This window comes from Thamnophis elegans, chromosome 2, assembly GCF_009769535.1.
Source record: "Thamnophis elegans isolate rThaEle1 chromosome 2, rThaEle1.pri, whole genome shotgun sequence".
NCBI lineage: Eukaryota > Metazoa > Chordata > Lepidosauria > Squamata > Colubridae > Thamnophis > Thamnophis elegans.
In genome coordinates, this window is record NC_045542.1 from 138,462,785 (window position 1) to 139,616,217 (window position 1,153,433).

Here is a 1,153,433-nt window from a genome sequence, read left to right on the forward strand (position 1 = left end):
GATTTTTTTTCAGATTGCAATTATTACAATTTTTAATTAACTACCTAATCGATTGGCCTTATATTGAGCTTCTTCTGTCTCACTCCATTTTAATTCAAGTTCTTGTACTGCAGAAAATGTAGGTCGGTTAATCACGCCTGCCAAAAAACTAGAAGATACAATTCGCTTGGCGGAATTGGTGATTGAAGTTCTGCAGCAAAATGAAGAACATCACGCAGAGGTGAGCAGCAGTATGCTAAAATTTTCCAAACAAGAATTATTAGAGCAAGTGCATACCTGTGTAAATTGCAGACATAATGCTTATGTCCTAGGTAAATCTTAAGTAAGACAATCCATTCTCCTCCTGAAATATCTCTGCATTTCAATAAATACAACCTTGCAAGGAAATATATTTGAAAGATATATTCAAGTAAATAGCACAATGCAACTCACTCTCTGATTGCGATTTTATCAAGAAAATTTATCTTGTGTGGGACCCTTCAGGACTTGTGTTCCAGAGCACAGCTTCAATATTAGCTTTCACAGAAGATCGCTAATGAAGACATTCATGTAAAAATGTTGCACTATAATACAATGTCTTCTTGGTTTTACACAAAAGTATCATCATCTTATTCTATGAAGAAGTGTGTCTTCTTGCATAATCACCGTTTCTAGATTTAGCTTTCCACGATAGTTGTATGCACTTATCCATGACTGATAATGATGCAGATTTTGGCCATAGGCTTTTAACAGCTGAATAATTACGATATAAAAGGTACCAAACCTCCAGATAACTTTTTATCCTGAAAATGCTAAGCAGAATTAGAAATCCCAGCTAGATTGGGAAGGTGAAAAAGAAAGACAGCAATGGCAATATATGTCCATGTTACTGCCAAATCACTAGGAACAAGCTTGATATTTTTCTTTCAATTTCAGGGCGGATATTGCAGTAGATTATAAAGCCATATATTAAGAAGTTGACATATGAAAAGGGAAGTTATAGCCCTCCCAAAGAAATAAGGGAGCAAAGCACCAGAGAGTTGCTACTTCAAGGTGTCCCAAAGCTGCTTTTCGAAAAGGCAACTGAATTTTCTGGATGCCTTTTTTCCCTTGAAAATGTTTCACTTCTCATCTGAAATGAAGAAGCTTCTTGGATGAGAAGCAAAATATTCTCAAGGAAAAAACTGTCAGACTTTGTTGCAGAAATCAAACCCAGAAAGCATACAAAGGTAACTGATTTACCAGGATTCATTAATTTCTCTTTATATACATAATAACACATGAAGTAATATAGACAATACCAAGAGTGATTCCTCAGTTTCAGATTAGAGCAGCAGTCCAGTTTAGTTTCGTTTTAGTTCTCAGAGGTTAGCAAAGCTAAGCCACGCCCAGGCTTCTTACTATCTCAGCACACATTGGCTGACCTTGTTACTAAGCCTTATTCATTGGCTGACCTTGTTATCATGTCTCTGCCAGCCATGAATTCTCTGACAAAAAACAAGAAATTCCAGTTGCCTTTTGGAAAAGCACCTTTGGGACAACCATGATCTGAATGATTGAGAATCTCCATAGACTACTTCAAAGTCACCTTGAATCACACCTTTTCACACTTCTCTCCCTTCTCTAAGGAGTGCATCACTAAAAGGCTTAGAGTACAATGAAAGCTTCAAGAAGGCCAATATCGCTCCAGCATCATGAAATAGTTGTTTCACAGATAAGGTGTAACTCTGAATTAACCTGAGTTTCAGAAACAGATAAGATTGTCACTTGAGGCCTCATGAGATAGGTGGAGAGCTCTGCCTCCACCATGGCTTCTACTTTTGCCTAGGAGCCCCCATATATACCATAACAAGCTAAAATTGAAAACCAATATAATAGTTTTAATTAATGTTGAACGCAGTTCTTTCTCCATCACCTCCTAATCTGACCAAGATTAGGAAGGTATATTCATGGAAGGAAAGAGGCTGTTAAGAATTTGGCCCATGAGAAATACTACTTCCATTGCAAGATGGCTTCCATGAACAATTGCCAGCAACACAATTTCCATATGCTTTAAAAACACAAATGTGAATCTCCCTAAGAAGATAAAAGATAATGAAATTGTGTCATTAACACCCATTACTCAGAGGAAGATATCTGTGGCACCCATAAATATAAAGCCATGGACATTATTGAAATTAATTTGAAAACAATACTATAACTCCTTTTTCTCTCCCATATCATCTTTGACTGCTGGTTTTCTGGAAATCCAACTTTTTGAGACCCTTTAGGAAGTTAAATATTTTTATGCTTTGTGAAATGAAGCATATTTCATGAGGCATTCAGTACATGAATTCAGCTTTGGTGGTTAGTTAGGGTACTAGAAATCTTGAACGGAATAAATTTTAGCTGTAAGCCATTCAGGAAAGAGATGGTTCTCTTACTATTATAAAATACAAGTATTAAGGTTTCTCATCACCTCAAATCACAGTTTCAGGTGCCAGCTTCTTCACACTGTTTTATCTGTAGTGATTGCAGGAACAACCTACCTAACCCTTAGGATAGTCTCTTCTAGACTCTTCTATGCCAGGACTGGTATCATACTCCTACAATTCATTTTCATATCAGCTGTAGAGCCTAGAAACATGCCAGGCAAATCCTCCATGGCCACTCTTAGAGGTAAACAGTGTGAAAACAACTTAGACAGGCTGGGATAAAGTTTGTGGTTGCCATCTTTCATATGACAGACACTGAATCACTTCCAAGTTGTACTTTGCATCTAAAGGTGTATCATGCCCTTCCCAAACATGATGCCCTTTAAACATACTATTCCTATGTCTCCCAAAATTTATTGGTAATGTTGGTCATCAATTCTGAAAATTCTAGACCTCATACATCTGGATGACACAAGTGGATGGCACAAGTTGATGAAGGGTTGTCTGTATGATTACATAAAGTAGCAGACCCTTTTTCTTCATGGTAATTGTAGCTTAGGAACAATCCTGTTTCATCTTACACAAATTCATATATAATATTCTGACCGCTTTTTGATCAGAATGAATTTGCTATTATCATATTTTTTGGAGTATAAATGCACCTTTTTACCCCAAAAAAGAGGGTGAAAATCTGGGTGTATCTTATACACGGAATACAGCATTTTTGGCCTCCTGAAACTCTGCCCCTTTCACCAAAATGGCCAAGCATAGCCTTTAGGAGCCTTCCAGAATGCTCCTGGGGGCTGGGGAGGGGGCAGAAATGAGCCATTTTTTGCTCAATTTTGCCCCCCCCAGCCCCCGAGGAGCACTCTACAAGCCTCCTAAAGGCTATGCATGCCCCTTTTTTGACAAAAAACTGGCCATTTTTTGCGAAAATGGGCCATTTTTGGGAGGTCTGCAGAGTGCAAAAACTTTTTTTAAAATTTGCCTCTTCAAAATCTTGGTGCATCTTATACTCTGGTACATTTTATACTCCGAAAAATACAGTATATGGCACCCATGTAACCCACAGTGTATGCTGCATATACTGCGGGTATAGGATGACTTAATTCTATATAAATTAATTCCAGTGAAATTGCAGTGATTTGATATAACTTTTATAAATCATCCTTTTAAAACTCCAATAAAAGAAACCTTTGTTTATACCTTTTAACCCTGTAATGTCAACTCCCTCTTTTCTGCTTTCCTTGTCACTGACCATTTTTTATCTTGCATTAAAAAAATCCTTCAAAATAATTTCACATTTAAAATAAAACCTAAAATAGCTCTCTAATTAAAAAAACAATGTAAAATTAATTTATTTCTAGCACGTGGCACGCCACCAGTCCCAACTTATGCCTGATTGCCTATTTAAATTTCCTCCCTGTTTTTCTACTGTTTATTCAATCTTGGATGATCCTGGCAGGGGAAAGAGGTATGTCACTCAACTGAATGAATTGAGTCACCTCCTATCATATTTTGTGCATGCCCTCTCAGTGCCATGTTTCCTAATGGGATCTTCCCTGGGTAATCCTTGCTTTGTAACTTTGGATTCAAGGAATGTAACAGCAACTTCAGTTTCAATTGCTTGTGGAACTGTAGCCCTACATCGCAGGCCAACGTCGGGAAGGTTCTTCAGCCCTGCATGTAGCAATGGGTATACTTTTACAAGCACTGCGGTTACATCCCAACACCTGTCTTACCTGCCTGGGCTCTTTCCTCAGCCTGTTGTTTTTCCCTTGTTGCTCAGCACACACACCTGATTTATAATTCACCCTGCTGCTAATATCTATTGAATGAGAAAGAAGTAGCTAGGAGTATAGCACTTTGCCCTCTGGTTTTTTTTCATTGTGTGTATTGTTTTAGTATATACAATATGTATATATGGAGAGAGATTATATAGGATCGAGGAGAGGAAAGGTTCAAGCTATTTTCCAAGGCATCTGAAGCCAGACAAGGAATAATGGATGGAAACTGATCAAGGAGAGATTTAACCTGGAAATAAGGAGGAATTTTCTAACAGTGAGAATAATCAACCAAAGGAACAGCTTGCCTTCGGAAGTTGCGGGAGCTTCATCACTGGAGGCTTTCAAGAAGTGACTGGACTGCCAACTGTCAGAAATGGCATAGGGTCTTCTGCTTGGGCAGAGGTTGAACTAGATGACCTACAAGGTCCCTTCCAATTCTGTTAATCTAATCTAATCTGCTCTCAGATGGCTGAGGGTGTAACTCAGAAAGGGCATTTTTCTGGGAATGGAAATGAGGTGTTCAAGGGAAGTTTAGATTAAGGGAAACCATGTTGTTTCCAACCGCACCCTCCCTTTGGTACAAATCGTCTTGTGTAAGGTAAGAAAGGTTTTAGTCTATCATTAGTCTGCTGGAAAGAAAGCAGAAGGCAATTGGTGATGGCTTCAAAGCATGCATTCCATGGCTAATGGCCACGAGACCTAAAATGCAGATTCCAAACTGCTGCAAGAAAGAATTTTAACAAAGGAAATTCCTGCCATCTCCAATACATTTACACTACCTCATTTGCAGTAACATTATCTGAAAAGCTTAGGAGAGACCTCCAGGGTCAGTAATCTTCTGATAGGAAACAATAACACTTGAGAAATAAACCCCAGTTCATTTTATGTTTCAAGATGGATGGGTAAAATAGCCAAACATTGGGAGGGGGGGTTCACTCATTTGGTACCCTTCAAGACAACTCAGTGTGTTTATTTATCAGTCATTCTCAGACCTTAAAAGACCTTTCCCAAAATAATTTGCCATTTGAAAGGCTGAGATTATTATTATTGAGAATATACAGGCAGCAGGCACATTATCTAAAATTGCCTTAGAGCATTTGGAACAGCATTCAAAGAGAAGTAAACAGGTGTAGAAAGTTAGCATTCACCCCTCTCCTAGAAGAATGAAATGTTTTGGGAAATATTAAAAAGGCAGAATATTATATTTCCCTGGATGAAACATCATTTTGGAGGGAGAGGGCATTCCCCACCTTTCTTAATAGCTCTCAGTAGATGTCAGCACTTAAGAGATAAAGAGATAAGTAGCTCTATTCATAAGCAAATACCCTCACCCAAGATCCAACAAAGGTAGGATTAGCCCTCAGCCCACACTAGGAATTTCCCAAAGCTCCTTCATTGCATCATCTCAATTGCATCACCCACAGCAGTTCAAACTTCAACCAAACATAGCTCAGACAAACTCCTAGGATTTGTATATGGCAACAGCCAATAGAATGCATGTTCTTGAACAGGAACAGGAAGTTCAAGTGCAAAGCCCAAAAGAAGGTATAAATACCCCCCCCCCTCAACTCCATGTGGTCAGCTGCATCAGAATCACACATGCTTGGTGGTTCTGCTTCAGCAATAAATGGACCCTCTTTCCAATCAGCCTCCAGCCTCCATTTTGTCTCCAGTGCCTTTCTCCCGGCTTGGAACTGGACCTGGATATTTCTTCCAACATGGGGAAGGGACCACACAAAAACATTACCAGAAAAAAAGTTATCTTAAGCTAGTTTAAAGTTAGTTTGTTAAAAATAACAAGCATTACCAAGGAAAAATTAAGAAGCTGCTTAGTATGCATGTCTGTGGCAAACAAAGATGCATGAAATTAATTGCAAAAAAGTCTGAGTCATTAAAAAAAAACTTTGTAAAAATCTGCTGTTTAAAACAAATCCCAAATGAGTCTGCAAGACATGCTACAATCTAAGCAGTTTCCAATAATATAGTTGATATCCCTTTAGCTCTATACCATTTATCTTCTCTTTTTTTTTTCCAAAATGGGAAGGGGGATGTATTTTGCAAATTACATGCAGGGACCCTTAAAGCTTTTATTTACTGCAGACCTTTGAAATTATCATTCTCTCTCCATATGTATATATGTATGAATATGTATATATGTATTTATCTCTTGAAAACTTGCATATATACATGAATTTTCATGGGTATGGTCAAATAACTCATAGATTTTGTGATGTAGGATTTGCATTTCCTTTCTATGTTTATTATAAAGAAGGTAAGTAAAGGGAAAGTACATTTTATTATTGGGGAATGGTATTCTTAAATAGCAATATTATTTTTCTCGTTTTCAGAAAGAGATTTCAGGATGATAGCTTGGACCTGAAAAGGCAGATTTATTATTATATGCAAATTCAGTGCCCACTACAAAAAAAATCATTTTTACAGAAATTACCATGTTTCTTTCTTTGAATTTCAAAAGCACTGGCTCTTTTTCCTACTTATGAAAACAGGATGTAATGGTTGAATTCTAGATTAAATTATCTCAAAAAACATTTTGAGTTATAAGTATAAAGTTATTACACTGTGAGGTGTTGTGATCTAGAATTTACAACTAATGTTAAAAGGATATAAAAAGTTAATCTTTAGATGCCACAAGATTTTTGTTCTCTCGTTTTGATATAACAGTTCACATTACAGAGGATTCCAATAAAAGTGGTTCATGTTGTCTCAAAATACCAATATAATTACATTGCTCTTCCACTAGACTGGATTTATACAATGCATAAAGGCAGGATTATTAATAATCTTTGTTTGAAACATTCGTTGGAGAAAATGCAGAATTGTTTTGATTGAATCTCTAGAAGTCTCGTGAAAGTCTAATACTAGCTATTATAGAAACAAGATTCCTAGACAAAATAAAACTGTCCAATAACAATTTCCCCCTCATTTCTTATGGAATTTATATAGCTTTCAATAGTACAGAAAAAAAATTTCTAGACCATATAGGAATCATTCATTGGAATGTACAGATGACATTTTAAAAAGCAGGAAAATAATTCTATTGACATTGGTGACATTGGCATAGTTCCTAAAAGTTAATTTTAATATCATAAAAATGTATATCACATTAGTGATTAGTAATTTTTATCACATTAGTATCAACCTTTAGGAGCTATATCAATGTTACCAATGCCGGTAGAATTACTTTCCTACTTTTAGGAAATTTTAACACTAGCTGTACCAGAATTCTGGAGAGAATCTATGCAACTGGATGGCATTTAATCGATTATACTAGAATTGTTCATATTTTTTATCAATATCTACAGCATTTGCTAGTGAAAACAGAAGGACCAAAAGCAGTATTTAAATGAAGATGTACGATATAGGATGTATCAGTTTATTGCTTCAAATACTTCATTGCCTCTGTTTCTCAAAATATGATGTTGGTAATGAAGATCATCCATATTATAATTACTTCTTGAATAAAGTTCTTAAGTTACATAAATATTAATGGTTTAATAGAAGAAAGTTACTGGACAAGGAATTGTTCTGTAAAAGAGAGTTGATATATTTATGATGTCAGTCTCTTAACTGACATTTCAGAATTAATATCCATGGCTAGATTTCACTTAAGAATAGTTTAGAAACAATGCCTATTCATTCCCTACTGTGGAATCTTCCTCTATTTTTCCTCACTGTCCTGTTTCTTGATATTAAATATAAACAACTAATAATTCAATTTCAGTTTAAATGCTCTTATTATGTTCCAAATATCTTAAGTATTTCAAACAAACAAACCCCAAAATGTTCACAAGCATCAAATTCCAATGTCATGCTGGCAGAATGGAATTCTGGAAAGCTAACTTCTTCAAGGATTTCTTCACCTGACAAGCTCCAGAAAGGTCCCAAAAGAGAAGAATGGTCTCTAGAATGGAGAATTAAGGAGACTTCCTAATATTAGATAGTGCCATCTGGTGCATATGGGAGTTCTACTGAATAATCTCCCTTCCCCTTCTACAAGTAAGTCCTCTAGTCCTCTGTCTACCATGTTCAAGGGAAAGCTGTCTTATTTACTAGGGGAAATGAAAGACAAAAATGTATCTTCTTTGAAATATATTCTGCCAACACAACATTAGCAAGATTCAGAGAAAGATATATACCACAGTCTCCCTGAGATCAGAAGAATTTATGTTCGCTTGTCCTTTTCATTTCAGAGGATGGATATGTAAAGTTTATTCACATGTGCTATTCTTGGAAACTAATACAATTTTTAATATATATACCGTGTTTTCCCGAAAATAAGACGGGGTCTTATTTTCTTTTGCCCCTCGAAATAAGCACTTGGCCTTATTTTGGGGGAGTTCTTATTATTTTTGAGGTGCAGGAGGCGGCATGCATGGTCACCTCATGGCTGCTACTGTGGTACAATATTTTTGGCTTATTTTGGGGGGAAGGCTTATTTTAGTGCATGCACTCAAAAGCCTGATTGGGCTTATTTTCCGGGGAGGTCTTATTTTCAGGGAAACGGGGTATATATGGATAATCATTTCCAGCTAAGTTTACAGGGCCTGGAAAAATTAAGGAGTCTTCATCTGCCTCTGAAAAGAGGCTACAAATGGCTAATGCATATATGTTTTCAGGAGAGCATTTTATATAATTCAGAGGCAATCACTAGAAAGATTACCTATAAGAATATGGATTATGGAGCAGGATTTCAGTGACATATATCTAATCAGATAATCTCAGCCCTTGACTCACTTGCCAAAATACTCTTAATGCTTTAGAAAATGACAATTACTACCTAAGCATTGAACTCTTGAGTAATTTTTTTTATTGCTTAGTCATTATTGCACAAGGTCCTATTGATAACACCACTCATGTTGCATGTTCCTAAGCCAGAAGTGATTTTAAACACGCGTGCATGTGTTCCTAGCACATTCACATCTGAGACATGTATGATGTGAATGTCATTTCAGAGAAGCTGTACAATGACTTCCTGAGGACTCGTGCGCATGGCCCATGAGTTACTTCACTGATATTTCTTGGTTTTCAACGTTCTTTACTTCTTAGTAGTTTTATCATAGCTTGACTGCAGTAGCTCTTCTGATGTCATGTGGGGGGGGTTTCCATTGTGATCGCTAGTTTATGTTAAAAACTCACCCGCTAGCTGAGTTTGAATGCAAATGTGGGGTGTTTCATGGCCATTAAATCCCCAGTTTTCATACTTGATAAAGTAATGTCTGAGGGTTCCCTGGGAAAGAGGAGCAGAAAACCTACAAAGACAGTGAAGAAACTCCCAAATGTGATATATTTTACACAAGGAACTCTTAAGAAATAGCATGATCCACAAGTGATTTATTGTAAACGGAACAGGTTCACGTCCATTGTGAAGATGTGGAAGATTATACCTCTGAGTCTTTACTCTTTGAGAAGTTACTCCTTGAGAAGTTTACTCCTCGAGAAGCAGACACTCTGTTGCGCCCTAGTTGCCTTATGATTACAACGTGCTAGCAATTGCACTACGGTTTGCCTTACCATAAAGCTAGATTTATCCAAGGTATTCACTTGGTTTACTATTTAGGGCCTCCCGAACGTGAGATTTAGTTTAATAACACTTCTGTTTATTTTTTTTAATTCTGTTTTGTTTTGCAACTTTTCAAGGCCTTTGCTTGGTGGTCAGACTTAATGGTCGAACACGCGGAGACCTTCCTCTCATTGTTTGCAGTAGACATGGATGCTGCGCTGGAAGTCCAGCCCCCAGACACCTGGGACAGCTTTCCACTCTTTCAGCTTCTAAATGACTCCCTTCGAAGTGACTGTATGTATTGTACTTTGGCCATTTAATTTATTCTCCAGGGAGATGAAAGTGTTGGGCTAATATTAATTTTGACTGATTTCCGGTTCTTCCTCACTTAACCCTTTAGTTAAGTCACTTAATGAAATGTCTGCAAGAAAACAATCAAGCTTAGAGAGCACCAAGGAACCTTCATTTTGCGAATGTTTATGAAAGAAAACTGTTATTGTATATTCAGAAACACACACCTACACAAAAACAGCCCACAACCAAGCCTCAGAGCATACTCATACTCCTGCAAAAAGAAGATATCCAGTCCTTGTTATTCAATTTATAAAAAAGCAATACCAATCAGCTTTCTAATTTCTCCTTGAATCAGCTGGTAGGTCTTGCATTGCAAATCTATTTGGGGAGACTGCAGAAATGGATGCAGAAAAAAATCTATCTCCTTCCGTCACAACACAAAATCACATGAGCCAGGGGACCAAGGAAGAGACTGTGCCAGCAGCTTCTGGTACTTACTTGTGGCACACAAAACTTTTTTCATCTGGGTGCAAATGGGGAGGTTTGCATTAGGAATAAGGGGTTTTTTTTCCAAGCTACTATTCACAATAAAAAAAGTTTTTGTCTTTCAAAGCTTAATCAAAAGGTAGTCAAGAGCCCTAATATCTTGGGACACACACAGATCAGAAAGACATATTTTTCTCTACTGACACCTCTACATAAAAATATTTATGTTTAAGTGAAGCAAGGCTTTCTTTCTTGTTTAAGAAGAGATTTCAAACACATGTAGAAAGATGGAATAAAAAAATATTCTAAAAACCCTAGTGTCTGACATATCCTAAACAATAAAAAATAAATAAAAGCTACGAAAAAGTCATAGATATCTTTTAAAAAGTAGTATAAAAGAATAATAAAAACAGCATTTTGTCACTTTTGTAAGTTTTATGAGAACCAAAAAAAAGTAAAACATTTCTGAAAAAGTGCAATCAAGATAATCCTTGCCCAAAACCAAATGACATGGATTTGTTAATAAAGGTCCCCTTAAGTGCTCTTAATGTGTTGGATTCACACAATCACTTTAGTTTTCTTTATTTACCACCAACTCCTTACAGAAATATATTACAGTGCACCTTTCAAGGCAATGTTTTCACTGCAGACATGAAGTATTCTTGACAACTTAATGTGAGGACCAGATTTTACTGAAAAAAATGGCTTTTTCATATATATATATAGCAATAGCAATAGCACTTAGACTTATATACCACTTCAAAGTGCTCTACAGCCCTCTCTAAGTGGTTTACAGTCAGCCTGCTGCCCCCAATGATTTGGGTCCTCGTTTTACTGACCTCAAAAGGTTGGAAGGTTGAGTCAACCTTGAGCCTGGTGAGATTTGAACTGCCAAATTGCAGGCCGCTGGCAGTCAGCAGAAGTAGCTTGCAGTACTGCACTCTAACCATTACACCACCATGGCTCATATCACTGAGTTGGATTATTAATTTTATTCATTATGGCTTCTTTCATTTTTCTCATGGTTTTGGAAGCAAAGGGTATTGAACACAGTGTGACAAATAGATTTCTGAGAAAATTGAGGAATTCACCTTACACAAATGTCAGTCTGCCTAAAAATACTTGGTTCATTTCCTAAGCCCATCTCTCGGGATTCTGGGTGGATTGGCAGTAATAATTTAAATTACTTTAAATCTTTGGTAATAGATCCATTTGCTAGAAATTAAGTCCTATTGAATATCCTGGGATTACTTCCAAATAAACTTGCAGTTATCCAATCATTCCTGTTAAGATTCAGAATCTTTCTGAAAAATTGGGGATTTCTTGTTTAGTTTTCCGTATTGATATAAAAGGTCCATCAAAAATAATTTTCCAAGAGATCTTAGAATTCTAAATGAAATCAGTTTATACTTGTAATGGAGGAGCTTCTTGGACCTAAATACATACATTTATGTTCACATTTATTGTTAACAGGAAAAATTAAAATGTTAAAAATGTCTTAATATTTTTGATTGAGTGGTCAAACATTTACTTAAGTGATTCTTAAGTATTTCTCAAAAACAATCAGTGCCATGGTTCTATTATTTCCTTGTTTATATTAAAATATTTCTAGAATAAAGAAATTGACAGCAGATTCATTTATTGATTGGGCTTTGGATTTGGTTATGATAAAAATTACACTGCGTAATTGTGGAATGCTGCTAAAAGTGTCTTATTGTGCTTTTATTTGTTTGTTCTAGATAATTTGTGCAATGGAAAATACCACAAACATCTCCAAGATCTCTTTGCTCCACTTGTGGTTAGATATGTCGATCTCATGGAGTCCTCTATTGCCCAGTCAATTCACAGGGGCTTTGAGCGGGAATCATGGGAGCCAGTAAAGTAAGAAAATCTCCTTTGATACAATTGGAGTCTTTGGGTACAAGTACAATCATGCACAGATGAGTTAGGAGAATATTAGGTATACTGTTCCTCTGCTAAACTAAGTCAAGTTTTAATCTATGGCTGTAATTGTTGACTTTCATAAGGTTACCACCATATACCATTTTCTGATCTTAGGAGTCTGTTCATCTTCTATCCAGATGATATAGAGGTACCTAGAACTCAATAGATGGCACATTTTCCACTTGCTAGCATGATAGAAATGAACAAGTCACTCAAATGCCTATGGAGATTCTCAATCATTAAGGTCATGGCTGTCCAAAAAGTGTTTTTCTAAAAGGCAACTGGTCTTTCTTGTTTTTTGTGTTCAAGAGCCAAGAAAGTCTAATTGCCTTTGGGAAAAGCACCTTTGGTACAAAGTCATTCAAATATGACATTTTATCTCCAGAAGGATCATCTTGTTAGTTCAGAGGTAGTTCCAAAGGCATTTCTTTTTATTATTTTGCCTTTCAGCTCAGGTTTCAAAAATTGTATTACTCAGTCATGTAAGAGAGAGAGAGAGAGAGAGAGAGAGAGAGAGAGAGAGCCACTGGAAGCAGGTTCCATATTACTGACAAATATTTTTGCTTCTCTGGTCTTAGGCCCAACCTATATTACTGGAGAATAGCAAATTTCCTTTGTTTCTCGTTCTTTTTAACCTTTTCTTTTTGGTTCATCCCATTTTTTCAACATTTCAGTTATCAAACTGGTTAGGAGCACAAAAAAGGCTGCATACAATTCTGCAGGATTTTGTCATCTACTTATTGGTAAACATTTGCTTACGATAGTTTCCTGTCCTTTAAAGAGTGGGCATGAGTGCATATTTTTCCCTAAACATACATACATTGTTATACCCTCTTTTAAAATGGCAAAATGGCAGTTTTCTGCGTACCCTTTTGGTTTATATTTGGGTTCAGAAAGTGTTAATAGAATAAATTGTTACTCTTCATGAGAATGCTAGATTTGTTTATCTCAACACTATCATCCCAAGATCCAATCCAAATCTGAAATTCAACCAGTTTTTTCAAAAAGGGAATTAAAATCTTGTAGCTATTATTCAGTTGATTCTTGTGCCTGAATGGTAACTACTAGCTGATGTGGTTGCTAATTAACAATAATATCAATGAGATGTGACATTGTAATTCTGCAATTTCAGTGAAAGGAGTTCCACAAGCCATCTTGCTTTTAGTATTCATGGAATTTAATAATAACCTTCATTTCAGAAGGAAATTTTACAAATTCTACATAAGGAAAAAAAATAAACATTTGAACAAAGAGATTTAGAAATATTTTCCAAAAGAGAATATTTTGGGCTATTATTTTCCAGATTATGAAATAAAATCTCAGCAGTCACTTCCAGTGGCGAATTTATTTCAAAAGGATAGTATTAGACCTGGAAAAGGGTGGCATTCTTTTCCCTTCCTATCGTTCACCCTTTTGCTGCCATTTTTCCACATTGGTTTTCTTTTGAGGGATCTAAATACATATAAACAAAGGTTAGAAAGATCTGAAGCTAAAAGTAGGAGAGGAAAAGATAAAATGGCATTTATTTGATATATTAGTACTTAAGGCACCAGGATAGAAACTAGGAGACTGTGAGTTCTAGTCCTGCCATAGGCATGAAAGCCAACTGGGTGACTTTGGCCCAGCCACTCTCTCTCTCAGCCAGGCTCATTCAACAAGATGTCCAGTTAATTCCTGTGGCAACTAATGGATTAACACTTGTTTGATCAGAAAAAAGCAAACCCTGCATTTGCGGGGAAAATGCTAGGGGAAAAAATCTAAAAGGTGTTATCTTGTTTTATATTATATTGTGGCTAACTGCAATACTAAATGTATATTTAATTGATTCTGTGTACACTTACTGATTTTAAATTAATTAAGAGTTTGTGAATTTGGTGTCATGCTAGTTTATATAATGTGTATATTCCAAAGTAGTCCTACTCTCTTCATAGGATTGAAAGTCATGGCTTGCCATAGCTTTTTTTCTTCTTTACAAGAACTCAGGCCAATACTGATTTATGGCTCTTGAATAGCGATTTCTGCTTCTAAGCCATTTTAGGTGACTTTTGGTAAATCTCATATGCTGAATGTATGTATAAACAACCATATTTTATCTGCATAGTAAGATTGGAAATTGAAGACTGAAGTTCACAAGTTCTTCCTGTATTTCAAGGAAGGACAATCAAGGCAGAATTGGCATTTAAGAACTCTATCCATCTCAGATAAGTTTCTGATATCTACCTACAGTATAACTTTTTGTCATCATGCTACCCTATAACAGTTTCACCAAAAAACCCTCAATTCTTACTCGTTTTTGGAAAATTTACTATTCAATACTGGCTTGAACATATAACTAGCATAAAACTCACATCCATTTGCTTGACATCACAATATTCTTCGTGGCCTACCAGCAGTTATTCAACATCCAATAGTTATGCCATCAGATCCTCTTCAATTTGTATAATTTCATGAGAACTTTGAATAATGTAATACTCAAGTATAGAATGCAGTCACTTAAGCCTTAGGATGGCTGTGGGGTCAGGAAACTGATTGTGAGAATTATATACTATCTTCACCCCTCCTGGCAGATACTTTGGAAACCTGGCAGTTTCTGTTGCAAACCTCCTATGGAAGTTTGGATGGGAAACAAGAAATTGGCTAGATAAAATTTTAGTCTGATTCAGACATGCTTTCCTTCCTATACTTTTATTAGGTCTGTGCAGCATATTGGATTCAAAGGGATGTTTCCAAAAGCATGTTCTCAATCTGCTTTAAGGAATTGCCCATAGGAGAGGTACTACGCCAGAGCCAGTTTGGTCTAGTGCTTAAGAGGTTTTGACTAGGAGCAGAGAAACCTGAATTCCAGTCCCGTCTTAGGCATGGAAGCCAACTGGTTGAGTTTGAGTCAATTGTTTTTATTTAGTTAGTTAGTTAGTGTGATTGTCAAACATGTATAAGATAACAGGTATAAGTATAAACATGGACATGAACACAGGGTAAAAATAAATGGGGACAATAAGACAGGGACGGTAGGCACACTGATGTGTTTATGCACACCCCCTCTTAGGAAAGGGGTGAGCTGCTTGTACAGGGTGCTCTCTCCCTGTATGAGGAAGAAAAAGACAAGGGCAAACCACTTCTAAAATCTTGTCTCAAAAATTATATGGATTTCTCCTACAGTCACTCAAAGGCAAAAAAATAAATCAATACCTCAAATATGCACCATAGCATTTTTCCCCTTCACATTCGCAGCACTGCAAGCCTTAGTTATTATCCTTCAACACAGTAACACAGAGAGCAGTTTTGTCTCTGTTGCAGTTTTCACTGTTCTTCCCACTTATTATGCAGCCAAAAGCTCAGGATTCCACCGGAAGATACAGCAGGGCGCTCTATTCTGTTGGAGGAGCTTCCCTGATACCAAAATCTGTTGATTTATTGTTTCAGTAAGCCACATATTTATTAACATGATCTCTGCACAGGGTAAAAACAAGGAAGACATCCCCTTTTTTATTTTGATTTCGGAGGTGGTGACTCTTTCAGCGTTGTCTTTCTTCAACCACCTGGAGGTAGCAGGCAGAAAATGGGAGGAACCTGTCTGACTGATCTTTCTGCTATCTCACTTTGAATCATCTAGTCAAGCCAAGTGGATGAAGGTGCATTATCTTGGGTACACAGGATGTTCTGTCACAACATACAAGCTTGAAAACAGACCTTCCACGATGCCTGCCTTGAAAAATCAAGGTTGAAATAGAAGGTCCTTTTCTTAACTACCAGATGGCTGTCTACAAGAACATACTTTTCTTTTTTTGAAAAAAGATGTCTTTTCTTATGCTGAGCAGCACCTAAGGAATAACGTGAGACGCACGAGCAGATAAACACTGCAAGCCTTGAAGATTTTCACAAATGCCGAACAAATATGTTCTCCTTTTTGTTTTGTTTTATTATTTTTTTCACTCGCTCGGCAAGAGCTGCGAGGCTCACCCAAATGAGTTAACTTGCTCTTCGAAAGGTTACACAGCTGGTAAGTGTGGGCAAAACTGTGCAGGGAAAACGAATCAAAGCAAGACAGCAGCCCTAACACAGTTCTCCAAAAACACTGAATATGCAAGTTAAATCTGTTCCCAGGCTGATTGAATATACACAGGCACATGAAAGGAGAGATCCTGCCAGCATCGCCTTTGCATTCCGTGCTCCATTGATTCTACGCCATCGAGATCGCGACACGCTAAAGAACGCCGGTGGCAGAATGCAGCTCATCTTGAGCGGGAGTGTCAGATCCACAGAAAATGTCACAAGACTATAAAACAGGGGACCCTCAAACGACGAGGAAGACAAGAGAGTTCAATTGCGCTGTTATCCGGTTTTGCATCCAGGTCCTGGATTCAGTCCCTGGCATCTCCGAGTAGAAACATTTCTGCCTCAAACCCACAGGATTTAGGGTTGAAATCAGCTTTGACAAGGCATAACTAGATTGGGCGAACAGCCTGCAAGACACTTGCAGGCCAGAAACTGCCGAAGTTGCACTTGTCGAAATTTCTTGGCAACCTATCCATTTTCAGTAGGCTGATGAGTGATTTTAAATAAAAAAATCCACATATCTAGTGGTTTGTAGGCATAGTTCTTTCTTTCTTTCTTTTTAAACCATTTCAGCTGTAAGTTATATTTTTTCTGTTTTCAAAATATATAGGAATTAACCATTCCTAACATTTTAACCCCACCTAATTCCAAAGATGTTAACTCTTATAGCAATAGCAATAGCAGTTAGACTTATATACCGCTTCATAGGGCTTTCAGCCCTCTCTAAGCGGTTTACAGAGTCAGCATATTGCCCCCAACAACAATCCGGGTCCTCATTTTACCCACCACAGAAGGATGGAAGGCTGAGTCAACCCTGAGCCGGTGAGATTTGAACAGCCAAACTGCAGAACTGCAGTCAGCTGAAGTAACCTGCAGTGCTGCATTTAACTACTGCGCCACCTCGGCTCTTCTCGGGCAATACCTTCCACATTCCTTGGAGAACATTTAAAACAATGAATAAAATGCCATACTTTCCCCCACGTCCTCAAAAATAAATGTGTTTCATCCCTGAGCTAAAGAGAGCAACACTCTTAAGTGTTTCTGGGTTTCTTTTGTACCCCTTTGTGGGAATCACTGGGGGGGGGGGAGAATCCAATTTAGATTTGCAAAACACTTAGATCACTTACCTTTGCTACTGGTTCACAAATGTGAGCGTGCCACTTCCGTGCATGCACAGGACCTTGTGCGCATGAGCAGAGCATAAAAAATGGGACATGATGATGTCCGGGTGGGTGGGTGGAACCTCCCGCTGCCGCTGCTACCGGTTCTCCCAAACCAGATAACACCGGCTGAATAGCACCACTGACTTAGATGTGATTTAATATGGTTTTTCCAAGTGTTTTTCTTATGTTTGACAGTCAGATTTTTGTGTATGTTGCTTCTAAACACATTTTATTCCTGCTTTTTTGACTCCTGGGGCTGAGAGAGGGTGACTGGCTTTGTGTCTCAGGCAGGGCCGCTATAGTACTCACAGTCTCACAGTTTCTAGCCTGCTGCCTTAGTCACTACACCAAACTAACTCTTACTTTGTGTAACATATGTATTTTAACATATTTTTTCTCCAGAGCAATGCATAAATACTTCTCAATTATAAATATTTTAACCATCTTTTGAACAAATAACTGCAATTCCAAATTACATTGAAGTTCAACGGCAAAAAGTCATTGCTTCCTTTCACACAGAACTTAGAAAAGTTATCATTCAGCAACTTCACATTCAAATAGTAATAGCACTTAGACTTATATACCGCTTCACAATGCTTTATAGCAGTGATGGTGAACCTTTTTTGGCTCGTGTGTCAAAAGCAGGGGGAGCACAGGAGGGTCGTGCACAGGTGTGCCACACCCATAATGCTATGTGCACAACCCCAGTGCGCATGCATGCACGACCAATGCTTCCCCCCATTTTTGGCGTGCTTTTTTTGCCCTCCCCAAGCTCCAGAGGCTTTATAGGAGCATGGGGAGGATGAAAACAGCCTCCCTGCCACCCCCCGAGACCCTCCGGAAGTTTCAGAAGCTTCCCTGAAACCTCTGGAGCACAAAAAACATGGCCCTATGGGCAAACCAAAAGTACTATAGGTTTGCTCCTATGGCAAGTTTTAGCCCTCCAGAGCCTTCAGGAGGCTTACCTGAAGGCTCCGGAGGGCAAAAAATAACCCTACGAGCAAACCGGAAGTACGTTCCTGAAATCACGGTTTGCCCATAGGGCCATTTTTTTGCAGAGGGTCAGACTGAAGTCAGCTGGCCAGCACCACAGGTGCACTGACCAGGTGACAGGCAACCTCTCGCATGCCCTGACAAATGGCTCCACATGCCACCTGTGGCACACATGCCATAGGTTCGCCATCACGGCTTTATAGCCTTCTCTAAGTGGTTTATAGAATCAGCATATTGCTCCTAACAATCTAAGGTCCACCTTAGAAATATGGAAAGCAAAGCTATCAAGCATTCAGAGTTTTCTGGATCCAAGAATGAGAAAAAGAAAGGAAAAAGGGAAGAAAGTTTAAACATACAATAAGGCAAAATACAAATGAGCTGAGATCTTTGTTTCCAGCTGGTTTACTGGTCAGGCTTCTAAAGATACAATTGCAGCAAATTCAAGTAATCCTCAACTTACAATAGTTTATTTAGTGACCGTTGAAAGTTGCAACAGCTGTGGAAAAGAGTTCATTCTGAAGAAGGCTATCTGGGCTTTTCATTCAGCTCTAGATCATTTGGTAGTCTCTATAATTAGTTTTCTTGGAAGAATAAGGCTTTCAAATTATTGGAACAGGCCTTTGAAAAGATAGATCTTGAAATAAGTCTACCTATAAAGTTGTATATATTTAATAGAGCACCAACATGACTTCAAGATATATAGCATGGAATATGCATAGGAAAAACTCAGCTAAGACTAATATTCCACTTTACTTCAGCATAGGTAGTTATATAACCAATCCCTCCTACCCACTTTAATCATGATGGCAAACCTATGGCACATGTGCTGGAGGTGGCATGCAGAGCCATCTCCTGTTGCTCCTCCGGGTTCTGGCATGCACATGCGTGCTGGCCAGCTGGTCTTTGTGCATGTGGGAATGCTGAAAACCAGAAGAGCTGTACCCCAGCACACATGTGTGCACTGGAAAGCTGAGCTTCCGGTTCCGGCATGCACATGCACGCTGGCCAATTGGTCTTCACATGTGCATGCGTGCCAGAAACCAGAAGACCAGTTGACTGGTCCGCCTCATGTGCATGTCAGATACTGGAAGCTCAGCAGGCATGCACACTGGGGAACTGCTCTTCTGGTTTCCGGTGCTCCCCCTGCGCACACGCGGTCCCGTTTCAGCACTCAGTGCCGAAAAGGTTCTTCAACACTGCCCTATAATAATTATGAATAGCTAAACTGCAATGTGACAGGGGTTCCTAATACCAACAGAAAATAATATTTGTAGCTCAAAGATGAATTGTGAATTTATTAGTTGTTTCTGAGATGATTTTGAGTGAAGCAATCAAACAGTAAATAACAGCATAATCAAGGAACCAAGAAGAGAAGAACCCTCCCGCCAATGCTTACAGGGTGATGCCCTATTTATCACCATTAGCGGGAGTAAACCTCACTTCCTTCTAGCACTGAAAATGGCATCCTAGTTGGGTAATTAAACATCTGCAAGAAAACAACCAAGCTCAGAGAGCATCAAGGGGTCCTCAATTTCCTAATAATTGAGTTAAAAAGCAGCCAATTAATATTATACACCAAGCACAGATAACGTCCTGGGCCAATGCCTGAGGGAAAAGACAGGTCTTCAAGAGAAGACCAGTAAGATCGGAGCCATTTGTATCTTTAAAAACAGTAGAGAATGAATGATGTTCTATAAGATAGATGGCCAATAATTTCATGTAGGTAATAAATAGGAGTAGGGAGGGATGAATTACACCACACAAGGTCTAGAGATTAAAAAATATAAATTCGCCACTTGTTTCCTTCTGTCTTCAATTTTATTTTAACTCTGAGTCTTTGGGGTTTTCTCTTCTCTAATAATAAAGATTTTTCTCACCTGTGCTGCTTCCGTTTCAGGGGCTTGTCCCAACCTTCTGCAGCCATATTGGCTTCTTCTCTTGTAGCTGGCAAAAAGAGCTTTTTCTTGGATCAATCAGGAGCTTTGGGATGCCCCTGAGATCAGCAGGACATGCCCTTCATTATCACCATTCCTTCAGAATGGTTTAGATCCAAAAGGATCATCCAGCAACAGAGATATCGACAGCAATCCTGGAGTCCCCAGATTGCATGTTGTGTCATTGCGACGTCAAGTACTGCCTTCAACACAACCTGGTTTTTAAGACCTTGTGAAAAGCCAGTGGGTGTGGATGAGTTTCAGGTGATATTCAGAGGATAGGCAGCGCAACAGAAAAGTGTCTCATCCTGAGTCCCTCTGGATGGCACTTCCTTATTGATATGAACTAGAGAATCCTCTCCTAAGAAGGAGGACAGAAAACACTGTGTGAAGGGTTTTATAGGTAAATTGAATTGATTGAATGGAATTGATTGAGATATCTGCCAGCCCCTTGAACTGTACCTTGAAGCATACAAACAACCAATATAATTCATAGAGCAGTGGGTCATATGTGCCAAGCCACAGGCACTCTTAACTGCTCACACCAGTGAATCTTAGAAGGGTTGAAGCTTCTCGATATTCTTTGAGGGCAGCCCCATAAGCTGGTGCTAAACATGCCTACTCAAAAATAGAACTTGCTGCTATTTCTAAATTACGACTGCATTTCATGTAAAGAAAGTTTAATTGAACACAGTAGTAGCTTCTTCAAATAAACATTTAGGATCACTTTGTTAATACAATTTTAATGTCTCATTTCATTCCTTTCATAAAGCAATGATGAAAATAATTCAAAACATGCTTCTGGATTTGAACATGTTACTGTGAGACTCACTTTGGCATAGACGTTAAGTCATCAGATTGGGAGTTCTAGATCTGCCTTAGGCACCAACCCAACTGGGTGACCTTGGGTCAGTCACTTTCGCTCAGCTCTAGGAAGGAGGCAAGGCAGGGCAAACCACTTCTGAAACATCTTGCCAAAAAACCTGCAGGAATGGAAGAAGAAAAATAATAATAATATTATACATTTATGCCAATTAAAAAAAGTCACAAAGGCTATATGAGCTTGTCCAGATAGTTACCAGTACTCAAGAGTGACTGGAAAGCACCCTCCAAAAAAATTATTGACTAAGAATTATTAAACTCTTTTTTATTATTAGATAGTTTTTATTAGTTTATAATATAAAATACAAAGAGAATACAAAAGCAAATATCAGTGAAATTAGGAAAGGAAAAAGGGAAGTGAATAGTGGGGGGAAAGAAGGGAAAAAGGGAAAAAAAGGTAATGACTTCCGAATCCTTTGGTGCAGTAAAATAAGGCATTAAGATTTACCCTCAACTTTTTACTTTTTCATAATAATAGAAACTACCCATTTCTGTAACAACAAATCTATCTAATTGGTAAAGCCCAAGGTCAAAGTTTCATGTTTTCCCACCTCAAGCCCAAAGTCCAGAAGAGGTTTCCAAGTCGAAGTAAAGGTGTTTCTGTTTTTTTCTTTAATCAGAGCAATCAATTTAGCCATCTCTGCTAACACCCTCAGTTTTTGCAGCCATTCATCCATTGTGGGGGGGGGTCAAGATGACCTTCCATTTCTGTGCATAGAGTAGTCTTGCTTCCATCAGCATATATAACATCAGAATTCTTGAACTCTTTTTAAACAATTGTACCAGTCATTTCCACTAATGTAGGCATACAAATCACAGAGATAAGCATAATACATTCATTTTAGGATTTCCAAATGCTAGCATTGTTACTCTATTACAGTGATGACTAAACGCTAATTATAGCATTTTTCATCAATTTATCATTTAATAAGCCAAAACACTTTTTTTATGATTCATTGTAGAGGAATAGGCTTAAACTCCATTTCTAAAAACTAAGCCCTATAAATCAGCTTATTTACTTACGAGTGAATCTGAGTAAGAATCATTCTACATAGTTATTTAACAAATGTTTTCCACATCTTGAATGCCATCACTTTTAAAGATCATAAACATTGTGAATGTATGGGGTAGGAGTTGTAACTTATAAAACTTTTATACTCTATGTTCAAGGACCACCTCCTGGGAAAATACAAGAAGTAACAGAGAAGTTATGAAAAGGAAAGGAACATATTGAACATCTTAAAATTGCAAAGTACAGCAATTAAAAGGGGAACACACTGTGTAACAAATTTTCAGGGCCTGTGAAACTTCATTGTCTGGGCCAATGACAGTGAGATACAAATTAATTGCCCTTATTCCTTATACGAGCAAAGTTTACTTAATATCTACCAATGAAGACTAGAACCATTTAGAAAAATGGGCACAAGAAAAAGGAGCTAATATAGGATGAATAGGGACAGCAAATAAAAAGCAAATCCATCGTCCCTTCATTGGTTGTACCAGCTCTTTATGAAGAAATTGCCAGCGTAGGGTATGTATTAAGTTGTATTGGGTATATCAGAAGTCTTAATTAATTTTCTAAGGGATGCTAATAATAAACAGGAATCTGCCATAAAAATTGAACTTGGAGGAACAGAGATGTTCATGTTAGGGAGTGAAATGAAACAAAGATGCATGCGGTCCCCATATCTATTTAACTTAACCAGTGACTAGAGTATAAGAAAATGCAGGATTGGAAAAGGTCACCATGTGAATAAACATCAGAGGCTGAAATATGAACAATTTGAGAAAATCGGGCTGCACCACTATGTAGCAGTGAAGATTTAAAGTAAGAACATGACAAGTTAAAAAACGGGATTGATGTAGATTTTGAAATTAAGGAGAAACTTCCTAATGGTGAAGATAACTAACCAGCGGAACAATTTGCCTTCAGAAGTTGTAGGTGTTTCATCACTGGAGGTTTTTAATAAAAGACTGGACAGCCACCTGTCTGGAATGGTATAGGGTCTCCTGCCCAAGCAGGACGTTGGACTAGAAAACCTCCAAGGTCCCTTCCAGTTCTATTCTGATTGATTGAAGTAGACAAAGGCAACATCAGTCTGCACTCTTCATTGATGGCCAAAAGTGAAGATTATATATAATCATGCTTTAATGCTCTCATAGATAAAGAGTCATTGATATGTAATTCTACAGAGGACAGCAGGACAATGAAGGATAACAATATATAAAAATAGGGCTTTTTCTAGTGATAGTGATCGTAGTAGGTCATGAAAGTTGGATTCTTATAAAGAGGAAGAGAAAGAAGATAGAGCTTATAGATTTGGAACCAAAGTTGGATTCTTAGAAAGAGGAAGAGAAAGAAGATAGAGCTTATAGATTTGGAACCAATTATCAAGAGTACCACGGATTCTAAAAGGATGTAATCAGTCATGGATGAAATAAAGATTAGTTCCTTGATGTGATCATCAGCGAGGAGTAACCCACATACTTGGGGAATGTGTGATGAGCAGGTAATGGACTAAAAAATATTATACTTAACAAAATGAAGTGAAAAGTAAACTAGGTCAGTGTTTCCCAACCTGAGTAACTTTAAGATGGGTGGACTTCAACTCCCAGAATTCCCTAGCTGGCAAGCTGACTGGGGAGTTGAAGTCCACCTATCTTAAAGTTGCTTAGATTACAAAATGCTGAACTAGCTAGAACAAGCTAAAAGATTTTTGGAAATGTTGATGCTGCAGACTATTGAGAAAGGCCTGCATTTTCTCATTTACTGTTATTATCAGCCATCAGGCTCACGTTTAAGGCCTTTAACTGTGATTACAGCTGGAGAAAGAGATTTCCACTTGATGGCCATTTTGTATTACCTATAGAATAACTTTAAAAAACCCAGTCCAAAATTGGTATAACCAATGTGTATAACACAAAACGTTGAAAGCATTAAAGACAACATTTCTAGGACAAACTTGATTTGAAGCAGCCTTTTTAAAAGGTTCACTATAGAAAATTCTGGTGCCAATCAAATTTATTTGTTTCCATGCAATAGTTGGGATCCCCGAAAATCAGTGGGGAAAATAGTATGTTCAGCCAGATTTGTTTTGTTTTTAATTTCAATGTAGAATTTGTTTCTTTTTTTGCACATGGGAATTGTTTCTTTGCATCACCATTTATTGTTGGTCCTTCCCTCCCATGTGCCGTTTCAAGCAAAATGCAGAATTTATAATGTCTCTCCAGTGTCAGTTACTAATTTTTTTTTTAACATAGGGACAGGAAAACTGATGCAATTAAAGAAGAAAAGAAACCAAGCTTGCAAAGTGGTGACTACTCTGGAATAATTATAAAGTGCATAAACTCAGATTAATAATTTGGTATATGATTCTATCTAGACTGGCTTTTGGAATGAAGTTGAAGCTAATTTCTTAATGCCGTAGTATGACAGATAATATATAAATATAGCAAGATAGATAGGAGTTTCGCTTCTCTTAAACTGGGCAGATGGTACTTAAATCATTTTGTTTCATATGAGATGGATAATATGTGAATATTTTTTTACTGTCTTTGCTGGAATATGTCTGCTATAACCAGCTGTCCTCAGTGAGCACTGTTTATGTCTTCAAATGTTTGTTTCCTGTTAGCATAGTAACAATGCTTAGGGAAAGTATTTCTAGATATCAATACCACGTGAAAATTTCATTTTACTAGGTTATTGTTTTGTGGCTATGTCTGTGGCATCTTCTGAAGTAGTGAGACTGGCCTAAAATGTGTAGGTGTAACCTAATGTCACCTTAATTAAATCACAATATATCCAAAGGGAAAAATCAATCAAATCTTAATTGCAGAAAAATAAGAACTGCATCAGTTGAAACTAAAGATGAGCATTCACATTTATTTGCAATTTTTTATAGGAATAGGCAATCTTTTTCTCCTGAAGTTCCACTCTTTGAGTTGGGGAATCCTTTGGTAAAATTTGCTGGTATGGGAGAAAAGTGAGAATATAATCAGAATTATCCCAGCAAAATCAGTCAGCATAATACGAATTACCCGATATACTCTTACACTTTCTTTCACATTCATACAATTTGTTTTATTTTTATTTCTTTGTCTTCCTTTTCCTTCCTTCTTTTTCTTTCTTTCTCCCTAGTCTTCCCAACTGACTGCCCTCCTTTACTCATTCACTGTATACCACAATGGTATAAAGAGAGAAAGAGAATTCCCATGTATATGTATGAATTTTCCCTCTAAGCTTAACTGCTGTGTTGGGCAAAACTAAGGAATGACACCTTCTTTGCAAGTTGTATCCAACTTGTGAGCTAGGCTATATACCTACAAGTGAAGACTTGATGTTCAAGAGAAGCAAGGAGTTAGTTCATTAGTGTTAGATATGTCCAGAAGATGATCTCGGCAGACTATTCATCCCAGCATTTAGATTATTATGTGCAAAGATTTTTCAATTTATTTTATTTTGCATAAAGATATCTTTGCGGGATGTGCGTATACTGTACACCAGTGTTTGTCAACTTTAGGATGGGTGGATTTCAACTCTCAGAATTATCCAGGCAGCAAATAGCCTGAGGAATTCTGGGAGTTGAAGTCCAAACATCTTAAATTGGTACGCTTGAAAAGCACTGTTGTACTCTGTAAAGTCATCCTGATTGAAGTGCCATACATGTTCAATATCTGTTCACTTAATCAAAGTGATTTCCTATATGATTATTAGATGCATTTACCAAGTTTTTGCCAACAACTACAGAGAAATAATGTTTGCATAGTCTTCTAAAGATCAGAATAGAGCCTTGGGGGGAAGCAGAAGCAAAGAAATAAATATTTTCTTCTGTTGTTATCAGGACTTGTTTAGATTTTAGATTTCATGGGAATATCATTTTTTGCTATACATTTAAAATTAAGTATTTTGTACATGTATTTATGAACAGTAGATACTCCTTTGATCTGAATAAACACATATGATATTCTCTGTGCAGCTATTCTCCTTTCAACTTACTTGATGCAACTCAAAGCAAAAATACTTCTGAGTCAATATGCGCAAGATTAGACTGCATGCTTCCATCTGCAAATTATGGAAGCTCTTCAAATTCCTCATGTACTTCATCCAACTTGGATTTTGAAGCTGCAATTCTGTTATAAAAGTTGCATACTCCTCTAAGTTCTGCAAATTGTTCAATCTCTCCAATACAGCCAAGAAGTTTCTGTACAGTACTACATGATGAGGCCCATAATATCTAGAAAGGTTCGATTTATTGATTTGTGTATGTGCCCCTTTTGCCTTTCCACTGCTTTTAGCAGACTCCTATAGCATTGCCAATAATTTATTCAAATACAGAGTATATTCTCTGTTAGTTTGAATGGAAAAGAGAGCCATAAACTGAAAAACAGGGAATCCCATTTTTCACTGGGAAGACCTTCCCCACATGGATATGGGATATGTCATACGCAGGCCCCTATTCCATATGTTTCCACTCAAAGGGAATATTATTTGTTTGGTTTATTTAATAGATTTTATGTGGCCACCCAACTCATATGGATGCCGTATAAAATTTATGGTAACGCCACGTGTTAGGAATAAAATGCCTACGCAGAGAAAACTCCTGGTTATATATTCAGTTGCAGAACCTCTTTTATAACAAACACAGACACACAAATCTACAAAATAGTTCTATTAGACTTTTTTTTTTTTAGGATAGCTGTGCCGTTTTGTCCTTCAAGTCTACATGCCGATCATTAAAATCATTTGAGTGTGTCCCTCATCTTTTACCTCAAACCTAATTCAAGTTTACAGTTTTTAAAATGTGGTAGCAGTATAAGTTCCGTCCTTCTGTATCGATGTTTTAAGTTGCTCTTTTATAAATGTTCCTTCGTTTGTTTTTGTCCTTGCTCTCTCTCTCTCTCTCTCTCTCTTTTTGTTTTAGCAACTTGTGATCGCAGAGTGCTGAAATAAGTCTTCAATCCCACACTTAAGCCTTTCCATACTCATGCTTCTCTCTGAAATGTTTTTGGTTTGGGTTTTTTGATTGTTGTCTTGCTGTGAACTTTGCAGATTTCTTTCTGAGTGCCACTGTGCTTCTGCTGCATCAGCATTGTCACCGTGATGGTATTTTTTTTCTTTCTGTCTGTTTTCTTCCCACAGGAGCTTAACAAGTAATCTTCCCAATGTGAATCTACCAAATGTGAATCTCCCTAAAGTTCCAAACCTACCAGTTAACATCCCACTAGGCATTCCTCAAATGCCTGCCTTTTCTGCACCGTCATGGATGGCTGCTATCTATGATGCCGAGTGTGTATTCAGTTCAATAGATCTCATTTCAAGCAAAAGTTTTTTAAAAAACCGCAATCTTGGCATGAATATGAATTGTGTGTTTCGAGTCAACAGATCTGAAAAGGGAACCATTGCAGAAGATGTCTATCCCATACTACCCAAGAGGCGGGCAGCAGGCATTGATATTGGGCATTTTGTTTCATTCATTTATTTATTATTATTTGACAAAATTGAACACATTGAAGATTTTTTTTTAATTTCATTTCACACCGAAATCGATGGTCTTCTGGTTAAAATTGGTCTTTCCATGATCCCAAGGTTGCATATACTTCTAAATCTCTTAGCCAAGAGTTATTTATCAGGGTTTTTTTTGTTTTGCTTTTTAAATATGCATTCAAAAACAGGGAGATTGTTCTCATTAACTACTTTGGGATCTAAAATCCAATCTGTTTTGTTTGTTTAGTTCCTAATTTTCTGAATGATTGTCCAGAATAATAAAAACAATCCTCTCGTTTTTGGAAGGGAGGCATCTAAATATATATATATTACCCCAACTATTCTTGTTTGGTTAATTTTCCCAAGTAATCTTGGATAACAATCAGTCATATCAGTCTTATAGCTATATGGGAAACAAAATGATCACAGCCTTCCCTGTGTTGAACCTTGACTGCCAAAGTTCATTATGGCTTGGAATTGTGGGAGTTGAAGTCCTATACATCTGGAGAGCAAACTGATTGCCTATGTTGAATCTCCATGGGGTAGCTAATGATTTCAGTAATACAGCTAACTTGCCTAGATTATCTCAATATGGAGAATATATATATTGAGATTAAAACCACCACTCTCCAGTCCTGCTGCCTCTATTATTGCTAAAATCTTCTATGCAAGTTTTTTTTTTAAAAAAAAGATGGAATCCAAAAAAAAGTGCATTAAAAGTCACAGCTGTTTACTGGCCCATGGACCAGAGGTGGGTTCCTACCAGTTCGAACCAGTTTGGCCAAACTGGTAGTAAATTGGTGGCCTGGGTCACTGGAACCAGAAGCAACCCATGCCTGCCATGCCGCCAAACTGGTTCTTCTACTGGGATGCCATCTTGTTTTTTCAGTTCCGCAAATGCACAGAACAATTTTCAGTGGATTTCTTTTAAAAAAAATAAGGCTTTGCCCATGCACAGACCTTTTTATTTGCAAATTGGCACATGTGTGTAGAAAAGCAAGCACACACATGCAAAATTTTGATGCACCAAAGTGGCAGCAGTGCCAGCAGCAACCCACCCCTGCCATGGACCCTTAGATTATAACATAGTCCATCTACATAGTCTCCTCTGGACATTTCCCAGGAGATCTCTGTATCTGCTACTAAAAAGAGTTCTGAATTTCTGTGATTACAATCATCAGTTTTGTTTAAGAATAGAGCCAATTATTTCTGGACAAATATTTGATATCATTCTTTTGGGTTGTTTTTTTTTAAATGTTGCCACAATTCATTTCCTCATTTGCAGGAAATCTTTGTTCTTCCAAAGAAATATGCTTGACTCATTTGCAACTCTAGGAAATGCTTAGATTTTTTTGTCTTGTCTTTCCTTTCTTTCTTTTCCTTCCTTCCTTCCTTCCTTCCTTCCTTCCTTTCTTTCTTTCTTTCTTCTTTCTTTCTTTCTCCTCCCTTCCTTCCTTGCTTCCTTCCTTCTTTCCTCTCCTCCTCTCTGTCTCTGTCCTCTGTGTTTCTGTGTGTGTGGTGTTTCTCTCTCTCTCTTTCCTCTCTCTCTCTCTCTCTGTTTTTCTCTGTGTGTGTGTGTGTTCTCTGTGTGTGGTGTGGTGTTTCTCTCTCTCTCCTCATCCGTCTCTCATCATCTCTCTCTCTCTCTCTCTCTTTCTTTTGCTGGACAAATGCACACAACAGGGAAATAGGGAAACACAAGACAACAATATTTGTAAACAATTTATTTTATTCTTACATGCATGGTAATGAAATGTCATCTTCTGAATCTCTTATTGTCATGCATCATTTCATACAGATGTATCTGGCACATTTAAAGTTGCTTTTGGTGGCATATTTCGTGTCAGTGTGTTTGTTCATTTGAAAGAACCAGCAGAAATATAGAGCTGGGAATTAGCATCTTCCAGTACAGAAACAACGTTAATAACAGATGTAGGTTAATATTATTATTTTATTATTATTGTTTTCACCTATAATGTACCCATCATGTACCCGTATTCTCTGGCAGGCGTGATTGTGATATCCCGACTGGACATTTCGTATTGCTCAGAGGAATGTATCTTTTCAACTGACATGATTCAAACTCAATCTAGTCAATCACCCTCACTCTATCTTTGTTAACTTTTTTTTAAACGTACACCATGTTCTGATCATAATAAAATTTCCCTGTGCGACAACAAATGATAATAAAGGTCAAATTAGAATAAGAATGTTAGTTTGAACAAGTTCTTCTTTTTTGAACAATCATTCAGGAACAGGAATCCATTTTTAAATTTCTAACTTGAGATTCCCCCCCCACCCCCTCCCAAACCACAATGGTTTTAAATTGCAAATGAAATGAATAAATGTTTGCAATTCATATTCATGTTAAGCTGATTTATGAAAGGTTAGATTAGATTAGGCAGTCTATGTAAAAAAAACCTACTTTGCTCTGTGCATGCTATGTAATATTGTTCCATTTTACTTTATTTTTGAAAAGATAAGAATCAAGGCCTTAATCTTACACATGGTTCCTCAGAGTAAGTCTCGTTCAAAATGACACATACTCATGAGTGCAGATATTTAAGATCAATGCCCCCCAGATGTTTGCAATGGAGCAGTCATGTGAAGCTGAACACTGCGAATTTGCCACTAAACTTCCCCAGGTGGAAAATCTTTTTAAAAATCCAAGGAGCTCTCGAAAAGGAAAAGGGAAAAAAAAAAAAACCAAACCTAGCGTTCTTTTTTTATTTGAAATTTCTAGAAGCAGATGGGTGTCATCATGTTGTAATAATTAACAGTTATTGAATTCCTGGCTACCTAATTGCTTAAAATAAAAGCGCTCTGTTGCAAAACACTCTTTTTTCCAAAGCAGGATTGGACTGGGTTTGAAAAAGAAAAAAAGGTAAACATTTTCAAATGTATATCTGAACCAGAAGAAACTGGAACTAGGCTGAGCCAATCAAGTTTCTGAATCCATGTACAGGTAGTCCACGACTTACAACGATTCGTTTAGCGACCTTTAAAAGTTATAACAACACTGGGGGGAAAGCAACTTAGGACCATTGACCACACCCGTGACAGTTGCAACATCCCCATGATCACATGATTTGCATTTGGATGCTTGACCGCCAACTCACATTTATGATGGTTGCAGGGGTCATGTGATCTCCTTTTGCGGTCTTCTGACAAGCTAAGTCCATGGGGGAATTAGATTCACTTAACCACCGTGTCCCTAATTTTAAGAACTGCAGTGATGCACTTCACAAACGTGGCAAGAAAAATCGTACAATGGGGCAAAGCTCAATTCCTAAGAAATTTCTCACTTAGCAACGTAAATTTTGGGCTCACTTGTGGTCATAAGTCGAGGGCTACCTGTATGCTATAGTATTTCTTTGATGGTCTGTTCTTCAAGAAAATGCCTGATTCTCTATCTTTTCATTGATTCCAGTTCCCTTCTACCCATTTAGGAACATGCTTCAGTGTTTTCACCCCCTTATCTGGATATGTCTGTTTTCTACAACTAAGTCAGTGCATTGTTTGAATAATTACCTTTGTTGGCCTAGGATTCCAAGAGCCCCTTGGCATGTTGGGAATATGGTTTCCACGTCTGCGTTTAGCTTTATCTTCCCTACTGTAGCATTAATTCAATGCAGCTGGCATCGGTTTCAATAGAAACATTCTTCCTCATTTGTTTCTATAGACGATATCAGCGTGACATGACAATGCATGGTATGTCAAATATCAATCACTGTGTTAGCATTAGTGGTATGCGAGGATGGGAATAATATCTTGAAGCTTCCTTGATGATAATCATTATGGGGGGAAAATAAGAAAAGGAAAAGGGTAGTAAATAGATATATAAATTTCTCAGTGCAAAACATAATGTAAAATTGACCTTATGAGTGGAGGCATTAGGCATAATTTTAGTTGAACAGAAGTCTAATCGGCAGCGAGACAGGATACCTCCAAATATATGAGAAAAATCTGAACACAAAAACAAACAGAGCAAAACAAAAACCTTAAAGAACCTGGTTAAGCATATTGATCCCTCCTCCAAAATAATTTTGTTTCAAAATAAAAATGGTCAAATGGTTAGTAAACTCAACCCTTCCCGAGCTAAGTTTTTCTTTTAAAATGTCTGTTGTGAATAATTTAATTGCCTTATCCTGATTTATTTCCAGCTGTTCAAAAAATCAGGTCCTCGCTCACCACTTGTTAGCACTGTTTTTTTTCCCCTCTCAAAACCCTTGCGATAAAGGAAGTGGGGAGAAAAGAAAGAGAACAAATCTGGTAATCTGTGAAAATAAAATGCATGAAACCTAAAAATAACCACATGCACTTGTGTAGTGCGGTTATTATCAAGTAGAGATGTCCCTTTACTTTGTAGAGCTCCAATTCAACAACTACAGAAGGAAATGTGGTTATTGAAAAGGGTGGAGTTCTTTTTCCCATACGCGGTGTTTCCAGATGATGTCCATTTCTTACATGACTTGTCTTCTCCGTCTGATCTGGAAAGACTTGTAAGAGATAGGTAGACTAGAAAACCCAGCAAGCCTGATGATGGAGATTCCCCCATGGCGTTGTTCTGTGTCTTCGGTCACTGTTACACCCCGTTCCGTGTGTAAGAACAATCTCCACATCAGGATTCTAAAATCAGCAAGCCGGCTGTAACTTGGTTCTTTCTTATTTTTCGTTTTATCCTGGCAGCAATGGATCAGGGACATCAGAAGATCTGTTTTGGAAACTAGATGCCTTACAGACCTTCATCAGGGATCTGCACTGGCCTGAGGAAGAATTTGGGAAACACTTAGAACAACGACTAAAACTTATGGCTAGTGATATGATTGAATCCTGTGTAAGAGGTGGGTTGAATATGAAAATTGCTAAATGGAAATGATTCTGGTTGCTAGAACTTACCATTTTCTTGGCCACCTTTTTAAGACTTGAACAGGCCTGACTCTGAATTAAATACCAGCCCTTACTACATTTTGGATTAGGGGGACACAGAGTTTTGGGGAATTAGTTTGCTCTAATGGTTGCTCTAAAGCCTCACACTAGGCTTTTAGAAACCAAAGGCTGTGAATACTAATCTCGCCTTAGGCATGAAAGCTGGTTGGGGACCTTGGACCAGTCACTCTCTCTCTCATCACAATTCCCTTTTGTTGTGGAAAAATAAGAGGAGAAAGGAGTATGAGGACCCAGATTGTTGGGGGCAATATGCTGACTCTCTGTAAACCGCTTAGAGAGGGCTGAAAGCCCTATGAAGCGGTATATAAGTCTACTGCTATTGCTATTGCTATTGCTGCTATTATGTGCATCCCCTTGAGTTATTTATAAATATAATAAAGGTGGGATTTAAAAACAACTTTTATTGTGAAAAAAATCAGTAATGGTGGCTATCTTCTCTATCAGACAGCCTTTCCAAATCGTAACTCTACTTCCAAACAGAACTATATGAAAGGGGAAATAGGGGTTTACTCACTGCCCAAATAAGCGCTTTTTCTCATTTTCACCTTTCATCATGTTATCTGATGCACTTAATCAACTTGCCAGGCATTGGGTTTACCTTACTTCACTGAGTCTCTTGGGTTACTTGCTAGACAAGATGGGAATACAAGGAAGAGCCGAAGCATAAAGAGGAAGCTCCTAATTATGCAAGCTCTCTCTTCCCCGTAAAATTTTGTCATGTCTGAAAAATGAAATTTAAACTGAGCAACTTTATAAGGGTTCTGGAGCTCTGTATCATTTTTATATGTTTTGTCATGGAGCTGGTGCATGTAGGAGTGTGCAAAATCTAACTCACAGCTGGTTATGTGACAATTATGAAGAGAACAGGCAAGCAGCAAACATTGTGAAAAAAATTAAATATAAGTCACTGTGCAGTCGAACAATTAACAGGTTTGTGTAAGTTGTGCTTAAAACAGAACATTCCTCAGCTTCCTTTCATTCTGCGCAATCTCCTTTTTTGGTCAGACAAATTAGGTATCACCATATTTTAGGATGAATGCATTTTTATCGCTTGCCGTGATAATATCATCACATTGTTTAATTAATATGGGAAGGTACTTACTAATGTTCTTGTCTCTTGATATAAAAATAGAAACAGTCTGAAGAGTATGACTAAATATGTGCCAAAAATTATTTGCCAAATTTATTCAAAAGAGATAGAAGCCAATTACCATGTCCATCTTACCAATTTTCTTGATACCACCATACACAAAGTGTTGGTTATTATCTGAGGAGCCATCTTGCCCCAGTTGGATTGGCCTGTCTCACTCGCACTGGTGCTACAGAATCCATCTGTCAATGAATGTCGGCTGACGGAGTCAAGGAGAAAGGCCTTTGCCACAGTGGCCCCCATCCATTGGAACATTTTGCCACAGCAAGAAACATCTGTCCCCACCCTTCTGGTGCTCCAGAAAGGCCTAAAATTCTGATTTTGCTGGCTATCTTGGAAACACTACTTTGAGTGGTTCACAGGATGGGAGAAAAGACTTCACCTACATACTGTCCCTCTCTTTGTTTTTAGTTCTTATTTAAATCTTATTAACGTTAAGGTTTTATATTTACCTTTTTGCTATTTTGCAAGCTGCCCAGAGTCACTTTATCAGTGAAATTGGTGCAGTGGTGAAATTCAATTTTTTTGCTACTGGTTCTGTGGGCGTGGCTTGATGGGTGTTGTGTGGCTTGGTGGGTGTGGCTTGGTGGCCATGGCAGGGGAAGGATACTGCAAAATCTCCATTCCCACCCCACTCTGGGGCCAACCAGAGGTGGCATTTGCCGGTTCTCCAAACTACTCAAAATTTTCACTACCAGTTCTCTGAACTACTCAAATTTTCTGCTACCAGACCTGCAGAAGCTGTCAAAACTTGCTGGATTTTACCCCTGGATTGGTGACATATAAATTTAATCAATCAATCAATAAACGTATGTTTAAGAAACATTATGAAGGACACTTGGGACACTTATAATTCCGCCATACCCATGGATATCCTCAAACTAACTGTGAGAGGGAGCTGCCAAAAAAGCCAACACAGTTCTAGGCTGCATAAACAGAGAGATAGAATCAAGATTACGTGAAGTGTTAATACCACTTTATAATGCCTTGGTAAGGCCACACTTGGAATACTGCCTTCAGTTTTGGTCGCCACGATGTAGAAAAGATGTGGAGACTCTGGAAAGAGTGCAGAGAAGAGCAACAAAGATAATTAGGGCACTGGAGGCTAAAACATAAGAAGAACGGTTGCAGGAACTGGGTATGTCTAAAGTTTAATGAAAAGAAGGACTAGGGGAGACATGATAGCAGTGTTCCAATATTTCAGGGGTTGCCACAAAGAAGAGGGAGCCAAACTATTTCCAAGGCACCTGAGGGTAGAACAAGAAGTAATGGGTGGAAACTAATCAAGGAGAGAAGCAACTTAGAACTGAGGGGAAATTTCCTGAAAGTTAGAACAATTAATCAGTGGAACAGCTTGCCTCCAGAAGTTGTGAATGCCCCAACACTGGAAGTCTTTAAGAAGATGTTGGATAGCCGTTTGTCTGAAACAATATAGAGTTTCCTGCCTTGGCAGGGGGTTGGACTAGAAGACCTCCAAGGTCCCTTCCAACTCTGCTATTGTATTGTAACTGTGGTCCAAAAAGTTAAAATAGCAGTCACAATGATTGCATTGAAGCTCCACCTTTTTTATGTGTGAAAACATTGAAGGTTTGGTCACACCACCATGGCTGCCATCATCTTAACTTTTTTTTAATCATACTCTATGGACAGCCATGCCAACATAGCTGACTTGATCTCTTTTTTCGTCTTCCCATCAGCCTGCAGTGTCCTTTGCTCTGAGCCCTTCGGCTTGTATTGCATTGATCACAAGGATTATTTGATGCAGTGTATTTATACCTCAGCCAAACATCTTTCTTTTTTTTTTCTTTTTGAATCATGCTTCATAGAACCCGGATTGCATTCGAAGTAAAGCTACAGAAAACCAGCCGATCAACAGATTTCCGAGTCCCTCAGTCAATATGCACCATGTTTAATGTTATGGTTGATGCCAAAGCTCAATCAACAAAACTTTGCAGTATGGAAATGGGCCAAGAGGTAAAATGCATTATGGAAAAAAATGTAATTTTTGAGAGAGGAAAAGTCTGCAAATTTTGCTAGATTCAGAAATGTTCTAACAGTTGTGGATTTAGTTTTATAGAGACTACGCAGATGAAAACCCTGGATCACTCAATCAAATCAGTCTACACAGTGCAGATAATCAGATCCATGCTCACTTAGTGGTGACCTTTGGCAAAGACTGATGTGCACAACATACCTACAACAGAGCCTATTTATGCTCGATAGTATGCAATATTGAGTCATTAACTCAACCTTGGGATTTTTCTGTCAAAATGTTGACATGTCCAAGTTGAAAAGAAGACATTATTTCGACTACCATAAAAAACATAAATATTTAAACGTATGTTTTTCTTTATAGGGAAATAAATTGTCCAACTAATCTGTTGCTTTGAAAAAGGCATGTTATGTTTTAACATACTTCAAGGTCCTTAATGACTCAGCTGCTTCAAACTGGTCCAGTTTTATCATCTGCTGATTTAAATTTGTTTTCCTTTTCAAGATTATATAACCTAATGCTTATAACCTGAGGTTTTCTAATTCTAATGTAGTATGATGAAGTAGAAAGACATGCTGAATTGAGCTTGATGAAATGTTTCATCCGAATCAGTTTTGCTCAGAAGATGTCAACATTTTTCATCTCCATTTAAGACCAATCCAGGGCTTGGATTTTTTCATATTTTCAGTAATGCAAGCTATTCAATGTTTCATGTGCAGAATCGACTTCCTATGTGTTCCAATTCAGTTTTTTTGTTTTGTTGAATGTATACCTAATCTGGATACTTTAAAGATCCAGAAAGAGGGACTGGATTCAGTGTGAGATTGGGCTCACTACACAACCGGTCAGTTCCTTTTTGGTTCGCATTTCTTTTTCTTGCTTTAATCTATCATTTCTTTATGTTTGTTTTGTTTTAGCTATCTTTTGTGATTTATTCCAAGATGCAAATTGACTGTTATGGATGCTAAAACATTTCCCTCACCAAAATCCAAATTTAATTCGTAACCAACCCCTTATGCTTTTTGGTCCATACATAGCTTCAATACCAAGAATCTCAAGCTTTCTCTTACGTCATTTCAAATTGTGCAGCTTTTCATTCTGCTTTTGCAGATAATACCTCATGAAACAGTATTAGAAGAGGCTCCTCCCATTCTAAGATCCATTGCAGCTCTGCCTTTAATATCCATATGTATGAAAGGAAGAGAGAAGGATAAGAACTAATAACAAACTTTCAGTGATTTTCCTTAAGTTGAGAAGAGGGCAGAGTTAAAGACGTGAGCACTAAAAAAAAACACTTTTAAAGATTTGGCATGATAAGGTTCCAATCACTATAGTAAGAAAATCATTATTTGTGAAATCTTTCGCCAAACAGATGCTAGACGTTTGCATAATTTACTGCAAGCTAATTAGGAAATTGGGCAACCCAGAGAAGATTCTGAGCCGAAAAACTCAGAGAACAGGAAGCCTACATATACACACATTTTACACACACACAAACACATGTATGTTGATATATATATATTCAATTATGGCAGGTAACAAATAAATAAATACACCATTCACATCACACATGCACCACATTCTCATAGGTGTTCATATATACCATTCACACAACTCACACCAACCCTCATGCTACAAATCACTATCACAAACTCTCATCCAACATGCACGTGCCATCTTCACTCCATCCACTGTAAGTTGGGAGGAACATGAAAATGTTTCCTTGATATTTAGAGCCAAAAACCACCACTTTCCTTCCATCTCCTTTTCAATGTTGCGTCTCGTCTTCTTATAGCCAAGGTGGCGCAGTGGTTAAATGCAGCACTGCAGGCTACTGCTAGATCAGCAGGTCAGCGGTTCAAATCCCACCGGCTCAGGGTTGACTCAGCCTTCCATCCTTCCGAGGTGGGTAAAATGAGGACCCAGATTGTTGGGGGCAATATGCTGACTCTCTGTAAACCGCTTAGAGAGGCCTGAAAGGCCTATGAAGCGGTATATAAGTCTACTGCTATTGCTATTGCTATTGCTATTATATCTGCTATTATTACTGCAGTAGTTAAATTAGAGCTTCAAAAAGTACTAAAGCAGGTTTAAAAAAGATCAGCAAAAAAAAACCCCTATGGAGATTCTCAGTCATCCCGGTCATGGTTGTCCCAAAAGTGCTTTTTCAAAAGGCAACAGGACCTTTTTTTTTATTGAAGATGTTTTGCTTCTCATTCAAGAAGCTTCTTCAGCTTGTATGAGAAGCAAAACAAACATCTTCAGGAAAAAATAAAGTCCAATTGCCTTTTCAATAGCACTTTTGACTTAGCAAAAAGGGTTACACAGGTGTGAAAAGCTACAAAACAAGCTTTTGGAGAATATGATTCCCCAGAAAAAGAGAAGAGTTTTGGTTCTCCATAACCATTTGATTTTTTGTTAATGAAGTGTATTTTTAAAATGTTTTCTCTTTAAACATTCGGTACCTGTTTTTCAGTACTCCTGGTCTGTATCTCATAATTCCCATCAGTAAGAAAACCTATTAACTAATGCTCAGTATTATACGTATAGCGTCATTCTTATACCACAACTACAAATTTTATACTGTAGTCTTTAATTAAACTAGCTGTCAGATTTATATCTCATTAGGTACAACATAGGCAAAAGCCACATCAGCTTACTTTGCCCTACCCAAATATCCAATATAATTTGTTACTCATATTATATTTTCAGAGCTACAAGCAGTGGTAGGTTTCAAAAATTGTTCGAACCTACTCTGTGGGTGTGGCCTCTTTTGTGGGAGTGGCTTGACACCCATGTGACCGGATATGAAGATGCCGACGACACTTGTCAGAACCACCTTAAATTACCTCACACACAGCACTGGCATGCATAAGTATGATGTAAACTTGTTTTTTAAAAGGCATCTTTGGTTTGTGTTAAAACAACTTCACACACACAATGTTCTGATTGTACCACAAACACAGTAGTCATCCTTACCTTTCACAGAGGCACTGAGTTTTATAAATATTGAGCATGATAGTGTAGAATAATCATATCCAAGGACCAGTGGTGGGTTTCAAAAAAATTTGGAACCTCTTCTGTAGGTGTGGCCTGGTTTCCGGGTCCACTGGTGGAACCTCTTCTAACCGGTTCGGTAGATTTGACGAACCGGTTCTACCGAATAGGTGCAAACTGGTAGGAACCCACCTCTGGCTACAACCATCATGGCAATAAATTGATAACAATCAATTGAGTTGTGCAAAGAATCAGCCTTTGTATCAGCATCCATCTCTGCTTCTTAGAGAACATATGCAGAGATCCCACCGTGATTGTATAAAGTAGTAAAATTTTAAACAAATAGCAAAATCTAATAGAGCCATGGATCAGATGTGAATTATCAGCGCATATGTTACTGTCTCATATATGTTTCCATTTTTTTACTCTCTCTTTGTGTTTGCTCTTTTATTCATTTCAGTTACTCATTCCCTTTTTCTCTTTAATTTTTTTCCTCCCCTGTTCCTCTTAATGATGAAAAATTCACACTTGAATGAACGGTTGTGTGTAACTCCTGACCAGATTTTCTTCCTATCTCCTTCCTCAAAATAATAAGAGCAATAACTGGGTTTTAGCTATCATACAAGGTCCATGTGTGTCTTTAATTCAAGAGAAAGAAATACACTCAGTTTTATTGCATTTTAAACCTGCTGCCACCATATTTGGTGCAGTGGGGATGTTGTGTTTGTTCCCGATCTAAGGATTGGCGCTATCACTCCCAGGCTCACCTGATACTCCACCTTCTTTTCAGTGGGAATCCTCAGTGGTTCTCACATTTTTCATTTCTTCTTTTTAATAAATATCTTCCCTCTTTACTCATGATAGAGCCGATGCAAATTTTTACCCTACATGGCAACAATCAATTTGCAATAGTTCCTCTTCTCAGCAGGTAATGGAATTGTCTGCTCAAACAAAGAAATTTGATTAATGAGATTAAACAAAATTTCCCTACTTCTACACTAGTCCCAGAACAATTTCAGGGCGGAAGAGTTCATTTTTATATGCTTGCTTCGTTTCTGAAATATTCACAGTTTCTTTGAGTTGAGAAAATACAAGTACCACACTGTAAGGCTTTTCCACCATAATGATCCCATAAACTTTGTTGCATTTTTTGTATGATCAGAATAGAATAATTTAATACATTTTAGGGAAAATATTATGCCTGAACACATATGCCCATATTCTCCTGTGTCTTATATTTAAAGGCAGCTGTTCAGACATTTGGCAGACATAATTTACCCCTTAAATATTTTTCCTCTGAATTTTTAATGTATAGACAGGCAAAAATGTATGTATAAAACATGTTGAGTTTGATCTGGTATGCTCTGTTTCATTTCCAAGGTCAGCTCTGGTCACTGATGAAATGCAGCATATACACAATCTGTTAGCAGTTCTATAGTGCTATAGATGGAATCTGCTTAGGAAACTTCATCTACAAGAAATAAGGCTAAAGTTTCCAATAGTTTGGGATAATTTGAAATAGCAAGCCACTCCTGCAAAACACTTATCTTTAGCTAATGCAAGCGCCTCTCATGGTACAGTGTAACTTCTGAGTCCATTATCCATATTTATTTGTTGTTTGTTTTGTTGTACTACACCCTAAAGTAAAGAAAATGTCAAGATGAAAACAAGGTTACCAAAACATTAGAAGGAGTTAGTATAGAAGCAGGGGGGTGAGGGTGGAATAGAATTCACAGAGAGAAATGTGAATGAATGAAGAAACAAATCTGTAAGGCAACTGAAGGTGGAAGGAATCTTTTGAATGTCAGAAAGTATTCCAAAAAAATAATATTATTGAGGGTTCAGTATGGTTAATACATGGCTGTTTGATGTTGCCTGGACAATGGGAAAGTGAGAAGAAGCATCAGCATACAAGGCCACCAATTCTGAAGCAGACGGCAGCATCAATAAAGGAGAATACTTGTAGCTTCAAGGTTGAAATGAGGGGTCCTTGGCAGTCTCTAAGCTTGGTTGTTTTCTTGCAGACATTTCATTACCCAAACTAGGTAACATCATCAATGCTAGTCAGTGCTAGTCAGCACTGATGATGTTATCTACTTGGAGTAATGAATATCTGCAAGAAAACAATATAAACTCAGAGAGTACCAAGGACCCCAAGATGACAATGCAAGATGCAGCTATTATAAAACAGAGCGAACTCATAATTCACTTCCAAATATCTGGAGTAGAATAGCAATTTAGGAATGGGAGGGTAATGGGCTACCTATGGCTGTGCTTGTTGACTTCCTTCCATCTTATGCTGCTTGTTTGGATGCTCTTAGGCTGAACACAGTAGAAGGTAGCATTAGCTTTTACCAATTCTCTACACAAATCTTAGGCTCCCCACCGTCCTGAACTACTTGTTCCATATTTTCACTGGAGACTTTGATTCCACAGAGACAAGCATGTTATATAACTCTCTGCTGCAGGGTTGCCATTAATGTATCTTTGAAAATCACTCATGGAAAAGGATGTTCTTACTCTAATTAAAATACTGTCATCCAGACTTAGGAAGCTTAGAGCTTATCTATAGCTTAAGGGTGGAGCAGATGCTTGCCATTCAGAGATCCCAAATTCAATCCCTGTTCCATCTAGAGACAGAGATCAGATAACATATGATGGAAAGATTCTGAAGGAGATATTTTAAGGCCAGAGTAACCTTCCCTAAATCCCCAGTTCCTAGATGTGTTGGGACTTGGACAGTTTGGAAGTTGTCACAATACATCTGGAGGATGCCAAAGTTGGGAGCGACAGATAGACCACATGGGACTGGACAAATCATCTAAGAGTCAAAATAGATATGGCTTTAAATGATTGTCCTTTTCATGGCGGAGTCTTCTAAAATAGCAGGCTTTCAGATTAAGACAAGGAAGGAATCCAGATTTAACTCCTTGTCTTTGGTCAAACGAGATAGTTTCTTATTTCCTCCTTCGCTGTTTTCAATAAAAAGTGCACAAGAGCCAGTCATGGCCTTAACATGTCTGAATTCCTCACTCTGAATTCCAACCAATCTATGGATTTGTTGACAACCAAGTTAGTTTAGTATATGCAAGTTAGAGTCCATCTGCCTTGTCACAGCTTTCTCCTTTTCCTTGTGACATTTCCAGTAGTGGGTTCCTACCGGTTCGGACCGGTCGGCTGACCCAGGCTTGCCACATCCCCAAACCAGTCTTCCTACTGCACCACCATCTTGATTTTTGGATCTGCACATGCGTTAGACAATTTTAGTGCACATTTTTTAACATTTTGCACATGCATATGTGCAAATGCACACGTGCGTGGAACACTTTTTATTTTTTATTTTTGCACAAACCAAACCGGCAGTAATGCCAGCAGCAACCCACCCCTGCACATTTCCCAGTTCCTATCAAAGCCCAGGCAGAATAGTCACAATATATAGGAATGACAGTTTTGCAGGCCACCCTTTCCAACCCATGTGAGTTGAGGCAAAAGTTTGACATCCATAGATGTGGAATGGGAACCAGGAAGCAACCATCAGGCATTCACCATTTCAATGTCTGCCAACAGCAAAATCTTCCGTTATTAATCCACATCCACACCATACATCAATCCCTATCATCCCATAGAACTGTGATGAACTAGAGAGGGAATAAGATGTCAAAGTTCTTTAAGATCTCTTGTGCTGTAAGATGAGCCCCAATCCCAATATCTTTATGCAGCAATCCCATGAACCAAAAGGGCACCGCACTGATATTTAGAAGTGAGTGTAAAGAAGCATATGGAAGATAATAATCCTAACTATAACACGATACAATCTGATTGGCAAAGGTTACACCTGGAGTAAGACGTAAGTTCACTGAACATGGACTTGTTGGCTCATCTTCTCAAAGAATTCAGAAGAAATATTTGGGGAAAAGGTGTAGTGCTTGCTGTGCTTCCGAAGGTCAGAGCTATTTCTCTCTCTCAAGATTTAATCTTCCTGGTCAACTCCACCAGCATAAGTTCTGTTTCTATCAATAGTACTTGCCATGGTGAGGAACTTTGAGGATCAAATCTTCAATCTTTCTGGCTCCATTCTAGTGCTGCTGTGCCTGCTGCCATTCTTATTTGCGTTGTAAACAAGTTTTAATTGAAAATATATTTGTCAATACATTTCACACTGTATTATTTTGCACACACCTAGCCATTGTTTAGTTAAAACTCATAATTTATCCAACGAAAATGAACACTAGCACAAGATTGTCACCCTTCCTCATCTCCAACAAACAAAAGTTCTTGATTAAACAATATGATAATGTGGCAAATTAAGCATGTCTTTGGACTTATATGCAAAAACCCGATGGGGAGGGGGGGTTAGAAACCAGTTGAGAGAATATTTTCTTTTAATTCCATGCTTTGCCACCATTTCTCATGGACTGCATTTTCAAAAAGCATTGGTGCATTTTTGGAAAACGTCCAACTTGCACGTTCTTTGATGTCTTTCTGCTCAGCTTACCATGCATGTAAAAATGGAGCCCATTTACATGCATGCATTGGGGGGCAGACTGTGCCAGATTTGGATGCATACAGTATTGTAACACCCCCTCCAAAAAAAAGGGTAGTTTTGCTTTTGTTGCTTTCTAAATGGTGATCTGACCAACGTAGCTCCCCTGGTGTGCATGGTGTCCAGTTGCAAGCTTCATTCTGTGCTTAGTGGGCAACATGTCTCAGTCTCCCAAAGGGTTCCGTTCAGCAGAACGCATCAATGGCTTTGTGGTTCTCAACATTGTTCCATGGAGCATGTTCTTCGTGATACGGCATGTGACTTCTCAGCAGCACTGCCTGCATCCCACCTTCCAGAGGAAATATCTGCAAAAAGGGCTGTGGCTGCTGGAGAAAAAGGGGAGGGCAGGGTTTGCACGTGAAATAACCAGTATAGAAGGTGGGGTCCAGAGAGGATGTACATGAGCTTCTGTTCCTTTGGAAAGTGCCTTTCTGGAAAGGCTGCTTCCTGACTGTCCTCACGCTCCTGTGCCACTCCTGCGCCAAAGGAGGTCCATCGATGGATCCCAGCTAATTTGGACCAACCCTAGCAGCTTTCTTCAAAGAACAGATGGGGACAATCCCCAAGTCTCTGTCTTTAGGCCCCTGATATGGAGGCATAAGCAAGCACTAGGTGGGATTTCGAAATGCTGCTGCTTTTCCTCGCATCCTTTGTTGATCTCCCCGACCTTGCTGCAAGTTGCAAGCACTGTGTCTTTCCTAACCTCTCCAACACTTCTGTGCCATTATCGGTGCATGCTTGCCCATGCACACTTGAAATGATGCTGAATTGCTTCTCCCTGCCCATTTCTACACACACTTCCATACCCTTATGCAGCCCTCCACAATGTAGTCCGAATGTACGCAGCAACTGAATGGGGTGGTAGAGTCCTGCAATGGTAGAATGAGCTCTACCGCTTCAACCTGTAAACAAAAGTGATCTTCGCTTCACCCGATTGGGAGAAAAGATAGATAGGAAGGTGCCTTATATCAGTCATGTTGTTTTTCATGGCATTTGCCATTTTGTTTGGTGGCAGCTGAGAGGAATTCAGGCACGGAGCATTTCTTTCTGCTCGTTTCCTTTTGGCAGGGATCTTCCCAGTGTTTCTGGTTTTCCTTTAACTGGAAATTCGAAGGATAAAACCTGGGAGCTTTTGCAGAAAATGTCTGTGCCTGTCGTTGAGCAATGGCTCTTGGTCAACTCAATTGATCTGCTACCTCAAGATTTTTGTCTTATTTCATTAGGCAGACTTGTAAAAACCTTTTATAGAGTAAGGTGGTATTGTCTGCTCTACTACTTTGGATCTCTACCATCTGATTCCATTGAATGTGTCGATAAGAATGTACAACCTTGGCAAATTTAAGGCCTGTGGACTTCCAACTCCCAGAATTCCACAGCTAGCCAATTCCTAGAATTCTGGGAATTGAAGTCCACAAGTCTTAATGTTGCCAGATTGGACAGCCCCACTATAGATACAGCCCAAAAGGTAGGCTTAGATATTTGACACATCTGCCCTCTTTTTCATCCACAATTGTGTGGTTCTACAAAGCTTGAAGGGGCCATCAGTGAAAGGATGGCATTGGGTGTTCCGCATCCCATTTGAACAGAAAGTTTATCTTTCCTTTAGCCATATCTCAGATCTGGAGATTATGTGTCAGATAAGCTACCAAATCCTTTAAAACAACTAAACCATTAATCTAACGATCGAGTGAATTCAATTGGTGTAAGATGACATTATGATGGTGACTTAAATGTTAATTACAGCTGGTAACTAGAACAGCCAAGAACCAATTTGATTCTGAAGTACAAAGTCAGTCAGGAAATCTCCTTTCATTTTGGGAGCATCTCTTTCCAAGAGTCATTATCATAAAATCCAGTGAGCAAGAGATAAGTCTGCCCACTGAAAATGCAAAAAAAAAAAAAAAAAAAACAGCTGCCACACCACTGAATTGTTCATATGGTCTTTTTATTTTTTGGTCTTGTTTTCAACTGTAACAAATGATATTTCTCTGTCTCACTAGGATGTTCTATGTATGTGTCCTGTTCCCTTTTCAAACCCCTTTTTGAATTTCTGTGCGATTCTCTCCAGTAGCAATCTGTCTGGTATTTCAGGAAAAAAGGGAATTTATTCATAATTTCATTTCCTGTTGCTTATTGTTTCTGTGCATGCTGCTGCATTTTCATAGCCCCTCCCCCCCCCCGTTTATACGGTCCCATTCTTTTGAAGGTTTTGTTTTTATTATTGTTTACCTTCATATGTTCTTTTTCCTGTCTTCTGCACCTTCCTCTTTATTTCTGTCCCAATCATCTGAAAGTTTGCTAAAGAGTGGGTAAGTGTGTCCTTACGTTTTGTTTTCTTTTCTTCCAAGTTCCTGTTGTAGAATGTGACTGTTCCATTGAGGAAAAAAAATTAAGCAAACACTGAGCAGCTCAAACTAGCAAAGGAACTTTAGTCAATGCTAAGGGACCAAGGTCTGACACATCTAATTGCCCCTCACACTCCTTTGTTCCCTAAGGCACAATTCAGTATTTACCCTCAGATCTGTCTATTCCAATGCTTTTTTGTTTGATTTGATTTCTTTTCTTTTCTTTTTTCTTTTTGTATTTTAGATTTCTTTTTGCTTGTATATTAACATTTTAAAATAACATTAGCACAAACAGTGGCAATAAATACAGTGACTAAGATCAGCACTTTCAATGTTTATTTAATGTGGGGGAGAGGCGATGTGGGGAAAAAGATAATCGTATATTAAATATTTTGTCTGTTCTTGGCAAAAACAAAAGAATAGTGTTTGTTTAGTCACCCAAAGACCTTTATTTATTTAAAAAAAAAATTCGAAGAAAAAGGAAGTGTGTTTATTACAAATTAGCTGAAAGTGTTCTTATCTTCCTTGAAAACACTCAGAATAAAGTAAGTTTGATCTGGTCAGTATTTGGGTGGAGGAACCGAGTTGGGGGGAGGAACTCTGTGTAGAAAGTGACGTGGATGTTTGTTGGTGTCAATCTTTCTATGAGTTGGCATTGACCGAAGGCCCCAGCATGACCTAACTGGAGGGGTCCCAGTAGTGCACTTGCCATCTTTTGCATGACTCAGAACACCCATGTTTCAATCATTGAAATCATAAAGGCCCCAATTCGCTTGAGTGCTTAACCAGCACATGAATTGGAACGCTGCATACTTATCTAATTTCTTTTCCTAAGGTGGATTCTAAAACTGAAATTCTGCTTCCGGTCGTTCATACTCAATGGCTCCACATAACTGAAGCTTCTCTGCTTCAATGTCACTCATCTATAGGTTTCCTCTGACTGACTGACAACAGCTTTGCTCTGCGCCCCAAAACAGCTGCCGTTGTGCGAGCCAGTGTTGAGCTCTATTTCAAGTTGTCATTTCAGACTTAAAGAACGAGCATCTTAACCGTAAACTGTAACAACAGATGTAATGTGCTCTTTTACCGCTGGCGCTCTCTTATTTTCATGATTTACGTACAGCAAAGAGATGCTAGACGTTTATCCTGCATGCATTTGATTCTCCTTAATGTTGGCTCAGCTGCATGCACGGAGTCAAAATTAGGATTTGACCAACATTCACAAATTCCTGTCAGAGGCTCCTTAGTCAAAGGCATTGTGTATATGTTAATTCATTACTGGCCACTACATTAGAACACATGTTAATCAACATTCAAGTATCATAGTCAATATCTACAGTAAAAGTAAATATCTGTGTGTATTACAATTGATTTACACTAATAATATTTTACTTCCATTCTTCTTCCATCCATAGCACCAGTACCATTCAAAAATAGATGAACTAATTGAAGAAACTGTCAAAGAAATGATCACACTCCTTGTAGCCAAGGTAACGTTCAACCTCAGATGGATTCATGGTTAATATTATCCTTTAAAGAGAATACACACATTGCCATACAAATGTGACACATTAAGACAATTAGGTGATTTGTTGTTTGTCATGAAATAAATCTAACGCCACTTAGTCTTGGTAGATTGGATATCTCATGATTGTAGACATTTTACAATTCTGGAAGAAGTTTTATTTGAGATTTTTTTCCCCCCCAAATACTCTAGTTCTTGAGACAGTGTTGCTGACTTTATTCACATTTATTTTCAGTATTTTTATACTTGCATTCTATAGTCGTGAAATCTGTTTTTAAAAAACTCTTTTTTAGGAAAAGTATTTGCTTAGTTTTTGCTTAGGGGAAAATCCCTTCCTATAAGAAGACATTTGTTAATCATAACTGATTTGACCCGAATGATGAATGTTGTTTCTATTTTTAATTATGTACTGTTTTTATATGTCACTGTCTGTATTCCCTTCCCCACAAGTTGTAAGCCGCCCTGAGTCCCTCAGGGAAAAGGGCGGCCTATAAATAAACTTACAATTACAATTTTAGACTGATTCAATCATCCAGAAAAATCAATAGAAATTGTGAGCCATAGAGAGTCATATATTTGAAAAGGGGAGATACACAGATTGAAATAATAAATAAATAAATGTGACAAGTTATAGATCTCACTTCTTTGGGCATCTCATCCATGTTCTCAACATCAACTACTAGTGGCTTTCAAATATTATTATGATTTTTAAGATTTAGTGTATATTTTATTGAATTGATTTAGAATATATAGTCTAGTGTATGTTAGCGTACATATATTTTTTTGGCTTGGACCATTTTGTGATATCTGTATAATTTTGTTCCTCTTACTTATTCACCTCCAAATACTTGGTAATTCCATCAGGAAATTTCATCCTGTCACAAGAGGAAATGGGCCTCGGGTAAATGCTAAGATATTCTAAAACAAAGCATTCTTTATACTCCTTTTGAATCTTTAATATATTTATTAAAGTCATCAAAGAGGAATGCTTGATGAACATCTCCCTAATTCAGACCTAGACATTTGCTATATCTGCCACATTAATACAAGTTTATAAATTTTGCCATCACATAATGGGGCTGCACTTAATGGAAGACATTTGGGAGAAAAAGTTAAAAATGTTCCAAGAAATCAATATATATAAGGCTACTATGACTGTCTGTAGAGCAGAAGACAGGTGTTATATCAATAATGATATATTAATTCTACCAATAAAAAAGAATATTTGTAGCTCCATGGTGAACTGCAGGGTCCTTGATTCTCTCTGAGTTTGGTTGTTTGCATGCAGACATTTCATTATCCAAACTAGATTAGTACTAATGGTGTTACCTAATTTGGATAATGAAATGTTTGCAAGGAAACAACCAAGCTCAGAGAGCACCAAGGACCCCTCATATGTTGTTTTGTTAATTGAAAAGTCATGTCTGACCCATCACTGCCCCATGGACAGTGTTCCTCCAGGCCTTGCTGTCCTCTACCATCCTCCAGAGTCCATTTAAGCTCATACCGACTACTTCCATGACTCCATCCAGCCATCTCATTCTCTGCCATCCCCTTCTTCTTTTGCTCTCATCTTTCCCAGCATTGGGCTCTTCTCCAGTGAGTCATTCCTTCTCATTAGGTGGCCAAAGTATTTGCGTTTCATCTTCAGGATATGGCCTTCTAAACAGCAGTCAGGATTGATCTCCTCTAGGACTGACCAGTTTGATTGCCTTGCAGTCCAAGGGACTCGACGGAGTCTTCTCCAGCACCATAGTTCAAAGGCCTCAATTCTTTGGTGCTCAACCTTCCTTATGGTCCAACCTTCACAGCCATACATTGCAACTGGGAAAACCACAGCCTTGACTATACACCCTTTTGTTGGCAGGGTGATGTCTCTGCTTTTTAGTATGCTGTCTAGATTTGCCCGTCATATACTAATTTTAATTCCAATCAGAAATTGATACTGGTGAAAACCATTGCTTGCAAACTTCTCATACTTGCAGATATAATAATTGGTCATGACAAGCCTATTTATTATATCAATGTTTTGCTTTAAAGTTTTAAAAAAGTTTATATACTTTGTTTATAAGTATAAATCTCATAAACTAATACGTATTACAAATTCCCCACGTTGTCTTCTTCAAAGTCTGATTGTAGTAATAGTTGATCTATGTGCGCTTGGACTGATGCCAAAAAAACCAGGGTTGACTGTCCTTTGTTCATTTTATGAAGTCATTCCATGATATGAAACTATTATTGAAGGTCAATTAAATAATCTTAACTAATAACAGCATTAAATGCCAGAATGCCAGAATAATGAATAAGTTCCTTTAATAAGGACATCTTGGCTTCTCTTTTGAAATTGATTACTCTGTTAATTAGAGAATGAAGTTTTTTTTAAATCTAAGAGTATCAGTTAACATACATTTGAGCAATTGTCCTATTTAGAAGACTGAGGATAGAGTTATAAAATCCCATTTACACCAATAAGTCTGCTGGCTTCCTCAGCTGTCATGATTTGATGAAAAAGAGCTTCTTGTCATGTGTCTGTGCACGTGCAGGCACATGCAACATGCGACATGCGACATGCGACAGAACACTTCTTCTTTGGGATTTATTTCTGTTCTCTCTGCTTGAAATTTCTCTCTTTTTTTTCCAGTTTGTTACCATCCTGGAAGGTGTGCTGGCCAAGCTATCCAGATATGATGAAGGGACCTTGTTTTCTTCTTTCCTCTCATTTACTGTAAGTTGGTTTGCTGACACTTAAAGAGTCGGAATAACGTGGAGTGTTCTGGCAATCTTTCCTTGTTATTCCCTGCTTGTCTGGGAATATGTAGGGACCTAAATGCAGATAGTCCTCAACTTACCGACACAATGGAGCCCAAAATTTCTTACTGATGAACGAGACAATTTTAAATGAGTTTTGCCCCATTTTACGACCTTCTTGCCCCAGTTGTTAAGTAACCACTGCAGTTGTTAAGCCAGTGACACAGTTGTTAAGTGACTCTGACTTCCCTGTTGACTTTGCTTGACAGAAGGTCGCAAAAGGTGACTCTGGGACACTGAAAGTGTCATAAATATGAACCAGTTGCCAAGTGTCCAAATTTTGATCACATGGCCTTGGGGATGCTACAACGGTCGTAAGTGTGAAGAACAGCCATACATCCTTTTTTCAATGCCATTGTAACTTTGAACAAACTAAATGAACTGTTAGCAATAGCAATAGCAGTTAGACTTATATACCGCTTCATAGGGCTTTCAGCCCTCTCTAAGCGGTTTACAGAGTCAGCATATTGCCCCCAACAATCCGGGTTCTCATTTTACCCACCTCGGAAGGATGGAAGGCTGAGTCAACCCTGAGCCGGTGAGATTTGAACAGCCGAACTGCAGAACTGCAGTCAGCTGAAGTAGCCTGCAGTGCTGCATTTAACCACTGCGCCACCTCGGTTTTGTTGTAAGTTGAGGACTATCTGTAGTACCCAGAAAATAAGAATTGGAAATTGTTGGAGGCCAGCATTTGCTTTCAGCTACTTCTGATTACGTGGTTAAAAAGGAAAAGAGGGAGCAAGACAGGATGGATCTATCATCGATGTCTAGCTCATGATATTTTTGTGCCTGAATCAAAAGTCTATGTGGCATTCCTTCCCTATTGTGACTAGAATAATAGCTGATGTAAGAGCATCTTCCATTTTTGAGATGTTTTCCTGGCTCAAGGAAAAATCACATGGCATACCGGTAGTTTTTGATTACTCATCACCAGAATTGAGCCCAAAATTTCTGTTGCTAAGCAAGATGGTTCTGAAGTGAGTTTTGCCCCATTTGACAATCTTTCTAGCTCCAGTTGTTAAGTGAATCTCACTGCAGTTGTTAAGTTGGTAACACGGTTGTTAAGGGAATCTCGCTTCCCCATCGACTCTGCCTGTCATCAGATCACAAGAGGGGATCACAAGGGACATTGTAACATAAATATGAACCAGTTGCCCTATGTCCAAATTTTGATCATGGGAATGCTACAACAGTCGTAAGTTTGAAAAATGGTCATAAATCACTTTTTTTCAGTACCGTTGCAACTTTGAACAGTCACTAAATGAATGGTTGTATGTTGAGGTCTGCCTTTATGCTACAGAGGAGAACACTTAGGCGCTTAGGTGAAGTTGAGAGGTAGTCATTGTTGATCTCTATTTCGCTACTACTTGAAGTGGGTGCCTCATAATAAAGTCTGCCCTAATTATTAATGCTGCCTGATAAAGAGGAGGGGGTTATAGTTGGCCGAATGAAAATATTTGGAGGGCATATAGCAATAGCAATAGCACTTAGACTTATATACCGCTTCACAGTGCTTTATAGCCTTCTCTAAGTGGTTTACAGAGTCAGCCTATTGCCCCCAACAATCTGGCTCCTCCTTTTATCGACCTCAGAAGGATGGAAGGCTGAGTCAACCTTGAGCCACTTAGGATCAAATGGCTGGTAATCAACAAAATTAGCCTGCAATACTGCATTCTAACCACTGCGCCACCATAGCTCTTATGTGACTTGGGGAAGTTAGAAAACTGGATAGAGGGGGATCCAGGATAAAAAAGAAAATAGAAAGCAAGAAGAACTGTTTAAAGTCATGAGGGAAAGATACAAATATCCAAGAATTCAAGAGCTATGAATGGGGTTTTAGATGGTGCATTGGATATAGTTGGATGGTGTAAAAGTACTCCATAGCTTACCACCTCAACTGAGCCCAAAATTTCCATTGCTAAGTAAGGCAGTTGTGAGTTGCATCTCATTTTACAATCTTTTCCCCACATTTGTTAAACAAATGGCTGCACCTATTAAGGGACTCATGCAGTCATTAAGTGAACCTGGCTTCCCCCATTGTTGGCAGCCAATTAGGTTACAAATGGTGATCACATGACCCCAGGACACTGCAACCATCATAAATACATGCCAGTTGCCAGGTGCCCAAATTCTGAATTCTGTGACCATGGGATGCTGCATTGATCATAAGTGTGAAAAGTCATAGTCACTTTTCTCAGTGCTGAGGTAACTTTGAACAGTCACTAAGCAAATGATTGCAAATCAAGGGTATTGTGGCTCTACATGTCTCCAGAAGGGAGGGAGGGAGGGAGGGAGGGATAAAGATTAAAAGAGTTGATGCAGCACAACTAAAAGCCACTAAGTTGGGAAAGATGTAACAGAGCCTTTATTTTACCTTACATTACATAGCAATTAATTTGGAGTTTTTATTAACTGTCTTTCAAGATACATTTTAAGCTGCTTTAAAGTATATCTAAAAGAAGCAATCAAGATGAAAAATAAAACTCCAATAAATCTGGCAAAACCAACATTTCTTCATTGCTGCAGTGCATACTATCATGGAGAATTTTGCAAAGAAAAAAATAGAGCCACATAAGCTCATTCAAACTTATTTCAAATTAATCCAGCCATTATCTTTGAACTTCTGCCCCCACCAAGGGAAAATTGCAACTTAATTTTTGAAACTAATCCAAGTGGTCTTAGGAAGAGCATCTGCTGCTATTTCCCTCTCTGCGTGCCAGCTATGTTGATTAAGAAAATAAAATGGCTATAGAATATTTTCTTTCTCAAGTCCAAGGGGAAAAAATGGGTCTAATTTTTAAGCTCAAGAGGTACAGCTTGCATGCCCATTCTCAGCTTCTGGCTCCTCTGTTCTGTTCTTTTGCACAAAGAAATAAAAATAGAATGTCTATGAAGATTCTCAGTCATCCACAGTCATAGTTTCTTATTTTCTCTGAAGATGTTTCACTTCTCATCCAAGAAGCTTCTTCAACTCAGAGCTGAAGTTCAGTTGCCTCTTGAAAAAGCACCTTTGGGATCTAGATCAGAACAAGAACAGATATTCTGCTACTGTCACTGGAAGCTCCTATTGGTGCATTTCACATAATCATAAAACTACAATTACAGATTAACAGAATTGGAAGGGACCTTGTAGGTAATCTAGTCTAATTCCACCCCCCACCAAGCAAACTCTACACAATTTCTGACACATGTCAGTCCAGTTGTCAGGGTTCCAAATAACATCCAAAATTAAATCAGAGTCCAAGGCAAAGTATTGCTCAAAGTTCTAATTTATTAAGAGAGCCATGTTGGCACATCTGGGAAAACCCGAATCTGAGCTTCCTGGTTTTCCCTACCCAGTTGAGATTCATGGTTTTGCCCCCCCCACCCACAAGTCCATCACATGGTCCAATCTTCCACTACCATGCTGGCAGTTCCACCCATCCAGTTCCGATCAGGTGCAGAGGTGTAGAGACGAAGGATGACCTTGGATTCTAGAAAGGAATTTTATTTTGGCAACATCACATTCTACTCCTTACTATTCCTCCTCCCAATTCCCCACTAATGAAATAGCATAGTAGAATAGAATATTTGTGTGGCAAGCCAAAGATCCCCAAAAGAACCAGCTGCAGACCTGACACCAGTCTCTTCTTGAAAGCCTCCAGAGCTGAAGCTCCCACAACTTCTGAAGGCAACTTCTGTTCCATTGGTTGATCATTCTCACTGTCAGGAAATTTCTCCTTATTTCTAGTTGGATCGCTCCTTGATCAGTTTCCATCCATTATTCCTTGTATAGTCTTCGGGTGCTTTGGGAAATAGCTTGACCTCTTTGCTCCTGTGGCAACCCCTCAAATATGTATAATAGAATTTAGTAGACAGCTAAAACCAATAAAGAATGCAGTGGAAGGAAAAGATATTACCTCTTAAAATTAGAGACATTACCTATTGAGATGAAAATACCTTTATATGTTAAAGAAACACCAAGAGAAAACCTAATGAGCATCATGTAGCAATTTCATTTCTCTAATTTCAACGTCCAATTTCAATCAGATTAGAAAATAATGTATTGGTTGGTTAAGCTTGCTTTTTCTTTGAGACAACTAAGCACAGAATGTAGAAGTGCTCCTTTTGAAGTTTTGTAATTAACAACATCATCTCTACTAAACTATTTTCTCTGGATCCAGTTTCTTCCTCCTGGGTATCACACAGTATTTTCTGAACGGTGACAAATGAATGACCCGGAGTGCTGCAGATGGATCAATGGAATTTGGGAAACATCAAACTAGTTCTTAATTCAGGGAGATAATCTAAAAACCTAGGATGCTTTGGCCTTTGCTGATCGACACAGCAAACGCCAATTAGTGTGAGTTGCACAGAATGATCTTAAATTTCTACATCCAGTCATTATGAAGGATTTCCTTTAAGCCCACATGTAATGCCAAACCAGGAACTTAAAACACTGTTGGCAGACATGCCTTTAGTAGTTGGGAGCTGTCAGATGCAAGTCCTTGATACCCAATCATTGAAAATCACTGTAATTTTAGAGGCAGTTCTATCCTATGTCTTTAGAATAAAAATGACATCATTGACCAACATTTTAAGAGTTTTTTATTTAAACAATTTTATTAGTTTATAACATACAAAAAAATACAAAAGCAAATAATAGGGAAAATAGGGAAGGGAAAAGGGAAGGGAAAAGTATGGAACAGAGGGGAAGAAGAAAGAAAAGACATTGCCTTGCAAGTCCCTTTGGTGCAGTTGAATAGGGTAGTAACATCAAACCACAACTTTTTACTTTTACATATTAGTTTAAACACGTATTTATATAACAACAAAACTATCTAATTGGTAAAACCCAAAATCAAGTTTCATTTTTTTTCTACCTCAAGCACAACGTTCCGAAGTGGTTTCCACATAGAAACAAAAGTAATTTCCTGGATCAACGCAGTCAATTTTGAAATGACTCTTACAAGAACAAACCTCATATTTCCACCATGATACAGCATATAATGCTAATGAATAGCAATGGCCATAGAACACATACTGGGATTACTGAATGACTGCTGTGATCCAGCATTCTTAGATTGGATAGATGTTGTAACTCTTGTAGACCCAGTAAAGTTCATTTTTCTGGAGGATCCCATAAAGCAAGCAGCAGAACATGCACTTCTCCTGAGTGAGATGTGTTTCATACAAACTTTGTAGGACCATGTAACCTTTCTTCATTGTGGGTTCATATTCAGAATAGCTAAAGATATTTCTAATGACTTTAACAACACCCACACTTATTATAGATCCATTGCAATGTATGCCTGTCAGAACAGCTTCCCCCGAACAATTGGTGACAATATAATTTATACAATAATGTGTAGCTGAAGTGTTCACACATTTCCAGAAAGGAATGAAATCCAACATATCACATAGCAGTGTATCAACCAGCTATAAACAGACTGACCAAAACATGGTCCAGATTTTCAAGACTGCTTTGCAGCAAAAGTTGGGAGAAGCCACGGTGGCACAATGCTTAAGGTGCAGTACTGCAGGCTACTTCTGCTGACTGCTGGTTGCCTGCAATTTGGCAGTTCAAATCTCACCAGGCTCAAGTCTTCCATCTTTCCAAAGTGGGTAAACTGAGGATTCAAATTGTTGGGAGCAATATGCTAATTCTGTAAACCGTTTAAAGATGGCTGTAAAGCACTGTAAAGCGGTATATAAGCCTAAGTGCTATTGATATTGCTATCATGGTAGGCACATCTGTTCCTCAAAAAAAATGTTGCAATGAACGTTCTAATTTTTTCTTTTAACTTTCAAGCTGGGTGTTTCAGCTCTTTTAGAAAGCATTTTAGCAGAAGCAAAATATGTGTGCTGAACCATGTGAGTAGAGTTTTTGTTTTAATGCATGACATGTGGAGCTTCTCTCCAGATGTCTTGCGACACTTGAACACTAAAACACTAATTTTGGCAGATTTCATTGCAAACAAGGAGACCATATCCTACAACATGAAGACACTTGTGAAAACAGCCATTCCAGTTTAGTTACTTCATTAATAGAAGTGTTGCCTCTACTGCAAACACATTTTATACATCAAAATGTAAATGCTAATAAACAGAGTTCTTGAACCAGAATTGAACACTGAATGAGATATTGCTTAATATATTTACATTAGACCTTTTACCTTGTTGAGTTGGAATGGATTGCTTGTTTTAATTTATCCAGAAAATAAGAACAAAAAGAAAAAGAAAGAAAGGAGATTGAGGATGAGGCACAAGGTCTTACAACACCTACTAAACTATGGTTTAACAAACTAAGAATTGAACAATTGAATGGAGCCCCGAAATAAGAAATTATTGAGAATCTTCTCATATGCTTATGATATTGTTCATAAAGAAAGCTTAATATGCTAGAATCATTCTCATAGTTATCTTGGCAAATAATCAGAAATTATGCTACTACTATCTATTCAGTCTTCTACTGTAAAGTAAATATATAATTCCATAAAGGGAAAAAATGTAACTAGAGCGTTAAAAAAAATCAAAACAAGCAGCTTTCTCCCAACTTCTTTCATCAAACATTGTTCAGTTTCTTAGAAAATGACATGTCACCAGGGCTCTTATGACAAGTCGTTTTATCACCTAGTAGGATACCTTCATTTTCAATCCTTGCTGTGAAATCTATCTTAAAATTAATACATCAGTTTTCCTAATAGCATTCGCACTAACCACATCATTATAAAGTACTTGGTGGTTTCTTTCTTTCTTTCTGTATGAGACAATGAGACATCGCTCCATATTTGCTTGGATAGCTGAAGTAGGATGCTTCCTACAGTCATTGATGTTCCTTGGATCAAGCAGCCCAGTTATTTAAATAGGTATCTTTGCCTACGAAGGGATTTGCACCGAGCTGTAATGACATCTGCCAAGGATCCATTTAATATGAAGAGCTTTTTCCTCTTTGAAGAGGGAAAAAAATGATTTGCTACATTAATTAAACCAGAGAATGTATTTTACCCTTGGGAGAGGTTACAAGCAGTCTTATTTTTGTTCTGCACAAATTGTTGCCATAAACTGAGAAATTTCATGGGAAAGAAATCACATCGTTCCCAAAGCACTGCAGCCCAGCCAAAAAAATTTAAAAAATGAAAATCACACAACACCCGGCATGTGGAAACTGCCATCCATCTAGCCAAAGTTTGCACTGAAGAAAAACAAGCAGTTGTGGTCGATTGGTTGTTGTTAATATTGTTGTCGTTTTAAAGTTTGTAGAGGCAATTGAGATGGGAATAGGCAGCACGTACTGAATTATTGCTGTATTTTAGCTTTTATCCATATTTATCATGACAAATATTTATTTCATTTTGCTGTGATTTCAATGCCAGGGTTATTATTAAGCAATTTATAGTATGTCCTGACTTTATTTTAACCAAGGAGTAAGCAGTGTGTTCTTATGACCCCTGCAATACAACATGCATTGATGACATAACTTAGCTAATTCTATTACTAGGATATCTAATACGTATTTAGGATCAAGTAACTTTTGCCAAGTTCAGCAGCTTCATCTCCTTGGCTCTGTCTCCTCTTCTTAGCCCTCTTTTCAATTTTGTTTGATGATTTTTGCTGAAGAATTGGGTGGCGCGGAAAGGGCAAAATGTTAACTAGCTAATTAATGAAAAACAGCTGAATGGTGTGAATGGAAATCCTGACTGCAGGATCTTTTAGGAAGTGGGAATGATCTTATGCACTTGTTAAGTCAATCATGAGGTGTTTAGCAAATCCAACTTACTTAGAGAATTACAAATATCTAGAGTGGCTTATGGGCTTTCCGATGTTAAAGGGCAGATTATGACAGACAACAACCTGCCTTAGAGCTTTTGGGAAAACGCCTTTTATAAGACAACAGGGTTATCAGCATTTTCCTTCCTGCCGTCGCTCACTCAAGTTTTGCTATGGGTCTGTGCTTTTTCCCAAATGGACTTGCACTGGTAAGCTTAATCTCAATAGCATGCATAGTTCTGTGTAAATTTTTGCTCACAAAACTGTGTCCATTTGCTCACACTTGGGCTGAAGCCTTTATGCTTTCAACTTGAATGGAAAATGTAATCCTCACACAAAGTGGTTGATCTGTGAGCGGATCCAGGTATCTGTGTTGTCTTCAGAATGATTTTACCCAGAGTTTTAGAAATATTTAGGAACAGGTGAGCATTTTAAAACCCAAACAAGGGTGGTGTTCGGTGATGTATTCTAATTAAATGCATATTTGTTTCAGAAATTCACAGCCTTGCAGATGGGATGCATTCTGGTACCCTCATCAAAGGGTCTCTCTATCCATCTGGAAGCTGTTCAGTTAGTTAGCTGTGTTCACTCAGAATTGCATGGAAAATTACATAACACAACACACACACACACACACACACACACACACACATAGACACACCCCTTCGGGTGCCAGCTGCAGAAATAGCCAAGTTGTGTATAGGGAAAGGGAAAGGAGCAGAAAAGGCTTTTGGCATTGTCAGACCTCCTCTCCTCCCCAATGGACAAGTTAGCACAGTTTTGCTCCTTTCTTTCAGAAAGGTGCATTGGATGGGGAGGAGGGGATACCATATACCTCAGGGCTCCTGGGATATTGGGAACATTTAAATGCCAAATTCTCACATACAATCAGATGCTCCCCTACTCCAGATTTTCATGGCATGCAATCGCACGGAAGAATCAGATGTGCAAAAGCCCAGTAAAGCATCACTCGCTACACAGATGCTTTTGCTGCTGCTATTTTCACAATCACAGCTGCCCTTTTTGAAGCCACCCGGCATGCAGAAATCCCAGTGTGGTATTGACAAGTAGGATTTCTTTCACAACTGTTTTTCACATACTGTTGCTCAGTGCAATTTTGTGGGTGATAAGGAGGTAAATAAAAGCTTCCAGTTCTCAGGTATGAATCCCAGCTCAGAGAGTGAGATGCTGCTTGTGTGGCGTTGCGTTGATTTGGATAAGTGATGAACTCAAAACAACAGTCCTGCATTTAGGAAACAGTGATGATGTTCTTTCCAAATGAAATAGGCAACATCATCCACTATAAATTTGTATACAATCTGGAATGTTTCATAGGGGTTCCACATCTTTGCAGCCTAGTTGGAATATTGTAGAGTCTGATATATATCTCTATCTCTATCTCTATCTCTATCTCTATCTCTATCTCTATCTATATCTATATCTATATCTATATCTATATCTATATCTATATCTAATCTATACACTGTGTGTGTGTGTGTGTAATATAGATAGATAGATAGATAGATAGATAGATAGATAGATAGATAGATAGATAGATAGAGAGATAGAGAGATAGAGAGATAGAGAGATAGAGAGATAGAGAGATAGAGATAGAGATAGATATAGATATTCAGGAGTTCTAATTCCAATTGTAACAAATAACAGGGAAGTTATTCATCTAACATTGCAAAGGCCCTATAATAAATTGATGTGCTTTCATTTACTAACCTATTCATATCCTATGATTGTTTTAAAGGTACATGTACTATTTAATAGTTTTTTCCTTGACTGATTTTATTTTCTTTAATTAACATTTCTCAATCCATCCTGAGCATGTGTCAAGTCTGCAGATGCCTTCAGATAGATGGGATGAGGACAATAGTTGATTGTCCATAATTGGTCTTGAGGTAGTCTTGAGATTATAGATGCTATTTTGCATTGAACAGAATGAACTTGCATGGATTAAAAGTGGCTTTGGTTGCACTGGTAACACACTGGCCAAAATGTGCCCAATCTGATCAATGTAGTCCTTCCCAAAGGTAAAAATGCATAGCTCTGCATGTAGCAGAGCTAGAACTCAAGCTAATAATTTAGGATAGCCCTTTACATCTTCATAAAAAGCATGAAACAAAATTCTTGATGGACTAAAGTTATGAGAGATGGCAGAGGTGAATATATGTGGGTCCCCTCTCATGGTGGCCATGGGGTGATGATCATAACTTTGGGATCCATCTGGCGATGACCATGGAATGTAGAAGATTCTAATTTGCTGTGCAATGAAGGTTGTCTAAGCACGTGGTTCAGCTGAGAAATACATACAGGGAAGTGAAGATATTAGTTTGATTATGAACAAAAAGCCTAAAACATTTTGCTGAAAGTATGAACTGGTGTTATCTAACTTGTTGTGGATATGTAGGACAGTAGGAATCCATCAATAGATGCAAGCAGCATTTTGGTGAATGGAAGAACCACATATGAATTTTAGGGAGAAATGTACAATTTTTCTGAATGAATGGGATTCAGAAATCATTCTCATATGTAACCTGATTGAATGGGTGGGAACAAAACAAGACAATGCACAAAAAAAATGATTGGACCATTTACAGACTCTAGAGAACAATGAAAGATATATATCTGCTTAGAAAAAAACTTTGTTTTGAACATGAGAATTAAGCATAGATCAGTTCAAGTGAGGTTATGAATATATATCTAAAAGCACAATTAAGCTGATGGAAGATTGAATTAAGGAAGGAAAAGGGATGTTGATAGATTCTGACAGGCCATACTTTGGCTATTAATCTATTGGAAAATAGATTAATCTCCCAACAGAATAAATGGAAAATGACTGCAAGGTAAAGTAGGAGTTGCTTGGAACAAAATAAAAGCAAAAAGAATCCCAGAGAAAGTTCAGTTACATGAATTGGAAATTTGAAAAATGACACGTGTTGGAAAGGTAAAGTAAAAGGATGGCAGGATCACAAAAAAAAATGCATTAAAGAGAATGATTGCTGCAAAAATTAGTATTAGAAAAAGATACTGTATAATATGTTTAGAGAGAAAAAGATAGATGCAAAGAATGTCATCAAAGCTACCTAGAATTAATGAGGATTGAATTATGGAACAAATATGTAAAAGTAGAGTGAACAGGAAGAGAGAGGAAAAGGAAGACTGGGGAAATGGTGGTTGGATATAATGCAACCAATAGCAGATAAAAATAACAGAAACAAGAATGGTTAGCAAGAATAAAAAGCATGGATCTGCAGGGAGGTTGGGCAAAAAGGATAAATGAAAAAAAGTGTAGCATTATGTCAATTTTTGAACTTGCATCAAAATGTCATATACAGGCACATGAGGGCTGGAGCTTTTGTTATGATGTCACAATGTATATTTCATCATCTCAATAAAATCTCAACACTGCAGGCACCCATGGCGGCACTGGAAAAAAAAGACTTATAACCATTTTTCACACTTACGACCATTGCAACATCCCCATGGTCATGTGATTTACATTCGGATGCTTGATGACTCACTCACATTTGTGGCAGTTGCAGTGTCCCAGGGTCAGGTGATCACTTTTTGCGACCTTCTGACAAGCAACCAGATTTACTTAACAACCACGTTCCAAATTTAACAACTGCAGGAGTCTGTAGAGATTCTCAGTCATCCAGGTCATGGTTGTCCCAAAGGTGCTTTTTCAGGAGGCAACTGGACTTCCTTGTTTTTTTCTTTTGAACATGTTTCACTCCCTGATCCAAGAAGCTTCTTCAGCTTTCCCCACTATCCTGTCAGAGCTGAAGAAGCTTCTTGGATAAGAAGCAAAACATCTTCAAAAAAAAAAAAGTCCAGTTGCCTGCAGTGATTCACTTAACAAATGTATTGAAAAGTCCTAAAATGGGGCAAAAGTCACTTAACAAACGTTTTGCTGCTAACAACATAAGTTTTGGGCTCAGTTGTGGTTGTAACCCGAGGACTACTTGTATCTGGAGTGGTATAGTGAATGTTGTTGGTGTAAACCAGATACAATTTTATTTCCCTTTCCTCTCTAATGCCTTTACTCCTTCAGTTCATAATTTCTTTCTGCACTTTGCACAAGGTAGCTTACTTCAGAAGGGGAATTGCACGTTGGATATATATGTGTGTGTGTATGTGCCTGCCATATAAATTTAACTTGTCACTCGTTATTTTCTAACAATGCTGCAAATACCATAATTTGTTTTCCTATATTATTTTATTAGTGTAAAAGTAACAAATTTAATGTCTGCTGTGTTTCTATTTTAGGTGAAAGCAGCTTCCAAATACGTGGATGTGCCTGTAAGCTTTATTTAAATATAGCACTCTCTTTTTTATTTTTTCCCTCCCACCCTTTTTGTAAGGGAAGTGATGCCTTTTTACAATGATACAGTGATTGGCTCTTCTCTGAATCAAGAATGATAATGAGATTTTTCATCCAAAGTTTATGAGAGCTGATCCTTTTTTGGATCTTTCTCAGTGATCATTGGGAAGTCTGGTCCAATAAAACATATGTTAAAAGTAAATGTTTTGAGGTGAAAAATATGGAACAAAGATGATGAAAATTTGCAATGTCTTTCATTATAACCATGCAGCCACAGTTGCTTTGTAAATTATCTGTCCCAGATCACAAAACATGATCACACCTCTTTGAGATGTGGAAGAACTTTTAAGGATTGGTATGAATTGGCTGACCTGACCTTTTTTTTTTTTTTTTTTTTGCAAAGAGAGACCTCAAGAAGGAGATGAGAGTAAGCAGAGTTTATAATGCAGTTTCAGAGACTCTAGGACCGTGATGGGAAACCTATGGCAAGTGTGCCCAAAGTGGCATGTGAAGCCATGTTGCCCGGCACACGCAGGCTTGCCTGTTTGACTTTCAGGTTTCTGCCACACATGTGCATGCGATGATGATCAGCTGTCATTTGTGCACATGGCAGTGCCGAAAACCGGTGTGCACCTGCACACCAATCAGCTGATCACCGGGCACACATGCGCACCAGAATTCGGAGGTTTGGCTTTTCCTGAGCGTGATACCTTTCTCCGCGCAGCATTGTCAAAAACTGGCCTGAGCATGCACGCCACCCAGCTGATTGTCTGGCGCGCATGCATGCTAAAACCCAGAAGTTCGGCTTTTCCAGATCGTGGCTCCGAAAAGGTTCACCATCACTTCTCTAGGAAGTTCCTGTTGGATCACATTGTCATTTTCAACATCTTAAAGTGAGCGAAGGTTTCCAAGGGTGACATGGAAGCAGGCTAAATATGGGATCAGCCTGGAGGAAAAGGCATGTGAGGTCAAAGAAGGAAACAGGGAGGTAATTCTTCATTTTGGATGGAAGAACGTTACTCTGTAAAAATCAAGGCAGAGTGTTAAGAATGCCAATGTGGAAGCCCTTGAGCTCCTAACAAGGAACAGCAACTCAAATCAGTCTTTCAAAATCAGAGAACTGGCACTAGATTGATTCTCACTGTTATTACAGGGTACAAATCTGATGGGCCTCTTTCTTTACCAGGAGGCTTCCTTGGGTTTTGTGCTCTTTCTTCCAGGAATGACCCAGTAATTGGAGAAGGCCTGAAATACAGTAAAGCCCGACATAACATTGTTTGAAATGAATAAAAGTTCTACATCAGGATCCAGAGTTAGCAGGTGCTCAGATGTTTAAAGTGGTAGACAAACAAAGCTAGAATGAGTGGGCTGAAACTGAATTATGTTTGTTTTACCTTCCGTGGCAAACAGTTCTAGTAGCTTGTTTTACTGTGTAATAAGTAACAATGTAATAAGAAATGATTACTGTTATTATGAGTTTATTTTTCATTTATTTTATATATTTATTTATCAATCACATTGCTATCCCATCACTTTTTTGGGGGGAAACCCCTTAGCAGTTTGCATAGAATATAAAACCAAATAAAACAACCATGCTATAAGCTTCCATATAGGGGAGGAGGAGGAGGAGGAGGAAGAATTTCTGAACTGTTGCAAAGTCTTGGTACAGATCAAAAGGAAATTATAGTAATTTCATCCAATAAAATTAATGCACAACTTAATCGTCAGTCCAATAAATTAAATATTTACAACTAAGACAAGAGAAACAGAACTTCCATATGTATTGGAAGCCTATAAGTATTGTCACTCTATAATACTGCAGAGTCTATATTCAATCCAATGCCAATATAGCCTAAAAGCTACCTACCTTCATAAAAGTTGATTAAAATAACCTTTTTAAAGGCCATCCAATTTTCCCAGAGGCAAAGCAGAAGAAGGAGCTGATTCCAAAGGTGCTGGGCCATCTCCAAAGGTTTGGGGAATGGGAAAAGACAGACAATGGCACCTAGAGAAATTTGAGGACCAAGCATGTTGTAGGATGATTTCATTGGATGAAAGTGAATAAGGGGAGACTGTAAGAAAGTCCTTGGGAGTCTGGGCAAAGAGACACTGCCAAGGGAACAGCCCAAAAAGAGATAGCAGAGCCCACAGTTGGATAGTGGATAGGGCAATAAGCTCAGAAGGGACCATCCCTTGTTTCTCAGGCTGTAAATAAATGTGTGTGTGTGTGTGTGTGTGTGTGTGTGTGTGTGTGTGTGTGAGAGAGAGAGAGAGAGAGAGAGAGAGAGAGAGAGAGAGAGAGAGAGAGAGAGAGAGAGAGAGAGAGAGAGAGGGAGAGAGAGAGAGAGATATTGTACTTTAATGCTTACAAGATTGATGTCGACCACACAGGGGAACCAGATAGGAATCACAACCACACGAGCTAATTCTACTTTATTGTAAATCTATGTTGACAATCATGCAAGTATGAGAGTGCACATTTCTCTCTCTCTCCTTTACAGCCCAATCTTGAATGTATTAACCCTAAACAGCCTTTTAACTTTAAGGCAGAAATAATTTTTGAGGGGAAGATGGTGAACGGTAGATAAGCAATACATATATATTAAAGACCAGGCTGAAGACTTTTCTGCAAAATAACTTTATTAATCCTTTAAAAAAAAAAGTAAATGGTGCTGCAGCCCATTATTTAGAGCTTAGATTAGATTGCAAAGAGTCCTCAAAGATCTCAGGCAAAGCACTCTGCATATCTGAAATTAACATTTAAATTAAGTTAAAGTGCAAGTTAAATTAAGTTTAAGTTGGAGTAAGGGATTATGATTGTTAAAGCGGGAGACAATTGCAGGTGTTTGATTTTGAGGATTTACAGATAAGAGCCCCTGTTCTAAATTTTCATTTCCAAATTGTGTGTACATGTATCCATATTTATTAAGATGTGCACAGAAAGTAACAATAAATTATATAGACTGTGGCTGAGTGAGAAATTTCCTTCAATATATCTTTATGGGGAAAAGGCAGAGAAAAGTTAAATATATTTTATATGCCTTTCGTTTTGTAATTTGTCCTAAATGTGGATTTTTATTATATAATGTTACATATCTATTCACCCAAAATATGTCCTGCTCATTCATAAAGCCCAGTGGGATACTCCTGATATCCTATTTTAGCTTCACAACCCACTCTTTAAAGTAGAGTGAGATGGAAGATAAAAACCTCCAGCCCCTCCACTGAACATTGGGGTAAAAGTAAAGGTTTCCCTCGCACACATGTGCTAGTCATTCTTACTCTAGGGGACAGTGCTTATCTCGATTTCAAAGCCGAAGAGCCAGCGCTGTTCAAAGATGTCTCCGTGGTCATGTGGCTGGCATGACTAAATGCTGAAGGCGCATGGAACGCTGTTACCTTCCCACCAAAGGTGGTTCCGATTTTTCTACTTCATTTTACATGCTTTCGAACTGCTAGGTTGACAGAAGCTGGGACAAGTAACGAGAGCTCACTCTTTTACGCAGTGCTAGGGACTCAAACTGCTGACCTTTCCGATCAACAAGCTCAGAGTCTTAGCCACTGAACCACCATGTTCCTTTACTGAATATTACAATACACATGTAACATTATATATCCCCACTGAACATTACAAGGAAGCAAAGTTTGGCAGACATTTTCCTCTAGTTCAAACTCAATTTTTTTTTCCTATCTGGGCAGGATAATCTTGCAGAAAAAGCCATCTTAACAATTAACTCAGTATTAATAATGGCTTTGCATACAAGGAAGGAAAGTTAAATCAGAACACCATGGCTTAGGCATGTTGAAATCACATTCCCAATATTGTCATTTTTCTAGCTCAGCAGATTTTTCGAAAATGACAATAAGAACTTCGCTTCCTGTAATATTGGAAATCCTCTCCTCCTGTATGCGTGCGCAGATGCAGAAATGTCATCCTTAAAGAGGAAAACAAGAAGAAAGTAGTAGAGAATTGGATTTATTTATTTATTTATTTATTTATTTATTTATTTATTTATTTATTTATTAAATTTTTATACCACCCTACAAGATGATGGGATACTTATCATTACTGCCTTGGATTTACAGCATCTTTAGGTTAGCTGTGCCATTCCGTGTGCTAATGATTGATATGGGTTGCTGTCAGCATCCTAGGTATCAACCAAGTATCTTCTTTAAATATATGTTTGTTTATCATTATTATTATGTGGTTAATTTTTGGTGAGATTCACAGCCTTTGGGGCTGGTTGGTAGCTCAAGAGCTCGAGTCCTAACCAAGGACCTAGGAACTGTTAAGGTAACGTCGGAGGATATAAGTTGTTCCAAGTAGGGTGGTTTTTTGTAGAGTCAGAATGTTCAAGTCCGATAAATTTAGAATTTCCAAATAGCAAGGTAGCCCTTTAGGTATTGCTCCAAGGGCTCCGATTAAAATCGGGACAACACTCAATTTATTGTTGTTGTTGTTGTTGTTGTTGTTGTTGTCATTATTATTATTATTATTATTATTATTATTATTATTATTATTATTATTATTTGCAGCCTTAGTGCAATTCAGTTGCTGGAAATTGCCTTGAAAAAATATCACCATCATATTTTACTGTATATTGTTCTCATTGTTGGTTGTTTTTTTTTTTAAATTAATACCTTGTCATTGTTTCAGTAGGTGTTAAAAATGTTACTGGCATCTTAGAGCCAATCATTGCCCGTTGCTTGATAATTGTATTTCTATGTTTATATACACAAATGCGCGCGCACACACACATGTGCATAAATGTGCATGTGCGTGCACGCACACGCGCGCACACACACACACACTACGTTACGCGCACACCGTCCTACTGCTTCTCAAACTTCCTAATTTTCACCCAGAAAATGGGTGTTAACTAACTTCAATTTACAGTGGATGACAATCACATCTCATTGAGAAATGATACTTTGTGATCTGCAGTAAAACACAGTAATAAAAGTAATGACACCCGTTATTATGAAACTTCCCACGTGCCACCAACATTTAAGAATTGTGTGGCAGTGTTTATAATGACTCTTATTTTAGCATTTTAATGGGTTTCCTTTGAGATGAGTTTGATTCCATTATATCAAAGCATGTAACTTACTTAGTGATTGTTTCCCCCCTCCCCCAATTTTCCCCCTTATTAGATTCTGGTGAGTGTAATACAGACTGTCACAATCATCACATATCTTGCAAACTTTATACATTCAGATTTAAGGGAAATTGGTGTGTTGCAGCTTCACGGGAATGGCAGGAGATGAATGGAGCAGTTTTATACTTGCTTACTCAGAAGGCAGTCTTGCTGTTTATAATTCCCACACGGAAAGTTGCAAATGCATTGGAAATAATGTTTACGATAAAAATCTAACCCAAATTAGCTAGAATTAAGGGTCTGTTACCTTCATTGGGCTGAAGTAAGGTATCTCATTTCCATCAGCAACTATACACTGGAAACCTATATCTATCACATGAATGTTTTTGGTGTTTGTGTTTTTGACAGGTAGGTAATAGATTTGGTAGCTCAACAGCTCAAGGGGGGGGGGATTTAGCAATTACTCAAAATGATATTTTATTTTTAAACACATGTGTTTGGGTATTCAAAACTGAATATAAAATGTATTTCAAGAATCTTTGGCCCAAGGTGAAATTCAGCAGGTTCTGGAGAACTGGTAGCAGAAATTTTGAATAGTTCAGAGAACCGGCAAATACTGCCTATGGCTGGCCCCAGAGTGGGGTGGGAAAGGAGATTTTGCAATATCCTTCCTCCAGGAGTGGGGAGGGAATGGGGATTTTGCAATATCCTTCCTCTGCCATACCCACCAAGCCACGCCCACAGAACCGGTATTTTTCTTTAAAAAATTGAATTTCACCACTGATTTGGTCCACTAGATTTGAATAGGTCTGAGGGTTCCTTTTTTCGTATTAGAGTAGAGAGGATTTTCTTGGAGGATTCTAAAGAGGTGATGGTGAAGCCGCATGGATGGTTGTTGTGTTAATTCAGTGTTTCTCAATCTTGGGAAGATTAAGATGTGTAGACTTCAACTCCCAGAATTCCCCAGCTAGCTATGCTGGCTGAGCCAGCTATATGGCTGAGGAATTATGGGAGTTGAAGTCCATGAATCTTAAGGTTACTAACTTTGAGAAACACTGTGCTAATTAAGTCAAGAAGAGAAGAAAGGACTGAGAGAGAGAGACAGAAAGAGATATTTGAGCTATGCAAACCAATACTTAGGTGCTTTAGTTACCTGCTACACACAGTTGAAAGGTTTTGCTGATTTCCAAATAAGTCTAAGTGTGTCAACTAGAATAGGTCCCTCAGCTGTAATGTGAAGAGAAATAGAAGAAAGAGAATATAGTGGAAGATGCTCACCACTGAATAAACAGATTGTCTTGAAGATATGCCATGTTTATGCTTCTCCCCTCCTTGTTCCTTTTTAATTTTCTCTCCTTCTCACTCTTTTTCTCTGTACAGAAACCAGGGATGGACGTTGCTGATGCCTACGTGACCTTCGTTCGCCATTCTCAGGACATTCTGCGTGATAAGGTCAATGAGGAGATGTATATAGAAAGGTTATTTGATGTAAGTAAATGCCCCCTCCTCCTTGGAGATCCAAGAGGGGGAGCTACAAAATGTGACAAAATGAGACAGGAGGATAAGTCACATTTTGAGAGAAATGATCAATGATAGTAGTCTCTTTTTTTTCCTTTTTTTGTTGTTGTTTTCTCTTTTATTTTTGAAGGAAATTTCTGTTCCCTCCCCTCTTTTTTTCTGAATGATACTCAACTTATCTGCTACTTGTCTGCTCTAATGCCTTACGCCAAGCTACTTTGACTCACTTTCCCTCTGTTTAGATTTTAGGATAAGAGCACCTTAAATCAATACTTATCACTTTGACGTAAGAATGTATCAGCCATATTTTCTTAGCCTTAAAGTCTTGTTCCCCAACTGGGAGAGAAGATGAACCCTCAGGGAAAAGTGCATGTGTGATCCGATGGCAAGTAAAACTTTTTACTGAAGGACCAGCAACTTTAACCCTGATTTGGCCCATTTTTTCAAAAATTAAAAAAAATAGTTTGAAAATATTGGAAGGTTTCTGTATCCATTTTCCAATCTGAATAAATAAGGTTAATTCTGAGATTGGATGTGATTCCAACTATGAAAGAGGATATAGCACCCAATTGTTTTAAAGAATTAACTACGATTTTATTTGAATGTCATACATTTCACAGTTCCTTCACCTTTCTGATGCTTTTTTTTAACTTCTAGAATACTTTTTTTTTTGTCCTGACAGTAATTGTATAGCCTAGCATTCCAACTTACAGCAGGTGCTTAATATTCTTGCTCTGGTCACTTGTTAGGAATGCATGTTTCTTTGTGTATGTGTTTATGTAATTGTACAACAGCTGCCTTTGTCTTTGCTATCCGTGCTCTAAGTTCTCTGCCCTCCCCTGTGTTCTGGTATCCCAATTCAGATTCTCTGCAGGTTTGTTTTACCTGTTTTCTTGCTTACATTGGATTGAAAAGCTGTTTGTCTGCCGTGTCCGCCTTCCCCAGATTTTCCCAATTCCTCTTATGATTGATTCTCGTCTTTATTCCCATTTTCCTTCCCACTGAAGCCTCTTCCAACTGCATAATTCTCTTTGTTCAGTCCTCCTTTCCCCCCCCCCCCGCAAGATTAAAATGGAACTTATCTCCCATGTCAAATGTTTTATCACATTATATCAAGTGGCATGAATTGGAGTCAAATAATCTTCCTGTGTATATCTACTAGCATGACCCATATCCCCCGAGAATGCCTCACTCGTGCATAAAGCTCCCCAGAGATTCCTTTCCTCTTAAGAGAGTTTAAATGTGAGACGCAAATCACCTTTCCACTTGAGGCAGTCCTTTTCTCTCAGTCACAGACTTGCTATCTCTCTCCCTGTCTCCCCGTAAAAATTCTCCAGTTAGCAAAACATTTCCAGGGATTGTTCTTTTCAAGGGTAGCCTTTGCACTGAACATTTTCCAGTTTGTATCTCAGCCAAATTGCCCTGAACTTCTCAAATGGAATAAGTATCTGAAATATTTCGGTTCCATCACATCACAGCCGTATCACAATTGATATGAATAAGTGCCTTGGGTACCGTTTATATAGAGAGGAAAAGAAAGGCTGTTTAATAAATAAATGCATTTTTGTCTAGACGCCTCTTGGCAGAACAGGAACGATATTATAAAAGGTAATTGACTTGAGGCACCTCTACAAACCATACAGACCCCATAGGAAGATACAGGTATACGGTGCACAACACCTGGGTTAGAGCCACGGTTTGTGTCCCTTTTGAGGAACATTTCCCCTCCAAAAGTGGTAAAGCATAGAAAAGGAACCTGTGGCTCTTCAAATGTTTTTAGGGGTGTCTGCACGGAGGGAGTCAAAGTCAAAATGGAAGCCACAACCATACAATCAAAGCCCCAAGCTTTTTTTCATACATTGTAAAAAAAAAAAAAAAGGAAGGTGTTTTGATCACATGGTTGGGATGACCATCTTGATGTTTTTGTTCCCATCCTGTGGACATCTCTGAATGTTGTTTGAATGAAGAGTCCCAACTGCCCCATAATGGCAATGGTGGAGGGTCACTGAGAGTTTTATTTGAAGCTCCATTGTATGGGCTTGATTGTACTACTAAGAACCTTGCCTATAATATTATTGATGTTCCCTTTTGGGAATAAATACCTTACTCATTCAGGTCCTTGCTTTTTGTAAAATCCAAAAACATCCACTATATACACAAGACTTCACTAGAGAGGACCACTTTCCTGCAAAAACAATAAGGTCTTTTTGCCCCAAACCCTTAGTTTTTAGTTCACACACACACACTGTGGTGATGTCTTTTCTGAAGAAATATAGTAAATATAATAATTCCCAGTGTTCCATCATTTCCCAGTCACCATCTTGTTTGAGAAAGCACAACTAATCATTACATTCTTTTTATCATGGTAAACTGGTTTCATATGGATTTTGGTTGTTGCTATTTGAGATGATATAAGCATTTTCACCTTCAGCTTTCACAGGATACAAGAATTCATCCTTCTCTTGATAGCCTAAAACAGACTTTGTCCAACCTAGCCCTGTCCAGGTATTTGGCTTACAATTTCCACTAGTGCAATGATAGCAAACCTTTTTAGCACCGAGTGCTGAAACGGGAGTGCATGCACGTGCTTATCTGGACCGCAACCCAGAAGAGGAGCTGCTCAAGGCGCATGTGCCCGCCCTAAAGTGAACATCCAGTTTCTGGCGCACATATGCATGCCAGCCAGCTAGTCTTCCAGTTACTGCCATGCACGCGCACACAACAATCAGCTGGCCACCATGCATACTCACACAGGAAAATGGAAGACTAGCTCTTCCAGTTTTCGGCACTGCCGCATGCAAGAAAGCCAGCTGATCATCGTGTGCCCATGCACGCCAGAAATCCAGAAGAGGAATGGGCAATGCCGTGCATGCCAGGCAACATGGCTTCACATGCCACTTTGGGCATGGGTGCCATAGGTTCTCCATCACTGCACTAGTGCCTTCTGAGTGACAAACGATCAAAGATCTGGAGGGTATCAAGTTGGATGAAGCAATTTTAATGCCTATGAACCTGGCCAATTGACAAATTAGCTTGGCTTATTTCAGAATCAGAAATGCCAAAACAACAAAAAATGTTTTTTCTCCCTTCTCTTTCCATTTGATTCTTTACCTTCCCTGCCTGGAATATTTTTTTAAATGACATTTTATTAATTTTGTTGTTAATACATTTACTGAACTCTTAATATTACTTTGTTTTTTCTTTTATTCCTAAAATCGTCTACTTTGTACTGCATAATACTCATTTCCTTTATAAAGCCTTGTTCCTGTGGGTTAGGATAGCAGGATTATCCTCCTTGATGAATATTAGCATTTGCAGGAAAGTATTTAAATATTACTGTGCAGTCCACCATTGAATCACATTTGCTCTGTAACTTAAATTTATCATGGAAAAAAGCCATCAAAATTTTGATTCAGAGTATCAGAAGACATTGTGATGTCCTACAATCAGCATCTAATAAGGGTCATTTTATTTTCCAAGAACTGCTTATTGAAATACAACAATTTTTTTCTTATCCATTAAAATTCTAGCCACAGAGGAGTAATGAGAAAGAAAGGATCATTTATAATATACATATTTATATGTTATGCCTTGAGGATGTATTTTCACTGTATACACTGATTATTTAAGTTCTGTAAGGTAGTTTAATATCTTCCATTACCTAGAGAAAATTCTGATCCCATATGGTAGATAATGAATCCCACTATATTATCAAGGCCTCATCTTAAATCAGGTCCATAAATGGGTTAAAAATCAGAATGTGGTAGAGATGCAGTTTCTTTGTGGTCCATTAGGAATCTTGGCATCTACTAATAAAACCTGAGGTTGGGGAAAAAAATATAACCATGTCAAAGGTGAGTTCCTACTGGTTCAACCCAGTTTGGCCAAACTGGTAGTGGTATGGTGGCCTGGGTCACTGGAACCGGTAGCAGTCCAGGCCTGCCATGCCCCCGAATCAGTTCCCTGGCACCGTCGTGGCTGCTGCCATTTTGTTTTTGAGTTCTGCGCATGTGCAGAACAATTTTAATTGCATTGCACATGTGCTCACAACGCGCATCCAGCCTGTGCATGCACGCACAAGCGAACCAGCAGTAGAGCAGGCCAGAACCCACCCTTGTACCATGTTATCTGTCTTTGGTGTCAGGTTCCGAAGGGTTAATGAAAACAGCCAAACCCAGAAACGGTTTGAAATACAGTTTGTATTCTTCCTTCGGCAGGAACTGACCAACAAATCACTAAGGCAATGAATAAATTGTCAGAGCTGCCACCCAGTGCTCCCCACCACCTTTTATAGTGACTTAGTAATTAGATAACCTGCATCCCACGCGTGCACACAACCATCCCGTCGTAACTGAGAACAAAAACCACCCGGCAATTAATCATGGATTGTTGTCAGTCAGTTATCACTAGCTTTGTAGATTTACTCAGCTGTTTGTAGAGGAGTGAAGTCTGGTGAGTCTTGGCAGCTGGCCCAGGTTTCTCCCCTGAATGGCTGCTCCAGGCCTCTGGGCTGGCCGGAGCTGACATGCGGCCATGGAGACAGCATTTGGGGAGCTACAAATTACAGTCACATAGGACTAACATTGGTTTTCCCCCTCCCCATTTCCTATCCTTCTTCCTATCAACATGGGAGATTCAGTATAGAACTTTTTTTGCAAAAACCCTAGAAAATTGTCTACAACAGAGGACTACAGTCCCTGGGCCGTGGCCCACTACCTGGTCACAACCTGTTTGGAACTGGACCACACAGGTGGCAGGCAAGCATGTGCGGCAATCCCTTGCACAAGCAGCAACGACTTGCCCTAGCTCCCCTTGTGCAAATGATGGCTGTCTTGCGCTCCTGGGCAAAGCTTCCATTGACACAAATGGAACTGCCCACGTTCACGCACACCTACCTACCTATCACAAGGAACTATCCTCTCCTTCCCCACCCCCCCAGGCTTCCAAGCTAGAATGGTTGGGGACCGCTGGTCTACAATCCTACTTTGGAAGTGAAATTGAATTCTGTTTGGCAATCCTGATTGATAAAGCCTGATCGCAGTGGTGGGTTTCAAAATTTGTTAGAACCTCTTCTGTAGATATGGCCTGCTTTGTGGGAGTGGCTTGCCAACCATGTGATTGGGTGGGAGTGGCTTGCCAGCCATGTGACCAAGTAGGAGTGGCTTGGCAGTCATGTGACTGGGTGGGTGTGGCCAACTTGTAAAATGTGATGAAACTCACTTAACAACGCTCTTGCTTAGCAACCAAAATGTTGGCTCAGAAACTCTGGCATTTGAAGCACGCAAGTCTTAAAGCTGTCAAGTTACAAGTCCCTTGCACACCTAACCTTTTAGGGGAAAAAACCCCAGGGGTGTTTAAACTTGACAGCTTTAAGACTTTAAGGTTTAGATAGGACTCTTAGAGGTAGGAAGGGCGATTGGGGAGCCAGCCAATCAGTGAGCAGCGGGCAGGGCAAGCGTGGTGCTGACAGGTGGGTGGAGGAAGCTGGAACCGGTTCTAAACGGCACAGTAGATTTGTGGAATCTCTTCTATAGAAGAGGTTAGAACTGGCAGGAACCCACCCCTGCCTGATTGGCTTTAAACCACAAACTCCTGTCCCAGTAATTATGTAGGTTGTGTTTCAACAAACCAGGGAGACTCTTTTCAAACAAGCTCTAAACCACAAAGTGGGTAAGAGGGAGGAGCTGCTCAGCTTGGTCTCTTATTCGCATATCAATAAATCAGTGTGGACTGTTTATATGTTCATAAATAAATCATAATTTTATTAAATTTTTATAAGTCACAAATAAGGTGACACTGGGCAGCTTGGAGATCATAAAAAGAGAAAGAGAAAAGCTATTAGAACTATGCAAATTAAAATTTTAAAACTATGCAAAAAAGCAGACCCAAGGAGATGGACAGCACGGGGATGAGGTCTTCTTACCCCATCAACCACTTCCAGCAGTGAACAACCTCTTTCAAGGCCCCAAGTCAACAGGCAAAATCAAGTTTTAACAACCTTCTGGAAGGCCAAAAGTCTGGGAGCAGTTGTCACCTCCAGTGATAGGGAGTTCCACAGGATCAGGACCACAGCAGAAAGGGCTCTTCTCCTTGACCCCACCTTCTGGGATTCCTTAGCAGGCAGGTCCATTGGGATGAGATGACTCTGGACTCATGCCATATATTTAATTGCAAACTATATTATAGCCAAGTTTGTGTGCGTGGTTAAGGCATCAGGCTAGAAACTGCCCTGGGCACAAAGCCAGCTGAATGACCTTGGGCCAGTCCCTCTCTCTCAGCTCCAGGAAGAAGGCAATGGCAAACCTTTTTCCAAAATCTTGCCAAGAAAACTGCAGGGACCAGTCCAAGCATCTGCCAAGAGTCAACTCTGACTCAAAGGCACTAAAGAAAAATTATCTTCTTAAAAAAAAAAAAACCCAGATTGCATCTCCCTATGTTTATATAGAGGCAACAAAAAGAATGTATCTTTGCAGATGCTACTGCATGCTAACAATGGTGCAGATATATACACATACACTGTGCATTTACCTATACCTATATATGTTTATCGTTACATTATGCCTCAATGCATAATGTAGAGCAGGATCACTAGAAGAATCCAAGAGTAGATGAACAGCACAGTGAGGCTAGAGCACCAAGGGAAGTTCATTTCCCATTGCAAATAGTAGTTACAAGGCTTCCTTTCTGAACATTGAGCATTGCAATTCAGAGTTTCCTTCATTCAGTTTGCTCTCTCAGTCCTCTTTCTTCCAGGAAAGAAAAATTAGCAGCTAAAGATCAACCACACAATAACTGTCACGTCTAGTTCACCTTGGCATCACCCTTGACTCTGAAAAATCTCAATCACTCTAATCCTGTCATAAAAACCACTGTATTCATTAACAGCAGGGCAAATCCTTTCACTATGTGGGACCATATGCAAAGCAGCTACCTTTGAATCATTAAAGCAGCCACATCTTTGGCCGGGTTCACAAACCTGATTCAAAGCTGCTCCTGGCCATCTCCCCAAGAGAAGTAGGTGGAGAAATATGGAGAAATCCAAGAGACCTTCTGAGGTAGCCATGGGATTTTAGAAAGACACATCTTTAACCGTTCCCAAAATAAAGCTTGATCTGCACTTTCGCAGATCCTAAAGCACCTATTTCAAACAATTTGCAGTGTTCTAATATCAGTACTGCAGTGGCTCAGGGGCTAAGATGCTGAGCTTGTCGATCAGAAGATCGGCAGTTCAGCATTTCAAATCCCTAACGCTGCATAAAGGAGTGAGCTCCTGTTACTTGTCCCAGCTTCTTCCAACCTAGCAGTTAAAAAGAACGTAAAAAATGTAAGTAGAAAAATAAGGACCACCTCTGGTGGGAAGGTAACAGTGTTCCATGTGCCTTTGGTGTTTAATCATGTGTGTGGTCACATGACCACAGAGACGTCTTCAGACAGCGCTTTCAAATAGAGATGAGCACCACCGCCTAGAGTCGGGAACGACTAGCACATATGTGCAAGGGGAACCTTTATCTTTATCTTAATATCAGTACTGCAGATATATAGTATTATGAATGTGGAAAACAGGCCACAAAGTACAGGGAAATAAGTCATGAAGCCGAGCCTCTAGATTTCATAGGATATTGATTACAGAATCCACAAATGGTGCAGATGGCCTTTCTAACTCCTCAGTCCAGACGATTAATTCCTTAGCCTCTCCCTTGCTCAAACATACTTCTTAAAAGAAAAAGAGCATGTTTTCTGATATGAGAAATCAAATCATCCACTGAAGCTCCTAAGAATGCAAAGATCTAAACAAAAATTAATTTATTTTTCTCCCCCCCCCCTTCTTATATTCCTTGAAGACACAAGCCTGTCCAAGCAGAAGATCAGGATTAAGGCAGATGTGCTTACCAGCTAGCTCATCTGCTTAAGTCTGGCAGGCTCCGAGATCAGTGATTAAAAAACCATCTCGAACTTTGATGAGATCCACAGTCCCAGTAATATGCACTCCCTGATTGCTTTCTTTGATACTCCCCCCCTCCCATTCAACCACCCAGACCGTCAGCCTAAACCGGAAGTAGGAAGCATTTGACTGGAGATGATAGGCAGATTATATGGGTCAATTATACCCTTAATCTGCCTTCTCTGCAGAGATTAAATGTTCATAGATTGACTCTGTGTATTTGGCTTGCTCTGAGTAGTTACCAGATCAGGAAGGTTGCCCTTACTGAAAAGTCCGGTAAGAACTTAATCATGCAATGATAGGCTGCTGATATGAGGGAACCAACTGCTCTGTGCTTCTAGAGACAGATTTATTTACCATTTCACTGCTGCTTCCTAGAATCAGTTGTATAACATGGGCCTAGATATGCTAACAAAACAACAGAGTTGGAAGGGACCTTGGAGATCTTCTAGCCAACCCCCTTGTTCATACAGGAAACCCTATACCATTTCAGACAAATGGTTGTCCTGATCTCTTCTTAAAAACCTCCAATGTTGAAGCACCCACAACTTCTGGAGGCAGGTTGTTCCATTGATTAATTGTTCTAATTCAGTGTTTCTCAACCTTGGCAATTTGAAGATGTCTGGACTTCAACTCCCAGAATTCCCCAGCCAGCATTCGCTGGCTGGGGAATTCTGGGACTTGAAGTCCAGACATCTTCAAGTTGCCAAGGTTGAGAAACACTGTTCTAACTATTAAGAAATTTCTCCTTAGTTCTAGGTTGGTTCTCTCCTTGATTAGTTTCCATCCTTTGCTTCTTGCCCTGTCTTCAGGGTGCTTTGGAGAATAGGTTGACCCTCCTTTTCTTTGTGGCAGCCCCTTAGATATTGGAACACTGCTATCATGTCACCCCTGGTCCTTCTAGACATACCTGTGGTATATTTCCATTAAGGGATGTGTGGGTGTGTGGGTGTGCGCGCACTCATACATTCTCTTTATGAAAGAGCCACTTAGAAAATGCTTTACCAAGCAAAATCAGGATAAGGAAAAGAAGGAGAGAGCTGTAACCAATCCAATAGAGAGGATGTCCTGGTTCAAAAGCCTTTCTAGATGATAACGCTGTTTCCTGTGTTTAAGGAACGTATAATTTAGTGTGACAGTGATGTCTTGTTATATTGTATAAGCACTTTATTTCAGAAATGATTTTTTTCTGACTGCACAAAACGGGGCTGCTTTGTCGATTAGTAAAGGGAAATCACACTGCATCCAGTAGCAGGCCGGTGCCGGTTCAGACCGGTTCGGGCAAACGGATAGTTCTGATGATCAGTTGGCGCCACCCTCCTGACCCTGCCCTATCCTGTCCTATATTTCCTTTTTTCTGGCTCAGCTGATTGATGCAGCACAGCTGATTTCTCTGCCTCCGCTGTTCTACTTACCAGAATTGCCTTAGAAGGTAAGCAGCTGAGCTTCAAATTGCTGTATTTTGAATGCTGCGCGCGATCACCGAACCGGTTGTTAAACCAGTTGCAGCCCCACCCCACCCCAGCTGCATCTCGATGAATTGAACTGTCGAGGTGGCCTGCTTCTCTTTGCCCAGCTACTTCCCTTTCACAAAAATGAACGCATGCTCAGAAGCCCTTCAGATAGTGGGGAAGGATCCTGCAGTGTGTAGAAACAGTGCGTTGGTAGAGCTGTGTAGAAACAATTTGACTGAAGTGAAGTATTCCTTTTGGGTTCACATCAGGGATGAAATCCTCCCGGTTTGGCCTGGTTTGGCTGAACCAGTAGGGACGATTGGCCATGGTTCTGCGAACCGGTAGTAAAAAAAAAAGCTTCCAGGGATTGCCAGCTCAGTAGTGAGCCGCACAATTGTTGGAAGCTTTTTTCCTGCTTTTTATAGCATTTTTTCTCTGTCGGTTTGCTCAAACTGGCAGGGGAAAAAAATGCTTTAAAAAGCTTTTTTAAAAGCTGAAAGTGAAAAAAAAAGTTGGCTACGCTCACCCAGTCACATGACCCCACCACCACCAACCCTGCCCACAGAACCGGGGTGGGGGTTAGATTTCACCACTGGTTCATATTTGTTTGAACCGAAACCTCGGAAGATACTTATTGCTAAGAGATTAGACCTGATCCGAATTCAAGTCTATTCTCATCCGTAGCTGTTGAAAATCCTCCATTTAAAGGAGAATATGGTGCTCTCTGAGCTTGCTTGTTTTCTTGCAGACGTTTCATTACCCAAACTAGGTAACATCATCAATGTTTGTTGAAAGCCAGCTGGGAAGAATACAAATGCTGAGCACGTGACCCCAGGACAGTGGAACTATCATAAATAAATGCCAGTTGCCAAGAACCTAAATTTTGATCACATGATCAGGGGGATGCTGCAAGGGTCATAAGTGTGAAAATCGGTCATAAGCCAGTTTTTTTTTCAGTGCCATTGTAACTTTGAATAATTATTAAACAAGCCAAGGACCACCTGTAATTCCAGGTGCAGCAGAAAAGTAAATATACTTGTGACCCAAAGAATGACACTGTTTAAACATGAGGCCCAATGTATACCTAGTGTATATCTGCGGTGGCACAGTGGTTAGAATTCAGTACTGCAGGCTACTTCTGCTGACTGCTGGTTGCCTGCAATTTGGCAATTCAAATATCACCAGGCTCAAGGTTGACTCAGCTGCCCATCCTTCCAAGATCAGTCAACTGAGGACCCAGGTTGTTGGGGGCAATATGCTGACTCTGTAAGCCGCTTAGAGAGGGCTGTAAAGCACTGTGAAGCTGTATGTAAGTCTAAGTGCTATTGCTATTGCTATTTTGCTTAATCATATTGGATGGGCAGAAATAATTGGAGATGGGTCTACCCTTAAAATAACCAGGAAAAGGTGATAGTGAATACCTTGAGCACCTTGAATTGCAACCAGTAACCTGTAACCATTGCAACTCAAGCAGCAACAAGGCCATATGAGCATAATGACAATGCCCCCATCCTTGCCCATGTCACTGCCTTCTGAACTAGCTGTAGCCACCAATGGAACTAAGCTAGCTAGGAAGGAAAAGCCTAGAGTTTAAACTGCGGGACACGACCCTATAAAAAGGCCTTGATTTCTTCGTTCTGCAGAGAAGAAATAAACATATACTGTATGACTTCATTCTTAGCTGTAAGAAAGAGCCTAATGACTTCGTATTGGCCAAAGCTTACTTCTACTGAGTAAGCTTTTTCATAAATGCGGCTTTAAATACCTGGACAGTGAAAACAGTTATGTGCTTTAATCAATGTTTTGTCATCATTGTCATCTACCATCTAAATTTCAGCCATGCCATAGGTTCACCATCACAAAACTAGAGTTTCACTAGACTCACCAGCACTTCATATGGAAATTCGTGAAATTCTTTGGATTTCATAGTTCTTGGGAACAAGCCATCCTAGTGGTTCTCCCACACTTACAGGCAGCTTAAAATGGTCAAGTCTCACTAGAAAGTGGGCAGGTTGTGACAAGTCCTTTCAGTCTCTGATCGCTTTCTTCATCGTCTTGGCAGAAAGAGATTAAACATGGTTTGCTGGACCCATAAAACAGCCTAATGGTTACCACATTTATAGTCCACAAATTGGGGAGAGACTAGGTGTGAAATCCAGCAGGTTCTGACGATTCTGGAGAACCAGTAGGGGAAATTTTGAGTAGTTCGGAGAACTGGCAAATGCCACCTCTGGCTGGCCCCAGACTGGGGAGGGAATGGAGATTTTGCAGTATCCTTCCTCTGCCACGCAAAACCAAGCCACACCACGCCCACCAAGCCACACCCACAGAACGGGTAGTAAAAAAATTGAATTTCACTACTGGGACAGACTTATTATTTCTGTTGATTATGATTTCTCTGGCATTGACTGGTTGACAAGATGGGACATACCACATTTTTGGGTGAATTTATAGATGTATGCACAACTTCCCTGCAGGAAAATAATTGCGTACTAGGTGAGCATGTAAACCTTAGGTATTGTGTAAGAAATGTAAAATAAGGCTTAATCTTGTACTCTATTTACTTTCTTCTTAAATACTAGCTTGGTAGATGAAGTATATCTTTGCCATATATTCTGTTTGTTCTGGAGGTTTTTAGTTTGTACCATTTTTCTCTATAGATTAATATATTATCATTTAATGCACTCTTGGAGCCAGGCGTATGCAAATTGTTCTTGGTCTGAAATGTTAGTCCTGTATTCCACATTCAGAATAAAATATGCTTCTCCTGAAAGTTTTTGGTGAGGTCATGGAAATACATGATTATTATTATTTTTGCCCATACTTGGAAGAAATTCAGGAATGGTAGGCATGGTTTTGAGAATTTCAGATTATGCCAAGGACGGCCATTAGAATTTTGCTTTATGGCTGGTGATGCGTTTATTTTGGCTTTAAAAAATGGTCACTTAGGTAGTAGAATCGCAGGCCTGATCATATTATTGCTGCTACTGACTTAGGATGGGTGATATGTGAAGTGCTAGAGCAGAACAACAGATATTAAATTTTTGGCTCAGGGTTAAAAAGCCATATTGGGCTGTTCTGTGCTGCTTTTTTCATGCAGAGAAGATTGCTTTCACCTGTATTCCCGTCTATCTACCAGTAGTAGGTAAGTTAGATTCTTTTTTATTCTTTACTGTGTAGAATTTGGAGCTTATGTGGGGAAATTGCATGTGTGTTTTTGTATTCTACTTTTTGTCTGCAGGAAATGTAACCAATTGTTTCCTTAAAGGATGTTTAAAATATTCAGGTAATCTTCTTAGTCGATTTTTCTGTAAATTGAGTGGCAAGTAGTAGTCAATAAAGATTGCCTCTCCTTTATTCTGGTGATTCCTGGAATCCCTGAAAAACAAAGGGCAAGAGACCTATTTTAAGTTGTCATTGTTTTTCATGACTAGAACATTCAAAGCATTTCAAATGTTATACTACTAGAATACAAAACCTTAGAATCGTCTTAAGTTTAGTTTTGTCAGAACCCAGCCAACGTAAATTGTTCCAAAAGAACATACCAAGTGAGACTGTTTTGTTCCAAGCTTAAAATATTCTTGTTTTGTGCATAAAAGGACATTGTCCTGCCAGAGATACTATTCAAACCTTCTGCCCTTCTGTTATTTGCTCAGGCAGATTAATGTTTCCCTTCCTTTATATCACTACACATTAGCAAAACAAAAAGAGATGTAGAAGGAAAAGGAGATTAACAACATGCCAAGGGGATCAAATGAAAACTGTATTTGTAAAGTCAACAAGCTGAATGCAATTTTTAGAACAATGTTCTTCAACTTATTGCTGTCAATATGTTTTGCATTACAACTCAATGATCTCCAAACAATGCAAAAAGAGATTGTAGCCTTGAACATATAGTTTATTAACAGAATAATATGGTTGGAAGGGACATTGGAGGTCTTCTGGTCCAACCCTCTGCTCAAGCAGGAGACTCTATACCATTCCAGACAAATGGTTGGCCAATCTCTTCTTTAAAAATCCAAGGTTGGAGAATGTACAACTTCAGAGGCAAATTGTTCCATTGATTAATTGTACTGTGTGGAAACTTTTCCTTAATTCTAAGTTGGTTCTCTCCTTGATTAGTTTCTATCCATTGCTTTTTGTCCTGCCTTCAGATGCTTTGGAGAATAGGTTGGCCCTCTCTTCTTTGTGGCAATCCCTTAGATAGTAGAACAGTGCTATCATGTCACTCCTAGTCTTTCTTTTCATTAAACTAAAGATTTCACTGTCCAGTTCTGTCCTATTCTAGGATGTGGTGCTCATCTTGTTTCTGGGCTGAGAGAACCAATATTGTCGAAGACATTTTCCATGGTCATGTCATCAGCATGGCTATACGCCAAAGGTGCATGGAATGTTGTTACCTTTCCATCCAAGTGGTACCTATTAATCTACTCTCATTTGCATGTTCATTTGCAGAGCAAGAGAGTTACCAACTGACTTTAATGATTTTCCTTGTCTATAATTTGTGCAGTTCAGTTTTGAATAAAAAGTTTTATTAACTCTAGTGCTTGAGTTATTCATCTACAAAACTATGCATTAGAGAACCACTTTGGTCTAGTGGTTAAGGCACCAGTTTAGAATCTGGGAGACTGTGAGTACTAGTCCTATTTTAGGAATGAAATCCATGATCTCAGGCAAGTCATTCTCTCTCAGCCCATCTCATCTCATAGGGTTGCTATTGTGGGGAAAATAGGAGGACAAATGTGGATATGTTATTTGTAAATATAAGAAATGTGGGATACTAATTAATTAATTAATTAATTGACTCTAGTTAATGTTCCAAAGTAAAGGTATTTTGGATTATTAGATTTTACCGTACAATTTATTTCTACACTATCCATTTATTGGGCAATGACTTGGTATTTAGTTTTAGGCTTACCTGGCAACTAATTTTATGATTCTATTTTTAATCTAATCTTAACTTCTGATTTTTAGTCTTAGTGTTAATAGCGTGCTCCTTATTTATTTACACCTAAATATGTTATGCTTCCATGGCTGGATTTGTTATATTTTCTTTTTAATTTGATCATGATCAAAAAATAGGCTTGTGAATTTTCCTCAACTGGGTAACTGGCTCTACTATTAATTCCCCAGGAATGCTGTATGTTGTAGTACAATGCAATTAAAGGCTGCCAGGATAGAGAAGACTAAATTTTCAGGTCCACAGTTTCTCTCCATTTTACAATGGGCACGTGAGTGAGTGAGTGAGTGAATGAGTGAGTGAGTGAGTGCTTTAATCCTAAGAGAAACCAGGCAGTTTACAAATACCAAACAGAATAAACTGCATATGTATAACAAGGAATAGAAAACAGTTTGATCATTCTTGGACTAATGATTCCACATTATCAATCTCCAAAGCCTTCTGAAAGAACCAAGTTTTTGCTAGCCTTCGGAAGATGTAACAGCAAATATAAGCAATTTAATTCATGGAAGGCTCAGCCAGGCAATCAGACCCTGCCATAAAAAAGGGGCTTGAGACCCTCTTAAGTAACGTAACTGACTAACATTCCATAGATGAAGTAAGAGTTGTAAAGAAACCCTGCTTTGCTGTCATTAGCTCCTCGAAGTAGGCTTGGATTTAGCTCGCACATATTAAAAAAAAAATGTTTACCTACTCCAGTGTGACTCCAATTATCTCTTCACTCCATCTTTCCAAGGTCCACAGAGGACCAAAAAATATATTTACTATTTACACTTACAACGGAAATTAAAATTGTACCCAGATATCCAGATTTAAAGACTCTGAGCTTGTCAGCTAGAAAGCTGATAGCCCAGATTCGAGGCAAGAGTCCTGTGCAATAGGGTGAGCTCCTCTTCTTGCCCCTGCTCCTGTCAACCTAGCAGTTTGACAGCATGCAAATGCAAGTAGATAAATAGGTACCACTTTGGTGGGTAGCTCTTTGCTGGCCACATAACCATGGAAATGTCTTTGGACAACACTGGCTTCCTTGGCTAAGAAATGAAGATGAGCACCATTCCCTAGACATGACTGGACAGGGAAACCTTTATCTTTACCCAGATTTTACTCCTATGTTTACGTAGGGATAAATGTCTTTTGAAATGGAGTGTATCTGGAAACACTAATAGGCAAATATAGGGAGGCAAAGTGAGCCCCATTTAAGTAAAATGCTACAAAACCTTAATGATTGGACTTATGGGTCAGGTGTGTTTGTGCTTCATTAAGGATTCCTGAAATCCAACACTATAAATTATCATTTTGGTCATACAGAATGTTGGGAGAGAAAGAAGAGTCGTGTGGAATTAAGGAGAACATCGGAATCTAGTGCAACTCACAGGGCATTTTTCTAAGCTTATACTTAAAAGCATTTCTAGTATCAAGAAAAGGGCAAAATAAGATCTGATTAACGCTGGAAATGTTTTCCTCATTTGTGTGGAAGAATCGCATGTATGTAAGGAATTGCCATCTATAATTTGTCAGGAGGTTTATTCCCTCATGAAGTATTAATTTAAGCAGGATTTACTCTAATTTATTTTAGATCGACCCTTAATAAAATAAGTCCTAGATTTATCACTTGGCTTTACTTGTTCCTAAAGATCTTTATTGGAACAGCTTTTCATGTTTCAGCAGACATTTGGTGAAGGCAGTTAATTGGTTTTCTTTCCAGAGAAGATTGTTCCACTAATCATTCTACCTTGATACAGACTCTCATATGTCAGTGGGACCACATCAGTGTAAACAGCGCTGTAATTGAACTGCATCCTAAGAAATCTGACAGATTACTGTTACTCGGTGTCCTGCTGACATGTTTTCTGTTTTCTACATGGAATAATTGGGTTGTTTTTAATGGAAAACTGACAGTATCAGGCATTCCGGAGGGTCTTCCCCCATGGAAGGAGGGTTGACAGAAAAATGGAACGCAAAAGTTGAAGGGCCCTTGAAGATCATCTAGTGGGATTCCGTGCTCTGTGCAGGAACCAACAATTATGGAATCCCCATCATATCCACTCTTTGCTTAAGCACTTCCAGCAAAGGGGAATTTATCATCTCCTAAAATAATATATTCCCATGCTGAATAGCTTTTACCATTGTGAATCATTCCCTGATGCCTAACCAAAATCTACTTCCATTATTAGAGACCACTATTTCTTATCCTGTCCCAACTCGGAATAATTCTGCTCTAACTTTTACATGAGATAAAATAAAGGGATGCGGTGGCTCAGTGGCTAAGACGCTGAGCTTGTCGATCAGAAGGTTGACAGTTCAGCGGTTCGAATCCCTAGCGCTGCATAACGGGATGAGCGCCTATTACTTATCCCAGCTTCTGCCAGCCTAGCAGTTCGAAAGCACGTAAAAATGCAAGTAGAAAAATAGGGACCACTTTGATGGGAAAGTAACAGTGCTCCATGCGCCTTGGGCATTTAGTCAGGCCGGCCACATAACCATGGAGACGTCTTCAGATAGCGCTGGCTCTTCAGCTTTGAAGTGGAGATAAGCACCGCCCCCTAGAATCGGGAACAACTAGCACATACAGTATGTGCAAGGGAAACCTTTATCTTTAACTTAACTTTTACATAATGTCCCCTTAAGATAGCAGTCATGTCTCCCTGCACAATTCTCTACTCCAAATTAACCATATTCAATGTCCCTAACAGATGCTCGTAAGTTTCTTTCCAACTAAGTATCAACTTAGAGCCAGACATGTTTCAATTTGCCAATCGTAGTACCCAAAACTGAACATTGTATTCTAGGTATGGTCTGAGCAATGCATAATAGAAAGGAACAATAACTTCTCTTTATCTTGGCACTGGATGTTTGTTGATGTGACCTCAAATTGCATTCACTTTTGTTTTTGCATCACCCTGTTGGTTCATGTTCAGCTTGTAAGTCACCAAGACATCCAAATCCTTTTCACATCTGCTGCTACCTAATATGGAATATGATCTCGTTGTCCCTATGCTCATGCTTTTGATTGTTTCCAATCTAAATAAATGCCTTTGCTCCTGCTGAAATCCATAATTGCTGATTTCAGCCCATCCTACTATATCTTGATAACATCCTCTAAGTTCTTTGCTGTTGTTGTTAGTTACGAAGTTGTGTCCAATCCATCGCAATCCCATGGACAACGTTCCTCCAGGCCTTCCTGTCCTCTACCATCCCCCGGAGTCCATTTAAGCTCACACTGACTGTTTCAGTGACTCCATCCAGCCACCTGATTCTCTGTCACCCTGTTCTTCTTTTGCTCTCAATCTTTCCCAGCATTAGGCTCTTCTCCACTGAGTCCTTTCTTCTCATTAGGTGGCCAAAGTATTTGAGTTTCATCTTCAAGATCTGGCCTTTTAAAGAGCAGTCAGGGTTGATGTCCTCTAGGACTGACCAGTTTGATCACCTTGCAGTCCAAGGAACTCGTAGGAGTCTTCTCCAGCTTCTTTGCTATCTCTCAATCTTTGAGACATCTTCAAATTTAATAACTGTATTAAAAACCATATTTTCTTACCTCTCATGCAAGTCATTTATAAATATGTCGAACAGCACAGATCTCAAACTCTCAACACTTCCTTCTGATAAGAAATGGAATCAGGTGCGGGTAAATATTTATTCGATACAGTTATTTAATCAATTTTATGTTGATGAAATGGTAGTGTACTCTGCCTGCTTACTCAATCTCCTACATATGCTATCACACAAGCGCATTTGATCTTTGCTGACCAATGGCTGCTTTAATCAAATATCATGTGATATCAATCTTAAACAGTAGCTAAAATATGCCTAATAAAGTCAAGGTAGGGAATATGAAACTGAAGGGAACCAGGTACTCCTGGAAGATATTGCAGCTAGGCTTCTATTAGAGGAGTGAAGGGAAAAGCAAGAAGAATTATTGGGCGGGGGGGGGAATGACTCAGTTCCTGTCTGAGTGACAAGTTGCTTATCTTGAGACATCTGGCCAGAATTAAATTCTGTATAGAAGCAGATGACATTCTATTGGTTCCTGTGGTAGGTCCTGCTGCTAGAAAGTACAATGGTAATAATAGCCATTGGCATCTTGTTTCCACTGTCAGAAATCCCCAGCCTATGACCTCAAGTGACTTAGTTATGTCCACAATGGGGTTAATACATCCTTCCGTAAAATGGTCTGTTAAAACATACAGAACTATTAAATTACAAGAATATCAGTTATCCCACATATCTTTCTTACACTCTTTTTTTAAACTTCTCCCCTCAGGCTGAGAAGACTCTTTTTCAGCATTGTTCCTAGAGTCTGCTAGATATAACTCTTCCCTTGGGGAAATATAAAAAAAAATCTTTTCCACCATTATTACCATTAGTGCATACACGTTTCAAGGGCAATAACATGATGAATACTTGATATTGTGCACTATAAAAAAAACTTGGCCCATTAAATTATCAAGAATGCTCAAGAATCTTTTGTTTATGTTTATGTTTGACAATCATACTAGTAAAAGTTGCTACATGGATTTTGCAGTCTTCTTAAAATTTTATCTCTTATTGAAAATAGTTTCATATGCAACTATCAACAGCTTGGGTTTGGAAACCATTGGATCCCCGTCATGATTTAAAGAGTTACATTAACATTTTTATTTTGTTTGGCTGACTCTAGGGACTCCTTAGAAGGGACGTGGTAGCTCAGTGGCTAAGATTCTGAGCTTGACAATCAGAAGGTTGGCAGTTCAGTGGTTCGAATCCCTAGCATTGTGTAATGGAGTGAGCTCCCGTTACTTGTCCCAGCTTCTGCCAACCAACAGTTCGAAAGCATGTAAAAATGCTTTACATTTTACAGAGATGTCTTCGGACAGCGCTGGTTCTTTGGCTTGGAAACGGAGATGAGCACTGCCCCCTAAAGTCGGGAACGACTAGCACATATGTGCAAGGGGAACCTTTATCTTTTACCTTTACTTTAGGGCTCCTTAGAGGAAAGCCTTCTAACTTTTCCTGTCTCTTGATACATTGCACAATTCTTGCAAGTGCCTTTCTGTGGCACTTCATCTATTTACCTCCTGCACTGTCCGCCTCCTCTTCTCCTTCCACTCACCTTGCCCAACATTTCCATCGATGCTGCAATAATCATGATGTGTCCAAGTTTCATTTGATGATTATTGCTTTCAGTGCATGTTCTGGCTTGATTGCCTTAAAGTACCAAAGGGTTGATTATCTTGGCTGTCCAAGAAATGCAAAGAAAAGCCTTCTTCAATGTTATGGCTCAGAGGTGTCCACATCTTTCTCTTGCTGATGCACAGAGTCCATCCTTCCCCTCCATATATTTTAACAAGGAATGCCAATTAACCATTCTAACGTTTGCTTTGATTGAAACATCTCTCTTTCCCTTATCTAGACCCCCTCAATACCTTTTGAGGAACTTCAAAATAGATTGGGAAAGAAGGAAGGCGCCATCATTGATGAGGACCAAACATCTTTTCCTTCCAAAGTATGGGTAGACTGGGATTCTTCCATACAATTCTGGCCATGAGAAAACATATTTTTAACAAACAGTATAATTCTGCCATCGTCGCAAATCAATATGTTTTCTTCAAGGCAGCCATATGAACATCAAGGGAAGTTTCTATTAATGGTGTTTCCCTTGAAATGGAAAAGAGATCCTTTTTTTGTCCACAACATAGCATGAAATTAAATGTAGCATGCTATTTATGGAATTAAAAAGTGCACATTAACTGTATTCATTAATGTCACATCCAACTTGTGTTACAGAGACAACTAAATCAGAGCACTAGAAACCTAAGTAAATAGTAATGCTATAACATAAATCTATTTATTCCAGCAGTGCCCCATGGGTTCAGACTGACATCAGAATCACAGCATTGCAACGCAAACCCCATCTCTTTTCTGTGTGCATTGCGATGTTGCATGCACTAAAAGAGAGAGCATTTGCAGTGCAACTTCATGTCCCTTCTTTCATCATTTTGATGAAAGCAGTGGATTCCTGTGAGCATTACTGACTTTCTCACAACCTGGTGAGAGGAGAAGCTATGGCTGCATAACCTATGACCACAATTGAGCCTTACATTTCCATTGCTAAGTAAGGCAGTCATTAAGTGAGTTTTGCCCCATTATATGACGTTTCTTGCCACCATTGATAAGTTGCTAAGTTAGTAACACAGTTGTTAAGTAAATCTAGCTTCCTCATTGACTCTGCCTGTCAGAAGCAGGGGTGAAATTCAGCAGATTCTGACAGGTTCTGGAGAACCGGTAGCAGAAATTTTGAGTAGTTCAGAGAACCGGCAAATACCAATAGGGTGGGAATGGGGATTTTGCAATATCCTCCCCCCAGAATTGGGGAGGAAATGGGGATTTTGCAATATCCTTCCCCCAGGAGTGGGGAGAGAATGGGGATTTTGCAGTATCCTTCCCCCAGGAGTGGGGAGGGAATGGAGATTTTGCAGTATCCTTCTCCTGGAGTGGGGAAGGAATGGGGATTTTGCAGTATCTTTCCCCTGCCACACTCATCAAGCCACGCCCACAGAATCGGTAGTAAAAAAATTGAATTTCACCACTGGTCAGAAGGTCACAAAAGGTGATCATATGACCCCAGGACAACTATCATAAATAAATGCCAGTTGCCAAGCATCTGAATTTTAATCAGCTGACTATGGGGATGCCGCAAATGTTGTCAGTGTGAAAAGGGGTCATAAGTCACTTTTTGTTGTAATGTCAAACGGTCACTGAACAAATGATTATAAGTCCAATACTATCGGTACTTCTTAAAATGCTTAAACACACAGAAACACACACAGAGCTACACATAAATATACAAACAAGTACATAGGTTTGCTTTAAGCAGAAGGTTTGTGGTGAATTCTCCCAGCACCAGACTAAGGAGGTCTGCAGATTTTAGCCAATAACTGCAAAGGTTATGATTCAGATTTCTATATTCTTTTCGGTGCTAGGCAATGTCTGTCTCTCTGTCTACTTGCTGTCCAGTTGCAGAGCAACATCAAAAAAACTAGTGGAGCCTATTAGGTGAAGAATTATATGCCACTTCTTCCTTTCGAACTGTAACACGATTCTTTAACCCTCAAAAACCTCTTTTCCACTTATGATATCAGCCTACAAAAATGCTTCCAAATTGCCAGGGGATCCATTTGCAACCCGATGTAAAGCATTGGAGGGCCTTATTCAACTATTCACTAGACATCCCGTTCCAACTGAATACGTAGGCTGCTCTGAAACGCTCATTTTACAATGTGAAAGCTACCCAAAAGGACTCAATTAAGGTTACTGAGTCCAGTTTGTGACGTCTTTTGATTCCACTTTTAGTCTTGGAGCATAAATACCCATACAATTAAAGTATTGTATGACTGGCGTTATTCTTTTGCAATGTGCAAAATAACATTACGTCCCAATTATACCGGTGCTGAATTGCAATCCATTGACTAGGAAAGGGCATGGCCCTTTACGAAATTGCTATGTAGGTAGTCTGTTTAGTTAAGGCCCTTTATAGGGGCGAAAAATGAGTGTAAAATATCAACATTCCTTTTTTTTAAGTGAACAAACAAGAATACTGTATTCAAAATGAGGCCTTAAAATAGGAGGGATATACATTTCCTTTGAGACCTTCTATAGTTCACTGTTTCAGGTGTCTTTTTTAAAAGGCTTAAATGATGTGGAGTTTATGCAGGGTTACAAAAACTAGATTATATCCTGGAGTCTTGATAGCTACATGCCTATTATTCCATTCCTGGCTTTCACAAAGATCCATCCGTCTCCTGCACTTCCTCTCCCAGCACTGTATGATCATAGCTGTCAATCCCAGCAGCCCATATTCATTGTGATAAGGAAGGGGTGTGAGCACTTCAGATCAGTGTTATTCTTGAGTGGCAATCCTCGTACCTTAAAGGATGGTGGTTTTTTGCAGTGACAATGGGTATCAGCTTCCTTGTTCTCAAGAGTTAATGCCCTTTGCAAGAAAATTTAATTTGCTTTTTAAATAGTCCAGTTTTTTAAACAGCACCATCCATTAAGAAGCAGCCAGCTATCCAACATTCAAAGGTGACCATATCTTACATACAAATAGATTTATTTATACTCTACATCAATGTTTCCTAAACATTTTTCTTCAATATCCAAAACTGGATATTGGGATTCATTTTGTGATTCTTATGAAGGGAAAAAATGGAAAATCCTATTTCACGCCTGTAGGTACTTGGAAACAGCATTAATTGCAGCAATTTATGCATCCCCAGTTACCACAGGATATTCATCCCAAATTGTTAAGCAGAAAGGGGTCTTTTTCTTCAAATAACATCTTGCCCCAATTGCTTGACTTTAGCTCAATCATTCGCGCTGCAAAACCATGAATGGATCCATGTTGGATTACTTGAAGAAGAACTACTTCTTCCCAATTTTGGGGGCTTTCCCCAGGTTTAGGAAGCACAGCTCTATGTAGATGTGGGTGAGTGGGTGGGCGGGCGGGTGGGCAGGCGGATGGATGGATGCATGGATGGACAGATGAACAAATAAATCTCAACCCACATACTGATAATAATGTGCGCTAGCTCTTCTACAGTGAGAATGTTTTAAATGAATTGGTAGGCAAGGATCTTGTGCTTGCTGGTTAAAACATTTACAGGCAAATTTTGTTAGTTAAATTGTATTGTTTAGAAGAGATTCATGAATGTATGATATCAGGGTGATAAGACAAGTAAAATACTTTTTCAAATTGTAATGGTTCGTAGCATCATGAAGTTTGAGAACCCCGTATTCCTTCTGATTCCCTCTGTTTCTAAAACTGTAAAGTTCTACAGAATGTTTAAGATTAATTACTTTGGTATTTCTTCTTCTGAAAGGCTAGCATGATGAATGATTGTTGAAAATGGTGTTTGCTTAATTTAAATAATAACCTGGATGTGTCCTGCAGTGTTTCAGTGACAGCCCCCCTGGGATCACTGAATAGAATATTGTTGCCACGAGCCCATCTTCAATTCATTTTGTTAAGTTATTCTTAGGGGTTCCTTGCTGAGAAATTAGGAATGAAACATTAAAATAATGAACAACCTGTCATCCTATATAAAAAAAAATCTTCAACCTGTCATGCCCTCTCATATGCCCTCCATTATGTCTTATCAGTCACACAATTCTTTTCAACAGTTTTATTTCTTCTTTTAAGAATTCTAATTTACACTAAACCTTTGAGTGGGTAATCTGTAGCCATTCATAAATTGCTTGATTATGGAGTAATCAGAATCTTAGCCTTTGAAAGAGTTTTCCCATTCATGCACCAAGTTCTGTAGATTTTCTTTTTTTCCATGTGCTCTTCTTAAAATGCAGTTGCCTCACTGTTACCTTTCCTAACTGGGTGGGCTACAACTCCCATGTTTAAAGGTAAAGTTTCTCCTCGCGCATATGTGCTAGTTGTTCCCTACTCTAGGGGGCAGTGCACATCCCCATTTCAAAGCCGAAGAGCCAGCGCTATCCAAAGACGTCTCTGTGGTCATGTGGCCGGCATAACTAAATGCCAAAAGCACAGGGAATGCTGTTACCTTCCCACCAAAAGTGGTCCCTATTTTTCTATTTGCATTTTTACATGCTAGGTTGGCAGAAGCTGGGACAAGTAACGGGAGCTTACTCTGTTACATGGCGCTAGGGATTCGAACCACTCAACTGCCAACCTTTCTGATCAACAAGCTCAGCATCTTAGCCACTAAGCCACCACGTCCCTCTAATTAGACATAGGCAATAACTAAAATGGTGTGTGTGTGTGTGTGTGTGTGTGTGTGTGTGTGTGTGTGTGGAGAGAGAGAGAGAGAGAGAGAGAGAGAGAGAGAGAGAGAGAGAGAGAGAGAGAGAATGTATGTTTGTATATATGTATAAATTCTTGTTTGATGATCAATGCTCTTAAACTTGATAAAGTCCAGATTTATTTGTTTGTTTATCAAATGTCTATATCGTCCATCACATTTGGGTGACCCTGGGCAGTTTACAAACAAAACAATAAAATAATAAAAAGCCACAGTTTAAAACAAAGTTGTAAACAAAATTAAAGCAGAGTTAAAAAGAATAACAGCAAAGTAAAATGGCAGAGGCAGCACCTGCAACACACCAACCACCCCACAAGGTTGCATGACACTCTTAGATTCCCCCAGACCAGTTGACGCTCTTTCAAAAGGTCAGGAACTCGGGAATCAGCCTTTCTTTAACTGATGGGGTCTGTAACATGCCCTTCTTGTGCTTAGATGACAACTTCCAGCAGCTTTAATCAAAAGAACCCTAATGTAGCTTTTCTCAGCTACCTGGCTGGGGTTGACTAAAGTTTCTGCCCATCAGATTTGGAGGGTATCAAATTGGAGAAGGCTGAAGCTTGGATTGAATGCTCCAGATCTGAACAAGCTCTCTATGATATATTGGTATGACAGGGAGATACACCGAAGGAAATGAAAGTTAATACATTCTGAATCAAACTGAGCTCCAAGTCAAAAACCAGATACAAAGGAAAAACTAACTAAAATGTGTGTGTGTTTTTTAATCATTAACAGGTAGATGCGGGGACTTCAGCAACCAAATGCACTAGATTTATTAGTATCTAATAATTTATTGCAAGCGTGTTTTTGCTTTGCTGTCTGTGACTTCACTGAGAAGGTTTAGTTGATCTTACTTTCACTTTCCTGAAGGCATGTAGTAAAAAATTATGTATTTGTTTTTCTTCACATAATGCTGCTCTCTTCTTGGAGCAAATAATTAATTCCTGCTTATTTATCAGCCGCTAGAGGGAGCATTATACATATTAGTAACACTCTCAAAGATCTACCTTGTTGGTATAAAGACTTTTCACGTTAATGAGATTTTCTCTTCAAATAAAACCGACAACAAATCTGCTATTTGCAGTAGCTTCTGATTCAAAGAAAATAATAATAGCATTAGTTTACATTATATTTAAGGTATTAAAGAAAACCTTAAAGCACTAAACGCTTTTTATATGAATGTGAGATGGAGGAGATTGGAAATAAGAGACCATAGTAAAAAATAGCCTTTTTTATTTTAGAATAAGGAAATTCAGGTTAGTGTTAGTAGAGTAGAATAACAGAGTTGCAAGAGATCTTGGAGGTCTTCTAGTCCAACCCCCTGTTTAGGCAGAAAACCCCGTAGCATTTCCGACAAATGGTTATCCAATCTCTTCTTTAAAACTTCCAATGTTGGAGCATTTACAACTTCTGATTTCCAGAGCTTGGGATATGAACTTAGTAGTATAGATTGTAGCTTATCTTTTCAGAGGTTTTACCAGTATATAAGGAACAAAAAGGGAAGGGCCAGCGTGTAGCAGAGTTTAATGTGTGGCTAAAGGAATGGTGTAAAAGGGAAGGCTTTGGTTTTATTAGTCATGATGTCTGCAGCTGGTCCAATGAAAAACTGTACAAAAGAGATGGTTTTCACCATTCAAGAAAGGGACTGAGTTACTTGGCATTAAATACACAGATTTTCTGGATAAACATTTAAACTGAACAGCGGGGACAGAGAATTAATTGATACAGAACATTTCTGTCCCCACGATCTAAAATTCATAGGGTTATCAGTGCAGGTAACATAGATGTTTGTGCGAGTAAGATTATCACTCCTGCTGTCAAGCAAAAGCAAGCATTTAATAGTGAGTGCATGAATCATACAAGTGGCAAGAAAATAGGGGCATTCAGGCATAACAAAAGTTATGTAGACAGTAAACGCAGGGTCAATCAAAATGTCTATACACCAATGCACAGAGAATGAGGAATAAATAGGGTGAATTAGAAATTCAAGTAAATGAGAGCAGATATGATATTGTTGCCATTACAGAAATTTGGTGGAATGAAACCCACAAATGGAACATACAACTAGAAGGATTTAAATTATTTAAAAGAAATAAACCAAATAAAAGAGGAGGTGAAATTGCACTATATATAAGAAATAACTACAGCTCTATAGAAACAGAGCACAACAATGATGAGAACTATCTTGAATGCATTTGGGTCAATATTAAAGGTTGGGGAGGGTGACATTGTCATAGGTCTATACTACAGGCCACCCAACCAAGCAGAGAAAGTAGATGAACTTTTTGCTAGTCAGCTAACTAAGGTATGTAAGAAGCACACCACAATAGTAATGGGAGATTTTAACTACCCTGACATCAACTGGGAAATAAACTCCGCACCAAGTGGAAGATCCAACAGGTTCCTAACAAACCTAGCGGACAACTTTGTTTCCCAAAAAGTAGAGAAGGGAACAAGGGGATCCGCCATATTGGACTTAATTCTCACTAACAGAGAGGAAATGATAGAAGGTGTTGAAGCCACAGGAACCCTGGGGGCAAGTGCCCATGCAATATTGGAATTCAACATTATACAAACACAAATAGTAGAACAAAGTCAAACTAGAGTCTTGGATTTTAAGAGAGCTAATTTCAATAAACTTAGAGAGAGCTTGGGAAGAATTCCATGGATGAGAATCCTCAAGGGGAAAAAAAACTCAAGAAGCTTGGGAAATTTTGAAAAATGAGATTACAAAAGCTCAGTCTACACAATACCAATGAAGATGAAAAACAACAAAAGAAACCAGCATGGCTGCATAAAGAACTCTCTGACAAATTGAAAGACAAAAATGATAAATATAAAAAGTGGAAGGAGGGGGACATAACTAAGGCAGAATATCAGCAAATAGCCCGAGCCTGTAAAGATGAAGTGAGGAAAGCTAAGGCTCACAATGAAGAAAGGCTTGCCACGAAAGTAAATAATAATAATAATAATAAAGCTTCTTCCAACATGTTAAAAACAAGAAAAAAGTTAAGGAAACAATTGGTCTATTGCTGGGAGAAAGTGGCAAGAAGGTGACAAGCAGCAGGGAGAAAGCAGAACTATTTAACTCATTTTTTGCATCTGTCTTTACACAAAGGGAAAAAAACAGTCCTACCTATCAAAAACATCACCACAAAAATCAGATTAGGAACACAAGTTGAAATAGAGAAGAAAATGGTAAGTGATCACCTGTGTACCCTAGACAAGTTCAAATCACCAGGACCAGATGGATTAGACCCCAGGGTTCTGAAGGAACTGGCAGATGAGATCTCAGAACCACTGAACTATATCTTTCAGAGATCCTGGAGCACCAGGGAACTACCAGAAAAGAGCTGATGTGGTTCCCATCTTCAAAAAAGGGAAAAAAAATAGATCCAGGAAACTACAGACCTATCAGCCTGACCTCAATACCAGGAAAGATTCTGGAAAAGATAATCAAGCAACGAATTAGTGAACACCTATAAGTAAACAAAGTAATAGCAAAAAGCCAACATGGGTTTGTCAAAAACAGATCATGCCAGACTAATCTTATTGCATTCTTTGACAAAGTGACAGAATTAATGGACCAGAGGAATGCCGTCGATATAGTTTACTTGGACTTCAATAAGGCATTTGATAAAGTAGACGATAACCTACTACTAGATAAAGTAGAAGAATGTGGGTTAGATAGCATCACCACCAAATGGATTTGTAACTGGCTGACCAACCGCACTCAACGTGTAGTCCTCAATGGAACTGCATCTACATGGAGGGAAGTATGCAGTGGAGTACCCCAAGGCTCTGTTTTAGGCCCAGTACTCTTCAACATCTTCATCAATGATTTGGATGGGGGAATAAATGGGGAACTCATCAAATTTGCAGATGACACCAAGCTGACAGGAATAGTCAACACTCCAGAAGACAGGCTTAAGATACCGAAAGATCTTGACAAACTTGAACATTGGGCACTATCTAATAAAATGAAATTCAATGGTGAAAAGAGTATGGTTCTACATTTAGGCAAGAAAAATGATTTTTTCTTGCCTAATGTACAGGTACAGTATAGGTGGTACCTTGCTCCATAGTAGTAACTGTGAGAGGGATCTTGGAATCCTAGTGGACAACAATTTAAATATGAGCCAGCAGTGTGCAGCAGCTGCCAAAAAAGCCAACACAGTTCTAGGCTACATAAACAGAGGGATAGAATCAAGATCACGTGAAGTGTTAATACACTTTATAATGCCTTGGTAAGGCCACACTTAGAATACTGCATTCAGTTTTGGTCGCCACGATGTAAAAAAAAATCTGGAGACTCTAGAAAGAGTACAGAGAAGAGCAATAAAGATGATTAGGGGACTGGAGACCAAAACATGAAGAACAGTTGCAGGAACTGGGTATATCTAGTTTAATACAAAGAAGGACTAGGAATGGCATGATAGCAGTGTTCCAATATCTCAGGGGGTGCGACAAAGAAGAGGGAGTCAAACTATTATCCAAGGTACCTGCGGGTAGAACAAGAAGCAATGGATGGAAACTAATCAAGGATAGAAGCAACTTAGAACTGAGGAGAAATTTCCTGACAGTCAGAACAATTAATCAGTGGAACAGCTTGCCTCCAGAAGTTGTGAATGCCCCAACACTGGAAATCTTTAAGAAGATGTTGGATATCCATTTGTCTGAAACAGTATAGGGTTTCTTGCCTAGGCAGGGGGTTGGACTAGAAGACCTCCAAGGTCCCTTCCAACTCTGCTATTGTATTGTAACTGTAACCAAACAAGCTCCTTCGCTCGTCAAGATCCTGATCATAGAAGGAGGAATTCTGATTATAAACACTAATCAAAACTAAGCATGGTCAGTTCTTTTTACACTTGGGTGGGAGATTGCCAGGAAACAACAGATATGTCATCTAGACCAGTGTTTTACAAATCGGGCAACTTTAAGATGTGTGGACTTCAATTCCCAGATTTCCCCAACCAGTTTCAAAGTCCACATATCTTAAACACAGTTTGAAACACGTTGCTTGAGACTAAGAAGTTACAAAGTTATTCTGGAAGAAGTCAGTGGCTATGCGACTGCCAAGAAACTCATGCAAAAGTTGGCATTGGCCTTATTTAAAATTGATTGTGAACTTGTGATTTTAATTTATACTCCGCTGGTAAACGGCTAAAGAGCCATATCAAATTTTAGAAGACCCAGATTAATGTTTCCATTCAACCATTCATTCCATTAGTGATCTTGAAACAACAATTCCTCTTTCCAATCCATTTCTGTCTTGGTGAAAGTGGCTGCATCTGTAGAATAAAGCAAAAAGCCCTTTTGTATTAGTCAAGGGCTCTGGAAAAAGTATCTTTTTCTATCTATTAGTTAAATGGCAGCTTTTCAAGCACCTGGATCCACTTAGTCTTTTAATTTCCCCAAATGCCTAAGAACAATGTATTAGATATTGTGATAAATTAAATGACGAAAATATGATATAATGCCTTGGTAAGACCACACTTGGAATATTGCATCCAGGTTTAGTCACTGGTATAAAAAAAAAGATATTGAGACTCTAGAAAGGGCGCAGAGAAGAGCAACAAAGATGATTAGGGGGCTGGAGGCTAAAACATATGAAGAACAGCTGCAGGAATTAAGTATATCTAGTTTAGTGAAAAGGAAGACTGGGGTGACATGATAGCAGTCTTCCAATATTTGAGGGGTTTCCGCAAGGAAGAGGATGTCAATCTATTCTCCAAAACACCTGAAGGCAGGATGGAAACTAATCAAGGGGAGAAGCAACTTAAAACTATGGAGAAATTTCCTGACAGTGAGAATAATTAACCAGTGGAATGACTTGCCTTCAGAAATGATGGATGCCCCATTATTTGAGATTTTTAAGAAGAGATTTGACATCCATTTGTCTGAAATGGTATCATGGTCTTGCTTGAGCAGTGGGTTGGACTCTGTCATTCAGTTATGAACTGCCATGTTACTACTCAGGATGGCAAATCAAGAAAGACAATGAGGATGGAAGCAACTAGCAGTAGATTCCTGCCAGAGACTTGGCCTGTAGCAGTTCCCAAGGATGCTTAGGGTTCATATACAGTGATAAAGTCATGAGATATTGAACCTGGCACACAGATGCTGCTTCTTGCTGTCTGCCATGCCAAACTCTATACTAGTTCTTAGCTACTTATGATGGCACTTTCTTTATATATTAGCCCTATTTTCACTAAATTAGAATCCTTATTGAGATATGTACTGTATACTTATGAGATTTAAGAGCAGCTATTCACCTCTCTTATATTCCAATGTGCTCCATTGCTTTATACAATTTCCTACCGTGCCTCTACAATTCTCATCTGTGTCAATCTTTGTTTGGAAAACTAAAGAGAACTGTAGAACTCCAGAATATAATTCCCATCTAATCGTAGGGAATTTGGAGGCTGTAATGCAACGTATCTATTGATGGAGACTGGCACCAAGGGGATGATAAAGGATGAAAAAGGGGGAAATAGTTGCATGTCCCTCATTTCTCATGTGGAAAGTAGACCCTTGTGTCTGCATTTTATATAAAAGAGCAGCCCTGTAACTAAAATACAATTTGGGGAACTCAAATTGCTCGATAGTAGTAACTGTGAGAGGGATCTTGGAGTCCTAGTGGACAACCATTTAAATATGAGCCAGCAGTGTGCTGCAGCTGCCAGAAAAAAGCTGATCTATTAAATTCACAATAAATTTAGAAGAGAGAGAGAGACTAAAACTCCACAGAAAATAAAATACAAAGAAATTACCCCAAACTCTTTTTTTTTCTTCAAATCAATGTTCAGTGGATAATTTAGAAAATATCTCAGATTTATTGCTTGCTTATTGCTGTTTGTTTCTTCAAAGAAACGGCTAAAGTAAATGAGCTATAAATATTCCATTCTGCTGCTTTCTTTCCTAATTTTAGTTTCTTTGCTTTGTAAATAAGTCTGGATTGGGACCACTTGGTGTGGGAAAAAGGGAGAACCAAATCTTTCTTTTTACCTCTTTGTAAGAAAACACACAAACACACACACACACTTGATAAGTTTTGTTTTTTAATGTTACCCGGGGAAATGTTTCAAAACTATCCAGTTGTAGTGCTTGAGTTTTTTCTTTGAAAAATGGGAGCTGGAGAACTTGCTTCTGTTCTCTTGCTATAGACAGCAAACTCTTTCTGAGCCAAACCATCATCTATTTACTCCAGAGAAAATAAAGCAGGAGTAAGGCAACACAATATCCAAATTGTGTATTGTTTAGTTTGGCTCCACAAAAAAACCCTTCTTTGAATAATTATTTGCCAAACTCCGAAAAGAGTCCATTTTCAGAAAACAATGATTTAGTCAAATCAAATGTTTCTTTTTGGACTCAAAATACCGCATAGAAATCACTGCTTTCTACTGAGTATCCAAGGGCAGACTGTAGGCATTGCTCTCTCAATAACCTCTTGTTACACACACATCCCAGATAAAATTGAGCTGTGCCAAAATTCTGCTTACTCTTTATGTTTTCCCAGTTCTGCTGTAGCTCTTACGTTGAATGCTGTTGCTCAGAAAGCTCATTGCTGTTCAGTCGTATGCAAACCTTCGGAATCGGGGTGGGAGTTTCTGCTAGCAAGACGCCAAAAAGTCACGTTTTTCATGTTCATATGGCCAGAAATTATTCCATAATTCTAATTTTCCAGACTCTATGTAGGTAGCAGGAGTTTCTTCTAAACATTTAGAACAAAAAAAGATTAGAAAATACATTATAAAAGCAATTACTGGTAAAATAGATAATGTATAGAACAGACAAGTGTGGACGACAGATTTTTGCACGTGAGTTAATAAACGTTCATTCCCCAGTTAAAACCTTAGGAGCTAAAAATAATATCTCTATAAATTCAGCACTGAAAATTTATACTCAAGGAGTCCGGTCTGTTAAAACCCGTGGGACTTCATTCAGCCCATAACTTTCATTAGCAGTGAAGGGAACACCATGCAATACAACTGCTTCAAGTCAAAGTTAATCCCAATTAAGGATGAAACTCCATCCTTAACTCACTCTATCACAGAAGTCCCTAAACAGTGGGTGATCTTATAGACCATATGTACTGCAAAAAAAAGAGAGAGAGAGAGAGCTTGCATTACGCGGGCACAGAACTGTGTTTGCAAATCTGAGCTTCCTTCTTAGTCTGCTTCCTTGTTTTGTCTAGATCAAAAGCTTTTCCACAATCCCAACAATGTTTTGGTGGTTTATTTTAGCCACTGAAAAAAAAAGGGAGAGATGATGTAATTCAATGACTGGAGAGATTATTAGTTAAGGATGGCAGCTTAGCTTTATTACATAACACCAATATGGCAGTCTTATTAAATAACAGTGCAAAAGATTTTAATATTAAAGCTCGCTGTTTATTTAACCTATCTGCAATGGTGCACTTTCAGGGTGATTTAAGATTTCACTGGTAATGAATTTTTACACATCGTACGTGTATGAATTCTTAGTGCAGAATGGACGCATAAAAGATTATTGTCAAGGTAACAGAATCATTGCTTAAAGAAAACTACTTAAATATATGTGGGCACTCTAATAGGGTGAAATGCTATTCTAATGGGTTTATGGGTTTTTTATTTAGAACTACAACATAGATGTTAAATATTAAAGTGGATTTTAATGTCATCACCAATTACTATTATCTGTCATTTGATCCTATAAGATAATTTGAAGAAAAACTTTTTAATGCACTGAATTAATGTAGAATGTGTGTTTCAATAAAAATAAATGTCGGTATTTCTAACTTTTTTTAAAGATAGAAATATTTCATCATTGGAGCAATTTGCTAAATGGCTCCTTAATGTTTTATGCAATTCCCAACCCCTTAATATTTCTGATTTATTTGGAATCTCAACCAAATCAAACTTCTATGATACATGAAGTCAAACCCTGAAAGATTAATTAATGGCTGTTATCTTTTCATGGAACCAGTGCAATCACCTTACGGACTTTTTGCATGAAACATAAACAAAAAATGAAGTTAGGATTTATGGATTTGATGATTAAACAGGATAACTTATAGAAAGAAGAGAAATAATTTTTAACCATAAATAATAAGCACATTTATAATTGTACTTAGAATTGCTGTACAGAAGATTGGAAGCCACTTCTTCTTTTTTTAAACTTTCTTTTCTATTTTTATTTCCCTTTCTTGCAATTTTAACTTTTTTTTCCATTTTCTTTTTTGTTCCTTTATGTTAGTTTATATTAGTTTTTATCTTCAGTTAAAAAAATATTGATATGTATATACACACACATATATATGATGCAGTGTGTGAGGTATTAAGAGCATAAGAGGAACTGTGATGCTTTAATTGGAGACAATTATTTATTACATTTTTTTTATGGCCTTCTTCTTGACTTAGGGTACCTTTTAGCAAGGTAACCTAAATCACAACTTCTACTATTTCTGAACTATTCTGAACTATTTTTTTATGTACTGTGTAAGAAAGGAGTGCTTCCAATGGCAGAACGGACTGTGGTGTTAGCAGATTGTCTCTGGCCAAGATCTTTCAAAGAAAGTCAGTCAGTCTCTTGAGGGAGTTAGCTCTTATTTGATTGAGGTTGGAATCAATGTGCTGATTTTGGTAGTGTGATTCTGTTGCAACAACAAAATATTTTCTTACTAGTCCTCGATAGCCGTAGAAGGATATTATCTGTACCACAGCTTCCCCTTGATCAATTTGATTCCACATATTGGAAATTTAGAAATTTCGTCTTCAACAGACAAATGTGTGTTTAGTCACACAAGTTGAGTTTCTCAAAAATCAGGTTTAAGTAGTCCCGGATTTACAACCACTATTGAGATTCAGATTGTAATCATAAATTGTTGTAGTCATAAGCCAAGTCACCATGTGAGCAAAATTGATTTTATGATGGTTTTGAGAACGGTTGTTAAACCAGTTACCACGGTTGTTAAGTGAAGCAGGCGGCTGTAAATGTGAATCCATTTTATCCAGTGGGTGTTTTGTTTTGTTTTGTTTGGTCAGAAAGCAGCACAAATCCTCACGGTATGCGATCATGTGACCTTGGGCATTGCAACCAGTCATACATGCAAGCTGGTTGCCAAACAGCCAAAGGGTGATCATGTGATTGGGAGGGAGGGGTTTGGTGTGGCAGTCATAACTTTTTTTTCCCCATGTTTTAAAAAGTTTTATTACATATAAAAAAAATCCATTTCTTGGTAAACCATGTGTTGTCTGCATACAAATAATTTTGAGAAATAATAATCATAATATTTACAATAATATTCATCACAATGATATTGGACTCATAATAGTAGTAGTAGTAGTAGTAGTAGTAGTAGTAGTAGTAATATTTGCTTATCTATTTTAATAAACCTTCCTTATAAAATTGATCCTTCTCTTATGTTCTTATATTTCTAACTTCTCTTTTTATTGGCTAGCCATTGATCAAATGATTCCCATGTGGCCGTCATAACTTTGAGGACAGATTGTGAGTCACTTTTTTTTGAGCCTGTCATAACTTTGAACGGTCATCAAGCAACCAGTCATAAAATCGAGGACTACCTGTGGAATTAGAAGTGGTAATTCCACTACAGTGGAAATCATAGAAAGCAAGATCTTCTCCCTTGTGTTGTGCAGAAGCTAACTTCTGCTGCTCTTACCTTGAACGCAGCTGACAATCCATACCTTTTAATCAGAAAAATTAACACAGTGGAAGTCCACTGTTCTACAAAGGGTACTTTGTAAATGTTATAAAACCTTTCTAAACAGAAAGAGACCTTCCAAGCAGAAAACATTTTTTTTAACTTGGAGGACTTTAAATGCCCACAAACTACTTCTTCTCTTTCATTAGAAAGGTACCTTCTATTTTTAATTATTCCTGCGGATGCTTAGTTATTTTTTCCCCTCTTTTTCCCCCGCAAGCAGATTTTTTCCTCCTTTTCCCTTTATGGGTCATTGTGATTTCTTTTTTGATATTTTGATGAGGTTCTACAAACTTGGTTTTTTTTAATCCTCACCCTCATTGGTAACCAAAACAGGCTTTGAGATACTGAGATCTTTTTTTTAAAGGAAAAAAAGACAGAGAAAAACTTAAAAGTTACATGGCAGGAAAAGAAGTCTTTGGTTGGAAAAGAAATAAAGGGGGGGGGAATCAGGCTAATCAAAGTTAAAATAAAGTCTTCCCCCCCCCTTTCTCTCCAGATACTCCTGTCTATAACATGTTGTTCCTTATAGAAAGTGGGATATGGTGGCATTTGCTGATTAACTTGCTCGACAAAAGTGACAGCTGCTGAGGGTGTATGTAGATAAGCCGCACAGCGCAGTTCCGCCTTTGTACATCTGTCAGCAAAAAAGGAATACTAAAGAGTGAAAAGAGGCAAATTGGTCCCAAAAGGCAACCTATTCAACATAGGTTTGCTCTATTCAAGCACTCGCTGTGAAACTCAAGTACTCGCTAGCTTATTCAATTTCATTCACTCTTTAGAACGAGCCCACAAGTGTTTAATTTCTTATGCCTGTGAATAAAAGGTTGAAGGGAGCTTGGATTTTTTTTTAAACACACACACACACACACACACACACACACACACCAAAACTATATTATTGTTGCCGCCGCCGCTGCTATTATTATTACTATTTAGCCTTTGCATTAATTGTTCAGATTTGCTGATCGGTATCCACAGCATTAGCTCATTCGCTAGTTTTTCCGTACATCCTGGTGCAATTAAATTGGAAGACTCTGCAGCAGGAATCAGCTTCTCAGTGACTTGTTTAGGACTTGTTTTCCACTCTGAAGGTAGAAATTTCTCTTCTCTGGGCATCATGGAAAGAGAGGGGTTTCAAAAAGACCTGCTGCGATTTAATAAGGCCCTAGATGTGATGTTGGGTTGTTATTGAATTTTAAGATTCCCACCCTCAAGACAAGGATTCCCGAGGTTACATGTCATTTAATTCCCTCTCTTAAGGCGGGGGGAAGGGGGGAGTCCACATATTTTTGGAGCCAGATTTATTTTTGAGGAATTGTGTCCAGGATCCTCAGACAAATGTGGGTGTCTTCATTAAATATAGAATGTGTCTATATTCCATTTATTCCATGGATAGAGAATACTGTGTTTTAAAGCTATAGTTCTTAATAATCTCTTGTACCATTCTGTTTCCCCTTCAACTGACACGAGCAAGTTTTGATACCCATTATGAAGCACAAGCGCAATGAAAGGAGCCTTGTAGTATATGGTAGGGACTGCTAGAGTAGATGATAGTAACAATAATTATAATAATATACACATTTTAAAGGGAGCCATTGACATGATAAAAGAGGTGAAGTAAACAAGTGGCATCCAAGGTTATGAACACTCTGAGGTTACACTACCTGGGATACAATTGACCCAAAATTGTGTAGAAAACAGAAATTGTCAAGTTGCTATGTCAGAATGCCAATGTGCTTTCAATGTATTGGGATGTTGAATTGAATATTCAATTGAATTGAATTCAGTGGCATTGCTGGAGGAAAAAACCCACTCCCCCTATCCTTATATCCTTATCCTGACTTTAATTCCTGTTAAAGATAACAAATTCCAGATCCCAGACATTTTCTTACACATGATTATGAAATATATATAGCACAGACCTATTCAGATTCTGTCAGTTATTATCCTGTATGATATTTATAGAATATATGTATATACAGAATATGTATATTCTGATATCTATTTGTTCCTCCTGATATAACTGATGCCAACAGTATCCAAAAGCTGTCATTTACTGACAGCAACTTGAATGCAGTAAGTTGAGATAATGAACACAGTAAGGACTTGGTTTTTTTTAAATAAAAAAAAGATGAAGATATTCACAAAAATGTACACTTTCTAATAATGAAGGAATCCAGAAGAACAGGGAAAGGCTTTCCCTTAAAATTGAAAATGCAAAAAGTGACCCACAATTATTTGTTGACAATCTTGAATTATTCCAAATTTACATTCAGCTTTACAGTCAGAAAAATACCATTCAGCAACAAGGAACTTTATTAGTCCCAGAGCTCTGGAAAAATTTCAGATGGAGATACATTTTAGCTTTTTCAAATAAATGAAATTTGGAGGAGTTATCATCACCTGTGATGATGCTCTAACACACCTTCTTCCTACATGTGAAGGTTTTGTGATAATAATGGGGGGGGGGAGATGAATTAGATAAGAACATGGGTATCATGCAATTCTATTAAATTTGTTTCCTTCTTTCCATCTTGGGCATTCTTGTTGCTTAGATGCCACAGAATAAGAAGCAGAAAACAAGTGACTTAAGTAATTTGTGCTCAGTATATTCTTTGATATGCTAGGATAAGAAACCAGAGTTAAACAATGTTTTCTGCAAAAGTGAGTCACAGGTCTCTAGACCAGTGTTTTTCAACCGTTTTTGTGCAAAGGCACACTTTTTTCATGAAAAAAATCACGAGGCACACCACCATTAGAAAATGTTAAAAAATTTAACTCTGTCCCTGTATTGACTATATATAAAGTAATTTTCCCATGGCACACCTTACACTATGTCACGGCACACTAGTGTGCCGCAGCACAGTGGTTGAAAAACACTGCTCTAGACCACATTTCAGGAAAAAAAGGAAAAGGCAATAGACTCCATCTTGATTTGATTACAAGGCTTTGCTGAGAGAATTCAAACATGTGTGAGTCTCTCCAAAGATTAAAGAGTGTCTTGGACACCAATGCCAACTTTTGAAATGCAATCATTATGCATTATTACTTAAAAATTCACATTTTGTAGTTTTGGGGCCAAAGGTAGAAAGCAAAGGGTGCAAAATGCACAGAGATGTTAATGTTAGCAAAGTTGGCATTTCTTTAGTAACAATGCAAATCTGTTAAGACAGATTTGAAATCAATTGGTAGGATTCTCTTGATTGTCAATATAAGTGAACTTCTCTCCCTGTCATCAGTACTGAGAAAAGTGCAAAAGTGCGGAGAACCTGAGGATACCATGGTAGAAAAAGGAAGAGACTCCAAAGGGCTGTCATTTTTGTTCAGATATTGATTTTATGAAATCATTGACCTAGTAGTCTTATCTGCTGGAAGTAAACTTGGATAATGCCCAGAAACTGATTGTTAATCTCTTTCTTTGATCTTGAACGGAACTGCCAGTTATGATATAGCATCCAAGATAGTTGCATAAAGAAATGCCATAAATATTAATAAATTAATTAAGATAAATTAATGCCCAGAAACTGCCATTTTGATATCCTTTGGCCTAATTATAAATACTTAGCCCTAAAGAAAATAGGTCACCAGGACTGACAGTTGCAGGAAATCAAACTGAGCTCAGAGTTGGAGCTGTTTTTTTTTTTTACTAGAATTAAGAAAATAATTTGTCTTTGTTCTTTCTCTTTGTTGTGATCAGTATTGCTCCATGATTCTGAAATTCCTTTACTTCCAAACTCAGCTGAATTCCAATAAGGAACTTTGCTATGATAACCACTACATTTCCAACAAGAAAAAGTTCATAATTCATTAATGGGATAAATACATTTAGGATGTGAAGAGGCTGGGTGCTTATTAGAATAAATGAGACTAATCTTTCCAGAATCAATATGAGATTTAGGCTGCTGTCCAGCTGTACGTACCAGACAGGACACTTTCTTTAAAGCATTGATAAATTGCTCAAAAGTGTATTTTAAAAATATATTTGCTAGGCTTTCATAATTTATGGTGAGCTTATCCGGTTAAAGAAATCTTAATATATAACTACTAATATTTTAATATATAACTACTGAATATGGTTAAAAAAAACATGGGAAGAAAGGAAGGAAGGAAAGAAGGAAGGAAAGAAGGAAGGAAAGAAGGGAGGGAGGGAGGGAGGGAGGAAGGGAGGAAGGAGCAAGTGATGCATGTATGTCATTATCATGCAAATAGCATGATTAAGTAACATGCATCATTCATGAGACATAAATGTAGCTTCTAACAGATACCAATAGTGGAAACGGATGTTGCTTTACAAGGGATAGTATGGTGGAAGAGGACTTTGCTTTTCCTATTCCAATATTTGGAGAATATATCCTCTAAGACATAGTTTGTTTTCTGCTATTTTTATTCATGCCAGCATTGAAAATATTGCTTTCATGTCCCCAATCAATTAATCTGATCTATGTAATACATAGGATACTTTATTAGCTTATGCAAGGCTAGGTATCCTTTGAGAACCTGATTGGCCATAAAATATTCCTGAGCTTCTAAGGGTTCCAGGAACCCATCTAGGGATGCAAAATAATTCAGTAGAGTTTTAGAAGATGGAGTGGTTAAGGAAGTGGGAGTGATTTCTGTCCTGGACATAGATTGATGATGAACATGATCATGACGGTAGGTAGGTAGGTAGGTAGGTAGGTAGGTAGGTAGGTAGGTAGGTAGGTAGGGAGGGAGGGAGAGAGGGGGGGAGAGGGAGAGAGAGAGAGGGAGAGAGAGAGGGAGAGAGAGAGAGAGATTAAGAATGCTAACTTTCATCCCCATTATGGACAACCTTTAAAATTACTTGCTGTTGAGGCTTTAATAAGTGGAGGTTTAAGAATGGTATGGAGATGGAGCAAAAGAGAGAAAAAGATCCTTCAGCTCTCAGGTCCATTCATTGTAGCCTTTTTTGAGCATCTATGCCCAAGAATCTCAGCAGTAGATATAGATCAGATCAGCAGATCTCAAGATCTTAATATGAACTCCTGATGGATTTCTGCCATTTTCATATTTATACCCGCAACAGCTGAAAACGTAGTCCATGAATTTAGGGGGAAACACACATGTCATGCATGTGCTTGAGATTTATATTTCCCCGATCTGTCAAAACTGGGAGACAGAGCTATTTTTTCACATCCCAGAAAGCCCACCATTCATGAAGAAGTGTCCCCTCAGTTCCTTTCCTTTTAGACTCAGCAGGATCCCAGGTTCCTTTATTCCACTGAATGCATTACCTTCCAAACACCTTGAATTCAAAAGTCGGACACCAGAGTCCCTCTTTCAGCCTTTCAAAAGAGATTCTGCAGCCTGGACCAGAAAGAAAAGGTCATCTTATCCCTGTGATTTCCCGGGACAGAGAATCTGCCACGGTGACGCTTAATAGGTTTGAGCCAGGGTGGGTTCCGGCTGCTGCTACTACTGGTTGGCTCAGGGACATGCCACGTGCACGCATGTGCAGTACTAAAAAAAATGCTTCTGTGCATGCGCAGAAGCAAAAAACAAGATGGTGCTACCATAGGCGCCGTCAAGGGAACCGGTTCGGGGGCATGGCAGGCCAAGTTACTAACTACTTGGCCGAAGCGGTTCAAACCGGCAAGAACCCACCTCTGGTTTGAGCAGCCTGGATTCATTCTGGTTGGAAAGGCCAGAACTGAACTCGAGGGCCGTGGTGGTGTGAGTTATGGTTATGGAGCACCATCACTCAGAGTTTAGCTCTCATGGGCATTAGAGCACATCACAATGGGCAAATGGCAGTGGTTAAAGTAAGCAGGTAGGAGGATTATGTTCTTTTCTCAGAAATCTCTCATGTCTTCTCGTCTGTTTTAAAGGCTCCTCGGTTGCCCCAAATCCACCCAAGCAGCCGCCTGCTGAGTAATTTCGTATGTTTAATCTCTCACCCTTCCCTACAAGCTTTTGGCTAATTGAGGCATCCATGGCCTAGAAAAACTCCATTGCGAGGCAGGGAGAAGAGAAAGAAAAATGTTCTTTCAGCCGACTTTTCTAAGACCTTTGTGAATGGCAGAAAAAATGCCTGACTGAACTGCATCGGGCCTTTGGCTTAATGGTTTGTGAGCAAGAAGGACTCTCACTCTCTCTCTCACTCTCTCCCTCCCCCCCCCTTACACACACGCGCACGCACACACACACACACATTTACTTTAACTTCCCCCCATAAAACTTGTCACTTCAGATTGCCATCAGCCACCACAACAATAATCATTTCGTGCTTATTGCTAATTGCAAGCACAGCTGAGGCCCAGCGGGGGACTCCTTGCACAGTCCCAGGCCTTTATACCAGCCTCAATCTGTTGTATGGCACTTGTTCACACACACACACACAAAAGCTACCAGCAAAGGCAGAAAGAGGCAGAGTCACAGGTTTCTTGTAATCCTTCTGCTACCCTGCTGACAATTCAGCCCCATAAGCATTCCTGGTTTTGTCCGCTTCTTTTACAAAAGCTGGAGTGACCTTAAGCTTCTCCTGTGTGAGCAGGCCGCTTCGGTCCACCCCCCCACCCACCCACCCACCCCCCGTCACCACCAACCTCCCAGCAGCAGCGCCCGAGGAAGAATAGGGCGGGAGCTCCTTCAGGTGCGTTAAGAAGCCGGGCTGCATCTGGCTTCTGAGATTCTGTTTGCAGAACCCCTGGAGGGAGCTATGGCTTCCTGTAACATGTAAAATGTGAGTGTGAACTCAGGGTTCATGGCAAGGAACAGGAGGTCAGGCTTCCATTCAAATCTATGAAAAGGAAACCAGAGTTTGCAGATGTTCTGGTGGATGTGTAATGACACCACCTCCCTCGGAGTACAGGAACCCAGCACAGCTTTTCAGAAAATGTGCAGCCCTGCCATCGCCGGGTGTTACTTTTGCAGATTTATTCATGCCATTTTTTTTTTCCCTTGTAAATTCGGAGGCACATTTAGGACTTCAATAATACCGCAGACCAAGAGAGAGTGATGTTCCAAAACTCAAATCTCTGTAACAGAGGCTGGGATGATCAAGCATTATTGGGTGTAGTTTTTAAAAAACCTTTCTGGGTTATTTAAAATCGTTTCATTGTGATTTTTTTCCCCAGGATTACAAAGCTTGCCGTTCCATTTAGAGAGGTGGAATGACTGTTAATTCTGAGGATTGTGAGAGGGAAGCAACTTGCTTCTTATTTAATGTATTATTTTTGTACTTTGATTACCCAGAGAGCTGCTTATGAGATTTTCTGCCTCATACACCAAACTACCTTATATAATATGCCATTCGGTTAAGGACTAGATTACTGCAGCTTTAACTCTGGCAGTAAAATGTCTCCACATGGCTCTAGCTATTCTCTGCAATTGTCTTTGCCTACATACAAATAGACTAGTATTAGCTTCTTTCACACCAGATAGATCTAAAGCAATCTCACAGTGATTGGGTTGAGGGGGGGGATAAGTTTTCAAACATTCTCTGTAGCTGTGGCTTTATTAATTGATTTGTGGGTTCATTTCTGCTTTATCAACCCAGTCAACCTGGGATTTGAAACCTTTATTACCTAGTGCAGGATATGAGAGATATTCTGTTTAATTAGGAGTGTAATGCATCTTAAGCTAATCTTCAAATCTGGATGGATGGATGGGAAGGAAGAAGGAAGGAAGGAAGGAAGGAAGGAAGGAAGGAAGGAAGGAAGGAAGGAAGGAAGGAAGGAAGGACTCTCAATTGACAGAGACAATTCTGCATGCTTGAGTTACTTGGATGGTTAGTTGGGATTCTTTTTAACTATTAAACTGCTCTATCTTTTCAACAGGTCTTAAATTTATCAATTGATATGCAGGGTTGTCCCAACGACATTTTTCAAAGCATGACAGCAACTACCATCATAGCTAGGACTTTAGACATTGAAAAAGCCACTTTTACCCATAGAAGAAAGGCAATTGCACTTCGATGTCACCGGGACTCCATAACGTAGAGAAGTGGGAAGCAGACAGGCAGCTGCAAATGCCAGGACCCAGCAAAGGTGTAGAAAGTTTTATTCCTTTGAACCTTCAGTTTAGAAACAATTCAATTGTATCATTATGTCCAGTGAAAAGTGATAAGATATCATGGCAGAAGTAGTTTACAGGTAGTCCTCAACTTATGACCACAACCGAGCCCCAAATTTCCAGTTGTTAAGTGAATTTTGCCCCATTTTACAACCTCTCTTGCCACGGTTATTAACTGAATCATTAGCAATAGCAATAGCCTTGGACTTATATACCATTTCACAGTGCTATTACAGCCCTCTCTAAATATGCAGAGTCAGCATATTGCCCCCAATAATCTGGGTCCTCAGTTTACCAACCTCGGAAGGATGAGTCAATCTTAAGGTGGTCAGGATCGAACTCCTGGAGTGAGCAGTGAGTTAACCTGCTATACTGCATCCTAATCACTGTGCCACTACGGTTCAGTTATTAGTCATTGCAGTCAAGTTAGTAGCATGGGTGTTAAGTGAATCTGGCCTCCCCATTAACTTTTCTTGTCAGAAGGCCTCAAAAGGTGATCACATGATTTTGGGACACTGCAACCATCATAAAGACAAGTCAGTTACCAAGTTTCCAAATTTTGATCACATGACCATGGGAATGCTGCAATGGTTGTAAGTGTGAAAAACGATCCTAAGTCACTTTTTTTTGTGCCATGGTAATTTTGAACAGTCACTAAAGAATAGAATAGAATTATTTATTGGCCAAGTGTGATTGGACACACAAGGAATTTGTCTTTGGTACATATGCTCTCAGTGTACATAAAGAAAAATGAAATAGAATACATTCATCAAGAATCATAAGGTACAACAACGCTTAGTGATAGTCATAGGTTTTTAATGAGCAATCAAATTATACTAGGAAACAAATAAAACAATGTAAGTTGTAAAGACAGATACCAGCAATATGGTTATAGTCACAAGTGGGAAGAGATAGTTACTAGGAAGGAAAGAACTGTTGTAAGTCGAGGACTACCTGAATAGCCTTTTCTTGCTCTAACAGGTATGCCTGGAAATTTAATCAGTCCTTTCCCTTTATGGAAACCTGCTCCTTTGCTTCCCATCTGGCCATCCTGATTGAAGGACCAATTCAATTCTCCACCAGGGAAAGGAGCTGTTTCAAGAGTTTGGATGTTCTACCAGCCAGAGTTAAGAAAGTCCCAGAACAGTTCCTTTGGCCTTTTCGCACATTCCCAACTATCATCTTGAGTTCGCTTTGTCCTTCCTCTCCTTCCCTTCTCAGCAGCCCTCTTCTCTCGGCCTTTTAACTCTTCGGGCATTAAGTTGGAGGGGGGGATCCATTCCCTGATGATGTAACTTACTCTCAAGGATGAGGAGGTGTTCCCTTCACCTCCTCACTGAATAATAAAAAGGTGTCTAAGAAGGCAGGCAGACCTTCATCTCAGAGCACAATCACATTGTGCTAAATGTGCTGAATTTGCTGGCTGAATGTAGATGAAACAGTAAAGTCTCTTTCCTCTTGTCTACACTTCATAGGAAGTTCTGATTGATTGATTTTCTGGGTAAGCAAAGAGAGAGAGAGACAACAGGAGTTTGCCAGAAGAATTCAACAGGAGGATGAGAGGGCAATGATCAGAGAAGCTATGTGTTCTGAAAGAGTGTATGCTAAGCTGTGATGGATATGGACAAACCATATATTGAATGGCTGCTGACTGCAAGATCTCTATCCTGCTGTGTGCTTGGTGCTGGTTATTGAGTGACTGTTTGCTTTAGAGTAACCAGGATGTGAAAGGGGAATATAAGACAGCAAGTTACAGCAAATGAATCTCACTAAGCAACTGAATTAAAAGCAGTAACCAAAATGTGCTACCTTGTTTCCCTGAAAATAAGACCTCCCTGGATAATAAGCCCAATCAGGCTTTTGAGCGCATGCGCTAAAGTAAGCGCTCCCCCGAAAATAAGGCCTCCCCGAAAATATTGCAACACAGCAGCAGCCATGGGGTGATCACGCTCTCCACCTCCTGCACCTCAAAAATAATAAGACCTCCCCGAAAATAAGGCCAAGCACTTATTTCAGGGGTTAAAAGTAAATAAGACCCTGTCCTATTTTTGGAGAAATCCGTTAATAATTTTTCAGTTACGGGTTTGTATTTGGTGACCACAAGAATTTGAGGAGGGAACAAGAAGAAATGGGAGTCTAAATTTGTGTCCTCTAGTGCTTGTGACATGTTTGTCTTCCTATCTGAAAATAATCTAGGGCAGAGGTCTCCAACCTTGGCAACTTTAAGACAAGTCCACAAGTTGCCAAGGTTGGAAACCCCTGATCTAGGGTACTTTGCAGCAGATTAAAGTTCACAGCAGTCCTTGAAGAAGATGTGAAAGCATTGGGCTAATGTCTGGCCATATTTTGGCCAATGACAAAAGAAAGGAATAAGCAGTTCAAAGAAAAGCTGTGCAACTGAAATGATATGAGCAATTCTTTATAAGGAAGACAGAAAAGAGGAAACCAGTGGATGAAAATAACAAGAAGAAAGAGACATAGAAGATACTCTGCTGTATTAAAACTTGGCAGTTGAAAGCCAGCTATAAGCATTCAAAAGAGGAATGGGAGACAAGCTGACCTCTGTTCATGTCGGAAGCACCTAAGGTGCTTCTTGATTGAAAGGATTAGCTGGTGACATCATCTTTCCTCGGTTGATGACCTGTTGGGAACTTCTTTCATGTGCCCTTTAATGTGCTCATCAAATGGTACCTATCTATCTACTTACGACTACATACTTTCAAACTTCTAGGTTGGCAGGAGCTAGAGCGAATAATGGGGGTCCCCCCATCCTGCAGCAGCACTCATGTCTCGAACATGGACTTTCTGATCATCAACCCAGCATCCTAATCACATGAGCTGCCATGCTTCAGGAGACAAACTTATATATCCTTAAAAGGCAGAAAAAAATACAACTCTGCCCTTTAAATAAGGCGAAAGGAAGAGTCACAATTTTCGGTAACCTACTACTTATAAAGAATGAACATAACAATGTTTTAGACAGCATCTGAGTTGAAATACCCTATTGACCAAATGTCCTATGCAATCGAATTAGCAAGCCAATTAAGTGTAGGATGAACAGAATGACATTTAAGTGCATCTCTCTTTCCCTTTCCCTCTCCCTCTCCCTCCCTCTTAAAAGAAGGATCACAATTTCTCTGCTTGCTCTGGAATGACCTGCCCTCAGCCCTAACTCTACCCACCATTAAAAAAAATAGCAATAGCAGTTAGACTTATATACCGCTTCATAGGGCTTTCAGCCCTCTCTAAGTGGTTTACAAAGTCAGCATATTGCCCCCAACAACAATCCGGGTCCTCATTTTACCCACCTCGGAAGGATGGAAGGCTGAGTCAATCCTGAGCCGGTGAGATTTGAACAGCCGAACTGCAGAACTGCAATCAGCTGAAGTAGCCTGCAGTGCTGCATTTAATCACTGCGCCACCTCGCTTCTAGTAAGAGTTTGCTTCTTCCCCTGGCATTTGGTCCATTTGTTGTCTTTTGATTGTTTTCTTATTGTATTTGGTCACTAGGCTATATTTTATATTGAGTATGTTTTTAATGATTCTTTTGTTATGGTTCTTTTGAGGAGGTCTTGGGGGGAATTTAATATTGTGAGGGGTCTTTGAGGATAATGTAGTGGTTCCTTAGTGATTTGTTGGTTTATTTTTAGCTGACTGTCTAAACAGAGTCACACTTTTTAATTGGGTAGCCCCATAAATCCAATAGCTAAATGTGTTGAATAAGACTTTCCTTTTTTCTATGTAGAGTATAGGATTTCGATTATTCCAAAAATTACTTTATGGCTCTGGTGGAATGACACAGACATAATTTCAGTTTTTGCACTCTTCAGTCAGTTGATTGGTGGGGGCACAGATTGGTTCATGATATTTTTTTCTACCTTCTCTTAGCATTCCACGTTTGGCAGAAGTGAAGGCAATTATTATATTGCCAGCTTCAAACCACTTTGAAGGGATCAGGTAGTACCAACAATGTGCAAAATCTAAAAGGTCTGTCACTATATTTAAAGCTTCAGTGCTGCTGTTGATAAAAATAACTCCCATCGCTAAGAAAAAGGAATGAGTTCAGATAAAGTAGAAGCTCTTTTTCATATTATCACAAGGGTAGGCAGAAGGGCTTTTAAAAATGAAAACAACAAAAGTTACGAGTTTTGAAAGTTACTCAGAATTTCATTCGTGAGATAAATTGACAAAGCCATATACCTTTGGGTATTATGTATTACTGGAAGAAAAGTGTGTGAAATTCTTCTGTTCATGTTGGTTGAGAATTACATGAGCTGAAATCCAATGGGAAGGTCTCTGATGAGGAAAAAGCTGTTCTAAACAAACTAATCATTTGTGGTAAATCTAGACTATTTTCTATACAATTATAGTAGGGATCCATGAGCAACCATAACGGCATTGTTAATTATTTAGAAAAGGTAAACAAGGGAATTATTCTGAGAACTGGGAAAATGACATTTTTGAAAACTTATGGTCTAGTAAAGAAATGTATCTATTCATTTATTGTTATCCATTCTTTATTATTTTTATACATAACTCAAAGTGGTGAACATACCATAACTCTGTGAGATAGGTTGATTCAGCTGGCCCAAAGTCACCCAGCTGGCTTCCTACCTAAGGCTGAACTAGAACTCACAATTTCCCAGTTTCTTACCTGGTGTCTTAACATCCAACCAAAATTATCAGTCTTATCAAACTTAGCACTGTCATAATATATGGGCATATGGAAAGAAGGCATCTCTAAAATGGTTACAAAAGCATAACATTTACTTTCAGTTTTGGATCTCTTCATTCTAACAATTCTCCCAAATAAATAGCATAAGAACTCAGTGACTCAGATTGCTTAGAGCAGGGGTGTCAAATTCAAGGCCCGGGGGCCGCCCTCGACCTGCAGGATGCTTAGGTCTGGCCCACGGGGCCTCTGCCAGCAAAAACGGAATTCAGGAGGGCTGCGTGTGCCCCCCCCCCGGCTCCATTTTCGCTGGTAGAGGACTAGCAAAACAAACTAAAAACAAAACAAAAGGAGAAATGTTTTCCTTTTTGCATTTGAGCATGCATGAAGGGGTGGGAAAGGAGAAAGAGGGGGAAAGAGGAAAGACAAAGGAATGGAAAGGAAGATGGGGAAAGAGCAAGGATGGAAAAAGAATGGAAAAGGGGAAGGAAGAAGAAAGGAGAATGAAGAGGGAGGGAGGGAGGGAGGGAGGGAGGGAGGGAGGGAGGGAAGGAAGGAAGGAAGGAAGGAAGGAAGGAAGGAAGGAAGGAAGGAAGGAGATTATAATGAGAATGAGGGAGGGTCTTAAAAAAAGCCTTAGCACTTTGCCACCACAAGTGCCCCCAACACGAGTGATGTTGAGCTGGCCATGCCCACCCTGGCCAGGCCTACCCCCGGCCCACCCCACCCCCATGAGATCAAACACAACCCTGATGAGGCCCTCAATGAAGTCCTTGGGAGAAGGGCGGCATATAAATCTAATAAACCTAATAAACCTAAATCAAGTTTGACATCCCTGGCTTAGAACCATTCCTATTTGAGAAGCAAGGTGATAGAACAGCTAAGAAATGGAACCAGGCCTGGAAAAATCCAATATTTATAATCCATTTTTAAAAAATCACTGAAGAACTTTAGGCCAAGTATTCTTTCTTAACCCCATCTTCAAAATTGGATTTCAGAATGTATGTAAAATGTAGGGAGATTCCTCATATAAATTGCCCTGAGCTCTTGGAGAAAGGCATGTAGCATGCAGGAGTTCTCAGGACCCTGACTATGGAGGTAATCTGTCCACGTTGTCCTTGAACCAAACCAAATATCAGCATAGGTGTGTTATTAGCTCTGTGCAATAAAAGGTGAAAAGTGTTACTTTGGAGCCAGGTTGAGTTCTAATTAATGTGACTGGAGCATGGAAGGAAAAATGTGGTAAAAATAATATTGGCCTTCAGTGCCACTTCTTTCTAGCAACATAGGGCAGCAGATCTACAGTATCTTAACTGCTGTGTTGCTGTGTTTCTTCCCAGACAAAAGCTGATGGACAATACTATCTCTTTTAAGCAAGATATTATTTTTCATACATTTATATAATTGTCTATGATGTAAACAGTCTTTTATCCTTTTTATGTATTACACTGATGTTGTGCTGGGCCATTTGAAATGTGCATTCTGGGGGGGCAAAGGCTCTGAATCAGTGGTGGGATTCAAACATTTTTACTACCAGTTCTGTGGGCGTGGTGTGGCGTGGCATGACGTGGTTTGGTGTGTGTGGCAGGGGAAGGATACTGTAAAATCTCCATTCCTTCCTCACTCCAGGGGAAGGATACTGTAACATCTCCATTCCTTCCTCACTCCAGGGGAAGGTTACTGCAAAAACCCCACTCCAGGGTAAGGATACTGTAAAATCTCCATTCCTTCCCCACTTCAGGAAAAGGATACTGTAAAATCTCCATTCCTTCCTCACCACAGAGGAAAGATACTGTGAAATCCCCATTCCCTCCCCACTCCAGGGGAAGGTTACTGCAAAATCCCCACTCCAGGGTAAGGATACTGTAAAATCTCCATTCCTTCCTCACTCCAGGGGACGGTTACTACAAAATCTCCACTCCAGGGTAAGGATACTGTAAAATCTCCATTCCTTCCTCACTCTAGGGGAAGGTTACTGCAAAATACCCATTTCCTCCCGATCAGCTGGGGCTCGGGAGGCAGAGAGTAGGTGGGGTGGGGCCAGTCTTAGGTGGAATTTACCGGGTTTCCGAACTACTCAAAATCTCCACTACCAGTTCTCCAGAACTGGTCAGAACCTGCTGAATACCACCTCTGCTCTGAATTTATTTTCTTTAGGTTTAAAATGCCCCTTACCCTTACCTTTGATTGACAGTTTCTTGAGGATGACTATTTAAAATCTGTTCAAATTTTATTAAAGGATAATTTTCTATCTTGACAGAAATATGATGCCACTATCAGTCATAATCAGTCATGTGACTTCTTTAAAATTAAGAGCAGGCAAGGTATCCAAAGTGAAGCTGTCCTGTGGTTGGGTGTATTTTGTTAATGAAGATAATCCACCCTAAATCAATAGTCTTTGCAAACAAATGCTAAGCACGTGCATGAAGATATTTTCCTGAATCCAGTGAGAGCTAGTCTCTATTTAAAGATGGTGACCTTGATAATTGACATTAATAGCACTCAGAAAGTAGCTTTTCTACTGTTAACTGGAGTATAATAGTGCATTCGCATTCAACTTTTTATAATTAAGGCTACAATACTCTATGCATTTCACTCAGATCCATGCAATATAACTTATTTCCATATTAAAAAAAAACAACCAGGCTTGCATTGCCATTTTAATTCAACATATTTTCAGAGCAACTTATTTCTTTTTAGCACTATTCTGAAGTCCCACTGTGACCATTGGAGCCAAGTTAAATCTGTGTAGGATTGCAGCCTTAATTGCTTTATTTCATGAATACATTAATTTTGACAGAGAACAATTGTTTTCACAAAAATGTGTCAGGTAGTGGGAGTAAGCCAAATACTACTAATATTGTTGTTTAAGAGAGAAACATATTTTTAAAAGAAAAAAAAAGAGTAGCACATTAATCTGAACTTGTTTAAAATAAATGCTAAGGAAGAGCAAACAGAGGCGTCACCAAATTTCTGAACAACTTTATGTCCAATCCTAAATTGTAAGCCATGAGCTGTCACTGGGATTGAAAAAGTGATGGGGTTACATGGGTGGAAGAGAACAAGTAGCGTGTATTAAACAAGCGATCCCTCATTACCTTGGGATGCAAAGCCGAAGTGATAAATATTTATGAGGTAGCCCCTGCCCAAAAGCCTGAAGATATAATAGGAGTGTTTTCTTGGTGATGGTTAAAAAAAAAAAGGCAGAGCTGAGTAATTTAGAGTATGTTACAGAGTGAAAAACTTACCCTCTTGAATTGGTGTGCAGGACAAAGAAGAAATGTGGGGGAACTGCCTCACAACATAAGCTGTCACACCGCTCCTCATCTGCCCCAGGGATCTCGTGGAGAATTTGGCACCCCTCCATCGACAAAGAAAACTCTAACTCCCCTTCCCCACCCTGCCTCAACATTCATCCATGCCAGGGAAGACATTTCCATTCACAGCTCCATTAATACTGAGAACTACTTCAAGCTCATTATTCAGTATTGGTTTAAGGTTGCTTTCTTATCTTCAATAGATGACCCACTAGATGAACTATGGGGGGCGAAGCTTTTCCCCAGGATGCACATGCCAGAAAATATGCTGGGTACCTTGATAAAAAGTGACTTGAGTAGAGATGGCTACTATGTATAGGTAGTTTTCAACTTACGACCACAATTGAGCCCTGAATTTATGTTGAGAAATTTGTTAAGCGAGTTTTGCCCCATTTTACGACTTTTCTTGCCACATTTGCTAACTGAATCAGTGCAGTTGTCAAATTAGTCACACGGTTGTTAAGTGAATCTGATTCCCCCATTTTGCTTGTCAGAAAGTCACAAAGGGGGAATCACGTTGCCCCGAGACACTGTAACCATCATAATTGTGAGTCAGGTGTCAAATGTAAACCACGTGACCGTGGGGGAATGCTGCAATGGTCATAAGTATGAAAAATGCTCATACGTCACTTTTTTCAGTGCCGTTGTAACTTTGAACAGTCACTAAGTGAACTGTTGTAAGTCAAGGACTACCTGTAGTACCCTGGCTTCTTTTAAATCTGTAGCCTTAGTAATGCCATGCTCACAAGTGCCGAAGATTTGGAGTTGGGAATAATAATATAAAAGGGAAGGATAAAGCAGTAGATAGAGAAGTTAAGGTCTTCCCTTCCATGCTCTTTTTGTGCCGGCTTTTCTCACGCCCATCTGGCATGCTTAACTAGAGATGAACACCAAAGAGGAAGTGTTGAGTGGTACAAGATCTTTCCTACCATTGCCTACAGCTGCAAGTTATGTCACTAAAGACTTAGTTCCTTCGTCCAGAAATGCCATCAAGAGTCTGATTTGATTCCAGGCTGGGAAAGAAAAAGTAACATTAGCAGACATAGAGAACGCATGAATTCCGAACCCACGGTCGTTCTTTGACTGAGGTTTATGAGAGCCGTGATTTTCATCACATCTTGAGTTTCGTTGCCATTTTAAAAGGTTAGGGCAGAATGGACTTGGAGAGCTGAAATAGTTTCTGTGGTTCCTCTTCCTTTTCTGATCAACATTTGAATATTGTTGCTTCCACCTCTTCAAGTGTTATTTATGGCTGCATGAATCTCAGGAGCATCATCTGGACATAACATTCTGGCTGGAAAACTTGGCATGAGCAATTTGAAATGTGAATTTGTGTTTCCACTAGTGGCTTTCTGCCCTGCCCACCTGGCTATCTCAGCGGTGGCACAATTGCAAGGGAGACTGATAGATCAAAATCAGCTTAGTGTGTGTGTGTGTGTGTGTGTGTGTGTGTGTGTGTGTATGTATGTATGTATATATATATATATATATATATATATATATATATATATATATATATATATATATATATATATATATATATTATGCTGATAAATAAATAAAGGGAGACTAGTATAGATCTATTTCAAGCTATTTAGCTCTCATCAGCTAGCCACACCCTATGTTGGGAATCGAACCTGTGCTCTATTGCCTCTCAGGCAGATGTGTTAACCATTGAGCTACAAGGCTCGACTCCTTATCAGCCAGCCAGGGTGAGAGGTATATATTTAAAGTCACAACCCCTGGTATGCCCAAATATGGGAGGAAGGTCACACTTCCACTTTCTGTCTTCGGCTCGTCACAAGAGACCATACAGACAGAAACCCAATATTTTTTACTGTTGCCTTTTTGTTACATTTGTTATATTTATGCTGATAAATAAATAAAGGGAGACTAGTATAGATCTATTTCAAGCTATTTAGCTCTCATCAGCTGGCCATACCCTATGTTGGGAATCGAACCTGTGCTCTATTGCCTCTCAGGCAGATGTGTTAACCATTGAGCTACAAGGCTCGACTCCTTGTGACCTTCCTCCCATATTTGGGCATACCAGGGGTTGTGACTTTAAATATATACCTCTCACCATGGCTGGCTGATAAGGAGTCGAGCCTTGTAGCTCAATGGTTAACACATCTGCCTGAGAGGCAATAGAGCACAGGTTCGATTCCCAACATAGGGTATGGCTAGCTGATGAGAGCTAAATAGCTTGAAATAGATCTATACTAGTCTCCCTTTATTTATTTATCAGCATAAATATAACAAATGTAACAAAAAGGCAACAGTAAAAAATATTGGGTTTCTGTCTGTATGGTCTCTTGTGACGAGCCGAAGACAGAGAGTGGAAGTGTGACCTTCCTCCCATATTTGGGCATACCAGGGGTTGTGACTTTAAATATATACCTCTCACCCTGGCTGGCTGATAAGGAGTCGAGCCTTGTAGCTCAATGGTTAACACATCTGCCTGAGAGGCAATAGAGCACAGGTTCGATTCCCAACATAGGGTATGGCTAGCTGATGAGAGCTAAATAGCTTGAAATAGATCTATACTAGTCTCCCTTTATTTATTTATCAGCATAAATATAATAAATAAATATATATATATATATATATATATATATATATATATATATATATATATATATATATATATATATATATATATATATCCCACTTTTATTCTTTAAATATTTGGGAAGCGAAAAGCCCACAATAGATGCAAATGCAGTCTAAAGAAGGTGTTAAACATCCATTCTTCTCCATTCATCTGAAGCATGTCAATCTTAAATAGTAAAGTTATTTTAAATGGTATTATGTAAAGGCAAAGGCACAAACAATATTTGGGGATGTGTTTGAAGGAGGGGGGGGAATCCAATCTGAATTCCAGATTGGGTGGATACTGAAACACAGTGGGCCATATGCTAAGAATTCTTAAATATCAGTGGTCAAAATGTTTTTTCTGTCTTTAAGCGTGCAATTCTGATTTTGAATGTTTACACTGAAAAGATCAAAGCTAGTAAGACATGATCGTGTTCAAAATGTATTATGTGCTGTATATGATTCATATTGTTTGACATGTCCTTGGAGAGCTCTTGCTTATTTTGCAGCAATGGTACACCAGCTCCATGAACATCGTTTGCACTTGGCTAACAGACCGCATGGACCTTCAGCTTCACATCTATCAACTAAAAACCCTTATTAGAATAGTAAAGGTAAGCTTGCTTAATGTATTTATGTAACTTGCAAATAGATTCTGCTCTCAGTCAGAAAGGAAATGAACTGTGCTAATTAAGTCAAAGCTTAAGGTCCCATTTGCACATATGGACCTTAGTCTACATCTGCCACATTGAACAAACTCAACATGATATTGACAAAATATTCATCCAAGAGAGTGAAGATGGAAGAAATAGGGCAGGCAATTGTAGCAATTTGTCCACGCATCAACATCAGAAGTGGGTTGCTGCCGGTTCGGCCCAGATCAGCCAAACCAGTAGTAGCAGCAGCGGGAGGCTCCATCCACCCGTCCAGACACTTCTGTACATGCGCAGAAGCATTGCACGCACAGGAGAATGCCCAAACTGGTAGGGAAAAAAAATTAGCAACCCACCTCTGGTCAACATCTCATTTATTCTTCATCTTCACTACAACTCTAAAGTTAGTCACATTGGGATATTTCCGATACTAGGTTTGGGACCTTGAAAGTCTTCTAGTCCAACCCCCTGTCCAAGGCAGGAATCCTGATTACCCAGAAGTGTAATAGCTTTCACACTAGCATTATTCTAGTTCATTGATGGCAAACCTATTGAGTCTGTCAAGTCAAAAATTTGTAAAATGCCTAACTTGACTCTGCTGGCATCTCTCTTTCCCTCCCTCCCTCTCTTCTTTCTCCCTCCCCCCCCCTCTCTCTCTCACACACACACACACAGACAGACAGACAAACAAAACAATTCTCTATCCCCGCTCTCCTCCCACTCTCCTTCTGATCAGTGGCATTTGGTAGCAGCGCTGAGGCTCTATCTGAAGTAGAGGTCAAGGCCTTGACTTCAATCCTTGAACTCCACACTGCCACTTAAAAAGACTGGTGGTGCCATTCCCCAAGCCACACGAGTCATTGTGGGCCATTTTGGCACATGTTTTACAGGTTCGCCATCACTGTTCCAGGACATTCCATTTGGTTGAATGAAACACAGCCAACCTAGACAGGATCTTATTTTCTTTTGATCCCCAAAACATGGCCTTGGCCTTATTATTGGGGGGGGGTTATAGTTTTGGGGTTGTTGGGTGGCTGCTCTCTCCCGAAGAGCCTGCGGGACAGGAGGATGTGGGCACAGCCTCAGGGGCAAACAGCTGTGTTGCACTGTTGCAACACAGCAGCCATTTGGTGACCACACTCACGAGCAGCCACCCAGCAATCCCCCTCTCCAGCCAGGCAGAGTGCCACTCACTGACCTAGTGGTATCCCGAAGGTGCCAAGCCACATGAGTGCCTGTCCACCCTGTGCCCCCCCCAGCTCCCGCGGCTTGGTGCCTTCGGGATACCACTAGGTCAGTGAGTGGCACTCTGCCTGGCCGGAGGGGGGGTTATCAAAGGGGATTGTTTTGGGGGGAGGGTTTATATTTTTGCCCACCCAAAAAAATCTGGCATGTCTTTATTTTCAGGACATGTCATATTTTCGGAAAAACACGGTACTACTGAAGGGTAGAGAACCATATGAGAATGGACAACTGCCCTGAGTCTCTGCACTAAGTGCTGGATAATCTTTTGTAGCAGAGCAAGAAGTATTTCTTAGGCAGCCCCCTTCTATATGTAGAAAGAGAAGAAAAGATACTACCCAAAATTGTTGTGTAGCAATCTTCACTACTGACTTCACATTCAGTGACTTGAAAGATCCTTAAAAACACATGTCATATCAGTATCGCACACATAATTAAAATAATTTCTCTTACAATAGATGTTGACAACATTTAAAAAGGGTTACACACAAAACAAGAAGCTCTCCCTAATGTAGCTGTGGTGTATGTGTGTGCGAGTGCCGGTATGTGTTGGATGGATGGATGGATGATAATTATTTCAGTGTGAAATCTCAGTGGCTTACATAAAATAATAAGATCTCAGGAGGAGGTAAATACATATTTGATCATTTTTGGTTCCATGTGATATATTTTGCAGATGAGGAGAATTATATACTTTAGAAAAGAAAGTCATGAATAAATTACTAAAATGGTTTTTAATTTTCAAAATAAAAGCAATAGGTATTAGCACATTATTATTATGTGTTAGCTTGGGAACACTGAAAAACACGGGAAGTGTCTTTTGTACTATTAGACTATGTAATAGCCTCTTTTAAAAAAAAATAATAATAACAGTTTCTCTAGGCATAAGAGAGATGCAAAACACATTGTTAAACCATTCATGAATTTAACTAATACTTGTATTTTTATGATGTCATGGAATTCTGGAAAACCAACAAAACCAAAAAACTTCGGAAAACTAGACAATTTTTTTAAAACGAATGGCTTTCTAAGGCACTTCACAGCTCCATTTAGTCTCATAATACTCAAGGAAGGTCTATTAAATGGAAAGATGAGGTTGTTGCTCCTCCACATAACTTAGCCACAACTTTATCAGAGTCATGAAATATACAACACAACAACATCATGAAGCACGTTTTGCTCCTTACCTACTTAATATTGAGACAGTATAAAAGGGGCACAGTTGTTTCATGATTTCATAGCACACCTTCCTCTGCCCTTTGCCCTTATCTACAGTCAACTCTGCCATATCTATGATATTTTTATACAAATGTTTGCCACTCTAGACTTCCATTAGTTTGGTTCACTTCCAGTTTTGGAGTGTGAAATGGGAAGATCCCTCCCTATTTCCATAATTTTTATTCCATAATTATCATTGTGAAGATTTCTGGGCTATGTCATAAAATACTATCTTCCCAAAAAACATTGTTCAGTCTTCCAGTTATTTTTCCCTCTTTATGGAAACTATTTTTGGAAAATCCTAAGAAATAAGAAGTCAGAATAACTGCTATAAAGTTTAAGATACTGTCAGAGGTCTTACTCTTCAGAAGGAAGATTGGTAAGTCTGTAGAATACAAACTCCAGATAACTGTCAAAATCAAAGATGCATGAAAAGCATCCTTTCTTTAAGATTTCCCTCATGAAAGGAAGTTAGACGTATTTAACAATGGCACCCAAATGAACTCCTATTTCATCAATCAAAATGGTTTCCAACCTCATCCAGTTAAGAGTATGAGAACAGACTTCTGCATGTTAACCTTAAGTCCAAATAATTTTCCTCATAAATGGGTACAGATATAATCAATTTGTGATCTCTAACAGATGCACAGATGTGACAGTAATATATTGTACAGTATACATCAATTTAAAATTAAGGAACCAAACCTCTCTCTTGATCGCAATGATTTGATTCAGCACTATCAAATCATTTTACTTTAATTTCTCTATTTCTGCAGAAATGGGTTGAATGGGGAATAAATACTATAGGATAGCATCTATTCCTACTAAAAGCAAAAGTGCTTGAAACATATTTGACAGCTTGAAACCCAATTGCTTCTATTTCTAGGTTGGTTTGGTTTGGTTTGGTTTGGTTTAGGTGTTTGGTCATATTTTTCACAACACAAACTTCTTGATCCTAGAAAACATACAGAGATTTCCGATTGCAAGGAGTTCTGGATTCTACTTTGAATAGTAAAACCTATGACACAGTCCGAAACCGGCTGACTGTAGAAGAAGCCACAGCCTCAGTAAGTGAAGGTGGAGGACTGCAAGGGATCACCATGAAAGACAGCGATGAAGAAGATGAAGAGGATGATTAGATCTCCAGATTTAGAGTCCCCCAACCTGGATGTAGCCTGGAAACCAGTGCATGTAATCTAGTCGGTTATTCAATTAGCCACATTAGGAAATTTTCTGTCTGCTCTAAACGCCCATGGAAAATCTACCAATACAACTCCCATTTTAGCTGTGTGGTTCTTAAGACTTAGCACCTCTGTTTCGATTCATTGAGTTTCCTGATTTCATATCTCTATGTTTATAAGCAATATGGAGCACCATTGTTTAAAACAGTTAATTGAAAATAAATCTGCATAGAAAACATACTAGGTGTGTCCCTATAATAATAACTAAAGTATAAATGACGCTTCATTAATGTACGTATATACATTGATGGTAAATTGTTGTGAAGACAAGTGAAACAAGTACTTTCATATGTTTGTTTCTCTTCTATGGATGCCAACTGCTTCGAAACAGAGTAAGGCTACTACTACTACGAGACACCTACCGGTATTTTGTACATTTGGGGGAGGAGGAACATACACCAGAAGTTGGGATTATTCCTGTTTATTGTACCCAAGCACTTTTCTTCCAAAGTATACAGCTACCTTTGTAGAAGTGACTGACCATTGGAATCTTAGTCATCCATCTACACTGATCTTGGGCTGATCTTGATCACATTGTCCACCTAATGATTCTGAGCAGTTGCTTTATGTCAGTGTCTTGCCCCACTCAATGTTACATTTTGTTCAGAGTTCCAATAACTGTGTTTGTAAAAAGGACAACTTTAATTACAACCTTAGACTATACAGGTGTGTTTATAATAACGAGGATGATATAATAACAATAATGATAACGAACGACAATTTCTTTTCATAGACTGTATCCATAATTTAAATCTCCTTTTGTTTTCATAATGGTTTTTATATCTTGTCATGTACATTGTATTTGGATCAGTAACATGCATGTCCTTGCGTTCCCCCCTCCCCACTATCCAGGAGCTTTTTTTTTGTGTGTGTGTAATAAAGTGGATTCATCTTGCTTTTTTGCCTTATACAAGCCGACAGTTGTAAAAGTGTGGGGACTGTGGCTTTTCAATAAATAACTGTTCAGATGTCCTACTCATAAAACACTGGAGTCTTTTTATGTCTGCCTTAGGAAGAAGAAGAAGAAGAAAACAAACAAAAAAACCCACAAAAAGATTAGTCAATTTAACAAGAATCCATGTAAGAGTTCCTGTCTTCTAGAATAAAGGAATTTTCTTTTCACCTGGGTGGTTTTTTTAAAAATAATTTGTGAACTGAGGGGCTACTTTTCCAATATGCTCTTTAAGGCAGATGCAAACTTCAAGGCGTTCCAAAGAAGCACCACCGAACTCAGGGAACTAGGCTGGGGAGGATGTTCCCAGACAGATGTTTCTCCAAGGCTACCAATCAGAAGGCCCTGTTCAATATCTCTTCATGGATTCACTATTTTTAAAAAAAAAAAAAAAAAAAAAGCTGGAAGCCATGAAGGAAAAACCTGGAAAATTTACCAATGGGAGGCAACCTATGCTGTGAATGAGGCAGAACAGTGATCCAGGAAGGCCTTTCACGCAGTGAAGCAGGTTAGGAGAAAAGTCAAAAGGCTGCGCGCAATTGTGCAGTGCAATTAAAATTGTTCTGCGCATGCGCAGAACTGAAAAACAAGATGGTTTGGGGGCACGGCAGGCCTGGATCGCTGCCGGTTCCAGTGACCCGGACCACCAAATCACTACTGGTTCAGCTGAACCAGTCCGAACTGGTAGGCCATTGTGCCAAACCATCCAAATTTTGAACCTGTGACCATGGGGATGCTGCGATGGACGTTAAATGTGAAAAACGGTCATAAATCACTCTTTTCAATGCCATTGTAACTTTGAACGGTCACTAAACAAGTGGTTGTAAGTTGAGGACTATCTCTATTTCACAGGGTTTTTTTAATGGAAATTCAGGCAGATATGTTGTGTTTTAATTTACAGAGAATATCCATAGGTATGTTTATATTTCAGGGACATTTACAAGGCCATCTAAAACATAAAAGATGATTGATGGTGATGATGATGATGATGATATAACTACAACATAGTAGGTGAATGCTCAGTCAAATAGCTAGATGAAAAGCTGTGAAAATTTTCTGTAAGGTTTATATGATTGCCTACCTTGTAGCAGACACCTCTGGGCAGCTCACAACAATAGTAAAACCAACAATAGTACGAACAAGAAAAACAGAAACAGCAAGAGCGTTCCATGCAACAATACACAAAAGTACATGCACTTTCATACGAAGCTCAGTTCCTTGGACTTCCTAAATATGTTCAAATGATTTTCTTGGCAACAAAATGGAACTGGTTTGCCAGTGCCTCACTAGAGGTTTTTTAAAAAGAGACTGGACAGTCACTTGTCTGAAATGATATTGGATCTCCTGCTTGAGCAAGGGGCTGGTCTAGAAAACCTCCAAGGTCCCTTCCAGCTCTATTTTGATTTGATTTGTATTTGCATGGTTGCAGTATTTTCTTGTTTTAGTTCCCAGTCCACCCAAAATAGCCTGATAATCTCCCATCCAAGCACTAACAATGTCTGTCCCTGCTTAGCTTTCTGAGACATCTTTGGTGGTGTCATTCAGCTGGGCAAGCATAAGGATGTACTCAAACTGAGCTCAGCGCTTGATAGCAACATGGACGCCTCATGTGATATAGAAGCGATTTGCCATTGCCTCAGTCTGGAAATAATTATCAACATCGTCATCTTTTTGATCTTGCCTAGAGCCCTAGACATCCACAGTGCTCTTCCAACCAAACAGTAGAAGGCAAGAACTACCTGGGCATACATGGGGGCTGCAGAAAGGGAGTGAGATGGTGCCACAATTGGGTGCTAGGGCAGGAGTGTCAAACTCCAGGGGCCAGATTCAGCCTGTGGGGTGCTTAGATCGACGGTGCTCCCATGGGGTGAAGGACTGGCCTTCGATGCCTCTGCTAGTGAACCCGTTTTCTGTGGCAGAGCGCTTGGGCCACCTAAGGTGCCCCCGACATGAGTGACAGCAAGTTGACCATGTCTACCCTGGCCATGCCCACTCCATCGCCCCCCCAAGGTCAAACCCAACATTGATGTGGCCCTCAATGAAATCGAGCTCTGTTTTTGCTAGCAGAGGGTTGAGGAGGCCATTGCAGCTGAAAACGGAGCTCGGGAACCCGATTTCTGTGGCAGAGACCTTGGATCTCCACAGGTGCCCCCAACACAAGGGACAGCAAGCTGACCATGCCCACCCTGGCCACTCCCACTCCACCCCCCCAAGTCAAACAGAACCTTGATGTGGCCCTCAATGAAATCGAGTTTGACATCCCTGCTCTAGGGAGTGTAGGTGAATCAGGAGGATGCTGCAGGAGGGCAGGCATTATGGTATAGACTGCAGTATACGGAAAGTAAACAGCTCCTCAGGAGAAAAAGCTGTGGAAATGACTTATGAGACTAACCTACAACCTTCCCTGCTGGCTTCCCCATTGACTTTGCTCATGGGTAGCCAACGAGGAAAGTTGCCATAGCTATCAAAATCTCATGTCACTGTGGAAACACTGCAACAGCCAGAACTCTGAGGGTTGGTTGTAAGTCCTTTTTTTTTTCAGTGCTGTAGTAAGTTTCTGTTGATGTAAGCTAATGTACCTGTAATTGTCATGCAATCCAACCCACGTTTAACTAACGTATTAATAAACACATCATCTACTTCACTTTTGCATAATTGATTCAGTGCAGTGGTCCTACAATCTATTAGGGAAATTTTCCAATCCAAAAATTAGGTAAGGTAAATTTAGCAATTCCATACTGACTTCTAGTCATTATTACATTGCCTTCAAAATCATACCAATCCATTTTTTTTAATGATTTCCTCTAGAATTGTCCCAAGTACCAATGTCAGATTTATATTCTTCAATTTACTGTATCTTCTGCCTTCCTCTTTACAAGATAGAGACATGTCCTCTCTTCTCATCATAAGGCACTTCATCTCCAGAATTTTTCAAAGTTAATACATAGGATTCAGCCAGACTTTGGTGTCTTGAGATGCCATTTCTTTGGCTCTGGAGACTTAAGCTCAACATCTTGTGGATGAAGCTAAATCGAAACTCTTGGGAAAGCCCCGTAGGAGTTGGGGATAGTTCTCATTGAGAGCTGGTCAAGGTTTCGACCAATGGTGAAATTCAAAACAAATTTTTACTACCGGTTCTGTGGGCATGGCTTGGTGGGTGTGGCAGAGGAAGGATACTTCAAAATCTCCATTCCCACCCCACTCCTAGGGCCATCCAGAGGTGGTATTTGCCGGTTCTCTGAACTACTCAAAGTTTCTGCTACCGGTTCTCCAGAACCTGTCAGAACTGGCCAAATACCATCTCTGATTCTGTGCTTCTGAATTTCACCCCTGGGTCCAATTAATGAACCCAATCCATTCAGCACTCTGAGACTTTCAGCTTTCTCAAAGAACTGTTTTATTGAGTACATAATTTCAGATTTAGGTTTAGGTTTTAGGTCTACTGGACTTATATGCCACCCTTCTCCCAAAGGACTCAGGGCGGCGTACAACATAAAAACACATATTACAAAAGTTAAAAGAAAGATTAAATAGAATATCCAAAAAAACCAATAGACATTTACAATGAGACTTAGAAATTAAATTAAAATTAACAATTAAAATTAATAATTTATTTTATTCAGGCCAGGCCGTCTTGCTGGAAAAGCCAACTTTTTAGGGCGTGCCGGAAGGACCGGAGGTCGGGAATTATGCGAAGCTCTGGGGGCAGCTCATTCTAAAGGGAAGGCGCTCCCACAGAGAAGGCTCTCCCTCTGGGGGTCGCCAGCTGACACTGCCTGGCCGACGGCACCCTGAGGAGGCAAACTCTGTGGGATCATACTGAACGGTGAGAGGCTACTGGTAGCAATAGGTGGTCTCGCAAGTACCCTGGGCCTAAGCCATGGAGCGCTTTAAAGATCATAATTAACACCTTGAATCGCACCCAGAAAACAACCGGCAACCAGTGCAGGCCGCCTAAAAGGGGTGTAACATGGGAGCACCTAGGTACCTCCATGACAACCCACACGGCTGCATTCTGGACAAGCTGAAGCCTCCAGGTGCTCTTCAAGGGCAGCCCCATGTAGAGAGTGTTACAGTAGTCCAGGCGAGAAAGGATGAGGGCATGAGTGACTGTGCACAGGGCATCCCGATCCAGGAAGGGGCGCAACTGGCATACCAGGCAAACCTGGTAAAAGGCTGGTTTCAGCATGAATGAAAACAAAAGCAGCTCTAAATATTTCCTGTGGTTTCTATATAATTAAAGAATAGATAATGCCCTCCCTCATAGTCACAGGTCACATCGTCCAATTACCGTATGCACCTTTTTCCCTCATTAAAGAGGGTGAAAATCTGGGTGCATCTTATACACTGAATACAGCATTTTTTGCCTCCCCAAACCCCGCCCCCTTCACCAAAATGGCCATGCATAGAAGGCTTTCAGAGAACTCCTGGGGGCTGGGGAGAGCAGAAATGAGCAAAAAATGGGCTGGTTTTTTGCTCCGTTTTGAGGGCCCCCAGCCCCCAGAGCACTCTACAAGCCTCCTAAAGGCTATGCATGCCCCCCCATCTTTTTTTGAAAAAAAACGGGCCTGTTTTTCCAAAAAAACAGGCTCTTTTGGGGGGGTTTGCAGGTTGGAAAAACATTTTTTTTTAATTTGCCTCTTCAAAACCTTGGTGTGTCTTATACTCTGTTACGTCTTATACTCCAAAAAATATGGTAGGTGTTCTGGCGTCTCTTTAGCAACTCCCTTTAGTCTCTGGCCAGCACCTTTGCATTGACTTTGGTTCCCATGGGATGGTCTGTTGTTACTGTCTGGTCTGACATTTCAGAGCTCCCTCTTCCCCCCAATGTGTGGCAAGCTAAAAAAAATGGGGAAATGGCTGTGACCGGCCTGATCCAAAGTTTCAAAAGTTGGCATTTAGTTTTGGAGAACACACATGATCATTTGCAACTTCTCTGAGCACACCTGGTTATATATTCCCTACAACAGGGCTGTCAAACTCAAGGCCCAGGGGCCAGATCCGGCCCAGGGGGTGCTTAGATCTGGCCCATGGGGCTGCCCTGGAAACAGTGAAGGACCAGACCAGCTGCCTCTGCCAGTGAAAACGGAGATCAGGATGGCTGCAGTCGGAGGGTTGTAGGAAACTGTTGCAACCTAAAACAGAGCTTGGGAGAGCCATAGGTAGCCCTCCTGTGCTCCGTTTCTGCTGGCAGATGGTTGCAGGAGACCATCACAGGTGAAAATGAAGCTGGGAGTTCATTTTCTCTGGCAGAGCACTTGGGCCACCACAGGTGCCCACGATAAAAGTGACCGCATACACTGGCCCTCCGAGGTCTAACACAACCCTGATGGGGCCCTCAATGAAATCAAGTTTGACATCCCTGCCCTACAAGGTTCTGCGAACTGCCCCCTGCAAATATTCCAGATGCCCTCAATCGTTTTCATAGTCAAAACTCTAGTTGATCAATTGATTGGTTCCATTTTTTTATCTACTACAGTCAACAGACTCATAGTAAGGTACAATTATAACACTTCTAGAACTGTGGTGCACAATCATGCATCCAAATAATCACAAAAAAGATGCCAACCTATTAAAACAAAAACCATTTTAAAAGCCCAAAACGTAACCAATAAAAAAATAAAACAGGCTAAGAAACAAAGGCCCTCTTAAATAGTTCAATTTTTCATAATTTCCTTAAGCCTGTTAAGGAAAGGGCAGCGTTAATTAGTTTGCATTCACTGGCGTGGGTTAATGGGCTGATTGGATGCTAAGAGACTAGGAGTCAACTAAACATTAATAGACATTATATACCAGTGATTTTTCTTAAGCGTAGCTGGCATTTAGTAAATTTCATGCCCAGTGCTGAATTGGAAATCAGTCATCAAATGTAATGGTTATATTTAGTTATTTTTCAGACTCTTAAGCCAGGGGTGTCAAACTCAATTTCATTAAGGGTTGCATAATGGTTGTGTTTTACCTTGGAGGACCTGGGGGTCTGGCCATGACCAAGGGGTGTGTGGCCAATGTGGGTGTGGCCATAATAGGCATGACCCAAGACCGCACCTCCGTACACATGGTTTTATACACATATAAAAATAGAGAGGCGTACATTTCTGTGATTTTGTTTTTTAATTCTTACTTGATCTACTTGCTCACCTTATGAGAGAGAGACCAGATCAAGAAACTGACATATAATAGCAGAATCCTGCAAGCTTGAAAGGTAAAATATTTTACCTTTATAACCTTCTGAGTAAAAGGATGGCTTCTTGCAGAACTCCGGAGGCCCCATTCTGGGCCTGGAAGCTGAGGTGGGCTTCAAAAATTTCAGCAATGAGTTATCTGCCCGGCTGTTGGGTGAGCGTGGCCATAATGGGTGACACATACTTGGCCTCCTGTACCATGGCAGGGGGATGTTTTCGCCTTCCCCAGGCTCTGGAGGCTTTCCTCAAGCATCAGGGAGGGTGAAAACTGTTCCCCCAGGCTCCGGAGGCCCTACAGTGGCTAGAAAAAGGCCCGTTTCTGGCTTTCCGCAACTTCTAGGAGGCCCATTCCCCCCCCCCCCCATCCCTGAGCCTCCACACAGGCCTTGCATTTACCTCACATCCAAAATGGCCCGTGTGGAGACTCTGTGGAGGGGAGGGTGGGATGGGTGAAGCATAGTGGGCATGGCCAGCCACAGGTGGGATTTGGAAGTTCTCCGAACCAGCCATAACATTAGCTATGGGTTCTCCTGAACCCGGGCGAACCCGTAACAGCCCATCCCTGCCTGGAAGACCTCCTGCAGCACTCTGGTGGCCAAAACCAGTTGCCACTCATTGTTGCAAGCAGAGGTGCTGCAGTCTGGTCCTTTGCTATTACCAGGCTGGCTCCATGGGCCAGTTGTAAACACTTTGCAGATTGAATCCAGCCCGCAGGCTTTTAGTTTAACACACCTGCCTTAAACCATTGCTGGTTTTAAAATAGTGATATAATATTTCAGCATGACAATAGGCTACAGAGAAACTCAGAAAACTGAAAGAGGTCTCAGATGCAGCACCCACAAATCAGGGACGGGACAGGAGTGTCCACAGGGTATGCTTTAACAAAAGTCAAGATGGGAGCCATAATAGTCTGATCAAAGCTCCATTTTTTTTTAATATGTGTCACACTTGGAAGTGTGAAGGGCTACTTGAAGCCAGTACAAATATATGTCCACTTGCCCATCTAACATTGTTATGACTGCCCATAGCTCTTGAGAGTGACTGTGGGAAGAAAGCAGAGGAGGTGTAAAGAAGCAGCCCAGCAGAGACATAAGAATAATATCAAAGATGCCTTAATTAATTCACTATCAGTCTGGATGGGAATTTACTCTTTAGAAGTTTCAAGTTTGTGTTTTAACATTAAACTAGCATTAAACAGACTTTTCTGAAATCTGTGTGGTGCTGGCTTCTTTACTAGCTATGTGGGGTTTAATCTTCTCCATCAATTTCTATCTGCCCTTTTCATCAGGAGACACCCGACAACCAGGGGGGGGGGGGGTTGCTGCTGGTGTTACTGCCAATTTGCAACCTGCGTGCCAGACGTACAATGTGCGCACATGCACTGTTCAATGTAAATTGTTCTTCGTGCATGCGCAGAACAATTTATAATGAACTGTGCATGCGCAGTCACTAAAATCCAAAATAGCAGCGGCCAAGCGGCAGCGAGGGAACCAGTTCGGTAGCATGGCAGGCCTGGGTCACTGCCGGTTCTGCGACCCAGGCCTGAATTCCACTACTGGTTCAGCCAAATTGGGCCAAACAAGCAGCAACCCACCTCTGCCGACAACAGTCAGCCCTATCATTAGGCTGAACCCCTAGGTTGAGCCTAATAGCAATAGCACTCACACTTATATACCGCTTCACAGTGCTTTACAGCTCTCTCTAAGCGGTTTACAGAATCAGCACAATGCCCCCAACAATCTGGGTCCTCGTTTTATCCACCTCGGAAGGATGGAAGGCTGAGTCAACCTTGAGCCTGGTAGGATTTGAAATGCCAAACTGCTGGCAGCCGGTGATCAGCAGACGTAGCCTGCAGTACTGCACAGTAACCACTGCTCCAACAAGGCTCATGATGCAACCCATACCTGATCACAAGACCCCGTCACAAAACCCTCACCTGACATGACTTTCCCATCACAAGACCTACTAACCACACCAAGCCCTTATAAACAGAGGGACACTGACACTGACATTCCCTAAACTCCACTGAAGATGTTACCTAGCCTGGTAATGGAACATCTGGAAACCAACCCACAAGCTCACTTCCATCCTCATCTTACACCTGAGCTACAGATATTTGCCACCATCGCAAACCAGCCCTATGATTAGGCTCAACCCTTAGGCAGAAATAAGAACTGAAGGTGCCACCTCTTTGATCTCACAATGGTCATTCCTCAAAATGAATTAGGAAACCTAGAAAGAGCATTCACCATGGAGCATGAGTTCTTGTGCATTCAACATAAGTACAATTCTTCTTCATCACCATTTTAGCCATTGTCTATCCCCGTGATGGCGAACCTATGGCACGCATGCCACAGGTGGCACATAGAGCCATTTGTCAGGGCATGCGAGGCATTGCCCTGTCAGCTGGACAGAGTGCTGGCCAGCTGTGTTCGGCCTTCTTTTGAGGCCATTTCCCCCCCTTCCCTGAAGCCTCCAAAGCGCGAAAAACCAGCCCTATTGGCAAACCGGAAGTTCAGGAATGGACTTCTGGTTTGCTCGTAGGACCATTTTTTTGCCCTCCAGAGCCTTCAGGGAAGCCCCTGAGACCTCCGGAGGGTGTCTGGGGAGACGGGGGGGTTGTTTTCACCCTCCCCAGGCTCCTAGAAAGCCTCTGGAGCCTGAGGAAGGTGGAAAAAACAGAGCGAAAGTGGGGGGTGGCTGGTTGCACGCATGCACGCACACTGGGGGGGGGGGTCATGCGCATAGCATTATGGGTGTGGCATGCTGACACATGACTCCCCTGTGCTCCCCCCGCTTTTGCCACAGCAGCCAAAAATGGTTTGCCATCACTGGTCTACCCACTGCAGGATGAAGGCCACTTCCACATATTTCCAACCAATATGGTCCTGAGCCTTTTTTTGTCAATTGGGCCTGCAACACTTGCTGATGTCATCAATCTTGTTGACATCAAGACACCTCTTGTTTTAGGTCTCTTTCGTGGATGCTTTTTATCAAGTTGGATCCATTCTATGACTTCCTTGGTCCACCTGTCATCGGTTCTTCTTGCTATAGCAATAACAGTTAGACTTATATACCGCTTCATAGGGTTTTCAGCCCTCTCTAAGCAGTTTACAGAGTCAGCATATTGCCCCCAACAACAATCTGGGTCCTCATTTTACCCACCTCGGAAGGATGGAAGGCTGAGTCAACCTTGAGCCGGTGAGATTTGAACAGCTGAACTGCAGAACTGCAGTCAGCTGAAGTAGCCTGCAGTGCTGCATTTAACCACTGCGCCACCTCGGCTCTTGTGTGACCAGCCATTTCCATTTCAATCCCTTTACTCTCTTGAGCATATTGTATACTTTTGTTTGTTCTCTAAGCCAACTGCATGTCTTTCTATCTTGTCTTGTAATGCTGAGCATCTATCTTTCCATGGCTCTTTGTGCCACCTGTAGCTTTTGTATCAATTGTGAAGTTAGTGTCCATGTCTTACTGGCATATGTTAGAGCAATACAATTATCTGGTTCCAATTCCTTTCTTACAAGCTGACCACACTCTGTCTCTCCTAGAATCTCTTCAAAGGCTGCCAATTAGTTACAGCTGTAAACTGGCAAATGAAAAGCGAATCAGATTTAATTAATTGGATTTGGTTGGACAGACCCTTCATTTAAAATTATTCTACTATTCTATTTTTTAATTTCCAGTGTAGAATGTGGCTGCTGCCCAGGGGTGGGTTTCAAAATTTTTAGAACCTATTCTGTAGGTGTGGCCTGTTTTGTGGGAGTGGCTCGGTGGTCATGTGACTGGGTGGGTATGGCTTGGTGGGCGTGTGACTGGGTGGGCGTGGCCAACTTGGAAAATGTAGTGAAACTCACTTAACAATGCTCTTGCTTAGCAACCAAAATTTTGGGCTCAATTGGGGTCATAAGTTCTCTTTCTTTTTCTCTCTCTGTCTCTCTCTCTCTTGCTCACTCACTCTTTTTTCTTTCCTTTTGTCTCTCTCCACCTCTTTCTTTCTTTCTTCTCTCTCTCCCACTTCCTTTCTCTTTCTTTTTTCTTTCTCTTTCTATCTTTGTCTCTCTCTTTTTTTCTCTCAATCTCCCTCCATTCCTTCCTTCCTTTCTTGTGAGAGAGCCAAGGTGGCGCAGTGGTTAAATGCAGCACTGCAGGCTACTTCAGCAGGGTTGACTCAGCCTTCCATCCTTTCCGAGGTGGGTAAAATGAGGACCCGGATTGTTGTTGGGGGCAATATGCTGACTCTGTAAACCGCTTAGAGAGGGCTGAAAGCCCTATGAAGTGGTATATAAGTCTAACTGCTATTGCTATTGTGTGTATCTCTTCCTTTCCTGTGTGTATCTCTTCCTTTCCTGTGTGTATCTCTCTTCCTTCCTTCCTTCCTTCCTTCCTTCCTTCCTTCCTTTTGGAACAGGTTCCAAAAAGTACACTAAATTTCACGAACCGGTTCTGGCGTACTGGTGCAACTGGGAGAAACACACCCCTGCTGCAGCTCTCAGTTATGTATTTGCTTGCTTGCTTGCTTGCTTGTTTATTAAATTTGTATACCACCCATTTCACTGTCGAGTGACTGTGGACTCCTTACATTGTAAAAATGGAAATATAAAATATTCAAACCCGGAGCATTAAAAGTTAACAAACAGAAGTTTGAGTTTGCTTCCAAATTGCCTGACTGATTTCTCTTCCTCCCCCAGATCCTTACTAAAAATATTCCAGAGAACGCGGAAGTTTTGACTACCCTTGGATAAATTAAGGAAATCACACTCGTTAGCTCAGTACGCTTGGAATGAAGATATTGTCCCTTTTGATGCAACATATTTACTTTTTTTAGGTTGTCAGAACCTGGAGGGTAGAAAAATTGGATTATCTTTTTTTTAAAAAACCACCTCTGGTTTTCTCTTCCACTGCTGGTACTGGAGGACTTCCACTTTTGAGATCCTGCTGAGCCACACACAAATGGCACTAGTGCCATGCCTGACTCTGTCAAAATCTCTTTCATCTTCTGAAAGTTGCGCTAAGCTTTCTTTCTTCTACGGTCTTAATTCATGAGGCCTGGAGATTGGAAATGCAAGCAAATTGACACATGTCACCATTTATTAATCCAATTTGTTTCAAAAGTCCAGCAGCAGCCCTGCTCTCTGCTGCACAAACTGTGTGGTGCTTGGCCTAAAGGATCTGGGTAGTGTAATACAGTAGTATTGTCACCTTAGTGACACACATACACACTTAATTTCTCCCCCACTGCCATTTAAAACTAGAATTTTATGCTCCTTATTTTCAATAGTGAAGCCCCACCCTCAGATCCCATTTTTGCGAAAAACTGATGAAAAATGGCCATTTTTTGCAAAAATGGAGGCGTTTTTGCCTTCCCTCATCCCCCAGCAGCACTCTGCAGGCTTCTGCAGGGCTAGAGGAAGGCAAAAATGTCTCTGTTTTTGCAATAAACAAACCATTTTTCGCAAAACAGAAGCGTTTTTGCCTTTCCTTCAGCTCTGCTGAAGCCTGCAGAGTGCTCCTGGCTGCCGGGGAGGACAAAAACTTTTATTCCTTACTTACCTCTTCAAAACCTTACTACGTCTTATACACTGGTGCGTCTTATAGTCAGAAAAATACAGTAAGTGTGTCAAGGAATGAAACAGCATTATTGGTCAAACACAGGGGTGTCAAGCTGTCATGTGATGTAGCAGGATTTTTTTCCTCTTCACTAAACCAGGTATGGGTGTGGTCAGCATGTGATGTATCCGGGCCGCAGGCCGCGAATTTAACAGTCCAGGTCAAACACAAATATTAGATTATAACAATGTTTCTCAATCTTGAGAACTTTAAGATATGTGAACTACCACTCCCAAAATTCCCTTGGCACCATGCAATCTGGCAAATTTCTGGGAGTTGTAGTCCACATATCTTAAAGTTGCCACAGTTGAGAAACACTGATTTAGAACATTTGAGTCAATTAACTTCATTTGGAAATATACACGTACTTCGAAGAAGCTGTTCATCCAACCTGTAATTTTGCAAAGGGGCAAGGTCAGAGGTGGTATTCAGCGGGTTCTGACCCGTTCTGGAGAACCGGTAGCAGAAATTTTGAGTAATTTGGAGAACCGGCAAATACCACTTCTGATTGGGCCCGTCCCCATCTATTCTCTGCCTCCCAAATTCCAGGTGATAGGGAGGGAATGGAGATTTTACAGTAACCTTCCCTTGCCACGCCCACCAAGCCACACCCACAGAACCAGTAGTAAACATTTTTGAATCCCATCACTGGGCAAGGTGTCCAATAGTCTCTCTGTGGGAAGAAATCCATGAATGCTCGGAATATGTTTGTGGGGCTTTCACGATTTGTAATAGAACCATTTATTATTAGGTCATTTCAACATCACAAAAGGTTGTGCCAAATTTGAGATTTTCAATATTTCTTTATCCATCAAGAGAAATACACATTTTTCAACAGCAATGCTGAAAAAATGACTTACAACCTTGCATTTAAGACCTGCTGCAACATCCCCGTGGTTGCATCATCAAAATTTGGGCAGTTGGCAATTGGCATGTATTTACAATGGTTGCTGTGTCCAGGGTAACATGATTCTCCTTTGCCTTTCCCAGTGGGCTTCCAACAAGAAAAGTCAATGGGGAAGCCAGATTCGCTTACTGACTGTAGCAAAAACGGTTGTAAAATAAGGTGCTGATCACTTCATGACTACTTAGTCATGACTACTCCCTATCCCAATTGTTGTCATAACTGGAGAACGGCCTGTAAAGAACGGACAGAGGGGAAAGTCTGAGCTTTATAATCATCTTTTAATCACAATAGAGCTGGAAGGGACCCTGGAGGTCTTCTAGTCCAACCCTGTGCTCAAGCAGGAGACGCTACACAATTTCAGATAGGTGCTGTCCAGTCTTTTCTTTAAAATCTCCAATAATGGAGGCACCTACAACTTCTGGAGGCAAGGTGTTTCATTAGTTAATTGTCCTCACTGTTAGGAAGTTTCTCCTTAATTCCAGGTTGATTAGTTTCCATCCATTGTTTCTTGTCTTGCTTTTTGGTGCTTTGGAAAGTAAGTTGACCCCCTCTTCTTTATCGCAGCCCCTCAAATACGACATGTGATGCCTAGTCCTTCTTTTCTCTAGACTGGCCATACCCTATTCTTGCAACCCTTCTTCATATATTTTTGTCTCCAGGCCCTTGATCATCTTAGTTGCCCTTCTTTGCACTTTTTCCAAAATCCCAATGTCATTTTTGTAATGTGATCAAAACTGGATGCAATATTCCAGGTGGGGTCTTACGAAGGATTTGTAAGGCAGTATTAATACTTCGTGTGATTCTGATTCTTATACATATAACCAAAGACCGTATTAGCTTTTTTGGCTGCTGTCACACACTGCAAGCTCATGTTTAAGTGATCGTCCACTAGGACTCCAAGGCCCCTCTCACAGTTACTGTTTTTGAGTCAGGTTTCACCTAATCTGTACTTGTATTGTTGGTTTTTCCTACCTAGGTGCAAAACTTAGGTTTTCTCCACATTGAATTTCATGTTGTTGGATACGGTTCATTGTTCAAGTCTGTGTCAAGATCTTTTTGGATCCTGAGCTTATCTTTTGGGGTGTTGGCTATTCCTGCCAGCTTAGTGTCATCTGCAAAATTGATGAGTTCCCCTTCTGCCTGTTACTTCCTTGCCATCTTCTCTCTATAGTGGACCAACTGTTCCCTTGACTTTTTTTCTTGTTATTTATATGTTGAAAGAAACTTATTATTATTATACAATTGTATCACAGTGGCCAGTTGTTTCGCCGGATTTGGCATTGGTTACTAGTTGGGCCTCACCCAGGGGCCTAGGACATCGTAACGTATTTTTGTAATATGCGTGCAGATCCAAGCAGTGCGGCTTTTTGCATTTGACTGATGGTGATTTTGTCAATTTTTAACTGTTTTAAATGTAATTCCAGTGCTTTTGGAATAGCACCCAGTGTGCCAATTACCACTGGAATTACCACTGCTGGTTTGTGCCATAGTCGTTGAATTTCGATTTTTAAGTCCTGGTATTTTGCGATTTTTTAATGTTCCTTCTCAGTGACCCTGCTATCACCTGGTATTGCGATGTCTATGATTGTGACCTTATTTTTCTCAACCAGTGTGATGTCTGGTGTATTATGCGCCAGTATTTTGTCGGTTTGTATACGGAAATCCCACAAGATCTTGACCATCTGATTTTTGGTGACTTTTTCAGGCTGATGTTCCCACCAGTTTGTTGCTGTTTTAATATTATAATTTTTGCACAAATTCCAATGGATCATTTGTGCTACTGAATTGTGCCGCAATTTATAATCAGTCTGCGCGATATTTTACAGCAGCTGAGTATGTGATCAACAGTTTCATCAGCTTCTTTGCAAAGTCTGCATTTGGTATCATCAGAGGATTTTTCGATTTTGGCCTTAATGGCATTTGTGTGGATAGCTTGTTCTTGCACAGCCAGGATTAGTGACTCTGTTTCTTTCTTTAATGTACCTGTTGTTAACCATAACCAAGTTTGTTCACTGTCCACTTTATCTTTTATTTTTTCCAGAAATTGGCCATGCAGTGCTTTGTTCTGCCAACTCTCCATTCTTGATTTTATCACATCTTTTCTGTATTCTTGTTTCATCTGTTGGACCTTCAGTAGATTTTTGTTCTTTACTTCGATTAATAGATGTTCTTGACTTTCTTTTAAATAATCAGCCAGTGCATGTTTTTCTTCTTCAACTGTTTGCTTCACTTGTAATAATCCTCTGCCACCTGATTTTCGGGGCAGGTACAGTCTATTAGTATCACCACGTGGATGTAAACTGTAGTGCATTGTCATTAGTTTCCTGGTTTTTCGGTCCAAAAGGTCCAAATCAGCTTGTGTCCAGTTAACTATACCAGCTGTGTATCTTATAACTGGTATTGCCCAGGTATTTATGGCCTTGATTGTATTTCCACCATTCAATTTAGATTTCGAAATTTTCCTAACTCTGTTGGTGTACTCTCGCCTGACAATAGTTTTTACTTCTCCATGCTTGATGTTATCCAACTGCAGAATGCCTAAGTATTTGTAGGCTTCATTTTCTTTGCATTTAATTAATTGGCCATTGGGCATTTCAATTCCCTCACATGCAGTGATTTTGCCCCTTTTTATGGATACAGTGGCGCATTTTTCCATGCCAAACTGCATTGAAATATCGGTGCTGAATACTCGGACTGTGTTTGTCAATGATTGGATTTCTATTTCTGACTTTCCATAGAGTTTCAAATCATCCATATATAGTAAATGCGAAATTTTTTCAGCTTCTTTGGCTGTTTGGTATCCTAATTTCATTTTTTTTAAGATTACTGATAGTGGGATCATTGCGATGATGAAGAGAAGAGGTGAAAGTGAATCACCCTGGAAAATTCCTCGCTTGATATTAACCATTCCGTAGATCTCATTCCCTACTGCCAACTCAGTTCTCCATTGTTTCATCGCCTTTTCAGTAAAGGATGTAATATTTTTGCTAATGCCAGTTGTTTCTAAGCATTTTATGATCCAACTATGTGGCAGTGAGTCAAATGCCTTTTTGTAATCAATCCAGACCATATTCAAGTTCGTTTTTATGTTCTTACAATTTTCTAATATCATTTTATCAATTAGAAGCTGATCTTTTGTGCCCCTGCTCCTTCTTTTGTTGCCTTTTTGCTCTACTGGCAAGATGTTGTTTGTTTCCAAATAATCCATCATGTTATCTGCAATAATGCCTGTGAGTAATTTGAAGGTTGTTGGCAAGCATGTTATTGGTCTGTAGTTTTCAGGTGTTGTTCCTTTAGTTGCATCTTTCTGAATCAAGTATGTTTTTCCAGTTGTCAACCATTCATCAATTTGGCCCTTTTGTAAAATTTCATTCAGTTGCCTGGCCAATATTGCATGTAAACTTGTCAGATATTTGAGCCAGAAACCATGTAATTGGTCCTTTCCAGGTGATGTCCAATTCTTTACCTTTTTAACTCAATTTTTGACCATCTCAGTTGTTATTTCTAATACTTGCATTTGTTTGTTGCCAATGCTTTTCTCAAAGTCATGTATCCACTTTGCTTCCTTGTTGTAGTCCTTTGCATTTTCCCACAATTCTTTCCAGAATTCAACTGTGGCCTGTTTTTCTGGTTTTTCACTTTTGGTGTCACCATTCACATTAAGACTTTGATAAAAACGCCGTTGGTCTGATCGAAATTGCTGGTTTTGTTTATATTGGATGATTCGTGCCTCATATCTTTCAATTTTTCTAGCTGTTGCTGTTATCTGCTGTTTTACAATCTCTACAGCTTCATTGATGTTTCTTGTATCCAATCTATATCTTCTGATTAGCCGATCTATGATTTTGTTGTTTTTAAACCGTTGCTCATGTATGTTCTTTAAGTTACTAGCATCTGCCCTTAATTTTTTGATTTTTTGTTCTAAACGGATTTTCCACTTTGGCTTTGATGCTTTTTCTGTTGTGTGACTAGGTACTTTAATTTTAATGCCTAGTTCATTAGTGACTATTACAGCTGCGCTGTACATTAACTGGTTTGTTTCCAAGATGGATTCCGGTTCAATTGTTGAAAACACTGCATTAACCATTTTCATGATAGGGGCCAAAATTTTCTTAGGCACAGTTTTTAGTGATGGCAAACGTTGCCTTTCCTCATTAAGCAGAAAATGCTCCATGATCTTATCCTTCAATTCTTTTTGTTTTTGAGTTAGTTCATCAGTTGGTTCAGTGATAACTGGTTCTAGTGGTGGTGATGTTATTTCCTCCCCGAGAGCTTCTTCTGGGAGTTCTACTATAATGTCTTTAGTTGTGTCTTGAATATCAGTTATTTCCACTTGTGATATTGTTTTTTGGGTTTTGCAATTTGCCTGAATTTCCTCATGTTCAACTTCACTAAACACTTTATTCTGTATAATAAATCGCCTTTGATCTGCTAGTCGTTGTTCACTAACATTTGAATCTGGATATTGTTGTTTCCATAATTCATACATTCGCTTTAAATAGCCTCTTTTTTCTGGCTCTGAGTTGTAGTAACAGGCCATTATGGCACGGTTTTCATCTGCACTATATTTTTGTCGTTTTGTTGGCTGGTCCACTTGTAGCCCACTTGTCGACGGATGTCCAGGGACACCAACATCCGCCGCGGCCCTTGTTAACCCGCACAACGACCGATGCGGTATGGAATTCTTATTTGTTTTTTTCACCATATTGTATGGGTTGGCGGGTTTTTTTTTACGGGACCAGATGCCAACCTGACCCCAACCCTCCTCCTTTCTCATCCGGGCTTATTATTATTATTATTATTATTATTATTATTATTATTATTATTATTATTATTATTATTATTACAATTACTATTATTATTTATTATTATTATTATTATTATTATTATTATTATTATTATTATTATTATGCAATTGTATCACAGCAGCCAGTTGTTTCGCCGGATTTGGCATTGGTTACTAGTCGGGCCTCACCCAGGGGCCTAGGACATCGTAACGTATTTTCGTAATATGCGTGCAGATCCAAGCAGTGCGGCTTTTTGCATTTGACTGATGGTGATTTTGTCAATTTTTAACTGTTTTAAATGTAATTCCAGTGCTTTTGGAATAGCATCCAGTGTGCCGATTACCACTGGAATTACCACTGCTGGTTTGTGCCATAATCGTTGAATTTCGATTTTTAAGTCCTGGTATTTCACGATTTTTTCATATTCCTTCTCAGCGACCCTGCTATCACCTGGTATTGCAATGTCTATGATTGTAACCTTGTTTTTCTCAACCAGTGTGATGTCTGGTGTATTATGTGCCAGTATTTTGTCCGTTTGTATGTGAAAATCCCACAAGATCTTGACCATCTGATTTTCGGTGACTTTTTCAGGCTGATATTCCCACCAATTTGTTACTGTTTTAATATTATAATTTTTGCACAAATTCCAATGGATCATTTGTGCTACTGAATTGTGCCGCAATTTATAATCAGTCTGCACAATTTTTTTACAGCAGCTGAGTATGTGATTAACAGTTTCATCAGCTTCTTTGCAAAGTCTGCATTTGGCATCATCAGAGGATTTTTTTGATTTTTGTTGTTTTGTTGGCTGGTCCACTTGTAGCCCACTTGTCGACAGATGCCCAGGGACCTCAACATCCGCCACGGCCCTTGTTAACCCGCATAACGACCAATGCGGTATAGAATTTTTATTTGTTTCTTTCGCCATGTTATATGGGTTGGTGGGCTTTTTTTATGGGGTCAGGTTGCCAACCTGATCCCAACCCTCCTCCTTTTTCATCCAGGCTTGGAACTGGCAACGGCAGAGTTGTTGTTGTTGTTGTTGTTGTTGCTGCTGCTGCTGCTGCTGTTGTTGTTGTTATCCTTGACTTTTGTTGCCAGTCTTTGTTCATTCTGTGCCTTTGCATTCCTGACTTTATCTTTACAGATTCAGACTATCTGATATATCTGCTGATATTTTGCCTTAGTTACGTGTCCCTCTTTCCTTTTTTTGTACTTATCCTTTTTGTCTTTCAGTTCATCAGAGAGATCTTTGGGCAACCATGCTTGTTTCTTCTTGGATTTTTTATTTTTTTAGTGGTATTGTGTTGGACTAGGCTTTTATGATCAATATTTTTCAGTATTTCCCACTCTCCTTGTTTTCCCCTTTTCTCTCTGAGTTTGTTAAAATTGAACCTGACTAAGTGGCTCATAGCTAAGATACTGAGCTTGTCGATCAGAAAGGTCAGCGCTTCAAATCCCTAGTACAGGTCTCCTGCATGAGCAGGGGGTTGGACTAGATGGCCTCCAAGGTCCCTTCCAACTCTGTTACTGTTACTGACCCCTCTAAAGTTTAAGATACTGGTTGGATCTTTAGTTACTCTGTTAGAATCTACAGAATAAAGTGAATGCTAACATTATTCATTCATCCCTGTGAGTGCTGACAATGTATAAGACACGGAGGAAGTTATTTTTCTGACATTCCCTTATTGTTAATACTGTGCTCTGAAATTATTTTTAAGTATAGTGCTTTATCCCAGAAAATGACAATGGCACACCATCTCTCTATCATGCCAAAAAATCCACAAGCTATCCTCCCTGAGGTTAAGAGAAGAGAGGAGACAACTCTTGCTATGAATAAAAAAAAATGCCAAAAAAAAGACAGCTCTGTGCATGCATCCTTTCCTGCAGAGAGAGATAATAGGAAAACAATGCCATAATTTATTATAGCTTTAATTGTCTTTTCAACCTGCATCTACTTTTTCCCATTACAGGAGGAATGAAAAAAATTGATGTTACTATACCTGTGCCTCCTAACAAACTAAAATTTAAACAAAAATATGTATTTTTCCAAAGATTCCAATATTGATGTGATTTCAAGTCTTGGCCCTGCCAGTAAAACTGAGAAGAATCTTTGAAGTAGTTAATCCAAAGCTCTGATCAAAAAGATACACCGTTCACAAATTATACTCCTAATAAGTTAAAATAGTGTCATGGAATGTGAGCACATGAAACACAATTTATTGCTCAAGGACTACCATCTAGAACAGTGTTTTTCAACTTTGCCAACTTAAGATAGGTGGACTTCAACTCCCAGACTCCCCTGGTTGAGGAATTCTGAGAGTTGAAGTCCCACATATCTTAAAGTTGCCAAGGTTGAGAAACACTGATATAGGATGCCTGTATCAATGAACTGCATTCAGAAAATAAATACTTACCTCCAAGAAAGCTATAAGAGCCGAGGTGGCGCAGTGGTTAAGGTGCAGTACTGCAGGCCACTTCAGCTGACTGTTATCTGCAGTTCAGCGGTTCTAATCTCACTGGCTCAAGGTTGACTCAGCCTTCCATCCTTCCGAGGTGGGTGAAATGAGGACCCAGACTGTGGGGTCGATATGCTGACTCTGTTAACCGCTTAGCGAGGGCTGAAAGCCCTATGAAGCGGTATATAACACTAACTGCTATTGCTATTGCTATTGCTAAGAAGCAGATAGTCCAGCCAAAATGAAATTTTGCAAAGGAGCAATGTGTCCAGCAGCATCTTCATGGTAAGAAATCCAATGTAACATGCGATACTGAAAACATGCATTCTGTCTGCATTGCACAAGAACCTGCTCTTTGGTATTAACACAAATCAAATTACCTAGAATATCTCTCTCTGATGTCTTCCTGCTGGTTGGAATGAATTGATTGCCTTTGCTATTTAAATTCTGGAAATAAATTGTTACTGCTTTAGCAACAAACTGATATGCAGCTTTAATGAAGTATTTGAAGGGAAATTGTGGGAGAAGAGCGAGCTGAGCAGGAGGGTGGGGTTAAATGTGTCATCAGTTTGGAATCTTTACACTCCCATAAGAGGCCCACCCCCACCCCAGAGAATTCCAGTTTACCCTTATCAATTCCCAAGGTAGCTTTGACCCTTAGTTGACCAAAGTCTTGTGTAGAGGTAGTAATAATAAACTCTTCTGAGCTTTGAACTCAATGAATGCTGTTGATTATTTGACAGAATATAGAATATCTGATAGAAGTATATAGAAAGGGACATAATGGCATCCCCCCCAATTGTTGTTTTTTTTTCGTTGATGGATTGGATTTGAGATCCCAAGATTCCTAGCATGCCCACAATAAATAGTAAAAGATTCTGATTTCTGTTGAGAGCAAAAATAAGAAAATTATTTAAGACAAGTCTACATGGTCAAAATGCTGATGAATTTATGAACTGAAGTTTTCAGTTCTTTGTGTCATGAGTAAACTCTCATAATCAAATATAAATGCCTATATTGTCAGGCACTGGGGCAGAAGTGGGCTTCAAAAATGTCAGCAAGGGTTTCTCTGCCCAGTTACTGGGTGGGTATGGCTATGGTGGGTGTGGCCTATTCAGCCTCCTTCACCATGGTGGGGAGCATTTTTGCCCTCCCCGGGCTCCAGAGGCTTTTCTCGAGCCTCTGGGAGGGAGAAAATGGCCTCCCCAGGCTCCAGAGGCCCTCAGGAGGCCAAAACAGGCCCATTTCTGGCTTCCCCAAATTTCCAGTAGGCCCATTTTTTGCCCTCCCTGAGCCTCTGCACATGCCCTGAATTTACCTGCATCCGAAACAGGCCACGTGGTGACTCCTGGGAGGGGAGGGGCTGGGTGGGTGAAGCCAGCCAGGAGTGGGATTTGAGGGTTTTTCGAACTGCACAGAATCTTAGCTGGAGGTTCTCCTGAACCCCTGTGAACCCCCAGCATTCCATCCCTGCACTGGGGAAATCAGGAGATTCAGGCAGTTCAAATGAGCATAAAGATTTATTTCAAGCTTAAGTTCTCTACAAGAATCTGACCAACTAACAGTCAAGGGAAATGTGCAGGAGATAAGAGAGGCATTCAAGATGGGTGGACTTAGATCTCTTGCAGATGCACAGGGATTTGTGACTTACGATGTGTTTGATCCCTCCCTCAGACTCAGTCTGGTCATCTCCCATACCTGTTTATCTATATAAATATTTGTCCCCCAGTCTTAATTTCATAATTGAAGTGTTATATTTTTTATTCATTTTCATTTTGATTCATTTTTTAATTCATCTTCCAAATAAGCAGTACTGAGTAGTGAGTCTCATCCTCCATCCTTACCCTTTTATAATGATTTGAGCCTCTAAATCTGCATTTGGTGTAATAACAAGAAATTTTGCGGGAAATGAAATGCAGAGATTACATGCAATTTTGCAGAAGCCCTCTGCCAGGATGAAAGTGGCTTTTTGGGTCAAAACAAAGAAAAACACTGAGCAACAAATTAGACAGAGGCAGCAGGCTAATATGTAGATCAAACTGATTAAATACACACAACAGTGGGATGAGAAAACTCTAATCTGAACATGTCAGAAGATTAAGTCAACAACAGGTGCCAGAAGTACAAAAATAAGATTGTGGTTGTATGAGAAGACGCTGAAAGCTGAGAGATGGGCAAGCACTGCAAAAGGCAAGATTATTTTGCTGTGCCCATCATAGACACATTGGCTCATTTGCGATGCAAGAGAGACAGTCACTGAAATAAACAAACATGTTATGACTTATTTTTTTTCTGACTGGAAGAGAAGCCAGGTGGTTGGATGGAATCAGATTGACAAGAAGGTTGCTTTTTATAACACATAAAGTTTATTGCTGAATTTGCAGTACATTCATAATAGGAGGGAGTCTTCAAAATAATTACTTCCTCTAGGATCCTGCATAGACCACGACATGCTAATAATGATGGTTACCATGCCAGTCTACACTTATAGAATAGATTAGAAGAATTAAACAGTGGAACAACTTGCCTCCAGAAGTTGTGAATGCTCCAACATTGGAAGTTTTTAAGAAATTATTGGACAACCATTTGTCTGAAATGGTATAGCGTTTCCTGCCTAAGCAGGGGGTTGGAGTAGAAGACCTCCAAGGTCCCTTCCAACTCTGCTATTCTATTCTAAATACTTGATAAGATATCGGACAGAAAAAGGCCAAGATGGATTCTTTTTTGTGATAGGGAGCAGGACAGGAATAAAATATTTTAGTTGCCAAAAAACAAATCGTAGTTTGAGTATTCAAAACTGTCCTAACAGTAAGAGCAATTCAGTAATTCTCCAGAAGAGATGGTTGGCTTTTCTCTGAATGTGTTCAAATGGATCCTTAGACAGTCCATCTTTTGGGGGGTATTTTAATCTTGATTCCTGCCTTGAATAGGGGGTTGAGTCTGATGGCCTAAATTGCAATTTCTCACTTTATTATTCTATTTTTTTGGAGGTCTCTGTGAACTTGCCTATGGTTTCTAGCAGTCATATACTCACAGCCCTGGAACGTCATGTTTTATAGACTTGCTGGAAGGAAATGGGTGCCATTGTTAGCTTTGACATTTTTTTCTTGAAAATGGAGGTTAATGGCAGTGCCTGAGCTAACATTTTATTATTATTATTATTATTATTATTATTATTATTATTATTATTATTATTATTATTATTATTATTATTTCCGTTTGGGTTTTCTTTTGAAATCTAGTTGATCTTCTGTTTGAAGAAACTTTCAGTGCTTCTTGCAGAAAAGGCAAACAACATATAAACTGGATTTTTGGGAGAGAATTAATGCTTTCCCTCATCACATCAAGCTTTTAGGTGATCTGCTTGGTTACAATATATTGAGCTCTGTGAAGCCAAGCACTTCGACTTGTAAGCCAGGAATTATGATTCCTGTGACATGTAAACAGGGATTTATGATTTGGTGTGTTGTTCGAATAGGTTCATAGTTGCCCTAAACCATGGTTTGTTTAATCAACTGATTGAGTTGATGAGTAAACCATGATTTAGGGCAATTATGAATCTATTCACTAAACGGATAGCAAGTTCTTTTGCAAAGTCAAGATATATTTCCCTTCCAGACCTTGGATGTGTCAGAAATTCTTTGTTTCTTAAACAAATGTATGTAACATTTAGGGATCTAACACCAACTGATCCATAAAGTTTCAACCCTTTGCCCTGTTCTCAAACTGGAGCCTTGCCATTGCCTTAGATGAGCTGGTTTTTGTTTTTGTTTTTTTGGGTTTTGTTTTTTTTTTGGCTGACTGCTGCAGTATGAATTGAAAAATATCCCTTTTGGAACAGGATCCTAGTGGAGAAGCTTACAAAGCCAATTTTCGCTACACAAAATGAAATTGATTCTGACCTGAAATGTATAGGTTTAAGGAAAAACATAAGAGAGCCAGTTGACTTTGCTCTATCCCATACATTCTGCAGTGAGGTTTCTTCCTTTGTATTCTCTTTCAAGAAAAAGCCCCGTTCTCTTTCCATAAATTGTTTAAATTCCCTTTCTTTCAATATTGTTTGATTCATTGTCCATCTTAACTTCTTTGTTTGTTCCTTCCATACAACTTTTACTGGGTTGTGGTCTGTCCAAATACTCATTTCAATATTAATTTCTTGTATATTGTGCATCAACTCAGTTGACATCCACATCATATCAATTTTAGACCAGGACATGTGTTTATTTGAGTAGAACATGAATTGGTCTTTCTTAGGGTAGATTCCTCACCAAAAGCATCTCAAATACCTAATTCTTCCACTATTTAAAAAAAGGTTTTTATTTTTTTATTTTTTGCTAGATTTATAGTCCAAGTCTACATCCACTATTGCATTAGAATCTCCTACAATACATATATGTTCATGCTATATTATTTCTTGTGAAGTCTACCATAGTTCCACCTTAGGCCAGAAAACAGCTGGGTGATCTTGGGCCAGTCCCACTCCCTCAGCCCTAAGAAGGAGGCAATGACAAATCACTTCCAGAAAAAAACTTTGGCCAAAAAAGCTGCAGGAATTAGATTTGGCTACAGAAATACTGAAGCTTTTTAAATATAAACTTATTTACATGTGATATATCATTATCTTTTAGATGAAAAGTAATAGAACATTTAATAAATGCTGGTTTTAGTGTGCAGATTATAAAGATATTATAATTTAAGATATTAAATTATATCTTTAAGATATTATATAGATGGTGTCATTTCTTCAAACTTAGACCGATGTGTTTTATTTACTTATTTGTTTTTAAAATTGATTGGCAGTCCATCTTACCTCAGGGTAATTTCTGGATGGCTTACAATCATAAAAAATACAGCTGTACAGCTAAATAAAATATAAAAGAGGTTGTTTTATTGTATATTTTGTCATTCCCTTTCCCTTTTATGTTAGTTTGTATTTTAATGCAGGGTGTCAAAAGTTAATAAAGATATGTAGGAGTGTGTGTGAGAGAGAGAGAGAGAGAGACAGAGAGACAGACAGAGAGAGACAGAGACTGACTGACTGACTAATTGACTGACTGACTGACTGTGGGAGTAAACATATTCCATAGAAAGCAGACTCTAAAAGTTTATATTATGTAAAACGGGATTCTATAGGAGAGGGTTGGAAATGGCTGTTTATGCCCATTCTTGAAACCCTGCATTAAGATCACCTTGATGGCCCAAGAGTGAGCAGAGGAAGTGACAGAGAGATGACTTGCAAGTCAACCTAAGAGGAGTTTTGCTAACCAGATTCTCGACAGTTCTGTGGGGCTGCATCCCATCCTCATCCAGCTGGAACTGCCATACTCATTTGGGTGAAATTCATAGATGAAGATTCTCAGTCATCCAGATCAAAGTTGAGTCATGGCCAACTGGACCAAAACAAAAAGAATTCCAGTTGCCAGAACAACTTCTGTCTAGATAATATGGGTGAATCAAAAGATAACCTAGCACATCCTGATGACCACCGGTGGGGAAAGATGTCCCACTTTCCTCCCTTCTTTCTCAAGCCCTTTCCTACCACCTGTAAGAAAACAGACTCTTTCTCCCTGGGCGTTTCATTGAAGTGATCACTGAGCTCTCCTCCTCCTCCCGGCTGAGCCAAGGGGCTTTCTAGGTCTGAGTTAAAAGGGCCATAAAAGAACAACTTCAGAACATGACTGGTTTATCCCAAGAGCGTTGCAAGTGCGTGGGGGGGGGGGGGAGCTTAGATCAGAGGTCTCCAACCATAGCAACTTTAAGACTTATGGACTTCAACTCCCAGAATTGCTGGCTAAGGAATTCCAGGAGTTGAAGCCCACAAGTCTTAAAGTTGTGAAGGTTGGAGACCCCTGGCTGCGATCAGTCTGCCAGTCCCCACCCAGGCAGACCGTGGGGGGAAGTGCCCCACGCTGGGTGGGGAAGCAGGCAGGAGGATCAGGGGCCAAAATGCCTCGGATCTTGCGCCTTAGCTCCTGCTCTCCGTGCAATCTTTCCTTCTCAGTGGGCATCTGGAGATGACAGATAAAGGAGCAGATCTGACCAGATCCTTTTTTGTAGCGGAAGGTTGCAGGTCTTTCTAGGTCTAGGAGAGTAGACTGAAGTCCCTTTGAACTCAACTCACATCCTGGTGGGCACTTCTTTACCCTCCTACCATCGGGAAGGAGATATAGAAGCATAGCCAGCCGCACAAACCGGCTGAAGAACAGTTTTTTTCCGTGGGCTGTCAGACTCCGGAATGCGAAATAACATCATTACTAAGTAGTACGATGGACTTGCAGGGCTAGCGCAACGCGTAACCTGTTCTCACTGGTGCAATAGGACCGAGTGTCTGGTAATATGATTTATTGGTTTAGGGATTTTCTGTCTTCACTGTGAGTTGTATTGCGTTGCGGGGAGGGCGCCCAACCAATCCCATTGTATGTATGTTGTGTACTGACAAATAAATTATGATTTTTATTAATTTTGGCCTGAGCTTACCTGAGTTCCGGTGGGGGAAAGGCTAGCCTTGTCTCTCCCTCCCCCCTCCTCGTTTGGGCCTCCACTCGCTGGATTCCTCGCAAGTTATCCTATTAGAACGCGAAGCGGGAGCGTGCGGGGACCCAAAGCACTTTTGGTGGAGGAGAGACAATCGTTTCAGAATGGGCGGTTTAAGAAGGCTGGGGGGGGGGGGACGGTGAGGCCAAAGACAAACAATGGGAAGAGATGAGGAAGAGGCGGATTCTCCTCTCTGCCTTGCTGGGCTCCTCTGCTGGATGGTGGCAACGAAGAGGTCCTCCTTCCCCACCTTCTCCATCAGAGGAGGGTTGGAGGAGGAGAAGGGAAGGCAACCCGACAAAGGGGAGGCACACATACACACACTCTGCCCGATTCAGATTGGATTTTGGTCAATCAAGAATAGCGCGGAGAGAATGGCAAGCTGGTCCAAAGGCAGCTAGGATAGCTGCTGAATGCCCTGCTGTTGTTAGTTGTGAAGTTATGTCCAACCTATCACGACCCTATGGACAACATTCCTCCAGGCCTTCCCGTCCTTTACCATCCTCTGGAGTCTATTTAAGCTAACACCTATTGCTTCAGTGACTCCATCCAGCCACCTCATTCTCTGTTGTTCCCTTCTTCTTTTGCCCTCAATCTTTCCCAGCATTGGGCTCTTCTCCAGTGAGTCTTTCCTTCTCATTAGGTGGCCAAAATATTTTCAGGATCTGGCCTTCTAAAGAGCAGTCAGGGTTGATCTCCTCTACGACTGACCGGTTTGATCGCCTTGCAGTCCAAGGGACTCGCAGGAGTCTCCTCCAGCACCATAGTTCAAAGGCCTTCATTCTTTGGCTCTCGGCCTTCCTTATGGTCCAACTTTCACAGCCACCCATTGCAAATGGGAAATCCATAGCCTTGACTATGCACCCTTTTGTTGGCAGGGTGATGTCTCTGCTTTTTAGTGTGCAGTCTAGATTGGCCATACGTTAAGTCTGCTTAACCCTGTCCAAATAAATTCCCCTCCTCCACTTTTACGATCCCCTTCTCTTCCTTTTAGCATCCCCTTGTTTCCTTTTCGGGCGTCCTCCTTCTCCTGGCGTTCATTTTACTTTATAGGCCAACCATCCCTGCTGCGTTCAGTGGCATTTTTGCATCTCCCGCCTGAAGGAAGCGGACTTTGCTTAATTCCTCCCTACTTTCTTTCCATTCGGCTATTGCGCCGCCCCACCCCACCCCACCTCTGTTTTTCCCCCCTTCCAGTGACAAAACGGCAACCTCCGAAAGTCCTTTCTGCCCCCCCCCTTCCACAAACACACACGAGAGAGAGGGGGGGGTTGTAAATATTCTTTGCGGATAGGAATCTTTCAGAAGACGTCGCTCTTTTCACCCAAAATGCCCTTACCCAAAAGGAGTGGGTGAGGGACCGGCGTCTCTTTTTGCACAGCGAAGGATGGTAGAACTCAACCACCACTACCCCACCAACCCATTGAAAGAACGAAAATGAATTTCGCAAAAAAAGAGACGGAGATTACCTCCAAGTCGAAATAAATTGACGCAAATTTAATGACGTTTCTCCCCGCCCCCCAGTCCGAGGATGGTTTGTTCTAATCCCCCACATCGAGCCCTTTAGGATACTTAAGAGGCTTCCCACGCTCGACATCCCGAAATCGAGCTTTTTCCACCAGGATCTCGTCCTCTGGGCTTCCTCCCCGCGATTGAGCCTATAGAATGCCAGCACTTCAAACGTCCCATACTAGAGCTAGGGTTCACACGGTGCACTTGTCCCTCTTTGCTCTCCCAAGCGTTGCGCTTCGATCCATCCGTACGATTAACTCGGGTGTAGTAGTTGTTTCCCAACGCTTCCCAAACTCTTCGGTAGCGTTCCGACTCGGTTGTATGAAATGACTTTCTCGGGAGCTCACCAGATCTCTGAGCGCGTGGGGAGGGGGGGATCCTTTGCCAGGGAGCGGTCGGTGGGTCAGGATAAAGTGAAATCTAATACAGGCGCCCTGGAGGGAGGGGGCTTTCGGGTGGGTGTCCCAACGCTGGAGATAATACCGTTTGCAGGATCTTTGGTGCTTTCTGAGGTTGGTTGTTGTTGTTTTTTTTGAGGGGGGCAGATGTTTCGTTGCCCAAACTAGATATTATCATCAGAGCTAAGGTACGATTTTTCCCGGGCAGGCAGCATCAGCCGGCGAGACGAGGGATTGATTGGGTGTTGTTTGCTGTTAGATCGGGAGATCTCCGGGAGAGAGACTTAGGAATCAGTCAAGGGATCAGGCAGCGGGAAGAGACCAAGGAGACCCTCTAGTCTCGACCGGAATCCGGTTAAAGCATCTTTGATGGCTGTAAATTGAATTATTGGTGCTAGGACCAAACTTTAAGGTAGACAACCAGGAAGGGGAATCTGGACCTTGGTCTGGGTTGAACTCGTCCCTTTTTCATCCCTTCCCTTCCTTGAAGAGGGAAAGGCTGAGCCCGTCGTCAGGAGGATCTAAGGAACGCGAAGGGTGAAAGGGGTACAGAGTGGCCGCTGGTGGAAGCCAAACCGGGCCTCCTCCCCCCCCCCAAAAAAAGCCACAGGGAGGTTTCAGGGCCCCGCGGGGACTCAGCGCCCATGGAACGGGCGCGTCAGCCTCGCTCGCGCGTTCCTCTCGCCTCGCTTCCCCCTTCGTTTACAGCAAAATATTTGTTTGCACCCTTCGCTGGGCCTGAAGTTAATGACTCAAACGTGATAGCGTGGAGTAATCGGGAGAAAAGTCCCCGCGCCGTGTTTATTGTGTGGGTTGAGCTGTTGGAGCGGCGCTCGGCGAAGCTGCAATTAGGGTTAGATGGAGATTAATTAACGTGCGAGCGGCGAGGTGTAAAAGGGGTCTCAACCCTCCACTCGGGATAAGCGGCGGCGAAGGCGGGGGAAGAAGAAGAAGAAGAGAGAGAGAGCTGCGGCGGCTAATTAAACGCTTCGCCCGACGCTCCCAGACTTCGCCGAAGCCCAAAGCCACTGCCGCCGCAGCCTCTTCCCTCGCCCCGCAGGTTCCCGAAGGAGTTCGGTGGCCTCCTGCAGAAGGGCTGAACCGGACAGCGGGGAGAAGGCGGAGAAAGAGGCTCCTGGAAGGTGCCGACCCCGTTGAGATCCGCCTAGCTAGAGTCTGGGTCTCGGACCTGGAGCAAGCAGGGGGGGGGGGTGCAGTGGTGAAATTCAATTTTTTCTACTACCGGTTCTGTGGGCGTGGCTTGGTGGGGGGTTGGCAGGGGAAGAATACTACAAAATCCCCATTCCCTCCACACTCCTGGGGGAAGGATACTGCAAAATCTCCATTCCCGCCCCACTTTGGGGCCAGCCAGAGGTGGCATTTGCCGGTTCTCCAAACTACTCAAAATTTCTGTTACTGGTTCTCCTGAACCGGTCAGGACCTCCTGAATTTCACTTCAGGGGTCTGACTTTTCTTCAGGTCCCGGAGGGGCGTAGGCCTGTTTGTCCTGCCTCCTTGACACCGTCCCAATTTGGGTTTCGGGCGTCCTGCCTGCAGTGCCTAGAGCAGGGGTTCCCAACCGGTTTTTTTTCCTCCAGGCCCCACCTAAGCATCTCTAAAATCCTGATGCCTCCCCCCCCTTGTAACATATAATTCTTACTTTGTTCAAAAAGTGAATTCTACTCGCGGAGGAAGCCTAAAAGGCCGTTAACTTGGTTTAAACAAGGTTCAAATTGCCCCTATTAAAAATCAAATTGCCGTCTCCCCAGGCGTGGGCCCCACTGGCCTAGAGAGAGAGACTCCCCCACTGAACAAGCCTTTTTCCAAAGGCCAACTATGGGCATTGGCTGCGATTGGTGTCCCCCCCCCCCACCCGCTCTTCGTTGTAGCCCCCAATTCTGCTCTCCGAGATTCGGTTGGGGCCGTTCGCACCTTTTCGCGGTCCACATTGAAAACACACGCTGCCCTCCACTTTAATGGGTATTGCTTGGGAAGGGCATTCAATGGGAGGCCACCTTTTCCCCTTGGGTTGCTCGGAGCCCCGGCGCCTCCCGGAGTCCCGGTTCCAAATCTTAACTCTCCCGGCAGCTCGAGGGAAGCCTCCCGAAGAAGAAGCCAGTCGATCTCTCCCACCCTATGGACGGTCTTTTTTTTTTTTTTCCCCCGACCACAACGAAAAATGCCCTGCCCGGAGTTTGAGCTCACAGGCGTATCTCGGAAGAATTCTTCGTCTCTGAAGGTCTTTTTCAGGCCCTCGACTGAATTAACTCCCCGACGTTCAGGTCCCCGCTCAGATCCCAGCGAGCAAGAAACATTTGTAGTATGTAGCGCACTCCTTATGCTGGGGGGAGAATCCGGCATCGATCATCTCCCCTGCACGCTGGATCTCAGGCTCCTTCCAGACCTCTTAAGGAAATGGACTGTAATAGCAGGCAGCCAATTCGTTTGAGCGTGGCTGGGGGTTTGGGGAATTGTGGTCTGCGTTAACTAGCGAATGGCGAAGGCCATCTCAAGCCTCAGCACCGCTCCGAGAATCGTTCTCTCTAAGAGAGAGAGAAAGAGAGAGAGAGAGAGTTTTCAGAAAGCAACGGAGATCTATGGCCAAGTAGCCGAAGGCCTTTTTGGAAGGTTATGGTGTTTCTTTGCCCATCCCAGATCTTTGGGTCAAGAGGACTTCTAAAAGTCACATCTTTAAGGGGCAGAGTCCTGGGATCTTTCACTTTTAGGAACTGGGGGACCCATCGACCGCCCTGTTAGAGGCCAGGCCCATTTCAAAAACCCTCCGGAGGCATTGTTCTTCAGCTGCAGCTCCAAGCCATTCCTCCGGAAGGTTTCCTCGTGCGAGTAAGCCGAATTGCCTGCACACTAAAACTAGCCTAACCCGAGACCCTCGAGACGGTGCGAGCGCTAACCCGAGACAAGCGGCCGTCGCTCAGCTGCTTTAAGGGCAAGGGTGGACGGCTTCTTTCAAAGCCTCCCACCATAAGGGCTAGAAACGTGGCTTTTAAAAAAAAAAAAAAAAGAGAGAGAGCAATCGAACGCTCACTTGCATTAGCAGCGCAAATTGTGGGGAGGGGGCGCTGGGGAGGGAAAGGGAGGAGGAGAAGACTGATGTTTTATATCCCGTCGGAGCGAAAGAGAACCAGACAGCTGTTCCTCCCCTCTAACACTTGGGGAAGGGAGCGAACCGCTGAAGCGACTCCCTCTGGAACTATGAAAAGTCCCTCCGCTTTTTTTTCAAACTTCAAGCAGATCCTATCCGCCCGAGGCATCCGCCGCTCTTTTGCAAGGTGACTAAGATCCGGGAACAAAACGGGAAGGGGGAGGGAAAACAGCAGGGTCACCCCTTGCTCTTCTCTCCCCTCCCCAGATGTTGGTGTTGTGGCCGATGCCTCCTCTACAGGGGGCTCGTATGCTGTTCCCCAGGTGAAAGCGAGAGAGACAGCCGCTCGATCCGGATGGCGGACGGCCCTTTAGCCAACTTTTGTTAAAGCGACAAAAAGCGGGGTTCCTCCTAAGTATTTTTTCCTTAATTTTTTTTTAAACCATGGAAAAGCTACAAAGTAAGACGGTGTTCAGGCCTTACTTTGCCTCCTGCGGAAGCCTCTCCCCCCCGCCCCCCTTCTTTGCTTTCTTTCCCTGCCTCCCTTCCCAATAATCCGTCTCTGTATTGTTGAAAGAGAAAACCAGGTGCCACGCCGCGCTTTAGAGTCCTGCCTATTGAAGGAGTTTTGGAAGCAGCTCCCAATCGCGGGGAGTGGGGGGGCTGAATCCCCGAAAAACGGGGCAGCCTCTCTCCCACCCCCACCCGCTAGGTGGAACGTGGACAATTTCTTCAAACCTCCCCCTTTCCCGCATACAAACCTAATTCAAGTTTCTGGTTCTCTCTGTTTCTTCTGATCCCCTCCCCCATCCTCTGATAATGGCAATTTTCCCTATTTGAGGTTGAGAGAGGAAAAGAATAATATTTTTTAAAAAAAACACGTCAGGCAGGTTATTACGATTTTTTTTTTTAAAAAAGGAAACCAATGTCAAACAACGCGCACAAAAAAAAGAAACTCAAGAAAGTGGGGAAGGGGAAAGGAGCGAAGGGGCCAGTGGCAATTCAGTCCTGCGTTTGGTGGAAAAGGGGATTTCTCCGTCCCAGTGGGGGAAAAAAACTCATCCTGCTAGAGAAAGTTGTCGGGCGTGTGTTTGTTTGTTTACTGTTTGCTCGCCGGTTTGACTGGATCCGTTCGTACTTTGGCAAAAGCAGGTGGCCGGTCTATAGAATGGCGAGACTTTGGATGCCAACCTGCGTTTAATTCGTATTTACGCCTCCAGGACCTAATTAAAGGAGCTGCTCTCCAAAAGCAGGGAGGCGGGTCAGCCGGTTCTTAAATTGAGACTGGGTCCCCCCCCCCTCCGACTTCCTTTTTCTCCCTTTCCTTTTGCAAAAGATCTGATGGAAAGACGCGCTGTCCCAATTGAAACGAGGAGCGACACCTCAACTCCCGAACCTCCTCGTTGGTTCCTCTCCTCTCCTTTTCTCAATTTTGGTTAAAATAAATACAGCTCAGCTCGCCTCTCCTGGGCGGCTTTTATTTTTATTTTTTTATTTTTTTTTCTTTTTCGCTGCGCGATTTGCTTGGCGCCCAACTTGCGAATAACACTTTCCGTCTTAATTTGCCACATGCAAAACGACTCTTCGGCGTTTGCAAGTCGCTCTCCACCACCCCCCACCCCCACCCCTCCCAACCCACACACCTCCCCTTCCCCCCCCCTTCCCCAGCCACCCACCCCTTCTTCCCTTTGGAAAGGCTCTCGCAGAAGAAATCCAGGGTGTGCCTTAAATTGGAAAGGAGGAGGGGGGGAGTTCCTTTATCCTGCTCACCCCTCCCATCCGTCCAGACCTGGGCTGAACGTTTGGCTGAGAAAAAGAAACCCTCGTCCGCTTTCTGCCTCCCTCTCGCTTCCCGCCCGCCTGCACGGTGGCCAAAATCCCCGTGTCACTCGGCTTGAAGTGACTTCATGCGATGTCAGCTTGAAATGCCAGAGACGTCCAGGAAGATGCTTGCTATCCAGGTCTGACCGGGCGGCTAACACTGCGGGGCTCGGATGCGTCGGGCAAAGGTAACTCACCCCCCAGGCCGGACTCACACACACACACCCTCCTCCTCCTCCCCTTTCCCTCCACCCCACCGCCTCTCGGGGTCACGCCACCACTCTTAAGCGAAAGAGGCCGCCGGGTGGGCAGCCTTGCCGCCCTGCCTATTCTCCCCCCCTCCCCGCAAAATATCCCAAGCCGGGCCGTCTCGGATCCCGCACACGGAAAGGCTCGCGGAGTTTGTCGGCGACTCCCCCCCCTCCCCGGCGCGCGTTCTGCTGAATGAATGAGCAGCGGTCTGGTCCTCCTTGCGCGCAGCCGGTTCATTTGAATGTAAATGGGAGGAGGGGATGCGGGGATGCGGGGTGGGGGGAGAGAAACGAGCGAGGGAAAGAAAGAAAGGAAGAAAGAAAAGAGGCGCTTATTAAAATGGATGTATCTGCAAGACTGAGCTGAGGACCGAGGCGAATTGAGCTTGACTTCTCCGCTTCTTTTTCTTTTTCTCCTTCTTCCTGTCTTCTTCTCCGTCTTCTTTCGCTCTGTCCATTTTTATGGGCGACCTCCGGCTGCGGATCCCCACCTTTGCCGTCCTCCTTCCCCTTCCTTCCCGCTCTCCGCGTAGAGATGGCCTCGTCGGCTTCGCTGGAGACGGTCATGCCTTCCGCCTGCATCCGGACCGGAGCCGCCAACCCGGCCAAGAGCCTGGCCTTCTCCATCGAGCGGATCATGGCCAAGGGCTCGGAGCCCCATCACAAACCCGCCGCCGCCGCCTTCGAGGCCAGGCCAAGCGACTCTCCCGCCAAGAAGCTGCTAAGCCTCTGCTCGCCTCTGCCGGGCGTCATCCCGGTCCAGCCGCTGCCGGCCTACGAGATGCCCTCCAAGGCGCTGCTCAATTACTCGGAGCTCTGGAAGGGCAGCTTGCGGCACTGCGGGGCCGCGGCGCTGGGAGGCTCGACGGGCGCCTTCTGCAAGAGCAACTGCGGCGCTTGCTGCAAAGGGGAGCTCCCGCCTCCGCCGCCCCTGGGCCAAGCCGCCTTGCCGGGGGCCGGCCGGGTGATCAAGCCCCAGGTCATCCACCAGACTCTGGCCCTGCCGGCCAACGGATCTAGCCTCTACTACTTCAACTGCCTGGACTCTTCCGCCTATCACCCGTCGGAGATCCTCCAGGGCCAACTCTTCGCCTCGGGCCTTCTGCATTCTCCCAGCCCGGCCGCAGCCGCCGCCGCGGCTGCCGCAGCCGCCTTATCCGCCCATCAAAAACTCTTCCTGCTGGAAAATGCCAAGTTGGCCGCTTTGGCCCCGCCAGAGAAGTTCCCCAACCCCCAGTACCCGCATAAAGAGCGTCTCCCGGGCCAGCTGGACCAGGTGATGAAGGAGAACTCCAGCCTGGCCGTCGAGAGGCCCAGCGGGAAAGCCCACCACCACGCCAAGCTGGGCGGGGGGTCAAGCGCAGGAAGCGGTGGAGGCGGCACCTCGGCCGACGGGAAGCCCAAAAACTTCACCTGCGAAGTGTGCGGCAAGGTACGGGGGCGCTATTCCCCGGCTTTTTGGGAAGACAGAACCACCCTTAGGCTTCTCCCATCACTTCTAGGTGACCCACAATCGCTTCCTAACTATTACGCGGTTGTGCTGAAGACTGAATTTTTTTTTTGGGGGGGGGGAGTTCAGCGCACTCTCCTATATTGATCTGCCGGGCCATCCTGTGCAAAACGGGGTCTCTCTCTCTCACACTCACTCTCTCTCTCTCTCTCTCTCACACACACACAGGCTGTTTTTCCTGGCCACCTCGCAATCTTCGGCGGGCCAGATAACTCATAGCTGGGTCGCCTAAGATTGGCAGCCATAACTCCGCAACAGCATGCGTGGTTCCGCTTTTGCAAAGGTTGAGAGGCGGCCCCGAGGTTAAGGGGAAGAAGAGAGCATGCTCCGGGGGCATTAAAAGCGAAACACCAGGCCCAGCCTTTGACCCTCTCCTTCGAGTTGGCCGGCCGGTTTAGAAAGGCTTAAACGTGGCGAGAGCTCCGTACTCCGGCCTAAAAAGTTCCCTGCCTTGTCTTTCTTTGTAGGTGTTCAACGCCCATTATAATCTCACCCGGCACATGCCTGTTCACACCGGAGCCAGGCCCTTCGTGTGCAAAGTTTGTGGGAAAGGTTTCCGCCAGGCCAGCACGCTCTGTAGGCATAAAATCATCCACACGCAGGTACGCTGGGTCTTCAAAGAGATACCCGCCCGATGGGTGTGTATTTCCGTTTTTTTCTTTAAAAATAGAGAGAGGAAAAGGAAGGGAAAGTGTCTTAAACTCACTTAAGGGAAAGTGGGTTAAATGCCACGCGATGGTCTCCGGTGGCAAAAATAATAATAATACCCCGAGTAATTTTAAGAACGGCCTCTAACTGTCCTTTCCACCAACAGGAAAAGCCTCACAAGTGTAACCAATGCGGGAAAGCCTTCAACAGGAGTTCCACGCTAAACACTCACATTAGGATCCACGCCGGCTACAAACCGTTCGTCTGCGAATTTTGCGGCAAAGGATTTCATCAAAAAGGTATTTGGACCGGGCGATGTTCTTGTATTCGTTTAAATCGCAGAAGAGCTCGTGGGAAGGGTGGGAAGAAACGTTAAGAATCAAGGCGATTCTTATTTTTTTCGAGAGGAAAGTTAGCTTTGCCTTTGCGCCTTATTTATTTATTTTCTTAACGGGGAAGAAAAAAAAAACAAATTCGTTTTTGGAGAACGCCAAGTTGCAAACGAAAGATCTGCGTGTGTATGTATGTGGGGGAGAATAGAAGAAGGATTGGGGGGGGGGGGGAATTTCCCACCGATTTTTTAAAGCGTCTGAACAAAATTTCGGCTTTCAGTGGAGAGGAAGATTCTTCATATAGAACGTCGCGAACGTTCGGGATAGAATCTTGGGGTCTCGGGCATTCCAAAATGTAGCGGTGGAATTGAGCCGACTTGGAGGTTACCAGAAGGTGACCCCCTCAAGCGTCCCGTGGGGGGGGGATGTGGAGAAAGGAGGGGAGCATATCCTGGGTTGCTACGAAAGACTAGTTAAGCCCTGTCACTTGTCATTAAAACCGGGAAAGTAAATTCAGTCCTCTTGGGGCACGATCCCGCCAGAAGGAAACCACTTCGAAATAGGAGAATAATACATTTGATGTCAGTGGGAGAGTAAAGCCCGTGTTTCCACGCACCGGAATAAACCAAGGAAAGGAGAAAGTGCTGGAGCTGGGCTGAATCCCATTTTTTGCCTGAAATTGAACCGGGCAGAGAGGAACTTTTTTCCCCGAAGGGAAGAAGGTCGACAGGGTCTTTTTGTACTTTTTGTTTTTCCATTCGTCGTTCCCAAACTCTCTTAAACGAGAAGAGGGTTTTTTTGGGGGGGGAGAATAAACTTCCGAAAGAGCACGGCAGGGTTTCTCCCCAACTTGCTAGGAATTCCTCTGGCTTTCAAGCGACACAATTTGTGAAGTTCGAGGTGCCTTCCCCCCCCCTCGCACTCCCACCACTCCCGGCCGACCCCCCCCCCCCAATCCAGGTTCTCCCATTTGCTCTGGGTCAGGACGCTGACCCGGCCTCTAATTTTTTAATTCGTTAGCGGCATCGCGGCGTGGCCTTGACAGAGATTGAGTTTGACAACTTCTTGACTGTCCCTTGCAGGACACTTTCTAATGAAGCCGCGCAAAAGAGGCCGGAGCCCTACAAGGCCGGGGGAAAACCGTGCCCAAGAAAGCGGGGCGGTGGTGGGAGTGGGGGAAGCTGCTGTTGCTACTGCTGCAGCCGCCGGCATCAGACGCCGGGCCCGCAGCAGGTCCCTTTCGTCAACAGAGCCACGGACATTTCTGAGATAACTTGGGTTTGCTTTTTTTTTTGAACTTGGCTCGTTTGAACTTGGGCTTCGGCTGGTTCGCTCTGGGGTGCGGCCGAGTTCCTTGGGTCAGGGTCTTGCGCTGAGACTGGCTAACCAGTGTTATACTAACCACTAAGCAGGCTAAGCACGTGCTTAGGGCACCAGGCCTAAGGGGGCACCACAAAGTTGAGAAAGAAAAAAAAAACAATGAAGCTTGGCTTGTTTTGTGCAGTATGTGCAAAGGAGGGGGGGCACCAAGATTTGACAGTGCTTGGGGCACCAGTGAGCCTTAATCCACCACTGCGGCTAACTCAAGAACCAAGCCAAACACCTCCTCTTCGGGAATTGCCAGTTTTTACAATCTTTTGCCTTTCCTTTGCTGACCCCCCTCCCTCTCTCTCCCTCCCTCCCTCCCCATCTCTCTCTCTCTCTTTCTCCCTCCCTCCTTATCTCTCTTTCTTTCTCTCTCTCTTTCTCTCTCCCTCCCTCTCCATCTCTCTCTTTCTCTTTCTCTTTCCCTCCCTCTCCATCTTTCTTTCGTTCTCTCTCTCTTTCTCTCTCCCTCCTTCTCCACCTTTCTCTTTCCCTCCCTCTCCATCTATCTCTCTATTTCTCTCTCCCTCCCTCTCCATCTCTCTCTCTTTCTCCCTCCCTCCCTATCTCTCTTTCTTTCTTTCTCTCTTTCTCCCTCCCTCCCTCCCTCTCCATCTCTCTTTCTCTTTCCCTCCCTCTCCATCTCTCTCGCTTTCTCTTTCCCTCCCTCTCCATCTCTTTCTCTTTCCCTCCCTCTCCATCTCTCTTTCTCTCTCCCTCCCTCTCCATCTCTCTTTCTCTCTCCCTCCCTCTCCACCTCTCTCTCTTTTTCTCTCTTTCTCTCTCTCTCCCTTCCTCTCCGTCTTTCTCTTCCTCTCTCTCCCCCTTCTCCCTCTTTCCCTTCTTGCTTCTCCCCCGTCAGGGAACTACAAAAACCACAAGCTGACCCACAGCGGCGAGAAGCAGTACAAGTGCAGCGTCTGCAGCAAAGCCTTCCATCAGATTTACAACCTAACCTTCCACATGCACACGCACAACGACAAGAAGCCATTCACGTGCCTCACCTGCGGCAAAGGCTTCTGCCGGAACTTTGATTTAAAGAAACATGTGCGGAAGCTGCACGACCCGGCCGCCGCCGCCGGCGCCGCCGCCGTGCCTTCCTCCAAAGAGCTCTCCAGGACCGGACCAAGCTAAAAGTAGCAGAGCGCAGCACCCCGCGCTCGGCAAAGGCCGACGGAGCGGAGGACTTGTTCGGCCAGCCAAGACTTGGAGCCACCGTAAGGCCGGGAAAGGACAGAGACAAAACCCGAGAGAAGGACCCGGGTTTTTGGTATGCGTGTCAAAAACATTTTTTTAAAAAAAGGGATACACACATACATGCAGACATATATGTATATATGTGTGTATGTATATACATATCCTTGCGAAAAGGAAGGAGGGTGGGAGGAAGAATTTAATACTCTGTTGCTGCTACGGATTCCAGGAGTGTTTCCAAAACTGTAAAGACAAAAATACACCGGCCGATCAAATATGTATATAGAGGACTGTAAATTTAAATTTTAATGTCCACTCGATTAATTAAGGAATATATCATCTACCAGGCAATAAACATCGCTTCATGTGAGTCGTATTTCCAGGTCCCCTCCTAAAGCTACGGTATTTTAATTTTGATTTTAAAGAAATAATACAATTCTGGTCCAATTTATTAGTAGTAACGGGTGAAGTAGTGAAGTCCACAGTTCAACCCTTAGCGGCGTATATTCTTTTCGGTTAATAGTAATAGCAGAACAATCCGAAGCTTCCCACCTCCAAGGCCTTGGGGGGGGGGAATCTTCCCTTTTGTGTGTACGGGCCTTTCTCTTCCCCCCGCCTCCCTTTTCAGTAGAAGTTGTTGTCCCAAGAAGTGCTTCAGCTAAACAGGAGAGGAGTTTTCGAAGCAATCGCGCGAATGCCGAGTTCGGGTGTAAATCCAGACCGATTCAGAGCAAAAGGCCGAAGAGGGGCGACTGTGCCAGGCCGGATCACCGGGGGGGAGGGTGCCCCAGCAGAGGGTGGGTCTAGGAGAAGCCTCCTCCCTCTCCATCTCCATGGGGGTCTTTGGAGGAGGAGGGGGGGCTTCTTCCAGCCCTTGCTCCAGCGAGTCCCCAAACACACACACACACACACACACACTTCCCGGCTGTTCTATTGTGAATGGGCCGATTTCGGATCGCATCTTAAAGAAGCCGAAGAAGGGGCGGGGGGGAATTGGTGAACCGAGAAAGAGAGGCTGGCGAGAAGCGAGGAACCAAAGAACCGCTTGCTCTCGCCTCTCAAAAGCGCCCGCTTGGGCCTTCTCTCCTTGCCTCGGGCAGCCCTAGCAAGTAGTAGCCAGGGCAGAGCTGGGGGAGAGGAAAGGAGGGCATCCCAACGGCGGCCAGCTCACATACTCCCCCCCCCCCAGCGATTCCAATAAACCAACCTTTTCGCATGGGGAGGCACTTTGGCAGAGAGAAAGAGAGAGAAAAAGAGAAAGAAAGAGAGAGATTTCGCAGTCCTTCCAGCCTTGCCTTATTTCCCCCCCCCCCCTTTAAGTGGGAGAAATGAGAATAGCCCGATTGAATTACGCATTTATTTGTTCCAGTACAGAGGAAGTCAAACATTCTGGCTTCCAGCAGATCACCGACGGCAACCCCTCCAGGCGTCTGCCACTAACACCCACCACCACCACTTCCTTCTTGGGTGGGTAGGTGGGTGGGTTGCGGGGAGGACTGTGTTTTTGTTTTTGTTTTTCTCGTCGCCGGGTTAGAAAAGAAACAGCTTCTCAGCTCGGTGGCATCTTTCCATCCGTGGTTGGGGAGGGAAGAGACCCAGAGGGAGAGAGAGAGAGAGAGAAGCGATGGGAGACGATTATTCTTTAAAGTGGATATTCATCTCAAAATTAGAAGCTATAATATGCCACCTTCTGGTCTCCCTCAATTAACTTCTTCCCTTCCCCCCTCCTCTCTAAAAAGCGATTTCCCCTAAATATAGTGATGGTTGTTATCATCACCTTCACCACCACCACCATCATCACCCTCGCTTGTCGCCGTTCTTCTAATCCCCGGACGCCAAGGAAACGATCTCATGCTTGCTTTCCGAGTAATGACCCAAATTAAGAGGGGGAAACACAGACCCTCCAAACCTATTATATTAATCATGTAATCATCCACAGCAGGCTCCAGAAATGTTCATTAAAAAAGGAGAAGAAAAAAAACCAAGGGGTTGGATTAAGGGGAGGAGGAGGAGGATGCTTGGCTGCTTCGGGTTCTGCCAAACCTCCCTAATGCGCGGATGTTTATTCCGGCCACAAGACCAGGCAGCGGCGCCCACGCAGTTCCCGTCGCTCCAGCCCAGCGGCCAAGGGAAAGCGGGAATTAAGCCGCTTTTTTAAGGTGCCTGGGGACAACGACGTCCTCCTCGGGACTCTTCGGCTTCCCCTCTGCTTTAATGGAGCGCTTTAAATGCTGAGAAGCGACCGAGGAGGCTTCCGAGCTATAGCACCGGACAAGGCCGCGTTCGTCGGCGGCTCTGCGTTAAGTCACAACAACATCAGTTCGGGGAGTCTTTTCGGCTGCCAGGCCTCTGGTGCAAAACTAGCCAGATAGACAAAAAGTCCAAGTGAAAAAGTCCAAGTGAAAAAAGGAAGGCGGAGGATGACAGAGCCCCAAAGAAAAATCACATCCAACCCTAGTTTTTTTTTTTAAGTTTGATTAGAGAAAAGAAACCCACAGGTTTTGAACGAAAATGCCCACCCGCATAATGATGTGGAGGTATCTTAGCCCTAACTTTATCTCTTTCCTTCCTTCCTTCCTTCCTTCCTTCCTTCCTTCCCTCCTTCCTCCCTTCCTTCCCTCCCAGGCCTTTGATTTATGTTCTCCATTTCAAGATTAAAAAAAGTATCTCACCCCTATCTTTATCTCCATCTTTCTTCCTTCCTCCCTTCTTTCCTTCCTTCCTTCCTTCCTTCCTTCCTTCCCAGGCCTTTGATTTATGTTCTTCATTTCAAGATTAAAAAAGTACCTCACCCCTATCTTTATCTCCATCTCTTTCTTTCTTTTGTCCTTCCTTCCTTCCTTCCTTCCTTCCCAGGCCTTTGATTTATGTTCTTCATTTCAAGATTTAAAAAGTATCTCACTCCTATCTTTATCTCCATCTTCCTTCCTTCCTTCCTTCCTTCCTTCCTTCCTTCCTTCCTTCCTTCCTTCTTTCCTTCCCAGGCCTTTGATTTATGTTCTCCATTTCAAAATTAAAAAAAGTATCTCAGCCCTATCTTTATGTCCATCTCTCTCTCTCTCTCTCTCTCTCTCTCTCTCTTTCTTCCTTCCTTCCTTTCTTCCCCCCTTCTACTTTCTTCCCCCCTTCTACTTAAAAAAGTACCTCAGCCCTATCTTTATCGCCATCTCTTTCTTTCTTTCTTTCTTTCTTTCTTTCTTTCTTTCTTTCTTTCTTTCTTTCTTTCTTTCTTCCTTACTTACTTACTTACTTACTTACTTACTTACTTACTTACTTACTTACTTCTTTCCTTTCTTTCTTCCTTCCTTCCTTCCCAGGTCTTTGATTTATGTTCTCGATTTCAAGATTTTTAAAAAACAAGCACTACCGCGCAAAGCCTCTGGTCCTGTAGTGTTGTTTTCTCCTCCTGCTCTTACTTCACTATTTCACTTTTACTACGGCTTGGAGTTCCCATCCATACCTCATTTCCACAAGGAAATCTTCCCAGCCTCTTCGTGGTTATCTTATTCGCCTTCATTTCTCACTCATTTCTCATTTACTGGCTATCATCATTTACAGGCAATCAAAATGTTCAGAACTCCACCCCCAGCTCTTCAATGCCACCAGAGAATGAAGAAACCACTGCTTGTTCCAAATTGTTCCTGATTCCCCCCCCCCCCCCCCCCCGCTGGTGGTGAAAGTAACAGCCATCTTCACCTTTTGTTTGCTAGCTAAGGTATATAAGGTATATGCTTTGTGTGCAGTGCAACTTTCCGAGTTGTGTTTACAATGGTGGAGATGATACTTTGCACGGTTCCACAGGGATGTGCATTGATGTTGCCCTGAATCAAATATTTCCAATTTAGGGATGGATTTGGATGGATGGATGGATGTGGGTGTGTGGATGGATGGATAATTTGCTCATTTTGATGGTTTGTATATTAGATAACTGATCAGAATTCAGTCTGGTCAAGAAAGCAAAATGACAAGATTTTCCTCCTCAGACATTTGCTTTTGCATGCTCTTCTTGGGAGAGACAAGAAAATCTAGCAGAGCATCGCTTGGTAGCAAAATGGGTGGCATATAAAATTAATAAATGAATAAATTTGAAGTCAGAATGCATAAATAAAAATTTAAATTTGCTGTTTTGAGGGTATTCCCTGTACTCAGGCTCCTTTAAAGCTTGCTTCCATATACTCCATAATATATTCCACATTTTATGTATTCTCGCTAGAAAATGGGTTTGATGTAGCAACAGCTCTGAATGTATAGGAAAAAAACAATAACGGCAGCAATGATAGATTAAGGGTAGAAAATAAAAATCACCATCTTGAAAATGTTGAAGAATGGCCGATTTAGAGCTAAATGGAGTGGTTGAAATCCAGTAATAATAACTCAAAGAAAAATATGCACAGGGATATAGTGAGCATCCCAGTCTGATTCATAAGGTTCCATTGCTTTGCCTCTGGCTCCACTTGATGGACCTCACCATTCTATCCATCAAAAATGTGTTGTCCATCTTTCAGAAAGCTACAAGCTGTCCTCCTCTTTCTCCAGATGCTTTTCTCCAGATCAAGATCATTTGGGGCAGCATCTAATAATCGTATTCTTTATCTGGTCAACCATTCTACATGTTCGCCTTGATCAAGTGGTCAACAGGGATACATTTGAGAGATACTTTAAGAATTTGTGATGTCATGAGATGCAGTCAAATATAACAGACTGCCACAAGAAGCAGGGCAGAAAGAGAAAACATTAGTCACAAGGCATCACATACTTCTTAATGATAATATTTATTGTTGGGATTTGTTTATTCGGTTTAGATGCTGCCTCTCTCACCATCCAAAGTGACCCTGGCTGTTTAAGGGACATTAACCTCTCTGGAAAGAAAGAAAGAAAGAAAGAAAACCCTGTTCAAAGCATCCTTTGATCTCTTCATAAGAATGGCTTTAGAACCTTGAGACTCATTCCTTCTATGGGTTCAAAATCTCTGGTATTCCGTTGTTACCCTACCTGCCCTCCAAGTAAATGAGTAAAAGGAAAAGGGGGAAAAAAAACCACTAAAGTTTTATTTGATAGATTATGCTTTTGGAATTGTGTTGAAAGATATAGCCACCCCAAATATTGTTTTTATTAGCTCTCTTGCTATTATGAATATATTTACTCTAAAGTAAGTTGTATTTGATCTAATAGGACTTGTTCTTTCTCAGTGTACAAAGAGCTGTTCTCCAACTGTTCCTTACAGCAGATGGTATCATAAGAATCAGTAACTTCTTATTAGTCATAACCAGAATGCAGGTTACTATATCTTTCCAAAGGTACTAATTTTAAATAGAGAAAGAGCATTCCTGTCGTCCCCCCCCTCCTCGCCGCACTCATCCAGAAAAATTGGAAATTACACTCTCAGGCAAAATAATTATTGGTAAGTTTTCAGCTAGTTCATCTTGGAGTATAGCTTCTATACATTTCTCTTTTGATTCCTGGAGAATGTTCAGTTTTTTTATATTGGAATGAAGTCCCTGTGACCCTCTTAATGTTAGTGGATGATAGATATTCTTCATCCTTAATAAAGCTGGCTGGGCTGCTAAGAATTGTCCTTTACCTACAGTAGGGTTAGCTACGGCAGTGTTTCTCAACCTTAGCAACTTGAAGATGTCTGGACTTCAACTCCCAGAATTCCCCAGCCAGCATTCGCTGGCTGGGGAATTCTGGGAGTTGAACTCCGGACATCTTCAAGTTGCCAAGGTTGAGAAACACTGAGCTACGGTATCTCGGTTACAAAACCCCAGATGACCAGTAGATGGCAGTAATTAGTTGGGATATTCTTTTGTTTCATTGATACCCTCCAGTGGTTATCTAGGTTTTTGCAATATACCCTTAGTTGGACAACATGTGGAGAGCCATGCACACCTTATCACCTGTTTTGTACAAGGGTAATTTTCACAGTTCGTATTAAGTTGGGGCCATACCAGGATAGCCTTCTGAAAAATAATGATCAGTGCTGCTAAACAGTTATTTTTTAAAAAAAGATGCAGCAGTCCAAGTTTCACAGCTCTAGCTTTACCTTTAAATTTGGAAAGATTTTGATTTTGCAGCAAAACCTTCCCCAACAAATGTGTTAGTTGATGCGTTATATATCAATAAGTGCATATACATATCTGGAAATATTTTTATGGGTAAAATACTTTTAGAAAACATCTTCCTGTGTGTATTTTTCACTCTGTAAAAGGAACTCTCGTGATCCCCCCCGGATTATTTTAAGGGATAAAGTGCCAGTTTCTAGCCAGTCCTCGGTATAAAAATATGGATTTTTATCAGAACAACAAGCTTAGCTCAATGGCAACATTCCCATTCAGTGCAATAAAGCCAGGGTGTTGCATCTGGAAAGTTGGCTGGCAATTTGGAAGCTTCCATTGGGAAACCTTTCAGAGTTCCAAGAGGTGCTACTACAGCATTTTCTGCCTCGTAAAGGTTTGGAAAAAAAAAAGGATAACTCATTCTGTATTTTTTAACACTAGATCCTTGTCTCCGTTACACCTGGTAAGGTGATATTTCACATGGGGCTGTAATTGCAGGAACTCAAACGGAATGCCGACACTTCAATCATAATACGAGAGATCGGGCAAAAGTGCCTATCTTATCACATGGAGCAACAACTGTGGGGGAAATGGGGGCGTTTTAATCATGCATAGACTAGTGTGAGCACAATAGAGTTTCACATAGGGGAGACATCTCCAAAATGGCCTAGACATCCTCTTAGATATTCTTCGAAGCTAGGGATGGGCAAGGTTGCTTTTTCTCCTGCATCTGGTCCATGGCTGACACTGGTTGGAATCTGAAATTGAGATAAAAGAGCCCGAGTTGAAAGCTTGGGTAGAGCCAACCCCAAAATATGCAAATTTGGCAAAGGGGATTGAAAGCCATGCAAAACTAGGTATTTTTTTAAACAGCTCTTCATCTATTCTCAGATCCTTTCTTTTGCTCCCAGGTTGGTTTTCCAGTTGACTTCTTTAGAAGGTCCTTTGAATATTAATTTAGAAATTAAGTAGAAAACTGGCATCCAAAAAGCAAAAAGACAGATTTCCAACAATGCCCTAGTCCCTGTTCATAAATCCCACTAGATCGGTTGAGATCATCTCGGCAGAGGAATTGGTGTATTTTGTGATTGTCCATACTCACTTGGCCAATCATTTTATGAGCAAGGAAGTCTTCCCCAGCCACTGTTCTAGGAGTGCATCCATCATGTGTTCCCAAAACTGGAATTGGGCTCCCAGCTCCAAAAATCTACTTCTTTGTAAACCAAAGTGAGGTTTTCATCTGATTCTCAGGTTATTGCTTTTATGTTCTTCCCTTAGATTTCTCCATGGAAATGCCCAAATACTTCACATTGAACATACAAAACTGCCTTTTACCAAATTTGATCTCTGGTCTAGTTGCCCAGCTCTCCATTGTCAGGAACATAAGCAATCCCCTGGCCAACTGAAGAAACATGTTATGCTATTTCAGCTGAGCTGTATCAATGGAAGTTATTTTTTTTTGCAATCCACGTGAGTTGGGTAGGTTTGGTATTCTGCAAGTGACATCTTAAGGGAGCTTAGAAGATAGTATTAATGCATTGCCTTAGATTTTCTTGTTTATTATGCTCTTCCTGTTGCTTTCAGAAGTCCTCTAGCTTCTTCTGGCTTGATTACATGTAATCTCAAATAACTGGACCTTAAGAAATCCAGATGAATGAGTTGCTGTGTATGTCAATAGTATAGCCATAGGCCCCAGTGCAAAGAGAGGAGCCAAAGTAAACAGGGATAACCCATCCCTTGTGTTTTCTGTATCACTCTATAAGACCACATTTAGCAAATGGCTAATAGTGTGATGCAGAGGTAACTATTTCCAATTTTCTCCAATAGAAATCTACATCCACTTATATATTCTCCCAGGCTGATGGATGAGCAAATCACCAATAAAATTCTAAACAAACAATTTAAAATGAGAGTAGGATAAAATACAATAGTTATAGGATAAACTATAGTAATTTAATACATAAATATGTAAAATAGAATAAAATGACTAAATTATATTTCTGTATCACCCCTGCAATCTACTCCAATCAGACCCACATATGCCAATCTCAGTCGGACCATTTTTGTCAGAAATTATGCTGTATTAAATATTGTTTTCAGATTCTGGCCACACATGAGGTGTGTTGGTTTAATATGGTCCTCCCACTGGGCCATACGTTTAATATGTGGATCAAGGTACTTATTTCTTGCCCCCTTATACAAACAGCAATCAAATAATATATGAGTCAGTCAGATCTTTTACCTCTTCAGCTCCACAGAGCTCAGCTTAAAATCTATCGAAAATTGGAAAGATAACACTATTGAGGAAAATACCTTGCATGCTTATTCTGAAATAAGTTCTTTTCATTCACCATGGTTAATATCTGCAGGGCAACCTGTATGGTATTAGGGAAGGAATCATTAACAGTTTTTTGGAGAAAACTCTAAAACTTTCTGAGGTTTTATCTTGGACTACAAACAGAAGACGTTCTTAGCTACTAAATGAACTATAGAATAACAGAGTTAGAAAGGGACCTTGAAGGTCTTCTAGTCCAGCCCCCTGCTTAGGCAGGAAACCCTACACCACTTCTGACAAATGGATACCCAACATCTTCTTAAAAATTTAAAGTAAAAATAAAGTAAAATTTAAAATTTAAAGTGTTTTTAAAGTAAAACTAGACTCCTCGCTGAAAGCACTATGAATGAAACTAAGGCTTAGGGACTGTGGACACAAAATGTAACAGCAAAAGTTGGGAAGGAGACTCTGAAAAATCAAGAGTAATTGAAAAAGAAACCAACCGAAGACAAGATTAGATGGGATCCTTGACAACAACATGGGGAATCTAGAAAGGATCTCAAGAAACAGTTATTGATGGACAAAACTTGGAGAACTATTGTTTACGGGATCACCAAGAGTCAAAAGCAACTGGAAGGAACACCAGCAAAACGTTCACAAACTGTACACTAGTGATTTATTCCAGAAAAATTATCCATAAACCTACACTGCAGCAGTATAAAGTTAACAGTATTGGGCAATAAAAAAAAAATGGAACTGGAGCACACTGATCATAATTATCCAGAACCTTCAGAAATAGGCATTGAAGTTATAAGTGGAGGACCTGGCTGTAAACACACTCTTGCTTTAAAGAATATTATTAGTTACAGGTTGCTATTTTTGCAGTTCTTTTCTTTTTTCCCCACTGCCTGTGCTGTTTCACATATTTTCCCCTACATGTATGCAAATTGTCTCCTTTATACAGACAACGGCCCTTTAAAATAGATTGGGGAGGGGGGGAAAGGCATACAAAAGCTGAATTCACAACCCACTTCACTTGTGAAAGACCCAGCAGCTACACTCACACAACTTTTATTAGGTTGTTCTTTGGTTTGTTTATTGTGGCTTAATGTACATATGCAGCCCATTTGCTTAGTTTATCTTTTCATGGCTTGTGAAAAGCAGAACATTGGTTAATTCAGTAACTAATTGAAGTGTGTTGTGCTAACCCATACATAGAACGGTTCACCAAAGATCACCCTAAACACTACAGACAAAGGAAATATTTAATGTTGTTGTTATTTTATTTATTTAATTAATTAATTTTATTTGTATCCCACCTATATTATTTTTACAAATAACTCAAGGTTATGACCAAGTCAATAATGAAGAGAAGGTTATGATTAAGATGTAACTTTCTATGTGCTACACCAGCGTAATTTTGAATTGTATGCAGTTTTCATTTAAATGTATAAAGGACTGTTTTGAACCAGGTTTACTCAAAGTAGTGAACAAATTACAATGGGTTATTATAGTTGGTCACACAGTCAGTCAGATGTTTAGACTGGATTTGCATCATCATCATCATCATCATCATTATTATTTAGATAAAAATATGAAATCACAGCTGCCAATTCTTTAATTGGTTTTGGCCTTTATTTGCATCAAGTTCTTCCCAAGAAACTAGGATGCCTTGATGTATCGGCAGGGTATATGTGGAGATCCAAGTCGTGTGGACTTTGGTAATTGACAGATGGAAATGTTGTCAATGCACATATTTTCTAAGTGCCATCCAGGATTTTTTTGGTATGGCACGCAGTGTGCCGATAAACACTGGGACTACCATGCCTGGTTTATGCCATAATCTTTCAATTTTGATTTTCAGAATTTGATACTTTTGTGATCTTCCCTAATTCTTTGTCCTCTTTGCTACTATCGCCTGATATTGCCACATCAGTTATTCACACTTTGTTCTTTTCAGCCAGTTAAACCTGGTGTGTTATGAGCCAAGATTTGATAGAATAGAATAGAATAGAATAGAACAGAATTCTTTATTGTCCAAGTGTGATTGGACACACAAGGAATTTGTCTTTGGTGCATATGCTCTCAGTATACATAAAGAAAAATAAAATAGAATACATTAATCAAGAAAAGTAAGATACAACACTTGATAGTCATAAGTTACTAATAAGCAATCAAATCATACTAGGAAACAAATAAAACAATATAAATTGTAAAGATACAAGCATCATGGTTAGAGTCATAAGTGAGAAGAGATAGGTACTAGGAAGGAAGAGAAGAATAATAGTAAGACAGTCTTAGTAGGTGATATGACAGTGTTGTGGGAATTAGTTGATCAGTTTAAATCCAAAGATCTCACAATATTTTCAGCTGCTCACATATTATTGTTGAACCTTATTCTATACCAAATATATTATTGACCCAGCCCTTGCATTCATGTAACATGTAACTTAGCATGTATGTACATATAACATCTTCTAGAACTGCATCTATTAAGCAATACAGCAAATAAAATATGCCCGTTCCTGCTATTCAAAACAAATTTGCACACAAGGAATATAACTGCAAATTGTTTGAGAAAAGTTTCTAAAATAGAAGAGTCACCGTAAAGAAGGTATTTGCCTCAAGTACCTACCAAGATTTATTTATTTGTTTAGAAATGTTAGCATGACTGCCCATCTTACATAAGAATTCTAGGCAGCTCATGACCATGAACAAGAATAATGTAATACAATTTCTACAAATCAGCAGCAACAACAAAAGAAACCAAGAAAATCCACCCAACAGAATTAAAAGAAGAATAGTAACCAAACTCAATCACATCTACATTAGATTCCCCTAACTTCCTGCTCCGCATCACACAGAAAAGCCAAGTCTTCAAAGCTAGCAGGAGGAAGGGAAGGCACCATGACAGAGAAGATCCCAGAAGATGATGTTGTTTAATATTGGTGCCTACAATATATTTAAACCTTTGGATCTGGTGGGATGGGCAGAAACTCTCACAGATAGGTGATGATCCTGCAAGTAGATGACCTTAAAGACAATGGAGATTGGCTGGGAATTCAGCAAAGCAACATCTGAACTCGGTGCTACTGTAGTTTATTACAGTTGTGTATGTGCTCTTGAGTCGCACCACTGACATAACTCCGGACCAGCATTCTTCGTCCTGGGATTCTCCAGAGTGTTGAGATTAGTTTCTGATCCTGTCAGCTGAAAATGTTGTGGATTGTAGACTCAATACATGCACTGAATACTGATACCTCTTTTTATCTCTCCCCCCCCACCCTCCTACTGAACTGGAAGAATCTCAGTTGGAGGTCCCCTCTTTATAATGGCTACATTTGGAACCCCCTCTGGATTTCAACAGGGCATACCCAGATTTGTTATTCCAAGAATAGCGTCTCCCAATGACACGAGGTTGCACAGTCCAACCCAAGGAAAAGGGAAATCTCTGAAATTCTAACCAGGATGGAATTTGGTTGCAGATCCTGTGAATTTTCTACCTCCACCCCAAAAAAAGAGATGGAGTGATAAAACAACACAACCAAGGTTCTGCAATTTTTTATGAAAGGATACAACTCTAAGCTAGAGGGAGAAACAAGAAGAAATTTATTAAGCAGTAGTCTTTTATCAGTTGGGTTTATACATACAAGATGTGTCTGCATTGGGAGAGAGTAGTAAAAAAAGTGAAAAATGGTAGCCAGAGTATGTCCTTTTCTTTGTGCAATAAAAAAGGCAGGATTTTTATTACATGACTCTGACCACCATCTTGGATTTTTGATCCCCTCCTTGGGAACACCCTTACCAGGATTGAGGAGGGGGGACACACCAGAGATGGGGGACACAGCAACTGTTCTTCTCTATGTACACATTTTGTGATTGATTTCTTGCCTCTCAGCCTTTCCCAGCAACAAACTGGGTCCTTCCGTCGAATCATTATCTCCTCCAGTGCAACTCGTAAATATTAAAAAATGCTTCCATCAAGGGGGGGGGGGGAGAGGCGGATAGCAATTCTGTTACACATAGACACAGACACACAGGCACAAAAGGCTCCAATTATCTTTTCCCTCTCAAGATGTTTCTTCTGTCCATGACTGCTCACACTTCAGCAATCTTGCCAGCAAGCTTCAAATAATGTAATTTCCCCCCTCCCCCCCCAAAAAATAAGGAGAAGAAGGGGGTGGGGAAATTCTCTTCCAAAGCCGTAGACATGAACATGAACAGCTTGAACAGGCCCAGTGCCTAAGGGGGGGTTAGAGGTTCCTTTATGTAAAGAATGACACTTAAAACTTGCCAGCATTTGCAGGCGTGTGGATTTTTTTTTTTTTGAAAAAAAAAGAGGGGGAGAGGAGGGTTGGAATCCTAAAATAATAAATAAAATCCCTTTGGGTGTAATATCCATTTGCCTGGCTGAGCCTTTTCCGAGCCTCCCCTCCCAAGCCGCCAAATGTTCCCATCTCTCTTTCCTTTGCGGAGGGAGCAAGGGACCAGTAGGTGGGAGGAGGGGGGAGGATGCGTGCGTGCCTGGGTGGGAGGAAGGCTTATCCCAGGTGCACCATCCTAAGGGAGTCCAGAGGAGATGCTTCTTAAGATGCTGGGCTGGGAAGCAGGGAACCTTCGAGGCAGCGCGCGTTGCCCTTTTCCTGCACTTCACTCTCCAAACGTCTGAGCAACCGGTTTGCTGCTAGAAACATGTTAATTGCCAACAGAGCTCATTAAGGCATGCACATGCAAAACACAGCAAGGGAGATTAAATGGACAAAAGCGCAATAATGAACTGTCAACAACTGAGCCCATCTACAAGACCAGGAGCACTCAAGAATGAGGCATTTAGAGGCAACAAAGGATTGTCTGGGACAGGAAGAAAGGACGACCTAGACTTTTGTTGAGTCAACACAATTGATTACAAATGAGAGATTAACAGGATAGCTTCAGAGTTTTTTTGAAGGAGGCAGAAGAGAAAAGTCCAATTAAGTCCACCGAATGTTAACTACATCGCTTTCCACAGCCAGCCCTGGAGAAATTCTCATTAAACCATCCCTGGCGATCCCCTTTTTGGAAAGTAATTTGTCTCCCTGATGGAGCAGAGAAAGGGAGAGAAAGAAGCGCGAGTTCTTGGCACAATGAGCTTAGGAGACACACTGCAAAGAGCCAAAAGGGGAGTTAATGAGCATCTGACAAGCCGCTTGGATCTAGGCTTGGCAGAAGAGTGATGAAAAGATGGAATTGGCCAACAACTTTTCTTTAGATCAAACATAAAAAGGCCAATCTGAAACAGGCCTGCTCAAAGCTGGTGGGGAAAAAAGAAAAGAAAGGCCCCCGCTGCGGGGATGGAGTGGAGCCCTCAACTGCCCCGATCAGAATGGGAAATGCCTTGGCATCTCATCCACCTCCCCTCCCACCCCGCCCCACTGTTGCCGAATATCCAATCCTTACGCTCCTCCACTGCTCCTCCACTCCTCCGGGCAAGCTACACTGCAAAGCTTCCCAATTAGGCGATGAATGGGGATTTACAAACCCACTACATTTGGGGAGGGGAGAGATAATAAAATTCATACATGGGTGTTTCAAACTGTTCTTAAGTGTCGGAGATTAGAAGGAGGCCTCTGGGAGGGGCAAGCGCCCCCTCCCATCGTTTATGGCTGCTGGGTTCTCTTAAGCATGGCAGGGTCAAGGGGCAGGACTAACTGGGAGGTCGCCTTAATCTAGGTTAATCTTGGGCTGGGTAAGCTGGATTAAGGAACGGGTCCTTATTTCAAGAGCTCCAGGACAGATAAGCCAAAATGGCCATCTTCCCCTGCCTGGATCTGATGTTTGTTCTATCATTTCCTAGAGAACAGACCGGCAGATATTCAAGCATCCAGTCTTTGGTACGGGGGCAGTGAAGTTAAATCTCCCAAATAATAATAGAACAACTCAGCAATCATACAACGCTTTGTTGACGTGGGTGAAAACACTTTTCAGCTCTCAGTTGCAGCCAGAGCAGTTTTAGCTGGTTGCTTTGATCAAGAAATAGTCCTGCCCCATTGGGGAGGGGAGTGTACTCCAGATATTACTGGGGCTCATTTTTAAGCTTGCCTTATTTTCCCATCACTGCTTCTATCTTTTTTCCTTTCCATAAAATATTTGCTAAGAGGAGATGGGTAACGATAGCAGTAGCAAAGCTTCAATTTGGAAGCAACCCAAAAGGTAACAGGATCCATCTCTGGCTTCAGACAGCATTGGCTGCAATTCAGGGAAGAGCTTCTATCAAATTTGTGAAGTGTAAGGTTTTCCCAGGAAAACGTGGAATGTTTGTGTGTAGTGTTTGTTTATCCCTCAGTGAAATACATATTTTACATGTACATAAACATGCATGCTCACGTATGTGTACAGGACTGGGGGGGGGGAACGTGAATTCATTATGTAGGTTTGGTGAAACTCTAGCTTATAGGTGAATAATTGCGTCCTTCTCTGTCAATGTGTGACAAAGAACACCGAGACATTGATAATGTATACATGAGATTGTGCTCGTTGAGCAATCAATATGACTAGTTGCAGACTGAGCATATAAGGGCTAATTGTGTTCCCTGTTTGTAAACTGTGTTGGGCAATGTATAAAATCTCTCCTGTGAACACCAGACACGTAACTGAAAATTGTAGAAATCGTAGTCAATCAGTCAATCTGTCAATAAATCAACCAATAACCACCAACCCCTTTGTTCTGATAGCAGGTTTGAGCTGGCAAAGTGGGGCTACACAAAATGAGAAATCAGGCTAGCATGAGGTACACCAATCCCCAAAGTGGTCAATGAAAGGCAGGAGAATGGGGACTTATTAAATTAGAAGAAGTATTTTGTTAAAATATTCATGACTGGGAGAGACATGGGAACAAGATCAGCAAATGAATAGGCATAGCAACTAAGTCAGCCAACGGGAGCTTAAACAGATCTGAGTCTGTGCAGAGAACTGAAACAGAAACTTAAGAAGAAAGCAGTCTGCTGCTCTGAGAAGTAAACAAGCAGTCTGTCTGGGCTTGACTGCTGAAATGAAACTGTTTGTGTTTGCCTGTAACTCTCTTGCCTTGTGTTTATTTGGAAGAATCACCTGTTGGTATTGTACATTTATTTATCTATTCTTATCTATATAAAGAAGTTAGTGAATCCTGCTGCTTCATTTATCTGTTTGTGTGAGGATTTGAATTTATGCAACAAAATCTGACATATTTTGGTCAGCTGGACTGCAAAGAAATCAAATCAGTCAAGTCTAAAGAGAATTGACCTTGACTGTTCTTTGGCAGGATAGATACTGAAGATGTAGGATATGAGACTGGACTATGTTATTTGGATTATCCCTTAACTGAGAGACGTTGATGACTGACTGTCTTATCTGTGTATGACTTGGACTGTTTGATGGACTCTGACACCTCTATTTCCACGAAAGTAAAAGCCTATTTAAACCGCAGTGTCTCTGTATGCTGGTTTGTGTGTTCTCCAACGCAACTCTAACAACGCTTCTCTGAATGTACTCGCTCTCCCAATGGGGAGCTTTCCTAACACTGTTGTAAACATACATTAGTCCAGGATATATTTAGGAAGACTCCAGAAAAGAATCTATACCTGTGATTGTGAACCTATGGCAGGTGTGCCAGAGGTGGCATGCAAAGACCTCCCAGTGGGCATGTGCGTCATTGCCAGCTGCTTTTCTGGTTTCCGGTACATGCATGCATGCGCGTGCCAGCCACCTGGTCTTTGATTTTTTGGGACTCCGACATGCACAAAGTCCATCTGGCCAGTATACTGTAAACCAGAAGACTGGGTGGCTGGTGTGCGCATGCACATAGGTCAGCTGGTCTTCAGGTTTCCAGGGGTCCGCTGCAAGCATGCACATTCCAGTTTGGGCACTTAGTGCCAAAAAGGTTTGCCCTCACTGATCTAGGCAGTTGATGGAATCTGAGACAATTTTGAGGTGAGTATATACACATAAATAAATATTGAAATATTTTCTTAATGAACTTCAATGCAACAGATTTCACATACAGCTAGCCACATTTCCTCTGTGATTTAAGTAATTTGCATGCTCAGTTCATTACACAAATAACATACATGCCATAATTTCAGTCAATTTATTAGTTTTGGGTGATGACTTCAACATGCTAATAATGTAAATCAACACAAATGAGGTAATTGGTGTAATTTTGAGATGAAACCATCATGCTAATTATGTAAATCCCTGTGATGCCTTTTGCAAGCAATGTTATTTCCCTGGGACACTCTAAGGAAGTGAAAGATGGACTTTAAAGAAGTAGGAGAGGAAGAGTGTTAATGCTTTTGAACTTTTGTTTTGAAGAAAACTCCTGAGAATATCATGGACCAACGAACAAATGTATCAACAGACAAATCAACCCAGAATTCCCATTTGAAGCACAAATGGCTATGCTCAAATTATCCCATTCTGGACAGATTATGAAAAGGCCTAGCTCTTTGGAGAAAACTCTAATGGACAGAAAGATGGAATGAAAGAGAAGAAAAGGACAATCAATAATGAAGTAGATGGATTCAATTATACTAGCAATGAATGTCCCATTGGAAGACCTGAAAGATCTGATTAGAGACAGATTGTCCTGGAGAAAATCTATACATGTAGTCATTAAGAGTTGACATAGACGTGATGGCATTTAATCAGTCAATAATTAGTTATTAAAATGAAATTCCAGTGGAAAGAAAAAGAAAGAGAAATAAATACAAAGGCATGTTTACAGGAATAGACTAGACTAGACTAGAATAGCATAACGTAGCATAGCATATCAGAGTTGGGAGGGACCTTGGAGGTCTTCTAGTCCAACCTCCTGCTTAGACAGGAAACCCTTTACCATTTCAGACAAATGGTTATCCAATCTCTTCTTAAAAACTTCCAGTGTTGGAGCATTTACAACTTCTGGAGACAAGTTGTTCCACTGATTTATTGTTCTAACTGTCAGGAAATTTCTCCTTGGTTCTAGGTTGCTTCTCTCCTTGATTAGTTTCCACACATTGCTTCTTGTCCTGCCCTCAGGTGCTTTGGAGAATAACTTGACTCCCTCTTCTTTGGGGCAGCCCCTGAGATATCAGAACACTGCTATCATGTCTTCCCTAGTCCTTCTTTTCATCAAACTAGACAAACCCAATTCCAGCAACCGTTCTTCATATATTTTAGCCACCAGTCCCCTAATCACCTGTGTTGTTCTTCTCTGCAATCTTTCTAGAGACTCAACATCTTTTCTACATCGTGGCGACCAAAACTGGATGTAGTCAGTAAGATATGATAACTATAAAATGACCATAAAATGTCAGTTTTGAACAGAGGGTCTTTGCTGTCTGTCAACAGAGAATGGTAAATAATTGCATTGGAATTTTGAGGAGAAGCAAGATGTAAGGCAAAAGGAAGAGGACTGGTGTTTTTCTCATCAAGGTATAAGATGAGACATCAGAACAGCCATGGCATTATTTCCATGGGGTCTATTGTTGTCCTTCCATGATGATGAGGAAGATTGTGCACTGAAGTAAGAAGCCATATTAATGCCATAAAGGATGCGAAATATCTTAAGGCATCGGTTAATCTAATCAATCCAGTAGGGAAAACAGTAATGTCTTCCTATCAGTCCAATAAACAAACAAGATTTCATCTTCACATTCTTATAGTAGAAAACTTACATGTAACAACTGAATCACAACCCAGCAGCCACTATTTCATCTCCTATCGTGACCATAACGTAATAAGTACTATTAAGAGGTCAGGAGTGCTTTTTGCAATGGAAGACTTGGTAATTGAAGAATGCCTACTGGTTCTCTGGAGAATGATCCCAAATTGACATGTATTTATATTGGTACTGAAAAATAGAATAATTCTTTGGACGTACTTAACCATTCAATCATTCATTCTATTTTCTTTTATTGGTTTCCTACAATTTCCTTAATCAAGCAATGGTGGATTAGATTGGTAATACATTTATCCCTGAAAGTAATATATTTATCGGTTTTGAAGTATGTATTTCTGTTGTGGAAATTGGTCCTTGGATTAATTGAATATGAGAAGATGGTGAGCCTCAGTTCTTTACCAATCAATCCTTTCTCCTGGAAATAATAAAATCTATGCTGGAGCAAATTTTCTTTTCCCAGACAGAAAGACTGGGTAGAATGGAATGAAAAAAGGAAGCGGAAAGGAGGAAGAAGAAAATAAAAGAAGGGGAGAATTTAAAAAAAACAACAACAACCTTCAAAGATCTATCTATCTACCTACCTACCTACCTACCTACCTACCTACCTACCTACCTACCTACCATAACTTTGGTCGCAAACTGATTTGGTCATGAATCAAACCTAATTTTGGAAATTTGGCGCTTACCAAAAAAATGGTGCAGAAGGGGAAATCAGCAGCGGGGGGGGGGGAATGTGAATATTTTGGTCAGAAGCGTTCGTGACCAGAGGTTCTACTGTATAACATCTTCACTTAAGACTTAAAGATTCACTTAAGATATAACATCTTCACTTAAGATTCACTTACGAACCGTGGCAAGAAAGGTGGTATAGTGACCAAAGTTACAATGGCATTGAAAAAAGTGACTGATGACCATTTTCACACTTAGTGACCATTTACACACTTAGCGACCGTTGCAGCATCCTCATGGTCAAGTGATCAAAATTTTTATGTTTGGCAACAGATTTGTATTTATGATGGTTTCAGTGTCCTGGGGTCATATAATCACCTTTTGACAAAGTTAAATGGGGAAACCAGATTCACTTATGCTACTAACTTATCAGCTGCAGTTATTCACTTAAGAACTGTGGCAAGAAAGGTGGTATAATGGGCTTAGTGACCAAAGTTACAATGGCATTGAAAAAAGTGACTGATGACCATTTTTCACACTTAGCGACCATTTTCACACTTAGTGACCGTTGCAGCATCCTCATGGTTACTCAATCAAAATTTTGATGTTTGGCAACAATTACAATTTATATTTGTAAATTGTAGTTATGTTGAAATAAAAAAAATATTACAATACTATTTTTGTGTTGTATGAAAATTTTTGTTGTCCGTATAAAAATTTTAATTAAGGCCCCCCTCCCTGGTCAAAGGTGTCCCTCTTTACCAATCTGAAAATCTGGTCACCTTAGTTAATGTGGGACTGTTGTGCGTCTCTGAGGGATAAAAATAAAGCTTCAAGCTAGCCGAATACTTTGCAGCATGTCAGTTTCCTCCTTCTCACCTGCTTTTCAGACAAATAGAAAAAAAAGCAACAGAGTGGATTTGGGTACTGATATTTATTAGTATTAATACATTAATATTAAGTCATCCTTCTTCATCCTCTATGCATCCATTGTGATGAGTAGAATACAGGTAGTCCTTGATTTATAACTGAGCCCACAATTTCTAGGGCTAAGCAAAGCAATTGTTAAATGAGTTTTGCCACATTTTATGACTTTTCTCGCCAGAGTTTTTGAGTGAGCTCAACTAGGTTTTAGGACTCCTTCACTGCAATTAGTAACATGGTTGTAAACTGAATCTGGCTTCCCCATTGACTTGGCTTGTCAGAAGGTCACAAAAGGTGATCACATGATCCTGGATACAATGATTGATCCTGCAATCATTGTAAATATGAACCAGTTGCCAAGCGTTCAAATTTTGATTGTGTGATCATGGGAATGCTGCAATGGCCATGTGAAAAAATAGCAATAACACTTAGACTTACATACCGTTTCACAGTGCTTTATAGCCCTCTCTAAGCAGTTCACAGAGTCAGCATATTTTCCCCAACAATCTCATTTTACTGATCTTGGAAGGATGGAAGACTGAGTCAACCTTGAGCTGGTCAGAATTGAACTGCCGAATTGTGGGCTGTCCTGCATTCTAACCATTGTGCCACCACTGCTCAAACTGGTCACTTTTTTCAGTGCTATTGTGGCCTGCCAGTGGCCAGCGGAGCTGGCAGCAGATTCAGACAATGAGGAGGTTGGGGAGGAACATGGACCAGTCCTTAAGTCTGGGGAAGACTCTGATGAATGCTCTGTGTTGGAGGCAGAGATGGGACCAGGGCTGTCTGACAGTTATCAGTTGCCTTCAGAGTCAGATATCAGTGAGGAAAACGAACAGCTGGAGCCTGTTCCCAGTGTGTGCATACACAGAGTTGCCAGATGAAGGGAACAGCTAAGGAACAAGGGTCAACTTGGGCGTAAGGCCACAGATTGACGATGAATGGACCCTCCCATAGGGAATAAAAGAGGAGCGAAAGAGGAGGGGTGTTTGCAGGAGACAATTAGTTCATTCCTGTATTCTTGCCAAGTATTGCGGCATCTGAAAGATATCAGCCTGGCCACTCTCCAAGCCTAATAAAGGTCGGTAACTGTGAACTATCTTGAAAGACTGTGTGCTTGGACTTTGCTGGAGAGGAATTCACTGTAAATTAAATAAAAGGGGTTTATCAGGAGAAGGACGTGGCTTTGTGCTGCTGGGGAAGCCTAGATCAGAGCAAGTGCTATTGCAACTACAAATGGTCACTAAACAGATGATCATAAGTTGAGGGCTGCTTGTAAGTTATTTGAGTAGAAATCAGAGATGGAGAACCACCAATTCTATGGGCCAACTATACAGGAAGAAGAATGCCCAAGACCTTTTGATACAATATTCCTCAAATGCTCTTTTGAATTGCCAAGATGATTCTTCCTCGCTTCCTTCCCTTTGATTTGTTTCTGGCATTTGCCAAGCAGTTCTGCAGAAATTGAAGCCTTTTAGGTCTGCAGCAGCCTCTTCCTTCTGATTCATTCTGTTAACAAACCAAGGATGTCATTACCTTGGATGGTGCCATCTCAGAACACATCCAGACAACAGGCAAAGCGGAGGCTGACTCAGGCAAAATAGCCAAATTGCACCCAAGGTAGCCAGAAAACGGAGCGTGTGAGGGGGAAAGGAAGCATCTGGAAACCGGCACACAGTTAGGGCAATGCTTATGCTTCAGACATGCTCTAAATTCAGTTCATAGACAACACAGAAGAATCACGACAGACTTCATTTCAGTCAGGCACCAAACCAGTTGGAGGAGATTAGGTCTCCTTGGTTTTTTTCTCTTCTAGTTTTTGTTCTTCAAGGAAGCCTAAATCCTAGCTGAGCTCTTGTTTCCTTTGGATTATTAAGTGATTAAGAATACACAATGCCTCTTGAGATGCTTCGCTTTCTCTCTTATTAACTGGCAGAGTGTTTCAGGTTAACGTCGGCTAAAACCTGAGGGAAAAGGTTGAACTGTGAACCTAAGTATGGGTGAAAAAGCAAAAGCAAAAAACCCAGGCTATTTTTAGAGGGGAAGACATACTCAATGGTCCACAGATATCTGAAAATCAAAACATCCTGAGTGTTAACTGAATAGATGAGTCTTTTCCCACCTCCACCAAACTACAGCAGCATACAGATATTATGACAATTTGTTCCCCTTCATGACCTCATGGCATTGCTTTGAGCCTCGGCAATCTTTGAAGCAGCCTTAAGTCATCCTTCCCTGTTTTGGAGTAAGAGTACAATTTTCTCACAATGCTGGCTTAGAATCATAGAGCAGCTTCAATGTGTTTTAAATCTGGTACATTTTTCCTCTGTGACCTTGAAGAAAAATCAGGGAACTACAATGTTCCCCAAAAGAGGGATGACAGGAGTGATACATTCTATAACAGGGTTGTCAAACACAAGGCCCATGGGCAGGATCCGGCCCACAGAGTGCTTAGATCTGGCCCATGGGCCCACCCTGGAAACAGCTCTGTTTTCACTGGTACAAGGCTGCAGGAGGCTGTCGCAGCCGAAAACTGAGCTCGGGAACTCATTTTCGCTGGCAGAACGCTCGGGCTGCCACAAGCGCACCTGACATGACTGACATTGACCTGGGCCCACCCAAGGTCAAGCACAACCCTGATGAGATCCTCAATGAAATCATGTTTGACACCCCTGTTCTATACCTATATGATTTTCCATTGATTTAAGGATGGGTGACTGGTGATACAATTCATCCATTTTTTGCTATACACATAGTCCTCAACCACAATTGAGCCCCAAATTTCTGCTGCTAAACGAGACAGTTTTGCCCCATTTTATGACCTTTCTTGCCAGTTGTTAAGTGAATCACTGTAGTTGTCAAGTTAGTAACACGATTAAGTGAATCTGGCTTCCCCATTGACTTCGCTTGTCAGGTCACCAGAGGTGATCACAGCACCCTAGGACGCTACAATCGTCATAAATACGAGTCAGTTGCCAAGCATCTGGATTTTGATCACATGACCATGAGGATGCTGCAATGGTCATCAGTGTGAAAAATGATTGTAAGTCACTTTTTTCAGCATCATTGTAACTTTGGACAGTAAATGAATGATCGTAAACCGAGGATTACCAGTATATGTTGCTGCTTTATAAGTTTATGTCATGCTCATGTTCAAAATAGATGCGCATATTTGGTAAATACTTGCATTCGGAATACACAATTCATTGGATTCCTCCTCCATTTGATTGAGAGGATTCTGTAATGGTGGCAATGATATTAGTGGGGCAACTAACTCTATTCTTTAACTCCTTGGGAAGAGTGTACTTTCCTTCTTGCCTTTCATTCATAACTGATGGCTGTGATGGAATGCTTGGTACGGAGAACGCTCTTGAACAGAAGTGATGCACACCTTTTATTATTATTCATGCAACACACTCCAGGTTGTTTTCATACTGCTAAATAGTTGTTTAATCAACATGAACTGCAGAAAAAAATCTGACTAAAGTGAGAAGGAAGCAAATTTGTTACTGGCTGGAGAAATACGGTTCCTAGACTCCCAAGGCTAACTAACCAGAAGAGAATATTGTAGGCAAATTGAGTTTATTTTGGCTCCTGAGCTATAGGAAGTAGCTAAATTCACACATGTGCAAAAGTCCAAATGTGTCTGGTTTGATTCGTAGCTTGCTAAAGCATGGGCTGGCATGCAAATGAACCAAGCTTTGCCTTGGATCTCCTAATGAATGTGCTGAATTTCAGTGATGATACTCCAAATTAACTGATTTTTATTATTAACAAAGAATAGAAACAAAGCTTCTAATCTTTGCAGCCGTAAGAGAAGGCATATGTAAGCCTAAGCCTGTTTTTTTCTATAAGCCATAGTTTATTATTATAGCCAAATGCATTTATAAGACTAGTGAGAACATTAAAAAGTAAATCAGATTAATTTTTAAATGTTTACATGCATATATATTCATGAAATCCCAACATAAGAATGGTGCCGACTGTAGAATATGAAGAGGTGTGCATAGAATGTGTTTGCAGTAAAAGATAAGCTATTTAAGTGCACATATATACTACAAATAACTATACCAGTTTTTGTTTCTCATGGCTTCCTATTTTCCTTTCCTTTTCACTTTTACCCATTATTCATAGCCAGTTTTGCTTTGTGATTGAAGTGTTGGCTTAGTAACCAGGAGACTGTGAGTTCTAGTTCGGCCTTAAGTCTGAAAACCAACTGGGTGATCTTGGGTTAGACACTCCAGAATGAGACAACTCACCACAGCCAACTTCCCATGGAACAATTTGCTGCAGGACAATTTAACAATTAAATTTAACTATTTAAAATAAATAAAACATTATTTTAATTTTTGTCATTCACATTTCATTCTGTCCCTCCTTTTGCACCCTTTCTTTAATGATTCTATTCCATTTTTTAAAAAATTAGTGTAACTCTTGCTTTGCAGAGTTGTCCCATGGCGCCCCCAACACAAGTGACATCAAGCTGGACACGGCCACCCTGGCCACTCCCCCCCCCATGGTCAAACACAACCCTGATACAGCCCTCAATGAAATCGAGTTTGACACCCCCGCTTTAGAAAAGTGCAAGTTTTGTAGGTGGATTCAAAATTCAATCCTTAGGACCCACAGGAAGGGAAAATATTTGCCTGAAAGCTTGTAGCACTGCTAAATACTCAGCATTGAAAGTATTGGCAAGATGGATCAATAATCTAGCAATAGTTAGGCTTATATACCGCTTCATAGGGCTTTCAGCCCTCTCTAAGCGGTTTACAGAGTCAGCATATTGCCCCCAACAACAATCTGGGTCCTCATTTTACCCACCTCGGAAGGATGGAAGGCTGAGTCAACCTTGAGCCTGGTGGGATTTGAACAGCCAAACTGCTGAACTGTAGTGCTGCATTTAACCACTGCGCCACCTCGGCTCATAGATCCGTAAAGGTAGCATGTTGTGTTCCTATGTACTGGAGCAAGCTGACATAGGAACATACTGCACTGTCTCCAAGATCATGCAAGTAGGGATGTATGTAACTCTCAAGACACACAGTAGATCAGCTCTTCCTCCTTTCTTTTCATTCAACTGGGTGGCAAAGAACCAAATCTTACAGAAGAAAACATTACCAACTTGTCTTCGTGACAGAACATTGAGTAGGTATAAAATCGCAATGGTCTCTATGCCAGGTTTTTTTTTTTTTTTTTTTTTTAAATCTTCCCTGCTTCTAAGATAAAAGCTTAATTTGATATTTTTGTAGTTATATAACAGTAATATTTTGTGACATTTTGTATTGTGACACTATAGATGAAATTGTCATCGGACTGACACCCTTTACTGTTTATTACTTAATTAGAACTGTTAACAACACTGCAGAGAAGCGTGCTAATCTGCCATCACATATTATGAAAACAACGTTATTGTTACAAACACCAACACCCACTCAACAGGATAGTTCTAAGATGGCAGTTTCTGTTAAAAAAGAGAGAGAGAGAGAGAGAAAGAAAGAGAAAAAACCTGATTTGTTTAATGGACACTTTAGCAGTGAAGAAAAAGAAGTTGATAGCAACTTCTAGCAATTATCTTTCAAAATGAAAATATTTGGTGTAGTATCAGTTTAATGGGGATTTTTTTGGTTAACACGTGTTGGAATTGAAATTCACATGGGAAACAGTAACCACCATAAATGTTGAGCCCTTGAAATTTCTGAAGGTTAAACTTGTCCTCCTCAAAGTCTTTTGAAGAAAAGTGGCAATAGTCCACCTGCTCCCTCTGCTGGTTATTAACATGTTACTTGCCTGTCTTGACAATTTACTCCTTATTTTGGCCCCACAGCTCTCTCTCTTCAGGGGAACTGTATCTGCTTGTTACTATCTCATGCTTAGCCGCTCATATGCCTCCTTTTGTCTTTGTCAGACAATGAGCTAAAGGAAAATTCCCACTTGACCAAAATACAAGGACCAAATCAAACACATTGATTAGAAACAGAGTCATCCATGTTATGGTAAAGTATTAAATCCTCTAGTAAATGCTTACCTTATCTCTGAATTAATATACCCTTAACACAATAAAATAGAGGTTCAAATATATTTATTTCTTGGAAATAGGTTCCAAATCTTCTAAAAGTCTGGTATCTGGCTCCCAGTATAGTGATTGGGGATGTATCAGCAATGCTAAAATGCTTATGTTACTACTACTAATGGTAAAAGGATAGGAATATACTGATTATGGGCCAGCAAGTCATTTGCAATTCTTAGCAGCAACACAAGAATTTCTCCACGATGATCTTCCTTAACCTGATCTTTTAGGTGTTCCAACACTGTAGTCACCGCCACTATAATTGAGTCCAACCATTTTGCTCCTAGTTGTCGTCTTCGTCACTTCACTTCCTCCATTCCTAGCGTAAGAGCCTTCTCCAAAAGAAATAGATCATTGAATAATAGGCCCAAAATAGAATAGTATGAACCTGGTAATGTGTGCCTCAAGTGAGAACTCTAGATTGCTTTGTTTGCTGATCCATTGGTTTATTTTCTTGACTGTCTTGGTATTCTCCGGAGTCTTCTTCAACACCAAAGTTTCAAAGTATCAATGCGCTACTTAATTACGGAGTTCTGTTATTGGTAGTGTTTACTGGTACAGATGAAGCTCCTAGCCCTAAATAAAAAGGAATCTTATATTTCCCTTAAATTTTAGCTCTAAGGTGCTCCATGCGTCTCACCTACTAGGTATTATTTTTAAGATGCTCACCTGACAACCAGAAATTTGTGTCCCTAACATCAGAAAACAGAAAGAATAAATACATAGTAACTTGTTAAGTACATTCCCTTGCTGTCAGCTATAGAAAAGTGTATAAAATGAAGGGCTTGCGTGAATAATTTCAAGATACATTTGCTCTAAATGCTTGTTTTGACAAAATAACTCCACAATCTGATATGAGAGCCTGTCGTATGATTTAGAGTTAATTCCAAACCTGAAGTTGGATAATTCTAACAAGCCTACAAAATCAAATTGTAAGTGGGATTCAACCTGAAATATTCTAAGACAGCACTCTAATCTTTAGTCATAGAATTTGTATTTCCATCCAAATCTGACACAGAATAACCTAGAGCAGGGCTGTCAAACTCATGGCCTGCGGGCTGGTTGCGTCACGTGCTGGCCACGCCTATGCCCCGTTTGAAGGGGGGAAAGTCCCAATACGTTACGTGACGCTGCCATGACAACACAAGTTTGACACTCCTGACTTAGAGGATGTGCAAATTCAATGGGTCCTATTTGAGTCTTCATCACATGATTTTCTACCAAAAGTAGAAAGTCCTTAAGCCTATGCTACATTTCAATGATCTATACATGCCATTAAAAACCCTTTTATGGGACAGTAAGCCAAACCAGCACTTTCTACACTTTTATTGGGGAACAAGGCGTCTCTCCATAGCAAAAGTGAAGGACAAGTAACAGATTACATTATTTTTCATCTTAACTGAATAACTGAAAAGAGGAGTGCAGCTCTTGCATTGTATTGTTCATATTTGAGATCAAAGTCACTTCCATGTAGCTAATAGGCCTTTGGGGAAAGTCTTCAATGCAGATTTAGAATTGAGTATCTTATCCAACAAATATTTAAAAGAATTATTTAACAATCCACCAATCTGAAGCTAAATCCCCCCATGGACATGGTTCTGTTTTTGTTTCCCATTTGTCTTGGTATTAATCTTATGTGCTGTATTGTTGATGTGATTTTTTTTTAAAACCAATTGGGGCTTGTGTTCTTCCTAAAAAAAATGGCTCCCACTTAGGAATGGATTCTTCTACTTTGGCCCAGTAAAGAGTCTAGGAAAAAAACAACAACACAACATGCAATTTAATCGCTTCACAATACCTATTATTTACCAGCACAACAGCAAAAGGATCTGAACATATGAAACATTTCTACAGCTTGCTTTATGTTTGAAGTAATTCAGAAAAGGCCAAACTACTTAGTTGCTAAATCTTAAATCCCTCAATTATACAGTATAATGAAGATTGGAAGGATCTCACTACCTAGAGTAAATATGTGATAATTGGATGTGCCCTCTTGTGGTGAATAATGTATTAGAAAGGTAATCCTTCAATATCATAATTGTTTCTTTGAGACTGATAGCTTTTTTTTCTGAACCACAGTGTTATTCCCAAACATTTTCATTTTTTAAAAATCACCTTGTCCAAAACATTATTCGGAGGCTAAAAATGGTTTGACATTTACATAAGCACAGACATGAATTCTATTGGTTTAAAGAATGTTTATGTTCTTTAAATCTACAATGTCAAGGGAATAGTACAAACTCAGAAATCTGTTCAAGGTTCCGTAAGATTTGCTGGCATGGAAAACCGTGGCATTCTGGGATCCACTGTTAAAAGGTAGATCTTGACATTAAAGAATAGGTCCCCTTGTCCACTAACATTAGACTTGCCCTAATATCCCCTGAATTAAGTTATTATTATCTTTTTACCTCACTTTTTTTCTTCTTTCATTCTCAGAGGGCAATAAAATAGTTATATAAAAATCTCAAAACCAGAGCATTGGTGCTGGTGGAAGAGATCTTGCTTGATTCATATTTCTGCTTAAAAATATTTATAGTAGTCGTCCAAACAAATATTAATTTCCCCCAACAAACAATAGCCTAATGTTTTAAACTAATAAATATTTCTTCCTTGAAGAATTACCTAAACCATCAGCCTTCATCCTTCCTCTCCCTCAAAAACTCATTTTGAAAAAAAAAATGTTTTCCTGCATTCCCATTTTTAAACTGTCTTCACTTGTCATTCATTCTTATTCCATTTTCTTCCTGTCCATCATTGTTTGCTCTCATACTTCTTGTGCAAAACCCATCCAATGTTTGCAGTTGTGAAAATGCTGATTCATCCTCAAATATTGCCTTTACCTTTTGAAGTATTTAGAGCTCGGGGAGGGGGGGGAGATGATGTCCCTCTTTTCTCTAGAGTTCTGAATTTCAGAGGAAGCCTGGAACTGAGCTGTCTCTTTTTATTTATATTTTACTTGTTAGATTTTTAAAATCTCACCTTTATTATTTTTATATATAACACAAGGCAGAAAACATATCTGATACTTTGTCATGCCCCTGTTGGAGTCTGAATCTGTAGTAGAAGATGGGCTGGAACAAGAACTGACAGAGATGGAGAGGCCAGCTCTGTTGGCCTTGGAGGAAACTGAGGAAGGGCAGAGTCAGTTCAGGCAAGGCTTTTCTGAATTAGTAAGGCCTGCAGAGGGGGAAAGCTCAGGAGAAGAGAAAGGACTACCCCCTCCTGATCTGAGAGCAAGGAGGGAAGAGATGGCAAGATCAACACACATTGAGCTATGAGGGAGGAGAATGCCCCGCCCCCTTTCACAAGGCAACCTGGGGACTGAAATGTAAGGAGGTGCTGAAGGAAGGGGCATTTGTCGGGAACAAGGACTGAATCTGTGGAGCCTCGTGTGCGCTTGCCGAAGCCTGGAGATTGCTATACTCTGTCTTATGGGGCTTACCAGTTTGCCTGCTTCACTGAACTTCTTGCTCTAGTAACTGTTTGGCTAACCTGGCTTATTGGACTGCTGGCCCTGGTTGCTGTTTGATTAACCTGGCTTACTGGACTACTTGCAGCCAGAGGCTTCCGAAGGTGTGTGTGACAGTTTTGCTCCAGGACTTGTAGTAAATGTGAGAACATTTGGGGGCACAGTTGGAGCAATAAAGGGGAGTTAGACCTGTTCTCTGGTTGTGTTGCTTTTGTGCCATCTCTCGGGTCATGACATACTCCTTCCGCCTCCTATTTTCCCCACAACAGGAACCCCATGAAGTGGGCGGGGCTGAGAGAAAGTGACTGGCCCAGAGTCACCAAGGTGGCTTTCATGCCCAAGATGGGACTAGAATTCACATTTTCCTGCTTTCTAGGCCAGCACTTTAGACCAAACCGGCTATGCTTATTTTATAGATGTTTAAGATATTTCTGAAGCACAATATGGTATAACTGAGTTTTAGCGCTGTTTCTAAACTTGGAAATGTGGGAGAGGGCAGAGAATTGTACCACTTACATAATATGTGTGCTTTGGGGGTCAATTTTGAGGACCTTCAAAATGTAACACAGTGCAACTTAGAGGTCAAAGCTGAAACAAATACTATGACCATTTTTCTATAGTACTGGTAGTCTTCAAATTACAACCACAGTGAAGCCCAAAATTTATATTGCTAAGTGAAACATTTGGTAAGTGAGTTTGTCTCATTTTACGACTTTTCTTGCCCCAGTTGTTAAGTGAGACATTGCATTTGTTAAGTTAGTCACATGGTTGTTAAATGAATCTGGCTTCCCCATTGACTTTGCTTGCCAAAAGGTCACAAAAGCTGATCACTGCAACCGTCATAAATATGAGGCAGTTGTCAAGTCTGCATTTTGATCATGTGACCATGCGAGTGCTGCAACACTCGTAAGTTTGAAAAATGGTCATGTCACATTTTTCAGTGCTGTCGTAACTTTGAACAGTCACTGAATAAACTGTTGTAAGTCAAGGATTTACCATACAAGTTTTTTTAAGAATGGCTTTATATATCTTGATGAAAACAATCTCAATATAGGTAGTCCTTCACTTATAACCATTCATTTAGTGACTATTTGAAGGTACAGTGGTCCTAGAAAGAGTGACTTACAACTGGTCCTCATCCTTATGCCTGTCACAGCATTCTGAAAGCATGGTCAGGTGGTCAAAACTGAGGCACTTGGAAACTGGCATGAAGTTATGATGGTAGTGTCCCAGTGTTGTGGCCGCCAGTGGCCAGAGGAGCTGGCAGGAGAGTTGGACAATGAGGAGGTTGGGGGAGGAGCATGGGCCAGTCCTGGAGCCTGGGAAAGACTCAGATGAGGGCTCTGCGTCAGAGACAGAGATGGGGCCGAGGCCATCTGACAGTGATCAGGTGCCTATGGAGCTAGACAGCAGTGAGGCAGAGGAACAGCTAGAGCCTGTTCCCAGTGTGTGCATGCGCAGAGCTGCCAGAAGAAAAGAACAATCCAGAAATCAGGGACGACTTGGGAGTAAAGTCACGGTGGAAGGTGATTGGCCCCTCCCATAGGAAATAAAAGAGGAATGAAATGAGTGTGGGCTTCAGGAATGTGAAGATCTGTCCGTGAATCTCAGAGACTCTGTGCCTAGTCTTTCCTTGCACAGCACCTCATTTGGAAAATATTTACATGGCAGCTTTCCAAGATAGATAAGGTCAGTGGTCATAATTACTCCTTTGAAACACTATTTGCCAGGCCCTGCTGAATGTGAATGAGATGAATTCACATTCGTTTAATAAAAGGGATTTTGTTGGGATCAGGACTCTGCCATGTGCTTTTTGGGGTTGTAGGTCTCTAGATTAGAACATCCAGGGTCAAATGATCACCATTTGTGATCTTCTCAGCCAGTTCCGACAGGCAAAGTCAATGGGGGACACTAGATTCTATCAATGACCCTATGATTCACTTAGCAGCTGCAGTAATCTGCTTAACAACCATGGCAAAAAAGGCTGTAAAAATCAAGTGTGATTCGCTTAACCATCACCTTGCTTAGCAACAGCAATTCTGGTCCCACCTGTGGTCATCTGAATAATTTTACCTGTAATAAAACAAAGGGGATGGAAAAACCTTGGAAAGCTTTCAGTTCTCACAATGGAATGAACATGGCACTGAAATGACAGAAACTGATATTGAACTGAAATGAGGAGACTGCCTTTATTTTGATAAAATGGGCCTTGAAAGTATACTGAAGGCACAATAATCACATTTTTTTTAAAAAAAGATTAATTTCATTTAAGCAGCACGATGAAGAAAAGAGCTGAAATATCAGCATTGAAGACAAGAATTGTTTTGGACTTACTTCAAGGTTAACAATTTCAGGGTGGAGAAGCAAGTGCTCTCTGGATTGTAGATTTTTCGCTGCTGCCTCAATATCCTGTAACATACAGAGAATCTTTTGAAAAGACGGACACTTCCAGAAATGACATCCACAGTTCATTTTCCTTTTTAGTAACTATGAAAGTAAAGTCATATTCTAGCCATTCAAGTTGCAATTAATATCGGTCACGTCAGCAAATATAGACAGAGAGACGGATCTAGGTTCTAAGTTGCTTACAATCTAAAGAGAGAAAGAAAAGGGGGGGAAATCCTCCCCCCGTTTATCAGTATGGCATTTATTAGGTCAGTTTCCAGTAAGTTTCTAAGCCTTTAAACCCATATGATTTAAGACTAGTATATTTATTAAATTCTCGAATACAGCTCATCTGCCTGGAATCCACACTGTATATTGGACATTAATATGATCGAGCGGGTCCAGAGATATTTCATGAGAAGAGTCCTCCACTCCTCTGCTCACAATAGAATCCCTTACGCCACCAGGCTCGAAATTTTGGGCTTGGACAACCTGGAACTGTGCTGCCTGCAGTCGGTCCTAAGCATAGTACACAAAATTGTCTGCTACAACATCCTACCTGTCAACGGCTACTTCAGCATGAAGATGACAAATTGAAGTTCTCCAAGGCTAAAAGGCTCGGGGTCTCTATAGCCATACTTAAAATGAAATGCAGAAGCTCAGGCAAGGATGAAGTTGTGCAACAGATGATAGCACACCAGTAGCAAGCTCAATAAAAATAAAATAAATAAATATATTAATTTGTGACTCATAGTGGATGTAGCTAAATCTTCAGCTAAACTGCCCACCAGGTTCTCAGGGTAAACTCTAAACTCTCTCTGAAACCCCTCAGGGTCAGAAGTTGCCAGTAGTGGGCCAGTCTATTAGACCCAATCTTTAGCAGGAAGGTTGCGCTAGTGAGCTGAAAGGCAATCCGAGGGATGCTGGCTAGGGAATTTTGGGAGATGAAGTCCGATGGTAATGTCCTCTAAAACCAGATCAACACACAAGACACATGCTAGAGCTAATCTGCAACCTCTGGCATATGCCAGGCCTTCAGTGACTTGGAACAGATTAATGTTTGCTATGGAGGCTATAAACTCTTCAACTCAACATAGTAATCATCGTCTTTTAACAATCCCATAATCCCTTGCAGGGTGGAGTCTTGGCAACTCAATGGAGCTAGCAGTGTGTTTACTGGCAAGATGCCCTTTCTGTCGCCAATGCAGAGTTTTGTTCAGCAGATATATTCTCATTGTGCCCAGAGAGAGAAATATCTACCTCTACCTAGGATCGAACTCCCAGCCTCTTCTGATTGTGAAGCGAGAGCTCCACCTCTAGGCCACCGCACCACTCCAAACAGCATCTCAACAGCATGAAGATGACAAATTGAAATTCTCCAAGGCTAAGAGGCTCAGGGTCCCTATAACCATACTGAAAATGAAACGAAGAAGCTCAGGCAAGGATAAAGCTGTGCAACAGATGATCAGTAACAAGCTCAACTATTCCTTAAATAAATTAATGAATATAAATGATAGTCGTCCCAATTTGATCAGTTAGGAAAGAAAGACTCTTGAGTCCATTGTCAGAGAAATTATACCTTATTAAAGCCAAGTGGTTACAATGTAGCAAAGCCAAATCTATAGTTTCAAGTTTAAAACTTCTGGTTAATGTTCCCTCTTCCCACCTTCCCACTTTTTTCTGGAAACAGTCCCTTGCTCAGCAGGCAAATTGGTGGTCCGTTGCATGGTATGACCTTGAAACTGCTGGCACCCAGGATGGTATAAAGTTTAGTTTTGATTCCTCTCATACTAGCCCCCTCCTTCTTATCCCTCCAAGTAACTCCCTACCCCATTGCCTATGGCAGACTAGCATCTTGCAAAGCAAAGCAATTTTACAGCAGGATGGAAGTCCTGACAATAATAAACAAAATAAGCTATTCCAGGGTGCCTAAACTATTGGAATCAGCAGACCCATAGGAAATATTTAGAGCACATTAAATATTTTCTCACAAAACGCTTCTTATTTTGGCCATTACTCCCCGCAAACCACCTGTAAGTAAACATTTATTTTAAACACAGGTCATAACATAAGACACAAAGCACTTGGGTTGCCAAGGAATTTCTCTCTCTCTCTCTCTCTCTCTCTCTCTCTCTCTCTCACACACACACACACACACACACACACACACACACAAAGAAAGCACAGGGTTGCAGTCCCCTTTCATTTTCACTTTCCAAAAATGCTGCTGAGATATATATAGCAAGATTATTTTTTTGAGGGGAAATAACTGTTAGGCTTTAGACTGGCCCTCTTAATTATTTCTTAAATTTACATGACACTAACCCCATAAAGATGCACAAAAGCTTACAAACAAAATTAAAATGCCCACACTTTTAAAAAAAGAATCATTTTTTTTAAAGAATAAAAATTTGGCATTCCTCTCTAATCCCTGCTTCAAGCTAGGTTTGCAGATACCTTTACAATCTGAAACCATTCAAGTGCCTGAAAAAGCACTTGCAATGTTTGTTGTCAAATTCTTGTTATCTTGTATCCTGTGTTTATGCTTTTGTTAAGAATTTATTTTGTTTTGAATTCTTCTATAGGATAATTAAGTAATGAAGCCTCTGCAACTGAGGGAGCGTATAAACCAATTAAATAAACAAACCGCCTCAGAAGAGTGGAAGTATAAATGCTAAGAAATAAAGTATATACAGGAAATAAATGAGAGCAAATTCAGCTATAATTATGTAATTTTGAACTCCCTGCAGTTTAATCCAGATTCAGAAATACATCATTAAGTGCACAAGTGGCAATTTTTTGCTCTAATTCAATCGTGGATTTGCTCATCTAAAAAAGTTGAAACAAACTTTTTAAAAATAGGTTAGGAAATATTTTAAACTTTTACCCATAGTTTTCATGAATCTCTTGTGGAAAATCAAAATTTAGCATTGTAGTCAAACAGTTTTCTGGTGGTAGGAAAAAGGAACTTTGGAGATTTCATATAGCTGACCCAAACCTCAACTGTAATAATGCAAAAAATATTTTACATTTTTTTTTACAGAAAAAAACCAAAAATGTAAAAACTTGGAAACATGTAATAATTACATTTCAGACTTCAGTCCTATTCTGTCAACAAAAGAACAGTTGTAAGAGCGCACAGAATCAGAAAAAAAGAATAGAACACTTAAATATAAATAAGTTTATTGGATTTGATGGCTATGCTGATCTAATCAATGGGTGTTTAATAATGGGCTGTCACCAGGAGAATGTCACAATAATTCTCAAAGGGACTTCCTATAATTTCCAAATTGATATCGATACAGATTTTAAAAGTACAAAGCTAGAATGAGTATAACAAATAGAGTAACTGTTTGGAATACAGTTAAAAGGAAAAGCTACCCTAATGTAAAGACTGAGGAATGTGGAATAAATTTACTGAAGGCAGAAAAGGGAAAAAAAATACATCTGCTTAGGTGTGCTTCATATGATCTCGTCAGGATTATGTAAATACCTGTTCCGGGGAACAATTGCAACATTACACCAATTGTTCACCCTTGGAAAGATTGTGTTTACGCCATGATATATAGAAAATGGACCGTATGAGTCACGGTGGAGCAGCGGTTAGAGTGCAGTACTGCAGGCTACTTCTGGCCACCTGCAATTTGGCAGTTCAAATCTCACCAGGCTCAAGGTTGACACATCCTTCCATCTTTCTAAAGAAAGAAGACCCAGATTGTTGGGGGCAATATGCTGATTCTGTACACGGCTTAGAGAGGATTGTAAAGCACTGTAAAGTGGTATATAAGTCTAAGTGCTATTGTTATTTGCATCACCGCAACAATCTAAATCTGGAATGTTAATATACTACACCAGAGGGGGAATAAGAGTAGTCATAATTATGGAAAAAAAGTTCCATTGTCAAAGAAATCTTAAAGGAACTGATGGAGGACAAACATCCCATGGTAGAGTTGTTTATTATACAGCAGATTTCTCTTCTGGAGCATAAGACAGGATTTAATTGTTAAATCACAGGAATCTAGATTTCAGGGGAATACAAGTAGTTCTCGATTTACAACACTTCATTTATCGACCGTTCAAAGTTACAACAGCACTGAATAAAATGATTTATGACCATTTTTCACAGTTACAACCTTTGCATCATCCCCATGGTCAAGTGATCAAAATTCAGATGCTTGGCAACTGGTTCATATTTATGACAGCTGCAGTGTCCCAGGGTCATGTGATCACTGTTTACGATCTTCTGACAAGCAAAGTCAATGGGGAAGCCAGATTCATTTAACAACTGGGTGACTAACTTAACAACTGCAGAGATTCACTTAACAACTGTGGCAAGAAAGGTCGTAAAATGGGGCAAAATTGACTTAGCAACTGCTTCACTTAGCAACAGAAATTTTGGGCTCAATTGGGGTTTAAGCCGAGTATCACTACCTGTATTAGGAGACACATCCTGACAGGAGGCCTTATTCAGTCAGTAATGGAACCAATTGCTGTACTCAGAGAAAAAAAAATGGGGGAGTTTCCCTTGCTGGAGGAACTGGACAACACTGGGAATGGTATAGTAGCTTCAAATGTCTTGCTACAAGCAAAGAGGTTGCATTATGTAGCCAACAAAATCCCCCCATCTCAAGGAGTCTACAATACCTAATAAATAGAGTATCTATTTACTTTTCAGAAAATACCTGAATCTATAAAGGTACTCAAAGGTGAGTACCCTCATTGACTTTACAAGGGAAAATCTTCACAAAGGAAATGTTAGGAATAAGATTTAACCCCATGGAGGAATTTAAATAGCAGTAGTAGACTTATATAGCAGTAGACTTATATACCGCTTCATAGGGCTTTCAGCCCTCTCTAAGCGGTTTACAGAGAGTCGGCATATTGCCCCCAACAATCTGGGTCCTCATTTTACCCACCTCGGAAGGATGGAAGGCTGAGTCAACCCTGAGCCGGTGGGATTTGAACCGCTGAACTGCTGATCTAGCAGTAGCCTGCAGTGCTGCATTTAACCACTGCGCCACCTTGGCTCTGCAATGAACTCGTTGCATTCTGATAAATCCCTTTCCTTACTGAGGTACAGTATACTTTCTTCTGGAAATCTGAACCGCAGGCTTTGAATTTGGGATAAGCGACAGGGAAGCCGATTCACAGCTTGGAGTGAAAGAATTCGCTGCGCATACATGATGAAGCTGATATTCCCTCCTGAAGCCAGCCACCAAAGTAGCAAAGCTACAAGAGAGGCAGCAATCTTGAAGCTCTTCCCTGCTCAAGACAAAGATGACGTGCTAATAATGCATTCATAACATGTGCACAAAGATGAAGAAATGCAGCAAGCTGTTCACCAGACATTCAGAACTTCAATACAAACTCACCTCTATTCGCTTTACTTAGGAAATCAGCACATGGGCTCCCACTTTCATGTGCTCTGTTCAGAGAGAACGAGACTCAATTTTTGTTTAAAAAAAAGAGGAGGGGGGAAGAGAAGCTGCCGCTCCCCGAAGCGGTGACAACCCCGCCTTTTTTTCTGTGGGCTTTCATACACAAACATGGGAGCTTCGAGCGCAGGCCTTTTGGGCAAATTGAGAGAGTGAGGAAAAGGGTGTGGGAGTGGGGTGTGAAGAAGCCAAAACTGAACAGAAATGGAAGAGGGGAATATAGCAGATGGCATCATCAAGAGCAGCGAGTGAGTGTGAAGAGTAAGGCATTTAAAGGAAAAAGAAAAAAAGAAACCAGAAAGAAGGAAATTCCCAAAGGGACTTCCTATAATTTCCAAACCGAGGCAGTGCCAAAGAATACAGATTCTCAGGCAGATTTTTTTTTCTTTTCAAGAAAATGCAAAAGTGGGATTCTTACAACAAGTAGGGCAACTTGGAAAGAAAAGAAAGAAAAGCTACTCTAATATAAATACAGTTTGAGGGATGTGGAGAAAATTTACTACAGTTGGGAATGAGAGAACGGGACAGTCAGAGAGTTTTTCACTGTACAGAGGGGGAGGGGGCAGGAGTTGGAGGAATTTAATGTTTCTCCTAATGCTCCTCCTTCCTATGTACAGATAGTCCTCGACTTATGACCACCATTGGGACCAGAATTTCCATTGTTGAGCAAGGTGGTTGTTAACTGAATCATACCTGATTCTATGACTTTTGTTGCCATGGTTATTAAGCAAATCATTGCAGATAGAATAGAATAGAATAGAATAGAATGGAGTAGAGTAAAAATTAGAATAGAATAGAATGGAATGGAATAGAATAGATAACTTTATTGTCACTTTGAATGTACACGGATCAGCATACATTAAAATTATGTATGCACCCACATATATTATATGACAGAGAGAAACAACACAGTCTAGTTTAAGTGAATTACACGGTCATTAAGAAAACCTTCCTTCCCCCATTTTGCTTATCTAAAGCTGGCTGGGAATGAAAGGTGACTATCAGGAAGGTTTTCAATGTGCAGAGGTTGGGGGGGGGGGCTGGAGTGGGAGGAGTTTAATGTTTCTCCTTCCCACATAATATAATTATAGGCTCCTGGGATTTCTTTAAGGAGATGGTTTGCAACAATAGGCATTGTGAAGTCCAAAAACAACACGACAAGGCAGCTGCAGTACAAAATAAAGGTTCTGCTGCAGCCTGGGCAGAAAAAGTTATTGTAGTACATTCTTCTGCCACAATTCACTCCTAGTTTACTAGAGTTTCATCTGATTGATCCTAACATTTTATGTCCACATATTATTCCTTTAGGAACATTCCAGCTCAGATCATTTCAATGACTGCCTGATCCCCCCACCCCCAACACCCTCTTCAAAATGTTGTTTATAATAAATAGGAAAGAAAAATACTTCAGGGCAAGGGGGGGCACAAAAAACCAAAAAACAAAAAGGGCTGCCTCACACTGACTTTAGTTGAGAAGGGCACTTTGGCAATGCCTATATACCAGATGTGTCTTTTTGTTGCTCCTCTCCAGTTAGAGCATATTCTGAAGTCTATTGTCATCCAGAATACTGATTTAATGACAGCTAACTGACAAAAATTGTTGCTGGAGGCTGAAAGGCACCTTAAGGGAGGACAATGATGTCACTGAGATTTGATGGCATTTTTGTGTGCTGCTAATAGCTGGAGGTAGCCATGCCGGGTTTTCGTTTTCCTTTGAGGTTCGGTGACAACGTTTGCTTTTGGCAATGCTTTCTAATATATAATGGTCAATTGGACAAACACCTTTAGCATATTAACTGCAGATTCAGATGGGTGGCGATACCTCTTTGTATTTTAGTCTAAAACATTAGGGATTTATAAAAATATAAAAGACAGCTAGGAGTAGGAGTAAAGAAGGCACCTAAAAGTGGCTTTTGAGATTCCTACTGAAAGTTATTTATTCCTTTAGTCACTCCCTGGATATCTCATTTATTTATTCATTCAATCCAGGTTCAATGTATATTGCCACAACTTGTCTGTCAGTAAGTGCTTTTCTGAGTTCTTCAAAACCCAGGCTTATGCAATTGTGTGACTATCAAGCCATTTTTATTTCTGCCACCCTCTTTTTCAGTTTTTTTAGGCATCAAGGTCTTCATGGGCAGTTAACTTTTCCCACTCACTCAGCTCGACCACTTCACAAGGTTGTTGTTGTGAAAATAGGAGGAAAAAAGATTATTAGGTATGCCCATAGCCTTTCGTTATTTACAAAAAAATAAAGGCAGGGTAAAAATATCCAGGATATTTTTAGGAAATATCCAAAGATAATAGTGCATTGTCTAGCTGAAAATTATTTATAGGAAATGCTACATCCTTTCTTTCTGGGAAAATATGCAAATTATACGGAGTCACGCACAAAAGGTAACAGGAGATATGATATTTAAATAAGGTAAAGCAATAGCAGTAGCAATAGCAGTAGACTTATATACCGCTTCATAGGCCTTTCAGGCCTCTCTAAGCGGTTTACAGAGAGTCAGCATATTGCCCCCAACAATCTGGGTCCTCATTTTACCCACCTCGGAAGGATGGAAGGCTGAGTCAACCCTGAGCCGGTGAGATTTGAACCGCTGACCTGCTGATCTAGCAGTAGCCTGCAGTGCTGCATTTAACCACTGCGCCACCTTGGCTAAAGGTTCCCCTTGCACATATGTGCTAGTCGTTCCAGACTCTAGGGGGCAGTGCTCATCTCCGTTTCAAAGCCGAAGAGCCAGCGCTGTCCGAAGACATCTCTGTGGTCATGTGGCCAGCATGACTAAACGCCGAAGACACACAGAACGCTGTTACCTTCTCACCAAAGGTGATTCCTATTTTTTTCTACTTGCATTTTTTATATGCTTTCGAACTGCTAGGTTGGCAGAAGCTGGGACAAGTAACAGGAGCTCACTCCGTTACGCGGCACTAGGGATTTTTATTATTATTAGTTTATTAGTTTAAATAAAGAGTGGAGGGTATAAAATGATTACAAAGAATGTGTCAATATTTTTATCACATTCCAATAACCCTTTCTACGAATCTTACAAAGAAAAAGTTGGATTAAATGCTTCATTGTTACTCAAAAACAGAATTCACTGAAGTCAGTGCTGCTTGCTCTGAAGTAAGTAAATGCAGCACTGCTGCCAAAATAACTGCGAATTTCAAAGAATCAACTCATTCTAATTTTAATATTACCCTTTGCTTAATATTAACCAAACAAGAAGATTCCTTGGATTGGCATTTCAGCCATTTTTTTCTTCTGTTTTGGAAGCACATTTTAATTACAACCGAGAGAGCAATAACAACTCTTTTTATAGCTTTGAAGCAAAACTGAAATGATTTTACTCCATTTAATTTAAATATAGGCAAATACAATGACACCTCATCACGGCATCGGTGTTTTTCCAAGAAAGCCAAATCAACAACTCTCCACATGGTAACTGTGAAATGTACAATGCCTGTTATTGGGAACAATTTTCTAAAGTTGGCACATAAATCTGAACCTTATTTTCAAGGTTCCAATATAGTGTTCTGTGTAGATCTCATTCCTGTTTTATTTTGTTATCAGAAAGCATCTGCAGTGCTGCCTGCCTGTTAAAACCAGAATAGAACAAATACATCTAAAATCAGTAATGCTGTTCTTTCCTGCCAGACGATTTGTTTTCATGGTCTTCTGCTTCTTTCACGAATTTTTCTGATAGTTCTGGCATTCAGACACATTACTCAGAACACCACAATACAGTGGCAGAAATAGTCTATATTTTTCTCCTATAGGTTCCCCATTCTCTCCAATAAGATAGAAGCAATGTAGGGCTTAATTTGAATGTAAGAAGAATTTACACTAAGTTAGATTATGTACATATCAATAAACCAATGGTCTCCATTAGTTAGCTAGCAACAAGGTCATTTCCCCCCTAGCTTTGCTATAAAATAGATTGGCCAATGATGAAGAAAATGATGGTCACCATTTCTTCCTTCTTTGCAATTATTTCTTTTGAAAGATCACACCGAAATTTCTCTTTAAACTGCTCATTCTGGCAAATGTAGCCAAACCCCAGTTCCTGTGAAGAACTCGGAGTCCCACTATGTGCAAATTCTCTTTTCTGATCCAGCCAGAAAAAAATCTCAAAAGCACTCTACTGAAATATGCACAAGAAGGTTATAGAAAAGAACCCTCAGCTCCAAAAAGAGCAGAGTGGGTGAGTGGGTGATCTGTCATAACATGTTTGGAACAAATCAATTAAAGGGAAGCAATTTCCCATTTTTTTTCTCCAAAGGAAAAAGTAACACATCTCCAGTCTTTAAAGCCATATTGCCCCCAGGGATATCTCTAGAACAATTAAGTAATGATAACTGCCACCATACAAGCAACACCATGGAACCTCCCATACAAAGGCAACATGAAAATTAAGGCATCATTTGAAAAAATAAATAACATTGAGAGAGATAAAGCGCATACATCCATGTTTTAAAACCAGATGGGGGAGAATCAAAGACGTTGCTCTAAAAAGTTAGAGCAAGAACACAGAGTGATTCATGAGTGCATGACAGACTATAAGGCAGTTGACAAGTAAGCATCTTGCTTGAGGAATAAAAAGATTAACCTGTCATAAAATACGAAAAACCCTTCCTATCCAAAAGGATCAGTGTGTTTATGCTCAACTAAGTCAGTAATCACCCATTTGGAAATGGTTTCCTTAGAGACAGTAGAACTTGCTGACTTTGAGCCAGAAGAAAAAGAAGGGATGATAAGATTTCTTATGACTTGGCTTGCTCCTAGAAAAATGTTGGGTCATAAAATTTACAGAGCTAGCCTTTACTGGCATGGGTGAACAAGTGTGAAAGCGATATAATGAGCCCATCATAATTTCTCTGAAAAACCTGTAGAAGCACTTAACTATTGCTTTATATTTGAAGAGTGGGGGTAGAAATATAGGATGATTTGTCTCAGTACTGTAGACTAAAATATGATGGCAGTAAGTTTGCTAAGAGCTGCACATTATAATAATTACCAATATGCAAAAAAGGATTTTTAAAAGAAGTTAAGAATGGCATCATACTTCCCCTTAGCCGATTTATTCTAGATTCCTAGAAATAAAAACATAGCATTCCAGAACCTGAACATTTGCAGTTCTGTTTCTAATGAATTCTGCTTCTTTTTCAGGAATAGGATTAGCCCTAATGACACAGTGATGAGAATGCAGTACTGCAGGCAAACTCTCCCCACTGCCTGGAATTCGATTCTGATCAGCTACAGGTTGACTCAGCCTTCCATTCTTGGTTAAATGAGAACCCAGATTGTTAGGGGCAATATGCTGATATTGTAAGCTGCCCATAGAGTCATGTAAAGCTATATGGGGTAATATATAAGTCTAATTGCTATTTTTATTGCTATTATTCATTCTGAGGATAGTTTGGTAGTTTTTCGGAAGTTCATTTTCCAAAGGGAAACTTATTGTACTATACTAAACATATACAGGTATATATAGATATATATTTCAGGGCAGGAACAGTAAGTTTTATATATACCTGCCTTAGGCTTTTTGATTGCTTTAATAATTATTTAAAAAAATATTAACGCTTGTATAAAGCAAAAAACTTTAAAGTTCTCAACATATTGTGGTAGGTAATATTTAATGGCTGGGGTCAAATGTAATAGTTTTGTGGGACTGCAAATCACAAAATGGATAGAGCTCCATTGTATTTATAGGTTTGGTTATGGAGGGAATTTGGAACTTAAAAAAATATGTATACATTCATGATCAATATAATATCATAGCCATGCTATTATTCTTTTAATATGTCAAATTAACAAACATCAACTAGAGTTAACTTATGCCTCCCAAGTAGTTGGTTTTATTCTCCATAGTGGGGAAAAAATAGATAGATGTATCAATAGCAATAGATGTATCAAATTGGCTTAATTCCTATCCCATTAATACCACAAATACACTTCTTTGCTTTCTTGTGTATAAATGAATGAACTTCTGCTAACTGCAAAAAAAAAAGTTCCCTCCTTTTTTATAAAGAAAAATGTGAAACATTTAATTTTGGTATAAAATTACGACTATCGTAAAATCAACCACTGCACTTTGCTTAAGAGAAATAATGACTCTGGGTGGGTCACAACAATCAAATAAATTACAATCAAAGAAATAACACATAAAAAAATTAGGAAACACATATTAAATTTCTGTGGATTTTCTTGGCATGGGAATTGGTTAATAGAATTATTATGCAATACTGGAAGGATATATCTGCATCTGATATGCAGCAAATAATATGTACTATTTATCATTTGAATTAGCCTTTTTTTGACAAACAACTCTCCCCCAACCTTGTTAATTGGTATGTTTAAATTATATGTCTCTTTTAATATTATTGTATGCATTTGTATTTTTCTTCTGTTGACTGGCTTGGCACAATAAAATAAATTAAAGATAAGAAATCCAGATGCAATTAGGTGCAAGGAGCAACAAGGACAAAAGGGCTTCGTCTCAGAAAAGCAAGAGGTTGTTGCATAGTTGAGGAGTGAAACTACATTAAAAAAAAATCACAAGGAAACTTGTAAGAGTAGAGAGAGGAGGCAGGGTCAAAACCAGAGGCAGCATTGCAGATAAACATGAATGTATGTGGGATCTAAAAGCAAACTGGGAAAAAAAGTGTAAACAATGGGGGATATGTTGTTGGAATAACAGGGACACTTGTTTAAGCTGAATGTTAAATACATGAATTTGGAAGCTAATGAAAGAAGAGAGGGAAAGTTGTTGCTTTAATTAAGGTGCCAACAATGCAGATATTAAATTTAACCGATAGCAATAATAATGCAACAAAGACTTAATTGACATCTTGATTTTTTTTAAAAAAAATGATGGCAATTCACTAAGAACAGCCAGCACATTGTTTTAGGAACAATACTTTTCTGGTCAATACAAATATACAGCTGAAAGCAGAGGGAAATACTTTATTGCCTCGTTCAATCACTTTACTGGGCAATTTAAGAGATCATTTGTGAAATAGGCTTTTTAATGAGCAATTTTTGTGGGATTTGTCTATGATTCAATGAACACACTAAGAAAAGGGCTACTGTTATGATTACCTAGAGCAGCTAAGATGATAGTTCTGGGTTCAGACCAGCATATTCCTTAAACAAGAAAATTAAGGATAACTATCAAAATAATTGGAGAAAGCTTTTCAAGAACAGCCACTATTGCATGTGATGAACCAGAATTCTGATTCAGAGAAAGCCGATTCTCATGGCCCTAGAACCTCTAGTCTTTTTATTTTGGTTAGAAATGTATATGCTTAACAAGTTGCAAGATTATGCACCTCCATTTTTGGCTGGATGCAATTAAAAGTGTTAGTCACTATTTCAGAATTCATTGGAAAGCGATATAGTTAATGTTACGTGGTTATTTTGCAGTAAAGTTACCGCTTCCAAGCTATAGAAACTTACTTTTAAAAGGGATACATTTCTTTTATGAGCTGCATCAGCTTCTTGCGTGTGCCATGCCTGCTCAGCGTCTTTGTCTCTTAGATGACTCTCCATCTGCTGAAGCAACACCAATCTCCGAGAGACTCTACAAAAGGGAAACATTATGATAAGTGGGCAGGCATTCCCCCCCCACACACACACACGACAACCAGAAAAACAACAACCTTTTACCCTCACCCAATTTTTCTCTAATTATGTTGAATACAGCGTGGGAGAACAAAAAAAGAAGGGGAAAGCACATAAAGTCCCTTTTGTGCTGTGCTCCCAGGGAGAAAGTAACCATCATGTTGTACAACAAGCAGTCTCTGTGCATAAATGAGACAATCGGCACAGAACACCTCAAACAAGATGGGCCCACAAGGCACAGTTAGCCATCTAGAGCACTAGTTATGAGTTCACTGCATTCTGTTAATTCTGCAAATTTAAGAGATCCTGTGTTCAGAAGAAAAAACTGTCATGTTTCTCATCCTGGTTGTACATTCCTCTGCCCAATTTTAAAAGAGTCCTGTTTTCCTCCCAATCCAGGTTCCCTGAAAATAGTTTCTTCCCCTCAGACACGACCTTTCCAAACCTTTCCTAAGGAAATGAGGCTCCATTTTATTCTCTGCATAGATTTGAAAAAGGCTTTTGAGAAAAGGAATTCAGTAATTTCAAGAAAACTCCCCTGGGAGAAAGCAATACAGTGCAGTTTGTATAGAAATGGAATTCTGTACATACACCATATACACAAATGAAAATTGTAAACAGAGGGTGTAAAATGTGGGCCGGGCAGTCTTTTAATCTTATAGGAGGACAGCATTTCTTCACAAGGGAGTTAGAAGAATAGCCTCAGAGAGATAAAGAAAACTACAGTAGCATCAAATATACAAGAGAAACAAGGCCCTTATTACTTTTAATAGACTAATGCCAAAGTCAAGGAAAACAAGACTTCCATCAATTTTTTGCTTTGTTGGGTCAGTTCTCTATGCAATGGATATTGGGATATGTTAAACCAATAATATAAACCAATAAATAAATATGTGTATAGTTTTGTATACAAGCTGTTTTTCCATTTTCTTTATTAATTGCTGTGTGGCAAATGATTACAATCTTAGGGAAAAATCTTTGCTTCTGCCCGTTGTATCATCTCCATAAAAATGGTGAAGTCTCAGATTGCACCTAGAGAGTAATGCATGCAGTAAATGCTCTATATCTACATCTATTGCACTATATTCCCTCCACAAAACATATCCATTCAACTGAAGTTAAAGAAACAGTAGCTGTTATTTTCTGTATTATTTCAGTAGATTTATATTACATCATTATTTCATTTTTAAACCTTCACCAATTTAGATGGCTGTGTTGCACTAGCTCTATTGCCTCCTTTTTGAGAAGGAAAAATCCTGTTTTGTCATTAAGCTTACTACAGTTTTGGCACTTTTCAAAAGCTTTTTCCCTAAGAATGAATAACTTGTATTTTCAACCACAGAAGCAATTGGAGATGGAATATTTGCCCTTAAAAATCTATTCTAATAGTCACGTACAGTCCAATAGTAATATTGTTTATACTATATTTTCATATATACATATATATACATACATACATACATAAATACATACATACATACATACATACATACATATATATATATATATATATATATATATATATATATATACACACACACACACACACACATATACATACATACATACATACATACATACATACATACATTCATACGTAATTAGTGTCACAACCCCTGGTATGCCCAAATAATCTCTGCACCTGTTATCTAACCATAGATTAAAATGATTAGAGTGAGAAATGTATAGAGCGTTATGGTACAACTATGAAAATAATAGTTATAACTGACATACAAGACTTACACTCTATGATTAGGAGAACAATGGTATAATACAATGGTATAATACTATGTATACTTAAAAAGGACTTGATAGAGTCAGTACACTGTTTTTGCTGGAAAACTGGAAATGTGATGTACAATAAAGGAAAAGGTATAATACAAATATTTAAAAAAGAGAAAGAAATCTATTCTAATTACTTCCATATATTTAATATTTTTCCTCTACCAGAATGAAAGGAGTAAACAAGAGGAACTCCAGGTAGACCTAGTACCACAGATTTTACATTAGGATATAAATAGGGACAGTCTATTTAATCTCCTCACAAATGAACTGGAATCAGCTCTGAGTAGTGAGGAATCACATCTGTGGATGAGATCAAATTGTTAAATACAGAGATGACAAAAAAGATCTCCTCAATCTGAGAGAATGGAACAAAATGGCAAATTGAGGTTCATCCTAGGATATGAAAATGTGTGTACTGGTGCTAGAAATTTAACCTATATGCAGTATATAGTGGTTAAGTTAGGATATTCATTCACAACAACTGATCAGAAAGAGGTTTTGGTTTTATGGTGATGGTTCAGTGACACATTTGCTGCTGTGCAATCCCTGTTAAAACATAAATGTCAAGGTAGGGTTCATAGGGTGTGAAAGTAAAGTTGCCAATAACATATTTATTTGTATATACACCTGTACAGATAGTATGCTATGGTATCAGCCACTGAGAAACAATTATAGGGTGCAACTATTTTCTTCAAATCCAGTCAGCCGGTTTCCTACAGATTGTAAATTATGGAAGCAAGAAACTAGAATAGGCACACTTTGTGCTACAGATCAAAATTCTGCTATTGACTTTTGAACAAGAATATTGAGACCTTTAAAGCAAAGATAGGATATTGCAGTTACTCTAAATGTTCACTTTTTAAAAGGTGTTTTAGTAATCTGGTTAGAATCTGAAGTGCTAGTTGCAACACAGAGAGAAATGCAATGAAACGAGACATTATACTGAATTTAAAAAAGCCATATTAAATCATTAAGCTGTAGCTGGAATTCAATCAGAAACTTCAAGGTTGAAAAAGAGGACTTCATATTATGTTTTATTTGAAAAGCAGCACTGGTGGACAGCTCCCCCTAGAGGCAAAATATGAGGCAATATAGTTTTTTTTTCTGTTATTAAAATTTGTTATTTCTGTAGAAGATGTTTTTCTTGTATTTAGAACAATCACACGGTTGTTCTCAGTTTGATAAATCAGTTCAAAGATTTGGGAATAGTCCTGCAAATTCCTAAGCATTCATAATATATTTCACTGTATTTTTCTAGCATCTAAAAACAAGACATCTTCAGAAACTACTTACATTTCTTCATGCTGCTTAGCAAGCTGAATTTCTTGTGCCAAATAGGATGCCATATTTGATCATATTAATAATTCCAATTACTCTATGAAAGAAAAAAAGGTAAAATATGGATTCTTCAGAAATATACACACTTGCATTTTATGACATTTATTAAGAAATAATCCTAAATATAAATGTTGAATTAGTAATGGGAACATTTTGCTGTAAAAAAGATGAAATCTTTTAACAATATTAACAGCATACAAGTACATCTTAATAATATTTAAGACAAAATATCAATAGTGCATTCACCTGTAAAGATTTCTTCTCCATTCTCACTTACTTTTATTTTGGTACTGGTTTATTTTCTTTCTTAATTCTGCACACATATTTTTTTAGCTTTGGACAGTCAGTTTTTAATTGTCCAATAAAATAAAAAAGCATCAGGCCACCTTTTTTATATTAATTTTATTAAATATTCTAATTAGGAATTAATACAGCTAAGAAAAGATTGAGAAATAAAGATTACATGCAGAAAAGGAAAAAGGGAAGAGAAAGAAAATATAGTAAAGAAAAAGAAAAGTAATATATAAGTGTGACTTCCCACCTTCATCATAACAAGTACTAACATCTACCCTTATCTTTCCGATATCAGAAAAATGTTCAGGTATCTAAAGATTCAGATTCTTTTTTTGTTGTTGTTAAATAACTCTTTGCTAATGTAAAAGTTTTTTTAAAGGTAGCTGGGTGGGATTCATCTATTCTGGAGAGCAAACTCTGTGCAGGTTATCTGTAGAACCTGAAAAAGCAACACATGCAGACAACCCTTGATTGAACAAACTCTATTTAATGGGCTTATGATGCAATGGAGCTAGATCAGAGAACATGGATGTCATCCTTGAAATAATGGGAAAGTCAGTTGTTTCTAAAATCTGCTAACAGTAATAATATCCCACACTTGTGTCAACCAACATCATTGCATAATTCTGCAATAGGTATTTTTATGTCATCTGCATTGATTTATCCCCAATAGCTTGTTAAGTTGAGGCTTTATAAAAACAGTATTTTACTACTTTTGGGTTTTATTTTTGGTGCATTAAAGGAGACATGACATCAATTGGCTGCATGCCTGGATTAAAGTTAATTTAATTTGCTATGGACATGAGTGTGCCCATCCAAATACCATGCATAGTGTCTCACAATGCCTCACTGCACTTAAGATAGGATGGTGTGGAAGGCATTCAACTCTGAAACACTGTAGTAGGAAGCTTTAAAACATACACAGGTTGGACAAAGCTTTTTATTGGATCCTATGGTCTGCATTCTAAACTAGGTATAGAACCTGCTTCAATGCTCATTCATTTTCATTTTGAATAGACATTTCCACAGTAACAATTTCTGAACAACCAATTCAGTTTCTCCTCAGGTCTCTTCTATATTCGAGTTCACAGATCATGCTAGCTTAGTTTAATGCAGCTTACCATGTTTTATGAGCTTAGCTACTGTTGCTTGCAAACTAGTTTAGAGCCAATTTATGAACCCAACAAACTGTAGCCAGTTTAATCTACAGTTTAGCATGAAGTTGCCCTGATAAATAAGGACCCTCTATGGAAAGGCTACAAAGTCACTGCCTGAGATGGGTTGTGATGCTATACAAGTTGTCCTCGATTTACAACCTTTTGTTCAGTGACCGTTTGAGAAGTTACAAAGGCATTGAATTAAGTGACGTATGACCGTTTTTCACACTTACAACCACTGCAGCACCCCCATGGCCACATGATCAAAATTCAGAGGTTTGGAAACTGGCCTCTATGACAATTGCAGTGTCTCAGGGCCCTTGATCACCTTATGCGACCTTCTGACAAATAAAGTTGATGGGGGAAGCCGGATTCACTTAACAACCGTATGACTGACTTAACTGCAGCAATTCACTTGAGTACTGAGGCAAGAAAAATCGTAAAATGGGGTAAAACTCACTTAGCAACTGTCTTGCTTTGCAACAAAATTTTGGATTCAGCTGTGATCCCAAGTCCTAAAATTCAAGGATTGTGATCAGGAACACAAACAGCCAAGTACCAAGCTGTGATGTAGGCTTGGTCCAGTTTAGCCCAAAATCCAATCTAGACAACCACTACAGAAAATTCCCTACAAGTGTGTTTCATTGCCCTGTAATATCCAACCCGCTTTCTGCTAGATCCAGCAAGCTGGGTGAAGTCAGTCATTGTGGTGCATCAGATGCAACTGATAAACTATAGTTTACAGCTAATTTGGCAGTTCAAATCTCACCAGGCTCAAAGTTGACTCAACCTCCCATCCTTCTGAGGCAGGTAAAATGTGGACCCAGATTCTTGGGGGCTCTGTAAAACTGCTTAAAGAGGACTGTGAATGTAAGTAACTTTCCAGACTTATACTTTCAAGTCTAATGTGTAATTTACTCCATATTTTGCCATGCTCTGTAGTTGGATGTCACTAGACACTAAAGACAAGATTCATTAGGTTTACTACACATTTATGAAGTCCTTAAAATGTTGCAAGAAACAAATCCAAATAGGAAATGATGCTATGTATTTTTTCCTCATGTCTAATATGTTGTTTTACTTGCTGCTGGCACATCACATGTATCAAATGGATATTTTGTTTGTTTCTATATCCTGCCGGCTGCCTGCAGTTCGAGTCTCCCCAGGATCAAGGTTGACTCAGCCTTTTATCCTTCGGAAGTGAATAAAATGAGGAGCCTAATTGCTGGGGGCCATATGCTGACCGCTTAGAGAGGGCTGTAAAGCACTGTGAAGTGGTATATAAGTCTAAGGGCTATTGCTATCTGCAGCTTGTTAGATTGTTCAACAAACTGCAACTTCAGGAGGACGCCTGATTCCAGTCACTTTTTTGGGACGCAGCTCGTTTGAAAGGCCATTAGGAAGAGCTGTTTAAAGGATGCTGCGAGCTTGCATCCCCTTCACATGTTTCTTGCCCGCACGCAACACCCCAAATCTCTTGGCCAGGGGTCCCCAAACTTGGCAACTTTAAGACTGTGGACTGATGAACTCTGTTCATCATGATCTGGTGCTAAGGAAGGAAAAGTCGCGGATGGCTGGCCAGTTGAGCCAACTTGTTTAGTGTGTTCGGTTAGCCCAGCGTTCCTTTCCACGAAAGAAACTTGGATCGCAGAATACAATTTCCCATTTGCCACCGAGCTCCCGAAAAAACAGCCACGCTGGCTGTTCACCCTACTTTTTTTTTTTTAGTATCTCGTCTCTCCCGTTCCTTCTCCTCCCCCCCCCGCGCCCCCCTCGAAACACCGCGAATAGAACGGTCGGATATCCGTTCGGGAGCTTCCAACTCCATAAACGGGAAGGGGGGGGATGGAAATATTTTTGAAAAGGCGCGCGCGGGAGACCCCCCCCCCCAGTGAGGAAATCGGGGATTCGTATCCAGCACCGCGGGAAATAGGACCGTACTATTCCGGGACTGATTGGGGACGGGGGAATAATGGGGAGGGGAACTAGGAGCCAGATGTACATTTCTGCGAACTGCAAATTTAGGCGATGAAACTACCTTTATTATGACCCTGCCGCAGTTAGGGGCGGCTTTTCAATCTCAACGTCCTCCTCATTACCGCCATTAAACAAACGCAACGCTTTTCACTCCAGGCAACTTGTTATCGCGGTACCATAAAGAAGGATTGGGGGCGGGGGATATGAGAGAGAGAGAGGGAGGGAGACGAGCGGCAGAAACCGAAGCATCGTCGCTTTCTGATTGGCCTACGGTCGGGGGGGGGAGGAGTTACAAAAACGGAGGACTCGGTCTCGTAACGGAACGACGTGAGGAGGCGGGGCTTCTCGTTTGATATTTTGAAAACGAGACCGTTGGGCGCTAAGTAACGGAATGCATAGGGAGCGCCTCGGGTTGCGGGCCAGTCGAAAAGGGATGCTTTTGTGTGGGAAGAGAAACACAAGAGTTGGAGTACAGCAGGAAAGAACCTAGTTCCTGAATTTAAGAAATATACCTTGGTGATGTGTTTTTTTCCCGGTCTCCCTCGCCGTTCGTGAACGAACCATAAGTACTTTCAGGCGAAGGGAAGGCTTTTTATTAAAGGGAGGGTCAGTGCTCCCCCCCTTCTGTACCCCTATGGCATAGTAATAGTGCTTAGACTTATATAGCTTTACAGTGCTTTACAGCCCTCTAAGCGGTTTACAGTAGTGGTGGGTTTCAAAAAATTGTGGAACCTACTCTGTGGGTGTGGCCTCCTTTGTGGGAGTGGCTTGCCAGCCATGCGACCTGGTGGGAGTGGCTTGCCGGCCATGTGTTTTCTTTCTTTCTTTCTTTCTTTCTCTCTCTCTCTCTCTCTCTCTCTCTCCTTCCTTTTGTCTCTGTCCCTTTTTTCTTTTTTCTTTCTTCATTTCTTTCTCTTTCCCTCTGTGTGTGTGTGTGTGTGTGTGTGTATGTGTGTGTGTGTCAGTGGTGGGTTTCAAAATTTTTTGGAACCTCTTCTGTAGGTGTGGCCTGCTTTCCGGGTCCACTGGTGGAACCTCTTCTAACCAGTTCGGTAGATTTGACGAACTGGTTCTACCGAATAGGTGCGAACTAGTAGGAACCCACCAGAGTCAGGATATTGCCCCCAACAATCCCGGTCCACATTTTATCCAACCTCCGATAGAAGGCGGAGTCAATCTTGAGCCTGTGAGACTCGAACCTCAGGCAGCCAGCAGAATATAAAAGTAAATGAAACATCCATTTGATACAAGTGATGTGCCAGCCACAAGTAAAACAACTGATTAGATAGGAGAAAAGACACATGCCTGTAAAATGCGTAGCATCATTTTCAATCTGGATTTGTTTCTTGTAACATTTTAAAGATTTCATAAATGTGTGGTAAACCTAATGAATCTTGTCTTTAGTGTCCAGTGTGATCCAACTCGAGAGCATGGAAAAATGTGGAGTACATTACACATTAGACTTCGTTGAATAATATCCAACAAATATATAAATCATCCATCCATCCATCCATCCATTTATCTCAAGGATTCCATATCAACCTAGAAGGAACTAATGAATGGCATACTGCAGAGCACCATTCTAGCCTTCTTTATATATTTAAATATGACTTGGATAAGAGGTTATAAATCACAGTTACTAAATTTGCTACAATTCAGAGATGTGGGGGATAGAAACCTTGGAGAACATTGGGAAGATTCAAAAGAATTTTGACAGTCTAGGACAATGAACAGAAACCAGCAAGATGAATTTCAAGAGACAAATGGGTAAGAAAAAAATGAAATGCAGGCATATAGGATTATGAGATGGGAGAGAGAGTATGTGGAAAAAATATCTCCGGCCTTGATGGATCATGGACTGAATATATGCCATCAGTTTGAAAAAAGATGTAAAAAACCAGATGAAATCCTAACCTACCCCAATGTAAAGCTAGAGTGGCAACAATTTACAATTTGGAAATATGGATCAATTTTCAGAAGAGGAAACTTTAATTTTGCAAAATATTTGAGATGGAATTTACTGGAGGTAACTGGGAGAATTGAGAAGAAGATAAAGAGTTTTTACAAGAAAAAATGGAGATGGAGCACTAAAAATTGAATTGAATTGAATTTATTATATTTCTATGCCGCCCTTTTCCCAGAAGGGACTCAGGGCGGCTCACAACCCAAGTCGGGGGGGGGGGGGATAGGGGATACAAATAGGGAAAAAAGACATAGACAAACAATACCACAATTTTAAAAACAACTCAACAGGCACGCCATTTGAGCGGGGACAGGAACTCATCAGCCCCATGCCTGTCGGAACAGCCAGGTTTTAAGGGCTTTGTGGAAAGCCTGGAGGGTGGTGAGGGTCCGAATCTCCACGGGGAGCTTGTTCCAGAGGGTCGGAGCAGCCACAGAGAAGGCCCTCCTCCAGGTGGTCGCCAGTCGGCATTGGCCAGTGGATGGAATTCGGAGGAGGCCTAATCTGTGGGATCTAATTGGTCTATTGGAGGTAATTGGCAGCAGGCGGTAATTGAAGAGAAAAATGAATACAAAGATAAGAAAACTGATGATTTGATTTGTGGAGTGAATGTGGTTGAAAGCGAAAAAAAGGGAGTATGGAAAAGGGAATTTGATGGACTGGAGCTCTACCCCAAATTTCAAGGCACAGAAGAAGAAAAAAGGGAAAAATGATTTTAAGGAGAAAAACCTTACCAGAAGCACGATCGACAACCAAAGAGAAATTAATTAAAGTAGCAAATAGAGGCCGCTGAGATTACCCAAGAGATGCAACAAGTAACAAGGTGCAGAGAGATGTCCATAAAAACTTTATTAAGGAAATAAACAGAAGATTAATTCCACAAATGGCAAAAGAAATAAGACTATATGCCTATTGGAAGGACACAGGTTGATATATGAAAGTTGATAATAAAAAAGTAGCTAAGTCTGGTGATTAGTAAATAGTAATTTAGTAATTTTTAGATTGCTATGTTAACTAAATAATTGATAATGGCAACAAGGTACATTTTTGTGTTGGCTGGATGTGAGGAAGTTGGATATAAATAGTAAATGATTTTGTTAACAAACAATGATAACAATAATGAAATGATAAGAGATATAGTAATGATATACATATGTACTGGTTTAACATAAGGAATTTGGATATAAATTGCAAACTGACTTGGAAAAAAAGGCTTAGAAATTTTGTTAATTAATCTTATTTTGAATATGTTATAAAGATGTAATGTTACTGGATATATGAAAGTTGATAACAAAAATTAAGTTTTATAATTAGTAAGTAATTTAGTAACTTAGATTGTTATGTTAAATAAATGATAATGGCAATAAAGTACATGTGTTGGCTTGATGATAAGAAATTGGATATAAACTAAAGGATTTTCTGCTAACCAACATTAACTATAACAATAAATAATGGAATGATAATGATAAGGGATATAGTTAATGATTGATATCTGACTTAAAAAAAAGGCTTAGAAAGTTTGTTAACTAATCTTTATTTAGAATATGTTATAAAGGCTTAAGGTTATTGGATGATTTTTGTAATAACTAATGAAATGCCATCAGGTGGTTGTGTTTTTAACTATGGATTATTTTAGGCAAAAGGACGTTAAAACAACTTTAGTCAAATGAGAATTATGCTATGTTGACAGTAAGATTCATAAAGATTTTTTTATATCTGATAATGAATATAAGCAATGACTCTGGAAGAGATGCATGAAAGTTATTTGTAACCAATTGACACACTTTCTACAAGATGTAATGTAAGATGATTCTTTTTTTGTGTTGTTTAATGAAAATAAAAACATTGCAAAAAAAGGATGTCTTGTACTATAATTCAATCTCTAAAGAAAGATGAAGTGAATTCAAGGAAAAGAAGGAAAAGGTAAAGAAATATAGAAAGATAATCTAAAATTTTTTTTGCAACCCTAATGCCTTTGTAATTCATAAGGATAACGGGTTCTGCCAGAGGATATATAGTATTCCTTCTAACTCTGAGCCAAAGATTATTAAGAAAGGAATTATTCAGAGTTTACTATTTTATTCTACTTGACCTTTATAAAGAGTTCATATGCCACTCTATATATCAAGTGCATAATTGAAAATGCTTCACCAGAGTCTCACTAGTGATACATGGTTTTTTTGTAACATTATACAACTACAATACAGAATTGTTAAGGGATATATCATTAATGTGGATTGTGGGTATAATAGTAGTGACAGTATAATTGCCTAGTGAGGAAATAGTCTAATGATGTACTAAAACATCTGAGAAAGGACTTTTAAATCTGAATTCTACGGCCCTTTTACCCATTTCCAGTTTTAAATATGCACCAATGTAGGAAGAATGACACCGACATTTTTAATTAAGCAAACAGTAACTTTTCTTACAACATGTACTATATTAGCTCTTTTCACATCTCATAGTTCATTTTAAATTTTGGTCCTCATCCATTATGTTGGTAGTATAATTGTGGCTGAAAAAGTTTTATATTTTTATAGAATGAGTGTTATATCCAACACTAAAACTATCGCTTACAGAATGATTAGTTATCATTCTCACATAATTTATTTGGCACTCTTCAGGGAATTACTACTATTTGGTATTTATTTACCATGTACAATCTTAGATTTACAATGCTATTTTTTTTTAAATAAGATTATAGGGAAGCTATAAAATTGCTAAATTGGAATTCAGAATATCTTAGGAATGTGCAATTCCAGGTAGAATCAGAGAGGAATACTAAAACTACAAGGTTGCATGAGCCACCAGACATTCCTTCTCTGTTGTAACCCCAGACATATGTCTAGCACCCTGTTATCTGGTAAATGTTGCTAACCAGCATTTGGGATTTACAAGTTGGCAGGTAAATATGTTGGAGTCTTCCAGTTTTTATAATCAATTTTATATCAATTTTGTTTTACTATATGCCAACAACATTATAGGAATACTTGCAATACATGAATAAGTGAATTAGACCTGGCAAGGGATGTTAATGGAGTAAAATCCTTCAATGCATCCCAAAGGGATAGCAACTTTGAATAATGCCAAAAATTCTGCCCCTTCCCTCCCATGCCAGGACCTAGGGTAGATAGTGTATTTCACATAAGATTTGTAAATTTTCAATGATAAAAGTACTGTGGAATGTTAAGAGAGGGCAAATAAGTCATCTAGTATTTGGAATAGAGATGTCACTATTGTCTTGCATTCAGATTAACACAAGTGACATCTTCAAGATACTGGTAACAATAATATTAACTTCAGGCTCATATCCATATCTGTTTTTTTTTTGTCAGGGGTACCTAAGTTATTTGCCCTTGCCTCCTTTTGGGTGATACATTGGTGGATAGAAAGTTATGGCTTTTAATTTAGCCTATAATGGTATTTCAGGTGGTCTTATCATATTTTTTCATTTTTTTTATTACTTACAAGAATATGTTAAATTATATATCAAAAGCAAAGTGTCCGGAATAAAGAATGATGGATGGCATTTACTTGTATCAATTTCAACGTGTTTCATGGCAAATACTTCGTAGATTCCTTGAATTCTTGGAGGAAAAGCAGGAGATGAATATATAATAAAGATAACACATTTTTAATTGAATATGTAAAATATGTATATATATATTTTAAAGAAAAATAATGGCAAAAAAATGGACTACATTTGTTGTTAAGCAATGAATTTTAAATTGGAAACGGTCATTGTTATACAGTAAATATTTGTCTATACTGTATTTTTCCAGTTTTAGAGTCATTGTTTAATTTTAACACTAGATGGCAGTTGAACACAACTGAATATTTAATCCAGTTGAACACAAGTCAGTTTTTAAAAAAATACAGTAACAGAACAGTAAAATGCTCTCATTTAATTTGCTATTAATTGTATTCTTTGAAAGATGTCATGGCCTGATATTTTTAGATTGTAGAAATAAATACAGGTAGCCGTTGATTTAAAACTACAATTGAGGCCAAAATGTTACTAAGCAATACATTTGTTAAAATGAATTATGCCTCATTTTATGACTTTTTGCCAATGCTGTTGAGCAAGCCACTACAAGTTGTTAAGTTCAGCCTTTAAGCAAAACTGACTTCCCCATTGACTGCTTGTTAGAAGCTCCCTAGGAAGGTTGCACAATATAATTTCAGGACCCCAAGACTCTGCAACCATCATAAATATATGTCAATTGCCAAGCACCAAAAGTTTGATCATGTTACTGTGGGGATGCTGCAGTGGTCATAAATGTGAGAATTAGACATATGTTCTCAGTGCCATTGTAATTTTGGACATTCTATCAATGGTTATAAGTTGAGGACTACCTGTATAGGAAAATCAAATGAAATATTTAAGTACCAATAAAGCAGGATATTTGTAGTTCAGAGTTGAAATGAAGGGCCCCTGGTGCTCTCTGAGCTTGCTTGTTTTCTTGCAGATGTTTCATTACCCAAACTAGGTAACACCATGAGTATTAGTGAAATATTTAAGCATATAACACGTAACATTATTTTGATATCTAGTATGGAACCTATCACTTTTTATAGTGATCATGAATTCACTTTTTATTTTTACTAATATTTAAAAGCATATTTTATACCGTTGACCAAGTGCCATTTGATGTAGCTTAAGGATGCTGAAGTTTTGTATAGTTAGTTATGAATTGGTCTCCTGGAAATGAAGACCAAGGCACTCATTTTTCAAAAGAGCTTGTTGATGGGCAGCTGTAGGAATTGGAGGCTATTGTAAAGTTGCTTTTCAGGATGAACTTCATGGCAATCACTTTAGAAGCAGCAGCTGTAGGCAGCATGATTAGTACTCCTGCTGATAGGACAATCAGCTTCTGCTGCCAATTGTCTTGAGACTACAACACTATCTGATATTCTTGGTCTATGGTAAGATTGTTTCAATTGATCAGGTGAAGAGCAAGAACAGGAAGGGAATCCTGTGGATAAATTCCTCTGTATTTCTCCAGATCTTCTCCATGTCCTGAATTTTTAAGATTTTGAACCTGGCAAGATACATGTATCTGAACAGCTTTGAGAGGTAGATAAAAATGCAGTAAAAAAGTATATACGAATCCTATTTATCATGTGTGAAGGGGGGGGGGAGTTTAAATTGTCCAGTTATTTTGATCAAACTGCAGTTTTGGATTATGTTAAGTTTCAAGAATTGTGGTTTATGAAATATCTGAGCTACAATATAATCTTGGTTTGAACTATTTGTAGTAGTCAGGAAAAAAACACATTTGCGCTTTCTGCATTTGTGTATAATGCAAAGCTAGCTTGTATAGAATTGTAATAGAAGACATTAACTTATACAAGGAGGAAATAAAATGCATGACTGAGACTTGTACTTAATAGTTTTCTTTTAACGACCCTATACTTGTACTTATTAATCCTAGTTAATGTTATCTAAACTTGACTATAGGATATGAAGGAGACCATAATTCAAAGCAGAATGCTATCTCACTGTTAATATCTATTTAAAGAGTATTGGAAAAGCTTATAATCAATAAAAGCTAATCTAGTTAATATTTCATACTAAAGATCATTCCCTACTAATACATTTGTTTTATATTAATTTAAATGTTTTATTGTAATCAGATATATTATGTGCATATAATAGTAATAACCCTATAGAGTTAAGGGAATTTCAGCATACTTAAATCTATGGAATTTGAACAGGTATAAATACAGACTGACTTCCTGCCAAATTATTCTAAGTGCCGCTTAATTTAATTGAACATGAGCATATTGTGTACTTATGTCTTTTGCTTTCAGTAGTATATGTACATAATAAATATTGTTTTATTAACAAATAGCAGGTTTATAAATAGCAAAATAAAGCTACAAAGATTAAAAAATTAAAAAGCCCAATTAAAAGTAAAATCAAGGCAAAACATGGCAACATTCAACATTAAGAGAACATTTTGCTGATGTATCTGAACTAGAGAGAGTTTTACATCTTTTAGCTTTATTAGACTTAGCAGTAGACTTATATACCGCTTCATAGGCCTTTCAGGCCTCTCTAAGCGGTTTACAGAGAGTCAGCATATTGCCCCCAACAATCTGGGTCCTCATTTTACCCATCTCGGAAGGATGGAAGGCTGAGTCAACCCTGAGCCGGTGAGATTTGAACCGCTGACCTGCTGATCTAGCAGTAGCCTGCAGTGCTGCATTTAACCACTGCGCCACCTTGGCTCTTAACGTTGCATGGCTAATGTATATAAATGGAAAGTTTGGCCTAACAAGGGGGGGGGGGGGAACGCTAAAATTTCTGAGCTTGTGTAAATTTGAGAATATTTCATGAGTGCTCTTTAAATGCAGGTACTGGAGGTTTGCCTATTCATGAAATAGATGCCATGGTTTTTTTATTAAATTATAAAAGCAGAGATTGGCTCAAATGCAACTGGATTTGTTTTAGCATCTTATATAAATCTTTGAATTATCTTTCTGGTCTTTGTTGTAGATCCACTGATTGAACTAATTTGTAAAATAATCTCAGTGGTCCTAATGTGTAAAGGAGGCAAATATTTTCTTTAAGTTTAATTTCTTGATTGTGTATAGATTGTCCTGTGGGTATATGCTATATGATTTTCCAAGTACAATAACAGTTTATTCCTATTTTATTTATTAATAACTGGATTTGTTTCATTTTGTGGGAGATAGTGTGATTATAAAATAGTGTATAATAATTGTTTCAGATAGCATTTTGCAGTGCTGGGATCAGTTTAAACTCATTGTATGGTCTTATCTTTACTTTCTTTTTCAACTTCTTTATTATATCTAATTTATTTATAATCCAATCCAGAACTAATAGTCCAGCATTGCAGATATTTCCTTTCCTTCAAGCTGCCACATCAAAATAATGAACATTCAGATGAGTGACCAGTCTTTTAACTTGTTTTTCCCTGAACTATTTCCATCTTAGCCTATCAAAAAATCTCTGCAACTGAAGTAGGCATGTGTTTCTCCTTTCCAAATTTTGTCTTCCTTATCACCCATCCTATATATATTTAAGTCTAAGGATAGGGACTGACTTGTTTATTAATTTACTCCAAAAATATTTACAAGAAACAGATTGGAGGAGCAAAACATTGCATTAATAAATTGATCTAAAGACACATTGTTCTGGACTTATTAATCTGAATTTGCCTGTCTTCTGCTGCTCTTGTTTGGTGGATGAGCAGTATTTCTCAACCATAGATGTTGACCATTTTTTATTGTATTCTTTTTAGTATTGGCTTTATTGTATTCTTGTAACTGCCACTCTCATCCATAATTTTCCTTGGATACAGTCTTCCATTTTGCCAATATATCTGTGTAACAATATACTGTAACATCCATTCTGCTTTCAAGTGCTGTAATTTTATCTGAAGGCATAAGGTGTGGTGGTTGTTTGCCTCTTTCTGTTACTGATGTTTTTGATATATTATCAACAGAAATGGATATGTTTGACAATATCAAAAATTAATATTTCATATGTTCTGAAAATAAAGACAGCAAAATATTACAAAGCCAATTGTAAAATTATGCAGTTATGTCATTTTCCAAGGAATTGGCACAAATTTGTTAAGTTTTGAGCTAAAAATTATTTTCAATGTTCTTCCTCAACAAATATAAGAATTTGTATTTCAAGTTGTGCTTAGTTTCATTTCTAGAAATACTGTGTGCATATCTATGTCTCTAGAGCTATATATCTAAAAAAATAGTGAAAGTATTAATACATTCTGAAATATAAGCTTTTTGTTTCATTTTATTAGGGTGATGTAATAGTGACCATTGAAGTTGATATACATCTAGGTTGCAATTAATGCAAGTTTGAATAATATAATTGATTTAGTGGGAATTTAAATTGATAGGAGGTCAAGTTTAATGCAGTCCAAAATTCCTTTAATTCCCTAGCACATATATATTTGAGCCTAGCACATGTGCAGTTGCTGTTTGTGTATAAAAATAAAACAAAAAGATTAAATCAGAGCACTACAAGCTCAACAAGACTAATTATTATCTTAGAACAAAAAATTGTATATAAACAAAATAAATGTGACCATAGCAACACTAAAATGGGACAAGATGCCTGAATTTACAAGACACAATATTGTAAAACATGAAAGCAAAATACTTTTTTACAGTGAGCTGGAACTAATTTGCTTTCACTAATTAAGACCTAGCTGTATAAGGAGATGGAGTGTGGTATACTGGTTAAGGTGCTGCACTAGAAACAAGAAGACCTAGATTTTAGACCTAACGTGGGGTAGAAGCAAGCTGGCTTATGAGCCAGACATAATGTCAGACCACCATTGTGGTCATGTTAATGTAGATTTCTAGATAGTTAGTGGAGGAAGATATAATGTATATAATTATTTTTCTAAGAAAAATACAGAAAGCAAATCAGAATGCATTTTTTTTTGCTTTGTTCTACAGAGCACAATCAAAGCAGTAAAGGGCAAGTCTAGAATAGTAATTTACTTCCACTTACTGTGATGAACTGGTAAATTTTGTTCCTTAGATGGTCTCAGGAAAAGTGACACTTTTAATGTCAACTATACTAATTAATTCCATCAGAATGGCTTCACGCTTGAAGGTTCCTTTGTAAACATTTTGAAGAAGTATAGTATAGTGATTTTATGAATCTGTCCATCATCTGATAAACCAAAATGTTTTTCGTAAGATACAAAACATGATGTAATACCTAATAACTAATTTTAATTCCTTTAAGGTATTTGTAGAATCAATACTGGATAAATGAGAAGTACAGAGATTAAAAAGTATGACAATAAATGAGCACTTTGTGACATATATTGCTGATGGTTGTTTAGATCTTTAATATTGCTCAGACAGATATAGAGACAGAACTGAACCTTTTGGGAAGGAGATGGATGAACTTTAGCTAGTTTTATTTAATGTCTTAATTGTTGCTGGATATTCCTTTATTTAACCTTTGGGACTGGCGTCCCCTTGGGTATATCCAGCCGAAACAGCTTCCATGGATCGCCATACATTTCCATGGAAGTCGCCTATACCCACGTTGGGTGAAGAGGCGTCGAGTGAGTGTGAGTGAGTGTTCCTTTATTTATGGTTTGATAGACTTGATTTTTCATGATCTTTTAAATTTAGATTCCACCTTCCCTACATCTTTATTGCTGTTCTTTTGCTGGAAATGATTTGGCACACATAATTTGGGTTATTATTTTTTTAAATTTTTACATTATTCTTGATTTTAGTTGCAACATTTAAGACTTTCTTGGAATTTTACAATACTTTAAAATCTTTTTCCAAAGACCGATAAATATAATATTCTCTTTGAAAACCTATCAATGTGTTGTGATTGTATTTTATGAGAAATCTTTTTTAAAACATGAACATTGTCTTTTTATATAGCAGAATGCAAAATTTACTAATTTAAGGCTTAATAAAATAAATTTACAAAACTGTCAACTGTATTTGTGGGATGATTTGAGTTGTACAATTCCTTAAAATAGTCCCATCCTTTGAAGTAAAATTTAAGGAATTTGGTTGTATGACTACATAATTTTTAAACATGCATCTTAATTTTTGAGAAAAAAGAACTATCCAAAAATGTAGTTAAAAGGATGGGTAATCTGTAAAAATATATTTTATTCCATTCAGAAGAACTTCAGCTACTTTACTGAGGGTATCAGAGAAGGATACCACTGAGTTGTCCCAAAGGGGCTTTTTCAAGTGGCAACTGGACTTTTTTGTTTTTCAGCTGAAGAAGCTTCTTGGATAAGAAGCAAAACGTATTCAAAGAAACACCAGGAAGTTCAGTTGCCTCTTAAAAAAGCACCTTTTGGAACAACCATGACCTGGATGACTGAGAATCTCCATAGACATATACCACTGGGTACTCCTTCGCTCGGTGAACGCTCTGACGGAGCGCAGGAGTTCATGGCTTCCATGACGGCCATGGGCTTGACCCAGGTAATTCGAGGCCCAACCCACTCAGCGGGTCACACGCTCGACCTCGTATTCCTCTCGGAGCAGTGGAGTTATGATCTTGGTCTGAGGGGTAATGAGATCATACCCCTGTCGTGGTCAGACCACTGCCTACTGAGGCTAGACTTCCGGAGGCCAAACCCCCACCGTAGGGAGGAGGAACCGACCAGGTGGTTCCGCCCCAAGCGACTGATGGACCCTGTTAGGTTCCAGACGGAGCTTGGGGTTATTCCAGATACTCTCGCCCACAGTTCGGTGGAGACCCTTGTCGCTGCCTGGCACTCGGCAGCTTCGGGGTCTCTAAACCGGATTGCGCCACTACGGCCCCTCCGGGTCAGCGGCCCCCGGAGGCCTCCTTGGTTTACCGAGGAGCTCCGGGAGATAAAGCGCCGGAGGAGACGCCTAGAGCACCTGTGGAGATCGGACAGGTCCGAATTGAACCGGGCACTTGTAACAGCATGCACCAAGGAGTATACTCGCGCTTTAAGATCGGCAAAAAGAACACACATTGCCTCCTTGGTAGCGTCCGCCGAGTCCCGCCCAGCCGCCCTGTTTAGGATAACCCGCTCCCTCCTAAATAGGAGGGAGACGGGGGACCCCTTACAGGGTAAGGCTGAGGAGTATGTTCAGTTCTTGGCGGACAAAGTTGCCCGGTTTCGAGCGGACCTGGACTCCACTCTTGCAGAGCCAGCTGAGACACAGGGGAAAGACTTGGCAAACCATCTCTGGGTGCAATTCAAGGTCTTACTTACCACCCATAAAGCGCTCCATGGTAGTGGATCTGACTATCTGAGAGACCGCCTCCTGCCAATAATCTCCCTGCGTCCCATCAGATCGCATAGAGCGGGCCTCCTCCGTATTCCATCCGCCAGTCAGTGCCGACTGGCGACCACCCGGAGGAGAGCCTTCTCAGTTGCTGCTCCGACGCTATGGAACAATCTCCCCGTGGAGATTCGTACCCTGACCACAGTCCAGGCCTTCCGTACAGCCCTCAAGATCTGGCTAGCCCGTCAGGCCTGGGGATAAACTCTTCTGCCCCTCCCGAATGCTGAGTGAATGTTGTGTTTTAGTACTTTTTAGTTATTTCACGTTTTTTTTCTGTATTTTGTCTTTCACTCCCCTTCCCTTATTATTGTAAGCCGCCCTGAGTCCCCTCAGGGAAAAGGGCGGCCTATAAATGCTAAATAAAATCAAAAAAAAAATCATTCCATATATTTTGTGAACTGAATTGTAGGTAGCTTGTTTCACTTTGTAATGAGTGTAACAGGGAAGTGTACAAATCAATGGGGTGATTTTAAAACAGTGTTCAGCAATTGGATATCTCAGAAGATAATTGAAAATTTCTCAGAGAGAAGATAAGAATGAATTATCTCTCCTGGAAGAAAACTTGCCAATTGCTGCAGGTCATTTAAAAAAACATACAGTGTTCTGGTTGTATCCTAATATTCTTTACAACATTTCTCTCTGCTCTTAGGGGAGGTTTTTTTTGGGGGGGGGGGAGCTCTTTTGTAGTGTTCCTTTTGTTTTGAATGCTTGAATCATAGCTGAGCTTTTGTGGTTTTATGGTTATATGATATTATGATTATGCAATATTATGATTCATATAGGCAGACTCTACTAATCCAATTGATTAGGAATAGATAATAATTGCCATGTAGCTCTGTTCCATTTTGACAACCCCCAAAGCTATAACTAAACTGTGGCAGCAAAATTGTAATTTTGTGTGATATGATCTTTAACTTTAAAAATATTGAATAAAACAGCTGTGTTGAATCACTGGTAAGTTTAAAGCATATATTTAGCCTTACTAAAGAGGCTGAAAAATTCACTGCCCACTTCTATGTCATTGCTGTGTCACTGATTACTACTCCTTTGATTTTTGGAGGCTGAAAAATCACTATGAATGTCCAGAAAATCTAGGTTTTTTTTCACTAAACATGCTACTTTATACATGGTACATACCATCATAATTGTGTAATAGATCATATGTGTAGTGAAGCAGCATATTAACTTAAAAACACCCTTTCACTCTTAGTAGAAAGTTGGGGCAAAATATATATAATGATATTTTTAATTCCAGTTCTCCTCGCTAAGTTTGCTTGACTGGTGACACTATCACAATAGAATTTACTTCATCAGTATTAGGGTAACACATTTATTTTATTGGATCACGGTTAAAGAAACAAGTATTAAAAAGCCTTCACTGCTAATTTGAGGACAATAAAGACTAGGATTTCAGCTACTAAATTTGAGATTAGAAGTCAAGAAACCAAACAGAGAGTAACTTTCAATATTTGTGAAGTCTGTATTGATGCTTAAATGGTGGCATTTAAAGTAGAATATCTACTTTTGAATGCCTTAGTATCAACCCAATTAATACATAAGTTGAAGAAAGCCCATTTTAAATTATTAGACTATTAAACTATTTTTTTTATTTGTAACCTCATTTCATTAACAAGAGTTTGGCGTCCAATGTGATTATTCTGTAGAGATTTGGTCAGATTTAGCACCACCGAAATCATAATCGTCATTTTGAAAGAAGGAGTGCAGATTTAAGCTGTGATAGCGGAATTAACAATTATTCCTATACCTGTAAAATTTTATTTAAAACATGAAAAAAGAAATATTGACTTCTTTAAAAATGAGTTTGATTTGCCTATTCTGACACATCAATGATGTTGTATGTTACATAACATGAAATTTATACTTAAGAGGAGGTTAATCCAACAAAAATGTTGCTTTTTAGAGAAAGTTTAGTAATGGTTGGTGGTGACAGTTGCTTTACTATTGGAGATGTAGCAAAAGAATGGGAAGAACTATTACTCATATAATTTGGTCCTGTGCTATTTGTGCCTTGGGCTAAAATCTGCAAGATTAATATAATCCTGTATCATTGGTATGTACTTAACATGTTCTTGAATATATCCCTAATATTTGGAATTTGTCAAGATGCCATAAATTGTAGATTTTCCTAATATAAGGTCTGATTAAAAATTATGATACATCACTGGAAAGATTGTTTTTCTTTCATTTACAAAGGTGCAAATATAGTCAATTTTTTGAGTGGTTTTTATTTTTTTGCAAGTGTGAGAAGCCCCCCCCCCTTCCTAGAAAATGAAATATTTTGGGAAATATTAAAAAGACAGAATATTATATTTCCCTAAAGGAAAATGGAGAAACATGTTTTTAGAAGCAGGAAACAGCTCCCAAGTCTTTCTTAATAGCCCACAGCAGATGCCAGCTTATTGAAAGAGGAAGACAAGTATCTAGATAGTTCTATTCATAAGCAAAGCAAATACTGCAGGCAGAAATCCATTCAAAACAGGATATTTCGATGTTCCTTGACAGAATGGTAGGATTAGAACACAGCCTTTCACCCAAAATCCAACACAGGATGAAAGCCATTAGCCATAATAGGAATTGCCCAATGCCCTTTCAGAACCCAAGCTCATTCATTGTACCACCCCAGAGCAGTCCAAACTTCAAAGTCTCAGAAACCCAGAAGCTCAGATAAACAATAAGTCAAAGGTTGATTAGATTAGCTCAGACAAGCACCTAGGATTTGCATTTCTTTTGCCTAAAGAGCCAGCTATGACTCCCTTAGGAATCTTGACAACAGCCAATAAAATATTAAAAGACATGTTCTTGCATAGGAACAGGAAACTCAAATACAAAGCCCAAAGAAGGTATAAAACCCACCCATTCTCAACTTCATTTTGTCAGCTGCCCAGAATCACATGTGGTTGGTGGTTCTGCTTCATCAGTAAATGGACTTTCTTTCCAATCAGTCTCCGTGTTTCCTGTGTCTTTCTCCCAGCTTGGAACTGAATCAGATGGATTTTTCTTCCCATAGTAGTATAATTTCCTAGCCTTTTTAAAATCAAAACTATTGATTTGAAGTCATGTTTTTATGTTTAATATTTTATTACATGTTTTCTTTTAATTTATTTGGTATAAAATATAAGTTAAAAATTCAGAAGGAAAAATGAATTCTTGAATAAAATGTAATAACAGGACTTGACATTTCCCTTTTTAAATATAGTAATGGATTTCAATCAAGGGCCATTGATTTGAGAAAAAATTAAAGATAATAAAGGTTGAAAAATATATGACTGTAGCTTTGTATTTATCCATCGCATTTCTGCACTGCCCATCTTGCCTAAATGACCCTGGGCGGCTTTAAAATTAAAAGGGACCAGATTATTTTCTGCTGATTTTGGCATGACAGCATTGTTATACATTATTTTTGTAAGAAATTGTTTATGACATTAACATTTCGTTGCAGAAAAATGTCACATTGTTTATGGCAATTTGATAATACAATTAAGAGAATCTACAATCTTTAAAGGTTAAGCTTCATAGCCACTATTGGTGGAAACTCTTGCAAATTGTTGTTCTCTGATACTAATTAATAACTTCAGGGGTGACAGGTAGTTAAATCTATCTGGATGTGAAGCTAAGCAGAATTTGCTCTTGTTAGCATGTAGATGGTGGACTACCAAAAATACCATATACTCTAGAAGAGTGTTTTTCAACCTTTTTTGTGCAAAGGCACACTTTTTTCATGAAAAAAATCACGAGGCACACCACCATTAGAAAATGTTAAAAAATTTTAACTCTGTGCCTATATTGACTATATATAAAGTGTTTTTCCCACGGCACACCTTACACTATGTCACGGCACACTAGTGTGCCGCGGTACAGTGGTTGAAAAACACTGCTCTAGAAAGTTGGAAAATAACTCAAAAACTACCGCTAGTATACTTCAAAAACCTGCAAGATGTCACTGGGAAATGAGCTCAATTCAAAGCAGATGTTTACCTAATTAAGTATATCACTTTTTTCTAATTCCATATAAAATACTAGTGGCAGGTCATTTACTCAGATTTTTAATGGTTCAATTCTTTGGGATTTGTTTTTCACAAATGTATTTTGAGGTTATCAAGTATTCTTGTAGTTCTCAATAAATACTGTATATACTCGAGTATAAGCCTAGTTTTTCAGCCCACTTTTTGGGCTGAAAAAAGCCGCCTCGGCTTATACTCGAGTCAGTGAAAAATTTGCCCGAAATGGAGGAGAAAAAGGGGCGGGGCCATGCCGCTGGGTGACACTCGTGAATGGCCCAGTGCCCCTGTGAGTTTCCCCTCCCTCTGTGTCAGTTTGCCGCGCAGCGCGCACCGCACCATCCCCCCTCCTCACGTTCTAATGTAATGCAGGGCTGTCTTACGATTCCCCTTCCTCCCCCTCCTGCCGCTCTGCAACGATGTCCCACCTCCTCCTTGTTATGGCAAGCAGCCACATAGCAATGTCCCACCTCCTCTGGTACAGTGATCCAATGATAGGAATTACTGTGCCATGTGTCATAGGAGGCGGGACATCGCTCCCGCGGCTGCACGGGACATCATCATCACAGCGGGACATCAGCATCATGAGGTGAGTGAAGTATTTCATTGAATACACCGCTAGTTTACTGTTTTTCTTTGAAATAAATATTCAAAAACATTATTGGTATCTATTTTTATTTTTGAAATTTACCGGTAGCTGCTGCATTTCCCACCCTAGGCTTATACTCGAGTCAATAACTTTTCCAGTTTTTTGTGGTAAAATTAGGTGCCTCGGCTTATATTCGGGTCGGCCTATACTCGAGTATATACGGTATATAGAAAGATCTACAACCTATCATCAATGATATTGCTGATGTAAAGAGTTTCTATGGATTAATATTCCACCCTATCTTGAAATACATCACAGGGAACTAACTGGATCTTTCTTTTTCCTTTATTTAAATAAGAATTCATAACTGTACTTAGGAATATTGGATTTACGTGGAGCATAATGTCTTGCACTTACAACTGGATCTGAGGTCATCAACTGTAACAATATAGATTAGCAGATACAACTATTGAATTATTTTAACAGTCTTCATCAATATATAGTATTCTGTAGCATTAAATGTTATTTTACCTAGTTTTATATACTACTACTTTCAAAATAATCATTGTTTATCAACACAATTTAGTCATTATTACACGGAATCTTAATTCATTACTGGCACTCTATGCTGCTATTATTATACATTTTCTTCAATGTTTATTATTGGTTTTATATTATTCTAAGAAGACTGAAAGGACTATGGGGGAAAGGGATAATGGTATGAGGTCACTTAAATGAATGAACTCAAAATTGTTAGTTTATAGTTTATACATTTCTTATAGCAAATTATTATTTATTATATACAAAGTGCTACTTTTTTAGTGTTAGCAATATGTTTAAAGAATTGTGGTAATGTGTATAAAAATAAGACCAATAAATGAATTCATGCATTTAAAAAGTGCATTTTACTTTTTTTTTGTGTACTCCAGATCTTGGACAAGTTATAACTGCTTTCCCAAGTTTGTTCTGTAATTTAATTTAGCACTTATCTTGAGTTGTGCTATAGATATGTGTTTGAGATCAGAATGATGATTGCGGTAGTCGCCCTAAAGAACTTGACAACTAAAGACATATTAATGATATTTTTGGTCAAGTTCTTGAAAATTAGGATAGACTACAGAAAGATAATTTAATAAAGGTTGGCAAAGAATCCTCACATCTGACGAGATGTTTGCATCCCTTTTGATCTTTTCTGTTTCAACCAATTGTTGGCCTCAGCAGGTAGCAGCGCAGGGATGAACTTATCTGACCTTGAACAGCTAGGTGAATGCTTAAATGGTGAACTTCCAGGGAATTCTCCAAAGGGCAGACTAGACCTGGTAGGTGAAAACAGTCCTGAAGGCAAATGTGTGGCAGTGGTGGGTTTCAAAAATTGTTGGAATCTACTCTGTGGGTGTGGCCTCCTTTGTGGGAATGGCTTGCCACCCATGTGACCAGATGGGAGTGGCTTGCCGCCCATATGACCAGATATGAAATTATGAATTAGTACTTAGGTTGGTCCAAGTAGCTATTCAGAAACTCTGGCATTGAAGCATGCAAGTCTTAAAGTTGTCAAGTTACAAGATCCTTGCCAGTGGTGGGTTTCAAAAATTTTTGGAACCTCTTCTGTAGGTGTGGCCTGCTTTCCGGGTCCACTGGTGGAACTTCTTCTAACCGGTTCGGTAGATTTGACGAACCGGTTCTACTGAATAGGTGCAAACTGGTAGGAACCCACCTCTGATGTGTGGTTCCATGAAGTGACCAGGCTAAAATATAATTCCAATGAGACCTTCACTCTTTGTTTCAACTTTTCACTGCCAAGCCCTTCCCAGTTTGTCTCTGGGTCAATGGCTAGCACAGGATTTTGGAATCTTTATAATGGGATGTTTTCCAACTTTTGAAGAAGAAAGAATAGAGACCAGCTTGAAAGTGAGAGAAGGAATGGGGGGGGGGGGCAAATGTTTTTTTGCCTCCCTGAGAACAGAGGACTGTTTCACATCAATTTACATTACAGAATGTTTTCCATTCCTGTTCTAGTCTAGTTTGAATGTGCACTGCAGAAGCGAACCATTTAAATAGATTTATCTTTCAAGAAAACTGAATGTTTCAGTTTCAGTCAATAAGATGTCCTTTGTGAGGAATGACTAAAATAACATGAGGAATCTGACTTTCTAGCAGGCCTGGAAAAGGCAGCTTCCTCATTCTAAGTTATGAAGGATATTTTTTAATTTGTATGTGCTATATATACAGAATTTATTTTCAAATGTTTAAAAAAACACAGCAAACTACCTAACAGTTGATTCATGGTGGCTTCACTTGTATCTATGCCCAAGAGACTAATTCTATATGTTGACCTTTTTGTTACATTGGAGTCAGTTTTAATTCACACAGCATCTGTGCACCTATATTGAAATGATCAATCAACTATTATAAATACATCAAAAACCATACTTTATTTTATGTATAGCAATACAATTTACATATTAAATAACACTATAATAGAATGATTTAATATACTTTTAAACATAACAAAATGGAAATTCTTCAAGTTACAAAAAAGAAAACAAAAACAAAATTAAGAACTCCCCTAAAACCAAATACCACATTTCCCCAATGGGTCAAAGAGATAAACTTATCCAGTGACTGGTTAAGTCTAATTCCTATTGCACACACTGACAATGGAAATTAAAGAAAATCCAGCATCAACAATCACTGTTCCAAAGAAATAACCTGTGTTGAATTGTTTTTGGAATGTGATGGCATTTCACTACTTTAGTACACATAAAAGATGTTGTCACATATCCACCACAAAAGGAAAGAAATGAAGTTGAAACTAGAAAAAAATTAGCTTTATATGAAAATATAAAATTCTATGATTATATACCATTGATACAAAGTTCCCAGAAGATGCTTATTCAAGCAACAAAATATTTACAGTTGTAATGAGTTCTGTTATTTAAAAATGAATGAAATGAAAAGGATGGCTAGAGATGAACACTTAGTTCTTTAGAAACAATGGCTGCTTGCTAGTTTCAAAGGTTTAACAACAACAAAAAAGTCACCACCCCAAATGTTGGAGAGTTGTGACATTTTATAAAATTGATTATCTCCTCTTCTGGAGACATGTTTATTCTTAAAACTCAAGACATTTTTTTTCTTGAAATTAATTATCCTCTGTAGAAAAGGGTTCTGTTTCAAATATCTAACAAAAATACTAAAAACAGTCAAATAGCTAAAACTATAATGTCTGAGGCCTAGAACTTTCACTGTGGTTTGTCTTTCTTTGTCCCCCCGTATGTATGCCTGCCCTACACAGATGGGTGTAGCTGGTATTGTTTATAATGGCAACCAAAAGAGAAAACTCAAACGATGCACGAGCCAGAGTAGAGAATTACACCTGTAACAAAAAAAAAAAAGAAATGCATTTCCAGTTGATATAAAATTCACTGTCGTGAGCATTGATAATGGGAATGGGTAGGAGAAGAAAATAAATTTTGAAAGCATGGCTGCTAATTCATTCATTTCATAACATTTCCTGTCGTCCCCCCCTCCTATAATTGGACTATTATTTTTGTTAGGGATTTGTATTAAGCTTCTTTGGTAAAACTAATAGCTCTATTTTAAAAAAGAATAGCACTTTATAAGAAAACAGGCATTTATAGCAAATCATTGTGCTGTGTCATGAAAAAGGAAAGGGAGAATAGTTTGGTACTTTCCAATCAGTCTTCTTCAGCTTAAAGAAGTAGTTTAGAAGCATTTAGGAAACAAGTTTTGCTCTTCTCACTATAATCCCAATTAGAATAGATTTGAATACGTTCTCTTCCTTGTATACAGGCGTGAATATACATCTTAAGAGTGATTGCGTTTATATTCTGAGCTGATTAAGAATAAAAAAGCATTATGAATGAGTGATGAATTAATACAAAAGGTTACTAACATTAGCTGGATTCAACAATACAAAATAAAACATATTTGAGATAAAGACTGTACACTGCGAATGAGCTTCAGATATTTCAATATACTGGAATTTAGTAGAGAACTCAAGACCTTGGTGTAAGCATCCAAATGCATAAAATGGTCATGTGTTAGAGACTATCCATGTTGTAAGTATGTTTTCTTAATTCCAGATGACTTTTTAAAAGCCCAGGGATCCAGGCTTTACAAGTTAATCAGCATTTACACTCTTTTTTTTTAACCCACAAATGAATATAACTTGAGTTTAGCAGGAAGGATGAGTAGCAATATTTCATAAGAATTGTGAGGCTACTTATTTGTTCATTTACATTTACAGCTTTTATCAATTAGCAGTTCTACAATAATCTTTTCATAAACAGGTACAAGACCTATCCTGAAGAGCAAGGCAGAGTATAATTGTAACATGAACAGTAAAGGACTAAATCCTGTTAAGCATTTATATGGGAGCAGCCACAAAATCCAGGAGAAGTTAGTTGTGCTTAAAGTAAATTGAATCTAATGGGAGTCAAATTTTGATCAACCTGCTCCATTGACTCCAGTTATTAATTATGCGAATGCAATTAATGTGTATGTTTATGTCACATAAATACCTAATAAGAAGCATGCATAACTGGTACTCAAGAAAGATGAGACGGTAGCAGTTGTTTCTGCTATATGCTCTGCCATAATTCTGGGAGGAAAAAATTGCTTTCCCAAACTCCCATTTTAATGGTTGTTCTGACATTTGCAGAATAACTTTCTGTATCCCTTCATGATTCTGAGCCTGCTCAGGCTTTGCTGCTGCTATTTGCATAACAAAAATATAAATGTTAATTAAATTAGGCACTCGCTGTTTTTCTTCTACCACTTCTCTAGTTCTTTGTTTTGGAGCTTATGTTACTGTCTTTTAAAACAAAATGAGAAATGTAACCCCAGTAGTGCACTTTTTCATATCACAGTGAAATTATTTTGTGGAGTTCATTCTTACTTTTAATCTTGAACAGCACCTCTTTCCCCTGAATTTTCTCTTATTATTGTTAATCTCTTTGCCTGCAACATTAAGCTTAATGATAAAGAAAATGAATGAATATTAAGTGGAAGGTTATTACATGTTAAATGGAATTACAAACCTGTGGACTAGATTCTACATGAGCATTGAAAACCCAGTTCAAATTATATTTATTTTGGACTTCTGGGGATGCAATAGCAGACTGATGACAGCTCCATAGAAAGTAGAGCTGACAGCCATGGCAGAAAGAGAAGCGGGTGAAAGGATTGGCTCCTCAGAATTCCTCTCTGGAGCAAGGAGAGGCCAGGATTGCTCACAAGTGCTCCGTACAGTGACTCCTTCTGAGAACAGCATAAGTCAGCAGTTTTAGGTATATTTTAGTACTGGGGGAAAGTCAATTTGCTTTTGCCATGGTTCAGTGCTTTCAAATGGACACTGGATTTGCAGGACTACAAGACCTCCAAGGTGCCTTCCAACTTGTTATTCTGTTACCGTGTTTCCCTGAAAATAAGGCAGGGTCTTATTTTTTTGGGGCCCCTGGAAAAAAACCCACTTGGCCTTATTTTTGGGGAGGTCTTATTATTTTTGAGGTGCAGGAGGCCCTTTAACCTTGGCCCATAGCCCCTGGATCAGCTGATCCAGAGAGGGCTGGAAATTCTGTTTCTGGCATACTCTTGCCAACCCTAGTGTTGATGGGCCTGCTGCTCTTTTTGTGGCTGCCACTAAGAGAAGAGGCATGGTAACTAGGGTTTGTGGTACCAGCCTCTGCGAGGCTGTTCCACGTGGATGGCAGGTAAATGGGGGCCATGTGGAGCATGTTTTCCCCCTTCCCCCCAGGAAATGGCAGGAACCGGCTGCACATGCGTTTATATATTTTAGGGGAGGGCTTATTTTTGGGGTGAAGGATTTATTTTGGCACATGTGCTCAAAAGCCCAATTGGGCTTATTATCCGGGGAGGGCTTATTTGGGGGAAAACAGGGTACTTCCTCTCTTAAATGCTTTAACTTTATTTATTAATGGCTTTTTGATGTTAAGAGCTTTCACAAGGCAAGTTTCATTAAACTGGGTAGGTTTCTTTATCTTCATGAATGACATTATGTGGAAGATTAAGGACTTTAAAATTTTTTTTATTTTTTTGAATAAACAGCAAAAGTATGATTACTGTATGAGTTGATTTTGTTTGGAATGTTATAGGATTAAAATATTGGATGGACTTGAAATAATTTCCTGTGGATTGTTTAAAAGTTTATAAAAAGTATATGAAGTGTTTGAAGCTAAGTCTAAGAAATCCTAGTGTGGGGAAATGTTATTGATTAGGGAAACAAAACAAAACACATGATAAGAGGAGACTTTGGTAGCTGACTAGAGGGAACCAGAGACAACTAAATATTACAATGAAAGGAGAAAAGAATTATTAAAATAATGGCACAAAATTATTTGAATGTAGGATTCAAGGATAGTTGGGAACAATGCACTCAGAAATTACTCGTAAGATTGCTATTATAAAAATGGATTTTAAGGGGGCTATAGAAGAGGAACAGATTTTATTGGACAAAGTAGAGGCTGAGTGCTGATTTGAGTGTGGATCTGAAAGAGGATTTATAAATGTTGGAGTGCAAGAATAATGTGGAAAAAGATGCCATACTGAATTTACAAATGAAACTGGATGATATCTTTAATTAAATGGGACATATAATTAAATCTAAAGAGTGATAACTTTCTGAATAACTTTCAGATTTCTTGGGTATCTTTCTTATCTTGGATTGACAAAAGAGACAAGTTATACTAATGAAGGAGTTTCTGAGGAGATAAAGAAGGAACGATAAGAAATCAGTTGGAGGGACATCATTTGAAGGGATTTAAAAAAATCAAGATTTTTTTTAAAAAATGGAAGAAATGTAAAATTTATTGGATCAAGTTTAAAATATATACATTGTTCAGGTTAATGGGTTTTTTTTTGACTAGCACCAAATGACAAAGCTTTAAAGATTTGTTTATAGATAACAGGTAAGAGATGAGAAAAGATTTCTTTTGTTACATTTTACCATGTTAAAAGAATGTAAAATTGACTTATTTGATTAAAAAGGTAAATGAGTCCCTACGGATTTTACTCCGCTAGTCGTTGCCAACTATTGGGGACAGTACTCATCTTCATTTCAAGGCTCTTAAGCCAGTGCTGTCCAAAGACATTTCCACAGTCATATGGATAGCATGACATCATGGAGTACTGTTAATTATTCCATTAAGGTTAAAATATATATTTTATTTATCCATGGTAACTCTTAATTGACTTTTGCTGATTGGAAATGGCAAGATTTGCTAATTTGTCTTTTCATAAGAGATGAGATAGGGAAGAGGAGAGCTTTTGTTGAAATATCAGAGAAGGCAATAAATTACTGAAGCTGCCTGTACTTGTATGGAGGGAAGCAAGAATCATTTCTTTATGTATGCTTTTTATTTTTTACTCTATTTTTTCTTTTCTCTGCACTTTTTATTTTTTATGTTCTTACTTTGCATTATTTTTATATTTGTAAATTTTAATAAAAATGTTATAAAAAAGCAAATGGCATTGATTTTGAAAACCATCTTGCTTTAATAGATACAGATCTAATTTAAGCTTACAATCCTCATTCAGATTTACTGTTAGGAAATAGTGGCTTAAGTGTAATGAAGCTGTCTTATGAGCACATTCATTCCTTTCCATCAAAGTCAAAAGTTCAACTAAAAATAGAAAAAACAAATCAAAAACAAGTTTTTTTTTTAACCTGTGGAACTAATACTTTTTTGACATAATTTGGGTGGGAATCAATTGAAATTGTGATTATGTTTAACAGTTGTACTTTTCTGAACAATGTTCATTAATGGTAGTTGCGCTGCAGACCTTGATGTGCGGTGTGCCTCTTAGTCCTAATAGATGCAATACAAATTTTATTTAATTAATTTATTTATAAAATTTACTGGCTGCCCATCTTACCATAGGGTAACACTGGGGGCCTTACAGTTACATTCAGTTAAAACAAAAAAGTTAAAATCAAATCTTAAAACCAAAGACACAGGGGGAGGGCAGTGGTGGAGTGGGGGGGGGGGGAGGAGGTGGGATCTGTTATTATTCAATCAATCATCTCCATTGCTCTGATTCCCCACGGGGTCCCCAAGCTGACTGGCACACCCATGTCTTTAGGCCCTTATAAAAATAGGGTTGGGGCATAAAATGACATAAAAAATATTAGAAAGTTCAATTTATGAAAATGCAGTAGAACTGAGACTCTGCAGTTTTTCAATTGAAAAGATTGTAGCCATCAAATGGCTTTTAGTGTGATTTGTGTATGGTTCTTATAACGTTATGAAATTCATTTACCTCAGTATCAAAGAAAGGTTCACAATGGAATTTAGCAAATTTTGGGCATTTTTTTTAACCCCACGTTAATAATTTGAATAGCAAATTTAAATGGACAGCAGTACCTGTCACTTATTTTTATGATTGCACTTACATGCCATATTAGCGTAGGTCTCACTTTGCTGGATATTTTCCTTGCTTTATTAAATCTTCCTATTTTTAAAGTACATTTAAGAAATATATTTCAACAATGTATTTTAAGAAATAGTTTTGGTTTTATACATATAGCATTTAAATTTGATTGATGAAGAGAATATTACTCTCTCTCTGTGTGTGTATGACAGTTGCCACAACTTAATTAAGAATTAAGTCATCCAGTTCCTTGAGAGTTAATTGTGAAATGTTTAAAAAATGGTGGTGGTTGACACAAAACTAATTTGTTCATTATTAGGAATCTTTAAAAGGGGGATTGTCTGCTTTCAATGGATATAAGGTCGCAAAACTCTATTTTATCAATGAGGGGTGGGCATTTATATCTGCTAAGATTGTGTGCATTTTATTTTGAAGAGTAAATATTCTAATTATATTTATTTACGTTAACTCACATTTTTCAAAGAAAGTAGTAGTTTTATTCTGCAAACATGTATTGATGATATACATCAATATTGCAATAACAAGAAGAGCAAGGACCACATAGAAGACCCTACTATTGCATAATAGATCCTATGTTATAATTTTTGTAGCAATGGTTGGAGCTGTTTAATGCAATTAATACTAGACTGACTATGTTTTGGAACATGAAAATTACAGAATTTTCAGTATGCTTTAGAGCAGTGGTAGTCAACCTGGTCCCGACCGCCCACTAGTGGGCGTTCCAGCTTTCATGGAGGGCGGTAGGCGTTTGCTGTAACTCTGCTTTATAAATTTTATAAAGTAAAGTTACTTCCCTACTTTATAAATCACCACTGTGGAACCGGTGGGTGGTCAGAAAATTTTACTACTAACAGAGATACAAAAGTGGGCGGTAGGTATAAAAAGGTTGACTACTTTAGGTTCCTGCTTTAGAGGAACTATTCAAAGTATGTTTTTTTTAAAGGAAGAAATGAAGGTATAGGATATACAATGATCTTGTTCTTACTGAGTTAATAAATGTTTGGAATATACCATTTTAGAATTGGAATTCATACAATAGGGAAAACAATTATATGCCAGCCAAATACCTAGGAAAATGCTAAGGTTTAACTGATTCTGTGATTCCTTCTATGGGCTAGGTAGGAACTCTTGCCTTAAATGAAGGAATATCTGACAACCCATTTCTGGCTTACAGTCCAGTTTTTATCTACTTTTATCAATTACAGTAAATTTTTCTTTTGATTAATTCTGGATTCCTTTTCCATAAGTACAGCCACTTCTACCCTGACAGCTCAAGAGAGAACATTTAAATGAGGCAACTTCACTTTGGTTTGTTACAGTCTGCCATTTTCATACCTTGTTACTTTCATATGCTGGCACATTATTTTATCTAGTTTGAATTGGAAACAGAGATAAATAAACCTCACTCATTCAGAGAACACACAAACTGCTTTTTGATTGAGCTAATCCAGATAGCCATTGGGTGGAATCAAATGGCTTTCCTGAAAACATCTACTTGTCTGTTCTCTGATGCTTGAGGAGCTCTCAGGATAGCAACCAAAAGTGCAAAGGAGGCTTGCTTTAGCTATGAAAACTAATGCTGTCATATCTACTGAGTTACTCTATATCTTCAGCTTATATAAAAAGATTGTATTTCACTAGAAGCTAGTTCATTTCTCATTTGTACAATGCAAAAACATAGGAAAAGCAGTACTGATAAAGATCAAAGGCTCTTTCTTCTACCAGTACCAATGTCACATCCGGAAGCAGAATATAAGCAAAAATAGTATTGTCCCCATCATTTCCCCCAGTAACTGAAACTGAGAAGCCTGTTGCCTCTGATACTGGAGATAATATGTTGGTTTCCTACTGAGTAGCCATTGATCTTCCGTGTGAGAGAACCATATATTCAACTGAGCTTCACAAATGGTTTGGAAAGCACAACTTTTTAAAGTTATTTGGAACAAAACATTAAATGTTAAAAGATAATGAGCAGATTTTTTTTTCAAAGGGAGTGAAACATATTAACTTTGTAATCCTATTATACATTGATTCAGTGTAATTTACTTTTGAGTAGACATATAGGATTATTTTGTAGAATATTATGTATAGTATCGAAAAATGAAATTATGAAATTGGGAAGTACATACTAATCAATAGTGTTAAAAAAAGAGGAAGAATGTAATCTTATAGGTAGTTTTTTTTATTAGATCGCTTCACCAGTAATATGGATCAGTACGTTTTAGCACTAGAGTATGAAAATTACACACCTGTAAAAACGGCATCTAACAGCTATGAAATTAAGAAATTCTTTTCTCCATCATATAACATACTGTAAAGACAGTGGTTCCGTTCCAGAAACTTAAGGAACTATACATGTAAATGTGAATTGTGTATGAATTGGAAATATTGCTAAATACTTTTGGAATAAAATGATCTGATTGAACATTGTTGCACTGTAATTAAATTGTCCTCAGTGGAAATATGATCAAAATATTTTCTTGAAATGAGAATGTGATTAAAAACACCTGGGAATTAATGAAAGTATAAATTCGAGATCTGAAATTGAATCACAAATCTGAGTTGCTTTGCATTTTGGGAATACAATTTTATGTGTTTCATAGAAAACACTTCATTGAACTTTATGAAGTCAAAAGAGAAATTCCAGACAATGCAGAGCAGCTGTTAAGCTGAATTTCAGTAGCTTTCCAAAATTTATCTAGTGATCACTAGTTTGAGAGAAAATGAAGAACACTACTCATCCATGTTACTGGAAAACAAAAGAACTGTAGCAGTATGCAAATTAAACAATGAATATTGGAATATGTCAAGGGTACAGCATTTTTTAATGTGAATCAAAAATATTTCTCTGGCCTAGCATCCAAGATTGTAAAGCCAAGGCTTATGAGAATTAATTAAACATCATGGTATTTCAACTAATAAGTAGTGTGTCTGTTCTCATGGAATGTCATCAGGATTTGTTTGTTTTCTTTTGTATTATATCTCTATAGGCAGTTAACACTGATCATATAGTGCAAACTAGATAAAATTTGTGTTTCACTGTGTGAAATAAACAGAGGTGCAAATGCTCAGTAGGATACCATTAAGACGTAAAATGGCAAAAATAAATATCAAAACTTTTTATCAGTGTAAAAAAGTAATTGGGTTATTGTATAACCTAGAGTCTGGCAAAAAAGGCCTCAAAAAGTTCAGTCTTCAGAAATTCCACAAATTAAGTGCCTTTAAGTATTCCTTTTAGACAAGAGATTCCATACTTTCTGCAGGATCTGATTCTTCACTGGCCATAACAACACCATTTTTGTCCATTGCCATGGGGCCATTTCCATTTTCTTTAGTGCTGATCAGGCTTAGCATTGCTTTGTAAAGAAATTGGTACTGGTCCTAGAAGAAAAAGATTAAAAGGTGTTAATTTTAAGGACCTAACAAAGCAGAATGTTTCATTAATTTATTAAATTTTTATGCCAGACCTTATTGATATAGCAACTCTGTATCATGATATAATAAAATAAAAAGGTAATACAAGATAGAATTGGAAGAATTAAACAGGAAAGCTAAAAACCAAGACAATGGGCAACTTGGGGGTGGGAATCTTAGCAATAGCAATAGCAGTTAGACTTATATACCACTTCATAGGGCTTTCAGCCCTCTCTAAGCGGTTTACAGAGTCAGCATATCGCCCCCATAGTCTGGGTCCTCATTTCACCCACCTCAGAAGGATGGAAGGCTGAGTCAACCTTGAGCCGGTGAGATTTGAACCGCTGAACTGCAGATAGCAGTCAGCTGAAGTGGCCTACAGTACTGCACCCTAACCACTGCGCCACCTCGGCTCTCGGGAGCTGTCAACTACCCCCAAAGTACATGCCCCATTGGGGTTCCAGGCTAAGTAGCAGAACAAAGTATCTGGGCTCTTCTGGAAGGCCAGGAATGTGAGGACAATCTTCACTTCCAATGGGAGAATATTCCAGAGGGCGGGAGCCACAGCAGAAATTCTCCTGGACCACAACAACCAATGTGATTTGTCAGACATGATCCAAAATAGGCCGCTTCCACTGGAATGAGTGGGATGGGCTACTCATGTCAGGGTGAGACGATTGCTCAGATACCCTGTGCCCTTCCTGTAAAGGTCTTTAAAGGTACAGGTAGTGCTCGACTTAATGACCACAACTGAGCCCAAAATTTCTGTTTGCTAAGTGAAACAGTGAAGTAAATTTCACCCAGTTTAAGACATTTCTTCCCGCAGTTGTTAATTGAATCACTGTAGTTTTTAAGCTAGTAACATGGTTGTTAAGTGAATCTGGCTTCTCCGTTCACTTTGTTTGTCAGAAGGTTGCAAAAGGGGATCATATGATCCTGGGACACTGCAACTGTCATAAATATGAGTTAGTTTCCAAACATCTAAATTTTGATCACATGACCATGGAGATGCTGCAAGGGTTGTAAATATGAAAAACAGTTATAAGTGACTTTTTTCAGTGCTGGTGTAACTTCAGTCACTAAATGGACTATTGTAAGTTGAGGACTACCTGTAATGACCATTTGAATTGGACCCAGAAGCAAACAGGCAATCATTGCAGCTCATGTAACAGCTGTATCACATGTGCCACCCAAGTGTCCATGATGCTATGTTCTATTTTATGTCCAGAATGGATTTTCCAGGTGATTCAGTTTTTCCTGTTAAGATTCCAGTTGGAACCCAAAGACGTTTTTTTTTATTTTTCTTTAAAAATAGGATAAGCTAAGTATATTAACATATAGTGGAAATACACCAAGGGGAGGAGGAGTTGGAAAGAAGAAAGATGGGTAGAGAGGGTGGGGGGGGAGGCGAAAAGGAAGGGGGGGAGCGGTTCTGGAGAGAGGAGTGGTAGAGGGCGAGGGGAAGTAGGGTAGAGGGGGATGATGGAGGGAAGATAGAAAGTTGGAGGGTGGTGGAAGAAAGAGGTGTATGGAGAATGGAAGAGGTACATTGGGCTTTTATTTTCTGGGGCATTGTTGACAAGAGGAATTGATGCAATTATTGTTTAATACTGTATGGTGTATACATGTGAGTGTATGAAAATGAAAATGAAAATAAAATACAAATTCCGTAAAAAAAAAAAAAAGCTCTTCACACAACTCAGTAAGCTTTACATTATGGTGTAACACTCACTTCTCAAAATGGTGCAACAGTTTGTCTTTCATCTTTTTAAAATAATTTCTGTAAAACTATATTGTAACCCCTCCCCCAAAGAAAGCATCACAATTTTCTTCAGTGTGTTTCCATTCAGTTTCAACCATTAATTTTGTTTTGACATCAAACAAGACTGCTTGCTTGCATGCATGAAGTCTCCAATAAAAAGCCTCTGTAGGATAATGTGAAAGAGAGGGCATGTTCACCCTATAGCAGGGGTGTCAAACTCAAGGCCTGCGGGCAGGATCCGGTCCACATGGTGCTTAGATCTGGCCCATGGAACTGCCCTGGGAACAGCAAAGGACCGACCTGCAGTGCCTCTGACAGCAAAAATGGCTAAAAGTTCGGGAGGGCCTCCTGTAACCCTCTGCTAGTGAAAATGGAGCTCGAGAGGGCTCTCTTGAGCTCCATTTTCACTGGCAGATCACTCAGGCCACCACAGGTGCCCCCAACATGAGTGATGTTGAGCTGGCAACGCCCACCCTGCCCAGAGGTGGTTTTCAGCTGGTTCTTACTGGTTCTTGCAAACCAGTAGCAGTGGCTGCTGGAGGCTCCACCCACCTGTCCTGATGTAATGCGCGACCTTCTGCACATGCGCAGAAGATGGTGTGCATGCGCAGAAGGTGGCGTGTGTGAACTCACATTTGCGAACCAGTAGCAAAGGTAAGTGAATCCCACTACTGACTCTGCCCATGCCCACATCCGCCCCCTGAAGTCAAACATAACCCTGATGCGGCCTTCAATGAAATCAAGTTTGACAACCCCTGACCTACAGATTCCCTAAAGTTATGCCTATTGCTGAAGAAAAGCTCTTAGGATAGAATCCAATGATCTTATAAGATGGAACATCTATCAATAGAAAAGAAGAAGAGCCTTTAGAATAAATTATGGGAGAATAAATTATGCTTAAATAATTATATTTAAGTAATAATAATTAAATTATTAAATTTATTTGCTGCTCATCTCACTCTGCAAAGCGACTCTTGGATCCATTAATGGAAAAAGACTACAATTTCACAGTTCAGCTGTTCATATGACTAGACAACAACACATGGAGAAATCCCATAAGAAAAGCAGGAGAAAAACATTTATGTATCATATTTGTATAGCCACCCATCTCACATGAAAATGAAAATGAAAATAAAATAAAATCTCACATGAAGTGACTCTGAAGAGCAAACAGAACATAATTAAGAAAATAATATATTTGAACCAATATGGCAAGAACTTAGGACTGTGCACAAAACCTATGCAATGATTTCAATTGTTCTTATTTTTTGTTGAATTATTTTTTTGTAAACCAAAACTATCTTTCAAAGTTCCAAACTTACAATGTCTGTAAATACGCCAGGCCTCATCAGATTGATCATTTTTGCCACCTGGAAAACATCAACAGCATTTTCATTCTCCAGTTGCTGAGACAGGGTAGTCAGAGCACATAATGTTCCAGCTGCCACTGCTCCATACCTGCAAATCCAAAGAATAATTTTATTCCCTATAAGAGATCCAGGGTATGTCTTATCAGGCTGAATGGAAACATTTATGCCTCTATGTCAAATTTAATTTTTCTTCAATTTCCTCCTGAGTTTTTGTCAAGTATTTATTCTTGAAGGAATAAAACAAGGGATGATAAGGATGGGTACACATATGGAAAAATATATTTTCTGCTACATTTCCTCAAAATGCAATTAAAAGCTGAACTTATACCTTAAAACATGAAAATAAAATTCAGTGAATATAACAAATACTAAAATGGATTTACCAAAGAGATAACCTTGAAGTGTTAAAAACAAGTTTGATATTTATTTTTGTCTGACAAATTGCTCAAATCAATAACTGGGCTAATTTTGAAACAATTTTTAACATGCCAAGCTCAGCAAAATGAGTACAAACTAGATGAATATTAAAATTAGCCATGGCTTAATGCAAATTGGTAAAAATATCTCTAATATTATACCTTTGTAGGTCATGAAACAATAAAAAGACATTTAAAAATCACTCTATTCCTATTAACATTCAGTATAAAATTGGATACAGAAGAATATTTATGAAACTTTAAAAACAATTCTAATATTCCTAGAGAAGTCAATAATCCCCTTTACCTCCCTCCTAGATGAAAATTCACAAGATTTTATATTTCTTATATTTTTTCCAATCTTTACAAAAATTAACTTAGTGAATATACATACTCATCATGAATGATGGTTGGGCCATCTCTTGTTAAGGCCTCTTCCTTGATTATATTGATAAGCTCAAAAGTACTGCTGATTGGGGCATCTGGATTTGGCCATTTGGGGCACTGAAAGTGGCGAACTTCCAAAACGTAATCATCCTGAAATAAAAATCAGCCCAACTATTGACCATTTTAATTCCATTTCTATAATTGAAATAACTAAGTTTTATACCTTCAGCCCTAACAGTATACACATTTTTTTTAAGGAGATGCTAAGGTGACAACCAATTAGTGGTTCCTTTTACAGGTTTCTGCTATAGACCAGCCTTCCCTGGTCCAGTTCCCACCCCCTGCTTTCAAAGTGTTGTCCAGTGGCAAAAGAAAAAAAAAGAAGGAAAGGGGAAAAAAAAACCCATAGAAGCCTTAGTAATAATATTGGGGTTTAAAACTCCAGTAAGGCAGTGAAGCAATGAGAATTGACTCCCATTTCCACAATGGACAGCATATACTTTGACTGCCCTGTCTTAAGTAGAGGAGCACAGAAGATAACTTCTCCCATAGGAGTCCCCTGGATCCTTTACAACCACATTACTTAACAGTAATCCTTTGATAAGAGGAAGAATAAGTATTTATCTCTCCAAGAAATCAGAAATGAATTCATTTATGCTGCTAAAGAATGTCCCAATCTCACCAGTTGTATATAAAAAGAAAATCCTACTGTGTTGTAAAAATGTTTTTCTAAACCCTTCCTCAATATTACTAGAAAAAAAGGTAATTCTTAGTAGCACCTAATGGTTGTTATGACCTCTCTTTGCTCAACTTTGGGGAGTATACTCCAGTTGCTATAGTGATATCACTGAGGTTGCTCATACCCTATTTTCTAAAATTTAGGTGACATTTCTGCATCAATAAATTCCTCTAATGGATGTTGCATGTCATTAAATCTACTGTATGCTAAGTCCAAGTACAATATTTAGACAACTAGGATGGTTAGATAACACTCATACTGCATATTTATTACGTGCGAAAATACAGATGCAATTATTCATTCCACCATTGCAAGAAACACAAAAGGCAAATCTTACACATCAACTAACAAAATAAGGAACCATGTTATGTTTTAATCATTTAAAAATAAAATAAAGGAGAAGATTTGTAACTCAGGGTGGAAATGAGAGGTCCTTGCTGCTCTCTGAACTTGGTTGTGTCCTTCCAGATGTTTCATTGCTCAAACTAGATAACAGTGCACTGATTATGTTAGTTAGTTTGGGTAATGAAACGTCTGCAAGAAAAAAAAAAAGCTCAGAGAGCACCAAATAAAAATAAAATAATAACATACCTTGTTTCCCCGAAAATACAACCTGTCTTGAAACTGAAGCCTTGCCACATTTTTCGCGTGGGCAAAAAATAAGCCCACCCCCCAAAATAAATCCCCTGGACAACCCTCCCCCCGCCTCCAGCCAGGCAGAGCACCGCTCACCGACATAGCGGTATCCTGAAGGCGCCAAGCCAGAGGAGCCGGGGGGAGAAAGGCGCTCACATTGTTTGCCACCTTCAGGATACCACTAGGTTGGGGAGTGGCGTTCTGCCTGGCTGGAGGGGGGAGTTGCACAGCTCTCCCTGCAGCAGTTGCCGCCACTGCCACGCTCCGAGCATAACGTCTTCTCCAGTTGCAAACTCCCAAACTCAGCTGCCGAGTCTTCCAGCAGCGGCCGATCTAGGAGTGCGATCTATGGTTGTGGGCTGGCTGCTGGAAGACTCTGTAAGAGAATCTTCCAGACAGAGAGTCTTCCAGCAGCCAGCCCTCAACCATAGAGCACACTCGTAGAGCGGCCGCTGCTGGAAGACTCGGCAGCCGAGTTTGGGAGTTTGGAACTGGAAAAGACGTTATGCTTGGAGGGCGGCGGTGGCTCCTGCAGGGAGAGCTGGGCCCGCACATGTTGAGGCTAGGAGACATGCCTGCTGGGAGTGGAACAGGCGCTTGCACAATCCACTTCTCCAGCCCGGCAGAGTGCCATGTACTGACTTAGGGGGTATCCCTAATGTGCCAAGCCGTGGGAGCTAGGGAGCTTGGCGCCTTAGGGATACCCCCTAGGTCAGTGAATGGTGCTCTGCCTGGCTGGAGAGGGGATTGCTGGGCAGTTGCTCATGAGCTTGGTCACCTCATGGCTGCTTCGCCACTGAGGCTGTACCCGGCTCTTTGGGAGCCAGTTTGCAAGGGAGCAGCTGGCTGGCAACCCCAAAACAATAAATCCTCCCCTATAATAAGCCCAAGGCCATATTTTGTAAGTAAAAGAAAATAAGACCCTGTTATATTTTCGTGGAAACACGGTAGAAGTGGCACTTGACTATATATCAGTTCCAAATGTCAGATAACTGGTCAGCCAAAGAGCCATACATATAGGACATCCTGGCATTTTGCTGCAGAACATAACAAAACATGTTAAATATTTTTGGAACAACAGCTTAGCTTTTTTGTAGCCGTTCCAAATGTCTTTCTTTTAAAAAAAAATCTTCGGTTTCAATATGAGCTCAGTTTCTTTTATAGAAAGCATTATATATATATATATATATATATATATATATATATATATATATATATATATATATATATATATATATATATATATACACACATACATACATACATACATACATACATACATACATACATACATATATATATATATATATATATATATATATATATAACCCATTTGTGATTTGAGATGACTGAACAGCTAATAATAAGTAATTTCTTCATTGTAGCATGTATTCCAAAATTGCATGGAACATGGAAAACATTTTAGTAAATCTAAATTTACTAAGGAGGAATATTAACATTTGAACCAAAACCTGACTGTTACTAGCTAGTGAGTATATATCATAAAATTTCTAAAATAAAATATTGAGCTTTAAAAACACTTTAAAAAATGGGACCTCAAACCCGCTATGTTTTTGTTTGAAAAGTTGTTTCAAGCTTAGTTCTACAAAAGCTTCAGTATTATAGCTTTCTATGGAAATGGCATTCTGCAAGCAAAATTGGGATACTATAGAAACAATCTCTCAGAAGGAAGAAAATGTTATTAAGACCTTCGTGACCAAAGACCGACACCTGTCCGTATCCCATTGCAAATCATTCATCTTGAATATTAACCAACATCAGCAGGAGTTTGAATGGCAAGCAGACTTCAGATTCACCTCTGGAAGGGATTGTACATACCTGAGTAGCCTCAAGGATAAAGTCATGGATGATGATCTGCTCCTCATTAGAGAGGCACAGCTGGTCCTTGCTGATAAGGGTGACTGTAAATGCCTCGCAGTTCATGGATTCTTCCCGACTTGGCCAGTACACAAACTCATCTTCTGCCTGAAGACAATTGAATCAAATGGAAAAGACATTTTGAATATATTGCTTTAATCTTGAAACAGGTAGAATTCACCAGCTCAAAACTTCATTTAATAAGCAAGACCTCAAACTAATTTTCTGCAAAACCCTTCTCTTAAAAAAACAACAACAACATACTGTTCTTCATCACAGCAAATCTTAACCTGTAATTGGTTGCATGGAGAGATGCTTATTTTACAATATTTATAGGGTCCACATTTAAATGGGTAACAATTTCCCAGAAATACAGTTATATAATTGTATTATTCCATAATGTCATATGCCAGGTATAGTTGTAAAATACAATTATCTTATTTGTTTTCTATCTATAAAGCCATTTAGGTGGTGTTTCAAAAATTTAAGTAGTTTTGAAAACAATATTTTCACGTAAAACATCAGTAAATATTCCTTATTGCTGCTTAATATGTAATATCAATTACATATGCTATACCAGTGATGGTGAACCTTTTAGAGACCCAGTGCCCAAACTGCAACCCAAAACCCACTTATTTATCCCAAAGTGCCAACATGGCAATTTAACCTGAATATTGAGGTTTTACTATCTAAAATAATGATAAACATGGGAGAGTTGAGCTAATTGTTCTAAGAAAAATATGATAAATGCACTTTTATGCACTTCATTTTTCTCTGCTTTTGAAATATTACATTTAGCAACAATGAAAAAAAAACCTTTTGTAATATCATTTCTCTTTCCCTTCTCCTCTCTCTTTCCTTTTCCCCTCTCTCTGCCTTGCTGTTTCTCTCTGTGTCTCTTTCCTTCCCTCTCTCTCTCCTCTCTGCTTTCTCTTTTCCCTCTCTCTCTGTTTCTCTCCCCTCTCTCTCCCTCCCCTTCTCTTTCCCTCCCTCCCTTTCTTTCCCTTTAACGCCCTCTTTCTCTTTCCATCCCACCTCTCTCTTTCCCTCCCTCTCACTCTTTCCCTTTCCCTCCCCTTCTCTCTCTCTCTGCCTCTGTTTCTCTCTCTCTTCCCTCGCTTTCCCTCTCTCTCTCCCCCTGGGGAAGGAAAGGAACCGCTGAAGTGGTGCTGGGTGGTAGGAATCCGATGTCTGGAGGCCAACGAGCCCAGGACCAGCGCACCCATGCTCAGCTTGTCGGGTGAGAGGCAAAGCCCAGCTGGCCAGCGGGGCATCCCAACACAGGCAGCTCTACAGAAAAAGCAATCGGGAGGCAAGAGTGAGCCCACACTGATGCAGGGTCACATTGTGGTTCCATGTCGTAATGGACTCCAGGATGAGGAGGGGACCCCGTCTCCCCCATTCTGAAGTGTGCTAAATTTCACTGTGCTTCACAAGGGGCAGGCCATGGAGGCAGGAACAGGAAATGGACTGCCACAAAGGTGGAATGCTGTTTCGCGCATATTTTTTTTTAGTCCTGCAAATGATACTGAGAAACACGATGGAGCTGGGATGGGGTGACGGCGCGCGTGCTCACAGAGATGGTTCTGCATGCCATAGGTTTGCCACCACGGTGCTCTACTGTTGCCGGAAGATGTAGAAATTTTCCTGTCCTTAGCTATCTTTTCCCCAGGTGCTCTCAAACCTCTTTGCATAATCGGGATTACAAAATTGTATTGTCTGGCTATAATTTTCTTAGAAATTGAGGAAGAAGCAGGTAAATAATCTGGTTGTTTCTTATTGTGTTACCATACGAATATGCAGCATATGAAATGAAATGACTTACGAAACTCTGGTTATCTGGAAGCATGACAATGATCTGTGCGTTGTGATCCCAGATCATTCTCCAGAAGTCTTTAGTTGTATGTGGCAGGGGATGCTGTGTTATGATGAACTCATTACTCCGATAATAGCCCTTTAAAAGAAACAAACAACAATTTTTTCATGAATGGAACAGTTTGGAAACATTACACACCTTGGGTGAAGACAAAATAATTAAATGGCTAAATTTTAATGAGTTAATTCATCTGAATAACAATACTGAAGAACATTATATATTATTTTACTTGTATTTTTGTTTTGTTTGTAGAGATTTTGTAATGTTTTATATGGATTGTTCTTAGCCACATATGATCAGTCAGTCAATGAGTTTCAGTCTCTCATTCTCTCTCTCTTTCTGCCATATAAACTTTTAAAATAAACTTTAAAGAAAATTATAAACGTGTATCCTTAATTGTATGGATTCTACCAAAAATTATAATTTTCAGAATACATGCTAACATAATCAGCTGTACTTTAAAGAAATAAATAAGTGAACTGTTGTTTTCAAATAAAAACAATATTTATTTTTTATTGTACTTTGATTATTTGACAATAATTATTTGATAGTAAGGACAATATTTTGATTGTCATTTAGAATGTTTTACATATTCCTGCACTATAATGTTTTGCTTATGTATCACTTGGTTTTCAATGTGGCTTCATTTTAATAACTCTAAGCAGCTTAAAATGAGATTGCACAGATGTTGAACAATAATGCAAAATACAGGCTAACATATTAGCCTGGCATAATTTATTCTTCTTGAACATGCAACCAATTCCTGTTGGGTTGAACATAACTGTTTAACTACTGTCCAGCCTTCCTTTCCAAGGGGGCATAGGACAGACTGTCTTAATTTTTAATTTATGCAAACTATTTTTTAATTGTATGCAGAAATCTATAATGCTCTAATGCTCAATACAGATATCTTATTAAACAAAGGTAATGTAATTTTTAACAAGACAGAACAATCTGTAGAGACAGAACAATTGAATATTTTTATAGATTTACTCAAACGTAAATTGTTATTATCTTACCATGATATACGAGGCATTAATGTAATCAGTTCCCTTCATGCCAGGTAATGGTGCTAGTCCTACCCTTGCTCGCTCAGCTGCAGCATCAAACAAATAAATCATATGTCAAATAGATCTTAATCATCACAGTAGGATTATTTTAACAAAATCTAGTTTTCTCAAGATCTGATTTGGATTATAAAATAGCACAGATTATTAAATGGATAAAAAATTCACATGAAAAGATAATTTCTGAAATAAAATGTTACTTGTACTGTGTTCTGGTGTCAAAGCCACCCAATGGAAACTAACTAACTCCATGAACCTCACTGAAAACAAGGATTTTCAAACATTTTCAGGCTGTGGAATCAGTTTAAAAAAATCCAGACTCTCTGTTGCCCTCCTCATAGACGTACATACACAGCATTATCATCAGCACAAACAACCCCACCCTTTCCACTATACCTCAAAAGAACAACAACCTTGTCCATGTTCAACTGGACTTTTATTTACCCTGGAAACGTTTTCAGGAAACTGTATGTAGACCAACTCTAGAAGACTGTGCCTCTTTATTAGAAGGCTTTTAGAATTTATGAAAATCATTAACAGTTCTTCATGCAAAGACCAGTGTAACTGAATTATGCTACAGTACAAGTGTTCCAGAGCGATTATATTTTGGTTAAAACCGACAGTATTTTGCCAAGCCAACTTTTAATCAGGCATCTCAAATTCAAGTATTGGTGTTTGGCCTGTATGCAGGTTAGCAGAAGAGTTCTAGTCAACCTTGACTCTGGAATGTAAAGCAATTGAATTCATTCCCTGTCCCGCTTAAAGCAAATATACTTTAACAGTTAGCAGAATAAATTTATGCAGAGCAAGAATCAAATTCAAAGATGAGATCTTACATGGCACTACTGATGAGTTTCTGTTCTTCTCTTTGTTGCAATCTTTTTGGGCACTAAAGCATTCTATGTATTTTGCATTGCATTGCATAACCAGCTGCAAAATTTAAACAGAAAAGGAACAAGATTAATTCTTGATCAGTCTTTTAAAACATAAACCTGCATTATACTTTTCTATTTTGGGGAGGAAAATAATGCTTAGAAAACCAAAAAACATATTGTCATTGTTAAAGAATTCAGAATACTAAAAAGAATCAAATACCCTGCATTAAAATTATTTATATAAATATTTATTGGTTCCTACCTACATAATTCTCATTTTTAAATAAATAACATTCTATTTCATCTTAGTTTGACAAGTTCACTTTAGCTTTTCCTGAAGATATAAAGTGAAAACATGTACAACAAAAACATCACCCTTGAAAGTAAAACCTTTTATTTTGTAAAACATTAAACAAAGCTCTGCTTGACTAATTTTTCCTCCTACTTACTGGGAATCTTAAACATTGCAATTAATATCAACTTATTTAGGATACCAATAAAGGAGAATATTTGTAGCTCAGGATTGAAATGACCCCCTTCTACCTTACTTAGGATAATTTATTTCGTTTGCCAGATAAATTTTGTAATTTATCCATTGTGCAAAATGAACAGTTGTGACAAATTTGTGGAACACTTTGCATTTAAAGCCCCTTGCAATTCCAGTTTTGATTCCACAGCTGACTGATCTGATAAATACATTTGGTATTTTCAAATTCTGTGAAGATATGGATAAGATCATTGGATAGGTGAAATTATATCTATGCCTAAATCTTATCTTGTAGGCACTTTTAGGTAGCCAGTATTTGTTGCAAATGAAGTGACTGTGAAACTCTTTGTTTTTAAAAAAGTATCTTTATACTTGCAATACTGTACAGGTAGACCTCACGTAATGACTGCCCTGTTTAATAATTGTTTGAGTTATGACTGCCTGAAAAACCAATTTTATGGCCAAATGTCACATGATGGACATTTGACTACTTTGCAATTGACAGGCATTCCCATGGTCATGGGATTGCCATTTGTGGACTTCACAACCAGCAGTCAATAGAGAAGCTGGTGGTAAAATTGCAAGCTGCAATCACATGATGTCTTGCTTAATGATCAAATGGGAAGATACATTGTAAGCATGTCATTGTCATGTGATGCTTCACTCAGAGACAGCTTCGCTGAGCAATGGAATTGCCAATCCCAATTATGGTCTTTAAGCACGGGCTATCTATTTCATTCCATTGGTAGGAAGAAGGCATGCTATGTTACCCCCAGAGCTCCAAAGATGACAGCAGAAGAGCAAAAGAATGATGTTTACGATGACGTGCCATTTTTGGATAAAATAAGACATTGTATTGATTATGTTAAGTATTTGAGAAGTTTAATGTAACTTATTTTAGTTAATAACATTGCAAACACAAAGCAAATTCTACCTTTCTCCCCCTTGCTATCAGCTTCAGTTTCCTGAAAATATATTTTAAAGATCCCCTCTACCTTATGCTAGTATAGACTCCTAATTTTTTGATTAACATATCTAGTTTTAATTTTAGATTTAATCCTCTAAGGGAGGAAAATATCACTATGAGAGCATAACAGAGAGCATTATCGTAGAGCAGATTCTGCAAGGCTGAACCATGACATAAAGATATGATCAATCCTACCATTGCAATTGTCTCGAAGTACTTGAATAACCTAAGTATCAACACCGTTAGGAGGGAAGCTGTAACAGTGAAAACCATTCAAAACTAAGATTGACAAATCATGTAGGTATATTGGAACACAGTGGCTTGTGTAGTTAGGACACTGGGTTGGAAGTTAGCAAGTCCATGTTTGAGACGCTACTGCTGACATGGGGTGGGGTGAGCACCCATCCTTCGCTCCAAATCCTGCAGGGTCATGAAAGAGGTCCCTAACTCGGTGTCCCCCAGGCAACGTTGATATCACGAGCTAATCCTTTCAATCCAGAAGTGTTTTAGTGCTTCTGACACAAGTGCGATGCAATGTAGGTATAAACCTGAAATACTCTGATCAAGATCCATGCAGTGAATGTCAAAATTTACCTTGAACTGTTTCTCTAGTCGAGTCTTGCCTCCAATGCCAGGTATGAGAATGCTGTTGACATAGCTATGTAGCTGATTGGCAGAAACTTCAGTCTCTTTCCCGAGAATGGCTTCCAACAAGGCATCATGAATGAAAACGTACTGCTCCTAAAGAAAACAAAGAGAGATGGGCATGTATGGACTCTGTTCTGAATGAAATACAAGTACTTTTGAGTCATGCAAGACAGGATATTTGCAACAGCCTTGGACCAAATATTACCTACATAGCTTTGATGGTTCTATTTCCGGAGCATTTTTCCTTTTGTTTTTCTCCTCTGCTTGTTTATTACCCATTTCCCCAACATCTGTAATATTTCTTCCATTGTGTCTAATCTAAATCGCCTCTCTCTGTTTACTTTGATCAAACTAAAATAGCGTTATGAGTTTTAAAAAAGTGGAATTATGAGATGACTTCCATCAACCTTTTTCTCTAACCTTTCTAAAATGGTTGTGCAAATAATGCTAATAGAGCCAATCTTGACAATATTGAAATTTTTGAAATTTGGGGTCTGTATACTGTTCCCCCCTCCCTCGACTTCATCCTAAACAATTTATTAAGCACTTAGTTTATTCTGACTTTTACATACAAGTCAAATGATGACTAAAGTTGGAATTCAAAATTCTGTTCCTAAACAATGCAGTTGTTAATGCAGCCTGAATTTATGACCATGATTACCGTGGTTGTTAAATGAATCGCTGCAATTAACGGAATCTCATGGTGGTTAAGGGATTCTGGCTTCACCCATTGATTTTGCTTGTTGGAAGCCATCTGGAAAGGTTTCAAATGCCGATCATAAGTCATTGGGATGCTGCAACCCTTGTAAATATATGCTGGTTGCCAAGCACCCACATTTTGATTTCATGACTGCAGGGAAGTTTTAATGGTTTAAAGTGTGCGAACCAGTCATCAGTCACTTTTTTCAGTCCAGTTGTAAGTTTAAATGATTACTAAATGAATGGTTGTAAGTCAAGGACTTCCTGTACATGAAAAACATATGTCTGAATATACTCATTCATAAGTAAGGATGAGTATATCTATGTGGTCACTAAGAATCAACATTGACTTGATGGTACATATTGCTTCTTTATATATACTTGCAAAACAAACAGACCACACCCAAGAAATTTAATCTGGAAACTTTGTTATTTTAGTAGTAAATGCAGTAATCAAACTTCATTTAAAAACATTTAGTTGATAGCAACTGACTGCAGGAATCACAATGACTACATTTCTGATTCTTACCTCCGTCTGGACGAGGTAGTTGCGCTGTGTCCTGATGTGTTTCAGGAAACCCAAGACATTAACTGTGCTTTTGTCTTTTATTTGTTGCAGCATGCTGTCTATTACAATGTAGGTACCAGTCCTGCCAACACCAGCACTAAAACCCCAATCAAAAGAAAAGAAATAAAGCGGTAGAAAACATAATTAAATATTAAGAAAGAATACCTTGACGCTAATACTAATTTTCATAACAACCATGGAAGTGCTGTAAGCAATGTTCAACCTGAATGTCTTCAAATGGAATAGGATATGGCTCGGGATGCTGGGGGTAGTCCCAAAATTGGCATCTCGGTATATGTTTTGGTGATGAAACCAAGTTCTCTGGGGAATTTTGACAAAATGCCTCAAGGTATCCTAAGTTTATATCCTTTAGAGATCTCATTGCCAGCACCTCAAATGATACATGTAAATGGTTCTAGTATAAATTGTATTACTTCAACCAATAAACCTCTCTGTGGTTGATTAAATGTTTGCTTTGCCAGAAGGACTTCAAGATTTTTCTTTGAAGATAAAAATGTCTTGTGTTTTCTTTCTCTTTCTCTTATGTTCAACTGTCAAGTGCCTCTCTCTTCCTTTATCTTTCTTCTTTAAGATCTTTCTTTGCATGCTAACAAAACACTCTTTCATCACAGCCTTCGCCTCACATTTAGGGATCTTCCTATGTCACAGTGTGTATTAATGTGATTTTCAGGGAGGAACTAGCTTCGCAGAGGGAATATATGGAAGCTATTTCCCCGCTAGTGAAATACTCAGGATGATTCAAATCTGCTTTCCAATTGTTCTATGATTACCGAGTTTCAATTTTTAGATCAGGTTTTTGGGAATGCTTACAATTATTTAATTTCAAAGCTGACTTCATGGGAAAGCTTAGTTTGCAAATCAGTTAGAAACCAATTATAGTAGTACAGCAACTTCAGAATGAATGACACTTGGAACCGTGTTCTGTAATTTACCCTTTTTTATATATCAAACATTTTCACTGTATATCATAACATCCTTTTCAATTCAGGAGAATGAATTTTACCAAATGAAGCATGCAGAAAAATTTTGAGTTCAAGTACTGATGATAAACCTTTTCAGATGGTTTCTGTTTTCCCATTTAGAAGAAAAAATTTGTATGCTAATACCTACACCAGGAAACCCAAACTATTTTTGGCAATCAGGATACATTAAAAAAATCTCATGAATGGAAATATACCCATTTCCCTGACAACATGTTTTTTGTTTAGCTTTATGCCTACTTGTGACACAGTGTTTTTCAGTATTGTTTTTCTAGAATAATTTAAGTTAGTAAAAAAACAAAAATCCAGAACCAGATGACATCATAAGTATGATAGTTACTTGGTTTAATCCTAGCTTCCATGAATGAGCTTGGAAAAATAATATAGTGTCTCAGACTCAACTCTCTCTGTAATATGTATTTTTTGTTACTGTGGTGAGTGTAGCTATTTATTTTGGTATCAAATGCCATCATTGTCATGATGTTGCTTAATGCATTTAGATTCATTGTAATTTGTAAAAAAAAAGTCAGCCGTTAAAAGAACAGCTGATGGACATATAGACTTGAATTTTTTATTGGCAAAGTGTGATTGGATACACAAGGAATTTGTCTTTGGTGCATATACTCTCAGTGTACATAAAGAAAAATAAAATATAGTACAATAATCAAGAATGATAAAACACACACATAGTGATAGTCATAGGTTACTAATAAGCAATCAAATTATACTAGAAAACAAATAAAACAATATAAATTTTATAGATACAAGCAACATGATTATAGTCATAAGTGGGAAGAGATAGGTACTAGGAAGGAAGAGAAGAATGATAGTAATATAGTTTTAGTAGGTAATATGACAGTAGTGAGGGAATTATTTGTTTAGCAGAGTGATGGCATTCGGGAAAAAACTGTCCTGGTGTCTAGTTGTTCTGGTGTGCAGTGCCTTATAGCGTCGTTTTGAGGGTAGAAGTTGGATAGAATAGAATAGAATAGAATAGAATAGTTACACTAGGGGTGTCAAACTAGCAGCCTGTGGGCCAGATGTGTCACATGCATGCCATGCCCACCCCAGTTCCATGAAGACAAAAATGTCACTATACATCACATGACATCATGTGACGTGACGAGTTTGACATCTGTGATCAACAAGAATGGACTGACAATGTCCAAACATACCTGCAATGTACAATTACTGGACCCATCTCAGCAGTTCTGGCTGCAGAGGATCTTCTCACAAACGTCAGCACGGGAAGTGCATATTCAGGTACTCCCATGTCAGGCCACTGTGTGTAATGGTACTGAATGACTGTCCTTTCGTTTTGACGTCCTTTGGGATTCCCCTTTTGATCCAGAAGTCATGAAACATACAAGAAGAAAATATTAATATTAATTAACATCAAGGTTTCCTTGTGCTCACATTTTTTCCTTTTCTGTTCAGTTCTCTCTTGGACACACTAGAGCAGAATAAACTCAATGGTGCTTTAATTTAAGGATTTTATGTGAAAAAGGCCTGTAAAATCTAATATAACACTATTATCTAACAATTGAGATATACTTTGCTTTACAAGGCAACCTTCATAATTTTGCATTATTGGACTAACATATCAGTTTATAAGAGATAGTTCAAATTAAGTTCTTACAGCCTGACATGAATTGAAAACTATCCTCCAAAATGCAACTTAGTAAGATAAAATTGATCTATGTCTTTCAAGTTCATAGCCGTATTTCACTTGAATTTAAGAGTAGTAAAAATTGGCCCTCCCAAAGTTACTGGACTACAATCTCTGTAATCCTTGACTATAATGATTGGACAGATAGGAAATATATGTAAACTATTTGGCAATTTGTATACATTTTTAAAATCTTACAAAACTCTTGTTTTGTTTAATTTGCTTATTTTTGATGCTGAGCCTACTCAGAAAACCATTACAGTAATTTATGATGCCTAATATAAATTCCTTGTTCAACAGTGTCAAATTTGAAAAAAAAAAGATGTTGATGAACTATTTTCTTTTTCATTCACTTGTAATTTCAATTATTGTACTCATTTCACTCAGCCATTAAACATCCTTAACTTCCCAAGCCTTGTCAAATTGTAAAGACATAGAATTTGATTTTCTGCTATGCGCATTGCATTGTTCTTGGTTTTCTGGCCCTTTCTGCTTTGTTGTACACTGTAGAGTGTCTTGCGATCACAACAATCTTCGAATAGTGTATGTATGAATGAATGAGTCACACTCAGTAACAACATCCCAAATGGGCATTTATTTTTGAACCAATGGAGGGTAATGATATTGCTCACTTTTTTCATTTTTGCGTTCCTGACTGTGAAGCGGCGGACAGTGTAACAAGCATGTACTTTTGTGCTCTTCAGTGTGACAATGATGTGGCCATATTCCTCACTGTTTTCCATTGGCCAATATTGGTCGCATTTTCTCTGAGGAAAGAAGAACAATGTAAAATGTTAAAAGTCTGTGTGATGCCAGAGGACACTGAATTAAGGAGAATCCAATCAGAGATCTGGCTGAATAACAGAGCTATATTTCTCTTTTTAGTTGTTCTGGAAAAACTGCTTAGTATGTTTTTTTAATCCTTTGTTAAGAATTGTATTTTTATGGATAGGTTATTACATGTAACAATTTTTAGGACGTTATTTGTGAAGTATTGTTTATAATCTAATATATATATAGAGAGAGAGATTATCTGATACACTTTTACACAATTCATCAGTCCTGATGAATTAAATTTTTGTTAATGCCTTATATATTTTGTCATTTATCTGGCTTTTATTTGTTCTAGTCTTAGTTGCATGTTGCTTTCCAATGCTACTATGAATTGTTTTGATTATAATTTTTGTGGAATGATAGCGTATATATAAAAATGTCTGGAATTGAACTGGAATGTACCAATTTCAAACTTAGTTCTCTACGTCTTATTTTTCATGAGCTACAAAAATTTTGGAAGTGGTTTTTTAAATTTATTTTTCTAGCAGCAACCCAGTTCAGTCAATGTTAGCTAATGAATCTTATTTTTTTGCCCCATTGTTCTTTTAAGACAGAGATCTCCAACGCCTGAGCTGTGGCCCACTACTGGACTGCAGCCAGTTTGGAACCAGTCCTGCAAGTGGCGAGTGAGTGAGTGTGTATGCGCAGTTCCATTTGCATACCTAGCAGACACTCATGCTTGTGTGCACAGCTCCATGTGTGAGTGGCAGATGTGCATGCTTGCGTGTGTAGCTCCAAGGAGTTGCATGCATGAGCACATGCGCCTGACCCTTGCATGGAACCCTCTCCTCTCCCCCCTTCTGCTGGTCCGCCTAGGAGCTCCTAGCAAATGGTGTTAGTTATATTAATTAAATACTGTACTATGGAGGAAACAAATTACTTTCATATCATTTCTGTTATAGGTTACCCATAGCAGAAATGAGATCTGCTTCATATACCCTGTTTCCTCAAAAACAAGACCTTCCTGGATAATAAGCCCAATCAGGCTTTTGAGCGCATGTGCTAAAATAAGTCCTCCCCTAAAATAAGCCCTCTCCAAAAATATATCAACACAGCAGCAACCATGAGGTGATCATGCTTGCCACCTCCTGCACCACAAAAATAAGGCCTCCTCAAAAATAAGGCCAAGCACTTATTTTGGGGGTTCAAAAGAAAATAAACCTATCTTATTTTCAGGGAAACATGGTAGTGATTTGTTATTACATTTTATGTTACAATGAAACCAATGCAACTCCTTAACAAAACTGAAAAAAGATCACACATCTCACAGAATTTTCACAGAACTGAGAAAAATGTTATGGTAATAAATGTAGGCTATTCTGCTTACTCTTCCTTTTTCCACAAGATTTGTAATCATGATGATAATTCCAGTGTTTTGCTCCCAAATCATTCTCCAAAAATCTTCAAATGTTGACTTTAAAGGGCCCTGGGTGGCAATGTAGGCTTTCGCTTTGTTGTAACCCTTCAAAGGAAATCACAATAGTATGTAAGATAAAAGTATCTGTAATAGCAATCATATTAATAATGTATACCTCTCCGGAGCAGAGCTCTTTTCTACTGAACGTTTGAGGAGTTTGGAGTTTAAATTGAAAAATGAAAAGTTCTGCATGCATTAGGAGTTTCTGTTTCTTCTGAGGGACAAGATTTCTCAAGAGAGCTGAGGAAGTAACAAAACAACTCACATCAACATAATTGGCATTAATGTAGTCGCTGTGCTTTGAATCTTTTCCTGGTAAAGGTCTTAGTTTCACTCGACTATGATCATCTGCAGAAAAGAACAAGGAAAGTACACATTTAAGAAAGTAAGCCTGGCACATTTTTCTTTTTTCGTAGATGATTGACTAAGGAAAGAACTGAAAAGCCAATTCTCTCTCGTGTCAGTAAATGTTACCGAGGAATTGAATTGATCTAAAAATAAGTTGTTCAGCAAATAGCAAGCATTTTCTCAGTTGCTGATCAAAGTGTTTTGACTGTTTTCTTGGAACACCTGTTAATATCAAAGTTATTAATCAATTCGGGGTACAATGGAATGCCAAAGACAATCAGGTAAATAATTTGTTGAGATCAAATTAAGCTTCTGTTAACAAAAGTCACAGAAATGGGACATTTCAGTTCTAAAAAGTTGGAAATTTTCAGTGACAAACATGAGGAAAATGACTTTTATGAGACTGCATCAGAATTTTGGCAATGTTCTCGTTCAAAATTGATATTTATTTCAAATCATGGCAGGAAAAGTGAATATCTCCCTGGAGACCGGCTTAGTGCAGTTTAAAAAAATTCAATGTGTGCAGAGAAAAGGAATATGTGAGTAGAATTCTACTTATCAGTATTGAATCCTATCCTTTTAATGAATCTCCACTCTATTAAAGACTTTTTGGAAATTAGTATCACATTGGAAAAAATTAATCTAGAACACTGAGCTGTGAACTTCTTCGAGTCACTCTTCTAAACCAAATCTATATATTTTTAATGTCAAAAGATTGTCATTATCTATCTCAGAAAACTGGCCTGAAAGAAGGATATTATTCATTTTTTGAAATGTTATTATTTTATTTTAAGTATACTGATAGAAAGCCGGTTTGGTGCAATGATTAAAACATCAACCTGAAAACTGGGAGACTGAAACTGTAGTCTTATGCATGAAGCCAGCTGGGTGGCATTGGACCAGTCACTCTCTTTCAGCCCTAGGAAGGATGCAATGTCCAGCAACTTCCAAAAATCTTACCAAGAAAACTGCAAGAACTATTTCAGGCCATCATCAAGACTCAACAATGACTTGATCGTACAAAAAATAAGTATACTGATAAATTGGGGCATCATTACAAGATACACAGTTACTGTTGTTATTTATGACTTCTCTGAAGGCCATTATTACTCACATGCTAAAATGTTGATGTATCTGTTTTTGTGCTTGTTGTCGGGGTGATTGGAATGTTCAGCGGTGATGTTCATGTCGGATGTACAACGCTGCACTTCCTGTTAAGAAAACAAATTGAAAGGGCAGATAAATGCCAAAAATTTTGCAAACAGCTCATTCAGAACATAGTGAAATGCTGGGAGATAATTGATTTTTCCCCATGAGTATCCTTTCAGCAAAATACAATGTAAACATATTCCAGCAAGTTCTGTGAAAAATATTTTCTACTTCCAAGTAGCTGATGAAATCTACAGTGATTAAAATTCAGTCTAGTGCAAAATCCCGGGCATTGCTGTAACTATTTCTCTCATAACAACACCCAGAAAGGGGTTCATTGTAACTATAGGCCTTTTTTTGTGGCTAATCAGTTGTACAGAGCCAATAGGAAACAGTACAAGACACTATGAAATAAAAAGATGGATTGAACCAGATTTGTATCTCAGAAATATATATTTAGATAAAATATAATGGCTTTTCCATAGGGTTAAAAAAGATCAAACGTCTGCATAGCAAATACATATATACAGTAATACTCATCATGCTATTCCCTTTTGTGTTAAGGTTATAAAAAGGAAAATAGTAAGTAGTAGCAATGAAAAATTAAAATAGATAACAAAAGAAAAGTAGATCTACTTTATACCAATATGACACACTACACCAATATTGTTTAATCTTTACAATCCATTCTTTTTATCACTATAACCATGTACTGTTTCATACACCACTTTTGGTTCTTTTAACTGTACCTTTCAGTTTCTGAGAATCTTCTACTACACCTTGTCTTTCCTCATTCTCTCAGTTCTGATAATTAAATTCTCATTTATTCTCTGTATATGACCAGATTATCTCAGTGAACATCTTTGTATTGATGTCTTTTGTTTTCATTAAATCAACATTTAAACCGTACCCAATCATTTTGACTCTTGCATTTGTCTTATTACCCACAGTTCTTTTGCACCTGTTTATATGGCCCATTCTCTTGTAACATACAGTTATTGCGTAACCAATTTCCATATAACAAATATATAGTCTTCCACACAACTGTTTTGTTTCTTTTGATTGATATTAATTACTTGCAACAGAACACATATTGCCCACTAGCTTTCTACTAGATGTGCATATCTTGAACATTCTGCAGCCATTTTTATGTCTATAGGAAATACTTGATCACGATATCAGATTCACCTGCACACTCACTCACTGAATTCCTTCTATCAAATCTACTTTTGCTATATTACAATTGAGATTCATTGTTCTGCATGCAATCTAATATTTGCTCGAGATCATTCAGATTTCATCTACATTGCATATTAAAGTGTATGTGTGTATGTTTTACCACTTATCATCCATCCATCCATCCATCCATCCATCCATCCATCCATCCATCCATCCACAGATTTCGCTCCCTCCCTCTCAATCTAATCTATCTAATAATCTATCATTTACTTCTTCATATTTACAACACGTCTCTAATATCTTCTCACGTGTTTATACACAAGTTCATATATTCCATAACACTCCTTGTTTTATTCCCTGCCCAGTGTTGATCACTAAACACTCCATCTATTTTTTTCTTTTGTAAAAATTCATACTAACAAAACCTGTTGCAGCCTAGTGATTCTCTAGAGACTTAGTAGCCATGGTTAAGAGTCTTCCTTTAGTGGAGGGCAATTTTAGAATTCCTTTCTTGATAATAACCCAGGTCTCTGTCACAACTGAACTACACCTTGCCAAGACACAGTGTGGATCCAACTGGAGCCGAGGTGGCACAGTGATTAAATGCAGCACTGCAGGCTACTTCAGTACTGCAGTTCTGCAGTTCGGCTGTTCAAATCTCACCGGCTCAGGGTTGACTCAGTCTTCCATCCTTCCGAGGTGGGTAAAACGAGGACCCGGATTTTGGGGGGCAATATGCTGACTCTGTAAACTGCTTAGAGAGGGCTGAAAGCCCTATGAAGCGGTATATAAGTCTAACTGCTATTGCTATTGTTGAGTATTCATGAAACACAACAGACTTGGTGATTTTTAAAGAGCATATTTCCTTTGACAAAATGGTATTGTCCTTCATTCTGTTATAAGATTTCCTGCCCAATGTTACAAAGGCCATGAAGAAAGACAGCTTGTGGTTTATTTGTGAATACACAGATTTCAGTACTCATTGTGCATTCACACAGCTATACAACTTTCTCACAAGAGATAGTGCTTTGATACAATCATATAGTTGGAAGGAGTCAGTTTGGTCTCTGAATCCAATTACTTGGATTGCATCTAAATTAAATCATTTTAAGCAGATAGCTGACCTTTGTTTGAATACATCCAAAGAAGGGGAGCCCATAACCTGACTAATTAGTTCCCCTATTATAATGCTGCCACTGTTAGGTAGTTGCTTTCTATCATTCAATTGTAATTTGCTTTCCTATAATTTAAATCTAATATTCTGTATTCTGCAATCTGCAATCTTTCTTTGTGATGCCCTTTGCAGAACATATCTCAGTCATCTTTTGTCAAGCTTCCAATACATAATTTCTTCAATCTCTTGTCACAGCATTTGGCTTTTAGTCCTAGTAATAATTAATTAGCAGAAGTATGAAAATCACTATGGTACAGGGACAAAGATGATAAGAAAAGATTCCATTAGTGACATGACATATTCAAAGAAGTCTTACATAACATCTTAAAAGTTTTGGATAAAGAGTCAAAGCTGACTTTGGGATTCTTAGCTGTGAGGTCACAACAGAAATATGCTTAAGATTGCAGACTATGCAAACCGGGACACTAATTCCATCCAAAGAGAGAGGAAAGGTCTCGTCATCCACCCACCTGTCTTGTGCCCATCATTTTCCCTCCTGTATCCAAGTGCTTTATTTTATGTTCAGATGCAGTGGTTGCCATTCTTTTGATTGATTTTGCATGGAATAGGCATGTGTGTATTGTGAAAATTTGTATTGCTATTTTTAATTTTGTTAAATAATACCTCTCATTGCTACCAAGGGAATTTTTTGTTTCTGCATATCCTGAATCAATCTGTTCCCATCCCATGTGTGAATACTGATTCCCTTATCCATTGTAGACTAGGATTGCCCTTAGATACAGGCTAAGTGTAATCTTATAATTTAAAATGGGAAATGGGCAGCAAATAAACTTAATAATAACATTTGAAAAATGATATGAATTTGGACATCTAGGGGAGGAGTGTGGCATGCACATATCTACAGTTAGCAAGAGAAGTGTGATTGTTACAGGATCGCTCACATGAATACCTACATGTATGACAGTTATTGGTTTGATAGGTTATGCTGAGTTATATTTCTGTGTTACAACTATGGGGTATTATCAGGGCCATCTGGTACCCTCTTTCCTCTCCAGGTTACAAAGATGCCTACAGATACCTTAATCTTTATAAGTACCAAAACTTCAAAATAAGGGAAGTCATTAGTACAGCACAGCTGCTGCACAGAAAAATCAGAGCTAATTGCCAGAAGGAATTACCAAGAGAAATGTTAATAATATCCACCTTAAAATGGTGTTCAGGATTATATAGAAATGTCAGAAAGGACTGCCTTGCAAGTCAGAGCTCACTGCTGCCATGCAAATAATTCACCTATCTTCACTCTTTCTAACCCAATGGAATACGGGAAAGAAATTATGGCTGCAGGATTAGGACTCTGTTTATCTATTGGTTTGCCCATCAACAGGATGATACTTCTAATATGACCAAGTTTGGTTGTGTGGTAAGAAGACAACTAAAGAAACGCTGAGTTTAAAAATTGCCAGATTGGGCCAGGGGCTGTGGAAGAAAAAAAGATCCAGAAACATTTCTATAAGAGAGATAGTTGGGCATTAACTTGGAATATTGTCAAGTTCCCTGTTTAAAATTCCCTGGAGTGTATGGAACATACAAAAGTGTCAGACCCAATACAAAGCAAAAGCAGAAAGACATTTAGACTTGGATGCAACCTATTATTGTGTTACACTTAAGAAAATACAGATGCCTCAATGACTATTTCTGATAAAGGAGTTAAAAAGAATTCTAGACGCTATGATCTGGATGATTTCCTTCCCTTGCCATTCTTTCTAAACAAACAGAATATTAGAAAGCAATTCTGAAAGGGGCTTAGAACATTGAACATCCACAAATATAACTCTCCTAAAACTGAACAGAATTGTATTAACTTTGGTGTGGGAGGCAATCCTGGCAAAATACAGATTGGGGACTAGATCACATTAGGGCTTGCAATGAAAGAGATTCCTTAATGCATTTCTATGGACAATGCAGTTTTGCAGTGATTTGGAATATTGCCAGACCCTCCAATCTAAGCTCCCTGTCTTTTGTCATATGCCCCCATCTATCTTGCCTTCCTTTCCTTTCCCCTTTCCCTTTCCAGCATTATAGTAGTAGAGAAAGGACAATTATTTTGTTCCTTTTCCAGAAGGAATAAAAACCCTTCTATTCTTATTCCAACACAGAGAAATAAGAGGAGGCTGGACTAATTCTATTATGTAATTTCCCCATCAGATTGGAGGCAAAGTATGTGGAAATAGTGAAATATTTTAATTAGTATCAATTTAGACTGAGAATATGGAGAACAGAATTTTCATTAGGACTACAGAGAGGAGAATATAGATATTACATCATATACATTTTGTATAGGTCATTTGCCGTGTACATCTTTGGCCATGGATAATGTCATGAATAATTGAATAATAGTAAAATATTTAATTATATATAGAGGCTACATTTACGATGCATTCAAAAAACCCTATTTCTAGAGTGACTAAAACAGACACCCATTTATAACTCCTCTCTCTGTCTCTTCCCTATGGTTGTAAAATCCATATAAGTTGGTTCTAGTCTTTATTTTGTTAAATGAGAAAAAGAGAAAAGGGAATAGTATTTTATTCTCAACGCTTCCATCTTTAATAATCCAATTAAACTCAATAATAGAAAATTCAGAAAATACAGAAGCAATTACTTCTACTTAAATGAAAGAACTGCTTCCACAATTCAATTTTTACTCTTCACCATGAATTCCTATGTCACATTTTATATTAAAAAAAGGAATAAACTACAAAAACGGCATGTAATTTGTAATTGTCATTATTATTTATGTAGAACAATGTCAGTGTGCACAACATTTTATACAGCAAAATAAATAATCCTGTTCATGATTTTCAAGTTCCTTTTTGGTTGATCTACTATAGACATAAAAGTAGTTGCTTTATTATAAAACGGTCTATGGAAGCCATTTGATCCAAACCACTGAGGATTTAAAATTCCTTTAAAAAATAGCTCAATTCATCTTGGGAAAAACATTAAATATATGCCATGGAAGCACTACAATGTTATATAATGCTCAGAAAAATTACCAGTGTCTATTATTTTTCTGCAAGGCCATTCCAAGGTCAGGAACTTTAATTAACCTTTGCAATGCTTTAGAGGTAATGGCTCTCTTAATTCAGCTGAAGTCTCAGCTGGCTCATATTGGGCTAATAGAGTAGGTGACCTGGGAATAGATATCGGACACTGGAATGATAGAAGAACATGATGATGACTGATTTTCACAAAGGAATGTCTGATTTTACAAAAAATACTTAGAAAAACGTAAACTGGAAAAAAAATCTCAAGGACTTTTCAAATCTAAAAAGGTGTACTTTAGTATTCAATCTTTCAACAAAATATTCTGGTAGAAATGTTTAAGATTGGACAAATGTAAAGCACAAAATTTAGGCATGCTCATCTGGACATCTATTTTCTTATAGTATACTATAATTATAATCAGACTGTTTTGGTCAAATGTGTTTAGCTGGGTCTGACTAATGAGAAACTAGTGTCATATATTTATGTAATTATTTAATTTATGAGCAGCTTTGTGTTAAGACAATAACATGGGAATGGATATGGAAGAAGTGTGCATCGCTGAAATATTCCTTGTAAAAAGAATGGAGGCATGTCACATATTTGCCTGTGACCTTTGGTTTTGATATTCATTCAAATCAGAATCCAATTTATTATATTTCACTATCGAACCCCAGATAGACTCAGTGCAACTAGGAGTGAAATATAGCCAGACACAATGTGGTAATTAAAATCCAAACAGAGACGAATGAAAAACAACAAAAAATAAACACTCAGCTGACAATTAAAGTCAATCTTCAAAGGGCAACTTGAATAAAAAAATGTCTGCCTAATGGCAGAAGGATAGTAGGGAAACAGCTAGGCCATTTTAGGTCTTCAGGTTTTTGTTATCATCACACGGGACTCATATTGATGCTGCAGCACAGAGGCAGTAGTCCCTGATGCGCAGTGGTGGGTTTCAAAAAATTTTGGAACCTCTTCTGTAGGTGTGGCCTGCTTTCCGGGTCCACTGGTGAAACCTCTTCTAACCGGTTCGGTAGATTTGACGAACCGGTTCTACCGAATAGGTGCGAACTGGTAGGAACCCACCTCTGCTGATGCGAGACTGCTCATTTATTCTTGTTTAGTTTATTTAAATGAGTAAAAAAAGGTAATACATCGGGAAATTACTGGTAGAAAACTATAGATTGATAACATTTGTGGGGGGAGGGGGGAGATCATTTCCAGGACATACACTTTTATTAATTTTTGATTTGTGGTTTAGTTTACACACCTGGAAATATGTGAATTATTCAAACAATTCACACTGGGACTCTGAATTTTTATATTTGGAATGCTGTTCTGCAGTCAATATTCATGCTTCTGCAAAGAAGAAATTCAACTCATGCTTATTGGCAGTCATGGACCAGAATATAAATAATGAGATCTATCTTATCAAACCTATCAGTGTAACAGCTGAACTTATAAGATCTCTGTTCTATCAGACCAAAGCTCTATTAAGTCAACATTTCTTTTTCTGACAGCACTTAAACAGATGTGTGAAATGAGCAGCAGATTATTTCCCAGTACACAATTTTCAAGGATGCTTACCACTATAGAAGAAACAAAGACCCATCAGTCTTCTTTTTGACTCACTGAGGAATAGCTAATATATCGACAGAACAAACAGAGAGATATGAATATATAAGGAAACTATATTTTATTTTATTTTAGTTTTGGGGGATCGAAAAAGGCATCTTTCTCAGCAACAAAAAAGTTCCCTTTTTTGTTTTTTAAATTTTAAAAGTATTTTAAATAGAAAGGAAGTTGCCAATGTAACTGAATCCAGAGAGAAATAACATCAGAATTGCTACATGAAAGAATTGAAGCTAGAAAGGACTTCATCAATAGGTGGGATTTATATTGGTCATTAAGTCCTGTTATTCTGTTATTTCCCCTTGTCCAGAGAAATTATTAATCTGAATGTATGAAAACCTCTTTTAACGGAGGTTCATTGTTGAATCTCTCTTATAATAAGAAGTGTCAGCATTCCAAATATCATCCAGAATTAAGGCAGAGCTTTCCTCGAAGTTCCAATTTAATAAGAGAGGCATGTTGGTACATCTGTGGGAAACCCAAATCTGAAAACTTCCTGGGGTTCCCATCCAGTTGAAAGTTCATGATCTTGTCCCCACACCCACAAGTCCATCACATGGTCCAATCTTCCTCTGCTATGCTGACATTTCCACCCATCTAGTTCCGGTCAGGTGCAGAGGTGCGGAGACAAAGAATGACCTTGGGCTTCTAGAAAGGAATGTTTTATTTTGACAACAAAACATTCTGCAATTCTACTCCTTACTATTCCCCCTCCCAATTACCCCACTAATGAAACAGCATAGTAAAATGAGAGAGAGGGTGGCAGGCCAACTATCCTAAAAGGAATATGACTGCAGGCATGACAAGAAGTCACAATTCATCTTTCCGTGTCTCTCAGGGTTTTCTTGATGGACAACTTGTCATTTATCTAAAATATTTGGATATCTTGTCAATGTCTCATGAAAAAAAAACATTTTCAGCCACACAGAAAGGATAATAGGAATGGAACATTTTAAAACATATTTGCAGGAAAGACATCACATATAAATTTACTACTTTTTTTCAAGATATGACTATTTTCAGTGTGATCCCACTATTGAAAAATAGTGTAGAATATAGCAGTATAGACCACAGAAGTATGGAATTGGCTCTTGTTTCACAGGGATGCCTTTAAAACATCCAATTTAATTCTTCTTACAAATTCCTTTTAAGTTTATCATTACGATAGGCTTTGGGCTTGAAATTTCAATTATAAAATGTACTAACTTTCTCTTTGGTGGTAATTTGCAATTCAAAAATCCAGCCAGGCAAACAATCAAAGGCAGCATTGGTCAATAAACATATACTGAACAGTATTTCAGTATTGGGCATGTCCATTGTCCAAAGCACACAATGACTGTCTTCCTTTTCGTTAATGGCAGCAATTTCAGACACAGCTGAAGCGAAGTTTCCAGATGTGTAGCTGATTATTTTGAATAATTAAATGGTGTCAAAACCAGCTGTGATGAATTGGATTGGGGTCTCAATTCATAAATAATTGAGGAGATGGCCCTGCATTTGATCAGTCCTATCAACTCCTGCTCCCCTGAGGATAAATGTTTGTCCTGAATACCATCAACATTGTTAAATACTTCAATGTTCCTGTTCAGTCATCCAGCCAAGAGTCAATTTGACTAAATCACTTTTAACACCTTGCACAGCCTCAGTCCTCATGAATACAAAATGCTCATGAGTGGCACAATAGGATTTTCCTCCTATTATTGGGGTGGGGGGTTGTCAGTGTGTAAATTATGAGACAATGCAGCCAATACTTGAACAAGTAAGCAAAAACCTTCAGGAATATGCATGAAAGAACCAGGTTGAATACTCGCTGTCTTTTTTTGCACCAGTTTGAACGCGGAAATGCTCCTTATCAAACCAACAATTCTGTTAACAGTAGTTTATGTGTAAGTGTAGCTGCCTTTTATGATTTAATCACAGCCTTTTAACACCTGATTATTAAAATATGTTGAGCCCTGAAACCAGATTTCTCCCTCTGGTCCTGAGAGAGATGACACAACAGCTGCATGCTATTTTTGGCTGTGAGAACTCAAAAGATCCCTCCTTCTTGACAGCTATTTCAAAGCCCAATTGTGCTGAAAGGAACACAGAGTATTCACAATGGTTAATACTGGCTTTTGGGAAAACTGTGTTTGCTGATTAGAGCCTGAGTCTGTCACTGTCATTAAGCATGAAGCTGTGTTTATCTAAGCCACATGATTTTATAAACCCAGGGAGCACATGGAGTCAGATGAAGACACAGCTGCAGTAAGCACTTGTGTTTCAAAGCTGTAAATGTCTTCAGCATGCATGGCCTTGGTTCCGATTGCTGATGGTCAATCCCACATCACAGTTACCACATTACTGGTTTTCAATTATTCCAGGTTTTTCTTTTCCATGAGTGAGATGCAGCTTTTTCAACTTTCTCAACTTCCAAACACTGTAGTTTAATACATGTTATCGGACAGGATTGATTGACTGATCATTCATTCATTCATTCATTCATTCATTCATTCATTCATTCATTCATTCAATTTATATAGGTTTTATGGTAGCTTCAGCAGCAGTTGTATGATGTCATGCCAGCACAGATGCCACATTGACATTAATTTCTCTGACTCTCAAAATCTTCTGAAAATTATTTCAAAAGAAGGTGCCCTCCACAAGATGATTCTGCTTCCATCACAGCCAAAGGACTTTCTTCTTTGGCCGTCCCTTGAGAGGCAAACATTGCTAGATGTCAGCTCTCTTGGCTTAGACTTAAAATAACTTTATTGTCAGTTTGAATGTACACTAATCAGCATACATTAAAATGAAATTTTGTGCATACAGCTCTCAAAGGGTCTCCACCTCCAATATACACCACATAAACATGACAAAATAAATAAATAAATACAAAATTATGCATATGCCTACAAATATTATATGACAGAGAAATAACAGTCTAGTCCAGATGTATGCATCTGGCAAGGAAAATGAATCTTGCGAGTTTACCAGACAGATAGCCTAGGGAACAAAGCTGTTACAGAATCTGGTAGTCCTGCTAGAAATACTTTGAAACTTCCTCCCAGAGGGGAGCAACAGAAAGAGACCGTGAAGTGGGTGTGTGGGGTCTCTAACAATGCTTTGAGCTGTATAAGTGGTATAAGTGGTATCCTGAATTAACAGGGAGTAAGCTTCCTATAATCTTCTCGGCTGTCCTTACAACTCTCTTTATGGGCTTTCTATCTGACACACTGCAGCCACCAAACCAAGCAGTGATGTAGTTTGTTAAAACACTCTCAATCGTGCCTCTGTATAAAGTGGCCAGGACAGAAGGAGAAAGATGCGCTCTCCTCATCCGATGCAGGAAATGCAGAGACTGGTTTGCACACTTCACTAAGGATGACATGTGAAGAGATCAGTTCATATTGTTAGTTATCTGCACCCCCAGATATTTAATACTGTTTACCACCTCTACAACTGCATCCTTGATACTGAGTGGAGTATGGCTTATGTGCCTGTTGCTTACTTGATGTCTCCACTGATAGTCTGCTGCTTTTTCCAGGCTTCAGTGTTTCCAGTAAAGGAAAATATTTGTAGCTCAGGGTTGAAAGGAGGGGTCCTTGGTGCTCTCTGAGCTTGCTTGTTTTCTTGCAGACGTTTCATTACCCAAACTAGGTAGCATCATCAGTGCATCAGTGATGATGTTACCTAGTTTGACTAATGAAACATCTGCAAGAAAACAACCAAGCTCAGAGAGCACTAATGACTCCTTCAGTGTTTCCACTCCCCAATCAGAAAGTGTCCCAGCATGACAGAGTTACACTCTTAAATCCACTTACCTGGATGTAAGGTCACTGCAGTCCATGGAATTTATTTCAGAGTAGACATTTTGGACATTCATAGAACCATAACCAATCATTTAAATACTAAAAAGGAGTTTTCCATTCTAAAAGCTTCTAACACATACCTCAAAATCTTCTGAAAACCCATGCTGGTTGTTGGCATACAATTCACCGATATGCTTCACAAACTGTTTGACAGGAATAGCTTCCATGTCATCTGCAAAATGAAAAAAAAGATTCAATTCCACTGTTTATTTTTTCCCCGACGAGCTTGATGTTTTCTCTACTTGCCAATAATATGTTTATAAATATGTTTTAATATGCATTCTCAAGTGAAATCAGCACAACATATTATTCAGATTGTCTCACCATTTCCTTTAGCTCAGGAGTCAGGAAGCCACAGCCTTTCCAAAATTGTTGGACTGTAACTTATAGCTACCAACATCTTTCATCTAGGGTCATGCTTGCATGGGCTGCTGGGAGTTGCAGTTGAACAGCATTTTGAACAGGGGTATCCAACCTTGGCAACTTTAAGGCTTGTGGACTTCAACTCCCAGAATTCCCCAGCCAATCATTCCTCATGCTGGCTGGGGAATTCTGGGAGTTGGAGTCCATAAGGCTTCACGTCGCCAAGGTTGGACACCCCTGATCTAGAAGAAACCCATTCCTGTTTTAAATTTTGACACCATTAATAAATTTATTGCCAAAGGTGAGTGGGATGGGTGAAACCTACATTTGACTAATAAATAAATGTCATGACTCCATTGTATCAAGATAGGCTGATTGTAGAGAGTTATTCAGGGCTCATTTTGTTGTATAAATATTTTGCTTAATTGGATTTTGTTTTCATTGGAATAGATTTTGTTATTTGCCTCATCACAGACAATGCTAATAACAACAGGACAGATTGCTGTGTTTTTTATAAATAAAACTGGTGAGGTATCTGGGCTTCTTTCCTTGGAATGTCTATTGTAGAGAAAAGCAAGATGTTTTGGGGATGAATACCATTTATTGATGTCATCACACAAAAATGTACTTTGGGTCATTTGGAAATCCCAAGTATTCTGTCATTTGCAAGATGACATCATTATGCAAGTGTGTTTATTTTTTGATGTAGAGTGATGTGTGAATATGATCGCTGAACAAGGCAGATACTTTCTTTTTGGTTTAGTGGAATTATTTCAAAGCATGATTGGTTACTGCCTTTTCTGGCAACTTTTTATTCCCATTAACTTCACTCTGTCTCATATAATCTTCATTGTTCCATACTCTTCTTCATTATATTCTATGCACCCATATTTTTTCTCTCCACACACTATAAAATATTTTGGTTTCATTCTTATTTTTTGCAGTAATTATTCTCCTATATGCATTTTTCTCTTCCATCAACTCTTTCACTTCATCATTCCACAAAGCATCTTTTTTCATATTTCCATTAACGTAACCTAGTAGGCTTCTAGGGCATTTTGACAAATGATGATTTATTCCAAGCATCTTCCAAATCCATTTTCCTTACATCCACTTTCCATTCATTAATCTGGATGGATTAATCTTTCTTTCTATTTATTGCTACACAGGCCTTATTTTCCTTTTTTCACTGACTTTATCGTCTCTCAAATCCATTCTTGAGTCTATTAAAAACTAATCTGTTCCATATTTAGAATCTCTCTGCATTCTTAGATCCATTAATTACTTTTCTATCATAAGGAGTAAAATCAAATCAAATTATGGATAATCAATTATGTTTTGGGATCAATCAGTTTGCCATTTTTAGACTATGAATTCAAAAGCCTTTTTTTAAGCAAATGCCAAAAATTAACATTCTCTTTAATTTTTGGTTTTCCAAAAGACCTAATTTCTTCTATGCTTTTTCCTTTTCCAACCACTCTTTCATGTCAAATAACAGAATATCTTTTCTCTTCCAGGTCATGTTTATCCCAGTTGTTGCATAGTGTTTCTCAAAAATTCAGCCCTGCTTCTTTATCAGTATTCACAGGATCATCTTTGCCTTTTTTGATAGAATTTCCTTCCTTCCTTCCTTCCTTCCTTCCTTCATTCATTCATTCATTCATTCATTCATTCATTCATTCCATTTCTGACTTCACAAATTGACTAAACAAGTAACTTTCACAACGTCTCCATCTAATATACATTTATTATGACAGCAATATATGAGAAAACATGCCTTCTTAATAATAGCAAGGCTTATGCAAAAGAGGATTTAATAGGTTTTAATCATCTGTATTTCAGTACAACAAAATAGTAACCAAAGTTAGTCAAGTGCTATGTCACCTCTATGTAAACTAATTTTTGACACAATGGCTGAAAAATTAACAATCGTTCCAAATTTACATTACAGCTACTTCTGTACATTATGGAATTTATAACACTTGGGCTTTCTCAAAACTATTTTTGTCCTCTGTCTTGTCTGACCTGACCTTGGAACTGCCATCTTTGTTGAGTGGGTGCATTGCAATGTTTCGTGAGCGTGCAAAATCACAAAAGCAAATCTGACATTTTGAAACGTACAAGAATAAGTCTATCTTCCTGAAGTAGATGTTTAGCTATGTTTTGAGTAGGCTCACTGAGTTCAATGAGTCATGCTTAAAATGATATGTTATGAATTTTAATCGATGTTTCTATCAGTATTTTGCCTTTTTCATTGAACAGGTGCCTACCTAATTTTTTTCTTTCCCTTTTAGCCTGAATTTATCTAACAAAGCCTTTTTAAAAAAATTCTTTTTAGCCAGGGACATCTGCAGGTGGAGTCAAAAGAGTCACAAAACTGTGAAATAGAAACCATGCCCCCTTTTAAAATAATTATTAATCATTTACCCACCTTCCCTGAGGACACCCCTATTTACAACCAAATAGAATGCTGGAAATACATTGTGTAACAGGGTCACAACTTCGTATGCGTTTGCCTGCCAGTCTGATAATTCATTGAAAACTGATCAGAATGCAACCAAATTGGATATGGGGGAAGTTGAAAACAAAAGGAAATTCAGGTGGAAACAGGCCAAATGATCCTGAATAAAATTCCAATCTGACATGCAGTTGGACAATTTCTTGCAATACTGGTGGTTGCTCCATTCTAAGCTCCTTCCCTTTTTTTACCTAGTAACACGATTCCCCCCTTCCAATATGCAACCCACTGTGAGGTCTTAGTACGCGAGTGTCCATGTATACACTTACCCAAGGTCTGCTAGTAAAGAGGCTGGAAAGAATAGCAACAGCAATAACACTTAGACTTATGTACTGCTTCATACTGCTTTATAGCCCCCTCTAAGCAGTTTACAGAGTCAGCCTATTGTCCACAACAATCTGGGTCTTCATTTTACCAACCTTGGAAGGATGGAAGGCTGTGTCAATCTTGAGAGCGGTAGGGATTGAACCCCTGGCAGTCAGCAGAATTAGCCTGTAATACTGCATTCTAACCACTGCATCACCATGCAGTAGTGCTTCCTTTACTTCTATTCTTAGAATCATTGGTAAAACTTGATTACTTCTGAGTTTTTATGTCTTTGAAGCTTGGGATTATCCATCTACACTTTTCCTTTGTGACCTTGCCCATTTCCAGTATGTGTCACCTTGGATTTCAGATCTTCACTGCCATCATGGCTAAAAAAATGTCTTTTAACCATAATGGCTTCTGTTGTTGTTCTCCATATTTTATCCTCATTGGAACTGTTTTCAACTTCTTTTTTACACCTCAATCTTTAGTATCACCCATCCACTCACACACCTTGAGCTATTTTTCCTCCTATTTTCTTCTACCAACATATCCTATGCATCATTGCACTGACTGTATAAAATTAGCTGTTTTGAAGCATCTGACATAGAAGATAATATTTATAGATCAGGGCTGAACTGTGTAGTCCTTAGTGCTCTCTGAGCTTGATTGATTTTATTTCATTTACCAAATTAGGTAACATCTTCAGTGCTAGAAGGCAGTGGGGTTTGTTTCCTTTTTGTATACTAGCGAAATGCCTTATCAGTGTTAGTGGGAGTGTTCTTGGAAGTATCTTGATTAGGTTATTGTTTACTGTTTGACCATTTATCTGAGTTGGTAACAGACAAATCAGCCATCAACAGGCACATAAAGATAAACAACATCTACATACCATTCAAAAAAGATAATCACAAGCCAAAAAGGAAATGAAAAGACCAAGACACCTTCTCACCAGCAATCAACACCCAGATGACCAGAGATTAAGACCAAGATTAATACACCAACAATTAAGAAGTAAACAATATCCTAATCAAGAGACTAAAGTTAAAGAATGTTTGAGTTTGTGATTTGTTCATTTTAGATTTATCAGTAAGCCACATATTGTAGAAAAGCAGACAATCAAGGATACCTAAAGTTTGAGAACTCCACATTCAAGTAGGCAGACCTATTAGAAAAAGTTAATTTTTGACTTTTTTGTTTATGAGTGTTATAGAGCTTCTCAAATAAAATCTTAAGCAAATTTAAAGGGAATTGTTGCACGGAGGTAATTTATCTGACTGCTGCTTTAAAACCTTCTACTGTGTCAGGAAAAATGTGGTTCAGAAATCATAACTGTTTTAGTCTTCTGAAGAAATGAATGATATCCTATCACATCTAATAAAGAAACTTATTAGTTACTCAGCTCATATTTTATTTGGGCAAGTTGTTTCTTCCCAGGGATTCATTAGTATCACAATCAAGTCCTACCATAAAAATACAAATGCTGAAACAAATAATGTTCATAAATATATAAGATTCAGATCTATTTTGGTATTTTCTTCAAGACTGTGCTAGTAAATCCTTCAATAGCAATAGCAATAGCAGTAGACTTATATACCGCTTCATAGGCCTTTCAGGCCTCTCTAAGCGGTTTACAGAGAGTCAGCATATTGCCCCCAACAATCTGGGTCCTCATTTTACCCACCTCGGAAGGATGGAAGGCTGAGTCAACCCTGAGCCGGTGAGATTTGAACCGCTGAACTGCTGATCTAGCAGTAGCCTGCAGTGCTGCATTTAACCACTGCGCCACCTTGGCTCTGTTGTGTCATTCTGAATATAATGTAACCCTATTGTAAAATCAGCTTTGATTGTCTTACTAAACATTAGCCTGCATCATCCATGCAGAGCAACTGTGGTTCTGCCATTTAATAATCAAAGTTTGACCAATTTGAGGAACAAATAAAGGACCTTCTCCCTTATATCTGAATGGACAGATCACTATGTTCAGACCAGGGGTGGGTTCCTGCCAGTTCTAACCTCTTCTATAGAAGAGGTTCTACAAATCTACAGTGCCATTTAGAACCGGTTCCAGGTCCCTCCCCCTGCCCATCCCCACATCATCAAGATGAAGAAAAAGAGGAGGAATTCTGGGAGTTGAAGTTCACAAGTCTTAAAGCTGTCAGGTTGAACGCCCCTGGGGTTTTTTTTTCCTAAAGGGTTAGGGTTGCAAGGATATTGTAACTTGACAGCTTTAAGACTTGCGTGCTTCAATGCCAGAGTTCCTGAGCCAACATTTTGGTTGCTAAGCAAGAGCGTTGTTAAGTGAGTTTCACCACATTTTACAAGTTGGCCACGACCACCTAGTCACATGGCCAGCAAGCCACTCCCACAAAGCAGGCCACACCTACAGAAGAGGTTCAATTTTTTTTTTGAAACCCACCACTGGTTCAGACGTTGAGCTGGTGTACCTACTACAGGGGGCTCAAATGTTGTGCTGTATCTCTTCAACGTCTTGTACGAGGAAAGCCTGGGATATGAGGCTAGTAGGCTGTTCAGCTTGGAGTAAAACCTTTTTATTACGTAGGTCACTATAATGGACTGAAAGCTCTTTGGCTAAGTGTGGGATGCAATAAGAACTGAACACAGTCTTCTGTGCTTGTGGTGGGTGGATGAGAATAAAGAGAGGGGACTGTTTAATGAGGCATGTGTGTCTGCGCTTTGGCAAAGCCTTGCCATACATTTGCAAACAAAGGGAGAAGAAAGAATTACAAGGGAAAACTATTTTATGTATTTATTTTGATTGTGCCTTTATTATTTTTTATAAATATCTAATGTTCCTTTTTCCTCCTACCCTGTGAGGTGAGGTGAGTGAGAATGAGTGAGTGACTGGCACACAGTCACCAAGTTGGTTTTCATGCCTAAGGCAGGACTAGAACTCACAGTCTTCTGTGATAGCAATGGCACTAACATCTAGACTTATATACCACTTTACAGTGCTTACAGTCCTCTCTAAGTGGTTTACAGAGTCAGCATATTGCCCCCAACAATTTGGGTCCTCATTTTACCCACTTTGGAAGGATGGAAGGCTGAGTCAACCTTGAGCTGGTGAGATTTGAACTGCCAAATTGCAGGCAGCTGGCTGTCAGCAGAAGTAGCCTGCAGTACTGCGCTCTAACTGCTGTGCCACTGTGATGGCAGACTTTGGCTGTGACTCAGGTAATAGGGAGACTTATTTTTTCAGCAGCCTGGGTTTTTTAGGTCTTATTCTTGGAGAATAGTAGATAATAAGTGTGCATCTTGAGATGTTCCCATGACATGACTGACTGGGTTTAGTTAGTTTAACTGGGTATATGAGCCAAATTTGATCGCTTCAGGATCTTCTGGTATTCCCAAAGTATAGTCTTCCCATTGATCAAGTTAAGTATCTTCGGGGAACTGAGCTAATATGCCATTGGTATCAATGACTACCAAGTACTCTAGAGCAGTGTCTCTCAATCTCGACAACTTCATCTTCCAGAATTGCTAGCTGGGGAATTCTGAGAGTTGAAAATTGAAAATTCACACATCTTAATATCGCTGAGGTTGAGCGACACTGCTGTAGAGGTCTCCAGTCTCTTGCTCCAAGAAGAGGCAGAACATAAAGGAGACATATGAAATAATTAATCACAATTTCTTCCAATTAGGAAATAATCTAATATGCTGCCATGCCAACAACAACCATGGAGAGATACGTTAATTACCAATGTTGCGCACAGGCTTACCTTTAAATTACAAGGAAAGTATACAGTCTGCAAAGAAGAAATTGAATTCTTTCATGAGCAAGGGGTATAATTTATGCTATGTGTTTATTTAAAACATTATTTCTTACATATTTTCCTCTCATGATAAGGAACAGCACTCAGAATATAGTTCAGGTCCAAGAAAGGATATTTAACTATTTTTGCGTTTGCAGAAATACCACCCCAAGGAAATAAAAAGTAAGAGCTACCTACAACAATAAAAAAATAAAGGAAGAGAGGAGGAGAGGAGATGAGAGGAAGAGGAGGGAATGAAGATAGGGGTGAGGAGAGGAAGATGGAAGGGAGACTCAGAGGAGGGAAGATAGGAAGGGGAAGAGGAAGAGAGGAGTAGGGGAGAGGTAAGGGAAGAAGGAAGAGAAAGGAGAGAGGAAGGAAGAAAGTAGAGAAGGAGGGAGAAAAGGAAGGGAGGTGGTGTCAAAACAGGCAAGGGATGGTAAACAAAGCAAACCAAATGGCATGTTATAACCCTGTAAATGGAATGGCAAATGTATAAGAACGACAAATGTAAAAAAGAATAATAACTATGTAAATGTATACCTATACTTGTATATAGAGAACAAAAAATAAAAATAAAACTTTTTTTATATATATATACATACATACATACATACATACATACATACATACATACATACATACAGTGTTCAGGTCAATCAGGCTAGATATCTGAACAATCACCATTTGCTCTACAAGCAAATACAAGGAGATTAAATGCTTTTTTTAAAAAAAAAACAACAACCCCATTTCTGTTCCTTAAAGTTCAAACCAACTTCATGTAGTCCAATTAATGTGATCCCCATTATATTCCTGATCTATGGTCCTTGCTCAAGGATGATGCAAGTTGTTCAAAAATAATTAGTAAGGCCTAAGTTTGGCAAAAGCCATTTAGGAAATTTCCTGGTTGCATCTGTTCAATTTTTTGTGGGGGGGGGGAGGATCAGGGGAGAAAAACTACTATCATTAGGAAATATTCTCAACGTTTAATGTGGATTTTAAAAATAAAATTGCTTTGCCTTTTTGGAGAGGAGGAACAGCAATACTGCTTTTCTTTTCTTATTTTACTTCTATGACTACCTCAGTAAAATGGTGATCGGGAGCTGTCTAAAATACAGCAATCTAACAAATGAAAAAAAAATTAAAAGGGGTTTACACTGAGGATGGCAGTAATTAATAAACATTCAGCAAGGCTGCCATCCGGGCAGAACATTTTTCCCTTGAGGGCATGAGACATTGTTTTATTTTTTATTCACATATGTGTTTAATAGCTTAGGGGAAAGTGAATATATGATCCTGTCAGTGTTTGGTGTTTCTCTAGGTTGCATAGTTGAAATGATTATGAATTACAATGAGGACTCAGATTTTCAGCATAAATTCACATAGATGAAAGCATACTTATAAGTTATTTAATTTTATGTTCTGAGGTGAAGTAAATTTCCTCATATGAAAGTAGGGCAGTTAAATTATTAGACAATTCTGCCTTTGTGGACTTACATTAATGTAATGTATTCTGGACATGTTAAAAATCCTCGCAGGACTGATTTTCTTTTTTTAAAAAAAGGGAAGTGCAAGATATTTCAGTTTTGGATACACTGTCAAATTGCTTCCAATGTGTCTGTACAACTAAATCAAATTAGGTTCACTCAGCTCAATGAAACAGCAGTACAGTTCCACAGAGAGATATTTAACTATCAATTTAAAACTACTGCAGGGTTAGCACTAGCAAATAAGATTACTATAAGGAGCTGGCATTTGTTAAAATGTCATATGTACTTTACTTTCAGAATCAATATAAGCATGAAATATTTTCTCATGTTCTCATGTTTTCCAAAGAGGGGAAAAAGAATCAGAAGTGATAGTGTTTTATTAACAGTAGGAGACCACCAAAAAGAAGAATTTTTAGAATGGTTTCTTTGGGGTGTGTGTGTGAGTCCCTAACATAATAGGTGTAAGAATTGATGGGCAGGCATTGGAAAGCTGCATCAGCAAATTGCTTAGGAGGATGGACTGGAAGATTTTTTTCTGGCTTGAGGAAGCCCAGAAAAAGCATGAATTAGGCCCTTCTAACAGAACTTCCCCTTCTATGTTATCCAAATATTTGTAGATACTGTACCTCTTTCTGGCTGTTTTACTTGAATTATCTCTTTACAAATTGCTATTTCATTAAAGCTGGAAATGTTCAGTAGATCTACTAAGAGGCAACAATCTCCTCTATAGTTTCTATGTAAGAAGGGAGTGAATCAGAAAAAAGGCACCTTTCTATTCATTTTGGTTGATCTCTGACACAGTTCAGTTGATCACATGATGCCCTCAATGGGATGAAATATTCTATTGAATGGTCTGATCAATACAGAAGAGAGAACAATGACTTAAAGTTCCCGATGTCAGTGTCTGCTCTAAATATGACTGTATCTGGATCTATTCTTACATGTACAAGATCATTTCACTTAATTTCACTTATATTATATATCCCTAATCACTTTGTGTATGTGTGTGTGAGGGCACAGAAGTGAAGAGTTGAAGTCCAACAGGAATATTACTTATTAATGAATTGCCTACCACTTATTCCCAAAATGTTGTTTAATCATCTATTTAAATCACTATACTCAATTTCTATACTCAATGAGAAATTGGTTAGTAGGCCCCCAAAAGCACAAAAATAAATGCACAAAGAAAGACTGTAAGTAGCCATCATTTAAAACACTTACGCATACGCACATCCTAGCCCTTCATAATTATGAGTGAATCCAAGATCAAGTGCTTCCTTTTGGTAAATGACAAGCCTGCTCTATTCCATTGGTCTCTAACCTATCCTCTAGTCATGATGCATTATCCTTCCCATAAATGTCAATGGCCCTGCTGGTTGGAGATTATTAAAAATCTAGCCCTATGTATGTAAGAAAGAAGACTACTGTGGAAAGATGGAAAATGGCTTGGGTTTCTGCATTAAACAATAGGAGAGGGGTGTCAAACTCGATTTCATTGAGGGCCAGATCAGGGTGTATTTCACCTCAGGGGGCCAGGGTGGGTGTAGCTAGGGTGGGCATGGCCAGCTTAACATCACTAACGTCGGGAGGAAGCGCCTGTGGTGGCCCAAGTGTTCTGCCTGTGAAAATGGGCTCCCAAGCTCCATTTTTGGCTGTGATGACTTCCTGCAATCCTCTGCCAGCGAAAACGGAGCTCAGTAGGGCCACCTGCAGCCCTCGTGATCTCCACTTTCTGCTGCGACAGCCCCCTGCAGCCCTCTGTCAGCAAAAATGGAGCTTGGGAGGGCTGCCCATGGCCCTCGGGGGGGGGGGCATGCTTTCGCTGCCAGAGGCACCATGGGCTGGTCTTTTGCTGTTTCCAGGGCAGCCCTGCAGGCCAGATCTAAGCACCCCATGAGTCAGATCTGGCCCACGGGCCTTGAGTTTGACACCCCTGCAGTTGGAGGGGAAACTGTGTTTTGAAATTTTTCAGTTGGTTTATTTTTTGTATAACAAGTTAGCATATGAAATAAAGAGCTGAATCAGACATTTGTTCCCTGGCATTCTGCTTTTCTATATCTTGGTAGATTTTTAAAGATTAAAGATTGTACACATTAGTGTAAAGATGTTAGTCTTTTGTCACAACAGCTGAAAAGCTCCTTTGACCTAAACCCTTTGAATATGTAACCTCATCTTGTTCATCTTTTATAAGGTAACGTACTTACGTACTTCAGAAAAATATGGGAAACAGAAACAACTTATAGAAAACATATAGTTCATTGCATAGGCACTGCCATGTTGGAGAGGATTATTTATGCCATTTCTGACATTCTAGGGATGAAGATTACCTAATATATGTCTATGTAGATTCTCAGTCATCCAGGTCATGGTTGTCCTAAAGGTGCTTTTTCAAGAGGCAACCAAATTTTCTGGTTTTTCTTTGAAGATGTTTTGCTCTTTCTCCAAGAAGCTGAAGAAGACTCTTTGATGAGAAACGAAACGTCTTCAAAGAAAAACCAGAAAGTACAGTTGCCTCTTGAAAAAGCACCTTTGGGATTAGATAATATAATGTGCTATGTAATAAGAAGGTGAGAAGAATGTTACAGAGAAATGAAGGGCATTAATACACTGCAATAACTAGTTCCAGACAATTCTGATATATTTTACAGCTAACAGGACAACATCTGTGAAGAAAAGCTATGTCAGATCATTACCCAGAGATTTTTTTTGGAGACAATCTCATAGATTTTTTATATCCACCTAAACAAGATCAACTTTCAATAACAACATCCCAAGTGACTCCTCCATGCATATATGCTCTGGCAACCATTTTAAAGAGAATATATTCCGATCATGAATTTTATAAAACTTTCATCATCTGGAGTGCTAATAGAAGCCATAAATTCATACAAACTTTGAATTTGTTCATCTTTATATGACACAATTGGATCGTAATTATTTCTAAGGATTCTTTAAAAGAGTCAAAGGGATTTTTCACAGAGTTTTCACAGTTATTTATTTGTAACTCAGAGTAGATCATTTTTTCCCAAATTGACCTTCTTCAGATGTTGGAATTCAGCTCCCATAATTCCCTGACCACCATGTTAGACATGAGCTGGATGAACCAATAGCAACTTTCCGTTATCTAACATTCTATTATTTCTGACCAGAATTGATCAATTAATCTAGTAATTGCAAAACTCACATCACTAAGTTCTTTACCCAATATAGTACATTAAATGCGAAAATAACACAAGCAACATAATCTTATTACAATAGCTTTTGCAACCTGTCAGAGAAAAAAACATGACATTCCATAATTGCTTTGAAGTATACATTAGGCTTCCTTTTTAAAGGAATTAAAAATAGTATACAGCAATAATCAAACCTTCCCATCAGTGGAATTCAGCTCACATTCACACACACAAAAATAATTTTATGTAGACTTATTTTAAGCCATTGATAATAAAAGAATGAACAAACTGTGGAAGGATAAAACATGCATTTATTTCCTAAATAAAAAGGAGAGCCAAATCTGTTTATACTCAAGTAGAATAATCCTAAGTAGGTTCTTAGCTTTGAGCTAAAACTGACAAAGTCCAAAAAGATTTACAATATTGAACAGCAATAATTATGCTCACCCCAAATAAAGCTACTTCATTTGGTTACATAAAAAGATGTTTACTAACTAATTTTTTAAAGCTGGAAACAAAATTGAACTAAACTAAAATGCAGGGATCAGATGTCCTACCTATATGGCAGTATCCTGGCAAATATAAATATACAACAAGACCAGCATACCGACACCCATGCTTTTCTTCTAAGTATAAATACACAAGATTATGCTACCTATTTACCTCTAGTAGACATTGTTGAACATTAAGATGAAGATTTTGAACTTCAGTAGAAAAGGCAAATGGAATTAAAGACTTATACAGGACCAGATACCGATGTCAGAAAAGACAAATTCTATATGACATCTAGAGGTTTCCTTTGTGAAACCATCAAGGGGGTTTCATCCAAAGGAAAAAAAGTTAAAACACACCTTTTACTCCATTTTAAATAATTACTGTACAGAAACAGGGCTATAAACCACAACAGGCTTAAACCATGGGAAGAAATCATACGACTGAGAAGAGCAACTGACTTTAATTATACCCAAACTAGGATAAATTGTTAAGCAAATTCAAACGGTTGCATCCATGATCAAAGGTATGGACGAATGAGGCAAGGCCTTTCTTACCTGGGATGGGAATGATGGGGACGGTTTCGTTTGGTACCACCCGAGGAGAACTGCTGTCTTCTACATAGAAATGAGCTGTCTGGAAACATTTTCTGCAAACGGAAGAGAAATAGCATCACTACCTTCAGAGTTTAGGAGCACTTTTGTACAAAATCAAACATTTCGACAGGCCAGTTGAACAAGTCCATTTCAGACTCTGTCTTCTCCCCTAATGCCGATGGTTGTTGTTGGCTATTTAAATAAAAAGTTATGATGCCAGAAACTTCCAATGGGAAAAAGCTGTTTCATTAATTTAAGAACACTGTATGTTATCTATTATTAAACTGTTAAAACAGGTTGTCCAAAAAGTTTAGCGGCAGTGAGGTTGGGGTTTGTTCAGGTTGTACTTAAGCTTCCAAGCTCTGCAACAGCTCCTCAAAAGGGAATTTAAGAGGGACAACCACAACCTTGTGGGAAATGTTCCAACATAACGTCACGGAAAGAGCATCTAAAACCGACACTTGGGGGAATCCTCCTTCCTTCAGAAAGTTGCAAACTTTCCAAAACCTAACACAACTTTGCCTCATCTCTCTCCTGGCGCCCGTCGTCTTCTTTTTCTTCTATGCGGTATTTCCTATGAAACAAGACCCAAAACCATGCCCAGAAAATCCAACATTGCTTGTCAGCAAGACCCCCCCCCCGACCCCGAAAACGATTCGGAAGGCAATTTCGATGGCCACACCCCAGCACGCTCCCGCCAAAGAGCCCAAACCCGAATGAACGAATGGAGTCCATCTGCCTAAGGCTTTTCAGTGCAGTCTTTTTACCTGTACTTAATGCAAAGCAAAGAGCATAAGCTGGTCATCATGGAGAAGGCACTGAGAAGGAGAGCATCCAGTGTTCCACTGAGCCTCTGCATGGTGATGCTCAGCAAGACACGGTTTTCCAGCAGCAGCGTCACTGCTTGGTGCTGCCTTAATGAGCTGCTTGCAGCTGGAAGTGAATATTTAATGAGCCTTGCTCAGCATGAGCTGCTCTTGTGATGGGGAAAAAAGAGGGCTACTCTCAGCTGTTAGGAGCTCTTTGCCAAATCCTAGATAGAGCAGAGATTCCCCTCTTCTTGCCCAGCTTGAAAACAAAACAACAACAACAACAAAAATGACTTCTGCACTTCTGGGCAGAATGTTTGCAGCATCACCCGGGTGAAGTTTCCCTGAAAAGCACAGGGCTGCTTTTTGCTGGTGAAATGTTTGCAAAAACATTCTCTTGCTGGCTAGCTCGGTTTCTGGAATTAGGGCCAAGCAGAACAGCCCACCACCATCCCATCCACTCTGCTGACACGGTCAAAGCAATTTCTATAGCCATTGTTTGCAGCCAGAGTTACATAGTAGAGCACTTTGAAAAGAAAGAAGGGGTGGGGGGAACAGCACAACACAACTCACAGCAATTTTCAAAGGCCAAGGGAAACACTTAGAAGAGTTTGTGTGAGTTTGAATTGCACTGACATCAAAACTTAAGGCTGTCAGATCAAGATGTGGGCATTGTGGGATTCTGGTAGCATCATTTAGTTAACTTGAGCCTCTCTCTCACTCCATGTCTTTACTTGGCTGTCTGCCCCCCCCCCCGTCCCCCCCCCATCTTCAGCTCTGAGTCAAGTGCAGGCATCTCCTGTGCAGCTTTGCCCATGTGAAGAAAAAGTGTATACAAAGAGCTGCGGAGCCTTAATATCCAAAGTTAATTTTGAAAAAGGAAGAGAATACAGTCTTTTTAATTCCTTGCCCCTGAAGCCATGTACTATGAATTAGCAAGAAAAAGGTTTTCCAAAGCTACTTTTATCCCCAATTAATTTTATGATAACAGAATTAAAGTGCATTATTACTAAACAAATTAAGGACTAGTTACTGTGCTCAGCTGAACTTTGATATTTTTGTTTAAAAAAGTCAACTTGCTTATATATCAAATTTGAAAACTACCCACCCATCTCAGTCACAGGGCAACTCTGGGCAGTGTACAATGAAAAAAGCATACAATCATATCCAAATATGACATTATTTATATTTTAAGCCATTAAAACAGTCAATTATGCCACTAAAACAAGAATAACAATTAAAACTGAAAGCTAAAAAAAGAGAGGGAGGGCTTTCAAGGCACTAACCAACCACACAGCTGATGCTCCTTACCCATCAGGTTGATACTTCACTTGCTCCCTCTTTCTACTCTATCTATCTATCTATCTATCTATCTATCTATCTATCTATCTATCATCTATCTGTCTGTCTGTCTGTCTGTCTATCTATCTATCTATCATTGATCTATGTCTGTATCTATTTATCTGTCTGCCTGCCTGTGTCTGTCTGTCATCTGTCTCTGTCTGTGTCTCTCTCTCTCCCTCCCTCTCTCACACACATACCTATCTATCATCTCTCCCTCCCTCTCTATTTCCTAGCTAGCTTTGCATGAGTTTTGAATAGCACAGTTGTATGTGGTATGTCTGTCATAACAACACTCTTGTAATAAAGATTGGGTGGAAATGACTATGCCACCCATTTTGAAAGAGGGCTGTGTATGGACTGGAATCCAGGTTCCCCAGGTTAACAATTGATGCTCTATTCATTACACCACACAGACTTCCAGGACTATCATACTAGGGACATCTGGCAATCCCAATTGCTGTGCACTGTGCACTTATGGCACTAGATAAATAATGAAAGCAAGGGCGCCACCTCTACAGAGCTGCTGAATCAATATGCAGCCACTGGAGAATTTTAATCAAACCAAACCATTGCTCCGATCTTTTGGCAAGTATATTTCCTGGTTGTGTAACCTATAGAACCAAACCTTCTTATAGAAATGAGTTTCTCTTTCTTGAACAGCTTGACTGCTCTTTTTTCTCCCTCCTGCCGAAAGAAGTATTTGGCTTCTATTTGGTCTGCCTTTATTTTAGACTGAACACCCTGGGGGCGAAAAGGGGCATAAATCAGTCACAGTAAAGGAAAGGTTATTAATATGGATCAGGCAGAAGGCGCCGGTGTTTCATGCATTCTGGAGTTTCTCTTCTGAGTGAAGGAAATCCATAGAGGATAGCTTTAAATATTATTATTTTTCTTCCAGTGGAGAGAGAGAAAAGGAAAAAGAGAGCCCAGCACACAGTTCCCCTTCCTAAAGTATTCTGTGTAAAAATAATAATGTTTACCAAACAGAAGACAACTCTGCATGTATTTACACTGAACAAGGAGAAATATAATTTCATAAACAAAAGGCACATTAGAGGAATCTGGGTTAGTTCTCTGCTCTCAGAAAATCAGCATTCTAATCCATTGCAATAGGCTACAACTAATTTTGATTGTGGGTTTACAGGAAGATAGGATTCGGATATTCTTTTTATTAGAATAATAAGAAAAGCAAAGTTTATCTGTCACAGAGGTAGCAAATGGCTCTTCAAAGTGGATGTCTTGGAGAACAAAGGGTGTGAGAGAATACCTGCACTTTTGAGAGAGCAACTTTGATTTTATGTTGATATAAAATATTAAAACATTCCTATCATTATTAGATACTTTTTTTCATTAGAACTGATATCCAGATGATCTCTGGGGCCAATGAGTTGTTTGCAAGTGATCCTGGAATGGCTATAGGATTCAGTTTTTAGCTTCGATCGGTAGCTTTATAAGTAAGGTGCTCACAAGTTATACTTAATAAAAACCTAATTGCTCTAATTGCTTCAGGCCATCGATTCTCAGCAGGCACCCAGCAATGCCCAGCAGATCTGGAGGTAGCAGTGGTTAGTATTCCACATATATAATTTGCTGTGTAAGTCTAAATAACATTTTATAAACTTACTGTGCCCAGGGTTGCAAATGATGGTACACAGTTTCTTCACTAGAGTTATTAAAATAATAGATTAAGATAAAAGATCATAATTACATTTGATAAACAAAAATATTGTCTCAACTCTGTATGGGAAGCCCGAAATTTTTATCACAAGACCCTGAAGGTGGGACACCCTGAATTATTTGGATCTGGAGAAAGACCACGAGAAGGACAAGATAAACGGCAAATCACACAACTACCAGACAAAAAGCACCATTTCCTCCTTCCGGAAGGGCAAGGGACCAGGGAACAAAGATCTAGCTGTATGACTACCAGACGAATGGGAAAACAAGGCATATTGCAACAACCTTAATAATCATCGGCCATTGATCAAGGAGTTATGGTCTGAACTCTTTACAGAAGAGACAGAAAATATTTCACTACCTTAAACAGTTCAAGAACGATATAATTTGTCTGCAAGAAATTCATATCAAATTAACTGATCAAAAATATCTGTTCAACCCCGAAATTGGTCAATATTTTGTGACCTCTGCTATGGAAAAGAAAAATGGTATAGTTGTAGACTTAAGAAAAGACATTAAGGCTGAATTAATTGAAGCAGATCCCTTTGGAAGATATATCACATTAGACCTAATTCTAGAAGGGAAAAAGACTTGATGGACAACTTCGAATTGAGAAATGTTTGGCGAGAAAGAAACACAGAGGCATATGACTTCATCCCTTTTTCTGATGGACATCAATCCCTTTCAAGGATTGACTTTATACAAATCACTAATAATTTATTTTCTAGGGTGAAGAAGACAAAGATTGCGGCGAGGGTCCTTTTGGATCATAACCCAGTCTGGACGGAATTGGGAAGGGTAGTGCAGGCAAGAAGGTCTTGGAGGTCGAATGAGAGTTTATTTAGATATGAAAAGTATATTAATGATTGTAAAAAATTGCCATCTGAATACTTTGTTCTGAATACGAATAAGGGTATATTCATGGAATTTGTAGGGGATGTAAGTAAAGCATATATGAGAGGAGTACTGATGAATATAAATAAAATACATAGACATAAACAAGGGCAAAAACGAAAAGAATTGGAAGAAGAAATCAAAAGAAAAATTTGAAATGTATCCAAATTGTGTTATAGAGGGAAGGAGGTATAAAGGGGACAAAATTAAGGGTTTAGATATAGACAGATACTTAGATAAAGAGATAATACCTCTAGTTAGAGAAGAGTACAGGCAAAAGTTGAACTAACAAATAACTTCTGGGGAAATCCTGCAGGAAATCAAACAACTAAGATTAGGAACAATGTAAACTGCTTAAAGTTTGTGTAATGGCAAGAAGCTGAGTTCAACGCAGAGATTTTACTGACTTTTTTTTTCTTTTTTCTTAGACTGTGTTTGATAAAAAGCTATACCGTGTACGGGCTCTGGGAAGTCGGGGGGGGGGAAGGGAGGTGAGGTCATAGGTGGGAGGGGGGAGGGGGGGAAATATAGTATGTGCTAGATTTTAAAGTAACATGATTGCATTTGTATACTGTTGCCTTTTTAATTCTAGTGTAAAAATAAGAAGCTGAATATATTGATAGATAGTAGAAATACACCGAAGGGAGGAGCAGAGGGAAAGAAGAAAGAGGGGTAGAGAGGGTGGGAGAGAGGATCGGAAGGAGGGTGAGATGGAAGGGAGGGAGTGTATTGGGAGAAAGGAGTGATAGAGGGGAGGGGAAGTAGGAGAGGGGAATGTTGGAGGGGAGAAAGGAAAGTTGGAGGGGGGTGAAAGAAAGGGTGTATGGAGGGTTGAAGTGGTATATTGTGTTTGTATTTTGGGGAGTATTTTTGACAAGGATGGCTGTGTTTATTGCTCAATGTTATACGGCCCCGGTTATGCACAGTATATATGTGACTGTATGAAATGAAAAATGAAAATGAAAATAAAACATATTTGAAATAAGATAAAAGATAAGGAAGACTATAGAAATACAAAAGCTGCTAGGCACGGAATCAGAATTTTGGCTGAGGATTGTCAACTCTGACTGAAGGCACAGTGCCACGTAACAATCTTCCTGACACCTGGTTGGAGAGGTGCAGAATTTATCCTGGATGGACCCCAAGAAGAATAGGTGAAGAGCCTGAGCTCTGTGGATTTCTAGCCACGATATGGCAAATGGGTACTACTGCGCCGGCAAATGGGTACTACTACGCCGAGGTGGCACAGTGGTTAGGGTGCAGTACTGCATGCCACTTTAGCTGACTGTGATCTGCAGTTCAGTGGTTCAAATCTCACCGGCTCAAGGTCGACTCAGCCTTCCATCCTTCTGAGGTGGGTGAAATGAGGACCCGGACTGTGGGGGCAAGTTGCTGATTCAATTTGCTAAAAAGTTTGTAAACCGCTTAGAGAGGGCTGAAAGCCCTATGAAGCGGTATATAAGTCTAATAATAAATAAATAAATAAATAAATAAATAAAATACTATATACTGCTGGGAAAATGTTTCTGCAATAATTTTTTTAATTAAAAACATTACTGTGGGAGAATAATAATATTTGAATTCTCTGGTTGCACAACTAGGGCTTAGTCTATATGAAAATAAAAACCAAATTTAGGGTTGTAATGTACAATGTATTTGAATGCCTCTCTGTGTTATATTTCTGTTGCTTTAAACAAAGGCAGCTTCCTCTCTGTTGGCAGATCGTTATGCCCATTCTACACACCTACGCAACTGGTTATGGCATAAATAACTTCCTAACATTCTGGAGAATGGAGCTTTATCACAAAATCAAAGGAATAATCAGGTTGTCAAAGAGATCTGGTCTCTGTAATAACAAAGACTGAAAATCATATAGTTTCTGAGTTACTAAAACTATAAGGAAGAACATTCTACCCGGAAGTTTCAAAGTACAGTACCTTATTTATCAGCTACTATTTATGTCAAATATCTAAGTGCCAGGTAAAACTTCACTGATATTCATTAATGTAGATCCAAGAAAGAGAAGCAGGAAGAAACAATGCATATCTAGTTATCCCCTTCATACTGTTGCTTTCAATGTTAGCAACATTATGAAAAGGAACAAAAAGGAGTAAGAATAAAGTAATAAAGGCGGGATAAAATCTAATAACTAACTAATTGGTCAAATAAATTAAGGATATAAAATATAACAGAGAAGAGGAAATTTATACACCAACAACATTCACTATGCCTGTTTATATTTTTCTATCTTCAAAAGGACGTACATTAATGTATGCACTATATTGAAAGATACATTCATTTGCCACATGTATAATATACGATCTTAGTGATTTTGGATTTGCACCAATTCGATATTTGTAAAATAAATTTAGTTATATATATTTAAAGAAACTAATTTGCAATGACCTTGTTGGTTTCAAATGTGGCTGCATTACTCTATATTTCAGATTCTACATTTTTGTATTACGTATTGAATTTATTTAATCATCTTAAAAAAGCTGTTTTGAGAGTAATTTGGAAAAGCAGCAACAGGTTTTTATAGCCATGGATACCAGATTATGGAAGTCTTGTTATGAAGTTACACAACTGAAGAAACATTTTTTGGATTTTATAATTACAGTGGCATTCTACATTTCCAGAATAATTCATAAAGCCCACATATTTTCTATGAATCATTGAGAACTCTGTTGTCTTTGAAAGAAAACAATGTGTTCCCTGAAGCAGACCCCTCATTCTCTTTCCACCACCATCCCCTATCTCCATATGCTTTATTTCTGGCTGACTTTTCTTTAGGGAATAGTAATTTTGTGAGATCTCAGACATCAGGCAGGGTTACACTGTGCACAGAAGTCAAAGAATATACTCATATACTGTATGTACAAGCCAACAGGACACCACTTTGAGATTTAAACCCCTTGAACAGGGATGAGAGGGATGAATACAAAACAAGAATCATTGCCTAAAAGAAAATTGATTTTAAAAATTTGCCAGGTAATTGCTCAGGAACGGTTATGAATGGATGGATCTACAATTCTTTAAAAACCAAGAAGTTAAAAATTCCTTTTAGAAAGATGACAAGCTTTTGCTTGTTTTGCATGTCCTTGAAGTTCAGCTTTCGTATTCAAATGTTTTTAAAGTAAGTTACATGAAGGAATCATTCCTAAATATAAGATCTCCTTCACACATTTGGAAAATCAAGAATGGTGATTCATCTGTACATCTGTTTTTTAATTACATAGTTTGTTGTGCAAAGCTGTGTGTGTGTCTTGGTGTCACATTACTGAGGAGCTCAATAATTGTGTCTTGTATTTTTCAATTGACATTATGCAGTCAAGAATCATTTTTTTTCTTTTCTCCAGGAAAAAACAGCAACGGTTGGAGGTAATGTTGCATTTAGTTTTCTGCCTCCCTCAAACTAGTAGCTATTGGCTTCAATGCCAAACAGGCTGGCCTCATTTGAGGGGAGAAAAAAGATGGAATTTGTACCTGAATTTAACCTTGCAATGTCCGAAACAAATGGATCCACTAGGTACAGTGAGGGTTTTTTAAAATTCCCTATCATTTGAAATGCTGTAGCTTGAGCACTGTATAACACAGATCAAAAGGGTGAATTTAATATCTTTGAAAGATATGTGAAGCAATATTCCTTGTCTCTGAAGTAGTTGAAGATTGTCGGAGAGATTTATCAAAATAGTTGAAGACATTTTTGTTTGGGAATTTTCTGGAAAATTTAGTTCCAGCATAGTCTTGAACGTTAGAAATCTTGAGATTTGTACAGAAGAGGTTGGCATTCCTTTGCAAAGGAAGAAGACAGCTTTGGGATTTACAGAACCTGCTTTCCTGTCTTTGAGCTCCTAAAGTTGTACAAAAAAACTGGTAGTCCTAAAAGTATCAGTGATACTTTCTGTGTTCTGATTTTATTGAGGGCATCAAAAATCATATATAGAAAAACTGCATTCCAAAGGAAGAAAATATATAGAAGAAGTTAAAGGGATGGACAATCTATCCTGTTTCCCTGAAAATAAGACCTCCCCGGATAAAAAGCCCAAACAGGATAGATTTTGAGCAAATGCGCTAAAATAAGCCCTTCCCCAATAATAAGCCCTCCCTGAAAATATTGCAACACAGCAGCAGCCATGAGGTGACCACACTTGCTGCCTCCTGCATCTCAAAAATAGTAAGACCTCCCCCAAAATAAGGCCAAGTGCTTATTTCGGGGATCAAAAGAAAATAAGACCCTGTCTTATTTTCGGGGAAACGCAGTAATGGTTAAAACACCAAGTTAGAAGCCAGGAAACTGTGAGTTCTAGTCCTTTTTGAGATGTTGTGTAGAGCTTAAACTTAGAAACTAAGAGAAACATGTCAGAGAAAACTAAGCCAGTTAACATTCTTTAAAGTCATACAATTAAAGAGAACAAGGTTGAGTTACAGCCAAAAGAATAAGTGAGGGAGTTAGTGGTCCTCGGAACTCAGTTAGAGGAAGACAAAGAACAGTCTCTCTCTCTCTCTCTCCTATTTATCTATTTAAACCTTGAAATTAATTGCCTGCAGTGCAGCACTTCATTATTGCATATGCTGCTGATGACATAATACATACTTGTCCCCCTGTGCAGTAAACAACCTTGCAGTTAAACGTTTGCTCTTCTTCAGTTCTATCACAGCATCAAAGCTGGCAGAAGATCTTCAGGAAACTTCCTCCACCAAAAAGCATGAATGACTTGTGTATCGACTACAAGCCACCATCCAGCAAAAATGTTAATTTTAGGCAAAAAATGGCTGGTGGACAGTGCCTAAAGATGACACTTGCTTACCACTGATAGGATTATAGGCCACTGATTTTTACGAGCAAATCGTGTGGGTTCTCATAATTATGAAGTCAGCAGAGAGAAAGCTCCCATGAACAAATAACCTGCTGAAAAGGAATGAATAGCTAGCGTGCTTGGGCGACATTAGGCTCATCTGGGACAGCTTCTGTCTTTCCTGTTCATATAAGACAGGGGTGTCAAACTCAAGACCTGGGGGCTGGATCAGGCCTGCAGGGTGCTTAGATCTGACCTGCAGGGACACCCTGGAAACAGCCCATTTTCGCCGGCAGAGTTCTCGGGCCACCATAGGCACCCCTGACACGAGTGACATATAGCTGGCGACCCCTACCCCACCTCTTGAGGTCAAACACAACGCTGATGCGGCCCTCAATGAAATTGAGTTTCACACCCCTGATATAGGATATAATGGAGCATAAAGGAAACTCTCTAGACAACTTCTGCCTCAGGGATTCAAATGAAAGTTTCCCAAGGTGGTGAACAATCCAGCGAACAGTAGAATGAATTAGAGCAGGCCCAGCAAAGCAGCTTTAGCTGTGAATTAATTTCTTAGAACCAAGTACTACAAAGTACACATAAACCCTTTTGAATCAAATCCTTACACTGTGCATTCTTGCTCTGAACAAGGTAACTAACTGCCCAACCTCTTATTTTGATTCCTTTCCTATGGATGTGCTACATTGAGAAGAAGGGCAGAGATGACGGAGAGATCTATTAAAAACCGCTTTTGATACGAAGGCACGCAGTCTCCTCTGTAGTCAGATCTCTAGCCCACAATTGTAGATACCGACTGATGGCAGCGTTTCATGATTTTAGTCAAGGTCTTTTCTTCTCAGTAATGACAGGAGCTGAACCTGAGGCTTTGGCATATAATCCAAAGTGTTATAGCTCTAAGACCATGACGGCCAACTTATGGCACGTGTGCCAGATGTGGCAAGCAGAGGCCTCTCTCTAGACACGCGTGCTGTCACCAGCTGGTCCTCACGATCACCAGAGTGCTAGAAAAAGGCCTGAAAACGGCCCGAAAAATGGGCAAAAAACAGGCTGTTTTTTGGGCCACTTTCCAGGCTGTATCCAAAACGGTTTTGGGCCATTTTCAGACTGTTTTTCAGATTGTTTTCAGGCTGTTTGGGGGCCATTTTTCAGGCCATTTTTGAGCCCCAAAACACCCCCCAAATTGGCCTGAAAACAGCCCAAAAACAGCCTGAAACAGTCTGAAAATGGTCCAAAAACCAGCCTGAAAACAGCCAAAAAACAGGCATGCGTGCGTTGGGTTTCCGGCACACATGCACACACATGCATGTGTGTTCTGGTTTGGGCACTCAGTGCCGAATTGCCATCACTGCTCTATGAAATTGGAACATGAGCTAGAATATCTCCCCATACTAGTTTGCTCATCCACATTGTTCACAGCACCAGAATGAATTGTAAGTAAACAAACAAAAGATCTGAGACCTGATTATAGAGAATACTTACACAGGTAATCCTTGATTTATAACCATAATTTGGACCAGCATTTCCATTGTTAGGTGAATCTTGCTTGATTTTACAACTTTTTTATGCCATGGTTGTTAAGCAAAACACTACAGTCTTAAAGTGAATCAAGGAGTTGTTGAGCAAATCTGGCTTCTTCTATAGATTTGCTTTTTTGGAAGCTGGCTGGGTAGGTTATAAATGGTAATCATATGACCCATAGTAACATGCGATGCAATGCAAGGCACCTGAACTTCGCTCACACATTCCAAGAGGTTTTGCAATGATTGGAACTGCATGGACCAATCGTAAGACATTTTTTCCCCAGTGCTGTCATAAATTTGAACAGTCATTAAATGGATGTTTGCAAGTCAAGGACTACCAATAAAGCTAATTGTGCAGTCATTTTACTTATACCTCTGAACTTCTAATAAATATTCTCCTTATGCTAAATTACATTATTTCAGACAACTGAATTGTTAGGAAAAGTATATTCTATGCCTTTATTCAAATCAAATGATGTATGTTCCCACCCCATATTTTTATACTGTGAAACACATTGAACCCACTATTTTTTTTTCAAAGAATAAAAAATAGCCATTCCTGAAATTAGTAGGAAAATTTCTCATGGAAAATAAAGTTTGAGAAAAGTGGACGGGGATATGTTGCACAGAAAATGCTCATCAGTTAGAAAAATGTTATTCAACATTTCTAATGTGATTCATCAACATTTAAAGTGACATACAATCTTTCCCAAGCATGTGCTATTCTTTTATTATTGCTTATGTCATCTTCCCTTATTCTCATATTACTAGAAATTATGAAATTGCCAAAAAAAATTCTGAACAGGATGTATAACACTGAATCAGCTTCTGGAATGCAGCACAATCAGTTTAAGAGCCTAAAAATAATAGGTACATTCAGAGAAGAATGAATATCGGGGCCTGTTTAACAGCTTAGAGAAGCTCCATGTTCCAAGTCAGTACAATATATCTTTGATTTGACAATTGTAGCCAAGATGGCTTATAACTCATTGTTCTCTATAATCTTCCAGGCTTTCTAGTAGGAATTCCCAGTATTGTAATTCCAACATATTTGGGGAGAAAAAGAACGTTGGAAAAGAGAGCTATCACCACAATATTGCAAAATCCATACTGGTCTATTGAAATCAGCTTCACCTTCAGGTTTTTTCTATGAAATGTGTTGGCCAGGGGATTAACAATTTATATTAACTGAAGATGAGAATATGCTGCATACATATTATCCAAATGTATTAAATTGGTATCAAATAATTTGATTTTAAAATTAAGACTAATGCAAATAAATGTTTTCCATAATTGAAATGTACTTAATAACTTGCTCTGTTCGGCTAAACAGGAATTTTTGTAGGCCAAGCAGGAGAGAAATCCTCTATTACAAAAACTAAAAGAATGCCCCATACGTTTACATGAACTGAATATGAACATTGGTGGTCATGGGCTAAGACCTTTACTCTTTCTTTCTAACAATATCCCTTGAGGATGGCAAGGACAATGTTGAAAGGTAATTTGGGATGACTTAATAATCTTGAATAGCAAGTAATTGCAGTTTTTGTGACCTCTGACAGCTAGAAGAATTAGCAACCCCTGCTATATTTTAATCAATACTTTGAGCATCTGTACTACAGTTGGCAACAAAGGAAAAAATTTACAAAAGAAATTAGGGCATGTTCCCCATCCTATAAATGATCACAGGATTTCTTTTTGAAATGTTTTTATTCTTTATTTTAAAACTGCTTTTACAAAGTGGATCAAGTTGCTTAATGAACATCTGCAGTAAACTAACCCAAATTATCAATAAACCTACATGATTTCATGAATGGCTTTAAGAATTTAATAGAAGCCTTAAGTCAGGCTTGGGTATCTTGGGACCTTCAGAGTAATTTCAAAATGTCTATTGAACAGATTGGTTCAAGCTTTTGAGAACCATGACCTGCTCTATCTGCACCCTGTTATTTGGAAGTGAGAGAGAAAAGGGGGGGGATCAGAGGGAAAAGGTTAACTCTGCCCACTTTGGCTCTGGCTCCACCCACAGCTTGCTTAAGCTTGGACCCATTGCATGACCCACAATGGATAAACCCTGAAGGAACTGAGAAGAAATATTGCCTACCACTTCCTAGATTTGATTATTACCCTAGCTCACTTTGTTGTTGTTAATTGCGAAGTCATGATTGATCCATTGCGACCCCATGGACAATGTTCCTCCAGGCTTTCCTGTCTTCTACCATCCTCTGGAGTCCATTTAAGCTCATGCCTACAGCTTCAGTGACTCCTTCCAACCACCTCATTCTCTTCGTCCCCTTCTTCTCTTGCCCTCAATCGTTCCCAGCATTAGGCTCTTCTCCAGTGAGTCCTTCCTTCTCATTAGGTGGGCAAAGTACTTGAGTTTCATCTTCAGGATCTGGCCTTCTAAAGGGCAGTCAAGATTGATCTCCTCTAGGGCTGACTGGTTTGATCACCTTGCAGACCAAGGGACTCGCAGGGACTCACTTTAGCGCTTTTGTTTATTTATCTTTCCCAATAAATGACTGGAATATATGTCTCACAATGAGGAAGGTGTTAAATGCAAAGGACAAAGGACAAAATACTACTAATAGGTGGCAGAAATGGAAGAACTTGGATTGACAGGAAGGTTTTGGACAGAATAAATTGTATCATGCTACGGATGGGTTAATGAAGTCCTCGGAGGTGGAATCCTTGTTTGTTGCCAACCCCTACTTTGAGCAACATAAACACAGATTTTCCACATGGATTACTATTCAACGCGTATATCATTGAACTGCGATGACTCATGAGACGCTCTTTTGTCCTCTGCTTTATTTAACATCTAATGAAACTGCTATGGGGCTATCATTCAGAGCTTTAGAGGGGAGGATGCCTTCAGGATCATCAAACTCCAAGGAAGTCGTGGGTACCTTGAATTGTTGTCCAATTTTGATATTGGGCTGGCTGAGGGGCAACCACTGAAATTAAATCTAGGCAAGGAGATAGGACTTGGATATATAGAGAGACAGAGATAGAGTCTGTTTGGGGTGGGGAAGGGTGGCACTTCCCAGGAAAGTACTGGAAGTGCTTCTTCACTTCCAGTGGCCACTGGCTTTGAAGGTGGCAGCTGTGGCAAGGAGCATGTTTACACTGTTGTAGCCAGTGCCTTAAAAATTATCCACCCTAACAGGCTCCTATGCTTTGGTTACAAGCCATCGTGAACAGTGAAGTGGGCACAACTAGTCAACGTTTAGCCAGGCTGCAAAGTAAGACAAAGGAATGCAGTTACATCGTACTTGTTCTGAAAGTTGTCTATTGGGCACTACCGATTGTCTATTAGTTGCAATTTGAGCAGTTCTGTTCATCTTGAGTCATAAACAGATTAAAGCTGCCTGTTTGAAAAGCTCTCCCCCCACGATAAACCAGTCCAGTGATGTAGTTCAGAAAATGAAAGGACCACAAACAGTCAGGCATTTCCTTTTGGGATTATTGAGATGGACACTATATCGGATTGCCCTTGAAGAACATCTGGAAGCTGCAGTTGGTCCAGAAAATCATGGCATGAACCACTATGGATGTGCCTAAGTATACCCAGATTACTTCAACAATTGCATTTGCTCCCAATAAAATTCCAGATGAAACTATGGATGCTGGTTATCACTTATGAAACCCTATATGGCTTTCTTTGAGTCCTTTTACCTCTCCTACCAGGTATACCAGGAGAGATGTGCTCTGGGTCCCATTTATTAAAGAATACTAAGGTCCAAGAAGCCAAAAAAGATACAATGTATTAATGAATGATGCTAAAAATATTGGAGAACAGGAAGAAAAGAAAATTAGAGATGGTTTTTACATTAGAGAAATGACACAAAAATTCCTACTAATGTAAGAATACTCATAATTACAAAAGAGCAAAGGCAACGAAAATACTATACTGAAAACCTTTATAAATGGAATTATAGAATGACAAGCATATTTGCAGAGAGTATAAATTTAGAAGTTGATTTCATTAGAGAGATTTTATTGGAACTATAGTCAGAATAATTTAGATTATGGACTGCAGATATGATAGGCTGTACCTTAGAAGGACTGGTACAAATGTGTTTTGTCAGAACATGGAAAGCTTCATTAGGATAACTCTAAATTACATCTTGGGGGAATTAAAATAACATTGAACAACAACATTGAAATAAGGATCTCTAATTAAAACTTATGAACTTTAGAATGTTCTTGAAATGGGGTTTCTTAAATAATTCAATTAAAAACCAGAAAGAATATTTGCTCATAAAGTGGATAGCCTTCACAGTCTATACAATAATGTTCAAAATATGGGAAATTAAAACAACCTTGAGAATGGAAAATATGATTTAATAGTTACAAAGACATGATGGTGAGACAACTCCCATAATTGGATTCTAGAAACTGAAGGATACCATTTGTTCAAAAAGAATTAAAACAATAGAAAGGAGGCAGGAGTTGCACTGTAGTTAAAAATAACCAGTTTCTGCATATAAATCCAAATGAATAAAGAGGGAAGGAGACTGTTATTAAAATTGCAGATGTTACAAAAATAGGTGGGAAAGGTGTTCCCTAGCAGACAGAAACAAAATTGAAAATGATATTGATTGGAGAAATGGCCTGAAAATAATAGTATGAAACGTAATAGAGACAAGTGCAAAATTTAGGAAACAAAATCAAATGCAGATATATAGGATAGAAGTAGAAAGCTGCAGAAAAGAAGAGACAAGTGCTCACAGATCTATAATAGGAAAAAGTCCCAAACTTTATGGACTAGAGATTAGAAAAGTCAGACAATTTAGTCAATGTGACTATAAAGTAAAAATGGAAAGTAAAAATATGATGAATGTTAAATATCAAGTAGACAATAGCAATGTTAACCAGCAACTTTAATAGAGTTGCAATAAAGAAGTAAAAGCAGATGCTTGGGTTTTTTTTAAAAACTCAAGGATATATAAAAGGAGATCAATCCTCTAGAGGAAGACTATGTTGAACAAGATCATGAAGAATAAAGATATTTCTATGAGTGAGATTAATAAAGCGATGGTTTCTTGGTGATAATGAAAGCTGGAGACTGAGAAGGAGCCGAAAAAGAAGAGAAAATGCTTTTGAATTACGGATATAGATCTGGTTACTAATAGTACTGTGGATGAGAAGACTCTATCAAACAATCTTGCTATAAGACTGCTTCCTTGGGCTGATAATCAAAAGGCAGGAATTCACTTACTTTGGGGATCAGAGATGGGCTACAAAAAACAGCACTGCTTGGCAAGAGTAAGTGAAGTTGAAAAGGGGGAAGAGAATGTGCAAGGTGGACTGACAGTCTAAAAGAGATTATGGAAGAGGAACAGGATATTGTTAGAGACAGATGAAGGATTCGTTGTAACATATCATTTGAGGGTGGATGGCTAATTTTTTTTCAACCTTATAATACATAAAACACAAGTCTCCAGGGTACCAGTCTCTCAGTCTATAACAGGGGTGTCAAACTCAACACTCGCAGGCCGAATCTGGCCCATAGAGTGCTTAGATCTGGTTCACCGACAAATGCATGCTCGACAAAAGCGTGACAACAAAACCACTGGGAAAAAAGTGTGAGTTCGAAATTGCGCCGACGAATGAGCGCAGAAGCGCGCCGACAACAGCGCGCCGATAGAAGCGTGCTCTAAACCTAACCCTAAACTTAACCCTAACCCTAACCCTTACCTTAACCGTAATCACGCTTCTGTCAGCGCTCTTTTGTTGGGCGTGCTATTGTCCGGCGCGCATTTGTCGGGTCACGCTTAGATCTGGCTCGCGGGACCAGCCTGGAAATAGCAAAGCACTGGCCCGTGGTGCCTCTGCTGGTCAAAACAGGACATGGGGGAGGGGGCTAAGACCCCTGCACTCCATTTCGGCCAGCAGAGTGCTGCAGGAGGTTGTCCAGGCCAAAAACTGGGTGCGGGGGGGGACATGTGTGGACCCCACACCCCATTTTGGCCAGAGTGCTACAGAAAGCTGTCCAGGCCAAAAACAGGGGGTGGGGGTGGCACAGCCCTCAAAGAAATCCAGTTTGACACCCTCTATAATGTAATATCCTCTTTGCCTTACCTTTATTCTGTGATGCTTCACAATACCTCTATTATAACTAGCTGAAGCCACAAACAATTCCTCAATCTTTTTTGAGAGAATGAAATAGAATATAAATCTAAAATAGGCTTTCAAAAAAGAAAGGGGAAAAATCACCTAGTATTTATCAGAGAACCGTGATGATTAAGACATCAGGTTAGAAACCAGAAGATTATGAGGTCTAGTCCCTTGTTTACCACGAAGCTAGTTGGGTCATCTTGGGCTAGTCACACATTCTCAGCTCTAAGGAGGAGACAATGGCAAACCACTTCTGAAAAACCTTATCAAGAAAACTGCAAGGACTTGTCCAAGCAATTGACAGGAGGCAAGACTGATTCAAAAGCATTAACTAACTAATCCCAAAATAGAAAAAAAATCCATTTTGCAGCCTTATCTTCGTGATACTTATTGCATCAAAATTATGAAGTTACGCCTGAAAACTAAACACTCTCTTTCTGCTTTACACAGTAATTCTCATCCGTTGTTTATCCAAAGACGTTTATTTGCCCACTTTCCTGCAAGCCAGGGATGGGTTGCTGCTGGAGTTAGTGCCGGTTCGCAACCCACGTGCAACGTCCATGTGTGTGCGCTCTTCAATGTAAATTATTCTGCCCGCATGCGCAGAACAATTTACAGTGAATTGTGCACGCGCAGTCACTAAAATCCAAAATGGCGGCGGACAAGCGGCAATGAGGAAACTGGTTCAGGCGGGGGGGGGGGTGGCAGGTCTGGGTCACTACCAGTTCTACGACCCAGGCCTGAATTCCACTACTGGGTTGGACAAACCAGATCGAACCAGGAACAACCCATCTCTGCTGCAAGCCATGAAAATATATTACATTTTTAAATCCAGCCCGGGTCTTAAAGCCTCAATAGATGCAGGAGAATCTAACACAATATTATCAATGATTTCCTCTTTGAAAAACAAAACTTCTTGGATACCCTTTTGGTTTAGAAAAAGAGCACAACAAGGTGTGAGGCAATACCAATACATACAGTATAAGCCCTTTGCTAAATTTGAAGCTACTTATAAACTGACTGATTCCATAAACTAAGGATGCCAAACCCTATTTTAAAATATAGAGTTAGGGGGTTGAGTTGGTAGTGGGTCAACTCTTAGCTGTCTCATGGGAAGATGAGTTGGCTTTTGGATTGCATTGTGTTTCCTTATCATGTTTATTTAGCCAGAACAAAATCACAAAATGGAACACATTTGCATGCGATGGTTGCATTGCCAATGTGCAGACAGATGTCATCTGAATCACAATTTCCTTTGTTTTATGGAGAGATAATCGGGCTCACATAGCTGATCCATCATTTAGAAATGGTGTTGCTAGAAGGCATACACAAGAGACCCAATGAGCTGGAGAGTTAAACATACCTATATCTAATCAGTGAAAGGCATGCTAGTAAGGAGAAAAAAAGACGCAGTGCAAAATAAAAGTCTGCTACTGTCTCAGCTCAATGGGGAGATATAGCTAACACTTTTCCTAATTAATGGATCCATTTACTCAAACTTGACCAAGGTCCAACTACACAGACTAACTTAAAAGTCTAACTAAAAATGGGGTGGGGGGGGCAGGAGCAGAAACTCATAAAAGAGTTTAAAGAACATTGCTTGAATTTGAACGATGCCAGAGATATCATTCAAGTACCTGCCTATGAGGATTTGGAGACTGGGATATCTAATTACTTCCTCTCCCTCCCACGGCCACCCAGCAGATGGTAAAGTTTATTTTAAGACCCATGCAATGTGTGTAGAAAAGATTTTTTCCCCGCAGAAAATGGCCAGTACAATTATTTTTTTCTACACGCAAACAAATCTTGCATTAGTACCAAGATGTTCGAGACATGATCATTTCAGTAGACTAACAAATGAATCATTACCCCCACCCCTTTTCGGAGAGAGACGTGTGGAAGAATATACAGTGTTTAATTAACATCCCTTTTCTTGTTTGGAAACACTTCCTTTCCCTCCTCCCCGCCGCAAGGCTACCTGCTTCTAACCCGGTTTGCCAGGGCATTGTCTGAAATTCAGAATTTGCAGGGATGGGGAGGTGGGGTGGGTGGGAGACCAATGCCCCCCCTTTCAGCTGCACCGAAACTTAAATGTGGCTGTATGCAAATGAAAAAGCATGTTGGGGGGGGGGGGGAGGTCTCTGGTTCCAAATTAGGCCCGACTGTGCTATAATCACACAAAGCTGATAACCAGTTTGCTGACAATCTGCTGCTCGAAGACCTACAGTAATTGGAATCCTAGAATGGAGAGCCCGATGATGCAAACCTTGTGAGTTTACACGCTGCTCCCTGTTGAAGCCACTTAACTGGATATTGGATTGTTATTTTAAAGGGAAGAGAAAACAAAGACCCTCCCCGCTTGCCGATTCCCCCTCCCTCCCTCCCCGCACGCACGTGGCATCATTAGCAGCCAACTCGTTATTGCTTATTTTCACAACTGAAACCCTGAGCTCTCTAAGCCCTCCTGTTTGCTAATAAAAAGATCTATGGAAGAACACACTTCCCTCTCATCCCCCCCCCACCCCCCAAAAAGCAAATACAAGCTGCTCTCTGAAGAGCAGACAAAAGAATTTCAATCTTATGCTTGATTTGCTCATTAAGGAACTCAGGCTTGCAAGCAGCTTATTTAAACAGGATATCCAAACACGTATGCTGCTTTAAAAAACAGGCTACTGTGCAGTCAGCTCATATAGTAAATGTGGCCTTTTCTTTAATATTAGAACATTAATGCTGTAGATAGATGCCTCTGTCTGATAGTTTCTTCATGTCCTTCTGAACATGGGATCAAGTTGAATTCCACACACCCCCCGTCTAAAGGGCAATATTTGTTTAAATGTTTATACTGTTTGACAGCTGACGAACCCTTGGTGGGGGGAACTTTTCCCATGGTTTATCTGCCTAATGAGACAGTAGGGATGGGCTGCTGGGGATTCTCAGGGGTTCGGAAGAACCTCTAGTTAAGATTCTGTGAAGTTTGGAGAACCTCTAAATTCCACTCCTGGCTGGCCCTGCCCACCCCTCCCCATAGTCCCCATTTTGCAAGTAAGTATAGGGTGGGTGCCAAGGCTCGGGGTGGACGAAAAATAGGCCTATTGGAAGTTCAGAAAAAACAGAAAGGGGACTGTTTCCAGCCTCCAGAGGGCCTCTGGAGCCTGGGGAGGCCATTTTTGCCCTCCTGGAGGCTCAAGAAAAGCCTCCGGAGCCCAGGGAGGGCAGAAAGGCTCCCCCCCTGGGAAGCCCACCCCTGGGCATAGGGCTACAAAGGGTTTAAACTCCATCTGGAGTTTAGATAATGACTGGATTAAGAAATCATACCAAGCCTTAATGCGGTTGGTTATCATTTACAATACAATACAATACAATACAATACAATACAATACAATACAATACAATACAATACAATACAACACAATAGCAGAGTTGGAAGAGACCTTGGAGGTCTTTTAGTTCAACCCCCTGCCTAGGCAGGAAACCCTATACCGTTTCAGACAAATGGCTATCCAACATCTTCTTTTTTAAAAAACAAATTTTATTTATTTTCGAACAAGGACAAACAAACATAAAAATACAAATAAAAAAACCATCTTCCATTACAAATTGTAGAAAGTGTGTCAGTTGGTTACAGTATTTCCATGCATCTCTTCCACGTCACCACCTGCTTTTCATATCAAATCACATATTTTAAATTCACCTATATTCATGTATATCACAATTATTATATCTCAACCTTAATTTGACTATAATTGTTTTTACATCCTTTTATATATAATATTCAAAATCTAGAATAGGATTATATGATAACATTCCATTAAATCATCCTAAAATCATCCAATCACAATACATCTTTATAACATATTCTAGATAAAACTTTTAAACCTCCTCTCATAATCTCCATATGTTATTTATATAAAATTTCATATTATCAAACTAATATATCTTTATGTATTATAATTATTAATCATTATTTAACTTTAGCTATTGTCGCTTCATTTTATACATACTACTAGTAAACTAAATTTAGCTTAATTTTTTATTACACATTTTCATTGCATCAACCTGTATCTTTCCAGTAATAGTATGGTCTTATATCTCTTGCCATTTGTAGCATTAATGTTCTAGTTACTTTCTTAATAAATCTTGTATAAACTTATCTTGGCAACATGTTATTCCTTTTGTATCTCATAAAAGCTTGAAACCCAACATCTGTTCTTTCCATCAGCTTATCTTTGGTTATCGCTAGTGCTTCTGTCAAGATTTCTTTCCTTATCTCCGTCAATTTTTCTCTCTTTTCTTCTTCTGTGCTTTGAAATCTGGAGTAGAGTTCCAATCCATCTATCTCCTCTTTCCATATTCCGCTTTTGCCATTACCAACCACGCTCACTTTGTTGTCAGCATCCACAGTTTTCTTATCTCTGCTCATTTTTTCTTCCATCTTTTGAACTCTCCTCCACTTTCTTCATTTGGTAAACATCCTCAGTTTCTCCATCAGATTTTTCTGTTTTGTATTCCATATTCTCCAATCTCTTTTCAATTCTCTCTGTCACAACTAATAGATTTTGAATTTCAAACATAATCATTTGCAATGTTACAGTTTCTTTTTCCTGCTGAGCCATTCTTTTAATTTTGCAGACACTGCCACTATAAGGTTCAAGGCTATTTTAATAAACTTCAGAGAGGTTCATTTATTATCTTTCAAGTCAAAATGTTGTCTTCCCTCCAATAGCTAGTGGTAGAACTTCCAAAAGGCAGCTGTATAAACAACTTGTGCTCTTCCTACTATCACTGTCAGTAAACAAACTGAAAGAACCTTGAATCTCAAGTGATCAAAGAGAAAGAAAAAAAAGCAATATATTCAGCCTCCAGCCTATAAGTGGCAGTGAAACTGCTTTTCCTCCTGTTGTTGCAACCCTCTTTATAATCCTTCTTATTATCTTCTTTATATTCCAAGCTTAAGGAAAAAACCCTTAAATGGAGATCAAAAACAATCCAATCAATCAAATCAAGCATTATAAAAAAAGAAGGAAAATTTTAATCCATAGGTATAAGCAAAAGTGAAAAAAGAAGAAAGAATTAATCCATTCAGTTTTAAAAATAGGGAGCTCCTGCAAAAGTTCAATCCAGGAAAAAAAATTAGAAACTGGATAAGACACTAAGTTCAATGCAGATCAACCTCGCCGCCTACAGTCTTCTGTCTTCAATCTTAACTTACATTTTTTTCTTGGGTAGCCTCTTCCTCTAATAATAAAATTTCCTCACTAATTCAACACACTTTCTCTTTCGCTTTCTTCCCGTTCCAGAGCTGTCCCAACTTCCCAGCTTCATCAGCAGCACATCAAAAAAGGGCTATTCCTGGATCTTTCAGGGACTTTGCGGTGTCCCTGAGATGAGCAGGAGGTGCCCTTCTCAGTCAACGTCTCTGTGGGACGGTTTAGGTCCACATGGGCCGTCCAGCGGCAGAAATTCGACTGCGATCTCGGAGCACCAAGATCACACATCGTGCTGTTGCGACGTCAGTTCTCCTCCCCCAACATCTTCTTAAAGATTTCCAGTGTTGGGGCATTCACAACTTCTGGAGGCAAGCTGTTCTAATTGTTCTAACTGTCAGGAAATTTCTCCTCAGTTCTGAGTTGCTTCTCTCCTTGATTAGTTTCCACCCATTGCTTCTTGTTCCACACTCAGGTGCCTTGGAGAATATTTTATATTCTTTTATTAGATGAATGGTGGTGTGGGGTATATTTTATTACTGTAATTTTTTGTTATTTTTATTTTTTATGTTGGGTTTTTATTTCCTGTATGCTGCCTTGCCATGGGCGAGTAGATGGCAATATCAATTTTACAAATAAATAAAGAAATAAAGAAATTAGAATACTAAGTTAACAACTGTGGCTTATTCAACAAACCATGGTTTAAAGTGGATCAGTGAATGCCAACTGTAAATCCAGACAAAGATGGCCCAGCTGGGATGCTGAAGGACACCCATCCCTGCTGACAATACAAAAAGGAGCAGCAGTAATATCTTGTTGAAGTAACAGGAACGGTGTAATTTTTGTATCAGATTTTATTGTATAAATCCAGCAGTTTCCAAGTATGGCTATTTTAATAACATACTCTATGGTTGCACATTATCTTAAGATGTTTGCAGTGGTAACTGTGGGGTGGGTGGGCATCAAAACAATGAATAATAGCAATATTAATGTTGTGAACAGAATAGTGAAGTATGAAAATTAATAGGGAAATATGAAAGTTATGGGCATATTTTCATTGCAACATTTAGCATCCCTGAGTTATTTTACGCATAATGCTTGTCAACACTTTGTGTCAGGAACATAAATCACATCTTTCTTTACAAAAAATTATACTGGCTGCAAGGGCTTGTGATGAAAAAGTTACTACTAAGAATTTCAAGTCCTCTCAGAAACAGGAGAATGGTTTCAGGAGCCCATAATTCAGTGTGCTTTAAATCTCTCTCTCTCTCCATCCATCCATCCATCCATCCATCCCACCCCACTTATATGGCTGCTCATCTCATAGAAACAATTTGGGGCAGTGTATAATAATAGTCCATTGGAAAAATTAATTATAATACCCCTTAACAAAAGTGAAGTTTCATTAAGAAAAGTTCAGGAGATTCTAATTCCTGAAAGCTATGTCGGAATAGGCGAAATGACATTTCGGAAATACGATTAAAGCCCCCACCCTTTTGTACATATGTCAGTGTTACACGCGTGTAAAATGGGTGAGGTTTCTACTGTATGGCTGCACATGGCACCTTTCTGTTTTGATCTGTTCTTGCACCTACTATCGATTGTGCTGAGTAATTCTCTACTCTTTATTTTAGGATTATATGTGTGTGGTTTATGTTTACACAATTATGGGAATAATTAGAACTGGCAGACCATTTTAGAACATTTACAGTAACTTTTATTGACCACGATATGTCCACACTGAATTGAGAAAATCTGTTTCAGAATCATAGTAGGGGAAAACGGCTCATTTCATAATGCAGTATGAAGAAAGAAAGCAGCTGTTCTGTAAAGTATAGTTATACCATTTTGTTTTATTTATGCAAACATCAGATAACAGCTGGCACAAATCAGCAACTTGGGAGTTTCTTTTCATACGACAAGGTAAAAATTAATAGCAGCAATATAAAAAAAAATGGCAGACGAACAATTGCAAAAAATAATATCACTTCTACTGGCTTTCTATTCCTCAGTTTGAATTAGATATCTCTTTGTAGCAAGGTAAGATGAGTAGTAATTTATCAGTCTAAGAAAATCTCAAGCTTCTAAAATAACAGCACATATTTATCTTGGAATAAGCCTCAAATTTTCAAATTGACAAAATTTCCCATTACTGAAGAAAATTTAAAAAACAAATCCCACAGGGTTGTTTGACTTTTTAGTCTAATACTATCAGATGTGGGTTGCAAAAATCCAGGTTAACCCAGAGTGACAGAAAAAAACTGCAAATCAACTTCTGATGATCAGGTAAGCTTTCTCGTGTACCAGATTACATTGTGCAGTTCTGTAATATCAGGGAGAATCAAATTAAGGGATGAGTTGCTATGCTCACGTTTAAGGAATTAGAATCAATGAACTTTACTTAATAAAGAAAGCTTAAATTTTGCTATAGAACAGGACTTTCAAACTCCTGGCCTGCGGGCCAGATGCATCATGTGTTAGCCATGCCCCTGCACGGTTTAGCGAAGGGGAAAAAAGTCCTGATACGTCACATGATGCTGCCATGATGACGTGAGTTTGAAACCCCTGCTATAGAGTGTTCATAATTTAACTTTTCTAATAGACTATTAGTCAATGGTGAAATTCAGGGTTTTTTTTACTACTGGTTCTGTTGGTGTGGCTTGGTGGGTGTGGCAGGGGAAGGATACTACAAAATCCCCATTCCCATCCCACTCTGGGGTCAGCCAGAGGTGGTAATTGCTGGTTCTTCAAACTACTCAAAATTTCTGCTACCGGTTCTCCAGAACCTGTCAGAACCTGCTGAATTTCACCCCTGCTATTAGTGCCTTGAGTGGCTTCTGTGAGATGGGAAGCCATATAAATGTGTGGATGGATGGATGGATGGATGGATGGATGGATGGATGGATGGATGGATAGTATTTAACACACACTGGAATGTGGGCTCTTGAAAGCATCCACCTGTTTCTGAGAGGACCAGCAACTCCATCACAAGACTTTGCAGGCAGTATAATTATTTTTGTAAAGGAAGATGCAATTTATGTTCCTGGCACAAAGTGTTGACAAGCATTATGCGTAAGATAACTCAGGGATGCTAAATGTTGCAATTAAATATGCCCGTAATTTTCATATTTCACTATTCTGTATTCAAAACACATTTGTTAGGGCATAATGAAGAGAATTAATATATTTTCTAAACTGGGATGAGTATGTTCATAAATTAGGATCAAGTTAAAAAGCAACTTTTCACCCATTATTTTCTACAATGTGATGTTTGTAAGTAAAAAATAATAATAATTCATACGCTCACAGTATTACGTTTGAATTTTTTGTATGTAAACAATAATGCAAATTAAATCTTTCTTCGTTTATAATTAAATTCAGAGTCTGAATAGCATAAATGCTAATTAAGTGCTCCATTTGATGACAAAATGAAGAACTAGGCTAATTTCAATTTGCAAATTCCCCTAATTACGTTTTGTTTTAGAAAGTGAGTACAGTATTGTATCATACTTTTTTAAAAAAATGAGTAATTTAACCATTATTCATTCATCTTTAAAAGACATACAAACACCATGCACATTAATACTTTTTTCTATAACGAATGATATGAATGAAGATTCCATTGATTTTCCTGATAAAAAAGATTTTGATATTAACTTAAATGTTTCCAATGTTAAATTTAGTATGATTCACAGATGCACACTTTGCTATGCATACTGCTAGGAAAAATAACAAGATATACCTTAAAATATTAATTCTTTCTATTAAAACTCACTGGGGTTACTTATGATTTTCAGCTTCGAAAAAGCTTTAAGACATCAAATTTGAAAGAACAGGTAAAAGACAGGCTGTCATAGAAAAATATTGATATATGGTGATTGCTAGAAATCAAAAATGATGCCTTTTTTGTAAAGGAAGATGCAATTACTGTCAATCAATCAATAAGACTTCTGAAGAGTCCACTTTCTGCATTGACAAACTTGGATTTTGCCTTCTACTCTACCTCAACCTGCATTTTTATAAGTTACCCCTCACTGCATGTCCAAGCACGTTGGGACAAAATATAAGAAATTGTAGGTTTTTAAAAAAAATTGCATCCTTCTAGGCATTTGAAAAGTCGACCTTGTTTTTTGTTTCCTCAGACTGGATCTTTTAATCTCTCTTTACTGGACTATATTTCTGGACACTGAATATTGATGACCCTATTTGTCCTAATTCTTCATGAAGTGTAGTATTAAAAATGACAGTTCTCAAGTTGGATTCAAAAGAATGCAGAACAAGTTAGAAGTATTATTTTTTTACTTCTGTTTATGTCCGTGGAGTTTCTCAGTCATCCACATCATAGTTGTCTCAAAGGTGCTTTTATTCTTCAAAAGGCAACTGGACTGTTTTTCCCTTGAGGAGGAAGTAGAAAACATTTCACTTCTCATCCAAGAAGCCTCATCAGTTCTGATGGCAGGAGAATGGAAGGATAGGTTCTGATAAATGGTGGGAGGCAGGGAACGGAAGGGTTGTATTTCTCTGCATTCATCTTCCATCTCAGAGAGTACTAATGACCAGATGACTGTAAAGAAATACAATCCTTCTATTCCTCCCACTGGACATCCTATCATAATCTCCCCTTTCATCCTACCACCATCCAGTCTCAACTGTCAGTACCAATCCTTCCATCCCACTGTCATTACCTATCCTTCCATCCCTCCCCCCATCATCAGAACTGATAAAGTTTCTTGGATGACAAGCAACACATTTTCTTCTTCCTCCTCAAGGAAAAAAAACAGTCCAGTTGCCTTTTGGGGGAAAAAATAGCACCTTTGAGACTTCTATTCATGTAAACTAGAGCATTTTTCACTATTTATATCACACTGCTAACTCATATTTAATTTGCAGTCAACTATTAATCCAAGATCTCTTTTCTAAATCAGGGGTCCTCAACCTGCAGTCCATGCAGCACTGGGCCGTGGCATGCCAGAAACCTTCGCAAACAAGCGAAGCCACATCCGCGGGATGTAGGCAGCATGTGAAACTACGCCTCCTTTGGCCTGCGGAAAAACTCTCCCTGGAACCGGTCCCTGATGCCCAAAAAAGTTGGGTATTATAAAGCCAGATATTTTCCATCCTAAACTTGTGTGCTTGATTTTTATTTCACAAATAAAGAACCTTAGATTTGTTTTTGTTAAATAGTTATGTTATTTTCAGCCTACTTCTCTAGGTGATTTTGCCTGTCTTTGATAGTATTGCTATTTCTTTTTACAATGTTGTAACAATCAAGTCTTAATGAAAGTCTCATTTAATGGAAGATTACTAGTGCTGATTCTGACCCAGTGCACTCCTTATGACAATCCTTCAATCCATTTTAATAAGGAATTATTGATGGGATTCCTGGCTCCCGATGGATCTAATGAATTCACTGCATAGACATTCAGTCCAGCCTTGCTCAGTGTGCTAACAAGGATGTCATGGAGTTTTAAGAAATAACAGTAACTTTCAAGCAATAATTCTACGCCTCCTTTGTCTTGTAATAAACATTGACTTCACTACTGCTAGAGATATTAAAAAATGAGTAAGCTGAATTCAGACATGAATCAGTGCAATGCAGTTTTTGGCATTAAAAAAGATGTGAAAATGCATATAAAATGCATACTGTAATGGCCAAAAATACTTAACCATAAAATGCATTCCAAGTTGGAAGAGAATTAATAACAATATAACCAACCGCAACAGGAGCAAAATATAATTGTTCTACTCTTATTTGCAAATTTTTAACAAAATCTGCTTAGCATTAATGATAAATCTTCTAAAATGTAAAAACTACATTTAACGAAATACCATTTAATTCAAAATGCATAGGACTATACTGTGAGAAGCATTTTAAAAAGTACTTTATAAAACATGTTAGGACCAAGGAAGATTCTTCAAATTGCTAAAACTCTACCTTGGCTCAAGCTCCCGCTTCAAAAGTCAGCTCTGCTTATCTCTATTAGTATGAGTGTGTATCACAGCATTGTGTTGCTGACAATCAGTGCAACAGCATTGTTTTGTGTAAATATAGTAGATATCCTGGGTTGCCTTTGAAGCTGTGGGTCTAGCAAGAGACATAACTGCCTTAACATTTTAAAGAAAAGGTTTCTTACCACTAATAAGCTTTGCAAAACATCTCATTCAAATCCTCTATTCTACCACCCTACTATACTGGTAGTCTTTGACTTACAACCATTTGTTTAGGGATCATTTGAAGTTACAGCACCACTGAAAAAAATAACTTACAACTGTTTTTCACACTTACGACCATTTCAGCATTCCCTTGGTCATGTGATCAAAATTTGGATACTTAGCAAGCAACTCGTATTTATGATGGTTGCAGCATACCAGGGTGATGTGATCATCTTTTGTGACAATCAAAGCCAGCGGGGAAACCAGATTCCCTTTACAACTGTGTTACTAATTTAACAATTGCTGTGATTCACTTAACAATTGTGGCCAGAAGGGTCAATAAATGGGGCAACATTCACTTAACAAATATCTTCCTTAGCAATGAAAATTTTGGACTCAATTGTGGTTGTGAGTCAAGCCTGTCTATGTGAAGCAATTTTGCTTCTGACGTAATTGTTTTATATCCAACGTAGCTACCGCTAGTCTAAATTTGCTCATTGGTTGAAATCAACATTCTTTTGTCAAACTTTACAATAAGGCCTTTTTTTTTTTTTTTTTTTACAAAAGCATCAATTTTACAGAAAAAAAAAGCCAATGTAAAATCCACCCATTTTATCTTAACTTCCCTCACCTGTTCCCTTTCTTTCCTCTGTCTTGAGCAGAAGACACTTCATGGAAATATCGGGGTGAGCCCTTGGACTTTATTTTGTTACACCTTCTAAACAGAGAGAGACAAAAAAAAAAGTATATAAAGCTTATAAACAGAATTCCTGGGATATAACCTCAAAGGTAATGCAGAAATGTTATCTAACTGAATTGCTCTGCTATTTTTCTCTATACAACCTTCTTTGCTAGTCCCTGCCCCCAAGGGTTAATTATGCTTAGAATAATAGGGTTGGAAGGGGTCTTGGAGGTCTTCTAGTCCAATCTCCTGATTAGGCAGGAAACCCTATACCAGTGATGGCTAACCCTTTTGCCTGTTTTTCTCCTCCTGAAGGCTTCAGGTGGCTTCCCTGAAGCCCCCGGAGAGCGAAAAACCACCCAATGCACAAACCGGAAGTTCGGGAACAGAACTGAAAGTTCAGGGAAGCCTCCGGAGGGCGAAAAACAGCCGAAAATCAGCTGGTGGATGTGCACTGGAGCTGACAGGGCAATGCCTCATGTGCCCTCAGAAATGGCTCTGCGTGCCACCTGTGGCAGGCGTGCCACAGATTCACCATCACGGCCCTATACCATGTCAGACAATTGGTTATCCAAACTCTTCTTAAAAGCTTCCAGTGTTGGTAGTTCTGGAGGCAAGTTGTTCCACTGATTAATTTTTCTAACTGTCAGGAAATTTCTCCTTAGTTCTAGTTTGCTTCTCTCCTTCTTTAGTTTCCATCCATTGCTTCTTGTCCTACCCTCAGGTGTTTTGGAGAATAGCTTGACTCCCTCTTCTTTGTGGCAGCCCCTGAGATATTGGAACACTACTATCATGTCATCCTTAGTCCTTCTTCTCATTAAACTTGACATACACAATTCCAGAAACTGTTCTTTATATCTTTTATATTTCACAAGGTCTGATTTATAGGCATTTTAATAATAATAATAATGAAAATATCATACAGCCTTTTACTTGGCTGTCCAGTTTCTATCCATAGATCTGAAATCAGAGGTTCTCATGAATGAAAAACTCGGCAGGATCTATCTTTTGTTAGAATTTGAGATTGGCTGTATCTCAAAAGATAGAAAAGAGAGGAATACGATAGAAGAGATTGGGGTTTCTGATTTCATAGTTGGGAGTGGGATACATAGGACAGTTCATCAGAATACAGAAAAGCTTCCTTAAGTTTCCACAAAATAATTTTTTAAGAAAATAAAAACCATATCCATATTGACATTAAATTGGAAAATGCCTAGAGCGTGACAGGAAAGGACATTAAGAAGCAGTGGCACAACTGGATTAGCCCAAAGTACAGAGTTTAAATAAAAGAATAAATAAAGCTGGCTGGAGTGAGTATCAATCAGATGGGAGGCATAAAAAAATGAATAAACAAACAAGCAAACAAGATACTATGATTCTCTCCTCTGAAGAAATTCATAAATCCAGCACATAATATTACTCTGTGACATAACTACTGAAAGTCAGCTATCTCTCCATGTGCTCAGAAACTCCAGGTCAAGGACTGATGGTATTTTCAGAATATTAGTTCATATGCTTTTGGATAATTTCATTTCAGACTATTTTCTTTTCAGCACCTGTAAATTATGATAATCTATAGAATACATTTCCACAACAGATATGACATGGAACTGGAATATCTTTGGGAAACTGTAGATGAGTTGCACAGGCTGGGGTTGATTGGTTTGGTTTCTTTTTAATCTAGGAAGTTTGATAAACAGGGTCTCGCCTATTTTAAAAATGATACTCTTTAAGTAATTGGATAAGCTAAGCCTTAAGAAATGGAAGCCTTAAGAAATGAAGTGTTACCATGTTCTTTTACAAAACTTCATAGCCTTGGCTGCTGTAGCCCCAACTCTGAAGAATGTCATCAGCAATGAAAAACAAATTTTACATACACACTTCTGAAAAATTACTCATACACGGGTTGTTTATGTTCAGATGTTTCTCCCATTTTCCTTATGGATGTTACAATACTTGCATGTTATTTTGTGACTTGATATTGTAATGAAAATGTCAGGTCTGCAGCCATGTTCCTTTTGGATCTTTGGCCTGCCACACTTTCTAATATTCTACTATGCTGTTTCTATAGTGGGGAATTGGGAGGGGGGATAGTACGAAGTAAAATGCTATGTAGCCAAAATAAAATTTCTTTCTAGAATGCCAAGGTCATCCTTTGTCTTGGTACCTCTGCACCTGACTGGAACTGGATGGGTGGAACTGCCAGCATGGCAGTGGAACATTGGACCGTGTGATGGCCTTGTGGGTGTGGGGGCAAGATCATGAACTTTAAACTGGATGGGGAAAACCGAGAAGCTTCAGATTTGGGTTTTCCAGATGTGCCAAAATGGCTCTCTTAATAAATTGGAACTTTGAGCAGTATTTTGCCTTGGACTCTGATTTAATTTTGGATGCTATTTGGAACCCTGACAGAAAGTGGCTTATAGGTAGGGCACTCTATCCTGGCACTGTTCTCTTTTGAAGCAACCTTTTAGTAATGGGGAGGGAGGGGATAAAAGTTAAATGAGGCTGCGTTGCTCTGGACAAAATAATGCGAAGTAGCATGTCAGGGCTAATTTAGCCACATGAGTCAGTTACTATAACAATTAAACAATGCCAGCATAGTATATATGGCATTCCTATTCTTGAATCTCTTCCTTAACAAAAATGGCTTTAATTACTAGGTAAAGGTTCCCCTCACACATATGTGCTAGTCATTCCCAACTCTAGGGGGCAGTGCTCATCTCCGTTTCAAAGCTGAAGAGCCAGTGCTGTCCGAAGACGTCTCTGTAGTCATGTGGTCAGCATGACTCAACGCCGACGGCGCACAGAATGCTGTTACCTTCCCACAAAAGGTGGTTCCTATTTTTCTACTTGCATTTTTACATGCTTTCGAACTGCTAGGTTGGCAGAAGCCGGGACAAGTAACGGGAGCTCACTCCATTATGCAGTGCTAGGGATTTGAACTGTTGGACTGCTGACCTTTCTGATCGAAAAGCTCAGCGTCTTAGCCACTGAGTCCCTGTTTATTAAATTATTTAATTAATTTAAATATTTAATTAATTATTTTTAATCATTACAACATGTTTAAAAGGCTTTCAAGAGAATGTTTCTTTTAATCTGAAAACAGCCTTGTGTAGTTAGCTACTGGTGAAAAATCACTGATTTCCTGAACACAAGTAATCTGATACAGTATTCCTCGATTTATGACTGGTTGCTTACATGCTGAAAAAGGAGTATTTGTGAGCCAGACATTAATTCTGATGGTTATTTCCACCCCTCATGGTCAGTGCTTGGATGCTTCTGTTACTTCTGTTTCCAGCAAAAACTATCCATTGTGGGCAAAACCCACCCATTGCAGGCACACTTAATGACCACAATGTTCACTTAATGACCCATAGCATTTGCTTTATTTCTACTGTGTTCCCGTAACAATTGCAGTAGAAAAGGTTGTAAAATCAGGCGTAGTCACAGAATGATCTGCTTAACAACTGTAACTCTTAACTCAAGGACTGCTTGTAGTATAAGTGGGAAGGAGGCTGAAAATAACTCAGCTACAAGATGTTACCACATAGGCTAAATTGCTAGATGCCCTCTAAAGCAGCCTGCCTTGTACTTTGTGAAGTGAAGTGTGTTGTAACACCACAAAGGGAAACATACTATATTTCTTAAAAGCCACTACTAACATCTAATAACTCCTACTGACTTTCTCGGTTCTTTTTTTAAAAGTAATGGTTATACCGAAGCTAAGCACACTCCCCTGTGTATCTAAACATACCAAGGTATGTAAAATATATAATGGAATATTACAATTTCAGATATCAGGCTAGATGGGCTGGAATAATTAAAAGATTATTTGCAGTAACCAGGTAGGGGTGCAAATCAGAAACCTTTGCAGTTGGAAATGTGAATTAATTTCTTTACTCGCTGGAAGTCAGGAGTGGCTGTAATTTATATTCCACTTAAGAGTTGCTGTTGTTTGAAAACTAAAATGTTAATTGCCTCTTCCTATTTTTATACTTCTGTCCCCTCTCTCCCAGCTGAGTCAAACTCTGTTTAGAAAGAACTGCTAAAAAATGTAACGAAAGCAAGGAAACAATGATGACCTTGCCTCTAAAAATAAGTTTGTAATGACAGTCGCACATGTACAGAAAGACACCTTCCTAAACAATAATGTATTTTATTTGAATTAGGCCTAGCATAATGTGTGAACTTGGCTCTTCTGGTTTGTGGCCCACAGTTTATTATTGAGCATAATGTATAGTGCAACCAGATAGTCATTGTCTTATGACCTGTCCCTTAAAGCCATCTGAAGTTACAACAAACTTCCCCAAGGGGTAGCTGTGACCCAGATTTGAAAGTTCAATGGCTGCTCCTCCATAGTCATGTTACAGCAGTTGGCAACTGGGCTGCATCCTATGGTCATGTGACTCAGGTTTTATGATGATTTTACCAAATACTGGCATTTACTTCCAGTTTTTGACATAACTACATCCATAATGAACCATTGGCTTGCTTAACACCATGGCATTTGTTACCTAGAGCTTATCCTCTCTATATTGACAAATGTATCTTTTCATTTACGTACACTGAGAGCATATGCGCCAAAGACAAATTCCTTGTGTGTCCAATCACACTTGGCCAATAAAGAATTCTATTCTATTCTATTCTATTCTTCTATTCTATTCTATTCTATTCTGTGGTGGGTTGCAGGAGGTATGCCCCAGTACAGGTGTACCGGATCCTGCCCAGAGCACCAGGTACCGTTGCGGTAGGGTGCTCTGGAGGGCCCACCTGCCTGCCCGTGCTCCTTACATGTGCTTTAAGCTTTTGGCACTTCCACGCACATGCATGATGCATATGGCACCTGCACAACGCTCCACCGAGCAGCTGGAGTGTCGTGGAGGCTTGCGGAAGCATCGCAGGCAGGTATGATGCATGCGCACGCTGCGTGCATCGACATAGGTGATGACAAGGCTGTTCCAACTGTACCGGTTGGAACGGAATCCGGAACCCACCACTGATTCTATTCTATTGTCTATCCAGATCACAACAATCTTCAAGCACTGCAACAGAATCTTGAAAGTATCACTAGGTTGGCTTGGGGTCAAGATACACAATGTTTTGCATATTGACGATACCCAACTCCATGCTTTCTGGTGACCTCATCCAACAGCTTCACTAAACGTGTGAACCTATAATTTTTTTTCTCTTTGATGTTTTAAAGACACATAGGAATACCATATATCTGAGATATAAGATCTATGTTATTTTGTGTCAATCAAAAGACATCTTCCCAGTTATACCTCTCCAGAACACTATGATCAACCTGTGACATGATAGTATGCATATGCTATCAATGGCAAACGTTCGGCTTCTAGGGTCACAGTCTAAGATATCTACATGATTATGGATTGCTGGCCTAAGTTGGTTTGTATCTCAAGAGCCGCCTGAACCGCAAGACAGGCGGCCAATAAATTTGGTGAAATAAAATCAAATTTCACAATGACGTATTGGAAATAAAAATACCTCAAATAAGGATTACATGTAAAGACTTGTGGACAGCACAGTAGGTGTGCTGCTATAATGACGCTGGCAGTTATCCAGCCAGCCAGTTCTCATAGTCACTGAATGAAATCTAATTCTGGTGATAGGCTGCATCAACAGAAGTATAGTTTACAAATTTTAGAAGCAATTTTGTGGTGCATTGATCATGCTGCCTCTCCAATCTTCTATCCAATTTGGAGTACCACATTCCAAATTGGATACAAGATTGCAGTGATCGTTAGAGTAGCAACGAAGTTCTGTAAAGCAAAATGGAAAGAGGTGGGTATGTTTCGCCTTCTGAAGCGAAGATGGATGTGTGATAGGATAATAATGTTCAAAATTTCTAAAAGGATGGCACACAAAGGACAAGAGCTCTGCTGTTCCAGAGTGCAGAACTATAATTTTCTAACTAATATTCCAAATAATAACCATGAAGAACTGAAATGAAATAAAAGACTCAGATCGTTTGTCTCTAAAATGATCAGGCATTCCAAGAGGAAAATAAGACATCAGTTAGTACAACAACACCAACTTTCAATTAAAAAAAGAAAACAAGGAAAATTGCCCTTTAATACTAATCACTACAATCGTCATCCTCTTTTAATGACCGCATAACCCCTTGCAAGGTGGAGTCTGAGCAACTGAATGGAACTGAGTGTTTACTGGCCGGATGCCCTTCTTGTGGCCAATGTGGAGTTTTATTCAGCAGATATATTCTCAATGTGCCCAGAGAGAGAGAAATATCTGCCTCTGTCTAGGAGTGAACTCACAGCTTCCTGATTGTGAGGTGAGAGCTCCATCTCTAGGCCACTGCACCACCCTTAATCATTACAATGGTGTGTAATTATAACCCAAGTCGTTTGCAGCATTTTGGGGTCACATGATTGCTAGCTGGTTTCCGACAAGCAGCGTCAATGGGGGGACATCATATTCACTTAGTGACAATGTGTTTCATTGAACCACTATGGTTTTCTTAACAACCGTAGCAAAAAGGGTCATAAAATCAGGCACGACTCACTTAAGAGCCCCTTTGCTTAGCAAAGGAAATTCTGGTCCCAATTGCGCTCGTAAATTGAGGACTAACCTGTATTATCTTGCTTTCTTTTTGTTCAACTATTTAGATTGAAGATAGCATAGAGCATAAATAGTCAAAAGACAAAAACCAAGAAGAGCAGGGGACATTCAGTTATGAGGAAGTATTTCGGGCCATCTCGCTTCTCTTTGTAATTTTTTATGATAAATATTTAAAATTAATTGCTGTTTTTCATTTTACTGGTCATCAATCCAGAATTTTGATTATAGAATGTTTTCAGGTAAGTTGGGAAATCATCAATAATACTGGAGACATAACATTTTAATCCCCAAGAAGTATAGATTCTATTGGTGTCTGGATTGGACATTTATTTATTAATCATTTGCTATTAATCGGATGATTATACAGCTTTTATTTCCCTTTAAAAAATAGTGGTTTAAATGAATTTAGAATCCACCCAGATAATTGCCTACTGGACAGATGATAATGATTTTAACAATAACAATAATGCACATATCAATGCACGTATATATTTATCTCCCAGTTATATCCACATAAGAACTGTTCTTGTTTTCAGTTATGATGGAGTTAGGGCTCCTCTTGATGTTCTGCTTCCTTTTGAGAGGCAAAATGTTCACCTCAACTCATCTCCATTATTTTACAAGTTGCCTTTTATGTCACATTTTTGCCTCTGACTTCCTAACTCAAGTCTAAAATAATACAAGTAAAGTAAAATCGTTTAAAAGTTCTAGGTGGCCTTAAAGGGCAACTTTGAGCAGCTCATGAGAATAATAAAACCACAGAACCATAAGAAGAAGAAAACCCCCATCATTTGAAGGATATTCTTACCACTGATTTTTCTCAAAGATGAAAAGGAAACCAAAGAAAAATCAGGCACATTATGTAAATCACAGCCCAGTGTAATCCAAAATATGAATGACAATGTGATTCTTCTTAGAATGGATTCTTATGCACTTACCATTTACCTCTGAGTGCCTTGAGATGACTGCCATTTATCCTCTGGGCTAACAAACATATACCAAATATCAATGACTATTCAGGCATGATATTAAAGAATGAATGAGAGTTACAAGAAGGAAGCGCTGCAGGGTTTAACTCATAGACTCATCTTCACTTCTTTTTCTGGAAATATTGTGAGATAGCAATAGCACATAGCACTTATATACTGCTTCACAGTCCTCTACAGCACTCTCTAAGTGGTTTACAGAGTCAGCCTATTTATCCCAACAATCTGGGTCCTCATTTTACCCACCTTGGAAGAATGGAAGGCTGAGTCAACCTTGAGCCTGGTGCTTGAGCCTTTGCTTCTATTTTGAAACTAAAACTAATTTCAGTAGATATTAGTCAAGATATAACAACGGTTGAAAGTTTGGGTATCATGGCAAACTGCAGCTAAAGGAAACGGCTGCATCAGAGGAGAGGAGAAGATACAAAATATGGACCACAGAAGCTTGTTCTTGTATTTCTGAGTACAACTCAGCATTTGGATGCAAACATTTTTATGTTTTATCCTGCCTTTGTTATTTTTAAAAATAACTCAAAGGCAATGATCATACTTAATGCTCCTTTCTCCTCCTCCTCTTTCCTCCCACAAGAATAACCAGGTGGCGTGAGTTGAGCTGAGAGAGAGTGGCCCAAAAGCACATACTTGGCCTTGATGCCCAAGACACACCATCTTGTGACTTCTAGCCTGGTGCCTTTAACCACTAAATTTGATCTTAGGGACTGTGTCAGGTATGTGTGAGAAATGATGCAATCAAACCAAAGAGGAAGCAGAAACCTGAACCCTAATCAACATTTTCCTTAACATTCACCTATATTGTTTATTTCTCATTTTGTCCTAAATACCTTCTCCCGACCTTTTCCAGGAAAAGGTTCGGGAGAAGGTATTTAGGACAAAATGAGAAATAAACTCAACTACTCAACTAATAGTAAAAAACTATTTTTACTTAGTAAAAATCCATGGTAGTTGATTAGGAAGTGTGTATGTGGGTGTGATGATGCATTTGTGTTTTGTAGCCATGGGGGACTGTCCTGCTATTTCTGTTAATGGAAACTCAGTAAGGGGGTGATAGTCGTGTTATTAGATTTATTCTATACATTTTAAAATGCTATTTTTTTAAAGTGATGGTTACCAATGTTATAATGCAGTCAATACTTCTTGCATTGTTTGGTGATACAGTCATAGATCAATTGCAAATAACTAAAAAGCTATCTCACCTGGGATTTATTCTGGAGTAAACCACTTATGAATGTTGTTGCAGATCAGTGGTTCTTAACCTTTTCTTCACCATGGACCCCTTTAAATAGCTTTTGTGGCCACGGACAGTGGTCACGGACCACCAAAAGGTAAGATTTAAATCATAACATTTCTTCAAGCCTTCACAAACCCCTTGTGATGACCATGTACCCGCAGTGGTCCTCAAACCACACAATAAGAGTGACTGTTGTAGATAATATCATCTTATGAAACAAAAGCCGACATAGTTCACAGTGATCCTAGATATCTTGGACCACCCAATTACATGCAGCATTAAAATGATTTTTTCTCCATCTTTCTCCCAAACTGTTAAGCCCCAGCTCCTATAACCCACCAACTGTTACCCCCCAAAGATGGAAGCTAAAGTCTAACAGATCCAAGAAGCAAGATTTGGAATTACTGGTCCAGGGTTTCAGGTAATGGAGGACTTCCTTAGATATTCCTTGATACTGGAGTCCTCTACATACAAAGGCGATGGCTTTCTCGTGCATCATTTTCATGACATAAAATTGTTGAGCTGTCAATAAATAGCTGATTGTCAAAGGTTTTCTTTTTTTCTCATGACAAAATAGGAAATAGCCTGGAGAGAATAAAGTGACTAAAACATTTACCATCGTATAATTGAGATTATTTAGAAAGGCTCACCTCCAGTAAACTAGCACAGCAATAAGAAGGATTAGGCACACAAATGTCAAGGCTGAGACCACAATGAGAGGAATGATCCATTCCATTTTGCCACGAGTGGGTCTGTTGGTCATGCTGGAAATATTCTTGTCTGCTGTACAATAAAGCAAACAGCAACAACAAAATAGGTCATTATGAAGAAAATGTGATAAGTAAACAACACTAACTTTTTGCCATTCTATACGCAGCCCAGAAGAGAAGCTGAACTGGGTATGCAGTGCAGCCCAGTAAGGCCGGGATCCATTCAGTGAAGAATTCCCACAGATTTATGGCTGGTACATTTCCTTCTGGCTGAGGATACATCCTTAAACCAACATAGGCAAAATAGAGGATAGACGACTTTTAAAACATTGTCCTACAGATCAAAGAGAGATGTTCAGATGAGTGTTTGGTAAAATCTGGAAATTATGGTGAACACAAATTTTCAAGGAAAACTTCACTGGAAAACAGGCAGAGGTGTTATGAGGTGTTACCCGTTTTGCTTCTTAAAACTTCTCCCCAATGAAGAAACTGTCCCTGGTCTGGATGTTTTTGAAGGCCTGCTCCAAAGGGGCTTCTTCAACATTTTACAAGTGGGAAGGATCTGATTCACTGGTGCTAACGTTTGACCAACAGAAAGGCACTGCCTGCCAATGACTCATTGCCACAGTTCTTGGCATGGATAAAAATGCAACACTGTTTAAACACAATTGGAATGTCTTAGATTTGTTAGCAGAAGCACTGAAGCCATCATTTTGTGCTTAAACAAGTAAGCAAGCAAACAAACAGGTACTCCTTGACTCACAACTACAATTTGGACTGGGATATCTGTTATAAGTCAAAGCAATTGTAAAACAAGTCAACAGGTGAATGCATCGGATTTTACAACCATTTTATTACAGTTGGGTGACCTTGGGTTGGTTCTTCTCTTTCAGCCTTAGACAGAAGGTAAGGACAAGACACATCTGGAAATATTGCCAAGAAAACTGCAAGAACTAGGAGAAATATTTATAGTATTTATCAATGGGCTTTCTCCTCCAGCCTCATTAGATGAATTGGTTTAACAGCCACAAATGTATTGCTTAATATCTTGGTGTTTTTGGCCAATAAGGCACCTCTTTAAGGATAGGAAACTGTTGTGGTCCTCCTGAGGAGCTGGCAGCAGAGTCGGACAGCAAGGAGGTTGGGGAGGAACATGGGTCAGTCCTGGAGTATGGGGAAGGCTTGGACGAGGGGTCTGCGTCAGAGGCAGAGATGGGGCCAGGGCCATGGGAGTTATCTGCTCCCTCCGGAGCCTCCAGAGTCGGACAGCAGCAAGGCAGAGGAACAAGCTCCCCCAGTTCCCAGTGCGTGCATGCGCAGAGCTGCTGTAAGGCAAGAACAATTAAGACAGAAGGGACGACTTGGGTGTAAGGCTTGGAGGTGATTGGACATAAAGTAGGAGCAAAGGGACATGAGCCATTGCAGAAAGCAACTTGGTTCATACTGGTCAGTTTACCTTCTGAAACTCCGTTTTGACTCTTTGCTCCATGTGGCCCTGCCAAGCTAATTGCCAATTAAGTCTTTGGCAGTGTTTCAAGGAAGATAAAGGTGGGTGCTTATCAGCCTTACCCTGAAGGACTTTGGCAACCTACTGAAGGACTCTTTCCAACTATTTGGGACTCATTACGGGCTGCGAATGAACATAATTCATAGCCTTTGAAATAAAAAGAGAGTTTTTGGGACTAAGCATGTGCTTTTTACTGTATCAGGCCTAGGTCAGAACAGACAAGCCTAAGTCAGAACAGAAACTTTATATGTTTTGTGTGTGTGTGTGTGTGTGTGTGTGTGTGTGTGTGTACATCTATGCATCTATAAGACCAGTTTACCTTCCACTTTAAATCTTAATAAATATGCATCACACTGAATGTAATTATGGTATTCAATGATTTGCAATTTTTATCTTGTGAAATTGATATCACAGGGAACATGGAGAGGACATAAATGAATTTACAAGAAAGAGCATTAATAATTTCAGTTGGGGCACCTGATGCAAAAATAGTCTCGTGCCCACATTTGCCAGCAAGTTGATCAAGTGACCTGGTTTTTTAAACCAACCAAACTCAGTTCCAGGACAAACCCTCTTTTCACTCTACTAGATGGTTCAAAAGAAGGACATAATAAAGAAATAATAAGAGGAAAGTATGAGGAACAATGAGAACAACAATATCACTGCAATCGCTTTTGCAAATCCTCTACATCTCTTCATTAGTATGGCAGTAAAGTAAATTTACTAATTAATAATAATAATAATAATAATAATAGTCAGTGCATAATAATTATAAATTATAATTATAAATAAATAATAAACTAATTTCACAAACTGAGATGCAGAACCCCCAAATCCATTTTACCTGGAGAATCAATAAGGCACAAGGGCACATTTTTATGCTAGAAGTAACTGCTATAATGCAACACATGTAAAATATGCCCCTTTGTACCCATGGGAATGCATACGACATAAAATCACAAGCCATGGGCTCAGCTGGACTTTATCTTAAACCAAGATACCCACCTCACTCTCTTACATTTATACAGCTTTACCCACATATAAAACTTTATTGAAACGTTTATTGTATTGTGAAATCTTATCCCGTGACGGCTTGTGATTTTCGATTTTGTTTCCAAACACACCAAATCTTAGCAGAGAAATATAGTTGTTCATTTATGAAAAGCAGGATATACAGACCAAGCAGAAACAGAAAACAACATTGCCATCGGCTTATAACATATTAATGCTTTTATAATAATAAAAATCATGTAATTGTTACTCAGAGCAGGCAATAATTAAAACGAATACAGATACTCCTTGACTTAAAACAGTGCATTTAGACTCCATTCAAAGTTAGAACAGCACTGGAAAAAGTGAGTTGTGGCAGTTTTTCACAATTACAACCATTGCCTCATCCCTGTGGTTATGTGATCAAAAGTCAGACACTTGACAACTGAGCCATATTTATGACTGTTGCAAGGGTCCTTCTGACAAGCAATGAGAAGCCAGATTCACTTTGTAGTCATGTTGCCAGCTTAACAACTGCAATGATTCACTTAACAACTGCAGCAAGAAAGATCACAAAATGGGACAAAACTCCCTTAATAAATATCTCACTTAGCAACATAAATTTTGGGCTCCGTGGCAGTCATAAGTTGAAGACTACCTGTGCAATATTAAAATCAGTGAAAAGAAAACCTAAGTAGAATAAGCAAATTCTGGGGGGGTGGGGAGAAACCCCACCGATTTTTCAATTGAAAATTACAAAGCTTTGTGAAGTCAAATGATTTTGAGTGGATGATTTGCTAAGAAACATCGGGGAGAATGTTAGTCAGCTTTGCAAGAGAGGTTTAGGTGGAAAAAGAATGTGGTTATGAGTAAATACACAGCAGAGTCTTCATGGCCACAATCTGCAATACAATGACCACAGTAACTTTGCTAAGCAAGACTATGGTTCTAGTGTCTCCTGGCCAATGGAAGGAAGTGTGCCTATTAGGGCCTGTTATCCAAAGGTCATAGGTTAGGCAGAAAGAAAACACAGGTGCTAGGAGATTATCAATTGTCGGCAACACAAAAAGAACATAGGATATAAGTAACTTTATCATTGTCCTTATTATTGTCATCCAGGTCGAAATTAAATGCAATATTAAGTATTTCTTATTAGGACCTTATTAGAAGGTCCTTAAAATAAAAATACAATACAATAGCAGAGTTGGAAGGGACCTTGGAGGTCTTCTAGTCCAACCTCATGCCTAGGCAGAAAACCCTCTACCGTTTCAGACAAATGGCTATCCAACATCTTCTTAAAGACTTCCAGTGTTGGGGCATTCACAACTTCTGGAGGCAAACTGTTCCACTGATTAATTGTTCTAATTGTCAGGAAATGTCTCCTTAGTTCTAATTTGCTTCTCTCCTTGATTAGTTTCCACCCATTGCTTCTTGTCCTACCCTCAGGTGCCTTGGAGAATAATTTGACTCCCTCTTCTTTGTGGCAACCCCTGAGATATTGGAACACTTCTATCATGTCTCCCCTAGTCCTTCTTTCTATTAAACTAGACATACCCAGTTCCTGCAACCATTCTTCATATGTTTTAGTCTCCAGTCATCATCTTTGTTGCTCTTCTCTGCACTCTTTCTAGAGTCTTCACATCTTTTCTGCATCGTGGAGACCAAAACTGAATGCAGTATTCCAAGTGTGGCCTTATCAACGCATTATAAAGTGTTATTAACACTTCACGTGATCTTGATTCTATCCCTCTGTTTATGTAGCCTAGAACTGTGTTGGCTTTTTTGGCAGCTGCTGCACACTGCTGGCTCATATTTAAATGCTTGTCCACTAGGACTCCAAGATCCCTCTCACAGTTACTACAACTGAGCAAGGTACCGCCTATACTGTACCTGTGCATTTTGTTTTTCTTGCCTAAATGTAGAACCTTACTCTGGTAACGATTACTCTGGTAAAGTTAAAATCAAAGTAAATATTGAACATAGTCATATAAGCAATGAATTTCGAAGAGAGAATGATTTTCATAAATAGTTCAGATTAAAACAGTTGTGCTAGCAAAGAGTTTTCTTTATGACACAAGCCCAGAAAACTGATTTTTGTATTAATTACATTGTCAGCAATATAATTTCAAACAGAATCCACATATTTCCTGCTATAAACATGCCCTAAGTTTAAAACGATGGCCAATAAAGCTATACAAAATATGCAGGAGAATAGGATTTGATGAGAGGATGACTAGAATATGGAAAAGACAAATGAAGGAGATATTAGCCATTAGCAGACAATACCTAATAATGGAGGATGTGATGTCTTAAAAAGCTCTGCAGATTAAAAGATTAAGTAATGTTTTATTAATAGTAGGCAAACTATTGTGAAGGGTCTTCCAAATATCTGTGATCTGTGATCTTTACCTTTATTTCTATAATTCAAGTTAGCTCACAATTTGTTCACTTTATAATTACATTAGTCATTCCCAAAGGTCTGTTTATCATCTGTAGCACAGACTGGTGTTTGTAATACGCTCTGTTTATTTGCACAAACTAAAGACAACATCTGGTCCAAAGCAATACAAGTTGAAACCTTAATTACTGATAATTTTCTTAAATGTGCCAGCAGGTAAAAATATGAAGACACCTTAAGGAAGAGTAGACCAGAAATAGATGCTATAATACACTCCAAATGTTTTGCTATACATTCTTTTATTTTTAGCTGCAATGTCTGAGATCAAGGTGACTTGATTCTAAAACGCCTAGAAGATATCAGACTTGAGTGAGCTTATATTCTTTAGTCACATAAATTTATTTATTAAATTTCTATAGTGCCCATTCCACCTAAGGGAATCTGGGTGGTTTACATCATCATTGTGATTAAAGCTATAAGTAATTAAGGCACTGAGTAGTTTTTAAAAAGTATGATTTTATGAATGTATGATAAATCTTTTATGGGTTTTGAATTATAAAAATGCAGCAGCATTGCTATTCAAGTTTGAAATCTGAAATGTTCCAAATGTCTTAATGTGATAAAAACATTCATTCCTTCATTTCACTCAGTAGAATGAACAGTGTTGGAAATTCGTGACCCACTTGGTATTTTTCTACCTTCTGCTAAACAGCTGAGTTTAAATGATTAAGAATGAATAAAGTCTCTACATTTAGAAAATAGCTTTAGAATATTCCATATATTCATCTTCCAGTTTAGGGGACTCTCAATTTATTCATTTATTTATTTGTATGTATGCCTGTGACCTAAATCCCTGGATTAACTTTAGGTGGAAACAAAGACCTATATGAATAGCTAAGAATTACTTACTTATTTACACAAAATGTTTGTGTCCTCTTTCATAAACTCTAGGTAGTTAATAATAAATAATTTAAAACAATAAATGAAAAACCCTTCCTTAAACCTGGTGTAAAACAATTAAAATATCTGCATGCCCAAAATTTCAATCCACAAATGTTTGCTGAAAATCCCAGTTTTTTGTTGCACCGAGAAAGACAAAAACTGATGGACATTTAGAAGTCAGACGAAGACCACTTTTTAAGACACACGGTTCTAGGAGGAAGAGACTAGTTCTGAAAAAGTCTGGTTGTGGCTCTCCTTCACAAGCTCCGTAGAGGTGATCACAATGTCTCTTCTGAATTCAATGAACACGAAGAACAGATTCTATTTGGAGAATATTCTGCAGGTAAGCTGGGCCCAAACCATATATGGCTTTATGGTTATCTCGAAATTTCCTCAGAAAATCACTAGCAACCAATGTAAAGCTGTAATATGGTTGCCATTCTGCTGCAGGCTTCTCCCATCAGCACCATGTCTTTGATCATATTCAAAGCAGCCCTGAGTAGAGTTCAATGCAACAGTCCAAATCTGTAATAGTGTGAGTAACTTTTACTAGGACCTCCCAGTCTAACAGAATAAGGCAGAAGCTGTCCAGGCTTCAGACTTTACCTCAGGGGTGTCAAACTTGTGGCCCGCGGGCCAGATGCGTCGCAGGTTGGACACGCTCACCCTTGGTTTAGCGAAGGGGGGGGAGGTCACGATACATCATGTGACGACAACATGATGCCCCAAGTTTGACACCCCTGCCAATCTAATAGAGTCTATAAATCCAAGAAATCCCCAAATTGCAGATCTGCTTTTAGGGGGAATGATAATCTACTAAGAATCTGTACAAAGGACTCCAAATGTTTCCTTGACAATAGCAACTCCATGTTACTGGGATTCAATTTTAACTAGATTTGTTCCATGTGTCTCCTTACTGCCTTGGGACATCAAGTAAGGACCTTGTTGTATTTGCTGCCTAATCTGGATTGGAGATATATAGCTCATTATCTTTAATATTGATGACTCGAGCCCCATTCATTACTTGCCCCAGTAGATTCATATTAACGTTAAAAATGGGGGAAAGAGTTAAACTCTATGGCATCATATAAAGTGGTGGTCAAGAGTCTGAAAACTCATTGTCTAATAAACCCAGTCAAGGACTGGAACCACTACAATGGCCCATCATCTACACCTCACAGATGATTCAGTGGGAGATTAGGGGCAATAATATCAAACACCACTGATAGCTCTAATAGGACCAGAAAAGCTGCATTTCCTCTATTCAATGCTGAATAAAAAGGAATAAAATAGTCTACATCTCAGGTAGTCCAAGTAGTCCAATCACTTTTTCCATTATCTTTCCTTAAAAAAGAGAAGATGGAATAATGTAATAGTGTATAATGTCAAATCAAGAGATGGCTTCTTTAGATGAGAGAAACGCCACTGCCTCCCTGTTTTCAGAGGCTGTTAACAGATGTTTTCATTGTTCTTTAAAGTGATAGCCAACCAATTTGACGCCTACTGCCATTTCCACGCGTCTTATCCTTCCAAACATTAGGAAAGTATGTACATGTGTGGAATGGAGTTTCCCTTTACACTTGGATGGGAAGTCCCTGACTTATAGGTCTCAGCTGTGAGAGCTTCATCTTTGAGAAATATGGAGAACAGTTGCCTAAGTTGCTTGCTGGCATTCCAGATGGAGCACCCCCAAATAGGTATATATTTCTATCCCTATCTGGCTATACATACACACACTATAAACATGCATCTTGAAAGAAAGGCAGAGAGAAACTTAACAAGACATTTACATTGGTGGGCATGGGTGTGTCAAGACTGACACGCACTTTCATCTACATTTTGCTTTGCTCACAGCCTGGCAATGAAAGGGAGGGGGTGGAATGGAATACCAATGAAAGGGTTGGGGGAATGGCATCCAAGCATCCCTCAGATCCCTTGAGACATTGCTTCCATTTCAAGGACACACCGAGGAGGTGTCCCATTGTGGCTAGCAGGTTCCCATAACAAAATGAGCAGAAGTGATTAGTGGACGTAATGGACTGTGGGTGGCAGGGAAAGGGGGAATTAACTATGCTTGCTTTTGCATGGGAAACCCAGAGCTGGTTTTGCTTCTTCTGGGCCAATGTGATTTATTCAGTAAAGTTTATACTCTTGGTTAAAAAAAAAAATGTCCCAGAGGTTTCTTTTTCTGGATTCTCCAACTGGACAGTTGACAGGGTGACAATTGTTTTGTTTTGTTTTTAAATCTGAAGTATTTTAGCAAGCATAGCAAAGTGCATTAAAAGATTCTTGGAGAAGTTGCTCCCAACATGGGTCCATCACTGACAAATCTCTAAAAAAGCAGCCTGTTGTAGATTGTTTTTTAAAAAATGTGTAAAATATATAGAAAAGCTTGCATGTTTCTACTTCTCTGCCTTCCAACAACTTTGCACAGCAATAAAAGCTTATCCCTTTTATTTTTCAATTTTTAAATAAAGGCAATTCAGAAGCAAAAACATCCTGTATAGTTTTTTTTTTTTGTAAACTTGCCCATTTTTAAAGGGTGAGGAAACTAGAGTTTTGCTAAGGAATGCAAACACTTTTTGATGGCATATGTCACTGCTACATTAATTCAGTTTGCCTTTTGCTGGCTTGGAATTCATCCCAGGAAAAGAATGGAGGAGAATGAATATACATTTGTTTGTATGTGTAGACACACAAACACATACACACTGAGAGACAGTGTTTACGTCTCAAGAGCATTCTACCTAGCATAACCAGAAACAGAATAACAGAGTGGGAAGGGACCTTGGAGGTCTTCTAGTCCAACTCCCTGCTTACCCACCAACACTGGCAACTGTTTGTCAGCCAAGTGAAATTAGTAAACTTTTTGATAGCAATTAGATCCTTAAGAAAACTGGATTCAATAATTTTCACCAACTTGGATAATTATCTAGGATCATTAAAGATCCCCTAGCATTATAAACAAAGATGAAAAAGAGATTAGCTAATCTAACCCTCAGAGAGTCAAACATGAATTTATTCCCCATCCATATTGGCCCTTAAGAGAGCACTTGTTCAATGCAGAAAACCATCATGAAAATATTTCCTTGAATAAAAACTTCCCTCGATTATACCTGGTTACCCCAAAACAGAAGGGGAGAAAATAAACTTAATTCAATGGGAATACAGACAGAGAAAAGGCATGAAATGAGAGACTGCTAGAATCCAAAATACACCAAAGTATATACCCCATTCCCCCACCCCAGAGAACCCTCTTCAAATATGATATTCTGTGTCCTAATTAACAAACAGTGAAATGGAAACAGCTCAAAATGCGGTTGCTTCCATCACAGCAGAAACCATTCAATTTAATCTGAGATGTTTTAAAGTTAATACTACTCTACTACTGTAGTATTATGCTGCAGTATGCCATAACAATTCTGTAATATGAAAGGAAGCCATAAAATAAGCTATTGCTTACTGAGTATGGCTCTCGTTTCCCTGTACACCTTAGTATGTTTTTCCTGTTTCGACTGGCATCCCGTTTTCCCCCTTTGTAGTGTCATATTATGTGTACACAGTCTGCCAGCAAAATCTGGTCTGATTCTTTTGTTTACCTACATGCAAACTGGCATCTACAAGCTGCACTGCAAAAATATTCAAGAATGACAAGAAATTATAACTTAATAAATCTTGCCACATATGGAGGGAGAGGGGGACCCCCTCCATGCACAGATGCTTAATTATCCTAATGAGGTTATCTCCAAAGTTTTTTTGCACAAACTCCAGCTTATTTGAAATACCGTACTGCAGTATTTTAAATACTATGCTGACATCTGAATAGACCAGATCCCTGATGGCGAACCTTTTAGACACCGAGCGCCTAAACTGCGCGCACACACATGCCCAAACTGAAAGGTGTGCCCGTGCATGCGTGGACATATGTGAATGCACGCATGCACGAATGTGCACATGCGCATCCGTGGGCATGTGCACATGCACAGCAGAGACCTGAAGACCAGCTGGCCAACAGGAGGTGGGGCATCCCAACACCAGCAGCGTGGCAAGAGGTAAGATCTTTTTCTTTTGTGAGCTTCTGTTTCGTCGTTTGTAGGGCAACAGAAGCTCACAAAATAAACGCCATTGAGATGTGACCTAAGGCAACGGCGGACGTGTCAGCAGGGAGGGCTCTGTGTGCCACATCTGGCATGCGTGCCATAGGTTCGCCATCACGGACTAGATCCTAGACGAGGGGTGTCAAACTCAAGACCCATTTTCACTGACAGAAGGAAAGAATATTATGTTGTTTGAATTACTTATTATTTAAAATAATAAAAGATGGGATACAAATAAATAAAACAAAAATAAGGATGATAAGACAGTGATAGTTTTTCACAAGGGCAACCAGGCTGCAAAGGGCTGTTTGCCAGGCACTGTTTAAAATACACTATCTTAACTCAATGGATAGATGTGCTAATTTGGATACTACATTTTTCTGCGTGCCTCCCCCCCACATCCATCTTCTTTCTTTTGGGAGGATATCATCTTAAACTCAGGATAGTAAATATGCCAATGTCAGTGACTATAATGTGCCTAACCTGTAATTATTATTTAGCACTAAAGCCCTACTCAAAATTTATGAATCTCATTTTCAACCATTCCAAACTCTTCAACACATTGACTCCTTCATGAAATTTCAGACATGAATGAAGGGGAATTTCAGATTGTTCATTACTCCGCCAAACATTATATGAAAATGAACACATACTATTTTTACTCATAATAATAAGAACAACATCATTGACCCCCTTGACTCTGGAGGGTCACCATTAACCATTTTGGAGAAACCTGATCTAAAATGTCATCAAATGGCTTGTACTTTTCCAGCTAGAAGCAGAAACTCTAACAAAGAGGGGGAGGGGGGGCAGCAATTAGTTCATTACAAAACAATCTGCTCTGCCCTCTGCAGGTTCATTAACAGTGATGCAAATTTTGCTTACATTCGTTACAATTTGCATGCATAGTAACAAAGAATGGGTTGTAAACTGAGTGCACGTTTGCTTTTTGTCAACCCTGAAGTGACGCCGGCTGAAGCCATCTTGGAGGCTTCAGGGTTGCCACACAACGGTGGGAGGGGGGGAAATAGTTAGATGGGGTTTTGTAGCCTAAACAATAAAGTTTTCCTGTGGGAACCAAGGACATTCTCACAGGTGGCTGGTCAGTGGAGGACTGTGTAACCTAGCAACAGGACAGCACCTGGATTGGACAGCATGATCAGTGACTTGTGGGGGGGACGACTTTTACTTTTAATCAGGTGAAAGCTGCAGGAAAATTCAGAGTCAGCTTTCAACAGTTGTGCCAATATGAAGTATCCAATAAATTGTTCTTTGAGGAACCTGTCTGCCTCAAAGTTCTGTTTTCTATGAGTGAATTACATGGAACACTTGACACTTCTTTCATATATTCTGGCTTGATGCCATTTCATCCATGAATCCTCAACGTATGCCTTTAGTTAATTATTACTAGGAATTGAGCATGCTCTGCTCTACAGAATCAAAACTATACAATCTTTTTCCTGGAATCATGTATTTACTAACCCTATCCACCTTTGTCTTTTAATAATTAGCCAAGCATTCCAAATTATTTGCTAGATTGACCAAATTATTTGATTTTATCTGGAGTTAAAGGGACGTGTGCGTCTTTGAGCAAGACTCAGAAGAAGGTGCTTGGATGCCAGAGTCCATAGGTCATTTTCATACCCAATGCTTTTAGAAGAACATATGGTCTCCTTGATTTGCCCTTCTTCAAATCCACGAACATCCTTCAAAATCTATTTTGAAAAGCAAAAATTTCTTTACAATTCCTCACCCAAGAAGAATAGCTCAAGTGTTAGACCTCTTTTCAATACAGTTCCTTGTTTAGTTGAATATTAAGAACTTGTTTATTCTTCGGGATCGAATCTGGGCAGTCACCCGGACCAGAGGTTTAGTCTTCTGACTTGTGATGGAGTCCATTTTCAGGGAACTTCTCTGTACTGGAATGTATGCTCATTTATTCGATCTTCCATGAATGTGCCTGCCTCTTCCAATGTGGTGGTCCAATAATCTTCCTGTTTATTTGGAAGTCTTCCCTCTTTTAATTATAAGTTTTTCATTTATTCTAATCTATCTATACTTCAACATCCCCTTTAATACGCACTCACAGTTTACCAGCCTACTTGTCCATCTAATTGTAGAGAAAAAAATGGCAGAATCTTGGGGAGGCGTCAAAAGAGGAATCAGTCTAGAGTCTCTATGTAGCCACAAACAGACTATGTTCAACCCATCTTGAATTCCTTTGACCCTATCTAATGCCAAGATAATACCAACCATCAGCTGAGCTGTGCATAAGCATGATTAGTAATAAATCAGTTTAATCAGAACTTCATGTGTGATCCTGATCTTTCACGCTTGACAAATTTGGATTCTATTATTCACAGCATGGTCTTTATTTCTTTGGTGTCGGATTTTTGGGGACAACTTGTTCAATTTTTAAATATTATTATTTTCTCAAATGCAATATGTTATCCATTGTTAATCTAAATGCTTAAGTCTATTATTTGGTAATAAGATAAATTACTAAAATAAAGGCTGTTTTGTGAAAAGAATATTTGTATCCTACAGAAATAACACCATATTTATGACACAATACTTTTAAGAGGAAACCTGAAATGAGAAAAGGCTTAAGCCACACAAATAACTGATTAGGAGAAACTGAAGAAGTATATACAAAGCTTCAGAGTTTTCTGACCAGCAAATAAGTATGTGCAACTTTTATTATTATTACTCTTTATCTTGGATCAGCGAATATATGAAATAAAAATGAACTATTTGGAACACAGTATGGAAATTAGCTTCTATTACAAAATATATGAACCCCCTGATTTGATAACAGTTGAAAAGCACTGGTGTTAATTTTGTTAATTGTGTTTTAATGATTTGAAAACAACCCAACCCACTTCCACCAAGACAACTCACCTGGGTAAATGGTAATAAATCTGTTATCTTTTGGTAAAGATGTTGATGCTGTTTCTGGTCTTCTTGGAATCTCACCAGTGTATTGTTCATGAATGAATAGTGTCGGCACTTGGGTGGATCTGACTGTATTGAACGCAGTGTCTATTCCTGTAAGTCCTTCTCGGCTTGCAGGAGTCCTACCTGTTGGTACAATATTTTGGCTTTGCTCATGATCAGATATAGTTTCATTTCCTCCCTGCTCCATAGTTCTGTTGGGAGAAAGAGTGGTGTTTGCAGCTTCACTGTTATCCTGTGTTTCAGCAGCTTCGGTCACCCCACTTTTCTCTTTTTTCTCGGAATCCTTTTCTCTCTCTTCTTCGTGCTCTCTTTCGCCATCCTCGCTTTCACTTTTTTCATCTTTCTCTCCATCCTCAGCTCCTTCATTGTCTTTTGGGAGAGCAGAATCACTGTCTGGTGCTGGAGAAGACAATGCCTCGGTGGTAGCCACCACTGGCCTGGCCGACTGTTTATTAGTCGAGGCAGAGGTCGGGAGCCGGGTTGGCCACACCGTACTAGGGAAAGAAGAAATACCACTGCTACTAAATCCTAGACCGGCCAGTAAGGTGCTAGTGACCACGGAAGCCACTGTAGCCTGGCTCCCGCTAGAGGAAGGCCCCATCCCCGTTGCCATGGAGACAAAAGAAAAGGGGAGGCCAGAGGAAGTCCAAGTAGAAGACCCAGAACTGATGGGAGCCATGTCGGCTGAAGGTGCTGGAGAAGCTGTCGGCTTGAAGAAATCACGAGGGGGAACAAGAGAAGAAAACACAGCAGAAAGAGCATCAGTAGAGGTACCTGACATGCTACCTCGGCTCTTTTTTCCTTTTGTTCTCTTTTTCTTTCCAACCACTCCATTCTGCCCATTATTCTGTTTAAATAAGACAAGTATATTTCAACAGTTATAGTTAAAGCTAGCTGGCAGCAAGTCAAAATTTACAAGACAAACAACACAAGAAGACATAAAACTGCTTATTATGTTTGAAAGAGGCCCTTCTGCTGTCTAATTACAGATACAATTACTTTAATCTAGAAGATTGAGAACATCATCCAAAGCATATTTACTTCAAGTGAAGACCCGCTACATTCCCTGGTTGACCTCAAGGGAAATAAAGCCAGAATTGCAGTCTAAATAAGTCAAAAGAATGTATTTAAGGGAGAGTCTGTCATTTTAGATTGATTGTACATGAATATCTTTTTGCTAAATCTGAGCAATTTTTAAATTACATAAGGTTGCATTATCTTCTATTAAAGGATGGTTTCCATTTGTGTTCCATTTTGTAAAATACGTTTATAAAGTATGTGTGGGAGGGATCGATTGTGTTTTTCTCTTTTTCCCGAGCAAGTGTTTTTAGGATACAGTAATTGGATAAATGCCTCCTTAAAAGGTATGTAGTTTGTAATATTAAGCTTGAGAGTTTTCTTCAAGTTGCTTTGGATCTTCACTGATCTCACCCTAATATACACCTTTTGGTGTATATTTTGCTGTGTTCATAGCCCCCAATTAAAGAGGAGTCAAATTATTAGGAAGTTGATGCAGTTCCAAAGTAGGAAATGGATTAGACTATCAAATTAAGATTGTGGTGGCATGTTCTCTATTATTATTTTTATTTAATATATTGTAATTCACTGAAAAACCTTGACTTTTTAAAAGAATGGCATGTAGACAGGATTTAAAAAAATAAACAATAGAGAAGGGGGAGGGAGAATAGTAAAATAAAGTTTGTTATCATCAAAATCATTAACATGAACAATAACAGATCTCCAAATCTATTTTACTCAACAATCTATAATGCTATTATAACCTTATATACCGTAAAGAAATTATTTAGATATGTTGTAGCAGTGGAACTCCAAATTGAAAATACTCTATTGTTTAAGATGTGGCTTAGACTGGCTGGAAACCCTGAGTGCTGTAGGCCCATTACAGATAATTCTCAACTTATGACCATTTGTCTGGTGACTATTTGAAGTTACGATGGCTCTGGAGAAAGTGACTTATGACTACTTTTCACCTTTACGACCATTGCAGTGTTGTTGTGCTCAGGTGATTGCGATCCTGGTCCTTGGCCAGCAGCACTCACTCACAACGCCCGCATTGTCCTGCAGTCATGTGGGTCATTGGCTGGGGTCTTCCCAGTCAGCTTCCAAAAATAAAATCAATTGGCAAGCTGGTAGGGAAGGCTGCATGTCACAGTCAAGTGATGTCCCACGTAACGACCACAATGATTCACTTAATGACCATGACAAAAATGTCATAGAATTGAGTGCGGTCACATGGTGCCTCACTTACTGGTGAATTTTCTGGACCCAACTGTGGTCATAAGTCGGGAACTACCTGTACATTTGGATAGTACCAGACAGGGGAAGTGTGTCCTACAACACTGCCTCTCAAAATCTATTCACTACGCCGACATGAAATATGTGGCTGTGAGTTGCATACATTTACAGCATCAATAAGGGCAGTTTGGGATGAATTTAAATAAGAATAAACCTTCAGGTTATTTAAATTAATCTTACAGGAATTCCAATGTCACTAATCATGGCATAAACACAGCTTAATGTGAAAAGATCCATCTTTTCACAATGCTTTGCCCATCTTAATTGAGTTTATAAAAGTGTGATTAAATGAAGCTATGTAATCCATGATAAGTACCTTGAAAGAATGCTATCACAATTATATTTCAAAGTAGATAAGCTAAGTAATGACCTTGTAGGATAATATCAAAACTAAATCGCTACTAGAGATGTTCAAGTTAATTTTTTAAACACATTAATATGTATATTAATGACTAGATTTGTTCAACCTATTGGTACAGAATAGATAGTCATAAATAGCTAACATGGTAAAAGCCAAACAGCAATTAGAAGGATCAATCAGATGAGCAATTTACACTGGAATGTTATGGACATGCTTTACACTTAAATGTGATAACCTCTGAGATATAAATATACACATATAAATATATACATATATACACATTCTCCAGAGGTTCCTGTTATTGTGTTATCTTCTCTCAAGCTTAATTCTACTCTCTTGGAACATAGAAGAAGATATATTGAATACATAACTCTGGTGCCTTCAGTGAAATGTGAGGAAACTTCTAGATAACCACTAAATGACAGGGTGCAATTCCTAGCTAGCATAGGCCAGTGTTGGTGAACCTTTTTGGCATCGAGTGCCAAAATGGGAGTACAGACGGGTGGGGGAGCGCCGCAATCTGGAAGAGCAGCTCCCTGGCACTCACTCGTGGGAGCGCTGGGAACCGGAAGAGCAGCTCCTGGGGGCGCATGCATGCACCGGAAGCTGAGCTTCCCATTTCTGGCATGCTCATGTGCACCGGTCACTTGGTCTTCCGGTTTCTGCACGCTTGCACGCACGAAGACCAGCATGTGCGCGCCAGAATCTGGAAGAACAATCGGCAATGGCTGGCGTGCCTGGAGAGATGGCTCTGTGTGCCACTTCTGTCACATGTGCCATAGGTTCGCCATCACGGGCATAGGCTGTGGTATCCAGAACTGTATCCTCAACACATCTGGAGGGCATGAGACTGGACAAGACAGATCAAACATTTTTTGTCACAAAATTTGGGGTTCAAAATAGAACTGAACAAAATTAGTCACCAAATTATCTGCCTGCTAATTTAGTCCACCAAGAACTACCTGAACATAGTGTCATGTTCTTCAGGGCAATCTTTGGCTTACAAAAACTATTTTTATAAAACATTAATTAATAGTCAGAGCACAACGGTTCCAACATGTGTGATCTTGCAGACCTAATGCTAATCAACCAGTGTTGATAGCTCACCACACCCAATTCAAAAATTTGGAATCACAATTCAAATCAGGAAGCCACATTTTATGAGGTATTTATTACACTATGCTGCCACCTGCTGGAGAAGATGTTATAAATGCTTTATAATCATTTTAGTGAATCATCTCACTTACCACTCCTGTTTTTACTATTCTGGTCCCCTCAAAAATTCGAGTTGTGTTATCTGGAGGGAGGGAGGGGAAGAGAAAAGAAGGTTTGATTATAAAAATCATAATGTATTTACAAAACATTAATTTAGAAACTATGATCAAGAAAATAAAAATCAAGAGAAAAGGGTGTATTTGTAGCTCAAGGTTGAACTGTGGGGTCCTTAGTGCTCTCAGAGCTTTAAAAATCCCATTGAGACGGTTAAATATTAGAACTACTCATATTGAAGAAAAACAGTAATAATACAAATAAATGATTCTTAACAGACCCATGAAGCATTTTTTAAAAAAAGTTTACTTTTCCCATACTTTGATTTCTAAAACTCATAAATCCATATAAATGGATTTTTATCCTCAACCAAAACACCTTCTGGTTAATTCTAACCTCCTTTATTTCTCTACCAGCATATAATTTCCATAGCAGACTTTCCTAACCTCTAGATATATTTGGAATTTAGGAAGCTGCAATCTCAACAGATCAAGAGGCCATAGATTGCGGAAATCGGCTTTAAAAAAACCTGGGGCCTTGCTATTTAAATCTGAGTGCCCATTAACTATACAAAACACACAGTGAGACAATTTTAGATAAGTGCCATGAAAGCAATCTTAATGAGTGTAGTACTGTGCTACTTGTTAAGGAGGAGGTTAAGAATAGGAGACGCTTTTGATGCTTAAAGTATAATGGATGGGTCACTACATCAAGAAGTTTCCAATATATATATATATATATAAAACCATAATTTATAAATTCTAAAATTTTAAACAAAAAAAAAATTGTCAACTGTGCTTTTTTTACATAAACAAGATTAAATAAATAGACTATTGGGAGCAACATAAATTACAGGTATTAATTAGAAGATGTTTTTGGAGACCCAGATTGGTCTTCAAACTACTGTTTCTGGAAATAAAAATGAGCAATCGATCTTGATCAGCATGACTGCATGACTGCCCATGGCTTCAGTATCATAAGCGCCCACGAAATCAAAAAGTTATCCTTCCTGATTTAAATACTTTTAATTCTCAATAAAAGCAGCTGTTGCTAGGCATAGATTACTACCCGTCCCCATTAAAAAATGGGGCTGAAGAATCTCTTGTGGTGCCTTTTTAACATGGTAGGAAGTCCAAAGGAAAGAACAAGGATTAATTGATGTAATTCTGTACCAAAGGAATCCTTCTTTCCTCTTCCAAGCTAGCAGTTCCCTGTTTTTCAGCATGACAGGCCCATTTATTTCAAACCTATTAAACTACTTAGATAGACTTGGTATTTGACAAAAATCCATCAAAGCTATTCACGTCCTCGGTAAAAGAACAGTTGGAACATCAATTCTGCTGTCTGCTTCATTCAGTCACATATGAAAAAAAATAAGAAAAATCAGAATGTATGTATTTGTTATATCCACCTTTCCTCTATGATGCACCTTTCCCTCATAGTATATTCATACAGTAACAGGGTGAAGCGAGTTGGCCTTAGAGATAATGAGTGGCCCAGAGTACTTTCTATCTGTGGAAACCTGAACCTTGCTTCTTCTGGTGGCTCCTGAATGAGATTCAAAAACCTCCATGCACACCAATGTATTTCAATGTATACCTGGAACCTTCTAATGATTTTTGCTTTTCAACTTTCCACCATTCAAAAAACCCTTGCCTTCCAGGAGCACCTTTTCAAGATGGTTACCCATCCCTCTATAAATCTCCTGGGAAATTAGATGTTTGCTGCTTCCTGGATCTGACACTGGGCTTGTTAGAATTCACGTAGCATCTCCTCTCTCATGAGTCCTCAGTGACATTGAGCTATAAAAAGGCTAATATAGCTAAAGGTATTTAACTTAATGGTAGTGCTGTGGTTAAGAAAGATCACATACAGGATGCAAATACAGCTTAGGGAAAGTAGAACAAGGAATTCCACCCTACTGAGATGATCCTCAAGCACAGAGATAATTTAATGTAAAAATACATCTTTACTCAGGCCACTGAACCACGGGAAGCAATGGCTGCAAATGCACACTGCCTCCAAACTCTCAGTGTACATGGGTAGCCAACAATGATTATTACTTCTCACTTCTGTTTCAGTATCAACGAGACTCCAAGCTTGGAAGAAAATTCAGTATCTTGTGAGGTCATGATACTATAACTTAAATAAGCAAAGTTTCCCCTTTAAGCTATGTTTCTACTTCCCTTGAGTAGATGTAAGCACAATTGGAGGTAAGGACAGTTCCTAAATCCTACAGCTGCTTGCAAACTTATTTCCCCCCAAAAGTATGTACTTTTGTTGGCTGAGAGAATGTTACATAGATATAGGAAATTTGGATGGCATTACCTTGAAAGAGCATTGTCTGGCTAAAATCACTGCGCATGTCATTTCGGCAAACTGCTTGAACTCTGAACAGATAAAGGATGTCAGGTGAGACATGGCTAATGATGGCTTTCTGTTTAAAAAAAATAGATGTTATTCAGTTTTATCCCTCCCAACAGGATGCTGAATGATCAGTCTGTAAAACATAGAAAATATACTTAGAATACATTTTATGGGAATGGCAAATTTATTTGAACAGAGGGAAAGTCCACAGTAAAAGAATAGTGGCAAAGAATAGAGAAAATCAATGCAATGTCACACTTTAGGCAGGAAGAAGCGTTACCCTTTCTATAAAATAAGCAAGCAACCTCCAATGAAATTGGAGATAAAATGATTTGAATCATGAGTCAAGCCAAGTTAACCAGATTTCATAATATTATAAGGGCATTTGATGATGAAAGAAGAGGCAGTAGCAAATACTGAGCCAAGGTGGCGCAGTGGTTAAATGCAGCACTGCAGGCTATTGCTAGATCAGCAGGTCAGCGGTTCAAATCTCACCGGTTCAGGGTTGACTCAGCCTTCCATCCTTCCAGGTGGGTAAAATGAGGACCCGGATTGTTGTTGGGGGCAATATGCTGACTCTCTGTAAACCGCTTAGAGAGGCCTGAAAGGCCTATGAAGCGGTATATAAGTCTACTGCTATTGCTATTGCTATTGCTATACCTGTCCCTATATAAAGTGGTACATTGATACCTGTCGTTAATTGGTTCTGGGAGACACAATGAATAGTAAAAACAATGGGTACCAAACAAATCACGTGACTTAACACGTAAACCTATGTTTCAGCCAGAAAGGTTAGCAAGTCACAAGGCAGTCAACACCACCAAGATCTAGCTTGCATGTCGAATACCAAACAAACGATGAGTACTGGGACAAAATTTTCACATCAAAATGCATCAGATCTGATGCATTTTAAAGTAGTTGAGTACCAAGCTATGACTGCATGTTCCTCCATTAGGAATTTGAATACTGACTAAGTCATTGCTGGAAGATATTAGAGATGTGCATTATTTAATTGCCAGCAGAATCTGAAGCTGGCAAAAAAATACCCTGCATCTGGCATGACCAGCTTCAAAATCCTACAGGCACTTTCTTGAAGGAGTCATACTTTCTCTTGGATGCGCATAGCTGCTTGTTCTTAGGAGAATCTGCATTTGAAACTAAGAAGCATTACAGAGATGGTGACAGGGTGCATCCACCCTGTCACTCTTTTCTTAATGCTTGCTGAACTCAAGCTGCTACTTTCCTAAGTCCTTGTAGATACTGGGCGGGGGGGAGGGGGGGAGAGAAAAGAAAAGTAAAGATATGACTCTAACAGGAAAGATGCCCACTCAAGATCCAAAACACCATGCCTACTTTAGATCTGAATACTGGATACCTGTTGGAGACATTGATAGTGACATCAAATTCTAAATTTCTCTTCCCCACAAGAAATTGCTGAACCACAATTTTTAGAAGCCTTAAGCCAGCATTATCTCTGGCGAGTGATGGAGTTCCAATTTAGTAGCATTTGAAAGGCCATTCGTCTATTTCCTTATAGAATGCCACAGGTGCCAAAGTTGTTTACAAATGTTTGAAGAAATGCTATAGATGCTGCTATTTGTGGGGGGGGGGGAGGCTTTATGGAAGCTTGATCTGGATTTATATCTCTTTGCCATGAGGACTGATTAGTTTTATAATAATTTATTTATATTTGCCATCTCCTCTTATTCCAACCACAACCACAGCATTCTTAGGTAGAATAACAGGACCAAAGTCACCAGTAGGTTTCCATGGTTGAGGGCCTGGACTCTTTGTCTCCTTGCTTTTAGTCTAACATTGTGACTACTGCCCAATAATGGCTCTATGAATCATTTGATGCAAAGCATCAAAATACCTTTCTATGATAGTTTGCCTCTGTAATTAAAAGCTAGTACAAGAAAAATCTGAAAAGGTGCAGAATTTCAAACTGATGTCAAGTTTATTAGATCGGTCTCTGGGCTGTTATAGTTTATTTCAGCCAAGAGATAATACTACCTGGTCCCTTAGGCTTTGATAACAAGTCACCAAGACACCAAAATGTTGACACGTGCATCATGATTTCATCTCCCAAATGATGTAGTCATGTACTCGGGTTGTAACATCTGTCACTGACCTGTTTAGGTGTCTCATTTGTGTAATGATGTCACAATGATGACATGATGCACAGGCTATCTATCATTCCCTTCTTTCCTACTACAGATTGCAGTTGATTTTATAGGCTTTCTTTGAAGCTTTCAATAATTGAAGGCTGAGCTCAACAAAGGAAATGTGAAAGGAAATTCTTCCTTTAAACTGTTATTTGAAAAAGAATTTAGGGTCCTTTTACAAGATCCTCAAGTTCATATGAAAAAAAAAAATTGCTGGCCAAAAAAAAGCAATTATTTTGTGTTTTTTGTGGGAAGAAAAGTTCTAATGCATACCCCACTAAAGAATTCTCTTTTGGATTTTGTAGATCTCTGACTGTTATAATTCAGCAAAAACGCCTCAGCATGGATTTCAGGAGTGTGTTTTAGATAATGTACTTAAATGTACATTACCATGAGAAATACCGGCTGTTTGAAAAAATGTACAAAATTTATGAGAGTTAAAAGAAGCTGAAATTAATGCAGAAGTGGGACAAAACAGATTTGCAAGTGAATAAGTTAAAATGGACATGGGCTAGGTCAGGAATAAGAATGACTTCTCTACTCAGTTTGGGAGATTAGTCTTCCCACTCTCTTGTAGCCCGATTGCCCACAGAGGGTGAAAATATCTACACCCCACTTTTTTATTTTCTTTCCAAGATAGTGCAAGAGTAATCTTTAGGGAATAACATGCAGGAGTTACAGGAAAGGAAATATGTATGGTGTAACAGCTAAAACAGCCAGTTAAAATAAAAAGGTCCATTTGGCTTGGCCACAGACTGAATTTGGCTGGAAAACCTGGCTTCTGAATGCCAATTAGTCTAGCATTCCTAGCTAAGCAATCAATCCTGAAGAAAACCAAGGAATTCATAATGGGCCACAGATACACCTTGGAAAATGTTCCTGCATTTGTGACTAAATAATTCTCATGATTAATGTTCGCTATCTTTATTATTCATTAAAAGGATAAAGAAGCATCTCTCTTAAGAGATGGGGGAAAGGACAACAAGTTTAAAATGATAAAGCCCTAACCTTTACAACTTCTTCTGCAAGATTGCTTTATGATTTCATGAAGCACTAGATTCCCTCTTATGATTCAAATAACAACTTCTAGTGGGGGGAAATTGAAAGCATAGATGAAAAATTAAGTGTAAAAGAGCCTTAATCTAAGAAAGTATAAGAGACATATTATTCTAAAACTGATTGAATGGCACCCAAGGAGGATGTATTCGCAAAGGAGAAAAAGATAACTATCATTTGGAGTTTAACTTCACCGTGGCTGCATTTTTATGTGCACATACAATGACTGATTACATTATTCCAGAGACTTTCTTTGATTAGCAATAAGTTGAGCCCTCACAAAATGGAATGTGTCATTCTACTTCTTTATATGTGGAATTTTAAGGGCTTTGGTAATTGTTGCTTGTCTCTGGGTTGATATTCCAACCCAAATGTGGATTTCCATGAGTTGTGCTGACATTTCTTGTTAAATCTTAGCAGCTTCTTCATTACACAATCACTATGCTCAGAAAGCAAAGAATTGGCTTCCTGTAAAGCCAATTCCTTACAGGTCCTAGCTGTAGATGATTCCAAACACTTAACTCTGTTAGCATAAACAGTCCCAGGGTACTGCCAATAATTTGTAAGAACATTAGTTTCCATTTAAGGAAATCTTGGATGGGCATTCCAGATAAAGGGTAGGACAAAAACATTGACTTTCGTACAACCATCCAAATTGGATCCGTAGGGGGCAACCTTTTTGACCTTTGCTGATATATAGTACTCTGTACTCTAAAACATTCAGAGAAAGAATGGGATTAAGGTGGTTTCTTATTATGAAATGGGATCTCATTGCCATCCATGTTGTTAACAGAATTCAGTGCAAATTTGAAAATCAAGACTAGTGATGGCTAACCTTTTTGTTGTCACATGCCGAAAGTGTGCATGTGTGCGACAGGATGCACACATGCGTGCCCGCACCCATAATGTAATGTGCACTCCTCCCGCGTCCTTTTTTGGACCTAGCAGACCTCTCTGCAGCCTCCTGGGACCAAAAACAGATTATGGGATGGCGCCATACACCCCCGTGCTCCACCCCTCCCCGTGTATGTGAGCGCAACCCCACATCCATGCGCACATGTCTCCGCCTCCTGTGTATACGCGGCAGAGACCCAAAAATCAGCTGGCTGTCGAGAGCCACATGCACATCCGTGGTGGAGCTGAGCTGGGGCAACAGCTCCTCTGCCCACACGGAGGGCTCTGTGTGCCACCTGTGCCATGTGTGCCATAGGTTCACCATCACAGCTCTAAACATTTTATATCCATAATTTCAACTGAGGACAGAGAAAGTGAGGTTATCTTAACACCAATGCCAATGTCAGATGGCTGTAACTTTACCAGGTCCTTGTCACTGTCCTTAGTGAACGTCTTCTCCTTTTCATCTTCATTTTTACTCCAACTGTAGGAAATCATATAGTTCATAATGGGTGGATGATAGATAATCTCTGGTTGATTCCAGGTCACCAGCAAGGCTGTTCTGTTAACGAGTTTCACTTTCATATTGACAGGAGGGGTACTGCAAACTAGATAAAAGGAGAAAAAGAAAAAAACATGATATGCTGTCAGGATACGAGATGAGACAACAGTTGCCAGAGAATTGTCTACAAAATTATTTTGCAGTCAGAGTTGATATTGAATTATATCCGGCCGAGTATGTACATATGTATAGTTACTGTGACATAACAACAATATAAACTTGTAAACATCTAAATCTAGAATTTCAGTTATGCAGTTTCTGAGATGCTTTTATCTCAATTGCCTCAAGAATTACCAAAGAGGAGTTTGAAGAGAGTTGCTTAAGGTAAGCTCTTCTGATCATGCTTTTGTTTTTGAAGTTTTTATTTTACATCACAGCAAGAGAAAATATTATTAATGCAGGTCCAGTGGACCAGGCATAAATAAAATAATCAGAAACACTAAGATGACATAATTGCCTTACATTCTTTTAACAAAATGCACTTACGACAACATTATCAACCCTGCAATGTCTGTTTAACCAAAGTACTATGAATATTGCTGCCTGAGTATATCTTGAGAATGAAACACTCCTTAGAATCTCTTAAATTTGGATATCAATTCATGTGTCAGGCAAGGAATCAAGATGCGCATTTCTCTTTCTCAGGTTTAAAAACAAATTGCCTAACAATTGAATCAATCATCAATCTATCTATCTATCAATCTATCAATCTATCTGTATATGTATGTATGTATGTGTGTGTGTGTGTGTATATATATATACACTCCCTTTATTTATTTATAAGCAAATACAACACACACACACATATATATATATATGTATATATGTATATATGTATATATGTATATATGTATATATGTATATATGTATATATGTATATATGTATATATGTATATATGTATATATGTATATATGTATATATGTATATATGTATATGTATATATGTATGTATGCATGCATGCATACATACATACATACATACATACATACATACATATATAATCTATCTATATCCATCCATCAATCCATCCATCCACCCATCTTCCATTCATTCAATTTCTATAGTTGTCCATCTCAAGCAAGTGATTCTGAGCAGGGAACAATTATAAAACTGTTACAATACAAATTAAATATATATGGTAGTCAAGGAAAAAATGTCATCATAGATGTCAATGTAGCCAGAAAGCAGGGTCCTTCATGCCTTAAGGGTCTCAGGTTTGGTACAAACCCAGGCCTTCAAGGTTCTACAGAAGGCCAGCAGGGCTGGGGTAATCCTCAACTCTGAGGCTCTACAGCAGAGAAGGCACATTTTCTAGTTCCTGCCAGTTGACATTTCCTATGGATCCTAAAAGGTCATAATTAAAAAATGATTGTGCATGCATCTAACCTGCAGTAACTATGCGTTCCTCTATGTAGTAGTGAGGCTAATCCACCACTTGAGTCACTGCAAAAGTAACACTATGACAGTTTTCTCCAACCAGGGACTAATTTCTCAGAATTGCTTTGCACTTATTAGTAAGGGATTCTGTTAGCTGTAGCGCAATAGGTGTAAAGCACCTTATGGAAGTCTATATTTTATAATGATTATAAATGTGGGAGTTTAGATCACCATATATAGGATTTTCAGCTGAGGAAGAAATCACTGCAACCACAGCAAATTATTTCTAATATTAAGGAATGGCCAGAATAGAGATCATAACTCAGCAATGATAAATGTAAAACCCAAGTGTAAAGATATACCTGTTCTAAGGTGAAGTCAGGTGAAATGATATGCCATGTTTGTGAAACTAATTGCTGAATCTCTGAATCGTACAGGCAAAATCTTCCCCCACACTCTTAAGTGAAAGAAATAAAATATATCTTAATGGTGAACACTAGATGGCACTAATAGGCTACTGATAAAAATCACATCCCCCCCCCCTAGTTATTTTAAGATAGGAATCCATGATTCAGGCTTTCAGATGCTGTTGAAAAATTCTAAATCCATGGTCCCTGAGATTATCAGATAATGAGGTGTAGTGAAGTGTCCCCCTGACAACATCCTCAAGGTCAATAGAGATACTTATGGTATCCAATCTTGGCAACTTTAAAACTTGTTGGACTTCAAACATAGCTGGCTGTGGAATTCTGGGAGTTGAAGTCTACAAGTCTTAAACTTGCCAAGGTTGGACACCCTTGGTGTACACTGTCACTTTTACCATTCAAAGCCCTTCTCCAGCATTGCTGAAGTGATCCTTTTGTTGGCCATCAGGATTCATATCACTCATATTGCAACTACATCATGGGCTAGTGTAGAGGAAGGAGTGGCTGTATTGGAGTTCGCCTTTGAGACTGAAGAAATATTGTCTTTGAAAAGCTTATGACCCATAGGAAAAACAGTTGAGGAATTGGGTTGATTTTGGTGGAGTTATCCAAAAATTAAGAGGAACGATGCCCTGCACGCTCCTATCTTCCTTTTTTTTTGCACATCTTTCTCTACACTTTCTATATTCTATATTATTCTAGGTAATATATCTGAAGACATGGATGTCCATGAAATAGATTTAGGTTTAGGTTTATTAGATTTATATGCCGCCCTTCTCCCAAGGACTCAGGGCGGCGTACAACATTAAAAGAAACACATAATACAAAAGTTAAAAAAAAATTAAATAGAATATCCCAAACAAACCCAATTAGAATTGACAATAACATTTTTTTAAAAAAATTAAAATTAACAATGATCAATAATTTATTTTGTTTTGTTCAGGCCAGGCTGGCTTGCTGGAAAAGCCAACTTTTTAGGGTGCGTCGGAAGGACCGGAGGTCAGGGATTATACGAAGCTCTGGGGACAGCTCATTCCAGAGGGAAGGCGCTCCCACAGAGAAGGCTCTCCCCCTGGGAGTCACTAGCCGACACTGTCTGGCCAATGACACCCTGAGGAGGCCAACTCTGTGGGATCGCATTGGGCGGGGGGAGGCTACTGGTGGCAGTAAGTGGTCTCGCAGGTATCCTGGGCCTAAGCCATGGAACGCTTTAAAGGTCATAATTAGTACCTTGAATCGCACCTGGAAGACAACCGGCAACCAGTGCAGGCTGCCTAAAAGGGGTGTAACATGGGAGCACGTAGGTGCCCCCATGATAACCCGCGCAGCCGCATTCTGGACCAGTTGAAGCTTCCGGGTGCTCTTCAAGGGCAGCCCCATGTAGAGAGCGTTACATATGGCTGAGAACCATAACTTCCTTACATTAATTTAAGAAGAAGAGCATGGAAAACTTTATTGAAAGAATTGACAAAAGCATTTTAATTATGCAGAGGTTACGTGCTGGCAGTCTACAAGGGAGAGGCCGTGAACCCACAATAATGGTGAGAAGCATGTGACTTTATGTCATCCGTGCAGCTTGTAAAGCCATCACTGCACATTGTATCTGCAAATCACATTCGATAGCTGTTAATCTACATAGTGGAATTATGAAGTTTCATTGTCCTTTTTCCTCTTGTAAAAATAGAAACCTCCCAAAATGTGGAGGCTGGTGAAAAATGAAGTCAAAAGGGTAAATTTCTTCACAGTATCTTCACATGGTTCCTCAGTTTTTGAGACTCCAGTGGAATATATGGTACGGTATCAGAATGGGCCAATCAAATCTAGGAAGAGGCCAGCATGCCTTTTTTAGTAGTAGCTGGGAAGCTGTAAAAGTTATGAAGGCTTCCTGCAGGAAATGAGCCTGTCCTAATGAGGAGAATAAAATGGAACAGAAGTCCTGGCAGAAATATTGCGCAGATGGTAAAAAGATACATTGGGGGGGGGGGGGGAGTCAAAAAGCCATTAAGGAAAACAATCAGAAGCTTTTAAACATATGTTCAAAACAATACACAGCTCTGCCCCCAAAAAACAAAATAGCCATAGAGGGTGATTGGGCCACCAGAAAATGAAGAACGAAAGGGATACTGAAAGAAGACAAGAAGGTTTACCAGGAAGGATTTGGGATTTGCATCTGCTTTTGCTATATAAGGTAGCCAACCCTGTCTTGAAATTGGAAGAGTAACAGAGAAACTTTCCTTTCACTGAGTGGTAATCGGTTTAAAAAGCTCAAAGAATCAAAATAGAGGGAAAATTTTCTCAGAGAAAGGAAGGAAACAAGAAATAGAGTTTCTCAAAGATCCATAAATGATCATGATATGGACATGGATAACACTGAGCTGGGCAAATCTGCAGATGACATCATAGTATTTGCTTCATAGTGAAAAAAAGGAAATGTGAAGAGTTCCAGAAGGATCTTTTGAATTAGATGAACATTCATCTCAATGGTATAAGCAGTTCAATTTAACTAAGTGTAAAGTGATTTCATTGGGAGGGGGGGGGGAGAATCTTAACCTCACATATATACATGAGGACTGGGTTATCTATAATCATTCAGGAAAAACAAAATTGGTGAAACAGTAGAAAGTTTATGCAAATTGAAGAATCGGTGTGAGAAAACTGTGAAGGTAAGGGAAAGGGAACTATCATCAATGTAATGCCTTTATATAAACGGATAGTAAATCTGTATCTGAGATATTCAAAAAAAATAAACAGAACAGTGACAAAGAAGGCATCAAAACAAAAGGAGGGCTGAAAAATCTACTTTACAAAAATATCTGGGATCCTTTACATAGACAAAAGACAAATGAAGGAAGATATGATCTAGGAGAATGAATCATGCACAATATGGGGAGTAAATGGTCAGACACAAGCTCCTCTCCTTAAAATACAACTGGACTAGCATACAGGAAGGAGATTTAGAAGAGACAAAAGAAAGGGCTTCTTCCTACAGCACATAATTAACTATTGGAATTCACTAGCACACGATGGGATAATGACTATTATCCTGGATAGCTTTAAAGGCAGGTTGGATAAATAGCAATAACAGTAGCACTTAAGACTTATATATTGCTTCATAGTGCTTTACAGCCCCTCTCTAAGCGGTTTACAGAGTCCCCAACAATCTGAGTCCTCATTTTATCCACCTCGGAAGGATGGAAGGCTGAGTCAACCTTGAGCCTGGTGAGATTCAATCTGCCAAATTTCAGGCAGCCGGCAGTTGGCAGAAGTAGCCTGAAGTACTGCATTCTAACCGCTGCACCACCAAGACTCTTTTTCTATGGAAAAAAGATCTATTGACAGCCGTTTGACTTGAAGTCTTGATGTTAGCTCTGCTTTGAGGGAAGGCTATTTCCAAATATCAAATGCATGGCAACAACAGTAGGATGTTTTTGAGTGGAAACATCCACAAGCATCTAGTTATCCACTGTGAGAAACTAAATGTTCAGTTTGGCTTGCCCAGACCAAACACGGCTAATCCTATTTTCTTTTTTTCCTCTCTCTCTGCACCCCTCTTAACCCCGATTCAATGTTAAAGTTAACTAACTCTGGGTAACCAGAATCTAGACATGTTTTGAGACTTCCACTTAACAAAAATACAAACTAGAAAGCAACTTCAATGTTATCTGTATTGAATCCCTTATTCCACACTCACTGATTGGCTAAAATTATGTTACACTTGTTCCAAATGCTATGCATTTTAGTGACAGGTGGACAAGTAACACAAGCATTTAAAAATGTTTAATGGATGTAAACAGTATTTTTTTTTGCCAATACTCAGAAGGCATGGAATTAGAGATTGGTGCTCAGGAATTGTCTGTAGTAGAGACAATAAACTGTTTATAAGCCTCAATTTTGCTTTTTTTTAGAACTGTGAGAATCATCAATCATCAATTCTCAGAATAAATATGGGCTGTATGGGCTGGACAATATAACAATGATAAGAATAGAATCTAGTTCAAAAGTCTTATTCAAAATGTGTTTATCATTGGTTCCTCATTAAGCTAGGAGAGGCAGGATGCTGCAGCATTCAGTCCTAGATCCTACTCTTTTTCGGTATTTTTATTATGACTTGGATGAAGAGGTGAGGGAAGAACTTTCAAAGAGTGAAGTGAAAAAAGATGCTACAGAATGAACAGTACCAATAGAATAGACAATCTTTGTAGCTCAGGTTGAATTGTGGAATCCTTGGTGCTCTTTGAACTTGGAGGTTTTCTTGCAAATATTTCATTAGCCAACTATCCCTCAGTACTAGAAGAGGTTACCTAGTTGGGTAATGAAACATCTGCAGGAAAAAAAAACCAGCTCGGAGTGTATCAAGGTCCACACAGAATGTATAATGCCCATGAGCAGTTACAAGTATTGTTTTCTCGGATCTCGTGTCAGCTGCAAAGGGCAGCCAATAGGTATATGTCAGATATACCTTTTCTCGTTCAAATGCAAAGAACTGTACAGTCCTCTCATCAGATTTGTTGACAGCACAAACTTTGATGGGGTAGCTAATAACCTATAAGTCACAAATACCCCAATTCTTATGAGTTAGCAAAATCAACGATGAAAGAATGAATGAAAATGCATAGAGAAAATTACAAAGTTCTTCATTTAGGAAATAAATATCAAATGCACCTAAATTATGTGCAGAATATGTGGCTTAATAATATTACTTGAGACAACGGTACTGAAATATTGCATGAGCCAATCTGAGTTGGTCACAGGGACCATAGATTTAGCCTTCCAAATTTTTGGGCTTGTGCTGGAGCCCATCCTCAGGGAACTTCTCTCTCTCCAGAACTGGGCTGTTCTAAACATGAGAGAGAGAGGGGGGGTAGGTAGGTAGGTAGGCAGGCAGGCAGGCAGGCAGAGATGAGAGAGAGAGAGAGAGAGAGAGAGAGAGAGAGAGAGAGAGAGAAAGAGAAAGAGAAAGAGACTGAGACTGAGACTGAGACTGAGACTGACTGACTGACTTTTAGTTGTTCCTTAGGATATTGATGCCTGGCTATTAAGTCATTAAACATACTGGGATACTCTTGGACCACAAAACTTTGTGGGAGATGGCTGGTAAATAGGCCCATGCAATTTTAGGTGGCATCAACAGAGGTATGGTTTCAAAGGATAGAAATTGTAAGATCTTAATGTCATCCTTGACCACTGATGGCTTTATGACACATCCATGTAGCTTTCTTGGGAGCAATACATAAATGATGTGCAACTGTCTTCTTCTGGGATTTTTTTTTTACTCTAACCTGGCCTGCATCCTGATATTTCCTTGACGCCAAGAACCCCCACCAAACTGGGCCAAGGCCTCTCAGACACTTGACAGAGCACAGCTATAATCCTTGTGGTATACTAGGAAGAATCTACTTTAATCAACATGAAGTGGAGACACTTTTTACATCTGCAGCAATTTAATTACAGAGCTTCTTTCTCTTGCCTTTCCTATTGCCTTAAAGCATATTTAACCTTGTGTTTCTCAGCCTTGAGCTGAGCAACCTTCGGTTGTTGATAATCAACATGCCTTCCCTGAGAAATTCTACTGTGCCTACAATATATTCCTTTTCTACCTGTGCATATATGGAAGGAACAGAAACCAACCAGGATCCAAAAACCAGATTCAGAATGGGAAGAGTAGGTCCTACCTCTATTTCCATAGTAATTATAAGTCATCCTCGACTTAGAAGTTATAATGGACCTCCCAAAAGCTACTTACCATAGTCACTTTGGCTGCTTGGCCAACCAGCTTACTTTTATGGCTTTTTGTAGTACCCCGTGGTTATATGACTGTGATTTGTGAGGGTTTTTTTGTGCTGGTTTGGGGTATTGAAGAGCATCCGGCGACTTCAGCTAGTCCAGAATGCGGCCGCGCGAGCGATTGTGGGTGCACCTCGGTACGCCCACATAACACCTATCCTCCGCGAGCTGCGCTGGCTACCTGTTGATCTCCGGGTGCGCTTCAAGGTGCTACTTACCACCCATAAAGCCCTTCATGGTAGTGGATCTGCGTACTTGAGAGACCGCCTCCTGCCAATTACCTCCTTGCGACCGATTAGATCACACAGATTAGGCCTCCTCCGAGTCCCATCTGCCAGTCAGTGTCGACTGGCAACTACACGGAGGAGAGCCTTTTCAGTAGTAGCTCCGACCCTTTGGAACGATCTCCCCGTGGAGATTCGTACCCTCACCACCGTCCAAACCTTCCGCACAGCCCTCAAGACCTGGCTATCCCGCCAGGCCTGGGGATAAAAGTCACAATCTGTCCCCACCCGAATGATGAATGGTGTGTACTATTTTTTATTTATGTATTGTTTTATGTTTTATTGTCTTGTACTCCCCTCCCTATATATTATAAGCCGCCCTGAGTCCCCTTAGGGAAAAGGGCGGCCTATAAATAATAATAAAACCTAACCTAAAACCTAATTTACTTCCACTTTCTGGCAAAAAACACCCATTAGGGAAAATTGAATTGTTTCACAACTGTCACAAATAACATCACAAAATTGGGTCTGGTCACATGATGCCCTCAGGTTATGACCACAATGACTTATAACTGCAATTCCAGACTCCATTACAATAATAAATCGGGGACTGCACTCTGTTATGGATAAAAATCTGGCCAACTATCATGCCGAAAGTTAAAACAAGTTATGGCAAATGGGCATTTTTCTTCCCACTTTCCCTACCCAACCATAAATAATGGGCAGAGGCACCAATACCTGAAATAAGGTCTTCCAGAAATGTGTTGTGAACCTATCTGACTGATGTTGAGTAAGCTTATGAAAAGACTGTAATTACCCTTGCTTCCTGTGATTTATTCTAAACTTCTACGTATTTCTAGAAAATGGCTCCAGATTTGATAGGCCTTTTCAAATGGCCGAAAGAAAACATCCTGCTTAAAACTATGAGAACTTTGTTCAGCTATTGAGAAGAAAAAAAATACACAAGGGAGGAAGTTGCTTGGAAACTCAGAGCAGATTGCTGACGTACAACTCCCAAGGCGAAATCAGCCTGACTAACACGGAGGTGAGAAGATGGATGAGGGGGCTAAGAAGCGAATATCTGTTTGAGTTAATGCAAGGCTCATTTGGAATCTCACTGAAAGTGATACCCTTCTGGACAAGCTGAGCCAGCCACACGAGAGAGAGAGTCAATGACACAGACAAATCAGAAATGAATTTATAGTAAACACTGGCAAATCCCAAGGAAGCTATGTACCTTTGATAGTGCAGGAGCTCCCAAGATAAAATAGACTTTACTTTCCCAGATCTATCTGAACTCCTTCAGAGAAAATATAATACAGTATCTGAAAAAATATCCCAGACAGGCACATTAAAGTCACATTTCTCCAGCATAACACAGAAACTGCTTTTGAGGAGTTGTGAACGACATGATCAATATGGGAGGCCGAATACCCAGAATGCATAAACAAATCCTCCAAACAGACTAGCTAGAACTTGTCCAGGAAATAATGAAAAATATTACTCATAAATCTCTCAAAGATTGATGGACTATTTGCAAATCTGAAGGCCAATGTTATATATTCACACTTCCTGTAGTGACAGGCAATTTCTGTGGGATGTCTACAATATGCCTCTCTTTCATATGAATGACATGGTAAGCTCTCTTGAAGTCCAACTTGTAGGCTCTCTTGAAGAGGCAACCTTCTCATTTGCAATGAGAAGGTTCTTTAACAATTAGACAATTCAAGATCTTGTAATCAAGGACCGTACTGGGGAAACAATTATTTTTGAGAAAAAAAGGTTGCCTCTTTGGCAGTGGATGGAAAAGACTGCAGGTGTATTTTAATGAATATTATCAATACATTACTTTAAGCAGAGCTGCTTGAAATAATTTATTGATAAGAATCATAAATATGATTGGAGTGTGGGTGCCATGTGGCAATTTATGTTCCTGGAATAAGATTATACAATCACAGAATCAGTGGAATGTAGGATTTGAGTTTCTCCTTCCCTTCTACCATATTTGGAAAACAAGGATGATTAGTTCTCTATTTTTTCTGAATTGATTGGAGTCCCCCCCACCCACCTTGCAGAAGATGAGTGTTGCATCCAGAGGACACTGAAGGATGTCTTTGTGTGTCTAGTGGGTTGCGTGTGTGAAGCCAGTCCACTTCTACCATAGGAATACTAAAGCATGTAAGGGAAAAGTGAAGAAGAGCTTAAAGAGCTGGTGATGATTCTTGGTGGTGAGTTGCAGTGATTTACTACTCTCCACGATAGGACCTGAACATGACAGTCGGCCACAAATCATCTCAACCCTATCAAGAGAGTTGACAGGCTGTGTAAGAAGAGTACATTTGTGTACACAGATGATTTAATGAAGTTGCCAGTAATGCCAAGATCTATTAGAGCCTGTCTTCCAGTGCAAAATGAGATTCGCAAGGTAACAGGAATGGCTAAATGTCCCTATGCAGCTCTGAAGGTCTGCTGAACCTCTGGCTACTGCAGCTTTAGAACCTCTGGAGATGGAACCATCCCAATTCCTGACAAGCCTGATTGGGAGCCTTTAGAGCAGCTGTTGGCCAAATGCCCTTCTTGCCATAATTACAGTGCTCTACTGATGCATTGGCACCCTCTTGTGTAACGGCTAGATTCTCCATAGTACAGAGAGAAGTGGATAGTAAGCAGGCTTCTATTGAATCCCAGCTGCATGGTTTAACTTCAGAAGTCTCCAATGTATAGATGAAGTGGGAGAGAGAAGGGAATGAAAGGAAATAACAGCACCTTCACTTGCCATACCAACTTCCCCAACATCCATGTCCAAGCAGATCAGTTTTTCTGAACCAAACCATTAAGCCCCTTCGTTTCAGCGGATATCTTGAACCATCAGCGGAAATAATATTGCAGATTCCTGCCCTAACATTTCAATCTATTGATGAGGGCAAATCTCAAAGTTGGCTATTATCTACCAGACAGGCTCCTCAAAATTAGCTCTCGAGTATGCTGTGCTGTTATCTAGCCAGCTCCTCTCAGTCAATAGATTCATCAAGAGACTACAAGGATCTAATCAACAGAGAAGCTCTTGCATCTCAAGAACATACATTATGCACTCAAAACAAGGAAGATTTGGAGACACATCATATTTATCTGGCAAAGGATGTAGGTAGGCATTTGCTTTCAAATGGCTGCAGAAGCATCAGCAACTGTTGTTCTTGGATATGATGAGGCTCCTGTTGGATTCATTTGTTGTTATGATGGTGGTGGCTGGCTTTGCCTATCTGCTAGGCTGATTGCTTCCTAGTCTAGGTTCCTTGGTCCATCTGGGTATTGGAGTAAGGTATTGACAAACTAATTAATGATCAATAAAGCCTCCTTGAGGATCAGTGGCTATTTTTCTGATTCTTGAACATGGGATGGCTCTCCTCTGGCTGTTGGAGAAATGTGAGATTCTGGATGAGGGCAATCAAGCTGTCGATCTCTCCAGAACTGAACTCTGAAAAGCTTCCCATATATTGGTCATGCCACAGCTGGATAAGAATCTTTGCTGTAGGATAGGATGAAGCCTTTTTAAGCAGCCGACCACGTGCAGTAGAGATGATGTGACCTTTGGTTGTGGACATAACCAACCAGCTCCAGCTCTAAACACAACAGAGTCTCACATCCAAAGACTAATCCTTATTTCTTTTTCCCCTAGACCAGTAAAATAAGCCAAACTAAGCTAAAATGTGGTTGAGCTATAGGGGGAAAAGCACAGGATTGCATAGAAATTTGGCAGTGTAGACTCCCTTTCTAATGATCAAAAGGAGAAAATTCCTTCCCCTTCACGCAGCCAAGTTGATTTCTCACGCTGATAGAAAACAATGAATATAATAATGCACCAGCCACAGTTCACAGAATCAATTCCTCTAATGTGCTGGGACTTGGCTGAAACCAATTTTAAAGCTGTCCTCCCCCCCCCTTTGTTTTTCTGACATAAAAAGAAAACCAGATTAGGATCGGAAGAATGCTGGATGCCTATCTACATTCTAAAGGATTTTCCTCTACAGGACTACCTTATGTGAGATGAAGAACTTTTAGAGTTAAAAAATTAGGGTTTAAGAGAACAACCTTTTACAGCCCCTCCCAAGGAGGGCCTCTATGCAGCTGCAGGTTGTGCACCGGTTACACCCTTTCCTGGACCAACAGTCCCTGTTCACAGTTACCCACAGCCTAGTCACCTCCCGTCTTGATTATTACAACATGCTCTACTTACTGCCCTTGAAAAGTATATGGAAGCTTCAAGTGGCTTCTAAATGGGGCAGCCTCTATGGTTTTGTGCAAGTCTAGGTTTGAACCTGTGTCATTTTCTGTTGTTTTGTTTTGGGCATTTGTCCTTGTAAGCTGCCCAGAGTCACCAAGAGTGAGTTGGGCAGCCATATAAATTTTCCTAAATAAATAAGGAAACTTTTCTGGCTCCAAAAGCTATAGATGCTCTTGGGAGACTGTATACGACAGTGATGGCTAACCATTTTGTCATCACGTGCCAAAAACATGTGCGCATGCATACCTGAGACAGCGTGCGCAACAACCCCTGTGCACCCCGCCCCCCTGAGCATGCACCCTCGTGCCCTATTTTGGTCTAGCAGGCCTCCCTGCAGCCTCCTGGGCCAAAAACAGGCCATGGGTGTTTGTGTTTGTGTGTGTGTGTGCGTGCCTGCGCAGCAGAGACCCAAAAATCAGCTGGCCAGCAGGAGGTGCACCCATATGCACAGTGGAGCTGAGCAGGGGTGACAGCTCACGTGCCCACAGAGAAGGCTCTGAGTGCCACCTGTGGCATACATGCAATAGGTTCGCCATCATGAATATATGAGCTCTCTCTTCTACAGGGATAGCCAAGATAAATAAACAGGTATTTCCAGGATGAAAAATAAAATTCATTTGCGATGAGAAGAAAAATAAACGTACTAAGCACCTACATAGTTCATATTGTTACAGGTAATCCTTGAGTGATGACCATAATGGAGCATGCTTATTGCGGTTGTACTTGGTGACCACTGCACATCGCATCATCCATGTGACCGATCCAATTTTGCAACTTTTCCAGTGGTCCTTAAGCCGCTGTTGCCGTTGTTAAAGCTAATACCACAGTCATTAAGGGAACTAATCATTCACTATGTGCCGGTTTTGCTGAAAACCACAAGTAAATACTGTTTTGGGGCAAAAACTGTCTTACAACGCATTCATGTGAAGAGGCTGCAAATGGCCATAGATACGGCCTTGGTGCTGAGTTGCCAAATGTGGGCACATGACTGCATTTCCCTGACCATGAGAACGTGAGTTCTATGCACCACCCGGGGGAGATTCATTGTAAATTTGAACTGTCGCTAAATGACTGGCCATAAATCAAGGACTACTTGTAATCCCCAGATAATGAATGTTTGAAAATTACAATTTGCTAGCAATTCTTGTTTGGGTCTGGGAATTACACATGCCACTTCATGTTCTGTATTTTCTGCTTGAGCAGAGACGATGTCTATTAGATCCCAGAGCAAAAGCATTCATTCCCGTTCTGATTCAGTAGCACCTTCACCCCTAACTGACTGAGTGGGAGAAAACACAGAACAAGGAAGTGGTTTGGGTGAGATGCAGAGGCTGTATTCAGCAGGTTCTGACCAGTTCCGGGGAACCGGTAGCAGAAAATTTGAGTAGTTCAGAGAACCGGTAAATTCCACCTCTGACTGACCCCACCCTCATCTATTCTCTGCTTCCTGAGCCCAGCTGATCGGGAGGGAATGGGGATTTTGCAGTAACCTTCCCATGCCACGCCCACCACACCATGCAATGCCCACCAAGCCACACCCACAGAACCGGTAGTAAAAATGTTTGAATCCCTCCACTGGCGGGATGTGCTCTTCATTTCTTAGTTTAAACATGATATGCGAATGGATTTGATTAACTGTATGTGAATGCAGCACACAACTGAATTATATATAACAGCAACAGGGATGAAACAAGTGAGATGATGCCATATTAAATATATTAACTATATTTATAACCCAATCCTCGATTCTAGTCATGTTCCATTTGGAAGAACCTTAGGTGATATTCTCCATCAGTGGTTTTCGATCTCATATAAGGATGTCTCACATTGCTATCACACATTGTATAGGGGATACTATATTTAATTCAGGTTGCAATCACACATACTATGTAAGATATTCTACAGTTAATTCATAGTGCTAGACATTAAAATGTAAAAGAGAGACAACAAGAAAGCAGGTAGAAAATGTATTTAAAAGTCTTTGGGGTTTCCTATTTTCCCCCCCTCTGGTATATATTTGTTTATTAATAGAACAAAGGGAACGTAACCTTGAAGGCTGAAGAATTTTTAAGTCAAATGTAGAGGTTCTGAAGTGTGGTAAGTGTCTGTTTGACAGTACAATACAAATAGAAACTGTCATTGGAGGAAAATGCTGATGTTTTCAGAATATCCATTAAAGAGAATAGCATTCACTAGGATGTAATTATCTAGATACTGGCCTCATGTGTTTGTGAAATGATGGCTATAAGACTGACTAACACACACACCCACACACCCACACAACTTCATAAACGCATGGCACAACATAGCAGAGCAAACATATCAGGACTAGATTCAGCAGCCCATCTGCATTTAAAAGGCACAGGCCACTCTTTTGAAGACGACAAACTCCATATTTTGGGCAGAGAGGATCGCTGGTTTGAAAGAGGGGTCAAAGAGGCCATTTATGTCAACACTGAACAGCCCTCTCTCAACAGAGACATCATCTATCTTCAATCTAAGACACTGTCCTTTCAACAGTTCCAAGAAGGCTCCATACAAGGGGTGGGTTCCTGAACACATTAGTACCGGTTCGCTGCACACGCGCTTTGTGGTGCAAATTTGACTAAAAATTGCTCTGCGCATGCGCAGAACCATACCAGCAATGGCAGAAGACACCAGAGAACCGGTTCTGTGACCCAGGCCTGAATTCTACTACCAGTTTGGCCAAACTGGGCTGAACCGGCAGCAACCCACCTCTGCTCCATACCCATTTGCACCACTCAGGTGACCCTGAGGACACAGATAAATCTCCAGATGACCTTAACAATCCGATCCGCTAAAAGAATGCAAATGTCCAGCTGTCTGCAAGGAGTATAAATCCTTCCATTCCCCACCATCCAGTCAGGCTGAAGAAGCTTCTTGGATGAGAAGCGAAACATCTTCAATGAAAAACCAGAAAGTCCAGTTGTCTCTTGAAAAAAGCTCCTTTGGGACAACCATAACCTGGATGACTGAGAATCCTCACAGACGTCTGTCTGCATAGGTTAGATGTATATAACCTATTCAAAACCTATATATGTCTTAAGTGGAGTCACTTCCCTTTTCTCTCCTTTCTTTTTGGTTCTTTCAACTCTCCACTGTTTCAGGACCTCAGTATCATCCCAGCATTGCCAACCTTATTCTATCTATGAATATTGTATCTAGATCTGCTTGTTGTTATGGGTTGAATGCATACACAGGAAACCCTTAACTTACGATCACAATTGAGCCCCAAATTTCAGTCGCTAAGAGACATTTGCTAAGTGAGTTTGCCCCATTTTGCAACCATTCCTGTCACAGTTTTTAAGTGAATCACTGCAGTTGTTAAGGTAATAACCTGGTTGTTAAGTGAATCTGGCTCCCCCATTGACTTTGCTTGTCAGAAGGCGGCAAAGCGGGATCGCATGAGCCCATGAGATTGCAGTCTTCATAAATATGAGTTAATTACCAAGCATCTGAATTTCAATCACGTGATCCATGGTCATAAGTGTGAAAACTGGTCATAAGTCACTTCTTTTCAGCGCCGTTGTAACTTTGAACGGTTTGTTCAAATGAACTGTTGTAAGTTGAGGACTACCCGTATGTATTTTACTTTATTTAAAGCCTCTATACAGCCTGTATTTTTTTAGAGCTGAGGTGGCACAGTGGTTAGAGTGCAGTACTGCAGGCCACTTCAGCTGACTGCTATCTGCAGTTCGGCGGTTCAAATCTCACCGGCTCAAGGTTGACTCAGCTTTCCATCCTTCCGAGGTGGGTGAAATGAGGACCCAGACTGTGCGGGCGATATGCTGACTCTGTAAACCGCTTAGAGAGGGCTGAAAGCCCTATGAAGCGGTATATAAGTCTAACTGCTATTGCTATTGCTATTAATTTGTGTCCAGGACCGTTCGGCATCACTGGCTTTGCTTTCTTCCTTCATGCAGGAGGTAACAGTTTCTAGACTGAGATAGATAGAAACAGATGGTAACAGAAACAAATCTGAGAAAAAAATAAGAATAATGATCATTGATTGCCCTGAGAACTATCTAAAAAAGGGAGGAAGTGGGAAAGCAATTCTTTTGTCCTCTGAAGTCCTTACGGGAGGAATCACTTAGAGCAGTGGCCCCCGGCCTTTTGGACTTCCGGGACCAGTTCTGTGGGGAGAGCTTTTTCCGCGGACTGGAGAGGGCGTGGTTTCGTGTGCTTGATGCTTCACTTGTTTGTGTGGACCGACTTCTAGTATGCCGTGGACCATTGCTGGTCCATGAACCGGGGGTTGGGAACCCTTGACTTAGAGTAAGTCATGGAATTCAGGCGCATATCCTGCACCCTTCAGTTGCACCTTATAAATTCATACTGACATGGCCAACACACTTTATAAGGAGAAATTGGACAACCTTGGAGAAGCTGTCCGTCCTTACTATTTCAGCTTTATTTTCTAAAGCACGTTACCATTATGCAAGTTATTACTACTGCATCAGGCATCATGAAGACTTATTGGGGTGTTCTCCAAGTTTTGGACTTCAACTGGCTGAGCAAAACAAAAGTTGAATCTGACAGATCTGGATGACAAGAATTTGGAGAAAGGAAATACAGGTAGTCCTTGACTTAGGCCGTAATTGAGCTCAGAATTACGATTGTAAGCCATGCCAGTTGTTAAGCGGGTTGCCACATAACTGCTCCCAATTTACAATCTTTTTTACTTTCATTAAGCAAACACTACAGTTATTAAGCGAATCCATTGTCTCCAATGGGTATTTTTGCCAGAAACTGTACGTAAATGCTAGTTTCCAGCAAAAAATGCAAACTGAGGTCATGTGACCTCAGGATACTGCAAATGGCTGTAAATATGGGCAAGTTGCTGAGTGCCCGAAATATGATCACATGACCATGGGTGATGCAGGTGGCTGTCAGGGCTTTGAATTCGAGTCATAAGTAGCTCTGGTGAGGTCTGTTGTGATTTCAAACTATGACTAAGTAACCTCCTTGTGGAGACGAGAAATAGTTGTCAACCCTGAAGTGAACCTGGCTGAAGCCATCTTGGAGGCTTCAGAGTTGCCACACAACAGAGGGAGGGGGAAATATTAGATGGGAGTTTGATAGCAAAAACAATATAGTTTTCCTGTGGGAACCAAGGACATTCTCACAGGTGGCTGGCCAGAGGAGGAGCGAAGTAACCAAGCAACCGACCAGATTGGATAGCATAGCCAGTGACTTGGGGGAAAAGGGAAAACTTTTACTTTTAATTAGGTGAAAGTCATGGAACTTTAGAGTCGGATTTCATCAGTTTATGCCAATATGATGTATCCAATAAACTGTTCTTTGAGGTATCTACCTGCCTCAGAGTTCTCCTTTCTATGGGTATATTACTTGTAACGCTGACAATAGTATTCAGCCTGATAATCAAAGAAATTCTATAAAGAAAGACACATTAAGAAAAAAGATATTCCAAACAATTCTAAATTCATGCAGGATGTATCACAACCCCTAAACAATCAATCACAACGAGCAATGCAATGTCATTAGCAATTAGTAATGTTGGAGGCAAGATGCATTTTGAAACAGGTACAGAGGATTCAATGGTATACTTGAGAAATATTCCAGATGTAGATAACAGCCAGCACTATTTTGTAGGTGCTCCATTACAATCCTTCTTTAAAGAAGGCTAGGTTCACAATTAAAGGTAGCACATAAAGGCAAATCCCTACGGATGACAAGCCACGCGAGGGCAATCAGGCACCTTTGGGGAGGCAATCAGGCATCTGTGCCAGAAAAAAAAAACCTGATGTCAAGAGAACCTCTGGGGGACTTTTCGGGAAAATGTCATAAAGCTTGCAACAGCGTGCCTACTCCCAAAGCTTCAGCGACAATAAAACAAATATCCTTCTGTAAACAACTGTTATTATTTTAAATCATGAGATGCTGAAACAGAATAATAAAAGAGGACAGAGAAGGATAATACAGAGTTTGCAATCATTATACACTCCCCAGACATCTTTATGTGGTTTGGAAGCCCCTACAATTCAACCCCTTCACTCCCCAAAAATCAATATGTGCTTCATTGATTATAGAAAAGTCTTTGTTTATCTTGATCATGATAACCTCTGGCTCTGGTTGCTAAAATCTATTTTAATATAAAATAGAATTAAGTATCTATTATTATTATTATTATTATTATTATTATTATTATTATTATTATTATTATTCAGGACAATTCATAGAGAATACCTAAGGGATTTTTGAGAGACGCGGTGGCTCAATGGCTAAGACGCTGAACTTGTTGATCAGAAAGGTCGGCAGTTTGGCAGTTCTAATCCCTAGTGCTATATAACAGAGTGAGCACTCCATTACTTGTCCCAGCTTCTGCCAATCTGGCAGTTCGAAAGCATGTCAAAATACAAGTAGAAAAATAGGGACCACTTTGACGGGAAGGTAAGTGTTCCGTGCCCCTTCGGCGTTTAGTCATGCCGGCTACATGACCATGGAGAGGTCTTCGGATTGCACTGGCTCTTTGGCTTTGAAATGCCCCCTAGAGTCAGGAATGACTAGCATATATATGCGAGGGGAACCTTTACCTTTACCTAAGGGATTTAGATTGATCTTATTCTACCCATATTGTGCCATAACATAAGAACTCCAGGACAAGGTACTATGGGATAGATTAGACAGTATTTTCTTTAAGCCAAGGCTTTCAAATTTATTTGTACATAAAAGTCATTTACCTGACATAGTAATAGCAAAATAAGCCTATTTTGGACTTGCAAAATTGGTTTATTCCAATTTGGTAGGGAGCTTTGCCATTTAATATGCTGATCAATAAGTCACGGTAACAGAAGGAAAATACAAACAGCGTGCACATTTTAAGTCGTACAATTTATACATTCCAAATACTATCAGACAACAGAAAGGGATATGCAAATATTTAATTTGACTCCTTATGAATAATTCAGTTGTGCTTGGCATTTATAGGGTTACTGGCTGTTTGTCAAGGAAAAATATTCTTTGTACTTTCTGTGTGAACTTGCAAATATGAGGCGGTGCTCAGTTCAAGTGTAGAATAAGAGGGATCAGAGTGAGATTCGGTGCTGTGAGCAGATCGCATTAGCAGAGGAACTTTGCACATGCCCCTAAATGCAAATTCATAAGATGAAAAACTAAAATCAGTCCCTCCAGAGACGAGGTTCAGTCTCTCCTTCCCAGAAAGGAAAGAATGACGAGATTGGCCAGAAGCCAACTTGAATCCAATTATTTGAGGAACCTGGAGAAAACCAATTTTTTAGGAACCTGGATAAAAATGTTTCAATGCAGAAAAAGAGAACAGAAAAGCAAATTACATAAATAATTTTTGACACTAGGAGGATAATGGGAAAGAGTGATACTCTGCCTACACCATCCAAGGTCCCATATCAATTTATGGTATATTTTGCCTGAAGAAAAAGATGATGTAAGGAATATTGGTTTACTTTACCAAATGATAATTTTCTTTTCTGGGACAGGTAAGCATCAAGGGACCTAGCTAAGCATCTGTCTCAGAGTTTCCACATTCTCCATTTAAATTATAATTTGAAATATAAAGATCATGTCATAATTGCCTAGCAGGATGGCAGCCAGATGCCTCCATCTCAGACAATATCTGATATAATCTCTGGTCACAGAGCATGGAGCTTGAGCTTTTTTGACAGCTGGAGTCCTAAACATATTGAGGGCTATGGACACAGTCTTGTTCCTTCCTGCCCTAAATGTAGGCCTTGCTTGTAGATGTGACCAAATGTTTCAGTCAGTGAAATAATCTCAGGTAAGATGCTGTGTTGATAGTATCATCAATAAAGTTAACAGGAAGTGACACTAATAAAGAATAAATAGTGAAATGCTTATCAGTCCTTCCTAGGAGCAGAGACCCAAGGAAATTAAACTTTACGGCACTAAAGGAGTTGTGGTCTTTCCTTATTACTTAATCTGGAAGGTGGTGGTTTTACTACTATATGTCAGCCCAGAATCAATAAATCTTATACCAGTTGGGGTTATTCTGCTCGCCAGCTCAAATTTAAACATTGTTTTGAGATCTATAAGGATTTAAGTTTTCACCTTCGTAACAATTTTAAGAATCATTCCCGATTTACCGTGAGAAGAGAAAGAAATATATTTTTTCTTTTGGTTTCTAAAAATCATTGAAGTTTGCTGATATCTCTTCATAGCTTTTATTTTGATAAGGCCTTTTAAGTATTAAAATTATGTGGGATTTACCTCAGAATATTGCTTTCAGTTCCTATGCCATCTCTCATAACTTACAACAGTTGGGTGATCTAGATCTGTCTTCTCCTATAGGTTCCATCTAGATCAGACCTGTCAAACAGGCGGCCCGTGGGCCGGATATGGCCTGCATAGGCCACGTCTGGGCCTGCGCAAGCCATGCCCACCCTGGCTTCGCAAAGGCAAAAAAAATCCAGATACATCATGATACGCCCCGCCATGCAATCGGGTTTGACATCCCTGATCTAGATAAACCATAACTCTCAGACTCCCATATAACATGATTAGCATAACTTAGCAATAGCATTTAGGCTTATATACTGCCCCATAGTGCTTTGCAGCATTCTCTGGGTGGTTTGCGATGTAAGCATTATTTGCACATTGCCTCCAACAATCTGCGTCTTTGGAAGAATGAATGACCGAGTAAACCTTGAGCCACATCAGGATCAAACTCCAGGCTGTGGGCAGAGTTAGCCTGCAATACTGCACTTTAACCACTGAGCCACAAGGCATGCTATATATAGATAACATAAAGCAACCAAAGAACAATTACATTCTAGGTAGAAGCTAGACTGTTCTCCAAGGGCCATTGCACGAACTTTGATAATTAGTAGGACTATGCAGAGATGCAATGACAAGGGGTAAACTGTGATACAGAACATTTGTGATCATGGAATAAGGAGCACTTTAAAGCTTGTTTTTTCTTGGAATCATAAGCCCAAGAAAAGACACAGATGTTTTAAGGTGTGACAACTGCTATATGCATACCCATACACACTCCAAATAAAATGTTGTCCTCTAAGTCAAGATTTCTGCAAGCGATAATGATTAAGAGTGCCATATCAGGGCTGCAAAAATATTGAGAAACACTAGGTGTCAGCAAAGGAGTTTTTGTATTGATCTGATGAAATCAAATTGTGGCTGAATGCCAAAATGTCATATGAAAATGCTGAAAACCAAGAAGATAAGGTTGATAATTAATTTCATGTATGATTTATGAGTCTTCTGTTTTGCCACTCAATTCTGACCTGCAGCTACAATAAAATGTGATTAGCTAATGTGTGACTCAGTGCATTTTGTGAATATAAGCAGCGTAATGGATGTACAGTTCAATGGGTTGAATAGATCCAACTGACAAGAGAAATAAATAAATAAATGAATAAACCATGGATTAAAAGGTTTATTGAGAGACGACCACTCTCTCTCGTTCACACAAATGCTCCTAATTAAGAGGCTACTTCTTGGGTAAGCTGAAGTATGAAACATGTATGAAACACTGGATACCCTTATATCCTAGAACCATGATGGCAAACCTATTGCACGTGTGCCAGAGGTGGCATGCAGAGCCCTCCCTGTGGGCATGCATACCACCACCAGCTGCTCTTCTGGTTTCCGGTGCACACATGCACAGCTGGTGTCCATGGTTTCCAGAGTGTCAGTAAACAGTCTGAAAATGGCACCCCAAAAGCCAAAAACCAGGCCGTTTTTCTGGCTGGTTTTGGGGGTTATTTTCAAGCCAAAAACAGCCCTAAAAACGGTCTAAAAATGACCCTGAAAACAGCCAAAAAACCCAGCCAAAAACAGCCCTAAAAACAGTCTAAAAATGACCCTGAAAACAACCAAAAAACCCAGCCAAAAACAGACATGTGTGCCAGCCAGCTGGTCTTCGGGTTTCTGGTGCTGCCGCACGCACACATGCACGCATGTTCCGGTTTGGGGACTCAGTGCTGAAAAGGCTCACCATCCTAGAACAATTGAACGGCAAGAAAGCAGATGATCAAAATGGAGCTAACTGGAAGACTAATCACTCTTCAAATCTCTGTTCAATCGTTACAATATATATAGCCTTATAGAGAAGAACTGTGCAACACCATAACATACCCTATATAAAACTGTCAAAATATAACGTCCCAGGCTGAAAAAACAAGCTATAAAAAGGGGGATGTGATTATGGAGAGGACAACAACAACAACAACTTGGCACAGAGCTGTGTAAATGGCGCAAATTATTTCCAAGAACAGTGGGAGCAAACAGAATAGGGTTAAAAAGCTTTGTCAAGGTATGATCATCGCTCATGGAGGGCTGTTTGTGAAACCATCTACGGCGACAGCTATTTTCAATGCAGAGATTTAAACTCAGAATATCCAAGCCGAAAGACAGCTCATGGATCCTGACTTCCAGTTATTTAATTTTTCATGACAGTAGTTCACACCATTCAGCTGACCAGCTATTTCATTCTTCATCACCTCTGCTTGAAGCAAGAGCTGGAAAGCATCACCTTGCTGTTTCTCAGCAAGAAATTTAAGTCAGCTCTGTCACCTTCAGAGTGTTGTGTGACCATTCGTTTTAGATTGGTTACACTAGGAGAGAGGTGTTTTTTGTTTTTGTTTTTAGTCTGTAAAAATGTACCAGGCATTGTTTCCCACTTAGCACATAGACAAGCTGGATGGCATTTGTCACTACAGGCACAGTTTTAGCTTCCAACAGACTCTAAAAGAGGAACAAGCTTAAAAGAAACAATCATGATAAAAGTCTGTAGAGATGCTCAGCCATCCAGGTCATGTTGGTCCCCTTTTTCAGGAGGCAACTGGACTCTTGATTTTTCTTTTGAAGACGTTTCACTTCTCATCCCAAAAGCTTCTTCAGCTTTGACAGGATAGTCGGAATGGAAGGATCCTCTAAAAGGCTGTAAATTGCCAGCTGTCTGCAAGGAGTATAAATCCTTCCATTCCCCATTATCCTGTCAGAGCTGAAGAAGCTTCTTGGATGAGAAGCGAAACGCCTTTGAAAGAAGAAAGTCCAGTTGCCTCCTGAAAAAGCACCTTTGGGGACAAACCATCATTATCTTACTCATCCCAATGAAAGAATAGGTGGCCTACAATCTGCAAGCTGTTGGAATATTGCTATTTTAAAATATTGCTATTTTACAACAGCTGTCCTCAGTGACCAGCAGGACAGGATAATAGCAAATGCTGGTTAAATTCAGTTAATGACTCATGAGATCAGAGGTGGTATTCAGCAGGTTCATACCAGTTCTGGAGAACCGGTAGCGGAAATTTTGAGTAGTTAGGAGAACCGGTAAATACCACCTCTGACTGGCCCAGCCCCCATCTATTCTCTGCCTCCCGAGTCCCAGGTGATCCGGAGGGAATGGGGATTTTGCAGTAACCTTCCCTATTACGCCCACCAAGCCATGCCCACCAAACCAAGCCACACCATGCCCACCAAGTAATGCCCACAGAACTGGTAGTAAAAATTTGAATCCTATCACTGCCTGAGATATAAAGTGTGCTCCAGTCAAAACCAGAGTTTGAATCTTAGGCTAGACCTCTGGACGGGTTCACAATTTTGACTTCACTAAAGGTAGTTTTGACATCATAAACTTTTGACATGCTCTCCTATAAACATTACTCAAGACAGATTGATTCCATTTTGACATATGCCCATATTTTGAAAGAGTACTCATTGCCATCCAGTCCATGGTGACATAAACAGCAGCTGGGACAAAGAATAGCTCAGGGAATGAATCATTCTATCGAGCCATCTAGTCCAGGGCCATCAATATATGCATAAGAACACCTTCTGGCTAATAATTTTGCTGTAATAATGGGGTCAATACTATTTTAAAGGGGAGAAAAGTCTTTTAATGAGTCCTACCGCGAACATCTTTGTACTGAATTCTCATCTAGAAATTCTCAAATGAAATGAAATATACAATGAACAGGTGGCTCTTTCAGGCTGAGCTGTACAATTATATTGGAAACAGTGTGCAATGTACTTATGATTGCTAACTTCGTGGCCTCACAGCAATTATCCAGAGGGGTCAATAATCTTAAACCACACAAAAGTGTTTTGCATGGATCAGACCTTAAGAAATAGCTTTGTACTGAATAGAATTAGCCAGCTACTTAATGCTCCACGCATAGAGAATATGAATCAAAGTGACTTTGCCCAGACATTTTACAATTCAAGTCAGGGGTTTTACTTTAGACAGACAATACGGGAAACTGAGTGAGTCTTAAATTGAGGCAATCTGGGTCATTATCATAGAGTAAAGTTGCCTATCACAATTTTGGTTTTATTATTTGTTTTAATTATATATCAGGTGTCTGATATATGCTCTTTTCTACACTGGTGCCATTGGTGTCAGTCAACTCATGGCTTTATTGAGGAAAAAAATTAAAGTACAACAGTTTAAATAAATCTTTGGAGGAAGCATAAAATACAAATGTGGAAAATAAAAAAAAAATTCAAATGCACTTGCTTTAACTGATTGATTAATCATGTGGCATCAAGAGGAGTCGTGGTTTTAAACATTTCAGCAACGGGTTCTCTGCCCGGTTGCTGGGTGGGCGTGACCAAGGCCTAGTTGACCTCCTGCACCACAGTGTGTGTGTGTGTGTGTGTGTGTGTGAGGGGGGCATTTTCGCCTTCCTCAGGCTCCGGAGGCTTTCTTCGAGCTTTTGGGAGAGTGAAAACTGCCTCCCCGGGCACTGGAGGCCTTCCGGGAGGCCTTTTTTCCACACTCCCTGAGCCTCCATACGAGCCCTGTACTTATCTTGCATCCAAAATGGGCTGTGTGGAGACTCCTGGGAGGTGAGTTGTGGGAGGTGTGTGGGGGGGCAGTCAGGGTTGGGATTTGGAGGTTCTCCGAACCGGTCATACCGTTAGCTACGGGTTCTCCCAAACCTGGGCAAACCTGTAGCAGCTCACCCCTGGTTGATTCTTAATAGATTTTATTCATAACTAGCTGTCCCTAGCCAAGTCCTTTAGGTCTTCCAATGATACATACATCACCACTGTAATAGAGTCCTTCTACCATGTTGCGTTTCCTACTTCGGACTCAAATTTTGTTTATCAGACCATTGCCCATGGCTGCAGCTACTCCTCCTTTCTCCCCTGACCATTCTCACATACCATTACAGAAGGCAACCTTAGCAGCAGCTCAACACTTTGTTCTAATGATGGACCTTAGCAGAATTTTAGAGAATGGCAGAATGGAAAGCAGGGGGAACCAGATCAGGAACTAAAAGGAAGCTTAAGCAAGCAGGCAAACAATGGAGTATGTCTATAGCAAGAGTTGGAAATCCACTGACTTTTCTGATGCTCTCAACTATAGCAATAGCAATAGCAGTTAGACTTATATACCGCTTCATAGGGCTTTCAGCCCTCTCTAAGTGGTTTACCGAGTCAGCATATTGCCCCCCCAGTCTGGGTCCTCATTTTACCCCCCTCGGAAGGATGGAAGGCTGAGTCAACCCTGAACCGGTGAGATTTGAACCGCTGAACTGCAGCTAACAGTCAGCTGAAGTGGCTGCAGTACTGCACTCTAACCATTGCGCCACCTCGGCTCTTAACTATAGTTCTTATTAATTCCAGACAACATGATTAATGAGGAGGATCCTGGGAATTGTAGTTCAAAAATATCTGGAGAGTTATAGATTCTCCATTCATACAGTTTACAAGCCAATGCCACTAAGAAAGAAAGGACTACCTAGGTTTATATATAATAAGTCATAATAAACATCATTTGCTGAATAAGGCACTGATGATGTTTTTAGGTGTAATGCTAACACATAAACCATTTTTTAAATGCATTTTTTTAAAAAAATATCCATTTTATCCATATATCCATATTATTTATCCATTTATTTCTACAATGTAGAAATAATTATTCATTGTATTTCTACAATGCCAAAAGTTGGGTTGTAATCTTTGCTCTTGATAGGATATAATTCTATGGATCTATTTTTTTATTTTGGGCAAAGAATTCAGAGCCATTTTCACTGAGTCCAGATGCCAAAAAATAAACAAAACACTCTACATAAGGGTGCTGTAACATTTCTGCAGCAGTTATTAACATGGGAAATATTGCAGGCACTCATTCAAAGCAGGAAAACCTTTGTAATTCTATGCAACATATTTCCAGGGTCGCTCTGAAAATTAAAAAAAAATCAAGTCCAATTTGCTACTTTCTTCTAATGCAAGCTATTACCTTTCATAGGGGCCCAGAGGTGGCCAACACACCAGCCATAAATATTCATGTTTCCTGATGAGGTTACAAAGCCCATTCCAATCTGCCACCATCACGCTGTCATTAAGGGGCCTGAGAAGTGCCATATATTTTTTATTAACAATAATCTTTAGTTTGCTTTTGATCGCAACAGCTTCTCCCAAAGCAACTGTTTATGTGAATTTGCATAGGTGCTGGTGCTCATGGCAATCAAAACAAATCTCAGAGAACCTGTCCATTTTTTGGTTCATTGGGAGAAATGGGGCATGGGGCATCTAGAGCCTGCATGAGATGAAATGTGATGAGATGAATAGAATAAGAATAGAATAGAATAGAATACTTTATTTGGACAAGTATGATTAGACACACAAAGAATGTGTCTCTGGTGCAGAAGAAATGCAGGAAGAGAAGAAGTTCATTGAGAATAGCATGAAGTGTGCGTGTGCATGTGAATCCCTTGTGTGATTTATTACTAGTTCATCTGTATGTATTAATCCTTATTTAGTACCAATTGGGGCTGGAAACTTGATGATTAAACAAATCAGTCACTAAGCAAAATCTCAACTGTGTTTACCGTCTTACTTCAGCTTTCTTTTGTTTTATAGACCTGCAAAGGTTGTAGATGTGAGGGTTGGTTGCAAAGTTACTTTTCCATTGTAACTGCAAATGGTCACTAAATGAGACAGTGGCTAAACAAGGACTACCTGTAGTACCAAGATTCCTAAGCACTGCTATTTGAGTGATGTCCAGTGGTGAGTTTCTACCAGTTCGCACCAGTTGTCCCGAACCAGTAGCTCTGCCGTCAAGCAGAGAGAGAGCCAGTTCTCTGTTGCTTTGAAAGTGAGTCCACCCACCCCTGGGTTATACCTTCCTTTACTTCAGTGTCTGAAGCCCAGCTGATTAGGGGAGACAGATTGAATTGCCGCTCCTCAGCTGTTTTCCTTGCTTTCCCAGCAAGTTTCTTTCTAGTGCGCTGGCGCATGTAGTAGGTGCTCAGTGAACCGGTAGGAATGCTGGTAGTAATTCACCACTGGTGATGTCAAATGTGTTGAAAACAAAAAATATCGATTAGAAGCCTAATGATTACCTAGGCCTCCCTGGCCATGCTTTCCTGATCACTCTATGTACACAAAGAACCAGACAAATCCTAAAGCAGACGTGGGGAACGATGCCCCCTTTATGACTTGCGGACTTCATCACCCAGAATTCCCGAGCCAGCCTGTCATCAAAGGGCCATCGTTTCCCTCCCCTACCCTAAAAGGGTGGTGCTTCCCCATGATCATCAATGAACAAAGCCACTCTACCTTTGGAGGCTTCAGTGCCCAGTGGGTTTTCGAACATGCTCGTTGAAAGTTGGTTCCAAGCATCCTTCACAGCTGACTTGGAAACAATCCTGTTATTCAGGCTCTGCTGAGGCCGGAAGTTATTCCGTAGGTATTCCACAGATTTGACATGATCTTGCTGTTCCGTGGTAAATATGGAATAGAAAGCTTCCAGCTGAAAGCCACAATCAAGATAAGGGGAAAGGAGGAGGAGGAGGGGAGAGAGAAAAAAAGACATTAATTAGAAAAACAATGTGGTGAAATGTGGGCAGCTGATAATAACACAAAATGGCAGGAAGTCCTGATGCCAAGACTGATAAATCAAACAGGAAAACGTCTGCCCACTGAAATCCCTGCCAGCAGCCTTATCTAGCCTCATTGCGATTCTGCCAGGCAGCCGGGAACACACTAGTAAGTTAATGTCAAAGAGAGTCAAAGAAAAGATTATTTCCTAGCCTCTCCTCAGTATAGTGGCTTAAAGATATATGTGTGTGTTTGTGTGTGTGTGTGTGTGTGTTTACCATTACTCTGCCAAAGAGGGATACACAGACATTCCAGAGTAACATCAATCACAGCTCAGGGTATGGACACTCCCTATTCTTTACAGTAGATCCCACACCCAGGGTATTGCAAACTATTCATACTGTAAAAAAAACAAGGTAGTTTAATAGCAATAGCAGTTAGACTTATATACCACTTCATAGGGCTTTCAGCCCTCTCTAAGCAGTTTACAGAGTCAGCATATTGCCCCCAACAATCCGGGTCCTCATTTTACCCACCTCGGAAGGATGGAAGGCTGAGTCAACCCTGAGCCGGTGAGATTTGAACAGCAGAACTGCAGAACTGCAGTCAGCTGAAGTAGCCTGCAGTGCTGCATTTAACTACTGCGCCACCTTGGCTCTTTAAAGATTTTAAGTTTAAATCAGCGTTTCTCAACCTTGGCAACTTTAAGAAATGTGGATTTCAATGCCCCAGATTTCTCCAGCCAGCATGGAGTTGATGTCCACATATTTTAAAGTTCCAAAGGTTCGCGCTCTAAATGACAAAAATGTGCAAAAAAAAAGAAAGGCTGGGAAAGATATCTACCTGCCTAAATTTTGTCGGCAAGCAGAAGCCACAGCTGGAGTAAAAATAGAACTTTTGTCTATCAAGTTTCCTCTTATTTTCAGCCAGGAGTATTTAACATTTTCTGCAATGAAGGCCACAGTCCAAAAACTAGTAAGTAGGCTGCATTTTAGAAAAATTGGCACATCAAAGGCGTGTTCAGATTGGCACACTCCACTTTGTAAAATACTTTCTATAAAAATGCTGACATTTTGGCTGCAGTCACAGAAATAGAAATGTTTTGTAAAAATATCATTTCTAAAACGAGAAGGAGCCTAACAGTCAGAGGACAACCAAAGTATGCCTCGTATTTCACAAGGGATAAACCACGTCTCCCTTTCTTCCAGTTTTTTTTTTCTTGCTTTCTTAAACAGTATTTCTCCTTTGGATAATGTTCTTGCAAAGCAGGAATCCCAAATGACTTTACCTTAACTTAAATACCTTGGTAATGTAGATATATTCTAGCTAGAACAGAGCCTAGGAGATAATCCAACCCCTTCCTTATAAGAATTTAATTCAAATTATCATTTAAGGAATTGGATTCAAAATATCATTTAAACAGACCTTCAGCATGATAGTTATAGAGCAGAGAACCTTTTGTTCAACCGACATAAGGCAAAATGACACTATAAATGTATTTTTATAGCAAAGATACCCAATCTTAGGCACAGGTAGCCTACAAAAGCCAGCACATAGACCCAGGAGCATGAAAAATTTTTAACTTTTAAAGCTGCCCAAGGAAACAGTTATTAAGGAAATAACAACAGTCATATTAGAGATATGTCATTAATTTACACAAAATTTAATTTTGAGCACACTATTGCGCATACATACATATGCACAAAGAAAATTTGGCAAGTTTAATCATTTGCTATCAACGTTCTACCATCTCTCTAAAATTTCCTTGAGTTGATTTAGCAAGTGTTGCTAGAGAGGTCCGCTAGACTACATGTGATTTGTGAACTTTTCAACACATTGGTGACACTGTTATAATGTCAAGCATTTGGGGGCATTTAAAAAGCCAATGTCATCCAGTGGTTAAGGTGCTGGATTGTGAGTAGAGACCCAAATTCTTGTTCTCTCTTATGCAAGGTGGTCAGCAGGGTGACTTGAGACCAAATCTCTCTCTGCCCTATCTAGAAATTGGGAAATTGAAAAATACCCATTTACTGACCCATACTGGATCAGCATGGTACATTATGGACCATATCCTTCAATTAAAACCTTCAACTTGCAGTAGATTGGTTTAACCTGCCAGTAATAATAATGATAATAATAATAATACTATTAGAATAACATAAAGGCATCCCACAGTTATTCACTTCTAAGAGTAATCCAAAGAACATTTCATATAATATTTGAACCATAATCCTGCTCGTGACGCAGTAGTTAGAATGCAGTATTGCAGGCTAACTCTGCCCATTGCTAAGAATTTGATCCTGACTGGCTCAAAACTGATTTAATTTCCATCCTTCCGAGGTCGGTAAAATGAGGACCCAGATTGTTGGGGGCAATATGTTGACTCTGTAAACTGCTCTGCAAACTAGAGAATGCTGAAAAACTCTGTGGGGTGGTATATAAGTCTAAGTGGTATTGCTGTAATTGTGAACTCCAGGAGGAAAGAGTGAAATATGTGGATTTTATTTAATCTACTGTTTGATCTCACTGGATAGAGAAAACAGGAAAGAACAACAGTCAAGAAAGACATATGTATTGGGTGTGCCCTCTTGATTGAGAACTAGTGGGATGAGTGACAGCTTGATGCTTGGAATTGCTTCTATCGTGTGGGTTACTAAATATTTATACTCATTCATTCATGCAAATTGGTGACTTTTCCATGAGCAGTTAATGTCTTCCAAGAGGCCTTTGTTGCAATTAAATGTATTTACACCAGTAATTAAAAGAGGCAGGACAAGTGACAACAAAGAATTTTTTTGAAAACAGAATTTTAACGCCATTGCCTATTTAATTGTTAAACAGTTAAATATTCTCTGCATTGGAACTGCTCTCGTTGAAATTATCGGTTGTTGCCTTGTACTATTTTGTGTATTCTCTAGTAAGACTTCCTATGACACCCTTGTAAGCACCTTTATGCCCTTTTTAGACCCATCACAATGCAAGTTTCATGGTATTCTAAAACTAGACAAAGACGTTATATTAGCAAAAAAGCATTACTTTCTCTGTGCAATTATTTCAAATTCATCAAATCTGTGTCTGTATATGCCTAAAATGACTTAGCACAATTTTCAAGCAGAAATGTGAAGATGGGAAAAGAATGAATAATTCTGTGTAAATATTTATACCGTGGTTTAAATATATCTGAACAGAATAGTAATAGCTAAGATCATTTAAAAGGAAATAAGATGTCGCATTCTATTATCTTCTTGTGTGGAGTGGCTGATGTTGAGCTTCAGAGAACAATGAAACAAAATCAAATTGCTTCCTTTTCTATCAAGAATATATTTTGTTGTTGTTGTTTTTTGTGGGATGCAGGAAGATCTTTTCCACTCTCCCAAGAAAAAGAAATGAAATCCTGTTACAGCATATTTTATTTGTTTTATCTATTTGTATCTCACATTTATTGTTTTTTAGAAATAACTGAAAGTGGTGACCATATCCAAGACACCTTCCTCGTCCTATTTTCCATCCAACAACAACCCTGTGAAGCGAGTTGGGTGGAGAGAGAGTGACTGGCCCAAGGTCACCCAGCTGGCTTCATGGCTAAGGTGGGACTAGAACTCATGGTCTCCTAAACTACTAGATCTTTACAATCCAGCACACTCCAGATGTGTGGAACTTCAGTTCCTAAAATCTTAGTGGCCCTGTTGGGTAAGAGGAGCTTACCCCTCTAACATATCTATGGGGTGGGGGGAATGGGTTACTGTTGTGGCCCAGCAGGAGCCATTGGAGCTGCCAACAGACTCGGATAGCGAGGGACCCTATGAGTCGGCTCTGGAAGATGTGGAGGACCCTGGACAGGATTCAGACTCTGAGCAGGGACCAGAGAGGCTGGTTGGCCACCAGGAGACGCCTGAGGCATAGAGCAGCGGTGAAAGCCAAAGGGAGTTTGTCCCTGATGTCAGGCCCTGGAGCAGTGATGAAGATGTCAGGCCCTGGAGCAGTGGGGAGGAGCTAAGGGAGTTGGTCCCGGATGCCCGGCAATGACGGGCAGATAAGCGCCGGCAACAACTATGGAGATATAGAAGATAATTGGAGCCAGGTGGTTGTGATTAGGCTCCCCCAAAGAGAGTATATAAGAAGAGACTTTGGGAGGAGACCTTTTGCAGGACACAACCGTTATAGTAAAGCTGGAGAAGCTATTGTGTATATTTCTTACCTGTGAAAGTCTGGGTTGCTGCCAAAGTCTTGTTGGTGTGTTAATTTACTGTGAATAAATTGTCTAGCAGTAATCTTGTGTCGGTGGGACTCACCATACGGAGGGGGGTCAGAACAGGTTACTATATTTTTCAGAGTATAAGACATACCTTTTTCCCTCAAAAAAGAGGCTAAATATCTAGGTGCATCGTATACACTGAATACCACATTTTTTTGCCTCCAGAAATCCCCCCCTTCACCAAAATGGCCATGCACAGCCTTTAGAAGGATTTCAGAGTGTTCCTGGGGGATGGGGATGGCAGAAATGAGCGAAAAACGGGCCATTTTTTGGTTGTTTTTGGGGGGGGGGCTCACCCCGCAGGAGCACTTTACAAGTCTCCTAAAGACTCTTCAAGTCCTTTTTAAAAAAATAAACAGATCCGTTTTTGCAAAAAATGGGCCGTTTTGGGGAGGTCTGCAGAGTGCAAAAACTTTTTTTAAAAAAATTGTTCCTTCAAAATCTTGGTGCATCTTATACTCTGGTGCATCTGATACTCCAAATAATACAGGTAAGTTAAAAAGAAAAAGCACAACTAAGAAAATAATGAATCAGGCAAACTGTTTATGATCCCAACCTACCTGCCGATAAGAGATGGGGACAGGCATTCGGAAAACAATCCATTCCACAATTTCACTACATGGAGGTGTAGTCAGTGACCCTGCATACCGATAGTAACTTCCCAAAGATGCTGGCAGGAGATCCCTTAACACAAAAGGATCCAAGAAGGTCTCTTTTTCTGTAAAACAATTTTTTTTAAAACACAATGTTTTAAAAGACAAAGCAATGGACATTGCAAGAGTGATCCATATCTATTTTATGAGCATTGATTTTCTGCGAGCTTTTAGTCCTCAACTTGTTTGTGACCATTCCAAGTTAAAATGGCACTGAAAAAAGTGAATTCTGACTATTTTTCATACGACCCTTGCCACATCCCCATGGTCACACAATTATCTTTTGCAACCTTCTGACAAGCAATGTCAATGGGGAAGCCAGATTCCCTTAACAACCATACTATTAGCAACTTTGGCAAGAAAGGTTGTGAAATGGGGCAAAACTCAATTAACAAATGTCTTGCATAGCACCACAAATGTTGGGCTGAATTGTGATCATGAGTCAAGCACTACCTGTAGATCTTTAAGTTTCTACAGCGACAGCATCCATCGTTAACTGCAATCTTTACCTTTTCTTAGTCTTATGAAGTCAGCATATCAAAAGTATCTTGAATGAACCTTCCCTTAACAGCCTACAACATTTTTCACTGACATAACTTTTTTTTAAAACTTACAGACCTCTCCATCTAATAAAGTGGCTAATGAACAATCCAGTGTTATATACGTATATAAGGAACAGAAGTTTCACTTCTCATCCAAGAAGCTTCTTCAGCTGAATGGATGAGAAGTGAAAAGTCTTCAAAGAAAAACAAGAAAGTCTAGTTGCCTCTTGAAAAAGCACCTTTGGGACAATCTTGACTGGTGGATGAGAACATCCATAGACATATAAGGAACCGACAATAGTGTGTATGTATGTATGTATGTATGTGTGTATGTATGTATGTGTGTATATATATGTATGTATGTATGTATGTATGTATGTGTGTGTGTGTATATATATATATATATGTTTTCTGAGGTTTTCGCGGGTGTTAGTATGTAGGTCTCTAGTTGTTCGGGTTTTCTCCCGCGTAGAATTGGAGATGTCTTGGCGACGTTTTGACGAAGTCACATTCGTCATCTTCAGGCTGCTGCTGACTACTTCAGGTTTGGTGTTTCCAGGAGTAGTCCTGGAACTACTACTACTCCTGGAAACACCAAACCTGAAGTAGTCAGCAGCAGCCTGAAGATGACGAATGTGACTTCGTCGAAACGTCGCCAAGACATCTCCAATTCTACGCGGGAGAAAACCCGAACAACTAGAGACCTACATATATATATATATATATATATATATATATATATATATATATATATATATATATATGTGTGTGTGTGTGTGTTAGTAAAACCCTATAGTTGCTAGAATGAGCACAGATCTGTACTCCCATGATACCACTGCCATTCCCACTAACAGAAATTCAGAGCTAATATTAGCATATTTGCAATACATTCAACTTGCAAAGCAAGTTACAATGATAAATTGATTCAACATCAGAAGTAAGACTCAAAGAGCATATCCACAAATCCATACTGAGCCGGTATTCAGATCAAGTCTCTCTCTCTCCAATGCAGGTCAAATCTTTCATCAACTAGACTAACAGTTAAAACTTGTGACAAATATGATTTATATTATTCAAACCAGAGAAGAGCTATTAGTTTAGCCGTGGAATAGTCTATCGGGTATGCATCGCATGTCAATGGTCCAAGCCAATGGCATATTTCAAGAGCATATAATTAGTGTAATATATATTATGTATTAACAAATTCTAATACAGTATACTTATTTAGCAATATTACTCTTCTATTGCAAGTATGCAATTTCAGGCAAAGCATCTGAAATGTGACAGGTATCAACAAGCCCTTAAAAACTGTCGATGCCCGCAGACATAAATCTTTCGGCAAATCTGTCAGTGGATTTTCAAATATTGTTTACAGCCAGAAAAAAGTAGGAACTGCTATAATGTTTGAATAGTATGTGATCCGTAAAACTGCCCAACACTTCCTTTGAAAACAAATGTGTTATGCTGACTTTCCCTAATTGCGACAAAGAAAACACCAGCCTGTTTGAATTGCAAAGCAAATTAAAGTTTTTAAAATCCATTATAAATGTGCTTTGTCCTAATTCATCTGGAGTAACCAGTAAGGAGGAGGACAATAAGCTCTTGGGGGTGGAATCAGCCTGGAGAATAAGTTCTTGGTAAGGTCACACTTAGAATACTGCATCCATTATATTCCTGGCTTGGAAATGAACCTGAATTTTTCCTCCAACGCTTTGCTTGTCAGAAGCTGGTTGGGAAGGCCGTAAATGGCAATTACACCACTTTGGGATGCTGCAACCATTGTAAATACATGCCAGAGTTTCAAAAATAAACATTCTCCACACCATTCTAATCTGCAGAATATCAGGCTGGGCTTCCATTCACATTGCAGGAATACAAAGTCAGTACAAAGATGGAGTCGCCTCGTCTTGATTATTGTGACTGATCACACTCTCCATGGTGGAGTACCTAGCCAAACCTGATCTCCAAACAGTGAAGCAGAGTGGGACTTGGTTAATACTTCCATGAGAAACCATCAGGACATGGATCAGGAAGTCCATGTCCTGGGCAAAGAATCAGCACCATTCATAAGGTTGCAGCATAAGTGATTCATTGAAGCCTGTCCACAAGAATCTAAACGTTATCATTAAATTGGCCTAGAAAAGGGTCATATAAAGGAATTCAAAGAGAGCAGGGCTGGAGTTGGATCTTTTGTGGCAATGCAAGGACACTAAACTGATGGCATGTTTAACTCCACTCTCCTGCTCTGCCTTCTCTTTTACAATCCTCAGGCTTCCTTCTAGAAATCTGGGGGGAAAAACAATGGGACTGTGAATCACTTTTATATTGCTGCCAAAAATACACTACCAGTATGAACATGTCAAAGGAAACCAAGCTCGGCCTGAGATGTCTTTGTCTTCTCTGTTTTTTAGGAGAAGGGGGGTGGATGCTGAAGAAAACTGAGTAATTTTTATTCATTGCTTTGCTAAAATGGCTTCTGTGATGATGAAATTTATGACTGGTTCTGAATTATTTCTGTTTAATATAATTTATTTTATCTGCTATATACCACCCTCATAATTATTGATATAAAAGTAGGTTAAAAACAATTTAGTGGGTCAACAGAAAGAGATCAATGTCTTTAAATGTATAAAACAACGAAACCCATTTCCCCAGTAATGTGTTGCATTTCATTTGGAATTAATTGCTTTTCAACCTTATTCTCTTCTCCTTCTCTTGTATACAGATATGGACTAAAAATATACACAATTTTCTTTTTACATAAAGGCTTTTTTCTGACAAACCTCTACTTTCCGTTTCTAAAATTTACATTTTAGAGAAATAAAACAAAAATTAGAGAGAACAAGCCACTGGCATAGACAGACATCTTTGGTTCTTTTGCAATTATCCCCTGCAGTTCTGATGATTAACCGGCTAAATTCTACACTATTGCCATAAAAAAAAAGGTAACAGCAAGGTTCTTATTAAGTGCTTTATACAAAGAATCTGTCCCAACAACAAACTTCCTCCATGCTGTGCAGGTTGATTTCCCTTGTGCTGCTGCCTTATCTATATCTTTTTAATATTATTATTGAGACATTTGGTAAATTTGTATGGATAAGGAGTAATAACATAATCTGTCTTGACCTTCTATGCCATCTAATTTTCAGACTGATATATTCCTAACCAGAAAGGGAGCGGGGAGGAGTCTTTGTGAATACATGAAACATAATTCAAAGCATATGTTCGTTCAGTGCTTTTAGGAATTTCTTGGCAAAAGATTTGACAGTAACCTCTATTAGGCTGGCTTTAAAAAGAATTAAGACTAATACCGGGAGAACAGGTCTACATCCATGTTATTAAGCACGGCGACAACTAAAACCACAAATGTTGCATTAAGAAGGAGAAAAAATTTGGATTGCTACGTGCCGTGATTTGGTTGGAATAGTGCATGTTAAGAATGTGATATATCTTTTCATCAGGTTTTCACGCTGTGGCTTAGATTTTTTTTTTTAAAAAAAAAAACACCTTCAGACCTTTCCAAGTATAAGTAATGCAGGTAGTTCAGCTAAAAACACTGTCCTTCCCCCGTGGCTCACAGCACTTCACACCTTTAAATTCCTCCCCCCCCCCAATCGCTTCTATACAGAGAGGCACTCGACTATGCTTAGCCAATGTGTGAAATGCAGCACAAGTGCTTTTCATCCTTCATTTCATTTTCCAAATAAGCTGCTAATTGGGAGACTTACAAATCTTGCCAAAACTCAGATCATAAAAGGAGAGGATAAAACCAGAAACGTGCAGTTGGCATATGTCTGAATATAATCCTGGCTACGAGGCAGAGAGTAAACAATCCAAAATGGCCAACGTGAGAAATTGTTACCTACTGGGCATGAAAATTGAGGGCAGCTGTCATATCTCCTCTGGGCTCTTGCTGGACCACAGATGAAGCATCCTTCAGAGAAGGCATGACAGCTGCCACGCATGGAATGCCATGTTGCAGTGGTTGGGCTTTCTGAACGTTCCTCAATGCTGCCGTCTAAATTATTGAAATGATCCTCCTGGTCTCTTTCCCGCTCACTGCACACCTAAGCATTGTCTTTAGCCCAACACAGGGAGCTCTTATGCTTCTTTCTGGGGCAGTAACTCAGGGTCATATTCGATCATTTGTTACGGAGAAGCTTCCCCACAATCATAATGACTTCTCCACAAGTCATGAGCATGTCAATGTTTTTGTTGGCATCAACTTGATAAGGAACCTATTGTGGTTAAAAAACCTGCTGTGTATCATGAAAAGAAGTAAAGTAGGGGTTTAAAGATTTGCCTAAAACTGGGAAGTCCAAGATAATAGCAGATTTACTTATTTATTTAGCGTATGGCATAACATACATAGGCTTGCAATGACATTTCCCCAAGATTAAAAAGAACATTATAAAAGATGAACGTGTCAGGGTTCCAAATAGCATCTGAAAATAAATCAAGAGTCCAAGACAAAAGTTTCCTCAAAGTTCCAATGTATTAAGAGAGCCATGTTGGCACATCTGGGAAAACCCGAATCCGAAAGCTTCCAGGTTTTCCCACCCAGTTGAAAGTTCAAGATCTTGCCCGCACACCCACAAGCCCATCACATGGTCCATGCTGGCAGTTCCACCCATCCAGTTCTGGTCAAGTGCAGATACAAAGGATGACCTTGAGTTTCTGAGAAGAGTGTTATTATGGCTACATATCACCCAACTTCATATAATCCCCCCTCCCATTTTCCCACAATAGAAAACAAATAGTAGAAAGTGTGGCAGGACCAAAGTCCAAAAGAAAAGATGGCTTGCAGGCCTGACAGATCTATATTCAGATATCAATGTCTAGGTCATCTAACCATTGAAGAACAACTTCAGCTCTCAAAATGCATGGCAAGGAAAATAATAGCAGAGTTAATGTTCCTTAATTACAGATAATCCTAGACTTACAACCATTCATTTAGTGACAGTTGAAAGTTACAATGGCTTGGCAACCAGCATGTATTTACCATGGATGCAGAGTTCTGGGGCCATGTGATCACCATTTGCAACCTTCCCAACTGACTTCCAACAAGCAAAGTCAATGGTGGAAGTTTATGATCAACACACAATCCACTTAAAAACTGCAATGATTTGCTCAACGACCATGGCAAAAAAGGTTGTAAAATTGGACTTGATTCTTAGCAATGGAACTGCTGGTCCCAATTGTGGTTGCAACTTGAGGACTATCTGTACTTACTTAGAACTTCTACTGTTCATATTAAAGAGTTGCTTCCAAATCAACCTTGGTTCCAATCCCCACTTTAGATCTGTGATCAATCATAAAACATCCTCCTTTGTGTTCCTCTTCTCAGAAATAAAATTTCGGGCTTCCTGGGAGGAGCTTGCTGGTGGTGGCAGCAAAAAAATCAGCTGCCTCCGAATTCCTGGCTACGTACCTGTTTAGAGGATCTTCCATCTGACGTCTTATCAGGTTTTCTTATCCTTCAGGCAAGAAGGAAAGAAAAAACTGTTTTGCTGGCAAATGCTCTTCGATTTTTGCAGCTTTTGTGCTTGCAGGGAAAGGGGGGCTAGCCCAAGGCAGAACGGCTGTCCGTGCTGGGAACTTCAAACTGCCTTGTGCAGGACAAAGTAAGACTCCCCCATTCTGCTCAAAGTTTTGTTTGATTTAATCTTATCACGAGCTGAATCCATTTCCGTGCACAATAATTGTTTATCAACATTTTAGCTTCTTTTCTTTTTCTCCTCCGAAAAATTATTTACTTAGAGGCTTTTAAAATGGCGCCGAGCAGGCTGGTTTCTCCGGTAATAATGAACACTTTTTGTTAATCCTCACAAGAATTCACAAGAATCCAAAACAAAAGAGATTGCTTATCACATGTTTTGGTTTCACAATAGGCCAGCAGAAGCTTTTTAATTAGCTTTATTTCTACAAGAATGTTATTCCTTCATTAACTTTGCTTATCTGGAAGTTAAATGGTGATGAATCTGCTGAACGGTCTTGTTACAATGTTTACTCACTGAAAGTTTTGCCAAGCCTTAACTTCAAAATAAAAGGGGAATTCAGCCTCTTCACTTAAAGCTGCATATTCAGGCAATAGAGTTTTATTAACTGCAGGCAGATAAATTTTGAAATGGCTTCAAAACCAAATATTAACTTGAAGTTGTAAATTTTTTTTTCTTATTACTATTCAAAATACCAGCTTCAATTTTGTAAAAGGCTTTCTTATCCAGCTGCGTTACAAGATGGCGATTTTATAGCTTCTGCGTTTGATATATGACACACTCAATCAGCTCTATTCTCCTGAAGACTTCTCCTTATTAACTGTTAAAAATCTATAAATAGTACCCCATTTAAAACCGAGGGGAGCAGAGACTTTGTTTGTTTGTGCGTTTTTTTATAATGGCTCCCAAATCGAAGCAGTCTAAGCGTTTCCTTAATAATACATCTCAAGAAATTGTTACAAAATCGCTGCCCTTGCCTCCCACGCCCTCCACTGGAGATCTCTTAACGCAAGAATTTCTTTTTGAAACCCTTAAAGAGTTCAGACAGGAAATTAAACAACTTTTATCGGACTTATATGATAAACTGGACGCCAAGATTGCTCAAACAAGGGAAGATACGATCAGAGTTATGACTGTTATGACAGGCTATGTTTCTGAAATGGAGGACAAATTGGAACTTTTGGAAAAAACTAATTCTAATTTGACATCTAAAATTCAAACGTTACAACAGGAAGTTGAAAATGCTCAAAAACAACTCGTTATGATAAATTACAATAAGACTGCGTTTGCAATAAGAGTCAGAGGATTGCGTGAAAAGGAACAGGAGAATTTGAAACAGACCTTTTTTGAAGCTTTCAGACGTTCGGTGGGAAGTCCGGGATTTAACTTTGATTGGCAGATTCAAAAAATTTATCGCCAGAACTCGTGTGTAGCAAAACAACGACAGCTTCCGAGGGACATAATTATATATTTCACCACAAGAGAATCCAGAAATGCGATAATACAGAAGTTTTACAATAACAGGCTGCGAATCGATGGACAGGACTTGATTGTTTTTAAAGAAATACCATCTCAAATATTAAGAGCAAGGAGAGACTACACTTTCTTAACTGAAAAACTCAGAGATTCTCAGATACAATATAAATGGGAAGTGCCATCTGGTATCACAGTCACATTTGAGAACCAAAAATATCGTCTCAATTCTGTTTGCGAAGCCCGAGATTTTTACTACAAAACCCTGAAGGCGGGACTTCCTGATTCATCCGGACTTGGAGAAAGACAAGGAGAAGGAGAAGATAAGCAGCGGGACACGTGGCTACAAGGCGGCGGGTGTTGCTTTCCCTTTCCGGAAGGGCAGAAGAGTAAAGAATAAAGATCCAGCTATGCCTTTAAAATACTTCTTAAATTTTTAATTTGAATAAAATTTCAGGACTCCTGTCTGGTATAAAATGACAAAGCTGTATACCGATGAAGAGATATTGAGACTGAAAGAAGCGGTGCTGAATTTGGACATATATTATATGGGACTTATATAAGACTTGTTTGAATCTTAATTTAAACTGCGCATGATCTATTCTTTGGGGCGAGGAGAGCGGAGATCATAGTTTTCTTGGATTGTGGTTTGGGATGAATGGAGTCGGGTGCGTGGGGTAGATGGAAGGGTAGTGAAAGTTCAATTAGATTATCTTGATTCAGAATGTAAGCTGATTTTTGTATAAATTGTTATTTGAATACAAGGTTAAGAAAGATTATCTGGAGAGTCTACACGAGGGTGGAGTAAATATGAGAGGAGCAATGGATGAGGATAAATATATATGCGGACACGGGTAAAGGCAGGATGGGAGGTATAGAATTTATATGCGGAAGCAGGTAAAGACATTGTTTAAAATTTTAAAAATAATGAGAAGCTGAGTTTAATGTTAGAGAGTATATTGACTTCTCTTTCTTGGGGGGGGGTTTACCCCCCCTCCTTTTTTATTTTTTATTATTCTTTTCTTTTTTGTTCTTTATTTTTTATTATTTTTTATTATTTTGTAACTTCTAATCTATTTGGTTTCAATATACTCCAGACTTTGCTTGATAAAGAACGATGCCGGGAATGGGACCTGGGAAGTCGGAAGGGGGTCAGGGAGGGGGGTTCAGGGGGTGGGTGGGGGGGGAGGGTCGAAGTAACAATGAATGCACTTGGATACTGTTTCTTTTTCTTTTTCTTTTTTTCTTTTCTTCTTTCTTTTCCTTTTATTTTTCTTTTGTTTTAGTACAAAACAAATAGACCAATGAATACTAGAAATACACCGAAGCGAGGTGTAGAGGGAAAGAAGAGGGGGGAATTAAGAGGGAGTGAGAAGGGAATGTAAGGAGGGTGAGATGGTGGGAAGGGGAGAAAGGAATGGCTGAGGGGGAGGGGAAGTAGAAGAGGGGATTGTTGGAAGGGAGAAATGAAAGTTGGAGGAGTAGAAGGAAGGGTGTATGTAGGATAGAAGTGTTATGAGTTGTTTATTCTTCTTTTTTTTTAACTGCACAGTATTTAAGTGATTGTATAAAGGAAAATGAAAATGTAATAAAAGAATCTTTGATCAGAAATAAAATTTCAACTTGATGTTCTTGGGCACGGGAGTCAAACTTGTGACATCATGTTGCCATCACGTGACATGTTGCTACGTTTTTTGCCTTTGCAGAGCTGCGTGGGCATGGCATGCATGTGATGCATATGGCCCGCGGTCCACCAGTTTGACACCCCTGTTCTTGGGGCTTATTTGGCTCTATCTATTCTTGAAGCATGCTTTTCTTGTGACACATGCAACTTTGTGCATAGTAAACAATGGGGCAGTACAATCTCCAAGGCCACTTCCACCCAACACTGACAGGGCAAGTCACTAGAACAGGGGACTCCAAACTTGGTAACTTCAAGACTTGTGAACTTGAAGCCCACAAGTCTTAAAGTGGCCAAGTTTGGAAACCCCCTGCAGTAGAATATAAGCTGAGAGCAAACCCCAGTCCTTTCTAGCACTGATGATATTACCTAGTTTGGGTAATGAAATGTCTGCATAAATACAACTAAGCTCAGAGAGCACCAAGGAACACTCAATTTTGTGCACGTTGGGACACCAGCAAAGGTGTTCCTCAGCTGTTTTCAGGGCTAACCATCTGGGCAGCAGGGAAGGCAAACTCAGCTGGGGAATAAGGAAGAGATTGCAAACTGGAAGTTGGAAATTGTTGCCTGCAGCCTGTGGAGGACCCATTCCTGATTTATACCACCTGCAGTAGCTGACAGATGCAACAAGACTGCCTTAAGTTGTGCAAGCTTAGTAGCTATGAATTTTCTATCTACAGATTAACAGTATTATCTTTAGAAATCAATTATTTCAGTTCAAATGATGGGTAATATAATATCTGACCTCTGTTTTAGCAGCTTTTTCCTGAGGGTTGCTGGTTGACAGCTCTACAGTGAGAAATAAATCTGTGTGTCATCAAAAACACACAAGCCAACAAAAATGGTTCTATGGAACTTCCCTAAGGCAGATTCCCTAAGGCTGTATTCAAATATGTTTCCTGTACCATATGCTGACAGTATTATATTTTAATAATTAATTGTTCATCAAAGGAAAGATGAGCAGGAATGCTAAATTCAAAGTTATTCAAATTGCGAAAATGAATAATGCAAGATTTTTATATTAAATACACACTGAGCTTCGTAGTCGACATCTCATCCAGCTCTGCCCGCCTTCCATTTTTAAACACTGTGAACTAAAATATGAATTACCAACCAAGGGAAACATTTTTAGACAAAGGAGAGCTTCATTAGAATGCAAACTCAAAGATTCCTCTGATGATTAAATGTTGGTTATCAATTAGGTGCCATATATTGCATGTGTCTGCAAAGCCAGAGTCAATTGCAGAAAATGAAACAGAGAAGAAAGTGTAGCTTCTTTGACAGAATTAAGTCTCATTTCTGCATGTATGCTCAAATTCTTGATAGACTCTTCTAAACAGTCTGCATTGGCTAAGTAATGCAAAATAAACCTTTCAGCAGAATATGTAATGTTACTAAATTTGTAGGAGGAGACCCATGTTAGACTACTGTGGTGAAAAATCAAGAGCGTGGCAGCATGTTGTCTGATTAACAAATTTTATTAAATGTCACAGCTTTCACGAGCTTACTTCAGATCCACAGGGTTTTTTTTTAAATCATTCATAGATTGTGGTACATTTGTATTTAAGTATAAATGTTATATATGAGGGTGAGCAGTTTGTACCTTCCTCTGAATATTTGGCTAAAATTCAGCATCAAATGTGCTGTTTTGGAGCAGTATGATTTTTTTTAACTTTGTATATAAAATAAGGCACAAAATAGATAGGAAAATAGAAGGGTAAATTTGGCAAAGGTCGATGTAGTAACTTTATTCTTTAACATCCCTCCGAATTGCCTCCTGGAAGCGGTGAACCAAAAATATTGACCTTGCCCACACTAACGATATTACCAGCCAGTTGTGGAGATGTAAAAAAAAATGGAAAAGAAAGATACAAAGAGATTGTTACAACTACTGTACATAGTGGGCAGTTGGGTGACTTTGGGCCAGTCATTCTCTCTCAGCCCAACTCACCTCAGAAAGATGTTGTGAGAAAAATAGGAGGAGGAAGGTATATTGGATTCAGTGGTGGGTTTCAAAATTTTTTAGAACCTCTTCTGTAGGTGTGGCTGCTTTGTGGGAGTGGCTTGCCAGCCATGTGACCAGGTTGGAGTGGCTTGCTGGCCATGTGACCGGGTGGGAGTGGCTTTCCAGCCATGTGACCGAGTGGGGAGTGCCTTGACAATCATGTGACTGGGTGGGCGTGGTCAACTTGTAAAATGTGGTGAAACTCACTTAACAACACTCTTGCTTAGCAACCAAAATGTTGGCTCAGGACCTCTGGCATTTGAAGCATGCAAGTCTTAAAGCTGTCAAGTTACAAGACCCTTGCACCCCTAACCCTTTAGAAAAAAAAACCCAGGGGTGTTCAAACTTGGCAGCTTTAAGACTTCTGGACTTCAACTCCCAGAATTCCTCCTCTCGCTCTTCATCTTGATGATGTGCGGACGGGCGGGGGGTAGGGGGGTGAGGGAGCTGGAACCGGTTCTAAATAGCACTGTAGATTTGTGGAACCTCTTCTATAGAAGAGTTTAGAACTGGCAGGAACCCACCCCTGATTGGATATGTTCATCACCTTGTTGATATAGTAATAAAGGCAGGGAATAAATAAATAACTTGTATGATTTCCTTGTTAATATGTTAAATTGTATCAGAACAAAGCAATTGTTATTGTATTTATAGACTAGCATAAGGGAAAGGAATACATCCATTAAGAACAATTACAAAAACAAAGTAAAAAAACCCCTAAACATTTAAAGATATTAGTATAAAACATATCAAAAGTGAGAACCTTAAAAAGGACAGTTGGGAGCATTAGGCATTCTTGAAAGTTTTAAGTTCAAAGGGGTTCTTGAAAATACTTTAGGTAAGTAAGATGTTTCATTGAATATTATTTTTTTAAATCTTTGGTTGACAGCTACACATTTGGCTAAACTTCATTATCTGAGTTTATCGACTGAGACGGTGTTTCTTAAGTTGTTCTCTTATCCTGGTTGAAATAAATGATTGGCCCTCAATTTTTCCACCTCTAACCTGGGTCCTTAGGAAGTCCCTTAGTTGTAGTGCTACATCTATCTACGAGTAATTCAAGTGATTGCAAAGTCTCACAAGGCTTCCCATGAGATCTCAGGAATTGCAATCTAAGGTCAGAGCACTGGCCTAATCATCTCAGTAATGTCTATAATTGGGCACAACTTTTTAGGGTTTGAGACAGGAGTCTTTCTTGACCTTGGTTTGAGATACCGGGAATTGAAGTTGGACTGTTTTGCACGTAAAGAAGGGACTCTAATGCTCAGAATTTGTTTGGAACAAACAAAGGCCATTATCTGGAGCTGAGGCAACTTCATACAGTCTCTTAATGAGGATAAAGAAACCTAGAAGCACAGGAGATTTTTTTAAAAAAGCCTTGAATGTCTCAATCCCATGCAAATCTTTGGACTAACACATTCATTCATTCTTACAACAAACACACACACACACACACACACACACACACTGGCATGTGGAGGAGGGTCACAATGCACATCCCTGTCCAAATTTAATATTGTCCCCCAACAGCGAATTCTTCTTCGCTGTTAAAAACAAGATGTATGTTTGTAGATAGAATTGCTTGATGATTAATTTTCTATGAGTTCAAGATCAACAATTTAAGAAGTATTATTTATCAATGAGCATTATTTTTTCTATATTTCAGTACTTTGATAGGTAAAGGTAAAGGTGCTAGTCATTCCTGACTCTAGGGGGCGGTGCTCATTTCCGTTTCAAAGCTGAAGACCCAGCGCTGTCCGAAGACGTCTCCGTGGTCATGTGGCCGGCATGACTAAACGCCGAAGGTGCACAGAACGCTGTTACCTTCCCACCAAAGGTGGCTCCTATTTTTCTACTTGCATTTTTACATGCTTTCGAATTACTAGGTTGGCAGAAGCTGGAACAAGTAACAGGAGCTCACTCCATTACATGGCGCTAGGGATTCGAACCACCAAACTGCTGACCTTTCTGATCGAGAAGCTCAGCGTCTAAGCCACTGAGCCACCTAGTACATTGATACGCCTTGACAAAATTGGTCAAGAGATAACTAGTGGAATATAGAGCTTTTGGTCTTCCCAGACCACTAGTATATTGAAGCCCCAGGTGAGTAATCTCTGTTTTTAAGTGACAGATGAAGATGGATTCTGGCCAGTTTCCTTTGCATGGAAAGCCCAGATCAGGAAAGCAATAACCACTGTTCTATTAACAATCTCAATGGGGATTGCTAAATAGCACAGGAACAAAGAAGCTGTGTGCCTTAATGCTCAAATAACTGTAAGTCAGCAGTTGGCTACCTTAAGCATTACATGCAACTTCCAAAAATCTTTCCAGTTCTACTTAGCTTTTCTTAAAATAAAAAAATAAAAATAAAAAAAAAGCTTCTGCTTATAAGCCAATTTAGGAATATGATGAACATGGGTCCATTCCAGAATGCTCTAATGGAACTGGGAAGCTTATTATCGCTTCCCAGTTCCATCCTGCATTTGAACTGAATTTTGAAAGCTGAGCAACTTATTTCTGGAGGAATGTTTGGCTGAACTATTAAAATAATCAGTAACTCACTTCTTACGTTATGAAATGAATGCAAAGGACTTAATACCCAAGATTTAACACTTGACAACTTTTTAGCTCTTAGCATCAAGGCTGACATTACAAAAACTTAACCCAAAAAAGGAAAGAAAATGTATTCAGTTAGGCTGTAGTCTTGATCAAAATATTTTACTTGGATTGTACTTTGACTATTAGGTAAGGATATTCCTTGAAGACAGAGACATATCTAAGTCAGGACCCCCTACTTCATCCAAATATTTTGAACACAAGTAATGTTCAGGTTTCCGAAGCCTGGATCCTCCAGCTGTCTGGACTCATAATTCCCAACCAACATGGTCCAATACGGACTGTTTGTTTGAGCTCTGCTTGGTAATTTGGCTACAAATGTTTCATCACCATTCGAAGAGGCATCGTCAGTGCATTTTGAATTGTGTTCGTCTGTCAGAACCCAGGTCTTTAAATACCTTTTTGTGGTATGGTCCAATACATCTGGAGGATACCAGGCTGAAGACAGAAATTGTAAAATATCATTCTAAATAAGAACAAAGAAATAACTGGATAAATTTTGATCTTTGAAAGCTGCTTATGATTATCTTCTTGATTTTGGTTGCACCATGAAAATTAGGAACATTCTCATAAGGACATTTATTAAAAGTACAAATCTACATTGGGGGATGATGGCCCAGTGGTTAAAAATGCTGAGCTTGTGAGCTGGAGAGCTAACAGCCCAGAGACCTGAGCTCCACACAATGGGTTGAGCTCCTATTACTTGCTCCAGCTTCTGTTCACCTAGCAGTTCAAAAGCATGCACATGCAAGCAAATTAATAGGTACTACTTCAGTATGAAGGTAACAATGTTCCGTACTCCTTTGGCATATAGCGATGCTGGCCACATGACCACACAAATTGTTTTCGGACAATGCTGGCTCCCTTGGCCAACAAACAAAGATAAGTACTGTGTCCTAGAATCGGAAATGACTGACAGGGAAATATTTATCTTTATATATCCACAGTACTCAAATCTAACCCTTTTTACGCATCTGGCATAATATCTGATTGAAGAAGCTAGCAAAAGTTTTCATGTCAGACCTTGGGGAAGCTGTTACCAGTTAAGCTCCCTCAAATTGGAGAAGATGTGTTAAGGTTCTTGCTCTACAACATTCTCCTATTTACCATGTCTATAGTATTCCAGAGAAATATGCAATTATTCCTATTTCTCCATTCTCCAAAAATACAGTTGTCATCTGCGGTGCTTATCATAATCCAGCAAAGCATGGATCTATTCTCTTGAATATCTTGAATTGGCCAGGAAGATCTCAGGAGAAATTCTTCTACAACACCCAAGCTGCTATTAATCTCCTTCAAGTGTAAAAAGTAGATCAGGTAGTCTGGCATAAGCTCTATTCAAAGAGAAACGAGCAATTCACACAATTAAAATGTCCCTTTTTGTTGTTTTGTGTTGTCCCCTCCCCTTGGGTTAGGAGAGATATAAAGATGCAGAAGCTTGACTTAAACATGCAACTGTGTGTTCACATTTTTCGAAGTGTGAAAGTCCAGGCCACAGAGTGATGATGGTGGGAAGAACTTTGGGTTCTGAGATGTACATCCATCCACTCAACAACTGTGTCTGCAGCAGCGAGGAGGTTAGGGAGTAGGAAGGTAAAGTGGGACAGAGGATCCCATTGTTGCATCTTGGAGCCTTATGGCTACTCTGATGTGCATCATTTGTACTTGGCCTTTGATAGCAATAGTACATAGACATATGTACTACTTCAGTGTTTTACAGCCCTCTCTAAGCAATTTACAGAGTCAGCCTATTGCCCCCAAAAATCCTCATTTTACCAACCTTGGAAGGATGGAAGGCTGAGTCAACTTTCAGCCAGTTAGGATTGAACTGCTGGCAGTCAGCAGAATTAGCCTGAAATACTGCATTCTAACCACTTTGCCACCACGGCTCTGATTCTTTTCCTTCTGGGTTCACCATCACCTTTTGCTGATTGTCTCATTTTCTTTTCTATTTTTATTCTCGTACATGGCCCTCCAGAGTCACCTGGAGTCTGGCAGCCTTATAAATATGCTAAATAAATAATTAACTGACACTACACAGTGATGCTAAACACTATACTTAATTACATGAAGAGTATTTTTCCTTGAAATAATTATGTGTGAATTGGGAGATGAGGGTGGTTCTTAACATTCACAGATAAGAATGGGAGAAGATGTAAAATAGCTACAGACGGGCGTTTAATGCAATGCTTTTGAAGAATAACCTGAAAATTAGCTATTGCTGCAAAGGGGTTATTTGTCTGGTGAATTTAACTCTTTTTGTTTTCCTTTCAAATTTAACAAGGGCTTCTCTCTCGCGTGCGCTCCCCACTTTTCCTTTCTTTCTTCTTCATCCATTATTACTCAGATTCCTTTTTGTTTTCTGCTGACTCATCGTGAAGGAAAATGTATGTGAGTGTGCACTTGCATATTTCTGTGTGCCAGAGTTGTTTGTGAAGGAGAGACAGAAAAATGCAGGTGTGAGTTAGGCAGCCATATAAAATGATATCATAAAACTACACATTCATTTTAATTATTAGGTATTAATTCAACATATTTTTCTTGTTAGTTGTCTGTTTGTGGAATTGCTTCTGGCAGAGTTGTGTGTGTATGTGGAGAGAGAGAGGGAGGAGGAAGGGAGAGAGAGAGAGGCATTTACACACAGGTGTTATGTGTGAATACAGAAAGAAAGAGACATGCATGTATGTACAGCTGTATTTGTATGTCTACGTAGAGAGATACATGCATGTGGAGACAGAAAGATGTTTGTGTGTGTCTACATGTACACATTTATAGTGAGAAACCTTCAAAATTGCTTTTGTCTGGAGCTAGCAACCCAAAATAGGTAGGCTGAGCATTCAGTTTAATTTTTGTTGGAATTTATAATATTCTTTCTGCACACTCACTTTCTACATACTCACAGTAGGGAGATTATTTTAAATTCTGGCTCATCATCCTTTTGCACTGAGTAGCACAACCATTTGTTGACTAGCCCTCCTCTTTCCTACTATACCATTTTTAGGTTACTTCTCTCTTGTCATATTATATCAGTCCTCTTGACAACTTTTGCTTTTACTCTTTCATCCCACGTCACTTCAAGTTGTCTGCTTCTGCTAGATTTCAACCCCAAAATAAGATTAAAAGAAGAACATTTCACTGAATTTAATAAAAATTGTTCTTAGTAAAGGTTTAGGATTTTAATAATAAAACACAGTACATTTTGACTGATATAATTCATTCCCTAGGAACTGTGTTCAGATTGCAACTGTAATTGGTAGCCCGAGGTTTCTCAGTAACAAAATAATGAAAAATTAAGATTATGTGAATTGGTTGATTATAGTTGCAGATACTGTTCCCCCCACAAAGCATGGAATACTTACAGATTAAGATCCCAGACAAAATCAATGTATAACCACCAAGAATTTGTACACTCCATTTATTTTTCCTAATTACCAGAACTCTGGGCATTTTCAAAAACCACTGAAGCTTGCATTATTTTGAAGTGCTTCCATTAAAGTTTCTAACAGAAAATTAATAAGCATTATTGAAGTTCCATTAACCATTTTTTTAAAAAAATGACCATAAAATTAAGGCAATAACTTCAGTCTAAATGGACCAAGTTATTATGCTAAATCTTGTCCTGAAAGTAAGGCTACTTGGCTTCTTGGTGGGCATTTGAAAGAATGAAAAAAATTGGTATTATCCACTTTCTATTTTTTTCCAGTTCTCATGAAGTTTAATTAATATGAAACTAAAAATATGTGAAGACTGATGAAAACCGGTCCTTTTTTTTTAAAAAAAAAAGTTTGACTAGCAAAAGAGAAATGCTGTACTTCAAAAATCTCATTCTAAGCTACACTTACTCTCAAGTTGGTTGATTAGTTAAAAACATTACCTTAATGGTCCAGAATCTGGACTATTTCTTTCCTGAGCTCCATTAACGTGATAATAATGAGTTATAAACTATTAAGTGATCTGGCGCCAGACTTCTAAGGTTTTCCCCTTTCCAAGTTATATGATCTCAGCATGACTCCAATCAATTCTGGATCGGTGTCTTCTAACCTCAGGACATGCAACAGCTCAAGCTTGGGTGACCTCTAGAAGTTATATAAAAACTGGAACTGAACAGAGATAGATCTTGTAAAATGGGATTTGATCAAGGTTAACTGGCTATTTTAAAATGAACAATTTTTTACCTATTCCAGGCAGCTTGTAAATTGGATGAGGTGAGCTATAAATCAAATTAAATAATTGCACTGATGCAGTAAGTTTGCAGTAAGCTCAAAATACTTATGGCTCTTTTAATTCTCTCTTCCTTTTCTGCTGAAGTCGAATAGCTACATTCAATATTGGTACATTTCTAATTTTCACTGGAGTTTTGATGAACATTTTCAAATTTCTTCTTAACACAGACCAATACACTGCCACTGGAAGGGATTGGCAATGTTTATTTCAGGTTGCAGGTTCTCTTCCTAACCACACTAGATATTGGGGTTTTGTAAAATTAGTATACAGATAATCCTTAAGTTACAACTGCAATGGAGCCTGTCTGATTTTATTATCTTTTTCGGTGATTGTTATGTGAACACCATGGTTATTAAGCAAACCACTGGTTTGCTATTGGTATCCAGAAATGCTGGGGTTTGGCAAACAGCTATAAATATGGTCAAAGCTTTAAATCCATTGTAAATATCTCCCCAGGTAGGTTTCGAACTATGCTAAGTGACCAGTCATAAATCAAGGATCATCCATATGGCTAAAGGACACTGAAATAATGCCACTATCCGAACAAAAAATTGGAAATATGGCTTAATAAACTCAGTTGACATTCAAAGCAAGCATATAATGGACAGCAAATATACTACTACAGCACCTTGCTGTTTTGAGCAAACAATTCGGTTTTCTGCAAATATAAAGCTAATAGCATTTATTACTGCTTTTATTACTAATATAAATATATAAATTATCATGATTTCCTACAAGAAGCAACTAATTAAGGAGAGAAGCAACTCAGAACTAAGGAGAAATTGTTAGTTTCTCCTTAGTTAGAAGTATTAATCAGTGAAACAACTTGCCTTCAGAAGTTGTGAATGTTCCAACACTGGAAGTTTTAAAGAACTAAATAAAGTTTTAAAGACTAAATAACCATTTGTCTGAAATGGTGTAGGGTTTCCTGCCTAAGTAGGTAGTTTGACTAGAAGACCTCCAAGATCCCTTCCAAGTCTGTTATTCTATTCTATTCTGTTCTGTTCTATTCTTCCCTCAAAGCTATATCAAGCTAAATTCTTCCAGGACCCAACGTAATTATATTTCAAATAGTAAAGTTCTAATTTTACAATAGTCATCTATGTATCAGCCCGGCAGCAATATCACTAAGCCTGTCCACTTAAAAGTCCATGTGGTTTGAAAGCTAAAAGAGGATAACTTACTTATGAAACATTCTTGCTATCATCAAAACCTTTTCTTCTTTCAGCACTGGTAACCTTTCCCTTGCCTTCAAATGCGACCTTCAACTGACTAGTAGACCCTCCTCCTCTTGTGTTTTTTTTATCCTGTAAATGTGCATATTTATCTACCCGAATGTGTATTTGGATTTTATAAACTCTTTGTCTCTAACTCTGTGGGATAAATCTGGAATTCAATGGCTGAAAATACTGGCAAGTAATGTTTGGCTACTTCTTTCTCGTTCTGTCATTAATCCAGGAATGGGAGGTCGTGGGAGGAATTTAAGCAGGTCTATCAGAACTATCTGTCAAAGATGTTGCATTTGCAGGATTTCTCCATGGACATGTAACTTCCAAGGTTCTTTCCAACACAAAGATTCAACAATTTGATGAAGTGTGAAAACATATGTTGCATATTCCGCAATTGCATTTCTTCTCCAAATGCTGCCCCAGACTAAAAAAGTTTGCATTCCTTTTTAACATCACACAAATACCCCCTTATTAATGGGTAGCACATATATACTACTTTGAGGCTTTAAAAAGATATACCTTTATTATGGAAAAATAGAAATGGGGCAGGTTATTTAAAAGAGGATAATATTAGAAATATAGGAAACCATTTTGTAATGATTAACATTACAAAATGTAAGTTGGTTTATTTGGTTATTTGAGGAGGGGTCAGATTCCAGAGATACGTAGGTGCATAAGACATAGAGTGTAGATCAGGGTTGTCAGTTGATTTCATTGAGGGCCACATCAAGGTGTGTTTGATCTCGGGAGTGGGGGAGCATGGGGACGTGGCCAGCTCGATGGCACTCATGTCGCAGATACCTGTGGTGTCCTGAACACTCTGCCAGTGAAAACAAAGCTCAGGAGAGCTGCGGGAAGCCCCTCCTGAGTTCCATTTTCACTGGCCGGTTGTTTCCAGGGCAGCCCCATGGGCCAGATCTAAGCACCCCACGGGTCAGATCTAGTCTGTGGGCCTTGAGTTTGATGCCCCTGGTGTAGACGAATCAAGGTTGTATCATCTAGGCTAGACTGAAGGTTATCCTCAGACAAATAGCGGCTAGTGCTACCAAAAGATTCTTAGGACTTCAAAGAAAATTGCTAATCTGGTGGTTCAACAGAATGGGATGAAGTTATGAAAACTAAAATTTGATTTTGAGGACTACTGTAAAGCTGCAGTGCTATCTTTTAAAACGTATCAATATTATGTTTGAAATATAAGGGACTGGATTCATTTTTTGCAACATTTTTTCATTTATTTTTAAAGACTTCCCCTCCCAAACATTTGAAGACCAGCAGCCTTATTGAACACTGCTTTCTCAGAAGGAAGATCAGAAAGTGGAACCAAGCATCATTAGACATTGTAGTAATAGTAATTTAAAGGTAGGGCTTATCCCAGATACTCTCAGCTTGTTAAGAATGGAATGGCTGGTATTTCCTTTTATATGGAGGGGGAAATGATATTTGGTTTAATACAGACAACAGCTATGTTATTTGCTGTCAAAGAAAAACCAGAACTGTTCAATATTTCCAGTTTGTCTGATCTAATCCTTTTCCATGGTCAGAATTTGTGCCCAGAGAAATCCCAGCTTATAGAGCACAGCCCTTAAAACAAGGCAAAATCTGATCTGAAGGGAGATTATTGGAGATATGCAGTAAAATTGTATTTTATTTATATCTATTATATTTTAAAGGAACGTGGTGGCTCAGTGGCTAAGATGCTGAGCTTGTCGATTAGAAAGGTCGGCAGTTCGGCAGTTTGAATCCCTAGCACCATGTAACGGAGTGAGCTCCTGTTGCTTGTCCCAGTTTCTGCCAACCTAGCAGTTAGAAAGCATGTAAAAAGGCAAGTAGAAAAATAGGAACCACTTTCGGTGGGAAGGTAAAAGTGTTCTGCGTGCCTTCGGAGTTTAGTCATGCCGGCCACATGACCACAGAGATTCTTTGGACAGTGCTGGCTCTTTGGCTCTGAAACGGAGATGAGCATTGCCCCCTAGAGTCGGGAATGAGTAGCACATATGTACAAGGGGAACCTTTACCTTTATTGCATTTTAAATGTATCTCATTTTTGCAAACCGTTATGAAAGTTTTATTCTGTTCTGTGGTTGACAAGAATCAGAATCAAAGTCCTGCAGGAATTCACAACTTCTCCTAGTTTGAGGACCAGAAAGGTTTTTATGAGTCATGTGGAGAATCAAATTCCAAAAATGTGTGAGGCCAGGATTTGACTCTTTGGGAGTGTATGTGGACTTTTTAAGAGGAGCAAATTGGGTGCTTTAAGTCTTATGGCAAGCATTCTTCTTCTTAAAAACATCTTAACATTCCAAACTGTTTAAATTTCATCCATGCTGGGAGTCACAAGAATAGATGACAGTGAGGCCCCTGAAAGTCCATTTTGTACACCAGGAAATACTCAAAGCTGGTTCACACTTATCAAACTGAGAGTGTTGCTTTCTGTTCAACACAGTAATGCCATGGGAAGATCTGAAAACACATCTCACACTGGAAATCCACACTGATCCATTTTGTGCTTTATCATATGTTTCTAATTTGCTTTTAAATGATTTCAGATTTCAGATTTAGTTTATTTGTATGCCGCCCTTCTCCGGGAGGGACTCAGGGCGGCGAACAACTCAAAGGGGGAAAAGGGAACATAAAACACAATACACGTGATTAAAATAAACAAGAATCATACAGCCATACAAGTCAAGAGGGGAGGGAAACTCATCAACCCCAGGCCTGCCGGCACAGCCAGGTTTTGACGGCTTTCCGGAAGGCCTGGAGAGAGGTGAGGGTCCGAATCTCTGCGGGGAGTTCGTTCCAAAGGGCTGGAGCTGCCACAGAGAAGGCCCTCCCCCGGGTGGTAGCCAGGTGGCATTGGCTGGTGGACGGAACCCGGAGGAGGCCAACCCTGTTTGATCTAACGGGCCTTTAGGAAGTAATTGGCAGCAGGCGGTCTCTCAAGTACCCAGGTCCAATACCATGAAGGGCTTTATAAGTTACGACTAGCACTTTGAAGCATATCCGGAGACCAATCGGTAGCCAGTGCAGCTCGCGGAGGATAGGTGTAACGTGGGTGTACCGAGGTGCACCCACAATCGCTCACGCGGCTGCATTCTGGACGAGTTGAAGTCTCCGAATACTCTTCAAGGGCTGCCCCATGTAGAGCGCATTGCAGTAGTCCAGTCTTGAGGTCACGAGGGCGTGAGTGACTGTTGCGAGTGCCTCCCGGTTCAGGTAGGGACGCAACTGGTGCACCAGGCGAACCTGGGCAAATGCCCCCCTGGTCACAGCCGACAAATGATGTTCTAAAGTCAGCTGTGGGTCCAGGAGGACTCCCAAGTTGCGAGCCCTGTCTAAGGGTCATAAATTTTCACCCCCCAGCCTGAGTGATGGAATACTGGCCAAATTCTTGGGAGGGAAACACAACAGCCACTCAGTCTTGTCTGGATTGAGTACAAGCTTGTTAACCCCCACCCAGACCCTGACAGCCTCCAGGCACTGGCACATCATGTCAACCGCTTCACTGAGTTGGCGTGGGGCGGACAGATACAGCTGAGTATCGTCCGCATATTGATGGTATTTCATCCCGTGCCATCGAATGATCTCACCCAGTGGCTTCATGTAGATATTGAACAGGAGGGGGGATAGGACCGAAATCTGAGAGATTCAAAGTGGCACTCATTAATATAAGTGCAGCAGATACAGAATGTACAACCCATAACACACGAGAAGCAAGCATGATAAATGTGAAGGAATGCCATACAGTACAAGAAATTCCAAAATCAATGACTGTTGCGGCCACAGTAATTACATAGGGATACATATCCTGCCTAACATAGGAAAACTCAGGGAAAAAAACTTTTAAGCATTACTTTCTATTTCAGTTCTAATGTTTCCCATATTGTCTGTTTTTGTTCACATAAGCACCTAGTCTAATTCTTGGGAAATTAAACTTAATGCAACATTGGAATGCTAAGAAATAGATCCCTAGAGAAGAAGAAGAAAAATAAACTTTTTCAGTTACAGTTAATTCTACATTGATCTTTTTATGTTGACATATCTCTATCATCATTAAGATGGTGACAGTGTGAAGGACACAATTATTTATGTTCCATCAAATTAGTCAGTAATTCAAGTCCCTGATGAAATCTCCGGCCAAAATAGCTCTCACTCCTGCAGAATGTGATTCTAACATTATCAATCTTTCTTATCTAAAAGGGCACAGCAAAGTGAGAGAACTTTGTTAAAAAAGAGATGGTCAAAAGACTGCCATCTTGTAGTGATACATAAATTTTTTAGATTTTTTAAAATCCCACCTTTACTATTTTTGTTTATAAACAATTCAAGGCTGAGAATCTAAGAAATATTCCCTCCTCCTATTTTTCCCACAACAAAAACAAGCTTGTGAGCTGAGTTGGGCTGAGAGAGTGACTGACTCAAAATTACCCAGCTGACTTTCATGCCTAAAATTGAACCAGAATTCAGTCTTATGGTTTCTAGCCTGGTGTCGTAACCACTTGATCAAATTGGCTCTTTTATAAGGGGCACATTTTGTGTAGTTCTCTGGCTGAGAAGACAAGGAAAGAAATCCCAACTACTAGGGTAACAATGAAAGAGCCTTCCAAATAGTCCCATCAGATATTGTTGTTAGTTACGAAGTCATGTCCAACCCATCATGTCCCTATGGACAATGTTCCTCCAGGCCTTCCTGTCCTCTACCCTCCTCTGAAGTACATTTAAGCTCATGCCTACTGCTTCAGTGATTCCATCCAGCCACCTCATTCTCTGTTGTTCCCTTCTTCTTTTGCCCTCAATCTTTCCCAGCATTAGGCTCTTCTCTAGTGAGTGCTTCCTTCTCATTAAGTGGCCAAAGTACTTGAGTTTCATCTTCAGGATCTGACCTTCTAAAGAGCAGTCAGGGTTGATCTCCTCCAGGACTGACTGGTTTGATCGCCTTGCAGTCCAAGGGACTCGCTGGAGTCTCCTCCAGCACCATAGTTCAAAGGCCACAATTCTTTGGTGCTCAGCCTTTCTTATGGTCCAACGTCCCCAGCCATCCATTGCAACTGGAAAAACCAGTAACCTTGACTATACTTCACCAGATATGCTGGATTTTAAAACCAATTATATATTATAAACCTATTAAGAAAACAATTAAAAAATGATCTTGCCAAAGGGGAAAAAAACACAACAATTAAAAGCAAGAAATTCAAACTTAGTATATGGGCTCAAAACAGCATGTCAGACCAGTAGCTTTCTGAAAATAATGTTGAAGTGTCTTCAACATTTCTTGAAGGATAGGAGGGTTGGACTAAACAGATCTTTGGAGTTTTTCCAGAGGACAAATGAAATGCTATGAGAATATATATGTGTCAGGCTCAAGCCTAGAGACTAGAGAGCAAAATCCAATCAAGTCCTATTCTTTATTAGCTTGCACCTAATAGACAGAATCTTGCCAAACTAAAGCTATAACTTCCCAAGCTACTATATAAATATTGAGGTATTCAAAGAAAGAATCAAGCAAGTGTAGAAACAAATAATCTGATTTATTCTAAAAAAGGACATTATATACGTTCTGAACTATTTGAATCTAAAAAGGACAATAAAGGAAACAACCAGCCAGTTCTATGGACTTCAATTCTTATAATTTCCAGACACGATGACTATTGGATTCTGTAACCAGCCAAATTAAAGAACATATTTCTTTTTCTTAATTAAACAAGAATAGAGCTTGAGCTTTTATTAGATTTTCTCTCTTTACCACCTTCACATTTAACTGTAGTTTTTGTAGTCTTATTTTCAGATTTTTATTTGAAAAAAGACTTTAAAAAAAAAGCTCATGCATTCATTTTCTCTGCTGTGGAGAGGAAAACCCACAGAGAAAGAATATAGTTAGTCCTCATTCAGTGATCATAATTGGGACTGGCAATTGGCTAAGTGGAATGCTCGCTAAGTGAAACATCCTGATTTTATGATCGTACTTCAGCTTTCTTTTGCTATGAAGGTCATAGATGCAAGGACTGGTTGCAAAATTAATCCTTCATCCCCATCATAACTGCAAATAGTTGCTAAACAAGGCAGTTGTTAAATGAGGACTACCAGTATCCTTTTCCCAGTCACATTGTTATATTCTAGGGATTTTTTTCTTAAGCTGATGAAGTAGATTTACAAAATAGAAGTATGATTAGGCACCAATAGATATTCCAGCAACAGATGGAAGTGGAATAGGATCATTTTAGTAATCTAGGAGTAGAGTCTATAAGCACAAAACAGACAGGATGGCACAACTAAAATATTCCAGGTCACGTAAACAGTAGACACAATTTCTTCATCAAATCATAGAATCACCAAAGTTGCTCTTTTCACTTTTTCTAACAGATTCTTCTGCTGGCACTAGATAATAATATCTACTTCTGAAGAAAATAACATAGTTAGCTCAGTGTCTAGTTTTTCCTTTGAAACTTAACACTGAAATGTATAAATAGTAACAAACCTATAGGAAATTCCATAAATGAAGAATTTGGTGTTATGTTATAACTCCAAATTTTTATTTTCAGTAGATTTACAACATGCAAAGTTGTAACATTAAAAGGTTTTGAAAGGAAAGCAATTACTGTATTTTTTGGAGTATAAGGCACACCTTTTTTCCTCTAAAAAGAGGCTGAAAATCTGGGTGCGTCTTATACACCAAATACAGCATTTTTGCCTCCCGAAGCCCCCTTCACCAAAATGGCCTTGCATAGCCTTATGGAAGCTTTCAGAGAGCTCCTGGCAGCTGAGGAGGGCAGAAATGAGTGTAAAATGGGCCATTTTTTTGCTCGTTTTTGCCCCCCCACCCCCAGGAGCACTCTGCAAGCCCCCCCAGGCTATTCATGCCTTTTTTGGGGTGGGAAAGGGCCCATTTTCATGAAAAACGGGCTGTTTTGGGGAGGTTTGCAGAGTGCAAAAACTTTTTTTTCCTTTCAGAAAGCTGTTTAGTTAGAGGGATTGATGAGAATTACATTGGTCAAGTGCTGTGCCAGGAGTAACAAAGTTTTAGGAGTTACAGGTTGTCAGTGATTTCCTTCTCCAGCACATGGATAAATACACCTGGAAACATCTACCTACCTTCTCTCTCTCTCTCTCTCTCTCTCCCTACCTACTGTATTTCTCTCTCTCCCCCTCTATCTATCTATATACCTACCGACCTATTCTCTCTCTCCCTTCCTATCTACTGTATTTCTTTCTCGCTATCTTTCTCTATTTCTCTCCCTCTATCCCTCTACCTACCTACTTACCTACACATATTCTCTCTCCCTACCTACCTACTGTATTTCTCTCTCTCTCCCTCCCTCCCTCCCTCTATCTACCTACCTACTTTTTTTTTTAAAAAAAAGCCTCTTCAAAACCTAGGTGCATCATACTCCAGTGTGTCTTATACTCCGAAAAATACGGGTAATCTGGAAACCTATTAGTTTTAATCTGCCACTAAAAACTGATTTTAGGTTTCTAGTCAAGAAGGAAACAAAATGTTGTTAAACTCTGCATTTCTCTAAATGTCTAAAAACAATCTCATTGAAAAGGAGTGGAAATAGTGTTTAGTTGGAATTGAGATTCACCACAATCTCCCAGTCTTTTCTTTGCTAATTGTAATGGAATGATTAATACTTTGCAAATCATTACATTAAAAATCTGACAAAGTTGATTTTGACACAGCTTTGCTATAATTGCACATTATAATTACTGGTAATAAGGTTATTTCTTAATATATTTTTTTTAAAAAATAGAAATTTGTGATATGGTTTTTATTTCATTATTTATTCCAATTCATCCTTTAGATTAGATACATCAGACTAAGAGAAATGGTGACATTTACCAGCCATTCTCCTAAATTTTATCCTGAGATAAATTAGTTATCTGTGGAAATTAAAGATCCATTATCAACTCTGTAAAATTGTAAGGACAAATACTTCATAAAAAATAGAAAAAATTAAGCACTTATTTTTTAATTATTTTAAAAAGATCAATGTTCAGCAAACCAAATATTATCTGAAAGCACAAAATATAAGAAACCATAATATTCTTATCTGGCTTTCTTTGCAAAAATGTCCTAAATGAAATATTCCAAATGAAAGCTAAGAAAGGACCCCTTTTAATATTCGTCCAAAGCTATTTCAGCTAATAAATGTAACTGGGATTTATAGCATCTGAATAACAGCTTCCATGGCCTCAAATATCATTACAGGAGACATATACAACTCAGGTTGTCTTTTGAAAAGGTGACCCACTGTGAGTCTTCTACTTTTCTTAGCACAATCAAACTTTAAGAAACTACTTACCATGATGTACGACCCCCTTCAGCCCATGGATAATAGGTTCAAGTGCTGGATTGTCCCTCTGACTGACCTAGATGTAAAGGATATGTGCTTGGTTAAATTTATTATGGCACTAGACAAAAGAATCTCACTGTAATCTTCCAAAAGAATGGAGGAAAAAGAGAAAATATACTCTGAGCAAGTTAACTTAGTTTACATCTTTAAGATAATTTCTTCTCATCAGACAATGAATGTTTAAGATGGATAATGCAACATAGCAAACAAAAGAGGCGAAATAGAAATAGAAAAATAGCACTTAGTCTTATATGCCGCTCCAGAGTGCTTTACAGCCGCCTCTAAGCAATTTACAGAGTCAGCATATTGCCCCTGACATCTGGGTCCTCATTTTACTGACCTCGGAAAGGTGGAAAGCTGAGTCAATCTTGAGCTGGTTAGCATTGAACTCATGGCAGTGGGCAGAGTTAACCCGCAATACTGCATTCTAACCACTTTCCTGCCACCATGGCTCTTCAATCAAAAGAATCAAAAGTCATTAAAATATTAAGCACATCATCACACACCCTAGCACAGATGAATAGTTGATAGCACTCCATTTGCTTCTTGTATACCCTATTTCTCTGAAAATAAGACCTCCCTGGATAATAAGCCCAATTGGGCTTTTGCGCGCATGCGCTAAAATAAGCCCTCCCCAAAAAATAAGCCCTCCCCAAAATACTGCAACACAGCAGCAGTCATGAGGTTACCATACTCACTGCCTCCTGCACCTCAAAAATAGTAAGAGCCCCCCAAAATTAAGGCCAAGTACTTATTTTTTTGGGGGGGGGGGAAGAAAATAAAACCCTGTCTTATTTTAGGGGAAACACGGTAGATACACATAAAAAATACCTTAGTATTTTATGCAGCTTTAGTTGGAATAGCTTACATCCTGAGATGATACCTTTAACACCATTAAACAGCACCACCTGTCTATTCCAAGTACTTGGGTAGGTGGATAAAAATGCCAAATTCAGTCTAAACATCACCAGGCTGACTGTGCAACCAACCACAATAAACATGTAGTAAAAATGTACAACTCAAAACAACTTTATGAGCATTGTGTATAAACAAGGGCTAGCACACCTGGCCAAGCACAAATGTATCCCTGGCAGTAAAACACACTTGGCATCCAGTTTCTGAGAGATGGAGAGATTCTGTGGAGAGTGGAAACTTGATAAAATGCAAGATATGTTCACCAAGTGCAATGGAGGGTAAGGGTTGGGAGATTCTAGGAATGACACTTTTTAGTAAACTTGAAAATAGAGAAAGTATACACTAGGCTTTACACTGTCATTATTTCCTATGCTACATACAACATTATCTAGGCATTTCTGGCATATTTCGGCCTATATGTCACAGGTACAACTAAAACCATCCCAAGCATGCAAAAATTAGGATTTCTAATCCAGAGATTATCTTTACTGTGAAGACAACATGCTGTTGTCGTTATTCCACTAACTAGGAAATATATGTACTGCACTGACACCTACTTAACATATCCTTTTGTTCTTTTGCTATTAGCAAAATGTAATAATTTCATTTCCCATATGCCAGTATAGTTGGTAGAAGGAGATAATTAGGTATAGATGTGACCATGCTACTTCGGTGTTCCTAGGCAGGCATTACACATAGTGCACGGTATTCATTTGTATCTCATTCATAATTCATGAACACAACTGTGTCTACATTGACATCGCTCCTATCCGCATCTATTTGTATGAAGATAAGAGGGGATGTGAATGTAAGACAGAGTAGGAAAGACCCACTCAAAGCAGCCACAGAGACAGAGACGGATTTGCCCTGGAAGATTACCGCTTATGCAGCACACAGAAAAACATTTCCTTAAAAACATTCCCAAGAAGAATCAATAAAGAAGTGAGAATTGAGGTGCTATACACACAGAATGAAACATTAGGCATGGTGCATTTTATGCATCCATGGGAACGATACTTTTCATAAAAATGACAAAAGTAGAGTTGACCCATGGAAATACTAGCCATGTTCCTTTTATGTATATGACCCATGTACAAAAGGGGGAAGAGCTTGTATTGTCATGGAATCACAAAGTTTGGATATCCCCTGTATACAGGGGTGTGATCCTACCGGTTTAACAACCAGTTCGGTTCATGTGCGCTACACACATGAAAAAAATCACCTTCCACATGAGGAAAACAGCTGCGGTGCGGCAATCCACTCTGCTGGGCTATCAGCTGGGCTTCAGAAAAGGGAATATAAGTGAGTATGGCGCAGGAGCGGGTAGGCGGGCCCAGTTGAAAGTCGGAGCAAACCAGTTTGCTCCCAGCTGATAGTCGGAGCTATCAGTCGGAACCAGTAGACTCCCACCTCTGCCTGTATATGTCTCTTAGACTATCTTCCCTTCCTTGACCCTTTTGTGCTTGCATAATATACATAGCTTTAAGTAATGAACGACAACAGTGGTAAGGCTGCATTTCTTTGTATCTTTCCTGAACCTTTGGATAAATGATAAGTAGAGCTGAAGGTGTAATAATGATCCCCTGAGTGAAACTGCACATTTGATTCTTGCACCGAAAAAGATTATTCACACCTTGAATGTAATCCCTTGCTCAGCAGATTTGATCAATAGCAGAATTGCAAGAATCTAGAAATCCATTAAGCCTGGCTTCAATAGTTGCAGAGGAAAAAAGAGGAGAAATTGTCAAGAGGGAAGAATGAATGTTTGCATGTATCATTTATATGTGCATATAATTCACTTGGATGGAGACAAATGAATAACTACCAGACTCAGTACAAAGTAAAAATAAACACGGCTTTCGATTTAAAAACACCATTACCCTATTTCCATTGCTAATAAGACCTTCCCACCTTTGAGAAACTGGCACAAAGGTAAAATGAACTGGTAGCGTTTATTTGCTAATCATTTCTATGATTAGCTTCTATTTTTGTTTTTCAGCAAACATATTGTTATTCTAGGCAGAGTAAAGAGGTAGCATTTGATGTGGTGAATACAAACAGCAAGCAATGTACAACTCACAACTAAGTATCTTATCATTTAACTGATCCTATTATAATTTAATGCACAATGAATTATGTTCAAGTTTTTTTTATTACCTGCAGTCAAAATGACAAATGGACAGATTATATTGTAGAGGTTATTTGGGGATCTCTGAAAGCGGCACCAGGATCCTGGATTGAGATAGTCCTGATTCGGCTTTCAGCTGGCTGAGAGATAAAAATGGCTTTTCCTCATTTACATGCTAAAATGCTATAACAAAAACAACAATAATACCAAGAGCAGAGGGTGGTCAAGGACTCCTACAAGTAAGAAGAAAAACACAGCTTGAATGATTACATCAAGAAAAGTGAAGAACCAATGATTAAGGAAGTAAATAAAGGAGGTCTTTTAAAGACAACTAAGTCAAAAGCTGAATATAAGAAAGAAGTAATTGAGAAGCGAGCAGAAAATTGGAAAAACAAAGCTATGCATAGCCAATACTTGAAAAGTATTGAAGGCAAAGCTGACCAAAAGCTAGCTTGGAAATGGTTAAGATCAGGAGCACTGAAAAAAGAAACAGAAGGCTTTATTTTGGCAGCTCAAAAACAAGCCTTAGCCACAAACTGCATGAAGGCAAAAATTCAACATGTTACCACCAACAGCAAATGTCACCTCTGTAATGAGAAAGACGAGACAGTCGACCACTTGATCAGTGGGTGCAGCAAAATTTCACAATGACTACCTACAACGCCATGTTGCTAAGATCATTCACTGGAAATTGTGCCAAAAGTTTGGATTTGAGTACAGCAAAAACCACTGGGAACATCCAGTTCAGAAGGTTTTAGAGAATGAGAAACTCAAGATCTTGTGGGACTTCAGAATTCAGACTGACAGGCACTTGGCCCACAACACACTGGACATAACAATAGTTGAAAAGAAAAAAGTATGGTTCATTGACACTGCAATACCTGGAGATGCACGAATTGAAGATAAACAGCAAGAAAAAATCACAAAGTACCGGGACTTGCAAATTGAAGTTGAGCGACTGTGGAAAAAGAAATTGTGTGTTGTCCCGATTGTAATTGGAGCCCTTGGAGCAATACCTAAAGGGCTACTTCGCTATTTGGAAATTTTAAATTTATCAGACTTGAACATTCTGATTCTACAAAAAACCACCCTACTTGGAACAGCTTATATCCTCCGATGTTACCTTAACAGTTCCTAGGTCCTTGGTTAGGACTCGAGCCGTTGAGCTACCAACCAGCCCCAAAGGCTGTGAATCTCACCAAAGATTAACCACATATAATAATGCCATTAAAGGGAGCATATAAAAGCTTTCTGGAGATTGAGATGTTTGACATGGTGATGAAAAGCTATCACTCTGTGAGTTGATCAGTGCACACGGAAGGAAATAACCTAATATGGATGCCAATCTATTGAAGGCCCAGCTCTGTAATTTTCTAGCCTTAACTGTTGAATACTAGCGCGGGAAATACAAGCGCGCGAACAAGGACTCTTCCTGATTGGCTCCCGGGCAGAGCCGGCTCAATCCTCGCCCTGATTGGTCGAGCTACAAAGGACTCTTCCTGATTGGTTCCCGGGCAGAGCCGGCTCAATCCTCGCCCTGATTGGTCGAGCTACAAAGGACTCTTCCTGATTGGTTCCCGGGCAGAGCCGGTCCAATCCTCGCCCTGATTGGTCGAGCTACTCGACGCCCCATTGGTCCCTCGCTCAAACCTGGGGGTATAAATGTAGGGCGCGAAATACGCCTCGTTGAATCGTTTCCACTATGAGCTGAATAAAAGTCACTTTCCTCATACTTCTTGTCGCGTCCTTCCCTTCGCTCCAAGATCTAAAACTGGCGACGAGGGTGGGATTCCGATTCCCGCGACCACGAAGAAGAACAGCCAGCTGCCACCGCGTCTGAACCAGCCAGAACGCTATCGTCAGACCGAGAACTCCGGCAGCGAACGCGAATTTTTCTTCGTCCTTCCTCTCCCCTCTCCGGCCCCACACCACGATGGCGTCATCGCTTCCTCCTTTCGCGCCATTCGGCGGAGCCACCGGAGAATCATGGGACGGATTCATGGAGCGGTTCGAGTGTTACCTGATCGCTTCGAAAAACCAGGCTCAGACCGATGAGGAGAAATGCAGCTTCTTCCTGTCCTGCTGTGAGCCGTCCATGTTCGCCTCTGCGAGAGCCCTGGCCGCCCCGAGGCCAGCATACAAACTTGGGTGGGCCGAGCTGATGTCCAGGCTGAGGAACCACTACGCTCCCTCACCCTCTTTATTTGCACGCCGTTTCGCTTTCCGCCGCCGAGTACAAAGGGCTAATGAATCCATTAGCCATTTTCTGGAGGCCTTGCGCACTGTGGCCGCCCAGTGCGATTTTGCAGACCTGGAGGAAAACCTTGCGGAGCAGTTTGTGTGCGGAGTCCGCGACGCACACTTACGCGGCCGATTGCTCCGGAATCACAAGATTACCCTGATGCAAGCCGTGGAAATAGCGCGAGCCGCCGAACTCTCCGAGCAATCCACGGCCGACATGGAACGCCTCCAGCTAAACCCCCCCGCACAAACCGTCGCGGGGCCGCTCGCCCAGACGAACCTCGTCGACGATCTCTCCCCTGCCGAAAACGGGGAGGAGGAGGAGGAGGAAATCGTCGGCCAGATGAGGCTGCAGCCCAAACGGAGGCCACCCCAGCAACCACCGGCACCCGTTCAGCCGGCCTCAAACGCACCTTGCCGCGGATGCGGCGGCCGCCACAGCCGCACAGCCTGCCCGTACCGTTCCGCCGTCTGCCGCCGTTGCCAAGGAGAAGGACACCTCGCCAGAGTATGCCGGGCTCCCCTGCCAGCCCCGTCGTTTATGCAGCCCAGCGACCAGCGCCCGGCACCACCACGCCGCCTGCAGCCACGTCCCGCGAGGCGCACTGAGGACTGCCACTCAACCTACCAGCCCCCCAGCGCCGACTGCGTGGTCTACCAGGCATCCCCCGTTCCCGCCGGCCACCGGAAAATAAGCACCGCCGTCCGTCTCGAAGGTCAGCTTTGCCAAATGGAGGTGGACTCCGGTTCATCCCGTTCTCTCCTATCTTGGGCTTTGTTCTCCCGCCTTTGCCCCGGGGTCCCCCAGAGAAAGCTGCGCCCCGCCAGGGTCTCCCTCCTAGATTACCAGGGAAATGGGATTCCCACAGCTGGGTTATACCACATCCGGGTGGAATATGGAAATTTTAAAGGGAAACTCCCAGTTTTAGTCGTAAGGAACAACCTGCCCGCTCTCCTGGGGTTAGAATGGTTCTCCGCTTTGGGCCTCACCATAGAAGGGGTACACAGGGTAGTTTCCCTCCCCGTAGATAGCGTCCTAGACGAGTTCTCAGATGTGTTCGACGGGAAATTGGGTTGTTACAAGGGTACCCCCATTTCTCTCTGCCTCGATCCTCAGGTCGCCCCCGTTAGGCTAAAGGCACGCAGGGTCCCTTTCGCATTGAGAGCAAAGGTAGATGCGGAACTCGATAAGTTAATTGAACAAGGGGTACTCGAGCCCGTAGATCACGCCCGCTGGGAAACCCCCATAGTCCTTCCGGTCAAGCCCGACGGATCGGTGAGGATATGTGCCGACTACAAGTCGACCATCAATTTGGCCCTACAGGCAAACCCGTATCCGGTTCCCGTAGTACAGCACCTACTCCACTCCTTAGGACAGGGCCGCATTTTCGCTAAGCTAGACATGGCACAGGCCTACCAGCAGCTTCCCGTAGACGACGATGCGGCTACAGCCCAGACTATCGTCACCCACCGCGGAGCTTTCCGTTGCCGCCGTCTGCAATTCGGCGTCTCGGTCGCCCCTGGGATTTTCCAGAGCCTCATGGAGCGGTTGCTCCACGGGCTCCCAGGCGTCGTTCCCTACTTCGACGACGTCCTGGTCGCAGCCCCCAGCCACTCGGAGCTCCTGAAAACGCTGCGGGAGGTCCTCACACGTTTCAGGGAGGCGGGACTGAAATTAAAGCGCAGCAAATGCGAAATTGCAGTTCCCAAGGTTGAATTCCTGGGGTTCCTCATTGATGCCCAAGGCATCCACCCCACTCCTTCCAAAGTTGCCGCCATCAAAAACGCACCCGCACCCACCTCTAGGGCGGAGTTACAAGCATTCCTGGGGCTCTTAAATTTCTACGCCCCTTTTATCCCCCACAAGGCGTCACTAGCTGAGCCGCTACACCGTCTACTTGACCGGTCAGCAGCCTGGAAATGGGGTAGCCGTGAAGCGCACGCGTTCGCGGCTATAAAGGATATTTTAACTTCATCGGCAGTCCTAATCCAGTACAGCGATAGGATGCCTCTAATTCTGACTTGCGATGCCTCCCCCTATGGCGTAGGGGCGGTGCTGAGCCACGTCCTCCCAAACGGCTCAGAAGCCCCCATAGCCTTCTATTCCCGGACACTCTCCTCCACGGAGCGGAACTACAGCCAAATCGATAAAGAAGCCCTGGCTGCAGTGTCCGGCATTAAGCGGTTCCATGACTACCTTTATGGTAGAAAGTTCACCCTAGTCACGGATCACAAGCCCCTCCTGGGGCTACTGGCGGGTGACAAGCCGACTCCCCCCATCTTGTCCCCCCGCATGACACGCTGGACAGAGTTCCTAACGGCGTACTCGTATACGCTGTTATACCGTCCGGGCAAACAGCTAGGACACGCAGACGCCCTGAGCCGCTGCCCCCTGCCAGAGACGGACACAGCCCACGTGCCCGCGCTCTCTGTTCTGTCCATTGCCGAATCCGACCTCCCCGTTTCTGCCACGGACGTGGCAGCCTGCACAAAGGCTGACCCCGTCCTATCTCAGGTCGCTTCATGGGTTTTGAGGGGGTGGCCCACGGAAAAGGTAGCGGAACACTTCCGCCCATTCAAAGTGCGACAGGCCGAACTCGCCCTTCACGGGGGTTGCCTTGTCTGGGGGGATAGGGTAGTGATCCCTACAGCCCTACGAGCACGAATCCTGCCCGCACTCCACAAAAACCACCCAGGCATAGCACGAATGAAAGCCTTAGCCCGTAGCTACGTATGGTGGCCCTTGTTAGACACAGAAATCGCAGACTACGTAGGCCGATGCAGGATCTGCCAAAACTCTAGGCCGAATCCCCCCATAGCCGCCCCTCGAGAGTGGGAGATCCCTAGAGGCCCATGGTCCCGTTTACACATCGACTTTGCCGGCCCCTTCCACGGCCGGAACTTCATGATAGTGGTCGATGCTTACTCCAAGTGGGTGGAGCTAGTAATCATGACCTCCACCACAGCAGAGAGTACAGTAAGGGCCCTCCGTAAGATGTTCGCTACCCATGGGTTACCGGATGTGATAGTCTCCGATAACGGGCCCCAGTTTACCTCCACCACGTTCCAAGAATTCCTGGCCGAACAGGGGATCAGACACGCGGCCACAGCCCCCTATCACCCAGCTAGCAACGGCCGGGCGGAGCGCGCAGTTCGCTCAGCAAAAGAAGCCTTGGGCCGCATGGACCAGGGCGACTGGCAAGAAAGAGTAGCGGCCTATCTCTTGAGCCAGCACTCCATACCCTGCCCAACGACCAACAAAAGTCCCGCGGAGCTCTTGATGGGTAGGAGATTGCGAACCCCCCTAGACAGGCTCCATCCACTTTACGCAGGAGATCCGCCAAGCAACCTGGGGGCCCTTCCGTCCCACGCGTTTAAGTTAGGGAATCCTGTATGGGCCCGTTCCTTTTCCGGGGATCCACGGTGGGTTCCCGCAACCATCACAGCTCTGACCGGCCCCTGTTCCTTCAGGGTCGGCCTGGCCGACGGGACACAATGGAGGCGACACGTGGACCAGTTAAGGCGTCGCCTTCCTGCGGAAAGAGACGGCCCCAGCTCCCCAGAAATCTGCTCTCAACAGGAGCCACCCCCATTGACTCCTTTCCCCACGGACCGTTTCCACCCGGCGAACGGGGGTCAAGCCGTCGCGAACCTTCCGGGCAGGCGCACCCCAGCTGGCTACTCCTTTCCGCGGAGCCCTTCTCGAGACTCTGAACCTACACCCCAACCGGACTGCACGGGGCCCCTACCAGACACCCCGTTGGCCACAGAGACGCCACCCCAGGCGGACGGACATCGGGCACGGGACCCGGAGCCAATGCCCTCTCGCGGGGCCGCGCCGTCGGCTCAAGCCCCCACCACGGACACGCCTCCGCCAGCGGTTCCCCCCCCGTCGACGACCGCCGGGGAACCACGGAGATCGGGACGAGAACGCCACCGTCCCGCCTACCTACAAGACTATGTTTGCCCCTCCTAAAGGAACTCTATGACTGGGGGGGGAGGGGTGTTGAATACTAGCGCGGGAAATACAAGCGCGCGAACAAGGACTCTTCCTGATTGGCTCCCGGGCAGAGCCGGCTCAATCCTCGCCCTGATTGGTCGAGCTACAAAGGACTCTTCCTGATTGGTTCCCGGGCAGAGCCGGCTCAATCCTCGCCCTGATTGGTCGAGCTACAAAGGACTCTTCCTGATTGGTTCCCGGGCAGAGCCGGTCCAATCCTCGCCCTGATTGGTCGAGCTACTCGACGCCCCATTGGTCCCTCGCTCAAACCTGGGGGTATAAATGTAGGGCGCGAAATACGCCTCGTTGAATCGTTTCCACTATGAGCTGAATAAAAGTCACTTTCCTCATACTTCTTGTCGCGTCCTTCCCTTCGCTCCAAGATCTAAAATTAACATCCGAAAAGGATAGGAGATATAGTTACTATCCTCTTGAGAGCTAAGGTAGAGAAAGGGGTAACTGGCATAAAGTGCTATTGATTCAGGTCTACTAAAACATAGCATTCTATTAAGTCATAAAATATTCAAAAACAGGCCATGATATTGTTTGAGGTGGATGCAGCGGGGAAAGAGAAAACAGCAAAAGAGACTTTCTTTAAAGTTCATTCCTCAAATAATTCCATTAGATAAAAAAGGAAACAAGGCTTAAGAGCTGCAAAACAGATCTTTAGCTAGCTTCACTGCCAGCTGGAAGGGAAGGAATCAACTGTAAGTTATTGAAAATACATGAGACTAAAAAAAAACCAAACCAAAAATGCAGAGTTTTTCTTTATTCTGAATTATTGCCAACCGCAATCCAAAGAAAGAAACATACAAGGACATCGAGATGGAGAAAAATCAGAATACCAGAACAGGCACGTCTCCCTAGCTTCTCCAGAAAGGCAAACATATGTGCTGATATTGAGTTCCACAATTACCTCAGATTTAGTAGCAAAAATGAACCGACAGTTCTAGTAGAAGGGACCACTTCTCAGAGGTAGGATTTTGGCCAATGAGAAATGCTGAAAGGAACATGGCATAAGGCTGCCATCAGTAGGTAAGTAGGCTCCCTTGATTGTAAGACTGAAAAAAGAGGCTTGCGAGTAAGTTTTGGGAGAGAGACAATCACTGCGCTCCACTATGTCCTCAGTTGTGAGAAAGTATTATCGTTCAGTTCAATGAGCAGCCACAGTTGGTGACAATCCCCCTTTTTTCACCAGCTGGTTATGAAATACGTGATTCTCTCCCAACACCACACTAAAGATTCCAACTGTTTTCGGTGAGTCATAAATTGCGAAGCAACTGCTTTCAAGCCCATTAAAAGGGCTCCAATATGGGATTATAAAGCATTTCACAAGAGGCAAGAAGAATGCTATCACCTAGTCTATCAAACTCTGAAAGGGCAGGCATTTTTCTACTCTAAAAGAGATGGCTATAATTTTGTGAAGCTTTCCTCCCAGAAGTGGATTATAATTTACTTTTGTTTCACTATGCAACATTTGGCCCTTGACTTGGAAACCAATAATCTTCCATCTTTCAAATTTTACCCATCTGCTAAGGATAAGAGCCAAGACATTTGCCATGCCAAGAATGGGGAAAAACCAGCTGCTTGCTGAGTAGCAATGCAGTGATATTCCAAGACTCTCTTTTGAAAACTCTACCCGGCCTTTTCTTAAGACATAAGTGGGAAACCTTTTCAGCCCCAAGGACTTCATCAAGCTCCATGGCAGGAGCTTCTGGCCCGCATAAAAAATGCAAATCCCCCTCCCTCTCTTACCAATGTCTTATGAACTCATCTGGAACCCCATGGCTTCTTACAAAAATACAGCTGCATAAACAGGGCAAGAAGAAAAGCAAGTAATAATAATAAAAAAAGTAAATCCTCAATCATTTTCCCATTTTGTGACCCTGCAGGATTCTTGCTGCCTTGAGCAATGAAAAAAAAAATAACTGTGAAAAACTGGGCAGCACATTGGGAAAAGGGAGAAGGAGATGTTTCCCCTGCCCAATTACCAAAATCTGAGATCAGTACTTCTCCACCGAAGATTTCATGAGCTTAAATAGACTCCAGCGGATGGTAGAGGACAGGAAGGCCTGGAGGAACATTGTCCATGGGGTCGCAATGGGTCAAACATGACTTCGCAACTAACAACAACAACCGAAGATTTGTTCCCAGAAGTCCTGCTGAAATGCTTCTCCATTAGTTAAATAAGCCTCATTTAAAAACAATAACACCCCAAACACTGAAATTTAATATTTGCTGATGGCCAGGTTCTTTCTATCTATACATATACATAAACTCACATGTATTCAAGTAGAATAGTTACTCGGGGAACTATTATTTCTAAGTTCTACTTAAGGTTTAATTCTCATTCTTATTCACATGCATTAATACAAGGGAACAGTTACCTTAGATAACAAGTTCAGAAGCTGTAGATGCTAATAGGAAGACAGACTGACAGACCACAAACATACATGGGTATATATTTCGAATACAGGGCAAGTGAACTAAAGCAACGTCACAGGAATCAGAGGGATTTTTAGCCTGTTCATCAATTCGTAGCATCAGTGCTAATAAATTTAAAAGTTTAAACTTAAAAGAGTGGAAAGACCAGGAATGTCTTTCTGAAGTATTTTCTGATGGCAGGAGTGGAAAGTGCCCTGATGAACACAGAATCGCACCGCGACTGGATCAAGTGAAGTTCTGGAGATAATGGGAAAAGTAGATTGTGGAGTGAAATTTTAACCCTTTTTCATAGTAACGGCCTTTGCAGCATCTCCAGGGTCAGGTGATCAAAATTCAGATACTTGGCAAGTGGTTCATGTTTATGGGATCACCTTTTCTGACCTTCTAAACAAGCAAAGTCAATGGGGAAGCCAGATTCACTTAACAACCAGGTTACTAACCTATCAACTGCAATGATTCAACTGCAGCAAGAAAGGTCATAAAATGGAGCAAAACTCACTTAACAAATGTTTCACTTAACAACAGAAATTTTGGGCTCCATTGTGGTCGTACATAGAGGACTACAGGTAATTTCCATTAGATTAAAAAAAGAAATGGAGTTATCTTTCCATCTAATTTGAGGCACTCTCAAAGTATCTAATGCCTTTGTTAAGCATAATCCTTTACAATCCAGAAATGATGATGAGAAGCTAAGTTATTATTAAGAACCCTGGTGTCCAATGCTTTGTTTTAAAAACATAATTAAAGGAGGCAGTTATACCTGGCTGCCATATTTCCTACAGATGTTTTCCTTGATTATCACAACCTTTTGGCAGGGGTGGGCATCAAAAATTGCAGTAACGGGCTTGCTGCCTCATTGCTGGGTGGGCATGGCCATGGTGGATGGGGCCTAGTTGGCCTCCTGCACCACGGCGGGGTGGGGGAATGGTTTTTTGTCCTCCTCAGGCTCCAGAGGCTTTCTTCGAGCCTCCAGGAGGGCAAAAACGTCTCCCCCTGGACTCCGGAGGCTGGAAACAGGCCCATTTCCGGGCATCTGGACCCTCTGATAGGCCCTTCCCACCCCCTTCTGAGCCCTCTGTGTGGAGACTCCTGGGAGAGGCGGGAGGGGTGGGCATGACCAGCCAAGGGTGTCATTTGGGGATTCGCCAAAGTGGGCAGAATCCTAACTAGAGGATTGTCCAAACCCGCAGCAGACTTCAAAGTTAACAGCTGACAGGATGGGTCTTCTCTGAAACACAAGAATGGATATGATAGAGGTTAAAAACACAGAATATTGGATGCTTTATAAAAAGCACTTTACGTTCCTTTAAAGCCAAAGTTTATTTTTAGGACTCACAAGGTTTTTCACGCTTCAGCAATTTTTTGTTTAGTATTTGTTTCGCTCTTTGTCTTATCTCAGAAGGTGGCAAAGGGCTCACCTCTCCCAGAAGAGCCGTCTTGTTATTCCTGCTCTCTCTTTCCGAGCACCTGCCTTGTAAACTCCCCTGTGGCAATGCTCTTGAATGTTTACATCCCTTTGAGAGCCACCTCCCCACAGACAGATTCCAAATATCGGAACGCTTTTGATAGAAAAGCCTGGCAAATAAAAGCTTAAATTGAGCTAGTCCTCGATTTCTGTCCACTATCGGGAGAAGAATTTCTGTTGCCAAGCAAGGTGGTTTAAGTGAATCGCGTGCAATTCTACGACCACGTAATTGTGAAGTGAATCACTGCAGTTGTTAAATGAATCACGCAATCGGTTATCCCCGCTGACTTTGCTTGCTGGAAGCTGGCTGAGACGGTCGCAAGTAGCAATCCCACGATCTTGCAACCGTCGCAACTAGAGGCTACTTGCCAAGTGCCCAAATTTTGATCATGTGACCCTGGGGAACTCTGCAGCGGTTGTAAGTATGAAGACCAGTTGTGTGTTCCTTTTTTCAGTTCTGTCGTAACTTTGAATGGTCACAAAATGAATGGCTGTAGGTCAAGGACCACCTGTATTTCAAAGGGCAGTTGAAATCCTCATACTGCATCCTTCAGCAATGTGTTGCTCAACAAGATTCTTTTTGGGGAAAGAGATGATTTTTTTTAAAATAGTCCTTTAGATCAGTGGTCCCCAACCTTTTTATCGCCGCGGACCAGTCAGCCTTTGATAATTTTACCGTGGCCCGCTGAGCGCGCGCAGGGGTGGGGGGGCGTTGTTCGCGACGACACATTGATTGTTTATATATCAGATTGTTTTGATTAAACAACTTTTATTTTATTGTATTTAAACATGCCTTACAAAATAAAATACAATTACATAAATATAAAGTGCTTTAATATGCCCCCCCCCCCACCCGGACAGACTTATGTTCCTCAAAGACCATCCTGAACCCTCAACCCGGACCAACCTTTCTGCCCGCCCTCCCCCTCCCCACCACATTCGGCGGGCAAAGAACAGAGCGCGCGCGGGCGCGAATGCCGTGGAGAGAGAGAAAATAAATATATATATAAATATATAACTGTTTGGGAGTAAAAGCGGGGAGGCGCACCTGGCCGGGGGGGGGGAGGAGGAAGGAGGGTGGGAAGGAAGCTGGCAAGCGAAGAACAGAAAGTAATTAGCAAGGATTAAAACGACCTGCCGGAAAAAGGAGAGGGGAAAAAAAAAACACCAGATCTGACAGCTAGTGCAGCCTCCACCGGAGGGGCTGCAGAAACACACACCGCCAGTCCTGTCCTTCCTTTCCAACCAGTCTCTCTCCGCGCGCGCATACACACACACACACACCACACAAACACACACCCGCCGGCAGATATGCACGCACACACACTTTTTTTTTTTGCAATTGGCAGAACTACGGTTTTGTTTCTTTTAAAAAAAAATAATTAAATGGAGGTGGGGGGTGTGTGGAGAGAAAGGGAGAGAAGCGGACACATAAAACCGAGCCGCACTCGCGAACCACAGCATGCATCTGGGTGACAAAATTGCAGGGAGAAAGCAGGAAAAGCCGAGGAGAGAGCAAAAAAAGAAAAGAGCCAGGCCAAGCGCGGCAGGGCGGGAAGGAAGGCGATGATGATTGGGGGAGGTTTGAAAAAGCAGATCCAAGCGCAAAAGTTACTGAGTCATTTCAGCGGCGGCCGGAACAGTTTTCTTGACTCCCTCCCTCTCTCCCTCTCTCTCTCCTCTCTCACTCTCTCACTCTCTCTTTCCCTGGCGATGGATCGGTGCGGGAGGGGAGAGAGAGAAGGGAGGAGACGGCGAGGGAGGGAGGGAGAGAGAGCCGAGGGTGGGACCAAAGGGGAGGGGAGAGAAATGCATTTAAGAGGAGCGGATTTAAAAGAACGATCATGGCCCCCGGCCGCTGCGCGGCCCGGTGCTAGGTACTCCACGGCCCGGCACTGGTCCGCGGACCGGGGGTTGGGGACCACTACTTTAGATAACTTTTCTTGGAACTACCACATCTGAATTTTCCCAGATTCAGGCTTGTTTATTTATTTTTAACCCAAAATACAAGTAATCCTCAACTTATGACCACAATTGAGATCAATATTTTTGTTGTTAAGGGAGAAAGTGAGTTTTATTTTAAGGTCATTTTATGATTTTTCTTCTCAAAATCGTTAAGTTAATCACTGCAGTTGACAAGTTAGTAACCCAGACATTAAGTAAATCTGGCTTCCCTGTTCGTTTTGCTTGTCAGAAGGTCGCAAAAGGGGATCATGTGACTTTGGGACACAGCAACAGTCATAAGTATGAACCAGTTGCCAAGAATCTGAACTTTGATCACATGATCATTGGGGCTGCTACAAGGGCATAACTTTGAAAAATGGTCGTAAGTCACTTTTCCCCATGCTGTTATAGCGGTCACTAAATGAACTGATGTAATTCGAGGACTATCTGTATTGCAGAAATATTTGATTTTGTATGTAATTTAAAAAAAAGGAGTGAAATGAGCCTTTCCATATGCACTGGGCAAATTCAACAGTTACAGCTATTCCCAATGCAGAGGTAGGCAATGTAGTATGTTCCTCTTAAGAAATTGTTCCAAAATCAAAATATAACAACCCAAATTCTACATTGTAAGTATGACTAAATTACACAAGCACTGAATCCAGACTTTTTTGAACAAGGGAGTGAAACTGGATTTTTTCAACGGCCGAATCAGCATTGTAGTTTTCCTCCATGGGCTGGCCGGGGGGGTGGGTGAATGGGACAGATGCTTCCTTCACCACTCTGCTGGCCAAAATGAGGCATGGGGGGAGCACACGCCGCTCCCTGCACCCCATTTTTAGCCTGGATGGCCTCCTGGAGCACTTTGCTGGCCAAAATGCATGCGCCTCTCCCGGTGCCCAGTTTTGGCCGCGGGAATGCTGCAGGAGGCTGTCCAGGCCAAAAGTGGGCCGTGGGGGCCACGGCTCCCCCCCCGGCATCCTGTTTGGGCTGCCAGAGGCACTGTGGGCCGCAATAAGGGCAACAATGCTCTTTTAGCCTATTGTGCATGTCCAGAAGCATCACCATCAATGTTTATTTATATATTTTAAAAGAGTGTTTCAATTATTTTCTCATGGCAATGTACAATAATCAATAAAACTATAGAAATCACCATCAGATGCTCTCAAACTTTAAACTGAGAAGCCGTCATTTCATTATTGCAGGGAGAAATGGGATACAATTGCTATTAAGCTGCAGTAAATAGCACCAGATCCTTTAAATTTGGCATTTGCGGCATATGGAATAAATATATCCAATATAAATATTGAATGCGCCTGCCATGCTGTTAAGTTTCTGATCAAACAAACGTAGAGTCAGCCTCAAAATGCTACTGCTGAAAGATTAACCAGCAGGCTACTATTCCTAAATGAGGCCTTCGAGGCAGGACTTCAAAGTCGAAATCTAGGGCTTCACTTCACAGAATTAGAATTAACTTATTACTTTATCAACACTTGAAGTTCTATCTTTGGGTTATTTATTTTGCCTATTGCATTATGTTTACTGCATAGCTCATTCTTTCTTTGATAGCTGTCAGCGGCACATCTCCTTTCACATAGCACGCATTGTGATCTTCTGGAGATGTTGAGCTTGGATCTCCAGATCTTAATCCAATGGTTTAACCACTATACTTTCCTGCACTGCCTCCCCCCCCCCCGCATCTTTTTAAAACTGCCTTCCTAAGAAAACCACTGACCATAGTATAACTCAGGGTTGAAATCCAGCAGGTTCTGACAGGTTTTGGAGAACTGATAGCAGAAATTTTAAGTAGTTCGGAGAACCGGCAAATGCCACTTTTGGCTGACCCCAGAGTGGGGTGGGAATGGAGATTTTGCAGTATCCTTCCTCTGCCACGCCCACCAAGCCACACCCACAGAACCGGTAGTAAAAAAAAAAAAAAGAATTTCACCACTGATATAACTGCACCATTTTCCTCCTCATCCAAATAGGCAATGACCTGTTTCGGAACGTAACTAATTCTGTGGTCCTTGCTTAATCATCTGAAGATTGTGACTGAATTCACATTTAAAAGTGCCCTCTCTTTGGTTGAGAGGTTTTTCTCTGTTTTCACAACTCAACGCTGATTTTAAAAAAAAATTGAAAGGAGAGAATATTGTTTCTTTTACAGAGTCCCTGACAAGTTTTTTTTTTTAAAAAAAGACACTTAAGGGCTGACATTTTTATCATCTAATCTCCTCTTAATTTAATTTGAGCAAACCTGCATATGAAACTCAATTGAAATGACAAGTAATCATGTAAGGCATACGGAGCGCCTGGGTTGTTATTTAAGAACCAAGAACTAGCAGAGGGAATTATAAAGGAGGGGTCGCTGATGTAGCCCTTCTAATAAGCTACAATCTCATTTGAGAAATATTGCTGTGATCTTTGTTTAAAACAAACAAAACAAACCTTTCCTGTTGGTGGCAAACTTAAACTATTGCTGTAGCAACATTTCAAATTAAATGCCCCAAATGGGAGCATCAAAAGCAGAATTTCTGAGCTTCTTTCACTTTCAGGTGTTGTTAGAGAACACATATGTGTTCTGGAAAGGTGCAGAAGCCCAAGGTTTCTATACCTACTTTAGTTCATTACACACAAACATAGAAAAGTGACAGCAGGAAAAAAAAATTGGTCCATCAAATCTGGCCTTTGTTTCTTTGTGTTTTCTTCTTAATTTATTAGTTTATTTAATTATTAATGTTTATTTTATTCATTTATTTTTATGTTGTCATTTTCCATTTTGTTTTCCTTTTTTCTTAATTTTTGTCAGATGATGGACATGTGTTTTTCCCAAGCATCTTTAAACTCAGGTACTGATGGCTGACCCACTACCTCCAATGGAAGTTGGTTCCATGCTTCCACCACTCTTTCTGTGTAGTAACACTTTCTAACTTTTAAACTTCCCTCCTGTTACTTTGAAGTTATGCCCCTGCATGCTTGAGTTTTGCTTATGAATGCTTTGAATTTGGAAAGGTAGGAAGCAGAAAGAGCCTTAATAGATTATGTTAAGTAGAATAATGAGTATACTGTGCATTGATCTTCCTAGCGAGTAATGTATTAACTTAATTCACTTGTAGCATTAGGAAGAATATTTAAGGTGGCAATGGTCAAAGAGAAGGTTACAAATATTTCCCAGCCGATGGTAAAATGGCTTTAAAAAGTACTATGTTTGTTAACATAATTTAGAGAAGACCAAACTCTTTTGAGGACTGACAGCCCTGAAAGAATTGTGGAATAAATCATAGTATTTATAATTTCACATCACATGGCTAGAAAAGTTGGCCTTCCTTTCTCACTGTAGATCCAGAGCTGAAATGTATATTCAGAATAGTTGGCTGGTGAAGCTCTGTTTATTTTATTTATTTATAAAAGCCAATGCAGTCATAGGCTGAATCAACAGAGGAATAGTATCAAGATCATGTTATGCATTATTACCACTATAAATTGCACTGGTGAGATTACACCAGTTCTGGTCACAAAATGATACAAAAATGATTCTAGAAAGAATGCAGAGAAGAGCAACTAAGATGATTAGGAGGTCTGGAGGCTAAGACATATGACGAATAGTTGCAGGAATGAGGTAGGTCCAGTCTAACAAAGAGAAGGTTTAGGGATGACATGATAGCAATCTTTCAAAATTTAAGAAGCTGTCACACAGAAGAGGGAAAGACAAGAAATCACAGATGGAAACTTATCAAAAAAAGATCCAACCAAGAATTAAGGAGAAATTTCCTGACAGTGATTAATCCGTGGAATGGTTTGTGCTCCACCACTGCAAGTTTTAAAGAAAATATTTGACAGCAATTTGTACAGCATAGGGCCTCCTATTTGGGCAGGGGGTTGGATTAAAAGACCTCCATGGTCCCTTCCAACTCTTTTATTCTGTTTTACATTCTCCCAGGTAAAAACTAATCAATATGGCTTAGTGTGTACTGAATAGCTTTCCAATAAAGAGGCATCACTGCCAATTTCTGGTTCTTTCACTCTAAGCTTTCTATCTTGGATTCCATTATTTTGATCACACAACTCTAAGACACACTTCTGTTCTCCGACCCTTGAGAAGTTGCCCTGAGGTCCCGCTAATGAACAAAGTGGTATCAAAGAGCCTCAGTTTCAAAGTGAGGAAACCAGTTCTCTTCTAAAGCTATTTATTGCAGACCTCAAAGTTGCAAGAGTATTCTGATCTGGCTACAAAATCACCTTGGTTCCTGAAGTAAGTCCTTCTCAGCCTCCTAACTGAACCTTAGTAGACTTTTGATTTCTGCTCTACCCAATTATACCTTCTTGTATATCTTCATCTAAGCAACTAAAGCAATTTTCAACTTTGCATTGCTACCAGATGGTTATGAAAACCACTTTATAAACCAGGGGTCAAATGCATCTGTAAGCATAGAAGCCCCCAGGACAGTATCTTTTGAACCCTTCATCAAATCTCCTGAAATCTTGTTGACTTATCCAACCTTGTGAGATGTTGACTTCGATATCTCTCTCATCCATATCATTCCCAACAAGCCAGGACATAATCTTTCTCTCTCTCCCAACTTTGCAATTATTTTTGTGTAAAGATTCTGAGATCTATTAATAAATTGATGGTGGTACTATATCTAGCCAGATAATTTTATGTTAATGACACATGATCATCCAAGATCACTGGTTGACTTGTTTCTGTCTTGTGCCTACCTAATTTTAAAAAGTTCAGATATAAGGGAGAGTCTAGCTTATTATGAGTTGAAATCTTTGCATAAATTCTCAGCATAAGATAGTGGTAGGAGTAGGAGAAACAGTTAGTTTGACTTCATTCACAACTTCATAAGCTTGAAACCTTGAATATTGGGCAACAATGCCATTGATTGTGTCCCAGGAATATGTCATTTAAAGAATGCTCTTGCAGTAAAGCAGGGAGAGAAAACTGAACATTTATTCAAAGCAATTCCAACATCCTGGGATTGCTTTCTTTCCTCTGAGAAAATAATACGACTTTCTTTTTCTTTCTGCACACCATCTACTTATTTAGGCAGCAGCATGCACCATTTCTCAATACAACCAACAGCTGGATTGGAAAGACTCTACACTAGGGGCTAGCATTTTACCAGGATGAAGTCTCCTTTATTATAAAAACAGCCACCAGCAATACAGAGAGTTTTGAATCCTTGCTGAGAGAAGATGAAGAGAAACTCACAGAGGTCACTACAATGTGCCCAATTTTAAAAAGAGAGAAAGGCCAAATACAAAACCAGGTGTTTTATTTAAACTGTGAAGGAAAAGCGGTGAACATTTCCTGATAAGAAACCAGCTATCCCTGTAGCTTCTTTGTCCTCAGTGACGATGTTCCCAAAGAGATGAAAATTATGCTTTACACTGTATCTATACCTCAGGAAAGAATGACTCTTGCAACTCCAAAGGTTAAGTAACAATTACAACAATTTATGGAACACTGCTAATACAAGTCTGCAGGTCCACAAGAAGTTGTCTGTCCTCCACACCAACTGGGCCTGCTGATAGCTATATATATGGATAGCGTGTTACAACTGCATTTTTATAGCAATTATTCTTTGCCCAAAAATTAGGATCCAGAATTAAAAGGAGGTTTCTTTTTATTTGTACTTTTGATAAGGCAAACTTTCTAAATAATTTTATTCAGAACTGATGCAATCTTCCTAAGATTTCCTGGATGAGAATTGGAGGTGGGTTAGGGTTTGCAATTCAACACATCCGTTGCAAGTTTACAGCAGTTCCTGAACCTAGCAGACTTATTCTCTCATGGCATCTGCTATAAATCACCCCGATTAATCTGGGGAGTAAAGAGAACAGGAAAAAAAAGATTCAAAATACAAAATAAAAGGGCCGGCACCTTTGCACCTTCTTTATGGAATATCATTCTCCATGAAGTTCAGTTGGCTACCACCCTGTTGCTCTTCTGAAAGGCCCTGAAAGTGTGGTTTTGTCAGCAGGCCTGACAAATGGAGACAGAGTCAATGAAGTGGTTGATTTGTGTAGCTGCTGTCATGAGGGGTGTGAGGTAGTTTTTCTTATATGGTTTTTTTTTAAATGTTGCAAGCTGCCTAGAGTCACCTATGATTTGTATATATATTTTGATTTGTATATATATTTTGATATGTATGTATGTATGTATGTATGTATGTATGTATGTATGTATGTATGTTTTCTGAGGTTTTCGCAGGTGTTAGTATGTAGGTCTTTGGTTATTCGGGTTTTCTCCCACGTAAAATTGGAAGTGTCTTGGCGACGTTTCGACGAAGTGTCATTCGTCATCTTCAGGCTTGTTTGCTCGGCTTGGTGCTTCTCACATTGCTCCTGGAAGCACCAAGCCGAGCAAACAAGCCTGAAGATGACGAATGAGACTTCGTCAAAACGTCGCCAAGACACTTCCAATTTTACGCGGGAGAAAACCCGAATAACTAAAGACATATATATATATATATATATATATATATATATATATATATATATATATATATATGTTTTTTATTTTATTTGTGCTGATAAATAAATAAAGGGAGACTAGTATAGATCTATTTCAAGTTATTTAGCTCTCATCAGCTAGCCATACCCTTACTGGGATTTGAACCTGGGCTATATTACATCCTAGGCAAACTTCTTAGCCATTAGGCCACAGGCTCTTATCCGTTATCAGCGAAGCCAGGGTGAAAGGTATCTATTAGATTTTTTACAACCCCTGGTAAGCCTCAATTATGGGAGGAAGCTAACTGCTTCCATCATCTGTCTATCGGCTCGTCACAAGAGTCCATCACAACAGAAACCCAATATTTTTACTGTTGCCTTTGTTATATTTGTGTTTTTTATTTATCAGCACAAATAAAATAAAAAACACAAATATATAGGATGTAATATAGCCCAGGTTCAAATCCCAGTAAGGGTATGGCTAGCTGATGAGAGCTAAATAGCTTGAAATAGATCTATACTAGTCTCCCTTTATTTATTTATCAGCACAAATAAAATAAAAAACACAAATATAACAAAGGCAACAGTAAAAATATTGGGTTTCTGTCGTGATGGACTCTTGTGACGAGCCGATAGACAGATGATGGAAGCAGTTAGCTTCCTCCCATAATTGAGGCTTACCAGGGGTTGTAAAAAATCATATATATATATATATATATATATATATATATATATATATATATATATATATATATATATATATATATATATATATATATATATATAATTTATCAGCACAAATACAACAACATATATATATGTTGTCAGCTAATGCTTCATTCACACCAGTGTTTCTCAACCTTAGCAACTTTAAAGCAGGTGGATTTCAATTCCCCAGAATTCTCAAGCAATTAAAGTTCACCTATCCTAAAGTTGCCAAGTTTGAGAAACATTGATGTAGACTGCCAATGGGGAGTCACAAAAATGCATGAGGTTGGAGCCCCCATTCCCCTCTTCACCTCACTGCATTTGTTGTTTGTGGTAAGGGAGAATAGGGGGAAGGTGTGTTTATCTGGTATTCACTCCTTGCACCCCTCCATTTTTTGGAGGGGGGTGTCCTTGTTTTAATTGGTACTCTTCTTATTGATTTCATTACCTTTTATAACATGACAGATCATATAACTAAACAAAAGAAACCTACTTTCCCTTATTGGCATGATTGCTGAAATAATATATTGGAAGCATTTTCCAAATGTACAAATGTAAATGTTGTTTATTCTTTTCCGCCCTTCTAAAGCAATCAGATAATAAGACTAATAACAAACCCAGCGCAGCTCCTTAGCCATTCAGCTAATGAGCTCTCAAAATAAATCATTCCAAAAACATGTTTTGATTGTGAACAGAAGCACAAGTGCCAAAACAGCCCCTTTTCTTTGGAATATCCAATGGCAATTGGAGGCTAATCCTCTCTCAATCACCAGTTCTCTGCTCCTTTCAAAATAACATTCAATTTCAAGTAGGCATATGCCATTCATAAGTACCCAAGACAGTGCAATAATTCAATTTTAAGTTATGTACCCTTTCTTTATATGCCTTTCTCCCAAATTTCTGTTTCACTTGTAATGCCTGCATTTAGATGTGAACCAGTCCATGAAGCTTTAACAAAAAAAAATACAAAAACCCACCATAAACTTGGACCCACTAATCAAATGTCTATAAGAACTGGTTACCTTACATTTTGCTTCATCAAATAGAGAGCCATTAAACTGAGAAATAAACAGTTCGGTTACTTGAGTTCAGAGTGACAGACTATATTGTTAGTATTTGTTCAAATATACACATTATTGTGTATAGCTCGTATGATCTGTTGTCACCAGGGTGGGGGATGATTTTATTATATTATACTATCTTAATTTATTTGATTCTTTTCATTAGTTCTATTGTTTTAAATGTGGTTTTATATTCTGTAAGCCAACATGAGTCGCCATTGGCGAATAGGCAGCAATATAAATTCAATAAATAAATAAATAAAAATTATTCAATTAGCAAGTAGTTTAGGTGCTAGACTCATTTCTTATTATAGACATATATGGTTCGAGGCTTGAAAATTCCAAAGTTTGCACGAAACAATAATTTTCAGTGTGACAAAATGGGAACATCCTTAAATATAATGAGTCTTAAGATAATTACATGAACTATATTCCATTTTCATTAAATTTAATGCAAATGAAACCAAATGTAATTTTTGTCTGTCTCCCCATCACTCAACACACCATTTAAAGGGTCATAAAAATAATCCATTCTTGTCCTAATATAGGATTATTTCTATAAGTCCTAAATAGGAAAGGTGGTGAATTCAGGAATTACCATAAGTGGAATGGAGCCACCCTGAAAAGCCAAAGATGGCTATACAATATGAGAGCTCAGGCCATAGAGAAAGAGGTATCTGTAAAATGAAATAGAGCTGTTTAGAGAGAAAAGAGAAAGAAATAAAAACATCACAGAAATTTCTGTTGATGTTTTATTAGAATTACCCTAGGCAGCTTTGAATGCAATTTATCTAGGCACAGTTTTAATATCTAATAATTTAATATGATAGGTTCATATATCCAGGTGCAGTCCTAAAACAATGGTGAGGCATACACTTCAAGCAAAGTCATAATTTGTTTGACTTTGAATTTAGTCAGACACTGGGATTTGCCCATGGTTTATAGCATAATGTGAGACAGTCAATAGACTAGCATGGTGATTAAGAGAAGAGTAATTGAGGCTCAGACCCTATTAGAAATCTCTGAACTACAATAATTTGGTTTACAAATACATTTCAGAGATGGCTAAATGGTTACTCTAGTTTGACAGCTTTAATTTTCCCCCCTTGATCAGAAACAAGTGATTCAGATTGAAGAAATTAATTTTTTCTCTGAGTTCGGAAGGTAAATATAGCATCTGGGGAGCCGAAAAGGTACAGCATCAGTTACAGTGAATTGAGTATGATGAAGTTAGGGTGAACGGGTAAGAGAACTGAAGCTAAGAAAGTTAGATGAATAGCTGAGAGTTATTTCTTAGAGAACAAGAAGAAAAACCCGACAACTCATGCAATGTTTATTTAATACTGGTTCGTAGCAATTGCAGCTTGTGACTAAAGCCAAGTAGTAACAGGCTTAGAAAGATCTTGATATATGAGTATCTGCAAAGAGGACAAGAGGACTCATCGTCCAGAGTCAATGTATTAGTGAGATGGGAGGCATAGAAATTTAATAAATGAATAAATAGTAAGTTAGGAATTGGCCTCTAGGTGAATTGTGACCCTCAGATATTTGACCCTTATTTGAAAAGACGGAGAGTTTTGACTTTGGGATTTGAGGATTAGATTGGCTTTGACCAGATAAATATTGTAGCTTTTTAAAAAAGCATATCTACATTTGATAATTTACTATTTTTAGATGAAATTTAAAAAAGAACATTTTATGAATACTGCACTTTTAAGCATGTTGACAATTTTTTAATATATTTTGTACATTGGTGTTATTGTTTAAAGTGAGAGAAACTGTTAATATCTCTGTACTAAAGGAAAGTTATATTTGTTTGATGTCTATGTATATATATGAGAGCTAAATAGCTTGAAATAGATCTATACTAGTCTCCCTTTATTTATTTATCAGCACAAATACAACAAATGTAACAAAAAGGCAACAGTAAAAAATATTGGGTTTCTGTCTGGATGGTCTCTTGTGACAAGCCGAAGGACAGAGAATGGAAGTAGTGATATTCCTCCCATATTTGGGCATACCGGGGGTTGTAAATCTAAATAGATACCTTTCACCCTGGCTTGGCTGATAAGGAGTCAAGCTCTGTGGCTTAGTGGTTAACACATCTGCCTAAGATGCAATGCAGCACAGGTTCGATTCCCAGTAAGGGTATGGCTAGCTGATGAGAGCTAAATAGCTTAAAATAGATCTATACTAGTCTCCCTTTATTTATTTATCAGCACAAATACAACATATATATATATATATTTGATGTGTGTGTGTGTGTGTGTGTGTGTGTGTGTGTCACTTTGGTTTTGTATTTTAATGTTTGATGTTGAAATCTAATAAAGCTATTGTCCCAAATATGGCTTTTTCAAAGGGCAACTGGATTTTCTTTGTTTTGCTTGAAGACATTTTGCTTCTCATCCAGAAAGCATCTTCAGTTCTCACTGAATGGTGGCGTATGGAAGGATTTATATTCCTTGCAGCCATTTGGTGATTAGCACTCTTTCTGAGTATTGAGGCCACTTGGAGGTTTGTCTGTGGCCTAACGTCACCTGAACAGTGAAAATGGGTGTGGAACCTTCTTGGAGCTGCTGAAAGGACTGTGTTGTAAACAGGAAATAAGTGGTGTTGTATCCTTCCCCCTCTGTTGAGAGAGGGCTGGTCAATTTTGACATAGATGGCCTCTTTGACCCCTCTTTCAAAACCGCAGGCCTCTCTGTTCGAAATATGAAGGAAAAAAGAAAGAAGGAAAGGGAAAAAATAGTATCTAGCTCTCACAGAAGCCAAGGTACGGAGCAAAATGCATAGCAAATACTTTGTCCTAATATACCACAGATATACATATATACAATCCTGCCTCAGCTAGTTTTCATTAGAAAGGTCACCACTGCTTGATGTCTCTGTGGAAGCATCTGACAGGCAGTCTTGATGCGCACATCCGATGCATGCAAAAGAGGGCGTCCCACTTCAAATACAAGAAGCGTGGTAATTGTATGTGACAATATTGCAAGAAGGATGGATGAGATGGGAGTAGCTAAGATCTGATATACATGGTAAACATTTGTTTTAATAAACTAAATGGAGGAAAGAGAGTGTCTGCTATTGGAGAAAGTCCCACTGAATTGGATGGCATCCTCACCCTTTTACATTAGTTTTAAACATTGGCATGATGATATCATTGTGCAAAAGATGTAAATGGCCACGCAAACTGCTCCCCAGCCATCAACATCTGATAAAACAAGGGTTTCCCTTAGCCCTGAGGAACCGGAACATGTGGTGAGCATTAGTTTAAATACTGCCGTCAATCAAGGGCCTTTATTATTTAGAATAATAAATTTATTTTCATAAATGTGCATATGTGCCCCAGACAAGGCTGTTCCTTATTCAGAACAGGAATTTATGTTGAAAAGCTACTTTTGAGCCTCGGTGATGCAGTGGTTAGTGTGTAGTACTGCAGGATACTTTTGCTGACTGTTGGCTGCCTGCATTTTGGCAGTTCAAATCCCACCAGGCTCAAGGTTGACTCAGCCTTCCATCCTTCCGAGGTGGATAAAATAAGGACCCAGATTGTTGTGGGCAATAGGCTGACTCTGTAAAGTGCTTAGAGGGGGCTGTAAAGCACGTGAAGCAGTATATATGTCTAAGTGCTATTCAAACTGCACTTTATTATCAAATCTTTTCTGTTGCACAATACAAACTACATTGAATTCTTCATATTCTGTAGGGAATAGGAAAGTTATAATGTCACTTAGAGAAAGAAACAAGGGAACCTTTTATGAAATACGGCTATTGCTTCTCAATACCCATGGTGAGTTTAATTATTTAAATTTAAATATAGGTACGGTTGACCACCAGACCACTGCTAAAATTCAGAAAGTTTAAACCCTATCTAACAGATTATGGGGCTCTTTGTCCAGTCTATACAATCCAATTACAGACAGAGCCATGAATATAGAATTAGATTTTCAAGGTTTTGCTGTGAATAACAGATTCATCAGTAAATTGATAGAAAACATGTTCCAAGATAATCAAACACCTAGGAAATATTCATGTGGAGTACACAAATGTCAATCACTGTATCGACTGCATTGGAAAAGGCAGCACTGGTGCCATTCAAAAGCAGCCATTACAATGTTTTGTTTTTTTAAAAACAATTCACCAAGTACAGAAGGTAGTTCTCACAATATTAATACTACTAATAAAACCCTCTCCTAATTGTAAGCACTCAACATTCTACAGGAATATTTGCTTTTTGGATATATGCACCCAGCAAATAATACAGGTACAGAAAACCTTGCAAAGACCATTGAAAAATGTCTCTGGGGTTCAGGAATTTGCCCAGAGGAGGCATTTGGTTTCCCTCATTATGGGGTTTAGTTTAGAGGTTGATCCTAGAAAAAAAAACTTGCCTCATAGTGGCAGGCATTGCTTTACTTTACTTTAATTAAATTAAATTTAGCCCCAGTCACGAATGTCTTCTTTGGATATAGCCCTTGAGGCATTCAGAGACACTACATGTGGTGTGGCAAGGAGACAGATGATGCAAGGAAGACAACTTCCATTGTGCACAACGCATTGAACCAAATGCATCCTTATTTTTAAAATTAAAATTTTGGAGAAATTATTAAGGTCTGAGCTGCAGGGCTAAAGATAAGCGGATATTTCAAGATGATTTCAGTGGATTCAGGCCCTGGAAATTTGGTTTTCTTCTAGAAGGAAGTGATGGTGATATAAGGAAAGAATTGCTTATTATTTGTTATTTATTTTTGAATGAAACTATGCCAAATTTTCATGAAAAAGTAGGAATAAAAGCCTTAAAACCATATTTAATACATTGAACAAATTTAAAACACTCATAAATACTGCATGTTAAACCATTAAATAGTTTAAAACATGATGGCACAGGATATAATGAGCAACAAACTTAGATGCCGGAATCAATCTTAAAACAAATGTCTATTTACTTGCTGAGAGTCTTGGGCAAACATTGAAGGCTTTACTTTAACAGAGCAAGTCATTAATAGTATAAGGTATTGGATGAAATTTAATTATTGATTATATTTACCGGAGCCAAGAAAATGATGGAATATAATTTCAGCTTTAGTTCTACAACTGATTTTGATATAAATGAGGAAAGCTCCAGTATATATATGCAAATGCTATGAACTGTTTTTGAGTGTGCAACGTTGTGATGTTTCACACTCAAAAGGGATGTCTTATGCAGTTTCATGTGTGAAGTATTCACAAATAAATGTTTTGCACTCCACTGCATGGGATCGATCAGGGATTCCTAAAGTTTTTGTCCTCAGACCTTGCTTTAATGCCAATCTTAAAGTACATTGCAGGATTCAATCTGGGTTATTCCCTGGAACCAGAGGTTTGTCTTTTGAGCTTTTGGACACATGCTGGAAGTCCATCCTCAGGTAACTGCTCTCTTCACATTCTAGTGAGAGAGAAGTTCCCTGAGGATGGGCTCCATCAGAAGCCCAAAAGCTCAGAAGACAAAACAGTGACCAACCCAGATTAGATCCTGTAATATTATCCTGGGGCACATCTATTTGCCTTCATTTCTTAAGGTACACTCCTCCCCTAAAATTCCAAAGACCAAAATTAATACAAATGAGCAATGAAAGCAATACAATGAAACTTTTAAAAAGGTGGATTTACTGTAAAGAATCTTCACACAGCTCCTTTGGACTCCCTCGGTGCCTACCCAAGAGAGGTACATCCTGTAGTTTGAGCAACCTGAGATACTGTAGATACCTACAGTTGCATATAGAATAAAGTACCAAGAAATACGTTTACGGAGAAACGTTTCTGAAAGGGGTCATTTTTTCTCCCAACCAAGGTTTTGGAGTGGCTAATTTGTAGATACTTGATAACCCGGTTGTTAAATGAAACTGGCTTTCCCATTGACTTTGCTTGTCATTAGGTCGCAAAAGGTGATCGCATAACTCCAGGACACTGAAACCGTCATAAATATGAGCCAGTTGCCAGGCGTCTAAATTTTGATCACGTTGCCATGGGGAGGCTGCAACGTTTGTAACTGTGAAAAATGTTCGTAAGTCACTTTTTTTTTGATATCGTCGTAACTTTCAACAGTCACTAAACAAATGGTTGTAAATTGAGGATCACCTGTAGATAGAACTGTGTTCATGTTGGCTGTTCTCCAGAAACAAGTTTCTTCAGTTTCATCATGAACCTTCTAAATCAGTGGCCCCCAACCTTTTGGACACCACGGACTGGCTGAGCAGTATGCAGGCAGTATGCAAAACCACACCGCCTCCGGTCCACGGAAACATCTTTTTTCATGGACCGGAGGGGGTATGGTTTTGCATACTGCCTGCATCCTGCTGATGGGGCTTCACATGGTCTGGTTGCTGGCATGCAATGGACCCATGCGGGTTCATGCATTGGGGGGGGGGTTGGGGACCCCTGTTCTAAATAATAGAACTGCCCTATAAGCAACAAAATTGTTATTGCCCTGAATTATACTGGATTGTATTTATGCTTCCCATCAATCAGCGAAACTCTCGAGTTTATACTTCTATCTGAAACAAAATGGATCCTTCATTTAAAATGTCAAGGTAATGTCAATAGAGAAAAATGCAAAGCAAAACTACTTATGAAGAGTCCAACAATGTTTCTCTGTAAGAACACTTCAGAAAAGTAACTACAATGCATCATTTTCATAGCAAAGCTGTATGTACAAATGACATCTTCTAAAGCTTCTTCCAGTTGTTCTACAACATCTTCAGCTCTTACACCACTCAAATGTACGGTTTGAAATTCTTGTCCTGTGTTATTGAAATACTATATAAAATGGAAAAACTTAAAAGTGTCAAGATGTTGAGGCTTGTTTTTTTTTATTTCAGTGACCTAACAATATGCTCTCTCTGTCCTTGACATTTCCACAGATTATTTTATCCTACTTAAGCAAGGGCACTAAAAGACCATGAGTATATGAAACAGGTTTATCTGTTCTCAAAATGCAAGCCCTCCCAAATGCACCTGTGACTTGCATACTTATATACCTGGAGAATTATCTCCAATAAAGCGACTATCAGTTTATTATGCTATATATAGCTATGGTATTTACTCATGGTTCCTAATATCTATCATTGTGAAACCACAGCCTAGCATTCTCAGGTTTGAGTGCTCTTCCTTTTGTTCTACAGTACAACTACTGTAAACAGCTTAGCTGTTGAGGTGTTCTTCTGAACTCTATTATTTCATTTAGGTTGGTTATAGTTTCTTTAAAAGTTGTCAGCTGTCTATCTGCTCATTCAAGTTGGCCTGTTGAAAGGTAACCTTCTCTGGGTTCGCAGCATGGAACAGATTGGTTTGCTGAAAAGTAATCTTGTTGTAGTTCACAGCGTGTGGCAAACAGGTTAATCTCTACAAAAAAATGCAAACTTTGAAAAGATTCTTTTCATGGCTGTAGTGGAAAAGGAGGGAGAAACGTGTAATTCTAATACATGCTTCCACTTATTCTTCTTACACTAAGCCATGAGGAGAGTGGGACAAACATTGTTTTTGTAGCTAACATGGGCTATTTATAGTCATTGGAGATCTCATCATTTTAAAGCTTTTCTTGATTCTTCATTGGGTTCAGTAGACTGGCACTGCTGATTTTAAATGTTCAAACCCTGCACGTTCTGGTTTCTCTTTCAAAAAATATTACTGAAAGGCAAACTATGGATGGTGTTGGCTAGAATGGCTAAATACCTGTGACGGTCTCTTGTTGTGTCCAAGGGGGGGGGAGTTGTGCAACTTGGACCCAAAATACACTGATACTAATGGACAAGAAGAATTGGGTCAAACATAATTAGTATCCCAAAGATCTCTAAACCCAAGATGGTAGAATCTCAAAAACTGAGCTACTAGAGATCAAAATCCAGAAAAGTCTGACCATATGTCCAGGAAGTGCCTCCAAAAACCCCACATAATGGCTACATGGGTGTCCAAATCAATACAGCCCAGATGACAATGTCAAGAACATGCCAGGCATGGGCTGTTAGATAGAACAGTAGTTTCTGTTACAGTGGTCAGGCTTTTGAGACATTCTTCTTGTCTAACGGATCTTTCTGCTGAAATGTATTGTATTCTGCACCTCTAACCACCTATTGATGAGGAAGTTTATAACTCCCATTTGTTTATGTTCCAATTATTTTCTCCCAATTGTGACTATAGATGGTCTTTGCCCTCCTTTCCTTGTATATTTTTACACTATTACAATTATTCTCTTCTCCCCCCCCCAAGGCAGAGGTGTCAAACTCCCAGCCCACAGGCCAGATGTGTCACATGCTGGCCACACCCAGTTTAGTCAAAGGGAAAAAAGTTGTGATATATCACGTGACGTCGACATGACGCCGCAAAATAAGCCCATAGGGATTACATATGAACATCTGTTTATTTAAGCCATGTGTGTGTATAAGGAAGAGAAAAAAATATGGTTTAAAAAAAACAAATACTATTTTTCTACATTACATCATTATGAGAATGTGGAATACCAGAAGGCCACCATTTGCTTAGTGACGGGGAAGGGAAGGAAAGGGAAGTTGTTATCCTGAAATCTGAATTACTGTAGAGATACAGATATAATATATACCTAACAAGATTAATTTAGATGTGCTACTATGAACCAGAGTATTATAGAAACAAAAAAGCAAACACAGTTTTACTACACCTACAGTATAACCTTACTCTTGTTTCCCCATAAGTGAATGTTCAAATTATGCTGGAGACCTTGATCATTTAGAATCATTATAATAGAGTGTATCAAGCAGTGAAAGAAAATTCAATTGACAAAATGGATAAAAATAGTTAATAATGGAATTGAAGTAATGTAATTAAGGGATAAAGCATACATTAGAAAACATTCACTGTTAAAAACTATTGAGTTCATTATTATCATTCACACTTTTCCTCATAATTTGTAATCTGTCTAATACATGATATTCTTTCGGGTTTTCTAAGCTTTTGCCTGAATGTCGTGTAACTTTTGATTCTGTTTTCTTTTCAGTAATGTCATCATTGCAGGCTCCATAATTTAAGTTGCATACAATTCTGTAGAAGAGACATATAAGAGAATAAGGAAACATCTTGGCCTCTGTCTTATATAGCCCACACAAAATTTACAAGTGTCCACTGATCTTTCATTAGAGAGATAATATGTGTTTCCTCCTAAATAGTATTTGTGTTTGCCAAGGAGAGAAAATGAACAAACAAAATTAGAAAACTCAAATCCAAAACAAAACAAAACAAAACAAGGATTTTACATGCTCAAAATGTATGTGAGTGTATCCATGGTATAGGGAAAGAGAAGGCTTTTTTCATTCTTACACATGGATATGGATAATTCACTGCAGCTAAATTGAATCAAAACACATAAAGTAAATTATTCAGTAATTCACATATTGAATCTGCTTCACAATATGAGGAAAATCATACACTCTGGTGCTTTAAAGTGAGATGTAACAATTCATCCTTTAGGCTTTTGTCCAAAGTCAAATGACTATTTATTATATATCAAATTTAAGGCACAACATTCTGGTGTTTGGTTCCAAGAACAACTTCTGTTCAGTTTTCATGGAGAAAAAGCATGGGTTTGGCTAAATCTTTCATTTATTCAAACTCTAGTGCATGTCAACTACTAAGGTAATTACTAATATGCAATTACTTTTTCAAAGATTACTCCCCATAACATACAGTATTTCCCGCTGGAAGCCTATTCCTGAATAGTAATACCCAACCACGAATGGAAGTGAATGCCCTATTCCAGATGATTTGAAGAAGGAATCTGGAATTGGACAAAAAAAATAGTGGCCTATCTTCTTGTATTCTGTTGACTATTTATAATAATCAAAAACAGTTTGTATCCACATATCGTGCACCTAAATGTAAACACCTTGCTTAGCTGGTCAGTTCTAATTTCTACAGCCCTCCCTAATATTGTTGAATGAACAGATAACCAATATATTCTCTAGATTAACTTGTGTGCAAAATCATTCCACAAGAAAGATTTATTTTTGCCATTTTCTTCTTTATGGCCTCCAAGAAATTTTGCCTGAGGCTGAGAACGGAAATTTAAGAATGTAAACCTGCTAAACATATTGATGAGTGAATCAGGAAAAGGATAGCAGGAGAGATTATCTTTATTCTGGGTTTTCTCTCTCTTTTCCTTCAAAAATTAACCTTCCTAGTCCACAAGGTTGTAAACAAAGCTTGTTTGATTCTATCTCCACAGGATAATCCTTGTCTTTTTTTCCCCTCAGAAATTTTGTTGTGCATTTAAGCTGAATTCTTTTTATTACAAATACTGAAGAGGTCAGAGATGAAGATTTTAATATGCTATCTGAATATCATTCATTGCCTTCCTGTAACTTGCTGTGACTTCTTCAACCCCCTTCAAATATGTGAAGAAATTACTCCTCACAGTGTGACTTCACATATCCATAACCATACCACATAAATCAAGGTTTAGTTTTGTTACATTTCACAACACTAACAAAGAAAACTGCTCATCCTAGTCCCAAACATTCAACAATGCACAAGAGCAACTACCTACAGTGATTACAACTAAAAGTAACACAGCTTTCTAAATATTGAGTGGACTGTTGAGTGATAGATACAACCTATGGCACATTCAAAAGAACATGTAAGAGGTTTGGGGAGGGGAGGGTTTGTACACTGAATTGCATGGCTCTATCATTGTTGCTTGCAATCTAGTACTAGCAATATTAGTATCACTATTTGTATTTTTTTTTTTTTGTATTTTGTTTATTATTTATAGGCCGCCCTTTTCCCTGAGGGGACTCAGGGCGGCTTACAATTTATGGGGAGGGGAATACAAGACAAGACATGAGACAATACATAAGTAAAAATAGAACACAACATTCATTCATCATTCGGGTGGGGGCGGATTAGAATCTTTATCCCCAGGCCTGACGGGACAGCCAGGTCTTGAGGGCTGTGCGGAAGGTCTGGACGGTGGTGAGGGTGCGAATCTCCACGGGGAGATCGTTCCAAAGGGTCGGAGCTACTACTGAAAAGGCTCTCCTCCGCGTAGTCGCCAGTCAACACTGACTGGCGGATGGAACTCGGAGGAGGCCTAATCTGTGTGATCTAATAGGTCGTAGGGAGGTAATTGGCAGGAGGCGGTCTCTCAAGTACTCAGATCCACTACCATGGAGGGCTTTATGGGTGGTAAGTAGCACCTTGAAGCGCACCCGGAGATCAACAGGTAGCCAGCGCAGCTCGCGGAGGATAGGTGTTATGTGGGCGAACCGAGGTGCGCCCACAATCACTCGCGCGGCCGCATTCTGGACTAGCTGAAGTCGCCGGATGCTCTTCAAGGGCAGCCCCATGTAGAGCACGTTGCAGTATTCCAGCCTAGAGGTCACAAGGGCCCGAGTGACCGTTGTGAGAGCCTCCCAGTTCAGGTAGGGTCGCAACTGGCGCACCAGGCGAACCTGGGCAAATGCCCCCCTGGTCACAGCCGACAGGTGATGGTCAAAGGTCAGCTGTGGGTCCAGGAGAACTCCCAAGTTGCGAACCCTGTCTGAGGGGTATAAAATTTGGCCCCCCAGCCTGAGTGATGGAACACTAGCCAAATTATTGGGAGGGAAACACAACAGCCACTCGGTCTTGTCCGGGTTGAGTACCAGTTTGTTAGCTCTCATCCAGTCCCTAACGGCTTCGAGACCCCAGTTCATAACGTCCACCGCTTCATTGAGTTGGCACGGGGCGGACAGATACAGCTGAGTATCGTCCGCGTATTGGTGGTATCTTATCCCGTGCCTCCGAATGATCTCGCCCAGCGGTTTCATGTAGATGTTAAATAGTAGGGGGGATAAGACCGAACCCTGCGGCACCCCATATGTTAGGGGCCTAGGGGTCGATCTCTGCCCCCCAACCAACACCGACTGCGACCTGTCCGAGAGGTAGGAGGAGAACCACTGCAAAACAGTGCCTCCCACCCCCACCTCCCGCAGTCGTCGCAGAAGGATACCATGGTCGATGGTATCGAAAGCCGCCGAGAGGTCAAGGAGAACCAGGATGGATGCATGGCCTCCATCCCTGGCTCTCCAGAGATCATCGGTCAATGCGACCAAAGCGGTTTCTGTGCTGTAACCAGGTCTGAAGCCGGACTGGAAGGGGTCAAGGTAACTAGCTTCCTCCAAGGACCGTTGAAGCTGGAAGGCCACCACCTTCTCAACAACCTTCCCAACAAAGGGGAGGTTGGAGACTGGACGGTAATTGTTGAGAACGGCTGGATCCAAAGATGGTTTCTTCAGGAGGGGTCTCACCACCGCCGCTTTAAGTGCTAATAGGAGCTGTGATGGCACAGTGCTTAGTATGCAATATTGCAGGTTAATTCACTGCTCACTGCCAGAAGTTCAGTCCCGACCGGGTCAAGGTTGACTCAGCCTTCCATCCTTCTGAAGTCAGTAAAATGTGGACTCAGATTTTGGGGAGGCAATATGCTGACTTTGTAAACCGCTTATATTGAGCTGTTTCCAGCTCTGTGGACCGGCAGCAGCAATGGCTTGGGGGGGGGGGGGAGAGGAAAGTTTTGCGTGCCCACTGCTTGTGCAAATGGAGCTTCACACACTTACGTGATTGCCCACCACTTGCGTGGCCCAATTCCTAACACACTGCAGCCCAGAGGTTGCGGGGACCCTGCTGTAAAACACTATGAAGTGGTACTATATAGCAATCTAAGTGCTATTGTTAGTACTATCACTGCTCATTCCTATTACCTTAATAGGTTTTAACTAGAGTATTACAGGTAGTCTTTGATTTACAATTGTAATTAAGCCGCAATTATGCTCATAGGTTGTGCTGGTCATTAAGTGGGCCATCACATGCCCATGCTTGATTTTACAACCATTTTTACAGTACAGGTAGTCCTTGACTTACAGCAGTTCATTTAATGACCATTTGAAGTTACAACAACACTGAAAAAAGTGACTTACGACCATTTTTCACATTTATGACCATTGTTGCATCCCCCTGGGTCATGTGATTTACATTTGGATGTTTGACAACTGATTCATATTTCTGATGGTTGCAATGTCCCGGGGTCATGTGATCACTTTTTGCGACTTTCTGACAAGCAAAGTCAATGGAGAAGCCAGATTTGCTTAACAACGGTATTACTAATTTAACAACTGCAGTGATTCACTTAATGAATGTGGCAAGTCATAAAATGGGGCAAAACCCACTTGACATATTTCTCACTTAACAACATAAATTTTGGGCTCGATTGTGGTTGTAAGTCGAAGACTATATGTAGTCTTTAAATAAACACAGCAGTCATTAAGCAAACCCATTATCCACAATAGGTGGCTTTTGTGAAACAACAGAAGTAAATGTCAGTTTCTGGCAAAAAGTCATGAATCACTGTCATATGACCAGGAGACATAGCAAACCCATAAATGTGGGTTGCTGAGAGCCCCAAATGTGATCACGTGACTGATGGGGGAGGGGAAAGTGGCCATTGGAACTTTGAATCTGGGTTGCATGTATCTTTTTTGGGGGGGTCCATCATAACTTTCATTGGTCAGTAAGTGATTGCTTTGAAGAAGAGGACTTCCTGTACTTTCATCCATAATTGTTACATTGGCTGTAAAAGACCATTTCTGACTAGCAAACCAAACCTTGATTAATATAAACTGGATGTATTTTATAACTACCGTAGTAATTAACTTGAAATATCTGAATTACGCCTGTAGAAAACAGAATTAGTTTTCATTTTTCATGGTTGCAGATAAAACAACAAGAAGAGAGTCTTGTTAATGCCTCCCAACAAAGAATTGGAATGAGTTCAGGGTATATCGGCCATTACTGGGCTAAGAATGAATTCATTCTCTAACGAGAACGTGTTTTATGCAGCCAAAATGCAGTAGGCCTCCTTTGGGTCAGCAGAACTCAAAGGCTGAAGAAGAGCAGAAGAAAAAGATTTTAAGGAGGAAAATAAGCATAGCTCCATGAATTGACCAAGCTCATTGTGTGGGTGTTTCAGTACCCATGGATGCCATCTAAGTACTCCATGTGTAAGTGTGTGTGTGTGTGTGTGTGTGTGTGTGTGTGTAGGAGTGGAATGAAAGACCTCATTGGTTGTATATTATAATTCCCATCTTATGTACTGTATATACTCAAGTATAAGCCTAGTTTTTCAGCCCACTTTTTGAGCTGAAAAAAGCCGCCTCGGCTTATACTCGAGTCAGTGAAAAATTTGCCCGAAATGGAGGAGAAAAAGGGGCAGGGCCATGCTGCTGGGTGACGCTCGTGAATGGCCCAGCGCCCCTGAGTTTCCCCTCCCTCTGTGTCAGTTTGCCGCGCAGCGTGCACCGCACCATCCCCCCTCCTCACGTTCTAATGTAATGCAGGGCTATCTTATGATTCCCCTTCCTCCCCCTCCTGCCGCTCTGCAACGATGTCCCACCTCCTCCTTGTTATGGCAAGCAGCCACATAGCGATGTCCCACCTCCTCTGGTACAGTGATCCAATGATAGGAATCACTGTGCCGTGTGTCATAGGAGGCGGGACATCATCATCACAGCGGGACATCAGCATCATGAGGTGAGTGAAGTATTTCATTGAATACACCAGTATTGTGTGATAATAATTTGTTATGCAGAGCAAATTTTTACAATGGCTACTGTATATTTAATGGGCACAGGCAGGCTGTATATGTTATTCAATGGGCAATGGCATTATTGGTATCTATTTTTATTTTTGAAATTTATCGGTAGCTGCTGCATTTCCCACCCTAGGCTTATACTCGAGTCAATAACTTTTCCAGTTTTTTGTGGTAAAATTAGGTGCCTCGGCTTATATTCGGGTCGGCCTATACTCGAGTATATACGGTATTTCCCTTGTCTGCATTGCTTCCTCTTATTTGTCGCCTTTTAATAGTTGACTCCTTCATTCCTGGCAGAGAGAAAGTACGAAAAATCTTCCAAAAATAAATCATATCAGAATCAGAATCATGTATGGAAATGTCATAGATGTGTAATTTGTAGTGTTACCCATGCCAAGTTTCCAGGAACTGGCCTAAGTTTGGCGCAAGAATACAAAATATCCTATTAATAACCAAATTAGTTTGGAATACTTGCCTTTTCACTGGGTTGACTAGCAACAATGTTTGTAAGGGGTCAAAACCAATGAATATAATTTAAGGCAGAGGTATTCCTATTTTTTCAGAATCCCAGATCAAAAAGGGATCAAGAGTAAGAATTAGATATTAGAAGAGTCATCATCCAGCATGGATCCACTTCCAACATATGTGCTATTCAGAGAAATCACAAGCAAGGACAATCTCTACCGTTCACTTAAGCTTTTGATTTTTCTCTACTCAAATCTTACTGTGACATATTCATCTCTTTTGGACTTTCCCAAATGTGAGAAGAATACAAATGTGTTTTTTCTTTAAACCATACAGTAAAAGCAAATTCATTTACCAAGCCCCAAATTCTTAAACTGACAAGAAGTACAGTTTATGGTAAGGTATAAAACAGAAAAACCTCATGGCCTGCCATTGTTAGGGAAAGCCTAACTAATTTATTTTAATCTAATCATTGTGATCAGTCCTCCAGTTATCAATCATCTCCCAAATTTCACCAGGATTGAAGGAAATATGACTGCTGTGACTGACTATTGTAATTTGTACCTATCAGATATCCAAGTATTATCTGTGAAAGTCTTGTAATGAAATGTACTTATAAACTGTTGGCTACCCAATTGAATATCTTTTGCTGAATGAACACAAAAGTCATTTCTATTAAAAGCAAAGTTGATTTAATTCAGAGGGTAATAAATCACTGCATTCCAAATATGAACATCAATAGATTCTATAAATATTCTACTGCTAGCTTCACTTCCCAGCACTGAGAAAATAAAAAAAAGGATATCTTTGCAATAAACAATAAAAAACATTTGAAAATAAAATAAAAGAACATGGCTACCAGGGAAAAAGGGGGTCAAGGAAGCAGAGGACAATGTTAATATAACCCCCCCATGCTATTTTAAAACTTTGTAGTGTATATTAGCTTATCAATTAACAACAAATTACATCATAACTAAGAAGTATTTGGGAGAAATTACAGTTTATCTGACTGAAATGTTATACAGATGAAATGTCCATAAAAGCTGCTTTGTCTGAGAATCTTCCTTTATTTTTATTCCTACAACAGCATTCCTGTGAGGAAGTATTGGAAAAGGACTATGGGTAAGAGACCAAAGTCATGCACTTAGTTTCCATGAGTAGAGTAGAATATGAGCCTGAGTGGTTTTTTTTTTAAAGAGCAGGAATACAGGAACACGTGACATTATTGTCATGACATGAAATGACACAACCTCTGGGAAGCAATCTCTCTCCATTTTTCCTTGCTATGCATCAAAAATAGAGTTTTCTAACTTGGTTCATATGACATGATCTGGTTTGTCTACTGCACTTCGTTTTATCGCAGGCAAATGCTTCTAGTTCAACCTGATAGTTGAACTGACTATCTTATGGTAGGGATGTTGCTTCCTCTCTGATATGTACAAGATAATCTTGATGAAGGAATGTAAAAACCATTAGAGGAAATGACCACTGAGTCCTGGGAAAGGATGTGAGAAAGAAATTCAAGGTAGGCCTGTCTTGATTTTCTTTGGTATAAGTCCTACACTATCTGCTATCTTTCAGGCCCTGCACTGCACCCCAGGATTGAGAGGGGGGGTAACTAGGTGAAATTGACAACAGTCATGCCAGTTTCTCTAATAGTCCAAGTGACAGAAATGATGGTAAACCCTTAAACTTTGCTGGTGGAACAATAACATGGTGACTATTTTGTAACCAGGTGCACAGCATGCATTCACTTGTCTGGCATGGGTGGGAAGAATAAAGAAGCCTGGGAATCTACCAATCAAAAGCCTTGGTAGGTGTGATCCAGACAGAACAGTAGGCTACCACTATGATCAAAAAAAGTAGAACAGGTTGAAGTTGAGCTAAAGGTTCTTGAGCTGAAAAGATCCTGGTCCACATAATAGAATTCATGAAAACTCTTAACAACATGGTATGTGAATCCTCTTTTTTTATTCACTGACTCTGTATCTGCAATTCTGGAATGTAGGAAAAGGAAAGGCAAGGCCTAAGGGTGGAGTAAAGGGAGGAATCAGCCTGGAGTTGTTATGTTCCCACAAGCAATTCAGGTCCAGCCCTTCTTGAATTCCATTAACTCTTATCTAGTGCTGATTTAGTTCTGACTGTTAGTTGATTAGATTCTTGGTGTAGGCATGAGCAATAAATCAGCTTCACTGTAACTTAACGTGGTCCTGATTCTTTGCGCCTGATAGGAAGTTTCTCTATAGACATAACTGAAAGTTTTTTTTTTCCAAAAGTTTTATTTCTTTTAAAACAAACATTTCATCATTCATCAATCAGTAAGACATTGAAGTACAATTTTTTGTATGTCAAAATAATTCTAGTTTACCACCAAATTCTTGTCTAGCCTAATGCATACCGCTCCCTCCCTCCCCCCTCCCCCCTCCCCCCAACCCCCTTCCCCCCCGACTTCCCAGAACCCGTACACGGTATGGATTTTTAACAAACACAGTCTAAAATCTATTGAAAAAAGAAATAAAGGAATTAATGACATTCTACATTGACCTTAGCTTCTTCTTGCTGAACTAACTTTAAACAATTTAAATCATTTCTGATCTTAAGCAAAGTTTTTTCTTATTTGCTACCTTATTCTCTTAACCACAGTCATCAAATGAAATAACACCACAAGCTGACTTTCTCTATTTCTTTCATCCATCCATCTTTCCTAAACTTGCAGATCTCTAATGAGATTTCATTAAAAGGCAAAAGTGAAGGGGAATGTTGAGGGCAGCAATCAAGTGAAATAAATCTGAGCCCAAGTGAAAAGCAGATGCTATAGATCAGCTCAGGGCTGAGTTTTAAGGCGCCAAGTTAAGAGTATAGGAGGATTCCACCTCAATTTGCTATCTCTTTCCAATTTTTAATGAGTCCACAACAAACTTCTCTTAGGTTTGGCAAACTCGTTCAAATCATGATTTTTACACAAAAACTACTTCCAATTGCTTCTGCTGCTTTCTGAGCTTAAATCAAATAGACTTTATATTTCTTTATATGGGCAATAAACTTTCTCATTGAAGAGAATAGTTCTTGATGCTCTCTGAGCTTGGTCGTTTGCCTCGATACATTTCATTACCCATCTAGGGCACTGATGATGTTACCTAGTTGGATAATGAAACATCTGCAAGCAAACAACCAAGCTCTGAGAGCACCAAGAACTCTATAAAACGTTTTATAGAAAAGGAACTGTTTATCTATTGCAGTGTTTCTCAACCTTGGCAACTTGAAGATGTCCGGACTTCAACTCCCAAAATTCCCCAGCCAGCATTCACTGGCTGGGGAATTCTGGGAGTTAAAGTCCAGACATCTTCAAGTTGCCAAGATTGAGAAACACTGATCTATTGTGTCTGTTTATCTGATTAGCGATCTGTCATTAACTTAATATTCACTTCTGAAAATAAGTTTTAAAAGCTTAGTTGAATTATCTTAAGTGCAAAATGACAAGGCAGCAGTTTGTAATCTTGTTTACTTATTTATGTTTCATTAAAAGTATTGTGCGAAAGCCTCAGTTGATTAAAGATGGCAGAGAACAGTATTTCCGCCTCATTTTCTCTGTTTTGCATAACTTTGCTTACCATGAGAGGGAACAGAGGGATGGATATACAATCACCTTATTACCCATTATACCTCTCTCAGTTTTTATCAATAAAATCTAATAACATTTATGCCCTATAGGTGTTATCAACTATATTAAAAGCCCCAACTCCAGAAAATCCACGTGCATCATGACCTTCATTACTACAGTATATAAAAAAATAAAAACTAGAGTGACTTTTAATTTACTCAATGTGGCCCAGTGTATTGGCTCTTGGCAATCGTCCTTGAAATCTAATGAAGTCGGCAAGAAAACTTTTATATGATTTTAAAGCTGAATTATTAAATAAGGGTAATAAAAAAGAGGGTTTTCATTATTAAAAGTGACACTAATAATTACACAGTATACTGTAACTCACTTAATTTAGAATCTAAAAGTAAAAAAAAAAAAGAATGTATGGGTGTTATTAAAGGAGATAGACCACAAGTAATAAAACACATCAGCTAGGGAGTGAGTTTAAATCTCATTCCAGGTAAAAACACATTAGGTGGATTTAGGCAAGTCACTCTTTCCTCAGCTTCCATTTCCCCGACCCACTCTACAGCACAATTGGACTTACTGCAATAACGAATGCAAATAATTTAGTTACTGTACTCATAAGTGAATCACAGCAAGTTCACACTGCATTCAATGCATCTTATTACCAGGTAAGTGATGATAACAGATTTCTTCTACCTGATGATCTCTTATGTTTTGGGAATATATCTGTCAGTTTCATATCAGCATGGCTGTAAATCTTGCCTCTCCAGACATTCATCTCCTTATTCAAGAAAAGGCTTACTTGGCAAAAGGCTCATAGACACAGCTGGGCAAGATTAATTTCTTTCTTGCAAGCAAGAATGAAGCCAGTCAGATGCACAGAAAAGATCTGTCCACCAGAGTTTCCAAATTAAAAGTCTTCCATAGGTCCATTCACTTGGGTTTAAAGGCTTTTAACTCCTGCCTTCCAAGTCAATGGATACTTGGCCATTCTGTCGGTGTCCTTGAAAGGCATCTCATCAATGCTGACATAGCAATTCTCCCTAGAAAAGTCACCAGAGATTCATTCTTTGGAAGCTTCATTTCTTGTATGATCTTTCAGAGAAACTTGGACAGGGCTTCAATATTTCTTCACTTTCCCTTATTACAATAAGAAACATTTCTGGAATCTTTCCTTTGCCAGTTTCTTGATCTGGCTTGCTTAAAAGGGTTGACATCAGTCTTGAAAGAAGTTTTAATGGCTCTCTTACATGCTCCCCGATATCAGCTCTACATTTCTTTACATAGCCTTAGCAATAACATCAGATACTAGAAATATCTATGGGAAGAATTCACAATGTCTTCTTACTTGATTGAATTAATCTTTAGGAAGCAAGGGAAGCTGTGGCTCACTGGAGAGCTGAGGAAAAAAGGCTAGGATAGTCACTTCTCCTAACTAAATAAACATAATCCAAACCGTGAGAGTTTCATTGAAATCAAACTGAAGGAGAAATGATAGTTTAAAAAAAGCATAGGAAGGTAGGTCTCCCTATCTTCTCAAACATTCAATTTCTTGGAAAAAGGACTACTATAACATCATTATCATTTATCCTTCCTTTGCTGGCTTCTTCAGTAAAGAAGGAGATCAGAGAGAGGGTATTTGGTGCTTTCCAGATGGTCCACCTAATGGCCACCTAATGAGAAGGAAGGACTCACTGGAGAAGAGCCTGATGCTTGAAAAGATTGAGGACAAAAGAAGAAGGGGACGACAGAGAGTGAGGTGGCTGGATGGAGTCATGGAAGCAGTAAGCATGAGCTTAAATGGACTCCAAGGGATGATAGAAGACAGGAAGGCCTGGAGGAACATTGCCCATGGTGTTGTAATGGGTCGGATACAACTTTGCAACTAACAACAACAATAAGATGGGTCATGCCCAAAAAGTACCTGGTTAAGGAAATTTGATGTGTGGATTAATGCAGCAGATTTATATCCTGCCCTCCCACAATATTTTTAAGATGGTATATATTGTATTGTTGCTATATATTTATTCCAAAAGCCACCAATGAGAGGTAAGTAGGACTGAAAGATAATGCACGGCCCAATATCATTCAATCAACTTTCATGGTGAAACCAGTCTTGAAACTGTATCTCTGTGGTTTTAGGAGAATACCCTACCTGTCCCACTAATCAGTGCTAGTAAATATATGAAGCACCCAAATACGTTACAGGTAGTCCTCAACTCACAGCTGGTTAGAAGAGATTCCCTAGGGCTAATTATGACCCAGATTTGAAGTTCTGATGGTTGCCCCTTCATAATCATGTGATTGCATTTTGGATGCTCAGCAAATAGCCACATTTACAGCTGTTTGCAGCATCTGTGCTCATGTGATAGTGATTTATGATGTGCTTTGTTTTTACTTTTCTGCCAAAAATCCCCACAGATTGTGGACAATGGATTCAGTTATAGACCACTGCAAAAAAGGTTGCAGAATCAGGTGCAGTGATTACACACATGATTTGCTTAATGACTTGCACAATTATGTGTTCAGTGGTGATCATAAGTTGAAGACTACCTATATTAACTTTAAGTGGCAAGATGTACAGAACTTAATTTGTCCTTGGCATTTGTAACAAATTAAGGATGCTTAATTTATGACCTACCTCCTGCCATATATGCACCCGCATATAGCATGTATACACAGAAAAGTAGTAAGAATGGTTTTTATCAGTGGAAAGGGACAGAAAGTTTATAATACTGATTTTGAAAAGAAAAGAAGTCAGAAAGACATCTCAGGAAAACACCAACATTTTTTAGTTTACAATTTTTCAGGCAGACATCACAGAGGAACCTCAGCAATATTAAGACTTTTCTATCATGCCACGTAAAAAAAGATTAAGAAGGAACGATCAGCCAAAAATAGCTTAGGGAGAAAACTTTTATTTCATTAGATCTTCCTAAGATCCAGTTCCATTTTTTAGTTGGTACACTATACAATTCACAGGACAGAAAACATCTACAAGGGAAACCAACTTTTACAAACTCCCAGAAATGTATTTTGGGATTCAAAACGACTTTCAAAAGCCTCGTGATATTTGAAACTCTCAATATTGGTTGCTTTAATTATACCATGGTTTTATTCTTTACTTTCTTTTAGAAATACAGTAAGACAGAAAGAATGATGCATGGAATGTATTTCTCACCCTCAAAAAAGATTCCTTTCAGAGCAGATAGTCAAAATCTTGCACTTTCTCACTGAGTGGGAGGTAATGAATTGTCTTTCTGTCTAATATATATCTTAGCTGTCAGATAGAAGATCAAATGCGAGCTCCCTTCTGGTAAGCTGAGAACCACATTTAAAGTTTGGAGTTGGGTGGGGAAAATGTATGAGTGATACTGCAAAGTGAGTGGGACCACAATTATACAAGGGGTTACTTTGAGATTTTCCATTTTTCTCTACGTTTGGGGATTTTTATTTGTTTTACCAACATTGAGCCTTTTTAAAGCTTCCACTAGGGTTTTTTTTTGTGATTCTTCTATCTGGAAAAGCAAGACAGCAAGTTCATGAAATGGGTACTGGGTTCCAAGTATTTTTTTTTCTTCAAAGGAGCTTCCACATCACGTTTGCCCTTGAAGTCAAAGGTTTGTCTTTTCTAATCTAGTCAAATAATTGGTCAGGAAAATAATTGGTCTTAAGACAGAAGTGTGCAGTTCAACAAGCAACAAAGTGCAGAAGCATGTTATTTTTATTGGGCTGTATTATAAGTATAGCTAAGTGTTCTGACCCCCACTCCATACGGTGAGTCACGCCGACACAAGATTACTGCTAGACAATTTATTCACAGTAAAGTAACATACCGGCAAGACTTTGGCAGCAACCCAGACTTTCACAGATAAGAAATACATACCAGAGCTTCTCCAGCTTTAGTATAAATAGTTGAATCCTGCAAACAGCCTCCTCCCAAAGTCTCTTCTTGTATACTCTCTTGGGAGGGACCTAATCACAACCACCTGGGTCCAATTATCTCCTTGGTCTCCTTAATTGCTGCTGGCGTTTATCCGCCCGCTTCTGCCGGGCATCCGAGACCAATTCCCTCTGAACCTCATCACTGCTCAAAGGCCTGACGTCTTCACCACTGCTCCAGGGCCTGACATCAGGGACACACTCCCTTTGGCTTTCACTGCTGCTCCATGCCTCAGGCACCTCCTGGTGGCCAACAGCCTCTCTGGTCCCTGCTCAGAGTGTGAACCCTGTCCAGGGTCCTCCACATCTTCCAGAGCCAACTCATAGGGCCCCTTGCTATCGGAGTCCGTTTGCAGCTCCAACGGCTCCTGCTGCACCACAATAGCTAAGTATAGCTATAGCTAAGTATGGTACACATATTCCTAAGAATGGTGATTGTAATTTCTCATCTCTTTGAATCTACTATCCCTCTTATATTGTAAGTTGAAAGTTTCAGATATGATGCCCAATTATAGCATAATTATCCCAATACAGCAGTGGTGAAATTTTTTTGCCACTGGTTCTGTGGGCATGACTTGGTGGTGGCGGGTTATGTGACCGGGTAGACGTGGCCAACTTTCCCCTACTTTTTAAAGCATTGTTTCCTGCTGGTTCGGGTGAATAGGTAGGAAAAAATGCTTTAAAAAGTGAAATAAAGAGGGTCCAACGATCACGCGCCTCACAGCTGATCCACGTGATCGTCAGAACCACTTTTTAAAGCATTTTTTTTTACTACCGGTTGTGGCAAATAGGTAGTAAAAATTGCTTTAAAAAGTGAAAAAAAGGTTCCACGACAATAAGCTTTGCTATGCGATCGTCAAAACCTTCTCCCCCGCCCCCACTTTTTACAGTATTTTTTTTTGTAAATGTGTTTTTATTTGAGTATTTGAGTATTTATTAATACTTATAGGCCGCCCTTTTCCCTGAGGGGACTCAGGGCGGCTTACATAAAATGAGGGGAAGGGATATACAAACAATAACACATACAATACATAAAGTAAAATAATAAGCAACATTCATTCATCATTCGGGTGGGGGCAATTATCTTTGTCCCCAGGCCTGACGGGCTAGCCAGGTCTTGAGGGCTGTGCGGAAGGCCTGGACGGTGGTGAGGGTACGAATCTCCACGGGGAGATCGTTCCAAAGGGTCGGAGCTACTACTGAGAAGGCTCTCCTCCTTGTCCGGCACTGACTGGCAGATGGAACTCGGAGGAGGCCTAATCTATGTGATCTAATTTTCATTTTGTACAGTCACATATATACTGTGCATAACCGGGGCCATATAACATTAAACAATAAACACAGCCATTCCTCTTGTCAACAATACCCCCCAAAATAGAAACCCAATGTACCTCTTCGACCCTCCATACATACATACAGTATTTTTTACTACCTATTCGCCAGAACCACTAGTAAAAATGCTTTAAAAATGGGAAAAAAGGTTCCAATGATTGCGCGGCACAACTGAGTGTCATGGAACCTCCCCCCCCCAACTTTTTAAAGCATTTTTACTACCAGTTCCGCAGGGGTGGGTTTCAACCAGTATGGACTGGTATGGCTGTACCGGATGGTGAAATTTAGCATGCCTTCCCATACCCGTTGGTCCCGTACTGAAACGCTCCCTCCCCTCATTCGCTCTTTCACTCGCCTTGCCTATCCTCACCATGCTGCCGAAAAGTTCTCAGAAGAAGAACCAGAAGAAGAAAGAACTGGTGAGTGGCTGGGTTGAGGGAGGGGAGGATGTTGGGGAAGAGGCAGGGGGCTGCTAGAAGAGTATGTGCGTGTGCACAAGCTGTGGGTTTTAAAAAACGTCTGAGTGAATCCAAGAAGAGGGAAGAGGCAGAAGGGCTGGAAGATACTATAGGAACACATGCTTCCAGCCCCTCTGCCTCTTCCCTCTTCCTGGATTCACTCAGACATTTTGAAAACTCACAGCCTGTGCACACACAAGACATTTTTAAAACTCACAGCTTGTGCATACGCACACACTCTTCCACTCTTTTAAAAATGTCTGAGTGAATCCAGGAAGAGGGAAGAGGCAGAGGGCTAGAGGTGTGTGTGCTTTGCAAAGGCTGTGGGTTTTAAAAATGTCTTGTGTGTGCACAGGCTGTGAGTTTTTAAAACTTCAAATGAATCCAGGAAGAGGGAAGAGGTAGAGGGGCTGGAAGTATGTGTGTAAGGTGGTTAGTAATGTTGAAGACCGGCAAGGACAACCATATTTCCTCTATAAGTAGCTGTTTTATTGTTTTGTGTACTTATTTTGCTTTTATTTAAGTAGTAAGTGCACAGAATAATAAATTTCCTTTTTTTATATCTTCTTTTTGTAGGTCACTCTTTGTGGCAAAGAATTCAGTGACATTTGCTTGGCCATTCCCACTCAGTCACATGACTGCCAAGCTACTCCCACCTGGTCACATGATGACCAAGCCACTCCCACCCAGCCACATGACCACCAAGCCACTCCCACAAAACAGGCCATACCTACAGAATAGATTCTAAAATTTTTTGAAACCCACCACTGCGGTTCTGGCAAATAGGTAGTAAAAATACTTTTTTAAAAAATGAAAAAAAAAGATTCCATGACAATCAGCTGTGCTGTGCGATCATCAGAACCTTTCCCCCCCACTTTTTAAACCATTTTTTTTACTATTGGTTTGGGCGAACCTTAGAATTTTTTTGCTACTGGTTGTAACGAACCAATCAGAACTGGCAGCATTTCACCTCTGCGATACAGCATAACAAATACAATGAGCATTCAAAGCTCACTCTCGCTCCATTATTCAATAATTAGTGGGGTCAGTTTGCTTCTAATAGTGATACAGTGTGTTTTACTTCCACTCTCAATAAGTAATAATTTTGTGATAACTCCATATGAAGGCAAAATACAAGATGCAGCTAAATTGTATGAATGCATACAGCAGACAGAAAGATGGGGGATAATGCTTGCATCTTGCTATTCTAGTTTGGTGCTTTAAACAATTTCTCTCCTATATAAAGGTAGGGAAGAACAAATGAAAAATAACTGAGCTATGCAAAAGCAGGAAATAAAATCTACACCTCAAGACAAAGAAAGAAAGATCACAAAATGTTTTGCACGCATTTTGATATTTTTCTGGAAAAAAAAACCCCTCCTAGCTAGTATCATCTAAAGTACAGACTACCGAGCAGAAAACTAACGCAGCTTAAATTGTTTCAGAAAAAGTATAAATTCTCACGGACACCAGCATTTTAAAACAATGATAAAGTTTCTAATCCATATTATTGTAACTCAGATGGTGCACATGGGTTTTTCTCCTGTCATTCAACTCAGAAAGTTTGTTTGTTGATGTGTGTTGGTGATGGCAAACCTATGACACACATGTCACGTATGACATGCTATGTCAGTTTTGATTACTACATCTAAAGGCTGCATGAAAATGTGGTGTATTCTCATGTGGTTTCCGGACTCTCTGGAAGTCTCATGAGAAAGGCTTGGTCTAGCACAGCCTCTGGAGCCACCAAAAAGCACTCAAGAATGGGGTGTGCTTTCTTGCTCTTTTTGGAGGTTGCAAGGCCACACAAGAGCATTCTCCAGGCCTTGTACAACCCATAGCTGCCTTGGATAGATATTTTTTTTCCTTAAAGTCAAATGGAATGTATTTAAAATTAAACATTTTTTATGGATTTATTAAATTTATCTGCTGCCCATCCAAAGCAACTCTATTTATTGGTTTGTTTGCATCCTGCTTTTTTATTTTTACGAATAACTCAAGGTAGTGGACATATGATCTGTGGTGGTTAGAATGCAGAACTGCAGGCTACTTCTGTTGACTGCTGATTGCCAGCAGTTTGGCATTTCAAGTCCCACTGGCTCAAGGTTGACTCAGCCTTCCATCCTTCTGAGATGATTAAAATGAGGACCCAAATTGTTGGGGCCAACATGCTGACTCTGTAAAACTGCTTAGAGAAGTCTAAGTGCTATTGCTATTGCTGTAGCAGCACCTTCGTCTTATTCTCCCCACAACAACAATCCTTTGAGGTAAATTGGGCTGAGAGAGAATGACTGGTCCAAAGTCACTGGATTTTATGGCTAAAACGAGACTTGAATTCAAGGGTCTCAGCTTTCTAGCCTGTGCCTTAACCACTGGACCAAACTGACTTTGTTATGAATTGTTTCTCTTTTGTTTTATGTGTTTGGGTGCCTGTGCCACAAGTTGGGCCTATTCTGAATTTTTGACATATTTTTGAGCCAAAAATGTTCACTTATCACTGATGTATGTTAATGTTTTAACAAACACATACATTCAGCATGGTACAGGACAGGTGCAAAATCTCTTGTCCTTCAGAAGTTGGGATTGACACTTTCACAATCCCTTCATATTAGCCATGCTGGTTTTTCCTTGGAGCTGATAAAATATAAAATATTTGGAAGACATTGTTTTTATACCCAAGGCATCTTGCAACAATCCTTCAGATTAGGGGAGGGAATGAAAAGCAAAATTATATAGCGACTGAGACCAAAGTTCATAAAACTGTCCTCTGAATATAGATTAGAGCCCTGTAACCGATTAGGAAAACATTTATGATCTCTCCTACATCTGTTGAACATGATTCATGCTAGTTACAGAATGAAATGAGAGACATAAATGAACATAAAAATGGAGTTCCATGCTGTCCTTCAAACAAGCATTTACTACATTAAGTAAAGGAAAACTTTTGGAAATGAAATATTTTCTTATTTACATCAGAAAAGCATGTGGGTGTTGATTATATACCATCTTCAGGTTATCTGGGCAGTTCATCTACAAACTTTGCCGGCTCCTTTCCTATAAGATTTGCGGCTATATATATTTTGAACATAATCTTTGGCAATATTTGAAATGTTATATACAATCTATGCTGTGGATGAATTTTTTTTAAAAAAATAACCATTAATTCAGTCAGAGATTTTCTTTCCAGTTAAAACCCGCAGTTTTCACACCAAGTGGTTTATTTTTAATTCAGCTGATCCAAAGAAACAAAAAAAAAACCCAAAACATTAAAATCAAACTCTGAACAAAGGTCAGGTCCACTGTTCTAGACAATTATACAGTGTGCCCAATGTTACTGAAACCTAAGATAATGAGCTCTAGCGATAATAAGCTGTTAGCACCATTATTATTTTATTCAGACAAATACAGCTAAATACTTTGGAATGTTTTCATCACTGGAATCTCTACAGCAAAGGAAAACCGAAAGGTTCAGAAAATCACTGTTAGGCAAAAGCGGATGTTTACTAGCTCTTTTGCTGTGACTGAAGGATTTGAGGGTGGGGTTATACACTGCCAGGGGTGGCTGTGTCTTAATTTGGATAGAACTGCAATATAGGCATAAGATAAATATATAGGTCATCCTCGACTTACAACTTTTCATTTAGCAACTAATCAAAGTTAAAATGGCATTGAAAAAAAAAGTAACTTACAACGAATCCTCACAGCATTCCCCCTGGTCATTTGATCCAAATTTGGCACATATTTGTACAACTGGTACATGTTTTGCATCCTAGGGTTATGTGATCACCATTTGTGACCATCCTAACTGGCTACCAACAAGCAAAGTCAACGGGGGAACCCCAGTTTGCTTCATGATGATGTGATTCTCTTTTAGTGCAATGATTTGCTTAACAATCCTGGCAAAAGAGGTCATAAGATCAGGCATGACTCACTCACTTAACAGAAATTCTGGTCCAGAATAGCTACCCAGAGTCACTCAATCTTTAGATGGGTGGCATATACATTTCATAAATAAATAAAATTGTAGCCGTAAGTTGAGGATTACCTGTACTTGAAGGTTTTGGTTACGCAGACAAAGAAAAAATAGGCCAGGATGAAAACTGTATCTTTCCTTATATGAATGTGATTATTTTTGGAAGGTTTCTGATATCTCCCCCCAAATTGAGTTTTTTGGGGGGAACTGCACTTAGGCTTTGAACTTTCATTGGAGAAAGGCCAACCTCAGCTCCTTGCTAACAACCAGAATTTACATCAGAAATAATCTTCCAGAAGTTGTCTGGATGTTTCTTTTGGGGACAGTCTTTTTTCATGTACGAGACTCTTGCTGTTTTAATCAAATTGCTGTTTTGACTTTGTTAACGGCTGCATTCACACAGCATATCTACCCAGGATCCTGAAATGGACATTTTTCTGGGTGTGTGCAGTACAAGGAACTATAAATTAACCAAGGGTTTCACACAATGCATTAAACCACACACAAAAAGTCTGATCCAGATAGTTAATAATAAAGTTTACCACATTGTGCAAATGCAGCTGCCAGATCGTTAGCTGATTGATTTACATGTGTGTATACAGCCACTGTGTTTTGTTTTCTATGGGACCATTTGTTGCTTTATATTTCTATATTTTGCTGTGTGATATTTAGATCTTTGTGGAAGGATATGCATAATGTAGATAGTTTAAATAAACAAATAGGTATACAATACTGTAGGTTTTAAATTTGAAAGCAGAATGTTGTACGCATAGTAGTTCCCCCAAAACCATAATCTTTCATGGGGAAAAAAATACCCTGTTTCTGTCATGCTGTATGTTTTCTTCCTCTGTATCTTAGCACATTTTTATTGCTGCATTCTCCAATCATAGCCCTTAGGCTACTGCTGAAGATTAATGCAGATTGATAGAGAAACAGATATAGATATAAACAGACAGCTACATTTCACACCAAATAGTTTGAGCTTCCTCGTTCACACTGAAAGATGTATCGTTTATATGTGGCAGCCTTCTGGAATAAAGTCAAACCATCACTTTCCCCTCAATTTATCCTTTAAGTCAGGAAAGGAAAACCATTTCTCCAATATAATGAGACAAAGGAGTCGAAGACCGCTCCAATTTGGCTTGGCCTGTCAGCCATCACAAGCAGGGCCCCTGGAAAATACAACAAGTCCTCAGGTGTGCTGAACCTGTAAATGAGCTCACAGAACATTCAGTCTGGTGGGGGAAAAAAAAGCCCATCACAAAAAGGAGCTCCATAAATTCACTGAAATGGAAAAACCAGTTTCTCTGAGAAATTTAGTTACTGGATTTAGAAGTAAGATGCCATTCTGGGGTGGTGGGGTTATGATGGTGGAAGGATGTTGAGAAGAGAAGCACCGACAATGTTGATCGATAAGTTGCAACCAAATTTAAAGTTTTCCTCCAGCTTAACTGGCCTGTTAATATTCTGAGCAATGTGCTCTGATAGCAAGGCAACTTTTATGATAAATGTGCTCTCCAATCTGTGCACCAGTCAGGCAGCTATAAAAATCAGAATAATTCATGCAAAGGTTCTCATTATGTTTCTAAAAAACACTTATTTACATTTTAAATCGCGGAGCAGACAATATGAAATATCCTTCATTTAGACAGGTGTAAGTGAGAAAACAGATGCATTCATTAAATGGGGAACAATTCAACGAACAATAACAACAACAATAATAATCATGGAAGGGGGATGGGAGAACTTTACCACTTGGAGTAAAGACCATGAAATAAACTTACCTGAAAAAACACAGCCATGGTTCCTATGATCCTTTTTTCCTGGATGGCTGTCCCGAAGCTGTCAAAGTCATCGGGGTTGTAAAAATAAATCTGCATCTGTGAAAAATGAGAGGAAAAGGCATTTTTGAGAACCTGAAGGCAAGATAATGTGTTGCCTTTGTCGATCCAGGAGACGAAAGATTAAATCTCTGGCTTTGTCATGAAGTTTACTGAATAAATCTCATTGTCTTTCCCTCTTGGGCTACTACCTCACCTATGTTATTTTATTATTACTGTTACTTACAGGTCTAGGAGGATTAGATGAAGTCCAAGAAGATGTATGAAAAATCAGTTTCAATTCAAAACCCATTCCCCTTAATAATAACAGATGCAGAACTTTTGAGACCAAGCTATAACATCTAATTACAACAGATATACAAGGAGATTCAAGATCAGATGAGGGATAATAGAGTCATATGACAACTTTGAATCCTGCAATTCCATTTTGATAGATCCCTACAGGGGTGGGATTCTACCGGTTCAGACCGGTTCAGGCGAACCGGTAGCTCCGACTATCAGCTGGGCCTGCCCGACTGATCGCCCCTGCACTATACTCACCTATATTTCCTTTTCTGAAGCCCAGCTGATCGGTGCGGCAGAGTGGATTGCTGCACCTCAGCTGTTTTCCCTGCCAGCAGTAACGCAGGTGGTGAGTTTTCTGTAAACTGTGTATGCGTGCAAAGCGTGATTAGTGAACCAGTTGTTAAACTGGTAGGATCCCATCCCTGGATCCCTGCCTCTGCCTCATTTAGTCACTTACATTATCCCATTGCTGGCTGAATAACACATTAATAATTCCCTGGTTTTAAATATGTGTTCATATGTAACGAAGAGATACAAACATCATTAACCACTGACGGTGATAAGGACTCCCTAACAAATTTCTTCACAGGTCCATCTCTTTTTTGGGGTGGTGGTGGTTGAACAAACAGTTAGGAAAACACTTCTATATGAATTACCAAGTTGTATTTACATCTACAGTGGTACTCTTAACAGTTGTGACAATTATTTAGTCTTTAGGTTAAACACTGCATCATTTTTCCCAATGGAATTCTCTCTTATGGAAAAATAAATGCATATGGAGTATAATTAAGACAGAATGTTTGAACAGTTCTGCCTTCGGAGAAGAGAGAGTGGTTGGTATGGAAGCACATTAGCCAGACATAGTGATTTTACAGCTTATACAAATATGAAGGCAATCAAACAACAGCTTCACTCCATCTGCTTTTCTGCAGGAACTGTCCTAATTTATTAACTGAAAGGCACTACAAATTAGGGGCAGGCATGCTCACGGCAACATGTGGGTGGCCTTCTGTCTTGAATAACCAACATCTGTGCACCGACTGCTGTTCTGTGATAATAAACCCTTGCTGTGTTAGCAACATCTGCAGCTGAGTATTTCCTTCACCTGCATGGGTGCTTTCAGCGGTAGCATCACCTATACTTGGCAATTTCCAACTAAGTGTGCTAGACTGCAAAAGTGAGATCCTAATAATTGATGATGACGATGGATTGGGATTCAGCAGATGCATAAAACTAATCTTGCTGTGTCTTGAGTTATTACAAATGTTTAGCATTATAGTAAATTAGATAATTGATTTACTGGTAGTCTGTAAATTGCTAAATGAAAGACTATCTGTCTCTAGCTCAGATCTGTAAGCTAGCATCTGGCAATGATTCTCCAGATTCTTTAGCTTTCCTTGTGGATGCCCAGAATTGAAAATATTTGCCAGGGACAGCTTTTCTTTGGAAACTCAAAATCATTATCATTCTTTCCTCCCAAGTTTCTTAGGTAAAGGGTAAAGGTTACCCTCGCATATATGTGCTAGTTATTCCCGACTCTAGGGGGTGGTGCTCATCTCCATTTCAAAGCCAGCGCTGTCTGAAGTTGTCTCCGTGGTCATGTGACCAGCATTACTAAAAACCGAAGGCGCACAGAATGCTGTTACCTTCCCACCAAAGGTGGTTCTATTTTTCTACTTGCATTTTTACATGCTTTCGAACTGCTAGGTTGGCAGAAGCTGGGACAAGTAACAGGAACTCATTCTGTTATGCGGCGCTAAGGATTCAAACCACCGAACTGCTGACCTTTCTGATCAACAAGCTCAGCATCTTAGCCCCTGAGCTACCGCATCTGTTCCAAGGTTCTTAACTGGTATGAAAATAATTCAGCAGAGAAGTTATGGATTGTATAGTAATATTCTAGTTTAACACTCCCACCCCCTTTGTAACATTCCCTATAATTTAGAGTTACTTCCAACTATTTTTAAAAAGTCAGGATATTCTCCTTTACCTTTTAATATTTCAGAATAATCTAGTTTAATGAATTTTAAATTGATTCCATTTCTATAGTCCAAATTAGCACATTTTCATATCTAAGCTATAACCCCAAAGAGCAAAAGCATTCTGAATTCTGAAAATGACACTAACAGGGATTTGTTCTATAGCCAATTACTTGTGTTATATTCTGGAATCCAGTGATTCCAAGAAGCTGGACTTTCAGCAAAATGAGGGCCTCCAAACAAAGCGGAATTTTCTTTCAAGATGTAATGGTCTAGGAGAATGTCCCTGAGAGATAGGAATAGACTGGACAAGGGTCAGATGAAATGCAGTTAAGAAGCAATGGGGGCATAGCAAACTCCCCCTAGTTTCTTGGGCTGTAAAGGTGAGGGAAGAGAGACATGTTTTCAGACTGGAAAGATTCTGTTAACCTTTATAATAAAGGTAGTGCTGGTATTCATGGTTGATACTTCTTGTCTGGACTACATCTAAGTTTTATGTGTGTATGTTGGTATAAAGCAGAGTGGAAAATTACACAACAGCAACAAATGCTTTTGCCATCCTTTTTGTTTTTAAATTTCCTGAAGAAGAGCATGGGAATTTAGCAGATAATACATTGGCTTGGCAGAGCTAAAAGATAAGTGTTAATTGTGTTGACTTCCTATTCCCAGCCTCATAGATCATTCATAATCTCAAACAAATTAACAGCCTCCAGGTTTGGAAAAAGTCAATTTATACAAAAAAAAATCACATGATATATTCATGCACTGATGAATAAATTAAACAAATTTAACACAATTTGGCCTTCAGTTGGACAGCCTCAATTCCATTTACTTAAAATCAATGAAACCATCAATAAGGATAAATTACATTTTATTGCTCATTCACAATAAACTAAATCCCAATCTTCCTTAAATTAATTGACATATTTATAGTATATTATGGTAGAATAATAATATTCAAAATATGCCAAACAATTTCAAATCAAGATTGATCATATTTTAAGGAAATTCCTGTTTTTTATTTGTGTCCATAAATATAAAGAAGGGCATTGATTTTATCCAATATTTTATAAACATAATATTTGATATTAGGAGATCTGCCTGGATGTGCATAAAACTTTTGAAATGGTATACTGGAAATATCTGAAACAAAAGTTGTTTAAATACAGATTGCTTCTGTCTTTTATCAATCAGATTAACTCTTGCACTAGAGTGATTAAAATATTTTTTCCCTTCATTTATGAAGATTTTCCCTGAAACTCATCAGGAATTTCCTTTATCCTCTCTGAAAAGAGTAACTTGGCATTGGACTTATTGGCCTGCTTTATTGCACAAAGCAAAGACATTTCAAGTATAACTGTGACTCAGCGTAAAGTGTTATGGATGACCTGTCTTTTATTGGTCTTATATTTATCTTCTATATAAAAAATTATTGATACTGTGGAGCAATTCAGAAATTTCTCCTATATTAATTGGAGCAAATCCCAGCTGTTCCCTGTAGATTCTCATATCTATAGAAATGTGAAATAAATGGGATATTCATTGTTTATTTATTTAACTCATCCATCTCATTTATCATGGAACTCTAAACAGTTTCATAACAATACAAATATGAAGCAATCATAATTTAGTACAGTCAAAAGGTAGAAGATACATAGATCCACAACACAATTCAGTAGAAAAATCAGAAAAAAAAACCAGGTGTCAGCCCCCCAAATATACTCTGAAAGGGCTCCATCTTCACTCTTTCTGGAAGGCAACTGGAACGTTGGGGATCTAATCTAACTTTGACGAGAGGCCAATCCACGTGTGGGCAATGCTACAGTAAAGCACTGTGTATTTGTGCCTTGATACCCTACATCTCTTGGAAGTGGAGAACCACCAGGTGCTTTCCCCAATACGATCTACTAGGCTGGGCTGATTCAAGAAAGTGAATACAGTCCTGATGATGAGTAAGTGCTAAGCCATAAAGAGTATTATAAGTTAACACCACAGCTTTGAATTACACCCAGATGACAAAAGGAAACCAATGAAGAATCTGTCATACAGATTCAACATGATCTGACTGATGGATATTATGTAGTGGTCCCCAACCCCCGGTCCGCGGACCGGTGCCGGGCCGTGGAGTACCTGGCACCGGGCCGCGCAGCGGCCGGGGGCCATGATCGTTCTTTTAAATCCGCTCCTCTTAAATGCATTTCTCTCCCCCCCCTTTGGTCCCACCCTCGGCTCTCTCTCCCTCCCTCCCTCGCTGTCTCCTCCCTTCTCTCTCTCCCCTCCCGCACCGATCCATCGCCAGGGAAAGAGAGAGTGAGAGAGTGAGAGAGGAGAGAGAGAGGGAGAGAGGGAGGGAGTCAAGAAAACTGTTCCGGCCGCCGCTGAAATGACTCAGTAACTTTTGCGCTTGGATCTGCTTTTTCAAACCTCCCCCAATCATCATCGCCTTCCTTCCCGCCCTGCCGCGCTTGGCCTGGCTCTTTTCTTTTTTTGCTCTCTCCTCGGCTTTTCCTGCTTTCTCCCTGCAATTTTGTCACCCAGATGCATGCTGTGGTTCGCGAGTGCGGCTCGGTTTTATGTGTCCGCTTCTCTCCCTTTCTCTCCACACACACCCCACCTCCATTTAATTATTTTTTTAAAAAAGAAACAAAACCGTAGTTCTGCCAATTGCAAAAAAAAAAAGTGTGTGTGCGTGCATATCTGCCGGCGGGTGTGTGTTTGTGTGGTGTGTGTGTGTGTATGCACGCGCGGAGAGAGACTGGTTGGAAAGGAAGGACAGGACTGGCGGTGTGTGTTTCTGCAGCCCCTCCGGTGGAGGCTGCACTAGCTGTCAGATCTGGTGTTTTTTTTTTTCCCCTCTCCTTTTTCCGGCAGGTCGTTTTAATCCTTGCTAATTACTTTCTGTTCTTCGCTTGCCAGCTTCCTTCCCACCCTCCTTCCTCCTCCCCCCCCCCCGGCCAGGTGCGCCTCCCCGCTTTTACTCCCAAACAGTTATATATTTATATATATATTTATTTTCTCTCTCTCCACGGCATTCGCGCCCGCGCGCGCTCTGTTCTTTGCCCGCCGAATGTGGTGGGGAGGGGGAGGGCGGGCAGAAAGGTTGGTCCGGGTTGAGGGTTCAGGATGGTCTTTGAGGAACATAAGTCTGTCCGGGTGGGGGGGGGGCATATTAAAGCACTTTATATTTATGTAATTGTATTTTATTTTGTAAGGCATGTTTAAATACAATAAAATAAAAGTTGTTTAATCAAAACAATCTGATATATAAACAATCAATGTGTCGTCGCGAACAACGCCCCCCCACCCCTGCGCGCGCTCAGCGGGCCACGGTAAAATTATCAAAGGCTGACTGGTCCGCGGCGATAAAAAGGTTGGGGACCACTGATATACAATATGTCAAATACAGAGGTATCCAATCTTTCCAGCTCTGCGGCCTGGTGGAGGGGGGGGGGAGAAGAGAGGATGGTTCCATATGAGTGCACAGCTCCATTTGTGCCAGTGGCTGACATGTGTGCCTACCATGCACGCAAATGGCACTGTGTGTGTCTGCTCACCTACTGCACATGTAAGTGGAGCGGCACATGCACAAGCGCTCACACACTGCTTCCTCTGTCCAAAGGTTGGGGATCCCTGGTCTAATCAATTGGTGACAAGGGCATGTGTCACTATACTAAGATTCTCATGTCCCAGGTTGGTCTACAACTGGTAATCATTCTTGATGGAATTCCTTTATGGATTTCAGAATAATTTTACAATGAAACTTTCCTCCATTAAATATATCTTTTTAATCCTCAATTGCAATTAATTTATTAATGTGCTTTGGTCTTCATCAGTCCATGAAGTATGGATTTCTCACACGGCAAAAAGGTTAATTATTCAGTATTGGAAAGATGAAGTTACACCGAATTTACAATCTTTGATTATAGAACTGTATCTACTTACATCTTCAAAACTGGTACTCAATGAACAAATTGACGGATACTGCTTTGTCCGATGTAGGTTTTAATGACTAAAAATAATCAGAATGCTATTTTCTATACGTAAAACAGAATGATTTTATATCCCTCTCTTTCCTTTGAATATAATCCGTATTTTTAAAATTATAAACTAATTTTCCACTGCAATCAGTTGAGACAGCATAAAGACCTAGATTTAAGAAGGATATCCATCATGCCTCTCAAACCATAAAGACCAACATTTATCAAATCCAGGATACAGAATCACCTGGCAAGTGGGCAGCGTTATAAATTGAACAAATAAATAAAATCCTGTTTCCAGTTACTGGCAAGCCAAATGTCTTTGGAAACATTATAATAATGGCATGAAAAGAATAGCTCTTCTGCAATGCTTGGCTCAGCTATGCACCTTGCTCAAACATCATAATAAGTCACAAAGCTTGGTTAGAGCACCCAAGCCAATGATAGCTGCCTCCAAGGAAGGCAGTTATAAAACTGTATATTCAGAGGTGGGAATTCCAAGTGGTTAGCTCCATACAATAATAGCCCCCCAGCCAATATTTGGCTACCTTGTTAAAGTACATGCAGATGTTTTTGAAACCACTGAATCAGTCCTAAAGGATTACTATGTGCGCTGCAAGTTGTATTTGGAAGATGTTGGCATGGAACTATAATGTTGACTCTGAGGGGGTCCTTAGTTTCTCTGAGCTTGGTTGTTTACTTGCAGACACTTCATCACCCAAACTAGGTAACAACGTGAATGCTAATTCTAACTCTTATTCACATAACCAGTTTGTGCGAATCAACAAACGCCTCAATTTGCAAATAGCAAGTAATAACCCCCGCATGACCACAGAGATGCACTGACTCTTTGGCTTTGAAACGGAGATGAGCACCGCACCCCAGAGTCGGAAACGGCTAATACATATGTGCGAGGGGAATCTTTACCTTTACCTAGCTAACATAGAACAAAGACTAACAGAGCTGGAGGGGACCTTGGAGGTCTTCTAGTCCAACTCCCTGCACAAACAGCATGCATTCCACAGCAATCTATAAAAATGAAATGTCCATTAAAACCAAAACAATGTGCAAAAAATGCAGTGCAATAATATACTTCTTTATCGTGATGGGGGCATTTTAAAACAATGTAAAAATGCTCAGCCCACACATAGTTACACTAAAGTATACCAGTTTATTTTGTTCAGCATTCCTAACCTGGTCCTCCTGGTGACATGATGCTGGCTTCAGAGAATGGGAACTGTAGTCCAAAAATATGGTTATGGGAAGGCAGCTCCAGGTTTTTAGCCACAAAAGCTGTTTAAAAACAGTCAGCCTTTATAATGAACCAGCCAACTAGCCGCAGAGGCAATAATTAAGCGGGCTGATAGGAAGCCAAATTATTTGGGGAGGAATTCAGGAAAAAAAGGATTCCAACTGCAGAATATTGGAGGAAGTATTTGGGATGATTTGCTTTGATTCAGTGGAGCCAACTATTAAAGAGACTAATCTTTAATTATTATTACCTCTCTCGGCTGCAGTGTGGAAAGGAATTATCCTCAACTGCCATTTGCTGTAGCATATTAAATCCTTACTCAGAACCAAATTGTATGCAAAGTCTCTATATCCATGTAACAAATATCTTGGTAAGGTTTTAAACATGACAAAAATATTTAGGGAAGGCTAAGTTTTATCATGGTGCATTTGATTTCTTGTTGCTGTAATTTCAAAAGACTTTGCAGTTTGAATATCACTTTCAAAATTAAGGAACCCGTGATACAATGAGTTTATGAACCGGATTCTGCAAACAGAGAAGTATGCTTAAATCTAGTACTTTATATTGGTTTGTGTATAAAATTGAGCAATTTTATATCGCTCCATCCGACCAAATATTAAAGCTAATAATGTCGGCCAGACAGTGTTGGCTAGAGACCCCCAGGGGGAGAGCCTTCTCTGTGGGAGCGCCTTCCCTCTGGAATTGAGCTGTCCCCAGAGCTTGGAATAATCCCCGACCTCTGGTCCTTCCGACGCGCCCTAAAAAGTTGGCTTTTCTAGCAAGCCGACCTGGCCTGAACAGAATAAAATTAATGATTAATTTAATTATTAATTTTAATCTAATTTTTAAAATTTTATTGTTAATATTAATTGGGTTTGTTTTTGGATACTTTATTTAATTTCCTTTTTAACTTTTGTAATATGTGTGGGGTTTTTTTAAATGTTGTACACCACCCTGAGTCCTTTGGGAAAAAAGGCGGCATATAAATCCAATAAACAAACAAACAAACAAACAAACAAAGGGTTAGAAACTGAAATGTTTTCAGAAGATAAAAGGAAAAAGACAAAAGAAGCAAAGGCTTTTTCTATATATTTTTTTCTTCTATTTTAAGGGCAAAATCATTAACTATTGTACAAAGAATAGAATAGAATAAACAGAGTTGGAAGGGACCTGGGAGGTCTTGTAGTCCAACCCACTGTTTAGGCAGGAAACACTACACCACTTCAGACAAATGATTATCCAACATCTTCTTAAAAACGTCCAGTGTTGGAGCATTCACAACTTCTGGAGGCAAGTTGTTCCATTGATTAATTGTTCTAACTGTCAGGAAATACATGATTTAACATTCCAAATAGCATCTTTGGGTAACCTTCATGAAGAATGTGAAACTCAGGTAGGCCTGTTTATGACTAAACTACTTGTAGTTTCTCTTTTGCATAGTGGCCAGAAAAATATTTCCAAGGATATGACATTTACGGGAACAGATTTACCTCTCATTTATTTTCTGAACATTAGATCTATACTCTCTTGGCGCTCCATGGATTGAAAATTAATTCCTCATTATTGTCTTGTCCATTTTTTTAAACCCATTTAAGTTCATGGCTATCCTTTGGCTGGGTTGCCGTGGGAAACAAAATATCTCACTCCTCTGCCTCCAAAGAATTAATAATTTAAAGAGCAGCAACAATCTATCACTTTCCCACTTACTCATCTTTTTATGTCAAACGGAAAGCTGCAAATGCTTCAGCGTTAGCCGTAACCCTTTGAGAATTTGAGTTGCTAATTTCTGTAGCTTGTCACATACTATTTATGTATTTATCATGCTTCTTCTGAATTACCCTTGGGCTAAGGCAATTCATGGTTTGAGATGATGACAGATAAACCAATAGATAAATACAAAAGAAAAATGGATGGAGACCTAAATAGGAATATTCCATTTTTTTTTTTTTTTGCATATGATTATGACAATTAGGTTGAACAGATTGTGAGCATTTTTATGACTGAAAGGGCCAAGTGATACTGTTTCCAACTGGACAGGTAGAATGAGACCTATTATTTCATTTTTCCTTTATCCATACAAGGTGGAATTAATTTACTCTTTCCTTCCCCTTTCCGTAAATCTCATGGTGAAATGCAATCAATAAAACAAACCACCTTAAACCAACAAACAAAACACGGCTATTATGCAATCAATAAAAGTTAGAAGCTTGGGAGGCTACCCAGATCTTAACATGGCAGACAAATGAAAATATTCTCAATGCCAACCAGATCAATGTGGGGAAAACATTTCATGATTAAGGTGCCACAGTCAAAAGGTCCCTCTTAAATATTTAAGTCATTTAAGATGGCCCTCGACTTACAACCACAACTGAGCCCAAAATTTATGTTGCTAAGTGAGACATTTGTTGTGAATTTTGCCCCATTTTATGACCTTTCTTGCCACAGTTGTTAAATGAATCCCTGAAGTTATTAAATTAGTAATATGGTTGTTAAATGAATCTGGCTTCTCCATTGATTTTGCTTCTCATATCAGCAGGTCATCACATGACCTGGTACACGGCAACCGTCATACATCTGAACCAGTTGCCCAAGCATCCGAATTTTGAACACGTGACAATGAGACACCTGCAATGATCATAAACGTGAAAAACTTACAAACCATTGTAACTTTGAATGGCCAGTAAACAAACTGTTGTAAGTCAAGGACTACCTGTATAGTTATGCCTCGGCAGGGATTAATACACAGAGAGATCGTAACATTGAGTAAATGAGCTGCTTGCACAAACCCTGAGCCCCAAACTCTTTAGTGTAGAATTTGACAACACAGCATCTATGAACATCAGAACATTCACTAGTACATTATTCAATAGTTGTTCACTTGATTAAATACAACTAGAATTAATCACCTAAACTTCAAGGAAACTTTCACAAACGTATCTGAAAAAGTGCTGCAAAATTTCAGACAATTTTGGGTACACACCCCTTAAATTGTCAATCCTAATTTAAATTTCAAACTTTATTACCAAAATCTGAGTAGGAAGTACCATATTTTTGGAATATAAGATGCACTGGAGTTTAAGATGCACCAAAGTTTTGAAGAGGTAATTTTTTTTTAAAGTTTCTGCACTCTGCAAACCTCCCAAAAACGGGCCAATTTTTGCAAAAACGGCCTTTTTTTTTTAAAGGGCATGTATAGCCTTTAGGAGGCTTGTAGAGTGCTCCTGGGGATGGGGTGGGGCAAAAACAAGCAAAAATGGCCTCATTTTTTGTCAAAAAAAAAAAGGCATGGATAGCCTTTAGGAGGCCTATAGAGTGCTCCTGAGCACTGGGGGGGACAAAAATGAGCAAAAGAACAGTCCATTTTTTGCTCATTTCTGCCCTCCCCAGCCCCCAGGAGCTCTCTGAAAGCCTCCTAAAAGTTATGCACAGCCATTTTGGTGAAGGGGACAGGGTTTTGGGAGAAATCAAATGCTGTATTCAGTGTATAAGATGCACCCAGATTTTCAGCCTCTTTTTTGAGGGAAAAAGGTGTGTCTTATACTCCGAAAAATACGGTATATCAAAAGCTTGTACAGTAGTTTAAAATTAAGTGCAAATGCTTTTTGTGCTACATGCAGCTTCTGAGTCATATTCAAAGTCTGAGACACATTTATTTGTTCCCCATCCCTGGTAACCACTGATCAATAGAGCAACTAACTTCGCGCTTGTCTTGGTTAGTCCTCATCTAACATTTTACCACATTGTGATAGCAATCCAGAAACCTGCATATCCTTTCCCAACTCAATGATAGGTAAAAGAGTCAACACTGAGATGCATCATATTTTGTTACTGGTTGAGGTTTGCTCCCATTCAATAGATATACCCACATCAATCTGTATTCTTCTATGTACCATGATCACGTTGGACTGTGAAGAAACTGATGAAATTAGAATTGAGAGAAAGGATACTGATAATTTCCCTTACTTGAGAATTCAGAGTCAATCATATCCTACTTCTTCAAAATCAATGGTCTCTCATTGCCATCCTTAATTTTGAATAACGAGGAACATCGATACCATTCCTTCCCCATCACATGAAGGAAGAGAAGAAGGCTGAATCTTTCAGTAGTGTTTAATTATGAGGCCAAACTCATAACAGCTTCCTGGGTGAGAAGCACTAATGAGTGGTAACTAAGTCGGAGAGAAGCTCAGATCAGAGGTGATATTCGGCAGGTTCTGACCAATTCTGGAGAACTGGTAGCACAAATTTTGAGTAGTTCAGAAACCCACCTCTGACTGGCCACGCCCACATCTATTCTCTGCTTCCGGAGTCCCAGCTGATCGGAGGGGAATGGGGATTTTGCAGTAACCTTCCCCTGGAGTGAGGAGGGAATGGAGATTTTACAGTATCCTTCCCCTGCCACTCCCACCAAGCCATGCCTACCAAGCCACACCCAAAGAACAGGTAGTAAAAAAAATTGAATCCCACCACTGGCTCAGATCTCTGATGCCCTCTCAGAAGACTATTCCACTTCTTGGAAACAACATTTGTGTTAGCCCACTCAGAACTTCCCTCTTTTTTTAACCTTCCTGGAGGGTCAATAGCTTCCTATCTGCAAAGAACCCTATTATCTAACTCTTCTGTCATCTCTTCATCGCGCTTCATATGTGTGATATATCATATTGATATAAAATACATTTTATATCAATATAAAACATTGATATAAAATAGATTTTCTGAAACACCTTCCTGATGCAGTAAAACTGGTGGTACTAAATGGATGGTAAGATGTGCTTACCAGATGTGTAAGATAAGATGTGTATCAGGGCTTACATGTTTCAGTCCCCATTATTCAAATACTACATGTGTATAGTGTCTCTCCTAACCAAAACCCGACACAAAACAAAAAGCAACGCTTTAATTGTGTGTGTTGTGTTGTCTCCCTTTGAATAGATTTTACGCCAAACTACCTGATCTACTTTTTTTATAGTTGAAGGAGATTAATAGTAGCTTGGGTGTTGTGAAAGAATTTCTGCTAAGATGGAATCTTTCTGGCCAATTCAATATATTCAAGGGAAGAGATCCATGTTGTTGCTGGATCACAATAAACCCTGCAGAGTCAACCATACTTTTGGAGAATGGAGAAATATGGATAATCTGATATTTCTCTGGAATAATGACATGGGATATGTCTGGGACTTGGTAAATAAGAGGCTGTCATAGAGTCAGAACTGTAATGCATCTTGTCTAATTTGAAGTAATCTGACTTGTAGCTGCTTCCCCAAGGCCTCATGTGAAAACTTTTCTTAGTTTCTTCTCTGAGATCTTATGCCAGATAATTCAGATTAAATAGTATATTTTCTGGATGGAAGGCAATTCAATCAGTGATGGTTTATGAAGAAACAATAACCTTAGGTCAAGACAGCATTGGCTATGGGGATCAAGAGCTACATGCCAAGAAAATTACAATCAATTCAATCAATACAATCAACTAGGCAATACCCATATCATGGTACTGTCATCTATGACATTGGCATCGATCTATAAGAAGACAATTTTCTGAAATAATATGTCTCCCCAACCTAGTCATGAGTTTTAAGACACTTAGTTGGATTCAACACTATATACATCACATTTATTTGTATTTCTGTAATGAAACTGCTTTACTGTTTTTGTTTTTCATGACATGAAACTTTTTTTCCGCCCAAAATTGCTTTGTACTCAGAGTAACAACCATATGATTCACCATGAAATGAAGTCTGGAAAATCATTTTGGATAAATGGAACTATAAATTCAATACTATTTCCATGACAACATAGATTGTAACACTGTGCCACCAGTAAAACCTTATAAATCATTCAAAACCAACAAGAAATCTGCAATAGGTTTTTCTATTTCACAACATACAAGAGATATGAATTATAGCTATTACCTTACTAGACATTTAACTTTCCTCTCTCTTTCTCCGCTGAAAGTCTAGCATGAGTCTTAAAAAATTTTTTTCTTTCAAATTCAGGCCACATTGATTGGAAAGAAAAATGCCCTGTTAGTTTGTAAGATTAACATGCTAAATTATATACATTTGCAGATCAGATCCTGCATCACTGTAGAAAGAGCCATATTTGTATACTATATCTATTTGGTTAATAGTAGGGTTGGGCAGAAGCCACAATTAACAATTTTTGGAGGGCAGCCCAATAGTAATGGGGAGGACAATTCAAAACAAGTGTGGCCAAGCCTCACATATAATAAGGACAGGATTTTTTTAAGGAATTAAAGATTTTTGAAAGAATTATGGAATTTTTCTTCATTTATTTGTTAAATTTATAACTTTGTTTTCCCCTATGAGCTCCAGGGGGATAAACACAGTGCTTCTATTTTCCATTATTCCACACACAAATATTCTTTAGTAGATTTCGTTTAAATATATTAAACCTAATGTGGTATGCATATATTTGATGTACATTCATACATACAGTCTACTGTATACATGTTTATTATCTTAAAATGGAAACCATTCCATCAATTTTCAGTGGCAATGGTCAGAGGAGATTTTTGGAGTAATTTTTGTCATTAAGCTTGTTTAAATCACTGCATCCCACACTATAGTATATAGTGCATATTGGAAAGCATTCAAAGAGTCGCCTCACAACTCCTCACATCACTATGGGGAGAAGAAGAAAAAATCTGGTTGATTGATATTGCAACACCAGGTGATGCACTAATTAAAGAGAAACAGCTAGGAAAAAAAATATCAAAATATCATGATTTGCGAATTGAAGTTGAATTATTGTGGAGGAAGGAAATCAATGGTTGTATCAATAGTAATAGGAGACTTGGGAGCAATACCCAAAGGGCTGCCTAGATACATGGGCACTTAAAACTTATTAGGCCTGGATATTCTGACAAAAAAACCCACCTTACTCGGAACTGCCTATATACTCTAGAGGTTACCTTAACAGCTCTTATGTTCTTGAAAATTAAATCAACAACAACAATAACAATCATCACCATCATCAAAATACAAAGACCTACAAATAGAAATAGAATGACTATGGCAAAGGCAAGCAAGGGTAGTACAAATAGTAGGTAGGCGCCTTGGGTGAAATCCCAAAACTACTAGAACACCACTTGAACACCATTGGCATTGACAAATTTGCCAACAGTCAATTGCAGAAGGCAGCTTTACTTGGAGCATCTTCCATGCTGCGACGATATCTGTAACACCGTCAAACATCCAGGTCCTTGGTAAGGACTCAATAGGTAGACAAAAATGCCAAACCCAGTCTGAACATCTGACTGACTGTCTGATGATCAATAATGTGGAATATAAATATCTTTTTTTATAAAATACCATTAGGAATGGCTCCTCAGAAGAAGGAATCTAAAAAGAGTTCCAGAAAGCTGTCCAGATATATTGTCTTTTCTCTAACCATAACAAGAGGATTGCAGCAGACAATGTTCTTAGTTTCCATTAGAAAGTAATGGAATGTATACTCATGAATGCCAAGCTTAAGAAGGGAAAATGTGAACTCATGCACCATTAAGTTTGATTTTTAAAAGGATGTTTAAACACATTTTATTTCTTCATCCTGTCTAAGCCCAGGATGTGGTATAGGAGTCAAAATAAAGGGATAGTTAAGATTAACATCCCAGAGCTTTGTTAAAGCAAGCACAGTTGAAGATATTCTCCACAAATTTCCCACAGATTCATTGTGAAGATGTGGTGCCACATGAAGGCTTTCCTGCCAGGAAACAAATAAGCCTTCAAGCCAGTCAAACCCACAAAGAATATGTGGGTTTGACTTCTTTGAGGAAAGGTAGGTTCATGAAAAATGCCACAGCGATATGAATATTTTGATAAAAATTCCACGCTTTGGCAAGAAGGAAAGGAGGTTGGGTGAGGTGAAAATTTGCCATTGGTGGAATTTGTCTCCAGTGTCAACAGAAAAGGGATTCAAAATACTCAGACTCCTTTGAAAGTGTTCAATTCCTTACATGCCAAGACTTTCTCAGAATTAAGAGGCTTGTCTCTGAGGGACACACCTCTTCCTAAAATGTCAAAAGGAGACAAATAATGTTTCCTGGAACAAAGTCACATAAACTATCCAGAGACTTGCCCAATCATAGCCAGCAAAAGAATAAGAAAGAAAAAGAATATTCTTAAATGTTCCTAAGAGACATAACCTTTTCTTTTGACAGGTATTTTTAAAATCCTATTAAAACACACAGACACAGACACATATAGGCTAGGACAATATTTTTCCTATGCTTTTCTTTAAACAAATAACTTTCTGCTATACACTATGATATTTCAACCTCTTTCCTTAACCTTCAGGGCATTTATATCAAGCCTGTTTAACTCTATTCTTACACTGGTCTTGAGTAGGATATTTACACAGTTACATCACCGAATGATGGTTATTATTCTCCAAGCTATTATTTCTGACCTAGGACTACCCGAGTTATGAGAATTAGACCTTGTATAGTAGACCCCACTTATGAGATATATAAGTAGACCTTGACTTACATCCATTTGTTTAGTGACCATTCCAAATTACAACAGCACTGTAAAAAGTAGTTGCTACTGGTCCTTGAACTTATGATTACTGCAGCAGCCTCATGGTCACATGAACAAAATTTAGGCAATTGGCAACCAGTGTGAATTTAACAAGAGCTGCAGTGTCCCGGAGTCATATTATTGACCCTCCCAGATGTCCAACCAGCAAAGTCAATTGTGTGGAAGGAGGCGCTGGATTTGCTTCGTGACCACATGATTCACTTAACAACACCAGTGATTTGCTTAACAAAAAGGATAATAAAATTAGGCATGACTCACTTAACAATCATCTTATTTAGCAATGAAAATTCTGGTCCCAAATGTGGTTCTAAGTCAGGGGTGTCAAGCTCGTGTTGCCATGGTGTTGTTACGTGACGAATGGTGATTTTTCCCCATATGGGCGTGGCTAGAGCGTGATGCATCTGACCTGCAGGCTGCGAGTTTGACAGCCCTGTTCTAAGTCATACTCAAATAGCAAACTGGAAGTCCTGATAGCAACAGCACTTAGACTTAAATACCACTTTACAGTGTTGCACAGCCCTCTCTAAGCGGTTTACAGAGTCAGCATATTGCCCCCAACAATCTGGGTCCTCATTTTACCGACCTTGGAAGGATGGAAGGCTGAGTCCACCTTGAGCCTGGTGGGATTTGAACTGCCAAATTGCAGGCATCCAACAGTTAGCAGAAGCAGCCTACAGTACTGCACTCTAACCACTGCGCCACCGAGGCTCTGATGGAATGAATGAGACCTTCTACTCCTTGGCTGAAGTCTATCAGAAGCCACTGTTGGTGCAGGGATTTCCTAGTGCAGGGCTTCTCAACCTTGACAACTCTAAGATGTGTGAACTTCAACTCCCAGAATACTCCAGCCAGCCAACCTCCAAGTCCATGCATCCAAGTTGCCAAGGTTGGGAAGCACCAACGCTGCCTGCCACCTGCTGGCAGTATTTGGCCCTTCCCGCTCAGCTACCTGGCCAGGTTATTTTATATTCCTATGACCTTGGAAGATCAGAAGTGGATACACAAGAAAATAAGTGAAAGCTGTGCAGCCAAGGGCTCCGTAGCCACCTGCTGGAGCACCAGATTCAGCACCAATCTTCTACAGACCAGGCTAAAATGATGCAAAAAATAAATAAATGGTGAATTTTAAATGCTACAGCCAAATGTTTTATGTTCTTCACGTATTGCAGTTTAGATCTAGGTCACGCACAGTATATAGGCATAGTTTCACTCACAGAGTACTTGGTAGAAATGTTATTTGTATCTCTTGCAAACTGTTCTGGGCTTTGAGAGAGGGGTTATTATTGTCTGTTGAACTGCAAATTGTACGAGCAATTACAGTGAAAGGAGTTTGTGGGAAGAGTTATTTATCTTCAGCATTTGATTGATACTGGTCACAGTATATCTATCTCTGCACTGACAGAATTTGTCATTTTAGTAATGATAGAACAAAATTCCAAATGGCAAAAAAAAAAAAAATCTGTAACAAAGAATGTAAAAGGACAAAAGGTAATCGGATTTCGTGCGAGCTCTCTTTTGGTGACTATTTCAGATTTCTAATAAAATGGAACAACAATAACAGAAGGCTAGCAGTTAAAAGAGAGTTCAGACATGCCAGGCCTTTGCTTGTGAGCAATTGTGCCTGTTACTTACCCTTAGCCTGATACCTTGAATTTACAATCCATTTTGTTCCAGACAGAGCAGCAAATCCAGAAATGTGGATGAGAGCTAGGAATACAAATACTGCATGAAGGACTGAACGCTTGTTTTTTCATGTGACTGTTTCTCTGATTTATGTATGTACTTTCTCTCTTCAGTAGATTAAGGGGATCTACTCCTAAGAGAGTTGTCAAGCAGGAGGCTATGTTACCTCCCAATCTGGTAGCCTTTGATGGTATGTGTCTGCATAGGCGGCTTCTGTCAATCAATTTCAAATTAGAGCTAGCTAAGAACTAGCTCTATAAATCCCCTTTTCTCTGGCTTGGACTCTATCATCGCTTTGACTCCAGACACCAACTATCACACTTAAGATGCAAAGAATAGCCTGCAGTTTCTAAAGCTGAAGGTCAGACTAGATTGACTCCACAACACAAGATGAAGTCATTTTCTTTAAGCAACCAGGAATGCAGGCATAATCAGGATTTATAACCAAGTGCCAGAAGCCAAGAAAACCGTTGGCAAAGCTGAAGATCAGGATCTTGCAGGATAAGAAAAAAGAACAGAAACATCAAAGACCTTGTAAAAAATTTTTGTTGCAGTAATGATCCATATCAGACTTCATACAGAAACACAGCCATGTCTTTTGTTTCAAATATTAGCAAGGACGATGTTAGCTGGTTGAAGATGAAGGTGATAACATCTTATAATAGAGTTGTAAGGGGCCTTAGAGGTCTTCTAGTCCAACTCTGCTCAAGCAGGAAACCCTATACCCGTGATGGCGAACCTAAGGCATGCGTGCCACAGGAGCCATATTTGGTGGCACGCCAGGCGTCAGCTCCGACGTGCATGTGTGTGCTGGCCAGCTGATTTTTCGCCCTTCCGGAGGGCCAGAGGCCGTTTTTGCCCTCCCCAGGTTCAGGAAAGCCTCCGGAGGCTGGTGAGAGTGAAAAACGGCCCCAATGGGCCAATGGGAAGTTCATTCACAAACATCCAATTGGGGCGTTGGAAACGTTTTTCACCCTTTCCAGTCTCCGGAAGCTTCACTAAATCGTTTCTGGCTTCCGGAGGGCCTCCGGGGGCCCGAGGGAGGCCATTTTTGCCCTTTCCCAGGCTTCAGGAAAGCCTACGGAGCCTGGAGAGGGGTCATGTGTGCATGTGCAGGAGGGGGTGTTGCGCGTGCATGTGCAGATGGGCAGGGAGATTGAGTGGGCATGCGCACGTGTGATAGCAAAAGTGCACAATTTTGGGATGCCATAAGAAAAAAGGTTTGCCATCACTGTCCTATACCATTTCAGACAAATGGCTGTCCAATCTCTTCTTAAAAACTTCCAGTGATGAGCACCCACAAGTTCTGGAGGTAAGATGATTGTGTCTTGATTTACATAATCTGGAGGTAAGCCATTCCATTGGTTAATTGCTCTCACTGTCAGGACATTTCCTCTTAGTTTTAGGTTTCATCTCTCCTTCTCTACTGCAGTTTCCACCCATTGCTTCTTGTTCTGACTTCAGGTGTTTTGGAGAATAGGTTGACCCCCTCTTCTTTGTGGCAGCCCCTCAAATATTGGAACACTGCTATCATGTCACCCTTAGTCCCTTCTTTCATTAGATTAGACATGCTCAACTCTTGCAATGGTTCTTCATATCTTTTATTTATATCTCTGCTTTTATTTTTACTTCAGTCTTCACAGAGAACTTGGGCTTCTAACGTATCATCACTATCACCCTCAAAATCAGGGAACATAGCAGCATGCTTGTGAGTTTTAGCTCAATATTAAGATTAACTCAGTTCACTTCCTTTATTTTCCTTCTTCTATGATTGGGTCCTGCTCTGATGCCTTATCTTCCCCTCCATGATGTCTATTTCTTTTTCGGATATTTTCTGCAATGTGTAGTCCATCCATTTATGATCTTACCATTGCTAAAGTAGATACAGTATACAAATCAAGTCTTGTGTTTGTGTGTGTTTGGGAAAAGAGGGAAAAGTAAAAACCTTGCAACTGTCGAACTGTAATTGCTTGAGTTGCTAATTATCCTCTACTTTAAAAGACCTTTTCTTCATTTGTGGAAATATCAGGCATAAATTTGTATGAATGTCAGCTTTCTGGCAAACATCCTTGATTTTGCTGTTGGCCTGTATGCTTGTATGCAATAAATCTCCATCAAGTGGCAGGTGGTAGAAAATGCTAAAGAGCCCTAATGAGACGAAGGAACAGTGCCATATCACTCAGCTAACTTCTTGTATGAATCACAAGATTACGCTTCTTCTGAGTTGAACTCCTGATGAGTAGGGATTTCTTTTTTTTTGGGGGGGGGGGATTGACAATAATACAGAAGTGATTTGTAGATAGCTTCAATTTTTTAACACTCTAACCTAGTTTATTGCCATGTGATCCCCTGGAGGTCTCTCATCCAAGTACTGATTAGGCCTGAGCCTACTTAGGTTTTAGAGAAAACAGGCCATGTTTAAGCTATGTACTACATTGCAAAGAGAGTTTGATATGATATTATAAAATTTTCCTCTTATTGAGGAAATTTCTCTCTTCTCTGTGTCTCCTGGAATATCTTGCACAACTCCACTGTGGAAAAACCTGGGCAAAAATAGTCCCATAATCTGAGAAATAATGTAGTTTGTAACTAATGAGGCACAATCTTTCTAGAAAAGCAAATAAGCAAAGATGAACATATTGTGGTCACTTTTTCACCATTCCTTAGGGCAGTGGTTCCCAAACTTGGCAACTTTAAGACTTGTGGACTTCAACTCCCAGAATTCTCCAGCTAGCTCTTCTGAAGTCCACAAGTCTTAAAGTTGCCAAGTTTGGGAAACACTGCCTTAGGGCAACAGCATATTGATAACACATAATCAATCAATCAATGAATTAATTTCAGTAGGACAAATGTATACAATCTAAATTCACAGATACATACGTATGTTGCCTATGAAAACCTTGGCTATGTCTCCTAAAGAAACTCTAACATTTCTCAGCAAGTAAATGTTTACTGGTGCATGAGAACATAAATATTAATTACATGACTATGTACTCCTATTTGTATTCAATTTCAATTACATATAATAACAACAGTCTTGTGTTATTTAGTGTACCGCTTCGCACACCATGGTCTGAGTGTGGTCCTTCATCTGCCACTCTGTGGTGCCTAATTATGATAAAGTACCAATATTTCAATACTTTGCAATGCTCAACTTGTGAGAATTAGTCCTTTAAAGAACTCCATAACTTTTCTAAGTACAGATCCAGGCATTTAGGTAGCTAACTTCTTCATGGATGGTATAGGGAAGTTTCTGTGAAACATTCTAGTTCATCAGCCCATGAAATGACATGGCTTAGCATGGACATTTCCTCACAGGTGTGTGTCCTATGGATTATAGCAAAGACTTAATAGTCTGCAAATGCCATGGCATGGTCCTAATTTATATGGCATACGCCACTAATGAAATTCCCCGGCAGAGTCATGTCATTTCATGAACTGATGAACTAGAGAGGGGCAGGAAAATATGTTGTCAATTTGCTGAAACTTCAAAAGAGTCTGGTCTTCACAGCCCATGAGAAAAATCTCATTTCTAGAAATGTTTCCAACATAATTGTTTCTTATCAAATGTATATTCAGGTCAGTTGGATCATAGATTCTCAAGTGTGTGGTCCCCAGTTTCATTTCATTTCATAGTACTTCCCTTCTACTCTGCTGTATTTCAAAGGGTATTAGAAGACTATTGAAACAAATTGCTGTTATTTACTCTTTAATGAGTTTTCATACTCCTTTGCAACATCAGTGTTTCAAAACAATTTACAAACAGAATGATAAAAGTAGTAATTTAAGGTAATAAAAATACTACCATGAAAACTCTATTTCAGGGGGAGGATGATAATGTCCCCAATCTTATCACCAAGTATCTTTCTAACCCCAATGATACCAAGAGAATATCCAATTGGATGAGAGCTCTGAAATTTATTTTACTTATTTAAATTGACTTATATGCAAGCCACAATGCATACAAATTATGCTGTGGCTCAGGAAGCTTGAAATATATTTAAATCCTGACAATGAAATTCAAAACACCGGTCTTACCTAGCAAATTGCCAAGATCTTTGGACATTATATTGAAGTGTATTCTATGCCAATGTTGAAAGGCTGACTTTCTTTTAGATATATTTACATATATAAAATATATATTTAAAAAAACACTGTAAACTCATGTAATCTCATCATATGATTCTGGTGGACCAGTATGAAATCTCTCAAGATGTCAATAACATCACTGAAGTAGCATCAAATTTCAAAGACCTATGTGAGTTCCAATGAGAGCAATAGCGTTAGATTTATATACTGTTCCATAGTGCTTTATAGCAAGGGTCCCCAATTCCCAGGCTGCAGACCAGCACCGGGCTGTGGCCCGCTAGGATCTGAGCTGCACAAGCAAGTGAAGCCTCATTTGCGTACATGCGGGATCCAGGCAGCGCACAATACCAAGCCCCTCCCACTAGTCAACAGAAAAATCACCCTCCATGGAAGTGGTCCCTGGTGTCCAAAGGGTTGGGGGCCACTGCTTTACAGCACTCTGTGAGCAGTTTACAATATCGGCATATTGCCAGGCTGCTACAGGTTTGACTAGGTTTGGGAGAACCAGTAGCTAACGTTATGGCTGGTTCAGAGAACCGCCAAATCCCACCCCTGGCTGGCCCCACCCACCATGCCCTGCCACTGCCACCCCACCACACCCCTCCCAGGGGTCTCCATTCAGCCTGTTTTGGATGCAAGATAAGTGCACAGTCCGCATGGAGGTTTGGAGAGGGGGCAAAATGGGCCTCCTAGAAGGCCCCTGGAGCCCGGGGAGGCAGTTTTCACCCTCCCTCAAGAAAAGCCTATGGAACCCCCCCCCCCATGGTGCAGAAGACCAACTAGGCCATGCCCACCAATGCCCCACCCATCCAGCAACCGAGCAGAGAACCTGTTGCTGAAATTTTTGAAGCCCACCCCTGCATATTGCCCCAAATAATCTAGGTTCTCATTTTACTGACTGAGTAAGCTGAGAAGGCTGAGTCAATCTTTGAGCCGGATAGGATTGAACTCCAGACTTCTGGGCAGAGTTGGTCTCCAATACTGCATTTTCACCACTGAGGCACCAGGGCTTCTGATGATGGTATTGAAATCCAAAATTGAGGCTAATGCCCCCTTATTTATTCCGTTTATGTCCTTGGAGATTCTCAGTCATCCTGGTCATGGTTGTCCCAAAGGTGCGTTTTCAAAAGGCAACTGGGCTTTCTTGATTTTATTCAAGGACTTTTCCGAGAAGCTCAGAGCTGAAGAAGCTTCTTGGATGAGAAGTGAAAAGTCTTCAAAGAAAAACCAGAAAGCCCAGTTGCCTGTTGAAAAAAAGCACCTTTGGATTACTCCCTTTAGTTTGGCCAGGAAAGATACCACATTGCAGAGAAGAGGGTTGGCTTGTCTGCAGGATACTTCATTTATAAACAATTTTGTTAGTTTAGTAAACAGAAATTTCTTGTAAGCTGAGATGCTTCACCTTGGCTAATGATTGCAAATCTGCACAGATGCCTAGCTTCAACTTTCCACCAACAGGCCTTCTACAATCAGAGCCTTATCGGAATAATCAGGAAAGCAGCTTTCCAACTTAATTGCCAGACAGTTGGCATTTGAAGGTGCTTTTGCTCAGCCTATAATGTCTACCAGGAGGAGCCCGCTGTTTTTCTTGTTTACTTTAGGCAAGTACAGAAAGAAAGGATCAAGGGCCTGAACAGACAAACTCCATGAGGCATCAATGGAGTGCCCTGAATAATACATAAAGCAGCTATGCTCTTATCCCTAAAACCACAGGTGTGAACCAGATGTCACCCTTATCTCCTCTCCAGATTACAGCAAACGAAATCCCTGCCTGCTGCATACAAATTATACGGTGGCTCAGAAAGCCTGAAATATATATATCAGAAGCCTGATGCTGAAGTTGAAAACACAGGTAATCAGTGAAAGATTGCCAAGTTCTTTAACAACCGTGTTAACGTGTATTATCGGTCTTTGAAGGCTGATTTCCTTTTTCCTTTTAAAAAAAAAAATCGGGTTTGAGAATTCTGTCTTTCAAGGTAGTCCTCGAGTTATGACCAAAGTTGAACCCAAAGTTTCGGCTGCTGAGCAAGGCAGGTGCAAAAAGTGAGCTTTGTCGATTTTATCATCCTTTTTTGCCACTGTTGCTAAGTGAATCACTGTAGTTGTTAAGTGAATCATGTGGTGGTTAAGTAAATCTGGCTTCCCCCCATTGACTTTGCTTGTTGGAAGGTCACCAATGGTGATCCCAAGATCCCAAGACAATGCATCCATCACAAATGTACGCCGTTTGCCAAGCGCCCAAATTTTGATCATGTGACCATTTGGATGCTGCATCGGTCATGTGTGAAAAATGATCCTAAGTTACTTTTTTCAGTGTCATTGAAACTTCAGTCACTAAATGAATGATTGTAAGTCAATGGTAAGGTAAACACAATGGCCGAAAACTGAGCCATAGTTGGAACTTCTCAACAAGCTCTTGTTTCTTCTATTTTACTACTTTTGCTGTTAAATAAATAAAATGAAACACTAATGAGCCAGCCTGACATTTGGTTTTCTAGCAGCAACTGTATTCTGATGGGGCATCCATAATTTAGTTTAGACATTGTAAGCAACACTAGCTGCCTGTCACGAACGATGCAAGATTATTATTTTTTTGTGTATCTCTGGGTCTCTGCCACTTGGCTCTTTTCTTTGCTGTAACTTGTCTCAATCCCTTCTTCTTCTTCTTCTTCTTCTTCTTCTTCTCTCCTTCTGTTACAATATTTACTATGTTGAAGGTCTGGAGATTAGGAACCCAGACTATGCCTCTGTCTGAAGCATGAAAGGAAAAAAAATACCTTACAGCAGGAAAAGCCTTAGTCCTACTTCCTTTCTCCAAAGTAGGTTGCCCTACCAAAAGGATAAAGCAGAAAAGAAGACTGACTATAGTTACACAATTCTTCAATGTCCCTCCTTATCTTATTGCAAAACTAGGCTCGGAGTATTTATTAGCAGGGAGGTTACAGCTGCTCAGTTCATTCAATATTTATTTTTCACAAAAGATGCTCCAGGAAATGGACAGCGATCAAATCCCATTTTCAAAAACAGGGTCCTAATTAATTCTACTCTGACTCTTCCCTCCCGTCTCATTCTTCAACCTCGCCTCTGATCTATCCAGCACAAGGCTCAATTCCCAATTCAGAGGATGTTTTCCCAACTACACAACTTCTTTTTAAAGACAGACTTCCTCCCCCCACCCTCCCATATTCCCAGATATGGAATCTTGTATAGATTTGCTTGCTTAAAACTGCCTTCTCAGGTTACAAACATTTACATAATTGCATAAAAAAATCTGGGGAACTCAATCCAAAGAATGGCTGTTTTATTTATGCTCAAAAAGAAACCACTTTGTAGTAGCGGGACAGGGTCAGAATGACCCATGAGCTTAGTCTGAAAGAAAAGCAGATGTTCTCATGTGCCATCTGGGAAATCCATTTATTGCTTTAAGGTTAATACTTCGCCCCCTCCTAAACTCTGTGTTATATGGTCATATTCTGCAAACCCTAACTGGTCAAGAAAGTTCCTCTAAAGTGAGGAAAAGTTTTTGAAGCATTAAGCACCCCTTTTTTGTATGTTTCCAAAATTATCATTTTCATATCTTTTTCATTCCAGCTGCAGGTAAAGAAGTATGCATTTGAAAGCTTCTCCAGGTGACCTGTGAGGTTTATAAAAAATGTACACTTCACCTTCCATAGGATGGATAACAGCTCTCCCTTCCATATGTTATCCTTACAATAACCACCAGATAAAGCTGTATAAGTTGATGGATGTACCAGGTCATGCCGTGGGCCTCACTGCTCACTTGGGATGTAAACCCAAGTCTTGTCTCACACTCTCATCACAATACAATTCTCTGCATTTATAGACGATTCTTGTTTTCACAGACCACAAATACAAGTTAAGGGAAAGGGAGAGATGCCAAGAGATCAATGCAGTCCCTTCCCATCAATATCATGTCACAGCAGCGTTTGAAGCCAGTGAAGAAGACTTTCAGCCAAATCCAAAATTAGTGGAATCCCTTAGTGATTATGAAGTTCCAAAATGAGGTCACTTTGTCCTACCGCTCTACAAAGAAACTATTTTTGAGGAAAGCATGACCTTAGGCAGACGACCATTAGAGAGAAGAGAGCGGTTTAAGCTGATCTGAAAATATGTTCTGAGGGCTTTTAAGAGTACAGTACCCTACTAGCAATAAAGATCGTTTTAAGGAATTGTTTTCCTGAGTTTGCCAGCTTCTCTGAACTTGATCAAGAATCAGCCTGAAATGAAGACTGAAACCACTTCTACCTTCCTCTCTGATTTATGAAAACACTGGAAATCAGATGGCTTTCTCATAACCCTTCTACTTTGGATTGAATCAAATCACATGCCCTTTCTATAGAAAGAAGACAGAACTGGGCCATTTATTGATTCTGATCTTTTGCTTCCTTTTACTTGTTTTGATTGGTAAATGACAGGGCTGCGGTATACAGCTGTCAGATCTAAATTGCAAAACTCTATACCAGGGGTGTCAAACTCGTGGCCCGTGGGCCAGATGCATCATGAACTGGCCACGCCCACCACTGTTTTGGTGAGGGGGGGGGAAGAGTCATAATATGTCACATGACAACAACATGACACCGTGAGTTTGACACCCCTGCTCTATACTATTACTACATGGAAGGAAAGAGTGAGTATTTTCCCCTTGCTATCCTGTTCTAGTGATTGTCCAGATTCTGTTGACCAAAGGAAAGAGTGAATATTTTCTGCTTCTCTTTAGTATCCTGTTCTAGTGATTGTTCAGATTTTGTAGACAGATATGGTAGCCCTATCAGAGTCTCCTTGAACTTTTAAACTGCACAATACAATCTCCCCTATATTGGCTCCATAATTGAAAAAATAATTTAGGACTAAAAAAATCAAATAAGAGAAAAACCCATTTTAAAAGCAATGCCTTCATGAAACTCTATGTAGAATTTCATACAGGTTCAACTTTATATAATACTAGCCTATAACCTGGTGTTGCCCAGGTAATTATTTATAGGAGGAAAATGTCCAGACCAAACATAATTTCTAAAGTTGGATTTTCCTCCTTACCAGAGGGAGCCCCCTTGTGGAGTACTGTGAAGCCGTTCCCATGGCAACTCCACTGCGCTGCACAGTAGAAGCCATTTTAAGACACAACAGGCTGTATCTTAACAGAACACACACCTTGAGGTGTTTTAGGAATGTTTTACCCCCACAATATTTTTTCCAGAGAGTAAGCTACAGTATATAAAATAATCTTGCACTGCTTACGGATACTTTTCTTGCTCTCTAACAGACTTACATGAACCCACCATACAGTATTTAGAAATATTCTCAGAAAAGAAAGTTGTGGCAGTAACTTTGTGCTCATAGTGCTGGGAAAGTGTTTTTGAAATACCTCATTACCATTTTTATCATAGATGCCTATCTCTGTAAACCTAAGCAATTGCTTAAGTTGGTAAATATTACTTTATTTTGTCTTGAGTGGTTTTCCTGCTCTTTAATCCCTGGAACTCATGAAAATTAAAGGGGAAAAAGATCTGCAAAGTCAGCAGCAATTAATAACTCATCCAAGTGGGTTTGCTAAACCCTACTAGGGAAGAAACAATTTCTTCTTCTGCCTTCCAAGGCTGAATGTGTAACAAGCAGTCTTGATGGTAGCTTCCGAGCCCACAAATTGTGGGTTCATTTAAATTTTCTTTACAGGAGTGATTTCCCAGTTGAGAAAATGCTATTTTTAATGAAATCAAATAACATTAATTGGTTGTGATGAGAAGCAAACTCTGCATTAAACACTGCATAAGTAAGTCATCTTTCCATCTGGGAAGCTTCCTCTAGAAGTGCAGAGGGGAGAAACTATCTAAACTAAAATACAACCCACCTTGTGGGTTGTATTAATAAAAGAAACAGATCAAGTTGAAAAAAAGGATGGCTATTTATTGGGTGCATTTGCATCTTTTCAATATGGAAGTTGTCTTCGATTGATATCATGTGCCCTGGTTTTTCATGCATTTTATCTCAACTAAAAGCAAAAATATATCTTACATGTTGTCTTTTTTCTTAAATCATAGACTTTTGATTTAATCCAGCCAAGCTGTGTTGATCTCACTGATTGTAATTCTTAGGGATTTCACTGTTAGAAGTCTGCCCAGTCCAATTTCTATTTGCAAAGAATATGTCTTACGTAAACTCACTATTTTCTCACTTACCACGTTACCATGATATCAACCCAGTAAAATAAATAGTGTTCATACAGACCAGGATGCGGACTTCAACTTCCAGAATTCCTCAGTCAACTATGCTGCCTGGAAAATTCTGGGAATTGAAGTCCTTAAGTCTTAAAGTTGCCAAGGTTGGACAATCCTGATATAGATGCAGCTTCTATAAAAGCGATCTCAAAAAGTATGGACAGCTTAACAATCCTATCAAATGTTGAGATATAAATCACAAGGAATAGCCCTTCTTGGTTTCCATTGCCTCAAGATGGAGAGTTTCTACAACATCAAGCAAATGGAATGGAATATCAAGATGATATCATTCCACTTTGATGATACTAGAACTTGTATTACATTTTCTAAAGCTCAAATATAAAGGCAAATTTAGACTGAATTCTTCTGGCCCCAAATTTAATTTAACTTAATCCTTCTCAGGATAGCTTCTTCAATATGTCAAAAAATCAATTAATGATCTCACAATCTTCCGTTCATCAATAATGATATATTTAATTTCACAATTTAAAAGTGGAAGTGTACTTGTGCATTTTAAATGGACTTTCTTAAACTTTTATTTCAGCTGTAAATGGTACCCTTCCTAACCCATTTTGGCAACAGCCAAGGGTCATAATCAGGATAGGTTCCGAGCTAATATTTTATAAAATATATTTTGAAAAACAATCTGAGATAAAATCAGTAGAATAGTGGTGTTTCCTCCCATTAATGCTAAATAAATATAAAGGCCTAAATGCAAGGAAATATTATTCTTGCTTTAATTCTCTGTCCTCTTAAAAAGGAAAAGATCAAACAGAAAATGGAAATGAGTTGGCCATTTCACTGTGCCTCCTAGTTATCAAGTGCAGAGCAGAGCACTGTTTCCTTCACTTTTTGTATGCAGACTTCAAAATAAACAATTTTGGGATGGAGTAGAAGAAATTCTGTGCTATATAATATTTAGAGCAGGGATATCAAACTCACGTTGTTACAGAGGCGTCACATGACATATCGGGACTTCCCCCCACCCTTTGCTAAACCGGGCGTGTCCAGCCTGAGGGCCAGGAGTTTGACAGCCCTGATTTAAAGAGTGACCTCGGGATAAATGACCCCAGAATAAAATCATTCAACTTCCGCCCTTCAACCAAAAACTGCCGATTCCATCATCTTTACTTTCTGACATTGCAAGAAGGTGCCCGCTAAACACTTAAAACATTTGTTCATTTTTAACATAGAAATTTAAAAACCTTTCTAATAAATTTCCATAGAATGTTTTAGAATCCAATATAACAAAAAGCAGAGAAAAATATACTGATCATACTTCGATTGCTATGCTAGTCAGTCCCATTTAAACAGCTTTTCTCACTCCGCAGTTCTCCCAATGAGGGGTCCTTGGTGTTCTCAGAGCTTGCTTGTTTTCTTGCAGCTGGTTCATTACCCAACTATCACAGGGCTAGTAGGCAGGGGTCGGATTCTACTGGTTTGGACTGGTTCGGGTGAATCGGTAGCTCCGACTTTCAGCTGGGCCCGCCCCTGGGCTATACTCACCTATATTCCCTTTTCTGAAGCCCAGCTCAGAGACGCAGCAGAGTGGATTGCTCGCCTCAGCTGTTTTCCTCCCCAGCAGTAATGCGGAAGGTGACTTCTCTGTAACCTGCATATGCACGCACACATCTCAGTGAGCCAGTTGTTAAACTGGTAGGATCCTACCCCTGCTAGTAAGAATTGGAGTTTGCTCTTTCTCAAAAAAAAAAAAAGAAAGAAAACAACCAAGCTGTCAGCCGGCAGCCATATTTACTTGTGGATCTCAGGCCTGCCACCCTTTCTATTACTACTGCAACGTGCTCTACATGGGGCAGCCCTTGAAGAGCATTCAGTGACTTCAGCTTGTCCAGAATGCAGCTGCGCGAGCGATCGTGGGTGCACCTCGGTTCACCCACGTAACACCTATCCTCCGCGAGCTGCACTGGCTGCCTATTTGTCTCCGGATACGCTTCAAGGTGCTAGTCGTCACTTATAAAGCCCTTCATGGTATTGGACCTGGGTACTTGAGAGACCGCCTGCTGCCAATTACCTCCACTAGACCGATTAGATCCCACAGATTAGGCCTCCTCCGAATTCCATCCGCCGGCCAGTGTCGACTGGCGACCACCTGGAGGAGGGCCTTCTGTGGCTGCTCCGACCCTCTGGAACGAACTCCCTGTGGAGATTCGAACCCTCACCACCCTCCAGGCCTTCCGCAAAGCCCTTAAAACCTGGCTGTTCCGACAGGCCTGGGGCTAAAGAACCGTTGCCCCCGTCTCGAATGGTATGACTGCTGTGTGTTTTAAACCATGTATTGTTTTGTGTCGTTTTTAATTTTGTCTGTATTCCCCCTTCCCTGGCTTTGAGTTGTGAGCCGCCCTGAGTCCCCTTCGGGGAGAAAGGGCGGCATATAAATAAAATCAACATTAACATTAACAACACAACATTATTCTACTTTGCATTTTCTATTGTGGGAAAATGGGAGTGGGGATTGTTATGTAGCCATAACAAAATTCTTTCTAGAAAGCCAAGGTCATCCTTTGTCTCTGCACCTGTGCACCTGACCAGAGCTGGATGGGTGGACCATGTGATGGACTTGTGGGTGTGGGGGCAAGATCTTGAACTTTCAACTAGGTGGGGAAAAGAGCCGAGGTGGTGCAGTGGTTAAATGCAGCACTGCAGGCTACTTCAGCTGACTGCAGTTCTGCAGTTCGGCTGTTCAAATCTCACCGGCTCAGGGTTGACTCAGCCTTCCATCCTTCCGAGGTGGGTAAAATGAGGACCCGGATTGTTGTTGGGGGCAATATGCTGACTCTGTAAACCGCTTAGAGAGGGCTGAAAGCCCTATGAAGCGGTATATAAGTCTAACTGCTATTGCTATTGCTATTGCTATAACTGGGAAGCTTTCAGATTCAGGTTTTCCCAGATGTGCCAACATGGCTCTCTTAATAAATTGGAACTTTGAGCAATACTTTGTTTTGGACTCCGATTTAATTTTGGATGCTATTTGGAACCCTGACACAAGCTTAGAGAGCACTAACGACCCCTTGTATTGTTTGCTGCTTGGTGTTAATCTCTGCTTACCCGGGGTGGTCTTACTTAGAGGTTCTTTGGTTGGCTTGTTTACTGTTGACTTGTTTGGCAATTCTTTAATTGGGATATTGTTTACTTCATGATTGTTGGTCTGATGTTGATCTTGGAGTTAATCTATTGCCACCCCCACCCCCCAACACTGACAGGGCAAGCCACTAGAATATAAACTGAGTGCAAACCTCACTCCTTACAAACACCGATGATGTTACCTAGTTTGAGTAATGAAAGCTCAGAGAGCATCAAGGACCTCTGATTTCAACCCTGAGCTACAAATATTCCCCTTTATTAGTTCTCCCAATGTGTTGGTTGTGTGAAGGTTATGGCATTCCAGAGGGTGCACTTAACCCACCTCATCTTTGGGGCAAAGACAGTCCTTGCAAAGGCCCCAAAAGTATCCCGAATGGCTGGGCTCCCAGGGAAATAGTAAGGCCCTGCTCTTCAAAGCTTTTCCAGGGGTTTCGACTACTAAAGATACAGCCTCTTTTCAAAACCAAAAACAGCTTGTGAATGCAGGCTGGGATGGAGAGACCCATCTTAACACTTTTGCACCTTGATGAAAACAAGGCAATTGTCACCATGTACTTGCAAACTCAAGTGAAGAAGAGCATTCGGGATCCAGTCTCTCTTTCTCTCTCTCTCCCGCTCCCCCTAATTTTGTAGGAAATGCTTTCAGGCAGAACATCTGTTACTAAGCAGACAGCTCTTTCCCCTGAATGATTCCTATATTGGGCACAGCCATTAATCAGCACCTATGGAGACTAATATTCCTAGACGAGACTGTGCATACACAGCTCTGAAGGTATGTATTTCCCTTCTAATTGTCCCTTTGCCTATTTATCTTTGTCTATTAACCTGTAGGCCTGCAGGGAGGGGGGGCCTCTTAATTACTATAAAGCTCTTTGTTTTGAAGAATCTGGGGGTAGTGGTGGTGATGGCTGTAATAATCTTAGTAATAAACATTCATATTTTCTTTATGGCACCCTCACTGCTGCTACATAGCTTCTATATAAAGATCAGCGCAAACTGACTATTTTGAATTGAATTGAATATTTTTGGGGTTTTATTTTATTTCCTGGTTTTCATTCACACACTTAGGATGTCTCATTCTTCTCCCTTATACGCACCTCCTCCCACCCAAGATGCTATCTTGCCTATTCAAACATGTATTTATCGTCTTTAGAAACCACCCATCTCACTCACAGAGTAACTCTGGGCAGTTCAGTTAAATTTAGTTCAAGAAAATTTAGCAAATTTCTTGAAGGTGCCATCTTGCAGTGATATTTTATTACTGCAAGTACAAGCCTTATGCAGTGGTAGATAATGCATGTTTATTCAGAAATGAATAAGACTTGCGTGCTTCAAATGCCAAAGTTTCTGAGCCTACATTTTGGTTGCTCAGCAAGAGCGTTGTTAAGTGAGTTTCACCACATTTTACAAGTTGGCCACACCCATCCAATCACATGACTGCCATGTGACTGGAATAAATGTGATTAAACTGAGTGAGATCTCTGAGTACAGAACTGTACTTGATGAAATCTGAAGAAGTAATATATAATAGATTCTCTTGGTTTTAAAGCCCATCACACACAACAGATTTAGGCTAGATTTATATTTACCTGCTAGGCTAAAAGGTGCTATTCTGCTGATGAAGACACAGTTACCTGAGTTTATGTGCTATAAGTCATAACAATATTTTATAAAACCCAGAGACTGATGTGACATCCAAAACTTATTCTCAAGGAGCAAATAAAGATGATTATGACTTAGTGCAATTTGTGTGCCAAGCCATATGCTGGGGTTCATTGACCACTCTCAGTAATAATGTGGTTTCTTGGTTTTAGCATCATGTAAAATGTGACCTTATAAACTAAGTTTTATGGCTTAGTTTTATTTATGAACCTGATTGCTATGACTTGTTTCATAGACCATATTTGGAATAAATTGTGGCTGTAAGTGACTTGTGAATGCAGCCATATAGCTGCACATAATTATTATTTATTCATTCCCTATGCCACTGTAATCACTACAAACTTTCTACTTTTTAACAGCAAGAAACCTACCAATAAAGGAGAATTATTTGCAGCTCAGGGTTGAAATGAAATGATTGGTGTCCTCTGAACTTGGTTGTTTTATTGCAGACGTTCCGTTAACAAACTAGATAACATCCTCAATGCTAGTAAGGAATAGTTTGCTCTCAAGAGAAGCATCTCTTCACCAAGCTCAGAGAGCATCAAGGACTCCTCACCAAGAAATCTTCAAAACATACCTCAAGTATAGTAATACATATAATTCCTGATGGCACCAAGTTCCATCATCCAAATATTACCTGTCAAAGTTCAGTTTTTCCCAATTCCTGGGAAACCATTGTGGGTAGCTATTCCATAAAAACACAGTTTCATGGTCTCATCTACCAACCTCTCAAAAATGGGAGACCTCTCATAGATTTGATCTAAAAGAATGTAATGGGCGGGTTGGTTCACTTGATTTCATTTCATTTCATTTTTCATTTTATTGTCATTTATAGGCCGCCCCTTTCCCTGAGGGGACTCAGGGCGGCTTACAATTCGTGGGAAAGGAGTGCAAGACAAAACATGAAATAATATGTGTATAAAATAAAACAATAAAACACAACATTCATTCAACATTCGGGAGGGGCAGATGAAAATCTTATCCCCAGGCCTGACGGGATAGCCAGATCTTAAGGGCTGTGCGGAAGGTCTGGACGGTGGTGAGGGTGCGAATCTCTACGGGGAGATCGTTCCAAAGGGTCGGAGCTGCTACTGAGAAGGCTCTCCTCCGCGTAGTCGCCAGTCGGCACTGACTGGCAGATGGAACTCGGAGGAGGCCCAATCTGTGCGATCTGATGGGTCGAAGGGAGGTAATCGGCAGAAGGCGGTCTCTCAAGTACTCAGACCCACTACCATGGAGGGCTTTATGGGTGGTGAGTAGCACCTTGAAGCGCACCCGGAGATCAACAGGTAGCCAGCGCAGCTCGCGGAGGATAGGTGTTATGTGGGCGAACCGAGGTGCGCCCACTATCACTCGCGCGGCCGCATTCTGGACTAGCTGAAGTCGCCGGATGCTCTTCAAGGGCAGCCCCATGTAGAGCACATTGCAGTATTCCAGCCTAGAGATCACAAGGGCTCGGGTGACTGCTGTGAGGGCCTCCCGATTCAGGTAGGGTCACAACTGGCGCACCAGGCGAACCTGGGCAAATGCCCCCCTGGTCACAGCCAACAGATGATGGTCAAAGGTCAGCTGTGGATCCAGGAGGACTCCCAAGTTGCGAACCCTATCTGAGGGGTATAGAATTTGACCCCCCAGCCTGAGTGGTGGAACACTGGCCAAATTATTGGGAGGGAAACACAACAGCCACTTGGTCTTGTCCGGGTTGAGTACCAGTTTGTTAGCTCTCATCCAGTTCTTAACGGCCTCAAGACCCCGGCTCATCACGTCCACCGCTTCATTGAGTTGGCACGGGGCGGACAGATACAACTGCGTGTCATCCGCGTATTGATGGTATTTTATCCCGTGCCTCCGAATGATCTCGCCCAGCGGTTTCATGTATATGTTAAATAGTAGGGGGGATAAGACCGAGCCCTGCGGCACCCCATAAGTTAGGGGCCTCGGGGACGATCTCTGCCCCCCAACCAACACCGACTGCGACCTGTCGGAGAGGTAGGAGGAGAACCACCGTAATACGGTGCCTCCCACTTGATAAAGGTTAACCTTGATAAAGGTTATGATGACCGTACTGAAAAACCAAAGGATAAAATGTAGTATTTGGAATTGCATCCAGGAACTTAGCAGCTACACAGCTAATACGTGATTACAGTAATACTCAATCACTGCATTGCCCATCAATTGCAATTTACTTATTCGAGGATGATTTCCTTCTTCAAAAACTTCCTTCTTCTTTCAAAAGGCCCTTCTTCAAAATCTTCAAAGATCAAATGTCTTTGAACATTTGCCAATGTTCAAAGCCAAATTTGTCAAAATGTTGAATTTATTGCAGGAGTCCAGGCATGTGATTCTGGGAGCATCAGTTCCTTTGTTCTATGTATGGGTTGTAATAAAAATGTCTGGATATCCTCATACGGAAGTTAAAGTTTTGGTTACATTACTTTATTGCTCTTAAACAACAGCCAGGATTATGAGATTATAGGATGATGATGTCAATTTTGATTGTGCTTGGTTCTAGAAGGCTGGATCTAGTTTTTAAGAAGAAGTTGGACAGCAGTTTCTCCAAAATGGTATAAGGTCTCCTGCTTGAGCAGTAGATTGAACTATAAGATCTCCAAGCTCTCCGTTACAACTCTGTTATTTTTTATTCTGCATTCTTCTGCATTGTCCTTCACTACCTAAAGAACATGACCTGGTAAAGTCTGTTCTGATCATTTATAAAAGAACAGTATAATCTTTCAAGGCTCAAGTTGTACTATTCACTGTTTAAAAAATCATATTTGGGAAGAAATTGTTCATATATCATTACATAAACCAAGCTTTTTCCTTCCCTTATAGAAGCCTTGGCCTTACCTTTCATAGTGTGTGGTAATTAATTGTTTTCAAATTTCTTTTTCTCCCCTAGTAACCTATCATAAAACTTGGATGATATGTCAAGGAGAAAAAGCTAGCTGTACTTTACTTTATTCCAAAAAGGGTTTTAGCCAGTGGTGGGTTTCAAAATTTTTTAGAACCTCTTCGGTAAGTGTGGCCTGCTTTGTGGGAGTGGCTTGCCAGCCATGTGACCGGGTGGGAGTGGCTTGGCAGTCATGTGATTGGGTGGGCATGGCCAACTTGTAAAATGTGGTGAAACTCACTTAACAACGCTCTTGCTTAGCAACCAAAATGTTGGCTCAGAAACTCTGGCATTTGAAGCATGCAAGTCTTAAAGCTGTCAAGTTACAAGACCCTTGCACCCCAAACTCTTTAGGAAAAAAAAACCCAGGGATGTTCAAACTTGACAGCTTTAAGACTTTAAGGTTTAGATAGGACTCTTAGAGGTGGGCGGGGTGATTGGTGAGTCAACCAATTAGTGAGCGGTGGGCGGAGCAAGCGTGGTACGGATGGGCAGGGGGAGGGAGCTGGAACCAGTTCTAAACGGCACAGTAGATTTATGGAACTTCTTCTATAGAAGAGGTTAGAACTGGCAGGAACCCACCTCTGGTTTTAGCGGTCTACAACACTGCAAACTCCTGGGTTATCAAGGCTTCAGAGAATCACAATCAAATAAGTAAGCCAACCTGTTCTATAATGTTTCATCTCAATCTTTTCATGCACAACTATTGGGGGAAGCAAGTGATGAAACAGACATGACGCTGTGATGCAAATAGAGGATGCCACCAATATATAGCAAAGATATGTATATATTTATTTAGATAAACTTTCCATCTTCTCTCAAGTTGTTAAAGAGAAATACACAGTACAGCATTCCATTCCCCAAACATAGTTAGGCTCAGAGAAAATAACTGTCTACTGTTTATCTATGTAAACCGCCTGGAGTTATTTTGAGTGAGTTGGAAGTGATAAATTTTCATAAATAAGTAAGTAACTAAATAAGTAACTAACTAGAAGACCTCCAAGGTCCCTTCCAACTCTGTTATTCCCCATGATCTGGTCTCTAAATGAAGTTTCAGTACTCTGTTTCACAAGAATAGAATAACTATAGTAATAATAGCACCTAGACTTATATATTGCTTCATAGTGCTTTACTGCACTCTCCATGAGGTTTACAGGGTCAACATATTGCCCCCAACAATCTGGGTTCTCATTTTACTGACCTCTGAAGGATGGAAGGCTGAGTCAACCTTGAGCCGATCAGCATCAAACTCCTGTAAGCTGAGGATGGTCTTCTGTCAGACATTGGGATGCACGTACGGAAGGGCAAAATTTGAGTCTTGACATCCCCAAGCCTATCCCAACATTTTGACATACCGGTAATCTCAATTTGGTGCATACCTGTGATCTCATCTTCTCATACCGTTAGCTTCCCTCCGTTCCTTCATAATCCAATACTTAATTTCATGAATTTCTGGAGACATAATTAAGGAAGAAACGACAGTTGACAGTTGATTTCAGCAAATTTTAGTACTGGGTTGGTGCTTGGACTGACTATTTTATATTCAACAGTACGAAACTGAATTTCTCTTGACCACAATTTGGTCATTTCCCAAGACAGTTTGTGCAACTTGTGCCATGGCAATTCACCAAGTCATGTGGTATGACAGATTATATTTCAACAACCGTAAGCTTACAAAACCTCCACAATACAGAAAAACTACACACCGCTATTCAGCTGCTTCTGCAATTATACATCTTTCTACTGAGCTATGGTGGCGCAGTGGTTAGAATGCATTATTGCAGGCTGACTCTGCTCACTGCCAAGAGTTCGATTCTGATTGGTTCAAGGTTGACTCAGCCTTCCATCCTTCCGAGGTCAGTAAAATGAGCACCCAGATTGTTGGGGGCAATATGTTGACCCTGTAAAGCACTTGGAGAGTGCAGTAAAGCACTATGAAGCTAACAAAAACCGAAAGTTACTGGAGTAGAAAGACTTAAAATGTGCTTAAACTGAGATTCTAGGTTTTTCATTCTGGTTGCCCCTGCTATGTCCATCCATAGCAGGGGCAAGTGATAAATATATATAATAATCAATAGCAAAGCAACACAAACATTTCCTCTTATGGACATATATGTGAAGATGCAACACAAGTACTTGCTTTCTGATATCCTTTTGGCATCAGTGCGGCTAGCTGAAGACACCTATGCAAGCCAGATCTTGAAATTTTAAGCCATGAGAATAAAATAATCAATAAGCCGGAGTCTAGACACGTGTAAATCTAAACCTGTCTGTCCCATCACTTTCTGGTTACTTTAAATAGCCCCATTAACAGGGAGACTTAAGTAGAAGCAATTGAATAGCACATATTCATGCAAATACCCTAATTATTTTACAGTTCAATAATGAGTTTAAATAAATTAGACACATTAATAATGTAAAACTGCCTGAAAGATAACACGAGATAGGTGCATTTTTTTTCCCTGTTGATAATTTATTACAGCACCGTGTGATTCCGAGACAATCCAGACCCCCTTATTGGCCAGTTGTATTTAATTTTTACTCATCCTTAGCCGAATCCTAAACAGAAGTCTGACATCTCATCCGAAATGAGAAATGAAATGGTAGGGGAGGGTGGAAAAAAAGCTTTCCTTTTCAAAAAACAAAAACAAAAACCGAATGTTTCCCCAATTTCCACCAAAAAGGCAACACACTTCATTCTTCTTGCAGGTGATGAGCATACAAGTCCAAGGTCAACCTTTAATTTGTGCAACCTGAACTAGAATTCCCCTGAGCTGTTTTACCCCTGAGTTAGCACCCTGTACTTCTGTGCTATGCAAAACCATGTTTTATGAATTTGGCAGGCAAGCTCTTCTGTCTATCAGAATAATTTACAGATGGTGTCTATGTGACACAACATATTTATTGTGCAATATTCCCAGGCTATGTAATTTTCCCTATGGTTAACATTGCCTCGGCTTTTGGTAAAAGGTAGATGAAATTAGTTACACTTCTGAAATTCTTCATTCACAAAACAGCTTCTTGAGGAAAGGGGGGGAATCTAACAGGCTAAGTAGCAATAAGAAACACCATATTTTTTGAACTGCAAGTCAAAATATACTGGATTGGATCGTTGGCTGTAGGTTCTATTTTTGAACTTCCATACGGTTAGTGTTCTTTGCTTATCTACAATTTCTATAGACAATATTTTCTTCCTTTTTATCCTTGAACCATCTCATAGCACACTGATGGTGAACCTATGGCACAGGTGGCACGCAGGGCCATATCAACAGGCATGTGAGCCATTGCCCTAGCTCGGCTCCAGTGTGCATGCACACGCTAGCCAGCTGATTTTCGGCTGGCCCGACCACACTGCCCTTCCCTTCCCAGGAGTCTCCACGCGATGCCAGGTAAGTGCAGGGCTCGCGCAGAGGCTGTGGGAGGGCATTTTCAGCCTCCAAAGGGTCTATGGGAGGCAGGGGAGCCATTTTCACCTCCCCAGGCTCCAAAAAGGCTTTGTGCACATGCGGGGGGCAGCCGGGGGTGGTCACAGGGGGCATGGCATGGGGGGCTGATGAAATTAATGGTGTGGGCACACGTGCGTGCACAATAGTGCACGGGCGCACGCTTTTGGCATCCAAGGCGAAAAAGATTCACCATCACTGTCATAGCATTTGAGCTTCTGCTTATTTATATAATCTTTATTTTATTTATGTCCTACCTTTATTACTTTATAGGTAGCTCAAGGTGGCAATCATACACAATGTTCCTTCCTCCTCCTATTTTTCTCACAACAACCCTTTGAAGTTGGACGGAGAGAGAGGGACTGGCCCAGAGTCACCCAGCTGGCTTTCATGTCTAAAGCGGGACTAGAACTCAAAATGTCCTGGTTTCTCAGCCAGCACCTTGACTACTACAGCAAACTTGTTCCAAAATAATAAAAAAAAAATCCTTATTTTTTTGCAGGTAATTGCATGCTTAAGCAAACCATTTACATGGAATCAGTTCCCTGAATCAAAATAACGACAAAATAACTAAATAAATCTAGAAAAATCATATTATGCTTTGATCAGGTGAACGTTGGTGACAGTTTCCTAATTCCTAGGGCCCTTGAGATGACAGAGAAGTATTTTATTTCTGAAACTGTAAAGCAGCCTCCCCCAAATTGGTTGCAATTCCCCCCTCCTCAATTGTACTGGGACCACCTCTCCAAGAATTGCCATCAAGCACACAGGCTGGGGACTCTGGGGTTTGCAGTTCTAAGCAGTTCTGAAACACCTGGAGGGCATCGTGTTAGAAAGGCTGCCCTAAAAGTAGGTCACATGTATTTTATCTATTTATTTTTTCAGAAATGCAAAGTAACTCACAATATCAACCAATTATACCTACACAGCACAACCACCAACAAAACTGCAAAACTGCTGAAATCTCCCAAACTGAGAGAAGATCAAGACAAAGGGAAGCAACCTTAAAGTTCTCATTAACTTTTTGAAGCCAGCATCTATTCTAAATCAGGGGTGTCCAACTTTGGCAGCTTTAAAACTTATGGACTTCAACTCTTCAGACAGCAAGAATTCTGGGAATTGAAGTTCACAAGTCTTAAAGTTGCAAAAGTTGGACAACCCTGACCTAAATGTTCTGTTGTATTTTTTATCATTTTTTTAAAAAAACACTTTTTAATGTATTGTAGGATATTTTTAGAACATATGTTTTGCATTTTAATTATTTTAGCATTTTGTTCCTTTGTCTTTTTCTGTTATTATTTTAAAAGCAATAAAAATGATTCTAAAAAGCCAACATCTAATTGTGCTAAGGTTCAGGGGTTAGTGAATAACAACCAAGAGTGCTATCATCAGTAAAGATCTTCCTATTGTCCCTTCATATATGTACTGAAATATCTGGAAGGGAGATTGTATGACCCCAAAATCATATCCGAAGTGGAGACAGGTAGAACATAGGATGGGAATTGGCAATTATAGAATAGAATAGCATAGAATAGCAGTTGGAAGGGACCTTGAGGGTCTTCTAGTCCAACCCCCTGCTTAAGCAGGAAACCCTACACCACTTCAGACAAATGGTTATCCAACATCTTCTTTTTTTTATTACATAAAAAACACATACACACAACAATGAAAAAACAAAAAGAAAAAAGAAAAAAACACAATCATCATCACATACAGCATGTCGTTTGGTTACAGGTGTTTTAACATTTATCATTCTTCTACATTTATTACCTGTACTAATCTATCCTAACTATATTTCCCCCACACACACACTTTGTATCTCCCTGTTTTATTTATATATATATATGACTTTAAAGTATATACCTCCCACCCTGGCTGGCTGATAAAGGAGTCGTTCTCTGTAGCTCAAATGGTTAACTCCCTGCCTGGGAGGCAATAGAGCACAGGTTCGATTCCCAAAAACCTGGGTATGGCTAGCTGATGAGAGCTAAATAGCTTGAAATAGATCTATACTAGTCTCCCTTTATTTATTTATCAGCATAAATATAACAAATGTAACAAAAAAGGCAACAGTAAAAAATATTGGGTTTCTGTCTGGATGGTCTCTTGTGACGAGCCTAATGACAGAGAGTGGAAGTGTGACCTTCCTCCCATACTTGGGCATACCAGGGGTTGTGACTTTAAAGTATATACCTCCCACCCTGGCTGGCTGATAAAGGAGTCGTTCTCTGTAGCTCAAATGGTTAACTCCCTGCCTGGGAGGCAATAGAGCACAGGTTCGATTCCCAAAAACTTGGGTATGGCTAGCTGATGAGAGCTAAATAGCTTGAAATAGATCTATACTAGTCTCCCTTTATTTATTTATCAGCATAAATATAACAAATGTAACAAAAAAGGCAACAGTAAAAATATTGGGTTTCTGTCTGGATGGTCTCTTGTGACGAGCCTAATGACAGAGAGTGGAAGTGTGACCTTCCTCCCATACTTGGGCATACCAGGGGTTGTGACTTTAAAGTATGTATGTATGTATGTATGTATGTATGTATGTATGTGTATATATATATATATATATATATATATATATATATATATATATATATATATATATATATATATATATATATACTTACTTACTTACTTACTTACTTATATATTTAATACACACAACAACAACAAAAACACAAAAAGAAAAAAAACCATCATCACATACAGCATATCATTTGGTTACAGGTGTTTTAGCATCCATATTCTCGAATAATATTTACCATCTCAGAATTTTCATCTGGTATAACTAAATACCTTACTTTCATTCTATAATATATATTCAGTACCATTAATATTATTTTTTCCCAGAAAATATGCTTATATTCATTATTATCCTTGTACGTCGTACTTTCAAACAGAGGTCTTATTCCTTCATTTTTCAACAAAATATTCTAAATAGTCACTACATATATATACCAATTTTCAATTATTCCCTTATTAAAATTATTTATCAACAACAAGATATCATTATAGTACGTTCTTAACATTATACATTATAACACCAGTTCTCTGTCTATCCAACACCTTCTTAAAAATTTCCAGCATTGGAGCTTTAAGAACTTCTGGGAGGAAAGTTGTTCCACTGATTAATTGTTCTAACTGTCAGGAAATTTCTCCTTAATTCTAAGTTGCTTCTCTCCTTGATTAGTTTCCACCCATTGCACACCCCAATTCAGTGAGGCAATTTCAATTTTTTATACACACACACACACACACACACACACATCTTTTTTTTAAAAAGGAAAATGAGGCAAAAAAGCAAAAAAAAAAAATCTTTATATTGCAATGTTAGCAGATTCATATGACAAAAATAAATCCTGAACTGTCTCACTTCAATTCTTCAGAGCATAGAGAGCTGGCTAATTTTAGCCGTACTGCAAACCTATTAAGGTAATGGCTAGGTGAGTGAAGTAGGCAGAGGGGAGAGGGGGGGGGAAGAGGAGAGGCAAGGCATGCATAATTGCTTTTTTCATTTTTTTGGCACGGTTTTCCAGTACTGCAGATGGCTGGAGTGTTGGCATTGCTGCTGTGGCATTACTTCAGGGATCATACCAAGCTCCTTCATCTAACAGCTACTCACAGTGCCCATCTGAGGCTGGCTCACTGGCTGACAGGTCTTTTTTTACTCAATTACTTCCTTGGTATGTCTTTTTTCTCACCCGCTTATGAGTTGTAAATGATGGGGTAAGTTTGAAGATTCCTTTGTCTGGCTCCTTTACAAAGCATAGACAGTAAAGAAAGAGGGGTGGGTGGGGCTCCAGTTCTAAGTCACTGCTGCTTGATAAGAAAGAATGGCTGCGGTTGGTACAACATGGTATCAGGAATGGGTTCCAGCCGGCATTACTGCTGGTTCACTTGTGTGTGTGTTTTGCGCGTAAGCGCTTTATGCATGCTGTGCACGCTTTATGCGCGCTGTGCATGCTTTATGCATGCTGTGCGTGCAAGCAGTGCAATTAAAATTGTTCTGCGCATGCACAGAACTGAAAAACAAAATGGCGGTGCCGAACGGGGAAATGGTTCGGGGGAGTGGCAGGCCTGGGTCGCTGCCGGTTCCAGCAACCCAGGCTGCTGAACAACTACTGGTTCAGTCAAAATGGGCCAAAACGGTAGGAACCCACCACTGCATGGTATCCTAAACAAACTATAATTGACGGGTTTTCCACATTATTCTTTGCCGATGATTGAGAGGTTTTTGCCTCAGTCAAGGAAACCATTTTTAAAACACTGTACTAAAACTCGCATGCTTCTCGAGTTTCATGAGTTTTGGGTCAGCTTGTGCTGAAATCCCAACAGGGATCCTTTTTTAATCCCTACTTTAAACATTTACAGATAGTCCCCAACTTACAACAATTCGCTTAATGACTGAAGTTACAGTGGCACTGAAGAAAGGGACTTAAGATCATTTCTCACACTTATGAGTGTTTCATGGCCACATGGTTTAGATTCGGATTCTTGACTTATATTTATGACGGTTGCAGTGTCCTGGGGTGCATGTGATCCCCTATTGTAACCTTCTGACAAGCAAAATCAATGGGGAAGGAAGATTCACTTAACAAGGGTGTTATTGATTTAAAAAACTGCAGTGATTCATTTCATAATTGCTGTGCAAGAAGAGTCATTGAACGGGATAAAACTTACTTTACAAATTTCTCATTCAGCAACATACATTTTGGGCTCAATTGTGGTTGTAAGTTGAGGACTACCTGTATTCAAAGACAGAAATCTACGGGTGTCAGGAGCCCCGGGATTCTGTGTTGCTTGTCCATGCACCCACACATCATAATGAGCATCCGGCGACTTCAGTTAGTCCAGAACGCGGCCGCGCGAGTGATCATGGGCGCACCACGGTTCGCCCATATAACACCAATCCTCCGTGAGCTGCGCTGGCTACCTGTTGATCGTCGGGTGCACTTCAAGGTCTTACTTACCACCTATAAAGCGCTCCATGGTAGTGGATCTGACTATTTGAGAGACCGCCTCCTGCCAATTACCTCCCTGCGTCCCATCAGATCGCACAGAGTAGGCCTCCTCCGAATTCCATCCGCCAGTCAGTGCCGACTGGCGACTACGCGGAGGAGAGCCTTCTCAGTTGCTGCTCCGACATTATGGAACAACCTCCCCGTGGAGATCCGTACCCTCACCACAGTCCAGGCCTTCCGCACAGCCCTTAAGAACTGGCTATCCCGTCAGGCCTGGGGATAGGTTACTCTCACCCCGCCCGAATGTTGAGTGAATGTTGTGTTTTTATGATTAATTTTCTTTTAATCACGATTCTTTTCTTTTTAAGTCTTGTCTTGCACTCCCTTCCCTTCACTGTTGTAAGCCGCCCTGAGTCCCCTCAGGGAAAAGGGCGGCATATAAATTTCCAATAAAATCCTAAAATCCTAATCTTGGATTTAGTTCATACATGCAAAGGCAAAACCAAATCACATTTGGATTTAATATGATGTATGATTGTAAAAAGCAATCTTTCCCACCAGGAATGTATGCCTTGTGGCAGATGGACAAGGTTGTGTTTGGAACAAGGCAAAAGAGTTGAAAATAATTAAAAAGAGTCAGCTGAAATCTCACAGTGGAGGAGATCTGTTGTTACAAGACACAGGTGGGATTCAGCCAGTTCTCCCCGGTTCGGGTGAACCGGTAGCAGCAGCTGCAGGAGGCTCTGCCCACCCACCCCAATGTAATGTGCGAACACTGCACATGCACAGAAGGCACGCACGCTCTCACATTTGCGAACCGATAGGGAAGGTAAGTGAATCCCACCTCTGCAGAGGGATCTGTTGTCTGAGTTCCCAACCTCAGCAACTTTATGTTGTGTAGACTCCCAACTCCCGAAAGGCTGAGAAATTCTGGCCATTGAAGTCCACACATCTTAAAGTTCTAACTTTTATGTGCACACATCCTAAAACAAAGGAAAAGAAGACTACAGTAGCAATGTGGAGATGTCCAGAGAGAGACGAGAGAAAGCAAAGGAGGAGGAAGTGTTCTGAGGAATGTGTGTGTGACAGGTATGAAAAAGAAATAATAAGCAATCTGGAAAAAATGGGATGAAATTGTATGCAAAAATTGGTCTGGATGAGCAGAAGTATGGGGACAGGCAGATAGTCTCTCCAAACATTTGGCCTTATGGGATTCAGGAACGACTAGGACAAAGAAAAGAGCAGAGTTGGCAAGAGAGATTTGGAGTTCACCTGGAGAACAGCTCCCCTGGGAAGAATAAAGCCTGGGGGATACAGGAGATGGACGACTCCTGAATTTTATTAGGAGAAATGACTTCAGACTAAATGCTTGCTGGAAGAAAGAGAACAGCTTACTCTAGAGGAAGGAGCAATGGGTGAGAGAGAGGAAAGAGAATAAAAGTAACGAAAGTCAAAGAACTAAAATGTAAAACAAAGGAGTCCGAGTGCCAACAGAGACGAAAATAATAGGAAGGCCTGAGAACACGGGAAATCAAAATAAGTAACTTAGTATTTTGGAAGAAAAGGGAGTTGTTAAATACAGAGGGAAAGTGTGGGGTTAAAATCTGAAGACTAATTGGAAAAAATTAAGTTGAAATAAGATACAAAAGCCTCAAGAATGTTACAGGTGTTTTAGACACTATCAACATCCAGTATATTTTGTAACTTCCCGTAATAAATCTGGTTTCTACCAACCATGTCATACAGAAAGGAAGCCAACACAGTTGTCTCCATCTGCAGATGAATAGTGGAAATTGTAGGTGAAGATATTCTACAGCAAGCTGGTTAATTGAACCCTGATTTGTGTGACCCAAGTATTAGGGATTTTGTGGGGTAACAAAATTAGAATTCACGTTAAACTAACAGATGAAAAGTTGGAATTTCTACCAGCATCAGTGCAGTGAATTTCAGCCTAGAAGCTACTTGTGCTTCTCTTATAAAATGACAAATGCTGCAATCATAATCAGAACGTTACAAGGGTTTCGGTGCTTTTACTTTCGCGCTGAAAGGTCCAACAGCAATAAAGCAATGCAAGTAGTAGGCACTTAAGTTTATGAATGTCAGATGCAAGGCTCCGCATATGTCACTGCACAGTATTGGAGGCAAGAGCCAAACATTGCTATTTTTTATTATTATTTATTAGGATGCAGTCAGGGCAGGAAATGCAAGTAAAGTGGAAAAGAGAAATGACGGCAACGCCAATGAATCAGTTTCCCTTTTGTCTTTGAAGGCATTATTGGTTAATCATTCCAAAATGTTCTCAAATGATTCTTATGCTTAACTTGAACTCTAGACACCATTCTTCAGTGAGATGAACAAGCAACCTTTTTGAATGCCCCCCCCTCCTAACGCTACCACACCTTCTAGTGAAAATTTGGATTTCGAAGAGTACAGCTTCTGCAGAATTTGGATTTTTTATCTCAGAATTCTTCAATCAATTTTTGCTCTATTATCCCCCTGATTCTCAGCAATATAATATCATGGCTTTAATACAGGTAGTCCTTGACTTATGACCACAACTAAGCCCCCAATTTTTTTCTGGCTAAGCGAGAGCATTGTGAGTTTAGCCCCGTTTTGTCCCTTTCTTGCCACAGTTATTAAGTGAATCTCTGCAGTTGTTAAGTTAGTAACACTGTTGTTAATCGAATCTGGTTTCTCCAATGGCTTTGCTTGTCAGAAGGTCGCAAAAGGTGATCACATCAGCCCGGGTCACTGCAACCGTCATAAATATGACCCAGTTGCCAAGTGTCCAAATTTTGTTTACATAACCATGGGGATGCTGCGACTGTGGTAAGTGTGAAAAACGGTCATAAGTCACTTTTTTCAGTGCTGATATACCAATTTTTTCAGATTATAAGACACACCTCCCCCCCCCAAAAAAAGTGGTTGAAAATTGAGGTGCATCTTATAGGCCGATTACAGCGTTTTTGACCTCCTGAACATTCCATGTGTCACATTTTTGCCTTCCATGGCTCCCAGAATCACTCAGCAGTGCTCTGCACGGCCCATTTTTGCCAAGGCGAAAAACGGGCCTGTTTCTGGGGGCTGGGAGGGCAAAACCGTGATACACAGAGGGCTTGGGAGCCCAAAATGGCCCATTTTTGGTAAAGCACTGCAGAATGCTTCTGTGGGCCGGGAAGGTGAAAACGCGACACACAGAAGCCCAAAATCATTTTTTTTTTTGCTTTCCTCCTGTAAATTTAGGTGCGTCTTATATTCCGGTGTGTGTTATAGTCCAAAAATATGGTAATTTTGAGCAATCACTAAATGAAAGGTTTTAAGTTGAGGACTACCCTTTCACTGAAGAAGGAATCTACAGGGAGGATTTAACAGGACACAACAGGAGGAGAAAGAGACATCCGTTGAACATACTTCCTGACAGAAAAGACAGCAGCATTTGGAAAAGACCATATCACGAAGAACAGATTGAGAAAGACACTAGAAGATCAAGAAGCTCAGGAAAGAGTTATTTTCTCCTTTTTCTGTTCTCTTCTTTAGATTAGAAGCAAACCCAATAAACGAAAGTAGTGAAGCTGTGAAAGTGAGCATATGAAAAATTGTGATAAAAAAATATCTGTGTGAATCTGAAGGAAGGGTGCATAAATAAAATGCAAAAAGCTCTATACAGAAATGTTTATATAAACGATTAAGCTGAAATCACTGGGTATGAAAAAAAGCACAAACTATTTACTTGAAAAGCATTAGTGCATAACAATAAGTATAACTAATTTAGAGAAAAATACTGCCTATGCACCTGGAAAGTTTACGTTCCTTTTCCCACTCCGATATACCTCCAACTGTGCACATTCTTTATCTGAAAAATTCATTCATCACAAGGTATAATACGATTCACCTTCAGTGGTTAAATGCAACGGAACTGCTCTGGGAATTCAGCACAGATACTTTCGAACACAAAAGAGAAGCCAAAGTGAATGTAATTTATTTAAAGGTGGCTGCAGAAAGTCAGACAAGTGAACAAGTTGTTAAATCTGGAAATTGTATTGTAGTTTCCCAAGTTGAAGGTCATACACAATAATACAATAATACAATGTAATATAAACAATGTTAACAAAAAAAAAAAAAACCTTCAGAAGCCAGCAGTTCAAATTTAGTTAGAAAGTTTGAAAATTCTGAAAGATTCTTCAATTCATTCACAATTAAAAAAAAATAGTTCCATGCATTGAGAGAGAACTGGAGAAACCCACAATTCCTATCTAAATTCAAGAAATATCTATGCATTGGTGGTAGTTCACTAACCAGGCTTGGTGATCAATAGAGCACAACATCTTGGATGTCCTTCCGATGGGCAACAAGTTAAAATGACTGAATAGGACCAGACCATCCTCTTATGCTTGTACAAACTCACCTCAAGAACTTTATTTTTTAATGCCAGGAAGGCAGTTTGGCCTAGTAATTAAGGCACCAGGCTAGAAAGTGGGAGACCATAAGTTCTAGTCCCACCCTAGCCATGAAGACCATAAGTTCTAGTTCTGCCTTAACTGGATGACCTTCAGTCAGTCTCTCACTCTCAGTCCCACCTTTCTCATAGGGTTCTTGTGGTGGAGGAAATAACAGAGTAGAATGGAATGGAATAGGATAACAGAGTTGGAAGGGATCTTGGAGGTCTTCAAGTAAAACCACCTACTTAGGCAGGAAACCCTATACCATTTCAGACGAATGGTTGTCCAATCTCTTCTTAAAAAGTTCCAGTGTTGGAGCATTCACAACTTCTGGAGACAAGTTGTTCCACCGATTAATTGTTCTAACTATCAGAAAATTTCTTCTTAGTTCTACCTTGCTACACTCCTTGATGAATTTCCACTCATTGCTTCTTGTTCTTCCCTCAGGTGCTTTGGACAATAGCTTGGCTCCCTCTTCTTTGTGGCAACTCCTGAGATATTAGAACACTGCTAGTCCTTCTTTTCATTAAACTGGATATACCCAGTTCCAGCAACTGTTCTTTATATGATTTAGCCTCCAGTCCCCTAATCATCTTTGTTACTCTTCTCTGCATTCTTTCTAAAGTCTCAACATCTTTTTTACATGGTGGTGACCAAAACTGGATGCAATATTCCAAGTGTGCCTTACCAAGGCATTATAAAGTGGTATTAACACTTCAGGTGATCTTGAGTCTATCTCTCTGTTTATGCAGCCTACAACTGTGTTGGCTTTTTTGGCAGCTGCTGCACACCGCTGGCTCATATTTAAATGATTGTCTTTATATTTAAGTGATCTTGGAAAGGTGTGTTAGATATGTTTGCCACCTTGAGTTATTTGTAAAAATAATAAAGGCAGGATATAAATAAATAAATAAATAAATGCCTTGAATCATTAAATTAGCTTACATTATTATAGGATATTTATAGCAAAAATGAAGTACTGCAAAATTTAGAGCTCTTCAAAAATGAATCTGATGATGATCAAATATACACTCAATTGGTGTCTCTTAAAATGTGCTATAGGGAAGATTTTCCCCATTTTAAAAAAAAATGTAACACATAGCATCTTTTTCAATGTTATCATGATACACATCACTCTTTTAGTTTGGAGCTGATGAATTATATTGTTCCCTTAGATAAACTACTGAAGAAGACTATGCTTCAGTTACTTTAAGCAAAGTGGAAAATGTTGGTTTTATCTATCACTAATATCCACTCAAACTGTGCAAACGAGTGGATGGTTAAAGTGCCTTAAGAGAAGGCTAATCTCTTGCAATCTTGCCAATGCCACCCGATAAAAGCAATTTAAAGCACTTATATTACACTTAGAAACGGTTCATATATTTTACAAAAGTCACAAAAGCAAAAACACATGTTACTTGTACAACTACTTTCTTCATTTTGGTTTTAGCCAGAAAATGCAATTTGGGAAATTTTATTCCTGAGAATTGCACTGTTTGAGTTGCAAAATTGTCATCATTTCAATGTATATATTTACTAGCTAGATACCCGTGCTTCACTACAAAACCATCTAATTGAGCCAGCCTGCAGGACCTAATGAGTCAGGCATTGGCCACAGCCATATAAGGCAACTGGCAGTTGGAACATAGTTCCTTTCAGGTGAGGAGGGGGAGTAGAATGCCTAACTCCTTAGCATTGACGCGTGTTAATATAATACTGTATAAAAAAATACTGATGATCTGATGGTCATTTCTCAGTGAGCATCTAGAAGCCAAGAGGAACATAGGTGCCAAATTTCAAGTTTGTAGAGTTTACAATTCTGGAGATTTTGTGATGAGTGAGTGGTATTTTACATACATATAAATATACATATACATACACACACACACACACATATGTATGTATGTATGTATGTATGTATGTATGTATGTATGTATGTATGTCTTTGGTTATTCGGGTTTTCTCCCGCGTAAAATTGGAGGCGTCTTGGCGATGTTTCGACGAAGTCTCATTCGTCATCTTCAGGCTTCGTGCTTCCTGGATATATATAAACCTATTATAGGTAGTAAATTTGGACCAGTAACTCAGCCATTAAGCAAAGCAGTTGCTGAGTGGAAACCATGCGATCATCACTGTGGTTGTGATTTTACTTCAGTTTTTGTTTGCTTCACACAACTTCCTACAGCTGAATGGAGATTGTTTTTCTTTCTCTTTGAGAATATATTGGTATGGGATAAATAAGCAAGTGAAAATGAGAGTCGGTCATAAATGTGAGGACTGGTCTTTAAGGTATTTTTCAGCACCATCATAACTAAACAAGGCGGTTGTTAAGCAAGGACTATAAGCAGATGCCCTACTTTCTCCAAATATATGAGTTAAACCAAAAGATTTAATCAATAGATTTTGAAGTAGAAGAGACTTTTTTTTCTTTTTGCAACTGACATAGAGACACACCAAATCCTTCTTAGTATAAAATATAAAATTGATTTACAATTATTTGGGAGGTAAGGAGAAAGTCTCAACCACCTCAATTTGATTTGGGAAGAACTGCAGCTTTGCTTTATTGATTTTTCTGGGTATTCTTTTAAAGGAGATCAGAAATGACTTAAGCTCTATCCAAGTACACTATTCAAAAAAATCCCCGACCCCCCCCCCCCAAAAAAAAAAACAGTGCCACAGAAGACAGCCTTAACTATGGACAATACAGCCTCATGTGACAGTCCATGTAATGTAGAAAGCACCCTTCTGGGGAAGTTTGAAAGATGTCCCTATTTTACTGCAGGCTTCATACAATGCCAAGAGATTGCATTAGGTAACTTTTCAAGCAGTTACTTTTCAAGCAGTTACTCAAGCAGCACTTTTCAATGCAACAATTGTCCCAAAGTGCTTTTTCAGGAGGCAACTGGACTTTCTGATTTTTCTTTGAAGACATTTTGCTTCTCATCCAAGAAGCTTATTCTTCTCTGACTGAATGGTGCGGAATGGAAAAATTTATATTCCTTGCAGACAGTGGTTATTTGCAAAATATCTTCAATGAAAAATTAGAAAGTCCAGCTGCCTCTTGAAAAGGCACCTTTGAGACAGTGGTGGGATTCAAAAATTTTTACTACTGGTTCTGTGGGTGTGGCTTGGTGGGCGTGATAGGGGAAGGATACTGTAAAATCCCCATTACCACCCCACTCCAGGGGAAGGTTACTGCAAAATCCCCATTTCTTCCCGATCAGCTGGGACCAGGAGGCAGAGAATAGATGGGGTGGGGCCTGTCACTGGTGGTATTTACTGGTTCGCCGAACTACTCAAAATTTCCGCTACAGGTTCTCCAGAACTGGTCAGAATCTGCTGAATACCACTTCTGCTTTGGGACAACCATGACCTGGATGAAGATCCAAAAGAAAAGATGGCCTCCAGGGCTGACAAATGCAACAATTATTGTGTTTAATAAAGATGGCCAGTGCAAGTGCTTACACCTTGTTTCCGTCCAGTGAGACATGCCACTTTGTGGAATTTTAGTAAAATTGTGTTAAGCTTTGAGAAAGAAAACAAGCAGATGTGTTAAAATTGTGTACATAAGTCCTCAATTTATGACCACAATTGGGACTAGAATTGCTGTTGCTAAGCAAGGTGGTTGTTTAAGTGAGCCACGCCTGATTTTATAACTGATTTTTACCACATTTACGGAATGGTTGAAGAGAATCACTGCAGATGTTAAGTGAATCCTACAGTCACTAAGAAAATCCAGCTTCTCCCACTGCCTTTGCTTGTTGGAAGCCAGTTGGTGATCATATGACCCTGGGACACTGCAGTCATCATAAATACATGCCAGGTGCCAAGTAGTTGGTCTTGGAGATGCTGCTACGGTCATAAATGTGAGGACTTGTTGTAAGTCACTTTTTTCAGTGCTGTTGTAACTTCAAACAGTCCTTAAAAAAATGATTGTAAATTGAAGACTTCTAGTTCTTACATGGTCAGATTTATGACATTGATTTAAATCACACTGCTGGAACAAAACATTGGACTAAATGAAATCTATCAGTTCCTACCATGCTTTAAAATACAGTAATAATAATCGGCCTTCCGCAAAGAAGGAAGCACAATGTTTCATCCTTCTTGGATTAGGAATGCAGCCAAGAATTCAACCACCCCTTTCCACTTCTATCCATAATAGAGCTTTATGACTTTAGAAGTAGGTGTGTGTGTGTGTGTGAGAGAGAGAGAGAGAGGGGGGGGGGAGGGAGGGAGGGAGGGAGGGAGAGAGAGATGTCTGGTAGAAGTGACCTTCTCCATCAAACTTAACTTCAATATGCAGTAACATTTTTTTAATGCTCTATTGTACTCCTCTAAGGACATCTCTGTCTTTGCATTTGCAGAGTGAAGATGTCCCTCTGATGATGACCCAGAAACTGCAGTTGGAATAGAACAGCCTGCTTCTTGGCAGGTGTGAACTACTCTCAATGCCCTAACATCTTCAGAGACTGCATTGCCTACCAATAACTTTCTAAGTAAGATTTCAAGTGTTGCTTTCAACCTATAAAATCCTGCATCGTTTTGCTGGAGGTTTTCAAGAATGGATTGGAGAACCGTTTGTCTGGGATGGTATAAGGTCACCTGCTGTTGGCAGAGGGTTAGACTAGAACAGGGGTGTCAAACTTGTGTCGATAGGTCGTAGTTACATGGCGTATCGTGACTTCTTTCCTCTTTGCTAAACCAGCCGTGGGTGTGGCCAGAGCATGATGCATCTGGCCTGCAGGCCGCGAGTTTGACAGCCGTGGACTAGAAGATCTCCAAGGCCCCATCCATCCCTATGATTTTATATCTGTAGAGCTGCCTCCTTTAGGTAGAACGATCTGTTCAGATGCTGAGAATGCCCCCAAGTAAGACTAAGGGAGAGAGGCCAGGGGCAATTCCCCCCCCCCAGATATTTACTCTGTAATAGCTTGCCCCCAGAGATCCAAGAGGGGACCCCTAAACAATCTTTTGGAGGATAGTTACAACTCTTTTGCGGAGTTGCAATGGGCGAAGAGCTAAGGAATTGCTTCCTGACCCTTGGATTTGGGATATCACATGTTTTTAATTCATTTATGCCCAGCTTTTATAAAAGAACAGGAGTCCTTGTGGAGGTGGCAACACAGAAATGTTGCAAAACAAGGATAAATTGGTCAACCAGCAACTTGGTGTTCCTCACCTCTATTTCTGGGTTGAATGTGTATGAAGCTCTTCCCTACTTTACAGGGCTTGTTTGAGCTAGGAAATGCAGTACTTCTGTTTTGTTTGTTTTGCTGGTTAATATGGTGAGCAGCAACAGGCTGGGGGAAAGAATAGTAGCCAAAAACTCATGCTTGAACTTTTGAAGTAGGTGGAATGGCAGTTCACACTGAACACTAACTATTTATTCCAGTGTTTCTCAACTTTAAGATGAGTGAACTTCAATTCCCAGAATTCCCCAGCCAGCATACCTGGCTGGGGAATTCTGGAAGTTGAAGTCCACTCAAGTGGCTAAGGTTGTAAGACATTGATTTATTTCTTTCCTTTGGCCCATTGAAAAAAGCAACTGTAGAAAAATTCGCTAAGGGGATGCTTTTTAATACATTTAAGAAACAATAAAATATATTTGAATGGGGGAACAAGAGGCTTGTTCTAAGTTCACAAAGTTTTCCATGGCTGGATTACTCAAAATATTTGGAATATTGCTCCTTCAGAACATGGACTATTCAAAGCAGTTTGTGTCTGTTCTGTCAAAACAGAACTAGCTCAAGATATTTTGAAAGCAGTGCCTTCCATTTTGAGTACATTCTTAGTTTTAAGCTGCTTGTCATTGATGTTAGAAAATATTTATAAACATAGCATTAAAGGGAGGTCTCACTGTAGTTTTCAACACACTTTCACATTAATACAATATCATTTCATAAACATATTCCATGAAATTACATTTTATAATCAGTAACAACTATGGAAATTTCAAGTAAATACCAAATAGATCTGGAAAGGCTTAAAATAAAAGCAAAATTACAAATGGTGCCTGGAAAAGAAGAATAAGGAATGTGTATCAATGGAAGAGATGTGTGATTACTGAAACAGCCAGTTTGATGTGTTGGTTAAAGCAACAAATTAGAAACCAGGAGACTGAATTCTAGTTCAGCCTTAGGCATAAATCCAGTTGGGTGATCTTGGGCCAGTAACTCTCTCTTAGCTTTGGGAAGGAGGCAATGGCAAACCACTTTTTAAAAACCTTGCCATGAAAACGGTTGAGACTTGTCCAGGCAGGCACCAGAAGTTAACAATGACTTAAAACACATATGAACATACATACTATATCTACATAAAAAACTGAAAAAGTCAAATAACCGAGGTAACACTACAAACAATGCTTTCCTTTAAGTTCTTTGTACAAATTACACCATTGTCTGCTGGTCTTTTCTGGAGGCCATAGATTTCTTTAGTTCAGCTATGTAATCACCATTTGGATTGGCAGTTGGGTCAGTTCTCAATTAATGCAGTCTGGTTTGAAGGCAGGATGCAAACCCTAGATATCTGAATGGATGCCAATGAGTCTGAAGGAGCTGCACAGATAGCTTTCCAAGAAGGACATCAAGATGAAAAATCAGCCTGGCCCATTTCATTAGAGAGAAGGAATGGTTGCGAAGAGCTTACTCTTCCTTTCTATGAGATAACACATTCAGCTCTACCTATTGTAGCTCCCGGGTTAGAAACCTGACAGGTAGCTTCATCCAATAGGACCAAGAGCTTTGAAGGCCTGCATAGAGATAATCACCCCCACTTGGATTGCCTAGAAATTCTCACCTACTTCTTTCCTTTCTTTTCCTTTCTGGTTTTAAATAACTTTTTCCCTTCTGCCTCTAATTCCCTCTGCTTTCCTGGAAGCTTCTTTCTCTCTTTTAATTGATGTAACTGCTTTGGAAGCAATAACATTCTGAAAAGTGGGATGAAAATGCAGCCAATAAATAATCCGAGCAGCTTATGCGGGAGAAAACGTTTGCAGTCCCCAGCAGACCTTCTGCCAACAATTGCTGAAAATTCTTGAAATAGTTTCCCATTGTTTCAAACTACGAATCACAGAAACACTGTTGTGTAAGCTTGAAAAGGCATCGACAGCCACCAAAACCCCACAAAACTACCCTCCAAAACTATCTCCAATTTAAACCAAAAAAAAAAAAAAGGAAAATTCCAGTTCTGCTCCCATGTGCAATATGACACTGCCTGGGACACATCATCATTCCTTCCACCATGTTGCTCTATTTTCCAAATCAATTCACCTTGTGAATTTAATCGAGGGCTTTAAAACTGCATCGGTGAGCTCATCAGAGCTGTTGGTACTATATAGAATATTCCAAGTGTTTATCTCAACTAAAGGAATGGACGGCTGCATTTCTGACATAGCCAAATGTCTTGCTTTTCCATGAAAAATTGAAAACCAGCTAGTCATCTATCTCAGGCACTTTTAAGGTACCAATTTTATATTTGACTCTCAGAGCCCCATCACAGAAGAGGTCACATAACCCAACTTGGCAAAAAGTTCCATGTGATACTATGTAGATAAAGGTTCTCCTCACACATATGTGCTAATTGTTCCCAATTCTAGGGGGTGGTGCTCATCTCCATTTCAAAGCCGAAGAGCCAGTGCTATCTGAGGACATCTCTGTGGTCATGTGGCCGGCATGACTAAACGGTGAAAATTTACAGAATGCTGTTACCTTCCCACCAAAGGTAGTACCTATTTTTTCTACTTGCATTTTTACATGCTTTTGAACTGCTAGGTTGCCAGAAGCTGGGACAAGTAATGGGAGCTCACCCCATTACGTGGCACTAGGGATTTGAACCCCCGAACTGTCGACCTTTCTGATCGATAAGCTCAGTGTCTTAATCACTGAGCCACTGCGTCAGCTATGTGGATAGTGTGGCCTTTTTATTGCAATTGCTCATCAAACTCCATCTGCCTTCTTCATCCAGGGCAAAGTCTGTTTTTAACCAACGGGTTTAATGAAAACCATACATTTCACAATGCGTGCTTTGGCCACACACACACACAACAGATTTGTTTGAAAAGATGATGCCTCTCTAGGAAAATGATGGGAGATTAAATCATTAAAAATGCATGACATATAATTAGTTTATCACTGCCAGAACTGGCGGGGGTAAATCTAAGAAAACACAGGAGATGTTAGTAGGGGATTCCTTGAAAAGATCAACAAGACTGCTACCATCAAGAAGAGAGAAAACTCTAGTTTATCCGAACCCTCCAAACTGTAAGACTGGAGGGTCTTTTTTTTTTAACCATGTCAACTTCTGAGGGCTTCAGATATTGTCAGATCCGTCTGCCTTTCAGTTGCATTGCAATATGCTCCACAGCATGTGGCCTCCACTTGGCTATGTTTTCTTGACTGGAGCAATACTGTGATGCTTGCACACTTTGAAAGATGCTCTGATTTTGTATAAAAAGCCACACAAAGAACCGCGTACTTCCAATCTTCCCAAATATTTTTACAATGCAAAAGTGCACATAGTGTATATGCTCATAGCCCCAGAAAGACAGTCCTGAAACAAAATTTGAAGACTCAAAATACTTACATCAGAGGTGGTATTCAGCAGGTTCTGACCAGATATAGAGAACCGGTAGGGGAAATTTTGAGTAGTTCGGGGAACCGGTAAATACCACCTCTGATTGGACCCGCCCCCATCTATTCTCGGCCTCCTGAGTCCCAGATGATTGGGAGGGAATGGGGATTTTGCAATAACCGTCCCCTGGAATGGGGAGGGAATAGAGATTTTACGGTATTTTATGCCCACCAAGCCACGCCCACAGAACCAGTAGTAAACCAATTTGAATCCCACTGACTTACGTACATACTAACAGAGTAAGATTAAACATTTCTTTCAGCATCTGAAAATACTGATATTTTCAGGATATCAGAGGGAGAGGGGGAGAGAGAGAGAGAGAGAGACAGACAGACAGATTTGTTTTTCTAAATCACCTTTCAACTTGGCATTATTTACCAAAGAAAAATCCTATCCATAATTTATTTTCTGATACCTTGAAAAATCAGGAAAAACTGGATCTTGCCATGAAAACCTTCCCATATATGGTCCCCCCTGCCCCACATTCTGCTTTAAAAGGATTTTATAGCAATTTTATATAGACAGGTCCAGCTTTCCAGTCTTTTAATCATCAACTTACATTACTAGTTTATGGCTGGATGAATCTTTTAGAAGTCAGGTTTATTGATCTCTTATGGTGTGGAACAGATTTATTGGGTTATATGAGATTTTGGCTATGAGTCCATCAGGCTTTATGAAAACTTTTGAAAGATGGATCTTATTCTTGGTTAAATGGACATTTGATGGCCTTTAGGGTGGAAATGCAGCATGCAAATATAACAATACATGCATATTAATAGTAATTAGTTATTTCTCTTATACTTTGCTAGGTGACGAATCTTCATAGATATTCCTAATTGTTAAGTAACAAAAGTCTCCTGCCACAGATAAGAAAGAAAACAGGAAACAGCACTATGCCACTTGGATAGATGAATTTGCATCATTAAAGGAAAAGCAAAAGCAACTTAATCTCTGCGGGTGCACATATAGGCGATGTTAAAAAGTTTCAGTTCAACAGCATAGCACTTCAAATAGGAATACACATGCTATTTTGAACATTTCTTCTTTTACTTTTACTTTTTTTAAGCAAGCTCAACCAATTTAGCTCATTTAAAAATTCAAATTTCAGCACAAAAATGGGCCATCCATTTCAAAGCACCCCAAATGCTTCCCCCTTTACACACAGAATAAAAAAGATAGAATCCACAGCAGTTACAATGGATCTTCCCCCAAAAGGCACTTATGGCCCTCTCCTGGAGTACTTAGTACTTCTGAGGTACATATGACCTTCTCTTGAGGTACTTGGTACTTTTGAGATACTTATGACCCTCTTCTGAAATATTTATTACTTCTGGGGTACTTATCCTCTTCTGAAGTATTTATTACTTCTGGGGTACTTATGATCCTCTTCTGAAGTATTTATTACTTCTGAGGTACTTATGTCCCTCTTCTGAAGTACTTAGTACTTCTGAGATACTTGTGACCCTTTTCAGCCCAACGGTCACATGTCCACATTTTGTGCTCAGCTGCTGGTCTGTATTTATGACTGTTTGTGGCATCTTACTGTCACGTGAGTATGTTTTATAATGTTTTTGCCAAAAAATGGACATTTATATGTGATTTTTTGCAAGAACGGCCCATACTGAAGAATGGATTCACTTTACAACTGTGGAGGTCGCTTTATCACTGTGGCAGTTGCTCAATGACCATTGCAAAAAAAAAAAAAAGTTGTAAAGACAAGTCACACGGTGACGTTTCCTATGAATCTTATGACTTACATTTGTAATGGGCAGGCTCCATTACGGGCGTAAGTCAAGGACTACCTGTAGTAGAAATTCTCAGGCTTTATTTTCAGTCTATTTTTGACATATTTTGCCTATTGGCAGGCAGGAGAGAACCCACAGCGAACTCAGACCTCTAGTCACAACTGCAATTGGGTTTCTTTTTCCAGAAATCAGGAAGATTTAAAAGACAGAGTAATTAAGTTACGGAAAGCGTACCCATTGTTATTTGTAGACCTTAAGTTCAGCACGAAAGCTAAACTTGGAACAGAAGAAGCGAAGACAACAATTATGTGCGGATATATATAGGTAATTTCCAAAGATCTGAGGTCGGGGGAATGGACATGGAAGGAAAATGAATGAGAAAAGGCTTCCGTGTCTGAAAGGGGGTGCGTGAGTAATGTTTGTGACATGCACACGGTGGTCTTCAGAGCTCTACAAGTAATGTAAAATATTCTATCACAATTAGGCAAAGCTGCTATTATGCAGCACCTTTTGTATGGTGTCAGGCAGTAATTAACTTGTTCAAGATAAAACAGTAGGCAACTGTGAAAATATTTAAACACCATTTTTCCCCCTGACCTAAGTGCCACTTGCACAAAAGAATGTGAATGTGAATATCCCACCTGGCACAGAGATAATTGTTATCAGCTGAATAATACTTAGGTCTAACACTTAGCCCTTGCTTACTTGCCACTGTTTCTACTGCTAACTTTGCTCTCAAACACCACTAAATGGATTTGTTCTTATATATAGTCATGCGTATTTTCCCCCTTGGGAGACATTAACTCTTAAATCCAGCCTAGCACTAGCATTCATGGGGCATTCAAGAAACAGCAGCAACCTTTGAACACCGACGTGTGACAGGGCAGGGCTAGAAATGAGAGGGGTGGCTTGAAAAGAGTTGTCACTGTAGGCCAGGGCTCTCTAAACTTAGTAATTTTAAGATTTGTGGACTTCCAACTTTTAGAATTCCACAGCCAACATGTGGAATAGTCAACAAGAAGGTGCCATTCGATCTTTAGTTTAATTCTGGTATCCCTACCTTCCCATCAGCGGTGGGTTGCTGCTGGCATCACTGCCGGTTCAGTGTGTGCAAAATTTTGTTCCACGCACGTGCTCATTTGCACATAACTAGGTCTGTGCATGTGCAAAATGTTAAAAAAAATCGCAAAAATTAAATTTGTGCAAGGAAAATTGTTCTACACATGCACAGAACTGAAAATCAAGATGGCGGTGCCATAGTTCGGGGGCGTAGCAGGCCTAGGTTGCTGTCGGTTCCAGCGATCCAGACTGCCAAATCACTAGGTCAGGAGTCGGCAAACTTAAACACTCAATACTTGGACCTGTTTCCCAAGGAAAAGAAAACACCAGGAGCCACAAAGGTCCTAACCGGAAGCCCTATCAATTGTGGAGACAACTGGAAAACCCTCCCCTTGCCATAGAGTCTTCTCCTGGCGCGCTGTGCTTCATCCCCTCCCCCCCGGATGCTCCTCTCAAAATTGTGGCGCTGATCGGTGACAGAACCGCAGCAGAGGAAGGAAAGAGCCATTTGGACTTGTTTCCAAGGAAAAGAAAACACCGGGAGCCACAAAGGTCCTAACCAGAAGCCCCCTGTTCAATTCTGGAGCTGACAGGAAGTTTAGTTCCCACACCATAGAGTCTCTTCCTAGCGCGGCATACTTTTTCCTCCACCTGTCATAACCAAAAGCCCTATCAATTGTGGAGACAACTGGAAAATCCTCCCCTTGCCATAGAGTCTTCTCCTGGCGCACTGTGCTTCTCCCCCCCCCTTTCCGGATGCTCCTCTCAAAATTGTAGCACTGACCGGTGACAGAACCGCAGCAGAGGAAGGAAAGAGCCATATGTGGCTCCAGAGCTGCAGTTTGCTGACCCCTGCACTAGGTGAAACTCACCACTGCTTCCCATGCTTTAACCAACCTCTGAGCCTCGAAGGTAGGAAAGTGTTGCTTCTTGAAATCGAGGCCTAGAAAATTATGGCTCCCACAATAGCAATAGCAATAGCAATAGCAGTTAGACTTATATACCGCTTCATAGGGCTTTCAGCCCTCTCTAAGCGGTTTACAGAGTCAGCATATTGCCCCCAACAACAATCTGGGTCCTCATTTCACCCACCTCGGAAGGATGGAAGGCTGAGTCAACCCTGAGCCGGTGAGATTTGAACAGCTGAACTGCAGAACTGCAGTCAGCTGAAGTAGCCTGCAGTGCTGCATTTAACCACTGCGCCACCTCGGCTCTCTCACAAAATCAGCAGTATCTCTTTCTCTGGGGATTACTAGCAATCCAGAATAAATAGGCCCTGATTTTCAACAGTGAAAGCAAGGTGTCTACTTGACTTCTGAAGGCCACATCAAAATTATTGGGTAGGCCAATAATAGATAGTCCTCGACTTAAAATCACAATGGAACAATTGACATTAAACACTGATCAGAACCAATTCTATGATTCTCTAATAGTAAACTTTCAATCCTACTAGGTCATAATCCCAAACAACTCCCATTGCAAATCCCTTTATTGTTGAAGACTTTTTTTTTTCTTAGCCTGAAGGCTGCCCTGTGGAGATACACAGCAGCTTCTTTCAGAATTGTTTCATTAATATATATTGAAGGAGCCGTTTTACCTCCGAAGAGATTCACAAATGTTCATTTAGCAGGTACGGGGCCAGGTAACTAAATTCTATTTGACTTTGTAATCCAACAGTTTAAATCATATTTCAGGATTGAAGGCACATGAGTAAAAATGAGGGGGGGAAAGATGACATAGCACAATATATGCCCACAGATAAACATTTGCCAGCTGTGCTTCTCTTATGTGTCTCCAGGCTGGGAATCCACCTGCAATATGTAGAATGGCGCCTGGGGAGCTTAAATAACTGTGGCACAGCAGCCAAGCGAGGGAGAAAACATTTCTGATGGAAAGTTATTGCATCTACTGTACACAACGCAGGAGGAATGGCTAATCTTGCTGCCTACTTTAGCAAACCTGGGGAATGGAAGAGAATGTTCTTTGCAGTCAAGGGAGGAGATAAATAAAGTCTATACACACACACACACACTCACTCACACACACACACACAAAATTGAATATAAGTGTCATCAAAACTTTTGATGTGTCCTTCAAGAGAATCTGGGCCAGCACAATACGACACTGCTATGTTATGTTATAGACCCGTAATGGCGAACCAAATGTGGCACGCAGAGCCCTCTCTGTGGGCACGTGTACCATAGCAAAGCTGGTCCTCGCGGTCCCCAGAGCGCTGAAAAATGGCCTGAAATGGCCAGAAAATGGCTGTTTTTCAGGCCACTTTCCAGGCTGTTTGGGGGGTCATTTTCGGACTGTTTCAGGCCTTTCTTGGGGCTGGTTTGGGGCCATTTTTGACCCAAAAACACTCCAAAACCAACTCAAAAATGGCCTGAAAACAGCCCAAAAAATGGCCTGAATCAGTCCAAAAATTCCACAAAAAACAGCCTGAAAATGGCCAAAAACCAGGCATGTGTGCGCCAGTCAGCTGGTCTTTGGGTTTCTGGCTCTCTGGCGCGCACACATGTACACATATGCATGTGAGTTCCGGTTTGGGCACTCAGTGTCAAAAAGGTTCACCATCACTGTTATAGACTATTTCACACCCATGTAATCCTCAATTTACAACCAATCAGTAACTGTTCAAAGCTATGACTGACTCGAAAAAAGGGACTTAAAACTCAGATTCGAAGTCCTGACAGCCAGGGCCCCTCTACTATTGCGTGATGAAACTTTGGGTGCTCAGCAGCTCAGCCGTATTTCCAGCCTTCTCAATGGCACAAATATGGCTGTGGTCACGTGACCATGTTTATGACGGTTTTGCGGAAAAAAACACATTTATTTCCAGATCGTGCCAAAATCATGCCTATGGCAAATCATTGGTTTGCTTCATGACCATGGCATTAGGGGTGGGTGGGTGAAGGAAAGACTTATAAATTTAAAAATAGTGAGAAAATGATTAAGCAGGATCTCCCTCCATCTAGTCCTTCCCAAGAGCTGGGCAGGCTGTTTTAATGCAGAACTTTACAGAATATTTTATTTGGTTCTAAAGTAAAATAAGTTATTTTTGCTCCTTCTGGGACCATTTAAAAGCAATGATTCTTTTTGAGTTAGTTATCAGAAGTATTTTAAATAGAATTTTAAAAAATGCTTACCCCATAACAGCAAAGTAAGAAGAGCCAGTGGTCCTTGACTTACAACTATTTGTTACAACTGTTCAAAGTTACAACAACACTGAAAAAAGTGACTTATGACTGTTTCCTGCACTTACGACTGTTGCAGCATCCCTGTGATCATGTGATCAAAATTCAGATGCTTGGCAACTGACTTGTGTTTATGATCCCCTTTTGTGATCTTCTGATAAGCAAAGTTAATGGGGAAGCCAGATTCACTTAACAACTGTGTTGCTTACTTAACTGAGCCGAGGTGGCGCAGTGGTTAAATGCAGCACTGCAGGCTACTTCAGCTGACTGCAGTTCTGCAGTTCGGCTGTTCAAATCTCACCGGCTCAGGGTTGACTCAGCCTTCCATCCTTCCGAGGTGGGTAAAATGAGTACCCGGATTGTTGTTGGGGGCAATTTGCTGACTCTGTAAACTGCTTAGAGAGGGCTGAAAGCCCTATGAAGCGGTATATAAGTCTAACTGCTATTACTAGTGCTATTGCTAACTGAGGTGATTTACTTAAGAATTGTGGTAAGAAAGGGCATAAAATGGAGCAAAACGCACTTAACAACTGTGTTGCTTAGCTGCAGAATTTTGGGGTTCAATTGTGATTATAACTCGAAGACTATCTGCAATTACTTTTTATTGTTTCCTGGGTTATAGTCATAACAGTTATCTTTGTTGCCAAGCAATCTTTTTAATAAGTTTTTCTTTATCATTTCTCATTTAAAAAAAACATAGAGGGAACAAATGAGCAAAAAGCTATTAAAAAAGAAAAGAAAAATAGCATTTCCTTACCCCCCCCTTTTTTTACATTTGATACCACTTTGAGAGCCATGCACTTCTGATATAACAATATTTAGATAAACACATGTGATCCTTTATCTGCATGGTTATATTTTATTTTTATCCATTGAGTATCTAGTATTTCATATTATGTTAAACAATAGCTAAATAATTCTCTCTTCAGTGTAGAGTACAATATTATGATTGGTATACATTACATCTTTCATACACCTCTGATTTATAAATCAGGCACTGAATAAATATGCAGAGTGGCATTGATCTTTAGAATGGAATAGATTTGACAGTCAATGCAATAAACATTTCCCCTCATACTTGCAATAGATATAAAACAATTCTATATTGACATATAACTCAAGTTAATTAACTGTGAACGAGCCAGTATGATTTCTGCCTATTCGGTATCAAGTCTTTTGAAATGGAGGTTTATATTCTTGTCCTAGGAAAGCTATGGCAAATTTAGACAGCATACTAAAAAGCAGAGACATCACCATGCCAACAGAAGTGCATATGGTCAAGGCTATGTTTTTCCCAGTTGCAATGTATGGCTGTGAAAGTTGAACCATAAGGAAAGCTGAGCGCCAAAGAATTGAGGCCTTTGAACTATGGTGCTGGAGAAGACTCCTGCGAGTCCCTTGGACTGCAAGGCAATCAAACCAGTGAGTCCTAGAGGAGATCAACCCTGACTGCTCTTTAGAAGGCCAGATCCTGAAGACGAAACTCAAATACTTTGGCCACCTAATGAGAAGGAAGGACTCACTGGAGAAGAGCCTAATGCTGGGAAAGATTGAGAGCAAAAGAAGAATGGGACAACAGAGAATGAGGTGGCTGGATGGAGTCACTGAAGCAGTAGACATAAGCTTAAATAGACTTCAGAAAATGTTAGAGGACAGGAAGGCCTGGAGGAACATTGTCCATGGGGTTGCGATGAGTCGGACACTACTTTGCAGCTAACAACGACAACATTCTTGTCCTACTAAATTCATATACAGACACCAATGGTCTTACCTCTACACCCCATCTAATTAAACAACAGCTTCTATCCACAGACCTCAGGTTCCATCATACGGCAGAGAATTATTCAATAGAAAAGTGAAATTTGGTATGTGGAGAAGACTCTCCCTAGTTGTTCAGGCAGCAAAGAAAATGAAGGGAAAATTGTACTCTCAGATTTAAAAGGTTCCTTTAATGTAGAATTAGGTTATCTGGTTTTGTTTCCTGCCTGGTATATCTGAAAAGACTCACTGATATTTATTTGTTTGTATTCTGCCTTCACTGTTTTTAGAACTAACTCAAGAGTCAGTCTAGTCTAGTGTTTTAGACAGCAGACTAGAAAGCAGGAAAGTATTAGTTCAAGTTCCATGTTAGCCACAAAAGCCAGCTGGGTGACTTAGGACTGGTCAGTCTTTCTCAGCCCAACCCACCTCCCAGGGTGGTTATTGTTGTGGGGAAAATAGGATGTGTGTGTTTCCCAGGGGTGGGTTTCTCGCCCTGTTCCAACCGGTTCGGTTGGAACGGGGCTGGCGGCGTCCTCGTGCACGCACGCAGTGCACGCATGCGTACTAGCGTCTATGCGATGCTCCAGCTGCTCCTGGAGGATCGCGCAGGCGCTGTATGCGTCCTGCGCATGTGTGGAAGCGCACAACTCGTCAAAACCGGGTAAGGAGGTGGGCGGGCGGGTGGGCCAGTCGCCGTTCCCGGAAGTTACTTACTTCCGGGTTCGCCGACCAACCGGTTCGCAGGGACCACCGCGAACCGGTTGAAACCCACCCCTGGTGTTTCCTAATAAATTTTGCGTAAATATTACACTTGGTACCATATTTTAAACATAATGAAATTGTTTTTATGTTCTATGATATACACAGTCCAGAGGCATTTGTTGAGATAAGTATTCACAGATTATCTAATAAATAAAGAATGGTTTAGTGTTTTATGCTATTCAGGATAATCATTATGCATAATTGCAGTGATCTGTCTATGGCTATTGTCTTTATAAGTTTATTTTTGAAAAAAAAACTATTAAACAATCCTGTGGTTCTATACAAGGATAAAAACGTTAAGAACTTTTATATTATATGGAGTTGGATGATATGTAGCCATAACAAAATTATTTCTAAAAAGCCAAGGTTATCCTTTGTCTCTGCACCTGGATGGAACTGGATGGGTGGAACCACCAGCATGGCAATGGAAGACTAGACCATGTGATTGACTTGTAGGTGTGTGGGGGCAAGATCTTGAACTTTCAACTGGGTGGGAAAACCAGGAAGTTTTCCGATTCGGGTTTTCCCAGATGTGCCAACATGGCTCTCTTAATCAATTGGAAGTTTGAGGAATCATTTGCCTCGGACTCTGATTTACTTTGGGATGCTATTTGGAACCCTGACACTTGATTCTGTAAAACCTCTGCAATTTGTATTTTGAAAGCAACTATCTGGAAAAAAATCAAAGCACCTTTAATTTATAATTTTATTTGAATTCTATGGGCTTTGCTTCTCAATGAGAATAGTATAATACAGACAAAATGTAAAGCAGCCCTACTTGCATATAAAATATGAGCCCTCCCTTTTTTTATCCGCACTCAATCCATATAGATTTTTTTCTTGAATAAGAATGAACTAAGAGAAAACACACTGCCTTACCAGCATGCCAAGTACAAGATGCTGCTAGAGATAACTCTATTTTTTTTAAAAAGCTATGCCACACCTGCTTGTGCACATTGATTTATCCCCTGTCTAAAATGCCTATCACTCCTTAAAGGCTTTCCTTCTCCCCATCATCTCAACCACAGGCCCATCTCCTTTCATAAGAACATTACTCTTGTCAAGTAAATTGAAGGTCCTATTCAAATCACAGCTTCCTGCCAACTCTGATCTTACATTCCATCTTTCACACCATAATCTGTTTAAATGGAAGGAAAAACTGCTACAGAAGAAATGCGGAACCTTCTTTCCAGTAAACCTGCGTGGAAATCGTATTTGTCGGTTTCCATGACTCAGCAAAGGGGCCATGCATAATGGAGATAGGAGATTGTGTTATGTTGGAAAAATGGGTCGGTGTATTCTGAAGACTATCGCCATGTCAGATATCCATTTATGAGCTTATGACTGTATCCCCGTCAATTCCACTTCTGGAAAATGAAGCATTTTTTTTAAAGGAGGATGATTCATATTTTAATATAGAAAATGTTGAAAATGGAGATAAAAATGAAACCAGAACTTTTCCTTTTGGGCCTAATGGAAAAAGAACTGGAGAAAATATATGGAACTTTGTTGCTATATGCTGACTGCAGCAAGGCTATTGTAAGAACTAATGGAAGAACTCTGATTCCTACTATGGACGAATGAATGGTTGTGGAAGTTGATGGAGTTGGCTAAAATTGCAAAACTGACTACTTTGATTAAAGAAAAGAACATAAGTACTATTGTTTCAACATGGAAACCGCTTCTGAACTTTGTGCTCGATGTGGAAAAGAATGAAACTCTGACTTTGTGTGTTACAGATTAGATTGATAGATCTTTATAGAAATGGCTTGCTTATAGTATTATGGAAAAGCAAAAAATTGTGATTTGATATTAATGCTTTATTTTACTGTAACAGGGAAAGTCGAAAGTCAATGCTTCTTTTTCTTTTCCCTATCTTTCCTCACTTCTCTCCCCCCCTTCCCCTTCTACCCCTCACTGCTCTTCTATTTACTTTTTGTATTTTATAATACTCTATAAGTCAATATAAAATGCTGATAAAAATGAAGCATATTTTGTGCAAGGTCCATGCATTACTAGATTCAGGTCAACTTTCAGTAATTCACGTTCTCAGAAGCAAATGCTGAATTATTTCTACAAATTTAACCCAATTCACAAGAATCTTAATTCCAAAAGTTAACTTTTGATATCTCAGAATGCTAAGAAAATTCCTTCTTTCTACAAGTCATCTGACTGATTACAAGATGCATTTTTACTTTTCAATTTAATATAATCAAGTTTTAAAGCATTAAGATTAACATTTTTAAAAAATAATCATTTCATATTAATATGTAATAACATGTAAACAATATCACAAGATTTACGAAGATTTATTTCAAAGAGACGAAGAAACTTTATGAGAAACAAATTACTGGAAACATGAAGAAATTCCACTAAGTACAATTAAGGCAATACACAATTAAGCAAAATATTTTGATTGCAGGATGCTATGCAGAATTCAGCAGCCATCCCAATTCCCTGTTCCTCAGCTGGGTAATCAATCCATTTTCTTTTCTTACAATTTGTACATCTGTTTCACCCCTATTAAACCATTAACTATCCACGTCTTTCACTTCACCTATTCTACACAGCAAGCCTAGGATAAATATCTTATGAAACCCCTGCTGTTGAATTAAAGTGAATACCTACCTGTTTTGGTAACGGCGAGGATCCATATCTACAGTACATCACAAGGAAAGCTGTGATAAAAGGGACATAATTTAACAGGAAGCTGTCAAACTGTGAGTCCTGTATAGATGCCAGAGAGGCATTATTACAGTTGGCAGGGAAACAAAGAATTTCCTAGGCTAATCCACTGACAGGTTGAACAGAAGACCTTCATGCCACATGACAAAATTCTTCTGGAACTGCTTTTCCAGTATGCTGTTTTGGAGATAACAAATAAAAAAGGTGCTTTTTGAGCTCAGATCACTAGTGTCATAATTGCTAGGATCAGAGGGAATGCATTACCAATGACAGCATCATTAATATATAATAGGCATGGGCATAGAGTGGCCATCAGATATTGTCAGAATGCAAATCTCAACAAACGTTCCCACTGGATATTCTGGCTAGAGATGGAGATTAAAGTGTTCTTACGTTAGATCAGGGGTGTCAAGCTCACATTGTGATGGTGGCGTCACATGATGTATCAGAACTTTTCCCCACTTCGTTAAACCGGGCGTGGACATGGCCAGTGCGTGACACATCTGGCCTGCAGGCTGGGAGTTTGATAGCCCTGGGTTAGATAATCCTAATTTAGCAACTGCCTTATTTAGCCGCCATTCAAAATTATAATATTGTAAAAACAACAAAAAGGACAGGAATGCCTGGAGCAACGTTGTCCATGGGGTCGCGATGGGTCAGACACGACTTGCATTTACAACTGTTGCAACTCCACAACCAGTGTGCATTTAGGACTGTTACACCACCCCAGGTTCATGTGAATTTCACCATTTGGGTGCTCCACAACCAGCTTTCGGCAAGCAGAGATAATGGAGAAGGTGGAAGTAAAATAATCACAGTCCTGCAATGTCTTGCTGAATGGCCACGACAAATCGCTTAATGATCAAGTGGGAATTATTAGCCTGTCACAGCCAGGTGGTTTTCCACTTAGCAAGCATGGCATGTAGCAATAGAGTTGCCAGCCTCAATTTGGTTGCTAAGCAAGGACTACCTGTTACACACATTGCCTACACCAGCAATAGGCAATCTAATGTTTTCCAGATGCTTTCAACTTCCATCATCCCTAGCCAACATGGCTAACAAGTAGCTGAACTATAAACCAAACATTTGGAGGGATTCATTTCCCTCCCTGAGACTGATTGACAAGGACAAACCTTGGCCCCACAAGCTTTTAACTAGAGTTTCCATTAGAATGGCTGATCAGAAATCAAAGGAAGGGGAAACAAGATAACCCAGAAATAAACAGAGCCCTTGTCTCCTATAGAAGCTAAATTCAGTGGATTAAATCACAGACTTAATAAGAGAATTAGGGGCTGAGCAGAAATTTTAGACCATGTAGATATCAGAGATTAACTAGTAAAAAAGGGCAGACCTGTTTGAGAAAGCACACCTTTTGATGAAGTTGAGGGCAGTAAACCAAGGCATGAAAATGATGGAAAGCTTTAAAAAGCTTGCTTCTTCCTAGGGATGTGCCAAGTAATCTAACTAGCCATTTTATGCAATTGGTATATCCTGTTCATTGTAACTTCATGCTCTTGCAAGCATCATTGCCCTAGACTAGTACATCTTATGCTATACCTGGCAGGCATTTTAATCATTTGATCATCATCCCATTATAAATGAAACCTATAATTCTCACTCAGAAAAACATTAAATTGCAGTTGGATACCTTACGTGAAAAGCAAAGAGACGAAGAATCGGATGATTCCAAGAGTGGTATCTATTGTTGTAGGGAAGAATAGCAAAAACCTGAAAGCCTGTCAAAAATTCTCTGTCTGTGTGTGTGTGTATTGACAGGCTTTCAAGTTTCCGCTATTCTTCCCTACAACTACACACACACACACACACGCACACACACACAGGCTCAGTGGTTAAGATGCTGGACTTTTCGGCTGGAAAACTGGCAGCCCACGTTTGAGAGCGGAGTGTCATGTGATGAGGTGAGCTCCCATCCTCCTCCCAGCTCCTGCCAACTTAGCAGTTTGAAAGCCTGCAATATAAATGCATAAATAGGTACCACTACGGTTGGGAAAGTAACAGTACTCTGTGATATCATGCTAGCCACATGACTGTGGAAATATCTTTGGACCACGCTGCCTTAATGGCCTTGAAAGGGAGATGAGCACCATCATCAATGACTAGCAGAGTAAAGTCTGCAGGGACTCACATACATACATACATACATACATACATACATACATACATACATACATACATACGGAGGCCATAGCCCACAGCTTCATAATGGATGGAGAAAGAGGCTCAGAAAAGACTGTCCCTAATGTTTCAGATGGTAAAGGAGGCAGTGGGAGATTTCTACTTTTAGACTTGCAAGATTCTATTAATGTAGCCTTACCATAAAGGAGAAGTAGCTCGACTGTATTTCCTGTCTGGTTTATCTTGGAAGGCTTGCATGTTAATTTTGCAAGCCCATACACTCTTCCAAAGAGAGTAATTTTAGGAACAGCCTCCAATCCTCAAGGAACTTCTAGCATCTGGCTGCTAGAAGGTTGCAACACCAGCAGCAAGTAGATGCAGAGATTTGCAGAATGCCACAATACTACTAACACAATAGCTGGAGTATAATTTCTCTGAACCTGCATTAGCACAACAGATGGCAGCTCAACCAAGGCTATTGTGCACCCATGGGAGCTGGATGGAGGAGTTAAGGAGGGTCCTTTCTGAGCTTCTTTCTCCATCCATTATACAGCTGTGGGCTGCACCCCCTCTCATCTGGCTACTCCTTAGACAGCACCTCTTTTCCTGTTTCTCAAGCTCTTTCTGAGATACCATCACACCTTGTTAGGATTGTGTTGCCTTTTGTGTTCCCTTAATGGTTCGTTGTTTTCTTCCCCTTTCCCAAGACTACATCAACAGTACATTCCTTCACAGGAATTCAGAAGAGTATTTGTTTCACTAAGGAACTTTAGCTGTTTTTCATGCTAATACAATCTGCATGCCTCATGAATATGCTGCCTCATGAATGAGTAGGACGAATAAAGCATCATTTCTTAAAATTTTCTTCAAGTTGGGGATTGTTCCTCTCAAAACAAGCCACAGAAAGAAGACGTAGTTTGGTTTTCCCTTTTAGACTAAGCCATAGAAATCCTGATTCACATTAAGCAAACCATGTTGGAGCCATTCACAGTTTGTTGCCCCTACCAAACATCAAGAGGAACCAATAGACTGGATTGAAATTATATTATGCCTTATCTTGCCACGAGAATTGATGTATACTATATACCAGGGGTGTCAGGCCTGGGGGCTGTATCTGACCCACAGGCTGCTTAGATCTGGCCTGCTGGGCCACCCTGGAAACAGTAAAGGACCGGCTCGCGGTACATCTGCCAGCGAAAATGAAGTGGCCCTCCTGAAATCCGTTTTCACTGGCAGACAGTTGCAGGAGGCCATTTCAGATGAAAATGGAACTCATAGGGGGCGTGGGTGGTCCTCCAGACCTCCGTTTTCACTGGCAGATGGTTGCAGGAGGCTGTCGCAGTCAAAAACAGAGCTCGAGAGTCAATTTTTGCTGAGAGAATGCTCAAGCCACCATAGGCACCCCTGACATGAGTGACGTTGAGCTGGCCATGCCTGCCATGGCCCCCAAGGTCAAACCCTTATGCCGCCTTCGATGAAATCGAGTTTGACACCCCCACTACATGCAATCTCTTGGAACTTGGAGTTGTTAAAAGTTAATAAGCTGAAATAACCAAAAATTAACTAGAAAAGAGAATACAATTTTACAGTTAAAGCAAAAGTGAATTGATTCTTAAAGCATGCTTATCTAGTGAAAATCTTTGATTGTCAGGTAAAGCTTGCTGTAGTGTGATAAACCTATGATAAGGTCAATGAGTTCTGGAAAACTATCCTTACTAATTTTCCAAAAAAGTCAGTTTATCTGATTTTGAAGTAGAGCCAACACTTCAACTTCGCATCAACATACACGCATGCTTTCTTCTGCCACTGTGTCAATTGTTGCAGATGTTCCTTTGAATATAGAAGATGGAGATGAAGAGTGATAGGGCCCTCTGTCATATTTCTCATTCCTCAAATCAGTCTCAGCATTCATCACCTCTAAAAGGGTAGGACAGCTCACTGAAAAGTCTTTAATTACTATTTGCCACAAGTGCATGTAATTTTCTTTAATACTAATCAGGATTAGATTTAGTAGGAAAGATTTTTTTTAAAATCACCCTATGTGACAGCTTCCAGAAAAAATGAATGCATCTAATAGATTTAATTATTTGAAATCAAGCTGACAAAAGAAGGTTAAAAGACAACTTGATTATTGTGGATAAGGAGCTGCAAAAACACTTGTAGAAGAATTCTTTAAAAAAAGTTGTAATTCCTCCTCCAATCTTTCAGCAGATTAAAATATATCTACGCTATGTTAGATAAGCACGGCATTCATTCCTTGGCATGTAATGGGATATTTCCTGGTGAGACTATCAACATATCGGCAGACACTGAAGTGATTTCTCAGACAAAGCATCTTTAATGACACTTAAATAATTTTCAGGAGATATTTTGGCATGACCGCTATCAATTGACATCAATTCCAGATTACATCATTCATCTTTAGGGTTGGAGTTGGAGGTTTTGTTTTTTGTTTTTGTCCTAAGGCTATCTGGTGCCTTGCAAAGAGAGTGTTTACATATCTTTTCTCTAATGCCCCTTTTCTCTAATGGGGGAAAAAAAAATAAGAGAAATGATGGGAGCAAGGGTGGTGATTCAACACAGTTATTTAGTAGGAAACATATATTTTTCAGGTGAGTTGCGTTAGGGCAGGGGTGTGAAACACTTGGCCAGGGGGTCAGTTCCAGCCTGTGACAGGCCCAGAATTATCTCATGGGGGCATCCCAGAGATGGTGAGGGACCGCCCCATGCTGCCCAGCCCACCCAGTCGGCTGTGATGACCAGGCCACGCCTACCCCAGCCCCCCAAGGGCAAACAAAATACGGCCTGCGACGGGATCAAGTTTGACACCCCTGGGTTAGGGGGTTCTGACACTATGACAGGTTCCCCAAACATTTTACATCAATAGGATATGTGGTATTCATCAAGGATAGTATGAACATCTCATCAAAGGGCTATCATGGCCATCAGAGAAAATCAGAAAACTTTCATTTGCCAAAAGAGCAAACTGATGTTTCCCAGCTCACTCCTAAAGTCTTCTCTAGGATCCAGTTCAACTTTGTCCCTCCCCCCCCCCCTCCATGAGCAAGAAATACTATTTCCAACTCATTGAGCTCTGATATTTTCTTGGAAATAAACATTATGCTGGAGGTTGCTACTTTACTTTGTAGCATATTCATTTCTATTTAATTGATTCAATTAGAAGAATTAGACGAATATCATGGGAAGTGTTGGCAAGTCCACTGGAACCCACAGGGACTATATTGGTGACCCAAGGACTGCAGTATTTGGATTTAGTTAAAAAGCAAACGTTATCTTAGAGCACAACGCTCTGCTGTTCAGAGCTTTCAGGATAAGCTTCAATGCTAAGAAAAACAGAGGCAAGGCATAAAGAGAAATGATTTGTATTTGTACTTAATTTTAAAAAAAAAGCTAATTTACAGGTGGAATAGTTTGCACCAAAATTTTCCTGCAAATGACTACCTCAAATTTGGAATAATTTAGACTTCAAAGACAGCATGATTCAAATGGTAAGACCATGTTTTAGGAGATAAAGAAAGGGAACAACACAGAAGAAACTATCGCACAATGTCCTGATTAATTAGGCGCAAAGACGGTTTAAAGGCCTCCTTGAATTTGTCACTGCAAACTTTTCCTGTTCATAAACTCAGGACTTCAAATTTATTCCAAGCATTATATCACAATATAATATGTTTAATGTTTTAAAGGGGATATATATATATTTTTTTTTTAGAAATTGGGCTTTCTTAGCACAGCAACATAGAGACAGTTGCCTAAATGTTAAAGAAGGCTGAGAAGGTGATACATTGACAGGCAAAGGTGTCTGTATTCTATTTAGGGAATCTCGAATCAACTCCAGTCTAGCGTCCCCCAACCTTTAGGGCATCAGGGACTGATTCCATGGAAAGAGTTTTTTTCTGAGGACCACAGGTCCTGTGCTGCCTGCATCCCGTGGATGGCCTCCGCTTGCTTGCGCGGACCAGAGTTTGATATGCCACAGACCAGTGCCCCTGGGGACCTCCTGCTCTAGTTGGCAACTGTAGTTGGATGAACAGGGGCAGAGAATGCTTTTGATTTATAATAGGTTTCAAGACCATAATAGGCATAATGACACAGTAAGTGATGACCAGTGAATGCTTCCCCTGTACCCCTTGCCCTCAAAATGGCAGGGTAGCAACATTCTATCCCAGTGTTTCTCAAACCTGGCAACTTGTAGATGTGCGAACTTCTAGACTCCTAGAATTCCCCATGTTAGCTAAGGAAATTCAGAGAATTGACGTCCGTACATTATGCCAAGTTGATAAACCCTATTCTGTGTTTTTGTGGCTCGGTGGCTAAGACGCTGAGCTTGTCAATCGAAAGGTCGGTAGTTTGGCGGTTTGAATCCCAGCATCGCATAACGGAGGGAGCTCTCATTGCTTGTCTCAGCTTCTGACAACCTAGCAGTTTGAAGGCAAGCCAAAATGCAAGTAGAAAAAATAGGGATCACCTTTGGTGGGAAGGTAACAGCATTCTGTGTGTCTTCAGCATCTAGTCATGCCGGCCACATGACCATGAAGACGTCTTCGGACAGCACTGGCTGTTTGGCTTTGAAACAGAGATGAGCACCGCCCCCTAGAGTCAGGAACGACTAGCACATATGTGTGAGGGGAACCTTTACCTTTACTTATGGTTTTCAATTGTTCTCTCTTTGTACTTCCAGTGCCACTAAAGAGAAAGGATCCACCTAAACACACATTTAAAAGATGCTAAGAACTTTTCTTGCTTAGTGACAGGAGTTACAGATAACCTTGGGAGATTCCAAGCAACTGTAATGGTCACTTTAGGAGAGGCTCACATACGTGAGTAGGCCTTCTCCTTGATACCTCTTAAGTATTCCATATTTTGTCATTAAAATGTTGTTAATATTCAGCTATATTTTTCTAATAATTAGCATTGTAAAGTTTTCACTGTTTTCTTTCTAACAGTGAAGGGAAAGCTTTCCAAATCAAATCTTACATTTTCCTCAATATCCTGAAAAAGCATACCCACTGAGATTTGTCATTATTGAAATTTATTTAAATGTAATTGATTAATCAGATTCAGAAGCACCAGGTGATTAATCAACTAAAAATCCTTTAATCGGTTGACAGCCTTACTAATTATACAAATAATAACCCTAGGGCACATTTATCTGGGAACAGACAGATCGGATCAGATTGAGAGATAAAAAAATGATCTTTTAGCATTAGCCATTCAAAAGGTTTGTGTATGTCCTAAAACTGTTAAGACTTTTTAATTGTAAGGCCTATAGATTTAATATCAATATATTAATTATATTTAACAAGAAAAAAAGGTTCTTAACAGTGCCTGATTTGTACCTATTTTTATTAATGCTTTATTTCATGCTTGTTTTCAGAACCACCTAATTTTACAGCAACCTCAATTTTGTGCTACTTCTTCCTTTCCACTAAATAGTTCATATGTTCTTTCAAATTCTCCATCATCTCTATTGCTTTTTTCCCCCTCTTCAGAATACCTTTTTCTAAAAGGGGCTTGCTATCAAAGTCCCCCGTTGCAACAATCTCTCTTCTTTATCACACTTCCTGAGCCCAACAAGACTTTGATAAAACTAGTAGAAAATTGGAATTAGGTGACAATAAAATATCTAACGTTTAGTATGTCTTCATTCCATAACTGCAGCATCATAGCACTGACATACATCTCTAAGGTCTAGATGAACCTTAGGGGGAAAAGCAAACAGCCTCATCAATGTCAAAATGGCACTCTGCTCAATGGATAGATCTTTTTTTAAAAAATAAAATTCTGCAAGTACTTTGACATCTGAGTGACTGAAATCAAGTTGCCTCTGGCAGGCAGCAAAACGACAACATCACAAAATAGACTAAGCTGTTCTTAGCGAGTTTACATGGAACTAGTCTTACTGACTATTGGCACATTTCGACAAGAGAATATAATTTTAGAAACCCACTCATACCTTCTTCTAACTTCCTTTCCATTATCACAGAACAAGGAAGGAAGGAAGGAAGGAAGGAAGGAAGGAAGGAAGGAAGGAAGGAAGGAAGGAAGGAAGGAAGGAAGGAAATGATTAAATGTTTCTCTAATGGAAGTTGAAATATGCTGCTGTATAATAGAACCTTTACACTAATGGAATTACTAATTAAAGGTTCAACCACTTATGTAAGTACCGATAGAGGAGAAGATTTATAGTTATAGATTTATAGCTCAGGGTTGAAATGAGAGGTCCTTGGTGCTCTCTAATGGACTACAATAGCCACTATTAGGACAAATAGGCAGAAGAATGGCAGAACGCATCCAATTAGCAATCAGAAGACATGATGAAAACTCCTTAATTTCACAACTCATGGACATATTTAACCATAGTTTCAACTGCTAAACTGTGACCATCTTAGATGAAGCCAAGTCAAAAACTGCTAGAGAATCCCCACAAGCCTAGCACTCTGACAAATTAGCCATCAATAGGCACACAGACATTAACAATATTTACATAGTGCGCAAAAGAGACAATTAACAAGCCAAAAAAGGAACGAAAAGACCAAAACGCCCCCCCCACTAGCAATCAACATCCAGATGACAAGAGATTAACACCAAGATTAACATCAGACAATCATGAGGTAAACAATACCCCAAACAAGGAACTGCCAAAAGGTTAACAGTAAACAGCCTAACCAATGAACCATTTCCCGAAGACCATTTCCACCAACCCTGATAGGGCAGGCAACTAGAATTTAAATTGAAAGCAAACCCCACTCCTTACTTGCATTGATGATATTACCTAGTTTGGATAATGAAACATCTGCAAGAAAACAACTAAGCTCAGAAGGCACCAAGGACCCCTTTGTGCAGAAGGAAAAGCTATTTCCTTGTTTTATTAGCAAATAAGACATCCAGTAAAATATGTTGGCTTAGCAACATGTTTGAGTAGCAAAATATATTGTAGTTTGGATTGCTTATTTTCTTGTACAAAAATGACATTTACAATTATTTTATCATATAATGGTTAACCTTACATAACCTATCCCATAAGGTTAATACGTTTAAAGTTCAAGTAAGTAAAAAGCATCTCACAATTAGTCATAAGGGATAACAGACAAATTTGTGGTGGGATTCAATTTTTTTTACTACTGGTTCTGTGGGCGTGACTTGGTGGGCGTAGCAGTGGAAGGACGGAGCGTGGGCGTGACAGGAGAAGAATGGAGGTAAAACCTCCATTCCCACCCCACTCCAGGAAAAGGATACTGTAAAATCTCCATTTTCTCCCCACTCCAGGGAAAGGTTACTGCAAAATCCCCATTTCTTCCTGATCAGCTGGGACTCGGGAGGCAGAGAATGGATGGGGGAGGGGCCAGTCAGAGGTGGTATTTACCAGTTCTCCAAACTACTCAAAATTTTCGCTACCGGTTCTCCAGAACTAGTCAGAACCTGCTGAATACCACCTCTGAGACAAATTTAATTTAATTTAAACTCCACTGTCTTCATGTGAGAAGGGTATGTCCACCTGTTGGTCTACAGCAGAGTATGAAGCCATCCTAAATGCAAGAAGAGTTAAGCAAACATTACCTCAACCCTGAGACAGAGGAAGAACCCCCCCCTAAAAATAAAAGGGGGAAATCCTGCCAGGCTTTTATAATCTATTATTATTATTATGTCATACAGCAATGAAGTAGAGTTTTAGCAATTATTGTGGTGTCTGTTTCCTGAAGGACTCAGGGAGTGGGGGGAGATGGTTAGAGAGGAGAATATTCGTGGATTTGTTTGTGTTGTATTGTAGGGAGTTCTGAGAAGCTTTTTAGCTTCTAAGCAGCCTCTAGAGCATTTATGTCCTGGTGATTTGTCTCCAGGGTCATCACGATGGATGACTGAAACCTGGTGTCAGGTTGGCAGCATCTGCGAATCTGAGACAAAGAAAACCAGAGAAAGTATTATTGTTTGGGAGATTCTTTAGGGTGGTCACTGCATTGTAGATAATGAGATATAGGACTCTCCTTGTGAAACTGGGCACTAGGGAGCAGTTGAGACAGCTGTTGCCATAATCATCTCTCTAGTGCATAGTAGTTTCCCTGCCTAAGTTGTTTGACGCAACTGGGATTGGTAACTGAGTTTTTAGATTGATGGTTCTGGGGGCTTGTTCAAGATTACCAAGAGCCCAACAGAAATGAATGGCCACATGCTCAGTTGGTTTTTGTGGGAGAGCATCAGAGCTGGACAGATCAGAGCAAGACGAGATCTGAACATCAGATCTTAGAATCTATCTAATTAACAGAATTAATGTCACGAAAGGCCCTGGCCTGCATGCTTCCTAACAATTAATATACCTGGACTCATTCCAATAATCACTGCCATCTCTATTGGACCTCTCCAGCCAGTGTATGTGAATATATCCAAGTGCCTTTATCCTCAAGATGCCTTGCAAACTCATCCGAGGAACCAACTAAATGTTCTTGTCCATTAGTCCCCAGCATGATAGCTGTCTAAGGATGCAATAATAGCAGGGAAATATGATTGTTTTATTGCTCCTACCATCACAGTCTTGAACGTGAGCTCTTAAGCTTGATTTAGAATTGTCCACAATTGCATGTGGATGTTTAGAGTATGCATACCTAGACCGCAATGGGTTGATGGGTAAGTGCAGGTTGCTGATGGCTGCAGACAGGCCAACATGAACATAGTTCCCAAGTCTCAACTGAATGGAGATGCTGCATGCTAATTAGTGGATCCAACCTGTTGGAAGGCAGGTAGAAGGCAAGGCACATTGTTGTTGAGCACTCCGTAACCAGAATGTTAATATTTGCAGGAGTATAAATGCAACAGCTATACAACTGCCCCATTTACAGATGTATGTTCCCTGATGCGTGATGTGCTGAAGTCTAACTCAGCGTTTAAGCAGATTCTTTGTTTTTTGCTATCTGTGCTCCAAGAATTTTCGTAGCCTTCCCACTTTCCCTAGCAGTATTTCCCACTGCTTTTAAATCTAAATTTAGTTTCAAACTTACTGAAACTGAAAAAGGAGAATACGCATAATTTAGCAGTTGATCAATGAGAGTCCCCTAGATGTTGTTCACATAATGCAATGAACTGACAGATGTGTGAATGTAACTACAACACTCCAAGAGCTGACCAACTAGCCAAAGCTGGCTGGATAGAGTTCAAACTCTTTCTCCCATTATATACTATGAAAGTCACTGAGCTGTAGATTCTGCTAAATGGCTCAGAATCTTCTGGACATTATCATGACGTTATTTCTCTCCATTTGCCTTTTCTGTTCAATTGCTTCCTTCTGGAGCAGAAAAGAAATGATTCAAAGGAATATCTTAAAGTCATTGAATAAGCCAAGACCTCTCTTTATTCCCTGCACAAGCCATTTTAAAAATAATTTTATACCAATGAAAACGATAGAAGAGAATAGCTGTAGCTCGGGTTTAAACTGTGAGGTCCTTTGGTGTTCCCCGAACTTGGTGGTTTTCTTGCAGACATTTCATTACCCAACTAAGGAACATCATAGCACTGAGGATGTTATCTAATTGGGTAATGAAACATCTACAAGAAAATCGATTAGAAGAGAACACCATGGACCCAACAGCAATGGTAAAAGATGGTTAGTTGCTCTGCTTTCTATCAGGGGTGAAATGCCAGTTCAGACTGGATCACCTGTACCGATAGTAAGAAAAGCTACAGGATTGGGCGAACCGGTATTTCCCGTAATCAGCTGTGACACACAATTTATATTAGCTAGAAAGCAGGATTCCTCCCCCCTCGCTGTTCTACTTACCTTTGCAGGCATGCTCGGTAGCAGGCTCCACCCACCCACCCATCATCACCTCCGTTTCTGATGTTCTGCACATGTGCGGTAGGTCCTGTGGGCGCGCTCAACCAGTAGTGAAGGTAAGTAGATTTCACCCCTGCTTTCTACCATAACTTTAATTGGATAACAACGTGGGATGGTGTCTTATATTTTCATTGGCAATAGCCATGCAAATTTGCAACAAGTTATTGTAGTACAGGTAGTCCTCAACTTACAGCCAGTTATTTAACATCCACTTGGAGTTATGAAATCCTCGGAAAGAGTACTCTATGCGATTATCACCCACACTTCTATGGTGACCCACAGTTCACTTTTATGACTGGTTGCAGTATCTGTGATTATGTAACTGCAATTTTTGGCTCTATTTTTTTTGCCAGTTCACAGCATTTTTCTGGCAAAAACCTCCACCCCTTTTAAAGAATGGATTTCGACTTATGACCATGAATCTTTGAATTACCACATGATTTAGACTTATGACTGCATGATTTGCTTAAGAACCACTGTAAAAAAAAAGTCAATTGGTCACGTAGGTGCCTCAACTCATAACCATTACAACTTATGACCAAAATTCCACTCCCAACTGCAGTTAAGGACTATGTGTGTATTACCAACAGCAAGTCTGAACCAAAATGTCCCTCATTCAAATCCCACACAACTTCTCCATCACTCCATAGATGGAAGTTGCATTCCTCAGGGTGAGAATGTGAGTATTTCCATCTTCCAATAGCAGAATTTCCATCTCATGCACAGCAACTGAAATCTTCCTGCAGTTTAGAAACAGCTTGTCAAGCAGCAGTTATGTAGATTTACCACAGAAAATGAATCTATAAAAGAAAGAAAGAAAGAAAGAAAGAAAGAAAGAAAGAAAGACACAAACACACACACACACACATACACACATGTGTCAGAGTGCTACATAAATCTAGATAGTCCCCGTAAAGGTGCGTGCTTTGTGTGTGTGTGTGTTACTGTTCTTTTTTAAAGTATATCTCTAATCCACACTTAACTGCTTAAATTAGAGGAGTGAGGGGAGAACATTGGCCCAATGTTAGTTGAGCAGCACCAAATCTTGCATTGGTAGGGTTGACAGTGCATCTAGTTTTTCCTGAGAAAAGCTGAACTATTCCTTGACTAGTTCTTAATTAATCAAGCCAAAGACATCTAGGCATTAACATCCCTCCGTAACGGAACACAGAAATCATTTCAATGCAGGTCCTTGTTAGATAATCTAACAATTCAAGTCATTCTAAATCAAAGGATGAAAGGAGATTAAGTCTTTACCCTGGGCTGCAATGTGATCCTTGGAACAAGATTCTCATTTACTTAAGTAAATTACTGTACATTATTCTAAAATAGCGTTCACATTATAACTGACAATTAAAACCATCAACACAAAAGCTCATAAATGGCTGAAAGCTCCCCTCAAATAAACACAGACATGATTGAAACACCGCTTTTGATTTTTGCTCTTCACAGACATAATCAGCATCTTGCGCGGAAATGAAGCAGGCAATCAGCACCAACACAACTATCGTGTGCTCTAGGCAAAGATATATTACCTAAATAATGACAACTAAACACCCTGTGACCTTATATCTTTTGATATAACATCAGAAGTCTGTAGATATATAAATCTTCCATTCCCCGCTATCCAGTCAGAGCTGCAGAAGCTTCTTGGATGAGAAGTGAAATGTCTTCAGAGAAAAAACAAGGAAGTCCAGTTGCCTCCTGAAAAAAGCACCTTTGGGAAAACCATGACCTGGATGACTGAGAATCTCTACAGACATTTAGCTATACAATTTGGGATGGACGCCCTTGGAATGGTGTGGGGGTAGGAATGGATTTCCAGAGAAACATTGCAGACTAGACGAGCAATACTCAGGTGACCCTGAGGACACAGATAAACCTCTTGGTGCTTCAACGACCCTCTAAAAGGATGCAAATTACCAGCTGTTTGCAAGGAATATAAATCATTTCATTCCCCAGGATCCTGTCAGAGCTGAAGAAGCTTCTTAGATGAGAAGCGAAACATCAAAGAAAAAACAAAGAAGTCCAGTTGCCTCCTGAAAAAGCATCTTTGGGTATAATATCAGAAAGAACATTTGTTATTCTTAACTAGGCATTGCTAACTGGGTATGCTGGATGCACTTCCCGTAATTCTCAGGCAATGGGGCTACCACACCATGAGGTGATACCAGGTGAAGGAATAGTCTTTTTGAAGAAATTGACAAGTTCCCAATAAAGGAACTGGAGATTCTCCTCAAGTTTAGCAAAGGCTAATTTAATACCCCAATAAATCCTTTTTATTCATATGCTAGCCCAAAGGGATAAAAGTGTGGAATTTCATTTACTAACTCAAAGTTACCAAACAAATGTTGGTTACAGACTCTTCATTGATAATTTTTGAATTAAATGCTCGATAAACCATCATTTATATCTGGAGGCACTTAAAGACATAAAGGCATAACTGATCTGCTATGTTTGGAATGGGCCAAAGAGTAAAGGGTTTTCCTGACAGTCATGTCCATGCACGGTGCTCACCTCCTTTTCTTGACTGAGGAGGCCACAGTGGCGCAGTGGTTAGAGTGCAGTACTGCAGGCTACTTCTGCTGGCTGTCTGCAATTTGGCAGTTCAAATCTCACCAGGCTCAAGGTTCACTGAGCTTTCCATCCTATTGAATTCGGTAAAATGAGGACCCAGATTGCTGGGGGCAATAGGCTGACTCTGTAAACCACTTAGAGGGGGCTGTAAAGCACTGTGAAGTGGTATGTAAGACTAAGTGCTATTGTTATTGTCAGAAGACAATTTTCGTGGTCATGTGGCTAGCATGGCTGTATGTCAAAGGAGCACAGAATGCTATTATCTTCCCAACGAAGTGGTACCTGTTTGCATACTTTCCAACTGCTAGGTGGGCAGGAACTGGGGCAAATAACGAGAGCTTGGGTCTCAAACTCCAGCTGACAGCTCTCCAGCTGACAAGCTCAGCATCTTTCATCACTGAGCCATTGTGCCCCCTACGCAACTGGGCTACAAAACCATTATTTCATCTACATTTCAATGCCACAGCACTAGAAGTATTGTTGAATAGGTGCTTTCTTCTTCGGCTAGTTTGCTGGGATTAAATCCAGAGTGGCTTGAGCTTAGTTCCTATTGGAAAGTATGAAATACATACACACACGCACACACACACACATCATGATAATTTTACTTCTGATAAAATCAATGAAAACCTACTCAGTCTGGATACACCTTGGCTAATCTGCACTAACAATATGTTCAACTTACATTGAGCTTGAAATGTTTACATTTAAAAACAGTCCTTCCAATCTAGGATATTCTCACTGAACTTTTATTATACTCAAATGAGGGGGCAATGTTTTAGAGCAAGAGAGTCTGGCTCATTTTTCCAAGAGGAATATTGGAAGGAAAAATACTGTAGCATTCCACAAGTTTCCCTGTTGCCAAATTTGGCTTTTGATCTCTGTGTAAAAAAGATGTTTCTATTGATTCTGCAGAGAACCGGGACTGGAAGGAAGGGTGTTAACTTTTTCACTCAAATCCCTTTCCTTCCTCGAAACAAAACATAAATTGAACCTGAGTGCACGAGACTGACATTTTCTTCTTTATTTTTCTTCTGCTTGGAAGATAACGGCTATGGGATAAACGCTATGCCTTTGATCCAGTCTCTCAGTAGAGAACCTAATGAAAAGAATGTTCTCATATATCCTATCCCTTAATTTAACGTATAAATCACTTCCAAAAATATGATCCAGATGGGCTCGAAGGAAGGAAACCAATTAACTCACACTGCCTTACCATCTGACACATTACTTGTGATAATAAAAATACAAACAACATGGTCAAACAATAAGGTTCTGTCTCATATCTGACATTTCCAATTAGTTTTCAAATTTGGTGAGCTCTCCCGCCCCCTCCTGCGGCAAGCCTTCTGTTTTGCAGTCCATATTAGCTCTATATTTAAAACCTTTGCAGCTGAAGCAGATTTATTGGTATCTCCCAGGGGAGCCTCTGTGGAACTGGCACATACCGTCCACATCTGGTTCTCCTCCATTAGATTTGCAGCCCATTTGGTTTTCCAGCGTTCCAGAAACACAGCCACTGCCAAGTCTGGAGGGTAGAGTTCTCATGGGCAGTCTGCAAATGTTTGATCAGCGCCCGAGGAACGCTGCTTCTTCCTTTCGATGGGATTCCTAGAAATATAGCCTCTGGCATTTGGAAAGACTCCGATTGGCAGAGAGGCTTTCACGGTGAGATAATTAACACTACAACCAGATCCTGCGTGCTGAACTGCAAAAAATACAATAAAAATGCTACGAAGTTTAGAGTTGTTGCACAGGATACTTTTATCCAGGGGTTCAGTTTTGGAAGGAGCTAAGGGTAGGCAACAGCCATTAAGACGTTCTCTTTTTCCCTGAGTTTGGAAAGAATCATTTAACTATCCTTGTCAGAAACAACACAAATGAGCCTCAAATATTCCTCAAAAAGAGGTGACTGCGAACTAGGCAATGCAGTTCATTATTTTTGCTACCTTAATTGTTATTTTAAGTATTCTATATAGCCTACGTCTTGATTTTGGGCCTTTTCTTTTACTGTAAACAATGGTAGTCGGTGTCAGTCAGTTAAATTTTTTAAATATTTATATACCTGGATGCTTTCAAGTCGGCTTTTGACACAAGCAACTGCCTAGATCAGTCCCTGCAGTTTTTTTTGGGCAAGGTTTTTTGATAGTGATTTGTAATTGTTTCCTTCCTAGGGATAAGAGAAAAGGACTGGCCCAAAATCACCCACCTGGAATTGTGCCTCAGGCAGGACTAGAACTCACAGTCTCCTGGTTTCAAGGCTGGTGCTTTAGCTACCCCACCAAACTGGCTCTCAGTCAATCTTGGCAATTTCTTATCAGGAATAAATTTACTTTGCAGAAGATTCTCAGGCACTTGGATAGATTCAACTTTTTACTGAGGGCAAGAATGAAGCTAATACACAACAGAATACAGTTGAAGATATATATATATAAAAGGAGTATATATATATATATGATAAAAGGAGTCGTTCTCTGTAGCTCAAATGGTTAACTCCCTGCCTGGGAGGCAATAGAGCACAGGTTCGAATCCCAGTAAGGATATGGCTAGCTGATGAGAGCTAAATAGCTTGAAATAGATCTATACTAGTCTTCCTTTATTTATTTATCAGCACAAATAAAAACACATATATATATATATATATATATATATATATATATATATATATATATATATATATATATATATATATATATATATATATATATATATATACTTAAAGTCACAACCCCTGGTATGCCCAAGTATGGGAGGAAGGTCACACTTCCACTCTCTGTCATTAGGCTCGTCACAAGAGTCCATCCAGACAGAAACCCAATATTTTTTACTGTTGCCTTTTTTGTTACATTTGTTATATTTATGCTGAATGCTAAATAAATAAAAAAAATTTTCGATTCCCAAAAACTTGGGTATGGCTAGCTGATGAGAGCTAAATAGCTTGAAATAGATCTATACTAGTCTCCCTTTATTTATCAGCACAAATAAACACACACACACACACACACACACACACACATATATATATATCCAGAGGTGGACGTCACATATTGTAACAACTGGTTTACCCACCACTGGAAATGTGAGAGCGCACGTGCATGCTCGCTTCACTTGCTTGTGCACCATCCACACAAGTGTATGGCATCAAAACACATGGCAATCTGCACACCCGCGCCTTCTGTGCATGCTTACAACATCAAAAAAGATGACAATTCGCTCATGTGCGCCTTCAAAAACACAACAATATAGGACGGGATTGCATCCCAGGCAGATGGTGGGCCCACCTGCAGGTCACAACTACCGGTTTGCCTGAACCATTCCTAACTACCGGTTTGCCTGAACCACTGCTGTATATGTCTCTGCTTCAGAGTTTAATCTGAAACTATTTCTTCCCACGTTGCCAAACGAATTTACTTGAAGCCTTTAAGAAGTAATTGTACATTACCCAGAGTCTCTCTGAGAGTGAGATGGTTGGTACCTAAATTTGACAAATAAAGAAATAAACTATGTTTACGTATCTGTTCACTCCAACTTGGAGATTGTTGGTAGCCAGTCACTAGACCCAACTCTTAGAGATATAGATAGATAGATGATAATACTGTATATGATAGATAGATAGATAGATAGATAGATAGATAGATAGATAGATAGATAGATAGATAGATAGATAGATATAGATAGATATAGATATAAATAGATGATAGATAGATGGATAGATGGATAGATATAGATAGATGATAGATAGATAGATAGATAGATAGATAGATAGATAGATAGATAGATAGATAGATAGATAGATAGAGTTAGTTTTCCAATCAGTGTTGCTTTCCAGGCAGGTTGAATTACAAAAAAAATACAAAAGTTTTTTCCTCAACATATGAGGAAGGCTACAAGGCTGATGACAGATACTCCAAGTTTAGCCATTTATTAACCTGCAGAGGGATTCTGAAAATTGCCATCCAACACACTAGAAGCCACTAGGTTGAGAAAGGCTGGCATAAAGGAAAATAAAGTTGTATGTCCAATTCTTTTGCTGAGCATCATGCAAGACCCAGAAGAGGAAGGCCTAATACCTCATTTCTGGATGTAGTGTAAGCAAGATTTGGGGTAACGGAAGTGCTGTCTGAAAAAAAAAATTAAAAAAAAAATATTAGCCAAGGCCTTCCATACCGACATTGTTCATCCTTAGGAGAAGGTTGCAAGTCCCCAAGGATTCTGCTGTAGGCAATCTGAAGATAATGTTGGATAGCAATTCGTTTTTGTTGGAATGCTAATTAGGATAGGTGGATAGTTGGAACATGGGAACTGTGTCCCTTCCTGCAAGAAAATAACCTTAAAATGTATACCTCCAGGCTTGACTTGTACAATTGGTTGCCTCTCTCTCTGTTCCAGAAACATGTCTTAGTTTAAAACTGGGCTCCTAGGCTAACCTTTAAAAAAAACTCCAGTAAATCACACCATACCTTCTTCCTAAATCTTATGGAATTTATTACAGTAGCTTATACAATTGTCTCCTACCACCAGCGGTAGGTTCCTGATCCCGTTCCAACCGGTACAGCTGGAATAGGCCCAGCGTCACCCACATGGATGCATGTGGCACGTGTGCAGTGTGCGCATGCGTCGTACCTACCTGCAATGCTTCCGCAATCTTCCACGATGGTCCAGCTGCTCGGCGGAGTGTCACACAGGCATCATGTGCATATGTGGAAGCGCCAAAAGCTTAAAGCACAGGTAAGGAGCAAGGACAGGCAGGTGGGCCCTCCAGAGCACTGTACCGGAATGGTATCCGGTGCTCCGGGCATGCTCCGGTACGCCTGTACTGGGGTGTACCTCCTGCAACCCATCACTGCCTACCACTGAAGATTGGATTATTTGAAACTTTTTTTAGATAAACCCCCTCCCTATATCTAACACAGTTCATATTGGTTACACCAAGCCATCCTATGTCTGAATTTTGCTCTGTTTCAGGAAATTAATCTATGCCAAGAAGTATTTCTGTTTTTTAAAAAATAATCATTTTTGAGGGTATTAGCAACATACTCTCACATTTCTAAATACATCTGCTAGCCTCCAAACTGTAAGGATAACTATTAAGCCCTTTCTGTGTAGGAATGAGCTGTCATCCTACTGCAGATAAGTTCTCTGGATGTGAAATTAAATGCCCACTAAATATTCTCATGGGCCTTTGTCATGCCCTGGCATTTAACTTTTATATACTGTTGTTGCTCTCCAGCCCCCTCTAGTGTCCAGAGGGACAAATATGGCCCAACCTACAATCTTTATATGCTGTTGTTGCTCTCTAGCCCCATCTAGTGGCTGGAGAGACAAATACCCAGTATATTATTTGAAACTGCCCCCACCCTTTTATCCATCAGCCCGCACTTTCAAAACAAGAATCCATTTCCTTTAGCATTTGGAGAAGGCAGAAGCATCCATCTTAATCTGTGGCACATAGTTATCCAAGGACAAACCTACATCTCACATACAGAGCATCACTGGTGAGATTTAAATTGTTTGTATTTATTCATTGTTATGTTCAGCAGTAACTTAATACTGCCTATCTTGTATTTGATTCTCACTGTATGTATCCCTATTTTCCCCAGTTTCACCATATCCTGTTCTTTCAATAAAGCATCCAGATCTATGCACACGGTCTGTTTTATTTGGTGGGCTTGGCTGCATGTCGAGCTGCACACAGACTAAAGGGTAGTGAGGACAGAACAGTTGTCCTTCATTCTGAAGCATAATTTCAGTAAAATAACTTATTTTGTGCAAAAACCAAAAAGTAAACACAAATCATACTGCACATTTTTAGAAGAAGCTCACATCAAACCAAGAAATTTTTTTTTCATTAAAAATGGTAACTTATCTTGACCAACCTCAACTGGGAATCTCCTCCCATTGATGCTATGCTCTGAGCCAGCAGATCCATTACTCTGGCCCCAGTGAAATTCAACTTTTTCTGCTTTGAATCTTCCTGGTAGTCCAGCACCACTGATGAAATAATCATCCTTTAGAAGGATGGCAACTGGAAAGAGAAGAAATAAATTTTAAAAAGGAACAAGATTGATTTTTTTCCGTAGATATCGGACACACATTTGTTATCGTTTCACAAAGCATCCCCCCCCCCCATATTTGATTTATTTTATTTATATAACATATAAAAATTCAATTTCCATCAAACAGTGTGTTGTCTGGGTACAATTGCTTTTAGGCAATCATAATGAAAATGTTTACAATAGTATTCATCGCAACAACATTAGTACTATAGTAACAATAATATTTAACTTATCTACTTTAACAAATCTCTGTTTTAACATTTATCCTTTTTATGTCCCCACATTTCTAACTTCTGTTTCTATTGTCTAATCATTGGTAAAATAGATCCCATGTCAAAAAATATTCAGTTTCTTCTTTGTCCTTAATAGTAAGCGTTAGTCTATCCATTTCCGCCCATGCCCACCCTGATGCGGTTCTCAATAGAACTGAGTTTGCCCTGCCATAGAGGCACTTTAACTTCTCCTATCTGCCTGTCTTTCCCCTTCCCATCAAAGTCATCCAACAGGCAGATGCCATGGCCCACTTCCTGACTCCTCCCCTTAATTCAACCAGATCTTCTCAGACCTTTAGATTTCTCAGTATGTATTAAACAAATGTAGAGGACTGAGAGGTTTCTCTGGTAGAGAACTCTACAAAGAAAACAATCTGACACAGCAAATAGGGCTCTCGGAGGATCTTTTATACACTTACTCCAGCAGATAATTTTCAGGCCTTTCTGCAGAATTACAAAGTGAAGAAAACAAGGTTGCACTCCAGCACCTTGTTATATATGAGACTCCCACTGAAATTACACTGCTATGCACAGTTTGCCATCTTGACTTGGGAATTAATTAAGCCAGAAAGTTAATCTGCCTAAGAAGCAAGTGGGAGAAATCTTGTTACTACAGATCCTTGTATCACACCTATGCACTAATTTGTGTGTGCATGCATCCTAATGAATGATGCAAGGAAGAATTCTACGGTATGGTGTATATACAGTGGATTTCTTTACTGTGCTTCAATAAAATCAGATACAGGTGGCTAAAAATTTCTCAATGATACATACACAAATAATTAGATAAATTTCTGGATGTTACATACAAGAATAATTTGATAAGACTGAATGGAAGAAACAATTTTTGGGTTAAAAATAGATTCAGAAGGTAGCTAAATAGGTAAGTGAGCTATGGTGGTGCGGTGGTTAGAATGCAGTATTGCAGGCTAATTCTGCTCACAGCCTGGAGTTTGATCCTGATGGACCTCAAGGTTGACTCAGCCTTCTAGCCTTCTGTGGTTGGTAAAATGGGGACCCATATTGTTGCGGGCAATATGCTGACTCTGTAAATTGCTTAAGAGAGTGTTGTAAAGCACTAGGAAGTGGTATATAATTCTAAGTGGTATTACTAACACTATGTGTAGAACAAGACTATTCATAGCAGCTTTCCTAAATGTTCTGAATTCTTTATTTCATCTCTGGAAGTATTCTTCTTACAAAGAAAGATGAACATAGGATATATCTCCCTACATAGCACTTAAGAATCTTAATTCTTAATACTTAATACTATTAGGACAAAAGGTACCAGTGGTGGGTTGCAGGTGGTACGCCCCGGTACTGGAGTACTGGAGCCTGCCTGGAGTACCGGATACCGTTCCAGTACAGTGCTCCAGAGGGCCCACCTGAGCTCCTTACCGGTCTTTTAAGTCTTCGGCCCTTCCATGCACATACATGGCGTGTACAGCATCTGCGCGATGCTCTGTTGAGTAGCTAGAGCATCGTGGAGGCTTGCGGAGATGCCAAGGTGCATGCGCACGCTGCATGCGTCCATGTGGACGCCGCCAGGCCCGTTCCAATCTTACTGGTTTGAATGGGATCTGGAACCCACCACTGAAAGGTACCAAAAGATATGGGAATTATAGCTTTTCCTGGCCAACTTGCTATCAATTGTACAATCTAAATAATCTATATAGCAACCTGATTGATTGATTCATGGTACCTTCAAGTCAATTTTGAGACCTGGCAACTTCCTAGCAAGAAGTACTTTGCCATTTCCTTCTTCCTAGGGCTGAGGGAAAGTGACTGTCACAAAGTCTTCCAGCTGGTTTTGTGCCAAGGTGAGAATAGAACTCATGGCCTCCAGGTTTCTAGACCAGTGTGTTAACGTACACCAAACTTGCTCTCTCTTAGCAGTTAGGTACACATTTATATGTACCAACAGCACCTACAATTAATTCATTAAGAAAACAAATAAATAATGTGACTCAGTCCCCTTGGTGATTTCCAGGATTGTTTCCTTGCTAGCAATTTTTCTAGATCCAAGCCACTGTTTTGTCTAGATCTTTGTCTTAGATTCTAGATCTAAGATAAAGACAAAGCACAACAAAGAACAACATTTGGCTCTGAGCTGTTCTGTAACACCTTCTCTATAAAAATGTTTTCCTAACAAATCAAGGGGTTTCTGAATGTGAAGCACTCGCAGGAATAACCTATTGACACAAGTCCACAAATAACAAAATCTCATATATAATTATTGCATAGGCTGTAATGCCATTTGGCTTATCTGAATTCAGTTTGGTTTCTTAAGAATAACATTAAGAGCAGTTTTGTTATTTCACTAATGAAAAAATAACTAGGCATTCCATTATAAATTAAATGCATTAAAAATATGGTGTGGAAATGGAGCCGGTCATGATTTATGCAGCATTTTTTGCGGATTTCTTATGTCAGAATAAAAACATGTAGTAAAATGGAGGCAAACCTGTACATGGATGAGGGGGAAAGAAGCCAATTAAAGAGGGTTTTTTTCCCTTTCTTTTTAAAGGTGACATGTACTAGGAAGCAAAAAGAGACTTAAAAGGGGGTCCCCCCCTCTTCTTTTTAATGTGACAAACTAATGGACAGTCCCACACGAATATAGGCTTCTCTGAATCTGTTACAATGCACAGCGGGATTCAGCTGCATTATATAAATATTTGATGATCGCTAAATCATTTATGGCTCTGTCAGGGGTCATTTTACTTGTTTTAGATTAATAATTAAAAGGATAATTAGGAGAATGTATAATCTGAAATGTTCATCTAATTGTTCATTTTATAGTTATCTCTTACTGGGTTTTACAGAATCTCTCTCTCTCTCTCTCTCTCTCTCTCTCTCTCTCTCTCTCTCTCTCTCTCTCTCTCTCTCACACACACACACACACACACACACACACACACACACACACACACACACCCTACGCATATGTGCCTGCACCTTGGATGCCTCTTTTCTCTAGTAACACCATCTCCAATATTTTACAGGCATGAAATATTCCTGGAATTGTGCACTAATGTATTTGCAGATGCACCCGTCAGGTATCATTCTGAGTATTAAAAGTGGCATGGATTATCTGGAGAATTCTTTATTGTGCCATAAACTTCAAAAGAAAAAGAAAAGCACCCAGGTTTTCTTACCAAGATCAGTAGCATGACAGGCCCTATCTTCCAGTTTATAGAAGACGCGAGACACAAGGAAATAGAAAAAAAGAAAATGCAGAAAATCTAAAAGCAAGTTCAGACACCTATCTCAAAATTCCTGTTCTCTCTCTCTCTCTCTCTCTCTCTCTCTCCCTCCCTCCCTCCCTCCCTCCCTCTCTCTCTCTCTCTCTCTCTCTCTCGTTTGACAAATGAGTTGACTTTTGATAGGTGACAGTTACAGTGTGTCTCGGAGTTCTTCCTTTGGGAGAAGGGTGTGAGGAATGAAAACAAGGAGTTAGTCTGACAACAACATTTCATTGTAGCCCATCATTTCTGCATTTGGAACTTGGGATCAGTTAGGTGTTTCTTTGTATATATTAGCCATTGCCTGGACCAAAATCCCACGTCAGACTGCATTCCTGAATGAAATTGAATAATTTGTTGGTTTTAGTGTCTGGTTCTCAGTTTTGTCTGACTCCTCTCTACCCTTGGGTCACTGAACTAGGTGAACACGTAGCCTGACTAGGTGGCTCAGTGGCTAAGACACCGTGAGAGTTTGTCGATCAAAAAGATAGGCAATTCAGCAGTTTGAATCCCTAGTACAGGTCTCCTGCGTGAGCGGGGGGTGGGACTAGATGACCTCTTCCAACTCTGTTACTGTTTAAGAATTTAACTTCTGTGGGATGGAACAAAAGGAAATAAAACAAAGGTAGCTTCTTCTCTCAAAGGAGGTAATATGATTTAAATTTTAAATTTTATTTTTTTTGCATAGACCCACTGCCCTTAAATGATGGTGAAGGGTGAACCTAATAGAAAAAACAGGTCAAAATAAAAAAATAACACATGGCCCTTGTACAGTTTTTATCGTACCTTTGTAATAAATTATTTGGACATTATCTCTAGAATATAGGCATTTTTTTAAAAGTATCTATCCAGAAATTTTGAATTTTGTTCGTCAAGTCCAAATGTTACCTTATTTGTCAAGATCATAATTCTGCCATGTTTACAAAAAACTTGAAAAACATGGGAACAAAAAGTTTATGTGAGTTCATAAATGAAAAGAAATACTGGAGTAATTCAATGCTTTTTATAAGTGTGGTTTTATATACATAAGCTTTGTTAGAAAACTTAAAGAATTGAAATGAATGAATTGTAGCCCATGTGCTACCAGGGTTGTCAAACCCACGTTGTTACGGCAATGTCACGTGACATATCGGGACTTTGCTAAACTGGGTGTGGGAGCGGCGAGCATGTGACACATCCAGCCCCCAGACCAGGAGTTTGATAGCTCTGTGCTAGGCTTTTGTTCATTTTTAACATACAGTCCCAGTAAGTTTGGGCTGGTTATAATGACAAGTTTTGCTTACTTGTAATCTCTTTAAAGACTCCTAGCTTCAAATCCAGAAATCTTATTTGATATATAAGTCAGAATCAGAACTTGGATTTATTAACTGTAATCTAATTGTAATCATCTATCTTCATCATAGGAATTCATAAATAAAACTAAATAATCCAATAATTCTGACACCACATGGGAATGTAAAATGATCTCTATTTAATTGCCAATTTCTACATTGCCAATTTCTGTTAATATAGTTACCGCATTTTAAAAATCCTATTATTTCTTTAAAATATTAGGGAAATAAAAAGATAACTCCCAGTGGTAGGTTTCAAAATTTTTTAGAACCTCTTCTGTAGGTGTGGCCTGTTTTGTGGGAGTGGCTTGCCGGCCATGTGACTGGGTGGGAGTGGCTTCTGGACCATGTGACTGGGTGGAGTGGCTTGACAGTCATGTGACTGGATGGGCGTCGCCAACTTGTAAAATGTGGTGAAACTCACTTAACAATGCTCTTGCTGAGCAACCAAAATGTTGGCTCAGAAACTTTGGCATTTGAAGCACACAAGTCTTAAAGCTGTCAAGTTACAAGACCCCTGCACCTCTAACCCTTTAGGAAAAAAGCCCCAGGGGTGTTCAAACTTGACAGCTTTAAGACTTATGGACTTCAAATCCCAGAATTCCTCCTCAAGTCATGTTGGCTCAGGAACTCTGGCATTGAAGTGTGCAAATCTTAAAGCTGTCAAGTTACAAGAACTTTGCACCCCTAACCCTTTAGAAAAAAAACCCCTAGGGGTGTTCAATCTTGATGATGTGCGGATGGGCAGGGGGAGGGAGCTGGAACCAGTTCTAAATGGTACTGTAGATTTGTGGAACCTCTTCTATAGAAGAGGTTAGAACTGGCAGGAACTCACCCCTGGTAACTCCTCACTTTTATCAAATTTTCTATTTTTAAAACCATTTTTCCTTTAGATTTGTCTGAGTGATTACTTAGGCAGGAGAATGGTTCTTTATGGATAATCTGTTCTTTTGAACTGCTTATTACAAAAGGCTAGCAAAATACTGCCTGCTTGAACAAGTATTGGCCATTACATTTTAATAGGCTTTAGCATCTAACAGAAATAGCTTTACTGAAGCCAATCAAGATGAAGGATTTGGATGACCTAATCTCAGGGATCTTTTTAGTTCTAAATGGAATCAGAATCTGTGTGGTAGTTATCTTCTAACCTTCCTCAATGTAAGTACAATACCCAAAAATAATAGAATTTGACGGACTAAAATCATTGATTGGAATTACAAAATAAATTCTGAAAAGTTAAAGGCGTACTGTCTACAATCCTTGGGCTACATAGAGCCCCAAACAACTATTCTGGCATGTTTAAAATACTTCGGGATTTGTACATTTTAGAGGAAGGGGACTAGTTGATTTATGGGAAGGAATGTGTTACTCTCCTATATTGTCTTTAGCTTAAGGCATAAGGCTGTCTTTTAATCCTCACCTTCCCAAAAATTTAGAGCTGCCCACTGTGGGGCAAAACATATGTTTTTAATTGTAAAGCTCATATCCCATTTCTGCCTTAAATACAGGTAGGCCTTGAGTTACGATCCTAATTGAACCTTGAATTACGATCATTAAATCAAGGCAACCGCTGTGACTGGAAGTAATTTTCTGGACTTTTTCACAGGAGTCGTTAAAAGAACACCACGGTCATTAAGAAAACCCATTCATTTGAATGGACCTTTTTTTTTTTTGCCAGAAACTGAAAAAAATACATCAAAACATGGCTACAGGAATGTGGAACACTACAGTGTTTTGTAAAGCTGACCCACCCGAAATGTGGTGATATAACTATGGGAGAAGTATAAGGCACCATAAAGTAGAATAGGGTAGGGTAGGGTAGGGTAGGGTAGGGTAGAGTAGAATAGAATAGGAGCTGGAAAGAGCCTTGGAGGTCTTCTAGTCCAGCCTCATATTCAAGCAAGAGAACCTATACCTGTGATGACAAACCTCTGACATGCATACCACAGGTGGCACATAGAGCACTCTCTGCGGGCACACCAGCAGTCACCTGAGCCCAGCTCCACCGCGCATGCATGCACACCTCCCAATGGCCAGCTGGTGCTCAGGACTCTGCCGTGCATGCGTGGGGGCAAGGCACATGAGTGGGACACACGGATGTATGCGTGGGTGGAGGGGTGGATGCGCGGGGCATTCACATTTCATTTGGGGGGCTCGTGTGGCACCCCTGTGCCCTGTTTTGGCTTCCAGGTTTGTGCAGGAGGCTTTCCAGGCCCAAAACAGGGCATGGGGAGCTGCACCAACCTGGAAGCCATAAATGGGTGAGGGGGGGTAGGGTGCATGTGGGGGGCTTCACGCACATGCATGGGGACAGGGGAGCACAGGGGGTAGCATATGCATGTGCCGGGGCCATGTACACATGCGTGAAGGGTGGGGCGTGTGGGGCACATGCACATTGCACTATGGGTGCAGGCACACACACTTTCGGCATGTGATGACAAAACGGTTAGCCATCACTGATATACTATTTCAGATAAGTGACTCTCTAATCTCTTCTTAAGATCATTGGTGATGACTGGCGGTGTTTTTCAAATTTTGAATGATGGTAAAATGTCATTAAGGAAAGGCTACCTGTATGCATATTACAAGGATCCAAAACTGTGTTCCTTCTGTTACATCATGTAATAGAACACTATTGAGATGTTAGGATGAGTACATTATTTATTCTAGACATCTTATTTCAAAGCAAACTTGCTAGGATTGGTGTGTAATGAAGACAACCAGAAATAAGAGATTCTTTGCCTCAGGTAAATACACTTTGCATATAGCTACACTCAGTAAAAATCCAAACCAGATTTTGATGTGTCGTGTGTGTATAATTAAACCTTTAGGTCAGTGTTTCTCAACCATGGCAATTTCACAACGGTCATAATGACTGTGGAATTCTGGGAGTTGTAGTCCATACAACTTGAAATTGTCAATATTACAAAATTCAGCTCTAGACACTTCCAAACCACAGGCAACAATTGGTAGGGGGCTTTTACTCTATTTGGATTGCTTAGACCAGTGATGGCTAACCTTTTTGCCACCACGTGCTAAAAGCGGGGGGAGCGCAGAAGGGTCATGGGCAGGCGAGCCACACCCATAATCCTATGCGCGCAACCCTGGGAAGCCTCTGGAGGGCAAAAAATGGCCAAAAATTAAAGATGAAGTCAGTTGGCCAGCACGTGCATGCACGCTGGAGCTGACAGGGCAACGCCTCACATGCCCTGACCAGTGGCTCCGTGTGACACCTGTGGCACGTGTGCCATAGGTTCGCCATCACGGGCTTAGAAGTTTTCTGTAAAAACTTTCTAAGCCAAGTGGGATTTTTTAAGAATCTCAAATGTGCGTAACCTGAAGCACTGAATAAAGACAATGTCCAAGGCATGACTTAACATAGTCTTGTTCTTATCTTCATAGGATTGCAAACAAAATTGTGACATTGCAACAAAAAGACAAGTAAAATTTTAGATTACATCAACTAAAGTGATAATTTCCAAATCAGGGGAAATGTTTTTGTCAATTTATCCTTCTTTGGTGTGATCACCTTGGCTATTATGTTCAGTTTCATTTGTTTGGGATTTGTTTATTGTATTTTATTTATTAGAATAGAAATAGAATAGAATAGCAGAGTTGGAAGGGACCTTGGAGGTCTTCTAGTCCAACCCCCTGCCTAGGCAGGTAACCCTACACCACTTCAGACAAATGGTTATCCAGTATCTTCTTAACAACTTCCAGTGTTGGAGCAATCACAACTTCTGGAGGCAAGCTGTTCCACTGATTAATTGTTCTAACTGTCAGGAAATTTTTCCTCAGGTCTAAGTTGCTTCTCTCCTTGATTAGTTTCCGCCCATTACATGGGTGTTAGTATTATGTTATACTATTCCATTCTTGTTCTAGGATGGCTTACACATTTAGTATACACATGGCATTTATATGGCTTACACATTTATACACATGCACACACAATTTTTGAAGTAAGTTTTTTTGGGGGGAGATTGAACGTTTAGCCTTGAGAAGAGAAGACTGATGGAGAACACGACAGCTCTGTTCAAATATTTGAAAGAGGTGTTATGCAGAAGAAAGTCAAGACATATTCTCTATCACTGCGGGGTGCAGGACATGGCATAATGGATTTAAGTTACAGGGAGACAAGTTTTGATTAAACGCAAAAAGAACTCCTTAGCAGTAAGAGCGGTTCAACAAGGGAAGCAATTACCTAGGGATGTGGTGGGCTCCACTTCACTAGATGTTTTTCAGTGGAGGTTAAACACTTCTCTGTCATTTGGGATTCCTTCACTGCCCAGGGGGTTGGATGGAAGAGTTTAAATAGCGCCTTTCAACTCTATGATTCTATTATTGCCTCATAATTCCCCTATTAAAATTCTGCTGCACAAGATTTGGTAGAAAAGTGTGACACACTGCCTAGACAGCTGTGGCCATTTCTAACTACAGCAGAAAACCATTCGTTACGATTAAAAATTCAACAAGACAACTGTTTCTACATACTTTAGGAGTATGCCTCTCGTTTCCAAATTTATTTATTAGATTTGTTTGCTGCCCATCTAGTGACCTTTTCGGTTGTGTAATTGACTGATTGAAAATAAAGCAGAGTCAAACCAATGTTTTCAGTCTGTGTATATAGGATATGGCTTCCTTCATGACAGGATTAATAAAGGTGTCCATCTTTGCACAGGAGAGGGAAAAATGAAAGAATGAACTGAGAAACCAAGATAGCAGCGAGGGCTGTAATGTTTCTTTCCCTAGGAGTAAATCTATTCAGCACGGCAGGACTTCTTATTAATAAACATTTATGAGGTGGTTCTTAATAGTGCAATTCATACAAGGTTTCTATGAGGAATGAATGGGGGGGGAGGTTTATGGAACCATAAATATGAATAATAAACAAATTCTCTTTATGGAACAAGCGCTACCATAGTAACAGCATATGTATGGGGAAGAAGGTATCAATAGTTTGGTTTTGTAAAACATAAAGAAAAGAAATCTTTACTGAGCCAAATGTTTAAAATGGAATGAAGATATACAAGTGTTGCACAGATATTAATTGAGAGATGGAGGAAAATGGAGCGGATAAAAATCATGGCATGAGTAGGTGACATTTAAGAAGTCAACAGGGCAGCCTTTTGAAGTGATTCAACTAAATAAGTAATATTTTTCAAAAAGTCTTCTGATGAAACAAATGGAGTTCCCTTCCTCCAGTTCCACATGGAGATTTAGATTCCATATGGCATAAGCAGACAATAAGGGGATTATAGGCATTTACAAATTTCATTTCCAGAATTGAAGATATGGGAAGAGAGAGGAGACAGGAGGGAGAAAGAGAGAGAAAGAGAGGGAGGAAGGGACGGAAAGAGAGAGAGAAAGAAAGAAAGGGAGAGAGAGGGAGGTGCGGAATCCAATATATACCGTATATACTCGAGTATAAGCCGACCCGAATATAAGCCGAGGCACCTAATTTTACCCCAAAAAGCTGGAAAAGTTATTGACTCGAGTATAAGCCTAGGGTGGGAAATGCAGCAGCTATGGTAAATTTCAAAAATAAAAAATCAGTGTTATTTGAAACTCAAAGTTATGTTTATTCAAGGGACCCGCTTAATTAAAGTGTTCTATAATATCAGTATGACTTATAATACTGCAAGTCTGCAATATTAAAATACTTGTATAGGGGATCCCCGGGATCCCCCGAAGAGATCAAATCACAACCAGTATGCCACCTTCTTGGTATATTGTTTTTATTTTCACTGAGTTTTTAAAAATGAGCATTATTTCATCCTTTTTTTCTTTATGTTTGATTGGTATATGCAATTTGTGTTAATTCTTTTCATACATATAATATAAATGAAAAACCCAGCTCTCTTAAAAAATATTTTAAGTTCTTTCTGGTGCTCCCTTTTAGAATTGGCCAACTAATATTTCTGTTCACCCAACTAATGTCAGGCAGAGTTAACTGAAAAAGTAATTTTTCATGAAAGGACATTTTCCTAGGATTTTAATTGTTCTTACTGTCAGATTTCTCGTTATTTCCAGCTTGAGTCTCCTTCTGACAAGTTTCCACTGCTTCTTGTCCTGTCCTCAGGTGCTATTGCTGCCGCCGCCCCCTCCTCCTCCAACAGCACCAGCACATTTGCTGCCCAGCGCTGCGGCTGAGGTGAAGCCGCCAAAGCTCCCGCTGGCACCCCCGCAGCGTTGGGCGGATATCCGGCAGTGCTGTTGGAGGAGGAGGAGGCGAACCAGCCTGCCATCGCCGGCCACCGCTAGCCCCGCCGCTCTTCCCACCCCCTTCCAAGCCCCACAGTCCAGCGGATGGAGCAGCGAAGCCCCGGGGCTTCGCTGCTGCTCCCCGCATTTGCTGCACGGGGATCCCTTGGAGAGGGGATTCCAGCCTGCCATCGCCAGCCACCGCTAGCCCCGCCGCTCTTCCCACCCCCTTCCAAGCGCTTCAAGGACCAAAGTATATTCCTTTTTTGCAGCCTTAAGAGAACTCTCGTTTTTTGAGACTCAGAACCAGGCATTCTCATGGGCTGCAAAAAGGAAACACGACCCGGGAGCGCAGCCTCCAAGAGTGCATATCGCCAATAACTACGCGTGGGGGGAAAGGAAATGTGTTTTGTGAGGAAGAGAAAGAGCGCGCTTCACCGATGCCCGTTGGCGAAATTTTGGAAGAGAGGCAAGAGACTTCAGGCACCGAGCCCCCACCCACAACTGGAGCGGGCGGGAGGCAGGGAAGGGGTGGGCAAGACCGCCGTTTTTCCACCGTGCGCTGCAATAGCGGCAGCGGTGGCCTGAATCTGGCGCCAAAATCGCGCACCCCCCATCTCCCCTCAAAAGACCCCCCCCGCCCTCGGCTGCCCAACGTTCTCTCTCTCTCTCTCTCTCTCTCTACCTCTCCCGCCGTTCCTTCTCACAAGCCAAGGCCGGGCGGGAAAAAGAAGAGAGCAGCCTCCAAGGGCTCCGCTTCCAACGCATGGTCCGCCCCCTCCTCGCCTCGCTTCCAGGCGAGCCGACTGAGGCGAGAAAGGAGAAAGAGGCGGAGGCGTTCACTGAGGGGACGGCTGACTCGGGGAGGGGGCGGAGGTGGTGTAGTAGCGGGGGATTCTTCCTCCTTGCCTCACTTGCTCCTGTGCTTCCGCGCAGCTCCCCCCCTCCGGCGACGGCACTGCATGAGTGAAGTCGGCCGTTGCATGGCCCCCGGCCGCTGCGCGACCCAGTGCCAGGTACTCCGCGGCCCGGCACCGGTCCGCGGACCGGGGGTTGGGGATCACTGCTCTGGCTTATTTAATTTTGCCCTTGCTCTTTTTATCTTTGACCTTGATTAATTCAGCTGTTTATTCCTTAAAATCTACATACAAAATGGAAGGTGGGATATGATTCAGGTGTTGAATTGGGAAGGTGGATTTAAAAAGTATGTTTGTATTCCCCCATTTTCGCCCCCCCACCCCTGCGCGCGCTCAGCGGGCCACGGTAAAATTATCAAAGGCTGACTGGTCCGCGGCGATAAAAAGGTTGGGGACCACTGCCCTTGCAGGTTCCCCAAGCCCCTCTCCCACTCAGAGATTTGCAAAATCAAAATGATTTGCTAGACATACACCACATTTACACAATACATATGTCTAAGTTTTGTGTGTATGTCTTTTACATGTTTGTAAATAAAATTTTAAACTGTAAAAAATTATACCTAATGCGTGCAAAATTGTTATCATTACATAAATCAGTCAATAAATATTCTACAAATGCATCAAATTTCATTTTTAATAGGATAAATAAATATAGTCTGTACAAAGAAAAGCTGTTTTGGGATCCTTCATAGTTTTTTAAAAATAGGAATGGGTCCCACAATCGAAAAGTGTAAGAAACTCTGCTCTAGCAGAATTTGTTTTCCTTTTGTTTTAGCCTCTAGATGGCAATAGCAAGCAACCATCCAGCCACTTTGACAAGCCATAGGATTAAATACAGGTAGTCCTCAACTTAACGAACGCAATTGAGCCCAAAATGTATGTTGTTAAGTGAGACGTTTGTAAAGTGAATTTTTATGGCCTTTCTTGCCACAGTTGTTAAGTGAATCAGTGCTGTTGCTAAGTTAGTAAAGCGGTTATTGAGTGAATCCAGCTTTCCCATTGACTTTGCTTGTCAGAAGGTTGCAAAAAGGGATCACATGATCCCAGGACACTGTGGCTGTCTTAAATATGAGTCAATTGCCAAGTGTCTGGATTTTGATCAGATGATCATGGGGGTCCTGCAAAAACGGTCTTGAGTCATTTTTTCATGCTGTTGTAAATCTGAACGGTCAGTAAATGAACTGTTATAAGTTGAGGACCACCTGTATACTTTCAAGTACAATAGAAGAAATAATAGGCGTAAAAGAGCAGGTGGCTGTTGAATTTACTTGGTGAAGATGGCTGTTGAACTTCTCTAAAACATGATCTGCATTAAGCTCATTTAAGCATTCACCGCATAGGGAAACTCATCTATGGAAGGAATTTCAGTACTATCTACAGAATTTGAACACCCAATGCATGAGTGTAGTGTATAGCAGTGGGGTGATGGCCCAGGGTTACCACCACCTTCCAAACTTTCCTTGTACATTTTTCATTGTGTCAGCAGCTGCCAGAAGCAGGCTAGAATTAATGACAAAGGGAAAAGCAAGCAAGCCCAGCAAATGAACAGTCAAACAAAGCAATCCTTACCAGTTTTCCCAGTATTTTTCATCCAAGTCTTGTTAGAAGATTCATTATCGAAGCCAACCAGGCGTATTTCCTGATATTCCGCTCCAACATGTGCCTGATGATCTATGATGTCAATTGGAGATTGGTGAGTTCTCCCACAATCCGCATTTGAAGTAACCCAATGCTCGGGTCCATATGCCCCTGTTCCAAAGAGATGAAAATCATTCATTTATTATTATTCTATTTATATCCTGCCATCATCATCATCATTATTATTATTATACAATTGTATCACAGCGGCCAGTTGTTTCGCCGGATTTGGCATTGGTTACTAGTCGGGCCCCACCCAGGGGCCTAGGACGTCATAACGTATTTTCGTAATATGCGTGCAGATCCAAGCAGTGCGGCTTTTTGCATTTGACTGATGTTGATTTTGTCAATTTTTAACTGTTTTAAATGTAATTCCAGTGCTTTTGGAATAGCACCCAGTGTGCCAATTACCACTGGAATTATCACTGCTGGTTTGTGCCATAGTCGTTGAATTTCGATTTTTAAGTCCTGGTATCTTGCGATTTTTTCATGTTCCTTCTCGGCGACCCTGCTATCACCTGGTATTGCGATGTCTATGATTGTGACCTTATTTTTCTCAACCAGTGTGATGTCTGGTGTATTATGCGCGAGTATTTTGTCGGTTTGTATACGGAAATCCCACAAGATCTTGACCATCTGATTTTCGGTGACTTTTTCAGGCTGATGTTCCCACCAGTTTGTTGCTGTTTTAATATTATAATTTTTGCACAAATTCCAATGGATCATTTGTGCTACTGAATTGTGCCGCAATTTATAATCAGTCTGCGCGATTTTTTTACAGCAGCTGAGTATGTGATCAACAGTTTCATCAGCTTCTTTGCAAAGTCTGCATTTGGCATCATCAGAGGATTTTTCGATTTTGGCCTTAATGGCATTTGTGCGGATGATATTATTATTATTATTATTATTATTATTATTATTATTATTATTATTATTATTATTATTTTACAAACAATTCAAGGTGGCCAACATATCTCATACTACTCCTTCTTCCTGTTTTCCCCAGTTTTCCCATGAAGGGAGTTGGGCTGAGAGAAAGTGACTGGCCCAAAATCCTCCAGCTGGTTTTCATTGCTAAGGTGGGACTAGAACTCACGGCCTCCTGGTTTCTACTCTGGTGCCTTAACCACCAGACCAGGGGTATCAAACTCAAGGCCCGCGGGTTGCTTAAATCTGTCCCACGGGCCCACCAAAGAAAGGAGAAAGAAGAGGGAAGGAAAAAGAAGAAAAGGAAGGAAGGTTATAATGGCAATGTGTGAGGCTCTGAAGGAAGTCTTAGCACTTGGCCACCACAGTGATGTGGAGGTGGCCACGCCCACTCCAGTCCCCCTGAGGTCCAACACAATACTGATGAAATCGAATTTGACACCCCTGCACTACACCAAAATGAATCTGTGCAATTGGCCTGTATAGCTTTTTTATGAACTATAATATTTGTAGCAATGATTCACCCAACAAGTAGACCAATCTGAATTACGAAACGGCGTAATTGCATTCTTGGGCTCAATCATTATAGTATTTGTAAAGAATGCACCTCTTCTTTTCTTTTACTGCTTTTTTACTGCTAGGACAATTCTCCCACCCTATTTTACAGTATACAACTATTGTGCATAATATTCAGAATACAATGCCAAATATTTTCCAAGTGAAAATGAGTAATGGCAAAATTATAGTACAACTTCAAACTATATGGGGAGGCATTAGTTTATACCTAACACATTTGTGAAGGAGCAAGTATTTATCAGCTAGGTTAATTTAATATTCTATGAAATCTGTAAACAAGGTAGCAATTTGTAAAGGAATCTTTTTATTCACTGCATACCACCATGGCGTTTAGAGCTAACTAGCTCCTTGCCCATGAAAGCTGAAATGTAGTTTTAATTGAAACTGATCTTCCACCACAGATTTCAAATTAATTCTTTTTTTCTAAGTGTCTCATGCTCCAAATACCTTTGCCTAGAAAGGGAAAAAAAATCATATGCCATTAGTGGAGGAAACTACTTTAGCTTGTGGATATTGATTATCCATTCTCTGTATCCAAACTCAATTGCCGTTCTACTTTTTTTTTAAAAAAAGCCCTTCTGTATCAGACATTTTATGTAGTACACCAAGTTTTGTTTCCAGTCATTTTTAATTTGCATTTGGTTGGGCAATTGATTTTTTTAAAATTAATAGGAATATTCAATTATGTTACTTATGTTTTCAGACTATATTTTTAATGTACTTTTCAACAACTGAATTATTATATAAAAAGTATAAAGGGCTGAAGAATCACAATATGGCACAAAGGGAAAAAAATCTGTATTTATTTCAGCTGTTTTTAGTCCTGCTGTCACCATCAAGTGACATTACTCAAAACTATTGAGAAATAGCAATAACACTTATATTTATATACTGCTTTGCAGTGCCTCTCTAAGCAATTTACAGAGTCACCATATTTTCCCCAAAATCTGGTTCCTCATTTTACTGACCTCGGAAGGGTAGAAAACTGAGTCTTGAGCCACTCAGAATCGATCTCCTGGAGTGAGCAGTGAGTTAGCCCGCATTCTATTCACTGAACCACCACTCTTAATAATATAAGAATAATACTATTTTTTCTCCTACTCTAAGCCACCCTGTTCAGCAATTTTCCCATGAACCTTGGGGGGAGGAAACATATTTTTGAGTCTTTGGTTATCTAGGCTGTAGAATTCCTTGAGCGCAGACTGCATATTACCTAATCCAAACTCAGAATTTAGAATACTGTTAAAAATATCCTTTCCAAACTATGACCTATGTCAGATTTCCAAAGAGATTAATATAACCATGGATAGAATCTACATTTTCAATTTATTCCATTGTAGGACAATAGCAGGCATTCTTCAGCCCCTCTAGTGGAACATGGTGGCTCATATGGTTAGACCGCTGGACTAAAAATTAACAAGCTTGTGTTCAAGACCCGAGTTCTACTGCCTGACGGGATGAGCTCCCATCACCTGCTCTAGCTCCTGCCAACCTAGTGGTTTAAAAGTGTGCATCTGTGAGTAGATAAGATAGGTACCACTTCAGTGGGAAAATTTACAGGGACATGAAAGGACCCCTCAACCAGGCATCTCTCGGGCAACAGTGATGTCGCCAGCTAAACCTTTCAACTCAGAAGCACCTCATTGAGGTGCTTCCAATTTGAAGATCCTGACTGCTATTTAGAAGGCCAGATCCTGAAAATAAAACTCAAGTACTTTGCTCACCTAATGGGAAGGAAGAACTCACTGGAGAAGATCCTAATGCTGGGAAAGATTGAGGGCAAAAGAAGAAGGGGACGACAGAGAATGAGGTGGCTGGATGGAGCCACTGAAGCAGTAGGTGTGAGCTTAAATGGACTCCAGATGATGGTAGAGGACAGGAAGGCCTGAAGGAACATTGTCGATGGGTCAGACATGACTTCACAGCTAACAAGTAACCCTCATTTTTTTTTGTAGACCTCTCAATTCATTGGCTGATTTTCAGTGATACGGTTGCCAAAAGTGGGTGGTGAAATTTCTTATTTTGACAGCGGAAGGTACAAAAGGTGTACTGAAAAATGTAATATTTAAAAGATAAGTAAAACAAGAAAAATTCAAGCTAAACCTCCCTACCAAGGTCACGAAACAAAAATAAATCTGGATGGCTCTCTCACTTTACACAATAATTCTATCCAACGCAGCCCTCAGCCTTTCAAGCCTCAAAATAAAATAAATTGTAAATAAATATCGATTCAGGGTTTGGGGAGATGTTGGGCGTTAATAGCACCAAAAGAGAATAGTGTTTTTTCCAGAGAAGAATAGAAGAACCACAACCAATTTTGTTGTATTTAAGTACAATGACAATAAAGATTATACTTATTAGGAGGAAAAAGCAACAAGAAACTGGAAAATTTCTCTGTACAACCCACTGATGACATCTGCAGTACATATGCATCAGAGGTGGGTTCCTACTGGTTCAGATGGATTCAGCCGAACCGGTAGTGGTTTGCCGGACTGGGTCACTGGAACCGGCAGCGACCCAGGCCTGCCACGCCCCTGAACCAGTTCTCATAGGGCGGCACCATCTTGATTTTCAGTTCTGCACATTCGCAGAACAATTTGCATTGCACAAATTTATTATTTTTCTTTTTTTAACATTCTGCACATGTACAGACCTATTCTTACGCAAATGTGCATGTGCACAGAGTGCACGTCTGGCATGTGTGCGAGCGAAGAGAGTGCACACAGGCAAATATTTTCCATGCACTGAACTGGCAGCAACCCACCTGATACGCATCCTTCTCAGTCTTGGATGCAATCTAAATAAAAAAAGTAACACTAAGAATCCTTTAAAAATCAGAAACTCAGACAAAATATGCACATGCTATTTTCCCTGTTGCTTCAAACAATCAAAAGCAAAATAAAATGTGCATATAAAACAAAATGCAAGAAGAACCATAGTTCTGAAACAAGATACTGTGAAAACTGTTTACAGAGTCATGGCAACCTAATACAAGAATTATGGTAACTATCTGTTGATCCTTTGTTAGACCTTATGAAACAGAGAGAACAATCCATCTACACCCCAGAGTTCAATAACCCTGCACCATATACATCACCCTCTATAGGTGGCGATGGCTTTCTGCAGTTTTCTATCTGTAGAGGTTCACTTCGTTATTGAGGCCTTAGAAAATCATGATTCTTAATTGCATGGAGAAATTTTCAGGTAGATGATAATCTTACTACAGAGAATTGCTTTGTGAAGGTAAAAGGTAATGCACATGTTAACATAAATTGCCCTTAAACATGGATAGATAATTCCTGCTTTTCATAATATCTAGTGAGCGTTTTTGATAAAGTACTGATGGTCAGTGCAGTGGCAATTTGCATAATGGACTCCTCCAGTCAGAAAGAAGGGCTAAAATTTCTACAATTGAAATTTATTGAACTGTCGCATATGCACAAGTTTAGAGCTCCCAAAAATTCTCTTTTTTCATGTATTTATGTTAGATTTTAATGTCTGCATTCCAGTTTGTAACCTGGTAAACTATAACCAGGGACACGGTGACTCAGTGGCTAAGATGCTGAGCTTGTTGATCAGAAAGGTCGGCAGTTCAAATCCCTAGCACCGTGTAATGGAGTGTGCTCCCATTACTTGTCCCAGCTTCTGCCAACCTAGCAGTTCGAAAGCACGTAAAAATGCAAGTAGAAAAATAGGGACCACCTTTGGTGGGAAGGTAACAGTGTTTTGTGCACCTTCAGCATTTAGTCATGCTGGCCACATGACCACGGAGACATCTTCGGTCAGCGGTGGCTCTTCGGCTTTGAAACGGAGATGAGCACCACTTCCAGAGTTGGGAATGACTAGCACATACGTGCAAGAGGAACCTTTACCTTTTTAACCTGTAACCATGTCAAACGCATGAGATTTTTCCCCCTTTGCTAAAGTGGGGGTGGGTGTGACCAGCATATGACACATGTGTCCTGTGTGCTGCAAGTTTGACACCCCTGTGGTAAGAGTACTTGTCCAAGTGTAAAAATAAACACTTTAAAAAAAATGTGTAAAGCCATCGTGTGAGATGCAGAATGCTTAATGCTGGAGCCTCCCTCCCCCCTCAAGAAAAATAATTCAAGAAGATGAGGAACCTAATGACCTCCTCATCCAAACTCCTCCTCCTTCCTCCTCTTTGCTCCTCCTTTTTCCTTCTCTTCTCTCTGTCCTTCCCCCTCCTCCCTTATCCTTCTTTGAAAATAAACAGTTTGCTTCATATAAAAAAGTGGGAATCCTTCCTTTAAGAAAGAAAAAAAATAGCAGCATTTTTAATAATAGCTCCTTTATTGCATAAGCCATCTTTAAATAGAAGCCAAAAATTAGCTTGTTTTGCTACTTGCAATTGTACATCCCAAATAATGACTTCACCTCACTAATGGAATCCATTAAAAATAATGAATTCCATCTAAATCTAATTACAACTTAATATAAACTTTCAAAAATTTTGGTGCAACACAGTAAAAAATATTTTACACAGAGTCTATAGATTAGAAGTACATTTTTTTAAAAACAAATATTAACACCCAGTCATTTGACTTTTCTTTGTCTCCATTAACTTTCCAATTACTGTTTTTGTTGTTTTTCTAAAAAAAGGATTCCCAGCACATACGTATCATTTTTTTAACATAATAGCAACTCTTAATTCCCAAGTACCTATGTATTTTTCATTTGTTGCGTGTTTTTTAATATGTTTTTCATTTCCAGAAGAAGGTATCTCTAAAATATATATTGATTCTTTGCATGCCTATTATAGATGCAATATTTTAGCCAGCTTTTCATTAATAGTAGTCCTTCTGAGCAGCACGATTCTCCAATGACAATTCTTTTTCTTACTTTTATGCTGATCTAAGTGAAATGGCAAACCAAAAAGAGCTTGAATTTTCAGCTGTTTATGACACTAGCATTGGCAGAGTAATCCTATCATTTTATACCAACCAGTGCCATTAAAGAACAATTATGGCAAACACACATTATGAGCAGCCAGACCAGGAAGAATTTACCCTGAGGATGTAGAATACAGATCAGTGTGTTCTAAAATGAGATAATGAAGCTACTAGTTAAACTAACACTGCTGCATACTTAATTCAAGATAGTCTGCACTTACTAGGCATCCCAGCTAAGTTTTCTCTTAGTAGACAACAATCTTAATGTGCCTTTACTATTGTGCCATTACTAAATATAGATTACTAGAAGATGGCACAGTAGCAAATGTAGGTCATTTCCAATTCTACACAGGCTCAAATTTTTGTAAAGTTTTAATCTGTCCCACAACTTGTAGACTCTCAGATAGAATAGAATACAATAACAGAGTTGGAAGGGACCTTGGAGGTCTTCTAGTCCAACCCTCTGTCTAGGCAGGAAACCCTACACCACTTCAGACAAATGGTTATCCAATATGTTCTTAAAAACCTCCAGTATTGGAGCATTCAGAACTTCTGGAGGCAAGTTGTTCTACTGATTAATTGTTCTAACTGTCAGGAAATTCCTCCTCAGTTCTAAGTTGCTTCTCTCCTTGATTAGTTTCCACCCATTGCTTATTGTTCCACACTCAGGTGCCTTGGAGAATAGTTTGACTCCCTCTTCTTTGTGGCAACCCCTGAGATACTGGAAGACTACTATCATGTCTCCCCTAGTCCTTCTTTTCATTAAACTAGACATACCCAGATCCTGCAACCGTTCTTCATATGTTTTAGTCTCCAGTCCCCTAATCATCTTTGTTGCTCTTCTCTGCACTCTTTCTAGAGTCTCCACATCTTTTTTACATCGTGGTGACCAAAACTGAATGCAGTCTTAAACCTCTACCTAAGAACCAGAAGTTCGTATGTTTACATTTACCACCTTAGCAGAAAAGAGAGTAAAACTACGTATTGCATTCACACAACTCTACTATCATGGTCTACCTAAACATTTTTCCTGATAATGGGAGACACTTCATCTGGGCCACAGAGATAATATCTTTCTCACCACCATTAGAAGCTGTTAGAAGTCTCAGCATAAGCAAACATAATTACTTGAAACTTACTGAAGCAACAATGCCATTTTTAATCCATTGAAACTGCCGTATGTTCATACATGTGCCGTTCAGATACAATTTTGTTGGGAAAAGTGGCTATACAAACTTGATTATAAAAATGTCTATATGCAAATGTTTGTAACTATTCAATACAATGCTGAGTTTGAGGAAATTAAATACCCAGGAACAACAGTATTATATTTGGAACCTCAATTTAAAGAGCTTTTAAACCTATTCTTAAATGAGCCACAAATTACAACCTACAGTTTTGTAATCAATTGCCATTTAAACCAGGATTTTAAACATTTTTTTAAAAAGTGAAATATATTTATTCCTATTGGCAAAAGAAGAATGGGATGGAAAATGCCTTTTACAGAGATTTACCATGAGACAAAGAGATGTTATCGTTTAAGATGTCACACAGTGTAGTGATTGTTCTCTTTTATTCATTTGGGGCAAAATTCAAGAACCAAAGGCTGTAACTTCTTTCCATACAAAAGGCTTTTGTTTTTAATATCAATTGCACCAATGAATAATTCATAAATAATACCACTAATTGCCGTGAATGAATAAAAGAGAACAGTAATTGAGTGTAGTCTTCTGATTAATAACATCCTTCTGTCCATCTCGCTGCCTCTTCGCCAATAAAGACATGTCTTCTCTTTGGTAATCATTTTCACATCCCATATTCAAAAACAATTCTTTTCATTTTTGTTTTTGTGATTGGAGTTATAGAAATATTCCCTAATGTGGAAAACAAACCCATTTCTTTTGTTCTCAAAGCACAGCACTCTGAGTATCTGAACAAAGCTATGAAAAATGTAGTCTATGAAAAAGTATTTATGATGGGTTTCTTCTGAATTGTCCATAATTCATTTTATTCAAATTCATACTACTGTCATTAAATTTCAATTAAATTAAATAACTTGACATGATTTTAAAGCATTATCAAATGGCACTACTGAAAAAATAATGCATTAAAAGACAAGGTATGCGAAGTAGCTGAAAAGAACAATCCATCAGAGTTTTAGAAATAATTTATTTCAGCCAACTCCTGATAACTCAGCACTTGGAAATTCAAATAAAAACGGATATATGCTATTTACAAGGGCAGAGAAGCTGCAATTCTTGAAGGACAGTGAGTTGCAAATGATGGGGAAAGACGCTTACCTCACTATCCTTCTTCACTTTCCCACTTCATTTCAATATGCTGCCCCATTTGCTCCGAAATGAAACAGCTTCTTTTGGTACCATTCCTCAACAGAAACAATGAAAGATGAATAAAACTAGCTCAGCTACCACCTCAAGGTAGTGGTGCTTCACTCAGAAGCCAGTTATGGACATAATCCTCACTTTCTTAATGGGAAATAACCAAGAGAGGTAGGATCTTCAGCTTCAAGATTGTTCAGGCAGAATTTGATCTTCTGTCCTTTTTTGGAGTCATGGAGGACTTCATAGAAGAAACTGTGCAGAGAAGAGCAACAAAAATAATGGATCTGGAGTCTAAATTGTACAATGAATGTCTAAGGGAACTAGATATGGTTAGCCCAACAAAGGGAAGGCTTAGAGTGACATGATAGCTGTCCTCCAATACTTGAAATGTTGTCACAGAGGAGTCAATTTCAGTTCAGTTCAGTTCAGTTCAGTTTATTAAATTTATATGCCGCCCTTTTCCCCCGAAGGGGACTCAGGGCGGCTCACAACTCGAACTGGGGAGGGGGATACAGACAAAAGATTTAAAAAAACAACAACATAACAATATATAATTTAAAACTCACAACAGTCATACCATTCGAGATGGGGGCAACAGCTCTTTAGCCCCAGGCCTGTCGGAACAACCAGGTTTTGAGGGCTTTGCGGAAGGCCTGGAGGGTGGTGAGGGTTCGAATCTCCACGGGGAGTTCGTTCCAGAGGGTCGGAGCAGCCACAGAGAAGGCTCTCCTCCGGGTAGTCGCCAGTCGACACTGGCCGGCGGATGGGATTCGGAGGAGGCCTAATCTGTGGGATCTAATCGGTCTAGTGGAGGTAATTGGCAACAGGCGGTCTCTCAAGTACCCAGGTCCAATACCATGAAGGGCTTTATAAGTGACGACTAGCGCCTTGAAGCGTATCCGGAGACCAATAGGCAGCCAGTGCAGCTCGCGGAGGATAGGTGTTACGTGCGTGAACCGAGGTACACCCACGATCGCTCGCGCGGCTGCATTCTGGACAAGCTGAAGTCTCCGAATACTCTTCAAGGGCTGCCCCATGTAGAGCACGTTGCAGTAGTCCAGTCTAGAGGTCACAAGGGCACGAGTGACTGTTGTGAGGGCCTCCCGGTTCAGGTAGGGACGCAACTGGTGCATCAGGCGAACCTGGGCAAATTTATTCTCCAAAGCACCAGAGGCCAGGACACGAAGAAATGGATGGAAGCTCATAAGAGGGAGACTCAACCTGGAACTAAGGAGAAATTTCCTGACAGTGAAAACAATCAACTACTGCTTTCTCCTGGAGTTGTGAGTGCTCCATCATTGAAAGTTTTCAAGAAAAGATTGAACAGTCATTTGCCTGGGATTCCTGCCTTGGGTAGCGGGGTTGAAGTAGAAGGCCCCCAAGGCCCCTTCCAGACCTATGTTTCTATTATTTTATAAGGAGATCCAGTTGGCTATATTTATCTTGTACAGAAGTTCCCATATTTGAGATAAAGATGGCTTGTGATTCACATTTTATGGCTTAGCATAAAGTCTCAATCCATCTATTCAAGTCTTAATCAATAAATCCTTGGTGTGTGTCTTTGAAGTGAGAATTCAAGTTATTCTGAATTTATTGGACTCTTCAAAAAATGTTATCCGAAAGATAAGACTGTCGATTTTCTCTGTTGGCAATGTAAGAAATGTGAAATTATAGTAACTCACATGATTAGGTCATGTCTGCATTTGGCTTCTTTTTAGAAGAATATTGTAACATCTAGAAATGGATCTATGGGAAAAGGTTATCATGCTAAAGATGTCAATGCTATTTTGAATTATATTCCAAAATTGTACAAGCTGACTTTTTTTGAGTAATGTCAGTTATAATCAAGCATGAGTAATAACCAAGAGAATTATACTGAGATATTGGAAAAGATCTATTATTCTGAATAGCAAAGACTGAATTCAAGTAATATATAATTTATCAGTTTTTGAAAAGAATTTCTTTTTATTTTCTTTTAATGACACAATGCACTTAGTTTTGACATAGTTCATAATATTTTATAAGTATAGACAATTTTAAAGCGTAATTTGATACATTATCAAATGATGAAATGGATACATATTTAGAAGATTTATCATCAATATAGTGTGTTAATTTTAGGGCTTTTTATTTCTATTTTCAATTTTCTATTTTTCACCATTCTTTTTATTTGCTTTGATATTACAGTTTCAAAACTAATACATTGGTTGTATATTACTCTTTTCATTTTAATTAGTACTTTATATCGTTTGTCGGCTTTTCTTTTCTAAAAATTGCTATGGTTTTTGTAATATGAGGTGCAAATCCAGCCATTACATAATAAAACTATAAATATAGTCACCAAATAGAACACGTTTCTTAATATTATGTTTGGGTTTTTGTTTTTGTTTTTTGGAGAAACAGGTCGAAAAGGGCTGCAGTACTGGGGATAACCATAAGATGGAAGGAAACAATATTGAAAATTCTAACTCTTTGCTGCCATCTAGAGGTCACATGGACACGTACCTCCAATATTTTGCAGCCCGGAGCATACAAACTTTTAATTGAACACCTGGAAGACATCAAACTGTGTAACCTCCCAGTGCAACCTCCCTGACTTAAACGCGTTCAATGAAAACTTTGCAGAAAAACTGTACTTTCATTTGAGTACATAAGAGTACAATTCTATATGATCCAGGATATACATATATGACTTGTTAAGCTCAAAGAAAATGTGGAAAACTTCAAGCCCAAAGCAATTAAAGCATGGGTTATAAGACATGGTAACATGGGTGGAATTGTAAATTGGCTCCAATCTGGATTCAAGTGAAAAACCAAGTAAGAGTCAGTAAGATACTTGTGCAGTATGTCCTTTAAACATTTCATGACACAAAGCATCTGTTGAGATACAATTCTAGAAGGTGGAAAGAATCATAGGAACTGTCTAGTGGTGGGTTCCTATTGGTTCGGCTGAACCAGTAGTAGCTTGGAGGCCTGGGTCGCTGGGATCAGCAATGACCCAGGCCTGCCACGCCCCTGAACTGGTTCTCCCGGTGGCGCCATAGGCACCACCATCTTGTTTTTTGCTTCTTAAAACTGTGCAGAGCAATTTTAGTTGTACTGTGCATGTGTGCGCAGCGTGCATCGAGTGCGGCACATCCCTGAGCGAACCGGCTGTAGTGTCTGCCTGAACCAACCCCTGGAACTCTCTATCCTAAAGGAATAGGAAGGCAGCCTCAAAAAAAAAAATCATACAATAATGAATTATATTGTATAATCTGGAGGTACTACTTTCCATTTTAATTATGTTATTCTGCTTCTCCAGATAATTTTTTTAAAAGCCACATGTGTGCTACATCTTCTGAATCTTAATCTTGAATATATATTCAAGACGTATCATCACGTTTATTCATGTTGTGGGGGTGTTTCTCTATTTCGATAGTTTCCATAATTATTCTCTTGTTGAAGTGTTCACTTTTGGACCTGGTTCCTTCAAAACTAATGCCTTAGATACATCTGAACACAAACACAAACTCTGGTTTAGATATGTTGATGATGTATATATTAGATGTTTTGTCAAGGCACCTGGTATGCCCAAATACGGGAGGGAGCATACTGCTTCCCTTTTGCCCTTCAGCTCCTTCCAGGCCGAAACTGTATTGCATTTTTTTTTTGCCTGACAAATAAATGAAGGGAGACTAGTATAGTTCTAATTATACCCCTGGCTCAGCTGATAAGGGTATGGCTAGCTGATGAGAGCTAAAAAGCTTGAAATAGATCTATACTAGTCTCCCTTCATTTATGTATGAGCCCAATATACATATACATATACATATACATATACATATACATACACACACACACATATGTGTGTTAAATACACACACACACAAAGATATATATATATATATATATATATATATATATATATATATATATATATATATATATTTTTTATTTGTGCTGATAAATAAATAAAGGCAATTTTATTTAATTCAATTTAACAAAGGCAACAGTAAAAATATTGGGTTTCTGTCATGATGGACTCTTGTGACGAGCCGAAGGACAGATGATGGAAGCAGTTAGCTTCCTCCCATAATTGGGGCTTACCCGGGGTTGTATATATATTTAGTGTCACTTCCCTGGCTTCAGCTGATAAGGAGGAGGACCTGTGGCTTAATGGCTGAGACGTTTGCCTAAGATGTAATATAGCACAGGTTCGAATCCCAGTAAGGGTATGGCTAGCTGATGAGAGCTAAATAGCTTGAAATATTGTATTTGTATTTGTATTGTATTTATTTGTCTTGTATACCGCCCACTCCCGAAGGACTCTGGGCGGCTCACAATAGACAAGGGAAGGGGGATAAATAGACAAAGACAACACTTTAAAAACACAACATTCACAATTTCCGTGGGGCTGGATGTTTCACAAGAAATAGATCTATACTAGTCTCCCTTTATTTATTGATCAGCACAAATATAACCTATATATATATATATAGTTTGTTTACCTTACTATCTCACAATGGACATATGTAAAGGGACAGGAAAGTTATGAGCAGCATACATTTACAGTCATCCTCGATGTACAACAGTTCATTTACTGACTGTTGAAAATTACAATGGCACTTGATTTGAAAGTGACTTATGACCATTTTTCACACTTACAACCTTTGTAGCAGCCCCATGATCATGCAATCAAAATTCAGATGCTTGGCAGCTGGTTCATACTTATGACCGTTGCTGTGTCCCAAGGTCATGTGATCACCTTTTGCAAACTTTTGACAAGCACAATCAATGGGGAAGCCAGACTCATTTTACAACCGGGTTACTAACTGATAAACTTCGGTGAGTCACTTAAGAACTGTGGCAAGAAAGGTTGTAAAATGAGACAAACTCATTTAACAAATGTCTCACTTAACAACCAAAATTTTGGGCTTCCATTGTGGTCATAAATCAAGCACTACCTGTAATTTGATATAACTGAAAAGGTCTATAAATACACAGAACCAGCTTCAGTGTTAAATTTAGTCATAGATATTACTGTCAGAAAAAGGACAGATACTGGAATGAAATATTGGTGGATTAAGACAAGAAGTACCTCTAAAATGTATTTCTGTAAGAAATGGCTTGTCTGCACCATTTAAAAAAACAACAACAAAGTTTTAGGCTTGTATCTGAATAACCCTTGCACAACAACAGAAATAAGTAGAACTTACGAAGTAGGGGAATACATTACTGCTCAATATTAATAGCAACTTACAGTGACTAGAGCAATTTGCATTCTTTATTTTTCATAGCGTCCTGCATTAATAATATCTAGAAAACAGAAACCCACATGAACCTGATACATCTGCATAGCATTTTCTCAATGTTTTTCTCAACAGAAAGTTGTGGGAATTTAAAACAAAACATCGAAACTGTGGCATGCCCTAAGAGAGCTTCTCATCAAATAATACATCTAGATTTGCAATGCAGAAATTGAGCAAGGCATAAATATTAGGGTCTACATCTATCTGGCTTTGAAGGAGAAAAGGTGATATAACGCTCACACATGCATTGGGAGCTCCCTTCCTAAAAAAGCTGTGTCTTTTCCTGAGTTCAAACAACTGGAAAGGTGAACTTTATTTAAAGTGGTCCCAACAAACACAATGTTCACTTCCATATCAGCCGTGAATCACCTTTGCTGCTATCAATCCAGACAGATGCAACAGCCCTAATCAATATTCCACCCCTGGAACCACCCCAGGGCACAGCCAGATGTCTCAGATAATAAGGGAGAAAGGCAAGAAGATGTCAAACGTGTCCTGACATTTCTCTTCAGGGTCTAAGGTTTATTCTCTTGGAATAAAAGAATTATAATTTGTTCCATGGGTAATAGCTTTCGGTAGGCCTGTGCTCAATGAAAATGCACTGTAACATCAGGTCTCTTGGATACATTGGGGCAATAACTCACAGAATTCCCAAGGATGAGACTGGGGAAAGTTAATGCTCTCCTAAAGCTATTCTGCGATTATTCTGGCTGCATTTTAAACAATAGTTTAAATGATTCCCATATAAGAAGAACCTGATAAGATCATGCCACAAACCTATCTAACTCTGTGCCTTGCAGTGGCAATTGGATGCATTTGAAAAGCTCACAAATCTGCCATAGATGGCAATCATCTCCTTCCATTGTGACTTCCCAGGAATCAGAACTTGTGGCCTAGGATACAGGAAATAGCCATTAATGTTAGTAGACACATTGTTTGAGTTTCAGCTCTTCCATTCCTGCGGGAGCTTGGTTTGTTTGAAAGATCATGATGGCTATGTTTGGGAAAGTATAATGCTGTGTTGGAAGCATCACACCCAAGACATTATTAAGTGCCTCTTGTGTAAGAAAAGATAAACTATTTGATAGCAAACTTCAGAAGATTAAAGGTAAAGGTTCCCCTTGCACATATGTGCTAGTCATTCCCAACTCTAGGGGGTGGTACTCATATCTGTTTCAAAGCTGAAGAGCTAGCACTGTCCGAAAAACTCTCTGTGGTCATGTGGCCAGCATGACTAAAGGCCAAAGGCCCACGGAACACTGTTACCTTCCCATCAAAGGTGGTCCCTATTTTTGTACGCATTTTTACAGGCTTTCGAACTGCTAGCTTGGCAGAAACTGAGACAAGTAACGGGAGCTCACTCCATTACACAGTACTAGGGATTCAAACCACCAAACTGCCGACCTTTCTGATCTACAAATGCAGCATCTTAGCCACTGAGCCACCACATCAGAAGATTAACCATTGCCAATTAATAGAAGGATAAGTAAAAATTGATAAATTGTTATTTCTTTATGTAGCTCATCAGGGGTATTATCATTCAGCAAATATATAAGCTTTGAGTGAGTCATTACTTCTGAGCAAAAACTTCACATCAGTGGTTGAGTTATCAGTAGGGAAATTCTTGTATACATTTCCTACCCTTGAAAGGAACCATATTAAAATAAAATCTATAATTCATTCCTACCTCCCCCTGCCCCATCTCACAGCATTGGGTTCAGTTTCACACATTACAGACCCATGTACCCCAGAAATCAGATATCAGGATCCTTGAGGGCAGGATAAGAAACAATGGTTGGAAACTAATCAAAGAGAGAAGCATTCCGGAATTAAGGGGAAACTTCCTAAGAGTAAGGACAATTAAACAGTGAAATAGCTTGCTTTCAGAAATCGTGGGCACTCCATCACTGGAGGTTTTTAATAAGAGACTAGATAGCCACTTATCTGAAATAGTATGGATTCTCCTGCTTGAGCAGGGGGCTGGACTAGAAGACCTCCAAGGTTCTGTTCTATTCTATTCTACTCTACTGTTACTGTTATTCAATGTTGCCCTACCAAAATATTATTCTACATAAAACCTATGGTGAATATACAAATTCTGGATCATTGTCACAAATAGTTTCTTTGTTACCATTCAGCTGGTACAATTAAACTAGTCAAGGTTAAACTCTTCGTGATAACTTTGGGGACATCAATATTCACCATCATTATTGTGTTTCTATTGTTTTGGGACTGATGCTTATTTTCTTTTTTATCTTTATACTTCATTTTTCTTTACTGTGGATGTTTTATTAAACTTTATCTTATGTAAGCTGCTAGCCTTGAATGATCTGCTGGCCTACACATTTAATAAGCAATAATAATTGTCCTAACAATGGTATTAATTCCCTAAAACATATAACATTTATGGACTTTGAAATTAAAAATGTACTTTTAAATTTAGGAACAGCTTCTTAAGGATGCGGGAAAATATATTAGAGAATGGTCTTCTTGGAATTTCATTTTAAATTTGGTAATTAATTATCAACTGACAGTCACATTGCTGACTGCTCTTTAGTCAGTTCAAAGAAAGACAAGATTATTATTTCAGTTTACAAGCAACTACTATTAGCCACATGTTGACCTGACTACAAGCAAACAGCCTAATGGAGGACAGATATTTCACTTCATTTTGGGACTTTTAACAAGTGTTGATGTGACAACAAAAGATACAGTCCAACTGTTTCTCACTCTAATATTCCAAAATGCAATTGTTCCCAAGATGTCTTACAAGCAATTGCCATCTCTTACTTAATGACACTAAAAACTTCCTAGAGCTCACCTTCTGCAGCCTAACCATTGATACAAAAGTACAATGAAGTGGCACAAATATTAAGATTCTAAATAGCACTAATCAGTTCAAGTCTTTCTTTTAGACTTTATAATGTTCTGCAGCAGATGTGGTTGTATTTGCATCTAATCAATTCTTCATTGACACAGTTTTCAACAATGAGTATTTCTCTCTTGAACTTGCAAGCTAGGGGTGAAGAATCTATTTTGGATTAAGATGACATTGCTAAGTTCTCTGAATGATCTTAACCCTTATTTATCTTGCAAATGACAGAGAGTCGGACGATAGTTAGAAGGCCTTCTAGTATTGAAGCAGGACCCGGTCAACAAGAAACTTAAAGGGAAAATGTATTCATGCCTCAATTGATGCCAATTATCTATTAGTCATGATAAACTACCAGCATGCCTGTCAGCATTTAGAGAGGGGTGCAGTATCTGTGACCCTGTTCCAGAACCTTCCTAAAAATTGCAATCTAATGGAAACCATTTGCTGGAATGGCAAAATGATAATACATAAAGCTGTATCTAACTAATTTAATTCATAATCAGATTTAAATTAAATTTACCTTTCATCCTAGCCTTGCCCATTCTTTAAATTGCATGGATAGATGGATGGATAAATGGATGGATGAATTTAGAGTGCGGGGGCACACCATTCAAAGGCCAAATCCAACCTTTTACCCCAACCCAAAAAGTATATTCTTAATCTAGAAAACAGAATCCAGGGTCTTTCACACATTCATTACTAAGTATCCCCCCCTTCCCAAAAAAATCCGTTAAATTAAATCTGTTGGTCAGGACTGGAAATTCTCTACCCTCAGCAAAGAACAAGAACTAGAGAAAGTCACCAAAAATAAATAAACAAATTCACATAAAGATTCTAAATAACTATTTAAGGCCTCAAATCTTCCCCAGCAAGACCATCTATTTTAGTGAAGAGAAAAAAAGAGGCGTACTTCCTCCTTTATGTTTACATGATTTGCAGATAAAGGAGTCACACCGTTCTGGTCTTTGCACGTAATCTGGAAAATATGGGATTTGCTCACCCTTCTTGTGCTGACAGGCCAGGTCTCCTTTCTGGTTTTAAATCACAATAATAATAAAGGCTTTAACTTTAAAAAAAAAGCATGGAGGCCTGCCGGAGATCAGAGTTTGAATGGGATCAAGCTATCGAAACTTTCAACTGAAATGTGGGATCTTTGTGCAGGCTCAAGTCTTCGTTTAAACTCTTACTGAGCCTCCCTTTCTTTCTTTCTTCCTGAGTATAAAGTCTACAGAGAGCTACTCTGTTTCCCTGAAAATAAGACCTCCCCGGATAATAAGCCCAATCGGGCTTTTGCGCGCATGCGCTAAAATAAGCCCTCCCCTGAAAATAAGTCATCCCCTAAAATATTTAAATGCATGTGCAGCTGGTCCCTGCCATTTCCAGGGAGAGAAATGCACCACGCTTCCCACATGCACTTGCCATCCACGTGGCTCATGGAGGGTGCTCCCACAAACCCTAGTTACTGTGCCTCTTTTAGTGGTGATCGCTAAAAGACTGGCAGTCCCAGCGATGCTAAGGCTGGCAAGAGTATGCCAGAAGCAGAACTTCCAGCCCTTTCTGGATTAGCTGTTCCGCGGGCCACAAGCCAAGGGGCCTCCTGCACCTCAAAAATAATAAGACCTCCCCAAAAATAAGGCCAAGCACTTATTTCAGGGGTTAAAAGAAAATAAGACCCTTATTTTCAGGGAAACATGATACCTTTGGGAAGGTTGCTATAGATAGCCATCTTGGTTTATCCCATGACAAAGTGACCCTATTATGAAAGAGTTATGGAATTTTCTCTTCAATCCTATCTACACTACTTTCTATTGCAGCTTGGAAACATTAGCCAAATTTGGTTGATCCCAAACCCTGTTCCCTTGGACAGGATTAGTGCTTGGATAGGGCAACTCAAGAGCATCCTCACAGGCTTGATTGGGAAATTGGAAAAAAAAACACCTGAGAAAGATTCTCCATAACTTTAACCTATTATTTCCTTTCTGGATTGACCCCACACCATCTTTAGAACCTGAAACAAAGTTATACATAGTTTTTCTTTCCCTTCTGCCATTTCCAGTTCTACGAAGTTGAGTTTCTCCCAGGGACAATATTTGAATTCCAAATTACTTCCCCAAATCCTTCAAGAAGTAAATGTTTTAAAACTCAAAGAATATCACATTTAAAAGTGTTCATGGTCTCAATAAAGAGTTTTCAGAACTCATATTCAAGCGTTCCAAAGTCATGTTGGCTCAGGAGGGCAAATCAAAGTCGAAAGCAGACGTGAACTTTAAGGTCAGCCTGGAAAGTAAATCGAAGTGTTAAATCCAACAAGCCGATTCTTTCCCATTAAGCAACCCAGGCCCTGTTGCTGACATGGCAAGCGTGTTGGTGTCCTGCTTCCTCCTTTTAATTAGCTTGTCTGAGAGACTCCTCTTCAGGGGTGAGTAAAGTGGATGCTAAATATAGCACAGCTAGTAGGAAGGCACACCAAGCGTGAAATGAAGAAGCAACAAACTCTGTGAAATGTAGGTCAGTGTCTTGGGTTTCTTCCACATGTAAACTTGGCTCCCACCTTTGAGACCAGGTTAAGAACGAGAGACATCCGAATACATGCCAAGTTATTTTAGCTCTCTTCTGAGGACACAGTTCTTCCTGGGTCTACAGAAACCGGAGTTCAGTTTCAGAGCGGTATGAAAGAAAAAAAATTCATGTGCTCAGAGACACCTTCCTGTCAGGTTCCCCGGCATACCTAACACCTCTAGAAATTAGTCTCTTTTTAAAAAAAATTAAATGCTTCAAAACGAAGTGCACAAATGACATTCTTTAAAAAATAAAAACAATGTTTCGCTTGCACACACACACACACACGTGTGCATACACAAAATTGATCAAGGGGAAAGCTGCATTCTGGGTTGGAAAAGGGACCTGGATATTGGAATGGGAATTGGGGTATTGAGAGAGAAGACAGCCACCGTTTTATTTTATTTTACTATTAATTCCTCTCATTTATGTAGTTGTCCATATCGCTGAGTGGGATTATTGGTCATATGCATTAAAAATAAACATTAAAACACTACATAAAAAAAAATGAATGTTATTAAGGAAGACTAGAAAATATTATCTTCAGTGTTACAGATGATGTGGGCATCTCAACAAAATATCACCCCCTTGAGGTGCTCAAGCCTGTTGAGCCATATTTTGATGGATTTATGGAAGATTATCAAGGATGGAGCCAGTCCAGGAGATTGTTGTGCTCTGGCCAGAGTTACCTCTAGTGGGAGGGAGGGAAGCAAGGGAGGGAATGGAGGGAGGGAGGGAAGGAAGGAAGGTTCCAAAGAGACATTGTGTGGGTGTAACAACAGAAAAATGTGCGAAGGAACATGGCTGCCGAGCCGTTCACTCCGGTGTTTATATGAGAAAAATAGCCAAAAAAGAAGACATTGCTTTAGGAGATCGAGCTAGAGAGAGGCCAGGGCACGGGCAATTTCTCGGAGGGTCTGGTGCTGACAGCGGACCGGAGAAATTTTGCTTCTCCAGGCTGCCTCTCGCGAATAACGCCGACGCCGCTCGGAGGTGTTCGGAAGACGCCGCGGCCCAGCTGATTTAAAAAGACGATCAGAGATACCGCCCGGGTGCCGCTTGGAAGTTGGAGAGAAGACCAAGGCACGAACGATTCTCGGAGGGCTGGTGCTGGCAGCGGACGGGAGAGAGTTTTGCTCTCCGAGGCTGCCTTTTTACGAAGAACGCCGACGCCGTTCGAGGGCGCCCGGAAAAAACACCGCGGCCCAGCTGATTTGGAAAGGCGTTTAAAGATACTGCCCGGGTGCCGCTTGGAAGCCGTTGCGGCCCATTTCGGCTGGAGACGCTGGGTAATTATTGATTGGAGTACTGTTGGAGTCCGCTGCGACCTGGCTGATTTGAAGAGAGCCCTGACCCCCCCCTCTTCTAGTGGGCTGAGAGAATCCCCCCCCTCACCCCCTTTTACTGCTATCTCTGTCTCGTCTGTGCTTCTGGTTACTGTGGATTTGTACTGGACTATCTATCGCCCCAAGGAGAAGGCGGTTAGCCTGAGACAGTACTGGGAGAGAATGGGAGGTGGTTTCTATCTGCTACGATTGCAACCCCATTCCTCTCCCCTCGGCTTGGCCTCCCCTGTTGGGGCATTCTTTCCTCCACTGGACCGTTGCCATTGCAGGCCCTTTTGCTGGTTGAGCTTAGACTCCCCTCGGAATGCGGCTACTGGACCTTTTGGATTATATTTTCATCTATTCCTTTATTTGTACTTTCATCTGCCACGGCCATTGGTGCCTGATGCCGCCTTGGACCTGCTACTTCAGATAACATCATTACTGGACAAGTGGGGGCACCTACAGTATATAGGAGGCTCTCTCCTTTCCTTAACCACCTTGGACTTTTTTGGACTCTCCCAGAACTATTCGCACTTTACATTAATCAACTTCTTGCGCAATTTATAATTTCTTTCTTTTCTTTCACCTTTTTCTTCTTCCTTTGTATGGGCTATGCATGAAGTATGCCTGATATGAATGAATGTCCCACTTTTATGATTATATTGTTGTAAATTTGTGTTTTTAACTTTTTACGTGGGGACTGTCTGGGGGAGTGTATGAGTATGCGTGATTCGGAGGACCTGTCGGGAACTGCGGGGGCCACGGGGGTGGTTGAGGGGACCAGAGACACGGGAGAGGGTCGGGGTATTGCGGTCGTAACAGGGAGGGGCAGATACGGCGGGGACTTTAGGGCAGGCCATTACCGGGGAAGGAGGGTTCGCTACATTACAGAGATCCCTCCTTCCGGCCCTAGGAGTCCCACTCCAAGACCAGATGGCGCAAGTGGTCAGGACCCTGGTCTCAGGCTGTTGTCGCTAAATGCCAGGTCTGTTGTACATAAAGCACCTCTCGTCCGGGACTTAATTTTAGACGAGAGGGCAGACCTGGCATGTATTACTGAGACCTGGCTGGGCCCAGAGGGAGGAGTCCCCCTTGTAGAACTGTGCCCAGAAGGATTTCAGGTGCTGCATCAGCCGAGAGCCCAGGGAAGGGGTGGGGGTGTGGCCGTTGTTATCCGGGAGTCGTTAGTTCCTCGTAGGGTCCCTGCTCCGGAGACTGTCGGGTGTGAGTCTTTGCTGTTAAAGTTGGACCTCAAGGGTCAAGTGGGTCTGCTGCTAACGTACCTGCCTCCCAACAGCGTTGCAGCAGCCCTCCCCTCGCTCCTCGAGTCGGTAGCCGAGCTGGCAATTGAGTTCCCTAGGTTGATGGTCCTGGGGGACTTTAATTTGCCGTCGCTCGGTGAAAACTCTGATGGGGCGCAGGAGTTCATGGCTTCCATGACAGCCATGGGCTTGACTCAAGTAATCCGAGGCCCAACCCATTCAGCGGGACACATGCTTGACCTTGTATTTCTCTCGGAGCAGTGGATGTGTGATCTTGGTCTGAGGGGGAGTGACATCATACCCCTGTCGTGGTCAGACCATTGCCTACTGAGGCTCGACTTCCGGAGGCCAAACCCCCACTGTAGGGAGGAGGAACCGACCAGGTGGTTCCGCCCCAGGCGTCTTATGGAGCCAGCAAGGTTCCAGACAGAGCTTGGGGTTATTCCTGACACTTTCGCCCACAGTCCGGCAGAGACTCTGGCTGCTGCGTGGCACTTGGCAGCGTCAGAGGCCCTCGACCGGATTGCGCCACTGCGGCTCCTCCGAGGCGGCGGATCCCGGAGACCCCCTTGGTTCACCGAGGAGCTCCGGGAGATGAAGCGCCGGAGGAGATGCCTAGAGCACCGTTGGAGGTCCGATAAGTCCGCATCGAACCGAGCAATGGTAACCACCTGCACCAGGGAATATACTAGGGCACTTAGGGCAGCTAAAAGATCACACATAGCCTCCCTGGTCGCATCCGCTGAGTCCCGTCCGGCCGCCCTGTTTAGGATAACCCGCTCCCTATTGAACAAAAGGGAGACGGGGGAACCCTTGCAGGGCAGAGCTGAAGAATATGCCCAATTCTTAGCGGACAAAATTGCTCGGTTTCGGACGGACTTGGACTCCACACCTGCAGTTCCAGCCGAGGCACAGGGGGACCAAATAGAACAGCTCTGGGTTGAGTTTCAAGAGGTTACCCCCGGGGATGTGGACAAGGCCATGAGAGCTGTAAGTTCCTCCACCTGTGTTCTGGATCCGTGTCCCTCATGGCTGGTTTCTAACTGCAATGAGGTGACACGAGGCTGGATCCAGGCGGTTGTAACCGCCTCCCTTCGGGAGGGGAACTTCCCCGCCGCACTGAAAGCGGCGGTGGTGAGACCCCTCCTGAAGAAACCATCCTTGGATCCAGCTGTCCTTAACAACTATCGCCCGGTCTCCAACCTCCCCTTTCTGGGGAAGGTTGTTGAGAAGGTGGTGGCCTTCCAGCTCCAACGGTCCTTGGAGGAAGCAGACTATCTAGACCCCTTCCAGTCAGGCTTCAGACCCGGTTACAGCACAGAAACCGCTTTGGTCGCATTGATGGATGATCTTTGGAGAGCCAGAGATGAAGGACATCCCTCCATCCTGGTCCTCCTTGACCTCTCAGCGGCTTTCGATACCATCGACCATGGTATCCTTCTGCGACGACTGCGGGAGGTGGGAGTGGGAGGCACCGTGTTACGGTGGTTCTCCTCCTACCTCTCGGACAGGTCGCAGTCGGTGTTAGTGGGAGGGCAGAGATCGTCCCCAAGGCCCCTAAAATATGGGGTGCCACAGGGTTCGGTCTTATCCCCCCTACTATTTAACATCTACATGAAACCGCTGGGAGAGATCATCCGCAGGCACGGGATCAGATACCATCAATATGCGGACGATACTCAATTGTATCTGTCCGCCCCGTGCCAAATCAATGAAGCGGTTGACGTGATGGACCGGGGGCTTGAAGCCGTCATGGACTGGATGAGGATTAACAAGCTTGTGCTCAACCCAGAAAAGACCGAGTGGCTGTTGTGTTTTCCTCCCAAAGATTTGGCCAATAATCCAACACTCAGGCTGGGGGGTCAAATTTTACACCCCTCAGAGAGGGTCCGCAACTTGGGAGTCCTCCTGGATCCACAGCTGTCATTCGACCATCATATAGCGGCTGTGACCAGGGGGGCATTCGCCCAGGTACGCCTGGTGCGCCAGTTGCGACCCTACCTGAATCGGGAGGCCCTCACAACAGTCACTCGGGCCCTTGTGACCTCTAGGCTGGAATACTGCAACGTGCTCTACATGGGGCTGCCCTTGAGGAGCATCCGGCGACTTCAGCTAGTACAGAACGCAGCCGCGCGAGTGATTGCGGGTGCACCCCGATTCACCCGCATTACACCTATCCTCCGCGAGCTGCGCTGGCTACCTGTCGATCTCCGGATGCGCTTCAAGGTGCTATTGATCACCCATAAAGCCCTACATGGCAGTGGATCTGGATACTTGAGAGACCGCCTTCTGCCAATTACCTCCCTACGACCTATAAGATCCCATAGATTAGGCCTCCTCCGCATTCCATCGGCCAGCCAGTGTCGGCTGGCAACCACAAGGAGGAGGGCCTTCTCAGCAGTGGCCCCGACCCTTTGGAACGAGCTCCCCGTAGAGATTCGTACCCTCTCCACCGTCCAAGCCTTCCGCACAGCCTTGAAGAACTGGCTCGCCCGTCAGGCCTGGGGATAAGGATTCCTACCCCGCCCGAATGTTGTATGCATGTTGTTCATTATTTTATTATGTGTTGTTGTCTCAATGTTGTATTTCCCCCTTCCCTGGTTTTCTGTGAGCCGCCCTGAGTCCCCTCAGGGAAAAGGGCGGCCTACAAATGCAAATAAAACCTCTAAACCTCTAAAACCTCTAAAAAGTGTACTCTCCTGGATTCTACTAACTGTAATTCCTTAACAAATGGAATCTGCAACATACAATTTGTACCTCATTTTGCAGTAGCTGAAGCTTCTAAATACTCTTCAAGGACAGTCCCATGTAAAGCACATTGCAATTGTCCACCTGGGAGGTGACCAGGACATAAATGACCAAGAGCAAAGCCTCTTCAGGCTCCACGGACACACATAACTGGTGGACAATACAAAGCTGTGCAAAGGCCTCCTAGCCATGACAACTACCTGTTCTTAAACAGGAGTCATAACTCTAGAACAGCCCCCTGACTGTGCACCAGGTATAACTTCCAGTCAATGAATACTTTATGATTGGCCACATCATTATAGAAGACATTTCTGAATGGCTAAATTCCCTACCTCAAACAGGTTCCCAAAGTCTACATTAAAAGGGTCAGAAAGAACCCCTGATGAGCTTTTGAGATTCTGTTATACTATCCGATAAGGTTAAAGAAGCATTCTTGGAATCTCTGCTGTATGTGGCTTTGAACCTTGCCTACCTCAAAGGGCTGACAGGATTGGATGACAACTATTTTCATCCTTTGCTCATGCAAACAGTTGGCTCTGCTAGCTGAGGATCACAAATCCAACAAACAGCATGACCTCCAGGTGGCTCATACCAACCAACTGGTTACCGTATTTTTCGGAGTATAAGTCGCACCGGAGTATAAGGCACAACAAGGTTTGAAGAGGCAAATTTTAAAAATGTAGGTAGATAGAGGGAAAGAGAAATACAGTAGGTAGGGAGAGAGAGATAGAGTGAGTAGGTAGGTAGGTAGGTAGATGGAGAGAGAGAGAAATACAGTAGGTAGGTAGGGAGAGAGAGAGAGTAGGTAAGTAGGTAGATGTTTCCAGGTGTATTTATCCATGTGCTAGAGAAGGAAATTGCTGACAATCTGCCGCACCTAAGACTTTGTTTCTGCTGGCACAGCACTTGATCAATGTAATTCTCATTGATCAGTTAAAGAGCTTTCCAAAAGGGAAAAAAAATAGTTTTGCACTCTGCAAACCTCCCCAAAATGGCCCGTTTTTCACAAAAATGGGCCTGTTTTTTTTTTTAAAAGGGATGAATAGCCTTGGGGGGGTGCTTTAAGAGTGCTCCTGGGAGGCAAAAATGAGCAAAAAATGGCCTGTTTTTCACAAAAGCAGGCCCATTTTTTGTCAAAAAAAATTGCATGCATAGCCTTATGGAGGCTTATAGAGTGCTGCTGGGGGCTGTGGCAAAACAGCCCATTGTTTGCTCATTTCTGCCCTCCCCAGCCTCCAGGAGCTCTCTGAAAGCCTCCATAAGGGTGTGCACAACCATTTTGGTGAAGGGGGTGGGGATTTGGGAGACAAAAAATGCTGTATTCGATGTATAAGACGCACCCAGATTTTCAACCTCTTTTTTGAGGAAAAAAGGTGTGTCTTATACATACTCCGAAAAATACAGTAAATTAATTACATTTACCCAGGCTTTGAAAGCCGCATCACATCACTCTTGGCATGGTTTCCTTGAAAAATCTTCCTTATTATCATCAATAATTATCATGGTAACAACTCTGTAGAAGCTCAGTTTTCCTTGTTATTTAGGAAGAAAAAGATGGCAACTGTCTTGTTTTGGTTGAGAGGCTAATCTTCCTATTGGTATTACACTTTGAGCCATAGCTGGCCTTATCAGCATTGCTGATTCCCAGCTGACTGGGTAGATTCATTAACAAAACAATCTCTGGTGACTGAAATGAAGTCTCGTTCTTCCTATCATTGGTGCCTTGCTGTTTGTTGTTGCCTCTTGCTGTGCACACAAGTAATTAACTTACCATGCTCCACTAGCTCCTGACACATTACTTGGCATCAAAAAATTCACCGGAAGGTAGTTAAGTATGCAGCCCTATTTCTAACTTTACAAACTTTGTCCAAGACCATCCACTTTTCCGGGGGTAGGGCTACCTCTTCTTGATTCAACCTGAGCGGGCACAGATGGGCATGTCACAAGGCAGGGCAACTGGGAATGGTAAGAATCCTGCTTCAGCTTTTATATGGCCCTTTGGAGTATTTTGTTGCATGTTTTGTCTCAATGGTCTTAACAATCAACTTTCAAGAGAGCAGAAGATAATGGATCTTTCAATGGCTTGCCTAGGGCCACCTTTAATTAATGTTACTGGTTCACAGCTCAACAGATTCAAAATAACTTCTCTGTGATTGTCCTTTCCCATCCTGCATGATTGATTTCCTTAACTTCTACTTCTTGGTGGAAAGGCAGGTTATAAATAAAACCATGCCATTCATACATAGTATAGGCTTATAGTTCAGCTATAAATAAACAGAAACTGTGTCTCTATTTCCTGCTAGGGTTATGCAAAAAAACCCCAACAACACATGATTGCATTCTGGGGGTTGTGTAAACACTTTTGCTCTTAGCACAAATAATGGAAAAAAGAGTATTTACAAAGAGATGAGTTTTCCGACTGTTCAGGTTGTCATGAATTTAGGTCTTTACAGATGGAAACAAGAGGTGAAATGTCCATTGTGAGATCATAGAAGAGGCGTTAGCACTTATTTGTGACTTTCATCAGATGCGCCAATAAAAGAGCAGGGACTCTATTATGTCATCATTTCTTTATCATGTGTCTTTGTCACTGTAGTTGCCTGCAAACATTTACTCCGTGAGATTGCTCTTTGACATTCCTGATGGAACATAGTGGTGTTATCTCTCCTGGATTTAAAAATAAGAATTCACCAAGAGCTTTTGCAAGGACTACTCTTTCTTCTTCTTCTTTGTCACCCTCCAGGTTCAGAATGGGCCAACCCTCCACAGCCAACTTACTGTGACCAACTTGCTATGGGACTGTTCAACATATAGAAAAATTAAATTAATTTCAATGGAACTGTGGCTAATAATAATAAAATAAAGAAAGTCAATCCAGATGCACAAGAGTCAATTTGAGCAAAAGCATGGTCACCAATAAAGAAAGAATTAATAGAGGGTCAAATTGTCCTGCAGTTGGTCGTGGTGAGATGGCTATTGCCATGGCCATGGCAAGTTGTCCTAGGCTCTTCCAGGTTTGGGGATTCTGGTTCTTTCGCCTTAAGCTGCTTTTGAGGTTTTGCACTGTTTTGTTGAATAGTGTTTTTAACAACTTTAAACCACCAAGAATTGCTGGGAGTCAGGATCCATATATATATATATATAGTTAATAAATAATTGTTGGTTGCACAGTCAGCCAGATGTTTAGTCAGGATTTAATATTTTTATCCACCTACTTTTGCCAATAGGTCTGTCTTGAAACATCAGTAATGCTGTATTATCAGATAACAACAGGTAATTTATAGCCTTCCACAGGCGGATAAATTTGAACTACAATTTTAGGACTGCTGGGAGCAGCTGTGGGAAATGAAGCTCAGCAACAACTAAAAGGCCACAGTTCTCACAGAAGGGCAACCCTTTAGAAATGCCTCAATGGTATTTAATATAACCAGGATTCTAAACTATCGATCAGCCTTATCCAACTTTGTTGCCATCTTGACTTTTGATTGCCTGAACTTCTGACCACCGAGGCTCTTGTTGAGAATTGTGATGTAGAGATTCACACATTTGAAAGGCATCATGACTGAGGAAAGCTGATTCGTTTGTGCTCTAAAACGAACACAAAGCAACATTATGGTATCTTTTCCAGTTAAACTAAAGGCATGGTTCATAAACTCTTTGCCATCGTGAGAGCTAAGAACAGGGAAAATAACATCCCCATTCAATTATTAAAATTATCCTAGCAGCTGCAACTTTAAGAAACACTTATAAACATAGAAGTGAACCGATACAATAACGCATTTTAGCACCACTCAGCTCCAGAGAAACTACCAAATACTTTATTTTAATCAACACCTTGCAAATTTACTCAAAACACAAGAATCTTTTTTTTTAAAGTCGGATGTGAGGAAATAGTATAAGAGCTGCCACTGAAACTATATATATATATAGTTTCAGTGGCATATATATATATATATATACACACACACATACATATACATACATACATACATACACACATACACATACACACATACACATACATACATACACATACATACATACATATACACACACACACACATACACAGAAAAACACACACACACAAACACACACAAACATATATATATATATATATATATATATATATATATATATATATATATATATATATATATATATATATATATATATATATATATATATAAAATCTAAATAGATACCTTTCACCCTGGCTTGGCTGATAAGGAATCGAGCTCTGTGGCTTAGTGGTTAATACATCTGCCTAAGATGCAATACAGCACAGGTTCGATTCCCAGTAAGGGTATGGCTAGCTGATGAGAGCTAAATAGCTTGAAATAGATCTATACTAGTCTCCCTTTATTTATTTATCAGCACAAATACAACATATATATATATATGTCTCACCATGCAAAATGAACTTTCAACAAGAGAATTATTGTAACAAGAGAAGAAGCCTACAAGAGATATACTTGAACATTACTGATTTTAATCAGGTTCTTGAGAAAGGAACATGTACATTCTTTGAAAGAATATGCAGCATGGCATTTCACGAAAGCTTCTTCTCTGTGCTACATATCCAAAAGGTAAAATGGATGTGTTACGTTATCCAAGTTCATATTATCATCATCGTCATCAACATCGTCATTATCATCATCATCATCATTTAAATTTATATGCCACACGTCTGGTAAACTTGTAAGATTCATTTTTCTCGCCATGTACAGTACATATATACATCTGAACTAGACTGTGTTATTTCTCTGTGTCATACAACATATGTGGGTATATGCTAAGGTGACCAGACGTCCCGCTTTTGGCGGGACACCCCCGCTTTTTAATGCATTTTCCCGCGTCCCGCACGCTTTTTTAAAAAGCACACTTTTTTTGGCGCTCGCAGCTCCCGCCCATCAGCTGCTAGCTTGCTGGGCTGACTCATCGTTCTGTTCTCTATCCTACCTACCTACAAATTTAAGCCAGCCCAGCCTGCCGCTCACTGATTGGATTGGCCTGGACTCCAGCCAATCAGTGAGCTGGTTGGGATGGAAAACGCGGCGTGCTTAAAGTTTTCCATCCCAGCCAGCTCACTGATTGGCTGGAGTCCGCTTAGCATGCCGCATGAGTTCCCCGCCCATCCGTTGCCGCTCGCATGGGCGGGGTAGCGTAGCGAGTGAGCGGGGAGCGAGCTCGCCTTTCCAGCTCCACTTCCGGACAAGCTGTGGGAAAACCTCTGTGAAAAGTGCCACCTGGGGCCGCCGCTTCTTCTCCGAACTCAGAGTAAGTGACGGGCGGGGCGAGTGAGGGGGGGTGGCGGGATCGCCGCCCGCTGCACTGCAGCTGACTCACCCCGGGCCGGGCGGGCTGGGAGGCTCTGGGCGTCCGGGCAGGAAGAGCGCAGAGAAAGGCAGAGCGGCGCTCGACGCGACTCTGCTATTTCTGCTGGAGGAGTCCCTAGATAGGGGAGGCGGGTGGCGAGGCAGAGCAAGGGAGCACAAACGGCGGATCCCGGGCTCATATGCAGAGGGAGCTCTCCAGGCACAGGAGTGCTGGAAAAGTGCTCCGCTCATGCACCCACCGGGACGGAGCACGCTCGCTCGCTCGCTCCAGCCCTGCCTGCCGGCACGACTTTGAAGTGTTGGCTTGCCGCTTGCCTTCCACGTCGGCCCGCGCGGAAGGCAATCCAGCCCTTTCAAAGTCATGCCGGCAGTTTAGAACTCGCCCGCCATTCAGCGAAACATCTTTCGCTGAATGGCGGCCGAGGGGCACGCTAAAGTGCCGGCATGAGTTTGAAGGGCTGGCTTGCCGCTTGCCTTCCACGTTGGCCCGCGCGGCAGTTTAGAACTCGCCCGCCATTCAGCGAAACATCTTTCGCTGAATGGCGGCCGAGGGGCACGCTAAAGTGCCGGCATGAGTTTGAAGGGCTGGCTTGCCACTTGCCTTCCACGTCGGCCCGCGCGGAAGGCAATCCAGCCCTTTCAAAGTCATGCTGGCAGTTTAGAACTCGCCCGCCATTCAGCGAAACATCTTTCGCTGAATGGCGGCCGAGGGGCACGCTAAAGTGCCGGCATGAGTTTGAAAGGCTGGCTTGCCGCTTGCCTTCCACGTCGGCCCGCGCGGAAGGCAATCCAGCCCTTTCAAAGTCATGCCGGCAGTTTAGAACTCGCCCGCCATTCAGCGAAACATCTTTCGCTGAATGGCGGCCGAGGGGCACGCTAAAGTGCCGGCATGAGTTTGAAGGGCTGGCTTGCCTTCCATGTCGGCCCGCGTGGAAGGCAAGCCGCACTTCAAAGTCATGCCGGCAGTGGGAAGCCTTTGCCGGCCCGATACCAGCTCTGAAGTTGTTTTCCTTTCTACTAAAGCCCCTGCTCAGCAAAGCAAGTCCGGGGAAGTCCTTTGAGCCGGCTAGAAAAGGTCTGCCGCGAACTGGGAAGCTGACGCACCCCCCTCCTCTCTGTCCCCCCTCTGCAACCCTGGATACCCTCTGCCGCCGTGCCTGAAGCATGGGAGCACTCACCAGCCGGCAGAACGCCGGAGTGGAAGAGGTGGATGTCCCGTCCAATTCCCTCTACACATACCCCCCAAAATCTGGTAAGACGGAGCAAGCGGGGGGGGAATATGCGAGAGGTTTGCGGGGAGTCCCGTATGGCAGGGTTTTGTGCGCGCTCCGTACTCTGAGTTGAGGGAATGGCGAGCAGCGGCTGCAACCCCAGAGTTCGGCTAGGCGAGAACTTTAAGGCGAGCGGCGGGACGGACCCTTGCTGTCAATCTCCCCCCCCTTGTGCCTTTTCGCAGCCGTCCCATCGTTCTCCCGCCAGTGGGGCTGCTCCTGTGATGGGGTCCCCCCCCCCGTGGCTGCGAAGGAGTTTCCCGAGAGTTTTAGAGGGTCAGGAGTACGACCCTCATTGCAACGTCGCCATTTGCAAGCTCCGGCTGCTTGGGAGGGTGGTTATTTATTTATTTTTTTCTTCTTGCTTCCGCTTTCTTGCCGGCTTGCAAGGATTGTGGTGGCGGCTTGGATGGAAATAGTGACATTCGTGGCATCGCGCTTGGGGTTAAAAACTGCTTTTCGTTCGCGGCAGCAACTGCTCTTTGAGAATTCTTGCTTGAAAAAACAGGACTCCCTCACGCGGTCCTAAATTGAGGTCCATCTCCCTCCACTCCTAATTAAAAAGCCCCTGGTAAATTCTTGCCTGTCCTGTGCCACTTGGCATGCCTGCCTGTTTAGTTGTTACTGCGCTGATTGAATTCTAAAATACCCCATCAATCTTCCAATGTAACATTTAACCATCCCCGCTGCTAATGAGAGTTCGCCCCTTCGCCCGCTGAGTTGGAGTCGGCGATGGGACGCGCGGGGTCGGTCGGTGGCTCTCTCGCTCGCTCCTCCCGCCGCGGCGCCAGCAGCAATGGGATATGCTTGGGGAAGGGACAGCCAGAACCACCTGCCCGGATTTGTGCTCCAGCCGTCGCCACCGCTTCTGCTGCAGCAGCCACCAGAGACTCCTTCCCCTCCGCCGCCCGCATGGAGTGGGGAGTGAGCACGCGAAAGGAGAAAAAAGGAAAGGGCGACGGCTCCAGGACACAGCGACCCATGGGAGCGCCGGAGGAACCGGCGGATGTTATAGCTGCTTTTCGCTTCTCCGCCTCTTCCTGGGGATCGTGGAGGAATCTTGGTCTGGCATCATTGAGGAGAACCTGCCGCGCGCCTGTTTCGAGGCTCATCACTAGCAAATACCCACCGCTAGAAGATGGGGAGGGTAGCCTGGGTCTTCTCGGGCCAGGATCGGACCTTCCTGGCTGCCTTTGCCACTGCTGCCGCCGCCACTGCTTGGCAGGTTCTCCTCAATGATGCCAGACCAAGATTCCTCCACAATCCCCAGGAAGAGGTGGAGAAGCAGGGCGGAGAGAGGAAAGGAAGCTGCAGCCGAAGGGAGAGACGCTCGCCCCCGTGTTCAGCAAAGCAAGCCCGCTGGCGGCGCCTGTGCTGTGGTGGGAAGCGAACTGCGGGTCCCCCCCTGCCGCCGCCGCCTTCTTTACCTCTGCCTCTTCTAGAGCCCGGGGTGGCTGTCAGGGCGCTGACGGTGGAGCGGACACAGCCAGTTTGTTATTGCTTCCAGGGATCGAGACGGACGAGGGAAGCGGCGGTGGCGGACATCGGACGTCGGCAGCGACTGTAACGACCGCTCGGGCGAGGTGCAGAGGAAGAACGGAAGGTCCCTCCTGCCCGCGATGACGGCTCCAGCCATGGACGAGCAGGCTGGCCCCAACAACAACAACGCGCTGCTCTTGCCACCACCTCCAGGTGGGAAGCAACCACGCCTGTGCGGCGCCTGTGTTGCGGAGGGAAGCGAGTCCGTGAGGCATGGTTGCTTCCCACCCGGAGGTGGCAGCAAGAGCAGCGCGTTGTTGTTGTTGTTGAAGAAGACGCCGGGGCCAGCCTGCTCGTCCATGGCTGGAGCCTTCGTCGTGGGCGGGAGGGACCTTCCGTTCTTCCTCCGCACCTCGCCCGTGTGGTTGTTACAGTCGCTGCCAACATCCGACGTCTGCCACCGCCGCTTCCCTCGTCCATCTCGATCCCTGGAAGCAGTAACAAACTGGGCGCATCCGCTCCGCCGTCAGTGCACTGACAGCCACCCCCGCCGGCGGCTACCGGGCCTCGCTGGAGTCAATTGCAAAACTGCATTCAGCGCTTTGAGGACCTGAGGCATCTTGGGAAATGCAGTTCCCTATCGGAAAGAATGGAGTAGCTGCGAATTTGTAACAACAACAGAAGATAATAACTTGGTGCTTCGCAGGTTACGAAAATCTCAAGTTTGATTTGCACACTGTTTTTTAAAAGTTAGATAAAGAAATTATGCTGTGAAAGCGACTAGAAAGCCGCCCCCCTCCCCTTCCTGTATGCGAGAAAGGGAAGGAGAGGAAGGAAGGAGGGAGGGAGGGGGGAAGGAAAAGAAGAAGGGAGGGGGTGAGAAGATGGAAGGAGAAAAGATGGATGGAAGGAGAAAGAATGGAAGGAGAAGGAGGAAGATGGAAGAAGAAAGGAAGAAAAAGAAGAAGGGAGGGAGAAAAGAGGGAAGGAGGTAGGAAGAAAAGGGGTAGAGAGGGAAGAGAGGGAAAGAGCAGAAAGACAAAGAGGATGAAGTTGATAGGCAAGAGGAAGGAGGAAGGAAGGAAGAAAAAGGGAGGGAGAGAGGAAAGAAGAAAAGATGGAACTAGAAAGGAAAGAAGGGAGCGAAGGAGGAAAGGGGAAGACAGGGAAAGAGCAGAAAGACAGAGAAGGTGAAGGTAGATAGGCAGAAGGAAGGAAGAAGGAAGAAATAGGAAAGGATGGAAAGAGGAAGGAACAGAAGCGAAGAGGAAGAGAGAAATGGAAAGAGCAGAAAGACAGAGAAGATAGATAGGCAAAAGAAATGAAGCTGAAAGAATGGAAGGAGGAAGGAAGAGAAAAGGAGGAAGGGAGTGAGTGAGGAAAGAAGAGGGGATGGAAGGAGAAAGGAAGGAAGAGAGGGAAAGAGCAGAAGACGGATAAGGTGAAGGTAGATAAGCAAGAGGAATGAAGGAAGAAGTGAGGAGTCTCGAGGAGGGGAAAAACATTTAGTGACCAAAGTTACAATAGCATTGAAAAAAGTGACTGATGACCATTTTTCACACTTAGCGACCGTTGCAGCATCCTCATGGTCACGTGATCAAAATTTTGTTTGGCAACAGATTCGTATTTATGCTGGTTTCAGTGTCCTGGGGTGACCTTTTGACAAAATATAAAAATTTTAATCAACACCCCACCCCCCCCCCGTCAATGGTGTCACTCTTTACCAATCTGAAAATCTGGTCACCTTAGTATATGCACAATCAATTTATTTATATATATATATATATATATATATATATATATATATATATATATATATATATATATATATATATATATATATATATATATATATATATATATATATATACTTATGTAGTGTATATTGGAGGTGGAGACCCTTTGAGAGCTGTATGCAACAAAATTTCATTTTAATGTATGCCGATTAGTGTAAATTCAAAGTGACCATAAAGTCTATTGCTATTGCTATTATTAATTCTATTCTAATCTAATCTCCAGTCTATTCTATTGCTATTCTCCCAGTGATCTGGGCAGTTTGCAATTATTAAAATTTTATAAAGCAAATACAAAACAAAAACCCCAGCAGAAGACAAAAGATAAATGGCAAAGAAAACAAACCAGGGGAAAGCAAAAAGGGAGAAAGAAGAAGCATCAGTTATCTCTTTTCGTAGATCTATAGACAAAAAGGTATTATATAGAAATATTTATGCCAAGCTCTCCAACCAAGACCAGGCAAAACATCTCAGAGCTGACACTTGACCGCTTGACTTGGCATAAGAAGGCTCACAGGTGCAGCCTAGCCAGTGAAGGATCTTTGCTGCAGCCAAGAATGAAGCCATGTAAAAGTTGTATCCCCATTGCCACTGAGACAGTGTAAATGTCTCTTGCGATGGTTTAAACTCATCACTTCTCTCTCCTCCCTTTGCACATACTGAGTGATGGCTGTGAATCCAAGTGGTTGCACATGTACATAACTCTCCTCTTTGGCTTAGGAATTTATGGTTCTCACCTTAGTACCCATTGCCAAAGATTCCCAATGTTCTTCTTATACCTACCCCAAATTTCAATCTATGCAAACTATTTATTTATTGAATGACTTCTCCCTTGGCTGATGTTCATCAATAGTCCATTAATTCCACTTTTTAACATCTTCTATGTCAGGTCTTCCAGTCCATACAAAATTTTAAGGCAATATTTTAACATTTGGATGAAAGTAACCACAGTGGAAAGACTGATGGTTGGCCGTTTCATACATCCAGGGGGACTTGAGATTTTAAAAAAAATTACCCTGGACCTATTTTTGGAAGACATTTTAATTTGTGGGTTTTAAAAGGGTCCATGCTAAGGCTATGTTTATTTATGCATTGTATTTATTTATTTGGAGTTCTTAGCTGCCCAACTCCAATGGACTCTGGGTGACATGCAATAGTACAGACCTTGCACTAGCTCTTCCTACCTGTAAAGGCATCACACTGAAATCAAGTGGGATTTCCAAAAGGAGTTTTAAGATATCTCTCATTAGATTCAGCTCATAGATGTTACTCCCAAGAACCAGAAAAGTCATGTGGGGATTCTTCCGAGCAGAGTTCTTTATTGTTCCACACCTATAGACAGAATCTTGCCAGATTAAAGTACTCTACTATCTACTTCAAACATATACTCTGAGAATTAAGCGGGATGAGCTGTCTTTACTCTTTCACTCACCCAAAATATGTGGACTGAGGTCCTTCTTACTTCTCTGAAATATACCTGCTCCCTCCTAGTTATCAGAGACTACTACATTCCATCCAGTGGTGGGATTCAAATAATTTAACAACCGGTTCTCTGCCCTGATGACCACTTGGGTAGGCGCGGATCAGTGGTCATGTGACCATGTGGGCGTGGCCGACTCAACATCACTCACATTGATGGGCTCTTCATCTTAGCTGTTACAATGTAATAAGAGTTAACTGTGGAGGCAGTTTCTGTAAGCAGAGCAATAAAGATTAAGCTAGAAATAACACCAGAATGTTTCCTTCCTGCCTTCCTGAAAGGATTAGCCCTGCAAAGTGGGGAAAAAAAACAAAAGGAGGTTTCTTCCAACAACCGGTTCTCCGAACTGCTTAGAAAGTTAACAACCGGTTCTCCCGGATAGGTGAGAACTGGCTGAATCCCACCAATGATTCCATCACATCTTATAGGAATGTTCAGATGTAGGTGTTTCTGTCCAATATGGATAGACAAAGGAACAAGTATTCTCCTGACCCTAATTGTACCATTGAAATAATGTGACCATTTTTCCAAACCAAAGTGCCACTAACTGATCAAAACACTATAATTTAATACTTTATCCTTAGCCATTAGAATAAGGAATTAGCTAAAGCAAAGGCACAGAGTTAGTGTGAATGAGCATAATTTTACCTTTGTAATGATAAAAATGTTACTGAAAAAAAGGAAAACTTTAAAAGAAGCTGACATGAAGGAGCTAAAATAATAAATTCCTATCAAATCTTGTCTTAACTTTATGAACCTCAGGTATTACTTTCCTGTAAGTATGAACTAGGTCATCTCAAAATGGGATTATCTGTTATGTCTAAGAAATGTCCTATTTCTTATACACTTTCCTTGATCAATGATCATTTTCTACTTGCTAATATTCAACTTCAATATACCTTGGTTTTCTAGGTTTCAACATTTTTTCATTAATGTGAAATGTGTCTTTTCTTTTGATTGGCATATATATGGTTTTGTTTGGTTAAATAGTTGCTGTCTTGTAATTCTTTTCAGCATGGTTTTATTTGTATCTCTCATTCATATTTTCAAAAAAATATGAGGGCCTAAATTTGAAATTTCAGACATCAACATCTTACCAGCTAGATAGCAATAACACTTAGATTTATATATCACTTCACAGTGCTTTCCAGCCCTCTCTAAGCGGTTTACAGAGTCAGCATATTGTCCCCAACAATCTGGGTCACTTTACTGACCTTGGAAAGATTGAAGGCTGAGTCAAGCTTAAGCCGGCGAGAATTGAACTGCTGGCAGTCAGCAGTGGTAGCCTGCAGTACTGCATTCTAACCACTGCACCAACATTGATGTTACCTGTTTAGGCATTCCATAACGAAGTTAAAGCTATTGATTGCTCACTATTTTCTCTGCAAAATCTTTCCAAAGCATGCAATCAACTAATATATGTTGCACAATGAGGGGAGGAAGGTAGGATAGAAATTAAATGCAGTAAATTTAACTTTACTGCAAATGCTGGGTACAAGCCTGTACATTAAGAGATCAGGGATAGGAGAAGTTACTGGTAAAAGAATGGTATTCAGCAGGTTCTGACCAGTTCTGGAGAACCGGTAGTGGATATTTTGAGTAGTTCAGAGAACCAATAAATACCACCTCTGACTGGCCATGTCCCCATCTATTATCTGCCTCCTGAGTCCCAGCTGATCGGGAATGGGGATTTTGTAGTAACCTTCCCCTGGAGTGGGGTGGGAATGGAGATTTTACAGTATCCTTCCCCTACCATGCCCACCAAGCCACGCCCACAGAACTGGTAGTAAAAAATTTTGAATCCCACCACTGACTTTTAAGTATGTGGACCATAGACTTCAAAGTCTGAGATTTATACCAGGGGTGACCAACCTTGGTAACTTTAAGACTTTTGTGGAGGTCAGTTCCAGAATTCCCTAGGCAGCCTTGGTGAATTTAAGTCCACAAGTATTAAAGTTGTGGAGGTTGGACACTTCTGATTTATACCATGCCCTTGAATGTCTGCTGTTATTTGCTGTTCAAATGATTTTACATATTTTCTTCTGGATCAAAGTCTCTGTTTCAAGAGTTTCTATAATTAAAGCACTCTGGGTTCATGAACCATTAGCCTGCCCTCTGCTATTATCCCAAATGGTAGCTAATCTATATTATATCAATGAAATAGTGAAGGAGCATTTTACAAAAATGATGCTTTGGTGAGAGCTTGAATAAATATTCTTGGCAGAAAAAAAATGTCAGTGGGTTTTTATAGAACATTAGAAGATTCAAACCAGTCTGCAAAAATTGGATGTGCTTTCCTCTTACCAGGCAGCTGAAGGGGACTACATTTCAACAGTGGAAATGTAAGCAGTTCAACAAATCTTAAAACCCTATGGAGAGGCACATCTTTCTGGTACAATGAGAAAATATCAAAATGAGACATTCAATGGACTGTGGATGGACCTACTGTTATTCATATTGGCCATATATTGAGGCAAAAAAAAGAAGTCAAAACTGCTCGGTCATTCTTGGTATCTGCCCACAAACATGTGTTTCTACTGCTGGACTGCCAGCATGAATTTGAACAATCTGAACAATTTGGAAAAATCAACACATTAAAAAAAAAAACATACTGTACTATCCTTTTATCTGCATTATCTCCCATTCTTCATATTTTCGGCAAAACCCCATCAGCACAAAGAGCAAGAAAGCTTATGTTCTCTTTCTCCATTCGATATGGACAGATGGAGATGCAAATGTCCCTTTAATCCTTGACTATGGCACTGGAATAATATGGCTGTTTTTCCAGACCGTAGGTCATTGACTGATTTGTCTGGGGAAAAAAGAAGAACCTCACAATGATTCTATATAATTTCTTTTGAACTATAACTTATTGAAGCAAATGAACAAATGTTCAAGTGAGATAAGTAAGCATTCATTGCTTATTTTACTTAAAGGACTTAAGGCGGACCAAAAGAAAGATCCACGCTAATGTCAGAATAGAAATTCAAATCTCCAAGGCTTAAAGGACAACTTATAAATGCAGTTTGCACAAGAGAGGCTTGATTAATAATTCAAATAAACTTGACAGCACCAAGTCTTATTTAAAAGTTCTAATCTAAACTAATGATGACCTGGTCAGGTTTGGGGCAGTAGTTTGGGTCTCAAAGGACAGAGGTTTCCCTGAATAGATGTCTTCTTGGGTAGGCCATTCTTTGAACTAAGAAATATTTGCCCACAATAAAACTTTTATTAAAATGAATATATTTTAACCGAGGAATTCTTCAATACATTTTTACCAAGGCATTCTTTGATCGGATGTTTATACATTGCAAGGTAGAATTTAAAATGGAACTGGAGACAGGGCAAACACAATAACAGAGTTGGAGGGGACCTTGAAGGTCATCTAATCTAACCCCCTTTTCAAACAGGAGACCCTATACCATTTCAGACAAGAGGCTGTCGAATCTCTTCTTAAAAAATTGATAGATAGAATGCTTGCAGAAACGGGCATACTTCGTAGGCATCTTTCATCACACAAGCCAGACGAAGAAGTCTCTGCAAGGTAGGGAAGAAAATGTTTTGACTTCAAGTGACAAGATTCTTGGCTTTAAAAGAAAACTGAAGTCTGTTGTAAAAGGGAATATTGAAATGTTTCTTGGGCTCCAGAGTGAGGAAGGATACCAGAAAGTCTCAAATCTAACAAAAAAACCACCTGGAAGTAATACAGAACAAAGTTATTCCTACTTTCTCTCTCTTTCAACACAAAATGCATGACTGAGCGAGGCAGCCTTTCTCTGCGTCTTCTGCTCAGCCTGAGTACTTCACTTTGAAGGAAGAAAAGGAACTTTGCAAGCTGGAGTGGGATCACACACTCAAGATGAAATCCAAGGATCTGCCCATGGGGAAAGTTTGGCATTTCTCTGAAGGAAGAGCTTGTTTGTTGGTTTGTTTTCTATAGCCTCCCATCTCAGTCAATGACTCTGGGCAGCTTATCTTGCCAATCGTAGCAAATTTTTGCTGCAGTTTTCAACTTATTACATGCGTCAGCAAGCTTTCCTATTTAAAAAGTAAACTCAGAAATCGTCTTATTTCAGCTGAAGAGGAAATCTGTGAGCGCTGATCTCAAGTTCCTCCCAGAACTGAGTATTTGTGCGGGGGGGGGGGGGGGGGGGAACCCAGGCACAATTCTTTGTTAATGAAAGAGATAAATTCTATTCTTTGTTTTTAGTTTAAGAACACGATTAATACATATCTATTACAGGCCTAAGCATGAAAGGAATATGTATCATGGTGCCCATCATGGTGGCAACTTGAGACAGTCGTAAAATGGTCAGGTACCTGACCCACTGGATCTTACAACCTTTGTTGTGATGGTCATTAAGCAAATCACCATGGTTGTTAAGCCAATATTGCAGTTGTTAAGTGAAAAAATAGTTCAATAGTATGGTTTTGCAAAATAGGAAGTAAATGGTGGTTTTTGGCAAAACTGTAAAAAAAAAGATGTTCACATGACTGCAGAACACGTCTTCTGTTAGTTGTGAAGTCATGTCCAACCCATCACGACCCCATAGACAATGTTCCTCCAGGCCTTCCTGTCCTCTACCACCCCCTGGAATCCATTTAAGATGACACCTACTGCTTCAGTGACTCCATCCAGCCACCTCATTCTTCTTTTGCCCTCAATCTTCCCAGCATTAGGCTCTTCTCCAGTGAGTCCTTCCTTCTCATTAGGTGGCCAAAGTACTTGAGTTTCATCTTCAGGATCTCATCTTCTAAAGAGCAGGGTTGATCTCCTCTAGGACTCACCAGTTTGATTGCCTTGCAGTCCAAGGGACTCACAGGAGTCTCCTCCAGCACCATAGTTCAAAGGCCTCAATTCTTTGGCGCTCAGCCTTCCTTATGGTTCAACTTTCACAGCCATACATTGCAACTGGGAAAACCACAGCCTTGACTAAATGCACTTTTGTTGGCAGGGTGATGTCTCTGCTTTTTAGTATGCATTCTAGATTTGCCATAGCTTTCCTCCCCAGGACGAAGCGTCTTTTAATTGTAGTGCAGAACACTACAAATGGTAATAAATGCGCTCTGATTGCTGCATGCTCAATGTATGATAACATGACCATGGGGGGAGGGGGAGGAGTAGTGATACACTCAGAACTTTGAATCCAGACATAAGTACCACCTAGGGGCACTTTGGATGTTCAGAACTTTGGACAGTAGTTAAGCAAACAGTCATAAGTTGAGGACTATTTTTAATTATTTTATAATTTCTGGCCTATATTTAAGCCTGAATGAGCAGGGGTTCCCTGAGGCCTGAAAAATATTTCTTCTAGGATCAAAATGTTGAAAAACGGAGGGGGTGGGTGGGAGGCAAGAGATGTTGTAAAATGTCAATCAGGTTCAGGTCAGCCTACAGCAAGTTGGCAATGGTCATCAGGTACAATGGTTCTTATATATTTATGCCTTGAATTGTACGCAAATCAATATCACAAATAGTTCTAGAAAATGGACATCAAATTGCCTTGCTGGACTGCTACACCTTGAGACTCATAATGCAATGTTTTGGTGGTTGATAAAAGGCTAGAAGTTTAAGACTTGAAAAAGAGAGAGAGTAAAGGCAAATGCTTGGATAGGAAGAGCTGCACTTAAAAAGGAAAAAAAAAGGTGAAGTCAAAATAGATAGACCTAAACATGTAGGTAGCAAGGGCAACAGAGACAAAAAAAGACAGATATTAAAAAATAAGGCCTTGAAGAGAAGAAACAGCGATGGCTTCAAGAGTTTTTCAAGAGTTTTTTTTTAAAAAATACATCTGCTACCATCAAGCTAAGATTTGTTTTCACACTTAACCCAGCATTTGCAGTATACAGTCTTAGCAGATTTCTCAGTTCCTACTCAAAGAGTAGGAGGAATCTTTAAGTGTTTAGATTCTCAAGACTGCCCGGGGAATTCTGGGAATTGAAGTCCACACGTCTTCCAAGTTGCCAAGTTTGAGAAACGTCGTCTCAGAGGAAAATCCCAAAATGAAACTACTGTATAAGAAGAGTACTACTCTCAAAGAAGCTATTTTATTTGTACATGTCTTGAGATGACATAAGGAGCTAGAGTTGAACTGACATGTGCAGTTGAAGGCTCAGAAGCCTTGGCTAAGTAATAACACAACTTGGGAGAAACATCACAGGACTGTACGTACATGCAGTGACTTGGGGCTTTTGGAGCTGATTGCTACAAAGATCACAGATCATTTTGGAGTAAATATTCCCATTTGGGTTCCCCAAAACCTTAATTGCTTTTCCAGAGACACTCTTTTTCTTTGCATGCTCCTTCAATTTCAAACTCTTGAGAATATTTTTGTGCTGGTGACAAGTTTCGAAAAGCTCTCCAAAGAAGCATACAGTTAGGCCTTGACTTACGACCATAACTGAGCCCAAAATTTCCTTTGCTAAATAAGACGGGTGTTACATCATGCACCACATTTTATGACGTTTCTTGCCACACTTGTTAAGTGAATCACTGTAGTTAGGTTAGTAACCATGATTGTTAAATGAATCTTGCTTCCTCATCGATTTTGCTTGTCAGAAGGTCACAAAAAGGGATCACCTCAGTGGTGGGTTTGCACCAGTTTGACTACTGGTTTGCTCTTCTGTGTGTGTGTGATGCTTCTGCGCATGTGCAGAAGCATCCGGGTGGGTGAGCGGAGCCTCCCGTCGTCACCACTAGTGACGGGCTAAACTGGGAGCAACCCACCTCTGGATCACATGATCCCAGGACACTGTGACCATCATAAATATGAACTAGTAGGTTCATATTTATGATAAATTCAGATACTAGTTATCTGAATTTTGATCATATGACCACAGTGATGCTGCCATGGTGGTATGAAAAACAGTTGTGAGTTGCTTTTTCAGTGCTGTTGTAACTTTGAACAGTCACAAAACAAATGGCTGTAAGTTGAGGCCTACCTACAATTATTTTTGTTTTCTTTTTGATCCCAGAAACTAGTTTTGGGTTGTATTGTTTTAATCTAATTGGTCTCCAGACTCAGTTCAAGGTGTTGGTTATCCCTTTAAAGCCCTACATGGCTTAGGGCCAGGATACCTTCGAGACCGCCTGCTGACACATACCTCCCAGCGACCAGTAAGATCCCATAGATTGGGCCTCCTTCGGGTGCCGTCGGCCAAGCAATGTCGGCTGGCGGGCCCTTGGAGGAGAGCCTTCTCGGTGGCTGCTCCGACTCCTTGGAACCAGCTCCCCCCGGAAATCTGGACCATACCCACTCTGATGGCCTTCAGGAAAGCCGTAAAAACGTGGCTGTTCCGGCAGGCCTGGGGCTGTTGACCTCGCTGTTGAGGTCCGGCCCCGACTAGAATGAATTTATGAGGGATGACTGTTGTTTTAAATTGTATTGTTTTTGTGTTTTTTATATTTCTGTTTGTAAGCCGCCCAGAGTCCTTTGGGATTGGGTGGCATATAAAAGCTTTAAATAAATAAATAAATAAATAAATAAATAAATGTTTCCTTGCATATAATCACTACAGTCATTGGTTAGCTTTAAGCCTTTAATTTGTTGAGGAAACATGTCTCATAAAAACAAGATAATGAAAAAGAAAACAAAAAAAATGATTATTTTTTTTGCAATCATACAGTATATAATAAAAAGAATTTTTATTTCAAAATAATAGAGTTATAAATCCCGTGCCATTAGCTTGAGAGTATTTTACATATTTCTGCTTCAACAAAGCCATTTAATGAGAAAAAAGCAGTATTAAAATACTGCAGAATAAAATCTTATGCCGAAAACTATTCATTACTTGGTACCTAATTGCTCATGCACCTGGCAATGAGGCAGCATTTATTTGGACTAAAAAAAACCCACACACGGATATTGAAATATTGCATTGTTTATTTTGTTTGCATCTTGAAAACCTGACTTCATGCTGGTAGTAAATTCTATCCCTTTGCACTAAATGCTTCCCACCCAAGATAGTCTTATTATTTTTGAGGTGCCAGATGCAGCGAGCGTGGTCACCTCATGGCGGCGGCTGTTTTGCAATATTTTCGGGAGGGCTTATTTTAGCGCATCCACTCAAAAGCCCAATTGGGCTTATTATGCAGGGAGGTCTTATTTTCAGGGAAACGGTAGTGCATTACATATCAAGGCACCACTGTATCTTCATACATTGATGATTCAATTTTCATAAGGACATTACTGGAAGTTGGCAGTGTTACACTATTTCTGTTCTAATCTGTAACCACATTTTAATTGAGAATGAACTTTAACTGCTTATTGACAATGAGCCAGAGAGCTTGCTACAGATTTCAAGGAAACTTTTTTTTGGGGGGGGGGGGGGTTCCCATTAAGCCTCCTGTTGTCTGGCAGTTTAAGAGATGATTAATCCCAAGAAATTATATGATCCACTTTCAATGGCAGTTCACCAATTATCTGGATGGCAGCAAACGTTTCTGCATATTTTAAAAATATTGATGTCCATGTTAATGGCTGCAGACACATCTGAATACCAACTCTGACAATGTACAAATCTATAATGCACAATTTTTTAATCTAGAAGGGACTAGGAATATTCACTTTATTAATAAATCCAGCAGGGGAAGTATTACAATGTAAAGGACCTGCCTCTGAAATCTTGCTGCCAAAATAACTCTTTAAATGCTCAAAGAAATTGACTTTATCACCTTCTTAAAGCTGTTTGCCACTTTGAGGGATATTTCATGATTGCCTTGCTGGGGAATAACTTGCATTTCTTGGCCTCAATTACTTCCAGTTGCCTTCTTTCCCATTTTGGCCAGACAGCTTTGTGAAATGTCACTCTCCATTAAAAACTATATACCACTTCTGCATCTGCTGACTTGAGGTCACCAGAGGCACCTCTGCAAAAAACAAGGCATTAGAAGAGATGGAACAATTGCGAAAGGCATGGCTTTAATCCCCCCCCTCCTTTGCTGCACAGTCCATTTTTATCAATCACAGCTTTCATTCAAATTTTCCGGCCATCGTTGTGTTTACACCTAATGCAAAGAGAGAGAATGTCAAGCTTCTACAGCCTAGACACCACAAAATAATATCCCAAGAGCGGACATAAATTTGCACTCCTCTGATCTTGCATTTTGTGCTCATATGAACCTCAACAAGGAACACAGGGACAGTGCATTTATTTTTCAAAAGAAAAAAAGCCAAGTGTTTGTTGGTCTATAGGGCTTCAGAACTTCTACTGCTGACCTATGAGGACAACCAGAACAAGAATAGTTACTTAGGCACCACTTATAGCACACACACAAAAATCAATTGTACTAGAAAAGCAGTAGCTTTTGAAAATGCAAGCAAAGGCAACATCAGCCTATAAGTTCCACTTACTTTGCAACATAATGTATTTATCTAAGCTTCTATGGGGGACATGCTCAAATCATTAGGACTAATATTTACAAAAGTGGGATAAATTATGAAATTTACTGTGATCTAATGGGGTGTTTTTAAGGTGGTTTCCAAAGGGAACGAGATAAATTCATGGGAAAATGGAATTCATGCAAGTCTCCAATGGGTTCCTAGTTCTTATGGCTATAAATATTACTTCAAAATCTTTTTATAACAGCTGCTAGGGAAGAAGAATGAAAACAGATGCATGAGCTGCTTGGAAGGTCTTGGATACACAAAAGGCAGAGAACTCCAGAAAGGATAGAGCTGGGCGTTGATCTAGTGGATTCTTGCTATGTTGTCATGGTAGCCATTCATGATGTCCACTATGGTCTCTGCAGCTGCTGCTGACAAGTCTCTTGTCTGATTGGTTTTTGGGTTATGCTCATGCATTCCTGAAATCTTGCTTTATTTTGTTTGATTAACAAATTTATATAGCTGCCCTTCTACCAATATAATTCTGGGTGGAAAACACCAAAATAGGGTGTTGCATAAAATAGGTGCTATTACAATGAAGACATGTTTTCTAGCCCCATAGGTGAACTGCTTCATGAAGGTATCCCAGATTACGTCCACTCTGCTGGATTTAGCAGAACAGGCAGAATGCATCAGAAATAGACAGTCCCATTTCATTCTGGGTTTTTTTTGGGAATCACTATTATTCCTTTTGGAAACAATTCTAAATTGCCTTAATCCTTCCACTTGAAATACGAGTGCTTCTCTAAATAAAAGTGAACTCCAATAACAACTAAGATACTGATTGTCATCTCTTCCAAGACATTTTTGAATGCAGTTAAGACACAGAAATACTTTGAGCCTCCCTAAGATATTTTTCACCTTAGCATCTACGTCTGACTACGAATTTTTTTTTCCAAACAATACATTCCATGTCAAAAATACACAGTCCGATGAAGAGCCAAATGATGTTTGAGATTTTCAAAGTAATGACTGACCAAATTTCCTTACTCCACCAACATTTTTGTAAGGTAAATGTTAACACGTGAAAAGAGAGCACTGAGCATCCTTTCCATATGACAACAATTCAACTACGTGTAAAAATAGAACTCCAATTCTTGTTCCATCAAATTGAAGTTCTTGTTATTTCACAACAACCTTATTGTGGTTTTGACTATGGCCTGTATAATTATCACTGCCGCTTTGCAACATGCTGGGTATCAACTACTGTAGGGCAAATCCTGAACTACATCTTCAATTTTGATTGTCACCTACGAAAGGTGTAAAATATACATAGATAGGGAAAACTGCTGTGACCATCCTGCAAGGAATCGGACCTCGCATTCAGTGAACCATTAATTTTGCTGGCCAACAACTAACCCTTCTCATTGTTCACCCCCAACTCCACAAAGCAGGGCTCCATTCCCGAAAAAGCTCTGGGTTGCCTCATTTATGACTTAATTAGCAAGAGTGCTTCAATCAAATTATATAGCCTTCCAAAGGTTGCCTTAGCAGCAGGTTAGCAGCACTGCTGAACTGTTTTATGTCATTCTGAACCTAATCAAAGATGGTGGCGTACAACTAAAAGAGCACACAGAGAATCTGTTTCTATGAAGGGAAACAGGGAGCTTTGTTCTTGAACAAATGCCTGTTTCCTGTTCACCTTAACAGGAAGAAATGCACTCTTCATCCGTACATTGCTTCTTGAACAACTGTTTCCTCAAATACAGTTGGAGAAACGATAAATTCCATTCCGTTGCTAACAAGGGGGAATCTTAGGTGGAAATCTTAATCCTTCCTTAATATGCTAACAGGATTCTTTTCTAACTAGGTCTCTGTCATGCTTGGAATCTTAACTAATGCAAATTTCACCTAAGCAGAAAAGAGTGTCTGAAGTTTCACTATGGTCACATCGTGCATTCATAAGACACACTGCTACTTTTCTATTTGTTTTTAAAGGTGTTTACTGTTCTCAATATGCTCATCATAGCAGCCATTGGCTAATGGCCTGATCTTTCTGAAATATTAGCACCAGCGGTGGGTTCCGGCAACTGCTACTGCCGGTTTGCTCAGGGATGCACCCCGCACGCGCTTAATGCACGCTGCGTGCGCATGCACAGTGCAATGAAAATTGCTCTGCTCATGTGCAGAAGCAAAAAACAAGATGGCGGTGTCTAGGGGGAGAACTGGTTTGGGGGTGCTGCCAGTTCCAGCGACCTAGTCCGCCAAGCTATTACCGGTTCAGTCGAACCGGTCTGAAGCAGTAGGAACCCACCACCGATTAGTACTCACTTTATTTAATGTTTACTTTACATGAAAACTGAAATGGGGCAACCAAATTGAAGGTTGCAAAAGAAATGAAACTCCCATGTAGCATATTCTCTCAGAGAGTAATGGCACACAGGTAGTCCCAGGGTTACAAACATTCGTTCAAAGTCACAATGGAATTGAAAACCACTGACCATTTTTCCCACACTCATGACCATTTCAGCAATCCCTGTGGCTCTGCGATCAAAATTTGGATTCTTGACAATTGGTTTATGTTTATGACGGTTGCAACCGATTCATATTTATGACAATTGGTCATGTGATCTCCCTTTTGTGTCCTTCTGACAAGCAAAGTCAATGGTGAAGCCAGATTCACTTAGCAACCATGTTACCAACTTAAAAACTGCTGTGATTCACTTAAGAACTGTGGCAAGGAAGGTTGTAAAATATTTATGGCAGTTTCAGTGTCCCGGGGTTAAGGGACCACCTTTTGAGACCGTCTGGCAAGGTAAGTCAACGAGGGAAGCCAGATTCGCTTAACAACTGTGTTACTAAATTAACAGCTGCAACCATTCACTTAACAACTGCGGCAAGAAAGGGGCAATTAACAACTGTATTCTTTAGCAACATAAATTATGGGCTGAATGGTTGTTGTAAGTTGAGGACTACCTGTATTTTAAAAAAAAGATGTACACCAAATTAAATCAATTTTTTTTTTCAACCAATGATTGAGGAAGTGATTTTACTGCAATTCTCATCTTACCCTTTTTTTTTTTTTTAACATTTAAGCACGCAAGAAGCTCAGTTATATCAGGTCAGACCACAACAGGTAAACCTATCTGCATTATCACATAACGTTTGACTCTCCTTTAACCGGAAATACCAAGGATAGAATTTAGGAGCGCCCAACGCCCAAAACGTGGGAGCTATTCAGCCATCCAAGTGTGCAAAACGCAAACCTGCCTCGACTGTTCCCGACCATCTGTTCTAAATTTTTCAGCATCATTTACCTAAATCCGAGCATTCCCATCTTAGAAGAGTTCAAGTGCTTTTTATGTATGCATAAGTGAGCGTAAGGAGAGGAGAGGAAAGGAGAGGAACCGGCCCATCTGTTTCCTTAATCCAATAAGGACAGAGAGCTGGATGTAATGACTGCGGTTCATGGCAGGCTGCTTCACTAGCTATTAGAAAAGTTTCCAATGCTTCCCAGGGTGTTTGTACTATTTATCAAACCATTGATAAATGAATTCCTTCACTTCCAGTGGTTTCTTTTCCAAGTTTTGCCTTTTCTGCCTTGATTTCAGAGGTGGGTTGCTGCTGGTTCGGCCCGGATCGGCTGAACTTACCTCCACCAGACCGATTAGATCCCACAGAGTAGGCCTCCTCCGAATTCCATCCGCCGGCCAGTGTCGACTGGCGACTACCCGGAGAAGGGCCTTCTCTGTGGCTGCTCCGACCCTCTGGAACGAACTCCCCATGGAGATTCGCACCCTCACCACCCTCCAGGCCTTCCGCAAAGCCCTTAAAACCTGGCTGTTCCGACAGGCCTGGGCTAAACAACCGTTGCCCCTATCTCGAATTGTATGATTGTTGCGCTTTTAAATTATGTATTGTTTTGTGTTGGTGTCAAACTGTCTGTATCCCCTTTCCCTTGCTCAACTTGTGAGCCGCCCTGAGTCCCCCTCGGGGAAAAGGGCGGCATACAAATGAAATAAATGAATGAATGAATGAATGAATGAACCAGTAGTTGCGGCGTCGGGAGGCTCCACTCACCCTCCTGGATGCTTCTGTGCATGTGCAGAAACCTTGCGTGCGCATGAGAGTGCACACAGGAGCGCACCCGAACCAGTAGTAAAAAAATTAGCAACCCACCATTTCTTAAGAGCCGAGGTGGCACAGTGGTTAAATGCAGCACTGCAGGCTACTTCAGCTGACTGCAGTTCTGCAGTTCTGCTGTTCAAATCTCACCGGCTCAGGGTTGACTCAGCCTTCCATCCTTCCGAGGTGGGTAAAATGAGGACCCGGATTGTTGTTGGGGGCAATATGCTGACTCTGTAAACCGCTTAGAGAGGGCTGAAAGCCCTATGAAGTGGTGTATAAGTCTAACTGCTATTGCTATTGCTATTAAGTACCAATCGACCTGCAACGTGAGTTGAGCCCAAAATTTCTGCTGCTAAGCGAGACAGCAGTTAAGTGAATTTTGCCCCATTTTGCTACCTTTCTTACGACTGCAACCGTCGTAAGTATGATTCAGTTGCCCCATGTCTGAATTTTGATCATGTGGCCATGGGAGTGCTACAAATTGTCATAACTGTGAAAAATGGTCATAAGTCACTTTTTCAGTGTCGTCGTAACTTTGAACGGTCACTAAACAAATTGATTTTAATCGAGGACTGCCTGTACCTCAAAGTCCACATTTTTCTGGGGGGACCTTCCAACCTGGTTTTAGTCTTTCCACGCTTCCCCCTTCAGCTTTCCCTGCAGGTTATTCATTGGACAATCACAGCAGCTTATTTTAGTAGTTTCAAAGGGTACCGAATGAACTGCTTTTAATTATTCCGCCGGAGTCTTGCTTTTACAGTGGGCATTTAGCTTTGCGCGTGCCGAGACATAATGATCTGGAAAGCGCAGAAAAATCCATACCCCAGTTGGTCTCTGACAGCTGTGACTGTCAGAAATTTAAAATTACATAGAAATAAAATAAATCCCCCCTGCAAGATCCCTTTAAGCCGAATATATGCACAAAGATGCCTGACCCATCCAGTCTGCCAGGAAATAGATTTTTCTCTTGTTCTGCCAATTTAGCCTAGCATTTCTTATCCCTGGCAACTCATTCTGCATGTCGAACTCGTGCATTATCTGGGCATAAGAAGCAGCGACTAGCAATTCGGGGGGAATGCAGAATCCAAACCCAACAGAGATTTAAGCATATTGAGTAGCTTACAGATCAGGGGAGAGAATAGTAAACTAGCAAAAGGGGTTAAACCAAATGACATTTCCTGAAAGGAGACACCGATGGATGGATGGATGGATGGATGGATGGATGGATGGATGGATGGATGGATGGATGGATGGATGGATGCTTTAAAAGTAATATATTATATTTCACTGGATGGCGCATTTGTCCTTCCATATTTATTTGTTTGTCTGTTTATTTACATCCCATCTTTATTGTTAACCCAAGATGGGGAACATAACTAATACTCCTTCCTCCCCCTATTTTCCTCACAACAATAACTTTGCAAAGTGGGTTAGGCTGGTAGAGAGAGTGACAGGACGAACATCACCCAGCTGGCTTTCATGGCTAAGCTAAGACTAGAACTCAAAGTCTCCTGGTTTCTAGCCTGCTGCCTTGACCACTACACCAACCAGAGCTCTAATTTTGGGGGTATTGGTAGGGATTAAAATAATGCCACCAAGATGTCAGAGTGTCTATGGAGATACTCAAATCATCCAGGTCATGGTTGTCCCAAAGAATAGAATTAAATTGGGTGATTTAATTTATTGAATCTTTGATATCTTCCCAAGAAGATAGCACAATCGAACCTCAAATTTATGTTGTTAAGTGAAACAGTTATTAAGTGAGTGTTGCCCCATTTAATGACATTTCTTGCCATAGTTGTTAAACGTAATCTAGCTTCCCCATTGACTTTCCCTGTGAGAAAGTGGCAAAAAGCGATCATTGCAACCATCATACATTTGAGTCAGGTGCCAGGCCTCTGAATTTTTATGTGACCATGGGTAACTCATTTCACCGAACCTCAGAAGGATGGAAGGCTGAGTCAACCTCGAGCCAGTCAGAATCAAACTGCTGGCAGTCAGCAGAATTAGCCTGCAATACTGCATTCTAATCACTGTGCCAGCACAGCTCTTAATACTGGGCAAAATATATTCACTGATATTATTATTTATAATCAAACCAATGGCGAACACCACAACGTGTGAAACAATATATACAGAAAATAACTTAGTAGCATCTCTTATTAACTCATTCTTGGAAGGACTCACTGGATATAATAAAACCAAGAGCTAACTGAACCAGACAGACATGTTCCCTTCTCTGCATGATTGGAACAACTTGCCTCCAGAGGTTTTCAATGCTCCAACATTGGGTATTTTTAAGATGTTGGATAACCATTTATCTGAAGTGATGTAGGGTTTCCTGCCTAAGGAAGGGGTTGGACTAGAAGATCTCCAAGGTCCCTTCCAACACTGTTGTACTGTTCTGTTCTGTTCCGTTCCGTTCTATTCATTTCAACAATAGCATACCGCTTCATAGGCCTTTCAGGCCTCTCTAAGCGGTTTACAGAGAGTCAGCATATTGCCCCCAACAATCTGGGTCCTCATTTTACCCACCTCGGAAGGATGGAAGGCTGAGTCAACCCTGAGCCGGTGAGATTTGAACCGCTGACCTGCTGATCTAGCAGTAGCCTGCAGTGCTGCATTTAACCACTGTGCCACCTTGGCTCTATGTCTAACAATGTCATTACAATCTTGACAGCAGTTAGTGCAACTTTCCTATAGTCTAATATCCTTTCTCAAACATCCCACTGCTTGTTTACTGGGTATTAGATGCTACAAATAAATTAAAGCGCTTAGCAACACCAACAAATACAAATAAATTATAGTTTCCCAAGGATGCACTGAAAACAGGGTGGGAGAAAAGGTTTTCAGAAATGCAATTATGCTGTGTTTCGATACGTTGTAATTACTTGCCATGATTTCCCTGTTTACAGTGATCATCCTTCTATCTCTGCTGGCTGCATCTTTGTGTAAATACTATATGATTTCTTTAAATAAGGGAATTCAAACAATCAGGCACTTCACTTTTCCTGGAGGTAGCAAAGGACTCCAATAGAGGTGCCAAGGAGACTGAACAATAGCGGTGCTGAATAAATCTCTCCCTGAGGAATTCTTCACAATCTAATCTGCATGCAAAAACCTAGTTATCTTAGATCTAACCGCAACTTCACAATTGCGTGCACTGTAGGGTAATGCAGGCCAGTAATTTCCCATCTAAAGGTTTTTTGTTTTTTTTTAAATTGTAAATAGGAGATCACTCTTTGACAGGAAACTCAAGCCATTAATGTTCCAGTTGTTAATTCTATCAATTGCCGATTGTGGTAGAAAGGGAAACAACATCTACAATGATCTAAAGGTTAGGGCCTGCTGCCATCTATTTCAACAAAACAAAAGCAAAATACACAATCCAATTTGTATTTGCAGCCACGTTTATGAGATAGTAAACATCCGGGTACAAGAAGGCCACAAACATCTCATTGCGTTTTTTCCCCCAATATTATAGATTCAAAAGTTGATACGGACTATCTAATTGCAATACTGAAATGTGGGCAGGACAGTCAGTCAGTCTCTGTTTTTAAGTGAATTTGTGAAGAAATATAACATGTCTTCCAGTTAAGCGATGCAATTTTGAATTCAACATCTGTAGAAAAAGGTGCACTGATAAAAATGTATACATACAAATGTAGATTTGGAAGAAAACTATATATGAAAATATTATTTTGGGGGAAATTGCATGTAATTTTTTTTAAAGTTTTTTTTTTCTGAATTCCAAGCTAATTTGGAATTGGATGGAAGAGACTTCCAATTGATTCCAGATGAAGTGACACGAACAAGCCTGCATTTTCTCTGCCTTTTTTAGGATTATAATAGACACAAAGCATTGGCTTGTGTTCCAATTAACTGAAGTCTGTTGCAATGGCAAATAAAAAAAAGTTAGCTGCTTTATAAATGAACTGATGATACAACCAACCCTTATTCTATACTTTATAACCTTTCCTTGTACATAGAAACCTTAATTAGCAATAGCAATAGCACTTAGATTTATATACCGCTTTACAGTGATTTACAGCCCTCTCTAAATGGTTTACAGAGTCAGCATATTGCCCCCAACAATCTGGGCCCTCATTCTACCCACCTCAGAAGGATGGAAGGCTGAGTCAACCTTGAGCCTGGTGGGATTTGAACTGCTAAATTGCAGTCAGCTAGCAGTCAGCAGAAGTAGCCTGCAGTACTTCACTCTAACAATTGGGCCACCAAGGCTCTTTAATTAAAACAAAAGACACTTCCAAATTTGGGGATATACTCAATAGATTTAATTTCCTCCTTACAACTGCACTGAAAGAAGAAACAAGTTCGAAGTCATAAATGTTAATCCTAACAGAAGATCTGAACCTGTCCCTTGGTAGTTAACATTTGATTAATGTAGACTGATAACTTCATAGAGTTGCATATTCTGCACTTTCAGCTAACATAAGCAGTCAACTTATCTGATACTATACCTTAAGGTGTCACTATTTAAAAGAGAAATATACAATTTGATTTAATCCTACTAGGAGCCTTGGCAATTATCTTAATTCCTCTCCTTATATTCTGATTTACTTGTTCTTATCTCAGGTTTCTCTAATGCCTTACATTTGCTCAATTGGGTGTCTTTTTAAATCCAATTCTGAAACGGGAAACAACCATATTGGGAAGAAAAGAGATTGAAAACAAAGGATATCAAAGTAAGTGATGGGGTGGTGTCAAGCTAACCAGGTAGATCAAAGAGAAAACAGGACCCCATAAGCCAATTCTACTTTATTGTAAACTACATTAACAGAAAATTGCAAGTCTGAAAGTACAATATTCCCACCATCTCCTTTACAGACTGAGAAACTGGGGATGGTTTCTTCTGAGCCTTTTGCTCCACCCACTATTTAGTTAAAAGCTGTCTCTTATCTGTTCTCTAGGCCAGCAGTCCCCAAGCTTTTCACCTTGGCAGCCTGACCTGGCATGTCTGTGTGTCAGGTGCACACATGTGCACACAGCGCCATGTGTGTGAGTGGCGGACATGCATACCCTCCACTTGTGCAAGCAGCAGCAGTTCAGCGGAAGGTCACGTGCAAAGCTCCACTCGCATGAGCAGAGGGTACTTGCATGCGAAGCTCCATTTGCGTGGAAGCACAAGCGGCCCCACTCACATGAGCAGAGCATAACACAAGTGCCCTTGGTCACGTGAGTGAAGCTTCACAAGTGCGGGCTTGTTCATCACTACCATGGCCTGGTTTTGAACAGGTTGCACCCTGGTAATGGGTCATGACTAAGGGGCTGAGGACTCCTGCCATAGGCAATACCTCCTCGCTCTGTCTCCCAAGGTCTTTCCCATATTTCATTACAGATGGATTCAGCCTCACTATCTACCTACCCTTCCTACATGTTAATGAAATCCCCTGCTTCTCACATTGTACAGGAGAGTTTTGGCTTCTAAATCTGCAAACAAAAAGTCTACATATTAAAGGGATCAAAAATGAGGTGCTCCATTAGCAGCATCCTGTTGCTGACTGCTGATTTCGTAGACCAAATGGGGATAAAGCCACATTTGTGTTCTGCTGGCTATGTTGTCTGGAAGACCCCAACAGTCAAAAACTCTCCTAAATGAATGGTATAGACATCCTGGAGTGAGTGACTTATTCAAATTATTCTGTCTTACAAGCACAAACATAGAGATCTAGTTCCAGGGGTGGGCTGCTATGAGTTCTCCCGGATTCAGGAGAATCCATAGCTAGCGTTATGGCTGGTTTAGAGAACCTCCAAATCCCACCCCTAGCTGGCCCTGCCCTCCCAGGAATCTCCACGTGGCCCATTTTGGATGCAAGGTAAGTGCAAGGCCTAGGTGGAGGCTCGGAGAGGGGGGGGGGGAAATGGGCCTCCTGGAAGTCCCAGCCTCCGGAGCCCAGGGGAGGCAGTTTTCATCCTCCCAGAGGCTGGGGAAAGTGAAAGTCCCCCGCATGGTGCAGGAGACTGACTAGGCCATGCCCACCATGGCCATGCCTACCCAGCAACTGGGCAGAGAACCCGTTGCTGAAATTTTTGAAGCTTTGAATTTTTGAAATTTTTGAATTTAGACATATATTGCACAGAGCTTTGTATTATCAAATCCATGCGTCTTTTTGCCAAAGCAACACAAACTTCCTAACTCTGATTACAATTAATCATAGTTTCTTGCTGTGGCCCAGCAGGAGCCATTGGAGCTGCCACCAGACTCCAACAGCGAGGGGCCCTATGAGTTGGCCCTGGAGGATGTGGAGGACCCTGGACAGGGTTCCAACTCCGAGCAGGGCGCAGAGAGTCTGGTTAGCCACCAGGTGGCGCCTGAGCCTTGGATCAGTGGGGAGGAGACAAGGGAGAGTGATCCAGAAAACAACAGTGAGTTGTTCCAGGATGCACGCCGTCGAAGAGCTACTCGGCGTCAAGAACAACTACATAATTACAGGAGGTAATTACACCCAGCTGATGGTCATTAGGCTCCACTCCAGACTATTTAAAAGACTGTTTGTGCCACGCCCTTCTTGCAGAAGTCAACGCTTTGACTAAAGAGAAACTAACTTGGCAGGCTGGATTGCTTCCAGAATTAGTCTGAATTGCCGCCAAGGTTTGTCGGCCTTTCTGCCAAGGTCCTTATCTGTTTGTTTACTTGGCTTCAGCTTTCAGCCACCAAGATTCTGGTCTTGTTATTAAAGGACATTCTCATTAAGTGTGTCTCGTTACTGGACGGAGGAGGGGGTCAGAACAGTTTCTGCAAACAGCCCAGAAAGTACCACTGAAAGTGATATGATGTTGAGACTTTGCCATGAATGTCAACAGATTCATCCCTAGACAAACCAATAAGAGAAATAAATTATGAGCCAAAGGGCCTTCAGTGTGTAGATACTCCCTCCCCCTTGAAACAAAAGAAACAAAAATAACATAATCATCATCAACAACAAAAAACCCACTGAATTATAGACACATCCATCTATCAGTTCCCATGACACTCACTTACCCAGAAGACAATTTAGAACAATAGAAGAAGTTTGAATGGTTGCCTACAGCTCTACATGCATTAATAAAAAATGCATTGTTTCTAGTTCTCATCTCCAAGCAAACTTTTCTATTATTTCTTATTCTTTTTTCTTTGCTAACAGCACAATTGGCTTTACAATGTCAAGTAGGCACAGATGCAACTACCTGAGCCCCTTAAAAAATAAAGATTAACTCACTTAGAAATAACAAATTGTGATGAATTTCTGGATGCAGAGAAAAACGCAGAGTGGGAACAGTGTTGGGTTTCAAAAAATTTTTAGAACCTATTATGTGGGTGTGGCCTATTTGTGGGAGTACTTGGTGATCATGTGACTGGGTGGGAGTAGCCAACTTGTAAAATGTGGTGAAACTCATTTAACAATGCTCTTGCTTATCAACCAAAATTTTGGGCTCAATTGTGATCCTAAGTTCTCTTTCTTTCTTCCTTTCTTCCTTTCTTCCTTCCTTTCTTTCTTATATATCTCTCTCCCTCTTTCTTTCTTTCCTTCCTTCCTTTCTCTTCCTTCCTTCTTTCCTTCTTGTCTCTCCCCCCATTTACTTTCTCTTTCCTTCTTTCTCTCTTTCTCTCTCTTTTCTCTCTCTCCCCATCTTCCTTCCTTTTATTCTCTCTTACTCTTTCTCTTTCTCTCTCTCTCTCTCTTGCCCCCTCTCTCTCTCACACACAAATACCTTCCAATTGGCGAAAACCTCTGTTTTGCCAGCTTGAAAGCTGGCAAAGAAGCCTTGTTTTCCCTGCCACGTGCAGCTCTCGGAGGAAGGAGTCATGGAAGCGAGCCCCGGGCCTCTTCTCTGCCTCCTTCCTCGAGAGCTGTTTGTGCGTCTCTCCTGAGCTTCTCTCGGGAGGCAAAATGGAAGATGCCCCGCCAGCAGAGCCTCTGGGTGAAAGGCAAGTGAAAGGTGCAGTGACGGGAGAAGCTGGCTGTCCCCAAAGCCAGCTCTCAAGGAAGGAGGCAGAGAAGAAGCCTGTGGCTTGCTTCCCTGCCAGGCAATGGAGGGGAGGCTTTCTCGCACGCTTTTGGAGAAAGAAAGAAGGCATGTAAGAAAGCCCCCCCCCCCACCTCTCAGAGGCGGGCTGATTGGTGAGCCATCCAATCAGTGAGCGGTGGGCAGGGAAAGCATGGTGCAGACGAGCGAGGTGAGCGAGCGAGCGGTGAACGGACAGGCAGAGGGAGCGAGTGAGGGTGAGCAGGCGGGAGGGAGCGTTCCAGTACTGTGCCACTGGACCAACGGGTTCCAAAAGGTACACTAAATTTCACGAACAGGTTCTAGCATACCGGTGAGAACCGGCTGAAACCCACCTCTGAGTGGGAAGGAATGCTCTTCAGCAGAACAACAGAAATGCATGGAAACTCTGTAACAGGGAGCAAGCACATGGGAGAAAGACCAAAATGTATGTAAAATAAAAATGTGGAAAATAGATCCATTGTCAGTCTTTGTGGAGCTTTGGGTAACTTTTAAAACAAAACCTTTCCTTTGACCTGTAATAAATGAAAGCAAATAAATGACTTGTATGATAGCTATTATTCAAATAATCCTATTTGAATTCTGCTGTAAACCCTGAGATGTTCATACACATCGTGAATCCTTGGAAGGGGAAGCAGTTCATGGATATCCATTGCACCCCCCACCCCCTTCCAAAAGTCTAACTGCTGGAAGAACTAATGTGCTCCAATTGTTTAAATTGCCACCTCAAATCTACCAGGAGCACTTCCACCCAAGGAACAAAGCCAATATTATGCTTGGGAACCATCTGGAGTCAGAGATGCAGTGCCTTGTCATCAGCACACTGGTATCCCCAAGTTGGTAAGGAGAAAATACGCTCTGGATCACAGCCCTAATGAGAAGCTATTTGAAGTAGAGCAGAAATCCTGCCTATGCAATTGCTCATTTGGAACCTAGCAATATTTTCTTACTGCACTCTAAGCTGGACAGCTCCTCTGTGAAATGGAAGTCATATCCTTGACCAGTCTTGACCAGGTCCGCTCTGAATAAGACTGGTCTGGTTATCTTACCAAGGCTGATAAACCAAGGAAGGGAGGGAGGGAGGGGAAGGAGGAGGAGGAGAGGCAGAAGGAGAAGGAGGGAAAGATAAGAAAAAAAACTTCATGGCAATATTGCTGAGAAAAAGCTTAATAAAGGGAAAGATACCTTATTTGGAAAAAAACGAATAAGGTGTCTTTCCATTTATTAAGTCCCCTCCCTCCACATAGTTGGCTGCCTTATTTCTCAGTAATGCCTCCATGAAGATTTCTCTTTTCTTTTCTTTCCTTCCTTCCCCTTCTCCTTCTTGCCGGAGAAAGATCACAATCCTCATCAAAGACTAGAAAGTAAACCAACGTGACAAGATGAACTCATTAAACAAAGTTAAATCTCTTTACAACTAAGAGTTCGAGTATTAGCATCTCGTTTACCATTCCCTAAACTGATACTCTGCAGATGAGTTGTTCCCCCTGCTTCTCAACCATTAGGGCCAATCCCCTTGGAAAAAGTTGCCCTAAATTTAAAACAAATTGCCACCACAATTTCGTCAATGAATTGGGAATATGTTTTAGCAACAGAATAAGAGTATAGAATAGTAAGGAGCTGACTTAATGATAAGGAAGAATTTTATAAGGTTCTTTCTTAGAATTATAAGAATGTGGAAGGGAAGAGAGGCAGAAAGTATTCCCTTGATTTTGACTCATGTGGCTTACTTGCTTGTTATATTTTTACTTTTTTTATTTTAATTTTTACCTTTCTCAAAAAGGTGGCAAATACAAGTCTAGTATAAGAGGTAATACTTTCACTCATATTATTCTTATACAAGACTCCTGGGTAAATTAGGTTAAAATTTAGTGTTTCGTTTGCCAAGATCACTCAACAACTTTTATTGCTACATGGGGGATTGAAGGAAAGCCTCTTTGCACAAACTCTTGCCTTGCTTTGAACTTTGAAAACTGCCCTAAATGCTTAAACAGGGAGGGAAGAAATTAGATCTCACTAGGTAAGTGTTAGCCAACATAATGAGAGGATGAACAGTACAAAGCACAGGAAAGGGATGAGGAAAATATGTAAGAACTTTTGTTAAATCTCGGGGTGCTTTGCAAAAAATAGACTTTCAATTTTATAACAAGAGAAAAAACAGCAAACTTTTTATCATCTCCTGTATCCCCACAGACCCAATTATACTGCTCAAAATGATGCTTAGGAAGAAAACTTGGAGTGGACTTTTTCTGTGAAAGAACTGTGAAATTGATTCTGGTTCTGATGATAAATTCTGGGATAAAAGTATGTTCAGAAACACCTTGTTCTTTTACTGTCTCACTTGAGAGACCAATTTGCACCTGGTAAATCTCAATCTTTCAAGTAAAAATTAGGTCTTGCAATCCTACTGTCTGTCCATCTCTCCTATGAGAAGAGCATTTCTTTCTTTAAAAAGAGAGTATTATTTTAGCAGCATTACTGCAGATATATTATAGCTTTAGAGCAGTTTCCTTAGTAATCCTTATTGATGTTCAGTCACCTTACACATTCTTAATCGAACTTCTTAGTATTGATTTAAGATGTTCTTTTGTTGGACCTAATACCCCTTATTTTAATCAATGTCTAACGGGAAGACTGGATGAGAATATTTTATCTCTTTGCAATATTGAGCTTATATAATTTTTTAAAAATACTGCTTCTCCTTGGGGTGGAATGTAGCCTAGATTCCCCAGAGGGAGGGGCTGCATTCAAGAGGGCAAGGAAACAGTGAAACTTAGATAGTTTGATCAGGAGAGAGTTAAGAAAGCTCCTCCCTAGCAATTCTCAGAGTATATATTTAATGATGCAAATAGTGGCTTCAGTTTGGCGAGATTTCTGTGGATAGGTGAGGAGCGATAACAGAAACTACTCAGAAATATAACAAGCAGGTACCGGAGTGTGTAACACCAGACATGTCACTGGAAGACAAAATCACAAAACTGTGTCTCACTTATTTTGGCCATCTCATGCAGAGAAATTTATGGGAAAAAGCAATTATGTTGAGAAGAGTTAGTGGTAAAAGGAAATCAGTCCATCAAAGAAAACAGTGGCTGGATAACATCAAAGCTGACATCAGACAGAGCATAGAATAACTCAAAGAAGTAGTTCAAGATCAGATGTGGAGAGACAAGATCGTAGTCAGACACAATTGAATGGACATCATCATCCATCCATCCATCCATCCATCCATCCATCCATCCATCCATAAATCTACATGTCTTTCTTGATTCTTGGAATCTGACATTTCTATTCAATCAATTGTAACTATCTGAAAGTTACAAAGATGCCTTTGATGGCATCTCAAAAAAGCAAAGAAAATAAAGATTACCTTTTAATCAGACGGAATTTTTAAAAATCTGAAAAAGATCAAAATGATCTCATTATTTTTGTTACGAAAACCTTTTTTGAAGTATTATTCAGACAGAGCAGATCAAAGGTGTACAAGTCCTTGAATCAAAAGTCTCTTATAATATAAACTATAGCAAAGAAGCAACAAGATAAATAATAAACCTAGGACAAATAGAGTTGTAGTGATTAAAATCAAGAGTGCAGGTCACAAATGGCCACAAGCATTCTGAAGCCCTCAAGGTACCAGTATTTCTTATATCCTCTACATACAGCTAAATCACATACATTAAAATGATATTTATACAATGTCAAAACTAGGTGAACACAAATGTCACCACAAGTTTAAAAATAAGAAGGGTTAACTCTAATTTGCCATTCCCAATCTGTTCCTGCTTGGATGTGTTGGACCACAATTCCTATGGTCTTTAAATGACATGCCAGCTGTGACCCAAAAGTTGGAATTCAGAAAACTGGGGACTCTGCAAAGTTTTTCAGCTTACTCTTTTTACATTTGAAAATTCCACAGAAAAATACTATAAACGTAGTGGGCCATGCCAAGTAAATGTTTGGTTTCCACCAGCTTCGTGAGAACATTTTGAACATTTGGCATGCATGTTGCCAAATGCATATTGTTAACCAAATTGTTCCTATTTCCTTTGCATCTACATGCACATTTGTACGTGACAATAGAAGAGGATATTCTGTGAGCATCCCCTAGCCTGGAAAATTCTATCTTGTTGAAATTCCAGTCTGGTTGATTGCCTAATAAAAGGGACAAACCAGACATGGCATTAAAAGCATCTTTGCAACAGGCACAGTGGGTGTTATTGTTGTTGTTTCTATTTTGAGTGCAAATAGCATTCATTGACACCAATGATGAATTTATTCCAAATGTTTAATCTCTAAACATTTCTATCAGTATACTACCAGAGAAACATCACCGATGGAAACTCCCTCTCCCATGGCTGCTGCAACCCCAGTAATTTTTAGATCATCAAACCACACCCTCTGCATCAGCTATTTCCATTTTCAACCATCCCAATGAAACTCTGATAGATTTCAGCTATTTTGGAGGGATTGAAAGGGGAGATGAAGTAGCATCGTACCAAAAAGCAGAAGAATCAATAATGGGGTTCAAAATCTTTTATTTTGTTGACATACAATATTGTGATGAATATTGTATTACTGTCTTCAAAACTATCCTATAGAGGAGACCTCCCTGATTGCCCAAATTAAGCATCTTTCAGAAAGATGCATTCATTTTAATTCTTTCCCATTAAAGCTAACAAACAATACCCAATAGTTTGAGTCCAGGGGAGCATATTTTTGAAAGCTGCTTCTTATCTAACGTTTCATCTAAGTTAGATATTAATGGAGGTACTGGATTAATGCACTCACTATCAAGCTATCATTTGCCAAAATAGAATTTTAAATCTGGCAGCTAATTCACACACAAAAAAAACTTTAGAATGTTGCAATCTAAAGGGTAATCTCTCTCATTAAAGATTTTTTCTCAAAGGAATTAAAGAAAAATTAAAAAAAATACAGAGAAAACAGAGTAAACTCTTCATTGTGCAAATAAATGCTCGTCCCCCTATCCTGGGAAATAACTTTAAGATCAATGGTTGTTGAATAAAAAACACAGGATTAAAATGGTATTGAATTGCTGTTATAAATCACTTCTATTTCCCTTTCAGATGCAATAAATTTCCCATAAATTGCTTTTTTTTTAAAAAAACAAAAAAACCAGGGATTATGCCCGACAGTCATAGATAACCTGAAAGACATTACTTTTATACAGGACTCACATTTGATTTGTGTTATTTCCACAGAATAGCTCTGTTTACACTTCATAAACATTTGACATATTTAGGTGTCTAGATATGGTAATAGGAAATGTCAGGTTAAACAAGTGAAATCGCGAAGGCAAAAATAGTTTAAGAACGAAGGTTGGGCAGAAATGTTCAAATGACTTTGATTATACTGGCAATCATTCAGAGGGTTTCGAGCATAACCGTGAAATTTTATTATATCTGGAAAATGTCATGGCAGAGTTGATATCTTTACAGAAAACTTATAAAACTTGAGAACATATATGACATTTTGATTTTCATTCTTTTATTAGGCAATGTGGCAATATCCCTATAAGAAAACCCTAAGATCTAGGAACAGAAGAAGCATTTCTTCAGTGAGACCAGAGTTATTTTGAGCTCTTTGGATAAAGACTCCAATCATGCCCATTTTTTCCACTGTTTCAGTTTAAAACAAATTAAATTTAGATTGTCCTCAACATACAACCAGTTGCTTAATGTTTAAAGTTACAACCCCATGGCTACTTAACAACCCATTTTTGGAGCTAGAACAGCTGTACAAATACACACACCCATACTGCAGTCACACAATTACATTTTGGGCGCTTGGCAATCAGTTCACCAGTTCGGGCGAACCGGTAGCAGCAGCTGTGGGAGGCTCTGCCTACCCGCCCCAACATAATGGATGACCTTCTGCACGTGCTCAGAAGGGTTCCACCACAAAACCGCGTTCGACTAAAGCGCGCTCGACGAAACCGCGTAGCTGACATCATCACAGCGCAATGAAAAAAGCACGCTGTAAACGCTAAAGCTAAAATTAACCCCTAAACCTAAACCTAACCCCCTAAACCTAATCCTAAACCTAACCCTAAACCTAACCCTTAACCTAACGCTAAACCTAATCCTAACCCTTAATCTAACCCTAACCCTAACCCTAACCCTAACCCTTAACCTAACCCTAACCCTAAACCTAGCCCTTACCTTAACTTGAATCGGCTTGCTTTCAAAGCGCTATTTAAAGCTGTTGTCGCCCTGCTGATGACGTCAGCGACGCGGTTTAATCGGGCGCGCTTTAGTGGAGCGCGGTTTTGTCATGCCACGCTCAGAAGGTGGCGCATGCAAGCGAAATGAGAGCGTGCACATGGTCACATTAGCGAACCAGTAGGGAAGGTAAGCGAATCTCACCGTTGACTACAACCCTAGAGATTCAGGTAAAACATGAAAGTATTTAAATTATCTGCTCCAGAGAAAATGCAACCTATAAAGCTGCTAGGAAGGGCACTGTTTTATGGTTTTAGAGATACATGAAAACCACCAGAACTCCATGTGAGGTCAGCAGTATAAAACAATTATAATATTCAATTAAGTAAAGATAAGGGAGTAACTTGACCTCAAACAACAAGAGAGACATAACTGATACAAAGAGGTCATTTGAGGCACACAAAAACAGTCATTTACTGATGTCTTTTGCCTTCTTGTTTTATTCTAATTTATATCAAATTTCCATCTCTATCTACACATAGAGGCATTTATTTATTTAGCATTTGGAATGTGGGTGGATGGTTAAGTAGGACAACTTTTTTGCCACTGAGAATAGTGGTAGGAGATCATTTTAAAAAAGAGCACAAAGTAAGAACAAGAGAAGAATTTAAGGTTAAACATTAATATTGATTTCATTAAAATTGAAGAAATTCAGAAAATAAGCCCATTCCAGGCAAAATTGGTGATCCTTTATGATCTGAAAAAAAAATTACCATTTGGAAGGATATTGAGGACTACATCTGGCCCTGGAGCTCAACACTGCATAATCCGTCTTTGCATACAAAAACAAGCAACACATGGAGTTGAGAAAATTTGCACAATCAAGATATATGATTTTGAAAGTCTCTGAAGTTTTGCAAGCAAACAACCTTGTTCTATACAGTGCAGCAGTTTGCCCTGCCTATGTCGGTAGGAATGTAGTTTTCCGAATAACCAAGCAAACACCAAGTTCAGAAAAAACCAAGACCCCCAGAATTCAAGCCTGAGCTCTTCTATTTAACAGGTCTGATCTTGCTGTCAAACAAAAAGGGATTAAGCCATTACAATCTGGTTCACAGAACAGTAATATATTACTTTGCAGAGGTGTGCCTTGAAAGCTGTTGATTATACCTTGTGTTGACTGAGTGACTACTTCCTGCTGAGAAGCGACACTTCTCAAGAGGAATATATAAGGCAGCCAATTTCCAGGGAATAATTCAGCAAACAAGCAAAGAGAGGGAAGAAGTATGAATCTGCCCTGGGAGTTTGGACAAGGTGTGTTTTTTTTTCCCTAACCAAGTGAACAATGCTTTAGGGTTCCCAAATTTAGGCTGCAAAGAGAGGTCTTTGGAACAACACTGATGAAACATTTTCAAGAAAACAACCAAGTTCAGATAGTACCCGCATTTCAACCCTGAGCTACAAATATTCTCCTGTATACACTGCAAAGATCTAGACAGCTAGGAGATGGCAGAAAGGAGTTAGAATTTTCTGAGATCTCACTGCCATGTAGTAATAAGCACCCAGATTTTTGCAGTTCAGATATAATACAAGTGTTGGAATAAATAAAGTTGGGAAGAGTTATCAAAAATAACACTGTATAGAATCATCATGTGGGGAATCAACATTGTCAAACAATAGACCCTTGGAAAGCTTAGCTTCAAAACACATGCATCTTTCTAATTTTTTTTTTAAAAAGGTGACAAAAAGTCTAAGTACTTGTAAGCCAGTCCAGTTTCAAGGGCTAAATTCCTAGAGGCTATTTAAAAATGAGTTGAATGCGGCATGAATAAGAATCACTTTTATCAAAAGCTTTACTCTCTCCACTGACCAATGAGAATACCTTCTTATTACCTTCACCCTCACTCCCGCTTTCAAAGAAAATTATGATTGATGACCTATCTATATAGCCGGAGTTGCTACACTATTTTGCAGACAGCTATATTTGCTTGGACTACACACCAAGAACTGAATTTTCCAAAACAACCCTGGGGGAGGGGGGAGAACACTAAGAACCAGGAGTAAAAGTAGAAGTGATTTTACTTAAATTAGTCTTTAAAATTAAGTAAAATATTAAATTAAATTCCATCAATGCATTTATTCCCCGCGGATTTCATAATTGCCCCACTGTGATGGTACAACTCGGCATCAACTTTCAGAGCAGCTCTGGAGAATATACTCAAAGTTTTGGAGGATCTGTAGGTAGCCAGGAGGTCTCAGAATATATATTTCCCTGGTGTAGACTGCATGTGATCTCACAGAACTATCATTAATGGCTTTCAGCAATGTCTGCATTAAGACGGTGCTCGTTGGAGAGAATGAAAATAGGGACATTAAGCCAAAGATGGTAAGAAGGGGAGAAAACATAATATTAAAAATTCAATTTACTTTTGTTTCATACTACTTTGCTAATATTTGAGGGGATGCCATGAAGAAGGGAGGGGGCTGGTTCAACCTATTTTCCAAAGCACCAAAAGTCAGGACAAGATGCAATGGATGGAAACTAATCAAGGAGAGAACCAACCTAGAACTAAAAAGAAATTTCCTAACAGTGAGAACAATTAACCAGAAGCTGTGAATGCTGAAGGCTTGTAAGAAGGGACTGGACAACCATTTGTCTAAAATGGGATAGGGCAGTGATGGCTATCCTTTTTTGGATCGTGTGCCAAAAGTGGGGGGAGCGCAGGGAGGTCATGCAAGGGCATGCCATACCCATGATGCTATGTGTGCGATCCCAGTGCACGTGCACACATGATCTCCACACACGTATGTGTGCATGACCAGCGCTCCACCCCTGTTATTGGCATACTTTTTTCTCCCTTCCCAGGCTGAAGAGGCTTTCTAGGAGTCTGGGGAGGGTGAAAACAGCCTTCCCCACCCCCCTGGAGACCCTTCAAAGATTTCAGGAGCTTCCCTGAAGCCTCCGGAAGGCAAAAAACGGCCTAAAAAAAAAGGCCAAAGTCAGCTGGCCAGTGCATGCATGCATGTTGCCTCACGTGCCCTAACAAATGGCTTTGTGTGCCTCCTATGGCACATTTGCCATAGGTTCACCATCATGAGTATAGGATCTCCTTCTATTCTGTTACTGTGTAGATACGCTAATCAAACAACAGATATTTAAGCTTTGCTAATTTTATTCATGTCTCAGAAGACCAAGGGATACCTGTACTTATAAATGCCAATATGTCCACGTTGACTGGTGCCTGTATAAGTGATAGGTGAGAGTATCTATTGGCTTTTTCATAACAGCTCAGAAATCTTTTTTTTATTAACATACATGTAAAATACACACACACAAAACCTAGATGTACACCACATTTACACAATATAATACAAACAGGAGCTTCCTGTTCTTTCTAATAGCAATTATTAATCGATACCGCTCACCTTATATTATTTCCCCTTCTATTGTATTTCATTCGGATTTCACCATTCTTAACCCTCTTATTTTACTCATAACTATTATTTTTGAGTTTTGTTATATTTCTTTCATTGATTCTTGTTTCTTTCCTCCATCCACCTATACCATTTATCCCATATCTGGTAGAATTCTGATTCTTCTTTTCCCTGGATTTCTTTAGTTAGTTTGTCCATTTCAGCACAATCCATAATCTTTCTTATTATTTGATCTTTGCTTGGAGTTAATTTGTTTTTCCATTTCTGGGCAAAGGCAATCCTTGCTGCCGTAATTATATGTAGTATTAAATATTGGATTTCTTTTTTGTATTTCACAGACATTATTCCTAATAAAAAGACTTCAGGTTTCCATTCTATTTTAACCCCTGTTATTGCCTCCAGTCAATTTTTGATCTTTTTCCAAAAATTTTTAGCCTTCTAACAGGTCTACCATAAATGGTAATATGTTCTGTGTATTGATTCGCATTTCCAACATTTTGGAGAGGTATTTGTTAAGATTTTAGCTAACCTTATTGGTGCCAGTGCCATCTGTAAAACATTTTGTACTGGTTTTCCTTGTATGCAACCGATAATGTTATTTTGTTCCCCCAAATTTTTCCCATTTGTCTAATTCAATATTATAGCCAAAGTTCTGCGCCCATTTTATCATTTGTTCTTTCACAATTTCCTCTTCCATTTTATACTTCAGGAGAAATTTATATATTCTCCCTATCATCTTTCTATCTGTACTTTGAATAATTTTATCCAATTCGTGTGATTCTGTTTCAATGTCATATAATTTAGTATCATTATTGTATTTAGTTCTGATTTGGAGGTAAGTTAGCCAGTCAATTTTCATGTTCTGTTCTGCCAATTCTTCAATTGTTTTTAAAATTCCTTGTCTATCAATGAAATCTCTGTATCTTAGCATTTTGTTCAAATCTATAAAATTTGGATGGGTCACCCTTTCTGTCAGTGATACCCAATTCAGGATTTTCACATAGTGAAAATCAGCTCACAAATCTCTTGATTAACATGATGGAAAGAATGTGAGATTAATAGTTTTCAAGTGTCAGAACAGAAAAATAAATCACTCCATCTGTTGAAATAAGATGGCCCTGTTTTTCTTTAAATACTCATTTGACAGATGTGGAACAAAGCAGGTAAAACACAATCCACATCCTGTTAGTAACAGATTTATTTATTGAAATTTTCAGTTCCTATTGTTCTGAAATAGAACCATCTGTTTGTGTGTGTTGTATTTATATAAACATTTTAGCAAATCTTGTCATCTGGTCAACTTGGGCCAACAACAAATAAATAACATTCTTTTCTTGCATTAGTACTAGCTTGACAATTATTTGTTACTTTGATGTCATTTTAATTAGTTCCAATACAGGTTTATACCCCCTGTGAGAAAGATACTTGTCATCTAGCTTAGTATACACTCTTGTATGTTAACTATTTTCAACATAGTTAATCCAAATATGCTTTTGAGCATATTTCCTACCCAGAAACCATATATTCTGATGAAGTTAATCCATTTAAACATCCTGCACCAAATGCAATCCATTCTTTGGGGTGAATTTAGCATGTAACAGTGGAATGGGCTACATATAAACACCACCTGTGTTAAGACTGGCTTTAAGCTTTGAGATAAATCTTTGAATTGGACCAATATGTGTTCACTTGAAGAATCTGAAAAGCATGCCGATGTGGTGTTAGTTAAAACCATCACCCATAACAAAGAAGATCAGATTAGTATTTGATTTATGAAAATCCCTTGTTTACTTCATTAAAACTACTGCTCTTAAAATTGTTTGCCAAACAGTTGCTGTAATGGAAGGATATTGCAGAAACCAGATGGGTGGATGGAGTGCAGCTACTGGAAATCCAGAGTTGAGGGAGGGAGAGCGCATTTACAAAGCGAGTAATGTCCAGTTTAGCCTTTCTCAGGAAAGGGCTGTTCTCATCCATATCAACTGACCTATCAGAAAATAAAGAAAATCTGTGGAACTCTTTGGATGTTCATCGTGTCGATATGTTTATTTTATTTATGTTTGATTGATTTTAGATTGTTATGGAGTTCTGAACTGTTGCTACATTGTATGCTGCCCAGAGTCATGTTTTTGTGAGATAGGTGGCTGTATAACAAAGGGAAAGAAAGAAAGAGAGGGAGAGGGAGAGACAGTGGGAGAGGGGAAGAGAGGGAGAGAAAGAGAGAAAAGGAGAAGGAAGGAAGGAGGGGGAGGGGTCTGCATGAATGATAGACATCTTTGAAAAGAAATGCATGCTTGTTCCACTTCATATCTAATATAAGCTTATGCCCCAGTCATGCTAATTCAGTGGTTGCTGAAACATCATCACTCAAACTGCATTCATTACATTATTGGCTATGCTTCATAATGACTTGGCTACCAATATTTACAGCATCTAGCCTATCGACCCCGATGACTCTTAATGGTTAGGAAGCAGGGAAAGATGAATGCATTATTTCACTAATCCCCTTTCCAGTTGCACCAGGCCTATGCAAATTCTCAACCCCCGGCCTTGGGCTGCCAAGTCCCTCTCTTCTTGTGATTTTGTTTGACAGAGGAAATGCACCAATGACCTGGAAGTGATCCTTCCCCTCAAAAGGCTTCTCCTGTTTATGCTTCACAGTAAGCCTTCAGAGTAGCCCACTGCCCAGGAAAATAGATGCAATTGAAATTAAAGAACACCTCACCTAATTTTCGCAGGCTGCAAGCTATCAATAGCCTTATTTATAGCTTAGCAGTGGCCTGTTTAGCCAGTAAGAAATTGAACAAGATCCCCTTTGTTGGCTCTCTTGTCTTTCCAAAGAAAATATGGGGCAAATGATCAATTTACACCGAGACAAGAGAAATAGAACTCAGAACCCGAGTTGCTTCACCCCACTCATTGGCTTCTCCTGTGTACTTCAGGAAAGCTAAGGGTGATAGTAATTTTCTGTGATGTCTTTTCCAATAATCCATGCCTCTGAGCTTGAGTGCTGACAGGAAAGAGTGTTGTATTTCACAGCCCTATTGCTGAAGACAGTTTTAAGATCATTTATTTAATTATGCAAATGCCACTCTTGTGACAGCCAGAAGCGGACTCAAAGCTGAAAAGCCCCCCTGCTTAATAATAAAAACCCAGACCCTATCGAAGAAGGTTCATTATCTACTCCATAGCAGCTCTGACATCATTATACCTTTGCTGCAGAGCAGTGCGGAGCTAAGAGTTGAGGCAGCGCTTGAAAGTTAAGCCGTTATTTTTAGATTTGGGGTTGAATCAAACTGTTCTTTGTCCTACACAGCTTTAATTGGCCAGAGAAGGCTGAAGGATGCAGGAAGAAAATGTGATCTCACTTCATTTTGCTTGAATGCTGTTGTGCCTGCAGAATGACAACGCTTTATTGACAGAAAGAGGAAAATGGAGATGGTGTAGCTACTCGGCTTTCTAAATCTTCACCATCGCAAGGACAGTAGCTGTGTATGAACAGAACCCCTGTAAGTTTCCGTAAGATGAAACGGTTACACAGCACCAACAACCATCATAACTGAATGGTTCTGATAGTTAGGCCTTGTCAGTCCCACTAGGTAGACTAGCTCTGGAACCACATGTGGCTCTTTCATCCCTCTGCTGCGGCTCCCTGTCGCCGGTCGGCTCCACAATCAACAGAGCTTTCAGTTAGCACAGCTAGAGGAAAAAGGATGCCACATTAGGAGGAGACTCTATGGTGGGTGAACCGGACTTCCAGTCAGGAGAGGAAAAAGGACGCCGCACTAGGAGGACACTCTATGATGGGGGAACCGGCTCCAGATTTGAATGGGGGGCTTCCATTTAGGACCTTTGTGACTCTTTGAGTGTTTAAGGTTGCCGACCCCTGGCATAAGCAGAACAATATTTCATCAAAGTAGACTACAGGTAGTCCTTGACTTATGACAGCTTAGAGTTCAGAGTTGTGGTGGATCCCTCAAAAGGTATTTAAAGGACATAGTTCTGAAATTGCAACAGTCACCATCCCTGCAATCACATGACTGCATTTTGGGTACTCAGAAACCAGGCCACATTTGCAGAGTCCCAGAGTCATGTGACCACAATTTTGCAAAAAAATATTGCTTACTTCTGGGTTTGGACAAAAATGCCCCAAAGCAAACAATAGGTTTGTTTTAAGGACCATGAATTAGTTGGTCTTTATTTAATGATCAGAGATTCACTTACTGACCATGGTGATTTAGTTTATGGCCACAGCCAAAAAGCCTGTAAAACTAGGTAGGTCAGGGGGGTGTCCTGCTATACCACCATCATGAATTATGTTTGTAATGGACACATGCCAATAAGATCGTAAGTTGAAGGTCGTAACCTTCAATTTTCTTGCTGTGCTGTACGGGCAGTGTTTGCTCACCAACCTCTCATTCAACAACTGTTTGAAATTACAGCGATACTGAAATGGAAATTTGTGACCAATTCGTAACATCTACAACCACTTCATAATGTTTACAATACTGCTGCAGCATCTATCACAATCTCATGATCATGATTTAGGTCAAGGGTGTGAAACCAATAGCCTTGTGGGCCGTATCCGGCCCACAGGCTGTCCATTTGACAGGCACAAATTTATGATGGCCACAACATCCCATGGTCTTGCGAATGCCATTTGCAACCTTCGCAGTCAGCTTTCAACAAGCAGGAAGTTGCAAGCCGTAGTCATGTGACATTGCATTGAATGAGCCACGGTGAATCTCTTTATGATCCCAGCCAGAAGTAAGGTCATAGGTTGGCATGGTCACATGACATTTCACTTAAGGACTAGGGCCGCTTAAAAACAGATTTGCCATTCCCAAGTATGGTTAGTAGGTGAAGGCTACCAGCATATAAGGCTCCTCAACTCACGACCATAATTGAACCCACAATTTTGTTGCAAAGCATGACATTTGTTAAGTTTTGCCCCATTTTATGTCCTTTCTTGACACAGTTATTTTAAGTGAATCACTGCACTTGTTAAGTTAGTAACATGGTTGTTAAGTGACTCTGACTTCCCCATTGACTTTGCTTGTCAGAAAGTCATAAAAGGTGATGACATGACCCCGGAACACTGCAGGCATCATACATATGAGTTGCTTGCCAAATGTCTGAATTCTCATCAAATGACGATGGGGATGCTGAAACAGTCATAAGTGTGAACAATGCTCATAAGTCACTTTTTTCACTGCCATTGTAACTTCAAATGGTCACTAAATGAACTGTGGTAAGTCAAGGACTATCTGTATTGGATGCTCAGTGAAGTTATGGGATTTTTAATGAGATTGCTAGGCACTCTCAATTTCCTTTGGTTCCCTCTCAAAACTGCACCAGAAGATTGGGAAGCTACAGTACTTTGGAGCAGATTTTAGGAACTACTCTAGAGTAGGATGGCTTGCAAAAAGGATGGGCAACCATGTCCTTACCCACTCTATAACCCTGAAGTGTTTCTTTTCAAATATACCATTGGATTTTGGATTCTTTCCACAAATATAGCAATAGCACTTAAACTTACATACCGCTTCATAATGCTTTACAGCCCTCTCTAAGCCATTTACATAGTCGGCATATTGCCTCCCAATAATCTGGGTCCTCATTTTACCAATCTCGGAAGAATGGAAGGCTGAGACAACCTTGAGCAGGTCAGAATCGAACTGCTGGCAGTGGGCAGAATTAGCCTGCAATACTGCATTCTAACCACTGTGCCCCCACGGCTCTTATCGCATGACTCAAGTATTTACAGTAATTATAATTGCGGGCAGATATTACCAAATGGGTTTCTTCCGATTTAAATGAAATCCATTCATACTGTGTCAAACTTGAGTTTCTGTTATTAGAATTTCTAATGTTCCTGGAGAAGGGATTTGCATTCCCTGTGTGTTATTGTTATTTCTAAAGAAAAGAATGTTGCAACTCAATCTCCTCGTAATTGTACTTTCCCCCCCCTCCAGAATACCTCAATCCTATGTAATATGTCACAACCGGGCACAAAAAGCCCTGTTTTACTAATCTTTTGGTAAGCTGCTACTTTTTTTTTTTATTATTATACAAAATTATCATTCGGGGTTTAAAGTGAAGAAAAAAAAAGATGTCTAAGCCATTGTTTAGCTGACATGAAAATAAAATGTCTCCATGGTGTCAAACAGAATTACAGTGCATTGGAGTCTGCTAAAAGGTAACGCTTTTATATTTCCATTCTAAGTTGCTGCAGACAACATACCAATGTAAAACAATGTGGCATTTCCTTACTTTTGGATTCCAGCCCGACTAATTCAAGTGAGGAAGATGCAGAAACGGCTGGATGTACGATTTCTTTCTCCCTGCTATGGGGTAACACTTGCTCAATAAGGCTGAACTGCAGTGAAATTAAAAACAACCACCCCAGAAAATTAGAACAGCTAACCATGTTAGTAATTCCAGAGTCTGTGGAACAACAAACTGCGAATGATTTACAGGACATATGGGACTTGACCAAAGAATGAAAGCCTATAAAAATACTTCAGAGGTTCCAATTAAAGGTCAAACACTGGTTCTTTCGCAAAAGGTGGGTTACAGGTATCCTTCAGCCTACAACCATTCGCTTACTGTGTTTCCCTGAAAATAAGACAAGGTCTTATTTTCTTTTGACCCTCAAAATAAGTGTTTGGCCTTATTCTTGGGAAGGTCTTATTATTTTTGAGGTGCAGGAGGTGATGAACGTGGCAACTTCATGGCTGCTGCTGTGTTGCAATATTTTCGGGAGGACTTATTTTCAGGGGAGGGCTTATTTTAGTGCATGCGCTTGGGCTTATTATCCAGGGAGGTCTTATTTTCAGGGGAACAGGATAGTGATCGCTCAAAGTTACAACAGCACTGAAAAAAAAGATTTATGGCTGGTCCTTACACATGCAACCGTTGCAGTATCCCTGGGATCCCACATTTTGATCATGTGGTCAAAATTTGGGCATTTGGCAATAGGCATGTATTTCTAGCATCCCCGGGTCATGTGATCACTGTTTACCACTTTCCTAGCCGGTTGTAAAGTCAACAAATAAAAGTCGAACATGGGAACCTGAATTCACTTAATGACCATATGATTCACTTAACAACAACTGTTGCTAACTGTTTAACATTAGAGTTGTTAGCTGCTTAAAGACCAAAGCAAGAAAGATTGCAAAATCGGTGTGACTCATTTAACAACCGCCTTGCTTAGCCATGCAAATTCCAACTGCGGTTGTAAGCCAAGGATTACTTGCACTATCTCTTCCTTGGAGAGACCTTTCCAAAGGAACAATCTTGTCCCCATTAGGGGACCCACTCTCTTCCCTTTGAACTTAGGATAAGACAAAACAAGATAGTCCCAAAGGTGCTTTTTCAAAAGGCAATCGGACTTTCTGGTTTTTCTTTGAAGACGTTTCACTTCTCATCCAAGAAGCTTCTTCAGTTCCTCACCATCCAGTCAGAGCTGAAGAAGCTTCTTGGATGAGAAGCAAAACATTTTCAAAGAAAAAGATGCCTCTTGAAAAAGCACCTTTGGGACAACCATGACCTGGATGACTGAGAAACTCCATAGACAAGACAAGGTAATTGAGCATACTGGGCCACATTAAAAATTAAATTCTGTTGCCTGCTCTTCAAGAGAAAAGTATATCTACCCAAACGCATACATAACACATGTATACAATATAGCTATACATAGGTGTTGTGACCCAGCAGGAGCCGTTGAAGCTGCCACCAGACTCCGATAGCGAGGGGCCCTATGAGTTGGCTCTGGAGGATGTGGAGAACCCTGGACAGGGTTCCGACTCAGAGCAGGGCGCAGAGAGGCTGGTTGGCCACCAGGAGACGCCTGAGCCTTGGACCAGTGGGGAGGAGACAAGGGAGTGTGATCCTGATGTCAGCAGTGAGTTGTTCCTGGATGCCCGGCATCAAAGAGCTAATAGACGTCAGGAACAGTTGCGCAAGTACAGGAGGTAATTTCACTCAGCTGGTGGTAATTAGGCTCTTCTCCAGACTATAAAAGGACTGCTTGTGCACACGCCCCTTTTGCAGAAGTCAACGCAGGAATGAATGTTGGAGAACATTTTTGTGAGCTTGGCAGGCTGGATTGCTGCCACGGCTTATCTGTGCTGGATTGCTGCCCAAGCTTGTCTGTGCCGGTTTGCTGCTAAGGACCTGTCTGTCTGTTAATTAAATGCCGTAACTTATCTTTGGCTCGGAGTGTGTTGGTGTGAGACGAGGGGGGTCAGAACACATAGGTCTATTAATCACTGTCCATTTTGAACACATAGCGGAAAGAGGAAACTTTAGAGTTCACAAGGTTGATGCTGCGTGGAACAGAACTGTGGCTGAATCTGGATGTTCTGCATCGGGTACCACGAAGCCCCCTCCCGGAAGCTAACAAGGAAAACATGTCGTGAAGAGGATGTATAGCCATGGTGGTGAACCTATAGCACGTGTGCTATAAGTGGCATGCAGAGCCATATTTGAGGGCACGCGGGGTGTTGCCATATGTCAGCTCAAGTGCGCATGCACAGACTGGCCAGCTGATTTTCAGCATTCAGGAGGGTGTGGGAAGACCGTTTTTGCCCTCCCCGGGTTTCGGAAATGAACTTCTGGTAGGCCAGTTGGGCCTCCTGAAGCCTGGGGAGGGCAAAAAACAGACCTACCGGGCTCAATGGAAGTTGGAAAATGGGCCGTTTCTGGCTTCCAGAGGGCCTCTGGGAGACAGGGCAGGCCATTTTCACAGTCTCCAGGCTTCAGGAAAGGCTCTAGCACCTGGGGAGGGTAAAAAATGGACCTACTGAGCCCAATGGAAATCGGAAAATGTGCTGTTTCCTGGTTCCAGAGGGCCTGGGGGGTAGGAGAGGCTATTTTTGCCTCCCCAGGCTCCAGGAAAGTCTCTGGAGCCTGGGGAGGCGAAAAAACAGACCTACTGGGCCCACAAAAGTCAGAAAATGGGGACTTTCTGACCTCTGGAGGGCCTCCGGGAGGTGGGGAGGCCATTTTTGGCCTCCCCAGCCTGCAGGAAAGGCTCTGGAGCCCGGAGAGGGTAAAAAACAGATCTACCCCGCCCACTGGAAGTCAGGAATCATGCTGTTTCCTGCCCCCTGGGGGAGCAGGGGAGGCCATTTTTGCACTCCCCAGGCTCCAAGAAAGCCATGTGTGCATGCACGGGGGGGAGGGGCACAACGCAAGGGGCTATACATACACGTGTATGCATACATAGCATACACACATGCTGTTGGAACCCGAGGGGGAAAAGGTTCGCCATCACTGATGTATAGCACCCCAGGCAACCCTGCGGACTCTGGTCAAGCATCGCTTAGGTGCTATGTGCTGCGTAGAAGGGAGTGAACAGCCAATAATCTTTTCTGCCATCCTCACCTTCAGCATTTCAGCATTCAATTATGCAAAGTCCTATGCAGGTATTCCTCAACTTCCAACAGTTCGTTACGTGACCGTTCAAAGTTATAACGGTACTGGGGGAAAAAAGGGACTTTTGGCCATTTTCCGCACTTACGACCGTTGCAGCATCCCCATGATCATGTGCTCAAAATTCAGATGCTTAGCAACTGGTTCATCTTTAGGACGGTTTGCTGCGTCCCAAGGTCATGCGATCCCCTTTTGCGACCTTCGGGCAAGCAAAGTCAAAGGGGATGCCAGATTCACTTAACAACCAGGTTACTAACTTCTCAACTGCAGGGATTCCCTTAACAACTGAAGCAAAAAAGGTCGCAAAATGTGTGTGGGGGGGGCACTTAACAAATGCCTCACTTAAGAACAGGAATCTCAGGCTCAATTGTGGTCGAGGACTACCTGTTTTCAAGAAAGAGAACGCAGTCTATTTCAAGCCTTCCAGTCCCTCTTGTTTCAGCCACAGAAATCACCTTGATTCGGGCTCTAATGCGTTGACATGCTCCTGACCTTGATGAATGTTTTAGCAAACCTGCACAGGTCAATACTGATGCAACACTGATGGGAGAAAAGCTAAATCAAATTCTTAACTCTGGGCTCTTTTCCAAGTATGTGAGGATGCAAAGGCAGCTACAGATTTCTTGCTTTATTGCCAGGATCTTCCTTCCTCCTCCAATGCTACTGACCTTTCTTTTATGTTTTTTTTTTTTTTTTAATCTGCCTGGCTGAAATGAGGTTGATCCCCAACGTATGACATCTGTGAGAATCTTGAAATTTTCTAAGACCCACCGTTTCCCCAAACTGGAGCTTACATGGCACACGTGCCACTAAATCCCCTAATTTTATTCCAAGGTACCCAAATGATCGTGGTATTTATTCTAATTGGATTGTCTGCAATGAGCCTATTTGAGTGGTTAAACGCTGCAAATTGTTCAGCATGACATAACAATGGAGTGATCTCAACCACTGTGGGGTAGGTAGGAAGCTCTCTTAAAGCCTGAAACAGAATAAGGCAATGCACATCTCTATCTGGCACGAATCCATTAAGCCAAATTCATTTTCAACTAACAGCTGCAATATGCCCAAGAAAGCTTTAGGTTAATATTCTATAAGGCAACTGCGAGCCGTAAATGCATCTTATTAAAAAGGAAAACGCACAGATTTTTAGCTGCACATTATTAGCTTAAAGGGATAAGAATATAACTGCATTATAGATGACATGCACAGGGGGAAACATGTTATAAATGCTACACTATCTTTTGAAATGTTTTTATTTGGTAAACACTTTTTCTTTTACTGTGCTTATTTATTGAGATTCCTCTTATATGGGTCCCAGACTGGTGGACTGTATCCCAAAGGAAGGCAGAAGAACATGCTGTGAACTTATTAAAGCATTGGCTTAAAAACATCCATATCGCCATTTACAATTATTCATTTAGCAACCATTCAAAATTAACAGTGGCACTAACAGCAATAGTAATAGCACTTAGACTTATAGACCACTTCACAGTGCTTTTGCAGCCTTCTCTAAGTAGTTTACAGAGTCCCCAACAATCTGGGTCCTCATTTTACCCATCTCGGAAGGATGAAAGGCTGAGTCAACCTTGAGCCCGTGAGAATCGAACTGCCGAAATACTGGCAGCTAGCAGTCAGCAGAAGTAGCCTGCAGTACTGCATTCTAACCACTGCGCCACCACAGCTCACTAAAAAAAGTAGCTTATGACTAGTCCTTGCACTTGTGTTCATTCCCCATAGTCAAACTTCGGGCACTTAGCAACCAACATATATTTATGATGTGATCATCATTTACAACAGGGGTGGGCTCTGGCAGGCACTACTGCAGGTTCGCTTGTATGCGCACACACAGTGCAATAAACATTGTTCTACGCATGCGCAGAAGCAAAAAACAAGATGGCGATGCCTACGGTGCCGCCTCGAGAACTGGATAGGGGGCATGGCAGGCCTGGGTCACTGCCGGTTCCAGCAACCCAGGCCACCAAACCAATACTGGTTTGGCTGAACGGTCCAAACCAGTAGGAACCCACCACTGATTTGCAACTTTCCCAGACAGTTTCCAACGAACAAAGATGATGGGGAAGCCAGATTTCCTTGACGATACAACTGTAGTGATTTGCTTAACAACTATGGCAAAAAAAGGTCTTAAAATGGGCGCAAGACTTACTTAACAACAGCTTTGCTCAGCAATGGAAATTTGGGACTCAGCTGTGGTCATAAGTCGAGGAGATAGCAATAGCAATAGCAGTTAGACTTATATACCGCTTCATAGGGCTTTCAGCCCTCTCTAAGCGGTTTACAGAGTCAGCATATTGCCCCCAACAACAATCCGGATCCTGAAGCTGCCATCTCCTCTAGTTACTAGTGTAACCTGGTATATACCCTTTCAGGGAAGCAGACAGAACGCAACTTCTCCAGAAGCTGGACCACAAAATCCTGGGTGAGCAGAGGCATCCAAAATGCTTTTGAGATCACGTGGTGGAGAGTCGTAACTGGGCTTCAACAGCTTGTCCGACATATGTTATTTACCACGAAATCGGTTTTTCAGGGAGTGAATCAGAGCAATCAAGATTCAAAGGAGCAAGCTGTTCTGAAAACACTGTGGTCTGATAGTCATACCGGGGAAAATTCCAACTCCACCCAGACTTCAGATAAGTCTTTTCCTAATCAAAACACAGATGGGGCTACTTCTGAGCCAACCTCTTCCTTAACATGGAACTCCACTTCCAAGAGCTCAGTAGTGAGAGAAAAGCAAACTTGGAAAGAAAAGAGTTTAAGAATTCTAGGGTGGGTGGGGAGAGAAAGCGAATCATGAACTTACAAAAAATGAGCGAGAGGCAAGAGCGAATTTTACATAGCTTTCGAAAGAGATCATCCAAAAAACTACAGATCACAACGCCTCCTGACCAGCAATCAACACCCAGATAAACAGAGGTTTACACCAAACAGCAAGCAATATGAGAGGTCCTTGGTGCTCTCTGAGCTTGGTTGTTTTCTTTCCCTTGAGCGGGAAACCCCACTCCTTACGAGCCCTGATGATGTTACTTAGTTTGGGTAATGAAATGTTTGCAAGAAAACAACCAAGCTCAGAGAGCACCAAGGACTCCTTATTTCAACCCTGAGCTACAGGTAGTCCTCGACTTAAAACAGTTTGTTTAGTGACCATTCAAAGTTACAATGGCATTGAAAAAAAAATAACTCATGACCATTGCAGCATCCCTATGGGTACATGATTTACATTCAAATGCTTGACAGCTGGTTCCTATTTAGGATGGTTGTAGTGTCCCAGGGTCGTGCGATCACCTTTTGCAGCCTTCTGACAAGCAAAAGTCAATGGGGAATCCAGATTTACTTAATAACCATGATACTAATTTAACAGCTTCAGTGGCTCACTTAATAATTTTTTTACTTAACAACATAAATTTTTGGGCTCAGTTCTGGTCGTAAGCCGAAGAACTACTTGCACAAATATTCTCATTTATTAGCAAACTATGTCCCATCAAAGAACGATCAACTCAGCAAACAACAGCTTAATCTAGGAACCACCAAGAACACTCCCACAATCAATGACAGGGCGAGCCACTTGTATATAAACAGAGAGCAAGCCCCTCTCCCTTCTAGAACTGATGATGTTACTTAGTTGGGTAATGAAATGCCTGCAAGAAAACAACCAAGCTCAGAGAGCACCATAGACCCCACAGTTCAGCCCTGAACTATAAATATTCTCTTCCGTTAGTAACGTATTTGTTCTAGAAAGCATGTCTTATGTCTATCTTGGCTACAGCAGCTTTCTTAGACCCTTCCAATCTTCACACTTCACGCCTCCTGCTTCATGTTACTCACTGCCTCTCACGTAGGATTCTGATTATAGCTCCTGTAAAACGTCTGGACAAGTTGACTTCACATCTGATCTACAATTTGGTTTCAGCTTATCTCATTTCTTCACTTCAACTTGATTGCTAATCTGAAAAAAAAAAGAACTCTAACCTTTATAACTGTTTGCCTCTTGGGGAAACTTTATTAGACATTTTCAGTTTCAGGCAGAATGATTATGTTGAACAGAATAATGGGTGAGTAGGTGAAAGCTGAAGAATTTTAGAAAAGCACGACTGGGTCACAAACGCAAGCTGAGTCCCAATGTGGTTTGCTAGGTTTTGGCTAAGACTATTTTGCACAATTCTGGTTTGTAAACTAAGCATTATGCCAGCATGCAATGTGAGAACCCAGCCAATTATAATTTTAAGAAGTCAAGATATATAATTTAATTTAATTAAACAAAGCGTGATGTATGAAGCCAGGTTTTTTTTTATTCTAGCTGGGAAAATTAATTCATTTTCAACTAATTTCCAAAGTTAAAGCAATCAGCTTTGCTGTAAGAGCTGTAAAAACTGTTAATTAAAACAAATTCTTGTATTCACCACATCCCACTTCTCTTCTGTTCTAAACCACAGCTTTGGGATTTAGAAGGGGAATCAAGTTAGCTATCGGCAAATCTGCCTATAAATTCATAAATGCTTAACAGACCTCAATGCAGGGAATCCAAGATGAAGACAAGGCTAACCATTTGGGTAGTCGAGTGATGGGTTTGTGTTTACTCCTAAGTCAAGAATGCAGATGTGGTTCTCCCTTTAAATGGGTTATTTGCAGAATCAATGTTAAAGCTGTTTGTCAGACAAAGACTTATCTTCCCAGGGGGAAGATAAAAGTCACAGCCGAAGTATTACCTGTGAGTGGTACGGAGGCAGAACAAATGCAGCTACCAGGTAAATCATTCATTTTTGTCTCAAGCAGTCATCCTGTACAAAAAGGTCAGCAAAAGAGCTACATGGTTACCTAATTTGGTAGTCATCCTATCCTTTTTTAATGCGAAGAGGAATCAGAGCAAGGTGCATAGGCATTACAACAATTAATTACATGGCACCCTGCCCGAAATGAAACTCCATCTACCTTCATCTTGCGGCTACAGAAAAACAGCACGCATCTTTTTGTCTTCTTTTACAGCTAGGTGATGGTGGAAAGTAAAGGTGATGGAGAAAATATAAGATTGGCCCAAGACATTTGGAATAGACAGCAGTCTTGCTTCTTAAGTAACTAGAACGGCCTCCTCTTTTTTTATTAATATCACTGGAAAGAGGCGGGATAGTTCAGTGGCTTAATGAAGCTGGAGATGGTGTTTGAGTCCTATCACTGCAGAGCGGGTGAGCTCCTGTCACTCGCCTCAGCTTCTGCCTATCTGGCAGTTTGAAAGCATGTTATATGCAAGTAGATAAATAGGTACCACTTCAGTAGGGAGACAAACTGGTGCTTCATGCGGACAGATAGAATCCTACAGGTGCTGGTCTTTCCCAGATGCAACACCCATTTTGTGGTGGCTTTGGTGGAGGGAGAGGCCTGATGACACTGCAGAAAAGTCGTTCATCTTTCTTCCTGGTGTGGATGTAGCTCACCCTCTGTGGCGCACCTTAGAAAGCACGCGAGTGTAAACCAAACTAGGACTAGCAATCTTAGGCAGCCAAATTATTACTCTGCATTAGCATTGTAGTCATCTAGCTCCATCATCACATCACCATAAGCTAAATAAATTAATAAATATAACTGGAAAGGGAATCAGAGTAATTAAAATTGATGTGTGAAAGGATTTTGTTATTCACTGCTGATCGCGTTAGGTGCACATAAGGATGAGCTGAAATATTTAGAGAGGCAGGAAAGGTCTTTCTGTAACTTGAGTTTTGCCAAATAGGCAATCGTGTATTAAATAAATGAACTGTGTTGGAAATGCTAATAACATGAAATATCAAAAAGTAACCAAGTACAGAGGCAAAACTCAATATTAAAAAAATAATAATGAGTTGTCAGACTCAGGTTACAAACAGGCATAGCAGATGTTCAAGGACACAAGAGTTTCTGACAAATAGATGATCATAGAAAGACTAATAAAAAGCATTATGAAAGAATTCCAACAACTGTTAAACACAAGCCCTATTTTATAGTACAATAAAAGTTTAAATTCTTTTGTATTTTCCTCTGCTTGAGCAATGTAGCGGAATTGAAGCCTAATACTAACCCAGTTCTATTAGTCACTTGTTTTGGTAATAGACTAATCTGGTTTCAGTCTTTTTCTTCTGATCTTGTGAGAACTATCATCCCCAAAAATATTACTTGTTCTCTTTGTTAAATAGGTCTGGTTTCTTTATTCACCTAAATGGGGGAGTGATATTGAGATGTCAGCTGGCAGCCCCTAATCTTTCCTTTCAAAGTAAGCTTTATTAATAATTTCAAGTTATAACTACCTATCTACATGAGTTAACCAAACTAAGAACCTCCTCTTCACTAGTATCTATATTTTAATGAGTAAAAAGTGGAGATGATATACATCTACAGACCAGAAAACAATACAAGTAAAGATATGAACATATACAAAAAAAATTAGAAAAACAAAACGTATGAAGAATGGTTGCAGGAATTGGGTATGTGTAATCTAGTGAAAAGAAGGACTAAGAGTGACATGATAATAGTGTACCAATATTTGAAGAGGGGGGGTCAGCCTATTTTCCAAAGCACCAAAAGGCAAGACAAAAAACAATGGACGGAAACTAATCAAGAAGAGAAGCAACCTAGAACTAAGAAGGAATTGCCTGTCGGTTAGAACACTTAATTAGTGGAACGAGTTGCCTGCAGAAGTTGTGGGAGCTCCAATACTGGAGTTTTTAAAGAACAGATTGGATAGCCATTTGTCCGAAATAGTATAGCATTCCCTGCTTGAACAAGGGATTGGACCAAAGACCTCCAAGGTTGCTTCCAGCTCTGTTATTTTGTTACACAAAAGGCGAGGTGGGTTATTTGACAACTTCTAAGGAGGCTGCAAAAAGTTCCAGAGATCAATGTTAGCAATTCTCTTTCTAGTAAACAAGTATTTTGTGACTGGTCCTGGTCATGCCAAGTGGGATCATCATTTTATGAGCAGGCTATCCTTCTAAAATCCTTGCTGAGAGTGATTGTGCCATGCTCACATATTCCAAATGTACCCACTAAGCTCAAAGTTTCCCTTCTTGGCCTAGCAACTATTTTGCATTGCTGAAAGAATTGTGCGCTGATCGTGTTAGGTGATCGTGTTATTGTGCTGTACAATACCCAAGAACTTCCTCTGTAGAAATCAGCAGCGCACACAGGAGCAGGTAATCTAACTAAGATTAGATAAGGCATGATTTGGACAAGGCTAAGGGGCAGCTGCATGCAGAAATGCAGTGTGGCAAGATTCCATTTTCCCCAAATTTGGCACCCAGGTTTTCTAAAACCATACCATACATTTCAGCACAGATCCAAACCAAGAAGTGGGAAACTAGAGGGGATTCTTTCCTGGCTAGTATTTTTTCTTTTTCTTACTAGATTCAGAGGCCAAAAGCTTTGGAGTTGTTTGATGGCTTGACCATATTCTGAAATATGAGGACTATGCAAATCAGAGCTTCACAGTGTGGGTTGGCATGGGTTAAGGTGGCTGCATCCCCTGCCAGGATCGGCATGTCTCCTTCAAAGTTTTCCTAGGTTATAGCCACTAGGTTTCTGTGCAGAGCCACCCTGGCTTCCCAGAAGACTCAGCAGAAGGGTTGTCTGTATCTGTGCCTGTACATATAGACAACCTGGAAAAACCACTGGAGTACCATGCTAAATTTACAGAGTGCCTCATGCCTTGAAGAGGAATATTGTACTTGGGCCAAGGTGTATCACAAAGTGCCTTTTCAATGACAGACACAATCCTCTACATTTCAACTATTGTTAATATCTCATTAACCCTTTATGCCAATCTTAAATAAATCTCTCATTGTACTCCACCAGATTGATCAGGATTCTTATGGTGGATTGACATGTTTATTTAGAAGTGAAAAAGTCTGTTGCATTAGATTAGTTTTTTCCCCTTAGAAACTCTGTGTACAATGCAGCTTTAGTCATTTATTTTTCGACAATTTTTTTTTGTTCACTTTGAGAACAAAAGTCTTCCTATCTCATATAAACACAAATCTAACCAAGCACAACTTCCCAGGCTGGCTGTTAAAAGCAGAGAAATTTACTACTTACAAATACATTTTTAATCATTCTAAATTCAAAAAGATCTTGCGGTGGAATCTGGTGTTGAGTTATGGGAGGGCAGAGTAAAGTCAAACATCACCCTTGAGTCATTGCTAAGCAGGAAGGGTGCAGAAGGGACCCTCCCTCATTTCTTTTCAGCATTTGTCAGATAGTTATGCAGAATGTGCTTTAGTCTGGCAAGATGCTGTCAATTGATGGAGAGCAAGGAGGAAACTGCTTTACATGTGTTGTTCTTGGTTCCTCATGCCTGATAGAAATAGCTTCAGTATGAAAATATGCATTTGAACATATAGGTATCAGGGAAGGCAGGTCCATTTCCATGAAAAGACAGGTATTGGGGGGTTTGCGATAACATTGGCTTTCCCTGACGTAGTCACAATCAGGCTTTGCCCTGACATAATATTGTGCTGTACAATACCCAAGAATTTAATGTAATCTGCTGGGCTCTAACTAAGCTTGACATATAAACCAATATTTATGGTTTAGCTCACTGTGTAAGAAAAAAAAATGCTATTTGTTTAAGCATGGTTAAAATAAATTATGGCATAACAAAAGTTATACATTCAGGTGAGAGCTGGCTTAATGTAGTGATTTGGGTATCAGTTTAGAAACCAAGAAGCCATGAGTTCTAGTCCTACCTTAGGCACAAAGTCAGCTGGGTGATCTTGGGCCAATCATTTTCTCTCAGCTGGGAAGGAGGCCATGGCAAACCTCAAGGAAAGACCTTTCCAAGAAAACTGCAAGGACTTGTATCTTAGTGACATGCTATCAGAACTAGTCATGACACATCGAGATTCAGAGTTCAACTCTGATTTTTAAACTTTTTTCCCGACTCTCTTCACATATATAATGGAGAAATGGTTTCGGAGGTGGTAATCAGCAGGTTCTGACCAGTTCTAGAGAACTTGTGACGAAACTTTTGAGTAGTTCGGAGAATCGGTAAATACCACCTCTGACTGGCCTCACCCCAATCTATTATCTGCCTTCTGAGTCGCAGCTGATCAGGAGGAAATGGGGATTTTGCAGTAACCTTCCCCTGGAGTGTGGAGGGAATGGAGATTTTACAGTATTCTTCCCCTGCTACGCCCACCAAGCCACGCCCACGACCCCTATAGAACCGGTAGTAAAAAATTTTGAATCCCACTCCTGAATGGTTGCCTACTTTTAACTCCCAATTAAGTCTGCCTTTGTACAAAAAGACACATGAATGTGTCAGTGTAGATAAGTAAAATGCTCCCAACAGCTACGTTTTGCTACTCTTTAATAAAGAGACAGAAATTCAAACACAAAAATGAAGAACAGAGGTAGAAAAAACTCTTCTTCACTTGTTCTCCCAGAGGATTCACTGAACATGGTGGGAGAACCTACCATCTGGGCCATATCCATCTGACCTCTCTACATTCACTACAAACCAAATATACAAACAAAAAGTACCCTTTTTTGGGTTGGATTGATATTCTTGCTTTCATTCAAGAACTTTAGGTGACATACCCAGACTCCTTCTTTTATCCCTAACAAAGACTTGGAATTTATGCACAAGGATTATGGTCCAATTCAGGTTATGGCTAGAAGTCACTCATATCCACAGAACATTTTTTTTTTTGTATTCACACTTTGATTTTTCCAAAGGAAAAAATAATTTAACGAGCATCCAAAACTAAAATTAATGGCCATCCCCTAAGGCAGACAGACACTTGTATAGGATATTTTGAATTTCATGCCAGCCCTACTTTATGTGATAATGCCAATGCTGTTAGAAGTATAGGATTGTTTTGAATCTTGCAAAACTTGCCCAGGGCAGATGCCACATAGGAGGGCAATCCAGTGACAAGATGAAAGGAGACAAACAGCTTTTTGCCAGGAGCTAGCAATCTGGAAGCCAAATCTTCTGACATGAAGTTGGAAATTACATCATGAAAGATAAAGAAGACAGAAAAATATCAGAAACCGAGCAGTGTACTTTGAGAGAGTATTAGGATCAAAGGCTTAATAGATTCAGATCTTTGTATAGGAGAACATAGTACCATGTAAAGTTATTTGATTATTCAAATGGTCCATTGTACTGGCAGTTTAATGTTAAGTAAAGAAGCCATTTGTGAGATTAGGTGAGTTGCATCATGTTATATTAGTAAATGAAACCTAATTTCAAAATAAGCCGGCTATAGTTTACATGAATTCTTAATTATATTTAATACTAAAATATTAATATTAAAAAGTAACATGAATGTAAGACATTCATTCATTGAAACAATCTTAATCTAAAGAGCAAAGAAATGTCGTACCTTTGTGCTACTTTTCAGATTGATTGTTTCAAAAGAAGAATCTATCTATCTATCTATCTATCTATCTATCTATCATCTATCTATCTATCTATCTATCTATCTATCATCATCATCTATCTATCTATCTATCATCTATCTATCTATCTATCTCTATATTCTTTTAAAACAATCAATCTGATATATAGTATTTATAGATCTAGACTTACATCTAGGTGTATTTTATCGTAGCTTATTTTATGTGCTTAAATAAAATAATTACTCGGAGATCACTTAGTGCACTAAAAGAACAGAAATTTCCCAGTTTCACTATTTGACAAAAATAATTATCTATGAAACTATCAGCATGAACAGGGACAGGGTGAAATCAGCTTACCAATTACAGAAGATAAACATGATTTTAATGATTAAACCTACGTTCAGTTTCAGGAAGAAATTGATAGTATATAATAGTAAAGATGTCGCCCATAGACAGGTTTATACAACACCAACTATACTAAAATCAATGTTATAGCTTGCCAAGGTGCATAAATCAATATGTTTATAAGGTTATATGTCATAAACCGATCATTATCTTAAAATGATTAACTATATGTTAACTCCAACTTCATTTTATGCTTCTCATTCTTTGCTTGTACAAAATTTACATATAGTAGTTGAGTGACCAGCCAATCTCATTCCTTAACTCATTCCTTGGATATGAGTTCCATCAGAATTTATGACCCCAAAACTGAAAACATGGGATTTGCTTATTTATTTTACTTGTTACATAAATTTCTAAACTAGATTCAGGGCAGTTTAATACAATATCAAAAGTACTAAAAACTTAACATAGTCAACCCACAATTCAAAGCAACTACTGACAATGAAGGAAAGCAAAACTCTGGCCAACAAACAGAACAAACTGCACACAAAGAGGACAGTCAAGATAATAAAATTATAATTAGACTCTTAAAATTATAGCACTTGTTGAACACATAATTGAGATTGAGATTGAGATTGAGATTGAGAAGTTTATTTATATGCCGCCCTTTTCCCTGGGGGGACTCAGGGCGGCTTACAACTCGAAAAGGGAGGGGGGGAAACAAACATTTAACACATAGGACAATACGTCATTAAAAAACACAACATTCGTACCATTCGGGTGGGTTACAGTCTTTAGCCCCAGGCCTGACGGGATAGCCAGATTTTGAGGGCTGTGCGGAAGGTCTGGAGGGTGGTGAGGGTACGAATCTCCACGGGGAGATCGTTCCATAGGGTCGGAGCTGCCACCGAGAAGGCTCTCCTCCGCGTGGTTGCCAGTCGACATTGACCGGCAGATGGAACTCGGAGGAGGCCTAGTCTATGGGATCTAATAGGTCGAGTGGAGGTGATTGGCAGTAGGCGGTCTCTCCAGTACCCAGATCCACTACCATGAAGGGCTTTATGGGTGACAAGTAGCACCATGAAGCGTACCCGGAGATCAACAGGTAGCCAGTGCAGCTCGCGGAGGATAGGTGTTATGTGGGTGAAGCGAGGTGCCCCCACAATCGCAGTACTCCAGCCTAGAGGTAACGAGGGCACGAGTGACTGTTGTGAGAGCCTCCCGGTTCAGGTAGGGGCGCAACTGGTGCACCAGGCGAACCTGGGCAAATGCCCCCCTGGTCACAGCTGACAAATGGTGTTCAAAAGTCAGCTGTGGGTCCAGGAGGACTCCCAAGTTGCGGACCCTATCTGAGGGGCGTAGTGTTTGACCCCCCAGCCTGAGAGATGGAATACTTGCCGAATTAGTGGGAGGGAAACACAACAGCCACTGGGTCTTATCTGGGTTGAGCACGAGTTTGTTAGCCCTCATCCAGTCCCTAACAGCTTCAAGGCCCTGGTTCATCACGTCCACCGCTTCATTGAGTTGGCACGGGGCAGACAGATACAACTGAGTATCGTCCGCATACTGGTGGTATTTTATCCCGTGCCGCCGAATGATCTCGCCCAGCGGTTTCATGTAGATGTTGAAAAGTAGGGGGGACAAGACCGAACCCTGCGGCACCCCATATGTTAGGGGCCTAGGGGTCGATCTCTGCCCTCCAACTAACACCGACTGCGACCTGTCCGAGAGGTAAGAAGAGAACCACCGCAAAACAGTGCCTCCCACCCCCACCTCGCGCAGTCGTCGCAGAAGGATACTATGGTCGATGGTATCGAAAGCCGCTGAGAGGTCAAGGAGAACCAGGAGGGAGCCATAGCCTCCGTCCCTGGCTCTCCAGAGGTCATCGGTCAATGCGACCAAAGCGGTTTCTGTGCTGTAGCCAGGCCTGAAGCCGGACTGGAATGGGTCAAGATAACTAGCTTCCTCCAAGGACCGTTGGAGCTGAAAGGCCACCACCTTCTCAACAACCTTCCCCACAAAGGGGAGGTTGGAGACCGGACGATAATTGTTAAGAACGGCTGGATCCAAAGATGGTTTCTTCAGGAGGGGTCTCACCACCGCCGCTTTAAGTGTGGGGGGAAAGACCCCCTCCTGAAGGGAGGCGGTAACAACCGCCTGGATCCAGCCCCGTGTCACCTCCTTGCTGTTAGCAACCAGCCAGGAGGGGCACGGGTCCAGTACACATGTGGAGGCACTCACAGCTCTCATGGCCTTGTCCACGTCCTCAGGGGCAACATCCTGAAACTCAACCCAGCGATGGTCTACCAGATTATCCCCTTGTGCCTCGGCTGGATCTGCGGAATCGGAGTCCAAGTCCGACCGAAACCGAGCAACTTTGTCCGCTAGAAACTGGACGTAATCCTCAGCCCTACCCTGCAGGGGATCCCCCGTATCCCTCCTTTTTAGGAGGGAATGGGTTATCCTGAACAGGGCGGCTGGGCGCGACTCAGCGGAGGCAATCAAGGTGGCAATATAAGTTCTTTTCGCCGTCCTAATTGCCCTGATGTATTCCTTGATGCAAGATGTTAGAAGTGCTCGGTTCGATTCGGATTTATTGGATCTCCATAAGTGCTCTAGGCGTCTCTTCCGGCGCTTCCTCTCCCGGAGTTCCTCGGTGAACCAAGGAGGCCTCCTGGATCCACTGCCTCGGAGCGGCCGTAGTGGCGCAATCCGGTTAAGAGACTCCGTCGCTGCCAAATTCCAGGCAGCAACCAGAGTCTCCACCGGACTGTGGGCGAGGGTATCAGGAATAACCCCAAGCTCCGTCTGGAACCTCAAGGGGTCCATAAGTCGCCTGGGGCGGGACCATCTGGTCGGTTCCTCCTCCCTACAGTGGGGGTTTGGTCTCCGAAAATCAAGCCTCAATGGACTGATTGCAGAAGGACTATTAAGAGAGGGATAGGAGGAATTCAGGGAAAACGTGACTCTACAGATCTAACATCTTGACCTCTTGACCTCATAGAGTCAGGATTCTAGGAAATCCCCATAGGACATACATAGCATAGACATCTCAGAAGAGAAGGATACATATTACTAGAAAGAATGTACCTGTGTAAATTGCAAGTTTCTTTAGAGATGCATTTCCTCTTATCTACCAGATCCTATCTATCAAAACTATATATTCAATTTCACTATTTAATTTGGTGATATTATCTGCAGCCCGAAGGGTTTGCAAAACAGCTTACAGCAAAATATACGACAAGTGATATGGAGAGCAAAGAACTTTAGTTTTTACACTTGATGTTCTTATATTTCCTTCCAGCTCTAAACATCTTTAGCTTGTTTAAGACAAATTCTTATTGACATTTAGAAATTTTGTCCAAAAAATAAGATATATTTGTCCATATTTGGTTTCTTCTGTTCTGTCCTCTTTTCCACCAACTAGGACAAGCAGATTACATGACCTGGTCCCCAACCAGGATTTGACAATTCAAGTCACATCAATATGGCAAACATTATTTTTACATCAGTATCATTCACTTTTATGTAGATTAATAATAATAAATACATGCCATTATCAACAGACTTCCCATTATGGTCCATTTAACCTCATAAAATGTAATTGATTCGTATTTACTCTGTATCTGATTTGTGCTTAGGGCTAATTTCTGAACTGTGCCATGAAAAGGATAACTAACTAAAACAGCACCATTATTTCTCTGTGGGATGGAGAAGCTTAATTTTAAAGTCTATTGCTTTTCTCTATCACTTTTACATAATGCAAATTGTTAGGATCTTAATTCCTTCCTTCCTTCCTTCCTTTCTTCCTTCCTTCCTCCCTCCCTCCCTCTCTCCTTCCCTTCCAGATTTTGTATCTTTTATCCCAATTGCATTCAAGGCAAACCATTGCTCTCTTTCCCCCCATCTCTCTGCCCTCTCCCCGTCTCACCTCTCTCTCCCCCACCTCTCTGTTTGTGTTTGTGTAAAAACAACTTATTTCAAAAAGAAGAGATAGAACCTTTCAAATTCTGGACCATAAGAATGTATTTGTTGGTTTGTTTATTTGGTGCTCAATCAACTAAGCTAGACAAGGATATGAACTGAATGCTCACATATTCTACTGAGGGGCAATCAATTTAGATGTATGAATGGGAGTTGTCTTAGGTTCCCTAAAAACAAAAGACACCACTAAAAACAAGGTATAATAACAGATTGTTGTTGTGGGAAAAACAGGAGGAGGAAAGAGTATTACGTATGTTTGCTGCTTGAGTTGTTTATAAAAATAATAAAGAACAATTTTTTTTTTAAAAAAATAAAAAAATTATGGCAAGACATCTTAGTTAAAAAAAAAAAAAAATTCCAGCCTTTTGGGATGCCTTGAATTGGCCATCTCTCAATTGTCTTTCCCTTACTGTCCATTTCTTCACCACACAATTTTGGGTGGAGTATTGTTGCTTCATTGCCCTTACTGCTACAAAGTAGGCCTTCATAGTGGCTCTCACCCATGTTTGATTGAGTTTATCCCTTGTCAATCACCAATGGTGCTTGAGACATCAGTTCCCAGGTTTTATCTTCTTCAGCTCTTCCATAAAAGAAATGAAATCACCAAAAACAAATATTAAATAAAAGCCACATAGAAGTAAAACGCTTCCTATAAACAAATACAACATCTAAAACATAAAATGGAGATCAAGCTATGTTTAGATTAAATGGGAATAGTACAAATCTACATTTTTGTGTAGTTAAACTTTATATGTTTAGAAAGGAGAACATCATGGAGAAAAGTAATGTTAGTATTGATATGCAAAGACTGACCCTTGTTTTGGATAGCAGAATGATTAGGTTTAAGGTAGTTACTTTAAAAAAAATCACTCTTGAAAAGAGCAGCTTCCATGCTAGCTGTTTTTGCAGAGGTCAAATTGATCAGCGTGCTCCCTCTCCATCTGTATTCTTCTTTATAAAGCTGATGCTTCGAATATATGTAATTAGGGTACTTTGCTGACTTATCTGGTTTTGTACAACCCTAAGCAAATCTGAATATATGTAGATGGGAGGCTAATTAATTTTGTAAACGGGGTACCCTGTTGTACAGGGAATTAATTTCAAACAATGAGCGTTAATTAAATCATTATTTTTTTCTTGGTCTGGCCTTTCTTTGGAAAGTGATTTTGGCCAACACACACACACACACACACAAACATGGATCCCAGGCACATATTTATAGGTAGTCCTCAAGTTATGACCATAACTGACAGCAAAATTTCCATTACTAAGCAAAGCACTCAATTTTAAAATCATTTTTGCCACAATTGTTAAGCAAAACACTGCAGTTATTAGATGAATCATGAAGCCATTAAGCAAATCCAGCTTCCTCCATTGACTTTGCTTGTAGAAGCTGGCTGGGAAGGTCACAAATGGTGATCACATGACCCCAGGACATTGAAACTATCATAAATACACAACAGTTGTTTCCAAAGTCTGATCACATAACTGTGGGGCAGAGGTGGGTTCCTGCCAGTTCTAAACTCTTCTATAGAAGAGGTTCCACAAACCTACAGTGCCGTTTAGAACCGGTTCCAGCTCCCTCCCCCCCCCCATCCACACATCATCAAGTTGAAGAGCGAGAGGAAGAATTCTGGGAGTTAAAGTCTACAAGTCTTAAGGCTGTCAAGTTTGAACACCCCTGGGGGTTTTTTTCTAAAGGGTTAGGGGTGCAAGGGTCTTGTAACTTGACAGCTTTAAGACTTGCACACTTCAATGCCAGAGTTCCTGAGCCAACTTTTTGGTTGCTAAGCAAGATCATTGTTAAGTGAGTTTCACCACATTTTACAAGTTGGTCACGCCCACCCAGTCACATGGCTGGCAAGCCACTCCCACCTGGTCACATGGCCGGCAAGCCATTCCCACCCGGTCACATGGCCGGCAAGTCACTCCCACAAAGCAGGCCACACCTACAGAAGAAGTTCTAAAAAAAATTTGAAACCCACCACTGCTGTGGGGATGCTGCAAAGTTTGTAAGTAACAAATATTTGAGTCACTCTCTCTCTTTCTCTTATCTCTCCCTCTCTGTGTGTGTGGAGTTTGTGTGTGTGAAAAATGGCTAAAGGTTGAAAAAATTGTAAACTGCTCTGAGCTTTGTTCTCAAGCATCTGTATGCAAACTAGATTGTACTTCTGCCACAAAGAAGATGAATTCAAGGTATTCTCCAAAGCACCTGAAGGCAGAATGAGAAGCAATGGGTGGAAATTAATTAAGGAGAGAAACAGCCTAGAATTAGAACTAAGGATAAATTTCCTGACAATTGATTAGTGGAACAACTTGCCTCCAAAAGTTGTGAAATGCTCCAACATTGGAAGTTTTAAAGAGGAGATTGGACAACCATTTGTCTGAAATGGTATAAGGGTTGGACCAGAAGACCTCCAAGGTCTCTTCCAACTCTGTCGTTCTATTCTATTCTATTCTATTCTATTCTACTCCAGTCCAGTCCAGTCCAGTCCAGTCCAGTCCAGTCCTCCTTCAAGGCCTACTTTTGATTTATTCCTCATTTTAGATTGGAGTCAAAAATAAGAATCCTATTGAGTTTTCCAATTCCAAAAACTGCTGGTCATGAGGCCAATACTGGCACTAAAAAACAGGATACTGACCACCTGGTTAATATATGCTCCCTATTCAATATCTTAACAGAAATAAAACAAATATTAATTAATACAGTGAATTAAATATCTAATATTAATGATAATGGTCTAGTGAACCCATTCACTGGAAAGTGTAAGGATAAATCTTATATTTTAAAGTGAAAAGTTCTGCTCATTTGCATGCACTTTGAAAATGCGGTATTTTCAATTGTCTGAATGACAAGGACAAACATGAACATAGTGACAAAACAAATGGAAACTTCCCCAGTTGTGACAGCTCCTACGTTTGTCACATACTCTTGAACTAAAGGCAAAAAGAATCACAACCAGATGTCAGAAAAGCTATTTCTAGAAGCTAGCCTGTTTTGCCAAAAAACATGAGTAAGATTAATCACTTTAACCTGACAAGTTGAAGAGACTGTGTCAGCAAATCTGTGTTGCTCAGATTGTGGGTTATGGAAAACTACTGTACAAGGAAGACATTGGGATTTCATGATTTCCAGTATTTTTTCTAAACTAGAAAACCAAAACCATTTAGCGAACAGAGCTTTATATAGGGGTGAGGACGAAAAGAAATCACATTTCACAGAGAAAAGAGCATTTTTGTTAACCCTTCAGATCAGCACTAAATAGTCCTTCTGATGTGAGTTTTCTCTATGAAAACCTAAGTTTACCATATTTTTTGGAGTATAAGACGCACCTTTTTTCCTCTAAAGAGGCTGAAAATCAGGGTGTGTCTTATACACCGAATACAGCATTTTTTTGCCTTCTGAAGCCCCGCCCTTTCATCAAAATGGTCGTGCACAGCCTTATGGAGCTTTCAGACAGCTCCTGGGGGCTGGGAAGAGCAGAAATGAGCAAAAAATGGTCGTTTTTTGCCCCCCCCCCCCCAGCTCCCAGCAGTACCCTATAAGCCTCCATAAGGCTATGGATGCATTTTTTTTTGGCAAAAATGGCCCGTTTTTGTGAAAAAACAGGCCGTTGTTTTGGTCGTTTCCCCCTCCCCCGAGCACTCTGCAAGCCCCCCAAAGGCTATTCATACCTTTAAAAAACAGACCCATTTTCGTGAAAAATGGGCCATTTTGGGGAGGTTTTCAGAGTGCAAAAACTTTTTCCCCCCTTTTGGAAAGCTGTTTGGTTAGAGTGGTTGAGAATTACATTGATCAAGTGCTGTCCCAGCAGAAACAAAGTTTTAGGTGCTACAGGTTGTCAGCTATTTCCTTCTCCAACACATGGATAAATACACCTGGAAACATCTACCTACCTACCTACCTACCTACCTACCCTCTCTCACTCTCTCTCCCTACCTACCTACTGAATTTCTCTCTATTTTTCTTTCTCTATCCCTCTACCTACCAACCTACCTACTCTCTCTCTCTCTCCCTACCTATCTACTGTATTTCTCTCTCTCTCCCCTCTATCTACCTACCTACCTACCTACCTACTCTCTCTCTCCCCCCCTACCTATCTACTGTATTTCTCTCTATTTCTTTCTCTATCCCTCTACCTACCTACCTACCTACCTATCTACACACTCTCTCTCCCTACCTACCTACTGTATTCCTCTCTCTCTATTTCTCTCTCTCTCTCTCTATCCCTTTATCTATCTGCCTACCTAACTACTCTTTCTCTCTCTCTACCTACCTACTGTATTTATCTCTCTTTCTCTCCCTCTCTATCCCTCTATCTATCTACCTTTAAAAAAAAATGCCTTTTCAAAACCTGGGTGCATCTTATACTCTGAAAAATACGGTAATTATTTATTCATTTATTCATTCAATTTGTACGGCTGCCCATCTCAAACAAGTAACCTTGGGCGGCGAACAATCATAAAGTTTTATTCACAATAGTCTTTTTGTTTTCACTATTAGTTGCAGGTCATTGTTCCTCTCCTGTTAGCTTATGTTCTAACAGCATCCTTGCCCTTTGAGTAGAAACATGCTGGGTAAATGTGTTATGAAACAAAAGGATTACTGATTTTCTGCTGAAGTCAATGGGTCCAAGAAATCTCGAGTCTTAATAATCATAAGCCTGGTAACCATTAAAATATTTTGACTAGCTAGCAATAGCCAAATGCAAAAAGTATCTTCAAAACTAGGTTCTTTTTTAAATCTATTAGCAGAGAGCTGGACTGCCCTTAAATGAGGATTCAGATTTATGATATTTTCGTCTTAATAGAAGCTTTAACTCTGGAATTTCTTGGCATTTTTTCACTTTAAACAGAACATTAGTTGGAAGACATCTGGGCCCAATTCATAAATGTATAACATTACTTCTCAAAATGTGTTTTTTCTCTCTCTCTAAATTGCTACAAACAGTATAGTGAATGTATAGTGAACTTGCATGCTATATATTGCTCTCCTAAACATTCTAAGCAAGCAAAAATCCACAATTCCCATTTTAAAAAAATGATAATGTCTTTCACTCTTTATAAAATGTGAACCACCAAGGAGATAGCCAGCATTTTATGTGTCTAGAAAATAATAAAAATGACCTATTCCATCAATCACATCAATGAATCTAAGGCCCCAAGGACCTTTACAGGATAGTCCTGTGAATCCAAAGGTCTCATTCACACCAATGTAGACTAAACAGATACTAAACTTGATAAGAAATGTAACATGCAGAACTCAAACAAAAATTACTAGCCACTATTTTCTTGCCAAAGCTAAAAGCAGTCGGTTGTCATCAAAATAAACCTTAAACATTAATCTGTTTAAATAATATATCTTCATTGAACTCCAAGCAGTAACATTGACTTGGGTTATTTTACACTAAGGATGAAATTACAGATAATTTTTGACTTACGACAGCAAATGGGGCTGGAATTTCCACCACCTAATGATGCAGAATTCTGTAGCACATTTGCCTCACTTAGTGACAACAATCCCTGAAGTCCTGGTTGCCATTGTCCTCATTATCATTATAGCTGATGACTTGAATTGGGGTCTCTCCAGCTGTAATCCAATCTTTTACCCATTACCTCTCTGTCTTTATCTGATAGCTTTTATTTCCAAGAAGGAATACTTGTGATCAAGTAAATGTTAAACATGTTCCAAATGTTTGTCACAATTATTTTCCAATGCAAGTCATGGTATGATATAAAAATGTTATGATGATATTAAAGGGAATAGATTCTGACTAATTTTGTTGAATTCCATGACATATGAAACTGCCTTCCACCATATAGATCTATCAAAATTCATTACCTTCTAAGTTTGTGGAAGTCCCACTATATGCAAAAGATCAGTAACCAATAGTAGAGGATCTTTTTGAGAGACCATTCCTGATCTGGAATGTGTTCAGTGAAATCTTTCTCTTGCTCAAAGTTTAATGTTTGTGAGAGACTTCCTTTTTTCATGTATTCCAGATTTCCATAAACTAGGTTTTAATTCTTTGAAGGTTCTTTGAATGCAATTGGTTTTTTTTTCTACAGGTTTCCTCCTTCGATGAACAAATCTATGCTGTTTATATTGTGCACTTTATGCTGCTCTGGATATTTTATTTCTAAAAAAAACTTCTAACAAATGTACTAATTCCAAGTTAACAGAAACATTTTGCTTAATGCAGAACGATTCCACCTTTTCTATCATTCCACCTTTTTAACCAACCTTACACAATGTTACACATCAGTAAATCTAAGACAGAATTTTGATATTTTTGGCAGATAATGTGGTGCTACAAACATTTAAGACTGGGTGTAAATTTAGTCACTGAAAGAAAAACGCACATAGTAGGAAGCAAGCTATATGTGAATATCTCTCAACTTCAGGTTAGCTTGTGAACAACAAGACATCATGCTGGGACAAAGTGAGGCTAGAATTTAGTTCATTTGTCAATCCTGACTAATTCAACCATCACTACAAAATATTTTTTAACACTGAAGATTTTTCTGAGAGGAGACAAATTCGGTTTCCCAAAATATATACTACTTCCAATATCAGATAACAGGTTTTTACCAATTTTAACACACACAAATGAGAGTGTGTGCCAATTAGAGCTTCTACACCTCTACACAACATCAGGCCTCTAGGGTATTAGTAAGCAACTTCATCAACAGTTGTTGATAATGATGTGTCACCTATCAAGATAACAGTCTGGATTCTGTAACAACATCTGTTACATTCCTGTATTAAGAAAAACTGGAGAAGGACATAGTTTTGCAAACATCTCATTTTACTTTTAATCACCCAGCTAGACCTTCTGTTGTTCAGTAAACCAGCATTAACCCAGAATATCACTGCCAAAAAAGATCAGAAAGGGTTCTCTGAGGGTTAGTATTTCCATTGGAACTAGATTGAAAATGGGAATTTCATGCCAAGTCTTCCTTCCTTAGAGAATTTATAAAATATTTCCTGTAATTTAAGAGCCCAGTTCAATAGCAGTAGACTTATATACCGCTTCATAGGGCTTTCAGCCCTCTCTAAGCGGTTTACAGAGAGTCAGCATATTGCCCCCAACAATCTGGGTCCTCATTTTACCCACCTCGGAAGGATGGAAGGCTGAGTCAACCCTGAGCCGGTGAGATTTGAACCGCTGAACTGCTGATCTAGCAGTAGCCTGCAGTGCTGCATTTAACCACTGCGCCACCTTGGCTCTGTTCAAACAAATTATCCAACTAAAGTCTATAAAACCAAATGCATAATCTTGAGGCAAGGAGCTAGGGAAGAACTGGACTGAGAGCACATGACAGATTTGCAGAGCTAATGCGGATCTAATACGAATGCAGTTGTGTTATTGAATAAATATGGTGGGTTGAATTTTGACAGAATTGTCTTTTAATCCGACACAAAGCATATAGCCAAATTTTAGAGATCAACATTGAGAAATGCTTTCATATAAATTCCATTTGCTATCCCAAACCACCTTTATTCTAAACCAGAACCACCAATCTTTCTATTTGTGAACTTGATATCAAGATTCCAAGTAATGAACTCAGGGAGTCAGGACTCTGACACTTTTTTCAGGTTCAAGAGATCCTTTATTTGAGTACATCATATCAGCTTTTAGAAAGGTGAAGCTAGCTCTAAATTATTCCCATGCTCAGGGATAGTTAAATTGAATTGAATTGAATTGAATTTATTGCATTTATATGCCGCCCTTTTCCCCGAAGGGGACTAAAAGAATAAGACTCCCCCACCCACCCCTTTGTCTCTCAGGACACATGGGCCAATCAGCCTGGGTGGAAATTCTCCCTCAACTTCAACAAATGTCCATTGAAATTACCTTGGTTCTCACGCGGGCTGGGAGATGTTGTGACCAGCCAGCTGAGGCATCACATTCCTGAGTCCCCTCCATGCTCCCTCCTCCCCCTTGAATGGCAACCAAGAAATGAAGCAGAGAAAGAATGACTTTAGCTGAAGTCGTTTTGTAGGTTGACACTTAAGAGTATGGCCTAATTTGAAACAACTGACATCTACGAAACATTTTTTCTCTCAGTTTCCTACCCCTTCTTTTTGTGACAGGAAAACATAATGTCTTATTTAAATGGAGATGAGTTTAGAAATGGAAACTGGAGATAGATAGTTTTAGCCATCCTGTAGGAGAATTTTGTGTGTTTGCGTGTGTGTGTGTGTGTATTAATTGGAAACGCAATGGGTCTAGCAGATCACTTCCTTTTCTGCACTTCTATCAAGAGATCATTCCCTCTGCTATACTTCATATTAAATCTTGTTTTAAACAGTCCCAAGTGATTAAACTTTAACAGCCGTAGATTTATTGACTTGGTTTCCACTTTTTTGCTATTAATAAGGTTCTGAAAACACGACTGAGGTCTCAACGAGAGGCAATTTTGCACTGCTGAGCCACAGCTATTCTTATTTATAAACTGATCGGGATCTGCAAAAGACTAAATCGCTTTTTTAATAAGCTGGTGCAACCTGAATTCAAGAGCTGCTATGAGTCATGGTTGAAATGTAATGCTGGTTCCGAGGAAATCCAAGTTCCAGTATGCCTTCACCAGGAAAACTGAACTGGAGATTTATTTAATCTCCCAGGTTGTTGTTACTATGGGGAAAAACTAGGAGCAATTGATACTGTGCTTTGAGCTCCTGAAGGAAAAGTGGGGTATAAATCTAAGAAACAAATCAATAAACAATGAAAAATGGAAGTGATCAATCAAACATCAAATCTAACTTCTCGCAGGTCAGGATCCCAATTTTAAGAATTCTTACTTGTTTGTTTAATTTATTTGCCATCTATCTCATCATGGCAATACTCTCATATTCTAGGCACAACATGAACCCAACAAGAATACATAAATATGATAAGCAAAAAATATGGACAAGTGGAGAGCAGAGAACAAGGCAGGGAGGTGGAGTCTGCCATCAATCCAGCAGCCACCTCCAGAATCCATGATAGAGGAATGTTTTGCCACCACTGGACGGCCTCTTCCCAAGTGATCAGTTCCACTGCCAAGCTGTTAGAAGGTTTTTACCCTTTCTTTAATTAGAGTTTTACTGCCCTACATTATGCTGACCTATAGCTGTAATAAAGATTTGATTTGATGTTGTCCTACATTACATGGTTTTCTTCTGGAATGCACCTTCAAAGCACCTGAACAATACTATCACATTCCCCCACTTAGCTTTTCTCAAAGCTAAGAATACTTCTCAGAGAACTTGGTTTTTGTCTTCACTGACGTCATTCCACTTTTCTAAATGATGAGTCTGTTATCTGCACCTCTATAACTGTCTGGTTTGGTTCTGCAACTCAACAGACTTCAGAGAATAATCAGAACTGCAGAAAAAAACAATTACTGCCAACCTGTCTTCCATTGAAGACCTGTACACTGCCCGAGTCAAAAAGAGGGTCATGAAAATATTTAAAGAATATCGCATCGTGGACATAAATTGTTTCAACTCCTACCCTCAAAACGCTATAGAGCACTGCACACGAAGACAACTAGACACAAGAAAAATTTTTTCCCGAACACCATCACTCTGCTAAACAAATAATTCCCTCACCACTGTCAAACCATTTACTATGGCTGCATTACTATTACCATTAGTCTTCTCGTTGTTCCTATCACCCATCTCCTCCCACTTATGACTGCAGGACTGTAACTTAGTTACATGTATCCTTACAATTTATACTGATACTGATTGTTTCCTGGTTGCTTATTCGTGAAGAATGTATCTTGTCTTTTTATATGCACTGAGAGCATATGCACCAAAAACAACTTCCTTGTGTGTCCAATCACACTTGGCCAATAAAGAATTATCTTCTGTTCTGTTCTATTCTATTCTAAACCATTCTTAATGTCTGGTGTTAAGTCCCAGACAGAGAATACTTAGGAAAGAGCTTGATTACTGAAGAACCTAACTGAACTATGATTTCCATGACTTTGAATCAATGCTTCTATTGATTTAGCCAAAAACTACATTTCCTGTTTTGGGGGAAAATGTAACAGTGACATTCGTCTTTTGATTAACTATGATCCAAAGCACATTTCACACTTACTGTTACTGAACCACACATTCCACATTTCTTCCTGTATGTCTGGGTTTTGTTTTTCAAATTAAAGACTTTGCATTAATCTCTATTATATGTTACTAAAGTTCTTTGCTAACATATTCATATAGTTTTGAGTTTTGTTTCTTCTTCTAAAGTTTTAGCTGTCTGTCTGTCTATCTATCTATCTATCTATCTGTCATCTATCTATCTATCTATCTATCTATCTATCTATCTATCTATCTATCTATCTATCATCTATCTATCTATCTCAGCAAGTTGAAAATAACTGATCACTGGTAAGGGACTAGTCTATAAGTCTATGAGAACTGTAGTTCTCCAGAAAGAATAACTTATGGTTTTATGATACTCTAAGATTTCTTTCATGTTCCTAATTAATTAATCAATCAATCATTTTGGGAATCCAAGCTGGTAACGATATGGAAGCAACAAATCATGTGAAGTTATCTTCTGGCTTCTGAAGAAACAAGAATGTAGTTTTGAATGTATTTTTCTCTAATGTATGGCTTTGCATCGGACTAGCATTTTACAAACTGAAAGCACTGATGTTCCCACCATCATTTAGTGGCATGTACGATGGCTCAGCAGTTAAAGATGCTGAGCTTGTTAGTTGGAAAGCTGACAACCTGGGTTCGAGACCCGAGTGCTACACAATGGGTGAGCTCTCGTTCTTGCCTTATCTCCTATCAATCTAGATGTTCAAAAGCATACAAATGCCAGTAGTTAAATAGATACAACTTTGGTGGCAACATAATTGCTTTCCATGTCATGCTGGCCATATGACCACAGAAAATGTCTTTAGACAATGCTGGCTCCCTGGGCTAAGAAACAGAGATGAGCATCATGCCCTAGAGACAGACATGACTGACAAGGAAACCTTAAACTTTTTACTACCGTAGTACGGAGCTTTTATTTCTTCATCTTTCATCATTTGCTTAAGGATCTTTTTTCTTTCTTTCTTATGCATTTAATGAAGGCATGCATGTCTCCATTTCTTAGCATATTGCAAATTAGCAAGAACTGCTGGAAATAGAATACATATTAATCTCAAAATTTATATGTTCACAAGAAACAGCTGCCTTGTTTTAAAAATAGCATTTCTGAATCTAAGGACATTCTGAATAACTGCCTATTATTAGACATATAACTATATTTGAGGATTAGTAATCCACAACTACTGGGTGGTTTATCAAATATGAGAGCGTTTTTTACATTAACATTACGTTGAAAGTTATTATTACCTTTTCATGATTATTATGTCGTAAAACACCTGGAAAACCCAATGTGGTTCAGAAGAGGATTTTAAACTAAATAAATATGTCAGGCAATCATACATTGGCTGGATTAATATGAAATAATATTTTAATGCAAAAACGTTGATGGCCAAGTTACATTAAAAATATGTTATATATATATATATATATATATATATATATATATATATATATATATATATATATACACACACACACACACACACACACACATATATACACATACACATACACATACACATACATACACACACACACACACACACACACACACACACACACACACACACACACACACATATATATATATATATATATATATATATATATATATATATATATATATATATATATGCTGGTCTTGTATTCAGGTCTTTTCCTGTGTCTACGAAAACATACATACATACATACCAGAGTTCGCACCTATTCGGTAGAACCGGTTCGTCAAATCTACCGAACCAGTTAGAAGAGGTTCCACCAGTGGACGCGGAAAGCAGGCCACACTTACAGAAGAGGTTCCAAAAAATTTTGAAACTCACCACTGGTCCTTGGATATGATTATTCTACACTATCATGCTCATATTTATAAAACTCAGTGTCTCTGTGAAAGGTAAGGATGACTACTGCGTGTGTTGAAGTTGTTTTAACGCAAACCAAAGATGCCTTTTAAAAAACAAGTTTACATCATATTCTTATGCATGTCAGTGCTGTGTGTGAGGTAATTTAAGGTGGTTCTGACAAGTGACTGTGTGCTACATGCCTAAAACACAATTTGTACATTTCTCGGTGTAAAGACAAAAAGGGTTACATATACACATATAAAAGGAGAAAATATATATTTTAAGAAACAGGACACATGTATATAGACAAGAAAAACCTGGGGGAATTTATATTTAAAAGGCTTTTTAGAATTCATGTTAGAAAGCACTTAAGTACCTCTTTCCTTCCTTCCTACCTACCTTCCTACCTACCTACCTACCTACAGAAATTATATAGACTCTGCTGAGGATGATTAGAAAGACAATGGATATTTTTGAAACTTTTTAAAAGATAGAATATTGTTCTATTAGAATAAATATCTAAATATCCTTATATGTAATACAAGAAAAAAATAATCTTCCTGAGCTTATTGCTTGTAATCGTCTAAACTAGGTATTGAATATGACATCTTCCACATGTAAAATATCTACTCTGCCACTTAGCTATAAACCCTCCAACTGGGCTGGAATTAATTTAGTGGAATAACCTAGGAAATGCAATTTGCTAAATGAAGGATTAACTACTCCATCACAATGGTATGTTTGCACATGGTGCTAAGCAATAATCTAGTTTGTTTGGTTTTTGGCTTAGTGGATAAACCATATGATTTAATTATATATGCAAACCAGGACACTGAGATTTATTTTTAAAAATGATTTTAAAAATACCAAATAAGCACCATATATAAATGAACTCAATATAATCCTCAGGTATTGCTTAGTATGTCTGGGAAGTGCTTAATATAAAGTGGGAATAACTTCTGCCATTCAGAATAGACAATAGTCTGCTACTCTTCTTGGTAAAGTAATGGTTTATTAATAAGCTAACTTTATCTGTTTATAATGTGACAGGAAAATATGTACAGCTCTTTAACAATGTCTCCTAAAGAAGAGGAAATGCTAAACGTTCAAAAGTCTTTGCTTTCATCCTTCAACTAGAAATATAAGGAGCTTGACTGCAGGTAAAATGAGAATTTCTGTCATTAGTAACTTCAGTTCTGCTAACAGACAAAATGCATGGAGTAAGTTAACAAAGATCAATAAGCCTCTTCCCCTGTACAGAAGAAAAATATGGCTACTGAAGCTTGTTAGGATTTTAAACAACCTTTTCTAAGTTATCTCAAAGGTGCTTTTTCAAAAGGTAACTGGAACTGCAGATACTTGCATTTTTACATGTTTTTGAACTGCTAGGTTGGCAGAAGCTGGGGCAAGTAACGGGAACTCACTCCATTATGCGGTGCTAGGGAGTCGAATCGCTGAATTGCCGACCTTTCTCATCGACAAGCTCAGCGTCTTAGCCACTGAGCCACTGCGTCCTGATACTACATTTCCCAGCATTCATCAGCATTTCCCATCTCAAACAGTCAACACTTCTGTAAACAATGCACATTATTTCTAGCACTGTAGTTTATGTAAATATTCTATCACTCTAGTCCTTTACGGAAATTTGAAGCAGCTTTAGAAAAAAAAAATGCAGTATTTTGATCCTGTAACTGCAGTCTGCGTGGTATACTTCATTCTGTCACTTAAGGTACTAACATTATTTTGTTCTATTGAATTCTTCTCTCAGTATTAATCAAACATTGCGTAAAGCTGTGACTACTTCTGTTTTATATTTTGTGATGTTCTTTTTTTATTTTCCTTCTATTTTAGCTGAAAACTTTTCTACAGAATGACTGTTGCTTATGCATCTTTCTACACTTTATTCACTGAGACTGAATGCAAATGGAAATTCAGCATATAAATAAAGGGAGCTAAGATGATGAATTGCTGAAATGCTGAGCCATTGACAAAGAAAACTCAATTACTATTTTTTTAAATTTTAATTTAGTTTATCTTAACTTAATTTACATTCCCCGAGCCTCTTAACAGTAAACCTGGGGGAAAAAACAGCAATACCATAGAAGCCTATTCCTATACTTGAGACATTATTTAAAAATAGAAAATACTCAACGAGAAAAACACGGAGAAAGGCATAGTATAGTATTAGTTAGCTGGAGATCTCATGTAATAAATGAACTCGGATCTCTACCTTTTCAAGCACAGAGTTACCTTCAGCAAAAAAAATATGGAAATGTCACACATATTTTAATAGTGGTCTTCTCGCTGTTGCCGTGTTTGCTGTTTCAAATCCAACTCCCACCTGTGTTTTTGTTTGCCCATCTGAACACCCTGCAAAAGCAACACCCTAATCTAAAATGCACAAGCAGTGAAACGTAATTTCTCTTTTTCTGAATGAGATTAATTTAGTTTAAACAACCTAAGACATCTATCTCCCCCCCCTCTCTCTCCCTCTCTAATGTAAAATGGAAATAAACAGGCAAGTTGCTCTAAGATGTGTCAGGCTATTTAAATGGAAAGTGTTATCATTCGTCTCGGCCTGGCAGTGTGAAATCTCAGAAGATGGGAAAATTCAGCACGAATAAATGACAAGGTATATATGTGCAGTCGTTTTGTGTGCTACTTTGAAATGTCAGTCGAGCAATGAACAAATGGGCACACTATTTATCTACACTTTTTATGCACAGACCGTATGGCACGAATAGAAAGACCTGCCTTCTTAAGAGGAAAAAAAAAACCAAACACAGGTACTCTTTGACTTATGACTGTAACTGAGCCCAACATTTATGTTGCTAAGTGAGGCAGTTGTTAAGTGAATGTTGTTCCATTTTACGACATTTCTCAACACAGTTGTTAAGGGAATCACTGGAGTTGCTAAGTTAGCAGAATGGCTGTTAAGTGAATCTGAATTCCCCATTGATTATGCTTGCCAGGAGGTCACGAAAGATGATCACATAGCAATAGCATTAGCATTTAGACTTCTATACCGCTTCACAGCACCCTTGAAGTGGTTTACAGAGTCAGCCTATTGCCCCCAACAATTTGGATTTTCATTTGGAAGGATGGAAGGCTGAGTCAACTTTGAGCCTGCTGAGATTCGATCTGCCAAATTGTAGGCCGCTGGCAGTCAGCAGAAGTAGCCTGCAGTACTGCATTCTAACCACTGTGCCGCCATGACTCATAACCCCAGGACACTGCAACTGTCATAAATATGAGTTAGTTGCCAAGTGTCTGAATTTTGATCATGTGACTATAGGGATGCTGCAATGGTCAGAAGTGTGAAAAGTGTGAAAGGACTTACTTCACTGAGAAGAAAAGGGAGGTTGATTTTTTTTCCCCCAATCACCCATACAACGGTAGTTTGCAAATATTTTTAATTGTTTAGAAACTGATTGCCTAGCCCAGGGGTCCCCAACCTCCAGGCCATCGGCCATTACTTGGTTGTGAGCTATTTGGAACCGGGCCACAGAAATGGTAGGTGAGCATGTGCCCAAGATGATTTTAGAATTTGTCCTTTTGAATCTGAATTCTAACAAAATTAGAAGTTCAGATACTCAGATAAAGTGGTTTAAATAGGAATTAAAATTATAACTGATTAGATAATTACATTAGCTTTATTTCTACATTATTCACATGTGGTTGAAGAGCTGTAAATCCATCCTGCACATTGGCGGTAAGCTTCCTCATCCGGAAGACCAGGTAAAAACAAAAACATTCACCCAGAAATGCTGAAGCAGAGCTAATCAAAGTCTAGGAAATTAGAAGCATGAGGAGTGAAAAATTAAGTGCAGGGAAATGTCATCCTTACAGATAGAACCGTTCTGTGCAATTAATCATGTGGATGTAAGCAATTTGCTGCTATCCTTGTATGTACTGTGAGAAAGAGATAAACAATACAAAAGTACATTCATCCACTTTTCCTGGGAGATAGACTTTTTATTTCACTGCAAAAATAGATAATTACTTAGCATTTGGATTCCATATGGGTGTACAGCTATCATGGACAAATTTCAGACTAAACTGAAGAACACACTATTAGTAAAGAAAGGACAGCATCTATCTATCTATCTATCTATCTATCTATCTATCTATCTATCTATCTATCTATCATCTATCTATCTATCTATCTTTCTATCTATCTATCTATCTATCTATCATCTAACTATCTATCTATCATCTATCTATCTATCTATCTATCTATCTATCTATCTATCTATCTATCTATCTATCTATCTATCTATCTGTTGTCTGACATGCAAAGCTCACAATGAAATATTTGGAAGAATCCTGTGATACCTAATGCAATTCTCATCCCCCTCCTAACCCCCATCTCCTGCTTCTCCAGACTGAAATCCTAATTTTAACAACAGAAATCTTAGGAATTACTTCTGTAAGTTAATGAGCCCTGTCAGCCATTGAAATTAAGTACTCTATTGTGCAAGAAGCTAATTATGCTGAGATTAAACCCAGGAATGATGGGGACATTTACTGTATTTCTAGCAATTAGAATAGCTTTCCGTAGCGAAGAATACAACTTGTATCTCATAATATTGAAAGAAACCACAGCTAATCTAATAAAAACCCTTGTATATGAAGAGTTCATGCATGTGCTTTCTTTCTAGAGTACTGTATAATATTTTTGTTCAGTTTTTTTTACTCACAATATTTCATTACTAGTGTTAAATATAGCTGCTTTGGCATGATTCCCCCATATGAAAAGATTAAAGATTTTTAAATTAAAGATCGTTAATACCACTTTATAACGCCTTCGTAAGACACTTTTGGAATAGTGCATCCAGTTTTGGTTGCTACGATATAAAAAAGAAGTTGAGACTCTAAAAAGAGTTGCAGAGAAAAGAAAATGTATAATACAATACAATAGCAGAGTTGGAAGGGACCTTGGAGATCTTCTAGTCCAACCCCCTGCCTAGGGAGGAAACCCTATAACATTTCAGACAAATGGTTATTCAACATCTTATTTAAAACTTCCAGTGTTGGAGCATTCACAACTTCTGGAGGCAAGCTGTTCCACTGATTAATTGTTCTAACTGTCAGGAAAGTTCTCCTCAGTTCTAAGTTTCTTCTCTCCTTGATTAGTTTCCACCCATTGCTTCTTGTTCTGCCCTCAGGTGCTTTGGAGAATAGTTTGACTCCCTGTTCCTATGATGAAGAGACTGGAGGCTAAAACATATTGACAACAGTTGCAAGAATTGGGTATGTTTAGTCTAGTGACAAGAAGGACTAGGGGCAATGTTATAGCAGTGTTCCAATATTTGAAGGGCTGCCACAAGAGAAAAGGGGGTTAATCTATTCTCCAAAGCGCCCGAAGGCAGGACAAGAAACAATTGATGGAAATTAACCAAGGAGATAACCAATCTAGAACTAAGAAGACATTTCCTGGCATTAAGAACAATTAATTAGTGAAACTAGTTGACTCCAGAAGTTGTATTTTTTAAAAACAGATTGGACAACCATTTGTATGAAATGGTGTAGGGTATCCTGCTTGAGCAGTGGGTTGGACTAGAAGACCTCCAACATCCCTTCCAACTCTGTTATTCTGTTGTTATTTAAAGGACTTAATACATACATGATTCATGGGCCTATTTTCTTTTTCCTTAGAAGTAATGGCATAGCAACTTTCTCTTCTTTATGCCATCCCTACTTCCCTGAACTCATGGTTATAAACATTTTTTTTTCATTCTCTTTAATGTTCTGTGCTGAACCAAATAGGTTCACTTAACTGTGGCATTCACTTAATGATCGTTGCCCCCCCTCCCAAAGACATAAAATCAGGTCACTTAAGTGAGTGATCCGCTTTACAGCCATCACTATTTATGACTATAATACTCTATTGAGCCTTTGGGACTGTCAGAAATCTTATGGTTCTTCACCAGGTAGAGCTTTGCAGTTGATAAAGAAGGCCCTTTGTTCAACTTTGAGTTGTGCATCAGTTTTGCCCTTTCTGGTTATGGACCTCAGTAACTCAGTCACACTTAGGCTCTGATCATCTCCTGTTTGGACTATTGCAGGGCTGTCAAACTCACGCCCCAGATTTGTCATGCGCTGGCCACGCTGCCTGGTTGGGGGGGAAGCCCCCCCTCAAAAATAATAGGACCTCCCTGAAAATAAGACTAAGCACTTATTTTTTGGGGGGGAGGACAAAAGAAAATAAGACCCTGTCTTATTTTTGGGGAAACACAATAGTATGTTGTGGACCCCATGAGTTAAAAATTCTGACTGTCCTGGGTCCAGGAAGAGGGTCTTATCTGTGGTTGCCCTTAATTCTCTGGAACATTCTTTCCCCTAGAGGTGAGGCAGTCCTCTCTCCCATTCTTCTGGCCTTTTGGAAGCGTCTAAAGACCTCACTCTGCCATCTTGTTTCGGGTTTACAAAGCATCACACAACCATTAGGCTGGTTAGTGCTCTAAAGACCCAACCCCCCCCCCCATTTTAATTCTGACCTTTAACTATCTTTGTTTCTTATATAATGTTTATATATAAATTATGTTTTAATATTGTACTCGTATAGCTCCCAGGGTCCCTCTGTGTGGGAGATTGGCTGTTTCTAAATTGGATAGATAGATGGATGGATGAATGGATGGACGGACGGACAGACAGACACATGTAGACAGATAAAACATCCCCATGGATTTCTTTATTTAATTGTACAATTTTTAATATTATATCCTGGATGCTTGCTTTTTATTTAAGCTGCAATTCACTTTTTGTACTATTGACTGTCACATGGATTTTTGTCAACCACAAAGAGTCTATGGATAATGACAGGTATAGATACCACGAATGAATGAGCGAGTGAATGAGTGGAGCAAGATTTTGTCTACTGCAATTTAAAACATATTCCAGGAACTGTTTGAAGAGAATTACCTTTTTAAAAATCCTTCCTATTTTCCTCTGCCAGAATAGATAGACTATTAGTAAATAATAAGTGCACTCAGCTTGGACAGTTACAAAATTCAGATACGGTAAAGCATATTTCATATTTTATTAAATTTAGGGGAATGTTATTAGCAGCAATCTCACGGAAAGTTCACTGAGTGCATTTTAAGCCTTTTGTTCCTCCATCTGACAAAAGAATCTTTCATGTGTTATCTCTACCTCTATTCATTATGCTTACACTTCAGCAAAATCCGATTCTTTCTTCTTTTGACATTTCCCAGAATAGATTTCAACCTCCCCGCTAAGCATTATTTAAAGGAGTTCTCACATATGATAGGTATTGCATTATTATTTTTCCTCCCCCTATATTAAATAGCACAACTTCTTTCTTTTGTATTTCACATATTATCATTTCAATCTGTGACCCCATAAGCTTGATTTTAGTAATCCCACAGGACCACTACATTAGCATATCTCTTGCCTAATTTTCCCTCCTCCTCTCATTATATACCGGTAAATGAGTTAATATTCTCTCTTATATTAGTGTATTTGTATTAGTATATGTAGATCAACTGATCCAAAATCACTTTTATAACTCTAACATTAACCTGAAAGTTAAAAATGAATGCACACTATTATGAGTTTATATTACATTAAAGGTAAAAGGTAAAGGTTCATCTTGCACATATGTGCTAGTCGTTCCGGACTCTAGGGGGCGGTGCTCATCTCCGTTTCAAAGGCTAAGAGCCAGCGCTTTCCAAAGACGTCTCCGTGGTCATGTGGCCAGCATGATTCAATGCCAAAGGCGCACAGAACGCTGTTTGTATTGCATTATATTATACTACATTACCACCACATAAATTGTATCATGGAAAAAAATTAACATTGGTAATCAATATGAACTCTATAGCTCCAAAAAAATTATATAGATATTTGGAAATACCAAATCAAAAGGAGTTTGAAATTGGAACAGAAATAATTCACATGCAGATAGTCCTTGACTCATGACAATTGGAACCAGAATGTCCATTGCTAATCAAGATGGCTGTTAAGTGAATTGTGCCTAATTTTACAATATTTTTTGCCATGGTTGTTAAGTGAATCACTGCGTAAACTGTGTGGTTACTAAGCTTTCCTCCTTGACTTTTTTTGTCAGAAGTTAGCTGGGAAGGTGGAAATCACATGATCATGTAACAATACAACCATTGTAAATACGTGCCAGTTGTCAAGCACCCAAATTTTGATCACCTGTGGGTATGCGGCAACAGTCATAAGTGCAAGGACTGATTGTAAGTCACTCTTTTCAGTGTCATTGCAACTTCGGATGATCAAGAAACAAATGGTTATAAGATGAGAACCACCTGTATAAGCAGTGTTGTTACTGAAATAATTAGGTATTTGATGTAATTTCTCCTTACTCCTCCAAAGTAGGGTTGTGATAAAGACTGTTCTGTTGAGGTCAACTATGACTAGAATCCTAAACGTAAGAATGACTGAAAACAAAGGATTGAGCCTTCTAGCCGTTCCCAATGTTAGATTCTATCTATCTAAGACAGAGGTGTCAAACTCGATTTCATTGAAGGCCGCATCATGGTTGTGTTTGACCTCGGGCAGGGCCAGGTGGGTGTGGCTGGGAGTGGGCGTGGTCAACATCACTCATGTCGGGGGCACCTGTGGTGGCCCGGGTGGGGCTGGGGAGATCCATTCTCTCCAGCAGATGAAGGTGAGACCAGGGAAAGCACCAAACCTTTATCGTCCTGAGCAACTTTGCTTGTCTGTTGGCAGCCAAGTGCTAAGGCAGGGTTTCCCTCCCTCCATCCCTTTTCTTTTCCCTTTCCTCTTCATTCTCCTTTCTTCTCCCTTCCCCTCTTTCCTTCTTTTTCCTTCCTTGCTCTCTTCTCATCTTTCCTTTTTCTTTGCCTTTCCTCTTTTCCTTTCTCCTTTCCTGTCCATTCTTGAATGCTCCTTTCCTGTCCCTTCTTGAATGCTTGAGCCAAGGTGGTGCAGTGGTTAAATGCAGCACTGCAGGCTACTTCAGCTGACTGCAGTTCTGCAGTTCGGCTGTTCAAATCTCACCGGCTCAGGGTTGACTCAGCCTTCCATCCTTCCGAGGTGGGTAAAATTAGGACCCGGATTGTTGTTGGGGGTGATATGCTGACCCTATAAACCGCTTAGAGAGGGCTGAAAGCCCTATGAAGCGGTATATAAATCTAACTGCTATTGCTATTGCTATTGCTCAAATGTAAAAGGGGGAACATATTTCCTTTTGTTTTGTTTTGCGTTTAGTTTTTTTTTTGCTAGCCCTCTGCTAGCAAAAACAGAGCCCGAGGCAGCCACACGAGCCATTTTCAGCCTGGACTAGCTATGGATTGGATCAAGGAAGGAATTCACAAGCATAAATAGCTCTGCCCTCAATCTGAGTCTTCCATGCAGAGTTCTTGAGTTTATGATTAAATGTCAGTTCTTTGCACTCAAGTAAACTGCTTCTTTGATCTCAGAGAGACATTGTGGATACATTAAGATGCGAATTGATCAATTGCTTTAATATTTCATTAAGTAAAATCATATAATTTTCATGTGACATTTTACCACCAAAGACTCCTTTATTAGCTCCTGGATATTTCTGGTGATCATGGATATCAAAGTTTTACATCTGCTTATATAAAGATTCCATACTACAAAAATGTCAAGGTAAATAGATGGATAAGAAATTGCACACTGGCTTCATCTTTTATCCAGATGGAAAGTGTAGGTGGACTATTTATATTCATGCGTGTTCGCACGTGTCCATTCACGAGTATGTTCACACGTGAGCGCATGCGAAAAAAGACCTGAGATTTTTGTTTTGTCTCATAATGTATTCATTACTGAGATAATACTATCAAAAGGCAGGAAATATAAACCTTAGATGCATACATACATATATTTTAAAAGGAGAACAGAGTTATGGAGAATGAATAGGCACTGTAAACAAAGAGAAAAAAAACATTGTGATTTCCTTCTTTTGTAAAAACATACCTACCGTACTTTAATATTTTTTCCTTACATACTGTTTATTTGTTCAGGTTTTAAGAATTGTTTTTCCCCCTATCATGTTACCATCGGCTCGTGTCTTTTTAATTTTATTTTAAACCAGTCTAGTAGATCATAAATAGTTAATAGGATATTCATGCAACGCTATAAAGGAAAGACGTACATGCACTATATCAAGATCCAACATTTTGAAAGATAAACTAAAAAGGAGTTCTACTTTCTTAATGCAATATTTTTTTTCTTCAAATATAAGTAAACACTTTTACTTATGATCTCTTTGTCTAAAAGTTGGAAGACGTTGAATTCCCAGTCACAGTGACATTGGGTAGCACGTAAATGTAATGAATAAATAAATAAAAATAGAACAATCCATGGATTCAGAGGCCCCAAAGTTTCTGAGACTAGAGAGCATATTTAACATTCTTTGAGCATCTCATGTGCTCCCTCACAAAATGGGAGTCATGGCACTTACTTATGATTGATACAACCACTCACCAAAATGTCTCTATATATCAGAGGGTAAACTGGTTGCTCCTCACCATTTATTCAACTTCCTTTGCTCTCAGCCCCTTGTTTCTCTAGCCCTTCAGTTTACTTTGATCATTTTTCTCCCCCAAAGACTTCAATTATTCTGTTCTCTAATCCAGGCCACTACTTTTTAAATATAAATATTGTTTTATATTAAAATATAATATAATATAAAAATAAGAAGTGAAGCTTCTTTTCCGGCAACATTGTACTGCTAACTAGGGCATACAAAACCTTTGCCAGACCAATTCCCGAATACAGCTCATCTGCCTGGAATCCACACTGTATATCGGACATTAATATGATTGAGCGGGTGCAGAGGTATTTCACGAGAAGAGTCCTCCACTCCTCTGCTCACAATAGAATCCCTTATGCCCCCAGGCTCGAAATTTTGGGCTTGGACAATCTGGAACTGCGCCACCTGCAGTCAAACCTAAGCATAGTACACAAAATTGTCTGCTACAACCTCCTACTTGTCAACCACTACTTTAGCTTCAACCAAAATAATACACAGGCAAACAATCAATATAAACTCAAGGTAAACCACTCCAAACTCGATTGCAGAAAATACGACTTCAGCAACAGAGTAGTCAACGCCTGGAATGCTCTACCCGACTCTGTTGTTACATCCTCAAAGTCCCACAGCTTCAACCTTAAACTGTCTACTGTTGACCTCACCCCATTCCTAAGAGATCCATAAAGGGGGCGTGCATAAGCGCACCAGCCTGCCTACCATCCCTGTCCTACTGTCCCCATTTAATTGTATTCATTTTCTTTGTTCATGTTCATACTTATACTTATACTTGCCATCTCTTGCATGTTTGACAAACTAACAAATAAATAAATAAATATTTTCTGAGGTGGCTGATGGTCCTTTAGAATGAGCATAAGCATTTTTTTTTAAATTCTGGAGGGTAGTACTTTTCCTTGTCCAGCCCTTGAGGCTCTCTGAACTCAGTTGTTTTCTTGCAGATGTTTCATAACCCAACTAGATAACATCAGCAGTCCACACTGATGAACTTATCTAGTTGGTAATGAAACAGCTGCAAGTAAACAACCAAGCTCAGAAAGCATCAAGAACTGAAAAGTTCAACACTGAGCTACAAATATTCTCTTCTATTGGTACTTTTCTTTGCATCACACAAAGTTCCTTGTTATATTAAAAATTAGAATGACCTTTAAAAGAAACAACAATGGAGGAACAGACTTGCAGATATCAACATGATGCCTACAAGTGCCATATCAATGAATTTTAGTGGAGTGGATTATAAATTGGGAAGAAGAGTGACTATTGATGGTAACCAATTACTATGGTTAGAAAACTGCTTGCATAGATTAACCTTCAAACACGCACCTTCATTATTGTGTTACAGGCTCATAATCTTCCATCATATATTATAATCATAACCTATTAGTATAGTTAGAAGTTCTGACTTGATTTTATGTAATCAGAGCATTAGTTAAATTATGTGTAAAGGATATAAAGAACTTGGTAGTGTCAAGATATCTTGTCCAACAAAGATAAACAATACAAATCGGTACTCATCTAATAGGTTTCAGCCATACTCATCTGTCATCATAAATCATCTATTCAATCACACATTTATGCCAGTGCTGAAATCTTGAGTACTTTTTTGGAGTGTTAACAATCCCTCTCTCTTTCCCCCATAAAGTCATTCAAGTACTTAAGCTTAAACAATCAAGAGAGTTATTTTTTTTAAGTTATCTACCTTTAATAATGTGATTTGTTTTCCCTTTCATGAACTGATGATTAAAATCTCTCTAACAAAAAGGGACAGTCAAATCTAAATATAGATTCATACTACCAACTAGGTAGTATATTATTAAGTAATTTGCAACATGAATAGTTTTAAGAAAGAAGATACATCATAGACTGAACTCAGATGAACAAATTAAAATACTATGATTAAAATAAACAAGGATGAAAACAACCAAAGAAGAAAATCTCAGGCAAGACAAAGCATACACTCAATTGTGAAAATTTTGACCACAAACAATTCAAATCCCTCGTACAGGCAGTTAGCAATAGCAATAGCAGTTAGACTTATATACCGCTTCATAGGGCTTTCAGCCCTCTCTAAGCGGTTTACAGAGTCAGCATATTGCCCCCACAGTCTGGGTCCTCATTTCACCCACCTCGGAAGGATGGAAGGCTGAGTCAACCTTGAGCTGGTGAGATTTGAACCGCCAAACTGCAGATAGCAGTCAGCTGAAGTGGCCTGCAGTACTGCACTCTAACCACTGCGCCACCTCGGCTCCTCAGTTCTGGTCTTGCAACAACAATTGAGTCCAAAAGTTCTGTTGCTCAGTGAAAAATTAGTTGTGAGTTTCCCCCCCCCCCGTTTTTTACCAGCTTTCTTGCCACCGTTGTTAAGTAAATCACTGCAGTTCTTAACTCAGTAACATGATTCTTAAGTGAATCTGGTTTCCTCATTAACTCTGCTTGTGAGAAAGTTGCTAAAGGGGAGATCACATGACTCTGGGATCAGGGGTGGGATTCAAATTTTTTACTACCGGTTCTGTGGGCATGGCTGGTGGGCATGGCATGGCTTCGTGGATGAGGCATGGGAAGGATACTGTAATATCTCCATTCCCACCCCACTTCAGGGGAAGGTTACTGCAAAATTCCCATTTCCTCCCGATCAGCTGGGACTCAGGAGGCAGAGAATAGATGAGGGCAGGACCAGTCAGAGGTGGCATTTCTCCGAACTACTCAAAATTTCCGCTACCGATTCTCCACAACTGGTCAGAACCTGCTGAATACCACCTCTACCTGGGATACTGCATATCATCGTAAATATGGCTCAGCTGCCAAGCACCTGAATTTTGATTGCATGACTACAGAGATGCTATAACGGTCGTAAGGGTGAAAAACGGTCATTAGTCACTTCTTTCACTGATGTTGTGACTTTGAATGGTCACTCAAGGAACAGTTGTAAGTCAAAGACTACCTGTATGTGTGAATTCTGAAGCTTTCAACGAGGTATCCATAAGACTGACAATGTTCTTTCGGATCATGACATGGGAAGACTTGACATATCCAATATGCTGAAAACTAAGCAAGACTAAACTTAGTTATTGGCCAGAATGAAACTGTGTACTGGTTTAGGTTCAGAATTAAAAGAGATACTCAGAGGAGACCCAATAGAATCACTTTGGCTACTGAAATCGGTTACATTTCAGGCACTTTTTGACCACCTTTACTTGTGATGGTTCCACACTAAATTTGATGAAATCTAAATGCAATTCAGATTTTATAAGATGTGTCAAACTCGGGTTGTCATGGGGTCATCATGTGACGTATCGTGATTTTTTTCCCCTTTGCTAAACTGGTCATGGGGATGGGCAGCATGTGATGCATTCAGGCCACGGGCCACGAATTTGACAGCTCTGACGTATGGAGTGAGAGTGAGAGTGAGAAAGAGAGAGAGAGAGAGAGAGAGAGAGAGAGAGAGAGAGAGAGAGAGAGATTGGAAATGTAGAAAGCTATTTCTACACTCTAATGTAAATATAAAGGTGATGATGATGGATGGATAACATTCACCGGTCTCCAGTAACTTTGTCCATCAACAATTAAAACTAAATATCTTAAAATCTGAATTATTTAGATTGTTTGAGGCAAAGTATACAAACGACATGCCAGCTATCACACCAGTGTCCCCCTCCTTCAAGCTTCTTTAGCCTTGCAGCTAAAAAAATTATCATCATTCTGCTTGCAAAGCCACTGCATCATGAGTAAAATGAGGAGATGTTTCCCAACAGTAAAAAATTTACAACTGATTTTGCGATTACAAATGAAACCCAATAAATTGAACCACTCTTAAGAAAATTAGAGAGCTTTTTTTTTTTTAAGACTCAGATCTATCACCAGAATATTTATCTAAGCACACCCGCTATCTCCTGCTACTTCTTATTCCATCCTATTGCAATACAAAATTTAACACATGGGAGATCAATCGAGGCTTAATAATTGAGAAGGCAAGGGAAAACCAGAAACACCAAATAAGAAAAACCCTGACTCATTTCAGCATTTCAGGTAGAGAAACTTCCTTTGGAAGAATTATTTTTCATGTAGGAAAACCTGGCAAAATGGAATCAAACATGCCAACTGAGTATTTGTACTTTTTCTTTAGCCTAATAGTGTCCAGGTAGCCCTCGACTTATGTCCACAATTGTGCCCCAAATTTCTGTTCCTAAGCAAGATAGCTAAGTGAGTTACACCCCATTTAATGACCTTTTTTGCCACTGTTGTTAAGTGAATCACTGCAGTTGTTACGTAAATTGGCTCCCCCAAATTGACATGGCTTGTCGGAAGCTGGATGGAAGATGATGGACAAAGATGATTACATAATTCCAAGACAGTGGAACTGTCATTGATACCTGCCAGTTGCCAAGTGCCTGAATTTTGATCATGTGACCATGGAGATGCTGCAACAGTCACAAGTATGAAAAATAGTCAGAAGTCACTTTTTTTTTTTCATTTTTTGAATGGCCACTAAATGAATGTAGGTCAAAGTATGTCTCCTGATTGAAAAGACAGTGGATTTACTTACCACATGAATAAAATGTGTGCTTTCTGAAGCTTCCTATACTTCAAAATCTTCTGGGAAGCCTACGCCTTTGTTGTTAATACAAAGATTAGGCCTGTTGTTTTCTTTGTTTATGCTTTCAAAATAAAGACATTAAAACACTGACAACGGCAAGAACTGAGCTCTTACTTAGAAACCACTTAACCATATCCCTTGGATTTTGTCTTACAGCTTCATCAATCCATTTCTAATTCATTTTGCAGGTTTACTTCAACAGCTGTGCTAAAGCAAACGGCAATTATGGGTAAAATGAAAGCAATTAAAATTAGTTTATTTTCAAAGGCTTCAAACCCAGACAACTTTTGTTTTTCAACATGGAAGACTTGAGGGTAATCATTTTACACAAAGTGAAAGGATTGAATCATGAAGTTTCTTGCAAAAGATTTAAAAAGCATGGGTGTAAACTGTTCATTTAATTGTGCTCAACATCAAATAGGCTTGGTGTACGTCCTAATGTAAAATGATAGCAAAAAGCTTGGACCAATGTCGTTGAATTTAAGAAATCAGTGTGGCCAAATACTCTCCCCCACTGTCCCATCTGAACAACTATCCTTGAGTAAAAACACAAATCAATAAACAACATTCCCTAAACAAAATTCCTTTAAAACATATCTAATAAAATAACCATCAACCTTCTCAATCCTGAAAAAATGATGTCATGCTATCCATTCAGCTTCAAGGAAGGAAAAAATCAGGACAGTGGCTGAAATTCGTATACAAGCTTGTTTGTCCTTCTTTATTTCTTATTTAAAGATTTAGACTGTAATCTCCACAACACAGCTCTTTCAGCGAAGAGCATGGCTGTAAAACAGTTTTTTAAAGGTAAAACATTTATTTGTAGAGAGAAAAATCAAATGATAGATTAAAAAACGTACAGTATATTGAAAAGGTTAATTATTTCAGCACCTCTCTAAAGGATGATGACAATTTTTTAAGGCAAGTTTTCTCATTAAGTCAAGACTGCCTTTATCATGGGAGTTTTACTCCGAGCCTAGCTTTAGGCAGAATTACACTAACTATATTCAGTATGTAGCATGCTGCCATTCCTATTATTTTACAACATGTCTACTCTCAATCATGTATTGACTCCCAAGCTGTATTCCTATTCTTGGCATTCATTCACAAGTTTTTCATAATAGTTTAAGCTGATTCTTTAGATCAGGGGTCAGCAACCCACGGCTCTGGAGCCACATGTTTCTCTTTCATCCCCCTTCTGCGGCTCCCTGTCACTGGTCGGTTCCACAATTGATAGGGCTTTAGGACAGGTAGAGGAAAAAGGACGCTGCGCTAGGAGGAGACTCCATAGTGGGGGAACTGGACTTTGGATTGGCAGAGGAAAAGGGTGCCACGCTAGGAGGAGACTATGGTGGGGGAATCGGACTTCCGGTCAGCAGGGGAAAAAGGACACCATGCTAAGTGGAGGAACCGGAGTCTGGTTGGCTCCAGAATTGAATGAGGGGCTTCCGGTTAGGGCCTTTGTGCCTCTTTTAAATTTTTAAGGTTGCCAATCCCTGTTTTAGATGAATGCTTCAAGGCAAATTAGGAAAATAATTCTTTATGGCAAAAATTAGTGCTGGGAAGGATGAGCTTTATGAAAGGCACATGCTCAAGATTAAAGCTTCAATAAAAGAGAAACAAGAGAGTCATATACAGGTAGTCCTTGACTTACAACAGTTCATCTAGTGACCATTCAGAGTTACAACGACACTGAAAAAAGTGACTTATTACTGTTTTTCACATGACAGCTGCAGCATCCTCCCCACAGTCATGTGATCAAGGTTCAGATGCTTGTCAAGTGGTTCATATGTATGATGGTTACAGTGTCCCTGGGTCATGTGATCATTGTTATGACCTTCTGACAAGCAAAGTCAATGGGGAATTCAGATTCATTTAACAACCATGTGAGTAACTTGACAAATGCAATGATTCATTCAACAACTGTGGCAAGAAAAGTCGTAAAATAGGGCAAGCTCACTTAACAAATGTTTCACTTAGCAAAATATATATTTTGGGCTCAATTGTGGTCGTAACTTGAGGACTGCCTATAATTTCTATGCTATGAAGGAAATATTAAAGAAGGAACGTTCTAGTCCCTGAACAGAAAGTATATGCCCACAGGAAGGGGAAAAGGTTGGAGATTTTTTTTTAAAAAAAAATTCCAGATAATGCTGATTGCATGACCTAAAACCAGGGGTAGTAGGCAACTTTGTGCCCTATGGACTTCAACTCCCAGAGCTCTTGAGCCAGCTATAGTTGCCAACCTTGCCTAAAACCCACATCTTTTTCATGAGACATGACAACCATTTGTCTGAAATTGTGTAAGATTTCCTGCTAGAGCAGGGGGTTGGACTAGAGGACCTCCAAGGTCCCTTCCAAATTTTTTAAGGTAAAGGTTCGCCTGCACATGCATGCTAGTTTCCAGCTTTAAGGGCAGTGCTCATCTCCGTTTCAAATCCGAAGAGCCAGCGCTATACAAAGATGCCTCTGTGGTCATGTGGCCGGTTTGACTAAACGCTGAAGCCGCACGGAAAGTTGTTACCTTCCCACCAAAGTGGTCCCTATTTTTCTACTTGCTTTTTTTTTTTTTTTTTTTACGTGCTTTCGAACTGCTAGGTTGGCAGAACCTGGGACAAGTAATGGGAGCTCACTCCGTAATGCAGCGCTAGGGAGTTGAACCACTGAACTGCATGGCCATGCTCATCACCTTTGTGTTTTTGACTGCAGTGTGCAGATGTCCTTGAGAAAGTGTGTAGATTGTCTAAACTAGTCAAGTGCTGTTATTCTCCTAGGTGATGAATTAACCTGTGGCATGAGATGATTCATTTAAGGATATTCCATTAAAAAAGAAATGTTCAACATTCTTAATTCTTCGAGTGCTGAAGGAGAAAAAGCCCATACAATGGTCAGGATTAAACAGATTATATCCCTCCGCTTTTCTTCCTACAATCACAATATTAAACTTAATAACATCTTAATTGAAAATAGGGCTTCTTTTAGAGCAAACTCTAGAAATGGGCTGCTGCTCGGGTCAACATAACCATTACTATTACTCAATAATAGTAATAGGCAATTCTCAACTTACGACCAGAATTGGGACCAGAATTTCTGCTGCTAACCATGGAAGTTGTTCAACAGCACCTGATTTTACGACCTTTTTTGCCATGGATGTCAACTGAATTACTGCAACTGCTGAGTGAATCGTGCTGTCATTAAGCAAATCCAGCAAAGCCCAGCCCCCCGTTGACTTTGCCAGAAACCAGCTGGGAAGGTTGCAAATATTATCTGTGATGATCTGGGGGCATGGCACAGAGGTAACATAGGCAGCTGGCAGTTAAAACCGCTCCTTTATTTTTCCAAAGTTCCCCAAACACTCCCATGTTTCTGACAAGTCCCAGTGCAAAGTGATCTATCTCTATCTCTCTCTCTCTCTCTCCCTCCCTCCCTCCCTCCCTCTCTCTCTCTCTCTCTCTCTCTCACACACACACACACACACACACACACACACAAAAGCAGCTTCTGGATGCAAATAGTCCAGCCCAACACTTTGAGCACTATGGCTGCCAAGCAAGAAATCCAGCAGGGCAAGTTGAGAAGCCCAGGAATAAAAGGAGCAAGGCAAGTATCCAGAAATCCAGAAAGAATGCAAGGAATTCAGGAAAGTTCAAACATTGGCACTCAACACTCCATGAATTCAGTGTTTGTTCCTGACAAATGTCCCTCCCCAAAGCCTCCTTGCATCTCAGTCCCCAGATGTGCCTTATGAAGAGGGGAGGGGCGCTCTCCTCCTTAGCCAGCTATTCTTGCCTTTTCTCCACTCTCCATGCTCAAGGATCAGGAGGGGGCAGTCCCAGCTTATCGCCTCATCTCTGTCTGTCATGTTCACTGCTTAGCCTCTCTTGGTCATCCTGGCCCCATTCCTCCCTGCCTACAAACTATCCTAATCCTGAAAGGCCCTCCTCCCCATTCTCCTTCTAAGCCAACAAAGCTGCCCCCTTGATCTCTGTCAGCTCCAATTCCAGCTGGTCTTCCCCCGCAGATTCAGGCTCCAACAGGGGCATAACAGTGATCACATGATCCAGAGACCCTGTAACTGTCATAAATACATGCCAGCTTCCAACCACACACATTTTGATCACATGAGGATGCAGGGACAGTCGTAAGTGCATGGACCGGTCATAATCTGTTTTTTTTAGTGCCATTGCAACTTTGAATGGTCACTAAATGAATGGCTATAAGTTGAGGGTGTAGTTTGAATACAAAATCAACAGCTCTTTAGGGCAAAGAGATGACTAAAAATCCCCATGGAGTATACATCAAATTATCTCTGTAGTATTAGACTGCAAATGTCTTAGCAGGCATCTTCTCAGTGATAATATATGATAAATATGTGTGAATCAATCATAGAACAAGTGGAAGAAATGACAGAATTAAAGGTTAAAAAGACCACTTTTTCTTAAGCAACGCCAAAGTCAAACTCATTTATCTATCAACATCCAAATACCGGTATAATATAGTTTACATGCAATACAAAAATAAAATCTAGCAATATTTTCTGACAGTTTATGAAATAAACTGTGAATACTTAAGGTATGGATCACACACATTTTACATAAATGGGCACAAGACTTGATGGCAGAAGCCTGATAAAACTGCTGCAGGAAGAGGAAATGCACTAATATGGAATAAAAGAAACATTTACTCTGTACAATGTTTAAAGATATGCACACTATACCCCCAAATGTGGAATGTATATCAAGCGTCGTCAATATTTGCATACATATGAAGCTTTAGGAAAATTTAAATTTGCACTGTTACACTTATGTTCATACAGAATCCACATAGAGCAATGTTCCATTTCTAAATGTTTTCTTTTTAGTGCTGGATTATTAAGAATTGCCTGCTCTCCAAGGAATTTAAAGAATTCAAATTTAAGCCTGGTGCTTTTGCGTGGTTTAGTTTTATTGGTTGCTTTTTAACACTTTAATCTCTATTGCATTCTATTGTGTTGACTTTAGCATTTCTGTATTTTTAAAATAAAACATTTTCCCCCCTCGCATTAATGTTCTTTTAAAAATGATTATACTGTACAATCCTTGGAGAATTTGCCTTATTTATTTGTAAATACTGAATAAATAGAAATAATAGAGTAAGGCTTAGATGTTGCATGGATTTTCTTGTAACATTAAATTGTCTTTCTTGGACACTATTATTTCAAAATTAAGATGATAATGTAAATGAGAGAGAGGGGGGGGGGAATGAATTGTAATGGAAGAAAAACGTATGAATGTCTAAATGTAATACTAAATGTATACACCTAACCACAAAAGTACACGCCCAGAGTTATGCCCAGTTTGGCTTTAAATCCTGTTCATTGGCATCTTATAAGTTAAAAATAAGTCTGACATTCAAACAAGAATGTAATGAAGTAATATAATTGGCAATAAGAAATATGTCTCAGGCTATTGCAAATATTCCCTTTTCTCCCTAATTGACCTAATACATTCAGCAACGTATAATCTGAGCCAGATGCAGAAGGTACATTTTGTTTGCTGTTAAAAACCATCTTCAACTTGCCTACAAATTGCTTTCAGAAGGTCCAAAGCTCATAATACAACCAATGCACTTAGCCAATAAGAAGGCGCCAAGATAGCATTTTGCCACCATTCCCTAGACTTCTCTTCTGTAGAACTGTGACATTCTAAGTAAGAAGATTAAATTAAACTCATTCCTTGAGTTTACTAGCTTGGCGCTACATGAACCCTCTCACTTCTTATCAGCATAAACCAGATATTTATTGTAACAATAAGGATGTTTTGGTCTGTTTCACTTTCACTGAAGCCTCTAGATATTAAATGAGATCATTTACTTTCCTACAATGCAATTTGAAGAGACACATTGGGGGGGGGGGGAGAAATCGTAGGTGTTAAAAGGTTAAGTTCCATTAATTCCAAGGAATGTTATTTCCTTCTTCCCCTTCAGTTCTTAGCCATAAATCTGCAAATTATAATATGATGGTCTAGTTAATTCCATAATCACATACAAGAAAAGGGAAAAAAATGAAGAAGGAGATTATCTGGCTTACGTTTTCTCTTACTCTTCTCTGAGTCCAGGAAAGTCCACCCTACACATATTGAATCATCAATTCCCTAAACCTGGCAGTCTTAAGTTAAGTACTGCATTATGCTAATTTTAAAAAATATATATATTTACTTAAAACATTCATTTAGCCAGACTTCTTATAACCAATTTTGGAAGATTCTTAATCCAAGAGAAGACATGTGTGTGTGTGTGTGTTTGTGTTTGTGTGTGTGTGTGTCCCAATCAATGAATAAGCTACAAAAGAATAATTTCAATCAGGTAAACCCAATCCTCCTCTTTCTTTTACATCTTGTAACACTTTATATTTGACTCAAGGATTTTTTTCCCCTCCCTGAGACACAAATGTAGCTATATCTTTCTACCATTGTTTAATTGGCAGATCAGTTGTCAAAACAGGTATTGTCTGTAACAGAAAAAACATTCTAGGCAAAACATTAATCACAGGAATCCTTCAATCCGACAATGACAGCTGTATTTTCTGCACAATTTCAGTATTTACAATAATGCTGGAGTCATTTTGTTCTGCAGCAAGCTAGCATCTTCTTTATTGTTTAAAATTTAAGTAATGATTAAAAAATAAAGTCCAATTGAATATTGAGTCCACTGGCACCCCACGGGAAACATGCTGGAGACCCACCCAGATTGTTGGGGGCAATATCCTGACTCTGTAAACCGCTTAGAGAGACCTTCAAAGACTGTGAAGCGGTATATAAGTCTAAGTGCTATTGCTACAGGCTGCAAAGATTAAAATTATTTTTTCAAGTTGTGAGTTCATTTCCCCTCACTGTATTCTTGTGTCATTCTGGACTACTTTGCACAGCATGGTTTGAAAATCTTTTAAAGGCCTTATAATACAGGTAGTCCTCAACTTACAAACATTGTTTAGTGACCAAAGTTACCACACAGTACTGAAAAAAGTCACTTCTGACTATTTTTCACACTTACGACCATTACAGCATCCACATAGTCAGGTGATCAAAATTTAGATGCTTGGCTTTGGCTCCTATTTATGATGGTTACATTGTCCCAGGGTCATGTGACTACCTTCTTGTGACCTTCCGCCAAGCAAAGTCAATGCGGGAATCTAGATTCACTTAACAACGTATTACTAACTTAACAGCTGCAGTGATTAATTTAACAACTTTGAAAAGAAAGTTTGTAAAAGGGGGTATCATTCACTTAAGAACTGTCTCGCTTAGAAATGGAATTATTGAGCTCAATTGTGGTCATAAGTTGAGGACTACATGTATAACCATATTACATTGCATGGTACACCATATTTAAATGTTCAAGTACAGACAGAATGGCACTCTAATGGCAGAAAATGAAGAGGAATTAAAGAGCCTCTTGATGCAGGTGAAGGAGGAGAATGCAAAAGTTGGCTTGAAACTCAACATTAAGAAACCTAAGGTCATGGCATCCAGCCCTCTCAATTCCTGGTAAATAGATGGGGAAGAAATGGAGGTAGTGACAAACTTTATTTTCTTGGGCTCCAAGATCACCTGGGGAGAAAAGCTATGGCCAATCTAGACTGCATACTAAAAACCAGAGTCATCACCCTGCCAACAAAAGGGTAAATAGTCAAGGCTATGGTTTCCCTAGTTGCAGTGTATGGCTGTGAAGGTTGGACCATAAGAAAGGCTGAGCGCCAAAGAATTGAGGTCTTTGAACTATGGTGCTGGAGAAGACTCCGGCGAGTCCTTTGGACTGCAAGGCAATCAAACCAGTCTGTCCTAGAGGAGATCAACCCTGACTGCTCTTTAGAAGGCCAGTTCATGAAGATGAAACTCAAGTACTTTGGCCACCTAATGAGAAGGAAGGACTCACTGGTGAAGAGCCTAATGCTGGGAAAGACTGAGGGCAAAAGAAGGGGGCAGCAGAGAATGAGGTGGCTGGGTGGATTCACCGAAGCAGTAGGCGTGAGCTTAAATGGACTCCGGGGGATGGTAGAGGACAGGAAGCCCTGGAGGAACATTGTCCATGGGGTCGCGATGGGCTGGACCCGACTTCGCAACTAACAGCAACAACACAGACAGAATAAGCAAACTCTAAAAGCATTATTTAGGGTTGCTTTTGCACCTAGTATTTAATCCTGCATGATTCTGGGAGAACAGTGGTTTCCTGTTCTAGGGTGTTGCCCAGAATCTCCAAAAGGAAAGTCATAAAAATAACCCTTTGAGTTTTGTTGCAAGAAAAAAGTTTGGGATATTTCCCATTTGAGGAGGAAGTAGACTTGTCTGAACCACAGCCATTTTTACTCCTGAAAAAATATAAACATTCTAAAGTGCTTGAAAACTGTTTTCTTTTATAGGAAATACCGTAAAATTAAATGGTGTTTTTTTTTACCCAGTCACTATAAATTCGCTTTAGCAGTACTGCCTGCTCTAAGTAAAACTTGTTTAAATTAGAGCTCAAGCAAAGTAATTAGTCTAATATATTGTTGTAAAGAAAAGGAAGTCTCATTTTAAATAAAATAACACAGATAATATTTCTGGAATAACAACGAACCTTTAAGAGATAAAATCACACTCTTTTGTTTCCCATGATTTGAAGGAAAGCAGCTATGTGCTAAAAAAAGATCTGCTAGAAAGAAGAACTGTTTAATATTTGCAGTAGCTTAATCTTTCTCGCTTGCTGTGTGATGTATTACCAGAGATCTTTCTAACATTTTCTCCACTTTATTTGACAAACACATTACAAAAATGAACCGAAGAAAGACTAGGTACACAACATATGAACTACAGGCGCCGTCAAAAATACTCATTGCTTGCCTGGTGTGCTTCATCATGTGGGCTTACTAGTATTCAGTGTATGTGTGTGTGTGTGTGTCCTCAACACACACTCAACAGTGATCCTACATGACAGTGTTCATCAATCTGGGTGCACCCCGCATGTATGAGTTCCACAATGGCTATGCAGGCTGGAAAATTCTGGGAGTTGGAAGTCCAAATGCATCAGGAAAGTGCCCAGATTGGGAAAAACTACTTCAATAGAGTAGCTTGATAATATTAGTACTTTCAACCTCAGACTTAACAACCACGATTAAGTTTTAACAAGACATTTCAGTAAGTTTGTCCTCATATTATGACTATTTCTTGACGCAGTGGTTAAGTGAATCACTGCAGTTGTTAAGTTAGTAACGCGGTTGTTAAGTGAACCTGCCTTCTCCATTGACTTTGCTTGCCAGAAAGTCACAAAAGGTGATCCCATGAGTCCGGACAATGCAACCGTCATAAATACATGCCAGTTGCCAAGCATTTGAATTTGGATTACTTGACCATGGGGATGCTGCAACGGTCATGTGAAAAACGGTCATAAGTCATTCTTTTCAGTGCCGTTGTAACGATCACTGAACAAAACGGTTGTAAGTCGAGGACTATTTGTATCCAAGTATTCCAGGAGGGAATGATTCTCTTCTCATAAAAAGGGAAGAGTTGGAACATCTGGCAAAAAAATAATTGTACTAGAAGAGAACTTCTAGTATAGGAACTGCTGAGGGCAAGCAAAAAAGGCAGATAGGATGAGAAGAAGAGATGACAAGGCTGGGAAGAAAGACTGGTAGGACCATCAGAGGATCAGAGCTGGACATGCTTTACATTCCTACTTCTCATATATTACATCAGGGGTGACAAACTCAAGGCCTGGGGGCCGGATGCAGCCTGCAGGGTACTTAGGTCTGGCCCGTGGAGTCGCCCTGGAATAGCAACGGATTGACTTGCGGTGCATCTGCCAGTGGGCCTCCCGAGCTCCGTTGTTGCTGGCAGAGGGTTGCAGGAGGCTGTTGCAGCCGAAAATGGAGCTCAGGAGTCCGTTTTCTCTGGCAGAGTGCTCAGGCCACGACAGACACTCCCCGACACAAGTGACATCATGCTGGCCATGCCCACCCCACCCACGCCCAAGGACTCCTTGATGCTCTCTAAGCTTAGTTGTTTTCATACAGATGTTTCATTACCCATACTAGGTAACATCATCAGTGCTTGTGCTAGAAATAGTGCAGTCTTCGTAAAAACTACCAAGCGCAGAGAGCATCAAGGCCCCCACAAAATGGTTCTCTCCAAATATTTTTATTTATTTGTATCCTGCCTTTATTATGTTTGCAAATAACTAAAGACGGAAAACACATCCGAGACACTTTCCTCTTCCTATTTTTCCAACAACAACTCTGTGAGGCGAGTTGGGCTGAGAGAAACTGACAGGTTTCAAAGTCACCCAGCTGGCGTTAGCGGCTAAGGCGGGACTTGAACTCACAGTCTTCCGCTTAAGAAGAAAAGCTTCTGAATTCATAAAAAGATAGGAGAGGCAACTCACAAAACATCCATTGATCACAAAGAAAATTGATTATTATTTTTCTTGCCATACCTTTCAGCTTTTTGCTCTCTCCTAGACCCAAGATATATTCTTAAAAAAGGACTGTAAGGCTAAAATCTGATTTCAGGAGTTATTCTTGATTAAAGAATTATGCAAGTGGAATAAACACATATGCACTTATTACACTTGCATAATTCTTTAATCAGGAACAATTTCTTGATTGCTTTTGGAAAGAAACAGCTGGAGCAAGAGATTTGTGGATTCTAAAGAATCACATTCTTATGGCAGTGAAACTCCAGATAGAGTTCCTAGAATAAAGCTACAGGTAGTCCTCCACTTACGACCATTCTTTTAACAACAATAGAACAATATGACAGTCTCTGAATGACATATAACCCATTCTCAGTTATATGTACAGGACTACCTGTACCTATTTTGCATCCCTTTTTGTTAAAAAAGAAAGTAGAGTGGTACCTCAGTACTCATCGTTGATTGGTTCCTTGAGGTGTGATGAGTACCAAAAATGATGAATACCAAATATTTTTTCTCATAAGGAATAATATAGTGAGTCACAAGGCAGCCAATACCAACAAGGGCTAGGAGTGACCTGATAGCAGTCTTCCAATATCTCGGGGGCTGCCACAAAGAAGAGCTAGTCAATCTATTCTCCAAAGCAACTGAAGGCAGGACAAGAAGCAATGATGGAAACTAATCAAGGAGAGAAGCAACCTAGAGTAAGGAGAAATCTTCTGACAGTTAGAACAATTAATCAGTGGAACAACTTGCCTCCAGAAGTTGTGGATGCTCTAACACTGGAAGTTTCTAAGAAGAGGCTGGACAATCATTTATCCGAAATGGTATTGAGTATCCTGCCTAAGCAGGGGGTTGGACTAGAAGACCTCCGAGGTCCCTTCCAACTCTGTTGTCGTTACGTTCCAGCTTGTGCATTGTGGACCAAATAAATGATGAGTACCACACAAAAGTTTCATGCCAAAATGTGTTGAGTACCAAATTTGATGAGTTTCAAAGCAGTTCAGTACCAAGATAATAAAGTTGGTGCAATTTCTTCATCCCTGTATTGTTCCTCTATTAGAAGTTTCAATATGTATAAACATTTAGGAGTCCTGTTCTTCACCCAATTCATCAAATGCTATCAGGCAAGGAAAGTATCAAACTTTTGTTGTTGCTCAAAAACAAAATCTTTCTTGCCAAGGAAGAGAAGAAAAATAGCTCACATGTTTATCAGTTGTTTGGGATATAAATAGGAGTATTTGTAATCAAACCTGATCAATAATGTCTCAAATTCTGAGTGAATTCATCAGTAGGGTGGCCCTAAGAAGGAGCTGTGCAAATTAACAGACAGAAGAAACGTATTTATTCATCTTTGTATTATTTGTTCCTGCCTAAACAGTCCTCAGGAATACATTTTCTAGTTTAAAATACCTAGCAAATTAATTCACTCTACAATCATATAGTAATTGCAATGAAAACATGTTTAAAAAAATTCTATTCATCCTTGAACATAAAAAGCTGTAGAGGTCTCTTCTTTTTTAATTTTCTTTATTCTCTTTGAAGACAGAACAACTAAAAGTGCAGTGGGCAGAGAAGTAAGATGAAGTAGCAACTTACAAACATTGAATTTTCTTCATCTGAGCCTTGATTATGAATGACCACTGCCTCAATATCTCTTTGCCACCCATCCACAAGATGGTAGGGTGGACAGAACCTGGAGGACAATCACAATCTAGCAAAAATACAGGTAGCAAAAGTTCCCTGTATTTCCTTTTCAACCACATTTACACAACACTGTAATTTTGTTGTAAGTCATTGAAGGCTTACATGTAACAACATTCTCCAAGCTGATGACCTTCAGACACAAGGGGAAGATGGTTCTATATAACCTTGCGGGCAATGGAAAAGCCATGACTTTGTGGATCAGATATGAGCGCCATTTGTTCAGTGCTTCCATAATTTCAGTCACTGAATGAATGGCATAAAGCCAAGGACTACCTATACTAGTTTAGAGGCTGAATGCCAACTCACGAATGGATTGAAACAAGCAGTGAGGAAGCTCTGAGTAAATGTGACTCTTAGTTTTTCCTTCTTTCTGATCCACTTTTCGCTCTTTTGTTTCTGATCTTCTCTCTTTCTGTCTCTTCAGGAAGCACACTGCCACGGAAATGTATCTCAAGGTCAAAACTTCTAGAAGATGAACAGAATAACAATAATCACCCATTCTAAGTATCCAGTATTCTCTATTATTTCAAGACAGTTGCAACAAGCCAATTGCCATTTACCTGTAAAAAGTAACAGATAATTGGTAAAATACTATTTTTCCTCAAAATTATTAGATGAAGGTTATGTTTTACACAATTGTTGTGAAATACAGACCTGGAATAATAACACTGATGTTTAAGACCATTTTACTTATTTGTCATTAAATATTTGAAATACATATTCAGCTTTATGTCCCTTTTATTAATTGAGCCTCTTGTGTGCTTTCCATTCGCCTTACGAAATTACAAAACTATGATAGGCATAGTTCATGTTTTGCATCACACACAATAAACAATAAGAAAATCTCTACTCCTGAACTGATTACACACCTAAAAATAGCTAATCTTGACCTTTTCAGATATTGAATGATGGAAAGATAGAAACTCTTTTCTATTCACGGGATTGTTAATAACCTTGAAAATCCAATAATTGAAAACACAGTCATATTTTTAAGAAGTTGAGGGTAAAGCAGAGGGGGTATTCTACCAGTTCAGACCAGTTCACCAGAACCAGTAGTGGAAATCACGGGTGGCGCCACCCACCTGCCCTGGCTCTACAGCATCCCATTTAAGCCCTTTTTAGCCAAAAGTGTATGTGCACGCCCACATTTGTGAACCGGTAGGGAAGGTAAATGAATACCACCCCTGGTATAAAGATAAGAATCAGATATTGTAAAATAATAGGAGAAACAATAATGAATACTTGAATCCCCTGTTGAGTATATAAGGATTGGGTGTAAAGGGAAGCCTATCTTTAGGTTTTTAGTAGGGTTAGGATAACTGAGTCATAATGTGCCTCGATGTCAAAACCTCCCTGAAGAATTTGACCTCTTTGAATGGTCCCAGTAAGAGGACTGGCTTTATTTACACTCCATGTTCTTCACTTCTTCAGCCACAAATGTCTCCTTGTATTAACAAGAGTAAGCATGCCTCCTAGGTGAGAACTGGCTACTATCTAATATTGAAATGGCGTAGCAGATTATAGAAGGCAGATGGATTATCCTTGAAGGACAGAGGAAGAGCTGCTAAAAAAGGAACATTTTGAAGCCTTCTGAGTCTGCAAAGGTAAGTAGAACAGTGGGGGGGGGGGGGGAGATCCATTGTGCCACATGATTTAGATTAGCTAGAAAGCAGGAAATCCGACGATTATAGCTAATATAGACACGCATCACAGCTGATTGTCGGAAATACCAGTTCGCCTGAACTGATAACATTTTTTTTACTACCGGTCCGGGTGAACCTGTCTGAACCGGTAGCATTTCACTCTGGGTTGCAGGGTCCCTGGATCATGTGATCCCCTTTTGCAACCTGACAAGCAACGTCAAAGCAAATCAAGTTTATTACAGTCAAAGAGCAGAGATTTGATTTGATCTGACAAGCAAAGTCAATGGGGAAGCCAGATTCATTTAACAACCGTATTACTAATCAGTGATTAGTGATTCACTTAACAAATGTGGTAAGAAATGTCGTAAAGTGGGACACTTAACAAATTTCTCACTTAGCAACATAAATTCTGGGCTCAATTGTGGTCGTATGTTGAGGACTACCTGTACCTATAAAAATGTTAAGTTTTATGTTGCTCAAATCAAAGGTAAGTTACTTGTGATTAAGTTGAATCATGCTGTTTTATTGGTCTTATGCTAAGCAAGACTAACTGTGAATCCACCTCATTGATTTAAACAATATAGTTAAGCAACGACTTACATTTCTCTCACTTTATTTAATAGAACTTGAAACTGATCAACATTAAATGGACTCTTCCTAACCAGTCTAATAGCTGAAACAACAGCTAAAATGTAAACAAGTGGTAAGGTAGCTAATTAATTTGTTGCTTCTTGAACTGTAGGCAAAATCATAGTCTCTAAATAATGGAAACACACAATTTGTGGTGATTAGCCTGGCATCGATCATACATACTTTTTATCCACTTGAATACATTACTGCAAAGTGTTGTCTGCAAGGACATACAAAGTGATATGAGTTTGAGACCATAGCTCTTTCATCAATTTCTTACAATATCATACCCAATACCCCATTTCCCAAAAAATAAGCCCTCCCCAGATAATAAGCACAATTGGGCTTTTGAGCGCATGCGTTAAAATGAGCCCTCCCCCCAAAATAAGCCCTACCTGAAAATATTGCAACACAGCAGTAGCTGTGAGGTAACTACGCTCACCACCTCCTGCACCTCAAAAATAATACCTCCCCGAAAATAAGGCCAAGCGCTTATTTCAGGGGTTAAAAAAAATAAGACCCTGTCTTATTTTCAGGGAAACAGGATATTATAGCTCGTAGGTTTGCCTCTTCTGAAATACTTTCAAATTTTGTGTTACATTTCTCGTTTGTACCTTCTGTTAAGTGTGACCACCAAGCTTACTACATTTCTTGGACACACTGAGCCTGAATACCTTCTTCCTAGTGCTATACTTGAGGAATTTCTAATAAGAAGTTAAGGAGGAAACAGTTCCACACATAAAATGCCTAGGGTTAATTCAATGCCCCATTAGGCCATTTAATAGCTTCTTTGTCACCAAGCTTTTCTGTGTGAGCAAAAATCCGGGGGATTTTTGGATGCATGGATGCAATTGGAAATATTATTAGTACCCTTCTGTTTTATCCCATTTCTGCACAAAATACATTTTGAAAGTACTGAGGAGAAAGTACAATAAGTTTTAACTCTCTCATACACAAATATAAGGCTGTATTTCACACACACCCCTCAAATGCGTAATTTCACTTTTTCAGTTTTTAATCTAGTTTTTCAGAGCTTTTGAGATTTTGCATAGATGAAACAAGTAAAAAAGAAAGAAAGAAAAGAAGGGAAATGATATATTTAGTTTGAAAATTATTGCCAAATAGTTTGCCTCCAATAATGAGGAGGATCGGTAGGAGTATTTGTAAAATTAATATGTAGCAGATATTTTTTCTTTATACCCTGGGAAAGAAACATGTGCTGCTACCTAGAATTGAACTCATGTATATGTATGTGTATGTGTATACATATATACCTACAACTTAAGAAAATATAAATTGGCATTTGTTAAAAAAAAATTCTTTCTGGTTTTCCCTATATTGTACAAGTAATTCAATTTCCTCTTTATAAGAAAATTCAAAGATGGAGGAAATGTTATTCATACCATCCCAATTTCTTGTCCATGGAGATTTTCGGTGTAAAGTTCATACAAGTGAATTAATTACCCAATTCCATTCAAGTAGCACTTTTATGAGTCAGCGCTGTGTTTCCATCTTTTTCTTGGTTTTCTATCAAATAAACTCACAAAAAAGTGTAGCAGAAAACATGAGCGCAGCAAAACAGTAGGAAACTGTCTTATAGCTACTGGTCGTACACAACAAGTATGTGTGATCTGACAGATGGTACTCATTCAATCAAAGCGATAAGAAAATTAAGACTTCTAATTGTGAACTGAAGAAATGCCATGGTGCAATTATATATAGGTACTGATGGTTTACACTATATCTTTTGTGCTAAAAGAAAATCCATTCCTGCCAAAGGAAATATTATGTTCCAAATTAAAGCACACTATATAATGTGTTGTTCAAAGCCATATTAACCTAAAAGCAGCCAATTAGATTTCTATAACCTCTGCTGATTTATTATCTACCATAATCTGTTTCTGCCTGTAAGCCAATACCAATAGTTAGAAAAAATATACTATTTTGGATAATTAGAGACTCAATGTTCCATGCTCATTTAGGAGCAATCTGAGAATGAATAAAAAAGTTTTGATGAAAGAAAAATGTTGCATTCATTTTTCAAGAAACAAATACAATTCTGTTTGATAAGTGTAAAAAAATATTAAATTACTAACAGTACTTTATTGTTATCTAGTTGATAGATTTAAAATAATAATGCCAAATATTTATAGAGAGAATAAACCTTTATGCTACTAAAATTATATTCCTTCCCCCCAGAATTGCTTTGATAATAAAATGGACAACATATAAATTTTATAAATTTTATAAATAAATAAATAAATAAATAAATAAATAAATAAATAATAAAGTAAATAAATACCATCCAGTGGCATTCATCACTTCCAAGCTTGAGAAAAATGGACATTTTTATGTGTTGAAGAATGAACTGTCAACAACCAACATTTCATCAAATTAAAACAGGAGTCCTCTTGTGTACTTTCAGTAGTTTAAAAAAAAAACAGTCTTTCAAACCCTCTGGAATTATCTATATTGCTGTATGATTTATAATGTAATTAGAATTCTATTTAAGCCCTACTTATGAATAAAAAAACCTCTGGTTGAACAAACACTTAAAACAGCCACCGTCAACATTCACTGTCTTTGTGGGTAGGTGTAGGATAACAGACTAAGTTAAGCAGGAATGTTGAGTCAGACATGTCAATCAATGAGATGACAGGTGTGAATTTGTGGGGTCAAACAGGCACCAGTTCTCATCATCACAGTTTACTCTGTACAACACAAATTTGTAGAAATGAACTGGAAATGTGGCATCCACGGTGTTCTCTGAACTTGGTTGTTTGCTTGCAGGTGTTATCAAGTCATCAACTTCATCATCCCAGCAGAAATTGGGTAATGAAGGATCTGCAAGAAAACAACCAAGCTCATAGCATCGAAGACTGCACAGTTCAACTCTGAACTACATATATCATTTTCAGTGATGGGTTTCAAAATTCTTTAGAACCTGTTCTGTAGGTGTGGCCTGCTTTGTGGGCGGGGCTTGGCAGTCATGTGACTGGGTGGGCATGGCCAACTTGTAAAATGTGGTGAAACTCACTTAACAACGCTCTTGATTAGCAACCAAAATGTTGGCTCGGAAACTCTGGCATTTGAAGCACGCATGTCTTAAAGCTGTCAAGTTACAAGACCCTTGCACCCCTAACCATTTAGGAAAAAAAAAAACCCAGGGGTGTTCAAACATGACAGCTTTAAGACTTGTGGACTTCAACTCCCAGAATTCCTCCTCTCGCTCTTCATCTTGATGATGTGTGGGCGGGCGGGGGGACGGAGTTGGAACCGGTCCTAAACGGCACTGTAGATTTGTGACTGGCAGGAACCCACCCCTGATCATTTTGTATCGAGATGGACTGGAAAAGAATGCCATGAATTCTGGATTGTACCAGTACAGAAGAACGTCAGAGTTTGTGCTTCTAAGCTAAAACTTAAATAAATGCATCATACAGCATGGCATTGATTGTAAACTGAGACCTAAATCTATAGTGGAATGGCTAAAGCAGAAGAAACGTGCTTTGAACTGAATGAGTCAAAGATCTAATATTCACCCATCCAAATGTTTTGCCATGACCTGAAGCAAGAGAGCTTGGCAACTGGTATGTATTTATGACACATATTGTATCCCGGGGTCATGTGTTCACTATTTGTAACCTTCCCCACTGTCTTCCAACAAGCAAAGTCAACTTAAGAACTATATGATTCACTTAACAATCATGCCATTCTACCAAACAAGTTACATATAAAAAGAGAAAAGTTGAATTTGTGGATTTCTAGAAATGGACCAAAGGAAAGCTGGGCTGTGCTCTTTTAATTTTTAAGATCAATCTCAGAATTTCAAAATGACCTTGATTATAAAAGATTGCATTGCATTAAATTAATTAAGCTAACTTGAACTGTGGACAATCAATGCTGAATGTAAGGAGCCAGTATCAAGGAATATGATCTTGTTTCAGATAAAAAACATATTTAATTAATTGGGAAGGAAGACAGCAGCTTTTCTTGTTGAATGCACTGACAAGTGTTTATTTACTACAAATAAATAAGTTTGTTTCATATGGAGATGTTTAATTTCAAAACATAAATTAAAAAATAGCATTTTTAATTTATGTTTTGAAAAAGTATTTCAGTGAATCTATCTTGCAACTCTAGCTGTGAAGATCTGCAGCTGAACTCATGTAATTGTATTTGTTCCTGTAATTCATTCATTATAGCTTAGCGTTAAACCAGGCCACTATTATTTCTTCAACAAATATAGTTTTAAAAGTGCTGGCATAGCAGTATGTGCAAACTATTGTAGGAAGTTAGCACCCACCCCTCTCCTAGAAGAATGAAATATTCTAGGAAATATTAAACAGGCAGAATATTATACTTCCCTGGGTGAAAAAAAAGAGAAACATGTTTTTAAAGACAAAGCAGCTTCCTGCAGCTCCTTGCCCCGCCCCTTCAGCTCCATGGTGATGGATTAAGACATGGCCCTCAGGACATGATAGCATTCGCCCTTTACCCATCTCACCACATGGCACCTGAGAAGATTACATCACCCAGCAAACCTACAAAGTTACCTCTGCATGGCCCCATGGGAGTCTGACCACCAATCAGAATACATTTCTTACACAGGAACAGGAAGCTCCAAGGCGGGCCCAAGAGAAAGTAGAAATCTCTCTCCCTCTCTCACCCATGTGGTCCTGTCCACCATTAAACCATCTTGTCAAGCAGCTTCCATGTTTCCAGTGTCTTTCTCACCTCTTGGAACTGAACCCAGATGGACATTTCTTCCAACACTATATTCCTTGAATATTAAGATTTTAAATCGGAATCTGTATATGATATGCTAAAGCATACCATCTAGGAATGCAGATTGCATTTCATGGATATGATCTCAATATTGATGCACCCAAACAGCCACAGTTCAATTAGACATCGCTAATTGTTTTCTCTAATCAAAGGATACCTGACTTACACAGATAGTTTTAACAATGAAATTGCACAGTGAGGTTTACCTAAGTGACACAGCATGAAAAATTCTTACTGCTAGCTAGATTACACAAAATAGCAATTTATCTCTGGAAAGGGAACAATGAAAAGGAAAATCAACACAATCTTCAATTTGCTTGCCTTTCTTTCTTAGTTGCTATGCACACAGTGGGTTTTTCATGGTATGGTTTGAAAATTATAAAATTACAGCCATTTCATGGTAAACGGCCTAAAACTAACAAAACAAAACTTCTTTGAACAAGCAAATAAACCAAGGAGATGGCTGTCATATAGATTGAGAAAAGAAAGAGAAAAAAGATTAATATATCAACTTCAAGAGGAAACTGGTGAACTACAACATACAATGGAAGGGAAGAAAAAGATTGCATACAAGTACTTTGAGAATTTGTATAAAGGGGAACAAGTAGATGGAAAACAAATAAAAGAATATCTAAATGGAGAAGAAACCCTGTCAATAACAGAAGATATGAAAGAAATGCTGTCAAAAAAAATAACAAAACTAGAATTGAAACAGGTGATTCAGAAACAGAAAAATAATAAAAGGCCAGATGGGTTCCCAGCAGAATGGTAAAAAATAATAGATGAATTGAACGTATTGATAGAACCCTTGATGTTGGAGACGTATAATGAGGCACTGATGAAAGCAAAAATACCGGATTCATGGAGGGAAGCACATATTACATTACTATTTAAAGAAGGTGCAGATAAAAAACAGATTCAAAACTGTAGGTCAATCTTGTTGTTAAATGGCCACTATAAAATTCACAACAATAATAGCAGAGAGATTGAAAAAACTATTAAATGACTATATACATCCAGACCAAAATAGATTTCTCCCAACAAGACAAATCAGGAATAAAACTAGAATAATAGCAAATATTTTAGAGTACTATGAGGTGCATCTAGAGAAACAAGTGGAACTTGTCTTTCTGGATGCACAGAAGGCATTTGACAATTTAAATTGGGAATTCATGATACAACAAATTAAGTATATGAAATTAGGGGACCAATTTGAAAGATTAATAGAAACGATATACTCCACCCAAAGGGCAAATATATTAAATGGGGAAAGTACAGAGTCCTTTAAAATAATGAAAGGAGTAAGGCAGGGTTGCCCACTATCACCTCTGCTCTTTATCCTGATGCTTGAAAGTCTTTTAATAAGAATTAGATAAAATTTGGAGATAAGAGGAACTAAAATTAAAAAAGAGGGAGTCACTGAAGCAGTAGGCGTGAGCTTAAATGGATTCTGGGGGATGGTAGGGAACAGGAAGGCCCTGGAAGGGTCACTATGGGTCAGACACGACTTCGCAACTAACAAATTGCAAGTTAACTCTGCCCACAGTCTAGACTTTAATCCTGACGGGCTCAAGGTTGACTCGGCCTTCCATCCTTCTGAGGTCGATAAAATGAAGAACCAGATTGTTGGGGGCAATAGGCTGACTTCATTATCTTCCCCAGAAAATACTGTAAAACACAAGCTTAAGTGCCATTGCTATTGTTATTTGCGTGTCAGCAGAGGTGGATTTCTGCCAGTTCACCCAGGATCGGGCGAACCAGTAGTGGCGGCGGCGGGCTGTTGCACCCACCTGCCTGGATGCTTTTGCGCATGCACACGCGCACAAGGCAACCGGTAGTAAAATAAATTGAAACATTGCCTGCGTGTCAGGCAATAGTAATTTGTATGCAGGGGTCCCCTGAGACTTGAAGATTATTTGAAAGGGTTCCTGCAAGGTAATAAAGTTGAGAAAGGCTGCTTTAGAGAGTTACTATTAAGCCAAACAGAGCCGGACCTCATTAGCCAATGATTACCAAGATGTTCTGAGGACTATAGGCCTACAATTCCTGAATCCTCCTCAAGTGTTTACAGTGATGGCAACAAAAGGACATAGCTTTCTCTGTGGTGGCAGTTCAGCTTTGAAGCTCTGATTTTCAAAGGCATTAGATCGAATCTTTCTCTGTTTACTCTCAGTGAACTGTGAAGATGTTTTGATTGGTTTAGATCTTTCATCAAAACGTTTTTTAAAGTATTTTGATTAGCAAGCTAGTTAAGCATGGAGCGGATGACATTAACAAGTGGGCATCTAACTGGCTTTAAAACCATACTCAAATGGTTCTCAATGATCGCTCATCAAATTGGACAGATGTATTAAGTGGGTATTACAAGCGCCAACTCTTGATCCTTTTACTCCTCAGAATTTTTATTAATAATTGGATGAAAATGTGGAAGTAATATTTATAAAAGTTTGTGGATAACACAAAATTGGTGGGTTAGATAAAAGAGAAAAGTGTAAAAATCTTCTCTTTAGAAAGAAAGAAAATCTTATGCACCAGTATAGGATAGGAATAACTGTCTTGGTAATGGTACCAATCAGTGGTTCTGTGGGTGTGGCTTGGTGGGCGTAGCGTGGCTTGGTGGGCGTGGCAGGGGAAGTATACGGTAAAATCTCCATTCCCACCCCTCTCCAGGAGAAGATTCCTGCAGAATCCCCATTCCCTCCCGATCAACTGGAACTCGGGAGGCAGAGAATAGATGAGGGCCAGTCAGAGGTCGTATTTACCAGTTCTCCGAAATACTCAAAATTTCCGCTACCGGTTCTCCAGAAATGGCCAGAACCTGCTGAATACCACCTCTAGTATCAATGGTCTTAAAGGTCATATCTATACATTTCTTTGTTTATTTTAAATGTACATGGCTTTGAAACCTCTGAAGCTGAATGAAGATATCAAAAATCTTTAAAAGGGGGTTGCTACTGGGTGAAGATTTTATCTATATGGTGACCCAGTGGTTAGAATGTAGCATTCCAGGCGAGCTCTGTCAGGAGTTCGATACTGACCGCCTCAAGGTTGACTCAGCATTCTATCCTTCGGAGGTTGGTTAAAAGAGGACCCAGATTGCTGTGGTCCATAGGCTAACTCTGTTAACCGTTTAGAAATGGCTGTAAGGCATTATGAAGCAATATATAAATCTAAGTGCTGTTGCTATTACTGAACCCTAGCAGCTGCTCCTAGGTTTGAGGTAAGAAATCTCAGCTCAGCAGGCCTAAGTTTCAGAGAAGCTTCAGCTCTGCAGCCAGTCAAACTAAGTCCATAAATAGATTTGGCTCTTAATATTGCCAGCAGTAGAGCAGTGCTAATGCTATTGTCCTATTTTATAAGGCAATAATGTCCTTCTCTCATGGAGAGAAACTATTAGGATGAACAAGGACTAAGTTATGGGCTTGTGTAACAGCACAACAACTTCACTCTTGCAAAAATTGATGACACTTAACATTCTTCGCCATACATACACATCCCATGGTGCATGAAAACCGTGCTTTGCATTCTCCACTTATTTTACAGCAGGTGCAGGAGAAGAAGAAAGACGGAAAGAGAGGTCAGCAATTTCTTCAGTAATGATCGGCAGTGTTATGGAGCCGTGTCTGATTAAGGTTGTCTTTCTTTTCACAAAAAGGCAAAAGAGCAAGTCGTTGGCAAGCAGACCTGAAGGAGAACTTAAGGATTTTTTTAAAAAAAATTCATTTCAAAAGGAGCTGGTGAGAAACACCACTGCTAATCTGTCAAGTGGTTTGGAGGATCACACCTGTGACAACCTCTGAATAAGAAATCACTAAATGCACAGGGCTCATAAGCCATGCCTTCAACGTGGCATTTAATGCGGAGTTCAGTTTTGTTCATGTTCACTTAACCAGAACATTTAAGTGAACTGCTTCCTCGCTGGCAGCTTTCAGCTTCTTTATTTCAACCTAAACTTTTAGCGAATAAACTCTGTTAACGGCTTTCGGTGCGACAACCTCAGTTTTAAAGAGCACTGTTATTTCATTTGTGCATTCTGCCATATTTATCTATTTAAAACACGCTTCTCAAAGCCTCATTCAAAGATTCGGCCAATCAGACGGGACGTTGCCAAATCCCCAATGGAAAAGTTAACTTTCAATTATAGCAATGGGGAAACCGAAGGCAGTATCTTCTCCAATGCTCAGCCACGAAAACATCGATTCTTATCTGTGTGTGCAAGCCAGAGAGTCTCATAAGGCAAGGTCAAGATATTTCCCCCAGGGGGACTGTTTGAGTCAGTGATTAATATAAGTGAAGCATGACAAATAGCTATCACTCTGTATCTGCAGCAAACAAGACCTATGCAGGTCTGTTGGAGGAATGGAAAGGTCATTCATTAGTCAGAGGGAAGAAACACATGGCAGATCTGTGATAAATAACAGTCATTACAACATTACAATGCACCCTGGGCTTCCTTGCTCCAAGCATGTACAAAGCGTGACATTAGCCATCTTTTTCCTTTAAAAGAGCTTTGAAGAATATGGCACACAAACCAGTTCACATTGTACCAAGATCTGTCCTGCAATTTTGCCAAACCTTGCTTCCTCTGTAAAAATAAGCTGCAACTTTCTTTTATGGGACCCGGAGGTTCAGGGGCTAAGACACTGAACTTGTCGATCAGAAGGTCAGCAATTCAGCGGTTCAAATCCCTAGAGCCGCATAAGGGAGGGAGCTCCCGTTACTCGCCCCAGCTTCTGCCAACCTAGCAGTTCGAAAGCACGTAAAAAATGCAAGTACACAAATAGGAACCACCTTTGGTGGGAAGGGAACAGTGTTCTGTGCACTCTCGGCATTTAGTCATGCCAGAGACATGGCAATGGAGATGCCTTCATACAGCGCTGGATCTTCGTCTTAGAAATGGAGATGAGCACCGCCCCCTAGAGTTGGGAATGGCTAGCATATATGTGTGAGGGGTACCTTTACCTTTACCTTAACTTTCTTTTGCTATATATTTCAAGTATGCAGGTAGTCCTCAACTTACAAGAGTTCATTTCATAACCATTTGAAGTTACAACAGAAACTGGGAAAAGTGACTTATGACCGTTTTTCACACTTATGACCATGGCAGCATCTCCACGGTCATGAGATCAAAATTCATACTCGTGGAAACTGACTCATATTTATGACGGTTGCAATTATCCTGTGGTCGTGTGATTGCCTTTTGCGACCTTCTCACAAGCAAAGTCAAAGGGAAAGCCAGACTCACTTCACAACTATTTTATTAACTTGACATCTTCAGTGAGTCATTGAACAACTGTGGCAAGAAAGGTGATAAAATAGGGCAAAAGTCAATTAACGAATGTCTCACTTAGCAACAGAAATTCTGGGCTCAACTGTAGTCATAAGTTGAGGACTACCTGTACTGAATTGTAAGGTTATACTGATGGTGTGTTTGTGTGTGTGTGTGTGTGTTCCACATTCTTTAATCTCTTTGCAACCTCCCCAACTGGCTGTATTTGTGGATTTGAGAGAGATTCATAAGATGGGGGAAGGACTGCTATGTACCAAAGTGGATACAGAATCTGGTATGACCTCATAGACTCATAGGGCAGGAAGGGACCTTGGAAGTCTCCTAGTCCGATTCTTTGCCCAAAGCAGGGATCCTGATACCATCTGAAACAAATGGTTGTCCAATCTTTTCTTGAAAACTTCCAGGGAATGGAGCATCCACAACTCCAGGAAGGAAGCTGACCAATTGATTAATTGTTCTGTCAGGAAATCCCTCCTTATTCCCAGATCTCCTTTCTGATGCTTAGAATGATCCCCTTCCCTTCCAAACTAATCATCTTATTAGGGCATCAGTTTCTATAAGCTGGCTAGCAATCCTTGAAGATGCTATCACACTCAGTAATCTGCTCAGGAGGTCAGAAGTGCAGGAGAGATTCCAGTCAGTCTTTTGTTCCAGGAAGTGAATTTGCGAAGACCAAAATTTAGCAAAAACCACAATTCCCACCTCCTGTTCCAGCACGAGCTAAGAATTCGGAAATGTCCACATACATTATTGAGTACTAGCTCTTCCCTAGTGAATTCTATCCAATTCTGAGCTAAAGTATATTCATAAACGTTTTTTTCTCACATATATTTTTGTCCAAAACTCTCCTCAGCATTTTTGTATATGTGTTTGTATAAAACTTTTTCGAATAGAAATATTGTTTCCAAATACATGAAGCTATGTGCACATTTCCAAATCTCTGTATTAATTTGAAATAAACATTAGCAGACTCCCTGACATGCCACAAAAGCTTTGAGAAAATAAATGCTGGATCAATTTCAGTATGGTAAAAGGATTTAAGCTCAATAAATCTTACAAACACTTTGTATGATGAACAGGGCCAGATTTAATTCCTGCCATTTACTATTTGCCAGTGAACTGAACATTTTTTACTGCAAGGATAGTGGTGGAAAGGGAATTTCTATGGTTAGCCATGTGACTCCATCCTAAGAATTAATATTTTAAGATTAGTTCCATTCTTCTGGATGTCAACATCAGAGAAATTAAAGGAAACATTTTGCCAAAAGAAGGAAAAAACATCCATATCCCATGGATATTATGCATAAAAAGATTGAAGCAGATTTTCTTCCTTGGAACAGATTTCAGTATAATTTTAAGATGGGTGGACGGATGGACAGACAGATGTTATGTTAAATCAAAGAATAAATGTATAATTTTATAATATAAATTTGAATTTTAATAGAAATTCTACAGACTTCAGTAATCCTATACCCCTTAACTGTAGGATTACAGTCTGGAAAACACACACCCTTCCCATATTATCCCAAAAAAAACAGACGTTCTGTTTCTTATATTCATGCTTCACTACATAAACAGAAAACCTTTTTTCCCCAATTTTCTGAAGAGATTGGTTCTCACTAGGTTCTCTGATTATTAAGAATTTGTGGACTGCTGCTACATCTAGCCAAAAAGCAGTGATGCTGCATCTAACCCTGATCTACCAAGAGGAATATTAAACAAAAAAGTGTGGAAGATTTCATTACTCTATTCTCAAAGAATCTGTTCTCATCCCTTCCTTATCTTACATTACTTACAAAAGATGCAGATTTTATTTCAAGCAAATGCGGCATTTATTAAAGTCTTGAATTTTGTCAAATCAAAAACAAGAGTGGGGAAACATTTTTTTTTAAAAAATCTGGAGCAGAACTTGCACATCCCTATCTCTCTCTGTCTCTCTCTCTCTGTCCTCTGTCTGTCTCTCTCTCTCTCTCCCTTCCCTCCCTCTCCCTGAGAGGGTAGTGGAAATAACTTGGAAATTTGCAAAGCCAGAATTTACTGAAATAGTTCCAGTGATTTTCAAATGCAAAATTTTTTCCACCATTCAGGAAAGACACCATACAAAAGAATGATCTGTCATCCAAGCTAATGATTATTGAGCAATTGCACTTAGGAATAGAGGTAGAGCCAACTATCTTACTGTTTTAACTGTTTTCTCAAACATTGAGCACCTATCTAGAAACTCAGAAACTGTGGTTTCAAGTCCCATCTTCACCATGAAAGCCAGATGGATGACCTTAGCTACTCTCGGCCCAACTCTCCTCACAGGGTTGTTTTTGTGGGGAAAATAGGAGGAGGAAACTGTATTAGATATGTTCACCACTTTCAGTTATTGGTAAAAAATAATAATAACAGAATACAAATGAATACATAAAATTGCAGTTGTGTTGATAGTTTTGGCATTAATAATTTGTTTACTGGGCTCATAACAAATTTTATTGGATTGATTAATAATTATTGTGATTTTTCTGTTATTATTTATTTTGTACCGTATCTTGGGAGGTTTTAAAAAAGTAACCTTTTATGCTGATGATATTGTAGGAAGGGGAGGCAGAAACTCATCCTCCCCACCTTTGTCAATAGGCCATTAAGACCTGGGCCAGACTATTCTACATAACAAAGATCTACTGCTTCAGACAGAGCCATAATAGGAATCCCAAAACCCTTTCATTAAATCATCACCCAGCAAGAGTCAACCAAGCTTGGGACTCAGGACAGTCTACAGAGTTGCCCTGCATGGCCCCATGGGAGTCTGACAACCAATCAGAATACAAACTCAAATTCAAAAGCCCAGAGAAGGTCTAAAACTCAGGCACTCTCAGCATCTCCTTCCTTTTTTTCTTCACCCAAGATCTTGGAGCATGTGATCCTGTTCACCATTAAAACCATCTTTCCAAGCAGTCACCATGTTTCCAGTGTCTTTTTCCTCACTTGGAACTGAACCCAGATGGACATTTCTTCCAGCAATATCTAACTCTGCTTTTCAGAATCTAATGAATCAGAAGAAAATATAAAGATGTTGAACCAGTATTGTACTTGATAAGAGGCAGGATTTGGGGTTGGGGGGGGATACACTGAGGCTGAATCTTAGTAAGATGGAACTTGTGTTAGATAGATGGTAATTGAGAATCTCTTCTTCACTGGTTTGCATTGTGCTTGAAAGGAGCAAGTATGGAAACTGTTCTGACCCCCCTCGTCCCACACCAACACACTCCGAGCCAAAGATAAGTTACGGCATTTAATTAACAGACAGAGAGGTCCTTGGCAGCAAACTGGCACAGACAAGCTTGAGCAGCAATCCAGCACAGATAAGCCCTGGCAGCAATCCAGCCTGTCAAGCTCACAAAAATGTTCTCCAACATTCGTTCCTGTGTTGACTTCTGCAAGAGGGGCGAGTGCACAAGCAGTCCTTTTATAGTCTGGAGAGGAGCCTAATGACCACCAGCTGAGTGCAATTACCTCCTGTAACTGCGCAACTGTTCCTGACACCTATTAGCTCTTCAGTGCCGGGCATCCAGGAACAACTCACTGCTGACCTCAGGCTCACACTCCCTTGTCTCCTCCCCACTGGTCCAAGGCTCAGGTGCCTCCTGGTGGCCAACCAGCCTCTCTGCGCCCTGCTCAGAGTCAGAACCCTGTCCAGGGTCCTCCACATCCTCCAGAGCCGACTCATAGGGTCTCTCGCTGTCGGAGTCTGGTGGCAGCTCCAACGGCTCCTGCTGGGCCACAACAGGAAACTGCAAATGTTATTTGGTTCAACATTATAATTGGAGGCTTGGTTGCCTTAGTGTCATGAAATACTTTTTATTTATTTCGATTTGTTCTTGGATAGGCAGAGCATCGGAAAAAAAATCTCTCTTAATCTATAAGGAATGAGTATGCATCGAGGCGAGAACTAATAACAATAATCCTTTTGGAACACCATATCCAATGATTCATTTTATGTAATACTAAAATATGAGAAACACATTAGCAGAACATGAGTGAAAAAGGACTAGGTCCAACATTTTCTTATTCCTAAGTAGAAACCGAGTGACAGTAAATCCCTCAGTAACTTTCCCTGCCCTAAAAAGCAGGAAATGGCTTCTTAAGTATTACCAAAAAAAAAAAAAAAAAACTGCAGAGGCTTGTCCAGGCAGTTGCCAGGAGTCAAGATTGACCTGAAGGCACATATTTCTCTTTCTCTTTAGGAGGAAACTTTGAGTCTGTACTGCCAGAGCCTCATTTAAACTATAAGCCTCTGGAAAAACTCAATTTAAGCTTGGCTGATATACACTGTGACAATATGTTCTATACTGCCAGCTTCGCAATTTCACCAAGGATACTTTGAACCCATTCAGAAAATCATCTTTATTTCTTGAATGAAATAAACAGAGTTGGCTGCTAGAAGTATATTATATGCAGGCTAACACAGTAACCTTAACAAAGTTTTTACAATAGGTTTGGCTTTACATACTTCACTTCATTGGTACAGATTTGAAGCCTTGAACTCTAGAATTCTGCTTGGATCATGGAAAAAAAACAGATTAGCCACAATAGCCAGTTGCAACGTGGGTAATGAAACATCTGAAAGAAAACACTATTACACTGCATTAACCTATGTATCTGTAATTCTAAATATGAACTACCATTATTACAGCTCTTATTCTTGAAAAAACAATTGGAAGCATAAGGAGATAAGAAACTAGTTTGCATCAATTGCACTGGCTTATTGTACTTTTAAAAGGGACGCAGTAGCTCAGTGCTAAGACGCTGAGCTTGTCGATCAGAAAGGTTCAACAGTTTGAATCCCTAGCACCGCGTAATAGAGTGAGCTCCCATTACTTGCCCCAGCTTCTGCCAACCTAGCAGTTCGAAAGCACATAAAAATGCAAGTAGAAAAATAGGGACCACCTTTGGTGGGAAGGTAACAGTGTTCCGTGTTCCTTCGACGTTTAGTCATGCTGGCCACATGACCACAGAGATGTTTTCGGACAACACTGGCTCTTCCACTTTGAAACAGAGATGAGCACCGCCCCTTAGAGTCGGGAACGATTAGCAAATATGTGTGAGGGGAACCTTTACCTTTACTTTTATTATACTTTTAGATGCTTGATGGAACTTTAAATCCATTTCCAATTGTAGGCCAATTTCTTACAGAGATTGTTGCATTCCAAAATGTTATAACAGGAACTAGGTCTTAAAACAAAGTCATCAATTCTTCTGCTCTTTCTAACAAAACCAATATATATATTGGTTCATTTGTTAATTTAATAATTCATTATTGTTGGCCAATAATGTACAATTTTGCCAAAGTGAGGGTTACAATCAAACAGACCTGAAAGTTTTAGTAGAATGTAGATGGATTGTCTTCCGTACACTTTTATTCTAAAATGTTGTCTTATTAAGCAGAATTCATGGTTGAAAAAATGCAAATTGAGGCAGTTAAAGCTGCTTCTTAAGAGTGCCTGGAAGCAGAGAAAGCAACAATTATTCTGTCTTGACTTTGCTATTCATTAAAAACATGCTGAAATCTCATTAAGTATTAGAAGGTTTGAAAAGATGAAACAAATCTACGCATTTCTAAAAAATACATACACAACACCATGTATGTTAATATTGTTTGCTTTCCTGCTAGATAATTTTCTTGTTATGTTTTTACCCATAACATTGTAGTTTTATTTTATTTCTGTGAGTTTCTGATAGCAAATGAAATGATAACATTGGAACCAAAGTGTAGACTAGCAAGTTGAGATTTGATGTGATCTCATGCATCCATCCTATAAATGAGAGCCAGCTTGGTGCTGTGGTTAAATTACCAGGTTAGAACAGACCTGCCTTAGGCACAAAGCCAGCTGAATGACCCCATTGCCAGTCCCTCTATCTCTCAGCCTTAGGAAGGAAGCAATGGTAAACCATTTCCAAAAAAATCTGCCAATAAAACTTCAGGGATTGTACAAACAGTCATCAGGAGTCAACAGTGAGTCAAAGGCATCGCCTTTTGAATGAACGAATGAATGAACAAATGAATGATAGGCAAATCAACACAGACTGGGCCATATTGCTGGTTTAACATATTGGAATAGAGAACATTAATTGTCTTCAAAGATGAAGTGTTAGAGGATTGCTTTCTTATACCTCAGCATCTTCCAATTCCTAGCTAGTTTCCATCCATTACTTCTTTTCTTGTCTTGTCTTGTCTTCCGGTGCTATGGAAAATAAATTGACCCCCTCTTTTTTGTGGAAGTCCCTCAAATATTGGAACATATCACATCAACCTTCTTTTCACTACACTAGACATACCCAAAACCTGCAACCATTCTTTATTATGTTTTAGCCTCCAGCCCCCTAATCAACTTTGTTACTCTTCTCTGCACTCTTTCCAGAGTCTCAACCTCTTTTCCAGGATCTTTTTCCAGAGTCTCAACATTATAGACCAGAAGGTGGAAGTTGTAGCCTTGATCAAGTTCTACAACAAGGGAGAGAAGGAATGAATAAATCTTTTCCTCCCCCAACCCTAGCCTTTCTTTTTTAAACTTTGGGATGCTAATGGTCTGGCAGCCTTTAGAGTTTTATATCAAAGGAGGTGGGGAAGAGGAAAAGATAATAGCATGGAGCATAGAAGTGCATTTACCAATCCTAATCACATTTCCACCTTCTCCAAATATTCAGTGTAAAAGCCAAGACAATGTATGAACTCTATAATCTCTGCAGATATGGCCTAATGCATCTCTCACTGGGATAAGACACACCAGGCAATGCCTTTTTGTACATCACCTCAAAAGCCACCAATTTATAATGTGTGGGTTGATCAGGGCCAAAAGTACCATTCTTGACAAAGTAATGATGACTCTTCCTTACCTCATACCCACAAAATATATCAGCAGGAGAAAAATGAAGATTAAGCAGGAAACTCTTGGTTCCAACTACTTTTACACCCTGCATTGTTCTGAAGTCCAAATTTGAGCAATCCAATTGACTGTTATTAACATAAACATGGTCTAGGCTAGGGTAATATATGCATAAATAAATAAATAAATAAATAAATAAACAAACAAACAAACAAATAATAGCTATAGATAGATAAAGAAGAGGAGGAGGAGGAGGAGGAGGAGAAGGAGGAGGAGGAGGAGGAGGAGGAGGGAAAAGAAGAAAAGGGAAGGGAGAGAGGAAGGAAGGAAGGAAGGAAGGAAGGAAGGAAGGAAGGAAGGAAGGAAGGAAGAAAGAAGATATAGATATAGGAAGCAAAGGGTAATATATGAAGCCAAACCACAGCTTTAAATCTACTGTAGAATAGATCATGCAAACTAATTGTACATGTTATGCCGGACAAAACATTGGCATATGGGAATGGCCTTGGGAGACAGGAAGAAGAGTCACAGACCAAACAGCCATCATATAAAAGATATCTCAGTTTACAGAAACAGAGGAATGTGGGGAATGTTTCACAAGTGACCCTTTCTATTTTTCAGGGGGGTGGGGAAGGAGGGGAGGAACACTTACAAACTTTACAAAATTATGTTAACATAACCTCACAATAATTAGTTATTTATTGTTGTGTTTCTTCTCTGGATTTCCCCCAAACTCTAAACATGGGTGTCTTTTGGTTTGCCTGGGCCACATTGAATGAAGCGGAATTATTGGTCAACGTATAAAATATATAATATATTTAATGGTATAAATCACATAGTAATGTTAAAGTTTATGATCTTGTGGGGGCTGCATCACTAGCTATCCCAAACCGCAAGTGGCCCATAGGCCGTGGGTTGGACATACCCTGTCTATCAAATGTTTTGTTGATTTAAGCTTTATTACACAAATTCTAATTCTAGCATACTCCAGAATGAAATCTCCCATCACCTTCATGGTTATAAATATGGTTGACTGCTTAAAACAAATAACAATCAGATGATAGAATAAAAGATACGGTGCATTTGACCTTCATATTTCCTGTAAGTGTTTAAACATCATAATATAAGTTTTCATTACATTTTCAGGTAATCCAAACATTGTTTTGTGTTCGGAAAATACCGATTTCTTGCCAGTCTGCATTTCAATGTTAAAGACATAACTGTTTCTGAAACCTGCTGGTAATGAACTAATTAAAGAAAGAAATGAGCTGCCTTATTCAAAATGGACTGCCTTTATATTCAGAAGGTCGCATCACGTGATTCCCTAAGTGTACCTCAGAAGGAAAACAATTAATGCTAGGGCGAATAAAAGCTGTCTATCATTCTCATGTTTATTTATGCAGGATTAAAAGATCTCACCAGTTCATAGAAGTGCCTGAGTTCTAAAATGCAAGAACAAATCTTTGGGTTTTTTTAATCATTTGTTGTCAATTTGACTCAGTGGGTGATTCTTCTGACAGAAAACTGATGTGAAATGTTGCTCAAAACATTGTTTAGCTAGTGCAGCTTGCTTTTCTATAAACTATACAATACTCCATTTTCTAATCTAATGTGGATGAAAAGTACTACATTTAATTGACTCAAAATCGCTAACTCTCCTGCTTCCTCCTCCCAATAATTTGGACCAAGCTTCAGAACATTAGATACCATTCTAAAAGTTCGTTTACTAAAGCAGTGCTGACATCATTTTCCTTTTTCCATTTCTAGCTTCTATTACACTCTTAGCTTCATCTTTTTCTATAGATAGGCTTGGCCATTATCTCAAACCATGTTTTAATCAGTGGGGTGCTCTCTGAGCTGAGATCTTTTCCTGCAGAAGTTTCATTAGCCAAACTAGGTAGCATCATCAGTGCTAGAATGGAGTGAGGTTTTCTCTGTTTATATACAAGTGGCTTGCCCTGTTGGTAGGAATATTCTTGGTGGTTCCTTGATTAAGGTGTTGTTGATTGTTTGTTGGAGTTCGTAGTTTCTTGATTTCAGTGTTATTTATTGTGGAGTTCTAGGTGCTCTCTGAACTTGGTTGTTTTCTTTTTTACTCAAATAGGTAATACCATCAGTGCTAGAAAGGTTAATTTAACCTTACAATAACAACCCCTTCTAGCACTGAATGTCAGGCCTGCAGCCATCTTTTCTTTTGGATCTTTAGCCTGCCACATTTTCTATTATTCTACTATGCATTTTCTATTGTGGGAAAATGGGAGGGGGAATTGCAGGAGTGAGATGCTATATAGCCATAACAAAATTCTTTCTAGAAAGCCAAGGTCATTCTTTGTCTTTGCACCTCTGCACCTGACTGGATCTGGCAGTGGAAGATTAGACCATGTGATGGACTTGTGGGTGTGAGATATTGAGCTTTCAACTGGGTTGGGAAAACCGGGAAGCTTTCAGATTCGGATTTTCCCTGATGTGCCAACATGGCTCTCTTAATAAATTGGAACTTTGAGCAATACTTTGCCTCGGACTCTGATTTAATTTTGGATGCTATTTGGAACCCTGACACTGAAAATGTTATCTAGTTGGATAATGAAACATCTCCAAGAAAACAAGCAAGCCAGAGAGCACCAGGGACTCCATACTTCAACTCTGAGATACAAACCTTGTCTATTGGTATTCTTTACTGCTTGATTGTTGGTCTGCTATTAATCCTAGTGTTAATCTCTGCTTATTTGGGTGTTGATTGCTGGTGAGAAAAAGTGTTTTAATCTTTTTGCTTCCTTTTTAGCTTCCCCCCCTTTTTTGTTTCCTTTTCATGTGTTAATCACTTTTAAATAATTCATTTATTTCACCCAGCATGATAAGCCAAAACCAAACAGCTCCCATTCCGCTGTGTGAACTTAGCCCATATCTGTATCTTTTCACATCTCTCCTTCTGCATAAGTATCCAGAACACATATTTCCAAACAAAAGAGAGTTCTACTCACATTTTACACCCCCACACCAAACTATAACCCTCTCTTCTTCCTGTTTTTTATTTGCTTTAAAAAAAAAAAAGTTAGTACACAAAGGCTGCCGAAGAAGGCGATCTGAGCAGCAAGGGAGATGACATTTTCTCCTTCAACTGGCAGCTATCAAAGGCAGTGGTTTCTCAAACCATCCCTGGAGGCAACTTAAGGCGAAGTGGAAAAAGCAACGGCACTGCAGCTGTTTTGCCTATAAAGCCACTGCAGCCAAAGACCATATCAGAAGACGCAGCTCTTCTGGCAAATGGGTAGCTATTCCTCAGGTACGGGATGGTGGTAAAGAACAGGCAGAGGAGGGTGCAGGAAAACTATCCACTGTTAACTGGCTCTGGAAATAAGATACCCCCACTTGAACCGCTAACTATGTGGCATTACATGACATATGTCAACCTTGTTTCCAGAACCAAGGGGAAGATGCATCTTCAGTTGTGATGTAGGCATCAGCACAGTTCATAGAGATGGTGTCTGTTATAATATTCATGATTGGGAGAGACATGGTAACAAGGTCAGCCGGTGAATAGACATAGCAACTAAGTTAGCCAATGGGAGCTTAAACAGTTCTGAATCTGTGCTAATAATTGAAACTGAAACAAGACTGGTCTCCGTCTGCTCTGAACTCTGAAATGAAACTGTTCTCTCCTGATTGTGTTCTGCTTGTAACTTCCACCACGTTGAAGGAATCTACTTTTGGTATTGTACATTTCTTCATCTGTTTTTAATGTATAAAAAGAAGTTAATGAGCCCAACTGAATGAGTTATGTGTGTGCTTTCTCAATTTGATTTTTCTGCAACAAACTCGGACAGTGTCGGCACCAGCTGAAGGAAAGGGGGGCCCTCTTCAGGAAGTAAAAAGTCATTCCCTTTTGGAATTGACTCAGGGAAGGAAACTTCTGATGTCAAACTCATAGATCTATCTGCCATTTCCCAAGAGAAGGCAGACAGTGTGGTGAGATTCTTGTAATATAAGTGATCAACAACAAAGTATCTACTTGGCTTACTCATCAGTGGTTCTCATTGCTTGCACTGACATACCACTCTCAACATCCAAAGGACTAAATTTTTGCAGATAGTCAAGAAAACTTTCCTCTGCTCTTTTTATTACAATATTGTGAAGTTATAAAGTAATATTGTCTACAATCTATGATTTAGATAGCTTAGAGTAGCGGAAATGAAGAAGAAGAAGAAGAAGAAGAAGAAGAGGAAGAGGAAGAGGAAGAGGAGGAGGAAGAAGAAGAAGAAGAAGAAGAAGAAGAAGAAGAAGAAGAAGAAGAAGCTGAAGCTAATCTATCAATATTAACTTCAATTTTAGATATCAATATTCTGAGGATAACATTATTTAGCCTTTCCATCAGATGAATATAGAATTCAGATGAATATAGAATATAAAAGATGAATATAACATTAAGAAAAGAACCGCTGTGACTCACATCAAACTACTTGTTATATGACAAAAGGCTTGGAACTAAAGCTAATTGTTTAATATTAACATCTCTGTTGCATTGCTCTGTGTGTGTGTGTATGTATGTATGTAAATGGAGCAAATTTAATAAAATAAGGAAAAAATAAAAACAAAACAAGAACAAAAAGAAATCACTGATTTTCTGCCCTTCCTCTTTTTATACATATGTTAATTTGCAATATTTGCAAACATTTAAGCCCCTTTAGAAACCAAGCTGTAAGTGATTATATTTGATGTGTTGTATCTATGGGAACCATTCCTGCGTAAATGTAGTTAAACTTCTATTGTGTACATATATTATTAATTTTGACATTGTTGCGTGCTTTCTTGAGTTTAACTTCCCAATCAATATTGCCAGAGTTGGGTCTTTCTTTCATTGTTGAGAAAAGTTTATTATTGCTGCTGTAAGCATACGATCCCATAACATTTTCTTTTGTTTTTTTTTCTGAGGTTAGACCTAGTACGAAGAAATTGTAGCTTCATTTCAAAATTAAATTCCAAGATATTCTGCATTGTACTGTATATCTTTCCAATAATGTTGAGGTTTTTTTTTTACATATTTACCACATATGATAAATTGTTCCTTTTCTTTCTAACATGTATTACTGTATGATAAAGAGCCATGGTAGTGCAGTAGTTAGAATGCAGTATTGCAGGTTAACTCACTCCAGGAGTTCGATACTGACCGGTTCAAGGTTGACTCAGCCTTCCATCCTTCTGAGATCCGTAAAATGAGGACCCAGATTGTTGGGGACAATATGTAAACCACTTAGAGAGGGCTGTAAAGTACTATGAAGTGTTATATAAGTCTAAGTGCTACTGCTATTTCTCTAGCTTAGATATTACTGAGGGAGTTGTATACTATCTGTAAAATGCTTTTCCTTTAGGTTATAACTTGGTATAAAGTTACAGATGTCCATTACAGTCATTAAGTTGTGACATTTGTAAAACTGACAGTTGTCAGTTACATCACTGATCCACTTTTATGGTTTTGCAGTTGTTAAGCGAACGCTGTAGTCGTTAAGTGAACCCATTATTTGTTGTGGCATAGTTTTCCTGAAAACTGCAAGGAAGTGCCATTTTTTGGCAAATCCATTGTAAAACATAAGATATATGATTGTGGGCCACTGCAAGTGTTCATTAATGGAGTTGTGTGGCAGAGTGCCTGAAGTGCGATCACATGATCACCTCTACCCCTGTCAGAACTTCAAAACTGAGTCATAAGCACCGTTTTTCAGGTGGATCACAACTTCAACTGGTTGCTAAGTGATTGGTCAGAAGTCGAGAACTACTTGCAATTCTTCCCACCGTGTTGCAATTTTTTTTTAACATTTTGCATCCATTTAATCGTACAGCTATTTTGTTTGATGTCTCTATGTTATATTAGAGTAAAAGTTGATATATGCATCCCGATAGGGGCATTGATTTTGTAAAAGCTTTTCAATTCCTTTTTAAAAATATCCCTCCCTTCCTTCTTGAGATCTGATTTTATCCTTCCAGCTAATACATCAACCACAGTGTATTCCCGACTTCATTAAATAGTTTCTTTTCTATGTTTTTAGTCTATTTGTAAAATCTGAGTGGCCCATATCTGCATATGTAATTACATTTTTCTTGCTTTAATTATCTGCAACATAAAAGAGAAGCTAGAGGTGAAATTGTTGGGTTTATTATTCCCTTTGTAGAATTCCGTACTTTTATCAAAACTTTTGTCAGTATGTCCTTCTAAATTTTCATCCTCCTCTATATCTCTGTACTCTAATTATCCATGAAGTTCATGGGCTCAGACGTTGCCTTCCATAATTGTCATTTTTTATTAGGAGAGTTTATCTACTCTATTATCCATGATAGGCACCTTTTTTTCCCATAGAGTTTAAAATTTGGAAGACAGAGATCACCTCTCTCTTCGGAATCATGTAGAATTTTTTCTTTGACCCTATGTCAAAGAGCAAATCCATATGAGCTTACTGAGCATTTGTTGTCATTCTTGTAAAGCAGGGGTGTCAAACTTGATTTCATTGAGGGCCGCACCAGGGTTGTGTTTGACCTTGGAGGGCCAGGTTGGGCATGGCCCGGGTGGGCATTGCCAGCTTGATGTCACTTGTGTCAGAGGCGCCTGTGGTGGCCCGAGCACTCTGCCAGCGAAAACGGGCTCTCGAGCTCCATTTTCCGGCTGCCATGGCCTCCTGCAACCCTCTGCCAGCGAAAATGGAGCTCGGGAGGACTGCTCCATTTTCGCTGGCAGAAGCACCACTGGCTGGTCCTTCACTGTTTCCAGGGCGGCCCTGTGGGCCAGATCTAAGTATCCCGTGGGCCGGATCCGGCCGCAGGGCTTTGAGTTTGACACCCATGTAGTAGAGATCTCTTTGAAATTCTGATTGGTACCATTTGGAATAAATAATAAAACTTTTGACAATATATTTATTTTGATACAGGTAATCCTCACAACCTTCCATCTAATGACTGTTCGAAGTTACAAAGGGACTGAAAAAGTGACTTACGACCATTTTTCACTTAGGACCATTGTAGCATCCCCATGGTCACGTGATCAAAATTCAGATGCTTGGCAACTGCCTCATGTTTATGACCTTTGCAGTATCCCAAGGTCATGTGATCATCTTTTGCTACCTTTTGACAAGCAAAGTCAATGGGGAAGCCAGATCCACTTTACAACTCCCTTTTGACTTAACAACTGCAGGGATTCACTTAACAAGTGTGGCAAGAAAGGTTGTAAAATGGGGCAAAATTCACTTAACAACTGTCTCGCTTAGCAATGGAAATTTTGAGTTCAACTTTAGTCGTAAGTTGAGGACTACTTGATTGTAATATATTCTAGCCAGGATTCCTCCATCGATCAGTGTCTTGTCATAATTTGATCACAGTTATTTTGATATATTTCTTGATTGCTGTCAACCTGTCAAGTGCAAATATTTCACTGAAAACCAGATTCTTTATTGCAAAACACTGATTTCTTTTATCTTGAAGTGGGGGAGCGACTGAAAGATTTCCTGCCCCCAATTATTTTCGGGAAGGTGATTCAGGAAGGTGACAAAGCTCTTAAAATCTTAATGATGCTATTATCCATGGCAGCCAGCAGCATACGAGAACAAGGGAGAAGAATTAAAATATAATTTTATTAGCAAAAATAATAATCTTTGATTTACTATTGAGAAATTAAAATTTTGAAAGGACACATAAAATTCAGTGATCCATCTGTCTGTTGTGGGAGCTTAGGGGAAAAAAGCTGTATATATCATTTCCAGAAGTTCTATATAGTCCTTACTTTAACATCACTGAGTACCAGGACCCAGATAGCACCTAAAGCTAATGTACTATATACCGTATTCAGTACACATGTCTACAGAGCAAGGGTCCAAAGGTTCAATTCCCAGTAGAGGGTTTGAACTCCACACAAACTGTATCTGGCTATACCTAGCAAACCCCAACAGGACAAAGCCAATCAAAATGCCTGTTAAAAGCTACTATGACAAAGATATCCACAAATGGTTTACAATTTTATAAGAAGCATGGAGCAAAAGGAAATATAATTCACTGCCCACCCCTAATTTTTCACTAGATGGAAAGAGTCTTGCCCCATAAAAGGATCTTTTACAGTACTGTCCTGTAGGTGCATTTATGAAAGACTATGATAGCAAAACCCTAATCTTTTAAATGCTCTTTGTCCTCTTTGTGGCCCATGTCCTAACATTCTGGTTTTATATTTATCCATCGCCACTCAATACACTATTATAACCGGGCGTTACCAAAACAAAACAGAAATACTCCCAAATGGGTGCCAGACTCATTCCCCTCACAATATTTCCAATCTGCTATAATCAGATGTGATTATAGAGGGTGTTGGATTATCAGATTGCTCTATCCAGCATGTTTATTGGGGATGATGGGACTTGTAATGAAATACTGCTGGACTAGTTTGTGAACTTCAATTCTTCAGTTGACTCTTTCCAAAAAGTCAAAAAGCAAAACTTGAATTGACCCAAAGCACTTTAACCAAGGTTAGGATGAGGTGCCTCCTTCAGATTTGATGCCAGTCCCCAATACAAAATTCTCCAATTCAGTTTTAATTATCATTAATGTTCAATTTTAAATACAATTCTACAAAAGAAGCCAAGCAAGAGATGTGTGTCTTCGGAAAACAAGGAAAAAAGAGACTAATCTGGATCCTTTGTTGTTGTTACTTATGCAAATTATTGTGATTCACAGACAGCTTTTGTTGTTGTTTTGTTTCTTTGCTAGTACTTGTCATTTCTGACAACATTTCAGGGGAGAAAAAAACTATTTAAATTAGTCTACATAAATTGGCTTCCAAGTACCTTGGAAGCAGAGGCAAATAAGTGAATTCTGCAATTCTATCAAATTAATACGTCGAAGAGAATTAAGATATTCATAGCAGTGGAAAGTTCAGATCTCAGAAGAAATTAACAAACATAACAATGCATTCACTTTCTGATCAAGTCATTCATCCAACTATGCGAAATTCCCAGTTAACTCGTCACTCATTCAGTGGCCATTCAAAGTTACAATGGCAATGAACAAGTTGTAATTACAATCAGTCCTTTTGAAATTCCAGTCATACCAATATTGCCATAGTCAATATGGGATGGCTGTCACCTACTTTGCACTAATTACATTTGAAATGCCCTGAAATCAAATGTTCACCATTTGTGACATTCCTTGAAACTTCCCACAAGCAAAGTCAATCAGGGATCTTGTACACAGAATGTGCATGCCTGCAACAACCCCCGGTTCAAACTCTGTGAGCACATGCGCGCAAACCTGTGCTTCAGCAGCCACTTGCACACCATCCTGCACCCAGCAGCAGCCACTGCTGCCCAGCTATGCTCTCACCGCAACAGCCACTTACCCACTCACTGGCCTGTTCATGAGTTGCCTGCAACTTCCTGCTGGCTTCCCCATTGACTTTGCATGTTGGAAGCAGGCAGGAAGCTATGAGGAGACCCTTGCTTAAGAAACTCTACGCTTGCTTAATAATAGCAATTGGGATTGTCAAGATTGCTGTTGCTAAGTGACTGACTTTTAGTGAGCAAATAGGAACTGACATCCCTAGAGAGGGGAGGCATTATGGCTGAAAACAGCACCTGGATGCTAAGTTTTGGACCACCAAAAACTTTATGGAGAAAGGCTGCATCTTGAGGTCACCCATATATACTCTGTAAAGCTATTTTTCATGAGTTGTGGGATTCCATCAAGCTCATAGCTGAACCTCACCTGTTCATCAGGAGGGACGAAGTGGGGAGGTACTACTTTCCTTTCCTTTTCTTTTTTTTATCTTCTCTCTCTCTTTTTATTTTTATTTTTATATTTTCACCCTTTGTAGTTTGTATTATTTTATCTTTACAACTTTTAATAAAATGTTTAGAAAACAGAGAAGGGAAGTTTGTAATTGTTTAGCAATGCAGTCGTGTGACATTACCCTTTATGACCAAGTTGCTAAGCGACGGAAATTCAGGTCTCAATCATTAGAGCCGAGGTGGCGCAGTGGTTAGAGTGCAGTACTGCAGGCCACTTCAGCTGACTGCTATCTGCAGTTCAGTGGTTCTAAACCGCTTAGAGAGGGCTGAAAGCCCTATGAAGCGGTATATAAGTCTAACTGCTATTGCTATTGCTATTAAGTGAGAACTACCTGTACATAGGATAATCTGATGGAAGCTGTTTAGAGCACTTGGTGAGCTACATCTAGCTGCCTTCTGAATAGAACTTTGGAAGCTCTGAAAATGATCCTTTTCTCTTGTAACCTTTCTTCTATTCTTTAGATTAGTGTTTCTCAACCTTCGCAACTTAAAGATGCCCCAAATTCAATTCCCAGGGCTATACTGGCTGGGAATTCTGGGACTTGAAGTCCACACAAGGTTGCCAAGGTTGAGAAGCATTGCTTTCCATGATTGCAATTTAGTCAGTATTTGGAGATGTGTGGGGTGGGTGGGGATGGGGGAATGAATCAAAGGGGTTAGAATCCATCTGACATCCATTCAGCCCATCCCAAGCTGTATTTGGATCATTCCTACCATAACTTTGGGGAGAATTTTCTAAGATGTGAAATTGCTGATACAGAAAATAGAAAGCAGAGATGCAGGATAGGGATTCAAAGCTAGCAACTGCTATATTACAAAGTTGGCAAAGTGGTAATATTATACTCACAAACATATTTCAACTATGTAACATATTTGTTTAAACCCAATATTCAATATTCTAAAATGATTGGTATTTGTTAATGGCAACTTCCTCAAAATAACAAAGTGAAATATTTCAAGATCTACCACTGGCTACATAAAGTAGAACTACAATGCAAGATCTTCAATATTCCATAAATGTTTAATTACCATTGGCACTTTAATAGTTTGGCTAAATGTAATATTTGTAATGTAGGCATCAAAGTTACCACGATAACTACAAATTGATTAATGCTAAAGTAGAATTTCATGGTGATGCAATGTCATTATTGGGTCTGCAAAAGTTAAAGAGTTTGTTTCTCTATAAAATAAAATGTGGACAAAGAGATCTGTGGATCTTGTTAAGTGGGTAAAAAAACCCATCATTTTCAATGATGGAATGATCAAAAAAATTTATCAATGTGAAGTAGCATCATCCACTGTTCTAAAGCTCCCTAGTAAAATTCTTACATACTTTCAGAGTTTTATTTATTTATTTATTTATTTATTTATTTATTTATTTATTTATTTATTTATTTATTATATTCAGTGCAATTTATCACAGTTATTTCTAATTAAAGAGAAAACATTTAAAATTACTGTCTGCACAAAAAGATTTTCACATTTGTAAGAAAGTTACATTATCATTTCGAACGAAAGAACAGATCTGAACTTCTCTATGTTGGTAGGGGAAAAGAGGCTTTTTTCTGCCTGAGTGAATAAATAAGAGTTTATTAATCCTTAAATGCCAAAGATAATTCAGTCAATTAAAAAAATACAGGTGATAGAGAAGGACAAGATAATCTTATGAGATGTTCTTGGGTGTGCTTTTTATTCTGGCTATCAAGAAGAGCTACAGAGGGAATTGGTTTCTATTCACGTGGCTTCTACATCAAAATTTTGAAAGACAATACTGACTGATAGATGCTAGCATTTTATTGCTCCGCCAACACTGTCCTTGTGATCAGAATATAGCTATTCTGTGCATTATCAAAGGATTTCTTGAGCTCATCCTGTGCATTATCAAACAGATTTCTTGTGCTCATTTCCCAAAATATTCACTGTATTGATAACTGTCCTGCCTGGCCTCTTCCCATCTCTCCTAAGCAACTTTGATCCACACATCAGCAATTGGCAAAATATTGGGAAAATGTCAGTCTGCATGTTGACTTGCTATAAACGAAGGCTTGATGTACTGAGACACCATAAACATACTGGGTGCAATGTGATTTAATGCTAACCTGATGGGTTAACATTAAAGAGCATAGATTTCAAAGCAAGTGTATCACAATCCAAGGTCATTGGGTAAGGAAGTTAAGTTTTCCCATGGTCAAAAGTAAACAATACAGGTAGACCAGAGGTGGTATTCAGCCAGTTCTCTCTGGTGCTGGTGAACTGGTAGCAGCGGCTGCAGGAGGCTCCGTCCACCTGCCCCAACGTAATGCGCGAGCACTGCACATGCACAGAAGGTGGTGCACATGAGCAGATGAGGCGCGTGCATTCACATTTGCGAACCGGTAGGGAAGGTAAGTGAATCCCACTTCTGAAGAAGACCTTGATTTACAACCACAACTGAATCCAATCTTTTCCTTCCTCAGCGATGTTAAGTGAGTTTACCCTATTTTACGATCTTTTTCCCCAGAGTTGTTAAGCAAAGCACTAGAATTGTTAAGTAAATCATGCTGTCATTGAGCAAATCTCCCTTGTGTGTATGTGTGTGTGTCCCCCAACTTAAATACACACCAGTTGCCAGGCGCCCAAATTCTGATCATTGTGACTGTGAGGATGCTGCAATATTTGTAAATGTGGTGGTGGTGGAAAATGGTCAGAAATCAACTTTTTTCAGTGTTATTGCATCTTTGAAAGTCACTAAACAAATGGCTGTAAGCCAAGGTCTAGCTCAGGGGTTCCCAACCTTTTGTGGCCAGGTCCCACCTAAGCATCTCTAAAATCCTGATGCTCCCCCTCTCCCCCGATGAGATATAATTCATACTTTACTCAAAAAGTGAACTCTACTCATGTGGAGGAAACCTTTTAGGTTTTAGCCATTATCTTGGTTTAAACAAGGTTCAAATTGCCGTCATTAAAAATCAAATTGCTCCCCTGTGGGGCATAGGCCCAGGTTGGGAACCACTGGTCCAGCTGCAGTACGTTTCAAAGCTGTTAAAGCTGTTTCAAAAAGAAGGCTAAATAAGAGAAAAGGCTTTTAAAAATTTGAATAGATTATTATAAACAGAGCTCTCATTTGTTGTTCAGCAACATAGCAATCACTATTTCTTTTTTTCATAATGGGTATATAGAGTTACAGTAAAAAAAAATATTTGAATCTTCAGGGGAATATATTCCTAAAGTATTGAGACTTGTTGGGCATGAAAAGCCTGCCATTGTGAATGATGGAAAAGATAAAGCAGATGGTGTAATGTCATACATAAATGAGGGGGAAAAAAAACCTAGAGCAAATAGATGTATTTCTGCATTTTAGGAGGGCATTTGTTAAAGATAGAAAACTGGATAAATTTTAAGATGTAAATGCTGGTAATGGATGATCTGTTGCAAGCAATATCTATTTGTTGAAAGAAGCAAAAAAGAGCCGAGGTAGCACAGTGGTTAAATGCAGCACTGCAGGCTACTTCAGCTGACTGCAGTTCTGCAGTTCGGCTGTTCAAATCTCACCGGCTCAAGGTTGACTCAGCCTTCCATCCTTCCGAGGTGGGTAAAATGAGGACCCGGATTGTAGTTGGGGGCGATATGCTGACTCTGTAAACCGCTTAGAGAGGGCTGAAAGCCCTATGAAGCGGTATAGAAGTCTAACTGCTAAAATGGCTGGGAGTATTAGAGTAATGGCCATTTTGTACCATGAAACATCTGAAAAAAACCTGGAAAGCAAATATTATATTTACAAAGATTGAAAAGTACTGAGATACCATGAATAGTGTTGGCACAAAATACATTTAGCTGTTTCTTTTTTCTTATCTCAATACTTTGATTTTTTTAAAGCTTACTTCTTGTCTGCATTGTACATAACACTGCTTATTCCAAAAGAGAATACAGGTTGCATTATAATAATTTTTCCTAGGAGACTTTTAAAAAAAAAACCAAGATATTTATTTCTATTTAAATCATGCAGAACTTTCCAATAACACCTGTCAAGACAATTAAACATATAATCTCAATAGAAGCAAGACAACATTTTTTAAACTGTCTGTGTGTATTCCATTCTTTTGATATGGAAATTATTGTTCTATTTTTGCCTGTCCTAGAATTTATGCAAAAGTCAATCTCCTATAGCACCAAGTGCACAAGGCGCGACCTCCCCCTGTGCGTGTGACATCCCGCCCCCCTGCATGCACAGTAGAGACCTGAAAGCCAGCTGGCCAGCAGGACGGAGCTGAGGGGCGATGGCTCATGTGCCTGTAAAGAGGGCTCCGCATGCCACCTGTGGCATGCGCGCCATAGGTTCGCCATCACAGTCCTGTAGGCTTTCCTTGAATAAACTTCATGAGACTTCATGCCTCATCTAATTTAACGTACTGCTCTAAAACAAACATATATGACTCCATTCCCCTATCCTCCGGCAAAAGAGAGCCAAGGTGGCGCAGTGGTTAAATGCAGCACTGCAGGCTACTGCTAGATCAGCAGGTCAGCGGTTCAAATCTCACCGGCTCAGGGTTGACTCAGCCTTCCATCCTTCCGAGGTGGGTAAAATGAGGACCCGGATTGTTGTTGGGGGCAATATGCTGACTCTCTGTAAACCGCTTAGAGAGGCCTGAAAGGCCTATGAAGCGGTATATAAGTCTACTGCTATTGCAAAAGTTTAAGGAAGCATTTATTTTGTGCCCTTTGATCATAACAACTTTTCCTTGTCCACTCACAAACACCCCTGAACACACCCCATAAAGGACATGCAGTGCTTTACCTGCCAATTAAAGATACTGTATATGCCTATTTCAAACTCTTGTTTCCATTTGAGTTGCAATTCCTAGTTCAATGTATAAAGCAGCCTTCCTGGTCTTTGGCAACGGATCCTTCTTAGCAATAGCACTTAAGACTTATATACCTCATAGTATATAGTGCTTCATAGAGCTTTACAGCCCTCTCTAAGTGGTTTGCAGAGTCAGCATATTTATCCCAACAATCTGGGTCCTCATTTTACCGACTTCAGAAGGATGGAAGCCTGCGTCAAGCTTGAGCCAGTCAAGATTGAACTCCAGGCAGTGGGTAGAGTTAGCCTGCAATACTGCATTCTAACCACTACACCACCATGGCTCTTATCTGGAACTGGGGTTACCAGACGCCCTCTAGATTCTCAATAGAGGCTGTGATGTAAATAAAGACTCCAAGGATATTACATTTCTAGTAGAAACCTATACTCCACACATGAGCTGTTGTCCATTCCCGGAGCTTTTTTTTTTCTTAATTTATTTCATTATAATACCGATTACCAAGAGATGGCTTTATACGCATCAACCCTGTACCACCCCTCAAATAAGAAAAAAAATCAGAATTAAAACTAGAGGTATTAAAAACTATGAAAATCAACAGAAATCCTATTTTGAAAAGGAGCCAATAAAGCTTAAACAGCTGATAAAGCTACTAAAGAGGTTAAGCCTCTCAACTGAACAGGGATTGCATGCCAAAGAATGGGGTGATTATAGAAAACTTGATCCTGAGTTGACAGGAGACAGACTACAACACTTGTGAAGTCTCCTCAGATGACCTTAGTGAGCAGGAAGGAGAATCATACACATAAAGTCACCTTTGTGAAATTACCTAGGTTTCGAATTACAAAATTCTTGATAGTAATATTCAGCATTTTGTATTTCACCTGGAAACAAACCATAGGCAATGCATTGTTTTTAACAGATGTGTCACATGGTCTGTGAATACTCTCAGAGATGAAGCTGCCTACTGATTTCTAAAGTGAAATAAATTCAAGTTTTAGATCTAGACCAGGGGTGTCAAACTCAATTTCATTGAGGGCCGCATCAGGGTTGTAATTGACCAATTGTAATTGGTGGGGGGATGGCCAGAGTGGGCATGGCTAGCTCACTATCACTCATGTGTTCAAATGCCACTTTTCCTAGTAGTTTATTTTGCTAGCACTCCGTCAGCGAAAATGGAGCTCATGAGGGCCACGCACAGCCCTCCTGGGCTCCGGTTTCGGCTGCAATGGCCTCCTGCAGCCCTCTGCCAGCGAAAACAGAACCTGTGAGGGCTGTGTGCATCCCTCACGAGCTGTGTTTTCACTGGAAAAAGCACCACAGGGCGGTCCTTTGCTGTTTCCAGGGCAGTCCCATGGGACAAATCTAAGCACCCAGATGCAGCCCACAGACTTTGAGTTTGACACCCCTGATCTAGACACAAACCAATTCTCATAGACAGTCATACTAATCAAGTTAGAAATTAACAGCATCTATGTGAACAATGTTAGGTTTACTTCTATCTCGACTAACATACTGGTAATTCTTTCTTTTTTAAATACAATAATACAAACATAGTACATATACTGTACATCTAAATACAAAAAAAAGAAAGAAAAGGGAAAAAGGAAAAAAAACCAAATATTACAGTGCACCCCCATCTCGCGGAGACCTCCCCCCCCTTTATATTTCTTCATCTATAACAACTAAAATATACAATATATTCCAATTGTATTCCTCTCCAAAACATCATAAATTCTTGAGTAGATTTATTCCTTTTGCCTTCCATCAACACAGATTTTATAAAATCCCCCCCCTCATATTTCATTATAATTATTTAAATTTTGTTGTTAATTTATCATTTGTTGCATAGTGGCAATTCTTACACTTAGCATGTTAACAGATGATTGACAAAAAATATAAGTCACTTCTGCCTCTTTCATCAGTCTGGGAAAATAAGAAGATTTGGACCCAAATTCACATACTAACATATTTTTTTCCTGGAAAAGAAATTACCAAAAACAAGAACCCCCCCCCCTCTCTTTTTCCATCTTTCTGGAATTACAACTCTTCACAACAAGCACTTCAGTTTTGTCTGGCTAAGACTAAATTTATTAATTTCCTTCCAACCCATTATCAACTCCAGGCAGGCCAATAGAGAAATCCTATTATTACCCTGTTTCCCTGAAAATAAGAGTTCTGTGGATAATAAGCCCAATTGGACATTTGAACGCATGCGCTAAAATAAGCTCTCCCCCGAAAATAAGCCCTCCCCGAAAATATTGCAATACAGCAGCACCCATGAGGTGAACACACTCACCACCTCCTGCACCTCAAAAATAATAAGGCATTCCTGAAAATAAGGCCACTTATTTTGGGGGTGAACAGAAAATAAGACACTGTCTTATTTTCGGGAAAACACTGTAGAAACGTTATTGCAGAAAGAATATGGTAACATTTCAATGTTTTTTAAGTACTTATTTTATTTATATCCCATCTTTATTATTTTACTTGCATACTGATACCAACGAGTCTGACTCTTTTGATGATTTGTCCAGGCAGATTCTTGTTGGTACTGTAAAGCAATGGAAGCAGAGTGGAATCTTAAGGGACATTATATAACATAAAAACTGTTACTAGGAACATTTTTTTTCTAAGCAACACTATCTGAAATTCATATAAGAGAAGCAGAATAACTGAAAAGCAGGTCTCTTATTCCCAGATCTCATGAGCAATCCAGAAGGATACCATGGTTGAGGGTTGAGCCTGCCAAGTGAGGAAGAAAAACTAAAACTAAAAAAACCCTCACATTTATTTTTGTAAATCTCCTAAGAAGATGATATCCTAGGTCAACAAATAGACCGTAAATCCCAAAACCTATTCTGAAGCCATGTTGAAATAGGTCAAAATAATTTGATTTTTCAAATCTGTATTTACACACTCTGGCAAAACCACCTGCTTCCTCCTCGTTTGTTTGTAGTTGAGAAGTCACTACTATTCTCTTCCAACCACAGATTAGAGACTGCCCTATAAAGAAATCTTCTTTAGAAATACAGGTACTTCTCATGAGTTTGGGGCAAGGTTCAGGTAAGCAGGACAGAAGCATCAAAATAACTGGTAGAGCTCTGAATGTGTTCATCTGTGTGGTGGATTATGTTGTGGAGTTCAGCAGTGGAATGCAACTGTAATTTCATTCTGGACCATGCTTCCTGGTTGCGGAAAACCTTCAGGAAGCCAGTGATGGTTGTTCTGGCTTCCCAAAACTATGAAGCAAACGCTTTGTCCTGACAAAAATCCCATTTATTAATTTACTGTGAATTCTGCTCTTTCACCTCCAGCAAAGTCTTTCAAGGGAGGATTTACAGTCACAGACCTTATCTGGTTTAGAGAGCTGTAAGGCTGATATCTGCAAAACTTGGCAAGTAGTCTCAGAGAGTCACGAACCAATTAAGCAAACTAATTGTTTCCTGCAAACTCCACTCCCCTTTTGCTCCTCTTCTATTTCCTCTGGAAGGGCCATTCATGGTCCACCTGTGGCCTCACTCCCAAGTCGACCCATCCTTTAGCTGTTCCCTTTGTCTGGAAACTCTGCACATGCACACACTGGGAACAGGCTCCAGCTGTTTGTCTGCCTCACTGATGTCTGACTCTGAAGGCAGCTGATAACTGGCATACGGCTCTGGCCCCCTCTCTGCCTCCAACGCAGAGCTCTCATCAGAGCTTTCCCCAGATTCCAGGACTTGCCCATGTTCCTCCCCAACCTCCTCACTGCTGAATCTGCTGTCAGCTTCACTGGCCACTGGTGGGCCACAACAATGGTCTGGGGATCAGTTGTTTTTTGCTCTATTGACAAGCAACATCTGGCTGGAGGTTGAAGGTATACCACTTCAATAGAGGAAACAGGTGGACAACTGGGGTACCAATGCATCCCTCCATTTTGAGTTGACGCTTGGGACAGAGAGGTGGCTAATTGCAATGGGCTGCCACACTGGACTAAAGTTCCAGTGGCATCCTGGAAAAGGGGGCCCTGGTGAAATGGAGCCCAGTTGGAAACAAGAGTGGGAAAAGGTTGATAGCCCTGTAAAAAGACCATCCAACTATTTAATTGGACCCAGGGTACAGCAACAATTTCTGCAGGGTCTTTGTCTTCCTCTTGGGATTCCAAACTTGGAAGGATGAAAAATTTGAGTGCTCCTACCAATGCAAATGAACGCAAAGAACAACAAAACTCCTGTCCCTCCAACATCTCCCACACAGAGGGTAAGCAGATAGCAATATTTCAAGTCACTTCAGTTCCACAACCAACATCACCATAGTCCTATTTGGACACGGTTCTTGAATTACTAGGCATCCCCATAATTGACTCTGTCATCGTTGACATCCAAAATAGGCTGCATGTAAAAGATTCTACCTGTGAAAAAACCAGCAATCCTGAATTACAAGGAGCCACCATAATTGAAGAGTCAGATAACAGAAGGAGGCAGAGGTTTGGGGCAGTTCCACTGAAAACATCACAGTAAATTAAGCTTGCAATCAGAATATGTTTAGGGAACGTACTTTTTCTGCTTCACAGCACAAAACTTTAAATGGGCTACATGATCTACCATATCAGATTTAAGTTTTGCTCCACCCGCACTTGGGCTTCCAAAGTTCATTTATCTACTCTAGAACCATTTCTGATCAGAAAGGAAGGTAATGTATGCCAAATGTCCTATCAAGTCCCCAATTCCTGTTATGAAAATGCAATGACTAGAGTCACTGGTGGGACAAACATTGACTTCTAGAAATTGATAAGTATTCAATAATCTTTTGGAGTAAATTATGCACCAGATCCATTACCCCTGCAGAGATTAGATATAAGCACTAATCTTTTCACAATAATGGAAAAACTTAAAACATTGCCTTCTTCTTAATCAAAACGAAAGATCAAATAAAGTGTTTGATCTTCTGTATCGCATAGTATATTGGTCCCGTGACCCATTGTCTCGATGACTGCTATCTAATTTTGTCATGGCACTATGTGATAGCAGGCCAATGAAAAAGTTGATTATAAATACTAAAAATGATATCTTCTAACTTTATTCATTTTTAATACGCTTGATATTTCAAAAGGCCACTCTTCTCCACCCAGATTATAGCACATCGTTCTTTATTAACAATTATAACAGAAGGTGGAAGGAAGAACCCAAAAAAGTTCTCTGCAAACTTAAAATTAAAAAGAAAGTGAATAATAATATATTAAATTACCTTTTCCCTTTTAAACAAAATCTCAGCGCCAGTGGATGATAAGCATATAAAATTCCATTAATATCTAAGCTTCTTCACAGTAATTAACAACTTCACAACCACCTTAACAAGGATAAGTCGATATGCTTCAACACAGCTCAGCAAGGTGTTATTTACTCTGGAGGAAGAAAGGAATTATATGAAAGAAAATGACCTATTATAGCTGTTGGCATCCTTGAATCTTAACTGAAAGTGATGAATTTATTTTCAAAGTATAAGGTTATTTTTTTTATTTAAAAAAAGGAAAAAAAGAGTACCTGTGTGATGGTTATTAATTCAGCACAGTTTCTCTTTCATAGGTTCCCAAAGTTTCCCTATATGTAAATGACTGTGCCAATTCTGGGTGCCATATTTCAAGAATTCCAACAAATTGAAATGGGTTGATAGAATGCAAACGCTTGGAATTGAGAATGGAGGGCCATACTGTGTAAGAGTACCTGAAGGTAGACCATGAATCATTGATCATTGTCAAGTTACGACTGAATGTTAGGGAAAAAATACTAAATAGTAAGAATAGTTTTGCAGTGTGTCAATATGTGATAAGGTCCCCTAACAGAATAACAAAGTTGGAAGGGATCTTGGAGATTTTCTAGTCCAACTCCCTGCTCAGGCAGAAAACCCTGTATTGGTGATGGCGGATCTTTTCATCACTGAGTGCCACAAAGGGAGTGTGTGTGCAGCACTGGGTGCTGAAAAGGGAGCACTTCGGGTGAGCACTCTTCGCACGCACGCTCATCTGGGTTGGGACCAGGAAGAGGAGCTGCCCAGCGGGGAGCTAGAAAGTGAACTTCTGATTTCCGGCACGTCAGCAAGTCTTCTGGTTATTGCCGTGCATGTCCACAGGCCAATCAGCTGGCCAGCATGCATGCTCACGCCACAAAACAGAAGACCAGCTCTTCTGGTTTCCGGAACTGCCCCATGCACAAAGGCCAGCTGATCATCGTGTGCGCATGTGCACCAGAAACCTGGAAGAAGAATGGACGATACCGTGCGTGCCAGGCGACATGGCTCAGCATACCACTTTGGGCACGCATGCCATAGGTTCGCCATCACAGCCCTATACCATTTCAGAAAAATGATTGTCCAATCTCTTCTTAACATGTTCCAGTGTTGGAGCACTCACAACTTCTGGCGGCAAGTTAGCCCTCCAATTAATTGTCCTTACTGTCAAGAAATTGTTTCTTAATTCTTGGTTTGCTCCTTAATTAGTTTCCACCCATTGATTTTTGTTCTGCCTTCTTCTTTGTGGCAGCCCCTTAGATATTGGGACACTGTTATCCTGCCACCCCTAGTCCTTCTTTTAATTGAACTAGCCTTAGGCCCAGTTTAGGCCTAGGTCTAGTTTAGATCTAGACCTAGGCCAGAAATATTTGTGCACAGTCCAGAAAGCCACCTGACATGGATGTTTTAATATGAATTATTGCTCAGAACAGAAATTGAACCCAGGAGTCATTTCTATGTTTCTATACTTCTCAGAATCTGTACTGAGTTCAAAGGGACTTACTTCCACATAAATGTTCATTTCAGCCTAAATAATTTGTTTTCACTGCTTCATGATGAAAGGATTTCCAAAGCAGTACACAAAAGCATAAAAAGTATGGTTTAAAAATTCAACAGATTTTAGCCAGGCAGTGTAATCATACCATGCAAATGTATGAATATGTAACGCATCCTAAAATATTAATTTAGCGCTGAAGGCTGTATACCATTGGAAAACAAGGCAAGAGATTAAAGAAGCATCTCTAAGTGGTACTTTAATTTTACTTGCTGTATCCAGCTGCTCTACTAACAGACTGAATGCTGGACTGAGATTTGTAAGTCATTGAGTAACATCTGTCTACAGGTGGGTCCATAAAAGAGAAAGGAGAGACTCTTCCAGCATGTCAACATTTTCTCCAGCTCATATGTGTTCCCACAAAACTACTGACAAAGTATAAAACACTTTCAATACACTGTCTACATTCAATAATAATAATACATATAGCAACAGCTTATGCAGTACAATCAACTCCAGTGGGTTACTTTTGGCAAAATGAAGAGGTCATCAACCTTCGCACCTCAGGGACCACTAAATTCATAATTTTAAATCCTGTGGACCACTAATATGATCTGCCTAGTGACCAAGGGGCGTGGCTGGGGGAGGTCATGTGACTGGGTCGGTGTGGCCAACTCGATGTCACTCACGTCAAGGGGCACCTCGCCAGCCTCTACTTGCCCCTCACAGCCACTCCTTGCCTGCCCGCTTGGCTCCTTAGGGCCCTAACAGGAAGCAGTAGTTGTTGGAGCTAAGCAGCCACCATGAAAAAGAGTTGGCAAAACAGCTGGCTCAGTTCAAATTAGATCTGAATGAGAAGGAGGCTCAGCAGAAGCACCTCATTGAGGACTATGAGCATAGCCTTTCAAAGCAGAGGGAAGACCTGCAAGACTGCAAGGTCAGGTACCAGCACCTGGAGGCTCAGTGGGCTGAGATGGATAGCCAGTTCCAGGCAATGATGCAGTCCCACCGGAACAAGGCCCTCCGGCTCTTCGCCACCAGCAGCGATTCCTCCAGCCTTTGTCCAAAGCCTCACACCAAGATGATGAAACAGAGCCCAAGTTGGAATCTCCCCCTCTGACCCACACAAAAAGCCCACAAAGCGGAAGACTCTCTGCAGCAACACAACCATTCATTGCACGTATCCGGCCCAGGGACCGTAGTTTGAGGACCCCTGATTTAGTGCAATATAAAAAATGCAAACAGTTTTTCTGTGGATCACCAAAATTTTCTTGCAGACCATCAGTGATCTACGGACCAACAGTTGGTGACCGGTGTCCTAGTGTGAATTAGTCCTTTCTGGCTTTTTCCAAGAAGTTCCAAGAAGAACTAAATAGGTTGTCTCTCCACACTAGGCACAGAATCAAACACCTAAATCCGTGATGGTGAACCTATGGCACGTGTGCCACAGGTGGCATGCAGAGCCATTTGTTAGGGCATGTGAGGCATTGCCCTTTCAGCTCCAGTGTGCATGTGCGCGCTGGTCAGCTGACTTTGGCCTTTTTTGAAGGCCATTTTTCGCCCTTCGGAGGGTTAGGGCTCTGGAGAGGGCAGTGCAGGCTGTTTTTGCCCTCCCTGGGCTCCTAGAAAGGCTCTGGAGCCTGGGGAGGGCGAAAAACAGGTCCATTGTGGACCAAAAGCGGGGGGAGGAAGGGCAGGGGTCATACATGCACACGCATGGGGAAGGTCATACTCGCATGCGCATGGGGGGTTGTGTGCATGGATGTGGGCACGCCAGCACACGATCCCCCTGCACTCCTCCCGCTTTTGGCACACAATGGGAAAAGGGTTAGCCATCACTGATTTAAATGATCTGAACTTCCCAAAACAAAGAATAGCTTTCTTCAGAGGCAGATTTAACATTTTCTCCTCAGCACTCCTCCAGGGCAGGTATAAGAGAACACCAATAGAAGAATGGGTATGTATACGTGGTAAAGGAGATGTCGAAGATATTTCACATGTTTTATTGTACTGTGAGTTATACAGAGTTTATAGGTCTGTGTTATAGGTCCCCTTATTAGAGAGATTGTCAGGGAGGGCAGACAATTTTTATGTAGGCTTTCTCCTCCAGGACTCAAGCCCGGTTACCACGCGTACAGTGGCAAAATTCCGTGTGGCTGCAATGTCCACAGGAAAAAAAAATGGGTACAGAATTATAGCTGTCAGCTTGTGCCAATTTTCTGGAGATATCTCTAACAATTTTTTTTTTTAAAAATTCCATTTACTCATCTACTTATCGGCTCTCCACTCACATAAACTAGGAAGTGACCCTAACTGTTTGAGAACATGTATTTTTTTAACAGGGATGTTATTATCCACTATTAATGTCAGTACTATTTTTTAATATATTGTATTGCTGGTCTATGACCATAATAAAGTTATATTCTATTCTATTCTTTCTGACTGTTTCTGAAAGGAGACCATTAAAAAAAAAAAAAGAATCCAGACATGCTGCGTTCAATGGAGCTTGAATCTCCATTGGTTTGTCCTCCGTGCCAGATCTGAGCCAGATCCAATAGGCTGCCTAATAACACTGTAATTCTGCCAGTTTTAAGGAAAATGGAACAACACCAAAGCTGTAGGTGATGAGGGAATGAACAATGAACCGAAACAAAAGTAATAAAAGTAATATTGGAAAGCATTAAGGGGACCCCCAGATCTCTTTATTGCTCCTTTTAAAAAAGAAGACGAAGAAGATGGCTGTTCCAAATGCTTTAGCATCATTAAGCAGTGATATTTAGAAATGTAGGCTCTAAGTAGGTGGCATTGTCTCATTGAACACAACAGGGTAACATAATAGGCAGAGTAAACTTCATAGGAGAGTTAGCTTGACACAGAGGCATAAAACTGATTTTCCCTCTGCTATTCTTGAACAATTAGAAATGACAAGCATTGATGATATGTCCAAGTAGCTGTCAAAGAACAGAGTGGGAAAATGTGATCTGTGGTTAACTCACAGAGAAATGCAAGATGGAAAATGAAACTGTATCTATGCACAAAAGCAAAGGGGGGGAGAGAGAGAGACAGAGAGAGAGACAGAGAGACAGAGAGAGGAATAACATGTCTTTAAAAATCTATTACATTATTTTTAACATTTGAAGACATAAAAGCAACGCCTCAAAATGTACTTTAAAATTACTGGAATATATATATATGTCTTTTCCCTTTAAAAAAAATTGGATCTATAAGTTTATATGCTGTTGCATTCTCTCTGCTTGTGAGAGGAACTATACAAACTTTCAAAAGACATTGAACATGTTGGACTTATTTTCTTCTTCAAAAATGGACCGCTACATTTAGCAGAAATAGCAATAGTACTTAGACTTATATACCGCTTTACAGTACTTTACATCCCTCTCAAGCAGAGTCAGCATAATTGCTCCCAACAATATGGCTCCTCATTTTGCCCACCTCGGAAGTATGGAAGGCTGAGTCAACCTTGAGCCTGGTGGGATTTGAACTGCCAAATTGCAGCTAACCGTCAGTTGAAGTAGCCTGCAGTACTGCACTCTAACCACTGTGCCACCTCGGCTCTATCTATTTCCAGCTAAACAAATTTGAACTATCGCGAGATTCCTTATCCCTTTGATCCAATGTTGCCCATAGGCATTAAATAAAATTAAAAACACCCCCAAATTCAATTCAATTCCTGAGGAATACAGGGGCATAACCATGAAGGGTTCCTGTTGTTGATCATTAGTATTTTTCTTGCAAGCAATCCTACTACTAAATTAGGCCATTCATAAACCACAAATCCGTTGAGTATGAATAGAAGACATTTCCTTTATGTTCTATACACAAATTGTAAGGAAGAAAGGAACGGATCTTTTGAAGGAAACTTGATGATTATAGCTCAGTTATAATGGCAAGATCCCAATGACCCATTTCCTATTTTAACAGACCTGAGCTACGCGCTGTTTTTGTAAGTGGAGAATGTACAATAAAGCATCTTCTCCACCCTCAGCCTCACTCTTCACGTCACGAAACTCAGTATTTTTAGAACTGTAAGTAACCAGAGTCACTTGGTTGATATGGGTGGCCATAAAAATTATTCATTTATTTAATTAATTAAAATACAGGTAGTCCTCGACTTATGACCACAACTGACTCCAACATTTCTACTGTTAAGGGAGACGTCAGTTAAGATAGTCTTTGCTCCATTTTATGACTTGTCTTGCTGCAGTTGTGAAGTGAATCACTGGAGTGGATACGTTAGTAACCTGATTGTTAAGCGAAATCTGTCTTCCCTGTTGACTTTGCTTCTCGGAAGATTGTAAAAGGTTGTAAAAGTCATTTCTTTTAAAGCCCTACATGGTATCGGACCTGGGTACTTGAGAGACCGCCTCCTGCCAATTACCTCCCAAAGACCTATTAGATCCCACAGACTAGGTCTCCTCCGAGTTCCATCTGCTGACCAATGTCAAATGGCAACTCCCTGGGGGAGAGCCTTCTCTGTGGCTTCTCCAGCCCTCTGGAACGATCTCCCCGTTGAGATCCAGACCCTCACCACCCTTCCGGCTTTCCGCAAAGCAATTAAGACCTGGCTGTTCCGGCAGGCCTGGGGCTGTTGAATTTTCCAGCCCCATCAGAGGGTATGACTGTTGTTGTTTTTAATGTGTTTGTCTTTTATTTTTATTCTGTATCCCCTTCCCTTTTTGATTGTGAGCCGCCCTGAGTCTCTCGGGAATAGGGCGGCATACAAACTGAATCAATCAATCAATCAATCAATCAATCAATCAATCAATCACATGACCCTGAGACACAGCAAAGGTCATAAATATGAACCAGTTGCAAAACATCTGAATATTGATCACATGGTACTGGGGAAGCTGCAACAGTTGTAACTATGAAAACGGTCATAAGTCACTTTTTTTAAGTGCCGTTGTAAGTTTGAATGGTCACCAAATGAAGTGTTGTAAGTCGAGGACTACATGTTGTTACTGTTCTGACCTAGGCTGCCCAAGAGCATGAAGAAAACACACAAAAATGCTGCTCTGCCATCAGGTGGGGTGGCAGTTCTTGGGAGAGTGAAGGATGGGGAAGGGGTTCCCCCCCCTTATCTGCCTCTCTCTCACACCCATCACTGCCTCCCATCATGGCGATCTCTGATTTTATTTCTATGCTTATCAAGAAGCATTGATTCTCACCAGTAAGGGCGATGGTAAAGATGGAGATCTCTAAGGTAGACTAGCAATAGCACTTAAGACTTTACCGCTCTCTCTCCATAGTGCTTTAGCGTACTCTCTGAGCAGTTTACAATGTCATCATACAGGTAAAAATATCTCTTACTCTGATTACAGAAAGAAAAGCTCCTTTTTCTATTAACCAGACTTTTTTTTTTAATCATCTAAATCACGTATCATAAGATTTAAAAAAAAAAATCCGTTTCATGCAAAAAAGTCTCTAAGCTGTTTCCAATCAGGCATAAATATAGACATTGTTTTCTTCCACTATCTTCACTCACTATTCCTCAATTGTGGGGAGTGCTGTTTTTCAAAGATCTCTTAATGAATGGTTTAATTACTCACTTAAGAAATAATGTCCACGTCTTTGTAGGAATTCTTTCCTCTAAGACAATCTATGGCCATATGGCTCTCTTCTCACAACAATTTATAGAAAAGCATTTTTTGTCCACGTCTTTGACTGCCATGCTTCGGTAATATCCTTTCCTGGTGAATGGTAATATCAAATTACTATAAATTCCAATACATTTGTTCTACTATTATGTATAACTCAGATAACTTCTCTTAAAACAAACTGCAATTCACTTAAGATTATCAAATTATCATTTTAGTCAACCCCATCAGAATGGTCAACTCAAGTTGTATAATGCACCTACATTTCTTTTTTTTTTCTCCATTCCTTATATTATAAGAGGGTCAATTTCTCACTTTACCTAAACAAAATCTGCTCAATATTTTTGGCCCTTTAAAAAAAATGGATTCCCCACACCCTTCTCTCTTTCTCTCCCTCCCTCCCTCTCCCTCCTCATCTATAAATGCAACAGATAAAAAGGAAATCAATAAATCTGGATATTTTGGTTCCAAAGAAAATAAATATTATTTGGAACAGCAATTGAGTTTCCTTCCTGAATTCCTTCCTCTAAGACAATCTATGGCCATATGGCTCTCTTCTCACAACAATTTATAGAAAAGCATTTTTTGTCTAAAAATATGCCACCAAATACCTTAAAACTATAATTTAAAACAACAACAAATAAATGAGAAGAAAAGTTATTCTTCACAAAAATATACACCAGTGTTGGTTTGTGGCATTGTCTCCTTAATTCCCAAACTATTTGGTTTGAAAATGGAACATCTCTATTTTAAATAGTATAATTAATTTTGTGTACCCAAATAAGAGAATTAATAGCAAAAACATGCCAACTCAATTCTTATAAAGAAAGCTCCATTTTGTAATTTCTAGAAGTGGCCTGAAATACAAAATCGTTAGAATCCATTAACTAACCATTTGTGATAGGTAAGTTGGTAGGCAGATCAATAATACTAAATAATACATTGAACATTAATCAGTTTAAGCACTGAAAGAGGGGATAGTAAAATAATGTTTACAATCGAGATCATGCTTACTTATTAAAGTGATGAACCAAAAGAGGAAAAAAAAGGACGAATCTTGCTAAGTGAAAATGATAACTGGATAATTTCACAGTGTCTGAGCATATTTGTTTTTTTAACAGAGAAAGTCTATTAAAGTGCTGCTTGTGAACAAAATAGAAAAGCAAGGAGTTAGATTCAAAATGCCCATCACATAGCTGGAATATTTTTTGTTATTGGTTTATATCAAACAATGATCTAATAGTATAGCGAAGAAGGCAATACACCATGGGAAAAAGTTTTTTTTGTCCAATTGTCCAAATAATCTTTTTTCCCCAATTAATTTCTGTTAAAGAGACCTATCAAAGTATTAGAAAATATTGTCAAGTGTGCACAAAAGAATTGCCTGCAAGTTGACTATGAAACCCAGGCAAACAAAAGAACTTTATATTCGTGTCCATTGTATTATACATCTTTTTAGTTAAAATTAACCCTAGTAGTAGAAATTACTCTATGTACATATATATGTGATATAAAGTACAATAATATCATAATGAAGAGCTTTCTTACCAGACTTCAGTATTACCATCTCTGCCTGTCTAAACAACAAACTTCACTTTTCCTTTTTTGAAACTGATGGGTCACAGTGAAAAATACTGGTCTATTGTACTCTTATGGAGGCAGATATATGAAGATGAATTTTACATTAATTGAGTCATCACTGTGGGCTTCTGACATTCAGCCATTTTAAATTGTTTTTATGCAATTGTACTGCTCCATTTTTCATTCTGGAAGCAGACAATTCCAGGCTACAAATTTTTTTTTCCATGGCTTTAAATCAAAACAAGCAAGACAGTAAGAATCAGTGAACATTTTCTTTAAATATTTATGGAAAAACAGAAGTCTTTGTAACAAATGGAAAGCTAATTATGAGAGGGATTGTGCAGTATCAGGAAAGTCCATGACCTTCTCTCTCTTATTTACTTTGAGGGCCTTGGCCATAGTTTGATGACCTTATTTTTTTTTACCATCAAAGAGAAATCGTGGTAAGCACCCTGGAAGAAAGGAGAAGAACCAAAGGGTGGGAAAGAAGCTGATAGAGCATTTTAGCTGGAATGTGGAAGAGCCACAGTGGCGCAGTGGTTAGAGTGCAGTACTGCAGGCTACTTCTGCTGATCACCGGCTGCCAGCAGTTTGGCAGATCAAATCCCACCAGGCTCAAGGTTGACTCAGTCTTCCATCCTTCTGAGGTGGCTAAAATGAGGACCCATATTGTTGGGGGCATTATGCTGACTATTGAGCCGAGGTGGTGCAGTGGTTAAATGCAGCACTGCAGGCTACTGCTAGATTAGCAGTTCAGCGGTTCAAATCTCACCGGCTCAGGGTTGACTCAGCCTTCCATCCTTCCGAGGTGGGTAAAATGAGGACCCGGATTGTTGGGGGCAATATGCTGACTCTCTGTAAACCGCTTAGAGAGGGCTGAAAGCCCTATGAAGCGGTATATAAGTCTACTGCTATTGCTATTGCTGACTCTGTAAACCACTTAGAAAGGCCTATAAAGCACTGTGAAGTGATATATAAGTAAGTGCTATTGCTAATCTTTGATGAAACCCAAGAACATTAGTCATTATTTTTTTTACTCCAAAACCGGTAATAATGGCAGACGGAACCAACTCCTATTGCAGACGTTTCATTACCCAAACTAGGTAACATCATCCGTGCTAGCAAGAAAACAACCAAGCTCAGCGAGTACCAAGGACCCCTCATTTCAACCCTGAACAACAAATATTCTTTTTTATTGATACTGGGAATCCCAATCATAACATGTTCTTTGACATTCAAACAACATCATATACTGAGCAGGCTCTAAACGTTGATGAATAGATTTACCTCCGTTTTCAGTAGTGTACTCAAAATTCAGTGGTTTACAACTCTGAAAAGCAGGACTTTCAAGAATCATAAACTTCACCCGGAATGAATCTCTATGCCTGACTTTTCCACCTTGATCTGATCTGAAATTACTTTTCCTTCACTGTGGTATCACTTCAGTGCTATTTTTTTTTTAGGGGAGGCAAGAAATTGATGTTTCTTTCACCTCATGCCTATTATGTATCACATAATGCACCTGATGACATAATGAATCAGATTTAACTATAGACAAATCACTCAAACCAAGCCAAATGCGCATAAGGGCAATGTTTCCTGGACAACTTTTATGTATTACGCCAACCATAAAATCACTAATGATCCTTATTCACTATCCTTTGCTTGTATCCCTGAGAAATCTCTGAAAGAGGTTAGAGATTATTCATGGCAAGTAAACCCTCTTTTTACCTCAGTTTATCTTTCACTTTCTATTTCAGTGAATACTCAAAGCAGCTACTTTAAAAAAAAAAGCTTCATATCTGAAAATATAAGTTAAAACAATTGTAATATTAACGTTAGTACTAAAATTAACTAATAATAACTCACAGAAAATGTTATCTTTACCGATTTTCTAAACTGCAAGAGATTGAGGGCCAAAATGCAAGTTTTAAGGGACTAAACTGCATATTCTGGGAATGTATCTAAAAGTTTATTATTATTATTTTATTAAACAAATGTATATCGCTGTCCACACAAAGGGCAGCTTTTTTAAAAAAAAAAAAATCCACCATATAATAAAAACCCATTAAAAAGCCCCCATCCTATACCACAAAATTGGAATATTCAACCTTCAAAGTCTAAATCTTAGTCAGTTTTTTTTTTCCTATTTGTTAATTAAAAGACTGAAAAAAACACTCAACAATGCATTTGGGGTTTGTATTCAGCTGAATCCAGTGCAAACACATTACAAAGAACATAGAAACTGATGAGAACTAATAAGGTTCTTCCAGATTATCACTAATAATCAAAAACACATTAAGCCATTCCATCTTTCTCTCCTATCATGAATAATCAAAAACACATTAAGCTGCTATTCTGTCTTTCTCTCCTTAATGGATTATTTCTATGGTGGGCAAATTTCATGTGAAACATTTCCTTCCTTCCTGCTTCTATGAATAAAGCAGAGTTATGGCATACGACACCCTTGCAGGCATGGCTCAGTGATGATCACAATGGTTCATTAAACAAATGAGAACTAGTCCATGGTTCAAAACGCAGGTCTTACAGCTGGCCTGTCACCAAAAATAAAAAGTCTGATCAGGAATAAGCATTTTAATGCATAACATTAAGTAAAAGTTGCTGCATGGTTAAAAAAAAAGTACTTTTAGTTTAAAGCCATCCCTAGGAATCATCATTTATGCTTAAAGGAATCTGCAAGGTTTGCTATTTTCGTCAATTATTTTCGTTAGTGTTTCTCCTCCCACCTTTGTAATGTAAAATAAGTTACTACCGGTATTTATGTTACAGAGACTGTGGGCTGCAATCATTAAATTAAGGTGAGCATACTTTTGGATGAGCACAAAAAACATTCTACTCTATCCTATTCTTTTTTAAAAAATAAAGTTTTATTGTTAAAAAAGAAAACATTGGAAATGGAGAAACCATCTTGGCAATCTCTGGCCATACAGAGTATAACACAAGTCTCTTCATTATTCAATACACGTTTATTACTTACTAATTATATATACATATTAATCTCTTCTACATGCTTGCGGTTACATTTACAATTATATTATATATAATATGTAATATATAATCTATTCTATTCTACTCTACTTTACCCTACTCTATACTCTATTCCATTCCCAACCCAATCCAACACAACCAAACAATTGCATACCTCTGGCATATACTTTAGGATTATATCCTTAAAAAGAGACCAATGTATAAGATATATAACCATCTTAAAAATGATTGAAAGAAAAGGTCTCCTTCTCAAATGAAAGATTCTCTGTATCCCCCTTACAACACCATTACAAGATTAGAACTAGGTTGTACCTCAATCATGGTCTAAGCAAGATTACAACATCTAATATTTTAGGCAAAACAAATCATTTGAGAAACCACATTGGTACATGTCACTTGATATGACATACATCAACCTACTCTGCAAAAACAAATTGACTGAGATCTAAGATAATACCAGACCTACTTGCTTTAGACCTAGAAAAAAAATATAGGTAGAACTTAAGCAGAGTGTGTAGGACTTTGACATTCAGGTAGATAGAGTCAATTTTTCCACCTATAATAAGGACAAATTGATGCTCCCCCCCAACTCCAGACAATGTTTTTCCCAAATTATGTCTATAATATTTTGTATGCTCCACACAGAAAACTCTTGTCATAAGCCGTTATAAATGCTCTACTCACTAGGGTGATAGCTGGTCAATAAGCAAACCTTCAATATGAAGATTGAGTATGTATCTCTTTAAAAATAGAGGTTGTGTTAGTGTCCAACATTCCTTTAAAGGGCCCATTGTACAGGGACTGGCAATTAGAGCTTATACATCTATATTTTAGTTTGATAAACTTGACTCATGATGAAACTAAGGTATTCTTGTTAAATGACCAATGCCCAGATGTTTCTAAGGCAGATGATGACATTTTTATTTATAGTCTTAATTTTAGGAATCATTTGGTCCCTTCTATGCGGGGTTAACTTTATATAGCTTCTCGTGTATGTATGTGTGTGTATTCACCCCTGTGAACAGAGCTGGAAAGCAGGTTAGTGGGGTGGGAAGGGAATGGAGATTTTGTAGTTTCCTTCCACCAGGAGAAGGAATGGGGATTTTGCAGTATCTTTCCCCCGCCATGCCCACCAAGCCACACCCACCAAACCACACCCACAGAACCGGTAGTAAAAAAAATTACTCCCACTACTGCCCTCCTCCCTTCCTTTCTCCTTCCACAAAAGTATGAGAATTGGAACTTCACTTTTAGGTTTTCACCAGACTGAACTTCTAAGAATGTTATTCTGTTTTTTATACTATCAAAGTCAATGATCTAAAGTTAAATTTCTAAATCATTGAGGAAGGAGGAAGGATTGCTGAATTGAGATAAAGCCACAGAAATAATATAAATTAATTGTTTTATAGCCGAGGGGCACACCGTTGCCTTTGCCACCTTTACAGTCACAAAGTAGGACAGACCTACTACTTGTTTAAAAGTATGCAGTAAAAAAACCCCCTCTTCAATAGTTACATAAATGTACTATGAACCTATACTGTTAAATTTTGATTTTATGTCAGTAGGTATCTGAAAACTTATTCATGCAGAGATTCTTGTCTTCCTTCAAAGATATATCCAATACAATGTAAAATATGATAAATACAGGCTAGCACACTTTATAAACTTGAAGCTTTATTCCCACTAGAACAGTAATCACATTTGATTACCCTGGAACCTTTTTCAAGTCACAAATTTTATCTGCTTTCACAAATGGCTGGTTTTTTTTTTTTTTTTTTGCCCTAAATTGCTATATTTTATATTCAGTATTTTTTTTTTTAAAAAAAAACCCTCATACAACATTCAACAGGAAGGATGTGTGGCACTGTCTTTCAACATGCATCCAAGCCATTTATCTAATTGAAGATTTCTATTTAAACTTTTTTTAAAAAATCCTCTCCTTTCCCCTCGTCTATTCATTCGGAGTCATTGCTGCTAGTCTCATACATCCTCTCCCATTATTGTTTTCCAAAAGGAATAGTGGCATTACCTAAATAGGATCTCCAAGTCTGCCCAGTTTGAAAGAAACCGGGGAATGGAAGCTAAATAAAGCGAAAAGAGTTCATGAAATTGCTTTTGCTATGAAAACGATATTCAGTAGAAAATGTATGGGCAGGTCAAGGAGGGAAGACATGCACGATCCCATTCAAATTCACAATTGTTTTTACTGATACTGTGAAATAAATACCTTAAAATATGATTTTATTTGTGTAACGTTAACATGAAGCTTACAAGGCTATACATTAGGAACATTCTCTCATCAGAATCATCATTATTATATTATTACCGTACGATGGTGTTACATTAGCTAGGAGATCACAATCCTATTGAAGAGAATACTTTGGCTGCTAATTTACCAGCTCTGTGGTAGGAGGTGCTCACGCACTTCCCAAGGTGCACCACAGGAGGGTGACCTGGCTTTACACCAGAAAGATAGGCAAGTGGCTCTTTCTGAAGCATCATCCTAGCCTTCTCATAAACGGGCATTGTGACTGAGAAGGTTCAGAGCTGGCAGGAATCTGACTGCCTGCATGGAGCACCAACTCACCTCCCCGCTGAAGTGGTGCGTATTCATCTACTTACATAGAACATGCTTTCAAACTTCAAGGTGGATAGGAGCTTAACAGAGTAACAGTTGGAAGGGACCTTGTAGCTCATCTAGTCCAACCCCCTCCCCAAACAGGAGACCCTACACCATTTCTGACAGATGGCAGTCCAGCTGAAGCGAGTGATGGGAACTCAACCAGCCACGCAGTGTTAGGGCTCAAACCGCTGGAGCAGAAACCATCTTCAGAGCCATTAAGCCACTGAGATCTTGCCTTTATCAGATTCATATAAAGCTAATAGAAATAACTAATTGAAATATTGTTTTTTCCTGTTTTCCTTGCTGGGGCATTACTATTCTATCACCAAATTAGGCTCTGGGCCCTAGTACAAGGATCAGTTTTGCAGGAAATATTATGCTGTTTTTTTTTCTCCAGACAATTTAGCAAACAAAATAATGCAGGTAGGTTTTCTTTCACTGAAAGTGCCTCATTGTGATATGGCACTGCACTGGACACCTTTTTTCCACTTTCTTTCTCCCTCCAATCATATTTCCTTGTGGCTGCTGAAATTTACAGCTACAAACATGTCACTTTACCAAGTACACAATCAAGAGCTTTCTTAAAAAAATTCCTGAAAACCTCTCTTCTTAGATTCTGTTCATTAATGACAAGATCCCCCAGTTATATATGCAGTTTGTGGCCATCCCAAACCCCTAATCAGTCCAAATCAGAAGGGGAGTGGTCCAAAATAAACAAGGAAATAAAAATAAAGACATTTTGCCAAGATTTGGGCTATTGAATTGGGAGATCCTTGGCAAGTTGAGAGCTGTCAATAGCTGAACATATGTGAGAGAAGGGCAATTCAGTGTCAGAATGTACCTTGGGAAGGCGAGCATTGGCAAGGCTTCAGCTACTCTATCGCATGGAAAAATCTGATGCTGGCTGAGCGATCATTAAAAAACAGATGCACAGAATGGGGCAGGTATCCCAGGTGTAATATAGCAGTTTTCAGAATGGCCAGGTCATTAGAAGCTTCTGTTTATGATGCTTTTAAAAAGCCGCAATCTCTCCAAGCTGAATCAAAAGGAACTAACGACCTTTGATGGCATAAGAACCCTAACTCTAACATCCCAGTTTGCTAACTGGAATACCTATATTGCATTTGGAGATTTGGTGCTTGGTGTGGGTTGCTGGCTGCACCAACCATCCTATGTTTACTGCATTGTGGGATGGCAACTCAGACAGATGCTTATACAGGTTGTCATGCCCCAGCATATAACTTTTATATACTGTTGTTGCTCTGTAGCCCCATCTAGTGGCCAGAAGGACAAATATGTCCCAACATACTATCTGTATATACTGTTTTTGCTCTCTAGCCCCATCTAGTGACTGGAGAGACAAATACCACAAATATTGTTTGAAGCTAACCACACCCCATTACCAATCAGCCCACAGTCTCAAAACAAGTGCATGCTGGGAAGCCAGACTCCATTTCTTTTAGCATTTGGAGAAGGCAGAAGCACAAAGAAGAATCCATTTTAATCTATGGCACATGGTCATCCAAGGACAAACCCACATCCTACACACAGAGCATTGCTGGTGAGATTTAAATTGCTTATATTTATTAATTGTTCTGTTCAGCAGTAACTCAATACTGTCTAACTTGTATTTGGTTCTCATTGTATGTATCCCTATTTTCCCCGGTTTCACCACATCCTGTTCTTTCAATAAAGCATCCAGATCTATGCACACAGTCTGTTTTATTGGAGGATAGGTGGGTTTAGCTGCATGTCGAACTGCCCACAGACTAATTTGTAGTGGGGACAGAACACAGATAACCCTCGCCTTAAAACCATTCATTTAGTGACCATTCAAAATTACAGTGGTACAACCTGTCCTTACACTCACGACCATTGCAGTAGCCCCACAGTCATGTGATCAAAATTTGGGCACCTGGCAACCAGCATATATTTACGATAGTTGTAGCATCCCAGAGTCATGTGATTGCCATTTGTGACCTTCCTAGCTGGCCTTTTCCAAGCAAGGTGAATGGGAGGAGCTGGTTTCACTTAACGGCCACATGAGCTACTTAACAGCTTCAGTGATTCGCTTAACAATTGTGGCAAAAAAGGACATAAAATTGGACATAACTCATTTAAGAGCCATGGTGGCACAATGATTAGAATGCAGTACTGCAGTACTTTTGCTGACTGCCTGTTGCCAGCAGTTCGATTCTCAAGGTTGACTCAGCCTTTCATCCTTCCGAGGTGGGTAAAATGAGGACCCAGATTGTTGGGGGCAATAGGCTGACTCTTTAAGTCGCTTAGAGCGGGCTGTAGAGCACTATATAAGTCGAAGTGCTATTGCTAATGAATGCTCTGCTTAGCAATGGAAATTCTTGCCCCAGCTATGCTCGTAAGTCAAGGATTCTCTGCACAGAAGCCAGATAGTCAGAAGTTCCGTGATGGAATTCCTGCAGGAAGCAATGCACAAGCAAAGAAAAGCAGAAGACAAAAATGGACAGGGGTTGGCTGGAAGAAATGGAGCATCATCTTTCAGTTTCCAAAGATGATCCCTCTCAACTATACTTTCTGCAGGAAAATGTGTTCAATATAGCATCGAAGAGGCCTTTTGTGCTATGACCTTTTTTCTTTTAATTTGAAGATAACCTAACTAGAGACAAGCTTTATTGACCAGATACTAATCCAGTTATCTGTTGTCTTGTCAAATCAATACCACCAGACCACTATTTTTATCTAATAAGGATTTCCATTACTTCTTTCCATACAGGGCACAAGGGTTAAGGAGGATATTAGATGAATTTTGAATAACAGTCTTTCAATCCAGTTCAACCTCAACTTTCAACCTCAATCTTCTTGTTTAAAACTATAGCTTGAGGTCTCCAGAGAATCAGCACCAAAGAACCTTCCGTCTAGTTTTCACAAATCCTGCCCAATGTTGTGTCCTGACCTAGGCTTCCTCAAAATGCACGAAGGAGATTCCTGGTCCCGACAAAATCCCTTTTATTAAACAAATGTGAATTCCTCTCATTCACATTCAGCAAAGTCCTGGTAAACAGTCTTTCAAAGGTGAAGTTATGACCACAGACCTTATCTACCTTGGAAAGCTGCCATGTAAATATTTTCCAAGCACAGTGCTGTGCAAGGAAAGACTGTCTCTGAGATTCACGGACAGATCTTCACGTCCTGAAATGAGCGAATCAACAAATTGTTTCCTGCAAAAGCCCATTCCCCTTTCGCTCCTCTTTTATTTCCTATGGGAGGGGCCATTCACCGTCCACTTGTGGTTTTAGTCCCAAATTGACCCTGATTTCTTAGCTGTTCTTTTCTTCTGGTGGTTCTGCACATGCACACACTGGGAACAGGCTCCAGCTGTTCGTCTGCCTCACTGCTGTCTAGCTCCGAAGGCACCTGAGAACTGCCAGAAGGCCTTGGCCCCATCTCTGTTTCTGACGCAGAGCCCTCCGAGCCTTCCCTAGCCTCCAGGACTGGCCCATGTTCCTCCCCAACCTCCTCACTGTCCGACTCTGCTGCCAGCTCTGCTGGCCGCTAGCAGACCACAACATATTGTCCCTTTATTCCAGTTCCATCTGAAGGCACCGATAAGGCAGTCAAACAAGATCTGTACTCTGCAAACCTCAGACAATGAAGCAGTAACCAACATGGGAAAAGCAATGTGCCAAGATGCAATATTTCATTTGGATAAAGCCTTTCCGCATTCGGGGAGGGAGGAGGTATAAATAATGCCACATATTCAGACTGCCTCTTATGATTAAAACAGGAAAGCATTTTCCTCTATACCAGTGTACACCGACAGATTAAATAAGACCTATCTGTGAGTAATTCATCAAATCCCTATTACAATTATCCTTATTTGCTCATCGTTTCGTCTATCCCAAAAGAGAAATGCTTGATAATGCGAACATAGACAAGACTGGTGTTTTATTTCATTATATTTGGAAAAAGCACTAGATTTTCTTAATTGAATCCTTTCTTTTTGGATAGAGAATGTCTAAATGTCCGCTAAAATGAGCAACGCCATCGTGGATTTTTATAACACAGCTCCGGTTAGCTCAGCCTGCTGATTTTCACATGGCTATTAATTCAGTCGGAGGCAATGCGGTTTTAGTCCCAAAGGCGATGTCCTAAAAGGACATGTTTAGCATTCTGCTAATGTTGCTTTTAGCAAATGTAAAGAAGCTTACTACGAGTCCAGGGAGGATTAAATGGTTCTGTAGTTTTTGCTGCCCTCTGTAAACCCCCCCCCCAAAAAAAAATCTTGCCATACTTGTATACTCTCTCTCTCTCTCTCTCTCACACACACACACACACACACACACTCTTCTAGTTCTGACAGCAATAGCATCAACAACTGACAAACAATACAAACATACCAATATACATATCCAGGATTGTTTTTTTTTTAATAAATTAAACCTTGGAAATTGGCTTCTCTTTTCAGACTGACAATGCATTAATTATCTGTCCATCCCTTGATTATTTTCCTGGATGATCAGCTTGAAGTATTTACATATCCATATTTCACACATTGGAGACACAGCGATCATCCATCATTTGCTATGTTTCTAATCACAGTGTTCATGCCCCAGTTCAAAGATCCATACGCTATTAAAAAGCTTTCTCTTTCATTTTAGAATGTGATGCATAATTACATTTAAAACAACAACAATTCCTGGCTAATCCACTGAAGTGCATTTTTTACATATACAAAAGAATTATCTTAAGAGTTTCATTTTTCCCCCCTCCCTTCCGTTTAATCATATCTGATTCTTGGAGAGTGCCAAGAACAAGTTCCTACAGTTTCCTTGGCAAGGTTTTTCAAAAGTGACATGCCCTTCCTTACCTCCTGCATAGGGTTGAGAGAGAGGGACTGGCCCAAGGTCACCCAGCTGGCTTTGTGCAGGACTAGAACTCACTCCTGGGTTTCCAGCCTGATGCCTTAATCCAGGGGTGTCAAAACTCGATTTCATTGAGGGCTGCATCAGGGTTGTGTTTGATCTCCGGGGGCTGGGGCGGACATGACTAGGACAGGCATGACCAGCTCAACATCACTCGTGTTGGGGGCGCCTATGGGAGCCCAAGCGCTCTGCCAGTGAAAACTGTTTTCGGCTGCCTGTGCTGTTTTCAGCTGCCACGGCCTCACAGCCCTCCCGAACTCCCTTTTTGCTGGCAGAATCACCATGGGCTGGTCCTTCACTGTTTCCAGGGCAGCCCTGCAGGCCAGATCTAAGTTCGCCGCTGGCTGGATCCAACCCCAGGACCTTGCGTTTGACACCTCTGCCTTAATCACTACCCCAAACTAGATGAATTAGATTTCAATAATTTAAAAACAAACATGCTTAAATGTCCTAAAAGACCATCATCATCATCACCACCACACTCAAAATGTTTGATATAGGTAACAGTCTATGATTGCTTAGTTTTTTCGAGCTGAATTCCCCTTGTAAAAAAACATGGTTGAAAGATATGGAAGAAATGGTAGAAAAGAGAAACCAAAGGAAACACAATGCAGCTTCTCTTCTCCTGTACAGGTAGTCCTCAACTTATAACCATTCAGTTAATGTCCATTTGAAACTACAACTGTGCTGAAAACAGCGTCTTATGATCGTTTTTCACACTTACGGCCACTGCCAACATCCCCATGGTCACATGATCAAAAGTTGCCCACTTGGCACCTGGTTCATGTTTATAATAGTTGCAGCATTATCTTTTGTAACCTTCTGACAAGCAAAGTCAAATGGGAAGCCAGATTCACTTAGCAACCAAGATATTAACTTAACAACAGCAGTAATTCGCTTAACAACTATGGCAAGAAAGGTTGTCAAAGGGGCAAAACTCAGTTAACAACTGTCTTGCTTAACAATAACTTTGAGCTCAATTGTGTTCATAAGTCAAGGACTATTTGTGCATCGAATTCTCCTTTTTTTTTCTTGTACTATAAACCAGACTGCAGTGACCTCTGAAATTGTAAGAACTGTGGTTAGCTCTTATTAGGATAAGCTGTACATGAAATTTTGGATTTATTGCTTTAATTCAGTTGGCCAAACATACTGTGAAGGCAGTTCTAGAACTGACACAATTTGCCTGATTTGGTACCTATTATATCTATAGAAAACCAGGCAGGAAATAGGAAACATATGGGTGTCTGTGTGTTTGTGTGTGTGTGTGTGTGAGAGAGAGAGAGAGAGAGAGAGAGAGAGAGAGAGAGAGAGGGAGGGAGGGAGGGAGAGAGAGAGAATATCTTAAACACCCACTTTTTTGTTATTAATGTCTGCTTTCACTGGCAAGTTATTCTAGGAAAGACTGGAGCAATAATGGAAGTTTCTGGTTTTGCTTCCTGCAAATATGCCTTTCTATTTTAATTATTTCTGTGTTGCAAGCTGTGGGCAGCTATGTAATTTCCTGTTATTGTTCTGTGCTTAATGTAGCACGATATATATATATTATTAATAATACCAATTATTTCTGAATTGGTTCAAGTTTTCTATGTTGTACAACTGACCCCCCCAATATTATTTTTTTAATATTGTAAAAAGTGATTATACTAATCTAACTGTCTGCTGCTTCAGTGTTTACTTGCATGATCTCTCATACGGATTTTTGCAAATACCACTATATTAAACATATAATAAAAAATATACAGAATCATTTTCTATATAATTTGATTTGATTTTATTGACATTTGTAGGCCGCCCTTTTCCCTGAGGGGACTCAGGGCGGCTCACATAAAATCAGGGAGGGGGAAATGCAAACAATAACATAGACACATGTAATAAAAACAATAGGCAACATGCATTCATCATTCGGGAGGGGCAACTATCTCTGTCCCCAGGCCTGACGGGCTAGCCAGTTCTTCAAGGCTGTGCGGAAGGCCTGGACGGTGGTGAGGGTACGAATCTCCACGGGGAGTTCGTTCCAAAGGGTCGGGGCTACTACTGAGTAGGCCCTCCTCCTTGTGGTTGCCAGCCGACACTGGCTGGCCGATGGAATACGGAGGAGGCCCAATCTGTGTGATCTAATTGGTCGCAGGGAGGTAATTGGCAGAAGGCGGTCTCTCAAGTATCCAGATCCACTACCATGCAGGGCTTTATGGGTGACTAATAGCACCTTGAAGCGCATCCGGAAATCGACAGGTAGCCAGCGCAGCTCGCGGAGGATAGGTGTTATGTGGGTGAACCGCGGTGCACCCACAATCGCTCGCGCGGCCGCGTTCTGTACCAGCTGAAGACGCCGGATGCTCTTCAAGGGCAGCCCCATGTAGAGCACATTGCAGTATTCCAGCCTAGAGGTCACAAGGGCCCGAGTGACTGTTGTGAGTGCCTCCCGATTCAGGTAGGGTCGCAACTGGCGCACCAGGCGAACCTGGGCGAATGCCCCCCTAGCCACAGCCGTTAGGTGGTGGTCAAACGATAGCTGTGGATCTAGGAGGACTCCCAAGTTGCGAACCCTCTCTGAGGGGTATAGAATTTGACCCCCCAGCCTGAGAGATGGAATATTGGTGGAATCTTTGGGAGGGAAACACAGCAGCCACTCGGTCTTTTCTGGGTTGAGCATAACCATAATATGGTTATAAAACTCCCAAAGAAATTGATCTTAAGTAAAAAAAAAAAAAGTCAGTATTTTTGAAAGGATATGGTATCTACTGATCGTGTATGCAATATTCACAGATATACAAAAAATATTTTAAAGCTTATCTGAAGAAGAAAGTAACCATCGTTTGGTTTATGGAATCTTATTTTCCATGCCATGTTTACATCATAGCCCTGTCTTTTCACACCCTTGGGATATGAATTGTAACTATACTAACTGGAAACTAATCTAGTAAACACTGGTAATGTATTTCCCCAAAGGATATTTACTAGTGAGTATTCACAACTCTGTTAAGAGCACTTTCCTTCCTCTGATAAAAAAACTGATATTTTTGTCTAATGGGATTTTGAAACTCAGGCACTGTTCAGAGAATGCAACACTACGTTTTTCTTCTAAAATGCTAGTTTTGAGGAAAAGGACATTTGCCCACATCAGAGATGAAGCTGTGCTTGCAGTGACTAACAATGTGATATCCACGGCATTACAAAGAACAGAACATTCTTTGATGTTTTTTCTAGTTATTTCTATTTATCCATTTAAAACCAAGATGAAAAAGATACAATATTTAAAGCAACAATGGAAAAGAGAGAGAATCCCAAAGCAAAAAGCCATGAGAAAAACCAAGTCTTGCGTGCAGTGAGTTTAGTTTCACATGCTAAAGAGTGGATCCCTCCAGATGGAAAGGATCCTCTCCAGAAGATAAGGTGAGATGGAAGTTCTACAAAGACCAGATAAGATTTAATCTGCTCCGTTCTTTGATTTCAATCCGATTCAGCCTTTAGGTTGTATAACTAGTGCCATAAATTGCTGCAGAAACAAACTATAATTATTGCATCTAGGGTTAAAAACACTAGCAGACTTAGTGTAGGTCAAGGATGATTTTCCAAAAGTCTTTAAACATCTAAGGGCAACTCAAAGAGAGAGAGGGGAGTGGGGAGGGGGAGGGAGGGAGGGAGGGAGGGAGGGAGGGAGAGAGAGAGAGAGAGAGAGAGAGAGAGAGAGAGAGAGAGAGAGAGAGAACTGTAAGAGATGACAAGCCGAATTCTGTAACCTTTAGAATCAAATGAAACATTAAGATGAATCACACATCATTCTAGTGTACATTAAAATTGATGGAACTTCTATACAGGTAGCAGTTTGCAGGATAAGCCTGAAATATTGCATTTTAACCATTGCTCCACCGCGGCTCTTAATGATCGTTCTTAATGATGATTCGATGTTATGACAGACCCCAAAAAGTGTACTTAAGACCTGGATTCAAAGTTCCCTATGGTCCTTCCCTCCCTATGGTCATACAATTGCATTTTGGGGGCTTGGTGACCAGCCTGCATTTATAGTCATTTGCAACATTCTTCAGTCACATCATCATAATTTATGACACTTCTTGCTAGAAACTGACCTTTACTTCCAGTTTCTGGCAAAAAAAAAAAAAGCCCATTGCAGACAATGGGTTTGCTTAACCACCGTATCGTTCACTTAATGAGCAGTGCAAAAAATGTCATAAAAATGGGATCGCTCACATGATGATCCACTTAATGACCAGCATGACTTACAACCATAATTCCATGCTCAATTACAGATATAAATTGAGAATTATGGTGCCTGTAGATATTCCTTCACATCGGTCCATATCCTTACAGAGGCTGGGCAACTGCCTACACATTCTTGTTGAATCCTGGAAGTTTTAAAAAAGAGATTGGATAGCTATTTGTCTGAAATGGTATAGAATTTCCTGCCTAAGCAGAGGGTTAGACTAGAAGACCTCCAAGGTCCCTTCCAACTCTGTTATTCTATTCTATTCTATTCTATTCTATTCTAGTATGCCAAATTAAAAACAATACATTTCTTCTCCTTTGCAAACACTACTACAGTGAGGTGGACTTACTGCTTTTCATCCCACTCCTTATGGCAAAAGTGTGGCAAAGCTGTTACTTTGCTCTCGACATCTAAATTGCAATCACAAGCTTTAATTCAAACCATGTGTCATGGAACATTACTTAATCCCATTTCTGTATATCAGAAAGACATCTGCCATTCCCTTTAAAACCTTTTCAATTCTTCCTACCACTTCAGAAATAAATCAGGCATCTTAAAACCCTGCCTCTTGACCTGGAAATTGTTCTACAAAACTCTTGGAAGCAATATAATTTAACTTATCTTTTCTCCCCCATACCTTTATCTTCCTTTCTTTTCCTTCTTTGTAAAAAAACCAAACATTTTTCCAGATGTGTAGAATCAACAGATCAAAAATTAAAATTAATAGCAGAATGAAGTTCTAAGTTCTGTAACAGAGAAAGGATAAGTCAGCTAGAAATGGTTCAAATGTCTTCAAGAAGCCGCTTCCAAAAGCCTATCATCAGCAGCAACGAGGCACACTGATAGAAATGTGTCCAAAATATTTTGAGGGTTTTTTTTCCCAATCATGCCAGAAGTAAACTGACATAGTTATTATAAACTTGACATATGTGCCCGAACCCCAAAGCATCCCTTTCGATCCCCCAACAGCATTGCTTCAAGCTCAGAATGATTCTTTCAAGGTTAGAGTTGTGTCAAAAAAACTTACTGTATTGTAAAATCAAAGTAGCAATCTTGAACTTGAAACCTTTGCATTTTTATTTATTTATAGCACAACGAATATCCATTATCTTTTGTCTGAAAAAAAAAATGGAGGTCTGGATTTTTCAAGTCAGCCCCTCTTCTTTTTTTCTTTTTCTTTTACTAAATTCATATATCTGTTCAACATCTCAGCCAGAATATGATATAAATGTTCCTTTTTTAAGCATGTGTAAAAGTTTTCAAATATATATTTTGCTGATCAACATTGTGGGGCACACATGGTAAACAAGCATCCTTTTAGGCATAACATTGTAAAGTATTATTTTTAAGATTTGTTTCTTAATATGTAATAGAGACCTACCAGGGATGTAAAATATTTTAAGCCCATCCCATCCCTGTAAATACTCTTGCTCTGCAATATTTAATCCCATATTTATTCCTCTGTTTTTACCATTCCAGACATAAAGGCTGATGTGAATTACTCATTAAAACTTAAATTTTAAACTGCTATCCAGAAATTCTGGCCTATATTACAAGTTTGGATTTTTTTTAAGTTAGCACTTTCCTTGTTAACTTTAAAAAAATTCCCAAACTTGTAATATAAGCCAGAATATTAGGATATTTTCAGACAAAATCCAGTTTGGGCTTTTCACCAACAGACCAAGAAAAAAACCTGTAACTGGCAAACCAACTAACAGCTATAACTTTTTGACATACTTAGATAATAATTGATAAGATTTGATATAACTGGATGATACTTGCAGAAATAGAAACAAACATTTTATTAGATTGCACCTACTATATTTTATAAGTGCAGAGGATCCTGACTTTTATTTTGGGCTATTTTTTTTTAAAAAAAAACATTGATAACTTCTATTTTATAATAGATGAAATTTGCTTTGAAAGTTGATTCTTTGAGGTTGAACAACCTTGCCATGGACCAACTTAATAGGTTTGGAGATTTTGTGCAACAGGAGTATTTACTTTTATTTTATACTAAATATACTTTTTAAATGTATTTTTTAAGTGCACCTAAGAGTTCATGAAACATTTCATTCACAAATACTTTGAGAGTTGCAACCACCACGGTTATGTTTCGATTTTCCATACCAAGCAGCGTTGTTCCCTGTAAGTGGCAATTCAACTATTGTTTTGTGCTTTGTGACTGGGTGTGTGTCACTCTGTCTTTCTCTGCCTCTGTCTCTCTCTTCCCCCCTATCCTTTATCCAGTCTACCAAAATTATGTCCTATTTGCTATTCTTACTAGAGTGATGACTAAGAAGCATAGCCAGACAGAAAAGATTGCCAGCCTACTTGGCAAATTATATGTTGTTGTTGTTTTTTAAATCTTCTCTGAGATGAGCTAAAGCCCATGTAGGTGGGTGGTAAATGATAAGGTGCTTTTTTTTCTGGAGGCGCAGTCTTGCTACCCAAGAAAACGGGCAAGAACAAACAAAAGAAGATACATACAAAGGTCTGCAAGAGCTAAACACATAGCAAGGGGATTGTTTCCTCTGAAGCATTTTCAGAGCTTTAAAAAACATCCTCTCAAAGCCGTCTGTGCAATCAGAGTAGCCAATAGAAGTAACAATAAGAGGTTTAATCTCCTACTCGTATGGCTCATGGGTGCCAAGCTAAAGTGTGTGGGATTCCCATAGTTATAGCAGGTACACATGAAACATTTCATTTCTGCCTGAAACGCACCAATCTCAGGACATTCAGATGGAGTATTTGTATTTATTTGTCTAGGTTATTTTGTAACCCACCTTTATCATTATTTCTATAAACAATTCAAGATAGCTAAAATACCCAATGTACCTTCCTATTACTGCTACTACAACAACTCTAAGAGGTGGATTGGACTGAGAGAGTGTGACTGGCTCAAAGTCACCCAGTGCTTTCATGCCTAAGGCAAGGGCTAGAACTCACTCTTCTGGTGATTGGCTCAAAATCATCCAGCTGGCTTTCATGCCTAAGGCGAGACTAGAACTCACAGTCTCACGGCTTCTAGGTAGTGCCTTAACCCTGGACCAAACTAGCTCTCATATGAAATATCTCATTTCATATGTAATCACACTATTTAACACTGAGCAATGCCCAGAATGCTGGGATAACAGAACTGATGACCTGTGTAATTTTTTGTGGTGATAAGCTTTTGTTCATCAGAAGCATTAGTCATGTACTTTATCCACGGCTTTAAAGAAATAAGGAGATCTTTGCACCTTCAGTTACTGAAGATACAAAAGGTCGTTTAATCATAAGTAAGCTATTAAAGATGTAAGACATTTAGACACTTTAGTTAATAAAAGTTATATACGTGGTACTGATGAATAAGCAGAGGAATTAGATAGACCAACAGAACGAACGTTGGTTCTTAGCTGAACATCGCTTCCCATGACGTTAGCGGGAGGTGCTTTAGTTGGGGTGTTATCAATGCTGATTGGTCCATACTGAGAGAAGGTGTTGCAGCCACAGCTCTACTCCTTTTGGAGTAGAGATGTGGCTCCTTTTCCTCAAGGTCACATGGAGTACGATGATCTAGAATAGAAGGGTACCCCATCCCCGGGCAGTCCGCTACAACTAACTAGGTGGGATGTAGCACCTCCCGCTACTGTCATGAGAAGCGACATTCAGGTAAGAACCAACATTCATTCTCCATGACAGGGAGCGGGAGGTGCTACAGTTGAGACGTACCCAAGCTACCATCCATAGGGTGGGGAAGAAGTTATGAATCTGTAGCAGCTGTAGGAGCTACTTGCTGCAACACTCTGTATCCAAAGGACCCCTCAGCTGATGCATAACCATCTAGCCTATAGTGACGAATAAAGGAAGTAGGGGAGGCTCAAGAGGCCACCCTACAGATATCTTCAAAGGGTGCTCTAGTCGCCCACGCTGCTGTGGTAGCCACACTTCGAGTTGAATGTGCGGTACTATCCTGAGGCAAAGTCTTACCCTTTGTCTCGAAGGCCAAGGAGATAGTTCTCCTCAACCATTGGCCAATGGTGGTTGGAGTGACTCTAGCTCCCAGCGTGGCCAGTTGGAAAGACCCCAGCAACACTTCCGACTTATGAAGCGAAGCCGTTCGTCTGAGATAAATCCTCAGCACCCTACGGATGTCCAACCTCTGCCAGAGACCGCTCTTGCGTGGGATGGAGCTGGACAAAAATTGGGTAATACTACATCCTGCACCCTGTGAAAAAGAGTGTTCATCTTTGGGAGGAAAGAAGGGTCTAACCTTAGGATTACCCTGTCCTGATGGAAAATGCACAAGTTGTTTCGAGATGAAAGAGCTCCGAGCGCCTGGCCGATGTAATGGCTATTAAGAATGCGACTTTCAGAGTCAAGAGCTGGAAAGAGAAACTGTGCATATGGGCTCAAATGGGGGTCAGTGCCTGAAGGGCCAATGGTAAATCCCACATTGGGAATTGGTGTATGATTGGAGGGGCCAGATTTGCTGCATCTTTTAAGAACCGCTTGAAAGCAGTAGTTGTGATAAGGGAACTTGACCTTCCCCGGGTAGGACAGTCGAAAGCACTGCAATTTGACGGTGCAATGTGTTGTGGACAAGTCCAGTCGATCCTGGAAAAATTCCAGGACCTGTGGTATCAAAGCATCAGATGGAGATATGGACTCGCACCACCTGATGAACCCGACCATGTGGCATTGTAGATCCTTGTGGTCAACTGTTGTCTGGATGCCTCCAAAGTGGAGATAACTCTAGCAGAAATGTTCACTTCCCTCGGGAGGCCCCGTTCAAGTGCCAGGTGGTCAGTTGGAGCCACTAGTGCTCCGGGTATAGCAAGACTCTCTGGCACAAACAGATTTCCTCCCTGGGGATTCTCCAAGATGGAGACACGGAAAGTTGTATCAAGACAACATACCACGGTCTCCTGGGCCAGTCTGGTGCTATCAGGATTACACTGATCCCCAGGTGAGTGCTGCAGGGAGCCACCACCAGAGCGACAGGCAAACCCGTGGAGACACTGGTATGGCCAAAGGTGAATTGCTCATCATTTGTCTTTGATATGGGATTAAGGCCCATTGCAATGTCCTGGTGCGAAGTTGTGCCCAGGGAACTATCCCAATGAACAATATCACAGTTCCTAATAGACGTGAAAGGGCACCTTATGGACAACATTGGAAGAGCCGGGGGGCCATTTTGGGCACAAAAAAGAGCACAGCTTTCAAAACCCTTGTGAACCTCATGGCTCTCAACAAAATGGCCACCATGCTCTTTTTTGTGCCCAAAATGGCCACCCGACTCTTCCAATGGCCGCCCACTCATGTTATGAGCAGTAGTGGCAGGTCAGACACTCGGTCTGGGCAATCAGCGGCTAACGTGGCACTCAAAGGCTATCTACAGCAGGAGATGCAAACAGTGGTGACTGGCAAGCTGCGATTTAGTGGATTTTAGTGGATTTTAGTTTTAAATTAAAGCGGCATTTCCCGATATACGGGCTACAGCCACGCGAGCCTCAATCTATCAATCTTTGAAGCCAGTTGCCCTCTTACCTTAAAAAGCTCTCCACATGAATCTTTCGGCTGCCAGATCTGATTACCGGACTGACGATACAGCGCCCCGCAAGGCGGCTGCAATAAACGATGCCCCCTTTGCTCGCAACTATAGTCAATTTGTTAAATTTGGAATTTAGATAAGATAGTTGAATTAACCCAATTATTATAGTCAACTAGTTGATTTCTCACAATTTCTACACTAGCTAAAGAACTATCAGCCTAATTGGACCATAGACTGAGAAGAACTGGGCAAAAGGAGTAGAGGTGTGTCTACAACACTTTCTCTCAGTCTATGGACCAATCAGCACTGATAACAGCCCAACTGTAGCACCTCCCATTCCCTGTCATGGAGAATTAAAGAATCACCATCACAAATAAGAACAGTTATCATTATGAAATCCCAAAGCAGTGAATGACTATTGAGATTATTTATTAATGGTGAATAGGAAAACAAAACAAAATTAATCCAATGTCCAATTAAGAAAAAAATCAATTAATTATCCATTCTGCTATTGGTTTATCCAATCTTGGTTACCTACTTTCTTGTTTCCTCCAAATTGGAATCACAAAACAAATCTTTATAGCATGTTTAGTAATCTGTTTTCTATAGCTTCACCAAATCCATCTGTTTAAGTTATATCTGCACCTGTTTTAATCTTTGGCCATGCCTCCTTAGGGAGGTATGCCTTCAGTTCTGCCCCAAACAGTGAGTTCTAGAGCTCATATTTTGCTAATCATTTCTGCAGGCCATCCCAATCAAATAAGAGTAAAACAAAGAAAGAAAAAGTCAAAAATATAAATAGTATTGAGATATACGACTGGTACTTTTAGTATTGAGATATAGGGCTAAATACTTTGGCCACTTAATGAGAAGGAAGGACTCACTGGAGAAGAGCCTAATGTTGGGAATGATTGAGGCAAAACAAGAAGGGGACGGCAGAGAATGAGATGGCTGGATGGAGTTATCGAAGCAGTTGGCGTGAGCTTAAATGGACTCTGAGGGATGGTAGAGGGCAGGAAGGCCTGGAGGAATGTTGTCCATGGCGTCATGATGGATCAGACACGACTTTGCAACTAACAACAACAACAACAACAACAACATAGGACTGGTGCTGGAAATTTCAAGGTTCATTGTCAGTGGTATGAAAGCAAGTTTCTTGTCCAACTGCATCCCAAGGGTTACCATTCTCTTTGTTATTATATTATGTGGAACAGGAAGATGAATAATAGAATCCCAAGACTGAATTGGATTTTGGAGATCTTCTAGTCCAGTGATGGCTAACCTTTTTGTTGTTGGGTGCCAAAAATGCGAAGGCACGCATGCAATAGCATGGGTGCGTGCCAACACCCATAATGCAAACTGCGTCCCCACATGTGCATGTGTGCAACTTACCAGCTCACACACATGTATTCCAGGCAGCTTACAACATTAAGATTCACAACATCAAAATTTATTCAATGCCTCTATAGGAAAGTAGGCATTTAATATAAAATACTGGTGGGAAAAGATATTATGACCAGCTTTTCTATACAGATGAATACCAGACAAGGAAATATATTCAATTCCCTATTAAAATGAGCATTAATCTAATTAACATTCTCTTTGAGCTCTTCAGCTTTGCATATCCACCACTGAGGCACAAGAGTATTTCATTAGTTTCTGCAACGATATTTGAAGGCAAGAAACAAGAATATCTTTCTAAATGCCATTCATTTTACAGTGTAGCATAAAAACAATGAAATTATTATCAGAGAGTACATTAGTACATTAACAATAAAAAAAGTATTTAATACTGCAGGGGAAGAAATTATCTTTCCTGGAAACCTGGTTGTATTTCTCTGCAATTTTCTGTCCTGTAGAAAAAAAAATCCACCTCCCAATCCTAAATAGATATTTGCTAATTTCTGCTTATCCCTGTGTAAACATTATGCAATTTCTTTTGTTGTAGGGAGTGGAATTCTTCACCGAATCCCACCCGTATATTTTCTTACTAAGTAACTGACCCTGGAGACTGAGGATTTTATCCATTTGTAATGCTTCGCCTAGAACAAATCTATATCATAGGAAGGAACGTGACATTTACAACGGAAATTAACACCTCTCTCACTTGTTATTTTCCCTGCAATTGAAGATGTAAAAGGGGGAAGATTAATGCAAATACAGATTATACTCCAATTCCAGGTTACGCTATCACCTAATATGTATGATTACAATTGGTATCTGAATGTGAACAACTTAACCTTTGGGGAGAGGATGTTTGAAAAGCATTACCGACAAAAGGCCAGTATCGCTGCAATTTCACTAAATAGGATTAAAGTATAATCATAGTGGAATAAGATGGAGATAAACACCCGAGAATGAATGGCTTGGGAAGGGTTGGCCAATAATTCATGCACTCCAAGAGGAAGAGAATTATTGACCCTGGTCCATATAAAGCCTGACAGTTTCCTTGAAGAGATAACCAAGAGACAGAAACTCACATATTTCAGGATTATGACAGGACTGAATGACAAACTACAAAAGTAGCAACTATTCTTGGCAAGGGTTGAGGGAAGTAGAAAGAAAGAAAAAGATTGCATAAGGTGGATGGGGAGAATCAAGGAGATGATTGGAATATCCTTGGAAGACCTACAGATTACTCTCAGGGTTGGATCAAGATGGTTAGCATTTGTTCATAGCAACCAAAAGTCAAATCTAACTTAATATCACTCAACCAATTAAGCATATAATCAATCTATCAATCAGTACAGGGAGTCCTGTGATCAGAAAGATGCTTGATTAGACTCTTACAAAGGACCTTTTTCATAGAGGGTGGTGGGGAAATCCTAGATCGTTTCATAAAACATTCAGATATTGCTGACCTGGCCGAAGCCAGTGTGGAGCTTCAGTGTTGCCACACTGGAGTGAGGGATAGGGAGGGGGGATTAGAGATAGCTGGGGCTGTCTGGTCAAAATAAAATACTTTCCCCTGGGTACCAAGGACATTCTCACACCTGGCCGGAGGAAGGAGGAATGATGTCACCAGACCTGTGGACGCTACTACGATTGGGCCAGATGACTGATAGTTTGGGTTTGAGGGGAAAACTTTTACTTTTAATTAGGTGAAAACCAAGGGGCCTCTCAGAGTTGGGTTTTCACCAGGTATGTACCAATATAATATTTCCAATAAAGCTATTCTTTGAGGACTCTACCTTGCAATTGATCTATTACTTGGGACCCTGACAGATATTGTAAAGGAATGCACAGGTGTCCTTAAGGAAAGGAGAGAGGAGATGCTGCATAGGAACCAATCAAATAAGAAGAGAAGGACACCCACAATCACATAACAGTAAGAGAAAAAAACCTAAGAAAGTACCCACAAGCAATTAAAAGTGGAGAGCAGAGACTTCGTACTTCCAGACTTGCAAGACCAGATAGGAAACATGAACAGAGGCAGTAAATCAACTTTATTGGAAATCACCATTAATAGAATCTTGCAAGCCTTGAAAGTAACTTCCTTCCCCACTTTTTACTGCTTGCTCCATTAGAGCTGGTCCTTCCTTCATTTCTTTTTCTGACCATTAAGCAACTGGGGACTCCTGCCCCTCTTATCTGATTGTTTCCAAAGCAGTATCTTTTCTACCCTTTCCTCAATTTCACCCATGCATTCCATTACATATATTGCTTTTAACAACAATTTTAACTGCAATTTTTATCAGTTTTGTTGCTCTTATAACTTCTTCATACATACAAGTACAGGCAAACTGGTGACACTTGTCAGAACCACCTTAAATTACCTCACACACAGCACTGGCATGCATAAGAATATGATGTAAACTTGTTTTTTAAAAGGCATCTTTGGTTTGCGTTAAAACAACTTCAACACACGCAATGTTCTGATTGCACCACAAACGCAGCAGTCATCCTTACCTTTCACAGAGGCACTGAGTTTTATAAATATGAGCATGATAGTATAGAATAATCTTATCCAAGGACCAGTGGTGGGTTTCAAAATTTTTTGGAACCTCTTCTGTAGGTGTGGCCTGCTTTCTGGGTCCGCTGGTGGAACCTCTTCTAACCGGTTCAGTAGATTTGACGAACCAGTTCTACCGAACTGGTGTGAACTGGTAGGAACCCACCTCTGCAACTAACAGTCAAAGCTAAACTGGCATTAGATATGGGTCAAAGGAATTCACGAGCAACTGAGGTGTTTTGTAATAACGCATTGATTCCAAAACAATGACACATTTAACCCCACTTTCCAACCAGCTTTTTCTTCTCCTACATATACTGGGTTTTCATTCAACTCTCTTGAATCACCTCTTTGGTTCTTGGGTCAGTGAATAAAACCAGACAAAACACAACCCAAAGAGAGCTTTTGAACTCTAAATGCAACCTTCCAGAGAATATTCCATTCTGAAGTCTATTCCACATGTTATTTTTTTTTAAAGATACATCAAATTAAAACCATTGATTTGTTTAACATTCCCTTTCTTGGTCACCAGTATAGATAATGATAACCGGAAAATCCTTCCAACCTTTCAGCTTTCCCACCTTTACTTTACCCATCACTGTACCCATCACATCCTTAATGAAAGGAAATCGCTTCCTCCAACCATACTCTTCGTAATCTTTTTTGAGGTCACAGAAACTAGCATTATCAGGTTGACATGATCTGTTCAACATCTATTGAGGCCAGTTAATAGTTGGACAGGATGGTCCCTGTACCACAGGAATAGCAATAGCAATAGCAATAGGAGTTAGACTTATATACCGCTTCATAGAGCTTTCAGCCCTCTCTAAGCAGTTTACAGAGTCAGCATATTGCCCCCAACAATCTGGGTCCTCATTTTATCCACCTCGGAAAGATGGAAGGCTGAGTCAACTCTGAGCCAGTGAGATTTGAACAGCCGAACTGCAGAACTGCAGTCAGGTGAAGTAGCCTGCAGTGCTGCATTTAACCACTGCGCCACCTCTAGATGCAATCTAGATCCCAAAATGAAAAGGAAAAAAAAACACATTCTAGACAAGCTTATCTTTTTATGCTGAGAAAATCTTCAATCATCATACTCCTGAAGTCATGAGGAGTCAAACTTGACTTGATGGAATCTTCAGCCTTCTCTTTTCAAATATAATAATATTTATAGTAATAAAAATATAACATTTATATTTATATTATTATAAACATATTTATGACATTTAAAAACCATAGGCAATAAAAATATAACATTTAAAAGCCATAGTAAAAAAAAAAAAAAAAAACAATGTCAGGTTAAGTTGAAATGTTGAGAATATGTTACCAGTGCTACTAGAATAAGGGACTTTCTATTCAAAATAGAAATTATTATTGATAGTGTCTTTTAAAAGTATCTGCTTAATTTAATTGCAAACATATATTTTTCTAAGAATGGCCAATGGATACCTAATATCTGAAGTAAAATGTTGTCTGTGATTTATTTTTTTTTATTTTTTTTTATTTTTTTTTGTTGTGTGTATCCCTCCCTCCCTCCACCCCCCCACCCCCCCTCCTCCTTCCCCCCCCCCCGACTTCCCAGAACCCGTACACGGTATGGATTTTTAACTAACACAGTCTAAAATCTATTGAGAAAAAAGAAATAAAGAAATTAATGACATTCTAGGTTGACCTTAGCTTCTTCTTACTGAACTGACTTTTAACAGTTTAAATCATTTCTGATCTTAAGCATAGGCTAACTGGAATTTCTTAGTCCCGTATTTATTTTGTATATAGTCAATCCATTTTTTCCAGTCTCGTTTATATCTCTCATTTGAATGATCTTTGAGATATGCCGATATTTTAGCCATTTCAGCTAAGTTTGTTACTTTCAATGTCCATTCTTGGATTGTAGGCAAGTCTTCCTTCTTCCAATATTGCGCCACCAACAGTCTTGCTGCAGTTATCAGGTGCAGAGTCAAATTGGTCTCTACCACTGTAAAATCAGTACATATACCTAGTAAAAATAACTGAGGACTAAACTTTATCCTTCTTTTAAAAACATTTTGCATGACCCACCATATTTTTATCCAAAATGCCTTAACCTTTTGGCAGGTCCACCATATATGATAATATGTAGCATCGAGAGAACCACACCTCCAACATTTAGGCTGTACATTCGGATACATAGAAGCCAACTTTTTAGGATCTAAATGCCATCTATAGAACATCTTGTAAAAATTTTCTCTCAGATTTTGAGCTTGTGTAAATTTCACATTTCTTACCCAGATTCTTTCCCATGTATCCAACATTATTGGTTCCTCAATATTTTGAGCCCATTTTATCATACAATCTTTAACTAATTCTGTTTCCGAATCCATCTGTATTAATACATTATATATCCTCTTTATATGCATTAAGCTTTGATCTCTTATTTGTTTAAACAGATTATCCTCAACTTGAATAAAACCAATTTTTTGATCTATTTTCCACCTAGCCTGTAATTGCCCATACTGGAACCATGTTTGAACTACCTTCTCCTCTTTTAATACCTCTAAACATTTTAATTGTAATACCCCCCTTTCCGAGGTCAGAAGCTGTCTGTAAGTAATTCTGTCCTGTTTTTGTGCTGTATTCATATTTTCAATTGCGTGTCTAGGAATTGCCCACATGGGTATCTTGTCATTTAATTTATATTGATATTTCTTCCAGACCCGCAATAAAGCATTTCTTAAAATATGACTTTTAAAGGTCTTATCCAATTTTTTGTTGAATAACAGGTAAGCATGCCAACCAAATACCAGATCGTGTCCCTCAATGTTCAATATTCTATCCTTGGTTAAATGAATCCAATCACTAATTACAGATAATGCCACTGCATCATAATATAGTTTTAAATTAGGTAGTTTCAATCCTCCTCTCTCACGTATATCTTGCATTATTTTCATCTTTACCCTCGGCTTCTTTCCTGCCCACACAAATTTGTTGATACCCTTCTGCCATTCTAAAAGGTTCGCATCTTTTTTAAGTATAGGTAACATTTGGAAGAGAAATAAAAATTTTGGTAAAATGTTCATTTTCACTGCCGCTATCCTACCCAGCAAAGATAAGTGCAATTTCTCCCATTTTTTCATCTCTGTCTGTATGCTATGCCAAAGTGGTTCATAATTATGCTTATATAATTTCCCATTTGAAGTTAAAATGTTAACTCCAAGATATTTGACTTTTTTAACTACCTCACATCCTAGCATCACTCCTAATTCTTCCTTTTGTTTAATATTCATATTTATAGCTAATATTTTGGTTTTTCCTAAGTTTATTTTAAAGCCCGACACTTGACCATATTGATTAATCATATTCATTAAAACCATACTGGATTCCTGCGGTTGTTCCAATATTATGACCAAATCATCCGCAAAAGCGCGGACTCTATATTCTTGCTGCCTAATCTTGATCCCTTTTAAACCATCCAAGCCCCGTATTTTATTCAACAATACTTCCAAAGTTATAATAAACAATAATGGGGACAAAGGACAGCCCTGTCTTGTACCTTTTCCAATTTGAAAAGAGTCTGTCAGACTTCCATTGACTATGATTTGTGCTGTTTGCTGTTGGTATATTGCTTTAATTGACTGTAAAAAATTATCTCCTATCTGCATTTTTTGCAGTATCTTCAACAGAAATTGCCAATTAACTCGATCAAAGGCCTTCTCAGCATCCAAAAATATAAACGCAGCAGGGATCTGGTTGTTCTTTCCCAAATATTCTAATGCATTAATAATTAATCTAACATTACTTTTCATCTGTCTCCCTTGTATAAAACCTGTTTGGTCCGTATGTATCAATTGTTGAATGACCAACATTAACCTATTTGCTAATATTTTAGTAAAAATTTTATAATCTACATTCAGTAATGAAATGGGTCTATAATTTTTGGGTTGAGTAGTATCTTGATCTTCTTTGGGTATCAAAGATATAAACGCTGTCTTCCAAGATGGAGGGACTTTACCTTCCGTTTGAATCATATTAAATAATTCTCTAAGAGGTTCTACCATTTCTAACTGTAAGTTTTTGTAGTAAACCGCTGTCAAGCCATCTGTACCTGGTGCTTTCCCTGGCTTTAATTGCTTAATTACCTGCAGGATTTCCCCCGAGGTTATTGGTTGATTCAATTTTTGCCTGTGTTCTTCTCTAACTGAAGGTATTTTCTCCTTGTCTAAATATTTGTCTATGTCTAAACCATTAATTTTATCCCCTTTATACAGTTCTGTAAAAAATTCCCAGAAAGCCTTTTGAATCTCTTCCTGTTGGAACACCTCCTTCCCTCTGTAAATCAGTTTAGATATATTTCGAGTTTTCCTTTTTTTCCTAATCTGATAAGCTAACCATCTGCCAGGTTTGTTTGCATTACAAAAAGTATTGTGTTTTGCATATAATAAATTAGTAGCTACCTGGTCAGAGATCAACATGTCAAATTGAGATTTTAATATGTTAATAGCTTCCTTAACCTTTGTATCGTCTGGTTTCCTTGTTAACTCCAGCTCTTTTCTCTTAATTTCCTCTTCCAGTTCTGTTCGTTTTAACCCTTGCTTATTTCTATGTTTTTTATTTATATTCATCAAAACTCCTCTCATATACGCTTTGCTTGCATCCCATACAAATTCCATAGATGTACCCTTATTCATATTCAAAACAAAATATTCAGATAGTAATTTTTTACAATCATTAATATAGTTTTCATATCTAAATAAATTTTCATTCAGTCTCCAAAACCTTCTTGCCTGCACTACCCTTCCCAACTCCATCCAAACTGGGTTATGGTCCGAAAGGACTCTAGCTGCAATCTTTGTTTTCTTGACCCTAGAAAGCAAATCATTAGTGGTTAGAATGAAATCAATCCTTGAAAGGGATTGATGCCTGTCCGAGAAGAAAGTGAAGTCATATTCCTCTGCATTTCTTTCTCGCCAGATATCTCTCAATTCAAAATCATCCATAATGTCAAAGAAAGATTTGGGTAACTTTGCTCGCATCTTGGTATTTAGGCGGGAAATCTTCTTATCTCTCTTAGTGTCTATCACTCCATTCCAGTCACCCAATAGTATACAGGAACTATAGTCCCACTGTACTAATTTAGCATGAAGATTTCTATAGAATCTATCTTGCTGTTGATTGGGAGCATAAATTCCCAAAAGTAATGTCTTTTTCCCTTCTAAGATTAAGTCTAAAGCAATATATCTTCCGAAGGGATCTGCTTCTATTAATTCAGCTTTCATATCTTTTCTTAAGTATACAACTATACCATTCTTCTTTTCCATAGCAGAAGCTGCAAAATGTTGACCAAGTTTTGAGTTGATCAAATATTTTTGATCAGTTGACTTGATATGAGTTTCTTGCAAACAAATTACATCGTTCTTAAACTGTTTAAGATAATGAAATATTTTCTTCCTCTTCTGTGGAGAGTTCAGTCCGTTGACATTCCATGTTAAAATCTTAGTTGTCATCTTTGGTTGGTTGAAGCGTTTTTAGAGCTTCCTGCACGGCCTGTTTAACCTTAGGTCTAGCTCCTCCCACTGCTTCCAGATTTGTTGTTGTAGTTCCTTGATCGATGGCCGATGATTGTTGATGCTGTTGCTTCTTAGCTTGTTTCTCCATACGTCTAGTAGTCATGCGGCTAGGTCTTGGTTCCATAGCACCTTGCACTTCTAGGGAAGAGAGATGCTCCATCTTGTCTGGTGGTTGTATAGTTTGCTGTCTATCCTGTCCTTCTTGTGGTCTTTCTCTAGGTCCAGATGGTGCAGGGTGTCCGGCCTTCAATATATTATAATAAAAATCTCGGGCTTTCCATACAGAGTTGAGGCGGTACCTTTGCTTATCAAATGTAAATATGATGCCGAATGGTGCATCCCATCTATACTGTATCTGACGATTTCTGAGTTCTTCGGCCAAAAAAGACTTCCTGGGAGGAGCCTACTGGTGAAGGCAGCAAAAAATCAGCTGCCTCCGAATTCCTGGCTACGTACCTGTTTAGAGGATCTTCCATCTGACGTCTTATCAGGTTTTCTTATCCTTCAGGCAAGAGGGAAAGAAGAAACTGTTTTGCTGGCAAATGCTCTTCGATTTTTGCAGCTTTTGTGCTTGCAAGGAAAGGGGGGCTAGCCCAAGGCAGAACGGCTGTCCGTGCTGGGAACTTCAAACTGCCTTGTGCAGGACAAAGTAGGTCTCTCCCACTCTGCTCTAAGTTTTGTTTGATTTAATCTTATCACGAGCTGAATCCGTTTACTGCGAGGACAATAATTGCTTATCAACATTTTAGCTTCTTCTCTTTTTCTCCTCCGAAAAATTATTTACTCAGAGGCTTTTAAAATGGCGCCGAGCAGGCTGGTTTCTCCGGTAATAACGAACACTTTTTGCTAATTCTCACAAGACTCCAAAAGAATTCAAAACAAAAGAGATAGCTTATCATATGTTTTGGTTTCACAATAGAAGAATTTTACTCCTTCATTAACTTTGCTTATTTGGAAGTTAAATGGTGATGAATCTGTTGAACGGTCTTGTTACAATGTTTACTCACTGAAACTTTTGCCAAGCCTTAAACTTCAAAATAAAAGCCTCTTTACTTAAAGCTGCATATTTAGGCAATACAGTTTTATTAACTGCAGGCAGACAAATTTTGAAATGGCCTCAAAACCAAATATTAACTTGAAGTCGTCACCCTCTACTTCCAGGGGCACATCCTCAGTGCCTGGCACAAAGCTGCAGCCTCCGCTTCCTACGCCCCCTGCTGGGGATGTGTTAACGAAAGAATTTTTTCTGAGTAATCTAAGCGAGGCTCTTAATGCACAGACAATTAAAATGGAAGATAAATTTAGAGATAATAGAGAGGAGAGAAAAGAGGAAATAAAAGAAATGAAAGAAGAAATTAAAAGTGAAATTAAAAGTGAAATAAAAGGACTTAAACAGGAGTTGTATGAGAAATTTGAGGCTAAGGTTGATAAAATTAGAGATGACATGCTGAGTCTTGTAACTGTATTAACAGAACATATTTCTGGAGTGGAAGATACTCTAGAGGTTCTTAATGATGCCAATGCTAACTTGACATTGAAAACAGAGGTGGTGGAACAAAAAGTGGAAAATGCTGAAAAAGAAATTATTATGATACAGTACCGACAAATGGAGTTCGCATTAAGAGTAAGGGGGCTGCGTGAGGAGAAACAGGAGAACCTGAAACAGATCCTATCGGAAGCTTTTGACCGCCTGATGGGAAGACCAGGGACCAACCAAGGCTGGCAAATTGACAAAGCTTACCGCGTTAACTCCTGGCTGGCAAAGCAGAAGCAGCTTCCTCGAGACATCGTTATATATTTTACTACAAGAGAGTTCAGAAATATGGTACTGCAAGCGTCTTATAACACTAAGCTTCAAATTGGCGGTGAAGACCTGGCTGTTTTGAAAGAGATACCACCTCAAATGTTAAGAGCCAGAAGAGTCTGTGATTTATTTACCTCATTCACAACTCCGGGGGGAAAACACAGTTCTGTAGAATGACATATGAACTATATGCAACTATACTGACAACTGTTAAAATGTTTCCATTAGAATACCTATTATGCTGTTTGAAGACTATCATTATTACAAAATGAACGCCATCATTTTTATAAAGGCCATTTCAAGCTGCTGCTCTTTCCTGATAAATTGTGTCTTGTTTCCTTTGCAAGAATTGATAAACATCTCATGCTTTGAATATTATTGCTATTTTTAAAGTATCAAAAAATAGTAAGTAATGAATAGGGTTCCAATTAGACAACAGTAGGCAAGAGGAAACATAATTGATTAAAAACAACAGCAACAAGGTTTGCTATCAATGCTTTGTGAAACAAAGAAAAGTTTTTCCTCAGGCTCTACAAAACCTGGACTAGTCAACAGACAAAAGAATAGCATAGCTACGAAAAACTATTCAGCTCAATTGCAGACTTTTAAAAAAAGAAGCAGAGAATATTTTTCTGTTTGAAATGGGAGGAGGAATCAGTTATGAAGTAAAATTTAAAATTTAAATGCTGAAACAGATGAATCCTACCCAAATAGAGAGTCAATAATATACAGCTCCAAACAGCAATAAAACATCCAGGATTGCAAACCATTTAAAACAATTTTGAAATGAATGATTAAATCCTTTGTATGGCCATTTTTTTCCTTTAAAAAGGCTGACATGAATCTTCCAGACACTTTTTCTGTAATAAAAGCTAAACAAATATGACATTCATTATTTAGCATTCCATGTTCATTCTGATAATGAATCAACTGTTTATTTACTTAAATTGTGGCTTTTGCTTCGGTGTGTAATTTTCATAAAGCAAGATATATTTAAGGAGTAATATAGATCTATGTTGACAATGGGCACAGTTCCAAGGAAGAGTGAAGTACATCTTATTCATTTCTGCAGAATTTAAGCACCTGTACTCTAGATTTTTCTTAATTTTTCCCAATGTCTAGACACCCTCAATTGCCATATGTTACTTAATATACAACATATAAGCAAGATTTGTTTAGACAATCAGATTCACAACACAGACATAAATTCCTTCAGTTATGAATTCAGTTAGCAGGAATAAATAAAGAAGATAAAATGAGCAGGATATACAGGATGGCTGATGAAACAAACCCATAAGATTGAAAGGTAGGGTGGATCTTGACTATATCTCTAAAACTTTCCTTAATCAAAAGCCAACAATCAAAATTATATTTTTCCTCAATGCATCACTGGGCAAAGCTGAGACGTGGCACACCTGAATTAAAATGAAGACTGAGCAATGTAGCACATTAAAAAAAGAACTGAGTTTGTATAGATAGTCCTTGACTAACAACCAGTTCCTTAGCAACTGGTCAAAGTTACAACAGATTTACATGGGGGCTACTTATGACCTGGGTTTAAAGGTTTGATAGTCACCCATCTGCCATGTCATGTGAGGACATTTGGCAACCGGACCAAATTTACAGACGTTTGCAGTGGTATTTACTTCTGGTTTTAAGCAAAACTGGCCCATAGCAAACCATTGGTTCACTTAACAACCGTGGCATTCATTTAATGGCTACTGCAAAAAAAGGTCCTAAAATTGGGTCAATCTCAGCTTTATGATTGTCTACAACTACCAAGATGGGTAGGATCGATTACAGTACTAACTCAAGAACTACCATTATCCTTTCCCACTCATCCCCAAATGGAATCATGTTTATTCTATTTTGATTGTTGCTTTCTTGTTTGCATAGCTTGCTGAAGACATTTTGGTACCTGAAGCAAAAATCCAGCTACTGCTACACCGAATTCATTTTGTTCTACATCACACACTTTTATTTAAAAAGGCAGCTGGACTGGTTTTTGAGGAAGAAGATATTTTGCTTCTCCTCTAAGAATCATCAGTTGTGACCATATGGTGGTGGTGGGGGGACACAGATCACAACTGATGAAGCTTCTTAGACTAGAAGTGAGACATATTTCTCAAAAAAAAAAAATCAATCCAGTTGCTTTTCTTTCTTTTTTTAAAATAGAGCACTTTGGAAACAACTATGACCTGGAGCAGTGAGAATCTCCCTAGGCATTTATTCCTGATATAGTTTCTGGCAGTGCCAAAAGTACATAGTTAACACATAATAATACATTTAATGTCTGGAACCTGGAAGGATAAATAATAAAGAAGTTACCTGGGACTAAAAAATGGAAGCAAAGGCCTATTGGTTTCATTCATTTGTTTCTAAAGCTTTCAACCATTTTTTCATTACAAATAATCACAACCACAAGTCCATTGTAAGGATAATGGCCTGAAAGGGCCATAGTTGGGGATAACAATGACAGCAATATAATAAGCATGATCGGGAAAAAAGAGACTGGTTGATAAAAAGCTCGGGCTAAGGCACTCTGAACTTGAAATCCATTAGAGACAAAGAATATTCTCTTTTCACACAGTATAATCGTCTTAAGTATAAACCGTGGAGAGTAAAGGGCAAGGACCTCAAAAGTACAATCAAGATACGCCACGCTGACAAAAAAAAACGGCAAATGTCAAAATGCAACATTTTTAAACTATTATATAAATCAGCAGAAGTGGGAAAATAATCTGAGAAGCAATACCAAAAATGAGCCATTCCCAGTAAGACTTTCAGCAATACTATTGAAGTGAAATACAATGTTTTAGGCAGCTGAATTTCATTTGTTTAAATTCCAAGGCAACTGTCACTTTTCTCTGTGGTCCCAGAAATGGCAGCCATCAAATCAACATGAAAACTACACAGTCCAGGACATTTTGTGGCTTGGGTATCGGCATCCACAGATGGAAGCCCCACTCCCTTTGTATGTGTGCTGCAAGCGCACCTCATATAATAAAGGGGAGAGAACTTTGACCATGCAGTTGTGTCCATCATCATGCCTCTGTGCCCCCCTCCTGGACACCGCTGTGCCTGAGAGGTAACACCAAATGTTATCTGTGTGCACATTCAAGTCAATCAAGGTTCATGGTATCTAAGGCTAACCAAGTGTTCTGACCTAGGCTTCCCCAGCAGCATGAAGCCCAGTCCTTGTCCCGATAAACCCCTTTTATTTAATTTACAGTGAATTCCTCTCCAGCAAAGACTTTTCTGTCCCTCAGTGTTTCAGGTTAGTACACAATTACCGACATTTATCAGGCTTGGAGAATGGCCAGGCCAATATCTTTCAGGCGCCCCAATACCTGGCAAGAATGCAGGAATGAACTGATTGTCTCCTGCAAAAGCCCACTCCCCTTTTGCTCCTCTTTTATTCCCTATGGGAGGGGCCATTCACTGTCCACCTGTGGCCTTACTCCCTAGTCAACCCTTGTTCCTTAGCTGTTCCCTTCATCTGGCAACTCTGTGTATGCGCAGACTGGAAACAGGCTCCAGCTGTTCATCTGCTTCACTGATGTCCGACTCCAAAGGCAGCTGATAACTGTAATATGACCTTGGCCCCCTCTCTGCCTCCGACACAGATCCCTCATCAGAGCCTTCACCAGACTCCAGGACTGGCCCATGTTCCTCCCCAACCTCCTCACTGTCCAAATCTGCTGCCAGTTGGCCGCTGGCAGGCTACAGCACCAAGTTGCGTTTGTTCCAGAGATTCAAAATCTCACAAGTCTTCATGTCCCAAACAGCGCCAATGCAATAACAACAACAACAAAATAGACTAAGTTAATCACTGGCTGGTCTTTCAGGATATTCAAAACCAGCTGGGTAAGGTAATGTTTCATGCTAACTAATAGCAACATTGGCCCTCAAGATAGCAAGTGTTATTTTCCACCAAGCAAACATTTCACAATTAATGAGCTACAGTACCCGCAAAGCTATCCCAGTTCTTTTCACTTGAAGTATTCTTCTTGTCCAGCCCAACTCACCTGAATATGCCCAGTAAAGATCTCCAGATGCCTTCCGCCTCCGGATCTGCACCAAACTGCCGTGTCGACTTTCATGCAGGGGGCCATCATAACCTTCAGTCAAAGCTGAGAAGGAGGAGAAGAGGAAAAAGCAGAGGCAATTAGCTAAGTGACAACTCCTGAAAGAAAATTAAATTGTGCAGCTATTATTAAATATGGTACATTATGTTTCCATTCCATTCCACCACGGTATACCACATTTTCATTCCCCACCATCCAGTCGGAGCTGAAGAAGCTTCTTGAATGAGAAGTGAAATGTCTTCAAAGAAAAAAATAAATAAAAGAAAAAGAAAAACCAGAACGTCTTGAGAAAGCACCTTTGGGACAACCATGACCTGGATGACTGAGAATCTCCATGGACATATTATTAAAAATGATTTGATCAGCAGACTCTGTGAAGCTGAAAAATACCCAGATTAAGACACAATAGTTTTACTGAGGAATTCATCATCTGTATGATAGAACAGCTTTCCCCAACCTTTGTCCTCTGCTTCCTTGTTTACTGGTGAGGTCATACCTTCCCTAAATTAGGCTGATGCAGGTAAATACTCAGCAACTATTGGAGAAAAGGAGAATTCACCTGGACACTGCCACCTGCACAGTGGAACCAACATTCAATTAAAGGGGTTGTAGGGCGATACAGAGCAAAACCATCAATTCTGCTCAGCCTATTCAGCAGGTTTGAGGATGTGATAACTACAGAACCAAATTGTTCTCTAAGCCACAAATCTTCAAGATGTTATGGGAAGTGCCCTTGGAAATCCGAAGAGAGATGCTGCATGTTTCCAACATGGGTATTGGTTTATTTATAAGAAAATTTATAAGGCTGCCCAGCTTATTTACAGAAACTCCCTGCTGCTTACAAAAATAAAACCTCAATATAGAAGCCAACAAACCTCCACCACACCTTTGGAAACAACCATCAGGACAAACATTTCATGGGCTTCATAACACTCTAGGGTCTCCCAAGCCTGTTGGCTGAACTTCAGCTCCTTTCAAGAAAGTGTCAAAGTTGGGGTCGATCTTATATCTGCAGGGATGATGTTACAACAGGAAGGGAGCCAAGGTCCTCCTTCTTGGTCTCGCTAGATGGACCTCCTTAAGAGAGGAGACCCATAACATTCCCTTCTGAGTAGATATGACTGGAAAAAATAGTCCTTCAAATGACCTCGTCCCAGGCCATGTAAGGTTTTAAAAGTGACAACCAGCACCTTGAATTGGACCTGGAAGCAAATCGTGAGCCCACCATGGTATATATCATGTTTCCAGAAACTGGAAGAATGAACTATGGTAGAGATGAAGAACCTTTTCGGCACTGAGTGCCCAAACCGGAACGCATGCACTTGCGCGCTCCAGAGCACTAGAAACCGGAAGACCAGGTGGCAGGTGCGCATGTGTGCACCTGGTCTTCTGGTTTCCGGCGCTCCAGGGTGCGCGAAGACCAAATACCTGGTGCGCATATGCATGGCAGAAACCCGAAGAGCAGCTGGTGATGGTGGGCATGCCCATAGATAAAGCTCTGCGTTCCAACTCTGGAACTATGGTATCATCTGGAGATTATTCTCACAGACATGTTACCTTCTGTCTATGTAGTTTGCACATGACTCTCTCACAGACACACTGTCTCTCTTTCTCTCTCTCTCTCTCTCTCTCTCTCTCTCTCTCTCTCACACACACACACACACACACACACACACACACACAAATACAGACACTGGGTTTGGAAACTCTACAGTTTGCTCATTACATTGTAAAGCTTCTCTTAATAAGATTACTACTAGTTTTCTTTTGTTTTCTCTTTACTTCCTGTGGTCAGCACAAAACAGTCCTTACTGCTTCTTGTGCACCTGTGCTCTAAGAATCTAATTTGCATGGTTCTTAATAATCTTTTGTCTCCAGAAAGGGCTTCTGCCTAGAAAGGGCAACAAGAAAATTCATTTGATCATCAAAGAATTCAAAATAATGCAGAAGGGAGAAAGTGGCTGAACCTTCTAAGATCTGGAGGGGGGGGGGGGGGAAGAAGAACCACTGCCTGGAAAGAAGATTCTTAAAAAGAAAGAAAATGTCAGATGGAGCAATGCCACTTTGGAGCCAAAACCTTAAATTATTTGGTTTCTAATACTTTATTATAATGATTAAACTGTATATTGCCGAGAGCTTCTCTATGAAAGAGATGGACGGTTAAGAAGTTGGTTATACAATAAGTAAGTACCGTATTTTTCAGAGTATAAGACGCACCGGAGTATAAGATGCACCAAGATTTTGAAGAGGCAAATTTTAAAAAAAAAGTTTTTGCACTCTGCAGACCTCCAAAAAATGTCCCGTTTTTCACAAAAATGGGCCTGTTTTTTTTTTTCAAAAAAAATAGCATGCACCGCCTTTAGGAGGCTTATAGAGTGCTCCTGGGGGCTGAAGGGGACAAAATTGAGCAAAAAATGCCCCATTTTCCGCTCATTTCTGCCTTCCCCAGCCCCCAGGAGCACTCTGAAAGCTTCCTAGAGGCTATGCACGGCCATTTTGGTGAAGGGGCGGGGTTTCTGGAGGCAATAAATGCTGTATTCAGTGTATAAGATGCACCCAGAATTTCAGCTTCTTTTTTGAGGGAAAAAGGTACGTCTTATACGCCGAAAAATACAGTAAGTAAATAAATAAATAAGCACCCTTTGCTGCTATGTAAATTATCATCATGAGAACTCGCCTGATTTTTTTTTTTTTTAGCCATGACTAGGTTTGTTTATATATTAACTCAGGTCATGCTTCCTCTCAGGTGCCTTTGTCTCAGGATACATTCCTCTACCATATATCTCTGCTTCCAAATACCTACTGACCCTCTGCTATCCCAGGAAGCCTAATTTCTGCTCAGCTTTGCCTTTTATATCAACACCATGGCCTCCTATTAGAAGCATTCTATTGGCCTTCGTCTTCAGAAAGGAGCCCGTTTACTATTATATATCATCTCCGTCCTTCTTCAGATTGCTTTCCTATGCATTTTTATCTAGGGAGATAAGAGATTTCAAGAGCACTGGACAATTCTCATAATTGTACAAATTAGCCCTGTGGCCTATGGACCCATTGTTGTGGACCACCAGTGGCCAGCAGAGCTGGCAGCAGATTCAAACAGTGAGGAGGTTGAGGAGGAACATAGGTCAGTCCTGGAGATTGGGAAAGGCTCTCACGAGTGCTCTGCGTCAGAAGCAGAGATGGGGCCAGGGCCATCTGGCAGTTCTCAGCTGCCTTCAGCTGAGCATCAGTGAGGCAGAAGAACAGTTGGAGCCTGTTCCCAATGTGCGCATGCACAGAGTTGCCAGACAAAGGGAACAGGGTCAACTTGCGAGTAAAGCCACAGGTGGATGGTGAATGGCCCCTCCCATAGGGAAAAAAGAGGAGGGGTGTTTGCAGGAGACAATTAGTTCATTCCTGCATTCTTGCCAAGTATTGTGGTATCTGAAAGATATCGGCCTGGCCACTCTCCAAGCCTGATAAAGGTTGGTAATTGTGAACTAACTTGAAAGACTGTGTGCTGGGACTTTGCTGGAGAGGAATTCACTGTAAATTAAATAAAAGGGGTTTATCGGGACGAGGACTCGGCTTCGTGCTGCTGGGAAAGCCTAGGTCAGAACACCCACAGTTTCCAGCTATCTTTTAAAAATCATTTTCTATGTTCCCCTCTTCGTCTTGAAAAGTCCCTTGCAGACATGAGTACCAATAGCTCCCATCCAAGGTGGTGATGGAAGAATCTGAGTTAGAATGCATATTAGATTATCAGCAGAGAAGGGTCATGAAGGAATAGTGGATTCATTACAAGAGCTATTGAGACAGTGTTGATTCTTGGCAAACAATTTCACGGGCTACATCTTCTTTGACTTCCATCTACAAACTGATCAATCAACATTCAGTGTCTGCCAGGAATTCACATTCTAAGCGGAAGGGACACTTGTTTGAAGAGAACAAGGGCAGCGAAGCTTCGTTTGAGACAAATTTCCCACCCAAAGGTAGAAGTGAGAGATCCAGAATGGGAGAAGTTCCTGATAAATGAAGAGAAGAAACTAAAATTCCTCCCATTCTTGCTGTTTTGTGTTGGGAAAAGAGAACAATAAAGGAAATTGAAAGGGGGTGGGGATTTCTCCAGTTCCAGACAATGGGGGGAAAAATGTGAAAGGGAGCAGAGAATATCCTGCAACCGCACCCTATTAAAAGGAGGGAAGGGGAGAAGCACTCCTGGCACCTCCAGATCAGAAGAGGAGAGAAAAGAATAAAAAAGGAATAAAAAAAGAGATGGTCCAAGGAATGAAGCTGGTAAAGCAGAAACCAGTGACTTCCAAGTTAGCAAGAACCATCAAGTCAACAAAAGTCTAAAGGCAATGGTTTTTAAACCACCTGACCCAATTACTCCTTTTCTTGAGCTCAAACAATGTTGTTACCCACACACACACTCTTGTTTTATGCAAGCATTTTGGCAATAGGAATCCTCCACTGGATCCTCAACTCACAAATAAGCAATTACAAATGCTACAGTACCCCCAGGATATGCCCAGGTCCAAGAACTGCTTCTAGGGCTGTCAACAGAACACCCCAATATCTGTTGACTCAGAAATGTTGGGAGGGGGGAGCAATATGGTTTTAATGCTGGCGCAGAGAACTGTATAGTTGTTTGTTCAGCTGGACAGAGTAAAACAAATCCAAAGCTGTGAGTCTCCATCTTCTCACATATATACTAGATATTTGTATGAATACAGTATTCACATTTCTCACACACCTAAATAAGAGCTTTCATTCATGCAAATAGCAAGAGATAAATTTGTGCATTTATGGTTTCAATTGTGTCTGCAATAAATAGGTCCTTCCTTCCTTCCTTCCTTCCCTCCCTCCCTCCCTCCCTCCCTCCCCTTTTTGTATGATTCCTTCCCCCCTCACCTCCCACAGCACTTCTGGGTGTCTAACAACACATTAAAGTCATAAAATAAGTAACAACATGTTTAGTTCCAAATCCACGGCAGATACATCTAAGTGTCCACTGTAGGCAATACTCAGAGCAACAATAAAAATCATGCTATCTCAAAACTTCAAAGCAATCTCACCCCCCCACACCAAGGAACACAACCAAGTCTTTAAGGTTTTCTGAAAAGCTGGCAGGGACAAGGTGTTCCAGAGGTTGGTACTGCAAACAAAAAACCCCAGCCCTGGGACTTACCTCTTGATAATCTTTTACCCACAAGGCCCGTAACCTTTCAGTTGAACTTTCAGTTGAAGTTATGGGATGGAGTAAAACAATTGAAGAGAAGCTATCTTACAAATAACCCATTGCTATCTGACAGGCGACAACAGGCATCTTAAATCACACTTGGAACCTAGTGCAGCTCACAAAACAAAGTTGTAATGTGGCCGAACCAAGGTGAACCCATCACCGCCCACCCTGGACCGGTTGCAGCTCGAAGATGCTCTTCAAGGACAGCCCCATATAGAATACATTGCAATCATCCATTTTTGGAGGTGACTAAGTGATGTCCAGGAGCTTCTGTCAAGTAAGCTAATTTGCAAATAAGGAGTTAAGTGTTTGGAGAGTTGTGATTTACAGCTCTGCCAAATGGGAAGGTTGACACACTGCCTACGTTAAGTGCATACAAAAGCTGAATGCATTTTTACAATGAAAGATGAATAAATGTGCTAGCCTGAGCATGACTGACACAAAAGCAATCAGAAGCTCAATCTGTAAAATGAGATCTTTGAGTGTAAACATATTGAGTGACAAAACTTTCCCAAAGGTTGGAGCAGGTCTAGAGTTGGAGTTCCTACCATAACAAAATAGCCAAAAAAGGTATTGCATAGCTAAACATCTATGGAGATTTTCAGTCATCCAGGTCATGGTTGTCCCAAAGGTGCTTTTTTTCAAGAGGCAACTGGATCTTCTCTGAAGATGTTTCACTTCCCATCCAAGAAGCTTCTTCAGGCTTTTTCATCCAAGAAGGCTGAAGAAGCTTCTTGGATGAGAAGCGAAAGAAAATCCAGAAAGTACCAGTTGCCTCTTGAAAAAGCACCTTTGGGACAAGGAAGGTATTGTTACAGTAATAAGAGATCTTCAAAAAGACATACAGGTGCCAAGTGTCTTGAGGTCCATCAATTTTCTATGCAACTTATGTCCTGGAGAGAAAGAAAATTACTTTCTGAGACATGAGAAGGTGGTGATCAGTTGGAAGTGGACAAGAACTTTTAAAAGGAATTTATAGTTGTGTAAAAGATATATGCAATAGCAGTATATGCTTATCTGGGAATATTATTTATTATTTACGTGTTGTATTTCTATAATGTGTTAAGTGTCAACCACCTAACGTGCCTTATTGATTAAAATAACCCTGGTATTATACTGTTAAAATGTATCTGGGGGGGGGGGTGTAGTTCATTACTGTAAGTTTAAATCAAGTCCTATCCAATACTAAAGAGAAAAGCAACAAGCTAAAGATAGATATTTAAAGGATTATCTTTAATTACAGAGAAGAGACAGCTCCTCAATGAATTGTCTTTTATAGTCAGTTGCACTAATTAAACTATTTTTTTCATGTGGGTTGGTAAAAGAAATGCAGTTAATTCTGAAATGGAATAGATAAATCCAGAAAACCAGAAACATATAGCTGGACAGTGTAGAAGATCTACTGACTTCAAATAAACTGGTTCAGAGCATACCAACCCTGTAAAGCCAAACAAAATTCATTTTCACTAGTATACAGAGAACACCAGAAAAAAATACTGATACCATAACAACAGTTTTCTCTGATAGAAACTCTGCAGGTAGTCCTTGCTTAACAATTGATCTCTCAACTAGCAATAGCACTTAAGACTTATATACCGCTCTAAGTGGTTTACAGCCCTCTCTAAGTGGCTTACAGGGTCAGAGTTTACAGAATATATTGCCCCCAACAATCTGGGTCCTCATTTTACCCACCTCGGAAGGATGGAAGGCTGAGTCAACCTTGAGCCAGTGAGATTTCATCTGCCGAACTGCAGCTAGAAGTCAGCTGAAGTAGCCTGCGCTACTGCACTCTAACCACTGTGCCATCTTGGCTCATTCATAACTACCATTCGAAGTTACAACGGATCCCCCAAAAGTTATTTACGTCCTAACCTCAAAGTTATGACTACTTCCCCATGACCACGGGATTGCATTTCAGATGTTTGGCAACTGGCTCGCATTTATGACCAGTAGCAGTGTCCTGTGGTTACATAACTGTGGATTCGTTTTAACAACCACATGATTTGCTTCATGGCTGTGGCAACTTGCTTTATGACCATTGTCAAAACAGTTATGAAACTGAGATGGGTCATGTGGTAACCCACTTAACAATGAAGGGCCCCTTGGTGCTCTCTGAGCTTGGTTGTTTTCTTGCAGATGTTTCATTACCCAAACGAGACTAGCACTGATGGTGTTACCAAGTTTGGGTAATGACACATCTGGAAGAAAACAAGCAAGCTCAGAGAGCACCAAGGAACCCCTCCTGTCAACCCTGAGCTACAAATATCCTCAGCAAAATTCTGAGCTCAATTGTGATCATTAAGTGAGGACTCCCTGCATGCGTATTTGTGTCAATATGGTCAACCCTGTTCATCTCATTGGAAACAGAGAGCACAAACCCAAGTACTTCTGGATTACATTTAAATTCCATCCTTGAAATTCATTTATTAGCTCCCCAGGGAGAGTTGGGAGTTCCCATGCGGTCATGCCCCACTGTGAGAGGCATGCACACAAAAAGACCAATGTAAGGCAACAGGAATCTGAAAAACTAAGATTTGGCCAAGAGACGACTTACTTGCATCCTGCCAGAATAGAAAGATTAGACATTTACTGCCTGGTGCACTCCTATGCAAAGCTGGAAGAGGTCTTTCATTATAATTATCAGCTCAGTATAAATACAGACATACATGTCATAATAGTCCTATAACACAGCCTTTGCCAATCTGACAGATATGTTGAACAATTACTTTCATATATATATATATTTTCCCCACATGTTGGAGGATTCAGATTGTCAATCACAGTTTCTTTAAAAAAAAATCTGGTTGAGGAAAGCTACTTTTTGTGCCACATTCCTCATTCTGGTCTGCTCCTCAGACTGAGGAAATCCTAGCTAAACTGCAGAATTACCTACTGTCAAACTGGGACACATCTTTTAGATCAAGAAGTTCCAAGATTCAATGGCACTACAGGTAGTTCTCAACTTACAGCAGTACATTTATTGACCATTCCAAATTACAACAGCACTGAAAAAAGTGACTTAGTATATGACCATTTTTCACAGTTACAAGCATTGCATCATCCCTGTGGCCATATGATCAAAATTCAGAGGCTTGACAAACTGACATTTATGACAGTTGCAGTGTTCCCGGGGTCACGTGATCACCTTATTGTGACCTTCTGACAAGCAAACTCAATGGGGAAGCCAGATTCACTAAATAACCCTGTTGCTAACTGAATAACTGCAGTGATTCACTTATGACAAGAAAGTTTGTAAAATGGGGCAAAACATGGCAAAAAAAGTTATAAAATGGGGCAAAATTTACTAATGTATCTCGCTTAGCAACAGAAATTTGAGGCTCACTTGTGGGCATAAGTCAAGGACTACCTGTATAAGGAGGGCTTAGAAGAGTTCTGAAAACTGCCAAATATTGTGCCTGAGGGACTTCATCTCACATCAATCCATTGCTATAGTCAATTACCCCATAAATTGGAAAATACGTAAAAAAATAGATGCACATTTGCATCTAAACTTCATCTTCTATACTTCTTCACCCCATGTCCACTTCAAATTTAGACTAGAAGAGAACATTTAAAACCTAAAGCAATAACTAAAGGTTCAGCATGGTATCTAACACTGGGACAATTTCTCTGTAAAAAGACTTAATTTCTTAGTTCCGTGTCTCTGCTAGACTTTCTAAAGCCACAAGGGTAAAAAGAACAGATTTAAAGAGTTTATAGATTCTGAGGAGAAAGCACTCGGTCAGCACTCAAAATTTAATCAATTGTAAAATCTTTTGTACTTGTAATTTGAGTTCCAAGAATGGCAGTGTGGCTCTTCTATGGTATGGCTATGAATCATGCTATTGATTTCAAGTATCTTCTGTGCAGAAAATTAAATTATGCAAATCCAGGCCTTTATGATTCTTTTCCTATAGTGGTGTAAAATTGAGCACTTGCTTAAGTCAGCATCTTATTTATGCAATTAAACATCGGATGCACCTCTGAAAATGTCCAACTTTCAGTCATCTCGTGGTAGGTTCCTGAAATGATGATAAATCTAACTTTGTAATGGGCAAGAAGCTGAAAGCACTTCTAACACATAAGGTGTTCATCTGTTAAAGAAACAAAAAAGAAGAGTAATATAGGCTGGAATCTTCAATGAACACCTGCGCTGTTTCTAGTAAGGTGCAAAATGTGGAGGAAATATTAAAAGAGGTACAAATGATTACTTCATTTTCATGTATTAAAATCCCTGGACTTTTATTAGATCATCTTTAGTAGTTACTGTGTTTTTTGGAGTATGATACACTCCAGAGTATAAGATGCACCTTAGTTTTGGGGGAGGAAAATAAGAAGAAGAAAAAATCTGCATCTGCCTACCAGTATCCATGATATTCAGCTGACACATGGTAACAACATCAGCCAATGAATAGGCACAACAACTAAGCCAATGAGGGCTGTTTGGACTCTGAAATTTGCCATGTGAGCAACAAGGAAATAGGAAGGAGCCTGGCTTAGCCAAGAACTGAAAGTGAAACTGCTTGTGTTTTGCTTGTATTTACTGCTACCTTGGAAAACCTGCTTTTGATAATGTATTGTATATTATTATTATTTTGAATCCTGCTGAATCAGTTACTTATGTTTGCTTTCTGAATGTGATTCCTGCTGCAAACTCTGACCAGCTAGGTCAGCTTCAGCACTTATTGCAGCCTGATTTAGCACAGCTGATTGGGGGTGGATTGGACCCCCAGAATACCCCCAATCAGCTGTTCCAGGCTGCAGGGATTACCACAGGCCATCGCTGCCTCCATGCCTTGTGTTTTTGGCCTCTGGTGGGGGGGGGGCTACATTTGGTGTATAAGACGCCCCCAAATTTTCACCCTCTTTTTTGGGCGGTGGGGGGAAAGGTGGGTCTTATATTCCAAAAAATACAATATGTATATTTGTGTTTGTGTGTGTGTGTGTGTGTGTGTGTGTTTGTGTTTGCATGTGTAAGTGCAAACATACATACTTCCTTAAATGGACCATTTTTTAAAGCAAAAACAGCAAAAGTGTAAGTATTTGTCTTTAAATATACACACATGTCCGCGCACACATATTAAAAATCAGGCCAGTTCTCATGATGATAATTTATATAGCAACAAGGGGTATTTATTTATTTACTTACTTACTTACTTACCATATTTTTCAGATTATAAGATGCACCTTTTTCCCTCAAAAAAAGGGTGAAAATCTGGGTGCGTCTTATACACTGAATACAGCATTTTTGGCCTCCCGAAACCCCGCTCCCTTTGCAAAAATAGTCATGCATAGCCTTTAGGAGGCATCCAGAGTGCTCCTGAGGGCTGGGGAGGGCAAAAATGAGTAGAAAGCTCATTTATTGCTCATTTTGCCCCCCGCCCCCGCCCCCAGGAGCACTCGATAAGCCTCCTAAAGGCTATGCATGCTCTTTTTTGACCAAAAATGGGGCAGTTTTCACGAAAAATGGGCCATTTTTGGGAGGTCTGCAAGAGTGCAAAAACTTTTTTTTTTATTTGCCTCTTCAAAATCCTGATGCGTCTTATACTCCGTTGCATTTTATACTCCAAAAATACAGTAAAGTGTTTTGTTTCTCAGTTTGGATGTATTGGTGCCTTTGGGTCAATCTTGACCCCTAAGTTACTTGCCATTGCGTTCATCCTAAGATTGAGAGAGAAGAAGTAGCGCATATACTTAACATGAAATTGTATTGTAAGCAGACACAAGTAGAACCTCTAATAAAGCATGCTAAGCACAATTTCAACTGTAGCCTATCACCCTTCATTACCCCCTCCTACTGCAAATAGTCCCTTCTTTCCTGCTTTCATTCTTTCCTCTTTTTCTGCCTGGCATTTCCACTTAATGAAACTCTTTAGGTTCTTCTTATTTTTACTTTGAGAGAAAGAACACTCTCCTCCAAGACTTCTGCTACCTCCCTTAGTATGTAGTATGGTGACCTTCTGACTACTCTAAAAATCCATATTCTGCAAAGGACTTCTGTTTTAGCATGCTAGATACACAACTGGGAAGGATGTTTGCTGCTGTAATCAATCAATCAACGGAACATATTCAGTGCCTTTCCAACCATAGGAATTATTATAGATTCACCATGCCAGGCTCTACCCAGGGAACGCTGTAATCTATAATTATAGGGAAGTTATTTGTAGTTAGGGATTTTTAGAAAAAGATTCTGAGACACTAAAGAGACTATGGCTGTTCAGAAAATCAAAAGGAAGCATCTCCAAGACATCTCATCTATGCAATATAGCCACCATGCAAAACATTTTCATATGTACACACACACACACACTCAAAGGGACGTGGTGGCTCAGTGGCTAAAACGCTCAGAAAGGTTGGCAGTTCGAATCCCTAGCACCACGTAACAGAGTGAGCTGCCGTTACTTGTCCCAGCTTCTGCCAACCTAGCAGTTCAAAAGCACATAAAAATTGCAAGTAGGAAACTAAGAACCACCTTTGGTGGGAAGATAACAGTGTTCCATGCGCCTTCAGCATTTAGTCATGCCAGCCACATGACCACGGAGATGTCTTTGGACAGCACTGGCTCTTCGGCTTTGAAACGGAGATAAGCACCACCACCTAGAGTCAGGAACGACTACAACATATGTGCGAGGGGAGCCTTCACACACACACACACACAGATACACACACACATATCAGAGGTGTATGTATTTATGTATGTATGTATGTATGTATGTATGTAAGTATGTATGTATGTATGTATGTATGTATGTATGTATGTATGTGTTTCCTAAAGACTTGACAGAATGAAAGGCAAAAAATTAGAAAAGAGAAGAGCAGAATAAAACTGCATTCTTTTAAAACAGTTTCATGCTTCATGGGACCCTGAGGCAAGATTAAAAGAGTTGGGACTGGCAGCCAGGAAGGTTTTTTTATGAAAAACTGCAGGAAAAGTAAATTAGCCATGTATCCACAAACAGTTATTGTAGATTAGTGCTTTTCTACATAAGCAAAGTAGAAGTAGAATTTCTTAACCAATGTATCATGTTAAAATCATTCATGGAAGAGACAAGGAGGAGGATTCTGGGTTTTGTTGTTCTGTTCAATTATTTGTAGGAGACAATCTGAGAGAATTCCTCCTGTTTTAAGGCACAATTAAGATTCCTGGAGCACAGACTGCCTATGATACAAGAATGGCAACCAAGAATCCACAATGCAACCTCAAGAATAATGAGAATGTAACAGAGGCAGCAGCCAGAAAAATGGAAATGGTGTTTTATTTTTGCTAAATTTAGCAATTTATGAGGAAAAAAATAAAAGGCCTGGCAAATGCCAGCACAGAACAGCCTTTACTGTGCCGTGTTTCCCCGAAAATAAGACAGGGTCTTATTTTCTTTTGACTCCCAAAATAAGCACTTGGCCTTATTTTCAGGGAGGTGCAGGAGGTGCGAGCATAGCCACCTCATGGCTGCTGCTATGTTGCAATATTTTTCTGGAGGTCTTATTTTTTAGGGGAGGGCTTATTTTAGCACATGCACTCAAAAGCCCGATTGGGCTTATTATCCAGGGAGGTCTTATTTTGGGGAAAACAGGGTACTCAGACACTAAACAGGGTAAGACCTGGTTAGTTCTTGGATGGGAGACTTTCAGAAAATTCCAAGGTATTTGGAGAGTTTAAAAAATACCAAAAAGGAGGAAACGCCTGGCCATGTTGTTGCTAGGAGAGCTACACGGATGTGACCAAGGGTGAGTTTATTTTAAAGATAAGACAGATAGAATCTAAAGCTATTCTAAACGTATTTCAGAAATAATCCACAGAATCTATGGCTCTATGGCTGGATTAAAGCATCATGCTAAGCCAAGAGATCTTCTTGTTGTTGTCTGTTTGGCTTAGAGTGTTATATAAATACAGCAGCTGAGACTTCTAAATAACCCTCTGTTGTCAATGGTAAATAAACGGTGGGGTCTTTGGACATCTCTGAGCTTGGCTGCTTTCTTGCAAATATTTCATTATCCAACTAGCTAACATCATGAAGTCATAGTTCTGAAGAACTTGTGAAATTGTGAACTTGTGAAACCTGGACTGGATTCCAACATTCTGCTAAACCAGTGTTCTTCAAACGTGGTAACTTTAAGATGTGTGGACTTCAATTCCCAGAAATCGCCAACCAGCTTTTCCAAAAATAACAAATAAATATTTAAAAATAACACTGTGCTAAATTGTGGCCTGCTTAATTATAATTTATTCTAAGTAAACTATAATTTATTCATATATAGAAGAGAATATTTGTAGGTGCTTGCTTGCAGATGTTTCATTACCCAAACTAGATAACATGTTGAAGTCCATACTTCTTTAAAGTTGCCATATTAAGGGGGGGGGGGAGAGAAACACACTGGTTTAGCAGAATGTTGAAACCCAATGCAGTTTTCACAGATTCTTCAGAGACTAGACCAGTCTATGTGGAGAGCAACAAGCAAGCATCAGGGGAGAGTGGTTTCTTTGCAACATACCCTTCCAGAGCTGTAAACAATTCCTGCTCCCCAGCTGAACGTCCTATTATCTCCTCTGTCAGCTGCTTTCAATGCACACCTGTACAACCCCATTAGTGACAAAGCTCCTGCAATATTAATGGTTGCTTATGTGGAACAATAGTTTCCCTCACAGTTCATGGAGTAAAATATTCTTATCATGCCCAATTTCCTTCTATTTTAATCAACATGAAATGTCAGATCCAACACACTGAGTAAAATAACTCTCTCTTTATGTCACACAGTCACCGTTAGCTGAAGCAAAGAAATCTCACACTGTTTATTTAACATTCTAATCGGCTTCCCATGTGCTCTGTCTCATATTAAAATTTTCAATCAAATGCACTTGATAAGTGCCCTCAGAGGTATAGTAAAGCAAATCCTCCCTGAATATCTTTCACAACTTTTGGAGGTTAAGTTAAAGATATACCGCAAAACAAAAGGCAAGCGTAAAAAATGGTTTAGTCTGAACACCATTTCCTGAATAAACTGTTACTCTACATCAGGGATGTCAAACTCGCTGTGTCACGTGACATATCAGGACTTTTCCCCCCTTTCGCTAAACCGGGCGGGGGCAGGGTCAGCGCATGACACATCTGGCCCGCAGACTACGAGTTTGACAGCCCTGCTCTACATACTGTCTATCTTACTATTAAAATACCATATCTGATACTAGTGCAAAAAGCCCAGAATATTAAAGATAACCATTCAACCTGTAATACTACATAATTTTCACTACTTATTTTTTATTTTAGATTTCTTGCTATGTTTCTTACCAAACAGAAATTTTGCCTACTTTGAAATCATGTTACTGATTATTAAACAGATTCTTAATTCAGCTCAGAACCATAAAATATGAATTTACCTAACTTAAAATAATGGGAGTTTATTGTACACAGATGCACAGACATACATCTTAACCGTTATGCCCTTATGAGTTAGACATGCCTATGGTTAACTCAGTTTACAAGCTATTGTGGTTGGCACATGGATATATGTTGCACTGGTGTATTTTTGTTCTATAGTATTTAATTCTGAGGTCTGCAATTACTTTTATGATGTAGTTATGATTTCCAACTCACCATATTTCCTACATTTTAAATGAACATGCACAATGAACACACTTCAATGTATATTGAACATACAAACCTACAAGCATATACAATCCGATAAGCATATACAATACACAACACACAAATTTACAAACACACACAACATGCAATAGAGAGTCCAGAATGCGCCTTTTGTTTCTATGTTGTTGAACGGTTATTATGAGGGAACTCTATATTTAATTTGGTATTGTCTTATGGTTTAACATGTTCCATTTATTATGTTTCATAAATGATTAGCCATATAAATAGGCTAAATGAATAAATAAATGTATTTACAAAGATGTGCTTCCTCAAGCACTAATCACCAAGTTACCAATGATTAAAGCTTAATATTGTGTGGGAGGAGAGCTGACGGCACGACATGCAATATTGGTGCTCCAAGATTGCAATCAAATTTCTGCCGCTGGACGGTCCATTTGAACCTAAACCATCCCGCAGAGACAGTGATTGAAAAGGGCACCTCCTGCTGATCTCAGGGACACCGCAAAGTCCCTGAAAGATCCAGGAATAGCCCTTTTTTCTGGCGACAGAAACACAGCTAATGAAGCTGCTGAAGTTGGGACAGCTCTGGAATGGGAAGAAAGCGGAAAGAGAAAGTGTGTCGAATTGGTGAGGAAATTTTATTATTAGAGGAAGAGACTGCCCAAGAAAAAAAATTAAGTTAAGATTGAAGATAGAAGACTGTAGGTGGCGAGATTGATCTGCATTGAACTTAGTGTGTTATCCAGTTTCTTTTTTTTTCACGGATGGAACTTTTGCTCCCTATTTTTTAAACTGAATGGATTAATTCTTTCTTCTTTTTTCACTTTTGCTTATACCTATGGATTAAAATTCTCCTTTTTTATAATGCTTGATTGATTGGATTGTTTTTTATCTCTATTTAAGGTTTTTTTTTTCTTTCTTAAGCTTGGAATATAAAGAAGATAATCATAAGAATTATAAAGAGGGTTGTAACAACAGGAGGAAAAGCAGTTACACTGCCATTAGAGGCTGGATACATTGTTTTTTTCTTCTTTCCCTTTGATCACTTGAGATTCAAGGTTCTTTCAGTTTGTTTACTGACAGTGATAGTAGGAAGAGCACAAGTTGTTTATACAGGTGCCTTTTGGAAGTTCTATCACTAGCTATTGGAGGGAAGACAACATTTTGACTTGAAAGATAATAAATGAACCTGTTTGAAGTTTATTAAAATAACTTTGAACCCTATAGTGACTGTCTGCAAAATTGAAAGAATGGCTCAGCAGGAAAAAGAAACTGTAACATTGCAAATGATTATGTTTGAAATTCAAAATCTATTAGTTGTGACAGAGAGAATTGAAAAGAGATTGGAGAATATGGAATACAAAACAGAAAAATCTGATGGAGAAACTGAAAATGTTTACCAAATGAAGAAAGTGGAGGACAGAGTTCAAAAGATGGAAGAAAAAAATGAGCAAAGAGATAAGAAAACTGTGGATGCTGACAAAAAAGTGAGCATGGTTGGTAATGGCAAGAGCGGAATATGGAAAGGGGAGATAGATGGATTGGAACTCTACCTCAGACTTCAAAGCACAGAAGAAGAAAAGAGAGAAAAATTGATGGAGATAAGGAGAGAAATCTTGACAGAAGCACTAGTGATAACCAAAGATAAGCTGATGGAAAGAACAGATGTTGGGTTTCAAGCTTTTATGAGATACGAAAGGAATAACATGTTGCCAAGAGAAGTTCATACAAGATTTATTAAGAAAGTAATAAGAAAGTAACTAGAACATTAATGCTACAAATGGCAAGAGATATAAGACCATACTATTACTGGAAAGATACAGGTTGATGCAATGAAAATGTATAATAAAAAATTAAGCTAAATTTAGTTTACTAGTAGTATGTATAAAATGAAGTGACAATAGCTAGTTAAATAATGATTAATAATGCATACATATAGATATATTAACTTGATAATATGAAATTTTATATAAACAACACATGGAGATTATGAGAGGAGATTTAAAAGTTTTATCTAGAATATGTTATAAAGATGTATTGTGGTTGGATGATCTTAGGATGATTTAATAGAATGTTATCATATAATCCTATTCTAGATTTTGAATATTATATATAAAAGACTTGTAGAAACAATTATAGTCAAATTAAGGTTGAGATATAATAATTGTGATATACATGAATATAGGTGAATTTAAAATATGTGATTTGATATGAAAAGCAGGTGATGACTATGGAAGAGATGCATGGAAATACTGTAACCAACTGACACACTTTCTACAATTTGTAATGGAAGATGGGTTTTTTTAATTTTTATTTTTATGTAAGTTTGCCCTTGTTCAAAAACAAATAAAAATTGTTTTTTTTTTAAAAAAACTTAATATTGTGTGAAGCTTCTTATCTCTATTAGATTTTATGTTGTTACTCCAACAAATGTTAGATATAAAAGTTATTTTTGATCCCCAATTGCTAAACACATTGACATAGCAACTCTAAGAATGTCTGTTAGTACAAATAGGCAAAAAATAACTTTATTATTAGAAGCCAAAATCAAATGCATGTGCTAATTTTTATCTGTAACCTAGCAGGTTTCTGCTCAGTCATGTTATCCATATTCCCAATAAATATAAATATGGATAACAATAATAACAATAATTCTTTATCGATTAGTCATATGACTGTTAAAAAACAACAGAAAATAATGCCACGTATGCAGGATATTTATCATTCCTAAATTCAACCAGAATTTGTTCTAGGTAGTCTATCCTCTTCAGATCGATCTTTGACATTTCATTTTCCCTAGTAATATCTAAGCCTATTCCCTCCAAGAAGTATGAACAGCTTATCCTAACTGTCATACTTAGATTTTAAGTAAGGAAAGGATCTAAATGCACGTCCCTTTCTGCAAATTATAGTTTAAAATCAAACAGGTAAACTCAATCTTCAACATCTGGTACAATATATGTTCTCAGTCTTCCTTCAATTGAAAGTGCATGGAACTTTCATATATTACCACACAATTGAGCTGTGCAAAATATGCTCTAGAGCAGGGTTGTCAAACTCAGTTTCATTGAGGACCACATCAGGGCTGTGTTTGACCTTAGGGAGGGCGGAAGGGATGTGTGGCCAGCTTGACATCAATCATTTAGCCTCCGTTTTCAGGCACAACAGCCTCATGCAGCTCTTGCTAGCTAAAACAGGGCTCAGAGAGGAGGTGTACAGCCTGCCCAGGCTCCGTTTTCGGCCACGATGGCCTCCTGCTGCCCTCTGCCAGTGCAAATGGAGCTCTATTTCACTGGCAAAGGGCTGCAGGAGGCCATCATGTCAGAAAACAGAGCCTGGGAGCTCTGTTTGCCTGCACCCCCCCTCCATGAACTCCATTTTTGCTGGCACAGACACCTTGGGTTGGTCTTTTCTGTTTCCAGGGTGGTCCTACGGACCAGACCTAAGCACACTGTGGGCTGGATCCAGCCCATGGGCCTTGAGTTTGACACCCCTGCTCTAGAAAAAGTTCTTCTAAAATTTTGGGTCTTATAAACTGGGAATAAAGGGAAAGGCTATTATAGATCTAAAAGGAGATGCTCTGCATTGGTAGGATGGAATAGATAAATAAGTATATGCAGGAATATATTTTAGTTTAATTGATTATATTTATTATGGCTGTTCAGTCTTGAAAACTCTGGATTGGTTACAAAATCCAAATAATAAAAACTTTTGCCTCCCACATAACATGCCAGTCCAGACTAACAAAACTAGAACAATAAATAAATACAACAGGTCTCACCACAAATACATAACAAACCCATTAAAGTTAAGCTCTATTTTTATTAAGGATGGGAGGATGAAATTGTATGTCAGAAAGAATAAGGTAGTGTTACTCAGGTTGCTTTACATGCATTTAAAAGAAGGAATCCAATAGGTTTACACTATTATGAATTGGGAAATCTCAAATTTGTTACCTTTGGGACTTAGAACCTACACAGACTGAAAGGAATTGGGATTTACAATTTGGACAGATTCTATAAACTAGCTGGGTATATATTTTTCTCAAAGTAATCCTAATCAAATATATATAAGCGTACAGATAAAAAAGTGATAGTTGCATCTTATGCTTCAGTGAATGGTGAAAGTGGAAAACCCAGAGTTGAGTTTTGAAAAGTTGTGCAACTTTTTGAATGAATGCTATCCAGGAGAAAAAAATTGCTAAATGACATAAATCAATGTCCGTAAATAGGATGAGATGATGAGAAATGGTGATTCAGACACTGGAGAATTGGTGAACGTCTGCTTACAATTAAAAATTGCCTAATATTCGTGAGTATACATAGAAAAGAAATACACATCTAAAACTGTTATCCGTACGAATGTTTCTGGTGAAAAATAAAGCAAAGTAGAGGAAAATTAAGATGATAGACATTTTGAATATGGGGCAGACCACTATTTATAGCTTAAAGCAGGCCTCCTCAAACTTTTTAACAGGGGGCCAATTCACGATCCCTCAGACAGTCGAGGGGCTGGACTGGCTGGCTGGGCATAGCTAGGAAGTTGTGTGACTGGATACGCGTGGCCAATTTAGCAAACCATTAAGCAATACACACCAATAAAACTAATTTGTTATGCGCCTGGGGGTAGAAATCAGGTTAGTGAAGGAATGTGGCTGCCTTAATGTGCGTGTATGAGGGACGTCTCTCTCTCTCTCTCTCTCTCTCTCTCTCTCTCTCTCTCCCTCCCTCCCTCCCTCCGTGTGTGTGTGTGTGTGTGTGTGTGTGTGTGTGTATGACTTCCTCTCTGTCCCTCCCTCTCTGTCTCTCTCTCTGGAGGCCAGATCTGTTGTGGGCGGGGCAGTCTTATGGTCCCACGCAGGCTGAATTAATGGGCCGTAGTTTGAGAACCCCTGGTAAAGAGTGAATCTTGGGGACAGAATCAACATGAAATATAAGGCGGGGGGGGGGGGGAACCAGCAGAAACAAAACTACTGAAATGATAGAGTCTATTGATGAGAAAAAATACATTTAATAGTACCATTATTCTGAATATGAGACAAATTTATAGTATAATGCAGCGGTCCGCCCAACCTTTCCGGCTTTGCAGACCAGTGGCAGCCGTGGGGGGAAAGAATGGATGGTTCCATGCAAACAATGGGTGAGCACGTACCCACAGTTCGAGTTACACAGGCAGCAAGTGTAACTCACCTAACCACTTGTGGAGGCGAGGTGCACATGCATGCACTCACCCACCGCTTCCACAGTCTGGTTCTAAACAGGCGGGACTGGGACACAGCCCAGGGGTTGGAGACCCCTGGTATAATATTACTTGCCTAGGATTCATAAAAGAAAGAAATGGAAAAGATTAAAACAAGCAGATAAAATGCAATAGCAATAGCACTTAAGACTTATATACCGCTTTGCAGTGCTTTACAGTCCTCTCTAAGTGGTTTACAGAGTCAGCATAATTGCCCCCAATAATCTGGATCCTCATTTTACCCACCTCGGAAGGATGGAAGGCTGAGTCAACCTTAAGGCTGGTGAGATTCAAACTGCCAAATTGCAGGCAGCCAGCAGTCAGCAGAAGTAGCCTGCAATATTGCATTCTATCCACTGTGCCACCGCAGCTCATGCAAAAAATAAAGATTTTTTTTTAAAAAATGAAGACTTGAAAGAAAGTCTCAGTAAGAAACCTCTAGCAAAGTGAATTATAGAGTTAAAAAGAGAAATGATCAAAGATGTGGAATGAAACCGAAGTGAGAAAAAACTAAAAGGAGTATTTGAGAGGTTTGTATGGAATATTAGTGATATACTCAAGAACAAAAATTGGAGTGCTATAAATAGTGTTGAAGAAAAAAATATGATGAAAATGAATGTTGTAAGAACCTTGGAAAAAGTGATAAAGATAGATGGTATGACTAGAAAAATGTTCAAATGTAGATATAGTTTATTATGAAGTGATCTGCAAATTATTTAAAAATGTGCTTAACAATTGGAAAGTTGACATTTTTCTCCTATATAAAGGGAAAAGTAGCAAAAATTAATAGGAATAGTGTGTTACTGGGAAGATGTAAGAAGTCACAGTGAGCAAAATCTAGGAACTGCAGTGAGTCATTATAATGGGTAGGAACGTGCATATTGTTTTACTGATCATCAGCAGGTCACTGAGAAATGAATATAAAAATGTTCATTATATGTTGTCTAATTTGAAGAAATCTGAATTATAGAATGCTTAGTAGAAAAACTGAGTTGATGGTTGGTTGCTTAAGGCCATAAGAGTTGTTATATGATGGAATTACAGCATGCACGAGAATAAATGAAATTCTTATTCAATGTTTAACATTGAGCCGAGAGAAATCCAAGGATATCTGAGGTACCTTTGATTGTTGAATGTATTTATGGATATACACCCAAATAATGGAGATTCTCAGTCATCCAGGTCATGGTTGTCCTAAAGGTGCTTGTTCAAAAGGCAACTGGACTTCCTTTGTTTTTCCTTGAAGATGTTTTGCTTCTCATCCAAGAAGCTTCTTCAGTTCTGACTGTATGGTGGAGGATGCAAGCTGCAAGGAATATAAATCCTTCTATCCTCCACTATTCAATCAGAATAGAAGCTTCTTGGATGAGAAGCAAAATGTTTTTAAGGAAAAACAGTCCAGATGCTTTTAGAAAAAGCCCCTTTGGGGCATCCAAAGAATGGTCCTTATGACATTGGAAGTGCATGGGTTGGAGACATGAATACACATGAATGTTTGCATGCATTCAATCATGTCCAATTATCAGCAGCTCTATGGACCACTTCTCTCCACATTTTCCCATCTTTTACATCTTCTTTCAGTTGTTTTATGCTCTGACTGGTATTGGCTTTGACAGTGTCTAGCCACCATGTTTTTGGTGACCTTGTATCCTTTTAATGCTGACCAATCTGAGCTTAATTGCCTTCTCCAGGGAGTTTGTTCACATGCCATGGCCAAAATAAAGTAAAGCAGAATTTCATAATTTTCGCCTTCCAGCAAGATGTCTGGTTTTATATGCTCCAGTACTTGCTTGTTTGTCATATTTGCTGTCAAAAAATGTGCAAGAGCCTTCTCCAACACTACGACTTGAATGATTCAATTTTCCTCCTGTCTAATTCTTTCACGGCCCAGATAGCTATGGAAAACACAACAGCATAAACTAATCTGCATTTATTTCCCAGGCTAATGTCCTTGGCTGTTCCCTACTCGTTTCATGTTCATCATTGCTGTACGATCCGGTATAATTCAACACTTTATTTCTGGACTGCATTCACTGCTTTGATCCAGCTGCGATCCTAGAATCAATAGAATCCTAGTGATTCTAGAATCAATAGAATCTGATCCTAGGATTCTATTGATTATGCCACTCGGTGTAGTACAGCTCAAAATGCCTTAAAAACACTCTTAATTAAGATTTCCACTTTCTCCACATTACTTAAGAACCCACCGGCCTTCTAATAGAGATATTACTGGATATCAATCTTCTGGTGTACAACAGACCATAGGTAGATGGAATTCCTTCACTTATTTCAGTGTTTGCCAGAATTATTTGCCGAAACTAGAGAATGCAGCGATGAAACAAAGGAGAACATACATAGAAAGACTTAAGACCTTTGCCTGACATTTCAACTGCAGTCCTGCACACAGTTCATTAAGGCTAAGGATTATGGAACTCAAAGGGCCTTAACTTGGGGGAAGAATTTTTAGGGCTTTGCATTCAATATTTAATCTACTTCAACATTAATGGATTGTTTTTCATCACAAATGTGCAACATCCCTAGTATTAAACCTCAGAATTATCTGGAACAAAAACACCAATCTGGCTTTTTATCATGAAAGCCCAACTCCCATTGTTTAGTCATAAAGAAGAAGTTGAATGTATGTTAACAAAAATAGAAGGCAGTGCTGAATTGCATTACCAGTCAGAAAATGAGACAATCAATGTGGGTTGCATTCCTTCCCTACTGCATGTCCCCAATTGCTCTGGAGGGTTGAGAGGCTATTCAGAATAGATTTGAGAAATAAGCAGAGATGATGCATGGTAGAAGAGAGCAAGGTGGGGAGGCTCCTAAGCTGAATAGAAATTCCCACAAAATGGCCAATGGTTAAATGACATTTTCTTTCCCACTTATTCTACAGAAAACATTCTGTAGAGAGAATATACAATACGATCCTCCCATCAGAGTATCTATTGGGTTCCAGTTGTTTTTGCACTGCTTAAAACCTGAACATTGTTAGAAATATAAATCAATAAATTAGCACAAAAAAAAATTTTTTTTTGCAAAAGATTCTGTCTGACGAGCAGTACCAAAAGACCTTAATGTAAGACAGATGGTCCAAATTAACTTCCATAAGGATAGACAGAAATGGAAATCTCTTAAGAGCATACACAATACAGTATTTCTTCTGGTTCCACATTCATAGTATTTCCAAGGTTTTCAAGATGAAAATACTAGTCTGCTAATTCATCACAGTGTTCCTCTTATAATTCAGAACTGGGAAATACATCCAAATATATAATTGCATATGTCTGCATTTTTAATATGTGTGTGGCTTTAAGATGTTTAATGTTATATTTTTATTCTGTTTTTAAATAACCTCCCTCTGGTTTAGCATATATTTTTATTACTATTATTAACAGCTTTGAGATTTTCAAAATAAGAAAACATATCCACCAGACGTGTGTGTGTGTGTGTGTGTGTGTGTGTGTGTGTGTGTGTTATATACTTTTGAAAATAAATAAGTAGCTTTATACATTCATATGAGATCAGATGCCTCGGCTATGAATAGATGTCCATGCATGCAGAACTGAAATGTTTTATCAGCATAACAAGAGGCTGTTCTCAGAGGATCAAGTATTATTATATAGGCCAGGGGTGGGTTGCCAATTGTCAGCAAGCATCTCCTACTCACAGAGGGCAGGTGGGGTGAGGTGGGTGTTGTGGCCCAACCACGGCCGGCTGAGCTGTTGCTGGAATCTGACAGCGATGAACACTATGAGACTGCCCTGGAGGCTGAGGAAGACTCTGGGGGATGTTTGGAGTCAGAGCAGGGACTAGAGAGGCCTATTGGCCACCAGATGGCGTCTGAATCAGGGAGCAGTGAGGAAGAACAGAGGGAGGCTGTCCCTGATGCATAGGGCTGAGAGGAGGAGGCAGCAGCTTTGGAAAAAGGCTCACAGAAGAAAATAGGAATTGGCCCTTCCCGGAAAGCTTATAGGTGGGGTGACAGGAGGGGAATTTTGCAGGGAACAACAGTTTACTAATCCAGGTGTAATGAAAGTTTGGGAGAATTTCGTGAGTTCAAGCCTTGTTTTCATAGAGATAACTTTCTGGGCTCCTAGCCAAGGGGTTCCTTATCTCTCTCCTTAGTTGTGACAGACAGCCAAGTCTGTGTCAGTATATATTAGAGACTTGGGACAGAACAGTGGGTGGCCCTGAAAATGATCCAGAAAAACAAAGACATCCTGCTCCTCTTCCCTACTTGGAACAAATTACTCCAGAAAGATTAGAAGGATTAATGCTTCAAGGCAGGGGTAGGTTCTGGCAGTTGCTACTGCTGGTTTGCTCAGGGACGCGCCATGCACACGCATGCACAGTACATTGAAAATTGCTCTACGTATGCGCAGAAGCAAAATACAAGATGGTGCTGCCTATGACACTGCCGGGAGAACCGGATCGGGGGCCTGACAGGCCTGGGTCGCAGCCGGTTCCAGTGACCCAGGCCGCCAAGCTACTACCGGTTCAGTCGAACCGGTCCAAGCTGATAGGAACCCACCACTGCTTCAAGGGAGCAGGAGCTGATCTTCCTTACAAACTTTTCTGCCCAACTTCCCCAGAGCAGATCCTTTACAGCTTCTGTCTTGCTAACTTCATCCTCTGATCTTGATTAGGCAATGAACAGATCCCTCCTTGGAATTCTTTTCTGCGTTTTCTCATCACCCTCTATGATTGCTATGTTGTTCTTTTTTTATACATGATAACAGCCCATAACTGTCTGGTTTGGCTCTGCAACCAAACAAGACAAACATAGACTTCAACAGATAATTAGAACTACAGAAAAAAAAATTGCTACCAATCTGCCTTCCATGGAGGGCCTGAATACTGTACAAGTCAAAAAGAGGGCCCCTCGCATCCTGGACATAAATTGTTTCAACTTCTACCATCAAAACAAGTCTTAGGGCACTGTACACCAGAACAACTAGACAGAAGGGAAGTTTTTTTTCCCGAATGCCATCACTCTGCTTAATAACTAATTCCCACAACACTGTCAAATTATCTATTAAGAATGTATTACTATTATTCTTCTCTTCCTTCCTAGTATCTATCTCTCCCCACTTATGACTATAATCATGTTGCTTGTATCTTTCAATTTATATTGTTTTTATTGTTTCCTAGTACGATTTGATAGCTTATTAGTAACCTTGACTATCACTAAATGTTGTTTCTTTTTATTCTTGATGAATGCATTTTTATTATCCTTATGTACACTGAGAGCATATGCACCAAAGACAAATTCCTTTTGTGTTCAACCACACTTGGCCAAAAAAGAATTCTATTCTATTCTATTCTATTCTACTCATCCTCCCAAATCTAATAACAAGCAACCCACCCAGCAAATCTATATGAAATATAATTTAGCATATAGTTCCTGAAAAGTATTATTATCATCAATGCATTTATGTAGTTCTGCAATATATGCTTGGCCAAAGTGTATAAAAACTAAACTAAACAAGTCATTTAAAAAAAACAATCACCAGATCTATAGTTGATGGCAATAAATTTAACATATAAATTATCAATTAATATTTAAATAAATGCTGATAATAAATAAATCAAATATATCCAAGTAAATTTATTTTTGAGCAGATTATGAGCAACTCCTGTATTAATTTTGGTGAAATAAATTAAAATGTAGTAAATTGCAAGTAATTAAAATATGATGCAATTTATTGCAAGCCTAATTTGATATTCACTTTTTTCAATCATTGCTTATATGTTATTTTCCTTTCCATACATAAATAACTATGGTTCGGTAAACAGTCCTGTTGAGATACAGAACTATTCTTTTAAAAGAAAACAATCTAAAAGGCAATTTGTTAGGATCAAGATTTCAATTTAATAGGTGAAATAATTTAACATGTTTCAAATAAACTAATAAACTTTTCCCTTTGAACCAAATTACTTTTGAAATAAAATTATTACAAGTGAACCATTAAAAATATCCTAATATAAAAATGATCAACTTTTCCTCAAACAACACACACACACACACACACACACACACCTGTGTTTATCTTATCTGGTCTATGGAAAGGTATTCCATAATGTGCTGAAATATTTCATGGACATTGCTATGAATGAACAACAGCAAAGATCAAACTTGATGAATAATATAATTTGGAATGATGGATGGGAAGTAGCAATAGCAATAGCAGTAGACTTATATACCGCTTCATAGGGCTTTCAGCCCTCTCTAAGCGGTTTACAGAGAGTCAGCATATTGCCCCCAACAATCCGGGTCCTCATTTTACCCACCTTGGAAGGATGGAAGGCTGAGTCAACCCTGAGCCGGTGAGATTTGAACCGCTGAACTGCTGATCTAGCAGTAGCCTGCAGTGCTGCATTTAACCACTGCGCCACCTCGGCTCTAAAACAAGTAGATCTTGTTTTAACTTCTATTTAAAACAAAGGTATTAGATATGAGCCATGGTGGCGCGGTGCAGTGGTGGGTTTCAAAAATTGTTCAAACCTACTCTGTGGGTGTGGCCTCCTTTGTGGGAGTGGCTTGCTGCCCATGTGACCAGATGGAAGTGGCTTGCCACCCATGTGACTGGATATGAAGATGCCGACGACACTTGTCAGAACCACCTTAAATTACCTCACACACAGCACTGGCATGCATAAGAATATGATGTAAACTTGTTTTTTAAAAGGCATCTTTGGTTTGCGTTAAAACAACTTCAACACACGCAATGTTCTGATTGCACCACAAATGCAATAGTCATCCTTACCTTTCACAGAGGCACTGAGTTTTATAAATATGAGCATGATAGTGTAGAATAATCATTTCCAAGGACCAGTGGTGGGTTTCAAAAAAAATTTGGAACCTCTTCTGTAGGTGTGGCCTGCTTTCCGGGTCCACTGGTGGAACCTCTTCTAACCAGTTCGGTAGACTTGACGAACCAGTTCTACCGAACTGGTGCGAATTGGTAGGAACCCACCTCTGGCGCAGTGGTTAGAATGCAGTACTGCAGGGCTAATTCACTGCTCATTCCAGGAGTTCAAATCTCACCAGGCTCAAGGTTGACTCAGCCTTCCATCCTTTCAAGGTCTGTAAAATGAGGACCCAGATTGTTGGGGGAATATGCCAACTATGCAAACTCCTTAGAGATGGCTGTAAAGCACTATGAAGTGGTATATAAATCTAAGTGATATTGCTGTTAGAATAACATCTGCATTAAGTGTGAAACTAAAGATAGTTCTTGCTTAATGACCATTGGAGGTTATGGCAGACTTCTCAATGCTAATTATAACCCACTTGGAAAATGGCAGCTGCTATCATGGGATACCATGTGGCCTACCTAGCTGCTTCTTGGGGTGCTCAATGTGGCCCAGCAATGGATAGCCTACTTACCTTCACTAATGCTGCTGCTCATTTTTTGAGTGCCGCTTTTGGGCTCGAGTTGTATATCCCAGCAACTAAGTGGTTGCCCGCTGTGCAATTCCGGAAGTAGCTGCTCAGAAAATGATAGCTACATGTGGGATTGCAGCACGATCCCAGCAATAAACCTCATGTTGGTTTGCGTGACAGGAAAAGCCTATGGGGATCCAGTGGGATGGGAAAAACAGGCCCAAGAACTATGGGGACCCAAGCAAGGGGCAGGAAGCAGAACATTGGGGTGTCTCGGGGGAATAAAAGGCAGGAGGCAGAGATGAATAGATGTGGCAGGCAACTATTCATCTTTCAACTGGATGGACTTGTTAGCTTGAGTTGAGAGAGAAACTTTTTTCCAGGTCTGTTGGTGCTCCTAATAAAGGAATCTTTGAGTTAATTTCAGAGGGTTTGTTGTGTTTGGAGAGCTGGGTCAGAACAGGGAGGCCTTGGGAGATCCAGGGCAGGAAGTTACCCTGCACCTCGCTTAACGACCACATCAGGAGACAGGGATCGGAGGATCATTAAGCAAATCATCAACTGGGACTGTAATGGCCAAAATTCTGTTAATGACAGGGAAATACTACCAGCAAAGTTTGGTTCCTGTATGTCATTCTTTTTAACCACCTAATGGAGCTGTAACAAATCAGAGCTAACAAGATTATGTCTCCTTTTCTTTGTATTTCATCTGCTCTCGTGCCACTTTCAAATAAGGGAAGGAGCAGGCAAGAAAATGTTCTAGCTGATAAACGAGACCTTAATACTGGTGAAAATAAGCTTATCTATCTAGACTCAATTTACAGGGCATCAAGGAAAGGTTTATTCCGCTACGTTGTTCAGTAACACTGATGCTGCAATCAATCAGCAAAAATACCAGCATTTTCAGGAAACATAACCTTTGCAAGAAGCTAAGAAGCTTGGAAGAGGACCTAATCAGCAAGACTGGGATGGAATTTGTTCATTCTCTCCAGCTATAGGGCATAAAAGATGCATTCTCTAAACATATCAGATGATTTAGGAGATGTATCAAAAAGAAGAGCAAATTCATTCAGCATCTCTCAGATCCATGCAATCTACTGATCTAATGGCCCAGCATTCAAGGCGAAGAAGAAAAGCAAAAGTGATGTAAACAAGAGAAGTTATAAAGCCACATATTAAAAAGGGCCTTTTCAACACAAAAATCATCATTTATTTTGAATGGGTCCCACTGTCGATTTTATGAAACAAGAAGGAAGAGCTCAAAGGCAGGAAATGGGGGAAAGCAAAGAAAAATCCCTTATCTATTTCTGGAAATGCTTTGGTAAAATTGATATTTCTACTAGTGTTGTGGGAATTAGAAAGAAACAGTTCTTTCTCATGGAACTGAAACTAACAGGTTTTATGAAGAGGAGAAACCGGAAGTGTCGTGGCAAGACCAGTTGGGAAAATTAGCAGGCTCCAATGAGAGCCACAAAAATTCACCCGGACAAACTGCTGTCTGGAGTTCTTCGGATCACAACTGTGTGTACAGATTTAAAGTGACAAAAAAAAGTAGACAAGGGGGAATGTCCCCCAAAAAAGAAACAACCAAACAGCAAGAAAGGGAGGAGACTAGGAAAAACCCTGGGGAAAGCTACTAGAATAATAAAATTAAAAGTGAGAAAAAGGATTTTGAAGAAAAGATACAATAATCATAAAAAGAAGAAAACAAAGAAGATGAGGGAAACAAGAAAATTAATAAGAAGTGGAATATTTGAGAGCCCAAGAGAAAATGGTTAGAGGAGAAGGAAGAGAAAGAAGAGATATATTAGTAGATTAAAGGGAATAGTATTAAGATTGTTAATATTATGTAGCTAATTAAAATATAAGGAAATTATAGTAACATTGTTAATTGTAGATAATTAATTTAATTAAATGCTCTCTATGTTAAAATTTAATTTGAAGATATATATTGCTTATAGTAAAATAGACCAACAGATGAAATATGAAATAATAATTTGGTTTAACTTTGAAGGGACAATTAGTTTATGTATTAAGAAGAAAATAAGTCTAAGATGAAAATATGGAAAGAGAATAATATGGCTGAAATTGGAAACAGAACTATGATGTAAAATGAATTATGTATATGAGAGGATGTAAAAAAACAACACTTTGTTTAAAAAATGTTAAAATTTGTAATAAAAGTAAAAACCTTTAAAAAAAGTTTTATGAAATGGCTGGTTTAAATTTGATCAGTCTAAGGATTCTCCAAGACTTCTGTGCTAGATTGGTCGTAGTCCATGACGTAAACAACAATTCATTTAGTGAAGTTACAAAGGCACTGAAAAAAGTGACTTGGGATCATTTTTCACACTTACAACCATTGCACCCATAGACCAAAGTACAAACACTTGGCATATGACTCGTATCTATAATGGTTATGATGTCCCAGGGTCTTATGACTGCACTGGATTTTAATCGTGACCAGCAGGATGGTAAGCGTGAGTACCTGTCGTAAGTCACTTTTTTCAGTGCTATTGTAGCGTTCAATAGTCACTAAAGAAATGTTTGTAAATCAAGGCCCACCTGACATAATCTTTCAATGCAGCAAAACAAGTGCTTCCTTTCCTCTTGAGGTAAAGATTCCATTAGAATATTCATGACTGGAAGAGACATGGTAACAAGGTCAGCAAATGAATAGGCATAGCAATTAAGTCAGCCAATGGGAGCTTAAACAGATCTGAATCTGTGCTGAGAATTGAAACTGAAACAAGACTGATCTCTCTCTGCTTTGAACTCTTGATTTATTTATTATCAGCATTTATTTAAATATTAATTGATAATTTATATGTTAAATTTATTGCCATCAACTATAGATCTGGTGATTGTTTTTTTTTTTAAATGACTTGTTTAGTTTAGTTTTTATACACTTTGGCCAAGCATATATTGCAGAACTACATAAATGCATTGATAATAATAATACTTTTCAGGAACTATATGCTAAATTATATTTCATATAGATTTGCTGGGTGGGTTGCTTGTTATTAGATTTGGGAGGATGAGTAGAATAGAATAGAATAGAATAGAATAGAATAGAATAGAATTCTTTTTTGGCCAAGTGTGGTTGAACACAAAAGGAATTTGTCTTTGGTGCATATGCTCTCAGTGTACATAAGGAAAATAAAAATGCATTCATCAAGAATAAAAAGAAACAACATTTAGTGATAGTCAAGGTTACTAATAAGCTATCAAATCGTACTAGGAAACAATAAAAACAATATAAATTGAAAGATACAAGCAACATGATTATAGTCATAAGTGGGGAGAGATAGATACTAGGAAGGAAGAGAAGAATAAAAGTAATACATTCTTAATAGATAATTTGACAGTGTTGTGGGAATTAGTTATTAAGCAGAGTGATGGCATTCGGGGGGGGGGAAAAAACTTCCCTTCTGTCTAGTTGTTCTGGTGTGCAGTGCCCTAAGACTTTGTTTTGAGGGTAGAAGTTGAAACAATTTATGTCCAGGATGCGAGGGGTCTGTAGATATTTTCATAGCCCTCTTTTTGACCAATGAATAGGCATGGCAATGGGGTCAGCCAATGAGGGCTGTTTGGAAACTGAAACAGTATTTGCTGGAGACAGCTAGGAGCCTGGGCGTGGCTTAGCTCAACTGTTCTGTACTAGTCTGCTGTTCTGAACAGAAACTGAAACTGTTCTCTCCTGCTTGTGTTCTACTTGTAACTTCTACCACGTTGAAGGAATCTACTATTGGTATTGTACATTTATTCATCTGTTATTGTGCATATAAAGAAGTTAATGAATCCAGCTGAATGAGTTATCTGTGTGTGCTTTCTGGATTGGATTTTTCTGCAACAAACTCTGACATTCCCTTATTTTACCTTCTCTATATATCCCAGAACGTGATATCCCCATTTTGCCTCTAATAAGCATATGTTGAGGCTACTATCCATCCACCCAAAATGGTACTATAAAACTAACAAGAAGCAAAACAAACAAAGCAAAAATGAAAAAGTATTTAGCAAATTACATTCTAGCCCTTGCTAAAAATAGACCTTTTGCCAATGCCTTTTACAGTAATATGAGGAAAACACTGCCTCTGGCAGACTTTCTGACAGCAGAAAAATTAAAAAGGTTGTGAGGCACACATCCATATAAATGATCAAGGTCAAAATTATGCAAACCAAACCACTTTTGATTAAAAAAAAAACAATACCCTAATTTTATTACAGAGAAAGAATTCACATGTTTACCAGAGTTACTGATTGTCTATTGTCCTTTTTCTAGTAGTTTATTATTTTTGCAATCCATTTGTATTATTATTTTTTGAGGCATTTAAGCTTAATAGAAGGCTCTCCAAAATAGCACTTTAATATCTCAAACACCGTTGAAGACGACGTTCTTTGATTTCAGTTGGGAGGCTATTTCACAGAATACAATATGAACACACGTACAAATGTACATGCCGTCTAGCGATGGCTCCCTCACCTGCTGGAAGTGTCACACTCCGAGGAGTTTGACTGTAGATGATTCAGTAGGCCAGACTATTTCAAGTTTGATTGATGGTCCTGCAGATACCCAGATACTGGAGTGTAAGCTCTTATCCACAAATCTAATAACATGTCAGGACGTTGCAAAACAAAAGATGGCTGCATTTTTCAAACACAACAATCCACCTATTCTAGCCAACACAGAAAACCTATTTTGAGATCTGTGGGGACAAAAGAATGTTCTGCTACACTAATCACATTATTATCAGTGCTAGTTTACAAAAGATGAGTTACGTAATCTTCTTACCTAATACAGGTAGTCCTTGAGCCCAAAATTTCCATTGTTAAGTGAGAAATTTGCTAAGTGAGTTTTGCCCCATTTTTATGACTTTTCTCACTTCAGTTCTTACATTAGTTACACGGTTGTTAAATGAATGTGGTTTCCCCATTGACTTTGCTTGTCAGAAGGTCGTAAAAGGGGATGACATGGCTCTGGGACACCGCAACTGTCATAAATGTGAATCAGTTGTCAATGTAAATCAAATGTAAATTATGGGACCATGGGGATGCGGCAACGGTCGTAAGTCTGAAAAATGGTCATAAGTCACTTTTTCCAGTGCCGTTGTAACTTTGAATAGTCACTAAATGCACTCTTGTAAGTCCAAGACTATATAGGTAGTCCTTGACGTATGACCACAATTGAGTCCAAAATGTATGTTGTTAATTGAGACAGTGATTAAGTGAATTTTGCCCCATTGTATGACATTTCTTGCCACATTTGTTAAGTGAATCACTTCAGTTGTCAATTTAGCAACAGAGTTGTTAAGTGAATCTGGCTGCCCTATTGACTTTGCCTGTCAAAGGGTCACAAAAGATGATCACATGACCTCGGGATACTGCAACCAGTCAGTCGCCTCTGAATTTTGATCATGTGACCATGGGAATGCCACAATGCAAATGGCCATGAGTCACTTTTTTCAGTGTTGCTGTAACTTTGAACGGTCACGAAATGAACTGTTATAAGTCGAGGATTACCCGTAGTATTCTTGTTTTTAGACAGATGGCATAACTTTTTTTCAGTCAGTTTAGAGTGTGTGAGGGCTTCCCTTAAGATATTTTATACCTAGATTTATTAAGCCAGCCATTAAGTAAGATACAGTCTCCTGTATCTTCAGTTTCACACTTCAATCTCACTGCCTTTAATAAAAGAACATTCAGCGTTTTCTATTAGGCTGGGAATGGATTCTCACCCCAAGCACCTTAATAATAACACAGCTGTGCTCCTACGAACAAAGTATTCCCCATATAATATCTGCTTTACGGATGTAATACTTGTTTTCTAAGTACACATTTAAAGTTCACCCAATGCATAAATGAATTTCTACAAGGAAGCTTAAGTGTGAACCTGAAAAATTAAATCAATTCAAATTCAGTACAATCCCCAGTGCATTCTCAAAGCTGCCCAATCTGACTAAGTTATGATATGCCAAAAAAAATAAAAAAAGTATCTCTCTGTAGATACAAGAATTACTTGCCCATCATGTCTGAAATTGTGCTGGGAAGGCAACACTTGATACTTCAAGCCAAATCAGAAAGTCTAATCCAAATCAGTTTAAGACCAGAGAGGGAACAAACTCTAGATTTGAAACAAGGCACAAGGGACTTATTAATGTACCATTCAGACCTACTACAGTTATTGCAATGAGCCCGTTTTTTAAAACAGCTTATTAAAAAGAAAGTTTGGAAGACATGAATGGGAGAGACTGCCAGGTTCACTTGGAGATACCTCTAGGCAATTAGCTGCTGTACCATACCTAGTTCACGCGATACTGCATGGCTAATGGTATTTGGGACCTGTGAGGATTTGGGACCTGGCATCGCCAGAGGAATTGGCACCAAAGCTAGATAAAGTAGCCCAGACTGCACGTCGTGCCAGACAGAAATTTCATTCTTGCCATTTAATCCACAGAATACAATATTTTAGTGCTAACTAAAGGTGCCTTAATGTACAGATTGGATTCCAAGGGCTATTTATTAACGAGCGGATTCAGGAAGGACAGTTTCCACTCTGTATACAGCCTTTTAAAATATGTTGATCAGCAGATGTGCTATTAGTTAAAAATTTAGGAAACTAATGTTTTGAAACATATAGAGGACTCTACAGATAGGGAAGTTATAGATTCTCTCTCTCTCTCTCTCTCTCTCTCTCTCTCTCTCTCTCTCTCTCTCTCTCTCTATTTATCCATTCATCCATCCATCCACCCATCCATCTACCTCCTCTTTTAACAATCCCATAATCTCTTGCAGGGTTTGGAGTCTGGGCAACTGAATGGAGCTGAGTATTTACTGGCTGGATGCCCTTCCTGTTACCAATGCAGAATTTTGTTCAGCAGACATACTCTCAGTGTGCCCAGAGGGAGAAATATCTACCTAGGATCAAACTCACAACCACTGTTCCCTCTAAGGTGCGCGCCTGCGCGGCCGCGCACCTCACAAGAAAAGCCCGCGCAGCAGATTCTATCTGCCGCGCAGAGTTTTCTGTAAAGCAAACGTGGGGAAGTTCTTTGCAGGCGCCTAGAACTGGCCGCCTGCAAAGGACCTCCCCAGACTTGTTTTGATGAGCCGCCAGTCCTCTTGCTTCTTCTCCTTCACCAGCAAAGCTCCCGCAGTGGTGCCTCTCCCTCCACGCGGAGCACCTGAGCTGGCCCCCGCGTTATCCCTCCCCCTTCCTCCTCTGCCGTGCTTTTGAGGCCGCGGGAGCTAGTAGGAAAGCGGCGGAGGTGGAGGCGGCGGCAGGGATAACCCAGAGCCCAGCTGAGCTGAGGTGCTCCGAGCGGAGTCAGCTGGGCTCTGGGTTATCCCTGCCGCCACCTCCACCTCCGCCGCTTTCCTACTAGTCCCGCGGCCTCAAAAGCACGGCAGAGGAGGAAGGGGGAGGGATAACGCGGGGGCCAGCTCAGGTGCTCCGCGTGGAGGGAGAGGTGCCGCTGCCATGGGCGGGGACGCCAGCGGGAGCTTTGCTGGTGAAGGAGAAGAAGCAAGAGGACTGGCGGCTTTGAAATGCAACCCCCTGGTCCCGCCGGCCGCGGATTTGATTCGGCGTAAGTGGGGGCCGAACACATGCTGAGCCGACTTTGCGCAGTGAGGCGGAGTAATTCAAACCCCCCCCAAAGAACGTTTGTGTGTGTGTGTGTGTGTGTGTGTGTGTGTGTGTGTGTGAGAGAGAGAGAGAGAGAGAGAGAGAGAGAGAGAGAGAGAATTGGATCAAAATTGGTGGCCAAAGGAGTGGAGGGAGGGAGGGAAGGGAGGAAGGAAGCCCTGCCCCCTGTGAAAAAAACTGAAGATGGAGCAGTGAATGAATAAACCATAAAAGCAACAAACAGTTAATGCGTAAGTAAGCTGAGGAGCAAGTTCTCAACTAAGGAAGAAATATAAGAAAGAAATATAAAAAGCTCAATATGCCAAAACACTTATTTTAGTCTTCATTTAATTACTTGTATTGTAGTCTGATGTAACATCTTTTTAAAGTTAACGTTAGTTAGAAAAGATAGGGTACAAAACTTAAATAATAAAAAAATTGTACATTCATTTTGAAAAATAAATGCAAGACTTGATTAATTTCATATCTTTATTTAAAATAGTTTTGGCATGGCATATGATTTTATTGACTCAGTTGGAAATGATGTGGATGTTGTATCTGATTCTGAGGTATATATATTCTTAAGTAACATAACATATAGCATATTGTCCAAACTTGCTAGACTATTTAATTGATCTTACTACTTTAAAGGGGGAGAGTTTTTTTTGTTGCATTTATATATTATATTTATTACATTTATATTCCACATTATATATTTGTATTGTTATTTTAGTGTATATTGTCAATTTCGATAGATATTATATTGATATATCAATACTGATTTTAATCATACTAAATAACAATTACTGCTATTATTTATCAGCATTACATATTTACAGTTTTTAATATTGAGTTAGTCATATTTTAGAATAATAGCGTTATTTTTTAATAGGATAATTGGCAAAATCTAATTCACATGTGATGGGTTGCATTCCAAAGGAATGTGAGAGGACAGGTTGCCTGCAAAATGCCAGGACCCAGGACCCTGTTGGTGCCATGTCTCTCTCTAGCCAGTCTAACAATCTAAAAGCTGAGCAGAGAGCCTTTTTTTTTCAGGGTTAGGGGAAAAGTATAGTGTTTGAGTGGCACTTTTCATGTCTGGCATTCATCGGGCTGAAACCTCGCTCGCAATTGGTGCTTGGCGCTTGGAATGTTGCGCAAATGTCCAGCAGACGCGACAGCAGTTCAAACTGTGGCTCTCTTAGGTGCTCAGGCATGAAACTGTGCAGCTCACACACTATACTTTTCCGCTCACACTGAAAAAAAATTAGAGGGAACATTGCTCACAACCTCCTGATTGTGAGGCAAGAGCTCCACCTCTAGGCCACCTACCTACTTACCTCTTTCTTTCTCTTGGTTGCTTGCTTTCTGAATTTTTATATGGCCGCCCAACTCCAGGTGGGTGACTCTCAGTGATTCCAGCTGGCTTACAAAGATAAAAACCCAAGTAATAAATCAATAAATCCCATTCCAGTGGTTGGATTCAAAAAATGTTACCACCAGTTCTGTGGGCATGGTTTGGTGGACGTGGCGTGGGCTTAGTGGCTGTGGCAGGGAAAAGATACTGTAAAATCTCCATTCCCACCCCACTCCAGGGGAAGGTTACTGCAAAATCCCCATTTGCTCCTGATCAGTTGACTTGGGAGGCAGAGAATAGATGGGGGCAGGGTCAGTCAGAGGTAGTATTTACCAGTTCCCTGAACTACTCAAAATTTCTGCTACCAATTCTCCAGAACTGGCCAGAACCTGCTGAATACCACCTCTGCCCCATTCCCCTGGTAACAAAAATCAGTTCACTTCCATATCACTATGTCTTGTGGGGGGAGGGGTGACCTTTTTCTTGGTCCTGCTAGATGAACCTCCTTAGAAGAGTGGACCTGTAGTATTTCCTGCCTCCCCACACTCCTGGGTTGGGTAGATATGATTGGGAAAATACTGTATCATCAGGGTTGATGAACTGCTTGTGGTATTGTATTGACACTATGCATGTAGACAGAAATTCAGGATAATGCTATTGCTATTCATCAGGGAATCAATTAAAGAGTGGAGGACAAAGGAAATGATGGCATCATTTCAGCTAATGATTTCTTCTTGCAATTTGTTTTCTGATGTGATTCCTTCTTCAAAGTGTTGGTGAACAGAGGAAAGGCATAGAATACCATGTAGTACAATAAAATCAGTATGAAGTTCTGGATGAATATATAGTTATGTCTATTTTAAAACAATGTCCTTTTGTTCAGTTTTGGAAGAACCAGTAAGGAAATGGAATCTTAATCACAACACATAATCCTAACTCATTTGTTTTTTTTTAAAAGAATACTATTAATATTAATAATACTAATATAATACTCTGCTAAACAACTAATCCACACAACACTGTCAAATTATCTACTAAGACTGTATTACTATTATTTTTCTCTACCTTCCTAGTACCTATTTCTTCCCACTTATGACTATAACCATGTTGCTTGTATCTTTAAAATGTATATAATTTTATTTGTTTCCTAGTATAATTTGATTGCTTATTAGTAACCTATGACTATCACTAAGTATTGCATCTTGTGATTCTTCATGAATGTATTCTATTAAATTTTTCTCTATCTACACTGAGAGTATATGCACCAAAGACAAATTCCTTATGTGTCCAATCACACTTGGCCAATAAAGAATTCTATTCTATTCTAATAAGAAGCAGAGCAAATCAGGCAACCAATAAAAGCTAATTCTTTAAAAAGTGAGCAATATTTTAAAATACAGTTGTGTGTGCCTGCCCTGTGCCTACCCATTAAATGCAATCAAGCAAATTCCAAGGCATGTTTTATAAAATGACAGACTAAAAGCCTGAAAATAAACACTAAAAAGCCTAGAAAATTAAAGCATCACTAAGTTAAAAAAAAGATGTTAGAATCAGTTCTCCAGCAATAAGAGCGCCTTTCTTCTATCCATATTCATTATTGAATTGAAAGCATCCATTGTGGAAGATCAGTAAAGCATACCATGGACTTGAAAAATAAAAACATCACACTGATAATTTCTGCACATTCCAATTCATGAAGAGGGAGGTCACTCCACAAAAGAGGGTGAAAATTATGGAGCTCCCCCCTTTATTTTATGGATGAAGGGATCATCAGAATATTCGGCAATATTCTGGGGTGGCAAAAACGGCCCATTTTTTACTCATTTTTGCCCTCTTCAGCCCCCAGGAGCAGTCTGAAAGCCTCCTAAAGGCTATGCACTGCCATTTTTGCAAAGGGGGTGGGGTTTCAGGAGGCCAAAAATGCTGTATTTGATGTATAAGATACACCCAGATTTTCACCCTCTTTTTTGAGGGGGGAAAAGGTGTGTCTTATACTCTGAAAAAAATGGTAGGTTGTATACTCTACTTTGGAGATCAATTGTCATCTTCAGGTGGACTTCAAACACAGTTTCATGAAGAATAGATCCTAGTAACCCAATCAGGAGATCATATATTCATGAGTCACCATGGCTACAGCTTCTGTTCCCAGGCAGACAACTGGAACATGCAGTAAAGACCCTCAATCATAGATTCCACTTGCCTATTAAACAATATAGGAAGTATTTGACTTACAACCATTTGTTTAGAGACTTTAGAAGTACAGGTCAAGCTACATAACCTTTCATGTTTTCATCCACAGGAGCTGTATGTCAGGGTTCCAAGTAACACCCCCAACGAAAGAAGACTCCAAGTTCCTCAAAGTTCCATTTTATTAGAGATGTCATATTGTCACATCTGGGAAAACCCGAATCTGAAAGCTTCCAGATTTTACCCACCCCAAAGAAAGTCCAAGTCCCTACCCAGCACCCACATGTCCATCACTTGGTCCAATCAAAGCACCGTTCCAATTGGAGATGCCTCCTAGTCACACCCCTCGAGGTGCAGGGCAGAATGTCCTTGACTCTCGGCGAAAACCCAGCTCCATACAATTCCCCCCCCCCCAGTTTCCCACAGTACTAAATGTGGCAGGCCTGAAGATCTAATGCCCAGGATAGCTTGCAGGTCTGACATTGTATGGAAGAAGACCCTGGAAATTAACTTTTAGTAAATTTCCTGGGATATAATTGTTTCCATGGGTTTTACTCCCAAATTCTTTCTCCTTGCCTCACACACCTAACTATACAACATGCTGTTCTGCATTCTCCATCAAAACAATAACTACAGGTAATCCTCGCCTTACAACAGTTCGTTCAGTGATTGTTCAAACTTATAACAGCATTGAAAAAAGTGACCCATCACCGTTTTTTTACAACCGCTGCATCATCCTCAAGGTCACATGATCAACATTCAGTCTCTTGACAACTGACTCATAAAGGTTGCAGTGGCCCGGAATCCTGTGATCACCTTTTGTGACTTTCTGACAAGCAAATTCAACGGGGGAAGTCAGACTCTCTTAACAATTATGTTACTAACTTAACAACTGCAGTGATTCACTTAACAAGTGAAGCAAGGAAGGTTGTAAAATGGGACAAAACTCATTTAAAAAGTGTCTTGCTTAGCAATAGAAGTTTGGGGCTCAATTGTGGTTGTAAGTCATGGACTACCTGTAGTTGCGAGTCCAGGAGGCTACCTAATTGAAGACTTACTCTTCTAATCCCATACATGGTTATCAGGACAGAGAACCCTTTTACACAAACTCCATCTTCTGCCCCCTCATGACCTATTTCATTTCTTCTAGACCAGTGGGTCTCAACCTTCCTAACGCCGTGACCCTTTAATACAGTTCCTCATGTTGTGGTGACCCCCAACCATAAAATTATTTTATGTTTTCCATATTTTTTTGAAAATATGTATTTTCCCGATGGTCTTATGTGATCCCTGTGAAAGGGTCATTCGACTCCCAAAGGGGTTGCGACCCACAGGTTGAGAACCGCTGCTCTAGACCAATAGTCTCCTAACCTCTGTTCCAGACATCTATGGTGTCAGTGTGTATGAGAGTTCATGACTTGGCAGAGACATGGTAACAAGGTCGGCCAATGAATAGGCATGGCAATGGGGTCAGCCAATGAGGGCTGTTTGGAAACTGAAACAGTATTTGCTGGAGACAGCTAGGAGCCTGGGCGTGGCTTAGCTCAACTGTTCTGTACTAGTCTGCTGCTCTGAACGGAAACTGAAACTGTTCTCTCCTCTGCTTGTGTTTTGCTTGTATTTACTACCCACATTGAAAAACCTGGTTTTGGTATTGTATATTTACTTCATGTGTTATATTATATATAAAGAGAAGTTATTGACTCCTGCTGAATCAGTTACCTGTGTGTGCTTTCTGGATGTCATTGCTGCTACAAAATCTGACATATGGCATCTCCATCTCAGCCTAGAAATGTACAGCTGAGTACCCTCATAGTATTGGTGTCTCACCAGGAGTGGGTTTCGGCTTCTGTTACTGCCAGTTTGCTCAGGATCGCACTTCATGCGTGTGTACGCACACACTTGATGCACACTATGCACACAAGCGCAGTAGTAAAAAAATTGCTTCTGCGCAGAAGCAAAAAACAAGATGGCGGCACCTACAGCACCACCCAGAGAACTGGTTCGGGGGTGTGGCCGGCCAAGTTACTACTTCCTCAGCTGAACCGGTAGGAACTCACCTCTGCATCTCACCCACAAGCTGATGAAAGCTATCTTCCAACATATTACAAGTTAAATTAGGGAAGAAAAAAGCAACAACAATAACAAGATGTCCCTCTCCCCAAAAGCAAAGTACAAAATACAAGCAAAATAAATGAGGGACGTTATCAAAAGGATCAGGTTCCATGCCCTCCACCTTCCCATACATGCAATCTTAAAATGTAATAAACATTGTACCCAGAAAGATGTTCTTAATTCCTATTAGTAGCATGGCCTTTGTCCTGAGTTCACCCTGCTGTAATTAAGCACTGTGGCACACAGTGCTGCTTGTCAACTTCTGGAAAGAAAATAATGTGACCTTAATGGGATTTTCTGTGGCTTCACTTTTAACTTTCTCTGCATTGCAAAATTGTGCTTCACTTCACTTAATCTACAAAGCTAATAATGCACGCAGGCAGAGGCAAACTCCTTAACACAAGAAACCTTCTGTTAACCTTTGTTCATACATACTGAAAAATACTTAATGAACGGAAGAGAGAAATGGAGATTTATTTTAAAAAATAATAATTCCTTCAATCCCTAAAGGTACAAAATTCTCTCAAAGACTTCAGCAAGCACAATACACTCAGCAAGCAACTAAACTACACAACTAAAGAACATTTTCTTTAAAAAAGGGAGGTTCCAGTGATTGCTTACTTTTGATGCTAGAAGGCAGTATGTAAGGCAAAAAATTGTGATGGTAGATAAAATTAACTCAGTCCTTGGGCGAATAGACTGAATTTAACCCATGCTTGGACTCTCCAAGCAGCGCACAGGAGAATGGAGAGCCATATAAAGGTGGTCCTTGATTTACAACCACAATTGAGTCCAGAAATTTGGTTGTAAGTCACTGCAGCCATTAAGCTGAGTCAACATTTGACTAGATTCAACTTTATGACCATTTTTAAGCTGATTGTTAAATGTGTCATTGCACTTGCTAAAGCAAATCACATGGACATAAATCAAAATCCAGTTTATTCAGTGGTTGGGGGTGGGGGGTTTTGCCTAAAAATGACAAAACACACTTAACAAACCACAATCACAAGACCACAGAATGCTGCAAACAGTCATAAATATGATTTGGTTGCCAAGCACCAGAAAGGCAATCTTAAGAATGTGTCCAGATCTTGGATTCATCCCCGATGGAGCCTTAAAAATGATTATAAGAGGCTGCATTCTGATGATTTGTTTTGAGACTGGACATACCCACCAAAGCAGTTTAGTTTAGAGGAGCCATAATGTGTTTTCAAGATTGCTGAGACTGCTGTCATAGATCATGAAACTACAATGGCCGAGTTTTATAATATAAGCCAAATCAAGCAAGCCATATTTATACCAATAAAACTTTGTTCTATTGCTTAAGAATTACATTAATATTGTTAGTTTTCTTACTGATGAAAAAGTTAAGGCAGAATTAACATTAATATTTGTAGTTCTAATAAAAATGAATGAGCCACTGTAAAATGGAGGGGGGGAGGGAGAGAGACAGAGAGATATCTCAATCAAACTGGAGTGAAATGTATGAACAAGGCAAGCAAAAGAGAATTTAAATATTTTGCAGCCCTAAAAGTTCAGAATGAAACTGGGAACAATTCCAGTGTCAGAAACAAAGTGGTAAATACTACAGGCTTGAGGCTCGAACGTTCTTTTACCATTTGGAAATTTACAAAATTTTTAATGTCTGTTGCTTTTTGCATTCTTGGCAATGAAGGTGTGCCGTTGTCAAATTTACTTCCTGCTAATTAGCATTTAGAATATGTCACCTGCCTTGGCATCAGCTGGTGTCAAACAACAAATTAGTAAGATTTTCCTCTTTCCTCTTAGCCTCATGCAGAACAATAATGGATAGGTCACTTCCCTTATAGCTCAGTCTGAAGGAGAAAAGGGACGGCAGTCCAATTCCTAAAAAACTTCTTGAATTCTCTGATCTGCCTTCCCAGTAACTAAGGGTCTCTCTCTCTCTCTCTCTCTCTTTCTTGCTCAGATTGAGTTTCCATTTGTTGGCTCTCACCCAGTCCAACATAAATGGAGGCTGTGAACTCGGAATTGTTTCCTTGGATTGAAAAGAAAAGCAAGGATAGAGTTGTGCGACAACAACATACTTGTCTGGCATGAAATATCAATAGAGGCCATTTGATTTTTCTAATAATCAGTAATTACCAATTGCAATTGTACCAAGGATAATCAGTAGAGACCAATTGATACACATTTTGTATCACTGAGGCATTGTTCTGAACTGCTACTCCTTCTCTGGGGGAAAAATAAATAATTGTGTTATTGCAGATTGTACTGTACAGGGGAAAGAATCATAATCTTTGGAGTCACTGTCATAGCAAAAGCACTTACTTATGTACTGCTTTACAGTACTTTACAGTCTTCTCTAAGCAGCCATGATATTGGGTTGGGCTAGGTAGTTGCAATGTCTACAGTACAACAGTTTGCACATGACTCTAATAAAAAGAATAGAATGACAATGAGTTTTTGCTTTATACAGAGGTAGAACACACACTCCATTCACTAATGCTTTGAAAAAGAGTTGGTTATAAAGCCACAAACTGCATCTGGATCATTACCCAGCAATCCTTTTAACTTTGGGTAGGAAATCAATTGACCAAACTCCCTAGCATTCATTCTTTTTTTATTTTTTTTCTTGAATTTTTCTTTCCCTTACAAATGAATTATTAGGAGCTTTATCTGGTTCTACCAATAAATAAAAGAAGTCTGAAGTGTGATGCTTGATTCATTCATTCTATAAACAAAATAATCCATATATGATGTGCAAGTACAAAAGAAACATCCATTAGTTTCACTGTACCACTTTTATTCACAATAATTGCAATCGAATGTACCCTGCAGCTGATGATCAAACCTCTCGCATTGCTCTGTAGGAGCAATGGTCCATTCTGCACTTCCAAATCGTAACATTTGAAGTTTTTCCAGTGTGAACTAATTAATTCATATCCCATCACAGTAATTATATGGAGCTCAAAACTAAACCTCAATAAGACCATTCCAAAACACTGAATTCATTCCTCTCTATGCATTCTTTCATAGACTTGCATGGAATCAAAGTCTTGCTATCTTCCCATATTGACTTCAGTTGATGGACAGATGGTGTCATAGTCGCCTGTAAAACTTTATGGTGTAAAACTTGCCATTGTTGCCAGTTGTCAAATTGCAAGTTGTCCAGGTACCAAACTATGACTGTATAAGCCCCACCCTTGGCAGGAGGCTCTTATTAGAGAAGGCAATCTCTGGTTTTCACTAGATGGAAAAATACTCATGTAGACCATAAATTTCCACTGCGGATCATCTGTCAATAAAATATTCCATCATAAATCTTGAGATTACCCAGGTGGGTTTTTTTTTGGCAAGCATCAATGTTCTCCTTAGTGATGGATAAATTCCATCTTGCTACTCTCTCACAAATTCCAAATTTTGCCCAGTCCCTTTCTGATGGTAGATTTATGAACACTGAGTTCAATCGAGATTAGCGAAACCTCCCATAAGTCAGATGTAGTTCTGGACCTTTTGTGATTTTTTTTTAAACAATTCTGTGTTTAAGTTCTTGGGAGTTGTGGGATCAGGATGGCCCCAATTAGGAAGATCCATTATCGCCCAAGCTGATAAGTCATCAGTGATTTTTTTTAAATAAAAGTCCTCAGAAATTTCTTTTCACTGGATTGTACCTATACGTTTAGAACAGGGGTGTCAAACTCAAGGCCTGGACGGGCTGCTTAGATCTGGCCCGTGACGCCACCCTGGAAACAGCAAAGCACTGGCCTGTAGTGCCTCTGCCACCAAAAACAGAGCTTAGGAGGGCTACATGCATCCCTCCCAAGCTCCATTTTTGCTGGCAGAGGGTTGCAGGAAGCCATCGCAGCCAAAAACGGATCTCAGCGGCCTGTTTTTCCTGGCAGAGTGTTCGGGCCACTACAGGCACCCCCGACACAAGTGACGTCCAGCTGGCCACGCCCATCCCAGCCCCCTAAGGTCAAACACAACCCTGATGCAGCCCTCAATGAAGTCGAGTTTCATACCCCTGCTTTAGATGATAAGATCTATGAAGAAGGAAGCCAAAGTGAAATTATTAGGGTAGGGCTGGGCTAAAAGACATCTGATTATTTACTAAAACACTCACACAACTGTCCCTAATGTATTTAATTAAACTTTATGGGGTTGATTACTTTTTTTTTTTACACTGCCGTATCACATGGATTGGATGTCTCTGCTCATGAAATAAATGAAACGAGTACAAAACATTGGTGCTATTTGCTCACTCAGACTCCCTTTATATATCAGTATCATCCCCAGGAAGCTTGGCTAACATTCAGTGGCAAAGACACGGGGACTTTCAGAAAACTTTAAAAAGTGAGAAGACTTTTTTTTACCAAACTAGATAATCCTGGAGACTCCACCAGTAAGAACCTGCATGTAGTGTGTCCATATTCTGCCAAGTAGATCGAAGGCAGTTTTTACCCTTACAGGCTGGTTTGGAATTAATTCTAATAAGTTGCTGCCAACAGCACTAGTCTAAAGGACTAGACTAAAGTCTAAAAGACAGGCCTGTAAAACTCAACAAAGAAAGACAATATTAGTTCCAGGAGCTGCCTTGACATTAAAGATATACACTGAGTGACTATCAGCCAACGCATCTCTGAAAGGGAAGGCAGCCATTAAGTAGATACTCGCTGCCATCTGTTGGAAGATATGGACCATTTCGTGTTATATAGTCAAACAATGGAAGCGAAGCCGGCATCTTTGTTTTTAAAAAAATGGTAGAGGATGCCAAGGACAGGTGGGAGAATGGGGCTCAAGAGAAGCATATCAGAAACTTGAGTGAAGTAGCATATGGAAAAGAAAGGCAAGATTGGGTTAAGTAAGGTAAAAAAAAATCAGCACAGAACTAAAACAGAAAATGACTATCCAAGAACTTTTTTAACGCCAATCCCCCCCTCCCCCAAACTTACAGGCAATGTGACTTGGGAGTGCAGAAAGAATCAGAATGGAGCGACAGTTTTAAAGTCAGAGGCCTTGAATTTCTTTGTGCAACTGGGAAGAAGCAAGAGAAGCAGGACAATTTCTTGATAGGTTGAATCAGGGGTAAAATGCTACCACTTTGGGCTGGTTTGCCCGACACAGTAGTAAAAAATATATTTTTAAAAGTTTTTTTAAAAATTCCGATGATCAGCTGTGTGACAATCAGCTGTGCCATACACTCACATTGCTACTGAACCAGTACCAATAGTAAGTGGATTTCACCCCTAGGTTGAATGCATTTTTTCCAGCAGGCTATGCTAGAGAGTTTGTATTCACATGCCAGGTCTTACAGAGAATCCAAGAATCATACCGAATATTAAAATCATGGAACATATTATTTATAGGGAAAGGGAAGTACTCAAGATTCCTCGGGGATCTTAGGAGCAACAAATCTTCCCTATTGCAGAGACTGCCATGCTGCCTTGTTCTTATTTCCCCCTCGCTGAATGCAATGCGAGGCATTTCTCAAGCAAATGCATTCCCATTAACCTAACATTCATCTTAAACTGATGTCTTTATTTCCTTCCAGACATTTACACCCATTTCCCCCTCACCCACAAAAAAAATGTTGCTAAGTATCTTCTCTTTTGTTTCCACTGACTCCAGGAAAGTCACCCACATTTGATCCAGAGTTGAGAGGGCTCTGGCTCTACTCTCTCCTTACTCAGCCAAGTAATTCGCCTGTTGCCCCATTCATGCATTTGTTCCAGCAGTCTGGGGGAGCCGTAGGCAGACCTAATTTCCTTCTTCCCTTTATTCTAGTGACACATACATGCCTAACACTCTTAGGCCTTTTTCTGTGGAGGTAGAGAGCATAGGGCATAAAACTTGGAGTAGTTGGCAAAGAGCTATGCATTTCTGCAGCCTTTTGTAGCTTTTAGTCAGCCGGAATGAATGGAAGGGACTTCCATTCCCAGCGCTATTAATCTGGTTGTTATTACAAACATTTAATTCACTTTGCAAAATAGTGCTAATGAACTGGATGCCTACACCCCCCCTTCCCGCTTTTGACCCTCCCTACCGCTACCAACTGCGCCGCAACCACAATGCTTGATGTGCAAGTCACATCCGTCTTAAAGAAGCAGTGATGCTCCCCTTCGGTTTCATTCACGCTTTAGACAACACAAGGGCTGCTGTTAATTTCAATCACTGCACACGATTAGATTTTGCACAAACCACAGCCCCCCCTCAGCCAGAAACACAGCCAAGCAAATCTGTCAACAGTGGGGAGGGGAAGGGGTTTCTCCTTTTAAAAAAGGAAGCCAGGTTGAAGTTTAAATTACAACACTCTCACCCCTATCTGGAAGAGAAAAGCATCCAAAATGAATTCTGTTACCCTTGGAAGGTTTCCACTACATAATTTGTTCCTATGGCAGGCAACGCTGAGCTAATAAAACATACCAAAATAAGCAAGCTCCTCTTACATACCTTTTGGCTACAAATGATTGCTATTTCTCTTTTGCTTGCCATCCAGGGGCCATTCCTTCGTCTTCCTTTACTCATTTCTACTAAGTTTAGAACATAAAAGAAGAAGCAACAGCAACAGGAAGGAATTTAACAGTGGCGCCTTGGTGGGACATTACCCTGGACAAATACCTTATAATAATTCCAGATTCTGGTCTGTCTTTAGGCACTTACAGTGGTTGCTGAAACACAAACAATAAACACAAGCTATTAAGATTTCAATAGAGGATAATGATTAGGAAACTCTGAATTCCTTCTTTTTATTCCAATAGATATCTGCCAGGGTCCAAAAAACTAAGAAAGATACTTCCTTTATTAGAATGGAATGGAATGGAAAAGAGTGGAGTGGAATGGAATGGAATAGAATAGAAATAACAGAATTGGAAGGGACCTTGAAGGTCTTCTAGTCCAACCCCTGCTTAGCCAGGAAACCTTACACCACTTATTGTTCCTTACATATAGGGAGAAATCTTGCCAAACTAAAGCAAACAAATTGCATTATCAAAGATAGTCTGAGAACTTCTAGAGAGGAGCCCTCTTCACTCTCTTCCTCCCAACCAAACTATCTAAATTTCACTGTCTTTTCTGGAATGCAGCCCCTCCTTCCTGGGAATCCAGGCAAAATTCCACCACAATACCAGAGTTGCTACTTTTGGCATATTTCTCTCCCAATTTGCTGCATAAATATTCCTTTTCCTTCCTACATCGGGTGCAAGAATGCAATGTTCTTTTTCAAAAAATAGAAAACATTATGTCTCCTAGCACAAACAAAACACAACATCCTTAACATTTAATAGCACCATATGATTTTTTTAAAAACATGACAGGTGTGTGTTGCAAAACCATAATGAAAAGAAATATTTTAAGAACCAATATTGTTCCTACCTGTATGCTAGCAGAACTGTACATATTGTTAAAGGCAACATATGTGGTTACAATCTAGCACTCATCAACTTGGGAATAAGGCCTATAAAGACAGCTAGTCTAATTCTGAGCAAAGCGAAACAGAGGAATTAGAAATGGACTGTTTTATTAATTGTTCATATTATTATTCTTCAATTCTGCAAGTATATTTACAATAGCATACTTAGGTGTAGTAATATATTTTGGTTGAAATTTCTTCTATTTCACCCACACTTTGCATGTTTTTGTTTTATTTTTATTGCTATTATTCAACTTTATGGTCTTTCTTTTTTCCAAATATCCTTGGAACCTTGATGCAGTGGTGGGATTCAGCTGGTTTGGACAAACTGGGTGTTAAATTGCTGACCAGTGCCACCCCCTCCTGCCCTGCCCTTCCAGGAGTCCCCATGCACCCTGTTTTGGCTCCCAGGTAAGTGCAGGGAGACCTACTAGGCCCAAAACGGGGCACAAAAGGTGGTGCTCCGCATGGTCCGTTTTCCTCCCAGTAGGCTGCAAGGAGGCCTACTAGGCCCAAAACGGGATACAGGAGGTGATGCCCCCCGCACGATCCGTTTTGCTCCCAGTAGGCCGCAGGGAGGCCTACTAGGCCCAAAACGGGCACGGGAGGTGATGCCCCCCGCACGGTCCGTTTTGCTCCCAGTAGGCCGCAGGGAGGCCTACTAGGCCCAAAACGGGCACGGGAGGTGATGCCCCCCGCACGGTCCGTTTTGCTCCCAGTAGGCTGCAGGGAGGCCTATTAGGCCCGAAATAGGGTGCAGGGGGGGCAGTGCCCCCTGTAGCCTGTTTTTGCTCCCAGGGAGTGCAGGAGGCCGAGTGCTGCCTTTCACAACCCCAAGCCATGCCCTCCAGGCCACGTCCAACCAGCTGGTCATTAGGGCAGAGAACCGGTTGTTAAATTATTTGAATCCCACCACTGCCTTGATGTATATTTTTCTAAAGATAAACCTAAGAAAGTCAATTGTATTTGCGTATTTTGAGCTTAAATTGCTTACTTGCTCCACAATATAAGAATGCTTTCTGCCCTGCAAGAGACAGAGCAAAAGCCTTTTACTGTACAATAATTTCCAAAGAGATAACAATTTAACGTCTGTAATTCTTGGACAGTTTATGTAGCATTAGTCATACTGGACTTAGATCAAAGACTTTGAACATTACTAACCTAATGTTTTAAAAAGGAGGGGGGGCAAAAGGCATAGCTAGCAATAAAGTTGGACTTTAACTTAAGAGATTTGAACACATTTACATTAATCTTCCTCAAACTGACCGGATTGCAATTTCAATAATTTTCCAGCCAATATTTCCAATAGCTCTACTGACTGAGATGTGATGAAAAGACACTAAAACACCAATGTAGCTGGTCAGTGCTGAATAGCAACCTATCTTCAAGACTCTCCCCCCCCCCAAAAAAAAAAAATTTGTTCCCTTGAGGAAGCCTTATCCTACAAAGCACAATGAGAGGCACTAAGGTGTTGGGGATCAGGTTAGAAACTAAGTCATACCTCAGAAACCAAACACAGCTTGTCATTGATAGAGGAAATATTTGTCAGAAGGATTAGAAACTGGAAAGAACATTGTCATTAAAAAAAAAAAGCTCAAGCAATTCCCCTCCCCCTTTTGGCTCTATCATTATTTTTATTTGCTTATCATAGATTTATACAACTCAACTCACACACAGTAACACCAGGCAGCGTGCTATATTTAAAATCAACATTATAAAAAGTTCAGAAAATGCTCTCCATAGCAATGACAAACAACCGTACAAAGCCACTTGAGTGGCTCTGAATCAAGGGGCGGGGGTATTAAGGAGGACTTTTATTTTTCTACCTTATTTCTGGGGGAATGATGTTTCAAGAGGAGGGGAGCTATTACAGAGAAGCTCCTTCTTCTAGGTCCCATCAAGTATACTTCCTTATTAGATGGGACATGCAACATACCTAGTTTTCCTGCTCTGGTGGGCCATGTAGATGTAACTGGAAACAGGAAGTCCTAATTTATATCCTTGATTTCAAGATTGAAATTATGTCCTTGACATAAATTAGCCTGAGCACTGCTGCAGTAGCAGCATTACAATCTTGAAATTCCCATTACTCTATTAAGTCTTCTTGTGTTTCCTAATGATAAGAATGATAGTAAACAAGATATTATACCATGTTATGTCTGATTCTATTCCCCACCCACCTCCCACCCATTATTCTCTTAGCTACATTCACTCCTACGGGTTACTTTTATTGATCAAACCAATTAACAGAAAAAGAGAAACCTAAGCCAAGTTAATTAAATCTCACACTAAAATGTGCCAAAAGGAAGGGGAAAAAAAGAGAAAAGTAAGCTTCTGGAAACATGTGAAACAACTCCAAAAATTTTCAAAAAAAGATGAAGTCTACATTGCATTTTTAAAAATATATGTTGAGAGATCATAACTATAAGCAATACATAACACAAGGCTCACCAGTAGATCTACTGAAGTCAAAATGGTCTCCTATACATACTGTATATTCTTTAATCTGGAGTTGCAATGTTCCATTACATTTAAAATCAGTAAGGAGGTCTACTCTGATTATCTTTCACACTTTTATTTGGAGAAGCTAGAAACTGACGTTGAGGTAGCTTGAATATTTTCTACTAATGGATTACCATCATTCCAAACATACCTTTGTAGAGGTCTCCTATATATTCATGTACCAAATAAAGTACCAAATGTGCCACAAAGGGTTTTTTTTTACAAGAGAATTATAATGTAATTAATGTAATGTAATGTAATATATAATATAAAATAATATAATATAAGTATAATATCAGAGTTGGAAGGGACCTTGGAGGTTTTCTAGTCGAACCCCCTCCTTATGCAGGAAACCCTACACCACTTCAGACAAATGGTTATCCAACATCTTCTTAAAAACTTGCAGTGTTGGAGCATTCACAGCTTCAGGAGGCAAGCTGTTCCACTGATTAATTGTTCTGACTGTCAGGAAATTTCTCCTTAGTTCTAAATTGCTTCTCTCCTTGATTCGTTTCCACCCATTGTTTCTTGACCTACCCTCAGGTGCTTTGGAGACTAGCTTCACTCCTTGTTTGTGGCAGCCCCTGAGACAGAGAGCCGAGGTGGCACAGTGGTTAGGATGCAGTACTGCAGACCACTTCAGCTGACTGTTATCTGCAGTTCAGCGGTTCTAATCTCACCGGCTCAAGGTTGACTCAGCCTTCCATCCTTCCGAGGTGGGTGAAATGAGGACCCAGATTGTGGGGACGATATGCTGACTCTGTAAACCGCTTAGCGAGGGCTGAAAGCCCTATGAAGCGGTATATAAGTCTAACTGCTATTGCTATTGCTATAGCTATATTGGAACATGCTATCATGTCTCCCCTAGTCCTTCTTTTCATTGTTTGATTGTTGATCTCCTCTGCACTGTTTTTAGAGTCTCTACATCCTTTTTAAATCATGGTGACCAAAACTGAATGCAGTATTCCAAGTATGGCCTTACCAAGGCATTAGAAAGTAATATTAACACGTCACATAATCTTGATTCTCTGTTTATGCAGCTTATAACTGTGTTGGCTTTTTTGGCAGCTGCTGCACACCCTGGCTCATATTTAAATGGTTGTCCATTGGACTCCAAGATCCCTCTCACAGTTATTACTATTGAGCAAAGTACTTACATGTACTGTACCTGTGCATTTTGTGTGTGTGTGTGTTTTTTTTTTGTCTTAAGTGTAGAACCTTACTTTTTTCACTATTGAATTTCATTTTGTTAGATAGGGCCCAATGTTCAAGAATTCTTGCAATGATTCTTGTAATTTAAGTTTCCTGTGCTGGGTTGCACTAATAAATGAACCAGGTTCGAGGTTGCAATCTTTCCTCTCACCCAAAATAACACACAAACCTATCTATGCTTCATAAGAATCTCCATTGTGGTGAATAAAGGTACCACTATATTCATGATAAGCTTTCTACAGTACCTCCAAATTCTTTCTGCATCACACCTTTTTAATTTTACAAAATACTTTTTAAAAAAAAAAAAGGCCCTGAAGACAATGAGAGAGTTTAGAGAGTTTAGAGTAATTTATTTATATGCCGCCCTTTTCCCTGGGGGGACTCAGGGCGGCTTACAACTCGAAAAGGGAGGGAAACAAACAATTGACACATAAGACAATACATCATTAAAAGCACGACATTCATACTATTCGGGTGGGTTACAGTCTTTAATCCCAGGCCTGACAGGATAGCCAGTTTTTAAGGGCTGTGTGGAAGATCTGGAGGGTGGTGAGGGTACGAATCTCCACGGGGAGATCGTTCCATAGGGTCGGAGCTGCCACCGAGAAGGCTCTCCTCCGCGTAGTTGCCAGTCGACATTGACCGGCAGATGGGACTCGGAGGAGGCCTAATCTATGGGATCTAATTGGTCGGGTGGAGGTAATTGGCAGTAGGCAGTCTCTCAAGTACCCAGATCCACTACCATGAAGGGCTTTGAAGGTGGTAGGTAGCATGCTCCAGCTTCCATTTTGATTTCCATTAGTATCTTTCCAAAAATGTCTTTTGGAGACCTTTTTATTTACCTTAGTGAAAGAAACAGCAGACGGCTGTAGCCCTGACTTTCATTTGAAGAATTTCAAAAGGACTTGACAAAAGACAAAAAAAAAAAAAAGATAAGCTGGCAGGAGTGCTGGGCATAGTATGAGAAATTAAAGAGGGTGTGGGATGAATATGTAGAACAATCATTTATAATATGAATCCTTCAGCACTCTTTCATTTCAATAGCTTGGGAAAACATAAAACTCAATTAATTTTTCGTGCCAATATAATTGACCTACTGAGCTAAAACAGGAGTTTTAGATTTGCATGATTCTTTCTCCATCTGAAGGAAATAAAAACCTCCATCGCTCCTGGAAAGGTTTTTTTTCTCCTCCTTATTTTTCAAAAGGAACATGAACCCAGAAGTTTTTGAGCTACGGGTCATTATTCAAGTTTTCTATATATAGCGAAGAGAGTCTTCACTCTGACTTGGCTCGGTGTTGCTGTATTCCAAATTCTCTATTGTTGTGTGTTAGCTCATTTTGAGTGATGACAGGAAATAGTCACAAATGCTACCTTTCGGTACAATACAGGTTTATTTTAGGATGACAGTTTTGTTTTTAAACCACATTTCAAAAGACTGGAAAAGAAATACCTGCAGGGGGAAAAAGATTAATGGAAAAATAGTATACTCGTGACACTGAGCAACCATATTATTTATTCATTTGAATCCTACCTTTATTATTTTTACAAACAAGTCAAGATGGTGAACACATCCAACACATCTTCCTCCTCCCATGTTTTGGGGAATTTTCTATAGTTTCATTGAGTCTGCCTGGGATCTTTCTGCAGTATTGCAATTTTTGATCACACATAATATTTCTCAGGTAACAGTCCATAAAAGATAACACAAAAGAAATTTGAATCGGTCATAAGGAATGGCCCCAAAATTCTCACACGCTCAAAGATAGACTTGGATAAGAAATTGTCACCCCTTACTCATAGTAGACCTTCCAAACCGTCAGAATCATTTACACCCCAGATTCAGGATTGTTTCCAAAAAGAACAAATATCACCAGTTCTAAAACACAATTACAATACCACAGCAAGATTTTATGATGCTAAATGGCTTTAGTAGCATCACCAGACTGGCCAAATGTTCATAAGGAATTTGCACCTGTTAGAACAGTGTTACTCAACCCGGACAATTTTAAGGTATGTGGATTCCAACTCCCAGAATTTCCTCAGCCATTAGAAACACTGTACTAGACCAACTGCTTCTCTTCCGCACATGAGCAACAGAGCCAGTGCTCTATCCAAGGTGCTGAAGAACAAAATCTAATTCTAGACTGAATTCTAGCTAAACCAACCCTTTCTTATTTAGGTAGCTCATGGTTTATCTTCTCCAAATTTTATTTTGCATTACCTTGTAGGCACTGCATTATGCAGTAAATTTCTAAAACAGCTGCTGCTATTCTACCCACATATCAAAGGCAATAACTTGTTCCTTGGAAGATAAGAGGTTAAAAAAAGCCAGACAGACAGCTACACTAACTGCATAGGAAAAGCAAGTGAAGTAAATAATCAAGTGATTATTTATGGCAAAAAAAAAAAACAATCATTACTACATTTTCCTCTCTCCTATTTTACTCCCTGGAGAATAGTTTGAAATAACTGTGCAGTATTGTACCTCTGCCCCAGATTTTTTTGCCTTGTTTCATAATAAAGATTGAATTTAAAATCCAGACATTAAAGATGATTACAGTGGCAATTAAAACAAACAACTATAATTAATAACTAAAATTAGCAGTTAAGATTAGCACTTAAAGGCGTGTACAAAAAGATTATTTTAAGGGCTTTTAGAAAACTAATAAAGAAGGCACACTATTCAGTTCTGCAGCGGTGCATACCAAAGAGCTGTGATGGCAACAAAGAAGATTTAATCCCACACTGCTGCCAGACAAGATTGCAGCAACTACAGGTAGTCCTCAACTTACAACTACAATTGGGACAGGAATTTCCATTGCTAAACACGGCAGTTGCTAATTTGTTTGAAAAATTTTGCTGCTGATCCAAGTAGCTTTTTCAGTCTGAAGAAGCTTGGATAAGCAGTGAAATGGTTCAAACTAACAAGAAAAGAAGTTCAGTTGCCATGACTCAACTTCCAAACAACTCTATCTCAGAGTGGGACAACTTGCCACGGCCAGCTCACCATGGGACAATTTAAAAATTCTATTTAATTATTTAAAATAAAATTAAAAAATATTTTAATTTTTGCCATTCACATTTCATTTTGCCCCTCCTTTTGCATCCTTTCTTTAATGATTCTATTGCATTATTTCTTTGATATTAGTGCAGTTCTTGTCCTGCAGTGAGTTGTCCTACGATGAGTTGGCTGTGTTGAGTTGTCCTGCAGCGAGTTGGCTGCGGCAAGTTGGCTGTGGCGAATTGTCATAGATCCACTATCTGGATGACTGAGAATTGTCATTGACAAGACAGTTGCTAAATAAAACCATGCCCAATTTTATATCCTCTTTTGCCATGGATTTTAAGCAGATCACTGTAGCTGTTATGCATATCATGGGGTCATGAAGCAAATCTGGCTTTCCCCATTGACTTCATTTGTTGGAAGCTGTCTGGAAAAGTGGCAAATGGTGATCATGTGACTTTGGGATACTGGTTGCCAAACATCCAAATTTTGATCATGTGACTATGGAAGTGCTGCAACAGTCATAATAGGAGGTCTGGTCATAAGAAACTTACTAAATTAATGGTTGTAAGTCAAGAACGACCTGTATAGGCAAAACATACTACACTCAAAAATTCTTATCAAAGATCAGTCTAACTGAGTAGGGATAAGGGTAATGATTAGCTTTGTGTGTTTTGCCTGGAAACAAACTGATAGCCAATTGAGTACTTTAAACACAGGTGGGCTGCAGCCAGCTGCTGAGATCTGAACCAACTGAAGTATTTGGACAAGACTTAAAGGCAACACAAATATAGCAAATTACTATAATCAAACCTGGAGGTTACCAGCAGATGAATCACAGTCTTAAGATCATTATTGTTTAAGGCAGTGAGACAGGCGGTTGATCAACCAAGCCTGGTAAATCCACTTGAAATGATCATTTCCTTATTGTGGGAAAACAAAGATTTCTATCCAGAAACAATTATGAATTATATACTACAATACCTCTATTTGAAACAGTGTCATGTTACAGGATCTTTCTGAAATTATAGTCCCTCTTAAGAAGCACTTACATCCTTTCTGGAATCAGTTTCCATTTCATACCCCTTATCCAGCCGTTTACTGAATGCGGGCAGATATTTAGAGTAACCACACTATTTCCTGGAAGATTTCATTGGTAGATCTGAATGACATCAGCATTCCTACAGCCTCTACGTCCATATTTCCTAATGATCTCCACCAGTAGATTGATGTAGATCCTTAAAAGCACTGGAGACAGAGTGGCACCCTGAGGGACCCAATGTAATATATTTCCCATTCCGAGAAGCACATGTCTCCTAGGAAACCACCTGAAATGCATCTGGGAGGTAGGAACAGAATCACTTCAAAGTCATGTCTCCTACTTTAATTCTTTTCAGGCAATCCTGAAGGATTCCACACTTTATGGTTTGAAATCCACTAGGGTTTCAGGAAGTGCCATCAGAGTCACACTTCCTTTGCTGATCCTTGAAGCTTATTTCTCAGGCCAACCAAGGCAGTTTCAACCCTACAGCCCACCCTGAAGCCAGTTTGAAATGATAAAGATCATTTGGTTCCCCACAGATTGCCTCATGTTGGCAAGCTATTACTCTCCCCAAATATTTTAACTAACCATTTTAAGTTAGAGCTGCCTACAATGTGTTTCTCTATCTAATAAATGTTTCAGAGAGGCATTCGTGAAATTAACTATGTTAACATAAACTGAGGGCTCCTTGGGGTTTTCTGAGCTTGGCTGTTTTTCTTACAGACATTTCATTACCCAAACAAGGTAACATCATCAATGCACCTAGTTTAGGTAATGAAATGTCTGCCAAAAAACAACAACGACCCAAGCTCAGAGAGCACCAAGGCAGTCTCATTTTAACCCTGAACTGCAAATATTCTCCTTTATTGGTTAGCATAACCACTAAAGTTACAAGCCAAATAAGAGAATTATCCAGAAGATAAAGCATAGCAAGGAGCTTCCTCTTCCTCCAATATCATGAATTGAAATTGTTCCAATTTAACTATGCAAGATGATTCACTAGGTAACATATTTGGATCTATATCAAGGTCAACACAAATATGATGGATTTTATCAGGTGTGAAATCCAGCAGGTTCTAACAAGTTCTGGAGAACCAGTAACAGAAATTTTGAGTAGTTCAGAGAACCAGGAGCAGAAATTTTGAGTAGTTTGGAAAACCAGCAAATGCCACCTCTGGCTGGCCCAAGACTGGGGTAGGAATGGAGATTTTGCGGTATCCTTCCCCTGCCATGCCCATCAAGCCATACCATGCCCACCAAGCCACGCCCACAAAACTGGCAGTAAAAAAAATTGAATTTCATCACTGGATTTTATCCACAAAACTAAACTACTAAACGCTTAAACAAGGAGTCTCTGAGGATGCAGTAATAAAACTTTGGGAGATGAAACCAGGATATCATCATCTGGAAAAACTCAGCTGGAGTTTAGAGATGTGAAACTTGTCAGATTTTTTTTTTGGGGGGGGCTACATAAAGCTTCAAATGGGCTTTCAAATTGAAAAAAAAAAAACCACAGTAAGCGTAAAGAAAATTGTCATCCTGAAACAACAATAGCTACTTGGAGGGAGGGGGACGGCTTTTGGTGGGTGGGTTGTTTTTCGTTAACAATCATGAGTGGCATCCGGAGAGATATACACTTAGCTGCAAAAACCTCATGACATGGCAGACACCAACTAAAAATAGCTGTGAGGTCCTCACCAAGCAACCCTCTGCTTGTTTTCTTTCCTTGTTCAATGCTTACTTTGTAGACAGATCAGAAGGCATGCTGTTTCCCCATAAAATGACAGCTGAAGATGGTCAAAATGATAACTGTGAACAAGCACAGGATTCATACCTAACAAGTAAATGAAAAAAAAAAGTGGTGGAAGGAAGACTTTATTATAACTGGATCCTACCACATTTTGAGGCGATGCCTCTTTATCGGAGGGATGGTACAATCCAGATAGCAAAGGATGGATGTATTTACTGTGATGAGAGATGCTCATACAGCAAGACACGCCAAAAAAGGAGCTAGAATTTCTCTTTCAAGGTCAATCTCCAATCTGAATTTCAACTTGTTTAAGAAAAAAGGTGATTGATGTATCACATGCTAAAGCATTGTAGGCCTCTCTCAAGGCTATTCTGGGATGATTGCCACCTACACTCTAGTACACCTGCAAGAAAACAAACAAACAAACAGGGAAAGTAGTAACATATTAGAAAAACAACAGAGATCAAAGGCTTATGAAGCCCACTATCTTTTTCCTCAGAGCAACCAATCACGCACCGAATCTTACAAGTAGGACATGAATTCATTCATCCTAAGGCATATTGCTCTCATTTTGAACAGCAAACTTATTTATTAAATTTATATGCCACCCATCTCGCTGGGAAAGATGGAAGGGAAAAAAAAGAAGATGATGACCAGCAGCAAGGTGGACTGATTCGGTTCCACCACAAAACCGTGTTCGACTAAAGCGCGCTCGATGAAACCGCGTAGCTGACGTCATCACAGCGCGACAAAAAAGCACGCTGTAAACGCTAAAGCTAAAATTAACCCCTAAACCTAAACCTAACCCCCCTAAACCTAAACCTAACCCTAAACCTAACCCTTAACCGAATGCTAAACCTAATCCTAACCCTTAACCTAACCCTAAACCTAACCCTAATCCTTAACCTAACCCTAAACCTAACCCTAACCCTTAACCTAACCCTAAACCTAACCCTAAACCTAACCCTTACCTTAACTTGAATCGGCTTGCTTTCAAAGCGCTATTTAAAGCGGCCTTTTTTTCCCGCGGTCGCTGTTGTCGCTCTGCTGATGACATCAGCGACGCGGTTTAATCGGGCGCGCTTTAGTGGAGCGCGGTTTTGTCGTGCCACGGACTGATTCATTTTCAAGCAGCAATACATGCATAATTGGAATATCTGAAGATTCAGATTAGGGGACAAACTGTTATGGAGAAAATCAATTGATGTAGTCACTAAGAGGCAACAATGGCTTCATAGAATATAATCAATCAATCCATCAAATTCTGAACTCAATTTATACAGCAGCTCTCCTTAGTTACTTAATGCCAAGAATCTCCTCTCCAGTACCTTATTCATTGACAATAAACTTACTCTCCAAGTGTCCTTTCCTAAGGGCGGAAAATGGCACAATCCATCCATAAGAGGGAAGTTGGAGGACGTTTGTGATCCCTATTGATTCTAAAGAGAGGAGAACCCGCCAAAGATTCCATGAGGCTTGGGCATAGACATGTGGAATGTTCTAAGTTGGGTAGGAACTCAAAAATCTGAGAGGGTAGAAGAATATAGTCAGAAAGGATATGGTTCAGCAACAAAAAAATTTAATCTAATATCAAAAGTGGGATCAGGAGAACCAGTAGTGACAGGGGTGGGAGGCTCCGCCCACCTGCCCAGTGCGTGTGCAGAAGTGGCATGTGCACATGCATGCATGAGCAAACCAGTAGTAAAAAAAAATTGGAACCCCACCACTGTCTAGGATCCTACCAAAAATAATGTTTTTCAGAATGCAAACATTAAGTTCCTCTGAAACAACACCCAACACATTAGCATGTAAGATTTGAAGTAGGCCAAAATACAGAATTTCCAAATAAAATTCAAAGTTGGCATCTCTCATTGAACGACAGTCACCGAATCCAAGAATATTTCAGGAGCTAAAGTTTCCAAAATAGAATTATTATTATTATTATTATTATTATTATTATTATTATTATTATTATTATTATACAATTGTATCACAGCGGCCAGTTGTTTTGCCGGATTTGGCATTGGTTACTAGTCGGGCCCCACCCAGGGGCCTAGGACGTCATAACGTATTTTCGCAATATGCGTGCAGATCCAAGCAGTGCGGCTTTTTGCATTTGACTGATGGTGATTTTGTCAATTTTTAACTGTTTTAAATGTAATTCCAGTGCTTTTGGAATAGCACCCAGTGTGCCAATTACCACTGGAATTACCACTGCTGGTTTGTGCCATAGTCGTTGAATTTCGATTTTTAAGTCCTGGTATCTTGCGATTTTTTCATGTTCCTTCTCGGCGACCCTGCTATCACCTGGTATTGCGATGTCTATGATTGTGACCCTATTTTTCTCAACCAGTGTGATGTCTGGTGTATTATGCGCCAGTATTTTGTTGGTTTGTATACGGAAATCCCACAAGATCTTGACCATCTGATTTTCTGTGACTCTTTCAGGCTGATGTTCCCACCAGTTTGTTGCTGTTTTAATATTATAATTTTTGCACAAATTCCAATGGATCATTTGTGCTACTGAATTGTGCCGCAATTTATAATCAGTCTGCGCGATTTTTTTACAGCAGCTGAGTATGTGATCAACAGTTTCGTCAGCTTCTTTGCAAAGTCTGCATTTGGCATCATCAGAGGATTTTTCGATTTTGGCCTTAATGGCATTTGTGCGGATAGCTTGTTCTTGCGCAGCCAGGATTAGTGACTCTGTTTCTTTCTTTAATGTACCTGTTTTTAACCATAACCAAGTTTGTTCCCTGTCCACTTTATCTTTTATTTTTTCCAGAAATTGACCATGCAGTGCTTTGTTCTGCCAACTCTCCATTCTTGATTTTATCACATCTTTTCTGTATTCTTGTTTTGTCTGTTGGGCCTTCAGTAGATTTTTGTTCTTTACTTCGATTAATAGATGTTCTTGACTTTCTTTTAAATAATCAGCCAGTGCATGTTTTTCTTCTTCAACTGTTTGCTTCACTTGTAATAATCCTCTGCCACCTGATTTTCGTGGCAGGTATAGTCTATCAGTATCACCACGTGGATGTAAACTGTAGTGCATTGTCATTAGTTTCCTGGTTTTTCGGTCCAAAAGGTCCAAATCAGCTTGTGTCCAGTTAACTATGCCAGCTGTGTATCTTATAACTGGTATTGCCCAGGTATTTATGGCCTTGATTGTATTTCCACCATTCAATTTAGATTTCAAAATTTTCCTAACTCTGTTGGTGTACTCTCGTCTGACAATAGTTTTTACTTCTCCATGCTTGATGTTATCCAACTGCAGAATGCCTAAGTATTTGTAGGCTTCATTTTCTTTGCATTTAATTAGTTGGCCATTGGGCATTTCAATTCCCTCAGATGCAGTGATTTTGCCCCTTTTTATGGATACAGTGGCGCATTTTTCCATGCCAAACTGCATTGAAATATCGGTGCTGAATACTCGGACTGTATTTGTCAATGATTGGATTTCTATTTCTGACTTTCCATAGAGTTTCAAATCATCCATATATAGTAAATGCGAAATTTTTTCAGCTTTTTTGGCTGTTTGGTAGCCTAATTTCATTTTTTTTAAGATTACTGATAGTGGGATCATTGCGATGATGAAGAGAAGAGGTGAAAGTGAATCACCCTGGAAAATTCCTCGCTTGATATTAACCATTCCGTAGCTCTCATTCCCTACTGCCAACTCAGTTCTCCATTGTTTCATTGCCTTTTCAGTAAAGGATGTAATATTTTGCTAATGCCAGTTGTTTCTAAGCATTTTATGATCCAACTATGTGGCAGTGAGTCAAATGCCTTTTTGTAATCAATCCAGACCATATTCAAGTTCGTTTTTCTGTTCTTACAATTTTCTAATATCATTTTATCAATTAGAAGCTGATCTTTTGTGCCCCTGCTCCTTCTTTTGTTGCCTTTTTGCTCTACTGGCAAGATGTTGTTTGTTTCCAAATAATCCATCATGTTATCTGCAATAATGCCTGTGAGTAATTTGAAGGTTGTTGGTAAGCATGTTATTGGTCTATAGTTTTCAGGTGTTGTTCCTTTAGTTGGATCTTTCTGAATCAAGTATGTTTTTCCAGTTGTCAACCATTCATCAATTTGGCCCTTTTGTAAAATTTCATTCAGTTGCCTGGCCAATATTGCATGTAAACTGGTCAGATATTTGAGCCAGAAACCATGTAATTGGTCCTTTCCAGGTGATGTCCAATTCTTTACCTTTTTAACTCGATTTTTGACCATCTCAGTTGTTATTTCTAATACTTGCATTTGTTTGTTGCCAATGCTTTTCTCAAAGTCATGTATCCACTTTGCTTCCTTGTTGTAGTCCTTTGCATTTTCCCACAATTCTTTCCAGAATTCAACTGTGGCCTGTTTTTCTGGTTTTTCACTTTTGGTGTCACCATTTACATTAAGACTTTGATAAAAACGCCGTTGGTCTGATCGAAATTGCTGATTTTGTTTATATTGGATGATTCGTGCCTCATATCTTTCAATTTTTCTAGCTGTTGCTGTTATCTGCTGTTTTACAATCTCTACAGCTTCATTGATGTTTCTTGTATCCAATCTATATCTCCTGATTAGCCGATCTATGATTTTGTTGTTTTTAAGCCATTGCTCATGCATGTTCTTTAAGTTACTAGCATCTGCCCTTAATTTTTTTATTTTTTGTTCTAAACGGATTTTCCACTTTGGCTTTGATGCTTTTTCTGTTGTATGACTAGGTACTTTAATTTTAATGCCTAGTTCATTAGTGACTATTACAGCTGCGCTGTACATTAACTGGTTTGTTTCCAAGATGGATCCTGGTTCAATTGTTGAAAACACTGCATTAACCATTTTCATGATAGGGGCCAAAATTTTCTTTGGCACAGTTTTTAGTGATGGTAAACGTTGCCTTTCCTCATTAAGCAGAAAATGCTCCATGATCTTATCCTTCAATTCTTTTTGTTTTTGAGTTAGTTCATCATTTGGTTCAGTGATAACTGCTTCTATTGGTGGTGGTGTTATTTCCTCCCCAAGAGCTTCTTCTGGGAGTTCTACTATAATGTCTTTAGTTGTGTCTTGAATATCAGTTATTTCCGCTTGTGATATTGTTTTTTGGGTTTTGCAATTTGCCTGAATTTCCTCATGTTCAACTTCACTAAACACTTTATTCCGTATAATAAATCGCCTTTGATCTGCTAGTCGTTGTTCACTAACATTTGAATCTGGATATTGTTGTTTCCATAATTCATACATTCGCTTTAAATAGCCTCTTTTTTCTGGCTCTGAGTTGTAGTAACAGGCCATTATGGCACGGTTTTCATCTGCACTATATTTTTGTCGTTTTGTTGGCTGGTCCACTTGTAGCCCACTTGTCGACGGATGTCCAGGGACCCCAACATCCGCCGCGGCCCTTGTTAACCCGCGCGACGACCGATGCGGTATGGAATTCTTATTTGTTTTTTTCACCATATTGTATTGGTTGGCGGGGTTTTTTTTACGGGACCAGATGCCAACCTGATCCCAACCTTCCTCCTTTCTCATCCGGGCTTGGGACCGGCAATGGCGGAGTTGTTATTATTATTATTATTATTATTATTATTATTATTATTTATTTGTCTTGTATGCTGCCCACTCCCGGAGGACTCCGGGAAAGTTTTCAAATCGAGTGTCTTTAATCCCCAAGTTTTTCAAGTCAGTATTTTCACAAAGTATTTTTTCCCACAATGAAAAGGCACATTTCTTCCGCTCAAGCACCATTACTGTGCTTTCAGCCCTATGCTTCATTTGTTTATAAAAAGAAATCAGGCAATGCAAATTACTACTTTTAAAGGTAGGGTTATGAACATGTCTTTGCAAAGTTTTAAGGAGCCTCCCACATGGCTTTCTTTTTGCAAGGGATGAAAACCGTTGTGTACTGAAAACAAGTTTTAAATTTCCAATGGCTAGGAAATCCCACGTAGACAAATTAGTCCAGCTATTTTGCAGCTGTATTCTGAAGTGGGAATTTGCAATGCCCATAAAATTGAATATAGAGCAGGTAGGGTATCAAATTATCTTGGCAATAGCAGGTCAATACAGTGTATCCAAACCAGCTGCTTTTATTTAAAAAAAAATTGAAATACCCTGCACACATCCAATGACACCTGGGCAAAGTCATTTGCTGGCATCACCATCTAATGTATTAAAACCCTGCCAGATTCCTACAAATTTGCTCTGCATGTTTGCTATTTTATACTAGCAGTAGAAGTATCATGATTAGTAAAAGAAGTGTCCTGATAGCTTTGTGAAAATTGCCTAAATTATGTAATCTGCATCATTTGTTGTCATGTCGATAAGGTTATTTGTGCTTCCTTCACCCCAGTGAAAATGCCTGTATACCCATTAAACCAAGAGTGTTTGTTTAATTATTAAATAAATAAATGCCAAGTGATCTTACACTCATGTATATACACATGCTTGCATACATATTCAAAGGTGCCATACTAGTACCTTGGATTTCTAATACATGCTACAAAGTTTGAATTCTTATAGTTTTGTTGAAGGTCAAAAGTAACTTCTTGAAATATCAGAAGCTCCAGCTTTATCCCTCCATGGCCTTCAGATATGTGATGGCAAGAACTGTTTTCTTCCATACAGACCTGGCCAGACACTACTGAAACATTAAAATATATGGCACCAATTTCTCTCTGTACTTTGGGTGGCGGCTTCATTTCATTTGTCTTTTCTGTATCTAACACTACATTCTAATCCTTTTCCTCCTTTTTTTTTATATCAGGGATTGCCAAACTTGGCAACTATAAGACTTGTGGACTTCAACTCCCAGAGTTCCTCATCCAGCTATGAAGTTGAAGTCCACAAATCTTACAGTTGCCAAATTTGGAGAGTCCTCTTCTTCTTTTTTTTTTTTTTTGCATAATATTTTTATTTCCGTTTCATTCTATACAATCACATGTTTACTGTGCATAACCAGGGCATATAACATTGAGTAATAACCACAACCCTCACTTATATAGAAAGTGTCCCCTACAATACAAACCGAATATACCACCATACACCCTCTTTCAACCCCCTCCAACTTTCATTCTTCCTTCTCACATACCCCTCTACACCTACTTCCCCTCCCCCTCTATCTAACCCTGACCCTATCACTCCCTCTCTTAATCCATTCCCTCCCTTCCTTCTCCTCCTCCTCTCTCTCACTCTCTCCACCCTCCTTCTTCTTTCACTCAGCTCCTCCCTTCGGTATACTTCTATTACCTTCCAATATATTCGGTTTGTTCTGTTTTAACACTAACATTAAAAAGCCACAGTATACAAGTGCAATCATGTACCTTAAAGTTTAACACATATTATGTTTCCCCCCTCCCCCCCTCCCCCTAGATCTCCATCTCCCTTCCCTCCCCCCGACTTCCCAGAGACCATACATGGTATAACTTTTTGACAATCACCGTCTAGAATATCTCTACATTGATCTCAGCTTCTTACTGTTACCCAAGAGAGTCCTCTTCTTTAGCAAGCAATGGGTTATCCACATTTGTTCTGACCTAGGCTTCCTCAAAAAAGCACAAAGCACAAAACCCCTTTTATTAAATGAATGTGAATTCCTCTCATTCACACTCAGTAAAGGCCTGGTAAACAATCTTTCAGAGGTGAATTTATGACCACAGACCTTATCTAGCTTGGAAAGCTGCTATGTAAATATTTTCCAAACACAGTGCTATGCAAGGAAAGACTGGGCACAGAGTCTCTAAGATTCACAGACAGATCTTCATACTTCTGAAATGAATGTATGAAGGAACGAACGAATTGTTTCCTGAAAAAGCCCACTCCCCTTTTGCTCCTCTTTTATTTCCTATAGGCATGGCAATTCACGGCCACCTGTGGCTCTAGTCCCAAGTCGACCCTGATTTCTTAGCTGTTCTTTTCTTCTGGCAGCTCTACGCATGCACACACTGGGAACAGGCTCCAGCTGTTCTTCTGCCCCACTGTTTCTCTAGCTCTGAAGACAGCTGAGAAGTGCCAGACAGCCCCCTCTCTGCCTCTGACACAGAGCCCTCGTCAAAGCCTTCCCCAGCCTTCAGGACTGACCCATATTCCTCCCCAATCTTCTCACTGTCCGACTCTGCTGCCAGGTCCACTCGCCGCAGGCAGGCCACAACACCATTGTTGTTTCATTGTTTAGATTCTTATCTCTAAAACAATTCATATTTAAAAACAACAACTTACACTATACTAACTAGGAAGAAATGTTAGCATCATTCTTTCAAGTAATTTAAGAAAGTCAAGAAAATCCTACTTAATGTTTTGGCCTTTAGACAGAAGCATGGATTTGCAAAATGGTTTGTACTCCTAAAAAGACAAAATTTGATACTGTGGCAATAGTTAACCATGTGAGCACTGAGTGAATATCTTTACCAGATGCCCCATCATAGTTCTTCTACTACAGAAGTATGTGAATTCAGACTGTGGGAATCTGGAGAGTCACCAATCAACAAATACGAAAAAGGAGCTCTGTATATAGGAATGTATGATGCTTGTGTGCCATCTGAAAAATGGGTGATCAGCACATGAGGATAATTACCTACCACAATCTTCTTTTCCCCCTAAATGATCCTGTGTATGAGGCTATTACAGAGCAGAACTTCCAACATTAAACACCAAAATGTTCAATTCCTACATTAATGGGAGTCAGAAACTCCTGAAAATCTAATGTGAATCCCCCAGAAATCCTGCAATAAATGTATACTTGCTTTTTGCCCACCCATTAACGACAAATGTGAGGCTGATGTTTTGTCATTACTGCCATTTGTTAAATGGAGTTAATTCCTCCAATAAAGCAGCCGCTAATGCATAAACTATTTTGGTATCTGAATTCTTTGGGGAAGACTGCGGTAGCGCCCAACATCTGAACCGCAGAAAGCAGAACATTTTTTGCAATCTGCATATTCTGAAATGGCATCTTTTTGCTTCAGGCTACTGCATTGCTGCATCCAGAAAATGTTTGGGAATTTATTGGGCTCTAGAGAACAAGCTGGAATTGCTTGCAAGATGGAAAGCAGGGTACCTAATGTGGATCATCTCTGGCCAGTTCACAACCATCCATGTGAGGTCCTTCTGCTGGAACAGCAAGGAATAAATACGAATAATCCATCTGTGACAAAACAAATAGCCCTTCTGACAGAGAGTTGCCTGGCCCAGAGTGCCGATCTGACAGCTAGAAAATGGTACCTAAACAGATGGGATCTTTTAAAATTCCCCCAACATGTTTTCCTTTGTTTATCATTGGCCTGAACTTCTGGTTTCATATATTCAATTATGTCTATTTATACTAGGTGAACGGTCTGCCTTTTCTTGATCTGCTGCTAAAATCTACCTAATTCCCAGTCCACATGGCCTTGGCAACAGGTTGCAGAAGCCTATTCCAGAAAATAGCATTAAATTAATTTGGACACTTTCCCATTTTCCCTTAAATAGCAATTTATTTATGTATTTTTTTTAAAAAAAGAAAATAAAATAGGCCGGTGCAATGGCTCAGCGATTAAGATGCTGTGCTTGTCGGCTGGAAAGCTGACAGCCCGGGTTCGAGACTCAAGTGCCATACGATGGGATGAGCGCCTATTCTTGCCCTAGCTCCTGCCAACCTACCAGTTTGAAAGCATGCAAATGCAAGTAGATAAATAGGTATTTCAACGAGAAGTTTACTTCATTCCGTATTTCCATGCTGACCACATGATGACAGAAGCATCTCTTAGACAACATAGGTTTGGTATTTTGGTATAATTTATTTGTATGCCGCCCTTTTCCCTGAGGGGACTCAGGGCGGCTCACAGTTCAGGGGGAGGGGGAGACAAACAAGTTACAAACATGAAGACAGACATTATTAAAAAAGCACAACAGTCATACCATTCGGGTGGGGTTAAAGTCATTAGCCCCAGGCCTGCTGGGACAGCCAGATTTTGAGGGCAGCGCGGAAGGTCTGGAGGGTGGTGAGGGTCCGGATCTCCACGGGGAGTTCGTTCCAGAGGGTCGGAGCAGCCACCGAGAAGGCTCTCCTCCGGGTAGTTGCCAGTCTGCACTGGCTGGAAGATGGAATTCGGAGGAGGCCTAATCGATGCGATCGTATCTGGTGGAGGTAATTGGCAGTAGGCGGTCTCTCAAGTACCCAGATCCAATACCATGGAGGGCTTTGTAGGTGACAAGCAGCACCTTGAGTCGCACCCAGAGATCAACAGGTAGCCAGTGCAGCTCACGGAGGATAGGTGTTACGTGGGTGAAATGAGGCGCACCCACGATCGCTCGCGCAGACGCATTCTGGACCAGCTGAAGTCGCCGAATACTTTTCAAGGGCAGCCCCATGTAGAGCACGTTGCAGTACTCCAGCCTAGAGGTCACAAGGGCACGAGTGACTGTTGTGAGAGCCTCCCGGTTTAGGTAGGGGCGCAACTGGTGCACCAGGCGGACCTGGGCAAATGCCCGCCTGGTCACAGCTGACAAATGGTGTTCAAAAGTCAGCTGTGGGTCCAGGAGGACTCCCAAGTTGCGGACCCTGTCTGAGGGGCGTACAATTTGACCCCCCAGCCTGAGAGATGGAACACTTGGCCAATTAGTGGGAGGGAAGCACAACAGCCACTCGGTCTTATCTGGATTGAGTACAAGCTTGTTAACCCCCATCCAGTCTCTAACAGCTTCAAGGCCCTGGCTCATCACGTCCATCGCTTCATTGAGTTGGCACGGGGCGGACAGATACAGCTGTGTATCGTCCGCATATTGGTGGTATTTTATCCCGTGCTGTCGGATGATCTCTCCCAGCGGTTTCATGTAGATATTAAAAAGAAGGGGGGACAGGACCGAACCCTGCGGCACCCCATACGCTAGGGGCCTAGGGGTCGATCTCTGCCCTCCGACTAGAGGTAAGAGGAGAACCACCGTAAGACAGTGCCTCCCACCCCCACCTCCCGCAGTCGTCGCAGAAGGATACCATGGTCGATGGTATCGAAAGCCGCCGAGAGGTCAAGGAGTACCAGGATGGAGGCGTGGCCTCCATCCCTGGCTCTCCAGAGATCATCGGTCAATGCGACCAAAGCGGTTTCCTTGGCTGAGAATCAGACATGACCACCACCCCAGAGGTGGCATTCAGCAGGGTTCTGACCAACTCTGGAGAACCGGTAGCGGATATTTTGAGTAGTTCGGAGAACCAGTAAATGCCATCTCTGACTGGTCCAGCCCCCATCTATTCTCTGCCTCCTGAATCCCAGCTGATCGGGAGGGAATGGGGATTTTGCAGTAACCTTCCTCTTGAGTGGGGAGGGAATGGAGATGTTATTGTATCTTTCCCCTGCCATGCCCACCAAGCCACACCATGTTCACCAAGCCATGCCACATCCACCAAGCCATGCCCACAGAACCGGTGATAAAAAAATTTGAATCCCACCACTGCACATCCAGTAATGGTATTCTATTCTCTGAACTACCAGTTTGGTAGCAGGAGCACATCTGCACGTCTGGGCATACACAGAAAGTCCATAATGAGATCAGGGTGGGTGGGCAGAGCCTCGTGCTGCTGCCACTACCAGTTCACCCAACCAGATGCTCACAGTTCACAGATTTAGCGGGTTTCAAAGGAAGGACAAATAGGTAATCTTCAATTTATGACTACAATTGGGACCAGATTTTTTTTTCACTAAGCGATGCAGATGTTAAGCAAGTCATCATGTGACCGGATCCTATTTTACAACCATTTTGCCATTACTGTTAAATGAATAATTAAGCAAATTTCATGGCCATTAAGTGAATCCAGCTTCCCCCATTGATTTTGTTTGTCAGAAGCCAGCTAGGAAAGTCACAAATTGTGATCACATGACTATGAGACAGCATCCATCATAAATTGAAGCTAGTCTTTATGTTGACCCTGGGGATGGTCATAATTTTGAGGACAATCATAAGCCACTGTTTTTGATACCACTACAATTTGTGTCAAGAGTACCAAAGTGCTTCTAGAGTGAAATGATTAACCAGTGACAACTGATTTCTTTCATGTCCACATTAAGCTGCCCACTGAAGTGGTACTCATCCCTCATCCATCTTCTCATAGTTTGTAGGAGCTGAAGCAAGTGACGGGAGCTCACTCTGACACAAAGCAGCAACCGGGTCTCAAATGCCAGGCTGCCAATTGTCAGCCCAGCATCCTAACCACAGTCTTAAGACTGTTTTCAATACCACTTTCAAACCACTGTTAGAACTAATGATTATGAATCAAGGTCTACCTGTATTAAATAAGAGATCACCTTTTCCGGTAAGCTGAAAACACCTGGAAAAGGGTCCTGAACGTGCGAGGGATCACAACACAAGTTATATACCCATCAAAATATGCTTTTCTCTCTTACTTTTGGATATAAGGCTGAAAAGAAGCAAGTAGCTAGTTAGCTGGCTCTCCACTCAAGCCCTTGGCAAGGAAGATTAAGACCTTTTGCTTTATCATCATGTTTTATTCTAATGTCTTTGTTTCATTCTTGGGAGTTGCCCAGAGGCTGGCCAGTGGCTCAAACTGAAGTATTTAATTCTTCTTTTCTGGATTTTTTTGTGTGTGCATATGACAGGAAGAAATACATTCTATCAGATTCTCACTCAGATATACCTGCCTGAAATTTAGCTTCTATCTTCTCTGTCGAGCAAGGTCTGACAAGTCCAGAGAAGGGCTGCTGTGTAATTTAAATAGTTTAAATACCTTCAAATGTTTTCCAATGAGTAATCATGAAATGTCTTTAAATATTAGTACCATAGCTCGAATTGGTAGTGAAGTTGTTGGTTTGAGCTCCGAGCTTGGTGATTTGGTTGCAAAAGTTTCGTCCCCATTCGAGGAGACATCTTCAGTGTGCTTCGAATTGTGTTTGTCTGGGGGAGCATTGGTCCTTAAATACCTGCCTGTATTTAATCATGGTTTGTACAAAGTATAGTTAATGTTAGCTTTCTAAACTGTGGCTTCCACAAGCCAATTTTACCATACCTGGGAGACCGTGCAGTACATTGTTACAAGACAGGTGAACCTCTAAATCTCTTCCTCTTGGGCCTGAAAACTGGAAGGGGAGAGGGCAGATTTGCTTTAGCATCATCTCATGACCCTAAATCATAGCAGAACATCTGAATGCAGCCTAATGCATTAAGAAATATTTCATTTTAAATGTGCCTTTGAGGTCTTTTTCTTTTCCTTGCACAATTACAATTTTGGTTTTAGGAGCCATGATGGTGCAGAGGTTAGAATGCAGTATTGCAGGCTGATTCTGCCCACTGCCTGGAGTTCGATCCTGACCAGCTTCAACGGTGACTCAGCCTTCCATCCTTCCGAGGTGAGTAAAAAATTCGGGACGCAGATTGTTGGGGGCAATATGCTGACTCTGTAAGCCGCTTAAAGAATGTTGTAAAAGCATTATGAAACAGTACATAGGTCTAAGGGTTAAGGGCTATTTAGTTCCCAGAGATGAAAAGAGATACAGTGGATTAAATAAAAATCCACTGTAAAATTATGAATGAGCACATCTAACAATTCCAAGCAATGTGCCATTCATCCATCCACCATCCATCCATCCATCCATCCATCCATCCATCCATCTATCCAATTAATTACCTATTGGTTCCTGGCTCTCATGGCTACCTTTTATTTATAATACATAAGGAGTTTCATCACATTATACTTATAAGTATGAAAGAACTTACTAACAAAGGGGGGGGGAACCCCACCATATTTAAATGGACCAATATTATAGTAAATTTGCCAAGAGAAGGTAATTTCCTGGTGTCAACAGGCTCTTTTCCCTCCAGGGCCAGGTTACTCCATTTAAAAGAAATAAGTTCAAATTAAACAAGAAACCTGGCATTGATTCCACACTGCTTAGACTTACAACTTGGATGAGAAAATGCTAGCTGTGCTCAACACATACAATGTACAATGCAAAACACAAAGAAAATGGAGGTGAGGGGGAGGGAGGCAGCATCCAGCTCTTTCTGAAAAGTATTTATCTACTCCCTATTTCAAATAAATAAACTTTGCAGTTGTAAATTTATTTAATTCAACCGTAGGAAGACACAATGGATTTGGAGTCTTGATCTTCCAGGGTGAGGTGGTAGGCCTTTTCCACCATGGATGGGATGGCATTCCCACAGACTGAGATACTGCAACTTGATCTGCTTCTGCTCTTGTGCACCAAGTGTACCTTTCCTGGATTGGGAGACCTTGCTTAGGGTCACACAAGTCTTGGAAACCCAGAACCACAACTGGAAGCATGAACAATATTGGGTACCCCTAGGTTTGCCCACATTTGTATCCCTATCGCGTGAGCTGCGCTTCTGCCAGTTTCTCTGGATTGCAAGTCAAAAATTAAACTGTATTTAATTGCTGTTAACCCAGAGAGCTCAGAATCCTGCAGGAAAACACACACAGATGCCGGATGCCAGATGCAGAATGAAAAAGACAGCTTTTTGACACTGAAAATTCCCATGAGATATCTGCATTTTTAGAAGCGAACTTGGGTGATATTGCCCGAGGGCACCAAGCAAATGGTATCACGGAAGCCATCAATTGGACGTGTCCCCAACAGAATGTGTCACTTGTGGTTAAGCTCAGTGGAAGGACAATCAGGTTCCACATGGCCAATAATACACTAGTACAGGCAAAGAAAAACTATTGAGAGTCCCTTGAACTACAAGGAAATCAAATCAGTCAATCCTAAAAGAAATCAACCCGACTTTACCAAGGAACCCCGACCCTTCAGACAGATACAGAAGCTGAGGCTCAAATACTCTGGCCACCAAATAAGAAGAGAAGAGAGGACTCTGATGTTGGGAAAGACTGAATGCAAAAGTAGAAGAGGAAGGTTCAGGATGAGATGCTTAGATTGTGCCATCAACACAAGAGGCATTACCTAGGCAGACTCAGGAAGGACAGAGGGCCTGGCATGATGTGTCCATGGGGTCACAAAGAGTCGAACACGACTTAGCAACTGAACAATAATAGCAATAGCATTTAGACTTATATACCGCTTCACAGTGCTTTACAATCCTCTCTAAGTGGTTTATAGAATCAGCTTATTGCGCCCAACAATCTGGGTCCTCATTTTACCCATCTCAGAAGGATGGAAGGCTGAGTCAACCTTGAGCCTGGTGAGATTTGATCTGCCAAATTGCAGTCAGCAGAAGTAGCCTGCGGTACTGCATTCTAACCACTAGGCCACTACGGCTCTTATGGGCAAAGACTTGCAAATTTCACTATTCCCTGATTAGGTCCCAGTTTTAGCACTTGATAATGACATCTATGTTCGCTTAAAAACTACACTACATTTCTACCTCTTATGACAGTGCAGGGAGATTTCAAGTACATGGAAACTACAGAGATTTCAATCGCCATTGTAGGATAATATCAGAAGATGAGGGGACATCTGAATAAGAAGAAATGGAAATATGTTCATGTTCTTCTCCTTGATAATATATGATGAATTTCCTATTTAATTAAGGATGGAACTTTTGTTCTAGGGCAGTGTGATAATTGTTCAAAGAGCAAGCTTAAGATAAACACTTCTGATTGCTTTGAAGTAGTCCTTTAAGTAGCAAAAAAACATTAGCTCATCAACCTGGGTTAGGCTGTCAATTATTGTTTCCTATTCTCGCTTACTCAGTCACTTCCCCTAAAAGCTTGAGCCTTAAACAACAGGGCAAGTAAAAACATTTGTTAGGTGACACAGCTCCACAACTTTTCCACTGCAGAAGATCATCTTACCACAAATCCAGACAATCCTACTAGATCCTAACAAAGAGATGGGGTGGAGATTGCTAGAGACAACTTAAAGGGGAAAATGCTGATTCAAAACGCTTCGATAAAAATTGAAATAGGGGAATTAGCTCTTCAGTTAAAGCCATATTTATGCTGTTACCCTATTTCTCTGAAAATAAGTTCACCCCGGATAATAAGCCCAATCGGGCTTTTGAGTGCATGCACTAAAACAAGCCCTCCCAAAAAATATTGCAACACAGCAGCAACCATGATGTGACCATGCTCGCTGCTTCCTGCACCTCAAAAATAATAAGACCTCCCTGAAAATAAGGCCAAGCGCATATTTTGGGGGTCAAAAGAAAATAAGACCCTGTCTTATTTTGGGGGGAACACAGTAGAAGTGAAAGAAGTTTATTTTGAAAATAAACATGTGAAATGCCTGTCTGTCATTCTCCTCACCTGCACTCACTGATGGATTTCTTCTCAAGGGAACAACTGGGTAGATTTCACCCTTGAATGCAGCTAATCCTCTACTTATGACCATAACTCAGCCCCAAATTCCTACTGATAAGCGAGATAAGTTGATAAATCAGTTTTGCCCCATTTTATTACCTTTCTTGCCAGAGTTAAGCAAATCACTGTAGTTTTTAATTTAGTAACATGGCTTTTAAGTGATTCTGTTTTCCCCATTGACTTTGCTTGTCAGAAGGTCGCAAAGATGATCAGGAGACCCCAGGACACTGCAACCCTCATAAATTCATGTCAGTTGCCAAGTGCCCAAATCCTGATCAGATGACCATGGGGAGGCTGAAAGGGTCATTGAGTGAAAAACAGTCATAATTCACTTTTTTCAGTGCCATGGTTGCTTCGAATGGTCACTAAATGAATAGTTGTCAGAACTACCTGTACTCTCTCCTTGGCTCGCTTTCCTGCATCTAACCAAGCCATGGCTTTTTGTTAAAAAGCCAGAAACATGAGAACTTGGCAAATGAACAAAGAAAACATGGCTTTTGAATTATAGTTTGTTGTTCGTGGCTTAGGGCTTGGTGTGTGTCGTATCATTCCAGACCACTCTAGTTTTTCAGAGTAAAAGATATAGGTTCCTCTCGCACATATGTGCTAGTCGTTCCCGACTCTAGGGGGCGGTGCCCATCTCCGTTTCAAAGCCGAAGAGCCAATGCTATCTGAAGATGTCTCCGTGGGCATAACTAAAGGCCAAAGGAACATGGAATGCTGTTACCTTCTCATCAAAGGTGGTCCCTATTTTTCCACTTGCATTTTTACGTGCTTTTGAACTGCTAGGTTGGCAGAAGTTGGGACAAGTAATGGCTCACTCCATCACGCGGCGCTATGGATTTGAACCACCAACCTTTCTGATCGACAAGCTCAGTATCTTAGCCACTGAGCCACCTTTTTCAGAGTAACTTGTAATTAAATAACCTATGGCAGGGATCTCCAACCTTGGCAACTTTATGACTCGTGGACTTCAACTCCCAGAATTTTGGGAGTTGAAGTCCACAAGTTGTAAAGTTGCCAAGGTTGGAGACCCCTGGCCTGTGGCACAACATGCAAACCGAGACCGCCAAAGCTGGTTCTCCACAGCTGGCCCAGATTCTCAGCACAATTATTGGGAATTTAGTGCTGCTCTCTTAGAAAGTGAACAGAATCATCTTCAGGCCTGTGTAGCTCAGCAGCTGCCCTGCCCTTTGGCATCATTATGGGAATAATTTAGAATTTAGACTCACATTTAGAAAGGTAGCAAGAATGTGGTGGCTCAACAACCTTCTCCACGGCCTTCCTCCAAAGCTCTGAACCCTTCTTAGGAGGCTACCACCCATCTTGTTCAGGAGAGGACTCTGCCTTCTCAAGTCACTAGGCCATGCAAGAAGCAGTTTGATGCAGTCATGCGTGGCATCCAAATGTCACACCAAGGTTGGCTTTAATCTGGCAGGGTGCAGAACTTTTCAATGTGCATTTTTCTGAAAAAGCGACCCCTGTTCTTTTTTGTCGGCTTTTACAAGACCGTTTTGTGTCTGAGAGCCCAGCACAAACATCTCTGGCCTGGAATCCTTGTAGATGGGACATAAAAGGTGAACTTCGGCTATTTTTGGTTTCTTTCAAAAAGGATAAATTCCCTGTGCAAAATACAAAGGGATGGAAGGAAGCTCAGGTGAGACAGAAATACATTCAGTGAAGGAGTAGATGTCAAGGTTCCAACGAAAGAAGACTCTTGAAGAGGCTTGAAGTTCCTCAAAGTTCCATTTTATTAGAGATGTCATTTTGGCATATGAACCGCTGAACTGCAGAAAGCCCTATGAAAGCCCTATGAAGCGGTATATAAGTCTAACTGCTATTGCTATTGCTTCGAAAAACATTGTTTCCTGTAAAGTCAGCCCACCTATGTGAGTACTTAAGAAATGGCAAAGAGATTTTTTGCCACAAATCATTATCATTTTTAATTGCGGCTGGTTCGGACATCTGAGTGTAAACTCTCCTGTTTTATACTTATTTATAATAAATATAAATAAATAAATAAATAAATATAAAATCTTTCCCCATAACAGATCTAAAAGCTTTGCCTGAAAATCTTATTAACTGCTGGTGGAAGTATGTCATATGGTACAAAGACAGAGCTTACCACAAGCAGAAAGAGAGAAAACAGGGAGCTGGCTATGATGGAACGCAGGGCGCAGGAAAGGAAGCAGCACTTCTAAACAGTAGGACACGTGTTTCTATCGATTATTCATTAAAGCTCTGAGTGTACACTGGCATATTTCTAATTACTGGAGTTCATTAAAGGACAACCTTTTTCGAGCTAAAACAAGGAAACTTTCATCGGTATCATTACAAGAATAATTGAAATCTTGTTTCCATTAAAGTTTAAGTTGGATTTAAATATCTTTCTTCGAGAATATAAACACCACATAATTTCATGCCTGCGTGGGCCAGAGAGTACAAATTACATAACCAATATTTGAGAGGTCATCCATGCCATAAAGCAAATTAAACACAAAATGAGAACTGGGTGCTGGAAAAGTGATGCCAAGCAGAAGGGGAAACAGAAAAAGCAGACCAAAGAAGGCAGGTAAGCTCAGGGAACATATAATATGTATAGATCTGGTTCATGCACTACCCTAAGCCACGATCCCCTTAACTCTGCTTTATGGAATATCAGATTGGCTGAGACACAACTCCTGGCTTACAAACCACAATATCTGGATCCACATAAGAGGTGGGTCCTATCGGTTCGGACCAGTTCAGCAGAGTAGGTAGTAACTTGGCCCGCCATGCCCCCAAACCGGTTCTATCGGCGGAGGCGTAAATGGTGCCATCTTGTTTTTTTGCTTCTGCACATGCGCAGAAGCATTTTTTTTACTACTGTGCATGCATGCACCTGAAGCACATCCCTAAGCAAACTGGCAGAAGCAGTTCTCCACTCCTAATCCACACCACAGTATGAACTACAGTTAGTCCTTGACTTACAATCACATTGGAGCCCCAAATTTACATCGCTGTGCAATACAGTTGTTAAGTGAGTTGTGTCTCATTTTACAATCTTTTGTGCCACAGTTGTTAAAAAAACCCACTGCACTTGTTAAGGGAATTTGGCTTCCCCCATTAATTTTGCTTGTTGGAAGCCAGCTGGGAAGATTAAAAAAAATGGTGACCACATGACCCTGTCCTGGGGCATAGTGCAACTGTCATAAATCCATGCCAGCTGTCACGTATTGGAAGATTGATCACGTAACTATGGTGATGTTGCAGCAGTCCTAAGTGTAAAAATTGGCCATAAGTCATTTTTTTCAGTGCCGTTTTAACAAAGTCCCGTGTAAATAATGAGCCCAGCCACTCAAAGTCCCATGTAGAACCAACACAAAAGTATTGGCTAAAATCCTAGATTTGCAGCCTTCTGTGAGACATAATAAGAAGAATTTAGCATATTTAATCATGACTAATACATTGTTTGGGCAAAAGGTCTGTTTTTCCACAGAAATTATACGTAAGGAATGCTAAGCCTACATTAAGGGCCCTGACATTCATTAGAATGGAAATAAAATTATCTGGTTAATTATGAAGACGGGCAATCAATTGCTTACAAAACGAACGACAGATCCCCAAAACATCAGCATTAATTTCTAAGAAACCAGATTTCTAGAACTCATTGTTGCAAAGAAAAAGACTTATAAAGTACCTCCATAAATTTGCAGTAAATATTATTTATGCTTGACTGCAAGGTTTCTGTTCCTTATATTTAAATATCCTTGTTTGGCCATTACATTTAGAAGATTGCCATTTATCAATGCCATTTATTTACTTGATTTTTTTAAAATCCTTCCTTTATTTTGTTAAGTAACTCAAGGCAGCGAACAGACATAATTTATTTATATTCTTTATTAATTTTTTATGCCTCCCATCTCCCCTATAAGATGACTCTGGGTCGCTAATACTCCTTCCTCCTCCTATTTTCCCTACAACAACAACCCTGTGAGGTAGGTCTGGCTGAGAGTGACTGACCCAAAGTCACATAGCTGGTGTTCATGTCTGAGACGGGACTAGAACTCACAATCGCCTGGTTTCTAGACCAGCATCTCAACCACTAGGTTAAGTGGCTAAAATTTATCTAGATAGCAAGCCTATAGTAGCAAATCAAGACCAATACTGTGAAAGCAGTTGCAAATTGTACATTTCCTAAACTTCTAAAATCTGGCTTTTTAATGCATTTTTCATACACATTATTTAAATCCAGCCTTAAACCCAGTCTTTAGCCACTCACCCAGAATAGAGAACATCTGCTTCTCGGCGATGTATTGAACAGAGTATCAGTGCAGTACAATGTTTTATATGTTTGCCCGGAAATAATCTCACAGAGTTCAGTGAGGCTGCTTGGTAAATGTATACAGGATTGCAGCCAAAGCTAACTTGCTGATAAATAAAAACATTTTAAGCTGCAAAAATGTTTAGTGAAGCAGAAGAAAGTGCTTCAAATTTTTTATCTCTAAATTCAATAAACTCCATCTTTTCTGCAGATCTAATGGGACTGTATGTTTTGATTTGCAAACTTAATGAACTGCATTGTTAAAGATAATATCCAACAAGCTAAAACAAAACAAAAAAAATCTACACACCCAGGATTATATCTGTACTTCTTATGTTAGAATCAGGAAGCCCAATTGGTTGATTGGCCTCCATAGAAGGAAAAGAACAAAATATATACCTCTATTTCTCCCTATCATCAGTGGAGATTACTGATTTTTTTAAAAAAATGCTCCATTAACAGGATTCTGCCTTTTAGTAGTTTTTACTGCATTATCTTTTTTTTTAATTTCACACAAAAGCTTCTAAAACAATACAAGATGAGTAAAATGGAGTAAGATAGGCGATCTGCTACCAGCACTTTTATTTTACGCACATACCAAAACCTGCAGGCAGGCATGAAAATAATTAATCCCATTTCGGATTTAGCTAAAATGCACTGGGATTCTGCGTTGCAGGGATGGGTAGCATTTTGGTAGCTAGGAATGATGTATTTCAAGTTGTATTTTTGTTTAATGGGGTCAAAAGTAGTGTTGTCACAAAAATAAAATCACACAACATGTACAAAATAATGTTTTTTCTTCCTGCCAGGAATAAAATGGGAGCAAATGGGTGCAAATAGGACCCATATACACTTCCTGCAGCTATACCCATAATCCTGATCCAACTCAAGAACAAATGTCCACTACACACTGAGTAATTCAGTCAAAGAAATATTCTGTTTATTTAAATGGAAACATGACTTTTTTTCTAGGAAACCAGTATTGCATCTTCCTCTTTTTCCTCTGGGATCCTTTGTGCTCTCTGTGCTTAGTTGTTTCCTTGCAGATGTTTCATTACCCAACTAGGCAACATCATCAGTGCTAGAAGGGAATCTCTATTTATATATAGTCTTCAACTTACAACCACAATTGAGCCCCAAATTTCTGTTGTTAAGTGAGACATTTGAGTTTTGCCCGCATTACAACCTTTCCTGCCACAGTGGGTAAATTGAATCACTGCACTTGTTAAATAAGTAACGGTTGTTAAGTGAATCTGGCTTCCCCATTGACTTTGTTTGACAGAAAGTTACAAAAGGGGATCCCATGACCCGGGACACTGCAACCGTCATAAATATGAGTAAGTTGCAGGGGTGGTTTTCGGCTGCTGCTACTGCTGGTTTGCTCAGGGACGTGCTTATGCGTATTCGCTTGATGCGTGCTACGCGCACATGTGCAGTACTAAAAAACCAAGATGGTGCCGCCTATGGCGCCACCGAGAGAACTGTTTCGGGGATGTGGCCAGCCGAGTTACTACTTACTTGGCCAAACTGGTTCAAACCGATAGGAACCCACCTCTAATAAGTTGCCAAGAGCCTGCATTTTGATCACATCAGAGGATACTGTAAGGGTCATAACTGTAAAAAACGGTTATCAGTCACCTTTTTCAGTGCTGTAGTTAACTTTGAATGGTCACTAAACAAACAAATTGCAAATTGAGGCCTATCTGTACAGTGGCTTGCCCTGCCAGTGTTGCTGGGAGTGTATTTGGTGGTTCCCTGATATTTTCCCTCTCTAAAGTGACAAACAGTTAAAAGATCTTAAAAACCCTGCAATCAAGAGAAGTATAGGCCACTGGTGGGTTTCAAAAATTGTTTGAACCTACTCTGCGGGTGTGGCCTCCTTTGTGGGAGTGGCTTGCCGCCCATGTGACCAGATGGGAGTGGCTTGCCACCCATGTGACCGGATATGAAGATGCTGACGACGCTTGTCAGCACAACCTTAAATTACCTCACACACGGCACTGGCATGCATAAGAATATGATGTAAACTTGTTTTTTAAAAGGCATCTTTGGTTTGCATTAAAACAACTTCAACTCACGCAATGTTCTGATTGTACCACAAACACAGTAGTCCTCCTTACCTTTCACAGAGGCACTGAGTTTTATAAATATGAGCTTGATAGTGTAGAATAATCATATCCAAGGACTAGTGGTGGGTTTCAAAAAATTTTGGAACCTCTTCTGTGGGTGTCCTGCTTTCTGGGTCCACTAGTGGAACCTTTTCTAACCAGTTCGGTAGATTTGACGAACTGGTTCTACCGAATAGCTGCGAACTGGTAGGAACCCACCTCTGATATAGGCTGATAGGATTTTTAATCTCAATGAACCAGTAAGGAAAACAGTCAAAACCAAAGTAATATTGAAGAGGAGGAAGAGGAAAAGGAGAAGAAGCTGCTTCCATACTGGTATCACAACAAACCATGCTTTTGTTCACCTACAACTGATCCAATACTTTAAGCTAGGGAAAGATCCCCTCAAGGAGAATTGTGCTTTACTTGTTGGGATCCTAAGCCAAATCAAACCGAAATCTTTATTACGGCCTTTATCCATGGAATTGCTAAACCATTTTGAGATTGAAATTCATCATCTGCATTTAGAAATGCATCATCAGCAAAGAATGCAATGCCCTTGTGTAAGGAAAAAACCGGATTCTATGACCTGCTGACCATCTGCAGGTTAATAGTTGCAACTTGGGACAAGGAAGCTATGCTAGACCTTAAAATTGGCTACGGTGGGAAAAGAGGCAGTGTAAAGTGTAAAAGAATAGAAAGGAATGGAATAGAGAAAAATAAAGAAAAAGTCGGAAATAAGGAAGAAAAAGAATGAAGGAAATGAACACACTAACAACTGCAGGAAAAACTGCACATTTTTGATAGATGGACCTGTCTGTGTTTTATTAAAAAATATTTTTGCTGGATTAAATGAATACATAATAATCTGTAATCATACGTACATGTGGGGTATAAATTCTCTTCTATCAATAATTTTACATGCTAAGCACACCTCATACTCAACCTCCACACAAAGGCAGGATTTTTTTTTTTTTTTAATACCACGCTGGTATTTTGAGTAATCGCTTTGTAAAGTCACTCAGATTCAGTTCTGCCAAGTTTATCGCTACCGACCCTGGTTATTATTATTATAGAAATTCAAAGCTGGTTTTAGGATAGAAAAAGTAGTATTTTTTTAATGTGTGTTTTTATCTTTCCAATTTAAATTATTTTTGGCTGTAGCGTTATTTTAAGAACTGTTAAGTTCCTGCCTGGTCTTGCTGGTCTACCAGAGATATTTTTGACTGTTCTGATGGATTTTCTTCTTTGTTCTTTCCTGTTATCTTTACCTTGCTTAAATTCCAATGAGTTGGGCTTATCTTCGGCTTTTTATTTCCCTACAGTAGTAAAAACTCTATTATAATGGTTGGCAGACAATCTAAACTGCTGCAACAGTCATCTTGGAAAAAGCAAAATCTGCCTCCAAGAAGAAAAAAGAAAAGAAAGACCGTTCCTCTTGATTAAATATTCTGTTTTAAAGAAAAGGGAAACAGATGTCTCCCTTAGAATCTTAACTTAATTCTGAATATCTTCCCTGCTAGTTGGGGATTTCGGGTATTGCAGTTCAAACACTCCTCAAAGACATGGATGGGATCCTTGGTCCTTTCTGAGCTTGGTTGTTTTTTTGCCGATATTTCGTTACCCAAACTAGGTACCGTGTTTTCCCGAAAATAAGACAGGGTCTTATTTTCTTTTGCCCACCGAAATAAGCACTTGGCCTTATTTTCGGGGAGGTCTTATTATTTTTGAGGTGCAGGAGGTGGCGAGCGTGGTCACCTCATAGCTGCTGCTGTGTTGCAATATTTTCAGGGATGGCTTATATTGAGGGACGGCTTATTTTAGCACGTGCACTCAAAAGCCCGATTAGACTTATTATACAGGGAGGTCTTATTTTCAGGGAAACAGGATAACATCATCAGCACAGCTGATATTATCTAGTTTGGGTAATGAAATGTCTAACAAGAAAATAACCAAGCTCAGAGACCACCAAGGGCCTCTCATTTCAATCCTGAGCTACAAATATTCTCCTTTACTGATCCCTCAAGGATGCCAGTTGAGGGAAAGGGTATGTGTAGTAGATGGTAAAAAAAAAAGTCAAGATTGCGTCCATAACAGTAAAATTGAAGCCCCACCACCTTTTAGGTGTGATAAACATTAAGATGGATTAAGTTTTGGGCACACTGGGATCTTAACATTTTTAATCAGTCTTCTGGATGCCCTTGGTTGAAGGGAAGAATTATTTAATGGCTTTCTAAGTTTATCTTCCAATGATATTCAATTGTGGCATACTTGTAAGCTGTCGAGAGTATCTCATCTATTCAACTCAACTTCTACTTAGCTTCAAAAATGTTAAAGAATAATCCTAGACTCCCAAACTGATGCTCAACTCCAACTCCTTTGGCTTTTTGTTGGGTTTCCTGTTCCCTAGACTTACATTTTAAACATTATTCTAATTTTAAAGATAAGAAATTGGCATGGTCAGCTCTAAGAGGCGGCCTCCAAACCCATGGATGAATCATCTTTATTTTCCAGAAGAGTAACTGCAGCCCACGTTTCAATTGAAATTTTAAGTCACTCATTCTTTTTTAACCCAGCTTGCCTATCAGGCTGAGAGTAAAATGAGGAAACACCATTTTATGTGCAGGTAGTCTTTGACTTAAGACTACAATTGAGCCCAATGTTTTTATCGCTAAGTGAGTTATTTGGTAGGTGAGTTTTGCCCCATTTTTCAACCTTTCTTGCCACAGTTGTTAAGTGAATCACTGCAGTGGTTAAGTTAGTAACATGGTCGGTTAAGTGACTCTCACTTCCCCATTGGCTTTAGCAATAGCAATAGCAGTTAGACTTATATATCGCTTCATAGGGCTTTCAGCCCTCTCTAAGCGGTTTACAGAGTCAGCATATTGCCCACAACAACAATCCGGGTCCTCATTTTACCCACCTTGGAAGGATGGAAGGCTGAGTCAACCCTGAGCCGGTAAGATTTGAACAGCCGAACTGCAGAACTGCAGTCAGCTGAAGTAGCCTGCAGTGCTGCATTTAACCACTGCATCACCTCAGCTTTGCTGGTCAGAAGGTCGTAAAAGGTGATCACATGACCCCGGGGCGCTGCAACCTTCATAAATATGAGTCAGTTGGCAAGCGTCTGAATTTTGATCACATGACCATGGGGATGCTGCACCGATTGTCTGAAAAATGATGTCACTTTTTTTTCAGTGGTGGTGTAACTTCAAACGGTCGCTAAACAAACTGTTGTATGTCAAGGACTACTTGTATATGGGTGTATAACTACCTAGGCCTTATACAAGGAGAAACATTATCCTCTCCAAAGGCAAGATCTCCTGAGAAGGAATAACATGTCCTGTCCGCAATGAGACTGAGTCAAAAGAGGGGGAGCCCTGGCAACAAGGGTGTGGTTTAACAGTTCTGACAGTCTCCGTCCAATCGGTGTACAGATGAGGTCAACCCAATCCTGGATGCTATCTCCACCAAGATGGAGAAATACTGGCTCAGCAAGATAAATTAGAATGATGGTTGTTTCGTTTTATACCCACTTTTCAGGATGGTTTGCATGGGGCCTTCACTTTCCCCTTATCCCCAGATTTTGGTCAGATCCTCAAATCTCCCATTCAGTTTCCATCAATTTATATGCCCTCAATCCTAGCACAGCACCTTGTCCACCATAGTGTGTCATAGGATTTTCTAGGCCGAATGAACTTACAATATGGGGCCAATCTAAGAAAGCACAAGGCAGCAGATTCTTATTGGCTCTATTAGTCCCCATATCTTATTAACCATCATTCCTTTTAATATCTCAACTGAGAGTTCTGATGTTTTTTTCTTCTTCTTTCTAAATCAGAGATGGGGAAGTTAAGCGGCCTTATTTGCAGAGACGTTTTACAAATTGACTCACCAGACAACAGTACATATGGTTGTGTATTAATTTTTTAAAACCTTCAAAAAATGTTTTCCTAATGCACGTATTTGTCACATAATAGGCAACTAAGTAAATCCAGCTTTAGCCTAATGGAAGGAATTGTGTAAACATTATTACAAAGAAAGCTGTTCCCAGGAATTCCACTGGGCTAACACCTTCTGTCAAAAGTTTCTAATCAGACAATGCAGAGATTATTTTCTTTTTAGAAAAAACATAAAATTCAAAATATGAACGTTGTGCCACAAACGTGCATGTGCACACACACACACAGGTTTTATTTTTCTGTTTTAGAAGACTGTGATTACAATGCGTTCTCAAACCTCTGTACAGAAGTGATCAACTGGCCAGAAATTATGATAAAGTAATAAGAATTGCTATAGTACATATCTGGAAGTTGGAGAAATAGAGGCTAGGATGCCTGAATGTCTAAAAAAAAAAAAACTGGTGTTAAATTTCTACTTTGCTATGCAGTTTGCTGGGTGTCACCTGCCTTCCACATATTGCTGTTGTGAGGACTGGAGGAGAACCATTTACTCAGTCGGAAGTTACAACTCGTCCAGGATGCAGAGGTGCATTCAGTGTGCGGATGCTACATTCCTGTTGTGCAATCTACACTGGCATCCACTTTACTTCCAGGTGCAATTAAAGAAGCCTTGAAAGCCCTACCTGGCACCCGACCGGGCTATTTGTGGAACTGACTTTCCTTGAGGATATCTGCGGATTCCACTAGATTGGACACACTAGATTTCCTTTCTTGAAATACTGCCTATTGCCCATGATTGCCCCTAACTTACAGAACATCCTTCTTCTGGCCATTCCAGCAGTGCTGTCCTGCTCACTCAAAGCCATTTAATAGTGAATTTATTAATATTCCCCAACAACTGCCTTCACCAAAACTCCAGAACTTTCCCAATTAAGTCCAGCCAAAAGCAGACCATGGCTAGTCCACAAAGCAATGGCCAAGAACTCCACAATGCCAAGGAGTCCACTTGAAAGTTCCCAAATGACATAAATTAAGTCCACATTACTTAAGGCGTCAATCAAAGCAGGAACATTTGAAATAAGATTTTGGAATTAATTTTAAAGAACCCTTCCCCTTGGAAAATGCTTTTGTTTTGTTCTGGTTTTTTTTTTTTTTTTTTTTTTTTTTTTTACAAAAATATGATTTTTAAAAATTGGAACTATCAATGTCTAAATACATCATGGGGTATCCAATGGCTCACTGAAAAATGATAAACTTCACTTTGAAAAGGGAAGGCGGCAAAGTAAAAAATAAATAAAAATAAACGGAAAGAGCTGGGAAGCTGATTCTCCTATCAAATCTGCACCAAAAATATTGGTTCCCCACATTTTAAATGGAGTTAGTGAAATGATAATATTTTGAGTCACATAAGTATTAGCTCAAATTCGCCTCTCCTTTGTCAACTATCCCAAAACTTAAATCTTATGTCAGGAAATGCTAGATTCAAACAATTGTTAAATATTGCAGTGCACATTAACGATTAGTGCTGAAGGGTAGCTGTGGGAATAGCCCAATTAGTTTCTACACGTTTGCGACATATTTCAGTCATTCTGATTGATGAGAAGAATATAGAAAGGAGAAAAGCCAGCTGACTATATTACTTGCCAAGCTGCCCCTTTTAAAAATCAGACATTGAAATTATGTTAAAGCTTGCTTCAAATGTCACGGTGATGTCACTGATATCCCAAGAATAAATTGCAAATGGGAGGTGAGAGTAAAGAAAAGGTTTTCAAAGAATAACAGGGTTGAAAGGGACCTTGTAGTCATCTAGTCCAACCCCCCACCCAAGCAGGAGACCCTATGTCAGCCTCTGTTTCGCTACTTGCTTTCGGCTGCCATTGAAACAGGGAGGGAGAGGCATGGTATTTGTGAAGGGAAGTTTTAAGTACAGAAGACATTGTGGAAAGGGAGTTTTGTTCTCACCTTCTTCTACTGCGCAAGCTGGAGATAGTGATTGGGCCCGCCAAGGCCAACTGTCATGCATTCCACCATGATGATGCTTTTTGAAGATGGAACTCACATGACACCTGAGGGATTTGCAGATTGGACTACGGGATGGGGTTACCAGGGGAAGGGGGTTGGGTCACATATTGATATCTATGATTCCGCGCGCTTTTGCCTCAGATCTTGCTTTGCTTAGCTGCTATCTTTTCATAACCAGTAAAAGTACTCTTAATTCTGCGAAATGGAGTTAAGTGGTTTCTTTCTTGGTTGCTGAGGGAGGCTGGCTTGACATTCTACGCCATTTCTGACAGATGGCAGTCCAGTTTTTTCTTGAAAGCTTCCAGTGGGGAAGTTCCCACAACTTCTGAAGGAAAGTTTGGTTGATTGTTCTCACTGTGAGAAAAATATCTCCTTATTTCTAGGTTGAATCTCTCCTTGATAGGTTTCCATCTATCTATTATTCCTTGTCCAATCTTTGGGTGCTTTGGAAAATAGCTCTCCTCTTCTCTGTGACAGTCCTTAAAATATTGGAACACTGCTATGTTATCCCACATAAAGCACTGTAAAGCAGTATATAAGTCTAAGTGCTATGGTTACAAGAAACGCCACTGGTGTTTTGTACTGAAAGAATTAATGGGTGGAAGACAGAAACCAAATTCAAATTTATATAAGAATCCCAAGAAATAACAGCAGCACCAGCCTAAACTGAGAATATAGCAATAGCAATAGCAATAGCAGTAGACTTATATACCGCTTCATAGGGCTTTCAGCCCTCTCTAAGCGGTTTACAGAGAGTCAGCATATTGCCCCCAACAATCTGGGTCCTCATTTTACCCACCTCGGAAGGATGGAAGGCTGAGTCAACCCTGAGCCGGTGAGATTTGAACCGCTGAACTGCTAATCTAGCAGTAGCCTGCAGTGCTGCATTTAACCACTGCGCCACCTTGGCTCTGTGAAATACTTAGCCTAGCAATATTTATTTATGAAAAAAAATATCTTAGAGGAGTATTGGAGCACAGACTGAATGACACAACCAGAGGTGGGTTGCTCCCAGTTCGGCCCAGATCGGGCAAACTGGTAGTAGTGAGGGCGGGAGGCTCCGCCCACTCACCCAGATGTGCTTGTGCATGCGCAGAGGCATTGTGCAAGCGTTCGGGGGAGTGCACCCGAACTGGTAGTAGAAAAATTGGCAACCCACCTTTTTTTATACAACGTTTACTATCAGGGACAATGCAGTTTGAAGGTGGATTAACAGAAATATGTTTCTAAATGAAGGCAATTATAGTTCAGTTTTCTTCTATGATAGAAATACAAATCTTTGGGGCACCATATTTCAAGAAGAGTTTGAGAACAGAAATATGTTATTACAAATCTGGATCTGTTTTACTTGCAATGCCACAGCTAATGGAATAATTCTCACATAGAACAATTTGATTTGATTTGATTATCCTGAAATGAATGGCACATAGTAACCATCCTAAATTCTAGAAAGACAGATTCCAGTTGAAAGGGTGGGGTGGGGGAATCCTTATAATATAGGTATTATATTATACCTATTTAGTGACTGCCTTGTTTATTGACCATTCACAGTGACAACAGTGACGAAAAAGTAACAATTCTCTCATTTATAACCTTCAGGTCTTTAAAGCAAAGAAAAGCTGACAATCACAGGCTCTTGTGGTTTCATTTAGTGATGGCTTCACTTAATGACTAATTTGCCAGACCAGAATGTGGTCGCTAAATTAAGGACTATTGATAGAGCTAATTATCCTGAGAAACACTGGGCTTCTCTTTGCGGAATGAATTTGACCAGAAGTTGTCAATACTTTAATTGGGATTCGTGCATGAAATAAAACAGTTGGAGATAATGGCTCAAATGGTCAACATTGTGATCTTATAATACGTTTTATTTTAAAAAAAATATTTGTATATAAGTAAAATCTTTGCTGTGCTGGAGCTCAGTTTATTGTTTTCTGGAATGGCTTCTCCTCCGTTGTCTCACTTTTATCTCTGCAATTTTGGCCACCCTGCATCGCCAAAGCTGATGAGAATAAAAAAAAAAAATATGGCAGCAACTCTCTTATGAATTTCAGCCGTGGTGTCTGCCTAAGCTTGCATTTGCAACATCCTGTTTACGGTTGCGCTTGGATGGCAGGAGGAACAGATGCTATAAAAGCTCATAAAGCAAATAAATATAAATAAACAAGATTATGTCACAGCAAATGAAATGATTCTAAGTGTGCATGGAATATGTAATGTGGGAAAAGCAGAAGAAAAGCTAAACGCAGCAGGTCCTTAACGCTCATTGAAATGGCCCAGCAGAAAGCAAAGAAGGGATTATTTATTTAGCATATGGCATCTACAGAGGTCATGCAATCACTGATGTACAAATTTAATTTAAATAAAGCATAAGCCATAATAAAATCACCATAACATGGAGGCATACAATTGCAGTGTTATAATTGGATGTCTAAGGAAGTTAACCCTCTAACTTAGGGGTGTCAAACTGGCGGTCCGCGGGCCAAATGCGTCGCGCACAGGCCACGCCCACCCCAGCCCTGCAAATGGGAAAACATTGTGAAACGTCATGTGACAGCAATGTGACGCAGCACATTTGACACCTGTGATCTAACTGCTTCTGGTGTGGCTGCATTGAGATCATCCCAGGTGCCTTGAAATTTCCCAAGGAGACATTTTTGAACTACATGTGTTATGAAGTAGAGTCTACTCCACAATGGTATATTCAGGCAATGTTCTGTTTTAACAGAGCGAATAAAAGTCTGTACTCATGGCGACCGAACTGGATATTGCATCCATAGAGGCAACAATTAGACTACAACAGTTCTTTTAACAATTCACTGACAAAAGTTATTGGACCCCAAATCCCTATTTTGCAACTAAACATAGACAACTTAAGTAGAAATAAAAAGGTGGTGGTAAAAGTGCATCTGCTCCTTTGCTCCATCCCCAGAGGACATCTGTGACTCTGTTGAAGCTTCACCATCAAATGCAATATAGCAAGTTACTACTGAAGCACCAGTTCCTATGCTTTTCCTTTCTTGCTTTACTTTTACTTACTTGTTACTCTTCCCTTGAGTACAGATCATTTGTTTTTGTTTTTTTTTAAATTTCTAATACAACTTTTCCCATAAGAAGCTTCCATCTGACTTGCAGAGAATTTGCAGACTTGCTGGTTTCCAGGTAAAGTTCTAGGTATGTCCAAAGTAGTAGACATGGCATAGCAAACTGAAAGCTGGCCACTGTTAATGGTGACAATCTTTCTGGATAAAGAAGATAACAAGAGAAAGCCCACAGGTACCTCAGACAGGTGCTCCTCACAAGGGATGGGAGTTTTAGTCTTCTCATGAGTAGAAAGGCTGGAAGTGACAGGACAGCTGGCTTATTCTATATGCAGGCTTTTAAATCACCACTTTCTTAATAGCTTGGGGGTATAATCAATCTACAGTTGAAAAGAGGTCTTTGAAAACAGTGGGACAAAAAACATTTCCCAATGAGTTAGCCTTCCTTCCTTAAAACAAAGTGGAGCATAACACTTTCCAAAGACTTCAAAACAACAGCAAAGAGCTTAATCAAGCTTTTGATTAAGAAACTTATAAATGGATAAAAGGGCCAGTATTAATTTGAAGATAAATATTTTGCCCCCCAAAAAATGCTTTTGACATTGCATGAAAAATTAACAGACCCGATCTTCCTGGTAATGACTGTTAGATATCAACCAGAAAATATAACTGGTGGAAGTTACAAAATAATATGAGATGGACTGTGTCATTAAAACTATGGAAAAATAGAATGGACTAGAGCCTTAAGGGTATAAATAAAGTGAACAGGAAAAAAGAATAGAGAACTCTATTTTTCCTTCATCTTTGTATTACTACATCTTACTTTTACTTTTAAATTATAAATGCTTTAAAAAATGGTGGCCATCAGAAAAGCTTTAAAGGTAGGAAGAAGAGGTCCATTAAAGCAAGTGAAAGAAACGGGAATTACTCAAGAAATATTACAATAATCATTTGAAACAATCTGCATCTGTCAAATCTGTTAAAAGTGAGCTGGTTGTGTTTGAAGAGAGAATGGAACAATTGAACAATTTAGAACTGCTAGATGCATGGAGACACAATAATGGTGATGCAAAAGAATACACTTATTTTCAAGTATTTTTAAAGACCTTTTTCAAGAATGCTTTGGATATCTAAGAATTTGCCTACTAATGGTACACAAAGTGGCAATATCGCCAAAGACCTTTTCAGACCATAGTCCAATGACTTTAGTACTTAAAAGGAAAATCAGTTTCTTCAGATTCCCCCCCCCCCCCCTAGTATATCTAATGCCAGAGGAACCACATTGTATGCAGAAAGTGCCAAGTTCGGCTCCAACTATTTCTAGTTTAAAGGTCAGGAAACACATAATGGGAAAGATCTTTGCCAGATTATATAGAAATATACGATCAGAATATTACTCTACATCTGCTAGTTTTTTCTGTGCAGGTCATTCTATGGGTTATGTGACTTTAGTATGCATAGAAGTTAAGGATAAAGGTAAAGGTTCCCCTCACACATATGTGCTGGTCGTTTCTGACTTCAGGGAGCAGTGCTCATCTCCTTTTCAAAGCCAAAGAGCCAGCGCTGTCCAAAGACATTTCCATGGTCATGTGGCCGGCATGACTAAACGCCAAATGCACATGGAATGCTGTTACCTTCCCAACAAAGGTGGTTCGTATTTTTCTACTTGCATTTTTATGTGCTAGGTTGGCAGATGCTGGGACAAGTAATGGGAACTCACTCCTTAACTTAGTTAAGGATAGGTAAGGACAATTTACTACACAACCACTCAGAGAAAGTATTGATAATCCAATATTATATACAGGCAGGTCATTTCAATTGCTCAGGGCCAGTCTATCTTAAGCATCCGGCCTCAGTAACCAGATGTTATTTCAGTGTTTTTAAAGTGGCTCTCCTATTCCTGTATTTCCTTCCTGTCTGGTGACCGCCCAAAGTCAACTAAAAATAGGCAGTTCTCACCTCCTGTTCTGGAAACTGAGATTAAAACTCAAATATTTCACTGTGAACAGACAAAAATGTGGTCCTTGCTCCATTTACTGGTGATAACACAAAGAGGGTGTCAGTTGCAGGTTACAAATGTCTTATTGTGGAATCACAGCAATTGTACTTATTTTTATTAGTCTGAGATGTTTTGCGACTCATGCAACCAAAACCTTTGGATGGGAAGCCCTTCATCAATCAGAACAAGCTGGTTAGACAGAGATCATGGGAATGTACCAACTCCTCCTGCACCAACATCAGAGTTTGCTATATCAATGAAGATTCCCAGTCATTCATTTATATTAGTTTGAGATGTTTTGCCACTCATCCAACGACGCTGCCGTACCCAATTTGTTCTGATGAATGAAACTGCTTGGATGAGTGACAAAACATCTCAAACTAACAAAAATAAGTCCAGTTGCTATAATTTAACCTTCAGACAACTTTATCTAGATGACTGAGAATCCTCATCCGGTTACAAATGTTATTCTTGCATCTAAATCAGGAGTACCACACTCAAGGCCCGCGGGTCGGATCCAGCCCGTGGAGTACTTAGACTTGCCCCACGGGATCACCCTGGAAACAGCGAAAGATCAGCCTGCAGTGCTTCTGCCAGTAAAAACAGAGCCTGGGGGGGCCATACACCGCCTCCCACCATGTTTTTGGCCTGGATGGCTTCTTGCAATACTCTGCCAGGGAAAAAAGCTCTGGAAGGAAGGAAGGTCCTCCCTTAGCACTTGGCCACCAGCAGACAGCAAGACTCCTCTCTCTGGTCTTGCCTTCCTCCTCTGGAGACAATGGATCCCCAGCCCCACCCAGGTGCCCTTGACACAAGTGATGTCGAGCTGGCCACGCACACCCCAGCCACATCCACCCCACGGTCAAACACACCCAAGTACTTCAAAGATTTGACTTTTTTTCCTGAAAGCTAAAATGAAACATCTGACTTTCAGATTTGATTTTTTTTTTAAAAAAAATGTTTACAATAAGTCTTGATGTCCAAGAGAAACTTGATGAAGTTTCTTATCTATAACCGCCTCATTTCCACTTTCACTGAAATAACAAATATTTAAACAATCTATATTCAGTACCCAAGTTAAGCTATATCAATGGTTTAGCTTTTTTAACTTTCCTGATTTATAATACCTCATTATCACATGGACTTTGATTAACAAACTGGAAGATCTTTATTAATAAAACAACTGAAGGTATAATTTTTAGACTCAATCTGGAAAGCCAAATTACTATTAGAAAAAAATCCTTCCTTTTTGAAAGTACTAAGATTCAAAGAAATAATTTCAAAAGTAGCATAATCTTGAGTTTAAGGTGTACCAAATAAATGTTCTGTCAATTAGAGATGAGCAAGTAAAAAGTTTTACATTAAGCTTAAAGCAATTTCAGATAAAGAGTTAGTGTGGTGGAGAGAATCCAGCTAATAAATGATTAGAATAGCAAATCATATTTTTATTGCTAGATAGCAAACTACTTGAGAAATATTTCAGGAGCGTAGTTTCTTCTGTGTGTCTTTCTTCTAAGATCTCATTAACTTTCAAGAAAGAAACTCTTGATGTGCAAAATTGAGCAATATTCTTAGAGTAAACTTTGGGGAACAGCGATAAAAGCAAATGAGGGTTTTTTTCCCTTCATAGTGTGATTTGATAAAATATGTCTATTCAAAAAAAAAAAGGAAAGATATCTAAGAAAAGAAATTGTAACACAGAGCTATCAAGGTATATAGTCCTTTTAAAAACTGATAAAAATAAAATCAACCTATTGCATAGTGATTCAGTTCAGGCTAAAGATCATTTACTATTTTTTTCTAAATCTATTTTTAGAAAGGCCCTGATGTGATAAATTACCTAATCTAGAAATAGCATTGCAGAAAATGTTTTTTTTCTGATTTATGTATAAACAGAAAAAGCATAACTAATTAAAACCTGATTTCTCCAAATGTAAGCAAAACGCATCTTGCTTAAATGTGAAATTAAAATAGTTTCAAATGCTGAAACTTTTTCAGAGAGAAACTTTTTCAAACAGCAGCTGAGGAATGTATCAAATAAATCAGCTGAAGAATTTTCTTGGGAAGTTTCAGGTTGGGCAGTGGTTACCATTTTACATATAGGCCACTGCCTGTCAACCCTGGCAACTTTAAGCTATGAGGACTTCAACTTCTAGAATTCCCCAGAGAGCATGCTGAGAGTTGACGTCTAGATTGCTTAAAGCTGTCAGAGTTGAGGAATACTGCAGTAAGCAAAGGTCTGCCTTCACATCCAAAGTAGCAGTAGATTAGCAATCTCCAGATATTTAACCCCTAATTCATCTTTTCAAAAGATGCCCAGGTGGGACCTATTAGATTATTAAAGACTTATTAAATATCAGCATGTTGATTGTGGACAAGAATGCACTTTCAAACACAACATTTCATCACCCAAGGTGTCTATGGGTGTAGAACCAGGAGGTGGAGTAAAAAGAGGGACCAGTCTAGAGTCCCTACATAGCCACAAGTGAACAGGTCCAACCTTCCTTGAGTGGTGCACCTTTGTCTAACTCTAAGCAGGTGCTTACAGTTCAGAAGATTCTTCTGCTAGTCTATAGTGATAAATCAATTTAATTGAATCTTCACAGGTGGGCCTGTTCTTTCTGTGCCTAACATTTCAGAGACACACCAAGATTTTGAAGACCTCCCCAAAACGGCCCAATTTTGCAAAAATGGGCCCGTTTCCCCTCCCCAAAAAAAGGGCATGAATAGCCTTTAGGAGGTTTGTAAAGTGCTCCTGGGGGTGAGGACCCCCCAAATGAGCAAAACAATGACCCATTTTTCATGAAAACGGGCCCATTTTTGTGTCAAAAAATGGCCATGCAGAGCCTTTAAAAGGCTTATAGAGTGCTCCTGGGGGCAGGGGGAGGCAAAAATGAGCAAAAAAAAAAAGCCCATTTTTCGCTCATTTCTGCCTCCCCAGCCCCCAGGAGCAGTGAATGGGGCAGGGATTCGGGAGGCAAAAAATGCTGTATTCAGTGTATAAGATGCACCCAGATTTTCATCCTCTTTTTTGAGGGAAAATGGTGCATCTCTGAAAAGAATGGTATATGAATATTCTCAAGAAGAGATACATTCCGCATGTTTCTTCTTCCCACACTCTGGGACCTGATGGGTCATCTGCTCACTTTAGACAATTGAGCAATGTTGAATTAATGTCCATCTGTAGCTTTGGAATCATCTATCTCAGCCTTGTCAAACTCAACCTGTACACTACAGTATGTTAAGTCAAGCACAACTCGTTCAACGACATAGAAGTTGTTTGTCATTATCTTCTCCTGGATCGTTTTTTCATGTTTCAAATATACTCTGGAGACTTTTGAGTTCCAGGTACCTTCTCATCAAGCTACTTACCAGGTGCAAACTTGCTCAGCTATTTTGAGGATTAGCTAAGGTCAGTTCAATGCTGTCATCTGCTAAGGTCAGTTCCCCACTTGCTGATGACAACTGACTTGTTATTGTGGATCACTGGGTTCCTTCATAAAATATAGGGATGACCTTAACACATATTTGTTGCTTTGATTTTCTCAGAAGATAGGTACAATATAAATTTAATAAATACCAGGCCAATAAACTCAACGCCTAGCTGCCAGTCTCTATTCCTTCTAGTTTAAATTTTTAAATAAGAAAGACTTGGAAACAAGTCCTTCTTAAATGCTTCAAAATTGAGGCACCTTGATCTAGGGCAGGGGTCAGCAACCCTCAGCTCTGGAACCGCATGTGGCGCTTTCATCCCTCTGCTGCGGCTCCCTGTCGCTGGTCGGCTCCACAATTGATAGAGCTTTTGGTTAGGACAGATAGAGGAAAAGCGATGCCGCGCTAGGAGGAGACTCTATGGTGGGAAATCCGGACTTCCTGTCGGCTCTAGAATTGAATGAGGGGCTTCCGGTTAGGACCTTTGTGGCTCTTTGAGTATGTAAGGTTGCTTACCCCTGATCTAGGGCTTTGCTACAAAGGCTCTATTAGCCATACGGCAAAGATGAAGATGCTTCGGGAAATTAGGGGAGCTTAAAACTTCATAGAAATCGTATGACTACCAAATACTCACAAAGCAAACTGTTGAATAAGATCTATGCTGAAGTATTTTAAGAGAACAGAATATTAAATAAAAGCATCATGAGAATGATGTGCAATTATAGACACATCAAAAACATACCACCACATACAATCAAAGGATACATGCAAAAAACTGCAATATTTTATTAGTGAACAAGTTGTATTTTTTTTTTAAAAAAAAAAACTTATATCACTTAGAGGAATGTAAAATCAAAACATATCATTTCTTTTCTATTCTATTTCAAAGTAACCCCGAGAATCAAAAAAATTTCCACATTAATATTGCGTGTAAAAGGATTTGAACCCTTAAGGCTTCCACATGGAACATAGAGCATACTGACAATGTTGCATCTCAGTCTCTTAACACACAACTGAACTACAGACCCACTCATCTTTTTAATTTCTAATATTTTCTTTGATTTCCCATCTGGTTCAGAAGATGGTTGCCTTGTTTAGAAGAAGATGATTCAGCCACCGGTCCCAGATGTCTCAAGAAGAAGAAAAGTTCATTGGAATAAGAGACGGATCTTAGCTCCAAATTGACAGGTGTCATTCTAGCCTCACATTCTTGTTCTCAGAATATGTGCTCACAGTAAGGCCTCTCTCCTAGTTAACATATTGTACAAAGCCTATTTTTGACAAAATCCGCTACTAGGATACTATCCAAAGATCAAAAGGAAAAAACAAACTTGGCCAGAAAAACTTGAAAGCAAAAACCAACTGTTAGCGAAGGCTGAATATCTTCCAGTTGGCTTCAAAGGCAGTTCTTCTTTCCATTAGATATCCATTATTATGTGCTTAGTTGTAGTAAAAAGCACTTATCGTCTCTGGGATCAGAAAAGAAAAGCTCAAGTGATCAAAGTTTCTGTAGTTATAAAATAAAATAAACATTGGGCAGACTGATGGAAACATCTACATGGTGTAGAAAAAGGAAATGAGAAAAAAAAAACCTAAATTTGGAATAATGAAATAAAACTGGGATGACACTGGTTAAGCAAAAAGAAATCTGCTATGGGGCTGAAATACTGTGCTAACCATAGTTCAGTTTATTTCTTAACATATTACATTAGCACAACTATTGCAATTTTTTAAACTGAGGTTAATGGCAAATTTCTACAATAAGAATATTCAGAAGATATGTGGATTTCAACTCCGAGTGGTGTGTGTTCTAATGATGAAGATGCTTGCCTCCCACCCAGAAGGTTGAGAGTTGAATGCTAGCTGGTGGCAGATATTTCATTCCTAGGGTGCAAAGAAAAAAAAAACTACTGCGAACTCCGCATGGCATCAGGAAGGGCATCGGCCAGTAAATGCTCAGCTCCATCCAGTCACCCCAACTCTAACCTGAATTAAAGGATGACAGGGTCAAAAAAGGGAGAGTGGATTTCAACTCCAGAATTCACCAATCAGACAGAACTTACTGATTTTATTAAAGACAAAAGGTAAAGATTTCCCCTGTCCAGTCATTTACAACTCTAGGGAGTATGGATCAGCTGGGAATAGAACTATCAGCTACCACATACAGATTCTGAATCCACAATATTAAGCAATACAAGTAGTCCTGGCTAAATAACAGGACATTTTACGACCTGTTACAAAGGCAACAGAACTGCTTTATGGCCCGTAAAGCACCCTCAGCTATCATAATGTCCCCCCACTCCCCGCTGCAGTCACACCATCACATGTCCAGTAGGTCAGTTTTATGGCATTCTGTGTTCACATGGCTGAGATTCATGATGTATTTTCCTCATTGACGAAAAAAAGCTTCCCATTATTCAAATTAATGGGAACAACTTAACAACTAGTGCAAAAAAGGCCAGAAAATTACTTTGCATCACATGGGTGTCTTGACTTACAACTCTAATGACTTATGACCAAAATTCCAGACTCTATTATGGTTGTAAGTCAAGGACAGATGGATGGAAACTAATCAAAGAGGGAAGCAACCTGGAATTGAGGAGAAACTCCCTAACAGTGAGGACAATTAACCAATGCCTTCAGACGTTGTGAGTGCTTCATCACTGGAGGTTTTTAAGAAGAGACTGGACAGTCTGAAATGGTATAGATTAGAACCATGATGGTGAACCTATGGCATGGAAGCCTTCACCCCAGTTCAGCTCTGCCGCGCATGCATGCACACCTCCTGCTGGCCGGCTGGTCTTTGGGTCTCTGCTGTGCAGGGACAGGGTACGTGGCATGTGCAGGGGGACTGGGTTTGCATGCGCAGTGGGCGGGGCCCATGCACGCATTGCATTTTGGGAGTTTGGCACGTGGTTCGGAAAAGGTTAGCCATCACTGGTATAGGATCTCCTGCTTGAGCATGGGGCTGGGCTAGAAGACCTCCAAGGCTCCTTCCAGCTTTATTCTGATTCTAACTTCCTGCATAAGAATAAGTTGAAATCAGCAACTGTCCTGTAACAGAGAGCATAGATGTCTGTTGTATCTCACTTTCGTTCTGTGATAAGGACAACTCACAAACTCCAAATTTAAAGTGCAGTTACTAGTCGCCACTGTTTTCTCGGCATTGCATTAAGTTTAACTAATTCACAGCAAGCCAGTGTGCCTTTTCATTTTAATGAAATGAAATACAGTAAAAAAAAAATATTCCACCCTTGTTCCACTAAATGCTGTTTCTAGGAACTGTCTTGCAATCGTATGTTCATTTAGAATTTATTCCTTCAGATCAATTAACCGAAAGTGGTTAAATAAATGAACCATACACTGTTGGGCAAATGGAAATTCACGGCCCAATGCCCTGAATGCACTTTTTAAAAAGTGGAACTAGAAATGTACTTTTAAAAACATGATACAAGCATGACTGTATGAACGGAATTGTGATTTAATGCATGAAGCAATTCAAGCAGTGAGTACATCTGAAAAACATGTCAGTTAAGAAAGGCTTAGTGAGAAGGTAAGGCATAGAGTTGAGATGAAAAAAAAACAAGGAAAAAAAACAGGCAGCTTCCTTAAAAAGAGAGTGGAACCTACGAACAATAAACAGTGGAAAGGAAATGGAAAATTCAATCAAATGAAATATACTGGAAGGGGTACACTTATTACAACAAGATAGTTGCATTATAAAATAGAAGCAATCAGAAAGTCAAGTGGGAGCTATTACTGTACTGCAATTTAAGAGATTTATTTGTGGGCCCAATTTTAGGTCTATAGGCCAGAATAAACAACTTCATTATTTAAGTTAGTGTTATGCCAAATATTTATCTTATACTCATTTCCAACATCCTCGTTCTAACCAGATGGAAAATAAATTGCTTTCAAACATTTTTCCAAGGTCTCAGCAGGTACAGCAGCTATGTTCAAAACTAACCAGGCTTACTCATGGCATATCTTTCTACATGAGAATTCTAGAGTTGTTGTCTAGAATGAATTATTTTTAAAAGAAATTGTTAAAGAAGGCCTTGGTAAATCATCTTCAAAACGATGCCTGGAAAGCTTTATAGATGCCACCATCACAAATCAAAGGTGGTTTTACTTTTTTTTTTTCTTCAAGAAATGCAGGATTCTGAACTTTATTTTAGTTATCAAACACATTCATGAGCTACAAATAATAAAAATTCTTCCCATAATCTATGGTGGACAGCAGTCCTTTATTTTTTTTTCTTTTGTTCAATGTGTTTTGATTCTCAAGGACTTACTGAGAAACAAAGTCAGAAGAAGCCAGCCTGTGACCTTCAGCCAGTCACTTTCTCAGCCCTAGGAAGGAAGCAATGGCAAATCATTTCTAAAAACCCTTGCCAAGAAAACTGCTGGGTTTGTTCAGGAATTCTCCAAGAATCAAACATGACTGAACCCCCCAAAAAGGGGGAGGAGGAAGCACCAAAACAGTAACGTGCGGTGAGTTTTATGGCTGGTGAGGCAGCTTTTTAGACTTGTGGACTTCAACTCCCAGAATTCCACAGCCAGGCATGCTCAGTTCCGATTTAAAGCGACAGCATTTTCCCCCTTGCAAAATAAGTTTTTCCATTCTTTTTCTTCTCCCTCCCCCTCCTTCCTCCCTCCCTCCCTCCCTCCTCTCTCAAACAGACACACGCACAGAGAACTTGGATCCCTCTCTCATTCACTCACTCTCAAACAAACACAAACACAGAAGTTGGATTGGATATATTTTCCAAAGGCTTGAAAGCAGCTCCTCTGCCATACCCCCCCTTCCCCTGCTGCCTTCCGATCAGAGCCTTTGATTGCAGATGAATCACGTTGCCTTTTCAGTGAAGCTGGGCTTATATACTTTTATCCAGCTGTGTGTGTGTCTGTGTGTGTGTGTGTGTGTGTGTGTGTGTGTTTGAAAAGGCAACGTGGGTTCTGCATGCAATCAAACTTTTTGAATTCCTCCCCCCTCCCCACACACGCACCTTTTCCAGCTGTTTCAGAGAGGATTTCAACTCTGCCCTCATGAAAGGCCAGAGCTCTGAGTCAGACTGAGCTAGTTGCTCCCAGAGAACTCTAAAAAGCCTCTAAAAATGCACTCTACAGGAGAGAACATGTGCCTCATTTGCATAAGGAATTCTTCGCTTTTTAACCCTTGGTTAACTCTTAAAAGGCAAAAAATTCCTTATGCAAAAGAGGCCCCTAGTTCTCTGGCCTCTTCCTATAGTTAACACTAAGCACTGTTCCAAGTCACTGTGACTTAGAATCTGGTAGCAACTACTTTGGCTTTAATTATTTTTAAAAAATTCTTTAAAATTCTTTCCTTTTCCTTATGGCTGGTGAGGCCATGCCTCCCCTGCCTCTAGTGACTGCACGTCCCTGCACCAAAATAATAAGAAAAGTAAAATAAAAATAAAATTCATTCTATGATTAGTGGTGAACAATTGTCTATCACAATCCATGTGTTCTGTGTACAAAGTACATAATCCGAACATTTCTAAGATTTCTAAGATTTCTAACATTTCTACACTTCTAAGCCTTCAGGAGCACTTCAGATACAGTAATGTACAGTCTGATTTCAGACTCTCATATACCTATAACCATATGCACAATGTTGTTGTTAGTTGCGAATTCGTGTCCAACCCATTGCGACCCCATGGATAACCTTCCTCCAGACTTTCTTGTCCTCTACCATCCTCTGTAGTTCATTTAAGCTCACGCCTACTGCTTCAGTGACTCCATCCAGCCACCTATTCTCTGTCGTTCCCTTCTTCTTTTGCCCTCCCAGCCTTAGGCTCTTCTCCAGTGAGTCATTCCTTCTCATTAGGTGGCCAAAGTATTTGTTTCATCTTCAGGATTGGCCTTCTAAAGAGCAGTCAAGGTTGATTTCCTCTAGGACTTATCAGTTTGATCGCCTTGCAGTCCAAGGGACTTGCAGGATTCTCCTCCAGCACCATAATTCAAAGACCTCAATTCTTTGGCACTCAGCCTTCCTTATGGTCCAACTTTCACAGCCATACATTGCAACTGGAAAAACCGTAGCCAGGAATATGTACATTAGTCTCTCACAAATATTCACAATGTAAATAAGAACTCCTGCCCTGCCTGTTTGCTGCTATCATAGGCATGTTATCAGAGAGGTTTGCAGCACACTGGTAGTTCTGGGGTCTGAAGTCCACACATCTTAAATTTGTCACGTTTGCAAAAGATTAGTCTAGTCTTTCATCATACTTCATCCTTCCAACAATCTGCCACCTTACTAGACTTCCTATACTTCATTTCACTCTCTCTAGGAAAAACATCATGGAAGCTGCTCCCTTGAGGATTTTCCAGATTAAATCAGACTATGTATAGGTGATAAGGCAAATATATAAATCAAATTCTTTTCTCAGATCTTCTACCAGAGACCTTGGAGTTTGTAGGTTCTGCAAAGTTTCTTAAATGTTCTTAGTACTGCACTCTTTTGTATAGAGACAGGTCGGTCATGTTGTTATTGGCATCTATGTAATTCCCGGTGTCTATATATTTCTATAATTCCTGGGATGATATAGTGACAGGATAGTTTTGCAGTTAGAGCTCCACCTTTGATGTGGGAGACTGGGATTCAAATTCCAGCTGGGGATCAGAACCAAAACATCAGACCAAACCTCAAAATCACCAAAACTTCTAAAGCACCAGAAAAACAAGGTAGAAAAACAGCAACGATAGATAAATAAATAAATAAATAAATAAATAAATAAATAAATTAAAATAAAATAAATAAAATAAATAAAATAAATAAATAAAAAATAAACGATAAGCCAATAAGAAAATGTTTTATTATTTTTTTCAGACAAAATGCTACTCTATTTAAGAATGTTCAAAAGTCATGTGTCAAGCTGGAAGGGAAGTGAGTAGAATAAAATGACAAAACGATTTGATAATTTAATGTAATGTATATAATAAAGCATCTCTAGGATGACAAACTTGCCTACTGGAGTCTACTAAGCAAAGCGGTTGTTAAGTGAGTTTTGCCCCATTTTACAAACTTTCTTGCCACAGTTCTTGCCAGGACACGGTGACAGTCACACATATGAGTCAGTGGTGAAGCATCTAAATTTTGATCATCTGACCACATGGATACTGCAATGGTCGTAAGTGTGGAAAACTGTCATAAGTCACTTTTTTTCAGTGCCGTTGTAACTTTGCTAAAGTCACTAAAAGAACTTTCGTAAATCAAGGACTACCTGTATTTGTATATTTCACAAACACATATGACTCTGTCTCTCTCTCACACACACACGGACATACATACACATTTAATGTGTGCCATGCCAGCAACCCTAATTCCACTTCTCATCATCTCTGTGTTGCAAACTAGTAGTAGGACATGATTTCAGTGTGGCCAAGTAGCACTTCAATAATGCTTTGACCATGTAGCTGCAGCAGGGTAAAGGAGTGGCAATGCACAGCTAATGCCAACCAAAGTTCATTGACAAATGAGAATATAAGATAAAGTCACAACACACAGACTTAAAGGCAACTGAAGCAACCATTAAAAAGAGCAGTTAGAGCTGAAATATGTAACTAGGATTGCCTAAGACAGAAGAAACTATCTGTAGCCCTGGGAGTTTGAACTGCAAATAGTTAGGTTGACCTGAATGAATGTAACTGTGTAAAACTAAAGTGCCCTTCATTATGCAGGCAGGAGATCAAAACAGAATTATAATTATCGATGACCTCTTTTGACTTGTCATAGGGTAAGTACAATAGCTGTGATTGTTGCCAGCAATAACCCCTACAATATCCATTGCTTTGGCCTTCATCAGCAACTTTTACACGACGTGTGATGTATATTATCCACATTCTTGCCCTCCGCATTAAGCAAGTCATAAATGTCTTATGCTCAAGAGTAAGTAATCTGAGAGGGCTTTTAACTTATTAACTGTTTGCCACCGTGCACACTTATGATCCACACATGCGTTTCCTATTGATTGGATCTTTGATTTCTACCCTGATGTATATCTCAAAACATTAGAGTCACATCTCCAGGGAAGCATTCCGCAGAATGCTTGATGTGCTCATTATAGCAAGAAGAAGGCAGAAGAGAGATAAAGTTATTTATCATCTGTGTTAGGCATCTCCTGGAGTTGTCTACAGCTGTCACCCCCAATTTCTCCAGCGTTTCCCCAGCCTCAGAATCATACACCATAAGAAACTGCAGTCATCCAGCTATATAAAGGCAATGGACAGCTGTACAATTTGAAGGTGGTGTGGATGCAGAGTGACAAATGCTGTAATTGAGTACCAAATTACTGTCACGCATGGACAGGAAATGATAGTGTGTGCCTAGTAATAATAATGATAATAATAATAATATCATAGTAGTGGGTGTGAGATCTGTTTCGACAGTCCAGGAACACATCAATGTTGGGAGATGAAAGGGATGTAAATTACAGCCTCTCCTTTGCTCATCTTATTTAAGAAGACTCGGTTTCCTATATTTTATTTATTTTTATTGCTGTCGGTCACGCACAGTGATACTTACAGGTAGCCCTCAACAACTGGAACCAGAGTCCAAATCGCTAAACAAGGCAGCTGTTGAGAAGTCATGCCCGTTTTTATGATTATTTTTTTTTTTTGCTAGTTAAGCAAATCACATAGACATCAAGCAAATCCATGGACCTTGATTGTCAAGTGGGAATGTCACAAATCAGGATTACGTGCCTCGGGACACTGCAACGGTCATAAATATATGCCAGATGCCAAGCACCCCAATTTTGATCGCATGACTATGGGGGAGGCTGCAACCATCATAAGTCACTTTTTTCAGTGTCATTATAACCAGTGGTGGGATTCAATTTTTTTTACTAATAGTTCTGTGGACATGGCTCAGTGGGCTTGGTATGGTGGGCGTGATAGGGGAAGGTTACTGCAAAATCCCCATTCCCTCCCGATCAGCTGGGACTCGGGAGGCAGAGAATAGATGGGGGCGGGGGCAGTCAGAAGTGGTATTTACCGGTTCTCCTAACTACTCAAAATTTCCACTACCGGTTCTCCAGAACTGGTCAGAACCTGCTGAATACCACCCGTTTGTAACTCTGAAGAGTCATTGCACGAATGGTTGTAAATTGAGGACTACCTGTACAAAAATTAAAACAAATCACAACCATCATGCCCCGAAAATAGCCCGATAAGGTTTTACATGTGAGTCATAATAACTCATAAGCCAGCAGTGTGCAGCAGCTGCCAGGAAAGCCAACACAGTTCTAGGCTGCATAAACAGAGAGATAATATCAAGATCATGTGAAGTGTTAATACCACTTTATAATGCCTTGGTAAGGCCACACTGCATCCAATGTTGGTCGCCATGATGTAGAAAAGATGTGGAGACTCTAGAAAGAGTGCAGAGAAGAGCAACAAAGATGATTAGGGACTGGTGACTAAAACACATGAAGAACGGTTCCAGGAACTGGGTATGTCTAGTTTAATGAAAAGAAGGACTATGGGTGACATGATAGCAGTGTTCCAATATCTCAGGGGCTGCCACAAAGAAGTGGGAGTTAAGGTATTCTCCAAAACACCTGAGGGTAGGAAAACAAGCAATTGGTGGAAACTAATCAAGGAGAGAAATAACTTAGAAATAAGGAGAAATTTCCTGACAGTTAGAACAATTAATCAGTGGAACAACTTGCCTCCAGAAGTTGTGATTGCTCCAACACTGGAAGTCTTTAAGAAGAGGATGAAATGGTGTAGGGTTTCCTGCCTAAGCAGAGGGTTGGACCAGAAGATCTCCAAGGTCCCTTCCAACTCTGTTATTCTATTCTATTCCGTTCCGTTCTATTCTATTCATAAAACTTCCAAATTCTGCACCAATTGCATCAAGCATCATCAAAAGAATCAGAAGGAATATACCTATTTCCAAGTACCATCTTTGAAGAAAAAAAACTGACAACAGGGCGTCAATTTATTAGAAACAGGAATGAAAATGGGCATTGAATGGCTTTGAAACGTATTTATCCACTTTCTCCAAGATGGAAAATCCATCTCACATAATCTGTAGCCAACATGGTTAGCAACTAACTCCCCCAAGAGTTCTTATGGAACTGAGTTCTAGCACATCTGGATGGCATCAGTTTGGCCAGCTAATTGGCAATGTTACTGTAGCTAGAAAGCCATTGATCTTTTCTGCAATCTGGTTGCAATTTCTGGGATGCATATGGCTTGCTTCACCACAAATCTTTATTTTCGCTTTCTTGGAGCAGATTGAATGATATCTTTCCCCCAATGCAGGCCCTTTGTCTATTTTCAGATAGTGTTCTAATTCAGTTCTTTGTACAGGCAGATTCTTTCCTTAAAATAGAAGGACTTCCACTGCCACAGCACAACCAGCAAAATCTGCAGTCGTAACAGATCATAATATCTGAAGGTGGACTTGTGCATCTTGTCAAGAATTTTTAAAGAAAGAAAAATAAAAACAGTTGTTTTTAAGCTACTCAGAAACAGTATTTTGCTGCTTGAAAATCCATTGTGCAATTCAACAGAGACAATTTTTGTACCTTACTATTGCTTACATTTGCAACATAAGGGCAAAGAACGCTACGGATCCAAAACGAAGCCCCACTGATTTCAACTAAAATCAATGAGACACACGGCCAGAAGCAGTTGCAAAATCCAATGGGTCAAAATGATAACAGCAGCATCACATTGCTATAAGCAAGCTCCACCCTTTTCTTATGTCCTTGCTATGACATATTTTTGCTTTCAAAATTTGTCCCCAACTTGGGCTCGCTCTTAAGTTCTATTTACTTTCTTGCCCTTATCCCATCTGCAGACTCCTGTTCAGGGTAACCCTTTTAGAGAAAGACACATGTGAAGATGCTACTGTGATGTTATGAAGTTTGTTGTTGTTGCAGAAAGTGGTTCATATCTGCTCCTAGTCTAATTCCACTTTGAAAGGGTCTGCTGAGATGATCAATGCAATATCCTGCAAGACCATCTGGGAGTTTTTGAACCAAAAGAGATTCAGTATTGATGAAGCTCTCTGTAGCATAAACTCAGCCACTCATATGACTCGCTCGGCTTATCTGCACAGCTGGTAGATTACATGCAGTTGGATTTAGGAGGAGATTAGCGTATCACCAAGGCAGGAGGTGATATGAACCATCTTGAAAAAGTTGAGGGTGGTGCTCCTTTTTGAAAAAGCCACCTCTCTCTCCAGCAGTTTTATGGGACAATCTCCAACCTTTTCATTTTGAGGAACATTTTGAGGAACATTTTGAAGAACGTGTTGGGGACCTAGGTCCAGAGGATGCTAGAAACATTGGTTTTCTAAAAGATATAGGTTGGGTAGACCCCTTACTGTATACTGTCAAAGAATGGAGGCCTTTGAACTATGGTGCTGGAGAAGACTCCTGCGAGTCCCTTGGACGGCAAGGCGATCAAACTGGTCAGTCCTAGAAGAGATCAACCCTGACTGCTCTTTAGAAGGCAGATCCTGAAGATGAAACTCAAGTACTTTGGCCGCCTAATGAGAAGGAAGGACTCACTGGAGAAGAGCCTAATGCAGGGAAAGACTGAGGGCAAAAAAAGAATGGGACAACAGAGAATGAGGTGGCTGGATGGAGTCACTGAAACAGTAGGCATGAGCTTAAATGAACTACAGAGGATGGTAGAGGACAGGAAGGCCTGGAGGAATGTTGTCCATGGGGCCGCGATGGGTCGGACATGACTAACAACAACAATCTAATTTCAGCCCCAGACATGGGACAGAATTTGAACTGGGGAATAATATTTCACCAGGGCTTGGAGAGAGTGTATATTCCTTCTGATCCTTTTGGTGACCTTTAATACTATCAGTCAGTGCCAGAAAGGAGTGGTGTTCGTTCTCTGTTTATATATAGTCCTTGACATACGACCACAATTGAGCCCAACATTTCTGTTGCTAAGTTGTTATATGAATTTTGCCCCATTTTACGACCTTTCTTGCCACCGTTGTTAAGTGAATCACAGTAGTTGTTAAGTTAGTGATACGGTTGTTAAGTGACTCTGGCTTCCCCATTCACTTTGCTTGTCAGAAGGTTGCAAATGTGATTGTATAAGCCCAGGACATTTCAACCATCATAAATAGGAACTTGTTGCCGAGTGTCTGAATTTTGATCATATGACCGTGAGGATGCTTTAAATGGTTTTAAGTATGAAAAACGGTCATAAGTCATTTTTTCAGTGCTATTGTAACTTTGAACGGTCTCTAAATGAACTGTTGAAAGTCAAAGACAACCTGTATTCTCACCTTTTGGCCTTCCAGAAGATTTTGTTGTTGCTGTTGTTCTTGTACTGCTAAGTATTTGATCACTGATAATACTTGCATTGCCTACTTAGGTTTAGAATGGATTGTCATTTGTTGCCTTTATTACAATTATTACTCTTTTATCATGTGCCACAGGTAGGATGGATTTGATTTGAATCAAGTCAATTTAAATCACAATTTAAATTACTAGTAAAAAGGCTTGATTTAAATCAACTCGATTTACATCCTAATTTTAAAGAACAAATGTCATCTCTGTCCCGCAGTAGCACCCCTCTGACCCTCTGTTGACTCACTGGCAGTCCCAATATTGCAGAATATACAGCCTCATGCTACATAACGTAGCTCCATTTCATGCTGAATAAGCTATATTATTAATGCATCTTAAATAGGAAACTAACTTTAAATAGATTTTTACTTCTAAAGCATTTTATTTTAAAAAATTGATAAAAAAAATTAAAAATCCAATTTAAATTTTAAAAGAATCCGATTTTTTTAAAAAAAAAATTTAAATCATCTATTTTTATCCACCCTGGACAGGCAATATTTTCATACATCATGTTCTACCTAGGGTCATGGAAATGGTAAAAGTAGAATCTTTTGTTGTTGTTCGGTTGTTAAGTCGTGACCCCATAGACCACAGCAAACCAGCCCCACCCGTCCTCCACTCTCTCCCAGACTTTGCCCAAATTCATATTCATTTCATTGATCTGGTTAAATCTATCTAACCATAAAAAGATAGTGTCTAATTATGCAGCCGTTACTGTTATTGTTCTAAAATACTTTGACTTCTTAAGTGAGCCATCTATAAATATTATAAATCAAAATTAAATGATCAGAATTAAGTTCTATCAACTTCAGTAGAACTTCTTCCAAATTAAGCTATGAATATTTTTTCTGTATCCTAAAGATTGCTCAGTGATTCAAAAATAATGCTTTGTCTGTAGATGATACCCTAGAGAAAATTGAATAAACATTTATTGGAATCCCCTTGCTGTTAAAAATGAAATTCGGAAATAAATCTATTTACTCTGATATTACTTGGGCTAATTCAGGGGTGAAATCAATTTACTTTCATTACTGGTTTGCAAACATGAGTGCACATGCCATTTCCGCGCATGTGCAGGATCTTCCACGCATGCGCAGAGTGTCAAAAATGGGATGTGATAACATCCGGGTGGGTGAGCTGAGCCTCCCACTTCTACCACTATTGGTTCGCCTGAACCGGATAGAACTGGCTGAATTGCACCACTGGGCTAATCCCATTATTGTCATACAGGTAATCCTTGATTTAAGAGTTGATTCAAAGTTGGCTGAGTTACAACAGATTTTTAAAAAGCTACTTATAACTGCCCCCTCATGGTCATGTGATCACATTTCAGTTGCTTGGTAACTGGTTCACATGTATGACCGGTTGCAACATTCTATAGTCATGTGACTGTGATTTGCAACTTTTTTTGCGGCTAAAGGACCATGTAATTGCTTAACAACTTTGATGACTCACTTTACAACCATCATAAAAATTGAATCTGGTCATGTGGCGCCTAGACTTATGACCATAGCGACTTATGGCTGAAATTCTGGATTGCATTGTAGTCCTAAATTGAGCAGTATTTTGAACTGCAATCCAACAGATAGTTCATTTGAATTTAAACCAATTGTTCTATGTTAAGAATACATATGCCCTTCTTGGCTATATCCCCAGTATTTAGAATCTATTGAGTCACCAAGAATTATGGAGCTTTTATGCCCGAGGCATGTCAAAAAAAGAATTATTATATAACACTGGCAGGATAAATCTGTCCATTATTTGCAATAATTGATTGTTGATTCTTGTTTGACAATATCTGAATTAGCCCTCCTTCCTTTTTTGGCAAAGGAACAACAAAAGAACTTTCGAGCAATTTGGCAAAATGCTGAGGATGTTTGTTTTTTTAATGACACAATTCTCTAGCTTTATTTCTTTTCCTTTCACTTTACTAGTTTATCATTATTGACACACAAACACACACACACCACATAATAAATCTCTTTCTGTATGTTTAATGTAATAAAATACATTTTAAACATTTCAAAAGAAAGTCAAAAGCCACTCTATTGCCTAAACCTATCCAATCATTTTTTTAAAAAAACCCTAATCATTAGCATTTAAAGTCTAATGCTTAATTAGATTAGCCTACAATCTTAGGAACAAATGGAAACTGCATTAAATTCACAAGAGCAGTTGATCTGTAAGTCTCCAATCACCCTCGCAGTTTAAGATGGCTTTAGCCTTTTAATTGCAGCTATAAATATTTCTGCTATAGTAACATGCACGCTGGACAAAAGTCAATGCTATATTAAATAGGATGTTAAAGCAACATGAAATCGTATAAGGCAGCAATGGTATTTATCTATTACTTCTAGAGATAAACAGAACTAAAAGTTCTGCACAGGTCTATTTGCATTGTCAGCCACCAAATTTAGCAGAATGGATGAATTATCTGCCTAAACCAAAGATGTAAACATTTTCCCATTAAAAATTGAGTGAGAGATTTTAACTTATATTTTAAAAATCAGGCAGCTAGCAAAGTAATGAGCACTTTAAAGTGAGTTAACTTTAAACCACACTATTTTACGATTCACAAATTAATACAGATAGTCCTTGAATTACAATCAGCGATTATTCAAAGTTATGACGGACTTGTTTGTGGCACCTATGACCTGGTTCTGAAGTTGTACCAACTGGGCTATCCACAAAGTCATATAACTGCATGTCAAGCACTCAATAACGCGCCCGCATCTACAGTCATTTGTAACATCCCATGTTAGGGACTGGATGGGGGTTAACAAGCTTGTTCTCAATCCGGATAAGACCGAGTGGCTGGTGTGTTTCCCTCCTACTAATTGGCCAAGTTTTCCATCTCTCAGGCTGGGGGGTCAAACAGTACGCCCCTCAGACAGGGTTCACAATTTGGGAGTCCTCCTGGACCCACAGCTGACTTTTGAACACCACTTGTCGGCTGTGACCAGGGGGGCATTTGCCCAGGTTCGCCTGGTGCACCAGTTGCGTCCCTACCTGAACCGGGAGGCCCTCACAACAGTCACTCGTGCCCTTGTGACCTCTAGACTGGACTACTGCAACGTGCTCTACATGGGGCATCCCTTGAAGAGCATTCGGAGACTTCAGCTTGTCCAGAATGCAGCCGCGCGAGCGATCGTGGGTGCACCTCGGTTCACCCACGTAACACCTATCCTCCGCGAGCTGCACTGGCTGCCTATTGGTCTCCGGATACGCTTCAAGGCGCTAGTCGTCACTTATAAAGTCCTTCATGGTATTGGACCTGGGTACTTGAGAGACCGCCTGCTGCCAATCACCTCCGCTAGACCGATTAGATCCCACAGATTAGGCCTCCTCCGAATTCCATCCGCCAGCCAGTGTCGACTGGCGACTACCCGGAGGAGAGCCTTCTCTGTGGCTGCTCCGACCCTTTGGAACAAACTCCCCGTGGAGATTCGAACCCTCACCACCCTCCAGGCCTTCCGCAAAGCCGTTAAAACCTGGCTGTTCTCACAGGCCTGGGGCTAAAGAGCTGTTGCCCCATCTGGAATGGTATGACTGTTGTGTGTTTTTAAATTATGTATTGTTATGTATCGTTTATTTTTTATTTTTTTTGTCCGTACCCCCCCCCTCTTCCCTGATTTGATTTGTTAGCCGCCCTGAGTCCCCTTCGGGGGGAAAGGGCGGCATATAAATATAATAAATGAAATGAAATATTTTATAACATGTTTGCTGAAAACCGGAATTTATTTCCTGTTTCCCTCAATAAAAGCCCATTGCAAACCACCGTATTTTTCGGAGTATAAGACATACTGGAGTATAAGTCACACCTAGGTTTTAAAGAGGCAATTTTTTAAAAAAAAAAGTTTTTGCACTCTGCAAACATCCCAAAAACAGCCCATTTTTTGTGAAAACGGACCCGTTTCCCCCCCCCAAAAGGGCATGGATAGCCCTTAGGAGGCTTGTAGAGTGCTCGGGGGGGGGGGGGGACGAGCAAAAACTGGCCCATTTTCACAAAAACAGGCCCACTTTTTGTCAAAAAGGGCATAGATAGCCTTTAGGAAGCTTATAGAGTCCTTCGGGATTGGGCGGCCTATAAATTTACTAAATAAATAAATAGAGTGCTCCTGGGGGCCTCTCCAGCCCCCAGGAGCTCTACAAGCTATGCACAGCCATTTTGGTGAAGGGGGCGGGGTTTCAGGAGGCAAAAAAAATGCTGTATTCAGTGTATAAGATGCACCCAGATTTTCAGCCTCTTTTTTGAGGAAAAAGGTGCGTCTTATACTCCAAAAATACAGTAATTGCATTAATTTATATACATATACATGTGCAATCTCTTTACCAAAGCAGTCTTTGAATAATTAGAAGACACATACACACACACTCACACAATTGAAAAGGCCGGGAAAGAAATGCTGAGTGGTGAGGACAGCCTACCAGCCACTAGGAATCAGGTTTTAATATAAAAGGTAATTTGTAGATGGAAAATTCGGAAACCACAGCGAAGCCAAACAAGACTGCAACTGGTAATCCCTAAGCAATTCTAACGACATCACCATCCTGGACTCCAAAAAACAAAGGCAAGATTGAAACGATTCAGTATCCTCTATATACATTGCAACTTCCTGCATGCTTGCACAGATTTGCTTCAGTGAGCTCCATTATTCTCCAGACCAGATGTAAGGACTAATCAGGTATTCTTGGAAGAAAGAAACCGCATCTTATCCTTCTTTCACGAACAGAAGAGATTCTGGATTCTGGAGGCTTACGGGCCTTGTGTTTGACACCCCTGTTTTAAGCAATCAGAAGTTTAGCTCGTCAGGCTAGTTTGCAGAGATAAGGTATAGGCAGTTTCGCAAACGCGGTTCTCCCCTCAGCCTCCCCCCCCCCCCATGTATAAGATGCTCCTCTATCTTTAGATAAACATTTTTAAAGAAAAAGTGTCGTCTTATACATGGAAAAATACAGTAATTGAAAACCTCTCAAAATGCCCAACCTGTTATATTGCATCCTTGGGATGATGTGTTCTGTTTATAAAATAATAATAATAATAACAATAACAATAATAATAATAGTTTTCAACTTACAAACATTTGTTTAGTGACCATTCAAAGTTACACAGAAAAATGTGACTTACAACTTTCTCTCATACTTACGACTGTCACAGCATCCCCATGGTTATATGATCAAAATTCAGATGCTTGGCAACCGGTATATATTTTCGATGGTTGAATTAGCCCAAGATCATGCGCTGCCATTTGCTTTCCCAGCCAGCTTCCAACAAGCTAAGTCAATAGGAGCCAGGTTGTTTAATGATTTGTCTGGTTCACTTAACAAGGGCAGTGCCTTGCTTAACAACCATGGCAAAAAGATTGCAAACTCGGGCATGACTCACTTAACAAATGCCTTGATTAGCAACGGAAAGCCTGGTCTCGGTTGTGGTTGTAAGGCTAGGAGTACCTGTGTCCTGAATCTTCCTCCAATCCTTTATAAAATAAAATGGATTTGTAGAAATGAAGACCAGTGTGTAGTATTTCATTCAAGAATTGCAAATAAACATGTAACTGTATTATTCACCATACATGGAAACCTGCATAGAAACTGGATTTTTTTTTAAAAAGTATCTCATTTAAATTTTGTCACTCAGTACAGAAAGTGGCCAAATCAATGTTAAAGTTTCTACAACATCTTTTTCCTTTTCCAAGTTATTTTCCAAGACAAAGCCAGCTCAATTGTCTCATCTGTGTCAGTGGTATTCTCTCCTAATTCTATAATATTACACTCCAGTAAAAATGCATAAGCACAGAAACTCTTATCTTTCTTTTTGAAGAATTGCAAATTCTTTTTTGTATTGCAGAAACAACATACAGAGATGATGGCTTAATAGCATGGTTTCCAATATCAGCCAATTTGCTGTCCAGAATTGCTACGGTGATAAAAAAGGCAAGAGAATGCAGCCTTATGATATCTAAAACTGACTGCCAATATTTTGAATCTCTGCAGATGCCATTTTCTACCAGGTTTTGGAGCTGACCCTCAAACCTTGAGTTGTTGAGCCTGAAGGAACTAATGTTCATATTTCTTCCCTGGCTTCAAGCGATGCCTACACGCATGGCTTGCTTTTTTTTTAAAACAGTATTCATAATTTTTTTTAAAAAAAAATCCATCCCCATCAGCATCTATTCAGAGTTAGATCATCTTTTTAGAAGTGGTAAAAAGAGATGGTGGACTTAAAGCTATAACTGTACCAAAGTCCCTTTTCTGGATCCTGGTTATTAGCTCTCCCAACAGAACAAACAAGGATGCAATTAGATGGACATGCTCTCCAGCATTAATATGCATTTCAAGCTGCAAGGCCAGTCTAAATTTGGAATGTTTTTGTTCAAGCTGAAAGTGACAACTGGTATTATTCCTGGCTCCATGTACAGGAATATAAACAAGCCTTTCTTTCTCTCTCTCTCACACACACACACATACACACAGACAGATGAGAAGATGACCACACGTTGTAGTGTGGCAGCTTGGCATTCAATAAGAAAACAAAAATACATTTGCCGCTTTGATTATTTAAAATAAGATTTCAGACAGTGGAAGCACGTGTGGCTTAAGATTTCTACATATCCATTTCAAGACATAATGGGAGACTTTTCAACAAAGCGGAACATTAGGGAGAAAAAGTTGGCTAGTGTCCAAGTTCATGAATTTTAAAATGAGCTGGATAAAATATTCATTTTGGAATTTGGACAAAGCAGAATAAAAATGGAAGTACCGTTTTCCATTATTTGGAAATTGTATTTCTGTTGATGCTGCCTAAAATTTTCTTCATGAATTATTTATATACTGAAACTCTGCTATAATGTCACTCCTAGTCCTTCTTTTCATGAAACCATACCCAATTCCTTCAACTTCATATGTTTTAGCCTCCGGCCCCATGTCATCTTTGTTGCTCTTCTCCGCACTCTTTCTAGCGTTTCAACATATATTTTTATATCATGGCAACCAAAACTGGATGCAATATTCCAAGTGTGGTCTTACGAAGGCATAATAAAGTGGTACAAACACTTCGTGTGATCTTGATTCTATACTTCTGTTAATGCAGCCTAGGACTGTGTTGGCTAAATGCAATTGTAAATGAAATGATGCCATGGATGCACTTTTGGAGTACTTAGAGGCTGTGAAGGACTGAATGAGGAACAAGCTTGGCTGTAGATAAGAGATTTCTCTGTAGCCAGGGGTTTGCCATCTTTGGTTCCGAAGATGGGGTTGCATTGCCCCAGATGGACCCAGGGTGTAATCTAGGGGTCTCCTGAACTCACAACTCCTGCTCAAAGAGCAAGTGACAGCCGTGGCTAGAAGGAATTTTGCTCAACAACTTGAACACCAGGTATGCTTTTTCAGAATAACAGAAAAATAGAGTTGGAAGGGACCTTGAAGGTCTTCTAGCCCAACCCCCTGCTCAAACAGGAAACACTATAGCATTTCAGACAAATGGTTGTCCAAACTCTTTTTTCAAGCCTCCAGTGTTGTAGCACCTACAATTTCTAGAGGCAAGTCGTTCCACTGATTAATTGTTCTATCTGTAGAGAAATTCCTTCTTAGTTCTAGGTTGGTTCTCTCCTTGATTACTTCCACCCATTGCTTTTTGTCCTGTCTTCAGGTGCTTTGGAGGATAGATTGATCCCCCCTTCTTCTTTGTGGCAGTCCCTTAGATATTGGAACACTGCTATCATATCACCCCTATTCTTTCTTTTTTCCCATTGAATTAGATATATCCAATTCCTATAACTGCTTTGATCTCCTTTCCTGGATCAAGGTCCTTCTTTCAATGACTCATTCCTGGTCACCTTCCATATGGACTATTGCAATGCATTCTACATAGGGCTATCCTTGAGAAGTTTCTGGAAACTACAGCTGCAGTAGTCCTTGGTTCTCCTAGGGTTGGAACACCTCTGCTACATGAGCTGCATTGAGTAAAATTCAAGGTGTTGGTTATCAGCTTTAAAGCCGTTCATGGCATGGGACAGGTTACCTGAGGAACCATCTCATCCCAAGGGAGGGAGGTAATTTGGTTGGTTTATTGGTTGGTTGATTCCCATTTGGTCATGCCATGTCTGAGAAGATACTGCTAAGTTTAAATCAAACAGCCATGAGCCACTGCTTGATTAAATGACTTCAATATTTGCAATTATTAGAGTATATCGATATAGGAGATCTGTCTTCAGCTAAAGGAGCTAAGCATAATTCTTGGAAAGTATGAACAAATCTGGTTTCAAACATCACAAAGCCACTTGGAAATTAAAGAGAGAACAGACTGTTATGTTAATAAAATTGGCAGTAATTTTAGGAGTGTTAAAAGATAAAAAAAATCCCCCTTAATACCAGAAATCTCCACCAACAAAACAGCGTAAAAATCGCAGAATTTAGACAGGTTTTATTAACACTGAATGGACTTTTCTCCAGCTCTGGTGAATTATTTCTGAAATACAATGGAAGGACAATACTCTTTATTTTGTAGCTAGAACTCTTTTACAGGTAGCTTACAGGCACAGAGAAGCCAGAGAATCACCTTAATCTTTAGATGTGACCTAAATTATACCATGCAAACATCCTTCCTATCCACAGTCACAAAAAATCTGGCCAGTTCAAAATGAAAGAGACCAAAGTGTCATACCTCAGCATCTTCACATAAAACTCCATCATAAAACAGAACTCAGTTCTAATGCTCACAAGCGTTTACCTTTTATTGAGCTGTTCATTATCAAAAGCGAACTCAGCACTGCAGGTAAAACAAGATCATTGTTTCTTATGAGTCTCACTTCCTCGTGAGAACATAAACATAGTGCTCTAGATAAGACTGAAGACCATTTTTAGCAAGCAGCCAACCAAGTGGTCTCAAACAGAAAATGGAGACACGACCCTCACTTACTATCACTGTTCTCTGCTAACCTTTAGAAGCTGCTCCCAAATTGGAAGTATCATGGAATCACAAGGCAAATACATAGCTCCTTTATAAATGTATCTTTGAAAGCCACCCAGGTGAGTGGACATCAATTAATTTTGTGGTGTTAAACTCCACAGGTTAATGATGTGAGAAAAGAGACAGGAACTTTTCAGTTGCTTCACACTGTTCTCTAAATTATAATGATGTTTGTTACAGAACTCATTTCCAATATATACAGTGATTTTGCTAATGATTTACAGGTAGCCCACATTTAGTGACCACAATTGGAACTGGCCACTTGGTTGCTAAGTCAAGCAGTCACTAAATGAAACCATGACTGTATTTACAATCTTTATTTTGCTTTATAGGCATGCAAAAGTCATAAAAGTGGGCATTGGTTGCAAAGTTATTTTTTAATCACTTTTTCAACAACAGATGGTTGACAACCTATAGATGTTTCTACGTGCAGCTTTTTTACAATTTCTTAAAGGTAAAGGTAAAGGTTTTCCTCGCACGTATGTGCTAGTTATCCCTGACTCTAGCGGGCGGTGCTCATCTCCATTTCAAACCAAAGAGCCTACGCTGTCTGAAGATGTCTCCATGGTCATGTGGTCGACAAGACTAAATGCTGAAAGCGCAAGGAACGCTGTTACCTTCCCACCAAAGGTGGTTCTTATTTTTCTACTTGCATTTTTACATACTTTCGAACTGCTAGGTTGGCAGAAGCTGGGACAAGTAATGAGATCTCACTCTGTTACGCGGCGCTAGGGATTTGAACCGCCGAACTGCCAACCTTTCTGATCGACAAGCTCAGCGTCTTAGCCACTAAGCCACTGTGTTCCTCTTTACAATTCCTTACATGTCTCTTTCACTTGGTGAGATAGCTGGAAATTCAAACTGAATGAATGAATGAATGAATGAATGAATGAATGAATGAATGAATGAATGAATGAATGAATGAATGAATTGCTGCAGTCTTTTCTATCAGCCAGTTTGCTTTGCAGATCTTGGATTCTGCTTGCTTTGCAGAATCCTCAGCTGCAAATTCCAGCTGTGGTGAATTCATATAGCATATCCAGTCAACATCAACAAGCATCCAATACCTGTAATATGCAATGGCTACCAACAACCTCCTCCATTGCTATCAATTATGTCTCTTTATTCTCATTTACCAACCACAACTGGGATCGGCAACCCTGTTGCTAAGCAATGCGGTCATAAACTGAAATGTTATCTGACACCACCAACTTACAGTTCCAACTGCAATCATAATCACCTGCAACTGTTAAGCACAATGCCATGAGACTACAACTTCTGACTTCCAGTAGGCTTCCCCATGGAGTTTGCTTGTTGGAACCCAACTGTGAAAATGAAAAGCAATCATGTGACTGCAAGGACATTGCAATGGCTACAACTTGGGGACCAGCCATACATTTCCTGTTTCATTGTATCATAGCTTTGAATAGTCACTTTGAGTGGTCAGTAGGCAAGGAATGTCTGCATTTTCATCAGATGATATACATGCCTACCCTCAAGGGAAATGTCCCCTGAGTTTGGGGAAAATGATGCAATATTCTGAAATGTAGAAAAAGAAAAAAAGAAATTTAGCAGGTAATATGAAGGAGGGATGGGAAGAAGATGAGCACAGGGAGGCATTTGGAGACTCAAGTATGAATGAATCTAATGACTGAATATTTGCTTACCCAAGTCTATTTCAAACAGGCACTTTAAGCCTACACAGAGGCAATTGCAAAATCCAAGACTTTTGTCAAAATGATAATCCCACATGACAATGCTTGGGGCAATAGAAGTAGAGTTTACACTTAACAAAGGGATTTGAAGATTAGTTTTACCTTTGGGGTTTACCTGTTGACTGTTTTACTATTGAATAGAGGTTGGGTCGATTCAATTATTACACAAATAGATTTCCGCAACAAGGACATCTTCTAAGGTAATATAATATTTTGTCAGAAGGGAAAGTTTATAACTATGGGTAGACCTGTTATGTAAGGGAAGGAGGATACATTAGATCTTTGACATGTCTATCAGCATTCAGCTAGGGTGGACTTATGTTTAATGTGAATGAGATATTCAATATTTGTGGTGGGTTTTTTGTCCATATTTTTTGTTGTTGTTGTTGTTGTCAGTATGTTTTCTTTTTTCCCCCCTTTGTTTTGTATTTTATCTTTGGCGATTAAGAATAATAATAAAAAAGAAGAAAAGCTCAGGTTGGAATGGCACACATCTATTCATATGGAAAAGGGATAAATATAAATCTAAAGACATAAGTGATTTTATTATTTATGGTAAAAGATTGAAAAGAAATAATAAAAAAATGCAAGAATCATGAGATTCTGCATGTGAAACAGACCTTTTTTTTACCTTAAGAGCAACCTTGAACAGGAATGAAAAAAGAGATCTTTTTGAAGAAGTGTAAGTAGACTACTACATAAACAGCACAGAAAAAGATCAGAAGATAGATCTCAATTGTCTGAATGAACATGGATGATAAACATACATGGAATTATGCTAACAGGAGATAAGAAAAAGAATGCTTGATGGGTAAGAAAAGTGCAGGAAGCTATGGATCAGGAAAAAAATGGATATAAGAGAAAGATTGCTGCAAAAAAATGAAAATGAAAGATTTGTATAATGACTATAAAAAAAAGTCAATTGCACAAAATATAGTCAAATACATGGTTAAAATTAAGAGAAAATGAGCAATGCCAATGGAAATAAAGATAATTTTTAAGTGGGTGAAGATGGTTAAACAAGTTAGTGCAAATTTGTGGTATATAATTCTATATAGACAATATATAATCAAATTTAAATATGTATGAGACTAAATTAAATGTTTAGTGAATGGTTCGACAGTGAACAAGAAGGACCACAAGGAAATGTGATGTCCTCTTGGTTTTACCTTATTTATGAATAAATATATAAGAGATGGTTGAGGTAAAGTGTATAGATGATATCACATTGCTGGTGAAAACCTGATTGATTTCACTGGATAATTTATAATTTTGCTTCCTGAAAAACTTTTGGTAATTATGATAGAACCTTTCAAACTGAACAAAATATAATTTCAGAATAATTGCATCATGTAGGAATCTTGAGAAATATGAAATTAACTTTCAATGGCTATAATGCATTTAATCACATAATGTTTCTGACACGCTGCTTGAGTTCAACAGGGCTAAAGTGTTTTGCTGATTATTTTCATTTATATTCAATGTCTCATGCATCTCACTGCAGTGTCTAACAATAATCAGCCAGTATTGATGGATTCCAGTTGTCCTGATACTATTTTTCCATTGTGGCAAAGTCCTAGTGAAAACTTTCTCCATACAGTATTTGTCACTGACTGCACTTGGATTTTCGAGAAAAAAAGTCCAAGTGTTCATGTAGAAAATAAATCTTCAGTGGTGTGTTGCACTTCATGATCTTGTATTCTGTAAGAAGTTTTCAACCAGATGAATGTAGTTCAGTGCTCTGTAGTTGCCAAGAAAATTCTCAACAGCATCCTTGAATGCTTTCCAGGTGATTTCCTCTCGCCCCACTGACAGATCTTCAAACTGCTTGCCACTGGTGATATATCTGATCTATAGACCAATAAAAATGCCTTCCTTAATATTGGCATCAGTTATTCTTGGAAAACTCTTGTCTCACATAATGAAAAATTTTACCTTCCTTGTTCATCTCTTTCACAAAATTGTTCACCAATCCAAGTTTCATGTGAAGTAGAGACAAAAATATTTTCAGTTCATGTGCCACTTTTTCTGTCCTGGAACCAAATTCTTTCAAATTGGTCATTTCTTTTCAATATAATGCGAATCTCTTGCATGGCTGTCCCATTCACATAAATAACAACAGTACTTGATTCATCCAAGCTTGCTATATATGAGCTGCATTCCAATCAGCAGAACCACTACTTTTAGATCTCCATAGATATTCCATCAAATACTTTGGCCACCTAATGAGAAGGAAGGACTCACTGGAGAAGAGCCTAATGCTGGGAAAAATTGAGATCAAAAGAAGAAGGGGATGGCAGAGAATGAGGTGGATGGATGGAGTCACCAAAGCAGTCGGCATGAGCTTAGATGGACTCCAGAAGATTGAAGAGGACAGGAAGGCCTGGAGGAATGTTGTCCATGGGGTCGCAATGGGTCGGACATGACTTTGCAATTAACGACAAGATATTCCAGTTGTATTTGGTGTACTGGACTGTGTCAAAAACAGTTCCATATTTTCCCTTTTTTCTTTTATGTGCGCGGTATAGCCAACAAGGACTGAGGAGAGAAAAATTGCCATTGTGTAAAAAAAAAGATTTTTATAAAACAGTAGGTGATGGGTTAAATCACAGATTATTTTTTATGATTAGCTGTCAAAATCTGTAAAATACACCCAAAAGTGTCCAGGAAGCAAAATCTTTGTTGTCTAGTGTTTCCTTTGAATGTAAAACTGACTGTTCAGTGCAGCAAGGAATAAAGTTTCAGAAATTAGCGTCTCAAAGTCCAAGACAGTAGATTTTGACAGGATAAATGGAGTGAATGAAAATAAGTCATATATACATTAGAGCAGACATTCTATCCTCTTTGTATAACTTGATAAAATGTTTACTAAAGGAGGAGGGGGAGGTGAATGAAGAATTTTTAAGACAGCCAAATGACAGTACAGAAGAAGTTGGAGATTGTAAGTAAGCAGATCTCTTGTAAGGAATGAGCATTTGTCAAAAGAAGCAAAATGCACATAAAGATAGGCTTTTCCCATCTTGTTGTGTGGAAGTAGGTGCTGAATAAGCTAAGGGAAACATGAAAGCAGTTGAAATTGGCTATTATGAGGAGTGTATGGTACAACTAGAAAAGAAAATGGGCAAAATAAATCAGTGCTGAATAGCGGTGTGTGGACGAAATACATGAAAGGGGATGATGGCCATTATGAAAGAAATAAGCTGAGGTATGATCATAGAGAGAGAAGGAAGGAGGGTCACACTGCAAAACAAATGCAATACATGAAGTGTGTATCAGTGGTGCGATTCAAATTTTTTTACTATCGGTTCTGTGGGTAGGCTTGGTGGGCGTGGTGTGGCTTAGTGGGCGTGGCAGAGGAAAGATATTGTAAAATCTCCATTCCCACTGCAGTCAAGGGGAAGGATACTGCAAAATCCCCATCCCCTCCTGATCAGCTGGGTCTCAGGAGGTAAATAATAGATGGGGGCGGGGCCAGTCAGATATGGTGTTTACCGCTTCTCCAAACCACATTTTCCACTACCGGTTCTCCAGAACCGGTCAGAACCTGCTGAATACCACTTCTAGATTGTATAAGTCAAGAAGGGGAAGACCAGGAATGCTGGGGTTTCACATTTTGTTACCAACGATTCGCCACCAGGCGTACATGCCCCTTCCACGCAAGCCCCTGGCCTCAAAAACGTACCTAAATAGGACAGGATAGGGTGAGCGGGCCCACCCGCAATTTCCGCTACCTGTTCAGGTGAACTGGTCTGAACCGGCTGAATACCACCTCTGATGCTGGAGTGGGATAAAATTGCCGAGAAAACAAATTAGTTTACAGAGCTAAAGACAGTCATTGAAATAATGAACGGAAGTGATGGATAGGACAGATAGGCAGAGAGAATGGTTGATATTAAACTAGATTTAACAGTGATTTACATCTGTTTTATTACCTTAAGACTTTTTACTTCCTTGACTTACTATTTCTCACTCCTTTTCAGTACTCTGCACAACTGATTTCCTCCAAAATAAAGCATTGCGATAGATACACATATACCTAAGTGTGAAACAAACCTCCTTTGTGCTTATGCAGGGTTGAAATTCCAATCCTCCTTATAGGTAGGTGTGTACAGGAGGGCATCTTTAACTCTTGTTAGTAAGGTAGCTGAAAATAGCAGAACATGTCTTTTATTCTTCTGCATTCATTGATTTAGGCCTGACAGGATTAAATCTGCACAGTTCACACCTCTGCAGCTACACACGTTCATTCACACATGCAGCCATACGTTAGCAAGCATACCCCGTCTCCCAATGTTGGTGCGTCATCGGAGTGGTGTTTACTTTGCCAATGTAATACTGTCAAAGCTTTGTTGAATGAGCCAATTTCAAGCTGTTGATATAGTTCAGACCTTGACAGCTCTCTAATCTCCTTGAAGCTTTACCATTTGATTGCATTTGTTTGCCCTGCAAATGGTCAACTGCTCCCGTTATCTCAAAGTGCGAATATATCTAAAAGGCAGCATTTATAATAGATGAGTTTCAGAGCTTAGCAGAGACCTGTAAAATACAGACAAGGGATTCTATTTTTCTCCCCATGAAATGTATATTAAAAGTCTAAAGCTTCTCCATTTAAGCCCTCAGCTCTGAAAAGTTTTTTTTTTTTAAGAAATCACTGCACACTAAAAACCAAATTACTGCTCTTCGACCCTTTCCTAATCTTGGTCAGTTCTTCTGACCCCCCCAAATTAAAGATGCCAGCTATGTTATCTCCAACACCATTAGAAGCTGTTAGGCAAAAGAGAAGATAGAAAGGCAGAGTAATTTCCATACTGGTGAAAGAATCTTTAAAAAAAACATACTACATTGCTGCATATATTCAGGGATGTGGTGTCTCAGTGGCTAAGACGCTAAGCTTGTCCGTCAGAAAGGTTGGCAGTTCAGCAGTTCGAATCCCTAGTGCCGTGTAACGGAGTGCGCTCCCTTTGCTTATCCCAACTTCTGCTAACCTAACAGTTCGAAAGCACATAAAAAGGCAAGTAGAAAAAATAGGGACCACCCTTCGTGGGAAGGTAACAGTGTTCTGTGCGCCTTCAGCATTCAGTCATGCCGGCCACATAACCATGGAGACGTCTTCGGACAGCGCTGGCTCTGAGCACCGCCCCCTAGAGTCGGGAACGACTAGCACATATGTGCGATGGGAACCTTTACCTTTACCTATATATCAGAGGTGGGTTCCTACCAGTTCGCACCTATTCGGTAGAACCGGTTCGTCAAATCTACCAAACCGGTTAGAGGAGGTTCCACCAGTGGACCCGGAAAGCAGGCCACACCTACAGAAGAGGTTCCAAAAAATTTTGAAACCCACTACTGCCACAAACACACACACACACACACACACACACACAAACAGACTGACACAGAGAGAGAGAGAAAGAGAAAGAAAGGAAGAAATAAATAAATAATAAAAGAAAAAAGAAAGTAAAAGAGTAAGAGAACGATGAAAGAAAAAAAGAAAAAAGGGACAGAGAGACAAAAGGAAGGAGAGAGAGAGAGAGAGAGAGAGAGAGAGAGAGAGAGAGAGAGAACACATGGCCGGCAAGCCACTCCCACCAGGTCACATGGCCAGCGAGTCACTCCCACAAAGGAGGCCACACCCACAGAGTAGGTTCCAAAAAATTTTGAAACCCACCACTGCTATATATTCAAGGCATGCAGGATTTATTTATTTTTTATTGTTCTCCAAACCAGATGGTGACAAGAAGTTTGGAAAGTTTTGGCAATTGTTCAAAAGCTCCCTTCCCCACAAATAGGTTGGGTTTCGCATGATGCCTAAAGCCTGTATTAAACTTCTCCGTAGCTGCATTGCAGGGAATATACAGGTAGTCCTCGACTTACAACAGTTCGCTTAGTGACCATTCAAAGTTATATCAGCGCTGAAAAATGTGACTAATGACTGCTTTTCACAGTTATGACCTTGGCAGCATCCCCATGATTATGTGACCAAAATTCAGATGGTTGGCAACTGGTTTGTATTTATTGCTGGGTCCCATAGTTGTGTGATCACCTTTTGCTACCTTGTCACAAGCAAAGTCAATGGGGAAGCCAGATTCACTTAACAACCGGGTTATTAACTTATCAACTGCAGTGATCCACTTAACAACTGTTTCAAGAGGGCACCGTAATAGGGGGCAAAACTCACTTAACAAATGTCTCAGTTAACAACAAAAATTAGGGGCTGAATTGCGGTCATAAGTCGAGGATCACCAGAATGCATCTGTCATTCCGAGACAGTCGCTGGCTTTGCACTTATACAACACCAAATTTTTGTTTTGCATAGGGGGCGCTCACACAGCAAAGCACAGAACAGGAAGTTGGATCAGTCAGCAGGGAGGACGCACACCTCTGCACAACACACAGTTGTGTGGGATTTGGGAGGTGTGTGCTTTGGCTTTTATTTGCAGCCATCTGCAACCTAGGCTTACCCATCAACCCCTTCACAGCGTAGGTATGTAGCAACACCTACATGCAGTTGGACCAACTCTAAAACAAGTTCAACTCTACTTCATTGCAGCTTGTCAACTGCTAGGAAATGCTGCAGATGAGAAATAAGGATCTCTACATACTGTGCTTCCCCGAAAATAAGACAGGGTCTTATTTTCTTTTGACACCCAAAATAAGCATTTGGTCTTATTTTCGGGGAGGTCTTATTATTTTTGAGGTGCAGGAGGCGGTGTGTGTGATCACCTCAAGGCTACTGCTGTGTTGCAATATTTTGGAAAGGGCTTATTTTCGGGGGAGGGCTTATTTTAGCCCATGAGCTCAAAAGCCCAATTGGGCCTATTATCTGGGGAGGTCTTATTTTTGAGGAAATAGGGTAGAATGTAGTGAGAACTCAAAAATAACAACAGCCTTTTCAACCTAAACAAGCAGCTGTTGAACAGTTGCCCCCTGAAGTAGGGTTGGAGTTCATCTTGCTTTAGAACAACATTTGATTAAAGAGTTTTGCTTTTTATTATGTGTATCACTGATTGCTATTAAGATTCTATTTTTTTTATATGCACGAAGCTGCTAGAATGTGCTGAATCAGATGGCATTTATATTTTTGAAATAAATTAAATTAAGGCAGAAAAATTCCAGAGTCATAGGAACTGAAAAACAGCATGAAGTTAATGAAGGTAAAGCAATGAAAGCTTAAGTAGGTTTACCAGAACTGGTCAAAATCTAGATGACCCTTAGATGGCAGTGTTATTTTTTGTTTGTTTGTGTTGTTGTTGTTGGAGTGTTGCTGTTGTTTTTTTAGCCAGATAAGGAGTCACCTTAATTATTGTGGGTCTAGGTTAGGCAGTCCTAGTCTTAAAGGTTCAATTTATTTGCACTTTGATTTGAAAAAACATCCAGAAGGAGGAGGTTATTGTTTAATTCTATTTCTGATAAAGAGCTACTTTGGCTGTCATTAGAAATTTCCGTAAGATTTATTTGGTAATTAATTAAAATATGGTGCTGATAGGAGACATTAGAGGCATCACATTGAATTACAAATAAAAACTGAGAGTCTTATGAAGACGTAAGGGAAGACCTCTTTCTTATCTATTTTGGATAACTACTGTTAGTCAAAGTAAGATATAATTAGCTTTTCGACTATGCATAAAATCTGTTCACCCAAGTGAACAAGCCACGAATTCCTGTACTAACTATATTTCTTAATTTATCTAAATAAGAGAACTGTAATTAACAGCACTGGGATCAGTTAGCATACTAAGCAGATATCAAACTATGAGTAATGTCAATAATTTGTTCCCAAGCTGCTAAATAAGTTCTGGGATTATTTGTACCCCTCGGAAAGAAAGAAGTGGATTAAATTGATAGAGGAATCTCTGAACTCAATTGTCAGCTTAATGCTAGTAATTTCATAGTAGAGAATGGAAAAATCTGAGTTGAAATTAAGGAACGTGAACTGTTAAGTTATTCTGATAAAGTATCAACATCATTTAATGCCCCATAAGTCCTTGCGGGGTGGAGTCTGAGGAACTAAATGGAGCCAGCAGAGTATTTACTGGCGGGATGCCTTTCCTGACACCAATGTGGAGATTTGTTCAGCAGATATATTCTCATTGTGCCCAGAGAGAGAAATATCTGCCTCTACCTATAACTCACAGCCTCCTGATAGTGAGGCGAGAACTTCACTTCTAGGTCATCACACTACTCCCTATTCTGATAAAGTATACTATTTGTTTATTAAATCTGTATGCTGCTTGTCTCCCAAAGATTCTGACAGCTAAATGCACAATTCCCATTATTGACTGTCAACTTTATCTCAACTTCTGCTTCAAATAAAATATAAACTATGTTCATAAAAATAAATTTAAGCCTGGAAGGCAAAGTAAATTAAGTGATGTTTGCAAACTATGATTCATACTAGTTCATTTCATATTCAGACCATTCAGAATCATTTGTTTAACAAACACATTTTTATAAATTAATAAATTTGCACGTGAACTATACCTTCACAATTTCTTAATTCAAACCTTGTCAGGTCTCCTTAAATATGCGTGGGTCAACAAAAGAACTCTGAAATGCAGTAAAGCATATTCCACAGCTTTACTCATTAGTTCCATTTGCATTAAAATATTAGAACATATTCTTAAGTAACAGTATGTAAAAGAAAAGAAAAAACATTCCTGCAGCTTCTAATTCCAACAGCTGGAATCCTTGCACTTTTAAAGGGTGAATGCTTGCATTAAAAATTTCAATCCCATTTCTTGCTAACAGTAATCTCCTGTGATTGTACATAGTAGATAACAATAATATGTACGTATATAGTCTTGGACAATTTACTGAGTTAACAAAGGAAGCAAAATAAACAGCCATCTCTTGCAAATGGAATTAGCTATTCGCTTTTGGTCTTCTATTTATTTGTTCTCAATAAGTAAGCTACTGTATTTTTCAGAGCAACTTTTTCCCTCAAAAAAGAGGGTGAAAATCTGGGTATGTCTTATACACGGAGTACAGCATTATTTTGCCTCTCGAAACCCCACCCCCTTTTCAAAAATGGTCATGCAACAGCCCATTTTTTGCTCATTTTTGATCTCCTCAGCCCCCAGAAGCACTCTATAAGCCTTCTAAAAGCTATGCACGCCCTTTTTTGACCAAAAACAAGCCCATTTTCATGAAAAGTGCGCTGTTTTTTGGAGGTCTGCAGAGTGCAAAAACATTTTTAAAAAATTTGCCTCCTCAAAATCTTGGTGCGTGTTATATTCTGAAAAATACGATACTTTCTGAAATGAAAAGTTCCCTGAGCTAAGAGGTCACAGCTTCACAGTTGAGCTCCCTCTAAATCAGGGATGTCCGCGACTTACGATCACTATTGAGCCCAAATTTTCCACTGCTAAGTGAGACAGTTACATGACTTTTATCTCCTTTGTATGACCTTTCTTGCCACCGTTCTTAAATGAATCACTGCAATAGCACGGTTGTTAAGTGAAAATGAATCACTGCAATAGCACAATTGTTAAGTGAATCTGTCTTCTGCCTTGACATTGCTCGTCAGAAGGTCACCTTGAAACGCCTGCAACCATCCCAAATATGAGCCATAAACATCCAAATTTTGATCATGTGATCATGGGGAGATTGCCACCATCGTGTGAAAAATTGGTCACTTCTGTAGTGTCACTTTTTAGTGTCTTTGTAACTTTGAATGGTCACTAATGAAATAGTTGTAAGTTGAGGACAACCTGTATAAGTAGCTTAGACTGAGAAGGTTTTGTGGCTTTTTCTAATGCTCTTTCTATTCTTCTATTATCATGGAGGACCTATGGATTGCTTTGGGGGTGTGTGTAGAACGTTAGCACCCACTGCTCTCCTAGAAAAATGAAATATTCTAAGAAATATTAAAAAGGCAGAATATTATATTTTCCCTAAACTAAAGACATAATTTCAGAGCCTCGGCTCCCTGGCCCTTTCCCCACCCCCCAGGCAGATATTTTGGTGCCAACCTATCTACAAGACAAAGGCTGGACCAGCTTATCTACAAAACAAAAGACATGGCTCTCAGGACATGATAGGATTATCCCTCACTCAAGATCCAAACCAGAACAAAACCATTAAGCCATAATAGGAATTGCCCAAAGCCCCTTCATTACATCACCACCAAGCAAGATTCAACCAGGCCTGGGACTCAAGACAACCTACAAAGTTACCCCTGCATGGCCCCATGGGAGTCTGACAACCAATCAGAGTACATTTCTTACACAGGAACAAGAAGCTCCAAGGCGGGGCCCAAGAGAGGGTATAAATCTCTCTCCCTCTCTCACCCATGTACTTTTTTTTTTTTTTTTTTTTCTCAGGACCTCAAACCATGTGGTCCTGTCCACCATTAAACCACCTTTCCAAGCAGTCTCCATGTTTTCAGTGTCTTTTTCTCCACTTGGAACTGAACCCAGATGGACATTTCGTCCAACAGGGCTATCAAATTTCTTTATCAATGTGGGACGCAGCTTGTTCACTCCTATAAAATAAGCTCCCTTATTTCAGTTCTGCATAGCCTGTGATATTTACCAAGCGCCTCTTTAATTACTCTCCTGTCTTCAACCACAATGCATTCATTTCGGAAATTACTTCTTAACAATAACCAGCTATTAGATACTTACATACTTCCTGTAATTCTTCTAAATGAAACCTCTGCTCTTGCTTTGTTTTGTAGGGTCACGACAACATGTGCCTGTGCTGACAAGTCCATGTTTACAACAGAGAGAAAGAAACTCAGCAGTTACTCCATTCACCCCACCTGAGCGTCCCAACATAATGGTGACAAGAACAGCGTTAGGAAAAATGAATTTCTACCTCCTGATATTAATAAACTTTAAAGTATGCTAACCTGCCATTTTAATATGCAGAGGCAAATAAAGTCTCCCTGAAAATAAAAAATGGATCTTTGAGGCCAAAATAAATGAGCTCCTGTAGCGCTTAAATATATGACAAAAGCCTGGAGCCGAACCCGCTTGATGTTACTGAAGTAAATAAAAGGAAGAAAGAATTGTGGCTCTGTTATGCAGTAACGTCTTCTGTTGCTCATAAAAGTAGTAAGTAGGATTTATAGACGCAATAATCCATACGCTTCTGGAATATTTTTTAAAAGTTGGGTTTTACATATATATTTACATCTATAGCTATATTAGAATCCATCTATCTAGATATAGCTGCCTGGTTCTTTTTGGCTAACATAACAAAAGTCTGCAAACATGCATTTGCTGGTATATGAAAGCTCAGCTAAGTAGATTTGTCATAAAACTATGAAGCCATTAAGAAAGCTTGAAGTGGCTACTGTGAATCAGAGACAAGCATTATTTAGGACAATAGGACTCAATTTTCTTCCACCTTTCTCCTGCTTCCTCTACATAACAGACTAGCGAACCTATGGCACGTATGCCCAAAAGGCACACGGAGCCATGTCGGCTGGCATGTATGGCATTGCCGGCTCCTGGCACGCATGTGTGCGTGACATTCAGCTGTTTTTTGTGCATGTGGTAGTGCTGGAAATCGGAAGAGCTAGTCTTCTGGTTTCCGTTGTACACATGTGTGACAGTGATCGTCATGTGCACATGCATGCCAGTAACCAGAACACAGGCTGGTCAGCGCGCATGTGCACGCTGGGAGCCGGAAGTTCATTTCCCAGTGTGTGCATGCCCACTTGGCAGCCTCTCTTCCAAGGCAGATACCCGATGAATGCATGCATGTGTTGAAAATGTTCGCCATCACTAGACTAGAAGCTAATCTCCTTGTTTTGATAATGGCCGGTTCTATTATATAGTTGTTACTTTTGGCTTTGTACTAACTTTCCCACAGTGATTTGAACATATAGATGGAGAGGCCACAGTAGCTTTCTACAATAAACCGAACCTTTTTAATTCTGAATGAATGAAAACTTGTAATGTGTAATCTGAACATTGGACAATTCCCTGTAAAATTGTCTGATCCATACCTGATATTTTAATACTTTTCCTGTCCATGGTGCAAATTCCTTCCATAAATTGCCCAAACCTTTGATTGTTTATAAGTTTGCAGTATTTCTCATCTTGTCATTCTCAGTAAAATTGTATTTTCATACTTGCAAAATGCTGTTAATGTAGCCTTACAATAAAGTAGAATTAGCTCATCTGGTCGTGTTTCTTTTCTGCTTTAACTGGGAAGGCTAACATTACACTAATCCTAACCCCCACCCCAGAGGTGGTATTCAGCAGGTTCTGACTAGTTCTGGAGAACTGATAGAGGAAATTTTGAGTAGTTCGGAGAACCAGTAAATACCCCACCCCCATCTATTCTCTGCCTCCCGAGTCCCAACTGATTGGGAGGGAATGGAGATTTTCAGTATCCTTCCCCTGCCACACCCACCAAGCCACACCCATAGAACTGTTTTTTTCCAACTACAAGGGTTATACTATGTAATTAGATGAGAAATCATTCTTTGTTGCTCCCAAGAAAACTACATGGTGCCTTCAGATATTTAGCTCACCCTGAAGGGCAACTTTTCTGTTACTTCATTAATTTCCATATGTTCTTGAATATGCCGTAACAGGAATTATATTAACAGTAGCAATAGCAATAGCAGTTAGACTTATATACCGCTTCATAGGGCTTTCAGCCCTCTCTAAGCGGTTTACAGAGTCAGCATATTGCCCCCAACAACAATCCGGGTCCTCATTTTACCCACCTCGGAAGGATGGAAGGCTGAGTCAACCCTGAGCCGGTGAGATTTGAACAGCCGAACTGCAGAACTGCAGGCAGCTGAAGTAGCCTGCAGTGCTGCATTTTAACCACTGCGCCACCTCGGCTCTTATTATTATTATTATTATTATTATTATTATTATTATTAACTCATCTAAACTTTTGATTGTAAAGTTCACGGTACTTCTCTTCCTTCCATGGAGTGCATTAACAAGGCTGTCTATATATAGCTAGATTTATTTTTATTGGACACTTTTCTGTTGGATATTGTTGCTTTGTCTTGTCCTGCCTCTGCACAATACATGGTGTGTTTTAGACATATATAGGGTCAATCCAACACAAAGCATTTGGGAACAGAAAGGAACCACCAAATGATTTTGTTCAAATTTATCCCATTCTCCAGCTGTTCATTTGCTTTACTTTGTGGTTGGAAAGTTGAAAAGATTCCCTGCATTTTTACGACTGGTACCTTTTGTGTGCTGAGCTGCTTTGGCAGCGATCTTGAATAGATAGAAAAAGAATATTTTCTTAAAACTCGTGAGTTTTATTACTTATGTGATGTCAGGTCTAAAGGAGTTATTAAAAAGGCAAGGAGTTTAGTGTAGATTGTCTTGAAGGCATGTCAGGCTTTGAAATAGGAATAGCTAGGAGATTAAAATTGATCTTAGTGAGTCTACTGATATTAACTGATAATAGCAAAGTGAAAGATTTTAGCTTTTCGGTTTCTTTGTCATACATGTCAGGTTGAATCATATTGTCAAGAAGACCTTTAAAATTTGTTAAAAGAAGATAGGAAATTTGTGTATGGGCTCCAGGAAATACAGGGGACCCCACCCTCCAATTTCATTTCATTTGAAGCTTTGAACTTTTATCTTTAATTGAGTAAGATACAGACTCTAGGAGGAAACGTCTTGGAGGAAATGTATAAATTTTGAGATGAAGGTTCAAACTTGGTCATCGATCTCTACAAGTGTCTCTCAAAGGCTGACAGAAGGAGCAAATTCATGCTGTCAATCTTCAACCAGGCATTTGATTTTTCGGTACCACATTTTAGGGGATTGGATGGCATGAGTAGCTGTCCATAGTTACTTGATAGTGAGATGGGAAGCATACAAATTTAATTAATTAGTAGCATTTATTCTGGATAGTAGATGACAAATAGGAATCTCACATAATTTGGATATGGTAGATTCACTTATGCATGATGATGAATGTAATGTTTATGAAGATTTACCTCATAAAACATTATGAAGTAATGTTTTATGAGGATTAGATGTCTTAAGTTTCTTTAACAAAAGGTTGATATTTGACCACTCTTACAGGCAGCAATGCAGTTCTTTTAGAACTAATGTTGCTTAGTCTTTGAAGGCTATTCTGGATAATAGTTTCACTATCACATTCTAAAGCTGTAGCTTTCAAGGCCATCTTCAAGGATAAAACAATGTAAATGTGTTGTATTCCAAATGGGAGGTTATCAGAATTTCTATGATTTTCTGAACAACTGGCAAGGCCATTCCTAACTAGGAATGGCTTACAGCCCCAGATTAGCACAGGAGTTTGAATGCAGTTCAGGTCATTGATGTCTCTTCTGACTTAGATCACGGAGGTAAATCCTGTACAGAAGGCTATAGACTTGCTCATTCATGGGAGCCAGAGTCAGATATCCCCAGTCCCCGGACCTAAAGCCTTTCATTCATCATGCCTCCATCATTTGGGATTCATGTTAATTCTTATTCAGCCTATTATAGCATCCAAATACTATTCTAATGCTCGTACCATCTCCCTCACTCTGATGGCAAAAGATTATCAAAGTACTATCATCACCCGACTCTAAAGTTCTTGATACCATCACTCAGGAGCTTCATGTAGATCAGGGGCATGAAACTCGCAGCATCATGTCAGATGACATATTGTGACTTTCCCCCTCTTCACTAAAATGGGGGTGGGAGTGGCCAGCATATGATGCATCTGGCCCGTGGGCTAGTGTAGAAGTTGAACAACAACAGGATGGACTCGTTCAGGATTCAATTGTGATTAAGCAAATGGAGTTGACTCTGGAAATAGTAGCAAATTTATTCACCTCCAAATGCTAGCATATTTATTCGCCAAATTCTAACATATTTATTTTTATCCCACCTTCATTTTTGGTTCAGCATCACCAGAGCTCAGAATGCAACAGAATGGTTGACAGGTTCAAGAAGAACGAAGGTTCAGAAGAATAGTTGACAGGTTCAGGAAAATTGACGGAACTTCATTCTTTCTGATTTGCAGTGAGGGAAGGAGTTTGGGGCTCAAGAGTAGAACATGAGTGGAATTCTTTAGCATGATGTTTGAATCTTGCCCTTGTCTTAAAGGTAACCGTGCTTTTCTTTTAAACTATGATTAGATATTTGATTTGTAACTCAAATAATGGCTCAAATAGAAACCCTGAATCTCTCACCATCTATTTTACACCCTGATAAGTTTAGACAGGATCCTTTCTGAGTTTCTTTTATAGGCATTATGCAGCTGCAGGCTATACTAACTTTTTATCTGATCATTCACTAGGCAGCATCTTCCTCCCCCTACATCTCCAAAGGTCATTCCCCTACGCCATTATAGATAAACAAGTTTGGCTTCTGCAAATGGTTCAATTTCACCAAAGGTCTTATATGCAGGATATTGGGGGGTGGGGGGTTCTTTACACATCACACATTTGATGCTTGTAATACCATAGAGATGTGGGAGAAGAAGAAACAAACTACAAACAGCTTGGCTTATCAAACCAAGATATATAGCAACCATTTTTTTTTCCATGGCAACACTTATCTTCCTTTGGGCTTCAATTGGGAATCTTCTAACCACCATCCTTTTATCCTTGAATTCAGACAGTGCAGATACTAACTTTGGAATAAACCAGAGTAAACTTCAAATAGCTAGCCCTGAAGTAATCCTTTTTTCCAACTCCGGCAAAATATGAAGTTGTGGTTAGTTTGCCTTTGCAGTCCAGCGAAACCCTACAGCAACAGAGCACTGATAGGATTATCTCTCTGAGCCCAGCAATTCTGTATTTTTAGTAAACCAAGATATTATTGTATGAATGTTGTCTTTAACCGCCTGTGCTGGATTAGAAAAAATCCCTGTCAGAACCCTTTCATAGAGACTATTGTTAGTCTATACTCTTAAATAGCCAATAAAGTTTCAACCTCTGCTAATACGGCAAATGAAGAGTAATTTATAGTGTATCACAATTTTTCTTTGTTATTAAATTAATTAAAAATAATAATACTGAAAGCAAGCCAACAACTGGAATAAGAACTTTACAGGCATGGAAGACTGCAGTTGTTTTTTCAGCCTCACATAGGCAAGTCATCTTAAACTGAGATCGTTTTGAATAATAAATTACAAATATGTGTTCTATAATGTACACAGCATTCAAAATTTTATTACAGTTCTGAGTACTGAAGTAGCTGTGGGTCGAACATTGCTTTTGAAAGTACACATTTATTTTAATCAATGAAGATTTGTGTCAGGTTTTCACCTGATATTTACAGTAAACATTTTCACTTTGCCTAGTGTTGTTTCCCATCCCCTTCACCTGTGGGTTGTCACTCATTCAAGATGTAGCCCACATCTGACCCTACTTTTCGGAGATCAACCAAGGTAGGTCCTACCACAAAAACTTGAACCAAAATAGGAGACACAATTTTACATTCTTGCAGAATTCCCTCTACCCTGTTCCTTTAGTAGCTTCTCATCTTTTTGTTAATAGTCACATACACAAACCTGACACTGAGAAGAGGCCAATGTCCAGCAGGAGAGAAGCATCTTCCCAGAAACTGATCAAATGAGAAACCATAATGTTTGTTCTGATCCAGACAAACTTAGTTGGATATTTTAGAGCAGTGGTCTCAAACCTTGGCAACTTTAAGACTTGTGGACTTCAACTCCCAGAGTTCCTCAGCCAGCTTTGCCAGGTCTTAAAGTTGCCAAGGTTGGAGACCACTGTTTTAGAGGCTATATCAATGAGTTCTCTATCTGGGTGAATTGTCTTAAATTCTGACTTCAAGAAATCCAGCATGGAGTTTGATCTCAATGTGTATGTGTTATTTTATTTATTTTCAGTACGTTGGTGGATAAGGGAGATGCAAGCCTGATACAGCAATTCAAAACATAGGTCAAACTGTCCAGCAATCGGAAAGTATTTCCTTTGCTACATACACGTTTGAGGGTTACAGAAGGGCATTAAGTCACCTCCATACAGTGAAAGGTATCTGCCTATGCCTCACTATACAGGTAATCGTCCACTTAGAGCAGTTCATTTAGTGACCACTCAAATTAAAATGGCACTGAAAAAAGTGGCATAGAACCATTTTTCACACTTACAACCATTGTAAAATTCAGATGCTTGGCAACTGATTCATATTTATGATGCTTAAAATGTTCCAGGGATATTTTGTGCCCTTCTGATGAGAAAAGTCAATAGGAAAGCCAGAGTCTCTTAACAATCATGTTACTACCACAAAAACAGAAAGAGCCACAGTGGCGCAGTGGATAGAGTGCGGTACTACAGGCTACTTCTACTGACTGCCAGCTGCCTGCAATTTGGCAGATTGAATCTCATCAGGCTCAAGGTTGACTCAGCTTTCTATCCTTCCGAGGTGGGTAAAAAACAAGGACGCAGATTGTTGGGGCCAATAGGCTGACTCTGTAAACCACTTAGAGAGGGCTGTAAGCATTGTAAAGCAGTATGTAAGTCTAAGTGCTATTGCTACTAATTTCACAACTGTAATGATTCACTTAACAACTATGGTAAGAAAGGTCATAAAATGGGACAAAACTCACCTAACAGATGTTTTACTTAGCAACATAAAATGATGGGCTCAACTGTGGTTGTAAGTCAAGAATTAACTGTAATGCTATCCTATGCATCCTAAATAAAACTCATTTTCTAGCATCATGTGATGGAAGACATTCTTTTAAGCAATAACCAATATTATGTTGCCACACAGCATAATTATTAACTAAGAGAACAACAGTTGTACAAAATGAGGCAAAAAGGAGAATTGGGGGTAAAAAGGAAAACCACCAGCGAAGGCCTAAAGAAATTGACAGTTGGTCTTACCTGAACTGTTATTTTAAGAGGTGTTTGCAGGATGGTCCAGTGATGGTATTATCACAGCCAATTGGCCTCGAGACTGGGTTGAAGATGAAGCCATGCCTCTGAACACCTCTCCTCTGACTCCAGTTTCAATGCAGTATGCGCTCCTGAGATCCTGAAAACAAGTGACAAAGGAGACACCTCCACCCCCAATACTGTCCATCTAACGTAGGGTGGGAACTGGATCATCCTGCAAACACCTCTTAAAATAACAATTCAGGTAAGACCAACTGTCATTTTCCAGAGTGGGTTGCAGGATGGTCCAGTGATGGGGCATACCCAAGTTACCGTCTCATAGGGTGGGCCCTCACTGATCCGACAGGACCTGTTGAAGGACCCTGTGGCCGAACGCCGCATCAGAAGATGCGAAGGCATCCAGCCTGTAGTGCCGGATAAAGGGCAAAGGGGAGGCCCACATCACTGCCCTGCAGATATCTTCTATAGGGATCTGGGAGGCCCAGGCCGCTGATGTGGCCGCGGTCCTAGTGGAGTGTGCCGTGATTCCAGCTGGCACCAGCAGGTTTTGCACCTCATAAGAGAGTGCAATGGCCAAACGAATCCAACGACTAATGGTGGACAGGGAAACCCTCTTCTCTAATGACGAGGTTTGAAAAGATACAAACAGAGCTTCAGACCTCCGGAACTCAGCTGTCCGCCTTACGTAGATCCGCAATACCCGTCTTATGTCTAGGTGGTGCCACATATGCTCCCGCTCTCTGACCCGGTCTGGGCAGAAGTCTGGGAGGACCACCTCCTGGGCATGGTGGAAGACCGTGTTTACCTTGGGAAGGAATGCCGGGTCAAGGTGTAGCACTACCCTGCTGTTATGAAACATGCATAGATCCTTCCTGGAGGAGAGGGCCCCAGCTCCGAAACATGCCTAGCCAAGGTGATCGCCAAGAACCCGACCTTACAAGTGAGCAGCTTCCGGCTGACCATCCGTAACGGTTCAAAGAGCTCAGCCATGAGAGTCTGTAGTACTGTGGGGAGGTGCTACATAGGAAACCTATGGAGTGGCGGTGGATGTAGGTGGGCCACCCCCTTGAGAAACCTCTTAACTAAGGGCAAACGAGGCAGCGGAGTGGAGCCCTCCTCAGGAATCACCGTGGCTAGTGCCGCCAACTGTCTCCTAACAGTAGCTAGGGACATGCCCTTATCCAAGCCCTCCTGGAGGAATTCCAATACCTGAGGGACCGTGGCCCTGGAAGGGGTCACATGGGTGGTCTGACACTAGGAAAGAAACGTCACCCAGATGGAATCATAAATCCAGTTGGTTGACTGTCTGCAGGAAGCCTCAATGGTCCTGATCACTCTCTGAGACTGGAGGGCGCCTCTCAAGCGCTCCCGCTCAATCTCCACATGGCAAGTTGGAGCCACTGTGGATTTGGATGGACCAACTTCCCCTGCAGCAATCTCACCTCCCCCCGGGGGATCCTCCAAGGTCTCCCTGCCAACAAGGTCAACAGGTCTGCGAATCAGGCCCTCCTGAGCCAGTAGGGGGCCACTAGGATTACTTCCGCCTGCTCTCTGACTACCTTCTGGATGATCCCAGGAAGGAGAGGTGGGGGGGAAGTGTACAGCAGCCCAACCGGCCAACTGGAACGAAGGGCATTGACCTCCTTCATTTCCTGAACTAGGAACCGAGAAAAGAACCACAGCAGCTGAGGGTTGGACAGAGTGGCGAACAGGTCCATCACCAGTCTCCCGACCTCTGGCAGATCCTCTGGAAGAGTTCCCTGGACAGACTCCACTCTCCGTTGTCTCCCGTCTCCCGGCTCAGCCAGTCCGCCTGATGATTGTTGATGCCGGTGATGTGTTCCGTGCGGATGGAGCGCATGCCCGAGCGATATCGCCTCTGTGTACAACGCTCTGGAGCATGTGACCACTTGTCGATTTATGTGAGCCTTTGCTGCAATGTTGTCTGTTAAGACAAGGATGTGGTGACCTTCTACCGTCGTAGGGCGAGGTGGACCGCCCGGAGCTCCAGCCAATTTACGTTGTGTCGAAGGTCACTCTTTGACCACCAGCCTTGTGCCAGCTGGGAATCTAGGGTAGCCCCCCAACCAAACAGGCTGCCCTCCGTTGTCAATATGAGGCGCTCCTGCTCCCTGAATTCGCAGCCCCTGAGCAATGCCGGCGATATCCACCACTTGAGAGACATCAGCATCTACGGCGTCACTGGTACCTTGAGCATCGAGTTGCTGAAATCGACATTCTGATATGGAAGCAGCCTCCATTGGAGCGTCCTGGCATGTAGTAACCCACGGAACCGATTGATACAGGAGATGAACTTCCCCAGCAAGCTGGAAAGGAGGGCTATGGGAACACAACGATCCTTCTGGATCTGCTTAATTAACTTCAACAAACTGGACCTGTGACGCGGGGAAAAAAACACTCGACCTAACCGGGAATCAATAACTGTCCCCAGGTGGAGGATTCGAGTGGCTGGAGAGAGAGTACTCTTCTCGAAATTAATCGAGAACCCCAAGCCTTGGAGGGTGTCAATGACCTGCTGGAGATCTGACCTAGTCTGGGCAGGAGACACCCCCTGGACGAGGATGTCATCCAGGTAGCAATAAAGCCTGATGGGGATCTCCCTCAGGTGGGCAGCCGCTACTGCTAACAGCTTGGTAAAGGTCCTGGAGCCGAAGCCAACCCAAACGGTAGAGCCCTGTAATGATAGTGAACCCCTAAGTAGGAGAAGCATAGGAAACGCCTATGTTTTGGAAAAATCCCCTCCTGAATCCCTGCCAGGATGGACTTGAAAGAGGCCATTTTAAAACATCTGTACACCAAGAATTGGTTCAGGAGCTTTAGATCCAAAATAGCTCTCCATCCCCCCGACAATTTTGGTACTAGGAAAAGGTTAGAGTAGAAGCCCTTCCCGCCTGGTCTCCAGGGACCAGCTCTATGGTATGTTAATGTTGAGCAGATGCTGTATCTCCTGGCGCTTATCAACGTTCTTGGCCGGGGGGAAACACATGGAAATAATTGGGAGGGAGGGGAAGAGGAATTCCAAGTGGAGACCATAGGTTACTGTACTGAGGACCCAGGATCAGTGGAAATCTCCACCCAGAAATCTGCAAACAGAGCCAGGTGGCCACCAATGGGTGGGGTCGCAGGTGACCTACTTGCCCGGTGGTAAGGGTGACCCCCCCGAAAGAAGGGCTGTTTGTTCTCGGCTGAAAGTGGGATTTGTCCCGATTGAATCCCCTGTCGGACAGCCTATCCGCCCTACTGGGAGGGTACCTGCTCTGGTGAGTTTCCTGCTCCTATGGTCACTGTGCTGACCTGCAATAATAGGGCATGGTCCTCTGCTCCACCTTCTTGGTTGATGTTGGTAGTGCCTTCTTCTTGTTCTTGTCCTCCATTAGGATGGGGTCAAGGGAAGTCCCAAAGAGAGAGCCCCCCGCATAGGCCACTGAAGCCAGTTGCCAGTTCTTCTTGTTGTCCGCCTGCCAGCCCAAGAGCCACAGAAGGCGACGAGACGCGACGGATGATGCCATAGCCCTGGAAGCAAACTTCATAGTGTTTAAGGTTGCGTCAGCCGAAAACTGAGCAACCGCCACTAACTTGTTACAGTCCTGGTGCAGGCGAATGTCCTCGGGTGGAATAAGCGCCTGAATCTGCTCCATCCAGAGGATGGCCGTACAACTGAAAAGGATGCAGAGACCGCTACCTTAATGGCCCAAGCCGACAACTGGAAGGTCTTCCTTCGAATCATCTCTGCTTTACGGTCCTCTGCCTTCAGGTTGTCTGCCACATCCTTGGGTACCAGCGAGGCTGGAGCAGCCAAGGCCACCACAGGGGGATCCATCGAAGGCATCTGCAATGCTTGAAAGAAATCTGACTCAATGTTATAGAACCATCTGTCATTACTACCTGGAGTTGGGAAGGCCCCAGGAGTCTCCCACTGCTTCTTTACTACCCACAGGAATAAATGGGAAGCAGGGATCTCCTTCTTAACGGTTTTGGGCTCGGAGAAGACTGGTCCCTGGGGCTTCTTCACTAGCTCCCCCTCCTTGGTCACCTTGCTGCTCTCTAGATGGGCAGTGGCACGCACCTTGCGCAGGAGGGACCGGAATAAAGTAGGAGGGAACAACCCCGTGAAGGCAGAGGGTCAGGATCCAGATCCTCCTCATTCTCAGAGAGGTTTGGGTCTCACTGTGCCTTGTCTACCAAGACTGACCCTTCGCTAGCCAAGGAAGGGGACCCAGGGCGTCATACCAGCTGGGCAGGGCCCCATGCCTGGGATGATGTACTGGGAACCATGACCTCGCCGTGAGGGACAGGGCGAGGCACCTGGCACTGCATGCCTGCAGCCACACCGGAAGCAATGGCTCTTTCAATGAGATTCTGGCAGGTCGTACATATCTAGGGAATCCCAGTTGGGGCCTTCTGGCATCTGACTATGCCTGGGGATTGTGCCAGGGTAGGCCTGGATGGATCTCTACCTCCCAGCTGAGCCTCTTGAGAAAAAAACTCAGCCTGATCAAGATCCTCCATGGAAAGGGGGGAATGGAAAGCTCCCCCACCACACTCCCTCAGGGAATCTGGGGACCTAGGGGGAGAATCCTGCCTCAAAGAACCCCCTAAGGGTGACCTGGCCCTGGATCTGGAGAGGGAGGGACTGATCTTGTCCTGCAGGGCCCGCAACCTCTCTACCCTGGAAAAAGTTCTTATTAAAGCCCTGTGCCTCCTTGCCTCGTCTCTCTGGCTGGCACAGGAAAGGTGAGAGTTGGCTGAGGCTTTAAGCCTCCTGGATGAGGCAATGGGCCGCTGCCTAGAAGAGGTACCCTTCCCAGGGGACATAGGAGGAGAAGGGGCCCTGTCCGCCATCACGCTTCCTACTTACGGCTATTCCTCGCGCTTCCGTCGCGATCTGCCCCTCATCTCCTCTTCGGCAGCTTCAGCCAGTCTTCCTCCCCTCACAGCTCCTCTCATTTGAATTTGCCACAATTTGAGCCCTCTGGAACTGCTGTGGCTTTCCAGGGAGTTCTGCTGCAGCCACGGGCCTTCCCAGCCGCTTCTGTGGCTTCTCCTGGCACCGAGAGCTTCACGCTCTTCTCTGCACTCCCTCTGCTCATTAGTGATCCGTTTAGGGGCTGTTGGGCTGGAAACCAGAGCCCATTAGCCCCCTCCAGTGCTGATCACAAGGGATCAAGGCTCCACATGGTCGCCGACTAAAATGGCCGCCGGAGCAGCAACCCAGTCACCGGAGCCTCCCAGATCTGAAAATTCAAACCCCAGGCAGCTGGAAAACCGCAGCCACCGACAGAGACTTACAAGGAGGAGGTAGGGTCCTGGGAAGGCAGAGAGCCGCGCTGGTTTGAGGAGGGTCAGTAATGGTGAATTATCTTCAGGAGTCAGAATTTTTTAATCTCTACACTGGGCAGACTGGATTGAAACTGGAGTCAGAAGAGAGGAGCTCAGAGGCATGACTTCAGCTTCAACCCAGTCTTGAGGCCAATTGGCTGTGATAATACCATCACTGGACCATCCTGCAAACCCACTCTGGAAAATTTGTGAATTTTAAATCTTTTGTTTACATTTCATTCATAATTTGCAAGGATTTTCTTCTTTTATTGAAAGGGGAATATTTTAACACAGCTAGTAATAAGTTTAACAATTAGGTCTTAACAGTAATAATGGGGTCTACAGATACATATTTATTAACTGGCAACAGATCTTCTCAATGTTCAGTTCACTTAGAAACTGCTTTACATTGCCAAAAAAAAACCTATTAGAAAGTACACAGAGAAAATGTGTAATTTTCCAATAAATTAAACATGAACCTGTCAAGGAACAAAGTAGATGTACAACTGTGTTTGTGAAAATTAAGAGGTAACACAGACGAAATTTGGAAAACATGCATTTATTCAAATGAGATGCATTATTGTGAAGACATTGTCTTGCTTAGGAAGCCTGGAAATATGCACTGCCAAATCCATTCTTCAGTTCCATAGCAGAGAATTAAGCTAACAAGAATCCAGCAGTTTGAACAGTGCTGGACAAACAAAAATATTGAGGCATATAAAGCATCTTCTATTAATGCATATGTCCAGAATGGACTTGCAGGTGCAAATATTTAGACAAGACAGTGTAGGAGGACACATTCTTAAGAAACATTCACACACGGCTTCAGATCCCTGTAATAAAAATGAACAGAGTTCCCTCCCTCAACCAAGGGTGTCAAACTCGATTTCAATGCATTAGGGTTGTAGTTGTTCTCGGGGGGGGGGGGGGGGATGGCCAGCTAAACATCATTCGTGTCAGGAGCGCCTGTGGTGGCCCAGCATTCTTAAGAAACATTCACACACGGCTTCAGATCCCTATAATAAAATGAACAGTTCCCTCCCTCAACCAAGGGTGTCAAACTCGATTTCAATGCATTAGGGTTGTAGTTGTTCTTGGGGGGGGGGGGGGGGGCATGGCCAGCTAAACATCATTTGTGTCAGGAGCACCTGTGGTGGCCCAGCAAAAATGGGCTCCCAAGCTCTATTGTTGGCTGGGACGGACTCCTGCAATCCTCTGCCAGTGAAAACGGAGCTTGAAAGGGTCTTCGCTGTTTCCAAGCCAGATCTAAGCACCCTGCTGGCTGGATGTAACAATAAAGAAGAATATTTGTAACTCAGGGTTGAAACGAGAGATCCTTGATTCTCTTTGAGGTTGCTTGTTTTCTTGCAGTTGTTTCATTACCCAAAGTAGATAATATCATCAAGTGCTATTCTAGTGCAGGGGCGTCAAACTGGTGGCCCACGGGCCAGATGTTTCACCTGCAGGCCACGCCCATCCCAGTCCATGAATGGGAAAAATGTTGTGAAACGTCACGTGATGGCAACATGACACGGGCAAGTTTGACAGCCATGTTCTAGTGGTTTTTTCCTGTCGGTGTGGGTGGGAGTAGTCTTAAGGGGTTCTTCAGTTGGGCTGATTACTGCAGGATTGTTTGGCAGTTCTTTGAATGGGATATTTACTTCTTGATTGTTGATCTGATGTTAATCTTGGAATTTATGTTCATCTGGGTACTGATGGAAAGGTGTTTTGGTCTTTTTGTCCCTTTTTTGCCAAAAAAAACCCCACCAAGTAAAGGGTAATATCCAATATCCAATAACAGTGGTGGGTACTGGTGCCTGCCGGGAACACCGGATACCGTTCCGGTATGGTGCTCTGGAGGGCCCACCCGCCCTCCCTCCCTCCTTACCTGTATTTGAGCTCTTTGGCGTTTCCACGCACATGCACAGAGTGTACGGCGCCTGCGTGATGCTCTGCTGAGCAGCTGGAGCACCCTGGAAGCACTGCGGAGCGTCGCAGGAGGTAGGGCGCATGTCCGCACTCCAGGCGTGTGCTGCGCAAGTTCATGTGATGGGCGTGGCTGTTTCACCAAGCATGCTGAAAGTTTGACTTAAAAAATTAAAAGCCTTCAGGCTGCATATATCCACAACTGGTCCTCTTGGATTAAGCAGGTACCTTGCTTTATCTTTCCTTCATATCCTTTCACTCTCTATGATGGCAGAAATTATTATCTTGAGGCAGAGAGCAATTAAATATGCAATTAGATCCCCCCCCCCCCATGCAGCCAAGATTCACAACACTCCCTGAAATATTAAAGTAATGAAGCCTCTGTGAACGGCAAGGTCCTTGGCCAGACTGATGCTGTTGCCCAATCATGCGTGTGTAATTGACACATGTAAATTTAGTTCATTTTATCAGTCTGCACTTCAGAGAGGTAATCCACACAGAAAGTTTTGTAACTTTTATTAAGATCTTCAAATAGTCCATCTACTTGTGACTTTACAGATAGTCCTTAACAAAACATTTGAAGTTACAACAGCACTGAAAAAAGTGACTTATGACCTATTTTCATACTTAACAACTGTTGTAGCATCCCCATGGTCATGTAATCAAAATCCAGATTCTTGATGACTGACATGTATTTATGACAGTTGCAGTGTCCTGGGTTTGTGACCTTCTGGCAAGGAAAGTCAATGGGGAAGCCAGATTCACTTAAACAATCATGTTACTAACTTATCAACGGCAGTGATTTGCTGAACAACTGTGGCAAGGGCAGTTGTAAAATGGGACAAAATTCACTTAACAACTTATGTCACTTAGCAAAAGAAATTCTGGGCTCAATGGTGGTTGTTAAGTCAAGGACTACCTGTCAACCTCTAATTTCCTTGCTTGCTGTCGGCTGCCATAGAAATGGGGAGGGAGGGGGCTTGAGATATTTGGGAGGGGGAATTACTGGTGCTGGAGGAGTTATGAAGAAGGGAGTTTTGTTCTCACCATCTTCTGCGCATGCTGGTGGCCTGTGTTTGGTCTTGGTCAAGGCCAACCGTCTCGCATACCAACCTGATGAGGCTTCTTGAAGATGCACCCCACGTGACACCTTAGGGAGTTGCTTATTGGATATTGGGTTGGGAAATTGGGGGGAGGGTGCTGGGTAAACATTTGATATGTACATTTATGCACCTTTTTGGCTCGGATCTTGCTTTTCTTTTCGTTGCTTTCAATTCATATCTAGTAAAAGTACTTTATCTTTATTTAAATGGAGTTGAGGTTTTTCTTTCTTGGATATTGAAGGAGGCATGCCTGATACTACCCGTACATCTAGAAAGACTGCATCAGAGACAAATCAAGCAACATTTTGTTTCAACTACAGAATAATAAAATGCATTACAGGTAGTCCTCATAGAGTGAATGTTCTAAGTTATGACAGACTTCCCAGAGCTACTTATGACCCAGTTCTGAAATTACAATGGATGCACCCCCTAAGGTTACATGATCACATTTTGGGCGCTTGGAAACAGATTCACTTTTCTGACTATTTTCAGTGTCCCAAGGCCATGTGATATTTTTTTTGTCAATTTCCAAAATTTAATTCTCATTGATGAGAAAAAGACACCAAAGAAAGTGGGTTCACTTAACAAATGTGGCATTCGTTTAACAACTGCCACAAAAAGGTTTGTAAATAAAAGGTGGTGTTGTGGCAACCAGTTTCTGAATCAGATCAATTTTTGCAATTCTGCAAAAATCAATTAATCTCTACATCTCTTGCTGCCTCTTCTCCCTCATAGCACTTATTTCTCTGAATTCTACAGCCCATGGTATTTGCCCGAAGCAAAATGAAATGTGTCCTTTTATCACTCAAGTATTGTGGATATTAATGGATAGCAATCAAGACACGCCTGTACAAAACTTTCTGGAGTTTCTAAAAGTGCTTGCCAAAATATGTATTTACTCTGCTTTAAACATTGAATAGACTTTAGTAAACTGAAGTAACCTCAGCTGTATTTCTTTCTGCATGAACAAATCATTTGCTCTTAACCATTGTTGTTCCTAAGCATACAGTCTTCAACTTACAACAATTCATTTAGTGATAATTCAACGTTAAAAAGGCATTGAAAAAAATGACTTATGACCATTTTTTACACTTACGACTATTGTAGCATCTCCATGGTCACGTGATAAAAATTGCCAGACGCTTGGCAACTGACTCATATTTATGACGGTTGGAGTATTCCCCAGGTCATACACTCATCTTTTGTGACCTGACAAGCAAAGTCAATGAGGAAGCCAGATTCACTCAACAATCATGTTACTAACTGAACAATTGTAGCAATTCACTTAACAAATGTGCAAGAAAGGTCATATGATGAGGCAAAACTCATTTAACAACTGTCACTTAGCAACAGAAATGGTGGGCTCAATTATGGACGTTAAGTTGAGGTCTACCTGTACTATAACTCTGAAAAACACCCATGGGGGAGGAGATGGGATCCTGTTAACGGTGTACAGCAGTGGGGTCAAACTCGCGGCCTGCGAGCCAGATGTGTCACATTCTGGCCGCGCCCCTGCCCAGTTTAGCAAAGAGGAAAAAAGTCCCGATACATCACATGACGACCCAAGTTTGACACCCCTGGTGTACAAGATACTCATTATTGGCCAATCCAGCTTATCATTCTCAGGCAATTGAAATCTGTATCTTTTTATTTTTCCAAAACAGACAATCGGGGGAAAGGAGCAACTCAACAAAAACAAAGGACAACTCGAAATCAATTTTAGTCCCACTGTTATCAATTTAGTCTGCAACCACATCCCATCTTCCTTTTGCAGACTCAATTCCCATGCATAGCCCCGTGTAGCATTGGGTCTGATGCCTCGGGTTTTAAAAGAGGTATGTTGTGAAAAGGTTAGTGCCAACCTGCCATAGCTAAAATGCAATTTTTATTCCCAACACACATGCTTTCAGGTTGGACTGGAAAAAGGAAGAGCAATCGGTAAGGCTGACAAATGCAGATGAGGCCTCTTACCTGCCATCTATTTACCCCTGTGACACCGCAGGGCTGTCTGTCACAACGCCTGTGTGCAGGAGAGGGGGGAAGAGATGCAAGGGGGGAGAGCACAACGCCGCCTGCCAGTCAAAAAAGGTCTTTGTGGCACCGATTTTCAAGTCACTAACAAAGCGTGGACAAATTAAACTGTGATGTTTTTCTTCAGGAGTTGAGCAATGACACCGACACCGACTTTGTTTATTAATGACATGCTTTGTAAAAGAATCAACCAGCCTTTGGCAGGGAGAGCTGCAGGAGACAGCAACATCTTTTGGGGGAAACGAGATCATTCGGTATAGGAAGGGAATAAAAAAGATTTGCCAGCTGGGTCACGAAACTTGCTTATATGACAATTAAGGATGGATTTTTAAGGGTGCAATGCCTCATTCGCTGTCCAAATCACCTTCCGAGATCAAAATCCGTACGGGGCACTCAACCCAGCAAGTAGCAATAAATATTTTGAACACTGCTGTTAACCACATTTTATGCGGAGATAAAAGTATCATCATATTTTAACAATGCAATCCCCTTATAATAACATGGTCATGGGTATTTAAGTCTACCCTTTTGACGATCACTGTTAAACACATCGTTCCATTGTAACTGTGTAATATTTAAGGTCTCGGCGATGTCCAAACTCCATGTAAGAACGGCTATTAATGTAGGGTTGGGGCCTAATATCTGATGAGCTATTTGTCTCTCACACACGGTTCTCAATTACCCTTTTAAATTATAGGCTAATCTTGGGAGATAATAATCTTCTTGTAATTTTTGAGAAAATATCAAAGGCATTTATGCTAAAAGACTTCTCCAGAGAGAGCACATTCACAAAATGGTGTGTCTTTTCATAAGCAAGCTCTATCCTCAAGACACGCTCTATCACATCCAGCTTTCACCCTCTTGCCTCCAGAAATTGTGAATGCTCCAACACTGGAAGTTTTAAGAAGAGATTGTACAATCATTTGTCTGAAATGGTATAGGGTTTCCTGCCTAAGCAGGGGGTTGGACTAGAAGACTTCCAAAACCCCTTCCAACTCTACCATTCCATTCTATTCTATTCTATTCTATTCTATTCTATTCTATTCTATTCAGAAAACAAGTCTTGCCTGTTTAATGAATAATCTATACCAGGAGTGTCAAACTCGATTTCATTAAAGGCATCACGGTTGCATTTGACCTCGGGGGAGTGTGTGAGAGTGGGCATGGATGGGGTGGGCGTGGCCAGGGTGACCATGGCCACCTCAATATTCTCCAGTCTTCTGCCAAAACAGAGCCCAGGAGGGACACACTCGTTGGTGGAGGTCTGCAGGAAGCCATTACAGCCAAAAACAGCTTGGGAGGGCGACAGGCAGCCCTCCAGACCTCCGTTTTTGTTGGCAGAGGCACCATGGGCCGGTCCTTTGCTGTTTCCAGGATGACTCTGCGGGCCAGATCTAAGCATCCCATGGACCTTGAGTTTGACAACCCTGATCTACATTATCTATGCGGACTCATCTTCCCCCCCTCATCTAAATTTTGTACTTGGTCCATAAAAGCTGCAATTGCATTTGCAAGCTTCCCAAACTTCTCACAAGCAGTCCAATGGGTGAAGCCAAATTCGCTCAACAACCACATGATTCAGTAAATTCGCTTAACAATTGTGCAAAAAGGGACATAAAGTCAGGCACAACATTTCAAATTGTAGAACCAGCTTTCTGCAAATATTACCTCCATTTTTCCTTTCTACCTGTAACCTGTAACACTGCCTGGTGTTTATTACTACAGTAACTAGAGAAAACCAGTTAACTGGACTATGAAACAAAGTAGGAAAGATACTGAAAGCAGCAAGCCATTGGCTCTATAAAATCTGAAAATACAGCACCCCGAAACTAATACTAAACTATGTGGCATGATCCTAACCTGCAGCATTTATAGACTCCTAGCCTAATTTCTCTCCACAGTTAATTGCATAATGTAGCGTTAAATATACCATGCATGCAGAATTCAGAGAACTTCAGACTAACAAAGCTAAATTTGCTATATTCAGGAGTTTGCATTAATGCAATGCCTGTGGCTGCATTTTTAAAAAGAGGCGGGGCGGGGGGATCATTATCCTTTATTTTCAAGGCTACAGAAGAAAAACTTCTGATTAAGTCTGCACATCTTCACAAGATAGTGGGATGGAGGCTATTCTGCTCAACAAGATCTATAAAATGATCATTATTATGGAAGAAAAGTCAATTCCTGCAGATCTGGGGCTTAGATGAGGCTACAATTTAAGCATGCCATACGCATAAAAAAACATTAAACTGTGTTAATATCAAGTCCTGGAAGATATATGCAATAGATCAAAAGATATCCACCTTCTACTAAGTACTTACCTGGAAGTCAAACCACACAAGGATTATTTGTCCTTAAAAGCAAAGCAAAGCTTCTTCATAAGTGAGGTGACTATCTCATTTTTCTTCCGATTAACATCCTAACACACACACACACACACACACACACACACACACACACACACACACACACAGTACTGATTATACTGGGTTGCTTAACTCCCCTCTCCTCAACAAAATCTCAAGTAGAAAGACAGTCCTTGAAATTAGAGAGGAAATCTCGAGTTTTCTATTCTGCCAATACACACACGCACGCACGCACGCGCGCACACACACACACACACACTCAACACTGAATCTACAACTCTATATTCTTACACTTTGTTTCACAAAATATAATCCAGTTTTTTTTTCTCATTACAAAGGAACCAACTCTTCCATAGATTAATAGATAATCATAGCTAACCTTTTTCAGAGCGAGTTCCCCGCACCTGTGCCCCGCCCCTCTGCGCGGCAGAGCTGAACTGGGGCAATGGCTCGCATGCCATCAGAGAGGGCACTAACAAATCTCAAACCCCCAAACCTCAGCCCAGTGCCGGGGTGCATCCTTTATAGAACCAGGCCATGTTAGTGATGGGCAAACACACATGCATGAAGCTCATTTGTGAAACCATCCCCTCTCCCCTACCTCCAATGGTCCACTGAGCCAGAGAGTTTGGAGACCGCTGCTCTAGGACAAAACCTGATTCGCTGCAGGCAGAGATGTTTAGGTTAGTCACACCATTGTTGGTTTATCTGATGATGAAAAATTAGTGCCCTTACAATAAAACTCATAGCCATCTTAGCTACATGCATGTGACTTGCACCTTAGTTTCCTAACCTGCTCAAGGTGGTACACATATGCATAGATAGTCCTCAACTTACAAATATTTGTTTAGTGACCATTCAAAGTTACAATGGCACTGGAAAAAAAAGACTTACAACTGGACCTTGGATTTATGACCATCGCAGCATCCTCAAGGTCACATGATCAAAAGTCAGATGGTTGGAAACAGGCATGTATTTGTGACAGTTGCAATGTCTTGGGGTCATGTGATCATCATTGGCAACCTTCCCTTTCAGCTTCCCACAAGTAGAGAACAGGTGAAGCCAAATTCGCTTAATGACATGGTTTAGTGGTTCACTTAGTAACCATGCCAAAAAAAAATAATCATAAAATCAAGCACAACTCATTAACAACACCTTGCTTAACAATGAAAATTCTGGCCCTAATTGTGGTTAAAAGTCAAAGACTAGTTACACTTCCTTCTCAAATTTTCCCCAACCATCACGTGTCTGGGCTGAGAGAATAGTTACCCCACAATCAGCCAATGTGTCTCCGTGTCTTGGAGTACATCTAAATCTGGGTTTCTGGTCCTAATTCAATATTTTAATTATTAATAAATTCCTTGGAGCCCTGGTGGCGTAATGATTAAGTACAGTATTGCAGACAAACTCTGTCCATAGACTGGGGTTTGATCTTGACAAGGCTCAAGGTTGACTCAGCCTTCCATCCTTCCAAGGTCGGTAAAATGAGGACCCAGATTATTGGGGGAGGTGGCAGGATATGCAAATAATGCTTACATTGCAAACCACCCAGAAGTGTTATAAAGCATTGTGGGGCAGTATATATGGGTAGATCTAAATGGTATTGTTCCTGTTTTAAGTAGAAATGCCTATTTCCTATGCAATGCACCAACAATCTATATAGCAGAGTCTTGCCACTGAATTATCTGCACTGATAAATGTTAAGAAACATTGTCGGCACACAAAATAATGTGCATTGCATTGTACATGACTAACATGCCACCTCACCTTTGCTAGAGTAGCTCATTATTGTGTAGAAATTTGATATTCTTTGGCAAGGAGACTATAGACCCACACTGGGCTATTCAGAAGAAAAGAACAATGCCAACAATCACCAAGGTGAGCAGCCCATATGCTGGAAACAAGAGCAATGCTGCCCACGTATTGCAATGCAGATTAAGGTTGGCATTCTAATGTGTGTGCTTTTTTTTTTTAACAGCTCACAGCGACAAACATTTGGAAGGTAATTCCCTCTCTTCCCCCCCCCCCCCACTTCCAAATCCAGCTCAGAGCCATTTTCTGGTTACGATCATTTTTTCTCTTCCCCAATGCCTTCTCTCCCAAACCACGATACCGACAAGTCATTTCAACGTGCTGTTATTATGACAGCAGATAAATCATTTTAAATTGCCGATCCAGCCAGGGTAAATATTAATACCTAAATATTTAGCACATCACGAAACCTACTTAAAATTGAAACTTAGCCTATAAGAGACTAGCTCTTCCTACTTGGCAAGGAATTAATACTTTCTTGTGCCCAGAAATGTCTTGCTTTCCACATGCAAAACACTCTTGAAAGAATGGTGGGGTTCTATTGATACCACTAAATAACAAATTAGAGAGACTTTGTAACTATGTGGGCATTTGATTTCCATTTTGTTTCTTGCCATTATGCCTGAAAACATTCACAGATTATCTTTAATTTTCTCTGTGCAATTTCCAAAAAAATGAGAAGCACCGAACACATTTATCTCCTTCTCTACAAAGCCAGAGTATTTCAGCTGATTTAAATTGCTACAAATATATTTGGATCAATGTGCCTTCATACGGAACACAAAAACCATGTAAAAATTACTTGCAACCTTTTAGATTATTTCCAAGTCTGCCTGGGAATGTTTTTAAATCTTTGCTTCTTTCTAGGCAGCAGTTTTTAAACTATTCTCATTTTTCATCATCTTCTCTTAGTGTAGGGGTGTGAAACTCGATTTCATTGAGGGCTGCATCTGAGGTGTGTTTGACCTTGAGGGGTGGGTGTGGCCAGAGTGGGTGTGGCCAGCTCGATGTCACTCCTCAGGGGCTCCTGTGGCGGCCCAAACGCTCTGTCAGCAAAAACAGGCTACAGAGCTCCGTTTTTGGCTGCCACTGCCTCCTGCAACCCTCTGCCAGTGAAAATGCAGCTCAGGAGGGCCATGCGCAAGCTCCATTTTCACTGGCAGAGGGTTGCAGGAGGGTGTGGCAGCCGAAAACAGAGCTTGGGAGCCAGTTTTCATTGGCAACAGCACCACGGACTGGTCCTTTGCCATTTCCAAGGGGGCCCGGTGGGCCAGATCTAAGTATCCAGATTTGGCCCCCGGGCCTTGAGTTTGACCCCCCATCTTAGTGCATGAATAATACTACTTTCACAACTTTATATACCATGTAACCATGGTTTCACAATTACACAAAGGGAATTCACATAGCCCACATCTGCTGTTTTATTTTTTAATTTTTTTAAACCAGCCTGCCAAAAGCAACTCAGACTCATTAGCAGTGTTTTTACTAGTACTGTTCATTAGCATTGTAATGTTAATTGAACAGTCCAATTATCTGTTTAGAAATAATATAATTATGCAGCAAATATACTCCTAATAACAGCAGAAGCCCCAACACTAATTTTTTTAACTGGGGGAAAAAAGGGAATATCTTACAACACTCAACTTTCCACACTACTGTGGTACCTTGGTACTCAAGAAAACCCAAAAATGGGTTTTGAAACCCATCTAATTTGATACTCAATGTATTTTGACACAAAAAAAATACTATACTCATCGTTTTTTGGTACTCAATTCACAAACTGGAACTTGTCATTGTCCGCTGCCTTGTGACGCACTACATTATTCCTTATAAGAAAAATTTGGCTGGTACTCATTGTTTTTGGTACTCATTGTACCTCCCTGAACCAATTAATGATGAGTACCAAAGTACCACTATATTTATACAGAAATCTGTTCAGGACCACCGTTGTTGCCTACTATGATTTTACAAGAAGTAGCTAAACAAGGCTGTTGCCTGTAAACACCCTGCCCACAACAATTCAGCAAACTCAGTGCATGCAATCCTAATACAGGTAGTCCTCGGCTTACGACCATGACTGAGTCCAAAATTTCCATTGGTAACTAAGGTAGTTATTAAGTGAGTTTGCTCCAATTTAACAATCTTTCCTGCTTCATTCGTTGAGCAAATCATTGCAGTTTTTAAGTTAGTATCGCGGTTCTTAAATGAATCTCGCTTTCCCATTGACTTTATCAGGCATTACAATGTGATCCCAAGGTGATCCACCTGACCCCGGGACACTGCAACTATCAGAAGTACATGCCAGTTGACAAGCATCCGAATTTTGATCATATGACCACAACGGTCAAAACGGTTATAAGTCACTTTTTTCTGTGTCATTGTAACTTTCAAATTCATTAAACAAAAGGTTGTAAGTCAAGAGCTACCTGTAGCTGAGCATTAACTTCCAGTGAGACTCAGTGGAACTTAATTATAAGCAAGCATTCCAAGGGCTGTGCTCTTTTAACATTATTCCCACATGGAAGAAATTTTGAAAAAAGGACAGGACATGCACACACGCATACTTTCCCATCTTGGCACAAAGTATTTTCATCTTTTTTTTTTAAAGTAGGGTATCTATATATCAACAAAGTTTGCCGTGCTATTATTAAACTTCCAAGCCAGTGAAGTCCAAGGAATCTTCACCATGCCCTTGAACAAGGTGATAAATACTTCTAAGCATGTTTTTCTATTTTGGGTACTGGGGGGAAAAAAAAGCTGAGACACTCTGGCCCAGTTCAGCCATAACAGGAAACCAGTGTTTCCTGCTAAGTGAATGAACCTCTTGCATCCTCCTACTCCCACAGGCCAGGAGAGATCAAAATCTTCTGCTTTCAATTTTAACTAAGCAGAGTTCCCCAAGATAAAGCCCAAGGAACTGTAATTTATTTAAGCCATGAGTGGAACTCTTTTGACCACAGAAGAGCCCACATCTGAGGGAAGGATTATAATAAATAAGGAGAGGACAAGTTTTTGCCAATGGACAGGAGATAAATTTCTGGGAAGGTCCTAGGAAAATCTGGTGTTTTGCACTGAGTTTGCTCTAAGCCTATCTTACAAAAATCCTTGTATTTTTTTTTTTTTTTTTTTTTTGTTCTATGTTGAAAATAAGCAGGAAAGAACTGATTTTCACTCATTTCCTGCTGGAGTTTGATGCTGTGATTTCACTTTTTTTAAAAAAGGATTTAGGCACTACTTCCCAGATAAAACTTTTTTTGAAAACACATCCTAGAAAGAGGCAAATCTTTCCCATACAGCTGCCAAGAAAACTATCTCTATCTGCCACTATTTATAGAGTGTGGGCTCAATGCTAAAAATACTGGCAACTTTTCAAAGTAGACTAGATTAAGAAACCAAAGTTACCCATGCTAATACTACTGTATTTTTCAGAGTATAAGACGCACCTTTCCCTCCCCAAAAAAAGACTGGGTGCATCTTATACACTGGCGTCCCAAAACACTGCCCCCTTTGCAAAAATGGACTTACAGAGGCTTTGGGAAGCTTGCAAAGTGCTCTTGGGGGCTTTGGAGAGCAAAAATGACCAAAAAATGGGCCATTTTTGTTCGTTTGCCCCTCCCAGCCCCCCAGGATCACTCTACAAGCCTTCCAAAGCCTCTGCATGTCCCCATTTTTTCTTCAAAAAAGGGGGGCATGTGAAAAACGGGTTATTTTTTTTTTGCTCATTTTTCCCCTCCCACCCCCAAAGCAAAAAATGAGGTGTGCAGAGGGTTTGGGAGGCCTGCAGAGTGCGAAACCTTTTATTTTTGATTTACCACTTCAAAATCATGGTGCTTCTTATACTCTGGTGTGTCTTATAGTCTGAAAAATACAGTACCTTTATTACAGATAGTGTTTGACTTACAATGACAACCAAGGCCAAAATTGTGATTGCTCAGCAAGACATTTAAGTGAGTTTTGCCCCCATTTTGCAACTTTTTAGTTAATAACTGAATCACTGCAGTTATTAAAAGTTAGTAACATGGTTGTTAAGTGAATCTGGCTTCCTGGCTGACTTTTGTTCATTGTAAAGTTGCAAAAGGTGATCACATGACCCAGGGACAGTGCAACCGTCACAAATACATGCCAGTTGCCAAGCACCTATATTTTGACCCCCATGGAGATGCTGCAATGGTTGTGTAAAAAACAGTCAGAAGTCACTTTTTTCAGGGTCGTTATAACTTTGAATTGTCACTAAATGAATGATTGTAAGTGAAGGACTACCTGTATAATATTATGGTAACATAACCTTAGAGGGACACAGTGGCTGTGGCTAAGACGCTGAGCATGTCGATCAGAAAGGTCAGCAGTTCAAATCCCTAGTGTCGCGTACCAGAGTGAGCTCCTGTTACTTGTCCCAGCTTCTGCCAACCTAGCAGTTCGAAAGCACGTAAAAAATGTAAGTAGAAATATAGGAACCACCTTTGTTGGGAAGGTAACAGAATTCTGTGCACCTTTGGCATTTAGTCATGCTGGCCACATGACGATGGAGACATCTTCGGACAGTGCTGGCTCTTCGGCTTTGAAACGGAGATGAGCACTGTCCACTAGAGTCGGAAACGACTAGCACATAGTGCGAGGGGAACCTTTACCTTGAAAGTCTGAATGCATTTCCCTCCACCTACCCTTCATCTTCATGTGAACTAGAGAGGGTATTGCCTGAGGCGCTTTCTTGGGTTACAGTTCTTACAATGAATGGTTCTAAGTTGAAGACTATCTGAATTTTGAATACAAAGGAGGCCAAAGAAAGAGGATAAAATATTATACATATTTAAAAGGAAGGTAACATGAAGATAGCTGTCCAAAGAAAATCTCCTTTGGATTTGTTAGCAAATTCCCAGAGAACCTAAAATGATCTTCCCATTTTAAAATTATAGTAGAGTGCTTGTTTTCCTTTTAGGTCACAATGAGAAGAAAAAGGAGAACATTGCAAACGGTTACACACAGAGTTCCAGAACTCAATCAGAAAGTATCTGTTCAGTAAGTCTCAATTTCCACAGCTGTGTAAACTGAATTATTGAATAGAACGAATGAACGAATGAATGAATGTACAAATAATACATAAATACAAATGTTAATCAGGGGTCCTTGGTGCTGCTCTCTGAGCTTGGTTTTTCTTGCAGGCCTGTGATTACTAAATTAGGTAGGTAGCATCATCAATGCACTGATGATGTTGCATAGTTTGTTAATGAAAAATCTTCCAAAAAAACAGCCAAGCTCAGAGAGCACCAAGCACCCCTCATTTCAACCCTGAGCTACAAATGTTGATCACTCTCTTATATTTGTTAATAGCTTTAAACAAAACTTTAAAATCAGACTTCCGAGGAAAATTGATGTTAGAACCAGGCAGAAAAGGGCAGAGAAGATTTCACTTTAAAATTTTAAATATGGAAAATATGATGGAAAGTATGGTGAAAAACTTGGGATGATAGTAAATTCAACTTTAGGCAGGATAGCCGTTTGGAAGGCTAAGACCTTATTTATGCTATGTCTTTCTTCTGACATACATCACTAAATAAACCCAGAGGGAAATGTGAACTGATTCATCAGTGATTCTAGCTAGACAGAGCGCTGACTAATGGCTTTATTGATTCTTTGCTCTGTGTTACAAGATATACTAAATCCAATGGCCCATACAGGAAGAAGAGCTGAGGCTTCTGGCAAAACAAAGTAATTTCTTTCCAGTTTATCAGAGAAGTCAAAACAAATCTTCTACAGTAAGAACCAAGAATATATTTTCTGGATATAGAACCAAAAATGACAATTTGAATTACAGCTCAAACATCTATACAGGTAGTCCTTGACTTACAACAGTTCATTTAGTGACTATTCAAAGTTACAACGACACTGAAAAAAGTGACCTATGATCGTTTTTCACTTATGACCAACTGGTCCGTATTTATGACCGTTGCAGTGTCTCAGTGTCATGTGACCACCTTTTGCGACCTTCAGACAAGTAAAGTCAATGGAGAAGCCAGATTCACTTAACAACTGTGTTACTAAATTAACAACTGCAGTGATTCACTTAACAACTATGGTAAGAAAGGTCATAAAATATCTCACTTAGCAACAGAAATTCTGGACTCCATTGCCATCATAAGTCAAGGACTACCTATATTCTTTTTCTCTTAACTTTTCTTTAGCTTAATTTCAGACCTATTTTTACCCAGTATCTTGTAAAAACTGTATTTTTTATGTGCTTATGTATACCCAAAGGATTACCAATCCATTTTATTTTATTAAATTTATTTAATGCATTGACAATTTTGGAGGATGCCCAACTGAAGACAAATTGAAGAATCAAAGTTGAAGCTCTTGAATTGTATTAGAAAATAAAGACATTAATAACTCCCCCCCCCCCCGGTTAAAAAAAATCTCTCAAGCAACAATGTATTAAGAAATGCTTTAGCACGATTTTTTAAAAAATTGACACTTCTTCAAACTCTGATGGTACCATATAATATGGTGGTTTTTCCAAATAAGCTATGTGACTGCTCAAATTATAGCTTACAATAATTCATTTGGTAACCATTCAAAGTCACAACGGCACTTAGAACCGTTTTTCACATGATCATTGCAGCATCCCCACGGTCACGGGATCAAAATTCAAATACCTGGCAACTGACTCATATTTATGACAGTTGCAGTGTCCAGGGGTCATGTGATAACTTTCTAAGACATTCTGACAAGCAAAATCAATGAGGAAACCATATACATTTGACAATCGTGCTAAGAAATGCAGGGATTCAGTTAACTGTGGCACGAAAGATCCTAAAATCAGTGGTGGGATTCATTTTTTTTTTACTGCCAGTTCTGTGGGCGTGGCTTGGTGAGCATGGCAAGGGAAGGATACTGTAAAATCTCCATTTCCACCCCATTCCAGGGGAAGGTTACTGCAAAATCTCTATTTCCTCCCTATTAGCTGGGACTCGGGCGGCGGACAGAAAATAGATGGGGGTGGGGCCAGTCAGAGGTGGTATTTACTGGTTCTCCGAGCTACTCAAAATTTCTGCTACTGGTTCTCCAGAGCTGGTCAGAACCTGCCAAATACCACCTCTGGACAAAATCCACTTAACAATTATCTTGTTTAGCAAAAGAAATTTGGTGTTCAATATGGTCGTAAGGCAGTAACCAATTATCCAGTGGTGGGTTTCAAAAAAATTTGGAACCTCTTCTGTAGGTGTGGCCTGCTTTCCGGGTCCACTGGTGGAACCTCTTCTAACCGTTTCGGTAGTTTTGACGAACTAGTTCTACCGAATAGGTGCGAACTGGTAGGAACCCACCTCTGCAATTATCCCTAAATAAACTAGGAATACATTTCCCACAATTCCAGCCTTTGCAATCTAAGAATTCTGGGAACGGTAGCCTCTCTACATCTGAGATTGTGGATAGTTAAAATAGTACAACGCAAGTGCAACAATCTTAGCTGAGTACAAAATACAGAGAAATTTAATTTAAGATACCACATCCACAATATTTCTTGCGAACAATGTAATCTTTTTAACTTTACCAGTAAACAGTGTATAATAACAGTCTGCATATTTTAAAGCAGGACTTTTGCAATCACAGATGAGGGATTCTTACATCTGGGGATGAAAGGTGGATGGAAAATTATTTAATTGCAAGTCAAGCTGTGCTTCAAAACAATGGGAATGGCTTGTACTTTCCTCCAGCAAACTGCTCATAGCTCCAAGCTTTTTGAAGAGAGGGAAGAGCACTTTCAGCAGCATAAGAGATAAGAAAGTGTGCCATCATCAGGAATGGAAGGGCAAGGTAGGCATTTTTGGTGTTGCATTTGTTTGCTCGTTCTGAATAGCATGCCAGGTACTTCATCCAAAAAGGGGGCTTTTCGTTAATATAATTCTAAGGTTAAGGTTAAATTAAATTTGCTTATCATAGTATGCATTTGTTAGTTTTTTCCTTTTACCTTAATAAAAAAGCAATTTGGCCTCAACAAATCAGGGACCCAAAGCTTTTAGATAAGGGTTACATACAACCTGGCATCTCATAACAGATACAGAATAGATACCTCTGATTTAAATAATGTAAGGGAGAGAAGATCAAGGTTGGATTAATAAAATCAAATTATTCATAAAGCTTTGATTAATCCCAGGCAAAACTCAATCTTCTATTTATATGAAGAATGAACCATGGGTTCCCCCCCCCCTATAATATGCATATTATACACACACACACAAACTTTATCTGCCGTGTCAGATAAGGATCCAGAAACAAATCAAATCCGGCAGTTTAATAATTATGCAAGAGTTAACTTTTCAACTCAACTTCGCACTCTCGTTTTATTTTCCTTTCTTCTTCTTTTTTAACCCAAGCAACCATTTATTCTATGAAGTATATGATACACAGGCTAAAACCTGGCAGCCCAAAAAGAACAATAAAAACAAGCTATGCTCTGAGGAGGCAAGAGACTCATTACATTAGAAGAAGTGTTGGGCTCTGCAACCCCCGGGAGAGCTGCAGCTCCAGTAATCTGCAGAGCTGATGCCACATTAGCAGATGACAAGTTTTCACAAATACGCTCACAGCTCCCCCAGTAGTAGGTCTGGGAATTATTTCCTAAAGGACTCTTGGAAGGCTTTCGGTGCATTTCCAATGCCCACTTTAGCCTCTTATTCCAAGGGGTACCTATTACAAATGCAGATCTGAGGGACGTTAAACTAGAACAGGCCTCTGCAAAGGCAGAAAACGTCACAATACGTCATGTGACACATGACACGAGTTTGACACCCCTGAACTAGAAGAAGCTACTTTATCACACAAGACTGACCAAGCCTTTAAGTTCAAACAAACAGAATCCCAGGGAGACAAAGAGTAGAGGTAGGTTTCTGCATCTCATCAAAAAGTATAAAAGAGAATAGCAATAGCACTTAGGCTTATTTATCGCTTCACAGTGCTTTTACAGCTCTCTCTAAGCGGTTTACATAGTAAATGATCTGGGTCCTCATTTTACCCACCTCAGAAGGATGGAAGGCTAAGTCAACCTTGAGCCTAGTGAGATTCGATCTGCCAAACTGCTGGCAGTCGGTGGTCAGCAGAAGTAGCCTGCAGTACTGCACTCTAACCACTGCACCACCGCGGCTCTTATGAACCATAAGATGAACTCCAAGGCAGCTGATAGTAAGGATCAGGATATGATTATGCAACTGAAGTTATTTGAAGGTTTTTAGATGGTGACGACTGTATTTAAACTGTTCCAGAAGAGCATTGTAGAACTCGCTGCGCTTGCATTAGAAGCAGTCCATCTTGCACCGGCTTCCGCCCTCACCTGCAATGTGGGGCAGGTGTTTTTTCCTGCACAAAAATATATCTCCAGATGGTTGATGGCAGCTTCTGGGTAAGTAAACTAATATACCTGTTTAAATTTTAACCTTGGTGTTTCTGAGAAGTCTCGGCACAAGGCCATCCACTGCAAACTTCACTATGTATCTAGGAAAAGGACGACAGCCTGTTGTGAATGTAGCCTGCATGCTAGACTGCATATTCAAATACAGAATATATATCCCCACAGGGGAGTCACATATGCACCAGCTCCTCTTTCTCCTACATCCAGGCAAAGCAAAACATAACAAATGTTATTTCTATTGTGTTTATTTCTACAGACATGGGTTGATGTGTTTGTACCCATTTTTTAAAAAATTCTACTTGCTATATAGTATGATGATAAATTTAATATTATTACTTTAAAACTGAGTGTTTAACCTAGGCTTTTATTCACACTTCCGGAGATGTCCTTGAAAACATTATTTCTTTCACCTTTTTGAAGATCCTGGCAAAAAGCATTTTCGTTGTAGCAGATCGCTGCCTCCTTGTGGTCTGCCAGAGAAATGTATTACTTCTTGGATTACAGCCAACAGCTGACCAGGGCAGTTCTGTATCTATCTTTCTGTATACCAACTTATATATCAGCATTATAATATTTAAAGCTAGATGTGTGGGGTGGGCTTTTTTACATTTTATGTTTTCTTATTTGTAATAAAGCTGCAATGAGGCCACCACCTCCAATCCGGATACACAGGAAGATTAATGATTATAGCTTTATTGATTGATTAGACCATAGGCCATATCAAAGCACAAGGTTCAAACACGTATCGCCAATAAAATCTTATACAAACAATTTAAAATAAGAGTAGGGTAAAATACAATAGTTATAGGATTAGATACAATATAATTTAATACATAAATATGTTAAATAGAATAAAATGTCATGAAATTATATTTCGGTGTCAGCCTTACAATCTACCCCAATCAGTCCCACGTATGCAGATCTCAACCAAACCATTTTGTTTAAGTACTGTGCTGTGTTAAATGTTATTTTCAGGTTCTGGCTGCACATTTATTTATTTATTTATTTATTTATTTATTATTAGACTTATATACCGCTTCATAGGGCTTTCAGCCCTCTCTAAGCGGTTTACAATTTTTTTTTAGCAAATTGAGTCAGCAACTTGCCCCCACAGTCCGGGTCCACATAAAGTAAGTTGTTTTGATATTGGGATCCAGAGGTAGGTAGTGGCGAACTGGTAGTGGCGGCAGCGGGGGACATTGCCCACCTGCCCTGATGCTTCTGCACATGCGCAAAGCATCATGCACGCACGAGCATGAGCAAACCAGGAGCACCAGGACTTGCAACCCACTTCTGTGGAAATCCGATGGGTCATTCATTTGATATATAGACCAAGGTACCTATCTCTCACCCCCTTATACAAGCAACAATAAAATAGGATGTGAGCCAGGTCTTCTACCTCTGCCACTCCGCAAATGCAGATTGTATGATATAGAATGGAATCTCCCATATCTGACCACTGTGTCAAGCTGTGATTAATGATTGATATATCAATGCTCTTCCAAAGAGAAAGAAACTAGGGGTTATTACAACACTCCTGGGTGCCAGTAACCTGCCAGTAGGGCTTTCTTAAATTGCCCAGTATTGTTGGGGAAGATTGGAAAAGAAGAGAGCTTCTTTCTGACAAAAGACAGAATGCACGATCCCCATCATCCCGTTTAAATTTTTACTAGAGACAGTAGAAAAATAACCTGCAGTTAGATCAATAATTTTCATTCCCCAGGTTCTTTTCCCGCAGGGACAATAACAAGCAGTTTCCTCTAAACTCTGTTTACTGTCTTTCTCATCTGATCAGTTTCTTCCAACAGTCTTTCCACAAGTTCAGATACAAAACCTCATATCTGTGTATGATTTTCAAGTTTCAAATTTGAGATTCTCTGTTTAGATGAATGTTCTTTTCTTGGACCTTAATCATTCCTTGAAATATTCAGTTGTTTAGAATTATTATTTTGAAACCAATTATGGGTTCTGAGGACAAAGCCTCTGCCGAAACGAACATGAAAAATTAATATTTTTATCCTGCAGGCTAACTGACCCAAATGTTGTAGTTTTGAGAGAACAAAACAGCAAATAACAAAAGAAAACCAAGAAAGGACTAGGCATATTTATCACTCATACAGAGAAATAATAATTCCAAATATCTAACAGATGGGAAAGGTGTTTTTAAAAAACCTCCCCTACCCTCCAATCTTTCAGTCAACATCAGAAGCTTTCTTGTCTTCTTTTGTCTTAGTTGCAGACTTTGTGGAGATAAAGAGACAGGTAAGCAGACCAAGTCCCATACAGCAAAGGTATCAAGGATTATGAAGGAGATAGCCTTGGGCAAATTTCAGATGAGGGAAAAACAGTAAATCCCTGAACACTTCAACTCATGTAACAGAATGAAAAGAAGAATAATTCTTCAAATGTTTTATTTACTTAGATATAGGATTTAGATCCCACCTTTTTGCCCAGAGGGCAAATGAACATGATTAACAATTAAAAAGCAAAACCATCACATTTTATAATAATTCTATAAAGTCACAATTCAATTGAAAAAGCAGGGAGGTTAAAGGACTTAATTCCTTTCCTAAAGGCAGAAAGAATGCAGACTGAGCACAACTCCTATAGTAGCACATTCTGGGTTTTGGACAACACAATAGAAGACCTAGGATAGAAAACCTTCCTTTTTCTAGTCAACAACCATACTTGACCTTTGAGGAACTATATACACACTGCAATAATCGCTTGAGGCCAGGGCAACAAAATATACTTCATTAAAGTCAGTGTCAACTAAAATTAAATTACACGAATTTCATAATTTAGTCATTTAGTCATTTAGTCACTTTATTTGTATGCCGCCCTTTTCCCTGGGGGGACTCAGGGTGGCTCACAGTTCAAAAAGGGGGGGGGAGACAAACAATATACAACATAAAGACACTACATCATTTAAGAACTCAACAGTCATGCAATTCGAGTAGGGGTTAGAGTCTTTAACCCCAGGCCAGCGGGGACAGCCAGATTTTAACGGCGGCGCAGAAGGTCTGGAGGGTGGTGAGGGTCCGGATCTCCACGGGGAGTTCGTTCCAGAGGGTCGGAGCAGCCACCGAGAAGGCTCTCTTCCGGGTAGTTGCCAGTCTACACTGGCTGGCCAATGGAATTCGGAGGAGGCCTAATCTATGCGATCTTATCGGTCTGATGGAGGTAATTGGCAGTAGGCGGTCTCTCAAGTACCCAGATCCAATACCATGAAGGGCTTTGTAGGTGACAAGTAGCACCTTGAAGCGCACCCGGAGATCAACAGGCAGCCAGTGCAGCTCGCGGAGGATAGGTGTTACGTGGGTGAATCGAGGTGCACCCACGATCGCTCGCGCGGCCGCATTCTGGACTAGCTGAAGTCGCCGAATACTCTTCAAGGGCAGCCCCATGTAGAGCACATTGCAGTACTCCTCATAATTACCCCTTTGTTTTATTTTCCCCTTCTGAAACATCAAATAATATGATTTGACCACAACTTTTGAAGAGGTCTTGTGGACCACATTCGAGATGTCTGGTGGGCCATAACTTTAAGGTCCCATGTGTAATATCATCTTAGGTAAGATGAATTGATTGCATTTTGAACTAAATGAAATGTCTTGCTTTAATTGACTTTTTAAAGAATTACTCAAGGATTCCAAAGGAACTTTCAAGTATGTATGTTGTGTTTATGGATGGATGTAGAAAAAAAAAGACATTTAAATATTTGCTTCACATTATTACTCTTTCTTCTAAAGCATTTCCTCCTCCTCCTGTTACTCTTGTAAAAGAAAAGAAGAAAGTAGAAATTGGGCCAAACTTAATTGACTAAGTTTACTAGTGATCTTTGTAGCCAGGTAAGAAATTGAACCTATATCTTAATCAATGAAGCGGTTCTTTTATCAACGTTTTACCAATTGCAAGTAAACTTCCATGTGCAGAATAACACAAACCCTTATTCAATCTTACTCACTCACCTGCTACACTCAATCTGTAGTAGAATTTAGGGTGAAAATGGAATTTGTTCAATCGGTCGATTCCACCGCATTTTGGCTTAGATTTAAATACACTGTAGCTCATAAAATTATTATCTCTTGCAATGCTAAAAATTAAGGAACCGATCAAAATGAGTATAGACTCTTAAAGGATAAGGCACGATATTGAACACAACTGAGTTGATGTGAAGGCATCGTTTCATCTGTCGCTCCAGCATTTGGGGGTTCTATTTATATATTTCAATTCAGACATTAAGATGCGGTAGCAGCCTTCTTCCAGATTCTTTAAGGCTCTAATTTACAAACAGAATCAAGAGAAGCAATTAAATGTTAAGTGCTATCAGCATGTTCTCCCTGAGTGGCACCAACATTGCATGCACACACGAACAAGATGGAATTGAATGAATCCAATCTTGACACAGACGAGTGGGTTACAAATTGAAATTCTATTTCATTAGTCTTAAGCTCTGTGTAACAGAAAGTAATAAGGGAAGGCGTCAAAGGCTTCTTCTAGCCAACATTGGATAGGAAGTCTTTTACCTATTACAAGAAGTCACAACTTTTTCTGGGGGGTTGATGCCACACTTGAAAAAGTAGTACATAAAACCAGGAGAGAAACTTAATGTTCTTAACATTTAATATGAATTAAAAACAAGTATGACTATCCTGCTAGTTACTATGAATACTGTAAATCATCTATTTAAGTGCCATTAATTATTTCCACCTCTGTCACATTGAAGTGACAGAAATCACTAGTAGACTAAAATCTACAATAATTTTGCAGGACTCTTGGAAGTAGAACCAACGTGTTTGGTTATTGGGTGCAGCCTTGTGACTCCTGGCTCGGCTAGGATGATTTGGTCCTTGAAATTATTACATTATAAAACCTACATGTCTCCTATGTGAAACTCCATATAACCCACCCTCATTTCTTAAGGAAAAAATACATCTGAATCATTTATCCACACGTATCAAATTGATTTCTAAATATCTGTGGGGGGGGGGGGCGCTAGAAATCTGATTTATTCCTGGTTATATAGACATCCCTTCAAAACATGTACCAGAAGGCTGCTCAAAAGAAAAATAATCCAAAACATACAGGACATGTTCACACTGGAACACATCTTGCAAAAAACAATTATATACAAGCCAAAATGAATCCATCGGCCTACAGTTCTATTCAGTAGTGGGATTCAAAATATTTTACTACCGGTTCTGTGGGTGTGGCTTTGTGGGCGTGGCTGGCTTTGTGGGCGTGACTTTGTGGGCATGGCAGGGGAAGGAGCCGAGGTGGCGCAGTGGTTAAATGAAGCACTGCAGGCTACTTCAGCTGACTGCAGTTCTGCAGTTCGGCTGTTCAAATCTCACCGGCTCAGGGTTGACTCAGCCTTCCATCCTTCCGAGGTGGGTAAAATGAGGACCCGGGTTGTTGTTGGGGGCAATATGCTGACTCTGTAAACCGCTTACAGAGGGCTGAAAGCCCTATGAAGCGGTATATAAGTCTAACTGCTATTGCTATTGCTAGAGGATACTGCAAATTCCCATTCCCTCCCCACTCCTGGGGGAAAGTTACTGCAAAATCCCCAGCCCACTAAGCCCGCCAGCCTATTTGCCGGTTCTCCAGAATTTCCACTACTGGTTCTCCAGAACCTGTCAGAATTGGCTGAATACCACCTCTGGTCCTATTGTCTTCCTGATATTCTTCCCCCTCCCCCACAAGTATAAACAGGCACAACTTTGCCAGGCCAGAAAAGGTAGACCAGATGCTACTACCTGCTTCAAAAAACATCTATGTCCATAAGCAAGCCCAATGTGAAAGGCTATCCATGAACAGCTTCTGAAGCTACAAGCAGTCTCTTGAAAGCTTTAGATGGCACCTTCTATGCTTTCCTAAAGGTGCCACTGTGCTGTCATTCATAGTACAGCATAAGGGAATTATTTAAGTATACAATATGTGAAATATGATACTAAGTATAAGGAAAGTTATTTAAATTTCCAAAAAGAAATATTATTGTCTTCCACCTATTTTGTTTTTACATATAGGCTCTAATACTGTCAAAAAAGTTGAACCAAACTTTTGTTACACCGGGAGTTATGCAGCCCTGACCTAAAATTGAAACTCTAACTCAACATGAAATGAAATGTTTGGCTAAAATGGAAAGTAGAGAAAACTCAGTGACTTGGACCAAAGACACAATGTGGATATCCTAATTTATGTCAACGTAGCCAGAATTTGGAAAATTTCGGCAGCCCCTGGACAAAATCTAGTAACAGCCAACAACATATTCTTTCTGGAAAGTGGAGATTCCATACACAGTGATTTTCAGGGCCTGTCAGGAGGTAATAAAGTCTTATTAACCCTTATTGTAGGAATAGCGTAACATGTGAGCCACTCCTTCCATATCCCTCGCACCATATGAGTACAAATGTTCCAGAAAAGAATCCAAAGAATTCTACCATTAAGTACAGTAGACAGAAGGGGATTCTCTGGGGCCAGGCTGAATTATATTCCCAGGCTAGTGACAGTAAATCTGAAAAACTCCTGACCACTCTGTGCCTCCTCCAGTGGCATCCAATGTTACAGCATTTGGTTCAGATTACTTTTGCAAATCTACATCCTAGATATGCTACACAATTTATCCCACTGAAACCAGATTCTCTGAAGGGAGCCCACAGATGAAAAATATACTTTCCCAAATGCTTTTGGGAAGGTGAGAAATTCTTGTGTAAACCTAGGGATCTTAATCCCACTGGGGGGGGGGGGGGGGATCATAATTTTATCCAAATTGTTAGAATATTTACTTCACTGATTTGGGATTTCAAAAAAAAAAATCTAATGCTCCAAAAGCACAATTTGATCAATTTGTTTGTGGGAACAGGGTCCTGTATTTAACCTAAGAGAACAGACATTAAAGGGTGCCACATTTTGCAGCTTTGGGTTTACAAACTTTAACAGTGAATTTATTCACTGTAAACAATAAAAACACTTCTACTATGCATTAACAATGTAGTAAGAAACAATCTGAAGGCAAATCGCAGCTGCTGAAAACACTGTCACTAAACTTACATATGTTAACACTTACTTAACTAGTTAAAGAAGAGAAAAAGTGTTGAACTGGAATACTGACATGCAAGTCATATAGTCTGATGCAAGACCCTTGGGTATGGAAGAAATGAAAAACAAACAACTAATTTTAGAAACTCCATTTAGTTATTCTCACCAATTAGAATATGATGCAAGAGCCATCAACAAGCAGGTTTAAGTTATGGCTTTGCAAGCTGCATTTGAAATAGGTAAGAAAGCCACTTCCTATATAGGTTTTTTTTTCCTTCACCCATCAGGCATTGGAAATAAATAAATAAATTATTGATAAATAAATTATCATTGATGAATAAATTATTAATAAATAAATTATTAATAATAAATAAATTATTATTTATTTATTTGCCCAAATTGGCCTTTCATAACACAGATTGATTTATATACCATAGACTACAAATGGTAGGGGAAAATGAACTCTACATGCATTACTTTTGAGAAACTGAAAAGTATGGTTCAACTCAACATCATTGCTCTTGATTATAACAAACAAATATCTATATCCCAAGTTTCCTTTGTTCAGAAAGGGACTCTTCCACATACCCATAGTTCAAAGCTGGTATAAGCATTAACACAGAAAAGAGGAATAATACCAACGAATAGGGAGACAAGTCTTAAAAGGAATTCAGAGACTAAATGTAACCAAACAATAGTACCTGTACCAGAGGTAGTATTCAGCCAGTTCTGACAAGTTCTGGAGAAACCGGTAGCGGAATTTTTGAATAGTTTGGAGAACTGGCAAATAGGCTGGCCCCGCCCCTGCTGCCTCCCAGCTGATCTTCTTCTGTTGCCCTGAACAGGAGAATGGAGCTGGAAAGCAGGTTAGTGAGGTGGGGAGGGAATGGGGATTTTGCAGTAACCTTCTCCAAGGAGTGAGGAGGGAATGGGGATTTTGCAGTATTTTTCCCCTGCCACGGCCAAGCCATGCCCACCAAGCCACGCCCACAGAACCGGTAGTAAAAAAAATTGAATCCCACCACTGACCTGTACCTTCTATCTAAATGAACAAATCCATGGGGTCCTTGGTGCTCTCTGAGCTTGGAGGTTTTATTGCAAACGTTTCACTACCAAACTAGGTATCAATGTTAGATTGGAGTGGGGCTTTGTGTCTGTTTATTTACAAAGGGGTTGTCCCATTGGTGCTGGTGGGAGTGTTCCTTGATGGTTCATTGATTAGGCTGTTGGATTGTCTGTCTGAGTTAGTACAGTATCCCAATCAAGCAGAATGTAAGTCTTGTATATAAACAGAGAGCAAATCCCATTCTCTTCTAGCACTGATGCGATTACCTAGTTGGGTAATGAAATGTCTGTAAAAAAAGAACCAAGCTCAGAAAGAGCCAAGGACCCAATTCAACATTGAGCTACAAATATTCTCTTCTGTTGGAACAGAAGAGAATATTTATAGCTGTATATTGAATTGCTGGAATTGCTGGAACAAATCCATCTATTAAAATTATCTTCATCTGAAGACTCTTTCCTGGACAATCCACCCCTATTTCCATAAGCATGGAAGATTTTTTAAAAAAAAAATATTCTCAATTGCAAGATATCTCCCTAGACTAGGAAATTTAATTTATTTATGCTGCTCCTTTATTATCTTGTTATGTTACAATTGTACTAGGTTCTTTATTATGTTGTGTTCCGTATTTTTAATGCAAATTACATTTGAAATTTTTTTAAATGTTTTAAATACAAACAAGCATACCTCTCACATGATTCCAAGGTGTTTCCACCAAGTTCATTTGGAATCCAGATAATAATAATAATAATAATAATAATAATAATAACAACAACAGCAACAACAACAACGAGGAGAAGGAGTAGTAGTAGTAGTAGTAGTAGTAGTAGTAGTAGTAGTAGTAGTAGTCAAAAGAGGAAGGAAAAAAAATGGAATACATCTAAATTTTATTTATAATGTTTACAATACCTGCTGTTCTAAATTTTATTTCTTGTTTCACCTGTTTCACCTATTTCACTATTTCATACAGTGCCTTTGCTTACTTTCTGAGGATGCCATCAACTCCATCAAACCATGACAAAAATCTGCCTCTCCTTTCCTCTATACTGTATTGTTCAGATTAAATCCTCATTTATTCTATGTGCCCAAAACATCTCAATCCATTATTTTTGTACTGGACGCTCATCTTCCTATTCATCCCATATGCATTCAGCATCCATTGATTCTGGATCCTTTGATTACTTCACATCCTATATCTATTGCATTCAGCTTTTATTCAACTTGTCTATAACAAAGTAAGCAGAAAAATAATTTCTTAATCAGCTGTTTTTGATTATCAAGCATATTTCCATGCAACAGACCACAAACTACATACTAAGTTTCCCGCCTGCATGCACTGAAATTTCGTTTTCTCATCTTCTCATCTCAACAGTTTATCAAGTTACTCACATCTACTTCCTCTAGGTTTTTTTTTTACAAGTCTTCTCAAGTTTTGAAAATGCAAGTTTTCCCTGTCAAATGCAACTACCATGGTTTCCAATACAATCATTTTCAGATCTATATAGTTTACCACATTGCATGATCTAAAATGCACTGCAAATCACTGGGGTTGCTTCTGCATATATTATTTGCATATATGTGCAAATAATAAATAACCTTTATTATTTTTACAAATAACTCAAGGCAACAAACATATCCAACAAACCTTCCTCCTTGTATTTTTCCCGCAACAATTCTGTGAGGTGGGTTGGGCTGAGAATAATTGGCCCAGGGTCACCCAGCTGGCTAAGACAGGACTTGAACTCATGATCCCCTCCTTTCTTGCCTGATGCCTTAACCCAGGAGTGTCAAACTCAAGGCCCACGTGCAGGATCTGGTCCGTAGGGTGCTTAAATCTGGTCTGTGGGGCCAGCCTGGGAATATCAAAGGAACGGCACTTGGTGCCTCTGCCAGCCAAAAACAGGAGGCGCAGAAGCCCCGCGAGGCCACAGTTTTTGGCCAGCAGAGTGCTGCAGAAGGCTGTGGAGGCTGAAAACAGGCCATGGGGAAGCCTCATGGGGCCTCTATGCGGCCCGTTTTTGGCAGGCAGAGTGCTGGAGACCGAGGAGCCCAAAACGGGCATCACGGGCCTCCGCATGGTCCGTTTCTGACTAGCAGAGTGGTGCAGGAGGCGCCCATCCCAACTCCCCCCCCCCCCGCTTCCCACCCTGTCAGCCCACAGAGAACTATAGTGCTGATCCAGCCCTTGAAGAAATCCAGTCTGACACCCCTGCCTTAACCACTAGAACCTATAGGATCATCTGCATACAAAAGTACACCTACGTTTACATATCCAAATGACAAATCTGAACCAAAAACTCCCTTTACATACTTCTATACAATCTAAGTCAAAGAGACATTAAGCTTTGTCTTAATCCATCACAGCTTTGAGCCTGTTGCTAAGCATTCATTTTCATGCGTTCCATTGTATCACCTTTTTGCACTCTGCAACCAATCCTCAGTTTCACATTTGTGGAGAATATTCAAGTCCACTTACTTTATGATATGCCTTTTCTAAATCAATGCACGTACAGAATGCTTTCTTTCATATCTCACATTCATTTCTCAATTACTCGCTGAAGATCGAAAATGTGACTTGTATACCTCCTAGCCAGCAAAAAGCTTCATCATACTTCCCAAATGTCCCACAATCACCAACAGAATTTAGTCAGAATTATGGCTATCCTGTTGTCTTTATATTCATTCTTGCCACCTTCTCTTTAGGAATAGCAGCATCCTTCTAATTACCAGGCAAATCCAGTCTTCACATCTGTATTAATTGCACAACCATTTTATACTACATTAACATTTCTTCAATTTTCTTTGTAAACACCATTAACTTTTTCCCATCCTCATTTTTTACATATCATACTGATTTGAGACCTGCACTGGTACGTGAATTCACTCATCATCCCCATGGCTCCTTATCTGGAGTTTCCATCTATTCCCATTTAAACAGCATTATCTTGAGGTTACCAATAGCAACCAAGACAGCCTTCATTAAGTGATGCGGGCACATGATATTACACTTTATAACTGTGTTACTTAGCAATGACAATCCTATAATCCAGAGGTCCCCAACACCTGGTCCGTGGCCTGTTGGCAACCAGGTTGCACAAGTGGCAAGCAAATGCAGGAAGCTCCATTTGCACAAGCTTTGTGTGTGTGCACGAAACTATCCACTCCTCCCTGCTGCCAGTGCTAGTCCATGGAGCCGGAAAGGTTAGGACCACTACTGTAACCCAAGGACTTTTTCTTTCTCTACAATTTTTCCAAGATCCATGACTGACACTATCATATAATTTTACAATTCCACCCTTATATGCTATGCCAATTCTTTCAATTTTTCACCACAAAGACCAAACTCAACCCATGTTTTCAGGTGTTTATTTATTTGTCATGTGTATGTATATTATTAAATTACATAGTCGAATCCATGCACATCCATTCCTTTGGTTTGCCTGGGCTACATTGAGTGAAGAGGAAGAGGCCATATATAAAATATATAATTAATGTATATAAATTACATAATGATGTGAAGAGATTATCATCATGTAGGGTTGTATTGGCCATGGACTGCAGGTTGGAGACACCTGATCTAATTAGATATTTTCTAAATAAATGGTCAAAAGTCAACATTTGCAGCGATTCTTGGAATTTTGAATGACCCAATCATTATTTCTATACCTCATTTCACTCCCACCTATACATTCATAGAATATTTTTCCACCTAGATCACATTCACTGATTCTCTCACTATTCGATGGAGCTATATGGTTCCTCTAATCATAGGCATCAATTTAACTGACACCCATTCGTATTTTCTCATGTATGTTTTAGACCTTTCACTTATAATTAAGACTATAGCCTCCTAGCATGTATGCTCACCTCTTCTCTACGGGAACAGGCAAGCTTCCAATTAAATTCTCTAGTGAGGTCCTTGGTCTTCTTTGAGTTTCCTTAGTTTGCTTGCAGACATTTGGTTACTCAACTAGGGAAGATCTTCAATGCTAGAAGGAAGTGAGGCTTGGTCTTTGTTTATATACAACAATATTGGTGGTGTTGCTTTTATTTTTGGTAGTTCTTTGATTAGGCTGTTGTTTACAATTTGTCTGTCTGGTTTAAACCCTGATTATCTAGGAGTTGATTACCGGTGAAGAGGTTTTCTTCCCCTTTCTCTTATTTTCCTAGCCATATAGCATATCTACTTCTTTTATTTCATTTGTTAATTGACATTCTTATTATCTTTTTAAGTTCCAAGTCAGCCTTCCACATACACCATAGTCATCACCTGATGGGTCCATACATACTGATCTCTGCAGTCACCTTTAGTCAACTGAAGGTTTAAAGCATTTTCTATTACATTTGATTGTACCAAAATATGTAGGCTAAGTTACCAATTTTCCCCATATCTATGCTACATTTCCTCCTAATAAAGACAATAGAACCGTGTTTCCTTGAAAATAAGACCTCCCTGGATAATAAGCCCAATTGGGCTTTTGAGTGCATAAGCTAAAATAAATCCTCCCCTGAAAATAAGTCCTTCCCAAAAATATTGCAACACAGCAGCAGCCATGAGGTGACCACACTCACTGCCTCCTGCACCTCAAAAATAATAAGGCCTCCTCGAAAATAAAGCTAATTGTTCACTTTGGGAGTTAAAAGAAAATAAGACCCTGTCTTATTTTCGGGGAAACACAGTAGTCAAATTTTACCACAAGCACACGAACACACTTCTATGCAATTTAAGATTGTTAGGGACTACCTTGCACATCAACATAGCGTTCCACATCACCATGTACTGACACACAGGTTGCTTTTTAAGTAAATAAATCTAATCTATAGCTGTTCATATTGCAAAACCTTAAGAGTCACTTTGTTCTGGCTTCAGTTTGTTGAGCGTGTTGATGTTACAGCCCGTCTCGGGACAACCCTCTCGTCTGATTGTTGCCTAATCAGGATCTGTAGCTCCAGATGATCAAACAGCACTAAGCACTTATGAACAGCACAATGAACACTTTGATAAAACTTGGTGAAGCCCTCCGACTCTTTGGTGCATTTAGAGTCAACATACACATTGTGCTCGTAATTCCTAGTGTGGGGTGAAGAGAAGAAGGCTGGACAAGTTGCCTGAACTCAGGTTCAGTTTGGGTCACTTCACTGTGGAATGCAGGAATTGGTCATTACCTAATAAAAGGACGCAACCACAAAATTCAAAACAGACCTTGTATGTTGCTCTCCAAAGATGGGAGAAAGCAGTCAAATCTAACAGGGTTCTTTTTGATCTTTCTCTTTTAACTATTCTGTTTACCAAACTCAGGAATACAAAATAGCCAGTGTGTCCCCAAATTAAAGGGAGATATTTTGGGAGCACCAAATTTCACATTGGCATTTGGTTGTAATTATGCTTGTTCCTGTGGGGTTGTTTTCCTCCTTCTGAAACAGAATTCTAATCACAGAATTCCTATATCAAAGATACTTGCGCTCTTGTTTGCTAAAATGCCTAACAATGAAGTAGCCTATGGCTTGGATTTTTTTTCAGCTAATCCTTGCATAATGATATAGCAAAACAGCTGCCATCTTGTGAAGCACTGGCCACATTGTAATGATGCTGACATTTCTCAGGAACTGGTATTCAGTAAATTATGATCTTTCATTACAGGGATATTCCATGGGTGCCATCCAATGATGCTTTGGATGCTTTCACATTCATGTCAATCATAGTTAACCAGTTTATAGTGTTCATTCAAACAAGTTGGGCAGCCAATTGTTAATACACATTTCCTTAAAAATAAAATTTAAAAAGCAAAAAGTCCTATCAGGCCAACGAGGAAAGCTGCCATTTTGAAGAAAGCCATAGGGCAAACAAATAGAAGACATGTTTGGACGGAGGGTAGCCGTGGACAAGTTCATTTACCATGCATAGATACCACGGTCTTCCTAATCAAATCAGTCCTAGGTGTGCACCAGCAGACAAGATCATAAGGTTTAATGCAATATGTGTTAGAACATAGGTAGTTCTCGACTTAAAATCATAACGTAGTTTGCCCATTATGGTCAAATGTTGTGTCTGTTGTAAAGGTGGCCATCCATATGACCAATCCAATTTATGGCTTTTTTTGTGACATATTATTAAGCAAACCAATTGATTGCTCTAAATCATTTTTGGTGAAAACTGGAAGTAAATGCCGTGATGTGACTGCAGGATGCTGCAAACAATATTGCCATAAAAAGCTACCAAGTATCCGACAGACAGTCACATGACTGGGGATCAGCAATCAAAAAAGGTAATAGTAAACATTTCTGCAATCCATTCGTGTCTCACTCTAGGGCACAGTACCCATCTGTTTAGCTGAAGGAGCTAGCATTGTCCAAAGACCTCTGTGGTCATGTGGCCAGTATGACTATACACCAAGGCACATCATCCCACCAAAGTGGTACCTATTTATCTACTTGCGTCTGTATACTTTCAAACTGCTAGGTGTGAAGGAGCTGGGGCAAGTAACGGGAGCTCACCCAATCGTGCAGCACTCAGGTCTTTAACCCGGACCATCAGCTTTCCAGCTGACAAACTCAGTGTCTTTAACTGCTTAGCCATTGTGCCCCACAGCAGTAGGATCTGGGTTGTAAATACCCCTGGGGAGGTCCATCATAGAACCATGAAAAGACATGTTACATCGAGAAAATTTTAAAAAAAAAACAGTGGCTGGATAAAACCCATTGTGGCATGCTGCCTGCCCACCATCCATCCCTCAAGGAAAAAGACCATTAGTAACAGAATGACGTCTGCCAAAGAGATTTCATTGATAATCATTATGAAAAGCATTTCGCTATTGATGGACAACCTATCTACTTCCTTTTTGGAAATAGTGGCCTCTGGTTGTGCATTATCAGAAGGCAAGATTTCCCCATGGTAATATTTAGAAGCAGATTTTCTCAATGTTACAAGAAACAGGCTATGAATTGCTTGTTTGTTTCTTATTACTGCAAAGAAAGCCAATAAAGAGAAGAGCAAGAAATGTAAGGGATTTTTTAAAACACAAAGTATAACCTTCTAATATATGTTCCAAGATTTTTAAAAACAGCAATAAATGAAGAAAAAAAAGATTGCAATTTCAAAGCCTGCATACTTAAGCTTTGGCCAAAACTGCAATCAGGAACATAGAACTCAAGACGTTAACCTTTCAAAATGGCCATTTTAATAAATTAGAAAACTGAGCTTTGGGGGGGAAAAAAAGGAATCTTTGAGGTGAACCTGGCTTCTACCTCATAGCACTAACAACAAAGGGAGACATCAAACTATATGTCTACATTTTATTAAGGCAGGGATGGTGACCTGATGACCACCCAGATGTTGATAGAGTTGCCAACATCATCACTATTACCTCTGCTACTGGACGTTCTAGGAATTGTAGATCAGCAATACCGCTTATGTCTAATTTTATTAAACAATTTAAAAATAACTATCCAGTTGTTTACAACTGTGGCCTACTACCAGGCCATGGCCTATTTGTAACAGGGCTGCATGAGTGACAAGACAGAGCGTGCATTTGCGTGTGTGCAGATCAACTTGTGTGAGTGGGCAACCGCGCATGCACGTGTAAGCCAGCCCACTGCTCACACATTAAGCTGTGCACACATATGCACCAGCCCACAGCTTGCACTGCCCAGTCCCCGTCTCCCTTACTTTTCCTGGGCCGCCAAGCCACAAAGGTTGGGGACCTCTGGTTTACAAAATAAATTGATTATATACAGTTTTCAACAGATTATACATGTATATTTAATATATGTATTAAAACCTACACAAAGTGGAACCAATCACCAATTTTGAAAGTATTCGTGTAAGCTTGTTTATTGAGATTTTATTGAATTTTATTGTAAGATAAAAATACAAAATGATACAAGCTAAGAGAGAGAAGGGCTCAAAGAGAAGGGAAGACATTTTTCAGTGCAGTACAGTACAAAAAAACAACCTCTCAACCTTTTGCTTTAAAATTTCACAGTATTTCAAGCCAATTATAGCAACAAAATCATTCTAATCCTCAAAACTTAAAATCAAAGTTTTTGTTTTTTTCAGTTTAAGGTCAAAAGTCCAGAAGCAGTTTTTAAGTAGAAACATACAGTAACTAGATAAATTCTTCTCTTTAATCGGAGTAATCAGTTTTGCCATCTCTGGCCAAAAAATAGTCAGTTTTGCCATCTCTGCCAACTCCATTGGAAGCTTCTTTGTTTTCTCAAATGTATGTAGCCAGCCATTGCATGAATGGGTTTTATTTAAATTTAATTTAAAATTGCTTTTTAAAAATAAATCATTTTATATGTAAAGTAGAGGAAGCTTTGTTTTGATGGTCCAATTTTTTAAAAACGAAAGGGGGAAATCGAAAGGCTATAACAGAGGGGGGGTCAGATCTAGTAGTTTACCAATTTTTGGTTAACCTTAGTCCTTAAGACAAAGAATGTTAAGAAGAGCAGCATATGATGCTACTGAGAGCAGCCAGCCACTGTATCTTAAAAAAACAAAATTGTTTGGATACAGTGAGTGTCCAGTCACCTAGAATTAAGTTATCTAAAGCTAAGCATCTTATTGTCAGACTTAATGTAGCTACCTGGATTAGAAACAGTTAATCCAATGCATTAGTCTTTTAGAGCTCTGATTAGATTAGAAAGAGTTTTAAGATTATAATACAAGAATTCCAATGAGCATTTCACCTTCAAATGAGAAATCTATATTCGGGCAACACAAGCCTCTTCTCCTCATTCTCTTTTGTGATGTCAAGATGGATTTGAAAATTAGTCCTATCCTTATCAATATGAAAATCACTTAACCACACTTACCAAAGTAGTTTGGACCAGCAATAGAACATTTAAAATTGGAACTGGCAGGATTTCTGAAATCCACGGGTATGAAAAAGCAGTTCTCATCACACCAGATAGAATCTTAGCTTTTTTCTCTTACAACTGAATACAAAGTACCAGACTATATGTAGTGTGATTTTATTTTTATTTTTTTAAAAAGCAAAGGTTTCTATTAAAAAGGCATTTAGCAATGCAACATCCCAAATTCAACTGGTAGAACATTGGTACTCTAAGCATACCATGAATCATAAGCATTTCTGATGAGTATCTGATAATTTTTCTAATGATAATTTCTTTTTCCTCTTTTCTTCCTGCTGAGACTTAAGCATTTTATTTCTTCTAGCCAAAATATTGCATTCAGACCATCAAGTTGGGTGGAGAGTGATGTATTTTCCACATGGAAACAATGCATTTTCTTCAACAAATTAATCTTTTATTTTAAAAAACCCCTCAAAGGAGCACTGAAAAGTAACATCTTCAAATAATGGATCATACAAATATGTCAATGGACATGGATATATATATATACATATGCTTAATAATAAACTCTATAACTAGCAATTAGCCGTTCCACGCCTTACATGCACAAACCAAAACCAGATGTAATATTTTCACACTAGCCTGGGTGCAAAACCCCTTTTTCTCACTTCCCAAGCTATATTTATTGTGATACTCAGCTTCTAAGACTGTGCAGGGTTTCAAAAGCTACATCTTTGCATCATTAACTACAGCGCCAGCTTCCATAAACTTGCTAGGCGATATCAAAAGTCTTCCCTCAGCCACTGCTTCTTCTGAAGCCTGCTTACAAGTTCATGTCTACTGCCTAGGAAAGAAGACAGAGATACTTGACATTCTTAATCTTCAAGGACTTCATTAGACACTTCCAGAAAAACGAAGCGCGTGAGGGGGAAAAGAAAAAGCAGTCATTAAAATGTAAGATCTGTCATTTCCAACAAGCTCTGGGGCCAAGACAAATCTTTGGAGGACCCTCTGTTCTATATTCCAGGCTTTCTAAAGGACATCCCAAATCCTTTTGTTGTTCAAAAGTCTTAAGTAAGTCCGCATTTCAAGCACATTTTTTAAAAAAGGAACTTAAATAGATTACGTGCATAAGATGCAAGGAACTGACTTTTAAACGCTTACGGATACTGTAAGAAAGGTAAAACTACAAAAAAAAAATCTCGACTAGGCAGAATCTTTCAAATTGTAATAAATCTGCCTCGAAAACTGCATATGTGCTCCAAAACAATTCAATAACAGTCCTCAAGGGAAAGAGTGAAATAATAAATGAAGTTCCTAACAAAATACATACTGCAAAGCCAATACTTTTCTTAAAAAAAATTACCACACAGGCTATGTAAGCCAATTCAAAATTATTTAAACTAGATTTCCCTAGATTTAATCTTATTGAATAGGAAGGGACGCAAATGTTTTGTTGAAAAAATGTTTTTTTCCTTTCCATGAAGTTGAGTCTTTTGACTAAATAGAAATTTGCACGTCGTTTTCCTGACAGCATCATGGAAGTGGGTTTATCATGCTGTCTTCTGGGATGATTTTCAACTTCCACTCTGGGTCTCATCACAAGGGTTTCCTAGTGGCCTCCTATCCTAACACTAGCCAAATCTGAAACCCTATTTAAATAAAAATAAAAATCAGCCAAGGGTGGCTAGATGCTGCCATCTGCTGAAAACCTTTCTATACCAAAGAAATTTAAATTTAAGAATATTTAGATAACTAACTCCAAGGGAGGATCTACATAATGTGTTAAGCCTCTGTTTAACCAACATTTGTTGAATAAACTACTGATTGCAAAATACTATTTAAATGAGTCATTGCAGTACAGTAATCCATACTCTTTAGGTTCTTTAGTTTTACTTTGCTATGGTCTCTTAATGGATAGTTTACCAGTTTAAAATAATCCATGATTTACAGCTGAATATATGATAAACTAGACAACCGATTTAAAAAGTGTGGCTTGGTACAGAACCTGCAGTTATCCAAGTCTTCATCCTATAAAGCATGGGTGCCAAACTCGTTGTGTCATGTTGCCATCACGTGACATTTCGTGATGCTTTTCTCATTTATGGACCTGGGGTGGGCCTGGTCTGCGCATGATGCACCCGGCCTGCGGGCCATCTATTTTACACTCCTGTTATAAAGCATCTTGTTCAAATCCCTTTGATCATAATGGACTGCACCTAAATGAAACTGTGCCCCCCAAATATTCAAAATTAGAGAGTCAAATAATTACTAAATGATCTTAATATGACTGACAATTTCTGTAGCTATTGTCACTAATATTACATTTATTTACACCATCCCAAGCACAAACAAAAATTGCATACATTTCTAGCACAACCTTTAAAAAAAATAGGTGAAGGGAAGCCCAACAATTTCAGGCAAGAATATTTCATAATAAGTGAACCACAATGTAGCAATGGATGCTCATATTAAGAGGAAGCCTTTTGCTTGTTGTTAGCCTTACAAGTTACACGTTGGCTGATTTTTTGTCTTAAGAATTATGAGCTTGCAGGTTAATCAATAAGGATTGCTCATTTTAACTTTTTAGGTAAAAGCAGCAAAACTGGTTATTTCTTATTATTCAGTCTGCCGTCTCTCCTCTCACAGCCAACTCCAGGATCTTACACTTCCTTCCACCCACATGTGCTCACATTGCAATATCTTTTTCCAGCACCTGTTGTCACTGCATTTGTAAAACCTGTCATCTCCAGTGGTATCCTGAATGGTTTCTCGTTGCAAATTCCTATTTTCGCTTTCTATCACTCTTGGACTCTAGTTTCTTTTTTTTTAAGGATAAAAGTGCTGTGGGAATCTCAGCATGACTATTTACAGCAGTATTTCTCAACTTGGCAGCATGAAAAAAGTGTGAATTCCAACTCCCAGAATTCCCCAGACAGCATGTTGGCTAAGGAATTCTGGGAGTTGAAGTTCACACATCTACTAGTTGCCAAGGTTGAGAAACACAGATTTACAGTGTTCCAATAACATCATTTTATGTCTGAAAATAGTGTAAGCATATACTCACATATAGTATGATAATATGTGTAATTCAGGATTGATTTACTGCAAAGTTCCTCAATGTTTCCAACTTCGCAAAACAGCAAGGAGGGGATGCAAGCGGCTGGCAAGCACACATGCGTGCAGCTCCATTTGTGTGAGCGGCATGCATGCACACCTGCTGCTCACGCAAATAGAGTGCATGCACACATACTCGCCCACTGCTCATGCAAGTGAGGATGCATGTCCCATGCGTGTGTTCACCAGCCATTTCCATGGTCCACTTGCAAATCCCTCACGGCCCACTAGTGGACTGCGGCCCACAAGTTGGGACTCTTGATACTGATCGTAACTGATCAGTTTTGCAGACCATAAACTCTGATTTACAAACTATAAGGGCTGGGCATTACACACTATGCTTGTTTATGAGATGAAACACGGTGTGAACCTAGCTATTCTTTTTTTAGTCATGGTTTATGATTCAATGTTAATTAAACCTACCCAACTGTGATGTATTGGACAAGCCATAACTGAAGAAGCTATGTTTCTTTCCAGTGACTAAACAGCTGTATTAATTTAAAGTATAAAACCACAAACACATAAATATATATAAAGTACCTTGACAGTTTTTAACTTACTATAGTAGAATACCCCTGCATCTGGCATAATTTATTATTCCAGATCTTAACGGGGAGCTTCAGGAGCTTTTCCCCAACACGACTACCCTCCATTTGTGCTAGATCACAACTCCCACCATGCTTAGCCTGCAGGCTCTTCATAAAACTTTCCAGATGCTCTGGTTGGCCTCACTAATTCAGTGATTCAAAAAAGTACCATTTCCAAAATGCAGTCCTTCCAACAACACAGGAATTTGAAATCCCATCTCTAACCTAGCAGTCAACTACAAGGCATGCCAGAGTGACTAAATTTAACAACCTAAAAACTATAGAGAAAGTCTATTGTCATACTGACCAAACTAGCTGAAGAAATAAATACAGCACTATAAAAATGTGAGGTTGCCATATCAGTGCCTATTCAGGTATTTTAAATTTCCATTTTTTCCAAGTCAAAGAGTAAAGCAGAGGCATTCTATCTGCTAAATGTTTTAACTTGTTAGCACCAAGCCCAAAACCTTCACTTCAGCAACACACCCACTCTCATTTTAGAACCATTAAAAACACACCATTAGATACTAACTTGTCTTTAAACAAAGATGCACCAATTTCAATTAACAGAGTCTTCATTTTAATATTGACCCTTTGCTTAGCCAGGATTGATGTTAAGTGTCATTTGCCCATGTAGATGTAAGCTGGGCCTTGTACAAAATGTCCATAAAATGGGCACCAAATCTTCCAACAGCAGAAAGGACTACTTAATTTATATTCCACCGATATACATTCACCAGTCTTCTACCAGTGTCACATTAAACTTACATCAGTGCTTGTTTTCTTGTAGTTTTCCCACAGCCTGCCTTCTAGGTGAAATTACTGTACAATATATAACAGCGTCAGAAAGAAAGGCGTCACTTGGAAGGATGAAATCGAGAAGGAATCAATACAAAGAAGATAAATGTTCTTTCTCACAAGCAGCAGAATATCAAACAGAGGCAAGATTTTTTTCATGCCTTCTTTTTTCTAAATTGTCTGGAAAAGGGTATAAAAGGGGTATGCTTCCGGAAAGATTAAACTTTCCTTAGTGTTATCGATCTCTGAGTTTTTAAACCTTTATAATAGAATCCTGTATGCATTTGTTTTAGAAGAAATAAGACTACATTCAACATAATTTACTCCTTAGCTAGAAAGAATTGCAACCTTAGCTTCTCAAGTCTTTTTTGCCCTATCCATCTTTTATTTCATCTTCTGCATATATTAACTATAAACAATAACATCAAAAAGATCTGCGTTCTACCTTTAATCATAGCTATAAAGAGGTGCTAATGAAAAGTAAAAAAAACCTAAGCCAACCATAACAAAGAAGTTGCTTATCAAATTAGCATATTCATATTAAGTTTGCCTATTAAGGAAAAATGCACTGGGATTAAAATCAGGAAAGAAGTGTGGATGCTACAAATATGAACAGTATGGAGTTTGATAAACTTAGACTATTTTTTTTTTTAATTTAAGAGTGCCATTATGGCATGAATTGTGGAATGGAAACAAGTCCTATTAAATTTTCTGGGGTTGGAACAAAGTAATGTGGATTTGCTCCTTACAGTTCTTAGCCTAAGGATCCTTGAAATATTTGTAAGAAACAAATAATTTTAAAGCTTTTTTTTTACAAGACACAAGCAGAAAGAAGTTGCATGTACCAACCAGTGACATATGTTTTCATTCAAATTTGCTAGTCATCATCTCTTTCATAAAGAAAAAATGGGGAAGGTTAAATTGATAAACACTGGAATATTTGTCACAAAACCATCTGTGTGAATATTTTATGCAGTTAGTAATAAATAAGCAAATTCCAGGCATTCGTTGTCTGCCGAGCTATCACATGTGACACTATACTGAAATTTACAGCAAATGGCAAGAGCAGGTGACACCCTTCCTTCCCTTAAATAGAGGTAGGTTTTAGGAATTGTTCTGAAATGTAGTATTATCTGATCAGTGTCCACATGTTGGGAGACTTTGGGGTATACATATGTTGAATGCAGTTCAGAAAAGACAGCAGCTCAGCAGTGCCTCTGCTGGCCCATTTGTGTTACTGTATATAGTATGAAGGTGGGGTGAGAAAACCATTCACAGAGAGACTTAAGCTTCTCTGACATTTTTAACTTTTTCCGAGCTCTGGGATCAGCTTAGAAATGGATAAGGGTGAATGGAAATCCATCCTGCACTACAGAATTTTTCCAACAATGTTTCTATCGTGCATGTTTTCTACCGAGAACAAGCAAACACAATCTCTCTCTCACTCACAAACACACAAACACACACACACACACACACACAATTAACCCTGCATGTCAGAAATCAGATGGGTCAAGCAAATACCCATCACCCTAAAATGACTTTGGCTAGACTCCAGAACTGCCCTAAAGGGAACAAGGTTTTAGGCCATCTATCTAAAATGTCAGAATTGTTACCTCTCTCCACCCTTGAGAGTATGATCTGACCTTCTTCTAACTCTATGCCTTTCCTCTCCATCCTTGCCAAGGTCAATGGTGTGACACCTTTCAAGTTTAATAGAATAAAAAATGCACCGACAGCTGTATAGAAAAGCCAAAAGTCAAGGTAAGAAATAGAGAGAACCCAGTGATTTCCAAAATAGATACAATCCACCACCTTATTTCCACCTGGCTGAAGGCTAGTTTGCACACCCAATTTTTGAGAATGGATTTTTTTTAGTCCCCCCCCCATACACACACACACACACACCAGCACCACCAAGCACACATCCACAGCTGGCATTTTGTCTCTGCCACACTCAGGGTCTGTCTAGTAAGCACTGCACCAAATGCAAGACCTCAGCAAGGCTACCAAGAGGCCAAAATAAAAGCAAGCCAGGTCTGATGATGCAGAAGGAAAGAAACATAAGAATTTCTGACAGCCAGATTGCATGTTAGGGCAACAGACTTTTTTTTAAAAAAGGCTGAATCTCCCAACGTTCAAATGAGGGAGTTTCTCTTCCTCTCCAGCCAAACCTACACCATTTACCAAGCTCAACCAGTAGTTTGAAAGGGGGGGATTAGGAGAAAAAGAGGTATTATACAGTACTCTCTCTGTGGCTACTTCAAGGAGAAAGATAATGGAAGGCACTGGGCAGCACCCCAAGGAAGGCTGATTAGCAAGCAGCCGCGGCAGATAAAACAACACGGGAAGAACCAAACAAATCAGACACATTCACTTTCTATTGAAGGCAGGGGTGGAGGGAAGCCCCATTACCCCGCATTAAGCGCAGCGAGCAGCCGGTTTGAAGGTCTTTCCCCCTCCCCTCCACACCGCTCCAGCCGAAGGGCGAAGGCACAAGAGGGGCACTGCCGGGCGAGGAAGGCTGCGCATCTCACGAGCAGAAGTTGCACGGAGAACAAACGGCAAAGAGCAACGAGCCAGGCTCAAAGGTCCTTTTGGTCTCCTTCTCTCCGGTTCACCGCATACAAACCGGAGCCTCTAGTCTAGACCTTCCGCGAGAACGAAGCCGCTTCATCCCTAAGAAAAAGCCGGCTTCTTTCCCTGCCCGGGAGGAGAGGATAGGGAATCTGGCTGCGGGAGGAGATAGTCCAAGAAGGAGAGGGGGAAATCCTGCAATGCATTCCCACTCGGTCCCTGCCTTTGGATCCCAAACTGCCCGCACCCACCCACCACCGTACACAGCCCCGCCGGCCACAAATGACGGCGGAGCACACAGGCGTGCAAAAAGCCAAGCGAGAAAGGCTCATCCACCGAATGGGGGTAAAAGAGAAAGAGAGAGAGGCGGGACTCGGGGCGACATCTGCGGGGTTCCTCGGCGCCCTCGCCCGCCCTCCTTCCCTCTCCCTGCCCCCAGCCTCTTTTTTCCAGCCCCTCCATCCCACGCTTCGATTGCCACTCACCGGGGAAGCACACCACGTAATGGAGCACGGAGATGGTAATTTTCAAGAAAAAGATCCAGCAACACGGTTGTAGTAGCCTCCGCATGTCCAAAACCGCACATCGGAGAAGAAGAAAAAATTAAAGCAAGAGGGGGGGTGGGGAGCGTTCTTGAAACGGGTTTAAAAACAAAAAAGGCGAGGATTCCACAGACCCACACGCATTCCCCCTCTTTAAAAAAAGGCAACACGCAACAACAAAAAAATCCCACGCAAAACTTGTGGAGGGCGACCAAACTTGCACACTTCCCTCCCTCCCCCCCCTTCGGCTGCAAACAAAAGGAGAACAATTCTTGGGTTTATTTTCTTTTGACGGCCGTTCCCCCCTTCCCAAGCTCCGCACCGTTCCCGTCCTTCTCGCACTCCCGAAGCGCAATAACGCAGCGGCCCCCTTCTTCGCTTTCCGCTCCCCGAGTTGCACGGGTTGGGATCACCCCGCTTGGGTGCAAAGACGTGCGAGTCCCAGAGTTGAGCAGAGGCAGCGCCGCTCAAGGGCCTCGGAAGCCAAAGCGAACCGCTGCGGGGGGGAGAAACTCGGGCGCCCCGGAGCTCACAACTTCGCTCCAAGCCGCCAAGAGCCCGGCGGCGACGGGGATGGCTGGAGAAAAAGCGCCTCGGCCAGGCTCGGACTCTTCATGCGGGCAGCCTCTCGGCAGGCCAAAGGGGAAAAGGCATCCCTGCGAACGGCAGTTCAGAGCGCGGCAGAAGCGGGAGGGTTTTTTTGTTCCCTTCCCAAATGATGGGGAGCAGCCCGGAGCAAGAAGGGAAAAGGCGGCGGCGGAGAGTCGGGCTGCCCGGAGCTGCTTTCAATCCATCCCGCTGCTGGAAGTTGGGGCTCCGGCGAAAGCTGGCGAGGCAGAGTCAGGCAGGAGCTGCTGCTGGAACCTTTCCATTCTTCCATACAGGAAGTAACATGTGAGCCTGGATCCTGGCTGAGACTTTAAAGCGGAGAGGGAGCGGGAGCGGAAGGGAGAGAGAGAGAGAGAGAGAGGGAAAAGGAGAGGCGAGGAGGCGGGGGCGCGCGGAGGGGGGAGGAGGAGGAGGGCTTTGCGCGCACTCGAGGCTCTTAAAGGGGCAGCGCAAGACGCGCCTCTCGCATCCAGCGGTGCCGGCGAAACGGGGTGTCGCCTAGTTTCCAGCCGTGCCTTCGCTTGCGTTGGGCTTCCCACGCTCTCGTCGTCCGTAGCCCTTGCGCTTGATACGGCTAAACACACAGACACACACGCTTCGCATACACACGACGTCCACTCCAGCGAGTAGAGAACACGTGCAGACTCTTCCCACCCCCACTCGGCTTTTCAGAGAGAGCATTCCACGCGCGCCCACCGCGTGCCGTAGGAGCCACTGGCGACCGGCCATCAGCAGTTGTCAGCCTCGGCCGGAAGGAGCGGCTTCGTTTACACGTGCAACACCCTGCGCTATTGATAATAATAAATATCTCTGGCGCGGGGCTACCCAGTCCCCGAAGGTGCAAACACGCTTCCTCCGAATGCGAACGCGCACACCTGCCTTGCTTTTTTCGTGCAACCTTACAGTTAAAAAATAAAAAAGAGCCACCGCGTAACCTTTCAACGCAAACACGTTGCCATCCTCGCCAGCGCACAAGACCGCTATTTTCCTCGCAACTCTTATTTAACATTACAGGCATTTTCTCTCACACTCTTTATTTTACAACCTTTTCCTTCTTTCCAGGGACACACGTTTATTCCCCCCCTCACACGCACACGCACAGACACTCTTCTCCCGCGCATGCGCACCCGGCCCTCTGGCTAAGCGGATTCGCTCCCTTGCCATCCACCCGCGCGCCTTTGCCAACTAACGGACAGGATCCCGAGTCCACGCCGAGCGCGGCCGGACCCCGTTTTTTTTCCCACTGCGCGTGCGCCCTTGCGCTCTGTCCGGAAAATCTGCAAATCCATTCCCGCTTTTTTTTTTTTGCTTTTGCAAAAGTAGGCTGGCTGTTTTCCTTTTTTTTCAATTTTCTGACAGCAGGGGGGGCTTAAAGTAATAAAGATTTAGCATCGGGGCGCCTCTAATCGGGAAAATGCCATAGCTCCATCTCAGTGCCTTTTGGTTTTTGGTTTTTTTAATATAACTACGGTCCGACCATGCATCCTAAAATACTGGAGGTACCTTTTCAGTCGCTCTTCTGCTTTGCCCCCCCCCCCACCTGAGGTTGTTGCTTCTTGATCTTTGTTAGGCGCCGGTTGTTGTTTTGGGTTTCTTTTAGACGATCTCAGCCTTTGCGATCCGGGGAGAGACGGAGAGGTTAAAAGGACCTTCTAGCTGTGATCAGACTGAAGCAGAGCTCAGAAGCTAGGCTGATCTTGAGGGAGATAAGAGGGAGCGATTTCCTTTTTAGCCCGGCGTTTAAATAAAAAGCAATCCGGGAGAAGCGTTCTGGGGGGAAATCCCTTATCTGTAATGAGTTTTGTCCCTTCCTTTAGACTGCGAGATTTTATCGACTTTTAGTTATAAGTAGCACCGTATTTTCTCTTTATGTCTCTCCTAACTGCTGTCTGAGAGCTGGGCTTTTTTTTTCCCTGATGAAAAGTGTAATTGAGTCAAGATAATTTGGCATTGGTAATACTTTTTTTTTTAAACACCCTTATCTAAATTGTATCTGTTTGAAGGTACTTGTACTATTCTATCTCCTTTCTCGTATGTGTGTGTGTGTGTGTGTGTGTGTGTCGATGTTCTATTTCATTTTGAAAAACATTAAGGAAAAAAAACATTGGAGCCTAACTTACCATAAAGTTAGTAACATCAAGAGGGAGAAATATGGATATATTTGGGAGGGGTGGGGCATATGGAGAAGGATTTTTTTTCCAGGAATGAGGATGGATGTCATTTAGAAGATGGTCTCTTGTACTGCCAAAGTCTGAGACACAAATTTGTTAGAGAGAGAGGGAAGGAGGGAGAGAGAGAGAGAGAGAGAGAGAACACGAGAACCCAGACAGTTGAATCAGGGTTCTGGCAGTTTTGATTTTGATGTCAGTGATGTTTTGATTTGGTCTTTCAACAAAGCAAAGGGCTGTCCTTGATCATCTAAAATACCTCCTTCCGTTTGATGTACCTAGATATGCTTGGACTAAATGAAGCCTCACTGAGGCCGCTTTATGGCTAAATCTGAATCCAATCCATTCTTTGTAACTGTTTGTCTTTAATTGATTATATGTTAGCCAGTGGTGAGAGAGTAGGATAAAATAGCTGTAGGTAAATAATGTAATTGCTGTAATTGGGTGTATCAAGATGCAAACTTAGGAGTATTTTGAAAACTTGACGCTTTTTTTGTTTACTTATATTGAGACAATACACCTTTCTAAAAAAGAGGGGATTCTATATATATTCTCCTATGTTGGTAGAGATAGCATCCATGTGGGGGTTATCCTCATATGCCCAGAGAACAGGTGTATCAGGTGAGCCAACGCCCATTCTAAGCATAGTGTTTGAATAGGGGTGGCATGGAATGTTGTCGGCTGGAATCCTGCCAGCCCAGGTTCAAAACCCAAACACCACGTAATGGGGTGAGCTCCTGTCCTTGCCCCAGCTCCTGCCAACTTAGCAATTCAAACGCATGCAAATTCGACTAGATAAAGAGGTATCACTTTGGTAACAGCGCTCCATGATGTCATGCTGTCTGTGTTATGGCAAGAATATCTTTGGACTGTGCTGGCTCAATGGCTTTGAAACAGAGATGAGCAGCTCCTTCTATAGTTGGCAATAACTAACAGAGTAAAATCTGCAAGGACTCCTTTACTTTTGTAGTATTTGGATAGCCAGAGCTCCCTATCCCTATCCCAAAAATAATTATGAAGTTGGGTGTTTCCGTGCAGTTTTGCCCAAGATCTTCTACTCAGTAACTTGGAAGTATGCCATCTTATGCTAAGTTAAATTTATTGTTTCAGACCTATGGATGAGGAAACCCGCAAGGCTTTACTTTTGATTAAATTATTGAGATTTAAGTGCAATTATTAAATGTTTAAAAGTGCATAATTTAAAAATCAATTAGGAATGCATACATTACTATATTGCTATAAATACCTTTGAGATAACCAACAATATAAGGTCCAAGTAATCCCGACGCACAATCAAAATTGAACCAGAATTTCTGTTGCTAAGTGAGGCATTGGTTAAGTGAGGTTTGCCCTATTTTACAAACTCTCTTGCCACAGCTGTTAAGTGAGTCACTGCAGTTGTTAAGGGAATCTGGCTTTCCCAATGACTTTGCTTGTCAAAAGGCTGCAAAAAGTGATGACGTGATCCTCGGACATTGTAACCGTCATAAAGATGAGTCAGTTACCAAGCATCTGAATTTTGATCATGTGATACTGCAGCAGTCATAAGTGTGAGAAATGCTCATAAAGTCACTTTTTTGGTGCCGTTGTAATGTTCAATGTCACTAAATGAACTGTTGTAAGTCAAGGACTATCTGTATATGCAGGCTTTCATCAAAATGTTGAAAGGTTTCTGCCGTCATAACTCATGTTTCATCTCTTTTGGATGTGCCTGAAATATCACAATCTGCATCAAAGGAGAGTAGAGTTTGCATCCCAATGACACAACATTGCTTTTATCATTTGGCCCCCTCCGCCTAGAGCTTGCCAAGAACCATACAGAGCTACTATTATCATTATGCAGATTTTTCTGTCAACACTTATTCCAAGGAGTTCCAAGTGATGAATAAAGCTAATGACTCATCATCTTCCTGATGTCTTAAATGGAGGGAAACAATGACACAATATGCTAAATCATGGTTTATAAACCATATAAATGGTGATGTGATATTTGGGTTGACTTAAAGTGCTGTGTGATTTCAACCATTTTTATTGGACACATCCAGCCAACCGTAGTTTGATCAATAAACCATGGTATCTTGTGTTGCATAATCTCAGCCAATGATCGATAGAACAACATCTAGCAAGTGTCATGGCTGAGCAGTAACTTGGATCTGGATTTCAATACACAAATAAGATCCAAAAAATTTCACTCTACATTGATTGTACACATACACTACTATATACTATGGTAAATAAGTGCAAGAAAGGAATGGACAAACATTTATCCGATGGCCCAAGGATTCCCATCTTGGACAGGAGGTTGGACTAGAAGACCTTCAAGGCCCCTTCCAGCCTTATGATTCTATGATAGATGTAACGTGCAAAAGAAACTACAGGTATAATATGAAAGAAAGGAAAAAGGAACACAGCAGATCCACTTTGCACCCAAACTATTAACTCTATGTCCCCATATGGAATGTTCATGGCAAAGTTGCAATGCAAATTCTATTACACACAAACACATACACTGCAGTGTAATCATAGGAAGTGGAGTTTGTCATTTTGCCATTTTCATGATTAGGAACAGATGCCTATGACCACACGCACTTCTTCAGCAACCAATCTATATTGCATTCAACTTAACATTTGCATGACTCTTAATGTTCCCAACTCAATTCCTTGTTAAAAAGACATCAGAAACTTGCTGCACAGTTATTTTCACTTTATTTTGCAAAGGGTCGTTTTATTCAATGGACCACCTACGATCCACTACATTTCTGCTAACGTCTGCACATTTTAAATTCATTCATTCCCCCATCTTTAATAAAAATCCCACGGTTTGATCAGGATATGTTTTGGAGAAAATATATCCTCTCGCTGGCATTGCCCCACCTAAGATCAGGGGAGAAGTAGCAGCAGACACTGAGTGAACTAAACAAGAGAATAACCCTTGACATCATCTGAACAGATATATGCCCCAAGCCCATTAATTCAGATCTAGGAACAATTTTATGGCAAGAAGAAACATTCTAAGAACAAAATCGAACTTAAAGATGAAAGAAGACTAGTGAGTGAGGAATAACATTAAAGGAGGATCTGGTTGAAGGATCCAACCTCCCTTATACTACTTCAAGGACCATGAATAAGTTAAGAGTTGGAGTGCCTAAGTGTAAAACCAATATGCTGAATGAAGCTCTCAGCAGATAACAACATAGTGTATGAATATGGAAAGACACAGTGCCTGGCTCCAGATTTTTTTGCCGTTTTTGCATAATATGAAATTGCAAGCACTTTTTAATCTGTCAAACACAACTCTTTTGCTCTTTGATATATTAATTTTCAGAGCCCTATTCCTTGTTGCATCATATAATCTGATATTCATTAGAAATCATTCCGTTCTCAGCCAGCTCCACAGCATTGTCTGCATACAATAGTAGAAGTACACTTAGTCCTAACGTACTTCTAATATCAGAAATATTCTTTAAATATTTCTCCATAAATACATAAATAGATGTGAAAAGGAACATAACACATTTGCCATTTCTGCCAAATCCACAAATCTACAGTCAGTTTCTTTACTCGTATTAATATATTTCTCAGAAACCTGCTGAAAAGATAAATTTAGTCTGCACACCTGCTGCCCAATGAAAAATTGTGCATCAATTCTTAAAGCTTTCTTATTGTTACTTTTCATGTCCTTTCAATCAGAATTTTATAAAACATCTTCCAACTCACGTTTAACAAACTACCAAAAGAAGAGAACATATATAGCTCAGGGTTGAACCAGTGATGAAATCCAATTTTTTTTTTTACTACCAGCGTGGCTTAGTGGGCGTGGCAGGGGAAGGATACTGCAAAATCCCCATTTCATCCCCTCTCCTGGGGGAAGAATATTGCAAAAACTTCATTCCCACCCCACTCTGGGACCAACCAGAGGTGGTATTTGCCGGTTCTCCAAACTACTCAAAATTTCCACTACCGGTTCTCCAGAACCTGGTGAATTTCATCCCTGAATTGAACTATGAAGTCTTCACTACTCTGAGCTTGGTTGTTTGCTTACAGATATTTCATTACCCATCTTGGTGGTTCACCGACAAATGCGCGCTCAACAAAAGCGTGGCAACAAAACCGGTGGGAAAAAACATCGAGTTCAAAATCGCGCCGACGAATGAGCGCAGAAGCGCACCGACAACAGCGCACCGACAGAAGCACACTCTAAACCTAACCCTAAACCTAACCCTAAACCTAACCCTTACCTTAACCGTAATCACGCTTCTGTCGGTGCTCTTGTCGACACACCTTTGTGGGCGCGCTGTCAATATCGCGGTTCACAATCTTGGTAACATCTAGTCCAAAGTTTCAAGATCTAGATCAGGGTTTCTGGCTAGCCCAAAATTCAGAATTTAATGTGGAGAATCCACATAAATGTCATGCATTAGCCAGGTGATTGGGCAATTGTTTCCAGAATCGGTCAGAGCTTATTCTTAAATCAGGCTGCAGCCATCTGTTTTTTAATGAAGAGATTTTGCTTGGCAAGGAGTCTCATAGAATGTCTTTGCTCTGTTTTGCGCTCTATTTACTTGGATGCAGAGGCTGGGGAAGCCTTACATCCTCATCTAACTGTTCCAGAGGTTCAGATGATTTCTGTATTTGATCAGCCTCAGGTGATTCTTGGCTTTGTGTCTCCTGAGGCTGATATTCTGAAGTTCTGCTGGAGCTTCTTCTTCAATATCAGAGTCATTGTCTGAGTCCTAAGCCACGACACATGCACAGCATGTCTGGGATTTTTTTCCCAATATTCTCATTAAGCAACAAACTGCAATAATGCAAAAAATATGAGAAAGGATTATTTAATCCAGCAAATTATGAATTAGGTACCTGGGTCAAGATATCACATACATATCAAAGTTTACCTCTTCTTTCACACTCACAGATTCCCACATTCTCGTGGTATTTATTACTTTAAATCAAATTTTCTTGGACACTAATATTTATTGCAGTCAGCTGTTTATTTCTTACAATACAACAGCAGAGTTGGAAGGGACCTTGGAGGTCTTCTAGGGAAACCTTATACCGTTTCAGACAAATGGCTATCCAACTTCTTCTTAAAGACTTCCAGCGTTGGGGCATTCACAACTTCTGGAGGCAAGTTGTTCCACTGATTAATTGTTCTAACTGTCAGGAAATTTCTCCTCAGTTCTAAGTTGCTTCTCTCCTTGATTAGTTTCCACCCATTGCTTCTTGTACTACACTCTGGTGCCTTGGAGAATAGTTTGACTCCCTCTTCTTTGTGGCAACCCCTGAGATATTGGAACATTGCTATCATGTCTCCCCTACTCCTTCTTTTCATTAAACTAGACATACCCAGTTCCTGCAACTGTTCTTTATATGTTTTAGTCTCCAGTCCCCTAATCATCTTTGTTGTTCTTCTCTGCCCTCTTTTTAGAGTCTCCACATCTTTTCTACATCGTGGCGACCAAAACTGAATGCAGTATTCCAAGTGTGGCCTTACCATTATAAAGTGGTATTAAAACTTCACGTGAACTTGATTTATCCCTCTGTTTATGTAGCCTAGAACTGTGTTGGGTTTTTTGGCAGCTACTGCACACTGCTGGCTCATATTTAAATGGTTGTCCACTAGGACTCCAAGATCCCTCTCACAGTTACTACTGTTGAGCAAGGTACCACCTATACTGTAGCTGTGCATTTCGTTTTTCTTGCCTAAATGTAGAACCTTACTCTTTTCATGACTTGCATGACTAAAACTGGATTTAAACTTGGATCTTCCTGGTGCTAGTCTAATGCCTTAATCACTATTGCCAGTGGTTTTCCATTTCCCATTGTCTATATTACTATCATTCCATACAAAACACTCTTTTTTAAATGTTCTCACTGTTGCCAAACCAGTCTTCCTATTTAGTCCTTTTTACTCATTTTCAGAACAATGTATTATTTCCATCAAGAACACGCTTTTATGCCTCTTATTACTAACAGTTCCTTGTTTTTTTTTAACTATGCCCATTGTATCTATTTTCCCCGTATGTATACATTATGCAATATATTTTTTCTCATTATTTTTGGCATCAATTATTTCCCTACATGCCTGTTTTTCATCCATGGTTTCTTTCACTTCACTTTCACTTCTACCCGGCATTCTTTTTCATACTTCCCTTTAGTGTAGCTCCACACACTTTGGAATTTGTTAATCCACATCCTCTTTCTTGCCTATATTTTTCATTGATTCTATTGAGAAATAAATGTCTCTTAAAAAATTTCCATGCATAAGTCCTATTTTTTTTCTTAGTCTCATTATTCTATTTTAATTCTTGTTCCTTACCTTTTTTCACTCTTGACAACACAGTGGCTCAGCAGTTAAGACACTGACATTGGCTGGAGAGCTGGCAGCCCATGTTCAAGAGACAAATACTATGTGATGGAGTGAGCTCCTGTTCTCACCCCAGCTCCTGCCAACCTAGCAGTTCAAAAGCATTGGAATAGATAGGTACCACTTTGGTGGGAAGGTAGCAGCACTCTATGACATCCTGCTGGCCACATGACCACAGAAATGTCTTTGAATAGCACTGGCTCAATGGCCTTGAAATGGAGATGAGCACTATAGTCAGCAACAATTAGCAGAGTAAAATCCATAGGGATTCCTTTTACCTTTCCACTCTGGACATTAGGAGTGTCTCATATTTTGAAATATTTATCATTCTTCAATCCTCACTAATTCCCTCGTTCACCATAAGCAATTGAATTATTTGAGCCTGTTGATAATTTCCTCTTCCATGTGCATGTACGAATAGAAATTTGCTTAAATTACATTTCTAAAGAAAACATGCCTTTCTCTAAGCAGATGCTCACTAGTCATCGTTTTCATTCTGAATGGATCTCTGAATGGCCTAGTCGTGTTTCCACCCGTCTATTTATGTGACATAATTGAATATTTTTCTTCACTGGTTCCCCATTCATTAAGACTGTTGCACAGTTTTTCTAATTTTCCTACCATTAGTCTATGTGTAGAGATTTTCTTAGGCAGACAGAGGATGCGATGGCTCCCCCTCCTTATAACTTTCAATGTGAGTTCTCCCTTATGTTCTATATCCATTCTGTGCCCTCCCTGCAGCTCCCGAGGGGCGGCTAACTGGTTATGCTGCCCATCTGTCACATTACTCCAGAGAAACCTTCTTCGACACTGACTTATCCAGGGAGGGGCAAGTGACAACATCTGTTTTCCAGTAGCCTATGGTGACAAGGAAGGCTACTTTCCTTTCAAAATGAACTACCCTGATTCAGAAACAATTTAAATCTTTGTTTTACATAGCAAGGTCAGAAACCCAGAAGCTGAAAATATGAAGAAAACAAAAAGGAGTGAACAAACACTTATTGACTAAGTTGATCTCAGATCCTATCAAACTAAGGGTTAGATGTTCTCTGTCAGGGTAATGATGATTTAATAGCTGACCAGCTGCTGTAAGTCTGTAAACCGGGATGATGAAATGGGAATGAGTCAGCAGGGTTACTGCCACTTTAAGAAGCTGTCTATATAAGGGAGGCCATGTGAGAGTCTCTCTCTCTCTCTCTTTCTCCCTCCCTCCCTCTCTCTCTCCCCCCTCATGTATCTATCTACAATGTAGTTCTCCGTGTAGAGTTGAAGATTGATTGCTTGCCTAGTATTTGCCTGACACGTGTATATATGCATATATAAGGCCTGTATATAAACCACTGTTTGAAGGACAAAACCACTGTGTACTGTATTTTGCTTCTGGGTTGTCTCAACATTTTTTTTAATGATGTATTGTCTTATGTGTGTATCTTGTTTTGTTTTTTCCCTCCCCCTGGATTGTGAGCTGCCCTGAGTCCCCTCAGGGAAAAGGGCGGCATATAAATAAAATTAAATCCTTAAATCCTTAAAATAGTAGTCACACTCTGATATTCTCTCTACCCCAGAACTGCACATCAGGGGTGAAATTCAGTAGGTTCTGACAGGTTCTGGAGAACTGGTAGTGGAAATTTTGAGTAGTTCGGAGAACTAGCAAATACCACTGCTAGCTGGCCCCAGAATGGCGTGGGAATGGAGATTTTGAAGTATATTTCTCCTGCCATGCCCACCAAGCCACGCCCACAGAGCCAGTAGAAAAAAAAATTGAATTTCACCACTGCTGCATTAGATCCATTTATTTATTTTATTTGCTGGTAACTGGGGGCTTTTCTCTTCCTTTTCTTTCAACCAGCTTTGGAGGAGAAAGCACAACCTCAAAGGCAAACTCAAAGACAAAATGGAGTCTGTCCTTTCCTGTTGTTAAAAAAAAAGTCCACTTGAGAGGCGAAAGCCACCCTTCTGATTGGTGTCTCAGTATTTTATTTTCCAGCGCCTTGGTTGTTTTCATCCATTTACCTGCAAGCCAATTTTCCTTTAATCTTTGCAGCATCAAGATATTCAATCTTGAAATGGAATTTCCCCACATTCACGACAATTTTATATGTACACCGACATGCATGCATGCATTTCAAGCAAAAAGAACGTATCTTTTGAGTTGAATATTTTTCGATGACTCTGTGAACACATCCATGTAATTTTCTTGGCAACAACAATATAGAGGCGGGTTACTCTTGCCCATCTCTAGATTTATGTATTTTTTTAAAACTATCTTGTCTAGCCAATTCTCAAGTTGTTTTCCCATCCAGTGCTAATCAAATCTAACTTAAGAGGTGGGATTGCCGTACAGACAACAACAGCTCTTAGTATTGGTATTGTTTGTTTTGTTTTTCCTCATCTGTCAAGAAGACAGTTTTCCCACAAACTTTTTCAAAAACACAAAAATTTGAATTTGAATTTGAATTTACTTTATTTGTATGCTGCCCTTTTCCCTGAGAGGGACTCAGGGCGGCTCACAATTCAAGGGAGGGGAAAAACAACAAAATTACAAAATATAAAGACATACACGGTTAAGAAACACAACAATCATACCATTCGGAGTGGGGCTGCAAGTCTTTAGCCCCAGGCCTGTCGGAACAGCCAGGTCTTAAGGGCTATGCGGAAGGCCTGGAGGGTGGTGAGGGTATGAATCTCCACGGGGAGTTCGTTCCACAGGGTCGGAGCAGCCACCGAGAAGGCCCTCCTCCGGGTAGTTGCCAGTCGACATTGGGCGGCTGATGGAATTCGGAGCAGGCCTAGTCTGTGGGATCTTATTGGTCTTATTGGACTGAAGAAGTAAAATAAATGCAGCACTCTATGCTATTTTGCCTTGGAAAACAACGCTAGAGTCATGAGGTGTGAGTGGAGGTAAACACAATTAAACTGCTGGCTGCTTCTTTTCCAGTATCTCATTGCCTAAGGCGCATTTCCCATTAAGAAAAAGTAGGTAACAAATTATTCCTTTAAGACTTCAAATAGAGGAAGCTGCATCAAGGCCATGTTCCGCTAGCAGTTTTGAAGCTTTGCACCTGGGGTGATCTGCTCTTGCTGAGGTGTGTCAATTCACTCTCCCGTGATTAAAATAATAGTTTTCCACGGTTTATCGAGATGAACCGTACTGAAAAATGAAAAGATGACATAATGATATCTCGCTTGATGAGCAGGTTGCAAACGTTGCACTATATTATAACCCAGGAACTAAGTGTAGTGGAGAACATCAAAGGGGAGGGGGGAGTCAACTCAGCATTTTTCTAGGTTGCTTTCATGCAAGAGGGGAGAGCATGTGATTCCTTCTTTAAAAACTTTTTAAAAACATGTGGGCATTTGAGTGTATGTAGAAATGTACACATACAGTGTATCACAGAAATGAGTACCCCCCCCCCTCACATTTTGTAAATATTTAAGTATATCTTTTCATGTAAGAACACTGAAAAAAATGACGGCTGCAATGTAAAGTAGTGAGTATACAGCTTGTATAACAATGTAAATGTGCTGTCCCTTCAAAATAACGCAACACACAGCCATTAATGTCTAAACTGCTGGCAACAAATACTTAAGTAGTATATACATAAGGCCAGCTCTATCAACAAGTGCACTTCTGGGCATGGAATAAACAAGGCAAATTTTTGTAATCCGACAAAAGGATAGAAATCTAAACTGATGTTTGTCATATGTACGTATCAATAAAAAATATTTGCAGCTCAGGGTTGAAATGAGGGATCCTTGGTGCTCTCTGAGCTTGATTGTTTTCTTGCAGATGTTTCTTTACCCTTGAAGTCTAGATGGAAAGTGTACTGGTGCAAAATTCAGCAACTGTCATGCTGATAAGTCATAGCTATTTGGTACTATAAAATTGTAGGCAGTGCAATGGTTTCCAAAGGATGGTAATGCTAACCTCTGAAATACTATATGGCTTAGGAGTCAGAGTATCTTTGAGATTCAATATTCATTCTGACTGCCCTGTCATTCTATGATGGAAAGAATCCTACAGTCCAGGTGTAGCAGGTAGGAACCAAGCAACAATGCACCTCCTTAATATTTTGGGAAGATGACAACACAAAATAGATGGTACACAGATGGTCAACATTGATTTTGAAAGGAAGTTTGGAAAAGATTCATTTTGTTAATTTAATTACAGTAGGTTTTTGTAAGTTTACACTACAGCTGTCATCTGTTTTCTAATTAAAGGGCAGAAAATCCTGAGCAGTCATGGTCCGAAAGAATTCCATGGGCCACATAAAATCAGATAGCCAGAGGTAGCATGCCTCCATTAACATAACAGATAATCATGATTAACTTGCCAAAATGATTGTGTTCACAGAAACCAAATATAAATTAATGCAATGGCCTGGCTCCTGAACTTTAATAAGACATGTTGTTTTTGATCCCTGTAATTTACTAGCTATAGTTTAGGGTTTTAGAGGTGCAATAGCTTGGTAGCCTAGAAGATGCCAGAGAAGGTCTATACTCTGGTGGTTCAAGCCTTATTCCCTCATGATGGAGTGAGCACCTGTCACTCACCTCAACTCCTGCCAATCTAGCAGTTCGAAAGCATATAAATGCAAGTACAATTAATCAATGGAACAGCTTGCCCCCCGGGGTCGTGGGTGCTTTCATCACTGGAGGTTTTCAAGAAAGGATTGGGCAACCAGGTGTCTGGGGTGATATAAGGTCTCCTGTCATGGGCAAGGAGTTGGACTAGAAGACCTCCAGGGTCCCTTTCAGCCCTATGATTCTATAAGTAGATAAATAGGTACCACTCTAGTGGGAAGATAACAGCACTCCGTGTTTCATAGCACATTCTGCACTGTGGTGGGGTGTTATGCTAGCCACATGACCATGGAAATGTCTTCAGACAGTGCTGGCTTAATAGCTTAGAAATGGAGATAAGCACGGTCCCTAAAGTCGGCTATGGCTAAGAGAGTAAAATCTGCAGAGGGTCTTTTACCTTTTTAATCTTTTAGTTTATGGTTTACTGTATTGTACCTATTTATTTGTTCCCTATGCCATCTGTCTGGTAAACTCACAAGATTTGTTTCTCTTGGCATGTACATATATATACACCCAAACTAGACTTTCTCTGTGTCATTAAAAATATGTGGGTATATGGATAATTTTGTATGTATGTACGTATTTATTTAGTCAAGGTTATGTAGTGTATATTGGACATGGAGATCAGCAGTGGGTTGCACATTTCGTTACCAGTGGTTCACCCTGCACAGGTGCGCCTTCCACAAATGCGCCCGGCCTCAAAAACGTGCCTAAATAGGATGGCATAGAACGGGGCTTGTGGGTGATTTCCGCTACCAGTTCGGGAGAACTGGTCCGAACCAGCTGAATACCACCTCTGGTGGAGACCCTTTGAGAGCTGTATGCAATGAAATTTCATTTTACTGTATGCCGATTAAGTGTACATTCGAAGTGACAATAAAGTTATTCTAAGTCTAAGTCTATTAAAGGAATAAGAGTCTACTTCTCTTTTACATTTAATTAGCCGTCTGTTCTTTTTTTTTTAAAGTACATTTTCTAGAGGTGTTTTTTTTTAAAGCCAGCAAAGCATGCTCTTAGCCTATAAATTGTCACCTCTTTTTCAAATTCAGCAGAACATCTAGTAATTTACATCAAGAAATACGCAGCTACATTCGCAGAAAATACTGTCTTGGGAACCCTTCCTTCAGGGTTCTCCACTGTGTCTGTCCAATGGGAAGATACCATCCTTATCAAAATGCCTGGACTGTCAACAGCTTCTAAGGGAGTGGTAGATCGACCTACATTTGCTACTATGTGTATAAAATGGGAGGTTTTTTTTTGTTTTTTTTTTGCTTTTTAAGCCAATGAAAAACTCCCCATGTAGAAGATAAATTTATTCTCTCCATCCTTCCCTACAAAGATACTTGCAAAATTGAAACCTAAGCAGCCCTCTTTTCGAAAGAGCTCTTATTTTAAAGCTAGTCAAAAAGAACTGACAACCGGGAGAGAGAATGGATGCACATCAGGATTTTGAGCAAATGAACTAGTTTAGCAGCATGACAGACAAATGGAAGGGATGTAGGAAAGCTCTTGGAAGAGATAGTTGATGAAAGCCTTGAAAAATGAGAGGGAAAGAATGCTTTAGACAAGAATTCGATGACAAAAAAACCCCACTCCATTTAGTGCAAAGTGGAGGAAGTCATAAAGTTAGGGCAACTTCAGCTCTCCTACAGTGGAACTAAGCCATTTCTTTCCATTAGCAGCAGTAAAAACTGATTACAAAATGATATTGTAAAAGGAATTGTGATGATCACTGTGTTTATTGTTCGGAAGTGGTTTCAAGAGCCATCCATGGGGGGGGGGGAAACATCTCTATAAATAATAATAACACAAGGAAAATGAAGAAGCTGAAGTGCTCTGGGACTTTAAAATTCAGACAGATGATCCCCTGCCACAACACCCCAGACTCAATAAGAAAAACAAAAAAGGCTGGCAGCATCTGGAGATAGTAGAGTAGATCAGAAAGCACTGGAGAAAAATCACAAAATACAAAGACCTGCAAATAGAAGTAAAACAACTGTGGCAGGAGAAAGCAAAAATAGTACCAATAGTGATAGGTGCTTTGGGTGCAGTCTCAAAACATCACACCAACACACTTAAACACCATGAACATTGACAAAAAAAAAAACCCATCATGCCACAAGGAAGAGGAAGTCAAGTTATTCTCCAAAGAACCTGAAGGCAGGACAAGAAGCAATGGGTGGAAACTAATCAAGGAGAGAAGCAACCTAGAAGTAAGGAGAAATTTCCTAACAGCTAGAACAATTAATCGGTGAAACAACTTGCCTCCCAAAGTTGTGAATATTCCAACACTGGAAGTTTTTAAGAAGATTTTGGATAACCATTTGTCTGAAGAGGTGTAGGGTTTCCTGCCCAAGCAGGAGTTTGGACTAGAAGACCTCTATATTATATATATTATATATACTACATTCTAATCTATACTCTATCATCAGTCAGTTGCAAAAGGCAGCTCTTGGAACAGCTTACATCCTGTGACAATTGAGATTTGAGAAGTTTATTTATATGCCGCCCTTTTCCCTGGGGGGACTCAGGGCGGCTTACAACTCGAAAAGGGGGGGGGAACAAACATTTAACACGTAGGACAGTACGTCATTAAAAAACACAACATTCATACCATTCGGGTGGGTTACAGTCTTTCGCCCCAGGCCTGACGGGATAGCCAGATTTTGAGGGCTGTGTGGAAGGTCTGGAGGGCGGTGAGGGTACGAATCTCCACGGGGAGATCGTTCCATAGGGTCGGAGCTGCCACCGAGAAGGCTCTCCTCCGCGTGGTTGCCAGTCGACATTGACCGGCAGATGGGACTCAGAGGAGGCCTAATCTATGGGATCTAATAGGTCGAGTGGAGGTAATTGCAGTAGGCGGTCTCTCAAGTACCCAGATCCACTACCATGAAGGGCTTTATGGGTGACAAGTAGCACCTTGAAGCGTACCCGGAGACCGACAGATAGCCAGTGCAGCTCGCGGAGGATAGGTGTTATGTGGGTGAAGCGAGGTGCACCCACAATCGCTCGCGCGGCCGCATTCTGGACTAGCTGAAGTCGCCGAATACTCTTCAAGGGCAGCCCCATGTAGAGCACATTGCAGTACTCCAGCCTAGAGGTCACAAGGGCACGAGTGACTGTTGTGAGAGCCTCCCGGTTCAGGTAGGGGCGCAACTGGTGCACCAGGCGAACCTGGGCAAATGCCCCCCTGGTCACAGCTGACAAATGGTGTTCAAAAGTCAGCTGTGGGTCCAGGAGGACTCCCAAGTTGCGGACCCTGTCTGAGGGGCGTAGTGTTTGACCCCCCAGCCTGAGAGATGGAATACTTGCCGAATTAGTGGGAGGGAAACACAACAGCCACTCGGTCTTATCTGGGTTGAGCACGAGTTTGTTAGCCCTCATCCAGTCCCTAACAGCTTCAAGGCCCTGGTTCATCACGTCCACCGCTTCATTGAGTTGGCACGGGGCGGACAGATACAACTGAGTATCGTCCGCATACTGGTGGTATTTTATCCCGTGCCGCCGAATGATCTCGCCCAGCGGTTTCATGTAGATGTTGAAAAGTAGGGGGGACAAGACCGAACCCTGCGGCACCCCATATGTTAGGGGCCTAGGGGTCGATCTCTGCCCTCCAACTAACACCGACTGCGACCTGTCCGAGAGGTAAGAGGAGAACCACCCCAAAACAGTGCCTCCCACCCCCACCTCCCGCAGTCGTCGCAGAAGGATACCATGGTCGATGGTATCGAAAGCCGCTGAGAGGTCAAGGAGAACCAGGATGGAGGCGTAGCCTCCGTCCCTGGCTCTCCAGAGGTCATCGGTCAATGCGACCAAAGCGGTTTCTGTGCTGTAGCCAGGCCTGAAGCCGGACTGGAAGGGGTCAAGATAACTAGCTTCCTCCAAGGACCGTTGGAGCTGAAAGGCCACCACCTTCTCAACAACCTTCAATACCTTTAACATCATCAAACAATAGTATCAATAGCACTTTGAGAAAAATTCATTGGGTGGATAAAAATGCCAAATCTAACTTAAAAATCTGGCTGACTCTGTAAACAGCCATATCAATAATAATATTGTTTTAAAGATAATACATATTCAGAAGGTATTATATCAATTCAAAAGCTTTCTTGGAAGTTAAATCTTTCTTAATATCTTAGCTTCAAAAGTCTTTGCAATTGAAAAGAGCATAAAAATATTTTTATGATTTACATTTTTTAAAAACAAATAGACCAGACTCTTGATTGAAAAAAAAAGCATCAATACATATTTTTATGTTTCTAACCTTAAAAGGGCAACCTGCCTTTAATTTCAATGGTCACAAGTGGTTTTGGGAAGGAAGGAAGAAAGAAAAAAAATGGAACAAAAACGAAAAGCAAATGTTATGGTCTCTTGGATCAGTCAATACTAAAATATGTTACTAGATCAAATGAATTCACTCCATGTTTGCAATGTGTTTGTTTTGAGGTGTTGGAACTGTTGTGCTCACTTTCAGCTCTGCCTATTGGCAAATCTGATCCAAAGAGATGCAGATTTACTAAAGAACTTCAAAAGGATTATAAATATTCTAGAAGGCAAAGCATACCGAGAAAAGAATGCCTTAAGAACTGAATGGTTAATGTCAATTGAAGAGGCATATACTCTTGTTATTACAAACAGTTGGTTAAGAAGTTTTAAGTTGAAATACAAAAGGAAGATTGGGTTTAAACATTAGAGAAAAATGTTCTGACAGTAAGATAAGTTATTTCAGCAGCAGGCTAAGTGGCTTAGGGATATCACAGAATCTCTCCACTTTTAGCAGTTTTCAAGGAAGAAGTTAAAAAGCGTTGTGGGTGGGAGAGATATCTTGTCTCATGGGGAAAAGATTGGATTGGATTCAATACCAAGGCAGAGTTCTATACTTTAGCAGATCCTGCCCTAAATGATCTCCGAAGTCATTTCCAATGCTGATTCTGGGAACTCTTCAAACAGATCTGGACGAATGATGGGAAGATGGACATCAAAAGCGTAGGAAACGTTATCTTGCTTGCATATTCCTTTATTGTCCTTGATGATGCCAAAGAATAAGAAGTTATCCATATGACCCCATTCTAAGTTTACTCAAACTTTTTTTTGCTATACAAACTTAGGACAAGAATGAGTATTTGTCAAGCTCTTGGACGGCAATTTCTTTTCCCAGGCATAAATCACACAGAGACCTCTTTACAGGATTCATTGAAGTGAAAGGAATGGAGGGTACAAAAAAAATTAAGCAAATAAACTGTTTCCCTTAGAACTGATTGATCATCTCAGAGCATTTGAATGGAGCCTTTTGTGATTTTTCTGGAATGGCTTTAGTGTGAATTGAGGAGGAGATGACTCTTTTTACTGATAACAGTGGATTCTGCAGGGGTCTATTTGCAAAGCTATCTTCTGAATCCTTATCCGCTTGAGAGCTAACCCTTACAGTACTGCCAGCTAAATCTGTGATAATATCCAGTAGTGTAAATACAATAGACCTAGGGAACTATCTTTATCCCATTACATCAGTTAATCAGCCCAGAACTAGGGAACTCTCTTTGTCCCATTACATTAGCCCATGCCATGTGGCCAGGAAGGGAAGCTACTTGAGAGACCGCCTCCTGCCAATTACCTCCCTGCGACCAATTAGATCACATAGATTAGGCCTCCTCCGAGTTCCATCTGCCAGTCAGTGCCGACTGGCAACTACACGGAGGAGAGCCTTTTCAGTAGTAGCTGAGGTGGCGCAGTGGTTAAATGCAGCACTGCAGGCTACTGCTAGATCAGCAGTTCAGCGGTTCAAATCTCACCGGCTCAGGGTTGACTCAGCCTTCCATCCTTCCGAGGTGGGTAAAATGAGGACCCGGATTGTTGGGGGCAATATGCTGACTCTCTGTAAACCGCTTAGAGAGGGCTGAAAGCCCTATGAAGCGGTATATAAGTCTACTGCTATTGCTATTGCTATTGCTATTGCTAGCTCCGACCCTTTGGAACGATCTCCCCGTGGAGATTCGTACCCTCACCACCGTCCAGACCTTCCGCACAGCCCTTAAGACCTGGCTAGCCCGTCAGGCCTGGGGACAAAGATAACTGTCCCCACCCGAATGATGAATGAATGTTGCTCACTATTTTACTTCTATGTATTGTTGTGTCTATTGTCTGTATACCCCCCCCTTTATTTTATGTAAGCCGCCCTGAGTCCCCTCAGGGAAAAGGGCGGCCTATAAGCATTAATAAATACAAAATACAAATACAAATACTGTATTTTTCAGAGTATAAGACATACTCCACACACACCCAAAAAGGGTGAAAATTTGGGTGTGTCTTACACACCACCCACCCACCCATTTGGCTTCTGCCTCCCAGCAATTTGCCTCCTTTCAGTGAATAGCAAACAGCCTCTTTCAGTTTCAGCACGGCCTGATTAGCAGGCTGATTGTCGGTTGGATTAGCCTCCTGATGACCAGCTGTTTCAGGCTGCAGGGATTGCCATTGCCTATTGCTGCCTCCAGGCGCTCCATTTTTGACCTCCTCATCCTGTGTTTGGCCTCTGCGTGCCCCGTTTTTGACCTCTGCATGACTTGTTTTCCACCCGTTCTGATCCCTGCTGCCTGGAATGGGCAGAAAATGGGGACACGGAGGCCGAAAATGGGGCGTGCAGAGGCTGAAAATGGGATGCGGGAGGCAGAGAATAGATGGGGGTGAGGCTATTTACTGGTTCTCTGAACAACTCAAAACTTCCTCTACCGGTTCTCCAGAACTGGCCAGAACCTGCTGAATACCATCCCTGGTCCCAATCTTAAATATAACCAGTATTTCCACAATGACTTGATCACCAAGTAGATTCCAAAGGCATTGTAAAAATATAAAACAAGATAACTTCAGCCCAGTATTTTGTGATTGACCACGCTCACCATGTGTATCATTTTGTGAAAGCACCCATAAATTGCTCTCCTATTTTAAATGTGACCTAAAAGGTCCCCCAAAGATAGGAAACCCTGTTTTATAATATCACATAGTAATTACTCGTAGATATGTCTGGGCCTATTCTGATGCTTATTTTTAAATTGCAGTGCATAGCTAGATTCTTAGGCATTAATCTTAGTGCTGTAATATAAAAGTGGATTTCTCCAAGTTAGCACATTAGGCCATTTTTGTTGTTGCTGGCATGTGCTGTATTAGCTTGTTAAGTCTTCTTAAAATGAAATAATTCCATCCCTGGGGCACATATTACATCGAAACATTCAGAGAAACAACACCGAATGGGACATTCTCAACCATCGCTACATTAAATTGTAAAATGAATAAAATGAAGGACATTAGGGAGAGGAAGGCTTGGCCACACGAAAGAGAGTTGATAGGAACAGAAGCTACCGTACATCCACTCATACCGTATCTCCAATTCGCTTCATAGAAATGGACTTTCTACAGATTTATTTATTGCTTGAAATGGCCTGCCTGCCTTTGTAAAGCTCCACTGGAGGCCTTTTCAGAAGCTGAAGAAAGGTGAAAGGAAATACATCTCCCAAAATGGAATTCGTCACCAGTAGATAGCTTACATCCGTGATGGCGAACCGGTGGCACGCAGAGCCATTTGTTAAGGGTCACGAAGCATTGCCCTGTCAGCTCCAGCACACATGTGCGTGCTGGCCTGCTGACTTCCACCTTCTTTTGAGGTCATTTTTCACCCTCCGGAGGCTTCCTTGAAAAGTGCAAAAAACTGCCCCTACAGGCAAACCGGAAGTTCAGGAACATGCATAGTATTATGGGTGTGGCAAGCCCGCGCACAACCCCCCTGCACTCCCCCTGCTTTGGGCACACGAGCCAAAAAAGGTTTGCCTCACTGGCCTAGATCCATGATGTATCACAGGTGGCACACGAACCTATGGCATCTGTGCCACAGGTGGCACGCAGAGCCCTCTCTGCAGGCAGGCGAGCCATCGCCCCAGGCCAGCTCCACCATGCACCTCCTGCCAGCCAGCTGGTTTTTGGGTCTCTGCTGCACATGCGTGGGAGGCAGGGCACATGTGGGAGACATGCATACATACACAGGGGTGGTGGTGGGTGCGTGCACATGCACGGGGGGCACGGGGGGTCTTGCTGAATGCGCGGACCAGGGCATGTGGTGGTTCGCAGAGACATTGTTTTATGGGTGTGCAAGAGCACGCTTTTGGCACATGGCGACAAAAAAGGTTAGCCATCACTGGCCTAGATGTAGGGTGTAGAATATTCTTAAATATTCCTAAAGGGCCAGCAACAGCCTATGCTGCGCCCTGATTGGCTGGGACGCGGCCTACGCCAAGGCCGATCCAGTCCTCGCCCAGGTCTGCTCTTGGGTGCTGAGGGGATGGCCCACGGACAAGGTGGCCGATTGCTTCCGGCCCTTTAAGGCCCAGCAAGCTGAGCTCTCCCTCCATGGGGGCTGTCTCATTTGGGGGGATCGGGTCGTGATCCCTACCGCACTCTGGCCCCAGGTCCTGCCTCTGCTCCACAAGGACCACCCAGGCATAGCTCGAATGAAGGCATTAGCCCGCAGCTATGTCTGGTGGCCTTTGCTGGACACATAAATAGCGGCCTATGTAGGCCGCTGCACAACCTGCCAGCTTTCCCGGCCAAACCCCCCGGCTGGGCCTGCTCGAGAGTGGGAGGCTCCGAGAAGCCCGTGGTCACGCCTCCACGTCGATTTCGCCGGCCCCTTCCACGGCCAAAACTTCCTAGTCGTGGTGGATGCCTACTCTCGGTGGGTGGAACTGGTTATCATGACCTCCACCACAGCCGAGAGTACGGTCATGGCCCTCCGCTGGTTGTTCGCAACCCACGGGTTGCCGGATGTCCTGGTCTCGGACAACAGGCCACAATTCCCCTCCACCATGTTCCAGGAGTTCTTGGCTGAACAAGGGATCCGGCATGCGCCCACAGCCCCGTACCACTCGGCCTGCAATGGAGGCGCTGGGCCACATGGACTGGGGCGATTGGCAGACGAGGGTGGCGGCTTACTTACTAAGCCAACACTCCACCCCCTGCCCAACAACCAACAAAAGCCCCGCAGAGCTCTTGATGGGCTGGCGCCTGCGGACCCCCCTGGATAGACTGCACCCGCTCTATTCAGGGGACCAGCCGTGCAACCTGGGGGTCCTCCCGTCCCACTCCTTCCGCCCGGGGGATTTGGTGTGGGCCTGATCTTTTGCAGGGGAGCCTAAGTGGGTACCAGCTGTGATCAATTCCCTGACCGGCCCGTGTTCCTACAGGGTCGGACTGGCCGATGGATCCGAGTGGAGGCGCCACTTGGATCAATTAAGGAGGCGCCTCCCTACGGAGACCAGTGGGCCTAGGGATCCGGAGCCCGACAGCACAGCCGCCTTCCAGCCGGTGCCGACGTCACAGGCCTTCCCTCATCCAGGCCTTGCCTACCCCTTGTTACCAGAATGTTATGCTCCAGTTGAGCCTTCTCAAACCGACCCAACGCACCGAGAATGGGCCTTCCCCAAGTCAGGCCCACCCAAGCGCCCCCTGTTGGGAAGCGCCCCTGCCATCTCAACCCGTAACAGAAATCCTGACAAATTACAGCCCTCCATTTGTTAACACCCCCCAGCTACTTAACTATCCTACAGTGGCCACCCCCCCTCGACCCGGCCTACCTGGTTCGGTGAGCCCGCCTTCTGGGCAGTCCAAAGATGGCGTCGCTCGGAGCTCCACTCCCTTTGGGGAGGAGCTTCCACGAGCAGGTCCTACCCCTCCGACGACTGTAGGCGAACTGAGAAGATCTGGGCGGGTCCGGTGCCGCCCCACCTATTTGGACGACTACGCATGCTCCACCCGGGGGCATGCGCAGAACTGGGGGGAAGGGGTGTAGAATATTCTTAAATATTCCTAAAGGGCCAGCAACAGCCTATGCTGTGCCCTGATTGTCTGGGACGCAGCATAGCCTGTTGCTAGCCAGCTAACGCTTTCTGATTGGCCGACGTACTGCGTCAGCAGTTGCTGGACAGTACTCAGCTCCCTATTGGTTCCCTCTTTTACAAACCCCATATAAATACCTTGGCGCGGTTTCTGTTCTTTCGAATCGCTGTCATCTGTTCTATACTTCAATAAATCGTTTGCTTGTTTGGAAGTCCTGACTCTCGCGTGTTCTGTCCGCCTCAATCCACAAAACAGGGAAACACTATTTGAATTCACAAATTGAGTACCAATTTGATCTAGCGGTGAAGGCGCCATGCTAGAAAGCAGAAGGCCATGAGTTCATGTCCCAACTTAGCCATGAATACCAGCTGGGTGATTTTGGTTCAGTCGTTCTCTCTCAACCCAACCCACCTCACAGGATTGCTGTTCTGGGTAAAATAGGAGGAGGAAAGTGTGTTGAATATACATTCGTTGCTTTAAGTTACTTGTCAAAATAATAAAGGTGGGATACAAATAAATAAATAAAATAAAAATGAATAAATATCAATGCAAGCTATGCCACATTGTCACGTGTGGTTTTTGGTTTAACATATTGTAATTCCCCAAAACACAAGTCATGGCGTAGCTGAATAAACTCTCCCAGATCTATATTTAACCCTTCCAGTCTGGCCAAAATTATAATTTGATTTTTATTATAGTATTGAGGTTTTTTTTTAAAGAATTATTTTATTTGAGTGAAAATATATTCAAAAGAGGTGAATCAAATACCTGGGAGCTTAATATATATTTTTTTCCAAAAAAGGACATGAATAGCCTTTTGGAGGCTTGTAGAATACTCCTGGAGGGTGGGTAAAAACGAGCAAGAAAAGGCCTGTTTTTCGTGAAAATGGGCCCATTTTTTGTCAAAGAAAAGGCATGGATAGCCTTTAGGAGGTTTATAGGGTGCTTCTGGGGGCTGGGAGGGCAAAATTGAGCAACAAACGGCTCAGTGTTTGCTCATTTCTGCCCTCCCCAGCCCCCAGGATCACTCTGAAAGCCTCCTAAAGGCTATGCACGGCCATTTTGGTGAAGCGGGCAGGGCTTTGGGAGGCAAAAAATGCTGTATTCAGTGTATAAGATGCACCCAGATTTTCAGCCTTTTTTTGTGGGAAAAAGGTGTGTCTTATACTCTGAAAAAATATAGTAATTTATTTTTATCCCTTGTTTATTATTTTTTTCTAAATAACTCAAGGTAGTGAACATACCTAATATTCCTTCCTCCTCCTATTTTCCCTCACAAGAACAACGCTGTGAGGTGAGGTGAGTTGAGGGATTGTCCCAAGGTCACCCACAGCCCACTTTCATGGCTAAAGTAGGACTAGAACTCACTGTTTCCTGGTTCCTTGCCTGGTGCCTTTGCTACTAGACGAAACTGTCCTAGTCCCAAATCCTCAGAGAAAGATTCTATCGTTTTACTTCAGAGAGCATCTTATTCAAAGGGTGTTTTTAAAATGTAATTTCTGCATATATTTTTTTTTGTATAGAAATGTTGTGGTTGTTTTTATTTTATTTTTTAAGAAAACCTCAGCAGGGTGTTAGATGTAAAACAAATGTGTCCTCATCCATCAAAGAGGCCAACTTCCAAATTAAAGAGAATTGGCAAAGAGAAAAAGGTGGGTTTGATGCTGTAAAATATTAATTCCACAGAAATGAAATATTGAGATGCCGTAGCTGTTTCTGGAGGCAGGTGGTGGTGAAAGGTTACTCTTTAAACACACAAAGCATGGCATGTAACTTTAAGCTGGCAGACAGCCTAAGCAGGGAGCACTGCTGTTTCTTTATTCCTGGGATTTTTGCTTGGAGCTGTGACCGGACCTCACTCGACTTTCCAGAAGTTTTCATCTGTTTGGTTAGGAAGCCAGGAGATGGCAGATCCGGCCACCAGGGGGAGTTCCTGATTGACTGATGAAGATTCACATCCATGTAAAAAGGCAAGGGCTATTTTGAATTGGTTACGGGAAGACTCTTTCAGCAACTGTCAAACCAAGGAAGGGACAACCTTAAGCACTGTTCCATATTATTTAAATTAAAAAAGACAACAAGGTAAGAGGGGAGAAAATAGAAGTGAGAGTGAGATTTTTTTTTTACTAAGGAAATTTATATAGCTAGGTACTAAAAGTCAATTTTTATTAACATGTTTTGTTCAGCATTTGTTAACTAGGCCGGGCTACATACTTCACCTGAAGGAAGGAAAGTTAAATTCTTGAGGAACAGTCATTGTTCAAAGGATCAGGGCTTCTCTTTGCCCACATTTGAGAATTATAGTATATCAGGCTTGTTCATCTTTTTGCTATGTCATAAACTCCTGAATGCTCAGAAGCTGATGCTATCACTCTATGGCAGGGGTCGGCAACCTTAAACACCCAAAGAGCCACAAAGGTCCTAAACGGAAGCCCCCCATTCAATTCTGGAGCCAACTGGAAGTCTGGTTCCCCCCACCATAGAGTCTCCTCCTAGAGTAGAGCGACATCCTTTTTCCTCTACCTGTCCTAACTAAAAGCTCTATCAATTGTGGAGCTGACTGGCGACAGGGAGCTGCAGCAAAGGGATGAAAGAGCCACATGCGGCTCCAGAGCCGCAGATTGCTGACCCCTGCTCTATGGAGTGTCATCAAAGACTGGCTGAAAAACCACTTAACTAATTCCAGCCGACCTATTGATTGTCTATATCCACATCAAATAGTATGATTCTCTAATAGGAAGGCAAACACAGGGGCTTTCAGTAAAGCTGTTGATGGAATTGGCTACCGAGGACCCTGAAGTTATTATTAAGTGCAGATAGTCCTTGACTTACAATGACTGTTGGGACAAGAATTTCCATTACTAAGTGATTGGTAAGCATTCAGGAGTGGGCTGCTGGGGGTTTGCAAGGGTTCGGGAAAACCTCTAGCTAAGATTCTTTGCAGGTTGGAAAACTCCCCCAAACCCCTCTTGACCCTGGGAGTCTGTGATTATCATAAATACATGCTGATTGCCCCCCCCCCAACCAATTTTGATCCTTTGAGACTGGAGATGCTTGACAGCCATAAGTGCCAAGACTGACATTCACTTTTCCCAGTGCTCTTGAAACTTTGAATGATCACAAAACAAATGTTTGTAAGTTGAGGAATATCTTTATTGACAGAGCTCTGCTTTCCTTCCCTGCATCTTGGGGCTCTTCTCTGTGTATCTTTCTTCAAAGAAATATCTGTGAAATTCCTAATGGTCCAGGTCATAGTATCAAAAGTGGTTTTCATATTGAAAAGGCAACTGGACTGATTTTTGGAGGAAAAAACCAAGATGTTTCACTGCCTCACCTGGAAGCTTAATAATAACAATGCAACTGACTATTTACTTAATCTACATATATATAAAAGGCAAATATCACTCAGTCATCATGAAATCTCCAGAACCGTAAAGCCTACAAACTTGAAATTTGGCACATATGTTGCTCTTGGCTTCTAGGTGCTCGATAAGAAAGGATTTTTCGAAATGACCATCAGATCATTAGTATTTCTTGTACAGTAATTAACACACTCTGATGCTAAGATGTTCTACTCCCCTTCCCCACCTGAAAAGAACTCTGTTCCAACTGCCAGTTGACTCACATTCTGTTACCTCACTTTGAACTGGCAGATGTTCCACTCCTTCACTCAGCAGCGGTCTGGGCCTCCTTACAGTACTAAATGTTGGTACCTCACCAAATTTCTATGCCTTCCATTTTTGGTACTTTCTGGACTCAAGGTGGCAGGAGCTATATTCCCTTGTGTGTTTCAATCACCAATCACCACTGAGCCAACTGGAGTGAACTGGATTTCTCCTGCATTGTCCAATCACATAGTTTTGTCGTGAAGCACGGGTATCCAGATAGTAATAAATACAGTTAATAAAGCTTCCAGGATAGGAAGCGAAATTTCTTGTTTTTCCTCAAAAAATCAAAACCACTTTTGATAGTCCTTCAGAAAAGATGACCAGAATCCAATGGGTAGCAGACTGCCAAATTAGCACCTGAATCACCAACTGGGGCTAAACCAGCAAGGGAGTGTTTGTATGGCTTCTTTCCAAAATTTCTGCCTGCATAAATTGTCCTTTCCCTTTTAACAGTGGGCCCGGTTTTGCTTTCAACAGTGTCTCGACTTGAATCTAGGATTATTGCAATCAAGTCATCACCCCTTTTCCACATATGGCTAGACAAGCTGAAATATTGCCCAAGAGTTCATAAGTACAATGAGAATTATTGCTCCAGAGCCAGCTGAATTGTTGCCAAAGCTATCAATGACTCTTTTACAGAAAATGTAGGGTGGGGAGAAAAATGACAGGGCATCATCTCAAATGAATACTGGAATAATAATGATCAGATGAACAGTGGTAAAGACAATTCTATGTAATGGAATAAATATTAAAGCAAATCACAAGACAGCCAATGCATTATGCAGGAGCCCATAGAATTAGTTTTGCATCTCGGCACGCTTATACTTGACAGGCTTGTTGTAAAACTGGAATGCAACAATAATAGTGCACAGGCTCAGATTTCAGGCCTGCAAATACTGTACTTATCTAAAAATGAACCTAAATGTATTTCTGGTTGGATCTACTGTGAAGAGAACCAATTTGATGTAGTGGTGAAGCCACCAGACTAGAAACTGGGAGTCTGTGAGTTCTAGTCCCACCTGCAGCACAAAGCCACTGGGTGACCTTGGGCCAGTCACCCTATATCTTGCCCTGGTGAGTAGGCAAAGCAAACTATTTCCCAAATTGTTCCAAGAAAACTTCAGGGATTGTTCTAGGTAGCTGCCAAGAATACAGGTAGTCCTCGACTTACAACAGTTTGCTTAGTAACCATTAGAAGTTACAACGGCGCTGAAAAAAGTGACATGAGAAATTTTCACGCTTATGACCACTGCAGCATCCCCATGGTCACGTGCCATATTTTTCAGAGAATAAGATGCACCTTTTTCCCTCAAAAAAAGAGGGTGAAAATCTGGGTGCGTCTTATACACTGAATACAGCATTTTTGGCCTCCCGAAACCCCACCCCCTGTGCAAAGATGGCTGTGCATAGCCTTTAGGAGACTTATAGAGTGCTCCTGGGGGCTGGGGAGCGCAAAAATGAGCAAAAGACAGCCTGGGTTTTGCTCATTTTTGCCCTCCCCAGCCCCCAGGCGCACTCTACAAGCCTCCTAAAGGCTATTCATGCCCTTTTGTTTTGACAAAAAACAGGCCCGTTTTCACAAAAAGCAGGCCATTTTTGGGAGGTCTGCAGAGTGCAAAAACTTTTTTTAAAAATTTGCCTCTTCAAAATCTTGGTGTGTCTTATACTCTGGTGCGTCTTATACTCTGAAAAATATGGTAATTTATGTTTGGATACTTAGCAATTGATTCACATTTATGATGGTTGCAGTGTCCCGGGGTCACGTGATCCTCTTTTACGACCTTCCAACAAGCAAAGTCAATGGGGAAGCAAGATTCACTTAATAATCATTTTACTAATTTAAGAACTGAAGTGATTCACTTAACAAAGTTAGCAAGGAAAGTTGTAAAATGAGGCAACATTCACTTAACATATTTCTCACTGGGCAGCATAAATTTCACGCTCAAGTGTGGTTGTAAGTTGAAGACTACCTATAACCACTGACTTGAAGGCACCCCTCAAACATACCAAATGCAATGTTGAACTGTAAAATATTTTCAAATTAACCCAACCCAGAATTTGTGCAGTTGGATAGGATGTAATTATGTAAATAAAACAAATAAAATCTTCCTGATTGAGTCCATTACACCAAACCATGATTTGCTTAATAATCTATAACTAACTAATCTATACTATTATGTGCAGTCATACTTGTGAGCAATAAGCCACAGCTTATACATTGAAATAGCTGGTTTCAAACATCACTGAAATGCAAAATCAGACGTACTCCTTTATACAGTAGTCTAATGGGATGTGCAAACTTAAAGCATTGAGTAGTCATTGTGTTCAATCCAGTTTATTGCCAATAACCACAAACATAACTGAATTCAGTCTCCTGAAGATGTACAAGCTATGCCATATCTATGCGTTTCAGTTCAGATAATGTGCAAAGACAAAATCAAACAAATTGCCTGAACCCAGTCCTAATATTCCTTACCAATATTTTCATTGTAAAAGAATTCCAGTCTAGAGCTGTGCCATTCTGACCATTTCTAGCGTAAAGCTACAGTATGTCTTTTAAAGTAAAAGTTGAACAAACTATAAAGACTGTTTTCTCAAAACTAGATAATAGTTTGTGAGCCCTAATAGATCATAGTTCATGAACCCTAATGGCTGATTTTACAAATTGCATCAAACCAAAGCCAAACAAATTGCATGATGGTTTAGTGTAATATATAACTTCACAGCCATAGACCAAATGGCTATAACTTCTGGGCAATTTTAGTTTTCTGCTTCTTCCCTTTTCTTAAATATATTATCCTGTTCTGGAGATCTTAAAACTTTACATTTCCTTTGGTGGCATTTTAATTCATCCCTTTTAAAATATTGCACATTTTTGGTTGTTAGATTTTAATTCTTATTCCATGAAACTTGTCTACCTGCCTTCCCTCCCCCTCCCTCCCGCCCTTCTCCCCCCTCCTCATCTATCTTGCTACACACATGCATGTAGTAAATATGCTTATATAAAAAGGGCTTTTATATATATTTATATTAAAAACCCTTTATTCAACAATACTAAATTAATTGACAATATCCCAGACATGAAATTCATGATTGACCCTGTTTTGTTCTGGCACGAATATCAAAAATACTGTAGATGTAGGGGATAAGACCTTAGCTATTAAGATTGTTTTTCTGCCTGGTACATTATGATCTTGGTTGGTAGCCTGTACAGGTTGGTTGGTTTTTATTTCTGATTGTAGCATTCCTTATTGATTCTATTGAACACCACTTAGAATCTGACATTTAGGACCCTTATTACTGTAAACAGAATGAGATAAATAACTTTGGTCTTTTGCTTTACCTTTAACAGGTGTTTCACTTGCTGTTGCTTTCATAACCCCCATGCTTCAACCAAGGAAGCTGTAGCATTAATCTCTCACCCCACCCCCACACATCCATCTATCTATCTATCTATCTATCTATCTATCTATCTATCTATCTATCTATCTATCCATCCATCCATCCATCCATCCATCCATCCATCCATCCATCCATCCATCCATCCATCCATCCATCTATCTATTCACATTTCTGAACCACCCATCTTCCTCAAAAGAGCTGTTTGTTATCAGCCCAATGGCTTAAGTCAATGTATTTTGCACATCTCTGATATTAAACTCAAGAAAAAGGCAGGCATAATGACTGTTGATAAAGTAAAATAGAAAAGAAGCTTTAAGGTCTAGTTTATGTTATTGTGTGAACATTAATTAGTAAACCATGACTACATAAGCCATAGATATATGCATAAATTCTGACTGATACATGATTCCCATCTGTGTCTGAACCATTTAGAAAAACTAAATTTCCTTAGCACGGAAAAATGCTCCATTCTGATATAAACTCACATATTTTATTAAATCCATGATTTAATAAATATTAATAAATATCTATTAGTAAATAAATATTAAATTCATGATTTAATAAATATCCCATAACATGGGATATTCAGAAGGAAGACATTTCTAATGGTATCCTCTTAGTTATGGTATCTAATGGTACCAGTTCTAATGGTATCCTCTTAGTACTGGCTTGTCCTTTAGGATTAGTAGGTTCACTAGAGACCATCTAACTGGGCCTGTATCAGCAATTGGCTTCTGAGCTTTTGGCATGGTAGCAGATTTGACTACTTTTGTCCTATGATCATTTTGGCTCAGTTATGACTTTAGTTGTTTCTTGTTATTAGTTCTATTTTTGTTTTAATAATTTTTTTTATATACTTATCTTTGAAGTAAAATGATACTCAACTATCATTCTCAAATGATATTCGAATTCAAATATTTAATACCATAAATAAATGGAAAGACAAATTTTACAGGTAATTAATGACAAACATTGCGAGCCCGACTGTCTGCAGAAGAATTTGTCAAAAAATATGGTTTCATGCACAGGTTTAGCCAGTCTTCCAGAATATTCAAGAACAGATCCTGCCTTTTAATTGTTTCAGTCTTGTTTTTAATTATAATATTAGTATATAGCTTTTATGTTTTTTTCGTCTATTTCTACACGGCCCAGAATTTCTCCATGAGGTGGACAGCAGTCTCTAAATATGATGAATGAATTAATGAAAAACTTGATTCACTCTTTTTTGGGCCAGTGTGTTCTAGGATAACGTCTTTGCCCATATCACCAAAATTCTCCCGTCTCATTTGTTCATTCTTGAACGCTTGAGTTCCTGAGAGGTTGAATTTCTCTAACCCAGCATTTTTTGAAATTTTTGAAACTTGGCAACTTTTAGGTGTATGGAACTCTCCAAATTCCCCAGCTAACATTTCAGATAATTCTCTAATCCTCTTTTCTCTGCGTCCTTATTCCCTGGTCTTCTCTGATCTATATGTTTGCTTCAAAGGTTCCCTTTCTTTCCCAAACCTGCCCCTCTATCAGTCTCCTACTCTAGTTCCGGCAAACACAGTACTCATTTTTTTCCCCAGAAACTAAGAAGAAAAGGCTGCATTGGGATTGATTTCCAGTGCTACACCTGGCAGTCATCATTTCTTGACCTTCTCAGCAAGTGAACTCTTGAGATCAGTCAATTGTAATTTATTCAACAAACTCTGTTTACAAAGTCATGATAAGGACACACGGTAAGTTAATAATCACAACAAGCCAGAATGGATAAGAATTCAGTGTATTTGGTCTCTTCCTGTTTAGTTTTTCTTGCCAGTGGAAGATTTGTTCTTTGCCTTATGATTTTGGCCTGTACAGAGCAACCATTTGATCCGGAGAATTAGAAGAAGAAAAAACTTTTGTTTGTGGACTATCCTGGAGAGAAAATGCAGTCCCCTGTTGGAAGAAATGTCCTTCTGGGTTCAGTTCCAAGTGGGGGAAAAGACACTGGAAACATGGAGGCTGCTTGGAAAAATGGTTTAATGGTGGACAGGATCACATGGCTTGAACTCCTGAACAGAAAAGGGAGATCACAGATATTGGATGAAGAAGTAAAAGAGAGCGAGATGCTGAAATTGTTTGGCTTAATGCCCTCTCTGGCCTTTGATCTTGATCTTGTATTCTGATTGGTTGTGAGACTCCAATGGGGCCATGCAGGGGCAACTCTCTAGGCTGTGTTTTGAGTTCAAGTTTAGTTGAGCATTGCTTTTTCCCAGGTGCCCTATGGTGAGATGGGTAAAGGGCTAATACTATCATGCCTTAATCCCAGCACCCTGGAGCTGAAGGGGGATCTTTGTTATGTAGACTAGACTGGCTCAGGCATTTTAATGGCCCATTGACAAAGATGGGGACTATTAAGAATCAGTCTGTTTCCTACCTAAAAACATGTTTCTCAATTTCTGATCCAGGAAAATATAATATTATGCCTTTTCAATATTTCCCAGGATATTTCAGTTTTGTAGCAGAGAGATGGGTTTTAACTTCCTATACCCCAATATTGAAATGACTCTTATTTATTGACAGAATAGAGTAGTTTTTAATTAGATAGACCAGGCTATTGGCACACAGCAGGGAGGAAGATAAGAAAAAGTTATGTGTATCACTCATTGTAAACTCTAATGTTGAAAAAGAGAGAAGGATATATAAAAAGGGATCAAAGGGGGGGGGGTAAAAAAAATGGAGCTAGATTAAAATTAGTCAGAAATATATATATACAAGACTCTGTTTTCTGGCTGGATCAGAAAATGCCTGCTGTGTGAGGGGGTTCAGAACTTCATTAAATTGTAATCTGTGTACACAACACTAGTACTGTGCACATAAACGTTGCGAAACAAAATAAATAACTTTTCAGGAATGAACGGAGCTGGCAGAAGTTGGTTAATTAATTAGAACCAAGGAGAAAGCTGTCAGGCATCCGCTGAAGAAGCAGCAGCAATAAAATAAATGCAAAAGTGGCCCTAAGGCTTTGCCACTCCACGTTGGCTTCGCTTCCGTGGCTTCTGTAGACATTATAGGAGATGATCTTGATGGAAATAGGCAAGAACTGTTGCCAGGCAAAATGGCTGCAGCTCTTTTTTTTTTTTTTTTTTAAAGTCCAGAGAAATGAGGTAACGTTCAGAAGCAGGTCAGGCAGATGCTCTTCTGATTCACTGGAATATAAGAAAGAGAAGGATGCAGAGCACAATCAGAGTTGCAAGATACCGTTATTGTAGCCAATTTGTAATAACGTTAGTTTTAGCTATCCTGTGGAGTTGATTTCCTAGTTTAAGTGGAGCTGATGGTTTTCCTTAGTTCTGGGGTATAAAATTCAAGGCCTGCAGGCCGGTGCTTAGATCTGGCCCATAGGGCCGACCTGGAATTAGGAAAGGACTGGCCCGCAGTACCTCTGCCAGTGAAAAAGGAGCTCGTGAGGCCCGTGTGTGGCCCTCCGGAGCTTCATTTTTTACTGGCAGCGGGTTGCAGGAGGCCGTCGCAGCCAAAAACGGAGCTCTGGAGCCTGTTTTCACTGGCAGAGTGCTCGGGCCAACATGACATGAGTGATGTCAAGCTGGCCACGCCCACCCTGGCCCTCCTGAGGTCAAACACAACCCTGATGCGGCCCTGAATGAAATCAAGTTTGACACCCCTGCCTTAGTTCAAAGAAGAGGACAGCCCCAGGATCCAAGTACAGTCTTGGACTGAGGAAAAATGAAAGTAGAAGCAGTATAAGAATGAAGGATGAGGACATGGCAGAAAATAATTCTTTGTATATGTTACATATTTTCTCTCTTGCTTGCTGCTATACTATTTCCAGGGCACAGAAGGAGGTCATTATAGCTAGTCCTTGACGTATGATCAGTTGCTTAGTGACTGTTTGAAGGTGTGACCTAGTTGAAAAAGGAGGACTTACAATCCAGATCTGAAATTCCAACGGTGCCTCCCCTAGCCCGATCACGTGACTGCACTTTAGGTGCTTGGCAACATAGCCACATTTGCAGCTGTTTGTACTGTCCTCTACTCATATGCCCTCATTTAACAATGGTTTTGCCGAAAACCAGCGCTTCCGGGTTTTGGAAAAATTGTGCATGGAACTCTCTTAATGACAAGTATTTTTGTTGAACAATCACTGAAAAAAAAATCATAAAATTGGATTGGACATACAGTTTTACAACTAGTATGACTTACAATAGTCATGGGTAAGCTCCAGGTGTGGGTTGCTGCCAGTTTTACTACCAGTTCGCAATGCGTGGGTGTGCTATTCAGTGTAAATTGTTCTGTGCACAGTGAACTGTGCACCCACAAACACTAAAATCCAACATGGTGGCGACATCAACGGCGGCAAAGGAACCGGTTCAGGGGCATCTCAGTCACTGCCTGAATTCCACTACCGGTTCAGCTGAATCGGCCCGAACCGGCAGCAACCCACCTCTGGTAGGCTCCATTATGATCATCTTGAGCATCATCTATATTTAATAATAATTTAATAAGACAAGGACCATATCTTTTCCAGGCAGAGGTCTTCTGGTTGGTTGACAGAAGATCCCATGTTGGCTTTTGATTTCTTCATTTAAAAGAAATCAAAGAATCAGGGATGGGAAGAGTGATTATATCATGCCCTGAAGATTTACTACTAGTAAGAGTAGTTGACACTCAAGTAGGTGGACACACAGCCCAATTTGGTACATCTTTGGTCCTAAAATGACTAATTATTAGAGATCTCTGTCATGTTTGCTATTAGTTCCAACAGAGACATTTCCGTGGCTTCACACTTGATAAGACTTTTAATGGGCACGGTGAGTCTCGCTACTCCATTTGTATTGCAATAGTTTCAATTAAAAAAAAAAATCTCCATTCCAGAAATAATGTTTTATTCCATGCTGGAGGTTGAGAAGAAAATAATATCTTAGAGTAAATGGTAGCGAGCATTCTGTGATAGGAACAATTGGAGGATGACTATGTCTTTCAGCTTGTCTAATATTTGCTATGAAAGTGAAAAAAAATTCATTACTGGCTGAGGCCTCAGGAATAGGCTGTGGGTAAAACACATGCTGTTTATGGCCTATACAACCTCCGTATTAATAGGATGGAAAATACTAACCTTTGGGCCAAATATAAAGAAGTGAATACATTTTTGAAAAGCTAAGTTGGGTAGGACTGGTTAGGACTTGGAGAGAAGACGTCCAGCGAAGTTATTATATCTGGACTGCAAAAATCCAGATGCCTGCAACATGGCTGTTCTGACAGAGGCTTCACAAGAGCATGAAACAAACTCCTTGTTCTGGCAAAAACCCCTTTTATTAATTTACTGTGAATCCTGCTCATTCACAGCCAGCAGAGTCTTTCAAAGGAGGATTTACGATCACAGACCTTATCTTGCTTGGAGAGCTGTCAGGCCGATATCTGCAGAACTTGGCAAGGAATCTCGGAGAGTCACTAACCAATTAACGAACTAATTGTCTCCCGCAAACTCTACTCCCATTTTGCTCCTCTTTTATTTCCTCTGGGATGGGCCATTCATCATCTGGCCTTACTCCCAAGTCGACCCTTTGGTTGTTTAGTTGCTCTTTAATTGTTCCCTTCATCTGAAAACTGCACACACTGGGTGGGAACAGGCTCCAGCTGTTCGTCTGCCTCACTGCTGTCTGACTGACAACAGTTAATAACTGTCAGAAGGGTCTGGCCCCCTCTTGCCTCCAGCACAGAGCCCACATCAGAGCCTTCCCCAGACTCCAGGACTCACCCATGTTCCTCCCCAACTTCTTCACTGTCCAAATCTGCTGCCAGCTCTGCTGGCAGCTGTCGGGCCACAACAATGGCAACAATTTTTTTTTATCTTTCTGCTGCCATCTACTGGTATCCTGAATTTTTTCAGCCCAGATATGGTATCCTAACACCAGAGAATTCCTAAAAGAGATCAATAAACTGGGGGAAAAAACACTGGATGAAGGAATTGGTAAATGACATCTGTCCACAAATTCATGAGTGAATTCATTTAAATGCCACTTTACCCGAGATGCATATAAGGTCATCCTACAACAAACATATTGTTACAAACAGTAACAGGAAAGAATAGTGATGGAATTGAGCCCAAAATTGCTGTTGCTAAGTGAGAAATTTGTTAAGTGAGTACATTTTACAACCTTTCTTGCCACAGTTGTTTAAGTGAATCACTGCAGGTGTTAAGTTAGTGACACAGTTCTTAAGTGAATCAGGCTTCCCTATTAACTTTGTCAGAAGGTCACAAAAGGTGATCACGTGATCCTGGGACACTGAAACTGTCATAAATATGAGTCAGTTGCCAAGCATCTGAATTTTGATCACATGACCATGGACATGCATCGATGGTTGTAAGTGTGAAAAATGGTCATAAGTCACTTTTTTCAGTGCTGTTGTAACTTGGAATGGTCACTAAATGAATTGTTGTAAGTTGAGGACTATCTGTATTGAGGGGATGAGATTTGGGGAAGAGTTGTTGAGGATGAAGATGAAAGGGAATATGGTGGGAGATAAGCAGTCAACTAGTTGAATACAAGTAATGAGTTATAGCAATAGCACTTAGAGTTATATACTGCTTTATAGTGCTTTACAGCCCTTGCTAAGTGGTTTACAGAGTCAGCATATTGCCCCCCCCCAACAATCTGGGTCCTCATTTTTCCCACCTCGGAGGGATGGAAGGCTAAGTCAACCTGGAGACAGACAAGCTTGAACTGCTGAATTGCAGGCAGTCGGTGATCAGCAGAAGTAGCCTGCAGTACTGCATTCTAACCGCTGCACCACCGCAGCTGTGCAGGTAATCCTCAATTTACAGTCACAATTGGGACCAGAATTTCTATTGCTAACCAAAAGGTAAGTGAGTTGCAGCTGGTTTTATAATTATTATTTTTTGGGCACAGTTGTTAAACACATCACTGCCATTTTTAAGTTAATCATGCCGTCTTCAAGCAAATCCAATTTCCCTTATTGGCTTTGCTTGTTGTAAGGTGTATGGGAAGGTTGCAAATGGTGATAATATGATCTTAGGTGGATATGACCATTGTAAATACACACTGGTTGCCAACACCAGAATTTTGAATCACATGACCATGGGAATGCTGTAACAGTTGCATGTGTGAGGACCAGTTGTAAGTCAATTTTTTCTCAGTGGTGTTGTAACTTTCAACAGTTGTTAAATGAATGGTTTATAAGTTGTAAGTTGAGGACTACCAATTGTAGGTAAAGATGTTATTAAGGAGGACCATTGGAAAACAAGACTATAGGTGAGTATGATAAAAATGTTTTTTTTCTGGAGGAAATAGAAGAGAAGGAAGCATCAACAGACGATAACGAACAATGTCCCAAAGGTACTTTTTCAACTGGGCTTTCTGGTTTTTCTTTTGAAGGCATTTCGCTTCTCATCGAAGAAGCTTCTTCAGCTCTTAAGAAGCTTTTTGGATGAGAAGTGGAACATCTTCAAAAGTTGCCCCTTGTAAAAGCACCTTTGGGACAACCATGACCTGGATGACTGAGAATCTCCATAGACATAATTAACAATGGATCAAAGATCTTAATCCTGTAAGATGAGGTTAGGAGGTAGAGGAGCAAAGAACACAATTTATCAGGGCTATTACAATCAATATGGCACCTCTGTTTCCAGAATGGTCAAGGCCAAATGTTATTTTCTCTTGCTTTATGAATATTCTTTACAATGAAGTGATCATTATTTTGTCTAGCTCTGTTCAATTTTGCTTCTGAACAAAAAAGGCTTGTCACCAACATAGATCAGGATATGTACTGCAGTTGTTATCTCATGAACAGTAGCATAACATTACAGCAGCTTCCTTGCAGAGGTATTCTGCTGGTTTGCCCCAGGTTGAGTGAACCGGTAGTAGCGGCAGCGGGAGGCTCTGCCCAGACATCATCATGGATGCTCTGTGCATGCGCAGAAGGTTATGTGCATGCACAGAAGCACTGCGGGCGAGTGAAGTGAGCGTGTGCATGCATATTCCCAGTTCCAAACCAGTAGCGAAGGTAAGAGAAAACCATTACTGCTTCCTTGGGTAATTCTCATTTTTGTATATTCATTGTAAAATAGGAATATAATTATAGCTGCTGCATATAATTGTGGCATGAGAGAAAATTCATAAATTAGTTTTTCCCGTGAATGATGACCAAACTAATCATAAGTAAACAAACAAAGTTCTAACAATTTGCACTGCTTTAAAAATATAGAGGGCTGTTACATGTTTGGTTTATATTTTTATTTCAGATTGATTATATGATACCAGATAATATATAAATATTAAGGTATATAAAGAAAATTACAGCTTGGCTATTGGAAAATGCTATTGCTGAGTTGTTAGATTTCTGCATTGGTCAGTGAACCATAATAACAAACTGAACTGAACTGAAATTTCAAGGCTGTATTTATCTAGGTAAGTCTGTGAATACTATTCTCGTGCTGGAAGTTCCTAAGAAATAAATTACTTTTATGCTATTTATGTGATTCAGCTTTCCCTACAGTTAGTTTTAACAATACATAGTCTTCCTCTCTTACAAATTACTTTTGCTATAGCTTTGGAATGCGTTAATTTATTCCACCACACGCCTGGTAATTGTACTTCTAGGCATTTGGGTTGAAGATTTCAAGGGGACTGTCTCTCAAGATAAGTTGGGGAGTGTCACATGCCCCCAATTCATTTGGGTGTGTGGGTCCAAAATGACTAGGGGTCTGGGGGCCAATATTTCAACCAGTTTTTTTTCCTAGGGGATGGTGAGTTAAGGGAAAATGGGCACCTCAAAGCTACATAGGTTTAAGACAGAGATTTAAAACACATGTTTTATTTCTTAGAAACCCTAAGTCCTGCCTTGATATGCCATATATTTTTTTCTGATAGAAGAGGCACACTCCTGGTTTTGATTCTGCCCAAATTCAAACCTGCTATACAAACCACGTGCCTCACAGTCATGATGTAATCAAAATGTTGAGACTCTAGAAAGAGCGCAGAGAAGAGCAACAAAGATGATGAGGGGACTGGAGACTAAAACATATGAAGAACGGTTGCAGGAACTGAGTATGTCTAGTTTAATGAAAAGAAGGACCAGGGGAGACATGATAGCAGTGTTCCAATATCTCAGGGGCTGCCACAAAGAAGAGGGAGTCAAGCTGTTCTCCAAAGCACCTGAGGGCAGAACAAGAAGCAATGGTTAGGTTAGGTTTAGGTTAGGTTTATTGGTTTTGTATGCCGCCCACTCCCGAAGGACTCCAGGCGGCTCACAATAAACAGGGGAGGGAATAAATAAGACAATACAAACAATTTTAAAATCCACAACAGTCACAATTAGGACGGGGCTGGGTGCTTTAACAGCCCCCAGCCTGCCAGAACAGCCAGGACTTAGTAGCTTTATGGAAGGCTGGGAGGGTAGTAAGGGTCCGGATCTCCACGGGGAGCTCATTCCAGAGGGCCGGAACAGCAACAGAGAAGGCTCTCCCCCGGGGGGGTCGCCAGCCGGCATTGGCTGGCAGATGGAACCCGGACAAGGCCAAGCCTGTGCGATCGAATTGGTCTTTGGGAGGTAATGGGTGGAAACTAATCAAGGAGAGAAGCAACTTAGAACTGAGGAGGAATTTCCTGACAGTTAGAACAATTAATCAGTGGAACAGCTTGCCTCCAGAAGTTGTGAATGCTCCAACACTGGAAGTCTTTAAGAAGATGTTGGATAGGCATTTGTCTGATGTGGTGTAGAGTTTCCTGCCTAAGCAGGTGGTTGGATTAGAAGACCTCCAAGGTCTCTTCCAACTCTGTTATTGTATTCTATTCTATTCCAATCTCCACACTGAATCACACCTTTCCCAATATCATACACAGGTCCAGATAGGTCAACATTGTGTTATGGACCAATGAGTTTCCTAACTCATTGTTACTAGCAATAGCAATAGCACTTAGACTTATATACCACTTCATAGTGCCTCTTTAAGACGTTTACAGAGTCAGCATATTTTTCCCAACAATCTGGCTCCTCATTTTACCCACCTCAGAAGAATGGAAGGCTGAGTCAACCTTGAGCCGGTGAGAACTGCCAAACTGCAGCTAGCAGTCAGCTGAAGTAGCCTGCAGTACTGCACTCTAACCACTGTGCCACCTTGGCTAAGTTATTCATGACTTTTCTATCTTAGAGGTCTCTACCTGTGTTTTAGGTCAGATTATCAATCTATGTGGCTTGATTTTGGCTTGTTGTACTGAACAAACTCAGGACCATGATTTCTTAATCATGCGTTGCTGTTTAATGTGGAAGCTGCCAAGTTTTTCAGAAAGCACCAAGAAATTTTAAAAGGGTTTGTGAAACCCTTGCCAGCTCGCAAAATCCGGCACATTTTCAACAAACACATATATCAGCTTCTTACCAGTCTTGTGAGATTTCAGACAAGAATGTCAAAGCCTTGCTGTGAAATTTGGCACTCAGATATTTATATTGCTTCAATTTGTAAAATATATTATTTGAGCACCTCTTATACCAACCAGAAATGTTGTGGGCACCACAAAATCTCAGGAAGTTCCTTGGCCAATCTCTGCTTTAGCATGCTACGCAGATTTAACCATTTGTGATTAAGTAGTTAGATCCATGATGGTAATCCTATGGCATGCGTGCCACAGGTGGCATGTGGAGCCCTCTCTGCAGGCACGCAAGCCGTCGCCCAACTCAGCTCCACCGTGCATGCGCACATGACTCCTGGTGGCCAGCTGATTTTCAGTTATGTGCTGCTCATGCGAGAAATAGGGTCACACGGGGGGGAGGGGACATGTGGGGGGTGCTCGTGGGGCATGGGGCACCCCTACTGTGGCCCGTTTTTGGTCCCAGGAGGCTTCAGGGATGCCTGCTAGGCCCAAAATGGGCCGCAGAGGGGTCACACGTGCATGCATAGGGCATGCACAGGGGCGCACATGCATTCAGCGGAGGCCACGGGGGTGGGGAAGGTTAGCATCACTGAGTTAGATCTTCTACAGCTTTGCATGCTATGAACCAGGTTTACATAGAAACCTTAGTAACAGATCTTTAGGAAGTTCCACTAGTTCTACTTGGCGATGGGCAGAAAAGCCTATTGATATTTTCTGACCATGGTTCCACTTTGTGTGAGTAATATATATTGACACTATTTTTCTCGCTGTGATAAGTCACTTTTCCACTCAGATATAGAAACTACTCCCCATATAGAAACTACTGAACCAATGAGGCATTTGCTCTGTCAATGTCCTTCTTCCTACAACAGCCTAATCAGGATTAATTGCTGAAAGAAGTCTTTCCTATCTCCTATACCATTTGAAAGAACAGTTCCTCTGTACTTGAATTGTTCAGTAGACAGTGCATTTGTCAATGGGACAGTCAAAGGCCAGAAGATAGTTGCAATTCAGCCTTTCCTAATCTTCCCAAGGAATTGACCAGGTTGCAGTACCCCTTACAGAAAGACTATGCTTTCACTCAAGTTTTCTTGATCACGTGGCACATCTCAGTTTCCTTTTATGGCATCTAGCCTCTCATATTTGATTTTCCTCCCTCCCCTTTTGAAAAGAGAAATTTCTAGCCAATAATTGCAGGCTTGTATATTCTATCATGAATGAACTGTGCAAAAAAGAGAAGATCTTGCAACATTCAGCTCAGTTAAAAGCCACACACATAATATCCCAAAGACCCAAACTATTGAGTTGCTTAAAATGCTCCAGCCAACCTCACTTATTTTAACTTGTCTGAAAAATAAGAAACGTTCATGAAAAATATTGCAATGGAGATAGTGCTGTTTTGTGTTGCATTTCATCTTCCCCTTCCCTCTGCTGCACCTGAGATTCCTAAGTATGTATGGAGATTCTCAAATCATCCAGGTCACGATTGTCCCAAAGGTGCTTTCTCAAAAGGCAAGAGGACTTTCTTTGTTTTTCCTTGCAGATGTTTCTCACCTCATCCAAGAAGCTTCTTCAGTTCTGACAGAATAGTGGAGAATGGAAGGATTTATATTATTTCCAGCAAAGCACCTTTGGGATTCCTAAGCTTGTCACAACAGCTACAACAGCTGTAATCAATTAGGGCTGAACGTTGAGATCAAAGTCCCAGACTTCACTCAAATAGCAGGAAGTTATATGGCCACTATAGCTGCGGTTAATAAGTCTGCCATCTCCTCCTGATCTGACTCCTAGAGAGGATTCTTTCTTCTTATTTTTCAAGGACCTTGGAGTATTCATCTCAAATGATCGAAGTGCCAGAGCTCGCTGTAATAGCATTACCAAAAAGGCATTTAGAGTTGTTAACCTAATCTTCCCAAGTTTCTCCTCTGATAATATTGTATTGCAAACTAGGGCATATAAAACCTTTGCCAGACCAATTCTCGAATACAGCTCATCTGTCTGGAACCCTCACTGCACATCAGACATTAATACAATTGAGCGAGTCCAGAGATATTTCAGGAGAAGAGTCCTCCGCTCCTCTGCTCACGACAGAATACCTTATGCCACCAGGCTTGAAATTTTGGGCTTAGACAATTTAGAACCACGCCGCCTTCGGTCTGACCTGAGCATAGTACACAAAATTATCTGCTACAATGTCCTTCCTACCTGTCAATGACTACTTCACCTTCAACTGCAACAATGCACGAGCTCACAATAGATACAAATTCAACGTAAACTGCTCCAAACTCAATTGCAGAAAATATGACTTCAGCAACAGAGTATCAATGCCTGGAATGCACTACCTGATTCTGTGGTTTCATCCCCAAACCCTCAAAACTTTAATCTTAGACTGTCTATTGTCATACTCACTCCATTCCTAAGAGGTCTTTAAGAGGCATGCGTAAGCGCACCAACGTGCCTACCATCCCTGTCCTACTGTCCCCACTTATTCGTATCCATTTCCTGTATTCATAATCATGTTTATACTTATATCTGTTATCTTATACATGCTTGACAAAATAAATAAAATAAATAAAAATAAAGTTGAAGTATAGGGGAAAGGAATGGGTTGGCATGCAAGCATCCGGATTTACAGAGATTCATTTTGTAATTTTTGCTTTTAAAATAGTCTACTTCTCAACAACAGAATACCATAGACTTTTAAAAATTAGTTTAGTTTCCAAGCAGCAGCAGCAGCAACAGCCAACTCCATTTTATTCCTATAATGATGATTTAAGCTACATCATTTGGTCTGCCTGTGGAGAACATTGGCCCATTAAATGATTGATAGTGTGTTTTTGTATAGGACTAGTAAGCTGACTGTAGCTAAAAGGATTCCAAAGAGCAACCACATGTGGTCTGAAATCCAGAGATGGCATTTTCTACTCTACATCTCTAAATAATGTTTCCCTTTGGCCTAATCTGATTCCTGACAGTAATTCTTTTTCAGAACATGATCCTGGCTCAACAACCCTATTGACTTAAATGCATCGAGTGTTTTGGTAGATCAGAACTACGGGAAAGGATTAATAGATAAATGGATTTTATGTTGGGAATGGAGATTTCTGACATATTGAACAGCGTAGGATAGCAAGTTCATTTAGGCTCCTTATCCTGTAATAAACTGACAGTGAGTTCAGCCATCTGCCTGCCAAGAACTTAAAATTGGATTCAGTTTAATATTGATAAGCTATATATAAGCTATAGGCATGTATTCATGGCTGGAAAAAAAATCTGAGAAAGAAGGATGAAATCGTGTGTGTGTGTGTGTGTGTGTGTGTGTGTGCGCACAATGGATTGTACCTATAGACAGAGAGGTGGTGTGATGTATTGTGTAGTGGGCTTCAGTAGGCAAGGACCAGATCACCATCGCTGCAACAGCTTTTATTGGCTCAAAAATGAAGAACTGCAGGCAAATGCCTGTGACTTATACTCTAGGCCCACAGGGCCTTAACCAATCATAGAACTAGAAAAAGCCCGCCCAAATTTAAATGTTCTGCATTTTCCTCCAAAACAGTTGGGGATCATCTAAAGGTTAGTTTCACTTTAGCACAGTTAAGGAGGGAGTACATTCAACGGCAGCACAGCTCAGAACTGGTTAGGAGATAGAGTTAGGATAGTAATTTCCCAGAATCTTCCAGGATTTGTCCATTGGGATGAGAAAAATGTCTGTGGAGATCCTTTTATCATCCATGTCATAGTTGTCCCAAAGGGTGTTTTTTTTTTTTTAACTAGAGATGGACTTTCTGGATTTATCTTTAAGACATGACATTTCATTTCTCATCCAAGAAGCTTCTTCTGTTCTAACTGACTGGTGGGGAATGGAAAGGATTTATACTATTTGCAGTCAGCCAGCTGAGGGTTATTGAAACTGGTGGTTAATCAGTGTCCTCAGAGTCACCTGAATCTGAGTGCCAATGAGTGTTGGAAGCAGGTTGGGACTGCTGAAAAGGACTGCATTGTAAACAGGGCTATCCCTCCCCCTCTGTTGAGAGAGAACTGTTCAATTTTAACTCAATTTAATACATCTATGCAAAAACTGAACATATCTTTGGGGCATTGGGGTGAGAATAGTATAGGTTTAGTCTGGCAAGATTCTGTCTTCTGTGTAGGGTCGTTCCCTGTACATGTCACAATGCAGTATCTATCCAAATGCACCTATGCCTTTTTATATTTGTTTTAATCGCTTATCATTTTTATAAATAACTCAAGGCAGTGAATATACCTAACACGCCTTCCCGCCCCAATTTCCCCCCACAAAATACCAACAATCTTGTGCGGTGGGTTGGGTTGTGAAAGAGGGATTGATCCAAAGTCACCCACACATGCCTAAGGCGAGTTTTCTGGTCTCTAACATGATGCCTCAACCACTAGTCCAGACAGCTACATACCCATTATTATGTTTCTTTTCTGAGTAATCAAAGCCGCACCAAGGGCAGAAAAGTATAGAATAGCAAGGAAAATAAATAGGATGCAGGAGATCAAAGAAAAATTGAGGGGTCCTTGGTGCTCTCTGAGCTTGGTTGTTTTCTTGTAGATGTTTCATTACCCAAACTAGGTAACATCATCAATGCTAGTCTAAAAAATGTTAAATCAAACTGTGTCTTTCCATAAGATTTATCCTACCAAACAATTCTTACTGCTCCCATTTATAAAAAATAATTTATAACCATCTTCTGTTCCTTGAATTTCTCACCTCTTTTTGAGGATTGGGTCAACTATGTTTCTCTTGAGCTTTCTCTTGATCCTTTCATTCTTCCTTTATGTTTCTAGTGTACTCATTCTATCTTTCCCTCTCCCTTTTTCTCGCCCTCCCTTCAAATCAGCCTTGATTCCAGGTGATTGTGTGGACTACTCTCTGTAGTTTTCTTGGCAAGTTTTTTTTCAACGTGATTTGCTCTTGCCATCTTCCTGCTAGGGCTGAGTCGCTGGCTCAAGGACATCCAGATGGACTGGTTTCTAGCCCAACACTTTAATCATCACTCCAAACTGCCTCCCTCAGTATAAATAACAATTTACATATGGATGCTAATATATACATGCAGTATTTACTGAAAGAAGAGAGACCTATAAATATAGGTTAAATGTGTTCTGGACCTAGGCTTCAAAAAATCAGGAAGCAGACTTCTTGTCCCTCTTTTCATTAAGCTAATGTGAATTCCTCTCATTCACATCCAGCAAAAGTCCCGGCAAACAGTCTTTCAAGGTCTAGAACCACAGACCTTTATCAAGTTTGGAGAGCTGCCAGGCTGATATCTTCCAAACACAATGCTGTAGGAGAAAATACTTGGCAAGGAGTCTCTGAGAGTCAGGAACAAATCTTCACTCTAATTAAACCAACTAATTGTCTCCTGCAAACTCCACTCCTCTTTTGTTCCTCTTTATTCCCTATGGGAAGGGCATTCACCATCCACCTGTCCCTTTACTCCTGAGTCGGCCCTTGTTCCTTAACTGTTCCCTTCTCCTGACAGCTCTGCACGTGTGCACATTGGGAACAAGCTACAGTTGTTCTTCTGCCCCACTGATCTCCAACTCCAAAGGTAGCTGATAACTGTCAGATGGTCCTAGCCACATCTCTGTGCCTCTCTGGCACAGAGCCCTCATCAGAGCCTTCCCCAGACTCTAGGACTGGCCCATGTTCCTTCCCAACCTCCTCACTGCCACCAGTTCCTCTGGCCACTGGCAGGCCACAACAAAATGGCAGAAAATTGAGCAGCACGTATTGAAACATTCTAAGCCTTAAAGCTCAGATGGTTTTGAAACAGGCATTTAATGTTCAACCCCAGAAAGCAAATAAAAACACAGAAGAGGTTATAAGGGCATGCATTTAGGGAACTTAAGGAAAGGAACTTATATTTTAAACACTGGTCCTACCTCCAGAAAACATGTTGATATACACAGTTTCAAAATACTCAATGTATGCACCTGGAGTCTGGATGGACTGATGTTTCCACTTTATAACAAACCCACAATAGTCAGGTTTATTGTGTGAACTGTATTCATTAGAGCCAGTTATTAATAATCTCCCAATGGGTTTCCTTTCCTGAAGAATGGTGTGCATTCACAATATTTCCACACACAAACACATACAGAAATATAGAAGGAAGCATAACTTGAGGGTGTTTGTCTGAGATACGAAAGACCCAGGGGCTTAATTATCTTTGGATGAAAGTGAATTAAGAATATATGAGATGCTGCCTTTTGCTGAAAGCATTGATCCAGCTAGCCTGATGCTCCCTTCAAGCTGGGGGTCTCCTTCCCAGCCTTTCTCCCCAGGATATTTTTGGTTGGATTGCATCTGTGTGAAAAACAGGAGAAAACAATTGCTTTGCTACTGAGCTACGGTATATAACCTGAAATCCATACGATGTCTTTGCAGTATCAGGTCTTATGCAGTGACCCCTCTGATAAAACCCTCTGCCTGCAGCCATTCACAGCAGGGGGGTGGAGGGTTCTTACTTATTAACTCCAGCCTGCATTGCTCTTTGTGCAATGTTTGCAAAAGCTCTCCATGTTATAACTAATTCCCATCATGCAAGGAGAGGGATGGAGTCCCACAGAGGATTGATCCTCTGAGGACAAAATTAAAATATTGTAGAGGAGATTAGAAACTCTGAATTAAGTGAAATGAAACTGTGCACTGAAGAGAAGAAAATGCTCTGTACCCGAGCATCTAAGGATACCAGTATAGAGCCAATGAATCAATATGTCAAGGATTATGTAAGGTATACTTTGGGTAAGTCTTTGGTTGACTGAGATCCAAAGACAAACAGCTGATCTTTCGTAGGTTGTGCATGTAGAAGACAGAATAATAGAGTTGGAAGGGACCTTGGAGGTCTTCCAGTCCAACTCCCTGCTCAAGCAGGAAACCCTATACTATTTCAGACAAATAGTTGTCCAATTTCTTCTTAAAAACCTCCAGTGTTGGAGCATTCACAACTTCTGGAGGCAAATTTTTCTAACTATTAGGAAATTTCTCCTTAGTTCTAATTGGTTCTCTCCTTGATTAGTTTCCATCCATTGCTTCTCGTTGTGCCTTCAGTACTTTGGAAAATCAGTTGACTCCCTCTTTTTTTTATGACAGCCCCTTAGAAGTTGGAACACTGCTATTATTCACCTTTCTTCTTTTCTTCTTCTTTAGTTCTTTTCATTAAGCTAGACATACCCAATTCTTGCAATTGTTCTTTGTATGTTTTATCCTCCACTCCTCTAATCATCCTTGTTGCTCTTCTCTGCACTCTTTTTAGAGTCGCCACATCTTTTTTATATTGTGGCAACCGAAATAGTATGAGATATTCCAAGTGTTGTCTTATACCAATGCATTATGAAATGATATTCTATCCCTCTATGAGTGTAGCCTAGGACTGCATTGGCTTTTTTGCAGCTGCAGGACACTGTTGGTTCATATTTAAGTGATTGTCCACTAAGACGCCAAGATCCCTCTCACAGTTATTACTGTTGAGCCAGTCCTTGATCTTAAGACCATCTTGTACACCAGTTCGGGCTGTCATTAGACCTCGACTTCAAAATGGGTCTATTTATTAATGATTCTAGTAGAATCTTTTCCTCTTCCCCTCTTCATCCAGGTATTTCTTTCAAACAAGGGCCAAACCTCCATGTCCACAAGTTTGGGGTGTGCTCTGCAATACAACATGCTACTTATTAGATGAGGAGATCCATAATGTATTTTGAATTGGGGAAAGAGCATCTATTCTACCTCCAGTGAGTTAAAATTCATTCTAATTGGCCCCATTTATCAACCCTAGGAAGGCTTCACATCCGTCGATGCATTGATATGCCAATAGGCTTCTCTATTAGGGAAGTCCCCCCAGCCCTTAATTTCCTTATTGCTAACAAGAAAAATAGCTTTTCTTGAGGCTAGCTTGCCAAATGGACTTTGTGCCCATTTACCTTTGGCAGATAAACCTGGTTGCATTTGTACTTGTCTTGAGACAAGTTGGTGGATAGATTTTGTACTCATTTTGTCATTTCCAACCATTATTGCTGAAAAGTAAAAGCAAGGAGGATTATATTGGACATAAACAGGTCTATTCATTAGCTATTTAAATTGAATTGCAATTAAACAAGGGGCCTAAGCATACTTAAATCTCAGAAAGTATACAGGAGGGCTTTGAAGTGTTCTCCAATAATACAAGGAGTCCTTGACTTACAATCACAATTGGAACCAGAATTTCCATTGCTAAGCAAGGCAGTTGTTAAGTGAGTTGTGCTCAGTTTTACAGCCTTTTTGCCTGATTGTTCAGTGAATCACTGCAGTTGTTAAGTGAACCATTGTTGTCGGAAGCCAGTTGGAAAGGTTGGAAATGTGATTCACATGATCCCTGGATACCAATAGACTTATAAACCGCTTCACAGTACTCTGCAGCCCTTTCTAAGTGGTTTACAGGGTCAGCATGTTGCCTCCAACAATCTGGGTCCTCATTTTACCCACCCCGGAAGGATGGAAGGATGAGTCAACCTTGAGCTTGTTAAGAATCAAATTGCCGAACTGCTGGCAGTCGGTAATCAGCAGAAGTAGCCTGCAGTACTGCATTCTAACTAAGCACCCACATTCTAATGACATGACCATGGTGACCCTCTGATGGTTGCAAGTGTGAGGACCAATTGTGAGTCACTTTTTCAATGCGGTTATAACTTTGAACCATCGCTAAATGAATGTTAATCAAGGACTATTCTGTATCTGTAACTCTATTTCCATAATACAGGACGGGGCTGCACAGTAGGAGAGGAACAGACTTTTGATCTGAATCATCTATTGTCTTAAAGCATGGATTATGGCCTAAACCACAGTTATATAGATTTATGCATGGAATAATAAACTATTGTTTATAACACTATAGTGGCTGGATTAATACAACATGTTAAGAGGCAAGTGGGACGAGGTGGCTCAGTGGCTAAGATGCTGAACTTCTTGATCAGAAAGGTCGACAGTTCGGCAATTTGAATCCCTAGTGTCACATAATGGAGTGAGCTCCGTTACTTGTCCCAGCTTCTGCCAACCTAGCAGTTTGAAAGCATGTAAAAATGCAAGTAGAAAAATAGGGACTACCTTGGTGGGAAGATAACAGTGTTCCATGCATCTTCACCATTTAGTCATGCCGGCCACATGACCTCAGAGACGTCTTTGGACAATGCTGGTTTTTCGGCTTTGAAATGGAGATGAACACCGCCCCCGAGAGTTGGGAACGACTAGCACATATGTGCAAGGGGAACCTTTACCTTTATTAAGATGCAAACAAGGAAAATGTTTCCTTCATGGGGCAGAGATGAGAAGGAATCACTTGGCACCTGACTTTTCACCTCTTTTCTATTTTTGCATATATAAACGAATTAAGGCTGAAATGGGGACTGCTCATCCTAATTACCCATCGTATTGTTTCCAGTGGCTCTGGAAAATTCTGTTCCTTTTGATATCGGGAAAGTGAGGTGAATATAAATGTAAATGTAGATATAATTAATGTAATTTTTTGCTGTTATCCATAATTCTCTGATGCTTAATAAATCAACATACAGCTACATTTTTGCTAACTGAGCTGAGTGGATTGTGTTCTGATACAGGGATCGACTGAGAGCGTCCTGAATACAAACTAAATTTGAAATAAATTCGTGTTGTAGGGAGGAAATCCAACCCTCCCTGCCATTCCGTCTTCCCTCTATGTCTCACATTCAAATCTCCTTGCCATTTCCAGGTTAAACCATTAACCATCTACATTTGACACAAAGGCAACAAATTTGACAAAGAATTTAAAATTGGCCAAAGCCCATTCAGATAGAACACAGGTGTCAAACTTCTGCCATGTTGCCATCACACGACGTTTGTGACCTTTTTCCCCTTCACAGAGCTGGGGTGGGCGTGGCCTGTGTGTGACGCATCCGGCCCATGGGCCACCAGTTTGATACCCTTGAGATAGACAATCTTCTTAGGATGCCAGAGATTCCACCCATTTTATTTATTATAAAAGGCCCCTTTTTCCATGAGACTGCCACTTCTATATGTAATGAGAATTGAGCAAGAAATAATTGGAAAACTACACCTCTGAAGAACGTGTGAACCTAGAGTGCTCCCTTTTGGAGAACTGACCAATTACACTTTCTAAGGCGTCCTTTGATAAAAAGCTAAAAAGGAAACAAAAAGACCAACACAGTTTAGTCAACACCTGGATAAGCAAGGATTAACACCAGAACCAGAGGTGGTATTCAGGTGAACCGGTAATGGTGATGGCAGAGGGCTGCGCCCACCTGCCCAGATGTCATCACAGATGCTCTGTGCATGCGCAGGTTCTGCCCATGCGCAGAAGCACTGCACACAAGTGAAACTAGTACGCAGACGCACATGCTCCCGGTTCCAAACCAATAGCACAGATTAGAGCATTTCGTGCCTATACCAGACCAACACCAAACAGTATCTTGGCTCAGAACAAACTAGATTTCCTTCTAACAATGTAATTTTTCAACCAATATATAAAGTGTAAATCCAGTTTAGGTGGGGTAAGTATGATGTACTAAGTATGGTTCCCTTAAGAATAATTTGATGAGCCACAAGTGGTGGGATTCACATGGCACATTAAATCCCACTCCTCAGCATGGTCAACAAAATCTCCACATCCATCTCCCTTGGTGTTTGCAGGGTTCTTGGCTTCTTTGTTTTCTGTTTTTTTTTTTTTTGGTTAGACTCTCTTTTAGGAAAAAAAAACAAGATAGTAAGAGTCTGCAATGCAAATTACCAGCCTGAAACAGAAGATATATTTCTAGCAATGCTTCTGGATTCTGAAGGAGCTTCCTGAACCTTCACAGAAAAAAGAAATAGTGAACAGCTGCAGCCCAAGGCTGGAAATGAGATCAGCTTGCAAAAGAAGGCCGAGATGATAAGGAGCAACTTTATGGACAAACAGCCTTCCAGGTTTGCCTCCTCATCAATGGGCTCTTGCCTCTGGCCAGGTAAGGATGCCTTTCCCATGTTCTGAGAATTTCAGATGTGTCTAACAATCCCAAAAAGTTGTGGATTACTGCAATGGCTTACTAACATCTGGGTTCACAGTCTTAGAGTATAGCTTGCCAAGCAAACAAGAGATTCTCAATCATCCAGATAATGGTTTTCCAAAAATTGCTTTCTTTCAAAAAATAACTGGACTTTCTTGTTTTGCTAGAAGATGTTTTGCTTCTCATCCTTTTCAGTTCTGACTGAATGGTGGATAATGGGACATTTTATATTCCTTGTAGTCATCTTGGTCATTAGCCCTTTTTCTGACAGTCATTGAGGCACAGATAAACCTCCAAGTCTCCTCAATGACCAATGGTGGGATTCAAAATTTTTACTACCAATTCTGTGGGTGTGGCTTGGTGGGTGTGGAAAGTGTTGGTGGGTATGGCTTGTGGGCATGGCAGGGGAAGGATACTGTAAAATTTCCATTCCCTCCCGATCAGCTGGGACTCGGGAGGCAGAGAATAGATGGGGGCCAGTCAGGGGTAGTAATTACCCATTTTCCAAACTACTCAAAATTTCCGCTACCAGTTCTCCAGAACTGGTCAGAACCTACTGAATACCAGCTCTGTCAACGACTCTTAGAAAGCGGACTAATGACCTTATGACTGCGAGGAATATAAATTGTTCCATTTCCCACCATTCAGTCAGAACTGAAGAAGCTTCTTGGATGAGAAACAAAATGCTTCTTGTAGCAAAATAAGAAACCCCAGTTGCCTTTTGAAGGAAAGACCTTTAGGACAAGCAAGATCTTTTTCTCCTGATGGCCCCAAGACCTTGTGGGCATCTCATGATGAGAAAGACTTTTTTTTCTCCTTGAGGTCCAACAATGTCTACTGGAGTAAAAAAAAATACTGAGGTAGAGGGAGGAATAGGTTAAGGCACCATCTATGTTTAGAGTAAAGACCTTGGGAATACAGAAGAGGCAGCAAGATAGTTAAGGAAAGAAACATGTGTTTTTTGGGGGAGATGTTGCCATTTACCCTGTTTTTGAAATGTTGGAATGTCTCTAGTTTTTTTAAAACAAGGGATAGAACACTGGCTTGTCTTAAACACAGAACATAATTAATGTCTACTAGAATAGTAGAAGATAGTTTCCTGAAGTGTTCATATATCTTCATGGAAATATTTAGTTTGATTGTGGTTATCCAAGGTAGTATTTGTGGTTATGCTAGCGAAAGGAAGGAAGGAAGGAAGGAAGGAAGGAAGGAAGGAAGGAAGGAAGGAAGGAAGGAAGATTATTTTGTTATCCTACATTATATGTATGTTTATATTAGCAGAAGGTAGACCAGAAATGGAAGAGAAATATGGATTGGCTACAAAAAGGTTGATTATACCTTCAGTTATTTATAACAATGACATTTTTTTCCAGACTCAAGTTGCACCGAAGCGGGGTAGATTATGTCCCGTCTGAAAGACAAATATATCAAGATAGTTGACCTATTTTTGTATTAGCTTTTCCCATATGACCAAAATACTTGACTTAACCAATCTTTATTTTCATTTATCAGTGTCTCAAAACATTAAATGTGATTCCTGGAAGAGCTCAGTTTTGATTCACTCTTTTCCCTTGCCTTGTTTCAGCCACTTACCATTTAATGTAAAATCGTTGCTCTATTAAAAAAAAACAGAAAGAAGGAAATTCATCTATGCCAGAAAGCGCAGAATAGTAATAAGGCTCTTTCTACAAATTAATAATCTCGGTAATAATGACTATCTCCCAAGTAAGTTATGAAATAAAATGTGTATGTACTAATGCAGTTTCGACAACCTTGCACGTAAATGTAGACATTTCTTTTCTTTTTTTGGCATTTAATTGAATTAAGGTATAAACAAAGCAAATAAACCAGTGATAGGAACACAAGAGAAAAGTATGCTAAAAGCTCATTGAGATTAATGCAGTTAGAGCACACAGTTAAATCCTGAGGTCACAGCTATTGAGTTTTCAGGGCAAATCTATTGTTGAAATAGACCTGATGAGCGAGGACAATATCACTGTGTTGTTTTACAGCATTGGTAGAACTTAATGAGAACGCAGGAGAATGGATTGATAGAAACGTTGTGTTATTGTTGGGTTGTCAGTGTCTTGTGCTGCATCAGCTGCACTCCATTTCCACACCCAATTTAAAGATCTGGGTGTACTCTATCAATCCCTAAATGGCTAGAGAAGAGCTACTTTATTTTTTATTCATGTTTTATTCACTGAGGGCTTTTTACACCCGATGGGCATTCGGATGACCAATCTTTCCCCTTACATAGGCTGTCTGATCTAACAATGAAAATAAACCAAGAGCTTGAGTTAAAGTTTTGGGCTGCTGCTGCTGCTGTTGGGACATTGCAACTTTGCAAGTTACAAAGATTGCAACAGCCAATTACATCTTGGGTTATTATTTAGTTAGGTAGTTCCAGCCAGGTTTACCTCATTTCCTTGTTTTTATACCTAAATCCAAATTGCCTTTTTTCTCCTATAAAAAAATGAAAGTATTTCAAGTGTCCATTGGTGTGGCAAGATACCAAACTCTAATTATGTTGACAGGTAGTCCTCGGGTTATGACCCTGATGGACCAAGGGAGTCACAGAATGGATCCCACTTGATAAAAAGTGTCCATGAAATAGACCTAAAACAAGATGAATTGATGACATCAGCAAGTAATTGTGGGCCCAATTGGCAAAAGGAAGCAGGTTGGTTGGAAACAGGTGGAAGAGGCCTTCATTTTGCAGTAGATAGACAATGGCTAAAATACAACATTTCTATCAAATCATGAGTATGCAGATGTCATAGATCCAGCGATCCAATGCCTCCTGAAATTTCTACAGCACCTCCTACTTCTGCTTCTTCTGCTGCTTCTTTATTTTCTTCTTCTTCTTGGTCTGACACTTCCAGAAACAGTGTTACTTTATCTCCACTTTACACATTTCAGTGGAGTGCTCTCACTGTTCTCTACAGAATTAAGAAGCTTTCCACAAGTGCCAACCAATTTGACATGACATATTTACTGCACACACGAGATGAGCTTTAATTTACAGGAAGTCTTTACAAATGGAAAACTTTGCTAAACCCTTTTTAATGAATGGATATCTTGTCACGGCAGGATCAATGAAACTTATTCTGTGGTTTAAAGCTAATGTTTGGCTTCTTTGATAAATGAAACATCTCATGATTAGGCTTCTAGTAATGTTTCATGATATAGAATGTATTTCTCCCCATTCTTTGTTGGTTCATAAAAGAGATCCATGATGGAAATCAGTATAAAGGGTAAAAATGAGATGGATTTAAAAAGTAATGATCCTACAAAGGGCAAAGGAAAGGTAAGAATTTAAGGCATTTATATTTATTACCAAAACATGGGAATAATAATGGTAGATACTGAGGTTAGCAGATGCTTTCCCTGTGTAAGGATATTAATATTTTTAATTAAATACACATGGAAAATTAAATCATTTAGAAAATAATCACCTTCCGAATGTAGTGAAACTTGAAAGGTTGAGATGTAATTTAATCTCATATTAAGCTATGCTTTAGCTATGCTGGTGGAATCAAAGATCTGAGTTAATATGTAACCCTGAACTTTAAACAAGTGTTGATTAATCACATCGCTTTAAATCAAGATTGATTAACAATGGCCAGAATTGCCACCAGTCCTCTTTTCCAGTCACAGAACAGGCAATTTGGATCTCCAAAGATGCCAACTACCAAATAATTAGACCATGGCCTATTAGTGTGCATATCCACCACCATTGGACTGATTCTGGCTATCAAATCCTGCATCGGTTGCTGGAATTCTGGGAGTTGACCTCCACCTATCTTAAAATTGCCAAGTTTGAAAAACACTGCTTTAAGCGATACCTTCTTTAAAGTTCAAGTGCCTCTTAAACAGGGGTGGGTTCCTGCCAGTTCTAACCTCTTCTATAGAAGAGGTTCCACAAATCTACCGTGTCATTTAGAACCGGTTCCAGCTCCCTCCCCCCGCCCGTCCGCACATCATCAAGATGAAGAGCGAGAGGAGGAATTCTGGGAGTTGAAGTCCACAAGTCTTAAAGCTGTCAAGTTTGAACACCCCTGGGGTTTTTTTTTCTAAAGGGTTAGGGAACAGCTTTAAGATTTACACACTTCAATGCCAGAGTTCCTGAGCCAACATTTTGGTTGCTAAGCAAGAGTGTTGTTAAGTGAGTTTCACCACATTTTACAAGTTGGCCACACCCACCCAATCACATGGCTGGCAAGCCACTCCCACTCAGTCACATGGCCAGCAAGCCACTCCCACAAAGCGGGCACAACTATGGAAGAGGTTCTAAAAAAAATTTGAAACCCACCACTGCTCTTAAAGCAATGCTATTTTTCTTCAGGCTCACGAAGGAGTCCTGAAAAATGTTGCCCATTGTGAATAAGATGGAGGTGCTGCTCTCATATTAGCTGGGAGGAATTTTTTTCTGAGTAACTTGAAGTACATGCACAATATAGATTATTTCTCTTCCAATTCTTTAAAACAGCAAGCAACTTAAATTCTTAGTTCCTTTATCTATTCCAATTCAGCATCCTGCCCATTTGGGGTGCTTTGGCTATGAACATTTCAGCTGTTCATGGCTGTTTTATTCTTTGCTTCTCCGACTCTGGAGTTTACTTGACCTTGTTTGCTTCTCAGATTTATCTTTCTGCATAAGTTTCCCCTAAATTCTGGCTTTGAGGACAGTTGCTTAATTCCAACTCTCCTCCCAACAGCTTAGTCCCCTCCGTTTACTTCCCAACATCAAACCAAAGCACCTGAAGGCAGGACAAAAACCAATGGATGGAAACTGATCAAGGAGAGATCCAATCTAGAACTAAGGAGAAATTTCCTGTCAGTTAGAACAATTAATCAGTGGAACGACTTGCCTCCAAAATTTGTGGGTACTACAACAGTGGATGTTTTAAAGAAGAGATTGGACAACAATTTGTCTAAAACGGAATAAGATCAGGGGTGGGTTGCTACGGGTTTGCCCGGGTTCGGGAGAACTCATAGCTAATGTTATGGCTGGTTTGGAAAACCTCCAAATGGCTGGCCTTGCCCCTCTCCTCCCACACAGCCTGTTTTGGATGCGAGGTAAGTGCAGAGCCTGCGTGAAGGCTTGGGGGGGGGGGTAAACGGGCCACCCGGAAGGCCTCCGGAACCTGGGGGAGGCAGTTTTCATCCTCCCAGAGGCTCAAGGAAAGCCTCCAGAACCTGGGGAAGGCCAAAACACCCCCCCCCCCGTGGTGCAGGAGGCCAACTAGGCCATGCCCACCATGCCCATGCCCACCCAGCAACCTGGCAGGAAATCCATTCCTGAAATTTTTGAAGCCCACCCCTGAATAAGATTTCCCTTCCAACTCTGTTATTCTGTTATCTCAGATTTTGACTGACCCCTTATTGGACCATAGATATCCAATTCCTCACTGTAATTCTAATCCTGGTTAACAACAGCAGGACTGCAATTTGCAGTGTCAGGAAAAAAAAAATCAAACATGTGAAGTCATTTATCAATGCAAATAGCAATACAATTCCCTTGATTTTTAGTTGGGACCACAGAAGGACAAAACTCTTTTCCTAACAGGCTAAAGTTTCAATACCTATGGGGTTGTCTGTGCTTACTCTATGTTGATTTCTCCTTCCCACTTTAAAGGCAGAATTATACAGTTCAAGTAATGGGAGGGTTGGGTACCCAATGTTTAATACAACATTTAAGTGAATAGAAAGAATAAGTCTAACCAATGGTCAGCAACAGAATCCTTCCATTTTGATATTGGACTATAAAAGAGAAATCAAGGACTTCTAAAAGTTTTTTTAAAACAATATTCTTTTTAATTTTCCTTTCCGCGTTGACAACCAATCTTTGCAGGCACCTTGTAACATGGATATAAGTAAAATTTTGCACTATTTTTTTTAAAAAAATATTTGAATATGGTTGGGGGTTGAGGAGATGGGCAGATATGAATTGAAACCTTCATTTCTTAATAAAATGTTGTTTTGTGTGAAAACAATTAATAAAATGTTGTTTTGTGTGAACATCGTGCATGCAAAGAATATAGAATCACAGGGATGAAATGGACCTTGGAGGTTTTCCAATCCAATCCCCTGCTTAAGGCAAGAAATTTTATACCATCCTGGTTAAATGGTTGTCCAGTCTATTTTTGAAAACCTCCAACAATGGAGCACACACAACACCAGAAGGCAAGCTATTCTATTGATTAATTGTTCTCACTGTCAGAAAATTTCCCCTTACTTCTAGGTTGGATCTCTCTTTAGACAAGCTTCCACCCATTACTTCTTTTCCTGCCTTCTGGTGTTTAGGAGAATAAATCAATCTCCTCTTCTCTGTGAGAGCCCCTCAAGTACTGAAAGGCCGCTATCAAGTCCCCCCTGATGCGTCTCTTTGATAAGCTAGACATGCCTAGTTCCCTCAACCGTTCATCATAAGATTTAGCCTCCAGACCCTTTATCATTTTCTTGCTCTTCTCTGCATACTTTCTAGGCTCTGAACATCTTTTTTTTATATCGTGATATTACAGATTGTGAACTATCTCCTGTATGTGCTCTGATTAGGATTATGTGCCATCAAATCCCAAACAATCTTCAGTGACCACTTAGATTTTCCCCAGGATAATATATGGCTTTTTAATTTCATCTATTTTTTTATGCTTGGATTTTTGTCTTTGATAAACCATGGTTTTTATTGTTTCCTCTGGCTTTAATATTGGCAACTTGAAGATAGCAATCTTAAAATTGTGGTCAGGTAAGTTGCTGTTAACATTGTGAAAGTTTTGGCATCTTTCCCAGGTTCCCTCAAAATTAAATTCTAGAGAGAGGGAAGGATATGTTTGGAAAACCTTAAATTTTTACTGTGTTCTGGAGAATTATTGGGCAAAAAAGAGTGATAGCTCTTTTTGTGCCTTCCTTCCTTCCATCCCATTTTTAATTAAATTAAACAGGCCACATTTCTTCCATTCATTAGAAATTATATCTTTCTGGCTTCTGTCTCACATTTTCTCACTCTGTAACACAGTTTGTGGCTCCTTGTGTTGGATCAGCTCTGACAAAATGGTTAGTTGATGGTTTGGTGGGTAGCCTGGACTCTGTAAACTGAGTTAATTGAATCAACCAGGATTAAGTTGATCAAGAGCTCAAGTATTATGCCACCACTGCTATTTCTCAGCTGACTTCACCCCTCCAGCCTGTTGGAAAACCCATAAGGGAGATGTTTACATCAGCCAGTCCACAGCCTTGATGGGAAAACTCCTCTCTTTACAGGTCAATGAGTTCAAATTAATTTTATAACAGCTGAGTAATTTTTTGTGGCTTCAGTGATCCATCTTTTATTAAACATGTATAAATATGAAATGGCAGTATTAAACAGGCATTTTTTGGGGGGAGGGGGAATACATTGAACAAGATGGAAGTGATGAAACGGACAATAGTTTAAAGTAGAAAATATAAGAGAATTTCCCATGACACTGATTGATTAAAAAGCTCCAGTGTCCTCCCGATGTTTGGCCTTCAGTGCTGGTGCTGAAAAGGTGATATTGACTAGGAATTCTTTTCTTTCTTTTTGTGCCATATCTGTTATTGGATGTTGCCGATCCTCTTGGCTGTGATCTTATTTTTATCAACAGTTGCTCGAAGAAGTGCTGTTGAGTTTTGTCTAAACCAGTCCCTTAGATTTTGAACCATGATGTTCTTCTTCTGTCCCGATCTTCAATCTTTCCTTGGAGGATTAAGTGAAGTATGCCGTATTTTTCTGAGTGTCGCATCACATGTCCAAAATATTCTAACTTTAGCTTTTTTATGGCTTTGATGATGAGTCCAACCCTAACCCTAACCCTAACCTTAACCCTTACCCTTACGCTTGGCTTTCCCAGTTGGCTTATCACCTTCTCATTTCTGATTTTGTCAACCCAGCTTATACGTAACAGCCACCTGTATATCCACATTTCAAATGCTTCTAGTCTCTTCAAGTAACTTTCTGTCAGAGACCAACTTTCCACTCGGTAGAGCAGCATCTGACAAGCCTGATTTTCAATCTTAGGCTTATGTTGTGACTGCAGAAGACCGTTTCCATTTTGAAGAGTACTGTTCAAGCTTTCTCTATCCTTGTCTTTACTTCAATGGTCATGTTCCAACTTTCATGTAAATTAGAACTGAGGTACATGATCCTTTCAATTTTTTCTAGTGGCATTCCTTCTGAATACATGGGCAAGCAATAGCTACAAACTCAAGGTAAATCACTTCAAACTCGACTGCAGAAAATACGACTTCAGCAACAGAGTGGTCAACACCTGGAATCTCTTACCTGACTCCATTGTTACATCCTCAAACCCTCACAGCTTCAATCTTAAACTGTCTACCATGGATCTCACCCCATTCCTAAGAGGTGCATAAAGGGGGCGTGCATAAGTGCACCAGCGTGCCTACTGTCCCTGTCCTACTGTCCCCATTTATTTGTATTCATTTCCTTTGTTCATTTTTATACTTATACCTGCTATCTTCTACATGTTTGACAAACTAATAAATAAATAGATAAATAAATAAGTAACTAAGTTATTGGTGGTAAATTAATGGGTTGTTTGCTGATGACCATGATCTTGGTTTTTGAGATATTAAGTTTCAAGCCCTATTTTTCAGATATTTCTGTGACTGTTGATGTACTGACTAGGAATTACAGTTGTTAAAATCTAGAACAGCTGGAAAGGGTTAGACTGGGGAAGTTGGCCAGCATAAAATTAAAAGAACAAGATGTTCTGGCTGAAATTAATAGTCTGTTTGTCTCCAAATGGTCTTGCTGGCATGCTCCTACTTTTATTAACTGGTCACAGATGCATAGGTAAAATTGTGGATGTATCCGTGTAGTCTTTGAGACGTGATCACAATCGGGATCAGGATTTCTGTTGCTAAGCAAAGGGGTTGTTACGTGAGTCATGCCCATTTATGACTTTTTTTGGCCATGGTTATTAAGCAAATCACTGCAGTTGTTAAGTGGATCACACCGTCATTAAGCAAATGTCAAGGTTCTGACTAATGAACCCAACCAATTCAGCACTCTGAGACTTGCAGCTCTCTCAAAGAACTATTTCATTGGGTGCATCGTATCGGGACATAGCAAAACAAAACCAACTCTAAATCTTCCTGCGGTTTCAACATAATTAAAGGATAGATGGCTCTGTCCCCCTATTGTCATGGGTCACACTGTCCAATTAGGTGTTCTGGTGTTTCCCTGGTAACTCCTTTCAGTCCCTGACTAGTATCTGTTGAGATGACCTTGGTTCCCATGGGACAATGTGTTGTTATTGTCTGGTCTGACATTCCAAAACTCTCCCCACTCTCATACTGTGTGGCAGCTGAGAAATGAAAAGATGGCTGCCGCAGGCTTGGTCCATCTCAAAGTTGACATTGGAGCTTGGAAATTATCCCAAGGCTTAGCCCAGTCTTATGTTAACCGAGTTAATGTAGCCAGCCTGTATGAAATGAATGCTTTTGACTTGACTTGGGTAAACCCAGCTTACATGCATATTCCTTCGAGTCAGGGTTGCGTCTGTTTGTTTTATTCTGTGTGGGCTAGTTTTCTTGACAAGATTTTCAGAGGTTGTTTGCCATTGCCTGCTTCCTAAAGCTGAGAAAGAGGGATGGGCCCAAAGTCACTCAGCTGAGTTTTTGCCTAAGGCAGGACTAGAAATGACAGTTCCTTGGTTTCCTAGTGGTGCCTTAACCACTACACCAAACTTCTCTCCCAATCTAGTATCCTGGTTCCTAATCTCTGGCCAACATAAAGAATTAGTTCATCTTGTCCTTCAAAACTTTAGGAACGGCTTGCAATGACTTCTACAAGTTCCCAACTTAATTTTTAATGTAACAGAAGAGGGAAATTATTAGTCATATGACTATAATTATATAAGTCACATTTAATGTTAATTAAATGTAAATTTAATTTAGTTCTTGCCTAAATCCACCTACTACTTTTTGGCATGCTACACAAAACTCATTTACAATAGTTTCTGGTGCAACCCAACCAATTACTCATTTACTTAGCAAACTATACTTAAAGTATTTACTTGATGATTATTTTGTGGGAAGGAAAGTCCATCTGGGTTCAGCTCCAAGTGGGGAAAAAGACACTGGAGACATGGAGGCTGCTTGGAAAGATGGTTTAATGGTGGACAGGACCACATGGTTTGAGGTCCTGAACAGAAAAGATGGATCACATGCTTCCAGATGTTGAGTAAAGGAGAAAAGAAGGGGCTTGCTGTTTTTTCTATACTCTGTTCAGTCTCATCTCTCTGTTTCCTGTTCCTGTGTAAGAAATGTATTTTGATTGGTTATCAGACTCCCATGGAGCCATGCAGGGGCAACTCTCTAGACTCTGCTTCTAGACTGATGTAATTTTCCAGGTACCTTGTGGTGAGTTGGGTAAAGGGCTAATACTATCATGCCTTAATCCCATCACCCTGGAGCCAAAGGGGAACTCTTTGTTATGTAGAATAGACGGTTGAGGCATTTTAATGGCCCATTAAAGGATGGGAGCTATTAAGAGAGAGTCTGCTTCCTGCCTAAAAACATGTTTTTTCCATTTATGATCCATGGAAATACAATATTCTGCCTTTTCAATATTTCCTAGGATATTTCACTCTTCTAGGAGAGAGATGAGTGCTAACTTCCTACAATCTTTTTAAAATTAAAATCTGATTTGGAGGGAATGAGTCACTATTGACCACAATTTAAAGATAAATGTGTCAGTCCTTTCTCAGCATTCCCAGAACTGTTTTGTCCCCTTTTCCAAGGAGAAAAATATTTGTTCTGATCCTGACATATGCAAGAATGTGGTCACAGTTCCAAGGAAGGAAATAAAAACTAGCAATTTGGACTTATCAAAGTGCCTTTTTTTTTAGTATTTAACAGATGGAAGGATTCCTTAGGAATAAAACATGGGAGAAATATTCATGTTAATAAGTCAGAAATGACTAATGTACTGAGCAAGAGAACACGATAGTTCAAAAACTTTCACATCCATTCTATGGCTGTGAAGAGCGTCACCAGGCTGCAAAATCCAGATGATCGGTAATTAATTACTGAAAGACAGATTAATGATCACAAGATGGTGAGAAACAATTAACACAGCCCCTAATTCCTTCCTGCCATCTGGTGCTTGTGCAGATTTTTGCAGCCCATATCCTACCGATCCAACTCTGAAAGAACAGAGAGATATTTTTTCTAATGTAATGGTATGTTGGAAAGTCTCTGAAAAACTTGGTCAAGAAATTCTGGTTAGGAAATAGCAACAACAATAGTACTTAGTCTTATATACCACTTCATAGAGTTTTACTGCCTTCTCTAAGTGGTTTACAAAGTCAGTATATGACCCCCAACAATTTGGCTCCTCATTTTACCAACTTCAGAAGGATTGAAGGCTGAGTCAACCTTGAGCCAGTCAGGATTGAACTCCTGATAACTAGCAGTGAGTTAGCTTGCAATCCTGCATTCTAATTATTGCACCACCACGGCACATGGCCAGATAAGAGAGGACAAAGCCTGCAGTTGGATAGTGGTTGAGGCAAGAGCTTCAGAAGAGATCCTCCCTAGTTTCTTGGCTGTAAAGGAGACTGGGGTGTGTGTGAAGAACTATACTTTTGGACTTGCAAGATTCTGTCAACATATCTTTACAATAAAGTAGAGTTAGCTCATCTGGCTGTTTTCTGTCTGATCTACCTTCTAAGGCTGTCATCAATCTTGCAAATCTGAAAGTACAATTCTCCCCCTGAGAGAATTGGAGACTCAAGACCTCTGATCTGCTTGAGTAGAGAAAATTAATCTCATCTTGAGAGGGGAGAGAAAACTTGCAAACCGTAAATGGGATGGAAATAAAATCAGAAATTCTTTCCTGTAGATTTTTTCCCAACAGTTATCCACTGCAATCATCCATATTTTTGTAATGCAGCAATGATTGTCCTCCCCTAAAATAGTCCAGTCAGTGGAGTTCTTGGTGATTTCTGAGTTTGGTTGTTTGCTTGCAGATATTTCATTACCCAACTGGGTACCATTAAACAAGCTCAGAGAGCACCAAGGAAACCACAGTTCAACCCTGAGCTATCTTTTCTTCTGTTGGAACCCCATATGGGGATCAAACACTCCAGATAGTCCAGTCTCTCTCAAAAAGAAAGGACTGATGGTAACACATAATTTTCCTACTCTACAAATTTACTATCATGTCCTGAATGTGCATGTTTGTCAAGGATGACTTTTTCCTCCATAAATGTATTGCCGTGAACATTTCAAGTGAAGCCATTAATGTGATTTTTCCCACCATGTAAATGTAATCCACCATCTAAGTCTGTTGTTGATCCTATATTCTCTTGTAATACATTAACAAATGATTATAACCCTAAATATTGCATGGTTTAAGAGATCAATTCTATTTAGCTCAGTGCCAGGAATTTAAGGGTCGTTTTTCATTTTTTTTAAAAAGTATGAACAAATTCTCCCATGAATTACTTCGAGAGGAAATTGTGACATTTTGCTCCCCCTGGAATGAGTTTTGACTATATCTAAAATGATTTAGAATAAAGACACAGAATCTGATGGAGAGATATAGTTTTTACTTCCTGCCTAGGGGATGATCCAGGAGTAAAACATTTATTTTGTTTTAAAATGTTTCATGGGCTTATGCTGATTCAAAACAGAGATAGATGATACAGATAGATGATAAATAGATATGATATGATATGATATGATATGATATGATATGATATGATATGATATATATATATATATATATATATATATATATATATATATATATATATATATATACAGACAGACAGACAGACAGACAGACAGACACGATAAGACGATAGACGATAGATGTAATGATAGATATAGAAGATAGATAAATAGATAGATGAAGATAGAAGATGATAGATAGATAGATAGATAGATAGATAGATAGATAGATAGATAGACAGACAGACAGACAGACACGATAGACGATAGACGATAGACGATAGACGATAGACGATAGACGATAGACGATAGACGATAGATGTGATGATAGATATAGAAAATAGATAAATAGATAGATGAAGATAGAAGATGATAGATAGATAGATAGATAGATAGATAGATAGATAGATAGATAGATAGACAGACAGACAGACAGACAGACAGACAGACAGACACGATAGACGATGGACGATGGACGATAGATGATAGACGATAGATGTGATGATAGATATGAAGATAGATAAATAGATAGATGAAGATAGAAGATGATAGATTGATAGATGATAGATAGATAGATAGATAGATAGATAGATAGATAGATAGATAGATAGATAGATAGATAGATGATAGTCTCATGACACTGGGAACATGGGAGGAATTTTACAGGTAAATAAGGAGACTGCATAGGACAGGTGCAACAGAAGCTGCCCTATTAATAGTACAGACAATGTACATGAATACATTTTGAAGAACACTTTCCCACCTCAAAGCCATCTGGTGCAACTTCCTTTTGATCTTGCAGATTTGTTTTTTTTTATTTTTGAAAATGCCTGAACTAGAAAACTATCCTGCCAACATGGCCAGCCAAACAGAATAGATTTTAGCTGACCTTCACATTCCTATCCATGAGTTTGACCTCTCTCCCTTCTTCTTAAGTTCATCCTTAATGAAACTGCATGTTCTACCTTCAGGTCATTGCTGAATGTAATAGTCAAAAGCCTGACTTCATCTCTTGGGTGTTATTAGACTTAGTTCATTAATGCTTATAAGCAGTTTCAGGTCCTTAGGTGAAAGATGCTGCAATTGCATTCAGCATTAATATGGCAAGCCCTGATGAAGCACAACAATGAGTAACTGCTGCTGCTGTTGCTGCTGCTTTATATATGTGTTGATGGGGATGGGAGTAGATTTTTAGATACATGCCCAATCCTGATCAGTTACAATGATCTCTAACAGACAACCTTTGGATTAAACCATTGGTATAGATCAGGGGTCGGCAACCTTAAATACTCAGAGTGTCATTTGGATCCATTTCCCACAGAAAATAAAAGATTGGGATCCACAAAACCTATGGGGGTGGGTGGGTCGAAAAGCTCAATAAATTGTGTTCCACACCTTGCCAGTTGTGACAAATATTTTGAATGACAGGGAGCCGCACAAGAGGGATGAAAGAGCCACATGTGGCTGCAGAGCCGTGGGTTGCCAACCCTTGGTATAGATGGATTTATGCTGAAAAGGTATTTGGTTGCCAGGAGTTGGCAATGATTTGAAGGCACATGATCAATCAATCAATCAATCAATCAATCAATGGTTGTTTATTGGAGTAAAATTCCAAGTGCTATTTTTGAGTTCACATAACAAGACCCGAAATGGGTAAATGTTTTAGAATGGGACATGGTTTTAGAAGGGATAATTTAGTGAAGAAATAAAAGGAGGAAAGGAAAAGGGAAAAAAAGTGGTGCTTCATTGTAGTTCAACTGAACAGCAATATATTTGCAGATTGAAGGCTCAACAATATAAAATGATAGAACTCTCTATAGGAATTATCTCAGTTGTGCAATTCAGTTTAGGAAATCAACTCTCATAGGTGGCAGAGACCTTCTGGGGCACAAGGAGCAAGCAAAAATTCAGCTGTCTGCTTTCAAGGAATAAATCTGAATTTAAGCAGATTTTTCTCCTGAGCATCAACGCTTGATAGAAACAACTCTACAACTCTGTGTGTCTGACACCTACGGGTAGCCCTTGACTTATAGCAACAATTAGGACCAGGATTTCCATTGCTAAGCTATGGGACTGTTAATTGATCCGCACAATTGGTTTAACAATTGCACAGTGACAGATAGGACAGCACTCCAGAGGGTTAACATCATTGCCCAGAGGATCATTGGTTGCCCTCTCCCTTCTTTGGAAGAGCTTTATAGCTCCCGCTGCTTTAAGAAAGTTCAAAACATTCTCAAAGGTTCATCTCAACCTGGACACCCTTTTTATGAACTATTACCATTTGGCAGACGGTACGAGATAATAGAAATAAGGACAAACAGGCTGAAAAACAGCTTCTATCCCAGGGCAGTAACCATATTGAATTCTATGGTTCAGTGCAATATGAATGCAATATCGAGTTTTCAATTTCAATTATATAGCATGTGAAGGATGTGCATTTGTGTTTTCATTTTTACAGTTATAATGTACACTGAAGATGGCATTTAATTTTGCTGTACCATGTGCAATGACAATAAAGTAAACTAAATACAACACAACACAATTTTATGAACTCTTTGCCACAGGTTGTTAAGCGAATCATGCCGTCTTTAAGCAAATCTCGCTCCTCCCATTGGCTTTGCTTGTCAAAAGCCAGCTGGGAAGGTCACAAATGACAATCACATGACCCTGGGATGCTGCAAGCATTGTAAACACATGCCAGTTGCCAAGAACTTGAATTTTGCAAAAGTTGTAAATCTGAGGGTTAATCATAAATCACTTTTTTCAGTGCCATTTGAACGGTCCTGGACTGGAATGCAAATAAAATTAATATATTGTCCTTGATTCCCCAAAAAGTTATGTTTCTCTGATTTAGATTCTGCCACTCTTTGGTAAACCATATGAGGAAGGGTGAAGTTGGGAATGAATATAGTGTTGATGGCATTTCAACACGATTGTAAAAATAACACATTCCCAAAGAGCATAATTGGTAATGATAGTGTAAGAAATAATCACACACACACCATCATAGAGAATGAAATATTTTGGGGAATATTAAAAGAGAGACAGGATATTATATCTCCCAAAAGGAGAAACATGTTCTTAAAGGCAGAAAGCAGCCCCAGTCTTTTTAATAGCCTCCAGCAGATGCCTGAAGGCTTTAGAGATGGATATTTTGTGCCCATTAGGAAAGACTGGGATCAGCCTAGTCAAAAACCTTCACTTCCAGGGATAGGTTTAAAATTTATATCCCCCTCCACCCAAATTCTAAGAACAGGACATGACCCTTCAGGATTGTAGGAAGTTAAAACCCACGCCTCTGGTATAAAACTGAAATATCCTGGGAAATATTGGGAAGGCAGAATATTATATTTCCCTGCATCAGAAATGGAGAAACATGTTTTTAGGCAGGAAACAGACTCACTCTTAATAGTCCCCACTTTTCTTAATGGGCCATTAAAATGCCCAAGCCAGTCTATTCAACATAACAAAGAGTCCCCCCATCAGCTCCAGGGTGATGGGATTAAGGCATGATAGTATTAGCCCTTTGCCACCTAGGAAAAAGCAATGCTCAACCAATCTTGGACTCAAAGCACAAGCTAGGAAGTTGCTCCAGCAACCATGGGCATCTGATAGCCAATCAGCATCCATTTCTTGCACGGGAACAGGAAGCAGAGAGGTGGGGCCAAACAGAGAGTATGAAGCCAGGAACTTTTAGCCCTTCTCTCACTTTTCTTCTTCACCCAACATCTGGAAACATGTGATCACATGTTTTCTGTTCAGATCTCAAGCCATGTGGTCCTGTCCACCATTAAACGATCTTTCCAAGCAGCCTCCATGTTTCCAGTGTTCCCCCCCCCCCACTCCCCAGCTTGGAACTGAACCCAGAAGGACATTTTTTCCAAGAGGATATAGTAGGATTAACTCACCACCATTAGAATAGCAAAAGACACAAAGCTTACTACACTGCACAACCCCTGCAGCATTTCAGAAACTGTATAAAGATCCTTGCACCCAGCAAGCTATTTTGTCAGATGTCCCAGAATCACATGCTCGATCTGCTCATCAATAAATAGAATCCTTCTTTCCAATCTGCCTCCATTTTATTTCCTACGCTGTTCTCCCGTCTTGGAACTGAACCGGATGGATTTTTCTTCCTACCATAGTATTACTAGATGTTCAGTTTCTGATGTTTAGATGTAAGCCAGAATATCATAACCTCTCATATCTGGTTTTCAGTGACACTTGGACTTATGCTCGTATTAAACAGGAATAATAAAATGCTGGATCTTTGCAACTTCTTCTTACCTAATAAGAAGTTCTCAGGGTCACCCAACTCCTATTTATACTCACAGCTATCATCTTCCGACTTTCCCATTTATACACACTGTATGGATTTGAAACGTACCATTTAAGGCTTTGTGCAGCCTATATTTTGCGTCTCTGTCCTTTCGCGGGTTCTTTCTTTCTTTTTTTCGCTATCCATCCACACGCGGAGAACAGCTATATTTTAGACAGGTAAAATAATACGCTTGAAGAAGCAAATGATTTGATGATAAGTAATTTGAAAGCTAATTCTAGAAGGTCAAGGCACATGATCTTATTTTGGCTTATTAAGGCAGGAAGGGAGGGAACCTTTTGCCTACACATGAAGTCTCTTTGCTGATCCTTCTTAAGAGCTGAAATCAAAGCAGGAAGTCCTTAATTAACCACAGCTTCCAATTTTGAGTAGCCAGTTCCTTTTGGTTACTGGGCTTTGAAAAAGCTTAAAATGTTTAAACTAACTAAATTATTAGTTAGGATTACACTGAGATTTCCCAGTATGGGCAAAATGAGAGCCAAAAAAATATCATTTTTTTAAAAAAAACGGCCATGTAGAATCAACAGCGACTTGATAGCATTTAATCAGTAGTTTGCTTTAAAAAATTGTTGCGCAGTTAAAAAGCTAACGAGAAGATCTTTCTCTTTTTCACACACACTCTCTCACACACACCGATTATTAAAACTGGAGCTCTAATTTGCTAGCTTTCTCCTTATAACTTTAGGTTCAGGCTTAGTCAGTAGCAACAAGATGGCTAGAATACCCCAAGTTTCCATTAATCTTTTGCAAACGTCTCTTAATTAGCATGCCCCCCTCCCCATTTTAATTGGTGCTATTTTCATTTTAATAAATTGCCTTTTCTGCCGCTTGTTGATATCAATTTCTTTATCGTTCCCTCCACACCGTCTGTCTTGTGGTCATTCTATTGCATCATGATGTTAGATGCGTTTTTCAGTATGTGACAAATAGGAAGAATTCAATATGCTCAGTTAGCTTGTTTAGATTTTTTTTTCCTCATTAATTTTGTCCCTATGTTCTCAGTTTTGATTGCCTCCTCCACTTGAGGTTTCTAGAAGCTGGCTATGTAGACACATGTGTCCAACTGTATCTATGTTACCTTTGATTTCTCCGTTAATGTATGTGTACAGTTCCAACCTTTGTTCTGGCGACATTTTCAAATAACTCTTTGTTATGAAACAGAAATTCAGACGTGGAGAGGATCCTTTTTTATTTAGGTGTATTTCTTCTTCCCTTTTCATCTTTCTGCTATTTATTTATTTATGTTCATTTGTTGAAACAATTTATATGGCAGCCTGTCTCACAAAGGGTTTTGTTTCAAATCTCCATAACAAATTCGTAAAATCAATATTCATGACTAGGGCCAAAATCATTAAGGCAAAACGATCAGATAATGGTGGTGTTGAAAGGAAGGTCCACCTGGGTTCAGTTCCAAGTGGGGAAAAAAGACCTTGGAAACATGGAGGCTGCTTGGAAAGATGGTTTAATGGTGGACAAGATCACATGGCTTAAGCTACTGAACAGGAAAGTGGGATTACATGCTTCAAAGATGTTGAGGGGGGGGGGGGAAAGGCAGAGATGTTGAAAGTCCCTGGTTTTATGTCCTCTCTGAGCTTTGAACTTGAGCTTGTATTCTGATTATCAGACTCCCATGGGGCCATGCAGGGGTAACTCTAAAGGCTGTGCTTTGAGTCCAAGTTTGGCTGACCATTGCTTCTTCCCAGGTGCCCTGTGGTGAGATGGGTAAACAGCTAATACTATCATGCCTTAATCTCATCACCCTGGAGCTGAAGGGGGATCGTTGTTATGTAGAATAGACTGACTCAGGCCTTAATGGCTCCTTGACAAAGGTGGAGGTACTATTAAGAGTGAGTCTGTTTCCTGCCTAAAAACATGTTTCTCTGGTTTCTACTTCTCTTTTAGAACATCTTCTGTAGGTGTGGCCTGCTTTTGTGGGAGTGGCTTGCTGGCCATGTGACTGGGTGGGTGTGGCCAACTTGTAAAATGTGGTGAAACTCACTTAACAATGCTCTTGCTTAGCAACCAAAATGTTGGCTGAAGAACTCTGGCATTGAAGTGTGCAAGTCTTAAAGCTGTCAAGTTACTAGACCCTTGCACCCCTAACCCTTTAGAAAAAAAACCCCAGGGGTGTTCAAACTTGACAGCTTTAAGACTTGTGGACTTCAACTCCCAGAATTCCTCCTCTCGCTCGTCATCTTGATGATGGGCGAATGGGTGGAGGGAGGGAGCTGGAACCGGTTCTAAACGGCACGGTAGATTTGTGGAACCTCTTCTATAGAAGAGGTTAGAACTGGCAGGAACCCACCCCTGCCCCCCCAATTACAGTCTTCCTGATTGACTTTCAAGTGTGTGCCATGACCTTGCTTTAGCATCCAGCTCATCATGATGGTCCCCATTTTTGCATATTATTGTCTCTGCTGAATGACATCTGCATTGCAAACAGTGGTGGGATTCAAATTTTTTTACTACCGGTTCTGTGGACGTGGTGTGGTGTGGCTTGGTGGGCATGGCAGGGGAAGCATACTGCAAAATCCCCATTCCCTCCAGATCAGCTGAGACTCGGGAGGCAGAGAATAGATGAGGGTGGGGCCAGTTAGAGGTGGCATTTACTGGTTCTCCGAACTACTTAAAATTTCCGCTACCCATTCTCCAGAAGTGGTCAGAACCTGCTGAATACCAACTCTGATTGTAAAGCTACTGTTTTTAAAGGTTTATTGGTTCATGTTTCTTTTTCCAATGCTGGTTAAGTTCTCACAGGCCATCCTTCTGAAGGAACATTGTTCAACCATATTTTTAAGATAATAAAAGCGACCCTGATACAGTTATCCAAAGTAAATGCCCATAATAAGTGGTTAAAAATTAGTATTTTAGAAGACATTCTTGTAGGCAATTGCATCCTCCCCTTGATTTCATAGAGAAAGCTTATATTAGCGTGTTGTTTTTGATAGCCCATGGCTGCTAAGTGCATGTATTTCGAATGTATTTCATTCGAAACAGAAAAGTTTAGCTTAAATCGGCAAGGAAATTCACAATTTTGAGTGAATATGCATACAATAGCATTTCACTAATTTAGCATCAACTCCTTTACTGTTTATTCTTTTCTTTTTTTTTTTTTTGCTTCTGCTTAAACATCCTTTCTCAGGATGCACTGTGCAAAGGTTTGTCATATCAGCCTACAACCTTTGATATATAAGATCTTGTCTTTAAACAAAGGGACAACTCGTGTTTTATGATCCCCCAGGGAACAATACAACATCTTTCTGCCTTTGTAAACCAGCTTCCTTTTCTACGATCAATGAATATAAAGAGCTACAAAAGATAAAAAATATTGGAAGGAGAAAGGAATAGTACTACAAAGGAAGCTGCTTGCTATGACTTTAAGAGCTGAAGGATGACACATAAGATATATTTCAGAGTTCATTTATGATCCGTTGGAATGCTAGGCTCCACCCTGTTTGCTCCATATCTTGTAATAAAAGGAAGGATACTGAAAAAACTATTCATACAGTTTTGTTGATGCACAAGATTTAAAAAGAATATAATGCTATTTAGGAAGAGTTGTTATTAGGCATCAGAATAAAAACATACTGTAGGAAGTTAGCACCCACCCCTCTCCTAAAAAAAGGAAATATTTTAGGAAACATTAAAAAGGCATAATATTTCCCTTAAAGGGGAGATAGAAACTCAGCCCCCCACTTTTGTTAATGGGTCATTAAGGCCTGGGTCAGTCTATTCTACATAACAAAGATCTACCTCCTTCAGGCAGAGCCATACTAGGAATCCCAAAGCCGTTTCATTACATCATCACTCAGCAAGGCTCAACCAAGCCTGGGACACAGACAACCTACAAAGTTACCCCTGCATGGCCCCATGAGAGTCTGACAACCAATCAGAATAGAAGTTCAAATTCAAAAGCCCAGAGTGGGCATAAAACCCGGGCACTCTCAGCATCTCTTCCCTTTTTCTTTACCTAGGACCAAAACCCCGTGTGGTCCTGTCCACCATTAAACCATCTTTCCAAGCAGCCTCCATGTTTCCAGTGCCTTTTTCCCCACTTGGAACTGAACTCAGATGGACATTTCTTGCAACAATACTTATCATGGATGTTCATGCATTATGCATTTTATGTACCAGGCCACAAACAGCTATTGGGGATTTCAAGAATTCACACAAACGCTGTTATTTATCAGTAACCCCATAACCCCATCAGGTCCAGAATATAGAGACAGGAAGCTGAGATGTAGGCCTTCAAACACTGAACAAAATCCATGCCTTTCCTTTGAATCACAAAGGTGGGCTACGGATCATCCCAGCTTAGCATTGTAAACTCAGAATGGCCATGATGATCTGCAGGCTCTGGAAGAAAGAAAACTTTCTGCAGGGAGTCCTGGATTTATGTCCATAATTTAGACTGGATTTACTGTTATAAGATGTGCTGGTTGTTAAGCAGGTCATCATGTGATCAGCCTGATCTTACAACATCTAGGGGGCAATTGTTAAGTGAATGCCAAGATCTTTAAATGAACCCTTTGTCCGTAATGGGTGTTTTTTGAGGAAGTAAATGTGGGGGTTTGGCAAAGAGCATGGTAAATCATGGTCATGTGACTGTAAGAGGGTACAAATGGCCATAAATAATGAGTGTGTGAGGATTCCATGAAAGAAGACTCTGAGGCTTGAAATTCCTCAAAATTCCATTTTATTAGAAATGGCACATCTGGAAAAACCTGAATCTGAAAGCTTCTAGGTTTTCCCCACCCAATTGAAAGTTCAAGTCCATGCTTAGCACCCAGATGTCCATCACATCATGGCCCAATCAGGAACCGTCCTAACTGGAGATGCCTCCCAGTCACACCATCGCAGCTCCAGGGCAAGATGTCCTTGACTCTCTGAGAAAGGAATGTTATTATGACTATACATCTCCCATACTCCATATAATCCCCTCTCCCATTTTCCCACAGCATTGAATGTGGCAGGCCCGAAGACCCAATGCAAAAGATGGCTTCCAGGCCTGACAGAGTGGTTGCTAAGTCCCAGAAATGGAATCACATGACCCTGAGGTGGGGCGGTGGCTGGCAGAACTTTGAACAAACTAACTGATCAACTGTTCATAAGTCAAGGACTATCTATGGTTCTACCAGTGTGGCATGTGGATTAAGATCAAAAACAGCCAGATTCAAGTCCATTCTCCCATACTAATACCTTACTCTCCAGGTTTACTGATGTCTTGGGCAAATTGTTATTTCTTAGAACAATTTCTACCACAGTTGTTTGGGGGGGGGGAATGGAGGAGAGCTTACTAGTCATGCTGTGTGCATTGTTTGGAATTTCCTGAAGAAAAGGAGGAATGTTGATAATAATAATTTAGAATGTAAAAATCCACTTAGTGCTAAATGCTAGAACTCTTTCTTTATTTAGCTAAATTTTGCACTGTACATGTAATCACTATTTGTAACTTTCCTAGCCAGCTTCCGACAAGCAAAGTCAATGGGGGAAGCCAAATGCGGTTAATGACGACATGATTCACTTAATGGCAGTTATACCAATACACTTAGACTTATATCACAGTGCTTTTACAGCCTTTTCAAATCTGTTTACAGAGTCAGCACATTGGCCCCAACAATTTGGATCCTCATTTCACCCACCTCGAAAGAATGGGAGACTGAGTCAACCCTGAGCCTGGTGAGATTTGAACTGCCAAATTTCAGGCAGCTGGTGATCAGCAGAAGTAGCCTGCAGTACTGCACTCTAACCACTGTGCCAGTTTTTCATTTAACTGTGGCAAAAAGGCCATAAAATGGGGCAAAACTCCCTTAACAACAAAATTTTAAAAATCCCATCAAACAATTGTGAGAAGTGGTAGCAGCAGTGAGTGTGTCATTTTTAATTTTTAATACAGAAAATATTGATAGATATATAATCCATCCCAGAAAGGTTTTTTTTGGGGGGGGGTCCCACATAATTTTTAAAAATGGGAAGGGGGTCTTAGGAGTTTCTTCTTAAGAAACACTGAGCTAGATGATTGTTTGAGTGAAGATTAGATCCTTCTTCCAACATATTAGGTTCTATGTTTAGAATTTGTGAAAACAAAGGACAGCAACATCAGAAGGTAATTAGTAGTAGTCGATCAGTCTACAACAGTAAGAACATCAAAGAGTCTTGTGGCCCTTTATAGACTAAAAATATGTATTACTCCATCAAGTCTTCTCTTCTCTCTCAAAGGTTTCGCAGCAAACATTGTACCAGGCTGTGGCAGAGGGAGAAACTGAGATCATTTCATAATATTTTATTCCTCAGCTCCTTTTTCCTTTGATGTTGCGTCTTCTTAGTCTGAAAGATAAAGAACAGGGCTGCTTCTTTCTACTGATCTATAAACTGCACCAAGAGCAGTTCCAACGAAGATATGAAAAACACATATTTTAAATAAATAAATAAGCTCAGGATATTTAATGTCAAATAAATGTATGTAGGTTAGATTTCACTTCGACAGATGCATTAAATGTCACGCACAGGAATGCATTTTGGGAAGGCCCCTCAGATATTTGAAGACTGCTATCATGTCACCACTGGTCCTTTTACACATAGCAAAGAACTTTGGTTGGTCTTGTGGAGAATCTGTGGTGGTACTTGGATGGAGGGAGTGTGACCCTTCTGGGCCTATAAGATCTCTCTGTGACATTTGGTACCATTGACCATGATATTCTTCTCATCATCTCTAAGTGTTGGGTGTGGTTATACACAGAGGTAGGCTTCAAATCCCAGCACTACCCATTTGCTTGTGCTTGTGAGTGCACGCACAACACTTCTGCAGATGCGCTGAAGCATCCGGGCGGGTGGATGGAGCCTCCTGCCACCGCCACTACCAGTTTGGCTGATCTGGGCCACCTTCCTTAGTGGACAGTGGTGGGGATGGGAGGATAAACCATGTCCTTGACAACTTCTGTTTTGAGCTTAAACTTTTCTCCCATTTTGTTTAACATCTACGCGAAATCATTGGAGGTCAGCTGTAATCTGAGGAGATGCATCACTAGTCTGTGATACCTAGTTATATAGTTATTTATTTTAAACTATATTTACAATGCCCTCCCAACTCATAAAGAAATGGAATAGTAGTACTGCTTTATTGATTAGCCATTAAGCCATTTCAGAATTCCTAACTCATAATGACAATGGGTATCAAACAAGTTTTTAAAAAAATCAATCCATTATGATAAGATAGGTAAAAAATGGAGATAGCCAAGAAGGAACACATACCTATCACATTAATACAGTCCCACCTAACCCGTGGTGGGATTCAGCCAGTTTGCACCACTTCGGGAGAACCAGTTGTTAAATTTCTGAGCAGTTTGGTGAAGTGGTTTTTGGAAGAAGTCATTAGGGCAGAGAACTGGTTGTTAAATTATTTGAATCTCACCACTGCACCTAACCCTGAACAAACAAGCAAATACCAAAACAAAAACAGGACAGGAAGGTTAGATCAACTTGGATTCTAGAGGACAGATGCCACAGCAGAAGAAGACATATCTTCTAGCTCCCATCAGGTGAACTTTCTTTAAAAATGAGACTTGGGAGCATGTCTGTTATGTCAGATCTAATCAGATGGGCAGAGACAATGAGAAACCAAAGTCATGAATGCTAACTCTACTTTTATTATACGGTTTACAGTAAGAGAATTTGTATAGAAGGGCAAGGGTGGGTGTTATCTGTGTGATCACCCTTTCTAAGGAGAGAATTTTCCTTTCTTTAGGGAAGACCAGTTTAGCCGTTGGAATTTACGCAGTCCTACATTCTGGGTCAGATGCTGTACAATGTTTTTCCCCCAAGGAATATGCCAAAAATTCCAGGGTAGCTGCCAACTCAGTAAAAAGTAACCTTGGAAAGTCCTCCCTCCCTCATGACCATGTTTCTCCATAGACATAGAAAGAGAAAGAGGGAGCTTGTCTTCCCTACACAAAGGTACGGAATAATGGATGTCTCCAAGAGAATAATTTAACTTCTTTGAGAGGTTTCTGAGTTTCATAGCATGGATACTTTGATCACCACGTAATTTAAAATTGTAGAAGGAGCTTGAGATCATTGTACCGCAACAGCAAACTCTGAGTCTTGATTCTGAGAAGTATGGTAATCCCTTTTGGGAGTAGTAAAATAATAACACCCGGCCATCAGTTGTTTTACCCATTTCATTTCAAATGAAATGTGTGCTTAGTACCTGAAGAGAGCCACAAATTGATCTCCAACATTAAACATATCCTAACCATGCAGACGCGGTGGCTCAGTGACTAAGCTTGTCAATCAGAAAGGTTGGCAGTTTGGCGGTTCAAATCCCTAGCACCACGTAACAGAGTGAGCTCCCGTTACTTGTCCCAGCTTCTGCCAACCTAGCAGTTGGAAAGCTCATAAAAATGCAAATAGAAAAATAGGGACCACTTTTGGTGGGAAGGTAACAGCGTTCGTGCGCCTTTGACGTTTAGTCATGCCAGCCACATGACCACGGAGACGTCTTCGGACAGGGCTGGCTCTTCGGCTTAGAAACGGAGATGAACACCGCCCCCTAGAGTCGGGAATGACTAACACATATGTACGAAGGGAACCTTTACCTTTATCTTTAACTATTCATTGGAAAAATACAAAACATTGGGGGAAAACCCATAGAAAGCAATAAAGGAAATTGCTGTTCCCTAAGAATCTTGTATAGGTATGAACCACATACATATCATTGTAGGTGAGCCAAGGAAATGAGTGCAGATAGTCCTTGACATATGACCACAATTGAGCCCAAAATTTCTGGTGCTAACAAGACATTTGTTATGTGAATTTTGTCCCATTTCATGTCATTTCTTGCCACGATTGTTAAATTAATCACTGCAACATGGCTTCCCCATTGACTTTGCTTGTCAGAAGGTCACAAAAGGTGAGCACATGACCCTGGGACACTGCAACTGTCATAAATATGAGCCAGGGGCCAAGCATCTAAATTTTGATCATGTGAACATGGGGATGCTACAATGGTCTTAAGTATGAAAAACAGTCATAAGTCACTTTTTTCAGTGCCAACGTAACTTTGAACAGTCATTAAACAAACTGTTATAAATTGAGAACTACCTGTATCTCATCAACTGCCATGACTTCAACAATCTTCCCCCATTTCACCAACCTTAAGGCCAGGGGTGTCAAACTGGCGGCCCACAGGCCAGGTGTGTCATGCATGGGCCATGTCCACCCTGGCTCCACAAAGGCAAAAAAAGTTGTGATACATGTCACAATCCATTACATATGTGATCGAGTTTGACACTCATGGCTTAGGCCTATCTATACTACATGCCCACTTCTTTGACATAACTGTCAAACTACAGAATAGATGACTAAATACTACTTATATACCTGTAAACTGCAATGAATATCTATATGCTTTTGGGTTCCCCCTGAAAATATAGCACCAAATCTTTTATTCCCATGCTTTATACCACCATCGCATTTGTCCATGCCTATTTAACAGAGATTCTTGAGTAATGGAATTAAACTGGACATTCAGGAAACCGAACTACCCACCCAATGAAATCAACAGACAGTCACTCTGGAGTCCTTGGAGCTCCTGAGCTTGATTGTTTTCTTGCAGGTGTTTCATTACCCAACTAGGTAACGTGATCAGTGCTAGAAGGAAGTGGGGTTTACTCACTTTTTATATATTACTACTGTAATGGCTTGCCCTGTCAGTGTTGATCAGAGTATTCTTGGTTATTCCTTAATTAGGCTGTTGTTTGCTTTTAGCTTGCTTGTCTAAGTTGGTATATCCTTAATTGGGGTATTCTTTATTTCTTGAAAGTCTGTGGAGATTCTCAGTCATCCAGGTCATGGTTGTCCCAAAGGTGTTTTTTCAGGAGGCAACTGGACTTTTTTGTTTTCTTCTGTTGAAGATGTTTCACTTCTCATCCAAGAAACTTCTTCATCTCTGACAGCTCTGACAGGATTCCTTCCAATCCCCTGTCAGACCTGCAGAAGCTCCTTGGATGAGAAGTGAAACGTCTTCAAAAGAAAAAACAAGAAAGTCCAGCTGCCTCCTTTGAGTCTTTATTTCTTGATCGTGGATCTAGTTTTAATCTTGGTGTTAATCACTCTAGCCAGATTGATTCCCAGAGAGGATCTATCATAAGGCAACAACAGAAACAGAACACCTAACCTAGAGCAGATTCTTATAATAAGAAATAAAATGCGACAATGATGCTAACATGGGGGGGGGGGGCAGCCCCTGCTATAAACCTAGTTGTTTACATAGCCCCCACACCAGTGGTGGGTTCCTACTGATTCGGACCGGTTCAGTTGAACCAGTAGTGGTTTGGAGGTCGCTGGAACCAGCAGCGACCCAGGCCTGCCAGGCCCCTGAACCGGTTCTCCGGGTGGTGCCATAGGCACCGCCATCTTTGTTTTTGCTTCTGCACATGCGCAGATCAATTTTTATTGCACTGCGCATGCACACACAGCGTGCATCAGGCATGCATATGCGCGTGCGGCGTGACCATGAGCAAACTTGCAGTAGTGACTGCCAGAACCCACCCATCAAAAACACCATCTCAAGCCCCAACATGCTTCACATATTCTTCCTCTAGTGTGCTATATTATTTGCCCCGCTGGATTTCACATGGGGAAAAACAGGACAAACTTTGAGCAAAAGAATTAATGGGAGACAAGTTTGACACCATGACCCCAAAGAGAGACAAAAGTAATAGAATATTTCAGCCTACCACAACCGACCTCAAAGTGACCATTTTGGAAAAAATGAGACTTTAACAGCACATTTGAGCAAGGAACTGCTGAACTTGCATTCATCAAAAGGTTTCAGGCAATTTCAGAAGATCTCAACAAACACTGTGGCCTTTCACAAATTACAAATGTTATTTTCTCACATCCATCTCCATAGCCAGTCTGTCTCTCCCCCCCCCCCCACAAACTTCCCTTTCCCTTCCATCGTCCCAATTTAAAGCCTACATCAGTCTAGCCACTCCGGGCAACTGAGGAAGTCTTTTAAATATAATTTGTTAGTCGAAAAAGGTGCTATCAGAATCTTCTGATATTTTGCTAACTTGACACTTTGTAATTCCAGCTGAATATCCCTATAGAGAGGTCTATAAAAGGTTCATAAAATTCTGAAACGCTCATATAGCACAGATAAAAGGGAAGAAGGGCTTCCCGGCATTTATTTTTGAGAAAACAGAAATCAGATAAATTGTCTTCTTAAAAAAAATGTCTCTCCAATATCTCTTGGTTACTTATTAATTTGAAGTCAGAGCTTTGGGATTTATTTCCTGCAGAACTTCAAGGATTCCTGGGCGGCCAGCACCAATTAGTGTTCCTACTAAGTATAAATTAGTGAAGAGTCTAAGTTGACAGCCTAAGACCTTTGCAATATAGAGTTTGAATGAGGAAGAGAGGAGTCTTTTTATTCAGAAGGAAAGCGAGAAGGTTACATGCTGTCATAGTTCATTATAGTTTTGCAGCACACTGTAGAAAAATAACATAAAGTCATGTAAATTATTTTCATCAAAGCAGAATTTTGCCTGTAGGATAAGAAAATATAGCACGGTTTAGGCTGATATTCAGTCCTGAAATTCAGTCCTTTATCTTAAATATATCAGGAGCAATGGCACATCTCAAATATAGGTCAAATTGCCTATAATTTATTTACTAAGCATATTTTTATATCGCTTCTTATTACAAATCATCACCATTATCGTGTGCAGAATAAAGTAAAGTCAGTGTAGTCCCATTGGATTGTCACCTTGACATGATGGAAAGACTTATTAAATTCAATAAACTTGTAAACATGAATGAAGTTATTACTAAAAACCAAGAGTGTAACTTCAGTGATCTGGACATAGATGCCACCAAGAGTTTCTAGAAGGGCCCATCATGGTGATGAAGTTGAAAGGTGAGGGATAAAGCAAAGCATAATCCACAAGGGAATGAGAACAGGTGGACCTCTGTAAGTGTGAAGGAGGCCAACCTACCCAGAAGTGGTACAATTAAACTTATACCAGGAAGAAGCTCTAATGGTTGTAACTCAACCAGAGTCACTGAGAGTGTGGGCGGCCATATAAATCCTATCAATCAATTCATCAATCAACAGCAAACATTCCTATATTGAAGCCAAGAGGTTTATTTTCATATGCTTAAACATTTAGGCAAGTTTTGGTACTCTCTTCATTAAGCTGGAAACATGCTAATAGCAATAGCAATAGCACTTAGACTTATATACCGCTTTCCAGTGCTTTCCAGCCCTCTCTAAGCGGTTTACTGAATCAGCATATTGCCTCCAACAATCTGGGTCCTCATTTTACCCACCTCGGAAAGATGGAAGGCTGAGTCAACCCTGAGCCTGGTGAGATTTGAACTGCAAATTGCAGGTAACCAGCAGTCAGTAGAAGTAGCCTGCAGTACTGCACTCTAATCACTGCACCACTGTGACTCATGGCAGTGCTTTGCTCTCCAAGCTTGTTTCAATTTAGTTTCTGAACATTTCATCACCAGACTAGGTAACATCATCAGGATTTTCTTGTCCTATTCATTTTAGCTTATAATGTTTTGGGTGCCAGTGTGGTCAGTTGGTCGTGTGATTGGTTGTTCATTTGGTGCTATATTAAATTCTGTGCAGTTGATTGGTTCTTTGATTGGTCATTTGAATGGTCTAGTTCCTATATATTCGTATGCTGGATCTAGATCAATATGCTTGTTAATTGCTCCTTTGGTAGAATATCAGGCTTCAATAAGGAAAAATATTTCTAGGAAAGAGAATCAAACTTTTACAAACAGATTTGGAGTGATGACAATGGCCAGATAGAATAGAATCAGGGCCGGATTTAGATGAAAAGAGGCCCTAGGCTATTCCACTTATGAGGCCCTTTCACCTCCCATTTTTAAGTTTGTAAATTACATGAGAGACAATAAAATACATCATTACTGTGATATATCAATATATATAGCTGGCCTCCTGACAGAGGGCGGCTCTGCTCTGCGGCAAAGGCAGCGAGGCCAGCCGCCTTCCCTGCTGCGCTCAGCTGTCCGGCTCGGCCCCCTCGCCCTCACCTGCTTGGCCGCTGGTGGGCTCCGCGTCGATGGGGCGGTTACTGGGAGCGGCCATGCCTGTCGCTCGACCGCCGGTGCAGGGAACGTGGGCGGGCTCCCCAACTGCTGCGGCGCTGGAACGATCTTAACCAATACATTTTTATGTTTGTTTATTAGTCATATGCGTAGAATTTCTCCTTATTTTCGGTTCAGTGTCTTAGTGTTCACTGTTTTTAGAATAGTGTAATTTTAATTTTGCTAACAATTTGAATGTAGGCCCCTCTTGATCTTGAGGCCCTAGGCTGAAGCCTAGTTAGCCTATAGGAAAATCCGGCCCTGAATAGAATATAATTCTTTATTGGCCAAGTGTGATTGGACACACAAGGCATTTGTCTTTGATGCATATGCTCTCAGTGTACATAAAGAGAATAAAATACATTCATCAAGAATAAAAATATACAACACTTAGTGATAGTTAAGGTTACTAATAAGCTATCATATCATAATAGGAAATGAAAAAAAACAACATAAATTGAAAGATACAAGCAACATAGTTATAGTCATAAGTGGGAAGAAATAGATACTAGGAAGGAAGAGAAGAATAAAAGTAATACAGTCTTAGTAAATTATTGACAGTGTTGGAAAACCTCCCTGATTTCAAAAACATCATTAAAAATGTGAAAATCACAAACCCAAGAATATCCAGCATTTTAAAGGCAGAAATGAAGCTTGCTAAGTTGAAAGTTTTAGGAATAAATAAATATAGATGGACTGGAATGGGCCACTTTAAATCAGCCGATTACTCAAATGCAGAACGGAATAATCCTGATACTTAAAGAAGACAATGCAAGATAGAAGCCTGATTTAAATCCGCTCAGTAGCAAGATCTTACTAGATAGAAACAGTGGTTTATCTAATTAACTTCTGTGTTACGCCCCTACGACAGGTGTAGAAATATCATAGCAAATTTTAAGAGGTAGGAAAAATATAGCAAGGCTGGAATGTGGTATTGTAGTGTAGAATCTGAGGAATCAGGAAATTGCAGGAGATAGGTCAAAAGAGTTTCGTGAAAATAATTAGTTCTTTATCTTCAATATCAGCTTTAAGCTACAGCAATGCAGACCTTAGACTTGGGCATTACTAGCTGCAAATAAAATTGACTATGTGATAGGCAATGGAAAATGGAAAAAAAATATACTCCAGTAAGGAGAGTTTCAAATGCAAATTGTGCACTAGACCATGGGATTATTTCTATCAATATAAAGGTTAAACTTAAAACTTAAAATAGTTGTTCCTGTAAGATGTGACTTGGAGGACATCCTGACAGGTTATAAGATTAATGCGAAGAAAGATCCTGGTTCACTTGACGTGTGCTAAAAAGAATTTGAGGAACTGCTAGAACTAGCTGTGGCTTGGAGAAGCAACTTAGGGAAGGAATAAGGCAAGGGATGCATACTGTCCCCATATCTATTTGACTTACAGAGTGGAAGGCAGAATTAGAAGATCTGACAGCTGGAATGACTTATACAGGTTGCACTGCTTGATTAGATGAAATGTAACAAAAGATTTAGGAGTATTAAATAAGTATTAAAGGGCGAATGAATAAGAATGGTGTGTGTGTGTGTGTGTGTGTGTTTTACATGACATACGATGCACAGCTACGTGTGAAATATTTGTTTGTGTTGTATAGTCACAACATGCATAGTTATCTAGATGTAGATGGGTGTTTATCATGGCATATCATTTATATCTAAAAGGAATTACATGATATGTCATGTACAGGTAGTCCTCAACTTATAACCATAACTGAGTCTACACATTTCTGTTGTTATGTGAGATGTTTATTAAAGGAATTTTGCCCCATTTTATGCCACAGTTGTTAGTGAATCATTGCAGTGCTAAGTTAGTAATCTGGTTGTTAATGAACCTGGCTCCCCTCCCCAATGCTGCTTGTGAGAAGGTCACCAAGGGGAACTCACGGACCTTGGGACAAAGCAAGAGTTATAAATTAGGAAACCCGTTGCCAAGCATCTGAATTTTGATCACATGTCCTGGGGGTTGCTGCAAACGTCGTAACTGTGAAAAACGGTCATAAGTCACATTTTTTTTCAGTGCCATTGTAACTTTGAATGGTCACTAAATGAACTGCTGTAAGTCGAGGGTTACCTGAATGTTCTGTCCCCCCTTCTCCGCTCGTTAACAGGACGACAGGCAAGCAACTTAAAAGGAACTCTCTTTATCAGTTCTCCGCTCTGACTGGCTGTGAGTCCAAAATAACATAATACAGTCTCTGCCTGAAGAGTAACGGAATGAAAAACAAATCTTTCTTACGGCAACACAAGTTGAACAAAATGAAAGCAAAGCACTTCTTCCAAAGTCTCTATGAATCAGGGTTACAGTAAAACAAAGCACTTATCCAAGTGTACATAAACCACAACCGATGATCAAACCATGTTGAATGAACCAAGGAACGTTGACTCCTGCAACCAGGGCGTGGCACCATCCGTCCTTTTATCCCCAGAACACGCCACTCACGAGTCCCAGCTGCAGTGTTAATCTTGCATCCTGAAAAGACTCACAGAAGACATCTGCTGAGTCACAATACCTGAACAACATACTGTGCAAGTATGTAAGAGCCATTTTGTAGAGCAAAGCAGGCAGAAAACTAACAGAGCACATCCATAAACACCAACAAGCAGTCAGAAGTCCCAAAGATGCTTTTTTCAAAAGGCCATGGATTTCCTTGTTTTTTCTTTCTTTGAAGACATTTTGCTTCTCATCCAAGAAGTTTCTTCAGCTCTCGCAGGATGGTGGGGAATGGAAGGATTTATATTCCTTGCAGACAGCCATTCCCTACCATCCTGTCAGAGCTGAAGAAGCTTCTTGGATGAGAAGCGAAACGCTTTCAAAGAAAAAAAAGAGAGAGATAACAAGAAAGCCCAGTGGTCTCTTGAAAAAAAAAACACCTTTGGGACAGTGGTGGGTTTCAAAAAATTTTGGAACCTCTTCTGTAGGTGTGGCCTGCTTTCCAGGTCCACTGGTGGAACCTCTTCTAACCAGTTCGGTATATTTGACGAACTGGTTCTACCGAACTGGTGCAAACCTGTAGGAACCCACCTCTGCTTTGGGACAACCATGACCTGGATGGCTGAGAATCTCTACAGACTTTAGCAGTCAGAAGACACGTCAAAAACTCCTTAATCTCACTACGCATGGAGACACAACTATTGTTTTAACCGGGAAGCTGTGAGCATCCCAGACCCAACCATTTTTTTTACAAAAAAATGCTGAAATATGTATTTTCCCCCAGGATTCCACATTCCCCTTCCCCCACTCTGCAAGGCTATTAGGTTCAGATTCTGCAGCCCTGACAGAACTGGGGAGAAGTGATCAGTCTGAATAGCCTCCCTGGGATTTGCAGGAGCTCTGCTGTGGAAGGATAATCGAGATGGAAGTCTTGCTGACTTGGCTGCAAAGTCTGTCAGTCAGAAACTTCCGAAGCATCATCGTTACCTCTGGCAACCTCATAAGGCAGGAGGGTTGAGGAGTTGCAATGCAATCATATCTTCATTTGGAGTCAGAGCAGCCCTCGTCACGGAGAGAAGATACTGATTGCACTAATAAGATTACAGACTTCCACCCCAGGTAAGAATGTGACCAAAATATTAATTACTATGTAGCATGAATTCTACATTCGGATTCAAGTTTAGTAGCAAGGCCAGAAGGAAATTAAAACCAGCCATTACATGAAGGCTTAGCTAAGGAATGAGTTTACCTTGCTTACAATGGAAACAACTAGTCCTAGGGATGTGATGGTGAACCTATGGCATGCTTGGCACAGGTGGCATGCAGCACCCTCTCTGTGGGCACATGAGCCATCACCCCAGTTTAGCTCTGCCACTCATGTGCATGCACCTCCCACCGGTCAGGTGATCGTGGTCTCTGTACATGCAGGGGGGCATGTGTGCATGCATGGGGGCAGTGTGCACACAAGGGGGGCTGCACATGCATGCACAGGGTGCAGGACACATGTGCAGAGGCCGTGCACACAATCCATTTTGGGGGTTCGGGCAAGCGCACATGTGCTTTGGGCACTCAGTCTGGAAAAGGTTAGTCCTAACTGTCCTAGAGAATCAAAAGTGGTGAATTCAACTTTTGTTTAGCCTTTCCCCCTCTCCTTTTGGTTTTCTTGGCAATATTTTTGAAGCGGTTTGCCATGGCCTCCTTCCTAGGGCTGAGGGAGAATGACTGGCACTTGGTTTTGTGCCTTAGGTGAGTATAGAACTCATGGTCTCCTGGTTTCTAGCCTGATGCCTTCGACACCACGCCAACCTGATTCTCAGTTGGTTCACCTGATGCGATTAAAATCCTGCCTCATTGGGCAAAATTTTCAGGCAGTGAGTGTTGTATTAGTGTAACAAGGTTTCGGGAATCCAGCATCCAGGATGTTTGTCTCGCAAACAAATTTGCTTCCATTGAATCCACAAAGCCAAGTTGGTTAAACAAAATCTGCCACTCAATACTTTTCAATCAAAACGTTGCAATGGACCAGAATCTGCTACAACAATTACAGCCACATGTTGGCATTTTTTGCTGGGAAACTTTACACAAAACATAATGCCAATTTACCTACTGAAGAGAAAATTGCTGCTTAAAAGATCCATGCTATGTAGAGAAATAACACACTTTCCCCTGAGAGTTGTGTCAAGATGGAATGGGACATTTAGAAGGCCACCATTCGCCTCAGCCACCTGCCATAGCTGATTCACAGCCAGTTTTCTTCCTCCATTGCCCCTACACCCATGGCCCAAATGATAGCATGCTTCCCCCCCCATAGGCTGCTGCCAATCGCTCACTGCCCCCTCCCCTGATTGGCCGGTGGCTTCTTGTCTCATGCAGCCAAAGTCCTGGGTCAAACAGTGTCTGGGCAAATAGTCGGGGACAAAGGGTGAGGGGCGGAGGGGCCAGGGGGCCGTTGGCTGTGGAGAATTGCTGAAAGATGTAGCAGTGGAGGAGGAAAGCTGACTATGAATAGCAATAGCACTTAGACTTATATACCTCTTCACAGTGATTTACAGTCCCTCACTAAGTGGTTGACAGAGTCAGCCTATTGCCCCCAACAATCTGGGTCCTCCTTTTTACAGACCTGGGAAAGATGGAAGGCTGAGTCAACCTTGAGCCAGTGAGAATTGAACTGCCGAACTGCTGGCAGCCAGCAATCAGCAGAAGTAGCCTGTAGTACTGCATTCTAACCATTGCACCACGGTTCTTTCAGCGGAGGCAGGTGGCTGGGGGCAAAGGGGGAAACAGCCAATCGTGGGTACCATGTCAAGAGGAGTATAAATTAGATGAAAAGGACCGGGGGGGGGGGAAGGTTTTAATAAGGGATACTTCAGTGGTGAAATTCACATTTTTTTATTACAGGTTCTGTGGGCATGACTTGGTGGGCATGGTGTGGCTTGGTGGACGTGGCAGGGGAAGGATACTGCAAAATCCCCATTCCCACCCCACTCTTGGGCCATCCAGAGGCAGCATTTGCCGGTTCTCTGAACTACTCAAAAGTTCCACTACCAGTTCTCTAGAACCTGTCAGAATCTGCTGGATTTCACCCCTGGGATAGTGTATATCAAAGCTCTATATTTTTTTTGGGGGGGGGAGGTCACCAAGATTTGGGGCTGCTGCTGGGGGCACTTAAAATTATTGTAATGGAGAAAGATAAGAAATAGATAAGATAACCTTTACTGTCATCTACCTGTATACCCAACAGAACACATTAAAATGGAATTCCAATGCCACACTCTTGAAAGAAGAAATGCTACCCACCATATACTTTCACCATTCCAAGGATAACAATAATAATATAATAACAACAGCAATACCAAAAATGCCAAGGTATTCGAAAATGAATCCAAACATACATTAACCACAGTTCATTTTGAATTCATTGTGGGGGAAAAAAAAAAAATCTTAAGAGTTAACAAGGCTGATGCTATAAAGCTATTACAGAAACCAGTTGTCTGCTCTGGATACCACAAAATCTCCTCCCAGAAGGAAACCAGGAAAACTGGGAGAGGATGTGTAAAATCCCTGACAATCCTAGGAACCTTGGTCCAGCTGTGCTTATATGCCATGTCCTGGATAGAAGGAAGGAAGTGATCTTCCAAAGGTTCCAAAGGAAAGTTTCAAACACTCTGTATATAGAGAAGAAGGGATATGACACCTACTACCTGTCTACAACACAGTCCTTTTAGCCATTCCAAGAAGGTTCCACACTCATTTGCACTATTCAGGTGATCCTGGGGGCTAGGGTGGGGCTGCTGCTGGCATTGCTGCCGGTTCAGTGTGTGCAAAAACATGTCTGCACATGCGCAAACCATTAAAAATGAATAAATATTTTTTCCAATGAAAATTGTTCTGCACATGCTCAGAACCTAAATCAAGATGGCGCCACCGTAGGCAAACCTGTTTGGAGACATGGCAGCCTGGGTCTCTGCCGTTCCAGTGATCCAGGCCGCCAAACCACTACTGGTTCGGCTGAACTGGTCCGAACCGGTAGGAATCCACCACTGCTAAACCTCTAAGTGTCCTCAGTGATTCTTAGAAAGAGTGCTAACGAACAGATGACTGCAAGGAATATAAATCCTTCCATCTCCACCACTCAGTCAGAACTCTGGATGAGAAGTGAAATGTCTTCAAGGAAAAATAAAGTCCAGTTGCTTTTTTTTCTTTAAAAGGACCTTTGGAACAACCATGACATGGATGACTGAGAATTCCATAGATGTTCCAAAGAAAGGGATTCATTGCTGTTTGCCATTGTGGTAATAGTTTGTCTCACCAGAAGGCTCCTTCACTAGTTTCCTTGGATATTCATACCAGAACCTAGATATGTTTGTGTTTTCAAGTTCTGGCATTAAGGGAAGAGGAGACATTCACAAACAAAGCCCTATAGAAGGAACTACATGCTTCTTTCCCCTGTTTCCTAAGAACACCCTGTTTTAAGAACATCTGGGCAAGAAAGGTTATTTTGCTTAATCTCACTGAACAAAATTAATTGGGGGGGGCAGAGTGTGACAGGTAGCAAAAGAGGCATATGAGGCTAAAAGTGTTGCCAGTGCTCAGATTCCACCTGGCATTGGATATACTAAAAATACCTGACTTGTTAAAAGCAAGATATTAAAAGCCAAATCATAACAGCTTTTAGAAATTTGCTTTGTGATTTGATGGAAAGGACTCACATGCAGTGACAGTCTGCGACAGAACTTGGGCTGTCTATCTTCTGGACCTGCTGAGGAACAGCCGTATCCGGCCAGCTGCCCTCCAGATATGCTGGAGTCTGGATGTTCTCAGCCAACACAAGCTTGGGACCCACATTCTTTATAATTACATAAATGACCTAGTCTGGGACAAATATCATTCTATAAGCAAGGAGGAAGACCAAACTCAACATTCCCTGGTGCCATCCACGGCAAACAAGAATCATTCTAAAATCCATGCGTTATCAAACCTGTGTCAAGTCCCCCTTTAATAAGTCACTCTAAATGGGAACATTAAAATGTAACCCTCTGGGCAAAAAAATAAAAATAAAATAAAATGCTTGAGACATATTAGAAACGCGTGATGGCTGGCAGGGAGCTCTAGAATTTAAGCTACTTGGTGGAATATTGAATGTGGATAGCTGCTGGGAGGTCAAAAGGCCATTGACCTCTTTTCATTTCTATTTATTTATTGCCAGCCAAATTAGTGCTCGAAAGAGAATCCATTTTTCATTCTTTCAAGCAATTCATCGCTTCTCTGCCCCCAACTCAAGTAGCCGCCAGACATATTTCACAGAGAATTTCTTGGATTCTTGTCAAATTGTATCAATCTTGATAATCGTTATGTTCTAATAAGGAGCCTGGGGCAACATGTCTCACAGTGTCGAGACTTCTGAAGCAGATAAGGAAATCTGATAAGGAAATCTAATCCAGCAGACTAGCTCACTTAGAGAACAGACCAGCATGGGATGTATATGCACTGCATACTTATAGCGATCTGTTTGTTTGATTATATGCCTTGAACGAGAAGCCCTAGTTGGAAACTACTCAGCCTACTGAGACCGGACTAATCATACCAAAATCTTAGTCTTTCCTTGCAATAGTGGCTGGAGTTTACAAATCCTGCCAAGCCAAGATTTATTTAACAGTGGTTGGGTAAATAAATAATAAACTAAGCCGAAACCAAACAACTAAATTACTGCTTATTGCAATTGCAAATCCTTTCATGTGTAGCTAAGTTATAACGAGGTTAATTGTATCTCTTAGAAAAGTACAATTAGTTGGAACCACAGTTTAGTATATGATAATTTGACAATGCCTGCTCTCTTTGAATGGCATATTACATTAATTAATGTGATTTCTAAGTTTGGTGATATATTGGATTATACATTAGTCAGACACTAGCTTTATGCAACACGCTAAACTAAATGTGGGCGGATATTATTTAGTGAATGATACAAATGCAGTATATGGTGTTACATATTAATACTGGAGCAATGGGCTCCACCAAGGTCCTCCATTCTGGCGGTAGAATACTTGAAGCTGATTGGCTGAGCCATCTGACAGTTCCCTATAAAAGGGCTGTCAGACAGGTTGGTGCAGGATTTATAAATAGTTGTCTAATAAAGAACTTTTGCTTGTCACTGAAGCCTGAGTCCTGTCTCATCCATTCACCCTATCTAACATATACGGTCTTCGGAGCTTCACTTTTATAATCAACGAAGTTAGAGATAGTCTTTTAAAAGTTATTCTGGTCTCCACTGATTATCTTTAGAAGAGGTTAGGCCAACTAGGTGGTGGTATCTAGCAGAATTGGCTGTTCCTGAAAAACTGAGTGATGTCATTACCTAGTCAGGAATTATCAAGAAACAGAAGAGGTGTAGGCTAGGGAAATTCTGAAACATGGTAATGAACGTGTTAAAAGTAGTTTGCTTCCATAAGCTTCCAAGATAACTATATGGATATATCTAAAAATAATCTTGAAAAGTTAGCACAGAAGACTTTTGGTAAAATGGCAAGCGTCAGATGCTGTGTTGAGGAGAACATTAATCCATTTTTATTAATGTCAAACATTGGGGTCAAATTGTCTGTTAATCTGAAAAGGCCCTGGTATGTCAAACTGCTCACTCCTGTCAACTACAAGAAGATGTTATCATTTGTTACTGAGTTTATAATAAAATATACATGTAAAACAAAATCTGTTTTATTTCTTCTGCTAATCCTATTTAACCATGTCAAACAGATATAATTTGATCAAATTGGAACAAGGTATTATCCAAATTAGTTTTTCCGTCTGATTGGTTTTGCAAATAAGTTAAAAAATTAGGTCGTATGCGATTAGTTTGTGATGTCAACAAGAAGTATAAAGGCGGGAGCATGTTTCAATATGAGGTTTTTTGTCTCGTCCAGCCATGTGTACCAAGAAGAACTTTTTTAATCCAGCAGACTTAAAAAAGAATGGAGGCAACTAATGCAAGTAAATTTTAAGACTACTTTCGGAGGAGTAATCTGCTAGGGGCAAAATAATATTTGTGAACCTTTCCTTTTTTCCTTTAACAGAATGAAACATTAGACTCATCTGAAAGCTTATGAATGTAATTAATTTTGTGGAATTAAATATTGGAAGTCTCTTTCAACCATTCCTGCAGCTACTCTGCTATTTTCCTCTCCTCCTCCTCCTCCTCCTCCTCCTCCTCCTCCTCCTCCTCCTCCTCCTCCTCCTCCTCCTCCTCTCCTCCTCCTCCTCCTCCTCCTCCTCCATTATTATCCAGAATGCAGGGAAGTGTAAAAATACCATTTTATGCAATTATAGTACTATGGAATGCTATTAAGATGACAGATTCGGTAAACATGGATCATATCATTCAGACATTCTATAGATCTGGATACAGAATCATTCGGATCACATTTGATTGTCCACTTTGATGATATCACCGATTAAAACTATTGATAGGTATACTTTATTTATTGATTAAATTTATAAGCCTAATCTATCCTGACTCTGAGCGATTTATACAATATATTGCAGTAGGAACAAAGATATACATTGCCTTAATTTTTTTAAAAAGAGGAAAACATCCAGAAAATAACAACTGTCAAATAGCAATGGCACTTAGACTTATATGCTTTCACAGCCCTCTCTAAGTGGTTTACAGAGTCAGCATAATTGCCCCCAACAATCTGGGTCCTCATTTTACACACCCTGGAAGGTTGGGAGGCTGACTCAACCTTGAGCCTGGTGAGATTTGAACTGCCATATTGCAAATGGACAAAAAACCACACAGCAATTGTCACCCTTATTAATCAATATCTGGGGAAACAGCCAGGTTTTAAGGGCTTATTTAAACAGAGTAGGAGCTATAGAAATCTCAGGAATGAAAGAGTTCCAGAGAGCAGACCCCCATGACAGAAATGGTTTATATCCTACATCTCACATGGGGATATTGTTCTAATCAACAGGCTCTGGAATTACTGGTTTATACTGATCTATAACTAGGTGTAACTGAAGATACACAACCAGGTCCTATGCACAGAAGGACTTCAATGTGATAACACAAATAATGAATTGCACTGATAAGTTCCCATAGCATATGCTTGTTATTTGGACTGAACTAGCAAGAATTTTATTTCTGATTGTTTGTTACATAATAAGAAATTTCAGGTCTATTTTTTCTCTCTCCTGCTATTTTGAAGATGAATGGGGACTGGTTCTTTCTAACATTTACATAAATCAAATCAAGCCTAAAACTTGCTTCTCTCCAAATCCCTTTAATTCTATCAGCAATTAAAAGAAGAGAACATGGTGTATCTTAAGCAGATGAGAAACAGTGGCGCTTCAGCTTCACTTAATTGTCTAGCCTAACCCATCCATCTCTTCATTAGATCATGCTACAAGTTCTGAGTCACTCTAAGTAAAAATAAGGTTAATTGGGGGTTCGTGTGCTGCATGACTAGAGCACATAGTTTGGAATGGGGTCATGAACCCTTTATGATCTGTGGACTTCAACTCCCAGAATTCCTGAGCTAACCATGGATGATGGTAGTGGTGGGGGTGGTGATGGTGGTCATGCTATCTATTCAGTTGTGTCTGACTCTTGGTGATTCTATGGGCCAGGTCTATCCACATTTCCGTTCTTGCCCTACTTCTTTGAATTGTTCTATATTCTGGCTGGTATTATCTTTGATGGTGTCCAACCACCATGTTCTTTGGTGGCCTGGTTTCTCTTTCTTGTTAGCTCTTTCAATCATAATTGCTTTCTCCAATGAATTCCCCTGCGTGTCATGGCCAAAGTAAGTGAGGCACACTTTCTGGATTTTTGCCTTCCAGTAACATATCTGGTGTTATGCATTCCAGTATTTGCTTGTTCCACAGATTGTAAAGGGGCCATAGCTGCCTGGGTTTAAACCAAGTGAAAATCTAGCCCCAATTCTGTAAATTGTTACTCGTGTAGAGATCACGCCTAGCAAGTCATATAAAAGGTTTTTAGGAGAAAGCTATTTCTTTTTTATTTTTTTATTTTATAGTCTCTTACATACAATTACAGATATACATTCACATAGTTGTTATTCTCATTTATATTTATAATATAAACACATTTACACATTTATTTTTCCATATACAAAGTTAAAATATACATTTGGGGTTGCTTGCTAATCATCCCATACAGCTATTTTATATTATCACCACCTTACTTTTCCTTTCTTTTCTCTCCCTCCCTTCTCTACTTCCTTCCTTCCTCCTCTCCTTTCCCTTTCCTTCTTCCCTTATCTCCCCTACTCCTCTCTTGCTCTTCCCCTTCCTACCCTCTTCCTTCTCTTTCTATCCCTTCCAGCCTTGTAGAGAAAGCTATTTCTGTGCCTACTTTGGATCCCAATATTTTAAAATATGGCTTTGGATTCCCAATAGAGTTTCTACTAATCTTCCCATTCTAGAATCCTTCTGGACTTAGCAGCCTGCCCTAAGCCATCCATGAGAGCAGTGTCTACTAAGTCTTCCCTTTATCACAATCAGGTTCTTAACATGAATAATTATGGCCCAGACTTTCTGTGGTCACCTTGAAAAATTCTATTATGCCTTTTTTGAGGCTTCTGAATGAAAGCAAGTTTAACATTTTTATAATTGCTTTGGCTGAAAGACTGTTGTAATGTAATGCGAACTCCTCCTGCTTTGCTGCTCTTCCTGGGGTAGTGATACTAACATCAGTTCTATGGGGAAAAAAGATAAAATATACTCAAAGAGGATTGCAATACTATAGAGAGGTCCGGATTTTAAACGTGAGCATTTTTTGATTAGTATTCCCTCATTCTGCTTTTTCATCTTTTCACTGGTACATTTCAGCTGTCCTTTTCCTCCTGATATGCTAGGACGATAATTTCAAGGTCTTTTTGACAATGGCTTTTTAAAAAATTCTGGTCGGTATTCTGCATGACTGATCTACCCTTTAATCCCTATTTCCTAGCATGAAGCTTATCGGAAACAAAAATGAATTATTTAATACCAGAATTAATCTTTTGGTCATAAAGTTTTTATGCGAGATTTCACTATTTGTTAGGTTCTCAATCCAGGGCAGTTGGATGCAATGCCTAAGCCAATAATGGTGAAACGATTGGGCTTCCTGTAGCAAAAATTGAGGAAATGCCTAACTTGAGTCTATAATCTCTCGCATGCAGATCCCAGGCAAAGAAGAAACAATTGATACAAAGAGTAATAAATTGTGGTGACCCAGGGCAAGGCACAGAGGCAACACAGTCAGCTGATAGTTCAAACCACCCCTTTATTGCTCCAACGTTTCCCCCAACGCTCCCACGTTTATGGCAAGTCCCAGAGCAAAGTGATCACACCCACACACCTCCAACAGCCTCTGGATGCAAGTAGCCCAGCAAAATGCTGTGAGCACAATGGCTGCAAAACAAGAAATCCAGTGGGACAAGGGAATAAATCAATGAATCCAGCAAAACAACAAGGCAATGAGTCCAGGAAGCAAAGGAACAAGGCAATTGATTCAGGAAGCAAGGAATAAAGTAAGGAGATTTGGGGCCAGTCACTCTCTGTCAGCCTATGAGATCAAGGTTTAGGTGACAAGCCAGTCACTTAATTCCTTTTATAACAAAAGTCTCCCCCCCTCCTCTCTCTCTCCCTCCCTCCCTCCTCCCTCCCAACTCCCTCTCTGTGTGTGTAAGTATGTGTAATTTGTTATAAAACTTTTAAAAAGCATAATAAAATAAACATATCACATTTTTTATTATTTTCATATTGCATCATTTAATACATATTTACAATAAGGTTTTACTTTAAAACATTTTGGAAGAGGTGCTCTGGATTTTTCAAGCAAGGAATAAAGCCTGCACTGTTCTTACCTCCTCTCCACTCTCTGTGCTTGTGGATCAGGAGGGGACAGTCCTTGCTCATTACCTCATGAGCTCTGTCGCTCTTCATTTCCACTGCTTGCCCTCTCTTGCTGCTCCTGTTCCTCCCTGCTAGCAAGCCACCCCACTCCTTAGGGGCCCTGGCCTGCCTCCTCCACATTCCTATGAAGGAAGCAGGAAACTCCAAACGTCAATGGCAACGGCACACACAACTCCATGAATTCAGCATTTGTTTCTGACAAACATCCCTCCCCCTACAGCATCCTTAAATCTCAGTCCCCAGGTGTGCCTTGTGAAGAGGGGCGTGGCGCTCCTCCCAAGTTGTTGGGTTGGCCTGCACTGTTCTCACCTCCTCTCCACTCTCTGTGCTTGTGGATCAGGAGGGGGCAGTCCTTGCTCATCGCCTGAGCTCTGTCGCTCTTCATTTCCACTGCTTGCCCTCTCTTGGTCATGCTGCTCCTGTTCCTCCCTGCTAGCAAACCACCCCACTCCTTAGGGGCCCTGGCCTGCCTCCTCCCCACATTCCTATGAAGCCAACAAAGCTGCCCCCCTTGGTCTCCCTCAGTCCCAGCTATGGCTCATCTTCCTCCACAGATTCAGGGGACATGACATTATTTTAAATTGTTATTAAATAAATAATTGACATGATTGTAAATATTTTTTGAAATACTTTTCTGATGGAGCTCTGGGTCACGCAAGGGTGGGATACTTTGGAGAATACTTTTGTGTGGCCTTGCAGCCCTTGGAAAGAGTGGAAAGGACACCCATTTTTTGTGTGCTTTTTGGAGACTCCTGAAGCCATGCAAAAGTAGGTCCCTCTTATGTGGCTTCCAGAGCATCCGGAGACCTGGTGTGTCACCAAAATGGCATGGAGAGTCTTCTGTGACATGTGTGTACTAGGTTCACCCTAAGCAGCACGATAGACTCACTGGTGGCTGAACTGGTAGTGGCTTGGCGGCCTGGGTCGCTGGGACCCAGGCCTTCCATGCCCCCGAACCAGTTATCCTGGTGGTGCTGGAAGCGTCGCCACCTTGTTTTGAGTTCTGTGCATGTGTAGAACAATTTTAATTGCATTGTACATGTGCGCACAGCGCGCTTCAAGTACACGCATGAGCAAACTGACAGTAGTTCCTGCTGGAACCCACACCTAGATAGGCATAAAGTGCTTTGTGATGCAACCAATGCAAACTATAACTCATGCTTAATATTCTAGGTGAAGTGGAAGCTTTGCAAGGAAACTGCTACCTGTGACCCTTTAAACACCAATATTAGGAATCACATCTGGAGTTTCTTTCCATGCAAAGCATCCAATACCTCTAAACTGCAGTTAGAATATTTTGCTTTTCAGCATTTATCTCAGCAGCAGCCTGTGTAAGAAGCGAAAAAGGATTTGAGTAATAGCTGGACTGTATTTTATTTTTAAACATAGGATCAATAATGGTTGACATGCCATATGGGCAGTGTAATTTAAATCCAGAAATTATTTCATACTTGGCGGAGCCTAATCTGAATATTTAAGATCTTCTCCTATTTTTCATTCTAGGATATATCTGAATGCAGACACTGTAGTATCAGTATCAATCTTCTCCTCCTTCCCCTCATTGACTTTGTTTATGCAGAACCACAGAGCTGGAAGGAAGGACCATCTACTGAAATCCCCTATGTTTAGTGCAAAGATCTCGTTTAAAGCATTACAAAGAGATAGATAGCTGTTTAGCCTCTGCTTGATCATGATACCTTTGTGAAGTATTTTTGTGAACATGAAAGTCTATACATTATTCCAGCCTATACATTGGAAGGAGGAGGAGGAGGAGGAGGAGGAGGGGAGGAGGAGGAGGAGAGGAGGAGGAGAAGAAGAAGAGAAGAAGAAGAAGAAGAAGAAAGAAGAAGAAGAAAGAAGAAGAAGAAGAAGAAGAAGAAGAATCCTAAGATGGATGTATATTTGTTTTGCCTATGGCTATCCTAGCCACTTTTTGCTCAGAAGAAAAGGTAGCAATTGTGAAAGTGAAGGTGATATTTTCAGAATTGGGCATGTCAGAATAAGAACAAGAGAAATCTTTTCCCAGACAAATGAAGAATTCAGATCTTATTCTTTTCAACACCTTTGAAGAGCGCCTGTCTCCCAGCCCTATCATTTTCAAAGTTCAGTATCAAACTGGGTCATCATCTTCATCACCAAACCTATCTGCTAGTCTCATCATTTTTCTGAAGTCACCATCACTTTATTCCTGTGAGTAAAATAATGGGTTCCCTTCCTAGTATAAGATGTTATAAAGAACAGGGTTGGTAGGCATTGGTGTTCGTCAATGCCAAGTTCACAAAGAATAATTAGAATCATATGAGTTATGAATCTAGTATAAGGGATAGTAAGTGTCCCCCAAACTTCAACTAAATAAGAGTTTGAATCCCATGGCTAATTCATTTATACTTTTTTTTTTAAAAAAAAAAACTTCCATTACATTTTAAAAAGTTTCTCCTACCTGCCTGAGAAGCATTCCGAATAGGTTGGATAAGAAAAGATATGAGAGTGCCAGGTTGATGGAAACTGCTGTAGGTGCTAGACTGAAAAAATAAAATAAAAAAAAAATAAAAACAAAAGAAAGAAAAGTCTATTCAGGACAACGATTTCTTAAGAAGATTTAGAACAGAATCCTACTTCCATTGTCTTAGAAGGAAGACTTATTAAATTCCAAGAAAATTAATCTGTGGAGAAAAATGGCTTTAAATTTGACATTTTTGTTGTATGTAACTCCTGGAATTTGTTCTGTAACTGCTATACAATAGAGGAAGAGATGGAGAGATGAGCGATAGAAAGATGTGACCAGAGGTGGTATTCAGCAGGTTCTGACCAGTTCTGGAGACTAGTAGCGGAAATTTTGAGTAGTTCAGAGAACCAGAAAATACTACCTCTGACTGGCCCCCCCCCATCTATTATCTGCCTCCTGAGTCCCAGTTGGTCGGGAATGGGGATTTTGCAGTAACCTTCCCCTGGAGTGGGGAGGGAATGGAGATTTATAGTCTTTTCCCCCTGCCACGCCCACCAAGCCACACCCACCAAGCCACATCCACAGAATCGGTAGTAAACATTTTCGAATCCCACTACTGGATGAGAACCAGTTTGGTCTAATGGTCAAGATACCAGGCTAAAAAGTGGAAGACCATGAATTCTAGTTCTACCTTAGCATGAAAGCTGGCTGAGTGATTTTGGGCCAGTCACTCTCTGTCAGCCTATGAGATCAAGGTTTAGGTGACAAGCCAGTCACTTAATTCCTTTTATAACAAAAGTATTTCTCTCTCTCCCCTCTCCCTCTCCCTCTCTCTCTGTGTGTGTAAGCATGTGTAATTTGCTATGAAACTTTTAAAAAAGCGTAATAAAATAAACCTCACATTTTTATTATTTTCATATTGCATCATTTAATACATATTTACAATAAGGTTTTACACACTTTAAAACATTTTGGAAGAGGTGCTTTGGATTTTTCAAAAATTTAGCCTGTATCTGCTTTCATTTAATGCAGCTCATCTTTTTTTCCAGATTTCTGCACAATCCTGAAAAACAATCATGGCTAACAATCTAAGAACTACATTTATAGGAATGAACTGCCTTTTTTTTAAAAAAGTGTTTTTAATTTTCTTACTCATACATACATACATTTCACAAATATATTTCTCATAGATATTATTAGTTACACATTATCCTTTAACATTATATTCCATTCTTCCCATAAAGATATAATATATTGAGATTGTTGTCCTGCCATCCCATACATCCATCTTCTATTACAACAACCCTACTTCTCCCTTTGTCTTTCTCCTACCCTCCCTTCTTCTCTACTTTCTTCTTTCCTCCTCTCCTTTCTCTTTTCTTTTTCCCCTTCCTCTTTCCTCCTCCCCTCTTCCTTCCCTTCCTACCAATATCCTACTCATGTTACCTTTCCTCTCCTTTACCCTTTCTTCTTTCCCTCTCCTTTTCTCTCTTCTCCTCTCCTCTTCCCTCTCCTTTCCCTCCTTCCATTGTTGGTATGAGCTGTCTTTTTAAAGCAGCCATATCTTTTTTGTTCAGAGTTGCATGAAATCCAAGGGGTGGGGGGTGGGGGGAAGACAAGCTTTATAATAAATAGCAGAATGATCCTGTGCTTGCACAAGGTCAAGAACCCTACTGAATCAATTTGAAATTAGCCAGCCCTACTTTAGAACAATTATCTCTGCTCAGATGTGTCTTAGATACAGTTAGAGGATTTAACCTTTCCCAGCTGGATACCTTCAGAAATACATGACCCATAATTTCCATCATTCTTAGCTAATGATGAACACCACGTAGTTGGTGGATGATAAATTAGGCTGATATTCATGCTTTTAGTTATGTAAATAGGACATGTTGGAAGGGGAAACAAGAAAAACCATGTGTGCCATAAAAAAGCAACAGCAGCAAACGAAGAAAGCCTGTGCAGTTGGTAAGAGCAACAGATCCGAAAAAGTGTATAATCTGTGGATCGTTGGCACAATCAAGTATAATGCAGCCAGAAGAGTCATTGTGTTAATGTGGCTTGATGAGCAAGTACCGTATATACTCGAGTATAGGCCGACCCGAATATAAGCCGAGGCACCTAATTTTACCACAAAAACTGGAAAAGTTATTGACTCGAGTATAAGCCTGGGGTGGGAAATGCAGCAGCTACCGGTAAATTTCAAAAATAAAAATAGATACCAATAATGTTTTTGAATATTTATTTCAAAGAAAAACAGTAAACTAGCGGTGTATTCAATGAAATACTTCACTCACCTCATGATGCTGATGTCCCGCTGTGATGATGATGTCCCGTGCAGCCGCGGGAGCGATGTCCCGCCTCCTATGACACACGGCACAGTGATTCCTATCATTGGATCACTGTACCAGAGGAGGTGGGACATCGCTATGTGGCTGCTTGCCATAACAAGGAGGAGGTGGGACATCGTTGCAGAGCGGCAGGAGGGGGAGGAAGGGGAATCGTAAGACAGCCCTGCATTACATTAGAACGTGAGGAGGGGGATGGTGCGGTGCGCGCTGCGCGGCAAACTGACACAGAGGGAGGGGAAACTCACAGGGGCACTGGGCCATTCACGAGTGTCACCCAGCGGCATGGCCCCGCCCCTTTTTCTCCTCCATTTCGGGCAAATTTTTCACTGACTCGAGTATAAGCCGAGGCGGCTTTTTTCAGCCCGAAAAGTGGGCTGAAAAACTAGGCTTATACTCGAGTATATACAGTATACGGTTCCTGCATACTAAAATTACAAAATGCAATTTTTAATATGATATCTTCTCACTACAGCAAACAGGGTTTTGTTTTGTTTTGGCTTGGCTTGGTTTTTTGGGGGCCTTAATCTTGGAAAGCTCAGGTTTTCATTTGGGTGATGGCACTGAAAATATTGTTTAATTCTTTGCAAAGCATAAATGCAAATGTGCAAAGAAAGTGCATTCGTTTGGTGTATAATGACTACTTCCTTCCGAATCGGCCATCTTCCCTTCCAAGCCTTCCAAATTATGATAGGGTCATTCCTGGCAATTACCTTAGGACAGCAGCCAAGCATGCATGACTGCTTTGAGAACATCACAAATTAATTTCCTTTGGAAAATGAAGTGAATTACACACAGAGAGAGATGGCTCACTTCCGGAGCAGCCTGTCATGCCCCCATTGGAGTCTGAATCTGTGGAGGAAGACGAGCCGAAACTGGAGCTGACAAGAGATCATGGCTGCTGAGGAATGTGGGGAGGAACATGCCAAGTCAAGCCAGGGCCTTTCAGGATTGGGACAGCTTGTAGGCAGGGAGGAAGAGAGGCTAAGCAGTGAACATGAGAGACGGAGCTCAGGCGATGAACAAGGAACACCTCATCCTGATCATTGAGCATGGAGAGTGGAGAGAAGGCGAGAACAGCACAGACTAACCTGATGACTTGGTAGGAGAGCATCTTGCCCCTCTTCACAAGGCGCACCTTGGGACTGAGACTTAAGGAGACGTTTGTCAGGAGCAAACGCTGAATTCATTGAGTGTTGTGCTTTTTTACCCGAATGTTGCATTTTCTGATTTCTTTTCTGCTTGTGTTCCTTGCTTCCTGGGATTAATTTTTTGACTTGGTTTCCTTTCTTTCTGGAATAATTGGCTTTATTCTCTTGCCCCCGTGGATTTCTGTTTGCAGCCGTGGGCTCACAGCATTGTGCTGGACTACTGCAGCCAGAGGTTGCTTGAGGTGCGTGTGGTGTCATCACTTTGCTATGGGACTTGCCATAAATGTGGGAGCATTTGGAGAACATTTTGAGCCACAAAGGGACAGTTTGAAACTGTCAGCTGACTGTGTTGCCTCATGCCGTGCTTCGGGTGATCACACGCCATAATGCGTCCTAACTGATACTGCATTTAAATTCATCTCATACCCTGGAAACAGGCCTGTCCATACTTCCCTCCAGTTTATGGAGAGAAGGATGATTGAGATGTAGTACCTTCCATATTTAACGTTGCAGGTAGTCCTTGGCTTACAGCCATTCATTTGCGACTTGTCCCAAAGGTGATTTTTTCAGAAGGCAACTGGACATTCTTGTTTTTTCTTTGAAGACATTTTGCTTCTTATCCAAGAAGCTTCTTCAGCTCTGACAGGATAGTGGGGGATTATTTGCAACTGTTCAAAGTTGCAACTGCATTGAAAAAAGTAACTTATGACTGATGCTCACATTTATGACTGCTATAGCATCCGTGATCACATCATCAAGATTCAGGACTTGACAACATACACACACACACCACACATATTGTGTGTGTGTGTGTGTGTGTGTGTATATATATATATATATATATATACACACATACATATACATTATATACATATATACACATATATATACATACACATATATACATAATACATATATATATATATACATATATATATATACATACACACACACACACACACACATGCACATACAAACAACAAGGGCAGTGTCCCAGCATTGTGTGATTGCCATTTGTGACCTCCCCAGACGGCTTCTGACAAGCAAAGTTAAGTGGGGAAGCTGGATTCGCTTAACAACTGCATGATTCACTTAACTGCAGTGATTCACTTAACAATCACAGCAAAAAACCTCATAAATTCAGGTGCAACTCATTTAACTACCAGCTTGTTTAGCAACAAAAATTCTGGTCCCAAGTCAAGGACTATCTGTGGTTTCTCTATTTGCCAAAGATGTGTGATAGGACAGCAGGGCAGTAGTCACCATCTGAAAGTTTGATTTGTTACCCCATTTTAGCAATACCACAAGACCAAAAAAAAAAAAAGTCAATCAGGTAATTTTAAAATCTGCATAATTTAAAGTAAAGCAAAAAGAGTAGAGTTTGGCACAGTGAACGGCTTGCATTTATGGGGGGAAAAAAAAGAAATGTTCATTTTGTGTATGAAGCTAATTTCTTTAATTACGTACCAGGGAAAGAGATTCCTCCAGCTCTTAATTTCTTAAATTTGCCCTTCCAAATTTTCTGAACTCAATGAAGCACTGAACTCTGATTTATTTTGCCTGCCGAAGCATATAGTTTTTCTTTCACTCAGACTTCAGAGCCTGGGTGACTATAAGGTAAAGGTAAAGGTTCCCCTCGCACATATGTGCTAGTCGTTTCTGACTTCAGGGGGCGATGCTCATCTCTGTTTCAAAGCCAAAGAGCCAGCGCTGTCCAAAGACATCTTCGTGGTTATGTGGCTGGCATGACTAAACACCGAAGGCACACGGAGCGCTGTTATCTTCCCACCAAAGGTGGTTCCTATTTTTTCTACTTGCATTTTTACATGCTTTCAAACTGCTAGGTTGGCAGAAGCTGGGGCAAGTAACAGGAGCTCACTCAATTATGCAGCACTTGGGATTCAAACCGCTGAACTGCCAACCTTCTGACTGACAAACTCAGCATCTTAGTCACTGAACCACCATGTCAGCCTTGGGTGATCATAAAAGGGGTTTAAAAAAACTTAAGATGGCACACTAGCTGTGTAAACCCCATCTTTTAGTGTGTTTTTCATGGGGGAAAGCTGTGGGGTTTTGATTGTGTGTTTGTGGTCGCCTTCTCAATTTCTTTGATCACCTTCCCTTCTGGCTGCTTCTGTGTCAGATCTTCTCTGTGAGGTGAAGAACAAGATTGGGGATCAGTGTGTGGCATAAGTGCATATGAATCTATCAATGTTGATCTTTCTCATTTTCATGCATTTGTTAACTTGGTTCTTCTCAATTTCTTATATGTATAGATGTCATTAAATTCACTGAATGTGAGATTATTTTAGGAATGGATATACACTGTTTGCATATACATGCACACAGTGCCGAAGCTGATGGATGTTCTGGTTTTGCAAAGGCTTTGCTCTTGATTTCCAATTCTCATCAGCACATCAATTCTCATCAGCACAAGCAAACTTTGATTCAGAGCCCACCACAGCTATATTCTGCTGGGGAAAGAATACAGGCCACTTTATTGGGAATTGATGGATGGATGGATTGATTGATTGCCATCAAATCAATGTCAACTCTTAGCAATCACAAGTGGTTTTCCTGCTTCTCCGTGCCAGGGAGAACATGATTATGTATCCATTTTCCAAATTTGATGTCTGTCTCAAGAGTGAAGCTTACTGGCTGAATGGGAATTTGGCTTTTGCTATAATGGGCCTCCTAGCAATTACAAGTGAGGCCTTGCACTAACACATCAGATAAAGAGCGGATTCTGAAAATAAGTGGTTCTCCTGCTTCTCCAGGCCAGGGAGAACATAATAATATAGATTTTCTCCAGTTTCTCCACACAAACTGTGTCTAACCTGATCTTTTTGGTCTTCCAATGCCTTTTCAGGGAACCTGATCTTAATCTTTGTTGTACAATCTCTATCAGTTTTCCAAGCTCCTGTCTATATAAGGAGCTCATCATGGTGGAAGGTATGCGCTGTTTATATAAACAGGATCTTGAAAAGCTGATAGAGATTGTACAAGGATTAAGATTAAGTAGAGGGACAAGGTGGAATAGACTGCAGATTTCTAGCACAGGAAGGAGAAAATGGAAGCTGGCTTGCTAAAAGTTCGATGCAGATGCAGAAAAATCGTAGGTAGTGATAGGCTACTTCTAGGAGTCATTTCATCCATTCCAATAACCTACAGTACCCACGTGAAACCAGTCCTATTGATTTGACTTGCATTGCAATTTCTCCAGTTGCCGGTTCCTTGAATTTTGAGGGAGAGAGAACCAGGCTGGGGGGGGGGGGAAGTGGGGCTGTTGGCTGCTCTACCATAACTGATGCTCAGGTGTCAGTTCTACAAAGTAGATCAGACTAGGAAATTATTGCCATGATGGTCACTGTTACTTTCATTGTTCAGCTTCAGTAACAGAACTTTGCAAGTCTGAATATGTTTCCCCACCTTCCTTTATCTTCACGTGGACTAAGGAGGGGGTTTATCCAAGAGGTTACTCACATTACATTATTGGCCTGAGCTCAGGCCACTTTTATCTGACCGTTGCCTTGGTAGCAGCAGTTCCTCCTGTATTTCAAGGCCATTCCCTCTTCCTTCCACATCAGGACTCCTCCCATTTGAAGCTGCACGAGAAACATCTGAATGGGGGAGAATAACTGAGCAGATGGACACTATTCCCCTCCAAACTTCCTTGTCTGAAGCTGGGTGGGAGCTCAGGATTGTGGGTAATTGCTGATGATGATTGTTGGAAGTTCCCCTTCATCATTCATTTGTTGCCAAGAAGAGGTGGACATTCTTCTATCCTGTAGTTCTTTTGGCTTTGAGAGAAGAGCTCTGCAGTGAGAGGAATTGCTGTATGGGATGTTCCTATATTGGAGTTCTTTATCCCTACTTTCTGTGGAGATATTTATTTATTTAAGAAAATTGGCATGGACACTCAATTCACTCTCAATGATTCTGGGTGGCTTACAAAAAAATAAAAAAAACCCTTCTTCCCTAATTTTCTTAGATAGGAGGAAAGAGGAGATTCCAGCCAAATAATAATACATTTTAATTTTTATGGTAGCTTTGAACTCAGATGAGTTCCTAAAAACACATTCAAGCAATTGAATCAATGGATTCTCAGAATGCATCTAGAGTTTTGCAAATAGTTACTTTAATTTGGCAAGATTCTGTCTGTAGGTGAAAAACAATAAAGGAAACTATTCAGAGGGTTTCCTTGGTTTTGGGGGCCTCACAGTAATCATTGACTCTCTTGGTATATGCCGGATCATCTCAAATAAACTCCGTTCCTGCCTTCATTCTGAAGTAAGATCAATGGATCATATGCCCATGTAATCACAGAATCACAGTGTTAGAAGAGGTCATTTGGTCATTGAAATGAAAGCTTGACAGGTAACCCTCTAGTTTCTACTTGAGCACCTCAAAGGAAGGGGTACTTACCAACTCACGGCATAATTGATTCCACTGTCACACAAGTCTTATTTTTGAAGTTACATTCTTCTGAAGTGCAGCCTCTTTTTTAAAAAATGCCAGGAATATAAGCACTAAAAAATTTTTATTACTTAAAAAAAACCCAATCTGATTTACTTCGAAAACTGATTTGCAAATACTTTTGCAAAGTGAGCCCAGTGGCTTAGAATAGCACAAAGTTAAGCACAATGAGGTTCACTGGGTGCAGAATGGGGCTTGTGGATCACATTATGAGCAATGCAACGTGACAGTCCCTAAAAATAACTCGCAAGATAAGAAAGTAATCCTTAATAACCATATTTTCTGACATTTTGTCAGTTGAATGTGCACAGGTAGGCTTTAAAACCACATGTTAAACTGAAATGGGTGGTTAATGGATTCAGCTTGTGAAACAATTGCAACACGATCCAACCCTGTGTGGGCCTCCTCCGCCCTGAAATTTTGGGCCTCTTGCCAATCATCTGATGTGTTGCTAGGGGCTGTATATTGCACCATAACCTGGATTTTTCTTACTGCAATAGTGAGATTTTGTGGTGGCCCTAAAGCAGTGGTGAAATTACTGCTGTAAAATTGCTGTAAAAAAAAATTACTACCTGTTATGTGGGCATGGTAGGGGAAGGATACTGCAAAATCCCTATTCCCTCCCCACTCCAGGGGAGGGATACTGCAAAATCCCCATTCCCTCCCCACTCCAGGGGAAGGATACTGCAAAATCCCCATTCCCTCCCCACTCCAGGGGAAGGATACTGCAAAATCCCCATTCCCTCCCCACTCCAGGGGAAGGATATTGCAAAATCTCCATTCCCACCACAGTCTGGGGACAGCCAGAGTTGCCAGTTCTCCGAACTACTCAAAATTTCCGCTACTGATTCTCCAGAACCTGTCAGAACCTGCTGAATTTCAACCCTGCCCTAAAGTTTTTTGGGGAAAAAATCCACTTTTAGACCTGAGGGGGAACTCATCCATGTCTATTTCTCCCTCCTCCTCCCAACTGCTTCAAGGCCTCATTATTTCTACAGACATTTGGTTTGCTTAGTGTTCTGGGATCTGCGTTCTGGTAATGATCATTTTCCTGTTTTGTTTAACGATCTGATTTCATAGTACAGAATTGTTATGCAGCCTTGAATATTGGGTAGGCAACCTATAAACATTTCGGAATCAATAAACACAGAAATTATTATCTAGAGACATTCTCAATTCTAAGGTGGATGGTGTCTATATGTTTCTTTTCCTTTCCCCCTCCAAGCCCTTCTCCTATTTCATAGGTTTCTAACCAGGTTTTTCGGAAAACACATAATGAAAATTAAGACGACAACTGGGAAGGGAAGATGCTAAAGCAATTCTAACCTGCAGTAACTTTTTTGCATCTTGGAGCGAAGGGAAGGGGACGCGACAAGCGGGTATGCAACAGCAACCTTTATTGAGAACAGAGTGACTACGATTCAACGTGGCGTGGTTCGCGCCAAACATTTATACCCCCGGGTTTGAACGAGGAGCCAATGGGCCGTCGATTAGCTCGACCAATCGGGGCGAGGATTGAACCGGCTCCGCCGGGAACCAATCAGAAGGGGGGGTCCTTTATCCCCGCGCTTGTATTTCCCGCGCTAGTATTCAACACCCCTCCCCCCTAGTCAAGAGTTCCCTTAGGAAGGGCAAAAATAGTCTTGTAAATAGGTGGGACGGCGACGTTCTCGCCCGACCTTCGTAGCTCCCCGGCGTTGTCGTCGGGGGGGGGGCCGCCGGCGGAGGTGTGTCTGTGGCGGGGCGGTGAATCTGCGACGCGGCCTCGTGAGATGGCGCTGGCCCCGGCCCCGTGCCCAATGTCCATTTGTCCGGGGTGGCGTCTCCGTGGCAACAGGAGTGTCCGACAGCGGCCCCGCGCAGTCTGGTTGGGGTGTAGGTTCAGAGTCTCGATAAGGGCTTCGAGGAAGGGAGTAGCCGGGTGAGGCGCGTCTGTCCGAAAGGTTCGTATCGGCTGGTCCCCGTTCCCCGGGTGGAGGCGGTCCGTTGGGGGGGAGGTCATCGAGGGCGGCTCGTGCTGAGAGGTGGGTGTGCATACGGGGACCGGATATGGATTTGCCTGCAGGGCCAAATTGATGGTCGACTTATAGTCGGCACATATTTCCCGATCCGTCGGGTTTGACGGAGGACTATGGGGGTTTCCCAAGGGCTGATCTACGGCTCTTACCCCCTGCTCTATAAGCTTACAAGTTCAGAGTATACCTTGCTTCATGCGAAGGGGACCTGCGTGCCGTCAGTGATGGGAGCGACTGGGGAGCGAGGCAGAGGGAAATGGGGGTGCCCATAAAGACAATTTCCCATCGAAACACATCTGCGAAACTCGTCTAGAACGCTATCTACGGTGAGGGGAACTCCCCTGTGCACCCCCTCTATGGTGAGGCCCAAGGCGGGAAACCAATCCACCCAAGGAGAGCGGGCAGATCGTCCTGACGATTAGAACTGGGAGTTTCCCCTTAAAGTCTCCGTATTCCACTCGGATGTGGAATATTCCTGCCGTGGGAATCCCCTTTCCCTGGTAGTTAGGAGGGAGACCCCGACGGGGCGCAATTTGCTTGGGGAACCCCGGGACAAAGGCGGGAAACAGGGCCCAAGATAGGAGGGAACGGGAAGACCCGGAGTCCACCTCCATTCGACAAAGCTGACCTTCGAGACGGACGGCGGTGCTGATTTTGCGATCCGGCGGGAACGTGGGAAGCCTGGTAGACCACGCAGTCGGCGCTGGAGGGGGTAGGTTGAGTGGCAGTCCTCAGCTCGCCTTGCCAGGGCTGTTGGCGGCGTTGCGGTGCTGGCGCTGGTCGCTGGGCTGCATGAACGATGGGGCTGGCACGAGAGCCCGGCAGACCCTGGCGAGGTGTCCTTCTCCTCGGCGCGGCGGCAGACGGCAGAACGGAACGGGCAGGATGGCGGCTGTGGCGGCCGCCGCATCCGCGGCAAGGTGCGTTTGAGGCTGGCTGAGCTGGCGTCGGTGGTTGCTGGTGTGGCCTCCGCTTCGGCTGCGTCCTCATTGTCCGACGGTTTCCTCCTCCTCGTCTTCAGCAGGAGAGAGGTCGTCGACGAGGTTCGTTTGGGTGGAAGGCCCCGCGGCGGTTTGCGCGGGGGTTTTCAGCTGGAGGCGTTCGATGTCGGCCGTGGATTGTTCGGAGAGCTCCGCTGCTCACGCGGTCTCCACGGCTTGCACCAAGGTGATTTTGTGGTTCCGGAGCATTCGGCTGCGCAAATGCGCGTCGCGGACCCCGCATACAAACTGCTCTACGAGGTCTCCTCCAGGTCTGCAAAATCGCACTGGGCGGCCACGGTGCGCAAAGCCTCTAGAAACTGGCTGATGGATTCGTTGGGCTTCTGCACTCGGCGGCGGAAGGTGAAGCGGCGTGCGATCAGAGAGGGTGAGGGAGCGTAGTGGTTCCTCAGCCTGGACATCAGCTCGTCCCACCCGAGTTTGTAGGCTGGCCTCGGGGCGGCCAGGGCTCTCGCAGAGGCGAACATGGAAGGCTCACAGCAAGACAAGAAGAAACTGCATTTCTCCTCGTCGGTCTGTGCCTGGTTCCTCGATGCGATTAAGTAGCACTCGAAACGCTCCATGAAGCCGTCCCATGATTCTCCGGCGGATCCGAATGGCGCGAAAGGAGGAAGCGCTGATGCCATCGTGGTGTGGAGCCAGAGAGGGGGGAGGAAGAGGGCGGAGAAAATTTTGCGTTCGCTGCCGGAGTTCTCAGCCTGAGATAACGTTCGTGCTGATTCAGACGTGGTGGCAGCTGGCTTGTTCTACTCCGTGGTCGCGGGAATTGGTATCCCACCTTCGTCGCCAGTTTTGCATCTTGGAGCGAAGGGAAGGGGACGCGACAAGCGGGTATGCAACAGCAACCTTTATTGAGAACAGAGTGACTACGATTCAACGTGGCGTGGTTCGCGCCAAACATTTATACCCCGGGTTTGAACGAGGAGCCAATGGGCCGTCGATTAGCTCGACCAATCGGGGCGAGGATTGAACCGGCTCCGCCCGGGAACCAATCAGAAGGGGGGGTCCTTTATCCCCGCGCTTGTATTTCCCGCGCTAGTATTCAACAACTTTCTTAGCATCTAAATCAGGGGTGGGTTTCTGCCAGTTCTAACCTCTTCTATAGAAGAGGTTCCACAAATCTACAGTGCCGTTTAGAACTGGTTCCAGCTCCCTCCCCCTGCCCATCTGTCCATCATCAAGATGAAGAGCAAGAGAGGAATTTTGGGAGTTGAAGTCCACAAGTCTTAAAGCTCTCAAGTTTGAACACTCCTGGGTTTTTTTTTCTAAAGGGTTAGGGGTGCAAGGGTCTTGTAACTTGACAGCTTTAAGACTTGCACACTTCAATGCCAGAGTTTCTGAGCCAACATTTTGGTTGCTAAGCAAGAACGTTGTTAAGTGAGTTTCACAACATTTTACAAGTTGGCCACGCCTACCCAGCTGCATGGCCAGCAAGTCACTCCCACAAAGCAGGCCACACCTACAGAAGAGGTTCTAAAATTTTTTGAAACCCACCACTGATCTAAATTAAGTCAAGGAGTGATCCACATCAACATTGCACTGAAGGATTTTTTCAGTCAAAATCTGAAGCTGACTTGATATTTCGTGATACTCTCACATAAACATTTTTTAAGAATCATGAGATTCAGACTTATCCCATCTGAGCAAACTTCCTGCAGCACATCATTTGTTTGCTTCAGTATTCTATACTTTAAACCTCGATGTCTAAGAAAGCCGACAGGGAAATAAACAATGAGAAAAAGTGAATTGATCTTGCAGCTTTGGAAACATGATGCGATGTTCTTATTAAGCCTAATGCAATCAGCCATCTCTTATGGAGCTGGTTCAAACAGCACATTAATCAAGGCATAATAAAAAATAATGGGTGGAAGCTTCTTAAAGAGAGATGTAGCCTAGAAATAAGGAGACATTTTCTGACAGTGACAACAATTAATCAATGGAATATCTTGACTCCTGGAGTTGTGGTTGTTCCATCCCTGGAGGTTTTCAAAAATAGACTGGACAATCATTTGACCAGGATGGTATAAGGCCATGATGGCAAACCTATGGCACCCAGAGCCACAGGTTGCATGCGGAGCCATCTCTGAGGGCATGCAAGCCATTGCCCTCGGTCAGCTGCAGCACACATATGGGTGTCAGCCAGCTGATTTTTTGCCTTCAACGCGCCTCCAGAGGACGGGGAAGGCCATTTTTGCTCTCCCCAGGCTTCAGGAAAGCCTCTAAAGCCTGGGAAGGATGAAAAACAGGCCTACCAGAAGTTCAGAAATGGGATGGGGGGGGAGGGGTCATGTACGCATGCACAGGGAGTAGCAGGGAGGTCGTTCATGCATGCACGGGGTGCACCGGGGATTGAATTATGGATGTGGGCACATCCATAATGTGTGCTATCAAGCGCATGCATTACTGGCATCTGAGCCAAAAAAAGGTTAGCCACCACTGATATAAGGTCTCCTGTCTTGAGCAGGGTGTTGAGCTAGAAGACCTCTGAGGTCCCTCCCAATCCTATTATTCTATGTTCTATCTTCTAACCTTTGATTATTAAAAAACCAATGTATTAGACTCACCCATCATGCTAAGCTATATGTTTCCCATTAAACCAAAAATCTGTAGACCCTCCAGATCTTTACAATTAATTTTTGGAATTATCATTAAATAAGACCATTGTTCAGAATTCTGCAAGTTGAAGCTTCCAAATCTAGGTAGATGCCCATGTTCAAGAAGACTAGCTTATCCTGAATATGGTTTCCTAATATAGAAGCATCTTAAACACTCACAGCAGTTTCCTATACTTTGTTGAAAGTTTGATTCATCATCACAGAAATGATTGCAATAACATCACTAATGAAGCCCAATTCAAAATTCCTCAATGAATGATAGCTTGTCCAAAAAACATTCAGGTTACAGCTAATCATGGTTATAGTGATTCATATTACCCCATGGTTTGTTTTGTTTGGGTTTAGCAAGATGCATCAATTGAGCCATAGTGGCATCTCTGGCTTAGATGTCATATACGAACCCAAGTGCCAACCAATGAATCACCTGCTATGCTGTTAATTGAAGCTATTAAAAATGGCTTACACTGTATGAAATGTATCATACTGTCAGGCCTGCAATTATATTCCTTTTAGAATTTTGGCCTGCCACATTTTCTCTTATTTCATTATGCTTTTCCATTAGTGTAGTAGTTGGGAGGGGGGAATAGAAAGGAGTAGGATTGTGGAATGTATTGTTGTCATTCTTTTCTATAAGACCAAGGTTATCTTTTGTTTCCGCACCTTTGCACCTGATCGGAAGCAGCTGGGTGGAGATGCCAGCGTGGAAGAAGAAGATTGGACCATGTGATGGATTGTGGGTGTGGGGACAAGATCATGAACTTTTAACTGGGTGGGATTCTGATGTAATTTCCAGAATTGGGATTACACAGATGTGCTAAGATGTCTGATTTATTAAATTGGAACTTTAAGAATCGTATTGCCTTGGACTCTGATTTAATTCTACATGATACTTGGAACGCTGACACATACATTGTGATGCCTGATATTGTGGGCTGAGTGTGGTGACTGGCCCAAAGTAACCCAGTCAGCTTCATGCCTAGGATGGTGCTAGAACACACTATGTCCTGGTTTCCAGCCTGGTGTCTTAACAACTAGATCAAATTGGTTCTCAATTATTTGAAGTGCATTCATCAAGCCAAATTTTCCTCACTTCTTGTATTTTATCTTCCTACAATTCATGGCCCAAATCTTATGGATACAGCAGGCTTATAGCAATTCCAGGCCTGGCACAACCAATTTTCTAAGTGTTGACTTTAAAGTAAGAATAAAATAACGGAATCAGGTAACTGGCTCACCTGTATATAAATAGCATATAGGATATAGTGTAATTCATACTCAGTTCTAAATACCCATTAGTGACACTATGCCAATACGTAGCAACAGTGCTATATCTCTTGCCTAGATGCTCTGTTTACAGAAACTGTGTTGGAAAGAAAGTCTCCCAGTTGAGAGGAGGGCTCAAGTGGGCAATTTGCCTGGACTCGCTACATAACACAAGAGGACAACAAGGTTTGACCCTCCCATCCACAATGCCTTTAAGTCTTATCTGGTCTTTCCCAGGCAAAGGCTGCCAGTCTGAGGAGATTCCTGTATTATAGGCAGAGATCAATCAAATAGCTAGTTTGAACTCTTTACATACATGTTAGCACCTGACAGCTGTGTTTTAAACAATGAAGTATAAATAAACTACAATCAGATGAATTTACGCATTATAAAAACCATGGAAATTTTTTTTAACAAACCCAGTTCTGGATTAATGCTATGCTAAGGCAAAACAAATACAATACAATAGCAGAGTTGGAAGGGACCTTGGAGGTCTTCTAGTCCAAACCCCTGCCTAGGCAGGAAACCCTATACCATTTCAGACAAATGGCTATCCAACATCTTCTTAAAGACTTCCAGTGTTGGAGCATTCACAACTTCTGGAGGCAAGCTGTTCCACTGATTAATTGTTCTAACTGTCAGGAAATTTCTCCTCAGTTCTAAGTTGCTTCTCTCCTTGATCAATTTCCACCCATTGCTTCTTGTTCTGCCCTCAGGTGCCTTGGAGAATAGTTGGACTGCCTCTTCTTTGTGGCAACCCCTGAGATAGTGGAACCCTGCTATCATGTCTCCTCTAGTCCTTCTTTTCGTTAAACTAGACATACCCAGTTCCTGCAACTGTTCTTTATATGTTTTAGCCTCCAGTCCCATAATCCTCTTTGTTGCTCTTCTCTGCATTCTTTCTAGAATCTCCACATCCTTTCTACATCGTGGTGACCAAAACTGAACGCACTATTCCAAGTGTGGCCTTACCAAGGCCTTATAAAGTGGTATTAACACTTCACGTGATCTTGATTCTATCCCCTGTTTATGCAGCCTAGAACGGTGTTGGTCTTTTGGCAGCTGCTGCACACTGCTGGCTCATATTTAAATGGTTGTCCAAGATCCCTCTCACAGTTATTACTATTGAGGAAGGTACCACCTATACTGTACCTGTGCATTTCATTTTTCTTGCCTAAATGTAGAACCTTACTCTTTTCACCATTGAATTTCATTTTATTAGATAGTGCCCAATGTTCAAGTTTGTCAAGATCCTTCTGTATCTTAAGCCTGCCTTCTCGAGTGTTGACTATTCCTGCCAGATTGGTGTCATCTGCAAATTTGATGAGTTCCCCATTTATTCCCTCATAATAAAACAAGTAGCACATGATTGGTTAGTATAATATGTACTCCCAGCAGAGGATTCACAACGGGATATTCGGGTAAGAAAGAGCAATTACTATCAAAGGGAAGACTTTGTTGAGAGCCCCAAAGATTAATACTCTAAAAACAGATAAATACTTACCTTAGAATAGATAAATAATTCCAGATCTTTCTTCTCTCTTTTTCCCCTTTCCCTTCCATGGGTATCTTTAGAATGCTTTTCTAACACTATTTTGAACTGAGTGATAGGATGTTAATTACATACAGATTCATTATCACTGTGAAATGAATTTCTGAACATATCATATATAAATATAATGTGCAAATGTTGGATTCAATACTACAGGTTTTAATAGCCAATTTTTACACCTATCAACCAGTACCTCATTCATGGTTTCCTGTTTCTTATTTTATTTGTATAAAAATTGAACCTATTATTATTCATGATGTGAAAATTGCTCTTTAATTTCACACTATTGTTGTTTGAGTACTTTGGTTGCTTACAATATAGTTTTTGTTGTGTTTCAGTTTTTTCCAAAAAAATAATAATCTGTGCTTATTTTGTGTTTTGAAGAAACTGACGTTATGGAAGACTTGCCTCTTACAATTGAATGATTATAATCTCTCCCTCAGTAGTAAAATGCTCATTTGAAAGAATCTTTCCAGTTTAATCTAGAGTTTTGTCAACACCAGCTACTTTAAAATTACAAGTTATAAAAGCAGGATAATTCCATTGTGTTTACTTAATATATGTAATCAGAGATGCAGTAGTGAATTTGTCACTGTGATGTATAAAAGCTTATGATGATGGAATCCAGTTACTGGGCTTATAAATTATGTAGGCTATAATATATTCAATTTTGGCTTAATCTATTATGTGAACAACACAATAATCTATATTGTGATGGTAAAACCTGGTTTATGGCTTAGTGTAAACCTCTCAGGCCTGGTATGATGTTTGAACCAAGTCACTCTCCCTCAAATCCTTGCACTTAATGAAAAACAGCAAGACTCAGCAGAGGTTTATTAGAATTAACCTACCCTGTGATTCTGTGCATAGTATCCTGGGACTGCTCCTCACTGGGTAAAAAGATTGGGCAACTTTTCAAGTTCTCTAGAACTTTTCCTCAGGCAAAGTGTCACAAAACATCGAGGACGGTGGCAAAATAAGTAAAAAGGCCAGGTCTTAATATCTGTGAGGTCTGTAGTTGAAAAATCACTCTGAGAGCTTTGTATGATACTTAATGAAATTCAATCCTTGCTGTTTCAACCGATAGAATGGCAGGCACAATGATGCATTATCCGTTTTGTTTTTTTTTTTTTTTTTTGCTGTCCTCTGCATATTGTACCTGGTGGGTATTTTGCAGTGGAAGAAGCAACAGGAGAAGGTGGCATAAATTAGGGCCTGTGAATGATACAAGGCAGTGGTGGGATTCAATTTTTTTACTACCGGTTCTGTGGGCGTGGCTTGGTGGGCATGGCAAGGGAAGGATATTGTAAAATCTCCATTCCCTTCCCATTCCAGGGGAAGGTTTCTGCAAAATCCCCATTCCCTCCTTCATCTGGGACTCGGGAGGCAGAGAATAGATGGGGGTGGGGCCAGTCAGAGGTAGTATTTACTGGTTCTCCAAATTTCCACTACTGTTCTCCAGAACTGGTCAGAACTAGCTGAATACCACCTCTGATACAAGATATGTAGTATCAAGAGAAAGGAGGCAAAATGGTGGCTGCAGGGTCTTCTAATGTTGCTGTAATTAATAGTGATGAAAAGCTGTGAAATTTCAATTGCAGAAAATACGACTTCAGCAACAGAGTGGTCAATGGCTGGAATGGACTACCTGACTCTGTAGTTAGAGCCTCAAACCCCCATAACTTTAACCTTAAACTGTCTACTGTTGACCTCACCCAATGGTGGGTTTCAAAATTTTTTAGAACCTATTCTGTGGGTGTGGTCTGTTTTGTGGGAGTGGCTTGGTGGTCATGTCTGAGTGGGAATGGCTTGGCAGTCATATGACTGGGTGGGAGTGGCCAAGTCGATGTCACTGAATTATTTGCCTCAAAGAATGACCTACAAAAAGAAGATATAAAAAAAGGAAATTTATTATTTTGTGCACTTACTACTTAAATAAGAATAATAAATAAGTACACAAAACAATAAAACAGCTACTTACAGAGGAAATATGCCTGTCCTTGCTGGTCTTCAACATTACTGACCACCTTACACACTTCTAGCCTCTCTGCCTCTTCCCTCTTCCTGGATTCACTCGAAGTTTTAAAAACTCACAGTCTGTGCACACACACTTCCAGCCCCTGCCTCTTCCCTCTTCCTGGATTCATTCAGACATTTTTTTTAAACCCACAGCATACACTCTTCTAGCAGCCCCTCTGCCTCTTCCCTCTTCCCCAACATCCTCCTCCCCCCCAGCCACTCACCAGTTCTGGTTCTTCTTCTGAGAACTTTTCGGCAGCATGGTGAGGATGAACGGGGTGAGTGAAAGAGAGAAGGAGCGTTCTGGTATGGGGCCTCCTGACCAATGGGGATGAGAAGGCATGCTAAATTTCACTATCTGGTATGGACGTACCTGTCCGTACCAGTTGAAACCCACCCCTGACTTCAACCCATTCATAAGAGGTCAGTAGGGGCGTTCATAAGTGCACCAGGGTGCCTACCATCCCTGTCCTACTGTTCCAATTTATTTGTACCCATTTCCTGTGTTCTTATTCATGTTTATTGTTCTTCCTGTTATCTTGTACATGAGTGACAAAATAAATAAATAAATCTGAAGACTAAACACCACTGTTTGAAGGAAGCAAGGGACACTTTACAAAGAAAATAGGCATTTCGCTTTCCCTTTGAAAGTAAACAAAAAGATCATGAAAAGAAGACCAACAAACATGACCATGGCAATGTCTTTGAGACTGAGGCTGTCCTTGAGAGACCGCCTGCTGCCAATTACCTCCCAAAAACCCATTAGATCGCACAGGGCTGGCCTCCTCTGGGTTCCATCCACCAGCCAATGCCATCTGGCTACGACCCGGGGGAGGGCCTTCTCTGTTGCAGCTCCGGCCCTTTGGAACAAACTCCCCGCAGAGATTCGGACCCTCACCTCTCTCCCTGCTTTCCGAAAAGCCGTTAAAACCTGGCTGTGTCGGCAGGCCTGGGGTTGATGAGCTCCCTCCCCTCTCGACAGGTGTGGTTGTTGGTCATTTTAATATGTTTATTTTGTACTTGTATGTTTCCCCTTCCATTTAAGTTGTTCACCGCCCTGAGTCCCTTTTAGGGAATAGGGCGGCATATAAATAAAATAACGTGACCCATCAAAACCGCGTTAGACAAAAGCGCGCTCGACGAAAGCGCGTACCTGACGTCATCAGCAGCGCGACAAAAAAAATTAAAACTAAATTAAATTGAAATTAAAATAAAATTAAAGCAAGCCGATTCACATAAAGGTAAGGGTTAGGTTTAGGGTTAGGTTAATGGTTAGGGTTAGGGTTAGGGTTACGTTAAGCGTTAGGGTTAGGTTTAGCGTTAGGTTAAGGATTAGCGTTAGGTTTAGTGTTAGGTTAAGGGTTAGGTTTAGGGTTAGGTTTAGGGTTAGGTTAAGGTTGGTTAGGTTTAGGTTTAGGTTTAGGTTAGGTTTGGGGGGGGTTAGGGTAAGGTTTTCACTTTAATTTTAAATTTACCGCTCACAGCGCGATGTTTTCGTCGCACTGTGATGACGTCATGTACGCGCTTTCATCGAGCGCGCTTTTGTCTACCGCGGTTTTGTGGTGGAACCATAAAATAAAACTTAAACTTAACCTGAATTTCACTGGGGCAAAAACTACAACCATTCCATTCATTAAATTTACAGTTTGTTTGTTTATTGATTAATCAAGTTAATTCAATTCAATTGAAGTGTTGCCTGACTCCAGACTGACTTGGGATGGCAGTTCAGTTCAAATTCAGAGGTCAGGATCAAAGAAAGCCACATAAGAAAATCCATGTATTTGAAAACAAATACAAAACCCCAATAGAAGCAAATATATGTAGCCCAAGGTTGAATTCTGGAGTTCTTCGTGTTTTTTGAGTTTGCTGTTTGCAGATGTTTCATTACCCAACTAGGAAACATCATCGCTGTGAGTGAGTGTGAGGTTTACTCCCTGTTTATGCACAGTGGCTTGACCTGCCAGGGTTTGGTGCAGGCTTGGTTTTCTCTTTGATAGTTCCTTCATTGGGGCATTGTTTTCTGCTTGGTTATTTGGCTAGTGTTAATCCTTGCTTATCTGGGTTTCAGATGCCAAAGAAGATGTGTCTTGATCTTTTTGTTTCCTTCTTTTTTTTTTCTACTATCTCTGTTGAATGGTATATCAATATGGTTCATTTTATGTATCTATTACTATGATTGAATCTGTCCACGAGTTTTTTGGAGTTTTCACTGTGTCTTCTGACTATTGATGTTCATAGATGTGTTCTGCTAGAGTTTGGCCTCTCTGTCCCACATAGTGGCTGTCACTTAAAAGAGCCAAGGTGGCGCAGTGGTTAGGGTGTAGTGCTGCAGGCCACTTCAGCTGACTGTTATCTGCAGTTCAGCGGTTCTAATCTCACTGGCTCAAGGTTGACTCAGCCTTCCATCCTTCCGAGGTGGGTGAAATGAGGACCCAGACTGTGGGGGCAATATGCTGACTCTGTAAACCGCTTAGAGAGGCTGAAAGCCCTATGAAGCGGTATATAAGTCTAACTGCTATTGCTATTGATATTGCTACTTTCTCTTTCAACATACAGGAGTATGTTGTCTCCCATTTTTTCTTCTTCAGCTACTGCTGTCTTGATTTACTTAAACATTTTGAAGAGCTTTGGTTGGTTGTGTACGCTGATAATGGCACGTGATATGCAATATCAGTGGATGTTTCTGAGATTTTCATGTATGTGGTGGTAGTCTTTTTATAACTTGGGTTGAGTGGTCAGGGATTTTTTTGATGAATTTGCACGGGTATCTATTTTATTGGGAAATGTATAGGTAGTCTGGTTACTTTTTTCTAGTGTTCTGGACTGCTGCAATGCGTTTGTGCTCCGCTGAATAATGTTGTTACACAGCTCCTCTTGTGGGAGGTTGGGTTGTGTTACTTTGATAAAGCAGCCCTTGGTTAGCGTGGGTTTGTTTTCCGATAGACTGGCATTTCTAATTTGCTGTTGCTTCCTCTGCTGATGAGGATATCAGGAAGGAAGCATGTGGTTGGGTTTTTTTTTTTCTTCCTGTGTGAATTTATTCCCTTGAAGATGTTCTTGATACCCACACAACTTTATCAAGAAGGTGTGACCGCTCCATCCACTCAGCGCAACCCAACACAAATGAGGAAAAGTTTGTTACTGGCTGCGTGACCAAAAGTCAAAATAAGCAAACCACATAGATAATCTGTATATTTGAAAACAAGTACACCGTTCCAGTGGAAGTAAAATATGTAGCTCCGAGGTTTGACACTGTTTTTTTTTAAACAGTTTTTTTAAACAGCTTAAAGATCTTATTTTGCCACAAGAGGTTTGAAAGATGAATAGCTGAGTTGCAGACAGTCAAGTAGCAACTTTCAGAGAATGTGAGCATCTAAATATTTAAATCATCTAAATATTCTTTACCTGTTCCTTATTAATGCTGCTGCTTGATATTCCCAAAGCTCATTAATATTTATCTCACACTTGGGTCTCTACGATCTACACAGCCAGAAGAAGGCGAAGGCGAAGGCGAAGAAGAAGGCAAGAAGAAGAAGAAGAAGAAGAGAAGAAGAGAAGAAGAAGAAGAGAAGAAGAAGAAGAGAAGAAGAAGAATTATTCACGTTTACATGTCTTCTTTACTCGGTACTTTTTTTCCTTCTTCTTGATGCAGTTGGTCTTTATAGGTTTTTTTCCCCTCTCTCCACAAATAATTTTCCAAAATATATTTATTCAACCTTTCTGTATCCCTTTTATTATCTTAGGATACATTTCATTTATCTACATGTCTTCTTTATTGCTTCCTGTAGTTATATTGCCTTACCCTACCTGTCCTTTCCATAGAATATTTTTTTTTTAATCACAGTTTTTTCTTCTTCTTTTAATGGGCTTCCCAATTGCAGTAATTACTGTTAAGGCATGATTAGATGCAAAAGTCGAGTCGGAAAATGTATTTGATGCTTTGTTCAAAAGATGGCAGGGAGGGCTTCATTTGATTTTTCGGTATAAACATAAAATAACACTCTATTCAGTTCTCACAGTATAGTAACTCAATGTTAGTAACTTTAGGACAGGAGTAGACCAGTGATGGTTAATGTTTTGGGCCTGAGTTGCCCCAAAGCCCGTGTGTGGGTGTGTGTGTGAAACCCACAGCGCAATGTGAGCGCCCCGTGCATATGCCCTGCTCACACGTTGCATACACACCTGTTTGTTTGTTGTTTATTGGATTTATATGCTGCCCTTCTCCCAAGGACTCAGGGCGGCCATACCACCTTAAAAAACACACTATTACAAAAGTTAAAAAAATTAGATAGAAGTATCCAAAAAACAACCCCATTAAGATTAACAATAAAAATTTTTTAAAAATGATTAAAATTAACCATAATTAATCATTCATTTTGTTTTGTTCAGGCAGGCCGGCTTGCTGGAAAATGCCAACCTTTTTAGGGTGCGTCGGAAGGACCGACGGGTCGGGGATTATACGAAGCTCGGGGGCAGCTCATTCCAGAGGGAAGGAGCTCCCACAGAGAAGGCTCTCCCTCTGGGGGTCGCTAGCGACACTGTCTGACAGACGGCACCCTGAGGAGGCCAACTCTGTGGGATCGCACTGGACGGCGGGAGGCTACCGGTGGCAGTAGGTGGTCTCGCAGGGCCTAAGCATGCCACGTGCATGCCACACATATGTCCCGCCCCTGTGCATGCATGGCAGCGACCTGAGACCAGCTGGCAGGGTGGGAGGAATGCATGTATTATGCGGTGGAGCGATGGCTGGTACGCTTGCAGAAAGGGCTCTACATTTACCTGTGGCAAGCGTGCCATAGGTTCACCATCATAGAAATAGACCTTGAATGACAATTGTAGTCCCGTGACTGCATTTGGCAATATTATATATTATTTTTTTGCAGAAAACCAGCACTTCCATTTTGGCAAAACCACACCCATAGTGAAATACTGTTTGATTAACGACAATGGCATTTGCATAACAACTGCTGCAAAGGTCATAAAATGATTATAAAGCATCGGTTTATGACATGGACTGTAATAGGCAGGCTCATATATCAAGGACTTTCTGTCCAGAGTAGCAGGTATTGTATCGAAATTAGGCACAGGACATGTTTAGAGCATGTCATTGATGTGTTTCCACTTCAGGATAGTTACTTAACTTTTTTTTACCCAGAAAAGTGAAATTACTTTAGAGGAATCAGATTAAATTAAGATTTGCTAATGCCTTATTTTGTTCCTACAATGGAGATACTTCTTTGTTTTGCAGTAGCATTGGGGGGGGGGGGGGGAATTGATGGACAGGAACCCTGAACATCATTTGCATAATGTTTTATGATTGTACAACTGAGATAATTTAACTATTATAAATGATTTGCAGTTTTTTTTAAAAAAAGATATTGCTGACAACTAGTACTTCTTAGTGTTTATTCAAGATTGGACTAATAGATATTCAGAATTTAGCTTAGCTTGTCCATATATTTTAGCAATAAAACTATAATTCAACTTCTTGACATTGGACTAATCTTCCTTTCAATGTAATAAAAGTAATTTCAACTTACATATGAATTATTCTTATCAATGAAATTTGCATAGGTGCTGCCTGCTGAAGATAGCAGCTGCTGAAAATGCAAATGCATTATTTTGTCTTTCTTTTCTCTTCTTTTCCTTCCTTTGGAATGCAGGACCCTTTTGTCTTTCCAGGAGAGACTGACAAGATAGTGTACAAAAGAGGAAGCTGTTGGGTCTACATACACTTTGAGAGACACACAAACACGGACAAGGAGGCAAGTATTTGATGAATTGCAGGTACAGCAAAACAAACTCATTGATTAATTAAATGTATTTATTTATTACATTCATATGCTGCCCTTTTCACTATTTAAAGTGACTCTGGGCAGCTTACAAAATATAAATATAATCAACAACAATTGAGTAAAAACTAAAAATCAAGAGCACAGGAACGTTTGGGGGCACAGTTGGAGCAATAAAGGGGAGTTAGACCTGTTCTCTGGTTGTATGCTTTCATGCCACGCCCCGGGTCATCACATAGGCTGATAAATACTTTCATTGTGATTGGCTACAATACCCGTATCTTGCAAGTCTGATGGTGTTGTGCCTCCTCCCCTTCTTATACTCCAGTGAATTAGGGAAGAGTCTGTTTGAGCCATTTATGAATGTTCTTCTGAACTTCTGGATATTCTTCACCTTTGTTGTCTTAGCTGGAGATCTTGTATATCTCCATCAAGGGCATCTTCTTTACTTTCTATACTCCTTTCCAACCATGTGATTCTATGAAGTTTATCCAAGCACATGTTTGACTTGTTTACTAAGATGGGCAGATCTCACAGAATTATATGTACGCTTGTCAAAGTTCCTAATTTACTTTTCTTCAGGATAGGAAGAACTAAAGTTTGCTGAATAGGTTGCCTTCGTTCAAACTTTTAAGGCATGGAGGAAGACTTTCAGCAAACTTACCACTACTTAGTACAATATATGGAAACTTACTGGCAATTCAAAGTTATTTATCTTTTCCAATCCCATTAAGAAGTTTATTAGCTTTGATGGCAGCATGACTTTGTCTGAAGGCCATCTGCTGGGAGAATAGCTGACTTCCTTGGAAAACTGGCCAGCCAACTCAATTGCGCTGTATAGTAGAAGCCATTTTAAGGCACAACAGACTGTATCTTAACAGAACACCCCCCTCCAAAGGGGTTTTAGGGTGTCCTACAGCCACAATATTTTTCTCCAGATGTGAAATTGACATGGGAAGACCCAAAATAAGCAATGACTAAGATTTATAGAATGGAGATTAGAAACAAGTGAATCATGACTAACAACAACAACATCTAGAAGTTTTTCAGTTTTTTTTTAAAAGCTAATTTGGTAGGCTGGTGGCAAACCTTCAGATGCACCTGCCTGCCATCTATCCAATTAAATGTAATGAATGTTAATTATTAGATAGCATGAAATACAATAAATAGCAGCATAAACAGCAACAATAATGAAGATGTTTTAAGTTTTGCAATCAGAGGAGACGACATACACCTGATTTAGAAACAATGATAGTCCTCGGCTTGACATGCAAACATTCAATCCTGTCACTTGGTAAGAATCAATTACCAATGGTTAAAAAAAAGTGCTAAAAGTAAAGAGACGTGGGCAGTGTGAACATTTCTGCCTGGATTATTTTCAGTTGTAAGAACCAGGAAGGGAATGACTCATTACTATGCAAATAGGGTAAGCCCTTGATGGGTGGTAATTGTTATAATTCATCTCCAAGAGATTTGTATCTTATTTGAAAACATAATGCTACGAAACAACCACTACAGGTGCAAAAATAACTGTTTTAATATCATGGGTGGATTTTTTTTAAAAAAAATCTCTGATGAATTAAGAGAACAGACTATTCTAGCTCAGCAGCGGTTTTCTAATGTCACAGTTCTTTTTGTCTTGATTATGGACTTATGGAAATTGCTTTTTAAGTGTGACTTATCCTTCTGGCATCTTTTCCCATGGTGTGTAGCATTTTCTGTTCTATGCTTTATTATTGCACTACAACCTCATTTTATTTATTTACTAGTCGATAATCTGGTGTTGCCTGGGTATTTATTTATAGGGGGAAAATGTCTGGACCAAACATAATTTCTAATGTTGGATTTTCCCCTTACCAGAGGGAGGCCCCTTGTGGAGGGGTGAAACTGTGAAACTGTTACCATGGCAACTCAATTGCGCTGTATAGTAGAAGCCATTTTAAGGCACAACAGACTGTATCTTAACAGAACACCCCCTCCCAAAGGGATTTTACGGGTGTCCTACAGCCACAATATTTTCTCCAGAGGTGAAATTGACATGGGAAGACCCAAATAAGCAATGACTAAGATTTCTAAGTCTACTGCTATTTATAGAATGGAGATTAGAATTATGTATGACACTATAATAGTGAAAATGTATAAGATAAAAACAAAGCAACATGGTTAGAACTACAATATTTTTAGATTTGTAAACTTGAATAGACTAATTGTAAATAAGCATGGTAGTTATAATGTATAACTTTATATCTTAATATGTATGGCAAACACTTTGCCAGGACAGTTACACTGTGTCCGATGTTTTAATTTGTGTTTGATAAAAAACTTTTATTAAAAGAAATATTTTTCTCCAGAGGGCTTCTGAAGTCTTCTGTGTACCAAATTTGTTTGAAATTGCTTGAGGCATTCCAGAGTTATGCTGGAACGAACACACACACACGCACGCGCGCACGCGCACACACACACACACAGATGGACACAGCCATTTTTATATATTTATGAAATTTATTGGCTGTCCATCTTACCGCAGGGCAACCCCAACAAATATATATTTTTTAATATGCATTCTGGTTAGCACAAGGCAGCCACTTTGCAAAAATTATCAATAATTAGGTAACTTTCTAGAGGTAAAAATGTGTAAAACAACAAAGATGCACATCATTTTCCTCTTCTCTCTGAAAGGAAAATAAAGAACTGTAACTGTCATTTTTAAACCGATATTGAATTGAAAGTTTCTGGTTTGATTATTCTTTGATCTTAACTGATGTTCTGTAAGCTGACTTATTTTTAAAATGTATGTTAGGATCCCATATTTGAACCTTTAGCCACTGGCCTCTGGAGCTTAAAATGGTTTATTGGCTCCTGTTGACATCCATAAAACTTGCTACTATTAGCTTGCCATCATTTTTGAACTATTTATCATCTGAAATCTGAAATTTATCATCTGAAATGAAAAAAAAAAAAGACTGCAAAGGAGGAAGCAAAAGATTACAGGAAATGTTCCATGATAACTAAAACCTACCAAAGAGAAGTAAGCTATGAATCTGAGGGTTGGTCTGGTGCGCTGCTGAAGGCTTCAGCTAGAAACCAGGATACCATGAGTATTAATCTTTCCTTAAGCAAAAAGCCATTCCGTCCCTCTCAGCCCAAGGAAGGAGGCAATGGCAAATCCCATCTAAAACCCTTGCCAAAAGAACTGCAGGGACTTGTCCTGGCAATCTCAAGAATCAGACACAACTGAATGAATGAAAGAAAAATATAAGAAACAGGAAAATGGCGGGAAATTATTTAACTTCAGTTGACTCAGTTCTTCTTCTTCATCTTGTGTCATATCCGTCATTGGATAATGTTGCTGATCATGTTGGCAACCCTATCGTCAACTCATAAAGTTGCCATGGTGAGAAAAGGGGGGGAAGTGCATTCCACGCATACTTTCAGCTAGAGTCGGATCTCAGATTACTACAGCAGGCTTCGGAGGGGTGCACCTCATTGGGGAATGTGATTTATGACACAGACTGAGGGGAGGGAAGGAACAGGGGTAAAGTTCCACTATAATATAAATGAGGCTCAGATCTGACTGCAATAAGGTCTTGCCAAAATGGTGCTCCTAATAATGACTGATTTTCTTTTGAAACTTGGCTCGAGACTCATGAATCAATTAGGGCATCTTACGGAAACCTGACACCTATTTTTGTCAAAAACCGCATGAAAAGGTCCCTTAGGTTTTAAAGCGATTGATGTTCTTCTTCTGTCTGGACCTCGTTTGCCTTCAATTTTTCCCTGGAGGATTAAGTGAAGTATGCCATTTTTTTCTGGGTGTCGCACTACATGTCCGAAATATTCTAACTTTTTGTTATTTAATGGCTTTGATGATTTCCCTTTGCTTTCCCAGGTGGCTTATTACCTCCTCATTTGTGTTTTTGCCAATCCAGCTTATACGTAACAGCCGTCTGTAAATCCACATTTCAAATGCTTCTAGTTTCTTCAAGTGGTTTTCTGTTGGAGACCAACTAATTACTGACTCAGTTCAGGGGTGTTAAACTGGCAGCCTGTGGGCTGGATGCATCACAAGCAGGCCACGCCCACCCCAGCTCCGTGAATGAGAAAAAACGTCATGATATATCATGTGACGGCAACGTGAGGTGGCGAGTTTGACCCCCATGACTCAGTTGCTCTTTCTCAGCTCCAGGAAGAAGGAATGGCAAAACTTTTTTGAAAATTTATTATTTTATTTATATTATTTTATAGGGCTTTCAGCCCTCTCTAAGCGGTTTACAATTTTTTTTAGCAAATTGAGTCAGCAACTTGCCCCCACAGTCTGGGTCCTCATTTCACCCACCTCGGAAGGATGGAAGGCTGAGTCGACCTTGAGCCGGTGAGGTTTGAACCGCTGAACTGCAGATCACAGTCAGCTAAAGTGGTTTTGGGGTCTCTGCCGTACATGGGTGGGGCCTTCACTGATCTCCACAGGCATGGAGGAGAAAGAATGGGCGAGCTGGGGAGAAACTGCGGAGATTGTGAGGGTCCCTCCCTGCACCCTGTTTTGTGCTTTAAAGCCTCCTGCTGGAAGCCAAAATGTGGGCCAGGGGATGGGGTGCATATAAGGGGGGAATGTGCAGGAAATACAGGCGATGCATGGGGTGCATGCGCAGGGGGATTGGGGCATGCACACGTGCATTTGCAGGGGTGCATGCACTCTTCGGGCACTCAGCACCAGAAAGGTTAACCATCACTGTGTTAGGGGAACCACAGAGCTTCTTTAATTTTTTTTTTTTAAAAAATGTTGTTTGTTGAATTGCTCTCTGTTTTTTTAACTTTCAAAGATGTTCGGCTATATAAATTTTCTATATAGATAAATAAATATATGTATTGCCCTAGGTTAGTCCTTAAACACGGCAAAACATTTAACATACCGTCCTCAAACTATGGATTTAGAACTGTCTGTTCTGATGGCATATAAGACCTCTGAACAAAGGACATAGTCAGCTGGAACACTGGGCCACCAAGGGACGTTCAATGCCATCACCTTGGGAGGGTCACCTGTTACCTTAGAAACATTTGGCCCTGGCAGAAAAATGTACTACCTGTTTGACAGTATGAGGTGAGAGAATAATATTCAGCAAGAAAGACAGAGAACTTGGCCCAGCATGCCGGTTCAGCCTCTATTATTTGAACAGGTTTGCCATGAGTCTGCACTCATTTGTCTGTCTACCTAGCTCCTCTTTCTCAATATGTCTAAACCAGATTTTGCACGGGCACACACACACATCCATGTTAAAAATGCAAGAACTCAATTAAAACAAACATGATAGATGAGTTAAAACAGCAGCAGCAGAGAGATGTGGAAACAAGTGGGTCAGCTTAAAGTGCACCACCATAGCAGGAGGTTAAAACAGATTAAAGTCTTGGCTGACCTCTGAAATTCTCCAGGGAGCCAAAAGCAGGTGTCCGATGTAAGGCAAGTGATCTATTCTTACTGGCAGGTTTCTCCATCCTAGCTAATACTTCAAAGATTTCTGGTTTGAGGCTAGATGAACTAGTAGGGCAATATTTCCAACTTGCCCTAGTCTACTGAATTGAAAGGTGAGCCAAACAACAACTGATGGTGCAGTAGTTAGAATGCAGGATTGCAGCCAAACTCTGCCCACAGCCTGGAGTTCCATCCTGACGGGGCTCAAGGTTGACTCAGCCTGCCATCATTCCGTGGTGGGTAAAATGTGGACCCAGATATTTGGGGGCAATATGCAAATAATGCTTATGTTGTAAATCACCCAGAGAATGCTGCAAAACATTATGGAGCGGTATATACAGTAAGACTGAATGCTATTGCTATGCTATGCTAAACACTATAAAAATAATATTTTATTTATTTATTAAATTTATATGCCACCCATCTTTCCATTAGGGCAACTAACAATAAAGGCTATTTCCCCCCAAATAGTTGGATATATATAATGTGGACTATGACAATATTAATTAACTGATTATTTATAGAATAGAATTTTTTTTATTGGATAAGTGAGATTGGACACACAAGGAATTTGTCTCTGGTGCATACACACATACCATCACAAAGTCACAGATTGTAAATCATAGTTACAATAATTAATTATAAGATACAAACAACAAGTGGCAAATCATAAGGGGCGCCATCCTTTCCTTTGGACTGCATTCCTACAGATAAAGGCTGTGGAGTGATTTGCAAGAATATTGGACAATGGAAGATAGGACTCTTCCCGATAAGGAAAATCACTACATTACATCTTTCCTAGGATAATGTAATGAAAATTTTCTGAATTTTTGCAGGGGAAAAAAAAAGATTTAGTCAAATTGAATGAGAATATGTAAGTGAAAAGAAAGAAACTTTTGGCACAGCATAAGTAAAATATAGCCACAAATCTCAATGTATGGATAAGTATTTGCTGCCCTTTCATTACATTCAAAACCAATTGTACAACCTCTTCTCATCTTGCTGAGCTGGTAACATTCCCCTTTAAAGAACATCTATATACTGTAACTGTTCCTTTGTTTTCATGAAATTGTTCTTCTTAGATTTACAGCCTATGTTTACTCTAGTACCAGGGGTCAAACTCAAGGCTCCGGGGCCGTATCTGGCCCATGAGGTGCTTAGATCTGGTCCACGGGGCTGCCCTGGAAATAGTGAAGAACTGCCTGCAGTGCCTCTGCCAACCAAAATGGACCTTTGGAACCTGACACCAACAACTTAACCATTACTCCATGCTGGCTCAAACAATGAAATCACCATTGTGAAACAATAAAAAAAACACAGAATCCAAGATCAGATTTCATAACCATGGAAACTTTGTACTTTGGTATTGAAGAAGAATCCTGAGAATACCAAGAATATGTTGGAAAATAAGTGGAGCATCAACAAATCAAACCAAGTTTTCACTTAAGGCATACATGGTCAGGCTGAAATTATCCTATTTCAGGCACATTCTGCAATATGTCCAGCTCTCTGGAAAAGTATTTAATTCTTGGAAAAGTAAAAGAAAAAGAAAGAAATGATGACCAGCAGCAAGATGGATGGACTCAATTACATTAGTGATGGATGCACTGACTATAGCATGGGTGTCATTTGATTTGATTTCACATAAAATATATAAAGTAGTTAATTTATATAATTATATGATGTTAAAAAAAGTGGGGGGATTCAATTTTTTTTTACTACTGGTTCTGTAGCTTGGTGGGCATGGCAGGGGAAGGATACTGTAAAATCTCCATTCCCACACCACTCCAGGGGAAGGATACTGTAAAATCTACATTTCCTCCTGATCAGATGGGACTCGGGAGGCAGAGAATAGATGGGGATGGGGCCAGTCAGAGGTGGTATTTACTGGTTCTCCAAACTACTCAAAATTTCTGCTACCGGTTCTCCAGAATTGGTCAGAACCTGCTGAATAGCACCTCTGGTTCTGGGCCTCATGTGGCCCACAGGCTACAGGTTGGATATGCCTGATCTAAAGGGCCAGATTGTCATGAAGAAAATCAATCCATTATGGTTGCTAGGAGTTGACACCAACTTGATGGTATCTAATCTACCAATTTTCTGGTAGATGCGATTTGCAATTTGATATACGTAAGCTGCTCTAATCATTTAGAGTTATCTGATAACTTTTTTTTTGCAATGTAAATGTTGCTATAGAGATCTAATTTTAAATTGATCTTATGCTGTATTTTTATTATTTCTTCACAACAATGTGAAATCACAGCTGCCAGTTATTTAGCTGACATTGGCTTTCATATGCATCAATGTTTTTGAAGAACCTAGGGTATTGTAATGTATCAGCATAGGCTATATGAGAATGTAGACAACATGGTCTTTTGCAATTGACAGATGGAGATTTTATCAATGCACATATTTTTTAAGTACTGTCCAAGATTTTTTAGTATGACACCTAGTGTGCCAATAATCATTGGGACGACCATGGACTGTTTATCCCCTAATCTTTCAATTTTGATTTTCAGATCTTCATACTCTGTAATCTCCAATTGTCTTCCTTTCTACTACCTCCTGGTATTGCCACATCAGTTATCCACACTTTCTTCTTTTCAACCACAATTATATTTAATATAGCAATAGCAATAGCAGTTAGACTTATATACCGCTTCATAAGGCTTTCAGCCCTCTCTAAGCAGTTTACAGAGTCAGCATATTGCCCCCAACAACAATCCGGGTCCTCATTTTACCCACCTCGGAAGGATGGAAGGCTGAGTCAACCCTGAGCCGGCGAGATTTGAACAGCCGAACTGCAGAACTACAGTCAGCTGAAGTAGTCTGCAGTGCTGCATTTAACCACTGCACCACCTCGGCTCATAATGTGTTGTGAGTCAAGACTTCCATCAGTCTGTATTTGGAAATCTCACAACCTGCTCCTTTTCATATACTTATGTTCCCACAAATTTTTCATTACTAGTACATTATAATGTTTACAGATGTTCCAATGAATAATTTTGGTATGTTGTTTATAATCAGTTTGTGCAATTTTCCTGCATGAGCTGAATATATGATCTATTTTTTTCTGCTCCTTTGCACAATCTGCTCTTTGAATTATTTGGTGATTTTTCAATTCTGTTCTTAATCGCATTAGTTTGAATAATATTATTGTTATTTGTTCACAAGAATGCCAGTTTTTTAGCTGGTATTGGCCTTCATATGTACTGAGTTTTTCCCAGGAACCTAGGATGTCATAAGGTATCCATGTAAAATATCCATGTAAAATATGTGAAGATTATTATCATTTACTATTAAATGTATATAAGATTGTGTGTGCATTTGAATTTTGTTAAAATTAAGGCATTCTCAAAGTATGCTTGTATACATTCACTTCATTAAGCATGGGATAAAAGCTAAATCTATATGTAGATTCATATGTAGATCTCCATCTTTATAAAAACACATATCTCTTCTTCTCTGCACTGCTCCTTTCATTTAGCAGTAACCAAAAGCTTTAATCCAAAAGTATTTTAGAACTGACAAAACTGGGATTTCTTGCCAGTTTTCCTTCTAAAAGATATAATAACAAAATCAGTGTGGACAGTTTTGAAATATCCTTTGTGTGGTTTTGAAAAAGCATTCTGTGCGTAATCCTCAGTGTACATCTGAAAAATTATTAATTTCATGGGGGAATTGTACAAAAACCTTTCTTGTACTTTCTGGAGATTGCTTGGCTAACATTCTATTTAGAAATAATCAAGCAAATAGAAGCAAGCAAAATACATAAACTTATAAGGGAATCGACCTACTACCTCAGATTTCCTGGTTAGGCGATAATAGCACCTCCCTTCAACTCTACTTTGCTTTCTGTGCCTTTTTTTTTTACAAAGTAATTTTTATCAAACATTAGAATTAAAAAGCAAATTCAAATTGAAAAAAGAACAAAGAAAGCAACAAAGAACATAGAAAAGAAAAATTAACAATATAATAAGAAAAATAAAAGAAATAGTGTCGGGAGCACTTGTGGGAGGTCCTCTCATTGTCCGGAGAAGAATTATGAAGAACCAAACTACTTGTGGACTCTTCATTCTCCTTCACTGTGGTCATTGGCTCTGCTTTCATTTCTTCCTCTGAAGTCCACTTTCTGTGTCCTCAACTGCCCTTCTCTTTAACTTTGTCTCTTTCTTGCTCTTGCAGTGAGGAGGTGACTGAAATCTTTGAGCACTATTATGCCCGCAACACCTCCCTTTGAGCTCACCAAGCTCCCTACCATATCTGACTTTTAATTTCTTCCTTTTTAAAGATTCTTTTAATTAAGGGAAAACAGTGGGAAACTGACGTGCTGTAAGGAAAAACGCCAGCCTATAGTGTCACCTTTCTTTCAAAGAATTTATCTGGAGCTTACATAGGCCCCATACGTATTTTTAGAGAATGAAAATGATTCGGTCGGTGATAGGGATTTTTTGGGATATGTGCCCATTTGCCTGGGGAAGAAAAGGATTCTCTGGGAAGGGGCAGTTAGAAGGAATGTGCAATGGATTACACAGTGAAGTGGCAATTTCCAAGGAGTGAGGGAGCACATTCCAAAGAGGAGGGCGAGATAAGAGGCCACAAAGCTTGGAGATAGATAGGAAACAGTGGAAGAGAGTTAGCATATTCATTTCCTAGAATCTTCCATGGTTTATCCATTAGGTTGAGAGTATTAAAGATGTAGTCTGGCAAGATTATGTCTATTGGGTGTAAGCAAATAAAGAACTGAGTTTCGGTGATATTGTTCTAGGTGATTCTTGGGCTGGGTCTGACAGAGATCAAGAAACAGTGTCACTTCTTTGCTTTCTGATCAACTGCTGTTTATGACAAGCACATAGCAGCCATGTTGTTAATGCACAAGCCATCACAGTGGCAGCCTTTTTCTGAGAGTGCCCAAAGCAGGCTCTCAAAAATTCAAGCCACTATTCCCCCCACCCCCATTGACACAGCTACCCAAGTCAGTCAAATCTTTTTAGTTAAGGAAAAGATCAGAGGCAGGATAACTGGAGAAAGGTGGAAGATCAAAGGGAAAAGAAGATGGAATACGAGAGAAAGCAGAACAGTCCTCGAATTTCTGGGCACAATTTGTTGAAAGCCACAAAGCAGTGTAAAGTACAGTTGGTGTATATGTATGTTTATATTTGTGCAGTTGTAGAGGAATGAACCCAAGAGCATTTTTCCTTAGACAGTAAAATTTCCAAAAGGTATTTATTGTTCCAGATCATTTTTTCACTTCCCGCACCTGGTACAGAACTTATTTTAAATTTTGCAAAGATATTATTCTTCTTGACTTATTTGATTCCAGAATTTTTCTAATTCAGTTTTTTCAAAATCTGCTGAAGCACTCAGTCCTTTTTTCTCCAATCAAAATTGTATTATTATTTATCCAAACAAAACTTCAAACAAAAATGTTGTTGGAGAAATACTTTCTCACTTTCTGAAATCAGGAGATTTATAAAATCAACTGAAAATGGAAACAAATCCTTGCTTTGTATAAAAATATAGGTAGCCCCTGTTTAGTGACAATTGGGATTGGCATTTTGGTCATTAAGTGAAGCAGTTGCTAACTGAAACAGTGTTTGGGCTTACAATCTTACTTCAATTTGCTTTCTAGACCAACCGTATACATGACTGTCAGCTTTATACCTTTGCAGGAAACCATTTAGCCCTCAGCTTGCAGCCTCGATGTGATGCCTAGCAATTTTTTGTATGCTTTTCAAGAGCTATTCTGAAGGTCTGTAAGGCCCTTTGAAGAAATTCCTGTTTTCCTCTTAGTTATCTTCTACTTCTTGATGTACAGTGAATCATTCATTTTAGGAACACAGTTGGGCTCAGGGATGGGATCCTACCAGTTTAACAACTGGTTTGCTGAGCACGTGCTTTGCATGCGCCCACTTGCTTCACTCACACATGCATCAGGATGCGCGCTGCAGGGGCCACTTGCTCGTGGGAGTGAACTGGTTCACTCCCAGCTGATCTTCAGAACTACAGGTTTGCCTGAACCGGTAGAATCCCACCCCTGGTTTGGCTCCTTTACATACCATATTTGTTTGTTTTAAAGAAATGTGAGTTTTAATATTGTGTTCACACATTTTGCTTAGAGAGAATGTGTTTCAGTCAGATTCAGAAAAATCTTGACTTAATAGAATGTCTTGAGGCAATCCATGTTACATTGTTTCTTGCCTTTTCCTGTTTCTTGTATGTGTCTGTGTATGTGTGTATTAATTCCTCCATTCAATTGTACCTGATTCTCAAACACTGATTTAACAAGTCCCTGCAGTTTTCTTGGCAAGGTTTTTCCGAACAGCTTTGCTATTGTCTTCTTCCTAGGGCTGACAGAAAGTGACTGGCCCAAGGCCACCTAGCTGGCTTTGTGCCTCAGGTAGGACTAGAACTCATGGTATCCCAATCTGTAGCTTGATGCCTTAATCACTATAGATAGTCCTCACTTAACTACTACAATTAAGTCTGGAATTTCCATCATATCATTGGAGTCATTAAGCAGATGTGTCCTCATTTGATTTTAAAATCATCTGGTGATGGTTTTACAGTGAATCACTGCAGTCATTAAGAGAATCACATGGTAACTAAGAAACCACATGGTCTTTAAGTAAATCCATTGTCCTGAAAGCATGTTTTTGACAGAAACCAGCAAAACCATCAGGTCACCTAAATCATTGTCATGTGACATAGGATATTGCAACTGGTCATAAATGCGAGCTGGTGGACTAGCACCGAAAATGAGATCATGGGCACTTATGGACTGTGTGTGGCAGTTGTAACTTTTTGGGGGTCCATCATAAGCCGAGATGGCACAGTGGTTAAATGCAGCACTGCAGGCTACTTCAGCTGACTGCAGTTCTGCAGTTCGGCTGTTCAAATCTCACCGGCTCAGGGTTGACTCAGCCTTCCATCCTTCCGAAGTGGGTAAAATGAGGACCCGGATTGTTGTTGGGTGCAATATGCTGACTCTGTAAACCGCTTAGAGAGGGCTGAAAGCCCTATGAAGCGGTATATAAGTCTAACTGCTATTGCTATAACTTTGAACAGCCATTAAACAGTAAATCTTTATTTTTATTTTATTTATATAGTTTGCCAAACATGTACAAGATTACAGGTATATGTATAAACAGGGACATGAACAAAAGGAATGAATACAAATAAATGGGGAGAGTAGGACAGGGACAGTAGGCAAGGTGGTGGGCTTATGCACACCACCTTTTACAGACCTCTTAGGAATGGGGTGAGGTAGACAGTTTAAGGTTGAAGTTGTGGGAGTTTTGAGTCCGGTAGATCATTCCAGGCATTGACCACTCTGTAGCTGAAGTTGTATTTTCTGCAATCGAGTTTGGAGCGCTTTACCTTGAGTTTGTATCTATTGTTGGCCTGTGCATTATTGAGATTGAATCTGAAGTAATCATTGACAAGTAGGACGTTGTAACAGACAATTTTATGTACTATGCTAGGCGGCATAGTTCCAGGTTGTCCAAGCCCAAAATTTCGAGCCTGCATTGTGAGCCGAGGAGTGGAGTACTCTTCTCATGAAATACTTCTGGACCCACTCAATTATTTACACAAATATTAGTCTCATTTCTTGTTTTTAAGTATGCTTAAATTTAAAAATAAAATTTAATTTTTGCCTTTATTGTTCTGTTACATGTTCAGACTGTAACATCACAGAATTGATGTATGCAATTACTCATTCCAAGAGAAGATTAAAAAGACTGTTTATAGAAGTTAGAGGTTGGGGAAAAAAATAACTACATTTACATGGTGCTAATTTAGGAAAAAGGATTTCCTTCATTACATTTAGGAACAGCAACAGACTAGGAAAAATATGGCATGGAAAAATATATTTTTCCTGTGAATGCTTATTCTAGAAAGTAATTTTGGCCTGGTCTCCTGAAACAAGCTTCATCTTTCTCTTCAGAAAGGCACTTAGGCGAGGTAATATGTATTTGCAATCTCAGCAGGAAATAATGGAATATATGTAGAAACTGTGAGATTATTTGGTTCTAATAAAAGCACAGAAAAATTAAAGGGCACAAAACTCTACCCCTATTGTTATTTCTAATGTTTTTATTTATTAAATCAATTACATAGCCACCCAATCAATGTGCAAATTAGGGCAGCGTGCACCAGCAACTCTTCCCCCCCATCAGTACAGAAGTATACACCAGTTTTTTTAATGATAATACAGTAATATAAAATACTAAGATCAGTCTCTTAAGCAAAATAAGGTAGAATGATTATCTATATCTATCATAACTACTTTAGGTGTGCGCACGATAGATTAATAAGTGTAGTTTCTTTTTATGGAATAACTAGCTGATAACCCAACTCAGTGTTGCCCGGGTATTTATTTCATGGACATACATTTGTCCCCAAAATAATCAAAGCCTTGTTGAATATGTCTGGACCAAATGTAATTTCTAATGTTGAATTTCCCCCCTTACTAGAGGGAGCCTCCTTGTGGAGTACTGCAAAGTAGACACCATGGCAACACTACTGTGCTGCACAGAAGCCTTTTTACGGCACTACGGTAGAAGCCATTTTAAGGCACAACAGGCTGTATCTTAACAGAACCCCCCCCTGAGGGATGTTAGGGGTGTTTTACCCCCACAGTATTTGTTTCAAGAGGGTAAGTCATCTGTGTACCAAGTTTGGTTGAAATTCTTTGAGGCATTCCAGCGTTATGCTGGAGTGCACACACACACAAACATACACACACACAGTTTCAGCGAGATCGCACTCACCATCTTCAGGCTGGGTTTTGGGATATATATATATGGAGGGAGGGAGGGAGGGAGAAATATCTTAATGGGATTCATTTTTAAAATTTTAATTATAGACACAAATAATGCTCTCCCTGTTAACTTTATGTAGAACAGTATGAACATGTCTCACTGAAATCAGTGAGGCATAGTATGTTTTTCCAATTGATAAATTTCCTGATAAATTTCAGGGATTTAAAGCATTGAAAGTCGCTTTCAGTGGATACTGCTTTCATTATTGGAGTAAGAGAACATATGTAAGGCTCATATGAGTCATATCATATATTTAAAATGTTTGCATAAATACATAAATTTGGATTATTTAAAAAAAATCAACTTTCAAGATGGCAAAGATGATGGCAAGATGGCGACAGGCAATGAGGAGAAAGCTGAACTGCCTGATTCCTACTTTGCACCTGTCTTTTCACAAAAGGGAAAAAAAACACAACAGTCCAACATGTCACTGTGGGGAGCAGAAGAGAAATGCAGATCAAAATAGGTATGAAATTGGAGAGAGAAGATCTGGTTACTTTGAAGGAATTCAGATCCCCTAGACTGGATGGATTAAATTCCAGGATATTATCGGAACTGGAAGGTGCCATCTCAAAGCTACTGATTGAAATCTTTGAGAAATCTTAGAGCACAGGGGAAGTGCCAGAAGATTGTGGAAGCGGCCTTGTTGCTCCAAGATTTTGAAAAGGGGTCGGGGTGGAGGAAGAGTTAAGAAACTACAGCTTGATATCAATGTGATGTTACTGTATTATTATTATTCTAGAGAATCTCAATCAGGCTTGCGAGATTCTGTTATGATAGCCAATCTCAATAAAAATAGCTTTAGCCTTTCTTTGGAGTTGATTTCCTGGTCTGGTTTACTGAACGGGGCTGACAAAATTGTCCTAGGTTGAAACCTTATGCCATCGTTAATTTTTGTTATTTCATTGGTTGCTATATTTTTTGGGTTTTGCATTTTCGGTCTCTCCATGGATTCTTTACATTTTTCATTATATGCTCTAGATTAGCCATCAAGATTTATTAGATTGTAGTGATAAGTCTAATGAATGAATCACTGCTCAGTCTTTCGTGCGATTATTTCCTATCCTAAAATGAAGTATAAAGCTGTTCATGAATAACACACTCATCTACCTTTCCCCTCTCATTAATATATCCGAATAGGAAAACTAAGGTGTGTTATGTATTTTCATTGTCAAGTATGGTTGAAAAATCACCTGCTCATTTGGAAACCTGATTTCCATTTTGGCAGATTGTGAGGAGGCGGCTCAAATCAATCAGAATAGAACTGGAAGGGACCTTGAAGTCTTCTAATCCAGCGATTGCCAACTCGGTGGTCTGTGAGAAAATGATGGTGGTCCGCAGAAAAATTATTTGCATTTTTATATTGCACTAAATACTATTTATCTTTAAAAAATCATATTAGTGGTCCACGGGATATAAAATTATGAATTTAGTGGTCCCTGAGGTCCGAAAAGTTGGTGACCGACCCCTGTTCTAATCCATCCCCCTGCTCAAGCCCTATACCATTTCAGACAAGTGGTTGTCCAAGTTTTTTCTTAAAAAGCTCCTGTGATGAAGGCACAATGTCTGAAGGCAAAGCTGTTCCACTGGTTAATTGTCCTCACTATTAGGAAGTTTCTCCTTAATTCCCGGTTGCTTCTCTCCTTGATTAGTTTCCATCCATTGATCCTTGTCTTGCCTTCTGGTACTTTGCAAGTAAGTTGACCCCCTCCCTCTTTGTGGCAGCCTCTTAAATCCTAGAATGCTATCATGCCAAGCTTAGCCTTAGAAGAGCTCATCTTTTTCAATTGGTGGGAGGATGAGCGAAAGACACACAGGTGTGCAAGGCGAAAGTTCTTTCGAACATTCACCCGAGAGAAGGCGCCGACTTTCGCCCCGTGAAAAGAACGCGAGGGAGACGACTCTACCCTCCACCCGGCGATGACTTAATATGTTTAATCTCTAAATGCATGTCTTTCGCGTCCACCGTCAGGATTTTAGGGAGAGCCGGCAGCCCCTAAAGCCGCACGTTTCCTCCGGTACGCGGCTACTAAAACTACGCCCCCGTCATTTAATTAAAAAGCTGCCCGCTCCAGGACGCCGATTTGACCCGCTTCTTCAGTTCCCTCTGTCGTGTGGCTGTCTTACCGACGGCGCACGCGCAGTAGCTGGCAGAGCGAGCGTAAGTCTCCATTTTGTTGCCATTTCTGTCCCGTCCCCCTTTCTTTTTGCCGCCCAGTGGTGCTGGGAATCAGGTCGTGGGTGGGAGGAGCAGGGATGGGTGGTGGGTTGGATGTTTGCAACGAGGAAAAAAAGTTTCTCTAGGGGTCAGACGCGCTGTCTTTCTTTTGTGGGCTATGATCGGATTTTGCTTTGCAAAATCAGGAAAGGGATCCGCCTCCCCTTCCTTAAAGGGTCACCTCCCCGCTTGCTCCCCTGTCCATTGTCCGGGCGGACTGAGATGCGCCTTGGCCAGTCAACGCCTTCTGCTTCGAAGCATGTAAAAGAGTTAACGGTGTCACAGCCACAAACCAATGCTTGCTAAGACGGTGAAGGGGGTGTGCGTATGAATCAGAGAGAGGGAGGAAAAACCATGACTTTTACAGCTGTGTGGTGGTGTGTTTAACCACGCTTACTGAATAAAGCACGCTGGCTGGTTTGCACATTTTTTTAAAACCCCATTTTTAACCGCGTGGGCTTTCTGAACGTCTTAATGTATGAACCCTGATGATCACAGCACCCAATGTAATCCTGGAGGACGCTTGTAACCATGGCTGTCATTATAAACTACACTTGGCTTTATTCCCACAACGCCCTAAGCCATTAAATACAATTTACAAACCCTTCAATGCCAGAGTTTACATACTAAGCCAAAGCTAATCAAAGCATATTATGGTTTAGAACAGCCCTTGGCTGTGAAATCTTTCATGCTATCACAGACCGCCTAACTCGGGCATAATTTTGCTCTTCTGAATTAATTGATGTAGATTCAATATCAATAATGCTATACAGTATTCTTGAAGTCTGCTACCATTGCTTATTGGGCATGTATTCTGTGGTTTGATTAATGTGGTTTGACTATTCTCTGTGTAGAAGTGAGGATTATTAAAAGATGATGAGCTCTTTCTCTCATGAATAACTATTCATCTGTGAAGCAATTTCATCTTCTGGTCCCAGTTTTTGCTTCTGGATCTTCCTAAAACCTGCTTATGTATTGCTTCTCCTTATGCTCACATGGTCTTTTTAAGAAGAAGAAAAATGGTTGTTATCTTAGGGGTTGTACACAAATATGCTCATATTTCTTTGTTATGGTTTTATTTGAATAGGGGACATTTCCAGATTCTCCTGACATCAATTTTCAAAACCCCCACAGCCAAGTGTTGGATGTTAGCTTATTAGATTTCCATGATAGACTCATAGCAAATACTCAAAATAATAGTTAGGATGCAGTTAATCAGATTTAAGGAAGTCTAAATAAAAACCATTCATTTCTACTGGTAGTTGATGGCTGTTCAGTTTTGATCAAGAGCTGTTGTTAACACTGAAAAATAATCAGGTTTGGTTCTAAACGGATTTCTATTTTTTTTTTTTTAGAATTGTCCTGAGTTTCCTGTGTGTGTGTGTGTGTGTGTGTGTGTGTCAGTGTCCTGCACATGCCTCAGGCTACTGTATGTTGGTTCACAGGATGATTTATAGACTAGAGATCCTTTTGTTGTCGTTCAGTTGCTAAATTGTGTCTGATTCTTTGTGACCATAGCATGTCAGGCTCCCGCATCCTCCACTGTCTCCCAGAGTTTGCCCAAATTCATGTTCATTGCGTTAACAATATTATCTAATCATCTCATCCTCTGCAGTTGTGGGTTTCCATTTTTTTTACTACTGGTTTGGTCATGTACGCACATGTGTGATGCTTCTGCACATGTGCAGCAGCATCTGGGTGGGTGGGCGGAGCCTCCTGCCACGGCGACTACCATTTTGCCCGATCCGGGCCGAACCAGAAACAACCTCTGATCCTCTGCCATCCTCTTCTCCTTCTGCCTTCCATCTTTCCCAACATCAGAGTGCTTTCCAATGAGTCTTCTTTCTCCTCAGGTAACCAAAATATTTGAGCTTCAACTTCAGTATCTGCCCTTCCAAAGAACAGTCAGGGTTGATTTCCTTTAGGATTGACTAGTTTGATTTTCTTGCAGTCCAAGGGACTTTCAAGACCTCCTATAGCACCACATTTCGAAACCATAAATTCTCTGGTGCTTGTATTTCTAGTGAAATATCCTTGCAGTAAAACTGGATTTTTCTTCAACTTGTTTCATATGCATCAAAATGTGATAAAAACTGATTGATGCGGTTCTTATTATAATCAGGGAATGCTATATCTGGCACGAGTATGACTAAGGCTAGTAACCCAATTTGCAGATTCCTATATTACTGAAAAACATTAGGTGAAAACGTCAGTTAACCAGAGCCTAATGGTTCCCACTGATGACAGCCATCATCTAGGGAGAATTGTGACACATGGTGTAAGAATTATCAGAATGAACAAATGGAATGAACTAAAGCAAAATAGGTACATTGTAAATTCATAAAATTAAAGGGAAGAATAAAATAATAATGAAAGTGGTATGACATCACGTAACAGAAAATCAGTGTGGTGTCAGACTAGAAACATGGAGAGTGAGTTGTTGTCCTTTCTTAGGCATGATAGCATGAGAGTGACCTTGGGGCAATCTCTCTTTCTCTTTCAGCCCAACCCACCTCACAAGGTGGTGGTTGTGGGAAAAATAGACCAGCATTTTATATACTGTCTCTGGAGTTGTACAAAATATGAGGTGGGATATAATAATACAATATAGGTAACTCCTCACAATTGGAACCAGAATGTCTGTTGTAAGTCATTGAAGTCATATATTCACTTGGCCCTCATTTTATAACAATGTTTATGGTGGTCCTTAAGGGAATCACCATGGTCATTTAATGAATCACATGGCAGTTAAGTGAATCCACCTTCTCAAATGGATGTTTTTTGCTGGAACTCAGCGGAGTTTAGGGGAATGGAAATGACTTGACCAAAGGAAAAGAAAAGGTTTCAAGATCCAGGAATGAATTACATTTTTCAATATTCTCCAAAGCACCGGAAGGCAGAACAAGAAGCAATGGGTGGAAACTAATCAAGGAGAGAAGCAACTTAAAACTAAGGAACAACTTGCCTCCAGAAGTTGTGAATGCTCCAATACTGAGGTTTTAAAGAAGAGATTGGACAACCATTTGTCTGGTGCTATAGGTTTCCTCCTCCTTAAGCAGGGGGTTGGACTAGAAGACCTCCAAGTCTCTTCCAGCTCTTCTCTTCTTTTCTCTTCTCTTCTCTTCTATTCAGTATGAACAAGTCAGGGGAAGCATGCATAGTGTGGCTTCTTTTGAGTACCATTACCCTGTTGCCACACAGAAGCATCTCTATTTCTTTTTGTAAAATAGAGATTTCTGTTGTACCTCTGTACTTCCTCACTATGGAACTGGGCAATTGTATCAATTTAATAAATATTTGGAAGTGTTGATTAAATAAGATGTCAAGAAACACACACAAATAAGAGTGTTCCCAAAAATGTGGGCTGCACTAAGAAGGCTTGCTATCCAGTCTGTATCCATGAACTCCAACAAGATGCATGGCCTTCAACAACCCATTCTAGGTACCTGCGATGACTCGTTTTATGATTACTGTAAAATGCTTGTAAAATCAAGGTCAGTCACCTGATTTGACTTATTACTACAACTTGCAAACCAAAATTGCAGACTCCATTGTGACCATAAGTGGAGAGCTATTGGTGAAAGTATGTTTTTGCTCGCTTTGTTATGTCACAGTGTGATTTGGATGTAACGGGAGAAGAAATTTACTCCAGTGCAGTGGCAACGGGGTATTTAAAAGGCATGTGGGCAAAAAGAAGAGAGAAGAGGAAGAAGTCACTTTTTTTCAGTGCCATTCTAACTTTGAACGGTCACTAAATGAACTGTTGTAAGTCAAGGACTACCTGTATGTACCCCTAGGAAAACATATGTTACTGGAATAGACAACTGTCCCCATTCCAAGTTGCTGTAGCAACTCACTGTGGTCATTTAGCTATGGGACAACTTGTTGCAGGACAATTCAATGCAGGACAACTCAAGAGAGGAACAAGTGGAAGTGCAACTCCTCCAATCTAGAGGACTTCCAACATGAGAAGGTTCAAACGTAAAGCGAGACAAGGCCCATTGCAATTCACTTGTCCCTCTCTTAAGTTATCCCACGTTGAATTGTCCTATGGCAAATTGCCCCACAGAGAGTTGGCCACAGCAAGTTGTCCTGTGATGAGTTAGCCAGGGTGAGTGAGATGGGGCAAGATTGCCAGGGCGAGTCGATCAGGGCAGTGGTGGGTTTCAAAAATTTGACTACCAATTCTGTGGGTGTGGCTTGGTGGGCGTGGCTTGGTGGACGTGGCAGGGGAAGGATACTGTAAAATCTCTATTCCCAGCCCACTCCAGGGGACGGTTACTGCAAAATCCCCATTCCCTCCCAATCAGCTGGGACTCGGGAGGCAGAGAATAGATGAGGCCACTCAAAATTGCTGCTACTGGTTCTCCAGAACTGGTCAGAACCTTCTGAATACCACCTCTGGGCCAGGGTGAGTCAACCGTGGCAAGTTGTCCTAGATGCGACGTTACACCTTTCTTCTGTGAATTGCCTACTCCTGATTATTTATCTGTCACTCTTCCAAAAGCTGGTTTTAAAAAAAAAGTTTTTCTGGAAGGTTTTTTGGGAATGATTATAGAGCGTGACCCGATAAATACGCGAACGACAAAAGCACGCCAACAAAACCGCGGCGCTAAAACCACGATGTCATAGTTTTTTTTTTATAGTTTATTTATTTGTATGCCGCCCTTTTCCCTGAGGGGACTCAGGGCGGCTCACAAGTCATCAACGCGCCGACAACAGCGCGCCGACAACAACGCGTCGACAGAAGCGCGATTTAAGTTAAGGTAAGGTTTAGGGTTAGGGTTAGGATTAGGATTAGGGTTACAGCACGCTTCTGTCGGCGCGCTGTTGTCGGTGCGCTGCAGCGCTCATTCGTCGGCGCGCTTTAGAACTCACGGTTTTGTCACCGCGGTTTAGTCAGTTGCGCTTTTGTCGTTCGCGCATTTGGGGGTGAACCATTATAGAGTTCTCTGTGCTAAGATTTAAAGCAATTTTTTTTCATATAGTGTAATTTTGAATTTATTGTTTTATTTGGTAGTACATTTATATTGTATTGAACCATTAATGAATGCTGAGGATAAACAAATAAATAAACCAATAAAACATTACTGTGGTAAAGAAATTGAAATCACACGGTATTTTAGATCCATTTTTTTCCTTTCCTCCAGTGAAGACCACAGGGAAAAAAGAAAACCATGACAAATGCAAAGAGGAACCAAGGTATATATTTAGCAGGAGAGGTGAGCTTTGTCCTTACATGTTCGACTTCTGAAAAAGGAACAACATTGCAGTACATGCACATTAACTCCCATTTTAATGATATCTTCTCTGATGTGTTTAGACTGTTAGGTTGGCATGTTTAGGATTACTGTTTTACTTTAATCTATAGTTTAACATTTCAGTTTTAACAGTTATTTTCTAAATAGCAATAGGGACTCAGCACTACTTACTGGTGTGTGTGTGTGTGTGTGTTTGTTTGTGTGTGTGTGTGTGTGTGTGTGTGTGAGAGAGAGAGATATGTCTGCCTGCTTTGATCCTTTTGCCTTTCCTTCCACAAAAGATTCTTTATTTTTGTGAAAGAAGAGGGTTTGAATCCTAAGAGGAGAAGCATCTCCATGTGCTCCTAACCCTACCTTGATGATGCTTGGCTAGCCATTCCTGAAGGACACCTCTTCATGAAGCAACCTTTATTTTTCCATGGCCCATAGGCAAGGTCATCTGACTTTGGGTCCTTCCGAACTGAAATTGAAGTGGTGCTTTCCATCTCCTCCTGACATAAATCTTGCTCCTTGCTTAACTCATGCTGCTTTGGCAGCAATTCAGCTGAGGTGATGGAAGGCAGGATGTGCCTAACTTCTATTGGCTGCTTTCCTCTAATCACCTGTAGTGGTCAGATCGTGCAGGTTGTACTGTAGGTGATGCAGTGGAGAGAACTTATTCTTCCCCTTCCCCCAAATCCCCCATGGGTCAGGTGGTTCAAAACAGATGGATCTGGGTATAGATCCCTGTTCTGACCCCCTCCTCTGTCAGTAACGACTGCCGAGACAAGCTTAACTGGAATGTACTTTAATAGCAAGAAACCAAAACCTTGGTGGCTGAAAGCCAAACATAACAAACAGATAAGGACCTTGGCAGCAACTCAGACAAACTTGGGCAGCAATAAACACAGATAAGGCTTGGCAGCAATCCAGCCTGCCAAGCTCCCAGTACTGTCCTCCGACATTCAATCCTGCGTTGACTTCTGCAAAGAGGGGCGTGTGCACAAGTAGCTTTTTATAGTCTGGGAGGAGCCTAATGACCACCAGCTGAGTGCAATCACCTGTAATTGCGTAATTGTTCCTGACGCCTAGTAGCTCTTCGATGGCATGCATCCAGGAACAATTCACTACTGGCTTCCGGCTCACTCTCCCTTGTCTCCTCCCCACTGGTCCAAGGCTCAGGTTCCTCCTAGTGGCCAACCAGCCTCTCTAAGCCCTGCTCGGAGTTGGAACCCTGTCCAGGGTCCTCCATTTCCTCCAGAGCCGGCTCATAAGGCCCCGCGCTGTCAGAGTCTGGTGGCAGCTCCAATGGCTCCTGCTGGGCCACAACAGATCCCCTACACCAGAGGTGGGTTCCTACCTGTTTGGACTGGTTCGGCTGAATAGGTAGTAACTCAGCCGGACACGTGGCCGTACCAGTTCTATCCTGGGCGCCACCATCTTTATTTTCTGTTTTGCACATGCGCAGAACAATCTTCATTGAAAAAAATGTATTTCCCCCCCCCTCTTTAATGGTGTGTGAATGCCAGTCCCAGAGAGGTCCCAGAGATGGGCCATTTTTCACGAAAACAGGCATTTTTGCCTTCCCTCAGCCTCCAGAAGCACTTTGCAGGCTTCAGCAAGGCTGGGGGGAAGGGAAAAATGCCCCCGGTTTTGTGAAAAATGGCCCATCTCTGGGACCTCTCTGGGACTGGCATTCACACACCATTTTTTTAAAAAGGGGGGGAATACATTTTTTTCAATGAAGATTGTTTTTCACCCATTTTTCGCAAAAGAGAGGGGCGTTTTTGCCTACCCCCAGCACTGCTGAAGCCTGCAGAATGTTCCTGAGGGCTGGGGGAGGACAAAACCTTTTTCTTCTTACAGGTTAGTTTGCAGGCTCTTTCTTAGCTCCAGCAAGGCTGGATCACTCACACCCCCGTCAAAACTTTTCCCCACTATTCCAGTGGGCATGGCTTGGTGAGGGAGTCATGTGATTGAGTGTGTGTGAGTGATGTCAAGTTGGCCACACCCACTCAGTCACATGCACCCCATCTAGCCACAGCCACCGAACCAGTAGTAAAAAATGTTGAAATCCACCCCTGCCCTAAATGGGATGTTGGTAGCTATGTTGACAAGTTGTGGAGGCTGTTTCAGCCAGCACCATTCCTTCTCTATGAGCTGGCAGGTCATGAGGAGATCTAGGAGGAGATCTGCATTCTTGATTATCCTACTCCCAGATGATTAGAATCCACAGATGACTCTGGAGTAAATTACTGTGGTTAAAATTAGGCTAACTTTCCGTAGCTGGATATATTAGATTACATTTTCAGTTCAGCTAACATCATTAGGGTAGGTTGTGTTCAGTAGGTTCTCACATTCTAATAAACTATTTATTTATTTATTCAAATTTATTATCGCTCAACTCCAGTGAATTTTGGACTAGAATTATTTTAACTATGGTTTATTGAATAAGTCACAAATGCTTGGAAGCTCTATAAAACAACTAGACTGGCTAAATTCACACAATACATTAAGCCACAGGCAAGCAATAATATTTCGGATTAGGCTGTTCTGTGAACTAAGCTCATTACCAATTTCACACAATGTTCAATATATAATAAATACTCAGGTAAACTGCACGGTTGTTGGCTTTTTTAATGTGCTCCCTGTTGTTTACAAAACAGTTTAAGAATTACTTACAGTCTCACCACAGGAAATCTGGAGAGAGTAACTTTTAAAAATGAAATTGTAACTCTAGCACATTTTGGCTATTGGAAAATTGCTATGGGTGATTTCGATTTCATTTGGTGCTCTGAACATTCCTAATCAATCCCTATATCTGAATCAGAGCAAGTATACACAGCACTCGGTTCAAATATACAGGCATACATACATACATACATCTTACATGTAATATAAATAAAAATGTAATGGTTGTTTGTTCAAAATCGCTAATCTCCAAAAGTTCTTCACCGATTGCTTGTTTGACACAACGTTGCATTCGAATATGTGAATGTTTTTTATACGTATATTATATAGATGTCACACCTGTGAAAGGTAAAAACATGATTTTTTGTAAAAATGTGATTTTTTTGAAAACCAGCGCCATCTGGTGGACGTAAAAGCAACACACGCTATACTAAATATTTCATGATTCCATTTCAATGTTTCCAATTGCATTGTTATGTTGAATTTTCATAGCTTTCGATTTATTTTCATTTTGATTTAATTATTTTGTGTGACATTGCGTTGGAATTGAGCTGTGTCATTTACCATAGCATTCATTTAGTGAGTATAGTATATTTGGAACAGTTTGGCCTCTCTCCAGCTTTGTCCCGATGGTCCCTTTATATGTGTGGCAGGGCTGTGGCCGCATCCTTTCTCCTTTCCACCCCTCCTCTGACAAGCTTCGGCCATTTCCCCTCCCCTCTCTCCCCTCCCCTCCCTCCAGACCTTTGCTCTCTGCGGTGGGGCGCCACCTGCACCATCCCTTGGCCACCTCCCCCTGCTCCTAAGCCGGCCTATCCTTGGCCAGCCCAGCGGAGCTCCAGAGGAGGCAGAGTGTCTCCTCAGCCCGGCTGGCCACGTGCGCTCTCCACCCACCCCCACAGCGAGCCAGCTACAGCCTCACCAAGGCGGCTCTGACAGGGTGGCGGCAGCGGTGTCAGCCTGAGGTGCAGTGGGGCTAGGGTTGCCCCTGGGTGCCCCATGAGGTGGCTCTCCCAGGCCACCGACTTGGGGGAGTCCGAGCGCAGCTCCTCCGAAGAGATGCTCAACAACTTCCACGAGGCCGACAGCCCCGGCGCCGTCTCCCCAACCAGCCTCGCCCGGCCCAGCAGCCCCGAGTCCTGACCAATGGCAGCACCCACCTGCTGCCCCACTATGCCCAGACTGGGCCACAGCAACGCGTGGCCAGGTACAGCTAGTACATACATATACACTATATTGCCAAAAGTATTCGCTCACCCATCCAAATAATCAGAATCAGGTGTTCCAATCACTTCCATGGCCACAGGAGTATAAAATCAAGTACCTAGGCATGCAGACTGTTTTTACAAACATTTGTGAAAGAATGGGTTGCTCTCAGGAGCTCAGTGAATTCCAGCGTGGAACTGTAATAGGCTGCCACCTGCGCAACAAATCCAGTCGTGACATTTCCTCACTCCTAAATATTCCACAGTCAACTGTCAGCTGTATTATAAGAACATGGAAGTGTTTGGGAACAACAGCAACTCAGCCACGAAGTGGTAGGCCACGTAAACTCGTCCAACATCAGTGTGTGACCTCACAAATGCGCTTCTGGAAGAATGGTCAAAAATTCCCATAAAAACACTCCTAAACCTTGTGGACAGCCTTCCCAAAAGAGTTGAAGCTGTTATAGCTGCAAAGGGTGGACCAATGTCATATTGAACCCTATGGATTAGGAATGGGATGTCACAGTAAATTTATATGTGAGTAAAGGCAGGTGAGAGAATACTTTTGGCAATATAGTGTGTGTGTGTGTGTGTGTGTCTGTGTCTGTGTGTGTGTATGCATGCATGCATGCATGTTTGCTGGTTTATTACACATCAACAAACACTTGAATGCAGGACAAGAAACAAAGGATGTAAACTTATCAAGGAGAGAACCAATCTAGAACTAAAGAGAAATTTCCTGACAGAACAATTAATCAGTGGAACAACTTGCCTCCAGAAGTTGTGAATGCTGCAACACTGGAAGTTTTTAATAAGACATTGTATAGCCATCTGTCTGAAATGGTATAGAGCAGTGATGGTGAATCTTTTCAGCCCAAACTGGAATGTGCGTGCATGTGCGTGCATATGTGCACATACATGCACTGGAGTGCCAGAAACCCAAAGACCAGCTGATCAGTGCACATGCATGCGCTGGCCAGCTGATCTTCGGGTTTCCGGCACATGCATATGTGCTGGCTAGCTGGTCTTTGTGCACATTGGAGCAGCGGAAACCCAAAGACCAACTGTCCGGTGAGTGCATGCCTATTTTTTCGGGTGGTTTTGGCCATTTTTCAGGCTGTTTTGGGGGCGTTTTCTGCATGCCACCTCTGGCACATATCCGCTGTCATAGATTTAGAATTCCCTGATTGAGCAGGGGGTTGGACTATAAGACCTTCCAACTGTCTTATTTTGTTAAATCAGCAAAAATGAAACAAAATGCAAGCAAAAATGGAAAGAGAAGGGAATAAACAACAGGCAAGAATGTATATTATCTATGAAACTATTAAAAAGCACAGGACTTTATGGCCTCTGGACGCAATATCACAGGTAATTAGCATGAACAATCTCAAGGGACTGGCCTTTTGTTATTCCAGACCTGGAAAGTAGGACAATAGGCAATCCCTCCTCTGTACTGCATCATGAAAGAAGCAAGTTTGGTGGATGTCTCCAAGACTGGTGAAGTTCAGTCATAGTTTATAAGAAGTTTTTTTCGTCTTAGAATAGGGTCATCAAACCTGTGGCCCGTGGGCTGGATGCATCATGCGCTGGACATGCCCAAATCCCGGTTTAGTGAGGGGGAAAAAAGTTGTGATGTGTCACGTGACACCGCTATGAGGACATGGGTTTGACAACTCTGTCTAGTAATACAAAGTTTATGTCTTTGCTTTGAAACTAACTAACTAGAAAAAGTTATAGAATATTTATAATGATGCAAATGAAAAAAATAAAAATGTCACGATTGTTGTAAATATGGTGGCATATTTACAACAATCATTGTAGAGATCTGTTATAATTAGGTATAAGAAAATCAATGTTCATAATGTAATAGTTTAATTAATTTAATTTAATAGTCTAATTTAATAATGTAACAGTTTAACTCAGGCCTCTATTAAATTTTTGTATTAAATATATATTAAATATATTATTTTAATCATATATTATTACATATGTAATATAAAAAATATCTTAAATTCCAGTAGTATTTCTTACTTTTAAATGGATTTCCTTAGTAGTAGAAAGTAAGTACTACTGTATGTCCTTAGTAAGTAATTTTCAATTTTTTTGAAGTTGAAGATTTAAGTGAGATATTCCAGTCTGTGTCAAAGGATTTTAGCTACTTAAATTTCAGTTTAAAAACTGAAATGACTAATGAGAAATTGTAGTGAATATCTCAGGTTTTTTCCCCCTCTAGGTCTACATTTTAACAAAGTCCAACAGATACAAATTTCCTTGACTTCATAATCTGCTTTTCACATTTCTCTCCCATGCATTTTAATATATTCAAAATACCTTTAAATCTTCCTTGAATGACAGATGAATGCTAATCACAATTTTTAAAGTTAAATTCTGGGCTTTGTAAAAGAGAGTGAATTTCCACATGGCCTTTCTCCTTTAAAAATTGAATCTAAATGGAAAATCTGGAGTGATTGTAAAAACTGAATGCAATTAGTTCATCATTCAGCACCTTCGGGACAAGTACTTGCATCAATGTAGACATAGTAATAGCTACCATCCAGGCATATGTATTGAATTTTGTTTTGTTTTCTTATAAGAAAAGTCTTTTGTGTAGCAGATAGATAAATTTCAAATATGAAGCACGTTGTTAGTTTTACTGACTTTGTCTGCGTAGTAGATACACTTTTTTTTCCACCTTTGGAACACGATTTTCATTTCCATTAAACTCCAATACTGTAGCAGCGCATTGAATTTTGATAGGAATGGCACTGTGTTAGATTATTAAACAATTTGTGTTTTTAAAAACCAGTCATTTAAATTGATTTAAATCTTGGGCAAAATCTGAACATCCAGACTCCTGTTTTGGAAAGCTTTAGACTTTAGAAAGGGTTAAAGATTTCTGTGTGAATCATTTGGTGAAGCAGCAAACATAACTTTTAATGTATCTAATCTAAAGTTGACATTCAGAGACCAAGAGGTTGCATTCTTATACTGACTTTTAAGAATCAATAGCAATAGCACTTAGACTTATATACCGCTTCACAGTCCTTTAAAGCCCCCTCTAAGCGGTTTATAGAGTCAGGCAGGTGTGGGCTGCTGGGGGTTCGCGAGGGATTGGAAGACCTTCTAGTTAAGATTCTATGCAGTTTGGAGAACCCCCAAATCCCACTTCTGGCTGGCCCTGCCCATCTCTCCCCACATGGCCCATTTTGGATGCAGGTAAGTGCAGGGTATGCGCGGAGCCTCAGGGAGGGCGAAAAACAGGCCTATCGGGAGGTCAAGAAGGCTGGAAATGGGCTTGTTTCCAGCCTCCAGCAGGACTCTGGAGCCTGGGGAGGCTGTTTTCACCCTCCTGGAGGCTCAAAGAAAGCCTCCAGAGTCGGGGGAGTGCAAAAATCCCCCCCCTGCTGTGGTGCAGGAAGCTGACTAGGCCACACCCACCACAGCCACACCCACCCAGCAACTGGGCAGTCTACCCCTGGAGTCAGCATATAGTCCTCAACAATCTATGTCATCATTTTATCCACCTGGGAAGAATGGAAGGCTGAGTCAGCATGCCTAAATCCTAGCATTCTTGTTTACCAGTGTGGTTTTGTGTGTGTGTGTGTGTGTGTGTGTTGTGTGTGTTGTGTGTGTGTGTCTTTGATCCAGAATTGAGACCTCCGAAGCATAATGTGAATGTTGCCTCTTTTTTCCTTTTCCCCATAGTAAAAACACAGATTTCTACCAGAACAAGAATAAAAATAAAAATAGAATATATTTGATAAAAGCAAAAGCTTTTGAATATATGAATAAAGAATAACTACTTTTAACTAAAGTATTTTGAATTAAATGTAAATATAGTGTTTTTCCTGGTCACACCCATTCATTTTTGGAGTACAAAGGCAAAGTGTATCTCTCAGTTCAGAAAATATTGACCTGGATACTGGTGTTTTTCAGCCATCCTTGGAATAAAACCTGACAGAATCATGTTTGTGGTGGCAGGCAACCCTGAAGCTGTAAAGATGGCCTCAGTCATCTCAGTAATGGGTGCATTGTTTGGAACAATGACAGGTGGCACCAAAGGTGCTTTTTCAAGGGGCAAATGCTGTCCGGCTTTTCTTTGAAGATGTTTCTCTTCTCATCTAAGAAGCTTCTTCAGCTCTTGAAAAAGCACCTTTGGGGCAACCACGACCCGGAGAATCTCCATAGATATTTTGGTGGTAATTTGACTTTAGAGGAAGCTCTTAACAACAGATGCTACCTTGACACCATCTTTCAGGGTTTCCCCCATAGGTATAATAAAAACCTCTGGTGACTACCTGGACAAATCTTTGCTGTTTTCGTGGGGATTGTTTTGAAAGTAGTTTTCTGTTCCTTCTTTCTACAGCTGAGTAATTGTCCAAACTCATCCAATTGTCTTAGTGCCTAAGGCAGGGATAGAATTATTGATGGCATCTTGATTCTTACCCTTGTGCTTTTAACCATGAGTCTTGGTAACATTTCTCCATTTCCTCTGCATTCATTAATTCAGAGGTTTGCTATCTTGTTAGGTTCTAGTACTATATAATCCATGGTCCCCATCCATAAGTGGGAGACTTAGAGTTATGATGTTTCTCCTTTATCTTCCAGGACCAGTTGCTGTCATTGTTAAAAGGAGGCTGGGGGGGGGGAGGTCTAGTCCTTCAGGCTTTTTTGTGAGGTGTGTCAGGTCTCAGTTCTCTCCTTTCTCCTGCTTAATATCTACATGAAGCTGTTAAGTGAGGTCCATTGGCATGAGGTTAAGTATCATCACTACACTGACTTAGTATTTGAAGGCTGTGGATTGAGAGGAACAGCCTCAACCCGAGCAAGACTGAGTGGCTATGAATTTTGAAGTTTCCTGTCTCCAGACATTTTCCATCTTGGATTATGAATAGGATTGCACTGGCCCTGAGCAGCCACTGTACAAATTGGGGGGGGGGTGTGTGTGTGCTTTTAGTCTCATAAGAGCTACTTGAAGAACATTGGCTCAGGGTTGACTCAGCCTTCCATCCTTCCAGGTGGGTAAAATGAGGACCCGGATTGTTGTTGGGGGCAATATGCTGACTCTGTAAACCGCTTAGAGAGGGCTGAAAGCCCTATGAAGCTGTATATGTCTCACTGCTATTGCTATTGCTATTGGCAGCTGTGAGTCTGAGAACCTTTGCACAAATCTATCTTTTGTACTCTTGGAAAGACCTAATCATAATCACCTCTTGTCTGGATGGTTGCAATGCAAGCTGCTTGATGATGCCCTTAAATCCATTTGGAAGCTACAGTTATTCTACGATGCTCCTGTACAGGTCACTACAACTATATTATACATTGCTTCAGTTGTGAATGAGTTCTGGATGAAATGCAAGACCTGATTGTCTTCTTTGAAATCCTTCAGTGCACAGGGCACTGATTATTTGCAAAACTGCCTGTTATCAATTATCTCTACCTCTCCAGTAAAATCCAATATGGTTGGCATAAAGTAAGTGTCATAATTTAAGCAATGTCATCTGGTTGGATCCAGAAGATGGTTCTGCTTATCTGCTATGCCTGCATATGTACCAAAACAAATTCCTTGTGTGTCCAATCATACTTGGTCAATAAAAATTCTATTCTATTCTATTCTATTCTATCCTATCCTATCCTATCCTATCCTATCCTATCCTAAGGACCAAGTGGTCCCAATGCTGGCTACTTAGAAGACCTGGCTTCTCCCTCAAGCCTTGGGCTATGAGTTCATATAAATCTGTCAGGATAGATTATTTTGGGCTGTTGATTTGTCTTGGGTGTTATTTGCTTTATGTCTTGTGAGTTCATTAGAAGGGTGGCAATATAAGTCTGTAAAATAATAAATGAATTAATAAATTTATTGTATTGTTAACAATATTGTTTTAATCATATATCACTCTGAGTGATATATGTTGAGTGGGTTATTGAATAACGTGTTGAAATAAATGCCTAACTAGTGCTTTTACTCTGAGTTCTTATATGAGGACACTACTAACTTGGATGACTTTGCAATAAGAACTCATTTAAATTATTGCTAATTTATATTTATTACTTTAGGTATAATTGGGGAGATTGATGGGTACCATATGTTTAGGTTGGTGTATGCTTTGATATCCATATGTACTATGATACTAATATTAACATTTATTGGTATACAAATTTATTAGTTTTAAATAATAAACTGTAATTCAGTATCTCTCCTCGCTAATGTCATTAACGCTTCCCAGTTAAGCTTCTTTAATCCTAAGGACCTCTCACTAACGATCAAATTCTGTAGTTGCAATTATGTGGAAAATGATTCAATTTCCCCTATAATTTTGCCTTGATTATTGCAGGTGTTTAGTAACTCATGGGCAAATGGCATCTTGAAAGCCCAATCATATTTTACAGCTGGACAGGTTAAACTAACAAAAGATAAGTGGAATGGAAGAAGTAAAGCAAAAAGCATATACTCTATTATGTATAGCATATACAAAACTTAACATTCTAATAACAGTCTTGAAAATTCCAGGGCATTGTGGTCCGTCCTTAGCCAAAAATGATTTTCCAGTCCCAGAGTTTCCTGCAAGTTAATCCTTTGAACTGGAAGCAGATAGAATTTGAAGCTGGACCAGATCCAGAACACTAAGAATAACAAGAATGTTAGGATTTACACATTCCTACCACTTATCATTGAGGATATTCAAATTTAGAATTAACTGCATATGAAAGGGAGAATTAAACAAATATATTATAGATGATTTTTTTGGCGGGGGATAGCAAGAAATCTATTGTCTTCTACTTGTTTTATACCTGAATCCCCACCAAACCTGAATATTATCCATGTTTATTATTATATGATAAACTTAAAAAGAATTCAGAATATGTGAGAACAAAGACACATAAAAGAAGGGAAGAACAGTTCTTCAAGAGGATATTCTTAGGCGGTTGAAGATGATGGAAACAATAGAATGGAGTCATAAGTTGTACTATATTGAAATATCAAGGCTAAAAAACATTAAGGAAGCAACCTTATGAATTAGTGTACAATGTATTGATTTGGTTTTAGAATAGAAAGACAATGTGGAGGAATGTAAGAAAAGGTATTGATTGATGAATGCTTTTGGCATCAGAACTGAGGTACAAAAAGAAATTCTGAATGCTTTGTTGATGACTTACTAATGAAAATGAGAGAAGTTACACAATTTTTTATTTTAGCATACGTTCACCAAAGTAATCCGTATCCTCTTTATTACAGAGCTAATCACTACATTATCTTAAATACATTCATCCCTAATCTGCTTCCCTAACTATATTATCTATACCTGATGGTGCTATGTCATTTCACTTGCTTTTTATGCTTATCTTTTCTGTTCTAGCTTCATTATGAAGTAATATTGCTAACTTTTCAGTATATAAAATTAGACCCTAGGGACATCTTCCCTAACTATCCTTGGCTAGCAAATTTTCATGAATAATCCATTAACAACCGACTCATTTGTAGACCTATGTGTCTGGTGAGTATTTCCCCAGGTTTTTCACAGAAAGATTTTGAAATACAATTCCCATAACATATACTGATACTAAGGGATGAGGTCCATTTAAGTTTATTAGATTCTGCCATTCTCTGTTCAATCTGTTTTTGCTCACGTGTGTACTGTATTGCTCTGTTCCCAGTATATAGACAGACAGGAAGACAGATAATGTGGCTTGCCCTTGTTTCCCTCTAGGGCTGATGGAGAATGACTGGACCAAGGCCACGCAACTAGCTTTGTGTCTAAGGCAGGACTAGAACTTACAGTCTCCTAGTTTCTAGCCTGGTGCCTTAACCACCTCAGAAACTGGATCTACTTGAAGCTTTAATTTTTGTTGCTGTTGTTAGTTGTGACAATGCTTTCCATGGGGTTTTCATGGCAAAGATACTGGAGTGGGTTGCCATTTCCTTCTCCAGTGGATCACATTTTGTCAGAGCCCTCTACTATGACCTGTCCATCTTGGATGGCCCTGCATGGCATAGCTCATAGCTTCATTGAGCTGCGCAAGCCCCCTCACCATGAGAAGGCAATCCATGAAGGGGGAAGCTTTAATTAGGGCAGTGTAAAAAAACAAAACAATGAAAAAATATTCAAGAATTGCAAAGAATGTAATACAACAAAGATTGAGTAAAAGAGCACTCAAGAACACAATTTTGCAAGGAGACAAAGGAGACCTTATATTCTCTTCTGCCAGTCAGGAAACCCCCAAGAGATACTGGCAGGTGGGCTCCATCAAATCCAACACACACTTTCCCTGATGGATCTGCATCAAGATTTCAGCTTCTTAGCATTAGCTTATATAGACTGTGAACCATCATGACTCACACCTGTTTTTCTCACTGGAGATTGCCAAGAATAAATTTCAAGGACTCTCATTTCAACCCTGAACTACAATTTTTCTCCTTTATTGGTAACAATTGAGATTCTTTTCCTTCTTTTAAAGTTGTAGCCATAACAATAGCACTTAGACTTCTATATCATCCCATAGTGCTTTACAGCACTTTGTGGGAGGTTTTTTTGTTTTTTATTGCCGGCATATTGCCCCAACAATCTGGGTTCTCATTTTACTGACCTCTGAAGGATGGAAGGCTCAATCAATCTTGAGCCAGTCAGGATCAAACTCCTGGCTGTGGGCAGAGTTTGTCTGCATTCTAACGCTATACCACTAGGGCTCATGTTTTCATAAAAGTCACAATTTTCTGTCTCATTTCTGCAAAAAGTGTGTGAGTAGATGGGATATTGGCTAGGTTTTAAGATACCTTGTAAGTAGCAGCTGGCTGCACTGCAACACTATAAGGAAACTGCTTACTCATCATTAATGTTAAGTTTGGTATGCTCTGGGAACATTCACATGCAAGAGTGTCTGTGGCAGTGGTGGGATCCTGTTGGTTTAACAACCAGTTTGATGATCGCATGCTTCGTGTATGTGCTCAGCGCCCGCCCGAGACTGATGCGCGCTCTGCGCCCGGGTGCAGTTTTAACAAAACTTACCTTCCGTGTTACTTCTGACAAGTAACACAGCTGAGGCACGGCAATCTGCTCTGCCACGCAACTCAGCTGAGAGGATATAGGTAAGTAAAGCGCAGGGGTGGACAGGCGGACCTACCTGATCATCGGAGTGAACCGGTTCACTCCCCAACTGATTGTTGGAGCTACCGCTTGAACCAGTCCAAACCTGGTGAATTCCTCCCTTGGTCTGTGGGAAGGGGTTTAAAAACATCAAGATGGCATCTATGACAATACAACCCATGTCATGCCTGTACTTTATTGCATCACACGGTGCACATAAAAGATGGGGCAAAGCTTCCATTGTGTGGTTGAGAGCGTCATCTTGACTTTTCTTCTCTTCCCTGGTTGATAATTTATTAAAAAAAACAGAGCAAGATGGATAAAATGCAGTGTTGACAATTTTCAGTATGGACTGGATACATCAAAGTTTTTTTTTTTTGCATAGACTGGAAACAGAGAAAACAGATAGCAATAGCAATAGCAATAGCAGTGGACTTATATACCGCTTCATAGGCCTTTCAGGCCTCTCTAAGCGGTTTACAGAGAGTCAGCATATTGCCCCCAACAATCTGGGTCCTCATTTTACCCACCTCGGAAGGATGGAAGGCTGAGTCAACCCTGAGCCGGTGAGATTTGAACCGCTGACCTGCTGATCTAGCAGTAGCCTGCAGTGCTGCATTTAACCACTGCGCCACCTTGGCTCTTGGAAAATGTATTGTATTTAAGGAATCTTAAGCAGAAGGAGGAGCTAGCTTTTGCCTTCTCTTAGGAATGTTTTGCTTCCTTTGATACCACAACACATTTAAGTTGTTTCAATTCCACATATTACCATAGTTAAGCTTAACCTTGCAGTATACAGTACCTATGAGCCTTGTTCAATCAAAACTTTCAGGTATAATTCTACAAGCATCTCACTTAATGTAATTCAGCTTAATCTAACCCAAAGCAAGTAACAGATGCTACACTGATCAACTGTGATAAATATTAGTGCAGTTTTTAATTTCCAAAAAGCTTTCTATGCAGTTTGCATGCATATGTATCCGCTCTCTATTCTTCCCTCCTTTGTCAGTTTAGATGAACACAAAATTAAAATATTGGTGTGCCTTGAGAAACAGAACAGGAGTATCTTGATATAATGGTAATAAAACTTAAATTGTCCCTTTTGATCTTGGTTTTATAACCTGAAGAACTGACACTGCTATATTTAGGATATTTATTTAGAACTAAATTATTCATAGTAAGTCAGTGCAATCTGGTAGATGAATATCTGGAAATGCCCCACTAAATAGGCACTAAAGATGCATTGAGTAAAGATTCCTATATTGTGTGTCTATTTTCTTTTCTTTTCTTTTTTTTTAGATCTGTCCACTGGAATTTTGGGATTATTTTGGCACAAAGTCCATAGTGGGAGGGAGTAAAAAAAGAAAAAGAAAACAGGATAAATAAATAGGAGTAGGTCAGCTATTGCAGCCTTTTTCTTCGAGCAGGATTATCCTCCTGTCATACAAGTGATAAGCTTGTGTATACATGAAAAGATTTGGTATTTTATTTTGTTCATGTTCAGTTTGTCATCTGCCGTCTTCTAAATCCTCTTCTGCACACTTATCCTTACAGACTTTTCCTTTCCTATTCTTTGGTAATTTTTCTTCCAAATACTCTGAATATTCAGGGAGGCAAATAAAAAATAGGGCTTTTGTAGTGCATTTAAGAGGTATGTAGGGTTTTTTTTTTTTTTTTTGCTTTTTGTTTTGTTTTGGTTAAATGTGCAATTTGGGAACTGGATAAAAGATGCCCCTGAACTGCGTCAAATTTGGTGGCTTGACGTTATGTGATAGTTTCATGATAATTACTACTATTATTATCATTATGTTGAATTTATGCTGATAGTAATGATTTTCCATGATTTTGATCAATACTGATTGTTGTAATCTATGAATTCCAGGTGGTGCTACAAGACACTTTGAGTTGTATGACTGAAGTGGCAGAGAAGTCTCTCTAATAAATAAATGACTATTTTCCCAAAAGGAAGCCATTGATTTTTCAAGTTGCTTTCCATATAATCTGATATTTGTCCATGACAAATGATGGAACCATAGTTTACTAAGTTGCTATTTTTTTAACAGTATGGATTGATTAGGTCTTTTTTTCCCCCCTGCACAAAAGTGAATTAGTAAAAGATCTGCAAGTATGAAAGAAGCATTCGGGAGTTTATGTCAGGTATAATACGTGATTCAGCTCATGGGCATTCACAGTCATTCATTTAATTCCTTAGAAGTAGAGTGAAGCATGTTCGATTGTATATGTGTATGTATATGTAGGTGAAATATATTAGAATATCTGTATCTATACATTTAAGGGACGCAGTGGCTCAAGTGACTAAGATGCTGAGCTTGTCGATCAGAAAGGTTGGCACTTTGGCAGTTCAAATTCCTAGTGCCATGTAATGGAGTCAGCTCCCATTATTTGTCCCAGCTTCTGCCAACCTAGCACTTTGAAAGCACATAAAAATGTAAGTAGAAAAATAGGAACCACCTTTGGTGGGAAGGTAACAACCTTCCATGCTCCTTTGGCGTTTAGTCATGCCACATCACTACGGAGATGTCTTCGGACAGCACTGGCTTTTCGGCTTTGAAACAGAGATGAGTACTCCCCTCTAGAGTCAGGAATGACTAGCATTTATGTGCGAGGGGAACCTTTACCTTTACCTTAGCTATACATTTTAACCACAGCAGCATAGTTTCTCATTACAGCTGGTTCTCAACTTATAATTTTTTCATTTTTTTTCATTTTATTTGACATTTATAGGCCACCCTTTTCCCTGAGGGGACTCAGGGCGGCTTACAATTTGTAGGAAGGGAGTGCAAGATAAAACACAAAAAGAAAATGTGAAATATAATAAAATAAAACAATAAAACACAACATTCATTCAGCATTCGGGTGGGGCGAGATTAGGGTCTTATCCCCAGGCCTGACGGGATAGCCAGATCTTAAGGGCTGTGCGGAAGGTCTGAACGGTGGTGAGGGTACGAATCTCCACGGGGAGATCGTTCCAAAGCGTCGGAGCTGCTACTGAGAAGGCTCTCCTCCGCGTAGTCGCCAGTCGGCACTGACTGGCGGATGGAATTCGGAGGAGGCCTACTCTATGCGATCTGATGGGACGGAGGGAGGTAATCGGCAGAAGGCGGTCTCTCAAATAGTCAGATCCACTACCATGGAGGGCTTTATGAATGGTAAGTAGCACCTTGAAGCGCACCCGGAGATCAACAGGTAGCCAGCGCAGCTCACGGAGGATCGGTGTTATGTGGGCGAACCGTGGTGCGCCCACGATCGCTCGCGCGGCCGCATTCTGGACTAGCTGAAGTCGCCGGATGCTCTTCAAGGGCAGCCCCATGTAGAGCACATTGCAGTATTCCAGCCTAGAGATCACAAGGGCTCGAGTGACTGTTGTAAATCACAGTTGAGGCCAGAATTTCCATTGCTAAACAAGGCAATTGCTGAGTGAGTCAAGCCTGATTTATGAACATGTGGTTGTATAGTGAATAATGTGGTTGTATAATGAATAATGTGGTTTTATAGTGGTCATATAGTGAATCAGGCACCCTCCATTGATTCTGCTTGTCAGAAGCCACCTGGGAAGGTCATAAATGGTGGTCACATGATTCTGGGACATTGAAATCATTGTAAATACATGCCAGTTGCCAAATGCCTGAATTCTGAGCATGTGACCAATAGAAATAGCAATAGCACTTAGACTTATATACCGCTTCATAGTGCTTTACAGCCTTCTCTAAGTGGTTTACAGAGTCAGCATATTGCCCCCAACAAGAATCTGGCTCCTCATTTTGCCCACCTCGGAAGGATGGAAGGCTGAATCAACCTTGAGCCTGGTGAGATTGAAACTGCCAAACTACTGGCAGCCGGCAGCCAGCAGAAGTAACCTGCAGTACTGCACTCTAACCACTGCTCCACCACAGCTCAAGGGACCATGGGAATGTTCTGACAGTCATAAATGTGAGAAATGGTCATAAGTAAGGTTTTTCAGTGTTTATTGTAACTTTGAAAGATTGCTAAGCAACTGGCTATAAATTATGTTCTACTGGTTGTAAGTCAAGCTATACAACATTGTTAGAAGTTAGAAGCCACCCCACATTTTTTAGCTTCAAAATAACCATTTGTGGGGGGTAGAAAGTGATCCAGCAAATCTACCCATGTAGCATAGCATTTTGCTGCAAAAGAATTATAAAGTACAGAGGGTCCTGACAAAGATTCACAGTACTGACTTGTATAATACTAAGCCAGGATTTCGGTTTGTGAAGCTACATGTTTCACATGGCATGCTAAGTCAAAAAGTTCAAGAATCATAATATATGGATTAATCTTATGTGTGAACCAGACCACTTTTAAAAGAAGTCATTGTAAAGCATTGTATATAAATAAGCTTATCCTTTATGGAAATATTGTCACACTAAAGTATATTTATTGATTTTACTTTCTTTTTGAAACGATTTCCAAAGTGGAAACATAGCAAGTACATTGAGTTATATATACTAACACTGTTTTGATTATGGAAAACTGAACATCAGTTCTACTATCATGCTATTTCATTTGGAATAAAAAATGTTACAAAAATATTAATATGTACATTGAGAGCTTACACACCTGAAACAAATTCATTGTGTATCTAATCACACCTGGCTAATAAAGAATTCTATCCTATTCTATTCTATTCTATTCTGTTCTATTCTATTCTATTCTTGAGAAGTATAAACTTTTTTTTGTTTCCCTCAAAACTTTCCTGTCTGTTTCTCTGTTTGTAATATTCAATTGGATGAAATGGTACATCATAGGGAAACAATTTTTGAATCAAATTACCTCAAGTGGTCTAATTTAAAGAATGCATCCAAAATCTGGGACCCATTTCTCCTGAGGAATTGAAATTTCAAGGAACTTCAGATATTTGTATTAGCAAATTTGTGGTCATTGCAGTGTTTTCCCACAGCATCTCCATGCCACCACACTCAAGTGATCATGATTTCTAGTGTGCCTGCCAGCTTCCCATAAGCAAAGTCAATGGGGAAGCTGGCAGAAAGTCAGAATTTGTTCCACTTCCCACTGCTGGTCATTCTGTTTATCATGATCACTCTGTTATCCTGGCTTGTATAGTTTATTCTGAATCAAAAAGAATTATACTGTACCAAAAGTTAGGAAAGAAGCAACCTAGAACTAAGGAGAAATTTCCTGACAGTGAGAACAATTAACCAATGGAATTGCTTGTCTCCAGAAGTTGTGAGTTGTCCATCATTGAAGGTTTTCAAGAAGAGATCAGACACAGTGGTGAAATTCAAAATTTCCCCTACTGGTTCTATGGGTGTGGCTTGGTGGGTGTGTCTTGGTGGGGTATGTGTCATGTGATGGGTGGGCATGGCCAACTTTTTTAAAACTTTTTTTTAGGATTTTTAAACTACAGGTTCTCTTGAATCAGTTGTGTGACAATCAGCTGTGCTGTGTGATTGTCAGAACTTTTCTTTTACTTTTTAAAGCATTTTTTACAACTGGTTCGGGCAAACCAGTAGCATTTTTACTACCAGTTCAGGCAAACAATAGCAGTTAGACTTATATACCGCTTCATAGGGCTTTCAGCCCTCTCTAAGTGGTTTACAGAGTCAGCATATCGCCCCCACAGTCTGGGTCCTCAATTCACCTACCTCGGAAGGATGGTAGGCTGAGTTAACCTTGAGCCGGTGAGATTAGAACCGCTGAACTGCAGATAACAGTCAGCTGTAGTGGCCTTCAGTACTGCACCCTAACCACTGCGCCACCAACAGGCCCAAACCGGTAGCATTTCACCTCTGATCAGACAACCACTTGTCCAGAATGGCATAGAACAGTGTTTTTCAACCTTTTTTGTGCAAAGGCACACTTTTTTCATGAAAAAAATCACGAGGCACACCACCATTAGAAAATGTTAAAAAAAAATTAACTGCTTATTCCGGGGGGAGGAGCCTGTCGCCGAGGAGGGCTCAACCGAGCTCCTCTCAGAGATCTGGTCTGTATATCTAAATAAGATCATAGATATCACCCCTTTTTGGCATAAAGGGGCAGGGAGTAGCTCTGTGTGCTAGGGTCTATTCGTAATTCACAGCCTTTCTCTCTTTTTTTGGCTGTGGACAGAGATTAGATCCAGCGTGAGCGGAGCTTTTATCTCCAGCCAGTTCTTCTCAGCTGCCTTTTTTTGGCAGCCCTAGACAGGCGACCCCCCCCCCCAGGACAAAGCAAAGTTGTTTGAAGCTAAGATTAATATGGGCGGGTCCCACCCCTGTGAGATTTATGCTTTTATTACTATCGTAAATACCAGCACCATTTGTCTTAGAGGCTTCTTTGTTTAAACGGACTTCAAAATGGCGATTTCTCTCCGTTGGTGACTGATAGGGGATGTACGTAGCCGGTTTTACCTTCCTGCAGACCGCTCCTTAACAAAATAAAATTTTTTTTTGTTTTTTTGGAAACAGAGGGGAGCGAAAGCGCTGTTTATTTGTTTATTTATAATGGCACCCAGGTCAAAATCGAAGCGTCTCTCTACAAATGTGCCTAAAGAATCTGTGAATGAACTTAAAGAATTTACACTGGCATCGCAGCCCTTGTCTCCTACGCCCTCTACTGGAGAATTCTTAACACAGGAATTTTTTTTTCAAATGTTTAATGATTTTAAACAAGAAATTAAGGAATTTGTATTGGAGCTATATGGTGATTTAAAGTCTAAAATTGACCAAATGAAGGCGAATACGTTTGCAGCCGTGTCTGCCCTGTCAGATTATACCGCTGAAATAGAGAATAAGTTAGAAAGTTTGGAAGAGGCTAATTCTAATTTGACTACTAATATTCAAATATTACAACAAAAAATTAGAGACACTCAAGAACAGCTCGTTATGATAAACTTTAATAAGAAGGCATTCGCAATAAGAGTCAGAGGATTCCGCGAAAAGGAGCGAGAGAATCTGAAACAGACCTTTGTTGAAGCCTTCAGCCATGCGGTGGGAAGCCCGGGACTTAACTTTGATTGGCAGATTCGGAAAATTTATCGCCAGAATTCGTTGGTAGCGGAACAGCGACAGCTCCCGAGGGACATAATTATATATTTCTCCACAAAAGAATCCAGAAACGCGATCATGCAAAAATTTTACAATAATAGTTTGAGAGTTGATGGCCAGAACTTGATTGTCTTCAAAGAAATACCTTTCCAGATGTTAAAGACAAGAAGGGACTATACCTTTTTAACTAAAGAGCTTAGAAATCATCAGATTCAATATAAATGGGAGGCCCCAGCCGGCATTACGGTCACATTTGAGAATCAAAGACTTCGTCTCAATTCTGTTTCGGAGGCTCTAGATTTCTATTACAAGACTTTGAAGGCGGGACTTCCTGATTCACTTGGAAAAGAGGAGAGACAAGCCGAAGGAGAAGGCAAGCAACAGACCACATGGCTGCAAGATGGAGGGGGTAGCTCCCCCTCCTTCGGAGAAGCAGAAAAGCAGAGTTTGAGGATTTAGACATTCTAAAATATTCACTAAAGTTGTGGATTGAATGGGGGTTTGCGACCTCTCTCCGGCAGAAAAAAGCGGAATTTATTGGTGGGGTGATATTGAATGTATATATGTAAAATGCATGCAGAATGATTTACGCTGTTTAAATCTTGTTAGAAGGGAAAGTTTGAAGAGATTATTTTAAAATAGAAGGCAAACTGATTCTTGCTGAAACTATTATTTGAATATGTGGAATGATCTATGCTATTTAATTTTTATTAGAAGGGAAAGCTTGGTGAAATTATTTTGAGCTAGATTTTAAACTAATGTTTGCATAAATTTGATAGTGGCAAATATTTGAGAAGCAAGGGATGAGGGTAAAATGCATGCGGAATGATTTACGTATATTGGTGGGGTGATACTGAATGTATATACTGAATGATTTACGTTGTTTAAATCCTATTAGAAGGGAAAGCTGGTCGGGATCATTTCAAGATAGAATGCAAACTGATTTTTGTGTAAAGTAATACTTGATCCACGCTGCTTAAATTTTACTAAGAAGGGAAAGTTCGGTCAGATTATTTTGAATTATTGTTTGAAATTAAGGTTAAGAAAGGGAAAGTTTGATTATTCTTCTGTAAAGTAATATTTGAATATGTGGAATGATCCACGCTGCTTAAATTTTAATAGAAGGGATTATGTTTGAGTTAGATTGTATATCGATGTCTATACAAATTTGGATAAATGTTTATCTGAATACAAGGTTAAGGAAGAGGAATGGGAGAGTCTACAGGAGGTCGGGGTAAATAACAAAGAAGCAAGAGACGAGAATAAAATATAGATAGAATGACTTATACTATTTAAGCATAGATAAAGATGGGGGGCTGAGCTTAACACAAAGAGTTTCTTTTTTTCTTTTTCTTTTTTCTTTTTTCTTTGTTCTTTTCTTCTTTTTCTTTTTTTTTTTTTTGGTTTTTTTCCCCTTTAATATATTACTTTTATTTTTAATTCATACGAACATAAGATACTTTAGATAGAAGGCAGTGCCAGGTGTGGGCCCTGGGAAGTCGGGAGGAGTAGGGATGGGGATTTATGGGGGGTGGGTGGGTGGGTGTTAACATAGTCGCAATAAGAACAAGAATGCACTTATATACGGTTGTTCTTTTTTTTCCCTTTTTTTCTCTTTTCTTTCTTTATATTTTTTTTTCCTTGGTTTATTTTACTTTTTATCAGATTATAATAAACAACACTTGAATAAAGGAATACACCAAGGAGGGAGGTAGAGGGAAAGAGGAGGGAGGAGTAAGGAAGGAGTAAGGGGAATGCAAGGAGGGCGTGTTGGGAGTAAGGGGAGAAGGAAGGTTTGAGGGGAAAGGGAAGTAGGAGGGGAGCGTTAGAGGGAGGAAAGGAAAGTTGGAGGGGGTAGATGGGGTGTATGGAGGATGGAAGTGTCAGGTGGGGTTGTGAATGATGAGTTGTGTTTTCTTTTTATTTTTTTTTATTTTTTTTAATATTTTTTTTTCTTTTATAGCAAATACCCTGTATATAAGTGATTGTAAAATGGAATGTGAAAATGAATAAAATAGATTTACATTCAAAAAAATTTAACTCTGTGCCTATATTGACTATGTATAAAGTAATTCTCCCACGGCACACCTTACACTATGTCACGGCACACTAGTGTGCCACGGCACAGTGGTTGAAAAACACTGGCATAGAATCTCCTGCCTGAGCAAGGGTTGGACTTTAAGGTCCCTTCCAACTCTGTTATATTGAGCTATTCCAAAAGGGATGAGATGCAAAGATTCAAGGGAATTTTTACTAGTGGCCCTAGGAAACCTTGTTTCATAATGCAACATGCAATACACAGACCTGATTCCAAACACTACACTATAATCTTGTCAATTTATTTTGGGTTTAATGCAATGCATGAAACCCATTGACCGGGTTTACTCAATCCAACCATTGTGTTTTGTGAATCAAGTTTTGTGTTTTATAGGAGCCTACAAATTAAATTTCTTTTATAAGCCATGATAAAAGCAAACTATGATTTAATGTGCTTTGCGAATTCTGATATTCTGACTGTGCTTGCCTCTCACCATATCGGATGCTAGAAAACATGTAGATAGAGACCTCTACCCTTTTTCTGGACAGAGGATGCAAAATAATTACCATCTGGGAACAGAAATTGCCATTCTTCTTTCTGTTTTATTATTGTGCAGAATTCCATACTTTCGTAGAAAATAAGGATAGAATTATAGTGGCACAGAAGTGTAAGTATGGGTCATGAGTAAATAAGATGAACAATAGAGAGTCACAAATTAGAGGCCATTTCTTACATTTTCTCTGATTCTAGTTGATGCTCCGAGAGGCAATTTTCATGGGAGACTCTTGACTTTTCTTCTTCTGAGATTTTTCTCAGGTTAAAACGTGTTCCGTCTTTTCACTCCTATGAGAGTCATGTGCAAAGTTTGCTCGCAGTGCTGTAACTGAGTAGATTGTGATTACTTCTCTGTTTATACCTGGCGTTGTGATGTACATCTGCAAAAGTTGTGTTAGCATTGCAACCTCGTTAGCAGCTTTGCTGTAAAAAATAATGAAGTGTTCTCATGCATGACTGGATCCAACCGTCAGTATTGATTCTTGCTTGCTGGATGTGGAGCCTTTTTATGAAGAGGTTTAATAGGGCTACATTGCTTAGATCATTTTCAAGCACTAACCAATTAACTGGATGGATAGGCTATGCAAATGGAAGGCATTCTGATTTGAAGTCTATTAGTCTGCGCCAGTGCTAAGGAAGGTCTCCAGGAATGAAGGAAAGTCAGCAAGTAGCACAGATCAATCACCTGTTTTTTTTAAAAGGAATATCTGAAGGAAACGGGTCATCTTCAGGCAAGCCGTTTGATGGATCATGTCTTGGTAGAGTTATCAGCATGAAAGAAAGATATAAAACGAGAGAGCAACAGGCGAGCTTCAGGGTTTTGAGAGCTCTATCTCAGGAAACAAAGCACCCTTTTAAGATGGTGGCAGTGCAGTATGCAGAGGGATGCTGGATGCTGAATTCCTTTTCCTGGCTCACTTAAAATCCAAACAAAAATGGTGAAGGTGTTAGTGCGGGAGGTCAAGTGTCTAGGCAACTGCCTGTGTCTAATTGGGAGCACTTAACTTGATGCTTTTTGAAGTACCCAGCTTTTGAGAGAAGAAAGGCTCTCTCTAATGATATGAGACATTTTGGAAAGGCTAAAATTGCTCCCTTTTTCATGATACAGACACAAATTCAGCATTGTGTTTTTATCGGCGGAAACAGGATTCCCTGAATGAGAATTGATTTTTCAGCACTCGCCGTATTTTGAAAAAAAATAGGGCTGCAAACCAAGATAACATTAGAAAGAGAAATGAACTAAAGGAGATAGTTATGGACTTCCTGCCCTGGATATATAAAAGATATTTTGCTAGGAGAGAAAAGTATCATTAGCAAATTATTAAATATCCTCTCTTCCTCTTTGATGTATATTCCATCACACTTACCGCATGTGTAGTGCAAATTTCTCCTTTGGATCTAGAGTCTAGCCATTAGAGTTGCTGAATGTGAGAAATGAGTGAGATTGTCAGTTGTCTAACAAACAAGACTATAGCAAGACAAGTATTGTGTCTGGGTACCTGGAGAAACAAATGGATGTGAAATGCTGTTCAGTCCCAACTCACTCTTCTTAGCTTTGTTTTTTGTTACATATAAAATGCTTCCTAGCTGTTCGGTATTAAAATAGCCTTAGATTAAACAAATGCTAAAAATACTTTTCACGGAAGTATTTTTGACTTTCTTTTTTCTTTGAACTTGGGGAATTGGCTTCTTTTTTAAAGTCAAAAACTACTGATAGTTTTCATTTTGGTGTGTGAGAACGTACCAACAAAAGAGGATATTTGTAATAATCAGGGTTGAATTATGGGGTTCTTCATGTTCTCGCAGCTTGATTGTGTGCTTGCAAATGTTTCATTACCAAATTAGGTGACATTATCAGTACTAGAAAAGAGTGGGGTTTACTCTTTTTTTTTAATCAATAGCTTGTACTATCAGTGTTGGTAAGAGTGTTCTACTGTGTTTTCCCAAAAATAAGACAGGATCTTATTTTCTTTTGGCCCCCGAAACAAACAGTTCCACCACAAATGCGCGAACGACAAAAGCGCGCCTGACTTAACCGCGGTGACAAAACCGCGCCGACAAAACCGCGTGACGAATGAGCGCTGAAGCGCGCTGACAACAGCGCGCCAACAGAAGCGCGCTGTAACCTAACCCTAAACCTAACCCTAAACCTAACCCTAAACCTAAACCTAAACCTAAACCTAACCCTAAACCTAACCCTAAACCTAACCCTAAACCTTACCTTAACTTAAATCGCGCTTCTGTCGGCGTGCTGTTGTCGGCACGCTGTTGTCGGTGCGCTTTTGACATTCCGGTTTTAGCACCGCGGTTTTGTCGGCGCGCTTATGACGTTCGCGCTTTTGTCGGGTCACGGAAATAAACACTTGGCCTTATTTTCAGGGAGGCCTTATTATTTTTGAAGTGCAGGAGGCGGAACTGCTGCTGTGCTGCAATATTTTCAGGGAGGGCTTATTTTAGGAGGAGGGCTTATTTTAGCGCATGTGCTCAAAAGCCCGATTGGGCTTATTACCTGGGAAGCTCTTATTTTCAGGGATGTAGTTCCTTGATTAGACTGTTGTTTACTGTTAACTTGTTTGTCTGAGTTGGGAATTCCTTGAGTGAAGTATTATTTTTTATTGGTCTAGTGTTAATCCTGGTTTTTAATCTCTTGTTTAACTTAAGTGTTGATTGCTGGTAAGGAAGTGTTTTGGGTTTTTTGTTTCCTTTTTTCCTTTTTTCCTTTTTTATTGTTTCTTTTGAATGGCATGCACATGTTGTTTTATCTCTATGTGTTTGTTGATGGCTGATTTGTCTTCAGTGCCAGGCTTCCAGGAATTCTCTAGGGTTTGGACTCTTGGCTGGTCTAGGAGAGTTTCCCAGTTGAAACTGTGTATCAAACACAATGATCATTTAGGAAAGTAGACTCTCAACTCCAATTGATTGACGTGAAAAGGACTTTTACTAACAATGTTGGTTGCAGGAAGATAAGGCAGAATCCGAAGTCCCTGCTCACCGATACAAATATTTAAACCCAATGTTCCCCATCCTTTCTCCCATAGTCCGTTGCCATCTAATCCGGGATCATTGCAATGTTATGGGAAACTTTGGGTTGTTTAGACAGCTGAAATTTCATATCCAGGGCAAGCAGTCTTGAACATGCCCAGCATAACCAGTAGAAACAGCTCTGACCTTCTTCATATGTCAGCTCCCACCGTTAGATACACAGGTGTGCATTGCCCCAAATGCCTCCCCTTTCCTTTCCCTTCCCCTTTGATGGTAGGACACCAACAAGGCACCAGGCTGACGTTGGAGATCCTGACACTGTGGTTAAATCTGTCCACATGTTGTGAAATTAAAGACTTTTCAACGTATCTTCTGACTGCTAGTTCCTGTTCATGGATGTACTCTGCTTGTCTTCAGCCTGTTTGTTCGACATAGTGGTTGTTACAGTCCTTTCTCTGTATGTTGTTGATGACTTATGCTTTCTCTTCTGGTCTGCTAGGTCTTTTGGTTTAAGTAGTATGTTTGCAGTTGGTTTATGTACTACAATGATGCCATGTGATTGTAATCGTTTTTGGTGGTTTTTGAGATGTTTTGGATGTATGGCAGTGTTATCCTTTTCACTGCTTGTGTTGGTTGTGCTGTATTGGGTTGAGTGGCCGGGCACTTTTTGATGAAGTTGTGTGGATATCTATTTTGTTGAAATGTTATACAATGGAGTCCTTGGTATTGTTTCCTTTTGCTGAAGTTGCGGGTTGCTGCAGTGTGTTTGTGTTCATCTAAGTGATGTTGTTACACAGCTTCTCTGGTGGGAAGTTAGATTGTGTTACTTTGACAGTGTGGGTAATGCTATGATAGACTTGTGTTTCTAATTTGCTTTTTCATGCCTTTGCTGATAAGGATATCTAAGAAGGGTAGCATGTTGTTATTTCTTCTTCCCTTGTGAATTTTATTCCTTTGCAGATGTGTGGGAAGAATAGCATATTATTATTTATTAATTTATAGTTGAGAGTTGTACATAGAGTTGTACATATGAGCCACGGGGGTACAGTGGTTAGAGTGCAGTATTGCAAGCTACTTCTGCTGAGTGACAGCTGCCTGCAATTTGGCAGTTCCAATCTCACTAGGCTCAAGGTTGACTCAGCCTTCCATCCTTCCGAGGTGGGTAAAATAAGGGCCCAGATTGTTGGGGGTGATATGCTGACTCTGTAAACTGCTTAGAGAGGGCTGTAAAGTGGCTTTAAGAAGCTTGTCCATTGTTGGCAGAAATGTGTAAAAAATAAAGGTGGAGGAGTGAATGCAGGCAATAAAAGGATAATTTTTCTGTTTCACTTATTAAAACATCTCTATTTAAACTATGAAGCAGTACATAAGTCTAAGAGCTAAGGGCTATAAAGTAAAAGGCAAATCTAAGAAAGACCTAAAGAAGAAAAACAAAGAAAAATAGAGGGAGAAAAAGATACAGGAAAATAAAAAAGAAAAGAAATTAACGTTATGAAATATATGAACTTCCATCATTTTCTTACAAATCTATTCAGCCCTCACTTGATCTACATTTTCCCCAATGTTTTCAAACCCACATATCATCATATCATTTTTTCTAATGTCAGCAAAAAGTCCATTTAAGGTTCTCAGTCTTTTTTTTAAAAAAAAATGAGGTCAGTTTATTACTAATGATTTCTTTTAAATACAATAATTAACCATTTTGTTCTGTTAACGTTTGCTGAATATTAAGAATCCCTTGGGGCCAGAAATGTGCCAAGATCTACTGAAATGGAAACCAGTGATGTGATGAGATTTGATTCAGTTTCCTTTATCTGGATAATCTGAGAAACTGTTTGGCTCACAAATACAAACAAACGGAAATAGCTTTCCGTTGGTTTGAATCTGGCTGTTATCAAGCGACGATATGGAAAACACAAGATTCCTGTGGAGCCATTTTAAGCATCTGCTCCTAGAACTTTCCTAAAACCACACAGTATAAATCACCATGAAAAGTGCATGCACTTACGTTAACCACTCTCTCTTTTTAATGTATTATTTAGGCATCACCTCAACTAGATCATCAACTGGGATTTTGGTTTAGCATTAACTGTAGGCTTTCGGTACACACAATACTTGTCTTGTATTTTAGAGCTCCGAATTTTGCCTTAAAACACTCCACGTGGCTGGGAATTTACTGGAAAGTTGTAATGATAAAAACAGAATGCAGGTAGTCCTTGACTTACAACAGTTCATTTAGTGACCATTCAAATGATTGGTGTGGTGGCCTAGAGGTGGAGCTCTCACCTCACAATCAGAAGAGGCTGTGAGTTCGATCCCAGGTAGAGGCAGATATTTCTCTCTCTGGGCACAGTGAGAAGCTATCTGCTGAACAAAACTCTGCAACAGCGCCAGGAAGGGCATCCAGCCATTAAACACTCAGCTCCATTCAGTTGCCCAGACTCCATCCCGCAGGGTTTATGGGGGTCATTAAAATGAGATGATTTAGTGACCATTCAAAGTTACAACATCACAAAAAATTGTGACTTAGGACCGTTTTTCACAGTTACACCCTTTGCATCATCCCCATGATCACGTGATCAAAATTCAGGCACTCAGCAGTTGATTCATACTTATGACCATTGCTGTATCCCAGAGTCATGTGATCCCCCTTGGTGTCTAACAAAGTCAATGAGGAAGCCTGATTCATTTAACAACCCGGTTACCAACTTATCAACTGCAGTGATTCATTTAACAACTGTGGCAAGAAAGGTCGTAAGATGGGGCAAAACAGACTTAACAAATGTCTCACTTAAACAACAGAAATGTTGGGCTCAATTGTGGTCGTAAGTCGAGGACTACTTGTATAAGGAACATGAACATGCGGAAACTTAGACCAGTCAAAGAAGAAATTAATCAACAACTCCTTCCCATTTTAGGCATCAGTGAATTGAAATTGACTGGAGTTGAACACTTTCAGAAGATCATATTACAGGTGCTCCTTGACTCACAACAGTTTGTTCAATGACCATTCGAAGTTACAACAGCACTGAAAAAAAGTGACTTAAGACCGATGTTCACACTTATGACTGTTGCAGCATCCCCAAGGTGATGTGACCAAAATTCAGAAGCTTGGCAACTGGTTCATATTAATGCTGGTTGCAGTATCCAAAGGTCATATGATCAGCTTTTGCGACCTTCTGACAAATGGGGAAGCCAGATTCACTTAAAAACCATGTTACTAACTTAATAACTGCAGTGATCCACTTAACCATGTGGCAAGGAAGGCCATCAAATAGGGCAAAACCCACTTAACAAATGCCTCAGCAGCATAAATAATTGGGTTCAATTGTGGCCATAAGTCAAGGACTAGCGGCATTTGCTATTCAGGATAGAAAAAGTAAAGAAGAAAAGGGATTACATTCATAATTCTGAAAGATATAGCGAAGACATTATTTGGATACAAATAATGAGCTGCTACGGGTTTGTCCAGGTTCGGGAGAACTTGTAGCTAACGTTATGTCCGTTTCAGAGAACCTCCAAATCCTACCCCTGGCTGGCCCCGTCCACCACACCCCGCAACTGCCACCCCACCACACCCTCCCAAGAGTCTCCACATGTCCCGTTTTTGGATGCGAGGCCTGCGCGGAGACTCAGTGAGGGGGGAAAACGGGCCTTCCAAAAGGCCTGCGGATCCTGGGGGACGCAGTTTTCGAGCTCCCAGAGGCTCGAGGAAAGTCTCCAGAGCTTGGGGAAGGCAAAAACACCCCCCCTCGCCGTGATGGAGGAGGCCGATTAGGCCATGCCCATCATGGCCCCACTCACCCAGCAACTGAGCAGAGAACCCGTTGCTGACATTTTTGAAGCCCACACAATGGAGTTTGTGATCAAATAATGTCAATTCAACTCTTTGATATCATGGTTATTGAATGTTTTTACTTCAGCCCCCGATGTAGAAGAGACTGAAGAGTTTTATGATCAAGTCCAATCTGAAATCAATGCAACGTGCAAGCGAGTTGTGTTCCCCATTACTGGAGACTTAAATGCCAAAGTTGGGGGAAAAAAGAATGAAGCAAGAGAAAGACTTATCAGTTTCTGCCAGTCAGTTATTATATACAGAAATATACACCAGATGGAGTACACAGAAATAAAATTTATTATTGGTACTAGCTGGGGCAAGAATACAGCGAAGACACGACTAAAGACTGACTCTGGAACAGATTGCAAATGGTTTATGTGCTTTCCCTATATCAGTGGTTCTCAACATTTTCTTCACTGTGGTCCCTCTTTAATTACCTTCTGTGGTCATGGACCTTGACCACAGACCACGAAGATTTAACTCAAGAGTTAAATCATAACATTTCTTCAAGATTTCATGGACCCCTTGTGATAACATCATGCCTCCACCCCAGGGGTCTGCGGACCACAGGTTGAGAACCACTGCCCTATATAATAACCAATAGAAATGGTTGGGCAAGGTGTAGCAAGATCCAGGCTCAAGTGCATCCGTGCTCACAGAAACTGCCTGGGTAATTATATATTATGGGCTAATCATTCTTTTTCAGTCCAATCCTACTAGACATGGTTGCCATGGGCAAACAGGATGCTATGTATGTATGTATGTATGTATGTATGTATCTATGTATCTATGTATCTATGTATGTATCTATCTATCTATCTATCTATCTATCTATCTATCTATCTATCTATCTATCTATCTATCTATCTATCATCCATCTATCTATCTATCTATCTATCTATCTATCTATCTATCTATCTATCTATCTATCTAATCTATCTATCTAATCTATCTATCTACCTACCTACCTACCTACCTACCTACCTACCTACCTACCTACCTACCTATCATCCATCCATCCATCCATCCATCCATCCATCCATCCATCCATCCATCCATCTATCTATCTATCTATCTATCTGCAGTTTACAATGCAGAAGCATTACTTGCATATTGCCCCCCCCCCAACAATTTGGCTCCTCATTTTACTGACCTCGCAAGGATGGAAGGCGGAGTCATCCACGAGCCCTGTCAGGGTCAAACTCCAGCCTGTGGGCAGAGTTTGGCTGCAATACTGCATTTTGATTACTATTTACAATTTTGGCAATAGTCCATTTCCTCATGGCACCTGTGTACCTACCACATACCTTTAAAATACAAATTGTGTCCTCAACTCACAAAGCTGGTAAGCAGCTTGAGGAGTAGGCTACTGAAACAGTCAGTTGTCCTGGGAGATAGTTCAGGATGGCGGTGAATGAAGCCTGGCCTAAGTCTGCCACTCTTCCTGATTTGCTATCTGAATGAGGCACCTGTCACTGACTGATGGCCTTGTAAATCCTCATCGTTTGGTCTGTAATGCTGTAAAGAAATCTGATGTTTTTGACAGAATGTTGTCATTATGGATTAAGCAGCTGAGGTGCTGCTGTGGAGTGAAAACTCAAGTCAAAAAGTATGTCACCAGAGTAATATTGATTTGATTAGCAGAGCGATGACTTCTGACCTGATACCCATAGTGTCAGGCCTCATCTTACCTAAGGGAGACCTACCAAGTGAATAGGATCTCGGTGCATAGGCACCGTAGCCTACAAAACATGCTTAAAACATTTTTGCTTTGAAGATTATATCTCGCTTTCTCCCATGTTTATGAATGTTTACTAAGCTAGACAAAGGTCAGTGCCGAGGTTAACATTATACAAATCTGATTAAAATTAGTAGTGCTGCTTTGAAAGGTCAGGTGTGCTCTGTGAATTTTCTTAGAGATTATTTTGTTTATTCTGCATATGTGTACATCTCAAAACTCCTGTAAAGGTCATAGGGAGAGCTTTGTGGAATTATAAGAAAGGCAATTTAATACCTTAATAACCTTTATTGTGCTGAAACAATAGTCAAAACTCGTTATCTGGCGCGACGTGGGACTCTGTGGATGGAATACATAAACCCGAAACACTTATTTCTCATTTGTCAAGTGTGTGTGTTATTAAACGATGCTGCCCAATTTATTGTTCTAACAGAATGGTGTGCTGCAAAATGCAGATTGTTTGTTATAGCATGGTGCCGTGATGGCGAATCTATGGTGGCATGCAGCACCCTCTCTGATAGCACACGAGCCGTCGCCCCAGTTTAGCTTCGCTGTGCATGCACATGCACCTCCCATCAGCCAACTGGTCTTCAGGTCTCTGCCGTGCATACAGGGGGTTGCATGTGGGGGTGAGCATGTGCAGGGGGTGGGGGGCATGCACGTGGGACGTGTGTGCATGCACGGGGGTGGGGCACATGCATGGGGGATGCACACACATTGCATTTTGGGGACTTGCACACATGCATTCGGGGGCACTCTTACATGCTTTGGGCACCCGTTCCAGAAAAGGTTAGCCATCACTATCATAGTGAATCTGAGAAGTACTTTTTGGTAATACGTTGTACTTGAAGGTTGTTCCTTTTTCTTACTATAGAGCTCGTCAAATACCTGCATTAAAACTATCACGCAAGTACTTAAGAGGCAACTGTTGGCTGAGTTCATGTTAAATTATAAAAAAATATTTTAATCCCAGTTTTTTGGGCAAACTGTAATGTCCTGGTTCATACACAATACTAGCCATAATTCACACAAATTAGCTGATGAGTTGCTGGCAACCTGATAACTTCTGGTAGTCAGTGAGAGCTCTTTACTTGATTCCTGGGCCAAAAAGGACATCAAAATATATGCATGTATTTTTAAATGGTCAAATCTCATAAGATGCCCAATATTTTAAAAGATTTCAGATAAGATATTTGATGATATAATAAAATAATCCTTACATTGTTACTTAGTTTTGATGACTTTTGGATGACTTCAAGAGGAAATAATACATATGCTTTCAGTAGGTCTTGTATTATTTCTAGCGTGGGGGTCATAAATGATTTGATAATGATATAGTTCTTAACTTAGAGAAGAAAATTTAGAACTATTATCTGAGTATAATGTATAAACCCAACCTTTCTCCAGTGATTTTTTCCACTGGAGAAAGCAATTATGTTTGGAAGAGTTAGCGGTAAAATGAAACCAGGCCATCAAAGAACATGATGGCTAAGTGCCATCAAAGCTGATACCAGCCAGAACATAGAACAACTCAAAAATAGTGTCATCATCATCATCCACCCAGCTATGCAACAGCAATAAATTATTCCAGAAAAACTACATGGTGTATCTTAAAATGTTTTGACTAATTATATAACATGCACTGAAGTTCTTCAGCACCCTAGGTAGGTGGAGTCTAAGCAGAAGTTCAGAATCCAACACCTTCGTAAAAAAAGGAGCTTGGAAATGAAGAAAGCTAAAAAATAAGTAGATAATACACAGATAGAGATATAAATAAGATGAAAACTTGTTAGTATGTGTATGATGAGAATAATGATATTTAATGGTGATATGATAATATTACTAGAAGATATTAAGAAGACAAATGGAGAGTTCCGTTAACGGTTGAATGCTCAATATATTATAATACTCAACTTAGGGAAATAATGTTAATATGAATGTGAAAGATGTGGCAAAAGAGGAACGATGTTGCACAGAGATGTTTGTACCCAGATGACACACTGCTTAAGGAAAGATGGAATGTTTATTTTTGTAACTAAAAAATAATAAAACTCTTAAAAAAAACAGAATCCAACAGCTTCATCACTTTCTATTGTCAAGCTAGCTTCACATAATATGTAAACCATACATTTTATGAATTACAATGGTTGAGTTTACACACTGCACTAAGTCTTTATGTAGCTGACTATCATTTTGACTTAGAATGTATTCGTTGGTCAAGGACTGAACAAAATACAGTTTGCTGTGATACATGAAGTTGAATATCCTTATAAGAAAAGGCTAGTCTGTATAGGAAAGACAAGGGCTATTTCAAAATATGACACACAGAGAGCAGCTGAATCTTTCAGTCATGTCTGTTAAAAGGGCCATTAGCCCTTGGGTTAAGCAATCTAAGAGATCAACATTTGAGGAAATAACCCCATCCTAATGAAATTGCTGTACTTTCAAAGATTCCGCATTGTCACCTCTTTTTCCCTGGCATTTCACCTGATCTGTGAAACTCTTTAAGTCTGGTTTCTCTGCCCACCTTTTAATGTTTAGGGACTCATCATGTATTCTTTAATTCAGAAGACGGCAACTATCTGGGTATATGATCTGGGTATACAGAATCATGCCTATTAAGTATGGTAAGATCACATGTGGGATTCTTCATCCAGTTTTGGTCATCAAAATATATAAAAAAAGATGTTCCGGAAAGAATGTAGAAAAAGATGATTGAGGGACTGCAGGCTGAAACATATGAAGTACGGTTGCAGGAAATGGGTACGTCAAGTCTAGTGAAAAGAAAGTTTAGGAGTGACATGATAGCAGTGTTCTAATATTTGAGGGTCTGCCACAAAGAAGAAGAGGGTCAAACTATTTTTCAAAGCATCAGAAGGCAAGACAAGAAACAATGGGTAGAAAGTGAAAAAGGAGAGAAGCAGCCTAGAATTAAGGAGAAATTTCCTTACAGCGAGAACAGTTCATCAGCTGAATGAGTTGCCTCCAGAAGTTGTGGGAGTTCCAACATTGGGGATTTTAAGGAAGAGATTGGACAGCCACTTGTCTAAAATGGTATAGATTTTCTTGCTTGAGCTGGAGGTTGAACTAGAAGATCTTCAAGTTCCTTTCCAACTCTGTTATTCAATAGGACATGAACAGTTTTATTTCTTCTCCCCAAAATAGATGTAACATAAGCACCATTGTAGTGCCATCGTTCCATCTTGATTAAAGTTCTCCCTGCATGGTTGGTCCACTTACAAAAGGATTCATGTTAGGAATATAATTCTAACGGTTGGGTTGGCAATATATAAATCATGTAACAATGCTGTACCTGTTTCTTTAAATCATACTGTAAAATGTGATTGGTTGCTGTTTTCCTCAATCGGCCATAAGAGGCATCCAGAATGACTGTTAGCTCTCTGTTTGTTAGATGCTGGTCTGATCTGATCTGAGTGCTGTGAGCTATTGTAAGTTTTGCAACTGTTAGCAAACTTTGTGTACCGGACTGATTATATGATTACTGGACTATATTATTTGGATTATCCCTTAACTGAAAGACATTGATGACTGACTGTCTTATCTGTGTATGACTTGGACTGTTTGATGGACTCTGATACCTCTATTTCTGCAAAAGTAAAAGACTATTTAAACTGCAGAGTCTCTATATGCTGGTTTGTGTGTTCTCCAACACAACTCTCACAAACGCTTCTCTGAACGTACTCGCTCTCCCAACGGGGAGCTTACCTAACAATTCATACGGAATTAGTCATTTCTTCCTTATTTTTAATCGTAACAATAATTCTACAATTAGGCTACCATTTATAAAGGGTCTGCAATATCTAGCATTTAATCTGCCGTAACTGAATATCTCCTCTGCATATATATAATTTGCATTCATTTGTTTGAAGGATGAATTGACAGAATTGTATTTTCTTTTCCCATCTCTCAATTTACAAATGTTACTCAGAATGTGTAATACTCATCCTCGTTAAAATGCAGGTGAGCTAATAAAATCTTATAAAGGTGCCAGTAGGAGCCAGTGAATTATTCTTTTTCCTAAGCATTTGATGAACAATAGACCAAAATCTATCTCCACTTACCATAAATTAATTCATTGGGACAGAGAGGTTGGGACCAAAAAGACTTGTGTGTGGGAGAGTGAGCGTTTCTGAATACAAATGTAGTTGGATTTGCTATAATTCTCAACCGGCTTATCTGGAAATGGATGAAGCTTATTTTTGAGTAGATGTCCCTTGAGATATACTTTTCCCCATGAAAACAAGGAGCCTCTTACATTAATTTGGTGTGCTGCATTGATATTTTGCAATTTCTTTGCTCTATGATGTAGATTTTGGCTTTAGAGAGAGAGAGAGAAGGCCCTGAATGGAAGAGTATCCAAGACTAACTATAATGGCTCTTTGGATTATGGTTAATGGATTTTGAAATGTTTCTTTTAGAATTTTTAAAAAATTGATCTACTGTTGAATGTACCAGGACAGCCACGTTTAACCTTCTTCATTAAACTTTGTAAAAAATGAAACGTACTAGCACAGAGTGATGTATTATTTAAACCCAGTTCTGTGCATGTCTACTCATATATAATCTACACTCCCTTTGGTATATCCTCCTGTTAAATCAGGTTGGCCAGATTTTCGCTGTTAAAGATCTTTCCTCTGGTTGATTGGAAGACAGCTGTGAAGAATAGGGGGATTTTTTACACTGCTTTTCTTTGCATTAACCCACTAGCCCACCAAATAGCTATGCTGATTAAGAAAATTGTTCCTCTGCTCCTAACATCAGAGGGAAACAATGATTTCAGATCTATTGACTTATAGTTCAGTGGTGGGTTCCGGATCCCCGTGCAGCCAGTACGGTTCAACGGGGCCCGGGGTCCACCAAATGAATGTGTGCAGCACGCGCATGCATACTTACTGCCCACGATGCTCCGCAACGTCTCCACAACATTCCAGCTGCTTGGCAGAGTATCGCGCAGGCATCATACTAGTGGTGGGTTTCAAATTTTTTTAGAACCTCTTCTGTAAGTGTGGCCTGCTTTGTGGGAGTGGCTTGCCAGCCATGTGTCCGGGTGAGAGTGGCTTGCTGTCCATGTGACTAGGTGGGTGTTGTCAACTTGTAAAATGTGGTGAAAATCACTTAACAACGCTCTTGCTTAGCAACCAAAATGTTGGCTCAGAAACACTGGCATTTGAAGCACGCAAGTCTTAAAGCTGTCAAGTTACTAGACCCTTGCACCCCTAACCCTTTAGAAAAAAACCCCCAGGGGAGTTCAAACTTGACAGCTTTAAGACTTGTGGACTTCAACTCCCAGAATTCCTCCTCTCGCTCTTCATCTTGATGATGTGCGGAAGGGCGGGAGGAGGGAGCTGGAACCATTTCTAAATGGCACTGTAGATTTGTGGAACCTCTTCTATAGAAGAGGTTAGAACTGGCAGGAACCCATCCCTGCGTCCTATGCTCTGTGTGCAGAAGTCCCGAACAGCTCAAATACAGGTAAGGAGCAAGGGTGGGCGAGTGGGCCCTCCGGACTGTACTGGAACGGTACCTGGTGCTCCCAGCAGGCACCTGTATGCCCATACCAGGGCGTACCGGTCGTATCCCACCGCTGCTCTCCATGCAGGCAAAATAGTATAGAGAAGACTTTGTATTTTGCAGGCATCTGCACATACTTGGTCCTTGATCCCTCATCTACCCCTGCCAGTAACTCTCAGGGTTGACTATTGCAAGGGTAGGCACTTCTGGGTTAAACTCTGCTTCAGAAATGGGGTCAAAACCCCTCTCTCTTTTTAAAGGAGGATTTGCATGATGTTTTAGTAGATTTTTGTAATTTAAAGCTCTAATTAGTCCACCGTTAGAAGACCAATGAATATTAATGTTTGACCTCAAACAAAATATCTAAAAATAAAAGCAAATAAACTCTAATTAAATAGTGCATCAAAATATGAAGTATAAAGCTGTAATTGGACTAGCATCATTTGGTAAGCCTTTTCAGTATTAGCCATTTTGCTATACAACCTCTGAAAAGCAACACAAAGACCAACAAGAAGGGGTATTTTTTTTTAGTGTGATTTGAGGAGGACAAAGAGAAGATGCATACTGCACATTAAGCTATACCACATTGAAGTATAACGAGCATGCTTCACAAATCTGTATTTCTACTACAGTGGCTTGAAAGATTACTTTTAGTATTTTAAATATTTCAAGGGATTTAGTAATGACTTGTATAGGATTATCTGTGATAAATCAGTATTCAGATTTTTTCCCCCCAACCAAACTGCTAAAGCTTCTATACTAGATTGTATCTGCTTGTGGTGATTTTTAATAGAATTTTCCATCTCGAAGAATGTTCAGTTTTATAAATGCTTCAATTGATCTTGTTCTTCGTGATGGGTTGCGTGGAGATTGATGGGTCTTAAATATATAATGATTGGCGGGAAATGGGCAGTATTTCATGAAAGATTGCACTATAATTTTATGCCATTGACACAAGAAGGGGTGGGCTGCTGGGGGTTCACACATGCAGCCCATTTCCCGCCAATCATTCCCGCGATCCTCTAGCTAGGATTCTGCCCAGTTTGGCGAACTCCCATATGCCCCCCTGGTTGGCTACGCCCACCCCTCCCTGACCCTCCCACCATTCCCTGACCCTCCCAGGAGTCTCCACCCAGCCCGTTTATCATGCCAAGTAAGTGCAGGGCCCACGTGGAGACTCGGAAAGGAGGGGAAAAACGGGCCTACTGGAGTTCCGGAAGACTGGAAACCAGCTTGTTTCCAACCTTCAGAGCCTGGGGGAAGCAGTTTTTTGTCCCCCCGAAGGCTCAAGGAAAGCTTCCAAAGCCTGGGGAGGGTAAAAAATGCCTCCTTCCCCACTGTGGTGCAGGAGGCTGGCTAGGCTACGCCCACCCAGCAACCTGGCAGAGAACCCATTGCTGCAATTTTTGAAAGCTACCCCTGGACACAAGGATATAGCTATTGCATCTTCGAAATTGTGCATAATCTGTCAGCATCTGAAGTTGTTACAACACTGATGAAGTTACCTAGCTGAGTAATGAAAAGTCTGTAATCAAACAACCAAGCTCAGAAAGTACCAACCAATACTATTGTCAGTATTTTTTATGTATCCCAAAGTCTTCCCAGAGAAGGCAGTTTTGCATTTGGTGAGGTTAAAAAAAATGAGTTCTATAAGCCTTAGAGATGTTTATATTGTCCCTTCCTCTTTGAAGCAACTCTCTTCAAAGCAGCTCCTGGCCTCACCCACTTTGAAACATGGCCTTCAACATGCTGCAGAAAGCTTTGTGGGTGCAATGTTCCATGAGATGTTTTACTAGAATCTAAAGAGGGTTTGGCATTTTGATAGTGTTTCTGAGCATATGTAGAAGGTGATGCTGATGTCCTTTTTTATAACATCTTTTTGTGCTAGTGCTATTTCAGAGTTGCTTGACAATTCCATGCTTGCTTTTCAAAGGGAAGTTTTCCCTGGAAGTAAGAGTCTTCCCCTCGGGCAATCTTTCAGAACTTTTAAAAAGAATCTGGAGAAGATTTAGAATGTGCTCTTCAAACATGAAGGGTGTTTGTTTTCCTTAAAAGTAATTCAGAGCTAATTTCCAAGCTGAATCAAAGTTTCTTTTTTTAAAAAAAAATATTTTTTAAATTTTTTGTTCTCTATATACAATTATAGCTGTACATTCACAAAGCTGTTATTCTTTTTTTATATTCATGGTTCTTATACATTTGTCATTCCATTTATAGAATTATAATATTCCATTTGAGTTGCTTTGTTTACTATCCCTCACCTGTTTTGACACCATCTTCTTCTCCCTTTCTTTTCTCCCTCCCTCCCTTGTCTACTTACTTACTTCCTCCTTTCCCTTCCTTCTTCCCTTACCTCTTCCCTCCTCCCCTCTTCCTCTTCCCCTTCCTACCCTCTCTCCTTCTTTATTTCTCTCCTCCCTTCCATCTTCCTCTCCTCCTCTTTATCTTCCTTCCCATCTCTTCCTCTCCTCTCCTCTCTTCCTTTCTCTCCCTCCCTCCCTTCTCTACTTCCTTCTTTTCTCGTCTCCTTTCCCTTCTTCCCTTACTTCTCCCTTACTTCTCTCTACCCCTTCCCCTTCCTACCCTCTCTCCTCTCCTTCTCCCTTCCATCTTCCTGTCCTCACCTCCTTCTTCCTTCCCTCCTTTTCCTCTCATTTCCTCTCCTCCTCTCTTCCTTTCTTTTTCTATTGTTGCAGGTGTCTCTTCCAGCTCTTAATTTATATTTTCTTGGGGTGGTATTTCTGCAAACCCAAAAATCATTGAATATCATTTTTTGTTCCTTTTCCTTCTCTCTCTCTTTTTTTTAAAAAAGAATATTTTTCTTTTTTGGACAAAGACAGACAACACATAACACATAGAACCTTCTTCAATCACATACAGCATGTCGTTTGGTTGCAGAGTTTTTGTGCATTGTTTCCATAGTCCTCACTTTCAATTTTATATAAAATCACAAATTATCAATCTAGTATATAGGTATACATTATTATCATTGTACATCATTTATTTGACTATAATTATTATTCCTTCATTTTGAATGAAATATTCTAGGTATTGGATTCATTTATATTATAACAATTCATTACATTGTCCTAAATCTATTGGATCATTGGATCATATACCTTTGTATTGTTATCTGTATTATTCTATTATTCTTATATTATAAAAATTCTCCAACATTTTTCATTTCCATGTTTTTTTATCTAACCACTGGTAAAATAAATCCCATACCTTATAAAATTGTTCATCTTCTTGTTCTCTAATTTCAAATGTCAATTTACTCATTTCAGCACCTTCCATTATTTTCTGAATAACTTCCTCCTGCGTTGGTATTTTCTCATTTTTCCAATTTTTTGCAAATACAATTCTAGCTGCCGTTAACACAGATCCAGCCGATCCAGCCGAGACACAAGGGAATGACTTGGCAGACCATCTCTGGGTTGAGTTTCAGGATGTTGCCTCCGGGGATGTGGACAAGGCTATGCGAGCTGTGAGTGCCTCCACCTGTATACTGGACCCGTGTCCCTCCTGGCTGGTTGCCAACAGCAGCGAGGTGACACGAGGCTGGATCCAGGCGGTTGTTACCGCCTCTCTTCGGGAGGGGCACTTCCCCACCGCGCTCAAGGCGGCGGTGGTGAGATCCCTCCTGAAGAAACCATCCTTGGATCCAGCTGTTCTTAATAACTACCGTCCAGTCTCCAACCTCCCCTTCGTGGGGAAGGTTGTTGAGAAGGTGGTGGCCTTCCAGCTTCAGCGTACCTTGGAGGAAGCTAACTACCTTGACCCCTTCCAGTCCGGCTTCAGGCCCGGTTACAGCACAGAAACCGCTTTGGTCGCATTGACCGATGATCTCTGGAGAGCCAGAGATGGAGGCCATGCGTCCATCCTGGTTCTCCTTGACCTCTCAGCGGCTTTCGATACCATCGACCATGGTATCCTTCTGCGACGACTGCGGGAGGTGGGGGTGGGCGGCACTGTTCTGCAGTGGTTCTCCTCCTACCTCTCGGACAGGTCGCAGTCGGTGTTGGTAGGGGGGCAGAGATCGTCCCCGAGGCCCCTAACTTATGGGGTGCTGCAGGGTTCGGTCTTATCCCCCCTACTA

General features: G+C 40.1%; 4 protein-coding genes across 24 annotated transcripts in view; 2 read left to right on the top strand and 2 right to left on the bottom strand.

Moving 5' to 3' along the window:
- The window catches only part of CADPS (calcium dependent secretion activator), a 440,774-nt gene extending 312,963 nt beyond the window's left edge, over positions 1-127,811 (top strand). For 3 of the 13 annotated variants that reach the window (XM_032210574.1, XM_032210573.1, XM_032210581.1), the window contains 11 exons: positions 114-220; positions 9,839-9,995; positions 12,221-12,362; positions 32,627-32,785; positions 35,864-36,011; positions 47,331-47,405; positions 50,082-50,165; positions 62,276-62,308; positions 68,810-68,917; positions 122,945-123,049; positions 126,508-127,811. In XM_032210574.1, coding sequence (XP_032066465.1) covers positions 114-220; positions 9,839-9,995; positions 12,221-12,362; positions 32,627-32,785; positions 35,864-36,011; positions 47,331-47,405; positions 50,082-50,165; positions 62,276-62,308; positions 68,810-68,917; positions 122,945-123,049; positions 126,508-126,687 — 1,298 coding nt within the window. In that variant the 3' untranslated portion in view covers positions 126,688-127,811. Of the gene's footprint in view, positions 1-113; positions 221-941; positions 956-3,858; positions 3,868-4,345; positions 4,353-9,838; positions 9,996-12,220; positions 12,363-27,592; positions 27,740-32,626; positions 32,786-35,863; positions 36,012-45,864; positions 45,880-47,330; positions 47,406-50,081; positions 50,166-62,275; positions 62,309-68,809; positions 68,918-122,944; positions 123,050-126,507 lie in introns of all 13 variants that reach the window. The other 10 variants (XM_032210572.1, XM_032210568.1, XM_032210571.1 and 7 more) reach the window with 10 other exon arrangements.
- A 34,029-nt stretch (positions 127,812-161,840) lies between these two features.
- On the top strand, positions 161,841-166,294 carry FEZF2 (FEZ family zinc finger 2). The gene is made up of 4 exons (XM_032212300.1): positions 161,841-162,737; positions 163,283-163,417; positions 163,630-163,762; positions 166,023-166,294. The coding sequence occupies exons 1-4, from the start codon at positions 161,841-161,843 to the stop codon at positions 166,292-166,294; spliced, it is 1,437 nt and encodes a 478-aa protein (XP_032068191.1).
- A 25,467-nt stretch (positions 166,295-191,761) lies between these two features.
- C2H3orf14 (chromosome 2 C3orf14 homolog) lies at positions 191,762-217,682 on the bottom strand. 3 transcript variants are annotated; one of them, XM_032238952.1, is made up of 6 exons: positions 217,553-217,682; positions 215,975-216,029; positions 214,019-214,100; positions 210,776-210,899; positions 197,825-197,899; positions 191,762-193,770 (listed from the first exon to the last, which is right to left on the bottom strand). In XM_032238952.1, the coding sequence occupies exons 3-6, from the start codon at positions 214,069-214,071 to the stop codon at positions 193,654-193,656; spliced, it is 369 nt and encodes a 122-aa protein (XP_032094843.1). In that variant the 5' UTR covers positions 214,072-214,100; positions 215,975-216,029; positions 217,553-217,682; the 3' UTR covers positions 191,762-193,653. The 3 variants fall into 3 exon arrangements, with proteins under 3 accessions (XP_032094843.1, XP_032094841.1, XP_032094844.1); XM_032238950.1 differs by lacking the exon at positions 215,975-216,029; XM_032238953.1 differs by lacking the exon at positions 215,975-216,029 and having other exon boundaries at positions 217,614-217,653.
- A 20,460-nt stretch (positions 217,683-238,142) lies between these two features.
- Positions 238,143-969,511, bottom strand: PTPRG (protein tyrosine phosphatase receptor type G). 7 transcript variants are annotated; one of them, XM_032209411.1, is made up of 31 exons: positions 968,512-969,511; positions 784,427-784,531; positions 570,353-570,532; positions 556,638-556,786; positions 467,743-467,838; positions 414,124-414,190; positions 386,466-386,623; positions 381,390-381,582; positions 353,591-353,775; positions 349,014-349,122; positions 346,664-346,713; positions 342,683-343,448; positions 329,788-329,920; positions 320,252-320,338; positions 291,038-291,129; positions 278,446-278,537; positions 267,486-267,582; positions 266,289-266,371; positions 265,934-266,068; positions 264,405-264,539; positions 263,279-263,442; positions 261,064-261,199; positions 259,782-259,928; positions 257,695-257,788; positions 256,811-256,887; positions 255,741-255,869; positions 253,877-254,023; positions 250,670-250,812; positions 249,812-249,947; positions 246,568-246,694; positions 238,143-238,256 (listed from the first exon to the last, which is right to left on the bottom strand). In XM_032209411.1, the coding sequence occupies exons 1-31, from the start codon at positions 968,594-968,596 to the stop codon at positions 238,222-238,224; spliced, it is 4,332 nt and encodes a 1,443-aa protein (XP_032065302.1). In that variant the 5' UTR covers positions 968,597-969,511; the 3' UTR covers positions 238,143-238,221. The 7 variants fall into 7 exon arrangements, with proteins under 7 accessions (XP_032065302.1, XP_032065300.1, XP_032065299.1 ...); XM_032209409.1 differs by having other exon boundaries at positions 329,788-329,917; positions 342,683-343,586; XM_032209408.1 differs by having other exon boundaries at positions 342,683-343,586.
- Between the last annotated feature and the right edge of the window lie 183,922 nt (positions 969,512-1,153,433).

Coding starts and splice junctions, on each gene's coding strand:
- FEZF2 (XM_032212300.1), top strand. CDS start 161,841: ATGGCCTCGTCGGCTTCGCTGGAGACGGTCATGCCTTCCGCCTGCATC. Junction 162,738..163,282: donor CCTGCGAAGTGTGCGGCAAG/GTACGGGGGCGC, acceptor CTTTCTTTGTAG/GTGTTCAACGCCCATTATAA. Junction 163,763..166,022: donor CAAAGGATTTCATCAAAAAG/GTATTTGGACCG, acceptor CTCCCCCGTCAG/GGAACTACAAAAACCACAAG.
- C2H3orf14 (XM_032238950.1), bottom strand. CDS start 214,071: ATGGCATCCTATTTGGCACAAGAAATTCAGCTTGCTAAGCAGCATGAA. Junction 210,900..214,018: donor GCTAAGCAGCATGAAGAAAT/GTAAGTAGTTTC, acceptor TCCCTTTTGTAG/AGTCTCTCGGAGATTGGTGT. Junction 197,900..210,775: donor GAAATGTATCCCTTTTAAAA/GTAAGTTTCTAT, acceptor TGTATGTTACAG/GATATTGAGGCAGCAGCGAA.
- PTPRG (XM_032209408.1), bottom strand. CDS start 968,596: ATGCGGAGGCTACTACAACCGTGTTGCTGGATCTTTTTCTTGAAAATT. Junction 414,191..467,742: donor CCATGGCTGTGTTTTTTCAG/GTAAGTTTATTT, acceptor CTTTACATCTAG/GTCAGTCAGAGGGACAATCC. Junction 343,587..346,663: donor GAATAGTAAAAACAGGAGTG/GTAAGTGAGATG, acceptor TTATTTAAACAG/AATAATGGGCAGAATGGAGT.